General features: G+C 40.4%; 27 protein-coding genes, 5 long non-coding RNA genes, 3 other non-coding genes and 1 pseudogene across 72 annotated transcripts; 19 read left to right on the forward strand and 17 right to left on the reverse strand.

The window, feature by feature from the left end:
- The first annotated feature begins 3,503 nt into the window (after positions 1-3,503).
- On the forward strand, positions 3,504-71,737 carry itpr2 (inositol 1,4,5-trisphosphate receptor, type 2). Of its 2 annotated transcripts, none has more exons than XM_051951996.1 (57): positions 3,504-3,946; positions 8,386-8,456; positions 8,692-8,810; positions 8,902-8,988; positions 10,064-10,222; positions 10,982-11,080; positions 11,221-11,304; positions 11,421-11,567; positions 13,427-13,522; positions 13,820-13,864; positions 16,245-16,399; positions 18,214-18,313; positions 18,403-18,563; positions 18,648-18,789; positions 19,700-19,858; positions 21,070-21,242; positions 21,457-21,576; positions 21,802-21,984; positions 22,093-22,344; positions 22,430-22,577; positions 22,727-22,874; positions 24,605-24,792; positions 24,885-25,008; positions 25,103-25,160; positions 25,427-25,592; positions 25,922-26,089; positions 26,637-26,723; positions 26,816-26,941; positions 28,378-28,500; positions 28,650-28,850; positions 29,426-29,677; positions 29,804-29,929; positions 30,122-30,250; positions 31,153-31,273; positions 31,537-31,718; positions 32,247-32,389; positions 32,932-33,040; positions 43,131-43,251; positions 43,545-43,732; positions 43,814-43,994; positions 44,733-44,986; positions 45,060-45,260; positions 46,436-46,546; positions 46,910-47,005; positions 47,089-47,208; positions 49,174-49,302; positions 52,417-52,609; positions 52,792-52,914; positions 57,353-57,528; positions 57,617-57,781; positions 57,886-58,069; positions 59,855-59,941; positions 60,908-61,029; positions 61,212-61,377; positions 61,470-61,630; positions 68,608-68,769; positions 70,441-71,737. In XM_051951996.1, the coding sequence occupies exons 1-57, from the start codon at positions 3,855-3,857 to the stop codon at positions 70,519-70,521; spliced, it is 8,064 nt and encodes a 2,687-aa protein (XP_051807956.1). In that variant the 5' UTR covers positions 3,504-3,854; the 3' UTR covers positions 70,522-71,737. The 2 variants fall into 2 exon arrangements, with proteins under 2 accessions (XP_051807956.1, XP_051807957.1); XM_051951997.1 differs by having other exon boundaries at positions 16,248-16,399.
- Positions 71,738-75,749: 4,012 nt separating this feature from the next.
- sspn (sarcospan (Kras oncogene-associated gene)) lies at positions 75,750-89,809 on the reverse strand. Its single transcript, XM_022206701.2, has 3 exons — positions 89,138-89,809; positions 87,549-87,635; positions 75,750-77,718 (listed from the first exon to the last, which is right to left on the reverse strand). Exons 1-3 carry the CDS (start codon positions 89,363-89,365, stop codon positions 77,359-77,361), a joined length of 675 nt encoding a protein of 224 aa, XP_022062393.1. The 5' UTR covers positions 89,366-89,809; the 3' UTR covers positions 75,750-77,358.
- Positions 89,810-90,353: 544 nt separating this feature from the next.
- On the forward strand, positions 90,354-94,789 carry bhlhe41 (basic helix-loop-helix family, member e41). Of its 2 annotated transcripts, none has more exons than XM_022206699.2 (5): positions 90,354-91,157; positions 91,259-91,325; positions 91,485-91,595; positions 91,695-91,806; positions 92,063-94,789. In XM_022206699.2, the coding sequence occupies exons 1-5, from the start codon at positions 91,096-91,098 to the stop codon at positions 93,001-93,003; spliced, it is 1,293 nt and encodes a 430-aa protein (XP_022062391.1). In that variant the 5' UTR covers positions 90,354-91,095; the 3' UTR covers positions 93,004-94,789. The 2 variants fall into 2 exon arrangements, with proteins under 2 accessions (XP_022062391.1, XP_022062392.1); XM_022206700.2 differs by having other exon boundaries at positions 90,356-91,157; positions 91,488-91,595.
- Positions 94,790-95,711: 922 nt separating this feature from the next.
- Positions 95,712-111,833, reverse strand: LOC110959733 (ras association domain-containing protein 8). 2 transcript variants are annotated; one of them, XM_022206695.2, is made up of 6 exons: positions 111,449-111,833; positions 105,666-105,867; positions 103,170-103,957; positions 102,804-103,001; positions 101,734-101,878; positions 95,712-97,636 (listed from the first exon to the last, which is right to left on the reverse strand). In XM_022206695.2, the coding sequence occupies exons 2-6, from the start codon at positions 105,766-105,768 to the stop codon at positions 97,515-97,517; spliced, it is 1,356 nt and encodes a 451-aa protein (XP_022062387.2). In that variant the 5' UTR covers positions 105,769-105,867; positions 111,449-111,833; the 3' UTR covers positions 95,712-97,514. The 2 variants fall into 2 exon arrangements, with proteins under 2 accessions (XP_022062387.2, XP_022062386.2); XM_022206694.2 differs by having other exon boundaries at positions 103,164-103,957; positions 111,449-111,831.
- A 4,974-nt stretch (positions 111,834-116,807) lies between these two features.
- On the forward strand, positions 116,808-127,513 carry kras (v-Ki-ras2 Kirsten rat sarcoma viral oncogene homolog). The gene is made up of 5 exons (XM_022206698.2): positions 116,808-117,107; positions 119,202-119,319; positions 120,160-120,338; positions 121,329-121,488; positions 125,066-127,513. Exons 2-5 carry the CDS (start codon positions 119,209-119,211, stop codon positions 125,180-125,182), a joined length of 567 nt encoding a protein of 188 aa, XP_022062390.1. The 5' UTR covers positions 116,808-117,107; positions 119,202-119,208; the 3' UTR covers positions 125,183-127,513.
- A 13,947-nt stretch (positions 127,514-141,460) lies between these two features.
- On the forward strand, positions 141,461-148,056 carry LOC127535075 (uncharacterized). The gene is made up of 3 exons (XR_007943725.1): positions 141,461-141,691; positions 144,913-144,979; positions 147,265-148,056. It is a non-coding gene; the product is annotated as an uncharacterized LOC127535075 (long non-coding RNA).
- Positions 147,787-210,911, reverse strand: LOC110959732 (zinc finger protein 469). 2 transcript variants are annotated; one of them, XM_051951975.1, is made up of 3 exons: positions 210,796-210,911; positions 188,254-188,471; positions 147,787-160,934 (listed from the first exon to the last, which is right to left on the reverse strand). In XM_051951975.1, exon 3 carries the CDS (start codon positions 160,743-160,745, stop codon positions 148,881-148,883), a length of 11,865 nt encoding a protein of 3,954 aa, XP_051807935.1. In that variant the 5' UTR covers positions 160,746-160,934; positions 188,254-188,471; positions 210,796-210,911; the 3' UTR covers positions 147,787-148,880. The 2 variants fall into 2 exon arrangements, with proteins under 2 accessions (XP_051807935.1, XP_022062385.2); XM_022206693.2 differs by lacking the exon at positions 210,796-210,911 and having other exon boundaries at positions 188,254-188,529.
- A 6,229-nt stretch (positions 210,912-217,140) lies between these two features.
- On the forward strand, positions 217,141-415,404 carry LOC127535077 (uncharacterized). The gene is made up of 2 exons (XR_007943727.1): positions 217,141-217,262; positions 414,740-415,404. It is a non-coding gene; the product is annotated as an uncharacterized LOC127535077 (long non-coding RNA).
- On the reverse strand, positions 354,688-393,403 carry banp (BTG3 associated nuclear protein). Of its 3 annotated transcripts, none has more exons than XM_051952005.1 (13): positions 393,265-393,403; positions 389,737-389,815; positions 389,228-389,337; positions 388,909-389,108; positions 388,565-388,654; positions 388,237-388,409; positions 386,851-387,090; positions 383,260-383,418; positions 380,596-380,717; positions 378,972-379,043; positions 376,626-376,670; positions 361,741-361,881; positions 354,688-355,685 (listed from the first exon to the last, which is right to left on the reverse strand). In XM_051952005.1, the coding sequence occupies exons 2-13, from the start codon at positions 389,804-389,806 to the stop codon at positions 355,569-355,571; spliced, it is 1,539 nt and encodes a 512-aa protein (XP_051807965.1). In that variant the 5' UTR covers positions 389,807-389,815; positions 393,265-393,403; the 3' UTR covers positions 354,688-355,568. The 3 variants fall into 3 exon arrangements, with proteins under 3 accessions (XP_051807965.1, XP_051807967.1, XP_051807968.1); XM_051952007.1 differs by lacking the exon at positions 393,265-393,403 and adding an exon at positions 391,687-393,223; XM_051952008.1 differs by lacking the exon at positions 393,265-393,403 and adding an exon at positions 389,932-389,955.
- Positions 393,468-400,533, forward strand: LOC110969438 (uncharacterized). Of its 2 annotated transcripts, XR_007943723.1 has the most exons (7): positions 393,468-395,835; positions 395,934-396,064; positions 396,309-398,308; positions 398,456-398,659; positions 398,788-398,891; positions 399,257-399,303; positions 399,437-400,533. XR_007943723.1 is itself a non-coding variant. In XM_051952000.1 (4 exons), exons 1-3 carry the CDS (start codon positions 395,475-395,477, stop codon positions 397,782-397,784), a joined length of 1,968 nt encoding a protein of 655 aa, XP_051807960.1. In that variant the 5' UTR covers positions 393,468-395,474; the 3' UTR covers positions 397,785-397,790; positions 397,882-398,172. The 2 variants fall into 2 exon arrangements, 1 of the variants encoding a protein (XP_051807960.1); XM_051952000.1 differs by lacking the exons at positions 398,456-398,659; positions 398,788-398,891; positions 399,257-399,303; positions 399,437-400,533 and having other exon boundaries at positions 396,309-397,790; positions 397,882-398,172.
- On the reverse strand, positions 401,088-401,160 carry trnar-acg (transfer RNA arginine (anticodon ACG)). Its single transcript has one exon. It is a non-coding gene; the product is annotated as a tRNA-Arg (tRNA).
- On the forward strand, positions 402,279-412,154 carry fbxo31 (F-box protein 31). 2 transcript variants are annotated; one of them, XM_051952003.1, is made up of 10 exons: positions 402,279-402,790; positions 404,806-404,877; positions 405,338-405,424; positions 405,793-405,869; positions 406,067-406,234; positions 406,393-406,467; positions 406,614-406,723; positions 406,884-407,037; positions 407,347-407,717; positions 410,271-412,154. In XM_051952003.1, exons 1-10 carry the CDS (start codon positions 402,382-402,384, stop codon positions 410,491-410,493), a joined length of 1,746 nt encoding a protein of 581 aa, XP_051807963.1. In that variant the 5' UTR covers positions 402,279-402,381; the 3' UTR covers positions 410,494-412,154. The 2 variants fall into 2 exon arrangements, with proteins under 2 accessions (XP_051807963.1, XP_022075215.1); XM_022219523.2 differs by lacking the exon at positions 405,338-405,424.
- LOC110969440 (fatty acyl-CoA hydrolase precursor, medium chain-like) lies at positions 414,955-427,460 on the reverse strand. Of its 2 annotated transcripts, none has more exons than XM_051952002.1 (13): positions 427,339-427,460; positions 419,148-419,340; positions 418,922-419,063; positions 418,472-418,605; positions 418,154-418,307; positions 417,966-418,070; positions 417,766-417,864; positions 417,502-417,645; positions 417,297-417,374; positions 417,062-417,209; positions 416,806-416,955; positions 415,682-415,754; positions 414,955-415,601 (listed from the first exon to the last, which is right to left on the reverse strand). In XM_051952002.1, the coding sequence occupies exons 1-13, from the start codon at positions 427,412-427,414 to the stop codon at positions 415,415-415,417; spliced, it is 1,683 nt and encodes a 560-aa protein (XP_051807962.1). In that variant the 5' UTR covers positions 427,415-427,460; the 3' UTR covers positions 414,955-415,414. The 2 variants fall into 2 exon arrangements, with proteins under 2 accessions (XP_051807962.1, XP_051807961.1); XM_051952001.1 differs by lacking the exon at positions 427,339-427,460 and adding an exon at positions 420,803-420,965.
- Positions 422,431-572,529, reverse strand: ces2b (carboxylesterase 2b). Of its 20 annotated transcripts, none has more exons than XM_051951977.1 (64): positions 572,360-572,527; positions 571,667-571,761; positions 568,504-568,696; positions 568,277-568,418; positions 567,801-567,934; positions 565,886-566,039; positions 565,683-565,787; positions 565,483-565,581; positions 565,198-565,341; positions 564,996-565,073; positions 564,760-564,907; positions 564,524-564,673; positions 564,366-564,438; positions 557,315-557,490; positions 553,236-553,428; positions 553,005-553,146; positions 552,582-552,715; positions 552,143-552,296; positions 551,940-552,044; positions 551,737-551,835; positions 551,452-551,595; positions 551,253-551,330; positions 551,018-551,165; positions 542,106-542,255; positions 541,950-542,022; positions 541,787-541,868; positions 535,320-535,413; positions 534,409-534,601; positions 534,183-534,324; positions 533,718-533,851; positions 533,400-533,553; positions 533,192-533,296; positions 532,990-533,088; positions 532,709-532,855; positions 532,511-532,588; positions 532,274-532,421; positions 518,414-518,563; positions 509,186-509,258; positions 496,737-496,818; positions 480,961-481,054; positions 461,282-461,474; positions 444,445-444,586; positions 442,994-443,127; positions 442,684-442,837; positions 442,479-442,583; positions 442,277-442,375; positions 439,460-439,603; positions 439,265-439,342; positions 439,029-439,176; positions 438,789-438,938; positions 438,631-438,703; positions 438,371-438,546; positions 425,760-425,952; positions 425,533-425,674; positions 425,087-425,220; positions 424,809-424,962; positions 424,561-424,671; positions 424,357-424,455; positions 424,071-424,208; positions 423,883-423,960; positions 423,647-423,794; positions 423,403-423,552; positions 423,245-423,317; positions 422,431-423,161 (listed from the first exon to the last, which is right to left on the reverse strand). In XM_051951977.1, exons 1-64 carry the CDS (start codon positions 572,512-572,514, stop codon positions 422,975-422,977), a joined length of 8,244 nt encoding a protein of 2,747 aa, XP_051807937.1. In that variant the 5' UTR covers positions 572,515-572,527; the 3' UTR covers positions 422,431-422,974. The 20 variants fall into 20 exon arrangements, with proteins under 20 accessions (XP_051807937.1, XP_051807938.1, XP_051807939.1 ...); XM_051951978.1 differs by lacking the exons at positions 423,647-423,794; positions 423,883-423,960; positions 424,071-424,208; ... (4 more) ...; positions 425,533-425,674; positions 425,760-425,952 and adding exons at positions 433,709-433,856; positions 433,945-434,022; positions 434,111-434,254; ... (4 more) ...; positions 436,811-436,952; positions 437,037-437,229 and having other exon boundaries at positions 572,360-572,526; XM_051951979.1 differs by lacking the exons at positions 423,245-423,317; positions 423,403-423,552; positions 423,647-423,794; ... (6 more) ...; positions 425,533-425,674; positions 425,760-425,952 and adding exons at positions 433,306-433,378; positions 433,458-433,607; positions 433,709-433,856; ... (6 more) ...; positions 436,811-436,952; positions 437,037-437,229 and having other exon boundaries at positions 572,360-572,526.
- LOC127535076 (uncharacterized) lies at positions 449,988-487,976 on the forward strand. The gene is made up of 2 exons (XR_007943726.1): positions 449,988-450,136; positions 487,935-487,976. It is a non-coding gene; the product is annotated as an uncharacterized LOC127535076 (long non-coding RNA).
- On the reverse strand, positions 466,799-472,515 carry LOC110947618 (cocaine esterase-like; annotated as a pseudogene).
- On the reverse strand, positions 487,713-507,685 carry LOC110972601 (fatty acyl-CoA hydrolase precursor, medium chain-like). Its single transcript, XM_051952004.1, is given in 14 exon segments — positions 487,713-488,031; positions 488,113-488,185; positions 488,269-488,418; positions 488,509-488,656; positions 488,746-488,823; positions 488,935-489,078; positions 489,231-489,329; positions 489,433-489,537; positions 489,644-489,797; positions 489,953-490,061; positions 490,064-490,085; positions 491,256-491,397; positions 491,481-491,673; positions 507,443-507,685. Coding segments are annotated over 14 exon segments (1,677 nt in total). The 5' UTR covers positions 507,516-507,685; the 3' UTR covers positions 487,713-487,844.
- Positions 499,311-508,773, forward strand: LOC127535074 (uncharacterized). Its single transcript, XR_007943724.1, has 2 exons — positions 499,311-501,374; positions 507,611-508,773. It is a non-coding gene; the product is annotated as an uncharacterized LOC127535074 (long non-coding RNA).
- Positions 572,456-572,528, reverse strand: trnar-acg (transfer RNA arginine (anticodon ACG)). Its single transcript has one exon. It is a non-coding gene; the product is annotated as a tRNA-Arg (tRNA).
- Positions 572,530-572,913: 384 nt separating the features above from the next.
- On the forward strand, positions 572,914-585,539 carry fanci (FA complementation group I). The gene is made up of 37 exons (XM_051951998.1): positions 572,914-573,553; positions 573,650-573,722; positions 573,801-573,931; positions 575,325-575,478; positions 575,612-575,669; positions 575,844-575,885; positions 576,078-576,201; positions 576,446-576,531; positions 576,629-576,761; positions 576,867-576,944; positions 577,035-577,171; positions 577,318-577,498; positions 577,597-577,684; positions 577,794-577,924; positions 578,014-578,084; positions 578,226-578,340; positions 578,478-578,600; positions 578,747-578,815; positions 578,898-578,999; positions 579,076-579,273; positions 579,572-579,693; positions 579,787-579,948; positions 580,794-580,973; positions 581,071-581,237; positions 581,349-581,419; positions 581,584-581,700; positions 581,777-581,828; positions 581,905-582,032; positions 582,884-582,949; positions 583,051-583,147; positions 583,275-583,459; positions 583,542-583,598; positions 583,684-583,743; positions 583,857-583,925; positions 584,065-584,160; positions 584,706-584,807; positions 585,056-585,539. The coding sequence occupies exons 1-37, from the start codon at positions 573,461-573,463 to the stop codon at positions 585,116-585,118; spliced, it is 3,981 nt and encodes a 1,326-aa protein (XP_051807958.1). The 5' UTR covers positions 572,914-573,460; the 3' UTR covers positions 585,119-585,539.
- polg (polymerase (DNA directed), gamma) lies at positions 583,948-596,119 on the reverse strand. Of its 2 annotated transcripts, none has more exons than XM_022222339.2 (23): positions 596,043-596,119; positions 594,469-595,066; positions 593,145-593,340; positions 592,853-593,020; positions 592,535-592,681; positions 592,329-592,408; positions 592,032-592,214; positions 591,722-591,864; positions 591,452-591,575; positions 591,130-591,354; positions 590,900-591,017; positions 590,521-590,604; positions 590,215-590,328; positions 589,945-590,105; positions 589,809-589,862; positions 589,605-589,722; positions 589,387-589,522; positions 589,045-589,291; positions 587,568-587,690; positions 587,291-587,459; positions 586,618-586,826; positions 586,376-586,536; positions 583,948-585,289 (listed from the first exon to the last, which is right to left on the reverse strand). In XM_022222339.2, exons 2-23 carry the CDS (start codon positions 595,038-595,040, stop codon positions 585,231-585,233), a joined length of 3,591 nt encoding a protein of 1,196 aa, XP_022078031.2. In that variant the 5' UTR covers positions 595,041-595,066; positions 596,043-596,119; the 3' UTR covers positions 583,948-585,230. The 2 variants fall into 2 exon arrangements, with proteins under 2 accessions (XP_022078031.2, XP_022078030.2); XM_022222338.2 differs by lacking the exon at positions 596,043-596,119 and adding an exon at positions 595,804-596,032.
- A 200-nt stretch (positions 596,120-596,319) lies between these two features.
- trnar-ucg (transfer RNA arginine (anticodon UCG)) lies at positions 596,320-596,392 on the forward strand. Its single transcript has one exon. It is a non-coding gene; the product is annotated as a tRNA-Arg (tRNA).
- Positions 596,393-596,532: 140 nt separating this feature from the next.
- Positions 596,533-599,680, forward strand: LOC110971931 (Golgi apparatus membrane protein TVP23 homolog A). Of its 2 annotated transcripts, none has more exons than XM_022222341.2 (7): positions 596,533-596,664; positions 596,798-596,880; positions 598,035-598,179; positions 598,256-598,345; positions 598,750-598,878; positions 598,956-599,084; positions 599,172-599,680. In XM_022222341.2, exons 1-7 carry the CDS (start codon positions 596,662-596,664, stop codon positions 599,196-599,198), a joined length of 606 nt encoding a protein of 201 aa, XP_022078033.1. In that variant the 5' UTR covers positions 596,533-596,661; the 3' UTR covers positions 599,199-599,680. The 2 variants fall into 2 exon arrangements, with proteins under 2 accessions (XP_022078033.1, XP_051808548.1); XM_051952588.1 differs by lacking the exon at positions 596,533-596,664 and adding an exon at positions 596,674-596,692.
- A 3,421-nt stretch (positions 599,681-603,101) lies between these two features.
- LOC110971930 (uncharacterized) lies at positions 603,102-613,706 on the forward strand. The gene is made up of 4 exons (XR_007943845.1): positions 603,102-603,271; positions 604,706-604,931; positions 606,895-607,201; positions 613,122-613,706. It is a non-coding gene; the product is annotated as an uncharacterized LOC110971930 (long non-coding RNA).
- A 10,884-nt stretch (positions 613,707-624,590) lies between these two features.
- Positions 624,591-634,145, reverse strand: rhcgb (Rh family, C glycoprotein b). The gene is given in 12 exon segments (XM_022222748.2): positions 624,591-625,408; positions 626,047-626,114; positions 626,552-626,625; positions 626,760-626,884; positions 627,058-627,194; positions 627,504-627,641; positions 627,821-627,987; positions 628,115-628,262; positions 628,734-628,884; positions 629,424-629,616; positions 632,175-632,240; positions 632,243-634,145. Coding segments are annotated over 12 exon segments (1,455 nt in total). The 5' UTR covers positions 632,397-634,145; the 3' UTR covers positions 624,591-625,374.
- Positions 634,146-636,921: 2,776 nt separating this feature from the next.
- On the reverse strand, positions 636,922-639,454 carry gdpgp1 (GDP-D-glucose phosphorylase 1). 2 transcript variants are annotated; one of them, XM_051952586.1, is made up of 2 exons: positions 639,268-639,454; positions 636,922-638,358 (listed from the first exon to the last, which is right to left on the reverse strand). In XM_051952586.1, the coding sequence occupies exon 2, from the start codon at positions 638,348-638,350 to the stop codon at positions 637,253-637,255; it is 1,098 nt and encodes a 365-aa protein (XP_051808546.1). In that variant the 5' UTR covers positions 638,351-638,358; positions 639,268-639,454; the 3' UTR covers positions 636,922-637,252. The 2 variants fall into 2 exon arrangements, with proteins under 2 accessions (XP_051808546.1, XP_022053870.1); XM_022198178.2 differs by having other exon boundaries at positions 636,922-638,435; positions 639,268-639,453.
- A 1,803-nt stretch (positions 639,455-641,257) lies between these two features.
- On the forward strand, positions 641,258-648,046 carry LOC110953955 (titin-like). Its single transcript, XM_022198199.2, has 3 exons — positions 641,258-641,278; positions 641,316-647,556; positions 647,725-648,046. The coding sequence occupies exons 1-3, from the start codon at positions 641,258-641,260 to the stop codon at positions 647,757-647,759; spliced, it is 6,297 nt and encodes a 2,098-aa protein (XP_022053891.2). The 3' UTR covers positions 647,760-648,046.
- An 875-nt stretch (positions 648,047-648,921) lies between these two features.
- LOC110953954 (calcium and integrin-binding protein 1) lies at positions 648,922-650,684 on the forward strand. The gene is made up of 7 exons (XM_022198198.2): positions 648,922-649,089; positions 649,462-649,496; positions 649,608-649,707; positions 649,871-650,024; positions 650,108-650,226; positions 650,308-650,396; positions 650,494-650,684. Exons 1-7 carry the CDS (start codon positions 649,039-649,041, stop codon positions 650,513-650,515), a joined length of 570 nt encoding a protein of 189 aa, XP_022053890.1. The 5' UTR covers positions 648,922-649,038; the 3' UTR covers positions 650,516-650,684.
- A 66-nt stretch (positions 650,685-650,750) lies between these two features.
- Positions 650,751-654,846, reverse strand: LOC110953952 (RCC1 domain-containing protein 1). Of its 3 annotated transcripts, none has more exons than XM_022198194.2 (8): positions 654,604-654,844; positions 653,014-653,229; positions 652,773-652,932; positions 652,568-652,689; positions 652,388-652,492; positions 651,231-651,401; positions 651,113-651,142; positions 650,751-651,009 (listed from the first exon to the last, which is right to left on the reverse strand). In XM_022198194.2, exons 1-8 carry the CDS (start codon positions 654,785-654,787, stop codon positions 650,789-650,791), a joined length of 1,209 nt encoding a protein of 402 aa, XP_022053886.2. In that variant the 5' UTR covers positions 654,788-654,844; the 3' UTR covers positions 650,751-650,788. The 3 variants fall into 3 exon arrangements, with proteins under 3 accessions (XP_022053886.2, XP_022053888.1, XP_022053887.1); XM_022198196.2 differs by having other exon boundaries at positions 650,874-651,038; positions 654,604-654,846; XM_022198195.2 differs by lacking the exon at positions 650,751-651,009 and adding an exon at positions 651,023-651,038 and having other exon boundaries at positions 651,113-651,401; positions 654,604-654,846.
- A 57-nt stretch (positions 654,847-654,903) lies between these two features.
- On the reverse strand, positions 654,904-664,252 carry unc45a (unc-45 myosin chaperone A). Its single transcript, XM_022198193.2, has 19 exons — positions 664,083-664,252; positions 663,260-663,452; positions 662,338-662,513; positions 662,149-662,238; positions 661,862-662,029; positions 661,389-661,557; positions 661,079-661,249; positions 660,782-660,953; positions 660,320-660,620; positions 659,426-659,520; positions 659,136-659,277; positions 658,775-658,915; positions 658,490-658,617; positions 658,348-658,414; positions 658,132-658,245; positions 657,929-658,044; positions 657,292-657,409; positions 656,497-656,652; positions 654,904-655,775 (listed from the first exon to the last, which is right to left on the reverse strand). The coding sequence occupies exons 1-19, from the start codon at positions 664,104-664,106 to the stop codon at positions 655,488-655,490; spliced, it is 2,829 nt and encodes a 942-aa protein (XP_022053885.1). The 5' UTR covers positions 664,107-664,252; the 3' UTR covers positions 654,904-655,487.
- A 4,170-nt stretch (positions 664,253-668,422) lies between these two features.
- Positions 668,423-685,653, forward strand: man2a2 (mannosidase, alpha, class 2A, member 2). 4 transcript variants are annotated; one of them, XM_051951901.1, is made up of 24 exons: positions 668,427-668,569; positions 669,779-670,732; positions 671,209-671,466; positions 671,597-671,741; positions 672,862-673,033; positions 673,273-673,400; positions 673,738-673,911; positions 674,400-674,586; positions 675,383-675,560; positions 675,879-676,081; positions 677,609-677,791; positions 677,988-678,102; positions 678,208-678,278; positions 678,389-678,554; positions 679,724-679,960; positions 680,217-680,339; positions 680,643-680,757; positions 681,013-681,146; positions 681,254-681,395; positions 681,756-681,889; positions 682,151-682,228; positions 682,730-682,924; positions 683,006-683,119; positions 684,206-685,653. In XM_051951901.1, the coding sequence occupies exons 2-24, from the start codon at positions 670,601-670,603 to the stop codon at positions 684,356-684,358; spliced, it is 3,537 nt and encodes a 1,178-aa protein (XP_051807861.1). In that variant the 5' UTR covers positions 668,427-668,569; positions 669,779-670,600; the 3' UTR covers positions 684,359-685,653. The 4 variants fall into 4 exon arrangements, with proteins under 4 accessions (XP_022053882.2, XP_051807861.1, XP_051807860.1 ...); XM_022198190.2 differs by lacking the exon at positions 682,151-682,228 and having other exon boundaries at positions 668,423-668,569; XM_051951900.1 differs by lacking the exon at positions 682,151-682,228 and having other exon boundaries at positions 668,438-668,569; positions 670,578-670,732.
- A 7,973-nt stretch (positions 685,654-693,626) lies between these two features.
- furinb (furin (paired basic amino acid cleaving enzyme) b) lies at positions 693,627-779,003 on the reverse strand. 2 transcript variants are annotated; one of them, XM_022198186.2, is made up of 16 exons: positions 778,501-779,003; positions 770,888-771,167; positions 743,544-743,642; positions 731,302-731,397; positions 729,583-729,711; positions 727,969-728,045; positions 713,705-713,793; positions 711,087-711,259; positions 706,478-706,690; positions 704,325-704,425; positions 702,567-702,670; positions 699,990-700,107; positions 699,565-699,744; positions 699,208-699,335; positions 698,435-698,563; positions 693,627-695,884 (listed from the first exon to the last, which is right to left on the reverse strand). In XM_022198186.2, the coding sequence occupies exons 2-16, from the start codon at positions 771,062-771,064 to the stop codon at positions 695,175-695,177; spliced, it is 2,523 nt and encodes an 840-aa protein (XP_022053878.1). In that variant the 5' UTR covers positions 771,065-771,167; positions 778,501-779,003; the 3' UTR covers positions 693,627-695,174. The 2 variants fall into 2 exon arrangements, with proteins under 2 accessions (XP_022053878.1, XP_022053880.1); XM_022198188.2 differs by lacking the exon at positions 778,501-779,003 and adding an exon at positions 778,156-778,407.
- Positions 779,004-779,522: 519 nt separating this feature from the next.
- On the forward strand, positions 779,523-789,824 carry accs (1-aminocyclopropane-1-carboxylate synthase homolog (Arabidopsis)(non-functional)). The gene is made up of 16 exons (XM_022198185.2): positions 779,523-779,903; positions 780,056-780,717; positions 780,828-781,573; positions 781,679-781,738; positions 781,888-781,958; positions 782,069-782,138; positions 783,039-783,105; positions 784,634-784,731; positions 784,896-784,973; positions 785,198-785,298; positions 785,798-785,887; positions 785,985-786,030; positions 786,161-786,302; positions 786,741-786,883; positions 787,066-787,219; positions 788,916-789,824. The coding sequence occupies exons 2-16, from the start codon at positions 780,075-780,077 to the stop codon at positions 789,332-789,334; spliced, it is 2,928 nt and encodes a 975-aa protein (XP_022053877.2). The 5' UTR covers positions 779,523-779,903; positions 780,056-780,074; the 3' UTR covers positions 789,335-789,824.
- A 122-nt stretch (positions 789,825-789,946) lies between these two features.
- Positions 789,947-794,777, forward strand: si:ch211-256a21.4 (uncharacterized). The gene is made up of 4 exons (XM_022198183.2): positions 789,947-790,578; positions 790,723-790,931; positions 793,147-793,338; positions 793,742-794,777. The coding sequence occupies exons 2-4, from the start codon at positions 790,733-790,735 to the stop codon at positions 794,053-794,055; spliced, it is 705 nt and encodes a 234-aa protein (XP_022053875.2). The 5' UTR covers positions 789,947-790,578; positions 790,723-790,732; the 3' UTR covers positions 794,056-794,777.
- A 13,980-nt stretch (positions 794,778-808,757) lies between these two features.
- Positions 808,758-814,537, forward strand: rag1 (recombination activating 1). The gene is made up of 3 exons (XM_022198182.2): positions 808,758-809,110; positions 809,202-810,316; positions 811,155-814,537. Exons 1-3 carry the CDS (start codon positions 808,776-808,778, stop codon positions 812,885-812,887), a joined length of 3,183 nt encoding a protein of 1,060 aa, XP_022053874.1. The 5' UTR covers positions 808,758-808,775; the 3' UTR covers positions 812,888-814,537.
- Positions 814,538-815,076: 539 nt separating this feature from the next.
- Positions 815,077-817,197, reverse strand: rag2 (recombination activating gene 2). Its single transcript, XM_022198177.2, has one exon. It carries the CDS (start codon positions 817,009-817,011, stop codon positions 815,377-815,379), a length of 1,635 nt encoding a protein of 544 aa, XP_022053869.2. The 5' UTR covers positions 817,012-817,197; the 3' UTR covers positions 815,077-815,376.
- Between the last annotated feature and the right edge of the window lie 286,915 nt (positions 817,198-1,104,112).

Raw genomic sequence — 1,104,112 nt, forward strand, 5'->3', positions numbered from 1 at the left:
CAACAACAAAAACACATATTTAAGGTGTCCAAAGCTATTGTATTTTGTGTGGGGATCATAATTTGTATATGTCTGTGTAAAATGTCAAGTAATGATCAACTAAAGCTGTCCAACAGATGCAGTATTATAATAGTGCTACACAATATATATAAGTGAAAATACTTGAGATACACACAGAACTTAAGTAAACATACGTGGGCTGCAGTGTACATGGCACAGATTTTAAATATGGGACTATAAGGTAAAATGTCATTGTCATGTTCACATTGCACTACATGCACATTAGTCTATGCAGTAACGAATAAAAAGCAAGTCTGAAACAGTTTCATGTCACTGGATGGAATTAAAAAAAATATGACTATAAAGTCCTTCAACATATGCTTAATTGTTAATTATTTTTTTCAAAATTCTCTTCTGTGTGCCAACATTTCATCAGTGATAAGAATTAAAGCAAGAGAGTCCTGTAAAAATCAACACTTCTGCCAGTGAGTCTTTATGAAATGAGACTGAAATGAGTGTCACTGTGTCTCCCCAGCACACCACGAAGAAGCAGACACTGGTACCAGTAAACAGTCTGTGGTGTTTGGATTTGACACAGAAGAAGCAGCTGAACCACCTGCTGATTCAGTGAAGTGAACACTGTGGGGCGATGCAGGTCACATAATAAAACATCTGAGTCTGAACTCTGAGCTCTGATCTCCAGCGCCCCCTGCCGTACCAATGTAGCTGGCACTCTATAATGTTCAAAACCCACATCATTCTGCGATTTTTATGACACCAAAGGTCATTTAAATGCAGGGAAAAGGTTTCCATTTCAGTAAGTAAATGACAGAATAGACAGCAGTTCACATCTCTGTGCCGTGATTTTCATAAATTTGACTTTAAAAAAAAGTTGTGGGACAGAAAGGGTCAAAATATAATTGAGAGACTTTTGAAGTCCATGGGATATATCTTGCATACATTTTTATTACAAGTAAAAACCTGGTGTGTTTACTATGATCATGTCTTTACAAATTCCAGAAATATTTATTATGGAAACAATCGCGTATTAATAAAAAAATGACTGGATATCACTAAAACATCAACTACATAGTGGTACAAATTTAATAACAACCACCTTCTAATTAGCTAAACAATAATAAAATTAGTTTATTTAAAAGCTATTTTGATTTTGTTTTTTATTAAGTCGAGATAATCATGACATAGATTTCATTTTTTGGCAATATATCAAATTTTATAACGAAAATATCAAATTGTATCTGTTCAGCTGAGTGTGTTAATTCCAGATGACATGACCTGCTCCACATGATGTCATTTCCTCCTGAAGAAAAGACTGGAAAGACTCCAAGGCTTTCTGAATTATTTAATATAAAGTTGTGTGTGAGTCAAGAGTGGATTTATGACATGTCAGCAGGTTTACTACAATATCTTTATAAATAACTTTCAATTTCAACTTTACTCAACTGTATATATAATATTTAGAAGAATATTTCAGTGACAGTGCCATGTGGTGTTTGGTTAGAGGTGGCCATGTTGATTTTAGGCCTGAAAACAGCAAGAATGTCAACTATGATACAAAAAGTCCCTCAGTTATATATTGAAACATCATCATCATCATCATCATCATCATCATCATCATCATCATCATCATCATCATCATCATCATCCCTATTACTGTAAGAATCATTGCAGTCACTGTCTTTGTTGAAATAAAAGGTACTCAGATCCTTTACTTATGTAAAAAATAGAGAAGTATGATCAGCTAAATGTGTTCATTCTGTCTCCCTTTGAAATATTCTGTTGTGTATTATTTGAATGCTGGTATCTTAATACTGATGTACCAACATGTAAGCAGCTGCACCTGCAAAGAGTCAGAAGAAGACAAATGTGAAGGGTCATAATATGGTTAATGAGAGGGGGAAAAAAATGTAATGCACCCTTTTTCATTCGTTTCTTGAATATATGTCTAATTTCTGTGTCTTTACAAAAATATTAAATAACCTTTTAACCTCCATCTGCAGGTTAAATGACAAATTAGGAGGAGAGCTGTCTCATGAATAGAACTGCTGACAGCTGAAACATGACGAGAGGCTTCAACTAGACTCTGTTTTTAAGGGTCGCAAGCCAAAAAGGTTGGAAACGGTTGGCTTAATCCTTGACCATGCAGATTTTTGATTCATTGCATTGAGTTTATTGATTTTTAATGAAAAAACTATAAAGAAACAAACTAGAAGACATAAAAAAGATGTAGAGCCTGGAGAAAACATTTCAAATAAACTGATAAAAAAAAAGAAACACAAAAAATAGAGAGGAAACAAAAGAGAAAGACATCAGATGTGCCCTTCTGGGAACTCAGTTGCACCATGTGTGTCCTTGTAGCATGTGGAGTTTTGTAACGGACACACTGAGAACCAGACTCTCACTCTGGCTTCAATTGTTGCCACATTTCTGTCACTATTCTGGTGAGACTAATGTGAAATAATTACACACGGCCTAATAATGTCGATGAAGATCAAATAAATACTGTAAAAACATTTGAAAGGCTGTTAATGTATGATTTATAATCACATCTATCTGTCTATCTATCTATCAAGATAACAGTAAATTGTTCAAATAATTACAGTTAAACAGTTTAAAAACTATTTTTTACAGTGTACTAAAAATCACAGGAAAAAAATTATTTGCATGTTCACGAATCGTCATGATCGTTGAAATCTGTAAAATATTACTAAATTATACTAAATTACTCAAAAATCTATATTTTTACAAATAGCAATGTGTTCTTTTACAGTGTTTACTGTAAAATTACACTAGTTTTTCAAAGTTGCATTTAAAACTGCAAAAACGTCGTCATTTTAGAATCCTCTGTCATTAAAGAAAAAAGTGCATTAGTGATTTGTTATTTTGTAATATCTGACTGTTGAAAACACTACTATTCTTAAACTGCATTTTAATCACCAAAAATATTGTCATTTTCCAGATATTTGTCATTTTTAAGGAAGCATATTGAAGATTGATAATATTAAATGCCATTTTCAACAATTCAGACTTAACCTTGTAAAACCCACTATCTATCTATCTATCTATCTATCTATCTATCTATCTATCTATCTATCTATCTATCTATCTATCTGTGTGTGTGTATATATATATATATATAAAACTATATATAAAAATATTTTTTAAAATGTCATAATACACTTTGCTAATTTTTTCTTCAACATTTGAGTCTTCCAAGGTTACTGACATAAATTGGAAATATTATTTTTACACAAATATGCCACTATTTTCAGCTTAAATAGTTTTTCAAAGTTATAAAATTTCATGTTTTTGCATATTTTTTAGATATTGTACATCTGTGAACTGCTAACTGATACATTTAACTATCCATCTGTCTCCATGTGTGTGTATTTATGTGTCTGTGTGTCAGTGTCATAGTTTGTGTGTTTCAGTGCGCCTGCTCCGAATAAAAACAAAAACATGTCATTGAACGGAATTTGCTCAGAGGCTGACAGCAGCAGTCTCCTCCCCCTGAAGTGGATGTGAAGAAGACTCTCCGGTCTGTCTTACATACAGGAAGAAGTGGAAGAAGTTGAAGAAGTGTGGAAAAAACCCACAAAAAACAGCGCGTTTTTACTAAATCCTGCAGTTTTTCCTTTTTCTTTCTTTTGCACTTTTTTCTCCTTCGACTCGCTGGCACTGGAAGGAATGGAGCAGACTGTGAGAGCTGCTGCCAAACTGGAGTCGCAGTAACGTGTTGAGGATCCACTTGAGTAGAGCCGATCCGAGCCGAGCCACTTGGTCCTAAATGGAAGAGGAGCAGAACAAATCTGAAACGCGTCTTCGGTGAAAAAATGTCAGAGCACAGATCGAGTTTTCTCCACATCGGAGACATTGTGTCTCTGTACGCGGAAGGCTCGGTGAATGGCTTCATCAGTACTTTGGGGTATGTTCCTGCTCCTGCTCACTTTCTGCTTCACCACGAGTCCACACAGATCAATCCTCTCGTCTGTCACTCTCTAACGTCACTTCTCACACCAGCTGCTTGTGTTTTTCACTCCTTTTGCCTCCACTGTGACCCGCTGAAAGTGAGAAACTTTAGCGTGCGTCTTGTGTCCAAGGCCTGTCAGCGCGCAAAATGCTGCTTCTCAGGAAATTCTTCACGTTTACGCAAATGTATCAGGAATGCAAAGCAGCGTGTTACCCAGGTACACAAGCGGCAAGGACTGCAAGCAGGCATGTCTTTTTATTTCCTCCCTGTGGGCCTCAAAGTAGGGTTTGGGGACCCAGAGAAGGACACATAGAAGCGAAAAAGGGCCCCCTAAGCAAAATATGCCAGGAATTAAATGACACTTCATTCATTTTATGTTTGGATAAGAACACGTCACACTTTTCTAGTCATGCAGATCAGTTCTAGTAAGATATTTGAGTCATTTCCTCTGACAATCCAGCAAATAATATGTATTTGAGTAGAGAAACGTCACTTTTTGATCTTCTGTATTGTGTCATGATGTCTTGATGAGATCTAAGCTGCATTTTGGAATTCAAAATATGAAGAATCTTTCCAAAATCAAAGAGAGAGAAAATGAGAAATATCAAGAGTTGCATGAAATACTCTCGAGTCGGTAACATTTAATCAATGCGGTGATCTATGAACAGATGACGAGCTACACTGCGTCATTTTAAAGTGCCACAGCCTAATAAAAAGGGAACTCTCTTCAGCCAGTCATTTTTCAGTGTGTCGGTGCGATGGAAGCTGCTTTTCTCTGTGTAGTTCTTCACACAGCAGTGCAGAAGAAAAAAGAGAAAAATATTTGCCACAAGCGCTTGGTTTGCCTTTATTTCCCCCTGAGCTGGGAGCTTCATCGCCAGGTGAAGTGCCTCTCTGGTTCCGGGTGCACTCTGGCCTCTGAGCCTGCAGAACAAGTGTGGAAATATTGACTGGCCCTGAGGATTGAATCTGCCCCGCCCACGCCCTCTCCCTTTTTCCTCACTCTCTCTCTCATTCCTGTCTTTCTTCCTCAAATTCCTCCTACAAATGTTAACTTCACACAGCAGGTTAAAGACCTGTGCAGCTGGAATACAGGGGCTGAAAAAGGCTCCGTTAGACTGTAAAGGCCTGTGATAATGCAAATGTAAGCAGCAGCAGCAGCAGCTTACACAGGGCCTGTAAATTTCAAAATGCAAAAGTGCACAGCAGCGATTGTTCACACCTCCTGTTGTTGTGAAGCAAAGCAGTGGAATTCTTATCAGCTATTCCATAACTCATGCAGTTTGACGGGAGCCCTGAGTGTTTTATCTAAAGCTGTGCTGTGCCAGAGCGAGCGTTAGAAGCAAAGAGCCTGCAGGAACCTCCGCCGGGCCGCCAGTAACCTCGACTGCACAAGGCTGCCCATGCCCATGTTTGCTTAGGGTAATCTCAAATCAGTGAGCTCCTAAACACACCTTCCGCTGCAAACACTCCAAATCCATCTGACCTTTGAGTTTCTCAGAAGGTCATGTGGTTGATCCAGATGCATCCGTTTGCATTCACACGTCGTCTATTAACAGTTTAATGCTCTTACATACTAATCAGCTCACTTTATTGTTGCTCTAAAGAGAAAGAAAGAGACACATTAAAGCACTTCCCTATAACTTCTGAAGTGTTTTTGTGTGTGATTATTACCCCATTGTTTTAAACCTGTCATTCAGAGTGGTACATGATGAAATGTGTGACTCAGTCAGACCACCAGGCTGCTTTATCAGCAGGTTGAAACATGCTGTTGCACACTCTGATGGCAACACACATCCACTTTTCCTGCACATGAGTCATTCCTCTGCTGCCTTTTCTTGTTTCTTCAGAAAACACTTAACAGAGGCGTTATATCAGACTCGCCGCTCTGCTTTTTGAACGCTGTATGTTTTCCTTGTGTTGTTGTCTCAGTCCGCTCAACACAAGCAGCGAGCTATAATTAGCTTGTCTGTCTGTGTCCGGCCTGCTGGATTTATCTTTGGTTCATGTTTAACTGAGTTACAGAGCGTCAGCCGCTCTCACAGCCGCTCTGTTTGTGCTTGCGTCCAGCTCCTCGCCGACTTGTAGTTACTTATTTATGAGCTCCGGGGACTTTTCCAAAGAGCCTTCCTGTTTAGCCATTTAGCACTTGATAATGCTTCCTGTTGGCCTCTATTGTTTCTCATTTAGATGTAACTTTGATACAGAGTTAAAGGAAATAATACGCGGCCCGTGGATTGACGTTGATCAAGTGCCGTGGCATAAATAGGAAACTGCTCGGCTCACTCCAACAGGCGCTGCCAGCTTTGTATGAATTGGAGGAATTGTGCTTTGCATTATGCTGCTCCTCAGTGGACGGCATGAATGGATGTGCTTGTGCACCGCAGACTGTGTTACAAAGGGGATAAATAGAATGGGATGATACGGAGCCTTTTGTGTAGAAATTTAGCATTTTAACAGCTTGAAACTGTAGCATCCTAAACAATAACAAGGTACCAAAAAAACCTCCTCAAATCTGGTCACCTCTCGACTTGAATGCCTTTTTACTCCAGATTGCCCCAAATTTGCTTTTCCAAAATGATCTCGTTGACCCTGTCCTTGTCTCAGCTTATCCTCAGTGATTTCCAGATGGCAGCTCAGAGTTCCACCTGGATGAAATGACATTTTAATTAAAAGTTTTGCAGCAGGTGTAACTTCAAACTGTCGTATTTGGTCTCTTGAAAGGAGAACTAGCAAACAACTTAGATAAGAATTTAGATACAAGCCGCTGGTTCTGTTGCTGTGATACTATCAGAGAGTTTTCTTGCACGTACAAAGAAAAAGCAGTAAAGATAATTCACTGCTGGAGCCCGGGCTTGTGTTTTCAGTCATAAAAATGAAAACTAGCACCTCCCTGGTCACATAATTATTCTACTATTCAGCTTGTGAGCCTGTTTTTCTCCCCTTCTGCATTGTTTTTCCTGCTTTTTCTTCTCCGATTCCACTAAATGTTGGGTTCCCTGCCACTCCAGCTTCTCTGAGCACTTCCAGCCTCTGTTAACTCAAGGCTGGCTAGAATGATGAAATGAGTATAGTTTAGCTTGGAGTCAGAAATGAAGATGTTTTGCAGAAAAACACTGTTTTCAGATTTGCTGCTAGTCGAAATTGCACCCTGTCTGGTACACCAGCATATCATAGCATGCTCTTCTTGTCCTCAGATGTCACTTCTTTTCAGCTGACCTGTATGTGTAGTGATGTGACAGGTAATTCAGGTACCTGCTTTAAATAGTTGCTCATAAATTTGTGCACACTTGGCACGGTGCCTCCTTAATTATCTTTCCTTCACCAGCCTGACAACAGAAGTATGCTTCCAGTGTTGTTTTTCTGTCAGCAAGATCATGGAGAAACTATCAGGTGGAATTCAGTGAAATATGGAAGAGCAGGTGGAATGAAGAACCCATTAAATTTTGGTGCATATCGGCATCGCTTTCACTGTGACATGAGTTATTGGTCTGCACACTCGGAGGTCCCTTCAGTTTTGCAATATAAATATATATGTCTGTCTAAGATCTTTTGAACCAAAGCATGTCTTTGGTTATCTGCCAGCATCAGCTTGTGCTTGTTCAGTGTTTCAAATGCTCATCAAATGTGTCTGATATGTTTTACTGAATTCTTTCACCTGTCAGTGAAACTAATGTGCAGCGACTAGTAAATAAAAGTCTGAAATGCTGGGAACAACGCAGAAAGTAACTGAATGACACCCTCTGAATGCACTCTGATCGACCCTGACAGAAACCACACACGGTTTCATCTGGTAGCAGGACTGTTTGCTGCAGAGAACCTGACAGGGAGGCCTGCTCTTCAATGCCCAACTCAATGTTCACTCTCAAAGCTTTGTTTTACATTTTGCACACACCGCGTTGACATCCACTTTTCATCTGTAAATGAAAGCCATCGTAGCTCGAAGGTCAGTTTAGTCCGGGTCGTTTATCTCGATACAAACCAGAAGACGGAGCAGATCTCCTCGTGTTGCGCTGGAAAGCAGAGATCAAAGCGCCGTTAAAGTGGATGAGCTCCATCCGGAAATATTCAGCATCACTCCAGATACTGGAAGAGCTCTGAGGATAATGGAGATGATGGTGAACACAGAGGCTCTTTCTTGTGTTTCCAGCTCAGCTTTTCATCCTGCAGGTGCCTGGTCACTGTGGTTTTGAATCGAATATTCAAATGACCGGTTTTGGTTTCAGACTTCATATATTTGCGTTTGACTGCGATATCACAATTAGAATACGGTTTGTTCTGTGTAAATGTCTGTTTCCAGTGTGAGTGACATGTTGGTTGATGGAATGATTGCATTAAAGGTAGTAGCAATAATGCACTCAATCCTAATTACTCTGATGATTTCTTGCCTGCAGGCTTGTTGATGACAGATGTGTGGTCCAGCCTGATGCTGGAGATCTCGCCAACCCGCCCAAAAAGTTCAGAGGTGTGAAGGACTGAGCAGACACACACACACACTAACACACACATGTCCATACTGAGTGTTGTTCAACACAACACTGTGGTTTTAGTGAAGCTTTTAAGTGTTTAAGAGGCCTCTGATGGGCAGATAACTGTTAACCTCAATATGTGGCTTCTCCTCATTAAGAACCTCGAGTGGTACTTGACCTCCCTCATAGAGACGGACTCCTGTGAGCCTGAATGCTTTTCCTCCTCTGCAGATTGCCTCTTTAAGGTGTGTCCCATGAACAGATACTCTGCCCAGAAGCAGTTCTGGAAGGCAAAACAAGGAAAACAAGGAAATAACAACACACAAGGAGACCTGTTTAAGAAATTACAGGTACAGCCTCATTTTTTAAAAATACGTTTTGCATCCAGATCTTCATTTCATTTGTTTTAAAGCGTTAACAGTTGCATGTTACATTACTTAGCATGCAGCAGAACTGGAACAGAAGCAGAACGAGTCCGAGAACAAGAAGCTCCTCGGAGAAGTTGTCAAATACAGTAACGTCATCCAGGTAGGGCCCAGCTCTTCAGCAAACACGCTTCAGATTGTTTGGATTTTTTCTTGTTTACCAAGGTTGTGTTTCAGTCCTCCAATCCCTGATACCTCAGGCAGGTTTTAAAAAAAGAGAAGTCGTGTTTGGTTTCACTGATTGCCGAACTCTTGTTTTAAAGGCTGAACTGAGAAACTACATGTTTAACCGCTGCTGCTGAATGTGTTGGAGCCACCGGCCATTGTTGAATTGTAAAAAGGCAATTTGTTAAGGTTGACTTAAAACACGGGAATAATTGAAGACCTTGTTTGTTCAGTGGAATTAGGAAATGCGTTGTGTGGTACTACAGACACCTCTACAAATGAGGTCAGATTGAATAAAATAGTAGAGCATCTCTCTTCTTCAAGTAAGACTCCATGTAGTCGTGTAGTTAAGGTGTTATCTTCTCTCAGAATAAATGGGAAATGTACTTTTTAAGTCATTATGTTTATTTAACAGTTTAGATTAACTACTAATGAAGATTTTTGCATGCAAATATGTATGTTGAGTAACTAAAATATGAAACCTTGTTGGTTAATTATGTTCTTTTTTGTCATTTTCTTAGATTAGCTGTTCTTTTTTCTGACAAGTTATTAAGATAAAAAAAAAAACCTCACCCTTACTAATTGCTAATCAGATGAAACCTGGTTACAGATTAAACTACACTGTAGTATATTAAAGCAGACAGATAATTTTTGATGTGGATTTTCTCAGATGTGAGTATTTGCTGCTTTTTCTTCTGATTACTTGAATATTTTTGATTTATTTTCAACAATTTGCTCGTCTTTCATGTCCATCTGTCAGTTGGACAAAACCAGCATCGGCTCTGTGTGATTGTGTGATTAAAAACCAAATAATCAAATGAGTAATTAAGAAAAATAACCAGGAGCTTAATCCACCCAAACATACTTATACAGTAGATATTTTCAAAGCAGGACTTTTTTTTTGTAAATAAAGCTTTTGTGACGACAGTATATTTGTATTTTTATTAAAGGATCTGAATTCTTCCTCCACCCCGTCTCTTGTAGTACTAATCATTCTGATTCTTCCGTCTCAGCTCCTTCACATAAAGAGCAACAAATATCTGACGGTGAACAAGCGTCTCCCTGCTTTGCTTGAGAAAAACGCCATGCGGGTGTCTTTGGACCCGGCTGGTAACGAAGGCTCCTGGTTCTACATTCAGCCCTTCTGGAAGCTCCGCAGCGAAGGAGATAATGTAGGTTTCCCCTCCGCCTGGCATCACCATGACGTACTGTACTGTAACTCCTCTCTGCCTTAGACTGACGGTTCACTGTTTGTCCTGTTCCAGTAACATTTCTGATTTTGTCCCTCTCCTTTGGCTTTAGCATCCTATGGTTAAAGGTATTGCTCTTGATTGTGCATGGTGTTTGTGCGTTAGGTCGGACACGGACTATCATGGGAAAAGCATGGATGCAACACCCTTTCAAGTGCATGTAGACTTTCAGGTTGAGCTTTAAAGTGTAGCCAGTTGTTGCTGTTCTATCTGCTGTTTGTCACTGACTCTGCTTCAGTACATTTAGACTCTTTTTTTAAAAAGCACGGCATCGGAAAAGGTGTGATGAGCCACATATTTCTGGAGCCACAGTGTGCTTGTGTGTGGCTGCTTAAGATGAGAAGCAGGCGACTGTAGAGTCTATTATAACTTACATTAGACTGGGTTAGAGAGCATGTGTTATGTAAGCAACAATACATTAATAGATGGCATACTCTTCAGTTGTCGTATGCTGCATTCATGCGCTCTGACCGTGTTCTGAATAAATCTGTTTGCCATGAACAGCTCATCCACTCTCCCATATGAAGCCCAGCCTGCTGCTGCACCCTTGAAAAGAGAGATGTTTCATACATTTCTTGCATGGATGCACTCTTACTTTCCGTTTAATCCGTTTGAAAGCTGCTAGAAGTTTACGGACTTGTGTCTCCTGCTGCGTTGTGACTGTCTGTAATTGGCCTCAAGGTGGTGGTTGGAGACAAGGTGGTGCTGATGCCAGTGAACGCCGGACAGCCGCTTCACGCCAGCAACATCGAACTGCTGGACAACCCCGGCTGCAAAGAGGTGAGTCCATTTGTGTCGTTTGAAGCAAAGATGAAAGCGTCACAGGGAGGAAAAGATATTGCCGGGATTTCAGACACACAGTATGAAAGAAAACTTTCATTTCTTGTTGCGTTTGTCCTTGACTCTGCTTCATGCTGCAGGTTAACGCTGTCAACTGTAACACCAGCTGGAAGGTCACCTTGTTCATGAAGTTTAGTGACTACAGGGAAGATGTGTTGAAAGGAGTATGTGTTTTTTTATTTCCATTTCTTCTAATTCTGCATGATTTTAACAGAATGACATGTAGTGCAACAGGCAGTGTTTCTGCAGCTCAGACCTCATGTTCTCTGTCCTCTGTCAGGGAGATGTTGTGAGGCTGTTTCATGCGGAGCAGGAGAAGTTTCTGACCGGCGATGAATACAAGAAGCAGCAGCACGTCTTTCTCAGGACCACACTGCGGCAGTCTGCCACCTCTGCCACCAGCTCCAAGGCGCTCTGGGAGATTGAGGTAAAACTTACACCACAATGAACAGTTTGTCTTTTTGCAGTAACATCACTGATGCTGTTTTATCAAAATACCTCATTTGAATAAGAAGCCATCGTCATTTATCGTGTTCAGGGACCATAAACATCTGGATGTAGAAACTGGGACATAATGAAACATACAAGACATTAGATAGCATAGAGCTGATTATGATTGCCTTTTTAAAATCACTGTGCTGACTGTGCACATTCCTGGCAGCAGCTATGCATGATTGTGAGCACGTCTTTGAAGTAGAAGTTCTCTGTGACTTAGGAGCTACTTTTAGGATTCTTTTTTGTGAATAGGCGACCTGGTAACTTCACGGATTGGGAGCAGCCATAAAGTAGACAAAGTGACATTAAAATTAATGCATTGAAGTTTTTAGTAACAACCAGCCATTCACTGATGAAGTAACGCCTTGCTAAAGGAGCTGAATCAGTTTGAATTAAAGCAGAACTTTTAAATTTACAGTTTTGTCACATTCAACCCTCTAAACTGCCAGATTTCAACTTTCTTTCAAACTGTTTGCTTGATTCAGTAAAAAACCTAAAAATTCTGCACTGTTTAGCACAACATGAAGTCATCACTGTGAGAAAAAAGTCCAAAAAATTCAAGAACTTTTTGGTTGAACTGCATTGAACTGTCTTACGCAGAGCAGACATGAAAAAGATTTGGAAAAAATGAAACTGTGTAAAACATCTATAGCGTGTAGAGCCAACGCCCCCCCCCCCCAGTGTTAGTATTACATGTGTGTGCTTAAAATGTTGTACATGTTGATTCCAGGGGACACCAGTCCATCACAGGGCTACAACTAGAGTCAAACAATCACACTCACATTAACACCTACAGATAATTTAGAGTTACCAATTATCCTCAGCATGTTTTTGGACTGTTGGATTAAGCAGGAGAACACGTAGAAATCCCACGCATGCACAGGGAGAACATGCAAACTGCGTGCAGAAAGATCCCAGGTCAGGACGTGAGCCGGGGATTTTCTAGCTGCAAAGCGATGGTGCTAACCACCACACCACTGTGCAGCCCCTTTTCAAATGTTGTAAAAATAAATAATCCAAGAAACTGAACTTTGGTTGTTTTCTTTTGTTAATGGCATTCTAGTTTTGCTATACTACACAGAAGACAGTTTTGACTTCTCCCTACTTCTCGTTGAAGTTGTGATTTTATACTATAGTGAAAAATGAGCCCACAGGGAATAAAACTATGACAGAAACACAAAAACATACAGAGGAACCGCTCGGCTTTGAGACAATTAAGGACCATGCCTCACTCATTTAGGACATTATTTCCCCTTAATGAATATTTCCTTTATCCTTTAATTCCTCATAATCGCATCCATTGTACTGCTTGTTCCTCTTTATCAGCTAAATTAAAGTTCCTGTTGTCCCTTGACTGTTTGTGCCAGAATGTACTTAAGTTGCCATATAAGCTGTTGACATGTTGCTGCACCAGTATGACAAACTCACATTTCTGTTGTGGCTACGTGTACGTGAGAAATGATTCTCATTGTGACTCATTGTGACACTGCAGTGATGAGGGAAATGGCACTGGTTTACCAAGTGGTTAAGAAGGAAGACTTGCATCCTTGTTGCATTTGGTTTGTGTTCTAATTCTGTTTTAAACCAGGATAAAATAAATAAGAAGCCAAAAGTATGTGCAGACATAAACAGTGTAATAAAAGTTCCGCCCCATGACATCAAACCAGCTGGAGGCAAACATTCATAAACATTATACTGCATTCTTGAAAGAGACTGAAAACACCATATGAAGTGGATAGAACGTGATGTTTCTGTGTGCTCAATGCTTCTTATGTGGTGTTTTTATGGCAGGTTGTGCACTATGACCCCTGCAGAGGTGGAGCCGGTCAGTGGAACAGTCTGTTCCGCTTCAAACACCTGGCCACAGGAAATTACCTCGCAGCTGAGGCGAGTTTCACTCTTCTTTTGTTTTTGTAGCAGCTCACATTTCATTACTCAAAGCCGCTTACATTCAGATGCAATTAGATTTGTTTCTATTTCTTGTTTGAGAGTATTTACAGTGTGTGAGTGAGCACAGCTGAAGAGGATTTTAGATGATGTGCTGTAGGTGGCAGTATTCCCATTGTTATGGCCACTATCACCGTCCTTGTTGAATGCTTTGGACTGGGTGATGATGATAATAACAGGACTGTCATCAGAGCTTTCCTGATCTGAAGGCCACTGACTGGTTGATTTCCCCCACAGGTGAATCCTGAATTCAAAGACAACACGGTGGAGTCCAAAGGAGATGTGAGTCAGTCAAACAAAGTCACACACCTGAGCTCAGACTGGGGCTTCACAGTCACTAAAGGCTGTCTTTTATACTAAGATGATTATTTAAGGATTTGTTTACATTTAAACCATGCATGAGCCTGATTTATTTTGACTGAAAGAAAAAATAATTTAATAAGCAGGAGAAAAAAAATGATGATATTCTAAGTGTTTTAGGAAAAACAGCATTTATCTTTGTAGTTATAAATTCAAACTTCAGGCCCTTCTCTGTCTCCTCGTCTTTTGGTTATGCAACACTACCAGTTCCCTTCTCCTGCACTCACAACACACTTGTGTACACACAAACTCTGCCAAACTCTGAATCTGTATCTAGACATTTCTTTCAGCTCTCAGCTACCTTTGCACATTTGTATTCTGGCAATGCAAAGAGCGCGCGCACACAAACTCTCCCAGCCTCGCACACTTTCTCATGCACATGCTGAATTTCAGACACACAGGGGGCTCCTTACATAACGTCTGGGTGTGGGGGTGCCCTGCGAGAGGGGATGGAGGGGAGGCAGACGTGCTGTCTGCTCTGCTCCACTCGCCTGTGCTAAGCTGGTGGGGTGAGTCACCAGCAGAGCGGAGGGGGGAGAGAGAGGGGAGGGGAGGAGTGGGAGGTATAGAGAAGCTGAGGCATGGAGGCAGCTCTGGGGAGCTTCCCATTGACATGCAGAGAACAGTGGGAGAAATTAACCCTCGCCATTATCTGCTGCATCTGCACACTGTGGCTGCCTACGTACTGCAGAGCCCAACGCGGCGCTCTGAGAAGTCACGGCTCTCCGGCTACATTTCTGTGCGATTTGATGCATCATTAGTGTTGGAAGCGGTGACGGTGTAGTTTAGCTCACATCCGGCTGTGGTGAATTATACAACAGTGTTGATCAACAGTATGGCTCATTTATTAGTATTTACATGAATATGCATGGAACAGTGAGGCAACCAGACACGCAGCGTGTTTGTGTTTAGCTTTTGGTCACATTGACTTAATAATACTTAACAAAATTACCTTTTGAGCAATCCTCGTTAACTGTGCCTGAATTTTTAGAATATAGTAAAATTTCTGTGTATCTGTGAGGAGTGTGTGAGTTAAAACTGTGGCCTTGAGGTGTTGGATGGTTTGTTAAAGTGAAAAAAGAAAAGGTTTAGTATTGTGCTCACTGCCTTCGGTGCTCCACTACGTGTCAGTTTATTAATTAGCAGACAGAAAAACTATCTAGAAAGCTACTCTAACCCTTGATCTTTCCTGTTTAATGTCAAACACTATGACAAAAGTTTTGTAGTTTCCCCTACAATACACAAATGAGAGAATCTACCCACTTTTTTCTGTCAATAGAAAGATAAATAGATACTTCAATGATTTAAAGAGTCTTAACTCTTTGTTACAGCAGTTAGAGTCACAGCCAAGGACACACATCTTACTCTGAACTCTTACTCTTCAAACATTTCTGGTACAAAACCATTCACAAAGTGCAAAAAATGAACTGAATGTTCTGAGTAAAGTGACAAAAGTATCTGTATTATGTAACAATATGCAGTACGGAGAATATGTAGTGTGTAAAGGTGCAGAAAAATCTAAGCAATCTGTAAAATAAAAATAACTTACCTTCATATCTGAAATCTCTACAGTCTCAAAATATCTGTAACATGCATAGAAACAAACATTTGTAGTCTTACATTGCACAACCTTTTCCTGTACATCTGTAATATGTCTCATTAATCAAATTTTTTGTAGAATTATCCTGAATTACTGCCACTATACATTTGTCTGATGGTAATTTTTTCTAATTAATAAATTTGTATGTAAAATGTCAGAAAACAGTAAAAAACAAAACAAGAATACTCATTGTATTTCCTCATGTGACTCTGTTGCCTCTTTTGCTCAACCAATAGTCCAAAACCCAAATATTTAATAATTACAAAAGCACTTATCAGCACGTTTAAGAACTCTGAGCCGGTGAATGTTTTAATGTTTGCTTGAAACTTGCTTGATTTAAATTAAATATCTCTTATAAATTCTATAATATTAGTGTTTTATTCTTTTTTTTTTGACAAAATAAGCAAGTTTACCTTCCAGTTTAAAAAGATAATTTACTGAGTAATAATAGTTGCATCGTGTACCTGTCCACGTTTGGTTGGTCGACACACTTGAAGCTCTGCAAACATCTTCCTTGTCTAAACTTGAATGTGTACTGAACAACTAGTGCTGTGTATTGTGTGTTTAAAGATTGTTGGGAAAGAATACACTCCACTCTGTGAGTATTGATAAATGACTTATCTGTCTGCACCACATAAGCCTTCAGACCGCACGCTCTCATTGCTGTTTCCTCTATGTGTGTGTGTGTGTGTGTGCGTGCAGCAGAATGACACGGACGTGGTGTTCTCCAAGAGGAAGCATCAAGCAGCAGAGAAGATTGCTTTCACCCTGGTTTCTGTTCCCCATGGGAATGACATTGCCTCTCTGTTTGAGCTGGATGCCACCACTCTGCAGCGGGCCGACTGTCTCGTGCCCAGGTCAGTTTCACACGGGGAAGCACTAACAAAAACCAGTCACACCCGCTGCACTTGTTCCACTTATTTTTTTTCACTAGAGTTCACAGCACAGAGCTTAGCACTTCTTTTCAAGAAATCTGCCCGTAGTATGAGCCTCTAAACCAGGGGTGTCAAACATCCGGCCCAAGGGATGACTTTACAAAGTGTAGAAATTACAAAGACGAAGCTAACTGCAATTTTTCAGTAAAAGTAACATCTATTTTAAATTTGTCCACAACTTTTCTGCATTTGTTATGCATATGTCAGGGTAGAGACTGCGATTTGGTAGAGTTGGAGTCTCTACCAGTAGAGATTGCGATTGTAATCTCGACCAGTAGAAACTCCAATCCTACCAGTAGAGATGGAACTTTAAATCTGACCCCTGCCCTGACCCTAACCTTAAAAGTCTAACCTTAGCCCTGACAAATCTCTACTGGTAGGATTGGAGTTTCTACTGGTAGAGGTTGCGATCGCAGTCTCTACTGGTAGAAACTCCAACTCTACCAAATCGCAGTCTCTACCCTGACATATACATTTAATACATTTCCAAGGCAGGGGGACAACTTAACCTTCTTTCTTTATAGTTCCTGCTTTAGTTTGTGTGGTGCTCAGGATTACTACACACATGTTTACATGAATGCGTATTTAAAATTATTTCTTGTCCTGGCAAGTTGTTTTGATCATAAGGTAAAACACTAGATTACTACTGCTACTGTGATCTGACAGTTGTAGTGTGTAAATGATAAACTGAGGCATAATATTGTTGAAATTGCACATATTTTTCTTAAGAAATTTCAGTTTGTTCATAATGTTTTGGAAAAAGATGTGAACATTTTCCAAATTTTTTGCAAAGGGAAATATTTTGAATTGTTGTTATTTATTGGCTATTATGTTATGATTTAACCGGTCTGGCCCACTTGAGATCAAATTGGGCCGTATGTGGACTCCTCTGCCCTAAACCATCTGCTTTTGAGAATTTTCTTCACGTTGGTCTTTTTGGGTTTAGTCACAGAACAATCTGAAATACACGAATCGGCCACAACATTAAAACCAGTGACAGGTGAAGGACGTTGATCGCCTCATTACCACTCGTTCTATTGGGTTCTTGCATTCATGTGGATGTAAATGAGAACTGCCTCGTCCAACAGTACAGTGCATCCAGCCATGCAACAAAAACTGCTTAGTAACAGCTCAAGGAAGAGCCCAAGGCCTTGAATAAGTGTCCAGTCTCCTCATATCTCAATCCAGTCGAGCAGGCAGCACAAGGATCATTTTCCAACATCCGTGTACCAAACACCACAGGACACCCCAGGGGTGTTCAGGCCCTGAGTAGCCGGTTAAGGCAGCATGAGGAGGACCTATACAACATTAAGCAGGTGGTTTTAATGTTGTGGCTGAATCTGTGTATACTAACTCTTTTTACGGGATAATTTCTCAAATAGGTGAAACTCAGATATGACAAGTTGTTTCATTTTACCTTTAGTGGGATGTGATCATAGGTTACACATCTGCAACTTACAAAATTTATTGGCAATCCACTGCATAGCTCTCAGAAGCCCCCACAGGAGTTGTCGGGGAATGAATTTCTTTGAAAGATTTCATGATGGTCGACCAAATGACGTTCTGACATGGCATCCCTAAAGCTGCCTGGTGCTGCTAGTGTGGCTAAAAGTATCTTAAATTTGGATTTGAGGTTAATTGACTCACCCAGATGTATATTTATAGGTGCAGTAACAGATCACATAATGTATTTAAAATCATATCTCCTCTAAATAATTTGTCCCGTCCTCCTTCAGAAACTCCTATGTGAGACTGAGACACCTGTGCACCAACACCTGGGTGACCAGCACCAACGTTCCCATCGACGCAGAGGAGGAGCGCCCAGTTATGCTCAAGGTTCTCACTGACACCCACACTTACATTCTCACACGGTAAGGTGAAACAAACATGGAATACATAATTTTTTTTGTGGTTCATCGCATTAGATTGGAACATGTCCCACCAAGGAGGACAAAGAGGCTTTTGCCATCGTGTCTGTTCCCCTGTCGGAGGTCAGAGACTTGGACTTTGCCAATGATGCCAGTAAAGTCTTGGAGTCGACCGTGAGAAAGCTGCAGTACGCCAACATCGCTCAGAACGAGAGGAGGTACGGAACACGGCACGGGTGGCACAGGATGGTGTTGCATATGCTGTGGTTTCATGTTACGCTTCGCCTTCGTGTGTTTTTCAGATTTGTGACTAAGCTGCTGGAGGACCTGGTTTTCTTTGTGTGTGTCGTACCAAACAATGGACAGGATGTTCTGTCTGTGGTCACCTCTAAGCCCAACCGAGAGAGGCAGAAACTCATGAGGGAGCAAAACATTCTGGCGCAGGTCGGCATGAGTGGAAAACCCACACAGGCTTCTGTTTGGTTGTTTATTTGGGGAAGGATCTTGTTTCCAGTAGTAGCACACTTTACAGTAACTACAGATTAGCCTTTAAGATGTGTATTTATTCAAGCATTTTCCTCCCATAGTCTGTAGGGTCAATATATAATTGAGGGATTTTTAAGTCCATGGGATATATCTTTCACGCATTCTTATTAAAAGTTTTTTAAAAAAAAAGGTTTTTTATGTTCATTATGATAAGGTCCACTGTTATTTATTAAGGAAACAATCACTTATTAATAAAAAATACTGGATATCACTAAAATGTCAACTAAATAACCATCAAAATTTAATAACAACCACCTTCTAATTAGCCAACCAATAATAAAATGAGCTGATTCAGTAAATGTTTTGTGTTCTTTTTATTAAGTTGAGATAATCATGACAGATATTTCTTTTTTGGTAATATATCAAATTTAATATGGAAGATAACAAATTGTATCACTTTCCACTAAGTTCCCCGTTACAAAAACACCTTTCAAAGAAGTGTGTTAATTCCAGATCACATGACCTGCTCCACATGATGTCATTTCCTCCTGAAGAAAAGACTGGCAAGACTCTAAGGCTTTCTGAGTTATTTAATATAAAGTAGTCAACAGGTTTACTCCAATATCTTCATAAATGACTTTTAATTTAATGTTTCCTGAGTTGTATATATAATATTTAGAAGAACGTTTCTGTAAAAATGCCATGTGCTGTTTGGTTGTAGGCGGCCATGTTGATTTTAGGCCTGAAAACAGCATAAATGTCAACTATGATACCTGTCAGCTACATCACAAAACGTCCCACAATTACATACTGACTCTGTAGATGCTCATCTGGGTGGCATAATTTCATGTGGGTTTCTGCTCTCCAGATATTTGGGATCCTGCAGGCTCCGTTCGCCGATCACGGCGATGGTCCGATGCTGCGGCTGGAGGATTTGGGAGACCAGCGCTATGCTCACTTCAAGTACATGTTGAGACTCTGCTACAGGGTGCTGCGACACTCCCAGCAGGACTATCGCAAGAACCAGGCAAGCTAGCAGCCTCCACACACGTCTGACATCGAGTGCTCATTGAGTTGTCATCAGGCTCATTAACGTGCTCATTAGCAACAAGATGTGAGGTAATTAAGGACACAGGTGGCTTTTGACTGGAATCGGTATAGATCCTGCCAGCCGGTCTGGAAAAATCTATTGGGGGCCCAACTGCTGTAATAATGCTTCTAATGGAGACACTAAAGTGATGCTCAAACAGACTTTTAATTGACTTAGTGGATCAGCAGAAATATTTCATGGCAAGTGCAGTAATTAAAGTGATGTTTAAAGAAGAAATGGCAAATTTTCATGCATAAATAAAATAATTTTATTTCTAACAACGAGAATGCACTTATTGTTAGCTCTTTACAATGTGCACTCACGGCTTCTTGATCAGTAATACGTTAATTATATTTGTTAAAAACTGCTAAATTATTCAGCAACTGTTTTGATAATTGAGTAATCAGTTTGAGTTCAAAGGCAAAAATACCACTTATAGAAAACTAGCAGAGCCATATAGTGGAGATAAAAAGACACATACGCTCGTAACCGCACTTATTTGTTTGATTCCATGAAGGAGACAGCATCTAAAGACGGAAAGCATTTTGACACATTACTGTAGGAAAAGTTAAGGATCGCATTGGGACTACATCACAATTCTGTTGCAAGAGAAAGAAATACACTAAAGAAAATCCCAAATGCACGAAGGCATTTAATTCATCATCATCATCCCACATTTACCACTCGTGGCCACAGTGCAGTCCATTTTAATTGAGTAAAATGCACCAAAAACTTGCTTGTTTCACCTGTAAAAATATGTAAATGGGTCGCTTTTCTAGTTTTCATTTTATTGCAAATCCGAAAAATGTTGAGGTTGCTGAGAGAGGGTCAAGTCAACTACGCAAATGTACAACCTCACTTGGCTTTGATAAGTTTTAAGTGTGCTTGTCATAATTTTTGACAGTTTAATTAATGGAATATAATATAATAATCCTTGATAACGATATCCACCAGCTGCAGCTCTTTAATAACCAAAACTAGCTCCAAAAGAACAGTGGCTAAGAGGCAGTGGACGTGCCAGGCAGCTCTGAAGTGTAGCTTTGGATAAATTTTATGTTTTCTTGCTCAACAGGTCTGCATTACTATTTATCGCATCTTCACCTCACTATCATGTGTTTTTTTTAACCTTTGTTTTCATTGCCATGCAGGAATATATCGCCAAAAACTTCTCCATCATGCAGTCTCAGATCGGCTATGAGATTCTGGCTGAGGACACAATCACCGCTCTGCTGCACAACAACCGCAAGCTGCTGGAAAAACACATCACAGCCAAAGAGATCGAGACCTTTGTCAGCCTGCTGAGGCGCAACAGAGAACCCAGGTCAGACAAGCAAATACAGAAAAAAACCTGATGCCATGCATGACCAGTGCACGTGTATTAATCTTGTTTGACACTGTCTCTGAATGATTCATTTTTATCAACTGTTTGCACTTTGATGCCGTATTTTGCGTTAGAAAGCTTTACAATAAGCATATATGTATATTTTTCTACAGGTTTCGTTTGTTAAATGTTGTTAATTCATGTCGACTCTCAGGTTCCTGGATTATCTGTCTGATCTCTGCGTGTCCAACAAGACCGCCATCCCCGTCACACAGGAGCTTATCTGTAAATTTATGCTGAATCCCACCAACGCCGACATCCTCATCCAGACCAAGTGAGTCACACCCTGTGTTATCTATATTTTAAACACGCTGACTGGTCCCGTCATATTTCACTTGTTCATTTTTAAACACGTTTAAACATGCACATACTCCCCACGGCATGCGAGAGCGCCGCTTTCCTCCAGCTTCTTGTGAAATAGATATTTTCAGCAGCTCTACATCAGAATGTGAGTAATTTGTGGAGTAGCTGCTTTAGGTCACGCTCTCTCCCCTCCTAGACTTATCTCCAACACGGAGACCACCCTGGAGTCCTCCCTGCTTCAGGAGGAGGTGGAGGAGGAGGAGGTTTGGCTCTACTGGATTGACAGCCACAAGGAGCCTCATGGCAAATCCATCCGCCACCTCGCCCAGGACGCAAAGGGCAACCACAAGATGGATGCAGACATCATCACTTATTACAGGTGACGGAGCCACACTTATTTTTAGCTTCTCCAATGTGCTAAATCTCCCCTGTCAGACGAAAAAACACCTGAGCCAGCATGTCTCCCCCTCGTTCATCTCGTCTCTAGGTACCAGCTCAACCTGTTTGCTAAAATGTGTCTGGACCGCCAGTACCTCGCCATCAACCAGATCACCAGCCAGCTGCCGGTGGACCTGATCCTGCGCTGCATGTTCGACGACTGCCTGCCCTACAACCTCCGAGCCTCCTTCTGCCGCCTCATGCTGCACATGCATGTGGACCGCGACCCCCAGGAGTCCGTGGTTCCCGTTCGATACGCCCGCCTCTGGACCGAGATCCCCTCCAAGATCACCATCAACGAGTGAGCATCTGCACTTGAGATTATCTGCGTTATGTACGAGCAGATTTAGTGAGTCTCACACATGCAGATTTGATTGTTTCCTCAGGTTTGAGTATGAGTCAACCGACAGCTCAAGGGAGGAGATGAAGAGGAAGTTTGCTGCCACCATGGAGTTTGTTGAAGAATATCTGAAGGATGTGGTCAGCCAGCCGTTTCCATTTGGAGATAAAGATAAGAATGAGCTCACACTAGAGGTAAAATAAACTGAAAATGATGGACGCTCACATTTTCCAGTCATGACTTTAGCACCGTTTTGGTCTTTTCATATGTTTGGCTTCATCTATGTTTTTCTAAATTGACTGTTTCAGAGTTTTTTGTTAATAATAAATTGCATGTCTTCCAGGTGGTGAATCTGGCTCGAAACCTGGTTTACTTTGGTTTCTATAGGTTTAGTGAGTTGCTGCGTCTCACACGCACCCTGCTGGCCATCCTGGATATCGTCCAGCACCCACTCACCTTCATGAACAAGCTCAACAAGAGCCCAGAGGCTGGTCAGTGCACGTACAAATCATACTGTGTTTTTAGCCTTCAAAAAAGCAACAATAAACTGATCATGAAATGATTCATCTGTATTTTTGTGTAGGTGGGAAATGTGGATGCAGGAGTTAGGCAATGCAGACAAGTGGTTGGGTTTATTATTATCCCCCGCCTCCACGAAGTGGAAAAGGGGGATATAGGTTTGGCCTCCGTCCGTCCGTCCGTCCGTCCGTCCGTTCGTCCGAGATGAAGGGAACAGCTTTTCTCGGAAACTATTACAGCTAGGATTACGAAATTTAGTGTGTAGCTTCACACCATGGACACCTTGATCAAGTTCGAAAATGAGACCTGTGCGATAATATTTAACAGAGTTATGGCCCTTGATCACTATTTTGGATCGAGACTCATAGACATCACATGTGGCGGGGGCTATTGATGACCATGTCGTCTTGTTTAAACTGTGAGGGTAATGGAGACCTTTTATGAAAATAATTATTTTTTTGAAGAACGTTTTGGATCAGATCAAGACAAAGGAGTCATTCCACCTCAGTTCACCATTTTAAAGAGAAAGTTCACATCTATCCATCTCATATTTGTCAGATTTTTTTCTCTACATCCATGTTAAGTCAAACGTGTAGAATCTTTGTTCAAAAGTGCTGCAACTTTTCTCTAGATTCCTGGTTTTTTTGTGGGCTCATTGATATGCTCATGTGGTCTTTATCAGTAAAATTATTTGAAACACGATCAGATGGAAAACCATGAGTTTTCCTTCAGTCCTGTAATAATATGTAACTCTTCCAGTTGGGATCACTATTGGGGCTGTTTCACTCATCATACCTGCTCAATGATTGTCATAATATTGGCCAGAAATGCCTAAAAAAATGGAACTCCAATCATTTTTTTTTTTTTGTCATAATGTATGCTTCTGACTGACACCATACTCGGTGCTGAATCACAGGGAAAAAACGAGCCTCTTAGGGTTAAAAAAATAAGTTTTATGGTTGGTGGAATATTGGATTATAGAAAAAAATGATTTTTTTTTTACCAAATTTGTACCATCGTTTAACTATGATTCTGTCACAGCAGGGTTGTACCATTAAAGTCCATTTGTACATACCAATGAGCCTACAAAATGACATTATTTCTTACGTTATGGCACTTCAAACATTGCTCCACAGATTGACACAAAGAAAACGACCCAAAAATCGACCTGACTCGCCTTCTTTAAGCATTTTTAACTCAAAAATGAATGTTACCCATGACCCCTGATTTTATACTCAATCTATAGTAACCACATAAAAAAAAATCTGTTAAACTGAAGATAGTCAGGCATGGGGCCTTCAGTAAATTGAAGGAAATAGACCTAAAGTCAACAACCAAAATAGCAGCTTTGAGTAATGTAAATACTTAGATGTGAGGTAAGAAGTGGTTTTCTGCAGATCAAAGAAAGAAAAGGCAGATCGATCTCTTCTTACGCTGCAAATGGATTAAAAACCCGTTCCGGAAATGTTTAATCTTAGCGGACAAAGTAGCAAATGAAAAAGCTAGATATGTTTAATGGACTGAAAACAGTAAGTGATTTATTTTGTGTTTAGCTGGAAAAAGTTCTGTTGCATTCAGCGTTTGATTTCCTCGGGGCATTTCTTTTGGCTTGTTGTCAAGCTTAAACTGCAAACGGATACAAATGATGCGTTCACTCACAGAAACATTGAAAAATGGGTGAATATGAATGTTTCCTTTGTAGGCAACAACGTCCTGCGAACCATCCACGGCGTCGGAGAAATGATGACTCAGATGGTGATGAGTCGAGGCGTGCCGCACAGCCTCCCTGACACACCTCCGTCCCTGCGCTACGGGAAAGGACACTTCCTGCCGGACAACGAGGACGTCATGGTGATGGACACCAAGCTGAAGATCATCGAGATCCTGCAGGTTTGCACCGCCGCTGGATGCTCTAGTTGTCGTTTCCGTTTTTTTGTTGCCTGTTTGATTTAATTTTGTTTACTTTCTGTTTTACCTGCCAGTTCATCCTGAGTGTGAGGTTGGATTACAGGATCACATACTTATTGTCCATCTACAAAAAAGAGTTTGGAGAAAAATCCATCAATGACAGCTCTGCTTCTCTGGCTGATATGCCTCTGATGACACGTGAGACACTTTTCTGACATGATGCAGCTGTTGTATTAATAACTGCAGCCTGCGATGCTTACCTGACGTGTTGTTTGATTTGTTTTGTCTTCAGCTCCTGAACCAGACATCGATGAGATTACAACCAAAGCGGAGAGCATGTTCGCAGGAAGGTAGTTGAAGACAAACTCTAAATTGCCCACAGGTGTGAATGCGAGTGTGAACGTTTGCCTGTCTGTGTAGCCCTGTGATCAACTAACGACCTGTCCAGGGTGTCCTCTGCCTCGCCCCAGGTCATCTGGGATGTCCTCCTTGTGACTCTAATGAGGATTAAGCGGTGTATAGATGATGAATGGATAGTTGAAGATGCTCAAGTTTATCAACTCCAGGTGTCTTAACACACTTTTAAATAGTCACACAGAGAAATGTCTGATTTCAGCTCTGAGTTGAGCGCGGTGGAGCTAGACGACGAGGGCGGCCGGACTTTTTTGCGGGTTCTGATCCATCTCATCATGCAAGATTACCCCCCGCTGGTGTCTGGCTCATTGCAGCTCATCTTCAAACACTTCAGCCAGAGGGCCGAGGTGCTGCAGGCCTTTAAACAGGTAGCGGCGCTGCACTTACACTTGACACTTGATGAGCTGGAACACTGTGGCATTAGACACTTCCAGAGTTAAGTGATTTTTGTCTTGTTTGATGTAATCAGTTTGGATTAGGAGGTTTTCTCCGAAGAGCCAACTGTTGTAAAAACACCTCACTGGGAGATTCCTCAGCTGGAATGAAAACCTGCACAAGTTCTCATTTTAGCAGCGGACTGACTTTCCCAAAGTGGTGCACAGAGACTTCTTGGCAGCGAAATTCTTTCACATGCATTTGTTCTTTTAATAAGTCTACATCTGGTTTGTATTTCATCTCCCGTGTTTGTCTGCTTCAGGTCCAGCTTCTGGTGTCAGAGCAGGATGTAGAGAACTACAAGCAGATCAAGGCCGACTTGGACCAGCTGCGTCTGACTGTGGAGAAGTCGGAGCTGTGGGTGGAGAAGAGTGGAGTCTACAACAGCGAAGACCTGGGAGTCAGACAGGCCAAAGAGCCCAACATGGAGGTGCTGCACTGTCATTTAAAAACAACATAAATCGTGTGTAAAAGCAGCATTTAAATGCAAAGTTTCACATTTGAGTTTTTTTAGTACGGTATCTACAGCTCTGCAGGCAGTTACTGTGTTTGTGTGAAACGTCCCATCAGTCATTCTGCTGCTCTGTAAATGGCTTCTTTGTTTGTTGTTATTGTTCATCAAAGCTGATTGAAAGCACTCACTGCAAACTGGTTTGTTAGTTTAGCACTTAGGAATAATGAATAATAATGTCTGACAGAATGAGAACCCGCATCGTTTTTTTGTTTATCGGGGCTGTAACATGAATTGTCTTTATTTCGTGACTCAAAGATGAGGATCAGTGAAGGAGCTCTTCTCACCACACTTTAATGCCTCATAATTACAGCCTTAATGCACAGATTGAGAACACAGTTTGGAGGACTTGTGCAGCTGTAGTTGAAATAAATCAAAACCTGTTAATTTTCTGGCCTAAATCACAAATTCTTAGTGGATTTTATGAGTAAGCGTTTGGTTTTTCATCGTGCATTTGTCTTCCCAGGAGGTTGTTCTGAGCCCAGTGCAGGATGGTGACAGTAAACCTCAGATTGACAGTAACAAGGCAAACAACTACAACATCGTCAAAGAGGTGAGCTGCTCGTCTTCATCTCCAGGCTTTTCTTGTTAAATGTCTTTTTCATCGTTGTGTGTCCATATAAGATCTTTGTGTCTCGTCCTTAGATCCTGCTGAGGCTCAGTAAGCTGTGTTATCCCAGTAAGAAGAGTCGAGTGCAGCAGCAGAGGCTCCTGAAGAACATGGGAGCTCATACTGTGGTTCTGGACCTGCTGCAGATCCCCTATGAGACCGTAAGGAACACACAGCGGTGAACTGAATGACCTTTAATCCGTAGGCTATTAAAAAATAAAGTAAAAATCAGAAAATAAACATCTCTAAATTCAGTCAGTAGCAGCTCCACAGCTATGAGACCACAATGAACAACCTCAGGTATGAGTTAGAGATGCTTGGGAGAATTTTAATTCAATAAATCGTCTTGTCTCCATCATCAGACTATCTACTCTTCATTGCCTTCACTATACTTGATATGCTCCTCTACACACTATTTGCATCTTACTACCAGCTATATATGTAGTATATTTAATGCCAGAGCCTTACATCATAACAGTAAACTATGAATCAGTTTCAGTGTTAGCTTATACTTGTATGTATCATCTATGTTACTCTGATCATGCTTGTATCCTAATGTGTGTTGTATGTTCCTTGTTCCCCACACCCTCTACCTCTTAACCCCTCAGCCAGCAGCAGATGTGTCCCCCATATGAGCCACGTTCTGTTCAAGGTTTCTTCCCGTTAAAAAGGGTGTTTTTCTTGCCACTGTCGCCTTAGGGCTGCTCTGAGGTTTCAGTCATATGGTTTCTGTTAAATATCTTGAGACAATTTGAATTGTAATTGGCACTATATAAATAAAATTGAATTGAATTGAGTGAAATTGAAAATCTCCATGAAAAACTGCTATTTTTACTTCTGCTTTGTCTGACTCATCAGATGCAGAGAGGCTTTATCCTCCGCCTTCGCTATCTATCTACGTGTTACTGTTTTCAGAATCTCCTTCACTGCGGGAAAGAACAACGACCTCTGAGCACTATCTGACAATTTCAAGTTTTGCGGAGGATTTGGATTGTGTTGTTCGACAGTCCTACTAATATTTTTTGGAGAATTTGCAATTTTAATGACGGTCATCACTTTTCTGCGTGCAAATGTTCCACCAATACAATCTACCTGTCGCTATTTCAGGGGAGCATTGTTGCAGTATTCATTGCTTAACTTCACCCAGTACGATTTTTATTGGTTTAATGAGAGACACACAAGCCAGAGTGTTTTTATTCTCCTGTAGCAGGATGACAGTGAGGTGCCACTCTGTGCCGCAGAATAGTCTGACTATGTAAGACGAACGTCCGCCTAATTAAGTGTAAATTAGAGAGTAAATAACAACATGATTACAATAAGTCAGCAAACTGTGATGTTAATAAACCTGTTATAAAAGTTGTCATCTGTGACTCTCTGATGCAACAGAAAAAACTCAACAATGCTGCATCCATTTAATTCATAACAGTAGCAGACTGGTCTTCACTGAGTGTGTCACGCTCTGCACACAGATCCTGGTCTTGTTAATGAGACCTCCAGGGGGACTGAAGTCTTAAATTTGTATGCAGCACAGTAACTGGATGCCTTTCTGTCTGGTGTTCTAATCGTCTTTTATTTGTTTGGTTCTGTTCTTCCACAGAGTGACGAGAAGATGAATGAAATCATGACCCTGGCACATACGTTTCTGCAGAACTTCTGCAGAGGAAACTCTCAGAATCAAGCCCTGCTCCATAAACACCTGAACCTCTTCCTCACTCCAGGGGTGTGTTGATGTGTTTGCTTACTTTTCCCCTTGCCTACATGTCTCAACCACTTCTTCTTTCTAGCAGAGCACACAGTAACCCCAGAGCACAGTTTTCTTTGCTTCAGTTTTAATTTTTGTAAAGATTCCTGCTTCCTGTTTTTCACCAGTTGCTAGAAGCGGAGACGATGCGTCACATCTTCATGAACAACTACCAGCTGTGCAACGAGATCAGCGATCGCGTCGTCCATCATTTCGTCCACTGCATTGAAACACACGGGAGACACGTCCAGTACCTCAGGTTCTTGCAAACCATTGTGAAAGCTGATGGGAAGTATGTGAAGAAATGTCAGGACAAAGTCATGACAGAGGTGAGAATTTTCTGCTCATTTTACGCTGTACAGCCGTGATACTGGTCATGAGTTTTTGAAGGTGAAGGAACAGACAATGTAAGAACAGGTAATGAATATGAAATACATGGAAAGTCTTCCTGATGCTGTCCAGGTTTACAAAGATCCAATCCTAGTGGCTGGAAGTCTCCTTCAGCTCTTATTTTCACATATTGCAGTCATTCATGTAACTGATTACCTAAAGAATCTGTGTCTGAGAGATTGCTGTTATTCTAAACATAATGCTTTTAGTTTGCAGTGGGAGGAGATGACTAAAACAAGAAATACCTGAAAATGAAAATGTGTTCATGCTTTCTCCAACATGGAGACCGCCCTCAATGATTGTTCAATTCAAACTTCATCTCTTTCAGTCTTTATTGTCTTAATTTCCTTTTTCATGTTAAAGTAAATCCAAGTTAAAGTCTCGTTCTCCAGTAAAGTGCAGCCAAAATACAGTATAAATCTACTGTAGTTAAAATAATGCCATTGCTGTTGTGCTCTTGTTAACATCACTCCCCTCAAACCTCATTTCTTCGGGTGTCTGTCCGTGTGTCCAGCTGGTGAACGGCGGTGAGGACGTGCTGGTTTTCTACAACGACCGCTCGTCGTTCTCCGTGCTGCTGCAGATGATGGGCTCTGAACGGGAGCGGACGGATGAAGACGGAGCTCTGGCGTATCACAACACGCTGGTGGAGCTGCTGGCCGCCTGCACTGAGGGAAAGAACGTCTACACTGAGCTGAAATGCAACTCTCTGCTGCCGCTGGACGACATCGTCAAAGTCGTCACTGACGTGAACTGCATACCAGAGGTAGCGGCACAGACAGTTATTTGTTTTTTTTTTTTTACTGTTTTTAAATTGCTCTGGCGATAATTTAGCTCACACTGTATCTGTAAGTTATCTGGCCTCTCATTTAGTATTTTTTTCGTCCCCCAGGTGAAAACCGCATATGTGAACTTTGTGAACCACTGCTACGTGGACACAGAGGTAGAAATGAAGGAGATTTACACCTCCCCCCATATTTGGAGGCTCTTTGACAACTTCCTGGTGGACATGTCCAGTGTAAGCCTCTGTCACATTCAAAGGTCACACATGCAGCCCTTATTCTCTCCTAATGAGGGAGTGTAGGTGTCAAGGTTTATATGAAGCCTTACTTAGAAGCTCAGTCTGTATGTGCTCAGAAAATGGTACAGATGTGGTGTGAAAATGAGCTTGTTCAGAGCTTTTCCTCTAATTTTATTTTATATATTTAAGGTGTGCAACACCACCACCGACCGTAACCATGCCGATCTGGCTCTGGAGAAGTATGTGACTGAGACGGTGATGGCCATTGTGAAGGGTTTCTTCAGCTCACCCTTCTCCGTCAATCACTCCAACCTGCAGGTATCTTATTTTTTTTCACCTCTAACAAGCAGGCAAAATGTGCCACAATGTGGAAATGTATTCAGTACCTTTGGCAACTTTTAGCTGCTTTCCAGAAGAAACACTCAACAACAGACTTTCTCCTTCACTAGGACCTTCATGTTTCTTTGCACATGTTTGAACCAGGAGCAGCTGCTTGATGAGTTTTCTATCAGACACAGAACTGAACTGTTCTATCAGGCGTTTCTGTTTCTCTGTACTTATGCTCTTTAAAAAATATCCCCTGGGTCAATATATAAAAAAATCGGGTATCATAGTTGACATTTTTGCTGTTTTCAGACCTGAAATCAACATGGCTGCTTTTAACCAAACACAACATTTTTAGAGAAAGATTTTCTAAATATTATGTATACATATTATGTATACATAAACAACTGAGTACAGTTGTGGAGCAGGTCATGTGATCTGGAAGTAACACACTTCCTTTAGAGGTGTTTTTGTAATGAGTAACTTAGTTGAAAGTGATTTCTCATAGTCAGATACAACTTGTACTTTTCTATCTAAAACTTGATATTTGATTAAAAAAAAAAATCTGTCATGATTATCTCAACTTAATAAAAAGAACACAATCAAAACAATTTCTGAACCAGCTCATTTTATTATTGTTTAGCTAATTAGAAGGTGGTTGTTGTTAAATTGGTTATTTAATTGACATTTTAGTGATATCCAGTCACTTTTTATTAATAAGTGATTGTTTCCATAATAAATAATTATGGAATTTGTAAAGACATGATCATAATGGACATAAAAAACTTTTTTTTTTTTACTTTAATTAAAATGTATGTGAGATATATCCCATGGACTTCAGAGGTCTCTCAGTTCTATATATTGACCACCCTGCTCTCTCTCTTCTCTTTCTACAGACAAACCAGTCTGTCTTCATCAAGCTGCTCCAGTCGGCTTTCAGGATCTACAACTGCACCTGGATCAGCTCGGCTCAGAAAGCTAACATTGAAAGCTGTATCAAAACACTGGCTGATGTGGGTGAGTCTTCCTGCTCTGCTGTCCAGCCTTAATGGAGACAGTCTTTTAAATACATGTGAATTACGATGTAATAATACATATTGATTGTCCCGAATGTGTGCCAGTTTTTATTCAGATAAGTGCTGTATTTAATGGTTTGTATTCAGAAACTGATGCTCTTCACTCTGCTGAGAAGCTCTACTGGATCAGTTAGGGTTGAGGTGCCCGTCTTACTCAGGAAATTAACTCACAGTGACGTCTAACTCTCCATGTTCTTTCCCCAGCTAAGGCCCGGGCCATTGCCATCCCAGTCGACCTGGACAGTCAGGTCAACACTTTGTCTCTGAAGGTCCACAGCCACATGGTGCAGCGAGCAGCCAAAGACTGGAGGACCTCAGCTCGGACACGACCTCGCAAGGAGCCGCTGGGTGGCCCTGACTACAAGAACATCATTGAGAAGCTGCAGGTGCACTTTCTTGAGTCCACCACAGCATAGCGTTTACCTCAGTAGTATCTCAGACGTTGCTCGTACACATTGCAGTGTTTTATTGGGTAATTGCTAAAATGCTCTCCAGCCCTCTCAGTCATTGTTTCAACTGCTTAAAGCTCATCTCTGTGTATCACATTAGCCTATTTAGATTTTTTTCCATAGAGATAATTCATTCTGACCTAGAAAAAAGCAAATTTTTATCAAAAGGAAAAAAATGAGAAATTGAAGTTGATGTTGCTACATAAAGAATTAAGAAACCCTCACATTTATTGCAGTTTATCTGTAGGACAGCATGAAGACCTGCATAAAAATTTGTGGCAAAACCAGCCAAAGGTTATTGAGATGTTTCAGTTTGGACGGAAAAGCAGTGGGCTGAACACCTGAGACTACCTTGTCTTGAAACTACATGAACAGGAGATTCAAGATGACCGCTTCATGACGGCTTTGTGCATGTTCATCAGTCTTCACAGCAGCATTTGCTTTGTGTGTCTGTGTGATGTTCAGGGGGTTGTGTCCTGTCTGGAGGAGCAGTTCAGTCCGAAGGTTCAAGCAGAATTCTCTGTGCTGGTGGATGTTCTTCACAGCCCTGAGCTGCTATTTCCAGAGGCTGCTCGCTTACGCTGTGAGAGCGGCGCATTCATGTCCAAGTAAGTATCTGTCTATAACTGTATATAGAACAAAGAACACAGCTCTCGTTCTGAAGGCCTGGAGGCCACTTTTTAAAGAGCCAGTCTGGCTACAGGGAGGACTAGCAGCATGGTGGATGTAGTGGCTGGGGGTGAGATAAGTTAGGATTTTAAACAGAACTTGCTGTTATTTTTTGAGGATATTCAATATGTGCTGAGGTAAAGGCTGGCATGTCAAAAATACAAGTATTTTTATGGGGGTGAAAAACCAAAACCTACGCTATTTCCTGTAAAGTATTAATACTGTTATTCAGCAGGTGGAAAGTCTCTGGAAAAACACATATCTGTACAGTAAATAGAAGTATTTTATGAAAGTATTGATACAGCATCAAACCTCCAGGGCTGCAGTTACTTTGCTGCTCCTGTCAGAAATCTGTGAGGGAACAGAAAAAGAGGTTTTACTTCTGGTGGTCAATAAAGCACCGCTTTGTTTTGTCATCCAGCCACTGCATTAGCAGCAAACATCTGTAAGTGATACATCACCTCTCTTGTCACTCTGCCAGACTAATCAAACACACCAAGAAGCTCATGGACAAAGAGGAAAAGCTGTGCATCAAGATCCTGCAGACACTCAGAGAGATGCTGGACAAGAAGGAGTGCTTTCAGGAATCTGTGAGTGCTTTTTTTTTTTCCAAGTTTGGAGGTAAAACTTGACAAGAAATGGTTTTATCATCTCATACTCTTGTATTCAAAACACCTTAACGAGGTGAAAATATCTCAAAGTTTGCTGTGCATTTATGCTTGTCTTCGTGTGCCAGCAGTGCTGTACTCCTATCAGCAGTGCAGCGTAGTCCTTGTTTTCTCCCAGGTCTGTCGGCCCAGAGCCCAGACTCCCCTTCATCAGTATGCTGTGGGGCTCTCGGTGTTACATAAGGCAGGGAGGCACTTGAGGACACACTCACACTGAGAGGGAGAATAGGAGCGAGGAAGTAAGGGAAGGAGGAGGAGGGGGCAAGCACTGAACAAACAAATCAATACTGCAGTGAGTGGGGGGTACAGGAGCCTGTGTCCTGCTGCACCCCGACTCCTCCAGAGGCCAAAAAGTGACTGACACGAGTTTGTTAAAGGAGGCTTAGGGAGGTGGATGCATGTGAGGTGAAGGCGGGAGCACAAAAAGTCAGGTTTGTTATCACCTTTGGGAGGTTTTATGAAAGTTTGAACCTGCTGCGCGGTGAGAGAAAGTGTCGCTGTGAAATTCACATAGACTGTGCTGCTCCGGTCGAGACTTCAATCAGTCTGCACAACAGAAAAAGACAACAACGCCCCGAAGACATATCTGTTGTTTTGCATCGCTAAACCCAGTTTATTGTACCAATCACCTTGAAAGCATCTGTTCCTGTCCTCTGACTATGTGGGATTTCATGCAGACATGATTATTCTTGTCTCACAATGTCATCCTACTATACGGCTGTTATTGTTGCATCAGAGTACGACTTATTAAAATAGAATCTCTGCACAGGTACTTGCCTTTGCCCTCTCTTTCAGTGTAATTGCATTAGTAATACAGTCAAGACTGCCTCTCTCAATACAGTGCACGGCAACCGGTGTCTCATACAGCTGCTTGAGGAGTCAGAGTTTTGTTTTCCCTATTTGTGTTTGCATCTTGTGTCAGTCAGCCAAGCTGGTTTTTTTTCTCTCTTTCGAAAGGCAAATGATTCAACAGTTGTGTGGAACGAGATCAGAGGAATTCAAAGTGGGAGAAAAAAACAGTCACTTTTTAAAAGCAGCGTGGCGCATTCGAGAAGCCAGACAGTGCGGTAACGATATGTGAAATGTCAGTTTGTGTAGGTGTGCATGAGTGTGCTCAAGCATGTATTTGTGGCCTCTCTTTTGTCATTTCCCTGAAGCCCTGAGTGTGGAGCTGCAGCCTCACTGCACGAGAGAGAGAGAGAGAGAGAGGGAAAAAAACGATTGATGGAAATAATGAGAGAGGGAGAGGCAGACAGACAAAAACAGAGGGAGAGAGACAGAGTGACAGCACAGGCAGCAGAGGTTGGTGGCTCCCCTGGGGTGCAATGAGTGGGTGGAGGAGAGTGAGAGAAAGAGATGGAGGGAGAGTCACTGAGGGAGAGAGAGAGAGAGAGAGAGAGGGAGGCAGCCATGTGAGGAGCCATGTGAGTGGAAGGGAAAAAAAAGTGGGCAGCGGCTGCAGGGTGAGGGATTGGAGAGAAGCAGAGTCTGCTCAGTCCATGAGGAGACAGGGCAGGGGGTGCGCTTACGTAACAGCCTGCAGTGGCTGAGCCAGCGTCACGTGGACTATCACGTTCTCCCTCCTCCCTCCCTCCCTCCCTCCTTTACTCTCACTCTTCTGTCCGCTAGCTGCCTCCCTCTTCCTCCTTTGTCTCAGTCTATCGCATTCTGTCTGCCCGCCCAAGTTATATTCTCTCTCGCTGCTCTCTCGTCCCACCCAGGCCTCGCTCCGTGGTTTGCCCAGATCCGGGAGCGCTGGTTGGGCAGCGAGGGCGAGATCTGCAGTCCCAGCACAGAGGTGGTGTTGGGCTTCACTGGTTTTGGCTGTCGGATAAGGACCGCTTTGTTGGTTCTGACGAAGTTGCAGAAAATTTCATTATTGCAAACTTACTTAGTCTCAGTATCAAAGCATGCAGGTGGCATTATTCTATACTTTTCTTGTTCTTTCAAGCAAATCCCTGGAAAGCCAAGAACAAACAACGTGTAGGTGCTTAAGTGCAAATCCAGTTTGTTGCTACTGAACATGACTGTCTGAAGATGGGTCACAAGTAGCAGTTTTGATAACAAGTGAAGTCTGTTTGAATAACCACTTGGCAGCTTTTTAACATCACTCAAACTACAGATGATTCCAGCGAGCGCTTTCCAGCAGCAGGATGGCTGTTTATGTAAGACTGACTTAAAATGAACCACAGTGCCCGTGCTCGTTGTAATGAAGGACTGTGTCAGCCAGTTCAGCAGTCGGACTCATTTATGCGCTTTTTCTGGACAACAATAGAGATCTGTTTACAGAGGAAGATATACACGGCTTTGGCCTCACAGACAATACTTGTTAATAGGATCAGTTCACTGTTGGTTTTAGTGCTTTCATGGGATTTGTTGACAATAACAAAACATAAAAACATCCTTATCCTTTAACACAATTGCAACTGACAGCAAGTTGGACTGGATTCTCTAATGTCTTTGTTTCCTGTGTTCTTTCTCTGGAACACACGTGTGCCCATGTATGTAATGTGCTGTCATATGTACGTACATGTCTCCTCGTTCACAGAGGGCTGAAAAAGCCAGTTATGTAATATAAACCGCTCTCACACGGTTTCTTTTTTTCCTCCCTCTCTTTCACACTCATCCCTGTCATTCACACGCTGTCTGTCTTTCCGTCCGTCCGTCTCTCCCCTTTTTCTTTCTTGCTCGCCAAGTTTCACACCACCTGCCCAAGGCAAAGCAGATTTACAGATTACCACTCTCTCGATGCTAAGCGCATCACACGCACACATGTAGACGGAGAGCCTCGCACGCACGCACACACACATGCACACGCACACACACACACACTCTTTCTCCCAGGCATGCAGCACCATGCTGGCTGTCCCCGTGTGAGCTCATCCTGCAGGGTTTTCCCTGTTAGTCTGTCTACAGTGGGAGTCATGGTGGAGGTCTGTAGCTCTCAGATTTTCAGGTCCAGAGCTTGTGGGCATCTTGTTCAGTTTGACCTTTGGCTGACTTGACTCAGCTTGAGTGGGAAAGTTAGGAATATTGCACCAAAATCCCAAATTATCTGTAAAGTTTCTGAACTCTGCCCAAAAAATATACGCAGTTTGCATGTTTAGTGTGTTCTGTGGGTGAGGTTCTCCGTACTTGCCCTCACATCTCTCCATCCATCAGTGGGGTGTCCATGTGTCTGAGCATTATGCTTTGGTTTCCATGGCGATGAGGGATTAGCACATGTTGTTTGTCTGCTCTGGACGTGAGTGGGCACAGGACGTCTGTGTAACCCCCGTGAAGAAATGTCTTCAGACCTGGAGCACGGTGTCTGCTGAACTCTATAAACTCCAAGCAGCAGAGGACATCTTGTAAAAAACAAAACAAAAAAAACACTCCCCTTCTCGTAAACAACACCAAATATTCTGTGTTCTGGTGAAAGTTGCTTGAGGTTAAACAAATCTGCCAATGGGGTAAACAAATATTGGCTTGTTAAGTTTTCTTGAAGCTGGCACAACCTTAAAACTAGTAACTCAATGCTGAGACTGAAGCATGTGTAGCTTTGTTTAAGCAGCGACTTGTCCGAATTCAAGGTCAAGACGCTTAAAATTGGACTATTACACGCGTTAGGTAGATTTCTTTCCTGTCAGGTTCAGCTGAGAAACAGACTGAATACCTTACTAAGATAAATCAATACCAGTTACCTTGAATCCACTCAAATAACTAAGTGCATTGGAGCTTTACAAGGTTTATTGTCTTTGATATGAAAAGAGTGATTAGTATCCCGAAATAAAATGCTTCCTTGAATTTTCCTTTGCATAGTATGAACAAATCGTGAGGTCTTGAGTTTCATGCATCTGAGGGCCACGATGAATGAGATGAATTGTCACTGCAGACAGTGTTTCGACACAGTTCATAGTGTGTTATTTGGATCTGATTGCATGTGAGTTGGAGTATTTGTGCTCAGGGAGGCACATGACAGGCGAGAGGATGAATGATATGAATTGCAATTTGTGTTCGGACTGATTGCTTCCAGCTTACAATTTTACAAACGCACACAGCTGGTGGACGCAGTAACGGAAGCCTTTTAGAATAACATCCAATTGTCCTGCAGTGACTTTGGATCTATTTTTGGTGAGACTGTATTTTACCTGAGCTTCAGGTAGTGGTGCTGAGCATCCTGTGTCTTTCAGTCAAGTGAGTCTAGGTGTGGAAACTGTTTTGTAGTTCATAATGTCATCAGGCAGGGCGTTCCACTGAGTCATAGATTTTACAGAAAAAGCTGACTGCTCAAAGGTGGTGCGTCGAAAAGCTATTGAATCGTCACTGGTGGGAGATATCCTCGTGGATTTTATGGATTGTGCCGAGCGATACTGAGTAAACTGGTGCAGCAGAGGAGGGGCCAAACCATTTAAAATTTTAAAAACAAGACACATATTTGAAAATAACTGAAAATTTTCGAAGCTCAGCAGGTGATGCTTATCTAAAATCCTGAAATGGTGGTATTGCATTGATTTTTTTTTTTGTCCAGGATTTTCAGAGTTTGTTTGTAAAGAGACTCCAGCGGTTTGATGACCGCCTGTCCAGCTTTTCCCAACATGTGATGCAATACGACATGTGGGACAGGATCATAGCGTGCATGGAGGTCTTTGCTGTATCCATAGATAGACAGCCTCTAATGTGCTGAAAGTTTACCAGATTATATTTTGTAATTTTTACCAGGTTTGGATCCAGCATTAAGCCGAGATATTCAAACTCACTCACAATTTCTTTTTCTTTTCAGTCCTAATTAAAATGTCAGCACTGACAGATTGCTTTGTTTTGGAGAAAAGCATAACTTTTGTTTTGGTAACCTTGATGTTGAGCCATTAATGATGAAAAATGAGTCAGAACCTATAAAAACAGAAAGAATCATTAGATTATGAACTTTCTGACGGTCGCTGAACTGCTCACCTGTGATGTGAGGCTCCATCAGGAAATATAACAGGTTTCAATTTTTAAAAACGCAGCCAAAAATAAACTGTTTGCACAATCAGACTCAAAAAAATGTGCGTTTCTTAGAAAATATGTGAAACCATTAGTGACTCAGCTGCAACCAGCAACCATGTGACAAAAATTCAGGGACTTTTTGGCTGAACTGCTGGCTGCGTTTATGCAGAGTAGATGGGAGACAAGTATGGATAAAAATAAAACGGTAAGAAGCAAAACAAAAATCCATCACGAGCATTAGAAGCACCTACAAACTCTTACAAATGTTGCACATGCTGATTTCAGGTTTTTCAACTATTGTAAAAATAAATTAAAAAAGAAATGTAACTTTCATTTTTTCGTTTCTCTAATTCTAGTCTTGGTTGTGCTGTTTTCATAGAGGTGTAGGACTTAATATTGCAGTAAAATAATGAGCTCACAGTGAGTAAAAATGTGACAGCAGCAAAAAGCAGAAGGTTAATTTCCATTGAGATATTTTGGTAAGTGGATTTAAGACCAACATTAGTAGCCATAATGCCTCAACACTCACATTGTTAAAAATTAAGCTTGTATCACGTTAAAGTGCAGACCCGTATTGTGTCTGCTTTATATGAAGTGTTTACATGTTGCTCTGCAGAGTTCAGTTGCAGACGAAACAGACAAGCTTGCTTCAGCGTCATAGCCTTTTTAATAAACACAATTAGCACTTAATAATGTTAGGGAATAACACATAACACCTCCACAGTGAATCCTCCTGTTAACAGCCAGACTTTTCCTAGCAGACCGTTTACTGAATACTTGTTTACACTGCTGGTCTTGAATTTCCCTGAACTGGTCTCACCAATTGCTCTCACATGTGGGCTTAATTTGTTTTGCCGATGTGCTTGTTTGTTGGGTAAAACCATTTCTTGTGCTGTGGAATCGCGGCATGAAAACGCTGTAAATGGCAGCACGTGATGCTCGTGTCTCTTTGCAGGATTTCACCAGATGCACGTTTGCAGACCTTTGGCCCTGCAGAGCTCCATGCAAACGTTTCATATCCTACAGAGAGAACGGTAACTTGATTTAGCGTTACCTGACATGAGTTAGCACAGCCTGGCAATCAAATGCCTTTATAGTAATTCACCTTGTAATCGTCAGTCACATCGTTAGTCACCCTATATCTATGGAAATGCTGAGATCATGAGTCAACAAATTCAAGGAATAAAAAGAAATACAGATGACATCTCATATCACCAGTGGTACTTATAGACTTGCCCGTATCTCTTACATCGCTGCCTTTTAATGATAACATTGTGTTTGTTCTACAACTGTAGGATAATGTGACTGCATTTGTCTTGATTTAGTTTTTTTATTCTATTCATGGAGTCAGCTCCTTGGTCAGGAAACCTTACGAAAGTTATTTATGGATATGTATGATAATACAGAAGGATCCAACTTTTCATTTTCCTTCCTGTTCCAATCTCATTTAAAGACAATTGAAGTTTTCATTAGGTAACATTCAGCTCACACTTTTATATTGTGCATGATCAGATTGAATTTCAGTCTGAGTTTTAGTATCATGCCCATAGAACGCAGAGTTTCAATTTGAGACTGTGTCCTGAACAAAGTGACCGACGTTTCTGCAGGGAGCGAATGTTGCTCTGTGACGGTGAAGTTGTTGGACTCACATGGCCTGTGAGGAAACTGCTGTACCACGGTGTACCTGACTGTTTACAAAAGATAAACCCAGTCCTCTGTTGTGGGAGAAAGTAACACAGAAAAGAAAAGTATTAGCCCCTCAACCCACCTCTCCAATCCCAGCCTTGTTTGGGGAACATTGTCCTCCTTTGTGGCCTCAGTTACCACAGTCAACCTTAAATGACCTGAGCAGCTCGAAGCTCTCCGTCTCATTCCTGTCACTGTCTGTCCTGAGTTACAGCCGCTGCCCTCCGCTGCCTGCGTCGAGGCTTCAGAAAACCTAAAGAAGTGCGGGGCATGCAGCGTCTTTGTCTTTTTATTATCCGTGCTCCTCGCCTGAGTCGGAGAGATCTGCAGGCTGCAGAGCTGCGAGAGGTCTGGGAGAGGGAGGGCAGGATAGAAAAGGGGGTGCTGGATGCCGGAGGTAGAGATCGGCAGCTCATCCCCGACTTGGACACCAGAGCCGCAGTGTGGCGTGCCGGTGCACATTTTAAAACACCACGACTGTCTGCTCCTCGCTAGGTTTTGTTTGTTCCTCTCCTCCTCCTGCCGCCCTCCCTCCTTCCTCTTGCTTCTGTCAGTTGTTCTACCTCTATTTCTATCTCTCTTTCTTTCCTGTGGCTCTTACATCACCTGACTGGAGTTTTTCTCGTCAATGCAGCAGCAAGCAGATGAGTCAGGCTGGCCTGACTCTCCTTTACCGCCATGCTGCCTCTCCTCTCTCTCTCTCTCTCTCTCTCCTCTCTCTCTGCAGACTTAGCCAGCAGACTGCATCACCCAAAAGGGAGGCGAACAAGAGAGGAGAAAAAAAAACAAACCCTGTCATCCCCCCCACTCACCCCTTTTCAGCTTCCCCCTGCTGGAGACTTTTCTTTCACTGGTGTTTGAGAGGCGCAAAACCAGCACGTCCTCTGTCAGAAAAAGGGGAAATGTTAAGTCAAACATCATTCAATCTCCAATCAGTCAAAGAGGGTGCATGGGGGACGTGTCGTCTTATAGAGCGCAGGGCTGAGTTCGTAGCTGCACCCACAGTGTGTCTGTGTGGAAACGAGAGAAGCTGGCTCAATGGATCTTCACCTTCAGTTCAAGAAGTGTGTTTATGTGTGTCTGTGAGACGGCTCAGCCAGACAGTGCAGGCAGACAAGTGTCTCTGCTGACTGCAGATGAGATGGAGTGTTTACTGACACAGGGAGCATCAACTACACGTGCTCCTCCACATTTTTGCTCTTCGGTGCGCTTAGTTTGAGGATTTTCAGCCGGACTCTACTTGGTCGGCTGTCATGTAGAGGCGAGGAGGTGCTTGATTTGTCTGATCTCTCTCTCTCTCTCTCTCTCTCTCTCTCTTTTTTTAACAATTTGAAGCATTTGAAAAAATGTGTTTATTAGCACCACCACTTTTCATTTTTTCTCTTTGATAAATCAGTTTCAGGTACTTTTCTCTGTCCCATGTTGCAGTTTTTCTAAGTGCAGTTTACTACAGGAAAGCCACCACTATAAATGACAAACTGTACAAAGGCAGCAGCTCCACAAATGAGTCAGACAAAACTGAATACCAATTAGCAGTATGTGTCAGCTTTAATGGAGGTGCGACAGTCACAATAAGGGAAGTTGCCAAGGTGGCAAAGAAACCCGATAATTTGTGCAAAATTTTAAAATATAATCAAGAGTAAATCTCAAAACGCATGACAGTATATTATTATTATATTTATGAATATTTAATGTGACCAATAAGTTTTTGTTTTGATCTTAAATTTTGTAGAAAAGGCCCATCACAAGTTCCTAATTGACAGTTAAAGCCAAGAAATACTTAATTTACGGTCCTATAGTCCTATTTTGTGTATTTTTTGGCGTTTTCACGTGATAAGCAACTAGCTGATTAAAAGATGAATCAATTAGGCAGCTGATTAATTGACTGATATTTTCAGCTATAAATTTTGCAACGTCACAAACTGCAGCTTCAAATATTACCATCAGGTTGGACCAGCAGCTCCGTCTCACAGCCTGCAAAAAGCTTCATCTGAACTGTATTCACTGCCAAGCGGTAGTATGTTCAGATGTTATTTTGACGGTCACCTGTATCTCAAGGGAGATGCATGGCCTACTAACACGTTTCCATGGAAACTACAGGTGGCTCCTTCAAATCCATTCAGTTTTTAGCTCCACCCTTCTATCAATCTGTTTGTCCCTTCAACCATTCATCCAGTCTGCTGATCAATAACGGCGGTGAGGTTTCATCTAAACAAGGCTGTTTTGACTTGTTGGGTTGCTATAGAAACTGATGCTGACCACCCTGAATGTTCACATGACTTCTATATGCCATCCATCCATCCATCCGTCCGTCCGTCCGTCCGTCCGTCCGTCCGTCCGTCCGTCCGTCCGTCCATCCATCCATCCATCCATCCATCCATCCATGGCTCCCCCCGTTGCACAATAACAATAAGCGCTGACGAGCACATTACAATGTCATCCACCTGTCAGTCACTAACGCTCAGGTTACACAACCACTGTAGGGAGATTATCTCCATGAATGTTTTCATCTCTTTTCTGCTCATCTGCGTCAAATGTCAGAGGAGGTGCCGAGAGATGCTTATTAGAGATAGAAAGACAATGAATGCAGTCTTGAAATAAACGTGTTGCTCGAGGCAAACTGTGATATAGATGATTTCCTGCTTGAATGTCAACCATTTTCACACAAAAATGACTCTCTATATGTGATTCCGTATGGCCTTCCTCGTTTTAACTTCAGTGTTGGTGTGTATGTGGGGACTGAAAGTGGCATGTTAGCATCAAAGTATGTACTTGTAAAGTTAAATAAGACAAGGAATACTTTTCCTGATCGCAAAAGATTACACTGACACCAACATTCAAGGTCTATTAAGAATAGATAAAGAAAACAGCAATGCTGAGGATTTTCCAATTGTAAAATTCTAAAAATAACCTCTCTAATCGTTTATGATGGTTAGTCTCGAAACACTGGGCTCCCTTCTAAGAATCACTCATAAATTCTCAGTTAAGATCAAGTTATTGGACAACAGCCTTGCTGTCACCCTCTCTCAAGCTCCAATTTCTTTGTTGATAAGAGCATTGGCATCCTGCAAGCCATCGCTCCCATCAGGACTGAAATGTATCATGCGATGATGGCGATCACTCCTATTAGGTGAAATGAGATGAAATCTGCTGAACCCTCTTAGGGATGATTGGGTGGATGTTCTCTGGATGGAACATTTGGTAACATTTGTCCTTCATTTGGATATCACTTTCACGGTTATGGCTCACAAAAATGCAACTTTTCTCAAAATGTGCTAAAATGTGAATTTTGCTAGTTGAAGGCTTGTATCTGTCAGACTGTGATATGGATTTAACATTATGATTTCTGTCTCCACAGGGAAACGAGTTAAGAAAGATTCTCCTCACACGCTACTTTGGAAATCAAAAGCTTCTTTCCAAGTCAGAACTTGGGAGTGGAAACAGCTCATCTGGCGGCTTTGTCAAGCCGTCATCTGGAGGTACTGAGAACCCCAAATAAACCCAGTAGACTCTGCAATAACCACTGACTGCAGAGGAAACAACAGTACCTAACATGACAGCACCGCGCTTCTTAGGAGATGTGCTTTTTGACAATCGCTGGCAGACTTTGAGTCTGGCTAAAGCGAGTCCCAAAGCACCCTAGAAATCTACTCAAGTATTAAGTCCAGACAGTTGTGGAATATAGTAGATTATATTAAAAAAACAATAATGTGTGTAGCTGTTTTTTGTCAGAGTGCATTTTTAAAGAATATTTATTCTAAAATCATTGCAGGAGGTTCTCAAATGCTGGACTCTGATAAACTTGGCAGCAGTGTGGTGGAGATCCAGTGTTTGTTGGACAACGTTGGGACATCGGAGCTGGTTATCGACCTCATTGTCAACACCAAGAATGACCGGGTGTTCGAGGAGAGCATCCTTCTGGGTATCGCTCTTCTCCAAGGTGGAAACACACAGATACAGGTGAGCCACACAGTCTCTAATCCTGTATTTTCCTCCACATTTTGGAGATTTGAACTCATTGCTTCTCTCCCTCCCATCCAGAACTCGTTCTACAGCCAACTGTACAAGCAGAAGAAGTCTGAGAGGTTCTTTAAGGTCTTCTACGATCGCATGCGTTTGGCCCAGCAAGAGATTCGAGCCACTGTGTCTGTCAACATGTTTGAGCTCAGCTGCAGGAAAAGAGACGATGACGGTGATGTCTGTAGCATCAGGTTCAAGAAAGGTACACTTCAGTAATGATGTCTTACAACCTTTCTGCACTTTATCTATTTAACAAACACACATATGGTAGCTTGGCTTGACTCCCAAGTGTGGCCAGAACACGTTTGTTACCTCGGCTGTCTGGAGCATGCGGCAAGCTGCTGTGTCAAAATGCCAAAACGGAGCTGAAAGTAAGCAAGTAAAGTTCATTTGAAGTGAATCAACTTGCTAATAATGGCAGACGTTTTTTTTTTAGAGACGAGCATTTAAAAGTGACGCACTGAGTCATGCGGGTCAAGTCCTGAGCGCAGTCAGATATATCCATAGAAACAGGCAAGGAGGGAGTGAACAGGTCAGTCCTGACTGGAAACCTCAGTGCTTTTACAGTATGTGAGGTGCTGAGGTTCAGCTCAGTCTCCAAAATCCTAAATGATGCTGACCTCTGTGCAGACTGTTGATCCTGGTTCCTGTAGTCACATGTCAGTAAGCCATGTGACGGCCCACACCACAAGTCTGTCCAAAGGCCATTGTGTCAAGATTGGGTGCTTTCATGCTGCAGAAGCCCGCTCAGTAGTGGTTGAAATGTCAGGGGGGGTCTCTGATTTTCATTATTTTTAACCTGTCTATGATGCTCCAGTCCAGTGAACAGGTTCCCCTCTGTGCATTTACAAAGACACATCCTCTACAGTTGTTACTGTAATGAAACAGTGGATCATGATTTTTATTTGATTGTTTTGTCTGTCTGCATGCTGCTGCATAGGAAAAGACTCAGGGCTTCATATGAGGGAGGACATGCGAGGACAGCTGAAGGAGGCATCCTCAGTGACCTCCAAGGCCTTCTGCACCTTCAGAAAGGAGCTGGACCCCGACCTGGAAGGCCTCGGCCAGAACAGTGAGATCATCGGGGCCGAGGAGGCTTTAGAAGAAACTCAGATGAGCCCAGCCATCACCATCATGAAACCGATCCTCCGTTACCTACAGCTGCTCTGCGAGAACCACAATTCAGACCTGCAGGTACTGAAATACTTCAAGAATCATGAAGCAGTGTTACACTTACCGCTGACTGACTGCTGTGTATCTGCTCCAGAACTTTCTGCGCAACCAGAACAACAAGACGAACTACAACCTGGTGTGTGAGACTCTTCAGTTCTTGGACTGCATATGCGGGAGCACCACTGGAGGCTTAGGGCTGCTGGGACTTTATATAAATGAGAGCAATGTAGATCTGGTCCGACAAACCCTGGAAACCATCACAGAGTACTGCCAGGGACCCTGCCATGAAAACCAGGTAAGAGGACGAGGGGTTAGAATGCAGACGCTCAGGTTAGCATATTAAATATCAACAGCAGGATATAAATGACTGTATTTGTCGATGTATTGTTTTATATCGTGCATATCACCAATTTGATGTCCATCTTTTCCTGGTTCTAAATAAAGTTTAATTTAGGAAAATGCCTATCGTGAAATATATTGCATTCATTAGCTGAGTTGTCAGCTAACTAGACTCAGCAGAATTAAATAATGAACAATCACGTATGTTGTAATACAAGTAACTTAACCCTCTGAACACTGGTCAGTTTCTGGGATTTTATTTGCTCTTGTCACCTTTTCACAAACATCGATGGCTGAAAGTAGGCAAAGTTCAAAAATGTCTTTTGTAGAGTATGATAAAGTCTTAATGCCATAAATCCTTAAAAAAGATCCAAAATAGAATTGAATTTCTTTGATTATGTATGTTACAAATATGGAAAAAATCACCGGTGGCACAACATTTTTCAAAGACTCTGCATGTGTTCACAAATACTGCAAAAATAAATAGTGATTCTACATACTAGATATATTTAACCACCTATATTTTCATTCGTTTTCATACTTGTCTCCCTTTGTTCTGTGTGTGTAAACACAGTTCAGCTGAGTTATGGTGGAAAAAAATCCCTGAATCTTTGTCACGTGTTACAGCCAAGTCACTTTATGACTTTTCAGATTAGAAGAAACAGTTTATTTTTCCAAAAAATACAAGTAATGGGACATTTACAGTAAAGACTTTATCAATAAATTGAGATTTGGTAAATGAACTGCACTTCACAGACAAGTACGTCAAGGTACTTCATCAGAAAGTTAAAAATGTCTGTTTTTGACATTTCTGGTTTTGATGAATTGCATAATTTTGGTGACTTTCAGACATGCTGGCAGGGTTTTGGTATTCAGAGGGTTAAATAGGTCTTTATTTGCATTTAAAATCCTGTATATGCCAGTAATACAGCCAGCTTTCCCTTACGTCTTCACAAATCTTCAATAAAGAGCACAGTAATAATAATGTTTGTGATTAAATTCTTCTTTCTTGCACCATTTTCTGCTCTTTGTTTGTATGCAAGACATGTTAAGCACAACCTTTCTCTACTGATGAATTTTAATTCCAACTTTTTTTTCTCCGCACTGACTACATCTCCTGTTCTTTTCCAGACCTGTATAGCCAAGCATGAGTCAAATGGCATTGACATTATTATAGCACTGATTGTCAACTCCATCAACCCCCTGGGGAAGCATCGGCTGGACCTGGTGCTGGAGCTCAAGGTGAGCAGCAGGCGTCTGTCAGAGAGCCCAGAGAAGCCTCTCGCTATGACGCACAGGCTTTATTATAGCAGTGCTTATAATCTGCTGGAGAGAATCTTTGTTTGTAATGCTGGAGACTGAATGCAAGATAACTGGAAGCAATTTTAGCAATTCTACAATGTTTTAAAGAGCAATGTGGCAATTGTGCGGTTTGAATAAATAAATGGAACTACATTTCTCTGTTGAGGTTTTCTGTGTTCACCGCCTGCCCCTTATGGGGTTTAGTCTTTCAACCTGTCAAGTCATTGATTCCTGAAGTGCTCACCTCTTCAGTTTCTAGTCAATCAATATGTAAAAGCTTATTAGTGGAGCCTTGTGTTGCAGAACAATGCCTCCAAGCTCCTATTGGCTATCATGGAGAGCCGCCATGACAGTGAGAATGCAGAGAAGATTCTCTACAAGATGAGACCCATCGAACTAGTAAGTGTTTGTCAGCATTTACAAACTGTACGTAGGTACGTCCTGTGTAAAGTGTGCTGCATTTCATAACTTTTGTGCCTCAGGTGGATGTCATGAAGGAGGCGTACGCTCAGGGCCTGGAGAATGAGGAGGATGGAGACAGCACTGGAGACCTGATAAAACCCAGAGATGTCGGACACAACATTTACATCCTGGCCCACCAGGTAACACAAAAGCCTGTATTCCTCTGGACTGACGCCTTAAATCTGTTTCCTTTGTCTGTCTGACCTTCTGCCGACCTCGAGGCCGTGCACTGCAGGAGTGTTAAATGATGGAAGGCTATTCCTCTGTGGATGGACGGCTCTGACGGAGTTCTAAATTTGGTTTTCATGATGTAACACTGAATCTACAGACAGGTGGGCTTTAGGTGTTTTCTCTGAGCCAGGTAAACACTGCACTGCTAAACAAATGTGCTTTGCTTCGCTTCATCCAAGGTACCAACACTGAGCTCTTTAGAAAGTGGATGTTTTACGAATGTGTGTGTTCGTGTCATGTGTCTCAGTTTTCGTCTAACAGCTGGAGAGAGAAGTCGAGCGGGTTTTCACTTCCTCTTTAGGAGCCAAGTGTCAGACGGGGTATTTTTGTCCACCTACCAGACTAGTTTCACCATTACAAGAAAGGGGTTTTTTTATGTTCTGGCATGACTTCTTGACCCGATGTCATAAAAAAAAATGCTACTATACATTGGTGGCACACAATCTGAGCTTATCAAGCAGCTTTTTTGAGATGTTATGAAATATTTTCTCTTCAGGGCAGCTGTTAATAAATAAATAATGATTAGGAAAATTAATAAAAGTAAACAGTAGATTACAGAAGGAGGACTATGTAACACATCTATCTCTTTGCTTCCCCATTTTCTACAATTATATATTTAAATAAACATAAATGAAAAGGTTAAAAATAAGTTTAAAAAAACAAACCAACTCCGTAGCAGAGTTTCCATGATGTTCCACCGTTACAAGCCATCTTTATTGCCACATGGGATTTGTTAAAATTTTCTTCCTTCTGTGCTGTGGCACACATTTAAGGTGAACTTAGAGCAGTCGAACAGAGAAGCAGTTAAAACAGAAAAGAGAAGAGCCTTCTGCATTGTTAACTTTGGTTGGAGGTTAAGTCACCTCATCTGTCAAATGTACCAAAAAAGAAGAGCAAAACACAAAAAGGAGACAGACTAGAATCTAGCAAAACCAAAAGATTCTTTTTATTTGAGCTCTATTCTTAGTACCAGCCTACAATATAACTAAAAGAACTACAGAGCTGGAACTGGAAGGAAAGGCATACACATTCTACAATTCTACAATTTCATTTAACAGACGCTTTTGTCCAAAGCGACGTACAACACAAGCAAGAATTCAGACATAAGGAAAAACTTGTAGTAGGTGCAAAAAGTGCTTCAAGTGCTTCGAGTGCAATTGGTCAAAGGTGTTGTCATCAAGTTGCAGAAGAAGTGCCAACCCCCCCCCTTTTTTTTTCCGGCTTTGTCAGCGCTAAATAAGTGCTGGGTTTTGGACCCCCTGACTTATTCTACCCCTAAGGTGGAGTCAGATTAAGTGCCTAGGTGTTCTCTGAACAATTGAGTCTTCAATTGTCTCTTAAAAGTATAAAGGGACTCAGCAGAACGCACAGAGTTTGGTAGTTTGTTCCACCATTTGGGAACAACAGAGGAAAAGAGTCTGGCTAGAGATATCGAGCCGTGCTGGACTGGAAGCACCAGGCGTCTCTCACATGCAGAGCGAAGTGGGCGTGAAGGGGAGTAGACCTGGATCAGGGAATCCAGGTAGGCTGGGGCCGTTCTTGTGAATGTTTTGTAAGCCAGGAGGAGAGTTTTGAATTTGATTCTGGCTGCAACTGGAAGCCAGTGAAGGGAGATGAACAGGGGAGTGACATGAGCTCTTTTGGGCTGTTTGAAGACCAGACGTGCTGCTGCATTCTGGATCATCTGTAGAGGTTTGACTGTACATGCAGGGAGACCTGCCAGAAGAGAGTTGCAGTAGTCAATGTGTGACATCACACATAAGCTACGTAATTGTCTCCATGTAATGCAGGGTAGTCCATGGATTAACCAAGTCTTTTCTTCATGTTGTGTTTTATAACTGAAATAAACGAGGTGTTTTCTTTTTGATTTTTAGTTGGCCAGACACAACAAAATCCTGCAGCAGAGCTTGAAGCCTGGTTTGGCTCCAGGTTCAGGAGGCGACCCGGATAATGAGAAGGATGACGCCCTCCGTTACTACGCAAATCACACCGCTCAAATAGAGGTAAACCTCATCATCATTTAATCCATTTGTCCTCACAATCTCTGTAACTTTTACCCCTTTGAACCTGAAATCGTCTGGCAAGTTTGACAGGCGTGTTGTCTTTTGTAAAAATCACCAAAATTACACTATTTATCGTAGGCAGGAAATGTAGAAATCAACAAATTCTCAACTTTCCAGTGGTCCTTGAATGTATTATTATTTGTGATTTAGTTGGGAAACATGAACAAATCTAAGCTTGTAATTGTGATATTTCATTAAAATCACTTTATTCTATGTCTCATGTCACCAAAATTGCTTTATTCTACATATTTCATCTAAAAAATTGCTTTAAAAGAGGCTCTTTGCTCTAACAAGACTCTGTAAATAGATAAATAAATTTTTATGAGCCATGACTGTCTCAGCTGTGACCGACTGTTATGTGGCAAGAATTCTGGGACTGTTGGACTGAACTGCCAGCTGTGTTTGTACAGAGCAGATACTAGACAAATATTGAAGCAAATTAAAAATCTAAAACATTAAATATCTACATTATGTGTAGCCACCTTTTTTTTTCCAGTATTGGGAACACCTGTGGGTGTTATTGCTACATGTGTTGATTCCAGGTTTTTACATTTTTTTTGTAAATGGCATTATTCACTGCGTGCACAATTATTAGGCAAGTTGTATTACCAAGGACTGATTTTATTTTTGAAGTAAGACGGTGCTCTTAGTCAATCCAAAAATGTTAATAAACCTCAAACCTACAGAAAAAAGGGAGTTTTTGCGTTCTCAGCAGAATATCTGTGTTCACAGTTAATATCCAACTATTGGTGTGCAGAATTATTTTGCAACTTAATGAAAAATAAATAAATTCACGTCTCACTTTTTTCAGTTATTCTTTTTTAATTTTAATTTTAGAATAAGAAGAACAAATACACTTGAAATTCACAAGTAAACATTTTCCACATTTCAGCAAATATTCAGTGACCAACGTAGCCGTCCTTCTTTTCAGTAACCTTCCAGCCATGGAGTCTGTTAGTTTCTTGGTCTGCTGATGATCAGCTTTTCCTGCAGCAGCCTCCCAAATGCTGTTCAAAGAGGTGTATTGTCTTCCCTCCCTGTAAATCTCACATTTAAGCAGGGCCCAGAGTTCTCCGTAGAGTTTAGATTGGTGAGGATGTCATTATTTTGTCATCTTTAAGGTCTTCGCTGGCTACTTGGATGCATGTGATGAACCTGCATAAAAACCGTGTTCTTCTTGAATGACGTGCATTTTTTTTTCCTGTACCACTGCTTGAAGAAAGTATCTTCAGAAAACTGACAGTATTTTTGGGAGTTGATTTTAAGTCCACCTTCAACCTGAAAAGCTCCAACTAGCTCATCTTTAACAAAAGCAGCTCATATCAGTGCTAACAACCACCTGTGGAGCTCTGTGCCCATCAGTGATCCACCCATCCATCTGGTCTGTCAAGAGTCACTCTCATTTCATCCATCCAGAAAACTTTTGAAAAATCTGTCTTCAGAAATCTGTTGACCAAGCAATCCGTGTATGGTTCGTTCATTCGTTTTTCCTTTTCAAAATAAAGTCTAAAAAAAACAATAAACCACGTTGTTTTTTTTGTTTTTCAGTTTTTAAAACCTAAATGTAGAAATGTGTTATTTAACTAATGGAAAAACGACGGTGTTGGATTTTTGCTCTGGCTTTTTAAACCGAAATACAAAATACAGCTGTTGTTTTAGTTTGTTGCAACACGCCGATGTTTTTCGGGGAAGTTTTTTTTGTCTAGTGTCTTTATTTGGCACACAGCCAGGTCTGGTCGCGACAAACCTGCAACGAAACATCTGTAGACGGAAACTATCACCAGTTAACCTGATCGTCAGTTGTTCACAATGAGAGGCGGCATAGCTCAGTGGGTAGAGTGGCCGTCTTGTAACTGGAAGGTTGCTGGTTCCATCCTCGGCCCGTCGTGCTCATGTTGAGGTGTCCCTGAGCAAGACACCGAACCCCTACTTGCTCCTGGTGGGTTGTGGTTAGCGCCTTGCATGGCAGCTTCCACCATCAGTGTGTGAATATTCTTTGGATAAAAGCGCTATATAAATACAACCATTTACCTTTTGAGATCATGAGTTCTCAGAGTGATACTCGATCTAAATAAGACAAACACGTCTTGTTTTCACAGTACGTGGTGCGGAGTTTGAGAGAGAAGTCAAGTCAAGTCGCCACGAATTCTCACTTTAACTTCTGGTTCTGCCAGTAGCTTCCAAATGGGAAAAAGCTTTTTATGTTTGTTCAAAGCTTAAAATTGGTAAAAACGCAGCGTTTTTTTTCTTTCTCTATTTTTCGTTTTTCGAATTCCATTTTTAAAACAAAAAACAAAAAAAAAGATTATTTGTTTTTTCTCATTTTGAAACGGAAAAACGAATGAGCGAACCATACACGGATTCCAAGCGTCGACATTTCAGTTTTACTTCTGGACACTCCAGGGAGGTTGCATTTCTGGACTATGGCAGCAGCAGGTTTATGAGTTCCTGGGAGCTTCACGTTTAATGCGGTTAATTTGCATCTTTTTTTCACCATGTTTCTTGCAACGCTGTTGACTACTTGCAACAAAACATTGAATTGTTCGGTGTCCACACCTCTATAGCTTAGCTACGTCAAGATACCTGCATCCCACTGACGGGCATTTTGCAATCTTTGACTGTTCAATTTCTTTTTGGGCCCATTTTGTCCTAGAAGCTGCCTAATAATTATGCACACCTTGATAGGTGTTGATAACTTTAGGCCACACCCTCCTTCATTACAAAAATACATATGATGCTTAAAACCAATTAGCATTCAAGTTTATACAGCTTTTAGTTAAAAATATGCATGAAAATGAAGATAAGGTCTAAATACTTACTTTCTTAATAATTGTGCACGGAGTGTAGTTTTGCCATACTCTACAAAAAAAGAAAACATTTGAGTTCAATCTACTGCTAGCCACGATTGTTAAAGGAGTATGACTTGATATAGCAATAAAAAAATTAGCCCCCAGTGAGTAAAAACACCCAGAAACTGCTTGGGCTTCAGGGGGTTAAACCAGCTCCTCTCCATCCACGAAAAATTCACCGGTAATGAGAAATATTTGTTTTCAGATTGTACGTCACGACCGCACCATGGAGCAGATCGTGTTTCCGGTGCCGAATATCTGCGAGTATCTCACCGAGGAGTCCAAAACCCGTGTGTTCACCACGACTGAGCGGGACGACCAAGGCAGCAAGGTCAACGACTTCTTCCAGCAGTTTGACAACCTCTACAACGAGATGAGGTGGCAGAAGAAGATCCGCAGTGAGTCTTCACACTTTCATTCCTTGGCTTGGAAACTAGTGATGATGGCAGGAGAGGCAGGCTAAATCCTGATTACCATCCAGAATGTCCGCTAATGTGTTTTCCAGAGTGAAACGAAGGACCTGCTAATGACATTGTGTGTGTGTGGTTGCTTGTGACGTACCGCTGTTTTGTTTGCACAGGAAATAAGGCTCTGTTCTGGTTCTCACGCCACATCTCTCTCTGGGGGAGCATCTCCTTCTACCTGGCCTGTCTGCTCAACATCGCTGTGGCTGTTTTCTATCCATTTGGAGACGAAGATGAAGGTGACAGTTTTTGGATTTTTTTACCTACTCGTCTGTGATCTCTAACTGCTTTTCTTTTTCAGCCTGATAAATGGTCAGATGGGTTGAGTTCAGGGTCTGCAAATGGGAGCATGTGGGCCACGAAGTTAGACATTTTATCGTTGAGCTACATGAAAACTTAGATTTTTCTATGATCTACCATAATATACATAATTAAATAGATAGATAGATAGATACTTTATTAATCCTGATTGAAATTCAAAAAGATACAAATAATAATATATATGTCGAGATGAGTTTACCAGCTAATGATTAATACAGCCACATAAAAAACAATATTCGACTTCTTTTTCATTGTGTGAAAGGCGTTGTAGGTCATAATATGGACAGCTTCTGGTGCTGAAAGAAACTCACCTGAGGAAATTCACCGCTTAATTTCAATTAAACAGTGCTTTATCTCTCCTGTTCAGTCATTAGTATTACACAGTAGCAATGAGGAGGCACACTGGTTTACACTCCACACTAACAGTACTTCTTTACCATTTGTACACAGTTTTAAATAAAGGTGATATGTTTTACTGGGAATAATGTAATTAATTAATGAATACCTTCAGCAAATCTTGATATTGTTGTCGAATCAATATGTTTCTACTAGCTGGAAATGACACAAACAAGTGACAAAAGATGGTAAGACATTGTGATACAGATGTTTTACTACAAATGACATATCCAGAATTATTCATACCTTTTTGTCAGTAATCAGAGGAAAAGCATTTATTTGCTGCCGCAGCAATCAACGCTTCTTAGAGCTGCTAACAAGCTTCTTTTTTCCTCCATGTCTCACTGGGACTTTGAACCACTCCTCTTTTGCGACGACCCCCCTCAGGTCCTGCAACTTCTCAATTAAATTCAGGTTCTGGCTGGGTCACTCCAAAAATATTGATATTCATTTCTTTTGCCAGTGTCTTGACCACTTCGACTCTGTTTCACATTATTGTCTTGTTGGAGTGTCCAATGCTGTCCAAGGACAAGTCTTCCTCCAGAATCCAAATCTTTTGTTTTTTTTTCTTGATGCTGTGCGTGACGTTGCCTGGCCCACTCACACCCCCAAGCATTACATTCCCACCACTATGCTTGACCATAAGGAGGAGGTTTTTGAGGTTGAATGTTTCTCCTGTCTTTCACCAAATGAAAGCTACATTCCTGTGTCCAAACGACTCCATTTTCATGTCATCAAACCACAAAATTAACAAGAAACGCACTCAGTGTCCTGAGCTCTTCATGAGTATTCCAAATACTCATGAAATATTTGATTATAAAAGGCCTTGCGCTGAGCACAGGCGTGTGTTATGCATGTGTACGTTGTGTACGGATAGCGAATCGCGTGACCTAAATATGTAGCTGGCAGCGGGAACTGATGGGACTCTCAAACACCCCCACGATTGTATCAATTATTCCTTGTATCATCTGTGATGGATAGGTACCGATGGATTTGCAGTAGGACCGCAATCATTTGGTTGTCAGCTGATGTAGTGTTCCCTTGTTGTCATGGTTACAGTGCCGACGTGCTGCTATCTCGCAATGATACAGAAATCTTTAACAAAGCCATGGCTTCAGACTAGAAGCTGCATCACTGCCAAAATCTAATGAGGTGGTCCTTGTGTCACTTCTGACCTTCTCTGAAAATTTCATCCAAATCCATTAATCTGTTTTTGAGTAATGTTGTGCACAGACGGACAGATTCACAGATGGACAAACATACGCCGATCGTCACATAATTTCGCCACGTTCCTTGGCAGAGTAGTGAACAAAATTTGTCTTCTTTGTCTAAAGTAATTTTGCAAAGGCGAGCTGTGTTTTTGTCCTTATATCTTAGAAATGTGGAAATCTCTTAGATCAGCTTTCATGGAGATCAGTCTTTTTTGCAGTGTCCGCTCAACTATTTGATGTATTTCTACCAGAATTGCCCACATTCTTCCATAAGGCCTTGGTAGTGATCCTTGGATTTTCTGGCCTCTTTGCCAGCACAGGGGTCACTTTTGGCTTCTTATCATGCCCTTTGAGATTTTTCACAGTGTGGAACTCCATGTACTCTGTGACTCTGCTTTTCACTGTGGACACCAGCACTTGACAACACTTAAACATGGCTTAATAGAATTTCCCATCTCATGAGTGGCTACAACAAGCAGCTGTGTCTGAGTGATGACAGCAAGCTCTCTTAGCTCTTTGGCTTTAGCTATGACTTACAGTTCACCAGTAACTGACTATACAGCTGCTGCATCCGCTGTCATAAGTTTATAGTGTATTAGAGCACTTGAGAACATTGCAGGAATATTTGGAATAATATTTTCATGCAGAGCATTATGAACAAAAACATACACGATCAGTAACACAGTATCGTTCCATCTTTTGTCACAAGTTTGTGCTATTTCTTGCCATGAGTCAAGCAAAAATTCCCCGTAAATCAAAATTTGATGTGGGTGTGAATAATTTTTGGCTCAATTGTAACTGTAAACTGCCTTTCAGTATGCCCGAGATAATCTGATATTAAATAGGCCACAAGCTGCAGCTTAGCTCATCTCAGCATTGACTAATTTAATAATTCTAAGTAAATCTAATAAAGCTGTATTGGTTCCAAACAATTTTAACAAAAATGAATGAAATGAAAATAAATGAAAATGATACGAATGAAAGAATTACAGATTTGTGTCTTCACTGCACTGAGCAGCCTCAGAGTTTTGCATTAAATAATTCCAAATCTCCTGACTGCTAAAATGATAAAGATTACTGTGGCTCACTTTAGTATTTGTTCATTTCAGGAATTCAGTAAGAGTCTCTGATGTAACAACAATTATTTTTATGGACTGTTAATTATTATCCCCCGCCTCCACGAAGTGGAAAAGGGGGATATAGGTTTGGCCTGCGTCCGTCCGTCCGTCCGTCCGGGACAGCTTTTCTGGGAAACTATTACAGCTAGGATTACGAAATTTAGTGTGTAGCTTCACACCATGGACACCTTGATCAAGTTCGAAAATGAGACTTGTGTGATAATATGTAACAGAGTTATGGCCCTTGATCACTATTTTGGATATAGACTCATAGACATCACATGTGGCGGGGGATATTGATGACCATGTCGTCTTGTTATTTATTATTACTGTGTGTTAGCGTTTGAAAAAGTCGGCTGTAAGTCACCTGAGGCTGTATTTATTAAAAGGCCTCACACACCTTTAGTCCGCCCACGCTGGTGTTTTCTCTCATGTGCGTAATCAGACTTCTGTTCAGGACACTGTAGGCGTGAACAAAATGTGCTTCAAAGAAATCCTCCTTCTAAGTGTCCACCAGCAGCACTTTTCACAGTGCGACAACTTGGATTTTAATCATTTTTTATGGTGTTCTTAGATCACTGGCTCCATGTTATTCCCAGTGCAGCTCCACCCAGCTACACACTGAGATATAATCAGTCAGGTTAAAGGTGTGAAAACACCTGTGTGGAAGCCTTTCGGCACTTTTTCTCACTGTACATGACATTCATCTGCAGTGTTAGACTTCCAGACTTCTTAAAGGTGTATACTCATGTCAATTGTAGCAGCCACCAATGTGAGCAAAATGACAGGGTCATTATATAATTGTGTGACTCTTTGTATCATGGTTGACATTTTTGCTATTTTCAGGCCTAAAATCAACATGGCCACCAATCACCAAAAACCACATGACATTTTTACGGAAAGATTCTTCTAAATATTATATATACAACTGAGTAAAATTGAAATTGAAAGCTATTTATAAAGATATTATAGTAAACCTGTTGACTACTTTATATTAAATAACTCAGAAAGCCTTGGGGTCTGGCCAGTCTTTTCTTCAGGAGGAAATGACGTCATGTGGAGCAGGTCATGTGATCTGGAATTAACACACTTCCTGGAGAGGTGTTTTTGTAACGGGGAACTTAGTTGAAAGCGATTTCTCGGACACAGATGCAATTTGTTATTTTCCATATAAAATTAGATATATTGCCAAAAAAGAAATATCTGTCATGATTATCTCAACTTAATAAAAACAACACAATCAAAACAATGTTTGCAAGATATTTCCCATTGACTTCAAAAGTCCCTCAATTATATCTCGACCTGACTATTTTTAGTGTGTCATTGTGTGATCAAAAGGCTCAATGAAACGTTGTGTTGTACAGAAAATTTAACCCCCAAGAACCATCTTCCTCATTAAATCGTCAACACATTTTAGCTTCCTAAAGCATCTTGAGCTTCACTTTACTCTGCCAGCTGAGGAGGAAATGGCTGTTTTGAGTGATGAGGTCCCCATGGAGAGCTGTTTGACATTTTATAGTGTTGCCTTTGACAGTGTGCGTTAAGTTAAGCTCTTTGCTTAGGTGAATAATTCATTAGTTTCAAAGCTTTGATGTGTTGTGCCTTGTTCCGTGGTGTGTTCTTCCATCCAGGCATCTTGTCTCCATTCTGGAATATCTCACTGTGGGTGGCGTTGGGGGTCTTCACCGCCTTACTTCCTGTGTTACCCAAACCGTGGGGCATCCTCTTCTTCCTGGTCTCCCTCATTCTGCGAGCCATCTACACCATAGACCTCGGCCCGGCTCTGCTGCTGCTGGGCACCATCAATGTGAGTAAATGAAGGTTTGTGGAGGTGTTGTCGAGGGACATTCCCGAAGATTTGACTTTTCCTGAACCATGTTTTGTTCTATTTTCAGCTCTTCAACAAATTGGTCTTTCTCGTGAGCTTCGTGGGCAACCAGGGGACGTTCACTCGAGGCTACAAAGCGGTCGTGATGGACATGCTCTTCATCTACCATCTGGGCTATGCCATCATCTGCGTGTTAGGCCTCTTCGTCCACGAGTTCTTTTACAGCTTCCTGGTAAGAAATCTCCTTTTTCCGCCGCGATTGATTGAAGAGCGCTGCTCTTTCGAGAAATAATTGCTCTGAATAATTGCTGATGACTCACTGATCTCCTCTGGCAGCTGTTCGACCTGGTGATCCGAGAGGAGACGCTGCTCAATGTGATAAAGAGCGTGACGCGAAATGGACGCTCCATTATCTTGACGGCTGTCCTGGCCATCTTTCTCGTCTACTTTTTCTCCATCATCGGCTTCCTCTTCCTCAAGGACGACTTCAGAATGGAGGTGGATCGACATCCTGCATCAGGTCAGAACACTATTAAGCCATGATGATGCCTTCATGCAACCATCTTTTTTACTGATCAATAAAGTGAGCAATTTCTGCAATGTGAAAAAATATAATTATTCAAGCCGTTCATGTGATTGCAGTATGTGTTTAAGTCATCATCTATCTCCAGTCAAAGTCAGCTTTATTGTCAATTCTTCAATATGTACACGACATACAAAGAATCGAAATTACATTACTCTCTCTTTTTGCAATAGTAGATATTAAATAAACACTTAGAAGCTTCTGACATAAAAAAATAGTATAAATTTAGAAATGTAATGTACAAATAAGATATAAAAAGGCAAAAAATATGTAAATTAAGAACTGGAGAGCAAAAAACAGGTAAAGTCTATACTAAAAGGCCAGAAATATATAGAGAGAATTAAAATACAGAAAGTTGTGCTTTGCATATTAAATTTATGCATTTTTCTGCTCTGCTCCTGCTAACCCTTCGGTCTTTTACAGTATTACAGCACTGTCTGCATTGTTTCTGTGCTATGACGTGTAAACTGTCAGTCACACAGGTCATGGAAATTGAGTTTTAGTGGAAATTGAGTTTTAGTAAAAAGCAACCAGAACTCTCTTGTTTTTTTCTTGAACCTCTCATTCAGGAGGCTTCCTCAGAGGTGAAATGTCTTTAAGAACCAAAGTAGAAGTCCAGTTGCTCTCCACTGAAGCACTTAGGGTTGCTTGTGTGCTGATTTTCTTTTTTTTCCTGAACTTGTAAATAACTGCTTTCGAGAAATAAAAAAAAAAGAAGTGGGGCATTTTGGACAGTAACTTCTGAACTATCAAGACAGTTATCAAAGTCTCAGAGTTAATTAGCTGCACAACTTGGGTTTCACTGCAATCCATCAACTTCAGTGAGTTTTTAAATTTTGTCTGCATAATTTTACTTTTACATTTTCATAATAAAAGCTGTCAAATCAGTGTTTGAATATATACAATCGCTGCATAAGTAATTGTCAAACATGTACAATATACTGTACATCCGCGTCCCCAGACACATGTTTTGAAAACACTGTGCAGAGTGTGGGTGTGTTAATGAGCTCCGGCACCGACGGTCAGGAAGACATCCTGCTAGCACATGTGCACCTGTTGCATAACCTGGTGGCCGCGCCATCCTGTGTTTTGCTGAATAGAGCGCAGCAGACACAGCAGCGCAGTGGTGGGTTATGTAACCAGCCGGGCTCACGCCTGTCTGTATGTTAGCCGAGGGGTGACTGGAGGTTCGGCCATCAAACCTGAGGAGCACCCTCTCCACGCTGCTGCCGCCTCGGGGCTCTGACCCCTACGTCGCTCCTCACACTCCCCACGTCACACCCACTCTTCTTCTTCCTCTCCCTCCACCTCCTGTCTCCCAGCCCTGCCCTCTGTGCTCCAGGACTGTCAGGGAAGGAGGGCCTTTTGGTGACACCGGTCCAGGTGTACAGCTGCCTCCTTCTGCCTGTCTGTCTGCCTGAGCCGATCACACTCAGGCGGTGTAGTTCCTCTGCTGCTCAGGGCTTTACCGATGTGCAAATGATTTGTTCAGGTTTTTTCAGCAACACTTCACCGCCCACCCAGCAGCTGCTGCCTCGGTTTACATAATGTCTGACTATATCTTTTTCTTGCTGATTTCACCGGCACTGATGAGAATTAGCGGGAAAGAAGTTTTTAATGCAGAAGCGAAATTTGATAATTTTTCTTTCGCTTGGAAACTCTCAGTGCTGTTATCATAGCACGCACATAAATGTCAACATTTTTCCCCTCATCTTTTTGTAGTGAAAATGGATTCATTGGGGAGCAGTGCAGTTGCAGACTCCTGTATGAAAGACAACTGCCCTGTTTCAACACCCAAATCGCTTTCTGGTAAGTTTAGTGGTTAAATAAAATATTTTTCCCTCCCTGTTGTGAAAATCTCTGTTGAATGGACAAATTTGAAGATTTTGTGGTTTGACCGGGGTGGTGGGTGTGTATGTGACCTTTCTGGCAGTAGTCAGTTCCTGAAAGGTTACTCACACACACACACACACACACACACACACACACACACACACACACACACACACACACACACACACACACACACACACACACACACACTGAGACGTGCACACAAAGAAACTTGATGAGGCAGAGGGGGTGACTCACACTCCTGTTTGTTCTCCTGCGTCTCCATGGATCACCTGCACTATAGGGGCACACACGTGATCTCATCCACATCCTTCACCTCCTCTTTTTCCTCTGCACTCATGCTGTGCGTGACTTTACCGTTTATGTTGTGTATTGTATAAATAGCATTTCTTCATAGTTTATAGAGCGTTCCTTCCTTTTCTGTTTATTCACACATTCGACGCAACAAAGGAGGTGAAGGTGATTTAATATCAGCCACTCATTGGAGTCAGCTGAGTGAAAATGTTTTTAATCAGGTGAGACTGTATTTGAATAATAAATGATTTTTTTTATCCCTGAACTGAAACACTAGTTTTCTTTTTCACACTCTTTGATCTGTTTAATTTATTTGTGTTCTGTTTAATTCAGATTATAATACGACAAGTTCCGTCAGATATTTTCAAAATGAAACAAAAAAAATTAGTTGATGATTTTGTTGTCAAATGAGCAAAACAAATGGGAAGCAACTGCTATTAAAAATAAGAATAAAAAACAAATGTCAATTGTGTGTAACTTTTCTACAGGCCATAATATAATTGTAAATATTTAGCAACCAATACTGTACATTTAACTTTATTTTTTTCTAAAATTTTCTCTTAACAATAAATTCTTTGAGGCTCTCTTGACCTTCACTTGTTGTTCTGTGTGTTTGTCTTGTTCTAGATGGAAATGATGGGACAGAGCTGGTGTGCAACACTCTCCTCATGTGTATAATCACTGTGCTGAACCATGGACTTCGTAATGGAGGAGGTGTGGGAGACGTCCTCAGGAGACCCTCCAAAGAGGTGACACAAATGCAATACTTTGTTCCCTTATTAGAGCCATTTTTCTATAGATAAGCTCCATTTGTGTTGATTTGAACATGAAAATAAGGAATTTGTGTTCTGTTTAAGAGCAACATAAAATGTGATGGTGAAGTTAAAACGATGCATTTCCTTCATATTTTACCTTCAACCCGGCCATCCAGGAGCCTCTCTTTGCCGCCCGAGTGGTTTATGACCTTCTGTTCTTCTTCATCGTCATCATCATCGTTCTCAACCTCATCTTTGGTGTCATCATCGACACGTTCGCAGACTTGAGGAGTGAGAAGCAGAGGAAGGAGGAGATCCTCAAAACCAGCTGTTTCATCTGCGGTGTGTACAGCCGTGCGGTAACGAGGATGCAAATGACAGATAAAACTGCATATTTGGAGGAATTCATAGTAAACGGAGCTCACGCCTTGCAGGGTTGGAGAGGGACAAATTCGACAACAAGACGGTGTCCTTTGAGGAGCACATCAAGTACGAACACAGCATGTGGCACTACCTTTACTTCCTGGTTCTGGTGCGGGTGAAGGATCCGACGGAGTACACCGGCCCTGAGAGCTACGTGGCCCAGATGATTGCAGTAAGTCCACAAAACACACACTGCTGTCTTTGTAATGCAGCTTCATGCACCTCAAAGGCTGCTTCACACAGACTGTTATGATATGAGAACACTGTAGTATAAGTTATATTATGTGTTCCATGTTTACAAGGCATACAGCAGGGAGATGATTAAGAAATCTGAGACTGCACTGCAATATTCTGGAGGTGACACGTAAACACACCCAAGTCTCTGTTTATTATTCCAAGAACATATGGACAAACAGACACATTCATTTCACCGCCTAATTCATATTTTGTAGGCAAGCTGTACCAAGCAGATGAGCATACAGAATGTCTTGGTGCAGTAGTCCTCAAGTTGCACAGCCTTCCCCAGTTAGCAGACTTGCACAGTGTGCTACAGAAGCGTGATCGTCTACAGCAGACAAGCGATCGAAAAATGAGACTGAGCCTCTAGGCCTGTGCCAGGCATCCCAATTTATTCTCCTTCTCCGTCTCTGCTGGAGAGAGATGGCTCTCTGTGCTCAGGTAGTCTTCACTATGCTGAGCTCCTAACCTGCTGCGACACAGTGTGGTTAAATAGTAATTAAACCCAGTCCAGCTCTATTATCATCAATGCGCCAACTTGCTGCACTGACACACAGACAAGAAGTTGAAGGATGTAAGGGCAACTAAAGGTGTTGCAGTTAGGTTAATGGATTCAAATGAAGCCTCGGAGCACAATGGCACATTTAGTGATTAACGTTCGGCCGTGATGGGCATAAAAATGGTGGCATTATAATGAACAATTTGCATAACAAACAGGTGATAGACGCTGAATTAATATGCGTCAGCAGGTCTTCCAACAGGTCGGCACTCGGATGCCGGGCCAAGGTATTGCCAGGTGATGAGGTAATGATGAGTCAGGAATTTATACTAACACCCACTAATATGCTGCAGAACGGTAACACAAACACAGGAGGGTAACACACAACAACCTCTCCAGTTTGTTTGTTCGTGCAGTTTTTGTATGTTTTATAAAGTTCTAATCGTTCATGATATAATCCTGCAACAGTATTAAAATGAAAATGAAGCCGCCCTGCAGTCAGATTGCAGCGATTGTTCCTCCTACTTGTGAGGTGCATGAAGATGTGGAAGTTGAATGCGCCAGCTCCAGCAACACTTGCTGTCCTAAAAACAACTTTACTGTCAGACTGATGCATTAGAGCATCAACACACAATACTTAAAAATATCATCAGAAGCTCCAGTAAATAGATTCAGGTCTGAAGTTTTCATCTGTTATAAATATTCATAAGTAAAAGAGAAACATGATTCAAAAGTGACAACAAAACATCCAATGATCTAATTAATATTATTATTAAGGGTTAACACAAGATACAAGCCTGATCTGCTTTGTCATTGCGCGAAAGCATGGAAGAGCAAAATATTTAATAGTTTTTGTCTTTTTTTCCCAGGGCCAATAGCAATTTATTTATCAGTAATCAAGAAACCAATGGATATTCATGATCAATATATATTTGCAGAAAAATTAAAATCTTGATGATAAAATTTAGAATAAGGTAAACTCCAGCACAAAACTTACTTAAAATGCCTTTGCTTGTTTATTTTATATTTATCTTTAATTAAAAGAAACGTTTCCACATTTACATTCCACTGCTGATTGGCTGTTACTGCTGGTGTGTAACCAATCAGATAGTGTTTTAGGTGGGACATCACTCGAGACTACAAAGTGATGATTACAGAAAGGCGGCTTTGTTAGAGCCAGATTAACACATTTTAAAATTATCATTATTTTTTTTAATGGGAATCAGATGAAAAGAAAGTTGTGATGCCAGTAAGTTGAAAAATGCTCGGCGTCGGATCCAGTAGTCGACCTCAAACATTCACATCAAACCAGAGACTGATTTGGGACTCTTACTGGTTTCAAAACAGAAAAGAACCCCAAATAGTTATAATAATAACTAGAAAAGCACTCGGAGAGCGCAGACCTCCGCCAGGCCATCTGTTTGTCTGTCTGTCTGTCTGTCTGTTAACAGCATAACTCAAAAAGTCGTGGACGGATTTTCACCAAATTTTTACAGAATGTCCGGAAGAGCAAAAGTAACAATCGATTAGATTTTGGAGGTGATCCGGATCACCGTCTGGATCCAGGATTTTTTTGAAGGACTCTGTACAATTGAGAGATGGCCGCCAGGATTCTGTTACAGGATTCTTTTTGCCATTAAAATTAAGAACTGTCGGTAATTTACATACAGAGCAGCCAGTGAAGTATTCAGAACATTTTTAGCATTTTTAGGATTATTAGTTTAATAACTTATTGTCGTACCTTACTTTACAATCAGCCCTATCACATATTTTCTTTATACTGGACAAAGTCTGCCTTACAAATTGGTGAATGGAGAGTTTGGATTATAAGCAGTTACCAAGCAGGGAGGGTCTGATGAAAAGAGGCTTGTATAGTTGCCCTCAGGATGCCCTATTAGGGACTAAAAGTCTCAGTATCTCAGACTTAGCTGCTTCAGTTATGACCATTCTTTTGTGAGTCCCCCAAATTAATAAAATCATGTTACTAAAGCACCAACCTGCTAGTGAGATATTCTTGATGAAAATGCACAGTTGTGTTGGCATGAGCTGCATTAGAAAGTAGTAAAAGTTCACAATGCTGATCTCTGCAGCCGTTTGCTCCATTTGTCTTCTCTACACTGCAGCCCAGAGTAGTAGGCTTTGACTTGACGCTTAGGTGGGAACGCTTTAAAGTCTCAGTCTGCTGTTTGGAGCTGCGCTTATTAAACTCCATCTTTATTGTACTCGGCTGCAGCACTGCAATTTTAGCGCAACACTGACAACGGCTACTGTACAAATTAAAACTCTGCCCTGCCTGTGTTGGCAAAGAGCTGAAACCTGATGACCTCAAAAACACACACACACACACACACACACACACACACACACACACACACACACACACACACACACACACACACACACACACACACACACACACACACACACACACACACACACACACGGCTCCAGCCTCTCATAATGACTGCATCTGGCCGGGTTGGATAAAGCGATGCGGTGCCAAGCAAAAGAACAGGATCTCGTTTCACCAAGTCTCTGTTCTGTCGGTGTGCCGTGCATGCGGATGTGAACCGGTGTGCGGGTGTTTGTGTGTATTATGACAGCGACTACAGGCCTAGCAGGTACTGCAGCAGCCACAACGCGGTTACATAACCCATCTCAAGTGACCTGCTAATAGCTCAGCCCTGCCTGGCACGTGCTCTCCTGTCCCTTTCTCTCTCCGTCTCACACACACACACTGACTAACACACGCACATGCACACACTGTCACTACTACACGGTGAACCCTCCATTTACTGTACAACACGCATGTGACACCTCATCTGTGATAAAAGCAGCAGCAGGAGTGGACGAAAGGGCCCGGCAGTGTGAGGGCAGAGGTCAGGTTTTTCTTAATGAGATGTAGTGGCTCTTTATAACCTGCTCTGCTTAAGGACTTTGCTGTGTGTTTGTGTGTGTAGTGATGTGTGTATACTTGTCTGGTTCGCTCTCTGTGTGCTGTGTCATTGTGTCTCCTGACACTGTATCTTTGTAGCTGTTGATTACAAGTGTTGTGCAGCTACATTATTCAACAAGCCTGAGTTTCTGCTATTTTTAACCGAAATTCTCGACTCAAGCACTATCAGGCGGCATAGATATCATCACAGGCGCTAAAAAACTCGTTTATAGTAAATAAATGTTATTTTTCTATAATGAACGACTAATTAAATCTTCAAATTAGCTATATTTACTGCAAATGCATTAAAAATGACAACTTGCATCTGAAGAGTGCTCACATTTTAGAATCTGTAACCTTCAGATGTTTAGTTTAAAATGATTATTTTACATTCAACACATGCACTCATTCATTTTACGGAGTTCCATTGTGAGAAATTTTGAAAAATACAGTGCTAGAAATAATTTGTTAAATGGTTTTAGAGGCATTAATATTTAGTTTCTGAGGAAATATATTTTAATGCTGTGATAGTTTGGTAATATTTTAAACGCATACTGAATGAATAGAAATTTGGACACTTCCTAACGTGGCTAAAGGCAGATAAGAATACAGTCCCACTTGTATTTGACTACGCTATCAGACTTTCGTGACATCTGCGGTCGTTCCCACCCTGTGTTACCTCACTTTAAAGGTTTGTTTTGTTTCGGTACAGTATGTACACACACATTGCGAAACACATCAGCGATAAGGCGACGGCAGCAGAGCGAGAAGCACATGAATGTCTGTAAAATCATGCTGACTGATGTGTTCAAATGGATCAATGAAGCAACGCTAAAGCCTGACTCATTCAGACAGAGCAACACAGTGGAAGCACTGTAGAGTTTAATGAAGAGCACCAACGGTTCACATTCTGTACAGTCACTGTTTAACTGTATCTCTTTAATGAAACCATGATGCTTTAAACAACATGAATCAAATTCACATTTTTGAGGTTTCTCAATCCATCGGTTACAGACGGCCATCCGATAGTCATCAGTTCCGGTGATGTTGCAGCTTTGTCTTTGAGCTCACAGAGCCTTCTCTGTGTTTTTGAAACTGTGATAAAGGAAACTATTCTTTATATATTTTGTCATCCTCTTTATGCCAGAGGCCCAAATTAGCCAGAGATTTTCAGCTCTTGCAGAATGATTCAATTCATACTGTGCAGCTGGAGCAGTCGGGCTGCTTCCCCTGCAGTCATCAGGGGAAAGAATATTCTAGTCAGAAGGGAAAATTAGTGAGCAGAAAACAACCAAAATAAAATTACACTAAGTAATAGGTGTACATGTAATCAGTTTTCCCACAGTCCTGGCTTGCCTGTTTTAAAGGGCCCTTTTCTCTCTTTCTGCATCTCTGACTCTTAGTTGAACTATGATTGTTAAAAGTATGATGAGACGTTTAATGTTTGCCTTCCTAATGCTACAGTTTTACTCAGAGCCCAACTTTTATGAGCTATTGGTGTTAGAATACAGCTTTTAATTAAGGAAAACTGAGACAGTGTGACAAAGTAGAGCCTCAAAAGCTCAAAGGTGTCCTGACTTGACAGCAGCATGCAAGGTAGAATGTTGATTTAGGGGGAAAAAAAGCTTTAAATTCCTCCCATGCATAGAGACGGGTGACGAATTAAAAGAAAAACCGACATAATAGATCCTGAGCCACCACATGTGTTGATTTTTCAAGTTCTTGCAACACTCCTGCAGGGATGAACACCGTTTTCCAGTAGATTTTCCCTGATTTGTTGTTTTGATGATGGCAGTAGAGGAGAGCGCTGTTTAATGCGTTGGCCTAAAATCTCCCACGAGAATTCAGGTCGGTTGAGATCGGTGTTTATAAAAGCCACAGAATATAATTCACATCATTTTTCATCATGACCCCTCATGCCCTGTAGATGCACAGTCACCCTGGAAGAGATCACTTCCATCAGGACAGAAATGTCTCGTCACAGGATAAAGTTTTCCACTGATTTGCAGTGACCCTTTACCTCTGAAGAGACCTGTAGATCCAAAGCATGCTAGAAAAATTCCCCCTCAGTATAAACGAGCCTTTATTCTTGTTTTCCTGCAGCCTCATATTGCTTGAAAAACAAGTTTGCCGTGCCTTCCTGTTCTCATCTGCGTTGGTTTTTTTCATATTTTCTAGCCAAAAGCATAACGTGTCACAACAATTTTCCGGATTTGCAAAGACTTTAATTTTAGAAATAAGCAAGGGGTTGTCAGTGGATATTATGTAATAGTGATTTGAATTTTCTAAAATAGTTTTTCATTTAGTTTTTAATAATTATTCCTTGTCCCTGTTGATGAATGGCTGAGTTCAGATTGGAAGCAGCAGTCCGGCGGTATGTCGCGGCTATTAATGTCTCACTTAGCAAAGTGTGGTAAACTCATTAATTAAAGCAAACAAAACAACGAGCCCACACTCTCCACATCCCCTGTCCACCCGCAGACTACACTCCCCCTCACGTCCTCGTCTTTGTCCTCAGCGTCTCACACTCTGATCAGTCTTTCTCTCCCTGCAGTCTATTCTTATATAAGAGTAGGTGGGAGAATACCTCACTCCTCCTACTGGACTTAATGTGGTGCCAGTCAAATCCCACTCTCTCAAATCCCACCTTTTTAAGTAATTTTTATCAGAAGAACTGGCAAAGGAATATTACATAAGATCAGCTGATGGCAGTCTGTCTCTGTGAAACCTATCTCACTCGCAGAGATGCACAAGAGCTCGCATGTCGTAAAACACACACACACACACACTCACTCCCCGCCGCCGTACGCTATGTTCATGTCCATGCAGACGCACGCCACCAGAACACACACCCACACATGACCAAACCCAGACACACTTAAGTCCATTACATAATTCTATAGGTTTGTTTTGCTCACTGTTGTCTCATTGCTGCAGATGGTTTTCTCTGTCCACAGCCCTGTTGGAGAAACAGATAAGAAACCAAACATCTATGTTTTGCATGGGAGCATCCGCACACATACACATACGCAACACTATACTCCCAGTTGTGTTCTTGATAGACGACAGTGACTCATCCCTACATCAACAGTGTGTTTATGGAGTGGGTGAGAATTGAAATGCCAGTTACTGTTCATTTAGTGTATTATTGCTATGTGCAGTATCCAAGAGACAGCAGTGCTGCTTTAAAAAAAGAGAAATTACCCCGTCGAGCGCAAAACAGAGAGCAGCTTCCATCCTGATGAGATGATTAATATTAAACCTCCACGCCCGTCTCCAGTTAGCACTACCACACTGTTTACTCTCCTCTTGCAGTCTGGTTTTAGCGCTGTAATGCTCCCTGCGTGTCTATGCAAATCTTCTTTGTTGGTTTCTGTGCCAAAGTACTGTTGCTGCCGCCTCTCTGTCCCATTGAGTCAGCTTTATTTTAGCCTTTCACCTTTCTAACTCTTTCCCCTGTCTCCCTTTTCACACCCAGGAGAAGAACTTGGAGTGGTTCCCTCGTATGAGAGCCATGTCTCTGGTGAGCAGCGAGGGAGACAACGAGCAGAATGAGATGCGATCTCTGCAGGAGAAGCTGGACAGCACCGTCACCCTGGTGGCTCAGCTCTCAGGCCAGCTGGCTGAGCTCAAGGAGCAGGTAGAATATCACTTCAGGTTGTTTTTCATGCTGCTCTGAGCCTTGTGCTAGTCTGCAGTTTCTACAACTGACTCTTTAGAGCTATATTTCATAAAAGCACCTTGTTCAGTAGCTGCTCAGTTGACTGTAGCACATGGACTGTGAACTCCACGTGCCACCTGACCTTGAGTCTTCTTTCACCTAAAAACACCCACAGGGGATGAGGTCACACCAAACAGGCCGCTTCAGCAGTCTCGTTTTGTGGTCCGTCTCTGTACCAAGTTCACTTATCTACATCGTTTCCGCTACTGAACGCATCACGACAGGTGACTCTAACATCAGCAATCAATGCGACTAATAGCCGCCAGTGAGCCTCTGGCTGTCTGGATGACTAGCTGTGCTGCTACAGTGTGACTGATCACTCTCATCACCTGCCTCGCCTGCATGTGATCCCAGTCACAGGCCTGTCCTTGTTCCCCTTCTGCCAGATGTGCAAAAACAGCTCCTACCAGGAGAGGATCACACTTTAATAAACAAAACAACAGCTCACAACGACCTCGGCAGGCAGTAAAGTTAGTAACATCTCCCCGCTGGCTGCAATCCTTCATGCAACCATTTCTAATAACAGCCGTTGTGTGCTGCTGAAGCACCCACGAGCAAAGACACCAAAGCGTTATCTCTGAGTCTGTTTTGCGTCAGCTACATGAAGTAATATTCTTATCGAGGTTTACTGTAGCCTATACTGACTAATAAGAAGTCACAGGGTTACCGAGGATGTTGCTCCACCTTTACAGTAAACATACAAGAGGTGAGTGTGTTTATGCAGAACTAAGTGAGAACCAATAGCCGTGCAGTCACGAGCATAGGTCTCACACCAGGCTCTCTCTGATGGAGGGAAAGTTCTCCTGCAGCTCCTCCCTCTTCAGAACCTCAGCTGACCACAGCGCTCTGCTCCGTCACAGCTGAGGTTGTGGGCATGTGTGCTGCTCTTTCGTTGTGTGGGTTTTAGGGTTCTGCACAGCCTCTGTGACTTCATATGCATTGCAGTTTATAGAACCAATGGAAACCATTTATGACGTCAACAATGAAACCACTGCAACTGTGATAGTCACCTCTGATTCATGAAGTCTTCCCCCCTACACACACACACACTTACACATCATCAGGTCACAGTTCTGCACACAAACACTCCCACACATGACTCTGTCCTCTAATGAAGTTTCCAAGAGACATTACAGTTTCCAGTCACAATAACAACAGTGCTGAATGCAGTTATTTGAAGATTTAGTTCTTAAGACATTTCAGGAAATTTCAAATAAACAGCCCACTGTTACAGAATAACTGATTGAAATGACAAATTCAAATGCTCTTGTGGTTCCATCTAGTACATTTAGGAGCAAACGTCAGCTAATTCTGATTCGTTTCCTAAAGAAATAAGCAACAGATACATTTTGATGAATCTAAAAAATCCACTTCCTGTTAAAGCAGAGATTTACAGCATCATTTTACCTGCAGTGCCAGTTCAAATAGATAAATACCTCCCTCTGCAGTACTATAATTATGTGTCAGCCACTTGTAGTGTTGTATCTTGCATAATAAACTGCCCACTGAGACAGCAGTACATGTCTGTGCATCATGTGTATGATACAGTCCAGCCCAGGTTGATGTGTTTTTTCTCTGTCACCTCCACAGATGACAGAACAGAGGAAGAACAAGCAGAGGCTCGGATTCCTGGGTCCTCCTCAGCCCAACCACCACATCCCAGCCCACTGAGGGGAGTAAAGCTCCAACAGGACATGGTGGCTGCAGCCTCGCTATAAAACCAGACAGAGACGCAGATACACTAACCCCAGCCTTAAGAACAATACAAATGTACACAGACAATTACTCATGTCAAGCTGCAAGAGGCAAGTGTTGACTCCTATTTTTGACATAGTGCCTTGTGTGTGACACAAACACTGTCTTATTGGATACAAAATGTGCCTTATGTGCCCACTCAGCCACAAGCAGCACACTCTGCAGGCTGTCTGCGCACACCGTCGCACCCAAACGTCAGAGTGAATGATTGGCCAGGCGCGGCACACATCTGCCAGTGTAGTGTCAGTGGGCCAGACAGAGGTCGAGGCCAATGTTAGCGTAAGGTTAATGGTTAAGTGCTTTCAAGTTGTGGACAGCCGTGTCTTGGCCTGAGTTCCACCACTGTCATAGTGCCGATCAGCCAGACTTACAAAGGTCAGTGATTGGCTTACAGGCCCAAAGGGGAAAAGCGTGCACGCTGACATCAGGTATTGTCCCTTTTACCCTTTCTGTTGGTGTTTTTGCGAACGTTTCTGGTTCATAACTGGAGTAATATTTTTGAAAAAAGAAAAAAAATAGAGGAATCACGCTGCCTTACTCATTAACTTTTTTAAACAGCACATTGCATTTGCTGAAAGTGCACTTTTAAAGGAAAGTACAACCAGTAACTGGAAACATTTGGGAGATTATTGTTTGAATGCTTTGTGTTGTGTTTATGTATGCATTCACTGCACCACTTCAGTTGCCTTTTTACAGATTTATACAGAGTATATAACAGAAATGTGAATAAAAGTAATGATTTCCTGTGCAAAACTTACTTGAAAACTCTTAAGTCTTAAATCTTATATTGGTACATAAAGTAGTATTGACTGAAGATGGAAAGCTCACGGTTCTGTGTTACAATTTGAACATCTTTGTGTCTATAGAGATATTAGCTAATACCGTAATATTACCGTATCTGCTCATATCATCTTCTACTGTGTCTTAAAGCTTGTTTTTAGTGTAAATCATCTCCGCCATTCTCTCTTGGACTGCATTTGATTGTCGAGTCTGTGTTTTAAAGTTGCACAAATGAATGGCAGATTACGAGTGCTTGATGTTGACTGTCCTGTGACACTTTCTGTTGAAACAAGGTGTATAGAAAAATGTATTTTATGTGGTCAGATGTTCTAATAATAAATTTGTAACAAGATTTATGTGTATGTCTTGAGTCAGCAGCTTCCGAGCAGTTTGTCTTAGTTGTTGTTGTTGTTGTTGTTGGGGATGAATGAGTGTACTCCCCCTTAGATTTACCCTGACCCCCTCTGCACCAGTCCACCCACACACTCAGAGTTGGCTTACTTACACTTGTACGTGTCCATGACGGGAACCCAGGACCTTGGAAAAGACCTGCCAGCATTCAGACGAGATCATGTTTCAGCTCATGCAGCACCGGCCAGTCATCTAATATTAACGGCGAAGTCAACAGATGCATTGTGCATGCTGTCACTCTGCTGCTTTCATTGAGACACTTGTTTTTCATTGCTTCTTAGTCGCTGATGCACAGACTGAATCTTTATTTTGTCTCCATTTAGATCTTCATCATGAGATTTGCAGTTATTCAATTTGAATATCTTTTAGAATCAAAATTAAGTTATTAACTTACAAAATGAAAAATTAGACACTCTCGGCCAGGGGTGGACTGGACATCTGGCATACTGGGCACTGTCCCAGAGAAGCAGAGGAAATGTTTGACTGCAGACATAAAGCAGGAAGACACTGAGCTGCTCAGGTGTTCCTGATAACACCAAGCAGCCACCTGGACAGCCAATAGGAACACAGCTTACTGGAAGACCAGAGGGCTGGCTTAGTGAAGGAAATTTAGTTTAAAATTGAAGCAGAAAGTTAACGAAGAAAATTGAAAACCACCTTCTGAAACCTGAAATCTCTGAGTTTTCACACATAGAACGCCTGAACATGTCAAACTGGTTCCATAGTAGAACCTTCACTGTAAAAACGTCATAGTATGATCTGTTGCTCAGAAAACATTACGAACGGCTGTGTGGGGTCGTAACACAACAACAGGACAAACACTGGTTTTCAGGGGGTTGAAAGAGTAAGTTTACAACAACACAACATGTGAGCAGAAAAATCACAAAGTCTGGGTTGTATATAGTGCTGTTCCTGCACAATATTTGTCACTTAATTGCCCTCAGGATTCTGTCGTTGAGCTTACCAGTTTTACATAACAGGCAGATGCTGCAGCTGATGATGCTGTAATTCACATAAACGAGGAAACAAGTCCATCATAATTTGAATGTTAACAGTCCAAAATGAAAAGGTCATATACAGCTTTCCTATTGGGTTAAAGAGCAAAAAAAACCAAAACACATGAAAATACTTTTTAAAAGCGAGAGGTCGGTAGCAGTTTTCATTTTTTCTTACAACTTTTCGGTGGCCCCCCAAAATATCTGTTTTACCTCCCTGTGCCCCCCCACTAAATTAATCTGGATACGCCCCTGGTTCATTTGTTTACATTTTTCAGATTTAGACATTGTTAATGTCTGTAAGTTGGTTCAGGTTGGTCAGTCATTTTTTTCAGTTCTGCACTTTATTTTAAGATTTACAGTTATATAAAAAGTTATTTATTAAAAAATGTTGCAAAAATCTTTTTTGAACCGTCCTGAATTTATTTGGTTTTGATAGTCAGTTATTGGTTACATGCAGATGCTAATAAAACTAGTAGATTACATCAACATATAGCTATCGCACTAATTCAGGTTTGACATTATGATGTTCTGGACCTTTGCTTTAATACATTTTCTTAGACTGGACCACTTTGAATTTTAGTTGTATTCTCCTGCTCTACTGCATTTCAGTTGTTTTTTTTTTTCCAACTTGTCAACAAGTTTGTATAGGTCTCTAGGGATGTTTTTGAATTTTTGTTCTGAAAATCTGACCTCTGTCAGTTTTTGTCATTCAAAAATTAGTGCTTGATTTAGTCAACCGATAATGCCAGAGCTGATTTTTGCCCCAGTCCACCCCTGCTCTCAGCCAGAGGACCAGCTGCAGTTAGGAGGTGTAGGCCTATTGATTTTGCAGAATACAGATGAGGATTTTTTGAAACAAACAGACAAAAAATACATATGTAACTATAACAGGGGTCTAACAGCTTCAAGTTATAACTGCCTAAATGGCTGATGTAGCTAAAAGTATTGACGAAAAGGTTGACATATGGATTGATGAATAAAAAAAATAAGTGCTTAAAATGTATTTAAAAACAGTAATGCTATTTAAATGGTCAGTTGGTACTTTAAGTGGTAGCAGTAAAGTGCAAAATTGACCAATGCTTCGTGAACACTGACAGTTCAATTGTACAAAGAAATCACTGAGAGCTTGTCCGCCTATATGTCTGAAGCTTTGCTTATAGTGAGGCCCGTCATCCACATTAGTAATTCAGCACTCATTCCTTATGGAAGAGGATCATTTAAAACTGTGGCTGCTTGATTATCTGCATGTTTGCGGTTGCGTACCATATTTGAGATGATAAACGAATGGCAGAAAGTAAACTGGTCTTTTATCCAGTCCTGTCATTTACCCTCTACAGAGAGGACCATCCTTCTTGGCTTCAGTTCAGTGTTTACGCTGGCAGGCCTGCATTTGCTCCTGCTGCCTGTGACAGCCATTAAAATTAGTTCACGCAGTGCCATAATGGTGAGCAGCTGTCACTGCATAGACAAGAAGGGTAAAGTGCAGCATTACTGGAATGTATTGCACTCAGACAGGGATAGGAGGGAGAGGGTGAGATCAGGACTGTCATTACTGTCTGGCAAAAGTCTCACGGCCATATTGTGAAGCCACGTCTTCTTGCAAAACAGATCATTTTATCGGCTGAAATGTGTGCCTTGACCATGAAGAGAAAACATTTGACTCTGGTGTCTACTTAGCCAAAAATTAAATTACTACAAGGAATACACATGGAGCTCTGCTTTATTTCACACTCTCAGTACACACTGGACCTTTTTTATACTGCACGTGACCACTGTATTATTTACTTTATCAACATAACCTTAGACACGTTTGGATCACTTCTGAATCTCTTTGCAAACAGCAGTTAAGAGTCACATGCTTAGCCTGTGTGTATTTAGTAGAGAGAGTGAGAAAACACCCAGAGAAGGTCAATAAATACAGGGCAACGTCCCAAACACCTCTGTGGCTGGAAGCAGTTTGACTGAGTCAGGCGTTTTGACTGGAATGCACTCAAAGAAACCAACACAACATCTTGTAGGAGCATTCATTTACATTCAAACAATATATTTAACTGAAACTACTCAAAATCTAATAGATGTATAAAAGTAATAATAATTAAAATGCTTGAGGGGTATTCAGTCTGTTTTTTTGTACTGAAGTGAAAGCTGTAGTGTTTCATGTCAATAGAAGTATTGATCCGTCTTTGCAGTTTCCTCTAAAGACTCACAGCAGCATGAGTTGCCACCAGAATTAGAAATCATTCAGGGTGGTTTTTTCTCGCCTGGGAAGATCAACTGACCACACAGAAAGCTGTTACTTCGCGAGTAGGAAGACGGAAGGTCCCTTTTCATTGTCATTTTATAAATAAACATGCCCCCCTCATGACTGGCATGTGACTTCCTGCGTCTGGCTGCGAGATTGAGCTCTTGTAGTCACATGACGCATCAACATCACAACATAAAACAAACACATGGAATAAAACTGTGCAAACAGGTCCACATGCTTGTGCATGCTGCAGTACGTGCAGATGTGAATCATTAAACAGAGATAATGAATAATTTCTGCGATATATAGACTGAGCTGGAGGACTGGTTGCGAAGCTGTTTCTGAACTCATGTTTAGAGCGTGTTACTTGTATTGCCATGAGAGACTCTTTCTGTTTCTCAAGCAGCCCCCAGTTAACCTGTGACATTAACACTTATGACGGCCGTAAATCACAATCACACCCCGACAGAGACACCTTTGTCTCTTGTTGATGTCACACCTTAATCATAGATTTGAACTCTAGCTTTACTTAGAGAAATTTTTCTTTGATTTTGTTATAATATATACTTTCCATCAGTTTTAATAATATGTTCTTCTGAAAATGTGTATGCTGCACTTACACAGGCTTAAAAGATGGTCTGGCTTGTAGAACGTCAGGTTAAAGATGCCCACTCTCAACTCAGTCTTTGATAATAATAAAAATAATACAATCAATTGCAAAAGTCACTTTATTGATATGAATATATTTGACATTTTGACCTTAAATTTATGTGTGTTGACAAAACAAGAAAAAGAAACAGCAAATAATTGACAAAAAAAGGTTTGTATTTGGAACCACAAACAGGATGACAGCCTTGAAAGAGGAAATGCATGTACTGGCATCTTTTTTAACCACAAGCCACTCTCAGATATCACACTTCAAGCTTCTGCGAGAAATAATTTCCATATTACCTTCAGTCAATCAAATGTCATCGACTAAGCAGATGTAACATTGCACTAGTTACACTGTACCTGCGGGTGCATTTTCCATCTAATTTGCTATAGAAACGCTATCACGTTTTCCATTCCCTGCTCAGCAGGTGTAGATTGTAGGCGATAGCTGTCAGCACTTCAGGTGAGGTTAATAATGAAACAAACATCAACCTGTATTTCTTAAATGCAAAGCTCAAATTTTGTGGTTGTTTCTCTTCATGTGCTCCAAGATGAAAAGAATTCACACACAGTGAAATCATGTAGTAACTTCAGTCCAGCTGCCTGTCTGAGTCCCCCTTTCCTCACCCCAGCTCCTTCCTCCCTCCCTTTGTGGCTGCCTACAGGCTGTTTGAGTCATGCTGGCTACTGGCCTGGCATCCACCTTCGCAAGCCACAGCCCAATTCAGTCTGGTTCCAGTCTCATGAAGTGTAGTCTGCCCAGGTTGTGTTACTGCTGTCAGGATCAGCTTTTAGCTCACTGGAACGTCTGGGTTTTACTTCTATCGGCTGAAAAGTAATTTTCTATATTTTTTCTTCATGGATTCTAAACAATATCTGTTTATAAAGTAACAGCTGAGTCAAAACAGAGAGTAAGCATGAAATGAATCCACCAAATTTCATTTTAGCAAGAAAAAAAAGGTTGATTTTTTTGCTTCCAAAAGTCTGTAAATGGGCTGTAAACAATGCAGAATAAAAACTTTGGCATAAAGTGATTTTTTGAGCACAAGGTAATAAAGTAATGAAGTATTTCATTAAAGTGAGATTATAAAGGATATCTTACTAATATTTTTAAATGCATTTAGTTTAATATTTGACCTTTTCATTGAATGAAAGCTGCTTTCTAAAGCTTGAGGTGGCATCATGTAATCTTTACAAATCACAAATTGAGAACAGTGATTCAGTGCGACGCCACGGAAACAACTAATCATTATCGCTAAATGTCACTAATTAAAACTGAAGGAAATTTTTGCAATAATAATAATATTTAGAAGAATCTTTCAGCAAAAATGTGGTGTTTGGTTATAAGCGGCCATGTTGATTTTAGGCCTGAAAACAGCAAAAACGTCAACTATGATACAAAAAGTCCTGCAATTACATATTGTCCCAAATGACTGATTGTTGTTTTTCTAAAAAAAAAAGTCCAGTTGTCTTTACATCTCCATCTCTTCTAGTTGTCAGCAAAGTTACTTAAATGATATACAAAAATTGTGCAAAAAGCCATTATAGTACAACCACCACAACTTCTTGTTATAACTTACAGAAGGAAGAAAACACACTAAGGCACACGTTCAAAAGGCAGATGTCCCTGTACTTTGTTCACCCTCTAACGCAGAGTTTCTCATCATGTTAAACCTTTTGCCACTGCTGGGTGGAGGGAGAGCCGATCTGAAGGCCAGCGAAGAACGCCTGATAGCGGTGCTTCCACATGATGAAGGCTCCCACGGCACAGACGAGCGCCTGGGCCAGGTTCAGCATGATCTGGAGCAGGAAGTAGAGTGTGAGCGTACCTGTGATCACCTCACAGTCGCTGACCCCCTCGTAGACAAAGGTGCGAGCTATGGGATCTTCTTTGTCCAGGGTGCACACACAGTCTTGTCCGGCCTGTTCGCAGATGAAGCTGCTGGCCTGTGAGTAGTGGTGTCCAGCAAACGCAATAACCAGCACTGAAATGACCAGTCCGACTGTACACAGGATGAAGTACAGGAACTGTAGAGAGCAGAGAGTTAATGTGAGACTGTGCACCCTCAATCTGTAAGCATTAATTAGATCTTTTCGTCATTTCGGTGTGTGCTTTTTCAAATATCATAATCTGGCTTTAGTCTGTTGTCTCATGATCACCCCACAATGCCAAAACTGTAGCTTAGAAACAGACATGCTGGCTCAGTGCCTATAGCAAACTCAGTTCAAAGAGATTACCCACAATACTACAGGGCAAGGTCTGACCCTCAGAGTAGGAGCCCGGCTCTCAGCACAAAGGAGACACTCCACTTGTTACGCTTTCCTGCAGCTACAGTCACTTCCCACCTTTAGTGCACGTCCTGTGTGAGCACTCTGAACAACAAAGAGTGTCTAAAAATACAGTTGTAAAATGTGACAGAGGCTTTGTGCTGTTTATGCAATTGCACAATCTCAATAACACTAAACCTTCATCTTAATCCTTCGCTTATATAACTGCAGCCTTCATTCACTGCTGTATTTTCCTTTCGGATACATGCTGCTTATGGAATTATGCAAGTGATGAGTGGTGCTTGATTTGAAATGGCATTTATGTTAATTTTGGAACAGCTGCAAGATATGGAGTGTGGTTGGTTGCAGGGAGATGTATGTACGAGCCAGTGCATCAACAAAAGGCACTAATATAGACACTTTATTGAGTGTAATGCGCTTCTCTAAAAGGAGATCATTTGAAACCCCAGAGCAGGTAGAAACTGAGTCATATTGTTGTTTGCATGCTGTGTGGCATCCAGAAACCTTCCTGTTGAGCACTTTACAACTCATTGAACTCATAAGTGACTTGACACAATAAATGAGGATTTGAAATGGTGATCAGAGAGTCAGGATCCCCCATCTGACTTGACAGTAAACATTAGAAATGTCTCCAGTTACAGCACATTATCTGCTCTCTCGACTTGCACCAAGGGCAGCTGAAATAAATAAATGAGTCGACTGCAAAGCCATAAATTCTTAAGCTGGATTGAATATAGTGTAGCCATGGCTTCATTGAACAGTTTGAAATAATGGTATTAATAAACTAGAAAAGCACTCACAGAGTGTAATACTCCATCAAGGCTGCTCAGTTAACGTATCGACATACTAATCTATGGTGTTTTCTGTCCATTTCCGGACGACATACTAAACTATGACATTTTTGTCCATTTTCAAGTGACATACTAAACTGTGACGTTTTTTGTCCGTTTTCGGACGACATGCTAAACTGATGATTTTATGCATTTTTGGACAAAAAATTATGTTTTTTTTGTACATTTTCAGATGCCTACTGAAACTATGACTTTTTTTTGTCAATTTTTGGACGACATACTAAACTATGACGTTTTTTTGTCAATTTTCAGACGACACACTAAATTATGATTTTTTTTAAATTTTCGGACAAAAAATGACGTTTTATGTCCAATTTCAGACAACATACTAAACTATGACGTTATTGTCCATTTTCGGACGGCATACTAAACAATGACGTTTTTTTGTCAATTTTCGGATGACATACAAAACGATTAAGTATTTTGTCCATTTTCGGGCGACGTACTAAACTATGACGTTTTTTGTCCATTTTTGGATGACATACTAAACTACGAAGTTTTTTTTTATTTTCGGACAAAAAAATGACATTTTTTTGTCCATGTTCAGATGACATGCTACACTATGACGCTTTTTTATTTTCGGACAAAAAAATGATGTTTTATTTCTATTTTCGGATGACATACTCTGCTATGACATTTTTTTTGTCAATTTTCGGACGACATACTCAACTATGATGTTTCTTGTCCATTTTCGGACGACATACTAAACTGAAGTTTTTTTGTCAATTTTCGAATGACATACTAAACTATGACTTTTTTTTAATTTTCGGACAAAAAAATACGCTTTTGTCCATTTTCGGACGTTATGACGTTATTTTTTGTCAATTTTCGGACGACATACTAAACTATGACATTTTTGTGCATTTTCGGGCGACATACTAAACTATGACATTTTTTTGTCCATTTTTAGACAACATATTAAAATATGACGTTTTTGTCCATTTTTGGACGGCATACTAAACTGATGTTTTGATGCATTTTTGGACAAAAAATGATGTTTTATGTATATTTTCAGACGACAACCAAAACTATGACTTTTTTGTCAATTTTCGGACGACACACTAAACTATGACATTTTTTGTCAATTCTGGAACGACATACTAAACTATGATGTTTTTTGTCCATTTTTGGATGACATACTAAACTATGAAGTTTTTGGTCCATTTTCGGACGACGTACTAAACTATGGAGCTTGTTTCGATTTTCAGACAAAACATGACATTTTACACACGTGGACAAAATTGTTGGTACCCCTCAGTTAAAGAAGGAAAAACCCACAATTCTCACTGAAATCACTTGAAACTCACAAAAGTAACAATAAATAAAAAATTATTGAAAATTAAATAATCAAAATCAGCCATTACTTTTGAATTGTTGATTAACATAATTATTTAAAAAAACAAACTAATGAAACAGGCCTGGACAAAAATGATGGTACCCATAACTTAATATTTTGTTGCACAACCTTTTGAGGCAATCACTGCAATTAAACGATTTCTGTATTTGTCAATGAGCGTTCTGCAGCTGTCAACAGGTATTTTGGCCCACTCCTCATGAGCAAACAGCTCCAGTTGTCTCAGGTTTGATGGGTGTCTTCTCCAAATGGCATGTTTCAGCTCCTTCCACATATGTTCAATGGAATTCAGATCTGGGCTCATAGAAGGCCACTTTAGAATAGTCCAACGCTTTTCTCTCAGCCATTCTTGGGTGTTTTTGGCTGTGTGTTTTAGATCGTTGTCCTGTTGGAAGACCCATGACCTGCGACTGAGACCAAGCTTTCTGACACTAGGCAGCACATTTCTCTCCAGAATGCCTTGATAGTCTTCAGATTTCATCGTACCTTGCACACTTTCAAGACACCCTGTGCCAGATGCAGCAAAGCAGCCCCAAAACATTACTGAGCCTCCTCCATGTTTCACCGTAGGGACAGTGTTCTTTTCTTCGTATGCTTGGTTTTTGAGTCTATGAACATAGAGTTGATGTGCCTTACCAAAAAGCTCCAGTTTGGTCTCATCTGTCCAAAGGACATTCTCCCAGAAGCTTTGTGGCTTGTCAACATGCATTTTTGCAAATTCCAGTCTCACTTTTTTATGAGTTTTTTTCAGCAGTGGTGTCCTCCTTGGTCGTCTCCCATGAAGTCCACTTTGGCTCAAACAACGACGAATGGTGCGATCTGACACTGCTGTACCTTGGCCTTGGAGTTCACCTTTAATTTCTTTGGAGGTTGCTCTGGGCTCTTTGGATACAATTCCAATGATCCGTCTCTTCAATTTGTCATCAATTTTCCTCTTGCGGCCACGTCCAGGGAGGTTGGCTACTGTCCCGTGGGTCTTGAACTTCTGAATAATATGAGCCACTGTTGTCACAGGAACTTCAAGCTGTTTAGAGATGGTCTTATAGCCTTTACCTTTAAGATGTTTGTCTATAATTTTTTTTCGGATGTCCTGGGACAATTCTCTCCTTCGTTTTCTGTTGTCCATGTTCAGTGTGGTACACACCTTTTCACCAAACAGCAGGGTGACTACTTGTCTCCCTTTAAATAGGCAGACTGACTGATTATGAGTTTGGAAACACCTGTGATGTCAATTAAATGACACACCTGAGTTAATCATGTCACTCTGGTCAAATAGTTTTCAATCTTTTATAGAGGTACCATCATTTTTGTCCAGGCCTGTTTCATTAGTTTGTTTTTTTTAAATAATTATGTTAATCAACAATTCAAAAGTAATGGCTGTTTTTGATTATTTAATTTTCAATAAATTTCTATTTATTGTTACTTTTGTGAGTTTCAAGTGATTTCAGTGAGAATTGTGGGTTTTTCCTTCTTTAACTGAGGGGTACCAACAATTTTGTCCACGTGTGTATGTCCACTGTCGGATGACATACTAAACTATTATGTTTTTTTTCGGTTTTCGGACCAAAAAACTACGTTTTATGTCCAATTTTGGATGACATACTAAACCATGATGGTTTTGTTCATTTTTAGATGACATACTAAACTATGACGTTTTTGTCCATTTTCGGATTACATACTAAACTATGACGTTTTTTTGTCCATTTTCAGACGACATACTAAACTATGACGTTTTGTGTTCATTTTTGGACCACATACTAAACTGACGTTTTTTGTCAATTTTTGAACGACATACTAAACTATGACGTTTTTTTTATTTTCGGACAAAAAAATGACATTTTTTGTCCATTTTCGGACGACATACTCAACTATGATGTTTCTTGTCCATTTTCGGATGACATACTAAACTATGACTTTTTTTGTCCATTTTCGGGCGCATACTAAACTATGCCGTATGTTGTACATTTTCGGATGACATACTAAACTATGACTTTTTTTGTCCATTTTCGGGCGCATACTAAACTATGCCGTATGTTGTACATTTTCGGACGACATACTAAACTATGACTTTTTTTGTCCATTTTCGGGCACATACTAAACTATGCCGTATGTTGTACATTTTCGGACGACATACTAAACTATGACTTTTTTTGTCCATTTTATGATGTTTTTTGACCATTTTCGGACAACATACTAAGCTGATTTTTTTGTCAATTTTCGAACGACATACTAAACTATTACGTTTTTTTCGATTTTTGGACAAAAAATGACATTCTATGTCCATTTTGGGACGACAAACCCAACTATAATGTTTTTTTGTCAATTTTCGGACGACATACTCAATGTTTCTTGTCCAGCTGACTTTTTTTGTCAATTTTCAGACAAAAACTGACGTTTGTTGTCCATTTTCGAGCAACCTACTGAACTATGATTTTTTTTTTCCATTTTCGGACGACATGCTAAACTATGACGGTTTAGTGACATTTTGTATGACATACTAAACTGTACATTTTCGGACGACATTTCTAAATTGTATTCTTGGTGCCTTTTGTTTATTTTAATGGTAATACTGGATTAGATTTACATAGTGCTTTTTTGGCCACTCAAAGCGCTTCACAATGGATCCATTATTCATTCACTCCCACATTCTCACTCTGGTGGTGGTAAACTACATTTGTAGTGGCATTCACAGGTAAGTCGAGAGGAAGACAATAAAGCAGGGACATCCTGCAGTAACAAGCTGTGAGCTGGAATCGAACCTGCATCTCTTACAGTCATGTTTATGAGTTATCCTCTCAACCATTTGAGCTACTTGGAGACCCTTTTTCCATCTGTTGGACGACATACTAAACTATGATATTTCTTCCACATTTTGGATGACATACTAAACTTTGATTGTTTTTTCCACATTTTAGAAAACATCCTATGACTTTATTTTTTAAAGTTTTTTTTAGGCCCTTTTGTTGGTTTTATTCAATCAATAAAGTGAGAGGAAGACAGGAAAAACTTGCAATAAAGGGCCTTGAGCTGGAATCAAACTTATGCCTTTTGTACAGTACTGTTTTTGAGTCACCCCATCAACCAGTTGAGCTACCTGGGAATGTTTATTTCAGTTGTTGGACGACATACTGAACTATGATGGTTTTTCGATTTTCCGGCAAAAAATGACGTTTTATGTCCATTTTCAGACGACATACTAAACTATGATTTTTTTTATACAATTTGGACGGCATACTAAACTATGACGTTTTTGTCACATTTTGGACGACATACTAAACTATAATTTTTTTCATACAATTTGGACGACATACTAAACTATGACGTTTTTCTCGATGTTCAGACGACATACTAAACTATTACGGTTTTTGTCCATTTTCGAACAACATACTAATCTGACGTTTTTATGCATTTTTGGACAAAAAAGGACGTTTTTTGTCCATTTTCAGACGACAACCGAAACTATGACTTTTTTGTCCATTTTCAGATGACATACTCAACTATGACGTTTTCAGTCAATTTTCAGACGACATACTAAACTATGACTTTTTTTTTCAATTTTCGGATGACATACTAAACTGATGTTTTTTTTTCGATTTTTGGACAAGAATGATGTTTTTTGTCCATTTTCGGACGACATACTAAAATATTACGTTTTTGTTAATTTTCGAACGACCTACTAATCTGACTTTTTGGTCAATTTTCAGACAAAAACTGACGTTTGCTGTCCATTTTCGTACGACCTACTAAACTATGACATTTTAGTGACATTTTGTACGACATATTAAACTGTACATTTCGGACAAAATTTCTATCATGTCGTATCGTATTCGTATCATGTAAAGCGCTTTGGGTACCTTGCAGGTACAGTAAAGCACTATATAAATACAGACCATTTACCATTTGTATTCTTGGTGCCTTTTGTTTATTTTAATAGTAATACTGGATTAGATTTACATAGCGCTTTTTTGGCCACTCAAAGCGCTTCACAATGGATCCATTATTCATTCACTCACACATTCTCACTCTGGTGGTGGTAAACTATATTTGCAGTGCCATTTACAGGTAAGTAGAGAGGAAGACAATAGAGCAGAGATGTCCTGCAGTAACAAGCCGTGAGCTGGAATCGAACCTGCGTCTCTTACAGTCATGTTTAGGAGTTACCCTCTCAACCATTTGAGCTACTTAGAGACCTCTTTTTGACCTGTTGGACGACATACTAAACTATGATATTTTTTTCCACGCTTTGGATGACATAAACTTTGATTTTTTTTAATTTTTTTTTTTTACATTTTAGACAACATCCTATGACTTTGTTTTTTAGGCCCTTTTGTTGGTTTTATTCAATCGATAAAGTGAGAGGAAGACAGGATAAACTTGCAATAAAGGGTCTTGAGCTGGAGTCAAACTTACGCCTTTCATACAGTGCTGTTTTTGAGCCACCCCATCAACCAGTCGAGCTACCTGGGAACATTCTTTTCAGTTGTTGGAGGACATACTGAACTATGACATTTTTGTGACATTTTGGATTACATAGTAAACTATGACGGTTTTTGTCCATATTTTGGACAACATACTAAAGTATGATGTTTTTGTCCATTTTCAGACCAAAAATAATTTTTTTTGTCCATTTTCAGACGACATACTAAACGATGACGTATTTTTGTCCATTTTCAGACGACATACTAAAGTATGACATTTTTGTCCATTTTCGGACCCAAATGACGTTTTTGGTCCATTTTCAGATGACATACTAAACTATGACGTTTTTGTTAATTTTCAAGCAAAAAATGATGTTTTTGTCCATCTTCAGACCAAAAATGACATTTTTGTTCACTTTTGAATGACCTGCTAATCTATGACTTTTTTTTGTCCTTTTTCGGACGACATGACTTTTTTCAATTTTCGGACAAAAAATGACGTTTTATGTCCATTTTCAGAGGACAAACTAAACTATGACGTTTTTTGTCCATTTTCCCATGACATACTAAACTATGACGTTTTTGTCAATTTTCGGACGACATACTAAACTATGACTTTTTTATTTTCGGACAAAAAATGACGTTTTATGTCCATTTTCGGGTGACATACTTCACTCTGACATTTTTGTCCATTTTCGGACGACATACTATGATGTTTTTTGTCAATTTTCGGACGACAAACTAAACTATGACATTTTTTGTCAGTTTTCGGACGACATACTAAACTATGATGTTTTTTGTCAATTTTCGGACGACAAACTAAACTATGACATTTTTTGTCAATTTTCGGACGACATATTAAACTATGATATTTTTTGTCCATTTTTGGACGACAGAGTAAACTATGACGTTTTTGTCCATTTTCGGACAACATACTAACCTGATGTTTTTATGCATTTTTGGACAAAAAATGTGCTTTTTTGTCCATTTTCAGACGACAACCGAAACTATGACTTTTTTTTTCCATTTTCGGATGACATACTCAACTATGACTTTTTTTTTAAATTTTCGGATGACATACTAAATTGTGACATTTTTTTTCGATTTTCGGACGACATACTAAACTATGACATTTTTGTCGATTTTCGGGCGAAATACTAAAGTTTGACGTTTTTGGTCCAGTTTCAGACGACATACTAAACTCTGACGTTTGTTGTCAATTTTCTGAAGACATACTAAACTACGATGTTTTTTTCGATTTTCGCACAAAAAATGGCGTTTTTTGTCCATTTTCAGATGACATACTAAACTATGACTTTTTTTTGATTTTCGGACAGCATACTCAACTATGACGTTTTTTTGTCGTTTTTTGGACGACATACTAAACTATGACGTTTTTTTAATTTTCGGACAAAGAATGACGTTTTATGTCCATTTTCAGACGATATACTAAACTATGATCATTTTTTTTATACAATTTGGACGACATACTAAACTATGACGTTTTTGTCACATTTTGGATGACATACTAAACTTTGATATTTCTGGTCACATTTTGCACCACATACTGAACTGCGATGTTTTTTTCCCCACATTTTCGACGCCATATTAAACTTTGATGTTTTTGGTCACATTTTGGACAATATAGTAAACTACGGCATTTATTTCTTGATAAGAATGCAGTTTTTCACACAAATGTATTGTTGTGCTGACCACAAAATTTAAAACAAGGAACATTTTTCCATTTATTTCATGTAAAAAAAAAACAGTATATACAAGTAAAATTGAAAAATACTAAAAGCACATGTTCGTTATTAACACAAAAGTACATTTTGTGTTAATAACAAACATGTTCTTTAATATTTATGACACCTATAACCTGAATTATTACAAATACATTAATTGCTAAAAATGCACTTATTCAATGTTAAATACACTAACTGTTGTGCTGATAATGGAAAAAATGCTGTGATATTTATAATAAATCACACAAACTTCATTTTATGTGGTATTTTCATGCAAATATTCCAGTCAAACAAATATTTTTTTAAAGGTTTGCACAGTGACCACATTTTTTCACTCTAGAATCTACAGTATCAACACATTTCTTTGATGTAAATGAATAAAATGTTTTTACTATAATTTTACGGTAGCGTTCTGACAACAACAGCTGCCAGAATTTTATCGTATAAATAACTGAGTTTTTTACAGTGTAAGTTTTGGTTGACAAATCTTAGTTTATCTTCAACTGAATGAACAACACTGTTGTATTTCAATGAGGGAAGAAATGTGCATCATTTCAATAACAAGCCCCTTTAATATTACCAAGCTCTGCTTCAAAAACTTCACATATAATGTATAAATGTAACTTTACATAATCTGTGTAATTTAGGTGTTTGAGGGAGTGTAGCTGTATTTAGAACTACAAAATACAGACTCTGTTGGTTTCTGCTAAGACCTCATTTCTAAATTAGCTGCAAAATGCTGCTTTACATCACATGTACATGTGTGAATCTGGTATGTACAGAAGGACCAGAGAAAAAAAAAGGAAGGAAGAAAGAGGTTGCTGTGTCCGTGGTGGTCTGATTTTGATTGCCTTAAAATTCCAGCTGCATATATTCTGTGGCTAATTAAGATGTACGATCTAGTCGCATTAATGAAAGCTCACAGGGATCCCTGCAGAGCTCTGTTAGACAAGAATGCAGTTCAATTCTTAGCTCTCTATGCCGGATGACAATTGCAGTTTCTGAAGAACTGAGTAAAACAATGTCCTCTGCAAAAGAAGAAAATAAACCCACCCCCCTGATCAGACCTTTTAGTGCAACCAAAATTCTACAGTCTTTTTCCAATTTCAAAGAGACTTCAGGAATGTGTTTTGAGTCGTATGCTGTGTATATTCCTACTTTTGCTGTGGCAGAACATGTATCAGGCTGTCTGCAAGCTCACCTTGGCAATGAATTGGATAGACGTCCTCTCATCGGGCAGGTAGGCGACACAGTACAGGATGAAGCCCAGGATGGAGACCAAACACAACTGAAACACACCAGAAAACGTCTCATGTTTCCTGGTTGGATACATACATATAATTACAAATCTCAACACAATATTTTAAACTCCCAAAGACTGCAATCAAATCCATGCATTGCATTCAAGTTATATTTTTTAATACACAGCACCTAATTGTGATGATATGCTGTTTAAACTGATATGCATTTTATACTGTATGTTTGCTTTTATTTGGATGAGTAAGAAATGAGTTCTTGAATTCATTTGCTGCCTGTTTTTCAGTGGTGTGTCTTAATATTGCATGATTCAGCACTAAGCAGCCATCTGATTACATTACTCTGTCTTTCCCTCTGCTTCCCTCCTCGGTCTCCCTCACACACAGACACACTCACACTCTGTGTCTTCAGCGCAACTGGAGTCTTGTGACTAACGTGCAGCATCTTATTTAAATGTTTTTCCCAGGTTCTTAAGCACTCAGAATTCTCTGGAAACTTCTTGATGACCTCAGTGTTTTTCACTTTGCTGAATCTCGTGAGGATCTAACTCGGGATGCTGGTGTCCAGGGATGTTTTCGTGAGCAGATGGCTGGTATCTGTGATAGTCAGGATAGGACCCAAACAAGAACAACATGTTTTTCTATTCTTTCTGTCACTAAAATGTGACCTGAAATCTCACTCTGAACTATGTCGATAGGTGAAATTAACCGTTTTCTTTGGTCTACGCTACAGATTTTACAGTTAAACATTGTTCACCTGTAATGAAAATAAACATACCATTACCATCTAAATATCTCATTAGCTTACACAACTTGCATTTTAGGTGTTGTTATTTCTCACACTTTAACTGCAGGGTGAAATTTAAAGTGTTTTCATTGTTTGCGTCTAACTGACAGCAACTTTAATCTCTACAAATGAAACCTCATCAGCTCACACTTAACTTTCTTTCTCTGCTTTCCTTTTTACTTTGCTTTAAATATTACATCGTGCATCTAATTTAAACATACATCTTACCTTGAAATGTCTGTAAAACTAAAATCACACTTTGGCATGAAGCAACCAAAATGTAAACTTGTGTATATGAGACATCTAAATGAATATGCACATCACATTTGCAAATAATAATCCTGTCCTCTGATGCTTCTTCTGTCTTCAAAGGTTGAGTGGGAACATGGCATGCTGTGATTGGGTGACTCGTCTCATCTGCCCAGATGTTGAGGATTTCTTGGACACAAACACAAACAACAGAAGGTGCAGGCAGACTGAGAGAAGGATTGGAGATGCAGGTGTATGCATTCGGATGAATAAGACAGATGGAGATTTATTAGAACATGACAATGCCAGTGGCTTCCCATGCCTACCCCGTCTGGCTGAGAGGGGCTGCTGAGGCCCGGTGTTGACATGCAGCGTGGGAAGGATGGACAACACACCGAGATATGTAGCCGGGGGTCATGCAGAAGTATCAGCAAGCAGGAAACTCGGGTTCCATGCAAACCCATCGACTATACCGGCGAGCAGAAGGATAGAGCTTACAATGATCCCAGCCCAATGTGGCGTCTCCCTGGCCGAGAGTGAGGGGCTGATAGCCAACATAAGGAAGGCCACAGCCGTGACTGCCACCCCCAGCAGCAGCTGGAGCAGGGCGACGAGCAGTGGGAAACGACAGACCCTGCACTTATGGCCGTCCTCTGGTGGTGGGAAGTCATGTCTCTTGTCCTTGCCCTCCGTCTTGTCTGAGGAACCTTTCTGCCCCTGTCCCATTTCTCCTCCTGTCTTCACACTCTTTTTCCCTTTTTGTCCTCACGATTTTTTACTGTTGCAGTGTTTGGGGTTGGGTGAGCCTGACCGCCTGCCGTCTGCCTCTTCTCCCCTTCCCTTCCCTTCCCCTCCCTGCCCGCCTGCTCTCACCATAAGCCCAGCTCGGCGGCTATTTGGAAACAGAGTAGGCTCTGAACTAATATGGAAAACATTTGGACTGGATTCCTAAAGCGGCTCCAGAGCCACATATAGAGCAGGCAGCATACTGAGGAGGAAAGGAAGAGGAGGGAAGGGAGGCAGGAAGACACAAAGGGGGGATTTCAACACACGACACTGAGATGAGCTCTCTGCTGTCCTCACGGTACAGGCGAGAAAGGAAAAGTACAGAGGCAAATCAGCAGGTATGAGTTAATGAAAAGCCAGCACAGAGGAGGTCACACTTCATTAGAGCCCGAGTGACGGGATCATTCTTTGTCAGCACTGTTACACAAGAGAGCCATATGCTGCCAGCCAGAAAACAGTCACATGACTTACAGGAAGCAGTAATGTGATCATAAGGCATGTGAGGGCATTACAGGGGCTCAGGTTTTAGTGTTTTGAACACTTTAATGTTCACAGGAGGGAAGCAGGTGTTCCTGGCAGTCAGATTAACCTTCAAGAGTTGATTATAGAACTTTTGTAATTTTTAAAAACACATTTTGATCAAAGTTGTTTATGTTTTCTATTTTAATCACATGTAAATATAGTGTGGCATAAATAAATAAATTGAGGGTTTATTTGGAGCATATGTGATCATTCTGTACATATCTACTCTTTGAGCCACATGAGATAAATGAAGAAAGTCACAATAGCTCATTTTGCAAGGCTCAGGTCTTCATCTAAATGTCTGAGATTAATAAAGAACCGCGACGCACGTGTTTGAGCACACAGCTGGGCCGGTGCCATGGTTACTGACAACGCAGCTTTGGACGATTGATGTACGAGTAGGTTACCCTGCCCTCGACAACATACACGGACGCGCAAAAGCGCAGACACGTTCTATACTTAAAAGAGGTCGCCTGGTGTTTACGCTCTGCATTCACGACACATTAACCTCCCTGTCTGCACTAAAGATCTGCATGGATGTGGCTCAGTTTTGCAGAGACTCGGGATTTGCTCCAAACAGCTAAAAAAAAAGATCTAGGGCTGCGAGAGGAGCAGAGCTGTTCCCTCCAAACTGTGCAGGATAGTTTCGGTCTCGCTCAGACAGAGCTTCACTCGCACATTAAGTAAGAGGTGCGAAGTTTTGCAGACCGCAATGTTAGATGTTGCAGCTGCATCTGTGGATTCTTGTCCTGCTCCCTCTCCACGCGTGTCTTCACCTCTCCGCTACAATTTTTGCGCACGAATCACGTTTCCAGGTCAGAAACGGTTTGGACTAGATCGCTATAGGGACGGCGGCGATCGCTGCTCCAACACAGACAAGGTCTAATTACCGGACTTTGTGCTGGTGCAGCCTACACGTGAGTCGGAAGCTGTTCCCAACCGGAGGCGCGCGTGCGCTCTAACCACAGAGCCGACGGCTTTTGCAAAGTGGCAGCTCAGGGAACTATAGACATCAGTCTGAGGCACAGCTCCACCGGAGGACACGCACCGCGCATCGTCTCCCCTTCAGCAGTCCGCGTGTGGGTCGTGGAACAACAAACATTCCCCCAAAAGAAGCTGAGAAGCGGAGAAACAGCAGCAGAGAAGCGATGGATGAAAGAATACCGCATTTACAGGACAGACAGTTCATGGAGCACGCAGATTTCTTAGGGTGAGTGTCGCTTTATTGGGGCAAACTCTTGTCAAACTCTGTCTGATAAACTGTGCTGACAGCCTGACGAATAACCGGACACTTTTCCCTCTTCACTTTAGGGTGGACTACCCCTCTCTCTACATGTGCAAATCCAAAAGAGGGATCAAACGAGAGGATGGTGGCAAGGTGCGCGCCGTTTTATTATTTTATATATTTTTGGATGCGAATTCTAATATTTAATTTTCATTTAAACCAACATATTTATGTTAACAGATTTTCTAAGTAGCATTCTGTAACTTTTAACCCATCACACATGCATTTATTACTGTTATTTTTTGTTACCAGCAGGACGCATACAAGTTACCCCACCGGTTGATAGAGAAGAAGAGGAGAGACCGAATCAACGAATGTATTGGCCAGCTGAAGGATCTGTTACCCGAACATCTCAAGCTTTCGGTGAGATCATGGCATTGCAATACGAAAAGTTTTACCGAATGGTTTTGCATGAGTGAGATCTCTCAAACAGCCACCTGAACCTTTTGTTTTTCTCCACAGACACTCGGACACTTAGAGAAGGCAGTTGTTCTGGAGTTAACACTGAAACACTTAAACGCACTAACTGCTGTCACTGAGCAGCAGCACCAGAAGATAATTGCTTTGCAGAATGGTAAGATGAACAAATAAAAGATTTATTTACAAGTTTTGGGAGGGAACTGCACTTCTTGGAGATTTTTCAGCTAAACTGGGTTGTTTGCATAGTCTATCTGTGTTTACAAGAGCAGAAAATGTGCATGAAGAGAACAAACACATTTACATGTGCTCACTTGTCATGCACGAAGGTGCAGTTGACAGGCTTCATCCTGTCTGGGTATGATGTGCTGCACCTTCCAGAATAATGATCTGTTACTCTTTGAACTTCGCAGGGGACCGATCGATGAAATCTTCCATTCATGCAGATCTGGACGCGTTCCACTCCGGCTTCCAGGCCTGTGCCAAAGAGGTCCTGCAGTATCTGAGTCAGTTTGAGAACTGGACGGCACGGGAGCAGAGGTGCGCGCAGCTCATCAACCACCTTCACAAGGTTCTGGCGCAGTTCCAGCCTGGCTCGCCGCCGCTGCTCCAGCACCAGCTGCCCGCCGGAGAGGCACAGGATGGGCAGAAATCTGACAGCCAAGCGAACTGCGTCCCGGTCATCCAGAGGACCCAGGGCGGAGAGCTTAACGAGAACGACACAGACACGGACAGTGGATACGGAGGCGAGGCTGAGAAGAGCGACGGCAAAGAGAAAGAATGTGAACGCAGTAACGCGCAGGGACAAAAGGCGGTGAAGATCAAGCAAGAGTTTGGAGACGATCGGGCTGCCAAGAAACCAAAGATGAGCTGGCCTGGGAACGGGTTGGGGGGAGCAGACCCCACCAGGCCGGATCTGGCGTTTATGAACTCTCTGATGGGAATAAGCAGTGTGGGACAGCAGACACCGATTTGCATGCCTTTCTACTTCATCAACCCCTCGGCTGCAGCGTCGTATATGCCTTTTTTCGATAAAAACAACATTGAAAAGTACATGTACCCGGCGGCGGCTGCTCTTGCGTCCCCCTTCCCCTGGCTATACCCCGCACACGCCTCGGCAGCGGCTGCTGCGGCTGCTGCTGCCGCTTTCCCCGGCTTGTCTGCGCACTTTGGAGCCTCCCCTCAGTCCAAGGACTCTCCGGATGCTGAGGGGTCACCCGAGGCCGAGGTGGGCTCACCCGAGGACCGAGAGGAAAGTCCCGCCAGTGACGAAGGAGAGGGTGACGTGGGTGACGCGTCCCAGGATGGCACCAACAGCCCACACGAGCAGTTTTCTGCCTGTCAGAGGAGCTAATTAGTCTGTGTTACCTTTCTGTGCATTCTGATGAGGAGTTTATGTATTTTCTTTTTTAAAATTTAGACTAGGGTTCTACAGGAGAGTTTCTCGTGTACAGTATCTTGGCGAAAACAGGGGACAGTTGTGACAGCGTGTGCCTTTTGCACTTCTGATAGATTAAACAATCTGAATGATTATCGACCATGATTGACACTACACGGCTGTGTTGTGCTGGATTTCTTTTTAAATCCTCTTTGATAAAAAAATATTTTGACATGGCAGCATTGGTGCCAAAAAAAACTTTGAGTACTACAACAGTGCGCAATATCCCAATCAGTGAGTCACTTTTGGATGTATGAAGTTGCAACTGACCTCTGCCAAGATTATGACCAACTTGGCTCTGACTCTGACTGTAAATATTGTTACCAGAAAGATAGTCTGATCCATTAACATGTAAATGTGCACTAAATGGGCCTATAAAAGAAGTGCTCCTGGAAGTGTAATGCCTACAGTACCTCATCCCCAGCTGGGGTAGGCTTATTGGGAGGCTCATTAAAGTCCCTCCTGAGAAGAAATGAATGGTATCCCCCTCTCCTCTAACTCACACACAGAGCATCTCCTCCATACAAAAAACAAAAACTTAAAAAACAGCTGTTTTAACAACCACAGATTCAGATCATGGGACAGGTTTTGTGCCCAGCTCCCCTCAGCTCATCTTTACAAAACTCTGGTTTAATTTGCTTGTTTTGTCCCCGTGTGGAAAGACAAAAACAAATAAATCACTAAGAATAACGATGAGACAAAACCCTTCATTCATAAGGGTTTGCTTGACCAGCATATTGTACATCCTCCTCCCCCCCTGACTGAAGCATTTCTGCAGAGATGCACTGACCTCATGTACCTCCAGGAAACATTGTAGGATAGCACCTTACAGATCTTTGATATTGAATGTACCTGTATTTTCCCAGCTGTTCAAAGTTTGTATGTAGGATGATCTTTACTCTTTGAGACGTTAAGTGCACTTTTTTCTGCTTTTACTCCCCCTCGCCTCCGCCCCTTCCTGCCCCAAACTGTCACCGTATCATTTCTGAAAGTCAATCACTGTAGTTCTCTTTGAACCTTTCTATTGTGTTGCGTTGTCTTGATATAAAAATGCATTTCATCAAAGAGAAGAAGAAACCAGACGCTTTGTGATGATTTCATGCAGTAAAGTGGTGATTAAGTCATTCCCCCCCCATTTTTCAAAACACTGCTTATTTCTGGCTCTTACAGGGGGAGAAAAGATCGTAATCAGATTTGAAGCCCCTCCTCCATTACACATCAGGCGAGTTAGGACTTTGTGTTTTCTGCTATCATTATGTAAAACATTACTTTTCAAAATGCAGACAAAACTTGGAAAGAACCTGCGGTCAACGCCATTTTAAGGAACTTTATCTCGGCCTCTTTTCTAATTATTCCCCGCAAGTGTAGTGTTGTTCTGCTTTTCTAAGTTTCACATGTGACTGAATAGGCAGGTGACTTTCATTGTATTTTGCATACATTACATTGCTTTTGTAGTTTTTTCCTCAGCTGTTTTTTTCTCTCGATCTGTTATCAGCTGTTCTATAAAGTGGCATGTGTGTTTGTAAATAGTTTTTTTTGTGAATATACCATGAAGTATACATGTCTTTGTCAATGTTGTAGAAGTCTATGGATTTTTTTTAAAGATTGAACTGAGCAACTGTTGCACATTTCGTTAATGCTTTACACATATGCTGTTCTAAATTATTGCTGATGAGTTGTAAAATAAATATCAAAAACTAAACTTTGTAGGCTTCTTCTCATTCTACACAAACACCCTATGTTTCACACGTCAGTAAACATGTAATCTTCACCAAAAATACTTACATGTGGAATATTTAGGTCATGGGAAACGACACAAACGAAAACATACAGTTTTACATACACACGAACGAAGGTTCAAGCTACACATGAACCCCAGTGCTGTAAGTTCAGTAGACAGACTGTATTGTTACACTATTATCAGCTGACATGTCACAGCAGAAGAATGTACAGTAAGCTGGGGCTTTAAACAAATGTCATGTGATAAAAGGGTGATGAAGAGAGATTACAGTCAGTCTGTGCAGGCTGATGAAAAACAAGGGGGCTCCTCCCAACTTGTCAAAAGCTTTAAGCGGGATCAAATCCAGTCTTTGTAGTTGAAATTCACTGGCTTACTGTAATATCAGTTTAATCTTTGCGCTTAATTATAACACTCACGTTGCTCTAATGCCTCATTTTATGTTTTTTAGGGATACTGGAAACGTATACGTCTGGTTAGTCAGCCAGAACCTTTTAAAGCTTGGGAATAAAATGCATGTTGCCTTTTAGGTGCAACCGCTTTTCAGTAAGTCAATAATGAAGTGATGGAATAAGACTCCCTGTGCACATATTTTGTCTTAACTTTCCTTTGTGACTCTCTACAAACAGTTTGTAATGAAGTGAAAGTTTAGGCGAATGTATTTTTGCTCAATTTTACCAACCATACAAGCTTGTTTTAGAAGTCAAGTAACAAAAGTGATTTGAATTTTTGTGGGGGAAAAAAAATAAACTTCAGTGGAGTCTCTTGCCCATATTTCCACTATTACTGAGCAAATGTCTCCATCTACTGGTGAAAAGCCAGCACACATACAACAGCTACAGTACACATTCCCTTCAGTTACATTAAGCACCAGTTGTGACACATCTAATGTTGTCAGATGGTTTACTGAACCATGCAATCCATGTCATATCAGCAGCCTGTTACAGCCATACATCTGCCAACACTTTGCAGTATATTAAGGCAAGAAAAAAACATAAACAGGTTATGTACAGTCGACATCTTACAGTTCTCTAGAAGATATGCAGTTGTAAACAGTGACCATAACTATGTGACAGTACTGATCAAAACTACAGTATACGTGTTGCATGACGAGATAGAAATTAAATGTTAATACATTTTACAGCACATAGTATTGAGGTGGCGATAACACGGCAGCAAAGTGGAAAGCACGAAAAAAAATAACGTCCTTCCTAGTGACATTTCTACAAAACACCAACAGAAAAAACATGATTGCAGTTTCCTTTTTTGCTGCTGTGCTACTGCCATTTGTCTCCGCTCAGCACTAATATCTACTGACATTTGATCTAAACTGGCTATGATCATTCCTTCAATGTCCCTACTAAAGCTTCACTGTACATTATTCAAATACACCAACTGTGGAATGAATATAAGGCACTTTGATGTGATTAGCAGCTGAACTACAACCTAAGAGGGTTTCATACCTTGGCTATTCAGACTCTGCAAACACACACAAACAGATACACTCACATTTCTGCAATCACTGACAAACACAGTTAATCTAAAACCTCATACCTCGACTAACCCGACTCTGCGTACACATGCATGCAGACAAACACACACAAGTCATTTTCATCTCACTCGCTCTCTAATGCGCGCTGTAGCTGTAACTATTCATTCTATTATTACATGCCACCGTTTTTAGATTCAAATAACTGATTTTACTGGGCTGTGGGTGCTCTGCACATTCATATATGGACAACACAATCATGCAACAAGACCTACTAATCTTTGGCCACACGATACTTAAGAAAAACAAGCATAATACATTTGGTAAAAATATACTGCGTAGTAATTAAACAAACAAACAAAAAATCAGCTTAAGAGGAGAATTAACACTTTCAGTATGCAGATATAACCACGGGAATGAGGGACTGCATTTTTGTAACTGAAAATGCACCCCCTTGTAATAAAATATACTAATTCACTAAATAAAGCTCAAAAGTAAGAAAATCTATTTACAGTCAGCCATCATTTTGGTACGTACAGACAGAAACATTCCTCAGTAACAAAACTATTAACCACTTGTGCATAGTTTTAACTTGAGCAAACAGAGCATGTATGATATGATCTGGAAAAAACGACAGATTCTTCACCGTTTTACTGCCGACACGATGGATCCTTCACGTATTTAAGAACCAGTCACTAGGCTGGAGGAATTACATGTGGTTTCAGAGATACAATTCATAGATTCACATACCAAGATTCTCAAGAACACTGTTTAAAAGGCAATAGTTTCAATCACGATGCTGGGGAGAAAACGATGCAAATCATTCAGCAGGTACTAAAGTGAGTAAAAGTACATTAAGTGGATATGTTTATAAAGGAAGTCCACAAAGGCCTGATGTTTAGAAAGAAACATTTTCAGAGACATTGCACCATGGAACATAGTTGTGTTGCCCTGTTCATTGTTTTTTTTTTACACCACAGCTTCTAACCATCTTTCATTCTCTTTCATCCAAGTGCTCCACGACTTCCATATAAAGATGCCGTCTTCACAATAAAGGTTGCCTTCGGCTAATTGGAAAAACAGTGCATAGTAGTGTGCTACGGAGGCATCGTGTACTAAGATATCCATGTACAAATCAGTTCTGGAGTAAAATTGGCTCTTGATTGGGGACAAGATGCGTTCCCTCCGAGCAGAAGTGCTTCACACATAGATCCCCTCTGGGTTCAAGCCAGAGCTGAGGGGACTCTGGAGGACCCGGAGGTGACTGGACATGGAGTGTGACGACACGGGGCGCTTCAGGGAGCCAGTCAGGGGAACTAAATCTGAAAAGGAAACACGTGAAAAAAAAAGGAAATGGGATACAATTATATAAACATATTTCAAATTTTCACTAAATAGAAAAAGCTAGTAATTATCCACCTGTAGCATCATGAGCTAATTACATCAACCAAAGCCTGCTAAGTGTAGTAGAAAGCTAATTTTAAAAACACATTTACGTATTTTTGTTAAAAGTCTGTGCACTTATCTGTATCACACAGATATTTTGTTTTTAAGTTATTTTTTTGGCCTTTTGTTGGTTGTATTTGACAGGTTAGTAGAGAGGCAGACAAGAAAGTAGGGGGAAGAATGGGGGCAAGAATGGGGGGAAGAATGGAGGCAAGAATGGGGGGAAGACCTGCATCAAAAGGCCATGAGCAGGCATCGAACCCAGCCTGCAGCACTGGGAACTACAGCCCTGTTCATGGGTATCTGGTCACCCTGTATATCACACATTTAATCATAACTGCACTAGTTCTTGCACATTGCTTTTAAAACATACCTTTTTTAAATATTGAAAATCCAAATAAAACCTAAACATTTTACAATTTCGGACAAATCACCTGGACACAAAACAACACAGACCCGAACAGTACATGATGCAATCGGTTGTACTTCTCCTTTAGTGCCACCAGAGGGCACAACTGAGCTATGCAGTGAATTTTATGGCCGGGCACAAAAGCTCTTGCTGATCTACACACATGTACTGTACTGTTCCGACAAAATCATCAACACTCAGTTATTACCTTCCATAATTGAAAACCATCACCATGAAGTCTAATTAAGAGAAGCTGTCCTTTAACGCTGCTATGATGGAGTGCTTGTAATGTAGAAGGAAAAATATTTGCTCAGGTACTAGATTGTGTTCACTATGGTTATGAATTTTGATTTAAAAAATGCAAATTGACTTAAAAGATGACACTATCACTAGAAATAACATAACTACAGTGAATTTCTCTTCATGCTTCTTCACACAACACACACAATTCATGTAGTAGAACAGATTCAAGTCAAACATGACATCCAACAAGCCAGGTGCGATTAAAAAGTTCAGAGATAGTTCCTTCCTATTGTGCAGCACAGTCATGCAGCAGGTGCAAGCAGTAACTTTCATAAGTCAAGATATCACATGACTTTCTGATGACTTTCAGGCCCCTGTTTGCAGTTTCTCCAAAGACAGAGCAAACAAACTGCATGTCAGCCAACAGCTGGCTGAGCCAACCTCCATGTTGAGGATCATCCCTGATCTTCAGTTCTGACCCAGAGACTAAGAAGAAGTTTTCAAAGTAGCAGAGCTGAAAGGCACTGGTTGCTCCTCATAGCGTGGTGATTACTCAAAGGGTTTTTTGGCCACAACAACACACTCGTCACTGTTCATCATCAGATGTGGCTCCCTGCGATTTTCTTCCTCCACGCCAAAATGAAACTCAAGTTGAAGGGTTGCTTTTCTTGAAACCATGGAGGAGTTCCATCGCCCACAGCAGACAGTGCTTCACATTTTTACATAATGGTACTTCCAGGGAGCATAACAAGCTGGACCACAGTGCTCGGAGTGGTGCATCGCTGCACAAGGTGACTCCTTTGACTTGGATGGTGGCTAAAATTAAATCAGGTATGTTTTTTTTTTTTAATCACACCTCCTTCCGCATTTACATAATAAAACTGCTTTTTAAAAAAATAGTTACCACTCTTGCTTGAGAATACGGGTTTAAAGGTGAAATACAGCACTTTTACATATAAACTGACTCAAATTATATTCAGGTCCTTGCCAAATGAGCCCATCAGTTTCAGGTATGGCCCTCTCATAGTATACCACAATTTTAAATCCGGTATCTGTGGTGACATTTCTGCACGGGTAGCAGTTGCATTTTAACCAATCAGCAATGATTGTCTTGCTAGAGTTGAGGAGGGGAGCTACAGTAGTGACAGAGATTGAGTAGGCCAGATAAAACAGAAAGCCAGCATTCAGAGAAAGGTAACAGTCTACAAAATAAAGTGATTGATGGTTTGTCACTTCTCTCACCGTCAGAATGGAACAGACATTGGCTCTACACTTCAGGGTTAACTCACATACATTTGTGTGTGCTTACAAGCTTGTTTTTAAGTTTTTAGATTCTAGTTTCTACCCATAACTTACTTTGAAAGTTGAATATTCAGCTCTTTGCTTGCAAAAATTACAAAGTCGCAGTTGCAGTAAAATTACAAGTAGGTAGGTTTGTCCAACTGGTGGTTAGTGCTATATTAGCTTTTAATAACCAGCTTGCTGATAGTTGTGGCCATGCTGGTGGTGCACAGCTCTTTGTTGCACCGCTCTTTCATTTAGTGTTCTTTGTTTAGGTGTCAGGTCTCTGCTGGTGTCCTGTGGGATGATGGATGCTTGGTCACATGAACCCATCACAGAAACAGAGGGCTGTACTATGAAGCAAGTCTGGCATAGCCTGGCTTTCTTTGTGTAAACTGGCTCAACTAAAACCTAAAACTCCAGACATAATTGGTATCATAATAGTTGTTATCAACTTTCTTTGTTTACGCAGGTTTCTGCTACAGACTCTTCTAGTGCTAACATAAAAGGGTGTATTTAACACATCATTTGAACCAGTCCTATGCTGCCTACTTCAGTACAGAGAAACAAGGAGAGCTATGACGAATATTAAAATTAATAACAGCAAAATTAACTGCTACTGCAAATGATGCAAGAGAGAAATGCTGGCAGGAAATCAGTAATTATGTAGGTTAATATATTAATATATACAGCTGCTTATTTCTAGCATAACAGCTGCACATTCAGGCTAAACTTTAAACTTGATAATTTAAACATGATGTTGAAGAAGTGGAATTTCGTCTGACACTGTCCCATAGTGAAGGATACGTGGAAACCATTTTAGTTTCACCCAAGTCAAACACAAACACTCAGAAACATCCCCACAACTTAATCAATTGTTCATTTGTAGTTCACTTGTTGTCATAGTCAGTGATGCCGTGTCTATCTTGCAACGATACAGAAATTTTTAATAAATCCATGGAGCCGGACTATAAGCCGCATCACTGCCAAAATATAATCACTTGGTCCTTGTGTCATTTCTGACCTTCCCTGAAAATTTCATCTAAATCCGTTAGTCCGTTTTTGAGTAATGTTGCACACAGACGGAATAACAGACGGACAGACGAACATACGCTGATCGTCACATAACTCTGTCACGTTTCTTGGCAGTTTAATTCGTGGGATTCCTAACGTACAGCTCAACAGGTTTACAGATGTAACACATTCCCCCGGCTAAGTATCCATTCAGCTCATAGAAAATCGTAAGGAAAGAACTGATGAAAGAGTGATGTTATTTTCAACCCCTTTAAACCCGAAACTCTGAACATAACCTGCTCTGGACCAGGTTAGCTGAGCAGGATAAGTTACCATGGTGATACAGCAGGGTAACAAAGCGACACCTTGATGACACTGACAAGTTTGACTTTGGGCTCAACATACTTTGTTAACTCATTAATCTTTCTTCGTCGAGCACTCCTGTGCCGAGCATGTGATAGAGGGACAGTACGGTGGAAGAAGACAAGGTAGACAGAAGAAGTTGGGGGAATGAGTGATGCCAGGTCTGCCTGTATCCAGGGAGCTGTTGGCATGGAGATAATAACTGGCACAGAAGTAGATGAAACTAATGCTGTGTTCCTAACTCCCCTTATTTTCTCCCCACTTTATGTAACACAATCTCTCACACACACACACAAACTTGAAAACATGGCTGAGTTATTTTCTCACAGCAGGCTGTTGAGGCATGAGGCAAAAAAATAATAAGCGCCGTGATGGAACAGAATTACTTCACTAAAGCGCAGCCAGACTCAAACACAAACTGCACTTTCTGCAATTTAATAAAAAACAAGTCATATGGTGCCTGAGTGAAAGAAAATGTATTCCTAAACATGCTGCAGTCTGACATGTAATGAACTTGAGTCACAGCAGTTCAGACTGAATAGACTTAAGTGACCCCATGTCGACAACTGCGTATGCTTAACTTGTGGCCTTAGTTTGATCCTTGACTCATTTCTCAAAAGACAAAAAAAATATCCAATCATATTTAAGACTGAATTTCATTACCTATACTGTGACTGCTGTGGGTACTTTCATCCTCAGCGGGTTCAGCCGGCAGCACCGTGACCTTGGTGCCGGTCTGCTTGATGAACTGCTGCAGGTTAACTTGCCTCAGCTCCTTGGTCAGCTGCTCCAGCTCGTGCTGCATGTCCTTCAGTGAAACCGCAAAAAGAAAAATTATTCTTCAGAGGACAATAAAGCATTACTTAGAGCTTGAAAAGAATTAACTTCTACGGGCGTCCAGCATATACTGCTATTTCTAATAAATACTCCTGCTCATCATTGGCCAATCTTGGTTATTATCTACACATATGATGTCTTGAAGAGCTTTGTTGTTTGTGTATTGCTTTCTCATGAGCGGCATTTTCACCGGAAGAAAAAAAAATGCATTAAATTCCACTAATTTCAAACTGTTTGACGCTCGCATTCACTGATTTAACTGCACTAATTCAGCACTTCCCTTCTAAATCACGATGTGCCTCATGATAGAAAGTTTAAAAATGAAAATATCATACGCCGCCTAAGCAGAGATGTTGTCTTTTTGTATTTCATGGGTTCTTCATCAAAACAAAGCTCTGCAATTCAACTCAAGCACCGGTAGTTTGGTCAGAGAGTGGGGTGAGTTATTCAAGTAGCAGCTGATACTGTACTGTACTTTTGAACTGTTAGCCTCAAGCAGAAAAGAGGAACGCACTACAGAGATCTGGTAAGTCCACACCCACACAGTTGTTCATATTCAAACTTCTACTCCATTTATCAAATTTTGCACAAGGTTTTGTCCTCTGGAGCCACAGAAGGCTTTAAACAACTTTTTTTTTTTTTTTAAACATATGTGCTAGCAAATCACAAAACAGACTTTCATGTGCAAAAACAAACAACCAAAGACAAAAATGGCGGAGTTCCCCTTTAAACTGGCAGCGATTCAGCATCCCAGTAGGTGCTGACTTAGGAGGACAGATGCTTAAATGCATTCTTGCTGATGGATGATCTTCCTTACCACTACATCACCCTGCAGCAATATTTTATTAAAAATCTCAGGGCAATCAAGGTTACTCTGGTGCATGCATATATCTCACCTGCAGTTTCTTGCTGTTTTGTCCAAGTGACCGATCAACAGCTCTGCAGCTGCTTTCCAGCTGGACAGCCTGTCTTTCTTGGGCCTTCAATTCTGCTTTGACCCGGAGGACCTGAGCCCGAGCCTCTGCCTCGCTGACCCACTGCGTCTCTTGCCGCTCTCTCTGCAGCTTCTCCTCTTCCAGGCCTACCTCGACACCCTGATGGGAAGAAAAGAGGCTGAACAGCTGAGTAAAGAGGAGAATACATCTACTACAATACACAAACATTACAAAGGTTGCAATACCACCACAGCCATAATGAACAACAAATCTTGTTGTTCTAAAATTCAATATCACGAAAATCTCCCACAGATAGCACACCTGTACCATTGCCAGCTTTTCTTCAATTTCCAGTTCACAGCCCTGCAGACGCCCACGTAGCTCCTGCAGCCTTTCTTCCAGCTGTCTCTCACTCTCTAGCTCAATCTGCAGCTCAGTCGCCCAAAACTCTTCCTCCTCCATCTCCACCTCATTCTTTCTCAGGTGCTTCTCTAGCCTCAGGATCTCCTCTATCAACACTCCACCTGGGTCCCCAGGACAGGTTCCACCTCGCCCCCCTCGCCCCTCAGCCCAGACTTGAAGCTCAGTCTCGTAGGCCTCCAGCTTCTTCTCCAGCACATTTAGAGTCTCTCTCTGCAGACCGACCAGTCTGACCAGATCTTCCATGCGACAGGCCCACAGACCAGGAGACGTGTTCCCGATGGTTGGTCCAGCATGGTGATGATTCCCACTGTTTCCCAGAAGAAGTCTTCGTTTGGCCTCGGCCTCACCCATTTGGCCCCCGCTCAGTATCTCCCTAAGGCTTCTGGGTGCACCGGTGAATGTGAGAGACTTGCGGCGTGGTTCACGGCGGCGGAGGGAGCGATCGTTTGGATGACGTAGCTTTGCAAGTGGAGGGAGGCTCTGACGATGCAGCCCGCGTTCAGGGCCCCTGAGAGGTGGGCCTTCTGAGGGGGGCCGCTCAGTCAGCGAAGGGCCGGTGCGATGCAGGATCAGCTGGACATCACCAGCATACTGGCCCCAGGTGTTCAGAGAAGCCACAGGGCTCTCATGAGGGGCGAGGTGGCGCTCTGTGTCCCGCCATTTTTCTACCAGAGTGTATCTCCCAGTGCGACCTGTAACAGAGTGAGACATTTAGAAAAACATGATTTGAAACAGAGGGTTGTGTCAAGTTGTAAAGATTCTGATGATTAATTAAAGATGCTTTCAGTACTTTTAGCCTCAGAGGAAAGAAAAAACAAAACAAACTAACAAAAATGCAGCCGTGATACACTATCAGCATAAAAAACTGTTTAGATAACATGTTGGAGAACAACTTTCATTTGGGAGCGATGGTTCTGGCTGCAACAAAGAAAGACTTAAAATGTCATTTTGTCAGACTCTGGTTTCTAAAAACACCTCACAGTGTTTTTAGAAGTACAATAAAAACCTCAAGTCTCACACATACAGTAACATATAGAAAATGCAGGCTACAGAATACAAATAATCAGATGAAAGAGAATGTAAGCTGCACAGATCTCCAGTGTCGGCTTATTATTCAGATGCAAAAAACTGATGAGAGAAATGTCCATCCATCCATTCTCTATTGTGATTCCCTTATGCTGTTTAAAGAAAACCGAGACACAATACTTGCAGTAGTGTGTAGACAGAAAATGCTCACAAAATGCCAAATCAGAATTAGTGCCTGATCACTTAACATGGTGTGTATGTTTTAATATAAAAAGGGCAGAGGAAGGGGCTCAGAAACACTGCTTTCTCGGTTTGGCAGGAGACTGAGAGATGAGTCAGACTTTCCCTCCTCCTACCCCGTGCTTTGTGGGAAGTGATGTCAACACAGTACGCTCAAGTGTCCTCATTCCTGCAGGAGCCATATGGGAAAGAGGGTGTGCTTGGATCCAAGAAAGTCCCACTAAAGCCTGTGACCCACTGTATCTCAGCAGGCGCTTAACCTGTAGGCAGGATTTGTTTTCTTCATAAGCACTTCTTTTCAGTTAATAAAGGGCAGGTTGACATTTTGTAGGCACTTAAACACAGTTCACAGTCATGGGTTAGTGAAGGCGTTGCAGTACACTGAATGAATTAGAGATGTGCAGTGTCTGTACACAATCATTGTGCACACGATATTGTTGCTTTAGTGTTACTTGTCAACTCTGTACATCTTCAAACAGCAGTTGTAATCATTTGATTTCATAAAGTCTGTTGATTGATGTATAAATGTTGGCAAATAACATGAAGCAGTTACTGACTATGTATGGTGTTGCCAGATTCCTATTATCTATGTTACTGCACAGGATCCCAAGATCAAGGTTTTTGCAAATTAATATTGATCATTTTTGATCAGGAGCAAAACCCTTGTCTTGTTGACATTCATTGTCACATGGGCACATGAAGCAAGCTGCAAAAACAACTGCTTCTGATGCCACTAGGACATAAAAGCTCTGTCCTAGTTGATCTCAGCTTAATTTACCATATGTGTGCTGGCTGGGGGTCATTAAACTTCACAAAAGACTTTCTCATGATGCTCCATTACTAACTTTACTTTCACAATGCTCTCTGCCAGCCAGTATTCAAAGCTCTGCCTCCTCTGGTTGCTACAGTATTAAAAAAAGAGCTCATCCACAAAACTTAAAGCTTGTATCATCAAGGAAAATGGTATTAGGTATCAGCAGACACTAAATATTAGATGACTCAGATGGGAAGAAAAAACAATCGGGACATGGGACTTTCCTTAAAGGAAAGACACCAGGATGTTCTTGAAGATCAAATGGCAGCTTGCATCTCAAATGTGCTTACTGTAACTTTTAGAAGACAGCAGTCATTTACCTATGGCCTGGGCCAGAGCAATCACCACTTCCTGGCAGGTGGTTGCCTCAGTGACCCCACAGACAACCCTCTGGACTCCATCCACCCAGACCTTGAGCTCCATGTTGGGTCAGAAGCGAGGGGGGCGGTTGTGGTGTGTTGGCCCCAACATTATTGAAGGCTGTAATGGTGCAGAGCAGCTGAAGCCCCTCTGGCTAATTCACTGTGGAGGAAACACAAGGAAAAACAGGAAGCACTGAGTCAGGATGTGCTCAAGGCCAAACGTATAAGGCTCCTATGGCAAGGCCTGTCGTCAACAGCAGTGAATTTTGCAGCAAAAAATTAATGCAGAGAGGTATTTTAGCAGTAGCTTAAGGTGAAGGAGAGGCCAGTGCAGAAAGGACTCCGAGCCAGACATGCCAGGACCAGCTGGCCATAACACTGTTGTTTTGTTCTTCTCCATGAATAGGTACATGTCTGTTGGGGGTGCAGGAAAAAATCTGCCAGCAGACATTCTCAAGCCCAGTTCCTGCTTTTGTACTGAGAATTAGATGGAAGCAGTGAAAGCAGAGAGATTAACTCAGTTACACAAAAAGGACAGAGACAGAAAGGGAACAAAAATGTAATTAGAGACAAAAGAGAGACCCGGAAGAATCATAATGCAATTGAGTAGTGTAGCATTTTGATTTTGATGTCACTGTTCAGTAACACATTGTTATGGGCTGTAGTCGACACTAACAGAATGTATCATACCCCTAATGTGCAAAAATTTAATCCAAATATTAGAGATGGGTTGTCTTCAATAACTTTCTTTGACATTCCTCCTGACGCAAAAATTAAACCAGCTATGCGGATGTGCAAATGTAAACTGTCATTATCAGATTTACCCGTTAAAATATGAATGACTCATTGTATGAAATATACACTGATGGAAGGATCCTTCAAAATGTTCTTCAAGGGCAGTGAACACCGGGGACAGAATGAATGGCATCTCTGCAGATCCCTATCACTCTCCGTGACTCTAACCTTCAATGCACCGACACGACTGAGTCAAAAGGTCCTTTTGTTCGCCAACCCCCCACTAATTACTCCTGCCCCAGCCCACGTATTCCCTGTCCACATTCACAAAGTCATCCACACCACCCTGTCTCACCCTCCACCAATTGCTTTTCTAAATATGGTCAAGACACCAAGCAGTGCTGCAAGGTACCTTCTGCAGGAAGAGACAAACAACTGGAGCTTCAGCAAAGTTCATTACTTTGATTCTATTAATTGATTTAACTCATCATTCACTCTATTTAAAAAAAAGGTTTCAAATATCAATCACAAGTTCAAGGTGACATTTTCAAATTGGGTGCATGCCAGTTGAAAACCCAAAGCCTTACATAAAAGAGCTTTCATTCACATTTGAGAAAGCAAAAAGTGCAAAAGTTTGGCTTTTTTGATTGATAATTTCCTTTAAAAGATTATTGAATAGTTTTTTTGTTGTAAAATTTCAGTCAGTTGTTTTCTACAAAAAACCCAAAGCCCTTGCTTTATTCAGGTGTGAACTGCGTGTGTGATTTTGTATTATTCCAAAAAATATAGTCTCTGCTTCCGTACGTGCACGAGTTTCACCTTTGTCATCGGATCACTCTATTCTTGGCATTTTCACAGCTGTTGGAAAGTGCTTTTGTCCTTCTTCCAGACTGCCCTTAAATGGCATTAAAGGTCTGACGGATGGAGAGGAGCAGGAAAACAGTCACACTGCAAGATTTTTCTGCAGTGACCCACAACGCTGTCACCATTTTGTTTAACCCCTTTTCCAAGAGGATGTGGAAACAGTAATAAGCAGTGAGTGAGTCTTGATGCAAAGCAGGCACAGCGAATCAGCCAGTGTGAAGGTGTTTGGATATACGAGAGGGGGAATGGGGAAAGTGATAAAAAAGTACTAACTATAGCTACACTTTAAGACTAACAGCATACTCTATATTGCACTGGCATCAGGAACAGTCGCTGGCTGATTCAAAGCCTCTTCCATGCACAAGACTCAGCGGGGCATTTACAAATGTCATTTGCTTTGGTCCAGACTTGTAACATTTGTATTCATTAACATTAACCCAGAAAGCCCCACTGATGATACAAGCACAGCAGTGCAGGGCAGAGTGCCATCCTGAGCTCTGCAAGCTCCATTCCTCTGGCTCTTCAAAGCCACAGCCTGGGGAGATGCCCGCCTCCTGATTTGTGCAGCCTGTCTAATGCCAGAGAGGCATTTCACGAGACAGAAGGGCACTTGAATTCCTCTGAATTCTATTTAAGCTCAGCAGAGAGATGATCGGCTGCAGGAAAAACCTTAAATCCAGATGAATTTAGTGCCTGCTCACATTTGCTTCAGTCTCGTATTGGTTGAGCAACACTGACTCAAGATGCATTCCTCTCTGAGCAATGAGGTGTGTGAGCAACACTGAGCAGCCTGCCTGCCCGGATGCTGATGACAATTCTCCAGACCTACAGGAGCACACCAAGCTGTCAGGGAAAAGGCTTCAACTGGCTGCTGGTGTAAACAAGACACCATATGCTCCTGTGGGTGTTTCAACACAACCACTACACTTTAGTAACATACACCATAAAGAAATACTGTAGGAGGTTTTACTGTAGGAGCACAAATATGGCACTGCTCGTTTTCGGGGGTTTACAATCTGTCAGGCATCACAATATGGCCCGGGTACCATGCCATTTAGCAGTTTGCTGAACAAGGGGTTATTTGAGAAAAACAAAATGAGTATTCATTATATTAAGACAAAACCAAGACTGAGCTAAGGAAAAGGCCTGCAGGGCAGCAAGTGAACCAAGCTGAGAAAAATGATCTCAGAGGAAAAACACCAATGTTCCACATACACTAGATGCAGTTACACAGTTCCTGTCCAAATTTGCCAACCATTGTTCACCAAGGTGGAAAACAATACGGCCATTACACCAAGAACAGAAGCTTAACCATTGTGATTGTGAAGGAATTTATATCCAGTATCTCATTAAAACTAATTTATAATAGAAGCTTTATGACATCTACAACTCCCCCACGCTGCTGTTAATTAAAGACAATAGGATATTTCTTTCAGACTGGAGCGACATCAGTCTTGTTTAGTGCATAAACCTTCTTGCCTATTGCTAACCAAACTTTAATTCAAATTGTACACCCTGTAGAGTAGCATGTAATTACTAGCAATTTATACTCGCCTGTAATTGGTAACAGATCTGTTGTGAAACAGACCTCTGTGAGTAACAGAGACAGACGCTGGTTTATTGTGGAGGCGCTGGTGGTGACTGGGTTGGAACAAACTGGAGAAATCTCTATGTTTCCTTTCAGTTCTTCAAGATAGTCATCAAGCGCTACCAGCATAATATCCGGTCGTATATCACTGTGGAAATACAAGACTATGACGTTAATTTAAGATGCACTGACAAGATGGGAAAGTTAAGGCTCTTGCAGTGGTAACCAGATAAAGAAGGTTGTTATCACAAATATACCAGCCTAGTGTGTAGTACACAATGCCCCCTGCAAGTGTAAACATTACAGGACATGGTAAAGACCAGAGACAGGCCTTGATCCTGTAGAGTGGAAACTGATAACATCCAGGGTATGCATTCCTGCGCTGTGAGAATGCAACAGGCCATGACTAAGAGATAAGACAGCTACAGGTCCCTCTGCTGTGTGATCTTTGCAGCTGTGCAACAGCTATGCGGTGACACTTCATCAAAGTGCATCCAATCTCAAGTGTACCAACGCCGGATAATCATCAGAAGTTAAGCAAACTTGTGCCGACAGCATTTGAAACCAATGAAATTATCAACCATCAAGATAATGCTTGTGAAAAACAAGAAAAAAATTATTATTTATGATGCTTGGAGATACTAATTTAGTGTCTTAGTAAGGACATTAAACCTAGTCCAAGCACAACAACTCTTCAGGCTGGTTCTTGTACACTTGGTGTTTACACTGTAGGTGGTGAAGAGGAGTTTAGTGCTTTGGACAGAGTGAACTGTGAGTGATTTCATGCGTAGATTCTGTTTCTAATAATGATTCATGTTTGACCATGTAGGCTTAACATGCATGCAGATGATACAAAAAATTGATGAGAGAAATGTCCATCCATCCATTCTCTATACACCGCTTAATCCTCACTAGGGCCGTGGGGGGTGCTGGAGTCTATCCCAGCTGACTCGGGCGAAGGCAGGGGACACCCTGGACAGGTCCCCAGTCTGTCGCAGGGCTGAGAGAAATGTGAAAAACGTAAAGTAACATTTTACTCATTTCAAATTGCTGTAGAAAACACTGCTTCATGAGAACAAGATCAAATCCCTGAGATATAGACAAATTTAATTAACAAGCAATTAAAGACAACATTGTGCCACCACTCCATCTAGATAAGACATTGAAAAATCACGTCACAGAAAGGAAAATATCGCATACACTTTGCATGTGTGAAGATTTTTAGCAGAAGCACTACTACTGTTGCTCAACAACGTAAAGCACTGAAGTAATCCCAAAATAAAGACAAAAATGAGCAACTATTGCCCAGCACTTGTTGAGAATCTTTGCTTTCACTCCACTCAGAAGATTGGGGTGTTTGGATTAAACCCCCGTCCAGTCACGCTACATACAACACCCACAACTCCTGTGAGCTCTCCAGTGGCCCCCGCCCTGGAGCTACACTCCTCTCTCTTCCCCTGCCTGCTTGATATTAAACTATTAGGCGCTGAAGCTGCCTCCCCCATTTGGGAGGTCAGCGCTGGCAGAATCTGGAACATCTGGCCGGCACGTTCAGCCAGCAATAATGCCGCCTTTGTTCCCTTGCCATATTTGCTGCTCTGCTGGCCGGCTTTGAAGAGCCAGCGGGGCAGGCAGCACACTCCTGCAGCAGGGCAGAGGCTCAGCAGCAACTCAGCGGGGCAACAACAGGCCTGTGGCCAATTTTTACATGTTACTGCGGTCTGTGAAAACATCATCCGGTGCTGAATCACACTCTTGCATATGAGCATTTATAGAAGTGAAACGGTTTTACAGGAGCAGCTGGGATGGCAGTCTCAAACAAACACACACAAAAAAAGTATTTATTTTCCCAGTCTGTAGGTGGTTGTTTCCAGCCTGCTCTTCATGGTGCTGGGACACGACTCAACGCAACAAGGACCACCAAATTACATGATGCTATTTCTACATGCAAGCAGCCCTGCAGGATGACAGAGAATAAACACTGTGGAGACAGAAAAGCTCGTCCAAGTGCAACAACTCCACAGGTTGGCTCTGCTACACTTAAAGATGGATGAACTGTGGGTGGTGAAGAGGACTGGGAGTGGACTGTGAATGACTTAAATGTAGATTTTGTTATTATTAATGATGCATTCTTGAACACTGGGGCTTCATATGTATGTAGATGATGCAGAAATTCATGGAAGTGTGAAAAAGAGGCAACATTTTAGGTGAAAGCAACCAAAACATACAGCCTGCTGCAAGATAATAAAGTCTGAATCAGACAGAGAAGATAAAATGGGTAAATATATTACTTTGATGGTTAACAAGCTTCATATTTCGACACTAAACACCCAGAAAGATTAAGTAAAGAAGCACCTTATAGCATAATATTCACATTTGGCTCGTTTATAATAGGAAGAGGCAGGAGAAATGGCGATAATGGGCTGTAGTGGGTTCACAGAGTCGCAGAACTATTCTACTACACAAATGTTTCCGTTATCTCAGCCTCACAACTACAACAGGCTCAGCTGAGGCGCAAATTGTCGCCACAATTAGATAAACACAACCCTCTTACCTTTGCAGTACGAAGAGATTCAAGTCAGCGCTCCCTATCCGGGGTGAAGTTTGGGAGGAAAACACAGGTAAAGGCGAGAATTCCGCAAAATCTGTCCTTCTTCTTCACCATTGCCCAGTAAATCACTTCCAACGAACTGCGACAAAGTCACGTTCCGTGTGGGGGAAACGGAGTAAAAGGCTACCGACGCCCCCCTTCCTCTCCGCAAAAAAACAAGAGAATTGACCTTTTTTATGCGCCGTCCGAAAGTTTTCCAGTCTGTCCGCAGCGTTTTGCGGTCTCACCAGTGAGCTGCGGAAAAAGCCCCTCTCCCCCGTTTCATTACTCCTGCTGGTAAATACATCGCATTGGAACTGGGACACCGCAAGGCATTGTGGACTGTTTAAAGCTGCAATACACTCCGATGGGGGAGGAGGATGGAGGAAGCCTTAACTTTTACAGCACCAGGACATCCAAACACAGGGAAGATACCCCCATGCACACTGTTATTTAGATAGGATGTTCTAAAACGCACAGATAACGATTATTTTGCAGTCAACAGGCCTTGAGAAGGTGATAGAAGCAACTTTAGTGCGTTTTTTAGAGCAAAAGCCTTAAAACTACTCTTTTAAACTACGACACACAATTACAACATATTGATATAAAATTAAAATCAAATCAAAGCACTAACAAAGGCTGCTTTAGTTCACATCACATTCTGTAAGCATCTGAAGGCACTTTACCTGGGCTACTGTCATATATCCATGAATTTAGTGGGTAATGATATCACAATGAACTTCTTTTTTCATTAAAGAGTACAACTAGAGACGTCTGATGTTTTTTTTGTTTTTTTTTGCCAAAAACTAATATGCCAATATTGTCCAACTCTCAATTTCCAATTCCAGTATCAACCAATACCGATATATGTGGGCTAATTAACTAATTTTAGGTAACCTTACATATCTTTTGTCATGGAATTAACTCATCATTATTGTGATGCCCCATTGTTTGCATTCTCAGATGCAACAATGCTTTCCAAGTGTAAACATTGTCTGTGTAAAATAAGAAAACTATTTCAACTTAAGTTATGGAAAAAATACCATATTTATTTGTTTTAATTTTCTCAAACAACAGTTCACACTCTCCCTCTCTCTCTCCCTCTATGATTATATTGTTTAATGATGGCATCACTTACGCAGTGGTAAACACCAGCAAAATCCAGGGATTATTTTATCGGTTTTCATGATCGGCAAAAAAACGATAACCATATTGACTGATATGACATTTTTATGCCAATATCGGGCCGATAATGTTGGCCCACTGATATTATCAGACATCCCTAAGTACAACCCTCATTGTCATGGGCACATGCAGTTAACATAGCAACAGATCTGCAAACTTGATTGAAAAGAAAACGAGCTAGTTCCAGTAGGACACAACTTTTGGTAAATATAACCAAAGAAATGAATGAAAAACATGTATTTGAAACACTGACATACTATATTTCACATCATGTTCTGTCAGCAAGGCTTTATTCCTAGGATACTATGATGGATTTAGTGCTTAACCCTCCTGCTAGCAATGAGGTCTAATTATCCAACATTATCTGAAACTCACAAAAAACATTGTGGGTATCTCATTATTAACTCTATTCCTAACTATTTCTATTAATATTTAGTGCTATGGTGTTCTTTACCTCTCACAGATCAAGGTTCAGTGAGGATAATGTATTTGTTTCTCACAAAAAAAATGTGTATTAAAAGTTTTTTTAAATTTATTTAAAAAAAGACCTTTAAAATGTATTTTATATCTTTATCTTTTTATGAAGTGATGTTGATAAATGAACACCTCTTCTGTTCAGGGTAGGTTTGCATACAGCATATGTGAAATGAACCATTTTCCTTTTTTATGTTGACTACACTTGTCAAGCAGAAGAACTTTCATACCGAAAAAGTACTTTCCAAAATGGGTCAAGTAAACCCCCAACATAATAAGAGTGTTAATGATACCAACATTATTTTTTATTTCATTACACTTATCAAAGAAAACATAGAGGTATAACCATCATTTTTATAAGCACATACTGCATATTTAAAAAAAATTAAATCAGCATTAAATGAACTTAACTGAATAAATAAATTAGCTAATTCCATTAGAACACAATTTATGGTAAATGTAATTAAAGAACATTTCATTTTAAAATAATTTTTGAAACACTGACATATTGTATGTCATACCATATATTCATACCCATATTAAATATGATGCTCTCAATACAACTGTCTGTAATGAATTCTGAATTTACTGGTAATGATCTACAAAATTATTTTATTTCTTTTAATTCTCTAGAGAACTCATTAAGTATAACCCTAGTACACACATTAAATACGGATATACATAATGTTAAATCATGTTACATTACCAAATACATGAGGCTTAATTGAAAAAAAGAGCTAATTCCAGTAGAACACAGTATTTGTTTAATATACTGGAAGAACACCGACAGACTGTATTTCACATCCTATTCTGTCGGCTTATAAAGACTAAGTGGGATACGCTCTCTTCAATAAAAGTCATATAAAATTTCATTTCAGTCCATTTTTTTCTAACCTCAGAGAATACATTAAGGGACAATCCTCATTTTCATTGGTCCGAAGGCACATACAGTAAATGTAGACTTCATTGCAGTTAAATCAGCATTTTCAAGTGATTATAAATTATTTGCAAATTATGCAACTTAATAGGAGAACAATATCTAAATCTGGTAGAACACTATTTTTGGTTGCATGGTATGAATGAAATTAATGAAAATCAGTCACTGTACACTAAAAAGCATTTAAAAAAAGAATATTTCCATTCATAGACACATGAGCTCCTTGCAAAGAATATAAGGAGTCTAAGCTAGATTCAGCTGGAGCAGCAGATCATTTGGCATGAATGGAGGCTTACTGCCCTCTTGTGACAGAACAGAGTTTCCTGCAATAAAACACCAGCTGGAACTGTCACATCTAACTATTTCCTTTTCTTGGAAATCAGTTGGCTCTCCGAGTTCAGGTTAAAATGCTCTCATAAAAACAAATCTGCTTAGAATAAATCATTATTACTTCTCTAAAAGTCTCTTGCAAAGCCAAAAAACAGATGCTTCCATAACTACTGTTGTATTCTTGGGCAAATTATAGTCAGATCTGTGGTACAGACCTTTATCACAGACAACATTTTAACCTTTGATGGTTCTTTTGTGCTGAAGGAAACCATTCCAGTGAGTCACCAAGCTGCAGCGAAATGTAGCTGCTGTTGATCTTATTAGGTATACTTGTGATTTTCTTGCTTTGATTTGTCTCTGTGCCTGCTGTATAACAGGATCATCTTTAGTTAAAACAGCTGGTTCAAATGCATATTACAACATATGTCCTCAGAAAATGTAGCAAACTTACAATATGTAGATGGCTCGATGCAGACGGCTACCTTCTTTGAGACTGGTTCTGCTGGAGGCTTTTTTCTGTTAAAGATTTTTTAAAAATCTGTCCACCATCACAAAAGAGCTGCTCAAAGGTAAATGTTTGGATTTTGTGGTTTCTGTGTATGATGTGATGTATAACACCGTTGTTTTACTATGTGTAGTACTGTGAGGTTACTTGTACTGTGAATTGGCACTTTAAAAATAAAACTGAGCTGAATTGAACTGCTAGACAAGAAGCCAATAGTGACATCTAGTGTGTCTGTTGTATAAGTGAAAGTAATGTTTTGTCTTTTTCTGTTCTTTTACACATCCTGTATTTGGCTACAAGCTATTTTTTTTACAAGCTATTGTATTTATTGGACAGTGTCCCATTAATGGTTTTGGAAGGTATGAGAGGCAGTCCCTCAAAACAAACACATGCAGTTATGTATCATCATATCATACATAGAGTTTGTGCATTGTACTTTACATGCAAAAAATATATTAAACATGGAAAATACAAAACATTAAACAATAAATATAAAAAAGCTAAATCAAATTGGGATCTAGGCATTCTTGCATTTAAAGGATTTTCATGTATATGTTTTTCATGTATATATTTTTTGTAGGCTCATAACTTTAGTTCTAAATTAGTCAGGTTAATCTACATAATTAATAATACAGTAGAGTCTTAGCCTTAAAGTAGTAATTTGTATATTTTTTGTGATAGTTAATCGTCAGTATTTAAATTTCTCAGGAAAATTCACGCCATAAATAAAATGCTATGGTATTAATTTCAATTAATCTGAATCTTATTTTTCTATTGGGATGTACTTGAGAAGATGAAACACAAAATAGAGCACAATAAAATCCAGTTAATTCATTTCAGCTCCTAGGACCTGGTGTCCACATATGTGTACATAATCTTTTTCAGAAAGAGTGTATTGTTCATAATAATAATAATAATATCAATAATAATTGTAATAATATAAATAACAACAATATTAATATAGTATGAATATAATATACATATAATAAGAAATAAATATTATATTCAAATATCAGATATTATCCGATTATCATATTTATTGGTTACTCCTTATCCCAAATAACTAAGAAATCTAAAATGCAACCAAAGCTTGGGTCTTAGGAGGTTAAATATATTAAGTAAACAGCTCAGAGAAGTTTAACAAAGTGTACACAGGTGAAAACAGAATGATGAAAACTGATAGACCAAAGTAAAGTAGACAATAGAAGTAGGGGGGAGGAAATAAGTGAATGAAAATGCATACAAGTTTAATGAAAGTAGATTCAGTTTAGACACAGCCGAGTGGATGAAATGACCCTTAATTTTTTAAGAACAAAATTCTGCCTTACAGGCTTCCCGTTCATTCTCATTCTTTCCCACAAATTTGACTTTTTTCTGTGCTGACTTTCTGTATGCGTTTCTGTGTGTTTATGCACATCCAGCGCGCAGGAACAACGCCAGTGAACACCAGAGAAAACTGACAAGGGATTGCCAAATCATTTCCTTGCCTGGGAATGACGTCCCTGCTGCACATTCCAGTTATATTTAGAGCCTATATATAGTGGAGTCGCCCTCTAGGCTTTGTTGACTGTGCAGCAGGCAGAGCAGGGGCAGAACTGGGAGAAGAGCTGACACTATGTGACCTACATAGCCACAATTAAGCATGAAATTATTAAAGTATGAATATCAACCACTGTGTCTGGTTTCAATATTACATTTATTAATAAGAAATCTCATAAAAGCTGCACAAACACAATTTAGTAACTAATACAGGCTAATGGGGCTTATGTAAATCTACTGGTATAAATAGAAGCTGTCTTAAAGAGCAATCATGTGCGTATAAATGGTAAAAAATAGAGCGTAATACAGGTGTTATTACGACACTCACAGTGGAGTGATATGGCCCAGACCGGTTGAAATCCCCAGCTATGCTTTCTGGGTAAAGTGCGCCCTGGTATCCGCCCATATTCGCGTAAAGAAGGCCAAAGCAGCTAGGCCGGACGCTGGATCAAATGGAAAGTTCAATCGATTAAATTTGCCCACTTTTTTCTGTGTCGTGCATGTTCCTGCTCGCTCCTGAAACGACGTTGGACCGAATTAAATGCGGGCGTTTTGGCGTGAAATAGGAAATGCAGAGATCCTGTGAAACGGGAGGATTATCAGCTTGACTTCTTTGGTCGCTACTTCGGACGCGGAACTCCACTCGCTAAAAGGTAAAACAAATGGATCCGATTATTATGTGTGTGGGGCCCTTTTGGTATTCGTTGCAACGTGGTGTTCACTAATGTGGCAGCCAGGTCACCGTGTCCGCTGTGTAAACACCGAACTGTGCCGTTATTGTGGAAATATTTCGTATTTAGTGCAAACTACGCCCAATTGTTAACCTACCGTCTGGCCCTGCAATGCAGACCTGTGGGTTAGCCTGTCAATGGCGGCTCCGAAATCTGCACCTTTGCCCTCTGAATGAATGATAAGTGAGTGTGTCCGGGCACACAGGTGTACACAATGCAAAAATAATCGTCTTATTGTCGTCAAAACACGCCAGGTTAGCCCACGAGTTGAGCTAGTTAGCTTACTTTTGCGGGTGCGGATGAAGCTCCAATGCTAAGCTAGCTAACAGCACAGCTAGTTTTCACACCATTCAGGCGGCCACACAGCAGTGGATTTAAATCAGATTCCTCTCCACTTTTAAGCCAACTGCATGAACAAAACCCAGGGTGTTTATTAGGAAAAAAACGTGACTAACTCGCACCGGTGGAAAACTAGCTAGAAAGTAGCCTAATATTTAAATGGCTGCTAATCAACCTCCATTACTCCTCTTAGTGCTGGAGATTTCTCTGCTGTTCTCTGGTGAAATAACTTTGTTGTTTAGTGATAAATACATTGAAAGTGTGGATTCACAGCCAGCCACACATGATGTCAGCAATCATGGCTGGCATCTATTAGCCATTTAAATTCCACAACATCATAACTGACAAACTCACACAAGGCTGTGAAAGCTGACTTTACTTAATGGCTGCATCCTGACCACAACAACCAACTCTACATGTAGCTTCATTCAGTCATCAATTTCCACTTTCACTGACTAATAAGCTGAAAAGTGCTCAGTAAGACATGTGGCAGACAAAGTGCTGCTGGAATGATCTGTGACGCTGTCAGTAGTCTTATCTGCTCAGGTAAAGATAAGGCAGTTTCCTGGTGTGTAAATCACAGACTGTGTGGGTTTTAGTGTATAACACGGAGTCGATCATTTCAGGGAGCACTGAAAAGTGTTGTGAACACAAACAAGTGTACCTTTGTTGGCCAAATACCTATCAAACCACATTCTGGTTTTTGTTTGTCTAGACATGGCCATAATAGTCAGTGCAGCTCCTCCCTGACTACAGGCCGTGCCTCTATGTGCTGTAACTTCTGAAAAGGCCAGCTGCCACTACTGATGGGTGCTGCTCCACAAAGCAGTCAGACAGCAGAGAGCCTCCCAGTCGCTTGTCAATTTTGGAGCCTTAATGTAACCTCATGGATTTCTGCCTGGGGTTAGCTTCTGTTGTGTAGCTGCTACTCAGAAAACACCACTGACTCTGTTGCTAGATTTAGACATTTGATTACATATGTAGACTGTCTTATCTTTGTTTCTGTTACCTCATTATCTGAGTATTTCTGATGCAAAGCCTGGGGAATAGTTTAGTCTCATGTTTATAAACGGATTCTTCAGCATTTGATGTACCTTTTATGGTTGATAATGATTTTTACTGCTTTTCCTGAGCTAAAAGGCATTTTTTTTAGAGTTTATATTCCCTCATTGGCACATAATCTCATGCAAATTAACCACCATATTGCATTTGTGATTATTGTAGTTTCGTTCACTGGAGTTCTTGCTGCATACTAAAACGGGCATTCTGTAAATGAAAAGCAAAGCAAACCTGACGGTGTGAAATCTAATTTTCCAGTGATTCAGCGGTGTTATTAAAAGAATCGTTGAGGGGTTTTTGAATTACTCACTGGAAGTGATGTTCACACATTACCATTTTCTCAGTCTGCCAATCCTGAGCGCGCAGATTTCCCAGTGAACCGAGAACCCGTCAGACAGAAACAACGAGCAGTAAATGAAGCTGGATGGCAGAATTGTTTAAAGCGGTGATTCAGCGCTCAGAAGAGTTAACCATCCACAATAGAATCTAACATTTTTAGAGCGGAGAGGTTTAAGCATCTGAGAAATATGCTATTAAGGGCTTGATAGGTGCCCTAGATTAATGGATGATCTCACTGTCTGTGGAAATGTAATGAATGTTCTTCTTCTGGTTTCACAGGTGAATCATGACAGAATATAAGCTGGTTGTGGTGGGAGCTGGTGGCGTTGGCAAGAGCGCACTTACTATTCAGCTCATCCAGAATCACTTTGTGGATGAATATGACCCCACCATTGAGGTAGAGGAAATTTGTGTGTGTGTACATGTATGTGTGAGTGTGTGTGTGTGTACCGTGTCCATGTGAAGGCATGGTGGTCACAGAACGAGGAGAAACTGCTCTTTAAAAAGAAAAGGAGTTGCGACAGGTTCTACTGGTTTAAGTTTTATAAAGACACCAAACAGGTTCTTGATAACTTTCCTTACATGCTTGCCTGCCTGCTTTCTCAGTGGGGCTACCTATGCAAAGAGAGCAAAGTTTCATCATGGTTTCAATCAATTATTAATGGAGCACTGCAATAGATTATTTAAATACCAGGTGGCATCTGGAGGTTTGACAGTAATTATTTGAGTTGGATCAGATTAAGTGCAGCTATCAGTGTGATGAAAGGTTCTGGTATTTTGATACAGTGGAAATGAGGAGCTCATTGTAATTTAAGGTGTGCTGGAAAATGAAGTGCCCTAGAATAATTAGATGGAGTTCAGTCGCATCTTTGATTAACATCATGTCCATACAATGAATACAATGGTCATGATGAGACAATGTAAAAAATAAAAATAATATTATTAAAGATTATCTGCAAAGATTCACTATGTTGTACATTTCTGCTTCTCTTTATCTACCAACATATACATTAGTTGTGGATATTATCATATTAATTGACCTTTTAATTACACAACAATTAATACAACCGAGGATTATTAAAACAGCATGAGATGATTCAATCACTAACCTAAATTACCGTATAAATAAATAATTCCTAAACTCTTTTATTTTGGTATTTTATGAAGCTGCTGTTTTGAGCCCTCCACCTTCTTAATCTCAGGGTTCTGATCGTTTTCTGACCTCTTCGTCTTCCAGGACTCCTACAGAAAGCAGGTGGTCATCGACGGAGAGACGTGTCTGCTGGACATCCTGGACACTGCAGGTCAGGAGGAGTACAGCGCCATGAGGGATCAGTACATGAGGACAGGCGAAGGCTTCCTCTGTGTCTTTGCCATCAACAACACCAAGTCCTTTGAGGACATTCACCACTATAGGTGAGCTGAGAAACTTAAGGTCTGCGAAATTTGGACTCGGTGTGAATACAGTATTTTATGCGAATCTAAAGCTGAGGTTTTGCTTTCTGCACGAACGTGACGCACGGAAATGAGGCGCTCGGAATCGGCACGAGAGAACGCGTGTGGCTTTATGCTCCGTGTGGATTCTGAGGGCCTCATTTCCACCATGTTTTCCCATAGATTGTATGCTTTCCACGCATCTGCGTTGTTAGAAAAATTTGGAGGTGTACGACGTGGAAGTTTCCCCTTGAGAAGGGCCGCGTGAAGGGGCGTGGCTGCTAAAATGATGTAATTCGTCCACATCAAGCATAAAACAAGCCTAAAGGATCACATTTTGGGGTCTACTAGTGATTAAAGGTTGCAAGGAGACACCTAAGTACCGGTAGTCACAATGCCACTGGTTTTGAGTCCAGCTGGGAATGTTCATTGTCAGACAGATTTTATGTATAGAAGTTTGTCACATCCCTTGTCACTGCTTTCACTGCTTTGCACCATTTTTTTTTATGTCTGACAAACTTTTAACCTGTGAAGGTGACCTTATAACATCCCGAGTTTGAAGGAAAAAAACAAAAACATCTAGGCAAATTAAATCTGACTGATAATGCAATATCATATTTCATTCCTTCTATTGTACATGTACTTCTTATTCTAACAAAATTCTTTCGTGGACATTTTGTAGGTCACACTTGTGTTTAAATACATAGTAGCAAGTTATACAAAAATCTGTAACTTCAAAGTGTAAATACCTTTTTAATTTTCTTTTTTTAATATTTTGTATAAAAATAATTTCTGAATCAGTAGCATGTGGTTGCATACATGTCCTAACAGGCTGCAGCATTTAGCTAACACCAATAATTTCCTTTTTCTTCCCAGCGAAAGCTTTCTAACATGGGATTACCTCGCCCTTGAAGTATCACATCAGTTAGATTTTAATCAAATGGCATTTCTCTTGTGTGTGTGAATGTGCAGAGAACAGATTAAGCGGGTGAAGGACTCTGAGGACGTCCCCATGGTGCTGGTGGGGAACAAGTGTGACCTCCCGTCCCGGACAGTGGACACCAAGCAGGCTCAGGACTTAGCACGCAGCTACGGCATTCCCTTTATTGAGACCTCAGCCAAAACCAGACAGGTGAGAGTTCAGCCAGAGATGGCTACGCCCTCGACTTTCCAACAGTTCATTTGTCAAACCTGTCACTAAACTGCTGTAGTCTTTCACTGTGGGTCAATTTCACTTCGATGTCATGTTTTATTATTTACGAAAAATTGGGCTCATGGTAATTTTGACAAGTGTCCTTGAGGAGGGCTGATAATCTTGGCACTAGGATCACAAGAAATGTGATTGAGTCATGTGCTGCTGTTGATTTGTGTCACATTCACTGTCTCTAATGGTCTTTTTTTATAATAACGTTGCTTGGAAATCTCTCAGGCAGGGCGTTGTGCATCATTAAATCCTCTTTGGTTAATTGAATTTTTATTTATGGGTGATAATGTAATCATTGCATGCTACTTTGTCTTGGATATGTGAAATTACATCATCATTAGGCCCACCTGCAAAGGATCCTGCATTATAAATAATCAGCAGATCAGTGAATTTGTGTCAAGGAGTCTGCATGAAAGGACAAACTGTCGGTAATTACTCAGGAGGTTAATGATTCTACTTACTGGTTACTGTAACTGGGTGTTGGAAGATTTGTTGTGGTGTCACATCCAGTGGTGTGTGTGTTGTGAGCATGGCCTCAGGTAGCTGGCTGGCTGATGGAGTGATCTGTAAACACATTTTCCTTGTCTCTCTGACCTGGGGTGAATCACGGCTCCTTCTGGTGTGGGGAAATTAATGACACAATGACTTACGGCTTTGTTCACCTAATCCTACCCGAGTGAACGGGTAATTCACTGTCCACGCGGGGCTGCTTTTGTTCGGCCAGCAACTTTCACTTCCATTTCAAACTACTCATTGTTTCTCAAATAAATGATTTCATCTGACTTCTGTAGAAAATCTCTGACATGTAATGCACAATACACAGATATGCCACTACTGCATGCACTTCTCCTTTGTTAGGCAGCTGAAGTGATGCTCCACACGAAATATTTTAGACTCACTCATCCACTGCAGGCCTGGAAGGTGGCTATTTAAAGCTAATAGTTTGCTTTTAGCTCAGTTAAAGTTTATTATTATTTAAAAAAATGTAATAAAATGTCAAAATCCAGTGCTGCAGCATAATCCACCTCTGCACTTCCCATGTGTATGCTCAGTATGCTGGAGTGACTGTGTTAACAGAACACAGCTAAATGCACTGCTTTAAAGAGGACCAGAATGTAACACACAAAACAAATCTTCATTTACTGCACACTTAGTGTAGCCACAGTACCTTTTTACTGAGAAGAAGCAAACTGGCAGCCTTTCCAAACCTACAGTTGGTGAGTGATTTGGAGTATTAAGATATTCTGATTATAAAGAAAAGGCCAGACATCTTAATTACACCCAAGTCAAAGCATCGGTCTCCTTCACTCATTTGTATTTGTAGTTTGTAACGCATGCACCCAAACAGTATGTCCCCCTCCATGTATTCCTCAGCATTGAGGAAAGTTGTGTCTCATACTGCAGAGAGTGGAAGATGCCTTTTACACTCTGGTACGGGAGATCAGGCTGTACCGGCTCAATAAGCTCAGCAAGGAAGAAAAGACTCCGAGCTGTGTCAAGCTTAAAAAGTGTGTTGTGATGTGAAAGGGGTAAGTGTATGCACCCACCAGCTCTGTGTGTGTGTGTGTGTGTGTGTCTGTGTGTGTGTGTGGTTAGTGGAGACGACACCCAATGAGAGCTGGCGCTTCATATGTTCTCAAAGCTAACCTGCTGGTTTCTGCTGGGCTGTGGTGAGGCTGGAACAGCTGATGATCTCTTCCTTTTTCAGTGTTTCTGTGTATCCTGGTTGATTATTGTTTTAGGCCGTTTTCACACTGGGTTTATTTACTGAGTCTGAACATAACTCTGATTGAGCTAGGCTTGGTCTACTTTCACACTCGTGTACTTTTTTCACAGCTTTGTTCTCGTTACCTTTTGTTTCCATAGCGAAATGATGCACATTTACATAGGTACAAAAAGAGAAAAACTGAGACAAGCAGGTGGAGCTGCAGCCATAATAAAGGGCTAAAGATGTAATAAACATCCCTTTTTTACTGCCTAACTGGAGGATTAAAGCTAACTTGGTTGAAGTTAAAGTAAGGGATTTTCTCTGTCCTGTTTGGTTAAAAATCCACAAGACATACAAAAACAATCACTGAAATGCACACATTTTCCAGCAAGGAAATGGTTTTTTCCCACTACGGGGGGGGGGGGGGGGGGGCGGAATCACACCACCTCGTCTTCTGGTTGTCTTGGCAAAGGATCCGTTCTCTACACTCCTGTTCAGGAAAAAGTGTTCATATGGTCAAAGCTCCACGTGAACTCTTCTCAGATTCAGACAAAACTACCAGTGTGAAAGTGTCCTAATGTGCTGAAATCAACATGAACAAAAGGGGGTTTGGGCTGGTTTGTAATCATGTGTGTTTAAAGGAAATCATGGTGGGACTAAATCACATGCTGCAGTGTTTCCGTGGAGGACGTGTGTTAAGAAACTGGTGAATATGCTCTCAACAGAAAGAGCAAGTGTGTTTGTGGGTGAGAAAGTTTTTCTTTCAGATACAAATCCCTTTGTCTTTGTTTTCTTGCCGTCTTTGTCACAAAGTGGCCTCAGGCTTTTTACTCTACAGCTCCTTGCAGATTATTGTCACATTTATTGCACAATCTAAACTGTTAAGGTACTCACACTCTTGCTGTTGAGTGCCGTCAGCAGACACTAGCTGCATTTCCATGGAGCCCATTATTCACCAATAAGCAGAATAGGAGCTCAGCGAGAGAATAAAAGCCTCTTTTGAAACGCCTCAGTCGGAACAAATTGCCAAATTCAAAAACAAAATCATTCAGTATAAAAGTGGTGGACTTTTTTCTTACACTCTATTTCAGGTTTTTACTTTCAGCATATTGCATATTCGCTCACTTGACTAAAATCAAAGCGGTTTACCTGCTTTTATTGGTTGCTCGAGAGTTTTCCACCACTTTCCCCAGCGGTGCGTGTTTCCACAGGAGCTACATTTGAATAATTTATGCTCATTAATTTTTTGGGCCATTACCAGACCTGCCTTCTGTTCAAAAACTAATATTTTTCTAAAAATGTTGCTTCAGTACCAACACGCAGAGGTGAACCAGTATTGGTGCCAAGAACTCCAAACAGGTCCATTATTTTTTAATTTTTTTAAAAAAACTGTTGGCTCATGTTGGTGGAATGCATACAGATTAGTGCAAACGTAAACAGGACAGCTCGTTCTGTCATGTTATTTAGCCATCATTTAAACACTTTGCTGATTGGCTCATGTGACTGCAGCTACTGTCTGTGTCGCTGTCAGTGCTGACTTTTGCTCTCAGATACATTTTCGATCTATACTTCATTCAGCGGTGTCCCACAAAGCCTGGATTGATCTTTGATTTGTGTCACACTGACAGACTGATTGTCCACTTAGCAGAAAATCAGTTTAAAGCAATCTAAAGTGGATATTGACAATATCCCAGATGATATTTGGAGATTTAAGTTTATTTCTGCTTTGATATTAAACGCTAACTTCTTAATTCTGACACTGCACTCTTTATTGTTTGTTTGTTTGTTTTTCTCCAGGGCGTTGATGATGCCTTTTACACATTAGTGCGAGAAATCCGGAAGCATAAGGAGAAGATGAGCAAGGAGGGCAAAAAGAAGAAAAAGAAGTCCAAGACAAAGTGTACGCTTATGTGAATAATCACCCCTTTTCAAGACAGACTAAAAAAAAAAAAAGAAACTATGTTGAACAGTTCAAGTAATACATTTTGTACATTACACTAAATTATTAGCCTCTTTCTCAATACCCACCATACTGAATACTAAACCTGACCTGAATTTTCTGCCTTTGTTATTTGCCTCTTGGTCACCAATAAGCTCCTTTTCAGTTTAGTGCCAGTTGCTGACGTGTGTTGGTCCAACAGCCTGATGACTTAGATTTTCTCGGATAACGATGATTTGGATAATTTTACATAGGTGCAGAGCCGGGAGCTTAATCGCATTGCAAATCACATCTGACTAATTATTCATTACCAAGTTTGAGTTAGTTTTCCCTTTGCTTGAAAGGTCATGGCCTGCAAATGTTCTGTGATGCCCTTTTTAAGTATGGGATGCCAAAGAATGAATTTTCATCCCGCTCACGTAGACAGTGGATATGAAGAAAGGACCAACGTTCAGCCAGATGAGATCCAAACGTCCCAGCCACTGTGTAATGTCCCCGTCTCTAATGACCTCTAGGTATGACTTAGTTCTGTCACTGTTCAGTATGCATGCAGACTCCTACCCTTCTCCGGATGTTTTAACACCCTAATTAGCTATTAATTAATTTGCAATTTATCATTGCTTTGTAATGTGTGGGGAGTGATTTCTTGCCTTCATGAGACAAGATGTTTTTTTTTTTTGTTTTTCTTTTTGCATGCTATGTGTCCTAGATGACATGGGTATTGCAAACTGACTCTGGTTGATGCATTGAACAGAGCCAGCAACGAGGAACTGAAGTGGACATCCATACAGTCTACTTTATAATGTTTCTAAAGAATACTCAGTATCTGCTTTTGTGAGAGCAAAATCTGCCATTTTTTTTTAAAGAAAATAATTGACAAATTCAAAGATTCGTGATGATTTTGAACCCATTTTGTAGTAATAAAATGGGACTAATAGCCAGGTTTTATGTTGGTCATTTTACGCAGCAGGGATTTATGCCTTATTTGACTATTCTGGTTAAAATATTCCTGCTTTTCTTTAGGCTGAGACTCAACTGTAGGATAGTTTTGATTCATCCTGACAATAATCATTTCATCGCTGTCAGCAAACTCCTCCTAGAGGACCTCATGTTAACACAGAATGTTTGGTTAAATGCTAAATTTTCGGATTAATGAGTGTCCAGTTGCTGGCCACAGAGGTGTCATACCTTGCACATTTCCTAAGCTGTCAGCTTGTTTGCCTGCGACTGACTAGAAAGCAAAACGCGTCTTTTGAGCAGCTGTCAGGAATATTTGCCTTGGTGTGGTGTCACAGAGGTGTTCAAAAATGTTGTCAAAATGGGTTTTCAGATTCTTTCCCATGCCGAGCTTTTTAAAGAGTTTTTGGATTCATTTGCTAAAGTGTTGAAGTTGTTTGGTGGCCTGCCTTTCAACACAAATGATTGTCCAGCAAAATCATTTGTCATCTCCTCCCACAAAACTTGTGTATCGTGGTGATTTAACTGGAACGGATGTTTGTAAATGAGGCTGTAATTGCCGTAAAATTGGTTTCTAGAGAAAATTGTCCGAATTTATTTTTAAAAAAGTCCCAGTTGCTTTCTTGGGTCACCTCATATTTCACCTTTTCATTGTATTTGCAAACTGTTCGCCTGGGGAGTTTCATTTGCCTTTTATCTTTGCATTAGGTGCTACATTTAGACGGTAGGAAGAGCCCAGACCACATTTACTTTGTCCTGCGTGTGCTCAAGAGATACACAAAATGCTGTTTTAGGGGAGCAACGGTATTCACACAGAGAATCCAGACATGATACGTTTTGCTTTCAGGATTAATGGATTTTGACCCAGTTTATTATTACCTCTTTTTTCATGAAGTAGATAATAACTGTTAATGCAATTTTAATTATGGAACCCTCCTGTTGACAATACTGTTTCAAAAGTAGTTTTACTGTAATGTTTGAAATGTTCCTCTTCCTTTATTGCGTGCCAACAGCTGATTTCTGAAATGTATCATTTATACCTGGATCGTATTTTAACAACCTTTGTATAGTTGTGATACTGAAAGGTGCATATTTTGTAAATTGTGCTTCATTTCGTTGGTGTGTCTAAATGAATGTTGCTTTAATGGAGTTTCACTCCGCTCTGTGTATGTGACTAGAGAGTGTGACTGGGTCCAGGTCTAGGGAAGTGAATGAATGACCACTTTACAACACACCTGCTGTGGGCAGTGTAGAGTGGTGATCTGATCTCAAAATGAGTCTATTTTTTGCCATGAATCTCACCACTCCTATTTAATGTGTAATAAAGAACAAAGTAAAGAGGAACCAAACTTTTTCTTTTTGTCATCTGTTTCTCCTCCTGACTTATAACTGCAGGTCTGCTCCATCACAACACACCAAGCCACCGGAAAACACGGGAACGTAATCATTTCATCGATTCTACGTACAATACCATAAATGTCTGACATTAGATTTTCTAAAGGAGGCATGCGTTTCATTGTTTTCTTCATTGAAAGTTAAAGATCACATCAATGTTCCCCAGTGGGTGGCACTGTTCACTCACTTTGGCAGAACTGTTTCTTAGAAACCACAAAATCTATGAAGGAGCTGTTCTTCAGCTGCAAACACTTCCAGACAGAGCCAGTCTAGTTATAGCTTTTACAAGTCCGGAACGTTTTTAGAAATAAATAGGCACTAAATATATTCACACGAGGGGAAAAAAGCAACAAATCATATTTCATGCTTTTTCAGGTTGATCATCTTTGGTGTTTAAATGAAATGAATTTTATAAATGACAAAGTACCATTCTAATTTCATACATAATACAGTTTCTTATTGTAAATAAAGCTTTTCCTTTCTCCCAAACATCACTTAGCTACAAGGACACTAAAATTCCCTTATTACCATTACCTTATTACTGTCTTCATACAAGCAGTAGTTTGCAGCCAGTTTCTTTCAAAAGAAAAAAGAAAAAAGAGCTTTAAATAAACACATTGAGCAGTATGTTTAAGCGCATTGTCGTTCCTTTTCTGTGTAATAGCTTCAGCTGCGACGTGATCAACTGCTAACATGATTATTCAAGACTGAAAAGTGTTCAGTGCAAATAAACGATAGCTTATTAGCCAGATTCGGATGTTTAGTTAAAACAAATCAGCCATAAACTGCTAAATTTAATTGATTTAGCTAAAAACAAATGTCCAAACACTTCATAGAAGCAGCTTGTTGGATAAAATTAGCATTTCCTGTCCTGAAAGGCCCTCATCTAACCTGGTTCTATTAAGTTTAAAGTGTATCGTGTGTATTCCACCGCTAGTATTGAGCGTGGCAAACTGAACATGACTGCAGAATGTGAGTTATTTCCTCCTTTCATGAAATAAAACACACAAGAATTCCTAACTAGTTCACCCACAGCATTGTGTTGAAATTTCATAAAAGACAGCCATCTAGAAGGAAACATGAAAGATGTACTTATAATCTTGTGCAAGATTCTGTGTCTAAAAGCTGCATATATGTGAGATCCCTGCATGGGTTTGTCCCTTTGAAATATATGCTGTTTATTGGAGACATTAAAGGGTAATTCAAGCATCATTTTGGTTCATTCTCTTTGATTTGCACTTTCACATGCTCCTCCCATCTAATTATGGCTGTTTTTCTCTTGGATTAACTTGGTTTAAATTCATTGTGTAAAAGTTCTCAAGCTCATTTACTCGTGTTCAGTATTAAACAGCACAGAAAACAACTCCAGAGACATTTAATTCAGTCAGCAGAAGGAATCCGTGACTTTGAATGAGAAGCCAATAAGGGGACTTTTTTTTTTTTGCTGTGGCATCAGAATACTAATATCAGGCTATAAACTTAAAAGAAATTCTGTTCACTTTCATGTTAATGTGCAAATTCTGGCTTCTACTTTTTGCATGTCTTTGAAACTTCCCCTGAGGCATGTTTTGTTGAATTCATGTGATCTTCTCTCGAAAGCAAAATGCTCAACTTCTTGCTGACCCTTCCGCCACGCAAAACAAGACTTGTGGCCAATGCAGTGCATCTCTACCGGGGCTAACAGGTAATATGTTTTCAGTGTTTTCAAAAACATCCAACTCAAAGCTACAGTACAAAGAAAATAATATACCTGCAGCAGGTATAAACGATGCCCAAAAAGTCTGCCTCATTGCTCTTAACTTAAGTACTGAGAGTTTCTCTTTCCTTTTGTTCTCTCTCACCAAATGGCTTATTTATCATCAGCTCTAACTCTGGTTGAAATCATAACTGGGACATCTGTGAGAGATCTGTGTTTAATTGTGTGTTTTTAAATCTGCTAGTTATTAGTATGTTGACATATTGAACACTTAACATTAGAAACATGTGTCTAACTACTCTAAGTAAGCAATGTAATGAACTAATTAATTAAAATCAACTGAATAATTCACAAATATATTAAGATTTATCTTTTATGTTATATATACACTGAATTCTGTGATTGTAATCTCACACTGAAGCTACCTCCAATTAAACTAACTAGTGTTTGATATGCAAAATAAAACCCCCACAAGCCAAAATACTTAAAAACATGAACATATTTATGAAGTCTCTGACATACTATATCCATACAGGGTGTTTTAGAGGTCAGCCCGGCTCTGAATTGGCATAGATTCATAGAAAGTCCCTCCCTACCAGCCCTTATTTACTGCTACAGTGACAGAAGTTGTCCTCTGGCTTCAACATGCGGGCTTGTGTGTTGGAAGATGTGCTTGTTTAGTCATATTCTGTGAAGGGGGATGTCATGTAGCATCAAAGATGAGATATTTTCCCTTGCAGATTTCCAAGAAATAAATGCCAGCTAGATTATGACCATAGACAGTATACAAGCTTCAAAAGGACAAGCCTGTGTATGTGTCATATGCAGGCAATGCCGGGGTAATTGGCTGCAAAACAATGTTTGCTGCAGAGGCAACCTGTATAGCTATATTCTGTTTTGGATTACAGCCTCACAGCCAAGGCGTTTTAATGACACCGCAGTTATAATTAGCGAATCATTTTTTACGTTGTTAGCCAATTATGAATTAAACACAGCAAGTGTTTGAGCCGTTTTGTTCTAATAGCCCCATTTGAATTTTCTGCTTCCTCCATAATTATTTTACGTTGCATATGCTGAATGGTCTTTTTCAAAGGAAGTTAAGTTGTTTCCAAACTGTTGCTGTGAACAATAAACTATGTTAACATATTGTGACAAGCTCCATTACTCTGTCTTCCTAAACAATGGGGCTACGGCGCCTGCCACCTAGCAGCCAAGAGTGAAAAAGAGAGGAGATCTAATGAATTATGCAGAGAGAGCTTTCTCTCAGCCTGACAGTCTGAAACCAGCCTGGAGAAAATTGTAAGAGAAGTACGAGTCAGTGCAGCCATCACAAATCCCCCTCCCCTTCCCCCCAGGGACCGCCAAGGCCAAGGCCTGTCAGTCAAGCACCGTCTTCCTAAACTGTAAGCCTGCAGGTCTGATAAAGCGCCGAAAAGACGCCCCAGAAGCCAATCCGTGCTACTCCTGTCAGCGAGAAGGTCGGGGGGAGAAAAAGACACAGCAAATGTTCCTAAATTGCTAACAACAAGCCTCAGACTGGGGTCCATTCACGAATCACACAGCCCGGGCTTGCAAATCCGTGTGCACACTTGCCCCATGCTCACTACGGAGAAATCTCAATCACAACCACCAGTCCTGACCCCTGCGAGTGTGTGCACAGGGGTGGATTCACAATCATCTGACTGTCTAACCTTTGCCTTGTTAGTGCACGGAGCGAGAGAATTTCCTTTTTATTTTAATGAAGTATGGCTTCCCTTCCTGGCAGGCAGCTGAGTGTAGGGCAGCAAGAGCACAGTCTGGTAATGAGAGGCCAGAAGGTTTAGGTGTCTTCAAATCGCAACACACAGAAGAGCCTTAATACAGACGTGTTTCCACCAGCCCTGGAGGAAACGGAGAGCCGGATGAATATTCATGGCGCGGTGATGAATTGTGTTGCCTACAGCATCGTGCCACTTTGAAAGCCCTCATGCTGCTTCTTTTATCACAGGAGGTCTTTGGCACTGAACCTCACGGGCCACAACACAGCACTCCAGCATCCAACTACCAATTATCATCTGAGATCATTAACTTGTTATGTTGACACAAAAACTGCAATTTCAGATGCCCCTCTTTATTCAAATGACCCTATTCATGAGGAGTGGCTGACTGAGTTGATTGGATTTTTTTCTTGTGTGCTTCGCAATCACTCAACAAGTGATGTTTGGACACAAAATTAATGAACAGCGTGCAACGCTTTGAACTGTACGCACGCTGTGTTCCGAGATGGATAAACAAGAAGCCTCATAATATCTTTCAAAGTATGCATCAGCACAGATTGATACAGTAATGGCATGATGTCGAATGTTTACGCTTTGTTCCGTTCAGGAAGCAGGGTGCTGACTTACCATAATGACGGTAAGTCACAAGGCAGTGAGATAAAGCAACGGAGGGACAGAGGCGGAGCTGGGTGGCAGAGTTGAAGGGCCTGGGGATTGAGCAGCATCATGTTCGGCAGCCCCAGACGGGTGATTCATACCAGCTTCATCACTGGCAACAGACAGGACATCCAGGCCTTTATTACCTCCATCCATCACCATCACTTCATCAATCTGAGCTCCTGTGAGCCAGCTCTCCAACCAGTCCCCAAACACCCATCCCAGCGTGCTGCCGGACAGAGATTTACACCCACCCACTAACATCCTCTGCCTCTTGCTTTAACACACACACACAAAACAAGAGAGATGAACTTCTATGTCAACTTTAGACGCACACACACACACACACACACACACACACACACACACACACACACACACACACACACACACACACACACACACACACACACACACACACACACACACACACAAAGGAAGGCAGACAGCGAGGGAGTGTGTAAAGGCCATTCTGCATGGTGTGAAGCTGTTCCCCTAAGGGCCTCTGGCTGACAGGCTATCCTGCATTGTGAAAGCCACTTACACTTCAGCCACATCATACCACCTGCTGCTGCTGACCAGTGTGTCACAGAGGCATATCATGATGGATACACTAAGCTGTGAGAGAATTCATTAAATCATTCCCACTGCTCCCGCTATTTAAAGTACCGTACCAACTCTCCTATACGTACTTAGCACGGGTCTTGATTTTCTTGTGACTGGACTCTTTCACAGTCTAATGCAATCAATACTAAAGTCCTTCAATAAAGGAGGCTTTGACATCGTCAGGGAGGCGTTGAGGGAACATGAGACTGTAATCTGTGGAGGTGTTGCATTGGATTGTAATAAATGTTAAAAGACAAGGGAGGTAATATTTTGAATTCGCTATTGTAAAACCAAAGATATGCTCATCTCAGTATCAAACCAACTTAAATCCATGCAGTCCACCGAAAGACTTAAAGCTTTTAAGTAGCAATAAGTGGCTTTGGTCATTTGGTGATAGCAGAACAAGAAAAAAACACAACATTGACACAATGTGAACCGATAATATTTACATGATAAATATGTTAGTGAACGTTAAATAGGTAGTTGACACTTGCCTCCGTAAGCACTATGTTAATCATGCTTGGGTCCCCCAGTTGAATGTAAAATGCATGAACGCAGCAAGTATTATTTTATTAAAATATATTCATTCTTCAAGTATTTATTGTTCCAACACACATTAGCTCCACAACAGAATGGTTGTCTCGAAACAACCAAGTTCTATTTTGGAAATGATAATGTGCAGACAATGGGGTCATAGACTAGACGTTTTGTATTGGTGATGAATCACACATCTTCCATGCTTAGAGTTAATGAGGTTACTGATGCTGCTTGTGGAATATTTTCCCGTTCTTCCCGAGGGGCTTGGTGAAGTTGGTGGACATTTTTGACAACAGGATCATCTAATGTCACATTGACATACATGTCTATCCTCGATCTGTCACACCGTGTTGTCTGAAACTGTTTTGTGGGCGGCAAATGGTGGAATTGTGGACATTCATTTGCCTGGCTGTGGTCCTAACTGGCATGCCAGCAGCCTGTTCTCGTCTTTCTCTTGTCAACTTCGGCATTGTGTCATTTGAATAAATCTAGTATTTTAAGGTTGTCTTTTATTGGTCAAAGGACTGACTATGTTCTGGTCACTAATCGTCTAATCCTTTGACTCATTCAGTGGTTGTGAATTTGTCAATATTTGAAAAACTCAAACCTTTTAGGCACAATTCACTGAAATGAACCTTTTTCTACTAACAGCAAATTATGTCACATTTGAACTCTTTAAATCAGAAAATAAGATGATTTGGATGCAGTGTTTATGTGTTAGTCTACTATTGATTATCCTTTTATCTCTCTTTTGGTCTCCACCATCAACTCCTGTTTAATTAGCAGCTAAATTCTTCATTATGTTGACCAGCTTGTTGCCAACATAGTGTCTCTGACAATTGGTGCACACTATTTAATACAGCTGCTTGCTGCATCCAAAAAAAGAACTGTGAAGAGTGGCATGAGACACTAAAAGGCTGAAAATACCTGCAGAGATGCTCTCTAATAGGCTAAGGTCCTTGACTATATGAAATCCCTCTCACATTGCAGAGCTATTTGATCCAGGGGTATTCTGAAAGTTATTATGCTTGTTTGATTGTCCGATAAGACAGCTGTGCACAGTAGCTTTTAACAAATAAAAAGGGTCTGCATTTATATAGCACCTCGTATTTGTCTGGAGCCATTTCAGGTGTGGTTTAGCACACATTCAATCCTCGGTATCCCGGTAAACTACAGTGTCCATGTTTGTTTTTTCAAATACAAAAACATGTCATCCAGTGCAATAAAGTGGCTCCAGGTTTTAAGTTATAAAGTACTGTGTATCATACTAAAACAATGAGGGAAGTACTTGCATCATGTAACAAAGAATCTGAAAGCACCCATATTCAGCAGAGCATTTTGCCCAACTGAGTACGTTCCTTGGAGTGCAAACATATGGGGGTGGGTTTTTTTTAACAAATGAATCCACTCTAATCCACAGAAACAGCAGCACAAACTGCAGTCTCCAAACTTCCCACACAGTTTAGTCAACCTTACAGTCTCAACATGAATTTAACATTCTAAGCATTGATTTGCATCAAATTGTCCATGCGCCCATAAAACGTGTCTAGCAGCTACATGCAGAGAGAGAGAACATTGTTTTTTCCTATAAATAAGCTACTGGTGAATAGATAAAGCTCAAATGTATTCTTGAGAGAACTGTTTGCTTGCTGTTCATACGATTAAATTGTCTCATGATTAATAATTTGGTCTCTTTTGTTCACAAATATTTTCCCAGTGTGCACTTTTGTCGGAGAACACTCCCACTTAAATAAATCATTGCTGAATTAGTGTTGCATTACACACTTTGTTCAGAGAAACACACTCTCCACAAGGCCACGTTCGGTGCTGTGAGGGCAATCTGAAGGACGGAAAGAAAACCAATCACTTTTGGAAATTGCGTCATATTGATTTACAGCTGCTATTATACACCTTTTTCTGTACATCCATATACACAGACCTCTGTCATTGTATATGATGTGACACAGGCAGGGGTGGACTGGGGCAAAAAATCAGCTCTGGCATTTTTGGCCCAGACCGGCCCACAACATTATCGGTTGACTGAATCAAGAACTAATTTTTGAATGACAAAAAGCTGACAGAGGTCGGATTTTCAGAATAAAAATTCAAAAACATCCCTAGAGACCTATACAAACTTGTTGACAAGTTGGAAAAAAAAACTACTGAAATGCAGTAGAGCAGTAGCCTAGCCGCGCTAGACCCATATTTCTGAAGGCACAAGGGTCTAGGGCCGCTCGACAGGGAGGGAGGCGGGCTAAAAGGTTGTCTTTCAAATCACTCTGCAGCAATTGGGTAGGTATACAACCAATCAGTGCAACGAATAGGCTGACGTAGTTCCTAGAGCGCCGGCGGATTGTGGCTAAGTCCCATTAGCTTCCCAACCAGCGGAGCCAACTGGTATATTAAGGATTTGCCATATCCCGTCGGCATAAGTCCAAATACGTCTTTCTTCTCACTGAAACACTTCAGTGCCGTCCTTTGTTTATCTTTCAAGTTGAATTTTAGCTTCAAATCTTTAAGGGCTGTGGCCAAAGACGAGTCGACAGATAACCGTTTATTGTGTGCCGGTTGTTTCTGTCAGAATCGTCGCGCCTCTGTCGTCACTTCGTTACGCCCGCCTTCTGACTCTGCACTTCATGGTGATTCATCTGGCCAGTTTTAGGGGTATTGAACTAAAATTGAAAGTGGTCCAGTCTGAGAAAATGTATTAAAGCAAAGGTCCAGAACATCATAATGTTAAACCTGAATTAGTGCGATAGCTATATGTTGATGTAATCTACTAGTTTTATTAGCGTCTGCATGTAACCAATAACTGACTATCAAAACCAAATAAATTCAGTCTGGTTCAAAAACATTTTGGCAACATTTTTTTTAATATAACTGTAAATCTTAAAATAAAGTGCGGAACTGAAAAAAAGCTGCTCTCAATAATCTTCCACAGTGAGCAGATGTTCCTGTGTTGCAGGTCATTGGTCCAGACGTGGTCATTGAACACACCGGGGGGGTCTGGCACCGTGGACTTCCTAGAGCACCTCCTCTTTTTGCATTCTTCATATGGGATGGAAATAAAGTAACGTTGGTTTAGCACGTCCATCAAATCCTGTAGGTGTGAAGCAGGAAGCCCTCCATAATGAGGATGTGAGGCTCCTCCTCCTCTTTGTGGTCGGACTTCAGGACCATCTCTGTGTCCAGGGTGTTATTAACGCCATGAGACTTCTCAAACTTCACCGGGTTCTCCAGCCACGCGTTGATCCTACTCATCATGGCGTCCACGTCCAGAGCAGTGATGACATCATAATGCTTAAAGCCATCTTCACCAACTTCAATCTGATCTTGGGCCTTGAAGAAGTCATCCTGATGGACCATACAGCAGTTGGGCAGGTTCTTGATCAGGCGGTTGGTGAGGCTGGTTTTCCCTCCATCGGTTACGCTGCCGATGCCGATGATGCACTTCATGTTCTCGGATTGATCAAAGCTCGGAAAAGAGTCACAGGGTGGCCAATCAGATCACGGAGGTGATTATATTCATAGTTGACAAAACTGCCTCATAACTGTATGTTTAGCCTCTAAACTGTTTTCTGAACGCTGAGCTTGCTTAGCGGCTACAATGCAGAGATTTCATTGGCTGAGTAGCGTCATGTGGGATGCCTGAATTCATATGTAATTGGTCTGTGTGTTTCCTGAGCTGATAGCCAACAACGTAAACACTGGAAAAGCTGCGCCGGGATAATAGAAGCGACCCGTGAAATTTAAAATGCCATTACAATTTACTGATTACAGGTCCGGGGGAACCTGTTGACCAGCCCCACTAGACACCGGCCCGGTATGCCAGATGGCCAGTCCACCCCTGGACACAGGGGGTGTCATTAGAGACTATGAATATAGCCAACTTGGGGGAGACAAATAAATGTTCTGCTTAGAGGAACATTTTATTCTCAGTCTTGTAAAGTTATTGATTCATGCACCATATAGTGCTGCACCAGTGGCTGTAATTTATCTAGAAAAAGTTGAGAATGCTGAGGTTTTTTTTAGTTTGTTTTGTGGATTTTCGTGCCTTAACTTTATTTTTTTATTTTTGTAATTCCCAGTGCTTAGAAGAAAGAAAGAAAACACAGTGTGTGAGAGTAGTACAGTTTGTCAGAGATGTTTACTTGCTTGACCACATGATGGTAAGTGATGACAGGGGAGAGAGATGAAAGGGATGGGGGAGAGAAAGGGGCTTAAGAGAGAGAGAGAAAGGAGAAGACACTCAATGTAAGTGTTTGTCAGCGTGGGGATGTTTGGGCAATGGTGGTTTCCGTGGTGACAAAGCGAAGAGCAAATACACTAAGAGAGAAGCATTTTGTGCTTTTGGGGGCACACGTTGAGCGTGTGGTGTTACAAAAATTCCTCCTTGAGTGCTTTATTGACACGCATTCACAGTGTTTTGTTCGCAATCTGTTCGTATGTGTGTGCCATCCTCGTGTGCCTGCGTGTGGGTTTGTATGCATCAGGATGTAAGATATTATATTCACACCCTCACACGGAGATATAAATAGACAAGCCAGAATACAGGGGAAACTGAATAATAATTTGTTTCACTGGCAGCTATTCAAACTTACAGTCTGTCAAAGTAACGTAGTGCAGAGCAAGCAGAATGCAGAGTCTCACAGCAAATATTTGGTATGCTGGCCAATAAATTCAATCTGCAATCTTATTTTTTCCACTCATGCAAGGGAGATTTATTTCCGGGCAGATTAGAGATCATGACTCAAATCATATAGTTTCATCTCTTACCTGCTTTTTCCTTTGTGAGAAGTAGCTGTTGTAGTTGTTACAATTACTTAGTCATTTGTGTTACCAATGAGTGAGCAAATGAATGTGTGTGCATAGTTTGGTGCTCTACTGTATGTCTTAGGGGGGTACAGTGTGTGTGTGTGTGTGTGTGTGTGTGTGTGTGTGTGTGTGTGTGTGTGTGTGTGGCAGCGTTATCTCTTCCTCATTCAAGTCATGTCACAGGCCAGACACTCCATTGTCAGGAGAGGCTTTCATCCGCTGACTTCAGATGTGCCTGTCATCCAGTCCAATTATACAGAGAGAAATAGGTATTGTTACACTCTGGGGATTGATTCAAGACAAAATAGAAAAATGAAGAGAAGACTACACAGTCATCTACGGCCATGCGCCACTTGCTTGGAGTCACATGCACTACTTCTCGCACACACAGATACAAAAAATCACATGGACGAACAACTTCAATATCTCAGTGATAACAAGTCATTGCAAAGTAACACGGCCTCACCGCTGCCTACAGTGGAAAGTGTCTGGCAGGTAGGCCGCGGTAATTTGAAATGGTGAAGGATCGAGTGCTGCACCTCTGCCTCGGCCCTCACTGTCGAGGTGATAGACCTTCTTTTTATGGAGATAACTGCGGGTTGATGGAGCAGCTGAGCAATCCCGGGCTTACAATGACTCCAACCTGCTGCTGAGAGCTGGTTCAGAGCCACTCAAGCATCAGTCAACACGCTGACATGAACAGTCTCATTTCACCACTTTCTGCATTTTCCTTTCTGCTCTTTTGGTTCTTCCACCTCTCTCTCTCTCTCATACAAAACCAGAATGGATGTCAAGAACCACCACTTACCTCCGATCACTCATGGGGAACAGCTCCAAGTTGATGTAACACCACGCTGGCATTGCACTCATACGATGCCGTGTTGCCATGTTAGTCATTGTTACCATGCTGGTTCATGAAAAGTTTGCTGTTGCTCTTTCAGGCCTTGTTTTGAATGTGCTGCATTATCAGGTTGGTAAACGACTAAGAGGTGAAATGGTGGCTCAGCTCTGCCTGGAGGATCCATTTACCTCCTCCGTCATTTCATTAAGTTTGTCACATGTATCCTTATTTATACACGAGAGTTGTGACAGCTCAAGATGGCAGACGTCTCAGTTTAGACAATCCCCTTATGTGTAGTCAACCCTGCGTCTCAGCCGAGCCTCCAGTGTCCTTGCTCCTGAATCAGATTCACTGATGTGGAACGCAGTTGGCTGAGATGCTGGAGGGCATGGGGAGAAGGGATTTGCTCCTCGGCTAAGTCTTTTCTCTGTGCAGATTCCTACCGGGCCCTGAGAGGAGATTTAAACTCTTATATAGACACTCTCAAAATGGGCACGCACACACACACACACACACACACACACACACACACACACACACACACACACACACACACACACACACACACACACACACGCACACATACACACCATGCATCTGTTTTCCTGCCATCAATCTCCCAACTCCACCCAGGTTGTTTTGAAAGTGATAAATTCAGCCATTTAATATCCATAATTAATAATTTATTACTCGCAGCGCACCGCAGATTTAGATTAGGTAGTATTTTATCTAGGTAATAGTTGTACCCTTCAAGGTCATTCTGAATGTTTTTCATTATCCTTTCCCGGTTAAAACTCAATATAGTTGTTTGTTACCTTACTCCCAATGTGACTGAATGACACTACTGAGTAGAAAAATTCATTAAAACATTTGAAGGAGGTTCTCTAACAGAAGTGTGATTCTTGTTTACGATCTTTTTGTCTAATTATATCATCTGCCAGGACTGGGCTTTGCCATATGCTTTCAGATGCAATATGTCTCCACAGCTGATGAAAATTCATGTCTCTGTAGTATAAATATCTTGCTTAAAAGGTGTTAAAATGTGCAGGCTCACACAGCAGAAAAAGACTGTGGACTGTTTTGCCTAGAAGATAAGAAAGAAATTGGTGTCACTTCAGATTTTTTTGTATCAAAATTGTTTTCTTTCCAAGAGTGTATTTTTAAAAGAACTGGCAGCCCCCCACAATTAGCTCTTAGCACAGTGAGGAATGTTTTCAAAATCCTCATTTAATAAATAAATAAATACAAAAAAAAAAAAAATTCTGAGGAATCAGCACGCGCTGTTGTTGGTATCACAACTGAAGTAACAACAGTTTTATTTTTGGTGAGCTGCCGCAAAGCCACCAGTCAAAAGTTAAGCAACTTACTGCTGATGGCCAATGAAAAGTGAATAAAGGAGACATTCCCTGATATAGAAAACCGACTGTGTGGATTTTTTTCCCTCTTTCTTTTTGTAGTGAATAAATGTAAGTTATCTTGCTGTCATCCCCCTCCTCTCTCCCTCCCTACGCCTGTCTTTCTCCTCTCTGTGTGTCTCTGAAATACACACATACTCTCTCGCACAAAGGAGGGAAAGTGTCACTATGGAAACAAGGAGGCGAGATTCTAAAAGCTACCTCTTGAGACGAGAGTTAAGACAACAAAAAGGAGTCCACTGTGTGAGTGGCAGAAAAAGCAGCAATATACACAGCATCTATACTTCTCCCTCCTGTTCTGCCGCTGTGAATGTCATCATCAAGCTGCCTCGTCAGCCCTCTTACCTTTATCCCACTCTTTTTGCCTTTTACCAGACAATGAATGTCTGTGCAGACACGTGCATGTGTATTTCGACACATCCCTTCTGTTTGTACGTGAGTCTGGTGCTGTGCTTGCAGTTAAATGCGTGTGGCTCTGTGGACAACTGTGTGTGTGTGTGTGTGTGTGTGTGTGTGTGTGTGTGTGTGTGTGTGTGTGTGTGTGTGTGTGACTTGGGTGTAATATGCACCACACATTTCTTTAATAGGGCTAATCCATTTTAATCCCACCTGCCACAGTTACCTTACAATGATGAATGTAAGCCTAAATGAGTTGAGACGCAGAGAAATGCCCGCGGGAGACAGAGGAGGAGGCTGGGAGGTAGATTTAAGTCTCTATATGTGTGTGTTTGTCTTTGTCAGTGTGTGCTTTGTGTGTGTGTGTGTGTGTGTGTCCGTGTAAGCCTGTGCATGTGTATTTATTAAGGTCTCTGCAGTGGCTGAAACGGGTTTTTCCCTCCCCTGCTCTCTTGAAGGCTATTTTCAGTGGGTCTGCAGGGTCACTGCTGTCCTTAGTGATGTCTCCTTCAAGTGAAATCAGCACCATGGACAGCAACACCGATCTCCAGCATGGCAGGCACCACAGCAGGCATCCATCTCAATAGAGTCAAAGAGGCTCCCTGTGCTTAGCTCCTTTCCTTTTTCATTCCTGCTGATCTAAAAGAATTGGATAGGTGAAAGCAGGCTGCCCATTAGGCTTCAGTCTTGATGTATACTCCCTCAGTCCTTGATCTTTAACGGGAATAGAAAGGGGATGCAGAGGTGGTGGGAAAGAGGAAGCTAATTGTGAAAGACCTGCGGGCGACCACATCTATTAATAAAGAGCTCTAATGTAAAAGTCCGAGTGGATAAGTTTCCTCTGTGGTGGCAGATTTACATTCTTGATTATGAAAGGGTAAAATACTGTGCAAGTCAAGGCTGCTGTCATTGGCATAGCCCTATTTAAGCACTTGTTACTGTGTATAGAGCCACAGTTTTAGCGCCACTCACCTGTGGTGGCTTTGAAAAATAGCAGCAATATTAGGAAGCAAAAAGAGATAAGGGGAGATAAAAAAAAACAGAGAGGAGAAGGGGAGGGAGAGATAGGAGGAGTGTACTACTGTACAGAGTGAGTGGCAGAGTTAGGGTGAGGGAGTGGGAGAGATAGGGAGAGCGAGACACACTGAGAGAGAGAGGGAGGGAGGGAGGGAGAGAGAGAGAGAGAGAGGGTGCAGATAGCGGGAGGGGAAAACCTCCTCTCTGAAAGGGATGATGTCAGTCTCTGCAGCTGAGCCCTGGTCCCCGACTCGATAGGGTGAAGACTCACTCCTCCAGAAAAAATAAACACAAGACCGGCTGGCACGAGCCACATCCACAAAGAGAGAGGCAAGGGGTGAGAGGCAAACTGAGGGAAGAAGCGAAGGGAGAGTCTGGTGAATGAAATCCTGCAGGTACGTATGCCACATTATCATCCATCTCTGAGTTCATTCATTAGTGTCTTTTGTTGCGTGCTGCCTGCCATTGTGCCTCCAATTGCTGCCGGCAAACTCACTTGTTCAAAGTAATTATCATGTTTTCAGAATGTGTCACAGCAAAACCTCGGGAGTGTGTGTGTGTGCGTGTGCGTGTGTGTGTGTGTGTGTGTTCAGTGTACACTTCTCCATCCCAGTCCCAGCGTGTCTGTGTGAATTTGTGTGGGCGTGTATATTTCAGTGGGGGTGTGGATGGAGAGTGCTCACCGTACGAAGGGACACACACACACACACACACACACACACACACACACACACACACACACACACACACACACACACATTAGTGGAAAGTTTTTAATGAAGAGGAAACTGCTGTATTCACTCCTCTGGGGATGAAAACAGCTTCAATTATTCAAATCCAAATCAGATGCAGGGTCCCCGGAGCAGAGGGCATGACAGAGATTTGAGATTAGAGTGTAGGGATTTTGTGCAAAGATAACCTATCGACATGGGGGGAAAAGCTTATTTTTTGTCTGTTGCGTCATTGTTATACAGCTCTTCCTCTGTCTGCATAGGGGATTTGCCGGGTTAAAGCAATGCCTTCTGGGATACTGGTGGTCAGACAGGTGACATAGCTGTGGTGAGTCATCCTGTAACATCTGTCACTGACACCTCTGTTTCCCACTTTAGATTACAGGTTACAGCAATATCATTCTCAAAGCCGGTGATTCCTTTTATCTACCACACAAGTTCAGCCAGTCTATAGCATATGTTGCTTATTACACAAGGAAAATTGATTTTCTGTTGCTGAGATTAGTTGCGAATGTCACAGAGCGGCCAGACAACAACGCGTGCCGGATCACATTCAATAGGCAACAACAAGAGATGACATTGACAAAGGAAAAAAGGGGGCTTTGTGTTGGAGAATCCTGCACAGCCAGGACTTGTGTGTACATCTCTCTGTGTGTGTGTTGTAATTTCCTTTCTCTGTCTAATGAACTCACAGACCAACACAGAAAAAAAGAGAGCAGGTCACAGACACATTTCACCAGCAACCATCCATTTACACACTCAGGCTGTTGGCATGTCACTCAATTAGTCACAGCATGGATTACACTCCGTGAGGGGCTCGGGGAGAGAATCGCAGTGGAAATCCAATTTTGTGCCACATCTAATGTCAGGGTAGATCCTTCAGATGCTCTGTGATAACCACAGAGAGAGCCGGAGGAGAAGCTGAGGGACACTGTGGAGGCTGGAGGAGGGGGAGGGCGTGAAGGTTATAGTGGAGAAGTAACAAGGGGTGGAGGGGTAGAGAGTCTCTGAGATATGTGGGGAATCCCTACTGGACAACAGGGTCATTTTTCCCCTGTATCTTACTGCAATATTGATAATTCAGCTTCTGGCATCCATAATTGTAGCAAAATTTTATTCTCTTGTTGCCTAACTCTTATCTTCTAACCAAAGATTTTCATTTGAAAATCTCAGAAAAGTGGAATAGATCTTTATCAAAGAGGTACAGATAGTTTATATATAGTCAGAACATTATGCCTGCATCACACTCATTATGATGTGTGTGTGTGCGTCGCGAACTTTGTTTAAAATGAGCTGTGAGTCTTTTCTTGAGGCCAGCTGCTCTGGAGACACCTGCTGTTGGGTGCAGTGTTCCAGTCACTGCAGACACACACACCAACAGGCTTTCATTTGTTTGCATGGCCCCCACAGAGCAACCCCATTTATTCCTGTAAACCTGGAACATCAAACAGGTACTTCTAGCTATTGTGCGCAGCCTGTTCCCTCTCTGCTGCTGACTGGAATGACAAACGGTTGAGTTGATAAAGGCTCCGTTGGCAGTGAGGGACCACAACTTCCTGATGAGAGGCCATTAATTAGGGAAAATCCAAAGTGTGCTTCCTCCTAATGCGTCGTCTTCACTGTTTTTTTTTCTTTTTTTTGCACCATGATATATTTTTATATCTGCTCATTTGCTCAGTACGTCATTTTGATGTTACTACTGCCCTAGTTCCTTTGACTCCTATTTCAGGTGCCAGCCTTGAGGGAGTGTGGATTCCCTGCATCGTTTTCTCACTATCGTTTGAGAATTTTTAAGGTAGTGTTTTCACGGTTGTCAGGAAAAATTGGATTGATGTCTTGATTTCAAAGATTTCCTTTGTCCTCTTTGTTCACACCGGGGGAACGTGTTTATGTTGAATTATTCATACAAGTTCTCGCTGTCGAACACAAATGATTTCAGATATCATCCCAGCGGAAATTCATCACCATTCTCCCCCCTCACCCTCCATGCGTATGCCGAGAGGGATGCTCAGTCATTCCTTCCCTTTCGTGCAACAAATTCCTCCCCATCCATTTATCTATTTGTCTCCCTGCGATGGCTGAAACCTCCCATTCCCAGCAGAGGCGACCTGAGTGGCCCCTCAGCCTGTGTGTCATTACCGCTGACCAGTAGCCCATCTCTATCTGCCCCCGATCTCATGACCTCCCTGAGAGGCAGCCAACAGCACGCTCCCCAGCGAGGGAGGAGGGGAGCAAAGGGTGAGATAACAGGATGGAGTGAGGAGATAGGAAGGGATGGAAAACAAGGGAGAAAGGGGTGGGTGGAAAGGTGAGCAGGCTACAGGGAGAGATGGAAAGAGAGAAAAAAAAAGGTGGCGTTTGGACAATTGGGGTGAGGTGTACAAGGGAAGAGAATGAATGAAAAAGCAGGTGAACGACTGAAATAAAAGGCGAAAGAGGGAAATGGGAAGAGGCAGAGGCAAAAATGGGAAGAGGGGGTGAGATGCTGGATTGGAAATTGATGGTGAAGAGAGAAGAAAAGCGAGAGAAAGGGGAAGAGCAGGAAAATGAGGGTGGCGGCAGAGGAAAATAGATGGAGGAGCGAAAGTCGGAGATCAGACGAAGCAGGGAGGGAGACTCAGAAATGGAGTGAGAAGGAGAGAGAAGAGATGCTATTTCAAGACCATACTTACTGATAATGTCACTCTACTTCAAAGTGCAAAGCGTTCCTGTCATGCTCCTGCATGACTGTGCCTCTGGAGAATTTCCTCATAGATCAGATGATAAAAGGATGCCTGACAGAGGGGTGTGTGTGGCTCCTATCATGCTGTGTGACACATTCTGGGCTAAACTTTGACAAAATATACTCAGCTCTCTGTTTTAATTTTTGTCTTAATCAACCACAGCACCTGACCGAGGGGCCCCAGAGGAGATTCACTGCTGCAGCGTGACGAAGCACGCCACGGGGTTCAGGTAAAAATCCCGGTGCATGTAAGGATAAAATATCAGCTAGACATTTTCCAGTATGCTACCTGTTAAACATGACAGAAACGAACACGACTGAGGAGGAGACTGATCATTTAAACTCAGAATACATCGAGGTATGGAGGCCTCACTTGCAATGTAGCTGGGGAAACAATGGCATAGCAAACTTTTAAGTACATAAAGTGCACGTGTCGCTGTTATTTAGCTTCTGTTCTAATTGTTCAGTTTGATATGCTAATCACAGGAATTTCACTTGCGTGTGTTGTTGGCTCAGACATCATTGAAATCATCAATCACGCAGCCTTCAGGCACCAAACTCATAACTGGGGCCAACAATCCCGCAGTGAAATGAATCTATTCCCAGCTTGGAGAATGAACCACGCATCCTCTAACTGAATATCTAACTAGATTTAATAATATTCACCCAAAAGATGTCTTTTTTATATTGTAGTACTGTTCATTAACTGCATACAGTACAAATATCAGATCAAGCTTTTTTGCAATATTTCTATCTTTTTAAGTGATCCTTTTGTGCGGCTACACTAAAGCACATTGTGATTCTCAGCAAGGCTTTTCTAATTAATGTTGCTACTGCTGCCATTGTATCAATGGCATCCATTTACAGCAGGGAGATACACACACACACACACACACACACCAGCAGATGGTCATCCATCCTCCCACTCTGACCCTTTTCATTTGGTTTATGCGGTGAGTCAGTCTACAAATGTGAGGGGACTCAATAAATGAATGTCTGAATGAAAAGAAGGAATTCCACCAAAACCACAAAAATGTTTTATCCTTTAACCACTCTAACTCAACAGCACTTCACTAACAGCATGCCAGCTGACAGGAACACAAAAGTGCTTCAACAGGCGATCAGTGATGGCATTTCTGAGTGATAAGCGTATTATTCACAAATACTACATTGACAATAAAATGTTTGGTGCACAGTCAGGCACCTGTGGGCAAACATTAAGGGAGGCAGGTGTCCGATTTTGATTTGGACTCTGATTAATTACAGATTGACGTACCTTTTCTGTACTAAAACATCTAGATTGTGCTAATATTAACTAAGAATGAAAATGCACAGAAATAAATTGTACTCTTACTTCTGACCCTTGGCTATTCTAGTGGGTTTATATGTACATTTCAGCATAAAAATACAAATGTGCAAGAATTTTTCTGACTGTGAAAACCTTTTAACCATCAGTGCTTGCGATTCACCAGTTTTCAGCGTTAAAATTAGCAATTTAGGTAAAAGATATTTCAGTCAGAATGATGGCACAGTTACATCACAAGACAATTTCTGTCAGTGAAACTTGTGTCTAATGTTTATCTGAAAAAGCCTTGCAAGCATCATCGGTGCTTCTAATGGATTTGTCCAATTTAAATAAAAGAATATCAAATTTCCTGTCTGCAAGATGATTTCCGGGAGCTAATAGCTTAGCAAAAAGCCGTCATGACAGCTCCTTGTCTGCTTCAAGGAAACTGAGGCTGGATTTATATCTTTACCATGCTGTTCACGACTTTTACTGTAGTATAGCAAAGGTCAAGACGGAACACACCTGCCAGCGTACCTTCATGAATTTGAATTCTGTCCTGCTGGAGAAGCTGTGATACAGAGTGGAGCAGAACAGAGAAGCAGACTGCGCTCTGTAACTCCCTGACAGTTCTGCTCGCTTTATTTTCAGTTGTCATCAGTGAGTCCAAAAATATGGTGTTTGTGGCTGCTGCCAAACCAGTATTCCCACTAAATTAATTAGAGGAGTTATTTCAACAACAGTGTGGCTCTGTTTTCGCCACACTTACTCCACACACAACAACACATGAACTGGTGGTGACATACTATGTTTATAGGAACAAAAAACCCTGTTTGTTCATATTACATACAATTAAAAATGGGTACAGGGATTATAACCTTGTGATGCCTCCTTATCTGACTTTCCAAATGTAGTTACATCCCAACACAATACGAAGTGTAATGGCAAATCATGATAAAAAGATGCATGTATTATTGTAGATATATAATTTGAAGACATAGCAACCATGTTTCCATATGCACAAATCTGAAGTCTCTGCAGTCTACAGATGAATTGCGTTACTTCTTTTGTAGAGCAGATCTTAGTTTCAGTTCGCACACACTTAGTTTCTGAAATAAAGTTTTTGTCTTTCATTTTATTTGCAATAGCTCAATGCTTCGGTCCTCGGTGAAGAAAATAACCTCCTTTCTCTGCTCCCTTTCTTTTTTTTTTAATTGCTCTTTTCCTCAGGTCTCGTGACAATTCAGACTCCGAAGACGTGAGGACACTACTCTTCTTTGTATTCCCTGTGCGTTTCTACATGTATGCCACTGTGTAGTATGGCTTTTTATTCCTATGTGATGATGAAAAATGTTCATGTAGGAATAGAAGCCATTTTACATGTGGTGAGAGAGCAACTTGACGGAAACATGACGCCAGTTAGAGCTCCCCACCGCCTGCTCAACGGCGCTCGAAAAGAACCAACATATGGCTGGATAAATGTAACTGTCTCCTCTTGAATGTTTCCCTGTAGTAAAGATACATTTGCGCTCATCTTTCAGATGATGAGTAAGCTCACTGAAGTACTGATCTGAAGACAGAAAAAAAAAAGAGAAGCCAGACTTTGTTGTGTGTGCACCTGTTTTTGCCTCCAGGCACAAGGAGCTTCTACTGTTTCCAGTGTTTGATGCATGTGGTGACAGCTGCGGTCCACAGGGATGGAAGCAGGAACATTTGCAAAACATGTCATGAACAAAAGAAGAAAAGAGCAAGGAGAGACCAATACAGATCTTTAATAACCAACTATAAAGGAGGCACTTAGTGAACCACTTTACAACTTGCAAGAGGCACTGCATTTCCCTTTCTTCTCAATCTGATTCTTTTTGCACATTATTAAAATAAAACTTTGACATGAAGCATTACACCAAACAATAATCTACCTACAATATTGTACAATATAAGATACATACAGTATAAACAAGATAAAGCACCTTTGTTGTCCTAGTAAATATTCATAATTAAACATTTGGAGTTACAGACACAGATGATTGAGTTTGTGTTTTGTGTGTGGTATTATCAGTGCATGGGAAGAACTCCAAAAACAGGTCTTGGGACTGTGATGTCCTTGTATGCACCTGAGTTTATAAAATAGAAGCTTTCCTAATTTTGTGTTCTATCAGCCTACATATGAATTGCTTGGATGGTTTACACAGTATCTTTAATAAACTACAGAAATCCAGTAACAACAGCTGGATGTTTGTACTGTAACTGCTACAGATTTCATGTTCCCTTCCGAGGACATTGGCATTCACATTAAAATTAAACACGATGTAGCACCAGGTAATGTTTATACAAAAGGCTAATATGATGAATGTCAATGCAGTACAGTAAAGTTTAAAAAAATAATACAAAATGAATATGCTGAAAGCATGTACGGATGGTGCACAGCCAATAGTCCAAGTCAGTTATGACGTCATTTGCTCCTTTTTCAGAGACTTAAACTAAAAAAAAAAAATCATGTTATGAATGCAAAATGAACATGCATTTCTTAGAGGAAATATTTTACTGTATTTTCAAGTATTCCTTTTTACTCTCCTTTAAATGAAATATAATCTCTAAAAAAGTTCAATGATTTCCCCGACTAGCATCATATCCATTTTTGACCCAAAATTCATCTCAGCCATTCGTCCTCACATTTGTGTAATAAAAACACATGTACAAAGAAGACATAAAGTGACTATAAGTATTTAAAGATAGCATTTCACAGAAAAGAGCTGTGCAATCTCATTCACCATAATGAATTGTCTTAAACATTTATATTTGTGAAAATTTACAGTCTCTTATTCACAGATCCCTCACGTCCCCCCTCAGTTTATAGATTCTGATGTGTCCTTCCTTAAAGGAATCTTAAAGCTAGTGAGTTTTTGGCCAAACAGCTGGCTTAGCAGGTGGTTCTGGGACTCTGCCGTCCGGTAGGAATGACTCTCCATTGACCTCACCCCCATCTTTGGCCTGGACTTATTCAAAGAATTGTTCATGGGAACTGAAGTCACTTTCGATATAGGAGGATGCAAAGATCTTCCCAGAGGTCCCTTTTTGGCTTTATAATCCCCGTTTTGAGAGGAAACAATCTCAGCTTTCTTTTGTGCACAGCTATCCAGCAAACTTCGTTTCGACTGCAAACCCAAGTTCAAAGTCTTACACTTGGAAATGATTTTGTTGCTAGCACTGTCGTCCCGTACTGAGGACAGCACGGGGTACTCGTTGGGTCCATCAGACTTCCTTTGCAGAGAGGGATTTGCACACTTGCTCGGGCGAAATTTCTTTTTGGCCCTCGAATCAACACCAAAGTTCTCTTGAGTGGCTGGAGAAGAAACCCTCTGCAGGCTGTGAGGGGATTTCATGTCCTTCCTCTTCTTCTGTGGTCTGAGGGATTCCTTATCCTCATTTGAGGCTGAAGCGTTGAGGGAAACCTTGGCGTGGAGGACGGGCGTTGATTCAGCAGCCTTAGAGCTGCTTTTAGTGTTGTCATTTGTTTTGGCTGGGGCGACCTTGTCTTTCATCTGACTGCTACTTTCCTGCTCAGCACCATGAGATAGTATCTGCTGTTTGCTGTCATTGCTTAAAGCTTTGGGTGTCTGATGCCACTTTTCATCATCATCCCTTTGCTGGTCCGTCGCATCAGCAGCTGATTCATGTTTCCTGGACTCAGGTGTCTTTAAAATGTCTTGATTTTGTCCTAAGCTGACAAGAGAGTTCTCGATGGGTGGAAGTGAATCAGGTTTTCCTTCAGTTTCAGTAGCTTCACCTTGAGCGGAGCCTTCTTTAGCTTTAACAATCTCCTCCCCCGCACTACTACTCTCTTTAGATGCCGACCATGGAGCTGTCTCTGCTCTAATGCAGACTGACTCATTCTCCTCCTTCACGTCACACGGTTCAGTAATAGATTTTCCATTACCCTCTTTATCAGGATTAGGTGAGGGAGTCGGGTCAATTTCCTCCTTCTTGGGTGTAGCTGAGTCTGACGAGCCCACGTGAATACATTTTTCCAGCTCTACAAGTAGCTCAGAGTAGTCCTCAGCAATGTCTTCTGTCTTTACGTTTGTGTTGTTTGTGTCACTTTGGTATTCACTGGCGATGGTCTGCGTGGAGTCGTCCGCTGTGGACACGGAGGGTTTTGAAGGCTGCATGTCAGAGTTCTGATTCAAGTGCAGCGAGCTTACACTTGCAATGCCGCTGTCTGAGCTGTTGTCTTGCAGACTGTCAGAAAGAATTCGCCTCTTCTTACTTGCAGGCGAATCACATTCATCTTCTTTGGACGCAGATACTCTGACAGGTCTGAGAACACCCCGGAATTTGAAAATTTTGTTCCCCCCTGACAGGTGCTTTTCCATGTGACGGTCAAACTGCTCTTTCTTAGAGAAGGTGTAGTTGCAAGTGCTGCAGATGAAGGACTTTTTAATCACATGCATGACATCGGCACAAAGCTCACAGGTGTAGAGGGTGGTGTGTTTTGAATCCAGCTCATCCACCTCCTCGTGAGCTCTCTTCAAATGGTCTTTCAGCTCCTGGGCCTCCTGATAGGAGACAGGGCATTTGTGACACAGGAAGATCCTCTCCAAATTGTGAACCACCAAATGTCTCTGGAGTTTGAACGGTTTGGGGAATTGCTTCCCGCAGTGGTGGCAGTCTCTGGAGGGGTCCTTGCAGTTCGGATGCATCTCCACGCTTTTCGGTGTCTCCGTTTTGTGAAGGACCTCAAGTGGGGTGAATGTGCTTTGCTTCCCACTTGCTCCACTGCTGCTTTTGGTTTTGTGAAGTTTTGACTCCTCTGAGGTGTTCCCCTCTCCCACCGTGCTGTCTCCGGCATCAGCTTTGTCCGTTTCTTTTGTAGCTTTGTTGGATTCTCTGTTTGCTTTGCTGGGGCGGTGCTGCATGATCGAGGAGATAAAGTTCTTCACCGCCGTCTCTTGCATGAAGCAGCCAGGAATGCCCAGCATGGAGCCTTGAGTCTGACCCCTCCTGGCGAACTGAGTTGCGTGCTCTCGTAAGTGTTCATTGTACATCCACACATCTGATATCTCCTTCAAGCACATTCCACAGGTCCAGATACCAGTCTTGTTCTTGGCATGTTTCTCCCTCAGATGGTCTCTCAGCTGCTCTCTGGAGCTGAATTTGCGCTGGACGCACATGTAGCAGGTTGGAGGTGGAGAGGGGTTGTGGGAAAGTTTGTGAAAGTTCAGCTCGCCCAGAGTGAGGAACCAAGTAAAACACACTTTGCACTTGTACTGCTTGTCTTTGACCTTCATTCCTCCGTCTTGTCGTTTCCTGCCTCGTCGCTCCGTTACTTTCTTCAGTTTCTCATCGTCTCTGTTGTCCACGCTAACAGCTGCAATAGGAGGAGCTACTGCGATATCTTTATTAGAGTCAAAGAACTGAATCTCAGGAAGTTGAAATGTGGTGTTGATGTTCTGGATGTCGATGCTGTGGAAGGTTTGGACTCCCTCTGTGACACATGGCTCCAGAGTGTAGGGGGCAGCCGGCAGAGGGCAGGGTGTCGCCGGCACCTCTGGTTTGCAAGCGCTGGGGTCAGAGGTCACTGCTGATCCAGCGTTGAAGCCGCTAAATTCACTGGACCCACTCCATTCAATTGAAGATTTATCAATTGTGCTTTCAAGTGGATTCAAGAGGCTGTTGCTGAGCTCTTTAATATTCTCATGGACATCCTCCTTTTCACTTTGTTTAACTTCTGACAGCGGCTTGGCATCAGCTTTCAATGAGCCATTGTGGCACATATTCAACATGATGGCATCATCAATAGAAATTGTCTCATATTCACAGTGGTTAGTTTGGTTGTCAGCGAATGTCTGTGCAGCTGGGTTTTCCACACACTCATTTTTATTTTGTACGAGAGTTTCAGGAGGAAGGTAGTCTGAGGTCAGATTTGAATGAGGCGACAGCTTCTGTCTTTTGTTTCTTTTGCTGTACACCCTCGGGCACTTTTTCCTTTTTGCCTCCTCGTCTCTGGGGAACAGCTGGGAGAATGTGGTGTCATCATCAAGCAAGGCCCTCAGATCAGGACTAATGCTGGGCGGACTGAGAGGGGGAGAATTCAAACAGGAGAGAGGATGTATCTTGTCTGAAGGGCCACCGTTTTTCTCACATTTTATCTCGACTGCCACTTTTCTCAGAATCTCCTGGGCAAGGCTCTCTTCTGTTCCTTTCTGTTCGCACATCTCTTCCACAGCACACAGAGTCTTTCTGGATTCATCACATTCTCCTATCATCTCTTTGTCTACAGATGCAGCACTTTCCACATTATTATCTGCACACACTTCCAAATTTGCCATCTTTGTCGTGCTTGTACATTTCATCTCCGTGTCAGTGATCTGATTTAGCACCGCAGTTTCATTAAGTGCTTTTAGCTCTTTTGTTGGAGATCCGGATGTTTTGTCAAACCCAGATTCTGAAGTAACATGGAGAGGGAATTCCTCTGTTCCGGAAACAGCTCCGTCATTGATTTTCACCTGGTCCTCGGGAGGTTTGCTGTGCTCTTGTAGTGCACTGCTTTTGAATTCAGGAGTTATTGCTTGAAGTATGTCTATTTTCAATATATTCAGAAGCTCATCAGAGAAAGGGTCAGGCTTTATGTTTACCTCGCTGTTCTTGTTCTTTCGAGCTTTGTTGTTCTTCTTTGCTTTTGCTGGCAGCAAAGGGTTTTGACGGCCTATTTCATCTGCTGCCACAGCACTCGCCTCAGTTGCCATTTCCTCCAGGACTGACTCAGTCTCTGCTGCTTTAGATATGAGAGTGCTACTTATCTCAGGCAGCCCATCTATTTTTGCAGGGTAACAGGTCTGTGAATCATCTTTATGTTTTTTCTCTGCAGTTTGTGATGCTTCATAAATAAGCCCAGTCCCCTGATGGCTTGATGCCGTGCTCTGCAGGCCGATGTATTTTTCAGCTCTGACCAAATGTTTCATGGCCTTATGTCTCTTTAAACCTGGCACAGTCCTGAAACACATGAAACAGATTTCACAGAGCACTTTACCCTGTTGAGCGCCGTTCTGTGTCTTTTTCTGCGTCGTTTCTTTGTGTACTTGCTGCGCTGTTGAATGCTGGCCAGTCTCTATTGTTGGTTGCTTCTCTGATGGGTCTGGTGGAAGAGGCATTTGTTCGTTTTCACAGATGATGAGTGGCTTAGGAGTAGGCGGACCATCTGAAAAGTCTTTTTTGAGAAGTGTACTGTCTTCAACAGAAGCCTCGTGGGAATCTAAATTCTCTGTTTCGGCCTTGTTCAGGAGGTCAGCATCTATATGCAAATGCTCAACACTCTCAACTGGATCGTGGAAAACTTCCAAGTTTGTCTTTACATTACCAGCTGAAGAATCTGTTGTTTTAAATTCAGTTGGAAGACCCAGTGAAAAACATGTGAATTTCATATTCTGCTGGAGGACCAGTGGCTCATCTGATGAATGTAGTTTAGCTGCAGGGTGTGAGTTCAGTGATACTGCCGTATTTGTTTCAGTTTTGTTAAAAATCAGTGCAGGGTTAATGCTCAGGTCACATGATTCACAGTCATCTCTGGGTCTCTGCTTGATGTCTAGATTCTCCTCGGGTTTATTGGCTGGTGTTATCGGTATGTAGTCGTATTGATTCAGTTGTGGAGGTTCATCTGAGATGCTGTTGTAGTTGAGAGGGCTGAGCTTGAAGTCATAGACCAGGCCTTGTTTTTCGAGGCCGTCTGACACCTCTGACGGTTCTGCTGTGCTGGTCACAGGAAGTGGTGAGGAGATGGTTGCTTCAGAGTTGGGGATTTTACTCTCCATGATACCCAAGTCCAGGTGCGGTGGGCTTATCAAAGAATACTTCATCTCAGCTGCTGCGTTAAATTCGTCGCTGTTTAAAGGTTCGTTCATGTTTTGGTCATCTGCTTGGTTTATGGGGAATTTTGCAATTTGAACTGAGCATTGGTCAACAGATTTATCATTGCTTTTATTTTCCATCTTACATGAGTCCTCTTCTGTGCCAAATTTCTGCACAGGTCTTTCATGAGAGGTTGATAAAAGTGGGCTGATTGTTGAGGTGGTGTCTAAAAAGACACAGTGACTTTCCTCCGCTTCCTCTCTGCACGGCGAGTTTTGTTGACTTGCCATGAAATCAACAGGAAGATGCTCTTTGATGTCCTGGACATTTAAAATCTCCTCTGGTTTCTCAATGGGATCAAAGACGAGACCCGTTTCAGTTTTTAATGAGTCATTAAATGGAGTCATTTTGCAGGAATCACTGTTAATGATCTCATCAGACTGTGAAAGGATCAACAGACTGCTTGATTGGGTGTCATGGAAGGGTGAGCAGCGGTCAGAACTTTCTGCATTCGTTTCCACCAGTAGTGGACTACAGAGTTTGTCTGTGGTGACTATCTCCACAGACATGTCAGCTTCACTGTATGTCTTTGAAGGGCTGGAGTTTTGAGAGGGAGACAGATCTTGTATCGATGTTTCGACGGTTATTTCTTCACTGATCTTGCCTGAGCATTCTACTTTCAGTTCACCAGTATGCAGTGAACTAATGTCTGCAGGATTATCATCAGATTGTTGCTCCAGTGCTGCTTTCATCATATCTCCCATTTTCTCTGCAGTACCTTGACCGGGGTCAGTTAGTGCTGGTGATGTGGGGTGATCATCAGATTGACCAATAATTCCCTTCACTGCCTCTTTTTCATCATGGGCATGTGTAGTGAAACGGCTTTGCCTGTCAGTACTGGTTTTTAATGACTGATTCACATTGTCTTCCGCATTGTTATTGTTCCCACAGGACTCCTCTGCCACACGTGGGTCATGTGCCACCACACTTGAGCAGTGAGCAGTCAAATTACTATTCTCAGTGATATCCTTCTCTGATGTGACTTTAGTCTCTGCTGTGTAATCCTTGTTGTCTGTCGGCTGCAATGAAATTGGCTGGTTGCCATCGACTGGGGGGTCAGTCTTGGTGGAGAGAGATGACTGTGACTCATTCAGAATGAATTCAATTTCATCCTTCCGCTCATTGATATTTGGAGGTGATAATATATTCTCCTTCCTGGTAATTGCTTCCTTTTCAGCGCGATCTTCTCTCTCAAGTGCATCAGTCGTCTGACATTCAGTTGCTTGATGTTGCTGGCTCGTCGGAGAGGTGACATTTGGCTTCTTGTGTACTGATACAATGGGTTCTTTTTTGAATATAGAGTCTGAAATCACCTCCAGGCTTTTCATTAGATTTTCTGTATATCTCTTCTGTTCTAAAATGTCTTCCTTTGTCTCTGCAGGAGTCTCTTTTTCAGCACTTCTTTCCTCTGGTTCTTGGTTATGGTAGAGCAGTGGGTGTTCAATATGGGAGGTTGTGGAGGTCAGACTTGGTGCGTGGCCTTCTTTGTCAGAGAAGTTTTCAAGTGTCCCTGGTTCATTTTGAATTGGAGTGTGTGGGCTGTGGTGTTCACCCATCAGCTCAAACTGGAAAGCACTGGACCACTGAAGTCCTGATTCAGTAAAAGGCTCTGAAGACATATTTGAAACTGGTACATCCATAGTTTGCACGGGGCATTTGATATTCAAACCAGCGCTTTCACCCTCTGACTCATCGTCTAGACGTAAAGGTGAAAATTTGCTTATTTGCACTGGCTTTGGGACATCTTGAGCTTGTAATGGAGGGCTTTCCAGCTTAGCTGTCTGTAGCTGGTTTTCAAGCTCATTCACAATTCTCTTTATTTCCAGCTCATCCTCTGATGCACAGCTGTTGAGATTTGCGCTGTATTCAATTATTTTCTCTGGCAGAGACAAAGAAACGTGATTGTAATCTGGCTTCTTTTCATTTGATTTCTCGGAGTTGCCTTTGTACTGTGATATCTCATCTGGTAGCACAGGGGTGACAATGAGGTTCCAGTCTCTTTGTTCCAGAAAGGGTGAGAAAGATGACACAAACTCTTCCTTTTTATCAGCCGTGTTCTCTATTGAATGGAAACCCTCTTTCTGAATCGGCATCTCGGAGTAAAGGCCGCTGTCAAATCCTGCGAGGTCCCCAAACATTGATGAGGTGTCAAATGAAAGTGGGGATTTCATGAGGCCTTGCTCCTGATCCAGAGGGTAGGGCATGAGGGGGAGCGTGTCCTTTTGTATCAACGGGCTTTGGCTTTCAGTTGCAGATAGGCACACCTCATCTATCAAAGAGGTGCAAAGGGACGCAGGCTTGTGCGAGTCTAGGTCATTGACTAAAGTAATGGCCTCTTTCACCATGCAGACACCGTCACTCTGTTTTTCAAATGTGCTGCTCTCTGATAGCTCTGGCTGTGTGGCTTGGGGCCTCTCTCTTCTTTTGCCCTTTGTGTTTCTGTCAATATTGAAATCAGTGTCTTTGCTGATGACCGGAGAGTGTGAATCAAACTGTAGTGTCTTGTTATCTGCACCGCTACACTGTGTTGGTTCTTCTTTAGGGCACAGATCGTCTGTTCTCTGTAGGCTGTTTCTGTCTGAACTGACTGTCGTGCTGGTTTCCTTTCTGTGAGACACGGGTTTCTCTCTTGATTTAGCCTGAGAACTTCTGCTTTTTTCTGAGTTTTTCGTCGTGTCTTTTTCTTTTTGCGAGCATGACGCTGGATCAACAACTTCTGGATTTGAATGATTCTTCTTTTGATCCTCTGTAGTGTCTTTGTTATCACAATGAATGGCTTTGTCAGTATTGTACTTCTTGACAGATTTAGTGAATGTCAGTGCTAGTGTGCTGGACTCTTTAAATAACTTCTGCGGGGAGGACCTTTCCTGGGTTTTCTGTTCCGGAGACTCTTTCTTTTTGTCGGTCCTCTTCTCACAGTCTGAGTCAGTGCGGTCAGTGCTTTTGGGGCTGTTGATACTATCGCTTGAAACACTCACAGATGTGCTGAGTTCACTGCTTGTAGACGACCTGCTACCCCTCCTCCTGAGTCTCTGATGACAGCCAGGTTTCTCAGGCGAGAGTGAAACCTCCTCACTTTTCTTCATCTCAAAACACTCCTTTGACTCATGTCTCCACGCTGCCTGGTTCCGCTCAGTCCTTGCTCGCCATTTGCACTCTTTAGTGTAAGTGTATTTACACCGACTGCTTTGATTCAATCGGCCTTGACTTGCTATTTTTACAGGCTCACATTCATCATCAGAGTCTGAGACGTAGTCGTATTCTCCAAATGCTGGGTTCTGCACACTGGGAGTTAGTCTCTCCATCACCAAGGAGAACTGAAGGTTTTTGGTCCCTTTAACATGCAGCTTATGGAGCTTGTTTTTCTGTTGAACTATTTTGTGGATAAGTTCTTTGCTCCAGGTGCCCCCTCCAGTGCTTTTCCTCTTGTTCTCTTTCACTGCAGTTCTCGAGGTTGGGGATGTGGAGGCCTGTGAGGCTGTTGACCCTCTAAGTGCATGGTTGTCCGGGAAGCTTTTAACACCACAACGCTCAGAAAACTTGCTGGATAAGAGAAACCTTTGTGAGCTTGTGTTTTCATCCTCGCTCTTGCACAGCTTCCTTGACTCTTTTGCTTTGCTGTCTTGTTCCCACGTTTTCTCCCTTGAGGCAATTCTTGAATTTTTATGAGAGACTTCTTTTTTTATGTTAATTTTCTCATCTTGTTCCAAATTCAGAGACATTTTCTCAGGGCTTTCAACATCAGAGTCATAAAAATACTTTCCCTGTGTGAAAGACCTGTCATCAACTGTTTGTTTATTTTTGCTCTCAAAGACCAGGGATTCTTTCGTTTTCAGACATTGTTTGTTTGATGATGTCTTGACAGTGGTGAGGTCATCATCAGCGAATGCATCAATAAAACTGCTGTCTATCTCTGCATTGTCTGACTGATATCCCAGTCCATTCAGAGCTTCTGTGATTAGGCTGTCTAATTTGGCATCTTCCATTTCCAAATCAGGGAGAGGGACAGGGAGGTTACCTGGGCCAGAGAACAAGTTCAGTTTCATTGGATCATCTTTATTGTCTCCTTTCGTTTCACCCTCAGGTATCAGTTCTCCATTTTTATTGAGGCCCAGCAAAGACAGGTGAAGGTCAGATGGACACCTTGACATCAAAACATTTGACCCAGATGAAACCGCCTTTGCTGGTTCTGCACTGAACTTTCTGCTGTCATCCATCTTTGATAAATCTTTGAGGTCATTCTGTGCAAACGTGTGCTGAGCACAGTATTGCTTGTGGCCTAAAAATGAAGCCAGGTTGTTGAAATTCTGATCACACTGTTTGCATGTCAGAAGTACATCCAACTGGTCGAGATTTGCCGTTGCTAATGAGCTGGCTAACAGCTGATGTGTGGAGTATGGCGGGGGAGGCTGGTGGTGCTCCACCCCGAAACTATCCACGTAGGCCTTGTTTCCATCCACACCTGTCTTTGGATGCGCGCTGTTTTGCAGGTAGCTCACTATGTCGTCTTTGGATCTGTCTGCTGCGTACGGAAGGTTTCGTGGAGGATCAGAATGAAACTGGTGAGGGTGAGTGCTCAGGTGATCTGAAGATAACTGAGTTTTGCCTTGGGGCTGATGATAGAATGGATGAGGAGGGGCTGACTTTGACATCTGACTATCCTCTGAACTGATGTTAACAGGGCTGGTGGATGCCGGGGAGAGGGACGAGCAGGTGCTACTAGACGGAGGATTATGAACTGGGGAGGGCAAAGGGGATTCATAAGGCGACACCATCATAAGCCCCATGGGTGGCACCTGCAATGGTGGATAGCTGTAATTTCTTGTTGGTGCTGCTGGAAGAGGCTGGTTCAGTCCAAAGTATACCGCCTTATTTTTGGACTCACACACCTGTGCATGGCTCATCTCTACTTTAAAAGTCGAGACTGTATTGCTGTTATGCTTTAGAGTCTCCTGTCTTTGGTTTGAAAACCCATCACCGGTTCGGCTGTTCTGAAATGAGCTGGGGTTTTTCAGGGAGTTATGTTTATGTGACTTATGATCATCCTGCCAGTCAGAGGGAGAGACTATGTAAGCCAATTTCTGATTGCTTATTTGCCTTGATAACTCAATTCTGTTTTGGTTCGGCATGGCAGAGGTTGACCGTATCTGCTGCCAGGACATTCGGCTATTTTTAGATGAGTTTGGCCTTTGGTCAAGTGCTGGCTGGTTCTGAAACTGAAACTTATCATTCATATCAGTGTACTGAATTGTGTTTTGATCCACTGACGAATACGCCTTGTTAGGCCCCTCCCAAGAGTGCGGTAACCTATTTAGACTCTTATTGTTGATGTTTTTATCAAAAGGCATCGAGCCTGTGCGAATGTTACTGACTGGAGGGTTGTTAAATGTTTTGTTAGGAAAGTGCATTGGGGAGCCTGGACCTTGTGAAATATTTCTTGGATGCACACTCCCTTGAATGTGTGTTCTTTGGTTGGCAGCTGTGTCTTTAGGGCGACAGTTTCTCTTACTACCCGAGGTGATGGCTGCATCCCTGCTGTCTCCCTGTCCAACAGTGTCTGTGCTCTCAGGCAGGGCAGTCTTCCCCTGTTCTGACTGCTGAGAGCTTGAGCCAGAGCTGTCACTGCTGGCTGAATCCTCGCTCAGATTCCTCGGACACTGGATGGACGATGCCACCCCTGGAATAAACTGCGACTGTGGGGGGTGAGGATAAGAGCTTCGATCCTCCGGCTGGTGTTCATTACTGAACTGAGTGCTGTTCTGAGCAATATGTTGCCCTCCTCCAGGCATAAAAGAAAACGAGTTATGGGTCACGTGAACAGAACCAAGGGAGGAGTCTGTAAAGTCTTGGGATTGGGGGTTCTGTTCACAGGGAAAAGAGTCAGAGGCCGATTCTTCCATTAAATGATATCCATACTGAAATGGAGCAGGCACAAAGGAACTTGCCTTATTGGCGTCTGAGAGGGAAGTGGATTTTTGTGATGAAACCCCATAGTTAGCACCATTAAAAGTCCTTTCAGGAGACTGCCATGCATTAGAGCCACTGAGCTGAAAGTCAGCCAGAATCAGCTGGCTTTCAGGCTGTGCATTGTTGTTCTCCATTGATGCTGGCTGCTGCTGCTGTGACAGGGGTGGATGTGGGTGGGATGATGTTCCACTCGAGGAACCCAGTGCCTGTGAGGTATAGCTTGGGGAGGTAAGGTTAGAGGAAGCCTCCTGGAAGCAGCGGCTGTAGTTCAGCTCTTCTTGCTGTAGTTCGGCCTCTCTCTCTGGTATACTGGGAACGTGGAATCTATAGCTGCCCGAAACTGGGCCACGACTGGTTTCCAACTTCTTGGGTGGCAAAACTTTCTGCTGTGGGTAGGCAATGCCAACGGTGCGTGGATTTGTAATGCTTAGTCTGTACAGCTGCTGCGGGTTGCCACGCTCTGCTTTTCCTGACCGCTTCCCCTTCTCTCGGCTGCGGCCCTTTCCACTTGGGGACTGAGGACTGCCTTTGCCACTCGACCAAGTCCTGTCAGTGGCAAACTTTGATCGGTTCTGCAGTGACCTGAAGTCAATCTTCCCTGTCTGCTGTGGCCGAATGACAGCTTCGCGCTGCTGAGGACAGTCCCTTTCCTTCTCTAGTTTTTCAATTTTGGCCCCTCTGCCGCTGGCTCTGGTCTCAGTGCCTGTGCTTGAAAAGTGCTCTGAAGACTCCTTTGTGGTTTTCTCACTCTGCTGCTCCAGCGCCGTCCCCTCATCCTGCAGTTTGGACTCGGCGTCCAGCTCTTTGACTGCATGCATTCGCTGAGTCTCTCCTGCCATTGTGCACTGTGAGTGCTGTGAAGGCCTGGTCCTCAGAAGTGCTATCTGGGAGACTGGGACATCGCCTTCTGGGTTGTAGGAATCAGTAAATGTCCAGTGGCAGGAACTGCAGGGATAGGGCTGCTCGCTGCAAGCTCATCTCTTCACCCTCATTGTGAACCGCAGATCTGGCACCAGAGCAAAGCAGACCTGAAAGGAAAATAGAAGAAAGAGGATCAGATATCAAGCTTTTACTGTCTGATTAAAAAGTGCTGCTTAATGAAATCATGTTATGTGCCTTTTGAAATAAAACCTGAAAAAATAATTTAAACATTACACATCATCATAGAAGAAGAATGCATCTTTAGAATGATGATTTCTGTCCAGATATTAGTAGTGAAAATTGAAATGTCTGGAAATGCTACATGAAGCAAACATGAATAAAAGTTACTGAAAGGTTACAGGATTAGTTCGAAAGATGCATTTAAATGAACAATCTAACACCCACTTTTATGTGACAGACGAAGTACAATTACAATGTTCCCTGCTGCTGCCAGCAGAGAGCACTATTGCAGCATCACTTAGCAGTACTCTCAACGCACAAAGACTCAGTGTAATCAATAGGGAATTTCAAAATACTGCCAAATTTACACTCCTACTCATTCTAGGTCTGGAGATACTACTAACACTTAAATTCCTTATTTCTAGCAACAACAAAAAGACATTTCAAATGACTAAATGGAGCTTCATCCGAGAGTGGGATTCCTGCTTGACAACAGTGGATGGATGGTCTATCACAGCTAGAATCCTCACTATAAACAATCACACAAAGAAACTGGTTTGGTCTTGAAACGATGAAGCTCACTACAGTACTGAGGATGAGAAAAATACAGTACATGGATCCAGAAAGCATTGCCAGTAAATGAATCACAGACTCCTTAAGAGCAGGGACACAATGCCACAGTGTTCTATTGCTACAGAGGGCTTCAGGTTTAGATCATGGAGTAACATCGAGGATTAGTCAGTCAGCCCTTAGACAGTGAGAACTGTGGGCACACTGACGTTTGTTGCCTTTCCCCCAGCATCCCAGACACCGCTTCTCAGGTCTTAGTTTACTTTGGCCCTCTGCTGCTTTTGCTTCTTTTGAGGTCAGACCAGATGAAACTTGGAGTTAGCACCAAAATGTAATTTCTAGGCCTGGTTACCAAACTTCCATCCCACCTCCCTGTCTGCCTCCCCTGGCTGTTACCAAATGCCGGAGGAGGTTGGAGAGACCTTCATTCTGCCAGAGGAACTGGGTTCAAGCCTCTGTTTTGGCAAACATCCACCATGCTGAAGTGTCCTTGAGCAACACACATTCCTTACAGTTTTAGGGGTGCTCTTGTGGTTTACTAGGGAGGGCTTTGACCTATGAAGAGTGAGTAAAAAACTACACAGAGAAATCCCAGTATTACTGTATAAAAAGTGTGGCATGTGAGCCGTATTCCACGAGGCCTCTGTGTAGCCGGAAGACTGTCAACTTAACCTACAGCAGAATTCATATGGGGACAAGAGAGACAAACGATACTGTAAAATATGTCCATCCTAATAAATCTCTTAGGAAATTGTATTTTTGACCATCACAGGGTCAATTTAGGATCATCACCTGAATTAGTTTTAATCCTTACTGCCTCTTTGTCAGCCTTATTATCTAACTTTTGGCAATGCAATGTTTTAAGTGCATAGAAGCCTTCCTGCTCTGCAACGTTTTTCCTTTTCGAGCACCAATGCCAAACCATGCAACAACTAAATCTTTTCTTGCAGGTAGTTATGTATGACTTTTTCACAGCGGGAGTGCAGTTAACACTATAATCAAGGTTTAGCAGCTGGAAAAAAAGTTGGACTTTTTTTTTCTGCAACACAACTAAATTCCTTTCGTAGAGATCTTATCTGATCATCTCAGCACTGAGCCTACAATAAGACTGTTTGACATAACATTAGTGCTGATTATGTGGAAGATGATGACAGACTGCTCACAAATGAATTCTTTGTGAACCCAGGCAAAATAACCAAACCATCTACAGTCCTGATGAGACATACATGCAGTCCTGTTCAGAATGAAAAGCACAGCATTTCTTAAGTTCTATATTTTGTTGCCCTATAAATGGTAAAAGCATAGCAAGTGCGTGGTGTTTTGACTGCTTTGTGGTGTAAATGATGTCTGTTTTACTCCACAGGTCTCAAAAGGAATATTTTTTTAGCATATAAAGTCAGGCCTTCTCACAGGCACAAAAATGAGGAGAGCCCGAGGATATAGAAATGCGATAAGATGGGTCGGCCTACAGCATTGTGTCTTGAGGGTTATGTTTACATCCACATGTGTCCAGACACAAGCTGGCAAATGGAATAGTGAGATATGACCCTGCATTTTACCCACAAGAGCATGCTCTGCCATGCGTTTCCTCGTCTCATCCTCTGGCAAACCTCCCCGAGGTATTTAACAGGTTGGGAGGGACGCCTGAAGCGGAGACCTCGCCGGGTTTAGGCCTGGTTGTGAAAAATCACATCCCCTTTACAGCTCCACAGCATCTGAAAGCCAGAGTGTCTTCAGCTATCTCTACTGCCGGTTTGGGGAAACTGGGTGAATGGCCCGGCCTGCTTCTCCAGCAGGCAGCGCTTGATCCAGCTCTGCAGAGTCAACAGTCACAATCATATATCATTGCTCCAATTGTATTTGTCCAGACCGGCTGTTGCGGTTTGGGGCTGAGAATGAATGCCGCCAGCAACAAAAAGAGCGGTATGAGGATCACAGGGACCTTACAGATGCAGCACCAAAGCCTGAGCTGTCAGTTTACAAAGAGTAAGAGGTCATTTATGTCCAAAATGCCTTGTCAACTTCCCCTACAGCCCTGTGCAGCACAGTAATTCTCCCCTTGCACCAGTCTCTTCCACATAAGCCAGCATTACTTCATGCACAGACTTCAAGCATATTAATCTGCCAATTTGATGGCGTCTTTGGAACGGCTTGTTCAGTTTTATCTTGAAAAGTATAAATTGCTGTTGGACTGTGTATAAAGACGATGTGGTGGTGACAGAATTGCAAGCTGGGCACAAGTTGATATCAAATCCTGTGCGACTAGTCTAAAATTTGTTCTATAAAAGTGTGTTTTAGTGGAGTTTTACAAGTCAATTAAGGCTGTGAGTGTGTGTGCGTCCACGTGAATGTGTGTGCGTGTTCTTTAGGCCTCCTGTCAAATCACCAAGTTTCTCAAGCAGTGGCGCCCCATATGGCTTGACCACAACACCACCCTGATGCCTGAGACTGCTGAGTGTTTAAGAACTGGTGTGTCTGTGGTATATGCCCATGTGTGTTTTTGTGTGTGCTCAAGTACACAACTAGAACGAAAGTGGACAAACTTTTTTTCATTACTTTCACAAGGGGTCTGTGCTGGTTTCTCACAGGAGTGAGGGAATGAGCTAAAGGTGCCTGAAAGAAAACTCAATTTCCTGAACGTCTTTTTCCTGTCATTTTGGTGGAGGATGTATGTGGTGTTGGCTTGAGTGAATATATACTAGTAGCACGGTGAAAATCTCTGTCGACTCATCACATCAGCGCCTTATGTGGCTGCTTTTGCGATTTCTAGTTTTCCAAGACAGCAAAGCCCTCAATAAGCTCCACAACTCTCAAAGTCAGTTCACTTAAAAGGAATTTCTGCACTCAACATCTCTGTTGATGTGTGTTCTGTAACAGGAGAGCACTCAAAGGTAGCTAAGAGAAATGGTAAAAGCAGACCAGAGCAAGATAAGTGATCTTAACAGTGCAGCAATTTAACATTTGCGCAAGATACCACACAAATCCGTTGTATCCTGAAGACAATGACTCCACAGAGACACAAAGTGCCGTAAGAGCCAAGAGAAGGGCAGCAGCAGGGCGAGCAATTCACTTCTACAAACAATAGCTTCCTTTATAATAATGTAAATCAATAACTGGCATTAGCAGAAATTTCGCAACTTGTTCATTTTTTCCAGATGCTTGTGAACTGGAAAGTCATCCCAGAGTCGTCTCAGAGATCACTGAGAGAGAAGACAGATGAAGATGAGGGATGATGAGGTCAGAGGTGATGGAGAGATGCATTACTGGGGTAGCAGGGAATGCCATTAAAGAGTGAGAAAATCATACAGGGGTGTCAGGCGGCAGAGAACGGAGAGTCGGCGGGTAACGCAGCGCTGCGTAGCCCAGTAGGCTGTATAACGGGACGGATGCAGTGGGGGAGGATCAGGTGGCAGAATAAAAGCTGTCTGACTGCTCTCCTCACACCTCTCCCAGCATGACTGGTCCAGCGAAAGGGAATGCACAGTGAGAACGGCTGGCCCGTGGCCCGTGCTGGGGCGCACCGCCAAAACCTCGGTCAGCGTGACTGCCTACTCCTCTGTATTTTTGGAAACATCCATTATGCAAGCAATTTGCCTTTAAGATCTCTGCGCCTATGTCTGTTTCAACTCAGGCTGGGAGGAGAGATATGTCAGCGATGCACAGAGAGAGTCCGGCCACCACACAGTTATTAAAACAGAAGCACTGGATGTGTGAACTAGTGGCCTGTCAGTAGTTTACAACTTTAATTTCTCAGATTTTGATTTACAGAGGATAATTAATGAGTCATCCGCCTTCTTCCACACTGGTGACGTATTGTCAGAAGCCCTCAGAATATTTGAAAGATGCCAGCGTCTGAGGAGTTCAAATGAAACAGTGAGCCGTGTACTAAAGGAGTCTTGTTATACTTGTGCCTCCCTACCACCACCACCTCTAACCCCACCCTTCACCCAGTGTGGTTAACTGCTCACTGGGGAAGATAGAAGGAGTGTGTGTGTGTGTGTCTAAAGGGGCTTTGGTGTGTAATTCCAGAGGCTCCCCTTACCCCCTCCCCAGTTTTCCCTCTTTCTCAGATGACTTTTTTTCTTTTATTTATTTAGTTTTCTAACCACTGGATTCTGGACTCGGTCTGTTTCCATATTGCTAACCACAACATTCCACAAACATGATGGAATCTTTGTTTTAGAGCATTTAAAGGCTATTTTTTCCTCTTTTTGACACACTTTCCTGTCTTTCTACATGTCTGTGGAATATTACTTGTGTGGCTGTGAAAGAAATACATATGATAGACGGTAAAACATGACAGAGTGGAAGAGGATATTAACGAAAGGGCAAGCTTGACAAAACTTCCTGACTCCTACTTATAACCTTATCCTTCATGGACAAAATCCGTCATTCTAGTGCTATTTCTCAGGCATTCCTTTTTTTTTTTGTAAGTGTATCAATATTTGCTTGTCCTTTCTTCTGCCTGGGCAAAAGTATTTGGTTGCCTCTAAAAATCATTAAAAGTTTTATTAAATGTAAAACAACCTTGGAGATTGAATGGGATAAGGCACTCTCATGTAACCTCAAATGTAATTATGGCAGCTTTGTCTGGGGCTGCACTCATGGAAAAATTAAAGGAGACAGACCACTAATGACTAGATATATTTAGATACTCAATCAGTATTTTCTTTATCGAGCCATAGTGTAAACCACAAGAAACAACCTGGAATAATTAAATACTGGTTTAAAGGTCACCAGGGAAAGCGTCATTTTATAAAGAGGCCACTGGGTGAAAATATTGAATCTGGATGTGGTGGATGGACCCCCCACACAGGTAAACAAGACATGAAGGATGAAATACGGCAACCTTGACTTCAACGGCTTCAGCCACACACAACAAGGAAACCATAAATCTTTAGTTTTAATTGTCCTTCAAATTGCTAAAGAGAACCGAAGCAGCAAACAACAACAAAGAAGTGAAAAAGTCATCTTTACATTCTCACCATTCAAATAGCTCCATTTGGTGGTGCCAGATGAAAGGAAAAGTTCGATAATCTTTTATGTAGAGTACTTACAGTGCAAAGTTTCTCTCTCTTTGTCATATTCCTTTATTAATTCTAAGAGTGCAAACCCGCATACAGCAGCTCATACCAGAGCTACAGAGGTAAGCAGTTTTGCGTGGTATAAATTATATATTTATCTAATATAAACACTATTTACAGCTCTGGTCTCATTCAGTAATTTTCACAAGCGGCAGGCTCCTTCTCAGCAATGCTACTGCAATGCAGAGGAAGCCTTCAACTTCTGTAGGAACTGCATGTTTTGCTCCAATAATATATGCATATCCTCCACCTCAGAGGCAGCAAGGAGAGTCTGGGGCCACCACCACATAGGTGAAAGTCCAGAGATGAGACCGGGCCTGCAGAGGCAGAGTTACAGCCTGAGTGTCAGTGGCCTCTGGGGATATAGCCTTCTCCTACTGACCCGTCACCCTCCCTCACATGAATCAGTGAGCAAACTCAGCTAAGACAAGCGTGCACGGACAGGCAGGGCTTTAGATACCTGGTGTCCTCCTGCCGCTAAGTTTTGACAGAAGCAGCCTTGTCCTCATACGTAATGCATAAATGGCAAAATACTCATTCAGCACATTATTTGCACAGCGTCACAAAAGCTCGGTAATGGTTTTCACAGGCGGCGTAAGGTTGCGGCTTCACAGCGAGGTCTAATGTTTCGAGCAGCCAGGAAATTCTATATTCTTCTGTGAAAAGAACTAAATGCGAACCTACCATCATCTGGAATTTAAAGCATGTCATGTGTTTGAGAGGAATAAATAAGTTGCAAGTACAGTACAGACCATTAGATTTTAACAGTTTGACTTTGTTGAAATAAACGCGACATTCCAGCTGAGTTTGCTGCTCATTTACACAGCTTGATGAGCAGTAACCATGTGCTGACCAGCTCTTTGTCTCTGGAGCGACATTTGGGAGAAAATATAATGAAGAGAGCAGGTTGGGAGTGGCAGTAAGAAAAACAAAATCAGGAGAAAGTGTGCTCTAGACCCCAGTGTACCTGCAGGCCACACTCATAACCTTTCACCTGCAGGTAAGACTTTTTGGCTTGTAAGACTTTGACTAAGATTTCTGTGCATGTATCTCCAGACAAGAAGACAGACAGTCAAGCTCCAACACGTGACTGTGAAAGGGTTTTTCCCTTAAACCTTGGGAAAGAAGGCTATGTAAATGCACCACATTTCAAGGCCAAATAAAACAAGCTAATTTTCATGAAATACAGTTTTCCTGTGAGACCGCAGAGCCGACAGATACACAAAAGCACTATTTGTGAATGAAACCTTTGGTCTTGGTTCATGTTAGCAATTTGGGAAGGGAGAATGTTTCAGTCTTTACATGAATGCGTCGAGTGCGTGCGAGTACGTTTGCACATTAAAATGGGTGTAATTGTATATATGTGCATCCTTGCGAGTCGGGTTGTGCTGCATTTAAGCGTGCAAGTTCTTTCATGTATAATTTCAGTATACATTGTCTGACAGACACGCACAAAGTGGGATTTTATGGAGCACGAGGTGTAATGGTACTAACACGGCAGATGAATCAAAGTGTTTCGGTCCAATTTAATGCCGTCTTGCTCTGGTAGTAGAACGGCACACAGACATTTAAATCAAAGGGAGAGCAGAATTATGACGGGAAATGATTCAATTCCTATAGACTTGGCATCGAATAAAATGTGCTGAGAGAAAAAGCTCAGAAATAGAACTAACAGGCTGGAAAACAGACAAGAACATGGCTTGAAAACCATCACCAGTGAACTTCTATCTTCTTAAGTTCCTCTGCTTTAAACCACAGTGCCACATGCACCGTTGTGTCACTTTACTTCTGTATTGCGTTTAGTCTCTCGTGTTGTCTTTCTTTATACTTTCTCATCCTGCCCACGCTCACATGAAAGCAAATCTCTTCAGTTTGGCATTGGGCCACAGGAACTGAGGGGCAGGTGGGGGTCGGTGCTGGGAGGAAACAAAAACATTTGCCGAAGATTTAGGAAGAACGTTCGTGGAGCAGGCGCGTGATTGACCGTCACGGCTTAATGCTAGAAGCAACACAGCTCGCTCAAAGAATGAGATTGTGAGCTGAGACTATTTGGAGTTAAGTGTTTTGGGGCAAACCCGAGTAGCTTTCTTTCTCCAGCACAAATACATTGGTAAGAGATGGGTGGAAAGGGTAGCAAAGAGAAAAACACTGAGTAATATTTTTCTCTCCCTTTTTTTATTCTTCAGTCCAATTTACACCAATGCCAAAATCAGTAGTCCCCTGGCCAATGGTAAAGAGGGAATTCCAGGCACAGTGTGCATGAGTCAGTTCCAGCATTTTCCAAATTCACTCTGCCTGCCTCTCTTTAAATAGCCCAAGGAAATGTCCAAATGACCTAATTACGACTCAGGCTTTCCTAAGTAGCCTGTGTCAATGCATGACATGGTATTCAAAAATATACACACTCACAAAACAGCAGGACCTGGTAGCGAAGTATGTTTTCTTCTGTTTGGTTTTATTAGCAGGATGGTGGGATGGAGAGCTGGATTCTGTTCGTGTCTTTGTTTCTTTCTGTTGTGTCTCGGCTCTCGGGGCTTTTCTTGGTCAGGGCAGACCTTCAAAGGCTCACTGGAGCTAAACGATCTGCCAGAGACATGACCAGACCACTTCATCACTCTTTAATCTATGTCACAATAGTACAAACCGCAAACTCTGTTTCAGTAATACATTTTACACCACTAAAATACAGTCACACTGCTGCTGAACTGTGGCAGTGATTGGCACTCACACACAAAAGCTGCCCTGCCTAAACAAACACCATTAAAAAATTGTTTCTATTTAGAGGTCCCAACACTTTGGTCCACTTCAGCAGCTTAGCTGTAACTAAAGTTGTACTTGGAAAGAGCAACAATGAATCCTGTTTGAACAAAAGCCTCTTTCAGACCGAGTGAAGCTCAGCTGAGCTGTCATTTAGTGAAATTTCAGCAGGAGTCTAACTTTATCCTTTTACTGTGTTTGTTTGTTTAGTGCTGCAGGAGACAAGGTGGTATGCATCCTGCTCAAAACCACTTTATAGTAACGGTTTGGAACAGCCATGACAATTAAAGCAAAATGAAGGGGGATGTGATGAACTAGCTGGAGTGCCTCCTATTCCTGCAAAGCATTTTAACTAAGTGTTTTGTCAATGGGCCACCTTTGTGAGTGAGTCCCTTTTCATTTGCAGCTGCAAAAACTATCTATAAATACTGAGCAGGGGAGAGATGATGACCTTGGACAGTTACAGGATCTGAAATCAGATATAATACAGTTCAGCAATTCACCGACAACAATTACGTTGCCTGGGAAATCCGAAAGTCACAATGGGGAGAGAGAGCAGAGATATGAGGAAGAGGAAAGGAAGTCAAGCAGAGAAGAGACAGATTCCAGCTCCCAGGGCTCCGAGCGCACTGCCAATCTCTTTCAGATCCAGGATAGTAGGATACAGTAGCTTTTCTGCCATGGATAGATGCAGTTCAACAAGTTCTTCCATAATGTGGCAGAAAAAAAATGAACCTGCTCTACACCTGTAGCTTCAGCTTCCATCGCTGGAGAAACAGTTTTAACTACAATATAGTTTTTTGCTTTACAATAGAGGAATAATTTGGACTGTTGTCCAGCTATGAGAAATTTTGGCAGAGACCTGAGCAGCACTCTGCTAAAAAGCTTTTCTTATCTGATCGGTGACTTAAATAGCAGAAGCCCACATTGTCATTTTTTCATGTACTCCATCTTCTTTCCCCATCAGTCCCAATTTTGTTGTCCTCGTTTCTGTCTTTTCCTCTCATCTCCCCCCTTCTCTTTTCCCATTGGCCCAGTGTAGGTGTGGCCTGTGTCTTGCTGTGGCTGCAGCAGGAGGACTACCTGATGTGTCGCTGTGTAGAATGGGACCAAGGGGTCTGCAGTTGAAAAGGAGCTCTGTGCTGCATCTGCAGATCGTCTTACACGACCACTTCCTGCTTCCGACCCACTCCTCACAGGCAGCCCTGTGTGCCAAGGCCGAAAAAAGCTCAAACAGAGGGGTTCAGTCCACCTAGGGGCTGAGCACAGGACCCTATTCATCCTCTCCCCAAAGCTCCTCCCTGATTCTTCCCAACCAACCTCAGGATAGCTTTATTTTAAAATTCACAAATATTCCCCCTCTCTGAAGCATTGAGATAAACTAACTGCTCATTCCCTCCTTTCAGTGGTGCTAGACAGTTGTGTTGATGCTGCCCCCAGACTACAGAGGTGAAGACTGACTGACTGTCTGTCTGTCTGTCTCAGCTGCTCCTCTGGCATATTGTCTGATTACATAAGAAGTGAAAGAAAGGAGCAAGGGTCACAGATAAAAGGACAACTTCAAGCTGAGAAAAGCATTATTAAGATGCTTTGTGAGTCTCGTAAATGAGTCACTGCATGTGAACCCCCACAGTCAAAGTTAAAGATGCAGAGAATAGGTGCAGAGTTTAAATAAAGTTTGAGGGGGTGGGGGTTGGGGGGAGCAGGTGGGCTGGGGTAGTCACGGCGCTATTCCTGGAATGCTCACTTTGTCCCATCTGATGCTGGCAGCGGTGGGGAGGACAGGAGTTCGGCGATAGTGGACTCCACCTGAGTTGGACTAGTTACACAAGAACCCTATGAGGGCCAAGGGGGCAGGGGTATTTAAGATTCTTGGGGAAATGGCAAAGTGGGCAAGTAACTCTTAAGACAAACAAACCCGGAGCATTAATGATGAGTCTGTCACTGGACTGGATGTTTTTGCTTTTCCCCCTGCATATTGCAACGAGAGAGCAAACGGCCTGAGCCACAGTCTGTTTTCACTACTGTCCTTGTCATTTCTGCAATGGGTCGTTGGACACTGACTTGTTTTTCTACTTTAAACGCATTAAAACAGCACCCGATACGTCCATTCCTACCAGGGGGATAGAAAAACATTTAGCTTGCCGGCTCCCTGGGCTTCCCCCTCGGATGTCAGCCTCAGATGAGGGTGAGAAGAATGACGCTCTGTACGGCCGCTGCAAGAAGCCATTCATACAGCCACAACTTGACCACAGAGAGTGTGTAGCGCTGACCCATGGTGGCCGGAACAGACCGGCACTGATCAAGTCACTGCTGTCCCAACACCATACAAAACCAGTATTGATCTAGTCCATGCTGGACAGCACAGCACTGCTAAGACTACATGTCTACTGATTCAGCAGGATCACTGCTGGGTCTCACCGATGCAGACAGCACCTCCACTGAGTCAGCTGGAAGGACACACTGCTGCAGGATTGTGTTTATCTACGTTAACACCTTCGCTTATGAGAAGGCACATCAAGATTCTCAACTCTTTCGAAGTCTGATCACTAAAGCCTACAAAAAATATACCTATTACTGACTGTTCTCTGACTGAGACATAGCAGTGTATCTACCGGAACCAAGCCTGTGTTTACATGACCGATCCCTGGTTGATCAACAAACTCAGTCAACCCGGACTACTGTATACTTTTTGCAACCTCCCCATTGCCTTTGCCGTGCTAAACAGGAGGCCTTATTATAGGTCAGTGGCTGACTGGAGGCTGTGGAACAAACCAAAAGACCCTGGCAGAGCTCACGTTGTTCCCCTCAGACCTGCTCAGGCTCACTGGAGACCAGCGCTGGAGGCTGCTGTAGAGAAAGTAGCTTCTGTGCATCAACCGTGCCCAACCTCTCTGGCTTCACATGCCTGCGTGTGAGGCTGGTGACTGGGCCAAGCCAAAGAGCGACCCAAAGAGAATGCTGTGTACTTAGGAATATTTTTCTCAACCTCTGTCGTATGGAAAATATACCAGTTCAGGTGCACTTAATACAGTATTTACATTAAATTGACAAAGATAACACAACTTTTTCCTGCTGTGATATGTTAACTTTTTAGGATATACTGCAGCATGAATGAGCGATTTAGTCGATGATTTATTCCAAGTCCGTCAGACGATGCTACACAAGAGGCCCGAAACATGGAAAGCACAAAAGTGTGATACAACTGATACAAGAGGGGCTTAGTGTAGCAGCCTTAAGGCAGAAGATTAAGAAATCCTTTGGAGACCGAAGAGAGTTTACTCATTTTTTGTTAACGTAAAACACATTTTGACCGGCATAAACTCTACAAGGGCTATATTCATCATGAAAACTGGCACTATACTTGCAGTCTTATCACTAGTTACAACTGTCCCCTGTTCTTTTGTGCACTCCATCTCTCTGATTCACGGTGGGAGCTGAGTGATAAGGCCAGAATTGGAAACATTATTTGGATCTTCATGCTACAGCAAAAGCGTATAGGCAAGCTGGAGTAATCGTGTCTTCCATCTCATGAATCATACTTTCCCTTTACTTCCTATTTTCACAGCTGCTGCACAACTAGATCTGCTCAAGCGCTTTCTTCCCTGGTGAATGAGCAGGACAAGAAATGCAGAGTATTCAGGACTCTGCTGCTCACAGTCACTCAGCAACCAACAATCTCCTCTTGACCTCCAAACATACGCAAGCATCAATGCCTGCAAATGTGTGTGTTAACACAATGCTTCATGCACATCAATTTTAGAAAGATTTCATCTGAGAATTAGCAACGATTTACAGGCTCTTGTTCTAGTTTGATTTAGCCAAAACATAGGAAGTTACACTACAATGCTATTTCAGACAGTCACAAGATCAACACTTGGAAACCATTAAGCAAACACTGGTGCTGAATCAGACCAAAGATGCAAAATATGAGGAACTAATGACTAAAAATGGCTCCTAAACACGGAAATTCAGGTAAATACAGAAGTAGGTTAACTGAAAGTGAAAGACTTAATCCATGCTTTAAATCAGAACCGCTACTTATCTTTTTCATTGTTTATACTGTCATAATAACATTTCACATGTCTGACATCTTGTAAACGCACAATCAGTAACTCAAACCAAATGACTGTTGTGAGTGTTGCAGCACAGTTTGCCAGATCTTTTTTTCTGTACTCTCAGAACGATGCAGGTCAGATGAAAACATTTCCATTTGCACAAGCTGAGGTAAGGATAGCACACTGTAATTTATGTGTCAAACGCTCTATGCACGAAATGTGCTACTGCTGCACCCATGAGCAGGTCTGATGAATAAACCATTTGGGTTCGGAAGCCCTGTCACAGTCCATTAAAAGGCTGAGACTGAGCGACAGGCTAAGGTCTGTAACCCTGCGCTGTTGACCCCTAGATTCAGCATTGTGGTCCTTATGCTGTGTTCGTGCAGCTCCACTTGAAAAACTCTCACAGTCTGGACTGAGGTCTGCCTTTTGCCCTTTTGCCCTCACTTCAATTTGTCATGCCAGCATCGCGTGCCCGACCATTTGCATTGGCACAGTCTGCATCTCTGGGGCAGCAGGAAAGCCATTAATCTGGGGTTAGTGGGTCTTAAAGAGCCATGTGAGGACCATTGGTCACTGAAACACACCCTGATCTTGGTGTGAGATTTTGTCAGAAATAGGAGCCATAATTTACAAAGTATTTATAAATATTTGAATATCTCAAAATGCTAAATAAACAAGAGACATTCACAAGCAAAATACGATTACTGAACATGACTTTGATCCTGTTTTTGATCTGTTTCCACCCACTGAAGACTGATTACGTCTTTGGCACGCAAAGACATCTCAGACATAGCATGAATGCAAAGGTTGTCCTTTTCAGTAAATTGTAAAAATTACATCAACTTCTTTCTGTTTTCAAAAAAAGAAACACATTCAAAGTTCGTGTACTGAAAACTATGTGGAGGAGTACAACTCGCAACAGTTCCAGGAAAACATGACAGATGAACGTATTCTCATCTGATTGGTGTATTTTCTCCTGAGAGTAGATTCTCTTGCATCGCTTGTCCACCTTGCTATCACACACGCAGACAGAGGAGGCAATTAAAGTGAAATATAAGGTCAAAACGTTTTGAGAGGATTTGAAAGCTTTGACCAACCTCAGAGAGCAAAAACTTCTTTTGCTGTGTTCTTTAAGGGCAGTTGAAAACTCGCTGGGGAGATATTCAAGGAAAATCTATCCAAGGACAGTTTCTTATCACACGTTGAAATTCCTTCCTTTCTATGGCGAGACAGTCAACCACGGTTCCTCCAAACCAGCAGTGAGAGTGAGTACAGTCCACACATCACCGAGTCTTATACTCTTGGCTGCAGTCTTGGAGGAATTTATGAATGGTGTTTGGTTGGTCTGGTCAGGGGCTCAGCCAGTTCTGTGTTGTTTCATTTCTCTCAGACTGCTGCTGCTCCAGCAGACTTGAATAACGTCAGTGATGCAATCTCTCCACAGACGCCCAGCTGATGTTCCATTGTTAAAAAAAAGAAAAACGTAATGGCGGCAGGGGGGTTAGCTCCTCCGTTTTAAGTGGGAAAATGACATCATAGCGGTAAAAAGGCAGCACTGATAAGGTATGGAACTTTCATATATTTCTGTGATCTTGCTATGAACTTGAAGGCTCCATATGTTGTTTATCAGCAATACTGGGTAATTGCTCCATTGTGATTGTATACTTGGCAGCGAGACTATACTCTTTATGTCGTCTGAGTGAATATCTGAGCAATATCTAATAACTGGCCACCGCAGCGTGAGTGTTTATGTGAAATGAAGGGGATCTGAGAATGGAATAGAGATGACAGGATGCCTGTACCAGCCCCAGTTTAAGCTGGAATATTAAACTCAAACAAACTGAGGTTTTAACTGCAGGTCACTGAGAAGGAGCTACTACATTTGGTAGATTCATGCTTTGAATCCATCAAATTTCCCTCCAAATTGTTCAAAATGACAAAATCGGGTGTGCATTCAGGTTACAGAAGTCTCCAACCTTTGGGTGGATGGATGTTAACGACATTTGTTTAAGTTACAGAGGAAACTTTGGAACATCCCAGACACAGCGTCAATTATTTTTAGCTCTTGTCTTTGTTAAATGCTTTTTTAAGCCTTTGGTACAAATCACCATATCCCACTGAAAACAAACACTGTCCCGTTCCATTCATTTTCCTGGAAATCGGGGAAAAGCAACAACGTAACAGGAACAGATGAGGATGACACATCATGCAGAGCTGGTACAGTAGCAAATTGTGAGTCAGACGCTGAGGCTGGAAAGTAGGGAAGCATCTGAAGAATGGCTGACTATTTGGTATGTGAATGTGATTCACTGCATGTGTGGTGAGTCTCTCAGAAAAAGAGCTATGCCACCGGGCCCTGTAAAAGTTCGTCTGTTATTCCACATTTCCAAGCACTAGGTGCTTTTATTGCTGCACCAACACTCACAAAAGCCTTGGGGCCAAACACTGTAGGTGTGTAATGGCACCGCATTGAGCCAACAGTTGACAATGTCTGATGCTCAGCAGTCTCTAATTCTTCATAAACTCACTGTCACTCTCTAGAAGATTCATCTGTCCTACATCTTTCTCAGCACTTGCATTTTCTGCTGTTTCTTCTACCTCTGCCCTCCCACTTGTGCTCCATTTTCCATGTTAATCCCTCCCTCTTTTCTTGTCCTCTTTCTCTCTTCTTTTTTGTTTGGTCCTCTGCAAAAACTCTCTCCACAGAGACAAACTCTTTAACAAGCCTGCCCCAGTGGGCAGTAGACAGAGAGAGGAGGTTATTTTTAGATTGCATACAGATTAAAAGTGGAACGTTTTTCTTCATCCTTGTAAAGAGTCCTCTTTCCTCTCTTTCAGCCTGTAATGGAGTTTAGCATCTCTGTGGGGGATCTCGTGTTACCTCCCCCACACAAACTCTTCTCTTCCCAGACTCATCTGAGCCCCCCCTCCCACCACCACCACCGTGACACTCATCTCTCCCAAACACTGACATCATTCGACAGACTGAACTCTTTTCTCTGCCTGTGGGGGCTGTTCGGTGCTATCTGTACAGAATGAAACTGGGTGAGTCTCAGCTCGCGACACAAATCAACCAACGGGAGGAAAAAAACAAGCTGTCAGAAAACACACATCTGCTGCAAGAAAACAAGGCCAATACATCATTTACATTCTTAGAGCAGTTCTCCTCACATAACCTTTTCCTCAGCGACACAACCACATTAGACCAGTGGTGCTTTTTACCCTCGCACACATACATGTGCAGACACACACATACACACACACACACACACTGTTAAAAGGGTGCTAAAAGAATAAATCACACAACTGCTTTAGGTATAATTAGGCCAGGGCTTTATCCAGGAGTCTGGGAGGTGACGGGTGAGCTTACTTCAGCGTTTTCCTGTCTTGGACCAAAATCAGAGTCTGACTTTTTCCCCCTGTCTCCACAACACACACACACACATGAATACTCCCCTCACCATGTGGATCACCTCATCTGGCCTGAACTGGTGAAGTAAAAAGCTGGAGCCATGGCCCTCTGAGTTTTACTAGCCCTACTCTCACTGACCCATACCGGGGTCTAAAGTCGGATACAGCTTCTGTTACTTTCCCTGAAAATGGGCCCATTCCTTTGAAAATATTCTGTTTTTAGAACTGCAGCTTTTCCCTCACCCTTAATTTGAAGGAGTGACTGCTTAAGGAGCGCGGTGATATTGCGTGGTAGTTGGCCTGGCAGGGACCAAGCAGGAAATCTTTCATTAAAACCCACTCGAAGTCCATCATGACTTGAAGCTCTGTGTTAGATATTGAATAATAAGTGACACAGAGCGCTTCTGTTGAAGGGTTTATAATGCCCTGCATCACAGTTTGACCAATGAGCCCTGGGAACTCAGTTAAAACCAACACTCCAGATAAATCATAGATTAAGCTCTGAAAATTTAAAGTTTCTGACTGATAGTTGTGTTTGAAGTTCTTTCCATGCCAATGTGCGCTCGATCAAAGACTCTTTGCCCGTGAACTTTCATGACACTCTCATAACAGAGCCTGAAAAAAGAGCAAAGAGTGTGAGCTAGCTGTCATAAAAGAAGACTAAAAAAGAAAAGGAGTAGGGAAAGTGATAAAGATGAACCAAAGGGGAAAATGAAGTCTAATCACAGAGCTAAGTTACAGTACATCAAAACCACTTCAAATTGCTCCTCCTAGAGAATATTTTATTGATGCACTTGGAGCTGAAGTCAGAAAACAAGGAACACATTTTGGCTAATTGTCGATCACACATAAAAATATCTATGTGGGATATGTTACTTTATCCAAACCATATGGTGCAACCGAGAGGAGCAGCTCTCTGGCAGAAATAGATATATCCAACTGCTTCACCAAAACACTGCCACCCCCGCTCTTTCTTATCCGTCCCTTCATCTCACTCGCTAGGAAAGTCACGGAAAACAAAATGTCAGCAATAATAGAGAATTTCTTCCTGTGAAATTGAATAGCTGAGGCCGACCATGTTACTTCATAAGCAGAATGTACATGAGTGCCGCTGGAAATATGAAGAGCCTTATGGCAGCACTGGCTCCGATCCAGTCTTTTGCTGTATTTAGTGGGGAAACCTGATAGTAATACCTCGACTGTGCTCACCCTCTTTTTCCCTCGCTGCTCTGAGTCTGTCATTCTAGTTGTAGCACGCAGACCACAGTGGCAGTCGAGGATCTCACCAGAGCCATGTGGATTTAAAATGAGTTGGCTATCCCTGCAGCATCACAGATTGGGGGTCTGGGTTTACGTCTGGGGGCAAGAAAGAAAGAGTGACAGAGGTGGAAAGAGGACAGAAAAGCGGTTGTTCGGAACTCTCCGCTGATAGTGAGACAGTGCGGGGATTCCCTAGCCTCTTTCCCAGGTGTACGCCTGTGTCTACAAGACAACTAAGCTCCTTAGATGTGTTTAAGCTCCGCAAATAAAAGAATGTGAGAGAAAGAGCTATTTGTGGTCCAGGCAATGATCTGCTTATTAAGCTTTCTATTGTTAGAAGAAATCTCAAAGGTTTCCTCTTTGAGAGCTGCAGCAGTAAAAGCCTTTCTGCACCAGAGAATTTATGCTATTAAGTGATTCTTCAGCAGAAAGTTTTCTTATGTGGCCCAGGATCTCTGGGAATTAAGTCTCCCCTCAGTGGGCCAAACTATGACATACAAAGTTGAAGAATAGATATCTTGATCTGTAGCTGAATACCGCTCAACATGATGTACAGTAAATGACAGCAGGGTAGCCTCAGAAACAGCACACAGCTCAAAGCAGCACCAACCCACCGCAAGTCACACTGATGAGGCCATTGTTAGCTCACTGCGAGTGGATAACTGCTATAATCTGTTAATACATCCGCCTACATGCTACCCTGTCTGTGTCTTTTGTATTTACTTGTAATACCACTGTGGCTCACAGGGAGAAGCTCTGTTAGTTTCTCCCAGCTGCACAAGCCCACTCACTAAATCTGGATAAAGGATTTTCAAAGTTACGCCTCAAATAAAAAAAAGTGGGGTCAACTTTCCTACAACCTACTGAGCAAAATGAGGCTGTACAGTATGAATTTATGTACACCGCTGGCTTATATTTGTTTGATCAAAAAAAGTTCATAAGTTATCCAGGCCTCAACGAGAGCCTACAGGACTAATATAGATTAAAAACACACTTATCTGTAGTATCAGTGGTCATTTTCAGCCTCAGTGGATGTCTAGGAGCTGATAGCATCTCACAGACTGTCAGTCTCATGTCTGACATCAGATGGAGAGTGCAACAGATTGGCAGATGAAGTCCCCCTCTTTGAGTTCCCTGCTGCTTTAACCTTTCCCATCTGCGTCAGAAGTCACACATGGTTCACATAACAAATCCCTTTCTTCTCTTTGGCAGTTCAAGGCTACATGCAAACACGGAAATGAGATATACACTACTGTGCTGGGACTGAGTCTTGAGGGGTGGGCACCAACTTTCTACTCCAGAGATATAACCAGTAGATAGCCATGAGAAACCACAAAGGGCCATTCAAGCAAAAACACATGTAGATGCATGCATATACGGCTGCACACACACACACACACACACACACACACACACACACACACACACACACACACACACACACACACACACACACACACACACACACACATACACTGACACAAATAAACAATCGTACACCCAAACAAAGGTAAATACTCACACATCTAAGCACATAAACACAATTAATTGGCTGTGTAGATGAAGATGACTACTTTATCCCAAATGTCAAACAGGTTAAAGATATTACATGAAATAAAATTACAGCTACCGTGACAGGAAGCAAAACTTTGCCTCCAGGAGCTGTTTTTATACTTCAATTAGACGTTTTCCTGAATAGTAGATTTCCTGCTTAGGAGATCAGTGAACTAGTTATTTACTGTTTAGTAACTTTACATGACTAACCTGATTTAATGTCTTTTCTTTTTGATCTCTTCAGATTCTTAAATATGAAGACAAAAAAAAAAAAGAATCTGGGATACAAAGAACTTCACTGAATCTAAAACAAAAAAAATAACCAAGGTACATTTCAACCAGCCTGACACTCCCATCAAATGACAATGTTTAACTCTAATTTATACTGAAGTTTGTCATTACTCCACCCTGCCACTTCATCCATCTGTACCTCCCATTTCTACAGCCCAGCCACCTGTTTTAGCTCTATAAAAAGTAAACGTATTACCCTTGAAAAGTGAATGTTTTGCGCTCGAGGAGTTTGTGTGAACAAACTAAATCTTTCCCCCCACTGTGTATATATAGTTGGAGCTGCAGCACAACTTCTCCGTTTCCTGCAAATTTGCTGCACAAATACATCAGGACCCACTAACATGTGAGCGGAAACAGGATGAATGTAAGGGGAATGTGGACAGCCAGTGGCTTTTTAAAGAGATACAGGCTGTCATTGATCAAGATAGAAGAAAGTGCAAAATATCTATGGAAATTTCTGCTGGCAATGACGGAAGAAATAGTCCCATGCAGTGCCGACCTTCATGTCAATGCCTGTGTAAATTTGTGAGCGTGCACATGTTTGTGTGCTGTAGTTTTAGTGTGTGGGTGGCAGTGGAAGAATATTTAAGTTGAACAAGTTCACAAATGCACACACGCCAACTTGTGTTTCCAGCACTTAAGAGGACATCGCATTTATTCATTTCTTGGAGACTTACCCTAAACCTAACCATAATCACTACTTGCTTAACCCTTACCCTAACCTTAACCTACCCTAACCTTAAACCCAGTCTCCACTCTAAAATTGTATGATTTATGTTATGGAGACTTGCTTTTCATCCCCAAAAGGGAGGCGAGTCCCCACAATGGGACTGTGTACACAGATTTATGTTCCCACAACGTCAGTAATGCACACAAGCACACACACACACACATGCACACACACACACGGACACCCACCCTCTTCGATAAAACAGACTGTGAATGTTTGGCTGTGCCAGCTGTGTGAGCTCGAGGCTGGGTGTGGGGTGTATACAATTGTCCGACAGACTGCATGGTGTGTATACACATAGTCATAAACAGAATGTGGAGCGGAAGCACTGATCACCTAGATGTGCTTGACCTTCTGACCCCGAGACTGAACTGTTATCCTTTGGCTATGTGTAATATCTGGCCTGTACGGCTGCAGGAAACACCGGGTGCTGCACTGGACTGCAGCCAGGGAAACTGTTTGTAAGCGCAAGTCTGTGTGCGAGTGTGCATCCGTGAATGGACACACACACACAAGAATTTTCCTGATTTCATCTTTTATTGTTTATGCTCTTGTATGGAGGTAAATATAAATTATCCAAAAAGTCTGTTAGCGTGTCTGTGCATGAAAGTGTGTAAACATGTCTGTGTCCAAGTCTTTGAAGTTGACCGCAGTGGCACTGCACTGTAGTGAACTTTAAGCTGAAAGGGAGAAAGACCCACAGAGACACACATTTTTTTGTGTGTGTCAAAAACATCTGCATTTATATATAACTGCTCTCAAAATACAAGAACAGAATTATATGTGTGCTGCAACAGTGGGAAAACTCGATCTGTGCTGCCAGCTTCTTTGGAGAGAATATTCTTGGGATAAAACAGCAACACTTAGGCTGTAGAGAGAAGAAATGGATGGCTCACCTGTATCCTGAAGGCTGACATACCACACAGGTGAGGCAAGAGGTGCTTTTAAAAACATTCAAGATGCTGTTTTCACTGGATGACAGTCCTACTGTCTAACCTGAGGAATCTGTACCTTTCAAACACTCCTGGCTAAGTTTGTTAGAGCAATGCTTTTGAAACGTAAATGCTTGCTGACGCACCTTGATGCAAGGGGAAGTAGGTCACTGAGAGGCCATACATGCAGGGAGGCTGATGACTACTATCCAAATGCTGCTTTCCTTTTTGTGTTGCATGTGTGCATGACTGAATGGAAATACATCCATCGTCTGCACTTCATATCATTCTTTCCAGCTTTCAACTCCTGAAGGGCCAAGAAGCCACTGTGAACTCCTTATGCAAACACAGAGGAGCGAGGAGAGGCAACAGTGAGGGACGAAAAGCTCGGACAAACATGCCCATTTGAACCGGAAATATTTAGCGGGGTTAGAACTTATAGCTGTTTGAACCAGGAACACTAGAGAGGACCTGGCAAATATATGTATGTTTGAAGGCCAAACAGTGCTGAAGGCAGAGCTCCCATGGGGAATCTGACAGTGGAGCCTGATAGTCAGCTGCTGCTGATTCTCCACTATCCTGACAGCTCAAATAAGAAAGCACAATAAGCTCAGTCATCAAGGAGAAGATCCCCCTGTCCCCGTCAAGATAAGTTGCTGTTCCTAACTCCTGTACAGGTGGAACACAATGAATTCCTTCGCATTTAGCATGGTACATAAAACCCTATACCGTGCATACACTGATAGGGAGACAGACAGGGATTCATTAGCCCATTCTTTGATGGCATGAGGTGCCAGGTTCACTGACTGACAGAGCTAATTAGAGAAGTATGAAAGTTTAAGCCGCATGTGACTCATCTGAACCATAAAAAACCCGTCAAGTTTGTTGGTTCAACTGAGGGCATCCTTTTTTCATTTCATCCAACTATGGTATCAAGTTTCTCTGAGTTGTACCATAAACAGCCATCACACAACTTCAAATACAACCGTGCGTTATTTCTTTGAAGGAGCGGCACATTATTTCAAATTGCAGCGAAACTGAGATAGTTTCACTAAAACCTGTAAGTGATATGAGATAAAACTAAGACATTCCATGTTTTTTGGGAATTTTGTGAAAACGTGTGCCTCCTCTCTGAACCTTTTCAAAATCACATGTCTGTCAACACTTAAAATGAATGTGGTCATCTGTCCATGACACAGATTGCTGTGCTACGGATGACAGTCATCAGTAGTCCTAGACAGGATCTTTGAAGTCAGACCGCAGTGCGCTCCTTTTCCACCCAGTTCTCATGGCTTTCCCTTTAAATAGAGCATGACATCAGACCGTGCGCAGGTCTACCGGCCCAAGCCCAAAACAAATGTGTCCAAACAATGCCACATCTGGAGCGAAACGCAGAGAGTGAGAGGGGAAGCGCAGGAATGTAGCGGAAAAGCTGGGTGAAAAGGGAAAGTGGTCCGAAAGCTGTTTAGCTCTAGGACCCGGGCCAAGGCGTCTGGGGATGTGCCTGAGCTATAATTTACTGGCGATTCCCCACACTGCACCCTCCACTCCACCCCCCCTATAAGATCTGACGTCACTGCTGTAGATCCAAGCATCGTGCTGAATGAAAGAGGCTGAAGTTCTGCTGTCTTCGTTGTGTAATACAGTGATGTCCTTTCTTCTATACTTTGAGTTCAGCCTACGAGGGCCCACCAATACAAACTGAATACTTTGGGTGGCTCAGATGGCAGAGGGGGTTGGCCGTTAATCATGGGGTTGGTTGTTCAATCCCTGACCTTTCACATGCCAGAGTGTTTATAGGCGAGACACTGAACCCGAAGTTGCTCCCAGTGGCAGGCACGCTCCTTCCATTGGTGTGGTTAAGGTAAAAAGCGCTATATAAGGGGAATCCACTCACTAAAAAACCCCACAAAAACATGCTATTATCATTATTCTAATTGCGTGGCGGTAACACAACTGGACGTCCGACCTTTACGTTCCAGCCAATGTCAAAATAACTTCAAAGAGAAAGCAGTTCCCTGATTGATTTGATTTCCCTTAACTTTTTTGTAAAGATAAGAGGAGTTTTTCAGAAAGACTTCTCAGGACGCCTGTTCTTGTTGTCAGTGTCAGAAGCAATCAGAGCTGCTGGGCCTGTCTGCTTTCTTGTAGCAGAAGGAGCAGAGGTGCAAGTCAAAAATTCAGGCCAATTTTCTGCCTGTTGGATAAAGTGTCTAATAAACACATGATGGCTGATCCAACTGTTATTTGTCAGCAGACACATAGTATAGTCCTGCAGCTTGACACAGATATTTGGACTTAGAGTCAAGAGTACATAAAATGTACAATGTAGCATGTATAAATGCGCATACACACGAGTACAATAACACTTGTGCATATTAGTCTGTGAGTGGATTTGTGTAGGAGCTTGGGGAGCCCTTTAGTCTGAAGGTGTGATCTGACAAACACAGACATACGGTAGGATGGAAAATATGCTGAAAGTGTCCTGTCTGAAGAAGAGGACACAGATAGAGAGGAGCAGGAGGAGGAAAGAGATGAAATGCTGGAACCTGAGAGACTCACTTCCCCAAAAGTCATGTATTTTACATCTGCACTGCACGGAGTTTGCTCAGTTTTAGATGCCTCTGCTTCCAGATGCTATTTACAGGCCTGATTCCAACCAGTCAGTCAGTCAGTCACAGCGCCACCAGCTGGAGAGGGCACCACAGAGGATGGAGGAAGGAGTAGCTGATAACTCTGATGCACTACCTCACTGTCAAAGCTCTTTCGAGTGGAATCAGCCGAGATCATTCATAAGTAAAGACTGCTTGAAACGTTGTAGTTAGAATAGAAGTGAGAAGCTGAGAAAGGGATGGAGACGGTTTTAATGAGGTCAAGTGGTTCAGTTCTTAGAGTGTTCTGAATATACACATGGACTTTATAGCAAATGAGCTAAACACAGAGAGGTGACAGACAATTCAGATAAGAGTATGACGAAAGTAAAAAAAAGACATTTAGAACTGTCTTAGAGTTAAGTCAGAGTAAATTACAATTCTGCTACATGTCTGCATGATGAACTATAACTATGTAACTATCAGCGCTTGGTGACAGGACTTAGAGCCATATGCTGAATTATACTGTTTGTATTACTAATGTCATAAATCAAATATTAACACATTGACCTATTTTTTTGTCATATAACTTGACAAACACATGAAATACTAATTTTTAATCACAAAGGCATCTCTTCAATTATATATTTAAATTACATAGCCTTAGAAATTAAGGTTTGGCCTTCTCTGTATCAGTAGAAAACACATCTAACTCCAAGTTCTCAGAGGTCTAATGAATGAGAGAAAACCTGGGGAGTCCTTTAAATTCATTCCAAATCCAATCATTTATTATGTTTTTAGAACTTACACCCTTCAGGTAAACTCACCTGGGAACATAATTTCTCTCATTTTATCTTCATTCTGTTGGTGTTGTGTTTTTGTTCACATTAAAGCTGAAACTTTTCCTTCTTCTATTTAAAATATGGAGCTCATTCCCAGTTCAGAATATCCAAAATACTGTGGTGATGCCATCTTTGGTTGGGAAGGATTACAGGTGTTGTCAGTAAAGATTTTCAGGAAAGCAGTATGCTGTGGCCAGTACTGTGTTTATTTGATAATTCAACAGTCAGTCTGAGAATGAGCTAAGTTACTCAGAATATTTAAGCAAGGAGACACCAGTTTACCTCTAAAAATAACAGCAGGGGAAATCTATCTATCAGGACATACTGCATAGATTATAAATCGGAGATAAACTCCCAAGCTTTAGGTGTTTATATGGGGAATATCCTTACATATTCTGCTTGAAATATGACATTTATACACTACTAGAAGTGGGTGTTGAAGAAGTGTCAAAGAAAGGCTAGTTCAAAAAGCTGTCTAGGTCAAACACCACACAGAACCTCCAAACATTATATTTTTTACTATTAAGGCTTTTTTTTTTTTTGTCATTTTCAACCAATAATTTAACACCAGGGGACAGAGGAACAGGAGCATTTTCTACTTCTGAGTTTGAAATCACTGCTCACCTTTCACTATTGAAGTCTAATCAAAGTCAGCTCAGCTCAGTCAGCAGCGAGGCGGCGAGGTCAGAGGTCACGACCCAATCACTCAGCATGGGAATTAAGGAATGAATAATCTTATGTAACCTTAGAGACTGGTCTGGACAGTACCTGCTGAGCAGATAATAAATGAACCTTAATGCCATAATCGTGCCCCTTTGACACTGAGCTAGATTTAAAACTTGGACTGAGTAGCTCCATGAAATACGCATCTGGTTGGGGGAGTTCGATTTATGTTCCGTAGTGAGGATTAAATGGATAAAATGTGCAGTAATCATTTAAAAAAATAGGTCCACGCCACTCACAAATCACAAATACAGTGAGGTCTTTCTCCATCTCAGGATTTTCGAGGATGTGTCGTTAAAAGGAACACTTTAACGAAGGCCTCCTGTTGCAACTTTATATATTTCTGTGTTTCTCTCTGTTGGTAATCATGCACAAGTGTGATTTTGAAGAGTAGGCGTGGTGGGGATTTCTCTGAGACTCTTGGGTTACATTAACAGGGAGTGTGAGAAGCAGGAAGTGGTGGCAGGGTCAGAGGTCACGATGCCCTGACAAACAAATGAGCCACCCAGTGAGGGAGTCAACAAAAGATGCTTTCCTCTGCAGCCCTGCAAGCCATAGCAACATCAGCTGCTGGCAAACATGTGTGTGACAAATGTGCCATCCGAGCCAATGACAGGGCCTCAATCATCACCATATGGGGCTGCCACACAAACATGACACACAAACACAGCAGAGACAGTGGGAGAGACTGCATGGGGTGAGGAGAAACCGAAAGGGAAGGAGGAGGAGACAGCAGACATAATAAAAGATAACAAGGCAGATGTTGATAAGATATATTAAGAACTGTTCATATGGGAAATGAAGGTATATAGAAAAAAGCTTCCTGAAACTGCTGCTCCGATTACAACACAACCTCGCACAGCAGAGCAGGCTGCTGCAGGAGGGTTAAGTGTTATGAGGACTCCCTGTTGGGAAAATCATGGGAGAGATGCCGCTGTTAGCTTGGCTGCAATCAAGCAGGTTTTACTGTGGGCTCTATTGTTGCCCTTTGGGGCTTAATGACCAGAAAACAGTCTCATGATGGCCTCCTTCTGCCATTCTATCCCCCTAAAATCCCATTTTATACAAACTGTCCTGCCTGAGAGGCCAGCTGAAGCCAAACTGGAAGTTCACACACACACTGGCCTGCTTTCTTCCTCTCTCTTCTGGGTTCCTTCACAGGAATTTTTATATAATTTTCCGTGTCGCCCGATGATTCCTTTTCAGAGCCACATTGTATAGCACCAACAACGTTTTTAATCTGTCCTTTTGATTTTCCACACTTTAATTTCATAATTTTATTTGCCTACAGCATTCTGTCTGTGCTCCATCTCATGCTCTTTTTGTAGTTTTCTCTCTCTACTTCTCTCCCCCTCGCCAGCTCTGGAAAGTACATTCGCACAGCTCAACAGTGACACAAGGACCGTCTCCTTCATGGCAGACCATGCTTGTGTTTTTTCAATTAAGGCGGGCTCCTGTACACTATTCATTTGGGAAACCATCATTCTCATGGCCCAGTAGAAACTAATGGAAAGTCGCTTAGGTTAGTTTTTTCTTTTTTTCTGGGAGAGGTATCGGAAAGACCCATTCCCTAGAAGCATGTGAAACTAGCGGGGATGGAGAATAAAACCGTAGGAATACTTTCTATGAGGATACAGGAGGTGTTGATAGGAGGTGAAGGCCTCACCGAGGGGTATCAGGGCGCAAGAACTCGTGGGGTGAATGGGATCAGGAAGGAGGTGGGTGAAAGAATACAGATGGATGGATTTCTGAGGGAATGTGGATGAAAGTAAGTGAGTCGCAGGCCGGATCTGAATTGCCCAGCGGGGAGGAGGACAGATCCACTGAAATCACTTCAAAGCCTGGTGTCACTGGGCTGCAGATGAGCACAGACTGCCTCCTGTCCTTTCTATTTACAGAGATGAGCCTCAGTGGCCTGCTGAATCCATCCACCTTTAACTGCAATCAACGGTGCAGATAAACAGCCAAATCTCTACACGTGCTCACATCACACTGAGGTGCAGTAACATCAAACTGTACCCCATTTAACAGCTCATTTAAAATTACTGTATGGTTATATACGACATTAACACCAGGCCAGACCAACAGTAAACACAGTGGTGTTTTAAAAAAGAACAATAATCACTTCAACTTCTAAAGTTTTCACAATGTCTCAACCCCTTTCTTGCCTGAAGCCATTTATCCCAAACAAATAAGTTATATTCATGTGTGCTCCGATAAGCAAAAATACTACCTTCCTACCACTGCACACACTGGATGTGGACACACATGCAGATGTACACATGCATGTTAAAAGTGGGAGTGACTTAACCTGGACAGCCCCCATCCCATCACACCCCCACCTACCTCCCCCCTACCACCACAACAATCAACAGAGACAGACAGACCGTAAAGGAGAGCACACACAGAAAGAGAGAGAGAGAGAGACAGAAAGTCTTACCTCAAGAGTGACGCTGTGGAGCCGATGGAGGGGAAAGCCTCATGATTGTAGTGAGTCTCTCTCTTTCTCAGTCTTTGGTCTCTTTGTATCTCTGGGCGGCGGCAGACGAGAGCTGAGGCAGCCCGAGTGCAGAGTGGGGCAGCGCTCAGCTCACTTTACAGGCAGAGTCGGCTGTGGAGCTGCGCAGACCCCGGGCCCGTCCGCTCACACTCTGCCTTCTGAAGGATGAAAAGAGAAGACTTCATTACCAGCTGCAGACCACGCCTCCACCCCTTCCAGTCTCCCTCCTCCCGAGCCCTCTCGCCCTTCCCTCCCTCCCCTCCTTCTCCTTCGCTACCTCCCCGCTTCCCTTCCACACTCCCAGCCAGTAGCACGCTCCAGGGCCTGTCCCAGCCAAGAAAAGGAGGAGGAGGTGGGTTGGGGGGGGGAGCAGACTGCCAAAAAAAACCTCCCATCCCACCGCCTGCCAGTGCTGTGCAGTGCACAGACAGAGAGGGACAGAGAGCGATGAGGAAGGGAGATGGAGAAACAGAGAGACATGGCATATAGTGAAGGGTTTGGATCCACAAACTGTGATTTTGAAGTTTTGACATTACTTATGCTCCCTCAACTTGACAGCTCTGCTTGTGAAAATGCAAAAAGGAAGAGTGAAGTGTGTGTGAGGTGGAGGGTGAGGGTGTTAAATGAGGACAACAAAGAAGGAAAACAGGAGAAAGAGAACTATATTTGGACTAAGTAGAGGCTGTGAGGCAGTCGGGCTTTACTTGAGAGACGAGGGAAAAGACACAGAGGGAAGGATGTAGACAGACAGGCAGGCAGACGGAAAGAAAAACACAGACACTCAGAGAGAGAGAGAGACGTAAAATGGGTGATCAGTTTGACAGTTTAGGGGAGAAAAGTAAGAAGAAAAGAGACATATTTAAACAGGGGTTGTTGGAGGTTCTAATTAAGACTTACTGTAAGAAAGATCACATCAAAAGACTGTCGCTCAAGAAGGAGTATGTGTTGGGTTCTGGGGGTGGGGGCGATGTCTGTCTGTGTGTTTGTGTGTCTATAAACCTGACTCTGAGTCTCACCAGCCCTTTGCAAGCTGCTTCCCTCGCCAACACCCAGAGTAAGGATGACCGTTTTTGTCCATCGTCAGTGTCTTTTCTGCCTTTTTCTTCCCATGCCAAAGTGAACTCTCTCCCCCATCAGACGGGGGAAATAGGCCTAAAAGCACGAGCTGTTTACTGTCTGTAATTATGAGGGGCTGGGTACAGTCAGCACAGGCGAGCTCTGCACCCTGCCCCCAGTGCCACCACACACAAACCTCGCTCTACCAAGTGTGCCAGTTTCAACTCGGGCAGAAAAGAGGGGGGGTGAAAAGGAAGAGAAAAGAAGACGAAGCAAGCGAATAAAGATTTAAGTTTCAAGCCAACTTGCAATGAGGAAAAACGTGTTGTCGGAGGAGAAATCCAGAAAAAAACACAGTACAGTATATTCTAAACAGGACCAGGTTTACCGGAGGTCAAACTCCACTGTAGGTCTTCGACAAGAAAAAGCAGTTTAAACTGAAAAATCTGAGGGCGCTCTTTTGCTGGTAAAAGCTGTAGATCAAGCGCCAGCTCACAGCATGACAGCTAAACCTGAACCGTGCTGAAAATTATAAAGAGACACCACCACAGCGCATCACTACATCCACCAACGCTGCCCATTCTGTATATGGTTTTGGGTTTGATGCACTTCCAATGGAAAAAAACCCAAACAGCTAACTTAAAATAAAATCACACATGTCTAGGATACCGTGGTAGTTTTTTGATCGCTCAGCAGAAACAAGCAGAAAGAACAGCTGGAACAAACGCTAATACTGTAACAAAAAATGTCACGAAGAAGCCAAAAGTCTAAAGATCACAGAGAAGAACAAAGAGCCCAAATGTCTGCATGATGTAACGAAAAGGAAGCATTTCTTTTAGGCAGCACATGATGAGGTAAGCAGGGATTATACAGATCTCTGGCGTTCTCCCACTCTAACATTAACACCAACACAGACCCTCTCTGTGGCATAATGGTGTCAAATTTACACAGGTCCACAAAACAGTACTTAAGGTTATGGGCTGCCTTCATTGTAGGTTGTGAAAGCGCAGAACTGGGGTTGGGGTTTGAGACAGTTGGAGTGGGTTGGTGGAGGGATGACAGAAAAAGGAGAGACAAACTCATTTCAGTGTACTTTATTGCTAAGAAACACTAATCCTCCAAAAACTAGAAACACGGACAGCCCTTCTGTGGTGTTTTATCTTTAATCAGGGGCTTTAGAGACAGAGGAAAAAAACCTAATCCAACATCTGAAAGCTGTTGTTTGTTTACTGTCAAATATATATTCAAGTATTGTCATTACCACACTGATAGTAAATGAATAAAAATAGCACAAAGTGCTCATATAATAAGGAAAATTAGAAGCCTAATGACAGGCTGTCAGTCACGTTTTGCAGCAAAAGGGATGTGATTGCACTTCAGGATCTAAATGTGGGATTTAGGATTGTGGTAGAATTTACTGAAAGAACTGAGTATCCTGTGTAGCCACTAGGGGCTGAACTGAGCTGTAATGTACATACAGTCCATTTGCAGAATGTACAAGAGGCAAAGTTTGGCACTAGCACTTTTACACAGCGTCTCTCTCTCACACCCTCCTCCATGCTTCTGTTTCTGGAAGACAAACTTCTGTGCCTCTTGATTTGATAAGGGAAGTTACTGTAAATTGTAATTCCTCCCACATTCATTTTTAACCGCTCATTTAATCTAGAGCAGCCCAGACACAATGCAACAACCTATTAGACGGATTAAAAATGACAGATATGAACTAAACTCATTCCAAAGATACAAACAAACACATGGTTGCCTGTGTGATGAGGATTCCATGTGCTGCTTGGTGCTAAAGTATGTTTACAAAAGCTCAAGATGAGAGTTTTCAGTCTGGAAAAATGCATTTGAAAGCACTGATTATGTCACACCTACAAAACAGGCAACACTAAATAACAGGTTAAAGGGATGCATGAGTGAAAATCTAAAATTTACTGTCTGTTTTAAACAACTAACAACCACAACACAAAGTAGACTTTAGGAAGAACAACACTAAAAACAGGCAGCTCTAGTGATTGGATTTCAAAAGTCAGTCAAATTTGGCTTAAGACCAAGCTAGGATTGGCAGTAGGAAGTACTGGATTACAGCAGAGAACAAAAGTCTGACTCCTCAATAATAAAAAAAAATGTTTGTGGTAAAAATCACATTTGCATGCAAATGACCTTAATTTGATAAATGGAGCAAGAACATCCAATAGGATTTAAAGCTTATGTAGTGCATCAGAGATTTGCCTTAGGATGGCAACTGGAATATTACATTTCAGGATTCAATTTTAGGATCTTGTGAAATTGAAATTTCACTCTTAATAGCCTAAATTAAAAGCAGAGTCAATTTCATGTGGAAAGAGAGGGGACTTTCTCTGCTCTTAGCACAGTAAACCTTTGTGAGATGCATCAGTGTAAAGGGAACCCAGACCTACTTGTCAACATTTCCAGGATGAATATGGAGATTGTTTCAACCTCGTCCAGGAGGCGTCTGCATATCAGAACACCAATTGTTTGTGTTTTACTAAACAAGTATTCTTAGTTCATACAGGGCATTCATTTTATGCTTTACTCTCACACACATATCGTCACTCTGCCAACCGTCCAAGGTGTCTAAATGGTCCTTCTCTCTCGCTGTGCCACAGAAAATATTATATAAAATACCACTTTTAAACTTATAAAGTGTTTTAATGACCTCGGAGAATTCTAACTTCCCCTCAGGGAGCAACACCTGGGTCAAAAAACTAATTAAACTGCGACCTTTTGGAGGTAATGTGCATGCAGACATTTATTAACCTACTGTACAGTTACTGAATATATTTCCCTGAAACTAAATATAGCTTGGGAGAAACAAGCTTGTATTCACCTTGGCTAAATTTACATTGTAGCTTCTCTTTTATGGCTCTCTGGAAGAAAAAGGCTAAATTGGTGCAACTTCGGTAAGATGACAGCTGAGTCATGCTTTGCACTTTGGCTGCGTGCCAATGTCACTGGTGACAAACGCAATTCATGTGCGGTTACTAGTAATGTTAGCTGCTATATAAGAAATCAAGCCTCTAGTTGTGTTTCAGATTATAGTTGGAGCAGTTTGACATGCACAGAGCTTGTCAGCAAAGTACAATAAGAGCACTGTGCTTTAAAGTTGTAAAATGATATTTGTGACCTGATTTTGCCACAGATGCAGAAAGAATTTACAGTTCCAGGGTTATTTCAGGTCATACTGGTGACACACCCAGAACCCCAATGAAAGGCCTCCCCGTTGCCACCAACGCCGACGCTCCTGTAACTGTCAATTAAGGCACTGACTGCATGTGGTTGAACATATTCCATGACTCATTGACTGTTACACACCTGAAATGTCCAATAAAAACACTTCCATTAAGACTCAACAGCAGGAATAAACAGTATTTTACAAACTGGAGGTCTACTGTTGAGTGTATTGTGGGTTTATGTACTGAGACAAGAGAAGGCAGCAGAAAAAAATGAGACTGTGGGTTTCAACTCACACAGGTGAGGGTGGCTAACCAAAAGGTCTGACACATCCATTCACTCCTTCTGTCTGTGCAGCCATGGGGTTCCTGGAGCTGCCGGGCCGAAGCTCTGGGAATTTCACACCTACAGTGGCCATGACCAGGGACGGGTAGAGCCCATCACACCCTGGTGTGCCATTTCTGACCCAGAGAGCCCAGTGGCCACGATCGCATGCTCTCCCCCGGGGCAAACACGGGGCACCCCAGTCAGTGTAGACTTAGCAGCTGGGCGATGTGTACTCGCCCCGCCATGTGGACCAGGAGTGATGATGTTCCCAGGGAGACAATGTCTGGGGGTTTGGGCAGATGGATTGGGTTTGGGGCGTTGTAGGTGAAAGAGGGAGAGCCGAAGAAAGTGGGAAAAGTTAAGTTCCTTCTGTGCTTGAAAGAGCAAAAGGCTGACTTAGTCTTTAGTTCTTATCCTGGAAATATTTCTTTGAAAAAATTCAAATTACAAGGCAATCTATTTCCATGACAAGAACTTGGATGTTTCTGCAAATCAGATTAGATTATGTGACATTTTTGAAATTCTTGCATTGTATTTACCACATTGCAACTATGTGTGCATGGTTAAAGGCAGGGAAAGATTAGGGCCTTGACGATTACATCCTGGTTCGTGCTCGAGAACTAAAACACTTGGCTAAGGTTGTCTGGCTATGTTAGATATGCACCAGTTCACCTCTCTATTTCATCATACCTCATAACCATCATCAAGAACCAGTTTACAACAGCACTCTCTCACACGCCAAATGTATAATCTGCACACATAAATCCTCGCAGTGTATTAGGGTACTTTTTATTTAAAGTATTGCGAAAGCAGATATTGCTGTAACAATAAAAACTGAATCAGCTCCCCACTGGGACAGTATTGCCACTGCTTGCACATTCCAATGGACGTTTCTGCTACAACCACTGGAGAAAGGTTAATATAAGATCATAATAACATTAAATAAAACCATGAGAATTATCTGCAGGCCTGTGAGCAGAAAAGACTAATGCAGTACATAAATGCTTTCAAAAACAACCATGGATTAAAGTAATTTTTCCTGAATAGAAATTATTGTGTGCGTTGATGAGTCTTGGTTGCACTTTGCACTTAGTACAATTTTGTGCTGTGTTTAATTTTAGATTATTTCAATAAAATGTTTTCATTATCCATAACCATCAGAGAAAAGGTGTTTTTAAGCAGGGAAACACACGAAAACACACTCCATTTTCTAATCATGTTCACACAGTGAAAACAAGATAATCACTATCCTGTGCCCTGCTAGACAGGATAAACTGTGGCTAATTGAAGGGTAACTCTTTCAAAATGCCATTTATGTCTGCAACAAAATGATAAAGTGATTCAGTGAAATGCTAAAAGGTCTATCAGCATTTCATCTTTGAGTTCCGGTGTCTTTATTTTGTTGGATTGAAGTGTCTGGAATGAAGTAGAGAAGGGCGGATAGAGCTCTCATTGACCTGTAGCAGAGCCACAGCACTGCAAACACAGAGAAGCCTGGCCCTCATCTGCACAAATGGGCCTTTCAATCCTTCCCCTCACTTTTGTCCCATCAATACCTTACTCTTCAGGGGAGACCAAAGCCACCAACTCCAACCTTCCCTTTGCCCCCTCCGAACACACAGAGGAGTGAATGGTGTCTACTGTACCTTGGGTCGCTCCCCTCTCTGTGGGGTAGAACACAGTTTGACAGGCCTGTATTTATGGCCAGTCGTGTTGGAATGAATCATGAAAAGGACCAAAATCATCTCGCTGGATGTTCATTTATATTGAGTGTTGGTCAGCTGTGCGGGTCTGCTTGTGTGGCCTGTGTAGAGAATGAGGCTTATGTGACTGTGTGGGAGTGAGAGATTAAGATAAGCCCCCTAATGAGGAACAAAGTCTGTTTGTTTTTCGTTGTTTATTATCTGTCTGTGTCTATATGCATGAATACGCTGGGTTTTCTCTGTTGAGACTGTGTCCAGAAACCTGCCTTCCTGATGAAAAGGGATTTTGTCTGTGCCTCCATAAGCCACTGTGGTTGAGGTAAAGATGAAACAACACACATGCGTATTAAACACATTGTTATTTGCTGTAATTATTCATGTTTTCATTGTTTTTCAGAGTGGCTATGAAAAGTTATTGTCCCTCTAATGCCAATCTAATGAAATAAATACAAAATTGGATTTCTTTTAAGGACAAATGAACTAATATGTGAAGTTACTTAATCAGGCGTGTTCTATGAACAAATGCTCACCTGGGTTTGGAAGTGTTGTTTGAAAACCAAACTGTGGAAAATGTAAATCCACCCTTATGCGGTGTTAAGCTTTCGGGAAACCAGAGTTAAAAAGCTTGAATATGAATTTCTGCAAATAAAAAACAACTCAAACTGCAGGTGCTGAACAAGTCATCCTCTGATCTGTTGGAATATTGCTGATCATGACTCAACCCTGAATGACACATCTATTCCAGAGAACTTACATATAAGCTTTATCGTAACACTAACAAAATAATCCTCTTACCAAAGAAATAGTCATTCGATTAAAAAAAACACATTTCAAAGTCGAGGTCAAACCACAAATTGATCTTAATGATTAAAATACACATTATTAAGAACACATACTTGAAAGTAAGAGTTTTCTGTCATGATTTGAGTGTATACACACATATGCTGCACAAATCACCCCAGGAATCCTTCAGGGTTCACTGTCTCAGTGGGTGTGTGGTAACAATGGAAGCTGGGGTGAGCTAAGGCAGAGTTCTCTGGTCCTTCTCCACATAAACCTTTAATATGAGGCCTCCTCAGCACCAGTCGGCCATCTAAAGGCACTGTACCCTGTAATTGACCTTAAAAATACTTTCCGTGGAGGTCGGCAGCCATGTCATTGGCCTTCAGCCCAAGCAGCGGCCGCATCTCCTCAGCCCAGAGGAGCCTGGGAAGGCCTTGTAGGGTATATTTAGTGGCCCTGTCCTTTGAGGGGAGCAGGAGATTCAGATAATGCCAGTCTGTGCATAAAACCACTCTGCCGCCCACGAGTGGGCCTCTCACAGGCACACTTCCCTCTCCCACGGGGATGTGTTTCCTGAGGTCAGAGGTCAGCAATACGCAAGCCAGGTGAGTGTACAAACACAGGAGACAGGCACAGAATAGACAGAAGAAGTCGCTGTACAGGAGCTGGGATTTGTCATTCTGGGGAATCAATATGAGAAAATACTGCCTTTCTCAGTTGATATGCAACGGGAAATATGATGCAAAATATTCTGAGAAGCTGACATGTAAAACCGCGATGACTTATGTTATTAATGGTCATGTGTCCCCCTTTTTGTCAACATGAGCGAAACACAGCTGATAAATTCCCTTCAAGCCACATCTGCAGTGATTTAATTAGTACTGTAAATAAATCAATGCTTACACTACACCCACACCTCCTACAGTTTGGCTGAGATTATCTGGAGCTGCTCTGGTTCAGCTCAGCTCAGATTTGGTTCACAGAACTGCACAATTAAACCACTGTTCCTTCTGTCACTCCTATCTGTATTGTATTGTATAAGACATGCTGCTCATATGCAGCACTTGAAGGGTATTCAGCAGGGATGTTCCAATCATGTTCTCCCCTTAACCAGCATAAAAACTAATCAAGGCATTTCCTTCTCTTCCATATTGGCTACATATCGCATATCTAATTCTTTAGTTAATCGTAACCATGTCTCCTATATACTGTGAAAAATGCTTGTTTGGACTGGAGCCACTTCCTACATATATGCTGGCTTTGCTACCATCAGAGCATTTTTTTTAGGTGCACAGTGTTATTTAGGAGCTGTGGTTGGCAGAAACTCTATTTGAACTTAATTATTTTGACAAATCTGTCCAAATCCCGTCCAAATCTTCCTGCTTCAGCAGATCGACAGTGACACTTCTGTCTCCATAGATATACAAAACATATGGACATGATGCAAAATATTATATGCATGTGAAACCACCGCAGGAAAGCTTTAACACAGGCTATCATGTCATATTAAAACAACTATTCAGCTGTCGACCTGATGGAAATTGCTTTACTCACTGTTCGCTTTTGGCTCTGCATACATGATGCAGCTGTTTAGAAAAATATGAACATTAGATCAGACATTGCATGCGCATACACTCAATATAAAGAGACTCATATTGGTATCATGGGTATACAGTATGGATTACAATTTGCTATATCCGTTCCAGTATTCCTTCTTTAATGAGCTTTCATCCTCCATTTTTAATTCTGATTTAATTAAATTTAATTAGGACAAACAAACTAAGTTACTCATACCATTTGTTTCCTTTACATTACTTTAATCATTGATTAGGTACATCAGTTGTTAATCAGTTCCAGATGTTTTCAACATGTCATTTTCTATTATTTATTTGGTTTTTCACAGCCGTGAGCTGTGCAGTGTGTTCTGTTTGGCATGTGTTAATTGTGTTTGTTCAGTTGTAACTAAAGCACTTGAACACGTTCGCTGGCCGTCACTCATACCTACCGTAACATTCCTGCTGGTTTCTGTTAGAGACTGTTGTCAGGGGCATCTACAAGGTAATTTATGATTTCTTTCATGAGAGATCATTGCCGGAGATAAATCATGCATTCTCCTGTCTTGTAAAGTTTGTTTTCACGTGAAAACTGCACTTGATGCAAGAACAGAAACAGCCCGATTTTCCTCATCAGCTGACCCCTTCTGTCTAGCAACAAAAGAGCCTCTCTGCATCTCCGAAGGCAAGCGCTGTTACACAGGTGAGGACAGTGGAGTGATGCAACAAAGCCTTTCATCTGATCTGAGCACATCATTCCAGCACCTATTCATACTCATAAAACTGTTTCAGTAAACGCAGAGTGGCCCTCATCCCCCAGAGATGGAGCTATGAGCAATCAGAGCAACAAGTACTGCTTGACTCTGTGCCATTGGCCATTGACGTGATGTAATAGCCATACATACATCACTTAACTATCACCTCCCCGAGGGTCATCTCCATCTCACTGTACAGAGTAGTGAAATTTTTTCATGTCAGCTCTGCTCAGTTATGGGTGAGGGAGAGCAAACGGGCTTGTGTTCATTCGTAGCACGTGGAATCACACCTTTAAATTCCTCCAAGTTGCAGTGAGAGAGGCAGATCACAGGGGCCTGCCTCTGGTTCTAACCAGTGGAAACCACAAGCTTTGGCATGCTTCAGCATCACCATTAGCCAGCTCCATTATATAGATTTCATGGCCTCCAGCAGCGCGTAGGAGGATCTAATGCGCCAGTTTGATCGTGTCCTTAAATCACCCATGAAACAGAAAAGAAATCCTAAACATTTTACAATAACAAATCACCCCTTATTACCTTCACTTTTTTGTTTAACGGGTCTCTTAACAATACACAAAGCCACAAAGATATCAGGAAATAGGACAAAGAAAGAGAGAGAAAAAGAGTCTAGAGACTTCTGGATTCTCCTCCACAGACGCTGCCCCCGAGTATAAAATCCTAGCCCAACAATAACAAAGAAGCACTTTTGATCCGCTGTATAAAAGGACAGCTACAGAGCTCGACAGACCAGGGGTTCATGTGCTCGCTGTGGTCACAGTGACAGATCTGCCGACCACTCCTTGCCCATCTGGGCTGCCGGTGGCGCTCTGCCTACTCTCTGAGGACAGTGAGTTCAGACCAGTAATTTAGTTCAGATGAGGTAAAGCAATATTTCCAGATTAATACGAGCCATATTCCTTTAGAACTGTCCTTTCTTTCTTCTTCTCCTTCCTGCATTTTTTTACATCTTACATGTCCAAAAACGTCTGGCGGAAGATGAAAGGAAGAAGTAGAAGAGAGGAAAAAAAGAGCAAGCAAAGGAAGATGAACAAGTTTTATGCACTGTGAGGCAGACACACGGATAGCCAGCTGTAGGATGACATTAGTATTTCTTGCTCTAACTTTCTGTTGATCATCTCCTGAAACACCTAATGAATGGATTATTTGACATGGCAAGGGGGAAATGTGTGCTTTGTGTTCTTCCTTTCGTTCCTTCCGTGGTTAGTTTCATGTTATGTACAGAGCAAACAAACAGAGTACACACTCTTACACCTCTATTCATCATTTTTATGTCACCAAGTGATGTTGAATAGGTTTAAGAAATCCCTCAGTAGTGCTCTGTTGCTGTCTGGCAGACACTCTGAATCCTAAAATACCTGCTACAGGTTCAGCCAGCTGTACGTATTCAAAGATGCTGCATTCACCCTCAAGCACTTTGACCCTTCAACTATTTTCAGTATAACACGCCTGATCATAAAATGTGTTTGCGTTCCTAAAAAACTTCATGTAAGCTACATCATTCCATTTTGGAAGGACAATGCTCCAGCTGCGATTAGTCTGGGTTGGCAGCAGTGTCAGTCGTTGAGATTCAGGAAGTCACAGCTGTTGCTGTCCTGTAGCAGCTGACTGAGCATGTGACCGGCTGCATAATCAGCCCCATCTGATGATATACAACATTATCAATCACGACACTATTCAGAGAGAAGAATCTTGCACTAATATTTCTGATACGTGTCCCGACAACAGGAAAGCAGATTTGCATTAACACCAAGAAGCTAAAACAATGGTTTATTTGGCAGCTGGGCAGCTGGCTGGCTTCGCTGTTGGAGCACAGCCAGCTGGACGATTAGTAACCTTGCATGCCGATGCTTTCATCAGCTGGCCATTTTGTTAATGTGCTTGGAATATTGGAGATTAATCATCTGCCTCCCAAACGTTACTGGAACAAAACCTCAGATCTATACTCCCAATGCTCCCCACAGTCTTCAATTATACTCCGAAGGACGTTCATTTACTTCATATGCACAGGATAAGGCAAGCTGCCACTTTGGCTGTGGTTCTCACATCCTCATAGAAGAAGCATGCAGATGAAGGACTGATGATGGACGTACTGCAATGGCACTCCCCAGGGCTGTGATTATTTTATGGTTTCTTTATCCTAACTTAACCGTAGAGTGTCACTCTGTTCTTGCTTCGTAAGCACGACCTCCTGGCTGGGTGCCACTCTCTAACCAATTCTGCTGATCACTGCTGGGCGAATAATCAAACAAGAGTTTAACTCCTGCTTCTGCTGCCGTGTTTCTGCTGTTTTTTCTGGAACGTTCTCCCTCATCCATCTGCCACACTTGCATGACTGTGATGTCAGGGCTGGGCTTTCTCATTGGCTGGGCTCTGTTCACCCGCAATGCTTGAACGGTACAATTGAACAGTGGGTTAGAAGGGGAACGTGAAATTAGTGGTGAGTCATCTCTGACCACTATGTCATTATATCATTTCTTCACCAGCGATGATTTCAATCGATCTAAAGTTCCATGAAATCAGACCAAAAAAGCCTCAAAAAATGTGCCTGTATCCGAAAAGATGGAAAAGAGGAGTTTTTTTTCTCTCACATTCTACAGATCTATCAAGAAGGTTGAAAAAGGTGGAATACAGAAACAAAACTTCACATATGGAAGACATTTAAGGGAATAAAATGCCACTTCACATTAAAACTAAAAGTCAATAACCTCCTGCCCTGCAAACACGTTATTTCCATGCCACTGTAATTTGTGTGAGGTGCAGTGCTTGTAATGAGGCGTCATCAGAGACGTGACAAGGAAACTTCACAGCTATTGACAAAGTGCAAAATAATGTAGAAAGCTGCTGGTTTTACAATACGATTTGGTTAGTTTTATGGAGGGAGAGGAAGGGACATTGTTTGAATGTTGAACCATCAGAGAGCAGCTGAAGGTCAAAGGTCACACTCACAACTACAAGTAACATCAGAAACACTATTATATCCTGAACTAAGAAGAGAAGATAAAGGACATTTCTTGCACAAACCAAAACACAAACCATTTTTTTCAACAATTCATTTCACCTGTAGATAAATCATCGGCATTTATCCACTTCTGACCCCTCAGATCTCATAACGCCACTGTAGTTTCTGCTCACAGACCAGCATTATAGCATAGCAACAGACAAAAACAAAGACGGTGGGAAGAATCAACTTTGTCCAGCTCATCTGAGCAGCTCAGTGACACCCAGCATTCCCCTGCTCGCCGTTAACCCCGGTGACCTCTAACTGTGTGTGTTTGTGTGAGTGTGTCCTGTGTATTTGCACATCTACTGTTCCTAGTGCAGTGGAGGGCCAAGGGACCACACCAGAAGAACAGAAGAACTTTTCCTTTATAAACAACTTTTAAATCAACCATTGCCTAGCCGCAGTATTTTTCCTACCGATTTCTAGCCAATACAAGGGAGCTGTAATTCACAGACCTGCTGTGACAGTAGCACGTATAAAAAAAGATTGTGTAACCATTCTACCAAGTCTTACTTAATCCGCTACATGCTGACAAGCTGTTGATTAAATTTACAGCAAACCACCAATATCACAACAGCTCCATTGGGGAAAAGCTTCCCAGTACTTTTCTCACACTTCTCTCAGTGTCTTGGTTTATCGTTTGTGTTTTGATCTTTCTTGATACAGTATAACGGCCATGTGACCTGCATCTGTGTGATGTATGAGCTGCACATTTCTGTTGATGTAGCTAGCCGCTGCATGTTTAGCCTGGCGGAATGTAGCTTTGCATTGCTGAGCGTGGTTGAGATTTATGTTACTGCTGTGGGGTGTGCATGTGGCTAACAGATGGTGGCATCTTGCTCCTCTTTCCTCCCTCAGCACATCACCGCTTACTCAATCCCCCGGCCCATCCCTATCTGCTGATTGTATCTTCCACCATTCGTTCTCTGTCACTTCAATGCTCCAAATCTGAATTCAGCACTCCGGAATAATTGCCAGTTTTTAGATGCTTGCAATTGCTCACTGGATCATCAACTTTCGACTCAAGGCCACTCTTTCCACCCTTGACACAACCCATTTAACACCACTTTAATACACCCCCGACTCACCATGCACATGGTTAACACACACAGAGAGAAGTGTGCACAGATACCCACCCAAATAGTCATTTCGCATGATGTGCCTAAATAAACTCCACCCAAAATTTACATTTTAGGAATAAACAATCCTATATGGTACGTTTTCACAGTATAAATAAAGTATTGGAAAAACATAAAACATTCCTGCATTATTATCCACTTGTCATGTTTAAATGATGTTTTTTTTTCACAAAAACATTGCTAAATGTGGTGCTTTAAGTTGCATTGTGGTTCTCCATATTGCTAAAAAAATCTCTGCCTAAAGCCGTGGGAGACAGTAGCTCTTATTAACATGCAAGCCACAATCACAATGTCAGTGATCACAATGCCACTGGAGGCAACTGTGGGATGATTCCTATGCTGTGTGCAGCAACCGCTGACCATGTTTGACATTCACGTCATGAGACAAATTGATGCCGAGCAGTGACACAGAAAACACTGTGATGACATTCTCCACCTGTTTTGCTCTCTTAGCAAATCCCTCACATCAGGCAGTAGGGTTGTGAAGAACAAAAGTGAGCCTGCTGACTCTGATTTCACTTTCACATCTGATGCCAAAGCCCAAAAATCTGGTGCACATGCACACCATACAGTAGAGGAGATATGAAAGTGTTCCATCCAGTACTGTGCATGTATGAGTTTTGGCCTGGGCCTGTAGTAACCAAGATTCTCAGAGAAGGAAATCACTTCTAAATGGCAAGCACTTCTCAGAGTGATGCTTGACTGGCTTGACTTTTACTCACAAAGGAAAAGCATGCTGTAGACACCCCTAACATCTCTACCAAAATCAAGGTCTTCTAACTGGTCAAGAGTTACCAAAAGATGGAGTATATGACAAATCAAGAACACAGATGGCAAGGGAGGAGAGACATTTTAGAGAGAACCATTGGTTACTATAACTGTGATGATGTGTTTTGGAACGGTGAAAATTTCCTTAAAATTTTTCTTTTGTGTGAAAATAACTCAAGCGTTGCAGATTTTTTAGTTTGCCCACCACTTTGTGTGACATTAAGGAAAAACCTGCTGCATCTGCACAAACCGCCATTTACATGCACTGACGGGGATGCTTATGAGGGTTGAAAGCATCATGTTGCTCCTGGACGCAACCTGCTTGGTGATAAACAATATGTGCAAAACAGATGACGAGGCTGACGAATCCTTTTCCCTGGGCCACATCCCTTTGATCAACTTAATTACAACAGCTAACATTTTACTTTTTAGTGATGCAATCTGAAAATGAATCTGAAAAATAAGACTGGCGATATTGCCATATTGTTATGGTTTCCTTTGTGTTCATGAAAACTTGGAGGCATAAAATAATGCTCTTTTTTCCCCTCACATGGAGCTTATAAGTTAGGGGGAGTTTGAAAGAGAATGTGAACACTGTGTACCACTGCCTGCAGAAGATCTGCAACATCAAACATAGCTGTTTGTGAATTATTGCACAATTTATGCAAAATAAAGCCAATCCCCTACTGTGAGAACTTGAGAAGGACAGTTGTTATATTTCTGCTAGCATTTTGCCAAACTTCATTTGAGGTACAAAGAGCTTTACTGAACACCTTTCAAACCGCAAAATGCAGTTATTACACACTTAAGCTATTCCGGTAAATTGATCTACTTTACAAGTAAAATGTTGACTTTTTTAAAAGGGATTAATATTCTTCTTTGCATTTTTTCTCTCTTTTTTGCTGATTGAGCAATCTGTTGAAGTTACTTGTCTTTTGAAAGAATGCTCCAGTACTTTAGCTGGGGATGAATTTGAAAACCACTTGAGAACAGAAATATATTTCTGGCATTATAAATACACATTTCTAATCACAACTGAGAATTTCTCTTTATTCAAAATATTTTTCTGTGCTCTTCCAACTCTATCAATTGCTGGAAACATTTCTGGGCCCAAATACAGCACTGTCCCCATAAGACTAATCATGAGGTATTTGATAAATACTTGTACAAGAAAACTACTTTCAGAAAGTGTGTTGTGACAAAAACAGCAGGAAATAAAACTGTTTGTAGTACTGATAGTAAATAGTGTCTTTTTAAATAAGAATTACAGTCATTTACATGTGGGGCTACCAAGCCATCACTAGGCCATGTATGAATGGTCAGCCAATCAAAGAAGCCATTCAGTGTAACGACATCAAATTAAAGCAGCTAAAATGGGCATGTGGTACACAGAGACATTCGCACAGCCATAAAGTGTCGACCCATGAGAGCTCAGAGCAGAACAGTCACATAATCTTATAAAAATGCAGCCAAGGCTGAGTGTTTCTACCCACACACCTTGAGCTGGCGTGAGTGTCATGGACCATATTTATGTGCAGACACAGATAAACACACCGATGCAATCAGACAAGCACACAGCCGCCGCCTACAGATGCAAGTGTTCCACTTTGCTAATCTAATCCCACTCTCAGAGTCTGGGAATGTACAGCTGTGTGATTTTTTTGTGTGACACACTTGGTACCCTGCCACGGGGAATCACCTCAAGGTGTTCTGAATCATCAGCGTCAGTTTGTGTGTGCGCGTATCCGTCGCTTGAGTTCATCCAGTCTACGAGACCACAGAGCTGCGACCGCAAGGAGTTAAGGACTTTTACTGTTGTGACAAACACATGCACACAGACGCAGCCACACACGAGCGACCGCAAATCCACACACCCACACATTTACACATGCGCTCGTACGCGCACGGAAGGAAACTTAGGTCATATTAGTCACTGAAGACAGTAATGGCACACCGCTGCATGCTTTTTAGGTCTCTCTCTTCCTGATTCATTCCTGGAAATAGAACACAAGTAAAGAACAAAGCTGCTCTGCGGATGATCCATCTTTCTCATAGGTAGCTCTCAGAGAATATCAGAATACCCCCAGGCTGATGGCCAGGAGGTGAAGAAGTCATTTTTCCTCTCATCTGTCATGCTGTATCTCTGCTTAGTAAGCTTGCTCCCAGTGTGACCCCACGGCTGGGAAGGCTTCTCCACACACCTGACACACACTGAAACATTTGCCCAGTTTCTGTCTAATTGGGACTATGAATGGGAAAATGGAAACAAAAAGCAGCTAGGAAGAGTCCTGAAGAAAGGTGAAAAAGAGTTTGAAGACAAACTTTGTAATTTTGTGGCCATCTACTCATTATTTAATAATTCATCAAAAACAGAAGCAGGGAAAACCCTAGTAATTATGTTTAAATTGCATTCCTTTTGGCAGAAGTTTGTCAAAAGTGACTTTTCTCCACATAGATGTGTCAGGGGTAATACCTGGAACAAGAACCTGAGCTTAGACAGACAACCTGCTCTGCTCTCAGAGATATACCTGCTGCATTTAATAAGAAGTTCAGGTGGCAAGGCATCATAATTTATAATTTACAATAATTTATAATTTGTAAAGTCAAGACCTGATCCAGAAGCAGCTGTGTGCCCACTAACATTTTCCCAGCAGGGTGACACACCAGGAGCACAGTCAGTTCTCTCTCAGAGTGGGTGCCTAATGAAGGTGTAAAATTTTATGCATGTTTTTGTTTATGCCTGTGGATGCAACTGTGTGGGTCCTTTCCTCCTGAAATGTGTTAACTCTTTCCTTATCCCATCTTGGCCTACTTAACTGCCCTTCCTGCTAAGATACTTTACAGTGGAATTGGATCTAAATCAGGTGAGGTGCTGGGTTCAATCTGGAGTACAAAAGTATAGTTCACCATGCACTGGGAGGAAATTATAACATCTAAGCTCAGAAAATAATAAATAGAAAACACATATAAGAGGTTGATTTGGTAAAGTTTGAGGAAGGAATTTGCTTCATTATGTGCCTTCAAACAGAGCTAAAAGTCATGTCAGTTGTCAGGAGATCATTATCCCCACGCCCATGCCCCTGGTTCTCTCTTAAGGTCTCAAAGAAAGTCCTGAAGTGGGTTACAGGCCACAGTTCATACTTTGGTGCCTTAGGCTTTAAAGCGTAAAGAAAAAAAGCCAACACATATTTCACATTACAATTGCTGTTTCTTTATTTGCTTAAAAAATAAACAATAATGGCTCTGAAACTATACCATCATTCAAAATAGGAGGGTGTGAATATTACTTACATTAAATCATTATTTATGATTTGAAACTCACAAAGACATTAGCTGAACTCATAAAGCCAACCCTGACATTAGAAAGGCATTTTTCTCTTCAGTGGACACACAGTGGGCAAACGTTTTTCTGTTACTTAACCGCCTTAAATCATTCCATGTGAAGCAGGCATAACAAGAAGAGGACAGAATGAAACTGAGTATCATTTCTACAGCATTACCAGTGATATATACTCTAAACCTAAGCAATGAAGACATTCAAGAACTTCAAACCAAGATTATTGGGGGAGATTTATGTCGAGAAGAGAAAGAGCTCATGAGAGGAAATGGAAAGAAACTCAGGCCAGGTAGAAAAATCAACATTCTTCATACACTTTAGCAAACTACAGGCCACTGAAGAGGAAATGTGACGTGACAAAGCTGAAGTTGGTATAACAGGAAATAAAAAGTAGGTTATTAAAGTGTTGATGTTCTGTAAATGCTTGGCTCCAGGACCAAAGTAAACAGCTCCAGGTAGTTTGCTCTAGCTGAGATACTTATCTGGGAGGAAATGCTCAGCTGCTGCCTCTGTAGGATTTTGTGGTGTTTAGTAATAATTCGGCTGTAGTCCAGTTATATTTGTGGGCTCTGATCCCATTTGTTTCTTATTTCCTGCAATTTACTAGACTGACACTTTAGCTGGTCAAGCAGAGCCTCTTGCTCTGAAGAAAACACTAACAAACATCCAATTGCAGCATCTAAGCTTGAGCTTAAAGCACCACATTAAACTCACAGCTAAAGCGCCTACAGCAGTTTATCCTATAAACCACAGCTCCGCCACACACTGTGGTTATTATTGTAGGCCTGTACTTTTATGCAACTGTACACACAGTTAGATTCTAAACTAGATTCTAAACTATTCAACAGTGGAAAAAAATGAAAGAAAATGTAATATTTTAGTGATTCTGACAGCTAATATTTCACACAAATGTGTGAAATAATAGCTTCCCCCATCCCCAGTCAGGGCTATGCAGTTTCCAGCTACCCTGGGGCCCCTCCTCCTACAGTCTACATGGCCTCACTTCACCGGTCTGATGTCCAGAAACAAGCTCTGCACGCTGGACTGGTGAGTCACCTGACTGAATACACCAGTGGTAGTCCCAGCCAGAACCACAGATTTCCTTCCCCAGGCCTCTGTTCAACCTCAACACATGCTGGAAATGAGCTCTACTTCCAGTAACCAGAGTAAAAAATCAGATTGGACTAAGGGATTGAAACTTTGTGAGGATAGAGATGGAGCAAAGTGGTTACTTGCTCCTGTTGTGATGGTGAAACTAAATGAGCTGCCATGTGTCAGCTTGACCCATGACCTGCACCTCACACCAGCTGCTTTGGCTTCAAATAAAAACCAAGAAGAATCTTTTTAAGCTGAGCGTTGTTGAATGTGTCTTTCTGTATTTTTGTGTTCTTGCTTTGTGCACAATGGGTTAATCCACGGGCTTTAAACAGTGCAGGTTTGGAGCAGGGGTTGGGTTCTGTGTTTGGTCTGGATTTGGAGTGGAGATGGGGTTGTGGGTGCTCATAGGGTCTGGAAATCAGGGTCGGACAGGGAGGAATCTGGGGTGCCAATGGAGTCACAGTGTGAGGGATAACCTCCTTAAACAGTATTCATTTTTGACAGTTTGATCAATGTTTGTGCAATACTTCTGTCACTGAAATAGGAAATGCTCTTTTAGGATGCATTTTACATTGAATTTTTTGCATAAAGTTTCTTTTTAATGTTGAATACAATCTTTTGAATGTGCCCCCTTATGATTATTGTTTGTTTTAAGTGTAATACGTCACAGCTCACTGCAACACGACACCTTGCATGCTTCAAATTTTGCAGAAGAACACTTTTATTGAGAAACTAAACAGTTAGTACTTGCAAGTCAAGCATTTGATGACTGTTACTATACCATATAGTTACGTTTTATCTTATTTGACTGAACTCTTGGAGTGGCTTGATTACAACATTTTGACTTCTGACAAATTTCTACTGGAACTGGAACATGACAAACATCCTTGGTGTGTTTTTTAGAATGTTTGCATTTCATTGCATTTTTCGCCAAGGCTTTATTTAATTCTTGACAATCCTAATCTGTCAGGGCACACTGAGGTGCCCTATTGTTGCCTGAATTGATAAATGCAGGGAAGCAAGTGAGGGCTTGTGAGTGTTGGCTTTTCCAACATGTGAGAATGCACTGTGTATCTTACTCTGTGCATACGTCTGTAGTACAAGCACATACAAATGCAAGAGGTCGGTATGTGCCAAGATACTTTCTGAAATTGACCTGTCTTCAAATTAAGAATGCTTTAAATGTAGACAGGCAGTTTGACTAAACGTTGTCACAGTGCCTGAAAGAATATCGAAGGAAACACTGAGTTCATAACATACTGCAGCGGGTCACGAGCTGAGCTTTGATATTGAGTGAAATTAGAGAGAGAGAAAAAAACGAAAGGAAGGCAGGCCCTAGCAGAGTGAAAGGAGATTTTAGCAAGAAAAAAAGAGGGGAGAAAAAAATAGGTTGCAGAAATGTGGCCAGCCTCAGAGTTTACAGCGAACTGACTAATGAAAGCCATACCATTGCCAGTCCACATAAGACATAACGTTGGAGGGAAGGGGTATAGGCGTATCGAGGAGGAGGGACAGGGAAGGAAGAGGTGATGTGAGGTAAACAGTCAGCAATGATGCTATTGTTTCATTCCTGCAGCATTTACTGGGCCACTGACGAACTTCAAGTACCAGGCCAACACTGCTGTCATACAGCTGGACAAGGACTCTCTCTCACTTCTTTGCTGTCTTCCCCTTTTCTGACACACCCTTGTCTTTCACTCTGTCCCACTGCTTCATCAACTCCCTTGGCCATCAGTGACACCTTCAGCTTTTTGTTTCACAGCCAAAGTTTTTTTAGTGCACAGTAACTCTGTGTCAGACATCCCTTGTCCGTTCTATTCTCAGTGGATTCTGCATCTGCTTCCTTGTACACCTGGATTCCTGACCTCATAAACCTCATAAATCAGTCAATTCTCCTATAAAGGTTTTAAAGGAATACCTGTTAGTCCCTTGGTAATTGGAACATGCTTCTGATTGCTGACTGATGGACAAATCTGGCAACTAGTAAGAATTTTGTTCCACTGTCATTCTTTATGAGTCAGCATTAGCGATGCATGTACGGTGTATAAAAGGAGGAGAGTAGGATGGCACAGAAAAAAAAAAAGAAAATCAGACATCAGAGTTGCACACTTGCACAGAATATTAGATTTACGTCCTCACATTTCCATGAGATAAAACACCAAGTTTTATAGCCTTGTTGCTGCTCAGTCTGTCTCACACATGCACATGCATGTACACACTTCCCGTTTCCCTTGAAAGTGGAACACAGTAATCTAGCTAAATTATCTTGAGGTCTGACGGTGTCGACAGACAGTATGTAATATGCACAAGTATCACAAGGAAAATATCAGATCACCAGTGGCAACAGCTGAATTTATGTTGTTCATCACCAAAACAAAGCCTCCTCAGGACAGGACCCACTGACATACCATAATATTCTTATCTCCTTCACTCAGACATGCTGATGGCACACCTGGCAAAATACAGCATTAAACTTCCAGGGGGAATGCCACACCTGGCAGCGGTGAGGATGATTTTCCACCTTTTAAATAAGTGCAGTAGTTAGGCTGGTACAAGGAGGCAGACTGGCATGACTGAGCAGGTTCTACTTGCAGAGCAAGGAAGGATCAAGTGGGTGTGGGCAGGGTGGGGAGGGGAAGTGGAGTGCCTACCGGGGAACAGGGGAACATGGGTTGATTGTGGGCACGCAAGTTGGGGGTTGGGTGTATCCACAGCGGAGGTAGAGCTGCAAAGGAATCCCAAATATTCCTCAGTGACCTTTCTATCAGTCTACCTGAGCCTCACCATTAGCAGCCCTCGCCACACCCTGCAAGGTCTGAGCTCTGAGCTGTCACCGGTGGGCTGCAAGCTAAGCGGGTGCAACTACAATACACAGATAAATCAATGCGAGAGTGAATGACAAACAGAAAAAAAATGCATCTGAGGTGTGAACAACGAGCATGTAGAAGCAAAGAGTAAACAGTATGATAAAAACAGGTATGGGCAGGACCACCACTGCAGCTACTTCTTGGCATTAAAAAGTAGAACAGAATGCATGCATGCTTGCAGATTCTGAAGAGACGATCTTACATCAATCTATTACAGCTGTTTTCTGTTTCTTGTCTCTGTCATAACCTGTGATGTCTGGTGCAAATACGAGTCTCTTATAAAAGGATTCCAGCAATTTTAAATGTGACAGCAGGATGTGCAGGCAGCCCATATTGTGGCCAGATGAGGTTCTGACTCTCTATGGTCTGTCTGTCCTTCACTAGGTGTCCACTGCTGATACAGCTAAACAGTTTCTTGCTCTTAAGGATCTCACTGAAAGCGAAATCAGACCTAAATAAAAGAGCAACAAATGCACTTACTGATGATACATACATGTGCAACCACGCGCAGCGACTTTCACAATGCGTCTTTTGCCCTCCTTCACAGGGTGATTCACACACACACACCAAACTGTGATCCTGGGAGGGCAAAGCTGTCACACACACTTCAAAGTCTGATCCCTGACATGAGGATGGTTTACACACTGCAACATGAATAGCAGCCTTCAGTGAGGTGGATTCAGAGAAAAATCAGCTCAGACAGATCCACTGCAGGCAGCCGCTCTCTCAATGCTCTAATTCAAACATAATCATGGTCACACTCTCACCTACAGACGTGTTTACATAGAGACACACAAATATACATGCACAGACATGCACATTCACAGGAAAAGTTTTTTTTTTTTTAACTGCAAAGACATTCTCCCCTCAGCTCACCTTTCAGGGGTGCACAGTGACTCCAAACTCCAATGTGTGAGGTGTGTGTCAGTCTCTCCTCTCCTTGATCTCTGTCTCCCTTTTCCCTCACTCACTTCTCAACCTGTAGTCATCGCGTGGCGCTAGTTACACTCCACAGCAGTGAACTACGGCAGAGAGAAGAAGGAGGAGGGATGGGAGGGAGAGAGGGACAAATGAGTCCTGCCCAGACTGATGAGAGAGGCTTCCAAAAACGCCCTCAGGAGAGAAAAGATTAGAACGCTCCACTAAATTTTACTTTCTCACCACTGCGCTGTTTCCACTGATTTCTTTTTTACCAGGCTCATTTCTCTTCCGTTCCTTTTTCCCAGCAGCTTTTAAAGTTTTCCTAAAACCACTTTTGCCTTCTTGAGGATCTGCCAATCACTTAAACCAGTAAACCGCTCTCCCACTTTTTAAAATTGTGCTTTCTTTCTCTTTTTACTTCTGCCACTCAGAGAGATATTCTTCTCAAGTTCCCTCTTTCCTGCTGCAGTCTGTCGCTGTTTATCCAAATTAGTGTGAATTTGCTCCTCCTGTCTCCCTCTCTCACACTTACACCATGTGTCTTTCTATCCATATAGCTTTACCTCACTCTCGTGCTCTGGTGTGCAGCTGTGTGATGAAGGAGACACACCTGCTATTACTGAAGTGCGCACAAGTGTGTGTGTGTGTGTGTGTGTGTGTGTGTGTGTGTGTGTGTGTGTGTGTGTGTGTGTGTGTGTGTGTGGTAGGGAGCTCACCGTAAGGCAAAAGAAGGAATCTTTTTTTTTGCCGTCCATACTGTTTCAGGAACTGTCAAACCGAGACTATAAATCTACTGTCTACTGAAGGCATTTAATAGATAGTTCTAAGAAATGCACAAGTCGGGTCAGTGAGGCCCGGCCACTGCATGTGACATTATGTAATAAGGCCTCCCCAGCAGCAACGCTCACATAAATGCTCACACATACACCTTACACTTTACAGTTAGCCTTGACACTGTCCTTCCAGAATGTGAAGAATGCACTATGCTTGTTGGGAGGCAAGTGCGTACGTTAAAGGGCAAACCTATTGGGAGTCTCTTCAGGGGTCACGACCCCCAGCTAAAAGGAAAGAGGGGAAAAGTGGCTAAATTTTGAATCGACTATTCAAGAAAAGCCGACAGACTTGACCAAGAAACCATCCAGAGCCGGTCCCAAATTTACAAAAATATCTTTGCTGATAGAAAAGAAACACCAACAGGGTCAAGAGGAGGAGAGCATACCCAGTCCAGCTCTTCAGTCATCCTGTAACCTGATCAAGAGATAAACCAGAGCAGCGCTGACACCCGAACCATGACCTTGACACGCAACAGCTTTCAACAACATATCCCAGCCCTGCAGGAGATGAGACATTTGTACTGACCAGATTACAACTCAGAGTCATCGTGATGATCCCCAATTATCAGCTTGGCCACAGCTTTATCACCACATTTGGGATATCGCAATGCTCATCGGCCATCCTCCACAAGCTTAACTCATGTACACCCTTCTCCTGACTCCAAAGATAACTAGTTTGCGATCCCCTGATTTATTCTCCCCCTCTTCTCCCAGGGAGTACTACTTGAATCAAAGTAGAGTGGATGAGTACAACATGTGATTCAGTGCTCAAATTATGAGAAAATCCTGTTTATAGACATGGGGGCCTTGACCTATGAGTCACTGTGCAGTCTTTGAGAATCTGGCACAGCTTCTCCTCTTTGCTGGATGGTCATTCCTCACTCCCCCAATTCCCGCTTGTATAGTTTAAAACATTTCCATTTTTCTATCCGTCATTCGACATGATTTCAAAAGAGCGGTTGCGGCTCTGTCACGGAGCCTAATGTGCTAAGACTTAACAACTGTTCACATATTTAGGCCAGCATCCCAACTGTCTGCATGTACAGTATCTGGCTGTGTCTGTCATTCTGCATGATTTTGTGCGATCACCTAAAAGGGAAAACCATTATGTTAAAATTATGTTGTCTAGTTTGAATACTCCCAGCCTAAGTGTTTGGCGATACCTGAAATTCCCTGGTTATTGAATTCCTGGAAAGGTTGCCTGATCCCTCCTGTCCAAAATTCCTTTCATATCATGTGTCATGTTATGAAATCTTAATCAGTATTGGCTGAGTAACGACATGGTTTAGTCAAAAAGTGTTCATCATATGACTAGTACTAGTTGTCACTTCTGTAAAGTTAAACAGTCATCAGTATTTTATCGATAAAAACAAGAAAAAGATGAGTGCGTCAGTGGATAGAAGAAGGTGTACTGGGTGCTCTTCAGGATCTATGGAAAAATCCATTCAAATAGCAAAAAGAAGAAGAGAGATCCGAGGCACTCCGAGTTCCTAAAAGTCCCTAACGGCCGTCCATGTATTAATAAAGGACTTTTAGGAACTCGGAGTGCCTCGGATCTCTCTTCTTCTTTTTGCTATTTAAACAGTATTTTATCGATGTTTACCACTATTACTAACATCCCTTTAGATTTGCATCAGATCACATAAAAATCAACTGCAAACATATTTCAAACAGAAAAAAAACTTAAGAAAAAGTTTTAAAAATATATCAATATGCATTATTTGAGAACAAATAATATCTATGCAAACTTTTTTTCCCCATTTAATAGAGTAGATAATGAGAATTTTAAGTAATAAAACTGACCTGCTGGTGGCGTTCAAAAGTTGCGGAAACATTTTACTCGTAGTTAAAACGTCCTTGTTGTGCTACAGAAAGGATCAGGGATTCACTAAAGGCCTGTGAATGCTTGGGCAAAATTTCATGGCAGGTCATGTAACATTTTCTACAATTGTTCAGTCTGAGTCAAAGCGGTAAAACGACTAACAAACCAGCACTGCCATCCACTGAGCCACGCTATTAGAATGACAAATAACTACAAGCAAACTCACTGGGGTGATCACTGTTCAGCTTGTAGTCTGACGTGTCTCTTGGCCAAGTCACATCTGATTTTTGAAGGACCATGAATCTGATGTCGTGGCAGATGGACATCCATGTAATGTAGTTAGTCTGATGGTTAGTAAACAAACATCTCCATAAATCACAAGTGGAAGTTCTGCTTATGAGAACCTCTGATCTGTTCAAAGATTTCTTAATGAGTCATGTTGTACTCTACTTGTTGGGAACCCAGAGGAATTGAGGTGGGAGCTAATGCTGCTGGAATGAGCACTATGACAAAGTGAGTACGCATACGCATACACTGGAAATTGTGCATCATTGTTCCAGTTAAGAGTAGGGGTTATGAGCAACTACAGGGGGGCATGACAAGCAATATAAAAAATGACGGTGGCGATTGGAAAATAAGGAAAATAGTGGGTTTTTATTTCATAGGCTTGAGGTTTGGAAACAGTCACAACAACGAGAATCATTTAGTCATCACCAGGAAGGTTTGCTGCATAATGGCACTGGGCAGGAAAACAAGGTGATGAAGTGAAATCACTGGAAAAAGAAAGAGTTTAAATTACGTTTTGAAATATGTCAGTGATTATTTTTTATTTTTTAAAGGTAAAACAAGCATTTTTTGGATTCTTAACAGAAGGGCCAGCCTCTGAGATTGAGTCCAGCTCCATTTCTTTCCACTGAAAGATACCTCTCAGTCCCCCAAAACCTCACATAATATCAAGATTTTCAATATCTCCTGGTGTTTAGAGTGGCTGCTTGTCTGGCAGCATCTCCCCCAGTCTTTAGAACACCTGCTCCATCATTCTTCACAGTCTAATATCACAAACAACAGGCAGGTGCTTCTATGGATAAAAGGCTGCAGGTTGTGTAACGATTCTTATCTTATTATGTGCCCATTAGTCCATACAGGTATGCTACTGTCAGATTAGGATAGACTCAAAAGGCTGCATAACCAGGTCAATGTATAACTCTAAGTGGGAAAGAGAAACTGGTCACAGATTGATGAATTTCAAAACGTCCTTTCTCATAAAGAGTTTTCAGAGAAAACCAGAAACGGTGCCCTCCAGCTATATAACTTGCATGTGTGTTACATGGGTGATTTCAGCAGCTAATGATTGGAATCCAAGCCCAGCGGTGAGGAATTCTTCACTGGGTGACTACACTGAGAGGCAAAGAGAAGGTGAAGAAGTGCTTGTGTTGAGGTGCATATGTGAGGGGAAAAGGACAAAGTCGGTGTGAGAAAAGTAAAACGAGAGATTGAGCTAGAGAAATCAAAAGTCCTCCTATGTGGCTTTGTTCGCAGTAACACCTGCTCCTACTTTCATTTGCCGCAGGAGACAGGCATACGAGTTGATGCAGGCATTGGCATGAAATCAGCGCACAATCACACTGCAGCACACAACCGCACCGAAGCCCTGCGCGGATTAACGTACACTATGAATTTAATCATGGTGCTTATAGCTTCGGCACGACTTCACATGATTGACGCCATAAACAGAGAATTCACCACCAATCTTTGCGAGCCACAAATGACCAAAATATGCAGTAATGACACTGATAAACCCTAGAACTTTCTGCCTCTGGATAGGTATACATATCACATATACCTATCCAGGTTTTCATCGGGCTTGAATCATGATCTTTAGAAGACACATGCTCATTATATTTAGAAGACAACCTGTGGAAAAAAAACCAAGATATTATCTGATTTTCAATCTTGCTCATGTTGATGACAAAAAGTGTGCTTGGATGGAGAGAAAAATCACTAGTTCCATCACTTTTTATATGTTCAAAGGACTGTAAGACAAGGAATGCCTTCATGGTTAATCTGTACACACAGTTGTTGCCCCTTCACGTTCAGGGCTACAGTGAATACTCTTGTCTTTACTTTTGGGCGTGATCAGACAACGTACTATATGAACTATTTGTTTTAAACAAACTCTGTCTGTGATCGCTAAGGCAGCTGTTAGTTCTGCATTTTCCTTCATTTCAAAGGGCTCCGGCACACAGGCTCATCCAACTAAACAGTCAGTCACACTTTACATTACCTGCAATGTGAATGACATATAACTGCCTTGCGAGTGTTGCTTTGGGGAATAAAATGATTGCCGTCATAATAGCTTTATTATAAATTCCTATATAATGTCTCGGTGTCTGATGAGCCTTCAGACTTGTGAATCTACACCTCAAATTCAGCCTTCTGGATTGTATTTCATTGTGTCACTGATAACAACAGAACACAACAAATGCAGCCCTCTTATGCGAGTTTGTTTTTTTCACAGTCCCAGTTTATGACTATGGAAATTCCACACAAACATAAACAACAAATCGTAAGCTGTACTGCAGTTGCACCATCCAAAGCACGACTTACTCTCACTTTATAAACACACTGCAATACCACAGAGGAGCTGAGCACAACCTGCAACATAAAATAACACTAGTACAGCTCGTGCATGGCTTGAAATATTTTTGGTTGCATAAATTCCTTAAAAAACATTTATGTAACCAAACCATGCAACTTTATGTCAACAAAACACGACCAAAACAAAATTTTGAACACTACTGAGAAGCCAGTATAAGTGTTGCAGAAGAAACCCAGCTCAGTTTCCTCAGGTAGCTCTACTCTCGCCTCTGGATGACTTGCTGTGCTCTTTATCTGCCCCGTGCGTCGTTATGGGGGTGTGTCGGACAGGATGGGGATGAGACAGGATAGGATGAGGAGCACTTGCAACCTAAATATGGCTCTTGCAGCCTAGGCCACAGGGAGACAGAGAAGGGGACCACAGACCTCGGCAGCGTACAATTATCCCAAACAAGAGAGTCAAGCCAACCTCTTCTCCCTGAGACTCACGACAAGAGCATAGCAGAGTAAAGCCAACACAATATTTTACTGTCCTTTACCCCCTGGATCACACACACAGATATGAGTAAATATGCACACAGATATAGAAGTAAAACACACAATGATAATCCACTGCATATTTTCAGAGTTTCAGTGGTGCCACACTGCAGTGAACTGTCTCCATATAAAAATCTATTTCTCCCTATACCATTTGCCAGGCACTTTGTGCAAACATCTATCACCACAGCTAAATACATCTCACAAGTCTTATTAAGGCACGCCTTGGGCAAATAGCCAACACCCCATAACACTAATACTTAAAGGCATTAGATGAGCTTTAATTTCCTACGACTTTGAACGTAGCATGTGCACATACAAAGTGCATACAAAGCACTTTGTATGCGCACATACAAAGTGCCCCCCTCCAGAAACTTGCGTAGCACTCGTGAAGTTGTCTTTTACGGCTGGGTCCCCCTGGATCTTTATCTGCCATCATGTAAAAAAGATGAGCAAAACAAGTCGCCTGCTAACTATGAAGCTATACCAAAGCAACACATACAGAAAACACGTAAGTCCAAGGCGTACGTAATCTACGGAACTAGGCCTGAGCCGGAAGATTTTTGATTGACAGGAAAGGGAGCAAACCAAACGCCTCGGTCCGAGCGCATTGATTGGCTGATGTTTTTCAGGTCCTGCCATGTCCACAGTTATTTTTTTATTCTTTTAGAGATCATACATACAAATCCACTAAAGGTCAGTATATTCATTTTATGTGAATCAGACAAATTAAACAAAAAAAAACATCCTCCAAAATGCCTTTAAATATCTGAGCATGCACTTTCAGCACTGTACCATATGGCACAGATATGAGGGCTCTCCTGGCTTTGGAGTGAATTACTGACAGTCAAAATGTGAAAAGGCCGTCTGGAGCTGGCAGCCGCTGGCATTCCTAAGGACCGGGGGCCTACAGAGGGAGACAGTACTGAACCTGCAGAGCACAAGTGCTCATGGATGCTTTCAGCTCCACCTGAGAGGGCCACATAGCTCATCCCTGCAGTGACATACTGTTTGCATAAATGCAGTGAATTGGACAAGTTGTGTTCCATTCCCCATCAGACCTGGAGGACATACAGCTAGATGCATCCAGGCTGGACAAGCTTGAGGAGGCTCACCCTTTTGAGGAGGCCCAGAAGGGGAGATAGATCAAAGGCCCGCCGGCATCCACTGGTGTGTACGCCGGCTGGACCCGTGAACATGTTACAGATGAGCAGAGGCGCCAGACAACCATCTGGGGTTATATAATGGTACTGAGTTCAAGGCACAATGCTATGGACATGGAAAACACAACAGAGTGCAGAGAAATGACTGAAACTTGGCTTATTTGTGTGAAGCACCTCCCTTCTGGTCTTTTATGGGACTTAAATATAATTGTTGTTTAATTGCTGGGAATCATCAGCCTGAAGTAGCAGCGGGACGGCGGAGCTGCTAATTAAATTGGTCAGCAATGACAATTCCTGGAGCAAATGAGGCAAGAAACAATCATTTGAGTAAATTTGCTGACATGATGATAAAGCATGTCATTCTTTTATGAAGACATATTCTCCATATGGAGGTGATTAGGACTGAGAATGATTTCAACATTGGCACATCTGAACAAATTAATGTGAAAAAGCGATCAAACCTACTTGATCTCATTACATCAGAAACCACAACGGATGATGAGTATGTCATAATCATCTGTGGTATATAATGAAATAATTATGTTCAGTGATCCTCTGATTCCTTCTATTGTAATCATGAGAGCAAAGAAATCTGGAAAAAGTTCTTGGAATGAATCTAAGAATACTAGCACCTTTATAGGCCGAAGATGTACTTTGTGTTTACTGCTAATTAGCAAATGTCAGCACACAAACATTGTACCACAGGCAAAAATTAGCACTTTTGCAGCTCTTTGTCGAGTAAATGAGCCCAGCTGCACTTCATCTGATTTCTCTAAAGTGTTTCTGCATAACATCACATGTGCCAGATTGTTTTGACACATGTTGTCCATGTCTGGGAAGCAAAGGAACATGCTGAACTGTGAATATTAGCTGAAGAGAATTGGTGAAATGTGAGTTTATTCATCAAAAGGAATGCTGCTTGTGAGAAATTCCTTGTTAAATACACTAAAACTACCAAAAATCCTTCATAAATATGATTCTGGGGTCATCTTTTCGCTCGGGCTCATCCACTTCTCTTATAAAAGCAAAGCTCCATCTTCAGCCTTCTTGTGGGCCGTATAATGTCCTATCATCACAGCTCCTGAGGGAAAACAGTAAAGAGGGTTAAGAGGAGAGATGACATGTGACTGCTTTGTTTGACAAGTTCACGGGCCTTTGCTGTAACATACGTCCGCATCCACGTTCAGGGTCTTTCATTTATAGCTGAGGTGTGGACAGTCCAATGAGCCTGAATGCTATTCAAGTGCGGTTGTGTGTCTACATGTAAGTCCCTAAGTGCAAAAATCTCACTTCTCCCTGAAAGCAGTACAGAATGACTGGGGGTAAAACTCTGTGTTAAAGAAGGATACCTCAACAAGCCCTAGCTTGGGATTGATGGTATTGTTGATATCTAGTCATCTGAGGAGACAGCTACAAGGAAAAGAAAAAGGAGAAAAAAACAGAGGAAGGGAAAGCATGATAACGCAGGTTTGAAGGTCACGGTGCACAGCAGAAATGACATTTCAAAATGAATGTTGCACATAAAATTTAGACAGACAGCGAGTCTCAGTCCATAAATCTCAAAACTTACAACACAAAGAATTGCGTCTGAAAAAAACAGAAACTTTTAGAGGTGTTTAAACCAATCCCACCTTCGATCAGCAAAATAGCTTCCAGTCTTAACAGTGTTTCAATAACAACTCCATGCAATTTACGAAATAATTTAAAAGGAAGACAAAAACGCAAATTTATGTCACAGATACAAAATATCAAGATTGCATTGAAACCCAAGCATCTAACTGAAGATACCCAGAAACAACATCATTTTTAAACGTGATACCTTTACTGTGCTGTAAAGCAAAAGATAATAAATCAGATTAATGCTTCATTCCTGAGGCCTGCAGAATCGCTGTCTGTGCTGTACACAAGCGACAAAGAACAAACATAATCTTCTTCAATTAAGTCCTTCAGGAAATGTGAAGCTGGTTTAAGAAGCTTCTCTAAACTTGTGTCTTTCTGGAGTAATATAATAAACCTCCCGTTAGGAAAATGTGACCAGTCTGTGTTTTCTTGAGGTTTTGCATTCATATAGCAACAGAGATTCGTTCTATACAGCCAGAATAGTATTTTTTCCACAAAAGACAGAAATAAGATATTACTAACATGAGCAAACTGAGTCTGTTAATGTGCTGTAAGGATGTCCTAAGTGGCTAAACATTTCTAAAAAGCACAAGTTTTGAATGGGATCACTGCAACTACGAGTCAGAAGTGTTCCAGCATGAGAACTTTATATAGAATAGGCTACATGACATTCATTCAAATATCTAAACAAAATGGTGCCAAGTCAGTAATATATGTCCAAGTAGTCATTATATTCCTCTTTTAAATGTACTAAACTTTGAATTCGGAGCTCCATCCAGCTCACTAGAACGCTGCTCTCATTGTTGTATTACTCACTGTGGTCATCTTGCAGTTCATAAAATCAAAGCTACATAAACACTGTAATTTTGTAGACATATAATTTACCTGTTTAAGTTTATAGCTGAAGCTTAACCCTTGGTGTAAAACTATGCATGAGTTAACTCTCTGCTCTGAGCAACGTGGTGGAAATCTTTTGAACACTGTCGGGGGTTATGGCTTAGTGTAAAGGAGCAGAGGGGTCATCTCTGGGACACAGAGCCCACAGCGGGGTTTCAATGAGTGCAAACACAATAATCTGGATTTATGGATTCTCTGCAAGATTTGAAATAATTCATGTGTAGTCAGTGCGGATGTGACTTTTTTTTTTCTAAATAACTGCCTGGACATCCCTAAACCTGATGGGATTCAGGAGAAAGATTGTTGATATTTAACTACATGCATGGACAACTGATTTCTTTTAGCGCACACAGAATGGACAGCTAATGGACACATAAGGTGTTAACAGAAGTGTCTTTTTTAGAATCGCTGACTCTGTCTTTAATCATCCACTTCTGTGTTACTGCATTTAGGTGGGATGTCAGCAGGTTTCTGTTTTCTATAAGAAGGACTTGAAGAAGATCCGTTGGGATGGATAAGATACCTGTGCTGTGTTGTAACTTGCAGATTGTCAAATCTTAAAGTACATGGCAAAACATTTCAGCAAATGGAACCTATGTGTCAAATTCAGGATATTTAGAAAAGAGATGCTTTCACGAAAGACCCACAATCACAAGATGATCTGTTGTTGGATGAGAAGGAACTAAATGCACAGTTTGCAGACATTAAGTTGAAACAACGTAGATACACTTTAACAAAGAATTTGCACAGAGCAAAATTCAATATAGTTGTGTAATAAACAGTGAATTCTATTATTTCAATATTTCAAAACAATTTCCTAAAAAGTCTGTGAAAACTCCAAAGATTTAGCGATTTAAATGAAACACCTGGTATGTCTGATGACGAAATACATATAATGTGTTCATATCTGTGCCACAGTTCAGAAAAAGGAAAGTGTAACAGATTGATTAGTCACGAATTTTTATGCGCTCCAGGGTGTGATCTGGGTCAGGGAACCACACCCTCTCTACACTAACAAACTACTTGTCTGTCACTAGCAAACATCAGACCGGAGAGCCAGCAAGCATGTCTGGTCCTGAAACCGGGTTCTACGCCTCAGGTCTGCACACCCTGTGACCCTAAAAATCACTCTCACCTGTCAATCACCCAGCAAGCTCTAAAGGAGGAGGAGGGCGAGTGAACAGAAAGACCAAACACAGCATCAAAACCGGCTCGCGCCAATCCTTCAGCAAGGTGTTGCCAACCAGTCGCGCTGACAGGGTTAAACAGACTCCACTAGAAAGGGCCTCCTCTGGATGGTAAGCATTAACCTTTACAGTTGAAACAGTGGATTGGCAGCTCAGAGCGTTTCGACCGTGGTTACAGTTGTCAGAAACAAGGACGGCTCAGGATTAGAATGCAAATTGCTAGCAAATAGTGTTACAAAGGTTTAATGATGGGTGCAGGCATGGAGAAGCAGATGACCGTCACTCTGTCTACGGCTGAACAGACTGCCTTTAATGTTTTTTGATGAAACAGACTGCTGACTTGACGACACTTTAATCTTAATGTTGTCAGTTGTCAGTGCAGCTGAAATGTGTCGAAGTGAAATAAACCAGCAAGGTTCCCTGTAAACACATTTAACACTTTTGGTTTGCTTTTCCTGTAACATCTGGTCCTGTTAATTCAGAACATGTCTTTTGTTTTAGCCACACAAACAGAAAGTCTCTGAGGAAGTCACTGTCAGTCAGCTGGTGTGCCACCGCCACTAACACACAACTAATGACTGAAGAGCCATGTACAAACATTTATACGGCCCTCAGGAAGAAACAATGCCTTTGGATATTCTTATTAGCTTAACCTGTGCAACTAGCAGATGTTAGCATACAGATATATGAAACTTGGATTGTGTACAAACCTGTAAAACATCAGCCTGCCTGCATCTGTATGTGCTACACTATAGAAACACTTTATTTAATGCAATTTATTGTAGTTTACTTTTTGATTTTTTCCAACATTTTTGAAATACAAAAACTACTGATTAAATGAAAAAAAAATACATTGAATATATATTTCTCTTTTGCCTTTGTTTTGTTAGTTTGTATGTTTTTCCCACAGTGTGGCACGCTCAACGAACCACTCCAGTTAAATACAACCTCAGCTTCCAGCATGGCCGTCAACTCTCCGACCTGTCAGTGTAATATCTGGGCCACACTCAGCATTTACTCATGTTTTCAAACATCTTATTAAGGTTAGGAAAATATCAGGGTCTTGGGAAAATACCAGTTTTGAGACATAAGACAGGAAGTAAAGCCCTGTTTCCATTTTAGAAGTGTTTTCTACAACACTGACCCCAATAACAACACCTCACCGCCAGCAACATAAAATAACTCATTCATATAATAAAATAACTCATTCACACCTGCACGTCTGCTATTACTTCATGGCAGTGATTTAAGCTTGAATCATTCAAACCGGCCGACACAGCCTCACCCCAGCTTTTACACCAACACATCGTCATCAGCTGACCTGACACTGCCACCAGTTAAATTAATAATTTCTACTCACTATTCATTCACTCTATCCTTCCTCCCTTTCCTCCCGTTTTGCTACTGAACAAACTTTTCCATCGGCTCCGGTCCCTCACCATTTCCTCCCTGAATCATTCAGCCTCAAAACACACACTGTCTTCTGCTGATCCTCTGGGACAATTTAAAAACTTACATGCTGCTCATCCTACGTCAAGGCTTGCGGTCTCATTCCTAGAATCGTACTTGTTCTTCCTAGCAAGCCTCTTCATCACCCACATACCTGTCTCCGTGCCCCTATTCTGCCCTGACATATGTCCCATGTCGAGGTCTGTGTTCTTAGTTGGATGCAGCTCCTCTTTGCAGTGACTATTTTTCCAAGTCTATGGGGCAATGATGTATACTCACTAGTGTTGACAAGCTGCCATTTGGATTTCTGACTTTCTAGCAGAGCTTGTTTTTAATGCCCATCCCTTTCATTATGTGTCTTCAGAATGTGGCTTTTATGTCAGCAGCAGAGCCATTCCTTTCCACGTGCTCAAGCAACATGTCTAAGTATTTATGCATGCTTGTGTATGTACTTCAGTTCCTCGGTGCCCGTGTTTTAGGGCTTTTATTGATAATTTGATAGTGGCAGTGGGAAAGGGGTATAAATGAGGTAGGGGTGGGGTTGTTTGCGCTGTTTTGTAAAGCACTTTGTGTTGCATTTTTGTGCTATTTAAACAAAATCTGATCAACTGATTCTGACAAAGGGTGGCATTAATTACATAGAAATATGTGTAAGAGCTTTAAAGTTAAGTAGTTTGTATATTTTCCCTTGATAGCGAACGTGAAACACATTCAGTTCAATTTATATAGCGCCAATTACAGGTCAAATTGTCTCAAGACACTTTACAGAACCCATATGCCTGAACCCCCAGAGCAGCCCTAAGGCGACAGTGGTAAGAAAAAACTCCCTTTTAATGGGAAGAAACCTTGAGCACAACCCGGCTCTTTATATGGGGGGTCCATCTACCTGCTGGCTGGTGGGTTGAGAGGGACAGAAGAAGTAGAGGGGCCTTGCTCGACCTGAATCCTGGTAAAAATTCCATTTAACATAAACTCAAAGTGTTATTTATGTTTATTCGTATTTCATCTCACAGACATGATCAAATAGGAGAAATATCTTTATCAGGTAAGGGAGTAAGTTTTTGTAAAATGGAAAGAATTAGATAAAGAAAAAAAGACTTATGAAATGACAGGGAGCAATAACACATAATAGTAATGAGGTAATGGGAAATATCTGGAACCCAACAGTATGAGCACAGAAGCTGTCAAAGTTTGAGGACCTCAGAGGATGATTCATTTGCTGTTAAGAGATCCAGCTGAACAAAAATGGGGAAAATTCCTGGCTAAAATCGTCTGCACCTTCTACAACCTACAACAAAAAAATTAGCATTAGGCAAGAAAAGCAAACTTGTAACTTGGCTGGGCATAAAGCAGTTAAGAAGTAACAGTTGAGTTTTACAGCGGGGACCTAAAAGCCTGGGTGGAATAGTAAATCTGATGGATTTGGTGAGTGGGGAGAAGGAGCTCACATTAGGGGCAGAGCATGGCGAAGCCATAGGGAGAGCCGAGGAGCCAGGCTCTAAAGTGTCCTCACTGCCTCTGACGTTCTTTAACCTCTTTTTGTGGCTTCAAAACCTCATGTCTTTGGCCTCCAGTCACTCTCTATTTATGCAAGAAAATAAAGAAGAGAACGCTGCCCCTCCTAAATCTGTAAACTGCAATTAAGCTAAATTCCAAGTTTATTTCCAAATGCCGTCCTTGCTCCAGACCATGTGAGAGACTCAAGTCTAAAATTATCACACTTTTGGTCAGGAGGCCAAGACAAAGCCAGAGCTAGGACTGTCTTCTCACAGGCCACAGAAACACAAAGAAAAGGCTGTGGAAGGGCTAAAACTACTATAATAATTATTTGAATGGCCATGATTCAGAAACGAAACTCCTCACACAAGGGATGAAAATGTCACACAGATTGAGATGTTGCTGCAGCTGCTTTTAACAAGAGATAAAAGAAGGCAAACAAAAGAAACCAGAAGAAATGATGTGTAGAGACTTTGATGACATCTTACTGCAGTGAAATGAGTTATGTCTATTGTTTAATAAAATCACTCAGCCCCTCGAAAACCAAAGGCCTGGTGCAGTGAGACAGCTCAACTAAAAGCATTGTGTCGGGTTGACTGTTTTATGTCAGCCCTCCTAACCAAAGGTCTCATGTCTGGAGGCAAACAAAAAGCAGCCCACGCACCCGAGCACATCTCCCTGCGTCTCTCAGCAAGTCTGTCTCTCGATCATGTGTTTACACATCGGTGCAGTAAGTGACAGGGCTGTAATCGGAAGTCCACAACCGTGTCATTTGGAAGACTGTTGTCTTTTCCTGGGAGCGTGGTGGTCAGCAGAGAAAAACAAGATTTACATCTAACAGGGAGGGGCCAGGCGTCAACCGTGCATTATCCCCCTATTGGCTGTGGTCAGGAATGGGCTTCCACATGTGGGAGAGGTAGACGAAAAGATGTAAAAATTTTTACCCGCGGGAGAAATTTTCAGATGGAAAAATGAGGAATCTCACTAATTAATCAAGGCAAAATAAAATAAAAAAAAAAATAGCACAATGTTCCATCTGCTGTCAGACTGTGTCTACGGATGCTTCATGTGTTATAAAGTTAAAAAAACAAGCTGGCATGTGTGGTACTCACTGCCGATGGCATCATCCGTCGTCGTCTTTGCGAGACACGAAATGCCACCTATAAACAAAAGAGAGAATAGATGGTAAATATGGTTCGTAAAAATGTCAATCTGTGGCATTGGAAACAGATTTAGGGTATTTCTGAGGTTATTTTGTGAACTCTATATTTTTGTTTTCCTTTGTGATTGCCTTTGATATCGGAGCAGTTTTCCACTTTCAATTGGAGATTTTAAAAAAAAGGACAACAACAACAACAACTTCCTCGATTTTATTGCAGTTTTATTTATTTCTTCACAATGTTTACTGTTTATACTTTCTAAAACTATGAGGGGTTTACCACTTCAGGGCCCTTTTTCATGTCCTGGAAAGAATTAAACAGAGATGCTTGGAGCGAGCTTTACTTCACATTGTGTTCGCCTAAAACCAGGCAAAACGGTTAAAGGACACGGAGACTTCTATATATAGAGGCCTGAAAGGAACCCGTGCACCTTTTTTTATCCATTTGCAGGATATGAAGCATGCAAGAAGAGACACACACTGACCTGTTTGAACACTAATGCTTGATATATATAACAGATACTTCAAGAATCCATGATCAATGAAAACTGATGAAGATTTTGGGAGGAAAAACAACTTTTGAGTGTAGAGCACAAAGAGTCAGATGCACCAGTAGCGCCATGCTCTGTTTTTAGATGAATCCAGCCAGACAGACACGCTTAATCCTACACAGGTTCAAAGCCCCGCCACTGCACATGTGGCATCAACCTGAACAGAGTTAAAGAGAATGAAAGAAAAAGAACCAAAGAACAAAGGCACTTAGCAAGAGACAGGACTGTGAGTAATGTATTGAAGTTTGTTGTGTCTCTGGGAACTTGCAAAAGTGCTTATTTTTACCAGTCGCATGCGTGCATATCTGTGTATTTATACGGATAGTATAAGTCACATTTCATTGGTGGGAGTAGGTGAGCTCAGCAACCCCACAGAGAATAACAGACTATTTTTTGTCAATGATATCGCTGACTAAGATTGGGCAACCGCTATGGTCATTCCCATGACTCACAAAGCTGCATCGCCCCCTGTGAAACTTGCAAAAGAGTTGGTCATCCACCATTGCGGGGTGCTGACTAAGGCTGCAGGTTTAAAGCAGAGCCAGTCACACTGATTTAGAAGAATCCAAAACCAGACGAACAAATGTGCAGAGACACAGATGAACCAAATAATCCCCTGACTCCACATAAGGAGGCCGAACCAGCTCAGTTCATTTATCAAGTGCACCATGGGTCTGAGTTGTAAAAGCGAGATCACAATACAGAGTTCACAGGTATGAAACTGACAAAATCTACAGTTTGTCTTGTTGAATGTTTTTGTCTTAGATAAAACAATCAATACCCACCCATAGGATATACTTATAGAGAAAATCCTGAACAAGTACCATGTTCTTTAAATGCATAATTACATTCCATAAAAATCTGAGTGTCACAATCCCAGTAAAGCACGGAGACATTAGAGCTACGTACACCATGGTCGTGTAGAAACACAATGTTCCTGTAAGAGGAGTAACTCAAAGCGCAACTGAAGACTGAATCCTGAAATGATGTGATTTATTCTCTGAAGCTGACTCAAACACATTCTCAGAAACACTATCCAAACACTCACACACAGTAAGACATAAGAAATGGTTTTGTACATGTTCGAAAGGAGATCTTCAACATCTGCGCCACATATTGTATCACATACCAAAAGTTCCATATGAATTATAACCGTCTCCACAGTGGAAGGTAACAATACACTCAGCAATTTCAAATCTGACCTTGGGTTTGTGCTTTATTATTTTTGTTTGGATTTTTCTGTTTTGCACATGTACACATGAATCTAATATCACACCTCTGCCCTTCTGTGTTTTTGTGTTTACATGTCAGCATACACACAGCTGGGTGTTTGCAATCTGTGCCCATTAACCTTGTGCTCTGGGACCACCCCAGCATGCTGGAGTGTGAAGGTAAACATTTCTCAATGAATTCGGCAGGGGAAAGCCCTGCTGGAGTGTGAGTGCATTATGAAGGCCAAATAGTGCTACACTCAATCTAAACAGTGAATGTGAGAGTTAAGGGACTCTCAGAGGTCACGGTTTAGCGGAGAGATGTGGAGCCCAGGCAAAAAACAGCTGCACACATTTCCACTCTGCCAATATCGTGCTTTTGGATAAGCCTTCTATTCAGACGAGTCTAATTACTCTTCTTTGTTTCATTTTTTGCACTAGATTTATGATTCTGCAACGGAACACAGTCACTCTCAATATGCAAACAGTATGCAGCGTGAAACTCGCCCAATATCCCGTAGTGGGAAAAAGCACAGGTGCAATAAAAAACAAAAATTAATGGCTGCACTTAATTTAGGAGTGTCAGTGTTGTTTCTGTAGACATCCTTAATGTTGTTAGTAACACTCATGTTTTTTACACTATGACAACTCAACACGGCCTACTTTAACATCACTTTTATTTAGTGGACATGATCTAATCCTGGCTTGTCACCGTTCCTCTGCTCTTCTTTGTCATGTTTAGGTAGCTAGCTAGCTACATATGCAGATAATATCTTATTCTCATCCCAACATAGTCATGAAAAAAAAATTTGACCACCCTTCTTTTCCTCCATTTTTTGTTCATTTCAATGCCTGGTACAACTAAAGGTACATCTGTTTGGACAAATATAATGATAACAACAACAAATGGCTCATAAGAGTTTATTTTATAAGAGCTGATATCTAGACATTTTCCATGGTTTTCTTGAAATTAATCAAAATCACTAAAGTTCTTACATCAATAGCTATGGCATTGTACTGCCAAACACAGCTTTTAGACATTCCATGTTTTCTTTTCTGTCTGTTTTATTCACATGATCCACAAAGGAGTTAGTACTTGATTGCATAACCATTGTTTCTGATGACTGCAGCCATGCGTCTCTTCATGCTCTCCACCATCTTCTGACATTGTTCTGCTGTCATAGCAGCCCATTTCTGTTGTACAAATTAAACAAATTTGCTTCATTTTTGGGCTTGTGGCGAGGCAGGAAAGAGTTTTCCAGCTGATGGGAGAAGACTGTTTTCAAGAGTAGCCCTGTACATGACCTGGTTCATTCTCCCTGTTCCACCCAGACTGAAACAAGTTCAGATCGTAACTGATCCACCCCCATGTTTTACTGTAGGGACAGACAGTCTGGTTTGTAGACTTCTGCAGAATTCCTCCTAACCAGTAAGTTGGCTGGAGTGGGCATCAACTGACAATTGGATTCATCACTGACGAGAACCTTGGCCCAATCATCAACAGTCCAATCCTTGTGATCCCAGCAAAGAGTAACCAGGTTTTCCTCTGAAGGGCTTATTCCTGCCCTGTGTGACCTCAGACCAGCTTCAAGAAGTCGGTTTCCAACTGTCCTTGCTGAACAAGTCACATTTTTTCACAGTGTCCACTCATTTTTAAGATCCCTGGAGGTCTGATGACAATTCCTGACACAGGGACAGATGAGTGTACGTCATCTGGTCGATAGAAAGACGTTTCCTGCAGCGGCCAGCGAGCAGTTTGGTAGAACCATGTTGGGCTTGTTTTTTCTTGATGTAATGAACAGCTGTCTTGGAAATCTTCAATTTTTTTGCTACCTCTCTCTCACTCATGTCAATTTCCAGCAGTGCCAAGATGGCTGCCTTTGTGGCTTCACGTAATTCTTTTGTTTAAGGCGTTATGTGAGAGCTGACAACTTCTGAGTTGTGCTTCGGCTTGAATGTGAGCAGGAAACCACTCTAGACCTCAGTGCTGCTGATGACATGAAATGGTAATATACCATTCAGGTAATATACCTTTAGTGGTACCAGGCATTGAAGCAAACAAGAAATTGAAGAAAACAAGGGTGGTCTAATAATTTTTTCCATGACTGTAAACTGACTGTTTCTCCATCTTGGGATCATATCCATCAGTGAGAACACCACCATGCTTATTTAAACCGCTGAACAAATGTGGGAAGTGAATCAGAGTTCTGGAATCCAGCTTTTATTACAAATAACAATTTAAAGACCAAACATCAGTGAAAATCAAAGTTTATTCCTTGTCAACATGTGCATATGGTGTTATTTATAAGCTGGAAGACACATCATGAGTGAAATAACCAGTCAGCAGCAGGGCGGAGCATTTCCACCTTGTAACTGCAGTGACCTGATGACAACCTCAAAAGCACAAATCCAGACTTCCAGGGTTTCGTATGTCACACACCTAAAGAACTTGTCAGCTTGAAGAATGAGACTTTCCTTATAATTGGTCTTCGGAATTAGTTAAGAAAACATGCATGGCTGAATTACTGCAACAGGACAACTTGCCATTGTGTAGCAGAAAGTGGTTTTATAGTATCTAAGCAGAGTCATGGGTGAGCTGGTGTGCTCCTGCTGTAGCGAGTGCTGGAGGGGTGAGTGGAAAGAGAGGTTTTGGACTGTGTAGATCTTTGTATTTCAGAGGAAGCAGCAGTGTAGAGCTATACTGAATCAATTTTAAGCCAACAGGATTATTCTCACTAAAAAAATGTACAATTTTGATTCACAGATATAAGTTCTTAGGGAGCTGCACAGTGGAGTAAGTGGTTAGCACTTTCACCTTGCAGCAAGAAGATCCCTGGTTCAAATCCCGGCCTGGGCCTGGGATCTTTCTGCATGGAGTTTGCATGTTCTCCCTGTGCATGCGTGGGTTTTCTCCGGGCACTCCGGCTTCCTCCCACAGTCCAAAAATATGCTGAGATTAATTGATGACTCTAAATTGACCGTAGGTGTGAGTGTGATTGTTTGTCTGTATATGTAGCCCTGCGACAGACTGGCGACCTGTCCAGGGTGTCCCCTGCCTTCGCCCGAGTCAGCTGGGATAGACTCCAGCACCCCCTGCGACCCTAGTGAGGATAAAGCGGTGTATAGAGAATGGATAGATGGATGGATGGAAGTTCTTAGGGGCTAAATCAAAGAGAGACTTTAAGGAAAAGGGTAAATCTAAAGTCATACTAAATTTTATCATCTCCTCATGTTGGCTGAGGTCAGTGCAGACATCCATGTGCAGCCAAGAATTTATGATAGCTTAAGTGCACTATGCAGACACATAATGTCATATAAACAGAACTGCATGTGTGTTCACATCCATGTCTGAGTCTGAGTATATCAGGGCCTTCAGAACTGCACTACTAGCTATCTTCTTCTGTGAGCTACAGTTCAGAAAAAGAGTGAGTTTTGTGTCCCTGCATAGACTTTCAAATATTCAGGTTTAGCTTGGTTGAGTAACGCTAGAGCTAGAGAAATAATAATAAGAGAAGAGATAACTCCTAGGAAATCCACATCATTTGACATTTTTGTTTGTGTGTGGCTTAACGATCAAGATCATATTTAGCAGAAAATTCAAGAAGTACCTTTGAACTTTGCAGAGACTAGATAAGCATTTTAAGTTAATCACCTCCCAGCCGTGGCTCCATTCTCACTGTGCAGGTAAGAGTCAATCTGCTAAATGATTCTCCTAAAGAAAGCTGTTTGATGTATTTTCCATTACGATGGATTACTCGTTAAAAGTATGATAAATGATTCAGTTATGAACACTAGAGGAAAAACTTTCTTCAAGTTCTGTTTTGATTTAGCACGTGAATCAGATCAAGATAAAAGATCGGGGCACACCCATCATTCTCTGTGAACTCCACACCTTCACCACAACAATGCATTGTCAACCCGCAGCTGATACAATAATTATATCCCTTTCATGTAATTAATTCGGAAAATTTTAGAGACCTTTGACTCATCTCTGTAACGAGACATGATTCCTTAAAAAGTGCCTGCTTTGTTCTGTACTGTCCGGAATGCCTGTCTGACATCACGTGCCGTTTTCATGTCTATGTTCATCGTTCAGCTTCCAAAGTACAATTAAAGAGCAAACTGGAATGGAAAAAAAAGAAAATAGTGGCACAAAGATGGAGTGATGGTATTAAAATATTGATTGAACAAATAAACCAGTAAAGCTGACAGATGAAAGAAAAGTCTTTTGCCACTTCCTCACTCTGTAAATAAACAACCACACCAGATGTCCCTGCTTCACATTTACCCCGCCAGTGTCGTTCTCTCATGCAGAGCAGAAAGCAGAACGGGTACAGTCAGTGTCTTTCCCAGTCAAATGCAGCATCAAAAACAAATGTTCACTTGTCAACGCCTTGAGCAGCATTGAATCACACAAAAAGAGCTTTCAAAAGGCACAGACTACCACAAAATGTACAGTCTTTCCCATCTAGTCTATCGCACCATTAACAAAAAGATCTCACCCAAGCAAAACCAAAGATGTTTGACTCATGAGGAATGGTTACTGTTAACCTTCAAATCAACCACCAAGTGACTCACCACTGTCTGGAGAGCTCTAGGCTTTTGATGGCTTGCACGTTTTCCATCAACATAGTGTTGCCATGACCTCTAAGTTGCATCAGCACCCCGTGTGGACCAATGCGATCGGTTGCATGGGCCACTGATGCCATTCTCGATTTATTTCAATACACACTCTGGAAAACATCATGTGCTCATCTCACTTCACCTTCAGTTCAGACAGTTTGATGCCCTCGTCTTCCAACAAATATTCACGCCACTGCATGCCTGTTTCTGAGTGTTTCTGCTTATTGTGGAGAGTGGAAACAGACGGAAGTCTAAACAGTTCCAGGAGGGTATGGGCTAATGTTTTCAGTGTTTTATGTTCTCCTGGACTGTCCCAACACTTTTTAACTGTCCATGACACTTCCCCTCTGTCATATATATATATATATATATATATATATATATATATATATATATATATTTATATTTATATTTATACATATATGAAAACAGGCCTCACAGCACACATCTCTGCACCCAGCAGGGTCTGTGGCTGCCACTTTCGGCCTTCAGTCCAGATAACACATATCATCAAAACACTCTCGTCCACAAACCCAGACTCCATCCCTTTGGCTATGCTTTGGTTAACCTCTCTATCACGCTCAAGCCTCTGGGTAGTGCTGTTATCCAGACACAAACACCCAACCCACACAGCCAAAAATCATAAACACAGAGTAAAAACCAGACTGCACCACAAGCTCCCGCCAGGCGCAGACCAGAACAAAAATACTGATGTTGTCTCTTTGTCACTGGTCAGTCCCTCGATGTCATTGTCCATCCACCTCTAGTGCTACCCATTCCCCAAGACATGAGTAGACATCTGTGCATCTGTGTGCAAAAGCTTTATGCTCCCGAGCAGCAGAGCTAGGGAATCAGGCAGTGATCTTGCATCTGTCAGACAAACAGCGAAACGGATGAATCTCTGAGGGCACATGAGCATGAAAAGTTATTCCATGAACAAAAAAAACACACACACTAAAAACATTATAGCCGTTCAGCGCCAAAGAAAATGTCTGTATCCATAAATATGTGCCCAAGAAGTTTAAATATGCTAACCAAGAAATGGGTCACAAAAGCAACTTCTGTATGAATGAGCAACAGCTTGGCTGGACGGCGTAATTACAAAACACACAGGACATATCTATCATCCTCTCCAAAACTCTGAGTCACAACAGACAGTAAAGGCTAGAAAAACATGTTGAAAGAAAGGTTAAACCAAAGATAGCTCTTTTATAGTTGCAGCCACAGACGCACACAGAGGAATAAACTTTCACATATAGTATCCATACAAACATGCAATATCCTTGCTATTAAACAGATGTGCATTCAGCTATCAGATGTGGTTTAGAGAAATCATTTTCCTCTATTCGGCCTGTCAGGCCTGTGGACCTGGGTTTGAAATCCCTCCAAAACCTGCATGAAGTTGGTCTGACAGTTTCCAGAATACAAAGGACTTTTGAGAACACGAGGGGGAGAGTAACTATTGACTGATTGAGAGGCCCAAAGTTCTGCAATTCAGTTGGAGAATGTTTTTGCTGGTTGTTTGAAAGTCATGTCCTCACATCGTACCCAAACCGCACCGACCCCTATTTGAAAACCTACAGGGAAGTGGATAATCACTCCAAGACAGATCATCCTCATGGGTCCTTCCACAGCTCTCTCTCTCTCTGTGAAGTTTTGTTTTCGTCTCCTATCCCTATATTTCCTGTGTGATCTTTATCCTCGCTGCACTCTTTCACTCCCACCGCTTCATCAGCTGTGTTGATTAGTTGTTCCACAACAGGGCTGTTAGAGAGTCTAGACGACTGTAGACTGAGGTAGGAGTGCGTACACACCCCGCAACCACACTCGCACTAATGTGTAATCTCTGAGTGTGTTATGCCCCGAGCGGCTACGCTAGGCGAGTTTTGTCAGGGTAGCTGTGGTATTCTCACTGCCTCATGTGTCATTACAGCAGAGCTAATACCACTCTGCATACCCTCAGTCTCCCACCAGAAGTATTTGTATACATACACGCATGCAAATACACCTCAAGCCACAAGCATGCATTTACACTTACGCTCATCCATGTCGTTAGGATGCACAGCAGGGGGACGAGTTAAACTTCCTGACCTCGTTCTAACACATTTACACACACACCCATATGTACTTGAACTTGTGAGAACGCTCTCGGACATCACCCTAAATCCTAAGCTCAAATTACACGCCCAACCTAAACCTTGCCCTTATGTTAACCTTAACCTCTTTCTGACCTTAAACTTAACTCTCACACCTCATTCCAAATGATTCAAACTAATGTGACCCTGGAGACCCTGAACCGCCGTTACTACGGCACGGCGATGTTATCTGAAATCCATAAAAGTGTTCCTTGTTAGCACCCAATCAAGTCCTCAAATATGGACTTAGGGAAAAGAAAAACACCCTTCTGGGCAGACAAGCAGTGACTGCAGACCTTTAGAGAGCTTAATTTATTACCCTTGGGGATAAGGGAGGGCTGAAGGGAGGGCGAAGCACGGGGCACGATGAGACGGCGAAGGGAAGCAGGAGAAATGGAAATGAGACACGGCTGAATGCTGAAATATGGGGTTTGTTTTAAAATATGGTGGTATTATCAAACAGAAACACCCTAATGCATGCCAACACACACACACACACACACACACATACGCACACATACACTCACTCACGCAGAACACATGTAATCATGACCAAGAAGAACAGTCCCGTCTTTATCCCCGTCTTTGGCAACAGTCACTTCCTCAGGATACGGAGCAGTTTTGTTTAACTTCAAACACTGCCTGTCCCTGGTTCCTGCCCTGTCCTGTTCCCTCCTCTCTACCCCCGCCCCGTCTCTTACTATCTTCTATTATTTGTTCGACTTCCTCCTTATGTTCCCTTTTCCTCCAAAGAACCTCGGGAACACAAACTAAAACAGGAAAACTAAATAAAAGAGAGACTGACTGACATAAGAGAAACCGCAGCGCTTTCTAATCTGTAGTAGACAGTTAGAGGGGCGAAGCTACCGTTCCCTGCTGCTGACTTCCGCTTCGTCAAACCAGCACCAGCCATAACTTATATCCTTACCCCAATACTAACCGCAGACTCAACCCCAAATTACCATCTGCCAAGCACGACAATCTCGCGAGCCCACCCACAACTCCGACGAAGCCGCTACCTCAAAGCAGGACAAAGACCGACAACTACTACCTCTGCCACATTCAGCACACTGTAATCAAACAGGTCTCTGGCAATTATTCTGTGTGTGTGTGTGTGTGTGTGTGTGTGTGTGTGTCTATGTGTGAGGAAATGCTTGATAGCGCAGACGCAGGAGTGTGTGCTCACTTAAGGGTGTTAAAATAGCTGATGAGCAGGTGTGTGTTTGCGACAAAGAGAGACAGGACATGCTGCTTGTCGGCACACCGCATATCCTCTCAACCTCTGCCAAAATATAGAGTCTTTTCCACCGCAGCAGCTGATAGCATCGCTGCCTCTGGTTACACTATCAAGCACGCTCAGGAGGTGTGGCAGAAGCTACACGATCTTATCTCACGTGTTAGGGTTTGCCAAATTTGTTCTGAGCCGGTGACAGGTATGTTCTGTAAGAAATACAGGGAAAGGAGCTGAGCTGGAAAGGGCGGCTGTAAAACACTCACACAGACCATTTAATCAACTCATCACCCCATTGTAGTGTGTCTGTTGCAAATGAGCGCAGAGTTTAAGCTGTTTGTAGGGCCTTGCCACTGTGCATCATGCCAGGCCGTAATTAGGATGATTTAAGGGCTGTTAAATGGAAACAGTCTGTGTGAGCATCATGCCAGCATGTGATTGGTCACAGAAAGAGAAGCCAGTCATCTTGACGGTGAATCTGACTGGAGTAATTTACCGTGCTATCATAATTGTTGCCGTTAGTGATATGGCCATTGTCATAATCGTGCCCACTCCCCTCCAACCCGAATCCTATCACAACAACTTGGCAGCAGATTGGCTGATATGTGGAGAAGCTCATGGCAGAGTATCAGATTTATTCCTGGAACTGAGAGGAGGGAGTGCTTCGGCTTTATTTTCTTTTTCTTAGCTTCCAGCTGTCCTGTTTCATTAAAGCAGGTGATTCATTCCATTCACTGAACTCACTGTTTATCTTTTGTCCTCGTAATGTACGGTACAAAGCCAAAACATACTGCGACATGAAAATTTACTATGGCATTGACCGCGATTCGACATTTATATACATTTCAAAATTTATAGTTTTGGTACCATATCCAATAATGTGCCTATGTTATTTCTCCTGCTAAATGACAGTACGAGGAAATCATACTTTTATGCGAGATATCTGGTGAAAGTAAAATACTGCTGCAATACAATATGGTTTTTGTAGCTAGAGAAAATGTTGCTGTGAAAAATCCCAAGTAGGAACAAATATTTATGATGCCTTCATAGGTTTTCCCTTTCCTTTTAGCAATTTTATGTGTGTAAACTGGAAACTTTAAAGTCAAATGGACTTTCTAAGAAAACACTGCTCTTTAGCTGCCCAAAATGCCTTGCTTAAAATCTAGGCTTCAGATATGCTACTCATCTACATCACTATGTAACGCATTCATATGTGGCTAGTTCAGTGTGTCCCAAAACAAAGAATGAGCAGCTTCCTGACTAGAACATCTTCTGCAATGGCTATGGGTGTGTATCGATATCCACCATGCTGAACAGTACGCAAGAAAAAGATTTTAGGTGCTACGATGTCCTATTACATTCAGTCAGATTTACAAGCCAGCATGTGTCCCTTCATGGAAATAGATCACATCTTGAGCTTCAGATACTCAGCAAAAATGGCGACCACACAAGTGGGATTTCAGTTTGGCAAACAGAAGCCAGGTCGGGTAAGTAAGGTGTGTGTGGCAACAGTTCAGTTGGTTTCGGACTACAGACTACGACTGGAAAAGCTTAAAGCAAAATTAGTGTGAAGACGTGTGTCCCAATTGTATGCATATGGCAAGAAACAGCATATAAGCTGTAAGGACAGCTGCAGTACGTGCTTCAAGTAAAAAGAAATATTCTGCCGTTTGGAACCCAGCGTATGTCTCCCTGCCTACACCTATAATTCTAAGCTTATATAACATTACATCACATTCTTCAGGCCAGCTGACCAATCAGAGCAGACTGATCAAAGCAAGAGGAGCTAAAATGGAGTGGTTCACACTATTATTACTGGGGAACCTCATGTGATTTATAAATGACCACCACATGTCTCTTTTTCATGCGGCACATTCACATATTATAAGTGAAGTCTGCTTTTTACTTGCATTTATTAACCCCAGTTGGTATATTAATAGGCCTCCACATAGTAACTGTTGAGCTGAAAGACAGCAAAGTGTTCCTTACTGCATGCTGTCATGCATGTCATCCAGTTAATCATCTTCTCCTCTGTGAATGGGTCTCCATGCTGTGTAGCAACATGATTCATCTGATTTTTCACCCAAAATGTTGTGCAAACTTTCACTTATAATTGTCCATGCAGCCTTCATAATTCTGGAATGGGAAAAATGGCACAAGAAAGGTGCAGATAAAATTAAAAAAAAAGACCCCAAATCACTGAGAGGCTGATGCATGTGGGAATAATATTAATAAAAGACCTCTGTGTTTGGTGAAATATGGGAGGCAATTTGTGGTGGACCTTTTACTTTACAAATTACAGACATGGCAGATTCGCAGAGGATTAACATCGCACACAACCTCTGCAATTATTACAAATTACACGAGGTCTCTAGGAAATACTAGCTCCATGCCAATAGGGATTAAGGGTGAGAAGAGGTGCCGCAGCAATGTAGAGTATGAGAAAAACAATGTGTTTTCGGAACACTAAAGCATGTAAACATGTTGTAGGAAATGTTGAAAATGCAATTAGGAACATTATTTGTTGGAACTGTGTCACTTTTAATCCTAAATGGGAAAAAAGAGCATTTTTCCAAATGCAATTCAAACATTTTCTTCAATTAATCACTGTCTGTGGAATCTACTGCAACTCTGCCAAAACTTTAATAAACCTACCTTTTCTGCCAGAGAAGGTTTAACGTTTTGTTATTGCTCAGTTAATGATTTTACTTTCCACTATTGCGGCTCTGGACAGGCAAAATGGAAGCTCTTTATTTATCATGAACCTGCACTATAAAATCTCATGCAGAGAAGTCCATCCATCTATTCTCTATACACCGCTTTATCCTCACTCTGGTCGCGGGGGGTGCTGGAGTCTATCCCAGCTGACTCGGGCGAAGGCAGGGAACACCCTGGACAGGTCACCAGTCTGTCACAGGGCTACATATACAGACAAACAATCACACTCACATTCTCACCTACAGACAATTTAGAGTAACCAATTAACCTCAGCATATTTTTGGACTGTGAGAGGAAGCCGGAGTACCCGGAGAAAACCCACGCATGCACAGGGAGAACATGCAAACTCCATGCAGAAAGATCCCAGGCCCAGGCCGGGATTTGAACCGGGGATCTTCTTGCTGCAAGGCGAAAGTGCTAACCACTTACTCCACTGTGCAGCCCATGTAGAGACGTAAATATTGGTAATTTTTAGAAAAAGTAAACCATGCCCTTGCTCGAAATTTCAGTAATCTGCTAGGTCTTTTCTGCTCCGTCTCAGAGGTCCACAGGAGGGGTTGAGCTGACTTTTTGGTGGTGCTTGTAAAACCAGGGGGACCTGTCTGTACCATATAAAAGACATCAGTGAAGCCTCAGTAACACTGCTGCTTTCAAAAATAACAAGCATGACCTTCTCAAACGAGGGATTTCACCACCTACTCATGGCGCTCTGGTGGGTTTGCACGAGGGAGCAGGAGTTGATTTGAGGTGTTTGATGTTAGTTTATCGACTTAAAAAAAACAACTTTGAGCAACAGTGTTTTAATCCAACAGATGCTGTACTATTTCTGCAAAACTGTAGAAAGTGCAAATAAACTGAATGATTTTCCTGAAATCTTTTTGCATTTCTTAATTTTTCATGATCCCTACAGGTCTGAAAAATGCTACTGTAAAAAAAGACAAAACTTTCCCTGACTTTCCAGGAGGGTGAGAATCCTGGTAGCACATTCAGACCTGAGTGTATTTCTTGTTCAGTCAGGCAGAGGGGCCGATGTGTGTGTCTTGGCTCTACCCCCAGTGAAATTGAGATGAAAAATGAGCAGAGACTGCAGGCTACCCGTTATCACTTCAAATATTTTCTTTCCACATACCCGGAGTTAAACTTCAACAAATGACTGCAAATTAGATTAAATACAGCTAATGCCATTTAAATCAATCTCTTTTCAGAAAGGATGGCCTCTCTGTAGACAACCACAAGCGGAACGGTCAGGGCTATGCAGTTCACTGATTAGGACTGAACAGATCCACTTAAAATTACTGACAGTAATTAAAACATAAAGATATCATGACTGATGTGTCTTCCTCTCTTCTTGAAAAAGTCCTCAACAGATGTCACAATATTTAGCAGAGGAGATTTGGGATTTTTCACTTCTCTTAACCACTGTTCACACAAATTCATCAAAAACATAAAGCTCAGAGGAAAAGTTTGTGTGTGATGGATGACTACACTGAACAGCCTTTTTATGGTGCCAGTTTAAGTAGCAACAGAGAATCATTTCAATTTTGGCTGCACAGACATAACTATTATCTTTTCAGTACCCCCCATTAACGTACGTTGACACGTAGCGGCGACTGGAGCTCATCAGGCTCCTGAATATCCCATTATTGTGCTTGAACATCTTGATAATGTTCCAATTACCTCACTGTCAGTGCCAGGCTGTCCACACAGTCGTGTCCTGTCCCCTGCAGCTATGGTGTGGAACAGCTGCCTGTACTGGCCCTGGTTAGCTTATTTAATGTCTACCTGTCAGGCAATGGATTGTAATGCCAAACAATCACAAGCAGGCAGCTTCTTGCACTGATTCGGCCTCTGCCAAACCAAACAGCTGCACACACCATGAAGTGACACCAAAACCGAGATGAAGAACAGTTTTCAGCACATAGTGGATGATCACACATCACCTCAGATTCCTACAAAACTTACCTAATCAGAATCTGTCTTGCTACGTGATATGAAAAGTAACACAGAGTCCTTTTCATGAGGAGTTAAACCACCGAGCAGTAGACCGGTGACGACCAGTCAGAGCACAAGACCCAGCGGGGTTAAACAGTATGTTTTATAAGAGAAAGGCTCTGGCACTGTCAGTGATTCCTGCTAATAAAAAACCATCAGGGGCCTTCCTGTTTTGTCTTCACTCGGCAGTAAGAGCTGACAATCATTCTTCAGCGTGTTTTCTTTACCTAGGCAATAAAGGCTGAAACCTGACCTCTGCACACAACCGCGGATATACCTCTCCAAGGGTTTCAATAAGGATGTAAAATATAAGCCATAAATTGGAAATATTTGGTCATGTGTGTTCTGTGACTGCGGAAGACCAGCAGGGATAGATGACTATCAGCTTCCAAAGCTCTGAGGAATATAAAATGCAAGTGGATGGTGGATGCAGATTCAGCACATCTGAAGTCACTTTAAAGAACCTTTAAGGACCAAAACTTTGTGGGAAATCCAAAATTAACTCAATCTAATAGTCTGACATTTCCGTGATTGCTTTAATGGACTATTTGATTTTAGGTACTGAATGAAGAAATAAACAACTTCTCAAAGCATCCCTTCTTTTCTGCTGCATTGTTTTGTCAGTATAAATGGGACTGCATTCTGATTAGAGATTCTAAACCTCAGATTATTTCTTTATTCATGCAAACATTATTATGGGAGTTCATCAAAATGTTTGGAAAGATGCAAAGTTGGCCACAGTGTTAAAAATCAATTTGCAATCTGGAAAAATAAGAATTAAGCCATTCATCTGTTCAGTTTGTTTTTTTTTCTACAACATTTGCTTTGATAGGCATAAAATAGATGTTTAGGACATAAAGAATTGGCTCCATTTAAATGAATGCAATCAGATAGTGGTTAGTGCAAAATGTACACTCAAACAGTCACCAACTGATTGTCATTGTTCGAGCCATTTCCCACAAAATGAAATTAGATTGCTTTCATTCAGATTGTACAGTAACTGTGTAGACAAATGTGTAGCAGATGGGGGTTCTGCATTTCAACAGCTTACTGTGCTGAGAAAAAGTGAAGTAAATGTAAAAAAAAAAAACTTGCATCAGAATCAGCAGTAAGATCACAATGGGATTTTTGTATTCTTATCAGTTTTCTTGCCAAAAGTTAAATGTGAATATGATATCATTTTCATTTCTTTCTGATTAACATTAAGTGAGGGCTGGTAGCTATTTTTGATAAATAAGTTGTCCTGATTCTGTTCAAATGCATACCTGCACCTCTAATGTTCAACAATTAAAAGGTTAGAGCTATTTAATGCGTTTAATCCCACTGGCAACAATTGTTGCCACTCATTTTACTTTGAATTTTTATTCTCTAAAAGTGCTGCTTTGGCTTTGGACAGGTAATGCAAGTTTTAAAATAAAAGAATAGGCTGTCTCCTCTACACTGTGTCACTGACCTGTAACTAGTGTGAATGGTCACATGACTAGGCCTCTTCAATTCCTGCCAGCATCGATGGAAGAAGTTGTTTGCCTCAAACTTGTACAAGAGGAATTTATTTAAATACCTTAATTAACAGATGTAAGTGAGATATTTTGTACATACAGTTTTGAAAGGGTCTACTACACATATATAGTGAGAATTTTATGCCTGCATGCATCTTTTGATCATAAGAAGAGTAAACGTAAGCATGACAACATTTGTTGCTGCTAGCATAATACATAGTCATGGTGTTGTGCTACCTGTCAAAAAATTTAAATTAAAAAAATTGTCACAGTCAGTGCCACTTGACAGAAAAAAGTAATACTAGTTCTGTAATTCTACATCGATCTGATTGTTAAAGGGATTTCTTGTATAATTACAGTTTTCATATTATAATGTTGAATAAATGTGTTTTTGTCAGTGAATGATATCTACAAGCACTGCATTTTTTCAATGCTTATAAAGTTTAAAAAGAAAGATTATATATATATATATATATATATATATATATATATATATATATATATATATAAAACATCCATCTATCCACCTATTTGGTTATTTCCATTTATTTTCAGTATGCAGTATTTTTAACTGTTATTTTTTTACAGTGTACAATTAATGAAAAAAAGTTAAACTCCTTTGCTACAAACTGAAACAAAGTTCTGCTGTTTGAACAACGGCAGTACAACATGGACTTGTAATGCTGGACATGTCATGTGTGAAGGGTTTAAAAGTTTGCATTAATAAACATTATGACAATGAAATGTAGGTCACATGAGGAGAGGAGCTCTATAAAAATGTGGTCCGGTGTTGAAAAATAACAAGCTTGACAGGCACAATATGGCTATTTAAACAGAAACTCTCACAAAAATCTCACCAATCAGTCTCAAGAGCTGAGAACCTAACCCAAAGCTCCACAGTCACACACAAACAATAAAAATGACTGTCTAGAAATATCAACAGAAACATATTACACTCTGACAGGTCTAAATCTGAAAACACAGTACAAACAACACCCCACATCAATAAATACTTCATCTCCAAACCACAAGGAAGACAAATGGAGAACAACAACAGAACTCGCACACAGTCAAACACGCAACACAGTTACAGAAGAGTGCCAAAATAAGTACTACTACATTACAGAAAAAAACAAAACAAACTGTTGATAAAAGATGGGAAATGAACCATAGTTCACTGAACTACATCCAAAGTAAACTCTCACTTGCTTTGATGTAAACACACATGTAATGTGTATATTTCTGTTGTGTGCTGTAATTAAATCATTGCACAGTTTAAACTACTCCTAGATTCATTGCACTGAAAAAATAATAATAAAAGAAATCCAGATAACAAGCTAAATCACACAGACACATTTAGAGCTTTAGGACAGACCATCCTTCTTTGCTCTACCAACATACTTACCGTTTTCAGAACTGCAAATCCAACTGTGCCAAGGTCACGGGTGAGGCCTCGGCATCTGATTTGGATGTGCTGACATTCACTGACTTCCCTGACCCATTTCTTTGTCTCCCTCACTCACCGACTCTATCTTTTCCTTACCCATTTTCACCCACCCGTTCAATTATTGCCTCTCCTCAGGCCCATCAGTTCTCTTCTTAGTCACATACTTTGCCGTGTTAATGTCACATGAAAAAACTAGTTAATGTAAAATACAGGTTAAAGGCAGAACAAGAACCTTGCACACATACATATGCGCCGTGTACAATCATGCACGCACAGAGCTAAGCTTCTCTTAAGCACTGATGTAGCTATAACACTTTGCTTAAAGAGATACTTTACAACTGAAATTCAGGTTTAAGCTCTGCATGTGGAGTGTAAAGCCAGATCTGAATGCCATCCAAAGCAAAAATACAGTTTTGGATGCCTTTACACTATTACACCACATGAGAGGTTCCAAATTACTAAATTATTAAATTAATGTTTATTATTGATGCCAACGAACTCACCTCAATCCTTTAAAGATGAATAATCATTTCTAAATAGTCATTCTAGCAGTCTGGTAACAATTCCTGGACTTTTCCATATTAAAACCATTATCGGAAAAGTGATCGTATTTGGTAATTTCCGCACACATTAAATATGCTGTTGTTCCTGCCTCTCAGTGAGGTTGAGAAGCATGTGGTTTTCATCCAGCCAATTGGTGAAGATCACTCTACGTTACAGCGCACTACATCATGGCATTTGACCAATCAGCAGAGGCCTGGAACATATCAAACTTTTCTTTTACTTATGGTTCGGTCCTCTTCCATATTTGTAGTGGAAACATCAAAACTAACCTTGGTTAGTTGATGAAACTCATGAAAATTAAATTTTTAAAAAAATGTCACAAAAGTCGTATGTCCTCCAATAATGCTCTCGGGTTGAAATTTTGAATTTCAAAGTATGTCAATGAGTGCCCTTTAAAGGGTTTACGCTTACTGCCTACTGACTGGTGATCCATTTTTTAAAATCTATGTTACTGTTTACTGTTGTGCACTAATACGCCAAGTCACATTCCTTCTGCCTGAAAACCTATTTGCGGATAAAACTTTCTGATTCTGATAAAACTATATTTATTGCAGAAAAAGTAAATATCCCAATTTTCCAAATAGTGTGCATCCCTATACACAACCCTCACAGAACAATGCATTTATTCCATGCTGACATTTGAATATACTGCTGCAGTTCAAATGTACAATATAACAAGCAATGTGCCTTTGCCAAATCATTATTCAGTGTTGCTTTTTCCTACATGGGGCCTTCTACAGATGGACACAATTGACTGTGATTAAATAGGCCACTCGGAAAAGTGCTGTAGGTGTGACACGTCAGAGCGTTCAGATGTAATCCCTGAGTATTAGTGTTGTATTTGCTGCTCAGGGTGGTACTGCGCATACGTATTATTCTACTTGCAATGTTGTGTTTGTGCTTGACACAGACTAATGTGAAAATCCCTAAAATAACAAGCAATTTGTCTTCACATCACAGCCACTGATTCTCACAAGCTCAGGGATGCCAGGGAGGATATTATTTCCCTGTCATTTCTTATGTCGAGGTCCACTGCAATTTCTGATCAGTTAATGACTGAATTAGATTGGCAGCAGATGCTTATCATCTATTGGAGGGATTGTTGTCAGAAGACAAGACAGAACATGGGATAGTTTCATACATTTGAGGGACGCGGCATCACCAGGAGGATTAGGAGTTTGTTCTAACTCGGTAAAGTGTCTGAAGATCACTGATTTCACCAAGCTGTCAAACGGGTAAACCTGTCAGTACCAGCATAAAGAAAAGATTCCTTATTCTGTCTGTTTTTCTTCCAGATTTTATAGGTTTTGTTGCTACCAAATTCTCCGTGAGTGAGAGCAAGCCAGCACAAAACCTGTTGAGAAGTTCATCCCTAATGATGAGGCTCCGGTTCAGCCACGACTTCTCCAGCCGTCACCGTACAGCCTGAGAACACCGCTCACAGCAGAGCTAAAAATATCCCGAGCTCACATAAAATGGCAAGCTGAAACCAAGAAATATGTGCCGTTTGCACAAATGAGAGTCAGTTTTCATAAAACTCAACTGTGGCAGCAGCTCACAAAAGCGGAGCTACAATAATTGATGCTCCTCTGGTTATCACAGCGGGAAAAGGACATAATTGTTACTGCAAGTTCTGTCTTCGGATATTTTTGAGGCATCCTCAAAATCAGCAATGTGACAAATTAAACTAAATATTGAAATATGAACAAAATATTTACCAATGACCACTCTAATACAACATTTCTACTATACAATACTGACGATAATAGTATTTATGGCGGTACAGTTGTGGTAATGAAGAGCTACTTCATGTTGCCATAAAGTCACTAACAGTATCTGCATTTGTTGCTCTGTCCCAACAGTTTGACAGCCTTGTAGGAGCTTAAGCCATGATCTAAAAGTCGGCCACGTGCAGTGCGGGTGGAACACTGGACAACAGTTTGGTTTGACGGTTGCTGCTGAAGCTCCTGTGTTATCCTTCATTCTCTGCATATGTGGATCAGGATACAGTCATTTCTTGCTGAAGAAACTCTTCGGATCTTGGTTTGTCTTCCAAGTTGTTGATTCGTCTGTATTTCTGCAGACTGTATCAAACTGATGAAGGACTGCATCTGCGTTTCCTGGCTAACTGGCAACAGCTGTACCCTTCCTGGATGAGAATCTGTATCTTCAGGCGTGTTTCCTGCCTTGGGTTCCTTGTTTCAGCCATTTTTTGTGTCTGACAAGCTTTCACGTGCTGCTTTTATAGAGACACGAAGCACGGCAACAAAAATTGTCTTTTAATAAAAAGCACGACCTTCTTTAGTGGATCACTGGTGCCAAAATGACTTGATACTCAAACTTAATTTTTTAATGGCATTTTTAGGATTTGCTTAGTATTTTGGTTGTGATTGTACTAAAAGAGATGAAGACCACTAGAAGACCAAAGAGTGATTTATAATGCAATAATTCACAAATGCATGGGGGTGTCCCAAAACTTTTTTCAACCACTGAACATATCGTGTAAAAACAGCAATTACTTAATTCCATGCAGTTGACCTTTTTGAATAGAATAGAATAGAATAGAATAGAATAGAATAGAATAGAATAGAATAGAATAGAATAGAAATACTTAATTGATCCCCCATGTTGAAATTCTGTCAACTAAATTCTGTGAAATAAATGTAAACTTATTGGATCTATTGTTCAAACAGGTCCAATGTCTGGTGTTGATTGTGTTCTTTTCTAAGCCATTTGTAAAGTTTATCTAAAAAAGTGTGTTTAATCTGGAAATCTTCCAACAAAAAGGGACAAGCAGCAGTATAGGAAACAGCATTTTTGGCTTCTGCCAAAATACAGATCTTCAAATTGAATGAGTTTGAACACTGTGCATCAAAATTATTCTTATTTTTGTGTGGATCCATACTTTTGAAAAAAGACATAAAAAAAGAAAAAGCATGGACTCTTACCACTTACAAAAGATGAGATTTATGAGGATGAAATAAGCCCACAGAGAAAACTGAACCACAATACATACCTCTGAGAAAATTGTTTAACACTCAATGAAAGCTTTAATGTCTGAGCTGTGGCAGAGACAGGGTAGTTACAGAGCGAAGCATTAAAGTGGAGGGAACATGTTGAGAATTGCCTGCTTCCTTTCAATTTCACACCCTCTTACAGAGCTGTCTTTTCTCTTAGATAAAACTCCAAACACGAGACCCTTTTAAGCTGCAAATGAGCCATATGCCTGTAACATCTACTTACACACAGCTCTGCGCAGATGGACTCTAATAGGAACATTGCATCTCCATTGCATCACTGTTGGACACGTTTGGGCACAGAAACAAAACAAAATGCAAATTGCCACAGAGAATTAGCTGTTCTGAAACACAGCAAGCCGACTGAAAGCATGAACGTTGTCAGACAAACAACAGCGCTGCAGGCGAATCTCCGATGCGAGGACCACGATCGGCAAACCACCAGAACACAATGAGCTGGACCACAGAGTGGCCTCGTGGCTGCTTGGATAGTAATAGGTCCAGAACCTCACCACAAGTTAAATAAGAGTGTGACCAGACTCTAACCATCAGATCCCAACCGTCAGAGCCAGAGTCCCCAAGACACGATCCTGCTTTGGCTCTGAACATGACGTAAGCTTTTGCCACAAGTCCGAAAACCACAAAAGAAGACCAGTGGAATTATATTAGGCAATTGCATTCTTTATTTTGGTCACACTCACAGGTCTTCCCTTGGTCATCCTTCTTAAAAACATCTTACTTGTATGTAAACAGGCTTAGATTTCGTTAAGATTTGTAGAAACTAGGGGAGATGGAAATGTAATTCCAGCAATTTCCTGAAGCATTAGTAGTGAATTATTAATATCACTACAAAATCCTTGTAAACTTTCCTTTAACACTAATAAACGTTGAAGGCAGGAGGACTAGTGGACGGTACTGCAGGTGAACCGTCCACAGAGTACGACTATAGCTGAGAGGCACGGTGCCAAGAGGACGTCCGGCTGCTCGTGCAGGGGTGTGGGCTGTGGCTGGATAAGGACGGACCACAGGCTTGGAGTCAGTTCAGGATATAGTATGAGGTTCTGGATGGGATCCAAGACAGCTGGGGAGCAGCAGAGTCAAGTCCTAGAGTAACCTGGATCTGTGCAGCCTCGCCGCGCTGCTGACAGATTTATCAACCTGGACCTGGCCTGGCAGAATCGGCTCCTTAAATTGAAACATATCTACAACTTCATCTAACTCATACAAACCCCCTCCTCCCCTCTGCTCTCTGCATTAACTGCCTTGATTTTGCTTCTTTCTGTCTCCATGTCATTCTACCTTTTATAAGTAAAGCTCACTCACGTGGATTACCTTCATGACTGTTTTATTTCAGCGCAGGAAAAATTTCACTTCAAAGTCATCTGTGCATAATTGAAAATTATTACGCACTCATCACCAGTCCATTAATTTCCATGACTGTACGAGTCAATGATACACCTCATACTCAATTGATACCTCATGCCGTAGCAAGCTTTCCAATTATTTTTAATCCATCAATATTAAAGCAAATGTAATATTACTACCCATGACTGCAGGCAGTTTAAGCAGCAGATATGAGGCTGTTCGAGGGGGGAGTGATGGCTGGGAGAGAGGCAAGAAGTCAAGGAGTGTGCTGTGCTGCTGTGGCGAGGCGAGTGCTGGGCGGCACACCTGCCTGCTTGATTAAGCCGTGGACAATGAGGCCTCTGTTTGTGCCTGTCCACCTGTCTACAAAGCGGAGCCCCTTCGCTCTATCCTGCAGCCCTGAATTCCTCTCTGCCCCTCCCAAGCTTCGATCTACCTCAGGGTCTGCTGGATGTTAATAAGTCCACATTCTTATGCATGCACAAGCATCAGTGGAGAATAATACGTTTGCATACGGGACAGGTTTAATATTATTAGAAAAGTAATATTCTGTCAAAACTTCCACAACAAGCACCAAATCAAATATGATGCCTCAGTCACTCAGACACTGTGGATATCAACTTTGTATGATGCTACAAACTCATGAAATGCTTGGACGCTCCTGTTCTATGAAGCACCTGTCTTAGGTCTTTTATGTATGAAACATCTGTGTGGCTTTTCCTTTTTAAACACATATATACATGAAAAATTAATTAATTTAGATTGATGAATGACAGTTATTATGCAGGTGAGTATTTGCACCTTACAAATATTTCTATCCAACTACAAACCATATAAACTTGAACGTGATTGAATTTAATCATTTTGACGTCCTATATATGTTAGTGCATGGAGGGAAGCTGTGCTCTTAAGTAATTAATATCTGATATTAAGGTCTGCATAATTACAGTGACAATAAAAAAGTATTTGCCAAAAAGTTTATCATGATTCAATGTTGAAAAGCAATAAAAGAGGGGAATTTCCAAGGAGAGTGAATAGTTTTTATAGGCACTGTATTAACCGGCTTCATTACCTCAGAAATAAAGGGCCAAAAAAGAGATTTAACTGACTCTAAAAAGTTACAAATTGTAAATGCCTCGCAGATGGGTGCAACATTCTTGACATAGTTAAACTATTAAGCCATGGACTCTGGACAAGCAGTGTTTATGTTGCAAATAGTCAATGGGGATAGGGTCAGAAAAAAAGCCCAGTGAAGAGAAGGAAGCTACTATCCTGCAGCGCCACCATGTTCCAGGACTGTAACCCACTGGACTGGGAAAGCATTGACTGGAGGGTCAAATGCTTACAAAGGTGGTCAATTAAAGAAAGGTGAAAGGCAACAACTACTGAAAAAGGCTCAGAGACAATATATAACTGAGGGACGATTGAAGTCCATGGGATATATCTTGCATACATTTTATTATAAGTAAAAAAAAAAAAGTTTTTTTTAAATGTTCATTATGATCATATCTTGACAAATGACATCATTATTTATTATGGAAACAATCACTTAATAAAAAAATACTGGATATAATTAAAATGTTGACTAAATAACCACCCCAATTGAATAACAACCTAATCTTCTGATTAGATAAACAATAATAAAATAAGCTTATTCCAAAAATGTTTTGATATATCAAGTTTTACATGGAAAACAACAGGTTGTATCTGTGTCTGAGAAATCACTTTCCACTAAGTTCCCCGTTACAAAAACACCTCTCCAGGAAGTGTGTTAATTCCAGATCACATGACCTGCTCCACATGATGTCATTTCCTCCTGAAGAAAAGACTCCAAGGCTTTCTGAGTTATTTATTATAAAGTAGTGTGTGAGTCAAGTGTGGATTTATGGCATGTCAACAGGTTTACTAAAATACCTTTAAAAAGCACGTTCAATTTCAATTTTACTCAACTGTATATATAATATTTAGAAGAATCTTTCTGTAAAAATGCCACGTGGTGTTTGGTTATAGGCGGCCATGTTGACTTTAGGCCTGAAAACAGCAAAAATGCTGTCAGCTATGTTACAAAAAAAGTCCTGCAATTATATATTGACCATTTAAGTATCAAAATTGGAGCAAGAAATCTTTAAAAATAGATTTTTCAAAGGTTGTACGGACAGATGAAATTACTAACGCTAGATGGATGGCTAAATCACTGCCAGACAAAACCCACTACTTGAGTCCAGCACCAGCAAAGTAAAGGAAGGTCACTAATATGACGAGTCAGTTGAACCTTTTCAAGTGGAAAATGAGCTGAAAATCAACGAACAAACCTACGGCCAGCTTCTGAAAGATACTTTTTTGAAGCAGCAGTGCAGAAAGAACTCCGCTTCATTCCTGCATAAAGAGTTGGATGCATGCTGGAGCATCCAAACACTGCGCTGCTTGGCGAGCCAGCAAAGGCCTCAAAATGACTAAATAATGACTTGGCTCCTTTGCTAACCTGAGATGTGGGCTAATACACCCCTTTGAAGATCATTTGGGAGGTTGTGGTTTCTTTTTAAGCAAAAGCTGATCAAGAACAGATCAAGAAACTGATAGACTCCATGGAGGGACTGCTCATGACAGTTATTGGAAATAAGAGCGGGTATACCGGTAATGGAATACGTTTGAAAAGCCAAACATGTTATTCCATACTCATTTTGTGTTATTTGTTTACTACACTTGAGAAATGTGATTAAACAAGTGAGTTAGGCAAAAATCTTTTTGTAATTTAGCTGATTAATAATTGCAAATGTTTACATGTTCCCCTGACAGTGGCAAAGCTCTCTTTTCCTTTGTTAATTAAATTCAGGTTTGAGGTTTAGTAATGTTTTGGATTGACTGAGTTTTTTGTATCCTTTAGACAACAAAAACTAATCCAGAGAAAGGTCGAAGAGAGGAAAATCAAATCCTGAGCATTTACTCCTGCTTCAGCCCCTTTCCTAAAGATATAATGATAATAAATAAAGCTCACATAGGATAATCATAGTCTACTGATAAAGCTTTTAGAGGAGTGAGCAGATGATGGGGAATTGCCACAGTAGGGATTCTCTGTAACTGAGCCATCTATCAGCCAAAACTAACAAAGTTCTCGTTTGCTGCTGCCATGCAAAGCCCTTATCATCTGTCAGTTTCTAACCCATCATGAGTCCCTTCTCCCCCACATGTCTGGATCACAGCCTGTGTTATATGAAGAACGTGCACAGTATCACAGACACCACTGATGAATGATGTGAATGTGACACTAATGGTTTGAGGGAACACTGAGTCTGATGCAGAGGAGTCTCCCTGAAGTCGGTGGCATTTTTGTGGTGCCCAGTGACTGGACTGAATATGTGTTTGTGTCTTTGTGTTTTCCTCATTAGAATGTTGAACATAAGATTCTCAAAGGTAAATATTTTTCAACGACCATAAATGGATGCAGTCACAATAATCTGGATGGGATTGGAGGAGGGGTAGTTATACAGTAACAATGTATGCATGGGGTCAACAAGAAGACACAAGCTTGGCATAATTGTTTCCTTACCTTAACCGTGCATTAATTATTGTAACCACAATCCCAAAGTTCCGACCACTTTAATGAAGCACTCCTTTTTACCCCAAACCACAATTTTCCATAGATCCAACTAAATTGTTTTTGTCCCTCATCCTCCGTCAGTCAGGCTGATGTTTACATCATAAAACTGATTTTTCTACAGTGTTTTGCAATGGTTTTGGAAGACACAAACAAATAATCAATCATACAGCTTTCACTTCTGTCGCATGCTGCAGTTCAAATTGGCTCTCCTTATTTTGGGTCATTTTTGGTTGTGTTTGACTTCTACTACTGAGTCCCTTTTATTTTTTCCTGCCTCATGTATATTAATGAGGTGGATGAAAGACTAGGAGCACTTTTAAAGACACTGCCTGGCCAAAACAGAAAGTTTCACACTAATTATTTGTTGGACTGCCTTTAGCTTTGAGTATGGCACTCATTCGTTGTGGCATCGTTGCAATAAGCTTCTGCAAAGTCATAGCATTTATTTCTGTCCAGATTTGCATTCATTTTCCAACAAGATCTTATATTGATGATGGGAGAGTTGGAACGCTGCACAAAGTCCCAGAACATCCTAAAGATTCTCAATGGGCCTAAAGTCTGGACATTGCAGAGGCTAATCCATGTGTAAAAACGATGTCTCATCCTCCCTGATCCACTCATTCTCAGCGTTAGCCCCATGATTCCTGGCATCATCATGTTGGAACATGTCCATGCCATCAGGGAAGAAAACCTCCATTGATGTAAAGACCTGGTCATTCAGTATATTCAGGTATCAGCTGACCTCATTCTTTGGGAACATAACGTTGCTGAACCTGACCAGCCCCAGATCATAACCCTAACCCCCACAGGCTGGTAGACACTAGACATGATGAGGGCATCACTTTATCCGCCTCTCTTCTTACTTTGATGCCCCCATCACTTTGGAACAGGGTAAATCTGGACTCATCAGACCACCATCTTTGAAGATGATGGTTCACCACTATCCTTCAGGATTTAATAATGCGTTGGATGGTTCTTAACCTGATTTTAGTAGTTTCAGAAATCTCATTTGTTTTCTTTGCTTGACGCAGGCCAATAATTTGACCTTAAATAGATCAACGTGCTTTCCATGCACGGTTGTTTAAGAACTGAGAAGCTCCTCACTGCTAGGGTTAAATAAGTTGTCGCAGCTGAAACGTATTCGTCACTGCAGTAATCATCCAATTGAAGGCTCTAAATTATTGGATTAGTTAAATCTAGGTGGTGGCTTTTTTTGTTTTGTTTTGGCCAGGCAGTGTATAATGCAGTACAGTTCAACACCATCACTTAGCCAGACCTATTTTACAAACATAAAACAGATTTACCACCTTTTATAGAATTTATGGCAGCGTTGTATTGGATTGCATTTGATTTCACAGCCGAGTCTGAAAAAGTGACAGCTGATTTGTAGTGTTTCATGCAACACTGAAGTGCTCTAAATTTAACTAAACTCTTTAGTATTTGTAGCTGTCCAAAAGCAAAAGCAATTACAAAACTGTTGACGATGGCACAGATCCATAGTTTGATATCGTCCAAGAGAGTGGAGAGAAGCAGAGAACTCAAAAATGCCTTTTGTGCAGTATAACAAAGCTAGCATGAGATTAATCAGAACAAAAAAGAAAAAAATCCTTTATTTTTACAAAGACTGCCACCAACATATACAACATTTCTGCAATTATCCACAGGTGTTACTAATAGTGGAAAAAATGGTGACTATAGACATTTAATTATTGCTTTTCTATACTTGTCTCCTATCTGCTCTGTACAAACACTGCCTGTAGTTCAACCCAGTTCATCTGAAGATGACTCAGTGCAGCTGAGTCACTCAAAGTTTCTGACTCTGATAAATGGTGCAATTTTGACTATTTTTTTGAAGACAGAATGACTTTCAAATCTGCCAGTGTGTTCCAGGGGTTCAGATGATTAAACAAAAACTTAATTTACAGTGAAGAATGATACACCGTTTAAACACTGTCAAGAAAAATGCCCACTTCTTATTTCCATACAGTGTGTCTTCAGCATGTTTGTGAAGAAGATATTCCATTCACATAAAGTCAAAGCACTGTCATCCTCTGATGGTGGTCTTATCTCTTCCTGTGAAGCCCACATCCTCAACATATGTGCACAATAAGTAGCTTGGCCATTAGTGAAACCAATTAATCCTTGTAAATGCACTCCCCTGTTGTGTGTGTGTTCGAGACGGTTTGCCATTATCTTTACACTCCATGAGGAAAAGACTCTAATGTAAATGTGCTATATGGTTAACGGTTACTCGTCAAGTAGAAACCATTCTGTTAAATTCACTTAAAACACTTACAGATGCAGGATTTAAAGCCCTCACGTAACAGCAGCAATTTTTCTAAATGTAGCAGCACATTTGTAAGGAAAACCTGCAGTAGAATGGTGGTAATGAAGCAGTGCAATGGCCCTTGATTTTCCTTTTCAAGCTTCCAAGAAATTGAGGCATACTTTTTGAAAAATGATAGGAGATATTAACCTCTGCGTGGTAGGGATACTATAGTTTCCAGTGGACTTAACATAAGCACTGACATTCTGACCCAGCAAATCTGTCATGACCATTTGCGACATTTTTCCAAAGCAAACTAATGAAAACCTTTCTGAGGAAGCAGAGAACATGTCTAAGGCTGTATTGTTAAATGCCCACTTTTAAAGCCCTCACAGCTGTGCTCTGTCCCACCGCCGACCATATCCACTAGAAAAAACCTCAAGGGTTCCAACTTGTATTGTTTTATGTGAACCTAATACCCAATGTTCAGATTATATGGGCCCAGACTCCGACTTAACCACAAACGTAGCATCAAAAACTTGTGCGGCTGGAAACTTAGTTATGGCTCAGACTGAAAGAGGGACAGACAAAAGCGGTGGTTTATTCCTATCAATGATAATCCGTTTTCCCACCATTCTCCTCGATGTTTCAGTCTCTACCACACACAGGGCTTCAGATAGACTAGGATGTCGTGTGGTAAAGAGCCAGTGAGGATTTAAGAATCGAGCTGGGGGGCGCATTTTCAGACAAACAGCAGTAAAATAACCAATAGTAAGTTGAGCTCTGGGGTTTATTCAGGCATTATTAACAGGGTTCCAAAGCAAGAGTGTAAATTGTGATCTTTTTTATGACAGTTTCTTCCCTCTAGTCCTCGAACTACTACATGGCCAAGAAACTTTCTTAGATTTAAATGAATTCTTTCTCCAAAGCAGCAACATCACGCATCAATTTTTCTAAAACAGACTGTAAAAACATCCAGGGTGTTCTTTTCTTCCAGTGTCACGTTACATACAGTACAGCACTTTAACAGCCTGCAGAAGAGACATCCAGGCTAAGGGATTAAGAACACGATGGAGTCTGAATTCTATACCACTTAATATCACATGGAATTAAATTCACAGTGATTTCTGGAGATAAACATTGCACAACTTGTAATGTACACGCTGGAATAGATGTAAATGTATGTTTTGGGTGAAATTTTCAGAGGTAGAAAGTTCATTCTTATCAAGACTCAAATCAGATGTTCTCAAAAGGGACTTTAAACACGAGCATCCAAAGTAAACATGAACAATGCATCTTAATTCAACTTGTTCCAGCTTCTTCATTTAGAAAAATAGAGAGGAGCTGAAAGAAGAGGGAGAGCAGAGAAGGACACTACCTGCTCTGTACGGTCCACATCATAGCAGATCTGACCAGCAGAGAGCAGACTCACAGCGAGCCACATCACAGGCACACCATCAGCCACCTATTTCAACATTGTGTGTATTTGGAATCGTATACGGATTACTGATTACTACAGAGTGTGTGTCTCTGTGCGCATGCGGCTCCTGTGGTTTGTCTTCTCTACTGATCTCAAGGGGCTGTTTTCACAGACTCAGGCTCATTAGTAGCCTCACTATTACCTGTGATTAAAACGCTATCATGCCTCTTTTCTCTTCAACACACTTCAGGCCGGGAGTTTATTTATCTGCTTGTGAACACACACACACACACACACACACACACACACACACACACACACACACACACACACACACACACACACACACACACACACACACACACACACACACACACACACACACACACACACACACACACACACACACACACACACACACACACACACACACACACACACACACACACACACACACTCAGTTGTGCACGTCTTGGAAGTCTCACATTTTAACCAGAACAGAGATGTGGGACAGGAGAGAAAGATTAAAAATTGTTTTCAGAACATGGAGTGCAAACAGATTTAAAAAAAAGATCCATAACATGACCCCTGCAAATTTCTCTCACATGCTGCCTCTCTGTGCTGCCAGACACATTAAGGAATGTATCACTCTGTGTGCTTTGGCAGCAGATCAGCGTTGGCTGGCTTAGTGATGTGAGCGTGGCTGCAGATGATTATCAGCGTTATCTAATGCTAATAAATCTCACAAAGGAAGTTAAATGATCTTACATTCAGACTAAACTCGGTACCTAAACTTCTCTCCAACACATCAGTGAACCAACCCCTGAACTGCAGCACCCATTTTTGGCTGCGTCTGCTCTAAAGACTGACATTTTTCAGCATGATCAAAGCTGACTGGTTTGGTTCGCTGTACTCATATCTGGTCAGGAGGGACCTCAGAAGTTTTGAGTCTATCATATAGTTTACAGTAAAGTAGCCACAATCAGAGCTCTATAAACCACATACAGTACAGTGTATAGTCTGTGGTCTGCGATTGCAGTCAAAGTATGGTGATGCCGCTCGAAACACAAACTGCTATTATTATACATCGCCTGATAGTCTGCATACAGTAATGACAAAGAGTAATACAGAATGATGGATTATACACAATCATTTTACCATAGAATGCTCAAAACACTGCCAATGCCAGCGTCCTCTTACTCTCCAATACTTGACTTGGCTCTTGATGAGAAGGTTCACAGGCGTCAGTATTAAAAGGCTCAGGGAGGTGTGCGTTTGCAAAATTATTACTGAAAAAAAAAAGTTACATTCTCATGTTTTTGGGCAGCATCCTCAGCCCACTCTCACAAAAAAATGACTAGCTGCGTTTTTCCAGGTGGAAAACGTATTATTTTCACTGAAAAAGCCGTAAAACTGTGAAATGTTAGAATGTTTTAGAGTCTGTTCTTGGAGCTGGATGTGTCACCCTAGCAACATCTACCTTTTTCAGAACCCAAACCATGATATGTTCTTAAACCTAACCAAGTAGCTTTGGTGCAAGAATTTGAACTAGTAATTTTGTAGCTTAAACAAAAGCAAACTGTGACTAAAACTGACTGAAAACAGCAAAATAAAACAGACCAATGCTGTAAAACAACATGGAGACCCCAGGGCAGACCCAGAACCCGCTGTGGGGATTATGTATCTCGTCTGGTCTGGGAACGCCTCGGGATCCCCAGGAAGAGCTGAAAAGCATCACCAGGGGGAGGGACATCTGGAATGACCCGCTTCACCTGCTGTCTCTGTGACCGGGCTCTGGAAAAGCGGAAGAAAATGGATGGATGGATTGAAACCATCCACCTTCCTTTTGTGAAATTTGCTGCTCTTTTATGAATAAAGTGAAAGAAACTCATAAGTCATGTGATATGAAACTTGCAAGTTACCTGCAATGGATGCAAGCCAATATGAAATGGGTAAAAAAAAAACAACACAAGCATCTCTCAGTTTAACAGCTTTTTTTTTGTAAAGTTACTGCGTTTTGCACTGTCAACCAAGGTCGCCATTACCATTGTAGTATAAGACTGAGTTGCACCATCCAATTAACAAAGAGGAATGAAAGTTGTGCTACTGTCCAGGAAGTTACCGGGTTGTCCTAATTTAATTTCCCCATAGATGATGCCCCCGTGTTGCCGTGGAGAGGATCGATACAGCTCATGTCTGTACAGTATTAAGCCCAACTTTATTTGTCTGAGGCATACAGTAAGTCTGAAAAATACATGTTGAGGCTTTTCAGGAGGTTGCGTGTTGGACCTATTTCTTGGCTGAATGCAGCAGCTTGGATCCTTCGCTGGTTTCCTGGCAACTGTTACCAGTCTGGGAAGAGTCCAACATATCACCGCCTTGAAACAGAACATTGTCACTGTGGATCAGCACATTGTTTTTGCACATGTTAAGCAAACAAGGTTAATTAACTGGTGAGCTTTCAAAGTCCCGCCAGGTGCATTTTGTTGGTGCAAGCGTGTTTCTTAAAATGTCAAACTATTCTTTGAAATATGCTACCTCTAAATAAAGCTAAAAAAAAAAAAAACTATACATCTTTACACAAGAAGCATAGTGCTTACAATAGTAAGAGATGATGTCTGCTTTTACTTGAATCAGCTTAGTTGTCTTTATTTTTAGTATCAATATTTTTCAGGCTTTTGAAAGGGAACAGATGAGCTGGATTTCTTGTAAAGGGAACATCTGCATCCCAGATAAATCAATGATCAAAGAGCCAACTGACCATCCCCTCTGACCATACAGTGCACTGTGATTTGGACAGGTGGTATTTACTCAGACAGGCAACATCCACACCCTCACATAGCCTGACTGGAGCTAGATCCTTGTCCTTTTGCAGACAGAGACAGACAGGGCGGGCTGGATGTCACCTTTGCCCTTCTAGTCCTGACGGTAATGACGAGAAATCGAGCCGATGAAGACTCACTTTTGCCACAACCGCTGAATGTACTCATGCACACTGTTGCAGTTACACCAGAACAATGCCACTGCAATCCAAGCACAACATCTGTTCCAGTCAGAAAGCAAGCCACTGCCAGAATCATGTTCAAAAACTAAATAGCATAAAAGCAATGGAGGAAAAGAGAAATAAAAGAAAGAGAGCCATGAAAAAAGAAAAACAAGACAGTCTGTATTTCCATTTGATATTCAGTGTTTTTTGTGGCACACTGTGTCATTTTCCGAGCGGTTAGGCTCCCACACAGTCCTGAGTTCGGAGTACTGGATATTCTCTGGGAGGTGATAAAATCACATTGACATTGTAAGGTGCTAATTGCCAGAAATTGAAGTGAAATTAATGAAAAGAGAAAGGATAAACAACGTTAGAAGTTACTGGAATGAACATGAATATTTACGCAGCGGCAAACGTGCGTATGTGTGCGTGTGTTGGTGGCCGCACAGGGAAAATATACATTACGCAGAACACTGGAAAGGTTTGTGACCAGAAAATGGCTAAAAAAAAACATCTGTATATTTTGATCCATTAATTTTTATGTTTCTTTTATAAGTAAAGGTCTTCAAAACGCTAAAAAAATGGAAAGAAAATCCGTAGTTTTGTTCATTTCAACATACGCATAGATCATTTGATATGTTTTATTTTACAAAAGCTTATTTTGTAGGGAAATATAAATTCAGGAAGACTGAGTTTTAGTTTTCATTAGTTACATTTATTCTTTAAACTCTGAAACAAAAACAATGAACTAAAGCAAACTAATTAATGTGTGCATGAGCATTAGTTAAGTCTATTAATCAACAGGACATCTATGGAACTAAACATAAAATAAACAAAATGAGATTTACATGATGGAGCACAGTGGTGAAGAAGTGTGACATATATGTAGTTAATTAGACTGAATTCTCAGACAGTTTGTGCAAAAACGTCTCTAAAGTTAATCTCAGCACTGACAGATATAATATGTCACATATAAAAATGTGGGCCATATATTAACGAGTGGTGAAATAGAATTGCCACGATAGTTGTAATCACATTCATTTGTACCTTTAGCTTTCTTTTTTCTTTCTAGGAGTGTTGTTTTTGTCAGTACTGCATGCTTGCAGAACTTTACAGCTTCATTGTTTCCCGTCTAAAATGAACTGGAGCTTTTAAATAGTTCAGTCATGGGCAAAAAAAACTTCCACGAAGCACCAGTCACAGTCCAGCAAACCCAGCTATACATTTACAACCTACAATACACTTTTCTCACACTTGGCAGGAAAAGGTAAAGACAATTACAATAGATTAAACAAAATTTCTTAAGGCAAGCGTGTAAAGGAGGCTGTTAAAGTCAGGTAAATGATCCTCTGGTGTCAACCTCTTAAAGTCCTCCCCATTGCCTCCCCCCAGCAATCTAATCAGGAACATATGGACCTAATGACTGCCAAGGACAGGGGAGAGAAGATGCATAAACTCTTCAAAGTCTAGTAAATAATTTTCACTATTAATTATTAATTGTGGTCTTTCTAAGAAACCAAATATGTCTAAAAACTTTCCCTTGCCTTGTGTGACCCCCACTGTTGAAAACGTCTTCAATCTACTTACTGAATAACACCAAAGATTAAAGCAGCTTCAGTAAAACAATGTTTGGTTAAGCTTTTTTTGTTTTTAAAGCTTAATTGGAAAATGTGAATTTAACACTGAGTGTACAAAGTTCAACTAGTTTCAATTTGGATTGTTTATGTCCCGCCACACATTTAAACGTCTGCTGCAAGAAAACCACATTTTAAAGTAAAAAATAAAAAGGTCGTCTTAAGGGCACAGCTCATGCAGAAACCCATTCAAGTTATAAAAAGTCACGAGGGAAAAAAATACTTTTAAATGAACTGTGACTGTGCGTGAAGTATTTATATCAAAATATATGTCAGAAGCGTCATTTTTCATGATGATGAACGGCGAGGCATTAGACATGGAGTTAACAGAACTTGTCCTCCACTGAGCGTTCATGGCACTTGTCCTGCTACTGGCTGAGCATCCGTCTTTTAACAGGCCTGTGGCGATTCTGTCCAAATGGCTCCAACTTTGCATAGTGTGTGCCTTTACAGTTCGAGGGTAAGTGGACATGCAGTCACAGAGTGCACCTCAGGACACATGGTTACTGTTAAGACGCTGGCTGTGATCTCGGAGATGGGGGCTTAGTTTGGAGACGACTTTGGACGGTGGAACAATTACAAGCACCTGGGGATAAATATCAGGATGCACCTCCAGACTCCTGGCTGCTCAAATTTAGAATTTTCTTCCCAATCAGGTGTTTTTGCAGGAATCTTATTCAAAGAAAATCAAGGTTAGAAAGTGCAGCACGAGGGAGGAGTAGAAGAAGAATGATGATGGGAGTTTGGACTTGAAAACAACACACACAGCAGCATGTTTTTCTGCCGAGACCTCACTGAAATTTGTCAAGGCCATGACCTAATTTTCCGTCCCCGGGGTGTCACACTGAGCAGCAGATAAAGCCTTTTTTCCTGAAACTTCAAACGGCAGTCCAGGTGAGCTTAGCTGTGATGAAGCCATGGCTCGAGGTTATTTAGGAATGATATGTGTGTTTGTTTGTCAGGGTTATGGTGAGTGCACGCTTGAGAAATTATAGGTGCTACACGCGCAGCATGACACAGCAAGTCAAAGCAAGAAAACTCACATGAGCTGAATGCCTGAAATAGGAAACACAGCTTGAACCCACTGAGGAAAAGAACAATACAAATATATCTTAAAATAAGACAAAAATAAGAAATCCTAGTATGATCCCCACTGACTCTGTGGTGAGGCCAATACTGCTTTCCACACACACAAATGGCCATCTACTCCTCCAGGCATCTATCACCCACTGCCAACAGTTTACATAGCCAGGTCATGCCCATTCCCTTCAAAGGCCTCCTCAGTCGTAGCACTCATTATTAGTCCCTGCTTCCCACAGAAGGCCTGCTGTCATCTGCCCAGTAGCCGCCGCTGACCACCATCCATCTGTGTACCCTCCCACCAGCAGGCCTTTCAGCACACTCATAAAGGTTCAGGATGTACGGCATCAACACCGCTGTAACTGGGGCTTTGTTTGGTTAGAGGACACTGGCCTCAGCATACAATAAAACTAAACCCCCTTGGACCCGTTTTGTACTTTAAAATCATTCTTACTCTCCACAAATTCCTGGAAAACTTCAGGATAAATATTCACATTATTGGCTGTTTAAACCATGTTGCTGTGTGGGTAAGCCGACTGAATACAGACAAATAAGTAAGGTTCATCATAGTGGACTTGGGAGTAAGAAAATGTGTTTCGGACATTATAGACCTCCTGAAGGTGAGTCTAGTTTTGAAGCATCACTCTTTAAGAAACAAATCTGACCTACAGTAACTCTGTAGCCGAGAGGAAACACGTGACAGGTCTCTGAATAGCAAAGATGCCATAGAGCGGAAAAACTAAGATGAAAATGCTGCTTTGCTAAATTTGTTCCTGTAACCTGAGAGCCTGAGGTGGATAGTCATCTGGAAGCTCAGTTTAGCTTTTCTCTCTGTTTTTCATGTGCATGTCCCTGCAAATGTGTGTGTAAGCGTGTTGCTTCTGAGTGTGACCCAATGCTTTCCATGTGTGCGAGGGAACGTCGGCCGTGCCGTTTTGTTTTGATGGGACCAGATAGATCACCCATATGCCGGGGCCAGAGAGCAGCACTACTGTTTGGTGCTGACGCCATCCCTCACCGCAAAGCCCAACATCAACAAAGCAGGGACAGTAACCAACAGAGGCTGTGTTTTTGACATTTGATTTTCCACTATCTTTCTCTTTTTTTCACAAAAATCATCATATAACGATTACAGAGCATATGCCCCTTCTGTCTACCATTAAGCCTTTAAACTCTGGAGACTGGACAGACTCCAACTGCTGTCCCTTTGATCAATCAAACTGAGCCGAACAGAGGAAAATTCTATGGCAGCATAGGAGCAAACAATACATTACTTTACAATCAAAGACCTCATCTCTGAAATCGATACTCCAGGTCTCCAGATCACTTTGCATACGTTCTAAATATTGATCCAGAGAGTAAACAGTTATGGGATTGTTTGTTGATTGTATTATTTCAAAAATAACAAATCTCTAAAAAAAAAGGAATCTGGGTGAAACATTTAAAGTACACAATGGAAAGCTGTCAAATCTGTGAGGAGAAGCATTTGCTGACTGTTGACTTACTTCTGACTTCTTCATGAATGCAATCTGCTGGCTGCAAGAGCAGAGCGTCAAGTCTATACAATGACTGATTCCTCAGTTGGTTTAGACTAAACAAACAACACAAATCTAGTCAATTTTGTGGTTTCAACATCAGTCTTCCATGTTGTTGTAATTATATTCATCATTTACTGATCCCTGCCTAATCTTTAGTCATTCTCCTATGCTTCATACACAACCTGTGAAAACAAAACCTTTACTTTTTCCTCTCCTAACACACACACACACACACACACACACACACACACCGCACTTTCCCCAAACTCATCCACATGCAGAAACAGTAGTGAGGTCGATGCTGCGGCTCGGGGATCCTGGTCTGTGTGATGTGGAAGCTAAACGTCTACTGTTTCAGAAAATAAACATAGCAGGATTGTCCCAGAGTAACACACACTCGCCGGCAGACAGACTCATAATATTTCCCCCCATCTGATGACAGCTGGGAGAGTTTTCCACAGTGATAACAGGAATGTTTTCACACCCTTTGGACACATACAGTCTCCTCATTGTGGCCAGTTTCATACAGAGAAGCTGCATAGGTTCCAAGGTCCATACAGTTAAGCCTAAACAAAGCTGGCTCGCCCACTGGAGACAGTGACAGCGGATACGTCTGCCGGTCTGGCTCTGACTCTCTTTCAGCCTCTCAGAGGGACTTATCTTGAATTCTTCTTTGCTCTGTTTTAGATCAGCGTGTAAATTCCCCCCCAACTCTTGATTCCTCTTTGTGAGCCTGAAAGATCTCTGGGCAGGCACAAACCCCCTCATTCTGCAACACATAAGCACATATGCGATATGCTGATATATTAATATCAGCTCACACTCGAATAGCTCCAGGAGCGGTGAAGCCTGACACAGCGGCAGCCATTGATAATCCCTGGAATAACACCGAGCAGCGCCCGCCGGCTTTCCATCTCAGGCCAAGGCTCCGATATCACACATACGCAAGCATGTGCTTTGTAATACACAGAGACCATTCAAAACCGCAGATGCATGATACTTCTATGCACATTCAACAGCGAGGTGAGAAGTCGATGCCTTCCAAAGCTTTTCCTCGGACTATCACGCTACGTTTTGTCAACTTTTCCAGCACTGGATTGAGTACATTCATAAAAATACTCATAAACATACCATTTATTCTCACTGTATGGAAACGTCAGCACACACAAGGTGTTTGAGATAAGGCCAGCTCTGAGTTTCCGATCAAACAGAGCACTCTGCTTACCTGAGGCATTCAGGAAGATCTAAACATGCAGTGAAGACCCCTGGGCTTCAACCTGCTTCCTGTGCGTTCCAGGAGCCCCTGTCCCAGCAGGTCCAGAGCAGGTGGGAGGGTGATGTTACACACACCTGATTGACTTCATTACTCTTATCCTGACGGGGTAAGAGAACCATTACCTTATTATAAAACACCTGAGAGAGCATACGCACACATGCATGCAGGCTAACAGAACTGTGTTCACATGAATGTACACAATTAACCCATCACCAGACTGACAGAGACACTCCATATATGTTATAAGGTTTAAGGCACTGGACAGCGACTCATGCACATCTTGACATACACTTTAAGAAGGCATGTTAATGTGTGATAAAAATCATCCGCTTCATTTAAAACCACATTAACAGGAAAAGTAAAACACCCCTTATCAACGACAGGAAAAAAGATTACAGACAAACGTTGGCCCAGGAGTAATCTAATAAACTGTTGTCAGCAGCGTGCATGGTTAAAGGGAAGATGCAAGAGATAATGCGGGTCCCCATGTGATGGAAAAGTCTACATCTAAAAGGTCAGAATAACGTTAAAAAGAGGGGCCTCTGCATTCCACGGAAAGCAAGACAATCAAAAGATAACCTTGAGATAATCATACAATGTCTGTCAAGGCCACATCATCGGTTTGGGAATTATATTTCTGTAAAAAAAAAGTAAATCTGACAGGAGAGTGCAGGGGGCTGCACAGTGACATAGTGGTTAGCACTTTCACCTTGCAGCAAGAAGATCCCTGGTTCAAATCCCGGGGTGGGCCTGGGATCTTTCTGCATGGAGTTTGCATGTTCTCCCTGTGCATGTGTGGGTTTTCTCCGGGCACTCCGGCTTCCTCCCACAGTCCAAAAATATGCTGAGGTTAAGTGGTTACTCTAAATTGTCTGTAGGTGTGAGTGTGAGAGTGATTGCTTGTCTGTATATGTAGCCCTGTGACAGACTGGCGACCTGTCCAGGGTGTCCCCTGCCTTCGCCCGAGTCAGCTGGGATAGACTCCAGCACCCCCCGCGACCCTAGTGAGGATAAAGCGATGTATAGAGAATGGATGGATGGGGACCAGCGAAGATTCGGTCCAGGACCAGGAATAAGCAGATGCAAAACTTAAAAGCACAGCTCCAGAGTCAGGAGTAAAAGATCACATAAGCAGACTCTGCTGAGGCAACAGGTGCAGCGCACATTAAATCAGTCAAAAATGAGCCAACATGTCCAACAAGGAGTAGGCTGAGGCAGCGCTGGTAAGAACCTGGCAGGAAAAAAAACACGAGGAGACATGTGAAGGAGAACAAAAGCTGAAATGCTCAAGACGAGGGACAAAGACAGTCTGATGAATAAGGAAGTAAAGATAGACTAAATACACTGAGTGGGTTGGACAATAAGACACAGGTGATACACATCAGGGCAGAGCAGGTAAACACAACAGTGAGAAACACAAAAGGACAAGAAGTCAAGACAAAACAGAAAAACATAATGAAATACAAGAAAATGCAAAAAAACATGACCTAAAAAACTGGACGATGACTCACATTTTTGTCTGTGTAACAAATAGGGGAGTGAGTCACAGCTGGTAGAACTGACAGTGGAACTAACTAGCTGATAAGGCAGAAAGCCAGCAGCGTGTCCAGAAGACTAAACAGAAAACAACAAAATAATAAAATGTGGCTTAGCTTACTTATCTGCTTTGTGAAATGACAAATTCGATTTTACTCCCTTTAATTTTCTTATTTGTGTATCGGTTGGTGTAGTTTCAGTCCTATTTTGCGGCCTAGAGTGAGACTTTAGAATAAAAAGTACAAAAAGTCAGTGTGTCCATCTCAATAAAACATCAGTCAGTGTCAAGACTTATTTTTACTCGGAGCGATTTCCTGCAACACACAAAACCAAATGCTGTACTGTCACTAATGCAAGAGTTAGAGCTGAAATCACAGACTGACTGAAACATAATCAACCTATTGTGAATTTACATTGTTCGTGTAATGTCTATTGAAAAATAGTGAAATGCGACATGTCAACTTCTTCTCTGAGAGGACTTGGTTGCTTTTTTGGAATAAAGAGCAAAGACACTTCCTAGTTCAAACAAGACAGTGGAATGACAGAGGCAAATACACACTGGGTCAATATCTAATAATTAAGGGAGTTTTGAAGTCCATGGGATATATCTTGCATGCATTTCCATTAAAAGAAAAAAAAATGTGTTCATTATGATCATGTCCATAATTATGTATTATAGAAACAATCACTTAGTAAAAAATACTAGATATTACTAAAATTTCAACTAAATAACAGAATTTAATAACAACCACCTTCTTATTAGCTAAACAATAATAAAATGACCTTATTCAAAAAAATAGCGATTGTGCTCTTTTTATTAAGTTGAGATAATCATAACAAATATTTATTTTTGGGCAAAATATCAAATTTGTATGGAGAAAATAACAAATTGTCTCTGTGTCCAAGAAATGACTTTCAACTAAGTTCCCCATTATAAAAACGCCTCTCAAAGAAGTGTGTTAATTCCAGATCACATGACCTGCTCCACATGATGTCATTTCCTCCTGAAGAAAAGACTGACCAGACTCCAAGACTTTGAGTTATTTATTATAAAGTAGTGTGTGAGTCAATTTGGATTTATGGCATGTCAACAGATTTACTAGAATATCTTTAAAAATAACTTTTAATTTCAGTTCTACTCAATTGTATATGTAATATTTTAGAAGAATCTCTCTGAAAAAATGCCATGTGGTGTTTGGTTATAGGCAGCCATGCCGATTTTAGGCCTGAAAACAGCAAAAATGTTAACTATGATACAAAAAGTCCTGCAATCATATACAGACCCCACTGGTTATATCATAAAAATGACCATCAGCTGAAGTTCCAAGGCTGGAAAAACTTTATGATCCATGTAGTAAAGTGACAGCATTCCCTCTCAGTGCTGTATCTACTGTACACTGCATATCATTTTCCTGAAATAGTGTATGACCTCAGTGCAGACACATCTGACACAAAGCTGATGCTAAAACGTAACAGCATTTACGACCACACTTCCTTTACAGCGCCACAACGACCTCAGCTACGGATGATCATCCACTGTCTGTTCCTTCGCAGCGGCGGAGGCTAAGTGCACCGACACGGTCGAGCAAAAGCCTTATTGTGGAATAAAATGCATGGTCTGAGCTGAAAGAAAAGAGTTTGCCACATTTCATTAACCTCACATTGAGCTGGGCAGGTCTGATGAAGTCATACATTCTCAACTCCATTTTGCTTCAATTTAAAAGAGTTTCACCACAGTACACAAGTCATCAATCATGTCCTCGCTCTGGCTGCCCCGGGGCCAAAAAACGGATACAGCCACATACACTGGCATCTACTAAACCATATGTATACACTCAAAGGAGCAAACACATATTTGAAGACAGCAGGAACACAGTTCATTCAGCCATTCTGTACACTAATGCACATCTGTGAAGTAACATTCCTCAATCAGTAAAGTCAGACGGGTTTAAACAAAAGCAGCGATAAAGCCGCTTTAGCCGTACACAGTCACTCAGTTCAGAAAGAAGAAGCCTTAGAGACCAAAATAACCATTGATGCCTGACGCTGTCTAATCACTTTCTACCAGAGCATGAAGTAGGAGAAGTTGGAGGGCAGACAGACAGCAACACCCACACAGGCAGAAAGAAGAAGAGTGCAAAAGGTGAATAGAAAAGGAAAGGAACAAAGTGTGATGACTAAACTTCAAAGCATTAAGAGGATGAGATGATTAACTGATGAGCTGAAATGTAATCAACAGCAATTTCCATCAATTGTTGGTAATTTATGTGTCTGCATCTGTTTTATCGTGATCGTAACTGAATATCTTTGGAGGATCTGAAGATGTCACCTTGGGCTATGACATATTATAGCAGGTACTATTTTTGCCCTTTTTCCTGGCTAACACTAAACAATAAATCAGTCGTCATAAAAATATCCAACAGTTTTGTTGACAATGAAAATAATCAGGATTTTCAGCCCTTTCGTGAAGGAGCTGAGCGAGAAAACAGGAACCAACTGGAGGAGATTTAGAAATATTAATGTGGGAATAAACCGCTGCTTCTTAATGAGGGCTATACGATGTGGTTTCAAACTGGCAGCCAATCGAGCCTGTTGAGTACATGGAAAAAAGCAAGATAACTGCTGGCTTTAGCAATCTCAAGATACAGCAGAGTGGAGAAGCCTGCCGGGTCCTTTAAAACCCCGACATCACTCACTCTAAGCAGTCTGTCCGTCTGAAGGAAATACCTACTTACAGCAATCCATTCTGATACATCCACTAGACTTGTCCATTTAATAAAGTGTCCAATCTGCGGCCAGTTCTGGACTACTTTCATCATAATTTCCTCCCTTCAATGTCCCAGAAGAACTAGTAGCCAGAGTTGCTCATTTTTAATAATAATTCAGAATATGAGCCCAAGAACAAAGATAAATCCTGTGTATTACTTTGGTTCTCTGGTTGAAGAGAACAAATGAAGCAGCCGAAGTATCCCACTAGCCTCCATGAAAATGTGGAACTTCCACCATAGTACCTTCTTTAAAGCACTACGGCTTCTCAGCATGAGCTGGACGACATCCCAGGGACATTAAGAGGTGCTTTGCATTCATAACCACAGAAAAAAATATATTGTCGGACAGGATCCATGCGTTTGCTGTTGTATCAAAGAAATATCACTCGAGCGCTGGCTAGATTTATGGCAGATCGTCCGATTAAAGTTGAGATTCTGTTCTTCAAACAAGCTCTCTGTCTTACATCAAGTTCTGGCAAAAAATATTGTATATATTACAGTCACTGATCTCACCACTATTCTCTTTGCACTACTCATTGCCACCATTGTTTTTAATATAAGTGAACTATGTCTAAAGTGAGGTGGAAGTGTCGGCTGGGAACCAGCGGTCGCTTGCAGTGTGGGCTTCTCAAGCCAAAATCCATGAACTTGTTCTTCAACCCTGGCCCATAAACATATGCCTGTGTTTTTATTTCTGAGAGGAAAAGCAGTTTTTTTCTACCAGAGTTTCCTCATCTTTGGCGGACAGGGCCTCTGCTACAAAAATACTGACTCCATCAAAATAAACATATTCATAAAAAATACACGTATAACTTTATTTTAATTTGATGAACAGTTAACTTGCACCGCAACACGGAGATGCATGAGAAATTATGCTATATCCTTGAGGAGAATTAAAGTTTATTTGAGAGAATGGCAAGGAAAGCCCTTCCTTTTTTCATAAAGGAATGTTTAGAAGTATGGAGAGGAAAAAGAACAGGTCCAAGCGTTTTACAGGACTAATTGGGTGCTAACAATGTTCCTTGATTGTTGTTGCAATAAACTTTCTCATAAATGTCACACAGCAGAATGGTATATATCTGTACACAAGTACCACACCTCCAAGTGGCAGGTTTTTCAATCCCTAAGAGGCCCTCATTAGGAAGTCTTTCTATAGAGCAACAATGAGTTATTACAGTTATAACAGTTGTGTTGATATGAAAGGTTAGGACGCTGGGGAGAGAAAGCGTTCAGGGGGCCACCATGTGTGTGCAGAGCTGAGTAAGTAAATGAAAGGATGTGAAAGCAAACGCAGATGTCGTGCTCCAAAACTAGTCACCCGCTGCCATGTTTAGACATCCACGTGGCGGCTGAAGTTGTGTGAAGCCGTCATGTGAATGTTGTACCGTTGTCACAGAGTTTACATAGAAGAGCAGCGGTTTCCACGCGACACAAAACAGTCAAACAGGGGTAAATGTGTGCCAGAGCAAAACCAAAAAAGTGAGCAAAAGGGTGATGCTCAATCTGGTTTGGTTTACAGCACACTTTAAAAATTAGTTCCATCATGAACCTGGACTCACGCACAAAAACTTTATAGCTTCTATTTTCTGTATTAAATTGCAGGAGACATGAGTATAATGTTGTTGCTCTTATAAAACAAAGACACGGAGAGTTGGGAAGTCTGGAAAATCAGTGAGACATAATGCTGAAGGTAGATAGCAAGCAGCTCATATTATACAGGGAGATGAGACATAGGAGCCGAGAGACAAGCTGGGGTAAAGTGGAGGGATTTGGGGTTGGAAAAGAGAAAAGTGATTTGGATCACTCACACACACAACAAAAGAGCCTCTATGAATTTATCCAAAAGAATATTAGTTGCATTCCTTGACTGTCAGCACTGGCTTTTTGTGCACTTGAAAACACAATTGCAGATCAATAAGAGCTCTTGAAGAGTCGTCCAAGGCCCTGGTTGAGTTGTGGATTAAGACCCAGTGAGGGATGTGAGATGGATGTGACAGTGCTGCTGTGGTGGCGGAAGGATGGAGCTCAGTACCAGAGTCTCGATGCCACCGGGAACGAAGCCAGTCTGGCCGGCGGGATGCAGAACTCTAAGTAACCATCTTCAATGTGGTAGCAATCAGCTGTGGTGCTGCAGGAAAATGAAGTTGAAGGGGAAAAAAAAAAAAACCACACACCACTCGAATCCCCCACTCCCCTTACACACACGAGGCGCCCCTATGTTTTTCCTCCTCTCATTCATACCTCTCCCCAAGTCAGCGGTGCCGACTATGCATTCGGAGAGATGAACAAACTAACATGGCTGCTCTGGGCAAAGGGACAGAGACACACATGCCAGCGGTCAAGGCGACTGGCAGGGCACAAGACACGAAAGCATCCATCCCAACCCTTGTTTTCTCTCCATTTCCCCTCCTTTTCCTCGAGCAGAGATCTGAGAACTTTCTGGAGAGGATATAAACACTGCTATTCCTCGAGCTGTTTACACCACAAATGCCCCTGGTGAGAAATGGATCTATTCTTATGGTTAAATTATGTTTTAATGGCTTCACAAGGTTGTTATTCCTGCCTGGTACCCGGAGGTGAAGATGTTTTCATCCTGGAGTGTTGAAAACCTTCAGCCAAGTGAGAAAAGCCTGACTTATGGGCACATTAAATCAAATCTGCCAGCATTTAGATCAAAGATCACACTGCTGTTAAAAACACCCTCGCGCCTACAAACAGACAGTCCCAACCATTAAAACAGTCCAAGATGCATCCTTGCCAAGAGAGCACAAGCTAAATCATCACAGATAATGGAGATCCATTAATGATTATCTTTACAGACAAGGATCTGCACACAGTGGCGTGTCTGAAGCTTCACTGGTTCAGTATACATTCTGCAGCCCGAATCGAGTTTCTGCAGCACAGTTTCCACTGCTTAAAAAGTGACAATAAACAGTGAGCACTACAGAACCTCTGCATTGGTGCTTTCCTTCATGAGTGCGTGGACAGCACAGCTCTGCTATTTGTCTCTTTTTAATAACCACTAGAAAAGCACCCACAGATCCAGCTAAATGTTTTCAAAACCAGTGAGTTATGGTTTTACCGCACTGATGTCACTGTTTAATAGCACAAGTTTTGCTGAATTCTGATTTTTCCTTCAGAGCGCTTGAATCATCCCAAATGCAAGAAAACGAGGACAGATCTTGTTTTCTGCTGCTTGCTGCCCTTTTTCCTTCGGCACAATCAGTGAAGGCCATTTATCGAAATTAACTTATTGAAATTGTGGGCCAGAACTTAGACCATGGGTAATGAATAAATAAAAACCAGAGAAGTATGGTTGGAATATGGTTTTTCTGTCTTTGTGTTTGTGTTGAGGGATACCAGCTCCGACCAGACAAACACACACGCACACATATTTATTCATAAAAATGAACGCAAGCAAATTGCATTCGGGACCTAAAACTATGAGCTACGAGTAAATAAAAAGCAGAAGCATATGGTTAGTCGATGGTTTGCCTGTCTGTCAGTGTTTGTGTTGACTAAGAGGCCTTCAGTCTCCCTCTCTCTGTCTCTTTCTGCCCTTTTCTTCTTCATTTTCTCTCTCTCCAGCTCTGACTCATTCTCCATTTCAAGTCCCAGGTCTGGCGTCAGACGAAACACAAAGTCAAAATGCCTTAATCGAATAAGCCATTTAAAGCAAGTAAATGCTGCCTCTGCGTCCCAATGGTCTCCTATTCTGTTGGCCTTTCACCATGTTTGCTTCTGCTGGAAACTCACTCAGTGGCGTCTTTAAAAGTGTGGGTCATGCCGTATTGTTGTATGTTTATGCATATATGGTTTAATCTCACTGGAAATGCATTATCTCCCATTTGGTTGGAGGAAAGCAAGCATTCATATCTGGCTGTTTTGTTTATGAACAACCAAATTAAGGACCACATTTCAATTAGAGCGCACAAACACACAAAAACAGGAGACGTCTCCATGATGACGACCCATCTGAGACCTTCGCTTTTTCCCTTTAAGTGATGCTGGATAGAAATACACAAATCATAAAAAATGCCTTTGCAGGAGACACTTTTCATCTGTTATCAACAGTCTTACTTACATGCCAGCTGCAAAAAAAACTATACTGGCAGGATTTTCACTTACTCAATACTGGAAAGAAGATATTAACGACAAGGATATAAACAAAAACTAAAAGCTTGGCTAATTTTCCATGCGACTCAGGTCATGCAGTTCAAATACATTAAGTGATCCGCCTCCCTTTCAGATTCGGCTCTGATGCCATCTGAGTAACCTTCCCTCCTGCTGCTGCCCTCTCTGACCACCTCGACTGTCACAGCCTCTACCAGATACAGCGGATCAAACCACCTTTACATTTCCATACTTTCTAATTGCTGACATTTTTCAATCTGACAGTTGTGGAGATGAGAGGGAGAGTGGAGATTGTCCTGGCTTAGCTTGCTGCTTTCAAGGCTGACTGGGCTGTCTATTATTTCCCTGATGGCCTTTTAAAAGAGGCTCATCCATCACTCCCTGACAGCGTCTGTCTCTCTCTAACCTCTCTGGCCTGATATGAAATAATATTTTTAAAAAGTCAAGTCTGTCACTGTAATGGACAGCTCCTCCCACTGGGTGGCAGGAAGTCAGAGTTGTGAAGCGTGTCACTCAAGTAATTCAGCTGTGTGCATGTGCATGTGTATTTCTGTGTGTGTGTGTGTATAATAGAAGCAAATACCCAGGCAAATGCAGTAAGAATGACAAGAAGATTCATGAGTGAAATACCCAGAGAGAGACAGAGCTGTCTTCAGACGAGAATACATTTGAGAGTCTATGTATTTTTTTTGTTGTGTTACCCAAGCTCAGGATTCCCTCTCTGGACTGAATGACGGAGAGTGATGAAAGGTCTGAAGAGGAAAGCCCCAATAATGAGGAGATGCAGCTATGTGGTAGTCAGTGCCATGTGTGGTGCCTACTGTAGGGCCCACACAAACCCTGCTTTCAGTGTAATTAATGCCCTTAGGGCCCTGTTGCAGCTCCGACTGCTTAATGAAAGAAAGATGGCTCTTTGAGTACAGGCACTCTCTCAAAGTCTTTAGCTAATAATCCCTCTGTACATTATTCATCTCTGCCACAATACCCCACTATTATATTCAAATGATGCATGCAGTGCGTGTGCGTGTGCATGTGCGTGTGTGACAGTGAGTCAGGCCATGTGAGCTGTTGTGTTCGTTTTCTCTTTACGACTTCTATTTGTCTTGACAATATGAGCACGCACGTGTGTGCTCTGGCCTGTGTTGTTGTGTACTGCGCCTCATGTGCATCCTGTTCATGCAGATTTATCTCTGTGTTTGTATATGAGCATGTGTTTATGTAAGTACGCGCTCATATAGATGGCCTGTGCTGCCGTCAGCGCCTCTTCTATGCTGTTTCACTAGCTTCCTGTTTAAAACAGACAGGCAGGGTTCACTGTGTGCCAAGCTGGCATGCTCCATGGGATAATGAGAGACTATGCTTTGGTTTGGATTGTTGATTAAGGATTATTCAGCAACACAAACAAGCTACTGTTCAGCCATGTGTGCACACGTGAAGTATACAGAGCTCTGAAATGCAGAGCCAGGCTTGGACATAGAGTACAAAGACATGTGTAGGGAAAATGTCCTAACAACAAGAGGGAAGTTAATACAGTAGATGTGCATTACTTATGTATATATAAACACCGGAGCGCCGGGTTGGCACCCCTTCGGGGCTGCTCTGGATTTCTTTCTCCTTGCTGACAAGCGGTACTAAAAGTTTGTGTCCTACTACCATTTACAAGGCAATTTCCATGAAAATACAGGATTTGATCTTGCATAAACTGTTATAGCTATAAATGATACTTTGCAAAGCGTAGACAGAAGTCTTTCACACAGTATATAGCAGCAGACAGCCAGTAGTCAGTTTCTCATTTCAGTTTACTGGCCTTTTGGGAGCTCTTTTTGTGCCTTGTCAATCACTAGACAAAACTGCATAGCTTGGGGAGCAAGAAAAACAACAAAAAAAAAGTATTTTGCATGACTTTAAAGGACACATTGACACTGAGGCCAAAACTATCTAAAAATATTACAGTTTCTGAATAGCACAAACATGAATATTAAGTTAGCATTTTGGCAACTTGGCACATCAACAAATCAAGTTCAAACACAATCAAAAAGTCTCCCAAAAAGGCCTCCAAATTGAATTAAAATTTTGTGCTACTCACAAAAGGCAGTGTTGTGATATGGTGGTAGTGTTTTTACAGCTTAGTGCTCCTGTGGAGGCCGTGTAAAAACACAGATCACTGAGAAAAGGTACCACCCAGAGAAAATAAATAAACCACGCTGCAACCAATCATTAATTGTGAGTGAAGAGAGAATTATACTTATGTCTGCTGCTGGGGAATAAGTATTGAGGCAGAATGATCCTATTTAACAGTAGTAAAAAAGCACACATACAACGTGAATCGCCAAGTGCATAAAATGTGCAATTACAATAATCTGTTGTTCAACTACCATAAAAATGTATGACAGTTTATACAGGGATCCTGTTGTGAAGGTTAGAGAGATCCTCATTACACCTTCTAAGCTAAAAGTTGTATTTTATTGTGCTAATTACCATAAAATGTCTTCATATGCTAACTATTATACATGCATTGTGATTAATAACTATTAAGCAAACTGACCCATGGGTGAAATGTCACACAGAAATAAAAGAATCAAGAAAAGACTTCTGAAAGCTACCAAGAGGCAAAATAACACAAATAACAGTAAGGCTCACCTCTAGCAGAGCAGCTGTTTAGTTCATTTCTTTCTTCAGATGTTTCACACTGTCAAAAATGTCCAAATGTCTGTTTATTCCTGACATATCGAATGCAACGCAGACTGAATTCTGTCAAGCAGCAGCGTCTCAGCAACTGTGTGTGTCCACATTCATGAATGTTTGGGATCTGATTTGTTCGTTTGGAGAAAAGCTTTTTTTCGATTTGTCAAGTTTCAGATTCGAATGTCATTAGCGGGAAAAATGATGACTATTTCCAAGAAAGCTATTGAATGTCCAAAACTGTTACGCCACTCATATTTCTGGGTCTACATTCTGAAATATCTAGTTTTCCTCCATTACATTAGTGAACAAGGCAGATTTTTCTTGTGTGCTACTTTCCAAAACGTGGGATCACTTCATCCAAATGAGTCTGTCAAAGTGGTGGCCCTTCCTGAACTTACCTGCCACTTTTAAAAGTCAGCTCAGGCATTTCCAGTCCAGTGTTAAAGGTCTGATGACTCTGATTAAGCCTGGAGAGAGCTGAAGAGCTGGACAGCAGGCACGGAGAGAGGGAGCAATAAGGCAGTGGTATGAGATGAATCTTGGCATATTCACCTAATACTGACTGAATCAGCGCGGCCAAAGCTGAGCAACAATTTTTCATCAAGGAAAATCACTCTATTTACATTCCTCATACTTGCCATTCCCCAAGCATGTAAACCACAGCAGAATCATGTTTGTGTCAAAGTGTTTATTTAGATTTTTACACTCAAGCTTGCTTAAACACCTGAAAGCAACCGCTGGCTTGGAGGGATTCTCAGTATAGGTTTTTGGTAGCACACTGTTCCCTTGTGCATTCCATCCTGCTGTCTATTTTGGCCGGTCATATTTGCTCAGCTGATGATATCGAAAGTCTTCCAGCAGCATATTTATTCTAGTAAAACACACCTGGCCCCAGTGGTAACTACTTTCACAGTGAGTTTTCTTTAATTAGTTAATGTGTACTTTGCAGCTCCAGTGCCAGTTTGGTATCTAGGTGAGTGAGAGAGCGCAGTGATGAGTTGCAAAATATCGGAATAATGGAAAAATCTGTTACCCGTTTACATGAAATTGAAACAATATACTTTTAGCATCTGACCATCTGTCTAACTCCACTTAGAATGTCTGCCAAAGTGAGGCCTACTTCTGCCAGCATCAATCAGTGGGAATACGGTTGAGACATGCAAGGCAGAGGTACAACAAGACGCCGCATGGGTCCCTTCTGACAGAGCTGGCTGATGTGATCCACAAGGTCGGTGAGGAAATGTGCTCAGAATGCCAGCATGAGGGGTTGTGAATGTGATAAACACAGAAAATTCTAGTGAGAAATACACCCATTTTCCACCATGCACACAAGAGCACAAAGAGCAATAAAACAGCAGGATTTAGCAGATAGTTTTGGCTTCATTTGCCGAGATCCACCACTGATGTGACTTTTCTCTTTTAAAATGATGTGAAAAGGCATTCAGAGCACTTTGAATATCCATTAAAATACTGTACAGCATTTGCTGTGACCTTCTGCAAGTAATTAGAGAAACATTTCCATCTCCTTGTCATTATTTTGTAATTACAAACATACATACACACACACACATGCACACAAAGCCATGAGAATGAGCCCACATACAGACCTTCATTTAATTATCCCAGTGTAAATCTACAGTACATGCCAATGTCACTTTAGGGACAACGAGCCTGTCAAAGCTTCCTTTTGAGAAAGCACGTGCAGAATTCAAGTGAGGACACACACACAGTACATCACATCAAGTGAATCTGAAACATAGGACATTCAAGAGGAACAAACTTTCACATGTGCAAAAAAACTATGATTTTAGTCTCACTGATATTTGCAGGTCAGAAGCATGTTGCTCAAACTAATTCATACCTGATTGTCAAATAATAAGGGTTTCACAGAAAGAAGAGGCAACAGAAAAGAATGATCATGCATGTTTGATTTTCAGGATTGTACACAATAACGTCGCCTCTCGCTGTGAGGCTTTTCTCACAGTAAACATTTTGACATGTCATTGCAGAAAAAGCACAGATGGGTCTAATAACATTAGTAATGGCTGCATTCCATTTAGGTGTGCCAGGTCCAGGGCTGCAGCATTATGCATTTTGGCTCAGTAGCCTGGTTTACTGGCACTGAATGGAGCCATCATTAATGAGTTTAGTTACAAAGTGCCTACTCAGAGTTTCTGCTCTGGCAAGTATCCTTTGTTCTTTTGAGATAAATGTAGTTAAGAAAAAATATTAGAGTAGTTTTTCATAAAATGATGAGGGTGTCTGTGAGACTGGAGTAAGGATGTGTTCCTTTACCAGCAAATTTTTATCAGCTACAATGTCTACAGCAGGACAGCTGGCGTGAAAGGAAATATCACTAGTTGTGCAGGTAAATAAAGTGTTGGACAAAAAAATGTTTGATGTGACGATGGTGGTGGTAAATGAAAAGTCAGGGGATCACCAAGGTGATTGCAGTTCATCATGAGGATGGGAGTTTTCATAGCAGTTCTTTGAATAGTTCCTAAAGATCCAATATAGTGAAAATCCTGCATTATTGTGTTTTGTACGTCCAAAAAACAAAGGAGTTGCAAGATTATGAAGATTTATTTTTGCTATTTCCTCAGCCCTCCCCAATAAGATGGCATCCCAGCTTTACAAGCTAGTCAGAATTTTATTCGGGTTTTATGTGGAAACTGAGGAGAACAGATAGTGGTCTTGCCCAAACTTTGCATGACCCATCCCATCATTCAAAAGTGTCTCACAGTCCACCAGATTTATTCACTTTGTAAAGCTGCTTCTGCTAACTCTAAAACACATCAGCCTAGGACATCAAATGTTTTTGGCTACAAGAGCGAACACAAAATTCTTCATGAACTTTCTGATCTGAGAAACTGTAGAGCCGCTGGATTATCTTTATTATTGATGGCAATGACAGCACAACAATAGTCCATAGTTTTAGCACAATGTATATAATGAATAATGTAATAATGAATGTATGTAATGAATAATGTGACTAACATTACCATTAGCTTTGCTTGCTCCCCACAGGTCAGAACAAAGAGGTCACTGTATTGCTTTAAGACCAATTTGAAACCAAAAGACAAGAGTGTTTGGATGCTGCCTGTTGTGGTTTAATGAAACCTAAATTCATCTGTGCTTACAACTGTTTGCTTCTCTCCTGCTTTCTCTATTCACATATACTGCATTTAAGCTGCTCTCATTTAAAGATTTTACAGTTTTAGTTGTCAAATAATGGAACTAGTACGAAATAGTGACTGAAATGCAGCTCATTTAAATTACATGCTAAATGGTAATCACTTTAGAGCCATTTTCCAAGCTGCTGCTCTGCATTTCCAAACTACTCTCATTAGTTTGCTGAAAAGGGGCACAATGTGGGATCTATAAGACACTTCACTCAAAGCTGTAGTAAACCTCATGGCAAACATCCAATAGTTGTTAAGATATTTCAGTCTGGATTAGTTGTGGTAGACCAACTAGCACACACACACACAAGTGACACATTGCTGGCCCAACGCCATATTGAAAAAGTGGCAAACAAAGTCTGAATCAAAACTATAACATGGGTAGACACAGTATGAAAAGGAAATCCTCATCATTAGTTGTCATGTTTTTCTTACATAATAATAAGATTGAAAACAACTCTAAATGTTTATAAGTCTACTATGTTGTAGGCCATAGATCTGAGTGTTAGTGTGCATGGTTGTCTGTCTCTGTGTCAGCAGACATGGACTGGCAACGTATCCAGGTTGTGCGCTGCCTCCTGTCCGATGCCAGCTGGGACAGCCTCAAGCCACAGCGACCCTCTGCAGGATATGGTACAGCCAATGAATAGATGGATACTATCTTGTAAATGTTTCACCTTTTATATCACGTTTATTACGTGTGAAAACACACATGATTTTTTTAGCTTCTAATTGTTCTCGGGCCAGCTATCTGGAAAGCGCTGGGTTTGATGAAATACCGTCTAAAAGGTAATTACTAAATCGGTTTTCCTGTTTGAGGAGCAACACCATAAAAGTAATAAATCACTCCACACTAAGTCCTTGATTGTGCAGACTTACAATCTCACACACACACACACACACACACACACACACACACACACACACACACACACACACACACACACACACACACACACACACACACACACACACACACACACACACACACACACACACACACACACACACACACACACACACACACACACACACACACACACACACACACACACACACACACACACTAAACTCCACTCAACTATGCATCCACAGGTCCAATTCAACCTTGCTGGTGGGAGCACCAATGGGAACCTGCCAGGCCCGGCATCCTACGAAGGGTGGGAGGCAGCTGGGAGAACAGAGACGTCTCAGGGACGGGGACAGCAGCGTCATTATGAGCCCCGAGGAAAAATAACCCAACGTTAATGCAACATGGCAAAGCCCGGCCAGGGTCGGCCAGCGCTTGTCAAACGGGCCTCAGATAGCAAAGCCCACAAGGTCCAGCATCTCAACAAGTATACAGGAAATCCAGATAAATACATAAATAAACAGGAGTGTTGTAGTTGGCAGGCCCATGTTGTTTGAGAATGCCACTGTATATTTGGAATGCTACTTGAAGCTCCCTGCACTGCTCGACTCTCAGTGTCTATATGGCTCTTTCACGGGACAGAGCAAGGCTGAATGTAGGAGTTGATGATCAGGAAGGCAATTAAAATGTACCACACTTTAGGTGTTGAATGCTTAGCCTGTGAAAATATAGATTTAATACGTTCTCGACATCATTATGTATCATTAATGTTAATAGTGGTGCTGTGGCAAAAAGTCTTGCTTTCAGTTACATGAACACACAACGTAAATATAGCTATATACACACAGTAAACCACTACATATGAAACACATGTAAAAAATGAGGGTTCCATAATACCCATGCAAGTCATGCCTACAGTGTATGACAGTCCTTCCTGGCCCAGTTCACTCAAATTCAATGCCACGTGGATTTGCTCTGGTTTTATGAAATCTGTCTCTATAATCTTGTGAGGTTAGAAAAATTCAGTCGTATTTATCTAGAAACAATGCCCTGCTTTCTCTGGAAACCACCACCCTAACTGTCAATGGATTTCCTAAGAAAACTTCGTTTAGTAGAAAACAGTTCAAGTGAAAACTGTCGACAACATATGTATGCAAATGAGTTATTCCAAAAAATAAAGAAACTGAGAGTTGCTGTTGAATTTTCCAGAGTTGATTCATAATGGTTTGAACAATGGAAATGAATTTCCATTCACCTCAGTGGTGCTGAGGTTGCAGCTGAAATGTCAACAATGGACGTCTCCAGACCTAACAGGTTTAACCAAAAATATCGTCATGGTATGTCATGCAACGGCAAGGCTAAGTGGAAAAATATGACTTTAGAATTTGCATGAACTAACCCTCCTTTGATGTGCAGTGTGGGTCAGGAGATACACATTTTTCATTGGATTTTGGTCACTTTTGGCCCATGTTGTGCTTCAAAGGGTTAAAAAAAATTACCAAATTTATGCACCAATGTAATCACATTGGTTTCTTGGCTTTGTCATTGTGTGCTACCCGTTGAATTCTACATCCAACATGTTGATTTGCTTTTATTCATTTTGATGCCCGAGCTTTCACACTGCACATGATGTTTCAGACTAACAAAGTCTGCATGTTCAGAACGTAGAAGCTGCCAGTTCCCTTCTCCTCTGTTGTTCAATTCTTTTTCTTTGCCAAAGCTCTGGAGAAGAAAAGAAAGGGGGGGGGGGGGGGGGGGGGCGAGAAATTCTCCTGCGAACGACAGCTGAGACCTGGGACATGTTTTAAATTTGGACACTAATGTTGGCCCTTTTTATAGCCCTTCTATAATATGTTTTATGTGCCTCCCAAACATTGGAAAGGGGGCTTGCATCCCTCTCCCCACTCTATCCATCTCGTACATCACACAGAGGAGCTAGATGTCAACGCGCCCTGGGTCCTCTGCACATTCTTCTGCTCACAGCAAAAGTCATGTGGCTCAAAATGGCAAAATGAGGCAGTTCAGGAACAAAGAAAAGAATAGAACAAGTAAGAAGAGGAAAAAACCTCTGAGTAAAGGAGTGGAATTCATCACATTTGTTTCTTGTTTATAACAATAAGAGACATTTACGGGAGAAAGAAATGGAGAAAATGAGGGACAAAAGGTCATCAAGCACTGAACTTTTCCCAAAGTGACAATGCTTTTGCTGTGCTGAGCATCCGATCGCTGGCCCTTTAATTAACAACAGAGCATATTTGTAGACATAAAATGGAATATCTAATTTCGGTTGCGGTTGGAAAGAAAAGCAAATGACTCAACCACCTCTATTTACCAATAATATACTCAAGTTTGTTTCTCTCAACAAAAAAAAAAAAAAACTTTATCTTGGTTTGTCCACAGAGCACCCTGTACAACTTCTATTGCAATACTTCTGCCTGAAATGTAGAAGTAATACCTTAATTTAATTTAAAACTATGTCTGTAATACAGGAATTAAATTACACGTTGCTCACAAAGCAAAGTATAGTCAGATGATGTGTTCAGAAATGATATGGCAACATAAATACAGTGTGACTAATATGAGTGTTAAGAGCATCTCCTCTCATGTCTCATCTTTCTCTTCCTGGTGAAAAACAGTCTCTCTCTCACCACAGCTGGATTAATTGTGAACACATGTTAGGAGGAGGTCACTGTCTTCCAGTGGCTGCAATTTAGGATTAGTGGAAACAGTCCGATGGAAACAGCTCAGCTCCCAATCTGCCTTTCACTTTTCCCTACCTCTCCCCTCATCTTAAAACCCCTCATTCACTCCCTCAAATCACCAGATGAATTGTGCACCTCGTGCTCATTCATACAAGGCCGGGGTGTTTTTTTTGTCTGCGGAGGAACATAAACAAAACAGACTCGCAAATGAGAGGAGGGAGAGGAGGAAAGATGGGTTTCTGGATGCTGGAGACTTGAGCGCTGCGGCAGGGAAACGCACTGGCAGTAGAGCATTTGACCGCTCCAACATCAACAGCGAAAGGTTGTGTCGCACACACAAAAAAACGCGTGCACAAAAGTTTTCTGTCCTCTAATGAAGTACTGCTGCAGTGGCATCAATGGGAGCAGCTTGACAGACACACATGTGCACATGATATCACTATAATCTCCTCACAATTCACGCTACTGTCATGGAGGTATGAAATCCTGCCAAGGACATGTGAGAACCAACACCAAACCAGAATAAATAAACCGCACCGTAAGATTTTCCCCCACCGCTGAAACTCGGAGAAAAGGGGAGGTAAAAAGAAAAATGGAGTGAGCAAAGAGAAATGCTGCAGAGGTTTAAAAGGGAGCAAAGCCCACAGCACGCGGCCCAGAGTGTGCCTCGCATGCAACTGCTTCCCACCCACAGAGCCAGTCTCCAACACGCTGTGCTGGCTGCATGGAGAAAGTTGGAGCTGACACTGGAAGACTAGCACGAGTAGAGAGGAGATAAATAAAAGAGATGATGATAACAGAGATCCAATGCTGCAGCGCACCACACAGGCGGACAGGAGAGATCAGGACTGCTGATTTAGAAGCAAAAAAGGTGAATAAGACAGAAATATGTGAGGGAAAAGTTTTCATTAAGAGGAAATAAATAAAACAGTGAGGAAACCAGTGAGCATGAAAGGAAACCGGAGTGATAGCTGAAAATGGTTATCTAGCAGATCATATGAGGATGTGTAGCATTCCTACGAAACTTGTTAAATCAAATTGCTTCTATTTAAAGCTGCACTAAATTATGGATTTGGATCATATGACTATGTGTGGTGTGAAAAAGGCGATAAACTCAGAGATTTATCACCCAACATTCAAAGTCCCCTTAGGTCTAAAGAATGTTTTATCACCTTTCAGGTCATTGTTTCAGTTTTGCATCAGGAGCAGACAGATGTTTTCACTAAGTGAACCCATTATGCTATGTGCCCATGACTAAATGGCAGAAAAAGCTAACTGATAATCAGAACGGAGGATTTAGCAGTTCAGTCTTTCCTGCAGAAGTCAGTAGTCAGGGCTAAATAAAATAAAAAAGACAGAGATTGGTGATCGGATAAATTGTGTACAATTGAAGGAACTATTACTTTTCAGCTGGTCACACGAGGAAACATGATGAAAATCACTGTTTATCAGTACAAAGTGTACAACTGCAACAAAGCTTTTACCCTTCAGCAGTTTTTATTCATTTAAATAAAACCGTATCAGCATGCTTCAAATACTTTGATTTGTAAGTGCCATCAAAATTACAGCAAACCTCGCTGCAAATTTTGGCCTTCTGTCCAGCTCTCTGCTATTCTTGTATTAAGAGGCACTTAGCACAGCTTAAAAATGACTTTCGGTGCACTATCACGGTATTTCTAAAAGTGTCTGGCTCTTTGCCTGTGTTTAGATGTGTTTTTTATTGCTTCCTGTGGGAGTGCGTATTGTTATTTCTGTGTGCAAATTGCCTATTAAACAAGTCAGGTCAAAAGTCTCTTTTTTGAACAAGAGGTCCATCTTGAAAAAAGCCAGTGACGACGCATAGTCACACAAAGTTCAGAGAGTGGCCGAATCTCCCCAAGAGAACACCATTACAGACCAGAATATGTACATATGGGTTGAGTGTGGCTGAAAGTTGGGGCAAACCATGGAGGCAAAGGGGAAAACTACAATTAGTCAAAACGCTATGGTGATTGGAGGAAGGGCAGTTGAGGGGCTCAGACTGGATGTGTGGATTGTGGACAGTGGGGAAGGAGGCCCATGCCTGACCTCAGCTGCCGCTACGGAAATTATCCCCCCAATTATCCAGGACATATTCCCCTAGAGCTCCAAACACTCAGCGGCCAGCCTTTACGACCTTAGGAAACTTTCTGAGTTGTTTTACTGTGGTGACCTCACTCCAGCTAGCGTGCACTACAGCCCTGCTGGGAAGAGCGACTGCTACTTGTCACAACCCAAAAGCATGACGTCAGGGGAAAGCCAGTTTAAAGACCTTTGCAACCCCTACACAGTAGTCAGCATGGGTCGTAATGAGACTGCCTGCAGGAGGCAAACTGATGAGATGGAGATGTGTTAAAATGTATTAGCCTGCAAAGGAAAAGAGGTATTTAATCCAGCCAGGCGATGTGAACAATATAAACAGTGTAATGAAAACATGTTCTTGATCAAAAAATATGAAACTTCAATATACCGTCAATAGCAACAACATTGTAACTGCCAATCATTTCATGGAACCAAGCTGTTCCTACCTGCTGTTTTTAATCAGTTCTTTAGAAACATAAGTCCACCTCTTTAAGGAGGTACCGCGTGGCGGCTCGAGTTATCTAAACACTCCGAGTGTCGGGAGAGAAAGTGGCAGGTCGACTCCTGCAACAACCTTGAACACGAAGAGCTGCAGTGGATAAATGAGGTAACAGGACATCAGTGATGCCGTAATACTTTGGCTTCCTAAAACCTTGTTTGGCCATGAAGTGGATGAGATAGCCCCAAATAAAACCAGGCTACTTAAAGTTCGATATAAAAACAATCCGTGATGTACATTATTAACTTTGTTGGAAACACCCTACTAATAATTATTTCTCTTTCAAGGTTATAAAATTATGAGTCATTTTGTAGATTCAGCTCAGTCTTCAAACCCAGTGTCTTAATTTATATCTTGACACATACTGATATTCACCAGATAAGAACCAAATTATTCTAATTGTTTGTAGCCTTTTTCCTGAGTTGAAAATGGCAGGTAAAAGTAATGAGGCATCTCTTTAAATGTTATATACTCACACATGGCACTGACAGCCAAGCAGAGGAAACAGGGAAACAGGTAATGGCTCTTGGCGAGCTTTAAGCAGTACTTCTCCAAACTGCGGGCCAATCACAATGATGTAAATGGGCCATCACAGCCAATCAAATACCGCAGTGTGAACTGGGGGATATCCTGGGTTTATCTATATTTACATCTGCATTTGAAAGATGTTGGCTCACACAGAGGTTGAATGAAAGTCAAACTGGAATCAGATAGAGCCTGATGTCAGCCGGGATCAAAGCAAATCCAATGAGTTTGTTTGTCAGTTGCGTTATTTGTATATAAGCAATACAACGCCAGTGATGTTACTGGAAGAAGTACTAAAACTCGAGTGCACAGCACATGTGGTAACAGGAATTCATGTTCAGTGGAAAACAAAAAGCACTACTACATTTGAAACACGCAATAAACAGTACATAAATTCTACACATATAGTATATTTTATACTTTATAGTCTACTTTCCACAGCAAGTTGAAAAGAAAATCACCTGTTGACTCTGGAAAAATGCAGGGAGCAACCTGATACTGTCATTTCCACTGAGTGTTTAAGACATTTCACTCACCAACCCCTTTGTTAATACAATGGTATCACATTCATTTTTCACAGGCAACAGAGCATGATTAATAATCCTGATCTGCCACAGTGAATCCATGTGGGCCTACAGGACAGGATCCAGCAATAAAATTATTAACATCAGCCCTTCTGTGCCTACGGTAGAAGAACATTTTCTGCTGTTGTGGTGGAAGCACTGAAAACACTGAAATGTGCCGACAGGATCCTGACAAAATGTAAAATAAACAGAGATTCACTTGTCTGTTTTCGCCAATCAGCATGCAAAAGACAAAGCGAAATATAAACATGACAGCTAAGACTGCCAGAAAAAACTGAGAAATATGACTGCCAGAAGCCCAAGCTGAGAGAAGACTGTGTGTTCCATCCAAAAATCCAGACAAGAAGTACAATCAGTGCTACACTTTTGATAACATCGGTGTTCTTATCTGCCCCGAAGACACATAAGATGTGCATTATGAAGAAAAACTGACAGACAGGCTTTCTTTGTGTCAGCTGGTTAGAATGAACTTAAAATCCCAAAGAGAGATAATGGTTGTCAACTTTCTTTCCTAACCAGATTTTCTCATAAAAGGGACCAGCTGATGTCTCAAACTGACATGTGACTCTTTTTCCACATAAAATGGACCAATGGCACGCTGCCCACTTCTGCCAGGAGAAACAGGTTGTTATAATGGAGTCCTATGAAGAATCTGTTACTGCAAACGATCCGTGAGAAGACTGCCAGTAGAAAATTGACAAATAAAGTTAGTTATTTTATTTATTTTACTGCTCACTGACTCTCAGTGCCACAGTTTATTTCTAACACATGCTGCAATTTTAAACTTCATACACCTTAAACTTGATACTCAAGAAGTGTATTTCTGCCTGATACTGCCACATAATGAAAAATGCCGTAAATCATTTCCGTTTTTTCACAAATCAGGGTAAAATGAATGCTACTGATGGAATATTCTCTGTGATAAATACAAATAGAATAAGTCATTTTCTAATCTGTGTAGACCTGGCAGCAAATCAGGATGATGCATAAAAACATCTTTACGCATTTTTGGCATCACCAACTGAATGCATGTAGGTTCCCATGGCAACACAACAGAGTTTGCACAACTTCATTCAGCACAATAGGTTTGCATATATGATGTATTCATTCAGCTGAGAAGCTGCAGTGCTTTCAGAGACTATCCTTAACATGCCTGCTAACCCATTTATCTTGTTTCAAAGTACAGCCCTCTACTGGACTTAAAATAACTGCATGTTTGTGTTTGCATTAGAGTGCATCTGAAGGAATGTTTACAACACAAATGTTCAGTTTCTGTACTGTAGTGAAATATATTGAAAATGTTTTGTTTTCTTCCATATCTGTTTGCTCCAAGATGACAGAACCCCTGTGACCACTGAGTAGTGGCATTAAAACGAGACAGACATCAGTCCCATAATATTATTTCTACCTTGTGACAAACACAGTGCTAACAAACTGGCTTGATTCCCACTGAATTCCCTCACGATGCTATAAAATGCCATCTAAAAACTTGCACCTCGTAAATTCAGTGCTTGAAGCATTTTTTCCATCACTGTGCAGCAGAATCTGACAGCGTGAATTTGCCGGTCACTAAACTCAACACAAACTCCCATGCTGGCAGCCAGAAGTGGATGTAAAGGAAATGTGCAGACATTATGCAGAAGTCACGTAAGATGACATCAGCCAGATTCCAGGAGGAAGAGGAAAGCCTGAGTGCCAGAAATATAAGAACCATGGCGACGGCACATTCTGAGCACAATATTACGTCTGTGAAAATGTGTATTTTATTTAAAGTATTAACTATTATTATTAGTATTGCCTGCTGTTATCAATTGTCTTTTTTTAAACCAGAATGTCAATAATCATGACAAAGAAAGTACAATTTTGCCATCGAGTAAGCAATTTTAACCCTGTGCCTTTTCAGAATACGCTTTTTGCAATGCACCCTTGGTTATACAGGCAACTACCATGGGTTATGGACTTTTTTATGGATTATGAATCAGAGATTTTTTACACTATATTTTCCAAGTTATCCATCCATCTGTACATCTAACATTCCTATTTTCAAGAATGTAATATCTCTTGAACACCTAATAAGAAATTCCTCAAATCTGGTACAAACCAGGGCTGCAGACTAACTTTTTACACCGATTGCGCTCGTGCAACTAACTTAAAATCTTCCTTAAAATGGAGTGTTTCTCTAGCTGCATTATGAAGAGGATACTGTGACACAACAAATGAAAACCACAAAAGAATAGTACAAAAGGGCTGAGATGTGCAAGGACAAATGGGTGTAGAGTTGGCAGGAGGGGCAAGTTCTGGGTTTATAGTGGACTGGTCGAACCATAAGCAGAGCACTGCAAGCTATCCTAAAAATAGTAAACCAATAAATGACACACTTTGAATTTCACTACTGTTTAAATCAGCACAACAACTGTCAAACAAGAAAAGCACTCAGAGAGCACAGTACTCCACCAAGGCTGTTCATTCCTCCATATGGCATTGTCAGAAATGCAGCATATTTTTTTCAATTATTGGTGATCAGAAATCATGGCAGCATAAAGTGTGTCCATTTAATACAGATGCAGATGTACCAGCAAACAAAATAATGTTGCACTGAGCACAGGCGCCGGTTATACATGTGTATGCTATGTATGGTACCAAACCATGTGACCTAATTATGTAGCGGGCGGCAGAAATTGATGGGACTCAGAAACACCCCCACAATTTAATCAATTGTTCCTTGCACCATTTCTGACAGATAAAGTCCCTAAAAGTCTGCAGCGGTGGATTTGTAGTTGCAATCATGTGATTGTCAGCAGGCAGCTGACATAGTGTTCACTTGTCATGTGACGCCGTGCAGCTATCTGGCAATGGTATATCCTTAACAAATCCGTGGATCCAGACTAAAAGATGCATCACTGCCAAAATCCAGTGAGGTAGTCCTTGTGTCATTTCTGACCTTCCCTGAAAATTTCATCCAAATCCAATATTCTGTTTTTAAGTAATATTGTGCACAGAGGGATTTTCATACACCGATCATCACATAACTCCGCTGCGTTCCTTGGTGGAGTAATAAGCTTGTACACAAAGAAGCCTACAACTGTAGTGTCTCAACCACAAACAACAGAAACACCTGTGAGTCAGAGCACACTAGTGCACTTTAGCATAGCAACTAACTGTTGCTCGTGAGCTCACAGTGCTCAGAACAGCAGAGGAATCAAACACTGCAAGTTGCTGGGCTGATGATCACCATTCTGCAATGTAATGCAGAATGCTGGTGGGAAAAATAAAACATGCTACATACATACACACACACAGAGAGAGACCTATTAAAGGTCAGACACACCATTGTAACAAACAAAAATTTAGCTGCACTTGACAGATTTTTGGCCACAAAGGTGACCCAAATGGTTGCACTCTGGAGCCCTGTAAACTTTGGACTTGGACTTGAGGATGAACCAGATTTGATGGTCAAAGGTCAATGTGACCTCACAAAACAAATTTCTGGCCGTAACTCAAGAACTGACATGCTTACCATCACAAATGCTTAATAAGATAAGAGACAACTCATATCCAGTAGGTCAAAGGTCTGGACAGACATGGATGTGAACTGGGCATCTCTGCTCAGAACAGCAGAAACAGTAATATTTTTGAAAATTCAATCATCTACTGTAAATGTGATGCTTTAGTCTGCAGAAGATCGCGGGGCAGGAAGAAATTGTGGACTGGTTGTGGGTCCATCACAGGGCCAAAACAGACAACTGAACACTCATATTTTTGGGAAGCCTAAGTTATAAATCTATCAAATCATATCTGTGTGTTCAGGTTTGACTGAGTTATGACTAAGATAAGGAGTACCAATCATACAAACCTCAGCATGCCCTCTGGAAAGTTACAGCTCAGAGTTTGAAAACCTTTTCCATACGATAAACTGATAAACTGTCATGGAACAGGCTTTTACAAAACTTTCATTTGAGAACTCATGCATTCCTGTTGTCACATTGGACTCGGAATCTGTATTAGACATCTCTGTACATTCCAGTCAGTGTCTCCTTAACCTGCTGCTGCTCTCTGACTGCCACTCCTCCTCCTTGTGTGTCTGTGGTTGTTTAATTGTAACAGTGTGTGACAGACAGGTGTGTTGGAGAAGGACCAGCTGCAGCCAGTTCCATCTCTAAATACTCGGCTCTGCCACTTCTTCGTTGCCAGACTCTGTTAAGCATCAGTGTTCATACGCTTCCCGTCAAATTTACGACCACTGCTTTCTATTCTGCATTCAGTCTTTATTGCTTAATCTGCTGCACTCATTTCGTCCCTCCATCTTTCTTGCAATCCTGCCTCCTCCAGCTGCAGCTCCTGGACCTCCCTGCTCCTCTGCCACTGGAACCCAGTTCAGCTCTCCAGCCCAGTTTCCCCAGAACTCTTGACTCTGCTCTGCCTGGTTCCCTTCAGTAAAAAAATAACTCCAGTTCCACTCCCTCCAGCTCTCCAGCTACTGGCCTGAACTATTTTCCCACCTTTCCCTTTACAATAAAGCCTCTCCTTGTTTGTGTCTGCTTTTGCATTCACTGGCTCTGCGGTTCCTCCTGACAACCGTATGCACTGGAGCAGTCAGACCTTTAATCTTAGCAGTAATATTTGGAGCACAGAGCAACAGATTCAAATCCCAAAAGACCGACTCCCACCCACAACTACACACTGTCAGTGTTTATTTTCCATTCCTATAGGATGTCAGTGGACATGGCAGCAGAGGAGAAAAAAAAGTCAAGCTATGTAGGAAATAGCTTCAAAAATAAATCTCTTTTGGTGTATTATTGGTTGACATAACAGCTCCAGTCATATCAGTGTCATAAGTGAGATCTAGAGCAGGAAATGGATCGGGAGGTAAAACTGGCAATGAAGTACAAATCCAAGGATTCATAAATGTAGATTTATGAATGACTTGAGCTTGACTGCAGCTCAGCAGACTGCTGTTAAATGATTTTGGGTGGTGCAGTGTATTATTAAAAGGTGTGTTTAACTGCATTTAATAATGGGTTTTTTACTACAGTACATTAGGCATTTCATTGCTTAAGGTGTATTGCTTACCAAACCTTTTACTGCATGTATACCTGGCAGCACGTAGCATAATCCACATCCAAAGATCAATCTGACACGAAACAGTTTGATCAAACTAAATTGAAAACACCCTAGGAAAAGAAAGTAATAAAACAAGTAGGCGTTTATGAGCTGCTTTAATAATAAATGAATGAATAGTTCCTTGACGGTGTTGGATTGTTGTTCATACAGCATTTTTCTTTTTCCACAACTCTATTGACAATAGCCCACAGTATCGAGAAACTAATTGATTCATTGCTTTACTGTTAGAGGTGCAGTTTGCTGCCGTATTTCTTTTTAATGGCCTATGGCCCAATCCTTGTTGAGAATTTCCCACAAAGGCTGAGGAGCGGAGCAGAGGACGATGAAGCAATAGGCAGGAAGAAAACCAGGATGGAGGCAGAGCAGGGGGAAGCAAAATGAAGAAGAGAGGAGGAAGCTGACATGGAAGTGTAATTGTAAGGATTCATGGAAGGCTGGAGAAGAGAGTTACATTTATAAATGCATCCAGTCAGCCCCCAGCATGGGAGTACAGAGTGGCCTGACCACTGAGAGAGTCCCAGCTAAGAGGGGGGTACACTCCAGAGTCAGAAGGGTGAATCCAGGGGGGGTAAACAGGGCTGTGTGAATTCTCTTTCAAACCAATTCCTGGAAAAAAAAATGACAAAAAAACAAATAGGCCATTCATCATTTGTGCTCCCTCAATGTTCAGGCTCTCACTCGTCCAGCCAAGGAAATGATCAGTGACTGCTGTTTAACTGAAGGCAGAGGCAGGCCCAGTCTTGTGCACATATGATCACGGTATCACACCGTAAAATGCATATCCGTCCACACTTCCAGTTCTATATCATCAATGTAAATATCTCCGAAGCATCTCATTAGTTTCCAAGTGAGAAAACACCAACTAAGCACAGAGACAAAGTTCTACTTCTTTATTCTTAAGTCAGATTTATATGTCGTCCGCTGCTCTGGTCATCCATCACACCACATAATTAATTTCATAAATGCCCAGGAATGCATGAAAAGGATCTCGTATGCTCTGAAATAAAAACTACTAAGAAGACTTCTTTCAGGGGCATTAAGGTCACTTCAAAATCCTTACGGATAAAATCATATTTGATAAGATGGATCATTTTCCAAGACCAAATCCTCATTTTCCCCAAGTAAGCTACCCTCTTCCATGCTTTTCCACATTAGTACCCATTTATGAATATGAATGAAAGCTTGTCAAAGAAATTCCATATCACTCCATTTTCCACACTGATTGTTGCTGCTGAAGCATTCCAGACGAGTGCATGTCATTACGTCTCCCTAATCCCACATTAGTCTCCATTACCGAGACACGGCTTAATGATTCCACTATCTCCACAAATTAGGCTACTGCTGTTTTTCTCCCACTCTCACTCACACACTTTTAAGGTCATGTCTGACTCTTTATTTCTCTTTCTGAAAGTCTCCTTTCCCCAGCCATTTATTGCATGCAATGACTTTAAGCAGCCAGTAAGGTATAGCTTATAATGTATGGCTTATAATAACAGCCACATATGACACACATTTCACTGGGAGATTTACTGGTTTACAGTTCCTGCTAAAATCCATCCAGCATAACAGAAGGAATAAAATCTAAACATAAATCAGCTCATGGGGACACTCTGTAAGGCAAGACCCCAGCTTAGGGAATTTAGACTGTGTAAACTCACACAATAGCCCACACCCACACCAACACACACACACACACACACACACAAACACACTCGTAGTGGAACCAAGGATGGATATGCTGCAGAAAAGACACGTCTTGCCAGATATATTGTGGCTTTTACTGCTGTTGGCTTGTGTTCCACTTAACGCCCTTTACTTTTACACACACAATATATCACTCAGCTGCCTCTCAGCTCACTGCGCTACAAATTCAGTGGGCCGGTGAGCCAATGGGTCACTGTGGAAGCTGTGATTGTCACTGGAGGAGGGTTCACCAGTTGGGGCAAATGCAGTGCTGGATTACACCTACAGCACAATAAAAGTCACACTAAACTTTTTGACCATAGCAGGACTCTATACATGTGAATGCCACACATATGTAAACTGTGCTGTATATTTTACTCTAGAAACACCCACATCTTCTGGAAAAACCACATGAAACCTTCATCCTCTAATACTTCTTAATAGTTTCAGCTTGTTACCAACACAATCTTGTTTTTGGTAATTAGTTAATCATTTAGTCTAAAAAAAATAAAATAAAATCCCTCGCAATTTCCCACAGGCCGATTTTAATGTCTTCCAATGTTTCCATTTTTGGTCCAAAAACTTGCAGATGAAGATAATTATGTTTAATTTTTTTTGCTAAATGGAGAAAATGAGCAGATTCTAGTACTGCAGAAGCTTAAACAAGAGAACATCTAGTTAATTGACAAAAAAAAACACTTAAATGATTATGCTTAGCCGTTTGCAATTAGTTTTGTGTCAGTCAATAAATTGATTTGTTGCACATCAGTATTTTTTATCTCCAATACCTTGCTTTTTTAAAAATTTAACCTTTGTTCATACAGGTAATGTCCATATTTCCATACTATTTAAAAGAAGTTTAAAGTCCCTCAGGGGAATCAAGTGGGACAGCTTCAGACTCTGCTCTACTGAGCTCCAGGTTGAGGACGCAGAGTTAGAAAAAGCTGTCTTGCTGAGCTCTATGCGGACTGAGGGGACAGTGAAAGTAACAAAGTCCTGGAGACTATTGCGGAACTGTTTACATGACATGAAAGAAGATAAATGCGTAGGCAGCAGACCAAGGATGGATTTTTAAATGAAATGAAACTTTGATGCACTTATTCCGTAAAACATTCAACATTTAGATTTATATCAGACCCACAGAACCAATGAATAACCAAACAACACCACAAATTGATAGATGTCACTCTTCGGTAGGCATCACAGACACATTTGGGTCAATACCAGTAAACTACCCAGCCCAACATAAAATCCTCCGAGTCAGAACACAGGTCTATAAATACACACATACGCATTAACACCACATTAACGCTACAATACATCATGTGCTGGGCAGCACAGTGGGTCTCTCCTTTGCCATACATAAAACAGATGTAAGCCCCTGCATGCATGACGTAGCCAGTTTATACTCGCACAAACCACAACACTGGTTCATGCAGGTGGATTGGGCAGGCATCGCGACAGCAGTGAACGTCTGGTGGCACATGATCCGGAGGGACAGCAGCTGACTGGTCCCTAGGGGGACGCCTGAGTCATACAGCTGACCAAACAGATGAGGCTGGAGCTTCAATAATGCTGAGCTCCGAGCAAACACATGGACTAATGCAGTCCAGCAGGCCAGGAATTTGAAAGTTGTCCCAAAATGCACAAACCTGCTGAAGGTTTGCAGGCTCTGCTTTAACAGCCAAAAGAACAGCACACGTAAATGCAGATAATTACTCCGGTACAAATACGTTTTGACGAATTCTTGCAGTTCAGGACTATTTAATAACACATAAGTTCAGATTTTCCAGAATATTAAAGGTCTGTTTTCCTCCAAACTAAATACTCAGGTTATTCTGTTCTTCAGACACTCACTGTAGTTGCAAAAACTCCATAAAAATGGTTCAATAGGATATTTGTTTTCCAGCTATTATGCCATTGTGCAAACCAGTTTCTCTAAGGAATAAACTCTGTAAAATGCAAAAATGTCCTTCAATTGTTGCAAACTTACCCTGCCTGCAGAAAGCTTACACCTTGGGGTGAGTCACACATCAGGGACACATCAGTCAGAACAGAAAAACTCTGTTTGAGGCCACCGTGATCTTACTCAGACTAGTTTGTCTGTTCTGGCATAAGACACTGTTGGATTGATGTCTTAGCTTGGACCTTCGTTCTGTAGCTGCAAGGCATAGAGGATTAGATATAATTAAAAACATCACACCTTCCAGCTGAAATTTAACCCGTGGCTGCAAACATGACACACAAAAATATGCTCGCACACTGTGCCTTATATAACGCTATCTGGTTATGAAAGTTCTGTCAACGCAATGACTCCTCTGAGCTTATGACGACTCCAGAGGATCAGCATGGTGGCTCAGACCAACAGGGCCGCCGGTGACTGATTTGTGTATCTGTGTGTGTGTGTGTGTGTGTGTGTGTGTGTGTGTGTGTGTGTGTGTGTGTGTGTGTGTGTGTGTGTGTGTGTGTGTGTGTGTGTGTAGGTATAGCATTGATACTAGTCCAGCAATCTGCTATAGCAAGTGGAATTGTCTCAACCAAATGGCAGAATATTTTCCTTGTTTAATGAAAAATAAGCCTTCAAGGCTGAATAGGAAACTAAATGACTTGTTAAGGAGGAGTGTTCTTTGCCGTGTGGGCAGCCTTGATGCTAAAGTGAAAACAGCTGAGAAATGATACAAAGCAATCATCGCCATGGCTGGAAAATCAGTTTGGATCTGTAACTTTTGTGTTTAATAGAGCCTGGTTGACAGGTTTGATTCTGACTGGGGAGTGGAGCTGTAGTTATGATCCACTTCTTAAAGGTTAACACACTTTAAAGTGGATAAATTATTACAATTATTGGTTTATGAGTCTCACACAAGTATGGTTCCACTAACAGCTAAACCACACCTTGCAGACAACTTCTGCCTGACATGAGAAAAGTGAAGAAAGACTCATTCCCATAAGAAATCTCAGAATCTCCTTGGTAGCAAATAAGCCATAAAATGTTGAGGCAAAAATCTCCGGCATCTGCTTTTCAAAAGGGTCATGGGGGATTCTTGACTTGCTCTTGGTTACATAAACAATGGAGCTTTAAAGTCCAAATGCCTTTAACAGTACAGCAACTGCCTGGCCTCTAAGACTGCTTCGTCCTTCTCTCAGCGCACAAACCAACACTATAGGCCACGTTGACGGAGTAAAACAAAGTTCCAAAAAGATTTGTTACTGTATGCTTTCTAAGTACAAACATCGCCACCAATTTTAAAAATTTGATGATGTTGCATTTGTACACCACCACACCAGCTTTAATGAGGCTGCAAGACTTGCAGGGGAGTAAAATTAAGGTTACAAACAGAATTAACGTTGATACAAAAAAGCTAAATAAGGATTTACGAGAAAATTCAACACAAAAGCAATAGAGACAATGAGAGGGGAAGGACAATGTCATGCTCCTTTGAACATTCCCAGCTTGAGAAAAGACAACACCAGCCCTTGTTAAATTTGTTTACATCTCTCAAGCAGCTCGTTGTTAACAAGGCCAAGAACTTTCTCAAAAGCAGAAAAATAAGTTTTGTTTATATTTGAGAGCAAAGGGGAATGTCAGCATTACCCTCAATGTGAGCCTGCGAGCATTTTATTTAAAGTGATAGTGTGTGTGTGAGAGTGTGTGTGTGTGTGTGTGTGTGTGTGTGTGTGTGTGTGTGTGTGTGTGTGTGTGTGTGTGTGTGTGTGTGTATAAGTGTTTACACAGCTGGAAGTCGAGAGCGGAACCACTTCACCTGGCGGTGGTTCCTGGGGTGTCTGCTGTGATCCCATTAAAAGGCAGACAGGCTCTGGCACCCTCTCCAAAAAACAAGAGGACTGCTCTTACCAAAATATCCCTGCATTAAAGCCCCCAGAAGCAGGCCAAATCCCTACAAACCCCTCCTGAATTTACTTAGGGGGCAAATGGTTCCCTCTCTAAACTCCTGATAGCTGATTGCTCTGGCAAGGTTCAGGTGGATCTGCTGAGTGGCCTCTAGCCCAGTTTCCACTCCATTCAAGTTTCCACTCAGACCCAGACTTGTCTCCACACCTCCCTCTCGCCTCTCGCCCGCCTCCTCACATCCTCCTCCTCGGGCTCAGTCGAAACGCCAAAAACACTCACGCCAGATTTAGTGCAGCCTCCCTATCAGTGGGTGCTTAAGCCTCTATCTGTCTGACCGTCTATGCTGCTCTCTCCCCCCCTTTTCCTCCGCTCCTCCCTTTCCACTTCCCACCATCAACCTGTGCCACTGCTGTCCCCGTGATTCATCAATGAGGAGATATCACACTGAGCACAGTTGTGGGTTAGAACATACCAAACTCAACAACCTCTCTTTTTGATTTATTCCTATCATTAATAGCTCTTCTGAGTCATGCTCTGAGTTACAGAACAGCACAGTCCAGCATGACGATATCAATCCCCAGCCCACCTCAGCCTGTGCCTGCCTGTTTCCAGGAAAACAGAGACACCTTAATGGCCCTGCTGTGATACCAAATGCTGGGGATTGAAAAGCCTCCAGGGTTCACTCATTTCTCTAAACAATAACTTTTTTCACGTCACACACTTAGACAAGCATGCATGCCCTCAGCCACACGATGCATACAGGCATACAAACAACCACACAACAAAACACACAAACCTTACACTCAGTGAGGCCAAGCATACTGCGCACCGATCCTCTGTCCTGCACTGTCTTGCAACAAACAGAGAGAGATCACAACCAGAATTAGCTGGTGAAGAGGTGAAGTTAGGGGGAGGCAGGATACAGAGGAAGCCTGCTGCAGCCCAGCAGGGCAATGTAATGTGGATCAAAGCAGCAGAAAATGGACAAAGTCTCCGTTTCATTAGCCTGCTGTCGCCCGGCCCTGCTCTGTTTACAGGCCTGATTGATCTGCACTGAAAGGAGCCTGGCTGCTTGCTTATCGTTAGTGCACTCTTGCATGTAATTAAACACACAAAAAAACAAGCAATTAAAATCACAGCTTGGAATTGACACACTGTGGCGTGTAGGGAGGAGAATTACGGATTAAAGCAACAACCTTACCCTATGAGGCAGACAGAGTGCTCACGTATAGAGCTAGATGTGTTTCACTTCATATCTGTGTGGCCTTTGGTCTGGCAAATCAGTGGAGGCAGGGGTCAAGTCTCGGGCTGGGGAACACAAAAGGAAAATATGTTATGCAGCTGTGGCTAGACGCGACCAATGAGCTAGGCCATTTACAGTGCATTTAGAGCGCCGATTTCAGCAGCAGTAAAATAAGATTTACCTCATCCATTACTGATGTAAACGCAAAAAGAACTGAGATCAAAGTCCAGTGGCGACCGCATTTTTTTATAGTTAGCAGATTTGGAATACTGGTCTTCACAGCAGACTGTTAAGATCAGTGTAGTCAAATTTTTATTCACAGTGAAAACCCCTTAATCCTCCTAAGCTGACTTTCCTGCCCAGATGCAATTCTCATATCTCTTCTGTCTCACAAACAATTTGTCAGCGTGCACACACACTCACACGCAGTGAGAAGTTCAGCTGTCGTAAACATTTGGCAGGAGTTTGCAGCAGAGATTAATGTTTTTAAAAGTGCCCTATTAATGTGTAAACTGTGAAGATTTAGAAGAGGATTGAGCAAGAGCAGCAATCATAAAACAATGGGGTAAATCTCTCTCCAGTGGGCCAATTGGCTTTGCTGACGGTTAGTTGTAGACACGCACTAAACAAACAAATCAGCGGCATCAACTATTTCGAGCGCCGAAGAACAAGTTTTGATTCCACTGGCCAATACAGAGTCCTGTGAAAACAATTTAGGCACCAGAAAGAAAGTGAGGATGCTTTCAGAAAAATACTTGAGCTTTTAACCAGCTAACTTCAAATCAATTAAATAGAAAAAACAAATCAAATCAATACTTGGTGTGACCTCCATTGGACTTCATCAGAGTCAGAAACTATCATAAACACAAAGAAAAATCTGATTTACAACTTTCATGACAGTTCTTGACGTGCTCGTCTGTTACTGTCTGGGGAAAAAAAACAACAAATCAACTATTAAAATGATTACAATCAATATTACTTTATTCTACAGCATTACCACAAGTCATTTAAAAATTCACCAGAATCGAAAATAACTAAAATCCGCAGTTCATGGTGAAGCTGTGAAGCCATTACTGGTTAATCTGCAGTTGGCAGGAACATAACAAAAATTCAGCAACTTTTCAGCTAAACTGGGCTAAACCGCTGTTTACAAAGAACAAATAGGAGACAAGTTTGGAAATAAATGTAAGTAGTTAATATCTATGGTATGTAGAGTCACAGTGTTTTTCCAGTATTGCTAACACCTCTAGAAAAGCTGATCACATAGATCTTTGTCTTGTTTTCATTTTTCTGTAAAATAAATAATCAAATACATTAAAAGTCAGTGTTTTCTTTTTATGATTATTAGCAATAACACTGTGTAATACTGCACTAATTTACTTTAAATTGATTGGAAATTACTATTAAATTCAAATTTAATAATGTCAATAGATTTCTAAAATGAGACACAATTAGCAACAATTGATTAAAAAACAGAAATATTTGTTGCGTAATCTCAGATTTGCTTGTTAAAGGAGAGATATTGTGTCTAAATACAGTTTTCAGTGTATATTATCTCTAAATAAATTCACTTAATCATTGGTTATAGCATATATTATATGTCCTTTCATTGCTTTTACACATAAAAGCACTTTTTCTTATGACAGGTTTATGAAACAAAGAGACATCCTGTTGAAAATACAGCTCATATATTAGATTTATTTTGAACACAGTACATTTTTATATTAATTTCAAATGTTTATTAGTGCATAATTGAATTTAAATGTCAATTTCTGGGAACAATAATCTATCTTGAGGAAAAACCCTGCATGTCTGGAACACCATGAGTCTGGATAGTGTCTATTATGTACAAATGCATACGCTCAATATTGTTTTTGCTTACAGTTTCAAGTTGTACTGTACATAAATAAAACAGCACATATCCCTCCTGCACATGGAAATATCCTTCATCAAACATTAGAAAGAATCTGTAAAATTAAGGCCAGACAACTAGAGAAAATGTCTGTATTTTTAAGTGATGATTATTTAAAATGTTTTATGGTAGTTTATGCCTGCCGTCGAAATGCCCCCCTTATTTGTTGTTTGTTTGTTTTTGTTGTTGTGTTCTTTTACAGAGTACCTGCTGTCCACAAGCACGCATTTGTTCTTTGGTGCAGTTTTACGAGAGTACATTCTGACAGCATATTAAAATGTTCTTACCAGTCCCTGTGTGTGTAACATTAGGAGAAAAAAACTCAAAGTAACTCCAAGCCACAAGTGTAGCAGAACATATTCCAGGCTATCTATTTTGATTTTGAGCTTTAAAAATATTGCACTCAGTTGGCAAAAACTCCTTTTATGAGGCAACAAGCTTGACTGTTTGACTTTCAGAACTACAGATGTCGCTTTGTTCTATTGTTTTGACAAGCTGAGCGAAAGTAGGTTTTTTCTTGTGTTCTTTTCATTGCACTCTTTCATCAAACTAAATAAATAAAATCCCCTAAAATTTCCTTTTGCTCACAGAAAAAGGCTTTGATGATTGAGACATATGACACAAGTGTCTCGAATACTTCACTGAACTGCAGAGGGTAAATAACAAGGCGCGTGTCTAAATTTATGCTCTGGGAAATCTCTCTGAAATACAATGAGCACATACGTACACTGTGCAGATGCATATAAAACATACATGCATAGAGCTGCCAGACAGACCCTGTGCAGTGCTGTTTTGATAGGCAAAAGGTTGAGTGTTGGAAATGAGGATGTGTGTGAAAGATTGGGCCTGCTCAGAAGCCGCCGTGCATGAAGCTTTGGAACGCACACATGGAACACGTAACCGAATGAGAAACGGCCGCTCGTTGGATCGAGACAGTTTTCTGGCTATGAAATAAAAGCCTAAGGACGGTAAGGGCTTCAGCTTTCTTGCTGCCTTCATTCTGTTTACAGCGCTTTTATTTGGATAGCCTCTTCGAGTGCTCACACTGCTTCCTCCATGTGCCAAAGCATGCAAAATGTCATGAACCTGTGTTGTTCAATACTTGACAAAAAGTATAAATCGGGTCTAATAAAGAGTGGAAAAGATCCATTTGTTGCAGCGAGAGAGACAGAGAGAGATTGGCAGCATATTGCTACTCTCATTCTCCAGTGTCACAAGTCTCCTGCCAAGATGGACAAATGTTGTGCTCCTGGTTTCAAAGTTTTTATCGCAACCATACTTTGACTCGCGGCCAACACTTCTCCGCCTGGCTTCTCAACCCACACCTGACGCTGTGGCTGTCACTCACGCTAACATAAACCAACAGCTACGAGAAGTGAGTCAGTGGTATGCTGATAAGGATCACATTAATAAGTGCCACAGTTACATGTGCACAAACAAAAATAAATGGCAATGTGCACAGCAGACAGGGCTGACACAGTCTAAGTGATTTACAATCCACGGCCACAGAGAAATAAACCATGTGTCAACAAGCTTTTCGTTTTACTCGCTTTTTGCAAGCTGGCTGCCACAATCAACAGAACATATCTCATTTTACTGACTCCCTGGGAACGTTTTAATTATCTCTTAGAGGAACCGAAATAACAGCCCATTTCCTTATTTGTATGGGACAAGTGCAACATGGAGGAGAAAACTACCCCCTGACCTCTGATTTTACACTGCGCTTTTACATGATCGGTTAAACCTGAAGATCCCAAGTTTGATCTTGAAATTCTCTCAGTTGTTTATGTAGGCATCACAATGTGGGAAGTTTGAAAACATGCATCATTTACCGACATCTGGACTCTGATGTCAGTTGAGGTCAAGGCGACCATTAATGTAATGACAAAGACAGAATCTGGGGAGACTGTCATGAGATTTCCTCAATAAAAAATACAAATGTGCCCCAATCTTAAAATGAAGGAATATCTAAAAATAGTCACACGTGGACAAATAAGTACAAGGAGCAGAAATATGTAGATACCCAGTGTTGTGCCTGAAGTTAATGTGATACAGTGCATGCACTACTTGTTTTTCTTGCTTAGCTTGATGGTTCACTGGGAATTATTCCCCCATTCAATGTGACATGAAACTTGTTCTTTATGTGGCATCTCTTTTACATTTTGGCTTTATCAGTTGAACACAATGCTTCAATAAGAGTATCAATGTCAGCTCGACCCACATAGATTCACTAATTTGCTTCAAATTAATCTTTACCAGGAGGTTAATAATAGAAATTATTTCAAGTCTGAGCTGGCTGTTGTGATGTTGTTTTCCACTGCAAACGCTGAGGACCACAAACATCAAGGCATTCTTGATTTGGTTATTGATGTGTTCTGAAATGACTAACAAGACCAATTTCTGGCACAAACTCTGTTTGGCAGTGCCAATATGAAACTCAAACTCGTGTGTGTTGAGCAGCTTCTCGCCGTTTTCGCTTTCTTGGCTACGAGCTTCGCCATTTCTTCTAATTCTGGTTGTTTTCAGAGTCTTCTGCAATCTTTCAAACACCAGATCACTCGATCACAACCTTGACTCTTTCATTCGTCAGCAGCGATTGCCAGACTTTTTATAGATCAATCACAGCCTTGGATGGTCAACTGGATGTTTTCACACATCCAGTGAAGCCATGTGTTGTTTATACGGAAGATGTTTCTCATTTCAGCTCGCAATAGCTCTGGCTCTATGAATATACCACATCCCTACACATGATGAGAAACTCGGTATCAATAACCTTTGCAGATGGCAGTGAGAACTGTAAAGATACAGAGCAGAAATGCAAGACATCGTTGATCTCTTTTATAAACAATATGAAAATTATAAGTAACTACGCACAAACCAGCTCCAGGAGGACTATTGCCTGAAGCTATGCAATAAAGGTTAAAGAGCCCATATTATGCTTTCTGGGTTTTTGTATTACATAGTTTTTTGGCACATGCAAGTAGTCTGAAACCTTTCCACGTCCAAGTCCATGCAAATGGAATTATTTTTACCCCCCACAGAAAACACTGCTTCTTAACTGCCTCAAACACATCATTTGAATTCCAGGGTTTTCTCCTGTTACTTTTCTATGTCACCATGTAACACAGTTTCATAGCGCCTGCCTAGTGGCGTGTTTGGCATGCCTTCAAGCAAAGAAAAGTGCATCTTCCTGACAGTCGAGCCCGATCTCACGGGGATTCGTGAAACTGTCATGTAAGTTTTAGTTTCGGTTTCGTGCGCACCAACACGATTTCGTCATGTTTTTCGTGCCGCTCACCACGAAATGCACACCAATGTATTTTAAACGGCGGACTTTTCGTGCCACTCAGAACGTATTTCAAAAGAATGTGTATATTATATTTTTAATGTAAAACCGTGGCGAATCCAACGCTATATTTTGCATGACATCGTTCCTAAACATAACCCTAACCATAACCTAACCATAAGCCGGTGGTACACTTACCAATTTGCATAGGAATTTCAAGAATGTCCGGCGGCCGGCGGCCGCAAACGCGATCACACAAGCAGTATATGCCGATGGACAGCTTAGATCGTCATGAATCCGCCGGTATAAACCACTTTCAGATGTGATTACCACAGCGAAAAACATTTCGTGGTAAGCGGCACGAAAAACATGACGAAATCGTGTTGGTGCGCACGAAACCGAAACTAAAACTTACGTGACAGTTTCACGAATCCCCGTGAGACAGTCAGACCATTATTATTTCCTTCTAACATTTCTGCAAGAGCTCCATCTCACTGTGTCTCATGTGATGCAACCAACTTTGCCTCAGCTGACCAATCAGAGCAAACTGTGCCAACAGAGCATTTTAGACAGAGGATAAGAATAGGTATTTTAGCAATGCACAGCAGGAAAACATAATAGCAATGCACAGCAGGAAAAAATAATGTGTTTTCCGAGTATTAAAGCATGTAAATTATTCTAGTAGACCACAAAATAAAATCAGGAGCCTGTAATGAGTATAATATGGCTTCTTTAAAGACAATCTGTTGAAACTGCTGTTCATTGCAACAGCGTACATTTTCATATTAATGAACATGGACAAGCCGTGACATGCAGCAAAACAAATAATATTCCCCAGTTTCCACTTTAATAAAAAACTGCCTTTGCAGACTTAGAAAAATAAAGTATTTTGATCCATGAATTAGGAAAATGATACTTTGCTGGACACTCGTTTTAATTCGCTGAAAGTTAGCCAAGTGTAAACTTTAAACCATCCAAATGAAGTGTTACTGAAAATCCCTCCAATAAACTCCTTTTCGTTGAGTTATTTATTTCAGTCACAAAAAGTAAGTCTGATTTTCTGAATGTCACCCCAATTTTCATGGTACTCTAGGTGCTCCCAAATGTCAAACAATGGTCAGCTTGAATACGAGAAGTCTGCTGTGGCTTTAAAAGGACTCAGACATAGCTAGAAACATAAAAGATTATCGATGTGTTTCACAACTTCAGACCGCACATGTAGAGAATCAATATTTACTGGGAAGGAGATGATGGTGGGGATAAATGGCCTCATAGAAAAGAAGCAAATGGTTTTGGCTTTGTGTCTTAAAACTGAAGCGTGGCTGCCGTGCACTGTAAACCCAGACAGCATTGTGATGGTTGGTTTTAGTCACACGTTTATATAAAGACAGTAAGGTGATTAGAGAGAGGGCATTTGGAGGGGCAATGAAAAGCAGACTCTAGCTCACTGAGCAAGTTCCTCGATTAATCCCACATTTGTTTTCTGGCACACCCAGATACTCTTTTCCTCCGTTGCTATCCCTTTCATGTACAGACAGATACACACAAACAGTCTCACACAGAGTGTCATCCAAGCGACAGGTTTAGGAACTAATGTTACAAAACTTACAACAAAAACACTGGAGCTGTCATCAGGGCAAACCGTCGGAGCCAAGGTTTTACATGAGGGATTACAGTGTGTGCACAGCCTGAGACACGGTCTACACATTAAAGCCATTCAGTGGGCGGGTTTCACTTTTGTCCCTTATAAATCAGCGTCACCTCTACAAGAACCATGATAAAAATCAAATCCTCTTCGTTGGACAAAATTGTAACCGGATAATTCCAGTCCTTTAACTTGCTGTAACCATGACTAAACCAGCATGACTTATTGTTATTCCTGTTTCTAATTAGGTCAGATTCCAGCTTTTGTTATTATTCATCCGAGAACTCAGACTCTGCAGTCCCACGTCAAGAAAAAACGTTCCAAGACCCAGTAGTGACCTAGAAGTCTTTAACACTGCTTCATTGCACAGCTAACATTTAACTATTTCTTTAAAGCTAACAAACATAATTGTAAACACATTGAAAACAAAACTTTAAATATGTAGACTCTGAGTTTCCAATCGATAAGAAAGAGTGAAACCATTACAACTGCAAATAACAACTATTATAATTGCATTACCAAACAGTCCATGTTAATTGTGATAAAGAGCCTTATTATTCAACCTCAAGATAAAAAAGACGCTTTGACCAGCTGTGTTTGGTCCGTGCTTTGCTGCAGAATTACCAAACCCATAGTGATTTATCCCACAAGCCAGGTGATGACTTCACATTAATTGTCATAGCCCATTAAACAACCAATCAAACAATCCTTTCACACACTATAATCCTGACTGGAAGTTTATGTGAAAATGTGGTCATCATCTGCCTATAGATGATGATCATGACTATGAATCGTAGCCATCAAGGGAAAAACTAGTTCACATGAGGATACATGAATTTGTGTCGTGTTTTTAAGTACATTTTTCCCACACAGTTTTTATAGGTTGATTTATTGGAGCTGCCTTCATTAAAGTGCAATCCAGATGAGACATCAAAGATAAAAGTCAAAACAAATATCTAAACTAAGGTTCAGGTTAATAGATAGCAGCTACAATGGTCTTTCAACTGAGAAATTGTTTGTGTGTTCGGTGAATCTGCAGGAAGCTTCAGCACCGTAAATCAAGATCATGCTGTAATCCAAACCGACGTCCCACTTGAAACCAGTAGCCTTGACAGCCTGAGGCCAAATCACACTTATTCAGGAACAAAAACATTGCAGCAGTCAGCACAGAAAGACAAACACCATCAACAGCCACACCACAACCTATCCTATCATATATCCCTCCACCAGCAGAACTAAGAGGCCAGGAACTTACACGAAACCACAAGTCGCTGAGGATTTGGGGTCAGAATGAATGAAAATCCAGACACGTACAACACTCATGTTTACCTACCTTAGACTGGTGCTTACATGTGTAAAATTAGTAGTAGCATCTTAGCCAGAGCTGTAGACTTACAAGTTTATGATCTCTTTCTTAAGTACTTAGCAGTAATGAAACATACAAATAAATCATTAGGCTGCGGACTCACAAAATGAGTCCTTCTGCGGTCCAAACCAGCAAGTCTATTGATTTATAGAGAGCAGAGCAGCGGTATCATATTCTTGTTGGACCACGACACTTTTTGGCATTCGATTCCACCCCAAAGCAGCAAGCGCCCGCTCACGCGCCATCGCTCCCTAACCCATCCAACCCCCTCCTGGCTACCGGACATAATGACTTACCCCCTCCAAGACAGGACTGTTTTTTAGGCAATGAAACATAAAAAACAACACTAAAAGTGGAGATTCCTTTTTAGTTACAACTCGGTCTGCCAAGAAATTAAATTTATGAGTAGGTTTGTCTACAATAACACATTAAAGCCCTACGAGATGGGATTGCCTGTTTTCATTCCACCTACAGGAGGAGTATTCAACAGAAAGCGGAGGAGAGGAGGAGTTCTGGTCAAAGTACACTGCAAATGTACTCATGTGGTTATTCACTGTAGGAAGAGTGTGTGCTGGAATTGGACGGAGGCATGTACTGTATCTCTGAGGGAGCTAAAGGCATTTGGTATCGTGGTCAGGTTGGATCTGGAGCCAGCGTTAAGAGTGTGCCTTGTGTCTCAAACAATGCTTCTGAGCTACAGCACATTGTTTGAGGTTAGGCCATGTGGTTAAGTAGAGGTCTAGTGCACATTGTGAACTCTACTGTCTGAGTCTCTCAATTTAAATCTGTGCAGTCTCAACAAAAAAAGATGGTGAGTTAAAAGCTTATTGGCATTCTGGGTAAATTTTCTGATGAGGACGTCTTCAATTTCACTCCATCAATTTCCAGCTTTTCTTCAAATTTTTCAATAAATGCAGTAAACGCAACTGTGTACGAAGGTTCAGGTATCACAGGGAGCTCCTCAGAAGAACTCATTCATTTGTGGGAGGTAAACTAAGCTGAAAAGTAAACATTCACACTGTTCCTCCAGTCACTTCCTGGAACTGTAGCCTGATATCAGGTGATACCGCCAGCCCACCTAAACTGTTGGATTGTGATCAATTCCATGTTTACAGTATTTGGTGACTGGCTCCACCACACTGCTAAGCTGATGTTCGTTATGCTAAACACAGATGCAAGGTCTTGCATGCAAAATGTCATCTTCTTTTCTAACGTGGAACCACAATCCTACAAAGATTACATATGCACGCTATGAACTGGCTTGAACACAGCGACACATATGGAGAGGAAACTCTAAACTCCCATTTTGTTTCTCACCCAGCGCGTGGATCGTATGAACCCAAAACAGATACACACCATCTTCACTGTGTACAGGCAATGTGCACACACACATATGCACACTTTGGTTCTGTACAAGTACTTTTAGTGAGATTATATTGTATTTGAAGTGTTTTTTTTGTTTTGCTTTTGCTGCCTTCAATAAGTGCCGTCAATGTATATGCTGGCCTATTTAATGTTTCATAAAAATAAATGCTGTCAACCTCTACTGTTCAAAACCCAGCTATTGATATGGTAAGTTTGACTGGAGGTAATAACTTCATTGATAATTTTTTTTTAAGTTCCAAAGTGATAGCGGAGTACAGTTTATGTGACTGGTTTATGAGACTTGTCTTTTGATTCGGCCTATTTTCTTTCTACTGGAGGTGGTGCCCCAGTTTTTATTGAGTCTGATTTATGGAGATTGATTTAATAACCCAATAAAGAAACCTGCAAAGGTAAATTTGCTAAGCATCAAGTCATGAAGTGATCTTTTTCATGGGTCTGTCTGTGTTTCTATGTATTCGCGTACATTTCCCCCCCATGAAAGAGTCAGGACAATTTGACAGAGCTCACTTGGTGAAATATAGAGATGACTGTGTAACTTAAGTTCTTGCGGTGCATCTTTCTGTTGTTTACTTTGGAAGCATTAATACCACAACAGGGTTTACTGCTAACACAATACAGGATGCGGAAGTTAGCAAGGCCAAACCCAGAAGCAGCCAAATCAAGAAATTTCACTGAATTTGTCTGTTTTTACCATGTCTGCATGAGTTTCCTCCCATAGTCCAACAATGCGGAGGATAAGGTTCAGCAATGGCCTGTACATATATTTGCCCTGTGACAGACCAGTGCTCAAAGGGAAGGAAAAAGGGAAAATCTTAACCACTGATGACTACGTTGAAGAAATTTCTCTGGCATAGTTTGGGTCTGCTACTCCCTGTGGAAGGAAGAATCACTGCAAATCAATACAACGTAATTCTAAGTGCTCACCTTTATCCTATAATGTCCTATCCTTATGGGAAGCCCCCTCTCAGAAAGAAACGGGGGCACTGAACTTGGATGACTATGAAAATAATATGAATCATATGTTACAGCATTTGCAGTCACCAGATCTCAACCCACTCAAACACCAATGAGAGATTTTAGACTAATGTGTAAAACAGCACTCTATACCACCACCATCATCATCAAAACACCAAAAGAGGGAATATCTTTTGGAATGATGTTCTTCATCCCTCCAATGAGATTCAGAAGACTTGGAGAATCAATAACAGGATTTATCGAAGCTCTTGTAGCTACATGTGGTGACCTTACTAAGACGCTAGATGTTGTTTTGTTTCTTTAATTTGTCAGCTGTCTATCTAGTGTCTACCTTACCATTCACCCAGTGTTTCCCTAACTTCTTCAGCCAAAATCAAAATTTAAATCTGATTCAATACAAGCCACTGGTGGCATTGTCATGAGCCTACATCCATTTATTCTTCAGCAGAATCAGTGTTACGTGAAGGTTCACTAGCGTGTCCAATTTAATGAAAAGTATGCTTTATTATACCTTTCATGTATCAGTCTTATGAACCACTCAGTTTAAAAAATAACCTGATTATAGCATGAACTGTCTGAAACATTTATTTTTGTCTAATCTACCTGCTTTTCACTGAAGGAGCAGCAAGAAATCCATACATTAAAATACAGTTTGTGTTTAATCTACAGTTCTAACACTGAATAAACTCATCTGTAAAACAGCTACAAGTGACCATTTGGAGTCTGGAATAAATGAATACACAATGTGATGACTGTGCACACGAAAACACACACGCACACACACACACACAGAGCATAATATAATTGCCAAGCTGCTAAGCTCACACTGGAAATGTGTTTATCGTTGCTGGCCAAATCATTAAGTATCAAATCACCAGTCAACTGACATCATTGCATTGTGAGCACCAACATCACTGAGCCAAGGAGCACTGGGAAAAGCGATTGCAGAGTTACAGACTGGAATTATTGCAGAAGCGTACTGGTCATATTTGACTCTGGCAGGATTTGGTACACGCGACCTACTGTAGAAATTATATTTCTCCCATATTGTCTGATATATCCATGAGCAGCTGCAACATAAAATATCAATTTTCAGCATCAGTAACAATATCGGTGACAGTCAGGAGCCGACCACATGGGTCCCGCCTGCCACTGGGAAGGGGCTTAGTGAGAGAGGCTAGCAAAACAACATTCTCCAGCTATGCTAATTGGCATGCTTTCACATGAGCTGGAATGCTATGATAACATCCACCTCTATTCCCAGAGGGGAGCTTGATCCTGCAGGCGTTTGCTGGGTCAGAGGACCTTGATGTGGATAAAAGCAAGGTAGAGGGCCTCCATTATGACCGTACAGAGTTGGGGGATGGCCTCTCACTCTTGGACACACATGTGGCATTTGGGTTTGTTGGGGGATGCTTCTAGGAACGGTGATGCTGTGCAGGATAGATGGAGGCCTTGGCTACAATTTCTGTCATTCACGGGCCTCTGCTGTCAGGTAGCTGTCATGGCTCGTGCACAGCGGGGGCTTACTAGGCAGCTAGACTTGCGGGGAAGTGGGGTGGGTTTTGGGACAAAGTGGAGCCCTGTCTCTGCGGGGATGGTCACAGAGGCATGGGATTGATGGGGTGGTGATGAGAGATGGAGATGTCAAGAAACAGACATCCATTGAGAGTGGGACCAGTAAGAGAGGCCTACTGGGGAACTTAGGGGCCCATCATCACCTCCACTCTTTCTTGGGCTGGAGAGGAGAGACTGGGGGTGGAAAGAATAGATAAAAAGGGGGGACTGTCCAGTAGGGTTCACACACATCAAAACACTATGGGTTTATTATTCTAGAGTGTGACCTGAGCCAGCTGCCCTGGCGTCTACAAAACCTACAGTATGTGTGCATGCAAGATGCTGTGAGTCAATTATGTCTCTATGCTACCCAAGTAAAAAAACAGCTTCACAGTGTATGTGTGTCAAGCTAGTGGGCTGTGGAAAAGAAATAACAAACCGAGCCGGTTCCCCACGTTTGAAGGGCATGACATTTTGGGTCACAGCTCCATCGCTTGGCCTCACAGATATTTCTGAGACACAGAAACATGAGACTGATAAGAATCAGTCCGCTAAGGTCATGCCAGGTACTCAGAGAGAGAATGTTTTCTCTCTCCGCTCCAAAACCTCGACTCAGGGTATCTACCAATACTAATTAACAATTCAGTACCAGTATTTTGTTTTTATCAAATCTAAAATCTCATTACCTCACTGCATGCAACCCTGTGGACTTATCTGGCTTAATTTTATGCTTTTATTGATAATAGAATGTAGAGAAATGGCAGGAAATGATGAGAGACAGATGGGGAACGAATGACTCAAATTAAAGCCCTCTGTGGCATGTAAACCAATGACATTGCAGTTCACAGTTGGCACTTAAACTCCTGCTGGCCACCGGGGTGCAATTACTTTGGTATCAGATTAAGTATACTTTATAAATCACTGGTCAGGTGTCTTGATGTAATTCATTTTTTATAATCACTAAATGCTCATTTTGTAGGTGATGTATATAGACAGCCATTTCTCCTTTGAAAATATCCTCTGGCTGTTTCTACAGACAGCAGACAGAGAGATGGATGAATTGCCTATTGTTTGGGGTGCATGTGGCGCATACGTCAAGGGACAGAGTAACCAGAGACAGACCCTCTCCACATCCCCACCAGGGAGCTGAGCCAGAGAAACTCGAGTCACGTTCAAATAAATTCTTTCCTGTCTAAATTGACACCCTTCCGTTGCCATGGTGTGGCTTGGGTTTAGTTTACAGTAATTTGGAGTCTGGGTGGCACAGGAATGTGGTGAGGGACAGAGGTGTGTGGTGCACTTAAGATTAGTAACATACTCCAATTATGGGGTGGGATTCCAGCGCTTATCACTTCTCACATACACAGAGAAGGTTTACCTGAGTCTAGGAGGAATTATTTAAAATTGTTTAAATATAAATCATCAACAAAGCCGCGTTCTTGCTCTGCTGAAAGTTAAACCTCTCTCACTTCTTGCCCTGTAATGAAGGTTTAACTATCCATCACTCTCACAAGATAATTATTGATATGATTTCCATTTCTTTACAACTGTCAACACAGTCTGTGCTGATTAAGGGGCCAAAAGACGTATGGATTTTTTAAATTACTTCTCTTTTCTTTTTCCCTGCCATTCTATATACCAGCATTAAACTAAAAGGACCTATTGACCTATTTTAAAGTAGGGTTAAGTGAAAGTGCAAATCTAAAGTGAAACTTACTACTTTGCGTCCAAAATCAAGCAGGATCTGAAGCTCGGTCAAAACTGTTCCAAGTTAATGCATCTGCTCTGAATAAAACTAAATAATCAACGTCACCTAACCGAAAACATCCACCAGTGCATGTATAGTTTGCATCAGTATAGTATGGACTGGCCCACAGCAGGATCAAAATCTCACATGCTTTTCAGAACAGTAACACTGACAGACTCAGTTCTGGTCAATTTCAAACAATGATAGACCTACATGTGGTGTATCCTTCATTTTCAACAGGCAAGATCTAATAAACGTTCTCCATGTACACAGGCAAGACAGACACATGGTGTTCATCAGCAACATAATGCTCTCCCTGCAAAAAGGTAATGGAATCCCCGCAGCACCGAAAAATTTAAAACACACACACGGATATATATGCACACATCCACAGGCAGACAGCATCTCTCTTACACTCACTGTCTCCGTTTCCTCGTCTCGTCCCCACTTTTCGCCTTTCATATACTCATAATATAAATTGTCAGCACTCTTTCTGAATTCTTGTCTTAATGTAAAAACCTGCATTCGAATGAGAGATGAGGCAGGCCTGGAATATAGCTTCTGTTTAACTCAGCTTTCATCTTTCTCGGTAAAGACAGGACAAGTAGGGACTATCAGCACAGTATTTCCATTAGTCGTATACCGTAGGAGGAAAGTGGGATCTTGATGTACTGAGGAGGAGAGTAGGAATATAAGGGATAAGTGCAAACATTTGCCTTTTGCTTTACCACAACCATACTGTAAACATGCTTTATTTCCCTAATTTTTTGCACATTATAATTGCCATGTAGACAAGTTGATAACATAAAAGTAAAATCTATTATAGAATAGTTTTCACACTCTGCTGTATTGGTTTGAACCACTGACTGTATATACACACAGACATCACCCATGTTTACTGGAGAGCAGAGCAGTGGCTCCAGAGCAGTGGCTCCAGAGCAGTGGCTCCAGAGCAGTGGCTCCAGAGCAGTGGCTCCAGAGCAGTGACTCCAGAGCAGTGGCTCCAGAGCAGTGGCTCCAGTAGTCGCCATCTTGGCCACTTCAAGCTAATCGAAACGTGTGAGAAGAAGTGGAGCAAAAGTGGAGCTAATGTCGGCCATGCAAACATCTGCGGGCTATGAACTGTCCTATCATGGCATCCACCTATACTCAAAGCAACCACACCCTTAATGATGCATAACTTTTAACTCTAATGCAATTTGAACAGGTGAGGTATGTATAAAAATTCATTAAAATTGGCTATCGAGACCAAACTGTTTTATGTACCAAGCTGTAAACATGTTTATTTCTGTTGTAAATTGTGGTATTTGAGTAAGCCTTAAGTGTCCATTTGATGAACTGAGGTTTTTGGCACTCCGATGTTGGCTTACTTTTTCAGCTCTCAAGGTTGCCACTTGGTTTGAACCCAGTGAGAATTAATTTTAAACAACCCCAGAATCAACAGAAGAGGTATTACTACAGACCACACTTTTCCAGAATAGTTATTTATAGTGATTCAATATAGTATTCAAAGACATAAGTAAAGCCAGTTATGCAGTATTATGCGTGGTTATGCTTTGCAGTTACATAACTGTGAAGATTAAAGCAGTCTGACTTGAGGTTCATAAACCCTATGTAGCAGAGGAACATGCAGAGGCCAGCTCGGCTTCAGACTGCCACTAAGCACAAACTGTTTCCAGTGTCTGCAAGTAGACTCCCAATGGAGCAGCGCTACTCCAAAGGAGAACTTCTACCCTTCAATCCAAACCATCCTCCATCTGCAACTGTGGAGCACTGATGATGTCTGCGACACGGACCACTGGGGTTTCTACTCATTTTAATGAGAGACTCGGCTGACTGTCAGTGTTTATAAAGCAGGCCTATTATCATTATTACCATTGCGTATTTCCATATGCAGTTGCCCCGGCCATGGCCGCTTACAAACTGATTATTACAATAAATCTAACCAGGCCAGGACACAGAGCAGTTAGCTTCTTTATGACCGGTGGTCCCCCTTCCAAGGCTGATCACCACAACTAAAAAAAAAGATCAAGTGTACAGTGAGCACAAGGTCGGGACAGTTAATCTCTCTTTTTGAAAGACAGAAAAACATCAGAAGTCAATAAAACACTGAAGTAATGACGTGTAGAGTTCCCAGACTACCAGTGGAACAAACTGGCCTAGCCGGGTTAGGTCCACAGCGTTGATACTGGACCATGAAGCAGCACTGGACGACTCTAATATTTACGCTAGCAGGAAGAAACATGCAGTTCTGACTGGCTGCTGGAAGATGGAGTGTTGCAGGAACAAGGCTGTTGTTTTTGTGACGACAGTCTTGAAGAGAACTAAGGGTATGATCCAAACATGTGGAAACTTGCTGTTTTACTTCATTCTTCTGCAGCGTCCTTTTTACATAAGCACACAGCTTAATGCAAGCGCCGCATAGATATAGGTGGAGACGCCCAGTACAGATTCCAAGATAGCGGCATTAAATCAACTGTCAAGACATACATAGGCACGCAGTGGTAAAAGTTCACGTGAGAGAAAACTTTCCTTCACACAGTTCTGCGAAAGAAAAGGAAAAAAATCTGTATCATATCATTTTCAGATTTTGGGCATTTATCCGAAATAAACTTGAAGTGCTCTCTTCATCACTCTGTCCTTGGATGAAACAACTATTTTTGACTTTCTGAAGATTGGAGATAGCATCTGCTAGTGCATGGTAGGCAGAAGAAGGGATTAAAAAAAAGATAGCAGATTTTGATTTTTGCACAGGGGTTGAGTTAATATCAACGTGTATATCATTTTGCATCTTGAACCATCACTTGAGTCTTTTGTGACGGTGGGTGGGAGCCAAGGCCTGGTTCTATGGTTCCATGGAGGATCTGGCTCTGTTTGCCTAGTCCTGATGGAGTCCAGATGGGCTTCCTATGACTCTCCCCTTCTTTACAGTCTTGCAGAGTCTGGACCAGTGATTCCAGCAGCCATCCAGAGCTGGACAGATCACCTCTGGATGGGCAAGGAAGAGCACACATGGTTCTTAATTGGGAGGCAAGAGATGGTTGATGTTCCATCATCCTAAAGCTAGATATCAATTTAACTAGAATGGAAAGAGGGCAGTGAAAGCAAAGTACTGAAGTTCACTCCTCTATGGGTTGAGGTTACCTTTGTGGTAATAATGCAAAGGAAGGAGTTTTGAATGATACATAACATTCATGAAATAATCCTACTCTGGAACGTCTTTTTACAGACCCTTAAGTGCCATTCTCTTTTAGGACTACACATAATTTCTTAAGGGCCAAGTTTCACACTCTTCATGGTTAGCCTCAAACGGAAACCAGACCTTCCCCTCCACCATGGAGAAGACAGGGGGCTTCAGGGGAAAATAAGCCCTGGGCATAATGCATAGATGGTCTCCACCCCCCTTTTTTCTCAATGGAAAAGCACTCCTAAGCCCTCAGGGTAATAGCTTCCATGTGCAGAGCTCCTATACTCCAAACAAAACTGTAATAACAACACGGAAAAAGACCCATGTTATTGAAATGTATGTCATATTGTTCAAAGAATGACACTTTAGCTTGTCTTGGAGATGCATCTCTGGTGATTGCTGAGGAACTAATGTTATGTCTGTTTACATATGTCACTAAAAACCCATCATCACTCTTCATCAGAAAATATACATTTCCGGGATCCTACCTTCATCGGTTTAGTGATGCATTGTTTAGATATTATTAATTTAATAAAATATATCAACATTCAAGCATTAACATACAATGAAAGCTATTGTAAATCGATTCCATAGTTATGTAGACAGAGTGGGTATTGGAGATATCGGATAATAACAGGACCTTGTGGAAAGGCGGTGGCAGGTGCAGCAGCAGTTCTGCTACAAGTTGTAAAAATAAAGAAATATTTTTTAAAAAAAAACAGAACAGCTGTGTTTGGAAAAATTATGACTTTGACCTGGTCAGGGGCAAGATTTATATTCTGAAAAACCACCAGTGTCACACAGCATGTCAAATTTAAGAAGGAAACACTTGAAATTTTTCTAAGCAGCACAAAGAACTGGATCCTGCTCGAATCATATTGTGGACGTTATCCTTTAAAATTTATGTTGAAGCACATTGATTTCATCGATTTATTTTTAGGGAATTTATCAATACTAGTATACTAGTATTAAATTTATTATAAAGAATTGTAGAATTTCAATTGGGTTGGCTCTGATCACAAGATTTCTTTCATATCAAAATGAAAACAGATTGTTACTGGCACAAAGTATTGTCAATAAAATAAAAAATATAAAATGCAGCGACTCATCTAATTCAACACAGGTGCAGCCAATTGGTGTTAGACGTCAGACAATTGTATTTTAACTGATATATGCTAGCTGGAACTACACCATGAAGACAAAAGAACACTCCAAACAACTCCACAAAAATGTTATTGAAAAGCATAAGTCAGGGGACGAATACAAGAAATTTCCAAGTCACTGAATATCCCTTGGAGTACCCTTGAATCCATCATTAAGGATTGGAAGGAATATGGCACATAAGTAAGTCTGCCTAGAGCAGATTCTCAGAAACCGAGACAGAGGAGGCCACCAAACACCTCTGAAGGAGCTACGAGCTAGGATTCACCACCAACATTTTACTAATTCCACATTAAATTAAGTAAAATTTACTTTTGAAAAGCTGTAAAAGGAGCAAATTCCAGTGATGACAAACATATTTATGGGCACTGTCTTTGCACTTCATTTCTCAACTTCATGTCAAAAGACTACCTGTGATTACAAGCTGGCATTGATTTAGCAGTTCTGTACCAGATACAAGTGTTTAATCTGTGGCAGATGATAAAGAAAACTGAAAACCATCCAAATCAAATGAAAACACGCCCTGACGGACTTTGATAGTACAAGTTTTCATGTTCGACCCAACCTATTATTTTGCCACAGGCCGTTGTTGTAGCTGATGTCAACATCCAAAAAAAATACCACAATCATGATTATATTCTAATAGCAGTTCTGTACATAGAGCAGCAGCTCTGCAAGTACATACACATAATGAGAAACTGAGTTCACCAAGGACACGTGCACATGATATTTTGAAATCAAACTATTCTGGCCTTGAAACATGAGATCACTCGTTAAGTTCAATGCACTGTCAGTAGGGAGGCAAGTGCAAGGAAATACCTTCAAATATGCACATGCATGTGTGATATTTAGTACAGCACACATGCAAGTGCATGTGTGCTGTATTAAATCTTACTGATTGTATTCCTCCACTTCCTCAATGAATGGGCCCTGAGGACATCTCTCTGTTCAGTATGATTTTTCCACACTTAAAGAGTCGGAGGAGCCGAAATTTCAACAAACCACAGCAACAAGGACCAGGCAGACAGTAATCCAGATTACACTGACTTCAGGCAGCTCAGTCCAAATATACAGCGGGATTCTTCATAGCTGTTCCATTTGGTTACTTCCTCCACTTTCACCAGCAGTTGGACATTTTGTGACACCTCTGATGCTCACAAATGCTTGATTCCTGAAGACAGATGTTAAATTTCTGGGCCTGCGATCATTTTCAGCACAGAACTAAGAATGAAACGTAATGATATCAGTTGGATCGCAATCATGCAACAGAAGGCAGGCAAATGATTTTCCACATGTGTCAAATTGCTGTTCTGACCTACTTAATAAGCATGTCATTACTTTGTGACAGGATGAGGTTCACAGAAAACATTAGCAGACATTTTCAACGACAGCCGTGACTTTGTCTGATCTTTTAACCTCAGCTGAGACCTTACATGTGGCAGCACTGGCTTCACATCCAGACCTGCATCCATGTCAAAAGAGCAGGACAAAAGGGTTAACACTGTTTAACCAAGAGTAGGACCTGGAATGAGTTGAGGGCATGACGGAGGTAATGCAGAGATGGTTTATTAATCTGATTGGTCCTATTATAACGAAAGTCACTTTATGGTTGTTGTCACTTTATTTTCCTGAACGGATGATGTCAGAGTGTAAGATTGGAGGCCCCAGTGTTCAGCCAAATCCACATCTGTGACAGAAGAAAGCATCCAGTTCCAATGTAGTTGTCTCCCTCAACGCTCCAAGTCTCTGTTCCCAAAAAACCCTGTTCTCATCAGCCGCCTCCCTCACCAGTCGTAGAGTCAAAGTGATTGACAGCCTTAGCACGAGTCATGCCCCAGACTGGAGGGAAGAACAAAAACGAGCAACTGAAAGTGAAATGGCATCTCAATTTAACTGCATACATGGACATTTATATGCATCAGCATTTACGCCAGCTGGAGACAGGAGGCAAGCAATGCTGAGTTAAATGACATTTTCCATTCCTTCATTACTTAACACCCATGTGCAGAGACATTTACCCCAAACTCACCAGACTGGACTGCAGCAGAGACTTGAGCGACTGCCCGACTGTTGGATGAGGAAACGGATAAGCGCTCTAAATGTGAAATAGTAACACAAGAAAACACATACTAACGTCCACGTTGAGTCCTCTTTCATCTGCATTGGTCCCTTTCCCTTCCATTTCCCTAGATCTGCTTTGTGTAAAAAAGTTCATCTGGCGTGAACGCGTTTCAAATATTTGCTTCAGTGAAAGCTTTTATTATTCCAGATTCTGACAGATGACAAACATACTTCACTCACTCACCCACCCAACCTCAGCGAAATGGCATGAATATTTTTGCACTGGCAGATATTGGTCCCTCGAGGCTACCTCTACGTCTTACGTAACCCGCTGTCACATTGCTCCAGGAATATTCGTTAAAAATGTGGCAAGGCGCTCGGCTGCTGTAGCTGTGGAATGAGTTTGCTCTCGTCCAGGTGCACTCAGTCCCCCCTTCTGTCTTTGAGGACAACTACATCACCATCGTTCTTCTAGATAACAATGGAATGATTGGATCTTCCTGAGGCACCAGCCTGACTCCAAATTCCATCTGTAGGAGAATAGAGACGGTATTGTTCCTTTACCTCTCCAAAACAAACACCGTAGGCGATCCACACTTTCAAATATGTCCAGTATGTTATCTGCAGATGGCCAATCATTAACCAATGACCATTAATTCATTTTGACAAGAGGAAATAGGTCACTTTCCCTGCTCTCGACTTTCATTTTCTCTGTCCATCTCCTTCTTTCGCCCTTTAAACTCTGCCTCACTCCTTCATATCTCCGCTTCATTTTTTTTCTCTCCAACAACATCAGTTCTGAGTGCTTTCACACACCCAAGGTCAAGGTCAACCAACACCCAGCATTCACTGTTGACCTTCACAGCTGCCGCAAGTGCGAGCACAAATGCAGTGAGTCGGAGATGTGTCGACTGTTTGACCCCGGCGATCACAGAAAAAGAGAATATATATGCACATGCTCGTGTATGCAAATAGACACCGAGTCATCTGTGTTGATCCAGGGGTGACAGGCACAGACAGATGAGTGCTGCAAAGCCTCCATCTCTGAAAATATACACTCCACTACTTCTCATTTCTGACAGGTAGTAAGGGCTCCATGACAGCACAGATGTAAATGGGGAAAAAAAGGATTGTTTTTGTACCTAACTCGGATCATGTTATAAAAGCAGCTTATAATGGGGACCATGAATGGAAAACCTGAGTGAATTAGGAATGGCACCCATCCAGCCCTTCTGATGTGTGAATCAGTGGAGCTTGAATCTGAAAATGGAGTTCAGCAAGTTCAGACACAAATGAAGACGGATTAGGCTGACGGTGATAATGCAAACTCAGACATGTGCGATACGCTGCTATGCGTCTTTCGTCAACTGTAATGACATTTTCTTCATGGTACAGAATCATCGAAACTAGCGGCCTGGTAGTAGAAATTCCACAATCTGTTTTTGAAGTGAGCACAAGCCTCAAGTGACTCATATGAAACTTGATAAAATGATGTCATGAGTGAAAAGTCAAAACAGGTCATCTCCTTTTCAAATGACACTGAATATTGCAGAGAGGAAAATAGACACATAGGAAATATCAGTTTTCGGTTGTATTGTTGCAGAGCCTTGATGGAAAAGGTAAATATCTTTTATTCATCTTGAGCTGAGAGCTGTTAAATCTAAGCGTCGTCTGTCTGAATCTAAGAGATTAAACAGGCCACCTTAACAAACTGGAAGAATTGTCCCTAGTTTGAACTCAGAGTCCAAGGTACTGCCAGTACAATCCTGCCAACACAAGCTTTAATCCGGCCAATACAAGCCAACAAATTTCCCTTGAGAGTCTAAGTTGGAACGTGCCACAATGGACTGACAGTACGGGGACAATAGAAGAACTGTGGTTCAAGAAACAATAGGAAACAAAAAAGTTTCGGGATCACACACAATGCAGAGATATAACTGCGGTAGCGTGGTGAAGGAACAACTACTGGCAGGCAGAAGGAGGGAGAAGCAGTGCAGCGCTTCTAAATATGTTGGACGAGTGCGAGGATCAGGCAGCGAAAGAATGACGGGTCTCATAAATCTGCAGATACATCCAGAAAACATAAGAAAGCTCAGGTGTCCCTTGGCACCTGCACAGTGCACACACACAAAGGACATCAGACGCAACGCTGACCTGACCATCAGTAGTCCATGCAAAACTCTTAATGAGACATATATTTCACATATCAGGGCGTGCGAACCACAGTCCTGATAGTTTCTTGGAAAACGTACCATGATACTAATGTGAAAACAGTGAGATAATGTGGGCAAGATAATCGAAGGTTTTTCAACATCTAGTGTGTCCAAAGTGTATACATAGGGCTCATTAAATCACTTCTGCTGTGTTTGTGTGGGTGCATGTGTGTCTGAGTGTTACCATGGCTCCAATCGAGAGGGACATAAAACACAAACTGATTAGAAGCCTTGAGATGCTGGCAGCATACAGCCATAAATATTACTGCAAAAGAAAAATCACACAAAACATCCCCCACTGTTCAGATTAGATGTTTACTTCACATTATTTACCATCCATCCATCCATTCTCTATACACCGCTTTATCCTCACTAGGGTCGCGGGGGGGTGCTGGAGTCTATCCCAGCTGACTCGGGCGAAGGCAGGGGACACCCTGGACAGGTCAACAGTCTGTCGCAGGGCTACATATACAGACAAACAATCACACTCACATTCACACCTACGGGCAATTTAGAGTAACCAATTAACCTCAGCATATTTTTGGACTGTGGGAGGAAGCCGGAGTACCCGGAGGAAACCCACGCATGCACAGAGAGAACATGCAAACTCCATGCAGAAAGATCCCAGGCCCACCCCGGGATTCAAACCGGGGATCTTCTTGCTGCAAGGCGACATTATTTACCAATATTTCCCACTTATAATACAGTTTGGGTGCATACATTGGCAGAACCAATGAAAATGTTTGATTAACAAAAAATATGAGCATATTTTCTTCCTCTCCAGCCATGAAGGAGGTCATGATGACTGATAAAGACATTTAAGCTCGCACGAACAAAATTAATAAAATGGAGAAATAAATAAAGGATTTGAGAGTCATAACTGTTGCTCTCAAGATGTGCTGTGATGTGAAATTCCAAATTTCAGCTGTCATGCAGTGAATTTGGCCGAGGGGAGCCGCAAGCTGTTGCAGATCTCCTTTTTTCTCCTTTTCTCTCCTAAGACATTTGTCACTCTCCTCCTTTTTTATGAATATATAATCAGAAGCACAGCTTGCTCGTCTTGCTCGTGACTCAGGGTTTTAGAGGTGGAACCACTGAGGAAGCGCCGAAAGATAACACTGTGCTGATGGGGTAATAACCAGATCCTTACCGGTAATGAGTGGATCCTCTTGAGTTTCAAGTCCTTCCTGTCATACTGTGCTGAGTTGAAGTACAGTTTGGAGTTTTATGGGGATATGAATGTGCATCTGGTTTCTGAAGAGTTCTCTGTGAGTGCTTATGCAGGAGTGAAATCAAAACACAACCTAAAGACACAGTCAACCTAAACACAGTCACACGTGATTTAGTGCATCCCTGGTCACTTCTGACATTGATCCAAAGCAGCAGAAAGCACCTTATGTGCCGAATGTCTACCCCCTTGTGGACAAAAGACATATTGCTCTGCCTTCTACTGAGTGAAATTTCAGTTTATTACTGGACAATGAAAAAAAAAAAAGACTAAAATCCACATGGTGTTAAATAAATACAAAGTCCAGTTGGTTTAGTGTAGATGTTAATGTGAAAGTATGTAAATCCCCCAGTTGCTAGTTGTGGCTTCGCTGTTCTTGTCAATACAACTGTCAGGTTAATCACCATTAACATAAGACAAACATGCTGTTTTGCCAAGCGACACTGAAAAGCTGAAGAGACTGACAACTCCAAGCCCTACAGGCCCAAGTGAAGGCAACACAGCAAAGTGCAATTAACCTGCCAAACCTCAGCTGAAGAAAAATCACACAAATATCTCTGTCACCTCAGTATGCTAACTTAAGACCACTGTTCCAAATATAGCAGAAGCGCCCCCCCCTTCTCTCACTCACACACTGTTTTCCTCATTCAACTCTCACTTCCTCTTGCCATCAGTCTAGCTGAGAGTGAGGTTGGCACACAAAGCACCAGGGAAAAAGGATACAGGAAAGGAGATTTTTCTGAAACTGATCCTGAACTTTGATAGGTCTTTGCACACAGACTGGGAAAGATTTGGTTTCTTGGAAGCATGACTGTACAGAGACACACTGCAGGCAGTTTACATCCTAAAGCTGCAGATATTTGCACAACAGTTCGGGATGCCGTTGGCGATGCGGTTAAGTCCTGATAAAGATCTTAGAGCTTTTGCTTACACAGTGACTCACTGTGGCACAGCCTTGGCATTGTGTTGCCGATTAATCAAAGAGTTCTCTTGGCACACTCACATTCTGCCAGGATGTGTTTAATTTGCTTATTAATTCTTTAAAAGTAATGGACTTTTTTCTCCCATCAACACACAATAGAAAGTATGCACACATGCACACCCAAATGAGAAAGTAAATATCAGTTGTTGGAAGCTGCTTTCATTTTATTTCAAAAGTTGACGCAGGGAGCAAATTTGAATATTTGACAGATGTAGTGGTGCACACAGATAATACAAAACAGACACCATATTGCATATTGAACCATCTTGTGTTTCAGCATCTTGCTTTAATCAGACACAGACGGATTCCATTCAGTGGCAATTAAAACCCTCTCTTTTAGGACGGATATGCAAGTGGTGCCATTCATCACACAGACAGTTCAAATCATACTGTAGTTCCCTCTATTCTCCAGGCAAAAAAACCTTTTTGTGACTCATAATAATGTCAGTTTTCTCTGTATGCAAAAATCAAAACAAATGCATAACAGTCTGAATATGTTTCATGTGAGACTAAATAAATAAATAAATAATACACAAGCAAACAAAAAAATACTGCCTGGCGTTAAGATTAAAGATCATTTCAGTGATGATGATTAGCAAATACAGAGCCAAAATAAAAATCTGAGTGTAGGTTGAATGTGTCTGTGTATCCATATCTGTGGAATAATGACAGAATGGATAGGAGTTATCTCGTGCCAGTGCTGTGAAGGGGCTTCCATGGTGCCTCCTGGGAAAGAGATCCTCCACCAGAGTACAGAGCGATCCCAGCAGCAAAAACACATAAATAACAACACAAATAATTAAGGTCACCATCCCCGGTTTGCAGCACATTCAAAGAGCAACCACACCAAGCACAGCGAGGAGCTTAAAGGCAAATCAAATCCAACACTCTCTTTCCTCAGAATGCCCCAGGGCCTTTGTTGTGTGCCTTGCAACCAGTATGATTCATCAGCTGCATTATGGATGTTATTGTTGGCTGTGGGAAAGGTACTTCTCATATCCCAGAAGTAGTGTGGAGATAAATGCCTTATATATATCACTCTATCACCATTCACTTGACATTTATGAGCAGTATTTGTGTTGATCTTTTCATAACAGCTTGTGCAGGTGGAGCCCTTCTATCCTCCTTACTGAAGGTGCTTTATGTCCCAAACCCATAAAGTGATGAAGCCACTGCTTCGGATCATACGTTCCGCCAAACACACACAAAGAATGCCACTGGCTGTCAATCATTTTAACTGACCCAACCTCTCACATCCCACAAACCCAATCATCAGTGATTGCCAGTCGGCAGGTCTATAAAGCCCGGTGTTTACGCCGTCTAGACAGACTGGGGGACTGGCAGCCATGGGCATCTGTAGTAGTATATTGCACCCTGTTTAACGACAGATGAGTTCTCCACTGTCATTTAACAACATAAATCAACTCTTTGCATACAAACAGCCTATAAGTGTTGGGAGGAGTAATCTGAAAACAATGTTTCATACCATAAAGAGGCTCAGTGAAGGAATTCCCTTTTGATTAAACACATTAGCACACTTGATTCTGGAGGCTAAACTTTGCGGTACAATAAATCATCACGATGAAGCTCCCATATAGTTTCTGCTGGTTCCCATGCAATGTGTGTTGCACATGTTGGGTTTGTTTTTTCAGCTCCACAGATGAAATGAGACAGAGCAGAATTGTGTTTGAACTGAAGGTGAACTGAAGCACCGTTTAACTCTGCGTTTCTCCACACCCTGCACATATTGCACGAAGGTGAGCTGATCTAAATTTTCACTCTCGTTATCTGGCCAAATAAGAATAGTTCGAGCTGTGGGCAAAGCGTTCCTCTCTCCAAAAAACAAATATTATTTCCCCTCTTCAACTGGCCAAGGACTGACAGAGACATACTGTACCAGGCCTCTCCTCAGTGTTTCCAGCTGAAACCTCACTCAGACCTCAATTTAACATGGCTCGCAGTAATGCCTGGAAAAAATTATACCACCACACATATTATCATATTAATTACCAGTGTATTTTTGCTCACCAGGAGGAGAAAGAATTGCAGAATAAAGAATCACAAAAACGAAAATGCTCTCTAACCAGAGGAATTTGTTTATGCAGAACAAAAGAGGTAAGAAAAAGCAGAGAAACAGTCTTGAACAGATTTTTCCAAAACACCACTTTTTTTTTTTTTTTTTTTGCAACAGCAGGGGGGGAAATAAATAAATAAATTCGGAAAGGGAATTGCAACGTTGACCTTGCACGTCTGATGGAAGACGGATTAACACACTGAGCTCTGTCGGTGCTTTTCAAGAACACCAGAACACTGAATGCAGGCCTGTGAGTGCAGATTTAGGATCCTGCAAAGGTAGAACACACATTTACACATGCTTCATATAATAAACATGCTTTAATTCACTCAAAGCCACTAACACGCTGAGCTATGTTGGTGCTTTTCAAGAACCACCAGATTTCTAACACTAAATACAGGCCTGTGACTGTATATTTGGGATTCTGGAAATGCAGAGAATGGGAATAACCTTCTGCACAGCTGTGACAAGTCAACTAAACACTGGGGCTGCTGCTGCTGTGATGTGGACTGATAGCGTCTATCCCATGTTCAGCCCCCACTGCCATATCACTGGAAGGAAGTGGACCTGTTATTGTTACGACCTCAAAGGCTTTGGGTGGTCCACATACAGACGCACACAAAGAGAACCCAGGAGAGACAACAGACACACACGTATACAACTATGGAATTATACTTTGATTCAAGCTTTCCGAACACCTGCCATTTCTCTCATTGCACTGAACTATAAGGCCATGCAGTGCATTTATTCACACTTTTGCACACAAAATTAATCTCTGTAATGCATTTTTTACAAGTGACCAATACATGCTGTTTACACTGGTGACTCATATTGCCACAAACACTGTATAAACCTAATATTTCTGCAAACACATGCACACACAGAGACATATGCATCCTTCACAGACTAACATAGTTTCCAAAGTAGTGCGTCGTTGACTGAGAGCGGATGCTTTATCATGGCGAGAGTACAAAACCGACCTGTCCAAACAACATCTTCAGCCTCGCCCAAGATCAGCAGGATGCAGCAAATCTCCACACAAAAGACACAATGCTAAGCGCATTAGCACGACAAATCTGAGAAAACACTAAGGTGCTGCACAGTTTACTCACCCACTGGTTACTTTTCCCTTTAAGACCTCAGATCAAAAATCGAGTCCATTCCTCGCCTACTGTCAGGTAAAGTGTGTGTTGGCATTTCAGTGATGCACTCAAAGCTGTTTGGATTTAGAGGTCAAACTGCTCTGTTTAAAATGCGATCCATCAGCACCCAGCAGAGTGAAACATTACTGTATCCCGTTACCAGGGGTGAAACTCAAGACCAGGCCGGGCACTGGTCTCACACATGCAGGGAGGAAAACAATCAGCCACCTTTTGACAGCCTGAAAGAGACATGCTCATATTGGCTTTAACAAACATTTACAGCAGTCTTGCTCCCACACTGTCATACCCACACACACACACTTACACACAGACAAATAGAGGCAATCAGTGGGTGGATGACAGCCCCCAGACAGGAACTGCTTCCAGCATTTGTAACACAGCTCATAAATCACTGCACACATTGGGGTAATGATCCATTGAAAAAGAGAGGTGAAACTCACCTCTAAAATACAGTGGCCCTTTCAGAGACCACACCGCAGCTTTCAAAGCTCTGCCTCCTGCCTGGCAGTGCTGTCATTACCATGATTATCACCGTGCACAGCTTTGACAAAACCACGACATGCAAAAATGTGCCACGCCAGACAAAGGTTGTAAAATTTGCAGGGTGACTTTGACGCTCACTGCTGCACAATTCTTATCTATTATTCAAATATGAACTTTTAATACTGGAGCTCCAGTGACATAAATTAGCAAATCTTTTCTATCCAATCCTAACACTGGTGAGCAGTGATAAACTTGTCAAACATTTAGCGGGGAAAAAAAGAAGAAAAGAAACTGCATAAGGAAGGTTAACTAAATCTTAGTTGCAATCCGAACCTTTATTGTTGTTGGCGTTTGTACTAAATGGTCCATTTTTCCTCTCTTCTCTCTGATTTTAGGGGATAAGCTTGTGTTAATGACCAGGAAGTACAGTCTAACTGTACAAAAAAAATCTGTGGAGTATTTCTTGTCTCAAAACTTCATTTCATTCTGTTCTTGCCTAAAACAATGCACCACTGAAGGGACTATAAGTGCTTCTGACATTGCTGCAGTGAATCATAGACTTTGAGAAATTCCTTAATTCACTGTAGGAAAGCACTGGATAATATTTCCAGAGGACAGGACTTTGCACACTTTCTGTTTTGTAAGGAAATCTTGATAACCAGAAAGGAAAATATTTTCTTAAGATGCTTTATTTTCAGTTGGGCACTGTTGTTAATAATGTTTCTGTAAACTCTGCTGAGAGAGAGCTTGAGGCCTGGAAGAAGAAGATGCTGAGACTGATCTGAAACCAGGTGTTCCTATTCTTAGGATTTCCTCCATGTTAATTTAATCAATTATGTATTTACCTGCAATCTGCAGACTGTTTTTCACAGCAGAAGAGGGTTACATCCTACCTGGTAGCACTTAAGAGATTCAGATTGTTTAGCTGATTAAATTGATTGGACTATTCATAAAATCAGATTCAAAGGTTAAGTTCAACGAGGGATCAGTAACCCATAACTAAATATCAATGATTCTTTCCAGACATTTGCAACATGGAGCAATACGGCATTAACAAGTCATCAGAGTTCTTAAAACAGCTAAAACCATACATTAACTACAAACTGACAGTCTAAATGTATTTATATAAACAAAGTCACCATCATCACTACTATGCCGCTGCCTCCTAGTGGCTGGAACTGGCATCACAGACCACCACTATTGAGAATACTTTGCAGCGTTCTACAGGTTCAGAGCACTCAGGAGAGCTGAGGGCAGCTCTAACTGTGTGAAACTGCCCGCAGGTAAAACCCAACGAGATACTCACAAGAGTCCCTGTGGCACATTCTGAGCAACATGACTTTGCAAGTGGAAGACGGAGCTTGTATTTCTGAAGAGCAACAAGGACAAGCGCGCTGTCAAAAAACTCAACACAGAACATCTCTTCTCTGCAATTTATAAATAAGCCATATTGAACAATGATGTAATTTCCTGTTCACTGATGCCTCTGAGCTTAAATATCAGTCAACTTTAAATATAATACAAGCCCAGCTTAACCACCTGCATGTAATTCTAGCCGTTTAACCTTAATCTAATACAGGTGAGGATAAAACTGAGCTTTTAGTGTGCATGAGTGCAAATGTGGTCAAGCAGCGAGTCCCTGTTTCCTCAAATTTCCCGTCTTTCTACATTGTGCTAGCTAAATAAAGGCACATGCCAAAAAATATTTTTTTTAAAGAAACAATCTAATACAATTTATATTGGAAACTCATTGAGACAAAGTAAAAAGCTGCATTATCCACTAGACTGAAACAGTTGATTCTGGCCTAATATCAATCAATCATTCGAACTTTATTTATATATCACTTCTCAAAGAACTAAAATGCAACACAAAGTGCTTTACAACAGCTAAAAACGTGACAAGAAAAAACAAAAACAGAAAACCTGTCACTCCCACCCTCCATATACACACACACACACGCACGCATGCACGCACGCACACACCACTGACAGCAGGGAGACATGGCAAGGCACTGAGGATTGTGGAAAACGCCGTCCACACTAGGAGAAGTCGCAGGCCATGACCATTGGGGGCGCCAGCACCCGGAAGGCCCCAACCCCGTCAGACAGGGGAAACCCCACATCAAGGTGGGGAGCCCTTCAACCAACCAGGCTGAAGGAACCCGAGGACGGCACCCCTAGCAGCAGACTGGAAACAGCCCCCCAGTGTGGAGGACCTCCCTGAGGAATATCCTCTGTCCGCAAATGCATGCGGCATTTTTAAGCTCGTGGTGAAATTCAGCATTTCTTTGTTCAGAAGCAGACTTTCATAAATCATGTCACTACATTCAGTTGTCAACATTGTTCACTGGAAACAGGCTAACGGCATTTATTGTTTTTGCAGGGCATCGACAGTGAAACAGAAACATGCCACTGGAGTTACTGTGAATCCAAGATGATGACAACTGACATCCTTCATAAAAGAGAGACTGGAAGCGTCTGCCTGTCTGTCTGTCTGTCTGCCTGGCCAGCGGGGATGTTTCTCTGTGGAGTTTGCATATTCTCCCTGCATCTGCAAAGGTTTTCTGTAAACATTCCAAAAACACACACAGTAGGTGAACTGGTGATTCTAAACTGGTTGTGGATGTGGGTCTGTCTCCTCGTGTTGGCCCTGTGATGGACACTCTCCAGCCCTCTGCAACCATCTACACTAATGGAGAGCAGGATGGATGTTTCAAGACACACAGTGATTCACATAAACATGTAAATGTATACACATTGATTGGTTTGTATTCATTCATTCATTTGTTTGTTCACAACAGGAATCCTCGACAACAGCTGAACTATTTAGTACTGAGGCCCCTTTAAAGTCCGTGTAATACCTGACATTTATTCAAGCCGCACTGTGTTTATTTGAAAAACTGTTTAATATCAGCTAAATTTGGATTTCATTTCTGGAAGAAAATCAATAACCGTTACACTACAGGGTCTCCCTACAATAACAACATGGAGGCGCAGCACCTAATTAGTTTCATGCAACCATAAATAAAGAAAACGGATACCAAGTTAGCCCAGACAGTGGAGGTAGCCATATATTTACTGAACAACTCGATAATTATGTGTACAGATGTTGAATGAAGAGTTTGAAAGTCTCCTGTATTAATGTTGTTCAGCTAGTAGGTGTTTTTAGTCTGTTTATACTGCGCCTTTCAGAGTTAATACACAGTTAAAGTATTTGGTTAGCAAAGCTTAACCTTGCAGGAGATCACCATGGTTCATGGAACATATTTTGCTGCCACTGAGGAAATAAATTCACGACAAGCAGGAAGAAAATCAGTAAATGGTGAGTTTCAGTGCCAGAGCCTCCTCGTAAGTTAGAGATAACCCCCTGTAATATTTAGGACTTGCAAATGTTTATCAATTTTGCATATACAGTGCCTTGTGAAAGTATTCGGCCCCCTTGAACTTTTCAACCTTTCGCCACATTTCAAGCTTCAAACATAAAGATATAAAATTCAAATTTTTTGTCAAGAATCAACAACAAGTGGGACACAATCGTGAAGTGGAACGAAATTTATTGGATATTTTAAACTTTTTTAACAAATAAAAACCTGAAAAGTGGGGCGTGCAATATTATTCGGCCTCCTTGCATTAATACTTTGTAGCGCCACCTTTTGCTGCAATTACAGCTGCAAGTCGCTTGGGGTATGTCTCTATCAGTTTTGCACATCCAGAGACTGAATTCTTGCCCATTCTTCCTTGCAGAACAGCTCGAGCTCAGTGAGGTTGGATGGAGAGCGTTTGTGAACAGCAGTCTTCAGCTCTGCCCACAGATTCTCCATTGGATTCAGGTCTGGACTTTGACTTGGCCATTCTAACACCTGGATACGTTTATTTGTGAACCATTCCATTGTAGATTTGGCTTTATGTTTTGGATCATTGTCCTGTTGGAAGATAAATCTCCATCCCAGTCTCAGGTCTTTTGCAGACTCCAACAGGTTTTCTTCCAGAATGCTCCTGTATTTGGCTCCATTCATCTTCCCATCAATTTTAACCATCTTCCCTGTCCCTGCTGAAGAAAAGCAGGCCCAAACCATGAGGCTGCCACCACCATGTTTGACAGTGGGGATGGTGTGTTCAGGGTGATGAGCTGTGTTGCTTTTACGCCAAACATATCATTTTGCATTGTGGCCAAAAAGTTCGATTTTGGTTTTATCTGACCAGAGCACCTTCTTCCACATGTTTGCTGTGTCTCCCAGGTGGCTTGTGGCAAACTTCAAACCAGACTTTTTATGGATATCTTTGAGAAATGGCTTTCTTCTTGCCACTCTTCCATAAAGGCCAGATTTGTGCAGTGTACGACTGATTGTTGTCCTATGGACAGACTCTCCCACCTCAGCTGTAGATCTCTGCAGTTCATCCAGAGTGATCATGGGCCTCTTGGCTGCATCTCTGATCAGTCTTCTCCTTGTTCCAGGTGAAAGTTTAGAGGGACGGCCGGGTCTTGGTAGATTTGCAGTGGTCTGATACTCCTTCCATTTCAATATGATTGCTTGCACAGTGCTCCTTGAGATGTTTAAAGCTTGGGAAATCTTTTTGTATCCAAATCCGGCTTTAAACTTCTCCACAACAGTATCTCGGACCTACCTGGTGTGTTCCTTGGTCTTCATGATGCTCTCTGCACTTTAAACAGAACCCTGAGACTATCACAGAGCAGGTGCATTTATACGGAGACTTGATTACACACAGGTGGATTCTATTTATCATCATCAGTCATTTAGGACAACATTGGATCATTCAGAGATCCTCACTGAACTTCTGGAGTGAGTTTGCTGCACTGAAAGTAAAGAGGCCGAATAATATTGCACACCCCACTTTTCAGTTTTTTATTTGTTAAAAAAGTATAAAATATCCAATAAATTTCATTCCACTTCACGATTGTGTCCCAATTGTTGTTGATTCTTGACAAAAAATTAAAATTTTCTATCTTTATGTTTGAAGCCTGAAATGTGGCGAAAGATTGAAAAGTTCAAGGGGGCCGAATACTTTCACAAGGCACTGTATATATAATAATTGTACATTTGTAAATATGTTTGTTTTTACACCATTGGATGCATTTAATGTTTTGTACCTTCTTTCTTTTTATACATTAGTGATGTATGTGAGCAACTTAAGGTCACACAACATGTAGCACTGAGGATAAATACAGGAGGTATACCTTATATATTATACAAAATAATACATGCTTCAATAATTCTGCACTTACAGTTTGAGCAGTATCTCTTTCAGCAACTCTTCTCTGCTGCGTGTCACACCCTCCTATGGGAGACAAGAGTAGACAAAGCCGTCATTAGTAGTCAAGAATATCACATCAGTGGTTCTCTAAAGTTTGATATGTGACAAGGACAGTCGCTCAGCAGTGTAGAGGAACAATAGCACACACATACATCTTAATAATACACACGACTGGAGGGCACCCAGGAAATTATCAATAAATAACAGCTTAAAGGATCCAAATAAAAACAACTCTTCAGAATCCCAAAATCCTTTTTCCACTCCATGAAAGAGCTCACCACAAAACAGTGCGATTGCTTCAGTGCAAGGGCCTCTTGGACACACTTCAGTGATTAAATAAAAAAATATCTCTGGCGAGATAAACAATGCATTAAGCTACTAATCAATCACAAAAACTGACAACAGAACAGCCCAGCCCAACCATTGTAGCGGTGAGAAATTGCATGCCAAACACTGGGATCACATCTTTTTTCTGTCAAAACAAAAACAAAAGGTTCACATGTGCCTAATGTACAGCGACAGCAAATTAAAAGAATAGAATTTCCATGTTCAACAACATAAAAGCAAAAGATAAGAATGCTTTGAAATGGTGCATGAAGCAATGCTGTGTCAATCAAAGCCGAGAGCTCCATAAAGCGCAAGAGAGCCAATGAAAACAGTGGTTTGAACGAATGACTCTCAGCGTTTCCTCTGAATCTGTGCCCACTCTAGATTGGGGGAGGGACATGTGTTCTTAAAAAGGGCTCCAATCACTGTTTTCATTTATTCACAGATTTACTCCAGGACAACAACATATCAAGCAGAGCAGTAAAAAAGCAATATGACAACAGATACCAGCGCTTTACAGCCCGTTAAAAACAACTAAATATTTGGGAAAAGGCAGCTCCTCTGAAAAAGGCAGCAGGATTCTGAGAATTAGAGACTTGCAGGGACAGCAAAGACAAAGATACTTGTGAGAGCATGCAAGGTCCTTTGAATCAGCTTTGAGTTGAGGAACATAAAAAGTATGCTCTCCTCTTAGCCTCCAGCATGGAGTGATATATTAGTGGAAATGCTGACAATGAGTAACAGCTAGGCACCCAGTTTTAATTCCAGCTGAACTCAACCCAGCTGGACGGTGACAATCTGTGATTTATATCTGGTTGAGTTTGACGGAAAATAAAAGATACAAACAAGAAGAAAATTTAATCCTATAAAGTCAAAAACAAGTGGATTTTCAGTGGTAGATCTGACCCTCACTTGGTTGTAGCTTGTGGAACTTTAATTAGCATACTTTTTTTTTTTTTTTTTTTTTTTTAATTGGTAGGACTATTCTTCTCAACATGCAACATGTGCGTGAGCTGCTCTTTGTTTTGGTCAATCAAATCCAGCAACGTTTAAGGTTGAAAAGTCAAGGATGCCACTGGAAAGTCTACAGAGCACAAACCATGCCACCGGCTGATTTATCACTTCTTTTTAAAGGATATCATCTGTTAGTTCTCCAGGAGAAGAATCCCCTCTGTGGAGGAGCCCATTTGGAAATGTTTGTGCAGAGAAAACGAGGACGCTACCCAGTCATCATGATGCTCATTTTCACAAGGGGTTTCGGGGACATCTCGGTTTTCTCAAGCCGACAATCTTGAAGGAGAAAGCCACAATGGTAGAACACAAGAGCCACATATGGAAGACATTGTGGGCAATTACAGTACAGTAGTTGAGACACTTATACCAGCTATGCAATATGTACACAGGAAAAGCCACAGCGTGCATCTACTTCTAATAGAGGAGTATGAATGCTGGCTTTGGGTAAAACGTGCTTCTCTGTGCCAATAACTAGGGATGATTCGCCTGAGACACGTGAGCTATATAAAACAGATCACTAACAGGTGAAGTAGAGGAAACAACAACAACAACAACAGGCAAAATAAACAAAGCTGTTCTTGGAGGTTCTTTTTTAGCACTTCACTGACCTTTAAGACCCGTTTCTGAGGATTATATGGTTGATAATGACCTCGTGCACAGAGGATGGAAAGCTTCAGAGGTCAGGAGATTCATTTCTTACCGGAACACTCGTGTATGGTCTTTAAGTGACTGCCTACAACATGCTCATGCATTAAAACAAACGGGCGCTGTTTGTTTCTAACCGCTGCGGTCTTGCAGTCTAAATATTCACAGAAGCAAATGAGTCCCCATCCACAAAATGACAGCTTTCCACTCAGACCCCTCAAGCCATGCTCATAGAACCTAAATTCATAATGACAAGACAACTGTACTAACACAGTCCAAACACTCGTCTTCGTAAACTGCTCTGAAAAAAACATTATCTTGTTTCATGCACATGGTTTGAATCAAGGTGGACTGTATCGGAGAGCTGTTTTCAAAGGCCCACGTGCCTCCTTTTTTTAGGGCCTGTGTACAACGTAATGTTACTTTCACTGGCCAAACATAAGGATGTATCTCTGGAACAGGGAGAAAAGACTGGAATCAACACTGGCTGCACATGAGGACGTAATTTGCTCTTATCAAATCGCTGTGAATGTCATTCTCAGGTTACCAAGCACCGTAGAGGCAGATAGATACGGAACTCAAACTTGCGTTTTTTTTTCTAAGCTCAAGAAATCAAACATCTTTAGCTTCCTTCTGACAGTTGTGCTCCCATGATTGTCTTCCATGGCTGAATGACTGCTGAGTATCGTTATCTTGTAATGGAGCTGTTCCCTTAGCAACTTCTGCAGGACCCCAGCCAAAAATATAAGATATTCCCAGGGTTAACTCTGCAACCCAACAAAACAGTAACAGACAAAACAAGAAAGCTGCGCCAACAAATGTTCTGAATTATGTGAGGAACAAATGGTTGCAACAAAGAAAAGCACTGATTGTGGGTTATGACTTGTAATGTTTCGTTGCACCTCCATGACACCACGCTGCGTAGCATTAAATGATAAGAAGAAAATGTTCTATTGGCTCAGGGCCCCGTACAAAACAATCAACAACAAAAAAAATCTGTCACCTCTCCGAAGGATGCCACAAATCAAAATACAGTGATTCACAATCATCTCCTGAGGCCTCGTCTTCTCCTTCAGCTCTAAAGTTTGGGATCTCCTTCACCACTGACGCCTCTGGCTTCCCACCACCAGTTCAGCCAGCCAGAAAGACGAGCTGAGCAAATTGCCAAACTGTTTGTCTGTCATTTGATCATACTGCAGGCCATTCGCAATGGAAAATGGCGGTGAAGCTGTTTTCGTGTGTTCACGAACACCCACAGCTGTTTTCCCCATTTCTCCTGTGCTTTTCACAGATCATTTAGGCAGATGGACACTCCACCTGGGGTAGAACTGACAACCAAAGCTCCCCAGTGTTTATTATGGACATGAAACATGTCCCGTCTTCAAGAGCTGTCATGCGAATGGCTTTTCTGAACAACATCGTGCCATTAAATACATGGTGATTGCTGCGAAATCCACTTTTTCCAGAAATTATTAACAGGAAACACATACCTACAATACCGCCAGTGTGCATGTAGAAGATGTTTACATAGACATGCGCTTCTCCAGCAGGAAACGTCTAATCCGTGCACACAAGATCGATCTTCCTTTCTAAGTACCAAGCAAACCCATGGATGTGTCTGCCTGAATCCCCTTCTGTTCTCAGTGTGGCCAGAAGACCCCTCTATCCTCCCACAACAGTGTTCACATTATCCCAGCCGCCCACCTCTTCATCGGCAGGCTTCTGTGTCCCCACCACTCATCTATCAGGGGGACTCCATGACTATAAGCCCATTATAGGGGTTCCTGAGCCCCCCACACAACCCCAGATGCTCCAGCCCTGTGTGGGCCTGTGCAGCCTGGGGCCAGACATGTGGAAGCAATCACAGCAGACAGAGATGAAATGATATATAGAACTAATACATAGATGGATCAGTAATGGCCAAGATCTGATGTCTAACCAAAATACATTCACTCAGCACAAGCAGTGACCTCATAGGTATAGCTTAACGTCTCAGAGTGGAGGTCCTGGTCAGTAAGTGTACGTAGATCAGATGTCTTATCATAATATGCGCTGGAGTTCCACCATTATACAGTAAATATTAGGCAAAACTACTGTTCACATAGAAACTCAACACTAAAATGAGGCAATATGGTGACTTCAATTTGAAATCTAAAGCATCTGAAGTGGATTAAATCTAAATAACTGAATAAGATGACAAAATATGAAGTGTTCCCATTTGAAAGCCAATAAACCATTCCTATTACATGAGCAGCTCCCACTTAAGTCATAACAGTGTATAAGAACAAAACCAACAGAGCAGATCTGGCGCACCATTTAGAATGACTAAGGTTAAGAGTTGTGCATCAAATTTTCAAATTACGCATCATTATACAGAGGTACACAGCACTGGGTTGTGATGGTTGGCTCAGTATTCGACTGTCAGTTTAATCTGTGTCACTTACTGTGATCCTTTCATTTCTAAACTAGCCGTTGTATACTCCGCCAAAAAAACAACCCGATAAAATATCTAATAAAATGCATGCATGTGCTTCCAAAAAATGTCTCTCCTTACAATAATAAATCAAAGAATCCATACAAAAACAGAACAAATCCATAAGCCAACTACGACATACATATGAATCAGAACACACAAAAATTAGGTTATACTTTAGAGAATTCTTTTTAATTATTAGTACTACTTTGCTGTTTATGTAATCAAATCATCTATTTTAGTGATTTCTTATATTTCCCAACTAGCAAAGCTCAGAATGCGGCTGAACTTCATTCAGTGTCGGTATTCATATGTGAGATCTGACAGCAGTTGGACTAAAGACAGTGAGAGACTGAGTCATGACGGCATATTCTGAGGACACGATGCACTAAAGTCCATAGAGGATACCGCTGACAGAGAAATTAATCGGTTCCTCGTCTCACAGCACGAATGTTTTACGCTGACCTGAAGCGGTCTGCGCTCAGAAGACGCATGAATTAAAAGGTACACGTTACTGTGGGGATCATTTGTAACAGACAGACAGATAAATCAAACAAGATAATCAGGGGCCAAAAATTCTTTAAATATATGACAGACAGAGAAATGAACAAGAAAAAGAATGAGGGCTTTAAATAATCTTGACCACCCATAAGAGAAGCGAATAAAAAAAGATTACATAACAAAATAGTACTGATGAATTACAGGGGTAAGGGAGAGCTGGGATAACTCACTGTAATAAATCTGAAATGTTTGGGTTTTTCTTTTGCATTTTAATTGATTTTCTTATATATTTTTGAAACAAACAACATCACGAAAATTTATAAAGTTCTAATGTACATGTCTAATATAAAACAACACAAAAAACATGCAACAGCAAATAACTACACCACAAAGAAAATTAGATTTTTGCACATTTATAGCTAACAAATTTATCTTAACTTCACAGTTCTTTTTTTCCCAGCTGACTGAATTGTAAAAATCTAATTTAATATCACAAATGTATTCCCAAAATGATATACAATTAGTGACAATCAATAGGAAAAGAATTAATTCTGTAATTTTACATAAATTGGTCAAATTAAGTTTCATACATCGCTCATTTTGTTCATTTTACACCTCATCAACAAACATTAAAAAAAACAAAAGATATGCAATGTTATAATTGAAAAATTAAGGCTAGAAAATGTATTTTAATTCAACAAAATGAATGTTTTCTGAGATGTTTATTTCCAGGGTTTTACAGTTATTTAGTGTACGATTTTAATAAACCTTTAATCGTAGCAGTATTAGATTTTTCTGTTTCCTGCACACAACTGCCAGAGATATGCCACATAAATACACCTCATAAAAATAAAACACCTGCTGTTCCTGTTATAGATCACCATTTTTTGAAACAGATCGTCTGCATGGTGAGAATTAAGTAATGGACTCACAATACAAACTGAAAATTACCCTGGTTTGAATAAGGCTAGACCCGTTTAAAAAGCTCATTTACTTACTGAGAAAATGACAACTACACTTTTCTTTAGTGAAAAACCTAGTATCACTGAGCATGCAAACGTTTTCTGTGCTTAAACCGTTAAATGTAGAATCTCTCCTGTAATCACTGAAAGTCCATTCTCAGTGTATCCATCAGCGCAGGCTTCAGAGTTTCAAACGACTGGTCAAAATTTCCAGTAGAGGTGAGTTAGTTCCAAAAGTAAAAGTCCCGTTCATTCTTCCCAAAGAAAATGTGTGAAAATATGACTCACAGCTGGAGAGCATCAAGCCTGGATGAGAATGAAACACACCTGCTTAAGTTTAAAGGATTAACAATTATCTTACGAAATATCAGGTTCTTTTACAGAAAATAAATCAAAAAGTACAAGCAAAGTACATGAAAGCTAACTGTGACTCCCATGGTGCATTTAGACAAGAAATATCCAATCACTGAGTTTAATCTTTTGCCATGTGATCCACTGATGGTGAGAGAAAGCTGAGGATGTGGTGATCACTTTTTGTTAACAACTGCAGCACCAAAGCACTTCACATTCACTACTGTTCTGATTTACGCCTGTGATCAGATTTTTCTCCATATCAGCAGCGCCAAGTTCTCATTTATATTGTAGTATTGGGACCGTTCAAAGGAATGATCAAAACATGATGAATCAAAACTGGCATAATTAAATCTGGTAAATCATTAGCTCCTATTCTTCTGTGTTCAGAATAAATAAAGGCATAACTTGTTAGAGATATTAACACGGGAAGACAGAATTTTGAAAACGCTTCCAAAACCAGCAGCCGACTTCACAGCTCTACTGGCTTCCAGACTAGCACACATATTAAAGTCATATTTTTAAGAAACACAGAAAAACTTTCCATTCCAACAGAATGTAAAAAGATACTTGTGAGAAGCATCATTATTTTTCAAGAGCCGACCTGTCAAGCGTTGGGTTTTGACCCATGCAGTGTTAGTGCAAAACAAAGAGTTCAGTGTTTGCTGTCTTTCTGAAACAAAAAAAAAAAAGTGAGAGCAAAATGTGAGAAGTGGATCTTTGTGTTGTTTATCTGTGGTAGGAAGCATCAGTTCCCTCTCAGACTACATGCAAGTCCTTCTGTTCAGAAACAAGATGAGCAATAATCACATCTGTTTGCTTACAAGTCCAGTGGCTACATAGCTCTACGTCTCCTTAAAGTTAGATTGATTTGTTTAAAACAAACAACATTATAAAATGACACAAAGTCAAAAAAGCCATCACCTGTAAGAGTTGTCTTCATTGTGGAAGCCATTTTGTGCTGCACCTTCAAAAGGAGGCCAGCCCACAAAGACACTCTTTTCTTTGGTTGATGAGTAGGTGGGGTCTCACATCTGAATGGACAACAGATGTGTGATGCAATTGAAAGTGAATAAGATACATATTGAAGGAAACAAAAATGAACAGGCAATAACTATGAAGGGAAAAATTAAAAAGATTGGATTTAACATTAAAAAAGGAACTTTGCAAAGAAAAATCAATGTAACATGCATCTTAACAAAGCTTTTCTAGTTCAGTGACAGAAGTACTGAACAAATATCGACCAAACTGTGAAAAATGAACACTGTTTAAGGCAGTTATCCCTCGCGTTGTGATTTCATTGGCGCCTCAGATTCTTCCTCGTCTGATCCACAGAAAACCTACCCAGGAATTAGTCTGATTCTTAAACTCTGTGAGCGTTTACAACCCCATCTTCAGTCCAAATCTGAACCAGATACAGGCCCTAACCTTTGCTCTAAACCTGCACTGCTTAAAGCCTGTGGATTAACTTATTGCAAGAACACAAAAATACAGAACATTCAATTTAAAGAAAAAAATGTTCTTGGCTTTTTGTTTGAAGCCAAAGCAGCTGATGTGAGGTGTAGGTCATGGGACACGCTGATGGACATCAGTTCATTTAGTTTCACCATCACAACAGGACCAGGAAACCACTTTCTTCATCCCTATCCTCACAATGTTGCAATCCCATTGTCCAATCTGATTTTTTAATCTGGATACTGGAAGCAGAGCTCATTTCCAGCATGTGTTGGAGTTGACCAGAGGCCTGGGGGAGGAAATTTGAGTTCTGGCTGGAACTACTTTCTCATTCATTTAAATGAGAAAGTGTGTCCAAACTTTTGACTGGTAATGTATATGTATATGTATATGTACTGAAGAGAGAACGGTGTTTACATGGAATTCAAATGACAGGACGTATAGTAACATTTCAAATGTCAATGGAGGCCACAAAAAGAGTGCCATCAGTAGGACAGAACTCAAAAGCATCATCAATAAAATACCGAAGAAAAGGTGGCAAAAGCAATGGGAGGATGAGAAGAAAGTACATTACAGAGTTTAGAGGGAAAGTATAAGAGAAGAGGTGTACAAGAAAGAACAGGAGAGATGAGATAATAATATCAAGACTGAATCGCATACTTTTCCTTTTTACCACCCTTACAATGTATGCACTGCAGCATGAATATAATAGGGACATACTTCTTTATCACAATAATGTGGATTTATATCAAGAGCGCAGACACAAATGTAAGCAAGAGATGATCCTTCTTACTGTAAAGAGTGCCATGTGGAGGTTGTACAATCATTGTTGTGTCAATTAGTAAGAAATTAGTATAAAAATGTTGGAGAAGGCTTGAAAAAAAGATCAAAACTTTGTGGATTATGCTTATTTATACTCGCATCCAACACTGTGACTTATATGCACTGAAGATTATGGGTCAGAAGGGGCTCAAAAGAATACTGCTTTTAAAGTGCAAAATCCAGCCAGATGTAGTAGAACATTCTGGTATTTTTGGCATCCAAAATTTGGCATACTATGCATGTATGGGGACATACTAAATCGTGTTCTGGCGTACTACGCAGGATGGAAGTATGGATGTTGGAGTGCAGCCTGAGATTTAGAGACACAGGATTAAACAGGACCCTGTTCAAAACTGGAACACATAATACTGGCAGATGTGACCTCTGAGGGGAAGAAGAGACAGCAGAGCGTGACATTATACACTGTCAGAAATATGAGGGAGACAAAAGACAAGTGAGCCAAAACCTCAGAAAGAAAAGACTAGAATTTGATATTTTCGACAAAACAGTTGAAGAAGTGCAGAGTGTTCCCAAATCATTTTTTACTATCTCAGACGAAACAGTTTGATTTAGAAGATATGAGTGTCTTATTTTTATTTATTTATTTTTTGTAAATATGAGTTCTGATTCACACTCCTGATTAAGTGGAAGTAATGCACCAATTTGTGGGCTGGTAACCACCAATAAATCTCAAGCAAAAAGAAGAGGAAGTAGAAGAAGAAGAAAAAAAGAGAACAAAGTGGCCAATCAGCTGTTCCACACTCCAGTCTAGATGGTGGCCACGTACCACTAAGGTGGTTTATCAACTGCTCATCAAATCAAGAAGAATTGGATTTCTTATTTTTGTTCATTTGTCCTTTTGGAACCTGCTGTGTGTTTTAGAGATCAATAATAAATAGCTTTTTTATTTTTCCACTTTATTTTTCCAGTGTAATGTTTTGTCCTCCACAAGCCTCTCCATGTTGCCTCTCACTTAAACAGCCTTTTTTTGTTGACCTTTGCATTCCAAGAAATCGTTGGTAGCAAAACGCAGAAATCCTCTGCAAAGCTTTTTCTCTTCTGAGGGTAAAAAATTCTGTTCACAAAAATGAAGTATGAATCTAACATCCAAATTGAACAACGTTATGTAATTATCTCTGTTGCAACCAAAGGTAGCGCCGCACCTTATTTACTTCTTGAGCTCATCAGCTGGCACAATGCTGACTTCCTTGGTTCTTTTAGCAATATATGTTTATCGTATGACATTTAAGATACTTTCACATGGTTCTGTCATTTTAAGGCCCCATCCACACGAAGACAAAACGAGGTCTAAACGCATACGTTTCTTGCTGAATCGGCGTATCATCCACAGGAAGACGGCGTTTTGGTGGTCTGTAAACGATCGTTTTTGAAACCAGGTTCCAGAGTGGAAAGATTTTGAAACGCTGTTTACGCGGCTCCGTGTTTACTGGCTGTCCGCTACTTTTCAGATACGTTTACGTCATAGTTTCGTATCTTCATTGACATGCATGCGCCACACACGCGGCAAACACAACAACAATGGCGGCGTACAGTATAGCAAATGTGCTGATGAAGCTAGTGACCCTACTATCCCTGTTGCAGCAAAATCTCCTTCTCAATCACCACCGAGTTGAACAAACAATTATCGAGGACACATTACAGCACTTTATTTACTTCCCGGCTTGGTCTCTGTTTACAACTTTTGCCGCAAGTGCGCATGCCCACTGTTTTTCTTCTGCGCGTGTTTCCGTCATATCGTTACAGCGCCCCTAGAGGTCTGGCATGTGTTTTACAGCGTTTCCATGCATATCGAGTGCATTCATGTAGACGCACACAATTTCTGAGACGCCTTCGTCTTTATGGTGATCGTTTTTAAAACTGTTAAGCGTTTTGTCTTCACGTGGATGGGGCCTAAATCCAGTTTGCTGTGTCTCTCTGCTGCCTTTTTATCTCCCTCCTTCACCCTTTTCACCCTAACCAGTCGAGGCAGACGGCTTCCCTCCCTGACCTGGTTCTGCCGAAGGTTTCCTCGTCCTAAAAGGATTTTTTTTTCCCACTGTCACCAAGTGCTGCTCAAGAGAAATTAGTGGATTTGTTGGGCTTTCTCTCAATAACATATTAAACCTTATAACTTGAACTTCCTTGAGATGACTCGTGTTGTGAACTGGCGCAATATAAATAAAGCTAAACAGAATCAAATTTTTCTAAAGTCTACTAGGGAGAATTTTCAACCAACTTAGCTTGTGTAGCTAATTAGCTAATTGCATAATGCTTGTTAATCTCAGTTGATGTAATCTCTAAGCAACATGTTGTCAATTCACTGTCTTTGCATACCCAGACCATTCTGTAGCCCTGACACGGTGCTGTGTAGAATAGTCTGGCCGCACCTCATCACAATTCTGCAATAGGGAGGAAAAAAAACATTGCCAATTTTGAATTTCTTTAAACCAACTACTGTTGTCTTGGGTGAGGTTAAGAACAGGATGGTGTTCACTTAAAATAGTGACAAGGGAATTGTTTTGGTGGAACAGCTGTACAAATGGAAACAAGCACAGCCAATTAAATGGTCACGTGAAATGCACAGGCAATCTCAGGCTTATGCTGGCAATCTACAGCCTGTGAGTCAGGCTATCAATTCAGCGACCAAAATTGATGGTCTGTGCCCAGAAATGTGAAGTATACTTTTGTGTGAAACAAGGGAACCATTGTTTTAAAATTACTAGGTTATGCTAGGAAATAAACTGTTAATTGTCTTAAAAATTCCCATGTTACAACAGAGAAACGCTCAAAGGACCATCTGCCCGTGTTGGGGCCTGAGGCACGAGGCAACTATCCTTTTCTTTCTCTTTAAAAATACAATACTTTCATAACAAAATAAAAGATTACGTAGAATAGTAGAGAAAAGCAATACATCCAGGCAACATCTCCAACACACGATACACACAGTACAGCGCACACACACACATTCTCAGGAATCCAGTGTCATGTTTCTGTCAATGTATCTTCAGGTAGCACTCACTGCATTGTAAACTAGGAATGTTTCTGAGCCAAAAGACAAAGAGAGGGAGCCAGCTCGGTAATCTTCACTTCTCATTCATCTCCAGCACACATACGCTATCGACTCTTTGACAGCAATTGATCCTTACCCTGCATCAATAACATCTCTGTGACCTAAATTTTGATAAATGAGTTCAGCAATTACAACCTGAAAAGAATAATTTAGTACCTTCTAATCCCACATAGGGACATATCTGTTATAACTTTAATGGCAGGCTGTTAATCACCGAGGTTTCTGTGCGTACGGTGTGTGGAGGATTGTTGAGGAGTAGAGAAGAAGAGGACTGAGTGAGTGATTAGAGATACACTAGGCTCCATGTGGTACCACGGTTTATGGGTTAATATATATGAGTGTGATATATGAAGCTCAATTGAGTGGATGGTGAATGAATTTAATATGACTAAGTCTTCTCCTAAGTGGGTCGGAAGAAATACGGTGGAATATCTTTGACGTGATTCAGAAAACATCTGCACTGTGTTGCTGTGAGGTGTAATTTAATTCTGTGCACTTTAAACCAGTTTTGCAGTTTAATGGCATCCCACAAGAAAAACAAGAATGGTAGCGAAAAATGTACAGAGGGCATATTTTAGTGATTTGTCAAGTGAAGAAAAGAGAAAAAAACTTCAACCAATTACTTTCACAAAAAAAAGATCTAAACAAGAAAATAGGTTTGCTCTTAAACTTGGGCAGAAAATACCACAAAGCACTAAATCTTGAACGTGACCTTTCAGAATGTGTATACTTGTATTACTCATAAATCTCTTCACACAGTCACACTATGGAGGCTCGCCTCCCTTTTGGGGATAAAAGCGAGTCCTTGGAATCATTAAATCTTGGTATGAAGACTTGGTTTAAGGTTAGGTTTAGGTTAGGCAACTGGTGGTTTTGGTTGCGGTTAGGGAAAGCTGCCAGGAAATGAATAGAAGTCAATGTAATGTCCTGTGAAGTGATGAAAACTATCTGTGTGTGAACTGTAACCAAACTCCTCTACCCACCGATCATGTGATCACGAAGAGCTGAACCAGATGGTGGAGAATTTGTCTCAAAAATGAATGTTCTCTCTGAGTCCTCCCAAACAGACACACACAACAACAACAAATAAACACCTATGGTATTAATTAGGCCATGTACTGCAGAGATTTAACACTGCGGCATGTTAATCATTGACAAACAACATTATATTGTCTGCATACTTCACAAATTAGCAATACAATGCAATACACTCTCACCAGAGATGCATATTATTGGCTGGAACTCATGCACCTATGACAGCTTAACTTATGCCCTTGCAGCAAACTTTCTCATTGTCATTTTGTTCTGTGAGTTCACTCAGTGCAGACTCAGGAGGTCTGTCAAGTTTACATGTGATTTCTCCCTGGGCCTTTACAGGGTCACTGCCAGCCACGCTCACTTCATCACGTTACTGAGTAGTGACAGCACAGCGTTTGGGTGTTTCCTGATCTTGTCTCTCGGTCTCTAATTGCACGAAACTATTGCTCAGCCAAGACCCAGCTGGGCACAGTAACATTCACCTTCTTTTCTTGGGCTGACGACGCCTGAGCTGAGTGGTGCGGGGCAGGGCGCGTTTTTGAAATGAAAAGGTTCTTGTTCAGCGCTGATTGCAAACATAATTATCAGAGCTGGAAGGCAACGGAGCACCCTGCCTTTTCTACGCTCCCCTCCCCTCCACTTGCATCATAATCATACACAACCCTGAACCAGTGTCTGGTCTGTCCTACGGCAACACATCGCGATTGGACCCGAACAGCAGCAGTTTAGCCAAAAGACAGCTTGAACTGAGAGGTTCGCATCACATCCTCCTCCCTGTATTTCCTGTGTTTTCCAGATAAAACACTGCGTGTGATTTATTTGACTGTTAGAGACTTAATGAGGATCTGCTTCTAGTTTTCTCTTTCTTTTTTTTAAAGTTTTGCCACACACTTTCTGGAGGTTTGATGGGAAACTAAGCGAATGACATGACGTGACGAGCAGCAAAAGAGGCATGAAGGTGTTGAGAAATGGAACTGACTTGGAGTTCAAAGCCATCATCCTAAACAATGTCATATGAATAAAACCTCTATTTTGCCACAGTGTAACAACTAAAATAAGCTGGAATGTGACATTTGGTTCCCTAAAGCTGGGAAGCATAAAATGCTGTAGGTCTTGTGGGTGTGGAAAAGTCACCACAACTGGGCCAACCAAAACCATCAGCACAAAGTCCAAGAAAACGAACGTTACAGCTGATGTTAAATGTGAAATGATCTCTGCAAATACTTAGCCGAAACTGGTGGTACTTTTTGAAGATTTGCTAGAATGTGAGAAAAAAAATGTATTTAGAATCTGAAACAAGTACAAAAGTTTCATTAAAAGGGGTATCGATATGTATAATCATCATCTAAGCAGTTTGTCCTATAAAGTGTTCAAACAACAGACCACCTCATCATGCAGTTGTTTTGTATTTTTGAACTCAACCACGACAGGTTGCAAACAGCAAACTCTTACCAGCATGCAACAATCAATACAGCATGTTTAATGCTAATATTATTATCAACGCAGTTTAAACCCAGATTCAATTAAGCACACTTCAAAGCTTTTCTTTCTCCATGCAGATTTTTTTAAACCGATGTTTGTGATGGTTGTTTGAAATCAACTGCATTCCAATGAAGTGAACGAGGACACATGATGACCATCGTTAACGAAATGAGTTTCACCTGCTTTTCCTTCTTGGATAACTCAAAATATCTGACATTAAAAAAAAAAAAACAGGTGGTGTTCTGGGGCTGCACTTCTAGAGTGATTTTGCACAAGGTTTCTGATTTCTAGATCAGACTTTAGACATTCTGATGCCATTTTTGCTCTCACTGATAAAGGCTCGTCAAAAAGAGGGAACATAGGAAGAAACATATTCAAGCAAAAAAACAAAAAGTGTGATATAGCTGAAAAATGTGTCTTGATCAAATGTCTAATTTCAGTCAATTTTTAAAATTATAGATATCATGCATTGATTCATACAGAAAAAAACATACATTTGAGTCTAACCACTGCACTTTAAACTTAACCACTTTAGCACAAATGAATACATTTACACACAAAAAAAACCTACATAAAGAAAGGAATTAGCTCTCAATGATACACAATAAACAAACACAGTGAGTAAAACCCAGAGGTGCACAGAGACACACAAAGACAAAGCTACTGTACCATACTTAGGATTATGAATGGCTGGAACAGACTGGGTGTTACTATCCCAGGACCCTGTGCAAGCCTTTGCATGCACTCAACTCTGTCAGCTCTCAGGTGGTGGGTTCACAAAGTCATGGGTGTTTTAAAACTGTGAAACACACCTCGCAAAGCAGTTGCAGCTTCCTGCCAGCTGTAGCCTCCACCAGAGGAGGTCTGCAGGAGTGTGGAGAGAGGCCCAGGCGGAAACAGACTAGCATGCCTCGGAAGTCCTGCACAGAAGCCAACTGGGAGAACAACGGAGGGCGAAGGGGTTACGTTTTGAAGGCATATGACAGGCTGTTAGTGGGCCCAGAGGAGCTTGCTTAGGTTTCAAACTCTGCATTTGCCTAACGTGCCTTTATGACAGTTCAGAGCTAATGCATTTAAGTGAAACCATCAAGCATTCTATCGAGCAGTTTCCTCAAAGCTACTGATGAAGTGTCCGCCAGCGCTACATATCACTATTGTTTTATCATTCAGGTCAAAACAAAGGCAGGTGGATGTATTTGCGCAGGAATTTCGCTTCAACTGTCTTTTGGGCTCACCATTTTCCAAGATGGTTACTTTACCAATAGACATACCAGATATCGAGTACATGTAGAAGCCTCCCACTGGGTATGCATTTCATGTGACTCTATGATTTTCTAAATTCTCCTCACTACAGGAAACAACAATAAGCAACCAATCACTCTAAAAACTTCAAGTTGTGATGAAAGTTTGCGTCGTGCAATAAGACAGACCTGCTACTTTTTCAGTGAATTATCCATTTTAATTACTGTGATCGGCTTTCTACATGCAAATGTTCCACCAAAACAATTCCCCAACCATTGCTTAGCACTGTGATTGTGACTGAATACGAAGAACCTGAGCATTTTTTCTCCTATATAGCAGTATGAGGTGTAGCCAGACCATTCTACACTGCACTGTGCTTGCAGTAGAGAATCATTAGGCTAGACTACTGCATCAAATACTCTGTGTGACCCATTTCTGCAGTAAAGAAACATCCATTCTTTCACAAGCTATTTCCTCTGTGCCCAAAAGTTATAAAACACAAGCTTGTAAATAATTCACTCTCTGTCCATTACACTGATCATAAGCTACCGGTGACTTTCTTATGGACAGAAACTTGCTAGCGTAGCAACCTTAAGGCTATGAACAACCTACACTGCAACAAGGTCTTTAAGAAACAGGATCACTCTGTAACATAAGAGCCATTCCTCCCAGCATTTACAGAGAACATCTGCGGTCTTGACAGGTAAGATTTTACTCCTTACGACATTATTTCCAGAAAGGCGCAGTGTATTAAACCAGTCCATTGTATGAAAAGCATGTCCACTTTTATCTGCTGCTCCCACTCCGTCTCATCTCTCTTCTCAGTTTCCATTTTATACTATGCCTTTGATAAATCAAGGACAATGAAATTCCCCTCAATGGATGTATAAATGACTTTCCAGCTTGTATGTCTGCGCTAAACATCTGTCAACTGTTAAGTAAACATCTGCCATTACTAGTAAACACACAGGTTTTGTGATGGTTGGTGGGTCTTAGATTACTCTTTAGGCCAACTGGAAAACATTTTACACTCTGGCTGTCCTCCTCCTCTTCTCTATCTCCATGTGTAATTCTTTCACACTATAAAAAGCTGTTCTAATCTTTTTTTCCCATCCAAAATCCTCTTGATCCCTCCACAACCCTCTCCAGTGTGAGAAAGGGATCCTTACCTCCTGCTTACACTTGAGTCATATGTGCTGAATCACACCAGTCCTGCTGATCACTCCCTATCTTGGTTTTCTGAAGGTGAAACCTCATTATACCTCTGTGTTCTGTCTCGCCTGAGACGTGTTCAAAGACTGAATAAAGCTTCACTGTCTCTTGTCCTCTGGCGACTTTGGTGGCTGGTTGTCTCGTGCAGACTGGGATTAGGCAAGAGATTGAAAGACTTGCCCTTAGAGTCTGTGCTCACAGTACAGGGCAAATCCCCACAATCACGGAAGGAAATTTTCTGCTCTATGTTAATACACCTTCATGAAATCTCGTAAACACATGCCTCTCCCCCCTACACACACAAACACACACGGTGACACTCTGGTAATCTTGACAGGTTAATGTGTGAATAAAAACAGAGATGGTGGGATGCGGTGTCAGACACTAGTCTTCAACAGCTCCACAAACCTCCAAGTCCCTGTTTTCCTGGGCTGACCTCCTGGTATGTCTGAACCGGGGGGAAAACACGCTCTGAGATATCAACCATTTATGGCTCCAGACAAAGTCTTGTACTGCGTGCCACATCTGGCATAATCATATTTTCAACCATAACAGAGATAAGAGGAGGTAAATCAAACGCAGCCTCCCTCACAGTACTTACACTTGTGCTCATTGAGAAACATATTTCTTGAGTTTCCTTTCATCACACAAGGGCTTTCTGGTGTTAACAAACAAGCAGTCGTTCTCCCATGGAATCAGAGCTGGCGTCAGTCCACACTAGATGACCCCTTCTCAGTCCATAATGTCTCTGAAAACAAAGGACCATTCTGGCGTGTTAAAACTCACAATGTGTGAACAAAAATACACTGTGAGATGCAAAAGAAACGTCACCTCTGACTGACACTGTAAGAGCAATTCCAGCCTCTAAAAGTGAAATTCTTGTTACCTAAATGCATGTTTACACAGGAATGTGGATTTTTCAGTGTCACTGTCAGGTACTACGCTCCAGCGGTTGAAAATCGAGTACATTATCTTTCAGGAGTCCACTAAATATTGTACAGTATGAAAGTTTTCCAACGACAGAGGCAGGGTTGATGTCATCAAGTTTCTTGCAGCTTACAGTAAACAGTCGGCCCTCAGTAATTAATGTAATGAACTTCTCTCATAATGGCAGTCGATGCTAATAAAATGTGTTACAGCCACTTGCTCAAACAGACCACAGAGCTCATTGAATGAATGCCTCTGGTTCAGACGCTTAATATCTGCGAGTAAGATTAGATGTTTATGGCAGTGTGGCTCATAAAACAGGGAAGGCCTCCTTGTCATCTCAGACATGATTCCTTGTAACCCACCACAATACACATCCCAAACACTTCTAATATCTCCTGCAGATAAATCACATCATGTCGAATTTGTAGGTTATAAAAGATGAAATGTTTGCCTGGAAAGTTGCGCACAGTTAAAGGAGGGTTCACCTTCACTGAAGATGGAGGAATTACACAACACAAAACTGATCTGGTTTCACTAATATGTCATATACAGTGTAATGTAGTGTGCTGTCACGCTTTTCTAAACCTTTAAATGCTTATTTTGCTTCTTTTCACGTGGTTTGGGGTCCTTGGCAGGGTGCACCTGCTTCACCTGCGCGTTCACACGTTTGATGACTTGATGACTGTCACCTGAGGCACAGTGCGCGTCACCGCACCAGAAAAAAAGCCACATCATCTGCTTTCGAGTTAATGCCAGCAGCCAAACAGAAAAAAAAAACACACCATGAAGAGAAAACCAGACAAGCAAAACCGAAATCATCTGTCCAAAGCAGTCTCCCTCCTCACGTCATGACGTCCCGAGTTCACCTTCAGGACATCGACGTAACATTTTACGCATTTTAATTAACAACACACACTTTCCAGGAAAATCCAACTTACCTCTTACTCTAAAACTAGACGCGTTCAATCGAAGGTCCGAGCTGTCAGATTACACAGGGAAAGTTTTAAGAAAACTCGTTGACCAGGAAGCATTTTGCAGCCGCTGTCGAGGATGAGTTCGTCCCCCTCCTCTCTCTCACATCTGGTCCCCAAACTGCAGGAGAACCTCCCATCCAGGCAGCCTGAGCCGGACTCTGCGCGCCCACTTCTCACTGGTTTTCCTGCTTTTTCACGAGTCCAGGAGCTTCCTCCGCTGCCTGATTGAATTATCATCCGTACCTTTGAAGCTCCAGATAAAATAAACTGGCTGGAAGATTCTCCTTCAGACTGCTGTTTCCATGTGGCTGTAAACAACCAGTGGAGGAGTCTAGACTGGTTGGGTCAATATATTTGAAGTCCATGGGATGTATCTTGCACACAGTTTTGTTAAAAATATATTTTTTAAAAACTAATGGTCTTTGTTCATTATGATCATGTCTTTACAAAATCCATAATTGTTTATTATGGAAACAATCACTTATTTGTTTAAAGAAAATAACTGGATATCACTAAAATGTCAACTAAATAACCGTCCCAATTTAAAAACAACCTTCTAATTAGCTAAACAATAATAAAATGAGCTTATTCAGAAATAGTTTTGATTGTGTTCTTTTTATTGAGATAATCATGACAGATATTTCTTTTTTGGCAATATATCAAATTTTATGTGGAAAATAACAGATTGCATTTGTGTCTGAGAAATCACTTTCAACTAAGTTCCCCGTTACAAAAACACCTCTGCAGGAAGTGCTTTAATTCCAGATCACACGACCTGCTCCACATGATGTCATTTCCTCCTGAAGAAAAGACTGGAAAGACTCCAAGGCTTTCTGACTTATTTAATATGAAGTATTGTGTGAGTCAAGTGTGGATTTACGGCATGCCAACAGGTTTATACAATAATATTTAGAAGAAACTTTCAGTAAAAATTCCATGTGGTGTTTGGTTGTAGGCGGCCATGTTGATTCTAGGTCTGAAAACAGCAAAAATATCAACTATGATGCAAAAAGTCCCACAATTATACATTGAACGGTTTCATAAGGGTAGCCAAGCTACTCACATTGGAGTGGCACAGTGCCTTGTTAATTTCTTCAACTTTAAATTCATTTGTTGTGTTTTTTGCCAATTATTGTTTATGTAGAAAAGACAGCTATGTAGAAGTACATGAAAACGAACCTTCAACGTAACCTTGAATAGATTAAAAATCAGCAACAACTTCTAAATTTGCACATTTTTCATTTGTTGAATAAGCTCGTAAGATTATTGCAATTGAAATCACAAACTACAAGTGCACAAAAGGCAAAAATGTTAGTATTAGGCATTTTAGATGTCACATGATGTTCATCCAGTCGTTTATTTCTTTCTTTTTGCGTGCAGAATCTTGGTCATTGTTGCATTTTTCTGCAGTTTGCACCACTTGTTTGCAGAGTTCTACATTCTTTAGGAGTCTGTGCAAGAGCTTCAACTAAATCCATAATTAAATCATACATTCTTTAAAAAGACACAAACCTATTATTTACAAATGAATTCGGATGCATATTTAGAGCGTCTATATACCTTTGAAAGACAATAATGTGAAAAATTTGAATTGCTGCAAAATCACTGTCAACAGTTTCTGTTTTGTCAGATCTAACTGGTTGTATAAAACATTACCAATGAACACCTGGAGACTGTCATAGTTTCAACTCTCATAGTTTCAACTGACGTCCCAGCTCATGCGCTTCATGGTTCATAGGACTTCAAATGGTATAAAAAGGAGGAATAGGATACACTATCGTGATGTTGCTCGGAAGCAACACGTCATCTTTTAAAAATGTGAATCTGGACTTCCATTCGCCGTATGATTTGCTGCTCAGTTGGTCCATCCTTGTCTGTCACTTTCTAGTGTTTAGACAATGAAGCAAACTAATACAAAACAGGAAAGTCATGAACATCTGTAAAATCAATGCTGACATTTTGAAAAAACAAACATCAACAAATGTGCAATAAATAACGACAACAGTGAGCAACTAGATGCTGTCAGTTACAGATAAACTGTCTAATGGATTCCTTCCTAACGCTATTCATGCTGAGTTTGTGTTTATTTGGTGGGGGCCGAGACAACCGCATTTATACGTCACTGGTTTCCCAATGAGCTATGAGAAAGTCCTTCAGGAACACTTGTCCATTTGACATTCTCACATAAAGCTTTGACTTGCGAAGAACAAGCAACAATTGCTGAATGCATCGTCTTATTAGCTGAAGGTTGTAACTCCTTTGGGAAGTCATGGGTCTCTTGGTGGCCTCAGTAGTCTCTTCCTTGCACAGTTATTCAGTTTTTTAAGGATAGTTTAGTCAAGGCAGATTTATGCATGAGCCATATTCCTTCACGCTAAATTTAATTGTACTCCATTTTCTTGCTTGAAATGTTTTTTGTCTTCATGGTGCAGTTATAGCAGGAGTGCCGAGTTGCTGGACCTTCCAAACACAGGAATCTTTATACATTTAAGACACATTCACTGCACTCAGATGATCTCTATTTCACAAATTCTGTGATTTGTAGCACCAACAGACTACACCTGTATTCAATTCGGGTGAGTCATTCATGCAACACTTATTTATGTTGTGAAATTATTGACATTAGTTTCTAAAAATGTGTTTTCATTTTTGACGTGTTTTCTGGCTAATTCTTGACAACAACAAAAAAGACAAATTAAATTGGCCATGACTTAATGTTGAAAAGTAATAAAAGGGAAAACTTTCAAAGGGGGTAAAAACTTTTTATAGGTTTAATAGTTATTGGATGTAACTCCAGTTCTCGGTGTACATGTGCAGCCCTCTAATCGGCTTCACTATTGGTTGTGTGACGTGGCCAGACTTTGGTCCCAGATCACCCTTTGGCTCCATCACCAACATTCTGCCCGTGTGTTTCTGTCTAAAAGTGTCCTGGTCAAGGTTACTAGAAATAACGAAAACCAATGCAACAGTTAATTTATACAAATACGTATCAATCACTGCATGATACAGATACTGTTTAAACAGCGTCAGAGAATTCAAACCACAACACTTAAAATGTAACGATTTAACCAAACATTAAAAAACTATTTAATGTGTTCACTAGCAAGTTGTGATAACCAGTGGTTGAAATTTGCTACAAACAACAGTTTTATCTTGTTTAAATGTCCTGTGGTCATTTCATAATACCTCTACTCCATTACGGTATCTGTGATGTGGACACAATCAAAAACAGCTGTGAGGTGGGCTCCATAAAAATCCCAACATTGAAGTTTTATCACAAAAATTGCGTAAGAACAATAAATCCCGCTTTAGGATGGACATTTCCATCATAAAATACCGACAGATGCATGTAGTCTTTAGCTTAGCTGAGGTCAAAAAAGAAAACATCTCGTTTCGATATGGATCACCATTGTTTAGTTTCTATTTTAATGTGTGTCCTGTTGTCATTTACTACACTGTAAAAGCCGCATCTCTGCATCATCACCCATAAACTTTGAGCGCTGTGGGATGGGAACTTAGCGTAATACATTAAATCATATGCAATGATAATGGTGTGGTCTTTTGAGCAACCTGTCATCTTTTGTTAAGCAATCAAAAGGGCAGTTGGATATAGCTACAGTCTCTGGACATCCCAAAAACTGACATTGAGCAACACATGCCATTTTATGAGGCATGTAACAACAGCCGTGTTGCTAAGGCCTTGAATCTGGTCCAAGACTTTTGCCTTCTAATGTTGTATTAGAGCCAACCATGCAGCAAGAATCCCAGCTATCGAATCCCATAAATCCAGATGCTAATGTGCAACAGGAAGCACAATCAAAGGACTGGGATGTGTGAAGAAACAAAGCTGCCTTCCTCATGACCTTTTGGAATATAGCACAAGTGAGAGAGATGTGTGTATGTTGTTCATTGCAACGCTTTGTTGACCTGAAACAGATGAATACAAGCCATGGAAAGATTAGTTTCCTCAAGATAAACAATTGCTGATTTATGATCCTTGAGACACATTGTGTTTGGACGTTATTGCTTCAACAAGTGTGTTCGCTCATCTTTGCACATCCTGAGGTTACTCCTCCAGCCTTGTTAAAAGTTTGAGCAGGAGACGACATGCGTATGAAGTCAGAGCCAGGCGAGCAGCAGAGGTTGGTACTTGCTCGTTGCATCAGATGCCAGCAGAGAAGGAAGGAAAAGATACACCGCCTGAACTCCGTCTATCACTCCTCTCCTTCTCTCCAAACATGCATTCTGCTTCCAAACAATCTCATTTCTCCATCCATCATTCATTTCTTGTTTTCATCAGGTTATCTCAGAGGCAGCTTGTGAGAGGGCCTGTTGCCGCGGTAACCACTCCAGCTCCTGGATGCAGCCCAGGGTTGTTAAAGTGAAGAGCAGCGTCTAATCCATTCCAAGTCCAATATTTAATGGGGGGCTGGGGGGTTCCCAACATCTGAACTTAGCTACGGCAAGAGATGGACCCACCGGACTATCCCATGAAATTTTAGAACAACTTAGTGAGTAATTTTAAAGGAGAGTGAATGAACTTTACCACAGCTTCCAAAGGAGTAAGAGGAAAAACATGAGTGGGAGAAGAGGCAACGAGGGGACTGGACAAGATGAAGAGGCAGAGACAGCAACTGCAGACTGAAAGGAAACAAGACGAAGCAGCCAAGACCATGGATGTTGTTTCATCAAGTTCATTTTGTCGCCTCGCTCTTATCCACACTCCAAAGTACACTATTACATCATACAGTGCATGGGAAAGTAACCCAAATCAACACAGTCTCAGGGTGTCTTGCTCTTTTCTTTCTGGCTGCAAAGATATCATTAGAGGAGCATCACACTAAGTACAGACAATCCCGGCTTTACTTAAAGAAAAACAGCTCCATGCAGTTCGCACAGCATGGGTTTTGAAGAAATGACAGCTCATAAACAATAATGAGGTCAAGAAAGATATTAATTCCAATCTTAAGACTGACTAAAAACATATTTTTGCTGCCTGTTTTGTCAGGATCATTAACAATACAGTAGCCTAAACCAGCGGTTATTGAAGTTCGACATGATACATATTTGCTTCAAAAATAGTCAATAAATTAGCTCAACATGAAACGAGACCTCAAACCCAAAGTATCATTTCTGATTCTCTTCAGCTGTCTATTTGTAAGGGATGAAAGCAAAGCCACGTCTTGGAAAACTTTGAAGCTATTTTAAATACCATGACTGATGGAAATAAAGAGAAAATATAGGAAAAGAAACAACAACAAAATAAAAGCACACTTTCATGGCCACCACAAAATTTTTTATTCACATGAATGTATCAGTAACAGAGACAAAACAGGGGGAAATAAACAACTTCAAGGTTTCCCTGGTAGTCTACAAGCCACTTGTACCGTCTACCACTGGCACAATCGCTTCTATTTCATGGTCTTCTACCTCCAAAATTAAAGTTCCCCAAAAATTTCAGCATGTTACAATTAGACGAATCAAACAAACAAACAAAGCTGTGCGGCTGAAGCAAACAAGCTGAACTAAGTAAAGGAAGGCGGGGCTCACAGCCGGGAGACATAGTATGGACTGAATCATGGCGAGTGACAGGAAATCAAATTCATCACAACCAAGAGTAGCTGTCAGCTAAAAGCACTTTCCACTGCAGTCCACTGTGACAAAAAAATGACACAAAAGAAAAAGTGCTGGTTGTTTGAGGTGGGATTCTGGGGTTTTACAAACCCTCCCGGAGGGGCTGGGCTTAGCCAAGCAGCTTATGTCCAAATGACTCCACTATTTTCCAAAGCTGTTGTAAACAGGCATTTGTGCTGATGAAGTGGCAGGGTGATGGTCTGCATAAGCAGTACCCTCCCTCAATAGACAATAATCCCACTGTGTATCTTGTGGTGGGCTAGGTCTTTCTGGTGATGAAAACACCAGAAGGACCACAGCTGATTTTGGAGTATCGTGCTCTTTTCAACTGTGCAGTTTGCAAAGATAAACAGAAAAAAAAACTTCCTTCGTTTCATCCCTGACCTTCGGTATTTGTTAAAAGACGTCGAGCTTGTTGGCTTGTCAGACTTTATGCGTTTCTTGACCTCTGATGTTTTATTGACACTCATCAGGCCGTACTGTAGAGCAGAGTTCTGGTTTGTGCTGAACCAAAAGGGCTCTCAGGTGGCCACTGAGGTGACAATCTGAACAACCTCACCATTATCTCCATGGATGGCACCCTGGATGGCCTCTTTCACCTCCATGTCAGCTTGCAGGGCTGGGGCCAGTTCAGCAGCCTGAGACACGTGAAAGAGAGGAGAAGGAAGAGGTGATGAATGGGACAGCAAAGAAATCTTACATGGAAAACGTTGTTTGAGCTCACCAGCAGAGATGGGTACCAGGGACTAGTTCTAAATTGTTATGAGTACCAATTTGGTCAGAACAATCATAAAGACAAGTTCCAGGAGCATTGATATTTGTCACTTGTCTCAAACCCTCCGCTGAGCATAAAATATATCAATGTGGTGCCAATATGTGTGGCGAATCATCTGTAATGTCAAGTCAGATTGTTTGCTGTTGCGCTGTTTCTCCATGTGTGCTGTGAAGATGTCTCCGTCTTAACTTTTTGTTATGACATTGACAAGGCAATAAAAAAAATGACAATAAAACTGAGATCATGTTTGGTTGACTGGACACTCTTGGCCCGTTGCCGTCAAACAATCAATCTTTGTGAATGACGTTAGAGTGGTTTTCAAAGTTCCTTCATATTTGATAAACAGATCAGCTCAAAAAGTTTGGTCCGATTATTCATGCCTTTGCTAGACTATTGTCATTCTTCATACATTGGTGTGGAGCAGTCATTTCTTCAGCATCTGCAGCTGATATGAGATGCAGCTGCTTGTTGTCCAACAGGAAAACAAAAGCGTGACAACATAACACCAGTACTGGCCTTCCTCCACCGGTTTCCTGTCTGTTTCAGGAAATATTTTAAGATTCAAATGTTTGTTTTTAAGGCTTTGAACAGGCTGGCACCAACTTATTTAGCAGAACTCTTCTTAGCAGTGAGGTCAACCTACCAGATGCTCCTTGATGTTACCAAATCCAGACTTGAGATATTGATGAAGAGCCTTTTCTGATCGGAATTGGTTTAAGTATTGCTTGACATTCTGGCTTTAGCCATTATTGCGCTATATCTTTTTAGTCTTCTTGTTTAATTGTCTTGTTTCGCCTGCTATTTTAATTGATTCAGATGCTGTTTGTAATTGTGGTTCTAAATAGATTAGACTTTGTCTATGTTCACATTCTCTGGACTGCAGCAGTGTTGGATAAGTAAAAGAGCCAAGAGAACAAGCTAAAAGAACCCCATGGTTACAATGCTACACGAACAGCTGTGTGGTGATAAAAAAACTGGAAAACTAATGGAACACGATGCCATATATTTGCAGTGTTTTGATCTGAGTTTTGTGGATAAAGTGGCTTGTTTTTCCAGATGTTCTGCAACCAGGCCAGTCCCACCAGTTCAAACTGTTGCTATAACCATTTGACTCAAATCAAGGTAACACTTGCTATCAGATGCCACAGTTCCACAGTTAATAACTTTCCATCAGCTAAGGTTGGAACACTATTAACTTTGGCACAGATGTTTTTGTTGGTCCCATCATCAATCCGTTGTCAACATTTCGTAACTCCCTGCTGGTGGATCATGTGGTACATGTTTTGAAGCATCTAAACTAATTGTGTGCCAACGTTGCCTGGCTGCTTTTAACTTATGAGCCTCTGTCTGGACCAGAAGTTGTTCTTCCTCCAGTAACTGTCCGCACACTACAGCCAGATATTTCATTAGCTCACACACAAACACTAAATAAATCAACAACCATAAACCTGTAACCTTTAAATTCCTCTCCCACCCAGTGAACAATAATAACAGGAAGCGGCAATTACTATAAACACATGGATAAAGGGCATCATGAGGACGGGGAAGTTAGGCTGCAAAATGTAGTCATATTAAAATTAGGTACTGACATTGGGATTCAAAGAGATATGAGTACTGACAAAATTCTAAAAATACCCATCCCTATTCATCAGAGCCATGCAACAAAGGTGAAGAGCGTTTCCTGTAAATTAATCAATAGAGCTAAGCCACAGTTTAGCCCCTGGCCCAATGTCAGTGTGGGAGACAACCATAGTGAATGGACCTAAGACGGAGGGAGCAGAGGAATGACGAGACAGATTAGAGAGGAGATATATCAGAGAAGAAAGAGGAAGACAGTTGGTGAAAGGAATTAGAAAAGAAGCAGAGTGACAGGTGGAGAGAGACTTGACATGAGATGAGATATTTGTATTTTAATGCTCTCTGACTGTCTCTACGGTTGATGTCAGACAGAGCGAGGTATTGTGTGGGTAAAAACCCCTTAAAAGATGAGAGGTTCATGACTCAGTCCTGGATGATGACCATGAAGAGTGACTCACTCCTTCCGCGAACACACGCCAAAGGTTCCCTCAAACCCACCTGCAGCATTTAATCCTCCCTTCAGCCCAGCATGCTGTCACTAGACAACAGCGTTGACTGGAGCACAGCTGCACCATGGCAGTACACACAATGCAAAAACACATGAGCCTGACACGCTGTAAGCACTGGCGGCAGAGAGGCCAAATAAAACTTGTATGAATCAGTGTTTTTCCTTTAGGAAATGAAATACTAAACAAGTTAAAATGTCACAGCATGGACTAAAGCTCTTCAGTTGTACGTACATAGATAATGGATCAAACTGTTTAAAATCGATGCATCAGTCAGTTCTGTTACCATTTTTTAAACAGTTTTTGTAAGAAGCATTCTTAAACCAAGCTGTTGGTGGTCTGCAGCCCTAGTTTTAGAGTTGGAGATAAACTATGTTGTGTCAGAAATTAGCCAAAGATTAACACCAACTTGCAAAAATGCTGCTTGGAATGCAAAAATGTCATTTTGTGTTTCCCCTTACTTACTTACAGCTGTGTAATGGAAACTATTAAATAAAAAGAGAGGAATATGCAGAGATAAATAAATACAAAAGCCTATGTAATTTTTCACCAAGTTGTTTAAATGCTACCATATGTCTGGAAACAGATGAGAGCTAGTCTCTAGATTCAACACTTTTTCAGAAAGGAGGGAAAGAACAGAGCTAACCCTTCTCTGAACTTTGAACTGAAAGTGTTTACACTCTAGGACATCAAAACCCCACTGTGACAATAACCCACTCTGTACCAGGCAGGCAAACACTGTATCTTTGTAACTGGTCAGTGCTGTGCTCTGTCTTTAGCTTTGTGTGTTTGGCTTTTTTGTATGTTCTTTAAGGTAAACTTGTTAAAAATAACAACCTGAGCATACAGAAGGTATTATAGAATAACTTTAATATCATTTTGGAACTGATTTCTGCAAGGTTACATTTTTTCTTTGGTCAGTAGACACAGCATTGTCAACAAGCAGTTTTACTCGGTCTGTGAGCATATCCATATGCCCTGCCTGAACCCCAGCGCCATTGATGACTGATCAGAGCAGTGTCTACTTTGTTGTTTTCTGTCAAGATCTGTGCACAATCAAACATTAGGAAAAAATGAGGTCTTTTTAGACCTAAAATCCATTTGAACAAATCAGTCGCGTAAACAAATAGTTTGATTGCTCGCTGCGCCAAGCAACATGGAGCACAGATCTTGGAATACAGTACACAGGGTGGCAATCACTGCGTATGCTCATGAATACACAAATAAATACTTTTCTAGGGTCATCAGCTTGTGTATGATCCACACCCAAAAAATGTGGTCAATATAAGATGCTTTAACTATCTCCACACTCACAAGGGAAAGGAACCAATTACCAAGACAACTATGGACAACAAAAGGACAACAAGACAGGATCTTACTGCAAGGGCAAAGTCTGAACTAGAAAATTCCACAACCTGCTGTGTGGCTGGTCAGCACATTTGCTCTGTGTATGTCTGAAAAGGGGGGTGAATATGATCAGTCACATTACAAACGCTGCAAGAAGATCCATATCAGGATAGAATGGCATTTTACGCAGCCGTAAATCATCTGAAGTTATCCCTGTTTACATTCTAAAAACCGAACAAAGACTTGACTCGCACCAGAATTAAAGGGTACCTATGGTAGAAAAGGGCTTCAGGGATAGAAGCAGAAAGGAGAAAATGTGATATTCAACATATTTGGGGAAACAAAACCAGGCAGAACAATGGAAAAGTGCTGTTCTTTCATATTCCTCACAGAGTTAAAGTGACCACTTCAAAGGCCGCTGTGCTGTGTGCCTGCACACCATCCTGATTCCACATGTGGCTGTTTTTCAAACAATCTCAATCATCAAGGGATTTTAGGCATATCTACTAATTACTACTCTTCTGCTTGTAGCGCTCCATCCACTCCACTTCATTATATTTAATTACTGTTTGTCCAAACACCTACCATAATGACTGAAAGCTACGAGTGTTTTATTTAAGCAATAGTATGACAAAAGGGGAAAGCAGACTCATTGTACCTGTAAGTAGTTTGGCTAAATAGCTTAAATTACATTCTATTTCAACATTACAGTAATTACAACTGAAGTATTACAGGATATACACCGATCAGCCACAACATTAAAGCCACCTGCTGAATATCATGTAGGTCCCCCCACATGTTGCCAAAACAGCTCTAACCCATCGAAGCATGAGCTCCACCACTTCATTTGAAGGTGTCCTGTGGTATCAGGCACCAAGACGTTAGCGGCAGATCCTCTAAGACCTGCATGTTGTGAGGTGTGGCCTCCTTACATCAGACTTGTTCTTTTGAGATCTGTGGTATTTCTAGGTCAAATAAAGACCTTTAACTTTTTGTCCCATTCCAATATTTATTCCTGGATTATTTTTACAGTGTAGCAGAGTACTTATTATACTGAAAGACACCACTGCCATCAGGGATTGTAGGTGGTCTGCAACAATGTTTAGGTAGGTGGTACATGTCAAATTAGCACCCACATGAATGTCAGGACCCAAGGTCTCCCAGCAGAACATTACCCGAAGCTTCACAGGGCCTCTACAGACCTGCATTCTTCATATAGTGCATCCTGATGCATTCTCTTCCTCTGGTAAATGACATACATGCAGCTGTCTGTCCACATGATGTAAAAGAAAGCTTGATTCATCAGACCAGAACACCTTCTTCTGTTTTTGCATAGTCCAGTTCTGATGCTCACCTGTCCATTGAGGCACTTTCAGTAGGGGCACTCTGTCCTATAAACAACAAGCTGTGGTGTCCTGACAATCTTCTGTCATAGTCAGCATTAAGATTTGTAGCAGTTCATGCTACAATAGTACTTTCAGGGATTGGAGCACAGAGGCCAGCTTTGGCTTCCAGGCACATCAATGAGCCTTAGGCACTGTGGGATGTGTGAATCAAATTTAAGAGCAAACAAAGATAAGATGGGGAGACCTAACAGGTCAACTGAAGTTATGAGTACACTAAATAATTTGGTGGAAAGCGGCAACCCAGCGGACGCCTATGGAGCCCATATAAGGCATAAGACAGGAAGTTCATGCCCTCTCTTTGTCTGCACTCATGAGTTGAAACCTGAGCAGAGCAGAGCAGAGCAGAGCAGAGCAGAAATAATGCCAACCTAGCAGAAATAAAAAAGAGGAGAGGGTCAAACTTTGGATACAATTACTTCATGGGCATCCTGATTGGGTCTTAGGACGATGGGTTGTGGCTTTCCGGGGCAGAAGCAGTGTGTTTAGAAGGAATTTGCATAGATATGAAAGACGATGCAATGCTTTGTGTAGGCAGTTAAAATCTCGAGATTTTGTTCGTTTGTTCTTACAACCTTTGTACTGAATAAACATTTCTCGCATCAGACTCTGAAGGCTGCTTGAAGACTTTTTCTTAAAACCTTTATTGAGACTCCAATTTTGATCCAGAATTGATTTTTGACTACATCGGGCTGCTGTTTTCCACAGGATTACTCAGTTTAATCATAAATTCAGTTGACATGTTAGGTCTTCCAATCTTATCTTTAACTCTTAAACTTGATTCACACATCCTATTTGTCTAATTTGATCCTTTGTTCAATCTCAAAATGCCACAACAGCACTCATGACCCTGTCGCTGGTTCAACTTTTGTCCTTCCTTGAACAACTTTTTGAACATAGAGTATACTGCACAAGTTAATGGCATCACTTATTACTGAATCGATGAATACCTGAAGCGCATGAAGTGGGACTTATTTACATCACTACTGAGAGTCTGTTTCATCCGAAGCACTTGGAATGTTACCCAGTTACAATCTGTTTGAATGTGCACAAGACCCTGGAATAGTTAGTGTTGTTGTTTTACCTGTACTGCAGTTGTGTGATCTGCAACGGGGGCAAGTTGGACGTACTGCACTTGGATGTCAGGGGGGAGAGTGGAGCCTTCCACTGCCGTTGCTCCCCCATCAGCTGATGCAACAGCTATAAGCTGAGCTCCTCGCAGCACCTAGAACAGAGAAAGAGGGAGAGAACAGCAGAATGGTCAATCATAACAGACATTTTCAGTACATTGTCAGTATTATCATCACTCACTTACTCTGCTCACACTTAGGCAAGTGAAACCCTCAGCAAAACCAAAATAACCAGGAAAATACCTCATTTATGTCTTGTCTGATGTGTTTATGTTCTTTTATTTATTACAGCCATCATTGAGTACAGGCATGATAACAAACAAATACACCAAGTACCTCTGCGGCAAGGAAAGAGTCTTGCGGCGGTATCTGAGTGGTCTAAATAAACATTTCATCCCCACTGTTCTCACTCCTCCACATCCCACCCTTTGTTTATACTTTGAGTAGGAGTGAAACTTTATGGCCCATTCAATTCAATTAAGTTCTGCTTTCCAGGGCTTCATAGCATCATATGCTAGTTAGTATTAGTTTTTATTTGGGTTCATTTAGATTTAGTCATACTTTTAAAAAGAAATAAAGGGAACTGGCAGAGAACAGCTAGTGAGACATCGCAGGGGGATCCTACTCTCCCACAGTGTTGAAAGTCAGCCAGGCAACATTAGAGCGATGCGGTTTTGCCGCACTAATTACAGAACAGCACAATGCAGCTGGACTGTTGTTGAGTATTCCTATAGTTTGTTGAGGCTATTCCTATAGATAGACTGCAACCACAAATACAAAGAATCGCATGTGTGTGTATGTATTTGCACATGGCCTCACACACGCACGCCCAGACAGTGGGATTAGCAGAGCCCTGCTGTTAATTTGGATAGCATGACTCCAATATGACAACAGACACACCAATTAACGTACAATCATCCTGTCACCACAAACACACAGTAAGACAGATGGAGGGAAATATTCACTCAGCTTTGTTGCTTGTCCTTGTTAGTTTCAGACAGAGGTCACAGACCACGACCACCACTGCTCTCCAGTGTGGCCAAAAGCTTTCCAGCAATTCAGTCTCAGATGGGGTACTATTTGTTTGAAGTAAAGCATTCCTGCATGAATTGACAGCACTATTTATTTCTACTTCACGACCTTGGACTGAACACAGGTCTTTTCTAGTGTCTCCTGTCTGACAGGTTTCGTATGTTGTTATGTGAGGTCTCTGTCTCCAGCTCAGTCTTGTTCCAGCTCCTCTTGGTGCTGGGACTGGCTAGGACATGCTTAACAGACAGTCCAGATTTAAAGCTGAATATGCAAGCCTGCAGAAAAACCCAAACCTCACAAACCTCAACTGCAGATGATGTTTGCTGCCCCCTAACTCTTCCAAACCCAGAGTCCCTCACTGCCTCTCAACCCTTAGTCCAACCGTTGCTTTGAAGCTTTGAGTTGTTGACGAACCCCAAAGGTTGCATTAACCCCCTCCTCCAGTTAACCCGCCAGGAAGATGCTTTGCCAATTTTACCACAAAATCTGCTGCTTCATCACCATAATGTGCCAGGGCAAAAAAGACTTATGGAAGCAATTAGGCTAAGAAGTCGGCCTGACTCACCCAATCAGACAACCAAGACACTTCAAACCAGACCGTAATAAAGTACAAGACTGTCAGAACTGGGTCAAATGAATCACCGCATTTGATGACCCATAAAACATTCCTGATCACTTAGAGCATTCGCCTGAAGGGTTGCTGTAAACAGCAATCTGACAATCAAAGCAATTGATCAACATGTTGGCAAAAATGCTTATTCGCTCTCTTGCAGAATATCAAGCCAGCTGCCAGAAGTCAGATAGAAATAGCTGGACACAGTCAGCAACACTTCCAGTCGTTCTGCTAAGCTTAACCCTTTAAGCTTCAGTCAATTCCAGCCGTTTTCAGTACAAAAAAATCGCTAATATTCTATTTTTAAATAAAAAAAATTACGAAAAATACGGGGAATATTGGACGCGCATCGGGAGGTGCATTTCCTTGAAAACGACCGATTCGGGGATTTTATACCGACTTCAGGACATGTTTTGGACAAAATAGTTTACTGGCTTGTGTCATCTGGATGTAAAAGGTTGGATTATGGCCGTTTTTTGTGGAATCTTTTTTTTTGTGTGTAATAATAAACCCGGAAATGTGAGTCGCGCTGTGTGCTTTGAAGCCGTGTATAGAGAACGGATGGATGAATATTTGTTTTTGTCGGACAAATGTGTTTTTCTCACCTGCTGTGGTAATCGCATCTGAAAGTGGTTTATACCGGCGGATTCATGAGAATCTAAGCTTTCCACCGGTGTATAGTGTTTGTATGATCGCGTTTGCACCCGTCGGACATTCTTGAAATTCCTATGCAAATTAGTAGGTGTACCGCCGGCGGTACACTGAAGCTTAAAGGGTTAAAGGTCAAACTACTGTCTCTTGGCTCTGGCCATGTACACTGTAGTGCTTTTGATTTCTCTCAGCAAAAAAGGTGAACAAGTATATTTTCTGAAATATCAAACTTGTCCTTTAAGAAAGGGATAAATTCATCTAAAACAGGCATCGTCCCTTTGAGGCTAAATCTATATGAACAACGCTCAATCAGTTCACTGAGAATGTGAGAAGAACCAAATGTAGAACCAGTTGCTCAAGTGTGTCTTCATAGTAGACATCCAAATAGATCCTTATCTTTACTCTGTCACACTATTTTATTTGGAATTAATCATGGCTCCTGCCTAGTGCTTTTCCAGCTACAATCACATTATGTGGGCCTGCGTGTATGTATGTAAATTCATGCCGGATGACGTGCCGGTTCTGCCGACTAGTGCATTTAAGTGTACAATTACTGGGGTTTAAGGGATGCTATGGTCGACATCTGAGATTGCAAACACTTGTCTCACTCAATTAGAGTCTCAACCTCCATTTGAGAGCAGTTTGCATTCTCAGCTGTGAGGAGCAGCACACAGAGACTCACAAAAGCATTTACAGAGTTGGAACAGCGTGTGAGATCTCTGCTGCGATTACACAGGAACTTCTCGGGTCCACATCCTGTCCCACGACTTCTCTTTGTTAGAACAGCTCGCCTCCACTATTTAAGTGTAATACTGTCTAGCTTGGCTTTAAAGTATGAGTCAGTTGAAAACACCCCGAAACTAAATGTACGCTCAAAAGATGCACATCCACTTCACCGAACATGCTAAGAAAATGTGTTGTAATACTCGTGTAACACTGTAGTCCAACATTTTTCCATAATAGCAAAAAGTACTGACTTGCTATCTATAAATACCTCAAGCTTGGAAGTTCATATGAAGAATTATTGAGCGCTGTTAAGCAATTGTGTGAGTACTAATGATAATTACCTCTCATTTAGCTAACAGGACACAATCATCATTAGGCCAATTGGCAATGATGCAAAAACAAAGCTGATTACAATATTGCATCAGCAGAAGGTTTTATAAGGTAAGAAATGATTGCACTTGTACGCTGGGTTGAATCAAACACAAACAGATTAGCAGAAACAAATGCATTATGCAGCAAAGGCGAGAAATGCTTGAGGGGGCTTTGTTGAAGCACACAAAGTTCCTGACACTGGGAAACTTTACAGTCTCGCCTTGATTGCATAACAACATGAGTTTTCAACTAAGGTCTGGAATGACTTACTTAATATGTAGCCAAATATATTAGATTTGATGTTGTGGGCTTAATTTGTCAGAAACAGGGTCCATTGGTGGATTGTAAGTACATGAGTTACTGTTGACCTCAAGGTTTTAGGGGTTGGGACCCTTAAATAATCAGTGCTGTCTGTCTGGCTTGCCCCATGCTCAAGGTCCAAAGAGCAGAGCAGAGAACACACACACACACACACACACACACACACTCAAGATTAAAAGGCTATGATACCCCACCACAGTGCGAAGAGAAGAAGAGAGAAGAATACCAAACAATCAAGAGCATCTTAAATTCTCTGCAACCTCTGCTAGCTACCATGGCCTTGAGAAAAAAGGAAAAGAAAAAATAAATCTTTTGCTGATGCTGTAATGCTTTCAGTAACAGATCCAAGACACTAAAGAAATACAGCAATGGGAGAGGAAAGACACAAAAATTAACAACAACAGCAGCTTAATGCAAAAAACATTCAGGATCCTAAGACTGAAGAAATAACAACCGAGCGGATAACACAGCTTTCTAGCAGCTCTTCATCTTAGAATTTCAAAATGTACTTTTTCTCCTTCACTTCACATGGAGCTAGTAAACTTGAATAATGAGGTATCTAAGAAAGGACAACATGTTCAGAAATAAAACAATAAAACAATGACTCTGGATTCCCATCTCTGTCCTTAGTCACAGTCTCATTGTAACACAATAGTCAGAGAATAAGATTCCACAACACACAAACTTGTGCAAGCTGGCATCAATTCCCAGGCTTTCAGGAGGTCCCAGTTAAACTCAGCTGTGCATCAGATGCTCAGATGAGTCACCCACTTCATATACATGTGTGCGTTTGTGTCTGAGTAGCTTTTTTTTTTTTTGCTTTATTTGTGAAAAGTACACAGGATTCCAACATAGCACCAGATCTTCGATTTATAAGAAACGAAAATCGATATACACGCTTTCTGTTTTTTAAGAAAAAGAGACCCACACAAATCTGGTTTCTATCCCTCCCAAAGGAATACCGTCTGTTCTTTCAGATCTGAAAAAAAAAGAAAAAAAAACTAAACCAAAACAGGGAAATGAGAAAAGAAACATTTGGACTTTGGAGTGCTTGGAACTTCCTCTCAGCTTAACAGCCGTCAACAACATCTGCAACTGCCAACCCTGGACAGATGTCCAAGCAGAAACACTAGGTCTGGGTGGGTAGGTGGGGTCAAAGTGGAGGAGTGGGGTGACTAAGGCTGGGCTGCAACTTGGCTGTGAAGATGTCCATAGGCAAGCAGTTCTAAGTGTTTGCTTTTGGTTTTTTGTGGACTGGGGAAATGAACACACTGGCCTAATTATGTCTCACTGCAGTCATTAACTCTCTTAGTTACATATGCCTTTTATTTTACCTTTGAGTCTGAGTGCTATTCATTTCAGCCATGCCTCAGCTCATAATTGAACTGAATAGAAAACAGTGAGCTTATGAAACAAATCGATGCTACTGCCAACCAGTCAGGTTGCAGTTTACAATCATGTCTGTCCAGGCTCAAAGGGATTTAATAAAAGGCATTTTCTGGCTAAATGAAAGTTATTACTATGCTGACATGTACAATTCCAGTGAATCATACCAGCTAATACATATGCAAGGGCATAAAAATAAGTTCACAGAGGCATAAAAATGTCAGAAGTTAAAATAGTAGCCAGAGAATCATGTTTTGTTGCTCCATTAAGTGTGAATTCTTTCACTTATTTGGCGATAAAGGTTAAAACGTTTGACGAGGATCATTGCTATACATTACACATCCAGTCCCTATATACACACTATTTCTTCCAATATACACTTGTTATAAATGACCTTGTGACCTGACCTATAGCTTCCCATCGCCACCCACACCATGCCACTGTTTATACAGCAGAGCTCAACACCTGCATCGAATCAAACTCTCCCTTGCATCCTTTGCTTTGCAACTCCCACTAGCAGCCTGGGGGACAGATTCAGGCAGAGCTTGGAGAGCTTTTACGACAAAACCAGCTTGACTTTAGTTCTGATCCAGAGGAGCAAATCAAATGGGGACTGATGACAAAAACAACAGCCATAATTAAGAAACAGGCCCTTAAAAATGAAAAGGAAGAAAATTCCACTGAAGTTCTCTCTTTCCTCTAGTGCAAATCCAAATTTTGAGTGCTTAATTGACGAAGGCATTTTTACAATGTCAGTGCATTTCATGATTTAAGATGATGACTTTATTGTGTTTCCAATTATCGTGTCTAATTCAAAGGAGCCAGAGCAGATGATATACACAGGTTGTAAACCTCAACTAACAAAATATTACACTGCACAAAATACCCATCATAACAAGTAATTCAATCGAGTATTGAGTCAGAGTTTGCAACCGTACACCAATGAAGGCCAAGACATTTCTTAAATCAAATCTCATTTTCCTGACATAATATAAGTGATACATCTTATTCTGTTTTGCTTTTGGCACATCCCTTTAAATATCTATAAACAAATGAAAATGTGCTGGAAACTAGATCTTTAGACTAAATGTGTCCAGATGACCTAAGACTGACCTGTTAAGCTGTACACTCAAACCTCCAAACAACTGCTCTTGAAGAAAGCTCAAACACACTCAGGACCTTTGACAGCCAACAGTTGGAGCTCAAAAACCAGATCTGCTGTGAAAGACATCTGTCACCTTACATCAGCGTGCAGCTCACTCGAGTTTTGAACTCACTGAAACATCACATCGATCAAACGCAGCCTCTTTCACTATTGCCAACACACTTTACAGCTTTGTAAAGTAGGTTTGGGTAAACTTCCATCTGAATTTGTCTGACCTATCCCTGTAATAACTACTTATCAATCTCACATTTATGTCTAGAAAGATGGGCGGCGTGGCTATAATAAATAAATAAATACATTTTTCTTTGTTGGCATTTTAAACATTTTCACTAACACATTTTACACATAGCACATTTGAGTTGCATAGCTATGGAGGCCAACCATTTCTTATTGTAGTGTGGAGAAAAAACAAAAAGACATAAATCAGACTATGCTGCATGCATGCCAAGAGTAACTGAAAATGACTATTTGAGTCCTGCTAATTCGACACATTCTTTTTTCAGATTCTAACTTAAATGCATGTTTAATTCCCTAATTGAGATGCTTACATGACAACAGTTCTGCCTTAACCCAGAGTCTATGTACACTCACTGCACTGAAGCTGATAAAGTGGCACTGTATGCCGGTTACTGGTGAGGCAGGGCCTGCAGCAGGCCTGCACTGATGTGAGTCACACTGAAATGCATCTAAAACATCTGTTCCTTCTTACTCAGACAGCTAACGACTCTGACTTTGCCCACGAAGACAAAAGAAAACACCACTGGAGGTGTCCTCCTCTGCACTGCTCTGAAATGCTGACTTACAAACATACACACCCACACACACACACACACACATTCAGAACTAAGGATTCCCCAGTCTGTGGCCATTTATCTCCAGGCCACTAGGACACAAAGCAGACCACTACTCCTTTGAAACATGATCCACCACTAGGCCTCTAAATCCTTGAATGCATGCCAGTTATACTAAACATTGGCTCTAAGACATCTTGTTTGGGTCTTTTCATCTCGTTTTTATCTTCCCTTAGCACCGTGAATCACAAGAATCTCAACATAAGAAACAAGAATCGTGAGCAGAAAGAGAAACCGGACAACTGAGCAACTCGGGCTGCGAGCCAGTGGTTTGATTCCAGGACATATCACACCCTGAGTCTGTGACGGTAAGCCTACATATTGTTCAAACATCTGTTTTATGTGTACAAATGACAAATCAGAACATAGCGTCCGTATGTGCTGGACTTGTACCGAAGCTAACTGGCAACGGGCTTTAACCGAGCTAATGTCACTGGTTGCTGTCACACTGACACATACAAGAACATCAACACTTGCAGTACACCATGAGTGCAGATGAGCTAAGGTCAAACACAGTAGTTCATCTGTTTTCTCCTTAAACCTACACTCTTCTTTTACTTTTTGACTCTCATTTTTCTTAAGCTCTACAACATCAACTCATCTACCAGTTACAGCTCCCCAATACACCGCTCTAGTACAATATGTATTGTACTGTTCCTGGTTCTGTGTTTACAAGTCCTGGCAACAGGGCCACAGGGAACAGTGCCGAGCTGGACCCTGTTCTGTGACCTAGTTCCCACACTGACCATGAACAATGTCACTTGGGACGGTCCAACAGATGCACCAAAACATGTGCTGACAGAGAAGGATGGCAGAGGTTCAACTAGAGGGAGGAAATGAGGTGAGGGGAATGTATTCAGACTCCAGACAAAGCTGTCTGAATGAATTGGTAAGAAATAACTAGAGCCACTGATGGGTGGCAATAAAGTCTTTGGCCTTTACCCAACTCAAGATTTTGTCAGTCTAACTGGATCTGTATGTAGAGTATGAAGATTCAGTTATGCATTCCTTTATTCTTCATACTGGCTACCTGGATTTCAGAAAATCCATTGTCTTCAGTTTCTATGATGCTTTAACATATTCAAATGCAACAGTGTCATTGGACATGTGCTCGAAACTAAGAACAGCTGCATGTGATGCACGATTTGGATTGCAGCCTATTTGAACTGCCCACATATAATCTCAGGCTACCATATGGATTTTTCGGAATGATGAGACAATAAGCAGACACGTATATCCCTTACACACTTTTTTTTATTATTTCATTTTGAATATTAAAAACTCTTGTTTAAATGAATTTAAAAAATCAAGAAGTTTAAAATCAATTCATGGCGTTGCTCACTATAAAATACCTGACATGAATTTATACATACATTTTAAGTGTTTCAATATACTTTAAAGTTAGCAAAAGAGAGATTATGAGACATGGTAATAACTGCCTGAGTCACTATTCCACCTCAGGTTTCAGCTTCTCTCATCAGTTAACCAGCTCATGTTGTCACATGGACATTTTTTTCCCTATTTTTTAAACTTTCAGCAAGACAGTTATAGATGAAGCAAAGCCAAGACAATGCCAGACTGGCTCTGGGGCCTATCTCTGACTGTCCTTGAAAAATGAGATAGTGTATAATAAAGTGTACATATTGTAAATACTGTAAAGACTTAAAGGCCTTATGGAGGATGTTTTTGTAGTTTAATTTGTCTGATTCACATAAAATGAATACACTGATCTTTAGTGGACTTGTATGTATGGTTTCTAAAAGAATAAAAAATTAAAAAAAAATAACTGTGGACATGGCAGGACCTGAATAACATCAGCCAATCAACGCGCTCAGACCGAGGCGTTTGCTTTGCTCCCTTTCCTGTCAATCAAAAACCTTCCGGCTCAGGCCTAGTTACGTAGATTACGTATGCCTTGGACTTACGTGTTTTCTGTATGTGTTGCTTTGGTATAGCTTCGTAGTTAGCTGGCGACTTGTTTTGCTCATCTTTTTTTACATAATGGCAGATAAAGATCCAGGGGGACCCAGCCGTAAAAGAAAGTCATTTTTTGAGGTCAGAGAAAATAAAAGACAACTGGATCGCGAGAATGCAAAAACGAAAGTGATTATTGGCGAGTCATTTGGGCGATGGCGTCAGCTCAAGCAACAAATGGACCTAAAGACAGATGCCTTGGTTGCTAAATTGCTTCTGGACAGGTAAAATGTATTATTGATTATTGTATTATACTGCGGCTGTAGGCAACTTCACGAGTCCTACGCAAGTTTCTGGAGGGGGGCGTTTCTTCGTAAATGTTAAGAGGGGGGAGGTTAGAGGGGGGTGAGGGAGAGGTTGTATGTGCGCATGCGCATGCTACGTTCAAAGTCGTAGGAAATTAAATCTCCTCTAATGCCTTTAATCTAAGATAGGCTGCAGAGAGCCCAGAATTAAGGATAAAAGTAGTGTTGCAAAACAGATTATAGATTTTATTTTTCAAAATTGAATTTAAAAAAAAAGGCCAGAAATTCAGTTTTCACGTTGTTATTATGGGTTAATGAATGTAGAATGTCAATTTTACCCATTTGAAATTAAAGCTATAATACAAACCAAAAGAGATGCGATTTGCATTGTTTCTGAATTCACTACATTTACAATGCGCAGTGACAGCAAAGATGGGTAAAAGAAAAAAAGAGGTCATCTGAGGCCATTGTAAGCACATAATTGTGCCAGACCCAGGCGATGCTCCAGCAGAGGGCATGCTTCCCTTTTTGCATTTATGTGGCACGTAACACCATGCATTTGTATTATGGAGTGCGTTTTTGTCTGATTTACAGCTCAGCTGGTGTCAGTTTTAATCACTGGGAGAGAACATGTCTTCCAGATAGCTTTTTTTTGTTTTCCTCTCTCTGCATTTTTTTCCCCCCCTTTCTCCCCTCCTCCTCATCAGTTGCTCCTTTCATCTCTCAATCCTCCATTTGGTCTGCATCAGCGCAGGGTAAGATCACGGCACATAGAGAGAACAGCTCAAGATAAGGGGCTATGACAGACAGGGAGTGCAGTAAAAGTTATTTTATAGTTTCATGGGTCTGCTTTCTCTTCCGTCTGCATGAGAGGGTTTTTATTAGACCATCAGGGAACTTAGGATCCTTTTGGACAAGTTGTGCTCAGACTTTTAGCTGGCACGGTTGCACTAAGTTTGGGGCTCAGTTGGCACAAACTGACAGGGAAAGTGGACACATAAACATCTGCACCAATACTACACGACTTCAGTGCGTACATGAGCCGTTAGACACACACTCAAAGTGAAAAGTCAGACCTGTGTTGCACACTGTTCTGCTCGTTGCATGCAGACAGTCTCCAGTAGACAGAGGATGATAGATGGAAATAAGGGTAGACAGCAGGGTCAGTCTGCAGCACTCATGACATTTTAAAACAGCCTGTCTCCTCAACTACACAGGTACCTTTACTTCACCAATAACGATGGAACTGGGGTTTGACCCCTTCACCTCAACAGGGCCCCACTAACTTATCTCTTAGTTAAAAAATCTTCCTCAGTACTGACTTGCTTACTTTACAGTATGATTTACTTTAATACTGACACACAACTGATAAAGTCTGAGAAAAGAAATGTTGGTTACATTTTTTCTTCCCGGCTCGAGTAATTGCAAATGTATTAATTTCATGATCGATTAATTGAATATAAGGAGAGGAAGTCTATTTCTAAGGCAGCTTTGTCCCTGCCGAACAGGTTTAAATGAAAATACATGACACCACATAAACATTTATTTCCATTGTAATTCAGTCTTAATCTTAAATATTGTGAATAAACACAATCAGTTTTATTCTTAAGTCGTAAATGAGATTCATGAGAAAATAATACACTTCTGACGACAGAAAAAGTGAATCACAAAGACAGTTTGGAATTGGAATGCAGAACATCAGAGCATTAAGCTTAAATAATGGCCTCATAAACAAAGGCAAAACTCAAACAACTAGCAATAACAAAAGAACGGCATACCAATGAGCATTTCCATGAACGTTTTTGTCAAGGAAAGCTGAAATTTTAACATATTCTAGGAATTGTCTGTTAAAAATATAATGATAGCTTTGAGGGGAACTCACAATATGTAATATATTTATTAATAAATAGTCCACAAGACTGATTTGGCAACAGCTCAGGTAATTAAACGTCCCATTACCTCTACCTGGGGAGGAGACAGGGATGAAATCGGCAGAGAGGATTACTAAATTGCTTTCATGATGAAACCTCCAAAGGCAGATTTAGACTCATCTTCTCAATGAAGCGTAACACCTCAATTTGAAATTTGTAAGTGATGCCACAACATTCAGATTATGTGCGGATATGACATCCACATGCATAACTGAGATCTGACAGAATAATGAAAGCCAGGCCACCTCAAAATGTGAATTTTGACACTGGATCTCAGTGGAACAAATACTGCAGATGGATACAAAATAAGCAAGGTGCACCGAGGAAAATGTATACTAATTAAGAGACCCTGAAGGAGCCCTGTAGATCAAAAACATCTGTGTGAAGCTGTTAAAACGTCCAAGGCTGGGAATGTGCAACTTCTTTTCAATTTAGGTAATGGATCTAAATGTAGCCAAGATTTGGCCTGAGAGTGTAAACATCTGACAATTAATGTAACCTGGAGCGACTGGAAGTGGCAGGTGTTCTTTAACAGACAGGTGTAACCGCAACTACACAACACAGGAAAAATAAAACCAGGAGGAGGAAACATCTCCAAAGAAAGAAAGAGAAAAGAGATAGCTTTAGTGTGATAAGTACAATAGGCTAAGGTACATTAACTGAGCCTTACAGAGCTCCCAGATTACAAAAAATAGTGACATCACACAGAGCCTATTTTATATAAGCCTCTGTGTAAACAGATAAATTTGACATTTATGAACGCACCCTTCAGAATCAAGTCTGATCTTCATTGTCTGTGATTCTTAGCGAATTCTGGTCCAAGATACACAACAGCAATCATGATAAAGGCATAACATATCATTTGTATGCAACCATATCTAGTCAAAGTGATTTATCTTCCTGAATAAGTGCTAGCATTACCATCATACTTGCTGAAGTCCTGTTTTATTTGACTGTACTCTGTGCTCTTACTGGGCTTTATCAGATTTGAGAGTTGACCTACATTTTGCTGGCCCTTTTGTGCATGAAAATATGACAATATACAAGTGACGAGATGCTACCACTGCTATGCGCCACTGCATGTGTGTGAACAACTCGACCTGCAACATGAGGTTAAACGAATAAGTCAATTTGTGTTTGCTTTGGCACAACACTCATATCACTTTACAGACTTAATCAAAGCATGAGATTAAAAAAATGAAAATATGAGAACTTTTTATTGGACTAAGCCCCCAGAACCTGCCAAGGGAAAGCCTTTGTTCAGTTTTTAGTTCCTATGTCCTGTAGTGCTTTGGCATCCTTATAAGAACTGAAGCCTACAGACATTGAAAAACACAGCTTCAACTTGTGAATGTGTTCATGCATGTTGTGCATGTCATGGCATATATAATGAAGAAAAGCTACACCCGAGAGAGTTAATTGAAATATGTAAGAAAAGTTCATGTACTCTATGAACTGATCTGAATAACTGCTGGAAATGTGTGTTATGACGCAAAATCTAAACCAAACTCTGGCCTAAACTTGTTCCAAGATCCTAGAGAGAGACACAGAGGAATGCTGCTGTCAGCTTCAGCGAGGAGGTCATCCGAGTACACGAGCATGAGTGTGTGTTTGCGTGTGTGAGAGAGAACGAGCATGAGGATGTGTGGTGACGAGCTCAATCAATTGAAAACACACACAGAGCTTTACGGCCAATAAAACAATACAAATAACAACAAGAAAAAACTCATATAAAGCAGATGCAGCCACATATCACAAATGTGAGCACACACAGTTAGCCAATGGATCTTGAACCTATGAACAAACTGAATGATTGAGTTCATAATCAGACAATAAAACAAAGAACTGGGCAGCTGAAGCCAGATGGCTGCAGTCAGTGATTGGCTTCTAACTCTTTCTCCACCCAGGGTTCTTACATATTGCATAGGAGTGATGATTGTGCAGCACTGGTGGTCCACAAATTCCTTAAAAAGTAACACTATTGTAATTATCACATTACTACTTACTGCATTGGAATAAAGCATTAATTTACTGACCGTATAAATACATCTTGAGCCTCTTATGTAAGTCTCCCTACTGGCATAATACCTACTATTATTATTATTACAAGCAGACTTTATACAACTGAGCCAACAAAACGGTAAATATAGCTCCCAAAGTCTGAATTTAATGCTGTAGACTATTTTTGAGTATTTTCACTACAAACCTTGTAAGTAAGCAGCAATGTGGTCTTCCGGTGCCTTAAACACGAGAGGCTGTGTTTGTGGGGGCGTTTTGGACAAGGTAAGCCAATACGGCTGTCTGATTAATAATTCTACAACTCTGGAAATATGTCATGTGTCACTTTAACCTGTTTGCAACAACCACTGAGTAAACGTAAAATTATGCCGGTTGTGATCCATCCAGAGTAACTGATCAAAAATGTGCATGTGCACTGATAAGTTTCTGACTGGTTTCTGACTGGTAGCGTTGATTGGCCACTGCTGTGCCGCACCTGCATGGGATGTTGCCTTGGGTGAGAGCAAAAGTTGAGCAAGGATTCAAACTTTACATCCGACTGCACGCTTTTATGTCAGAGCTGGCTGTGTCAGCAACCATACTGTGCCAACGTGGCAGGCGTATGGCAGCAGATGCAGAATCACCCCTGAAAAGGGATCAGTGGTCAATTACCCTTAAGGGATCACATGGAATTCATTGACTTTAAAAATAAATAGCTATATTTTCTAGTCATGACCCAACAGCTAATCTGTGTAGCCTCCATTCAAGAAGACATTACTCTCCATGGCTGTTACATAAAAACACCTGTTGTTACAAAATAACACAAAACAGCACAACCACCAGAGGGGCAGCATGAGAAAGAACTTCCTTCCTTAAAGCCTAGCTTCTAGACAAACACGCTGAAATTATCAATGTGAAATTACGGTTGTCTTCAGGCATCCATATGCGGCTTGCAATGTTCATACATAGACCGGCTCTGCTTTGATCAAGACTCATTTGGAAATCAGAGGAAAGGATAGAGAAACAGGAGAGGAAGTCCAGATACAAATGGAGGAGGGAGAGAGATTAACAAAGACACAGACATCAGGAGGACACAAAAAACACTGAAGTGTTTGTAGGTATGAGTGTGTGTGCTGAAAGGAGTGTGTAGTTGTACGCTTCCAAACAGTGTGTCTCTATTGTTTCCAACTAAATGGCAGAGTGTGGTGAAAAACAAAAATGCTTGAAAAAGCAGTTTTTCATTTGACAACAAAAAGGACAACTAACTTCAACACTTCAGTACATTTACATTACCTGGCCCATTGAATTCATTTAGATCACATATCAATGATGTACCAAGGTGAAGCACATTCTCCTGCATGACTAGATGCTCCATCATCTTGCTTCCATTTGAAAAAGTTACAGCTTGCAGCTGTAATACTTACAAGCGATGCAAATGGCTGGTTTCAGCCAATGTTTGCAACAGATGTGAATCACAAAAGTAGGAAATGATGTCGATATCATTTTATCACTGACAGCGTGCATTAATTAGTGTTTTATAACTTCTGTTTAAATGACTGTAAATGCATTCTTACCTGTCCATCCTGACCAACATGCACCTGGTGAATCTGGAGGTTTCCCTGAAATATAGAAATCATATGTCACACTAAAGCCTGAAGCCTTATATACATGTTAATTTAACAACTTCCACTAGCAAACAAAGCCATTAACCAGCACACTTTTTGTCCCGTTTGCCTCCACCTGCGTGACAGGTTAGGATTACATTTTTGCAGTATATTTTAAGGTAGTTGCTAAGCTGACCGATATTCAACAAAACAGTGTCAACACTTTTGGTGTCTGCCAACCCCTGCTGCTGAGAAACGTTGGCAGACTAGTGTTTACAATGATAAGATCTGAATGCGATGTTCGTTTCTTTACATCAACAGCCATATCATTTCAGGCTACATTGCAGCTCCTGTAAACAAAAACAGGAATGCATTTGCACTGGCATAAGCTTCTCACAGTCTGGTCAAGATGCGAAGACCACTAGAATATCTCTGAACACCCACAGCCATATTAACAAGACTATTTGAAAGAGGATATTATAGAAGTCATACTTAGCCAACCTCAAGGCTCAGCTGTTTTCTCTCTTGCTAATTGTATTTCATGTATATATGCAATGCTGTCTGTGCAGCCATATGGTCAGAGAGCAGTGTAATCTCTCAAACAGCTCATTTCCTTTTCAAGCACGCTAAAACCGATGTCGTTGATGAAAGGGGCCCATTCCTAATGAAAACATATTCTGTGAGTGGCAGTTGGGAGAAGTGGGATTTTGTTGCTAAGCTTTGAACTCCAAAAAACAAACAATATCATGGAATAGGAAGGAGAGAGGAGAAAAAAAATCTGGGCTCAGCCACAAAGAGCAGGAAAGGCTTTAGAGCTTTTCTGCCTCCAATTTGCTCTGTCTCTCTCACTCAATTGTGCATTTCTTCCTCAGAGTGTCCTTTAGCACTCGGAAATGAGAAAAACACTTGGTTAGAGGTGTCGGTTGCTTTTGTACAAATGTCAAGCTGACATGCGCGTGTGGCATGTATCATGTACAGTATGTGATTACAAGTATATGTGTGTACACAGACTGGCGCCTTGAAATAAATCTCCTTCCCACATCCTTGAAAAATCATTAACGATGATGCTGATGCGGAAATTCCTCTTTAGTAGTCGTTGTGGTTTGGAGTTAGATTTTGATTTCAACTGGCAGGCTGTGTGTACATGCAAAGATGTCTGGTGGAGGAAATGAGACACCTGGGCATTATGTGGAAAAAAAAGTCATAGCCTTATGCGTAAGCCAGCAGACATATAAACAATATGATGCTCGTTGTATAAACTTTGTTTTTTTAAAATGTACTAATGTCTGGTATCACTTGGGTGCATAATGCTGGGAAAGTGGTTTGTGAGGGCAAACAAAAACATACAGAGCCCAAAAGGCACATAAATATTAATGACTCTACCAAACTAATCTGACAGATAAAGAGCAACAATTTGCTCTATTAAATTCCTTTTCTTTATTTTAGAAAGAAATTAGCTTATAGTCCACAAAATGTGAGTTGTGCAAACACAATTTCAGTGATCACAAAGAAATGGGAATTACTAAATAATTGCAACAATTTGTCTTCAACACACCCGTGCATCATCATAGAATTTGGTAGCTTGGTAGGGTAATACACTGATCAACAGTGCTCCACGTACCGTAGTCTAAATAACATGTAAGAACCTTGTCTGTTAGCTTCTGTACAATTGTACTGCAATTGAAAGATGTAATGTGATGCAAAAGTTTGCATCTTGAAGCATCCTTTTGTTTGTAAGTTGTTGTAGGTTGAACAATAATCAGCCAGAGTTTAATGAATAATTTCCATCTATCTATTATCTATACATCGCTTAATCCTCTGTAGAGCATCAGGGTGATTTTGAGATCCGAATATTCGGATCTTAAAATAAATATTCGGATACCACCGTGACGACTGAATATCCAGATATTCTGATATTCAGGTCCAGCCCTAATAATTTGATTGACATAATTAATTCAAATCTATATATTTTACCACACCGTAGCTAAGTTTCTTTACACTAATATTAAAGCATGAATCTACCTGCTCACACAAAAACTATGGGCAATTTAAAATAGCCAGTCAAAAAAGGCAAATCTAATTACAAACCACACTCACAACATACTGACATTCCCACACTAACAGAGACAACATTAAACTCTTCACAGCAGCCTCTCCTTTCTCAAGAACTTAACTGCAACAGTTATATCCACAGTGGGAGACAAATTCTCCAGAGTGAGGCTTTTGCTGAGAAAATTACTACACCAAGAAGAATGACTCAAGAAAAGGAGTGGTTCATTATTTCTTTCTCTGTGATACACACATATACACACTTACCTCACTGTCCTGTGTGATCTGCACCTCTTCTCCTTGTGGGACCTGGGCAATATGCAACTGTCCCTGTGGAATCTAAGAAACACAGACAGAGAATGAGAGACAGAAATACATAAATTTAAAAAGGTGAGTTTGTGAAATCCACCTACAATTAGAATACATTTATACAATGTGGTCAGATAGTCTTTATTGTGCATAATTCCCTGTTTGGGTTTTCCCAAACTTTGCTTCCTTGGTAAGCTGATGTGGAAATGGCCAGTACGAAAAGGAATGAGGATACAGCAAACAAAAACATTTAAATATTCATATAGACGTGTCAGCACGAAAAAGACAGACATGGAAAAAATGTGACTCTCTCCTTTAAGTTTAGTTTAGGCTGTAACACAAATAATGCCAAGAAAAACAATTGACAAAGCTGCTCTAGTGTACTAAATGTAAACCGGAAATGTAAAATGTTACTCAGTAATTATGGAATGATGGCTGTAATGCTGAGGTATACTTGATTTCCTCTACTGCATTTGCAGTACTCATAAAATTTTAGGCTCAGCTGCAGCTTCTAATACTCAGGTGTGTGCCTGTCAGGATGGTAATAACTGCACAGCGAACTCCTGACGAGCGCTCTCTCTCCCACCTTCTCCCCAAGTTCTCTTCCTGCCTGTCCGCCCTCTATCTTTGATGCCTATTCATTCCTTTCTCAGGAAAGTCACCTATCATCAGTGCCGCCAGACCCATGCATCATGTAGCAACGCATTAACTGGAGAAAGACTCAACGCAGTAAATTATGTGATAGCTTTGTAGCACTGTCATTACATGCAGGTAGTGCACCAACGAGAGTGGAAATTATTTCTCTGTTGTTCCCATAGCATTATCAAGCACGTGTTATGGCTATAATTACTTTTTCTTTTTTTTAAGTTGGTAATACTGACTTTGTGATTCAGACACGTGCACATGTATACTTGGGAAAGAAAATGTACTTTAGTTTCCTCATGAATAACCCCTCATAACAAACATTGTCTAATAGCTTCAGTGTGGCTCTCACTGGTTGTTTCAATACACAGAATGACTGTAATCACAACAATAAACCCTCATCTAAAACCTTTAATTCCACAGGTACAACGTAACTTTAAAACTCGGATATCTTTCGATCAACGGGCCTTTATCGTCCCTTAAATTATCGAGTTGAGTGATTTCAGGGCACAGGGAACGACGAGGTCCAGTCATTTCCTCTCCATCAGCCCACTCATAATGCTGCAGTGGGCCTGAATGTGACCTTTAAACATAGCATCTGTACATGACCAGCCCATCACTGACCATGACTCACTCCTTCATTGACATAAGTTGCATTGCATTACTTCAGAATGCTGTATGTGTCATTGTAGTGGGTGGTGTGATCTGTCCCAGTACACCATAAACCCCGCTCTATGAGACTCTTATATGACAGCAGTGGGGAAAAAAAAGACAAAGAAAAACAAATTTCAGGAAAAAAAATGAGAAAAGGAAAGCTAATCGTAAGATAAACTCTGATAAATATTGTAAGAGCAAAGGATAAAGACTTACTGGTGTGTCAACAAAAGTGTTTTCTGATAAATCCTGAGAAAGACTGAGGGATGAAATGTCAGACACTCACCACCTGAACTTGTCCATCTTCGCCAATACGGTGGAACTGGACCTGCTGATTGGCCAGTGTGTAGTGCAAGGTCTGCTGGGTGGCAGTCTCTATGTGGGCTGTTTCTTCTGTGATTCCTTCCTCTGGATAGGAGGACAGGCAGTATGGTCATTTGTGAGCTCATGTGTGCAGTGGAAGTAGGTCATAAATACAGGGCAAGTGATTCCAGCACACATAAGAAATAAGGATGAGGTAACTAAAACACAGACACATACACAAACACGATCATGCAAGGGGCCTTAGCAAACTTTTTTTTTAAAAAACTGGCTAATTCCCAGACCATCTGTTGGATAACGCTATGTTTATACTTCATCAAACGCCTAAATACACAACAAGGCCTCTCCAGATATCCATCCAAACACACAGTCTAGCAGACAAACACAAACTCCAGGGTTCAGTCGAAACACCCGCTAACACAATAGCAGTCTGGAACCCCTGTGTGGACCTTCCATCACCCCGCACAGATTTATGCCAACCCAAAGAAATCAAGCCGCCATATCAGCAGTGAAAAGCAGCAGCAACCTGAGTAAAAGCGGAGTCTACGCAACAGGCCACAAAACAAACAAAATCACATCTCCTCTTGTTAGATGTCAAAATGTGGAGCAACAAACAGGCTATTTAGAGGAAATGAGGTTAACGCTGCTAAGGAACACAGTCTGGCTCCTCTCTCGAGCATAAAAAAAGCAGAATGTAGGTTTCATTTACAGCAAACATAAATGACACATTATATACATCATACAAGATCTGTTAGTGGTACACTGCTTTGTAAAGCAAGGTTGTTTTCCATCTTTAGTTACTATGACTACATACTGTATTAATTAAATAATTCTCAGAACTTTAATTTGTCAGGTGGCTGATGGAAGCAAATGGTCCGATTTGAGCTTTATGTGTTGGTTCACCAATAAACAATGATTTTGAAAACATAAAAATTGCCTCTTTCCTGTCCATTAATCAGATTAAGAACAGAATGTCTGTTTGTGTGTTTGTTGCATGTTGGTGGATGCACCCTCTGAACTAGCATTTGTGTTGTACACTGTAGGGTGTGTGTGGACTGAGAAGGCAGAGCCTGACAATCCATCCCTACTGTGAGCTCACAGGATATTTGGTTTTCCCCTGCAGTCTTACTTTTCCCTGGTCAGAGGTGAGAGGTGATGGCTCACAGGGAACGAAGGACAGCAGCCATTGTGTGCAGATTACAACCATCTGCAGCAAAACACCCTGTATCCTGAAATAGTTTTCATATAGCTGATGAAATAACAATTGCCTAAGTTTGCTGAGTGTGATTTGCACAGTATTTGCATACAGTGCTGTTCCTGTATAAAAATAATAGGCACTAAAATAGAAAAGAGGGACTTTATCTAATTTGCCTTTTGGTGCAAAGCAGCCAATCTATATAAACAAGTTACTAGTAAATTGTGAAACTTGATAGCCCAGTCATCATGTCAAAATTGACCAATTGATAAGCTGCACCAAATATATTTACCCATGTGTAATACCAATGAAAAGCCTCCAGGTGGACTACTCTGTAAACTTTATTAGAAATGACTAATCGTTATAGGCTCCATATTAAACTTTGGTCATAACCATAACTGAAGCTTCCTCAAAGTGTGAAGAAGGAAAAGGCATCACAGTGATAAGGAGTTTCATATTAATTCAGCACTAGCTCAAAGTTTGAACATTCAAATTACATTTTGCTGACAGCTCAAGATTAATACGTTTCATAACTATGAGTCAACTAAGGTCACATTCTGCTATACTGAACCCAATGAAAACTTCAGACCAGTGGTGGTGTAACCAGCATGTATGCAAAAGAATTAGCAGCAGATGTCTGTTTCTGGTAGGGTCTGTGGCTGATTTTCACAACTACACACCTTGTTTGATCATAAAACAACTGCAGAAATGTTGCAATGTTTATCATCTCATTGACATATGAGCATGGAGGTAGGTATTAGTTTTACAGATTGTACAGATAAATGTGCTCACTCCCAGAGCAACTTACAAGAAAGATGTCAGATGATTCCCAAGTGCATTGATTTCTACAACACAAAGACCAACAAACTTAAAAAGGTTGGTGTGAATTTCAAAAAAAAGACTTAGCGTTTAACATGTTATAGTTCACTGTAGTCAAACACTCAGCCATTCTGCATGTTGTTTTTTGCTGTGCCTTCTGGCTCACACTGGCTTCAGCTGTGATCCGTTTTTATCAGATGTCCTTGTGATATGTAGTAAATACTCTGGAATAAAGGCAGAACTATGTTTTTTTTTTAGGGAGCACCTTTGAAAAAGCTTAGATTTCTTTCTCAACTATGCATCATTTTCCTGTGGATTCTATTACAGAATCCTTATCTCTGCATCTCTGACAGCCTCTCTCTATTTCTTTCTCTCACTATCACACAACTTGTAGGTGGCAATAATATAAAGCCTGAATCTTAAAGCATGTACAGTAGTCTAAAGAAAAGCGGAAGTTCAAGCACATGTAAAATGTAAATAAATATGGTGCTGCTATTATGTATTTTTGTAGCTATAGCCACAAACAAGGTGATATCCAAGATACATTGTGCCATGGTCTCTAGGTGCATGAAGTTAGAACAGTTTACAGCCCTGTGATAATAATCTGTACTTTACCTGCTACTGTACTGCGAGGTGTGCGTTTGGAGAAGCTCTTGACTGCCAGACTCTGTCCACGCTGCTTACGTCTCCAGGCAGTACGACACTTTGAGTCAATGCTTTGCTTGATGCGATACCAGTCTGATTCCGAGATGCCAAATTTGTGGAACAAATGACCTGTGAAGACATGGAGAGGTCAAAGGTGATTGCATGTGGCATATATTATATTGTTTGTGTAGTCACATCATGTCTCTAAACTGGCCTTTCCCAGGGCTTTTTTAATCAGTTTTCTGTCTTTTCAGTCTTCTTGGCTAAGAAATGTTTCCCTCTTACATTTTCCTCCTCTCTGTTTCAGTATGTAAGAAAAGAAACCTAAACCATAATTAAACTTGTGGGTATCATAAGCTGCAATACAAAACTTAACACAGAACAATTCACTAATCAGAACTTTGAAAGAATGAAAATGTAAGGTGGACAATATCTGTGGAAAATATTATCCTCCAGTGTCTACCTATTTTAAACCTTTAAGATGGCATTTCCTCAGTATGTACTGGGTATAACAATGTCCATGATTTATTACTGTCTTTTATTTATGTTGCTTTTTAAACAATACAGTGTATGGATTGCGGGGTGGGGTGGTTTTGGGTCTTAATTTCTTTCATGTTATTTTAATTATTTGTCTGTTTGTAAAGCACTTTGTGCTACAACTGATGTATGAAAAGTGCTATATAAATAAAGATTATTATTATTATTATTATTATTATCTTATAATGAAATTAAACATAGAAATAACTGTGTAGCAAATTCGTTGTATAGCTCACACAGTAATAATACATTACAATAATGCTTGCAGGATGTAAAACTTGGTTTGAGTTGTAATACAAAAAGCAGCTGCACAAGAGGAGATATACACTGTACAAATTAAGCAGTTTAACTGCTAACTGGACAGGCTCTTTTCAGTGTAACCATGTCACCTATAACCAATGCAAACTTGTTATTAAAAGTGAAGGAAACAACTGTTCTGATTTTGTTTATTTCTATTCCACATCTTTTGACAAGTTAGCACAGGTCTGTGACTGTCCTTTACCCACTCTCAGTGGAGATGTGTGCAGGCGAGATTGGATGCAGCTGCATTTAGTGGCTGTGTTATAAACAGTTTAAAGGGGTGAGCCCCTTGACAGCTCATTTCTACATGGGTTAACAACACAGCTACAACCTGAGGATAGAAAATGAGACAGAGGAGGAGGTGAGGGATATCTGCGGATAGAGGGATGACAGCATACGGCAGCCCTTTCGCACCTGATGGGTCCTGTACAGGCAGGCAAGGCAGGTGCTTCATTCCTTCTTGTGATTTTTTTTAGGCAGGCAGAATGAGTCACCCAAAAGTCACCTGGCCCTGCTCCAGCCTCTACATACCTCTGTGTCAGAGCAATTCTGCATGTAACACACAGCCACATTGCTGAGAGGAAATGCAGGTAACTGAGTATACAAACCTGTGTTTATAGTTCAAATGGCCACACTCAAAGGCAGGGAAAAGCCATGATATTGTGTGTGAGGCAGAGATGTTTTTTTAAGAGCATTCACTTTCACACGGCCTCTAAATGCAGACTTTCATAGTATTGCACATAGTTGTTCACAGTGAAAGTGTCACAGAGAGTTGCATAACAAAAATAAAAAGGAGAGTGAGAGAAAGAAGTACAATACCTGACTTTTTTCTCACCTCTGTATAGTTGGCCAATCATGGTTGGAGTGGGAGTGACAGCTGGATCTTTTTCTTTCACAAACTTAGACCTAATGGTCAACACAGACCAACACTATAAAGGTGTGGGAGTAGGGAAATTCCAAACGCTATCCAACCATTTGACAAGCAGTTTGGACAGGGCATTAATCTCACTTTATGTCTACATATGCCATGGGAGGATTTATTAAACTCTATAGGACAAGTTACAGCTAAGGATGCACAATGATATTGCCAATATTAATGGTATGATATCAGAAAATATGTAAAACAAAATACCGGTATCAGTCCAATATTAACACTGATGGACAGATAACGCCTGATTGGGTAGAAGGTTTGTTAGAAATAGTTACACTGAAATATATCTGGTAGGTTTTCCATCAAAACTGAAATTGTTTTGTCCAGTAAATTTGTACCTTTGAAAAGCAATGCATTGCATCTCTGCACCTGCCAGCACGCCATCACAATATTGGCAGGCATAATAGGATGGTAATTCCACTACATGAGAAAGTTAATGTCTGCAATTAGGTGGATAAAATGTGTGCATATATCAGCATCTGCAATCTGCTAAAATAAGTTGAAGAATATCTGCAAAGATTACAAAATTCTTGTAATAGTTGACAGCTCCTCTTAACACTGCAATAAGAATGATGTAAATATAGTATATGGTCACAGGACTTTCATAAATATCCATCTGTCTACCAGTGTAAATCTGACTGTGCTTAATCTGGAATCAAAGAGTTCACTGAATTTAGAGCGACTCCATTAAGACCTTTCTTGCAGACATGTGCTTGTCATTTAGAGTCTGGTATGTTATAAAATGTGTTGCACATTAATGCGTGTGTGCAATGATGAATGCATGTTGTTGTAACCTGCCTTGGGAATAGAGACTGCAGTCTATTTCTGTGTTCTATTCAGTGCTGCTTTGTAATGAAATGGGGATGAAATGTGGGATGGTCTCAGAGAGTTCATTTGATGCCATAAGGAGGCAAGGCTTTAAACCCAGCAGAGTGAAATTTATTAGTGTAATTCTTACCAGGGTTTCCGCCAGTGTATTGCAGGACCGGCAACCCACCGGACCTAAGTTGACCCCCTGACATTTGTATAAAACTACAGTTACAGTGAAGTAGCTGGGAGCAGATATAACAGTTGGAAAGCTCACCAGCGACATCCGTTGGTTAAAAAGTGAACACACTACAGAAAAACAGCTGGTCTGAGATCAGTGTTGTTTACCTTCATTTTACAGTGACTTTCAACACTTGGCACACCCAGCTATTACAAGCTAACAGTACCTAACTACCTTAGCTAGCCAAGCAGCCGGCAGCTTTGCCAGGGTCAGTTTGTGACATTTAAAAATAATGTCAAGGATGAAATGTAGAAGTCAAAAAGCCTTAGCAATGATGGTGATCGCAATGGGGAAGAGACTGCTAACACGCGGCTGCAATGGTGTATTGGCCATCCCAGCGGACCATCAACCCCACCCCGACTACCCGGCACAACTTGGCAGAACTATGCAGAAACCATATAATAATCATGAGATAAACAGTGGTTACCAAATTCTGAATTGGCACCTACTACAGGTTTATTCTGGTGATTCAGTTTTCGCAAACTGGCAAGTTCAAACTGCTCAGAAACACTTGCCAAGTACGTAAGTGTCAGTTCCAATGAATATTTATAAGAACATATTTTTTCTGGACCTCTAAGATGTTCAGGAAGTCTGTCAGTGTCAGCAGCAGTGTATTAAAGAAAGTTGTTTATGTAACTAATTTGTCAAGAGAATAGTGTTTACCAAGAGGTCGACCTCCACTTTGTCAAAAATGAAGTGAAGTAAAACCTTGTCAGTAGTAGAGGGTAATGGTTTTAGGACTCACAGCGAATGCCATAGATCATGAGTGGGTCCAGCTGCTTCTTTCCATGTTTTCCCTGCCCAGACAGATTTGACATGGCTTGGACCTCCCGGTGGAACAGATAGTCTAGCAGCGTCAGAGCCATTTTCTCGGCTGTGCGGCAATTTGTGCTGATGTGAAGCATGTCAGCTGGAGACACTGCACAACGAACTCGCATCTCTGGGTTGTTCTCATCTCCCAACCAGGTGCCGGCTGGATAATCATCTGAAGAACAGAGAGGGAACAGTTCTTAAATCACAGCTACACAGAAGTCTTTCATCAAATCTGTAGCTGTTAATAATACCAAGATGTGGGGCATCATGCCAATTCTATCTAGCCTTCCTAAGTGAAAAAACAAAATACATCCATTCTATATAAAGGTGTGGAGTCACGGGCTGACAATACTACATTGGTACAGAGACATACAGGTGACTCATGAAATACAACAGCACACCCATGTGGTAGTAAAAAAGAAGTGAGTAAATTGTGGGAAAAACTTTTATTAAATGTATTGAAAAGGAGAGAATGTGGTTTGGCTGTTTGTTCATAGCGTGTGTTAGACACATGGACCATCTAGCTAAAGCTGACTCACACAGTTTTATCATGCTAACCCAGAGTTGCAAATAAATGAATAGTTGTTTGGCTTTGAAGATAACCAAGAACTTCCCATCTACTTAAAATCTACCCAACCAACAACCACAGCAAATGCAACAACAATATGGACTCCATTTAGGTTTGCCCAGTTAAAATGAACTATTTTCTTTTGAGTTCAGCCAGAACCACTAAGTAAAGCTACTGAAAACACGGAAGACCAATTACAGCAAGTATCCATACAGGCTGAGGTAAAAAGGCAGAATCATCAAACTTGACACATAAGCACAGTTTGCTTTGTAGTTAAAGCAGAGATCAGCCGAAAGAGTCACATTAGGTGCATTAACTAAGTGTAACCCTGCCAAAGCAACACTATTCTGCTATCAGTGAAATGGCTGATGTGCCCTTCTCAGGGTGAAAAGCCACCAAAGAATTGAAAGTCATGTGGGTACAGCAAAGAACAATTTGTTAATGTGAAGTACCACGTTTAAGTTGAATGTTGTGTTGCTTTTTAACTGGAGCAATTCTGCCCTAAAGTCTGATATCGTTCACTTCATAAGGAAAAACAAGATTCTGAAACCTGTAGCTTTTCATATAGCTACTCAGTCAGAGAGGGTTCTACTCAACACCAGTGACAATGCGTGCCATTTGGCTTTTAAGTGAATGCAAAATCTAATAATGACAAATGTAACAGAGCACACACATGTAAAGTTTTAAAAGCAGTCAGAATAACACACATTTGAGTGTGTCCATTTCTATATCAACAGTGTGAAGTCATACCTTCTGAATTGAGTGTGATGAGTGTAACATTCTGGCCGTTCTGTGCACTGCTTGACTGACCACCATTGGAAACAGTGTCACTAGCCTCTGAGCCACTGTCCTGTTCCTCCTGACTCTCTTCGGGTCCTGGCACCTTTACTAGGATTGTGTTCTGTCGTCTTCTGGTCACCGCGCTGCAAAGAAGCACAATATACTGATTCCATTGCCTGAACTGAAAACTGGGGTAAGGCACTGAGTGAGGTATATTTTAAGTACATTACTTTTCAACAAGGCAGTTTGTCAGGACAGATTTGCAGCATACAGCATGCTGTCCATGTGAGCCACTCACTTGCTGAGCAGGTTCTCCAGTGGAGTGTCTTCCTGGCTTGAGCCTTTTGGGTGTTCACTGCTCACTATCACATTTGTTTGAGGGACAACACTGAGAGAGAAGGGTAAAACACATTGTAACTAGCAGATAAAACACATTCCCATTAATGCATGCTTTTTACAATACACTTAAAGATAAACTTAAGTAATATGGTTCTGCTATGACTTACAGTATATTCACAACAGATTTTTAAAAAATTGTTAAAAGGATAATTTATCTGCATATTAACAGAATATGTGCACATTGTCTTTTTAATCTGACTGACTGATTGAAATTATTTCAATAGACAAATATTTGGAGCTAACCATCGCACTTTGTTCCAAGTCTGAGTGGCCCCTTGAGGTGATCCAGCAACCATAGGAACCTGGATAGGACTCTTGGCACAGGGTATCATGCTGTCTAGCTTGCGTCCAAGGGCTTTACATGTGGCATCCAGAGAGTGTAGCTTTGATTCAATTTCCTCCAGTCGTTGGCCGACTGATCCAGTGAATGAAACCAACAGGTTCTGAGAACATGAATAATAAAACATGGTAATTTATCCCCATATGAAAAGAAAACATCTTATCCACTAATTCTAAAGATATAAACAAAGTATGAGCTTTAGACTTCACCCATGATACAAACCTTAATAAAAGCTATATCTTGATTACTGTTGTTGTTTTCCTGGGTGGTGCTGAATTTCTTTCTTTTCTTCTGAGGCCTGTCTTCATCATCTTCATGATTGTCCAGCATGTCTGGCATGAATTAAATACAGAGATATTTTTAAGACAACACACAACGGTCTTCTTGTTAGAATTCACTTTAGGATGTCCAGGTCAGAGGTCAAATGAGTACCGAGTACCTGCCGAGTCCCAATTCGATAGACGGTGTATAATGCACAACCTCCACATAATAAAGATTCAGTTACCACACACTTAGCCTAGACCAAGTTAGCATCAAAACTTCATTTACTTAAAAATAAGCTAAATCATTACTGTTTAAATATCTATGTTTCATAGTGCTGCACTAATCTAATAGATAACCTAACCTCAAAAATGTAAAAGAATGTCAATATCTGGTCATTTTTTGTATATTGATGAAAATATAGAGAAAAACAACACATATGTTGTCAAATTCCGTCGTATAAATCTTACCTGTACGGGCTTCCTGGTTAAAGTCCTCCACTGTGATTTGCACAATATCATCCAACTCTTGTTCAGACATTCTTCACAGCTGAAACAAGACAGCAGAATAGTTACTTACATGTTCCTATAAGACAGAAGACATCTGTTGCTGCCTCTTCATTACTGGAGATACTGCACCCACAGTTTGCCTTATTGGGTTCTCACCAGGATTTTTTTACAGCGTAACGGCAGGTCCTCCCGCGCGCGTGCAATAGCCTTCATTAAATCTCGCGAGCGGCCGGCCCAGATGTCAGCCAATGAGTGTCACACAGATGCTCCAAATGCTCGTGATTTAGGTCACTATTCACCATACATGGCATAACGGAAACAACCGAGACATGCTAATTGTAACCCCGAGATTAGAAGCTGCTCTTAATTTTAGACGGGAACGGGTCAATCGACAGGAAAGTACGGCTGAGGTGGGGAGACATAAATTAACCTAGATAGGCACCCAGTCAATAAAAACAAATGCACATGGCGTTATCTGTCAAAATAACAGCGTAGCAGCCCTAATCACAGCGTAATCTTTTAAACTGACAGCGTAACGGCCCGTTATGCTGAAATGCGCTGGCGAGAACCCTGAGCTGAAGGCATCTTAAACTCCAATCTGAAATTCATTTCTTTAACGATGTTTAAAACAGTGTTTCTTACAGGGAAATGCTACTGCAGCTCAAAAATAACATCTTGTGTCATTATCGCTTTTCAGCACAGAATGCATTTCAGCACATTTTAAAATGCTCCTTGCAAGCGTATCCTGACTAAATAGATAAGTTATATTTTAATCAGTCTAGCTGATGTGGGATTAGACTCACATTTTTCACACATAACCACAACCCTCGGCACCTTTTTAGGCTTCAACTCTATTTTCTTCTGTTTTACACAGTGACTGTGCATTGGACTCAACATGTAGGTGACCACAAAGCAGTACTGTGGTTGAAGACAATGATAGAGGACTGAAGCTGCAGCTGCTGGGACACTGATTTCACTGTACAGCCTGTGTAGTAGCGTGTGAGAAACAGTTTAATTACAGAAGCAGTGAAACAGTTGGAAGACATGTAAAGTTATCCTCAAGCCTGCTAAGATAGTAGTGATGCAAACAAGCTTTGCAAGTGTAGCGAAATGCAATCAGACTATAGGACCACATTAATAATATTCAGATTTCTTTACTGTGAATGGGTGAGTTTGTATTGGCTACTGAGGAGCCAACATCCACTGCAGTCTAGAGAATCAACAATCCTCAGCAGCTGGGAAGATAATTTATGTTGTGTGCGGGCCAAGGTTTAGTTATATAAGGAAGTTTTATTGTTTGGTGTGCAGTTCCAGCATAGGGATCTATCTCCTGTTTCCTGATCCCGTGTGTATCTTTGAAGGAATTAATATTTTATGAACAGTATATAAATTCCACATTTGTTCTATAGTGAAGATGGTATTTCAGTTCAACTCTTTTACTCAATTTCTGTCCTTTCTAGACCTCACACCCCACATTATTTAACCCTTTACTATTCTGGACAGTGTAACTATACGTATATTTCATGTGACTTGTAACACTTGACCTAATCATATTTTGGCACTTACTGTATACTGATTTACAACACTTACTTTTTACCCATTTATCCAAATGTTGTATTTCCTGTTATGCGCTAAAACACCATGTCAAATTTCCTGTTATGTGAAAACGTACTTGACAGTAAAACTGATTCTGATTCTGTTCCTGACATGGAACCTGAAAGAAACACCTGACTCCCACATTCAATTCACAGAAAAAACCCTAATAAAGGGGAAAAAATAGGGAGTTCTACACTGGGACATGAACAACAATACTGATCCAACAGACCCCCTTCCAGTCAGGTACCAATAGACATATACTTTACAGAGGGTCTTTGAGAAAACATTGTATTGTCACCGTCATATTTTGTTTACCTTTTTTCTTAAAGGCCAGTCCTTCAGATGAGTTACTGGTTTTCAAAATAACACCTTGTTCCTTCCATACTTTGACAATTTATGAACAAAGCCCAATATACACAAAAACTGTGAATAAGAACTGACTGCATCAAACCAATGACAGTTCCTTTTCCCATCTGCCTTTTCTTTCCTAGCAAAGCATGGCAGCAGTATACTTCTGCCTTCCTTGAGACCTTACATTTTAGTATTCATTACACATACCTCACTGCCAACTTAATGTTAGGCAACTATTTCATCTTGCTCTGACCATCAGTGTTAACCCTATATAGCTTTTGCATGTTATGAGTTATGCCAAATATTGACAGGCCTCTGTGCTGTGCATGGTTCAACGGCTGCTTTGTATTGACTGAACTGTTTTGATTGCCTGCTTTTATTTACCTTTTTATTACCATTACAATCCTGCATGTGCTGTCATGCTTTAAATTTGTATCTACCTTGTTGAGAGACTGCATACAGCGCAACTGCTACAATGAAAGAGCTGTTATGCTCCCTGATGATATTACATTTGTCTGCTTTGGACAGCGTTAAGTCCCCATTAGTAAGATAAGAGTTGTACTGCCATTGCCTTCCTTACCACAGTTTATGGAACAGATCTAAGGATCCATTTAAGCCCCATTAATCACATATTCTGAGAGACGGATAAATGCATTCATTATATTTTCATGGTTTGTGTAGTCATGAAAAAGAGACACGACCCTGACACAAATACTGTCAGTAATATTGTGTGCATGAGAAAGGGAAAATATACAGAAACATCAGGTCTTCTCCTGAGCGAGGTCTTCTCCTATCTGCTGTTCTTGTTTTACCTTCATGGATAAATCCGTATAAACATACGGGAGAAATTGCGTGCTGATAATTAAAAGTACGTCGTAATCACTTATGACAGCTGGTGCTACCTGTCCTGTCAATGGCGGGTTATTTTAGCTACCCTTAGCTTTAGCGATAGCTAGCTAGCTGGTGACAGGACATTCTACAACTGTTTGGGCAAAATCCCTTGCCAAAATTGCAACTTCTTTACAAATATTACAATGAAAGCATGGCATAGTGGTGATAGTCTCTATGCAGGCGCTAACAATGTTAAATTAGAACTCTGTTGGTAATGCTACGGCTAGCTAACTGGGCGGGGGTCTCTTCACGATGTTAAATATAGAAGAATATACGTCCGAAACTGTCCAGTTTGGCGCGTTTACTGACTATGTATTATGTTATATTAGTCACTGTGCCAGAACTAACGTTATTACTTCGGCAAAGCTTTCCATTTTCCATTCGCTAAGTAGCTCTGACAGCTAGCAGCTAACATTAGCTGACGCTACAATATCGGATTTGCGTGCTAACGTTAAAGCTAAAGCCCCGCAAAGGAGACGCTATTTAAGCTAGCGTGGCGGTTAGCATGCTAGTAGGGCCTAAAGGCCGCCGTAACGTAATGCAACAAACGTTGACTACTGAAGAAACCGCTATTAAATGTGATTTCAGTTCAGCTTCTTTACCCAACGCTCGCACACAACACATGTACTGTGTAAGATTGGGTTATATTACCGTGTGAATGATGAATTCTCGTGTTGTTTGTAGAGATTCCGATAACGGCGTCGTTCCTCGCGAGAGATGAGTCCTTGCCTTCGTGTGTTCCTTACATGGAGGATTCCTCGCTCGTTCAAGGCAGTCCAGGCTCAGTCATGCAGTTGTGTGCAGCTGCTCGTCACCACTGTCAAAACCACACACAAATTCAATTATAGCATTGACCAACTATTGGACATTCCCTTCATTATAGCAAGAAAAAACACATTTGCGACAGTTAAGCTAATTCTTTCATATGACTCAAATTTCATTGAATCCTTACAATATACTAACGTTACATAACTAAAAGTTTTTTCATCATTGATGTGCACTCTATAATTAAAATGTTTATTTGATTATTTTAAATTACTTCAAATGATAATTCTAAATGTTCAGATGCTCTTACTAAACATCTGTTCGATTTAACCACCTCACAGATATTATCATTGGTTGTTAATAAAAAGTAGTTTTTTTGTTTTTCATTTCGTGTTGATGTGTCAGAGCAAGGCTGTTTTTCATTGTGAGAAATAAAATATGAAATGGCGCTCCCTGCCGCCCCAGGGTCGAGCTCATTCTTGGTAGCGATGGCCAATCGCCTTGCTGCCTGCTACCAAGAATCAACCAAAAATTGAAGGCCCTGGCCAATCAGTGCTGGCATCACTACCAAGATTCGCTGCGGGGACTACCAAGAATTAACCAATAGATAGCGCCACTGGGGGGCGCTTACCTATTGCCTCATTTGACAGTGGCTTTTCGAAGGTAAGGTGTCTCTGCGAGTTTTAGCTAAATAAGTTGCCAAACGCATAAAAACAAGTTTGTTTGTTGTTGTTTTAAAAAGGTAATATTTAACTACAGAATTAAAAGAGCTAGCGATGTGATGTGTGCGGGTACGTGTTTTGAATGAAATCGAGTTTGACCGCAATGGTTAGGTAGCGTTATTAGACAACCCCGTTAGCTGTCAGTTCCCGTCGTTGCCGTATAAACTTTGGATTTTCTTTTTTATCGTTTTGGATACTCCGTGCGAATATGAACATTTGTCACAGTGGTGTTGCTGTAAAGTCAATTTAACCTGACATTTTTGGTGGCCGGTGTGACGTTACCGACGGCTTTATAACGCTAGGTTTACTTCGTCCTGTTACCTGTCAGGTCCCGGCGTCACCGTATAAACTTTGGATTTTCTTTTGTCGTTTTGGATACTCCGTGCTAATATGAACGTTTGTCACAGTGCTAATATGAACGTTTGTCACAGTGGTGTTGCTGTAAAGTCAATTTAACCCGACATTTTTGGTGGCCGGTGTGACGTTACCGACAGCTTTATAACGCTAGGTTTACTTCATCCTGTTACATGTCAGGTCTCGTCGTCGCCGTATAAACTTTGGATTTTCTCGTAAGGCGTCTTGGGTAATGCACGGTTTGTCACATTGTTAATGATGTACAGTCTATTTAACCTTCACATGTTTGGAATGAACAGCTTGTGGCCGATGTGACATCGGTGACTGCCTAATAACGCTACGGTTACTGAGTTTATTACGAAGGAGTGAGGGAGCAAATAAGATATCAGATTAGTGGAAAGTACAAATTAGGCATGTATTTATTGCATTTTGCGATATCAGTGTTGTGCTTTAGAGGGAAAATCTTTTTTTCCTCAGCTACATTGACTTAGTAGCTTTAGTTAGTGTTGGCAGTTACTCTGCAGATTGATGTGAATGTTATAGTAGCATACATAGACTGAGCATAATATACTGTAAGACAAAGCTTAAGAGATGATTCTTGACTGAATAAAACGGGGAGTAAGATAATGTACACAGCTGCCTTAAGCAATGTGTTACCAAATGTCTTGTCAATATCATCTGTCCTTGCTGTGATATTTACATTTTTTCAGTTTTCTTTTATTTTTTTAAAACCTACATGGAACCTCGCTTCCGGAGGCCAGCTGACGGCAGTCTCAACCTCTCAGACTCACCTGAAGCAGCCAAAGAGTGCAAAACCGAGACAAGCCATGGCAGCGCCCCTTGTCCCCAGAAGCAGTGCTGGAGAGGGCCAAAAAAGCATTGGTCCAACCCCACGGAGGCACACAAAATCGAGTACACCTCCTGGGTTTCTTTGAAATTCAGTTTGGTGTGTTTTGTGGCCTGTCATTTAGGTGGGTGGCTGAAAATGCGCTGGGGTATGCTGCTTACCTGGTGGCAACTATGAAGAGGGACCCCACAGGAGGCAGCAAAGACTCCAGAGAGCATGACCAGAACAAGACGTGTTTTAGGGAGTACATTGAGTTGTTTCCTTCTGGCAGAATTGCTATTGCCATGAAGGAAGAGCAGTATGCTGGAAAAACACGGCAGCACGCTGCCACCACCTCCCAGCCCACTGCCACTTCTCAGCCCACCGCCACCTCCCAGCCCGCTGCCACCACCACCACCACCCAGCATGTTGCCACTTCCACCCAGAACGTTGCCACCTCCTCTCTCTGCTCCTTGTTGGTCGGAAAGCTGCCGAACCAGCAAAGTTTGTCCAAAGCTATTAAAAGGCTGGTTTCCCCTGTCAAAGTCAAACCTTGTAAGCAAGCATGTATTTATATTATACATTTTCTATGTTTAGTATTTACTGTTGTTCAGTACTCATCTATGTTTGTCCTGCTTTTTGTTGTTTTTTAGCTTTGACCCAGGCACGCACACGGCAGTCCACCACTGAGGCTCCAGAACCCTCGTGCTCATCCACTCAACCCTCTGTGTCCACTGAGCTGGATGACAGCACATTGTTCGCAGAGGCAATGAAGTTTGAGGAGGTACAGCTGGCACATATGTTCACATTGATTTAAACCATGCAAGACAATGTTATTACTGTAAAATATTCTGAGTATCTGAGTGCTACTGGTGATGTTCATTTATCTCTTTTTTAAGTTTTCATTTATTTATTTATTTTATTTTTAAGTTTAACACATCTGCTTTCCAGATACAATGCAGTTAAGTGAAGGGATGTGAAGTCAATGTGGATTTGTTTATTTATGTCTTTATTTTTGTTTCCTCCAGCACAGCAGATCTGTCTTCCAGCTGGCTGGATACACACCTTGCCTGAAGTGGATTTCCAAAGCGCTGTTCAGGTGGACAGCACAGGGGCACCCGGAGCTGGACTTCAGCAGAGTTAACAGGCTTTGGTGGTATCCACCACAGGTGCCACTGAGGACCAGTACTCTTCCACCACTGGAGAACTACTTTGGCCAGCCCCTGCTGCTCTGGATGCCACGCAAGGTGTGGCAGGTGCAACTGACAAGTCCTCATTCAAACTGCAGTGGTCATCTGACCTCATCTGGCCTGCATCAGAAGATCAGGCAGGTTGTCAAAATAGGGACAATGTACTTTTTAGCGTCAGAGTATCTGTCCTGCAGAGGATGCAAATGCAAGGTCATCAGCTGGAGCCACGGCATCGTGTCCCAGCTTGATATTGGTCACAGAGTGCAGTTCCCTTGCATTCTGACTTCAAAACTTGCTTGTGACATCGAGGTAGTGAGTTTGATGCGTCAGCGAAGACTAGGAAACAGCAGCTGCCAGATCCAGAGGAAGTTACAGGAGCGTCATGCTGAGGTCTGGCTGCAGAAGACTGTCCAGTACTTGACAGAATGCAAGGGGATTTCCAGTGCCGTCACCTCTGGTCTGATACTGCCTGTGACGGTCCATCCACCACCTGCAATGCTTCCTGTCTCCAAACGCCGGTGGTTGATGCAGGTCTATGCTCAGGACGTCCTCCAAAGACTTGACGAAATCAAGGCCAGTATTACATCACAATTTGGTCGAATCCTGAAAATGGATTCTACTAAAAAGGTGGTACGGAAACTCGCTGGACGCAGCTATGGTACTGCTGCCTGGGCAACCAACATTGGAAATGAGTATGGACAGGTCATCATGACTGTGCTCACAGCCAATGAAGGTTTTGGTCTTGAGCGGATGACTGCAGGCCTCATGAAGCGCTTTAGAGAGGCTGGGGTGGTGCCACCTGAAGTGCTGTATGTCGACAGGGACTGTTGTGGCAACTCTCCTATGAGGAGGATGTTTGCAGAGTGGCAGCAAATGAGCATCCGCTTGGACATATGGCACTTTATGCGGAGGTTAGCTGTGGGTTGTACAACTGACTCTCACCAGTTGTATTCCACCTTCATGAGACGCCTCAATCACTGTATTTTCATGTGGGACCAAGATGACCTGACGGCACTGAAAGAGGCAAAGCGAGCAGAGCTGGAGGCTGCCTTGAAACCAGCATCTGAGGCAGATGTGCTGCGTTCTGTTAGCCAAAGAGGACGTCTTGCCGGTGGGGTTCTGGGGGGCTCCGGGAGGAAAGGAGCAGCTGGTTGTGCTGTGGGTTCCAGTGATCGGGGAGGGAAGCAGGTCGGGGGTTCCAGGGAGGGGTCCAGGCAGAATGGGGGATCCAGATGGGGGGAAACCGGTGCCGTATGGGTTGGGGAAGACGGACGAGGATTCTGGGCGGCGGAGGTCCCGGACAGCTGGGTCTAGGTGAAGGTAGGAGAAAAACAACGTAAGAAAATGCCAAAAACTTAACAGACTTACTGGAGGCTAGAGAGCAAACTAACTGTGAAGTCTTGTTCAACAGTCTGGCAGGGAGTGGAAGGATGAGCCGGTTCTTATTGCAGTGGAGTGTAATCAGGTCGATGTCCTTCAGCTGTCCAGGACCCACGGGGAAGGCTGATTACCTGAGTGGAGGCAGGTGTGAGCCCGCACTCCACTCAGGTGTCGCACTGGGGAAGGAAGTAAAGGCAGAGGAGCGGATGGGAGACAGAGGAGACAGAAACCGAGGGACAGAGAGAGAGAGGGGAGCATGAGTGGAAGAGAGGAGCATGAGAGGGAGAGGAGCAGGAGAGGGAGAGGAAACAGAAGGGGAAAAGGGGTATTTGGGATGTCAGGTGGGAAAGATGGGGGTGAGGAGGGGGCCCTGACACACCGTTTGCCAACTTTCCGCTGCGCCAGAGGTTCCACGTCCCTGGAGTCATTTCACTTACACCTGAACCGATTCATCCCAGGTGAATATACAAATCTCTGTTCTCATTCCATTAGTTACACATTTTAGCAGTTTCATGAAAAAAAGTTATTATGATTAGATTTCAATATATTGTGAGTGCAGAATGGCTGTTAGTTTGTTATTAAAATATGTTTGTATGGTCTTACAGGCACACTAGCCAGTGACACCTTTTTCCAGGCTTATCTGCTGGATGGACTCGCGAGGTGTAATGAGGACCGGGCTCTGGCAGCAACAGCAGATGAGCAGCAGCCGCACAGCTATGACCACCTACTCCGCTATACTGCCACCGCCTTAGCAGAGGATGTCCTTGGCAGAAAGATTGTTCCGTATGAAGGGCCAAGGAAATACACAGGTATATTATTATATTGATGTTTTTGTGACAATTCCATTTAATTTACAAGTAACATGCAACCACTGAGCTATTACATATGTGACTTGGGATATTATCTAATTGTTTGTCAATGTTTTCATGTTCTTAAGGGGAGCTTATTGGAGTGGATTATCTTTATGACCAAACTGGCCGAGTTTTGCAGGACTATAAGATGGCCATTGAAGAGTCGGAGACCAATGATGTGGAGATGCAGGTAGATGAGGGCTACAGTGAACTTGAGGAGATTCAGGACATCACACTCCCCACTGTTGAAACAGACTTCACACCTGCTCCCTCCTCAAAAGCACTGGTGTCCAGAGCATCAGTGACCACCTCATTTTCATCTCCATCAACCAGCTGCTTGTCTTCCTCGTCTGTGGTCCCTCCATCACTGGTGACATCCACTGTAACTAGCTCAGTGTCATCCCTGTCTGCATATTCTTCTGGAGTGTGTAGCTGTGAGTTTCTTTCTAGTATTCATGAAGTCTTGGTATTGTTGCCACATTAACTCTAAATGTATATTTGCCATAACGACAATAAATATAGATTTAGTCTAAATTATATTATTTTTCCATCTAGCTCCTGTGGACCACTTAACAGCAGAAACCGAGTCCACTTCACATGATGTAGGTACCAATTTCCTTTTTAAATATACATTTACATGTAAACAACCTCAGTGTTTTGCTGGTTGTGCTCTAATAGCATAAATAGTATTCATGACCACAATTAAGAGTTCCAAAATATTATATGTTGTCCCAGGTTCAGCAGGCGCTCTCCGGTCACAGGAGCAAGCAATTTTAAAACAGGGTATCAAAGCTCCAGACGCACCCATGACAGGACCTGAGAGGCTTCCTGCAGCGATGCAGAAAAGCCCAGCTCTGTATCCTGGCAGTTCAGCTCAGCCTCACCTCTTCATTTTGCCTCCAAACACGGCTGAGGAGGCTAAGCTCAAGGGGAGATTCCAGCCTCAGGCCATCTCCCAGGCTCCTCCACTACAGCAGGCACTTCCTATGATTGCACTGGCACCTTCCACCACTCTCCCCTTCATTGTACCATCTCTGCCGCATCCTACAGTGTCTGGACCCTCACAGATGATGACTGCACCTGGAACCTCACAGACGATTTTCCTACCTCCAGCTTTTCCACCATCAACTCCAGTTCCTTATACCACTCAGCAATATAGGAAGAGGAAACTGGAAAGGGAGCGCACTGGCATTGTCAAAAGGAAATATGTCAAGAAGACAGATATGATCCTTTGTAAAAAAAGTGCAACAAAGAGAGAAAGCCACCATCCCACCTGCAGTACTTCGGGAACTGGTACTGCAAGGAGTCTGAGAGCCAGTCGTATGGAGAATGGAGGGCTGTGCTGGAGGCTCGTGGTTATGGGAGAAAAAAGACGGGGAGTGACAACCCTCCATCTCCCTCAAGGTTTTCTTTTGTAGTTTTATTGTGTGTATTTATTATTATTTATCATTATTTATTATGTATATTATTTTTGAGAAAACGCTCTTACCTCTTGATTTTGTGTTTTTTGTTTGGCTGGATTTTTTTCACATGTGCAGAGTTACAATGGTAGTGGGGTGTCCTAATAGTACTTTGTTTCATTTTTTTTTTTTTGTTCAGTTTGGTTTTTGTCTTGAACTTTATTTCATTTTATTTTCAGCCTTTGCACTGTGTCTACACACATCGGTTGAACTGACTGCTCTTGAGTGTGATCTGATCTTAATGAGAACAGTAGCACTAGTAATCATAATAACAATAGTAACAATAATAATAATAATAATAATAATAATATCAATTAAAATAATAATGGTAATGATTAGGTTGATAAATAATCAAATATGTTAATATAATTATATTGAAAGCAATAGTATTAATATGGTAACATTAATAATAATAATACTATAATAATAATATATAAATAAAATAGTATATAATATATATAATGATAATAATAATAACAAATCTATTATGTATATTACAACACTTATTTCATTATTGTTATTTATATTAGTATTATTAGTGTCACGTTTGTTGATAGCTTTTGTTTACATTGTGACTATGTTCAGGAATAAAACTTCTGTGTATTCATTTGTTTTCTCTTGTCTTGTTCTTATTATTAAGTTGAATTATTACACCAGTTCTTGCTGGAAAGAAGTTGAAGTTTCTAAAGCTATGTACTTAGATAACAAGAGTCCGCCTATTTAGCGTAACAGGAACGAGCGGGGATCGATCCACCGACCCCGGGAAGTAAGTCACGCATTTTTGCTTGGCTTTGATGGATGAATAGGCGTATGTCTAGGACCGAGCGGGGATCGAACCGGGAAACTCGAGAACTAATCCCCGAATTTTTTGTAAGCTTTGCTAGACTAATGGGCGAGGGCGTTGAGAGAAAGGAAAATGAAACAGTCGAGCCAGCCAGGAGTCGAACCTAGAATCTTCTGATCCGTAGTCAGACGCGTTATCCATTGCGCCACTGGCCCGCACTGGAATCGCACTGAAACGAGACATCAATTTAAAGGCTGATTCCGAAACACATGTTTAATGTTAATTACTTAGAGTTTCGATAATATGGTACCACGCTCATATTTTGGACAAATGTTCTGTCCAAAATGCAGATAATGTCTTCTATTTTTCCCTCTTGAAATCATAGGCTGCTTGATATTTGATATTGCAAAAAAGGACATTGTGATACTGCTGCACTCTGCTGTTAGAGCCAAAGTCAGCCCTGAAAGTAAGCCCATCCAGCCAATCAGCGCACGACCTCATGTTCCGTTGGGCCAATGACGTCCCGAGCCTGTGGGCTTACTTTTGACCAATCACGTTCCATCTTCCGGACCCTTTTTAAACTCTCGGAGGAAAATGATAAACGGCCATCCACAGCTGTCAGGACTATGTTTTAGCAAGCGGTAAGTTTAAACATATTCTCTTTTTCAACAGCTAAATGTGTCTTAGACATTAACTGTATCCTGTTGTTGTTAGCATTACATGTTTATTGCGAAACACAGCACTTTTGTAATGCGTCGTGTGACGTTGATGCTCCTTATACTTCAGTTAACGTGTTTATTAGAAATATTGGGTACACAACAAAGATAGCACATAATACCGACTTTTCTGTGATGTACATCTCCCTTTCACTAGTTGGTTCAGCGCTCGGGAGAGTAGTGTTGGAGATTATGATTTTCTCATAAATTATACTGTTATTATAAAGTGCAACACCTTATATTTTTTATTTTTAAATGTAATATTTTTATTTCTTCTTTTATTTCATTTTTAAGGTTTGGATATCCTTGAATACTTATTTGAACAGAATATTGTTGTAAAGAATAATGTTGGAGATGTGTACTCATGTTTAAATCCTCATTGTGAAGCAACCCTTACTTGCACTGAATTGAAAATATTTTAGAATAACACACTGAATTACAAGACAAGGCTAGAATTACACGACTTTAATAATAATAATAGGTCGTGATCTAAAGTGGGTCCGTCAGTGGCATGAAAGTCCAGGGCTCAAAATGAGTCCCACTCCGGCCCGGTATGCAAGATACATCTTCAAAAGTATTGACTCTGACGCTCTTTACGTGCACTACGTGACGTCAGAAGCGGCGTTTCCGCTCATGCTCGCGAGGACAGGAGGAGGTGAGCCTGACTGCAGCTGATAGATGTGTTGTAGTGATGTAATGTTGCCTGTTTGGTGACTACGGATGGCTGTTTGTGCCAGGCTCTGCGGAGTGGGTCAGTCTCGGAGGTGCCGGAGGCGACAGCGGAACAACCAGCAGGACCAAGGCAGCGATTCGGACATGGACGAGGAGGAAGAGGAGCGGATCGTAGGCCAGCGGCTCGGCGACGCAGGTGGCTGCGGAGGCCCGGATCGCGGCGTCGCCACTGCAGGGCCGAGTGACGCTGAAGAATATGTCAACAGAGGAGGCTTTCTGGACCGCAGGAGCACCGGACCTCCACACCCCCAGTCATTAGTGGAATTACCGCCGGAGCTCTTGGTGGAAATATTCTCGCTGCTGCCCGGAACTGTGCTGCCAAATGTTGCGCTCGTCTGCAAGAAATTCAGACAAATCCTCAACACGGAAACCATCTGGAGAAGGCGGTGCATGGAAGGTAAATATAGCGATTACTGGACATGGTTGTAACTGATAACTTTCAAGTAAAGCTGTGACTCACAAATGCGTGGAGAGGATTGTGTTGTCGTCAGGTTGAGTGTGTGACAGCTCCGGTTTCACGGAGATGTTTCCCCCTTAAAAGCGTTTCTATTGATCTGTGCGGGAAACACGAAGAGAATTAGCCAGCTGTAGTCAATGCAGTAGAAAATAGACCGAGGCCTCAGCCATTCTGTCCAGCTGATAGGAGTGTTGATGAAGGCCCGGACCGAGCCTGGACGGGGCCTTGAGCATTGTTGTGATCACCGCCCCCTGTTACCATCACACTGTTTTAATACTAAACAAATACAAATAGATAACAGGCGTAATGCACTTCTTTAATTAGACCATGACCCTCTATGCTCACTGTGGGTGTTATGAAACGTTAGGTTAAATAACTTTATGTAATTTGCTATGATGATCTAAAACTTTAGGTTGCTGAAAACACCTGGTAATGTATAGGAAAATGACATTCTTGTGTAGAAAACAACATTCTTGTAATTTATTTTTTAAAGGAGCAGTGTCAATTTATAACATCATATACTTTGTAAAATAAATATATTTCTGGTAGCTTTAATGAGAAACTGAATGGAAAAAAATGAATAAGCAGTTCTGCCCGCTGACAGATACAGATATATTAAAGGAATAGACACCGCAGTCGTAATTTAATTGAGATTATTTGTCTGGCACATTTCAAAACAACCAAAATCAATAAAGCTGACCTGAATATGTCACAGTCAACAACAAAATTATGTGGTACACGTAAGACAGAAGAGAGGCCTGCAAAATACGTTTGTAAAATATAAAAAGACAAGGCAAAAATCAAATAATAAATTCAAAAATAAAGTAAATTTAGACTACTAATCAGTTTAATAATACCATTAAGAGCAACGAGAAGCCACGAGAAACATGCAAGTCTAGAGATTCTCAAATAAAAATGTCATAGAAGAATAGGACTTTTAATTTGAAAAACTGCTGTGTTTCATCAGTATAGAGGGATGCAGAAAAGGAACAATTGGGTCACTAAGAGCCCAGCTTACTGTGTGCCAACTTCTGGGAATTTATTATTCAATTTCATGTCACTGTTATTTCTATGTTCGATAATATGCTTGAATAATTTATTCTTCAAGAGGTCTCTGAAGATTATTTGTTTAATGTAAACACCCCTTAGATACAGGTTAGGTGTTGAATTTAAATATATCACAAGTTAACGAAGCAACTGAAGTACGTGTGAGACAACAGTAGAAAGCTGAGGAATGCTGTTAATTGTTAGCATTTTTGTGTGGCACAGAGCAACAGATAAGTACAGTGAAGATCCCCCGTAAGAAAGCAACTTGTTGTCCTTTAAGTTTTAGTAAAGTCCTAGAAGAGATAGTACAAGTAAGTAATAAGTCACTTACTGCAGAATTGAACCAGTTATCAGTCACAGCATATTGCTATGATTGCTACTTCTACTTCCACATGCACACACAGTTACAGTAAACAAACATGAGTATTTTTATCTTAAAAAGTGATATGGTGCAGCATAATGGGCAACATTCACTCGAGAGATCTTACTGTATCTGTTATGCAAAAACATAACTGTATTACTTCAAGAAAAAAGTAAATGAGTAAAAAAGGAGACATTTCGAAAGACTTACATAAATAGCTGCTAAGTTCTGTTATGCTAAAGGCCGACGGTGTGTCTGCTGACTAGAGTTAAACTTTGCACTGCCCGTGTCCTTGTCATTGTTTATCTAATTGGAAGGTGGTTGTTATTAAATTTGGACTGTTATTTAGTTGACATATTAGTTATATCCACTCATTTTTATTAATAAGTGATTGTTTTCATAATAAATAATTATGGAATTTGTAAAGACATGATCAAAATGAACATAAAAACATTAGTGCTTTTACTTTAAATAAAAATATATGGAAGATATATCCCAAAGTCCCTCAATTATATATTGACCCTCATGTCTTTTTTTCCCTCTGCAGAGTTTGGCATGAAGGAGGATCTGAGGAAGATGGAGGCAGGAGGAGTGTCCAGCCAAGACCTCTATGTAAAACGTCAGTTTGAGAGCTTTCGTGTCAACTATTTTGATTGATCCCATCAAGTATTTCATTCATTCCTACTCATTTGGGTCATGTGGGTTATGTGTCCAGATAAATATCAAAATGTTGATGAGGATTTGCAGCAGATGGGAAGCATTCCTGACATTTGTGGGTTGTTTTTAAATATTAATGTAGTTTCTCTGCCTCTTAAACAGACTGTTGATGGAAAAACTTTTTAATTTTCTTTTTTAATGTATTCCCTCCCATCTGTTTGGCTTTTGTTTACCAGCAGAGATTTAGGTCTTATGTGCTTTTTTAAAATGCCAGCTGCCAATAAACATATGAGGCAAAATGGTAGCGAGAGGCATATTTGATTACTTTGGCACATTTTACTGCATTGATCAGAGCGCTGCGTTGGACTGAGCCCGTCTTGGTCCGTGGCTGCTCTACACATGCCTGTGTTGTGCCTGTGCAGGTGTCAATCCACGGGTGAAGTCTGGGCGCTTTATGAAGCTCCTCCCGGACTACGAACACATGGACTATAGAGACGTGTACACACACTGTATGTACATGGGGATCAGAGTGGATGGCTGCAGCATGAGGGGTTGTATGTGTGGGACTTTAACTGTTTTAATCTGTAAGCAAACTGTTGCAGCAGTTTTGTGCATCCTGTGTTAATGATACACATGCTAATAATTCTTCCCAGTTTGTTTGCATATTAAGTATGAAATGGGAGGGCAGATCATTTGGTGTGCTGTGTGTGTTCAGGAACATGGACACTTACATCTCATCGACTTCATTCTTGAGTGTGTGGGTTTTAACATCCCCTCTGGTGTTTTTAACCCTGCACTCTGTAGTTCTTAGTAAACCATGAGCATAGCTCTATAGAGACTGATTAGTACGATGTGCTGTTGTGCTCTTGTGTTGCAGTGCTTCACCCGTACAGGCACATCTTGGGTCTATGGCAGCCTGATATTGGCCCTTATGGTGGATTGCTCAATGTCGTGGTAAGCACTGTTTCTCAGTCAAGACATTTGCATAAAGACAGGAGGAGTGACAGCAATTTAGAATCTGTTGATCCTCTTTTGCGTGAAAAAATACTAAACAATGCTCATTTATAATACAGTAATATTCTAATGCTTTGATAGGAAATCCAACAGAATGTTAAAACAGGTAATTTAGTCAAAATAATTTTTCCATTCAGGTGGATGGGTTGTTCATCATCGGCTGGATGTATTTGCCACCTCATGACCCTCGCGTGGAGGATCCAATGAGAAGACGGCCGCTCTTCCGTATCCACATGTGGGAGAGCAAAAAGGCCACTGTGGAGTGTATGTATGGACACAAAGGTCCCCACAAAGGAGACATACAGGTGAGGGCTTACAGAGCTTATCTGTACTCTGAAGAAATGAGCTTCACAGAATTTGAAAGATATTTCTTGACACAGATAACTAATCCCGCTTTAATTGAGGTTAGTAGCTTATTGAAGTAGGCCACTCTGTAATATGTGTCAAATTCTGTTATTTTTAGACGGTAAAGAAGGATGAATTTTCAACAAAATGTAACCAGACTGATCATCACCGCATGCCAGGAGGCAGACAGGAGGTAGGTCAAACTGGGAAAACTGTTGCTGCCTGAAGCCTGTTGACTGCCTGTTTGAATTATTAGGTTTTCAAAGCCTATGTACGCTGATATTTGTGGAATTCAAAGACTGTTATCAGCAGCATTTTTTGATTTGTGCGTGTGTGTAGGAATTCAGGACGTGGTTGGAGGAAGAATGGGGCCGCACGCTGGAAGAAATCTTCCATGAGCACATGCAGGAGCTCATCCTGATGAAGTTCATTTATACCAGTCAATACGAGTATGACTCTCTTCCTTACATGCACTTTCTCTGCTGCAGTAATCAAGTTTCAGTCAGTTTAACAAACTCAATAGCAATTAACTTGCAGCCTAAACAGTAATAAGTCTTGGCAGAGACTCAAGACTCAAACTTGTGGCTTTCCTATTCTTTCATGTGACAGTAACTGCTTGACATACAGAAGGATCTACCTGCCTCCGGCGATGCCCTCAGACCTGCTACAGCCAGGCCTTTTCAAAGGCACCTATGGCAGTCATGGCTTGGAGATTGTCATGCTCAGTTTCCACGGGAATTCTGCAAGAGCCACCAAACTCACTGTAAGTTGTTAAAAAAATGATCAAAGACTGTGCTTGTCTTAAAAAACACTCTTGCATGCTGGCTTTGCAGTTTGGTATAACTACAGACTGTTTACAATTCTATGAGCATGATTTTCCACAGAGAAAGCTTTCCCGGAAATGAACTGTTTAACCAAGTTCCTGTTGAAATCTGATTTTTCACAGGCTGTCCTTCCTGTGCAGTGTGCCTTTGAATGGAACATTCTTACTTCTTTGACCTGCTGCATGAGGGATGAACACAAAAAGTTCATCTTCTCACAGTGCAGACTGTAATTTTACTCTTTCCTACAGGGAGACCCCAATGTCCCTGCAGGACAGCTCACACTGGATGTTGACCTGAGTCGGCCCGTGGTCCTCCCAGAGCTGGAGCAACAGCGCAACATTGAGGAGCTGTCTCGGCTGGTGCAGGGGGTACATGAGGAAGTGCAGAGGGAGGTGGAACAACAGGCCAATGGCACTCCTGCCACAGTCAGACAGGCAGCAGAAGGTGCCTGTGGTGGCGCCAGCGGGGCAGAAGAGATGGAGGCAGACCATGCTGCCTGTGTAGACAGCTGCCAGTCTGGCCCCAGCAGCAGCAGCAACCCTCCTGAAGCCCTACCCTTCATCCTGCCTCTCGGGGTTATGGCTCGCAATGAGGTGTATCCTCGCACCTGCAGGAAATGGTAAGCTAAAAAAAGCTAGAAAATGCATGTAGTATAAATTCCATAGTGCATCAGTGGAATAATTTATTCATTGTAGCCTTTTTGCTACAGTATGTCTGTGGATGAACATTCAGCTGAACATTGTTGAGAATGCTAAATTAGTTTTCTAATAAAAAAAAAACTGTCATGTCTGTGTTGACTTCCACAAATGGCAGATGGGGTAAAATTGCGCATAGAATGCCAGCTGTGGTGCATCAGAATTAGGCAGATTGTTTGACCAACCAGCAGCTGGAAGGTCACTGAGAGCTGCCCTCAAAACAAAGACAACCCTTTCGGCTTTACCTGTCCAGTTAATAAAAGAAACTTGTAAGAAAAATGTAGCTGCTTCAGTCTTTTATTACTACCTTTAAGAACATGCAGATTTCACTTCTGAAAGAATTACATCCAAATTAAAGATGGTTGTAGATTTATTACCTAAAATAAGTGCTCCCTTATTTTTTGTCTTATATTCTCTGTATGTTAAAGGACTGTAAACATAAAATGGTTGCTATAAATACTTGTGAAAAATAACACAGAGGGTCCTCAACTTACGTTGGAGTTCCGTTCCTACGGTGTGATGCAAGTCGATTTTCGCCTGAAGTCAGAACTCCGGTGAAAATGTAAACAAAGTCGTTATGTGCATCACGATATCGATCAGTTTACATATTTGTAAAACTACAGTAAGGAGAACAGTCGTTAGCTCACACTGAAACACAACTCTGTAGGAAAATATCTGCGAAAATCTAGACTGTAAGTCTGACTTACGTTTGGGAGCCATAACCAAGTTAATGAATGTAGCATAATCCAGAGCCCTAGAGATAGTAAGAGTTGCGACACTCATGCTCTCGCAGCGGGACAGTCATGTGGTTCATGTAAGCTTGAATAGTTCCAAACAGGCAGCGCTGTCATTTCCTTCTATGGGACTGAGAGCGGCGATTTCACGGTAAAAAAGGAATAAAATCACACATCCAAGTACTTGTTTGATTATTAATTCATTGGAGTATGTATGTAAATGTCAGTTTTGCATTTTGAGCCGTAAGGTGACATATTAAAGATACGTTTGGGGTTTTGGAGGGAATGTTTCACATTCGTGTTAGCATGGAAAATCGACTTTTACACAGAAATGTAAGATGATTGAAGATGTTAATTTTTGCCCAGCTGGATTATTGTATTTCCAGACAATGTCTATATTTCTCTGATTCACTTACCCGTAGTCTGGGAGTTATTGAAAAGCAGAGTAACAACAGTCCATTCAGCAGATAGTGTCCAGCCACTTCTGATGAGGCAGGAGTTGACTCACTATAACCATTTTAAGACATGCACAAAATATATATTCAAGAATAACAACTCATTATGCTTTGATGAATGAAATAGTATGTTTTATTGACAATGGGAGAAACAATGAGGGTCTTCGTGTCTTCAGTGAGGGCTCTCGGGATACTGGTGGATAGACAGATACGATAGATATTAATAAATATATTTGTTAAATACTTACAAGTATAAGTTTATGCATTATAAAGGGTCTCATATAAAGGACGTAGTCTTGACAATTAAAAAGAGGTAGCGATGCAGCTAGGTAGCTTTCAAAGAAGAGCTAACAAACACATGGCAATGCCTGAAAGTCGGTCATCTGCTAATATTCACAAATACAGATAAATGTATGCACCACAAAGGGCTTCTGATATAAAATAAAGACGTTAAAATTAAAAAGAGGTAGCGACTCATCAACAATTAATCCGTCAATATGTCCCTGGAGATAACTTCACAGCTAACAGCAGAGTCGAGCTAAAAAAAAGTAGCAGAAATTCGGTTGTCTACCAAGATAAAAAATATATATAATTACGCTGTGCAAATACAAATAAAGCTCAGCATGTGCATCATAAAGAGCCTCTGATAAAATATAGGCAGTTGACAATTCAAAAGAGGTAGGCATTTCATCAACTTACCTCCACATATACTCAACAACCTGCAGTGCAAATGAATGGTGGCTATCACTGTCGAAGCGGTGCTTGGAACTAAACAAGCCTCCACAACCCGGAAATAGACCGAAGGAAAGCGTACAACGGCACCCTATGGGAGTGTCGCAACTCTTACTATCTATAGGGCTCTGGCATAATCCAATGTGGCGGCAAATGTGAACACAGCCATCTTAGAGCATCATTTAACTAACTGTACATACAGTATTTATCTGCTGCACTTGCCGCATGACGACATATTTTATCTGCTCCGCTCACCAAGTAGTTCCACTGAACCAGTTCCGACGTAATGAAACACCATACGTTAAAGTGAAGACCGGCCCATAGTCAGTTCCAATGTAACAGCAAAACAACGTAAGTTGAGGACGTCGTAAATCAAGGACTGCCTGTAGTCAGTAATTCTCATGAGCTGTCATTATCATAATCTAAAATACTACAGTCCTGATCATTGTTTTGCTTGTAGGTTTCTGTACACGGTGTTTGTACAGAGTCTATGACTGACACTGATCCATCCATCAAAATCTAGATTAACTAATGAAATGATGCTTCTCTGTTTCAGTTTCTATGGGACAGGTCTAATTGCTGGCCATGGCTTTACAAGTCCGGAACGCACCCCGGGGCTCTTTGTGCTGTTTGATGAGGACCGTTTTGGTTTCATCTGGCTAGAGTTGAAGTCTTTCAGCCTGTACAGTCGCCTGACGGACCACCTAGCCCACGCTCATGCCCCGAACATGGAGCGGTTTGAGGCTATGCTGCGCAACATGCAGTCCTGGACATCCTGATGCACCAAGCTTTAAGTCTCCTCCCACAGTACAAAGGCATAACAACAACCATCACACACAAATCACCTCTGTCCTCCACCGACTTTACTATCTCGATAGCTCGTGACCTTAACTCTCCAGGTTCTATCTGTAACTGTCTCTCAAACATTGGGTTTTACCGTCAAACTTTAGCTTGTTATGTCACACTGATGCGCCTGTTCCCATACAAGCACTGTTAAAGGCCTCCCAAGTCACTGTTTATCACCTCACCTCCATATGAACGTAAACCTCCAGTACAGCATGATAACGGGTCACATAGAAGTTTATTTATTTATTTATTTATTCCCTGCAGTAACGATAATGAATGATTACCAACTATACCACTTATTATGGATAAAACTGTATGTGCCTCTGATTCTAAAACCATGTCTGTACTTGGTAGCGCTTGAAGAAGATGAAGGTGTCCAATGTATTCTACTATATAATAGTATTATACCGATTTCAGTGCCCAACATACTGAACTGCATGCTGCATTTTCTTTAAATCTAATTGCATTAGACTCATAACCACTATCTGAACATGATCTGTTATCATTTAAAGCAGCATGCCTTGCTTCTTATACTTTGTTCTTGTTGTTTTGTTGTTGTTGTTTTTTTTGCTTTGGAGACATCAGAATTTTTCAAAATAAGACAGCATCTCAGGTGTTTTTCTCTTTGCCACAAGTCAGTGAGAACAGGACTCACATGTAGAACAAGTTACATTCATTGTGTTGATTTGTGTAATAGAAATACTGACTGAGTTTTACAACTGGGCAATTTTCTAACTGTTGACCCGCTGTCTTATCACACACTGTAGCTACATCAGCCAGTTTTGGGCAGACTGATATATTTTTGCCCTTTCAACTAATGAGATAACTTTTTCAGTGGTAGACTTCAGCTCTTGGTCCTACTCCAACATATTATCCAAGTTGGAAAGATGTATTGCAATAGAATAACATAATCTATACATAAGCTGGATTTGATCGAAATTATACAGTTCATGTGCTTCTGTAATTATGGTCTGAAGCAGAATCTTCTCTCACCCTTGAAATGTAGTGCGTCTGCTGGTTGTTTAAATGGCTGACACAGTGTTTGCCTGGCTTTATACCTGCAAAGCTTTCCCTCCCATTTATTTTGAACTTGAGACCAGTCTAGCTGAACGATATACAAACTAACGGCTCAAAGTGCATCTCAAAGTACCAAGTAAGTGTCTGTACGTCTCATTACGGCCTGATGGTGGTGCCCAGTAGCTTTCCTACTCCAAGTGCACTTTTCTGGGCAGTATAGTGAATCATTCAAACCCCACTGGCCAGCACTTTTATAACAGACTGCAGCTTTACTAACATTTGCAAAAAAACAAAACAAAAAAAACTCTGCTTAAAGCATCATTGATTTCTCTTTTTTTTTTTTGGACACATTTTATTGATTTCATCTCAAATTTAATCTGTTTTATACATTCTCCTATCTGTAAACCCAGCTATTTGAATGATTTGCCTTTGAAACGTGTTGCTTTGTACTTTTTTCAATGCCATTTGCCTGATTTTGTGAAAAACTTAGTTTGACCTATTGAACTGCTCACATCAGACTTCAGGGAGCTTTTCAGCTTAAGCGCTCTTCTCAGTAATAAAAAACAACTGAAAGGAACATTTTTGTCACATGTTTATTTTTACAGTGGTTTGTGTGTGTATCGTATTTCAATACAGAATAGCTCTGTGTAAAATCATTACCTGCTTTGTAGAAAAACAAATTCACTGATTATCGGAAGTCATACTGGTGACCAGTGTGTTCCCAGTTTTGTGCGACGACGATACTAACAAAACCACAAAACAATTACGTTCATTTAATATTAAAATCCAGATCATTAGGGAGACACTAAATATGGAAACAAAAACAGCAGGTAAATATTCCCTGAAGCTGTCTGCATTTAAAATTCTGTTATTGATCATGTTCCTGGAAAATGTTTTCACATCCTTCTTGGTTTTATTTGTCAGTGACCACAACCATACATCTTTTTAAATTTAGTTGTGTAAGTACCATATATAAAGTGTATGGTACTTTGCATAACCTCCTAAAAATGCCTCCATTTAAAAATATAATTAGGCCAGGTTTAGTACAGTGTGTTCGGCATTTTCGGCTCATTTTATTGTGGTTGTTATCAGATGCGGCCAGTTCCATCATCAAATCGAGTTGTTCCTTTTTCCTTTTGATTTGCTGCTCCTGTTCCTCCAGTGCGGCCATTCGGGCCAAAAGTGCAGCTCTTTCTGCTGCTGCTTTTATTTTTTACTGAAGAAGCACTACTTGACCTGTTAGTTGTGTAACTTTTGTTTGAATATTTACCCACAATAGAGACACTGTCCTTGGATTCAATATCATCATGTTCACCACCAACACCATTATTATTTCCAGTTTCAGACACACTTTTCTTTAGATTTTACCCACTCTCCAACACTGTAAACAAAGTCATCATTAATCATCTTAGCCTTCATCCCTATGTCATGTCTTTTTTTTCTTCTGGTGGTACCAATCCCATTAAAGAATCATGCATACACTTTGTTTCACCACATAGCTCATAAAACTCATTCAGAGATTTCTGTACCTCATCAGTTTACCACTTTGCATTAAATCTTTTATCGTTTTTCTGAAAGTGGTTGCTTTGTTCAGCTTAGTTTTTCTACCACATTGCAGTCGGTCTATCGCAGGGGTCCCCAAACTACGGCTCGCCTCCACATTTGGCCCGGTCCCCTGAACAACACCAGAGCAGGCGTGAACTAACCGTGATGTCACCTGTTGGTTTCAACGCTGAGAAAATGAAGCCCAGAACTTCATGGTTGTCTTGGTGTGGACTCTACAAAGAGAACCTGCACAGAAAAAAGCATCTCCTATGAAACTTTGCTCTTTTAACCTTGGTAAAGTTAAGCAACAATTCGTCATGAACAAGCATATATTCTGACCCCTAACCACATGTTTCTGTTGTTTCTCAGGTTTGGTGTAAGATGTATGCTAATGTATATTCTGAATGCTTCAGACGTGTCACAACATCCCGATGTCTGAATGGCTCATGGGAGATGTTAACAAAATCACAAGTTTGAGCACCTTAACAAGCTTGAAATCACCATTCCTAATTCTGCACTGCAACTACAGCCTGTCCTCCAGCTACACACCCAACATACCCAGGAGGTTATATAACACGCTACTTTGTCCTGAAAAGCCCTTTCCTCTCCAAACAAACCTACTGAGAACAAAGAACCACTGTGAGTTTATGACAAGCTCATGCTGCTATTTTATATGGTTAATATTTCACTATCACTATCTCTATGTTCTCATGGTTGTTTTAGGTATCTTTGTTTTTTTTTGTTTTTTTCATTTAATTACTGTGAAGAAAATGGAAACGTCCACAGAGTGAATAGATGCAGAAATAAGGTCACAGAAAAAAGTTTATTTTTCATCAAGCAACTTGCCAGTGCTGACATTTTAATTAGACTTGAATTTGTTTCGTAACCTAACTCTAGCTCATCAATCCATTCATTCATCCATCAACCTAATCCTCATCATTTGTAACAAATGAGTGGTTTAAATGGCTTTCTGGATCCTGTGTTTAAATTTGCACTCCATGTCAGATGTTCTGTGAGTCAGCACTGTCAACTTTACTGTACTTGTTTTGAGCCAAAGTGAGTATCGTTGAGGGGTTTGTAAAAATAATAAAGTCTACTAGAGCACCATTGATTTATTTTTGACACCTCAAATGCAGCCTTTTGTGTTATACAATCTACAATCTGTACATTCAACTATTTGAGGGATTTGCCTATAAAATATTTTGCTTTGTGTTATTTTCAGGGCCATATGCCAAGTTTGACCTCCTTAAAGGCCTTAGAGGAGATTTAATTTCCTATGACTTTGAACGTAGCATGCGCATGCGCACATACAACCTCTCCCCTCTTAACATTTACGAAGAAACGCCCCCCTCCAGAAACTTGCGAAGCACTCATGAAGTTGTCTTTTACGGCTGGGTTTCCCTGGATCTTTATCTGCCATTATGTAAAAAAAGATGAGCAAAACAAGTCGCCAGCTAACTACGAAGCTATACCAAAGCAACACATACACAAAACACGTAAGTCCAAGGCGTACGTAATCTACGTAACTAGGCCTGAGCTGGAAAATTTTTGATTGACAGGAAAGGGAGCAAACCAAACGCCTCGGTCCGAGCGCATTGATTGGCTGATGTTTTTCAGGTCCTGCCATGTCCACAGTTTTTTGTTTTTTTAAAAAATTCTTTTATAGATCATACATACAAGTCCACTAAAGGTCAGTATATTCATTTTATGTGAATCAGACAAATTAAACAAAAACAAAAAAACATCCTCTATAATGCCTTTAAGTGCTCACATCAGAATTCAGAAAGCATTTTAAGTGCACGTGATCTCAGTAATAATAAAACTGAAAGGAATCTCTTTGTCACATCTGTTTAATTTTTTGTTTTTGTTTTTTTTACAGTTGATTGTATGTGTATCACATTGTAATACAAGATAACTGTTTCAATTATCACAGACAAAAACATATGTGTTGTCATCATTTTTCATTAAGAAAAACAAATTATCATCTGCTGTTTGTATGTACAGTTCTCTTAACCCATGCTAACCTTTCTTTTCAGAGAGAGGACCCAGGAAACCCCTGCTTACAAGCAGGACTTTAGACATGTGTCAGGCAATAGTCAAAGCTAGACTGTATCAGCGCTTTAACCGACCGCAGTCCTGATCATTCCCAAGAAGTTCCATATGAATACATGACTTTGCCAAACGTTATGCCAAATCCATTAACATAGCCAAAATTATCAACAAAAAAATCAAACATGCTTAAATCTAATTAATAAAAAGGTGATGGACAGGGTAAAAAAAAATGCAACAACTTTACAGTTCACTGTGCTCTGTATTTTCATCATGTTGTTGGGTCTTCTCTGGGAGGGTCTGAGTCATAAAAACAAATCGATCCTTATTCAGGCCTCGACCAACCACCTGCTCCTTCAAACCAATTGCCAGATACTCCTCTTCTGCTCCATACTTTGGCCAATGGGCAAGACCATCCCCATTAGGAGACCTAGACATATGTTTACACAGTTATAAATGAGTCTGTTATCTCCGTATATACTATAACTTATAATGGACACTAATTCCTACCCTGTGCGAGCAAAGTTGCCCCAGTAGCTCATCACGGTTCTGCTCAGCTGTTCCTCCTCTTCAGAGCATGCATCTAAAATGATAAGTATCAGTTAAAACATTTTGTGCTCTATTTTGTACGCCACTGGATCCATATATTGGAACAATCCAAGGTCGCCACCATTCTAATAAATTGTTAATCAATTCCCATAGACAGCTGGGGGAGTAACTAAAACGACTTTTCTGAAGACTTTGCTGCACTAAATATCATAGCTGTAGTTTCTTATTCAAGCATCACACGTTGGTTCATTTAGTCATTAATATGTACCAGTCAGTATTCATAATGTACAATGCACCTGTACAATTTTTACAGTACAGTATTCTCGGATTTTTGAACTGTATTATCTCTGTAGCAATTATCATGTTGCACTACTATGTTTAGGCTATATATTCTTTTCATATGTATAAATATCTGACTATACTTTTTCTCTTTTTATTACCACTATTATTTTTTCTTTATTTTTGTTATTTCTCTTCTTCTTTCTATAGTTATTTTATTATTCTCTTCCTTACTCCAAGGGTGACACCAGCATCTGAATCCAAATACCTTGTATGTTGTGTATGTACTTGGCCATTACAGCTGATTCTGATACCCTTCGTCTACAAAGAGACAAAAGGAAAGAATTTTGGGACTGTTACCTGTTGGACGCTGACATTGAATAAGAACCTAAGAGCTGTATCGTTACTCATATTTGACCTCCCTTTGTTTTGTGTTGTAACTATTCCTGTTCCACGTATATGACTTTAAATATAAAAATTTTTAAAAAGAAGAAAAAACTAGAAGTTTTACCAAACTTGGACCGCCTGGCGACAAAGATGACCCCTGTGACCTTGAAAATGAGGTCACGGTCACCAAATTCGAACTTGACCTGTGTCTTATTATGGTACACCTGTGTACCAAATATGGTGAGGCTACATCAATATTTTATCGAGTTATCGCACGGAAACCAAATTGTTACAGACAAACAAGCAAGCAAGCAAGACCATGCAGCTGAAAACAATACCTTACGGAAAACGCAGTTTTGCTGGGCGGTAAAAAGAAAACCCAAAGACAGTCCAAGTGCCTGGTAGTCTGTTGCACTTACCAACAAATTTGGAATGGGTAGTTGTGAAGCAGAATCCAAGTACTAGAAAGATTTCATCTGTATGGTCACATCTAACAAAGCTCGGCCTTTTGTTCTGCAGGATTTTGGGAGGGTGCTGGAACTCATACAGGTATACAGCAGCACCTGCATCTAACAGGAGACAAATAGGTGGAATATTTGAATTGATTATCAAAGTGTGTGTAGATATGAAATATCACAATGCAGACAAATATGCACCATTTTGAATACAAATTACCTCTGTGAGCATTAGCTGCTTTAATGGCTGGAATGTTAAATAAAACATCCCCAATCATTTCAGTCAGTCCATCTCTGTTTTTCACACGGTCTTCACCAGTTCCAATGTATTCATTCGTTATCAGATCTCTCTTGAAAGCATCTTTAGACTTTAAAAATGAACAATGCATCTGTCAAAGAAGCGTGAGAATCTTGAGGGAGAGTCATATTGTAATAATAAGCAGCGTCTGTCTCACATCAGGGTTGTAAAAGGACAGCACATTCACGAACTCCTCCCATTCTATTCCTTCTGTCCAGTCAGGAATATCAATATACTAAAGGAAGACCAAACAGAACCCACAATTTCAGAGAAGCACACAAGGAAGCAACACTAAATTTGAATCATCTGGAGATCAGTAGGCTTTTCATTCACTCAAAATTCTGAAACAGTTCAATACTTACATTAGGGATAGCAAATCCCCCTTCGTGCTTATTAACACCAGTCATGTATGGGACAGGGTGGATATGATGTTTATGGAACAGCTCATGCACCGGATTCGTCAGGAAGTGTCCATCAACATTTACCCAAAATATCATGTTTTTGCTCTTGAGAGAATAAAATATGTGAAAACAGTCACTTAACAGACATGCTGCCCAAGACTTTAGGCTCACATTCGACTAATCTGTTCTCAGCAGTCTATATTAGTTTTGCACACAGTATCTCACCTCTGCAATAGCTGCTATAGTAGCAACATCAAGGTTTCTGATACAATCCCCAAACATCTCTGTGCTGTCCATGCTACAGCCAGATGCATTTGCAACCATCTGAGGACAGATGTGAGGGATCATGGTCATCAATTCATAAAAAATATGCTATTATATTCTCGATAAGGAGCACACAAATAATTACCACACTGCTTGCTAACCTCCATCGCTGGCAGATGATCATCTCTCGCAAGAAAGTCCATTGCAGCTGTACCACTCTCAGCAATGGCACGGTGGAACAGGCCATCAGACAATGGTGAGAGGAGCTGTAAGAACAAATAGAATTAACTTTGAAGATACATAACTGATCAGTATATTTAAAATGTGTTATCTGCAAACTGATTCTTACTAGGACAGATACAATCACTCCTCCAGCTGACTCCCCAAATATAGTAACTAAATCTGGGTCTCCTCCAAAGTTGTGAATGTGCTCCTGGATCCACAATAGAGCTTCTATCTGATCCAGCATCCCAAAGTTCCCTGATACATGGTCATCTCCAGTGCTGGAAAGAATATAAAGTTAGATTTAACCACATCATGTTTACACCAGCTGGTAAAGGTGAGTCAGCTTTGAGTTTGTGTTCCCTTGAAACACAGATCACATTCAGTGTAGTAGAGCATAACCACGGTATGTGCTAACCTTGCTTGGTAATTTGAGACTAATTACCTGAGAAAGCCCAGAAGTCCCAGACGATACTGGATCAGAACCACAACCACATCCTGGTAAGCAGCCAGAGCAGAGCCATCATACAATGAAGCTGAACCCATAGAGATGCCCCCACCATGGATCCACACCATGACCTGGCAAAGAAATTAAAGGTAATGATCTTAGAACAAACACAACATTTCTACTTAATTCCTACTGATCTCACCACAAAGGAGTCTTAAATAGGTGACTTTAAACTAAACAAAGACTTGAATTATAAAACTGACAGCGACAAATGTAGAATATTAGTTTTAGTTTAGAGGTACCGGTAAGCTCATTGTAATCTGTGTACCAGAATGAATTTTTCAAAAGCATTAAAATTGACTCTTCCATGAACAATTTCTAAACTCTCAAAGCTGAATGTCAGCCACTGAACAGCATCACTTAAAACCTGCAGCAAAGAGTTCTTACTGGAAGCTTGGCATCTTGAGCTCTGTTTGCAGGAGTGTAAATGTTGAGGTAAAGACAGTCTTCTGAAATGTCTGGCAAATCTTCCAATATGGCACCGGTAAAAGAAAATAGATCCAGAGTATTCTTTTTATGTTGAATGCACCTGAAACAGACATTGTTTATCAACAAATATTGGACATAATCCCTCCAAGTGTGGCATTCAAACACTGCAGCACATGTGTCTTACATGGGTGGCTGCTTGGTGGCGTCTCTCACTCCTTTCCATCCCTCTACAGGCTGAGGTGGAGCCAGTCTCAGGGAAGGACCTATGGGTGGCTTGGCAAATGGGACACCCAGGAAGGCATGGACTCCGGTCTCTCTGCCCTTTACACTCACATACTCACCTCTCAGGCTCCCGAGCTTTGTGTGGACTTCAGGTGCTGTGAAAATATTAAAATCAATCAGAATCATGACAAAACATTTAACAATTTAGTAATTTCCCAGAAGAAAATCTAATTTCCCCTAATGTGCAACATCTAGTTGTAAGTTATGTCTTATATTTATACAGATACAAGAGTGTGCAGCTTTTTCATAGCAGTTTTTCATTAAAACGTTATTTTTGCCCTCAAAAATACATCTTACCTGAGAGGACATTTTAAGAATACAACATCTCCAGAATCATAACTCCCTAAGCCATGAAATTTTGTGAAGACACAGACAAAGTTGTGTCAGCCATAAGCAAAACGATTGAATAGCTCCAGCAGAGGCCACTTCTTTAACTACTGACCCTTGAAAAATGGAAACAAGAAAGGGGGGACAATTTTCGAAACAACTATGGTATTTGTCCCCCAAAAAGATCCCATATGCACAAATATATCGTTGTGCTCACATTTCCTACAATAAACTCAATCTTTGGTCAACATGCCACCAGCCTGTGAGGCCTTGAACATCAGTAGAATTGAATGTGGGCCAAGCATTATGAGCCAAGGTTAAAGTTTTTGTCAGTTTGACATGTCAGAATAGTCATGTAGACTCATACATAGTATCAGAAAAAATGTTGTCCTTAAAGGTCTATATTGTCATTATATGTACAATTAGAACTTACTGTCACATTTTTTTCATTTTGAATTTTGTCAACAATACAAGAGGATTATTTTGCATATATATATATATATATATATATATATATATATATATATATACTTAAAATGCACCCCAATCAGCCAACTACTTCATACAAGTGACATCCATCTGATAACTCTTTGTGGTACAGCATCAATATCTTATTCAACTTGTCTTGTTGTTAGAGCATTTGCCCTGATGTGTTCCAAAAAAAAAAGATTTATTTTAATGTGTGTTGAGTTATCATCAGTGTCTCGACCCACTTCCAGTACACATATGTGAACAGTAGGTAAGGCAAGAGAAGCCTTACATGTAAAAAAAAATAAATAAAAATTTGAACATGCTAAACAATTTGTAAATTTGCACATTGAATGACAAAATATAGAGCCTTTTGCAGTTTTTGTAGTCCTAAATGAGTTCACATAAGCATTTTAATGTTTCAAAACTAGCAAAAAAAAAACCCTGAAACCTTGGCTTGCCTTTGTTGGAGCCATTCAATCATTTGGATCTATTGGAAATTTATACTGGATGCTGAAAACTCAAAATAGCTTTCTAGGTAAAAATGTTTTCTTGTTTTGTGGTTTTGAGAATGAAAATCCAAAAATTCTCAGGTCTGAGAACATATGAAAATCTCCAATTTCTGCCAAAATATTTCATAGAACTTATTTTTGTTTACCAAAATACAAATAAGCGAACTGTGGACTAAATGTGAGATGATGCAGCAACACCGCTATCTGAAATGACATGAACTGACCTGTGCAAAGAAAAGATTTCACTTACCCTGCCGCTTTGCAGCAACACAGACCAAAAAAACAGAGATCAGAAAGCAGTAAGTTAGCGTTGCATTAAACTTCATTGTTGTCTTGGCGTGGACTCTGCAAAGTGGATACGCACAAAGAAAATGTTGCCCCTTATAAAACATTCCTCTAGTAACCTTGATAAAGTCAAGCCACGCCCCAGCAACAAACATGCATTCTGCCACCTAACTATCGCATGGTTCTGCTGTTCCTCAGGTTGGGTGAATTCATTGATATCTTTAACGCCTGACAACCAGTGGCAATGGCCCTTTTTCTAAATGGCTCATTGGAGATGAAAATCACAAGTTTAAGTACTTCATCAAACTTGAAATCACCATTTCTAATTCTGCACTGTAGAGCCTGTCATACTGCCAGACTCATCCAGCAGGTTATATAAACCCACGACTGTGTCCTTGACCACTGAGTACAAAGAGCCCCTGTGTGTTAATAATAAACTGATTCTGTCAATTTATTTGGTCAAAATTTCACAATGGTGAGTGTTTCATGGTTATTTTGGGTACACTGGCATCTTCCAGTCATCTGTCCACTGTCTGCAACTAGTGCAAAACGCTGCAGCGCATCTTTTAACAAAAAACTCCCAGGCGTGAGCACATCACTCCAGTCCTTTTCCACTGGCTTCTAGTCCAATGAGAATTCTTTAAAAACTTTTATTGTTTGATTTTAAAGCTCTTAGCAGTCTTGCTCCCCTTCATTTATCTGAGCTTTTAACTTGAAGGGACCAAAAAAGAGCTCTGAGGTCTGCTTGAAGTACCCGGGTCTAAATACAAACACTGGAGCGTTCTCTGTAGCTGCACCCAGGCTCTGGAACAAACTCCACTCCAACATTCACACCATCACTGACCTGGCTCTTTTTAAAACACAACTCAGAACCTTCCTGTTTAAAATGGCTTTTCATACTTAGTGGCATGGTGACATTTTATTACTTGTATTTCTTTTAGATGCTATATTTTAGTGCTGTTTTTTGCTGTTTATTTTATTGTTTTATTGCATATTTTACGGACTGCACAGTGGTTTGGTGGTTAACACTTCTTGCTTTGCAGTTGGAAGATCCCTGGTTCGCATCCCGGATCTTTCTGCATGGAGTTTGAATGTTCTCCCTGTGCATGTGTGGGCTTCCTCCCACAGTCCAAAAATATGCTGAGGTTAATAGATTATTCTAAATTTGCCCATAGGTGTGAGTGCGAGTGTGATTTTTTGTCCTGTTTTAAGTTACTGTAGTCTTTTAAGTTATTTTCTTGTTTTTTGGTCACTCTTTGGGCTGTTGTAAAGGGCTATATAAATAAACTTCGATTGATTGATTGATTGATATTTCATTTGCACTGCATTGGATAACTGTTGAGAAAATGGAAATATGAAGATAGTGCATGGACATACCAATGAAGTAACGTCAAGTACTGTCAACCTACCAGCTTATGCGTTTCATTAAATAACTTGCTAGTGCTGACATTTCGATCTGACCTGTTGACCTAGTTATTTGACCTAACTGTGTTTATTTTGTCATCATCTGTAACAAACAAATTGTTGGAACGGCTTTCCGCATCTTGAATGGATCCTCAAGCATTCCTTTAGCAATAAAAAATTATTCAAAAATAACTTTTTAGTACGCCTGTTTATTTTCCGAATTGTTCGTATACGTATGTATCACACTGTAACATACAACAGATGTTTTCAGTTATCACCTAAAATGATGATATACTTTTACACTGCTACTGTATCACACAGTATTGAAAACAAGTGAAGTTCTTTGGTCAGAAATCTCTGTTTAATATTACAAACTAAATCATTAAACAAATACTACATGTAAACAAAAACAAAAGGTAGGTATATATTCCCTGAAGTTTTCTGCATTCAAAAATATGTTAATGGTAAATGCATTTACCCTCTCTAGACTTGAACTCCCCATGACCGTCACCACGTATCGCTTTAAATTCAGTTGGGGAATTTGACATTTCTTCAGAATTCCATACAATGTACGGGACTTTGTATAACCTACAGACAGAACAATCAAAGCACTTTGATTTTTTAAAATTACAAAATAATCACACATATTTAGTACGATGTGGGACCCATTTTTGGCTGTTTTTAATTGTGGTAATAAAAAACTAATGGAAAAGAGTGAAGAGATGTGATCGTTTTATAGCTCGCTGTGCTTTATATCCTTATTGTGTTGTTGGATCTTCTCTGAGAGGGTCTGAGTCATAAAAACAAAACGATCCTTCTTCAGGGCTCGACCCACTACCTGCTCCTTCAAACCAATTGCCAGATACTCCTCTTCTGCTCCATACTTTGGCCAGTGGGCAAGATCATCCCCATTAGGAGACCTGTACACACATATGCACACAGTTAAAAACATTTTTTTGTATCTCCATGTATACTATAACTTATAATGAGCACTAATTCCTACCCTTTGCGAGCAAAGTTGCCCCAGTAGCTCATCACGGTTCTGCTCAACTGTTCCTCTTCTTCAGTACATGGTTCTAAAGTAGTGATAAGCTGGTAAAACATTTTGCATCCCAGGAGATACAAAAATGGCTGAGGTATCTGGTGGTCTGTTGCACTTACCGGCTAATTTCACATGGGCAGTTGTGAAGCAGAAACCTAACACCCCAAAGATTTCATCTCCATGATCACTTCCAGCAAAACTAGGCCTTTTCTTCTGCAGGAAACTGGGAGTATGCTGGTACTCATACAGGTATACAGCAGCACCTCCATCTACCAGGAGACAAATAGGTGTGATATTTATTATGTGTAGCAGTTAATGTTAAATATTGCTTCTTAGATTTGCAGAATTTTGCATAAAAATTACCTCTGTGAGCATTAGCAGTTTTAATGGCTGGAATGTTAAACATAAAATCCCCAATAAACTCAGTCAGTCCATCTCTGTTTTTCACGCGGTCTTCACCAGTTCCAATGTATTCATCTATCATCAGATCTCTCTTGAAAGCATCTTTGGGCTTCAAAAAATGAACAACACATCTGTCAGAGAAACTTGAATATGTTGACGAACAAACCTATTGTAATATCAGGCAGCCTGTGTCTTACATCAGGGTAGAACATGGACATCATGTTAACGACCTGCTCCCGATCTAATCCGTCTGTCCAGTTGGAAGGAGCAATGCCCTAAGGGAAGACCGAGCAATAGAAATAAAAAAAGAGAGAGACCAAAGTTCATCTGGGGATCAGTAAGCTCTTTGTTGAAACACATTTCTGTAAAAGAAAATGGAACTTACTTCAAGAATTATAAATCCCCCTTCATCACTATTCATGCCAGTCATGAATGGTACAGTGAGGAATTCATGTTTACGGAGCAGCTCATCCACAGGTTTCATCAAGAAGTGTCCATCAACATTCACTGGAAATTGTACACCCTTGAGAGAATAAAATGTATAAAATTTCAGACAAAATGAAACAAAGTAAGAAGGGAAGAGTTCACAGAAATTTTGCAGAAGCCTTCAGGCTCATATTCAACTAATCTCGTCTCATCAGTCTATATTAGTTTTCCATTCAGTATCTCACCTCCGCAAGAGTCACAATAGTATCAATATCAAGGTTTCTCACGCAATCCGCAAACTTCTCTGTGCTTTCCATGCTACAGCCAGATGCATTTGCAACCATCTGAGGAAAGATGTGAGGGATCAGTGTCAAGAATTTAGTAAAACAAATGTGTTGTAACATACTCAATATTGTACATAGAAATAAATAAGCACACCGCTTACTAACCTGTGTCACTGGCAGAGGATTATAATCATTTGACACAACTAAATCCATTGCAGCTGTACCACTCTCAGCAATGGCATGGTGGAACAGGCCATCAGACAATGGTGAGAGGAGCTGTTGATTCACATAACAAAAAAATAAAAGGTGTGTGAATAGAAATGCCTTTGCACTGACAAAACTGCAAATAATAACAATAATAATGAAAATAAAAAAGTCCGTGTTAAGTATTTTATTTGCAGATCGATTCTTACCAGTAGAGATACACTCACTCCTCCAGCTGACTCCCCAAATATGGTAACTAAATCTGGGTTTCCTCCAAAGTTGTGAATGTGCTGCTGGACCCACCTCAGAGCTTCTATCTGATCCAGCATCCCAAAGTTCCCTGATACATGTTCATCTCCAGTGCTGGATGGAATATAGATAAAATATAGAGAGAACTAACAACAACATGTTTACACCAGTTGGTAAAAGTGAGCCAACTTGCATTTTGTGTTCCTGTCGCACAGATTAGTTACCTGAGAATATTTACCTGAGAAAGCCCAGAAGTCCCACGCGATACTGGATCAGAACCACAACCACATCCTGGTAAGCAGCCAGAGCAGAGCCATCATATGATGAGGCTGAACCCCAAATGAAGCCCCCACCATGGATCCAGACCATGACCTGGTAAAATCACAAAAGGGGCTGATTTTTTCTCTAGAATAAAAAGGATATTTTGACTTCATTCCTACTTAGCTCGTCACAGAAGAGTTTCAAACAAGTGGCTTTTAACTAAATAAAGACTTGAATCATAAAACATAAAACTTTTGGTTACACAAACAAGACATCAGTTTGAGTTTTGAGGTATGCCCATTGCATTCTGGGTCTAAATAAAGGCATCATTAATCATGTTTATATTATAGATCTAAACTTTCCCAAAGCTGAATGTCAGCCACTGAACAGCATCACTTAAAAACTGCAGCAAAGCATTCTTACTGGAAGCTTGGCATCTTGAGCTCTGTTTGCAGGAGTGTAAATGTTGAGGTAAAGACAGTCTTCTGAAATGTCTGGAATATCCATCAACCAGCCCTCAAACTTGGCAAGTACCTCCAAAGAAAGCTGTTTATGTTGAATGCAACTAGAAAAGAGGCATTTTAATCAATAAATAATGAACATAATTCCTCCAAGTGTGGCATCCAAACACTGCAGCACATGTGTCTTACATGGGTGGCTGTTTGGTGGCGTCTCTCACTCCTTTCCATCCCTCTACAGGCTGAGGTGGAGCCAGTCTCAGGGAAGGACCTATGGGTGGCTTGGCAAATGGGACACCCAGGAAGGCATGGACTCCGGTCTCTTTGCCCTTTACACTCACATACTCACCTCTCAGGCTCCCGAGCTTTGTGTGGACTTCAGGTGCTGTCGGGATATTACAACTCAGTCAGAATCACAAATGAAACATCACAATTCAGTAATTTCCCTAAATATGAGGACCAGTTCCTTTAGCCGCCATACATGCCCATACCATCATACTACCACCACCATGCTTCACTGATGAGGTGGTATGCTTTGTATCTCGAGCAGTTCCTTCGCTTCTCCACACTTTTCTCTTCCCATTATTCTGGTACAAGTCGATCTTTGTCTCATCTGTCCATAGGATGTTGTTCCACAACTACACAGCCGCTTTTAGATGTTTTTTGGCAGATTTTAATCTGGCCTTCCTGTTTTTGAGGCTCAGCAATAGTTTACGCCTTGTGGTGAACTCTTTGCATTCAGTCTGGTGAGGTCTTCTCTTAAAGGGGAACTTCGTTTTTTTTCAACCTGGGGTCTATTTTCATATGTCATTTCATACATGTGAGTGATGGAGAAATGAATTTTTGACATCGCTCCAGTATTTAGCTAGGCAGGCAGCTTAGCAGCTCAGCTAGCAGCTCAGCTAGCAAAAAGTATGGGGCAACGTGCCCCATACTTTTCGCTAGCTGAGCTGCTAAGCTACCTGCCTGGCTAAATACTGGAGCTATGTCGAAAATTCATTTCTCCATCACTCACATGTATGAAATGACATATGAAAATAGACCCCAGGCTGAAAAAAAACGAAGTTCCCCTTTAACTGTTGACTTTGACACATACGCCTTCCTCCAGGAGAATGTTCTTGATCTGGCCAACTGTTGTGAAGGAGTTTTTCTTAACTAAGGAAAAGATTTTTCATCCATCACACTTGTTTTCCATGGTCTTCCGGGTGTTTTGGTGTTCTTTCTTTTTAAGGATGAACTAAAGAGGTGATTTGGCCACACCTCATGTTTTTGCTATTTCTCTGGTGGGTTTGTCTTGATTTTTCAGCCTAACGACGACTTGCTTCACTGATAGGGACAGCTCTTTGTAATTCATATTGAGTTGACTTCACCAGATTGCAAATGCAAATACCACACTTGAAATGAACTCTAGACCCTTTATCTGCTCCTTAAAAATGAAATAATGAGGGAATAAGACATCTGGCCATGGAACAGCTGAGCAACCAATAGTCCAATTACTTATGATCCTTTAAAAAGTTGGAGGGCACCTATAAAATGTGTTATAATTCCACTGTTTACCTGATTTGGATGTAAATACCCTCAAATACCCTCATGCCTCTGCTGGAGCCATTCAGTCATTTGGATCTGAAGTTTGTGTGTATCCTCACATAATTTCATGGTTTTGGGTCACAAAAAACAAATAAGTAAAATCTGAGATGGTGCAGCAACACTGTTATCTGAAATGACATGAACTGACCTCAATGTAATTCTGCAAAGAAATTAGTTTACTTACCCTGCAGCTCTGCAGCAACACCAAGAAGTAAAACAGAGATTATGAAGCAAAAAGCTTGCTTAACACTGAACTTCATGGTTGTGTTGGTGTGGACTCTGCAAAGAGAAGTGCACAAACTTGTTGAAACTTTTCCCTTGTAACTTTGACCGAGACAAAGCCACACCCCCACCATCTGCATTGTATAGCCTGTCAGCCTGCTATGCACATCCAGAAAGTTATATAAGCCCCTGTTTGGCCTCAAAATGCACTTTACCCTCCAAACAATTGCACTGTGAAGAAACAGAGAAATAATGTAAGTTAATGAATGGACCTAATTCATTTTTTTCCATGGTAAAATGTTCAGTGTCTCATGGCTGTTTTGAAATTTTGTATTTGTACTGCATTAGATTTCTAAGTTTAAATTCTGTGAAGAAAATGGAAATTCAAAGATCATGCAATGATGGAATAATAGCTTGGAAAATCCAAACTGAATCTCCATGTAATCTCCTATCTCCATGTTAGGAGATACAGGAGAATCAGTTTGGCATTGGGCGAATTGAATCGCGTTTCCCTCCCGGGAAAGTTTGGTACGACCAATCATAGCACGGGAGGCGGGAGTTAATGCTGCGTCATCTTCAGCACCTGGATTACCCATAAAACACCAGTGCACCTCCCGTAACCAAACACAAACATTAGCCAAGTTATTCCTAACACCGCTAATCGTTTGGAAGGAGTCTTTTGTTGGGTAGCCTTTTCAAAAATAAGTGTTGTACTTGAGAGTACCCCATGTATTTGCAGATTTTTGTGACAAAAACGGCAGTAATCATTCACTGCGACGCTTTCTCGGCTGCATGCCATTGTTGTTTGGACTACATGGACTTCAAGGTCGATTTGTTTGTGCGTCACATCCGTGTTACGCTGATTGGTTCTTTCTCGTTCAAGCTGCATTCGTTAGCCCCTCCTTTTTGAAATCGTCTCCTATCATCACAATGCCAGACTGCCTTTATTTGTATTAACATTAATACATAAATAAAGTCAGTCTGGATTTTCCAGGCAAATGGAATAATGAAGTAAGTTCAAGTACTGTCGGCCTATTTTATGTGTTTCGCACATAAGATATTCAGTAAGTCAGTGCCTTTACTTTCACAGTAGTTTTTTCAGTGTCTTTTGAGCACAGAGAGCATCTATGGTGGATGAAAAATATAATTCTTGGCTTGTTGTACCACACTGTCATACCTGTTCCCATACAAACACTCGTTACGGCTTCCCAAGTCAGATTTTATCACCTAATGTCTATATGAACTTAGTCCCAATGTAAAGTTTATTTATGTATCTATTCCCTTCATTAAAAAACTCAATGATTACCCACTATACCATATATTACAGATAAACCTGTATGTGCCTCTGATTGTAGAACTATTGCACTTGATAACACCCAGAGAAGATAAAGGTGTCCAATGTATTCTACTGGTGTGGCAAGTAGATATAAACCTATTCAATAACCGAGGAGTAACTGACAACGCCACCCTGGGAATTTCACTTAAGGAATTATTTGGCCTCTGATTTTGATCACACAGAAAGACCCCAGCTGGGACGTGAACTGCGAGCTTCCTCAGACTGCTAATTTTTTTTTGACTTTTTAAATATTAGTGAGGTCACTATCATCCAAGAAAAGACCTGAAATGACAGTGTACATAATTGATCAGAATCTAACATGACCAAGGTTAGAGTATTGAAAAATATTAAAGTCTCTGGGGGATGGCTTCCTTCAAAAGTCCTAGATTTTAACATAATACAGCAAAAAATAAATTCTTGTTCAAACTAGCGAATAATCCTCTATAATGCTAATGCTAAAGAATTCCTATTAATGACCAAGAAGGCTTATGTTTTATAGTCAGACTATTACCCCCAGTTTCACCCTCCACGCCCTCAGAAAGGCGGGGATGCTGGTTGAATCGCCGACGAGCTTTCAGAGTCTGATACGAATAATGTTTATTCAATGCAGAGGCTGTAAGAAACATGAGCAAAATCTCGAGTTTTAACTGACTACACAAAGCCTTACATCGTCTTTTATGCCTATGCAAATTCCTTAAACACTCCTCTTCTGTTCTGGAAAGCCACAACCCATCGTCTTAAGATATATGATGTAATCATATCAAAAGTTAAACCACCTCCTCTTTTTTATTTCTGCTAGGTTGGCCTTATTTCTGCTTAACTCGGCATGACCCAGGTTTCAACTGCAGACAGAGGGCATGCACTTCCAGTCTTATTGCCTTATAAGGGTTTCATAGGCTTCCCTTGGGTTGCCGTTTTCCACAGGATTATTCAGTGTACTCATAACTTCAGCTGACACATTAGGTCTTCCAATCTTATCATTGTTTGCTCTTAAATTTGATTTATACATCCTATTCGTCTAATTTTATCATATGTTCAATGTTAAAATGCCACAACACATACACCTCTCTTCACCCACTGATGCGTGTGTGCACCCATACTGAAAATGTACTGGCTGGACAAAGCACACAAAAAAGTTGTGACTTTGGGCTTTGTGTCTTTGTCGAGTCAATGAATATAGGTTCTTAAATTCTTAAGCAAATACATTACTATAAAACCTTTGGTGAGCCAAGTTTGCAGTGGAAAACACACCCATTTACTCATTTCTGGTCAAACTGGTCCTGTGTAGATCAGGCTACAGAGATAGACCCTGCTTCAAAGTTTGAAGTACAACACAATCTGCTTGGGTCTCAGTCATCTTTCACCTTTGGACACAGAGAGCTGGTCACCGATTCACACCCAATAATGAGAACATCCAAAGTAGGACATCAAGATAGCAACGTATTAATTCCTACATGAGGCACATTTGAAGAAGATGTAGCTAGTGTAATGAACCCTTTTTCCTAGTATTATGAATGAAGTAGTGTACTGCTGCCACCACCTCTGTTAACCCGGTCTGGTCCAATTTTCAAAGGCCAGCAAAAATCCACCACAGACGAGTCACACTACAGAAAAATGTGATTCTTTATTTTAAACCCAGTTCATTAAAAAACAATGAAGATATTCCTTGAAAACAAGGAACTGCTTCACAGCCCAAACACAGTGCTGCAAGCGAACCTACTCAGATCATGAAAACCACACCAACAGCTTCCAAAGCTCAATAACCAACAGCAGGGCAACCTGGAAGGACCACTTCAAACTGTCACTGAGTCAAAATCCTTTGTACCATTAATGATTTTGGCTAAAAGCCCTCCCTTTTTCTTACCACACTTGTTTTATGGCTCTTATCCAGGTCATTTTCTCCTGGCTAGACCCTTACTTGTGTTGCATCTACTTTCAGATGTACGTCGCTTTGGATAAAAGCATCTGCTAAATGAAATTGTAGAAATTGTAGACTATAGTGAATAGTGCAGCCATATCTACATTTGATGTGTAATCTGAATAATGTTGCCAATTAATATGCAAAGAATTGAATGTACTCAGATTCAGAAGTTTAAATACCTATAAGAAAATGGAAATGCCACGATTAGTGCACTAATGAGGTAAGTTCAAGTGCTGTCAGCCCACGTGTTTCATCAAATACTGTCATTTTGATGTGTCCTGTAACTGTATTTATTTTATCTTGATGTATTGATGATTGATGTACAAAAAAATTTCCATCTATTCATTCATTTATCCATACACTTGACCGGAAAAAAAATTGGATCCCGTTTGCATTCACATATCAGATTACTGTGAGTCAGCACCATCAACCTCACTGTACTTCCTTTGAGCCTATTGAACTGCTCACATCAGATCTCAGGGAGCTTTTCAGTTTAAGCGCAATTCTCAGTAGTGATAAAACTGAAAAAAAGAACCTCTTTGTCACATCTCTTTATTTATGGCATGTCCATTTCACATTAGAATCCAGATCATTCAGCAGTTACTACATATCCAAACAAAAAACATCCCTGAAGTTATCGGACTTCAAAATGATGTCAATGGACAGTGTTTCTGGAAAATGTATTTGCCCCCACTAGATTTTAACTCCCCATTTCCACCACCTTTTAGGTTCAGTCTGAAAATCAGTTGCAAAATCATTCTGAATTTAATACAATGTATGGTACTTTCCATAATCTGGAAAAAGCACAAAGTACTTTTATTTGTTGAAATTTATTTCAACACAGTATGTATAAGGCATTTGGATGACTTAACTGTGTTTAACTAGAAAAAAAAACTGATAGGGGAGAAGAGATGCGACTGTTTTACAGCTCACTGTGCTCGATATTGTCATTATGTTGTTGGACCTTCTCTGGGAGGGTCTGAGTCATGAAAACAAAACGATCCTTCTTCAGGCCTCGACCAACTACCTGCTCCTTCAAACCAATGCCCAGATACTCCTCTTCTGCTCCATACTTTGGCCAGTGGGCAAGACCATCCCCATTAGGAGACCTGCAGACATATACACACCATGCAAGTTATAAACAAGTTTGTGCATCTCCAGGTATATATCCAGTGCTTGTAAAAAGTAGTCAACCTCCTTGGAAGTTTTCTCCTTTAATTGTTTTTCAATATTGAATCGTGGTCAATTTAATTATGCTTTTTTGAGAAGAATTCACAAAACAAAAAATACTCTTCTAGGTCAAAGTGAAAACAGATTTCTACAAATGAATGTCAATTAATTAAAATTTTAAAACTAAACCGAGTCCTCTGAAAGAGTTACAACCCTAACCGTACAATAATAATAATACATTTTATTTGTGCAGCGCTTTTTAGAACACTCAAAGACACTTTACATGTAAAATCAGCAAACATTAAAAATAATGGAACATCATAAAACAAATCATGAGGCAGGTCTCTCAGGTATGGGGGGGGCTTGGTTAAGGAGGACTTTGTGGGTCAGCAACTGACTGCATTGTGGGATAGGAAGCCAGTGGAGGTTTTGGAGGACAGGGGTGATGTGTTCACAGGAACGGGAGTGGGTGAGGAGGTGGGCAGTAGAGTTCTGGATATACTGTAGTTTATCGAGGACTTTTGAAGATGATGTGTTTGTGATGATGTGCAGCGTTTGGTGTCTCGTCAGGTGGCCAAAAACCTAAACTTTGTTTATTTTTATAAGACAAAAGAACCTTCTTCAAGTTGACTTCAGAGTCTCCCACATGCCTTTTGGTAAACCTAAGTCAAAACGTAATGTGAGCTTTTTTCAACAGGAGCTTTCTCTTTGATACTTTCCCCATTAGGTTATAACTAGTCAAGAACAGGCAACAGCTGTTGTACACACAGTCTCTCCCATCTCAGCTGCTAAAACTTGTGTCTCCTTCATAGGTGTCTTAGTAGCCTCCTTTGCTAGCCCCCATCTTCCACAGTCACTCAGTTTTTGAGGATAGTGCCATATTCTTTCTCCTCCCTAGTGATGGATTTAACTATACTCTATCAATACACTGCTGAACCGCCATTAGGGTCGCAGGGGAGCTTGAGTCTACCCCAGCTGACTGAGGGAGAAGACAGGGGACGCCTGGACAGATCAGGAATATTCGGTGACTTGAAAATTTTATTGTACACATCCCTTGACTAATGATTTTAAATATCCTTTTCAAAGTGGCTTCCAGATGCAGGACCTTCCAGATGCAGGTGTCTTTATATTACAATCACTCGAGACTCATTCACTGCTCTGACATAATCTCTGTTTCACTAATTGTGTGATTTGTGTGACAATTGGTGCACCTATTGTTACACAAGTCACACAATTGGCTGCCCCTGTGTTAAACGAATCGAGTGACTTTAAAGGGATGACTGCTTGTGCAATCACTTCATTTACATTTTAGATTTTAATTAATTGACATTGTTTTATAGACGTGTTTTAACTTTGACACGAGTTGTCTGTAAATTCTTCTCAAAAAAGTCAAATCATATTGATCATGACTAAATGCTGAAAGACAATAAAAGTGGAAAATTTCCAAGGGGGGTACACACTTTTGAAAGGCACTGTAAATTATAATGAGCACTAATTCCTACCCTGTGCGAGCAAAGTTGCCCCAGTAGCTCATCACAGTTCTGCACAACTGTTTCTCCTCTTCAGTGCATGATTCTAAAATGATGATAATCTGGTGAAACATTTTGCACTCCAGAAAACACAGTCAATGTATCTGGCGGTTAGTTGCACTTACCAGTTAATTTGACATGACTAGTTGTGAAGCAGAATCCGAGCACCGTAAACAGTTCATCTCCATGGTCACTTCCAACAAAGCTAGGTCTTTTCTTCTGCAGGAATGAGGGAGGATGCTGGTACTCATACAGGTATACAGCAGCACCTGCATCTATGAGTGGACAAATAGGTGTGATATGTGTTCGTCAAAGTGAGTGACACTAAACATTAAATAATGCTTCTTAGATTTGTATAACTGTGTCTAAAAATCACCTCTGTGAGCATTAGCAACTTTAATGGCTGGAATGTTAAATGAAACATCCCCAGTTATTTCAATCAATCCGTCTCTGTTTTTCACACGGTCTTCACCAGTTCCAAAATACTCCTTCATCATCAGATCTCTCTTGAAAGCATCTTTGGGCTTCAAAAAACGAACAACACATCTGTCAAAGAAGCTTGAATATGTTGAGGAAGAGTCATATTTTAACATCAGACTGTGTCTGTCTTACATCAGAGTAGAGGAAAGATATCACGTTCACAACATGCTCCTGATCTACTCCTTCTGTCCAGTTTGGAGGAAAAAAGAACTAAAGGAAGACAGAACAGCAAAGCAAAAACAACATTTTATCTTCTGGAGATCAGTATATTCTTTTTCACTCAAACTTCTGTACTTACATGAGGAAGCATCCATCCCCCTTCATCATTATTAACACCAGTCATGAATGGCACAGTGAGGAGTTCATGTTTACGAAGCAGCTCATCTGCAGGTTTCTTCAAGAAGTGTCCATCAGCACTTATGGGATATCTCAATTGTGGATTCTAGAGAGAATGAACAGTTGTGACAGAGAAAAATAGTCAGTTCACAGAAATGCTACAGAAGCCTTCAGGCTCATTTTCAAGTAATCTGTTCTCAGCAGTCTATATTAGTTTTCCACTCAGTATCTCACCTCTGCAACAGCCACTATAGGAGCAATATCAAGGTTTCTCATGCAATCTGCAATCTTCTTTGTGCTTTCGATGCTACATCCAGATGCATTAGCAACCATCTGAGGACAGATGTGAGGGAACAATGGCAACAATTTAGGATAACAAATATGTTGTGAAATTCTCAATATTGTACAAATAAAAAAATAAGCACACTGATCATTAACCTGCGCCGCTGGCAGAGGATTATTTGACACAAGTGAATCCATTGCAGCTGTACCACTCTGAGCAATGGCACGATGGAACAGGCCATCAGACAATGGTGAGAGGAGCTGTTAAAACAGAATTAACTTACAATGACATAACCACACAATCTGTTAAAAACAAAACAAAAAGACAGTGTAAGTAAAGTACTTTATCTGCAGATCAATTCTTACCAGGAGAGATACGCTCACTCCTCCAGCTGACTCTCCAAATATGGTAACTAAATCTGGGTCTCCTCCAAAGTTGTGAATGTGCTGCTGGACCCACCTCAGAGCTTCTATCTGATCCAGCAGCCCAAAGTTCCCTGATACATGTTCATCTCCAGTGCTGGATGGAATACAGAGTTAGAATCCATCAGATCACATTTACACTAGTTAGTAAAACTGAGTCAACTTTGATATTTTTTGTTCCGATGTTACAAAGATCACATACTCATAGAAGTTTTGACCGATTATGGAATGCTTTAAACACAAGCATCTTTGTCACTAAAAACAATCACAAACTTTGGTTCATTTCAAGATTTATCATAGGTCTTCTGGGAGTCAGATAAAAACCACTCCTCTTGACAAAATTGGAACAGTTAAACTAAATGTATTGGCTTTATAACAGACTTCTTTCTCTATTACAGTCCACAGGTTCTTGATGAGGATTAAGTCAGGACTTTGGGCAGGTCGGTCTCAAACCTAAACTCCAGCCTGATTCAGGCATTTCCTTTCCACTTTTGACATGTGGTGTTGGTTGTTGTCTGATTGGAACACCAAACTACATCCAAAACTCAACTTTCTGGCTGTTGACTTTAGGTTTTCCTGATAAATGTGTAGATAGTTCTGTTTGTTCATTAATCCATTTACTTTGTGTATAGCACCAGCTCCACTGACACCAAAAAAACCCCACAGCAGAATATTGAAAACCCCATGTTTGATGGTAGGTTTGCTTTCCAGGGATGATGGTCCTCGTCTTCTCTCTTCAAAACATATTTCTGGTCATTGTGGCCAAATAGTAGCCTAGCCGCGCTAGACCCATGTTCTAATCTAGGCACAAGGGTCTAGGGCCGCTCGACAGGGAGGGAGGCGGGCTAAAAGGTTGTCTTTCAAATCACTCTGCAGCAATTGGGTAGGTATACAACCAATCAGCGCAACGAATAGGCTGACGGAGTTCCTAGAGTGCCGACGGATTGTAGCTAAGTCCCATTAGCTTCCCAACCAGCGGAGCCAACTGGTATATTAAGGATTTGCCATATCCCATCGGCATAAGTCCAAATACGTCTTTCTTCTCAATGAAACACTTCAGTGCCGTCCTTTGTTTATCTTTCAAGTTGAATTTTAGCTTCAAATCTTTAAGGGCTGTGGCCAAAGCCAAGTCGAAAGATAACTGTTTATTGTGCGCCGGTTGTTTCTGTCAGAATCGTCGCGCTTCTGTCGTCACTTAGTTACGCCCGCCTTCTGACTCTACACTTCATGGTGATTGGTCCGGCCAGTTTTAGGAGAATCCAGCCTCGAGCCTTATGGAGGGTAACTAGACCCACCCTGGCAGAGAATTAAATTCGTTGCCGTGGGTTGTCTAGCGCGGCTAGGCTAGCCAAATAGCTCAATTTTTCTTTCATCTGACAAAAGAACTTTCCTCCAGAAGGCCTTGCTTTTGATCATGTGTTCAGCAGCGAACAACAGTTGATCCTTAAGATGCCACTTGAGTTTTTTTTGTTATGACACATGGGTTTCAGTGATTCCATCACAGAAAATGTAGTTATAGATGTCATTGGAAACTGTTGCAAGTGTATTTAAACATCACAACTGACTCAATTGTGCATACTTTGCAACTTGAGTCTGGTTACCTGAGAAAACCCAGAAGTCCCAAGCGGTACTGGATCAGAACCACAACTACATCCTGGTAAGCAGCCAGAGCAGAGCCATCATACATTGAAGCTGACCCCATAGTAAAGCTACCACCATGGATGAAGACCATGATCTGGTAAAAAAAAATAAAAAATTACAATGTACAGATTTCTTCTTTCAAGCAAAAAAATGACATTTGTACTTCTTTCCTACACAACTCATCACATACTAGTCTCAATCAAGAGACATTAAACTGAACAAAGACTTAACTCAAAACTAAGTTTAGAGTCAGAGCTCATTGAAATCTGGATCTAAATATTGGCATCATTTGGGATCTGCAGCAAAGAGTTCTTACTGGAAGCTTGGCATCTTGAGCTCTGTTTGCAGGAGTGTAAATGTTGAGGTAAAGACAGTCTTCTGAAATGTCTGGGACATCTGCCATCTCAGCACCAATCATTTCAAGAAGATCCAGAGTAATCTTTACATTTTGAATACACCTGAAACAGACATTTTTGATCAATAAATATTGGACATAATTCCTCCAAGTGTGGCATCCAAACACTGCAGCACGTGTGTCTTACATGGGTGGCTGCTTGGTGGCGTCTCTCACTCCTTTCCATCCCTCTACAGGCTGAGGTGGAGCCAGTCTCAGGGAAGGACCTATGGGTGACTTGGCAAATGGGACACCCAGGAAGGCATGGACTCCGGTCTCTTTGCCCTTTACACTCACATACTCACCTCTCAGGCTCCCGAGCTTTGTGTGGACTTCAGGTGCTGTCGGGATATTACAACTCAGTCAGAATCATACAGTTTTAAGCGGTACCTTTATGTTTATATGAAAGTTGATTGTGGTCATTTAAACGACCACTCAAAAGTTTGGTGTCACTTAGAAGTGTGCCCATTTTTGAAAAAAAGCTTTTCTTTTTTTTTTTTTTTTACTGAAGATAACGATAAATTAATCAGAAATACAGTCCAGACACTTATAATGTGGTAAATGACTATTCTATCTGGAAAGAGCTGATTTTAAATGGAATATCTTCATAGTGATACAGAGATCCATTTCCAGCAACATCACTCCTGTGTTCTAATGCTACATTGTGTTAGCTAATGGTGTTGAAAGGCTAATTGATTAGAAAACCCTTGTGCAATTACATTAGCACATGAATAAAATGAGTTTTCATGGAAAACATGAAATTGGGTGAAAATTACATAGAACACAGGTTCAGGAGTAACAGGACACCCCAATCACCCCCTTCCAGTCGTATGCCTACACACCTCTCTGCCATTCCCACTTGTAAGTTCTTGCTTCTCATGCCCTACCTACCCTCCCTATATTTCTGCCTACTTTTCCTGTCTTCTCCTTTTCCGAGATGATTCAACAGCCCAGAAGTCGCTGCTGATCTCAGACCAAGACTCACGTATGGAGGAAACGATACCGCATCAGCTCATCACCAACATAATGATCCGCTGCATCCAATAAACAATCAAGCTTCAAATCAATGATGTGGTCCTTGCTAGTGAACTGCAGGAGGGATTACTTTGAAAGGGAAGATGGATAGTTTCCTGTCATTCTCTGAAACATAAAGTACATTGATGAAGTCCTGGTTGTTTTGTTTAATCACACCCCAGAGAGAAAATTGTGGAACAAAGGTGTGTCGAGAGCATCTCTGTGATATTTTCCGACAAATAATGATGCTGAAATGTAAAAAAAATTCTTCACATGACTCAAAGAACTGCTGCTTGTGACTGTCTATCTGTTCATGTGAAGGTTCGATTCACACTTGAAAGTTAAACAGAAACATTACTCGATTCGACAAAGTACTCATTTTCGGTGTAGTCATGTCGACATCTAATGCTGAATGTGAGTGTTGTCTGCGATATCAATGTGTGAAGAAATAAGATGAGCATTACTTACCCTTCTCCATATTGTCTTTATGTTGTTGGATCTTCTCTGGGAGGGTCTGAGTCATAAAAACAAAATGATCCTTCTTCAGGTCTCGACCAACTACCTGCTCCTTCAAACCAATTCCCAGATACTCCTCTTCTGCTCCATATTTTGGCCAGTGGGCAAGACCCTCCCCATTAGGAGACCTAAACATACACACAGCAAAAGTTACAAGCCAGTTTGTGTTATTTCCATGTAAACTATAACTTATAATGAGCAGTAATTCCTACCCTGTGCGAGCAAAGTTGCCCCAGTAGCTCATCACTGTTCGGCACAACTGTTCCTCCTCTTCAGTGCATGATTCTAAAGTGATCATAAGCTGGTAAAACATTTTGAACTCCGGAAGATACAAAGACAGCCAAGGTATCTGGTGGTCGGTTGCACTTACCAAGTAATTTCACATGCGCAGTTGTGAAGCACAATCCGAACACCGCAAAGATTTCATCTGCGTGGTCAGTTCCAACAAAGCTAGGCCTTTTCTTCTGCAGAAATGAGGGAGGATGCTGGTACTCATACAGGTATAAAGCAGCACCTGCATCTATTAATAAAGAAATAGGTGGGATATCACATGTGACAGCTGATGTTAAATACTGTTTCTTAGATTTGTAGAATCTTGCATAAAAAATACCTCTGTGAGCATTAGCAGTTTTAATGGCTGGAATGTTAAAGATAAAATCCCCAATAAACTCAGTCAGTCCGTCTCTGTTTTTCACGCGGTCTTCACCAGTTCCAATGTATTCATCTATCATCAGATCTCTCTTGAAAGCATCTTCGGGCTTCAAAAAATGAACAACACATCTGTCAGAGAAGCTTGCACATGTTGAGGAAGAGTTGTATTATAACATCAATCAGCATCTGTCTTACATCAGGGTAGAACATGGACATGAAGTTCACCACGTACTCACGATCCACTCCTTCTGTCCAGTTGGGAGGACAGAATGCCTGAAGGAAGACAGAGCAACTCTTAAAATGTAACATGTGAACACAAGCAAAGCAAATCTAAATCTTGATCATCTGGAGATCAGCAAGCTCTTCATTCACTCAAAATTCTGGACTCACACGAGCAAGTATCCATCCACCTTCATCATCATTAAAACCAGTAATGAATGGCACAGTGAGGAGTTCATGGTTGTGGAGCAGCTCATCCGCAGGTTTCTTCAAGAAGTGTCCATCAACACTTATAGGATATCTCAGTTGTTCATTCTTGAGAGAAGAAAATGTATAAAAGTTAAAACAGAATGAAAACAGCTAAAAAAATTATTTAGGGGGGCTGAAGCCCCCCTAAATAATTTTATGTTCATTTATTTAATTTTTTTTTTTTTTTTTTACAAAACTAGTGCCAAAAAGTTCCATATAATGTGTCCAGAATACGAGTTTAAATACATAATCACATAACCAGTCATTTTTAACTTAGATACGATCATAAATCTTAGTTTCTCTTCACTTCATAACGGAAGGTAGAGAGTCAGAGTCAGTGCGTCGTTATGCAGTCCATTCCACTTGTTCATATGGAGCACGCCCACATCACTGAAATCCAGTCCACGTTTTCCCTGCAACCTAGGCTGCTCGTACCTCCAGCATGTGTTTACCGGGAGGAGCACACAGAACCGACTAGAGCAGCGTTAGGAGAAGAACGTGAACATGAATGGATATGCGAAATGTTTTCAGGAGAGTAAGTATTCATCACTGCTGATAGTAACAATAAGTTAGCTCCAGCCTCCCAGCTAACAGCAGAAAGTCCCATGTAATTAATGAACCAAATGCTCCCGGTTTGACAAATAAAAACCTGGCTTGTTCACTCTGTAGGAGAGAGTCCCTGTAAAGGAGGCAGTGTGAGACGCTGCTGTATCTCTGTGCACGTCTTAACTTTGTTGTTCTGCGGTCAGAAGTTACATTTCAGTTCTAAAAGAATGCTGCTACTTAGCTAGCTAGTTAGTCTGAAATGCACTGTGAAGATTCTGGTTGTGTGCACTCTTGTTTATTTTTTTTAACCATATACTATCTTTGGGGTGACTTCCTTCTGGAGCATCAGATACACACAGTGAAACAGGAGCTGAGCTCATTCACGTATGATTATGTGAATAATGATGATGATGATGATGATGATAATGATAATAATAATAATAATAATAATAATCACTCCACCACCCCTATTGACCTGTAGGATTCAGGGCAGAGGAGCAGAGAGAGTGAGAGGGGAGAAACCTCTACTGGAAAGGTGAGTCTAAAGGATTTTACAGGAGAGAGTCATTTGTGATGCAGACAGTCTTGGATTTTTATGGAACTTGATATGAATATGAAATATGAAACATTTCAGTCCAGGTGCACCATATAAGACTTATTTAACTTGAGCTTTTATTTATTAGAGTAATGATTGGAAAGTGGAGATAGCCAAGAGAGAGATCCATCCATCCATCCATCCTCTATACACCGCTTTATCCTCATTAGGGTCGCGGGGGGTGCTGGAGCCTATCCCAGCTGACTCGGGCGAAGGCAGGGGACACCCTGGACAGGTCGCCAGTCTGTCACAGGGCTACATACACAGACAAACACTCACACTCGCATTCACACCTATGGACAATTTAGAGTACTCAATTAACCTCAGCATATTTTTGGACTGTGGGAGGAAGCCGGAGTACCCGGAGAAAACCCAAGAGAGAGATATATAAGCCAAATATACAACATAAATAAATAAATAATTTTGCTAGTTTTGGACCTAATATGACTCTGTTTTCACTGGTTGGACTGAAGAAGACTAAGACCAGGAACACTATGGCTCTAGAGGGAACACTCTCCTCTATTATGACTATTAAAATGGCTGGTTTGGAGCCATGCAATAAATGGGAACCCACCCCAGAGATCATCAAGGCTTCAAAAAAGGCCATAAGGGAGTACAACATGGCTCACAAAAATTCATTTTTCCCTGTTCTTTTCCTGTTCCTGTTTACAATTGTGCCATTTATTCTGAGTTGACAGTCTATATTATTTATCTTTGGGCCTCGTTAATAAGTTATTCATTCATTTAGTCCTGGGTTTAGTCCATGATACCCTGCTCCTGTGAAGTCAGATCTGGTTTAGTCCTGATTTTAGTCCATGTCATCCTGCTCCTGTGGGACAGAGTTTAGTGTGTGATTGTAATTCTGTTCAGTGAACAGATAATTTAAGTTATAAAGATGTTTTGTTTTTGCTTAAGCACTTTTTATTGTTTAGTTGCTGATGTGGTCAAATTGAAGCTGTTGTGCATTAGAATCCTCCAAGACAAATGTTACAAAGTGGTTGCTGGAGTTATTTCAGTTCTGCAGATATTTATGGAAAATACTGAAATGTGTTGTGCTCATCCAGCCACAGAACTTTCATCCATATTTTACATGAAGAACTATTTTCAATACTGCCTGCCATTGCAGTTTTTTTTTGTGCCTTTTTTTAGTTCAATGTTGTTTTTTATTATCCCTCTATAATAAGATGTTAACAAAATGTTCATAAAATATACCAGAATGCAGGAAATAGGATCAGTAATTTTCAAAATTTTCTGGGGGAGGACCCCCAGACCCCCATCAGCATCCTGCACAAAACAAATGTCACTCTGAGGTCTGGTCACAACTTGGCAGCTCTGAGTTATTGTGTTGTGAGCAAAAGTCATGGCCACTGTGGTGTAAAACATTTACACAGTAAAGTATCTCTGAATAAATCTAAATCTTAATGTGGAAAAGCAATTTCTCAGTTTTTGTTAGCTGTAAAATTAAATGTTCGCTCACATCCTGTGCATCTCCTGGGGGCTAAGCCCCCCCTGTCCTAAAAACCTAGTGACGCCCCTGGGCTCACAGTCAACTAATCTGGTCTCATCAGTCTATATTAGTTTTCCATTCAGTATCTCACCTCCGCAAGAGCCACAATAGTATCAATATCAAGGTTTCTCATGCAATCCCCAATCTTCTCTGTGCTTTCCATGCTACAGCCAGATGCATTAGCAGCCATCTGAGGACAGATGTCAGGGTTTAATGTCAAGAATTTAGTGAAACAAATAGTTATGACTCTGTCAATATTGAACACACAAATAAAAAGCACACTGCTTATTAACCTGTGTCATTGGCAAAGGATTATTTGACACAAATGATTCCATTGCAGCCGTACCACTCTCAGCAATGGCATGGTGGAACAGGCCATCAGACAATGGTGAGAGCAGCTGTTAAAAAAAAGTAGAATTGAATTTGCAATGAAATAACTGCACAATTTACAAAAAGTTATGTATATCTGAAGTACTTTATCTGTAGATTGATTCTCACCAGGAGAGATACACTCATTCCACCAGCAGATACCCCAGAAATAGTAACTAAATCTGGGTCTCCTCCAAAGTTGTGAATGTGCTGCTGGACCCACCTCAGAGCTTCTATCTGATCCAGCATCCCAAAGTTCCCTGATACATGTTCATCTCCAGTGCTGGATGGAATATACAGTCAGAGTCTCACAGACCATATTTACACCAGCTGGTGCAACAGAATCAACTTAGAATTTGTCCTTCCATGTGGCAAAAAAACTCATCAAAACATAACCACAGTATGTATTAACTTTGCTTGGTTACTTGAGACTGTTTACCTGAGAAAGCCCAGAAGTCCCAGACGATACTGGATCAGAACCACAACCACATCCTGATAAGCAGCCAAACTAGAGCCATCACCCATTGAAGCTGAACCCATAATGAAGCCCCCACCATGGATCCAGAACATGACCTGGTAAAGAAAGGAAAGAGGTTCATCTTTTCTTTAAATCAAACAGACATTTTGTCACACTCTCCACCTCCAGCTCTGGTTAGTGGCAGCTTTTGCCTGTTCTCCTTCAACCCCACTCTGTTTTCCTTTTCCTCAGGTGTTCATGAGCAAGGCTGTGCAGATGGAATGCGGACAGGTGCAGACCACTGAAGTATCACCTGAGTGAACACACCTGCAGGGGGGAGTGGTGGTCCTGCTACTCCATGAGTCAACTCAGACCATTGACCATTTAAATTCTCATGTTATCATGTCTGGTTAACTTGCTTCTCTCTCTACCACAGTCTGTGATCTTTCCTGCCTGCCTGTTTCAGAACATGACCTGGTAAAGAAAGGAAAGAGGTTCATCTTTTCTTTAAATCAAACAGACATTTTGTCACACTCTCCACCTCCAGCTCAGGTTAGTGGCATCCTTTCCCTCTTTTCCTTTCCCCCGCTCTCTGTTTTCCTTTTCCTCAGGTGTGCATGAGCAAGGTTGTGCAGATGGAATGTGGACAGGTGCAGACCACTGAATTATCACCTGAGTGAACACACCTTCAGGGGGGAGTCGTGGTCCTGCTCCTCCAGATTGTCAACTCAGGTCTTTATCTGCTCATTTAGGCCCCATCCACACGAAGACAAAACGCTTAACAGTTTCAAAAACGATCGCCATAAAGACGAAGGCGTCTCAGAAAATGTATGCGTCTACATGAATGCAATCGATACTCATGGAAACGCTGTAAAACACATGCCAGACCTCTAGGGGCGCTGTAACGATATGACGGAAACACGCGCAAACAGAAGAAAAAACTGGGCATGCGCACTTGCGGCGAAACTTGCAAACAGAGACAAAGCCGGGAGGTAAATAAAGTGCTGTAATGTGTCCTCGATAATTGTTTGTTAAACTCGGTGGTGATTGAGAAGAAGGAGATTTTGCTGCAACAGGGACAGTAGGGTCACTAACTTCGTTGCCGCGTGTGGCGCATGCGTGTCAATGAAGATACGAAACTATGACGCAAGCGTATCTGAAAAGTAGCGGATAGCCAGTAAACACTGTGAATAAATGTATTACTGCTAACATTCCTGTCTTTATGTGTTTTTGTCATTCTGTATTTGAGTCTCTGACCCGATCCATGACACACTTTTACTTCATTCCTGCTGCTCTCACCACATAGGAGTTTCAGTCCAGTGACATGAAACTGAACAAAGACTTTCCCTGTAAAATGAGTCTAGAGGTGGAGCTCATTGAAATCTGGATCTAAATATTGGCATCATTTGGGATGTGCAGGAGAGGGTTCTTACTGGAAGCTTGGCATCTTGAGCTCTGTTTGCAGGAGTGTAAATATTGAGGTAAAGACAGTCTTCTGAAATGTCTGGAATATCTGTCATCTCAACATCAGTCGCTTCAAGAAGATCCACAGTCATCTTTACATTTTGAATACACCTGAAAAAGACGTATTTAATCAATAAATATTGGACATAATTCCTCCAGGTGTGGCATCCAAACACTGCAGCATATGTGTCTTACATGGGTGGCTGCTTGGTGGCGTCTCTCACTCCTTTCCATCCCTCTACAGGCTGAGGTGGAGCCAGTCTCAGGGATGGACCTATGGGTGGCTTGGCAAATGGGACACCCAGGAAGGCATGGACTCCGGTCTCTTTGCCCTTTACACTCACATACTCACCTCTCAGGCTCCCGAGCTTTGTGTGGACTCCAGGTGCTGTCAGGATATTACAACTCAGTCCGAATCACAAATGAACACATCACAATTGGTGGCAACAAAAGAAACAAGAATTTATGAATGATTCAATATTCAATACAATACTTACACCAGAATTCCTCTAAATATGCAACACTTTTTGTTATATCATGTCAAGTCATGTCTTGTGTTTGTACAGTCACAGGTGTGTGCAGGGGAGTTACAAGTGCAACAATTTTAGCATTAACATTTCCCTTGGATTACAGTCACGTATCAAGGTAAGAGTATCGATACAACAGTGTCAAAATACTCTTTTACAAGTACACATTCTGCATAAGAAATCTCACTTCAATTCATAAGTATTTGCAGAAACATGCAGTTAAATTATTTTAGCCTAAATATTTGTTTGGTCTTTCAGACTAACGCAATTGCAAGTAGCAAAGATGTGATAAAAGGTAAGAGGGAGAAGATCAACCAAAAAAGGCACTGTTTGGTGGAGCTTTTAACCACTCAGATATCTGAAATGTGGCCCTGACTGAATTTGAATTTAGACAGGAATAAGATATCAGAAGTCACAAAGGTTAGGAGGCCACTAGTTTAATATTTAACTAAGTGTTGCTTTATCAGAGATTAAGATTCAACTTTATTGTCATTGCACAAAGTACAGGGCCGGCCGCTGGCATAAACACTCTATGCCGTTGTTTATAGCCACATCCACTAGAGGGGGCCACACCACAATAAGTGTGTGATTCGCATTTTGTCCCAGTCTGGGATACATTTTTAAAAAAATAAATATTTCCTGTTAATCATGTGCATGTGTGTTTTAACCCAATTACAAGCTGTGCATGTGATTTGGTAGTTGCCCTGTGCATGTTTTGTGGCCACAGAAAAAAATCTTGCTTCGGGCCACCAAAGTCCTCGGGCCAGCCCTGACAAAGTACAACAAAATGCAGTCTTTGCAAATCCCAGCTTGTTAATAATAATAATATTCTGACCCTTAGTCAAGGCCTAACAGCTCCAGGTAGCAACTTGGCAGTGCTGGGTCTAAAACCCTCGACCTTTATGATCAGTATCCCAAAGCCTTTATCACAGCCTCCACTAGCAGGATGAGCACAACCCAGTGTTGCACTCTGGAATGCAGTGGAACAAAAGCGTAAAGCAGCAGAGAATAGAAATACTGAAGTAAACTGCTTTTACATACTGTATTTAGTTACTTTTCACAACTGCTCAAATCAGCATGTGAAAAAAAAAGATTGAAAGATTGCACGAACTGAGCAGCAAGTTGAAAAATCAGAAATCTGTTTTTCAGATAGAGAATAAACCACAGTGAATGAACAATTCTATTAAAAGATTAAATATGTAAATCATTTCTTAAGGTAAACTACCAAACACATGCTATTTAAATCTTTCTCAAGTTCAAGGACTTGGTGACTTTCTCTGCTTTTTTACTAAAAATGTATTCCTCAGATGCTTTGACTGCCGGTTGGACAAAACAAGCAATAAATTAAGTCACATTGGACTCTACAGCATGAAAAAGTCTAGAATTATACACTGAAATCTTAATTGAATACATTATTGATGTAAAACCTTTGACAGGTCAAATTTGTCGTGGAAAACACACCCATTGACTCATTTAAACTGGTCCTTTGACAGACACCCTGCTTCAAATTACTGTAGCAACAGACTGAACGACTGGAATACAAACTTGTGTGTGTTGACAAATTAACTCGAAATAGGTGGTGTAAAAAATTAGAGAAATTTTCTTGTCTACAATCAATTTTGTGAATAAGCAAGTTGAACAGTACAGCTATGAGTCTCTGTTATCTTTCTCCTTTATACACAGTGAGCTTATAGGTAAGAGGTGACCTGGATGGAACCCAAAACCTGAGGACGTGTAAGTTGGGACATCTGGGAAAGAAGTCATTCATTCCTATTTTAAATATGCAGCAGTTACTCATACATAGCACCGCTTGATCTACATCTGATGTGTAATGTACATATCAGTGACTTTACTCACCCTGCAGCTCCGCAGTGACAGCGAGAAATAAAACGGAGATCAGAAAGCAGGAAGTTTGCTGTGCACGGAGCTCCATGGTCGTCCTGGTGTGGACGCTGCAAACAGGGATTGCCGCTTATAAAACGCTTCCTTGTTACTTTGACCGTGACAGAGCTGCACATAGGAGGTGACGGCTTTCAAGGTGTGACGTGATTCTACAGCTTTTACACCACAGCAACAGCTGATCACTAACAAGGCGTTTTTTTTCTGCCCTCAACTACCACGTGGTTCACTTGTTTCTCAGATCAGAAGCAAACACAACATCATTGATCAACGCTTGACATCCTGAGACAACACCTCTGCGTCTAATGGCCTCATGACAGATAATAAATTATTTTAAGCACCTCAACAAACCTGAAACCACTAATCCTAACTCTGCATTGCATAATCTGAAAAATTCTGCTACACACACCCAGGAGGGTAGAAAATCCCTCCTCTTTGGCCTGGAAAGCCCATTTATCTATAAACCATTGCACTGAGCACAAAGACAGAGCCACTGAGTTAAAAAAAAAAAAATCAGTTTTACTTACATTGCATTAAATTGCTATCAAATGCCATGAAGAAAATGGAATTAATTGCAATCTTTTTGCATGGATGCATTAAGAGCGTGATTTAATGTTCTATCAGTGTCCCTCCAGTTTAATCACGGACTGCAGTGTTCTTTTTTTACAGACACAATTAGTTACTTCCGATCTCATGCCTCAGTGGTGAAAAGTCATGATAACTGAATTTTAAAGAATGCAAATATGTAAGTCTCAGCAACATTCAGAAAATGACAATTAAAAAAAATGCAATGGTCAATATACAATTGAGGGACTTTTGAAGTTCATGGGATACATATTGCATGCGTTTTTATTAGAACTTAAACAAAAAAACTAATAGTTTTTATGGTCCTTGTGATAATGGCTTTACAAATTCCATAATTATTTATTGTGAAAAGAATCCATCCATCCATCCATTCTCTATACACCACTTTATCCTCACTAGGGTCACGGGGGGTATTGGAGTCTATCCCAGCTGACTCGGTCGAAGGCAGGGGACACCCTGGACAGGTCACCAGTCTGTCGCAGGGCTACATATACAGACACACAATCACACTCACATTCACACCTACGGCCAATAACCTCAGCATATTTTTGGACTGTGGGAGGAAGCCGGAGTGCCCGAAGAAAGCCCACGCATGCACAGGGAGAACATGCAAACTCCATGCAGTAAGATCCCAGGCCCAGGCCGGGATTTGAACCGGGGATCTTCTTGCTGCAAGGCAAAAGTGCTAACCACTATGGCACTGTGCCGCCCCGTGAAAAGAATCACTTAAAAAAATTTACTCGATGTCACTAAAATGTCAACGAAATAGCCTTCAGAATTTAATAATAACCACCTTCTAATTTGCCAAACAAGGGAGAAAACTTCCAGAAGAAAGCATTGTACTCTTCTTCAGTCCTCCCATGCACTCAGAGCATTAACAGGTGTGCTGAGATTGCTACAGTGTCTAAACTACCCGACCCCAACAAGGTAACATTTGTTCCACAGCAAGGTTCCCTTTTAAACAATATTAACCAATGCGTATTTCTTAATCTTTTTTATATAAAGACCTCTTATTTATATAAAATAAAACAAAAATATTTTATTAACTGAATTATTCCTGTTTTAAACTAAAAAATATATTAATGAACTTAAATTGTATAGCTGATTTCAATAGCAGCTACAGTCAGATTACTAAGTTTCATTGAACAACGTGCCTCTGCTGCCATTTTGATTTGAACCCTAGCTGTTTTTATTTTATCTTGGTGTATTTTAGAGTGCACATATTTTGGTTACCAAAAACCAGGACAGTCGCCCCGCAATGAAATGCTCAAATGATATTTGAAGTTTACTCAAAGATGCTTTATAATTTCAATACATTTTAAATATGTCTCTTCTGTATGGCTAGAAAATTATTATACTACCAAATACTATCTATAACCAAAGATATAAATTCAGATAGGCTACTCTAAATGTTCTATTATGACAAGTTTCAAAAATAACAAATGAAATAGTGATAGACACAATGTCTCTTCTAAATTAGAATAAAATTAAATAACTCAAAATACCTCTGCTATATTAACAATCCAGCTTTAACAAAAATAGCTCTCACTCACATAAACGTATCTATATCTTTAGTTTTTGGTCATTTAGTGGTCTAATGAAAAACAATGAAAACCAGGACATTTTCATCAATTTATGAATAACAACCAGGATGGTCAGGACAGAACGTGAAAACAGGACATGTTCTGTTAACCTAGTGTATCGATGATCTCCGTATGCATAGAAAAAAATCATCCATGCATCCCTTCATCCACCCACCTGACCATCATCGTCAAACAAATAACGTGTTGGAAGGGCGTTATGGATCATGTGTTCAAATATACACTCTATATCAGATGTTCTGTAAATCAGCACCATCAACATCACGATGCTTCCTTTGACTTTATGTGTGGTTTCCAAGAAAATGTCTGCTACAGCATCACTGATTGAATAAAATTTCATATTTAAGTGTCTTTGTTTTATACATTCTCCTATTTGAGTGTCTTACCTACCTTGCTTTGTGCACATTGAAAGGCCACATCCTCAGTTTGACCTTTTGATCTGCTCACATCAGACTTCTGGGAGCTTTTTAGTTTAAGTGCTCTTTTCAGTAGCAAAGAACTGAAAGGAATCTCTTTGTCAAATCTCTTTATTTTTTTCAAGAGTTTAAATGTGTCTCACATTTTAATACAGTAGAGCTGTTTTCAGTTACTATCACCTGAAAGGATGACATCATCTTTGACTGCTATTTTAGGACACCACATTAAAAAAATAAATGAACCTCTTCAATGTAAAATGTTCATCTAATATTAGAATCCATATCAGTTAGCAGATATGAACTATATTAACAACTCTGAGGTGATCTGCATTTAATGTTCCTGGAAAATGTATTTACCCTCTAAATTTTAGTTCCCTGTGACTGTCACTCATATTTTCAAGTTTAGTCTTGGAACGAGAAAAATCATTCTCCATTTACATGTTTCACCTGGCATGGGTAAGAGATTTTTGGCAAAAAAAGTTATGGTGAATTATAAGTAGCAAAAAAAATCCTGATGAAATAGAGTGAAACCATGACACTGTTTTATAACTCGCTGTGCTCTATGTTGGCATCATGTTGTTGGATCTTCTCTGGGAGGGTCTGAGTCATGAAAACAAAACGATCCTTCTTCAGGTCTCGACCCACTACCTGCTCCTTCAAACCAATTCCCAGATACTCCTCTTCTGCTCCATATTTTGGCCAGTGGGCAAGACCCTCCCCATTAGGAGACCTGCACACACACAGCAAAAGTTACAAACCAGTTTGTGTATTTCCATGTATACTATAACTTATAATGAGCACTAATTCCTACCCTGTGCGAGCAAAGTTGCCCCAGTAGCTCATCACTTTTCTGCTCAACTGTTCCTCCTCTTCAGTGCATGGTTCTAAAGTAATGATAGTCTGGTGAAACATTTTGCACTCCAGAAAACACAGACAGTCAATGTATCTGGTGGTCTGTTGCACTTACCAGTTATTTTGACATGAGTAGTTGTGAAGCAGAAACCTAAAACTGAAAAGATTTCATCTGCATGGTCACTTCCAACAAAGCTAGGTCTTTTCTTCTGCAGGAATGAGGGAGGATGCTGGTACTCATACAGGTATACAGCAGCACCTGCATCTATTTGTAGACAAATAGGTGTGAAATTTAGTATGTGCGACAGCTGATGTTAAATATTGTTTCTTAGATTTGCAGAATCTTGCATAAAAATTACCTCTGTGAGCATTAGCAGTTTTAATGGCTGGAATGTTAAAGATAAAATCCCCAATCAACTCAGTCATTCCATCTCTGTTTTTCACACGGTCTTCACCAGTTCCAATGTATTCATCTATCATCAGATCTCTCTCGAAAGCATCTTCGGGCTTCAAAAAATTCACAGCACGTGTGTCAGAGAAATTTGAGCATGTTGAGGAAGGGTCATATTATAACATCAGGCAGCATCTGTCTTACATCAGGGGAGAACATGGACATGATGTTAACAACATGTTCACGATCCACTCCTTCTGTCCAGTTGGGAGGACAGAATGCCTGAAGGAAGACAGAGCAAATCTTAATATGCAACATGCGAACAGAAGCAAAGCAAATCTAAATCTTGATCATCTGGAGATCAGCAAGCTCTTCATTCACTGAAAATTCTGTACTTACAAGAGCAAGTATCCATCCACCTTCATCATCATTAACACCAGTAATGAATGGCACAGTGAGGAGTTCATGGTTGTGGAGCAGCTCATCCACAGGTTTCTTCAAGAAGTGTCCATCAACACTTATGGAATATCTCAACTGTTCATTCTTGAGAAAACAAAATGTGTTAAAAAATACAACAGAAGGAAAACAGTTAATGAAAGGGGAAAAGTTCACAGAAATGTTGAAGAGGAATTTAGGCTCACAGTCAACTAATCTGGTCTCATCAGTCTATATTAGTTTTCCATTCAGTATCTCACCTTTGCAAGAGTCACAATAGTATCAATATCAAGGTTTCTCATGCAATCCCCAATCTTCTCTGTGCTTTCCATGCTACAGCCAGATGCATTTGCAACCATCTGAGGACAGATGTGAGGAATCAATGTGAAGAATTTAGTAAAGCAAATAGTTATGACACAGTCAATATTGTACACACAAATAATAAGCACACTGCTTACTAACCTGTGTCATTGGCAGAGGATTATCAGTTATAACCATAACTAATGCAGCTGTACCACTCTCAGCAATGGCATGGTGGAACAGGCCATCAGACAATGGTGAGAGGAGCTGTTAAAACAGGTAGAATTGACTTTGCAATGACATAACTGCACAATTTCCAAAAAATACCATATATTTAAAATACTTTTTCTGCAGATTGATTCTTACCAGGAGAGATACACTCACTCCTCCAGCAGATTCTCCAAATATAGTAACTAAATCTGGGTCTCCTCCAAAGTTGTGAACGTGCTGCTGGACCCACCTCAGAGCTTCTATCTGATCCAGCAGCCCAAAGTTCCCTGATACATGTTCATCTCCAGTGCTGGATGGAACATACAGTTAGAGTCTCACAGATCACATTTACACCAGCTGGTGCAACAGAATCAACTTTGAATTTGTGCTTCCATGTGGCACAAATCACATTGAAAATAGTCATTTGAGTCTCTTTACCTGAGAAACCCCAAAAGCCCTAAACGATACTGGATCAGAACCACAACCACATCCTGATAAGCAGAGAGAGCAGAGCCATCAAACACTGAAGCTGAACCAATAGTGAAGCCCCCACCATGGATCCAGACCATGACCTGGTAAAGAAATGAAAAATGTTAATCTTTTCTTTAAAAGAAAAAGGACATTTTCACTTCATTCTTACTGATCTCACCATGTAGGAGTCTCAATCAAATGGCATTAAACTGAACAAAAGCTTTCCTTACAAAACCAAACCATTATAAAAATTGAAAATTTCAGTTTAGAGGTAAACTCATTGCAATCTGGGTCTAATTATTGGTAATATTTCAGGTCTACAGCAAAGAGTTCTTACTGGAAGTTTGGCATCTTGAGCTCTGTTTGCAGGAGTGTAAATGTTGAGGTAAAGACAGTCTTCTGAAATGTCTGGGACATCTGCAAGCTCTGCCTCAATCATTTCAAGAAGATCCACAGTCATCTTTACATTTTGAATACACCTGAAAAAGAGACATTTTTATCTATAAATATTGGACATAATTCCTCCAGGTGTGGCATCCAAACACTGCAGCACATGTGTCTTACATGGGTGGCTGCTTGGTGGCGTCTCTCACTCCTTTCCATCCCTCTACAGGCTGAGGTGGAGCCAGTCTCAGGGAAGGACCTATGGGTGGCTTGGCAAATGGGACACCCAGGAAGGCATGGACTCCGGTCTCTTTGCCCTTTACACTCACATACTCACCTCTCAGGCTCCCGAGCTTTGTGTGGACTTCAGGTGCTGTCAGGAAATTACAACTCAGTCAGAATCACAAAGTGACACAATGCAACTGATGGCAACAACAATTTATTATTGATTCAGTGGACAACGCTTCCAACAGAATTCCTCTAAATATGCAACACTTGGTTGCCACGTCAAGTCAAATCTTGCGTTTATGTGTGACAAGTCCACCAGTATTAGTATGAAACTTTCCACTGGATTACAGTCACAGATAGTGATAAAATTCAAAGTAAAAGTATCGATATAGCAACGTCAAAATGCTTCATTACAAGTACACGTTGTGCAGAATTTTTTTTACTTCAATTTATAAGTATAAGCAGCAACATGTAGTTAAATTAGTGAAGCCAAAGTATATAACTAAAGTATAAATACTTTACTGGGGCACCAGATGCAATACTGTTCAACAGTTTAGGGTCACCTCGACAATTTCATGTATTCCATGAAAACTCACACTTTTATTCATGTGCTAACATAATTGCACAAGGGTTTTCTAATCATCAATGAGCCTTTCAACACCATTAGCTAACACAATGTAGCATTAGAACACAGGAGTGATGGTTGATGGAAATGTTCCTCTGTACCCCTATGGAGATATTCCATTAAAAATCATCTGTTTCACAATAGAATAGTCTTTTACCACATAAACAGTGTCTAGACAGGATTTCTGATTCAATTAATTTTATCTTCACTGAAAAAAACACGGCTGTCTTTCAAAAATAAGGACATTTGCAGAGAACACGATTTACAGGGATGGTCAGAGGGTTGATCAGAGGGTAGGGAGGGGGCTGTATTACCAACGTGAATAGAGGTTAATTTGATTTAATATAGTTGCTCATCAGTCACAGAGTGGCTGCAAATAGGAAAGATGTGACTACAAAAGTTAAGAGGAGGTCTGACAGACAGCAACAAATAAGAAAAGATGAAAATTTTTGAATGGGAGAGTATGTCTGAGTGATCATGAGATGATTCGCATTGGAACAAGTTACAAAGTTTTGATGCACAAATCCGTCTTCATATTTTGGACTTTTACCTTTGGTGAGACATTGGATCATTTGAAGATTCATTAAAATGAAACCATGTGAAAAGGTCAACCAGAAAAGGCACTCTTTTAACCACTCACAGATATCTGAAATGTGACCCTGACCTCACTGGAACTTAGACAAAAAGGTCACAGAGGTTAGAAAGCCGCTAGTTTAATATTTAACTAAGTGTTGTATTATAAAAGATTAAGATTCAACTTTATTGTTATTGCCCAAAGTACAACGAAATGCAGTCTTTGCAAATCCCAGCTTGTTAATAATAATAATAATTATTATTATCATATGTTGAGCCTTGCTCAAGGGCTAACAGTTTCAGGTAGCAACTTGGCAGTGCTGGGTCTTAAAATATGTAAATCATTTCTTAAGGTAAACTACCAAACACATGCTATTTAAATCTTTCTCAAGTTCAAGGACTTGGTGACTTTCTCTGCTTTTTTACTGAAAATGTATTCTTCAGATGCTTTGACTGCCGGTTGGACAAAATAAGCAATAAATTAAGTCACATTGGACTCTACAGCATGAAAAAGTATAGAATTATACATTCTGAAATCTTAATTGAATATATTATTGATGTAAAACCTTTGACGGGTCAAATTTGTCGTGGAAAACACACCCATTGACTCATTCAAACTGGTCCTTTGAGAGACACCCTGCTTCAAATTACTGTAGCAACAGACTGAACGACTGGAATACAAACTTGTGTGTGTTGACATATTATCTTGAAACGGGTGGTGTAAAAAATTCGACAAATGTTCTTGTCTACAATCAACTTTGTGAATAAGCAAGTTGAACAGTACAGCTATGAGTCTCTGTTATCTTTCTCCTTTATACACAGTGAGCTTATAGGTAAGAGGTGACCTGGATGGAACCCAAAACCTGAGGACGTGTAAGTTGGGACATCTGGGAAAGAAGTCATTCATTCCTATTTTAAATATGCAGCAGTTACTCATACATAGCACCGCTTGATCTACATCTGATGTGTAATGTACATATCAGTGATTTTACTCACCCTGCAGCTCCGCAGTGACAGCGAGAAATAAAACGGAGATCAGAAAGCAGGAAGTTTGCTGTGCACGGAGCTCCATGGTCGTCTTGGTGTGGACGCTGCAAACAGGGATTGCCTCTTATAAAACGCTTCCTTGTTACTTTGACCGTGACAGAGCTGCACATAGGAGGTGACGGCATTCAAGGTGCGACGTGATTCCGCAGCTTTTACACCACATCAACAGCTGATCACTAACAAGGCGGTTTTTTTCTGCACTCAACTACCACGTGGTTCACTCGTTTCTCAAATCAGAAGCAAACACAACGTTTGTGTCTAATGGGCTCATGACAGATAATAAGTTACTTTAAGCACCTCAACAAACCTGAAACCACTAATCCTAACTTTGCATTGCATAATCTGAATAATTCTGCTACACACACCCAGGAGGATAGAAAATCCCTCCTCTTTGGCCTGCAAAGCCCATTTATCTATAAGTCATTGCACTGAGGACGAAGACAGAACCACTGAGTTAAAAGAAATAATTTTGACTTGCATTGCAATAAATTGCTATCAAACGCCATGAAGAAAATGGAATTAATAGCGATCTTTAATGTGTTGAGTATGTTCGTTTTTTGAGATAGAAGACAAACAACTTCTCTCCAATTAAGGTGTTTATTTTCTAATAGCAGTGCCTGAAAAGAATCTTGTACAAGGACCTCTTCTGCTTGGAACAGCCTCCCAGAAAAGGATAAAGTTTGATCTCAACAGAACGTTTTATACAGTTTGGTGAAATGTGATTGGCTGTTGAACAAAAACATGAAATTCTAATATTCAAATGTGATTGGCTAAAAGTGGGGATAAACCTTAGACTTCTCCCATGAGCCGGTGCACAGATTTGTCCATATCTCTTAACACCTCATTCATCCATCCTCCAAGAACAGTACCCTGTAAAGACAACCCTCCTAGAAACCTCTTCCCACTCTCTACCTGTCCATCTATTCATTTGTTAGCTGTGATGTAATGCAGTTTCTGGTGTATCTCATAGGGAGGATTATTGTGGTTTCCACCCCTAACCAGCCTTGAGTTCCATATTTCAGTGCAATTAATTGTTACGTTATAAGAAAATAGGAATATGCTATGAAGCAAAGCCAAATCTCTGCATCTCCTCTCTTTGGTTTGTGTATGTGTGAAAACACACGTACTGATGTGTGTGTATGTGGAAGCTGCTGGAGCTTTCCAGCTTGAGCTGTCCCTGATTGTGTTCCTCATATATTCAGTCCTTCAGAGCCTGGGGTTAATGCTGGAATCCATGTCTCTCCCTTTAAAGGTCAAGCACAAGTCATGTCCTGATTGTACAATAAATGGAATTAATATCAATATTGTAATACTCATATGTGATATCAGTTTCATTGTTCAGCTAGCAGTGCCTTCAAAAATAAATCCTACGCATGCATGCATTAAGAAAGCGAGTTCAAGTGCTGTCAGTGTCCCTCCAGTTTAATCACGGACGACAAGCTGTTCTTTTTCAGACATTTGTTTCCGATGTCATGGCCGAAGTGGTGAAATGTCATGTGAACTGAATAAAAAAAATACAAATATATGAGCCTGAGCACAAATTCAGAAAATGACAATTAAAAGAAATGCCTAATAAACCCAAACAACAGCACAATTTTAAAACGGGCACACGTTTCATACCTCATTGGCTGCAAGAACTTAGGGGGGGGGGGGAAACTTTCAAAACAAAACATTGCACTCTTCTTCAGTCCTCCCATGGACTCAGAGCAACAAATTCAGCTATTTTTGTTAAAGTCGGATTGCTAATATAGCAGAGGTATTTTTCATTAATTATTTTTTATCACGTTATTTTTTTCTTTTACAAAAGAGATCATTTCAATAGATTTTTTTTACTTGTCATAATTAAACATGTTGAGTAACCTCTGAGAAGTGGATCTTAATTTGTGTCTTGTGGTTATAAATTGTATTTGGTAATATAACTATTTTCTGTCTGTACAGAGGAGGCAGATTTCGAGTGTATTGAAATTATAACAAATCTTTAAGCATCTCCTTGCTGGGCGAGTGCTTGCCCAAGCGAAGGAGTTCAAGTATGTCGGGATCTTGTTCATGAGTGATGGAAAATGGAGCGAGAGATGGACAGGCGTCAGCAGTAATGTGGGCGTTGTACAAAATCATCATGGTGAAGAGGGACCTTAGCCGCAAGGTGAAGCTCCCGATTTACCAGTCCATATATGTTCCAACCCTCACCTATGGTCATGAGCTTTGGGTAGTGACTGAAAGAACAAGATCATGGATACAAGCAGCCAAAATGAGCTTTCTCCGTAGGGTGGCTGGACTCAGCATTACAGACTGAGAAGTTGAGACATTTGGAGGGAGCTTGGAGTACAGCCGCTGCTCCTTCACGTCGAAAGGAGCCAGTTGAGGTGGATTGGCCATCTGATTCGGATGTTTTCCGAAGATGTCCGCCTGGAAGGAGACCCCGGGGCAGACCCAGAACCCACTGGAGGGGTTATTTATCTCGTCTGGCCTGGGAATGCCTCTGGATCCCCCAGGATGAGCTGGAAAGCGTTGCTGGGGGAAGGGACGTCTGGAATGACCTGCTTTGTTTGCTGCATCCGTGACCCGTCCTCGGACAAATGGGCAAAAATGGACGGATGGATGGAAAATTATGATTAATTCTAATTAACAAAAAAACCTGATGAAATGGAGTGAAACGATGCGACTGTTTTATAACTCGCTGTGCTCTGTGTTGTCATGTTGTTGGATCTTCTCTGGGAGGGTCTGAGTCATAAAAATAAACCGATCCTTCTTCAGGCCTCGACCAACCACCTGCTCCTTCAAACCAATTCCCAGATACTCCTCTTCTGCTCCATATTTTGGCCAGTGGGCAAGACCATCCCCATTAGGAGACCTAAACATACACACAGCAAAAGTTACAAACCAGTTTGTGTTATTTCCATGTATACTATAACTTATAATGGGCACTAATTCCTACCCTGTGCGAGCAAAGTTGCCCCAGTAGCTCATCACTGTTTGGCACAACTGTTCCTCCTCTTCAGTGCATGGTTCTAAAGTGATCATAAGCTGGTAAAACATTTTGAACTCCGGAAGACACAAAGACAGCCAAGGTATCTGGTGGTCTGTTGCACTTACCAGGTAATTTCACATGCGCAGTTGTGAAGCACAATCCGAACACCGCAAAGACTTCATCTGCGTGGTCAGTTCCAACAAAGCTAGGTCTTTTCTTCTGCAGAAATAAGGGAGGATGCTGGTACTCATACAGGTATAAAGCAGCACCTGCATCTATTAGTAGACAAATAGATGGGATATCACATGTGACAGCTGATGTTAAATGTTGCTTCTTAGATTTGCAGAATCTTGCATAAAAAATACCTCTGTGAGCATTAGCAGTTTTAATGGCTGGAATGTTAAAGATAAAATCCCCAATAAATTCAGTCAGTCCATCTCTGTTTTTCACACGGTCTTCACCAGTTCCAATGTATTCATCTATTATCAGATCTCTCTTGAAAGCATCTTCGGGCTTCAAAAAATAAACAACATATCTGTCAGAGAAGCTAGAACATGTTGAGGAAGGGTCATATTATAACATCAATCAGCATCTGTCTTACATCAGGGTAGAACATGGACATGAAGTTCACCACGTACTCACGATCCACTCCTTCTGTCCAGTTGGGAGGACAGAATGCCTGAAGGAAGACAGAGCAAATCTTAAAATGTAACATGTGAACACAAGCAAAGCAAATCTAAATCTTGATCATCTGGAGATCAGCAAGCTCTTCATTCACTGAAAATTCTGGACTCACACGAGCAAGTATCCATCCACCTTCATCATCATTAAAACCAGTAATGAATGGCACAGTGAGGAGTTCATGGTTGTGGAGCAGCTCATCCGCAGGTTTCTTCAAGAAGTGTCCATCAACACTTATAGGATATCTCAGTTGTTCATTCTTGAGAGAAGAAAATGTATAAAAGTTAAAACAGAATGAAAACAGTTAAATAAAAGGGGAGAAGTTCACAGAAATGCTGAAGAGGAATTTAGGCTGACAGTCAACTCATCTGGTCTCATCAGTCTATATTAGTTTTCCATTCAGTATCTCACCTTTGCAAGAGCCACAATAGTATCAATATCAAGGTTTCTCATGCAATCCCCAATCTTCTTTGTGCTTTCAATGCTACAGCCAGATGCATTTGCAACCATCTGAGGACAGATGTGAGAGATCAATGTGAAGAATTTAGTAAAGCAAATAGTTATGACACTGTCAATATTGTACACACAAATAAAAACACACTGCTTACTAACCTGTGTCATTGGCAAAGGATTATTTGACACAAATGAATCTGCTGCAGCTGTACCACTCTCAGCAATGGCATGGTGGAACAGGCCATCAGACAATGGTGAGAGGAGCTGTTAGAACAGATAAAATTAAGTTTGAAATGAAATAACTGCACAATTTACAAAAAATACCATATATTTATAATACTTTATCTGCAGATTGACTCTTACCAGGAGAGATACACTCATTCCACCAGCAGATGCCCCAAATATAGTAACTAAATCTGGGTCTCCTCCAAAGTTGTGAACGTGCTGCTGGACCCACCTCAGAGCTTCTATCTGATCCAGCAGCCCAAAGTTCCCTGATACGTGTTCATCTCCAGTGCTGGATGGAATATACACTCAGAGTCTCACAGACCATATTTACACCAGCTGGTGTAACAGAATCAACTTTGAATTTGTGCTTCCATGTGGCATAAAACTCATCGAAACATAACCACAGTGTGTATTAACGTTGCTTGGTTACTTGTGTCTGTTTACCTAAGAAAGCCCAGAAGCCCCACACGATACTGGATCAGAACCACAACCACATCCTGATAAGCAGCCAAACTAGAGCCATCACCTGCTGAAGCTGAACCCATAACGAAGCCCCCACCATGGATCCAGACCATGACCTGGCAAAGAGCAGAAAGAGGTTCATCTTTTCTTTAAATCAAACAGACATTTTGTCACACTCTCCACCTCCAGCTCTGGTTAGTGGCAGCTTTTCCTTGTTCTCCTTCCCCCTCACTCTGTTTTCCTTTTCCTCAGATGTTCATGAGCAAGGTTGTGCAGATGGAATGTGGACAGGTGCAGACCACTGAATTATCACCTGAGTGAACACACCTGCAGGGGGGAGGGGTTGTTCTGCTACTCCATGAGTCAACTCAGACCGTTGACCATTTACATTCCCGTGTTATCATCTCTGGTTAACTTGCTTCTCTCTCTACCACAGTCTGTGATCTTCCCTGCCTGCCTGTTTCTCTTGTCGGCCATTTCTCTTCAGCTCTCACATGCCGTTGCCACCGTCATTGTCTGGATTCACACCTGGCCTGTATGTCTGGATGCCATTCCAATCATGTCATATACTTCCTCCATCTGCACTTCCTCTCCATCTTCCTACTGGGCAGCCAGCTAAGTTACCACCCTCTCTTGTTGTCTCCTAGTTTATAGAGATTGTGTACTTTCGAGCATGTGTTTCATCCTGCTCTGTGTAGTTTGCTGTGTTCATCTGTTTGTGTCTGTTGTGTTGGTGATGCATTCTGAAACCTGGTTAATGAGCTTTCCTAGCTTGATATAACCAAGTCCTGGTTAGTTCCTGCCCGAGTTAATATATTTGCTTCATGAGATCAAGTCTGTTGTTTAGTGTGGTAGACAAGTTCTGTATTTATTTATCCTGATCTAGTGTTTGTGTGCTACTCAGTCCTCTGACTCATATATGGCTCCTGTCTGGAGTACCCTGTTCTAATTAGTTTCCTCTATTTCATGTTCTTCTGGTGTCATTTTGAAAATACTGTGAATAAATGTATTACTGCTAACATTCCTGTCTGGATGTGTTTTTGTCATTCTGTATTTGAGTCTCTGACACGATCCATGACACACTTTTACTTCATTCCTGCTGCTCTCACCACATAGGAGTTTCAGTCCAGTGACATGAAGCTGAACAAAGACTTTCCCCATAAAACCGAGTCTGGAGGTGGAGCTCATTGAAATCTGGATCTAAATATTGGCATCATTTGGGATGGGCAGGAGAGGGTTCTTACTGGAAGCTTGGCATCTTGAGCTCTGTTTGCAGGAGTGTAAATATTGAGGTAAAGACAGTCTTCTGAAATGTCTGGGATATCTGCAATCTCAACATCAATCACTTCAAGAAGATCCGCAGTCATCTTTACATTTTGAATACACCTGAAAAAGACGTATTTAATCAATAAATATTGGACATAATTCCTCCAGGTGTGGCATCCAAACACTGCAGCACATGTGTCTTACATGGGTGGCTGCTTGGTGGCGTCTCTCACTCCTTTCCATCCCTCTACAGGCTGAGGTGGAGCCAGTCTCAGGGATGGACCTATGGGTGGCTTGGCAAATGGGACACCCAGGAAGGCATGGACTCCGGTCTCTTTGCCCTTTACACTCACATACTCACCTCTCAGGCTCCCGAGCTTTGTGTGGACTTCAGGTGCTGTCAGGATATTACAACTCAGTCAGAATCACAAATGAACACATCACAATTGGTGGCAACAAAAGAAACAAGAATTTATGAATGTTTCAATATTCAATACAATACTTACAATAAAATTCCTCTAAATATGCAACACTTTTTGTTATATCATGTCAAGTCATGTCTTGTGTTTGTACAGTCACAGGTGTGTGCAGGGGAGTCCCAAGTCTACCAGTTTTAGCATTAACATTTCCCCTGGATTACAGTCACGTATCAAGGTAAGAGTATCGATACAACAGTGTCAAAATACTCTTTTACAAGTACACATTCTGCAGAAGAAATCTCACTTCAATTCATAAGTATTTGCAGAAACATGCAGTTAAATTATTTTATCCTAAATATTTGTTTGGTCTTTCAGACTAAGACAATTGCAAGTAGCAAAGATGTGATAAAAGGTAAGAGGGAGATTAACCGAAAAGGCACCGTTTGGTGGAGCTTTTAACCACTCACAGATATCTGAAATGTGGCCCTGACCGCATTTGCATTTAGACAGGAATAAGATATCAGAAGTCACAAAGGTTAGGAGGCCACTAGTTTAATATTTAACTAAGTGTTGCTTTATCAGAGATTAAGATTCAACTTTATTGTCATCACACAAAGTACAACAAAATGCAGTCTTTGCAAATCCCAGCTTGTTAATAATAATATTCTGACCCTTAGTCAAGGCCTAACAGCTCCAGGTAGCAAGTTGGCAGTGCTGGGTCTAAAACCCTCGACCTTTATGATCAGTATCCCAAAGCCTTTATCACAGCCTCCACTAGCAGGATGAGCACAACCCAGTGTTACACTCTGGAATGTAGTGGAACAAAAGTATAAAGCAGCAGAGAACAGAAATACTGAAGTAAACTGCTTTTACATACTGTATTTAGTTACTTTTCACAACTGCTCAAATCAGCCATGCGAAAAAAAAGATTGAAAGATTGCACGAACTGAGCAGCAAGTTGAAAAATCAGAAATCTGTTTTTCAGATAGAGAATAAACCACAATGAATGAACAATTCTATTAAAAGATTAAATATGTAAATCATTTCTTAAGGTAAACTACCAAACACATACTATTTAAACCTTTGTCAAGTTCAAGGACTTGGTGACTTTCTCTGCTTTTTTACTAAAAATGTATTCCTCAGATGCTTTGACTGCCGGTTGGACAAAACAAGCAATAAATTAAGTCACATTGGACTTTACAGCATGAAAAAGTCTAGATTTATACACTCTGAAATCTTAATTGAATACATTATTGATGTAAAACCTTTGACAGGTCAAATTTGTCGTGGAAAACACACCCATTGACTCATTTAAACTGGTCCTTTGACAGACACCCTGCTTCAAATTACTGTAGCAACAGACTGAACGACTGGAATACAAACTTGTCTGTGTTGACATATCTTGAAATAGGTGGTATAAAAATAAAAAAAAGAAATCAACAAATTTTCCTGTCTACAATCAATTTTGTGAATAAGCAAGTTGAACAGTACAGCTATGAGTCTCTGTTATCTTTCTCCTTTATACACAGTGAGCTTATAGGTAAGAGGTGACCTGGATGGAACCCAAAACCTGAGGACGTGTAAGTTGGGACATCTGGGAAAGAAGTCGTTCATGCCCATTTTAAATATGCAGCAGTTACTCATACATAGCACCGCTTGATCTACATCTGATGTGTAATGTACATATCAGTGACTTTACTCACCCTGCAGCTCCGCAGTGACAGCGAGAAATAAAACGGAGATCAGAAAGCAGGAAGTTTGCTGTGCACGGAGCTCCATGGTCGTCCTGGTGTGGACGCTGCAAACAGGGATTGCCGCTTATAAAACGCTTCCTTGTTACTTTGACCGTGACAGAGCTGCACATAAGAGGTGACTGCATTCAAGGTGTGACGTGATTCCGCAGCTTTTACACCACAGCAACAGCTGATCACAAACAAGGCAGTTTTTTCTGCCTGCAACTACCATGTGGTTCACTTTTTTCTCAGATCAGGAGCAAACACAACATCGTTGATCAACGCTTGACATCCTGAGACAGCACCTTTGTGTCTATGGCCTCATGACAGATAAGTTACCTCAACAAGCCTGAAACCACTAATCCTAACTCTGCATTGCATAATCTGAATAATTCTGCTACACACACCCAGGAGGGTAGAAAATCTCTCCTCTCTGGCCTGGAAAGCCCATTTATCTATAAACCATTTCACTGAGCACAAAGACAGAGCCACTGAGTTAAAAGAAAGTAATAATCAGTTTTACTTACATTGCTATCAAATGCCATGAAGAAAATGAAATTAATGGCAATCTTCTTGCATGGATGCATTAAGAGCACGAGTTCAAATACTGTCAGTGTCTCTCTGTTACAAAGTGCGGGGGGGGGGGGGGGGGGGGGGGTTGAACCCAGGCACAGACACAACAGACGGCAAACGGGTGTTAAGGGAACAAGGATTTATTGGATCAAAATTTGAAAAAAAAAAAAACAAACAAAAAATGACAGGATAACAAGAACAAAACTGTGGAGGCAGAGCAAAACTAAACCATCCTACACTATGACACAAAACCACAGAGCTCCTGAGAGGTACTCACACACAGAGGGAAGCTAACAATGCAGAGATTAATCCAAAACAACTAACTCCAAGAATGGGAGTCCACACAGGGGGGAAGCAGAAGGTCCTCAAACTGACAAAGTCCAGAAGCTGTAGGGTTTGTGGGGACCAGCGCCCGTGAGCACATGTGCGTCTGGCAAACAATGACTCAGCAAGGAGTGACGGAAGCAGAGGGCTTATATGGCAGAGGAGACGAGCAGGTGAGTGGAGTTGGATAATTAACTGCAGCTGATGCTCATGCAGTAATCAGCTGGCAGAGCCAGAGGGCGAACGACCAGGAGAGAGAGACAGGAGGGAAGGAGCTGGAGTGGAACAATGACACCCTCCAGTTTAATCACGGACTACAGTGTTGTTTTTTTTACAGACACATTTAGTTCCGACCTCATGCCAAAGTGGTGAAAAGCCATTATAACTGAATTTTTAAAAAAATGCAAATATATAAGTCTGAGCAAACTTAAGAAAGTAATTTTAAAAAATGCATTAGTCAATATACAATTGAGGGACTTGTGAAGTTCATGGGATACATCTTGAATGCATTTTTATTAAAAGTTAAACAAAAAAATAATATTTTTTTATGTTCATTGTGATCATGTCTTTAAAAATTCCATAATTATTTATTGTGAAAAGAATCACTTAATAAAAATTGACTCGATGTCACTAAAATGTCAACGAAATAGCCTTCAGAATTTAATAATAACCACCTTCTAATTTGCCAAACAAGGGAGAAAACTTCCAGAAGAAAGCATTGTACTCTTCTTCAGTCCTCCCATGCACTCAGAGCATTAACAGGTGTGCTGAGATTGCTACAGTGTCTAAACTACCCGACCCCAACAAGGTAACATTTGTTCCACAGCAAGGTTCCCTTTTTAAACAATATTAACCAATGCGTATTTCTTAATCTTTTTATCATATTTATATAAAATAAAACAAAAATATTTTATTAACTAAATTATTCCAGTTTTAAACTAAAAATTTTTTTTAATGAACTTAAATTGTATAGCTGATTTCAATAGCAGCTACAGTCAGATTACTAAGTTTCATTGAACAACGTGCCTCTGCTGCCATTTTGATTTGAACCCTAGCTGTTTTTATTTTATCTTGGTGTATTTCAGAGTGCACATATTTTGGTTACCAAAAACCAGGACAGTCGCCCCGCAATGAAATGCTCAAATGATATTTGAAGTTCACTCAAAGATGCTTTATAATTTCAATACATTTTAAATATGTCTCTTCTGTATGGCTAGAAAATGATTATATTACCAAATACTATCTATAACCAAAGATATAAATTCAGATAGGCTTCTCAGAGGTTACTCTACATGTTCTATTATGACAAGTTTCAAAAATAACAAATGAAATAGTGATAGAAACAATGTCTCTTCTAAATTAGAATAAAATAAAATAAATAACTCAAAATACCTCTGCTATATTAGCAATCCAACTTTAACAAAAATAGCTCTCACTCACAAAAACAGATCTATATCTTTAGTTTTTGGTCATTTAGTGGCCCAATGAAAAACAATGAAAACCAGGACATTTTCATCAATTTACAAATAAGAAGTTTTACCAAACTTGGACCGCCCGGCGACAAAGATGACCCCTGTGACCTTGAAAATGAGGTCACGGTCACCAAATTCGAACTTGACCTGTGTCTTATTATGGTACACCTGTGTACCAGATATGGTGAGGCTACATCAATATTTTATGGAGTTATCGCGCGGAAACCAAAGTGTTACAGACAAACACGCAAGCAAGACCATGCAGGTGAAAACAATACCTTCCGGCAAACGCAGTTTTGCCGGGCGGTAACAACCAGGATGGTCAGGACAGAACGTGAAAACAGGACATGTTCTGTTAACCTAGGGTATCGATGATCTCCGTATGCATAGAAAAAAATCATCCATGCATCCCTTCATCCACCCACCTGACCATCATCGTCAAACAAATAACTTGCTGGAAGGGCGTTATGGATCATGTGTTCAAATATACACTCTATATCAGATGTTCTGTAAATCAGCACCATCAACATCACGATGCTTCCTTTGACTTTATGTGTGGTTTCCAAGAAAATGTCTGCTACAGCATCACTGATTGAATAAAATTTCATATTTAAGTGTCTTTGTTTTATACATTCTCCTATTTGAGTGTCTTACCTACCTTGCTTTGTGCACATTGAAAGGCCATATCCTCAGTTTGACCTTTTGATCTGCTCACATCAGACTTCTGGGAGCTTTTTAGTTTAAGTGCTCTTTTCAGTAGCAAAGAACTGAAAGGAATCTCTTTGTCAATCTCTTTATTTTTTTCAAGAGTTTAAATGTGTCTCACATTTTAATACAGTAGAGCTGTTTTCAGTTACTATTGCCTGAAAGGATGACATCATTTTTGACTGCTATTTTAGGACACCACATATTTTGAACCTCTTCCATGTGTAATGTTCGTCTAATATTAGAATCCATATCAGTTAGCAGATATTAACAACTCTGAAGCGATCTGCATTTAATGTTCCTGGAAAATGCATTGACCTTCTCTAAATTTTAGCTCCCTGTGATTATCATCACTCATATTTTCAAGTTTAATCATGGAATGAGAAAATCATTCTCAATTTACATGTTTCACCTGGCATGGGTAAGGGATTTTTGGCAAAAAAATTATGGCAAAATATAATTAGCAAAAAAAAAAAACTTGATAAAACAGAGTGAAACAATGACACTGTTTTATAACTCGCTGTGCTCTATGTTGTCATCATGTTGTTGGACTTTTTCTAGGAGGGTCTGAGTCATGAAAACAAAACGATCCTTCTTCAGGCCTCGACCAACTACCTGCTCCTTCAAACCAATTCCCAGATACTCCTCTTCTGCTCCATACTTTGGCCAGTGGGCAAGACCATCCCCATTAGGAGACCTGCACACACACAGCAAAAGTTACAAACCAGTTTGTGTATCTTCATGTAAACAATAACTTATAATGAGCACTAATTCCTACCCTGTGCGAGCAAAGTTGCCCCAGTAGCTCATCATGGTTCTGCTCAATTGTTCCTCCTCTTTCGTGCATAATTCTAAGGTGATAATAATCTGGTGAAACATTTTGAACTCCAGAAAACACAGACAGTCAACGTATCTGGTGGTCGGTTGCACTTACCAGTTAACTTGACATGGGTAGTTGTGAAGCAGAATCCAAACACTGCAAAGATTTCATCTGCATGGTCACTTCCAACAAAGCTAGGTCTTTCTTCTGCAGGAATGAGGGAGGATGCTGGTACTCATACAGGTATACAGCAGCACCTGCATCTATTAGTAGACAAATTGGTGGGATATTTATTATGTGCACCAGTTAATGTTAAAAATTGCTTAAATTGACAGAATCTTGCATAAAATTACCTCTGTGAGCATTAGCAGTTTTAATGGCTGGAATGTTAAAGATAAAATCCCCAATCAACTCAGTCATTCCATCTCTGTTTTTCACACGGTCTTCACCAGTTCCAATGTATTCATCTATCATCAGATCTCTCTTGAAAGCATCTTTGGGCTTCAAAAAATGAACAACATATCTGTCAGAGAAGCTTGAGCATGTTGAGGAAGGGTCATATTATAACATCAGGCTGTGTCTGTCTTACATCAGGGTAGAACATGGACATCATGTTAACAACATGTTCACGATCCACTCCTTCTGTCCAGCTGGGAGGAGCAAAGAACTAAAGGAAGACAGGAGCAGAGTTTAACTTGCAACGCATGCACAGAAATAAAGCGTAACCAAATCTTGATGTGGAGATCAGCAAGATCTTCATTCACTCAAAATTCTGGACTCACATTAGTAAGCATCCATCCCCCTTCATCATCATTAACACCAGTCATGAATGGCACAGTGAGGAGTTCATGGTTGTGGAGCAGCTCATCCACAGGTTTCTTCAAGAAGTGTCCATCAACACATACAGAATATCTCAATTGGTCATTCTTGAGAGAAGAAAATGTATAAAAGTTAAAACAGAATGAAAACAGTTAAATAAAAGGGGAAGAGTTCACAGAAATGTTTAAGAGGAATTTAGGCTCACAGTCAACTAATCTGGTCTCATCAGTCTATATTAGTTTTCCATTCAGTATCTCACCTCCGCAAGAGTCACAACAGTATCAATATCAAGGTTTCTCATGCAATCCCCAATCTTCTCTGTGCTTTCAATGCTACAGCCAGATGCATTTGCAACCATCTGAGGACAGATGTGAGGATTAATGTCAAGAATTTAGTAAAACAAATAGTTATGACACTGTCAATATTGTACACACAAAAAAATAGCACACTGCTTACTAACCTGTGTCATTGGCAGAAGATTTCCAGCTACAGCTATATCCATTGCAGCTGTACCACTCTCAGCAATGGCACGGTGGAACAGGCCATCAGACAATGGTGAGAGGAGCTGTTAAAAAGTAGAATTGAATTTGCAATGACATAACTGCACAATCTGCAAAAAACGGTGTGTATTGATAATACTTCATCTTGAAATTAATTCTTACCAGGAGAGATACACTCATTCCACCAGCAGATTCTCCAAATATAGTAACTAAATCTGGGTCTCCTCCAAAGTTGTGAATGTGCTGCTGGACCCACCTCAGAGCTTCTCTCTGATCCAGCAGCCCAAAGTTCCCTGATACATGTTCATCTCCAGTGCTGGATGGAACATACAGTTAGAGTCTCACAGACCACATTTACACCAGCTGGTGCAACATAGTCAGCTTTGAATTTGTGCTTCCATGTGGCACAAATCACTTTGAAAAAAGTCACTTGAGACTATTTACCTGAGAAAGCCCAGAAGTCCCAGACGATACTGGATCAGAACCACAACCACATCCTGATAAGCAGCCAGAGCAGAGCCATCATACATTGAAGCTGAACCCATCATGAAGCCCCCACCATGGATCCAGACCATGACCTGGTAAAGAAATTAAAAATGTTAAACTTTTCTTTAAACTAAAAGGACATTTTTACTTCATTCCTGCTGATCTCACCATATAGGAGTCTCAATCAAATGACATTAAACTGAACAAAGAAAACCAAACAGTTACAGAATTAGAACATTTGACTATAGAGGTAAACTCATTGTAATCTGGGTCTAAGTAGTGGTCTCGATTCAGGCCTACAGCAAAGAGTTCTTACTGGAAGCTTGGCATCTTGAGCTCTGTTTGCAGGAGTGTAAATGTTGAGGTAAAGACAGTCTTCTGAAATGTCTGGCAAATCAGCAAGCTCAACATCAATCACTTCAAGAAGATCCACAGTCATCTTTAAATTTTGAATACACCTGAATCTAGTCTGTTGTTTAGTGTGGTAGACAAGTTCTGTATTTATTTATCCCGATCTAGTGTTTGTGTGCTACTCAGTCCTCTGACTCATATATGGCTCCTGTCTGGAGTACCCTGTTCTAATTAATTTCCTCTATTTCATGTTCTTCTGGTGTCATTTTGAAAATACTGTGAATAAATGTATTACTGCTAACATTCCTGTCTGGATGTGTTTTTGTCATTCTGTATTTGAGTCTCTGACACGATCCATGACACACTTTTACTTCATTCCTGCTGCTCTCACCACATAGGAGTTTCAGTCCAGTGACATGAAGCTGAACAAAGACTTTCCCCATAAAACCGAGTCTGGAGGTGGAGCTCATTGAAATCTGGATCTAAATATTGGCATCATTTGGGATGGGCAGGAGAGGGTTCTTACTGGAAGCTTGGCATCTTGAGCTCTGTTTGCAGGAGTGTAAATATTGAGGTAAAGACAGTCTTCTGAAATGTCTGGGATATCTGCAATCTCAACATCAATCACTTCAAGAAGATCCGCAGTCATCTTTACATTTTGAATACACCTGAAAAAGACGTATTTAATCAATAAATATTGGACATAATTCCTCCAGGTGTGGCATCCAAACACTGCAGCATATGTGTCTTACATGGGTGGCTGCTTGGTGGCGTCTCTCACTCCTTTCCATCCCTCTACAGGCTGAGGTGGAGCCAGTCTCAGGGATGGACCTATGGGTGGCTTGGCAAATGGGACACCCAGGAAGGCATGGACTCCGGTCTCTTTGCCCTTTACACTCACATACTCACCTCTCAGGCTCCCGAGCTTTGTGTGGACTTCAGGTGCTGTCAGGATATTACAACTCAGTCAGAATCACAAATGAACACATCACAATTGGTGGCAACAAAAGAAACAAGAATTTATGAATGTTTCAATATTCAATACAATACTTACAATAAAATTCCTCTAAATATGCAACACTTTTTGTTATATCATGTCAAGTCATGTCTTGTGTTTGTACAGTCACAGGTGTGTGCAGGGGAGTCCCAAGTCTACCAGTTTTAGCATTAACATTTCCCCTGGATTACAGTCACATTTCAAGGTAAGAGTATCGATACAACAGTGTCAAAATACTCTTTTACAAGTACACATTCTGCAGAAGAAATCTCACTTCAATTCATAAGTATTTGCAGAAACATGCAGTTAAATTATTTTATCCTAAATATTTGTTTGGTCTTTCAGACTAAGACAATTGCAAGTAGCAAAGATGTGATAAAAGGTAAGAGGGAGATTAACCGAAAAGGCACCGTTTGGTGGAGCTTTTAACCACTCACAGATATCTGAAATGTGGCCCTGACCGCATTTGCATTTAGACAGGAATAAGATATCAGAAGTCACAAAGGTTAGGAGGCCACTAGTTTAATATTTAACTAAGTGTTGCTTTATCAGAGATTAAGATTCAACTTTATTGTCATCACACAAAGTACAACAAAATGCAGTCTTTGCAAATCCCAGCTTGTTAATAATAATATTCTGACCCTTAGTCAAGGCCTAACAGCTCCAGGTAGCAACTTGGCAGTGCTGGGTCTAAAACCCTCGACCTTTATGATCAGTATCCCAAAGCCTTTATCACAGCCTCCACTAGCAGGATGAGCACAACCCAGTGTTACACTCTGGAATGTAGTGGAACAAAAGTATAAAGCAGCAGAGAACAGAAATACTGAAGTAAACTGCTTTTACATACTGTATTTAGTTACTTTTCACAACTGCTCAAATCAGCATGTGAAAAAAAGATTGAAAGATTGCACGAACTGAGCAGCAAGTTGAAAAATTAGAAATCTGTTTGTCAGATAGAGAATAAACCACAATGAATGAACAATTCTATTAAAAGATTAAATATGTAAATCATTTCTTAAGGTAAACTACCAAACACATGCTATTTAAATCTTTGTCAAGTTCAAGGACTTGGTGACTTTCTCTGCTTTTTTACTAAAAATGTATTCCTCAGATGCTTTGACTGCCGGTTGGACAAAACAAGCAATAAATTAAGTCACATTGGACTTTACAGCATGAAAAAGTATAGAATTATACACTGAAATCTTAATTGAATACATTATTGATGTAAAACCTTTGACGGGTCAAATTTGTCGTGGAAAACACACCCATTGACTCATTCAAACTGGTCCTTTGACAGACACCCTGCTTCAAATTACTGTAGCAACAGACTGAACGACTGGAATACAAACTTGTGTGTGTTGACAATTTAACTCGAAATAGGTGGTGTAAAAAATTAGAGAAATTTTCCTGTCTACAATCAATTTTGTGAATAAGCAAGTTGAACAGTACAGCTATGAGTCTCTGTTATCTTTCTCCTTTATACACAGTGAGCTTATAGGTAAGAGGTGACCTGGATGGAACCCAAAACCTGAGGACGTGTAAGTTGGGACATCTGGGAAAGAAGTCATTCATTCCTATTTTAAATATGCAGCAGTTACTCATACATAGCACCGCTTGATCTACATCTGATGTGTAATGTACATATCAGTGACTTTACTCACCCTGCAGCTCCGCAGTGACAGCGAGAAATAAAACGGAGATCAGAAAGCAGGAAGTTTGCTGTGCACGGAGCTCCATGGTCGTCCTGGTGTGGACGCTGCAAACAGGGATTGCCTCTTATAATACGCTTCCTTGTTACTTTGACCGTGACAGAGCTGCACATATGAGGTGACGGCATTCAAGGTGCGACGTGATTCCGCAGCTTTTACACCACAGCAACAGCTGATCACTAACAAGGCGGTTTTTTTCTGCCCTCAACTACCACGTGGTTCACTTTTTTCTCAGTTCAGGAGCAAACACAACATCATTGATCAACGCTTGACATCCTGAGACAACACCTCTGTGTCTAATGGCCTCATGACAGATAAGTTACCTCAACAAGCCTGAAACCACTAATCCTAACTCTGCATTGCATAATCTGAAAAATTCTGCTACACACACCCAGGAGGATAGAAAATCCCTCCTCTTTGGCCTGGAAAGCCCATTTATCTATAAACCATTGCACTGAGCACAAAGACAGAGCCACTGACTTAAAAAAATAAATAAAAAAATCACTTTTACTTACATTGCATTAAATTGCTATCAAATGCCATGAAGAAAATGGAATTAATTGCAATCTTTTTGCATGGATGCATTAAGAGCGTGATTTAATGTTCTATCAGTGTCCCTCCAGTTTAATCACGGACTACAGTGTTCTTTTTTTACAGACACATTTAGTTCCGACCTCATGCCAAAGTGGTGAAAAGCCATTATAACTGAATTTTTAAAAAATGCAAATATATAAGTCTCAGCAAAATTCAGAAAATGACAATTAAAAGAAATCAATATGGTCAATATACAATTGAGGGATCTTTGAAGTTCATGGGATACATCTTGCATGCATTTTTATTAAAAGTTAAACAAAAAACTATTTTTTATGTTCATTGTGATCATGTCCTTACAAATTCCATAATTATTTAGTTTCATTTATTTATTAATGGCCACACATCAACGTTGGTGGAATTTGTTATTGTGAAAAGAACCACTTATTAATAAAAATTGACTCGATGTCACTAAAATGTCAACGAAATAGCCTTCAGAATTTAATAATAACCACCTTCTAATTTGCCAAACAAGGGAGAAAACTTCCAGAAGAAAGCATTCTCCTCTTCTTCAGTCCTCCCATGCACTCAGAGCATTAACAGGTGTGCTGAGATTGCTATAGTGTCTAAACTACCCGACCCCAACAAGGTAACAATTCCCTTTTTAAACAATATTAACCATTGCATATTTCTTAATCTTTTCAGCTTATTGATATAAAATAAAACAAAAAATGTATTAACTGAATTATTATGTGTTTGTTTGTCTTATTGATGGGTAATTAATAGTTGGGAATCACACAGCACCTGATATTCTTCAGATGTAATAGCACCGCTTGCTAGTCCCTGTCCCTGTCCGTCCTGTTTCATCCTGTCCACCCTTTGTTTCCCTTCACGTCACCACTGAGGTGGAGCACTGCCCTCCCTGGCTCTTAACAGGGAATTGTAATAAAGAGTGTCAGCTTAGCTTTCAGGGAGGGCTGGTGATGGTCACACGCATGCATTAAATAATAAAATATTTGGCTGCAAGACTAAAATATGCATTAATCTCATAAAGTGTTGACAGCCCTTCCATGGAGTTAAACAATGAGAATAAATGCAGACAAAAGAGGGAAAAAAATAATCTTGGTGTATTTCAGAGTGCACATATTTTGGTTACCAAAAACCAGGACAGTCGCCCCGCAATGAAATGCTCAAATGATATTTGAAGTTTACTCAAAGATGCTTTATAATTTCAATACATTTTAAATATGTCTCTTCTGTATGGCTAGAAAATGATTATACTACCAAATACTATCTATAACCAAAGATATAATTCAGATAGGCTTCTCAGAGGTCACTCTTCATGTTCTATTATGACAAGTTTCAAAAATAAAAAGAAATGAAATACTGATAGACATAATGTCCCTTCTATATTAGAATATAATAAATAAATAAATAACTCAAAATACGTCTGCTATATTAGCAATCCAACTTTAACAAAAATAGCTCTCACTCACATAAACGTATCTATATCTTTAGTTTTTGGTCATTTAGTGGTCTAATGAAAAACAATGAAAACCAGGACATTTTCATCAATTTATGAATAACAACCAGGATGGTCAGGACAGAACGTGAAAACAGGACATGTTCTGTTAACCTAGGGTATCGATGATCTCCGTATGCATAGAAAAAAATCATCCATGCATCCCTTCATCCACCCACCTGACCATCATCGTCAAACAAATAACTTGCTGGAAGGGCGTTATGGATCATGTGTTCAAATATACACTCTATATCAGATGTTCTGTAAATCAGCACCATCAACATCACGATGCTTCCTTTGACTTTATGTGTGGTTTCCAAGAAAATGTCTGCTACAGCATCACTGATTGAATAAAATTTCATATTTAAGTGTCTTTGTTTCATACATTCTCCTATTTGAGTGTCTTACCTACCTTGCTTTGTGCACATTGAAAGGTCACATCCTCAGTTTGACCTTTTGATCTGCTCACATCAGACTTCCGGGAGCTTTTTAGTTTAAGTGCTCTTTTCAGTAGCAAAGAACTGAAAGGAATCTCTTTGTCAAATCTCTTTATTTTTTTCCAAGAATTTAAATGTGTCTCACATTTTAATACAGTAGAGCTGTTTCCAGTTACTATTGCCTGAAAGGTTGACGTCATTTTTGACTGCTATTTTAGGACACCACATTAAAAAAATAATTGAATCTCTTCATTGTGTAATGTTCATCTAATATTAGAATGTCTGTGTAGGTTCTCATTCATCCAGGTCATGGTTATCCAGAGTAGTTTAAATCAATCCACTGGACTTTAAGAAAGTTCCTTGAAGACGTTTCACCTCTCATCCAAGAGGCTTCTTCAGTTCTGGTGGTGGTTGGTGTTGCCTCAGCTTTTAAACCTCTGTGAGGTGTGTCCAGGGCTATTATTCCAACGTCCGATACGGAAACTCATCTGACTACTCAATGATGGTCGTTGTGAGTATCGATGGGGGTCGTTGAAATGCACAGATGTCACTGAGCCCTCGTGTGCTCATGGTGGTCATAGCATGAGTCTGCTGAGTAGTAGTTGGGGGGGGTCTGCGACATCATCTTTCGCCAATTTACAATCAGGTCCTTTCAAAAGTCCCCAAAGTCCCCAAAAGAACTACTCAGCAGACTCATGCTATGACCACCATTAGCACACGAGGACTCAGTGACATCTGTGCATTTCAACGACCCCCATCGATACTCACAACGACCATCATTGAGTAGTCAGATGAGTTTCCGTATCGGTCGTTGGACTAATCGTCCTGGACACACCTCACAGAGGTTTAAAAGCTGAGGCAACACCAACCACCACCAGAACTGAAGAAGCCTCTTGGATGAGAGGTGAAACGTCTTCAAGGAACTTTCTTAAAGTCCAGTGGATTGATTTAAACTACTCTGGACTAATATTAGAATCCATATCAGTTAGCGGATATTAACAAGTCTGAAGCGATCTGCATTTAATGTTCCTGGAAAATGCATTTACCCTCTCTAAATTTTAGCTCCCTGTGATTGTCATCACACATATTTTCAAGTTTAGTCATGGAATGAGAAAATCATTCTCAATTTACATGTTTCACCTGGCATGGGTAAGGGATTTTTAGCAAAAAAAAAAAAAAAAAGGGTTAATTATAAGCAGCAAAAAAAATCCTGATGAAATAGAGTGAAAACATGACACTGTTTTATAACTCGCTGTGCTCTATGTTGTCATCATGTTGTTGGACCTTCTCTGGGAGGGTCTGAGTCATGAAAACAAAACGATCCTTCTTCAGGCCTCGACCAACCACCTGCTCCTTCAAACCAATTCCCAGATACTCCTCTTCTGCTCCATACTTTGGCCAGTGGGCAAGACCATCCCCATTAGGAGACCTGCACACACACAGCAAAATTTACAAACCAGTTTGTGTATTTCCATGTATACTATAACTTATAATGAGCACTAATTCCTACCCTGTGTGAGCAAAGTTCCCCCAGTAGCTCATCACTTTTCTGCTCAACTGTTCCTCCTCTTCAGTGCATGGTTCTAAAGTGATAATAGTCTGGTGAAACATTTTGCATTTCAGAAGAAACAAGGACAGGTATCTGGTGGTTGATTGCACTTACCAGATAACTTGACATGGGTAGTTGTGAAGCACAATCCGAAAACCACAAAGATTTCATCTGTATGGTAAGTTCCAACAAAGCTAGGTCTTTTCTTCTGCAGGAATGAGGGAGGATGCTGGTACTCATACAGGTATACAGCAGCACCTGCATCTATTAGTAGACAAATAGAGGGGATATCACATGTGACAGTTAATGGTAAATATTGCTTCTTAGATTTGCAGAATCTTGCATAAAAATTACCTCTGTGAGCATTAGCAGTTTTAATGGCTGGAATGTTACAGAAAAATCCCCAATCAACTCAGTCAGTCCGTCTCTGTTTTTCACACGGTCTTCACCAGTTCCAATGTATTCATCTATCATCAGATCTCTCTCGAAAGCATCTTTGGGCTTCAAAAAATGAACAACATATCTGTCAGAGAAGTTTGAGCATGTTGAGGAAGGGTCATATTATAACATCAGGCTGTGTCTGTCTTACATCAGGGTAGAACATGGACATCATGTTAACAACATGTTCACGATCCACTCCTTCTGTCCAGTTGGGAGGAGCAAAGAACTAAAGGAAGACAGGAGCAGATTTTAACTTGCAACGCGTGCACAGAAGTAAAGCGTAACCAAATCTTGATGTGGAGATCAGCAAACTCTTCATTCACTCAAAATTCTGGACTCACATTAGTAAGCATCCATCCCCCTTCATCATCATTAACACCAGTCATGAATGGCACAGTGAGGAGTTCATGGTTGTGGAGCAGCTCATCCACAGGTTTCTTCAAGAAGTGTCCATCTACACATACAGAATGTCTCAATTGTTCATTCTTGAGAGAAGAAAATGTATAAAAGTTAAAACAGAATGAAAACAGTTAAATAAAAGGGGAAGAGTTCACAGAAATGTTGAAGAGGAATTTAGGCTCACAGTCAACTCATCTAGTCTCATCAGTCTATATTAGTTTTCCATTCAGTATCTCACCTCCACAAGAGCCACAATAGTATCAATATCAAGGTTTCTCATGCAATCCCCAATCTTCTCTGTGCTTTCAATGCTACAGCCAGATGCATTTGCAACCATCTGAGGACAGATGTGAGAGATCAATGTCAAGAATTTAGTATAACTAACATGTTGTGACATTGTCAATATTGTACACACAAATAATAAGAAAACTGCTTACTAACCTGTGTCACTGGCAGAGGATCATCGGTTACAGCTATATCCATTGCAGCTGTACCACTCTCAGCAATGGCACGGTGGAACAGGCCATCAGACAATGGTGAGAGGAGCTGTTAAAACAGATAAAATTAACTTTGCAATGACATAACTGTACAATCTGCAAAAAAGGTGTGTATTTATAATACTTCATCTGCAGATTGATTCTTACCAATAGAGATACACTCATTCCACCAGCAGATTCTCCAAATATAGTAATTAAATCTGGGTCTCCTCCAAAGTTGTGAATGTGCTGCTGGACCCACCTCAGAGCTTCTATCTGATCCAGCATCCCAAAGTTCCCTGATACATGTTCATCTCCAGTGCTGGATGGAATATACAGTTAGAGTCTCACAGACCATATTTACACCAGCTGGTGCAACAGAGTCAACTTTGAATTTGTGCTTCCATGTGGCACAAAACTCATCGAAACATAACCACAGTATGTATTAACGTTGCTTGGTTACTTGTGTCTGTTTACCTGAGAAAGCCCAGAAGTCCCAGACGATACTGGATCAGAACCACAACCACTTCTTGGTAAGCAGCCAGAGCAGAGCCATCATACGATGAGGCTGATCCCCAAATGAAGCCCCCACCATGGATCCATAACATGACCTGGTAAAGAAAGGAAAGAGGTTCATCTTTTCTTTAAATCAAACAGACATTTTGTCACACTCTCCACCTCCAGCTCTGGTTAGTGGCAGCTTTTCCCTGTTTTCCTTCCCCCTCACTCTGTTTTTCCTTTTCCTCAGGTGTTCATGAGCAAGGTTGTGCAGATGGAATGTGGACAGGTGCAGACCACTGAATTATCACCTGAGTGAACACACCTGCAGGGGGGAGTGGTGGTCCTGCTACTCATCAAGTCTCACCAACCAGAGACAGACCACTGCATGATGCTGGACGACTGAATACTCCAGTTTGTCAACTCAGGTCTTTGTCTGCTCATTTCTTATGTTATCATCTCTGGTTAACTTGCTTCTCTCTCTACCACAGTCTGTGATCTTCCCTGCCTGCCTGTTTCTCTTGTCGGCCATTTCACTTCAGCTCTCACATGCCGTTGCCACCGTCATTCTCTGGACTCACTCTTGGATTCACACCTGGCCTGTACCTGTCCGGATGCCATTCCGATCATGTCATATACTTCCTCCATCTGCACTTCCTCTCCATCTTCCTACTGGGCAGCCAGCTAAGTTACCACCCTCTCTTGTTGTCTCCTAGTTTATAGAGATTGTGTACTTTCGAGCATGTGTTTCATCCTGCTCTGTGTAGTTTGCTGTGTTCAGCTGTTTGTGTCTGTTGTGTTGGTGATGCATTCTGAAACCTAATTAATTAGCTTTCCTAGCTTGGTATTACAAAGTCCTGGTTCGTTCCTGCCGTAGAGAAGTCTGTTGTTTAGTGTGGTAGACAAGTTCTGTATTTATTTATCCCGATCTAGTGTTTGTGTGCTACTCAGCTCTCGGACTCATATTTGGCTCCTGTCTGGAGTACCCTGTTCTAATTCATTTCCTCTATTTCATGTTCTTCTGGTGTCATTTTGTAAATACTGTGAATAAATGTATTACTGCTAACATTCCTGTCTGGATGTGTTTTTCATCCATCCATTCTCTGTACACCGCTTTATCCTTACTGGAGGGGTGCTGGAGTCTATCCCAGCTGACTCGGGGGAAGGCAGGGGACACCCTGGACAGGTCGCCAGTCTGTTGCAGGGCTACATATACAGACAAACAATCACATTCACACCTACGGGCAATTTAGAGTAATCAATTAACCTCAGCATATTTTTAGACTGTGGGAGGAAGCCCACGCATGCACAGGGAGAACATGCAAACTCCATACAGAAACTCCACTGTGGATGTGTTTTTGTCATTCTTTATTTGAGTCTCTGACCCGATCCATGACACACTTTTACTTCATTCCTGCTGTTCTCACCACATAGGAGTCTCAGTCCAGTGACATGAAACTGAACAAAGACTTTCCCCATAAAAATGAGTCTAGAGGAAGAGCTCATTGAAATCTGGGTTTACATACTGGCATCATTTTGGATGTGCAGCAAAGAGTTCTTACTGGAAGCTTGGCATCTTGAGCTCTGTTTGCAGGAGTGTAAATGTTGAGGTAAAGACAGTCTTCTGAAATGTCTGGGACATCTGCCATCTCAGCACCAATCATTTCAACAAGATTTGGAGCCATCTTTACATTATGAATACACCTGAAAAAGAGACATTTTTATCAACAAATATTGGACATAATTCCTCCAAGTGTGGCATTCAAACACTGCAGCACATGTGTCTTACATGGGTGGCTGCTTGGTGGCATCTCTCACTCCTTTCCATCCCTCTACAGGCTGAGGTGGAGCCAGTCTCAGGGAAGGACCTATGGGTGGCTTGGCAAATGGGACACCCAGGAAGGCATGGACTCCGGTCTCTTTGCCCTTTACACTCACATACTCACCTCTCAGGCTCCCGAGCTTTGTGTGGACTTCAGGTGCTGTCAGGATATTACAACTCGGTCAGAATCATGAATTAACACATCACAATTCAGTACTTTGATGCTGCAATGAAAATATTTGTATCTCCTCAGTGGCAAATGAAATTCCTCCAAATATTCAATCTAATCTGTAATTTCTGCTGATTTTCAATTGATTGCTTTCATGTGACGGTGAATTTTAAAGCTATCAAAAGCCACAAAGGTTGGAAACCCCTGGTTTAATCTTCAATGTGTTGTATTTTAAATGCTTTTCTGTCCATTATGTAAAATCTTTGTCTTAAAAGTATGCCAACTAAAGTTGTCAGAGGATGACTCAAAACCAGGATGCCCATCAAAACTCAATGATGCCATCAAGGACGAGGCCTGTCTCAGAGGAGACTTCATCTCCTGACGCCAACATCAGAGTCAACGAAATGATAGCAGACTGATCAGAATGAAGGCTGAGTAAGTGGGATTTATTAGGGAGTCAGAAAGAACCATCTGATTGGATGATTTGGGTATGTGGAAGATATGTATGAAGTTGACCTTAAACTGCCATTTAATGAAATTACTATTGCAGTTCCGTGCGTAAATGCGCACAGCTCTGTTTCTCTTTGGAGACATTTGTGGATCGTACTGCTGTCTGATGCTGCAGGTTTATAATAAATTCCAAAGAAAAACTCCTAAACTACTGGAACTATTGGGTAAAACTTAAGCTCCTTGGAAAATCTTGTGTGTGTGTGCTATTTACTAATAATTTACCATTATTGATAAATGTCATTATTCTTGAAGCTGTTGGTGTCTGTTTTCAATGCAGTAAGGTTTCATTATCACACAAGTCATTTTGCTGTATTATAGATTTGAGACTGACGAGCAGCGTGCGCAAAGGTGTGTCGTGAGCATCTCTGTGATGTTTTCAGATGAATATTGATGCTAAAATGTGGAAAAATTCTTCACACAACTCCAGTTACTGCTGCTGTGCATGCCTACCCATTCATGTGAAGTCTCAGTACACACTTATGCCATGTTAAAAGTTGAACAGAAAGGTTACTTGGTCCAACCTAGAATTCATTAACAGTGCAATCATATCTACATCTAATGCTGAATGTGAGTGTTGTTTCCAGTGTCAATGTGTGAAGAAATAAGTTGAGCATTACTTACCATTCTCCATATTCTCTTTATGTTGTTGGACCTTCTCTGGGAGGGTCTGAGTCATAAAAACAAAACGATCCTTCTTCAGGGCTCGACCAACCACCTGCTCCTTCAAACCAATTGCCAGATACTCCTCTTCTGCTCCATACTTTGGCCACTGGGCAAGACCATCCCCATTAGGAGACCTGTGTACATATACACAGTAAAAATTACAAACCAGTTTTTGTATCTCCATGTATACTATAACTTATAATGAGCACTAATTCCTACCCTGTGCGAGCAAAGTTGCCCCAGTAGCTCATCATGGTTCTGCTCAGCTGTTCCTCCTCTTCAGGGCATGGTTCTACAGTAGTGATAAGCTGGTAAAACATTTTGCACTCCAGAAAACACAGACAGCCGAGGTATCTGGTGGTCTGTTGCACTTACCAGTTAATTTCAAATGGGCAGTTGTGAAGCAGAATCCTAACATGATCAAGATTTCATCTGCATGGTCACTTCCAACAAAGCTAGGTTTTATTTTCTCCATGGTTTTGGGACTATGCTGGAACTCATACAGGTATACAGCAGCCCCTGCATCTATTAGCAGACAAATAGGTGTGATATTACATGTGACAGCTAATGTTAAGCACTGCTTTCAAGAAAGATGTTTATAACTTTGTATTAAAATTACCTCTGTGAGCATTAGCAGTTTCAATGACTGGAATGTTAAATATGACATCTCCAATCATCTCAGTCAATCCTTCCCTGTTTTTCACACGGTCTTTGCCATTTCCAAAATACTCCTTCATCATCAAATCTCTCTTGATTGCATCATTGGGCTTGAAAAAAATTGTGACACATCTGTCAGAAAAGCCTGAATATGTTGAGGAACAGTAATATTGTAACATCAAGCAGTGTCGGTCTTACATCAGGATAGAACATGGACATCACGTTCACAACCTGCTCCTGATCTAATCCTTCTGTCCAGTTTGGAGGAGCAAAGAACTAAAAGAAGACGGCAATAAAGATGTTGCAGATGCACACAATGAAGGCAAAATCCAATTTTGCTCATCTGGAGATCAGCAAAGCTCTTCATTTACTCAAAATTCTGTACTCACATTAGTAAGTATCCACCCTCCTTCATCATCATTAACACCAGTCATGAATGGCACAGTGAGGAGTTCATGTTTATGGAGTAGCTCATCTGTAGGTTTCGTCAGGAAGTGTCCATCAACACTTATAGAACCGCTCAACTGTAGATTCTTGAGAGAAATGTGTAAAAATTAAAACAAAAAAAATACATCAGTAAAATGGAAGGAAACATGTTCACAGAAATGTTGCTGAAGACTTGAGGCCTACATTCAATTCCTTTCTTCGCAGAAGTCTGTGCTAGTGTTGCATACAGTATCTCACCTCCAGCATATTCAGAATAGTATCAGTATCAAGGTTTCTCATGCAATCCCCAATCTTCTCTGTGCTTTCAACGCTACAGCCAGATGCATTAGCAACCATCTGAGGGAAGACGTGAGGGATCAATGTCAGTACTTTCATAAAAGAAATATCTTATGAAATTCTCAATATTGTACAACTCAACACACTGCTTATTAACCTGCGTCATTGGCAGAGGATTATCTGTGAAAACTAAATCCATTGCAGCTGTACCACTCTCAGCAATGGCACGGTGGAACAGGCCATCAGACAATGGTGAGAGGAGCTGTTGAAACAAATAGAATGAACTTTGCAATGTCAAAACTGCTCAGTTTGCAAAGACTTAGCTGCTCATTGGATTTATAATACTTCATCTTGAAACTGATTCTTACCAGGAGAGATACACTCACTCCTCCAGCAGATTCTCCAAATATGGTAACTAAATCTGGGTTTCCTCCAAAGTTGTGAATGTGCTGCTGGACCCACCTCAGAGTTTCTATCTGATCCAGTAGCCCAAAGTTCCCTGATACATGTTCATCTCCAGTGCTGGATGGAATATACAGTTAGAGTCTCACAGATCATGTTTACACCAGCTGGTGCAACAGAATCAACTTTGAATTTGTGCTTCCATGTGGCACAAAACACATTGAAAATAGTACTTTGAGTCTGTTTACCTGAGAAAGCCCAGAAGTCCCAAACGATACTGGATCAGAACCACAACCACATCCTGGTAAGCAGCCAGAGCAGAGCCATCATACACTGAAGCTGAACCAATGCCAAAGCCCCCACCATGGATCCAGACCATGACCTGGTAAAGTAATGAAAGAGGTTAATCTTTTCTTTAAGCAAAAAGAAAACTTTTACTTCATTCCTACTGAGACTCATAGGAGTTTCAGTCATCTGACACGAAACAAAAAGAAGACTTTCCCAATGAAAATAACAATGAGAAAAATGGAACATCAGTTTGAGTTCAGAGGTAAGCTCATTGCAATCTGGGTCTAAAAATCAGCATCACTTAAGACCTGCAGGAGAGGGTTCTTACTGGAAGCTTGGCATCTTGAGCTCTGTTTGCAGGAGTGTAAATGTTGAGGTAAAGACAGTCTTCTGAAATGTCTGGGACATCTGTGACTTCAGCACCCATCATTTCAAGTATCTCCAAGGAAAACTTTACATTTTGAATACACCTAAGAAAGACATTTTTGATCAACAAATATTGGACATAATTCCTCCAGGTGTGGCATTCAAACACTGCAGCATGTGTCTTACATGGGTGGCTGCTTGGTGGCGTCTCTCACTCCTTTCCATCCCTCTACAGGCTGAGGTGGAGCCAGTCTCAGGGATGGACCTATGGGTGGCTTGGCAAATGGGACACCCAGGAAGGCATGGACTCCGGTCTCTTTGCCCTTTACACTCACATACTCACCTCTCAGGCTCCCGAGCTTTGTGTGGACTTCAGGTGCTGTCAGGATATTACAACTCAGTCAGAATCATGAATTAACACATCACAATTCAGTCATTCAATGTCACAGTGAAAGACACCTTTAACTCCTCAGTGACAAATGCAATTCCTCCAGATATCCATCATTTGATTTGAAGTGGTACCTTACATTCATATGAAACATTGCTCAGGGTTGTGTATATGGATCAAACAATGTCCCATACATGTGTCTATGAGAGACACAAGAGGTTCAGAATGGGCAAAAATGATGTGGAGAATGATGTAAAAACAGGACGACCGTCAACAACCAGACCTGACGCCAAAATCTAGAAGAGGGGTACTCAACTTTAAGGGCCAGGAAGGCCACATTTAAACCACAACAGATGCAACAGGCCGTAAATTATTGTTAAGATATATTTATTCAGTTTTATTCCCTATTTTTCCTACTGCTGTTTGCTGCTGCCTTGCTAGTAATTTTTTGCATTCCATAAAATCGTGGATAATTAAACAAGTTTTCTCAATTTGAGGAACAAATGTAGAGCAATAACTGCATCACTATGCATGCATTGCCAAGTCAGTGTATGCTCTCCCGGAAAATGAACGGAACTGTCTGTGTTTCAATGCATGTGCAAGAAGAAAGTTGACTGTTTGAGTCCATTGTCACTTTGAGCTCTCTGCCTCTCAGCTTGCTGCAAAATTTCTCTTGATGCAGAATGTATTAATATGAGAAGAAGTCCGGCATTTCAAGGATCATTTCTGAACAAAGTATTTCATCATTTCTCCTTTCCTACCATGGATGGAGCCTCATTAGTAGTCAGAGAAACCAGCTTTTTAAAACTGATGTTTTGCCTGGTCCATGAACAAAATTCATCTGCACAGAGTGAATGTCCTCTCCCCCGTGCTTGCCCTGTTAGGAGCAGTAAAGCCAGCATTTCCTCTGTAAATTTGTCCTCTTTAAGCACCCTGACTATAAGCTGTGTGATGTCTGTGCGGTCGGTGGATTCATCCAATGCTAGACTAAAGTACTCTGCAGTTTCATTGTGTTTTAGCACATGGAATAAGAGATTGTCTGTAATCACCTCTGCTCTGCTGGTCACGGTTGAATCTGACAGCTCCAGCTTTAAGATCTGTCTGATGTTGTCCTCGTTCTTAAATTCTGAAAATAGTGATTTTGGACAGTCCATAAATGTATTTTTGAAATATTCTCCCTCTGTAGCCAACTTCTTTGCTGTTACAATATTCCAGGCGATTTTGAACGAGGCCTCTGTGATGTCACTGCTTTTAAGAATGTGGATTGCTGGGCTTGAAAACCTCTTGGTTCCCACTCTTGGTAACCAAGCAGGTGCATAGAAGTTTTGCTAACTTCTATGGGAGATTTATTCAGGACAACAGCAAAGTTTCTGCCTCTCTAATTACCCTGACCGCTACCTCAAAGCCCTTCAGTTGGACACCCAGAGCCACCCATACCTTCCACGACCTCAAACGTTGCTTTGTCTCAGCCCCAGTCCTGGTTACCAACCTACAGTTTATTATTGAGGTGAACACCTCGGATGCTGGAGTGGGGGCAGTTCTCTTGCAATTCTCTCCAATGGACAATGACTTCCATTCCTGCGTCCTCTTCTTCAGGCAATTTTCTCCAGCAGAGCAGAACTATGATACTGGAAACTTGAGCTGCTCGCACTCAAACTTGCCTTGGAGGCAATGGTTGGAGAGCTCTGAGCAGTCTTTCATTTTGTGGACGAACCACAAAAATCTGGAAAATCTCCAAACTGCTATGAGGCTTATCTCCCACCAGGCACACTGGACTCTGTTCACTGGATGCTTCAAGTTCACCCTCACGTACCGACTTTGTTCCCGTAATGTAAAACCTGGCACCCTGTCCAGACAGTTTACTGTAGAAGACTCCTCCAGAGACACACACTCTCTTTGAGTCTGTTATCTTTCACCTCTGTTCACAGTAAGCATAGAGGGAAGAGGTAACCTTGATTCAAGCCCCAAACCTGATAACAGGTAAGGAGGATATCAAGGTAATGACATGTTCAGTTCTATTTGGCCTCTTTCAGACATGCGACATAGAACACTGCTGGATTATCAGACCAGTGGAATTGTCGGAGAGTTGCAGTATGCACACGATATTTGTCATTCACAAGAGACTGCTTCAATACACCAAGTGATGTATAAAACATAATAATGCAACAACAGATTAAAACTAAACTAACTGCAGCTGAACAAAGTGTTCAAATTGCTAATAGTTTATTGTAATTGTTAAAATCTGTTAATTTCTGATTTCTTAAACAGTGAAACCTAAAATTCAGGACTCAATCTGAAGACAAAATATTAAACTACATGTGATAAACCATTACTCTGTGTGACAGTTCACCTGTTTGTCGGCTGTTGTTCGATCCTGATCAGCTCCTTCTTCATGTTGACACATTTTGAAGTTAAACATACTTAAGGAAATTCCGACCGTTGTTCCGTATGGAATTGCGCACAGCTCGGTTTCTCTTTGGAGACACTTGTGGATCCTACTGCTATCTGATGCTGCAGGTTGGTAATAAACTACAAAGAAAAACTCCTATACAGCTGGAAACTAAACTGCTATTCTGTGTGTGACAGTACACTGTTAATATCATTACTTACTGGTGCTGTTCAGTACACAAATGAGCACAACTCTGTCTCATTGGAGAAGCAAATATGGATCCCGCCATTGCATGTATTAAGCAAGCTCTGAGGCAGAACAACCAGAAGAAACATCCGCTCCTAACATCTTGTGGAAACAATACTTGGATAACATTCATTAATGCTGCATATAATTTTTCTGTAGGCTACTGGTATCTATTTTCATTGCAGTAAGGTTGTATTATGACATGCATGCCATTTTGTTGCTTAATGGATCTGAAATTGTAGAGCAAAGGGTGTAAGAAATGTGTGCCGTGACCGTCTCTGTAAATTTTTCTGACAATTATTGATGTTGAAATGTGGAAAAATTCTTCACACAACTCCAAGTTCTGCTGCTTGCGTGTGTTAATGTGAAGGCTCAGTTCACACTGGTGCCGTCTTTAAAGTTTTACAGAAATGTCACCATTTATAAACTAGGATCCAATAGCAGTGCAGTCACATCAACATCTAACGTCAAATGTCAGTGCGTAAAGAAACAAGTTGATCATTACTTACCCTGCAGCTCTGCAGCAACGCAGGAAAATATAACAAGGAACAGGAAGCAGAAAGTTTGCTTTGCACACAGCATTATGGATGTCTAGGAGTGGACATCACAGATGAAGTGCACAGAGTGAAAACATTGCCTCTTTTAAAGCCTCACCTTGTAACTTTGACCGTGATAGAGCTGCAGGTAAGAGGTGAAACATACGGAAGTGACTGTGCAGCTTTCACTTCACAGCAACAGCTGATCAAAAAAGGAAATTTCCTGCCCCCTATCTACCACATTGTTCAGTTGTTTCTCAGATCAGGCGCAAACAGTAGGTCATTGGTCAAGACTTCAGATCCTGTGACAACACGTGTGTGATAGGCTCGAGAGAGATGTTATTGAAATGGTTTAAGCACCTCAGCAAACCTGAAATCACTACTACTAACTCTGCACTGCATAGTCTGTCATTCTGAGGGACACCCAGGAGGTTAGAAATTCCTCCCCTTTGATCTGCAAAGCCCATTCTTCTGTAAATAATTGAAATGGAAACAAAGAGAGAACCACTAAGTTAAAGAATGCACTTCCTTTAAAGACAATAGAAATTCCAACCGAGTAGCACCAATGAAATAACTGACCTATAATTTGTTTATATTGTCTTTATGTTTTGGACATGTCCTTTAACAAATAACCTCCATCTATCCATCCACCTTACTATCATCATCTCTCTTTTCACTTTAAGTGCTCTTCACAATAAAAGAACCTGAGAAGAACCTTTTTGTCACATCTCTTTATTTTAACAACACAGTGTCCCACAGTATATTTAAAGCAATTCAGGCTGATTTAATTGTGATTAACTGTGTTACTTTTTTTAATGATGCAACAGAGAGAACAGGTGTGATTGTTTTACAGTTCACTGTGCTCCTTATTTCCATCATGTTGTTGGATCTTCTCTGGGAGGGTCTGAGTCATGAAAACAAAACGATCCTTCTTCAGGCCTCGACCAACCACCTGCTCCTTCAAACCAATTCCCAGATACTCCTCTTCTGCTCCATACTTTGGCCAGTGGGCAAGACCATCCCCATTAGGAGATCTGCACACACACAGCAAAAGTTACAAACCAGTTTGTGTATTTCCATGTATACTATAACTTATAATGAGCACTAATTCCTACCCTGTGCGAGCAAAGTTGCCCCAGTAGCTCATCACGGTTCTGCACAACTGTTTCTCCTCTTCAGTGCATGGTTCTAAAGGGATGATAATCTGGTGAAACATTTTGCACTCCAGAAAACACAAACAGTCAATGTATCTGGTAGTCTGTTGCACTTACCAGTTATTTTGACATGAGTAGTTGTGAAGCAGAAACCTAACACTGCAAAGATTTCATCTCCATGGTCACTTCCAACAAAGTTAGGCCTTTTTTTCTGCAGAAATGAGGGGGGATGCTGGTACTCATACAGGTATACAGCAGCACCTGCATCTATTGGTAGACAAATAGGTGGGCTATCATATGTGACAGCTGATGTTAAATATTTCTTCTTAGATTTGCAGAATCTTGCATAAAAATTACCTCTGTGAGCATTAGCAGTTTTAATGGCTTCAATGTTAAAGATAAAATCCCCAATCAACTCAGTCATTCCATCTCTGTTTTTCACACGGTCTTCACCAGTTCCAATGTATTCATCTATCATCAGATCTCTCTTGATTGCATCTTTGGGCTTCAAAAAAAAGGACAATACATCTGTCAGAGAAGTTTGAGCATGTTGAGGAAGGGTCATATTATAACATCAGGCTGTGTCTGTCTTACATCAGGGTAGAACATGGACATCATGTTAGCAACATGTTCACGATCCACTCCTTCTGTCCAGTTGGGAGGAGCAAACATCTAAAGGAAGAAGCAGACTTTAACTTGCAACACGTGCACAGAAATAAAGCGTAACCAAATCTTGATGTGGAGATCAGCAAGATCTTCATTCACTCAAAATTCTGTCCTCACATGAGGAAGCATCCATCCCCCTTCATCATCATTAACACCAGTAATGAATGGCACAGTGAGGAGTTCATGTTCACGAAGAAGTTCATGTGCAGGTTTCTTCAAGAAGTGTCCATCAACACTTATGGAATATCTCAGTTGTTCATTCTTGAGAGAAGAAAATGTATAAAAGTTAAAACAGAATGAAAACAGTTAAATAAAAGGGGAAGAGTTCACAGAAATGCTGAAGAGGAATTTAGGCTCACAGTCAACTCATCTGGTCTCATCAGTCTATATTAGTTTTCCATTCAGTATCTCACCTCCGCAAGAGTCACAATAGTATCAATATCAAGGTTTCTCATGCAATCCCCAATCTTCTCTGTGCTTTCCATGCTACAGCCAGATGCATTTGCAACCATCTGAGGACAGATGTGAGGGATCAATGTGAAGGATTTAGTAAAACAAATAGTTATGACACTGTCAATATTGTACACACAAATAATAAGCACACTGCTTACTAACCTGTGTCATTGGCAGAAGACCATCGGTTACAGCAACATCCAGTGCAGCTGTACCACTCTCAGCAATGGCACGGTGGAACAGGCCATCAGACAATGGTGAGAGGAGCTGTTAAAACAGGTAGAATTGACTTTGCAATGAAATAACTGCACAATTTCCAAAAAAACAAACAAACAATATATTTAAAATATTTTTTCTGCAGATTGATTCTTACCAGTAGAGATACACTCACTCCTCCCGCAGATTCTCCAAATATGGTAACTAAATCTGGGTCTCCTCCAAAGTTGTGAATGTGCTGCTGGACCCACCTCAGAGCTTCTATCTGATCCAGCATCCCAAAGTTCCCTGATACATGTTCATCTCCAGTGCTGGATGGAACATACAGTTAGAGTCTCACAGACCATATTTACACCAGCTGGTGCAACAGAATCAACTTAGAATTTGTGCTTCCATGTGGCACAAAACTCATCGAAACATAACCACAGTATGTATTAACGTTGCTTGATTACTTGTGTCTGTTTACCTGAGAAAGCCCAGAAGTCCCAGACGATACTGGATCAGAACCACAACCACTTCTTGGTAAGCAGCCAAACTAGAGCCATCATACGATGAAGCTGAACCCATCATGAAGCCCCACCATGGATCCAGAACATGACCTGGTAAAGAAAGGAAAGAGGTTCATATTTTCTTTAAATCAAACAGACATTTTGTCACACTCTCCACCTCCAGCTCTGGTTAGTGGCAGCTTTTCCTTGTTCTCCTTCCCCCTCACTCTGTTTTCCTTTTCCTCAGATGTTCATGAGCAAGGTTGTGCAGATGGAATGTGGACAGGTGCAGACCACTGAATTATCACCTGAGTGAACACACCTGCAGGGGGGAGTGGTTGTCCTGCTACTCATTAAGTCTCACCATAAAAGCCAGAGACAGACCACTGCATGATGCTGGACTGCTGAATACTCCAGTTTGTCAACTCAGGTCTTTGCTCATTTCAATTGTCGTGTTGTTATCTCTGGTTAACTTGCTTCTCTCTCTACAACAGCCTGTGATCTTCCCTGACTGCCAGTTTCTCCTGCATTGTGCTTCAGTTGTCACGTGTCCTAATTGTCTGGATTCACACCTGGCCCGTACCTGTCCGGATGCCATTCCGATCATGTCATATACTTCCTCCATCTGCACTTCCTCTCTATATTTCTACTGGGCAGCCAGCTAAGTTACCAACCTCTCTTGTTGTCTCCTAGTTTATAGTGACTGTGTACTTTCAAGCATGTGTTTCATCGTGCTCTGTGGAGTTCACCATGTTTAGCTGTAACTGTCTGTTGTGTTGGTGATGCATTCTGAAACCTAATTAATGAGCTTTCCTAGCTTGGCATCACCAAGTTCTGGTTAGTTCCTGCTCAAGCTAATATATTTGCTTCATGAGATCAAATCTGTTGTTTGGTGTGGTAGACAAGTTCTGTATTTATTCATCCTGATCTAGTGTTTGTGTGCTACTCAGTCCTCGGACTCATATTTGGCTCCTGTCTGGAATACCCTGTTCTAATTCATTTCATGTTCTTCTGGTGTCATTTTGAAAATACTGTGAATAAATGTATTACTGCTAACATTCCTGTCTGGATGTGTTTTTGTCATTCTGTATTTGAGTCTCTGACCCGATCCATGACACACTTTTACTTCATTCCTGCTGCTCTCACCACATAGGAGTTTCAGTCCAGTGACATGAAACTGAACAAAGACTTTCCCCATAAAACCGAGTCTAGAGGGAGAGTTCATCGAACTCTGGATCTAAATATTGGCATGACTTAAAGTCTGCAGCAAAGAGTTCTTACTGGAAGCTTGGCATCTTGAGCTCTGTTTGCAGGAGTGTAAATGTTGAGGTAAAGACAGTCTTCGGAAATGTCTGGCAAATCTGCCATTTTGGCACCCATCGTTTCAACAACATCCAGAGAAATCTTTGCATTTTGAATACACCTGAAAAAGAGACATTTTTATCTATAAATATTGGACATAATTCCTCCAAATGTGGCATCCAAACACTGCAGCACTTGTCTTACATGGGTGGCTGCTTGGTGGCGTCTCTCACTCCTTTCCATCCCTCTACAGGCTGAGGTGGAGCCAGTCTCAGGGAAGGACCTATGGGTGGCTTGGCAAATGGGACACCCAGGAAGGCATGGACTCCGGTCTCTTTGCCCTTTACACTCACATACTCACCTCTCAGGCTCCCGAGCTTTGTGTGGACTTCAGGTGCTGTCAGGATATTACAACTCAGTCAGAATCACAAATTGACACATCGCAATTCAGTACTTTGATGCTGCAATTTAAAGTTATTCCTAACACCGCTAATCGTTCGGAAGGAGTCTTTTGTTGCGTAGCCTTTTCAAAAATAAGTGTTGTACTTGAGAGTACCCCATGTATTCGCAGATTTTTGTGACAAAAACGGCAGTAATCATTCACCGCGACGCTTTCTCGGCTGCATGCCATTGTTGTTTGGACTACATGGACTTCAAGGTCGATTTGTTTGTGCGTCACATCCGTGTTACGCTGATTGGTTCTTTCTCATTCAAGCTGCATTCGTTAGCCCCTCCTTTTTGAAATCGTCTCGTATCATCACAATGCCAGACTGCCATTATTTGTATTTATATTAATACATAAATAAAGTCAGTCTGGATTTTCCAGGCAACTAAACAGCTGGAAACTAAACTGCTATTCTGTGTTTGACAGTACACTGTTAATATTAATTACTGGTACTATTCAGGGCGGAAATGTGCGCAAATCTGTCTCATTGCAGATGCACATATTGACCTTGCCATTGCATGTATTAAACTCTGAAGCACAACATCCTGAAGAAACCTCTGCTCCTCCTAGCATCTTGTGGAAACAACACTTGGATAGCATTCATTAATGTTGCATATCAATTTTCTTTAGGCTACTGTTGTCTGTTTTCATTGCAGTAAGGTTGTATTATGACAGACATGCCATTTTGTTGCTTAATGGATCTGCAATTGTCGAGCAAAGTGCATAAAAAGTGTGTTGTGACCGTCTCTGTGATGTTTTCGGACGAATATTGATGCTGAAATGTGGAAAAATTTACCGCACAACTCAAAGTACTGCTGCTGTGTGTGTTAATGTGAAGGTTCAGTTCACAGTTGTGCCGTGTTCTAAGTTACACTGAAACGTTACTATTTACAACCTAGGATTCATTAGCAGTGCAGTCACATCTACATCTAATGTAAAATATGAGTGTGTAAAGAAACAAGTTGATCATTACTTACCCTGCAGCTCTGCAGCAACGCAGGAAAACACGAGGATCAGAAAGCAGAAAATTTGCTTTGCACACAGCATTATGGATGTCTAGGTGTGGACTTCACAGATGAAGTGCACAGAGTGAAAACGATGCCTCTTATAAAGCCTCGCCCTCTTGTAACTTTGACCAAGATAAAGCTGCAGGTAAGAGGTGAAACATGCAGACGTGACTGTGCAGCTTTCACTCCACAGCAACAGCTGGACAAAAAAGGCAATTTTCTTCTCCCCATCTACCACGTGGTTCACTTGTTTCTCAGGAGCAAACACAGCATCATGAGTCAACGCTTCAGATCCTGTGACGGCACCTCTGTGTCAATATTAGGACAGTTTAAGCACCTCAGCAAACCTGAAATCACTACTCCTAACTGCACTGCATAGTCTGTCATTCTGAGGGACACCCAGGAGGTTAGAAATCCCTCCCCTTTGTCCTGCAAACCCATTTATCTGTAAACCATTGCAATTAAAACAAAGAGAGAACCACTGAGTTAAAGAATGCACTTCCTGACACGATACTTTTATTTGTATCACATTAGATTCCTAAAAAAAAATACCTGAAAGACAAAAGAAATTCCAACATAGAAGCAACTGACCTGTAACCTGTTTATATTGTCTTTATGTTTGAGATTTCCCTTTAAAAATATCCTCCATCTATCCATCCACCCTACAATCATCGTCTCTTTTCAGTTTAAGTGCTCTTCACAATGAAAGAAACCTGAGAGGAACCTTTTTTGTCACCTCTCTATTTTAACAACACAAAGTGTCCCCAAGTCTGGACACATAGGAAATATCATTACAGTGCCTATCATAAGTATTCACCCCCTTTGATGGTTTACCCTTTTATTGCTTTCATAAATCAATCATGAATCAATCAATAAAATTTGGCTCTCTTTACACAAAAATTTATTGGAAAAAACTCTTTAATGTCAAAGTGAAAACAGATTTCTAGAAAGTAATGTTAATGAAAGAAAATTATATAAATAAAAATAATTATTTGCATAATTATTCACCCCCTTTTTAACTGAATGGTCTAATTCAATAGAGGTCCATCACATTGTTGCCAATAGTCTCACAATTAGTGAAATGAAGATCACCTGAGTGGTGTGGGTGTGTTTCAAGTGATTGAGTTGTAAAACATCTGTCTGAAGGGTCCAGAGAGTGGTTGATCAGTATTCCTGGCTACCATTACACCATGAAGACAGAAGAACACTCTAAGCAACTCAGGGAAAGGGTTATTGAGAAGTACAATTCAGGGGATGGTTACAAAAACATTTCCAAGGCACTGAACATCCCCCGGAGTTCAGTGAAATCAATTATCAAGAAATGGAAGGAATATGGCACTTGTGTGAATCTGCCTACATCAGGCTGCCCTCGTAAACTGAGTGACCATGCAAGTAGGAGACTAGTGAGAGAAGCCACCAAGACCCCTACAACTACTCTGAAGGAGTTACAAGCTTCAGCTGCTGAGATGGGAGAGACTGTGCATGTAGCAACTGCTGCCCGGGTTCTTCACTGATCAAAGCTTTATGGGAGAGTGGCAATGAGAAAGCCACTGTTGAAGAAAAGTCATATTAGATCTCGACTAGAGTTTGCCAAAAAGCACATGGAAGACTCCATGGTCAAGTGGAAGAAGATTCTTTGGTCTGATGAGACCAAAATTGAGCTTTTCGGCCATCAGACAAGACGTCATGTTTGGCGGAAACCAAACACTGCACGTCACCAAAAACACACCATCCCCACTGTGAAGCATGGTGGTGGCAGCATCATGCTGTGGGGATGTTTCTCAGCAACTGGACCTGGAAGGCTTGTAAAGATAGAGGGCAGAATGAATGCTGCAAAACACACTGAAATCCCGGGGGACAATCGTTTTCAGTCTGCAAGAGAACTACGTCTTGGGAGAAGATTTATTTTCCAGCCAGACAATGATCCGAAACATACTGCAAAAGCTACACAGGAATGGTTAAAAAAGAACCAGGTAAATGTTCTGGAGTGGTTGAGTCAGAGCCCAGACCTCAATCCTACAGAGAATTTGTGACTGAACTTGAAAAGGGCTGTTCATGCCCGATACCCTTGAGCAATTTTGCAAAAAAGAATGGAGCAAAATTGCAGTGGGCAGATGTGCAAGACTGATTAAGACCTATCCACACAGACTCACTGCTGTGATTGCAGCCAAAGGTGCATCTACTAAATACTGACTTGAAGGGGGTGAATAATTATGCAAACAATTTTTTCATTTATATAATTTTTCATTAACATTACTTTATAGAAATGTTTTCACTTTGACATTAAAGAGTTTTTTCCAATAAATTTTTGTGTAAAGAGAGCCAAATTTTATTGACCATGATTGATTTATGAAAGCAATAAAAGGGTAAAACATCAAAGGAGGTGAATATTTACAATAGGCACTGTAACTATACTGTTATGAGGGAGAACTGAAGAACTCAAGCGCTGACACAGACAACTGAATATAGGAAAATTTTATTTTTTCCTGATAACTAAACCAATACATAAATGGAGAACTGAACTGGGGAGACAGAACTAAACCAAACAACGACTACAAAAACAGAAGTCTACTAAACTCTCCGGTCATCTTGTCCAGGTAGAAGGTGTCGGTTTCAAGCATGTAGAGCATCCCCAGTTTGTCAGCCAGTTTCTGGACCAGAGCTCCTTTCCCCAAGTCCAAGTTTCCGTCCAAGGAGATGATCTTGCTGTTCTGCTTTAGCCGAGGAGTCGTCCTCTCGCCCAGAGCGACATGAATTGACAATGAATAAATGCATACAAAATGCAAAACAAACTGACATCCACTGTACTGCCTCTTGCACATGACTATTGTAAATCACTGAACAGGGTGCATTAACACACATTTAATACCTCACTCATTTCACTTTGACAGCAAGTGTTTTTTTGTGAACAAACAAAAATAAGCTAAGGAGGGGTACTCACAAGATGGAGGGAACTGAACACAGGGGAGAAAACAGGCAAAGGAAATCCAGGGGCAAATGGAGACAAGATAGGAACAACTGGCTGGAAACTGAAGAAGGGTAGGTGAGAATCCAGAGAAGAACAGAGTCCAAATGGGGGGGGAAAAAATGAGTCCAAGAATGGGGAAAGCAGCACCCAAAAGTGAGTACTGTGTCCATGACCCAGCAGAGAGTAAGTGAATGAACAACGTTTAAATAGTGAGCAGGTGAGATTGTGGGCAAGTGAGCTGATTACTGCAATGCATGTCACCTGCAGTAATCAGCTGAGTGCAGGCAGGTGTAGCAGGGAGAGCAAGAGAAGGGGACGAGGAAGACAAGAGGGAGAGATGATAGACAGAGAGAGCCAAAGAGAAGAGACAGGTCAAGACAGATAGACAGATACAGACTGAACAGGAGGAAGGAGGAGAGACCAGGAGGGAGGGTCTAGATTCTAGGGTCACCCTGTAGTTTGTATCACAGATGTTCTTGTCCATTTACACTGTCATTGGAGTAAACAATGTAAGAAAAAAATCTTCAGTCTGAATTTTTTTAAAATATTATTTAACATTTAATCAGAGTCCAGTTCATTCAGCAGAGTTCATTCAGCAGATACCAACTGTACTAACAATTAAAGAGGCATGGAAAATTTCCCTGAAGCTGTCTGCATCAAAAATGATATTCCTGGAAAATGTGTTCACCCGTTCAAGATTTTAGCTCGCTGTGATTGTCATCACACCTTTTGAGCTTCATTGTGAAGGGTAATTTTTTTTCTGAATTGTATATAATATATTATGTTGTAGATTTCATTTGTTTCAAGTAACACAAAGTGCTTAAAGTCTTAAATCACACAGGATTAACACAGTATACTGAAGGCAATTTAGGCTTATTTTAACTGATTTTTTTTTTTTTTAATTTAATGATGCAATAGAGGGAAGAGATGTGATTGTTTTACAGTTCACTGTGCTCCTGATTCTCATGTTGTTGGATCTTCTCTGGGAGGGTCTGAGTCATGAAAACAAATCGATCCTTCTTCAGGGCTCGATCAACCACCTGCTCCTTCAAACCAATTGCCAGATACTCCTCTTCTGCTCCATACTTTGGCCAGTGGGCAAGACCATCCCCATTAGGAGACCTGCACACATACACACACAGCAAAAGTTACAAACCAGTTTGTGTATTTCCATGTATACTATAACTTATAATGAGCACTAATTCCTACCCTGTGCGAGCAAAGTTGCCCCAGTAGCTCATCATGGTTCTGCTCAATTGTTCCTCCTCTTCAGTGCATGGTTCTAAAGTATTGATAGTCTGGTAAAACATTTTGCACTCCAGAAAACCCAAAGATAGCCGAGGTATCTGGTGGTCTGTTCCACTTACCAGTTAATTTGACATGAGTAGTTGTGAAGTAGAATCCAAGCACTAAAAACATTTCATCCCCATGGTCACTTCCAACAAAGCTTGGTCTATGTTTCTTCAGGAATGAGGTAGGATGCTGGTACTCATACAGGTATACAGCAGCACCCGCATCTATTAGTAGACAAATAAATGTTATATTATGTGTGAACGCTAATGTTAAGCACTGCTTCCAAGACACATTTTCAGAAGCTTGTATAAAAATTACCTCTGTGACCATTAGCAACTTTAATGGCTGGAATGTTAAATATGACATCTCCAATCATCTCAGTCAACCCTTCTCTGTTTTTCATACGGTCTTCACCATTTCCAAAATACTCCTTCATCATCAGATCTCTCTTGACTGCATCTTTGGCCTTGAAAAAATTGCAACACATGTGTCAAAGAAGCTTGAATATGTTGAGGAAGAGTCACATTATAACATCAGGCTGTGTCTGTCTTACATCAGGGTAGAGGCCAGATATCACGTTCAAGACCTGCTCCCGTTCTAATCCTTCTATCCAGGATGGCGGAGCAAAGAACTAAAGGAAGACAGAACAACTCTTAACATTGAACACATGCGCACAAACAGAAATGATCCCAAATTTCAAACATCTGAAAATCACTGAATCATACAAGTTTCTGTAAAAATATAACACTTACATTAGTCATAGTGAATCCCCCTTCATCATCATTAAAACCAGTCAAGAATGGCACAGTGAGGAGTTCATGTTTACGAAGCAGCTCATCCACAGGTTTCGTCAGGAAGTGTCCATCAATATTTGCATGAAATGTAAATATGTGATTCTTGAGAGAATAAAATGTCCAAAAGGTGAGAGAGTAAAAATAGTTACATTAAAAAAGGAAGCATTATTGCAGAAGCCTTCAGGCTCACATTCAAGTAATTTGTTTTCATCAGTCTATATTAGTTTTCCACTCAGTATCTCACCTCTCCAAAAGACACAATAGCATCAATATCAAGGTTTCTCATGCAATCTGCAATCTTCTCTGTGCTTTCGATGCTACATCCAGATGCATTAGCAACCATCTGAGGACAGATGTGAGAGATTAATGTGAAGAATTTAGAAAAATAAATATGTTGTGAAATTATCCATATTGTACAAATAAAAAATAAGCACACTGATCATTAACCTGCGCCGCTGGCAGAGGATTATTTGACACAAGTAAATCCATTGCAGCTGTACCACTCTCAGCAATGGCACGGTGGAACAGGCCATCAGACAATGGTGAGAGGAGCTGTTGGAACAAATAGAATTAACTTTTCAATGTCATAACTGCAAAATTTGCAACAAAAAAAAAAAAATCAATATATTTAAAATATTTTGTCTGATGATCGATTCTTACCAGGAGAGATACACTCACTCCTCCAGCTGACTCCCCAAATATGGTAACTAAATCTGAGTCTCCTCCAAAGTTGTGAATGTGCTGCTGGACCCACCTCAGAGCTTCTATCTGATCCAGCATCCCAAAGTTCCCTGATACATGTTCATCTCCAGTGCTGGATGGAACATAAAGTTAGAATTAACCACATCATATTTACACCAGTATTAGAAAATCAGAACAGAACAACAGAATGAACAGTTGTGAACAAAAGTTGTACTTGTAAAGACCACGTGTATGATGGCAGTCTTGAGTTTCCAATGACTTTTGTAACTTCTAATCTACGATGTAATCACGGAAACTGTTATACGTGTTTTTAAACTTTAGTTCATGACAGTTAACTGTGCATACTGACCAAGCTGTTTACCTGAGAAAGCCCAGAATTCCTAAACGATACTGGATCAGAACCACAACCACATCCTGGTAAGCAGCCAGAGCAGAGCCATCATACGTTGAAGCTGAACCCAAACTGAAGCCCCCACCATGGATCCAGACCATGACCTGCCAAAGTAATGAAAGAGGTTCATCTTTTCTTTGAAGCAACTTCATTCATTCTTACTGATCTCACCATGAAAGAGTTTCAATCAAGTGAGTTTAAACTCAACAACAAACTGAATTATTAAACTGTCAGTGACATAAACAGAACATCAGTCTGAGTTTAGAAGTAAGCCCATTATATTCTGAATCTAAATATAATCATAAATATTCCTGTTGCCAGTGCGAATTCTTCAAAAGCATTCAAACCAACTGCTCCAGAAACATTGTCAAAATTTTCCCAAAGCTGAATCTCAGTAACTGAACAGCATCACTTAAAACCTGCAGCAAAGAGTTCTTACTGGAAGCTTGGCATCTTGAGCTCTGTTTGCAGGAGTGTAAATGTTGAGGTAGAGACAGTCTTCTGAAATGTCTGGGACATCTGAAAGTACCAAACCGAAGACCTCAAGCATACCCACAACCATCTTTGCATTTTGAATACACCTGAAAAAGAGACATTTTTATCAACAAATATTAGACATAATTCCTCCAAGTGTGGCATCCAAACACTGCAGCACATGTGTCTTACATGGGTGGCTGCTTGGTGGCGTCTCTCACTCCTTTCCATCCCTCTACAGGCTGAGGTGGAGCCAGTCTCAGGGATGGACCTATGGGTGGCTTGGCAAATGGGACACCCAGGAAGGCATGGACTCCGGTCTCTTTGCCCTTTACACTCACATACTCACCTCTCAGGCTCCCGAGCTTTGTGTGGACTTCAGGTGCTGTCAGGATATTACAACTCAGTCAGAATCACAAATAAACACATCCCAATTCAGTTATTCAATGTCACAGTGAGAGATACTTGTAGTTCCTAAGTGACAAATGTAATTCCTCCAAAAAGCCAATCTTTGATTTAAATTTATACATTATGTGGACATGAAAGTTTCCAATTGACTGCAGTCATACATGTGACAATATGCTGAATTTTAAAAGATATCAAAGCCCACAAAGGTTGGAACCCACTGGTTTAACCTTTAACAATGTGTTGTGTTTAAATGTTTGTTATTCTGTCTGTCGTGTGAAATCCTATTCTTAAAGGTCTCCTAACTAAATCCCTAAAATAAAAGTCATGGAATAGAAAGTACAAAACATTCCTCTAAAGATGTAATGCAGTAAAAGTATAAAAGCAGAAGAAAATAGAAATACTCAAATAAAGTGCCTTTGAGAATACAGACTGTATATGAGTAAGTTGTTGCTGTTGTGGATCACATGATTCAGAGGTCACACAGGAATGAAGTTCATCATAGTGTTACCAAAATATCAGCACTGTATGACAAAAGCAACATTTCAACTAGCCTGTTATCTCTCTGTTCACAGGTTGATTTCTAGCTTCAGACAAAAGTCCAGCAGAAGAAACCCTTTCCATGCTAAAGGATGTGTCTGTGGAGCAAACAAGGTGCCCCATACATGTGTCTATGAAAGGTACAAGAGGTTCAGAATAGGATGGGATGAAACGGAAGAGGAACCGAACCTCAACAAGAACAGACTGAAGATCTGAATGAACACTGAGCAACCAGGACTGACCAGGAAGTTGGTCAGGACCATATTTTTGGAAGATTTGCATGAAGTTGGTGCCCAAATGGTTCTTGCCGTGTGGAGATGTGTCAAGACGTTTTGAAGCTGCAAGAGGGCAACCCAGTGTATCTGGACAAAATCCTTTTGGATGAGACGTGAGTCTTCCAGTACGTCTCTGAGATCAAAAGGCAGAGGCTCCAGTGTTCCCCCGACCACATAAAGGCAGCATGTCTGTAGAGGCTAAGCTTGAAGCCCCTGAGGTGCTTCACCAGGATTTAAATAGTTGACACGCCGACAACTTTACCGCATCTGATGAAGAGAGCCGAGATCAATGCTTGTGGTTCCAATAATCTGCGTTTATTACTCCAAATAAGTATAGTCCAACAGCTTTAATCTAAACAAACAATTCATTGTTACCGGCTTTTCAGTGGCGGCTTCAACGGCGGTCAAAACTGTTTTTTCCTAATGGGCGGAACACCAAGTACTGCTGCTGTGTCTCTCTGTTAATGTAAAGGTACAGTACACACTTGTACCGTGTTGAAAATTATACAGAAACTTTACTATTTCCAACCTATGATTCATTAACAGTGCAGTCACATCGACATCGAAGGTTTTGAGTGTTGTCTCTGGTGTCTGTGTGTAAAGAAACAAGTTGATCATTACTTACCCTGCAGCTCTGCAGCAACGCAGGAAATTAAAACAGGGATCAGAAAGCAGAAAGTTTGCTTTGCACACAGCATTATGGATGTCTAGATGTGGACTTCACAGACGGAGCACACAGTATAAAAAACGTTGCCTCTTATAAAGCCTCAGCTTCTTGTAACTTTGACCGAGATAAAGCTGCAGGTAAGAGGTGAAACATACAGACGTGACTGTGCAGCTTTTACTCCACAGCAACAGCTGATCAAAAAAGGCAATTTCTTGCCCCCTATCTACCACGTTGTTCACTTATTCGCAGATCAGGAGCAAACAGTAGGTCATTGGTCAACACTTCAGATCCTGTGACAACACCTCTGTTTCTGATAGGCTCAAGAGAGATGTTATTGAAATGGTTTAAGCACCTCAGCAAATCTGAAATCATTACTACTAACTCTGCACTGCATTCTGAGGGACACCCAGGAGGTTAAAAATTCCTCCCCTTTGTCCTGCAAACCCATTTATCAGTAAATAATTGAAATGGGAACAAAGAGAGAACCACTGAGTTAAAGAATGCACTGACATGATACTTTTATTTGTATCACATTAGATTCCTAAAAGAAAAACCTTAAAGACAATAGAAATTCCAATATAGTAGAAGCATCAATGAAAAAATTGACCTGTATCCTGTTTTGGAGATTTCCTTTAAAATACCCTCCATCTATGCATCCACCTTACTATCATCATCTCTCTTTTCAGTTTAAGTGCTCTTCACAATTAAAGAAACCTGAGAAGAACCTTTTTGTCACATCTCTTTATTTCAACAACACAGGTGTCCCTGAAGTCTGGACACAGAGGAAATATCATTAACTATAATTTTAAGATCAAGAATGAATATGGCTATTATATTAAATATGTATTTGATGAATTATAAATATATATTAAATTCAATAGATGACAATTAATTATCTTGAATAAAATGTTGTTCAAAATTAAATTTCTTGACAATATGTACTTTGCCTTTGTGCTCAGATTTTAGGGCCGCCCTGTAGTTTGTATCACAGTGTACGACATCACAGATGGTCTTTTTATTATTGTTATCCTTTTACATTGTCATTGTAGTACACAATGCAGAAAAAAAAACTTTTCTGAAATTTACATTTAATATTATTTAACATTTAATCAGAGTCTTGTTCATTCAGCAAATACTAAATATACAAACAAAACATGAGGCAGGTAAAATTTCCCTGAAGCTATCTGGATTAAAAATTATGTTCCTGGAAAATGTGTTCACCTCTTCTAGATTTTAACTCCCCATGACTGTCATCACACCTTTTCAGCTTCATTGTCAAATGAAAATTTTTTAAATGAATTTTATAGAGAATGTTATGGACAAGATTTCATTAGCTACAAGAAGTGACCAAATGAAGGCGATTTAGGCTGATTTAACAGTGATTGTGTTAACTTTTTTTAAAATGATGAAACAGAGGAAAGAGATGTGATTGTTTTACAGTTCACTGTGCTCCCGATTCTCATGTTGTTGGGTCTTCTCTGGGAGGGTCTGAGTCATAAAAACAAATCGATCCTTCTTCAGGGCTCGATCAACCACCTGCTCCTTCAAACCAATTCCCAGATACTCCTCTTCTGCTCCATACTTTGGCCAGTGGGCAAGACCATCCCCATTAGGAGACCTGCACACACACAGCAAAAGTTACAAACCAGTTTGTGTATTTCCATGTATACTATAACTTATAATGAGCACTAATTCCTACCCTGTGCGAGCAAAGTTGCCCCAGTAGCTCATCATGGTTCTGCTCAACTGTTCCTCCTCTTTGGTGCATGGTTCTAAAGTAATGATAGTCTGGTAAAACATTTTGCACTCCAGAAAACACAGACAGCCAATGTATCAGGTGATTTGTTGCACTTACCAGTTAATTTGACATGGGTAGTTGTGAAGCAGAAACCTAACACTGCAAAGATTTCATCTCCATGGTCACTTCCAACAAAGCTAGGCCTTTTTTTCTGCAGAAATGAGGGGGGATGCTGGTACTCATACAGGTATACAGCAGCACCTGCATCTATTAGTAGACAAATAAATGTGAAAGTTAATTTTCAATACTGCCTCCAAGACAGATTTTCAGAACCTTGCATAAAAATTACCTCTGTGAGCATTCGCAACCTTAATAGCTGGAATGTTACACATAACATCTCCAATCATTTCAGTAAACCCTTCTCTGTTTTTCACACGGTCTTCACCATTTCCCAAATACTCCTTCATCATCAGATCTCTCTTGACTGCATCTTTGAGCTTGAAAAAAATGAGCAACACAACTGTCAAAGAAGCTTAAAAATGGTGATTCGTATTATAACATCAGGCTGCGTCTGTCTTACATCAGGGTAGAAGATGGGCATCACATTCACAACCTGCTCCCGATCTAATCCTTTTATCCAGTTTGGCAGAGCAAACGCCTGAAGGAAGACAGAACAGCTCTTTACTTTCAACATATGCACACAAGCAAAATGATGCCAAATTTCAAACATCAGAAAATCACAGAGTCCTTGATTCAAACAAATTTCTGTCAAAATGTAACACTTACATTAGGGAGATAAAATCCCCCTTCATCATCATTAACACCAGTCATGAATGGTACAGTGAGGAATTCATGTTTACGAAGCAGCTCATCTGCAGGTTTCCTCAGGAAGTGTCCATCAACAATTGCATGAAACAAAAATCCTCGATTCTTGAGAGAGAAAAAAATGTGTAAAACATGAGCGTGAAACAGTTACTTTAAAAGGAGAATTCTTGCAGAAGACATGAGGCTCACATTCAACTCATCTCGTTTCAGTAGTCTTTATCAGTTTTGCACAGAGTGTCTCACCTCCCCAAAAGCCACAATAGTATCAATATCAAGGTTTCTCATGCAATCCGCAAACTTGTCTGTGCTTTCCATGCTACAGCCAGATGCATTAGCAACCATCTGAGGACAGATATGAGGGACCGTGATCAGCAATTCAGTACAACAAACATGTTATGAAATTGTCAATATTGAAGGATTAACAACAAACACACTGCTTACTAACCTGTGTCACTGGCAGAGGATTATTTGACACAAGTAAATCCATTGCAGCTGTGCCACTCTCAGCAATGGCACGGTGGAACAGGCCATCAGACAATGGTGAGAGGAGCTGTTAAAATAGATTCACTTCACAATGTCATAACTGCACAATCTGCCAAGAAGAAAAGGTGCGTATTTAAAATACTTCATCTTGAAATTGATTCTTACCAGGAGAGATACACTCACTGCTCCAGCCGACACCCCAAATATAGTAACTAAATCTGGGTCTCCTCCAAAGTTGTGAATGTGCTGCTGGACCCACCTCAGAGCTTCTATCTGATCCAGCAGCCCAAAGTTCCCTGATACATGTTCATCTCCAGTGCTGGATGGAATATAAAGTTAAAGTCCACTAGATCATGTTTACATCAGTTGGTAAAACTAACCTCTGAATTTTATTTCCTATGTTGGCACAAATCACATTCAAAGTCGTAGAGCTTAACCACAGTCTATACTAACTGTACTTAGGTACTTAGTCTGTTTACCTGAGAAAGCCCAGAAGTCCCAAACGATACTGGATCAGAACCACAACCACATCCTGGTAAGCAGCCAGAGCAGAGCCATCATATCTTGAAGCTGAACCCATAGTAAAGGACCCACCATGGATCCAGACCATGACCTGTTCAAAGAATGGAAAGAATACATCTTTTGTCTGAAGCAAAGACGACATTTTTACTTCATTCCTACCACAAAAGTTTCAATCACAATGACTTTAAACTAAACAAAGACTTGAATTATAAAACTGTTGGTGACATGAACAGAACATCAGTCTGAGTTTAGAGGTAAGCCCATTACAATCTGGTCTAAATATACACATTAATATTCCTATTGTCATTGTGAACTCTTCAGAATCATTTAAACCAACTGCTCCAGAAACATTGTCAAAATTTTCCCAAAGCTGAATCTCAGTAACTGAACAGCATCACCTAAAACCTGCAGCAAAGAGTTCTTACTGGAAGCTTGGCATCTTGAGCTCTGTTTGCAGGAGAGTAAATGTTGAGGTAAAGACAGTCTTCGGAAATGTCTGGGATATATGGAAGTGTTACACCAAGGGCATCAAGCACATTCACAGTAATTTTTGTATTTTGAATACACCTGAAAAAGAGACATTTTTGATCACTAAATACTCGACATAATTCCTCCAAGTGTGGCATCCAAACACTGCAGCACATGTGTCTTACATGGGTGGCTGCTTGGTGGCGTCTCTCACTCCTTTCCATCCCTCTACAGGCTGAGGTGGAGCCAGTCTCAGGGAAGGACCTATGGGTGGCTTGGCAAATGGGACACCCAGGAAGGCATGGACTCCGGTCTCTTTGCCCTTTACACTCACATACTTGCCTCTCAGGCTCCCGAGTTTTGTGTGGACTTCAGGTGCTGTCAGGATATTACAACTCAGTCAGAATCACAAATAAACACATCCCAATTCAGTTATTCAATGTTGCAGTGAGAGATACCTGTAGCTCCTAAGTGACAACCGTAATTCTTCCAAATATTCATTCTTTAGTTTTAACTTGTATCTTAAGTTTATATGAAAGTTTCCAATTCACTGCAGCCATATATGTGACAAAATGCTGAATTTTAAAAGATATCAAAGCCCACAAAGGTTGGAACCCACTGGTTTAACCTTTAACAATGTGTTGTGTTTAAATGTTTGTTATTCTGTCTGTCGTGTGAAATCCTATTCTTAAAGGTCTCCTAACTAAATCCCTAAAATAAAAGTCATGGAATAGAAAATACAAAACATTCCTCTAAAAATGTAATGCAGTAAAAGTATAAAAGCAGAAGAAAATAGAAATACTCAAATAAAGTGCCTTTGAGAATACAGACTGTATATGAGTAAGTTGTTGCGGTTGTGGATCACATGATTCAGAGGTCACACAGGAATGAAGTTCATCATAGTGTTACCAAAATATCAGCACTGTATGACAAAAGCAACATTTCAACTGGCCTGTTATCTCTCTGTTCACAGGTTGATTTCTAGCTTCAGACAAAAGTCCAGCAGAAGAAACCCTTTCCATGCTAAAGGATGTGTCTGTGGAGCAAACAAGGTGCCCCATACATGTGTCTATGAAAGGTACAAGAGGTTCAGAATAGGATGGGATGAAACGGAAGAGGAACCGAACCTCAACAAGAACAGACTGAAGATCTGAATGAACACTGAGCAACCAGGACTGACCAGGAAGTTGGTCAGGACCATATTTTTGGAAGATTTGCACGAAGTTGGTGCCCAAATGGTTCTTGCCGTGTGGAGATGTGACAGGACGTTTTGAAGCAGCAAGAGGGCAACCCAGTGTATCTGGACAAAATCCTTTTGGATGAGACGTGAGTCTTCCAGTACGTCTCTGAGATCAAAAGGCAGAGGCTCCAGTGTTCCCCCGACCACATAAAGGCAGCATGTCTGTAGAGGCTAAGCTTGAAGCCCCTGAGGTGCTTCACCAGGATTTAAATAGTTGACACGCCGACAACTTTACCGCATCTGATGAAGAGAGCCGAGATCAATGCTTGTAGTTCCAATAATCTGCGTTTATTACTCCAAATAAGTATAGTCCAACAGCTTTAATCTAAACAAACAATTCATTGTTACCGGCTTTTCAGTGGCGGCTTCAACGGCGGTCAAAACTGTTTTTTCCTAATGGGCGGAACACCTGCCCGGACAAAGATTGGTTCCTATTTATAACAATCGAGCTCATTGGCTCCTACAATGTCTATATCCAGGATCAAGGTCACACTCATTGGCTTCTTTAACCTCCAAGGAATGATTCTGTGCCAGAAGGTCAAACTATGAACCTGTTTCCATTGCTGTAATTTTTGATTATTTTGGACATTTAATTCTGTTGCATGATAGATATAAATTGAAGAGGAAAGTGCATAAAAAGGTGTGTTGTGACTTTGCACATGAACTGAGTGTAAAATGTTTCTCTGATGTTTTCGGATGAATATTGATGCTGAAATGTGGAAAAATTCTTCACACAACTCAAAGTACTGCTGCTGTGTCTCTCTGTTAATGTCAAGGTGCAGTACACACTTGTACCGTGTTGAAAATTATACAGAAACTTTACTATTTCCAACCTATGATTCATTAACAGTACAGTCACATCTACATCGAAGGTTTTGAGTGTTGTCTCTGGTTTCCGTGTGTAAAGAAACAAGTTGATCATTACTTACCCTGCAGCTCTGCAGCAATGCAGGAAAATAAAACGGGGATCAAAAAGCAGAAAGTTTGCTTTGCACACAGCATTATGGATGTCTAGATGTGGACTTCACAGACGAAGTGCACAGTATAAAAAAACGTTGCCTCGCCCTCTTGTAAAGTTGATCGAGATAAAGCTGCAGGTAAGAGGTGAAACATACAGACGTGACTGTGCAGCTTTTACTCCACAGCAACAGCTGATCAAGAAAGGAAATTTCGTGCCCCCTATCTACCACATGGTTCACTTATTCGCAGATCAGGAGCAAACAGTAGGTCATCGGTCAACACTTCAGATCCTGTGACAACACCTCTGTTTCTGATAGGCTCAAGAGAGATGTTATTGAAATGGTTTAAGCACCTCAGCAAACCTGAAATCATTACTACTAACTCTGCACTGCATTCTGAGGGACACCCAGGAGGTTAAAAATTCCTCCCCTTTGTCCTGCAAACCCATTTATCAGTAAATAATTGAAATGGGAACAAAGAGAGAACCACTGAGTTAAAGAATGCACTGACATGATACTTTTATTTGTATCACATTAGATTCCTAAAAGAAAAACCTTAAAGACAATAGAAATTCCAATATAGTAGAAACATCAATAAAAAAATTGACCTGTATCCTGTTTATATTGTCGTTATGTTTTGGAGATTTCCTTTAAAATACCCTCCATCTATCCATCCACCTTACTGTCATCTTCTCTCTTTTCAGTTTAAGTGCTCTTCACAATAAAAGAAACCTGAGAAGAACCTTTTTGTCACATCTCTTTATTTCAACAACACAGGTGTCCCTGAAGTCTGGACACAGAGGAAATATCATTAACTATAATTTTAAGATCAAGAATGAATATGGCTATTATATTAAATATGTATTTGATGAATTATAAATATATATTAAATTCAATAGATGACAATTAATTATCTTGAATAAAATGTTGTTCAAAATTAAATTTCTTGACAATATGTACTTTGCCTTTGTGCTCAGATTTTAGGGCCACCCTGTAGTTTGTATCACAGTGTAGTACATCACAGATGGTCTTTTTATTATTGTTGTCCTTTTACATTGTCATTGTAGTACACAATGCAGAAAAAACTTCTGAAATTTTCAGTTAATATCATTTAACATTTAATCAGAGTCTTGTTCATTCAGCAAATACTAAATATACTAACAAAACATGAGGCAGGTAAAATTTCCCTGAAGCTATCTGGATTAAAAATTATGTTCCTGGAAAATGTGTTCACCTCTTCTAGATTTTAACTCCCCATGACTGTCATCACACCTTTTCAGCTTCATTGTCAAATGAAAATTTTTTAAATGAATTTTATAGAGAATGTTATGGACAAGATTTCATTAGCTACAAGAAGTGACCAAATGAAGGCGATTTAGGCTGATTTAACAGTGATTGTGTTAACTTTTTTTTTAAATGATGAAACAGAGGAAAGAGATGTGATTGTTTTACAGTTCACTGTGCTCCCGATTCTCATGTTGTTGGGTCTTCTCTGGGAGGGTCTGAGTCATAAAAACAAATCGATCCTTCTTCAGGGCTCGACCAACCACCTGCTCCTTCAAACCAATTCCCAGATACTCCTCTTCTGCTCCATACTTTGGCCAGTGGGCAAGACCATCCCCATTAGGAGACCTGCACACACACAGCAAAAGTTACAAACCAGTTTGTGTATTTCCATGTATACTATAACTTATAATGAGCACTAATTCCTACCCTGTGCGAGCAAAGTTGCCCCAGTAGCTCATCATGGTTCTGCTCAACTGTTCCTCCTCTTTGGTGCATGGTTCTAAAGTAATGATAGTCTGGTAAAACATTTTGCACTCCAGAAAACACAGACAGCCAAAGTATCAGGTGGTCTGATGCACTGACCAATTGTTTTCACATGGGCGCTTGTGAAGCACCATCCCAACACTGCAAAGATTTCATCTGTATGATCAGTTCCAACAAAGCTAGGCCTTTTATTCTGCAGGAATGAGGAAGGATGCTGGTACTCATACAGGTATACAGCAGCACCTGCATCTATTAGTAGACAAATAGGTGTGATAGTTAATTTTAAATACTACTTCCAAGACAGATTTTCAGAACCTTGCATAAAAATTACCTCTGTGAGCATTCGCAACTTGAATGGCTGGAATGTTAAATATAACATCTCCAATCATCTCAGTAAACCCTTCTCTGTTTTTCACACGGTCTTCACCAGTTCCCAAATACTCCATCATCAGATCTCTCTTGACTGCATCTTTGGCCTTGAAAAAAAATGAGCAACACATGTGTCAAAGAAGCTTAAAAATGTTGAGTCATATTATAACATCAGGCTGTGTCTGTCTTACATCAGGGTAGAAGATGGGCATCACATTCACAACCTGCTCACGATCTAATCCTTTTATCCAGTTTGGCAGAGCAAACGCCTGAAGGAAGACAGAACAGCTCTTCACACTGAACACAAGCAAAATGATGCCAAATTTCAAACATCAGAAAATCACAGAGTCCTTGATTCATCCAAATTTCTGTCAAAATGTAACACTTACATTAGGGAGAATAAATCCCCCTTCATCATCATTAACACCAGTCATGAATGGTACAGTGAGGAATTCATGTTTACGAAGCAGCTCATCTGCAGGTTTCCTCAGGAAGTGTCCATCAACAATTGCATGAAACAAAAATCTTCGATTCTTCTGAGAAAAAAATGTGTAAAACATGAGCGTGAAACAGTTACATTAAAAAGGAGAATTCTTGCAGAAGACATGAGGCACACATTCAACTCATCTTGTTTCAGTTGTCTTTATCAGTTTTCCACACAGTGTCTCACCTCCCCAAAAGCCACAATAGCATCAATATCAAGGTTTCTCATGCAATCTGCAAACTTCTCTGTGCTTTCCATGCTACAGCCAGATGCATTGGCAACCATCTGAGGACAGATGTGAGGGATCGTGATCAGCAATTCAGTACAAAAAACATGTTATGACATTGTCAATATTGAAGGATTAACAACATGCACAGAGCGTACTAACTTGTGCTGCCTGAAGAGGATTATTTGTCACAAGTAAATCCATTGCAGCTGTGCCACTCTCAGCAATGGCACGGTGGAACAGGCCATCAGACAACGGTGAGAGGAGCTGTTAGAACAAATAGGATTAGGTTTGCAATATCAAGTGTACAATCTGCAAAAAAGTAACAAAGGCATGCATTTAAAACATTTTATCTGCAGATCGATTCTTACCAGGAGAGATACACTCACTCCTCCAGCTGACTCCCCAAATGTAGTAACTAAATCTGGGTCTCCTCCAAAGATGTGAATGTGCTGCTGGACCCACCTCAGAGCTTCTATCTGATCCAGCAGCCCAAAGTTCCCTGATACATGTTCATCTCCAGTGCTGGATAGAATATGAAGTTGAAGTCCACTAGATCATGTTTACATCAGTTGGTAAAACTAACCTCTGAATGTTTGTTCCTATGTTGGCACAAATCACATTCAAAGTAGTGGAGCATAACCACAGTCTATACTAACTGTACTTTGGTACTTGAGTCTGTTTACCTGAGAAAGCCCAGGAGTCCCAAACGATACTGGATCAGAACCACAACCACATCCTGGTAAGCAGCCAGAGCAGAGCCATCATACGTTGAAGCTGAACCGATATTGAATCCCCCACCATGGATCCAGACCATGACCTGGTCAAAGAATGAAAGGAAGACATCTTTTGTTTGAAGCAAAGAGGACATTTTTACTTCATTCCTACCACAAAAGTTTCAATCACGGCTTTAAACTAAACAAAGACTTGAATTATAAAACTGTTGGTGACATAAACAGAACATCAGTCTGAGTTTAGAGGTAAGCCCATTACAATCTGTGTTTAAATATAGACATACATATTCCTATTGTCATTGTGAACTCTTCAGAATCATTTAAACCAACTGCTGCAGAAACATTGTCAAAACTTTCCCAAAGATGAATCTCAGTAACTTAACAGCATCACTTAAAACCTGCAGCAAAGAGTTCTTACTGGAAGCTTGGCATCTTGAGCTCTGTTTGCAGGAGTGTAAATGTTGAGGTAAAGACAGTCTTCTGAAATGTCTGGGACATCTGCAATCTCGACACCCATCTTGTCAGCAAGATCCAGAGTAACCTTTATATTTTGAATGCACCTGAAAAAGAGACATTTTTATCAACAAATATTGGACATAATTCCTCCAAATGTGGCATTCAAACACTGCAGCACATGTGTCTTACATGGGTGGCTGCTTGGTGGCGTCTCTCACTCCTTTCCATCCCTCTACAGGCTGAGGTGGAGCCAGTCTCAGGGAAGGACCTATGGGTGACTTGGCAAATGGGACACCCAGGAAGGCATGGACTCCGGTCTCTTTGCCCTTTACACTCACATACTCACCTCTCAGGCTCCCGAGCTTTGTGTGGACTTCAGGTGCTGTCAGGATATTATAACTCAGTCAGAATCACAAATAAACACATCCCAATTCAGTTATTCAATGTTGCAGTGAGAGATACCCATAGCTCCTAAGTGACAACCGCAATTCTTCCAAATATCCATTCTTTAGTTTTAACTTGTATCTTATGTTTATATGAAAGTTTCCAGTTGACTGCAGCCATATATGTGACAATATGCTGAATTTTAAAAGATATCAAAAGCCATCAAGTTTGGAACCCACTGGTCTAACCATTAACAATGTGTTGTTTTTAAAATGTTTCTTACTTTGTCTGTCGTGTGAAATCTTATTCTTAAAAGTCTCCTAACTAAATCCCTCAAATAAAAGTCATGGAATAGAAAGTACAAAACATCCCTTTAAAAATGGAGTGCAGTAAAAGTATAAAAGCAGAAGAAAATAGAAAAATTTCAGTAAAGTTTCTTTGCAATTACATACTGTACATGAGTAAGTTGCTGCGGTTGTGGATCACATGATTCAGAGGTCACACAGTAATGAAGTATATCATAGTGTTACCAAAAATCAGCACTGTATGAGAAAAGAGGGCCAAGATGGTGCCACGGACGGCTGCCACGGTGCTTTGGTGCGCTCTGTTTTGTCTTGATTTGTTTGATAGTTTTGTCTTTTGCCATGAAAACAGGAGGTCTTTCACCAGAGATGAACTCCTGAACATCAGGGCTACAACCCCAATGGATCTAATTTCCACATTCATGGCATCTTCTGTGGATTTATGGGTCATTCTGGTCAAAGGTGCGCTCACCATTGCCAACACTATTTGCAGGAAACGCAGGAGAGGAAAATGAGCCGGGGCGCTTGTGCGCTGCCGGGAAATTTTCTCTCCAACGTCCGCTCTCTGGGCAATAAAATGGACGAACTTCAACTACGGTTTGGAAAAAATCGAGACCTCTCATCCTCATCTCCCCTCTGCTTCACGGAGACATGGCTGTGTGGAAATATACCGGACTCTGTGCTGCAGCTGGTGGGGTTCCAACTTCTCAGAGCGGACCGGCAAGCGGATCTCTCCGGCAAGAAGAAAGCCGGAGGTATCTGCTTTTACATTAACTGTATTTGAAGTAACGATGTGACTGTGATCCAGAAACACTGTTCAGCCGACCTGGAATCCCTCATTATTAACTGCAAACCATTGTACTCGCCCCGTAAGTTTGCTTCATTTATTCTGGTCGGCGTTTACATCCCACCAGCTGGCAGCGCACAGGAGGCGCAGCGCTGTCGCCGACGAGATACAGTGTGTGGAGCGAAAATACCTGGACTCTCTGATTATTGTCCTTGGTGACTTTAATCGGTGAAATCTCACACATGAACTCCCCAGATATAAACAGTTCATTAAATGCCCCACCAGGGAGGAGAATACTCTGGATCACTGTTACACCACCGTTAAAGACGCCTTTCATGCCGTGCCCCGCGCTCCGCTGGGAGAGTCTGACCACGTCATGATCCATCTGATTCCTGCTTACAGGCAGAGGTTAAAACTCTGCAAACCTGTGGTAAGGACATCAAAACAGTGGACCAGTGACGCTGTGATGAAGCTACAGGCATGCTTGGACTCTACTGACTGGGATGTTTTCAGGACTTCCACCAACAGTCTGGATGAATACACAGACGTGGTGATGTCATACATCAGCTTCTGTGAGGACAGCTGTGTACCATCACGCACTAGGGAGTTACAACAACGACAAACCCTGGTTCACCGCAAAACTCAGGACACTCAGGCTGGAGAAGGAAAGGGCATTCAGAAGTGGGGACAGAGACAGCTTCAGGGCAGCTAAGTGTGAGTTTGGCAAAGCAGTGAGAGCTGCTAAACGGCAGTACGCAGAGGCACTCCAACAACAGTTCTCTGCTCACGACACCGCTTCTGTCTGGAAAGGCTTGCAAAAAGTAACCAGTTACAAGCCATTGTCTCCCCATTCTACCAACGACCTGCGCCAGGCAAACCAGTTAAACGAGTTCTACTGTCGCTTTGAAAGGCAATGGCTAGCTGACGACCCCATCCCCCCACCTCACACCTCCAGCCCACCTCTTCACACCGGCCCCATATTCCTCACCCCAGCACGGGCTCAGAGCCCCCCACAGTCTAACACTCCAGACCCCCCCAGCCCAGAGACCCAGCTCACTATACAGGAGAGAGACGTTAATAGGCTATTCAAGAGGTAGAAGCCACGCAAAGACTCTGTCTCCCCCTCCACCTTGAAACACTGTGCTGATCAACTGTCTCCAGTCTTCACTGACATCTGTAGTGAATCACTGGGGACATGCCACATTCCAGCCTGTTTCAAGACCTCCACCATCATGCCTGTTCCGAAGAAGCCAAGACCCACTGGACTTAATGATTACAGACCTTTCGCTCTGACCTCTGTGGTGATGAAGTCTTTTGAGCGCCTTGTGCTTCCTCACCTAAAAGCCATCACAGACCCTCTTCTGGACCCCTGCAGTTCGCCTACAGAGCCAACAGGTCTGTAGATGATGCCGTCAACCTGGCTCTCCACTTCATTCTGCAGCACCTGGACTCAGTAGGAACCTACGCCAGGATCCTGTTTGTGGATTTCAGTTCTGCCTTTAATACAGTCATCCCTGCCCTGCTCCAGGACAAGCTCCTCCAGTTGAGTGTGCCTGCCTCCACCTGCAGATGGATCACAGACTTTCTGTCTGACAGGAAGCAGCATGTGAAGCTGGGGAAGCAAGTCTCCGAGACCAGGACCATCAGCACTGGCTCCCCCCAAGGCTGTGTTCTTTCCCCACTGCTGTTCTCCCTGTACACCAACAGCTGCACCTCCAGGCACCAGTCCGTCAAACTCCTGAAGTTTTCAGATGATACCACCCTCATTGGACTCATCTCTGATGGGGATGAGTCTGCTTACAGACTGGAGGTAGTCAACTTGGTGACCTGGTGCAGCAGGAACAACCTGGAGCTCAACGCCCTGAAGACAGTGGAGATGGTGGTGGACTTCAGGAGGAACACAGCCCCCCCTGCTCCCATCAAGCTCTCTTGACTCCACAGTGCTCACCTTGGAGTCTTTCCGCTTTTTGGGATCCATCATCACCCAGGACCTGAAGTGGGAGATGAACATCAACTCCATAATCAAGAAAGCACAGCAGAGGATGTCCTTCCTGAGGCAGCTGAAGAAGTTCAACCTGCCAAAGACTATGATGGTGCACTTCTACACACATGGCCATCATAGAGTCCATCCTCTCCTCCTCTATCACCATATGGTACCCTGCAGCCACCGCTTGGGACAAGAGCAAGAGTTTTATACTATTCTGTCTATTTTATCTTGATTGTTGTGTGTTCTTTTTGCAATGTTATTGGGAATGAGAGACGCAAGCATTTCACTGCCAGTAATTGCTTCATGTAATTTCTAGTATGTGACAATAAAACTCTTGAATCTTGAATCTTGAGCAGGCTGCAGCGCATCATCCACTCTGCTGAGAAGGTGATCAGTTGTAACCTGACATCTCTCCAGGATCTGTACACCTCTAGGACTTTAAGGCTTGCAACCAAGATCTTGGCCGACCCCTCTCACCCTGGACACAAACTTTTTGAACCCCTCCCCTCAGGCAGGAGGCTGCGGTCCATTAGGACTAAAAACTCTCGCCACAAGAACAGCTTCTGCCCCTCTGCTGCATCGCTGTTGAACACAACCCGTGACCCACCCCTACCCCACACTCTACCTGACACCAACTCCCACTGTAAACCTACTGCAAATCGGCTCTGTTGACTACATTAATTACTGCTGTGTAGTAACTGTGTATACCTTGTATATTTTTCTATTTTAGCATATATTTCTTACATCTCTTTTACTTACTATTGCATTGTACTTGCACCAAGAGCACCAGAGAAAATTCCTTGTAAGTGTCCACTTGGCAGTAAAACGAATTCTGATTCTGATTATGAAAAGCAACATTTTAACTGCCCTGTTATCTCTCGGTTCACAAGTTGATTTCTAGCTTCAGACAAAAGTCCACCAGAATAAACCCTTTCCATGCTAAAGGATCTGTCCGTGGAGCAAACAAGGTGTCCTTGATGAATGAGAACCTTCACAGACGTGTCCCATACATGTATCAAGAGGCTCAGTATAGGATGGGATGAAATGGAAGATGAACCAAAACTCAACAAGAACAGACTGAAGATCTGAATGAACACTGAGCAACCAGGACTGAACAGGAAGTTGGTCAGGACCATATTTTTGGAAGATTTGCACAAAGTTGGTCCCCAAACTGCTCTCCGAAGACCAAAAGACTTGCTGTGTGGAGATGTGACAGGATGTTTTGGAGCTGCTAGAGGGTAACCCAGTGTTTCTGGACAAAATCATCTTTTCGGATGAGACATGGGTATTCCAGTATGACTCTCAGATCAAATGGCAGAGGCTCCAGTGTTCCCCCGACCAAAAAAAGGCAGCATGTCCATATGAACTGTTTCTGTGATATTTTTGGATGAATATTGATTCTGAAATGTGGAAAAAATTCTTCACACAACTCAAAGTACTGCTGCTTGTGTGTGTCTATCTGTTAATGTGAAGGTGCAGTACACACTTGTAACGTGTTGAAAATTATACGGAAAGTTTATTATTTCCGACCTATGATTCATAAACAGTGCAGTCACATCTAGATCTAAGGTTTTGAGTGTTGTCTCTGGTGTCTGTGTGTAAAGAAACAAGTTGATCATTACTTACCCTGCAGCTCTGCAGCAACGCAGGAAAATAAAACGGGGATCAGAAAGCAGAAAGTTTGCTTTGCACACAGCATTATGGATGTCTAGGTGTGGACTTCAAAGATGGAGCGTACAGTATAAAAAACGTTGCCTCTTTAAAGCCTTGCCCTCTTGTAACTTTGACCGAGATAAAGCTGCAGGTAAGACGTGAAACATACAGACGTGACTGTGCAGCTTTTACTCCACAGCAACAGCTGATCAAAAAAGGCAATTTCCTGCCCCCTATCTACCACGTTGTTCACTTATTCGCAGATCAGGAGCAAACAGTAGGTCATTGGTCAACACTTCAGATCCTGTGACAACACCTCTGTTTCTGATAGGCTCGAGAGAGATGTTATTGAAATGGTTTAAGCACCTTAACAAACCTGAAATCACTACTACTAATTCTGCACTGCATAGTCTGTCATTCTGAGGGACACCCAGGAGGTTAGAAATCCCTCCCCTTTGTCCTGCAAACCCAATTATCTGTAAACCATTTCAATTAAAACAAAGAGAGAACAACTGAGTTAAAGAATGCACTTCCTGACATGATACTTTTATTTGTATCACATTAGAGTCCTAAAATTAAAAAAAAAAAAAAAAACCTTAAAGACAATCCGAAATTCCAACATGGTATACACACTCATGAAAAAACTGACCTGTATCCTGTTTATATTGTCTTTATGTTTTGGAGATTTCCTTTAAAAATACCCTCCATCTATCCATCCACCTTACTATCATCATCTCTCTTTTCAGTTTAAGTGCTCTTCACAATAAAAGAAACCTGAGAAGAACCTTTTTGTCACATCTCTTTATTTCAACAACACTGGTGTCCCAAAAGTCTGGACACAGAGGAAATATCATACACTATAATTTTAAGATCAAGAATAAATATGGCTATTACATTAAATATGTATTTGATGAATTATCAAATATATATTAAATTCAATAGATTAAAGTTAATTATATATTGAATAAAATGTTGTCAAAATTAAATGTATTTTTGCCTTTGTGCTCAGATTTTAGGGCCACCCTGCAGTTTGTATCACAGTGTAGTACATCACAGATGGTCTTTTTATTATTGTTGTCCTTTTACATTGTCATTGTAGTACACAATGCAGAAAAAAACTTTTCTGAAATTTTCATTTAATATCATCAAAATATGTTCACCTCTTCTAGATTTTAACTCCCCATGACTGTCATCACACCTTTTCAGCTTCATTGTCAAATGAAAATTTTTAAATGAATTTTATAGAGAATGCTATGGACAAGATTTCATTAGCTACAAGAAGTGAAAAAAATATAGGCTGATTTAACAGTGATTGTGTTAACTTTTTTTTTAAATGATGCAATAGAGGAAAGAGATGTGATTGTTTTACAGTTCACTGTGCTCCTGATTCTCAGCATGTTGTTGGATCTTCTCTGGGAGGGTCTGAGTCATAAAAACAAAACGATCCTTCTTCAGGGCTCGATCAACCACCTGCTCCTTCAAACCAATTCCCAGATACTCCTCTTCTGCTCCATACTTTGGCCAGTGGGCAAGACCATCCCCATTAGGAGACCTGCACACACACAGCAAAAGTTACAAACCAGTTTGTGTTTCTCCATGTATACTACAACTTATAATGAGCACTAATTCCTACCCTGTGCGAGCAAAGTTGCCCCAGTAGCTCATCATGGTTCTGCTCAACTGTTCCTCCTCTTTGGTGCATGGTTCTAAAGTAATGATAGTCTGGTGAAACATTTTGCACTCCAGAAAACACAGACAGGCAAGGTAACTGGTGGTTTGTTGCACTTACCAATTGTTTTCACATGGGCGCTTGTGAAGCACCATCCCAACACTGCAAAGATTTCATCTGTATGATCAGTTCCAACAAAGCTAGGTCTTTTATTCTGCAGGAATGAGGAAGGATGCTGGTACTCATACAGGTATACAGCAGCACCTGCATCTATTAGCAGACAAATAGGTGTGTAGTTAATTTTAAATACTACTTCCAAGACAGATTTTCAGAACCTTGCATAAAAATTACCTCTGTGAGCATTCGCAACTTTAATGGCTGGAATGTTAAATATGACATCTCCAGTCATCTCAGCAAACCCTTCTCTGTTTTTCACACGGTCTTCACCATTTCCCAAATACTCCTTCATCATCAGATCTCTCTTGACTGCATCTTTGGCCTTGAAAAAAAATGAGCAACACATGTGTCAAAGAAGCTTAAAAATGGTGATTCGTATTATAACATCAGGCTGTGTCTGTCTTACATCAGGGTAGAAGATGGGCATCACATTCACAACCTGCTCACGATCTAATCCTTCTATCCAGTTTGGCGGAACAAACGTCTGAAGGAAGACAGAACAGCTCTTAACATTTAACATATGCACACAAGCAAAATGATCCCAAATTTCAAACATCAGAAAATCACAGAGTCCTTGATTCATTCAAATTTCTGTCAAAATGTAACACTTACATTAGGGAGAATAAATCCCCCTTCATCATCATTAACACCAGTCATGAATGGTACAGTGAGGAATTCATGTTTACGAAGCAGCTCATCTGCAGGTTTCCTCAGGAAGTGTCCATCAACAATTGCATGAAACAAATATCCTTGATTCTTCTGAGAAAAAAATGTTTAAAACTTGAGCGTGAAACAGCCACATTAAAAAGAGAATTCTTGCAGAAGACATGAGGCTCACATTCAACTCATCTTGTTTCAGTACTCTATCAGTTTTGCACACAGTGTCTCACCTCCCCAAAAGCCACAATAGCATCAATATCAAGGTTTCTCATGCAATCCGCAAACTTCTCTGTGCTTTCCATGCTACAGCCAGATGCATTAGCAACCATCTGAGGACAGATGTGAGGGATCGTGATCAGCAATTCAGTGCAACAAACATGTTATGACATTGTCAATATTGAAGGATTAACAACATGCACAAAGCGTACTCACTTGTGCTGCCTGAAGAGGATTATTTGACACAAGTAAATCCATTGCAGCTGTACCACTCTCAGCAATGGCACGGTGGAACAGGCCATCAGACAATGGTGAGAGGAGCTGTTAGAACAGACAGAATTAAGTTTGCAATGTCAAGTGCACAATCTGCAAAAAAGAAAAAAAGCATGCATTTAAAATATTTTATCTGCAGATCGATCCTTACCAGGAGAGATACACTCACTCCTCCAGCTGACTCCCCAAATATGGTAACTAAATCTGGGTCTCCTCCAAAGTTGTGAATGTGCTGCTGGACCCACCTCAGAGCTTCTATCTGATCCAGCAGCCCAAAGTTTCCTGATACATGTTCATCTCCAGTGCTGGATAGAATATGAAGTTAAAGTCCACGAGATCATGTTTACACCAGCTGGTAAAAGGCTTATTCCATCCCAAAACACCAAATATTCAGGAAGGTGGCTGCAGCACCATCTTCAATTTTACTGTGGGTGCTGGTGGTGGGAGATCATGATAAAAAAAAAAAAAAGGTTTGTGTGCAAAATTACAGGCATCTACACCCAGTAGTTTTTGAGTTATGGCATTTTTAAAAATGATAATAATTCAGGCCAAAATGCCCTCCTCCCAACCCTCGCCTGGAATTTTTAGGTTTTAAAATGCTTATTTCTCTGCTTCTGGGTATCTCAGAGACTTGAATTTTTTGTCCAAGCTCCCTACATGTTGGTGATGTCCTAGAAAAAACACACACACTCAGGAGAAGACTCTACAGAGCAGGGGGGCTTGCCCAAAATGTATAAATTATTTGTAAAAAGCATTCGCGAGTAGGGTTAAGGGTGTTAAAAATACCGGAAATCTTACAGATTAATGTCTTAGCACCATGTAGTATTGCTCTTGACCAGACTGGCTTATAACTTATATACACACGTGGACAAAATTGTTGGTACCCCTCAGTTAAAGAAGGAAAAACCCACAATTCTCACTGAAATCACTTGAAACTCACAAAAGTAACAATAAATAAAAATTTATTGAAAATTAAATAATCAAAAACAGCCATTACTTTTGAATTGTTGATTAACATAATTATTTAAAAAAACAAACTAATGAAACAGGCCTGGACAAAAATGATGGTACCTCTATAAAAGATTGAAAACTATTTGACCAGAGTGACATGATTAACTCAGGTGTGTCATTTAATTGACATCACAGGTGTTTCCAAACTCATAATCAGTCAGTCTGCCTATTTAAAGGGAGACAAGTAGTCACCCTGCTGTTTGGTGAAAAGGTGTGTACCACACTGAACATGGACAACAGAAAGCGAAGGAGAGAATTGTCCCAGGACATCCGAAAAAAAATGATAGACAAACATCTTAAAGGTAAAGGCTATAAGACCATCTCTAAACAGCTTGAAGTTCCTGTGACAACAGTGGCTCATATTATTCAGAAGTTCAAGACCCACGGGACAGTAGCCAACCTCCCTGGACGTGGCCGCAAGAGGAAAATTGATGACAAATTGAAGAGACGGATCGTTGGAATTGTATCCAAAGAGCCCAGAGCAACCTCCAAAGAAATTAAAGGTGAACTCCAAGGCCAAGGTACATCAGTGTCAGATCGCACCATTCGTCGTTGTTTGAGCCAAAGTGGACTTCATGGGAGACGACCAAGGAGGACACCACTGCTGAAAAAAACTCATAAAAAAGCAAGACTGGAATTTGCAAAAATGCATGTTGACAAGCCACAAAGCTTCTGGGAGAATGTCCTTTGGACAGATGAGACCAAACTGGAGCTTTTCGGTAAGGCACATCAACTCTATGTTCATAGACTCAAAAACCAAGCATACGAAGAAAAGAACACTGTCCCTACGGTGAAACATGGAGGAGGCTCAGTAATGTTTTGGGGCTGCTTTGCTGCATCTGGCACAGGGTGTCTTGAAAGTGTGCAAGGTACGATGAAATCTGAAGACTATCAAGGCATTCTGGAGAGAAATGTGCTGCCTAGTGTCAGAAAGCTTGGTCTCAGTCGCAGGTCATGGGTCTTCCAACAGGACAACGATCCAAAACACACAGCCAAAAACAGCCAAGAATGGCTGAGAGAAAAGCGTTGGACTATTCTAAAGTGGCCTTCTATGAGCCCAGATCTGAATCCCATTGAACATATGTGGAAGGAGCTGAAACATGCCATTTGGAGAAGACACCGTACTACACCCATCAAACCTGAGACAACTGGAGCTGTTTGCTCATGAGGAGTGGGCCAAAATACCTGTTGACAGCTGCAGAACGCTCATTGACAAATACAGAAATCGTTTAATTGCAGTGATTGCCTCAAAAGGTTGTGCAACAAAATATTAAGTTATGGGTACCATCATTTTTGTCCAGCCCTATTTCATTAGTTTGTTTTTTTAAATAATTATGTTAATCAACAATTCAAAAGTGATGGCTGATTTTGATTATTTAATTTTCAATAAATTTTTATTTATTGTTACTTTTGTGAGTTTCAAGTGATTTCAGTGAGAATTGTGGGTTTTTCCTTCTTTAACTGAGGGGTACCAACAATTTTGTCCACGTGTGTAGGGGGAGCCCTCTTGGCACATTATTTAGAGATATGGACTGCTGAACATTGCCCCCCATGAAAAGTGCCTAATTTTCAAGGACCCTGAAGTCACTGTAGCACAGGTGGTAGAGATCTGCAAATTTGCATAGAAATTCGTCTATCCTCTGACTATAGCCATGCAAAGTCCCAACGTCTAGCCATCACTGCATCATGCTCAATTTTTTATTTTTTAATATTCTTTTTATTGCCAATTGTACATTGGATAGAAAACATGTCTCTTACAAAGCAATCATAGTTTTTTTATATGTTTTGTAATATCCAAAAATAAAATACAATGCAAAAAAGAAAAAACAAACAACAAAAAAACAAAACAAAACACAGCAGCAACATCAAACATAAATAGATTGGATATGACAGAATGGCGGATTTCTACACAGCTTGGGTTCTGTGGCAAAACAACAAGAAAACAGTGTGAGCCTGAGTTGGAATTTATAGAACAATGATGGTAGCATAAACTAAACAGAAGCTATACGTCTGACAACAGATGAAATCAATACCGTATGACAGGGAAAAGGACCTTTTTACAACCAGCGTCATGACATAGTTATCCTGAGAAGACATTCATATTGTAACATTGACCTCACTCGATTCCTTCAGGTACTTTAATACAGGCTCCCATACTTTATCAAAGATTGCCCGTCTGCCTGCATTTTTATATCTGAATTTCTCCATGCACAGGGTTTCGCTGAGCTCCCTCAGCCACATTTCAATTGAAGGTACTTTGTCTGATTTCCAGTATCTTAAAATAAGTCTTTTAGCCAAAATGGCACCGAAACATAAAGACTGTTGTAAAGACTTTCTACTGTTAGAATAGTAAGTTGAATCACCCGCTGATCCCAAAATGGCCACCAGGGGGCAGGGTTCACACAACCTTTTAAATGCCTTTGAGTAAAAACCGAATATTGAAGACCAGAATGAGTGGAGACTGGGGCACGTCCAGAGCTGATGAGTGAGTGTTCCATCCTGATTCTTGCATTTGTCACACAATGCTGATACATTAGGATACATCTTGTTAACTTTTATCTTTGAGTAGTGTAATCTATGTATTATTTTAAACTGAATTAATTTATGCCTAACATTGATTGAGCATCGATGAATATTTGAAAGACATGTGTCCCAGTATTCTGTGGAAAGAGGCACTCCCAGTTCAGATTCCCATTCCAACCGTTGCTTTTCTGTGCTCGTTTCTATCTGGTTGGAAAGTATCTGGTAAAGACTTGATACTGCTCCTTTTTTACCTGGCGTGATTTGAATTATTCCTTCAAGTGCGTGGTGTCGTGGGATGTCTGATAACGTTGATACATGGGAATTTATAAAATTTCTGATCTGCAGATAGCGGAAGAAATGCGAGGCTGGCAGATTATACTTAGCTTTCAGTTGCTCAAAAGACATCAGATGCCCCCTCTGATATAAATCGCCCAAGGACCCCATTCCCTTCTCCCTCCATCGAGCAAACACTGGGTCTCCAGCAGAGGGCTTGAAAGCATGATTGTTACAAATTGGTGTATCACTGTACATATTTGGGGCCTTCAAATGTAATTTAATCTGATTTCAAATTTTTACCGAGTTGTGTATCGTAAAGTTACCTTTGTACAGTGATTTGCTAATTTTGATGGGGCTGTTCAATAGGGCTAGGAGAGAAGTCCCATCACATGCTGCTTTCTCTAAAGAAAGCCAGGCGGGGGATGGACTGGTTGTATCCTCAGTAAGGTTCGAGTTCCTCCAAAAAGCCAGAATATTTAGATGTGCTGCCCAATAGAAACATTTGAAGTTTGGTAGGCCGAAGCCTCCCTCCTGTTTTAATTTACAGAGATGTTTTTTGTTTATACATGCTCCTTTGTTTTGCCAGAGAAAAGGAGTCACTATTGAGTCCAGCCTCCTGAAGTATACTTGTGGAATAAAGGATGGTATTGATTGGAAAATATATAGGAAACGTGGGAGAACTACCATTTTAATAGCATTAATTCTCCCTACCAGTGATAGTGGGAGGGTCTTCCAGAAATCAATGTTCTGCTTCAGTTGTTTCATCTTTAAATTCCAATTTTCCTCGAGTAGCAGGCCAGGTTTCCTGGTGACAGACACCCCTAGGTACGTGAACCTGTCCGTGGAGATTTTAAAGGGAACAGAATTCAGCGTGGTACTGTTATGATTTAGATGTATTGGCATTAATTCACTTTTTTCCCAGTTAATTTGAAAGCCTGAAAGGGAGCCAAAATGATCAAATACCTCCATAATTGATGAGATTGACTCTTTTGGGTTAGACACATACAATAATATGTCATCCGCGTAAAGCGACATGTGGTGTTTTTGCCCTTTAATAGAGACAGGTGATATCCTGGGGTGCTGACGTATTTATCATGCTCAATTTTACCCCAAAACTAGGCCATTACTGGCCTATTCCTTATGATAATATCTTTAATTCATCCTGTGTTCTTTAAAAAGTTGATTGCAGGTATTTTAAACATAATTATACTTGCCTATGTAGTGACATCGGGCTTGAAAGAGTTTTGTTCTTCAAGATAAGGTATGTCCAGGAAATTTTCGAGCTGAAATGATTTGTTCTGTAATTTCTTCAATGAAAGTAGGTATGTATATTCTACTAAATTCAGAAGTTCAGTGGGCACAATTCAGCCCTTACAAGTTATCTAAAAAATGTGGAAGTTATTTTTCCAACTTCAGTTGTACACACCAGCATAAATATGCATACTATATATGCATAACAGGTAACGTTCAGATTTATGACTACCAAAAATGGCATAGTTTGAGGGTAAAGTTGAGCATGATGCAGTGATGGCTAGACGTTGGGACTTTGCATGGCTATAGTAAGAAGACAGATGAGTTTCTGTGCAAATTTGCAGATCTCTACCACCTGTGCTACAGTGACTTCAGGGTCCTTGAAAATTAGGCACTTTTCATGGGGGGCAATGTTCAGCAGTCCATATCTCTAAATAATGTGCCTAGAGGGCTCCCCCTATATAAGTTATAAGCCAGTCTGGTCAAGAGCAATACTAAATGGTGCTAAGACATTAATCTGTAAGATTTCCGGTATTTTTAACACCCTTAACCCTACTCGCTAGTGGTTTTTACAAATAATTTATGCATTTTGGGCAAGCCCCCCTGCTCTGTAGAGTCTTCTCCTGAGTGTGTGTGTTTTTTCTAGGACATCACCAACATGTAGGGAGCTTGGAGAAAAATTTTCAAGTCTCTGAGATACCCAGAAGCAGAGAAATAAGCATTTTAAAACCTAAAAATTCCAGGCGAGGATTGGGAGGAGGGCATTTTGGCCTGAATTATTATCATTTTTAAAAATGCCATAACTCAAAAACTACTGGGTGTAGATGCCTGTAATTTTGCACATAAAGTTTTTTTATTATTATTATTATTATTATGATCTCCCACCACTATCTTCCAAAGCCAAATTGAAAATGGTGCTGCAACCCCATCTGTGAATTCAGACGGAATTGGTCAAAAGTAACCTAATTCTGAATGTTTGTTCCTATGTTGGCACAAATCACATTCAAAGTAGTAGAGCATAACCACAGTCTATACTAACTGTACTTAGGTACTTGAGTCTGTTTACCTGAGAAAGCCCAGAAGTCCCAAACGATACTGGATCAGAACCACAACCACATCCTGGTAAGCAGCCAGAGCAGAGCCATCATACATTGAAGCTGAACCTATACTGAATCCCCCACCATGGATCCAGACCATGACCTGGCCAAAGAATGAAAGGAATACATCTTTTGTTTGAAGCAAAGAGGACATTTTTACTTCATTCCTACCACAAAAGTTTCAATCACGGCTTTAAACTAAACAAAGACTTGAATTATAAAACTGTTGGTGACATAAACAGAACATCAGTCTGAGTTTAGAGGTAAGCCCATTACAATCTGGTCTAAATATACACATTAATATTCCTATTTCTATTGTGAACTCTTCAGAATCATTAAAACCAACTGCTCGAGAAACATTGTCAAAATTTTCCCAAAGATGAATCTCAGTAACTTAACAGCATCACTTAAAACCTGCAACTCAGAGTTCTTACTGGAAGCTTGGCATCTTGAGCTCTATTTGCAGGAGTGTAAATGTTGAGGTAAAGACAGTCTTCTGAAATGTCTGGGACATCTGCAATCTTGGCACCCATCTTGTCAGCAAGAGCCAGAGTAACCTTTATATTTTGAATGCACCTGAAAAAGAGACATTTTTATCAACAAATATTGGACATAATTCCTCCAAGTGTGGCATCCAAACACTGCAGCACATGTGTCTTACATGGGTGGCTGCTTGGTGGCGTCTCTCACTCCTTTCCATCCCTCTACAGGCTGAGGTGGAGCCAGTCTCAGGGAAGGACCTATGGGTGGCTTGGCAAATGGGACACCCAGGAAGGCAAGGACTCCGGTCTCTTTGCCCTTTACACTCACATACTCACCTCTCAGACTCCCGATTTTTGTGTGGACTTCAGGTGCTGTCAGGATATTACAACTCAGTCAGAATCACAAATAAACACATCCCAATTCAGTTATTCAATGTTGCAGTGAGAGATACCTGTAGCTCCTAAGTGACAACCGTAATTCTTCCAAATATTCATTCTTTAGTTTTAACTTGTATCTTAAGTTTATATGAAAGTTTCCAATTCACTGCAGCCATATATGTGACAATATGCTGAATTTTAAAAGATATCAAACACCATCAAGGTTGGAACCCGCTGGTTTAACCTTTAACAATGTGTTGTGTTTAAAATGCTTCTTACTTTGTCTATTGTGTGAAATCTTATTCTTAAAAATATACTAACTAAATTTGTCAAATAAAAGTCATGGAATAGAAAATAGAAAACATTCCTCTAAAAATGTAATGCAGTAAAAGTGTAAAAGCAGAAGAAAATAGAAAAACTCAAGTAAAGTGCCTTTGCAATTAGATACTGTACATGAGTAAGTTGTTGGGGTTGTGGATCACATGATTCAGAGGTCACACAGTAATGAAGTTCATCATAGTGTTACCAAAATATCAGCACTGTTTGAAAAAAGCAACATTTTAACTGCCCTGTTATCTCTCTGTTCACATGTTGATTTCTAGCTTCAAACAAAAGTCCACCAGAATAAACCCTTTCCATGCTGAAGGATGTGTCCATGGGGCAAACAAGGTGTCCTGGATGAATGAGAACCTTCACAGACGTGTCCCATGCATGTGTCAAGAGGTTCAGAATAGGACGGCATGAAATGGAAGATGAACCAAAACTCAACAAGAACAGACTGAAGATCTGAATGAACACTGAGTAACCAGGACTGAACAGGAAGTTGGTCACGACCATATTTTTTGGAAGATTTGCGCAAAGTTGGTCCCCAAACTGCTCTCCGAAGACCAAAAGACTTGCCGTGTGGAGATGTGACAGGACATTTTGAAGCAACTAGAGGGCAACCCAGTGTTTCTAGACAACATCTTCATTTCGGATGAGACGCGGATCTTCCAGTACAACTCTGAGATCAAATGGCAGAGGCTCCAGTGTTCCCCCGACCAGCATGTCCATAAGAACTGTTTGTGGGATGTTTTTGAATTAATATTGATTCTGAAATGTGGAAAAATTCTTCACACAAGTCAAAGTACTGCTGCTTGTGTGTGCCTATATGTTAATGTGAAGGTGCAGTACACACTTGTGCCGTGTTGAAAGTTATACAGAAACTTTACCATTTCTGACCTATGATTCATAAACAGTGCAGTCACATCTAGATGTAAGGTTGTGATTGTTGTCTCTGGTGTCAGTGTGTAAAGAAAAAAGTTGATCATTACTTACCCTGCAGCTCTGCAGCAACGCAGGAAAATAAAACGGGGATCAGAAAGCAGAAAGTTTGCTTTGCACACAGCATTATGGATGTCTAGATGTGGACTTCACAGACGGAGCGCACAGTATAAAAAACGTTGCCTCTTATAAAGCCTCGCCTTCTTGTAACTTTGACTGAGATAAAGCTGCAGGTAAGACGTGAAACATACAGACGTGACTGTGCAGCTTTTACTCCACAGCAACAGCTGATCAAAAAAGGCAATTTCCTGCCCCCTATCTACCACATTGTTCACTTATTCGCAGATCAGGAGCAAACAGTAGGTCATTGGTCAACACTTCAGATCCTGTGACAACAGCTCTGTTTCTGATAGGCTCGAGAGAGATGTTATTGAAATGGTTTAAGCACCTCAGCAAATCTGAATCATTACTACTAACTCTGCACTGCATAGTCTGTCATTCTGAGGGACACCCAGGAGGTTAGAAATCCCTCCCCTTTGTCCTGCAAACCCAATTATCTGTAAACCATTTCAATTAAAACATAGAGAACCACTGAGTCAAAGAATGCACTTTCTGACACGATTCTTTTATTTGTATCACATTAGATTCCTAAAAGAAAAACCTTAAAGACAATAGAAATTCCATTATAGTAGAAACATCAATGATTTCTGATTCCATGTGTCAAGTAAGATGCAGATGTTGAGGTCTCAGAGAGGACTCAGGCTCATTACGGCCCTAAGGTAACAAAGGTTTTGAAGCAGACAAATAAAGATCTTAAGAAGAAACATTATAAGTTAATCATATGATTATGCTTGCTAAAATATACACATATATTTTTTTTTGAAGTGTTGATTTGATTAAAGTAATGATTCAGATGATTTATTATGTTCAGATTGAGAAGAATGATTTAAGAAGTGATTCTGTGTGAAGTAATCCTTGTTTAGGCTCTGTGTGTGTGTACAGGCCTCATAAGCTTGTGAGTCCAGGCCTTAAGAAAGCAGAAGTGCAGTAAACAACAGTCACCATGACTCGGCAGCCACAATGACATTGCAGCCTCCTCAGAAAAAAGGGAAGTTTGGGAAAAACCCAAAAGGGTGGGCTGAAATGTGTGTGTGTTAAACAGAATGTGGACACTGTGTATTTGCTGTAACAACATGACTTCTGTATTACTGTTGTATGTGATGACAAAGTTGATTGCATAAGTTAGACGGTGTCAGAGGGCGTACCTAGCTAGTTTTGTGTGTCTGGAGAGAGTATAAGAATGGGAGAGCAGAGACATTATTGGGGAGTCGTTCGCCGGAGCTGCTAAGAAGCGCTGCAAAGGGAACTTGGCCAGAGTTCTGAAGAATCTTCACCTTCCTCTTTTGCCCGAGAGACGGGAAGACGACGCGGGACTTAGGCTCCAGAGATCGCTGAGGACATCGTTGGAAGCAAAGTCTTTTTCTGACTTTGTTCAACAAGCGAAGACCACACTCTGCCAAACGGAGAGTCCTAAGAGGTTCTGCAGTTATCCAGAAGAAACCAATAGAGGGAAGAACCGACTACACCCGAAGAGGCAAAGGAGGCAACAGCACCGGGCTGTTCCCCTCCCCGGGGCTGGGAGACCCAGTGACCCACTACAGCCTGAACAGACGAGGGTTTTCCATCACCACCATACCACAGAGAAGATAGCTGGGGCGTAAGCACTAACGTTCCAGCCAATTCCAGAGGTAACTGCCAGACCACGATTGGCTTACAGGACTCCTCCGCTCCCCCTGCCGAGGGATAAGATCCTTTTGTCCACAAAGAAGACATCGTACCGAGTCCTCTGGACAACTGAGTGCTTATCCCAGACGCAAGACAAGACCGAGTGATACGGTAGTGGCCACGCTGTTCGCTCTCTCTCCTAAATTTAATAATTAGAGAAGATTGTCAGGTACGCTCAATTTATTTACTTTAGTCTCATTTTTAATCAAAAATAATTAATTGTTTTAATCATGAATTGATGCTGTGCTCTTGCTAAAATTTGCTTAATAAAACGCTCTATTGCATTTAAAGAGAAGCCCAATGAAATTATTATAAACCACTGAAAATCTGCATAGTGGTAAAAAGTTAAGTTGATTGTGTGCATTTAATCCAATGGTTCTTACAGGTTACTCAGTCCAAATTGAGAATGTTTAAACATTACCCCTGAGGTTAGTTCTTTCCAAACCTCTAAAACGAACCCAGGAATAGCACCAAGTGCAGGCAAGTCCTTAGAGAGAAGCTGACCGAAAACGGACGTGAATGATAAATCAATTCTACTACTTAGAAAGGCTGCTCAGTGGGATAGCATTTATCAGATAAGAGGGGTGAGACGTTCGGATGTAAGGCAGTTAGAACCTGGGCGAGTGTCTCTCAATTCCAGCTTAATTTATTCTGCTGAAACCTGTTAGGGGAAATACTAATAGGCAGATAGAATCTAACCCTTTAAACGGAGAGCTGGACCAATTTTAACCTGAGGCAAGGGTTAAAAAAGGCTAGACTGGCGAACACATGCAACCTGTTTATATTGTCTTCATGTTTTGGAGATTTCTTTTAAAAGTATCCTCCATCCATCCATCCATTCTCTATACAGCGCTTTATCCTCACTAGGGTTGCGGGGGGTGCTGGAGTCTATCCCAGCTGACTCGGGTGAAGGCAGGGGACACCCTGGACAGGTCGCCAGTCTGTCACAGGGCTACATATACAGACAAACAATCACACTCACATCAAACCTACAGGCAATTTAGAGTAATCAATTAACCTCAGCATATTTTTGGACTGTGGGAGGAAGCCGGAGTACCCGGAGAAAACCCACGCATGCACAGGGAGAACATGCAAACTCCATGCAGAAAGATCCCAGGTCCACCCCGGGATTTGAATCGGAGATGTTCTTGTTGCAAGGCTAAAGTGTTAACCACAAGACCACTGTGCAGCCCCCTTACTATCATCACCTCTCTTTTCAGCTAAAGTGCTCTTCACAATTAAAGAAACCTGAGAAGAACCTTTTTGTCACATCTCTTTATTTCAACAACACAGGTGTCCCTGAAGTCTGGACACAGAGGAAATATCATTAACTATAATTTTAAGATCAAGAATAAATATGGCTATTATATTAAATATATATTTGATGAATTATCAAATATATATTAAATTCAATAGATTAAAATTAATTATATATTGAATAAAATGTTGTTAAAAATTACACTTCTTGACAAACATGTACTTTTGCCTTTGTGTCCAGATTTTAGGGCCACCCTGTAGTTTGTATCACAGTGTAAGACATCAAAGATGGTCTTTTTATTATTGTTGTCCTTCTGTCTCTTCTGAAATTTTTATTTAATATCATTTAACATTTAATCAGAGTCCAGTTCATTCAGCAAATACTAAATATACAAACAAAACACGAGGCCGGTAACATTTCCCTGAAGCTATCTGGATTAAAAACTATGTTCCTGGAAAATGTGTTCACCTCTTCAAGATTTTAACTCCCCATGACTGTCATCACACCTTTTCAGCTTCATTGTCAAATGATTTTTTTTTAATGAATTTTATAGAGAATGCTATGGACAAGACTTCATTAGCTACAAGAAGTGAAAAAATGAAGGCTGATTTAACAGTGATTAAGTGTTTTAACTTTTTTAAAAATGATGCACTAGAGGAAAGAGATGTGATTGTTTTACAGTTCACTGTGCTCCTTATTTTCATCATGTTGTTGGATCTTCTCTGGGAGGGTCTGAGTCATAAAAACAAATCGATCCTTATTCAGGGCTCGATCAACTACCTGCTCCTTCAAACCAATTCCCAGATACTCCTCTTCTGCTCCATACTTGGGCCAGTGGGCAAGACCATCCCCATTAGGAGACCTGCACACACACAGCAAAAGTTACAAGCCAGTTTGTGTTATTTCCATGTATACTGTAACTTATAATGAGCACTAATTCCTACCCTGTGCGAGCAAAGTTGCCCCAGTAGCTCATCATGGTTCTGCTCAACTGTTCCTCCTCTTTGGTGCATGGTTCTAAAGTAATGATAGTCTGGTAAAACATTTTGCACTCCAGAAAACAGACAGTCAAGGTATCAGGTGGTTTGATGCACTGACCAATTGTTTTCACATGGGCGCTTGTGAAGCACCATCCCAACACTGCAAAGATTTCATCTGTATGATCAGCTCCAACAAAGTTAGGTCTTTTATTCTGCAGGAATGAGGAAGGATGCTGGTACTCATACAGGTATACAGCAGCACCTGCATCTATTAGTAGACAAATAGGTGTGATAGTTAATTTTAAATACTGCTTCCAAAACAGATTTTCAGAACCTTGCATAAAAATTACCTCTGTGAGCATTCACAACTTGAATGGCTGGAATGTTAAATATAACATCTCCAATCATCTCAGTAAACCCTTCTCTGTTTTTCACACGGTCTTCACCAGTTCCCAAATACTCCTTCATCATCAGATCTCTCTTGACTGCATCTTTGGGCTTGAAAAAAAAAAAAACGAGCAACACATGTGTCAAAGAAGCTTAAAAATGGTGATTCGCATTATAACATCAGGCTGTGTCTGTCTTACATCAGGGTAGAAGATGGGCATCACATTCACAACCTGCTCCCGATCTAATCCTTTTATCCAGTTTGGCGGAACAAACGCCTGAAGGAAGACAGAACAGCTCTTAACATTGAACACAAGCAAAATGATGCCAAATTTCAAACATCAGAAAATCACAGAGTCCTTGATTCATACAAATTTCTGTCAAAATGTAACACTTACATTAGGGAGAATAAATCCCCCTTCATCATCATTAACACCAGTCATGAATGGTACAGTGAGGAATTCATGTTTACGAAGCAGCTCATCTGCAGGTTTCCTCAGGAAGTGTCCATCAACATTTGCATGAAACAAAAATCCTCGATTCTTCTGAGAAAAAAATGTGTAAAACATGAGTGTCAAACAGTTACATTAAAAAGGAGAATTCTTGCAGAAGACATGAGGCTCACATTCAACTCATCTCGTTTCAGTAGTCTTTATCAGTTTTGCACACAGTGTCTCACCTCCCCAAAAGCCACAATAGTATCAATATCAAGGTTTCTGATGCAATCCGCAAACTTGTCTGTGCTTTCCATGCTACAGCCAGATGCATTGGCAACCATCTGAGGACAGATGTGAGGGATCGTGATCAGCAATTCAGTACAACAAACATGTTATGACATTGTCAATGTTAAAGGAATAGCAACAAACACACTGCTTACTAACCTGTGTCACTGGCAGAGGATTATTTGACACAAGTAAATCCATTGCAGCTGTACCACTCTCAGCAATGGCACGGTGGAACAGGCCATCAGACAATGGTGAGAGGAGCTGTTAGAACAAATAGAATTAAGTTTGCAATGTGCACAATCTGCTAAAAAAAAAGGAACAAAGGCATGCATTTAAAATATTTTATCTGCAGATCGATCCTTACCAGGAGAGATACACTCACTCCTCCAGCTGACTCCCCAAATATGGTAACTAAATCTGGGTCTCCTCCAAAGTTGTGAATGTGCTGCTGGACCCACCTCAGAGCTTCTATCTGATCCAGCAGCCCAAAGTTCCCTGATACATGTTCATCTCCAGTGCTGGATAGAATATAAAGTTAAAGTCTACTAGATCATGTTTACACCAGCTGGTAAAAGTAACCTAACTCTGAATTTTTGTTTCTATGTTGGCACAAATCACATTCAAAGTAGTAGAGCATAACCACAGTCTATACTAACTGTACTTAGGTACTTAGTCTGTTTACCTGAGAAAGCCCAGGAGTCCCAAACGATACTGGATCAGAACCACAACCACATCCTGGTAAGCAGCCAGAGCAGAGCCATCATACACTGAAGCTGAACCTATAATGAAGCCACCACCATGGATCCAGACCATGACCTGTTCAAAGAATGAAAGGAATACATCTTTTGTTTGAAGCAAAGAGGACATTTTTACTTCATTCCTACCACAAAAGTTTCAATCATGATTTTAAACTAAACAAAGACTTGAATTATAAAACTGTTGGTGACATAAACAGAACATCAGTCTGAGTTTAGAGGTAAGCCCATTACAATCTGGTCTAAATATACACATTAATATTCCTATTTCTATTGTGAACTCTTCAGAATCATTAAAACCAACTGCTCCAAAAACATTGTCAAAACTTTCCCAAAGCTGAATCTCAGTAACTGAACAGCATCACTTAAAACCTGCAACTCAGAGTTCTTACTGGAAGCTTGGCATCTTGAGCTCTGTTTGCAGGAGTGTAAATGTTGAGGTAAAGACAGTCTTCTGAAATGTCTGGGACATCTGCAATCTTGGCACCAGACATTTCAACAACATCCAGAGAAAACTTTACATTTTGAATACACCTGAAAAAGACATGTTTGATCAATAAATCTTTGACATAATTCCTCCAAGTGTGGCATCCAAACACTGCAGCACATGTGTCTTACATGGGTGGCTGCTTGGTGGCGTCTCTCACTCCTTTCCATCCCTCTACAGGCTGAGGTGGAGCCAGTCTCAGGGAAGGACCTATGGGTGGCTTGGCAAATGGGACACCCAGGAAGGCATGGACTCCGGTCTCTTTGCCCTTTACACTCACATACTCACCTCTCAGACTCCCGAGCTTTGTGTGGACTTCAGGTGCTGTCAGGATATTAGAACTCAGTCAGAATCATGAATGAATACATCACAATTCAGCAATTTAATGTTGCAGTCAAACATACCTATAGCTCCTAATTGATAAATGTAATTCCTCCACATATCCATCATTCAGTTTTAAGTGGTATCTTGTGTTTATATCAACATTTCCAGTGGATTGTGGTCATATATACTATCACTCAAAAGTTTGGGGTCTCTTAGAAATGTTCCTATTTTTTAAAGAAAGACTTTTTATTTTATTAGTGAAGATGACATTAAATAAATCAGAGATACAGTCCAAACATTGTTAATGTGGTAAGTGACTATTCTAGCTGAAAAGAGCTGATTTTTAATGGAATCTCTCCATAGGGGTACACAGATCCATTTCCATCAACCATCACTCCTGTGTTCTAATGCTACATTATGTTAGCTAATGGTGTTGAAAGGCTAATTGATTCGAAAACCCCTCTGCAATTATGTTAGCACATGAACAGTGCAAGTTTTCATGGAAAATATGAAATTATCTGGGTGAAAACTACATAGTGTACAGGTTCAGGAGCAAGACCGAACCTCAATCACCCCCTTCCTGTCGTATGCCTACACACCTCTCTGCCGTTCCCGCTTGTTTTCGTTCTTGCTTCTCGTGCCCTACCTACCCTTCCTATACTTCTGCCTACTTTTCCTGTCTTCTCCTTTTCCTAGATGGTCCACCGGCATTACTTACCCTTCTCCATATTGTCTTCATGTTGTTGGATCTTCTCTGGGAGGGTCTGAGTCATAAAAACAAAACGATCCTTCTTCAGGCCTCGATCAACCACCTGTTCCTTCAAACCAATTGCCAGATACTCCTCTTCTGCTCCATACTTTGGCCAATGGATAAGACCATTCCCATTAGGAGACCTGCACAGACACATACACACACAGCAAAAGTTACAAGCCAGTTTGTGCATCTCCATGTACACTATGACTTATAATGGACACTAATTCCTACCCTGTGCGAGCAAAGTTCCCCCAGTAGCTCATCACGGTTCTGCACAACTGTTTCTCTTCTTCAGTGCATGATTCTAAAGTGATAATAATCTGGTGAAACATTTTGCACTCCAGAAAACACAGACAGTCAATGTATCTGGTGGTCTGTTGCACTTACCAGTTAACTTGACATGGGTAGCTGTGAAGCAGAATCCAAACACCGCAAAGATTTCATCTGCATGGTCACTTCCAACAAAGCTCGGTCTTTTCTTCTGCAGGAATGAGGGAGGATGCTGGTACTCATACAGGTATACAGCAGCACCTGCATCTATTAGTAGACAAATTGGTGGGATATTTATTATGTGCACCAGTTAATGTTAAAAGTTGCTTAGATTGACAGAATCGTGCATAAATAATTACCTCTGTGAGCATTAGCAGCTTTAACTGCTGGAATGTTAAAGATAAAATCCCCAATCAACTCAGTCATTCCATCTCTGTTTTTCACACGGTCTTCACCAGTTCCAATGTATTCATCTATCATCAGATCTCTCTCGAAAGCATCTTTGGGCTTCAAAAAATGAACAACACATGTGTCAAAGAAGCTGGGACATGTTGAGGAAGGGTCATATTATAAAATCACACTGTGTCTGTCTTACATCAGGGTAGAACATGGACATCATGTTAACAACATGTTCACGATCCACTCCTTCTGTCCAGTTGGGAGGAGCAAAGAACTAAAGGAAGACAGGAGCAGAGTTTAACTTGCAACGCGTGCACAGAAGTAAAGCAAAACTAATTCTTGATCATCTGAAGATCAGCAAGCTCTTCATTCACTCAAAATTCTGGACTCACATTAGTAAGCATCCATCCACCTTCATCATCATTAACACCAGTCATGAATGGCACAGTGAGGAGTTCATGGTTGTGGAGCAGCTCATCCACAGGTTTCTTCAAGAAGTGTCCATCAACACATACAGAATATCTCAATTGTTCATTCTTGAGAGAAGAAAATGTATAAAAGTTAAAACAGAATGAAAACAGTTAAATAAAAGGGGAAGAGTTCACAGAAATGTTGAAGAGGAATTTAGGCTGACAGTCAACTAATCTGGTCTCATCAGTCTATATTAGTTTTCCATTCAGTATCTCACCTTTGCTATAGCTACAACAGTATCAATATCAAGGTTGCTCATGCAATCCCCGATCTTCTCTGTGCTTTCCATGCTACAGCCAGATGCATTTGCAACCATCTGAGGACAGATGTGATTGATAAATGTCAAGAATTTGGTAAAACAAATAGTTATGACACTGTAAATATCGTACACACAAAAAATAAGCACACTGCTTACTAACCTGTGTCAATGGCAGAGGATTATTTGACACAAGGAAATCCATTGCAGCTGTACCACTCTCAGCAATGGCACGGTGGAACAGGCCATCAGACAACGGTGAGAGGAGCTGTTAAAAAAAGTAGAATTAACTTTGCAATGACATAACTGCACAATCTGCAAAAAACGGTGTGTATTTAAAATACTTCATCTTGAAATTAATTCTTACCAGGAGAGATACACTCACTCCTCCAGCAGATTCTCCAAATATAGTAACTACATCTGGGTCTCCTCCAAAGTTGTGAACGTGCTGCTGGACCCACCTCAGAGCTTCTATCTGATCCAGCAGCCCAAAGTTCCCTGATACATGTTCATCTCCAGTGCTGGATGGAACATACAGTCAGAGTCTCACAGACCACATTTACACGAGCTGGTGCAACATAGTCAGCTTTGAATTTGTGCTTCCATGTGGCACAAATCACTTTGATAAAAGTCACTTGAGACTGTTTACCTGAGAAAGCCCAGAAGTCCCAGACGATACTGGATCAGAACCACAACCACATCCTGGTAAGCAGCCAGAGCAGAGCCATCATACATTGAAGCTGAACCCATCATGAAGCCCCCACCATGGATCCAGACCATGACCTGGTAAAGAAATTAAAAATGTTAAACTTTTCTTTAAACTAAAAGGACATTTTTACTTCATTCCTGCTGATCTCACCATATAGGAGTTTTAATCAAATGACATTAAACTGAACAAAGAAAAGCAAACAGTTACAGAATTAGAACATTTGACTATAGAGGTAAACTCATTGTAATCTGGGTCTAATAAAGTGGTCTCGATTCAGGCCGACAGCAAAGAGTTCTTACTGGAAGCTTGGCATCTTGAGCTCTGTTTGCAGGAGTGTAAATGTTGAGGTAAAGACAGTCTTCTGAAATGTCTGGCAAATCTGCCATCTCAGCACCAATCATTTCAAGAAGATCCACAGTCATCTTTAAATTTTGAATACACCTGAAAAAGAAACATTTTTGATCAATAAATATTGGACATAATTCCTCCAAATGTGGCATCCAAACACTGCAGCACATGTGTCTTACATGGGTGGCTGCTTGGTGGCGTCTCTCACTCCTTTCCATCCCTCTACAGGCTGAGGTGGAGCCAGTCTCAGGGAAGGACCTATGGGTGGCTTGGCAAATGGGACACCCAGGAAGGCATGGACTCCGGTCTCTTTGCCCTTTACACTCACATACTCACCTCTCAGGCTCCCGAGTTTTGTGTGGACTTCAGGTGCTGTCAGGATATTACAACTCAGTCAGAATCACAAATGAAATATCCCAATTCAGTTATTCAATGTCGCAATGAGAGATACCCATAGCTCCAAAGTGACAACCGTAATTCTTCCAAATATCCATTCTTTAGTTTTAACTTGTATCTTATGTTTATATGAAAGTTTCCAATTGACTGCAGCCATATATGTGACAATATGCTGAATTTTAAAAGATATCAACGCCCACAAAGGTTGGAACCCACTGGTTTAACCTTTAACAATGTGTTGTGTTTAAAATGTTTCTTACTTTGTCTGTCGTGTGAAATCTTATTCTTAAAAGTATGCTGACTAAATTTGTCAAATAAAAGTCGTGGAATAGAATGTACAAAATATTCCTCTAAAAATATAATGCAGTAAAAGTGTAAAAGCAGAAGAAAATAGAAATACTCAAATAAAGTGCCTTTGCAATTACATACTGTACATGACTGAATTGTTGCAGTTGTGGATCACATGATTCAGAGGTCACACATTAATGAAGTTCATCATAGTGTTACCAAAATATCAGCACTGTGTGAGAAAAGCAACATTTCAAATGGCCTGTTGTCTCTCTGTTCACAGGTTGATTTCTAGCTTCAGACAAAAATCCACCATAATAAACCCTTTCCGTGCTGAAGGATGTGTCTGTGAAGCAAACAAGGTGTCCTGGATGAATGAGAACATTCACAGACGTGTTCCATACATGTATCAAGAGGCTCAGAATAGGATGGGATGTCACGGAAGATGAACCGAATCTCAGCAAGAACAGACTGAAGATCTGAATGAACACTGAGCAACCAGGACTGAATAGGAAGTTGGTCAGGACCATATTTTTGGAAGATTTACTCAAAATTTTGTCCGAAGACCAAAAGACTTGCTGTGTGGAGATGTGACAGGACGTTTTGGAGCTGCTAGAGGGTAACCCAATGTTTCTGGACAACATCATCTTTTCGGATGAGACGTGGGTCTTCCAGTACGACTCTGAGATCAAATGGCAGAGGCTCCAGTGTTGTCTTGACCAAATAAAGGCAGCATGTCCATATCCAGGATCAAGGTCACACTCATTGGCTTTTTTAACCTCCAAGGAACGATTTTACGTCAAACTGTGAACCTGTTTCCATTGCTATAATATTTGATTATTGGACATTTAATTTTGTGCCATGATAGATTTATAAAGTCCATAAAAAGGGTGTTGTGACTTGGCACATGAACTGAGTATGAACTGTTTCTGGGATGTTTTTGGATGAATATTGATACTGAAATGTGGAAAAATTCTCCACACAATTCAAAGTACTGCTGCTTGTGTGTGTCTGTCTGTTAATGTGAAGGTGCAGTACACACTTGTGCCGTGTTGAAAGTTATACAGAAACATTTACCATTTCTGACCTATGATTCATTAACAGTGCAGTCACATCTACATCTAACGTTGGTTGTGAGTGTTGTCTCTGGTTTCCGTGTGTAAAGAAACAAGTTGATCATTACTTACCCTGCAGCTCTGCAGCAACGCAGGAAAATAAAACGGGGATCAGAAAGCAGAAAGTTTGCTTTGCACACAGCATTATGGATGTCTAGATGTGGACTTCACAGACGGAGCGCACAGTATAAAAAACGTTGCCTCTTGTAAAGCCTCGCCTTCTTGCAACTTTGACCGAGATAAAGCTGCAGGTAAGAGGTGAAACATGCAGACGTGACTGTGCAGCTTTTACTCCACAGCAACAGCTGATCAAAAAAGGAAATTTCCTGCCCCCTATCTACCACATTGTTCACTTATTCGCAGATCAGGAGCAAACAGTAGGTCATCGGTCAACACTTCAGATCCTGTGACAACACCTCTGTGTCTGATAGGATCGAGAGAGATGTTATTGAAATGGTTTAAGCACCTCAGCAAACCTGAAATCACTAATCCTTACTCTGCACTGCATCGTCTATCATTCTGAGGGACACCTAGGAGGTTACACTGTAACAAATTTCTGTAAATTTATGGTGAATTTACAACAGTATCTTACTGTTTTTTATAATAAATGTAAAATACTGTTAAATAGTCATCCACAGCATGTAAATTAACAGTTAAATCAGTCAGCCAAAACACCGGTTATGGCGCTCGCTATCGCGCGATTTCGGAACGAGATTTGCTTTCTAGCATCCTGAGATTTCGATACAGACCACAACAAAGAGCGATCGCCAGGTAATGTGGAGGTTTTCGTTCACTTCTCATCTCTAGTATGTTGTGGGACACTCATTGAGACTATCTGAGCCGGTCAGTGTGGGGCAAAAGCACGTTAGGGCGGACTTTGACCCGGGGGGGCCAGCTGCCCCACACTTTTCGTTAGTCGAGCTGCTAGCTGAGCTGCTAAGCTGCCTGCCTAGCTAAATACTGGAGCTATGTCGAAAATTCATTTCTCCATCACTCACATGTATGAAATTACATATGGAAACAGACCCCAGGTTGAAAAAAAACGAAGTTCCCCTTTAAGTGCTCTCCACAATAAAAGAAACCTGAGAAGAACCTTTTTGTCACATCTCTTTATTTCAACAACACAGGTGTCCCTGAAGTCTGGACACAGAGGAAATATCATTAACTATAATTTTAAGATCAAGAATAAATATGGCTATTATATTAAATATATGAAGAGTTCATTTGCAAAAACAGATAACTCCGTTTTGATAAATTTTCAGAAAACTTTTTTTTATTGTTTACTTGAGATAATATCAATCAAACTGAAGCTGAGTGGATTTGACTCAGTAGAAAAATACATGAAACAATAGAGAAAAAATAAATTATTAGTGTTATTATTATTATCATCTCAAGTAAGCAATAAAAAAATGAGTTTTCTGAAAACGGAGTTACCTGTTTTTGCAAATGAACTCTTCATATATTTGATGAATTATAAATATATATTAAATTCAATAGATTACAATTAATTATATTTTGGAAAAAATGTTGTTAAAAATTACATTTCTTAACAATATGTATTTTTGGCTTTGTGCCTAGATTTTAGGGCCGCCCTGTAGTTTGTATCACAGTGTAGTACATCACAGATGGTCTTTTTATTATTGTTGTCCCTTTACATTGTCATTTTAGTACACAATGGAGAAAAAAAAAACTCTTCTGAAATTTTCATTTAATATCATTTAACATTTAATCAGAGTCCTGTTCATTCAGCAAATACGAAATATACTAACAAAACACGAGGCCGGTAAAATTTCCCTGAAGCTATCTGCATTAAAAATTATGTTCCTGGAAAATGTGTTCACCTCTTCTAGATTTTAACTCCCCATGACTGTCATCACACCTTTTCAGCTTCATTGTCAAATTAAAATTGAAAAAAAAAATAAAAAATTTAATGGATTTTATAGAGACTGTTATGGACAAGATTTCATTAGCTACAAGAAGTGAAAAAATGAAGGTGATTTAGGCTGATTTAACCATGATTAAGTGTTTTAACTTTTTAAAAAATGATGCAATAGAGGAAAGAGACGTGATTGTTTTACAGTTCACCGTGCTCCTGATTCTCATCATGTTGTTGGAACTTCTCTGGGAGGGTCTGAGTCATAAAAACAAATCGATCCTTCTTCAGGGCTCGATCAACTACCTGCTCCTTCAAACCAATTCCCAGATACTCCTCTTCTGCTCCATACTTTGGCCAGTGGGCAAGACCATCCCCATTAGGAGACCTGCACACACACAGCAAAAGTTACAAACCAGTTTGTGTATTTCCATGTATACTATAACTTATAATGAGCACTAATTCCTACCCTGTGCGAGCAAAGTTGCCCCAGTAGCTCATCATGGTTCTGCTCAACTGTTCCTCCTCTTTGGTGCATGGTTCTAAAGTAATGATAGTCTGGTAAAACATTTTGCACTCCAGAAAACACAGACAGCCAAGGTAACTGGTGGTTTGTTGGACTTACCAATTGTTTTCACATGGGCGCTTGTGAAGCACCATCCCAACACTGCAAAGATTTCATCTGTATGATCAGCTCCAACAAAGTTAGGTCTTTTATTCTGCAGGAATGACGGAGGATGCTGGTACTCATACAGGTATACAGCAGCACCTGCATCTATTAAAAGACAAATAGGTGTGTAGTTAATTTTAAATACTGCTTCCAAGACAGATTTTCAGAACCTTGCATAAAAATTACCTCTGTGAGCATTCGCAACTTTAATGGCTGGAATGTTAAACATAACATCTCCAATCATCTCAGTAAATCCTTCTCTGTTTTTCACACGGTCTTCACCATTTCCCAAATACTCCTTCATCATCAGATCTCTCTTGACTGCATCTTTGGCCTTGAAAAAAAATGAGCAACACAACTGTCAAAGAAGCTTAAAAATGTTGAGTCATATTATAACATCAGGCTGTGTCTGTCTTACATCAGGGTAGAAGATGGGCATCACGTTCACAACCTGCTCATGATCTAATCCTTCTATCCAGTTTGGTGGAGCAAGCGACTGAAGGAAGACAGAACAACTCTTTACTTTCAACATATGCACACAAGCAAAATGATCCCAAATTTCAAACATCAGAAAATCACAGAGTCCTTGATTCATCCAAATTTCTGGAAAAATGTAACACTTACATTAGGGACAATAAATCCCCCTTCATCATCATTAACACCAGTCATGAATGGTACAGTGAGGAATTCATGTTTACGAAGCAGCTCATCTGCAGGTTTCCTCAGGAAGTGTCTATCAACAATTGCATGAAACAAACATCCTCGATTCTTGAGAGAGAAAAAAAATGTTTAAAACATGAGTGTCAAACAGTTACATTAAAAAGGAGAATTCTTGCAGAAGACATGAGGCTCACATTCAGCTCATCTTGTTTCAGTCGTCTATATCAGTTTTGCACAGAGTGTCTCACCTCCCCAAAAGCCACAATAGCATCAATATCAAGGTTTTTCATGCAATCCGCAAACTTCTCTGTGCTTTCCATGCTACAGCCAGATGCATTAGCAACCATCTGAGGACAGATGTGAGGGACCGTGATCAGCAATTCAGTACAACAAACATGACATTGTCAATATTGAAGGAACAGCAACAAACACACTGCTTACTAACCTGTGTCACTGGCAGAGGATTATTTGACACAAGTAAATCCATTGCAGCTGTACCACTCTCAGCAATGGCACGGTGGAACAGGCCATCAGACAATGGTGAGAGGAGCTGTTAGAACAAATAGAATTAAGTTTGCAATGTCAAGTGCACAATCTGCAAAAAAAAGGAACAAAGGCGTGCATTTAAAATACACTGCTCAAAAAAATTAAACACTTTGAAAACACATCATATTTCAATGCAGGGAAAAACAAACTGGATATTAGCATTGACATGCACTGGTTAATGTGTTAGGAATAAAAAGATGCCACATTGTATGATGGAAATGCAAATTATCAACCCCCAGGAGGGCTGAATTCAAGACACTCCAAAATCAAAGTGAAAAACTGATATGGCAGATTGGTCCATTTTCTGAAATTCGTTGGCAGCAACTCAAAATGGTACTCAGTAGTTTGTATGGCCTCCATATGCTTGTATGCAGCCTGACAATATCGGGACAAGCTCCGAATGAGACGATGGATGGTGCCCTGGGGTATCTCCTCCAAGATCTGCACCAGGGCATCACTGAGCTCCTGGACAGTCTGAGGAGGAACCTGGTGGTGTCGGATGGAACAAAACATAATGTTCCAAAGGGGTTCTATTGGATTTAGGTCATGTGAGTATTGGGGCCAGTCAATGCTATCAATTCCTTCATCCTCCAGGAAGTGCCTGCATCCTCTTGCCACATGAGGCCAGGCATTGTCGTGCACCACAAGGAACCCAGGACCATTGCACCAGTGTAGGGTCTGACAATGGATCCAAGGATTTCATTCTGATACCTAATGGCAGTCAGAGTGCCATTGTCTAGCCTGTAGAGGTCTGTGCGTCCCTCCATGGATATGCCTCCTCAGACCATCACTGACTCACCACCAAACTGGTCATGCTAAACCATATTAGAGGCAGCATAACGTTCTCCACGGCTTCTCCAGACCTTTCCATGTCTGTGACATGTGCTCACGATGAATCTGCTCTCATCTGTGAAAAGCAAAGGGCACCACCAGACCTGCCAATTCCTGTGTTCTATGGCAAATGCTAATCAAGCTCCACGGTGTCAGGCAGTGAGCACAGGACCCACTAGAGGACATTGGACCCTCAGACCTTCCTCATGAAGTCTGTTTCTGATTGTTTGGTCAGAGACATTCACACCAGTGGCCTGCTGGAGGTCATTTTGAAGGGCTCTGGCAGTGCTCATCCTGTTCCTCCTAGCACAAAGGAGCAGATAGCTGTCCTGCTGATGGGTTGAGGACCTTCTGCAGCCCTGTCCAGCTCTCCTCGAGTAACTGCCTGTCTCCTGGAACCTCCTCCATGCTCTTGAGACTGTGCTGGGCAACACAGCAAACCTTCTGGTAATGGCATGTATTGATGTGCCATTGTGGAGGAGTTGGACTGTCTGTGGAACCTCTGTAGGGTCCAGGTATCGCCTCATGCTACCAGAAGTGACAGCGACCCTAGCCAAATGCAAAACTATTGAAAAACAGTCAGAAAACACAAGAAGGGAATAAAATGTCAGTGGCCTTCATGTGTAAAACCAATCCTGTTTTGAGGGGTGTCTCATTGTTACCCCTCTAGTGCATCTGTTGTTAATTTCATGAACACCAAAGCAGCTGAAACTGACTAAAAAGCCCCTCAGTTACTTACTTGACCAGATCAGTATCCCACATGTTTCACTGATTTGAGGCAATACTTAGATTAAAAAGTGTCCCTTTAATTTTTTTGAGCAGTGTATTTTATCTGACGATCGATCCTTACCAGGAGAGATACACTCACTCCTCCAGCTGACTCCCCAAATATGGTAACTAAATCTGGGTCTCCTCCAAAGTTGTGAATGTGCTGCTGGACCCACCTCAGAGCTTCTATCTGATCCAGCATCCCAAAGTTCCCTGATACATGTTCATCTCCAGTGCTGGATGGAATATAAAGTTAAAGTTCAATCGATCATGTTTACACCAGCTGGTAAAAGAAACCTAACTCTGAATTTTTGTTCCTATGTTGGCACAAATCACATTCAAAGTAGTAGAGCATAACCACAGTCTATACTAACTGTACTTTGGTACTTGAGTCTGTTTACCTGAGAAAGCCCAGAAGTCCCAAACGATACTGGATCAGAACCACAACCACATCCTGGTAAGCAGCCAGAGCAGAGCCGTCATACACTGAACCTGAACCTATAATGAAGCCACCACCATGGATCCAGACCATGACCTGTTCAAAGAATGAAAGGAAGACATCTTTTGTTTGAAGCAAAGAGGACATTTTTACTTCATTCCTACCACAAAAGTTTCAATCACATGATTTTAAACTAAACAAAGACTTGAATTATAAAACTGTTGGTGACATAAACAGAACATCAGTCTGAGTTTAGAGGTAAGCCCATTACAATCTGGTCTAAATATACACATTAATATTCCTATTTCTATTGTGAACTCTTCAGAATCATTTAAACCAACTGCTCCAGAAACATTGTCAAAACTTTCCCAAAGCTGAATCTCAGTAACTTAACAGCATCACTTAAAACCTGCAGCAAAGAGTTCTTACTGGAAGCTTGGCATCTTGAGCTCTGTTTGCAGGAGTGTAAATGTTGAGGTAAAGACAGTCTTCTGAAATGTCTGGGACATCTGCAATCTTGGCACCCATCAATTCAACAACATCCAGAGAAAAATTTACATTTTGAATACACCTGAAAAAGAGACATTTTTGATCAATAAATCTTTGACATAATTCCTCCAAGTGTGGCATCCAAACACTGCAGCACATGTGTCTTACATGGGTGGCTGCTTGGTGGCGTCTCTCACTCCTTTCCATCCCTCTACAGGCTGAGGTGGAGCCAGTCTCAGGGAAGGACCTATGGGTGACTTGGCAAATGGGACACCCAGGAAGGCATGGACTCCGGTCTCTTTCCCCTTTACACTTACATACTCACCTCTCAGGCTCCCGAGCTTTGTGTGGACTTCAGGTGCTGTCGGGATATTACAACTCAGTCAGAATCATGAATTAACACATCCCAATTCAGTTACTCAATGTCGCAGTGAGAGCATAGACTGTATATACAGTGGACGTAGCATCTGGCTCCAAAATTGAAGCCCACCCGGAAGTGTTAAAACTTGCAATATCACGCCGTCCACTAGGGTTGGCTCCAAAAAGCTTTTGCTCCATAGACCCCAATTCATTTTTGGAAAAAATAAAATTTGCTAGACTGATTTTCTACAGCTCAGGATTTTTTTCCCGTTAGTTTTCATGGTCAAAATGAGAGATCAGGTGGCCGATCTTAAAATAAATCAATACTGAATTTTAAATAAATCCTTAAAGTTGGCGGAGCCAGGGGGTGTGGCTATACTTGATAGACAGCAACAGAAGCCTCTGCGGTAAAATGTGGGCGGGATAAGAGAGTCCTCAGCCAATCCTGCCCCTAGTTGCTCTCCGGTCCAACCTGTTTGATGACGCTTTTTACGTCACTGGCTCCAAAAAATCCAAAACGGCGACCAGGAAGTAGCAAAATCCAGGCTTCATTTTCTCGGCGTTGAAACCAACGGGTGACGTCACGGTTAGTTCACGCCTGAGTGACAGATACCCATTGCTCTTAAGTGACAAATGTAATTCTTCCAAATATTCATTCTTTAGTTTTAAATTTATTGATGTATTGAATGTGGATCCTTACCCCAGACCAAAACCGTCTTATATCTGATAAGAGCCTAACTTGTGTACAGCCTCTTCAACTGTGGCTGTTGCACAACACACAATACCAAGGGGTATTTTTGTATTATTAATAACATAATCCATCCATCCATCCATCCATCAATTCTCTATACACCGCTTTATCCTCACTCAGGTCACGGGGAGTGCTGGAGTCCATCCCAGCTGACTCGGGCGAAGGCAGGGTACACCCTGGACAGGTCGCCAGTCTGTCTCAGGGCTACATATACAGACAAACAATCACACTCACATTCACACCTACGGACAATTTAGAGTGATCAATTAACCTCAGCATATTTTTGGACTGTGGGAGGAAGCTGGAGTGCCCAGAGGAAACCCGCGCATGCACAGGGAGAACATGCAAACTCCATGCAGAAAGATCAGCCTGGGATTTGAACCGGGGATCTTCTTGCTGCAAGGTGAAAGCTAACCACTATGGCACTGTGCAGCCCTAATAACATAATAATTAAAAAATAAAAATTCCTTAAAATTCAGATTTTTCATTTAGCGCCAAAGCAAGAGCTGTAGTATGACCAGCTGCAGCCCAGTCATGGCTACAGTGATTTTGGTGGCTCTACAGTGTATAAGAGTGAAGTTATTGAATATTTGTGTAGTGTCTCTTTTCGCTGTTGCAGCGGTTTTGCTATTTGCAGACGGTCCCTGTTCACTCGTCACACAGCCAGCTGCGCATAGACGCCAATGTTATTTCTGCAGCTAAACAGACTTTTCATAAAATTGGCCTTGTAGCACATTGTCTAGCTTACAACGATTTGAAAGAGGTATCGTTTATGTTTTGACAAGATATATATCTCATGAGTTATTGATGCCGGAAGTCCGAATCTGTGAATATCTCTCCAACTTTACCTAACAGTGTTTCTGGACAACATCATCGTTTCGGATGAGACGTGGGTCTTCCAGTACGACTCTGAGATCAAATGGCAGAGGCTCCAGTGTTCCCCCGACCAAAAACAGCCAGCATGTCCATAAGAACTGCTTGTGGGAGGTTTTTGGATGAATATTGATGCTGAAATGTGGAAAAATTCTTCACACAACTCAAAGTACTGCTGCTTGTGTGTGTCTATCTGTTAATGTGAAGGTGCAGTACACACTTGTGCTGTGTTGAAAATTATACAGAAACTTAACTATTTCTGACCTATGATCCATTAACAGCACAGTCACATCTACATCTAAGGTTGTGATTGTTGTCTCTGGTGTCAGTGTGTAAAGAAAAAAGTTGATCATTACTTACCCTGCAGCTCTGCAGCAATGCTGGAAAATAAAACGGGGATCAGAAAGCAGAAAGTTTGTTTTGCACACAGCATTATGGATGTCTAGATGTGGACTTCACAGATGAAGTGCACAGTATAAAAAACGTTGCCTCTTTAAAGCCTCGCCTTCTTGTAACTTTGACCGAGATAAAGCTGCAGGTAAGAGGTGAAACATACAGACGTGACTGTGCAGCTTTTACTCCACAGCAACAGCTGATCAAGAAAGGAAATTTCCTGCCCCCTATCTACCACACTGATCAGTTGTTTCTCAGATCAGGAGCAAACAGTAGGTCATTGGTCAACACTTCTAGCCTAGCCGCGCTAGACAACCCACGGCAACGAATTTAATTCTCTGCCAGGGTGGGTCTAGTTACCCTCCATAAGGCTCGAGGCTGGATTCTCCTAAAACTGGCCGGACCGATCACCATGAAGTGTAGAGTCAGAAGGTGGGCGTAACTAAGTGACGACAGATGCGCGACGATTCTGACAGAAACAACCGGAAACAACTAGCCTAGCCGCGCTAGACAACCCACGGCAACGAATTTAATTCTCTGCCAGGGTCGACAACAAAAACGACAACAGTCGTTGAGCTCCATTAGCACCGACTCTGAATAATCTTTCTGTTAACATGTCTGTACTATACTTGAGCTTCACCCATTGACTGTATAAATAAGGCTTCAATGAACTCCCGCATCCTCTGATTTCCGGCGCTCTAGGAGCCTATTCGTTGCGCTGATTGGTTGTATACCTACCCAGTTGCTGCAGAGTGATTTGATAGACAACCTTTTAGCCCGCCTCCCTCCCTGTCGAGCGTGCCTAGACCCTTGTGCCTTCAGAACATGGGTCTAGCAGGGCTAGGCTACAACACTTCAGATCCTGTGACAACAGCTCTGTTTCTGATAGGCTCGAGAGAGATGTTATTGAAATGGTTTAGGCACCTCAGCAAAGGGTTAGGGTTAGGGTTAAATCACTAATCCTAACTCTGCACTGCATAGTCTGTCATTCTGAGGGACACCCAGGAGGTTAAAAATTCCTCCCCTTTGTCCTGCAAAACCCATTTATCTATAAATAATTAAAATGGGAACAAAGAGAGAACCACTGAGTTAAAGAATGCACTTCCTGACACGATACTTTTATTTATATCACATTAGAGTCCTAAAAACCTTAAAGACAATAGAAATTCCAACATAATAGAAGCACCAATGAAGAAATTGACTCGTATCCTGTTTATATGTCTTTATGTTTTGGAGATTTCCTTTAAAAATAACCTCCATCTATCCATCCACCTTACTATCATCATCTCTCTGTTCAGTTTAAGTGCTCTTCACAATAAAAGAAACCTGAGAAGAACTTTTTGTCACATCTCTTTATTTCAACAACACAGGTGTCCCAAAAGTCTGGACACAGAGGAAATCTCGCTAACTATACATATTTTTTGCCTCCACAGATTAAATATGGATACAACATTAAATATACTGTATATTTTATGAATTATCAAATATATATTCAGGTCAATATATGAAGAAATGAATATATATAATAAAATGTTCAAAATTAAATTTCTTGACAATGTGTATTTTTGCCTTTGTATCCAGACTTTAGGGCCACCCTGGAGTTTGTATCACAGTGTAAGACATCACAGATGGTCTTTTTATTATTGTTATCACTTTACACTGTCATTGTCGTACACAATGTAGAAAAAAAATCTTCAATCTAAAATTTTCATTTAAAATCATTGAACATTTAATCAGAGTCCTGTTCATTCAGCAGATACCAAATATACTAACAATAAAAGAGGCAGGTATCGTCATTAAAAAAGATTTTTCTTGAAAATGTGTTCCGGCCTTCAAGATGTTACCTCCCTGTGATTGTCATCACACCTTTTCAGCTTCATTGTGAAGAGTAATTTTTTTCAGGAATTTTATAGAGTATAATATGTCATGGATTTCATTGGTTACAAAAAATGAAACAAAGTGCTGAAAGTCTTAAATCACACAGGATTAACATAGTATATTTAAGACAATTTAGGATGATTTAAACTGTGATTAACTGAGTGACTTTTTTTTAAATGATGCAACAGAGGGAAGAGATGTGATTGTTTTACAGTTCACTGTGCTCCTGATTCTCATGTTGTTGGATCTTCTCTGGGAGGGTCTGAGTCATAAAAACAAAACGATCCTTCTTCAGGGCTCGACCAACCACCTGCTCCTTCAAACCAATTCCCAGATACTCCTCTTCTGCTCCATACTTTGGCCAGTGGGCAAGACCATCCCCATTAGGAGACCTGCACACATACACACAGCAAAAGTTACAAACCAGTTTGTGTATTTCCATGTATACTATAACTTATAATGAGCACTAATTCCTACCCTGTGTGAGCAAAGTTGCCCCAGTAGCTCATCATGGTTCTGCTCAACTGTTCCTCCTCTTTAGTGCATGGTTCTAAAATGATGATAAGCTGGTGAAACATTTCGCACTCCAGAAAACCCAAAGATAGCCGAGGTATCTGGTGGTCTGTTCCACTTACCAGCTAATTTGACATGAGTGGTTGTGAAGCAGCTTCCTATCACGATAAAAACATGATCTCCATGGTCACTTCCAACAAAGCTAGGTCTTTTCTTCTTCAGGAATGAGGTAGGATGCTGGTACTCATACAGGTATACAGCAGCACCCGCATCTATTAGTAGACAAATAAATGTTATATTATGTGTGAACGCTAATGTTAAGCACTGCTTCCCAGACACATTTTCAGAAGCTTGTATAAAAATTACCTCTGTGACCATTAGCAACTTTAATGGCTGGAATGTTAAATATGACATCTCCAATCATCTCAGTCAACCCTTCTCTGTTTTTCATACGGTCTTCACCATTTCCAAAATACTCCTTCATCATCAGATCTCTCTTGACTGCATCTTTGGGCTTGAAAAACATGCAACACATGTGTCAAAGAAGCTTGAATATGTTGAGGAAGAGTCATATTATAACATCAGGCTGTGTCTGTCTTACATCAGGGTAGAGGCCAGACATCACATTCACAACCTGCTCCCGATCTAATCCTTCTATCCAGGTCGGTGGAGCAAAGAACTAAAGGAAGACAGAACAGCTCTTAACATTGAACACATGCACACAAACAGAAATGATCCCAAATTCTAAACATCTGATAATCACTGAATCATACAAGTTTCTGTAAAAATATAACACTTACATTAGTCATTCCAAATCCCCCTTCATCATCATTAAAACCAGTCATGAATGGCACAGTGAGGAGTTTATGTTTACGAAGCAGCTCATCCACAGGTTTCGTCAGGAAGTGTCCATCAACATTTGCATGAAATGTAAAAATGTGATTCTTGAGAGAATAAAATGTCCAAAAGGTGAGAGAGTAAAAATAGTTACATTAAAAAGGAAGCATTATTGCAGAAGCCTTCAGGCTCATATTCAAGTAATTTGTTCTCATCAGTCTATATTAGTTTTCCACTCAGTATCTCACCTCTCCAGCAGCAACAATAGCATCAATATCAAGGTTTCTCATGCAATCTGCAATCTTCTCTGTGCTTTCGATGCTACATCCAGATGCATTTGCAACCATCTGACGACAGATGTGAGAGATTAATGTGAAGAATTTAGAAAAATAAATATGTTGTGAAATTTTCTGCATTGTAAACATAAAAAATAAGCACACTGATCATTAACCTGCGCCGCTGGCAGAGGATTATTTGACACAAGTAAATCCATTGCAGCTGTTCCACTCTCAGCAATGGCACGGTGGAACAGGCCATCAGACAATGGTGAGAGGAGCTGTGAGAACAGATAAAATTAAGTTTGCAATGTCATATCTGCAAAATCTCCAAAAAAGCAATGTATTTAGAATATTTTATCTGCAAACTGATTCTTACCAGGAGAGATACACTCACTCCTCCAGCTGACGCCCCAAATATGGTAACTGAATCTGAGTCTCCTCCAAAGTTGTGAATGTGCTGCTGGACCCACCTCAGAGCTTCTACCTGATCCAGCATCCCAAAGTTCCCTGATACATGTTCATCTCCAGTGCTGGATGGAAAATAAAGCACTGGTAAAACTAAATCAATTTTGAGTTTTTTGTCCCCATGTGACACAAATCCCATTCAAAGCAGCAGAACAGAACAACAGAATGGACACTTGTGAACAAAAATTGACATATACTGGTAAAGACCACATGCATGACGGCAGTCTTAAGTTTCCAGTGACTTCTATAACTCCTAATCTATGACAGAATCATGGAAACTGTTGAACGGGTTTGTAAACTTTTGCTCATGACAATTAACTGTGCATGTTGACCAAGTTGAGTCTGTTTACCTGAGAAAGCCCAGAATTCCTAAACGATACTGGATCAGAACCACAACCACATCCTGGTAAGCAGCCAGAGCAGAGGCATCACCTGATGAAGCTGAACCCAAACTGAAGCCCCCACCATGGATCCAGACCATGACCTGGTAAAGTAATGAAAGAGGTTCATCTTTTCTTTGAAGCAACTTCATTCATTCTTACTGATCTCACCATGAAAGACTTTCAATCAAGTGAGTTTAAACTCAACAACGAACTGAATTATAAAACTGTCAGTGACATAAACAAAACATCAGTTTGAGTTTAGAGGTAAGCCCATTATATTCTGGGTCTAAATATAGACATACATATTCCTCTTGCCATTGTGAACTCTTCAAAAGTTGAATCTCAGTAACTGAACAGCATCACTTAAAACCTGCAGCAAAGAGTTCTTACTGGAAGCTTGGCATCTTGAGCTCTGTTTGCAGGAGTGTAAATGTTGAGGTAAAGACAGTCTTCTGAAATGTCTGGCAATTCTGCAAACTTGACACCCATCGATTCAACAACACCCAGAATCATCTTTGCATTTTGAATACACCTGAAAAAGAGACATTTTTATCAATATATAAATATTGGACATAATTCCTCCAAGTGTGGCATCCAAACACTGCAGCACATGTGTCTTACATGGGTGGCTGCTTGGTGGCGTCTCTCACTCCTTTCCATCCCTCTACAGGCTGAGGTGGAGCCAGTCTCAGGGAAGGACCTATGGGTGGCTTGGCAAATGGGACACCCAGGAAGGCATGGACTCCGGTCTCTTTGCCCTTTACACTCACATACTCACCTCTCAGGCTCCCGAGCTTTGTGTGGACTTCAGGTGCTGTCGGGATATTCCAACTCAGTCAGAATCACAAATGAAACATCACAATTCAGTACTTCATGTTGCAGTAAAAAAAGCAGCTCCTTAGTGGCAAATGTAATTCCTCCAAATATCCAATGTAATCTGTACCTTATGCTGATTTGAAAGTTTACAATTGATTGCAGTCATATGTGATGCTGAATTTTAAAAGCTATCAAAAGCCATAAAGGCTGGAAATCATTGGTTTAATCTTCAACAATGTGTTGTATTTTAAATGCTTCACTATCCATTATGTAATATGTTTGTCGTACAAGTATGCCAACTAAATTTGTCAGCGGAGGATGATCCAAAACCAGGATGCCCCTCAACAACAAGACCTGATGTCAACATCTATAAGGTCAAGAATCTGATGCGAAATGTTGGCAGACTGACAATCAGAATGAAGGCTGAGCAACTGGGATTCAATAGGGAGTTGGACAGAACCATCTGTGTGGACGATTTAGGTATGTGGAAAATTTGCACAAAGTTGGCACACAAATTGCTATCCGAAGACCGAAAGACATGTCAAGTGGAGATATAATGGGACATTTTGGAGCAGCTAGAGTGCAACCCAGAGTTTCTGAACACTGTCACTTTTTTGACCAGGACGTGTCCTTTAACTCACACATAAAGCAAGTCTGTAGGACTTCCTTTTTTCACCTGCGTAATATTGTAAAAATCAGGAACATTCTGTCTCAGAGTGATGCAGAAAAATTAGTTCATGCTTTTGTTACTTCCAGGCTTGACTATTGCAATTCCTTATTATCAGGTTGTCCAAATAGCTCTCTTAAACATCTACAGTTGATCCAAAACGCTGCTGCGAGAGTACTGACAGGAGTTAGCAAAAGAGATCATATTTCCCCTATACTTGCTTCTCTTCACTGGCTTCCTGTTAAATCCAGAATAGAATTTAAAATCCTTCTTCTGACATATAAAGCTCTTAATAACCGATCTCCATCATATCTTAAAGATCTGTTAGTACCATATTATCCTCGTAGAACTCTTCGCTCTCAAACTGCAGGCTTACTTGTTGTTCCTAGAATTTCTAAAAGTAGAATGGGAGGCAGAGCCTTCAGTTATCAGGCGCCTCTCCTGTGGAACCTGCTCCCAGTTTGGGTTCGGGAGGCAGATACCCTCTCTATTTTTAAGACCAGGCTTAAAACGTTCCTTTTTGACAAATCTTATAGTTGGGGCTGACTGGGTGACCCACAGGGGTTCGGCTTGTGTCTTCATTGTACAGCTGACCCCCTCTTGGACGTCCCTTAGTTCTGCCCCTGGTCATGCTGCTATAGGCCTAGGCTGCTGGGGGACTTTTCTTGACGCACTGAGCCCTTCTCTATCTACCTTTACATTTAATATGTATACCGTTATTGCAGTACATTCACTCTGTTTCCCCCTGTGCTATTTCTCCGAGTGTCCCTGGTCCCAGAGCTGGATGCTTCAGATCTGCGGTCGATGTTCCACCAGCTGGTCCAGTCTCCATCATGTCCACTGTGGGATGCTGCTGCTGACCTTCCTCCAGCCCTCTGCTTCCAACTCCCCTTTTTCCACCAGTCAACTCTGCATCGCCTTCACTATACTTGTTATGCTAATTTACATACAGTTTGAATTTTACTGCTAGCTATATATGGAGTATGTTTAATGTCAGAGCCATACATCATAAGAGTAAACTATGAGTCAGTCTTCAATGTTAGCTTATACTTTGTTTGTGTCACATATCTTGTCATACATGTATCCAAATGTGTGTTGTGTTTTCCTTGCTTTCCCACCCCTCCCTCTTCTCCCATCCCTCCCCCTTGCCCTCCTCTGTCCTTCTCAACCCGCCCGGCCAGCAGGCAGATGGGTCCCCCCTATTTAGAGCCGGGGTCTGCTCGAGGTTTTTTCCCTGTTAAAAGGGTGTTTTCCTTGCCACTGTCGCCTTTGGGCTTGCTCTGGGGGTCAGGCATATGGGTTCCTCGTCTTGAGACGATTTGACTGTAATTGACGCTATATAAATAAAATTGAATTGAATTGAATTGAATTGGCATCACTTTGGATGAGACCCGGGTCTTCCAGTACAACTCTGAGATTAAATGGCAGTCCCCTGCCAAAGATACTGGCAGTCTTCTGACCAAAGAAAGCCTGCATGTCCAAATCCAGGATCAAGGTCACATCCATTGTCTTCTTTGACCACAGAGGAATGGTTCACCATGATTTTGTGCCAGAAGGGCAAACTGTGTACCAATACTTCTACAATGTGCAGCTGCATAGATCTGATGGATAAGGAATGATTTGTGGGAGAACAAGAACTGGATCCTGCATAACGACAATGCTCCAGTACATACAACTCTCAGAACCCGTTAGTTTCTGGTCTAAAAACAGACTGCAGTCCGAGAACACCCTCCGTACGCTCCCAAACTAGCATCGTGCAACCCTTAACTATTTACATAGCTGACAAGTGCCTTCAAAAGTTCACATTTCAAGGGTGTAGAGGACATCAAACAGCATATGACCAGCATCTTGAGAGCCATCCAGAATGAAGACTTTAAAGAGTGTTTTGAGGTGTGGAGGGGAAGAGGGTAGGCGTGTATTCACTGCAGGGGGGATAATGATGAAGAGGAGAATAGACAGTTTTCTGTCATCTCGGGAAACATAATGTTCATTGAGAAAGTCCTGTTTCTTATATATATATATATGTGCGTGTGTGTGTGTGTGTGTGTGTGTGTGTGTGTGTGTGTGTGTGTGTGTGTGTGTGTGTGTGTGAATACTCTGCATCAGTTTCATATCAGCAAAAAGACAAGTCTGAATCAAGGCTCACACTCTCCTGGAGTTTGTTATCTTCCACCTTTATCCACAGGAAGCATTAAAGGGGAGAAATAATCCCGATTCAAGTCCAAAAACTGACAACAGGTAAGGTCCACGTTAAGATAACGACATATTAGATTCTATTTTGCCCCTTTCAGATGTGTGACATGATTGTTGTGTCATTCAATCCGTTAAAGTCATGGCCTTCTCTCATTCAGCACCTTTCACACAGAGACCAATTATTGTTAATGTTCCTCATTGCTGGATTCACACAGACCGCCCAGTCGGCCGGAGAACCAAACTATGCGCACGATTATTTGTCATTCATGTGAGACTAGTGAACACACGATGTGATGTGGAGAACACAATAATGCAACGAAATATGAAACTACATCTGATGAACTGTGACACTGCGTGACAGCTGACCTGTTTGTCAGCTGCTGTTCGATACTGATCGACCCATTCTTCACGTCGGGATGTTTTGCAGTTAAAAATATTTAATGAAATTACTGCGATTGTTAAATGTGCACTGCTCTGTTTCTCTTTTGAGGCACTCACGGATCGTACTGCTGCCTGATGCTGCAGGTTTGTAAGAAACTACTGTACAAAGATAAACTCATAAACAGCTGAAAACTGCTATTCTGTGTGTGACAGTACACCAGTAATATCATGAGTTATTAATAGTGCTGTTGTTCAGCGTGCAAATGCCAGCTACTCTCTCTCGTACAAACACGGATACTGCCGCTGCATGTATTAAACAAGCTTTGGAGCAGAGCAGCTGGAAGGAACTTCAGCTCTGCCGAACATCTTGTGGGGAAAAAACATTCAGACTACATTTCTTGTTGTTGCGTATCATTTTTTCTTGAACCTGCCGGTGTCTATTGTCATTGCAGTAAGGTTTTAATACTAGAAACATATCATTTTGTTGCATAATAGATCTGAAATTGTCGAGCAAAGTGCATGAAAAAGGTGTATCGTGATTTTGGCACATGAACTGTGTATGAAGCCTCTTTTCGATGTTTTCGGATGAATATTGACGCTGAAATGTGTCAGTGCGTGAAGAAACAAGTTGAGCATTACTTACCCTGCTCCATTTTCTCTTTATGTCGTTGGATCTTCTCTGGGAGGGTCTGAGTCATAAAAACAAAACCATCTTTCTTCAGGGCTCGACCAACCACCTGCTCCTTCAAACCAATTGCCAGATACTCCTCTTCTGCTCCATACTTTGGCCAGTGGGCAAGACCATCCCCATTAGGAGACCTGTACACACACATACACACAGCAAAAGCTAGAAACAAGTTTGTGCATCTCCATGTATACTATAACTTATAATGAGCACTAATTCCTACCCTGTGCGAGCAAAGTTGCCCCAGTAGCTCATCATGGTTCTGCTCAACTGTTCCTCCTCTTCAGGACATGGTTCTAAGGTAATGGCAATCTGGTGAAACATTTCGCACTCCAGAAAACCCAAAGATAGCTGAGGTATCTGGTGGTCTGTTCCACTTACCAGCTAATTTGACATGAGTAGTTGCGAAGCAGGTTCCTAACACTATATAAAATTCATCTCCATGGTCACTTCCAACAAAGCTAGGTCTATGTTTCTTCAGGAATGAGGTAGGATGCTGGTACTCATACAGGTATACAGCAGCACCTGCATCTATTAGTAGACAAATAAATGTTATATTATGTGTGAACACTAATGTTAAGCACTGCTTCCAAGACACATTTTCACAACCTTGGATAAAAATTACCTCTGTGACCATTAGCAACTTTAATGCCTGGAATGTTAAATATGACATCTCCAATCATCTCAGTCAACCCTTCTCTGTTTTTCACACGGTCTTCACCATTTCCAAAATACTCCTTCATCATCAGATCTCTCTTGACTGCATCTTTGGGCTTGAAAAACATGCAACACATGTGTCAAAGAAGCTTGAATATGTTGAGGAAGAGTCACATTATAACATCAGGCTGTGTCTGTCTTACATCAGGGTAGAGGCCAGATATCACGTTCAAGACCTGCTCCCGTTCTAATCCTTCTATCCAGGTTGGTGGAGCCAACACCTGAAGGAAGACAGAACAGCTCTTAACATTGAACACATGCACACAAACAGAAATGATCCCAAATTTTAAGCATCTGAAAATCACTGAATCATACAAGTTTCTGTAAAAATATAACACTCACACTATTCATAATGAATCCCCCTTCATCATCATTAAAACCAGTCATGAATGGCACAGTGAGGAGTTCATGTTTACGGAGCAGCTCATCCACAGGTTTCGTCAGGAAGTGTCCATCAACATTTGCATGAAATGTAAATATGTGATTCTTGAGAGAATAAAATGTCCAAAAGGTGAGAGAGTAAAAATAGTTACATTAAAAAGGAAGCATTATTGCAGAAGCCTTCAGGCTCATATTCAAGTAATTTGTTCTCATCAGTCTATATTAGTTTTCCACTCAGTATCTCACCTCTCCAGCAGCAACAATAGCATCAATATCAAGGTTTCTCATGCAATCTGCAATCTTCTCTGTGCTTTCGATGCTACATCCAGATGCATTAGCAACCATCTGACGACAGATGTGAGAGATTAATGTGAAGAATTTAGAAAAATAAATATGTTGTGAAATTTTCTGCATTGTAAACATAAAAAATAAGCACACTGATCATTAACCTGCGCCGCTGGCAGAGGATTATTTGACACAAGTAAATCCATTGCAGCTGTACCACTCTGAGCAATGGCACGGTGGAACAGGCCATCAGACAATGGTGAGAGGAGCTGTGAGAACAGATAAAATTAAGTTTGCAATGTCATAAGTGCAAAATCTCCAAAAAAAAGAAATACATTTAGAATATATTTTATCTGCAAACTGATTCTTACCAGGAGAGATACACTCACTCCTCCAGCCGACACCCCAAATATGGTAACTAAATCTGGGTCTCCTCCAAAGTTGTGAATGTGCTGCTGGACCCACCTCAGAGCTTCTATCTGATCCAGCATCCCAAAGTTCCCTGATACATGTTCATCTCCAGTGCTGGATAGAATATAAAGTTAAAGTCTACTACATCATGTTTACACCAGCTGGTAAAAGTAAATCAGAACATAACAACAGAATGAACAGTTGTGAACAAAAGTTGTACTTGTAAAGACCACATGTATGATGGCAGTCTTGAGTTTCCAATGACTTTTGCAACTTCTAATCTACGACGTAATCACGGAAACTGTTGCACACGTTTTTAAAATTTTGCTCTGTGCATATTGACCAAGTTGAGTCTGTTTACCTGAGAAAGCCCAGAATTCCTAAACGATACTGGATGTGAACCACAACCACATCCTGGTAAGCAGCCAGAGCAGAGGCATCGCCTGTTGAAGCTGACCCTGCACTAAAGCCCCCACCATGGATCCAGACCATGACCTGCCAAAGTAATGAAAGAGGTTCATCTTTTCTTTGAAGCAACTTCATTCATTCTTACTGATCTCACCATGAAAGACTTTCAATCAAGTGAGTTTAAACTCAACAACGTACTGAATTATTAGACTGTCAGTGACATAAACAGAACATCAGTTTGAGTTTAGAGGTAAGCCCATTATATTCTGGGTCTAAATATAATCATAAATATTCCTGTTGCCAGTGCGAATTCTTCAAAAGCATTAAAACCAACTGCTCCAGAAACATTGTCAAAATTTTCACAAAGCTGAATCTCAGTAACTGAACAGCATCACTTAAAACCTGCAGCAAAGAGTTCTTACTGGAAGCTTGGCATCTTGAGCTCTGTTTGCAGGAGTGTAAATGTTGAGGTAGAGACAGTCTTCGGAAATGTCTGGGACATCTGAAAGTACCAAACCGAAGACCTCAAGCATACCCACAACCATCTTTGCATTTTGAATACACCTGAAAAACAGACATTTTTATCTATAAATATTGGACATAATTCCTCCAAATGTGGCATCCAAACACTGCAGCACTTGTCTTACATGGGTGGCTGCTTGGTGGCGTCTCTCACTCCTTTCCATCCCTCTACAGGCTGAGGTGGAGCCAGTCTCAGGGAAGGACCTATGGGTGGCTTGGCAAATGGGACACCCAGGAAGGCATGGACTCCGGTCTCTTTGCCCTTTACACTCACATACTCACCTCTCAGGCTCCCGAGCTTTGTGTGGACTTCAGGTGCTGTCAGGATATTACAACTCAGTCAGAATCACAAATAAACACATCCCAATTCAGTTATTCAATGTCGCAGTGAGAGATACTTGTAGCTCCTAAGTGACAAATGTAATTCTTCCAAATAGCCAGTCTTTGGTTTAAATTTGTTTTGTATGTTTATATGAAAGTTTCCAATTAACTACAGCCATATATGTGACAATGTGCTGATTTTTTAAAGACATCAAACACCATCAAGGTTGGAATCCACTGGTTTAACCTTTAACAAAGTGTTGTGTTTAAATGTTCGTTATTCTGTCTGTCGTGTGAAATCTTATTCTTTAAAGTGTACTAACTAAATTTGTCAAGTAAAAATCATGGAATAGAGAATAGAAAACATCCCTCTAAAAATGTAATGCAGTAAAAGTATAAAAGCAGAAGAAATAGAAAAACTCAAGTAAAGTGCCTTTGCAATTACATACTGTACATGAGTAAGTTGTTGGGGTTGTGGATCACATGATTCAGAGGTCACACAGGAATGAAGTTCATCATAGTGTTACCAAAATATCAGCACTGTTTGAAAAAAGCAGCATTTTAACTGGCCTGTTATCTCTCTGTTCACATGTTGATTTCTAGCTTCAAACAAAAGTTCACCAGAATAAACCCTTTCCATGCTGAAGGATGTGTCCATGGGGCAAACAAGGTGTCCTGGATGAATGAGAACCTTCACAGACGTGTCCCATGCATGTGTCAAGAGGTTCAGAATAGGATGGGATGAAAGGGAAGATGAATCGAAACACAACAAGAACAGACTGAAGATCTGAATGAACACTGAGCAACCAGGACTGACCAGGAAGTTGGTCAGGACCATATTTTTGGAAGATTTGCGCAAAGTTGGTCCCCAAACTGCTCTCCGAAGACCAAAAGACTCGCGTTGTGGAGATGTGACAGGACGTTTTGAAGCTGCTAGAGGGTAACCCAGTGTTTCTGGACAACATCATCGTTTCGGATGAGACGTGGGTCTTCCAGTACGACTCTGAGATCAAATGGCAGAGGCTCCAGTGTTCCCCCCACCAAAAACAGCCAGCATGTCCATATCCAGGATCAAGGTCACACTCATTGGCTTCTTTAATCTCCAAGGAATGATTCTGTGCCAGAAGGGCAAACTGTGAACCTGTTTCCATTGTCATATTATTTGATTATTGGACATTTAATTTTGTTCCATGATAGATTTCAAATTGTAAAGTCCATAAAAAAGGGTGTTGTGACTTGGCACATGAACAGAGTATGAAATGTTTCTGTGATGTTTTCGGATGAATATTGATGCTGAAATGTGGAAAAATTCTTCACACGACTCAAAGTACTGCTGCTTGTGTGTGTCTATCTGTTAATGTGAAGGTGCAGTACACACTTGTACCGTGTTGAAAATTAAACAGAAACTTTACTATTTCTGACCTATGATTCATTAACAGTACAGTCACATCTGAATGGACTTGCTCTTATATAGCACTTTACTACTCATCAGAGTAATCAAAGCGCTTATACAACAATTGCTTCCATTCAACCATATGCTCATACATTCTCACTCTGGTGGGGACGGAAGCGTGGCTGCCAATCCGCACCTATGGCCCCTCCGACCACCACTAACATTCACACGCAAGTGAAGAGCACTGGAGGCAAAGTGGGTTAAGGACACAACAGGACATGACTAGGCGAGAGCAAGAATCGAACTGCCAACCCTTCGATGATTGGACAACCCGCTCTACCACCTGAGCCACAGCCCCCCCAACATCTACATCGAAGGTTGGTTGTTAGTGTTGTCTCTGGTGTCAGTGTGTAAAGAAACAAGTTGATCATTACTTACCCTGCAGCTCTGCAGCACCGCAGGAAAATAAAACAGAGATCAGAAAGCAGAAAGTTTGCTTTGCACACAGCATTATGGATGTCTAGGTGTGGACTTCACAGATGAAGTGCACAGTATAAAAAACGTTGCCTCTTATAAAGCCTCACCTTCTTGTAACTTTGACCGAGATAAAGCTGCAGGTAAGAGGTGAAACATGCAGGTAAGAGGTGAAACACACAGACGTGACTGTGCAGCTTTTACTCCACAGCGACAGCTAATCAAAAAAGGCAATTTCCTGCCCCCTATCTACCACATTGTTCAGTTGTTTCTCAGATCAGGAGCAAACAGTAGGTCATTGGTCAACACTTCAGATCCTGTTACAACACCTCTGTTTCTGATGGGCTCGAAAAGACTTGATTAATATAGTTTAAGAACCTTAACAAACCTGAAACCAGTACTGCTAACTCTGCACTGCATAGTCTGTCATTCTGAGGGACACCCAGGAGGTTTTAAATCCCTCCCCTTTGACCTACAAAGCCCATTTATCTGTAGACCATTGCAATGGGAGCAAAGCAGAGAACCACTGAGTCAAAGAATGCCCTTTCCAACTTGATTCTTTTATTTGTATTATCTTAAGATTCCTCATAAATACCTTAAAGAAAATGGGAATTCATAGCCATGGTCAGTCACACACTGTCACTGGATGGTTCCAAACCCCTCCACTCTGAGATGTGTTCATTTTTTTTTTCACCAAGTGAAAATCTGAAATGTCTTATCAGTTCCATTTATTGTATCATCTGGTAAATATAAAGAAAACACTCTGCTCAGTGGGCTCATGCGTCTCCTGCACAACACACTATAAAAGGAGCGGCACGTTCATTTAATATAACTCTCACTAGATAGCTAGCTTACGGAGTCTCTCAAACTCCCCATAAACATATTTAAACAAATAAAAGCATATAATATAGGTAATCACACTCCAATCAACATCTAAGTAGATCATAGTGCACACCAACTCATAAAATAAACAGAGGAATACTAAAAAGATAACCATTTATGAGCCTGTGCTGTGCTCCACAAACTACCTAGTGCACGCCTCTCAAGAACTGACAGTGTGACACCAATGTCAGTTGCTCCAGAGAGGGTGCTAATGAGCCAACACAACAACGAATTACATGAAAACCGCAGCAAGTGGAATTATTTTCCATATATATAGTGTTACAGAATTGCCAATTAAATAACTACAAGTACTGTCAGTCTACTTTACTAGGACCTATAACTGTTTTTACATTTTTTTAATGATTTTTTAAAAAAAAAGAATCATATCTATCCTATGATCATCGATCAGTGCTCAACGATCACACCATTTTCAGCTTAAGTGCTCATCTCAGTAAATTATGTTCAAAAAAACTGAAAAAAACCTGTATGTCAAATTTGTAAATATAGACAGATGTTTAAAATTATCTTTTTCTCTGTTATTGTAGTACACAAGTCTGAAAGTTTTCATTGAAAATTGGAATCCAGATCATTCAGCAGACAATAAATATATTGACAAAACAACAGGCAGGTACATTTTCTCTGAAGCTGTCTGCATTCAAAATGATGTTCCTGGAAAATATATTCACCCCTTTCAAGTTTTAATTCCCCATGACTACCAACACACACCTTTTCATTTCACTGGGAAATTTTTATTTCTTTCTGAATTTTATTTAATGTATAGCAGTTTGCATTCGGTAAAAAAGCTAAAAAAAAAATCCAGTGCTTTAATGTGTTAAAATCACAGGTTGAACACAGTATGTTTAAGGCAATTTTAGCTGGCTTAACTGTGGTCATTTACAATTAATAATTGAAAAAACCTTGGTATAGAGAAAAGTGATGTGACCGCTTTATAGCTCGCTGTGCTCTGTATTCTCAGCATGTTGTTGGATCTTCTCTGGGAGGGTCTGAGTCATAAAAACAAAACGATCCTTCTTCAGGGCTCGACCCACTACCTGTTCCTTCAAACCAATTGCCAGATACTCCTCTTCTGCTCCATACTTTGGCCAGTGGGCAAGACCATCCCCATTAGGAGACCTGCACACACACAGCAAAAGCTAGAAACAAGTTTGTGTATCTCCATGTATACTATAACTGATAATGAGCACTAATTCCTACCCTGTGTGAGCAAAGTTGCCCCAGTAGCTCATCATGGTTCTGCACAACTGTTCCTCCTCTTCAGTGCCTGGTTCTAAAGTTATCATAAGCTGGTAAAACATTTTGCACTCCAGAAAACCCAAAGACAGCTGAGGTATCTGGTGGTCTGTTGCACTTACCAATTAATGTGACATGAGTGGTTGTGAAGCAGTTTCCTAACACTATAAACATTTCATCTCCATGGTCACTTCCAACAAAGTTTGGTCTTATTTTCTGCAGAAATGAGGGAGGATGCTGGTACTCATACAGGTATACAGCAGCACCTGCATCTATTAATAGACAAATAGGTGTGATATTTATTATGTGTGACGGTTAATATTAAAGACAGATTTGCATCATTTTGCATAAAAATTACCTCTGTGACCATTGGCAACTTTAATGACTGGAATGTTGAACAAAATGTCTCCAATCATCTCAGTCATTCCATCTCTGTTTTTCACACGGTCTTCACCAGTTCCAATGTATTCATCTGTCATCAGGTCTCTCTTGATTGTATCTTTGGGCTTCAAAAAATGAACAACACATCTGTCAAAGAAGCTTGAATATGTTAAGGAACTCTCATATTACAAAATCCATCTATGTCTATCTTACATCAGAGGAGAAGATGGACACTGCGTTCAAAACCTGCTCCCGATCTAATCCGTCTGTCCAGCCTGGTGGAGCAAAGACCTAAAGGAAGACAGTAATAAAGATTTAACATATACACACACAAGCAAAATGATCCTAAATGTTAACATCTGAAAATCATTGAGCTCTCGATTCATACAAACGTCTTTAAAAATGTAACACTTACATTAGCAAGAATAAATCCACCTTCATCATTATTAACACCAGTCATGAATGGCACAGTGAGGAGTTCATGTTTACGAAGCAGCTCATCCACAGGTTTCGTCAGGAAGTGTCCATCAACAATTGCATGAAATGTAAACATTTGATTCTTGAGAGAATAAAATGTGTATAAGGTGAGAGAGTAATGACAGTTACATAAAACAGGAAGCATTATTGCAGAAGCCTTCAGGCTCATATTCAACTAATCTGTTTTCAGCAGTCTATATCAGTTTTCCACAGAGTGTCTCACCTCCCCAATAGCCACAATAGTATCAATATCAAGGTTTCTCATGCAATCTGCAAACTTCTCTGTGCTTTCAATGCTACAGCCAGATGCATTTGCAACCATCTGAGGACAGATGTGAGAGATCGTGATCAACAATTCAGCAAAAAAAATGTTGTAAAACTGTCAATATTGTACAAATCTAAAATAATCAAATTTCTTATTACCTGCATCGCTGGCAGAGGATTACTTGACACAATGAAATCCATTGCAGCTGTACCACTCTCAGCAATGGCACGGTGGAACAGGCCATCAGACAATGGTGAGAGGAGCTGTTAAAATAGATTCACTTCACACTGTCATAACTGCACATTCTGCCAAGAAGAAAAGGTGAGTATTTAAAATACTTCATCTTGAAATTAATTCTTACCAGGAGAGATACACTCACTGCTCCAGCTGACTCCCCAAATATAGTAACTAAATCTGGGTTTCCTCCAAAGTTGTGAACGTGCTGCTGGACCCACCTCAGAGCTTCTATCTGATCCAGCAGCCCAAAGTTCCCTGATACATGTTCATCTCCAGTGCTGTAGTGAATATACAGTTAGAGTCTCACAGATCATGTTTACATCAGCTGGTTGAAATAAGTCAATTTTGAATTTGTATTCACATGTGGCACAAATCACATTCATGTATGTTCTTACAGTGCCTTGTGAAAGTATTCGGCCCCCTTGAACTTTTCAACCTTTCACCACATTTCAGGCTTCAAACATAAAGACATAAAATTGTAATTTTTTTGTCAAGAATCAACAACAATTGGGACACAATCGTGAAGTGGAATGAAATTTATTGGATATTTTAAACTTTTTTAACAAATAAAAAACTGAAAAGTGGAGTGTGCAATATTATTCGGCCCCTTTACTTTCAGTGCAGCAAACTCACTCCAGAAGTTCAGTGAGGATCTCTGAATGATCCAATGTTGTCCTAAATGACTGATGATGATAAATAGAATCCACCTGTGTGTAATCAAGTCTCCGTATAAATGCACCTGCTCTGTGATAGTCTCAGGGTTCTGTTTAAAGTGCAGAGAGCATCATGAAGACCAAGGAACACACCAAGCAGGTCCCAGATACTGTTGTGGAGAAGTTTAAAGCTGGATTTGGATACAAAAAGATTTCCCAAGCTTTAAACATCTCAAGGAGCACTGTGCAAACAATCATATTGAAATGGAAGGAGTATCAGACCACTGCAAATCTACCAAGACCCGGCCGTCCCTCTAAACTTTCACCTCGAACAAGGAGAAGACTGATCAGAGATGCAGCCAAGAGGCCCATGATCACTCTGGATGAACTGCAGAGATCTACAGCTGAGGTGGGAGAGTCTGTCCATAGGACAACAATCAGTCGTACACTGCACAAATCTGGCCTTTATGGAAGAGTGGCAAGAAGAAAGCCATTTCTCAAAGATATCCATAAAAAGTCTAGTTTAAAGTTTGCCACAAGCCACCTGGGAGACACACCAAACATGTGGAAGAAGGTGCTCTGGTCAGATGAAACCAAAATCCAACTTTTTGGCCACAATGCAAAACGACATGTTTGGCGTAAAAGCAACACAGCTCATCACCCTGAACACACCATCCCCACTGTCAAACATGGTGGTGGCAGCCTCATGGTTTGGGCCTGCTTTTCTTCAGCAGGGACAGGGAAGATGGTTAAAATTGATGGGAAGATGAATGGAGCCAAATACAGGACCATTCTGGAAGAAAACCTGTTGGAGTCTGCAAAAGACCTGAGACTGGGATGGAGATTTATCTTCCAACAGGACAATGATCCAAAACATAAAGCCAAATCTACAATGGAATGGTTCACAAATAAACGTATCCAGGTGTTAGAATGGCCAAGTCAAAGTCCAGACCTGAATCCAATCGAGAATCTGTGGGCAGAGCTGAAGACTGCTGTTCACAAACGCTCTCCATCCAACCTCACTGAGCTCGAGCTGTTTTGCAAGGAAGAATGGGCAAGAATTTCAGTCTCTCCATGTGCAAAACTGACAGACATACCTCAAGCGACTTGCAGCTGTAATTGCAGCAAAAGGTGGCGCTACAAAGTATTAATGCAAGGGGGCCGAATAATATTGCACGCCCCACTTTTCAGGTTTTTATTTGTTAAAAAAGTTTAAAATATCCAATAAATTTCGTTCCACTTCACGATTGTGTCCCACTTGTTGATTCTTGACAAAAAATTACAATTCTATATCTTTGTTTGAAGCCTGAAATGTGGCGAAAGGTTGAAAAGTTCAAGGGGGCCGAATACTTTCACAAGGCACTGTAGATACTTGAGTCTGTTTACTTGAGAAAGCCCAGAAGTCCCAGACGATACTGGATCAGAACCACAACCACATCCTGGTAAGCAGCCAGAGCAGAGCCATCATACATTGACACTGACCCCGTACTGAAGCCCCCACCATGGATCCAGACCATGACCTGTCAAAGTAATGAAAGGGTTTCATCTTTTCTTTAAAGCAAAAAGGACATGTTTACTGTATTCCCTCTGATCTCATAAACAAGAGTTTCTATCAAGTGAGTTTAAACTAAACGGAGATCTGTATTATAAGTGTTGATGACATAAACAGAGCATCAATTTGACTTTAGAGCTAAGCCCATGGCAGTTTGGATCGACATAAAGGCATCATTATTCCTATTGCCATTGTGAACTCTTCAGAATCGTTAAAACCAACTGCTCCAAAAAGATTATCAAAACTTTCCCAAAGCTGAATCTCATTATCTGAACAGCATCACTTAAAATCTGCAGCAAAGAGTTCTTACTGGAAGCTTGGCATCTTGAGCTCTGTTTGCAGGAGAGTAAATGTTGAGGTAAAGACAGTCTTCTGAAATGTCTGGGATATATGGAAGTGTCAATCCGAAGACAGAAAACATATCCACAGTAATCTCATTAGATTGAATGCATCTGAAAAAGAGACATTTTTATCAATAAATATTGGACATAATTCCTCCAAGTGTGGCATCCAAACACTGCAGCACGTGTGTCTTACATGGGTGGCTGCTTGGTGGCGTCTCTCACTCCTTTCCATCCCTCTACAGGCTGAGGTGGAGCCAGTCTCAGGGAAGGACCTATGGGTGGCTTGGCAAATGGGACACCCAGGAAGGCATGGACTCCGGTCTCTTTGCCCTTTACACTCACATACTCACCTCTCAGGCTCCCGAGCTTTGTGTGGACTTCAGGTGCTGTCAGGAAATTACAACTCAGTCAGAATCACAAATGAATGGAGGACTGCACACAGCCCTCTATTGATTCAGACTGTCCACCAAGTCCATCTGCAACATCTTCCTCTGCTTCTGATGGTCCTGCCACTGCAATGGATTCCCTTCTGACACCCCTTGGCTCCTTACCACGACTATCACTAACCTGCCCAAACCCATTTTAGACATTAAATGCAGATGGCCAGCTAACCTTGTAGGGTAGGTTGAGGTGGAGGTTGAGGTTGGGGCTGTGCCAAAATGCTGTAATTCATTTATGAAATTATTCACTCAGAATAACCTACTATTTGTATGTGCGTTCCAAAGCTTTTTTTTTTTTTTTTTGCTTTTTATAGAGTAATTTGCTGCTGTTTAAAACCTTTCTTGTGTATTTATTTATTTTATTTCACTCTTCTTTTTTAACTTCAGTGGCTCTGGTCCAGATTTCTTGCTATTTTGTATCAGCTTCGATTAAAAATTACACTGTACTTAAATCTTTGTTATCTTTCACCTTTGGTTTAACAATGCATTCAGTCCTACATTTTAAGAAGATGTAGCATTCATTCTTTACTATGCAGTCATGTCTGGGTCATCCCAGAATTGGAGGATATTTGGGCTTCAAAATTTTTGAGCAATAAACTTTCGCTTTTACAATTTTCTGCCACATATTCATCAAAAATAGGTAATAGATTGTCAAAGGCTTGATTGGCTCAGCTTACACATCAATGGCAAAATTTTTGTCGCATGTTTTAAAGGCTGAAAATGTTATGAAAATATGAAAAATAGAAGAGAGGACATACCTTTGGTCTCCCCATTCTTTTGGAAAACTGTTTGATGATGTTTATTCAGGCGTTAAATGGGATTTACTGTTTTCTTCTTCTTCTACGAACTATGAAGGTTATAGTAAGAGGGTTTTGTGCATGTTGTGGGACACACATCCCATGCATAATAATTATTATTTCAGATATTTAAAAAATGCTCCCACAACTACAAGAGACATAAATAAAACATAATACCAAAAATAGGAGATTTAAATTTCATTTTAGCTGTTTTATTTGAGATTGAATTTGGTCATCAGGGCACGGGACAAGAGAAAAACTGCATTTTAGAGGGAACTCCAGACTTTAAAAAAACATTTTCAAACATTCTTTTCTCCTAGTTTTTTTTTATATTTGGTCTCAGGGCAAGTACATTTACACAACAACTGCATGTTTTAGTATTTTCTACTTTGATTATTTGAAATTTGATGGGTGGGATGTACACACGTGGACAAAATCGTTGATACCCCTCAGTTAAAGAAGGAAAAACACACAATTCTCACTGAAATCACTTGAAACTCACAAAAGTAACAATAAATAAAAATGTATTGAAAATTAAATAATCAAAAACAGCCATTACTTTTGAATTGTTGATTAACATAATTATTTAAAAAAACAAACTAATGAAACAGGCCTGGACAAAAATGATGGTACCTCTATAAAAGATTGAAAACTATTTGACCAGAGTGACATGATTAACTCAGGTGTGTCATTTAATTGACATCACAGGTGTTTCCAAACTCATAATCAGTCAGTCTGCCTATTTAAAGGGAGACAAGTAGTCACCCTGCTGTTTGGTGAAAAGGTGTGTACCACACTGAACATGGACAACAGAAAGCGAAGGAGAGAATTGTCCCAGGACATCCGAAAAAAAATTAGACAAACATCTTAAAGGTAAAGGCTATAAGACCATCTCTAAACAGCTTGAAGTTCCTGTGACAACAGTGGCTCATATTATTCAGAAGTTCAAGACCCACGGGACAGTAGCCAACCTCCCTGGACGTGGCCGCAAGAGGAAAATTGATGACAAATTGAAGAGACGGATCGTTGGAATTGTATCCAAAGAGCCCAGAGCAACCTCCAAAGAAATTAAAGGTGAACTCCAAGGCCAAGGTACATCAGTGTCAGATCGCACCATTCGTCGTTGTTTGAGCCAAAGTGGACTTCATGGGAGACGACCAAGGAGGACACCACTGCTGAAAAAACTCATAAAAAAGCCAGACTGGAATTTGCAAAAATGCATGTTGACAAGCCACAAAGCTTCTGGGAGAATGTCCTTTGGACAGATGAGACCAAACTGGAGCTTTTTGGTAAGGCACATCAACTCTATGTTCATAGACTCAAAAACCAAGCATACGAAGAAAAGAACACTGTCCCTACAGTGAAACATGCAGGAGGCTCAGTAATGTTTTGGGGCTGCTTTGCTGCATCTGGCACAGGGTGTCTTGAAAGTGTGCAAGGTACGATGAAATCTGAAGACTATCAAGGCATTCTGGAGAGAAATGTGCTGCCAAGTGTCAGAAAGCTTGGTCTCAGTTGCAGGTCATGGGTCTTCCAACAGGACAACGATCCAAAACACACAGCCAAAAACACCCAAGAATGGCTGAGAGAAAAGCGTTGGACTATTCTAAAGTGGCCTTCTATGAGCCCAGATCTGAATCCCATTGAACATATGTGGAAGGAGCTGAAACATGCCATTTGGAGAAGACACCCATCAAACCTGAGACAACTGGAGCTGTTTGCTCATGAGGAGTGGGCCAAAATACCTGTTGACAGCTGCAGAACGCTCATTGACAAATACAGAAATCGTTTAATTGCAGTGATTGCCTCAAAAGATTGTGCAACAAAATATTAAGTTATGGGTACCATCATTTTTGTCCAGCCCTATTTCATAGTTGTTTTTTTTTTAAAAAAATAATTATGTTAATCAACAATTCAAAAGTGATGGCTGATTTTGATTATTTAATTTTCAATAAATTTTTATGTATTGTTATTTTTGTGAGTTTCAAGTGATTTCAGTGAGAATTGTGGGTTTTTCCTTCTTTAACTGAGGGGTATCAACAATTTTGTCCACGTGTGTAAAATGTCCTTCAATTATTTTGTTGCTAATGTCATCAGACAAAGAACTCAGTTTACTCACCCTGCAGCTCTGCAGCAACACCCACGAATAAAACAGAGATTAGAAAGCAGACGGTTTTCTTTGCATGGAGCTTCATGGCTATCTTGGTGTGAATTTTGCAAAGAGGAAGCCGACAGAGAAAAACGTCACCTAATATAAAGCCACCTCCTTGTACCTTCGATCAAGATAAAGCTGCATGTAAGGTACGATCAAAGCCGAGATATGAAAAAATAAGCAAATATTCTGACCTCTAACTGCCACATGGTTCACCTGTTTTTCAGGTCAGAAGCAGACAACACGTCACTGGTCAATACTTCAGAGCTTTTGGCAATGCCTCTTTGTGTGAAAGGCTATCAGAGATATATCAGATCAGATACTACACTACTACGCTGCTCAGTTAAAAAAGTGGCACACTCTAATATTTTGCTAGACTGCCTTTAGTGAACTGGATGTTTGAATATATACTACCTTTAGATGATGGCTGAGTCAGTGTTATACCAACATAGTTTCAATATTGACTGATTTTAAGATAAAGGTTATGGTCCGTTAAGGTTTAAAAATGGCATTTTGTCAACATCAGTGTGAACTAGCTCTCGGAACGAGAGACCAGATAAGTTTCCTTTCGGTTCGTTTATGTTTTATGGATAAAATAAGCAATCATATAACGTTTACAGAAAAACAGTGTGTGGTGTTCCGAGGTATCCGTATACTTACACCGCCCTATAGAAACCTTCATGTGTCTGTGTTCTTCGTTTGATTCCTTTTCCCAAGTTTTCGCTGTTCCAAAGACCTAAAACGAAAAAAAGCAGACGAGCCAGCCAGGAGTCGAACCTAGAATCTTCTGATCCGTAGTCAGACGCGTTATCCATTGCGCCACTGGCCCGCATAGCGCCATCTACTGTCAGGAATAAAATAAAATCATGAGAGTCAATTACTACCAGTTTCGATGTCTTGGATCAGTTAGTTTTTGTTCTACCTGTCACGATTTGACCAATAATGATTGAAGTCTGAAATCGTCTCCATCCCAAAAGCTCCTATTGGCACCGCATTTTTAGCATTACAACCCTCAGTTCACTAATTGAAAACGCGTTGCCTACCTACAAACCGTATGGCTTTCCTTCTGGAAACCAAAACGTGCCTGTATGTCATAATCTGAGTGAGTTTATCGATCCGTGTAGAGGAATTGCTTTGTTAGAAATGCTAGACACACAGATAATAATTTGCAAAACATATAAGAAAACAAAAAACATTAAAATTATAAATACACAACAGAAAAATAGATAAGTGCACATATTTGAGCGTGAAATTAACCGATCTGGCAACCCAGCAAAGTCCTACGCCTGACCCCCGCCTGGAAACTGCCCACAAGTCTGAAGAAATCCCGTTTATCCACTAAGTATTACGTGGTGTCTTTACATTATGCAGCATCGGCAGTGTTACTGAATAAATCCCACGTTATATCAGAACATGCGTCATTTCATTTTATAGTCTTTTCTTGCCCAAATGAACTCCATCCAGAACTATTTAACATTGTGATTGGGGGATAGCGGTTTGTGAACATGGCAACCACGAAGCAAAACAGGAAGTGTTCGCCGGCGGGAAATTCGCTAACTGTTATGAAAGCTTTCAGACAGACACTGAAAGGTTTTCTCTACCAGGACTAAGTTTCTTCCTCAAATTATATTGAATTGATGATATTAAATGAAGGTAAACGACGTAGAACTTGAAGAAAAGGTAACGTTTAGTTGTTATTAGCTTACCTGGTTTACAGCAAACGGACTTTCTAGCTTATTCGGCTCGCTACTTGTGTGGATCATGAAGGTAGAAATGGATAAAATCGTGTCGCTGTCACTTGAAGAAAACACCGCTGAACTTCAGAAGTATCTGTCGTCACTGACAAATGACCAAGTAAGTTATTTTACCTTCTTCTCCCGACACAAAGCTCTTCCACTGTCCAGAAAACAGTCCCAAACAGCACCTTCCTCTCTGGTTTCTGCTCTCCAGCTCATCAGTGTAATCACCAACAGCGCACTAAGAGGCAAGAAAGTCGGCACCATTATTAAAGGCATATTTAAAGGTAGGTTCTAGTTTGAATGCGTTTGGTGTCCACGTTTGAGGCAGCCTGTGTGGAGTAAAGTTTGTGTTTGTTTGTTAGGCTCTCCACCCAATTCAACTGAAGGATCCAATCGCAGACTGCTGGTGTATGAACACTGCATCCCTCTGTGTGAGTCTGGAGAGCTTCAGACTGAGATGGCAGCTGATATCATTGGACTGCTGATGCTAGAGGTACGAAAAACACATCTAATTATGGCCCCTTTTTTAATACCTGTTTCTGCAAGTCACTCCTGCAGTAGGATTCTTTGATTAATAATTGCTCTTCAGTTAGGTGTTTAAAGTAAGGCTTGTTTCTTATGTCTTTGATATTTGAAAATATACTGTTGTTTTGGGCTTTTCTGCACTGTGACTACTATTTCCAAATACTACATGACTATATGGACGTGAGACGTAAATATATGTGGTACCATATGTTAAGCAAATAATGCTGATATTCATAAGATGTAAAAATCGATCGAGAAATACTGATGACATCAACCACAGATAAGTGAGAAATCAATGGATATGTATCTGACCCCTACATCAATCAATGTATAAAAAAGATATAGGAAAGAAGGTATAGAAAAAGGTATGGGAAGAAAATGTACAAAAAAATGCACCCCCACAAACATATTAGTAATTAAGGACTTAGGAAATGCTGTCCTAAATTAATGTTCCGAGGTAACACCATAGGTCAGATCAGTCAAATTCATAAAAGCAAAATAGGACAATCATAAAAAAAATGATAAAGAAAAGATTGATAAAGTAAACCTAAATGTTCATATAGAGAAATATACTTAAAATTCATTTTAAAAGTATAATAATAATAAATAAAATCAATCAAAAGCCAGACTCAAAAGGTAGAATACATATTTCGAAGGGCCAATTGTTCAGGTTCTTCCAGTGGCTCTGTTATATTGTCAGGGGCATTTTGCTGATGTGGTTTGGATCCACACGTCCCATTAGTGGCCAGTATTGCTGCAAATCAATACAAAGTTTTTCAGAATAATTATCTTTATCTTATAATGAAATATTTCTGTCCTCATGGATGCATCTTCCAGAATAACAATGCCCTCTTCTATAGGGCACCATGGGTCACCAAATGCTTGGATGAGTACAAAAATGATCCGACTGTCATGCTATGGTTTTCACATTCCCCAGATTTTAACCTAACTGAACACAGGCACAAGATTTTGGACTGACATGTTAGACAGATGTCATCAACAGAACACCAAATGAGGGAATCACTTTTGGACAAAAGGTGCTCCAATCCCTCCAGTAGAGTCACAGAAACTTCCAGAATTCACGTGAAGGGGAATTGACACCTTATTATGACACTTTATGTTGGTTTTAATTTAATTTGTCACCCACCTGTATGTTGGTTTGGTATATAAAAATTCTTGTGGCTGCTTGATTTCTGACCTTGTGTCGGATAGTTCTATTTGGTTTATTGCAAAATAACTTTTACTATTGCTGTCCTTTCATTAGATTTTTTCTGATCGGACATGCCCCAAAATATTATGTCATCATAATAGGTACAAATTTCCGTCTAATTATCTCTTTGCTTTTCTAATGTTACACTTAGACTCATACACTGTCTGGATCATCTCTTGCACAACTGGCATCTCTTTTTGTTGACGCCATTAAAGTTGGGAAAATGGGCAGCGGGAAATCCCTGGAGCTGTTTCCTACTGTTCTCACCGCCCTTGCAGCCTGTGAAGCATTGGCTTATGGCAAAGGTAACTGCAAATTACAAGCCTGAGTAATTTTATTATCAAAAATTCAGTGTATCAAATATATCAACATCATTACTGGAATTGAACTGAATTGATCTATCTCTTTTGGTGACCTAATATATTGTTATAACTTTAGGAGAACTCAGCGGTGAGGAATACAAGAAACAGCTCATTAACAGCCTCTGTTCCAGCAGGTGAGGGCATGTCAGATATTATTAAAATGTAATTATTATTATTCTAGTTTTATGTGGATGTGCCAATGTACTTGGAGTTTTTAGTGAATCCATAACAGTTTGCCAATTCATGCCTAAATCATAACAGATAGCAGTAGTAGTCATAGTATGTATGTGTTTCTCCTTATTTTTCAGATGGGACCCGCAATGTGTAATCCATCTGACCACCATGTTTAGGTAACAGCTCTCACTGTAAGGTTCACAGGCTCTGATATTTTTCAGTTTCCATCAGAATAATAAGAGTTACTGTTGTTTGTCCTTTTTTATAGCTCCTACAATGTTTAGTGTGTTTTTACAATGTTTCAAAATGCCATCACAGTGCTACATCTGCTTTTATTCTGTAACTTATGTGTGTCTGCCTCACTTCAGGGATGTGCCTTTGTCATCAGACGAGTTGCAGTTTCTGGTGGAGAAAGTTCTGAGGATGTTCACCAAACTAGATCTGCAGGAGATCCCGCCACTGGTTTACCAGCTGCTGCTTCTATCTGCAAAGGTGTGTGTGTGTGTGTGTGTGTGTGTGTGTGTGTGTGTGTGTGTGTGTGTGTGTGTGTGTGTGTGTGTGTGTGTGTGTGTGTGTGTGTGTGTGTGTGTGTGTGTGTGTGTGTGTGTGTGTGTGTGTGTGTGTGTGTGTGTGTGTGTGTGTGTGTGTGTGTGTGTGTGTGTGTGTGTGTGTCTCAACAGCAGCATTTCTCTTTCTGTTATTCATCTGAATGCTTGTCCTGCACTTTGTTTGTTAGGGTTGTAAGAAACAGGTTCTGGATGGAATCATCAGTTACTTTAAAGAGCAAGACGTTCGGCAGGAAGAAGAGCAGCAACACGGAGAGTGAGTGGTTCATAAACAACAAATGGAGCATACTGTACACACTCTAAATCTTACTGCACAGTTTCCATGAACTAATTGTTTATTTCATCTTCCTCAGGAGTCTGGATTTAGAGGTTCAGTCTATTCCTCAGGACCAGCTCAGGCACGTGGAGGGTACTGCTATCCTCCACATCGTCTTTGCTGTACGACTTGACCATGAGCTTGGGAGAGAGTTCCTCAAAAGCTTTAAGGTTATACACACTACAGCTTTTCTGTCTGCTATTTTATTTATCTGAGAAATTTTCAATGTATTTGTACTGTAGCCTGTGTCATAAATCTTAAATTGTATTTCACAGACGTCGTACGTGGACTTGTGTCCTTTCAGCGTTGCCCTGTTGCTCTCAGTTGCACGTATCCAGCGTTATGAAGAGCAAGTAAGAAATCTTTGCTATCCCTTCCTGTTCTTATTTAAGCCTACTTTCATTTTCACTCATTTTCTTTCCTCATGTCCCTGTTTTGAGTAGGTGTTTGACCTTTTAAAAGGTGCAATCATCAAGAACTTCAAAGATGAGCAGCTGCAACAGGGGTCAAAGTTCTTACAGGACCTCCTGACGGGACACTGCAGTGTAGCTCAGATGATACTGGACACAGTCAAGAACAGGTGAGAGCCACAAAACATCTACTGACCTCTTTCAAAACCTTCAAAATAATAGTTAGACAATATGATGACCAATATCAGATAATCAAGTTTTTCATAATCAAAAGGCAAACGTCCTTCACAATGACTCTGATCTCCCTCTTGTGCAGTGTGTTTGGATGGGATCATGTTACTCAGGGACTGGTGCAGCTGGGCTTCTTCCTGCTGGACACATTTGGACCCAAACCTGGACCATTCGGCAAGTCTACAGAGGGGTCTGCTACAGTAGCCCGAACCCCCACACAGCAGGCATGTAAGCTGGGAGGACAGGTGCTGCTCCAGAGCTTTAAGGTAACTTTTGATCTTGATTTGATATAATCATAGCAATCTAAATGCTTCAAAGTGATGCTTTTTTTTCCCTCACTTGCGGGTGTATCTGTCTGCAACAGATGCATGAGCCTATAAGAGGTGAAATACTGGAGCAGGTCTTGAATCGATTGGTCACAAAGACTGCCTCACCTGTCAATCACTACCTGGGTAATACAATTCTTAGATAGCGGTGCCAGCTTTCAAATGTACAACAATGCTTAATCAGTGTAGGGACTACATTTGGAGTGTTTTGATGTTTTTGTCTCCTTATCGACAGAGCTTTTCTCTGACATTGTGGTCTCTGCTCCCATGATCCTCCTGGAGTCATCCTCCAAGGTGACAGAGACATTTGACCACATGTCCTACCTGCCTTTGGCTACTGTTCAGGGTCTACTTAAAGCTGTCCAGGTACCTAAACACACACATAGAAAGACAGACACACAGGTATATTATCAAGGTTTCTGTTGTTTGATCATTTGTCTCCGTTTAATCTCCAGCCTCTCCTCAAGATCAGCATGTCCTTGAAAGATGCTTTAATCCTGGTTCTCAGGAAGGCCATGTTTTCCAGGTATGTAGAGCTTAGCTTCTAATCAGAGGATGTTTATCATAACAGTTAATGATTAATGCTTTGATCAAAGCATTTGAAAGCTCAATTATAAAGAAGGCAGCTTTCGTCCACTGCTTTACGCCCTAAATTACTTTCTTCTAGCCAACTGGATGGCCGGAAATCTGCAGTGACTGGCTTCTTGTTGCTGCTAAAGAACTTTAAAGTGTTGGGCAGCTTGGCCTCAAGCCAGTGCAGTCAGGCAATCTCCTCCAGCCAGGTACAATTCTATTTAAATCCTGCACACGCTCTTTATATACATGCATGTGTACCAACTGTCCTAGAAAACATGTACAGCTGTGAAATTTCAAAACCTGGCCTGTCAAATAGTAACTGTCTCTCTGAACCTCTTCGTAGATCCAAGTGGATGTTCATTCTCGTTACAACTCTGCTGCCAATGAAGCGTTTTGCCTGGAGATCCTCAGCAGCCTGCGCCGCTGCCTGGGCCAGCAGGCTGATGTGCGCCTCATGCTCTACGAGGTCAGAGGACTCTTTTCTAGGCCATGTTTGTTAGCTCATATTAAATTTACTACTACTAACCACGACTAATAATGTTAAGCGCAGCAACTCCTCTCGTTGCGAAAAGATGTGTTCTATACTGACGTGGAAATTCCTCCGTATTTCAGGGTTTCTACGATGTTCTACGTCGCAACTCTCAACTGGCCAGCTCCATCATGCAGACCCTCTTCTCACAGGTATGTGTGTGTACCAGGTGCATACTGCGTTAAGTATATTTGCCTGCTTTGAAAGCTGTATGTCAAATCTTTGTATCCTTAGCTGAGGCGATACTACGAACCTGAACAAGACCTGCTGCCCCCTGTGAAACTGGAGCCGTGCATCACTGCTCATGGAGACCAAATCTACCTCCAGGAGCCACTGGTACTCAGTCTGCATTGCAGCATTTTTGCACCTGAGTTGATATGTGCTATTATGACTAATGTTTGTTCCATTTCAGGCCCATCTGGTGAGCTGCACTGTACATTGCCTGCTGTGGCTGCAGAACATGCGACAATCAGCCAAACGCAATGATGACAACAGCGATGATGATGAGGAGGAGGAGGAAGAGGAGGAGGGATACCAGTCTGACCTACAGGCAATTCTGGAGAGCATGACGAGGCGCATGATCAAAAGTGAACTTGAGGACTTCGAACTGGTATGAACTCAAAGCAGGAGCACACTGTTAAAGATAAATCTACACTGTTTAGCTTTCAAAGCTTTGGCTCACGCTTGTAAACTTCTTGCTTTGTCCTGAACAGCATCAGTGAAAGATACCTGCACTAAGACTGTAAAATAACAACCACTAACAATCTGTCATTTTCTTTAAAATGAAATTAGATTCTACAAGCAAAGAATCCATAAGAACAGCAATAATTAACTTTTTTTTTAGAGTTGTAGATCAACTGGTATCTGAATCACTGCCTTAAGCCTAAAACTGTCTGTATAATGACCAGGATAAGTCAGCAGAGTTTTCAATGGGATCCAGTGTTGGAGTGAAGAATAATATCTACACTGTGCTGGTGATGGGAGTGTACGAGATCCTCGTGGAGTACAACTTTGTCAAAGCCAACTACAGGTAACAGCCACTTCTCTTTGTGTAGCACTGTTGTTGCTGTGATGATTTTTTATTAACTTGTTTCGTTAATGTGCTCGTTTCTGTGTCTTGCAGTAAAAGCTGCTTTGAGGAGCTCGTTGAGTTGTTCAGCCGCTACCACAAGCTGTCTGAGATCTTAAAGGAGAAATCTGGAAAGGGTCGAGTGCCTTCACACAAGACGCCTCGCAGTTTGCTCTCTATGGGCTTCACATCGACTCTTGTCACTGTGCTCTTCAGGTATGTGATTATTACGTTTCATCAAATCACTATATTTGCACTTGAGTGAGTTTATTGTAGTTTGCAATTCGTTCTAGACCAGGGGTGTCAAACATGCGGCCCGCGGGCCAAAACCGGCCCACAGGACAACTTTGTAAAGTGTAAACATTACAGAGAAGACATTAACTGCAAATTGTAAATGTATAAAACTTGAAATTTAAAATCATTTCTAGACCATGACAAGTTGTTTTAATCATAAACTAAAATACTAGATAGCTCATTGTTCTTTTGTCATTTTGTGTCTCATTTTTGTAATATTTTGTCTTGTTTTTGTTGTTTTGATCATGAAGTAAAATACTATATCATTCAGTTCCAGATGACTAAATGTTTTGTTCCTTTGTAGACACTGTGTGATCTGGAAGTTGTAATGTGGAAATGATAAACTGAGGCAGAATGTTGCTGAAATTGAACTTATTTTTCTTAAGAAATTTCGGGTTGCTCATGATGTTTTGTAAATAGATAATTCCTTAAATGTGAACATTTTCAGAATGCACTGTTTTGCACTAAAACAAAGAAAAAAATTGGAGTTTTTGTTGTTATTTATAGGTTATTGTGCTTTGATTTTACTGGTCTGGCCCACTTCGGCTCAAATTGGACTGGATGGGGAACCTGAACTAAAATGAGTCTGACACCTCTGCTCTAGACATTGGGAGGATTGCTTTCCATTTATTATGAATGACATTTACCAAAACTATGTAAACCTGAAAAGCTGCAAGTTACAAATACTAAACTCCCAATATATTTTTTCCAAATTCCATGAAAACAATAATAAAAAAAAATAAACATCGGATTTTTTTTTCTACCAGGGATACTACTCAGAGCAGAGAGGAGGCTCTTTCAGTTCTTCGCTCCAATGGAGAATTTGTGCGTTATGCAGTTAGTGTGGTTGTGCAGAAGATCCAGCAGCTGGAGGAAACTGGGCAAACGGACGGTCCAGATGGACAGAGCACGGACAGAACTTTCCGGTTCCTCTGTGACATGACAAGGTTGGTCTGAACAGCAGCATTTAGTTTGACCTTCATGCTTTTGTTCTCTGTGACACCGCTGGGACGGTGAGTGATCTCCGTCTAAATGTCTTCCCAGCGTGCTGATGTGGCGCTACACAAACATCCCCAGCGTGGTGGAGGAGGCCGGGAAGAAGGAGAAGCGTTCCAGCTTGTCACAGCTTTGTTTAGAGGGTCTGCTCAGGATCTTCACAACCTGCCAACAGCGCTACCCAGACAAGATGGCCCAGCTTCTCTCCGCCATGGGTTGGAGATTTACTTTTCTTGGATTTAATCCGTACTGGAACTATAGGAAATTTGCTTTTAGATTTTAGGTTTTACAGTGCAGGAATTCTTCATATTTTGCCTTTCTTACAGACAGTGCAGAAGACGATGCCGAGCAAGACAATGGTGCAGAGATGAACTACTTTTACATCCGACAGTTTCAGGTACACCTGCACAAAAATTCATATTCTTCATAAATTAAAGTCACACTAAAGAATGTGAGGCTAGTTCTGCACAAAGAGCCGTAATAATGTGACAGATACTTGACTTTTCAGGCATTGTGACTGAGCAGACTCACTGAAATCCTGTTCTCTTTGTCCGTCAATAGAGGGCGCTGTTCACCCAGTTAACTGGTGCTGAGGAGGACTTCAACAGCAAAGAGGCTCAGCTGCTGGTCAGCATCTTGAGTGTGCTTTCACGCCAGCTGAAGCCCTCCTCCCAGCAGGTAGGAGCGCTCTTTGTGTGCATTTTATCCAGCAAAGTGAAGGATAACTGCTGACACGTCTCCATTTAATCGACAGTTTGTTCAGATGATCACATGGACGGTAAAAATCTGCAAGGAGACCAGCTTTGGTGAGCGACAGTTTACTTAATGTCTGTTTACGGTGCAGCGAGGTGTATCCTAAAGTTTATTTCTTTCTCTATTTAGAGGATGCTGCTTTCTCAAAGGGGCTGCTCTCACTTCTCTTCAACCTGCATGTCCTCTATAAGAGTCCTGTAAGTTTGTTGCTGGAGCTCTGCCAAGACATCCACAGCCAGCTGGGAGATATCGATCAGGTACAGATCACTGACCTTTTGTACTTTGCGTTGTGCCTTCAAAAATCATTGCTACCAATTCGATGACATCAGTTATTACTAGCAATTTACACTGACTTAATTATGCTCAATTTGGTCACACTGTTAATTATAATTTAGTTATTTTATATCTGAGTTTCTGCATCATTTTGTCTGATACTATTACAACTTTCATAGTTTTAAAATGACTGAAAATGGATGAAAATTTAACAAAAATGAGTCAGAATTCTCCACATTCTGTAAAATAGAGATTGGAGTGATTGAATTAGGATGCTGTCGTCTGTTTCTGTGGGATCCAATGACAAGTAGTACCTAAATTTTGGCAATATGACTTAAAATTCCCCCAAATGACACTAAAATTTCCCAAAGCAACTCAGAATAATCTTCAAAATAGTTACAAATTGTCAAAAATATGACTTCAAATTTGACAAAGATAAATCAAAACATTTCCAAAGTGATTTAAAATCTCCAAAATGATGAAAGATTTTACCAAAGTGACTCAAAAAATCTTCTAAATGGTTAAAAAAATCATCCAGAATGACTTAAAATTATACAGAAATGACTCAGAATTGTCTATATTCTCATTCCAAATCCTCATGATTTGTGTCTGTAGATATCAGCCATGTTACAACATTTAGTTTATTCCTCTACAATGCCAGACTTTTTCCTTTATTATTATCATTATTACTGACACAGAGAAAACTTTTTTAATCCGCAGTCAGCTGTAACTCAGTTTGCAGTACAAACAGTATATTTATGTCAAACTCATGAAAATAACATTCAGTAACAATGCAGCCAACAATCACATTCTGCCTTTTCTTCTTTACAATCAGGACGTGGAGGTGGAAAAACAGTCCCATTTCGCCATTGTCAACATGAAAACTGCCACAACAGCAGCAGTAAGTGTTGTTTTTTCTCACTGAAAGCTTCTGATTCGTGCTGTGTGTTTTGTTAACGTCCTCACCTTCCTCTTCATCGTCATTTTCATCTCTTGTCCCAGCTGCTGGTCCTGTCTCAGGTTGACAGAGTGCTCGATGAAGTGGACTGGCTTATTGCCAGAAAGAAAAGTCAGACAGCCTCTGACAAATTGGGCTCCGGTAAGAGGCCTTTTACTCTGACACTCGGCTGGATTGATGCTGAGAGCGTGGAGGGGAATGAGGGAAGAGATGCATTTTTCAGTAAGTGGTACTCAGAGCACTCTGATGTTGTGTTCCTGGTGTGTAGGTGAGGCCACCCAGACCGCAGGCCAGCAGGATGCGGTTGAGAAAGCAGTGACAGTGCAGCTCGGGACTCTCCTGACAGCATTAAATGAGCTGGTCCAGACGGCCCTTCTGCCCGGCACCTGCACCATCACGCTGCTGAGGGAACTGAGCCGCACGTACACCATCCTCACCACCCTGGTCAAATATGTGCGTGGTTGTCCTCTTGATGATTTCTTTGAAAATGATGTTTCCAAGTGTGACTTTTTTTCTTATCTTCATCCTACTTTAGTACATCCAGGTGTGTAGCAGCCAGCACGGGGCACTGCCAACTCGCTTTGAGAAACTGGTGAGTCCAAATTATGATCACTTGATTTACATCTTCCAGTATTTCTAAGGCCGTGCTGATGAATGCTCCTGTGTTCTTTGTGCAGGTCAAACTATCGGGCACCCACCTAACGCCGCAGTGCTACTCTTTCATCACATACGCACAGGTACGGCTCGGTTCAGTTGGTCAGAGTTTTGTTCTCGTGGATGTGACACATGCCGCCTCATCTTGAAGGAGGAGTGTTGGAGTCTTTAAGAATTATCTTTTTCTTACTGCCAGAGTGGAGAATTCAGTGGTGGAGATGACAAGAAGAAAAAGAGGAGGAATGAAGTGAACACTGCCGGCTCTGTAAGAACACTTCACTCCCATATTTACAGTGTCAGTTTGTTTTATTTAAATGCACAGAAACAACCGAGAAGTTTTAACAAGTCTGTATTGCTGAAACCATTCAGGACTGCTCTCCTCAAAACCTGTTTCCATTTGGTAGGCAAAACTTCTGCGTGAGACTAAGGCCATCCCCAACTTGATCTTCAGCATTGAACAGTATGAGAAGTATCTCATCACGCTCACAAAGAAATCAAAGGTGAGATGATTTACAAAATATATATGAGTAAAAAAAATCAGCTAAGGAGTAAGAATGTGTAAAATCATCTAGACATTCAAATTCTTTTATTGATTAATCAAAGGACATTTTATTACACTTTGATGATTGCCTTAACAATAGAAACATATGAAAAGATAGTAAACTAGGCACGTTTTTCACAAATGGCCTATCAAGTTTCCAAAATTACGCTTATGTATGTTACTTTTTGACGGAAAAAAGTGAACTTTTTTCTGTCAAAAGTAACATACATAAGCATAATTTTGGAAACTTATCAAAAACATGCCTAGTTTACCATCTTTTAATTTGTTTCTATTGTTAAGGCAATCATCAAAGTGTAATAAAATGTCCTTTGATTAATCAATAAAAGAATTTGAATGTCTAGATGATTTGTTACACATTATTACTCCTTAGCTTTTTTACTCATAGAAATGCATAACAAAGCACAGAGCTTTTAGAGGAGTGTCTGCACAGCGTCGTCAGTTAAACACAGATACAGCGTTTGACATCCGTGTCCGTTTGTCCAGGTAAATCTGATGCAGTACATGAAGCTGAGCACCTCCAGAGATTTCCGCATCAATGCTGCTACTCTGGACGCAGCGCTGCAGGAGCAGGATGCCAGTCAGGAGGTCAGTGTCAGCTCAGCTCCCACAAATACCAGTTTATCAAACACAACTGCCTCTTTTCTTACAGTTTAACGCATCACATTAGTCTGTAAAGCTGCTCAGTGTCCAGACTGTTGAGATGTTTCCCCCTAGTGGTGCGTGTAGTTGAAACAAGGAACCTAAATTTTAGAAAACTTCATCATGCTCACGTGCTGTTATTCCTTTGACCACATTGGGTGAATTCTTAGCGTCTGCTCCTCCATTTTTCTCAGACCACAGAGTCACAGGACACAGAAGAGACGCAAGAACCCAAACAGAAGAAGAGAAAACACTGAGTTGATACGAGGCTCCTCCGTTTGATGCTTTCCTCACGTTTTCACTCGACCGGCCGACGAACAGCGTCCTGGAACCTGCGTGTTTAAACGTCTGTTCCCACAAAGTGCCATCTTATTTATAGAGAGAGCCTCTGGTGATGTCAATGATTTGGTAGATGTCCAAGGCTTCCCCTGTGGAGAGTTTACACACGTAGTCCAATGATCTTGTGCTCCTATGCTTCACTTTATTCAAAAGAAATATGTATTTTGTACAAATATGAAATGTATTTTTTGACTGACATGAAATCTGTCATTTGTATTTTACATTATTTCAAGATTTGTCAAGAAGTAATGATTAGAAATGATAAAAGCTACTCTGTTAAGATTTAAGTTGTTACATGCTTCTTAGCTTTCAATAAACATTTTTATTTCTTACTCTGTATGCAGTTTACATACATGGTGTTCTTTTCCTGACAGACATCAGGTGTAAAGATTTTCACAGTTTATTTATGTACCGGTAACTACAATTCATTTTCTCAAAATATAAATAACAGGGTTTCTGCAGGGCATTAAAAAGCATTAATAGTTGTTTTTGTGAAAATTAAGGCCTTAAATGGCATTAAAATCATTAAATTTGATTCTCAATGGCATCAAAAATTCTTTCTGCAGTTATATAGAAAGATATTTGATAATAATAGAATTATATATATATAAATCTAGACTGCAATTTGTCAGATATGTGCATCTGCGTAAACATGATGAAGCATCACGATAATTGTTCCAGGAGAGCTGGGAAATGCAAATTCCTGCATAAATGGCTCAAAAACGTGGAATTCGGAGAAAGACTGCAGCCCATGGACAGAAAGGGATGGTTTCCAAATTCAGAAATAGTGAAATGTAAGGACAGTTTTCATATATTAAAAAAAACAAAGCTATGTAATTTGTGGCATTAACGTTTTTATAGTATATCATTACAATGGCATTAAAAAGCATTAAATTTGACTGGCTGAATTCTGCAGAAACCATGAATAAGGACGTTGTATGCTATTTCGGTGCTACTACATTTCACATGTGTGACAGTGCAAACAATGTAAAATGTTCACCTGGATTTGGGATAGTTTTAATTTTATTTTGTACTCAGAATAACATATTTATAGACCTCATACCTATAGGACTTTTCTGTGCATTTTTTTTTATAGCAAACATTTTTGCAACACATGTACTATAAGATGTTTCTTAAAAATACAGAAAAGGCGGCTGACAGTGTGCAGGACTCACCAGGTGCGAGGCCATATCTTCGTTCCAGACCTGTGGGGTTGGAGGGAGTCACACAGTCCATGTTGACTTCCTTCCTCAGACATTGGTCGATGTCAACTGTACTGAAGAAAGCCACCGACTGGGGCAGGTCCTGCATGCCCAGCGCATGAGCGAACACACTCCTGCGGAAAAAAGCGGCACGATCAGAAGCGCTGACGATTTATTCAATGGACGTTTTGACAGAGAATGCACACTCGGCTGACCTCGTGAGCAGGTTTGTGATTTGAAGCGCCAACGATGCTCTGTAACGGTCGTCACTGCGTACGAGATACCGCACCTCGTCGTGAATGCTGATGCAGAAACGGCCATCGATGTTATGCTCCTCAAAGAGCCACTTCATGGCCACCAGCATCAGATGCAGGTAGTCCACTGCAGAGCTCTGCACCACCCAGTTCACTCTGCTGGTGATAAACTAACAAACGGAATACAGCAACATCTTATTTTCTATTCTGTGCATGTTATTAAGTAAACAGTGTAAAATCTGGGGTTATAGGTAACATTGGTTTTTGAGTTTCTTTAATAAGGGCGGCGGCATGTCGATTTTTGGGCAATTCTCTTTGCGGCAATTTGTGGAGCAACATTTGAAGTGCCATAAGTTGAGAAAAACTGTAGCTAGCGTCCTTAAATTTAAGCTTATTGATATGTACATATGGTCTTCAATTGTACAACCCTGCTTTGACAGAAGAATACAAACTAGTTATCAAATTTGGTGAAAAAAAGAGTAGTGGTGTCAGACGTGCACCCCGCGGGCCAAAACCGGCATTAACTGATATTTTGGACGACATGCTAAACTACGACGTTTTTGGTCACATTTTGCACGACATACATCTATCTATGCTAGAAGCTCTAATGTCCTACTGATCAACACCTCCTCACCTCATCTTTGACTGCCTTGGGCTCCAGTGCTCTGCTGATCCTGCAGCCGAGAACAGGAGTTGCCGGCTTTGCTGAATGAGCAATGCTCTCCAGCTTGTTGAACATGTCCGACTCAGTGCCTCCAGCCCACAGACGTTTGCCGACAATATCCCACCTCTTCCGGCGAGAGCTGAGGAGACACCAGAAACGAAGAACCACAGAAGATTTAATGGAATACGCTGTGACACAGAAACTGTTCGGTGAAACAGTTGTGGGCGTTTGTGTCTTGCTAACTTACCACTGAGAGGCCAGTTTATTGATCCTCCGCAATTCCTGCAGGGAGATGCCTCCATTTTCCTCCCTCTCCACATCTATGCCCAGTTCACCGACCAGCCACTCCCCCTCCTCTGACAGAAGATATCTGACAAAAAAATAAACACAAACATGTTGGAGCTGGGTCAATGTATGATTATGGGATATATTGTGACATAGTTGACATTTTTGCTGTTTCCAGGCCTAAAACAAACGTGGCCACCTGTAACTAAACACCACATGGAATTTTTAGACAAAGACTCTTCTAATTATTATATTAGCAATTGAGTAAAATTGAAAGTTATTTATAAAGATATTGTAGTAAACCTGCTTACATGCCATAAATCCACACTTGACTCACACAGTACTTTATAATAACTCAGAAAGCCCTGGAGTCTTGCCAGTCTTTTCTTCAGGAGAAAATGACAAATTTTTTTTTTGCTCTAAAAAGTGCAGTCATTTTTATTTTTCTGCTTTCAGGAATAGGCATGCTGTTTACTGCAACAGAAAAGGCGTTCCGTGTATTGAAGTACGCCCAAACTCAGTCAAATGTGAATGCACAACGTGAATTTGTTTGAAAATTTTATAAACAAGCGCCAACAGGAAGCAGATTTGGACGTGGCGTAAAAAGTTTCAAGAAGAAGGCTGTTTGTGTCGGCAGAAAGGATCTGGACGGCCACTCTGACCATTTGTAATAACTTTGGAACATTATAAAATTACCATCCCCCAGAATTTTTCATTTGAAATTTGTAGAATAAAACGCAACTAAAAATTTATGTCTAAAATAAATCATTTTAAGAGTCATTTCTCCTGACCATGTAGTCACATCTCAAATGATGTCCATTTTTTGGGACACCCTGTATATCAGTGATCATCAACTGGCGGCCCGCGGGCCGAATCCGGCCCGCCGAACCGTCCAATCCGGCCCGCGACTGGATTCCAAAATTGTGAGGATCAAAGAGAAAATATCATGTGGTCCACACTATTAAAGCAGTCAGTCCAGTCATTATTAAAGGATCTGTTTTCCACATCAACTTTTCGTTTCGTGGCCTTAGAGAGTGCCATTTTACCCGTGTTAAGAGGCCTTTTCCTGTCACTTCTGAGGTGTTTCTTTTTCAAGTGCTCTGTGAATAAAGTTGACTTGAGATGAGGCAAAATATCTCTATCACTCCTAGTGGTTGACTGTGGTACAGGTGATAGGAGCACTGACTCATAAAGGCTAAAAATGCCTTCAGTTTTGTAATGAAATGGAAAAAATATAAAAAATAAACATCAAATAATAATGTTATGCCAAAATTCGATTTTTGTTTAATTTTTGTTTGAGGGTCCGGCCCCCAAAGTGACTGTCCGGTAAAATTCTGGCCCTCTGGCAAATATAGTTGGTGACCCCTGCTGTATATTGACCCAGCTCATTGTATTGTTGCTGTACAATAAAATAAAATCTCAACTTAAGCTGAACTTACCTGCGTATGCCCTTTGTTAAGGCGTACATCTGCCTGGCCTTACTGCTGGCTTCTGTCTGATCGAGGCGGTGGTTGAACTGCATTAGCAGCCTCTCAGCAAAAGGCTGTCCTGCTCCATAAATGCGTCCGTAATTGAACACCTTTGCGTGCTCTCGGCTGATGCCCACAGCATCAGCAGTGCGGCTGTGCAGGTCAGTGCCCTGACTCTTCTTTCCCTGAAGGGTCATCCAGCCAAACGCCGTACAACCTGAACCACATGGACAATCACTGAGCGTGATTACAGACCACAACACACTTCTACAACCTTAACAATCGCGTTTAGAATTAAGAAAGAGATTTCACCGTGCATGCCAGCAAAGTGAGCCTCTCCGAGCACCGCAGCGATCCATAACTCTTGCGAGTCTACGTCTGATCCAACCAGGTGATATCCTGGCGGTACCTGTACCATGGCCTTCAGCTCACTGCCTACCCGATCCCGCTGTGGGCACAAAACACAGCGGAATAAATTCCTCTGTTGTCTCATAAATGCAAATTAGCTTAGCATTAGTTTTCTTTCTTACCCGTGCATTACTGGCAGTCAGCCACGTTGGCTCCACAGCCCGTCGTGTCACCGTTCCCGCCGTGATGACCTGAGGTAAAATGGCACCATACTGGCCCTCCTCATCAAACTCTTTGTGTCTTTGGAAGACAGAAAATTTATTCCAAACAGAAATGGCTTTACTGATCGATAAAAGACAGGACTGCTATTAATATGCCAGACAAACCTGCTGACAGCGTGAGGAAGCTCCCCCTTTTTGAGAAACAACACCATCTGAGAGCTTCAAGAAAAATAAAAACGTGTCTTCATTCACCAGATCCCTCAAAATGATCAATAACTGAACGACAGAAACTGATGAGTACCTTATACGTTTATGGGCATTCCTCCAGAAGGACATCATTTTGTTGATCTCCAGAGCTCGTGTTGCGTTGGTTCCACCTCTTCCTGCTCTAAGAGTTCCGTCCTCCATCTTGGCCAGGAAGTCTTTTGAAAAAGGACTGCCCACATTGTTGTGGTTGCCGTCCTTGGAACACAAATATTCAGTCAGACGGTGGAAGTAGCTCAGTGGAATGACCTTGTGTAAAGGCTATTTAGCTAGACCACTTCACGTAAATAAGGAAACATCTGTTCACCTTATGAGGTAATTTGAAAAACCAGCAACCTGGAATATCTACATCATCGTAGGGGCCGTTTCCATGGTGATAATCGCAGTGACTCTTCGCTTGGACATGAGGAGGATCTTGGGACTGTTGGTAATACAGTGAAGCAAAAAAAATACAATGAAAACTGGAACATGCGTATGTTTAACAAGAGAGTTCAGCTCTATATTAAGAAAGCTATTAAAAGGACTGATATACCAACATAGAAAATCAGCATTATATTAAGCAGTCGTGCTTTAAATGTGTGAAGCTCTATAGAAAAAAAAATACTTCACTCACCTTCTTTTTCTTCTGCTCCCCATTTTTTACCATTCTGATGTTATTTTCTTCTTTCAGACTTTCCAGGGAACTTAATTCTTCCACCTAGAAAAGACATTGAGAAATACATCTCTATCATGTCGTGGATTCTATCCTTCCAGACCTGTGGGTCTGATCAGTTATTCAGTAAAATACTGACTGAGGAAAAAAAAAAACACTGGCACAGTATTGAGAATGTAAAGCAGATGAAATTAGTTACGGATGGCCCCAAGTAAAAAAAACTGGACACTCTTTATCACTCACCCTTCCACACTCAACACTGTGACCTCTACAAATTGGTTCATAAATGCGTACTGTCCTTATCAAAAAAAATCAATCAATAAATAAATAAAGTATGCACCTTTGCCCACACTGTGCCGTCTGTCCACATGAGGTCATCTGAAGGGCCGGAGTCCAGACATTCAGGCTTCTCTTTGCTGTTCTGCTCACAGTACTCTCTGTAAACACGCTCGATAGCTCTGTGGAACACAACAAGACTTTAAAACACAAACCCTGAAATAAATATGGGGTTAAAAATGTACAGAATTCTACAGGTATTCTCTTTTATTTGAAGAGCAGCGTGTCAAGTACCTGTGTGGGCACACAGGCCCCGTGTTTTCCTCCTGTGAATTTAGGTTATCCCTGCGTCCAGGTACCAGATAGCCCCAGCCATGTTTCTCTGTGAAATGCAGGGGGAAGCCATCCCATGTCAGACCCATCAGCTTAGGTGTCAGTCTCATCTGTAGACTGATCAGACTGGCTCCAGGAGACCAGCTGTCCTCTGCAGACATCTTCTCACACAGCTTACGGTACCAACTAAAGGAAGAAATAAAAATGGAGAGGGACTGATTTACACTGTCAGTAGCAAATGGAAGAGAATACTGAAAGACAATAAACACCAGAGCGGTCCTACCCTGGATGTCCCGGTAGATGCTGCCTTCTCTTAGGAAGTCGGTTCACCGTTTCCTTCAGTTTCTCAACAGCCAACCTGCTGGGACAAGGGCTGGCCATCTCCTCTTCAGATGGAGGACCTGGGTCTAACATCACAACAATGATATCATCCATTACTTTACTAACATTCTTCATGTAATGTTTTATAATAAACAAATTGAAGAAGAAACAACAAACTTAACCAGAAATACAAGATCAGTTAGATAAATATGTTTCAGGGCTGAATTTATACCGTCTTCCCAGTCTGGTAAAGGAGTAGCGGCTTGTGTTTCAGCTGCTTTTTTGGAGTTTTTCTTCTTGCTGGCTGCTACTTTCTTCTGTTTGAACTCCTGCACATCCCACTCAAGATCCCAAAGCCAGGGGTCTTCTGTGTACCTTAAAAAAAATTACATACCATACACAAAGGGAATGTTACCTTACTGCCATGAGATACTCAGCTACATATTATGGATAATTTCATCCATCTTTTTATCGTGTCACACCATTATAGTTCGTATATGTATGTAGTTGAAAACATGAGGATAAATCGGGGCTCTTCTCACCTCTCATCCTGCAACAGCTGGCAGGCATCATCCGCTAGAATCATCAGAGACTTCTTCATCTCTCTCTGGAGCTCTTCGTAAACATCCTGAGAATCTTCCAGGTATCTCCCCCAGTTCTGGTTGACAGGAAGGTAGCTCACGCCCATCTCAAGCATCCCTGCAAACGTCACTGGATGAGGGCACCTTGGTAAACACAGAGGAGAAAACAGTATGGCAGTGTGAACAGTGCAATGCCATATATTCTTGGTTAGAATATCAGTATACAAGCAGTCAGAGTGTCAGCTGGGAGTTACCAACCTCTCCATGAAGAGAGGCAGCTGCTCTGTGAACACCTGATGTGTGGCCTGAACATCCAGGGCGCAGTACTGCATTAACTCCTGTAGGTGGCAGCAGAAGCAAAGTTATTTTTGCCTTACTGCAAGTCACAACTCGCACAAGTCATCCAGAAGATTGTAAATTTCCATCTACATTCACTGATAATCACTTTGTCAAGAACCTCTGACCTGAAAGCTGTTCCTGACGTCCATCATGGTTCCCTTCACAAAGGTCTCTCTGGCTTCTTTCTGGAGTGGCGGCCCTCCCACATACAGAGCATGGACATCAGCCAGATTGTTGATGCTGCTGATATTCACCCAGTCCCAGGAGCCGATCTACACACAAAACATCATGTCACATTCAGTTTGATGCTGAAAACCTATTGAAAATCCAATGAAAAGACCTTGACTCTTTCTACTAAAGCAAACCTAAACATTATACATGCTTATATATATATATATATACTTAGAATGTATATTTTGGCGGTTAAAAACAGGCGCACAAACCATTGGGCCCTCCTTTTTCCGTTCAGCTTTCTTCATGTGTTCCTTGACCTCCTGAAGACCCCTCTTTTTACCCATCTTATTAGCCATCCACAGTGTGCGCTGGAACCCTGTCAGACCTGAGATGGCCATGTGAAGGCTCATGGTGTCCATGAAGCGAACCTTTGTACCCTGAGAGAACAGAGAATAGCTTTTTCAATGCACTCAACATGACCTTCATTCAAAAACAGGGACAGAATCTGCTACTGAGGATATGCTAAGCAATGCCAAAAGACTCCACCCTGTAAATACTAACCTTTAGGAGGTACTGCTCTTTAATATGAGATCGGTCAAAACTGACATTATGGCCCACGATGAGCCTCTCCTTCCACTGACCCCTGGGTGCACGGGCAGAGTTGAAAGGTGTCTCCAGTGGGATGAGGTCAGCAAGAGTCAGCTGATCTGACCAGGAGTATCGCTCTTCAATCAGACGCTTACTGCACCATGAGTACCTGGCAAAGGAGAACATTAAGATCTAGTGCAGGGGTGTCAAACATGCAGCTCGCTCGACAAATTTGTAAAGTGTAAAAATTACAGAGAAGACATTAACTGCAGATTGTAAAACTACAAAATTAAAATAATTTCCAGACCATGACAAGTTGTTTTGATTATAAAGTAAAATACTAGATTGTTCTTTTGTCTTTTTGTGATATTTTGTCTTTTTTGTCTGAGTTTTGTCGTTAGACTCATGATTTTGTCGTTTTGTTTCTTGCTTTTGTCTTTTTGTGTTTCCTTTTTGTCACGCTTGGGTTTTTTTTCTTATTTTTGTCATTTTGTTTTTGTTGGTTTGTGTATTTTCAATGTCTCACTTGTGTTGTTCGTCTATTTTTTTGTCATTGTGCTTCTTGCTTTCGTCATTTTTTTCTAATTTTTATTATTTGTCCATTTTTTTGTCATTCTGTAACTTTTTTGTCAAATTTTTTCTTTTTTGTTGTTTCTTATCATTTGTCTTGTTTTTTGTCATTTTGCTTTTTGTTTTTGTTGTTTTGTGTCTCATTTTTATAATATTTTGTCTTGTTTTTGTCTGATTTGTCATCTTAATGTCATTTCATTTTTAGTATTCTAAAGTAAAATCCTACATCATTCAGTTCCAGATATCTGAGCCGAAATGTTTTGTGCTTTTTTAGACACTGTGATCTGTAAGTTGCAATGTATAAATGACAAAATGAGGCATAGTGTTATTGAGATTTAACTTATTTTTTAAAAGAAATTTCAGGTTGTTCACTATGCTTTGTATAAAGATAACTCCTTAAATGTGAACATTTTTGCACCAAAACAAAGGAAAAAATGTGGAGATGTTGTTACTTTTCGGTTATTAAGCTCTGATTTTACTGGTTTAGCCCCACTTGAGATCAAATTTGCTGAATGTGGCCCTTGAACTAAAATGAGTTTTACCCCCCGATCCAGTGTGTTTTAACAGTTTTTTGGTAGCGTTAGTGTGCAGATACAGACCAATGCTCTGTCTATCAAGGGCAACAACTAACACAGCACCACAATAAAGCTAAAAACTGTTGAATATGCTTGTGCATTTGCATTTCTCTCCTTTACATGATTTTTCACAGTTTTGGTTCAGTCCTCACCAGTTTGTGGGAGACACAGCAACAGCCAGAGTGGGACACTGTCCCTCCGCCATGCACACCTCCACATCAAACACCAGCGCAGACTCATCTGGGAAATCAACTTTCTGACTCTCCCCATTGGGCCCATAGCGTGTCCAGCCAACCTCATAGCTCCACTCCTGAGGCATGGGTGGTAAATCGGCTCGGTGCAGCTCGGTGGCAGCCTCAAGGTAGGGAAGGCTCTGCTTCTCAGCCAAGATACGAAAGTGCTCGTCAATGTTTTTGCCATACATCTGGGGAAGTTTAAGCTCGACATCGGGCAACAGTGAAGTATCCTTTCCCCAGAGCTGGTGTTTTTGCAAGTGCTTTATGCTGCGCTCTACAGCTTCATCTTTGTACTCTGGCTCCAGTCCTCGAAAGATCTGTTCGTGGAGATTTTTCGACAGCATCTGAATGTTAAGGGGGTTCAGGCGGGTCTCTGGAGAGCTGTTGCCCTGAAGGGAGTGAGGCTCGGTGGAGTATAAGGAGCGCAGTCTTGTCCATTGTAGAGCTCTAAGTGTCCTCTGCAGAGGACAGCGTAACACATGCAGCATCACCTCATGAGGACCTCTCACAAGCGCTGTAAGACATGAATATAACAACAAAGTGACATGACACAACTTAATAAGGCAAAGTTGAAACCTCTCTTGAGTGCACCTGTTGTCCCCACGGCCATCAAGTAACACTTTGGTCATGGTTAGGACTGTTGGCTGCCACGCCCCAGTGACAACGCCACAATAATCCTGGCTTCTGGATCCTAAAATCCCTTGGTCACATACCTTCTTCTTCTACTGTATTTACAGTGTATATTCTATTAGAATTATTTGCACCTTGGACTCTTTTTTATACATTATTAAACACTACATTCTATTTGCACTTTATCTTTTTCTTACCTGTAACATGTGTGATATGTATGAGCTACCGGATACCTGAATTTACCCGTAGAGATGAAAAAAGTATCTATTTGTCTGTCTATCTGTCTATCTAATGTTGGATCACACCTTGTTACTAATGTGATGCAATGCAATTAAGTGTCTTGAATTTTACTTGTTCATGTCGGTTCATTATTGACATGTAAGTAGTTTGGTGAGCCTCTAAAATTGTCTGCTGGGTCTCTCAGACTTCATCATTTCTCCGTACCAGCTCCAGAGTATTTTGATAATTTCACTCAGATAACTTATGTTGTGCAACTTTAGCATTAATGTTCGACATGATCGACAAAACACTTCCACTGTAAGTCAACCAGCATAACCGACTGCATTATAGTATAGCTTAAGTACCCAAATGGAAAAGTAGTTGCCTCACTTTCTCACTTACCGTAGTTGCTCCTGCACCAACCCCCTAACGCGTGTTTACCAACACTTTGCTAACTATACTAACTTGTGAGCAAGTAAACAAATAGCAACCTTTTAGCCCTGCGCTGCTAACTGTGTTAACTGAACTGGCTGTAAAAGCAAAATAAAGCACCTCAGCCTATATCAGTTGTTCTTTAACTATAATGTTAAAGTATCCGACAAAATACGTTTAAAACCACTCCAGAGCAAATGATAGCTTACCTTAGCATTAATTCTTTACTCATGGGGTTGTAAGACCGGAGAAAGACGAAGCATTAGTGCCCCCGCCTGGTCCGGATGACCGCAACGTTTTTAAGAACAGGGACTAATGATTGGATAAACATTATGGTAGACCGGAGTGTGTTTTTGTAGAAACGAAACTGAAATTATACACAATTGTTTGCCTAAATACAAAACAAAAAAACACTACGAAATAAAAAATATATATATATGGGTGTCACTTAAAAAAGACAAATACGATGTCCTGTAGTATATCGTCGGCCGCGTGGCCTAATGGATAAGGCGTCTGACTTCGGATCAGAAGATTGCAGGTTCGAGTCCTGCCGCGGTCGAATGTTTTGTCAGTGTCCCTTCCAATCATTTGTATTTCTCTGCATTGTCTCTCAAAGCAAAATTTAAGCTAAATGTCTACCTGTGATACAATTCCCCGGTACAAGAAAACTCGCTTTGCTGGTTGTGATTCTAAGTATTTATCTGCCTCTCCAAATATAATTTTTTCCTCATGTGGATGTAAAGGAGGAGGCACAGTGTCGCTGTCGGTCTTATTTCACTGCAACACCTGCCTCATTCCAGCCCTTTGATGCAGCCACGCTTCTCCTAAATGGTAGCTTTGCCAAAGGATGATTTGTTTTGTGTGTGTCTCTATTGAAATATCTCATGTTTACCTGTATTTCATTGTATAAGATGACGTGGATTTTTTTAATGCTGCTGTGTTTTGTCGTGTTGCTTCTCATCAGACGATGGCGGATGACACTGAGGATGTTGAGCTGGACTTTGCAGCTGACGAGCAGGAGAGGGCGCGGAGAAGCGCAGTCATAAGGTGCATTGCAAGAGATTTTATCACATAATCTCAGTGGATTTTTTGTTGTTGTTGTTGCTTTAATTCAAGTAAAATTAGCATGGATTGCTCCCAGCTTTGTGCAGTTATTTACATCTAAATCAACTTCATAGGACAAGTATATGCAAAGGTTTGCACATTGAATGGTTTGTAATGTAGAACCTTTATATGTCACATTTATAGGAGTTTAGTGGCATAGTCAAGTTGCAGGATTTTCAGTGGCCATACAGACACCCCTTGCCTAATATTGCTCTTTAATCGTTTTCAAATAGCGGTGAAAGGAAACCAGGTGTCATTAAGCTTTTGGGAGCTCTCTTAATGACAGAATTTGCTTCAGCTTTGATAGTTTGAAATTTCCAATAGCAGCTGTTCAAATAGAAAAGCAGATATAATAAAATTTGATAAGCTGCCTTAAAAGAGAAGAAATAAGTTTAATATTCCTTAAATGTCATGATTTTTTTAAATGAACAAGGAGGATGATTTACAGCATCATACATTAAGGTAAACCGCAAATCTTCCTGGATGTGAAAGAAAAATCCTTTTCTAAGAGGGATTACACAATACTATAACTGCCAAAACCTGCAGTGAAGAAGAGGACTCTGGGCAAACATGGACATCAGTTCTTGACCAAAAAACACACAGAAGTGGACTTGAATATTATGGGAAAACATCGATAGGCCTGTGGACTCCTGTGTTATGAAGTAATGGGAGTACACTTGAACTTTTGTGAGTAATGGATCAGCAGAAATTGTCATTAAAAAAGGGCAATGCATGCATGACAAGAAGAACCCCATTCCACTGTTGGATATGGAGGTGGGTCCATTTGATTGTGGAGGTGTTTTTGTAAATTTGACCATGAACAAGAGGGAGAATGTGATGCCCTGAGTACATTTCCAGCAAGACAGTGATTCCAAATGTGCGTCCAAGTCATTTGAAATGTTGAAAATTTTTAAAGAGGGCAGCACAGAAACCAAATAATATTACTAAAAGTTTTAGGACATGAAGAACAGGGTAAGTTTTGTACAGGGTTAGAAAACAGACTTGCAGTGCAACAAAGCTGACCCTGCCTGCTCCAGTTTTTCCTCATTTTCATTGACATTTTAGGCTTCTCATTCACGGCTTCTCTCTGATTCCAGACACCCTCTGGCCTCCTTTTTCCACCTCTTCTTCAGAGTGGTGGCCATTGTTGTGTATCTGCTGTGTGACTGGATCAGCAAGAGCTTTGCGTCATGCTTTGTCCTCATCATCGCTCTGCTGTCTTTCGACTTCTGGTCTGTGAAGGTGAGGCGGCAAACAGATCTCCTATTCTGTCCCTCATGTGAGATTTGGTTGCTCATGGGTTGTGTTGTTGTTTCAGAATGTAACCGGGCGGCTGTTGGTGGGGCTTCGCTGGTGGAATCAGATCGATGAGGATGGAAGGAGCCTTTGGGTGTTTGAGGCCAAAAAAGTGAGATACTACTCTGACATTTTTAGTTTGAATGAGCAATTCTGGGGTATTATATTCCTTTTTTTTTTTTTTTGAAAGAAAAGCATATTTTTTCAATGAAGATGACATTAAATTAATGATAAATACAGTCCAGACATTGTTAATGTGGTAAATGACTTTTCTAGCTGGAAATTTTTAATGGAATATCTCCATAGGGGTACAGAGGAACATTTCCAGCAACCATCACTCCTGTGTTCTAATGCTACATTGTGTTAATTAATCGTGTTGAAAGGCTCATTGATGATTAGAAAACCCTTCTTATGTTAGCACATGAATAAAAGTGTGAGTTTTCATGGAAAACATGAAATCACCTGGGTGACCCCAAACTTTTGAACGGCAGTGTATGTATGCGTGTGTTTGTATAGGAGTCCCGGGGCAGTTACACTGGAACAGAGGCAGAAGCTAGAATATTTTGGCTTGGCCTGATCATCTGTCCTCTCATTTGGACATTCTTCTTCTTCACCTCCCTCTTCTCCCTGAAGATTAAATGGCTGGTAAGAGATACATGCATACATCGGCAGAGCTGCATCACATAATGTCAATCTTAAATGCATTTCTCCGTCTCCCTCAGTCACTGGTGGTCGCCAGTATTTCCCTCCAAGCTGCTAACCTCTACGGCTACCTTCGCTGCAAGGCGGGAGGGCAGGACGGCCAACCTCCAGACAAACGCTCTTTCTCAGGACAGCACCTCCTCCAGCGTGTGAGTGACTGATTGCATCATTTCGCTGTTGTGCAGCTAACATGCCACTGTTAATTAACATTCTAATGATAATTCCTCCTCTCGCAGCCAGACATCATCTTTGGGATTCTGTGAAGGTTACCTCCTGCACCTGTGCTGCACTTTGTGTGGAAGATAAAGATTCAGAGCTGCCTCATCCCCAGAATTTCCTGGAACTGCACCTTTACTTGACTAGCTTTGTGTCTTGTGCATGCCTTTGTTTCATGCTGTGGACTGTTTATTTCACACATCTGGCTATTATGTGCATAAAGGAGAAGTGCATTTTACACTTATTGCTGCTGGGTGACCTCCACATATCTGCAATTTATGAAACGAGTAAAAATTAAACAGATTTTAAACAGCCGTCTAAAATGCGTGATTGAAAATGTTCTGTAATTGTAAAACGAGAAATACTGTTTGATGAAAATGAACTGCAATCTGGAGGTTTTTGTACTTTAGGGTTCCACATAATGTACATATATAAATAAATGCGTAAAAGAGTGTGAAAACTAATAAACAGCCATAGCTAGAGATGTCCAATATTGGCTTCTTGGCCAGTAAACAATGTGCTGATATTGTCCAACTCTCAATTTCTGATTCTGATATCAACCAATATATGTGGGCTATTTAACTTATTTTAGGTAACATCATGTATCTTCTGTCATGGAATTCACTTTTCATGCCTAATTTTATTGTGATGATCCATTGGATGCATCCTCAAATGCAACAAGGCTTTCCCAATGTAAACAGTGTCTGTACAAAACAAGAAAACTACTTTAAGTTAAGCTATGGAAAAAATGCCATATTTTAAATTGTCTCAAACAACAGTCTCCCTCCCTCCCTCCCTCCCTCTATGAGTCCAGTAAATGCTACAAATCCAGGCATTATTTTATCAGTTTTCAAGCAAAAAAACCAAACAGATAGGGATATTGACTGATATTACATTTCTATGCCAATATCGGGCTGATAATATCGGTGAGCTGATATTATCGGACATCTGTAGTCATAACCCGTAAATGTCTGCAACAACAGGCTCCCTTGACTGATGATTGGATTGGTATTGTTTATAATATATACAAAATGGAAAGTTTAGCATATTATCTGAAACTCCGCAAAGATGTTTTTGCCAGTATACGGTTCAAGTGTATATATAGCTCCTAGAAAAGCAAATTTTATATGATATATATTAGGTTTTTAGCACAAATATACACCTTCCTCCCAGTTCTATGGTGTATATAGTTCTGTTGATGGTACCAGGATCACACACAAGTTATCAGATACTGAAGTGTTTGGCTTTTCTCTTTTTTCTACTTTTATTTCTTTATATGAAAGACAAGTGATAACAAGGAGCATGATCTTAGTGGGGTAATTCTGTTATTATTTTTTCTCTTCTGAAATGTCTTTACTGTTTCTTTTTCTTATTTTTCTTTGGATATCAATATAAAATAAATGTAAAAAAGAAAACTAAAAAAATAACTATTAATGAAATATCATTCAAACATAACCTACAATCCTGCAGTGATTGGTAATTTCACAACTTTTTAAAAACATTATTTTATTTTATTGCATGAGTTTTAGAAATATTGCTGTGAGCACCACAGGTTGCAATCTAACTCAAATGCATTTTTATTTCTGCTGAGATTCCAGACATAATTGTCTAATTTACACTTTCCAGGTGCAGCCAGTAACCAGTTTTAATACCCCAAGTCTGCTGCTGCTCTGTGCATAGGTCAAAATAGTTACTGAAAAAAATAAATGGTCATTAAAAACACTTGGAGGCTGTGTGCAAGCTGGAATGCAGAAGGAGTTGCAGTGAAATTAAATATTCAGAGAGGACCATTATGCCAATCTTGTGTCTTAAATTCTGCCAATATTTGCTGTAAACATGGCTACAAGACATGACATGCTGGGACTGGATCTGATGCATTATCACTGGTCCCAGTGTTTGCCACATTAAAGGCGCCCAGAAAAACATTTTCCTCCGACCGTACAGATTTGGAGGGAACTGTTCGTGCTCCTCTTGGCCCCTGATGTTAATTTCCCACACTTGCCACAAGCGCCTCAGAGCTCAAAGATCCTTTATTTGTCTGGAGAGCTCACACCAATTTGCAGCCTGTGGAGCCGAGTGAAGGCGCCAAATCCTTTTTTCTTGTGCATATCTTGTGGTAATGTCAAGAGGATAGCAAGCAACCAGTCATAAAATAAAACAGTAACACACAAGTGGTAGAATTTGATCACCACGACAATTTTTTGCTGCTTAAGACACAATGACAGTTATATTTTACACAGTTTAAACAGCTTGATCTTTAACTGTAGGCTTAACTAGAGTCTGAATTTCAGCAAAGAAGAGACATGAGACAAAATCTGTCAAATGGATTACAGATTATGAATAATAAATCAATTTTAGTTTTTTTTTTTTTTTAAGAGTTCTTCTGCTGCTGAAATACATTAAAACCAAGACAGAAGTTTCAGTCTTAACTTCAGAGACAGCATCAGGAGGACAGGAGTCTCTTTATTCTTATGGGTGTTTCATGTTTTTTTCAACCACCATCGAGACACCATTAAAGTTAGCGACTAAATTGATCTTAAGGTGAAGTTATTTTGTCAACTACTGAAATAGGGCTTCTTCTCCTGCATTGTTCAGTCCTATCCATTGTTATAATTACTATTACTGAACAAAAATGCAAAGACAGCATGTAATAGTTCAGTAAATTGTATTTGTTCCAACACAAAGCATGTCTACAGCAGAATGGACGCCATGAAACAAACAAGTATAGTGGTAATGATAATGGACAGACAGTGAATGGGGAAGTTCTACGTCATACAACTGTGACACAAAATTGTGCTTCTAAGGTTGTCCACACTGTTTGTCTGAAGTTGTCCCATTATTCCTGAGCGTCTGGCGAAGTTGGCGGACATGTTGGGGAAAAGAACCACATGTCCACCCAGAGCATCATGTGACAGATTGCCTGTCGTACCGTGTTGTCTGAAATGATGTCTTCGTGAAAGTTGTTGGAGTTGTGCACATTTAAGTACCTTAACAAGTCATAACTGACATGCCGTCATCCTGCACGCCAACCGCCCTCTCTCATCCTGTCGTCTGTGGCATCACGTCATTTCAATAAAGCTGCATTTTTAACACGACATTTCATAGTGAGAGGTTAAAGGAGTGTCTGGTCACGCTATCTGATCATTGTAGTTTAACCTTTTGATGAGCAGTGTGGGTCAGGAAATATCCATTTTTCATTGGATTTGGGTCCTTTTTTACACATTTTGTGCATCAAAGGGTTAAAGGCACACTTGACTAGACCGTGAATAAACTTAGAGACCAAAGAGGAGGACTAAGAACTAATAAGCTGCATCTGATGCACAGAAAATGGTTGTGCAATGCATTGGTACATTTTTTTTAATACACATGTTGCATATATTCTGAGACTTTTCCATAGGTTTATGTATTTTTTCTATTTTATGTGATACCGGTTAATGTTTGCACAGTACTTTATAGATTTTCTACATTTTTGCACATGGCACATTTTCTGTACTGTATATGTTGCATGCCAAAAGTAGTTTCTGTATGCCTGTAAATGCTTGCTTTGCTGTAAATGTTAGATGTGGGTTCTTGACTGTGATTCTAACTGCTCTAAAAAAAAAGTAATTTCCCGCAAAGGTTAAATTAAGTATCCATCTATCTATTCATATCACACCTCAGAAACTTTTTTTTTGGCTAAACTCAATCAAATTAGCTTTTAAACTTTCTCTCTCTAAGCCAAAATGAAGATTATTGGCACTTTTTTAAATCATGGTACTAATAGTGTAGGCTGGAGTGAAGCTCTTTAACAAAAAGCGGGAGAAAACAGTGAGGAGTGAGAGGTCTTAATACGCTCGGACGCTCTTCGGTGCCGGCGGACGCTCTGATTGGTCAATCCGCCTCCCTGCTCCTGGTATGACGTCAGTGCGGGAGCGGGTTGTCAGACAGTGGAGGAAGCGCGCAGGCTGGAGGAGAGACAGAAGCCGGAGGACCGAGGACCAAACCGGACCCATCTGAGAGCTGCGGAGCTGCGAGTCCACAAGGGCCCGATGTAGACGCAGAGAACAAATCATCTGGAAAATTCTGCAGCACCTAAAGTTGGGGACATTTGCCTCCAGAGTTTGCTTTGCTTCTGAAACAGGTAAGAAAACGCCTCTGGAAATAGACAACATCTGCACGTACAGCATCACATTTTTTTAATACCAGCTTTGAATCTGCTCAAATGCCATGTCCATGTGTCTAATACAAAAACAAAAAATGTAAGGACAATAATGATGTTTTGTTTAGCTTTTTACGCAAGAAAACATATTATTTAACCACCACAAACGCCCTTGTGTTTCATTCAAATGAAGCATACAGGCGGTGTGATCTTTAAACACACACACACACACACAGACACACACACACTCACAAAAACCCCTTGTTCCATAAAGTACCACAATGTTACAGGCAAACTGCACTCCTCTGCCTGTTAAAATGATCAGGAGAAAATTGGTTTTTGTAACAGCTTATGCGGATAATCCTTGTGATGTGAAATAGTCTAGTTTTAGAAGAAGTAGGCCAATCACAACTCTCATTAAAAGTAGGGATTCGTTGTCCCCAGGAGCACTAAAGAGCCAAGAGCAAATTAAAGCTTGTTAAACCCCAGCTCAATTTAGATTTAGAAGATTTTTTAACGTAAAAAAAAGCAAAGAAAAGAAGAAAAGTCAGCTGTTGTTCTTGGAGCATCGTTTAGCCTCAGTGTCAGGTTCATGGTCATAGTTTGGACACATGATCATTCAGTGACACAAAACAGGCTCTTATGAATAAACGTCTAGTTTGTGTGAATATTTGTGTTTAATTCTTGCATTTTTATGCTATTATAACAACAAGGCAAGTTTTCATGATTGTAAAATGCCGTCAGTGATTTGTTGAAAGTGCCAAGATGTCGTTAATTCATTAAATCATCAGTACTTAGTAATAATGTTGCACTGATGTGTTTTTATTTTTTTTAAAGGAGCTTTGGTGTTACGTATTAGCCCAGCTGAATATCCTACAAATGAACTGTTAAGTGTTTTGTCCAAAGTGATAAGTCATTCTCGGTGCATGTGGAGATTTTCGTGCGTAAAATGTCATTTCAAACGAGTTAAACTCGATTTTTAAAGCCGAAAAGAGCACATATTTCCAGTGGTGTCCATTTGTTACTAAAATTCAGCAAAGTGTTAAAAATAATATTAATAATAAATACAAAATGTTCTATTTTTTAGCTACAGTATATCCAAATATTCGAAAATTTTATTCTGTACATGAAAAGTATAATTAGGTCAGCGTAATATCAGCATTCAGTAGGCCTTCAACCAGGCAGCTTATTTCACGACATGGATATCTGACGCTTGAACGTCTTAAATACATAATAATCAAATGCAGCTGATCCAAGTCCTCTTAACGTGCCCTTTTACGCATCTGTTATCCGCCATCATCTCAGTTGTTTCGCTTTTTTAATTGAAAAAAAAAACAGGAACTAGGTGCGCAAAATGAGCTGGGAACGTGTTTGGAAATATTTCAGGCCTTCTAATGCAGCTTCACCTCCTTCTAGATCACTCCAGCATCATGTCGGGCTACAGGATGACAGAGAGTGTGTGTGTGAGAGAGAGGAGGTCTGTTTTTGTCTTTGGTTATCTAGCTGTATGAGTGTTAAATACCTGTCATAAAGCTAGATAACCGAAAGTAGAAATGGCTTCCGTAACGATGTTTTCATGCCCCGAAAAGAAAAGAAGGGACCCAGCAAAGGTGGATTTTTGACGGAATTTCGCCCCAGAAAGGTAAGAAAGTTTTAATTGGAGTGTAGTTATTATATTAATATATAAATAATCGCAAATATAGAAACGTAGATTTGCTAAAGTGGAGAAGGATATTTTTTAATCTTGCATATACTTCAGTATTAAGTTCTTTACTCTTATAATAAAAAAAGTACACACATTTACACTCCTTTTAATAGTTTCAGAGCTTCTTTTGGCAGAATATGTCAGATTTACACATAATGCATCATCCTGTTGGTTATGTCATGAAGGATTCTTTACTCCCCCTTTACAATGCTGTATGTTGGGGTTTTTAAACTCTCTTTGTGTGTAAAAACAACCAGAAGTTCAAATAAAAGTATCCTAGCATCCCATTCAGCACTCCAGGCCCGGAATCCCTTTCTTTGGCCTTCATCTCACTTCAGTGTGTTTTGAGGAGCTTTATGAATCGACTGAGAGCCCACAGTCGGAAATTGGCCCCGTTTTAGGGTGTTTAGGGTCCATTCAGGTCCTCTGCAACGTGGTGCTGACTATTAAACAGGCCGCCCAGTATGGCTGGAGGAGACCAGTGTAAAACTTCCTCCACGTCAAGGGCCTCAAAATCGAGTCTTTGGATGTAGTGGATGCAGAATATCTCTTTTACTGTGTGAAATAAAGTACATTTTGCAAGCAGGGAGGTAATATGGAATCCCCACAGGCCTTTTTGGCTTGTCATGCCAGAAGAGTCATAGACAAACTCTGTTCAATTCAAATACCACATGAAGAGGTTAACAATGAGAAAGCATCCCCAAGACCAGGACCTCTGAAACTGAAGCTAATTCAGTTTTTATTTTATTATTTACCAGAGCTTTTAGTTCAAGTGTCTTCTGTGCAAACAGCCCATCTGCTGTTGCACATTCAGCGAGTGAAATAACAGTAAGTATTTCACCCATTTTCTCGAGGTCCTTCAGGATTCTTCTCGAGGATCCCTGGAGGTGACTGCTTTGGTACACACTCACAGCCCAGTCTGTGCTCATATAGCCTCAATTTGTATTTTTTTTCACTCTACAGCCTACAGTGTAAATCAGTGTAAAGTGTGTTTTGGAACAGTTTTTTATTTATTTTTTCAGAGAAAGCTCAATTTTGATTATGAGTTTGTTTAGATGGAAGAATGGGGAAGCTAATGATGCAGCTGAGTGGTGTAGCACCCTACACACACACACACACACACACACTGGGTTTAAAAAAAAATACGCTTGGCGTCTGCATTTAAAGCTGTAGCGAATCCTGGAGTCTTTGGGCTACATTGTGTCTTGCCTCAATGAGAAGGCCAAGGCCATCCTGTAGACAGGAGCTGAACTTTTCAACTTGGTACTTCAGCGCTGTGCGGTGCATATGCTCAGCCCGGAGAATGCCACTAAAGCCTAAAGAGCACCAAAGTGAGATGAGTTTTCATTCACTCTGTTAACTACCTATTGCAGTAGAGCTTGCTGTCAACCCGGGCTAATTGCTTCGTTTCACAGTGAGATATTGGATATGTGAAAAGGCCGTGGTCCAAGTCTTTTCCAGAGCTTTCCCTGTTATAGGTAGCGTGTGAACATGGTGTGCCTCCTTAATGAATGGGAGTAAAAACACTCGAGGCTTTCTTGTATGTCCAATGCATCCTTGATTTAACCTTTGTACTTCTGTGATGTGAGGGACTCTTTTGGTGCTTCTTTTTTTGCAGCAGAATAAACACACTCATGACCTGAAAAACACAAATATGACAAGCTTGAATTGCTCCTTGAGGAAGGATAGCTGGTGGTCGGAGCTTGAAAAAGTTTTGATAAGCATCTGATTTACCACATCTCAGTGCATGTGTCCAGTGTGTGTTTAAAGAAAAACACGACCAGTAGCGTCTTTAAAAACCCACAATCCAATGATGTGCTCAGCTGCAGTGATACGTTGAAATGTAGGATGTGGTTTTTAATCGTCTGTCTTCTCTCTTCTGCTCTTCTTCTTCTTACAGTCTTCCGATTAGCACTGAAAGATCTGGGATTCCTGAAAAGAGGCATCATTAAAAGAAACCGAGGAGAGAGAGGAGGGAAAAACGGTCTGTCCGGAATTGCTGCCTCCTCCTCCTCCTCCTTCCTCCCACCCTCACCCTTTTTACCCAGGAGCCTCTGATGCCATCTGTACTGCCAATGGAGACACTTTGCCTGTGCCAGGAGGCGGACAAAGACCCTGCCGGATCCCTGGAGTAACGGGTGCGCTCAGAGGAGCCATCTTGGGAGACGTTTGCCGCGACACCTAAAATGGCTGGGCTGGCATACGAGGTGAGCTGCATCATGGCTTTTTCTGTTGGGTACCAGTGGTGGAGGTGGTGGTGACCAGGAGGTGGGGGAGTGTGTGTGATGGGGGGAAGGGAAAGGGAGGAAGGAAGAGGGAGAGAAGAAGAAGAGTTTCCCCATTTCCTCCACAGTCACACATGGCCTCTCCCTTTTCTCTTCCATCTTCTGCTCCTGCTAATTAGTAGTTAAGGGGTGATGCGAGGGAGGGTGCTGGGTGAGGAAGGGTGATGGTGGTTGGTGGTAGTGGGGGGAGGGAGGCTGGGTAGCAAACAAAATTAATGAGCTGGCACTGGTTGAAGGAAAGCTGCCATCCTCTTGTCATGGTGCTTCTTTACTCCCTGATGCACACCAGGCAGCGATTCTACGTCGTGTTTCCACCTGACAAACCTCAAGCGAGTAATTCATGCAAAACCGCTTTTGTTTGCGAAATTTGCATCATGATATTTTAGAACAGTATGTTTCTTAATGTGCCGAAAATCTCGGGTGGATTTCGTCGAGGAGGGAGGATAATTTCCCATTTGGGTAATCACATGGTTGTTTTTTTTTAAAACCGTTATGATGTTACATTCAATTTAGTGTATAAACAAAATACATTTGGTTCCCTGTTCCTCATTCACAGTCTGTTCTTGTGTGTGTGCATACATACATGTCTTTGTGTAGGTGTGTTTTATGCCACAGTAAATGTCCATTTTTCCTCTCCCTAAACCTACTTAGTCTTGCACAGATAACCTCGACAAATTTTCTGTTGGATCTCATATATTTTTAAGCATTTACTCTCAGCCATTGTGGTGTAATTGTGCTGCTACACACGCTAAAAATGTCACACGCCACTAATGTAAAATGCCACATTCTTCCAAAATCTGACAAGGGCGAAATGACAAATATCAACGCTCCAAATCTGTACCAGCTTCCCGCCTGCAACCTTTCACACGCAGACACACAGATCCTGAGAACCGTCCTGATCGTGCCGTGGAGCTGCCCTGAACCCCCCGGTGACTCCGACACAAACCTGAAGCAGAAAAGAGGGACACGTGAGCATGTGTGTCCAGGGCCAACATGTGCAGCTGCACTGCTTGTGTGTTAATGAACAGCGCCGTGCGTTTTCACATTATCATTCAGCCCCGTTCTCTCTCTCACTCTCTCTCTCCCCCCTCAATAGCAGCCCCCCGACAGCCCCCCACCCCCACCCCATCCATTCCCCTTCGAAAAGCCTGCTTTCCCACTATTGTGGGAACTGGTGGTGCGACGGGCCCGGGCTGGGGGGCAGGGTGGGAAAGACCCTCCAGACTAGACATGAGCAGATGCCTGAGACATTAGACTGTCGTGCAGATCACCGGGGTCGGGGCGAGCCACTGAGTTTTAATGTGTGTGCAAGTGTACGTGTGTTTGATATGTGTGCGATGGTGGCGCTGGTGGTGGGGGGTTGTCGTCCGGGCCCTGGAGTGCCACCTGACTGTTCATTAGTCTATTTACCCTCCTCTGCATGTCTGAGCGACATGGAGATGCTGTGTTTTCGCCTAAATGAGAGGGATTTCCCAGGCATTAGAGATGCATTCATACATGCTGTGCATATAGAAGCTCAGGCCTCTATCACACCGCGGTTGTTGCATCGATATTTCACATTTTTAATATCAAGAACCACATTGAAATCTTTGCAGCGTGCCGTTCATCCGACTCCTTTATTTGATCTCAATTTACCATCTGACTCGTCACTGCAAACACAATCTACACGTTCGTATCACTCTCAGAAAAACAGGCCTCCCGAAAATCCCACAAGACAATTGGTGGCTCACCAAAAATCACCGCAAATGACTCAGCTAAGGCGATGGGTGTGCCCTGAGAAGCTGAATGATGTAACCTGCGGATAATGATTATTAATGAGCCTCATACTGTACGTGTGCCTCCACGAGATGTGTAAGGCATGTGCAGCACCACATGTCAAAAGATTATTCCCTCTCTTTATTCATATAAAAGACTCAGAGCTGTCTTTATAATTGCGTTTGCGCTGCTCATCTGTGATATACAGCGGATTGCTTCAGGCAGATTTGACAGAAAAGAGAAAGCAGGGCGAAGTCAAGAAATTAATCTTGGAGATACTATGGCTTCGTTTTCTGTTGCAGATCTCCACGGTACATTAGTGGAAAACAGAGGGGGCGGGGAGGGGGGAAACGGTGAGATTGTTGCTCGCGAGAAGGTAAAACTGGAGAAAGGGTTAAAGATAATGGAGTCAAATGTAAACGCGTATGTAAAGGAGGCGGCAGGTGTAGCACAGGGGCAGCCATGTTTGAGCCACCAGCGTGATCTCTGCTGTTTGCTGATGACGTTAGCTCATGCTAGCATGTGCCACGCTAAAGCAGCTGCAAGGAGCCGGGCATGGAGGACTGGCGCGTGTGTGTGTGTGTGTGTGTGTGTGTGTGTGTGTTTGAAAGAGTAAGGGGGGAGGTCGGCACACAACTGTACGTGATAGCTGCAGCAGTCGACACAGGCAGCATGGTCGAAGAGAGGCGGTGACTGAAGCAAATTTGTCAGGAAAATGTATTCGAGCTCACTACGGCTTGCCACGAGAGCAATCGCTTCCTCTAGTATTTGGAGGGTGTAAAAATGAGCGACATGCACAAATGCACACAGAATATTTCTTCGTCTAATGATTACTGAGAGCTGTAATTCTCTCTAAATGCAGTACGGTGGGGGAAGTAGCATGAAGTGATTGCAAATGAGCAAAAAAGAAAGGTGTGTGTGTGTGTGGGGGGAAACAAATTTAAATATGCTGTCATCTTGATTTTCATAATACGTGGTGTCTTCTAAACACTTGGTAAAAACTGCTTAAGTGTTCGCTCTTAATCTGCCCCGAAACAAAAGCGTTTTCAATCAAGATGGTCTGAAACCGAGGCGGCTGCAGGGAGAGGTCAGCAGCTTTGACACCGTGTCAGGAGGATTTAGGATGTGAACGTCCCTGAGTCTTCCTCTGCTCGCTGCAGATACCGTTACTCAAATATTCATTCCTCCATTCCTTCTACTTGTACATAACTTTAAATTTGACAGAAAAATGTATTTCCCCTGAAGAAAATGGCAGAATAGAGATGATTACCTCCCCCTTTCTTTCTCTCCTCTGTTATTCATTATTAACTATGTATTGCTTTTGCTATGTGGGATTTTCAGTGGAGGGGAATTATAATGTATGACATGATGAAGTGACAGTAGCCGGCGCTCACTTCCCATTCTGTGTGGGTGCAGCAGCGTAGCCATAGTAGCGATAAAATGTTAATACCATATAGCTCCTGGGTTACCTCCTCACTATGTGTGGACACTATTAATGTTTTAACGGCTCTGCTGTGGTATATAAAGCCCGGCTCACCGGCCGCCCATAGTCTTGGATCAGGTCCAATGTGGGTCAAGCGAGGCTCATTGGGGCTCTTTAATGCAACTTTGGCCGAGACTAATCTAGCACAAAGCCCAACGTTAAGTATCTTAGAGAAAGATGGAGAGAAGTTTCTACATCCCAGGCTTTTCAGATTACGTCTGTTGGCCGTGGCATCCCTGAGTCAGGGTCCTGTGTGCTCCAATGAAAGTGGAGGGAGAATTAGGTGACTGAGCCTTTAATACAGCGGCCCTTTGCAATCATATCAGGAGATGAGGTTCGAGGGTGACTAGAATTAGGGCTGAATCCTTAGCATGACCTCTTTTTTTGTGCGCATGTTATTTTATTCCATGCTGTGTGAAACGCAGTAAAAAGTTCACACTACATTGGATGCACGACTCCACCGCTGTGTCAGAAATCAAGTTCAAGTTCATGGGTGCGGTGGCTCCGTCTGCGGCCGGTCAGGGAGTTGAGAGCGTCTGCGGCCACCCCGGAGTACAAGAAGAAGAGGAGGTGGGTGGGTGTGGGGGTACATAGCCTTTGACCTCCGTTAAGGTTGCTATGGGAAAGAGGCCAGTCGGCTCAGTAATGTAAGGCTGAAAAGGCCGAACTGTCAGAGCTGTCCAGCAGACATCAACCCCCCACGACACGCACACACAAGCGCCAAGCCATTCACACACACTCACAGATGGCACGGGCCAGCTTGGGAATGTTAGCGGCGAGAGGGAACGCTTTATGTTCATCAGACACTGTGATAATTCATCCAACCTATAGAGCTGCACAGTCTACACCTCTTCCTTGGAGCACATTCTGTTGGGCTGCTTCTGTCTCATTTTTCAGCCTCATCCTGCACATCTGAACACCCATTGTGTGTGTGTGTGTGTGTGTGTGTGTGTGTGTGTGTGTGTGTGTGTGTGTGTGTGTGTGTGTGTGTGGGACACCTAATCTACAATGACTGCGATAAAACACCTGTGAGAAAGGAAAATATGTTCTTTCATTGCAAGTAGAGCTTTTGTCCTTTTTTTTTGGAAGCTTTTCAAAGAAAAATTTGCTTCGTTTCCTAAAAGAGAACTCAAGTTTTTCTCAGAATACTTATTTTATGACACAATCAAAAGAAGCAAAAATTTAAAAAACAAACATTTTTACTAAGCAACAACGTGTTTGTTGTGATGTAGTATAATTACACAGCAAGGAGACCAAAACTGTCTCATACTTTGTGTTCCTGTGTATGTAGAGATCTTTATAAATTGACAGTATGTATATAATTTTTAAAAAATATACCAAATATCCCTTTTTAGAGCAAATTTCACATTTTCTATTGTAATCTGTGTTGAAAAATGCACATGTAGATAATAACAATTAATTATGGTGAGCACCAGCCTCTGTTCTTGTGTTATCTTTCCTGTTATTGATCTTTTCTGGATAAACTACACGGGTTAACATTCAGATAAAATAATCTGCTCCATCAGTGAGCCACATATATCCGTGTCTGCTCATTTCACGTGGTCAGCGTTTGATGTTTGAGTGACTGCGTGTCAGAGTGGGCATGCAAATCCACTGATTGTAATACGTGCATGTTCCGTGCCCCCTCTGTAAACGTGTGCGAGTGTGGCCTCATTTAAGGTTGCATTCATTCAGGGGAGGGGTCTCGCGAATAAAAGAGCGCGTATTTGCATACGCTGCATGCTGTCTGCAGAGAGGGAGCAGTCAAAAAAAGATATCAGAGGTGGACAAAGAGAACGAGGACAAATCCTTCATTGTGGGCTTGGTGGGAGAAAGGGCTCATCTGAATTGGGGAGTGGGTGAAAATTGACAGAGAAAGAGTTCGGGCTGGTTCCCTGTGGGGATAAAAGCCTTAAGATCCCTCCATCCATACAGCCTGAAAATGGAAGAGAAGAACAACATGCAGAGCACAGGGGCCTTTTTTTTTTCTTTTTTTTTACAGTGCATGAAAAGGAAGTTTGTTTTTCTGAAACACTGCTTACAATTTGTGATGTAGAAAATTAAAAATCATCCACAACAACAAATTCACTATTGCCAAAACACACTCTGGAGTAACCGGAGAGCTTAGGTCTGCAGAGTCCTTATTGACTTTTATATTGTTCTTGAAGCATGGCTCCACAGACTCGCTTTTATATGACTTTTATGTGGGAAGTTAGTCACCCTTTTTATGTGCTGTTTTACCCGTTGGCCCTTTGTTTGCTTTTTTTGCTTTTAATTTCTTTTATTGCAAATGTTTGCTGTTTTTAATGACTGCTCAGCACTTTGCCAGCTCTAAAAATGATTTTCTAATAAAGCCTTTAATTATTATCATGAACACTGCATGTACCAGTGCTGGGCAAAGTCAATTTACTTTTATGTTCTACTGTCAATCCCTAAACAGAATGTATTTTATGATATCTTCACAATTTCCTTTTCTTTTTTTCATTCTTCCCTTCCTCTCAGAAATGTGAAAAATTACAACTTCCATGCAGAGTGGACCAGTTTATGGAGCCAAGTTTGATTCTCATGCTAATGATTCCCTCCATTCTTTTTTTTTCTCCTCAGGATGGGACAGAAACTGTGAGCATCTCTTCACTCTGAAGGAACCTTTGGCACAAAGACAACATGGAGCCGACTCGACGAAATGTCGTCATCAGATTGTCGGGACTTTCTGAGAGATTATCAGTCAAATAAACACTGCAAGATGATGTAGAAAAACGACACTGTGAATTGTACAGGATGTGTCTGATACTGTAATGATGACATGATGTTTTAAATGTTGCAAATGTAAAAGTATTAAATTCTCCTACTTATTTAGCCCTCTGGAATGTACTGTACATTTTCATCGCTGATGATTGTTTTAATTATTTTTTAATTAATTAATTTAACAGTTTTTTTCTGTTGTATTATAGTTAAAAATGCAATATGAGTTAAATTTATATAAATGTATTGCAGCTGTCTTTATAAATAAAAAAATGTTTTATTTTTTAAAATTCTCTGTTAAAAAAAACCTTCTTGTTTTGACCAATGAGGCACTTTATTTTGTGATATTTGATGGGATGATGTTTAATGCCCTCAAATGTCTTACATTATGAGCAGAGTTTTATTTTGAAATTTTCAAAAAAAAATAAAGAGGTTTAAAATGCACAATGTCGTGTGTTTAGCAATCGGGAGCTCTCTTTTCTGGCTTTTTCCTGTTGTTTTTCTTTTTTTCATTAGATTCACATGGGAATGCTGATGAGCAAATGTTTGAGTTACTCCATATTAACTTTTAATTTGAAGGAATAAGAAAAGTTCATCAGCGGAAAAAACTCAGAGGACAAAAATGACCCTGACCGCTTTTAAAATATAAAATAATCCCCTTTCCCCCTATACCCTTCATATTTTATTAATCAAGGAAAAGTAAACGAGTATTTTTTAATTATATATTTTTACATCTGCACATTTGGCGGATTTTAAGCAGAGCCTTGTGAATAACCAACATAATAAAATAAATAAATTCACAATCATTTGAATAATCTGTGTTGAAACGACTCGTAGGTTTCGGTTCGTTGTTTACTTGAGCTCAACCAAACGTGTCAGTGACCGTCAGGGCCCAGTTCCGACCATTAATCAGGTTTTTCGGGGATTACAGGCCGTCAATCAGTGTCCGACTGATGTATGTCCGGAGTGAAACAACAGATGGACATGCGCGGGGTCAACAGGGGATTATTCCGACTCTTTGTATGGAGACAAGCAAAGCGCTTAGAGGTGACAGAAAAACACAGACACGTCCATTAGTCACAACACAATTCAGTCATTTCCTCTCTGAAAACAATGAATGTAACGAGGCTGGATAGAAAAAGCAGGAAGTCACGGTGTTTTCTCAATAAATCGTTCATTCACTACATTTTTGCCAGCTCAGTTATGGCATATTTAGAAAAAAAAAAACAGAACAATGTGCTGGCAGGGAATCCCTTAATGCAGTATTTTATTCTGTTACAATAACCAAACACAACATGGTTAAAAAAAGAGACAAAAATCTGAAAAAAAAATGAGCAGCTATCATACCATTACAGTGAATAAATCAGGCTTATTGAACATTTTCAGATTCCCTTCTCATGAGAGAGAAATAAAAAGACATAACCTCCTAGAACCTGTATGTGGACATCATTTTTTCCCTCAGAAAGAATGTATTGCATGTTTTTTATAATCTAATAATAAAAATAACAGCAACAATCGAAATAACAATATAAATAAAATATTAAAATAATGCAAATAGAATTAAATATAAATAATAAGATATTAGATATTATCTGATTATTATATTTATTGGTTACTCCTTATCCCGAATAACTAGAAAAAATCTAAAATGCAAGCCCAACCAAAGCTCTGGTCTTAAAATGAAAAACTAAAAAAAAAAAAATCCTTTACAGTAAAAAAAAAAGTGTCAGAAGCAGAATCATGGCAGTAATTTTAAACCCTTCACCCATACACAATACAATCTTCTTTATGTTAAATACAGACACAAAAACATAGGAAAAACATAAAGGCTAAAAAAAGGATTTAAAGTTGCATAAAAAATGTAATTATACAGGCACTTAAGTGTGAACAACTTGTAAAAGCACAGTTTTTTCCCCCCTTACATCTATAAAAATCACACTCCCAGCAGTGGAGATCTCCCTCCTGGAGGCCCATGCAGGAGTCAGCATGTTTTCAATCCATCCACACACTACAGCAGCTGATTTCAGTGATTAGTTCCCCTCTCTGGATGAATGGAAACCAATTAGTGGAATCAGCCTCTGTAGAGCCTGGATGGAGCGAACGCCCCAAAATGTTCAAACGATGTTGTAAAAACTGTTACACTGGTGTGATTTTCATCATTAAGAACGTTTCATATTCTGCTGGCTTTACCCTACATGCTCCGCAAATGTGTTGCTTTATGTTTCTCTCCGCAAACAGACGTCAGAGAGCTGCAGGGAATAACTGTGGCGGCTTCGGTGTCCTATACGCTCCTTTTTCTTCTACAGAGGTAATTGCTTGAATCAGCTGAATCAGCTTGAATCAAATATTGCTTTTTGATGAATGTCTTGTGAGGTGGGGCATCTGGTCAGGGACCTGTTGGTGAAGTCCCAGGTCGGCAGGGGTCAGGGGGTCGCGATCTGGACAGTCCCCCAGAGGACAATAAACAGGCCGGAGAGAGGCAGAGGTCAGAGGCAGCCCGAGCCAGAAGCAAAGGTCAAGGGCTGCTAATTAAGTGGCTATTTCCTGCTATTCCCAAGTGACCACTGCACTCAGAGACGGACAAGAAAATGCACCAAGAAGTCTATAGGAGGTCAATAAAAGCTATTAACTAGAAAAAACTTGTGAATGTGTGACAAAAGGTAAAGACAACAGGAGGCTCATTTCTTTTTACAAGAGGCAATAAAATTTTAAAAAATGACAAGGCAATTTTATATCTATACATATACAATACCTTATAGGCATTTTTTTCTGCATGTACAACATGAACTTGTCACATTTGCATCTCTTTTAACAGAGAGAACCAGTGAGGAAGGGCCTCCCTGTTCAAGTTGAGGAATCCAAACATTTTGGAGGGAAAGTAGGAGTCGGTAGAAGCTGTTTATGCCTTTCCAGCCAGTGAATTAGCCTATGTGTATGATCCCTTAGCATAAGAATGGAGATGGGGCCTGTGAACTCCTCTGACACTGACCTTTCTCCCAGGATGTGAATAGTATCACTCAAGGGCTGCCCGGCAGCCTTTCAGTCGGACCTGAGCCTTGGCCTCGCCTAAACTTCTAATCAGGCTGATTTAATGTATCCTACAAGTCCTTCCTCACAGCTCGCCCCACCGCTGCTTCAGAGGAGTCACTGTGCAGCCATTTACTGCAGCGAGCCTCTGGGCCCCCACACTCTGGGAAGTTAGAGGAGCTGGTTTGAAACAACAGGGGGCCCTTTCTCCTTCCCAAAGAGTCTGGGTCTCTTTATAATCAATTGGTTCCTCCTCCAAGGAGCTGATGCCTAATCCAAACTGGTTTGAACCTTTCAGATTGGGTAGAATATAGAACTACAACAAAGAAGAAAAAAAATCGGTTTAATTCTTTAGCAGTGTCTTTATTTTAGTTAGTTTTGCTTCCACCAGAAATTTCAGTGTTTATTTAAAATGACACGTCTTAAAAGAACTGAAATGTGCAATGCAAAACCATCCTACTTTACATACTTTTCATTTTATTCTAGGATAATATAGACATAGAGCAATGTCATTTATTTAATATTCTCTCATTGTCAAGTGGATCGACTTCTGCCGCACAGAATACAATTTATATTGCTTATAGTTGTTTAACTGTTGGTTCATATTCATATCAGCGTATAAATATGTTATTTCCACTGTTTTTATTTTATTTATTTTTAGCATACTTGGCCAATAAAACTCACTGTGACTCTGACAACGTTTGATTTGTTACTGAAATAATTGCAAATAAAAATAATTGTCTTAATTTAAATTGAATTTCAAGGTATGAAGTCTTTTAAGAGCATGGAAAGTCAAATGTGGATGATATAAATAAAAGTGGAAACTAATCTGTCTTTAGACCATCATGTCAAAAAAGGATTGACAGTTTTCCTGAACATGAACATTAATGTTACGTATTATTCTGTACATTTTCTGTCTATTAATTTTAGTGTAGCTTTGTTTAGGGGCTTATGGAAAGCTGGAAATATAATAGGAATCATCACATTCCTAAAAGAATCATGTACTTGCTACACCTGATCACAATCGATTAACTGTAAATTTATAGTAAATAATTTTAGTGAAGATTAAATGTATCTCACTTTGCTTTTGGAGATGGTGCATGTGATTTAATTAATACATTAAAATAAACATTTAATTTTTGCTCTTGCTGTTGTAGGTTGGTAACTGGCTGGAGGTTAATTCAATTTTTAATTTAGGGCTTTACATTAGTGTTTACAGCTGGACTGGCTGCTTTGATTGGTGTGTAGCAGCATCAGTGCAGCTCGTCCCGCCTCTCGCTGCAGCTCGTCCCGGGCTGCCAGTAATACAGTTAATAGACGGACCGTGTTAATGCTCTGTGGCTCCTCTGAGATCAGCCTCCACCTGCTCTGAGCATCCATCAGCCTGTCTTACAGGCAACGGAAATGCACGTCAGGAGGGATTTAAATTGGTAGATTTGAAAATAAAGAGGCTGAGGTAAATGTAATATTAGTGTTTTTTATTGTAAAGCCTCAGAAGCAAAGCCACTTGGGTGGTTAATAACAAAAGCCTGGTGCAGAATAACAACTTTAGAGTGCAATAATACATACAAGTCTTCAAGGTTAGGCAAATATTTTCCTCTACAAATAATTTAAAAACAAGCGAGATGTAGCTGGGTCAACTGAGGGACTTTTGAAGTCCATGGATATATCTTGCATACATTTTCATGAAAAGTTAAAAAAAAAGTTTTTTATGTTCATTATGATCATGTCTTTACAAATTCCATAATTAGATATTATTGAAACCATCACTTGTTAATAAAAAAATGACGGGATATCACTAAAATGTCACCTAAATAACCACCACAATTTAATAACAACCACCTTCTAATTAGCTAAACAATAATAAAATGAGTTCATTCAAAAATTGTTTTGATTGTGTTCTTTTCGTGAAGTTGAGATGATCATGACAGATATTTCTTTTTTGGCAATATATCCAAGTTTATATGGAAAATAACAAATTGTATGTGTCTCAGAGATCACTGTCAACTAAGTTACCCATTAGAAAAAAAACCCTCAAGGAAGTATGTTGATTCCAGATCACATGACCTGCTCCACATGATGTCATTTATAGGCAGCCATGTTGATTTTAGGCCTGAAAACAGCAGAAATGTCAACTATGGTACAAAAAGTCCCAACAAAACGGTTCAAAAAGGTTCAGGTGCTGCAGAGGTAAATATGTTTGACATGTAGACTGGTTATGTTCCTGCTGAGTGTTTGAGCGAGCAAAGAACGTTCTGTGGGTTTTGTGCTCATATTTGCCTCTATGTGCTCCACATCACTGACCATGACAACATTCAGTGTGAGATCAACCTTCTGCTGCTGCAGCTGGCTTTGTCTTACATTCTGGTGCTGATCAACCTCCAAATATCTTCTAAAGCAGTCAGCTGATTCACACATTTACAACCAGAATAAAGAAAACCAGACATTTGTTGAAGGAAAACTGAAACTAATCCAACAGCTTGTAAGGGACAGTGAGGAGGGGAAGAAAAGGAGAGAGGGTATTATGTGAGAGAAAGAGTGATGAGACCCAGTGAGTGCGCATGCTCACAGCGAGGCGTTCAGAGGCTCATCAGAGCTGTGTGCACTGTGGGTTGGCATCTTTCAAAAAGCCACGTGAGGCTTCAGCCATTCCCTTCCCTCACAAATCTGTCATGACATGCTGGCAGCTCGGTGCTGATTGGCTGAGGGCGCGGTGAGTCAGCAGTCAAAGGTGAAAGGTAAAATGCAGCTGAGCTGCTCGTTCTTCGCTGCAGCTTCAAGCTCGTTCAAAGCAAAATGAAAGATGAGCGTTCGAGCTGTTGTTTAAATATCACCAAAAATCTATTTGCACGACAGATTTTTATTTATTTAAACCCATATGTCTGCAGGATATGCACAGAAAAGCAATATGCAGACGCAATTAAATCTAACTATTGTTTTATGGACTTCATATGTCTCCACAGTATTTCCTCCCCGAGGTCTTTGCGTCCATCTCTACAGGAATTCAAAGCCGCATTCCAACAGGCTGATTTTAGGGTGATTTACCATTCAGTAGCCTATTTATATGGACACAGGGGACTGGAGCCGTGTCTGATGTGAGGCTGCCGTGTTAGCCTTTGACCTCAGACTGTCTGGAGGGCCGCGGTGACTGAGAGTCAAGGTCAAGAGGAAAGAGGGGGATGGGGACGGGGACGGGGCGTATAGGCAGCATCTGACGGGTGGAAAGGCTCCCTGTCTGGGAGTGCAGAACCCAGACAGTCCCAGACGTCTATCTGAGGGGACACAGTGTTGACTGTGAACCCCTTTAGATCCCCTCGTCCTGCCCTGTCTGTTCCCACTCACCTCTGTGGCCCTGGAGGGGGATCCGGGGGCCGCCGATGCCTCGAGACAGGCGGGATGATGGTTCACACCCTGGGGGAGTGTTTGAACCACACAGATAGACCGTGAATATACCACTAATCCCTTAGATAACAGATAAACACCAACCCATAGCTTTAATTTTACCCTTTTACTTTACAATCTGCTCGTCTATCTCGCTCACATAAAAGTTTTCATCTTTAACTCTTTTACAGAAGCGCCCGGTCATTGAAAAATGTTACATTTTTACACTTTTCAATTTTCTACGTAAGATTTAGTTATGTATGTTACTTATTTATTCAAAGTTTACCTATATAAATCTGAAATGGAAGCATTTGAACATTTAATCATAATTGATAATTTAATCATAAATCTTCTAACCTTTTTGACTTGTGATCTCTTTTAAAAACTGCTTTTATTGCAGTTTCTTACCAAGAGACATTTATTTGCTCCAAATTTCTGCATGGTCAAAGTGCATAAAGTTATCCAGTTTCACAAAAAAGAGGAAAAAAATTAAAAAGCAGAAAAACTAAAAAGCAAAATTTTCGCTCACACCACTTTAATCACGTCTCAATTCCACAGATTTATCTTGTGACCCTTTGTCGGCCCCTGACCCCTAGGTTGGAGAACACTAGACTACATTATCAAATTCTACATAAAGTTACAGTTACAGTAAAATGCTGCTAAAGCACTGACGAATGAGTTTTTAAAGCATCCTAATGCCATAAATAAAACAAGTGTGGGAGCTACTTTTCTACAGAAGTACCAATGATTTGCTGATAATACTTGTCCACTTTAGCAATACTGTTCGCTTGATAAATGTCTGATAAGTTCGACTACCTGATCAGAAATGGATCACATTGTGTCCACGTCTCTTTTTCTTCATGCAAAATCAGAATCTATATCTTACATTTCCATAGTTTCACTGCCAGGCTCAAGATATGACTCACTAAATCCAGTCTCAGTGTTTGCAGATTAGAGGTTTCATTGTTAAAGTTGTGTTGTGAGAAATTCTTTTGAGCTCAGACAAACTTTCCTTCAGCAGCTGAACATGAAAACAGTCTTCTAGTGTCAAACCTTTAACACATGCCATTCTAAAGGTCAAACATCCATGAAGCAAAGCATATTTTGGAAAACATGCTGGTTTTAAACAGGACTTTAAGAAAGTATTTTTACAATATTCCACTATAGTGCAAACTCAGCATCATCTCCAACTGGGCTCACAGTAAATGATTACAAGGTGAGTGAACATCTATGTGCAGAAGCAGCTCCCTCTGCAGGTAAGAAATGGTGCCACTTTAATGGTGGCAGAAATGCCCCCCAACCCCCTGCTCACCCTGCCAACCAACCAGCCTGCCACAGACACATATATACACACACTTACCAGACACACAAACACACACATTCACGGTCACAGATATAAGGCCCCCCAGACCTCCCGGGTGATCCGCAGTGGAGCGTGTAGCCACCTGTCAATCACCAGATCTCGGTCGCCTTAAGAGAGACATTTCGTCTGGGACAACGGCAGCCCGTCCCTCCCCATACATTCTGCCTCACCTAGCAACCATCGCCGGATGACTGAGAGGCTTTGTCCCCTCACAACGGGTGTCCACCATTGAGCCCAGAAGCCCGTAGCAACCAGAATTAGAGGGTGCCAGAAAGGGGTCTTTTTCTGTGAAACTGGGGGTGAAAGCTCTGTTCTTGTCCCTGCGTCTGGGATTCATATCACGGGCCTGAAAGGCGTCCCCTCCTCCTTTTAAATGCTGGTGTAACGGAGCGTATGAAGGGGCTAGCGGTGAGCGGATAGGATCATGGTTAATCTGCTGTTCCTCTCCACTGTGGTCCGATAGGGACACTTAAGCAGCCTCTGTGGCGTGGGGAGGCCTGGAGATACCTGCAGCGGGGCAGAGCTGGGAGGCTGAGCAGCAGGTTGCAAACAGGGGATGGACGGTGGGGGAAGAAGCACTGAGATCAGTTACAGCAAGTCAACAGCAGAAGTCCAGCTTTCCACATTTCACAAATGAACTCAAAGTATCAAAAGTTTAAGTAGAATACGAGTCCTGCAGGGAAAAAAAAGGCCTCTGTGACATGTATGTTATCAAATACGACAACATTAGCTTCTGTAGTTGCTAAATGTGAAGTTTTTATAGTCTTGCAGTGAAGTATTTTTATCCAATGGCTCCCAGATTAAGGGATATTCTATTAGGAGCAAATTCACTTAAGTAAAAGCATCAATACCACAGTGTAAAATATTTAATTTAAAGAAGAAACACTGCATTCAAAATGTGACTGAAATGCATGGAAGTGGTGTCAGCAAAGTCATCAATTATGAAATGTGGTAGCTTAGTCATAATAGGAATATATATTGCTCTACTGTCCATTGTGTCGCAGGCAAATGTTTGAAGGATTTCAGTTTAAAGCAGCTTTATATATGGGTCAGTAATTTTATCTATGATGCATCATGTTTCATGAACCGATATTTTACAAGAAAAAACAGTGAAGAAACAATTACTGTGTTGCAAATCGTACAGTATGTCCCTCTGAAATGTAGTGAATAAGTACAGGATGGCTTAAAATATTGGAAAATTCTCTAAAATAACTCACTTTTAGGTTTGCTTTGGTTATTTCAATCGTTGATTGGGTCACAGAATAAATCCTAGGGGTTATTAGATGTTGCTATAAGCCAATTTGTATGAAGGCTCTGAACTTTTTTTCAAATCTTTACTGTCATTCACGACACTGCTTGAGAAAAGTTGTTTGAGGTGGCGCGATCTGAGCAGGTCAGAGAGGAAATCACACCACCGAGCCTGGTGTAGAAATCTGGAATGTGGCAACAAAACGCTGCTGTTTTTATATCCGATCACAAGTCAGAAAGATTGTGGCCCTCTGGTTTAATATTTCAAAGTATTTATTAGATTTGATAAGCCGATCATGTGTGGAAAATCTCACTAAATGCTGTAAAAAAGTGCAGTATTCCTGGGATGCAACGGAATGTAAAACTGCAGAAAATATCTAAAAACACCAGTCGAGGTCTCAGTGGTCAGAAACATTTTGAAACTCCTGCTGAGAGATCACCTTTAGGGGACACTAAAGCTGCACCAAATGTGAACAGATGAAGCAGAGAGAGAAAAGGGCTTGAATAGTTTATGAACAGTTTTATGGACTTGTGGTTACTTTGAAAAGAGCTTTTACAGCTCCCTTTATAACCCAACGAACATAGAACCCTAAATACTGTCCGGCCCACTGTAGATCCTGGTGACTGTAAAGTGAATTCAGTGAATTTTTACTAGACTGACAGATTTCTGTAAACTGAAGGACTCCAACAATCACATGAATACGACATAATCGCCATTGGACACGGTTTGTTGTTTTCCTACAATAATGGCGAAAAACAATGGTTGAACAAAAAGCCAAATAGCCACAATCAGGTGCTCCACCAGCACGACCTCCCACGTTGCATTTAGCCGCGCAGTGTTCTGTACATTCTACATTGCCACGTATAGAAGATTACAAACTAATCTCAACCTACAAACAACATCGCTGGCATGCAGAGAAAACATGCTTTCCCTGGTATGTTCTTTATCATTAATGAGCGTCTCGGCGGCCCCCCGTATGGGAGTGCGTTTTGTGCAAACTCCCATCCCACACCCTCGTTCCCACCCTTCTCCTCCCCTCCACCTGTCAATCAAACATCATGATTGAGGCCGGATGGTGGGCAAGTCAGTCGCCAGCAGTGAAAGCGAGGCCTCACTCTCCCTCCTTCCTCCCTTTCATGCCCCCTTACGTCCTCGAGTTTTTCCATCTCACCTTCCCTGTGGCCTCTTGGTCCCTTTCTCCTCCCTTCCTATGAATGTACAGTCCCCCCCACCCCCCTGCTATGTGGAAGTCACATCTGCAGCCAGTGAATGCCCAAAGGACGGCCTTAAATTTCTTGACGCCACGAGGGCCGTGCTGCCTCAGCCTCGCAGAGAAAAGGCCCGGCATCATTCTAAAATAAGTCTGATTCAGTTTTAACAGTCCTCCGCATTTGCCCTTTAAGTGGCTGATGAATAAACATGAGTAGAGCTGGGGCGGGAACGGCATGGGGGTAGGATGAGAAGAGGCCCAGTATATGTGTGTGTGTGTATGCATTGGGTGGACTGGGGGGTATCGAGGGCAATAGGGGGAGCCTTTCTTCCCAGCAGGGCTGCATCTCGTTTAATTGGAGCACTTGTGGCACCATTACCTCCTTTACTCAAACACGTTACTGATGACAAAAGAAAACAGCGCTAAGCCTGCCTTTGTTAGCGAGGAGACTGGATGAGGAGATGGATTCCTCGTTGCTACTCATGTGTGGGAATCATCCACACTCCCACCATGAGCTGCCGCTGCTGCTGCCGCTTTCGTCCAGTAAAACGCCACAGACAGGTGGGCAGAAGACGGAGCACAAGGACGTCTCAGCCGTCATCAGAAAAACGATGAACAGAAGGGCTGCTTATCAGATACAGAAATAAACACGCGTGGTGAAATTATATTTAGCACCATATTGTTGCATCCATTGGTGGATTGCTTCCCTCAGTACAAATCTGCTCCTGCAAAATTCCACCCATCAATGTGCAGAAAAACAATCAGTGTATCACTTCGTAGGAATTCTCCTGATCAGCCAGTTGAAAAATGATTGACTCCGGCATACGTGTTCAGGCCTGTCGCTGACCTTGCTCTTTTGCTAGCCTTTGACCCAAGGTCACGATGATAACGTTGGTCTTTAGTCTGTCTTTGGTCACCACAGTGTCCCTAAGGAGCAATAAGGCAGCGACCTTTTACTCTCAGTCCGACCCCATTCAAGAGGGGACGCTGACGGGCTCTTAAATGTACATTGAATCCATTGTTTTATGCAAAATGTTGATTTCTTTAAGCGCTTACACAGATTAATTTGCTCAAAAAACATGAGTAAAACACACTTTATGTAATTACAGTAGTTTATTAATAATTTTTATTGAGTTTTCAAAATTACATTACCATTAAACTTTTCAAAAGAGTAGAACAAATAATCTACTGTGGGCGATGTCTAAATATACAAACATTTGCGATTGACAAAATCATTCATTTCCAGATTGATAAAGTGGAATAAAATATCACATAACACTTTATTTATAAGCAGTACTTAAACATTTATGGCTTATGACACGTTCTAATCATTGTAAATGTGTTAATCAATGCATACGTCAACAAATATAACATCCGTAAGCATCAATAAGTGGAAATAATGAATGATGATTTAAAAACACTTAAAATGTGCTTACAGTGTCTTCTAAACCATTTATTGTTTGCATATTTCTTTTAAGTAAGCTGTGTTAAGGTAAAGTGTTTTTAAATGTCCTTTATGTCACAGCATGACTCAGTTCAAAAAAACGTAACAGCTCTCACTAGTTTAAAATCTATAATCAGTCACAAGATAAATAACTGTAATTGTAAAAAAAAAATCTCCATGAAGACACACAATAAATGATTTAAGTTCAGTTTCAAAGGATGAGATGTTACTTCGGAAATAAACGAGAAAAAAAAGGAAGCTGAGAGCAAAACTTGCCTGAAAGTTCTGCATATTTAAGCTCCTGAAAGTGCAAGTTGAACTGTGTAGAAGCAAACATAGTACAAAATGTGGTTTTAAATAAGGACAGAAGTTATGTTCAGGGGAGCTTTAGTCCAGCGTTGAGCCATTACAAATGAGTGTGATGTAGATGAAGGCTTAACATCAGTTCTGTTCCATGGTGAAATTTGACTCCGCTCTGGAAGAAATAACATCACATAATGTGTGAAAAGAGACTTTATAGACCTTGCAGCTCAAAGCATTTACAGTATATGTGGTGGCTTGCATTTAAAGTGTCTTAAGTGACTGAAATTCAGCCTGTAGATGTTTCTTTGGTTGTTCTATAATCACTTTACTGGGTGGGTCTAATCGGACTGGAATCCACCACTCATCCTGTCCAATAGTATCATTTTTATTTCCTCTGTAAACACAACTTCTTCACCGTAACTTCAAGGTCACTTTAAAGAGCCAAACATGTGCAGCCGTGCCGTCAAACAACCCCCCTATCAACAAACTGCCCAGGTGAGCTGCACATGTTACACTGAGCACATGGATCAGTTCTTCATAATCCAACCCGCACTGACTGGAGGTGTTTGTGTCTCTGTGGTGTCATGATACAGCCACATCCTCACCTTGTGTTTGTACTGTATTCAACACTGTGAAAAGATATCACCAACAAAGGGGCAGGAATCACGTTGTGCCAAATTGGGCTTTGCTGCCACCAAGAGGACACTGAACGCAACACAATCCTCCACAACAAAGGCAGTAAGCTGCACTGTTTGCTTGCCTGCTATGAGAACGGCACATGTCCACGAGCAGAAATGAACGGATACTTACACGTCTTTGTTTATGGCGTGGTTGTTGTACTGCAGAACTGGAGGGATGCTCTCCTCATCCTCTGGCAGCTGTAAACGATTATAATTTAAACTGTCAGCAAAATGTGATGTTTACTCGTCAAAAAATGGAAAAATTGTGAGCAGTGTTTTTCATAAACAGAGGTCAAACAATGACGGTAGCATATTTGGAGCTGTAAATACCGGGTTGGAAAAAGAGCCTCAGGGCAAGAAACACAAAACAAGGAAATATTTCCATCCTAATAAGCATCAAACTGCACATGTAAATCAAAATCCGGACTCGATATGAAACACACTTAGCTCAAAGAGCCAGTAAATTTAAGTAAAATGACATGCACGATGATTTCTTAAACCTCTTAAAAGCACCACTTGAATTAAATCAACTAAACACACATAATCTTTAGATATCTTGAATTCATTCTGTGGCTGACTTGATATTGCTTTTCCTGTTTCAAATCTCTTTATAAATGTACAGATCTGTGGCTCACCTCCCAGTAGGGCTCATCATCAAAGCAGTTGTCATCAGCAGCATCTCCCCAGATGGGTAATCTTAAGATAAAACCTGACAAGAATACAATCAAAGTCATTATCGCCAACACACACTGCGCAAACACATCTGTCTTATTCAAACACAGTAACCTCACACTTATTAACAAACAGTTATTCTGCCCAACTAATGGAGAGGAGTATGCCTACCGACAAGGATTCCTCCACCTATGCCGAACAAGATAGCCACGCAGAGGCCTGCCGCCTGGTGACCGCCCTGCTTCGTGGGAACCATGTTTTCAAATTCACCCTCAAAGTCGAAGGTGTTAATCAGCCTTTAATGCAAAAAAAAACAGGGAGCTCACCATGTTGTCCTCTCAGAGCAGAAAACACACAGAAAACTGTTTTATTTCCTCTTCACTCAATGCTTGATCATCTTTAATCCGTTTAATTAAAAAAATAAACCCACTTCCTGCTGGTTTTGTGTTTTTAAGCAGGTAAAACTCACCCTTCAGCGCCGTAAACCGACTCGGATGCGGCTGCAGCAGTAATGGCCCCAACGATGCCCCCTATGACTCCTGGCATGGCGTGGAGGTTGTGGATTCCACACGTGTCCTGGATCTTCATGTACTTCTCCATGAACGGCTGGAGGAGAAGTGAAAGGGAGCTGCTGATGCTTATCTTTTTTCAAAAGAGCAGCCTTGTTTAACTTAGGTTTTAGATTACACAGACGATCACTGATTTCAGTTGACTTTAGAGCATTGAAAAGAGTAGCGGCAGATTTAGGAAAACACCTTCTGTGCTCTCGAACAAATACAAAAAAAAAAAATCCGCAAACGAAAAAAAAGAGAGAGAAAATGCTGGGCTGGAGTGTCATCCATTTCCAGCTACACACTGGTAAACAGTGGCTTATCTTATCATAGCTAGAACGATGAAACAGGAGAAACTTTATACCGTGATGTAGATATATCCCAGTGTGGAGAGGATACCACAGCAGAACCCAACGATAAGAGAGCCATAGGGCATCAGCATGAACTCTGCTGCTGTTCCTACTGCAACGCCTCCAGCAAGTGTGGAGTTCTGGATGTGAACCTGAGTAACAAGCACAGAAAAAAGAGTACATCATCTGAAGTATGCATTTACTGAATAATGTATATCAGTTAGAGTGCTGAGGTGGGACAAAAGTCATGCAAGTCATAGTTTTGCATAATTTTCCTCACTTCAGCTTCATAAATACACATATCTCTCGTGTTATCATTACTTTTTGTTACCATGTCTAGTTTTCCGTGCTTCTGAAAGAGGCTTGAAACTGCCACAGTGGTGAGCACAGTGGAGGCCAAAGCCAGGTAGGTGTTGATGGCGGCTCTGTGCTGCCCATCCCCGTGATCTGTGATAGCTGAGTTGAAGCTGGGCCAAAACATCCACAAGAAAAGGGTGCCTGTACATAAAGCAGGGTGGAGATAGCCGTGAAATAAATACCTCCAGAATAAAGGGCGGCATTGTTAGAATAAAATAAACACTAAAAATCTCAGACTATATGCAGTTATGTAATAAATCACACCCACCAATCATGGCAAAGAGGTCTGAGTGGTAGACGGAGCCCTGCAGACGGCTGCTCTGGTCCAGGTTTGGCCGGTAGAGCATCCACGATATGGAAAGACCGTAATATCCTCCAAATGTGTGGATCACCATGGAGCCTCCGGCGTCTCGGGCCTTCAGGCATGAAAACATTAACAATAACTGTAGGTGCAATGCTTACATTAAATATGCTATTAAATATTAACGTGGAAAAGTTCATCTCCAGCATAACGTCCACCTATTTTGTGTTTCTCCCCATTTTCCTCCATTTTCAATTATAACAAGAAAATTCTGATTTGTTTATTCCCAACTCAACTTCTGTAGTGTCATGCTTTCAGACTACAAAGATGCTAAGTTTTGACTCTGCAGCTAGATGTCTGCATTAATTATAAACAACACAAGCAAACAACAACAATGTTCACGTCTGACAACTAAATATGTCTAAGTATTTGTTTATACGCTCATATTTCCAGAATTTGAGAATATCTATAGCAATGGATGCACAGATCTGACTACTACATCCCATTTTCATTCACAGTTTTGACACAAATGTCAGCAAAGCAATGCAATGTTTTCTTATATATTATATATTCTGTTCTAACTTACATGTATAAGATTCAGGATGATATATTCCTCCACAGCAAACAATGTGATCCCAAACAAAGTCATAACCATCAGCTGGACTGGACTGACTTTACCCAGAACTGCCCCGTAGGCAATTAAGCAGCCGGCCACGCAGAAGTCTGCATTGATCAGACTGAGGAGGGAAAACAAGCAAAACACACAGGTCAAATGAGTCAGTATGAAATTTTTAGTAGGCTGTAGCAGCCAAGCAAAGCTAGATGTACCTTGTCAGCGTACACCTGTTTAGTGTCCATTCTCTGAGCCAGTGGTAAACACGTGGACATGCATGAATTCCCGTATCATATCTTTGGATAAACAGTGGTTTGGCTGCACTTCAGCAGTATCATCATTTCTCATTAACCTGTATTTCTGTTTATCCTCCAACCACAAACAAATCTAACATGGCTGGACATAACCGTGTATCAGTCAGACTGGTTCCACCGCCTCACTTTTCTTCTCTGGAAACCATACAGGGGAAAACATATTCCCATAGGACAGCAATTAAACAAAAGAAGAGGAACTGAATGACGACGTGCTATGGATTTACACAGGTGTGACCTTTTATGTAAAATCACTGAGCCTGAAGTTCATATTGTTTGCTGTGTACTAACATTAAAGAGAGCAACAAGAAGAGATCATTTTAAGTAATCAGCAATAAAACTGAATGATTACCTTTCAACTCCAATCTTGATTTTCCCATCGGTGTAATCCAGGGAGTGGAACCAGCCCTGCATCAGCAGCGCCCACTGGAGACCGAAGGCAGCGATGAGGAAGTTGAAGCCGACTGCACCGAAGCTGTACCGCTTCAGAAATGTCATCAGGAAGCCAAATCCAACAAAGATCATCACATGGACATCCTGGAAACCTAAAACAAAGACAATATGAGGAGTGTGATAGGGAATGAAACTGGAAAAAATATCAAGCACTTTCTGTGGGGTGTTGTAATGCTCTCGACACAACTCTCTGTGTACACAAATCAGGTATAAGAAAATGTCCTCAGGGCTGCCCAGTGTGCACTGATTTATACCCTCTGTGGTAAAACCAAGGCAGCAAAAGTGAAGGACAAGCTGAGCGGAAGCAGAGATTTACTGCAGTGTCCACATCCAGTCAAATCAGAAGCAAGAAATCCTCCAAGTTAAGAAATTAAAATATTTGGAAATTTTGAAACGATTTGTAAAGTGGGGGAAGTTTTTGTCCTCTGTTAAGTTGGGATATTTCCTCTCTTATTAAGTATTTCTCATGACTCTCTGGTGTATTGCATAAGAGCAGACACATGAACATAAATAGCATAAATAGATTATTATGAATGATCATTCTTCGTATATTCCATATATATTTACATTAAATGTCTGACTACATAAGAGAGTATATTAGCAATCAGCATTCATTATTGTACTTTTAATCTGATACTTTATAAAACTCATCAACACTGAAACTACATAGTTATGAAATAATTGAAATGACAGAGTAGAAAGTGTATGAAGAGAGTTTGCTTTGACAACATGTCACCGCCGGGGAAGTTACATGAGGGCATGGTAGCCAAGAGGGACAGATCATGTGAAGACGACTCAAGGACGTTAAAGTGTGTATTTTTCTGTCACTTGTTCCTTGGATGTTGATATGTTATGATGATACCGAGTTATGTCACGATACCTATACAGGTACTAACCCCTGATGCTTACAGGAAGCAAAAATATCTCAACAAACATGACTGTGGAAAACGTGAAGAGGACAAAAAGGCAGATTTCATGTGAGTGAAGGTAGTTAAGATTCAAGATTTGTTCATGTGTCATTTTTCTGTGTATCATCTATGTACAAAAAAACTATATATTGCTCCACATCAGCACCGCAGAAAAGACAACAAGTCATTAAAAATAGAATAAACGGAAGTCTCTAGAATACACAAAACATATCAATGTGAAAACACAATACACTGGAGCATCAATATGTTAAAGTTGGACAAAAAATTCAGTTCAATTCAGTGTAAACACTTACATCATAAAACTAGTTAGAAACATACACCACCAGTCAAAAGTGTGGACACACCTTCTCATTCAATGCTTTTTATCTATTTGTATTATTTTCTACATTTTAAATTAATCCTGAAGATGAACGCTTTTTTTGTTTACAACATAATTCCATTTGTATTCTTTTATAGTTTTGATGGCTTCAGTATTAATCTACAATATAGAAAATAATTAAATAAAAAGCACTGGATGAGAAGATGTCCAAACTTTTGATTCTTAGAGTATAAGCAACTTTAATTACAAATTAAATGCCTCCTTCCCATTTAACTTCCCAACTCTATCTGCCAAGCAAGACAGTTAGATGTGGTTTAAGGCTTCAGAAACAAACAAAAAAGTATACATTCACATAAATAACAGTACATATTCAATCTAAACTGGTCTGTTGTTGGTAATTAAAAGTTCCAGCCACAAGCGGAACAGGTGGTTCTTCCTTGTGGTTCCAGTAATATCTGCCATAACCAGCTGACAACAATATGTGGACACCAGCATCAAGCAGACAGTATTATTTATAAGGAAACACTGCAACTCTCTGATGCGTCTCACGGAACAATGGGTTCCCGCTGCACCATGAAACATTATAGTTTCCACAGAAATATGCGCAAAGAACAGCCATCTTTAGTAAATGTGAAAACACGTCAGACTGAAGGCATTTTTTTTTACAGCCAATAAAGGCCTCAGATGTTTGACGCTGTCCAGCTGCCAACACCGACACTGGTCTCTGTGTTGGAAAAACAACGATCTATGACTTTAACATGAGGCCTTATTGGTCTCAGACACTAAACTGTGTCAGGACTCACATTTATCATCTGACATTTAACACCATGTCTGAGATGGTTTTGTGATAGCCTGACACCGACACCGTGGGTTGCTGCGTTAACGTACAGTACAGCACCACACCCAAACAATACTATACTCTCACACACCTTAATCTTATAATCCAAATAATCCTTATGGACAAAATTAGGCATGTTTTTTATCCAGATGAAGACAAGTCAGCTGTAATTAAACTGCAAAACGCCTCAGGGATGTCAATCCGCAGGGGAAACACGCACCTGCAGGTGTCAGATCCTTGTCAGCAATGTAGCAATAATTTGAAAGGTCAACACAATCTGTGAACTGACATCAGTTTAAGAAGTCAAATAGAAACACCTTACTACAATGAAAACAGATCGCTTACAGCCAAGTGTGTATAAGATGAAAAAACAAACATCTAAATGTACATAAATGTGGATAAATCAAAATATTGATTATTGTTTTAAAGATATGAGTAAAGATTTACATGCTCCTTTATTAAGAAATTAGGAAATAAAAATAGTTATTCAGAAATTATTCCAAATTATCATTTATATTAGAGAGGATAATGGAAAAAAAGATGAGCAAACATGAAGTCACTTACTTGGATATCTGAAGTAGAAGTCATTCTCAATGTCACTTGGTATGTTTTTTTCTTTTTGTACTCTACCCAGTGTGTATCTGCCTCCTCGTTGTATCGGATAAAAACTCCAAACAAGATGATCATGGCCGTCTGCCACACGATGCAAACTGCTGGAAGACGGAGACGAACATTAGTATTTTTTGGACGGTCGCACATCTCCCTGAAGCTCTGAACGCCACCCATTGTTACTTCAAAGCTTTTCTGAAGTGCCTCTAAACAGCTGAATTATCCAGGTAAGCTGCTTTCTGCAAAAGTGACAGACACTGTAAAGGCCTGACCATCTTAAGTTCAAGGTGGGAGTCTACTGTGAGGACACGACCACAGCCACTCCCTCCTTGTGGTTTGTAACAGACTCTCCTCAGCTGAGGACACGTGCTTTGAGGATACCTGGATGTTGACAGTTTAAGTCTAATGGTATGTTTTAAGTATTATATTTTACATCTTGATATTTTCAACACACAAAACAATAGTGCAACATTAAATTCCTCCCCAGCTACAGATTTGTGAGCAGGTGAAACATGCCTCGTGTCCCAATCAAACAGAAAAAAGATGATACAACATTGTGTACAGAGATTAAGTTGGTTGTACTCGTCTGTTCAGGTTACACAACCAGAGAGATTGCGCCCTATGAAATACTCCAACAAACTCCTCCTGCAACAAAAATACTCTCTACATGTGAAACACAAGCAGCTATTTTTATAAAACACATGAAGCAAATCTATAGACGAGCTTCTACAACACCTGTGACTTTAAGTTTCTTACTTCTATCCATGAAGTGGAGACGTTCTCGTCTCCTTTGACTCGGGCTGCTTCCGTGAAGCATTAACTGTAAATAATGTGTATACATGCTGGGCCCCATTAGAAAGACGCATGACAGTTTTGACTCAGTCAGCCATCACAGACGTAGAGTTCAAGGTTGAGACAAGTGTCCAGTTTTGTTTTTAAAAAGCAAATCTATGCTGTTTGATTGTAATATAATTAATATTACTTTAACATCTGTGCCTTTATTAGGAATTCAAGTGCTCAAAGAATTTTTAAAAAAGTGTAAATTGTAGTTAAAACTGGAAAAATTAATACAATGATGCATTTCAGTGCAATATGACAGTATCTGATATAACAGAAATTCATTGAGGTTGTTCCAACTTAAGCTAGACATAAAGCTATTTTATTTGGACATAAAATTATGACTGAGATTATGATCATGCAAGTTGTTTTTTCTTTGTGTGAGAGTGTGTAATCTTTAGAGAAATAGTTCAACATTTTGTAAAATATTACTTATTTTCTGTTGAAAGTTAGTAATATTGTATCGCTAATGTCTGTCCTTTACACATGCCTTAAATGCAGCCAGTGAATTTACTTTAACTAAAAGAAGAACCTTGGGCAAACACCTATCCTGACTCTGTGCAAAGATATAATCAGGACCTCTGACCTGGATGTTATATCTACTAAGTTTATTACATACATAAACAGAAGTGTAAAAACAGAAAGTCAGCAACATATTTCCCAAAATATCAAAGTACTGCTTTTATATGCCGTAACAATTTGAGGAAAATGGATTTCTCCTTATAAATGCTTTCATTAATAGTCGCACACTACTATACTGTCTCTCAGATTATTCCCAGCAGTTTCTGTCTGATTGAAACAGTTTTGAAGTCTTACACTTTGTCACATGAAGACTTCCTGTAACTTCCAAGAGTAAACTTTTCCTTTTGAGTTTGCATGACTTAATATTCACAACAGGAACAGGGTGAATGTATACACATGGGTGATCCAGACCTACCTGTCCTGTCCCTATACGTCAAGGAAGGAAAAACAAATACACAGGACGTGAGAAAACACATCAGCTCCTTAAATGTCATGTCCTTCTCCTTTTATGATGACGACTCACAGACACAACGAGAAAAAGAAAAGCAAAATAAGACACCTGGCTTAATTATTTCACAAAGATATGCTTAATATCAGGTAAGTTGTGTGCTAGGTAATTGTTTTTGTCATATTTACCCTGCTTCCCCTAAATAAATTTGAGGAAAAGAAAAATACTTTGCCAGTGTAAAACTATAGACAGATGACCAATTAAAGGAGGATGGAGAATTATCTGTCAACTACTTCAAGACGAATATATTATAATAAAAAAAGGGGGAGGGTGATGCATAAAAGATTATATTTCCAGCATTTTGAGGTCAATATTTTACAGTTAAACAGCTTTTTAGTTGGTCACAGACTATCAAAAGCACATACCAAGCACAGTTTTACACACTATACAATATATGTGTGTATGAGGTAGCTGTCTAAGTGAGTATGACCTCTGTGGGTGTTTACTTCAGAAATCACATTATTTACAGCATTGATTCTATTTGTAGCAATTAAACAATCTAAGCAGAAGAGTCCTGTAGTAATTAGACATCAGACTGGTGAACAACCCCTGAAGTATGACTGGATAATGGCCGTAAAGGCGACTCACAGCAACAATTACAACTGATGTCCTCACTTAGTAAGATGAGGCCAATGATCCAGCTGGTGCTTCAATTGAAAAACTGAAGATCTCTTCCCTGAGAAACCATAGAGCACAAAGCAGAAACATTCACACAGAAACAGACATTTAAATGAGGAAAAAAAATGCAAGAAAATCACCTAAAAGTTAAACCAAAAGATGTTTTGCTACCAACTGGCATCAACAACTGTATGAGGTACACCTTATTAGGGTTGAGCTGTCTTTGGTCCTTCATACTTCATAGCATAGATTTACCAAAGTCCTGAGCTCATTTTAGTTCACACTGACATGAAAACATCATACAGTTGCTGCAGCGCATTCATGATGCCAATCTCTTACTTCACCACATCGCAAAGGTGCTCCATTGGATTGATACCTGGTGGCTGTGGACACCATTCCAGCACAGCGAGCCCATTGTCATGTTAAAGACGGGTACACTGTGAACATAAAGAGATGCACAGGGTCAGTGACATGCCTTAATAATCTGAGTTTCTGTCACATGATTGGCTGCAAAGATATATTCTTGTAAAAGCAGTAAACCAGATACACCTATTGAAGTCCTAAACACTGTGAAAAGTGATTCAATAAGGGCTATAAGGTGCATTTATCATAAACAGACTATGGCACTATCAAACACTGATGTTATAATGACTGCGACATCATACTATCTAACCATGAGAGGAAAAAAAGCGAGTCATCCGGTAAACATATAGATCAATGCGCTGTTGTTCACTCACCAATAAGTAAGCTCATTATAATGAGTGAGCAGGTATCGACGCTCACTGACCTCAGTGCTGCTGCCTTGGTGATGTCACTCTGGCAGATGATGTGCTCTCCAGAGATGGTGTGTAGCGTCGATTCACCCTGATCTAAGTGCCATTGAAGTGAGTTTTGCATCTTTGCATTTTGCAAGGATTTTGGAACTTCATAACAGGCAAGAAATTATTTATTTTTCTTTTAAAATAAGGGGAATATGTGGAATAAATCTTACTTATGCATATGGGTCAATATATAATTGAGGAACTTGTGAAGTCCATAGGATATGTCTTACATACATTTTTTTAGAAGTAAAAAAAAAGGTTTTTATGTTCATTCTGATCATGGTTTTACAAATTCCATAATTATTTATTATAGAAACAATCACTTATTAATAAGAAATGACTGAATATCACTAAAATGTCAACTAAATAATCGTCCCAATTTAATAACAACCATCTTCTAATTAGCTAAACAATAATAAAATGAGCATATTAAAAAATGTTTTGTGTTCTTTTTATTGAGATAATCATGACAGATATTTCTTTTTTGGCAATATATCAAATTTTATGTGTAAAATAACAAACTGTATCTGTGTCCGAGAAATCACTTTCAGCTAAATTACCCATTACAAAAACATCTCTCAAGGAAGTGTGTTAATTCCAAAGATCACATGACCTGCTCCACATGATGTCATTTCCTCCTAAAGAAGAGACTGACAAGACTCCAAGGCTTTCTGAGTTATTTATTATAAAGTAGCATGTGAGTCAAGTCACTCTGACGTCATCGTATAGCATGTCGCCCAAAACACTTCATAGTTTAGCATGTTGCTCTAAAACATCATAGTATAGCATGTCGCTCTTAAAACGTCATAGTTTAGCATGTTGCTCTTAAAACATGGTAAATCATAAAGTAAAATACTAAATTGTTCTTTTGTCATTTTGTATCTCATTTTTGTAAAATTTTCTCGTTTTGTTGTTGTTTATGTCATTTTTTGGCTGACTTCTGTCGTTTGAATCATGTTTTTGTTGTTTTGTATTTCCTTTTTGTCTCATTTTTATTGTTTTATTTCTCACTTTGTCATTTTTGGTCTCATTTGTCTGTCCAGTTTTTGTAGCTTTGTAAATTTTTGTCTTTTTTTTGTTTTTTGTTGTGTCATTTGTCTCATTTTTGCTTTGATACACCTTACTCTCCTTGGATGACCACTAATATACACCCCTCTATAAATCAACTGGATTGCCTTTTCTTTGGTAAAATGTCCCACTGTGTTCTTTATATTTGTCAATAAATTATACCTTTTTTTTTATTACCGCAGATATTCTAAACATTAAATCCTCAGCAGTTAAAAGTAACACTAAAGATGGCTCTGTTCCATCTAGCCTGAGCTTTGACAAGCTGAATAATGTATTGTGTAATGGTAATAATTGAATCAAAGATAACTGAGATGTCACAAAAATAAAATGCATTCAACATTTTATTTGATCCCAGTTTTAATACATTTATTAGTCAATCAAAGTACACTGTCATTTATAAATACAATTATGGCAACTCTTAACATTTGTAATCCTCTTGAGTGTTTAGCGAAGGCTTTAAAACATCCAGTTTTAATATTTAGTCAAGTGCAGGACATGAGATTCAGCTCTCAAAATAATCAGCATCACAATCCACTGTGAATATATTCCCTCGGTGAATTAATTAAATTCAAATATGATAGCACAGTAAAAACTATGAAACACGTGTAGCTTTCAACTTAGTTTATCTGTACCTTAAATACAATTAGGTTGTTGATGCATTATAAACTAATTAAACGACTCGTAAGCTGCTGTTCCAACCTGTGAAACTCATCATCCGGCAGAAGATATCTCCGTATTATATCCATGACATCCGTCTCAGTCGTGAGCTCATAGTCTTTCTCGTTCTTAAATGGTAAATGTCCAGCCAGCTCACACAGAGCAACATTAAAGGCAGACTCCTCTTTGGCACCAAAGCAGGACATTCTAGGCCATACAGCAATGCGCACACCTTTTCTTGAACAGCGACCTTCTTTGCTGTGTGTGCGATCACATGGTGGGCATCCTCTAGTCAAGAACACGTTGTGAGCAATATTATCACCCACAAGAAAGTCTGTGACTTGACAGACTGCTCTTGCTACTTTCTCCACAGCCTCTGATTCTGTGTAGAACAAAAAGCCTCCAGGGAAGTCTAGCATGAGGTAAAATCCCTTTTCAGGAACCAAAGGCTTAACTGGCATAAACTCTATTTTTAGCTCATGATTGAGGTAATAACCATGAAGGTGTAAATGATTGACAGATGCAAACGCTCCAAGACTGTTGAATCCGACACGAAAACCAGGGTTGGAGCTGAGGAGCACAGATTCAATACCGGTCTGGATAGCAAACTCTGTCAGGATCTGTGGGAAACAGCGTGAAGGTTCTGGAACAAAGAGACAATGTCCAAACTCCAAAGGGCTGACATTGACCAAAACCACCATCCTGCTGGGTTGAGGAAACTGTCCATTGTCAGACAAAGCTGTCTCTCCCTCAGTGTCCTTCATCATCTCAAATATGATTTCATCTGGATTGATTTTGTTAAAATTAAACTGCCCAGCATTGAACTCCTGCTGAATGCTCAGTATCTCCTGAGGCTTCCTTCTCTCCAGTCCTCTCTGAATATTCAGCTGAGCCACAAAGCCATGTGGACCTGGCAGGATGTGAGTTTGTAAATCGCCCAGGTGGTAGCGGAAGAGACCCCTGTCCATCCTGTCCATCCAGCCAGCTTGGATGGTTGTGTCAAACTTTGTTGACCGTGATGCTGTCGCAGGACTGTTTCCATCACTCCGATGCACATCTGTGACAAAGTCGTTGTGCTTGTATGCAAACTGGAGGTGCATGGTTGGATCTGTTCATGACCCATGAGACAGAGAGGCATGAGATCTGTCAGTAGAGTTCACAGTGGGAGGTCATTTAGGAGTCATCCTGTTGAATCATCAGACACAGAGTTTGGTCACACGTGGAGTCATGAATGAACACTAACATGAATTCCTCTTTTCTCAGTCGTAATGAAAAACTATGACACCGTTGAAGCACGTGTAGACTCTCAGTCATCCTAAGAGCTTTAGTAAAAAACAACCTCTTTTTAGTTGAGTTGCTTTTTATGTGTCATTGGTTAGTTGAAATGTTAGACAGTGAAAAATTCTAACTACAATTTCCCAAATATCAAATGGACATCTTCAAAATTATCACCAATGACCAATTATTATAAATAATTGATTAATCAGTTTGAGTAATGCAAGACAAAAAGCACATTCTTGGACTACATCTCATTAGATGTGAATATTTTGTAGTTTGTTTCCTCCTCTATAACCGAGTATCTTTTTATTGTGGACAAAACAAGACATTCATAGAAGTAATTATAGACTTTAGGAAACCTTGATTTACATTTTTCACAATTTTCTAACATGATGCAGACTAGAAAACGAATCAATTAATTGACAATGATTACAATAAACAGTTACAGCGCAAATATAAGACAAGAAAACATAAACATACACATTTGGAGGCTAGATAAAGTGTATTTTGACAAGTTTACTTAATATTTTACTTTAAAAATAAATTGATGGGTTGACTAGTTTGTCCCAGGCATGGTTCAATGGGTACAAACACTAAATTTTTGCGCTGATAAATATTTGCAACAGAAGTCAACAACTTGCTACACATTTCACAACGTGAACAGTTTTTAAACAAGCTAGTTTCATTGAACAGTTGCCAATGACAGAAGCATGAGTTGGATTTTTTACAGCTGCCTCACCTTTTTATTTGGACGCCGAGTCAAAGTCTGCGTCTTCACACCGACGTCAGGTTGAACACCGTCATAAAAAGGCGCAACTAACTGTTTTTCACATAGGAACAAATAGTTTAGATCCACATTTTGGCAACGCCGGTTAGCTTAGCTAGCTGTCTTCCTTAGCAGCGTGTTCTTCTTCGTTGGTGTTTACTGATCTACTTCCGCATCAGTTTAGTTTTCAGAATAAAAATTCTGCTAAATAGGTGTACAGTATTTTGGATTTAAACACATTTTATGTAACAACATTCAATAAGTCTATTTTAATATAAATTAATTTACGTATTTATCTGTTTTTTTAGGTTGTAAGTAGCAGCAGATGGTTATAACACACTGGCAAACACAGTGAAGTCTCATTCTGTACATATTTCTGAACACAAATCACTGCAGCACACACGTATGCTAATGAAAGCATCCATTAACTATTTTTGCAACCCTGATCCACTCCTATTACTGTCTGACTGACTATTACAAGGTAGCTCCTGTTTCTTCAATATGTACCCATTTATAAACTACCCGACCTCCAATAAACACACACACATGAAAGTAATTTTTAGAGGATATCAAAACTGTAAAGTAATATGTTAAGCCACTTTGCAAAAGGAATAGCAGGGCCACAATATTTAACTGCTGAGCAACTTCCCAGCTAATCCTTGCTGACCCATGCAGGCCAAACTAACTTTGAAAGAATGAGCAGCTGTCCAACCAGGCACCATGCTTTTTTTAGTCACTGCATACTTTTGGAGATAAAGTGGGCAGTGATTGGGACAGCGCTGAATGTCTGCCTTCCAGATTGGGGACTCATAACATTGAATGCATCTTAGCTAACCAAGTGACCAACTGGGATAGCTGAATTTTGTGTTTGCGTATATTTCTCATACATTCTTTCAAGGAAGAGGAAGGATGGAAGCGGGCAACAGTGAGGTAAGTACAGCTCTGGCTGAATACTTCAGCAGTATCATTTTAAAACTTGTAATAAAATAGGACATGATACATTGAAGAAACCTGGTAAATATTTATAATTTGGTGATCTTTCCTTTTTGTTTTATACTGAAGTGAATATTTACTGAGAGCATTAAGAGTTAGATAATAATAGATTTTCACCTGTTACGAAGAGCAGATGGCAGTCTGGTCCACTGTGCTTCCAGTTATTTTTAACACCATCAAGAGTCTCTGTTGCTAACACTCTCAGTAACATGGCCTACAAGTTTGTTGTTTACAGGTTTGTCAATATCTTGTTATGGATAAATAGATTATGTTTAACAAATTTTAATGTGGACATAAAGCAGTCATCTTTTTCCAAATAACCAAATTACATAAGAGTCTTAGAAAAAAAACGAAAAAGCATGTAACCCCAGCTAACACTTTTCCTGTCTTTAATGTGACTTTCTCTGACAATTTTGTGACATTCTTTCTTGTAGATGGGAAAGAAAGCAGAAAATGAAGCCCAAAATCTAAATATAAATATGACTCAGGATACTGATGCAGAGGTTTCCCATTCGTCCTCTGCAGTCACTGACCAAGGTATGACCTGAATTCATCCAGTCATTGTGTAGCCTAGATAGTGTATATTCATGCTTAAATTAAGATAAAAATCTGATTAAAAACTCATTAAAATACACTCAATAACATGTTTCCTTGGGTTGAAAAGTACTACAGTATGAAGACCTTTGAACATAGACCGTTTTGTTATATGTGCAGCTATAGATAAAAATTAAAATTTAATCCTAAAACATATATAAGAAGTTTACTTGCTTAAACCACTTATTTTCATGTTTCTCAGAATATTATTTAAAGAAATCCTCAGACATGTGCTGTGATGAACTAAATAATACACAGTATGCCATATTCTTCAGATAGGACAAAATTTCAGAATACACAAAATAACTTAATACAAATAAAATTATATAGACATCATTTAATTTAGACTCACTCGACAGAGTCCATAGTTACTGAAATGCATAACACGAGTTTCTCTGTGCAGTGATTCTAATGATGCACTTATTTAACTCCAGTCTTTCCTCACTCCAGGTCAGTCTGCTGCCTCTGCCACAGATAAGGAAAATGCTATTAAGCCAAATCTCCAGATAACTTTCAACACATTCACTGTAAAGAATGGCGAAGACCTGAAAGTAGAGATCCCAGTTTCTGGGCATCCAGCACCAAAGATTGACTGGAAAAAAGATGGTCAGGCAGTTAAGGAAACATCGAGGCTGCAGCTTTCAAGTACAGCATCATTAACAGTCCTTCATATCCGGCATGCTGCCAGGGAGCACTCTGGTCGATTCTCAGTCACATCGAGCAACAGTGCTGGAAAATATACTGGAGAAATCAGTGTGGTGGTTCTTGAAAAGCCAGATCCACCCACAGGTCCTGTGAGGATTGATGAGGTCAGTTCTGACTTTGTTACCATCTCTTGGGAGCCACCTGAATACACAGGAGGCTGTCAGTTAGACAACTATGTGGTGGAGAAAAGGGAAACTTCAAGCACAGAGTGGCAGACTGTGTCAGCAACAACAGTAAGAACTACAATCAAAGTTACCAAACTGAAGACAGGAAGCGAATACCAATTCAGAGTGTTTGCAGAAAATAGATATGGAAAAAGTGCTGCAATCACCTCTGCTATTGTGATGGCTCAGTATCCATTTAGTGCACCTGTTGCTCCTGGCACCCCTTTTGTGTCAACAGTGACAAAGTACAGTATGGTGGTGGAATGGGAGCCTCCAGCCAAAGATGGAGGCAGCCCAATCATCGGCTATAACCTTGAACGTAAAGAGAAGAACAGCATTTTATGGACCAAGCTAAACAAGTTTGTTATAACTGACACTCGATTCAAAACAAGCGGTCTGGAAGAAGGGATTGAGTATGAATTCAGAGTCTTTGCTGAAAACATTGCTGGACTCAGCCCATCTAGCAAGCTATCTGAATGCTACGTAGCAAGAGACCCTTGTGATCCGCCTGGTAAACCTGAAGCTGTTGTCATTACCAGAGAGGATATCACTCTTCAGTGGGCAAAACCCAAGTATGACGGTGGAAGCACCATTACAGGGTATGTTGTTGAAAAGAAGGAGCTCCCAGATGGCAGATGGATGAAGGCAAACTTCACCAACGTAATTGAGAATGTGTTTACTGTTACAGGTCTGACAGAAGGTCAGAGTTACGAGTTTAGAGTAACTGCCAAGAATGGCGCTGGTGTTTGGAGCCCACCTTCAGAATGTGTAACCATCACTGCTCGGGATGTTATTGAAGGTCCCACTGCATCTATTGATCCGAAGTTCAAGAGTGCTATTATTGTTCAGGCTGGTGAGACATTTGTTATTGAAGCTGATTACTTTGGGAAGCCCCTTCCTGAAGTAGCGTGGCTGAAAGATGGAAAAGAAATTGACAAAGTTACGCCGAGAATGGAGCTCAAAAACACCCTCACTCATACAACTCTGACTGTCAGGGAATGTACACGAGTGGATGGGGGACATTATATCTTGAGCCTCAGTAACATTGGTGGAACTAAATCTATTCCAGTTCATGTCAAGGTTCTGGATAGACCTGGTCCTCCTGATGGACCTCTGAAGGTGAAAGTTGTCTCTGCAGAAAAGTGTAATCTTCACTGGAACCCTCCTCTAAATGATGGAGGCACTGGTGTTTCCCACTACATCATCGAAAAAAGGGAGACCAGCCGTGTCACATGGACAGGAGTAGAAGCTCATGTTGAAGCTCTCAGTTACAAAGTGACAAAACTGGTACCTGGGAAAGAATATATATTCAGAATTGCTGCCATGAATAAATTTGGTGTTGGGGAATTTCTAGAATCAGAGCCGTTCATTGCACAAAATCCTTTCACAACACCTAGTGCACCTTCTACCCCTACCGCCAGCGCTGTGACTGGTGACTCTGTGGTGCTAACATGGGAAAGGCCTGAGACAGATGGAGGCTCAGAGATTGATGGATTCATCTTGGAAAAACGTGACAAAGAGGGTGTCAGGTGGACTAAATGCAACAAGCGAAGAGTAAATGACCTGCGTTTCAGATGTACAGGGCTCACAGAAGGACATTACTACCAGTTTAGAGTACTTGCAGAAAATGCTGCTGGTGTGGGTGCACCCAGCGAGCCAAGTGAGTATATAAAAGTCTGTGAAGCTACTTACCCACCTGGTCCACCCACCAACCCCAAAGTGACAGACTTTTCCAGCAGCACTGTCTCTCTGACCTGGTCAAAGCCCATCTATGATGGCGGAGCAGCCATCAGTGGGTTTGTAGTTGAGCTAAAAGAAGCAGCAGAAGATGAATGGATTGCATGCACACCAAGCACAGGTGTAGAGGACACAAACTACACTGTGAAAAGACTGAGAGAAAATGCAAAGTACAATTTTCGTTTTCGTGCAATGAATGCTGCTGGAGTTGGAGAGCATGTGGATCTGCCTGGGCCTGTGGTACCAGCTGAAAAGTTAGAGGCACCGGAGATTGAACTGGACACTGCACTGAGGAAGATTGTGAATGTTCGAGCATGTTCCACATTACATCTTTCTGTTACAATCAGAGGAAGACCAGAACCTGAGGTTAAATGGTCAAAGGAAGGCGGAACTCTCAGTGAGCGTGCTCAAATTGAGGTAACAAGCTCCCACACTGTGTTGCTGATTGAGAATGTAAACAGAAATGACACTGGAAAGTATGTGTTGACTACTGAGAACTGCAGTGGCTCCAAATCAGCATTCATCAACGTCAGAATATTGGACTCTCCTAGTGCACCTACAAATTTAGAAGTAAAAGATGTAAAGAGGGATTCTGTGTCCATCTCATGGGAGCCGCCTGTCATTGATGGAGGAGCAAAGATTTCTCACTACATTGTAGAAAAGCGAGAGGAGGCCAGGAAGGCATTCACAAGCGTCTGTAGCAACTGTGTGCGGAATTCATACAAGATTGACAACCTGCAGGAAGGATGCTTCTATTATTTTCGTGTCTTGGCAGTGAACGAGTTTGGCACTGGACTGCCAGCAGAGACCGCTGATGCTGTTAAAGTGTCTGAGGTGCCTCTTCCTCCTGGCAAAATCACACTCAGTGATGTCACTTGCAATAGCGTAAGACTCTCTTGGGAGAAGCCTGATCATGATGGAGGAAGCAAAATTACATGTTACACTGTAGAAATGCAAGCAAAGGGCGAGGACACATGGACAGTATGTTCAGAGAGTAAAGCACTAGAAGTAACCATCAACGGACTGACAAAAGGACAGGAGTATTTCTTTAGAGTGAGTGCTGTGAATGAAAAGGGACAGAGTGAACCCAAGTCCCTGCTGGCACCTGTTACAGTAAAAGATACGAGTGCTGGACCTGTTATTAATCTGCTGTCCAACTCATTCAGTGTGAAGGCAGGAAATGATTTAAAGATTGATGTTCCATTCAAGGCTGTACCACCCCCAACAGTAGCCTGGAAGAGGGAGGGAACCCTGCTGAAAGAGACAAGCAGGGTAAATGTTAACACCTCTGACACAACGTCTCAAATAATTATCAAAGATGCCACAAAGCTGGATGTTGGTGTGTATGAAGTGACCCTGACCAACTCTGTTGGAATCACATCTGCTGAAATCTTCGTGAATGTTTTTGAAAGACCTGGACCACCAAGTGACCTCAGTGTGGATGAAGTGAGTGCTGACTTTTTGTCTCTGTCATGGCAGCCCCCACATTACACTGGTGGATGTCAAATCAGTAATTATGTTGTTGAGAAAAGAGACACAGGCAGCACAATATGGCAGACTGTGTCAGCCACAGTGGCAAGAACATCAATCAAAATTTCCCGTCTGACACAAGGCACTGAATACCAGTTTCGTATTGCTGCAGAGAATCGCTATGGAAAGAGTCACTTTGTTGAGTCAGAACCTATTGTTGCCCAGTATCCCTTCAAGCCACCTGGATCACCAACTAATCTCTATGTTATGCAGGCCTCAAAATCTGGAATGGTCATTGCTTGGAGCAAACCAGACAGTGATGGCGGCAGCCCCATTATTGGTTATCATATTGAATGCAAAGATCAAAGTAGTATTCTGTGGACAAAGTTAAACAGAGGCTCAGTGACTGAAAACCAGTACAAGGTAACAAGTGTTGAAGAGGGTCTGATATATGAGTTCCGGGTTTGTGCTGAAAATATAGCAGGTGTTGGACCCTGCAGTAAAGCTTCTGAGCCTGTAGCAGCAAGAGACCAGTGTGACCCCCCGTCCAACCTCACAGTCACTAATATAACTAACGCTTCAGTTTCGCTCTCATGGGACAAACCAGAATACGATGGTGGGGCTAAAATAACAGGGTACATTGTTGAGCGTAAAGAACTGCCAGAAAGTTGCTGGCTTAAGTGCAACTTCACAAACTTACTGGACACCTTTTTGGAAGTGACTGGACTCACAGAGGGCGAACAGTATGATTTTCGTGTCATTGCAAAAAACTCAGCAGAGCTCTTTAGTGGCCCTTCTGAAACCACTGGGCCTGTAACAGTACAGCATGATGTGGAGCCACCCAAAATTACTGTGGAGGACAAATTCAGACAAGCTGTGGTTGTCAAAGCAGGAGAGCTTCTAAGAATAGATGCTGACATCTCTGGTCGCCCGAACCCAACAGTGTTTTGGTTGAAGAATGGTAGAAATATTGGCACCAAGGGAAGGGTTGAGATAGCTGCAACAAAGACGCACACATCTCTTCTTATCAGAGAGAGTGTGAGGAAGGACTCTGGACAGTACACACTGACTTTGCAGAACACAGGTGGTACTACCTCTAAGACCGTTACCTGCAAAGTGCTGGACAGACCAGGACCACCAGCTGGACCTCTGGAAGTGTCTGGACTGTCAGCAGAAAAGTGCACCCTCTCCTGGGGACTCCCTCATGAGACCGGTGGTGCTGAGATCATGTACTACATTGTGGAGAAGTGTGAAACCAGCCGTGTTGCTTGGACCCTTGTATATGGTGACATGATGGCAACTACTTGCAAGATAACCAAGCTACTCAAAGGAAATGAATACCTGTTTAGGGTGAGGGCGGTGAACAAATATGGGGAGGGTGAGACTTTGGAGAGTGAGCCAATCAAGGCCACAGATCCCTTCACTATCCCATCGGCTCCACTGGAAGTTGAAGTCACAAGTGCAACCACTGAAACTATGACAATATGCTGGAAGAGGCCTGCTACTGATGGTGGTAGCCGCATCAGTGGTTACATTATAGAGAAAAGGGAGAAGCAGGGTGTCCGGTGGGTCAGGGTCAATAAGAAACCAGTCTACGACCTGAGAGCCAAGGCCTCTGGACTGCATGAGGGATGTGAGTATGAATTTAGAGTGTTTGCTGAAAATGCTGCTGGACTAAGTGAAGCCAGTCTCCCATGCCCACTCACCCTGGCAGAGGATCCCAAGTTTCTACCCTCCCCTCCAGCAAAGCCTTCTATCGTCGATTCATCCAGGTCCTCCATTACTCTGTCATGGAACAAGCCGCTGTTTGACGGGGGAGCAGCAGTCACAGGATACAAAGTTGAATTCAGAAAATCAACAGAAGAAGATTGGACTGTTGGTGTTAATAACACAGACAAGACAGAGTTTACAGTAACTGGACTGACAATGGGGGAAGAATATATTTTTACTGTTAGATCCATAAATAAGATCGGCACCAGTGAGCCTAGCCCTGAAACAGATCGTGAAGTAGCCATGGAGAGAGAGGAGGAGCCCAGGTTTGACATCAGTCCTGAGATGAGGAAGACCCTGCTTGTTAAAGATGGCAGCTCCTTCACTTTAACTGTGCCTTTCACTGGCAAACCTGCCCCCACTGTGTCATGGGACAAAACAAATGTGGATCTAAGAGTCAGAGGATTGATCAACACCACCAGCTCCGTCACCTCTATCACAGTGGAACGAGCAACACGTGACGATTCTGGCAAATACACAGTCAAACTGCAAAATGTTGCTGGATCTGCCTCTTTGACTCTGAATGTGAGGGTTTTGGATTCTCCAGGTCCACCGAGTCACATAACAGTTAAAGATGTGACCAAGAACTCTGCCACTGTTACCTGGGACATACCTGACAATGAGGGAGGAGCCCAAGTGAAGAACTACCTTGTAGACATACGGGACATAAGCAGAGTGGGCTGGACAAGACTCACAGATAAATGCCGCCGATTGTCCTACAAGGTGTCTGATCTGGAGGAGGGAGGAATCTATTTCTTCAGAATCACAGCTGAAAACGAGTACGGCATCGGGGTTCCAGCTGAGACAAAAGAGGGGACAAAAATGATAGGTACAATCTCAAAAATAAACACATCACATCATAAGAATTGCTTTTATTTTGTATTAATAAAAAACTAACTTATTATTGGATTAGTATATTTAGCAATTTTTACAACCTCACCTGCATTATTCTACAAACTGTTTTAACATTGCTTCTGTTTATATTTTTGTATTGCAGATACAACAGACTGGGAGACAAATGCAGGAGCTTAGCATGTCTCCTTCCCAGTATAGACGACTCATCTCCTGAACATCTGACAAGATCTCTGTTGATTTCTGATCTATAATACATTCAGTTCTGTTGTGAGCCCTTAGTTATAAATATGGAAACTATTTATCAGCAAATGAATGCACTATTATTTAATACATAACCAAAGGCTGCCATTTTGCAGGTATACTATTATGTTTTTAAAATTTTTACAATGTTTATAAATTAGTAAAGAAAATGAATTTCAGATTTTATTTATAGAAGACAAAGACATTGATGTTGCTGTTTGCAGTAAAAGCACAATAAAATTAAGATAATAAACAAAAGTTATGAGTTTTGCTTTGATTGCTTTTGCTTTTGGATTAAAAAGACAGTGTTCAAAGCAAATCAAACTTCACCAGAGATACATAGGAGAATGAACCAGACAGGGACAGCTGACACTCTGGCAAAGAATTACTGGAGAAGTAGTGCTATGTACTGCAGTGAGTGATTACAGAGCTGGAAAATTTACTTATTTACTCTAAAATCTGTGGGCAACAATTAAATATTTCCATTTTTTCCTCCTACAGTTCTGTAAAGTGACAGCCATATTGTATTATTAGAGACAACAGGATTCTTGAACTTGGAAATTCTTAACTTCATGCTATGAGGATATTTGTGATATTGAAATGTGTATTTTCTGCACAAGTTTTGCATTTAAGTTCTTGAATGTAGTATCTTTAGTTAGTCCATCCTGAGTTAATAGTCCTTTATACAATTCTCATCTAAACAGTAAAAATTTTTTTGCTTATGTAAATTCTTGTATAGTGTAGTAAAAAGCAGTGAAGTAAAAAGTACATCTCCCTCTAAAAAAAGAGTAAAGTAGAAATAGAATATGTCACGAATGTGTGCAAATGTAGTGAGTAACATTTCACCGCTGCATATGACCTTTTCTGTGATACAGCAAACACCAAGAAACTCGTTTTTAAAATAGTTTAACGAGCAAACTAGAAACAATGACTGATCTAATGAGTCGGTTAATTTTAAATTTATGAGTTACATCAAAATTAATTCGCTTTAAAAGTAAAAGGACAAAGTTTAGCTTAATTTATCTGTCACATGTTGACAGTTTATGGAGATGTTTCCAAGTACGTCACCATAGAAACCATTGCGTAGCTCCACTGGGGAGGAACTCGTTCGCCAGAAACCGGAAAAGAGCAATGCAACAGCTTTTAGCTGTTTAATAGTTCGGTGACTAGCTGTTTACAACAACAAAAAAGACGCTTCAGAGTTCAAAATTGCGGCATGGGAACTACTGCAAGTCAACTCGATAAGGATTTGCTGTCAGAATACCAAGTAAGTGGTCAAAATTAAGCATCGAAAAGAAATGTAGTTTTATTGTTACCGACGTTAACCTAGTGGCTAAAGTTGAGAGCAGTACTTTTTACGCCCCTTAATAACCGAGGATAACGTAATGTTGTATTAGCCTAACGTTTGAAGTGGAAATAAAACTAGAAGTCTGTTGTCATTAGATTTTTAAAAACTGTTCTGTTGTTGTTATTCCTATAGACAAGACGTCAGTGGCTGCTTTAATGAAAACAACTTGTCAAAGCTAATGTTGTTGCTAATGTCAAGTATTCATATAATTACTCCGGTGTGGAACGACGTGCTATTTTAAGTTAATCAGTGATTAATGTCTTTATAATAAATTATTACACTTACTTTCAGGAACTGACCTTCCTGACAAAGCAAGAAATTCTTCTGTAAGTAACCAGACTCACGCCACGATACAAGTTACCAACTAAATTAGCGCATCTAAATCTGTCAACTACAGACGGTCTCTAACATATTTAACTTGTTGCTTCTTTTCTAAGTGCACACAAGAGATTCTCAGAACTGCTCAGTAAGGATGAGAGAAATTTTGAAAATACCAGAGTATCAATGGAGAGGATTCTTACGCTGCCCGAGCTGAAGGTAGAAATTTAATTTATGGAAATACTGTATATAAGATATGTGATTGTTTTTTAATGATTAGTGTTTATTTTTCTCTGTATAAAGTATTCACCTGTGACTTGTGTCTTGGAGGAAGTGCTTCATGTACTGATAAAGTGTACTGAACTTTGCACCTGTTTCACAGTCCAACCCTTTCAGGGAAAGAATCTGCCATGTATTCTCAACATCTGACCAGAAAAATGGAAGCCTTACATTTGAAGACTTCCTGGATCTTCTGAGTGCCTTCAGTGACTCTGCTACTCTGGAAATCAAATCCCACTATGCATTCCGTATATTTGGTAAATAAGTTAATACACCAAGAGTTTGTACAATGTGAATGTGAGGATATAAATCTGTGTAACATGTAGTTTGGTATCTTCAGACTTTGATGATGATGGAACCCTCGATTGTGGCGATCTGGAGAAGCTGGTGAACTGCTTGACTGGGGAAACGGACGACACAAGACTAACCACTGATGAAATGAGACAGCTCATCAACAACGTAAGTTCACAGACACTTCTTCTCCTTAACATTATGAGGAAGCCCTGTGGTGTACAAATGTTTTCTGTGCATGTTGTTTAGATTCTTGAAGAGTCAGACATCGACAAGGACGGAACCGTGAACCTCTCAGAGTTTCAGCATGTCATTTCAAGATCACCGGACTTTGTTAGGTGACTAGAAATTCAGTTGCTTCTGTTACTGATATGTGCTATTACTTGGTAAAGTTTTGGTAACTCTAACAGCTTCTGTTGTTTGATTTCACTACAGTTCTTTCAAGATTGTGCTGTGAAGACCTCCAGTGGGCTGTGGAAACACATCAACCTTTGATTCTCATATTATGATGTTTGATTTTAAGTAAGAATTTTAGATACCTGCCTTAAATTATACTTGCCTGTGGATTTTACTGCCTTAAATATTTTATGTATCATTTGTGAAAAATAAACCGCTTTTTTAACATCTGTAAGAAAAACAAAATCTTTACAAAAAAGCATTTAGTATTTTTTAATGAAGACATACAAATAACATACTATAAAATACATTTATTCCAAAGTGTCCATGTAATTTATACTTCCTGGTACATTGTAGAAAGCTCATGGGGCATGTTATTCAGGGGATTCTGTGGAATTTTCAGAGAAGATACTTCCTCCTTGACTACAGCAGCAAAAGTGTTCCAGGCCCCACAAACTACATCAACCACCTGCATCCGCTCAGCCCTGAAAAACTCCACACGCTGGGGCTCATCTGAACTGGTTAACGTTTGATGTCCAAGTTGGCCGTATTCACCTATAAAGGAAAGACAGACACAGCACATACTGATCGTCGGTTGCTACATTTCAGATTGATATTGCTACTGGGAGTATTTGATTTGGAGTAAAATCAAACTCACCCCATCCCCAAGTGTAGAGGTCACCTGTAGCTGAAGTTAGAAAATATGTTACACATGACACTGACAGTGATTTGCCAAAAAATGTGCATCAGTGACGCCGTCAAAAGAGATTTCTTACTTGTTACCGCGGCTGTGTGCCGGGAGCCGCAGCTGACTGTCTGGATTTCACATGATGGAGTGACATCCAACAGAGCTGGGAATGCCTGGATTGATATGAATACCTCTTCATGTTTTTCTCCCTCCTGTGGCTCTTTACTGGGAGATGTGCTGACGTCTTGGTGAAATTCTCCTGTTTAAAACAGTCAATGTAGCCACAATGTTACAACTTCAAAAATATTTTTCAAGTGTTTTACCAAGTACCACAGCTGACGACAAACAGGTCAATATATAATTTGAGGGACTTCTGAAGTCCATGGGATGTAGAAATTCCATAATTATTACAGAAACAATCACTTAATAAAAAAAAGACTGGTTATCACTAAAATTTCAACTAAATAACTGTCTGAATTTAATAACAACCACCTTCTAGTTAGCAAAGTAAGAATAAAATGAGCTTATTCAAAATTAATTTTGATTGCGTTCTTTTTATTAAGTTCAGACAATCATGACATATTTCTTTTTTGGCAATGTATCAAATTTTATATGGAACAAAACAAATTGTATCTGTGTTCAAGAAATCACTTTCAACTAAGTTACCCCTTACAAAAACACCTCTCAAGGAAGTGTGTTAATTTCTGGCAAAACTCCAAGGCTTTCTGAGTTATATAATATTTACCATTTATGTGTCAACAGGTTTACTACAATATCTTTATAAATGACTTTCAATTTGAATTTTACTCAATTGTATACATAATATTTAGAAGAATTTTTCACTGAAAGTGCCATGTGGCGTTTGGTTATAGGCGGCCATGTTGGGTTTAGGCCTGAAAACAGCAAAAATTTCAACTATGATACAAAAAGTCCTGCAAATTATATGTTGACCCTTATCATAATTAAGGTCGTGGTACATCCATTGTGAAGCCTTGACAATTGTGAACAGATTTTCCTATTGTTCAGAGGCAAGCATAAGCCAAGCATTATTCATAGATATCAGTTCTGTGTAAATGTTTATATTGAAACCTGAGATAATGTAGTTATGACACATGCTACACAAAAAAGCGTGCTACTGGATGCTGCCCCGTGGTGACATACGCTGCAGTATGTCACACAAAACTGCTTGGATTTCTACAATGCCTTTTGAATATACTTTTCAAATTCGATTCTGACAGGACGAACCTGCCTGTTGGCTGCTCTTCTTATGTGATGCTTTCATCAGACCTCGTGAAGGAAGTCCCAGCTGGCCACTCTCATTCCAGCCCCACACATAAAGGTCACCCCCGTCTGTGGAGAAAAGGTCATTTAAGGCCATTTTGTTGCATTTGTAAACCTTTCCCTGTATCTTTATCTAGCACTCACCGCTAATGCAGACAGAGTGCCAGCCTCCTGAAGCCACAGAGCTCATCTGCATCCCCCACAGAGCCTCCACTGCCCTGGGCTCCTCCTCAGAGGTGAGGCCTCCATGCCCCAGCTGACCATGACTGTCAAATGAGCACGGGGGAGATCAAGATACAGTTAATGCTCAGATTAGTATTAAAGATGAATGTGTGCCTATTAGCTCTACCTGCCCAGTCCCCAAGTGTACACAGCTCCAGCAGCAGTAAGAAGGATGACATGTTCTCCACCCAGTGCCAGGCTCTTGGCTTTAAGATGTGGCGACAAGGGGCAGTAGAAGGGAGGTTTTGAAGTTATATAACCCCCAGGCACCAACGGGAAATCCACAGCTGTAGCAAAAAGTGTACCGTTAAGCCTGTGTCACTGCATTCAGCAAATTTCTGCTGCCTGACGACTCTGAAATTCATTACCAGAGCCCTCTGACTGGGGTTTTATCTCCATGCTCCATGATGGAGTCTTCTCTTTCTTCTGCAGATCCCAGCATTCAATCCTGTCTGGGAAAGCGAGGGTCAAGTGCGATTCACTGATGAATGCATCTTCACAGCCACTGCTGTCGACTGTAGAGATGCCACAGCAGTCGTTGGAGTCGAGTGTCCCAAAACCTACCAGGCACACACAGCCGTCTCCTAACAGACAGGGCAAAATAATACATGAGGCAGGAAGGTTTCATTTGAATACTGGGGAAGACAAATCAAGCAGAGGACGTGGGCGTCTTTCTGCAGGATATTTTGAGTGTCAAGCACTTAATTTATTGTAATCTGGGGGTTTTATGCACCGATTTGTACCTGTTCTGCATCGATTTATGGTAGAAATGCCTTACTTTTTATAAAGAAAAATAATGTAGCCACCACATAATTCAAAATGTGACTTAATGTAAAGTAAAAAAATCTCTGAGGTCCTTTTCTCATTTTATAGAGCCATGCTGAGTCAGTACACACATATCCAATATTCACTATTGTTACTTTTAAAACAGATTTCTAACAACAATACTGTCCTCCATTCTCTATTTGGCTGACTGGTCTTGAGCAATTATCTGACTGGTATGACGTCATGTGTGACAGCCAAAGAACAATGAAGTTCTCTCTTAATCCAAGAGTGTGTAAAGCATAAATTCACAAAGGCATTTCAACAAAATTTGGTTTTGGAGTTTGTGGAAGTCTAAATGTTGCCAAAAGGTTTTCATATTTACTGCAAATGTATATCATAATCATCATCAAATCATAATGTAACACTGTTCTCTTTGCAGCTCTTCACATCCAACAACATTAAGTAATGCTGCTTTTTTGAATCTATATTTTTTAAAGCGCAATAACACCAAGTAGCACTGTTGCTGTTCAGAACATCAAAGTACAATTCTTTGTGTACCCTGCTACTGTGGTACATTAAATTTATCCATTCTGCCATATCTATACATATGAAATCTGCAAATAGTCTTTATTATATTTGTATTTTACCTTTACTATGTCTTTGCATCGCTTGTCTTCCTTCTGTTTATGCTTCATCCATGTCTATCTCTTGTAACTTTTAAGTTTCCACAGTTTATCTCATCTCGTTAATTCACCATATCAGTTCATGACCTCCTTGTTATCTAATAATCGTTATCAGCCCTGGAAAAATATCCACAGATCCCTAATCTTTTGCTTGAGGAAGTAACCTCTTAAAATGTGTACCCTTTCCCATCAACGATTAATGATTTAACTTTTACTGAATTAGTTTCTCCTGGATTTGAACAGCTCAGCTTCAAAACTTTCTTCTTACTCTCAAATTATCACATATGTCTGTGTAATGGGATGATTGTTTTTGGAGTAATCATGCAAAACTCACCTGTATTACTTAAGACAGCAGGTGACAAGAATACGACACATTTCGCAAATTAAAACTTTATCAAATCTAGTAGAGACTCTCCCGTGTTGGACGCATTGCACGGATGTGCCTCCCTGCAAAGCAAAGCCTGAAACGTGAGTTAGTGTCTGTCTGAATAAAGAGTCTGACAGACTTACCATCCACATGCAGAGATGCTCTTCGACTCCAACTTGCTCTGATTCTGTCCGCATGATCGCTCAGTTCTGTCGGATTTATCACTTTAACTTCTTCAGCTGCTTCGCTACTTTCTTTTCCTTCAACCAATTCCTGCTGGACACAAATCTGTCCAAACGCGTTGAAGCCAAACCCGAACCAGCGCATCTGAACAGCTGCTCCTGAGCGCCGCAGCGCAGTTACCCGCGAAACTGAACGCTCATCAACACGCCAACCAGGAAGTATTGCGCATGCGCTGTTGAGTGAATACAGTACACTACAGCTGAAATGTGCACAAGTTTTACTTTTTTTTCCTGTCCATGTGCTCAGTCAGAATTATAAAAACAACAAACCATACATTTAACACACTGGGAATGTAGTGGAGCATCAATAACAGCAGTGATGACAAACATTAAAACCAAAATCACAAAATAATGTGAATGAAATGTTTTTGCTGGATATTAAGAAATAAAAGGGAAACGTCGTGTGTAAAATTAAAAAGAAAAACGTGGGAATAACAATGAGACAAATAAAATATTTGCACATATCAAGGAATGACCATCTACAATAAAGAATGCATAGATAAGCCTTATTGGTCTCCAAGTGGAATATGCACTTTTGAGAGAAGTACATGAAAATACAGTATAATTAAGACAACTAGAATGTGAAACAGCACCTCATTGGTGACAAAACACTTTGCTGCTTATCATTTAACATCTTTCTTCATTAAATTCCCTCATTGCTTTTCACAGGTTTTTAAGACACGAGAGCATTTCAGGAGTCCATGTAATGTCTTCACTGGTCCAACATAATTATGCTTGTATTCAAACAAGGCCAGAAGGCACATCTACACAATGCTGTGGAGTTTTCAAGGCTCAGTACCTTTGCTTGTTTCCTTTTCTTGACTGCTTTTGATGATGCCATACTCCACAGCTTTATCCAGACAGTTCTGAGCTATCTTGGAGACGGGATCGGATGTTCCTTCTCCTCCCTTCGCCATCACCGACAGAATCTCCAGAGCTTCACTCTCCATGAGCATCTCAGCCAGACTCCTGTCCGCCTGCATCATGTTGTGAACTATGACCACTCCGCGATGATGCAGGTCGGACATTTCACTGAGCAGCAGAGCCTGCACAATCTCTAGCCAGTGCGTCGTCTGAGAAGAAAGAACAGCAGGAGTCATGTAGGGTTGTTGTGGCATTTTAAGATTGAACAAATGATAAAATCAGATGAATAGGATGTGTGAATCAAATTTATGAGCAAACAATGATAAGATTGGAAGACCTAACATGTCAACTGAAGATATGAATACACTAAATAATCCTGTGGAAAACGGCAACCCAACAGAAGCCACTGAAGCCCATCATAGGCGTAGGACAGGAAGTTCATGCCCTCTCTTTGTCTGCACTCGTGAGCTGAGACCTGGGTCACGCTGAGTTAAGCAGAAATAATTCCAACGTAGTACAAATAAAAAACAGAGGAGGTGGTTTAACTTTTGATACGAATACAGCATATACATCCTGATTGGATCTCAAGATGAGTTGTGGCTTTTCAGAAACGAAGAGGTGTGTTTAGGAGAAGGTAAATAAGACGATGTAAGGCTTTGTGTAGTCAGTTAAAATCTTGGGATTTTGCTCACGTTTGTTCTTACAGCCTCTGTATTGAATAAACATTATTCGTATCAGACTTTGAAAACTGCTTGAAGACCTGTTCTTCAGAACTTTTTTGAAGACTCCAACTTTTGATCCAGAGTTGATTTTTGACTAAATGTTTGACAAAGCTGCCTGATCATTACTGGCCCTTAGCAGGCAAACTGAGTCACAACAGAGTAGAGAACATTTAACTTCGTGAGAATATTGCTGGAGTAGTTTTCTTACAGTTCCAGGGATGCGACCGCAGAGCTCTGGCTGCTCGGCGGTCAGCATAGCCAGAGTTCCTGCAGCAGCTTTCCGTAGCCTTTCATCCTCCTCTCCGCAGTAAAGCACAATCAGCTTCAGGCGATCATTCCCTGTGGCCAGGAACAGCTTCTGCACCTGAGGAGGCATCAAACACCCGCTGCTGTTAGTGGAACTTTAATCAGATTTGCATATAAGATTGTACGGTTAATGATATTGTGAAGAAAAAAAATACTCTCATTCCCCTTACTGAGGTATTTCCTTGCAGCTGTTAGCTGAAGGCATCCCATAATATCATGCAGGTTGAATCTGTCAATTACAGTCACCTTCAATCAAGCTGTAGAATCTATAGATCACCTCAGATTATCCCACACCTTTGACCCCTGTTCCTACTTGCTTCTCCCAAACTGAGGCTAGGAGCTCATTCAGGCCCTCTCTGTCCTTAATATAATCATGAGAAAAGCAGATGCTGCAAAGACAACTTGTAGGAAAAACAAGACTTGGTTAAGAGTAGGCATTGTTTAGTCTGATGTTATGGAGTAGACACATTGCCTTTATATTGGGCCATAACCTAAATATGGCATTCCTCCTAAGTAAATATATACCTAAGGTTGAACAGAATCTTCAGAATTGATGCTGCTGACGCTCACATCACTGTGTTGCTCATTGTATCACTTCTCCTGATATCCGTAAACCTCATTCTCAATATAAGCCCTGAGTCTCCCTCCTCATTCATCTCTTGACATCACAGAATTCCCAAACAAATATGTGTCTTACCTCTGTGCTTAAAACCAAATTACACATGCACTCTGTGGCAGAAGCTCGGACCAGTTCGTGCTCCTCAAACATGTAGCCTTCAACTTTTGGTACAGCTTTCTCCTTTATGATCTTTTGTCTGTGAAACAACATAGCCCAACTTAAAAACTATGAAAGTGATGACAACATTTAAACATTTGAGACCTGATAGCAAAAAGATTTAAATCTCCAACTGTGATTTGGTGAAAATACTAAAACAATACAATACAGTTTATGAAGGAGAGTAGAAAGAAAATGTTCCCATTCTGAGGCTTGAAATACTTCAATTTCTGTTAACAACTTGCCCTAAAAAATGTGCGACTTGACCTAGAACAAGCTGTACAAGACGATTACGCTCATTAATTAGGTAAACGACTGACTCCTAATTAATTAAGCCTCAATCAATTGTGCTTGCCCCAGAAGAGCTGGAAATAGTGTTTGTCACAGCATTTTAGTTTTATGGAGGCAAACTATGATCCTGTGTGACAGACAATAAAAATGTATGTCTAAATCCTAACAGTTCATACACTGTTATTATAATACGTATTGTGTGTTCTCTCATTAAAACTGACTGCATTGCACGGGTATTCTGAGGAGAGACTTCCCCCTAGTGGCCAACCTGAGTCTTTCACTGATGCCTGCCAGGTTAGTGAGAGCCATTAGTGCCTCGAAGTTCTGCAGCAGGGTGCACTCAAGACTCAGGAGGCTGACAAGAGGGCGCACCACCTCATAGATCTGTCGATAAAATGTTAAACAAGATTAAACAAGAGAAGCTGTTCATATATTTTAACTGAAGTGGTTTAATACTGCTTGCATTTTTACCCTTTCTCCTGGAAATGCAATCTCAGGGTTAGATGTGATGGTTATTTTTGCCAGCGCCTGTGCAGCTTTGATTTTTCCTACGTCTGTGTTATCGGACGTAAGGGGGATCAGAGCCTGTGGAGGAGAACAGCAAACATAAATCATTTAAACCTCCACGAGCTGGGAGTTCAGAGCAGTGTGCGAGGTAACCAAAGTGAATTTATCACGGTGCTCTACCTTTCCTCCTCCCTGTGCCACCACTGTGCCTCTGTCTTCCTGTCGTTCCACCAAAGCCAAGAACACCCTGCAGTGAAAAATGATATTAAACCGCAAAAGCTACAGAGAGAACAGGCGGTGAAAAAGACTGCAGTTTTCCTACCTGCCGATGCATTCCTTACAAGCCTCGGTGAGGGCAGGGCTCTCCTGTTTGACCATACACACCAATGCAGACACCACACCAGCCTCCAGGAGCTTCAGCAGCCTTTTCTCCACATAAGAACTTGCATCCTGATATTAAAAAAAAAAAAAAAAAAAAGAGAGGCAGATTCAAATGAGAAGCTACTCTTTAAAGAAGAAATCTGAATGCAGTATAATTTCTTCAAGACCTCAAGAAACGGGATGACGAACCGTGCAATATTAAAGATAGTGAGTGTTTCAACAGTACCTTGGGATGCTCCTCAGGCACGTGCTGCTTTGCATATTTGGCCAGCTCCACCATTTGAGGGTCTGGCTTCTCCACATCGTAGCTGTTGGTGCAATTTACCAATGTCGAGCCCACAGCAAAGAGTACAGTCTTATCTTCAGACTGCAGAAACATGCATAAAAATACAACAATGACATCAATGTAACTGAGTCTGATGCCATTTTGTGTTTAGTGTCATGGCTTGGAATTTGAAATCCTGCATAAAAAATAAATACTACCAAAACAACAAAAGATCCTCTCCTGACATCAAATTAGGCTTCATAATCAGCCTGCATTGTCCTTGTGTGTTCAGCATTAAAACAAATACAATGATCAGTTAAACCTTTGCTAGGTCAAACATGGCCAGGAGAGCATTCTTGTCTTCCACTAAGTCTTCCTTCACGTCAGCGTCAAAGGTGAGGTAGGCAAGACCTTCCACAGACCAGCGGCGGGATGTTGGGGGCAGAGATTCATTACACAGCCACCTGACAGAGAAACAGATTAAGTTTGGCTCTTATTTTAAATCCACTAATCCATTCCTTAACTGTTTGTAATCAGGTTACGCAACAATGTAGATCAGGCATCTCTCTTAATTTACTCCCAGGGTCAAGATTCAGCTCAAGCCAAACTTACTTTCTGCATTGTTTGGCGAGCTTCAGCGTCGACCCCTCTGCAAACTGCTTCATGCTGAAATCTGTCCCTCCTGCTGATCCAAGCTTGCACAAACCCTGTGTATTAAACCAAAGAAAATGATAGAGTCAATATAGAATTGTGGGACTTTTTGTAACATAGTTGACAGGTATCATAGTTGACATTTTTGCTGTTTTCAGGTCTAAAATCGACATGGCCCTCTATAACCAAACACACCATGATATTTTCTGACAAAGATTCTTCTAAAATATTATATGTACCATTAAGTAAAATTGAAAGTTATTTATAAAGATATTGTAGTAAACCTGTTGACTACTTTATAATAAATGACTCAGAAAGCCTTGGAGTCTGGCCAGTCTTTTCTTCAGGAGGAAATGACATCATGTGGAGCAGGTCATGTGATCTGGAATTAACACACTTCCTTGAGAGGTGTTTTTGTAATGAGGAACTTAGTTGAAAGTGATTTCTCGGACACAGATACAATTTGGTATTTTCCATATAAAATTTGATATATTGCCAAAAAACAAACATCTGTCATGATCATCTCAACTTAATAAAAAGAACACAATCCAAAAAATGCTTGAATAAGCTCATTTTATTATTGTTTAGCTAATTAGAAGATGTTATTAAATTCAGACGGTTATTCAGTTGACATTTTAGTGACATCCAGTCATTTTTTTAATGAATAAGTGATTGTTTCCATAATACATAATTATGGAATTTGTAAAGATGTGATTATAATGAACATAAAAGTCATTAGTTTTTTATTTTTAATAAAAATATAAGCAAGATATAGTCCCTCAATTATATACAGACCCTGTAGGTTTTATCTGAAGTTAAAAAATTACATTTTCTCAAACCATCTGTAGGACTTACCACTAGGGCTCTCACGCGGATCCTGTCATTCTCACTCTTCTTGTAGAGGTCCTTAAGGAGGGCCACGCCGTTGGCCGTGATGAAAGAAGCTCTCTTGGCTTTGCCTGCAGCGTGGATAAGAGCCTCCACCGCTACTTGCTGGTGAGTTACATCTTCAGAGGCACACAGAGAGATCACTGCATCCATCATTCCTGACATTTCCAGAGTTCTGTTACCCACGTCACTCGGCCCTTGGAGGAGCACTGATACCGTCTGGATGGCTCGCAGCTTGGCGTCTAGTCCAGAACGGCTAAAGTGTTGCCTACCCACAAAAACGTGACATTAGACGAATTAGTCATAGAGTGCAGTTATTGGGCTTCAGGCCTTTGATACTGATATTTCATGCTCACAAGCTATGTCATGACTAAGCAGTTCTATCGAAGGAAATTTTATTGGAAACAAAACTTTTAGTGAAGAACTCACTGAACATATTCTTCACATAGTTTGTTGAAGTTCTCCCTCTCTTTGTCACTCTTCAGGTCATCGTACAGTTTGCTCAATAAGACAGAGCAGCTCATGTGAGTGTTGTCTGTAAGAGGTAGTCCTTCTGAAAGCTCAGGAACAGTCCCAGCCACCTGCAGGATCTTTTTCAGCCCTGCAACAAAACAAACGGTTTATGAATTTCGCTGTAGTGATGTCAGATAAAATTAGGAACCGAATTTCTGAAATCATGAAAAAAAATCAAATATGTGGCAGACACTCTGTTGGTGTGTTTCATACCCTGGTCTGTCACCCATAACGTGAGGGAGTTGTCAGGGTTTTTAAAGGACTTGCGGGGTACTTGTTTGACCAAGAGATTGATGGCGCTGTCTCTGCCGGGCCCCGATACATTAGACGCTGGCAACATTTCCAAGAGGTGGTGTAGCATCGAGCGTAGCTCCTTGGATGGTTCTGCATCACATTCATACAGTAAATTCAAGAGGAAAGCACAGGAAAGAGAGCTGATACACACAAAAGCATTAGATATAGGTTAACTTTCATGAGAGTACCACAGATGTCACATATTAAGATTGTCAGTGTCTCAACTCACCAGGAAGTATAGCTTCGTCTTTTCCTCTGATCTCTTTTTTCATGCCTTCTGTCAGAGCCTCAAACATCACCTGCAGCAGGTGGCAGGCTGCCAAAGACACAGTGGGGGCTCCTGATCCCATTACTGCACACAGCTGCTCCATTCCCAACTCATTCACTATAGCCATAGTCTGGGAATAAAACAGTGGATGTCAGCAATAAAGAGCTGAAAAGCGACTGATTGAAGTGTTGCAAGCATAGTGAATAATGTTCCCTAAAGCTATCATATATCAACATCTGCTGATGAACTGTCAAGCAGACTTCACAATGAATGGAAACAGGAAAGCAAAGAAAATGAAGGAACTTCCCTGTAGATACACTCCACTCCTTGCCGTATCTATGCTTTCTAACAAAGGAAATGCAAGTTTGTGTGCCTGAAAAAATGACTTTAACGACCTTCTAATGAACAACCTTAGAGGAAAACGTCACACTTACTCGAGATTGATGTCCTGTGCACAGCCCAACTAATGTTCTGAGTGCAGAAAGGATAACATCCTCGAGCTTTGACTGAAGAAGCTTCTGAATTAATTTCACTCCATCATTACGGAAGATCTGTTCAGCTCCTGCCTCATCTCGAGATAACACCACTAGATTCTGAGCAGCCTAAAATTGATTAAAGGATTACATTATTTTGGGGCAGTACGGCTTCACTGCGTCAGCAAAATATGTGAGGAAAACTCAAACACATTAAGACAAAATTAAGCCTCCTGAGCCATGCTTACCTTTTGCCGATCCGAGTCTTTAGCAGATGCATCCAAGAGGAGGGAAAACATTTGCTGAACACGAGCATCTGTGGAGTTCAGTTGTGCTGACTAAAGGATTAGGAGAAACACTTTGATTAGAAACAATTTCATCAGTACACAGTTCCAAATGTGAGACAGTCTCCCATGATGTTATCAAAGTCACATCACCTTTTGCTGGATCTCTCCTCCTAGCTGTCTGAGCAGGTCCTGAAATGCTTTGTTTTTGGGCTCCAGCTGGGCACACCTCTGAGCATCCAGAAACGCCTGGTCCAGCCGACCGAGTTTCTGAAAAGCCTGTGCCCTCCGAAATCTGGCTTTCACGTCACCCGGGTCAGTATCGAGGGCTGACAGACGAGAAAGTAATAACATTCACCATAACTGTGTACGTGAAATCCAGTTTAATAGACAGTTTATGCAACAATATCCACAGCAGTGCCTGTTAACTCATCATAACATACTAATTATGAAAGGTTTCTTCTAGGGGCAGACTGATATCAAGCTTTATTTTTGTATTATTGGCACCTCTATTGTTTTCAAAACCAATTCTTGATTTAAAAAAAATTACAATGTGGTACTTAGGTTTTGATGCAGCCTCCTATTTCTATCTGTAGTCATCATTCTGTCCATTAATAATCTGTCTGATAATGTGCTATCGGTGAAAACTAATCAACACTGAAGGATGAATATGAAAAAGTTCCCTTATCAATAAACATATGGGAATAATAAATAACTACAGGCGTATCTTTAAAGCTTTGCCCTGAAATTTTTGCTATAGGTCTTGATTTTTCATTTTTACCTATTGATAATTGTAAAAAGTTGCTTCATTTTTACTTTCTTGGTTTGTGGCATTTCAGAGCAACTCAGCTAATTTAGTAATCCATTTCAGTGGAACACCTATCCCTTTGTTTGTCCAAACGTTAAGTCAAAGTGATATTATCTGGAAGGACAGACTGCAAATCAGGTGGAAGTAGGCTTAATTGAATGCTGAGGTGCACTGAATTTAACGTGAGGTTACCTATGTACTATCATAGAAAAATGGACCTTACTCAGAGAGCTTGTTGATTCTACAATATATAGAGAATTGTCCAACCTTTAGAGGCATCATTCTCTGCCTTGCTGTAGTCCTCCAGTTTCAGGTAGCAGGCAGAGCGGTTGCGGTACAGGACAGCACTTTCTGCCTGGCTGTCACTCAGCTTTATTGCTTTGGTGTAACAGCAAGCAGCACCCTGCATGTCTCCTGCCTTGAAAAGGGTGTTCCCCTCCTCCTTCAGGGCTGCAGGGTCCTTGATTTAGGAGAAAATGTAAGAAACAGTATCCTAGTGTCATGCCAAAGAGTGATCGTGGGCACAGCAAAAGTGTATTTGCTTTTTGGAACCGAATAATTCTAACAGTTTAAGTGTAATCCTGCATGGCATATAGGGTGAAAACAGGCAGTACTGTTTTTAGTGTTCAGGCTGTGTGTGTTTGGTAGGTGTAATATGCTTGTTAAGACTATGATGAACATGATTTGAAGATAGGGTTTGGATATAAATGTAAATATAAATGTAAATATAAATTATTTTGCAATTATCCTGTGGACTTCAATCATTAAAGTATACCCTTGATGAATGGAATAATGTCATTCTGATACAGTGACAACCTTACAGTCACAATTTAAGGGCTGCAATGGTTCTGGCAAGTGGAAAACTGCATTACGTGAGTTCAAGTGGTCTCTTAAAGCTATTTTAACCAGTAAAAAACATATAGATGAATTACAGCGCACAGAGCAGTTAAAATAATACAGACATTAGGATAACTGTTTCCACGGAGGGCAGGACGATCACTTTATGGCTCAGCTCCGAGGGGACGGAAAAGCTTAGAGCATGAAATCTGCTAAGCTAACCATGTGAAGCCGCTGACGATTGCTCCCTTACCTTTCCTTTTTCATTGCCACTCATCCTCAAGGTGATGCACAAAGCACAGCAGCACTTATTATGGCGAATATGTAGTTAAATGTCCACTCTACGAGCTCACAAACGCCGCTAACTTCAGTCAAACATGTTACACCTTGCTGTAAACTTCCGGGTTTCCGGAGCACGTTGATGACGTACAAACCCCGCCCCTACCCACACGCTCCATTACCTTAAAAGGAAGAGAGCAGCCAAAGCATCTCTTTCTGCAGCTCTGCTTTATTTGGTTAGATTTCCATTCCTTTCTCCAGTCCACACAGACACACAGTTATATCTTATGTAATGAAAGAGGAAAGATCCAGAAAGCCAACAACCTTTATTTTTATTTTATGCAGCTGTAGAAATTTTTAAAATTTATTTCACAGTTGTTGGTGCTCTAAATGCTTTGTGACAGATGGTTTAATCTGAGCAATCACTTTCTAATTAAGTACAGTTTACAAAGAATTTACATGGAGTAAGAAAAACATTTGGGCTGCCAGGCTGTGGAAAACTGCTTTTGCTGTTTGCACTGTTAACCTCTTGTGGCTACATCGAATAACAGCCTCTTGATTAACGACTTATCAAAAGTTACAGCTGACAAGAACAACTTTTGGATAGATCTATGAATTCTCAACTGCTTTTTTTCAGCCTCTCCTTCCCACTTACAGCAGCTCGAGCACACCAGCTCACCCACAACTCTGCTCCAACATTGTGAAATTGGTTGTAAAATTGGAGTAATTCAGCCATACACGTTTAGATCAGAAACTGATTCTGAAGAGGGAAGGATGATACGGAAAGCCTCACCCATACCTTGACAGGATTGGCTAAAGGGGAAAAAACTAATATACTGGAGTAAAAAACAACAACACTATATTTCCTTTTGAACTGCAACACAGTAAAATATAAGGTAACACAAACTGAAAACACACAAATAAACTGTTAAAGTAAATTTACAGGTGGGTGGATTCTTTTTATTATTAGTACCAACACTTTTCTCTCTGTGGGACAAAAGTAAAAGTCATATATTGTGTTCTGAATCTTGGCATGTACCTCAGTATCCATCAGATCACAAATAATTAACTTATTGTGTAATATAACCAGCTTCACTGCTTGCAGTGCAACATCACAGATGAAGCTCACTGAAAGACGTTATGGTATTTCCTGGATCAGTCCCCTGGGAGCTCTCGTTTACCTGGACAGGCCACCACTATTGTTGTGTGTCCTCTGTTGCTGTGGAGACAAGGTGATTCCCTTTAGGGCTTGTGGTCAGGTACACCTGTTGAGACTCTCATATTACCATAGCCGCTTTGTCAATTTAGAAGTATATCCAGCATGAACAATTGGTATACACCTCCTTAGGGCTGGGCTTGCTGTAAGACCACATACATAACAGATCCGCAGGAGATCCACGGGCTCAGTGACAACACCAGGGAGCCAAACACAAGAGCCTGAAGCTGACATCAAACTCAAAAGCAGCTGTGCAAACATTTATTCCTTATCACCACTTTGTTTTGGGAGAGATTATGCTGTCAGAGCAGGATTCTGTCATTACTGGTGTAGTTTACTGAAACACAATCTAATTTTAAGTCTGGAAAACAACACTCTCACGCACTTTAATCACCACACTGTGAATGTTTTTGTAGCGCTCATGAAAAGTTATTAGTCTCTTGTGATTGGAGTAAAACCAAAACAGTGCCATCTGTTCCTGTCATGTTGCACACAGTCAGCTAATTAATTATTGAAGTGTCAGATAATCACCTGTTCTCATAAACACACAAAGAGTTCCTGAATGAACCATCAAAAAACAATAATGAGACTCACCTGCAAAGCACCATTACATTTTCCACACAGAGCTTTTCAGGTGGTGTTTGTTTGCATACTGGTTTTCAGCAGCAGTTAAACTGGCCTCTCTGGTTACAGGCTCGGACAAAGAGGTTGTTACTCCAGGGGTCACAGTAGCCCCTTTTCAGAGGCATTATGATATAAAAGTACCACGTACTCCTGAGTTTTGGAGCTGTATATTTCTTATAACAAGCAGTCAGAATGGAAAAATAAATTAGCTTGAGAGATCATTGACTGAAAAACATTTTCATCTACATCGCTATGTTTGTTTTTAGTCATCCCTTAATCGCAGCGTGTCATTTATATGTGCAAATTACAGCATATCATTTGTATGCTCAAAAGCTGCCTCTGCCACAGTCCACCAAATAAACAAGAGGTGAGAAGTGGACATTAATTTACTGGAGTTCTCAGTCTGTCACACACTTCAAATATGAAAGCATTAGAAAGAAAGGTCTTTTTTCCAGAGGCATTTACTTTCCTATTCATCACTTAGAGTCGTGCGCTGGGAAAAGTTCAAACATGTAAACAGAGCAGTTTTTGGGGTTGCTTAATTTCAAATCAAGCAATACTCTGTGACTGTGATTGCTTTGAGCCAACAAAAAACAACTCTAATTTCTGTACTTTGGACTCTGGTGTGTCAGAGCAGATAGTCAAGCACGGTGCTGTTGAGACCTTCCATCACATGTCCACCCACACGAGTGGACCGCCATGTGATTCTTCTTGCTCATAGACGGATAATTTTGCACTGGGCGGCCACCCACGTACAATATTTTGATCAGTAATGTAAGTTTGCAATGTTTCTTTCCAGAATATTTTGCTACCAGATATTGCTGTAAATGATTTATAGAGATTACTTTGCAGAATCTTTTGAAATAACACATACATTCATTATATTCTACTGAGTTGACTGTGTTGTTCTAGACATTACAATAATGAATTTAGAAGCATTGTTGTGGATTATAGGGTCAGGTTATACGGAGCACAGTAGGTTACGAAATGGTTTAAAATTGTTGACCCCGAGTCTGAAAGTTTTATTGAATTTTCCCCTTTTCGGTCCTGTAGGATTCTTATTAATTTCTCCAAATCCTATAAGACAGTAATATCCACTTAATGGGAACCTATTCAAATTCTGAAAGAGAAGTCCTATTGATGGTGCATTTTCTGAAAATCCTGTCGAAAATATACATTATTTAAAAACTGGATCTTAAAGTACATTACTATTAAAATTATTAGAAGACTGGCTTTGATCTCTTATGAAATCCCAGGAAACTCTTCTTTCTGAAAATCTAACTTGTTTCTACTATTGCACCAAAGAATAAATAGATTATGTATAAAAAAAACTCAAAACTTCTGAACATTTATGAAATTCTTGAAAACAACTTAAATATTTGTGCACAACACAATCATACTTATGGGTTATTAGGTAACTTAGTTGAAAGGAATTAATCAGACACACATACAATTTGGTATTTTCCATATAAAATTTGATATATTGCCAAAAAGAAGTATCTGTCATGATTGTCTCAACTTAATAAAAAGAACACAATCAAAACAATTTTTGATTAAGCTCATTTTATTATTGTGGTTGTTATTAAATTCGGACATTTATTTAGTTGACATTATAGTGATATTCAGTCATTTTTTATTAATAAATAATTGTTCCCATAATAAATAATCATGGAATCTGTAAAGACAAGATCACAATAAACATAAAAACATTAGCTTTTTTTTTTGAAAAACTTTAATAAAAATGCATGTGAGATATATCCTATGGTCTTAAAAACTCCCTCATTTTATATATTGTCCCGTATAATTTGACATTGAAAAAGCTTTATACAAATAAAGCTTATCATGGTTAATTTTATTATTACATTTGTTGTTGAGTCTAAAATCATGAATGTAAATACTACTACCCGGACACATATAGACGGAGGCTAATATTAAAGAAAATTAAATACTATAGTGTGTTTTTATGGATATTTATTGTGTTTTATGGCGTTACCTGCGAAATGGCTGAACATTTGGCTGACTGAGTTTATTACAAGAATCAGAATCAGCTTTAATGGCCAAGTATGTACATTTCATACAAGGCTGTTGGTGTCACCCTAGGAATATGGAATAATAATAATAATAATAATGATAATAATAATAATAATAATAAAGAAATTATAGAAAGAAAAACAGGTAAAAACAGTAGTAATAAAAATAAATATAACAATATATATGTAGATACAAGCTAGACAGGAATATATCAACACAGTAGTGCAAAATGAAAATTGCTACATTACGATATAGTGCAAAAAACAGTGCAAACAGCACAGTAAATATCCATTAGAATGCTTATGGAATAGTTATTCACTAATTTACAAACTCGTTCACATTGCAGACACTCAAACTTACCCACTGGTCTGGAAATAAAAGGTTGGTGCATTTATCGCAAAGTCTGCTGAAGCTCTTGGTCCATCATCGACTGCTGCACAGCCCCCCTTTTTCCCACAAGTCTTTGCGGCAGCTCAACGGCGCTAGCTGCTAAGCTACAACTGCTAGTTCAGTTGTAATCTGTCAGCCCGGAGCTAAAAGCACGTACACTGCTGGGCTGCGCTCTCTTCCGGAATACTCTCCTTTAATAGGTAACGTCAGATTTTTTTCATTTTCTTCACAAAGAGTCAGAATTTCAAGGTCGTACGTGAATGTTTGCGGAGGTTTATATGGAAAGTGAAAGGTTAGCCAAGAAATATCAGCCACGTATTGTCTTAATGTTATCAAGCCAACACTTGCTATCTTCTGTTACGCTCGTCATCATCTGTCGCGGAGCAGAAAGACAGCTGTGGCTGCTGGTCACCCAGATTTACAAGTAACTTCGATGACAATCATTATTCTAACACTGTGCGACTCTTGAATCTAGTTCTAAAACCAGTCGAGTTGGTTTAACTTGGCGGCATATGTAGTAGCTAGCACTAGCTTGTTTTAGCTGCATATTCGTGATATCAAGCGTTAGTTAATGTTTAAGTATCCGTGATAGTTAAAGTTTGACAGAGCTCGTTAATGTGGGGGAAGGGTGAAGGGGGTAGTGGCTTTAACCAGCTTCCGTGCACCTTAGCTTGCTCGGGATAATGTTCACATGCAAATATTTGAGTGTGCCTAAGTTTGAGGCAACCCAGAGTCACCTGGCTAGCTGCCCGGTGATAGGTGACTAAAAGTCATTCAAGTGAAGAGATGTCCCTCCTCAGAATAAAGCTCAGGGGAGTTGGATCGTTAATATATGCACACATGCATAGATTGCGAATAATGAGGACTGCTTCCCTTCGTGCTAAAATAATATCCCATCATGTGAGCAGCTTATGATCACTTGTGCATTCACGTTTTGTCACATGCATGCAGTGCAGCAGCTCTGTCAGACAGCCCTACAACGAAGTCCTTCATGGTGGATGTATTCTGGCCCAGATGGTCTAAGAAATAATCGCCTTCCTCCTGACATTGACGCTGTTTTCCTGTCAGTCTTAGCAAATGTAAGTGCCAGGTTATTATCTCAACCCTGTGTGGTAATGCTATGATAGTCCCAGCCAGGGAAGTGAGCGGATTATGATCGTGGATTTGCACACAGAGTAAAACGTTAACACCTTTTTTAGTGCTGTGAGGAAACCTGGGGCATTCTGCTCAGCTGGATGTTCTCCTCCCTCCTGTTGGCTTCACTTGTCAGATCAAAAAAGAAAAAGTATCTCTCACTTTCTCACACACCCTTTCACTTGTGCTACTTGCCTGTGACAGTTCTGTCTCCTGAAATAGAAGGCTGAATGTGTGTTTTTGCATGTTTCATAAATCTAACATTTTCCTAACAGCTGAAGAAGACCCTCTAATGTGATTTCAACTTGGCGCCTGTGATCAAGGACAGACGCACTGCCCATGCTGCCACAGCAGATAATGCAGTCACTATGCTACTGAGAGAAGAATGACATTTGTCTCATTTTAATTCCTGGAGCTGCTTTGGGCAGAGTTCGGGCTTGATTAAAAAGCTGCTGCTCTGAGCCAAGTTGGTGTTTTTCTCAGCCTGCTTCTTTTGCACTGCCACAGCCTCAGTGTGGAAACTGTTATGGCACTGGAGACCAGTTGAGCAAAAGGGGATTGTACTGGTTTTGCTATACTGGTGGATTACACTCTGCTGTGGGAGTGGGGACTATACCAGTGAAGCAGGCCCACAGCAACACACATCATGTTGCAGGGACACTAGGCTCCCTGTTTGAGCCCCTTGTGTGTGGCGCTTCTTTTTTTTCTTTTCCTGCAATCTCATCGATTTGGATGGTTAAGCACAAGGGCTACTTTGAAGGAGCCCACCGGTGGCTGTGGTTTGGCCAGAGCTGTCAGACTTCTTGCCAGCTATTGCTGATTTAGCACCCCTCTCCATTGGTACCACTGCTGTAGCCCCCTTCACAGTGGTCTCCAGTATGGTGAGTGGAGACTGGAGGCATCGCAGGACTGGAACTGAACCATTAGTACTGGTGTAGCCGGTTTTACTTTTCATCACTTGTTTTTGCTCTCTGAAGGACTGTTTTCCAGTTTTCAAGGACTTCTCTTTTTCCTCTGTGCTGGAAAAACAAAACGCTGCACTCAAGGTCGTTTTTTAAAAATTGAAACCCCCAGAAAGAAGACTGTTCCAGAGAAGGATGAAGCTGAGGAAACAGGTGACAGTGTGCGGAGGGGCCATATTCTGTGTGGCTGTGTTCTCACTGTATCTGATGTTGGATCGAGTCCAACATGACCCTGCAAGGCGACAGAACGGTGGGAACTTTCCACGGGTAAGAGTAATTGCTGTACCGATGGTGCATATCTTTTGTGAAAGTCCCTTTCTGCAGTTATTTTTATAGCGCTGCTGTCTGCTTTTTTTTTTTTGTGATGCACCAGATCATAAATGAACATAAACATCTCTAAGAGGGAAATGCTAATTAGTCAGATTTTTTTGATCTGGGAACATAAGGTGTACAATATATTTATTTTTTAAACAATTTAAATACAGACTGACGCATCAAATCATACAATTTTTCTGTTATGTATATGTAGATATACTGACTAGAATATTTTAAAATCAGAATCTTTAATATCATTATCCATAAGTACAATGAAATTTAGAGCAATTTCCTGCTGTGCATTGTTACCTTTGCTATGTTGTAAAGCTTATTTGGTCTAAAAAGGACAAATGCGGTTTGATCAGCTGATTTTTTTCTTTTTTTGTTTCATTTTCTTGTTTGATTTATTATTGTTTTATGTGGTTTAGAGCCAAATCTCAGTCCTGCAGAACCGAATAGAGCAGCTGGAGCAGCTCCTGGAGGAAAACCACCAAATCATCAGCCACATAAAGGACTCTGTGATGGAGCTCACAGACACAGGAGCTGTGTCTCCCAGCGGCCACCTGCCATTCAGAAGTGCCAATGGTTCCTGGGTCCTACCCTTTGACGGTCGCCCCACTTTTCTCGCTGTCAAGCCCCAGGATTGCCAGTTTGCTGTGGGCAGAAGCGGTCAAGCAGACGTTCAGGTGAACTAGCTACACTAGCCGATGAAATATGAAGAAAAAGCACATATGTAGTTGTAGCTACACTGCAGATGCCCCTGCAGGCTGATTGTTTTGTTCTTACAAATGAGCAAATGATTGCGTTTCATTCTAGATGCTGGACGTTTACTCCCTTCTCAAGTTTGACAACCCTGATGGTGGCGTGTGGAAACAGGGCTTCGACATCACTTATGATCCTGATGAATGGGACAATGATCCACTACAAGTATTTGTGGTCCCTCACTCTCACAATGATCCAGGTGAGCGTCAAGAGCTTTGCTGAATGCTGAACATGTGTCAGTGCTACTTTAAGTTTGTTTCAAGAGCTTAAAAATAGCGTCTTGTTTGCATAGCGCCAAGCCAGTTAAACCTAAGGCAGGCCAGTTTTAGGGATGCAGGAATCATTCAAATTGTGGTCCATTTGTACTCATCATTATTAGCATAATGGTGACGTGATTGACTGCTTACCCACAAACAATGGAATTAGGGAGATATTGGCACTGGAAAACAAGCTATTTATAGATGGGATTGGCTGAGATCTTATTTTAGACTGACATTTCCATTAAACTTGTTTACTAGCCTGTGCCACATGCTTGCTAACTTGACAGTTATTGATATGCTGACTGGCTGCATGGACCTGCAAATTTGTCCATCAGCAGCGAAAATATGCTTCATTGTGGGCTGCATATTGTCAAGCTTTGCTGCAGAGTTTTAAGTATTTCATATGCAGCATTAAGTGTCCAGAGTTTATACACTGTAGTTCTTTGCAGAAATGAGGTTGTCAGCTCAAACCAAACACACATGAAAGCAGATCTTCTGGTAATAGGCTCGTTTCTTTAAAAGCAAAGAGGGGATTATAAGGGTTTATTGTAAGCAGGTCAACAATGCGTGGCACATTGTTAAATATACACAACAGTCTTGTTAAAGTTCTCTTGACTATCCCAATTTCAGTAACATTACTTGTGATTCTGCAGAATTTCAGAATGATGCAGCACTTTATCTCTATAAAATATATTAACATACAACATGTGAGATAAATATCCAACAGTGTGTATTTCAGCTGCAGTCCTCAACACTGTTGCACAGTCAAAGTGCAAAAAAGTGCTTTTTAGTCACTTTCTTAGAAACCTCTCTGCCAAATGGCTTTCTGAGGGGAACAGCTCTACTTGAATAAAATATGAGTTTTATTTTTGATCCGTGGCGGTGCTTTTTTCCACAGCATTGAGTCTTTCTACCTGCCCTTTCTTCATGTCATTTTATCAGCCGGCTAGATGAGGATGAGTAGGAGTGTGTTGTTTCAGAAATAGCCCAATTTGTAGCGGAGAATATGTGTTCCAATAGTCGCGCAGATTGCTTCGAATTATCCTCTTGTGTTGTTAGGTTGGATCAAGACTTTTGACAAGTACTTCACAGACCAGACGCAACATATTCTAAACAACATGGTTGTGAAACTGGCTGAGGATCCTCGCAGGAAGTTCATCTGGTCCGAGATTTCATTCTTCTCCAAGTGGTGGGAGACTGCAGACATTCACAAACAGGAGGCCATGCGCAAGTGAGTCACAGCTATTTGAAGCACACAGTTTTGTCTTTTATCTCCCCTCCAAAATCAGAGAATTAGTTAAGATTTCTTTGATGCAGACTGGCCCTAAGTACAGTATTTTACTCAGCGGGTAGTATCCTCTTGCAGATTGTGGGAGCTCTAAAAATAGCTCGTTATCTCGTTAATATGACTATCCCTCTTTAAAGCTGGATTATCCTCACCTTGCTGTCTTAATCCTTTCTTTTCGACAGACTGATCCTTGGGGGACAGCTTGAAATGGTGACAGGAGGCTGGGTGATGACAGATGAAGCCAATGCTCACTACTTTGCCATGATAGACCAGCTCATTGAAGGGCACCAGTGGCTGGAGAGGAATCTAGGTATACGGTCAATCATAAATTATTCCTTTTACAGCCACTTGTATTTATATTCACAGGAATGATGGTGATGTTTAAATAGCTCAATTCTCCCTGTGAAATTTTAGGACCTTCTCATCAGCCTAAGCTTAAAATTATACCACTCCTCACAGTGCTTCATAACGAAATCTGCGCCTGTCATTCCGCTTGGAGCCGATGTAGCTTCTCACTCAGTGGGTGATAAAATGCTTTGTGCTACTTTCAGTGCATCCCCGCTGTGGAGAGCGATTTCCTCAAAGATGCATTTCTTTCCTTATGAGAGCATAAACCTTAAATACTTGCTTCTTGCTTGCCGTTATAGGTGTAACTCCTCGCAGTGGGTGGGCGGTAGACCCTTTTGGTCACAGTGCCACTATGCCGTATCTACTGAAGAGGGCCAACCTGACCAGCATGCTTATCCAGAGGGTCCACTACTCCATTAAAAAACACTTTGCCTCCACCCGCAGTCTGGAGTTTATGTGGAGGCAGGCTTGGGGTGAGTGGACCAGAGCCAGCGATGTCATCTGATTCATGTGCTTATCTTTGTTAAGCTCATTGCAGAATGAGTCATGCCACTTGCCGTGGCATTTGAAAGAGAGGGGAAATTTTGGAAGGACAACCAGTTTGTAATGGCCTCCGTGGAGCAGTGTTCGTTATTATATTCTGAACGAATTGGATGTCTGCCAAAGATTTACTGTTCATTTGTTCTTAATGGAAAAAATGTGATATGTCAGATATGATCAATTTCTGATAGTCAGTTATTATGGAGAGCATTTAGTAATTAAATGTTGTCAATTACTTCGAAAAAAAAAAAAAGTCTCCTTGTTGGCGTGAACTTAAATTGCCAGCGAGTTAATGAGCTCTGGTCTCTGTGAGCAAAACTTGCCTTCTGTATCAATTATATTCTGGTGTTTTGATGCTGCTGACAGTAATGGATGTTTCAAGCCAGTGCTTTGTTTTTCTTCTACTTCGCTGCCTTAATAGACTCTGGGTCAAGCACAGACATCTTCTGCCACATGATGCCGTTTTATAGCTACGATGTGCCTCACACATGTGGACCCGATCCGAAAATCTGCTGCCAGTTTGACTTCAAGAGGTTACCAGGCGGTCGGATAAACTGCCCCTGGAAGGTGCCACCAAAAGCTGTGGTGGAGGCCAATGTAGCAGAGAGGTAAGACTGGATAATGGGCTGGGCTCCATGACGTTTTAAAGTTTTATAGTCCACAATTACTGTATTAACTGAGAAGTCTCACAGTCTAATCACTAATTTAAAAAGCTCTTATTTGCTGCTGCAGTATACATGATGGAGAATTGTTCAAAATAAGAATGCCACTTTAAAAATGCAAAAGATGCCATTCAGAATTATCTTTCCATTACGTAATTTATCCATTAGAGAGCATCAAGTTTAATTGTTAACCATAACATGTCCCCTTTAGTAGCTATCTTGGTCTAACCTTGAGATAAACAAATGCAAGGGAAATTAATTAAAAGCCTGCGCCTGTTGCATATTTATTTTATAGAAACAATATTGGTCTGGGTATTATATTTCCGATGTTTTTGCGTAGCATTGGTATTCAGCTCCAGCAGCACACACACACACTCGACCACACAGCAGATCGGTCACTGTTGTTGCAACTCCGTAATGGTCCCTTATAAATAAACTCGACTTGAACTTGAGCCAGTGACAACAGCCAGAGAGGGGTGGATGAACGGAGGGGGACAGACATGGACTGCTGATAGTCTCGCAGTCACATTAAGCAGCTTTTAACGGACCTAAAGAACTTTCCAGAGGACATATTTCAGTGAAAAATACCCTCAGGGCCAATTTGCTCTTGCTCTTTCCAAGGTCAAAGTGATTTCCTAGAAAACTGGCATATGCAAAGAAGAGCAGCTTGGATGCCAAGAAGTATGTCCCCTTACTTATCCTTTTTCTCCCCTCCCTACCTCTTTACCTCTTTCTTAATCAGGGCACACCTGCTCCTGGATCAGTACCGCAAAAAATCCAAACTCTACCGCAGCAATGTGCTCCTCATTCCTCTGGGAGATGACTTCCGCTATGACAAAGCCCTGGAGTATGATCAGCAGTACATCAACTACCAGAAGCTGTTTGACTACATGAATTCTCACCCAGAGATGCACGTTCAAGTGAGAAAATAATTTGCCAGCTATCACAAAATCCTGTAGCCAAATGTCTTTTTATTTTTTTTGCACCTTTTTCTTTGTTTTCATGCATCTCAGTGTGCAGTATACGAAGTCTCTCAGTGTACCATCTTCTTTTGTGAATAATGAATCATGCAGTGGCATTTTAACTCGCTGACAGAACAAAGGATCTGCAGCGACTTGATGCTTGGTTCATAAGATGCCATGTAAGATGAAAAGCTCATGCATAATAATGGAAGACTTTTTGCTTCATCTGTGCAGCTGTGTTTGAGTGAGGGCTTTTTTTTTCTTTCCCTCTTTCAGGCTCAGTTTGGGACTCTCACTGAGTACTTCAGTGCCGTGTACAAAAAATATGGAGTGGCCCAGGGATCCAGGCCTGCTGATTACCCGGTGCTTAGTGGAGATTTCTTCGCCTACGCAGATCGTGAGGACCACTACTGGACTGGTTTTTACACTTCTCGACCCTTTTACAAGAGCCTGGACCGCGTGATTGAGTCGCATCTGAGGTGGGGGCAGATTCGGACACGTATCACTAACATTCAGGATGTGGGATGTCCTAGTAGTAGTAGTTGGTTGTTTTCATTGCATTGCAAGCAAGACAAGGGTGTAGCATCCATTATTAAGCCATATATATGAATACAAATTAAACCTACAGTCTAAATCAAAACAAAGCACTAGAACCTGATAGTGTTTTAGCACATGGACTTACACCGGATAACAACTTTATCTAAGCTAAAAATGTACTCTCATGCCGTTTGTACCTGCATGACTTTAATTTTGCAAATCACAAAAACAGACTTTAATTACAGAAATGCAATATTAAATCCTTGTATTTATTTATTTATTTAGGATGGGACAGTGCACATTAATCAACATGAGTCCAACAAAGTCCACATGTAAATATGCCAGAGTTAGCCAGAGTGGCTAATTTTCATCTGTAGTCCCAGGGCAGGTTGATGTTACAGGATTAAAACAAGGCCACACAACATGAAACAAAATTAAAAGTCACAATCATTGTACAAGCAACAATATACCAACTGAATAAGACACAAGAAAAGAAAAAATAGACTATAAGGAAATTGATAAAAACTACATGTCTACGCTATGGCTACAGGTTTGATTATCAAGAAGCCAAAGTTTGACCGATCTACTGAAAGATCCAAGAGAAGAAATCTGTCTGCTATGTGATGGAACATTATTCCAGAGTTCAGCTGCCTTTACTGAGAGGCTCATATTGCTGGCTCATATTGCACTTATGTGAAGGAAAAAATGCTCTCTTTCCCCTCACTAAGATATGTCTTTGCAGCTGTTAGCTTAAGACATCCCAGAATATCATGTAGGTTGCATCTGTCAGCTGCAGTCCCCTTAAATCATCCCGTAAATCCTATAGGGCACCTCAAATTATCCAACTGTGAACTTGTGAGCATGTTCAGGTCTCTAATATGGCCCTGAGAAAGGGAGATGTTGCAGAAGAAGATGCATAAAAGAGAGGCAACTGATGTAGGAAAAACAAATTTCAGGACTCCTTGACCTGGTCAAGATCAGATATTGTTTAGTCTGACGTCCCTGAGCAGGTACGTAGTCCCCATGTTAGGTTAGAATCTAAATATGGCATTCTACTATATACCGAAGGTTGAAGGGAGTCCTCAGAATTGAGGCTGGCAATGCTGACATAAATGTGCTGCTTTGTTGCATCAGTAAACCTTTTTCTCAACCTAAGCCATCTGAGCCTCCATAGTGTCTCTGTGCCTACCTCCTCATCTTCTCTCGACATCGCAGAATTTCCATAACAATAATGTCAGACTTTTGAGACAGTCACTGTTGTTATAGTCATAAAAACTACTGATCGGGATGTAATTCCAATCTATCCTGCTTCTCTCTAAAATATGCAAAACTGCAATGTATTAGAAATGTATGTGGAACATTTTCTGATAAATCAGCTGCTATTTTAACATTGCCTAATACTGTGAACACATCTTTATCTGACTAACAGAAGCTGCTATGTCTTACTATGGTATGTCGTTGTTTTTCAGAGGGGCAGAGATCCTCTACAGCCTGGCCGTTGCGAACGCTCGGCATGCTGGGATGGAAGGACGCTACCCGGTCTCAGATTATGCCCTGCTTGTCGATGCGAGGCGGTCGGTTGGCCTCTTCCAGCACCACGATGCCATTACTGGCACCGCAAAGGAGAATGTTGTCATTGACTATGGCACCAAGTAAGAGTCTGGGGGGTTTAAAAAGGACTTACAGTATGGATTAAATTCTTAAAAATCATTTAGATGAAATCAAAAGACTTTGCTTCTTTTTAATCCTGTGGCAATTTCATACTGGCCTGTTCAATACATTAAAGAAAAATAAGTCGTCTCCTGTGACTGCCGCAGAGAGCCATTAATTCTCACTCCTCCTCCCTAGATTACTGCGCTCGCTTATCGGCCTGAAGAGAGTAATCATCAATGCTGCTCATTTCCTGGTGATGAAGAACAAAGAGTTTTATCGCTTTTACCAGACGGAGCCCTTCCTGGAGACGGTAGGAGGGAACACAAGAGAACACTTGTGTCATAAACAGAGTACACACATTTGTACAGTTCCCGAGTATTCATTGTGCTTCCTGCGTCATATTTTCCTTCTACAGGATGACAGGCGTGCTACTCAAGATTCTCTGCCTCAGCGCACTTTAATCGAGCTGGATCCGGCAGCACCGAGGTATTATCTGCATCTCCCTGTATCTTTCATCTCCTCCGCCTCCTCTCTCAGCCACTCCTACATCATCCTGTGCTTATTTATGATTGCTTTCCCCCCCTTCTCTCGAACAGGTACTTGGTTCTGTTCAACCCCATCGAGCGGGAGCGGCTGTGTGCGGTGACGGTGCTGGTCAACACTGTGAGGGTGCGAGTGCTTACTGAGGATGGACAGACCCTCCCTGTGCAGCTGAGTGCTCAGTGGAGCTCCGCTAGTCAAATGAGTGCAGAGGTATTTGAGGTAAGAGACTAAATCCATTAGGGTGCTGGCTTCTGCACAGTGATAAAAGCATATCTGTAGCACAGCAGCAGTTTCTGCACCGTTCTCCATTAACGTCTATACCGGATCTGTTCAGCCACAAATATCAAATCATTATGGCATCTCGCTTAACTTGAAGAGAATAACTTAAAGCCCCTAAAGACCTTGAAAGACATATCTAGTTAAGAGGGTTATTAGCTGCAAATGCACAGGAGATAGTCATTCGTAGCTTTTAAAGCGGAGCTGATTTCATACAAGTCCTTGTAGGTTTGAGGTGTTACAGGAGTGCGATGCTAAACATGTGGACCACTCTTAACTATGTCTCTGTGCCGTTATTCTAACTTGCCTTGGGAATTAAGCTGCAAGAGGTAATATTTGCATGCATAAAAACAATCCAGCCAACAATTCGGTTCAGTTTGTTGCCTTGTACGTGACAAATGATAGATAGATAGATTATTAATCCCAAGGGAAATTCAAGTTGACTCGTGGAATCAAGGTAGCTGCCATCCAAGTCAGTGTTTTGAGAAACTATTGGGGTCCCTTACGGTGTCTTTGTGTTGGCGTCTGGGTGAAAAGTCTAAAACTGCTCAGGAAATGTACTGTTTGTAATGTAATTTAATGGAAAATTAGCATTAAAAGTACTCTGAATTGAATTTTAATTAAAACATTTACTTTAGAGTCATAGCTTTCTTCTTTTCTGTAGCATCAACTTGCAACTAGAACAGATGGGTTTTCTTTCAGCTCTCAAAAGCAGAAAAAGAAAAAAAATCAATCAGCTCAAATCATGTACTAAATCTGCACTTGTAAAAACATTTGCTCCTTTGTGCCTTTGCATTCAATTTGTGCTTGTTTTGCCCAAATAAAATGAAATGCTCTCCGCCTACAAAAGTAATGAATTTCAAATGTAGCACAGAAATACAATCACTTTCGTTAACGCCATCGCTCATCACGGTTTAATTACGGCACCGTTTCTAATGTGTAAATCCTTTTAACTTTTAATGAATGCCTTGTGGTCAACACTCGCCATTTCGATTAACAAAGAAAACGAAGCCAGCGCTTTCACAAAGCGAGCTTTCTGTGTGGGTGTCTTTGTTTCAGCTTTCATTTCTTTATTTATTTTTAATCCAACAATTACTCTACTGTCCACGCAGGCAACTTTCATGGTTCGTCTGCCACCTCTCGGCCTGGCTGTTTTCCACCTCTATGACTCCCCGGATTCACCCATGACGCTCCGCTCCGACACCCTGCTCAGGCTTTCCGGTCGCGGGGTCACCGCTCGCGCTGCCGAACCGCTTCCTGTCCGCTCCCAACAGGCCGACGCTCAGACCTTCTACATCAGCAGTCAGTCTCTGACTCTGGGCTTCTCTGGAACCACCGGCCTGCTGGAGGTTTGTGTTTTTACCCACACTTACTTCTGTTGACTCTATTTCCGTCTGTTGACGATTTATTCATCTGTTTTAACTTTGATCTTCAGAAGGAAAAAGCCAGAAGTTTGATTTCACAATAAATCCTCACTCTTTGATCAAAGCGAACATGACATGTCTTGTTTCTGCTCAAACAACCTTTCATCTCTTTTTTAATTTGTTTTTTTTCCCCCTCCCAATTCTTGCTCTGTCTTCCTCTCTTATGCTTTTTCATATGCAGAGTATCAAGCGCAAAGACGATCCCCAGGAAGTGAAGGTTCAGATGCAGTTCATGATCTACGGCACTCGTCCCTCTAAAGACAAAAGCGGAGCTTACCTCTTCCTGCCAGATGGAAAAGCAAAGGTAGTCTCTCGGTTCTTTCTCCGATGTTTACTTGCTTCTCAAACGGGCTTTGATCGTGTCTCCCCTGAGTATCGTGTCATTGTATCACGCTGGGGTGCTCGAGGCAGGAACGCAGGCAGACTGGGTGCTGCTTCATCTCCTCTTGATTTGAAGACAACAAAGAAAAAGGGACTTAGTTGTGAAACTGTATCTAGTTGCCTATTCTGTCAATGATTTCTTCGATTTCTCTCGCCATCATTCTTCCCCTCCTGTTTTCTGCACTTGTTCTGTTGGTGACTGCACACTGTGTCCTTCTGCTTTCAGCCCTACAACCAGAAAGAGCCACCTGTGGTACGCGTTGTTGAAGGGCCTCTTTTCTCTGAGGTGGTGGCACATTACCAGCACTTTCAGCAGACCTTCCGTATTCACAATGTGCCAGGTAATACACACAGAAAACTGCACAATGGAATCGCTTCAAATTGGTTTCAGCTGCGCTTTTATGTTTATTTAAAGACAGTAAATGGCGTGATGCACCTGTACCTTCAGCAAAATTCTAAATAAAATAGTTTTTCTCCTGTTAGCTGACTCAATTGCTAGCTATTTTTTATACTCTTTAAGTGGTGTTTTATCCACTCTTTAATTTTTCATTCCCTCCTCGGCATGAGTTTGGCTCTGCACTGTCTTGTATTTCCAGGGGTTGATGGTTATTCTATAGACCTAACCACTATGGTGGACATCAGAGATCAGACCAATAAGGAGCTGGCCATGCGACTCGTGACCGACATCCAGAGCGGAGACGTCTTCTACACAGACCTCAATGGCTTCCAGGTCAGTCGGAACTGTTTGCAAAGGAGGACAGCATTTCTTCATATGGTGTCAGGATGTAACATAACTGTGAGTATTTCTTTGACATATTGTGTCATCTGTTCTTGTAGATGCAGCCTCGTCGACTCCACCTGAAACTTCCCATGCAGGCCAACTTCTACCCGATGCCCAGCCAGGCGTATATCCAGGACAGCAATCACCGGCTCACACTGCACACGGCTCAGTCTCTGGGTGTGAGCAGCCTGGAGAGTGGTCTGTGCCTTTATTATTATATTTCACTTAATGTCGTGCCATTTTTCTTCATTCCATTTTTCAGTGAAAGTAATTTTTGAAATGCATGGTATTTTTCTTTGTTTGCTCGTCTCTTGCCTTTTATGCGAAAGTATTGAAGCACTTATCTTTCCCTCTTTCGCCTCAAGAGGTTCTCGGAGAGCAAAACAGTTTTTACCCTCACGTTTCTGTACTCAACTAATCCTTTTACCATTGTTATGTGAATAATGGCGGAGTTTGTAGATGACGGATAGCTCAGTGTGTTTATGTATCGATGGACATCGGAAAGTTCGATACATGAGCTTCACATTAAAGCTGCTGTGCCTGTTTCTCCACCTTCAGGCCAGCTTGAAGTGATTATGGACCGGCGACTGATGCAGGATGATAATCGTGGGCTGGGTCAGGGCCTGAAAGACAACAAAAGGACGGCCAACCGCTTCAGACTGCTGCTGGAGAGGAGATCCACCGGTAACAAGGTCAGTAAGATTACAGCAAAGGTGGCTATTGAAGCTAGACAAATGTTGGCGTAGTTACAGCTCATCAGATCTGACGTGATCTTCAGTGACTCTGAGCAAGGTTGTGCACTGTAACATGGATTTGTACCTCATTCTGTGCGATCAATAACACCTTTCTTCATATTTCTTTCAGCACTCATTACCACCCTATCTGTCTTTTTATCCTCTACATTCTCTAATTTGGTTCTCCCTCTCTTCTTTTTTCCACTCCATTACCTTCAGCATGATGGCTTCTTTGCCAAACTGTCGTCCTTGTTTCATTCTTTCCTTTCTCAAATCTTGAGTGACGGAGTTCGAGAGGTAATGTTGCTTGGCAACACAGAGGATGCTTGTTAGGGCACATGATAGTTGTGTCCGTAGTCATAGCTCCATTTGCTTTTTTGTGTTAGGTTTCCCTCTACCTCATAGCAGTAGCCAAACTAGTTCATCTTTATGACAGCACCACTGAAAGAAACAAATTATATCATTTATCAAGTAAATGAATACACATTGGCAAAGGATGTAAGGCGTTGGTTGCAGTTTTATCATCCAGCTCTCTGTTAAAGCTGCTGATGGTTCTTGGGAAATAAGTCCAGCCTGCCACTAAACTTCAACACTGTAAAGCTCTTCATTTACAATCTGGTCTTACAATGCAGCCATCACTACTGTGTCTGTCTGGACTGGAATTAAAAATACCTCCTACTTTGACAAATTAATTACAGCCTTTTCCTCATGTAGTAGAGCATCTCTAGAGGTGAGTCACTGATGTTTTATGGGTGCGTTGCCATTTGCAGTCGCTTAAATCTGTCCGCTCTCCTCCAGATGATGGACAGCGCAACAACTAGCTTCCCGTCTGTACTCAGTCACATGACCAACGCCATTTTGAACCACGAGGTCCTGGCGCTGCCCGTTCTCCCCAAAAGACGCGGCATCCCTCCTCTGCAAACCTTTGCCCCTCTGAAGTCCATCCTTCCTTGTGACTTCCACCTGCTGAATCTGCGCAGCATCCAGAGTCAGGTGAGGAGACGTGAAAAATGGTACTTATTTTTGCTTCAGATATTCGATGCACTGACTTGTTTTCTGTGTTTGTGTGAGCAGCAGGACCCCCAATCTCCGTCTGCACACACGGCCTTGATCCTTCACCGCCTGGCGCTGGACTGTGGTCTCGAGGCTCAGAACCTCGGCTTCAACTGCACCACCACTCAAGGACAGGTTAGCGTAGCAACTCAAGCAATAAAAAAATCCAATAAATGGAGATTGGTCCTTTAAATTTTCCACTCAACTCTCCAACCTTCTTGCATGAGCAGAGAGTTGCTTGTTTATACAAGTATTTTAGCTAGCAGTTACAAGCTTCAGCAAAGGTACTAGATAGCAATTTTGAGAGTTAGCTAAACTATTAGCCACATATTTGCACTGATAGCTATTTTATTGGCTGGCAGTTTCAAAGTTTAGCTAAACTTTCAGCCACATATTTACACTGATAGCTATTATATTAGCTAGCAGTTTCAAGCCTTTTGCTAAACTCTTAGCCACATGTTTGCGCTAATAGCTATTTTTTAGCTTGGAATTTCAAGCTTTAGATAAACTATTAGCTTGCAATTTTGACAGTGAGCTAAACTATTAGCCACATATTTACGCTGATAGCAATTTTATTAGCTAGCAGTTTTAAGCTTTAGCTAAACTATTAGCCAGCAATTTTGACAGTTAACTAAACTATTACCCACATATTTACACTGATAGTTATTTTATTAGCTAGCAGTTTCAAGCTTTAGCTAAACCATTAGCTTGCAATTTCAGTCTTTAGTGTACTGTTGGCTTACAATTTCAACTGTTAGCTTCACCTTTTGGTAAAACTTTGAACTGTCAACTGAAATTTTAGCTGTTAGTCAAACCTTTAGCTTATTTTTGTTCTGTGCTAACTTATTATCATGCTGAACTACATTTAAAAGGGAATGATTATACTTTGGACTCCACTATACTGTTACAGCTGTTAGATTGAGATGATATACAAACCATCTGTTGGTGTGACACAAATCTACAAGATGAGATATAAAGTATGCAAAATAGGATAGAAATTCACTGTCAATGCACAAGCAATAATGATGAAATAATTTAATACTAACAGCAGTCATTCTTTATAAGAAATACTTAACTTTAAATTCTTACAGTACAACTTCTGGGTGATATTTCTGTGCTCTTTTTTACTTTAGTTTTTAATTTTTAATTTGAGTAAGTCTGAATGTCAGTCGGTTGTATTTTTCTCTAAAACTTTTGACTTTCCTGCTCTCCTCTCTGCAGCTGAGCGTGTCAGGACTGTTCAAGAACCTGGACCTGCAGCTGCTTCAGCCGATGTCTCTGACCCTGATGCACTCCAGCACGCCTCTGGCCAACGACTCCACCATCAGCTTGGATCCCATGGAGATCTCTGCCTTTAAGCTCAAACTGCGCTAAGTGCCGTCCGGACCAAAAGCAATAAAAACCCACCAGACTCCTCGGACCAAAAACCAAGCCGACGCCGGCCACAGACTGGCAACAGAGGGGTCTGGGTCTCTCTGTTTTGTTAAGCAGAATCACAAACACTTCAGCTCGGAGAGGCAGGGTCCACTGTAACAGGACTGACTGCACAGCAGGGGGCAGGCGATAGCTGTTACTGCGGACGTCCCGGAGAGCAGCAACACTGCGTTGAACTCGCAGCTGTTCCAAAACAAGAAAGACTGCCAGAATTGATCATCAGACACGACCGCTGGTTGTCTCTGCAATGGAAAATGGAACCTCTTGTAATTCTGCTTTGTAAAGACTCGTGTCTTTTTCTATCTTTGCTCCATCCTGGACTGAACTACTGAATGTAAATATCCCAAATGATGATGATGATTAGGTGGGGGAGGGGGCCCCGGGACTGGTGCCACGTCAGAGTGCAATTTATGAAGCTTTATTTGGTGTATGAGTTTTTGAATTTTTTTTATGAACGCAATGAAGATCACAGATCACAGCAGTTAGGTTTGTTTTGTTAATGTTCTTTATTTTCTTTTTAGTTGACAGACTCGAATGCAGCAAACAGAATGTGTGGTCTCTTCTTCTTAACTCGCCAGGAGACCCGAGCTGCGAATCCTTAAGCTGTCTGATTCCAAGAGTGCCACGCTGGTCACCTTGCGATTCCAGCGTGATCATTAATCATATTGGATGACTGTTTACCTTCTGTCCACTGTTTCTGCCTGTAGATACAGCCGAAACTTATCTTTCTTTTCACCCTCCCTGAGCTTCCTCTCTGCTGATTAGAAAAACTGTGGAAGGTCCATGCACTTCCGAGCTCCGTCAGTCATTCCTGTACTCGTACTTCACTGTTGTGAGGGTGGTTTTGTGTACCATACTGTATGCAGTAGAAGAATAGGCAGACTATACCTCATATATACCACACAGCAGATATATTGGTATGTGTGCGTCTGTAGAGTACGTTCATGTGAATACCTGAGGGTTTTTTTTGTGTGCTGGGGGGATGTATTGAGGTTAAAGTGTTTACTATCAGGGACCATTCATATTGCTGTTGGGTGTCATCGATTTGATGTGGTTGTCTGTGTCAAGCAGTGGGTCATATCATCGCAGGAAAAGGAACTTATGAGTGAGCTAAATCAAAGGGTCAGTTCACGCAGAACTGCACCCATATTACAAAAACAAAAAAATGGTATGCAAAGTCTAGAAAGATGGTGTATTTTCTATCATGTTTGCACAATATAATAAAAAAATTAAAATGATAAAGAGCAACTTTAGGAGGCTTGATATTATGTCATCATGCAGGTACTGTCGGATTGGAGTCATTTACATTGTGGCTAGTCATATGAATTCACATCTTTTATGTCACTTGTTTTGGATTAGGAACAATGCCAAACCCAGAAATATCCCATTTCTAAAGATTTTCAGCAGGATTGTGGAATGTACTCACATTTAAGAAGCTAAAACAGACTATATTTGGCATGTTTGCCCTGTGGTGGATCTTCCGTGTGGGCACGGGGGTGCAAATCCCCCCCCCCTGTGATCTGGTCACCCCGTGTGCCCCTCCAAAATTTTCGTTGGAAATTTACATTACTGATACCCCAATTTCCGTCGCTCCAGAACGCAACTTTGTTGTCCGACTGCACCTGAATGCACCAGTGACGTTAGTTTGATCTTTTGATTGTATTTGGATTTCAATAAGCTTTGAAGATGTTTCTTGATGCCGGAGGAGAACATGAGCAGCTTTGTACCTTTGCAGTAAGAAGACTGTAGCTGTTTCTCAGTAACGGAGCTGTCCATACTTGTGTTTTCAATGTACTCGTGAAATGCCATCAAGATTGCATCGGACCAGGCTAGTGAGCATAGCTATGAATTAGTAGATGGATAGATATCTGTGGCTGCAGCTTCCAGTGGACAGGATTTTATCAGAGGAAGTCAGACACAGTCACACAGAGAAACATTAGAGCTCACACTGAAACCAAGCTACAGCTTTGTGTCTTGTAGAAGATTTATTCTCAAAGCTACATGTGACGGTAATAATCCGTGCCAGAGCAGACCTCATTAGCACGTCCGCTAGGTTGGCTAACTTCCAGTCACTCCATAGATGCTGTTGTCGGTAATGTAGCCAGAATATGGATTCATTTTTCATTTGGGCTTGACAAAGACAAGAACAAAAATATTCAGAGCAAGTGGAGCAGCGGGCTAACGCTTATTACAGTTTGATGTACATTTTCCAAGTCACATTTTTGAAATCATGTAATTTTTCCGTAAAACAAACACGGCTTTTATTTTGTAAGAGTACCCTGGAAACGTTGCTTATTCGTAATTCCGCTAACTTGACCGAACGTGGGCTGCAGTTCCCATTATTTAAACATCAATATGATGTATAAATGCAGATGGATTTCATATATTTCACTATGCAGACATTTCTATTGATGTCCAGTATAGTTTATATACATAAACATATTTGATAGAAATATTAGAAATGAATATCTGTTTCCTCATAATAACTGAGTTAATGCCATTAAATGTTCATCAGTGATTCACCTTTAGTCTGAAACTTTTACTTTGCAGCTATATATTTAAAAAAAATATTGGTCATTTTAAGGTAAGACATTAAAGGATGGTTTTCTTAGGCAAATGAATTTATGGTTTAATTGACTGAAATCTTTCAGTCAATGTTGTTTCTTTCAATTTGAAATATCTCGATATAATGAGTACAGCTCAGTCAGTTACATTTTATATTATTAAGAATTCTTATTCAGTTTAACACTAGATGACGCATCAGTTCATTGAGTATTTCAGAGCCAGTTTTTTCTTTTCAATTATCTGTATTTAAAGTAATATCAAAATATAATTGCAATGAAACAGCAGCAGCATAAGAAATGACCAAATGTACAAAGGAAGTGCAGCTATTTTAATATAAAAAAAATGATCTGTCAGTTAGAACACGTGTCAAACGCAAGGCCCGCGGGCCATATCCAGCCCGTAATACAATTATATCTGGCCCGTGAGATCATTTTACATTGATTTATTATTATTGTTATGAATGGCCCGACCATGTGAAGCGCTGATAACACACAAACTACAGATCCCATAATGCAGCGCAACAACTGCCATCTGCTGTAAGTCTGCATCAGGCTGTCTGCTCAGAATGAGACAGAGCGCCCTAGCAGACAATATGGGAACTGCAGTTTGATCAAACAAATGCATTAGTAATCCATCGAACCATTCTCTATACACCGCTTTATCCTCACTAGGGTTGCGGGGGGGGGGGCTGACTCGGGCGAAGGCAGGGGACACCCTGGACAGGTCACCAGTCTGTCGCTGGGCTACATATACAGACACACAATCACACTCACATTGACACCTACAGGCAATTTAGAGTGATCAATTAACCTCAGCATATTTTTGGACTGTGGGAGGAAGCCGGAGTACCCAGAGAAAACCCATGCATGCACAGGAAGAATATGCAAACTCCATGTAGAAAGATCCCAGGCCCACCCCAGGATTCGAACCAGGGATCTTCTTGCTGCAAGGCAAAAGTGCTAACCACTACTCCACTGTGCAGCCCTGCAGTAGTAATGTAGGTCATAATTTTTTGAATATTTTTGATATTGTAGATGTATTCCACGGGCCGGGTCAGACCCCCGGCGGTCCGGTACCAGGCCGCGGACCGTATGTGTGACCCCTCCGCACACAAGTTGAGCGGAGGGGTACCGGACCGCCGGGGGGTCCGACCCGGCCCGTGAAATACATCTACAATATCAAAAAATATTCATACACAGCGTGCTTTAGGACACCGGGGTCGGACTTGATGTTTGAAATACTGACCGACAGTTCAGATTTAACTGTCTGCAGTTCCCTTTAGATGGATGTTTAACTTTCATTCAAAGCTGCCAGGAGCTGGGTCTTTAAAATAACCGTGGTCTCGTTACAGAGTGAAAGAAGCTGTTCCTCCTTAAGGTCAGAGATCTGAGGGCCTCTTCAAAAGAAGACGTAGTTGATGAAGATGTTCTGGAGCAGGACCAGAAAAACCACGACCAAGCAGCCTGGAGATCTTAGGCAGCGTCTCCCTCAGGTGGATGTCAACGGTGTTTACGTTCAGGTCTGTGGTAATCCTGTCAAAAAACAAAACAGAAAAAAATCGAGATTATGAATCAACATGTAACCAAAGCACAGCATAGTATAGGATGTAGTTCAGAAAATGTCAAAGTATAGTTTACTTTTCAAGAATAGCATTGTATGGCCTGTAGTTCATAGTATAGCATGTCAGCAAAACAACCCCAGAGATTATTATGTGGTTCAAAAAGTGCAAAATGATAGGATGTTGCCTAAAATTGTTGTGTATGATATGTGGTTCAAAAAATGTCATAGTGCAGTATATTGTCTATAATCAGAGTATAATATGTGGTCTAAAAAATGCCATAGAATAATAGTTCATTGCACAAGAAAAGTATAGTAATTTTTTAAAACTGTTCAAATTCTTACATGTTGCTAAAAGAAAAAAAATGTCTGAATTCCATAAAAAAGCCTATAGTATCGCAGGTTTCTCTAAAAACATCATAGTTTAGTCTTTGGTCCACAAAATGTTATTCTGTCCCGGCTGTGTGAAGTAGGTGAGGAGCAACACAAAAACAGTCCAAATGCTGGTTTCCAGAGGGTTAGACGAGTATTTATTTGAAAGAGTAAGTTTACAACTGTTTTGACATTTAATAACCGAGTCCTGAAATAAAATTACAGTTGTGGATTTCTGTCATTTAGTCTGGACTAAACAAATAACAGCAGCATAAATCTCAAACGTCTTTATGACGAGTCTGGATTGAGGTTTCTCACTTGATAATGATGAAAACATGAAATTTAGGTTGGTTTAAAGGAATATTCCACCTTAAATCTTTGAATGTTGACCTAAAAGGTTGGTTTCAGGAAGTATTCCACCTACAAGGTCCTCACACATCCACCTTAAAGGAACATTCCACCAAAAATCCCTGGACATGCACCTAAAATGTTGGTTTAACCAAGTATTCCATCCAAAATCCTCAAAGAGACCTGAGGGGCTGGTTAAAAGGAATATTCCATCTCAAACCTCCACTAGGGCAGTATGTGTAACAGCGACAGCAGAAAGAGGTCCTCTCTGGATGGAAGAACGGCGTCCGAATGGCAGCACGCTTTCTGCTCTTACCTTACTCACTAAACTCAAGTGCCATGGAGGACTCCAGTAGTTGATGTTTCCTGTGGCATCCTTCTCTTTTTCAGCTTTATTCCACGTCCAATCACTCCTGACCCGATTTTTGTTGACGTTTTTGACCCTTTTTCTGAGCTTTGACCAATCCAAGAACATGAAGTGCATCATCGGCATCGGCAGCGTAACCGATGGAGGGAAAACCAGCCTCACCAACCGCCTGATCAAGAACCTGCCCAACTGCTGCATGGTCCATCAGGATGACTTCTTCAAGCCCCAAGATCAGATTGAAGTTGGTGAAGATGGCTTTAAGCAGTACGATGTCATCACTGCTCTGGACGTGGACGCCATGATGAGGAGGATCAACGCGTGGCTGGAGAACCTGGTGAAGTTTGAGAAGTCTCATGGCGTTAATAACACCCTGGACACAGAGATGGTCCTGAAGTCCGACCACAAGGAGGAGGAGGAGACTCACATCCTCATTATGGAGGGCTTCCTGCTTCACACCTACAGGCCTTTGATGGACGTGCTAAAACAATGTTGCTTTATTTCCATCCCATATGAAGAATGCAAAAAGAGGAGGTGCTCTAGGAAGTCCACGGTGCCAGACCCCCCCGGCCTGTTCAATGGCCACGTCTGGACCATGGACCTGCAACACAAGAACATCTGCTCACTGTGAAAGATTACTGAGAGCAGCTTTTAGTGATTTCTATGCAGAACACTATGATGCTTGCTGAGCTGTACACTATTAAATGATTTAAGAATATGGAGCATTGCTACTGTTTATTATTGTTCTCAGGTTTATTGTTAAATGTACAGAGTGCTACTTACTGTATTTTATTGTATTTTAAAATTTACATTACCGCACAGAACATTCAGATTATTTTACCACAGATCAAAGGTACAGATTGTTGTTGTTCACTGTGTATTGGGTAGTACTCATTTTGATTTAGACTGATTAGTACACAGAACCCTATGAGGTTTATGGTTTACAGCTGAGAACTAGTTGCTAAAAGTACAGAATATTATTTCTTATTTTAGGTGTGACAATTGTCAGTAAACATTCTAAGAAGTGGACATTGACAGGGTTGCATATAGTGCTGTTCTTGCACAATATTTGTCACTAATTGCCCTCAGGATTCTGACGTTGAGCTTACCAGTTTTAAATAACAGGCAGATGCTGCAGCTGATGATGCTGTAATTCACATAAACAAGGAAACAAGTCCATCATAAGTTGAATGTTAACAGTCTAAAATGGAAAGGTCATATACAGCTTTCCTATTGGGTTAAAGAGCCCCCCCCAAAAAAAAACCCCATGAAAAATACTTTTTAAAAGCAAGAGGTCGGTAGCAGCTTTCATTTTTTCTTAAAGCTTTTCGGTGGCCCCCCAAAGTATCTGTTGTACCCCCCTGTGCCCCCCTGCTACTAATCTGGATCCGCCTCTGCGTTTGCTTATTAAATGACAAAACAGTGACAAATAAAACCATTAATTGATGCCAAAGTAAACGTCTCTGAGATTTCTCTCATCGTCCCAACAGAAATGAATTTTCTGTTTTCGGTCCTGAGTGCATTAAAATTGAAAGCTCGTCTTTCCAGGAACATATTTCTGTCTCTGGATAATCCACACACGTCGCTGTGAAGAGATTTCGCTGGAACTACTTTCTTCTTAGAAAGAAATGTCCCAAATCCCCTCTCCATACTAATTTGAAGCAGGCTGTTGACACTGGAAAAGTGACTAAATGAAGCGTCTTAAAGCCTGTTTTTCTCGAGGGTGCAGCTGATTTAAAGTGTTGCACAAATGAAATGGAGGAACTTCTCATGAATAAACATTTGCTTTGTGTTGCTTAGATGTAATTGGCAATGTCATTCTAAAGGGGCAAGATAGTTTCTTGCTTGTGTAAAAGTATGTGGACTGTAAAGTAAAAAAACAAAACTCCAGCCTGCATGGCTAGATCGTACTCAAGTGTTTTGTGGGTTAATGTAGGTGAGCTGACCATTTAAACATTAACCGAATCAAACCACACACAGGAATCGTTAACACTGAGGAAAATAAGTTTCTTCAAACGAGCTGCACTTTTTCATTTCCCTTTTTTTAAAATCAGCTCCACAGTGCTTCTTGTCCTGAGGCTGAGCTGAGGCCCTCAGCCTCTCCTGAGTATCTGCCTTCTTCACAGCGGCCCGTGGAGGATACTGTCATCTGTGTCCAAAGCTGAAGCTGGACATCACACAGCCCACCTGTGTCACGCTTTGTGCTAAGCATCCATCCCTTCCTGCCCCACCGTGTCCCGCCACTTTAACCATTTTCCACAGGAGGGCTGCTGCTTTTGTTGCTCTCCTCCTCTGACCTGACGTGGCTTGCCACAGCTCAACGCTCTGTGCTTTGTCTCTCACCGTTTCCCCTCCAGCTGTGGTTAACATTTCTGTCATTTTCTCCAGGTGTCTTATAACCTTCTCCCCCCTCCCACCCGCTGTCTCGACTTTCCGCATAAATGTCTCCAATGTGACATTTGTCGTAGCGCTGTGTTTTTCTGTTTGTTCAGAGGTGATCCATGAAGGCAGAGTGTCTTCTGTGTTCGTTATTCACGGTGGATTAAAGCCGCAGTAGAGCAGCAGAGATGGGGTGTGAATAAAGATCAAAACACAAAGTTTGTCTTTTTTAAAAGCTTCTCTTTATCTTCAATTAATTTGATTTTTTAAATGCACTAGTGAGCTTAGAGTTCATTTGCATGCTGCTCTGTAGCCCTCCTCTGGATGAGTCAACAGCTCAATTAGTTCTCCATCAGTAGGGGGCAACATTGAGTCACTGAAGGCAGCACAGTGCATGGACAGAGATGCTGTCCTCAGATAGTGAGACATCAGCCCTTTTAAGCTGCCCGATGCCTCGCTTGTCTTGAGACGAGCTGTCAAGCGGCCGCCCTGACATTAAACTGAGCGTTTAGGTTCACACTTCAGATCACATGCAGTTAACAGCAGCAAGTCTCCCCCATGTTTACCAGTCTGAGCTGAACGTGTCGAAGGTGGAAGTGACAGGAGGTGAACACGAAAAGAAATGTTTCTCTTTTCCCCCACGCTGCACACAAAAATGGATCAGGGACGTGAAAATGAAAGTGTGGTGGCAGTGAGGCCTGACCGTGATCACTGCAGTGGAGGCGAAAAAGAAGGAAAAGGGGGGAGTGATGAGGGGCCCTGAGAGGCACCCTGGGGATACTCCCATGGAGGCCTTCATCCTTCAGCGTCAGGTTCAACACAAACAGACAGATAACGAGCCCCAAACCTCAGCGTCCGACTGATCTAAATGTGAAATCAGCTAATGGGGGAGCTTATTTGTTAGTATTATTTTTAATTAATGTAATATCTCTCGTTGCCAAGTCTGGTTACTAGACAGCATACACGACAGCTAATTAATACAAGCTAAAGGGCATGCAGGAAAAAAAAGATAGACAGCTCATGAACATGTAAGAGATGGAGATAAAAGGCTTTCACACTCATCTACTTTTTTAAAAACTACTTAAGCCAATTCACACACACGCTTGCTTCCACACATTTATAATGCAAAGCATGACGCTTCCAAGGAGCACTGGATTGTGCAGCAAGCTCTCCCGGCAGATCTAATTATGGGCCACAGAATAAATGTACCTTCACCCGTGAACCCGCTTACCTGCACCTCTGTAGCTGCTAATGAACAAAGCTGCTACCGGATGCACACAAGCCTCCATTTATTTCACTGCAAACTTTGAGAGGACACTAACACTGGAGCCTGAGAAGAAGACACTTTATTTTTTCTCTTCTTTTTTTTTTTTGAAGGCGTTCTGGCAGCGAGCTCACTGCAACTGGATAGCAAGCGAGAAGACAGAATGCTGGCACCCCGTTAAAGCTCAACGCCTGGAGTGAAGGAAACACACTTGCAACAATGATATATGGCCTTGAAGAAGTGATGAACCATCTGCTCTCTTGGGTGGTGTCTGCGTGTGTCAGGGGCGGAATTTCAAATAAATAAAACCCCCTAAAAGTTTGAAAAATCTTGGCAGCAAAGACACAAGCAGCCACAGCTAAGCAACAGCCAAAGTGTTTTATTATTCCAGCATGAAACTGATCTCCACAAAATTAACATCCATTATCTGTTAAATTAAAAAGGATATAAAACAAACATAGAAAACGCAATACAAGATCTCCTCTTTTTTTCTCTTTTTCTTCTGAAATCACTGCAACCATTCCGAGCCTTTAAATCCAAAGGCTTTGATTCGATTTTAAGTAGCGGCACGTCTACACCTTTACACACCGGAAAATAAAGCATGTGCTGGTCTTGATGTATGGAGCTCACAAACAGAAAGGGAGGGAGCTCCACCTTGATGAAGATGTTCTGTGAGAGAAGCCCCGAAATCAATATACAGTACGCTCAGTGGAGAAAATGAAGAGAAAATGATCCTATTTCTCACCAGCAGCAACCAGAGGACAATGCTGCAAAAGGTCAGCCAAGCAGCTTTGGGCTAAGTGCTTTTTTAATGTCATTAAAAAGGAGTGTTGCTCTACTACAAGTCGCTTTTGAGAGTGATGTATCTGATACATCTATGCTGCGGCGGCAATTCCCACCGAGGCGAGATTGAAAACAGAGCATCCTCCACAGCTCCCTGCTTATCAAACAGCCCGCGGGATGCTTCTGCAGCACACTGGGACGGCGTAATACGGCGTCCCAGTGTGCTGCGGAAATGTTCAATTTAAAGTTTTTTTTACTATTAATGAACAGCCACTCAACTTCACAACCCCTCGCTGGCAATCTGATCAAACAGAACAACAGCAATTTATTAGAACTCTGCCTGCTGATAGCCAAGTGTTCGCTTTTGGGACAAGTTAAACGCATATTTGATAAAATAACGGTGTCAAGTGGAAGTCGATCAATATCACGCATCAAGTTCAGTTAACTGGAAAAATATGCAGAATGTCTGGGGTTCTGGAGGAGCTTTTCAGTCCAAAAATAAACCCCAAAGACTTCAGCAGCATTACTGTTACTTCTGATTGAGGATAGTTTTTAGTGTTACAAAGTACAGGTAGAGTCTAAAGTTCCACTGGTTTTACCACTGGCTGGAGAGTTGCGTTTCTGGAAAATATAGGATTCACTGTTTTTGGGGCTCAACCTCTATTTGGGACTAAACCTCATGAAAACGTTGGTCTCTGCTGTTTTAATTTGGACCATCCTTTTTAATAATCTCTCAGCTTCATACAACAGCAGCGCTAATCTTCTGGGCTTATCTTTTAATGAACTGGATAAAATATTCTCAAAGTTATGATTAAAGTAAAAGCAAGTAAAATAGTTGCATAACACCTTGGATCGGTGACAAAGAATCAAGTGCATAATAAATACATCTGACACGACAGAATTAATCAGTAAGATCAGATAAATTAACAGATGCAAATAAATACATGAAAAATGGACGACTGACTCTTAATGCGTTTGGATGGCGTGCTGATGGGACAGTAAGGCCTGCGTTTAGTGTTTTGTCTGATTCTGTGCGGTTCTCCTTCATCTGTCAGTCTGATCTGATGCTGACGTCTCTCAGGATGTTGTGGTGTCAGAAACCACAACAGCAGATGCAGGTTCAGCTAGATTAAGCTCTGCGTCTTGATAAAAGCTGTCCTCTCGCTGTGACCGTCCACCTCCTCGCTGTCTGATTCAGACTCATAGGCGATCATGTCCTCGTCCGCCCACACAGTGGGGATCCCCTTGTAGCATATCCGTGCCTTCCTCTCCCGTCCCTGTCGGAAGCCAAACCCAAAGCCCACCCGCACCCCTCTTGTGTCTGAATACCCAGAGGGCAGTTTGGTCCTCCAGCCGAAAGCAGCGCCACCTGAGCGTATCTGCAACAAGAGGAAGACCCCGACGAAGGCAGCCAGGATGAAGGCACAGCTGAGAACGGCCACCACGACAGGCAGCTGAGTGGACGGAGCGACGCCGAGACCCGGAGGTTCTTCGGTTTCTCCGCTGTGGTGGTCTGCTGCCGCTGGGCTCTCCCCCTCTGGCTGAGCTCCATCAACCTGCAGGCCTCCTGACAGAGGGGACTTCCTCTGGACCTGGTTCTGGTGCAGGCAGGAGGTGAGGACCAGGTGGCTGTGAGACGGGCAGGACAGGCAGTCCGTGGGTCCGGTGCCGGAGCAGGTGAGGCAGGCGGGGTTGCAGGGCAGGCAGGCCTGGACGGAGGACAAGTCCACCCAGTTCTCCAGGGAGAGGTTGAGGAGCTGCTGCCCCGACGTGAAGCCCGGAGGACACAACTTCACACAACCCTGCAGGAAGAGGGAGAAGCCGGGGCTGCACTCTGCATGGAGAGAGGGCGATAAAAGAAGAAGGGAGGTTAATTCTCCTCATTTATTTCCAGTAAACACAATTAAAATAGCATCTATAAACAACTCACATCGCTTTTCCATTTAATTGAAAAGAACTACAGAATGTAAATTAGGGCCGCGACCACATTTGTTTCTTTCTCTTTCTTGCTTAATCAAGTAATGGTCTATAAGCGGTCAGAAAACAGTGAAAAATGGCGACCACCGTTCCCAAGAGCCCAAAGCGACGTCTTCAAATGACTTCTTTTGCCGGACTAACAGTCCAAAGGCAGAAACATTTAAATGGACAATGTACGACAGGAAAAACCTGCGAGTCCAAAGTCAGTAAACGGCTGATTTTTCAATTACTCAACTAATCATTTCAGTTCTAATCCATTCTTGCTAAGTCCTTGAATGTTCACGTAATAAAAACATTAAGAAATGCTGTGACAGGTAGAGTACAGAGCAGCTGGACAAGTTCATTTCTAGCGGAAATTAAAAGAGAACCACTAAAATCCCAATAGCTGGAAGAAATGAAACCCATTTATACATTTAAATTAGTGATATGTGATGCAGCAGCTTTCTTTCTCTTTCCAGTCCAACACCATTTAACACCCAGGCTGCTATCTTCAGTACCAGGACCGGTACTTATTGTGTACAAAAGCTTCATGTGTTCAGAAAAGCGACATATGAAGGAGGCTACATCTGTTTCATTGGCATCATGTGAGCGTTGGCAGCGAATATACAAACTATCCAAATACAGAATGCAAACCGACTGTTTGAGCAACGCTGAGCTGAATGCTAAATCTTGTTTAGCTTTAGCTTTGTATGCAGCCTCTCAGAATAAAACAGATACTTTAGAAGAGGAGAGGAGTCAACAGGTTACAAGGGCTGCTTTTTCCATTCAGAATACTGTTATTTTGATTTAAAATAAATAAATGCAAGTGAAATATATAATGGAATACATAAATGCCATAAAAAAAAAAATCAGTCAAACATCTGTAAGCTGTCAGAACTAATGGGACCGGCTAAAGTGAACATCGCTGGCAGCTTACAGGCCTAAATTCAGTTAGGTGGGTTTTACTGCTTTTACAGTAAACAGCACAAAATGGAAATGCAATCGTCAAAGTGCACAGAACACATGTGGGGCTTTGGAAATAACACAAATGAGAAATATTTATAGAATCAATGTGAGGCAAATCTCACTGCAAACCAAATGAAACCGCTGCCGCCCTGATCTTTATATAGCCGTTTATTGTGGCGTTTTATTTTCTGCTTACTTCACAATCGCGTTTATTTACTGCACTGTCACACGTATTTACATCAGTTTGAAAACAAAAATAGCATTCTGCAGTTTGAAGAAGAAAAGAACTGCTGTTTGATCATCAACACACACAAACCGAAGCCTTGACGGTCATGAATCATCGTGATGCGTGTCACCATAGCTACACTCTGCCTCTCTCCATCAGGACAATGTCTGTGACTGCAAAAACATAGAATAGATAAAATGGAAGGCTCTCGGCCCAGCAGCACCTTCTTTGTTTCCTTAAGATTGCATTTATAGCACCGTATTTCGCATTTCACCATGACAGACACAGAAGGAGTTTCTATCAACTCGGTGCTGTTCTGACTAGATCCTGCTGCCAGCGTGTACCTACTTTCTACTCTTTCCCCCGTTGATGATAAAATACAAATTTACACCCAGTTGCTGAGTTTAGACATCAGTCTTTTAATATGAGAATCGACCCTGGAACAGAAACGTCGGGAATGGAAGAATCAATCTGACCACCGCTGATTTTAATATCCAGCTTTTTGTTGGGAACCTCATTCTTCATATTGATTCAATTATACGCCTGCCTGTAATTTACAGCTACACTGGAAGACCATTTTTTGCACTTTCCACTGTTTTCCTATGCACCGACAAGACAGCTAATTTGCAGAACAAAGGCCACGAGTGGTCAGTTGAAGTTGTAGCAAATTTATCAATTAAATATCGCATCCTTTCTCTCTTTCATCCTTTCTAGGAACCTTGGAGTTTAATCCTTGGAAGTTATTAGAAAACCTGATGAAGTGTTACAAAAAATAATTAACAAATGTAATGTAGATTTTATCTAAGAGATTAAGAAGTCTGGAATGATTAAGATGCACAAGAAGAAAGCGTCTGACTGGAAGCGAGAAATTCCCGACCTCATTTGCCTTTCTTTGACAAAGTTATCCTCCTCGACAATCGTTGTCGCTGTGCACCTGTTGCACTGACGCAGTCTTTGTCTCCCCTGCTGCTCTCACTACATCCCAAACTTTGACATGACATATGGCAACGTGCATATTCATTGTGCGCACATAAACAGATGCACAAGAGGCTTGTAAATGGCCAATCTGTATTCATAACATTCACTTTTCGCGAGCTGAAATACCCAACACGGTCTGAACTAAAGCTTGTTTTGTAACAACGACTGTGTGCCAGCGCCAATGCAAATGAGCCCATTCAACTTAAGTGGCTCCTGCTCGAAGTTTGCGTGTCAGCAGAAGCCCCCGAGTGCTCTCACCGATACAAATCTGCTGGGCGTCAAACGTCTTGCAGCTGTTGTTGGACGGCCGCGGGAAGTCGGGCGATGACGGGTTGACGACGCTGGGTCCGGTGCCCCACAGGATGAGGGTGAACTGACTCAACACACCTGAGAGAAAAGCAGAGGAGGATGGTGGAGGGTACTGAGAGGTAGAAATGAATATCAATTAAGCACTTCTCCGAGAGGGAACAGAGTGAACTGACTGAGAAGAGGATGAGAGGGAGGGAGGAAGGAGAGGAAACAAGTGATGTGAGTGGGCCAAACGCAAGACTGGAGGAGGATCGGCGGCAGCAGAGGAAGAGAGGCATTCATATCTCATTTCCCACTGCTGCTCTGAGTCAACAAAGCCAAAGGAAAACTGTAGGATTCAACATGATAACGCTGTGCGACAATATGCTGCCATTTGCCATTTGCACTGGAAATGCAGGCTGACTGTTAGAGAGAAAAACAATGTCAATATATTGAAGTTTTTGCTAATCAAAAGATTCCCAAATATTTTCTTGCAAAAGAAACGTTCTCTGCCCAGCAGCAGTTCACTTTTAATGTGGCTGTGTTTCTGAGAGCCTCTCCCTACGCTACAAAAAATGTGTCAAACTGTGTCATTAGAGAAGGAAAAAAAGAGGAACTGAAGCATGGCTATTTAGAGGAGCACGAAAATATGCAAGAACACTTAAGTCTGCGCTAATGCGGGCATGAATGTAGGGTATGTGATGTGACTAGACTGAACAATTAGTGATGATGAGTGGGGTTACCATAGTCACGTCCATTAGCTGCCACGTTTTCTATTTCTAGCGTCCACTCTCCTTGAGGATCTTCGTCCCACGAGTGGGTGGTCATAAAGGCCCAGTCGTTGAACCCCTCGGAGGAGAAGTCATTGGGCCTGAATAAAAGAGAAGACTAAACGTTTGCCATTTTTCTGTGTTTGAATGCAGAAAGAGTGTTTATTCCCCGAGAGTGTGCCTGTGGGAGGGTCTGTGTACGACTAAAACTGAAACACACACACATTGTGTCTGTCTGAGTGTGACACAACGACACGGAGAGAGGAAAAAAAGAGAGAGAGAGATTTATATTAGGGCTCTGCTGTTGGTGTGGTGTGTTTTACTGCGTACCTCGGGAACAACAGGGTGGAGCGTGTGCCCAGTGGGCTGATGAGATGAATGGCCAATTTTCCTCTCTGGTTGTGGGAGAGGGTGAGGCGAGCCTGAACGTGTTCCAGAGAGCTGACATACTCCGGTCGTCCCCAGCAGGCATCCACGCTCTTGCTGAACACCAGCTTGTTCCCAATGTCTCTGCAGGTTTGACAAGTGGAGGGGAGAGTGGTTAATGTTGTGTGGCTGCAGAAATGGACACAGACAATAGCACTGTGCTACAAATTTAAGCAACTGCCCCGGCTCCGAGGAGAATGCAGAGACATCTATCAGCCTGAGAGAGGGATGATAGAACAGCAAGTGCTTGTAATGAAACTAAAACTCACTGTAGTTCACACACAAACACACTCACACTCACACACACGGCTCCAAGTCATCTTTCTAACCTTGGTTCTGTAAGCATTGTGTTGACACACTGGTGCTGAGGCCCCACTGTCGTCCAGTTCTGTGCCAAACCCACGATAGCACCTGCATCCAGGAGCCCATAGCCGTACGAATGACTCACTGTGGAGGGAAAAAAGAGGTGCAGGGATGCAGAGTGGATGACACAGTGGTGGGTGGCGGCAATAAAGTGACAGCAGAGAGACAGAAACGACAATCACAATCCTCTCCACAGTAATGCTGAATTCGTGCCTCATTCCTGAGCGTACAATCATAAATGTGGAACCATTAAAAGCACAAACTTTTAATGCTGCCATCGTTGAAGCCACTCAGAAAGTATGCAATAATAATGTATACAAACTTGCTTTTCAAATTTATCGTTAATGGTTTTTCTTTTATTATCAAAAGGAAGAAAATGGGAAAATATCAGAAAACTTTCTTTTCTTCTGAGCTGGCTGGAGGGGGATGGTTATGTTTGATTGACAAGAGCTGGCAGACCGAGACCAGGAAGGTGACTGAGAGACAAAGTCAACAAACTTATCTTGTAGTTTAAAAGGCACTGACAGACAGTCTGCTGCTGGCCTCAAACCACAGAGGTGAGTGAAGCCAGTTTGACATAGCCTGGCTTACTCTGTGTAAGCTGGCTCATCCAAACCTAAAACCCCAATCAGAGATAATGGGCATCACAACAGTGATCACCGACTTTATCATCTCCGGTTATCTTCATCAGCGTCTGTAGCCGCTCCCATAAAAAGGAGGCATTTGATGCATCATTTGATTCTTCTACTGTACAAAATGGACCGATGGCACGCTGCCTACTTCAGTCAAGAGTAACAGGTTGTTATCATCGAGAGCTATAAGAAGTAATAAAATTTATGACGGTAAAAAGCGCTGTTACTGCAAATGATGCAAGAAAGGAACGCTGGTATAAAAGTGTTGATCGTGTAAGTGACTACATTTATTTTACCACTCCGCAGCCGGTTATTTCTGGCATGACGGCTGAACATTACAGCTCTGAAACTTGAAACTTTCTACATTTAAACACAAAGCATTAGATCTGACACTGCTCCATAATTAAGGATTTGTGGAAATCATTTCAGTTTTTGTACAAATCAAACTGAAATTAATGTTAAGATAAACTTTATCGATCCTTCGCTGTAGAAATTCACGTTACAGCAGCTGGATACAAATGAAGCATAATACGAAGCGAGACAAGAATTTACAGTAAAGTAAAAAAAGCTAAAAATATAGATACGACTATAAAGTGCTGACATTACAGCCATGGCCATAGGTTTGGACACAGCATGACTTTTTGTGACATTTTGTGGTATTTTCTAAGATTCACAAGCGTCATGGTACTTGTGTCCAAACTTATGGCCATGGCTGTATTTAACGTTATTGATAGATTATTCTGTGATGAACACCTACAGACTAATCGATTTGCTAGTCTGTGCTCCACTAGCTGCAGCACCGGCAGCGTAAAACGAACTTGACAGCAAAGAAGAACATATTTATGTATTTTCTCCATCACCAACTGGATGCATACAGCTTCTACTGTAGCTGCTCGGTTTGATTCAGCGCAGTACAGCCCAACAGGTTTGCAAATGTAATGCGTTCTCTCGGCTAAAAATCTATACCTGCATGGAGAATATGGTCAGAAAAAGACCGATGAGAAGGAGACGCTTCTTACAACTCAAACTCAGAACATAACCTTCTCTGAAGCAGGTCAGCTGTGCAGAATCACGTAGCACAGCGATGCAGCCAGGTGAAAAAAGAAGCACCTCTGTGACATTGAAAACTCTGGCTTTAGGGCTTAACAAACCTCACTAACCCAGTAAGATCAATTCGTAGTACACTCCTCAGCATCTAAGCGGCTATTTGCAGATATGTTTACACGCAGTTTAATGCGCTGCAGCTAACCAGTTAATCAGCTGTCTGGCTCGCAAACTGAGTGACACTGAGTAGGACACTTTCCCAGAGTCAATGTTTGTTTGGTGGCTCTATAAACAAGGTAGGGTGCAAAATATTGTGTGTTCATGTGTGTAAATTAGACAGGCAGAAAGTCCGTGGCTCTTGTGTTGTGTGACAGACTGCTGTCTGGTTGGGTCCATCAGCCTGTGACAGAACGCTGATGTTGCTGCTTTTTTTTGTTGTATTATGTGTAAATATGGATTGTACAAGCACGGTTTCTTTCAGTGTCTATAAGGATAGAAGTTCTCCATCGAAGACAACACAAACTAATCATATACAAATGAATGCAAAACTAGTGGGTGGCAACATGAAACCATACAATCTGAAAATCTATTTCTTCCTTCTGGTTTGTGATTGTTTCTCAAGGAGGACACAGGACATGTGATTCACTGAATGACGGGGAAAAAAACAAATGCAAATGAATTCCAGTTGGATTTGTGATTGTAACGCTTTGGCTGTGGAGCTAGGAATGATCAAGTTAACCAGATGCTTGTGTGCTCAGACACAACTAATGTGCTTTGAAAAAAACACTTTCTGTACTCAGCGTTGGTACACAAACATATGATCACATCTGTGCTTGATCTGGACTAATGGTCTGAGCCAGTCCCTACCTCTGCGTCCCACTCCGTTGGTTTTCCAGTCTCCGGCGCTGAGGTGTCGGGGTTGGGATGTTCTCACCACCAGGTGCTGCATGTCCCTCCAGGTGAGGTTCATGCTGCTCACACACAGGAAGGAAAGAAAAGCATTCTTATTGACTTCCTGTCATGTAATAGCTTGAGATATTAATTTCTACAGAATGGCTGTAATGAGAAAAATCAAGTTATGCTGACCTCAACTGTACAACAATACAGCTGAGGAAATATGAGGAGTTATGGGACACGGCAAAGGTCAGGAGACTGTAGACACACCCAGAATGTGATCCATCTGAGCACATACAGTGAGGTCGACAAAACATTTTGAAATTCTACACTGAGGGATGTGCTATTGAGCTATAACAAAGGCCTATGGACTCACATTAAAGTTTTAACATTGGCGTAAAACACCAGCATTAGAGGTCCATCATAACCCACTGTGTTGAAAGGTCAGAGAACACAGTAAAACAGTGGAAATAGTACCATGGAGGACTGTGTCTGGACCTCTCTGTAATGATCTTTTCTAATGAGGTCTGGGACCCGGGGAAGGGGTAAAAATGTTTCTTTTATATATAGATTTATTAGAAGACACAATAGTGAGCGTCCGTCAAGACAAACCTTTAAATTGCCAATGAGGGAAAAAAAAACATTTCCGTGGGTTAGAATAATCACACCATGAATCACAGCGCTTTGAGTGCAACACCACAGCCGACAGAAATAGAAACACAGAATTGCACTGCGGTGCATCACCTCCGCCACTCTCCACATCAGCATTCACATCTCACATCCTCTCATGTGTTATTAATGGACAAGATCCCCACGATCCACTCAATGTCACCTCAGCCAAGAGCGGAGGGGGAAATAATAAAATAATAGCACCAGAAAGCCAAAACGCTCTGCCTATTAAATGATTCCATCTCTGTGAATTCCAGTGTGGTCCCAGTCTGATAAACTAGCTACACTGTTATTACTGCTGCCTGTCAGGAGGGGAGCGGGCAGGGGGAGGTGGGGTTGCTGCTCCGTGGCAAATACTGAGTCTGTTTTGGTGTTAAAAGTGCGAGACAGTCTACACGGTACGAGCCTGAGCTCTGTCAGTTACTGTCCATCCCCGAGGATATCATAGGTGACAGAGCTGAGATAAACCGGCGGGGGACTGAGGATACATACCGAAGCTGAAAACCAGACTGGAGACGTGATTTGACACCTGTCAGCTAATCGCCAATGTGGAAATGAGGGGAATTATGCACAGTGGAGGACTGCTCGCTGATAAGGCTGACTTAACACATGCAAGATATGACTAAAGATACGAGCATAATGGAGAACACGTTGGAGCTGCTGACAGAAACTTGGATTCTGACACACGGAGTCCTGACTGAGCGATAATGAGAGACAGTCTGAAGTTTAAAATCTTCACTACCGGCCCTACAGGTATTCAGATGTCTGTGTGGGCTGCAGCTGCTGATTTGTCTTGCTAATTAACTGATTATCAAAAGCTTAATTTGCTGTGGAAAGAATGTGCGGGCAGGGATTTAGGCCAATGCCGAATCCCAGAGGAGTCTCGCATCCCAATTCCAGATGTGAGTTCAGGCCACGTAGACACACACATACTCCCCACGAATTCAAAAAAAGGTTTACATTTTCGATTGCACAATTTTAAAGCACCCTGGCTGCTCTGGGCTACAGGGTGGGACAAAAATAGCTACGTGGTTATAAGAAAAGTCTGGCGTTTACACTCACTTGGCCTCCAAAGCCAGAGCGATAATCCCAGCAGCCAGCGGGGCCGAAGCAGACGTCCCTGTGTGAGAGTCTGTGCATTTTTGCCTCAAGTCTGTGGTCACCTTGGAGACGAGAGAAGAGAGAGAGGTGCACATAAATACGGAAGGAGAAACACAGTCAACATGACACGTAGAGTTTCCCACTTCAGTATGAGTGAAGTTCACGGTGAGGGAAGTCGTGTTAGACAGGGGATGGCCAAGACAGTGGAAGATCTGCCTGAAGCTATCTGAGATGGGAGGAAGAGGAGGAGGAAAAGGAGGAGGAAAAGGATGAGTAAGTTCAGTCTCGGGTCTGTGGATGCCTGCCAAAGGGGGTCACAGTCGGGGCAGTGAATGTCAGCCAAATCAGCCCCGTCCAGGTCGGCCGGTGTTGAGACGAAGTATGTTAGCACTCCAGGTACATCTCTGCTCTCGGTCTCTGCCAGTGCCAGGAAGCTAATGAGGTCTGTCTGGGTCATGAGGAGGACATGTCAGAAATGACAAAGAAGCCAGAAGCAAGGTGGGCTGTGAAGGTTAGGGACAGATTCTTGGTGTTGCAGCTTTTGGTCCGACAGATTGTGGCACTAATAACCATTATCTGTGGAAAGATGTCTGCGTGTCAGAGGAGTAAACAAAAGGAGAGAAGGTGCGAGCACAGGCCAACTGTTAGGTCTCTGAACCCGACTAAGTAACACAGAAACACTCATATTTCAAAGGTATGGTGCCTAAAAATAATTACAGTCAATTATTTCAGTGATCAAGTGATCGGAGGAATCAATTATCAAAAATAATTCAGATTATCCGCAGGTGCCAGATTTTTAAATGTAAGGATTTAGAACATTTTAGGTTTTGTACTGTTTACTGGGAATCAAAACAAGTGATCTGACAAAATCATCTATGGCTCTAAGAACTTGTGATGTCTGTTTTCATCACACTTTGACATTTCACACTTAGTTAAAAAGAATTTACGGCAATTAAATGAGTGAAAAGATGATTGACATATTAATTAATGTTGAAAATAATAACAGCTACAGCTCTGTACTGGTAATGGTTTTGCTTTTGCAAACATAATTGCCAAAGCATTTAGTTGAAACATTACAAAAACTGAACCATGGATCCAGTAATAGAAGCAACCACCAATCCTCTAATGGCACATTTTGATCATTAATAACCATATTTGGTGAAAACACACTTTTTCGATTTGCTGTTGTTCTGTGATGATAACGCTGTATCAAGCACAGCACCTTGAGGGGCAATTAGAGAGCATTCTATTTTTTCCACTCGGTGGTAATGTGTTTATTTTTGAAAACAGCCACATTTTGTTCTTTCTAGGTGTGAAAACTAGATAAGTTTAGTTATTGCAGAGTGCATTCAGAGCCAGCACGCTTAGCTAGAGAAGCAGGAATTTACATTTGTTTTTCTCTGGCTCTTGCTGTCAATATCAGTAATCTAAAGGGATAAGAGGTGGTCAAATCTGTCCACCGAATGAGAGACATGCTAGTTTGAGTTGGATTGGTTTGAGTGCCTGGTCTGAAAATGCAACAAACACAGAAATCTGACAAATTGAACATAAATGCTAGTTTTGGACAAAAGAAAACAGTGTGAACTCCTCAACACAACAAATGACAGCCTCTGACTGTGAAGGGAACAATACAAATTGAGTGCTGCTGTATATTTCAAAATGACTTCAATTTCACCCATTTGATGAGTTGCGTTTGCTTGCCTGCAGCATGCCTCTGGTGTATTTTGGAGAGAATGGCAGGTTTATGGTTGTTTTATGTTATTCTATGTCCCCGAGGCGACTCTTTCTTCGGCTGACAAGCAGCTTGAAGGAAGCATGTGGCATCTCCCAGTGTTTGTCAGCTTTTCTTATTGTATGTTACACATCAGTCACTGTGATTTTGACAGTTTGATGTCTATTTCTGATTTGAGAGACACAAGATTAATGTGAATATACACTCAAAAAGCAGCTTTCTTGCTGGATGTCCCAGCATCAACTTTTGGTAAGTGTGAGTTGTACGGTTATTTTTTGAAATCTGACATTTACAGTGTGCTCAAGGTTTAAAGCAAAAAAAACAATCCCACGCAAAACCTGAGATGTTCAAAGTGTCTTTGAACACATGTGTGTACACCTACTATCTGCTTCTCCCCCGGGTTTCCAGAGCTGAAGGTGGTAGCGAGGGTGGAAGAGCAGGGCTCGCTGTACCACGGCACGTTGCCGGACTGTGTGGTGCTGCTGATGGACAGGGTGTAAATGCTGTTGGTGTAGCCGTCACAGTTGCAGCTGTCTTGCTCTCGGCCACCATTACCCGAGGCCCAAACAAAGATGGAGCCCAGCCCGCTGCGTCCCTGTGGTATAGAAACATACAGAGAAGGGAAAAATTAAAGGAAAGAGTAAATCAGTAAGGTGTGGGGGCACCATGTGGCACCCTGGCACTGACTCTAACTAACTCTGATGAGGGTCCAAAAACTCCTAAAGCTATTCAATTGGGTTAAGCTCTGTTAGCTGTGAAGGCCCTAGCATATGATTCACACCATTTTCCAACTCATCAGATCATTCAGTGGTCCTTCTTTATCTATATAAATCTTCCACGAGTCTACTCCCATCAGGACAGAAATGTTTCACCACAGGATAAAGGTGATCACTCAGAACAACTTTGTATTGATTTGCAGTTATCCTTCCCTCCAAGAGGACAAACCATGCCAGCAAAATGTTCCCTACATCATAACAGAGCCACTAAATCCCCTCACTGTGGAGGTCAAAAGTTAAAATTTATATTCAGTTTGTCACCTGTCTGTATATATCTTCACTGAGCGTGAATCCAGGAATGGAGGAGTTTAAGAGAAAGGCTAACAAGAGCTGGTTAAAGTGTGAAAAATTGCCTTTGACAAAGACGTTTGTCTCACTGCTTAAACGCCTTGTCATTTATGTGCTTTTTCTTCAGAAACACTGAACCGCTGTAGGCACCGCTCTTATTAATACATCATCATGTCAGACGACTTATTGCGGCAGAACATCAGATAACAAACAGAAGAAATGTAATTACCAAATTTACTCAAGCTGAATATAGTTTCAGAGCTGATAAATGACAACATAATATGTGGCAGTGAGACTGAGCCTCCTAAAACACACACAGTATATGAGACATACATTAAGTCCAGTCGGGTCTGGAAAGCCAGCAGCAGGCTCCAAATGTAGGGATGCTTTATGATTCGGATTAAAACTTCACCAACCATTTTAGCAAAGGAACAAAGAGTGTCCTTTGTCACCTCAGGAACACCACCAAGATTAAATTGCTCCATTTGTTCCAAGACACACAAACCCTTATTCATGCATTTGTCTTCCACTGATTAGATTAGTGGAACTCCTTATTTGCTGGAAAGACCAAGACTGCTTTTAGCTGCCACGATGTTTACAAATTTAAGAATATTTGTGCAAATTTTCTCAATTTTGGCCTCCCTGCTCCGGTTACTGAAGGCCACTGGAATCGATTTTTCCTGCTTTTAAAGCAAGGGTTGGCTGGCTCTCTTCCTACACCGCTGACCTTCTTTCTATCAACATGTTGCTGATTATAGCCTGAGGTCTGCTGACCAGTTCGTGCTGACTGTCCCCAGGGCCAGGCTGGAGACGGAGACAGAGGGCAGCAGGGCATCTGCTGTCAGGACGCCACAGCTCTCAAAAAGCCTCTGGGTGGAGAACAACCTCAGTGTCCTTTTCTTAAGGTCTTACTCAGTCTTATTTTTTAATTGGCTTTTATTGGGTGCACATCTGTGGACGTGTTTCCATATTTTTGTATTCATATAAACACAAAAATTCAGCTGCAGATATATTTTATTTTTGCTAAACCTTACTATGTCTTTGTCACTGATCTATGCGTCTGTGTTTCAGACACAATGCTCAATAAATGAAGGCATTTTTATCATGAAAATTCACTCACAACTCACATTTCTATTGAGTATTCATTACACCCTGTGATAAAAATACTGAATGACATGAAATTAATTAATTAAAGAAACACAGCAACTCAGGCGCTGTGATGTCCAGAATAAAAGTGAGTGAGAAAAATTTCTTCTTCCACCTCCAGTCTGAACCAAGGGGGTGGATAACATATTCCTTTTGGAGAACAAAACAAGAACAATATATATATAAATAATATACAGTCTATATACCACTGATGTGGTGAAAGGAAAGAGATAAAAGAAAGTCGAGGGACCTCTCTTACATCCCACATACAGAGAGCAGGAAAACAACACAATTAATAGCAATACAAAAATTAATAAGGTGAGAAAAACAGATGTAAACCAGACCACCCACACACGCACAAAACAACACAACAAAGGTTAAATATACAATATATATATATAAAAAGCTGTTTTCAGTCCGAGTCTTTGATGGAAAAAATGTAGGAAGGATTTCTTTGGCTTTTGTTTAAGACTGTGATTTTCTGTTCGGCTCTGTCTGCTTCAGTCTCACTTGGTTGCTAAAAAAATGTCAGTATCCTGGTGCTGGTTACAGCTTTGACAAAATCAAAGATACTGGAGTAGTCGCTTCTTTATCACTGCTGCCGTAACACAATCTTCCCTGGCATGGCTAATCAGAGAAATGTTAAGCTCATAAGTGCACAAAAGGACCTTAATTGGACCCTAACACAGACTTTGAACGAGCTTGTTCAGAATGTTTTTAGACAGATTATCTATTTAATTTTCTTAACGGATTCCTACATCCCCCATCTCACAAATGACGTCTCCTCAGAAGATGGGACAAACACGCCTCTGCTTCACATTTGATGCTCTCTGAATCCTAACAGTAGAGTCTTGTAGCTGTACATAATGCTCCTAAACCTTCTGGCCCAATTTATGACGCGACGCTGTTTTTGCTGCAGGTTAGAGAGGCCACACGATAACACACGAGTGCCAAGGGTTATCTGGCTGCCAGAAGAACACATGCTGAACCAGAAAAGTCCTGTTGTGTTGCTGTCAGACAATTTTTCCTCCAACACGCCATGATATATGGAGCATTTCACATTTTGGGGCGCGATATATGAATCACACCGTTCCACAGCAAATTTTGCAGCTTCATTCATTTACACACCAATTACAGCTGCCTTTGAATCTGACTATTGTTCTGCATCAGTGACTGCTGCTCTGTTTCTATTTTCTCCCGTCTCACATTTATCATTTAGCTGTTCTGCTAACATCTTTTGATGTGGCATGCCGACACATGAGAAATGAAGGCATTAGACTTAGAAAATATCCCATACAGTTTAATGTTTTATTCCACTTTTCAGTGGACAATTAAACTCACCTTGAGTTTGTCCTTTTCCACAGCGCGTCTCAGAGAGATATCTTCCATTAAATACTAAAACAGTGTGATTGTTTGGGTGGGAAAATGTGCAGGCTTTCTCTAACTTATGTAACAGGAATACTTAAATATTTCTGAACAACAAACTTTCCAACAGCCTTTGTTGTTGACATGAGAAGAATTGCTATGTGTATATGTCACCTCAAAGGAATAGTTCAACATTTTGGAAAATACACTTATTGGTTCGCCTGCAGCGAGTTAGGTGAAGAGATCAATACGACTCTCAAGTCTTTGCAGTAAATATGTATGAAGCTGGAGCCAGCTGCCTGCTCGCTCAATGTGGCATGAAGACAGGAAGGAAGAGGAAACAGCTAGTCTGGATCTATCCAACGGTAACTACATTTACCAACAGCACTCCTGAATCCCACAGAAAAACATTTGATATCTCATTTTAAAAATTAAAATTGTGCTGGGACTCCAGGAAGTTTAGTAGTCTCCTGTCCAAACCTGAACCCAAACTTATTCCTAATCCCACCCACTTACTTCCAGCCACTCATCTACAGAATGTGGCCATGGCACAGGAAATACTGTATGAAGGGGAGCAGATGTTGACACAGTAACGGCAACCGCAACTTTTCACCTTTTTTATAGAAAATACATCGGGCAAGTGATAATATTTGGTAACTTCGACACGTTAAATACGGCGTTGCTCCTGCCTCTCAGTGAGATCGAGAAGCATGTGGTTTTCACCCAGTCAATCAGCGAGGATCACGCTACGTTACAGCGCACTACATCATGGCAGAGGCCCGGGACAAATCAAACATTCTCTTTTCTCCGTAGCTGGAAAAAGATGGACTCACAGCTCGGTCCTCTTCCATATATACGATCGAAACGTCAAAACTAACCGTGGATAGTTGACGAAACTCACACATTTTACAGTTGAGTAGTTGTGCTAAGTGATGATATATACATTTCTTGATTTGTTTTTTTTTTTTACCACTAACAGGCAAAGAACCATATATGGTAACTCCATTGACCTTTAGTTTCAACATGAAAATAAAAAAATTTGAAAAATGTCACAAAAGTAAAAAAGTCTTACATCCTCCAATAACACTCGAGAGTTGACGTTTGAGCTTCAAAGTATTTAAATGAGTGCCCTTTAAAGTGTTTAACAAAATGTTGTAGAGATACTACAAGGCAGATTTTGCTACCTTTAGACAGAACCATTCCAGCTATTTTCCAGGGTCTCTCTCTCTGTTTATTCTAAGCTGACTGAACTGGCAGAGTCAACCTTCTCATTTAACTTTCAGCAAGAAAGTGATTAAACGTCTCCTAAAACATTGACCTATTGCATTCAAGAGCTGATGTGAGTTTAATAGTGAAACCATAAATAGGAAACAGAAGGAATTAGTAGATGAAAGGTTCAAGCTTGTGCTTTCTGACCTTTGTGATTCCCTGGAGGAAAGCCTCCTTCGCCAGCTTGGCAGGGCCGTCCAGCGACTTGCCGTCATCTTCTGGGCCCCAGCTGGCACTGTATATGTGGATGTGCTGAGGGTTAAGGCTGAGAGAGTGAGCCTCCACCACGTCTGTCACCTCCCCATCCAGCATACGAACTCCTGTTGAAACAGTGCAAGTGCAGATGAGGTCACCGAACAACAAAAATGGTGAAGAAAGCGCAATAAAATGACAGATGGCAGAGACGATTAGTGCATGAATTTTAGCATCAGATGGGTGAAGAAATGAAAAAACCCTAGGGACAAAAAACAACAGCAAGAGATAGTAAAAAGAGAAAAATTATCATAAAAAGACAGAGAAATGAGTTGGAACACAAATTCTCATTTCATCTGCATCCACAAAAAGGAAAACAAAAACGCAACAAAACAGCAAACAGGAGAAACAAAAGACCTCACAGGAGAAACCAAAGACTTCACAGAATTCCAGTTTTAATGAGGAAGCACACAAGGCTTCCCCCACAGATGCTGCTCTGACAGATACCACACTATTTAACCATCGCATAAACATAAACCCAGCTGGTTGTTAAATCAAAATTTCTGACCCCGCTGACCATACAGAGAGGACGAGTAGACGAGTCTAACAGACTGCAGACGAGAGAAAGAAATGAGCTGTGAGTTTACAGAGGCTTCAACAGACCGGTGTGTCCACAGGGCAGCACCGAATGTCACCTTTCATCATACCTGAACATAACCCTGTCTGAGCCTTTGAAGTGAGCAGCCTCAGATCACTCCTCTGAACGTTAATGGCTGGAGAGAGGCGTGAAATGAACCACCCTCAAATAGGGCCCATTACTGGTAGAGGACCCCCAGACTTCAGTACCAACACTATGACTGGCGACGTCCACATTAAGACTTAAATAATCCATTCCAGACAACCTTCTTGGCCCTGCAGGCACAAACAGATGCCAGTGGGGATGTGGCCAAAGCAGTAATTACTCTGATGGCGTAACACAAGTTTGAATACTGAGTAGCTTGAAACAAACTTAACTGGGGTAAACATGCGACATAAAGCACGACGTTTGCTCTGTGATCGTTATGCGAGGGCTGCACTGCATCGGTAATGATAATTACCGTCGTAACAATTCTCATCAACGTCCTGTGGCTCGACGATTCCTTATTAAGGACGCTGCTGGGCGAGCTCCCTGCAGCTTCACAAAGTCAGAGATAGCAGGTAGGGATGCAGCCGCGAGAGGAAAAACTGTTACAGTAGGTGGAGAGGAAACACAGAGGAAACCCAGAGTGTGCCAAGTGGGGTCAATTACAGTTTTTAAACACTTACCACTAATCACTACTCTGGAAGGATATGTGCATTTTTGCATCTGCACAAACACGACAGCTTCTGCTCCCACGTGCATACCACGAGCGTTTGGGAGCAAATCACAGCTGTTTATAAACAATCCGCTGACCCTGTGACGTGAACAGATTCACAGTGGAGCAATTTAGGAGAACAGGGCCAATGCGCGCTTCTGTCAGGAGATGAATGGTAATGAAGACAGAGAAGGAGAGTTATGAGTAACATCTGTGAACGGGACTGCTCAGGGCCCCACAGGCTCCGCTGAGTCTTGTTGGCTGCCGTCATGGCATTGACAGATCGTTTGATGACAAAAGTTACTAAAAGCCACCTTGGAATACTTCATCAAGTGCAAAAAAAAAAGGAAACAAAACAGAGGAGACAAAAAAAATCCTTTCAGACTTGATTTGTTCCATTTGTCACTAGTTTAATTTAACGGGACTGCGCTACATATCATCTTACTCAACGCACATCTGCACATGCTGACAGTTTTATTACTGTTTAAACAGGAGTCTGCCCAAACAATCCTATTTTGAACAAATTTTGAGGGGGATGATATACACGGTAATATGAACAGATATACCCTGGATTGTGCATTCAGTTTTCTTGGCAGCAATGTGCAGGTAATACTAAAAAAGGACACTTTAAAAATTGAACTTGCTTCTTATCTAATTGGAGAAAGAAAGACCAGAGCTTCAGGCTACCAGCCAAAGAAAGGCAGGTGGGAAAGTGAAGCTTACAGGAATGAATAACTTCAGTTCACGCTGTCGCACATAAATTTAGATAAAACTCACAAACAAACAAAGTAATTTTGGTCATACTTTTCTTTTATGGGAACACAGCTGTCTTAATAAAACCATAATCTACTCATGTCCAGACTAAAAAACTGCAGCCAGTGATCAAAAGCTGCTCTTCTCGGTGCACAGAACTACTGATTGCATGCTACGGCCCATCTCTGCAGTGCACTCTCACCGGCACATCTGAACAATACAGAGTCAATCAGTCAGTAAATGACAGCCAATGGTCCGGAAAAAAACCTTATGGATATCGAATTTTAAACCTATCACTGGGCCTCTAACAGACAGCTTCTGCAAAACAGACTCAAGTTCTAAAAGGATCCTAGATGGGAGAAACTTACTTAGAATTTTACTTTGCATTTCATTTTGAATTCAATTATATTCATCTCATTTATAATTAATAAGATAAGAATTAAATGTTGTGCCCAATTAAAAATATCAATGATACGCTCCACTCACCTCCAATTTTAGCATTGTAAGCCACACCGACGCCGCACACGTCGTTGTTGGCTGCAGCTGCAACTTCTCCTGCACATCGAGTTCCATGTCTGGGAAGAGAAACATGAGAATAAGTGAAGAACATTAACAACAAACAAGTACAGTCAGTAAAAAAAAGGGCATTTTTTTAAGTCCCTAAACCGCGCAGGGCTTTTTGGAATACTGGAGCTGAAGTGTTGCTAAAAAGAAAGTCAAAAGATAAACCCATCGGCCTTTTTGTAACGGCATAGGACTTGTTTTACAGCTGGAACAAAAGGTGTAGAAAAGCTTCAGATTGCATTCCCTGTTAAAGGGCTGCTCATTTAGACACTCCTACAATTTAAGAACAAGACAGAAAGCTACAACCTTTGTGGAGAACATAATGTGCAATTAGGAGCATCGAGGACAAACGAAATTTCTCTCTGACGCAGCACAATAAGCATCAACACATAAAAATCTTGCTGCTTTTGTACTTGTGGTCTGTTAAATTTAGAGGTCGCAGAGGAGCTGCAAGCACCATAATTACCTCAATCATACATACAAAGGAACAATCACCACATGGAGCATTAGTGTGTGTGTGGAGATAAAAGTGAAATTGCCACTTGATAAGTAAAATGATGACAACAATGTTTGACTTCTCTATTATTTCCTTCAGATCCTGTTCAATGATTAAAGGCATTGAAAACACATTTCTAAACAAGTTTGTCACTGAACAATGGAGAAACTAAACAGCACTACACTGTTTGTCAAATTTTTTGATTGCTTCATGAGAGATTTCCTTTATTTGTTTTCTTCCTTAGCTGCAGTTACAGCATTGTTGACGCATAAAGTTAGCTTTACAGTAGGAAATGATGATGCTATATAGTTCCAGCACTAATCAGACAGGAACTGAAACAGTGATGATAGAAGCAGGTTCACTCTCAGTAAATATTAACTTTGATTGTTGCTCATTGTGGCCTGGATTTCCATGTTTCAGAGAAATTCTTGAAAATTTTAAACCAAGTTTTAAAGGTGAAGTCAGCAATTCCGGAATACAAGTGTTGATACTGAGCTAGTTTGCACATTTAGATAGTTGGCATGTGGCAGATTTATCATGCTACCCCTATCTCCCCTCCGCTCCCTTTGCACAAGCTCGAATGTGTGCACAGGACATGCTTGAACAATGTTGTGTGGATCAGTACAAGCACTTTTGTCTGGTTCCTGTTTGCAAAGCCATGGCTGTGTGTGAACACGAGACAGGGAGGACATATTGGCTGAATTTGACAAAAAGCATATCGAATTAGAATCACTTACTCTTGCGTAAAATTTAACAGCCTTATACAATCATGGAAAAAATGATTAGACCACCCTTGTTTTCTTCCATTTTCTTGTTCATTAGTATTCAGTATTGTTTTGGGGCTTGTGGTTCTCCACTTTGTGTTTGATGATTTTCCACAGGTTTTTAATTGGATTAAATCTGGTGACTGAGTGGGACAAGGCATGGTTCCAAACTTCCCGAGGCAGGAAAGAGTTTTCGAGCTGACTGAAGAAGACTGTTTTCAAGAGCAGCCCTGTACATGACTTGCCTCATTCGCCCTTCACAAAATTGCATTCGCCCTGTTCCACCCAGACTGAAACAACCCCAGATAGTCACTTATCCACCCCCATGTTTTACTGTAGGGGCAGACAGTCTGGTTTGTAGCTTCTCCAGGCTTCCTCCTAACCAGTAAGTTGGCTGGAGTGGGTATCAACTGAAAATTGGATTCATCACTTTAGCTGAATCATCAACAGTTCAATCCTTGTGATTCCCAGCTAAGTGTAACCAGGTTTTCCTCTGCCTTTCATGGATGAAGGGCTTCTTCAGTGTCCTGTGTGACCTCAGACCAGCTTCAAGAAGTTGGTTTCCAACTGTCCTTGCCGAACAAGTCACATTTCTCCACAGTGCTCACTCATTTTTAGGATCCCTGAAGGTCTGATGACAATTCCTGACACAGGGACAGATGAGTGTACGTCATCTGGTCGGTAGAAAGACGTTTCCTGCAGTGGCCAGCTAGCAGTTTGGTAGAACCATGTTGAGCTTGTTTTTTCTTGGTGTAATGAACGGCTGTCTTGGAGATTCTCAGTTTTTTTGCTACCTGTCTCTCACTCATGCTGATTTCCAGCAGTGCCAAGATGGCTGCCTTTGTGGCTTCACGTAATTCTTTTCCTTTAGGCGTTATGTGGAAGCTGACAACTTCTGAGTTGTGCTACAGCTTGAATGTAAGCAGGAAACTACTCTAGACCTTTGCATGTGCAGTGCTGCTTATGACATGAAATGGCCTCTTACATACAATAAATTATAAAATAAATACAATTAAGCTTAAACATGTCAAATAGGACAAAGTATTATGTAATCAGCTGCATTTTTTGCTGTGTTCATTGTATTCTTCAGCTTTTACACATTTAGTGGTACCAGGCATTAAAATGAACAAGAAATTGAAGGAAACAAGGTTGGTCAGATCATTTTTTCCAATTCTGGATGTATTTCCATCAGCATGTACAAAATTCGAGAGCTGAGTGCTTGTGAGAAATGGCAAACCTACAATACTTGGATAAGCGCAAGTACTTCAAAGAGTTCCTTTTTTGGCTTTTGCTAAATTTCGGAAAAACTACTTGAGAAATCTTTTCTACTGTAGGGCAGGCTTCAGGGTTACAGGAGACAGGTTCTTCCAATCTAAAAAACGACTGAACTGAAACCTGAGGACAAATACAAAGACCTGTCTTAAATTAACTTTACCGTGAGCGTCCCAGGCCACCCAAATGAAATATGAGACGCTATTGACGCACATGTATTATTCAATGTGCGTCTCATTAATTCCTTCAACCGCTCTTGAGCTTCACAGATCAGACAGGTTCCCCCATAGAGCATTGTGGAGATGTCAAACACACCAACACTTCAGAAACACAAAAAACCCACTTTAACCTGCAAAAACACACTTTATCAAGATGTTTATCAGATACAGTCTTACAAAAGATAATCAAGCTCTCATTCAACTTTGCATGATTCAAGACAAGAAAAAGCGATCATTAGTGAAAAGGATTAAACTTGTTTCATTGACTTTTGGGGAAGAACCGGTGTGATCAGAATGCAAATGGAAAGGACACAATGAGCATTTGGCATTTAACACAGGTCATTAAGATTGTCTCCTGATTGCAGCACAGATATCTGATTAGGAAGCAGACGCTTTCACACCCGTCTCTGGGACGAGCGGCGTGAATGTTATCAGAACAAAGCTAATTACATCCACAGTGCTGTTTTAAAAGAGCCAAAAAACGACTTTCTTTTTGATCTCCCAGCATCACTGATGATGAGGCAGAGGACAGAGTCGTTTCACAGGGTCAGAGCATGGGTACACCCCCAGCTGGGATTCTGATTACACTTTGTAGCTCCGTGATATACGACCCACCCACTAATTCTCTGTTTTGTACATTTTACAACAGCTTAGCAGAGAATCTATCTCTTCATCCCTCATTCTTCTTCTACCCGTCTTTTCTTTGTTCCAAATTCACGATTGATACCACAGGAAAAAACGGTAGTTTGCAGCAAAAAAGAAAGAAAGAAAGAAAGAAAAACCACACACAAAAAGACAAAGCAACGTTTCAGTTAAATCTTGCTTCCTGACAATATCATTTATTTCATGACCCGGCCTGTCAACAACTACAAGCATTAAAGCGATTTTTAAACAAGCAATCAACTTGCCTGACAGGACTTATTTTTCACAGACAGATATGCCCTCACACAAGGACCTTGGCACATATGGCAGGCTGTAATATATCACGAACACAATTAAAATATTATCATTGCTATCAAGAGGTTAGGCTACATTGTTTTATTGCTAACTAGTTTCATATTGCATTAATAGCAGCAGTCTGCGGTGGCTTGACATCTCCCTCAAGAACAATATATGCACCCATGGGTTAAATTGGGATTTGTTAGATGGGGATGCCATTTCTTAGCAGTATTTCCAAGGGGACAGTTATGTCGCAGCAACATTTTTAATGTGGAAAATGTGGCTTCAAAGACCATAATATTCTACTGAGCATTATTGAAAAATTCCATTCACATAGACAGTTCATTTATCTGATAATTAAAGAAACATTTAGCATATAAAAAGGCTTGAGGCACAGCCCAGAGTCTCAGTTAATCAGACTCCAGATATGTTGCTTTATGTACAACAGGACATCTCTGTCTGCATGCGAAGTGGCGGGCAGCACCCATTGTTTAATCAGAGCACTAAAAAGAAACAGACCTGCCCACTCATTACATTTTAGCTCACAAGTGCATGTCTGACAAATGTCTGACTGGCCGGCTTCACAAGCTCGTCCACACAAATCAGTTATGGGCTGAAATCGTGCAGTGGGCGCTGAATATGACTGTCAGTCATTTTAAATAATAAAAAGTGTTGCTATTAGACTATTAGTCTTACTATGAGTCTACTTTTTTTTTTTTAAAACCACACCACAAAAATATGAGTGACAAGCCTTTATGTTGATGGTAGATGCCAGGGTCTAGTTCTCCTTAAAGACTGAAAAAGTTAGGCTTTGGTGCTGAACAGGATAAAACTGGCACAATTTAACGTATTGCATTTTAATATTTCAGTGTACTTCTTCAACTTATACAGATGAAATCTATATTTGAACACATACAAGACACTAAGTGCTTCTGCTGTAATTTAATGTGGCAGTGGGTCATTCCTACACATTATTTTCTGTTTAAATGTTGAAAGGATCTGGTGCAAGTTCCAATTTATGAGCAATATTTTGGGCAATGATACTTTAGAATGATAAATTTAACTTGCACTTGTTTGTTTTAGTCTAAAGCTGAGCTACATATTAAAGCAATTTACAATTTTTCTTATGCAGTGTTCCTAATGTCCTTGCAGCCTAATGCTACTGAGTAAACACAAAGAGCACGAATATCGAAAGGAAACATGCTGCTTCACCATCCTTTAATACACAGGCCAGAGAGCCTGCAAACATCCACAATGGCCAAAATCACACATAGTCAGCACCATGTTCAGCCAGATGGCTTGGCCCTGGAAACTACATGCTTGAACTGTGCAGATATTTCAACTGCACTGCAAAAAGCAATTTCATGTGTCCGTCATGACTGTCAGCGCCTTTCATTCAAAAACACACACAGCAAAATCTGTTTTGTTTTTCATGAAACAATAACACTTAGAATTTGAAGCTCTTGAACCACATTGATGCTGTGATTCAACTCAATCAAAAGGTGTGGTGTCTGAGAATTTCAAATGTGAGTCAATGGTAATCAGTACTTTTCACTGAAGTCTGCAGTGCCTTTCACTGAAAATATCAGCACATACGGTTATTGCTTCATCCCCGGCATCATAAAAAAGCCTTTGTACTCCAGACAGCACATATCCTCAGACCAAGGAGCCACAGATGTGATGCCAGGCAGGGGATTCAGCCAGGACAGGCAGAGTGCGCACAGAGCCAGAGGCCTGGGAAGACGAGATTCAGCAGTTCTGAACCCTATCTGCATGTTCACATGCATGTGTGCGTGTATGTGTGTGAGTAAGTGATTGACCTGGACTGAATTCAGCCACAACGGCCAGACAGATAATATATCCAGGAATTTCAGACGTGGCAGAGCAGGCAAAAGGGTTTACGATGAAGCCACAATTCTCTCTTTTAAATGTCCATGAAATTAAATGATTTCCAAAAACACTTTACTGAATGCCTCAATTCTACAGTCATTTAAAATAGATTTAAAAAGGTGTCAGAGAAGCAGCAAGTAGTCAGATCAGTCATAAGAGTAGCTGGTAAAAAATGAGAAAGCTGAATTTTGCATCAACAGACGTGACACAAGACAACGCTTTATAAACAGTTCTGCCTCATCTGGGAGGAAGGCAATCATGGTGAATAAATCATTAGCATGTGAACCGGCAGATGGCAAAAGGTACATACTTCATCCAGAATACTGACTGGGGAAAAGACCCAACAAAGCTTAAACAAAGCTGAGATAAAAGGCTGCTGAACTGGAGACACTCTGCTCACATAACCAATGTGACCTCCCTTATCTTATCAGAAGGAGCCAAAGGAACAGATTGAGGTAATGCTTTTATCTCCCCTCCTCAGGACAAGGCACAATAGTTGGTGAAGTCATCCCACGGCCGTTTACTGCAGGATGTAGACATGTCATACAAGCCAGGACTCTCTGGAAACAATGCTCTGTAGCCACAGATCAAACAAAGTCAATATATATAATAAGGACTGTACAGTCTATTGATAGTTGCTGACCCATTCAACATTTATACACTTACAGAACAAGACATAATCTTCCTGGAGATAGCACTTAAATCAGCCTAAATTTTGATGTGAAACAAGAACTTACATGTAACCTAGAATGTTTACTCTCAGAAGTACACCGACTAACTATTAGAATGATTAATAAATATGAAAAATTGGTCTTGACTAATGATGCAATCTGGTGTTAAGAGTAACTCTTTAAAATGCTTTTGGAGTTTTGTTTGTGATTTTTATCACATTTTGGGATGGGACAGAGGAAGAGATAAAACGCTTTAGATCGAAACCTAGAGATAGATACTAGCACTAGGATGTACATTCTGATTGTTAGGTCAGTGTTGAATTCTACTAGCTGTTATGACAGTAGCAGCACTAGAGAGATGTACAGTAATGTATTTCATCAGGATATATTGTCCTTTAACAATCTTCCCCATAGTAACTGTGTTTACATTCTGTTGTTTACTTTGTGATGGTGAGAGTGTTCACCTTGTCAGATAAACTCATTCTAAGGCTATGTCAAAGCAGCGCCAGTATTTACTCTCTTTCAGTCACCACAGAGACCTGGGACTGCAGTAAGCACAAGATTTTCTAAATGTGTTTCTGAAAAGGAGCAGATAGCTGAGTTTTATTTTCCATTCATCATTTTGTCTTTACTCTCGGCAATCTTGATTGGATTGAACAGTAGCAGGCCAGCTCTTTGCTGTTTCTGTGCAATATCTTTTCTGCTGCAGGAGCCCTAATGCATATCCAGGTTTATGAAGGGACTAGGTATGGCATTGCCTTAGCTTAGTTTGGTCCAGCATGTGTAACCTTGAATTTAAAACTGTTAAACACCCTATATTTTGCTTTTTGCTTTTTTCTTCTTCTTTCTTTTATTGTGTTAAATAGCTTTTTTGTGCTTGTAAAAGGTCTAAACACTCACAAAGCCCAAAGTACAAGGAAAGGGGAATCATCCTCTCCCACAAAAAATGCTGCTCTTGACCTGTCTGAAACACCTCGCTTTAAATCCAGGCTTTTTTCTGTCACTTATTTACATCACCATGCAATAAATCTGCATATGCCTGCCTGGCGGCTAGTTTGGCTAGTTTGCCCTCAATCACAGAATGCGGAGATTCTTTGCAATCTGTCATTACTTCCTCGCTAGAGCTGCTCTGGGTAGGGGTACATCCCTATACTTACAGATGTGGGGTTATAGTATGTAAGCAACGTTGGATTGCTTTCTTTGACCAGTCAGAGCAGGCTGGGCTTTTTAAGAGGGGGGCTTAAAAGAAACAGGGGCAAAAACAGACAGACGGTTAGAGAACGAGCTGCAGCTATGTCCATATGAGAATAATGAAGTGTTTTATTTTTTACATTTAAAGCGTGTAAACCTATTCTAACAGACCCCAAAAATTAAATTACGAACCTGGAAATTATTAGAACATGGACTCTTTAAGCTACTTTAATTTTAGCAGTTCTCTTTCAAACAGCACGAAAGGTCAGGGGACTAAAAAGAAACTAACTGAATAAAAAATAGTTAAAATCAAACAGCAGAATCCCCAATAACCTGACTTTTGGTCTTGAGCATGTGTGAAGTTCAGGGTTAAGTTTTCCAACCTTTAAAACCTCCCCCTGAGCCACACATATCATAGCAGTATTTACCAGGCTGACAAGCAGCACTGACCTTATTTTTTTACATCAGCAGCAAAGCTAAATGAGTGTACCCAAATGATCCACTACCAGTTCAAAGTCCTGTAGGTATTACTACTGGCAGCTGACCAAACCTTTCCATGCTGACGTGACATACTTTCTCTTACAGTACTTAGAGCAGAAAGGTGTCTATTCAAGCACTGAGAATTTACCATTCTAAATGGCAGACAAAAGTGACCACACATACACACTTGTGGAGCGTTTGTGATGCATTGTATAGGGTGTGTGTGTGTGTGTGTGTGTGTGTGTGTGTGTGTGTGTGTGTGTGTGTGTGTGTGTGTGTGTGTGTGTGTGTGTGTGTGTGTGTGTGTGTGTTAAAATATGCATCACCAAGTGTGACTAATGTCTAACCCATGCTTAGCTAAACTGTAGGATCTGTCTCTTGGCATTGCTCTGTTGGTTTATATCTGTTTTAGAGGAACTGAAAAGGGTCCGTTCACTGTAGCTGCCAAAAGGATTAGGCTATTTTCTGCTCTACTCAGCGCAGCTCATCTGTGGCCTCAGGCAGGTCTGTTCAAATGGCTACATTGGAGTGCGAAGTGGAGATATCTTCATTGTGCGGACGAACACAGAGGTTCAGTCTCCGGCATTATAAAAACGCCGAACCAATAACTTTGTTAAATATTTCAGATTTTAATGCGTTGGCTTTGAAAAAAACATACACCAAACCCTCGTCTTTTCTGCCTACTTACAGCGAGGCCTGGTATTTCGTCAATATGGGCAGAGGGCAGGGAAACGCTTTGAAAAGGTTGTCGGTCCATTATCAGGCAAGTATAGATAGACACAGTAACTAGCCATGACATTCATACCTATAGGCGATTTAGACTCTGCAATCCATCTGATTTGCATGTCTTTATGTGGGAGGAAACTCGTGTGGACCTCGGAGGGAACTCTACAAAGAAGAGGGCCAGAAATCTAAGTGTCTTTTTACTGTGAGGCAGCACAGTAACAGCTGTGCTTCTCTAAAAATAAAATTTACTATTAGCCTGCTTTATGGAGCACCGTGGCAGAAGAGGAAATACTCTCTTTTAATGAGACTGCTGTAGATAAAATGACCATTGGCCAATGATAAAGTAACTGAAAAGGACATAAATGGAAGCACAGCACAGCTTCTGCATCTAAACAAATCAGATAAAGTCATCCAAAGCAACAAAGCACATTTAAACATTTTAAATGCCTTCAAACTAATCAAAGTAACTTAGAAAGAAAAAACAAATAGCTCAACATCGAGTACTGCATTCAAACTGGACTGTCTCCGCACACTGCAGACACAACTGCTTTAACATCCCATTTATCAGTATCTAGTCGACGGAGCAGGGTAATATTGATCGACTCCAGGTGATCAGTAATGTCTATGCGGATGGGGTTTGGCTTAGGGCTGTCGCCTCCAATCACTGTGGGCTATGCTTTGCTGAAATATTTTGAAAACAACAGCTTTCAATCACACCGTCCTTCTCTTTGAACAAAAAATAATGGCAGCAAAGCAGACACAAAGCCAGAGGATTCGGGTTTAAGAGTGAGGTGCCTGCCAACATCCCCTCTGAAAAGTCTGCCTGGCTGTCTGGAAAATAAACAGGCTGTCCCCAGCAGAATAAACAAGGCATGGGGAGGCGGAATTACAGTATTCAGGCTAAACAAAGGGTGGCAGCTTTGTAAACAATAATTGATAAACACGGTGTAAATAGTGGAGAGCGTTTACTTGTAGTATCCGATGGCCTGAAAAAATAGAGGAAATATTTTTTGTGTGGAAGCTCCTTCCTCCTCTTATTATTTTTTTCTTGGCTTTCTTATTGTCAGATCTCCGTTCAGTCAGTAAAACAGTCAACGTAAGTGTCGGAGAAAACTTTTGTCACACTGTCAGGCGCTGGGCTCAGAATGACAAATGAAGTCTTATAATGGGCTCACGCAAGTTTCCTTTTAACTCTTTACTTCCCGGCTGCAAAGTTTACTTGTTCATCTACTTGGGAGAGTGCATCTTCACGTAATGGTGAATCAGACACACACCGACTGCGTTCAACATCATCTTCTGCTCCTTAAACCACGGAGGAAAAACCAGCTTTAACGTTAAAAAACATACACTTGACATAAGAGCATGAATTCCAACACTTGAGGAATGCCAATTCCACAAAATGTTGCTTTCTAAAATGTGTCAGCAGCGAAGTCAAAGCAGCGCAGCAGCAACCTGCTGTGTCAAACACTGTAACAGAGGTGCTAGAGCAGACAAAGCTCGAGGAAGCTGTCTTCTTTGATTTGTGCCCTCCTTCAGTCTGACTTGTCCCATGTCACTCCCTGGATGACACAGATTTATAACCTTCGTGCAGACTTAGGCATGCATATAGCGCAAGTACAGCAGGAATATGGATTTGCAGAGACTGGCCATTGTCAATTGCACACTAGAACATAGTTCATTTCAGGCTTTACCACGTGTCTGGCAGTATTTGGCCAAGGACATGGCGCCTGCATGTACTATGCAACTCCACTGCCATTTTCATTTTTACGAGTGTTGCTGTCGGAATTTAAATTAGATTGAGATTTATTTTTTTGCAAAATAAGTACACGACAACCTCCGGTGACACATCAAAAAATGTTTTTTGACATGTTGTGTTGACAGTGATGCACAGAAACATTTAACCTCCAGAGTTAGCAACCTGTCACCTTTTGATTATAGCAGCATGGTTGGAATAAGGATGAGGCAACACCATGAAGTGATATCTAATAAGCAGGAAGCCACAGGTTAAGCAAAAAAAAAAAAAAAACTTTTAAAGACCAAGTATAGTTGTGATAACCAACAGAGGCACCTACTTCTTTATCTCCTAATAACTGAAAGGCTTCCAACTAATGTAAGGGATGCCTGCCGAAGCTTAACTAACGGCAGATGAAATTAAGAATGAAATGAAATTCAAGTCAAGATGAGTATCTTCTGCAGCAACTGGTGCATTTGCCATTTTGCTGCTGGGTGACTTTGCTCTGCTGAAGAAGCACTTTCATGGTCAGAAAAACAAATAGCCATGTGCCACCAAGGACAAAGCAATTTACTGGGGCAAGAGAAGCGTGCAAACACTTTTCTTGGTCTTTTTCAATGCCATCCTCCACATTAAGAACTGCACCTCTATTCTCGAGCCCCGAATTTAAACAGTGTTAGCATTCAAGTGATGCTGAGTGGGTTTATAATGAAGGACAAAAGCCTGCGTGACACGCCAGTCATTTTCTAATAAAGGCTTTCGCTACACAGTCCTCTGTGCAGACATGTGGATCTCAATTAATGGACCTGTGTGAAAAGTTCCTTGCAGGAGCTAATAGCTCTCCACAGGAACGTTAGAGGGAGAGACAGTGTGTGTGTGTGTGTGTGTGTGTGCGCAGCTGAATACAACTAAAGAAGAGGGTAAAGAAACCAGGAAAAACCTAACTGTCTGGTTATACATGTGTGCTTTGAAAAACTTTTAGTGTGCACTTTTGTCTGTATTCATTTTGAAGATTAATACAGGCTATTATAATCAAACTGAAAGAAAAAATAATGATCACATCATTGTGCAAATTAAAATAAGTCAGCTGAGAATCTGCACAGTCGTGTGTAGTTTCGCTGGGTAATGAATATGAGCTGGTGTTAATATGGCTGACGTTACAGACACAGTGTGGCATGATAATGATCCTTTATCCTTCATTTCCACCTTGTCAAGACTCCAGCAGTAAAGGAAAAATAAATGTGACTCTAAAAATGTGACTGCTCTTAACTCAGTAAGTTGAGTGATTTATAGAGATACATTCAGCAGCAACATATATTATAATGTTTAGATCAGTGTTTAAATACTGTAGGCCCATCACATTTAAATCCACATGCTTCCCAAAGTCTAATTTGTGACTACAGGGTGTGTGAGAATTCATTATTACTGTTTCATTTATGCAAGATAATTTGAATCATGTTGTGATTGCATGATGTATCCAACACAAACAAATTATTCTGAGCAGGGCATAATAGCAAATACTAAAAATATTTTTTTAATTTTCATTTGTCAGAGTTTTGTCTGCCTTGGTGTATATATATATATATATATATATATATATATATATATATATATATATATATATATATATATATATATATATCTCAATCAGCAACAACATTAAAATCCCCTGCCTTATATTGTGTAGGTCCCCTTTCTGCTGCCAAAATGGCTCTCCAGCAGTGTGTGGCATGTTTCAAAGTAATATCCACATAAATGCCACACTTCCCAAGGTTCCCCAGCAGAGCATTGCATTGTAATGAGATGATCACTGCCAGTCATTTCTCCTGCCAGAGGTTTAAAATAATGTGCCCCATCGGTAAAAATGAACATTGATACAAAGGGATATCTGTAATGTTATTATCACAGTTTTTTATCCCATTAATGATATTGACCATACTGCACAGGCCTTTTATCACTGATTGAATTCTTAAAAAATAGCTCTGCTCTATTGGCAGCTTGTGGACAGGAGGTGAAATCAATACTGCTATCTTCTGTGCTAAGCTCAGCCTCATATATGTGTGTCACACTGGCATGCTGGGGGAAATATGGATGAAAGTAAAGAAAGATAGACAAACATTTTCATGATGAAGCACAAATGGATTACCTGCTTGACCAGACTTCAAACAGCCTTCAACTAAGCCGGCACTCCCTTCAACAATAACTGCCAACACAAGACAGAGTGTCTCTGTGGAGAAAGCCTGAGATGAAAATTCAAAAATCAGCCTTGCGTGTCATCAGTACAAATGAACTGGCCTTCATGACTCTGGAAAATGCCTGCTTCTGACTCTCCTTTGCTTTCCTGTTGTCCTATGAATATATTCATATAATCTCATTGTGACTGCGTGGGGAGCATTACTCACTGTCGACGTGTATTACGCTGAGGCAATTTACATAACTCATTGGATATGATTTGTCCACAGGTCACTCCAAACACAGAAGCTCCACACTTGAGACACGGAGACACACCCTTGCTTTTCATTTCATGCCGTAAATTGATCCAGTCTAAGATAATTGCTCTGGCAATTCCACTGACAAGGGCAGTGGAATGTGTGTAAGTGCAAACCTGTGCACGTTTTTTATTATATGTGCGTTTGTGTGTGTTCTGAAGTAATAGCACGGTGCTGTTGGGGCACTGAAGTGAAGCAGAGTCAAGGAGTAATCCCCTCCAGTAGTGCTTTGTTCCATCAGCAGGACGGAGTGGGATCTACTTTACTCTGACAGAAAGGGCCGGGGTCGCTCTGCTCGGCTGCTCGAGGTGTCGGCAAGGACAAGAAACAAGGTCTCTGCTGAAAAACTGCTGATGCTAGCCTCTTTCAAGATGAATAAATACTGTAGATGAATAGATCACATTTCAGATGAGAGCAGAAAAACAAACAACACTATCTGAACAACAGAAGTAGCTTACAGAGATGAACGCTGGGAAAGTTCAAATAGGAACAACTGTGTAGAGACGATTCTATTTTCATACAATAGCTTCTACAATCTCTTAAGAACTTGTTAAGCTTATTTAGCTTCTCCCTCTGACCAACTCCAAGCAGATGCTGTGCTTTGAAACTGAAATAAAGAAGAAAAACAAACAAACAACTACAAAAAGATGTAGTGGCAGGCGTCCTAGAAAAGAGAGATTTGAGACAAATCCTGCTGTGCATTTCAGAGGCGGGATGTAACTTCTCATCTGCTCCAGAGGGATTCGACTAAAGCAGAGGACCATAGCATTCGGAGAAAATGGGGAGAGGGGAGAGGATGAATGTTTCGGATTCACCCCTGCTACAGCTTTAGTGTTCCATCATTAAATTGGGCCAACCATGTTTTAATGTGATCCACCAAAGACTGGGAGCGAAGAACGTGAATCACTGGGGGCAAGTAAACAAGTATTGTATTAGCAACAAATAAGCGCCAGTGTGGCTGTGGGGCTGCACAGGCTGGACCTTGAAATGCTGCTACAGCAGCTTAGCTTGTGTACTGAAGCAAGAAAAAGGGAATATTCTTTCAAGACTTTGCAGAATAACTGCACCACTGCTTTCCAACTTTGTATAATTGGCTACTAAATGTAAATGTTTCAGTCAAAAGCACTGGGCCGAAAGCTGTATAGACTTGCGTTCTTACCAGAGCTACTCCCTGTCAACTAACACTTAAAGAAAGCTGGAGTTAAGTTAAAAAAAAGCCAGCCAAGAAAAGAAAGTACCCATTCCAAATCAATTCTCAGATTATAAATGTGCTTGGCCATGCGCACAATGAAATGAATCACGCCTGCTTCCAAATTACCTGTTCTCATTTCGCTGTGTGTATCTTGGCTGGGGGTCAGCATCTCCATCATTAACGTCGTAGCTGGCCTCTGGGTCCTAAGGGAGAGATGATAAAGGTTAGAACACCAGTCCAATCTATTTAAATTTCTCTTTAGGGGCTCAATTAAAGACTCCCTCTGGTGAAAATCAAGGTTTTTGCCATGTCAACATGTCTTTTATATGCTAGAGGACACGTCAGAAGTGCAAAAAGCAGTTGCTGCAATGACTGAGCACCTCCACCATGAAGCTTCAATGAACCACCTCAAAAATACAGATATACAGTTTTGGAGACCAACAGAACCAATCATGTCAACTTGCAGGCTTTCCGTATGATTGTTCTTTTTCAGAATCGGTTTTCAAATTAACATCCATCCATCCATCCATCCATCCATCCATCCATCCAGCTGACTTAGGGCGAAGGCAGGGGACACCCTGGGCAGGTCGCCAGTCTATCGCAGGGATACACATAGAGAAACAAACAAGAACACTCATACTCACACCTAAGGACAATTTAGAATCACCAATTAATCTCTGCATTTTTGACTGTGGGAGGAAGGTGGAGTACTCGGAGAAGATCCACACATGCACAGGAAGAACATGCAAACTCCATGCAGAAAGATCCCAGGCACAGGCCAGGACGTGAATCGGAGACTTTCAAGCTGCAAGGCAACAGTGATAACCACTAAATCACTGTGCAGGCCTTAAATTTATATGGCTGAATTACACCAATATCACAACTTGCCATTGTGCAGTTTAAAGTTGTTTTACAGTGTTTAAGCAGAGTCCTGGGTTAGCTAGTGAGCACAGAAAGAGGCAGGGATCTCCACACTAAAGGAAGCAATGGTGTTCAGCGGCATATGAGTATCTTGTCTCTACCTTTATTAACGCCCAGAGGGGAAATTCTGATTTTCGGGGGGGCAGCAAATGGTACGGCGTCCCTGGAGCAGGAAGGGTTAAGGGCGTTGCTCAAGGGCCCAACAGTGCTCACATCGTGGTTTGAACCTCAGGCCTTTGGATCAGTAGTCCAGAGCTTAACTCTTGCACCACCACTGCCCCCACGCTTAAGGCGAGAACAGATTATTTTCATGGCAACATTTTTTTTTCTAAATATGTAACCCTGACACCCCAGGATGAAGTTTGATTTTGCCGTAAATTCTCTCAGAAAATTCTGCAAGTGCAAAGCCTGTTTAAAAATTAGAAGATATTTTGCAATATACACAGAATTCACTATCTGGTTTGTATCTTGGGTTTGGGGTCAGTTTGTTTTTAATACGACAGAGAAAACAAAAGAAAGGAATAAAATAACATTGTTGTCCTTTGTTTTGTAAATGTCAGTCATGATTCTTACTGAAACAGATAAGGCACTTAAACGCTGGCACACTGCCAAGACGGGAAAAACTACATAAATGAAAAGCACAAATGCCAGTTATGCTTGATTGTAAGACTCTGACCCGCATCTTCTCAAGCACGAAATAAACAAAAGAAAAAATTCATTAAGTTAAGTGCAACACATTGATAATTATGAACCATTACAGCCAACAGCGCGACTCCAGCTATAATTGCACAAAGTAACGCTGTTCTGTTGCTGACTTACGTAATTGCTGATGAGGTCAGGATGGTCTTTCTCAATGCCATCATCCAGTATGGTCACCACTACACCTCTTCCTGTGTAGCCTTGAGCCCAGGCTGCTTTTGTATTCAGGTCTTGATGTGTTGGGGTAGACTGGAAGAGACACAAACCTTTTGTTCAGCTGTCAGTCTGTTGTGACTGACACTTCCCAGATAAAGCACAGGAAAAGGGTCTATCAGTGTGGGAACAGCTTTAATCATTTGTAAAGACTGCTCACCTGCTACAAAAAAAAACAGAGCCAAGTTAAAAAACACAGAGCAAAGCCTGATATGGAACTAAACACCAAAATATACAAAAGAGAAGACAGAGGGGGTTCATGAACATTTAAAATGCAATTTTAATGCATCACCCCGACGCTTGTTTCCTCAGGTTGAGCTACCCGGTGTGAGCATCCTGCTGCTGTTATTCTGTCAGGGAGAAAAGACAGGCAACCTGTTGCAGGTCAGAAATCTTGGTGAGAGCATTTGTCTCCTTCGCAGCAGAAATAACAATCTTTGCGCTTTTGGGAAGAGCGAGTATGGAGACGAATAGGACACACAGGGTTATAAAGTCTGATGTGGAAGAATGACAGAAAATTTGTCGCGCGAAAGGTATGAAGAGCAGCGAGTGGTGGAGGTGATAGAGATGTTTAATGACAAACACAGACAGATAGGGGAATAGAAAGACACCGCACACAGTCTCCCCACTCTTCTGGCTCCTGCTGATTTTTCTCCACAGGGCACACCTCCTGCAGGAGCACTTCTGCTGCTCAGGTAAGAAGCTTACATTTCTTGATATATAAATAAATATATATTAAGCTGGCATGTAAACCATTCAGTACAAATCTAAGGTAATTTTTTCTATAAACTGATGGGCACCTTGCACTTACACATAAAAAAATGTATAAGAAGTCTAAATATAATAAATTAGCTGAACAACCAAGATCAGCTCCGGCGGCATGTGCCTTCAGTTAAGTCAGCTTTGTTTGCTAGTTTACTTTAAAGTCACAGCTATGTAGAATACTTTAAATAGAAGAAAAAGGATTTAAGTCCTCAGACGATTAGAAGTCTAATGCTGAATGGCAGAGGTGCTTTCACAACTTCTATTCAGCCGTGATTTATGTCTGGGCTAGTCAATGTTGTCATTAATCCTTTGCAGTCACACAGGTTTTGTGCATGCAAAAAAAAGAAAAAAGGGGGAGATTAGGGCAAATTGAAGCATCTCTGAGAAAAGCTGTGAATAATGAAACAGACACGGTGCCAGGATCATTTGCTATCAATGTTTCACAGGTGATCCAGTTCGGTTGTGGATCTATTCTGACATGTAATTTTAAATTCAACCCAACCCCCCCGGAATGCACTGAATTATACGTTTGACTCAGAAAACCTTGTGTGGGCGGTTTAGATGAAGGAAATGAGGCTTAGACCATAAAAATAGCAATTCAATTTATGCTTATCTCACTGACCATAGGCAAATAAATATCTCCCTCTACTGCGATATTGAATGCACCTTTAAATCAGACATCCTTACTAGCTGCTTTTCTTTGTTGTTAATGCTACACAGAAATCACAGGGACACTACTGAAAATGACATCATCCGTGCTTTTTCGCGTGCTACTCCACATGTACCGCACATTTGACATTTTGAACGCAGCTGCTAAAGTGACAAACTAATTAGATATAATGACAAGAGATCATTACACACCAGATACCACTGCTTGGGAAAATCAGGGTCTGTCGGGTTGTCATAGACATCCCGCTTCTTCCTTTTTCTCACCACTTGCTGCTCCGCCCACAGGACCTGAAAGACACGCAAACACACAAACTCATGCATAAAGAGAGTAGTCACAGTTTACACAGTTATCCTCACGTGGTATTATGTCATTACTAATGTTCTATTTTCAGAAATTGTTGCAATGTCCCACAGACTGAAGACGCAGGAAAACACGGTCCCAGCTGTGTTCGAAAAGTAATAACCAGAAAGAGAAGCAGAGATGTGAAGAAAATCTAATTTATTTCATTGCTGAGATACAGAGGCAAAGTTGCTACAGTACAGTGTGCCTGAGTAGAGGCCTTTGAAGTCCTGAGGGCAGCTGGGATATGCATCGGCTTGGTAAAGTAGGATGACAAGCATTGCTAATATCACACATAGTTAATGTCATCTTATAGTTTTGCTTGTGAAAATGCAAAAATAATTGCACACATTCTTCCCAAAAGTCACACAACAGTAAATCATTTATTGTCCGTCCACCTTTATGCTTGCATCTGCACATTTTGGCAGGTATTTTAATTCATCCACATGACTGACAGTCGTAAAAATGCTTAGAGACATCTGCAGAGTTTTATACATTTCACTGTGTGCATATGTGCATTTCATATCCAAGCTGTGAGACACAATCAGATAAAAGCTGGCATTTTGCAAGTTTAATAAGCAATGCCTCCTCAAAACGGTGGTTAAAAATACCCCCAAAACAAACACCTGTCAGCTACTCATTAACATAGATAACATCTGGTTTGGTAGTTGTGAGGTTTTAAAGCGCATCCAGTTTTTAACTCATTGGCTGGCCGACCGCAGACAGAGAATGCTTGAGCAGGCCTTTCTAACAAATGCAGATTTACGGGGCTTCCTAAATGAGAAACAATTCTGTTGTGGTTTGATAATAGATCTTAGATAAACAATTAAGTTAAAGAGGTGTGTGATCCAAGAACAAGGATCAAACTGATCAGGAAACCACAGAGAAAGATGGATCTACTGTGAGGGAATTGTGGTATTGCTTTTGTTGCTGCACGTTGTTGTAATTACACAGAAAGCCTCTCAGCTTTTTCTTTTTTGTAACTTCAGGACAAATGCATTTAAAACTAGAAAAGAGGCTCCAACTCTAAACTGAGCTTGCTGAAAATTGGCTTGGTATATTTTACAGCTGCAATAATTAACTGATTTGTTGTCAGCTACTAAATTAACTGTCAACCATTTTGATTGATTAACTGGTTCAAGGAAAAAGTCAAAATCTTCCGGTTTCAACTTCTTGTTGCTGTTTTTTTCTCTATATTCAGTAAACTGAATAATTCTGGGTTGTGGGCAAAACAACACATTTGAGGACGTCATTTTGGGCTTTTGGAAATACTGAAACTTTTTTCACTGTTTTCAAACACTTCATAGAGCAAACAACTAATGAATCAAGAAAATAAACGATATTTTACTTGACTTTCAGAATAATTGTTAGTTGCAGGCCCAGTAGGTTTTGCGTAATCCAACTGAGAGACAAACAAACGGCAACGAAAACACAGACTGCTTGGCTGAGGGAATAATATTCAAAAACAAACTTGGACTGAAATGATGCTGTAGTACAACGGAGTCGCATACAGTACCTGGAGTCAGCTTATAGCAAGGACACTTATCTTCTACATCAGTCTATGCAAACACTGCTGTACACTATTACTGTCAATGATAAATGCATCTTTTGCTGAATCACTGTCAAAAGTGACAGAGTTTATACTGGTTCTATTTCTGTGCGAACAACATTCAAGTGAAGCGATGTCTAAACTGGTGGATTCCCTCAGAGAGCCCAGCAGCTGTCAAAGTACAACTTGTTATTTAAGTATTTTTGTTGATTTCAGAAGTTTTTATCTTTTACCAATTTCCTTTCTGCTGCCAGTGCCGTTTCCAGCGGTGAGGCTTGCTTGATTTTGTGATTGCATGCCTCTACAGAGCGCACGGTGTGAATGAGAATGTGTTCAGTACAGCTGTGTGGCTCCAAACGCAGCTGAAAACTTTGCCTTAGAGAAGGAGACCATTAACCTTATTGAAATGACCCTGGACTAATTAACATGTATCTCCTTTCATTACATTGTAACTGTACATGACTGACCTCATCGCACTGCTGCCCACTGCCCACCACATCAGTAGGAGGGGGAAATTACAACCAATGCATGAACCAATTTGATAATCCTGATACACTCATCTACCAAGGGAAGTATAGCATTTCATCTCTGTGGTTAATTATACTAAATGATTCAACATTATCACATTCGACTTACAGTTTACTCATCTTGAGAAAATTGACAAAATTATGGAGTGTTTTGTGCAACATTTCAGCAAGATCATCTACTCTAAATGACTAAATAAAAAATAGTACAATGCATTTTCTTCAGAAGACCGAGTCATCTGCAGTAATTAGAACATAGAGAAACAAGCAGCACCCTGAGGTCTGGGACAAGGACAAAGACTAGACATACAGCAGCACAAAGAAGCAATCATGAAGCAGGAGAGAGGGCTCCACATGGACAAGGACTGCAATCTACTTGCGCAATAAACTATTTGTTCCATCTCTAGCACAGTGTCCTGAGGGCTTTCTTGTCTGATGACGAAGGAGGAGCCATGCTGGTTTTGTCTGAAACAGAGAGAGACTAGTGCAAAGTCACCCAGTACTTTGATAAATAAATCTGTATTTCCACAGTTTCTAGAGAAAGAAGGTACGTAAAGGGCTGAGTTCAGTGTCTCCATTACTCTTCTTATTAACACATCTAGTGAAAAGGACAGCACCGACCATGTAACGGATCAACCAACAAATGAGGCTGGGTATTATGGACAATAACATGATCTTTATAACATTGATTGATATTGATAACTGTCACAGTGTACACTTAATACCAATCATTAGGAAGGACACAAGTGTCACATGACCTGAAGGATACACACAGTATGCTTTGGTGATTAACACTGACTGTAAAACACAACTGTTTATTCTGGATAAAGTTATATTCAGCTCATTCAATCATTTATTTTTGAGTTCTTGACTTGATTCCCACTGCAGTTGTCTGTAGCATGACGCAGGAAATAATGATGTTCTGTGAAACAAACTGGCTATCGCACAGCGGTACTGGAAAATGGATTTATTTTTATAAGCCACATAATAATACTAAAGAAAATTACGTACATTTCAAAAAGTGGCTTACAAAGACAGAAAAACAGCTCCAAGTCTGTTTCTCATCCCAGCCTCAGTAACATCTGAAAAAGGCTGCAAACAATTAAATGCAGCAGTATTGGTTGAACATCTGAAACATGAAGAGGTGAACAATTATATGCTGAGTCACAGCAGTACGTTGGTGGGAAACCACCTGTGGTGCCGCAAGATTGGTAGGTCGGAGAGAAACAGCATGCAGCATAATGTCTGTGACCTCCTTTAAAGCACTCCTGGTGACTATTACACAAGATGTATGCCTGGTTAATTTATATAAGATCTATTGTATCATTCTGTTTCATATATTCCACTATTACCTTTGTGACTTTTTGATTAGATGACCATAGTGTTCTGTTACTGATCAGAAGGATTAGCTATGATAATAAGAATGTTATCTAATATAGTACCATTAAGAACAGCGTTCCCAAAGCACTTTTTGACAGTTAAACATGTAACACAGACAATCAAACAAGTTACAGGAGACAAGTCAGAGCACTCAATTAAAATAAATAGTAAAAATGATAATAAATTAAATGAAAAATTAGCTAGATTAGCAATCATAACAAACAAAGGAACTACGCATTTAAAAAAATTAAAGAATAAGATTGAGGGTTAAAGTTAGAAGTTAAAAATCAAAAAGTCAGAGAATTAAGAATTTAGAGACGACATCACACCAAAGAACCGGGCAGCTAAAAGTAAAATAAAACAATCGTGAACATCTAAAATAAACAGGACATAATATAAAATAGAACACGAAAATGAAGTAAAGCTAAAAGTAAACTTCACATAAAAGCAAGTCTGTAAGAGTGGGTTTTAAAAAGTGATTTAAAAGAAGTTATTGACTCTGCAAGCCTTATCGCCTCAGGCAGGTCGTTCCAAAGTCGAGGTCCTGATGGAGAAAGCTTGGTCACCCTTAGATTTAAGCCTCGACTTTGGAACGGCCACAAGGGATCCATCTGAGGATCTAAGGCTGTGAGCAGGCTCATACGGGGTCAACAGATCATAAATGTAGCTTGTGGCAAGACTCTGGCGAGCTTTAAAAGTGATCAGTAAAATCTTAAACTCAACTCTAAAATGAACAGGGAGCCAGTGGAGGGAAGCCAGGATGGATGTGATGTGATGTGATATGTTAAAACTGGTAAGAAGCCTAGCTGCTGTGTTTTGAACAAGTTGGATGTGACAGGGCAGCTTCACGGGAGTGCCAGAAAGGAGGGAGTTGCAATAATGAAGGTGGGAGAAGATGAATGTATGGACAAGCTTTTTCAGGTCTGGGTATGTGAGCATCGACTTAATCCTGAAAATTGTCCTTATTTGGAGGAAGCAAGACTGGATAATTTTTTCGATGCAGTGAGGGAAACTGAGGTCTGGTCAAATAAAACGCAGAGGTTTCTGGCAACAAGCTTTATGTTGGTGGATAATGGTCCAAGGCTGTTGGCGGTGAGACTGCTGTGTACATTTGGAGGGTAAAAAAGTAATACTTCAGATTTAGATCTGTTTAATTGAAGAATGTTCTGATGTCACTGAGAGAGTTAAAAACAGCAGTCGGCCTTCTGGATCAGCACGTCTCATGATGTCTAGGATAACCATAGCCAAATTTTAAGAATCGTTTTCATACAAGCTTCCCTTCTACAATTAGATGCTTTAAAAGCAAGTACGCAAACAAAACAAAAGACAAGAGTAGCTTATCTATTCCATTCAAACACACTTTCTTCCTTTACACTGCAAATAAATACAGACAAAATTTAATTGATATTTGCACATTTATTACACTACTTAAACTTATATATATTTGTAGTGAAATTTGTACACTGATGTGACAGTTTGATTTCCACCAAAAGGTGACCTACAAGCATCAGGAGACACCTGCCACTGTAAGATGGTGTCTGTCAGTGGAATACAAGTGACATATGCCACTAGACGGAGAATACATTTTTTTTTTACCTTGATTTCACTGTTTTTGGCTTCGTATGTACTTGGATTTTCGGACGGTGGAAAAATGAGGTTTCTTGCCCACACAGAGGTCCACAGTTTGCCTGGATATTTAACATTACACTGCATTGCATTACATATGATGTGTGACCTCTCTTTGTTATAGCGACCTCTTCTCGGACTTCTATCTGATTCTCCACACATCCACCAGTGGGTGTTTTTTTAATTTCTTTTGGTCCTACACTTGTATGGTACGTAACCATGTAGTGGTAGGATAATAGGGTGAATGTGCAGATTTGACCTAAATAGAGCAGACACATTTATTTTAAACTTACGCACAAATTTGTCAGTAAAACCCCAAAACCCATGGCAAGTTTGAAAGGCATGTCATCTTGAAAAAAAATCTCTCATATGACAATATTTATCAGACCTAGGAAAGTGTAAAAACATAAGGAAACTTGAAACACTCAGTTTTCTGACGGTCCTCGAACCAGTCGTCTGTGATGTACTGCACTGTCAGAGACTTAACCAAATCTAAGCTTAAAATGGTGATATTTCATCAGAATCACTCTTTCCCATGTCTCAGTTAAACTGTCAGGTTTCCTTTATGGTTGCACTGTTTCCACACTGCTGCATGACTTTTTATTGCAGTTAAAACTTATCCCACAGAGCGTAACAGTGTAATGGGAGCAGAAAACATCCAGAAACCGCTCAGGGTTCATTGGGTTAATTGAGGGGATTTCTTTCTGGGAATTATCAAGTGTGTTTTTATCACCCAGCTCTACTAACAAGGACTGGATGTATATCTGAAGCTTTATACATTATATTGATTCCCCCGGGCCATCTAGCTCTATTGTTGCCCAAAAACCTTTAGTCTCACTGTATACGAGCCAGACATCAGGGTGAAAATACGTTAACCTTAAAACCAAGGAGTCCCATCCAAGAAGTCAGGGCCTCCCCAAAGGGTTGCAAGATAATACTGAGGTTTATTCATGAGATGATGAATAGAAATAGGATATTCTGTTACACTTGAGATTTTTTTTTTTCTTGTGAATTACTGGACAATTCCCTTTTTTCAAATAAGGAAGGTATCATTTCCAATGCTGAAAAGAGTCTGCCATGGTCCCCAACAAATACATTACATCCTCCTGTGACTCATATTTAAACATTTATGTCAGTAGGAACCAGTGAACCAGTGGGCTTGGGGCTGAGTGCCACAGACAAGCTTGGCAAGTCAGAAAGTATTGAGACACAAACTAAAGCATTATTGGTTATGGTCTCTCCATGGGATTTGTTGAAAATAACAAATGTGGGATACTGCCAGTCATATCCAGGATGGCCTCATGCAGGACCTAACAGCAAGAGACAAACTTCTAGAGAAAGGAAAGAGGAGGGAGAGACAGATAGAGTAGCGAAAAGTCCCCCTAAAACACGGCGTGCAGTAAGCTGTCTTACACTGCGGTTTATACAAAACCAACAGCAGCCACCCCAAAATAAATCGATTCTTTCCTCTCATAGAGACGATGGGAGGTGTGCAGAGGAGATGACAAACAACCCTAGCAAGCATAATGGCAAAAGCTTATGCAGCTGCCAATGTCATCTTGCTACTGTGTTATTATTCAAAGGGGATGGAGATAAGTGGCATGCTAGCACCATGGAGCAGAGAAAAAAGACAATGGAGGTAATGTGAGATACAGCTGCTGGATTACAGACAGGAAGCATTGTAACAAGCTCAAAGCTCGGTGTTGACTAATCTAAATCCAACTATTATATTTTCATTGCCTTTTAAATCTGTTTTCTTTGAACCGGATGAAGCATAACCTTTTTTTCCTTTCTTTTCCACGGATCAGAAGGTCTCACAGACCCATATGAATATACAAATGCACTTAAATAAACACACATAAACACAATCCCACTCACTTATGCTGAGGTGTTTTTTGGCAGTGGACATGCTTTGCCTGAGGTTTCCTCTGTTTGCAGTTGTGTGGGTGGGTAGGTAACCTAGGGACAAACTGTTGTTCCTCAGCCAGAAACCTGACGCCCTGAATAGCTTGGGGTTCAAGTGCTGTGTTAACTTGAACTAGTGACCTTCCGACTGTGATGAACCTGTAAGATGGAACCTCTTTGTCAGTAATGTCTTGATGTTAAATACAGCGTTATATCCATGGCTCTGCTAAGGCTCCTGTTTGAACTCAAGGTGCTTCTCTCTCATTTGGTGTTACTAAATGACATATACACAACACACAGCAAACCTCAGTGTCCAGCCTGCATATTCATTTTGGTTTTGTGGCCAGTCACTTAATAGAAACACATCAACGTTAACTGGCTGTTTCTCGTTTGTGTCGTAATTTTTGCTTGGCAATTCTGCAATTTGTCCCTCACCTGCCTAAAATCCAGCCCTGCACATCTTTATATCCTCCGCAGATACAATGACAAAATCCTTCTGCCACTGCCCAACAAAATCTCATTTATTGTTGACTTCATGAGGTTGCAAAACAAATCGTATCATCATTTGGGAGCCCTAGTGCTCCCAAGCGACGAGGCGGACACCTCTGAACCCATAAAGCTCTCAGAGGCTTTTTAATGTCCATTTAGCCTGACCCCTGACACCAGCAGCCTAGTGAATGTCATCATATCTCACTAATGATGTCTTAGGGCCTTGGTGTTTGTCAGGTGACATCAGGCCATTCCACAGCCAGTTTGACTCGGGTTCTGGAAAAGCTACAGAGTAGTCCTTGGGCACTACTTGGCAGATCTATCTTACTACAGATGGCTCGAGTCTGTTCCCACTTCTTAACTGCCCCATTTTTAGCAGTCGTCAGGTACCTCTTAAGATGCTTTTAAAGGAGCAATTACCAGTGCTGCCTCCCTTGTTTCCAGTGTATCACAGCGTGTTGCTAAGTCCAGTGGCAGCAACACTGAAAATAGAAGGTGGATGAAGAAGATGTGTGCCCACAATTATGCTGCTGCTCCCCGGCTCGATAGTTGTTTGACTTTACCTGCTTGCCAGTCAGTTTGGCTTTGTTTCCAATAGGGAAAATGTCCTAGCATAAAGGAGTGGATTGGCTTCTTTTTCTTTAAAACACATTATCAACGTAATGGCAGATTTGAGGACTTGGATCAGAGGAACTTAGGATTTTTGCTGATATCAGAAAAACTGACTCATTTTGGCCGACTGTCAATGTAATATCGATACATGCAGATTTCTTTTTTTCATCTAATAAAATTTAGAATTAACATCTTATTTTACCTACTCTTATTGTGATGGCCAACTGATGGGAGCAGATATAAACTACAATGCTTTAGAAATGTACACATGTACACTTGGTAAAATAAGCAAACTACTTTAACTCGCTCATGAAACACAGCAAATTTATTTTAACACAACATTTAAAGACAAAAAAGTGAACTCTGCCAATGGTCATTCTATTTTCTTTAATTTTCTTTGTGGTAAATAAGCATTTTGTAGTCTAAAAAAATGTAAAACAATATAAAAAAATATGAAAAATAAGAATTAAAACATACTAAATGTCAATAAAATGGTAGTGTACGGCACTGGGTGCTGATTGGCTCAGTGACCGTAGCTTTAGTCTTCCTTCGTCTCTCGTCTATAGCAGCATTCAACATCCTTCCTTGTCCATTCTCACAGTGCAGTACCTTCATCTAATCATCATCAGTACTGCACAGTTAATTCATCATCATCTTTATCATCTAAGCTGTAGTATATTCACTGGTTAGTACCCATATAGAATGTCGTAATTACATAGGTTGAAGAGTGTACAAAGTGTTTAAGAGCATAGGAAGCGTTTATAAGAGTGTGGGAAAGGTTAATAACAGTGTGGGAAAGGTTTATAAGAGTATGGGGAGGGTTTATAAAGGCTTAAATTATATATAAAAAGTAAATTAATAATATATAATTTCCACAGGAAACCCTCACCCACTCCACCGCTGAACATCCAGGGACTTGACATGGAGAGACTGAGGACCTACAAGTACCTGGGTGTTCACTAAAAAGACAAACTAGACTGGACAGATAACACTGACTCTGTGTAAGAAGGGTCAGCGTCGTCTATGTCTGCTGAGGAGACTCGCATCATTTGGTGTGAGCAGGCCACTGTGGTGGCATCGGTGGTCTTCTATGCAGTGCTGTGCTGGCAAGAGGGCTGCTCTGACCGGGATAAGAACAGACTCAACAGACTGATTAAAAGAGCCAGCTCAGTCTGTGGCTGCCCCCTGGACTCCATGGAGGCGGTGGGAGAGAGGAGGGCTCTGGCCAAACTGTCTACTGTCATCGGAAACACCTCCAACCCTCTGCATCAGACTGTGAACTCCTTAAGAAGCTCCTTCAGTGACAGACTGTTACACCCTCAGTGAAAAAAGGAGCGTTTCCGCAGCTCCTATATTCCAACATCTGTCAGACTTTACAATGCCGCCTTATAAACTGGTCTACCTCCATTACTGCTGCACTTTTTTTCCCTTAGATACACATACCACTTACCTGTTTCACCTCATCCTCATGTACACCCCCTGTCAAAAGTTTTAGGACACTGTCTCATTCAAATAAAGTAGAACCTGTCCTACAACTTTTGACAGGGGGTGTATTTCATCATATGGATGTGATCAGGGCAGGACTCTGATCATACATGTAAAGTTTCAGGCAGATTGGAGCATGTTCAGGGCATTTACACAGCATTTGAAATTTCATGGTGAAGGATCAAAATTCCAGAGGCCGCCATGGACACGCCCTTTGACTTTGGAAAAAGATTGTAATAAATTTGGATCATTAAGGCCTGGCTGAATTTGAGGTGAATTGGAGTTTCCCCCTAGGAGGAGTTCGCTCTAGAAAAAAATGAAAAATGGGCAAAATCTGACATTCAACGCAAAATAGCTCACTTCCTGCTGGGTTTGGAATGTGGCTGTCACTGACTTTTTTGTTCACCCTGATGTGCTGCATATGTGTACCAAATTTGGTAGATACACCCCCTGTCAAAAGTTATAGGACAGGTTCTACTTTATTTGAATGAGAAAGTGTCCTAAAACTTTAGACATGGGGTGTATATAGTCTTCTTATAAAAAACCACAATCCATCTTCTGCATATATAATCTTCTCTGCGTTCTTGTTTCTAATTTATTCCTGTACTGCCTTTATACTTTTTCTCATTTGGAGCTGCTGTAATGATGAACTTTGCCCACTGTGGGATCAATAAAGTTGATCTTATCTTGTCTTCAAATAAATATGATCACTACTTTGCATATTTTCATCTGTCGCAGGGGGGTCTGGAACATAACCCCCGACAGAAGAGGGACCACTGTGTTGGCAGATGTCGATGACAGTGCCGATATCCTCATACTTCCTAAGTCATATCATTCAAATCACAAAAAAACAGTTTCATTTTTACCCATAGTGGGATGCATTTTGACATAAAAACTCCCATACAATGGAGGTGAAAAGCATTTTCTCTGCAGCACTCGAAGCATGAAATAATTAAATCTGAAAAACAACACTACGGTTTCCTTTCAAACTCTGTTCAACAGCTCTCACGCTGCCAATCTAACTCTCTTCTACACTATTCGTTACATGACAAGGAAAACTATTCACAGTGAGCTTTGTGGAGTGTCTCTATTTATGTTACTAAGACCTCCGTGACACTTTGCCCACTCAGGTCCTAGTATCATTTCCTCCCCTCGCAGCTGAAAAAAAAAATCTGGAAAACCCATGAACACAGCTTGAAAAAGGTTTGACATTCTTACACTAAAAACTCCAGCATATTAACCTTTATATTTATCTCAGTTCTTGCCTCCACACACAAACCGCTGAAGCATGTGAAGTACATTAAAAAGAGTGTTCACTTTGTTTCCTACAAAATCTCTTTTGTGCACTGCTTGTTAAATAATAGAACCCACATAATGAGAGCTTCTGATGGAATAAAATTACATTTTTCATATAGGCGAGAGGTCTTAGCAAATCATCTGCTGCTTTCATAAGGCAGAGATGTACTAATATATAAATTCCGCATCTAATTACAATTTTTATGCATGAGGAGTGTTTTTTTAAACATCATATCTCATGTTTTCTCAAGCGTTATTTTCTCTGCGGTTAATGTGCTTTGATCTGGCGGCTGGAGGTGCATATTTAGCTGTAATAAAGATTAAATGTAATGTTTAGAATATGAATTAGTGTGTAAGCATTAGACAAAATGAAATGACAAATTTATTCCAAGCTCAGGCATTAACTTGACTTTAACACTGCATGAAGAAATGCAATAACCCTTCTTAATAACGATATAAGTTATGACCTTGTAGTCTCTGCAAAATCACTGTCTACACGAGAAGAAAAAACTTTCCTGAATTTGCGAAGTTTGATTCTCTTTGGATTTAGAAATAAATCGATACAGGCTGTTTTGATTGCTAGATACCACCAGACATTTCTCTTGCACAGGAACAGCACAAATACTTTATGGCTGTAGGTCTGGCAATGTGAGACTGCTTATCTCTTAATCCCTGGTAAGAAAAAAGAACTTTCCTCGCTATATTGGCACTACTGTGCTAACTGAACTACATCTGGTACACACAGAAACTGAGATTTCTCAGAGTTATAGCATGCCAATTATAAACTGGTAGTTTATCTGTGTGCAAATTCAGAACCAGATGTTCAAATGAAGATAGCAGTTTGGTTTTCAAACGCGCTCCTGTTTTTGGATGTTGGACTGATTAATGCCAATTTTCTTCTCTAGTTAACATAAGTGCAAATAATGATTTCGAAAGACTGGAGAAAAAGCAAGGCCAATCGTGGAGACACTCCCAGCTGTTGTGTTGTTGGGAGCACTTTATTTTGCATATTTACAGCTGTGGTACCTTGGATTGGGTCAGGGGGACAGATGGAGGGACGAGTGTGGACTGCAAAGAATACAGAGTTTGACAATCTGTCACTGAGGCTGGCATCCTTTTTCTCTTGTGATAAACAGAATCGCTGTGTGTAATCCAATCTGTCTTTTGGCCTTTTGTTGCCAACATGGAGTGCTACAATGAGCTGAGCGGGAGCTGACAACAGACTTACCTGTGGTTCTTTTTGCAGTCTGATGTGCATCCCCTTGTGGCCAGACAAAGCCCTCTTCTCCACGGCATGATGCCTGAAGTGATAATAATCTCCAAAAACCTGCACGGACACAAAGAGAGAGGCAATGAGTTCACCTGCAGCAACAGGATGGCCAGATAACACTCTGTGCTCAACAAGGCATTCATGTGCACACGAGCAAATGTGGACATTGTGTTCATCCCGAAAGGAGCCGAAAACCAGACACTGGGACATAAGAACCTGGAAACATTCAAAACCAAATGAGCATTGTTTTTACTCTGCTGGTGTGTACAAATGTGAGCATCTTTTCAAATTATTGCATATGAAATCACTTCATTAGCACCCATCACATATACCGTGAATCTTAACCGCGGAAGTGCTGTAAAAGCCACATGAGATTTGCGGTCTCATGTGTCTGAGAAGTGTCTGTTATTGTTATGTAAATGAGGCGCTAACATTTCAACAGGCGGTTAGATACCTGTTCGGTAAGGATAGCAACAGATCCTCGGATCATGTCGAGGCCGTTTGGAGGGGATGATAAAAGACCCTGTCAATTCCACACAGCAGCAAAAACTAGAGACAGAAGCTAACCTGGAAGTGACGTGAAAGAGGTTCAGCTCTTTAACAGATTGGGAAAAAAATGTCAGACACCAGTCTAAAGACCTTCTGCAGATGGACACTATCAAAAATGATTAGACATGTCCATTAGAGCTGTTCTCAAGCATTCCTCGTACTGCTGTCATTGTTCTCTTACACGTCCTACACATAAAACAGCTTTTAAAGACGAGTGATTGGGTGGCAGCTGTCACCAAACTGCCCTGAAACCTCGAGGGATGCTTTCTTTTTATCAGCGACACAAGCAGCAGTCTAAATCTCGGCTAGTCATATCCAGGACAGCTGACCCGAGAGCAAGGCAGAGACTAATTAATAAGGACATCCGGGGATAAGTGTGCAATAAAAGATAAAAATAACCAAACAAAAAAAAGGCAGGGAGATGAGGAACAACCCAGCCACTCTTTGCATGGGTATTCACAAGAGAGCAAGCTCCATTTGAAGAGGAAGAATTGCAATCTGTACAGTAGTGCCACTGGGGACTGGCTCACCTTCACGAGCCCAGTGGAGCAGAGGAAGAGAGGGGGGAAGAGGAGGAGGAGGAGGCGGCGGGAATGATGGAGGGAGGCAAAGGGTGGGAGGGAGACGCAGGGTTTGACAGGCCGACCGTGGAGGATGGATGTGTGTGAGGAGGGAGAAGAGCAGACGCAGCAGGATGGAAGGCTCTCCTGGGGCTGGAGGCTGATTCTGCAGGCAGGCTGTCTGCGAGCAGAGCAGACCGGAGGCTGAGACTTAGAGGGTCTGGCATCACTGATACTAAGCTGCCATCCCAACCCCAGCCAATCTGACTTCATTTGTCAAATATTTATAATTATGACTTGATTTTTTTTCACTTCTTGTGATCATTTCCACTAAATCCAGACTTAATTTACTCAGTTATGCAAAAATTATCATTTTTTTTCCCCCCTCGGAGTTCACACTGCATTCAATTATGAGTAGAAAAGATGAATAAGAATGATATTGTGAAGAGACGGCTTTGCAAAAGAACAATCCTGAAACGATTAAAAATGTGAAAGAAAAAAATTTCAATATGAAAGATTTCTTTACTGATTTAAACTGTGCTAAAACACGTGTGAAATAGCCCTTGATTGAGTCACACAAAACCTGATAATAATCCTTAAATTCCCAGACAGCAAGCAGGCTGTCAAATAAACACTTTAAGTCATATTATTAATACTAGACAGAAAGGGGAATTTACATGATGACTGTTGAGCCAGGTCCTGGGTTGATGCTGACTTTATGGCACTGTCATTAAATTAGACAGTCATTAAATGACCTTACAAACGCCCAATCTCTAAAATACTATCAAGGCAAAAAAGGAAAAAGCCGCTGAATGATACGCGATTGAGGTGTGATGAAAGATGTGACCCAAAAAATTAATGAGACCCATTTACACATTGATTGCAGCGGGGCAGAAAGCTAATTTTGTGCTGCACTGGGGTGGCTTTTCTGTGGAGCAAACCTATTTCCTAGAGTGCTGATGTCCTCATTTAGACCAAGAGTCTACGGGTCCTGGGAAATTGAGATGGGGACGGAAATGTCGGTGTAGCCGCACATGAGTGTGGCTGAGTCATACTTCTCCAAAGCCGAAACTAGACTGAATCATATGGACTGTATATGTGTGTGAGTGTGTGTGTCAGCGATAATAATTGAGAGCACTGTAGGTCATTAGTCACCCTGCCACTATGCTCTGAGTCTGCATTAGAGGATCGCTGCCCTTTACACCCCTCGCTGGGCAGTGCCAGAAGTTGCTATCTCATGTGTTTCTCACTTTAGCTGTTTTGCTCCAATTTTCTTCCTCAATACCTTAATATTTTTCAGAGGTGTGTATTGTAATTAAAATAACCCCATGGAACAAGGTCGGCAACTAACAACTATTTACTGACATACCGGTCAATTAAACACCCAATTTTCCCATGTTTTTCCAATCAGTTCTGTAATAAGTCATTAACTTGTAACAAATAAAAATCCCAGAGAACAAGGTGATATCTATAAATTGCTTATTTTGTCTCAGCAATAATCCAGAAAATAAATATATTTAAAAACAGAACAAAAAAAATCTTATATTTGAGAAGGTGGCACCAATAAAACTTTGGACTCTTGATTAAAAAACAGATTTAAATGAACTGCTGCCAATTAGTGACTCTGACAGCTTGATCAATATATCGAAAGTTCATTGTACATACTCCTCTATGCAGAGTTCCTGGTGTACACAGGAGACTATTTTAAAATGTTCTGTGGGAGAACGGAGAGAAAATGTGCCAAATGTATGTTTTGAAGACATGCCCACAGGTTTCTCTCTAGTCACATCCAAATCTGCACATCATACCGGAAGAACCATTGCATCCTTCAGAGATATTTTACCAGAGGCATGTATGTAGAGCAAGTAGGCCAAGTATGAAGTACAAAAATAAGACAGCACTGCTCACGTCAGCAAGAAAGTCGTAATCTATTACATGAGTTGATTAAGATATATGTGAACAAAGTAAAAGCCAACAAAAGCTGATAACAGACTTTAATGGAATATTAATATAATCTTTGTGAATTAAGCGAACAAGACTTTTCCCTTATAAATCATTTACACATCATATTTTAATAAAATACATATTATTAACTTTCTATTTGATGAAAAAGCATATTTCAGTAAAATGTATCCTCTAGAAGTGTGAAGTAGGGCATTATGAAAAGACAGATCGCAGTAAAAATGTTCTCATAAATGTCAGTGAGAGTAGCCCTTTTAATGTAATTCCTGTAGATATATTAAATGGAAAAAAATAACGTACCATTTTTACTTTCTCTGAAAGACCCGACTTTCAAAGCAAATCGTCAAGTGAAGCTTACATTTCAGCGTTCATGTTATTCATCTTAAATTTTTAAATCCACTGTGACCAGAATGCTACAAAAATCATACATTTTTCAAAACTAGTTTTTACAACATGAAAAGCGAAATCAGATTTGATGACACAAGACATGTACATACTTTCATTCCTTTTCATTTCCTTTCTTTTTTATAAAAGCATGTCTATTTATACTTTTATGACAAACAAGAGCAGTGAAATGCACTGCCTCTCAGCTTCAAACCACAGAGAAACACAGTAACTAGCTGTTGAATATAGTGGAGCATTTAACAATAAAAGCAAGCTATTTCCCTCAGGAGGTGGTGAAGATTAAAAGTTATTTATAAAGATATTGTAGTAAACTTGTTGACTACTTTATATTAAATAACTCAGAAAGCCTTGGAGTCTTCCAGTCTTTTCTTCAGGAGGAAATGACATCATGTGGAGCAGGTCATGTGATCTGGAATTAACACACTTCCTTGAGAGGTGTTTTTGTAACGGGGAACTTAGATGAAAGTGATTTTTCGGACACAGATACAATTTGTTCTTTTCCATAGAAAATTCGATATATTGGCAAAAGAAGAAATATCTGTCACGATTATCTCAACTTAATAAAAAGAACACAATCAAAACAATTTTTGAATAAGCTCATTTTATTATTGTTTAGCTAATTAGTAGGGCTGGCCCGCATAGTGGCTTCTGGCCTCTGAATATTCGGGCCCTATTAAAGACGAATATCCGAATATTCGGATACCAAAATTAATATCCGGATACCGCCGTAGCGAACGAATATTCGGATATTCGGGTCCAGTCCTACTAATTAGAAGGTGGTTGTTATGAAATTTGGAAGGTTATTTAGTTGACATTTTTGTGATATCCAGCCTTTTTTTTTATTAATAAGTGATTGTTTTAATAATAAATAATCATGGAATTTGTAAAGACGTGATCATAATGAACATAAAAAACTGTTTTTTTTTAACTTTTAATAAAAATGTATGCAAGATATATCCCATGGACTTCAAAAGTTCCTCAGTTATATATGGACCAATATGTCTCTGACAGGAAGTTATTTTATTTAAGTAACTTTCTAGTTCAAGAATGGTATGTAACAAACCTAAGAAACCAATACTGTCAACCAATACTATCGTTTCATTATTCTCATGCAGAATGAGTTTCTGGGTCTAACATTTGTGGATGAGTTACTCCAACATTAGAACCTGCCACCGGCCATTGTGTAGCAATTTTTGCGTACTGCTGTAGGTTAGCTGCTGTGCTGGGGTGGAGGAGTGTGGAGAAGAGGCGGATTTGTGATAGAGGGGGTTTAAAAGTCACAAAAAGTCTGTACAAAAGTAAAAAAATGCAACTGTAGCTTGCACAAAGGCAAGCCCTGTTGTGGTGGACTTTGCAGGAGTCCATCTGTGATTCTGCAGGCATGAGCGCCGAGACAGATCTCTCTGTGTTATTATGTTAATTAGCATTTAGCATGGAAAAATATTCCTCTATGTCTAGTCATGCTTGGTATCTCCTGCACAGACACGAGAAGAACTTGAATTATGTGACTGTTTTCAGCATGACATTATTTATGGACTGAGGTTTGTCTAAATTGGGTTCATCTGATGTGAATGTCAAGTATTTCAAGCTTGTAATTTGAACAACTTTGAACTTGCAAGAGTGTGCACTTCTGCGATACAGACAGATGTGGGAGTCTACACGTTGGCTGAATTTGACTGCAACTGACATTAAGATCGCTTATCAAAAGCTTTCAGTGAGTCGGAGCGATGTGAGGCATCAAAGAGGAATCAAGCACTTGCACTTGTTTTTTTCACAATTTCTTCAGCCCACTCACCACATCAGTGTTTTCGTTTTGACTTTTTATTGGTCAAATAATGCTTTATCTGCCATACTCTCTCTACCCACCAGTCACTGTTGGGCAATGGAAGTTAAAAGACACTGTTTACCACAGGTTGTTCTGTATCAGAGGTCATACTTATAGCATTTTTCTACAATTCACCAGGGAGTTCAAGCAGCAATCTGCTGACGTTATCAGACAGAGTGGTTGTTAAGACTTCAAGGTGACTGAAAGCAATGTCACAGTGTGTCTCTTACATCCCGCATTCTGCTTTGTCCTGTTCTGGCCCATGCCATGGTGGCTGCCTTGGTCTCCAGCCATCTCCAGCCACAGTTGTTAAGTCAATATTGGCCGGAGGGGATTGGCTTCAGATCAGTGGTGCTGAAAAGAGGAATGTAGCAAGCCTTCACTGAGCTGTAACCTCATGTTACTTCACATTGCAGTGTATGTGCATACAAGTGTTTAGGCAACTCTCCAATTTTACAAACCGATTTAAAACGAGGGAAAGTTTTCTGATCGCTCATCAAGCTAGTGAGGATAAAATTATGCACTGCACTTGTTGAGAAATGTGCGTGAAATTTGTTTCGTGCCAGACAGTCTGTGGTTGTCTCAAATGATAGGCGATGGAAAAGGTACACAATGAAATCTAATTTTTCTTATCACCAAACTGTAATTCTGCAGGGAGGCTCATAAGAATTCTAATATTCAGAGAGTCGGTGATGTAGAAACTGCAGGGAATGAGAGGAGCTGTGTGGATTCCAGCCGTCTAATACAATACAATGTGTGTGTTGTATGCCTTCAGCATGGGGACTGAAAACAAATATTCCGTATCCAGCTTGGGAGCTTAAAGATCCACTATGCTGATATTGACTGTGACAGACTACCACATTAAGTGTATTCCCTTAAGCTTGGGAAAAGTGCATAGAGGCAAATCAACCTTATTGGAATTGGCGTCAATCAAACCCATCTTTCAAAGAAAAACAGCGGCGTCAATGGCTGGACAAGGCGGCAATAACAGTATTTCACTCTCAACACTGAGCACCTTAATTCACAGCCTGTAATACTTTATACAGAATAAATCCACTAACCTTGATGAAAACTGCTTCAGTAGGCACATAAATGTGTGACACACCATGCTCTTGTGCTCCTCTGTACTGCAGGAAGCTACTCGGAGGCAGCTTCTGTTGCACATCTGAGATAGAAATGTCAGTGGCACAGCAGAGCTCATTGATTGCCACACAGCCCACCGTTCCTTGCTCGTCTTTCGCTTTCGCATTTATGCATGCTGCCTTTCCTTTTATTTATGTTGCTTTGCTTATGCACACAAAACACACACACAAAAAGCAAAACTCTACAGAAATAGGTACTTCTTTATTGCTTATATACACAGCAAATGTGTTGCTGTCGTGTTGGTTGTGGTGTGATATTTGCTTGTGGGCAATTAAAACAGTCATGTTGCTGGTGTCCACTGAGCCACTGGGCTGCCATCTTTTGGAGTAATTACAGCTGAAACTCTTGGGTTCCGCTTAATGGGAGTAGCTCATTATTTTACTCTGAAATAGAAGCTAATTGAGTGTTTTTAAATGAAGGGTAATTATTTGTTTGCATCTTAGCTCTAATGCTGCATGCTGCCCGCCTTGATTCCACTCACCAGCTCAGGAGACTTACTGTCTTGGGAAAAGCTGAGCCACAAAAAACAGCTTTGGCTAATTATGTGGCTAAAAAGCAAATATTTAACAAAATGCCTACGAGAACCGTCCCTCCAGTAGTCGCGAAATAACGAAGCAGAAGCAGCATGGAGGTGCAAAAAGCAATGTGGGCTATAGAATGCCTGTTCCTCAATAACAATAAAGAATAGTTACATGAGTAGCTGTGGTAACAGCACAAAGACCTTGAAGGCAAAGAGATGCTAAATCATAGTGTGCCCGGCCAGACCTTTTCCTATTCTGGGAGGACAAGACACCGTGAAACATGAAAGAAAGGAAGGAAATGAAAGTGAGGCAAGAGAAAGTATAATATCACAGGAGAACAGATGAATGGAGAAGGTGGAGAACTAAGTAGGAAACGGCCACAAAAGCCATGCGTCAGTAAGAGAGCAGAAAGACGAAGTCCCTGCTGATGCCTGACCTTTGGCTAATATTACCATAAAACTACATTTATACGGTTCTGGTTCTATAAATGACTACTGCCTTACAACCCAAATCATTGATGATATCAGCCTCTATGATTCTCTGCCTGAATAAACATGGTGAATCACCACTCATGTCTTGATGCAAAAGTGTTAGAGTTAGATTACAGGAGAAAATTAAGTAGCTGGAGTTTATGAATCTTGTGCATTTACTGCAGACAAAAAAATGTAGAAGAAGTAGCATGCCTGATGTAGCTTATCTCTGTGGTGTGATTTATTCAGAGAACAGATAAGGGACGGAGGAGTGAGATGGGGCTTATCAAAAACCAAACACACACAAGTGCAGAGCTACATCATCACTCAGCCAAACCTTGCTAAGAGAGGCATTGATACATCTAGCTAGCACCTTGAACTCACAAACACACTGAGGTTCAAATTCACATGAGTGGAAGCAAGGGCGCGCGCACACACACGCACACACGCACGCACAGACGCACACGCAAGCACACGCAAGCACACACACACCAGAAATTCTGAGCTATGGCCTTAAGAACTGAGAGCAATAAAAAAAAAAGAGGGATGGAAAGTGTGTGTATGTGTTTGAGAGAGACATATTAAATATTTCAGATCACTCCTTGCCTTTTTAATTTGAGATTTGTCCCACTAGGCCGATTCCTAAGCCTCAAATGGAGAAAATGTGCTAACCAAATTAGTACACACCCCGTTTTAACTATGCTTTACCAGAGCATTGAATATTCATGTAGTCAAGGGAGAGCCGCATCCATTACTTTTGGCCAGTGCTTTCTTCTTGTATCAGTAACATCAATAATCATACAGTTAACCTGCTTTGATTTTACAGAGCAATGGTCTGACAAGCCCAGGGGTGAAGGAATCTAGGCATCATTCCATGAAATACTGCCATTAGCATTCATTGAGCAAGAAATAGAGAGCAAAAAAGCAAGTGACAGACAGCATGGAAGGAAAAACAGAAGAGAGGGGATGAGAGTTAGGCTAACACACTTTTAGATGCATTGGTAAACAGAATCTTTGCTAAAACTGGGGCCACGGGGGGCCTCCTCCTCTTGCCATAGGGAAAAGCTGGAGAAGATGTTATGATACATGAAAACAACTTCGGCGGAAAGCAAAAGGATTGAGATCAAACTGGGTTAATTTTCAAGCCGTTGGGATAGCGGTTGAGTAAATAGACATTCTGAAAAGATGAGCAGGATCAGTGCTCCTTGGATCTGAAGAAGCTATGGGAACAAATGTGCCACCGCACTGAGTGCATCTGACAAAGAACTTAGGCGATGAAGTGCGGCATTATGTAAATGAAGGGAAAGACGAAAAATGCTCGAGCGAGTAAAAAAACAAACAAAAAAACTCCTTACTGCACCTGAAAATCTCTAGACGTACTTAGTATATAACAGTGTTTAGCAGTCAAAGGTGTTGGACTGCACAAGTACAGCCTAAATGCTGCTAGCCTTCAGTTTATGCCTGAAGGCTGCATGTCATCTTGATTGCCATGTCATAAAATATTAAAAGCAATTCTGGTTAGAGGTGAATGGCACACAAAAGCTGCACTTGACTTGGTCATGCAGAAAAAAAAAAAAGAAAACATTCTTTGCTAGTCCTTCACTTATTTATGTTAATAGCACCCTGATGCTTGATGACTTTGTTTCAACCTTTAGTCTGCTGGGTCATGAATGACCAGACTTTCCTCCCAAAAAAGGAAGGCCTGATACTTGTTAGTACAAAAACTGCAGTCCATGGGAAATCAATGTGAAGAGCACTCAAAGGGTTGTCCTATTGATTTTTCATAGACACAGATCAGTCAATCTATCAATGGACGCAAGAGGGGAGTCAGGGAGAGGCGCCGTGGGTGTACAGCACAACAGTGATGGACTACTGAAAAGGAAATGTGCAAAATGTCCTCTGCCTAGTATGTGTCCTTCACTTCAAGGGCTCAGCTAAAGAAAATGGAAACTGTCAGCACCTTCAAACATGCAGCAATAAGACGCAACCTCGCTGCATAAAAAAACAAAGCCCTGGAGAGAAAAAAAAATCACCTTATATTGTCACTTAAACTTCACAGAACAATGAAGAAACCCTTGCGAGCACACGCACAACACATACAGACACAAATATACAGACACAAATACACCTTCTATTTCTCCGTCTTCCACTCTCCATGTGTGATGAGGGCAATAAAAAGACAACTCCAGCCCCCAGCTGTCCCCTCCGGCTTGTTCCTCAGACGGTGACCTGGTATGGAGCACCGGGATACTGTGAGACTGCTGGATTATTCATTTGCAGAGTGTAACTCAGCCCCCTGCTCTTTTCCACATCACCTGTACTGAATTCCCTGGTGCCAGTGCAGCCTCTGACAGGCTTCGTCACCCTAGTTTTTAGGAACTGAAGTAAATAGGTTCCACTTCCATTTCCATTCAGCTCTCGTCAGTTTAATCCCTTTACTCTGTGTCTTCCACTCACCCCTTAGTAACTCTTCCTCTGGTTCCATCTACTAATACTGACATGTACTGTGCTTACACTGTATCCCCTTCCTCATATTGAGACTTTTATTAAAATTACTAGGCTCTTCCTATCTGCTCATCATAAACTAGAATGATTCAGACTCAGACTGTATGCGAGCACACTAGGAATGATCACAGTTGTCTATGGTATTCCATCTTATTGTGGATTCTATTTTTGTAGCATTTTCCTGAGGTGTGGTGATGTCTCTCACCTTGCCTGCACCATTTAAGCATTTTGCAGCACACTGCAGTGGGTTGAAAAGTGCAGTGGGTTTGGTGTGTCATTGGTAATCCGGCGGCAGACTGCAATTTTGGTGTCAAGACTGTGCTGGCTGCTGCCTGTCTGTTCAGGGTCAATAGCACACCTCTATCCTTTGGTCTCTTTTGTCATGTTAATAGGTGGAGGAACACATCATATCATTATTTCCAGAAACCAGATCAACTACCTTTATTTAACACATTTAATTAGTCATTCATTTTAACAGCACAACAGACAATGTGCATTTATATTCCAATTACTGCAGGAATGCCAGCGAAACATTATTATTCCAAATAAGTGCCATTGCACACAGGAGCCATGGTAACCACTTGAATGTCAATATGTCTAGAAATGTGAATATAAAAACAGAATTACCTCTCATCTCATCTTACCTTTGGAGTACATTTAGGCTGCAGAATATCACCGCCATGAAAATGTTAGTTTGTTTTCACTGCACATCGTGTTGGAGGCAGCCTTTTTTCCCCCCATTCTTTTTTATATAGGATAAGAAAAGCTACTTATTTGGCCATACCTGCTCTACTGCTAGAATATATATGATAATGAATTTCTTATGTCACCCAGCTGAATTGTTTGCTTTGTGTGCTCTGTACCCTGCACCTTCATTCACACAAACGGCTGCTTTCTGTGTCCTTCTGAGCCACTGCAAAGATTTCACAGTGATTAATAGTAATAGATAGTGTCTTTTTTGATTTGCTTTACCAATAACATTTTTTTAAAATAACCAGTGTGTTGAATTTCATGACATCTAGCTCAAACACAAAGGGCCCTCTCTTGAGTCAGTGGTCAGTTTAGCTAGAATATACACTAGCATTCAAAAGTTTGGGGTCACCTGCACAATTTCATGTTTTCCATAAAAACTCACATTTTTATTCATGTGCTAACATAACTGCACAAGGGTTTTCTAATCATCAATGAGCCTTTCAGCACCATCAGCTAACACATTAGAACACAGGAGTGATGGTTGCTGGAAATGTTCCTCTGTACCCCTATGGAGATATTCCATTAAAAATCAGCTGTTTCCAGCTAGAATAGTTATTTACCACATTAACAATGTTTAGACTGTATTTCTGATTAATTTAATGCTATCTTCATTGACAAAAAAATGCTTTTCTTTCAAAAATAAGAACATTTCTAAGTGACCCCAAACTTTTGAACAGTAGTGTAACTATCAATGGGCACCATGACAGAGACTTCAATGACACCAAAATAATTTCCTAAAAAATAACATAAAAACTGCCTATGATAATGAAGTATTTATGGTTATTGTAGCTTTCAGAATATTTATGTAACACCTACGGCTTGTATATATTTTTAATTTGTGTACAACAGAAAGTGAATTTTGCCTGAAGTAAAGGATTTTGCCCGCTAAATTCAATCCAACATGGCTTTAAATGCCTAAAAATATAACAAATCAACAAAATGTGAAAACACAAGCTATGATCAAAACCAGCACAAAGCATAATCACATTTAAGCAATCACAGTGAGAGCTATACTGAATACAGGGTGTACTGTTCCAATTATTATGTGGTTTGATTTTAAAGAACTGCTTTTAATTGAATCGTCACATAACATATTATTACTCTGGTTGTGCATACCAGCAAGTGTACTCAAAGAACATGTAACTAGATTCTTCAGAGTGGCCTTGTAGACAAAGAACAAGACTGTCATGCTTCAAGCCAGAAAGTTCAACTGTTCAATTCCAAGACACAATGTTCAAGGGCCATAGAAGTGGAAGAGCAAGATGACTGAGAGTGAAGGGATCTGTGTGCCTTTGAACCAAGCCTCGTTCAAATTCATGGAACATTACGGCCTTTCCTTGAACCTCAAAGTGCAGACACACAAGGACATCAAAACATAGTGTCTTCGGATCTGGAGAATTGGAGTCTCCACAGATTGAAAATAGAAACTTGAGCTTCACATATCCTCATGACAACCTAAAATAACCCCAGTGAGGGAGCTGGCTTTGTACCCAAATCTGATGGGATAGATGAGCATTTTAAAGCACTGGATTATCATGACTCAGAGCATAAATATATCAGAAACAACAGAAAAAGCATATACAAAGTCACCCGAGTTAGCATGCATAACCAAGCTGTGTTTTATTAAATTTGAACCTTGTCTGACAGGCATTTAACACTCTCTGCACTTCTGCCATGATATGAAATTACACCTGTTTTTTTTAACGAAAACAAAGTAAGAGCAGTCATTGTCATATGTATAGAGCACTTTGTAAAGTGCACCAAACATCAAGGACTGTTGTGCAGTCCTAACAAAAGACTGCTGCCATGGTAATATTTGCCATTCCCTTAAAAGCTGGTAAAATGGCAAGAAAAGAGCCGCACGCAAGAGTAATACAGAGACGTACACGAGTACATTGTGTTTTTTATAGCTATGCTTACCCATGTGTGAAACCCTTGCCCTTCAACTTACACCCCCACCAGAACTGACGGGGTGGAAGCCATTAAGTGTCTCATCACCCCATTTAACAATTTCTTTGTGTTTCTGTTCGTTGTCAGCAAGGCATAAACATGGGGTGTGACAGTGTTGACACGACAATGATCTAAGTGACCAAGCATAAATGACACTATTAAAAAGAGCTTCCCCACATAGGCAAGTAAGCTGCACCAAGATTGCTTTGTTATGGTGCTATTTAAGGCTCTGCCTTGGAAAGGTCATGACATTTATAACCATTTCATCTCAGCATTGCACAAGTGGGATGAGTAGAAAAAAGGATTTACAAACTAAATGCTTATAATGATTTAACAACAAATTACAAATGTCGTCTAAAACAGAAATAAAATTTAAACAACTGGAATATAATTTGTGAACATATTGCTTGCAATAAGCAGGGAAAAAATTCCGGGAAAGCAGATTAAAATAACACATTACTGCAGGGTATAAAAATCTAATGCAGCAGAAATGGGAGAACTAAACTACCACTAATACCTGCCATGTGGGGTGTACGTATTTGTGTGGCTGCACTGAAAACATGAGCGAACAGCACTTTTAATATAAAAGACTCTTGTGCAAGGTCCCCCGATAGCCTTCACAGCAATGATGAATGGGCAAAGCGTTCTGCTCAGCTACATCATATGACTAGAACATTTAGGATTTGTGCAAGCATGTTTAGGATTTTTTCCATTACGCTGACTGGGAATTTCTGAAAAACAGAACAGTGGGATTAACATCTGTGGTCCATTAATTTTTTTAACCTCATTTTGTTTTCAATTTTGTTTCATGCATCCACAACAGAGGCGCAACATCTTCTAAGAGCTGGATTGAGACAGCCTGGTGTGCAGCGCTGTTTGTTCTTTCACAATCCTCCTACAACACAAAACAACAACAATGGAGCTAGAAGCAGAATGCCATTAGCTTTATAATGAAAACCTGATGAAAAGAGTTTGAGTTTCAGTCATTCGTGACAGCCCGTATGATGGATTCACTGAATAGCTTGAAAGAAATCTTCTCAATTATGTATGATCATCTCTCAACAAAACTTACTCCACCCCTGCAATGCTTTAGAAGGGTGACCGCACGATGCCATGCTTGCTATGACAATAAAATCCATTTGCCTGATAACTCCACCTAAAGTAAGCCTACGTTTGGAACCAGCATGGTAACACGCAGCGGTGTAGCAAGTGAATGTTTTTCATTGCCGAAAGGTGTTGTCTGGAAAATTAAAAATTTTGTATTACAGCATTCTCAATCAGTTCTACTATACAACAGCTGAGATAGAATACCCCGCAGCCTTCAGTGCAGTACAAATTCAGCACAAATGGAGGCTGGATGCATGGACTGGAGGTGGGAACTTAACAACAGCTACCACTGTACTACTGTAGACATAAATAATGCAGTCATCTTTCCCATTACAGTATAATGCAGACTAGGAGCTTATAGTGCTGTGCAACCTCTTAATGAGGAGGCCTTTAAGCAATGGGTGCATTGCTACATATGTATATATATATATATATATATATATATATATATATATATATATATATATGTGTGTGTGTGTGTGTGTGTGTGTGTGTATATATATATATATATATATATATATATATATACTTGCTTGTCCACTTCTTAGGACAAAACCATAAATCAAATGTGTGTGAAATTGTCTTTGTTTTACCAGAAGTGAGGAACACAATAGGAAACAAAGGTACATTTTAGCTGGCACAGGTAAATAAGAAACAGTCGACAGAAACGCTGCATCTAATAAATGAGCCCTGTATAGACCATTTTCCACAGTTGCAGTTGAATGGCTGAATATCTGAGACAAACTCTTTATCAAGGACTAAGAGACCGAAGGTTGTAGTGCCATTTGAATGAAAAACCTGTGATGTGTTTCGGGTCAACAGCTCCATTCTTTCATGTCAGTTTTATTTTGGAGAATACAATCTGAGGAACCCCTGCATCATTTAAATTTTACAGAGAGCTGCTCATGTGGCACCGCAGTCGGTCTTTGCCTACAAAAGATTCTAAAAGAGAATGAGAATGGCATAAACACTGCAAAGTATTCCACATTCATACTCTCCTGTGAATGGTATTCTTTCCACATGGCAGGACCCCTTTCTACATTATTCAGGCTGAGAATGATCAAGCCGTATTATAACTACTACACACAACTCACGTCTTTAGGTGAGGAGCCTGCATGACAGGACCGACTCATCCATCCACCCCTACATTGACCAGTAATTACACAAATTTTCAGATGTGGATTTATATATATATAACGCTTCTATTTCTAAATGTAACTTGGCATATGAGTAAAATACAAAGGTGTGTTTATTGAACTACCTCTTTGTCTGCTTCAGTCACAAATAATAATTAACTAATGCTTATAACTTGTATATAAATAATGCATGGCATGAAATAATAGCCACAGTTCACTGTAAACACTTCTTGAAGCTAAACTAATCCACCTGCGATCTGTAAACTCTGGGAAGAGGCTACCTGATCACTAATAGCACCTGAGTCGGGCAGGCCCAGCTGCCTTGTTATTTCGCCATCAGTCTTTGTCTTGTCTCAGCTAAATTGCATCAGCTTGCAATTGACCAAGTGTCACGCTTCAGAGGGGAGCCTGATATCTCCAGCCTCACAGACCTTTTACTTCTCCATTCTGCTTTGCTCAAAAGGTCATACTTTTACTTTTATGGCAGTACAAGGTACACGTTGCTCTACACAACTTTTTCTGGCATCATATCAACTTGTCAGATTTTCTTTAAGACGAGGGAGGAGAGAAGAGAGAAGGAAGGCTGACGGACCACAGTCTGGGGCTTGGCTGTGACTATTTGCTAAGCTTGCACTTATTTTGTGTTTTATTCATTAATAGAAAAAGAATACTTTCTTCCCCTCCTACACAAATCTTCAAACACACACTAGTGAGGTCATGGACCATGAGCATTTGTAACCTCCTGCTTTTCAGTGATTTTTTGGCTCTTATTGAACCAAAAGCAAAATAAAAGAAATAGCATGCTGGTCTTTGACAGATGCACCAGTTTCATGTGAAACTTCACATGCATCCCAAGTGTCTGAATCCATAACTGGATTGGCCTCTGACATGTAGACTCACTTTTCTTCTTCATTGCGTGTGCTAGATGAATCACTTGCCACTTTGATGCATCAGAGTTGAGCAGAAAACTTGTATCATCTAGAGAATTTGATATGAATGTATCATGAAGCTTTCCAAGGCAAACGTCTGCAAATTATTTATAAGTACATAGGATTAGCCCACGACATTCAATTTACAGTCAGTGCTCCCAGTAAGGTTCTGAAACTTTGTGCATTATGCATTTATTTAACTACAATATATCACCACTGCTGGTGGGTTTTTAATCAATATCTCCTCAAATTAGAAGGAAACACCAACTGTTATGAATGCAGTGCAGACTTTGAACGACAAACCCCTGCTGAATTTCTGTTCATAACTCCCTTTTATCAAAATTAACTCTGCGTATCGAGCTCCGAATTACATTTTATGGGGTCTTCAAATATTTATGCCAAATTGACTGGCTGCATGTTAAAAATAATCACAAATACAATCCAAATTATTATGCTGGCATCCAAACAGGACAAGAAATGTGAGAAATGAAAAAGAAAATGCCAAAACATCAAATAAAGGCAACGTAATGAGTTATCCAGAGTTACGAGACGCTTCATGATAGACGTCAGAATCTGGGAATACAGCAGAAAAAACTAATAACTTCCTAATAACTTGTCTTCTGTCCTCAGTCACAGTCAAATTACTTATTGTTTGTAGGGTTCAGACAGCAGTGGCTTTGCTGTTTCATATTTTAGAGCAAGGGGGGATGAGATGAGGCGTGCAGGGGTTCTCACAGCAGAATGTAATACTGGCTGAGCACTAATCTGATCTCTCGCTCGCATCTCTGGGTAACAATTCAGCCCTCTCCCCTGTCTGTACTGTTTTATTTCTAATTCTTATTCTTACTGAAATTCTCCGTATTACATTTCTAATAATGTTTTTCCCAAAGCCAGGACTGGAATGCTCTGGTGAAAAAGGAAAGGAGTAGAAGGGAAATGTAATATGACCGTACTGTGTCAACTGTGAGAAAAAAAAACATGGCTGAATGGGATTTCTGGACTTAGAAAAGGGGAGGTATGAATTTGACATTTTAAACTGGAAGTGACTGGAAGTGATAGCAAATGCTTGTGCTACTGTAGGTGAGCTACTTATTTTCCTGCCTTGCTTGAGCAGTCCTGTTGCCGGTATGCAGAATGTTTCAAAGCTTTTCCCCATGTGGCAAGCCCAAGGTCATCTCTGGGCATGTGCGTTTTAACCTGTGTGCAGCATCAGGAATGAGTGCCGGAACTCTACAGTAAAGTGCAAAGAAACAGGAGCTTTTATCGGATATTAAAAAGGGCTTAGGAAGTGTGTGGATTGCTGGCTTGACAGCAATTAAATTTAATGACTGGAGCTGGCAATTTACTTCTTGAGGCGGTGTTGTTATTTTTCTGTATTGATGTGTCTAGCTCAATTTTGAGAAAAACAATTTGAGTCAGTAATTTTTAACCAAACTGTTTCTCCTATACTGATTAGTAATGACAACAACGACACAAAAAAAAGCAGGAGGACTTGCAAACATGAAATAAATTAGTTTACTTATGATTACCTAAACGGGGTTCAGCATATACTTGACTTTGAGCAGTTATGTGACTTTTGGTTGTATACAGTAGCAGCAGTAGATGCAGTTGTGACATTAACAGCAGTAGTCAAAACATTTGTTGATGGTGGCAGCAAAGTAGTCACAGTAATGGCAGTAACAATGACAGTGCCAGCTTAAGCTGTTCGGTCCTGGCAAATGAGTATTTTCATTTCAGTTTGATTACTGCATTTCAGAATGTTTGATAGGGACTGTCGCTGGAAGCAGAGGAATTGGGTTGTTTCTTTTGGCAGGTCGATGGATTGATTTGGCATAATTTATACTCAACGCATTGTTCCGACAAAAGAATTTTTACACTTTCTCCAGAGCAGTTCAGCTGTTGTGCATTTTAATGTTCCACAGCGATATTGTAAATGTCTTTAGATACTTTGACATGACGGAGCCTGAGCCACTGCATGAGCCACTTAACTGACGGCGTGTCATGTACCCCACTTATAAACTGCACATGCGGTTGATTCCTACTGCAGAAAATAGTCTGTAACGTACAACCGATTGATGCATGCAGAGGCTATTTACTTGATAGTTATTTTTGCTCCAAGTACAAATATGCAACAGCCAAGCATTAGCAGGAATGAAACCTGCACATACATACAGTATATGTCTGCAATACACATTTGATAGTTTCCTCACATGCAGTTCCAGTTAAGAGTTTGGACAGCTACAAATTCAATAGTTTCTCTTTACTGTTCTTTTACCAAATACTTTACTGTAAGCTACATTACAGAAAAATACTGAAGACTATGAAACTTTTATGCTATACATATGAAATGATGTAGTACACAACAAGTGATAAACAAGTCAAAATGTTTTAGATTCCTCAAGGCAGCCACTGGTTGCCTCGATGACAACTTTGCACACTATTAACAGTACCTCAACCAGTTTTATGAGGAAGTCATCTCACGTGGTTTCAATTAACAGATGAGCTTTGTCAAAAGTTAATATGCATGTGGAATTTCCTGCCTTTTTAATGCCTTTGTGGTGAGGTACAGTAGTGTTCGTATTCAGCAAATAGTCCTATTTGACTACTGCAGTCCATGTTATGACAAGTACTGCTCAACAAAGTAAAAAGAAAGGACAGTCTATGATTATTTGAAGACATGAAGGTCAGTAAGTCCAGAAAATGTGAAGAAGTTTGAAAGTTTCTTCAAGTGCAGTGGCAGAAACCATCAAACGCTATGATGAAACTAGCTCTCATGAGGACCGCCCCAGGAAAGAAAGACCAAGAGTTACCTCTGCAGCAGAGAAGTTCATTAGAGTCAGCAGCATCAGAAATCACCAAGAGGCACCTCAGATTATAGCCCACATCAGTAGTTCCCAAACTTCAAGCGTCAGGCACATTTCAACATCAACTCTTCGGAGGAGACTGCGTGACTCAGGCAGTCGTGTCAGAATTGCTGCAAAGAAACCACTACCAAGGGAGACCAATAAGACGAAGAGAACTGATTGGGAAAAGGAAACATGAATATTACAACAGTGGAGATCTGTACTTTGCTCTGATGAGTCAAAATTTTGGGTTGAGATTTTGGGTTTCAGCTGCCATGTCTCTGTGAGGTGCAGAGGAAGAGGACAGATCTCGTCTACATGTGCGGTTCCCGCTGTGAAGCACGGAGGAGGAGGTGTGATGGTGTTGGGGAGGGGGCTTTGCTGGTGACACTGCTGCCAATTTATTCAGAATTTAAGACACACTTTCCCAGCATGGCTACTGCAACAATCTGCAGTGACAAAGCTCACCTCCAGGCTGTGTAAGGGCTATTTAAGGAAAGTGATGGAGTGCTGATTCAGATGACCTGGCCTGTGCATGCTTTAGGCTAAGTTTGGCCGCAGATAGAGGGCAAAGCAGCCTACAAGTATTTAGCATATATGGGAACTCCTTCAAGACTAATGGAAAAGCATTTCAGATGATGACCTATTTCAGTTGTGATATCTTCAATACATTTCTACAAATAATAAAATGGTGAAAACAAAGCTAAACCATTAAATGAGTAGGTGTGTCTAATTTTTTTTACTTGACTCTCTTCACAGCGCTGTTCTTTTCTATTTTCTTTTTCCCTTCTGTTATATGTCTAAAAAATTACATAAACAGTGATGAAAAAAGGGGTAGTTATAACTGTTCCAGAGATGTGTTGAGGCGACAGTCTAACGAGCTATTTCTAAAACTACGCACAAAGTTAAATTTCAAAACTAAGCATTAAACATCAGTCAGACTCAACAAAACCCTAGCAATAAAACACAACAAATGCTATTTGCTAACAGGCTCATGTGGTGAATGAAATCAGCACTATTTTCGCTGAGGTGAATAATAGCTATGGAGTCATGCAATTATAGACAAGAACAGATTTTCTTCCATGTAAAATCGGAAACAGAAAGAGTTCTGCAGTAGCCCGTCATGCAGGATCCTTACAAATGGCTCACAAGAACTTTTTGTTTGTGATGATACCTGCTCATGGGCTGGAATGAAATTCAGTTCCTGGAACAGCCTCGAACCTGTCTCTAGGTAAGGAAAAAAAAATTCATGGCCCAGTGTGATGCCAGAGAGAGCTGAACAGTTGCTGCTGTACTCTTATTTAATGTTCAGGTGTTTTAACTCTCTAAATTTCCCCAAAGACAAGCAACTACAAGCACAAAAATGTGTAAATAAAAGCATAAGGGGAAACAGGACGATATCTAAGCTGAGCGCGAACTGGGCCCACACATCAAAAATGATTTATTCATGTAGTCACAAGACATGTAATTCATGTCATTTAAATTTCACCACATTTTAAAAAATCCCTATATATCTAACTGAGAACATCTGTTTAAATGTATTATTTTAGCCACAGGAGAGTACAAGGTAGCAAAAGTTTTGGCCAATGCGGCTGAGGCAGAATTATACTGAATTTAAATTCTTCCCTGAGAGCAAAAGTGAATACTTTGCAAAAGGAAAGTTCCATCCTTGATATACTCCAAGCCATCCTCAGTCAATAATGGGCAGATTATGAATTTGAGTAGTCTTAAAAAAGCCTTCCCTGAAGAAAAGAGCCCTGAATGAAGGCCGATGATGCACACGCATCGCTAACTCCATATCTCAGAAGAACAGAGAGCAGTCTGATTGACTTAATCCTTTTCCACACACTTGATCTGTACTGTCTGGTCTTTGAGTCATTCAGCCATCCTTTCACTACAACAACCATACTCCTATCCACCTTTTTTCTGCAGTCCAGAACCTGAATGCAAACTTGTTACCAATGCAGTGTTAGTGGCAGGCGTAACTAGAATCAGAGTTTTATGGGTTAAAGATTCTTGAGTTATAAAACAAACTTTATTTTAAGCCTTTTGAATAGTGATATCAGTGGATTTCTGGCACAGCACCAATCCATTTCTCTGAGACATTTTTGGAAACAACTAAAAGGCCCGTGGCTGCAGGCACCATATAATGAAGTGGTGCATTTAAATGAGAGACAGCTCAGGGACAAGGAGGTATACTTCACTCAGATCAGTAAACACTGAAATAAAGTAGAAGCTCGAGAATGCAGAAAGGGAGGAGAGAGAACTGTAAGAGTGGAGATAGGGTTCACTGAAAAGAAAGTATGGAAAAGAGAGGCGACCAGACTCGCAAATACTTAGAAAATATTTGACATTTTAAGATAGGAAGAGATTAGAGAGATACATAAGCTGACGTTGAATACTGGATATCCACAGTATGCAATGCAGAAAAAGATGCTTGTGCTAATTTAGAAATGGTGTCATCACACAGTTTGTCCAGAGGAGTGCACTTTGACTCCATTGTTTACAACAGTCTCAGTACTATATGTAGAATAAGGGTCGCAAATGAGGAAACGGGGGATGCTCACTCAAGCAGCGCCTTCACAGTAAGTTCTTAACAAGCTTGTGAAATACATTGCTGGAAAGTTAATAAATAACAGTCCCGTGATTCTCCCTTTTCAATATAATCATAAAAACTATAACAAAACTCCAGTATTGGTCAGGCTCCAGAAGAAATAAAAGAAGGCAGGCTGTAAAAACGGCAAAAAAGTCACAAAAAGAAATGAGAGCAAAGAAACATTTCCCAGTGGATTTTATAGGATATGATAGACACTGGTTGATTCAGGTATAAAATACCTCAAAATAAAAACACAGAATAAAGCGGGGTACAAACTGTCAGTAGATTTTTCATTCTTATGGTATTTACTGACGTCTACAAATTCAGGAAAAAAATGTGAATAACAAAAACAAGGAGACAAGCATACAAAAAGGACTCATCACTTTCTAGAGACGCTTTTTTAAATTTTCAGAACAGAGAACAAATTGCAGGTGCAACTGAAAATTGCTCCTATTATGAAATTTGTGGCTTTGAGATGTAGAGAAACGCATGGCACTGTGTTGCCAACAAAAAAATGACCCCCCTCTCTCTGCACTGTAGTCAATCTGCTGGAAATAATATGCTGGCAATTTTCTCCATGGCAACCTAATGCCAGAACAGGCTGTAGAGTCGTGTGCCAGTTTGCTGACAGTCACAAGAGCCTTACAGTGCAGCTGTGAGGCAGTGAGCAGGAGCAGAAGGTTACACCAAACCCTGAGATAACCATCACTATGGTAAATGCACACAGACACTTACATGCACATGTGTGTCTCAAAGGGAATAACAATAACCTCTATTCATTTCTAAAACACTTACCGTAAACCTAACCATAACCATTACTTCCCAAAACCTTATCCAAACATTGAATTGTGTTTTCCCTCTAAAATTAAATGATTTACTTTTTAGGGAAAAATTCTTTGCCACTAAAAGGCAAACGTCTTCCTACAATATAACTGTGTAAACAGATTTATGCCCTTGCAACATGAATAATACAAGCACAAACACACACGCAAAAAGAAAAAGACAGCCACAGCCTTACACTACCTTATACAAAAGAGAATGATCACAGGTTTGACTTGGTGAGGTTTACAATTCTAAATCGAAGAAGAACAAAGAGCAGGAAGAAATGTGTCCAGAGAAGAGGGAAAAAAATGAGGAAGGAAGGAAAGAAACAAATGACTGAAAATGAAGGATCTGGGCCCCTCCTGAATATTTGGTGTTTTTGAAAGCTCATTTCATGCAGTGTAATGATGCTGGGGAGGAAATGGTGCTACGGGAGCAGAAATAAATTAGGACAGTGTCTGTCAGTCTATCAGAATGAATATTAATATTTTGAATTAATAATGAAGAAAACATTAAGAGTGTATTATCTAACAAGCTGAAAATGTAAACACATTAAGAGTAATGCTGTACATTGTATATATAGCTTATCTCATTATAGGCAGAGAGTGGACACTGCACAAATAAAGAAAAACAACATTTATAAAACACATTAAGCTAAGCGCTCCATTTCATAACTACACTTTCTGTACTACTGCTATTTTCCCTATATTATATGTTAGTTAATTATCAAAGGCGACATCAAACTGAGCTTCTGTTGCATAAATAATTACTCATCTTCATCCTATCTCAACCAAGATTCCTCTCAGTTTTTCATGATTTTGTTACTTTCGTTATCATCATGCTAATGAGGGTGCAACAAAGTCAAAGCATGCCAATTATTTGTTTAAAATGGCTCTAACGCCAGCTTAGCCAATTAAATTAAATTTGAATGTGGATACTTGTTTACATTGACCATTAGGTAATGTGAGCTTCATCAGTTCTGCAAGATGTGAAATCTTCACTCCTCCAAAGCGGATATTTATCTCAGTGACAAAACTGTTTGCTTATGAAAAAAATGAAGAACAGAAGAAAAAAAAGACAAACAAGCCAGTCTAAGAATGAGTTAAGACAACAGCCTGGCAGAGCAAAAAAGCTTGGATTTCTGGCGACAGACAATCTTACTCTTTCTTATAATAATCTCTTGGTACCGTTATTATATATTAGCACCTCTGCAGACTCTATTGAGATTCATTAGCGCCAACGGCAAGGCTTCACAGTTTTTATTCAAAGAGGCACTCCCTATTTTCTCTTCAAAGTCCTGTGGGAAATTGAAGACAACAAAGACTGCAGGTACACACACTGACTGACTATGTGCTGCAGAAGAGCCAAGTGTAGTATAGGTTTATGAGTGAGACCGGAGTGTTCAAGTGTGTGAATATGAACATCTCAGAACAGGTATGCACTGGAGGAAAACAACAGGGACAGACTGAGATGGAAACCCACAGAGGGAAAGATGGAGACAGTTTTGAGGTTGCTTTTATGAAACTATTACCTTTAAACAAGTACACACATACACGTGAGTCTTCCATTTGCACTTAAGGCAAATGAAGAAACGAAAAAAAACCCGACAATGTCTGATATAACCAGCCTGTTTGACAGAGCTCACTTTACTAACCCGAATCAAACAGGAAATAATCGAACTCTTCTCTTTGTGTTCTTCAAAGTATCAGTGCCATTTCTGCGTGCACTCAATGCTGATGAGGTGTGACCATCTCCCACATCCACCAGAAAAATAGATGGCAGAGAGAAAAGGAGTGAGTGACAGTGAGATATATTTCATGAATTTATTTAGTTGTATTTCATGCCAATACAGCTTGTTGAATCAAATCAAGAAAGAGAGAGAAAACTGGCCGGTGGGTTGGTGCGTCACAAAGTTGGCAGGGTGTCATGCGCAGAGTAATGGACAGAAGTCTTGAATTGCATTATATTTCACCTAGCATAGAGCGTTTATGTGCTTGTGTGTAAAAAAAAATGGATTTTTGAAGAATATTACAGCCCCAACAATTTCCACGTGATGACTGCTCACTACCTGGAAATAACCTGCAAGCTTTGCAACAGAAAAGCCGGTGGACTGTTTTCCTCCAGTTTTTGAACGGGGCCCAACCAGTTCAGCAGACAGTAGGAAGCTGGATAACAAAAACCTTTATTCCAGATTACACTTGCCACATGTTTTGAGTGAGTTATCTATAAATAGAGAGAGACCAGGGGACCCAGATAGAGAGAGAGATAGAAAGACAAAGAGACACAGAGAGAGGCTCTGGCTTTAGACGTCTACTCCGGGGTGATTCAGTCTGTCAACACCCACAGAGCCTGCCCGTGCTCATAAAAACAATGATTCTGACTCGGCTCACCAAGAACACAACATGACATTTAGCTCTAAACCCTGGTCCGGAACTCCCACATAGACAAAAAGCATTATTGAACAAAAAAACCCATATATATATATATATATATATATATATTATTGCACAAATTGCAGAGAAACAGATATAACAACTCTGTGACATCCTGTAAAATGCTGATGCACACTGGGAAGCCTCGATGACATTTACTTTTAAACCCTGGTATCCAACTACATGTGCACACACACCCACTATCATTCCCTTACACCCACTACAAAGAAATTTAGGCTGAAGCATTATGAGCGAATCTGCAAATACATAAAGACGCACCAAGACGGCATGGCATTTCTGAGTATTGCAGTGAACAAATAATCAGTTATGTGATGATCCTATAATCATTAGTGATAAAAAAAATCTCATTACCTCCTGATTATACATCAGCCTCTTTGTTCTCTTCGTGTGCCCTGTAGAACAACCACCAAGGATGACGGGAAAATGACTAAGTTGTTCCCTGTCTTGGCTCCCAGTCCTAACTCTTACCCTCATATAACCCACACTAAACTGTCAGTGTGCACATACACCCATTAGATTATCGCTCTCTCATCGCACCTACTCAGGGACTAGACACTAAAATAAAGCTTATTTGGGTGCCTCTGTGAAACAATGACTGAAGATGTACTCCCACAAAATCTAATTCCAGACAGTGGATAATACTAAATTTCAACCTTCCAGTCATCCAGCACTCATAATTTTCAGTCCATAACACTACACTAGCTCTCCTTTTTATAATTTAGATTTTTTTTTGTTAGTGTCTCCCACACAAGCTCATAGCCATCAAGCTGTCACTATGTGCCTCCTTTATACCCTTTTTATTTTTTTGATAACTGCTAATTGTCTCAATTCTTTCTACACTTTTTTCTCCTCTGCTTCTATACTCACCTTCTCAAAGAGCAGGCAGGCAGTGCTGTCTTCCTCTCACATAAAAACTGCACAGAGAAGCTTCCCTATGGTGGTGTCACGCACAAAGAACCAAAGAAAGGTAGTGAAAGGTTGACTGGGGTGAGATGAGCAGGATGTTTTTGGGGCTAACTACTGTATGTGAAATGGGGTTATACCTCTCTTTCACTCTCCGGGGGCTTGAGCAGTTTTAAGTCACATGCACTAAATTGACAACCTGCCATATGGCGTCAGAGATTTAGCAACAGAGAGTCGTCTGTGAGGATTCGGTTTGAGCCTTCTTCCAGCATCTCCTCCTTTGACGCAATCACTAATTAACAGAAGGGGAGAAGGAGCAAAACATCTAGCCATTAATCTAGTGGTATAATAGGCAGCGTAGAGGCTCCAAATGTTTTTTGTTTTTTTTTTGCTGGGATGAAATGAGGGAACAAGAGACAAACAGGAGAAAGAAAGCGATTAACGATTTTTGGGGAAAGCGATCGCATAAGGACAATATAGAGAGAAAGAAGAATCGCGCTGTTCAGCAATAAGATGCTTTGCTTTGTTTTATAACATTATTTATTGAGTATATATGTGTATTCTGTGGGCAGACAAATTGAAAATGTCATTTTATCCAATGTATGAGGCCTATAGATTGATGTGCTATCTCGAATCAGCAAACGGTTAAAAATAAATGTCTGTTAGGGGCTAGTATAAATAATGTAAGCTTTTTGTCACTCCGCAGTAAAACAGCTTTAGAATGTTTTCGACTGGAACAACTGCAACTACCCAGTCAATATGAAAGCAGCTTCAGATGCAAGCAGAATATAAGTCCTTAGACAAGCTCAATGTTAAATCACATGGATATGATTTAATAAAACAGAGTGGACGATAAAAGGAGTATTTAAAACTGACACATGCCTAATCTTGTCCAGATTGTCATAAACCCACATGACAACTGCTCGCTAGACTAACAGAAATACTAAAAACATCTCGCTTTGCACTGCAGACAAAGCTTTATCTTTGACAAAGTAAAGAAAGCAAAGATAAGCCTGAATTAATTTTGCAAACCTCTCTTTCAGAAAATCCTCTTTATTTGAGGTGGGTAGAGGTGGGATGGGAATATGCAGAACCTCCTACGCATATTCCTAAGAAGTAATCCAGAGGGCTGTTCACTGGTGTGTGTAGCACACAGGCAGCTTCACAAAGACACATGCAAATGAAGTTAAGTCTTAAGTGGAGCAACAGGAGAAGAAGGACCAAATAGCAATTCACTGTCAAGTGCTGAACACAAACATGAAAAAGCTCAACCTTGGAAGCATTTTGATATTCAGGGGACCTGACACACCAGTGAAAGAAGGATAAGTCACTCCTGCTTCTCCCTCTCCCCTCCATATTTTCACCTCTTTTCACTATTGTTTTCCTTTGCCCTATCTAAAAACTGTGACACAACAGCTCAATGAATTAAAATGACTTGGAAATCCCAAAAACAAAAGCTAATAGCAAGCAATAAAATTATACTGCGTACATCATAATTAAACGTAACAACCTTCTTTCAGACAGCCTTGCTATTCCCGTCTATTTCTACCACCACTCCGTAAACACAACTGTCTGCCAATGTGTTAGGAAGTCATGCCTGCCCTACTTAAGCTGTAAGAAGTTGAGGAGGCCACACTTCAGCAATCTGCTGCACAAACAGGGTGGCCTGGAGGTGTTATGTCAGGCTCTCTGACGCTCAGCTTTGATGTGCAATCATTTTGTAACACTGACGTTCACGTACCTTATAAGTCATAGCTGTATTTGTATACATTTTCACGTGAGGTGGTATAGGGAGTAATACGAGAGAGACAAACACAAGCATACAGTGTACACAGTATAACAGTTTTTCGTGATAGCAGGGATAACTCACATTTCCGTGGTTGATGAAACCATGTTCCCTGGCGATGCGGTCAGCCTCCCCTGGTCCCCCATTAATGTGGACAGCCCAAGTGTTGGTGTAGACCTCTGCGGCATCAATCCACTTCAGTTCAGCTGTCAGCAGGACAAGACCTGTCCGTAAGAGCAGCAGGGCCACCCTGGCATCCATTAAAAGGAGAACTCTTCTCAGGGCAGTCTATCCGTCCGTCTGTCACAGCTTCCCAGGCAGAGTGGGGCTGCTCTACCTTACAGCAGCAAAGTAGAACAGTGGCCTAGAGATAAGAGGACAGAGCAAGCTATAAACAAAAATATGGCCTTCTTAAATGGGTCACTCTTGGACCTGAATTACCTACTGCAGATAGCATTCAGAAAACAAAAAAACTGCAGAGCTATCGGGTCAAAACTGTAGCAAAAATAAATAGCACACCCACAGGCCTTATCATGCGTCATGCTCAGCTCACTGTCCACTGTCAAACTGAGGGAAAAAAAGCATCTTAATACATGTGCAAAGCATACATATTAGGTCAAAACAGACAAAGGATGTGCCAAAAACAAATTTATTTTTCACTCCCCCTTCATTTTTGCAGACCTGAAATGGTAATGTATGATAATGATATACAGAAGGCATGTTGCTGCAATACAGGAAGAGCTCCAAGCAAGCCAATACACAGCTAATAGCAAGCAAGAGAGGAAAGGCTTCTGAGAGAGAGGATGTATAAATTCTGAGTCACACATGGCCCGTATTTGTAGGATATTTCAAAATTGAAATTCGCGCAACTACTTACTAGGTACGAAAAGGTGATGTTTAAACATTTTAATTAAATACTAAAATAACAAGCATGATAAAACAGATCATTTTTGGGGCAGATGTTCAAGCGAGAAAGATTTTCAGACTTGGACATTCTGCTGGCCTTTGATGTGCAGCTCTTTGAGTCCCAGGGAAAAAGCTTGTAAGACACACATGAAAAGGAAAGCTTTAAGGTAACCGACTCAGGGTAAGAAGAAAGATAAGGTCTGGGTATCTGTTAAGTATATCAGTTCATCCTGAGAAAGATGAAGAGGAGAGAGATGATGAAGGCCTAAATGCCCGTACTGTTTCACTGCTGATCCCCTCAACATGGTATCACGATGTCATTCAGTGAGCCAATCCCTGCTAGGAGTTGAATATCCAATATTAACCTTCTTAGTAGATATAGAAAGGGTATTAGGGTGGTAGGAATTCTTTCTTTAACCTTGTAATGATGTTAGATCCATTTGTCTGTACCACACTTTAGTCTGAAGCAAGACATCTTGACAACTACAAAGCAGAGATAGCAACACCGTAAAAAAAACAACATGAAGTGCATGAATAAAGTGTGGAGCCACCGTACCATGACTCTGATGGATGACACTGTCTTAAACAGCCAAATTCTTCAACATTTGTTCAATTTGTTTTAGAATTGGAAACCGAAACCCCCAGTCTTGCTTTGCCAGGCCATTGTTTAAAATGTAGTGGTCTGGCTTCACCACACTATCATTTTTCTGTAGAGGAAATAAAACACTCTGGCTTGCTTGTATTTCTTTGCACCATTCACAGTCGTCATAGGGCGGGGGAAGCAAAAGATGCAGCTTTGGTTTTTCCTCAAAATAGTGACAGGTGGAATTTTTGTGGAGGAGCATTTGCATGCAGGGAGACAAACACTTTGATTAAAATGGATAATCCACCAAAACAATCTAGCGGGGCTGCCTTGCAGCATGATCAAAAACCCTGGCCAAAATTTAAATTTTCAGTGTGTCAGGGCTGCTGTTCAGAGGTTGCTATTGTATTTTACCGTGGTGAAGAAAACGGTAGAATACAGAGGGCAGAAGGAAGGAGAAAGCTGACTGACACTATCAGTAGTTTATACCCACAGCCTATATCTGGCAAGTCAAATTAAGTACCATTAAATAAGATGGTGACCGCTCATTGCCTTTAAAGCAGCACTTATTCTACTAGGTACACTTGTGCACAATCTGTCAAGATACTTAGTAGGTAGGCTGTTCCAAGCACCTTGGAGAACTCTCTCTGTCCCTTTGTGTACTGCCAGGCCGATTGAATGATGTTCAGATCATAAGTCTGACGGAGCCACACCATCTGTTTCAAGGCTCCTTGTTGTTTTGTCCCTTAAGATGTGATGGATAGAAGGATGGCAGTGTCTATAAGCAGTGTGGTAGAATTCCTTGTGCACAATAATAATTGAAAACAAAACAAAAAAAAGGCTCAAGGCATCACAAACTGTCTAGTTATACTAGGGAACGACTTCAGAATATGATGACATGCTGTTTTCCAAATGCAGTATCTTTGCCAATAAATTTACAATGTAACTAAAGTGCTTTTCAGACATGACAGATATGTGCTGGCTTCATTAATCTGGTTAAGCGACAGCAGTTTGTCATTCAGACGTAGGTCACTCGTGCATTAGTGTTCCTCACAGCTAAATTCAGTGATGGAGACAGCCATGATACACATGATACTTGTAAGATTAGACCGTACATCAAGTGACATAATGCATAACAATGCAGTAAAAAACAAAAGACTAAATCAAAACTCCTTGTGTAACAAATGATTTAACTGCAGTGTAAGCACTGTGACTCTGTGAGTGATAATTCACCTGTCTGATGTGAGGGAAAGAACCCAGTGTGTCTTGCGGTCAGATCCTGTCTCCATGTCTGGGCTAATTTATAATTAAAGAAGATACTTCTGTTGTTCCACGTGCACAAATGCACACAACTCCCTCTGTCTTTGGTGATGCTCAGGTGGTAAGACTCCAAAAAATAGTTGAAAGCAATAAACTAAATTCAGCACTTTCTCACGTTTTGTCAAAATTCAGATTATATCCATTATTAGTGACTGTCAGAAGTCCAACCTGTTACAGCTTCTGTTTTCATTGCAATGAAGTTGTTTATAATTGACATTTCAGTTTGTAAAAGGTGTGAAATTGCAGAGCAAATTGAACGAAAAAAGGCGTTTTGTGATTTTGGCATGCAAACCGTGTCTTCGGCACAGCATTTGAAAGACAGTCTTCCACAAACCACTTTACTCCTCTCCAAGTTTGCCAATCTGCAGACCAGTGCTGTGTTGAAAGTGATATGGAAACGATATTAGGTTTGACCTTGTAAAATTGTCATCATGACTTTTAAGGAAAAGTTACCAGGGTTCTAATTCAGAAACGAGGCCGGCATGTTCAGATGTCGTCTATTAAAATGGAAAGACGTGAATGTCTGTAAGGGGCTTAAGAATATCTTATGCTTGTGGGAAACCAGAAACCACACCGTTTTTGGGGAAGGCAACATGTGCTTACATATACACTAAAGTAATGTCTAGAAAACACAACTTGGTTTTGACATTGCAAAAATAAGAGCAACCAAGCCAGGCCAGGTTATTAAGTATATATTTAGTGAAAAATTCAAGCTGCAAGATGCCCTACAAAAAGCTGAAAGAAAGTACCACCTTAAAAGGCTCCAATTTTAGTTATTAGATCAGTATTGATTGCCCGTAGTCAGTATGAGTGTTTTTAAATAACTGGTCTTCTCTTGAGAATAAAATCTACAAACTCTAGCTGCTGTTTTTCTATTAAGTTCCTTCCTAAAAGTGGCAAACACTTCTTAACATTCTAAGAAAGAAACTGCCCTTTCCCTCTTCATTCTCCTGAACAATTATTCTGGTTCCGGTGAGTTATATGCATCCAAGCCATTCAAAGAGGAGAGGCTCACTGAACATGTCTGCGCCTTCACAGATATATTTGGGAGTGGGTGTGATTTGAGCACAGCAGGAGAGGTGGAGGATACATGACCAGGGGCTGTCACTCTTCCTGTGGAGCAATTCTTCTGTGCTCATTAGATGCAATGCTGGAGCCACAAAAACAGGAGCATGGGTCTGCTGTCAATGAGACAACGGAGAGACAGGAGGGGAGAAAGGAGGGGTGGGTGTGGAGTGTTCCTCCCCCTTACAGCATTGCAGAAAATAACGAGCACATTATAACACAACGCCCAAAACACGTTCTCTCAAAACATAGCCTGGAGAGGAGTTAACAAGAGGCTGCTTACTCTTACAATATACATCAAAGGCCCAAAACTGAGATGAAACTTCAACCTTCAAACCGCAGGAGAACTAAGACTTTAGACTCTAAACTACAATAAAATCAGAAAAGCAGTTGCATAACCTCAAACAAGATTAGTGCCACATTGGAGTAAATGAACCACCGGATATGCAGGGGTGAATAAATGACCTGTGGTATGCTAACATAACATGAAAGCTTTGAAATATTGAGCATACGCCTTCTGTTTCAAACTATTGACAGACCCTTGAATGCGGTTCAGTATGTTATGGTGATGAGGAGGGCATGTAATTTTGATCAAGGATAGCCTGTGTTTCACAAGACACCTTCTCCCGTCTGGATCGCAAGAGCACCTGCAACAACAACAGGTCAGGGCCGTCACTCAAAACACTTGGCATCGACGTTCTGTCTCAGAAATTCATAATGAGGCATCCCCGGCTGTCCTTCATCATCGACAGCTTAGGTGCCCTTGAGCAGCATGCTTCACCTGTGGAGCTGCTCGGTGGCCAGCAGAACGAGGCTTTGCTGTACAAAGTAACCACAGTGATTCCTGTGTTTTGACACCTAATCACGATTCAACGATCCTGAGAAAAGAGGGAGCTGGATCAGAAATGTATCCACATGTACAATAATTATTGTTTTGATAACCTCATTAAAAGTTCTCTTTAATTAAACATGTAGAACATAAATTAATAAAGGCATTCCATTTTGTGTTCAGGTTTGTGTTATTCCAAATTTTGATACTAAGATTTCCACTTTTTCTGCACACATCTATTGGTTCTAAATATCGGTCATCTACCTCGTTGATTAGTAATAACTGATATAAGCACATATCGACCTCTAATGAATATAGAGATATAAATATCATATCCACAAATTGTTATTGAAATTATTATGTTCTTTTTGCTCAGCTCACAGGCTTTATTATCTGATATGATCATCTAAACTCTTTTGAATTTAACGTTACTGCCCAACAGATACATAAGCTGAAAGTACATTTCTGGCCAAACTGGCTTATCTCAGGCAGATTAACTCTGTTGTTCTGGCATACAAACATTTTTATAGGTTGCAAGAGAATGTGGCCATCATTTTTCTTAATTCAGATTTATTTCATACCAGCTGTGTTTAGAGATATTTGTAATAATTTAAATAATCTGGTTTCTAATAAAGGTTAGTGTTCATTTCTTTCATTTCTTTCTATGTTATATTCACGGTTAGTGCCATCTTGCATAAAAAGCTTATCGTTCTATTGTAAAATATCTGCCCTCAGTAAGTGTCTTTGTCACAGCTCTCCAATGATCAAATTTGAGGGATCGTTGCCAAACAGTTTACATACAAAATAATATAATCAAATAACTGATTAGTTCTTTTAAAACTCTCAGATGTCCATACTCGTATTGGACTGAAAAATCTCGTACTTGTAGCTGGGTGGAATGATTAATGAATGACTGACCCATCATTTCCAATGCTAATTAAAATACCAGCCTTCACACAAATGAAACCAAATTTCCAGTATCATGGCACACACGTCTTCAGACCAGAAAACTGCCAGTTTCATTTTCCTGTACTCATCTGGAAAACATTTGATCCCCGCTGCTCCACAGCAACTGCTTAGTGAACAGCATGAAAAGTCTACTGTCACACGAACATTTCCAACAGTGCAAATGGGACGCATCTGACAAAGACTATGTGCATTCAGTTACCTTTTCTACATTAGTATCAATCTGGAAAGATGCAATAAATGTGGGGATGAACAGGCAATTTCCATTGGTAATGACAAGTACACGAAGCTGTGACAGACCATATGCAGCACTCCAGCTCTATTTCAGGCTGCCCACCAGCCAAATCAACACCCACCATGTGCTCTGGGATGCCCTCTCACAGAAAAACCAAGGCACACAACCGAGCTGCAGCATTTGTGAAGTACCACTGACAGCCAAGTATCCTCTCCTGAGAGGGAAAATTGCTCCAAGTTAGAGTGTGATTGGAAAACCAGAGCCACTGCACAAGCATGTTGTGCTCCATCAGGACAGCAGCACACAGCTGGAAGTGAGTTGTATGTTGATCATCTGAGGCACACTGAGTGAAAACACCATCACTGAGAACCAGTAAATCCAGTTCCGTCCTGACTCTCACTGTCTAGGGCTTACGGATATGGAAAAACTTGATAAAATGTTGTCTAGAGCAGCAGCAATGTTTCCAGGAGAAAGAATCAATTCTGTAAGTAATGTCCCACAGAGAGATCCAACCCATTTTTAACAGCCATCTGAATCCTGGCATTGTTCCCTGTGATAAACTTTCCCTCATCCACAACCCTTCTCTGCCCTAGTTTATAGATGAGTTATATTGTTGACAAGTTTGTCTTCCTACTTCTTTCTCCTCCGCTGCACTCCTGTTTTATGCCTCTTATAAAATGTGTGCTCCTAAGAGCTCACAGCTGAGGAATTACCAGTACTGTTAAACCCGCTACTGGTGACGAACCAACTGAGCTGGAAAGTTGGTGTTTTGGGCAGAGGCAGTGTAGCTTCCTCTGGTGGTATAAACACAAGAACAAAACCTTTTCTTAAAGCTTTGATCACAAAACTGGCCTGGGCGAGATGCAGGCCTAACAAAGAGAGGAAAAAAAGATTAGTTTTGTAGGGTAATCTTTTGATGTGGTGTGGTAGTGGAATCTGACGGAGGAGTACGCTGGGAGCAACACCGTTTGCCTCAATAGCTGGTGACCTTGACTTCCTCCCTTGCTGAGATCCCAGTGGGAATTGGAATAGATGTACTAACAATAGTAACCTTAGGGCAAGATGGGGGATGACTTAGGTCACTTAAGGTGCAGTTTTCCATCGTGTTTGTTCAAAATGATCACAGTTTGCTTCTGTTCGAACAAGCACATACTCAGTACTTGATGTCAGTTTGAATAGGAATTGTGCGCAGCTCGGTCTGAACAATTTCAGCCTTGTCTGAGAGGCAGCACTAACTGAAACTAATTACAGCAATTCGCACCTTACGCAGATAAAAGTACTTGATGAGGTTTTCAGCCCATTGAAGCTTCAGGGTGAATGTAGAAAAACAAAACTGTAAGAGTGTGTGCGCAAGAGATGAGACAGAAGAGGGTGGAATACAAAAAACACACACATCTGCATTAACCCAGTCAGATACTGCAGAAAACAATGCTGTAATGGTATCTTACCAACAATAAACTTCAGAGAGGAAGCGCTTCTGGATCAGTTGTCTCGCTAAGCCATATTTCTTTTAGCATAAGAAAACACGTCCACCTAACACTGGAATTTGGAAAAAACAAACAAACAAAAAAAAACAAGAAGCCCAGACTGGGGGAAGGATTCACCTGACTGGGAAGACTGGTGTTGGTAGCACTGGCAGAGACTTGTGCTGAGATGCTGTCCGCAAATACTCCCATTGTTCCCACCCACTCTGTCACAGCTGAGCTCCCCTCCCGGCTTTGAACACTAGTGGGTTTTATTTTATTTTTTTAAACTAGCGTAACAATAAAGAAGGTGTGTGTCTCCACAGTTACCTTAGCAAGTCAGAGAGCAGCACGGACCGAGACGTCATGCCTCCTCCTCGTTCTCCTCTTCTCGCTCCGGGCGGAGACTCCCCTTTCTCCTGCGGTTTGACTTTCAACTTTACATCTAAGCTGACGCCGTACGTCCTCTACTTGGTCCGAGAGGCGAGTTTTAATTGCTATCCGCACGCATCCATCCTCTGCCAAAAGTGCTGTGTTTCAACTATCCCGTCCTGTGAGCCATCCGCCACCAACTTGCCACCACCATGGTTATATTTTGCCAGTTAACTTCACCCGTCGCACCCAGTAATTTCTCAAACGGCTTTCCCCAAAGGTTTCAGTCATTGCAAGTGGTTGGCTTTCATGCCTAGAGTTCGCTGACAAATAATTCGCACAAGTAAAATGAATGCACGGATTAAAAAAGGGAGAAAATAAGCGGCTACGTGCCAACACAATATAACGGTTCACTATTGGATGGAGATGACAACAAACTGCCACTAACCCTTTCTCTCCAGGAAATACGTAGATTATCGTGTACGCTCGATATGTTCACCGCAGCCATTGATGGGGGCGGCTGTTTGTGTCTTACTCACTCGAAGCGTATATAAGCGCACCGAAGGTCACGTTTATCCACTTTATATTCAACAGTGACAGTTTGCTTTTAAAATTAAATTGAATGTGCTTTATTGGCACCACCATACTGCCGAAGTAGTAAAAACCATTACATACATATCGAACATAAAACAAATCTCAATTAGTGTTATTATCTAATGCTAAGATTATATTAAAATTTTCATTTATACAATTATTTTTATCAGTTATAATGATATTTTTATCACTACAACAGATTTCATAGAAAAAAATCAATATATGAATAGCCAGTGGTCGTTACAAAGCCAATCCGGGCCGCACCTGTAAACAAAACACGCGTACTTGTTTCCCCCCCAACTAGCCCAGCTAATCGCTGTGTCCGACCGCCATCTTGTGGAAATGCACCGGACTTACACACAAAGCCAGAGCAGCACACCGAACGGTAGACGGCGCCACAACACAAAGCTCTCAGTCCGACTCTAGCTCGCATGGTTGTGTCTACCCCGTTACAGCCTGGTATAAGTGGAAACCAGCCCACTTTCAGCAGCTCCCGTGTTAACACGGACCAAAGTTATCCCGGAATAAGGACAGCACGCATGTGCCGTCAACCCGGATGTAGATATTGTAGTGCTCGTCTATTCCCCGTTTCTCCAAGTTATGACAAATTTGCACCGAGAGAGAATTTTATATCTTAGCACGGGGCTGGACAAAGCCATTCCAAACCGGGTTAAGTAGCCGCGACATGCATCGACCTACATGGATGGCACATCAGAGTGACAGCACCACAACAATCTGTGTCCGAAGAGCTGCACTTTTGATTTACGGTGAGCGAACATAAGTGGGCAAAATATCGTGCATATACGCCCTAAACTATGACATTAAGGTTGCATTTAAGTGTCAGCGTTTCTTAGTGTTCCTGAAGTTGAGATGACAGTTAGACTACACGTTTATCATATCGCCTCATCCTGTGTTGCAGAGTACGGTCTGTAACTTAGATGATGGACTTTCGGGGCAGGAGGCATGAGAGGGGCAGCAACTGGACTGACCCGGAGATAGTGGAGCTGCTCCAGCTGTGGTCCGATGAGTCGGTGCAGATTGAACTGGAGAGCTCACTGCGCAATCAGCGTGTATTTGACCGCATAGCACACATTTTGCGTGAAAAGGGCATCTACCGCACAGGCGATCAATGCAGGGAGAAGATCAAGAAGATGAAACTGGAATACCGCCGCATTAAGGACAACCACAAAATGAGGTCTTGGAAGTTCTATGATGTGATGGACCGGGTGCTGGCGAACCGACCGGCGATCACCTACTCCTCCCTGGGCGGAGCTGTCATAGCTCAACAGGTGTTTCAGAGCTCAGGTGGGACTGACTCTTACCTGCAAGGAGTTCCAGCAGGCTCCTTTGGTCCTACGTCCTCGGGTGGGTTTCTGTTTGGCCAGCCTCCAAAAATTGGAGATCCATTAGATATTAAATGTGAAGATGTTGAGGAGAGCATGCTGAACTCAGGTGTTGCACCCCCTGAGATGTACTATGGATCTGGAGATGACCAAGAAACAGATGGACAGTCTCTACTGGGGACGGAGGACACGCTGGGTCAGCCAGAGAGCTCATCTAATGCGAGAATTTCCCCCTCAGGTTGTCAGTCCAAATACTAACAATATTTTTAATATTCTCACTGCTAACATCAGCATACAATTAGAAGGTCATATCTAGTTATAAACTTATGTCTTTTTTTCTTTTCCCAGGTTTTAGTGACCTTAACATTGCTGGGGCTGCTACTCAGGCTGCAGATGGCCCCGTGGCACAGGACACATCTGGCCTCCCCAGCAAGGAGGGTTCTCTTCCTTCAACATCTGTGAGGCAGAGGAAGCGTCGGCGGGGTGGCAAAACATCATGGGGCCATGGGGGAGGTAGATGTGGTGGTCAGGAGAACTTGGATAAAGCCCTGGCAAGCTTCCTGAGCTGGCAGCAGTCTACAGAGGAGCGTCTCCTCTCGCTCGAGGAGGCCCGGTTGGAGAGAGAGTTGCAGGCTGAGGAGCGGAGGGAGCAGCGGGAGGAGAGGAGGGCAGAACAGGAGCGTCAGCATGAGCTCCGCCTGTTCAGCATGCTCACGGGGGCGTTGTTTGCTGTCAGACAGGGTGCTCCGACCACAGCGCCCGCAGAGCCCTCCGCCTCCCCCTCAGCTCATTTGTCAACTTTGCTGATGACCACCGCTGCTCCCTCTGTCTCGTCATCGTCATCTCAGCCACCTTCAGAAGCTCCCACAACGCAGGCGGTCTCCACTCAGGAGACAGAAAAGTCACAGCCCGCATCTGTCAAATCGTGCAAAATGTCTCAGAATACTTTGGCAACACTGAGATGTGCAGAGACCCCTGGATACAGTGTTTACCTGTCCAGCCGTGGTAATAGCATCCGACAGCACCAAGGCATTCTCCAGGAGGGATATGCCCAGTATGGGATGGACAGACACCACGACACAGACAACCCTGATGTAAGTGGGCATCGTGATGTAAATACCAGTCACAGGTTCTGGAGTGTCTGATTTGTACAAAAAATAACATTGTAAAGAATTTTTACTTTTCTTGGCTTTTTCCAGGGTGTAATCAATATGGGCACAAGTGAGAACAAACTGTGCTATGATCTTCTTCACACACGGGTAAGATAAATCTAACATTCACCTCCTCGTATAATGGTGTGATGTTGTATAGTGCAGCGTACTACAATATATTTCTTTACATGTCTTTACTTCATTCTAAATTATTCTGTTTGCATCCACAAATACTTTTATTTGCCTTGCGGCTACAGTTGACCAAGCCTGACATGCTGCACATGGACCCATCCTTGCTACAGTATTCAGACTGGAGGGGACACTCTTTGTAAGACGTATAAGCAGAGCTTTGTTACTTTTCTCTTCGTAAAGTTACAATTTAAACATTTCAAGATAAACAGTTACCTTCTGACCTTCTTTCCATTTGCTCTCTTTCAGCCTGAGAGAAGAAGTTGCAAAGTTCCTAACTCACCACTGCTGTTCTCCAACCCCACTGAAAGCCGACAATGTGAGTGAAGAGTATTGCCTTTATTGCTGGAACACAACATAAGTAATATGAAGCACATGTGCAAGACAATAGCTGTAGTTATTTGAATATATTAAAACCGTAGAGAGTTTGGGGAAAGCCTATAAATAACAGAGATAAAGTGTAACAATTACTCACACACTGTATGTGCAGTAAGCACCATCGTGAGCTTCCTGCACATTTAAATATTTACCTTCTTCTCAACAATAGGTCAGTGGGAAATATGAAACCTTTTACAACATTTGTATGAGCAAATTAAGGTTTGACGTGCAAAATGCTGTGCAAAAGCTAGAAAACATAATGAATCTCTAAGAGTTTAAACTACTGAACGGTATAAACAAAAGAAACTCTTTGTCACAATGACTGGTTGTACTTTACATTGCAAATTTTTATTTATTTTTATCATCTGCTTTAAAATGAAATAAAGCTAAAGCACGACGCACATTACATTACATTGATTTCTGGTGAACTTTTCCACCACAGACAAACATAACGGATGAAAATAAGATTCAATAGTCAGTTTGCATCCCTGAGAAATGTGTTTTTTTTAAAACAAAAAGCCTCTCTTTCTGTGATTGACGCAGCAATTTATGTAATTCCTCACAAATAACACTTTTTCTGCAAGCTCACAATGCTGCAACAGATGACACTTTGAATTATCATTATCAAAAATGAAGTCAATGGATCCAAGTAACATTGTTTGATTAACTCTTTCTAATGATTATAAAGATGTTCATTGCCACAAATGAACTAACTAACTATATTTAGGACGACCAACTCAATTTTCAGATGTAATGAATGTCTGTTGGTAGGTAGATACATTTATCAGGCCTCCTTCTGTGTCTTAATTGGGTCCTTCTGTGGATGTTTGTGTTTGTTCAGGTTGTGGTGATGAATGGCTGTGGTTCCCTCTTCTCATGTATTGCTGCAGTAATTTGTGACCCTAAAGGTAGGTGCACAAACAATACACACACAACACATCCATATCAATACTCTATGAATTTAAATGCATGTGCAATAGAGTGGAAATGTAGCCAATTTTCTTTTTTGTTGTTGTTGTTTCATTTTTTGTATCAAAAATGATCATTGTATAAAGTATAATAGAGAATGAGGAAGATTTCACATAATCATTTCAACAAAGTAGTTATTTAGGCAGCTACATAAATTACATATTGTTCAGTGCCACTGCAGGCGAGGCCTAATTTTGAGCAATGGGGTAAATCCATTTTGCTCAATAACTAACTTAATATAAAAATCATAAATCTGAAAATAAGCCCATAGTCACTAAGCCAAAGTTAACTATTCATCTCAGATAATTTGCCTGACAAAATGAGATCAGAGAATGTTTCTCACTGGGTGAATTTCTTCCACATTAGCAATGAAACTGACCACAACTACTTGCTTGATATGGCTCATTTAAAATGAGTCATATACACATCTGTTGCACATTTGTGACATTGTATTTATTTAATTAAAATTAGGCATTCATAAACTATGTTTTGCAAGGAGTTAATATGTATACATACACTCACTGGCCACTTTATTAGGTACGCCTTGCTAGTAAAAGGTTGGATCCGGTTTTGCTTCCAGAACTGCCTAAATTCTTTGTGGCATACTTTTAACAAGACAATGGAAACATTCCTCATAGATTTTGGTTCTTACTGACATGACAGCATCACGCAGTTGCAGCAGATTTGTCGACTGCACATCCACCACACAAAAGTCCCGTTCCACCACATCGCAAAGGTTCTATTGAATGGAGATCTGGTGACTGTGAAGGCTGTTGAAGTACAGTGAACTCATTGTTATGTTCAATAAACCAGTCTGAAATGATTTGAGCTTAGTGACATCAGAAGATGCTCCACTGTGGACATATAGAGATGGACACAGTTAGCAACAAAACTCAGGTAGGCTGTGGTGTTTAAACGATGCTCAGCTGGTATGAAGGGGCCCAGAATGTGCCAAGAAAATGTCCCCACACCATTACACAACCACCAGCCTGAACCATTGATACAAGGCAAGATGGATCTATGCTTTCATGTTGTTTACGCCAAATTCTGACCATCTGAATGTCGCCACTGAAATTGAGACTCATCAGACCAGGAAATGTTTTTCCAATCTTCTGTTGTCCAGTTTTGGTGAGCCTGTGCAAATTCTATGCTCAGTTCCCTGTTCTTAGCTGACAGGAGTGGCACCCGGTGTGGCCTTCAGCTGCTGTAGCCCATTTTCTTTAAGGTTGTTGTGCGTTCATAGACAGTATCCTGCATTCCTTGGTTACTGTAGTTACTGTTGCTTTTCTATAATCTCCAAACTGTCTGCCCATTCTCCTCTGACCTCTCACAGCTGCCCTTCGCTGAATATTTTGTCTTTTTCTGACCATTCTCTGTAAACCCTGGAGATGGTTGTGCATGACAATCATATATGTGTATATATGTGTGTCTGCATGTATTTATATGCTGTCTGTTTCTGTGTTGTAGATGCCATTCTCATCCCTACTCCCTTCTATGGTGTTATCACTGAAGATCTACATTTGTATAGTGACGTAAAGCTCTTCCACGTTCCTCTTGATTGTGAGGTAGGATTACACAACCTAACGTACTTGCAGCCATTATGTTTGAAATCTTTGTTAAAAATGTGTGTTTTGTTGCATTCACCTTTGCAGCAGAGTGTATTCTCAGCCAGCCAGTTAAAGTGTTGATGATTTTTTTTTCTTTTCCTCTTGTTCCTTGTTATTCATAGCCTGATAGCGAAGACGGCCGACCCTTCCGCCTCACTGTGGGGAAACTAGAAGAAGGTCTGCGAAGGGCTAAGCAAGCGGTAACTCATGAGAGCATGTTTTCTTAAGCACTTGGCCTTAATGAATATTTAAAAAATAAAGACAGAATCACTCCAGAAATACTCGGGCAAAGTTCCCAGTTTAGGTAAACACCTTGGAATGCTCTATTTTTCTCAGAGATTTGTTTTTCTAGCTTTATCTCTACAGACTGTGCAGATACACTGCATCAGTTTCTGTCTACTTAGAAAATGCTTCCTTTTTTAAGGGACTGATCGTTCGAGCTGTTATCCTGATGAACCCCCACAACCCACTGGCTGAGATCTACACCCTAAAGGACATGATTGGCTTCTTGGAGTTTGCCAAAAGGTATGTTTGCCCCACTATTGTACCATACTGTGACCTATCACTGTAATCCTCCCGGTCTGCAGTCCTGCGGTTCTTTGAAACACATTGCCAATTCACTGCATATATTTCCTGCTGTGATCTCTTTTACTTTACGGCCGAGAGCTCTGTCCCCGTGCGTGGAATATCAAGCGCTCTTGATTGAGTTTTATCACCTCTCCTAACCATCAGCATATTGTCAAGTGCAGCCATGTGCCAAAGAGTCTCCTGCATCATCTATTGTTTTCTAAATGATGTTGCCAGTGTAATTCTCTCCAAAGACCCTTCCAGGCACTGAGCTGTTGTAACCATAAACCACAGTGCTTTTACAGTGGCATGAAATGCTGAAGGAAACATTTCACATTTTTATTGCCTTTTCTTTGTCATAAACAGTCATTAACAATACAAAACTGAGGATTATTAATGCTGCACTGAAAATATGTATATATTTACCTTATTTTCTCTCCCTCATTTCCTCCTTTAGACATGAGCTCCATGCCATTGTGGATGAAGTGTACATGCTGACGGTCTTTGATGAATCTGTCACCTTTCACAGTGTCCTCAGTATAGACAGGTACTAACCTCGGCACGATTATTCTATTAGGCCCTTAATCATCACAATTGTGGCTGAAGACATCCTCTTATCTCTTGATGATGTGCCCTTATTTCAGTTTGCCCGACCCACAGAGGACACATGTAATGTGGGGGATGAGCAAGGTACGTACTGTGCTGAGGTGTCAGACTGTGAGACTTTTTATATTCCTCCAGACACGACAGTGAAATCTTTTCCTCAGTGGGTGTTTGCTTTCACAGTTCTCTTTCACTGACTTTGTTTTGTCCTTTCTAGGACTTTGCAATGGCAGGAATCAGAATAGGAACTCTGTACACTGAGAACAATGACCTTGTGGAGGCTATGGCCCAGCTGGGCTCCTTTCATGGCATCCCTGGGCCCACCCAGCACCAGGTAGCACAGCTGCTTCAGGACAGAGGTATGATCCAGGCTAGTAATGACAGATTTCGTCTGATGTCAGATTTGTCAGCTCAGTTTGGGCAAAAAAGTAAAAATTCACACTTTTATAATCAGCTGCCTTTACTCAAAGCAAGCAGTTTGCGTACAGATGAGTTTAAATTCATCCATCCATCCATTGTCTATACACCGCTTTATCCTCACTAGGTTCGCGGGGGGTGCTGGAGCCTGAGTTTAAATTCATATATGCAAATTATTTTTGATGCAAGCTTTTCAGCAATCCAAATGTGTCTTTCTTTGTGCTTCTTTCACCGCTCGCAAGGAATATCAGTCCCCCTTTTCGGCTTTCTCTGATGTGACAGGAACACAGCATGGGGTTCTGCTCCACATCAAGCTGCACAAAGACTTGTAACATTTAATTTACACTTGCCTGTTGTCACTTCACATTCTCTTGTTGTAGAGTGGATCAATGAGGAATTTTTGCCTGAGAACAGACGCAGACTGAAAGCTGCTCACAGTTATCTGACTAGAGAGCTGCTCAGTATGGGCGTCCCATACCTGGACAGGCCTGCTGCACTGTACGTCTGGGCTGATCTCAGAAAGGTAACAAGACCAACGTTAGATTAAAATAGTGTCGATTGTACTATAGTTCCAACTGGTGCTTAGACAAATGCATGTCGTACAATTTATTCCTGTTGAATTCCACTTTTCTTCTCATTTCTTGGAAACAATGTGTGAACATTTCCAAGGTTTAATATGGCAGCTCTGTCTCTCTGTTTTGGTAGTATCTGAGAGAGTCATCGTTTGAGGAGGAGTTGTCCCTTTGGAGGCGGTTTCTCAGACATAAGGTGGTTTTGAGCTGTGGCCAGGCGTTCTCCTGTTCCACACCCGGCTGGTTCCGCATAGTCTTTGCAGATCATCAACATCACCTTCAACTCGGTCAGTCTGTAGTGCTTCATGTACAATACATACTGCATCTTTCATTTTTAAGACTTTTTATGCCCACTCGGTTGTTCAGCTGGGCTCTGTCCTGACTTCACCAGACAGCTACGAGCTTAAATAGCAAAGAACCAAATGTTAAAAACAACTCTGCAACACAAGTACGTTATACATAAGAATCTTCTTTATTTTACAAGCATTTTTCAGCACCTGGCTGTGAACAGACTGATTTAAAGCATGTGTAAAATACCACAAGCTATATACAGTATACACTATTAGAAGACTAAATTAGTTATCTAATGAGAGCTAGAAAAATAGACAAAAGGCAAAAAACATCTCAGGATCACAGAAAACAATCTAATTAAGATCAGAATATCAAATATGTAACACTGCAGTAAGAAAAGTTAAGGCAATTAATGACAGTAGAAATGTAATTTAACAATTAGGAAAGTGCTGTTGATTTTCAAGATCGTAAATGCAAAAATCCTTTTTTTTTTTTGCTTCCTAAAATTGTAAATGCCACTCCCATCTTAAGCTGAAATTGCCCATATCCCCAATTTCAAAAAAGGAAAAGTGTCAGGCTTCTAGGTCATGACAGGTAATCACATTGAACCTTTTTTTCTACCTCTAGGTTTTAGGTACTTACCCAAATTTTACATCCTATTTTTATTTTTCTCATGGTGCTTTGTGACTGTGAGATGTTTTTAGGTCTTAGTTTTATTTTGTTGTAAATTTTAATTAGAAAAGTTGGATTTACAACGTCCTTTAGAGGCCAGCAGTTTATGTGTCTGTCCCTAATTGACCATATCCCAATCTCCACACTCATGAACTCACAGACCATGAGGTGCAATCCCGCTAAGCAGGTGAGGGCTCATTGTTAAATCAAGTGCATGAAGACGCCCTTTCCCCTCCGTCTATATAAGTCCACATATCTGCAGACTTTTTTAAGGGACTTGACCGTAGTTTATAGCAAAAGTTGATCTACTTGTATGAACACAGTTGTCCTGCCTCCAATACAATGTACACAAGCCAAGCACTGATGATGTACGGAAGAGCTAGGAATCTGTATCAGATATATCTGTTTCAGTCAAACATCTGCATAGGATTTAAAGCTGTTTATGGCTTTTCTGAATTTTGATAGTTGGGTAAAATGTATTAACACTGAAATGCCACAAACGGAGCGACAGCTCTTTCTATGAAATGGCAATTGTGTTTCCAAGTGATCTGTGCTGTCACAATAGTTGGTTTCATTTCTCTTTTTTATATAATTTAGAGTCTTCATGAACTCACGTGCTCAGATACTACAGCACCACACGAATGTGATGGAAGTCTGTAAGGCTTTATTGGTTAGACCTTAAGGTCTGTAAATCACCTGATGAAGGCCATGTGTTCAGTTGTGTTTAAATGAAGAGGATCCTTCCATTTATTCACCTGGCGTTTCAAAGTTGTTTTTCCACAGCAAATTATTTACTGAAAAGTTGATATCTGTTTTTCAAGTTTTCAAATAACGTGGCTGTTCCCTCTAACTCCTATTTTCTGCCTTCAGCTAAATATTGATTGGAACATGTCTATTATTTCATTCATTTAGTCAATAGTGTGTTGTTATTCCAGATCATCTTCTGCTCTGTATCTTGCACTAGGTATTGATTGGATAATAGGTACTGACTTGCTCTGTTAATGTTTTGTGTAATTTCAGGCCTGAAGCGAATTAGAGAGGCTTTCAGAGAAAATGAAGAAAATAGGACCCGCCCTGACTCACTCTCCGTCAAAGAAACCGTTGAGGACAGCAGAAAGACGGTGAAAGAGGACAGCGTAGATTCAGACAATGCTGCCATTGTGAATTCAACATCATCACCCCAGAGCAAGTCATCAGACCAGCTGAAAGAGGGGGACAGCCCTGTTCCTGACACAGGCTCCCTGGCCACTGAGGAGTTTGAGCTGCTGGATAGCCAAGCATCTAAACCTGCAGAGAGTCTGAACTCACTTATTGGTACTCTCAGGCATCAGATCAGTTCCTCTGATTGGCTGGAGAAAAACACTCCAGAGCTGTCTGCTGGGGAGGACCCAGAAATTCTTGATGTATTCAAGGCCCTGCTGCAAAGAGCCAAAAAGTAAGCTTAGGATAAACAGACACGAATGTGGCTGCCAAATTTCGAGAGGCAGTACTTGAGCATCCTTCTTGCTCCACGCATTTGTGTTGAAAAGCTCGACACGGACACCTGACACAAGGTCAAGTCCGATGCCTCTTTCTGACAAGCGAAATAGCTATGAGCAAGATAAAGAGAAACAGTGGAGGAACATGGTGCATTAAAGGCCAGGACGTAAGAACAAGAGAGAATACTTTTCTAAATGCATCTTCAGGCCTTACTGTTATGCTGCTAAAGGAGATTGCCTTGTTTTTTGTAATCTAGAGTAACATATGTGTTTATTTCCTCACATTCTAAGTGAATGCCAAATGTCAATCAACCAAAATCAGTCACAAACATAAGTCTTGTATCTTATGAACTGTACATCATATTATTTTGTGTCATATGCAATTTAGTTTGTCACAATACTGTAAAGTTAATGATCTGTGAATAAAGGTAATGAATTGTAGGCCATTTAACCCGTTGAAATTCACTGTTTTATTGTTTGAACAAAACGTGCCCTGAAAGAATTTCAGAGTGACATTTTGCAGACTTTCATTTGGGTGGTCTGTGGGTGCCGTTCCGTTGCAGCAAAGGAAAGCGAAGGGGGTGGTGGTTGAGTGACGAAGCGGAGACACATCTGAGGTTGATGTCAGCTGCATGCATCGCCCCCCCCACTGTGTGAAACTAAGAGTGGGATTTCCTTAAATGTTATGTGATGCACAGTGACCCGCCAACACCCCCCACACAGTTTCTACATGACATAAACAAATGTCTGAGTGGGATATTGTTATTACAGAGTACCCCCCCCCCAAGTAGCAAGGGACTTTATTCTAATTTCCCCTAAATGCCCAGTTTTTATACCCTTTTGCTTTTCCGGAACCACACAAACTTCTGCTTCCTCAAACACTGAATGGCTGTTGTTGAAGCTTTCACTTTCTCTACAGTATGACTTTGTAATGTACAGTGGAGAATTCACGGGGAAATTTCGCCCACGGCTGGGGGAGTTTCCATTGCAGCAGAGGCGGAGTTACACTGACGGGTTTGATCTGTGAGTTAGTGCTTGTGGTCATAAGCAGCAAGTTAATCAGGTGGCAGGCTGTTGACAGTGTTTGTACAGTAGTGTTGGCACAATAGTTGTACTCTAAACTTTGACTTGTATACAGACTCAAATCAGAGTGTGACTCAACATCCTTGTCTCTGTCGACTTTTGTTCCTTCATCTACAACAAAGGTAAGACAGTACTTTGATGCATTCTTAAAGCCAATTTAAATGATCTGGGTGTGAAAGTTAGTTTTGGGACAGATTTTCCCTCTGTTACTGAACTTCTGTACACTTCAGTTATACCGCTGTGTTCCCTGCTCCTTTCTCTTTCAGTGGTGTGGAAATGAAGTTTATTGAGCTGGGGGACTCCATCAGTCGCTTCAGATTTGCTCAGTCCTGTTTGGGCTTAGCAGGTTGCCTGTGTGTGTGCTATGCAGTCTGCACACCGTTCTGGCTGAATGGGAGAGGGCTGTGGACCGAGTGGAATAATACCACAAGTGACCTGATGAAACCAGACCGTAAAGATGATATCGTCTTCAGCGGTGAGTAAAAAGATGCATACCCCTCTCTGACATCTTACTGCAGTCAAGCAATCAGATTTGTCATCTGTCCAAAGCTGTCAGCATGGGTTAGGATAAAGGTTTGAATAAAAAATGTTCAGGAAGGTTGAATATTTGAAGAAAGATAGGGTTATAAACATGTCAGTGCAGTGTGGTTTTCGTAAGACACTGACTCTGCGAGAAACCAGCCTTAAGGGCAATTTTTTACCCCTCTACAGGGACAAAACACTGGGTTACTGAGGAGCTTCTGAGCAGCAGTAAACAAGTTTGAGCGTGCTCCTTGTGCAATTGCATTCTTTGCATCTGCTGAAGTGCTCATATTTTGGCTCAAGGCAAATGTACAGCTATCTAGGTGAGCTGAAACCTGTCTGTCAGGTGAATCTTATTTCCTGTTATTGACTAACAGAGGAGCTCCCCTGCCAAATTTCTTTATTTTCTTTTTGTAATGAATTAGTAAAGTTCTTCTGCCCTCACTATATATAGAGGCACATGTATGCAGCAACCTCATAATCCACTTCCAGGCATCTGCTGTCTTTTTAGGTTTTTGTAGGAAGCTGTTGTAACCTCTACAGCAAATGTTAAAATATTGATTGTACATTAGGAGACAAAAAACAGCAACACAAACAATTGTTGTTCCCTATGCCATGTAGATACTGACTTTACCAATGAATTATCAGCATTGTAGATGCTAAAAACAAATGACTGAGCTCTCCACGACTTCGCACATATGTGTCCTAAAAAATCCTATTGAAACTCAATGATGTGGATGCTGCCTTTGCAATTTTGCAGTGCCAGATTCCTCTTCACTCCTAGATAGTCCAGAAGTGAGCAGAGAGGTGGAGGATGAGCGGGGCTCAGGCGAGCTATGCAAATGTAATGCACCCACTTGTCACTCAAAGCACGGATGCCCTTAATTATGCACAACTAGAACCCTTAATACAGTTTAATGGAGTGAGTCATTTAAAATTCCCTGTACGTCATGAACAGGGAATTCAGCTATAGAGATCTAAACCACTTTCTGTACTACGCTGTAAAAGTGTTTTTTCTGCCGTACAAGTTGGGCATTTTAACGAGGGGGTCGATGGAGACTGACTCGCTTTTGGAGCCAGCCTCAAGTGGTCATTAGAGGAACTGCAATTTTTGGCATGACATTACAAAAAGGTTAGCTTTGCCCCCAAAAGTTCAGATAGTTCCAGTTAATTCAACTCTGGGCTAACATAGTTGGCAGTGTGCTAATTTAGCAACACATTGGCTTAACATGAGACAGCTACTTTAATAGCCAGCCTAGTTAGCAATAAACTACTCCTGTCAAACAATAACAATTTTTAATCAGATCAATCACAGGGGTGCTGTGGATTAATTTTGATTAATCACGATGAAATAGCATTCATTTTGAATCTATACTTTCATAACTCCTTCACATTTCTCATGCGCTGTTTAGCGTCTTCATTTTGAGTTGCTGGGTTGCACCACTACTGAATCAACTGCCCATTTGCGCATGTGCCATGGCATGCGCGACCGGAAGTCTACGTGGACAAACGGCCCAAAATGTATTGCAAGAGACATTTCAGGGATTTTGAGCCATTTTGTGCTGCAGATGGGTTAATTGCGTTAAAATTTTTAATTAAATTAATCAGGATGATGGATTAATCTGCATTAATTATGACAACCCTACAATAAACGCATTAAAAACGAAACCGATAATCAGAAAGCAGATGTAATAGTAATTGTAGCTGCAAAAAAAACTCCCATAAAGACATCTGGGCTCTCGATGAGATATCAGTACAAATATTTGCTTGGTCACGAATGGCTGGTGGTGTGTGCCAGGAGTGGCTGGTACTAGTAAAGGAACACCCAGAACCAGCTGCTGGTCATTTATATCAAAAAGTAACAGAGTGTCCTGTCACTGGAGACTCTGTAGAGCACAAACATGCTTTCAGACTGACCCAAATGTAGTGCAAAAATAGCTCCACATACTTGAGCACCTCAGAAAAAGTACATGAACTCTTGATTTTACTGACCTTGTTTCTGTGGTAGACAGGGTCATGTTGTGGGGGGCTTCCATGAGAGTGTTTAATGATTCATCACGCTGCCTACTTGTAGGATAAATGTCAGGTGTAAAGTACCTGTCAGTCTAGTCAACTGTTCTTATTTTGGTATGTGTGTGTGTGTGTGTGTGTTGTTTTGTGTCTTCCAGCTGAGGAAGCAGAGAGAGTGTTTGGAGTTCTTTCCATCCTGATGGCTGTGAGCACCGGTGCTCTGTGTCTGGTGTTTGCCCTCTGCTGGACATCTCAGACAGTGCGTTCCTACTCCAACACTCGTTCCCTCCTCATGGCAGGACAGGCGCTTTACCCCACCACCCTGCTGCTGCTCACCATGGCCTCCACAGGTATGCAGCAGGAATACAGAATTCTTACAATGTTGGAAACACACACACATACACACCATGTTTTGTGTTCCATTTTACAGACACTAGACCACGTTGTTTCAACAAAATATACTCCTCGAATGAAGTCATAAAAATACACTCATTTCCACTTAACTTCCAAATAGCCTTTCGGTTCGGGTAGTTCATGTCAAACACACACCTACAGGAATTCTTCCATGTACTCCTACATCCCCTGCAGGGCAGCAGCTTTTAAAGAGACTTTTTACTTTCCCTGAAATTGCAGTTCATTATCACACAAACTTTTTTTTTGAAGCTCCAGGCATGTAATAATTGATCCTAATGACTTTTTTACTTTTTGCAGCAATGCTGCTTGATTTGACTCATTTTTCCCACCTGTCCACAGGCTTCTTCTTCCTCCTAAGCTGGTCCTTTTTCACCTATCAGCACCGGGAGGAAATCCGCCAGGACTTCTCCGGGCTCGGCTCCTCCTACTGGCTTGGGGCTGTAGGTTGGTTCCTGCTGTTGGTCGTGGAGATGATCGTCTTTATTGCTGAACAAGCTATTGTACCAGACATTTTACCAGACTTAGAGAAGGCTGTGGAATCATGGCGGATTTCTGCTCAACTTAACGCTGCAAAACGGTCTTTCAGTGACGGCTATTGCCCTGTTACCCACAACAGCAGCATGGTTCCAAAGAGGTATATGTCAGCACCTTGAACTGAGAAATAACAACCTGATAGAGAAAATGATTGAATACATGTCAGTTGAACTTGACACACACAGACTCAGGGCTTGGATTCAGTGCTGTCAAGAGGAATTAAGATTCTCTGATTGCTGAAAGTCAGTCTGACTGAGGGCTTCCACATCCTGAAGTGCTGATTGTGGTGGTCATTCTGAAATTTGTTTTTCAGTGTGGACTGAAATAAAATGGAAACACACTAAGGACCAGTAATCCTGACTGGCCCCCATATTGATGATCATAACTGTTCTCTGACAAAGGGATATGTAAGCTTGTGTTTGCAAAATTTTGTGTTTTTGTTAAGTTTGTGCCTCAGCCAGGAGCAGATTGAGGGGTGAAGGGGTTCCTGTTGAATACATGTGAACAAAACACTGTCAGAAAGCATCAGTTTGATACTTTTAACTAAAGGCTTCAGTAGCTGCTGAAGTGATGAATGTCAAAATGGATTGTGTGAGACTTCCAGCAGTAATTCTCATGTCAAGAAAAATGGCAAAGGTAAATGTGTTATTTTTTAAGGAGAATTGTATTTTTTTTTATTCCTTCCTGTGCCAAGTTCTTACTCAAAGAATATCCAAATGAAACTTTGGATTTGTGGGCTTTACTATTTAAAATTTGTAAGGTCGTCACTTTACTATGTAAAGTGCTATGGGATGACACATGTTGTGAATTGGTGCTATATAAATAAAATTGAATTGAATTAAATAAATGTGTTCATTTAATGTGCAAAATATATGTTGTTTGGCACATAATTAATGCTGCAACATGACAAATACACTTTATGTTGTAGTGCTACTTTTTATTTTTATCCGGGAGTTCATACATAGTCCAACATTCATATCAAGTTCAAATCATTCAAATATTACACATATACTATATACACATATAGATATATCACCCAATAGTCTAAGACTCGTTTTAATGATGTTGACCTCTCTCATTCATTTTCAATTACATTTTTAAGCAAAAGTATACATTCTTGAACTGAGAAACAAATGAACAAAGAAGTTATCGCTCTCACTCACCTATTCATAAGGATGTACTCACAACACAATCTATTTGGTAATTCTGTAGAATCAATATTTTATAGAAGGGTAATTAAAGTAAGTCTGGTCTGCGTGGACTCATATACCCGACCCATTTTGTCCACCATCTCAGAAATTTTTCGGATTGCATCTTTCCAGAAACCGTCAGTCTTTCCATAAGGTAAATGTCATGTATAATTATACACCAATCATCTAATGTTGGAGCATCTGGTTGTAACCACTTCTTAGTCAAGGCCTTCGTCCCCCCACAAGTAATATTCTCATTAAGTATTTGTCTGCTGCAGATTGAGTATGCGGTGCTGCAGCTCCCAAATAAAGCGTGAAAACGTCAAATGGAATAATTATTTGAAATAGCGTTTCCAAACATTTATGAACTTCTTGCTAAAAAGATGTGTTTCGGGCAACCTCAGAATATGTGGTAATGATTGGCTGCAGCTTAAACCACAGAACCTCCAACAATTTGTACCAACACCTTGATGTCTCTTCTTTGTCGGGGTATTAAAGAATCTAATGATAGTTTCCCACCAGAATTCCCTTCAGCTGTGTGAATGAGTAGTTTTCCATTGTTAATTACAAATATTCTCCCATTCTTCTTCAGATATCAGCACTCCTCCTTCTCTTTCCCTTTTACTTTAAACATGTTGAGTGTTTGGGTTTGAGGTGACATGAAAACTTTTGTACAATTATTCCGCAGTGTTACTGTTTCAGTTCCTTGTTTGCTTTTCAAGAATCCCTTTTTTGTTTTCAGTTAACAGTCATTTGATTGTAACAAATAGTTTAAAGTTTGGAAAACCTACTCATTAATCGCTTTCTTCACCAAAACTCAGCCTCTCTGTGGTGCGGTCAGCTGTCCACACTTTAGTCCTGATCCCGACTAAGCAACTTCTGCAAAAAGTTTAAAAAGTTATCATTCATGAAAATGTGTCTGTGAGAAAAGTCTAATCTAAGAAAAGGAGCAGCAAGAGCTCATACTTTGTGGCTGAATGCGATGGTTCGCTGTTTGGACCGCTGCCTGCCGGCCCACCCAGACTTGCATGTGAAGTGAAGCACAGTTCTTGCCAGCCAGTCCTACACCTGTCTCCTTTTTCAAACAATTATCTCATGCACTTATTCCATACGGTCCCCAGTTCTCCTGAACATTTGGACCACCAGACAACAGACCGCCTCCAAAGTCGTTATTTACTTTTCTCCCACACCTTCCCATGAGAGGAGAAAGCACTCACATGCTGGACTGCTTATGTTTATGTTCTCAACCTGCCAAAGTGGGGGAGAATTAAGTGGCTCTGGCTCTGTTAATTGGGCGTTAATCAGGTGTTGCTCTAATTAAAAGGCAGTTCCGCCCTGTTGGGCCCTGGTAATGAGTTTGTTATTAAATCCACAGAGGATTTTTGTCTCTTTTTCAATTTACCAACAGGGTAGTGCTTAATTGCTGTGTAAATGAGGGGAATGTCCTTGAAGGTCGTGTTGCATCAGCATGCGATCCATGAACAGAAAAGAGCTGCCCCATTCAAACTTCAGATTCATTCAGTTGATTGTGACCTCTTGTGTCCAGCTGTGCCTCTCAACGGTAACTCTTCTTTTAGTCCAGCCACTTTTTTGAAAGAAACTTCTTCAAAACTAATTCGCAAAACTGAGATGGCATGTAACCCACTTCCCTTTGTAAATAAAGGTACTTTTAAAATTGATTTCTTTTTCATCTTAAGTTGCTTTTATTTTCCTCAGTAGATGCTGTCTGGGCCCTTGAAAGCACACAGTCCTTTATAGCTGCCACTGTCTCATAAACAAACCCTCCCCTTGTCACCTTCCACCACCACAAATGCTGCTCTTTCACCTCCCTGAAAGAAACAGACCAAAGGTTGAAAATTCCTTCAGAGAAAGTCAGGCCAAATCAATATGGAGATAGAAAGAAAGAGATAGCGAGACAGTTAGGCGCAAAGGAAGAAATGACAGATGAATGGTTGAAGATGTTACACACAGATAGACAGGTGGCCTGATAGACACAGAGAGATTGCTGGTGCTGATTGTTGAAGGGCATTTGCTACAGAGACATCAATCAGAAGATGGCACCAAGATTGAGAGTTTCCTGCCCGTGGCTGGCAGCATGTGTAGAACACAACCTGGGCTAAACCGCCTCTCTTCATATCAATTAGAGACCAATTATACAACCATGTCCTGCTAATTATGCAGCACTGCCACCATGCCATCCTCTAGCAGAAAGAGTGTGTTTCTCTGTGCTCCTGTGTCTCTGTGGTTGTGTTTATTGAGAGAAATAAATAAAGTTGTGGGTGCCAAGGCGAAGCATTCTTAATCTGATTTTCAGAGCTGTAAGTTTGTGTTTTGGAGGGGATGAGAAAGAGAGAAAGGGGAGCCAAAAATGTCTGTTTTCTCTTCGGCCTTTTGGTGGTGCTGGTGTAACATCAATCGCTTCGCCCCTTCCAGTGAAATATGGTGAAATAGGGGAGACACTGCTTTCATTTGATGAGTAATGATATCACCAAAAAGTCTGTGCGTGTATGCATATGTGCGTGTGTGTTTGTGTTTGTGCACGAGTTTGATTTTTGTTTGCGAGGTAGACAAAAGTGTGATTAATATTCTCGAGCGTATTTCAGAGGATTTTGAGTCAGATTGTGCCGGACTACTTAATAAGTCAAGTTTTATTTGGCTCGATCTGGGAGGGTGATGAATTATGAAATAAAGCGAGAACTCCGTGCTTTTTGCAGTTTTTATTTCTCTGTGGTTTACATATTTCAGTCAGAACATTTGTAACTTTCCTGACAGGTTAACGCTGTTGGGTTCAAAGTGAAGACACTGAGGAAATACGCAGAAAGACAAGACAGCAGGAGAGAAACAGACACTGAGATCAGAGGAGGAGAGAACAAAGGGGGAGAGAGGATTTGAGATGTCACAAAATAGTTTCACACTGTCCCTATATTCTGTAGCACTTCATGTAATGTCAGAATGTGATGAACTTTGTACCTTTTCTTCTTTCTCCACATCCCTCACAGCCATCTCTCCGCTGCCCAGAATGTTCTGATGCAGTCAAAATCAGAGTTTGACCACTGCGGTATTGTGCCCTCTACTGCATTGTCATCAGTATAAGTGGTCACTCTTTGAAAATGGAAGTCAGGAAATTTGATGTCTGCAGTCTTACAATCCAAAAAGAAAAAGAAAAGCAGACAGAGTGAGAGAGGGAGGGAGGGAGGGAGGGAGGAAGAGACAGGGTTCATGAGGATGTGGGGAGAGTACACCTCGTGTCCTTCAGTCATTTTTCTTGCAGGGACTCAGTTCATCCTGTCTGTAGAATGTGCAATGAGCTGTTGCTCTTTGAGACTGACATCCCACCCAGACCACCCTGCTGATTGCATCTGTTTAGCAGAACTGAATGTGTAGAAGACAAACAGAAGAAGCTTGGATCAGGGAAAAGAAGAGTTCCTTGATTATTCTGCACTTATGTTCATTTGCTGGGTGTTTTTGCATTGTATAACTCTCTGTTCTGTCTCTGTCATTGTGTTCAGACTCATGAATCCCCGGGCCTATCTGTCCGCCGGTATCCTTGTTCATAAGTGGTGTCGTCTTGGACATCTCAGTCCTGACAAAGGAGCTGTAGTCACATTCTCATCACTCCATTCATTCCTGGCCAACTGTAGCCTCTTCCTCCTCTTATCTGTGTGTGACCAAGGAAATTAAATTATAAAAATAATCGCTTGGCGCCAGTTTCTTTAACAGTGTGTTTCTGCTTAGCATTTAGAGTGTGCTTGCTTTGGGGTTGTGTGAAGTTACTTATTGGCCTATTTACGATAATGGGCTCTGCTCTACTTGTTCTACACACACCTTTTTCATCTCGACAGTGAGTGAATGGCATGACGACGTGAAGCGAGGGGAGGCAGAAGGGAAGAAATGCTGGAAACTCAGTTGCAGTCATGTTGGTGAAGGAATTTTACATGGGTGGAAAATCTAAATCAATCAATGAGGAAGTCTGTGATAATTAGAATAGACAAATGCTCAGGCTGTGCCTAAAATCCCTCACTCTCTGCTCCTACTGCACTATATTTACTTTATTGTATTTCTAAGAGCAAATTTTATGCACAATTTCGTGTCCTCACATGGGAGGAATAATGTTTTCATAGCATGCATATGAACTGTAGCTGTAGGATTGCAGTTAGCCTCATTGCTCTCTCTAAATCAACAAAGTATTGGCTTGCAATGACATTTTGTGCAGTCAAAGATTACAATATTAGCGATCCTTTGACTTAATCTCTGATGGCATGTTAAAGTTTACTCTAAATTCTTACATCTATTTGATCGATTGGTGCTAAAGTACATCTAATCAGTGGATTGAACGCCATGAATTGTAGCATCTTTGGGGTCAACATATAACTGAGAGACTTTTGAAGTTCATGGGATGTATCTTGCATACATTCTCATTTAAAGTAAAAAAAAACCTCATGTTTTTTTTAATCTTCATTATGATCATGTCTTCACAAATTCCATAATTATTTATTATGGAAGCAATCACTTACTAAAGAAAAAAAAATGACTGGATATCACTAAAATGTCAACTAAATAACCGTCCGAATTTAATAAAAAAACACTTTCTAATTAGCTAAACAATAATAAAAAATTAGCTTTTGATTGTGTTCTTTTTATTATGTTGGGATAATCAGGACAGATATTTATTTTTTGGCAATATATCAATTTTTATATGGAAAATAACAAAGAAATCACTTTCAACTAAGTTACCCATTACAAGAACACCTCTCAAGCAAGTGTGTTAATTCCAGATCACATGACCTGCTCCTCATGACGTCATTTCCTCCTAAAGAAAAGACTGGCCAGACTCCAAGGCTTTCTGAGTTATTTAATATAAAGTAGAGTCAAGTGTGGATTTATCACATAAGAGGTTTACTACAACATCTTTATAAATAACTTTCAAGTTTAATTTTACTCAATTGTATATATAATATTTTTGGAAGAATCTTTCTGTAAAATGTCATGTGATGTTTGGTTTTAGGCAGCCATGTTGATTTTAGGCCTGAAAACAGCAAAAATGTCAACTATGATACCTGTCAACTATGTTACAAAAAGTCCTGCAATCACATATTAACCCTTTGATCATTTTTCACTCATTTTCAACAAATATTTGTAAAACCTACTGTCTCTCAGTCTCACCCAAAATTTTTGTGTTATGCAGCATACATTTTCAGGCAACTCCAAACTAAAAAAAACACACTAAACTATGCATGCTAATGTCAAAACATTGTTATATCCAAATACAGCCTCACTGAGCTGTAGAGTTTAAGCTTTGCTGCTAAATATACAACAATATATGTGTCATTGTCCTTCACGGTACACTCTCCCTATCAGTAATGAGGATGATTCATAAGCGTCTAAACTGTCAATTTGTGTCACCGCAGGTAAGTATGACTTTCTTGTTAATTCTGTGGGAAATAGCAAACGAGCGAAGGAGTGAGTAACTTCCCAGACAGCATCATTCACTCACTTACTGCTGCCAACTGCCACTGTGTAGACAGCCTCCTCTTCAGCTCAAATGTATTCCACACACGTTAGACCATCTGACTAAATAAACAGTCCCCATCGCTCTCGCCTTCCCTGTCTCTCCTGCAGGTCTCTCACAAAAAAAAGACAAAAAAAATGGGAAAGGGATGAAAAAAGCTGTGTATTAGAATGATGTGCCTCCCGCAGGAGCCGAAAGGGAAAGTTGGTAAAGGGAGAGTGAGGAGGGAGAGAATGAATAGAAGAATGGCATTTTTTATCATCATTATTATGAGAAGACTATCACAGGTCTCCCTTGCCTCTTTCCCCTTATTCCCTATTCAGTAAGGAATTTATTTGCTTATGCAGAGACTGTTTTGCTTCCTTGTACAGGCAGGACGGCGAATGCAAAACTGTATCAATACCTTCAGATCTAGCAGGTCCCAAAGCAGTCGCTGAGCAGGTGGATGGTCTATTTATTTGTGATCTTTATGTATTCAGTGCTAGTTACGCTCCCCTCCAACTACGGGGACCACATGTTTGTCAGTCCCTTCCTGAGGCATCTCTGTGTTCTGCTACGGTGAACAAACGCCATATGCCCCTGAGTTGGGCTCCACTGCTCCGTTCTTTCTCCAATCCGCAGACTACACATGACTCTGTGCAAAAAAAAATGAAGAAAGGAAAAAAACAGGCAGGACTTTCCAAACTGAAACAATTACTGTATATGTCTGTTCCTGTGCACATGAAGCCCGTAGCCATCATCATCCTCTCCGCCAGCAGGTTGCCTTGAGAGACTGGACTGTAAAATAATGGCTCCCCGCTGGATCATGTGAATCATTGCGATGACTGGTTGATAAATGTTCCACCACCCAGGCTCTGGCGCTGGTAGTCATTTCTCTCTCCAACTGGACCGGCTGCCAAATGACAACAACCTCTGAGCACAAGGCCCCCACCTATCCACAGCATCCTCGGCAGCCCCTCCCTTCACCTCCTATAATTACTGTAGTGCATAAGTCAGGTTTAGGAGCAGTCACTCTGAATCAGCCCTGAATCAGCGCGTGTTACTGTGTCCATTGTTCCCTTGTCTGAGCTCTGGCACAGAAAAGGGCATGGCTGTCCTGGCATTTCCTATAATGGACTTTTTAGTTAAAAGACGGGGAAATAATAAGCAGATCTACATGCGAGAAAAGACCTCTTTGTGTTTGGTGAGAAGTTAAGACCAGGGACAGTTGGGGGGTTAGAGTTGACAGACAACAGCGCTGCTCTTTTCACACAGCTTGACACATAATGGGACCAATTTTTCTCTCTACATCTCTCCCTAGTGGCCATGATTTGCTCATTACATTGATGGAAGGTGACTGAGGGAGGGAGAGAGGAAGAGAAACGGGGAGAATGACCAGTCAGGAGACAAATAGTGCGAAATTTAGTGCTGAGATTTCACTACTGCTCTCGTTTCATTTAAAAACGGTGAGGATGTAACCCACTTATAAAGGTGTTTAACAATTTGCCCAAAAAAAATCCCCCCTTCAAGAATGCTGAACGGTGTGAAGTGTTGAGAAGTTGTTTGCAAGATACTATCTCTCAGCTGACAGACCTTCTGTGTAAACCTGCACCAGACAGTTTGGGAAAAGAGAGCTAATACACGGTTAAACACGAGACAATTTCAGCGAGTAGATGTTTACGTGACTGGAGGTCCCCTGGCTTCAAGAGGACTGCTCTTCAATCAGGGAAATCTACATTTAATTACCGCAGAATTAAAGAGCATTGTTATTTTGATTAAAGACACTGGTCCTGATTTTCCATTCTACTCTATTGCTCCTGAATCCGGCTTAGGGTTTAATTTCTTTTGGTTTATTGTGAGTGGATCAACATCCATCTGGATTGTCTGCTCAGATGTGGGTCTCACTTCTCAGAAGGCTGTACTCCGGCGCAATCCTGCCATGTAATAACAATAACAACAACACTAATGATAATAATAATACTAAACTTTATTGCTATAGCATCCTTCGAAGCAGTTGTATCGTGCTTTACAAAGAAACAAATCACATTACGACACAGAATGAAATGAACTGAAAGCCACTAAAGACCCCCTCTGGTGAATATCATGTTCTGTTTTTATACCATGTTAACATGTTCCTGTGGTGTTTTTTTATATGCTAGATAACATATAATGAACAAAATAGGAATCTAATACCTTTTCCAAGCCTTTAAAAACTACAGTGTACCAGTTCAGAGTACATATCTAACAAACCTAAGGAATCCTGTCAATTTGTTGTAGCAACTTCAACGAACAAGAGTCGCTGAGAGATGGAGGTTGGGCCTGTTTATCTAACATGCTAACAAAAAGAATCCACTGAGATTTGCAAAAAATAAATTTGACCTTTTATCAAAGAAAAAAGATAATGAGCTCATGATAACAAGCACAAAGTCATAATCAAAGCAATTAAAGCAATCGAAGAAAAATAGTGATCAACAAAAAAATACGGCGACCCAGCTCACCTCCTCTCAAACTATGAAAAAAGTCAAGACAGGTGAACAGTTGAAAATATTCGCTTGATTATCCCCACCCATATGCATGTGACCTGCTATCAATCTATTCAACATAATCACAAAATAATACTGTAACCAAACAACAATTACCGGTAACCTGCCCTTTAACCTTACAATAAAACAGTAATTCATTTACGGCTCCTACCATTATATCATTCTTCTTTTTCAGAATAAATTTCTCCTGCAAATTCTATCTTGAACATGTGTGGCTGAATTACTTTGATATTACAACATGCCATTGTGTAACACAGAGTTTACAGTTTCTGAGCAGATCTGTAGGTGAGCTGGAGTGCTTGAGCTGTAATTGGTCCACAGGAAAAGGCAGGACTTCATACATTCTCACATTCTAGAGGAAAGAACTTAGCAACAGCTGTGCATGCAAGCTGCGTTTTTGATGACTAACTACATTAGAAAACACACACACAAAAGAAATCACAGAAAAGCACATTTTACAAAGCAGCTTTACGAGAGTGATTTCAAATGTTCAAATATGAGACAGAGTCTGCAGCTTTGAGGTCCTCAGGCAGGTCTTTCCAAAGTCTGACTGTAAATTCTTTATCAGCTTTGTGCATCAATCTGCACCTTGGAACAACATGGAATGACACACCTGAGGATCTTACAGAGCAGGAGGGGACATAAAGCAATAAAAGACCGCATAAATAGCCTTCTCACAGCTTTGTTCAGGACTCACTTATTACTTGAAGTGTATTTTGATGGTAACAGTTGGCCAGCATAATGAGCCCACAATCGGTGAAATATGGTCAAATTTCCAAGTGCAAATCAAAATCCTGCCTGCAGAGTTTTGGATCAGCTGAAAGCAAAAAGATGTTTTTTTGTTTTGTTTTTTTTACTGATGCCAGAGAGCAAGAAACTGTTTGTCTAATCGACCAGTTCAGGAGGTGTGTATAAACATTTCATTTATTCACACAGCAAACTCTGTATGATATTGACCTTTATGTAGCCTGTCTTGCTATTGTAATAGGATTACCTTTTATCTATTTTACTTTTATTCAAAAAAAGGGCTCTCAAAATGAAAAAAATCAGTTGCTGTAGCTTAAGTTGTCTGCATTGTCTAACCGATCAGTACAGACAAGATGAATGGAACTGGTCCAAAACCAAAATAACTCTGCAGCGCCTCAGGGAAAGTTATAATGCAAGGCTTGGAATGAACTAATATGGTCCCAAGACTAGACTATCCAATAAAGTGAATATTTGGAGAGCTGGACATGGAAGATATTGTAGTGTCAGGCTGTCAGCAGCTTGTGGGGGATGTTATTTGTAGAAGCTGTGATGTTGTGGTGTCTCTCTGCTCTCTGTTAAAGCTCCATCAGTCAGGATGAGCTGACAACAAATGCAGCTGCATCATACAGGGTCACACGAGGCCTCCAGTCGGCATCACTCAGCTGGCTGTCAGCGTGTGATTGCAGGAACCCTAACCTGTGGTACGGAGGGAGGGAGGCGTAATTAATTCGCTCGTTGGAATAATCACATATTTGATTATTAACAAAACCAAAAGAAAGGAGAGGGGCGAGACGGGGGAAACAAGACATTGAGCGGGAGAGACGGGGGAGATGAATGAGTGGGATTTGAGTAGTGGGGTAAGAGGTTTGTTCTGGCAGGTAGCTTTGACGAATAGCTCTGCACTGAAGTCTTCCTCTTTGAGTATTAATCTACCAAATCAGTCTCCGAATGAGGGATGGAGGAGGTGGACAGTGGGAGGCGACTCACAGAGAATTGGCGGCGAAGAAGCCGGAGAAGTTGCTGAACGTGCTGTGAAATTTCAATTAAAAATTTGCATACCAAATGCTCAATATATTGCATAACACACAGTGGAAATATGAGAGCGAAATGGCCCCTTTACCCTGAATACAATCACAAAGATGCCCGCACTCTTCATGACATTTTGAAATATCATGCTGCAATTTTGGTTGGTCTATTCAAATGTGGACATCGCTGACATTTTAGATGCTCCCCTGGAATTCATTCTTTGTCCATTTCTGCTATTGACACTTTTCCTTAAGCTGCTATGTGACTCAAGCTGTCAGGAGATCTTTCTTGGACCTTTGGCTTACATAGTTCTGCCTGGAAGGCTTGATCTCTTTCCCCCTTTCCTTGTCACAGCCTGCAATCAGCTTTAAGCCCTTTTGTGTTCTCCATTCTGAGCTAAGCCTGTTATCCTGTGCAACTCCTTTACACAAGATCACTACTATATCCCCCTTCTCTGTCTTTCGCCTGGTGCTCCGTCACTCTTGTTCCTGTGTCCTTGCTCTCGGTCTGTCTCTTTGTTCTACACACACACAGATCCAAAAGTAATGATTCTGAAGTTTCTCAAGGATGGATTAGCGGGACTTCTTTATATTTATTTGCTCCTGTTCCTCAGCATAACCTGCACACCAGCTCAAAGACAAAAAGCCCTTCACATCCCTGTTTCCCCAACCGTATTCCCACTGCACACACCTGCTACATATACACATATACATGCACATTGCTCACTTATGTTGTTTGGATTTATCATATTAGGGAGAATAAAAGCACCACGCCCCTCCGAATGTAAGGTGTCAGTTCAGTGGTGCATTGCAAACTCCTGTATGTCCTCCTAAACTGCAGCCTCTAGTCCCCCAGGGTCTCCTCCTCACATTCATAACACTCCGCTCCATGCCAGGTGGCTGTCTCTGCAAGTCCTCTTCCCCATAAATCAGACTGTCTTTGAGTTGATCAATAACAAGTCAATTAGCAGGCGTAGAGAGATGAGGGTCTCAGAGGGTCACTGCTTGTTTGTCAGGCAGACATCTGCAGCTCTGTCCCTGTCTGCCACAGAGCTAGGTGTGGCGTTTACCTTGGAAACATGTGGCTACTTGGCCATCATAAATCTAAATATCAGCTATAAATAGGCCTGGAACATCTTGCAACAATCCATCATTTGCTTGTTCTTGGATATGTAATGAATCAAGCATTGTGCACTTCAGATCTCTCAGCTGTGTCTGATGGATTTGAGCGGGCCCGAGAAAACAGCACTTTTTGTCTGTAACTTGGCTGCGTATTTGCTCCTCAGCATTTTCCTGTGAATAGGTGTGCTTGTACTAGAAAGACAGAGACAAACAAACAAACAAACAAAAATGCTGCTACTGTTGTCTGAGGTCACAGTTGGCCATATGCACCAAATATAAGCTGGCAAAGCCTGCCAGTATTTCCTCCTGCTCCCCCGTTAAGCTGACAAGAGTGGGAGAGACCCAACTGTTATTTGGTGCCCACTGACGGTGTATCTAATGACTTGGCTGGCAAATCCAATGCAACAGCAACAGGCTCCTGTGGCGAATACACCAGATTAATCCCCTGGATAATTACAAACAAGAATGATCTTGGGCAAATACTCCCCGTACCTGCTGAGACATTACATCAAATGATGCCGTCTAATTAAAACTCATTCTAAATGATGACAGAGGGAGAGCATTTGAGAAAGATGAATGAAATGGGCTGCTTTAACGCTGATGTTCTGTAGAGGGATGAACTGCTGGTGAAAAGTACAAAATAGCAGTGACACAAACATCCAATGCTATGCTGTTTTCGGCGAAGAAAAGCCATTTGATGACTCCAATAGACAGTATTTTTTCCTGGTTTGTGGCTATGCAGCCTCTTTTCCACCTCTAAATGTTGCTTGCATTGCTTTGAAAACTAATTTATCAGAATAGAAAGTGCAAAGCGTACAGTCACGTTGCACACACACACACACACACACACACACACACACACACACACACACACACACACACACACACACACACACACACACACACACACACACACACACACACACAAACACACACTGTTTGGATCAAACCTAATATGACTCATTTCTGTTGCAGCTTTGAGATTTTGATTCACAGCAGCCACCACCTGAACTGCTGATGCTTCAGTCACAAACAGTGAAAAATGGAAAAGGAAAACTAATGAGAGGCACTTAAAATAACAATAAGGCCAATAAGGCTCATTATTAGAACCGAAATACCTGTTATTTTTCTTATTTGATCATTTATTTCTTCCTTCAAAATCATATATCATTCTGTACTTTTTTTTGTCATTTTTATTTCAATTATTTTTCATCCTTATTCAGCCACCTGGATGAGACAAGCCCGCAGACAGGGGAGATGAAGACAACATATAAGTGTTTCCAGCTGAGGATCAGAGTGTTGTGGTAAAAAAAAAAAAAAAAAAAAAGTTGTTTGTCTGGGGTTTTCTGTTGGATTCTGTACATGCACATGTTTGCAACTGTGCTTTGGGGTTGACCTTGTTTTCTTTCTCAGCTGCTTGTATCAGGTGGCAGGAGTTGACTGTTGGGATTCCATCAAAGGAAGGGTATAAATACAAGACACAACAAGGCAGGCAGGAGTGATCCCACTGTATGGAGCCACAGAAGCTCCAAACTCCAACTCACACACCCACACACATACAGTATATGTGGTGCACAGGGCCCGGCTCCAGGGCTTCCCTTGTGCTGCCATGCAGAGAGGGCCCCCAAGGGAACTGATGCCAGCTGAGACTGAAAAACAAGGTAAGAGCCCATCTGACACACATGTACACAGACTCAGCTGTTTGTCTGAAAGGAGAGTTCAGCATGTGAAGAACGCAGAGAGCCAGGAGATGGGAGAGACTGACAGATTCAAGCCTCCAAGGGAGAAAAAAGTAGTGTGAACGCCGAAAGATGGATAGATTGAAGATTCTGCAGTGTGTGCTATAGGTGTGCGAGATGGTAAGACTCAAAAATGGATGAAATAGTTTCTAAGACTGTTTGACTGCTATATTGTCAGATCTGGTAATGCAGCCTGGATAGCAGAGAGAGATGAAATAAGGTCAGCGCAGCAGCATCATTGATCTTACCTGTGCCATATCAGAAGAGTACTCGGCTGCTGAAATACGACCTCTAAACTGAACAGTTTTGTGTTTGGAATAAGTCTTTATGATGTTTATTCAATATGATGGTTTCTTGTTTTCTTTTCCCTCCTGTTTGGTCAATATCTATGTATTATGAAATAAGTTTGCTGCAACTCGGATTTTTCCTCGCATTTAAAATGCCAGTTGGAGACTCCCAGGGCTCCAATTCTCTCTGCAGCCAAGAAAATGACTAATATAAATGATTGACAGCCTTGCAGCGATAAGGTTGCCCATTTAGCAAACTTGCTGTGTCAAAGGAAAAAAGTCACAATGGCTCCCTGAGTGATGGGTCTGAAGATGAGAGAAATGAAGATTTTGGTGTTGTATCGATCCCCCAGTGCTTGTCTCATGCATTTTACACAAGATCTAAACGCCACTTATGGTATAATACAGCCGTCTGGGTCAGGGCTCTGTGCTCTCTGTTCAGGGGGATTTCAGGGTACTTCGGGTTGTATAAATTCAACAGGAATCAAGTAAAGCTTTTAGACTGTGTCACGGGCTCAACACTGAGAAGGTTCAAATTCCCCCACGAGGATTTGAACCTCCAAATCTTTTCTCTGTTTCATGGACAGCTGACATTCTTTTTATACATTTTGCATCAAATGAAGCTCTCCTCTCCTCTCCTCTCCTCTCCTCTCCTCTCCTCTCCTCTCCTCTCCAGGGTCTAAGCTCTAAGTCACGTCATGGCGGCATTAAGCCAGGAGACAGATGGTCCCAGATCCACCATGCCGGCTGAACTGCACCATCCCCACTCGCAGTTCTCTCTGTGGAAGTTCAAACTGTTCAGGGTGAAGTCTATGGAGAAAGCCCCTTTGCCTGGAGAGACACAGCCTGAAAAAGGATCCTCATTGGGGATCTCAACTCCTGCAGCTCCAAATATAGACCTAAATGATCGTGCGGGTCCGGAGAGTGTTATGAAATTGTGCCTGGGGGGAAAAAGCAAGGAAAATGTGGAGGGCCCTGGAAGGAGAGTAGATATCAAACTGCAGGAAATGGACACCCACATGAACCACCTAAGGTAATCAGAATTTACTCTACTATATAAACAGTGCTGTGTTTTGTGTATTTCTTTCTAAGTTCTGAAAATATTGTTTTTATCCTCTATGAAGGAGCCTGTGCCGTCTCTGTGGAGCAACCTTGTGGAAAGTCAAAGGACCAGTGCACGACGTTCATGGAAATCTGGATGAAGTAACCAAACTTTCCCTGCGTAAAATGGGCTGCAAGTTCAGAGGCTGGCCAGAGGTCATCCTTAAAGTGTTCAAAGTGGACGTGACAGACGATTCAGAATCTGTGCACCCTCTTTCCTTCTGCCATCGTTGCTGGAAGAATGCCATCCGAGGTGGAGGCGTCTGCAGCTTCACCAGAACAAAAGTCCCCGAGTGGAAACCCCACTCCTCCCCCTGTTACCTCTGCTCGCCCCGGAAACCTTTATTCCAGAGGACTCGGCGGAAGAGGAGGAAAGCTGTTCCTCGAGCCCAGAGCCTTGCGAAGAAGACTAGATGTGAATACGGTGAGAGCATAGTTGTTGGTGAGAAGAGAACTCTGAGGCCATTCGGAGAGAGTCATAGCGTCTGGAGGAAACCCAGCGTCCAGAGGGAGCAGTGGGTGAGGAACATCACACACTGCCAGAATGACCACCTGAGCAGCAAGTTGATCTCTGAGAAGCTCCCTGTGGACTTCATTGTTTCTTTCAACTGCCTGGTGTGCGACCACCTGCTCTCTGACCCGGTCCAGTCCCCATGTGGGCACCTCTTCTGCCGCAGCTGTATTATAAAGCTGACCCACGTTCTGGGGCGCCACTGCCCTGCCTGCAACCTGCCCTGTGCCCCTGATGATCTCACCCCACCTGCCAAAACCTTTTTATCAGCCCTGCATTCCCTGCCTTTGCTCTGCCCCAAGGACGGCTGTGGCGAGCAGGTAAGGCTAGACTCATTTAAAGCTCACTGTCGGAGCCATGAGCTGGGGGAAGATGCAAAGCAGCGTTCTTCAGAAGTGGACAACTCCCTGACAGGCAGCAAAGGGGGAAGACCCCGGCAGCACTTGCTCTCACTAACCCGCCGAGCCCAGAAGCATCGGCTAAAGGAGCTGAAGACCCAGGTGAAGGTGTTTGCTGACAAAGAGGAAGGCGGGGACCTGAAATCGGTGTGTCTGACGCTCTTCCTGCTCGCACTGAGATCTGCGAGTGAGCATCGGCAGGCAGACGAGCTGGAGGCCCTGATGCAAGGTAAGAGGCCATTAGAAGGCTTTTTGTTCAGTCACCAGAGGCCTCCGAAGCCGAGAAAGACGGACACAATCAAATGAAAATAATGATGATAGTGTTTGCTCATTAATCTTTCCACCTACCTTTGAGGAATACAGTCATTTCACAAATAACAATGAGTTGAAAAGTTCACTATTGAGCAGAGAGAAGAAAGTTTTGTGTGATTTTGATTGAAAAGCATTTCATTATTGTCCATCTCTGTCTATTGAACCAGTGCTGTTACACGCCCAACCCCTCCCCGATTCTCTCCCACTCTCACTCGTCTTGTCTGTCAATCTCTCATTCTCACACTCCCTTTAATGCAGAATAACAACTCTTGTGAAGGGGCTGTTAGAATCAAAACAACATCAGCAGCTCTTGTATCTGCAAATTACACAGACAGCACCATCCTCCTCTCTGGGGAATAGAAGCCAGCTGGTGTCTGTTTTCATCTGTAGCCAATACATCACTTTTGCCAGCTTCACTGATTCACCCTCTGTCCCCTTATAACATTTGGAAATTAGGAAATATTGGATTTTGTAATCATCAGCTTGTGGGCTTTTGACAATGATACATTCACATTTGGGTGTTAAATTTGTGATTCTTTCTGTCTCATACTGGAAATTACTCTAAATGTGGGATATCAAATGAGGAAATTTTAGATGTTGCAGTTCTTTTCAAAGCATTAGAAATGGGCTTCCACGGTTTGGGTGTTAAATAATTCTCTTCATGTACTTCCTCTTGCTTTCTTTTTATGTTTTTATTTTTGCCTCTTTCTGTCTCTCGCTGAAACTTTCCCTCCTTTCATTTTCTCTCTCTGCAGGCAGAGGCTTCGGGTTGAATCCTGCTGTGTGTTTGGCCATTCGGGTCAACACTTTCCTGAGCTGCAGCCAGTATCACAAGATGTACCGGACTGTCAAAGCCACAAGCGGCCGCCAGATCTTTCAGCCGCTGCACAGCCTCCGAACCGCTGAGAAGGAGCTTCTCCCCGGCTTTCACCAGTTTGAGTGGCAGCCAGCTCTCAAGAATGTGTCGCCATCGTGCAACGTTTCCATTATTAACGGGCTCTCTGGATGGGCTTCCTCGGTGGATGACTCCCCGGCTGACACAATCACTCGGCGCTTTCGTTATGATGTGGCACTGGTGTCTGCGTTAAAGGATCTGGAGGAGGACATCATGGACGGGCTGAGAGAGAGTGGGATGGAAGACAGCGCTTGCACCTCAGGCTTTAATGTCATGATCAAGGAATGTTGTGATGGCATGGGTGATGTCAGCGAGAAACATGGCGGAGGACCTGTTGTTCCTGAGAAGGCGGTGCGCTTCTCTTTCACCATTATGTCTGTCTCCATCCTTGCAGACGGTAAGAAGGAGGAGGTTACCATTTTCACTGAGCCAAAACCAAACTCAGAGATGTCCTGCAAGCCCCTCTGCCTGATGTTCGTGGATGAATCAGACCATGAGACACTTACAGCTCTCCTGGGGCCCATAGTTGCAGAGCGGAATGCAATGAAAGAGAGTAGACTCATCCTGTCCATCGGTGGTCTGTCTCGCTCTTTTCGCTTCCACTTCAGGGGCACGGGCTATGATGAGAAGATGGTGCGTGAGATGGAGGGTCTGGAGGCCTCGGGGTCCACATACGTCTGCACTCTGTGTGACTCCACCCGTGCAGAAGCCTCGAAAAACATGGTGCTTCACTCGGTCACTCGCAGTCACGAGGAGAACCTAGAACGATACGAAATCTGGAGAAGCAACCCCTTCTCCGAGTCTGCAGACGAGCTGCGAGACAGAGTCAAAGGGGTCTCCTCTAAGCCCTTCTTGGAGACCCAGCCCACGCTCGACGCATTGCACTGCGACATCGGCAACGCCAGTGAATTCTTTAAAATCTTCCAGGACGAGATCGGGGAAATGCACAAAAAGGCCAACCCCAGCCGGGAGCAGCGGCGCAGCTGGAGGGCAGCGCTGGACAAACAGCTAAGGAAGAAGATGAAGCTTAAACCAGTTATGAGGATGAATGGGAACTACGCCCGCCGGCTAATGACCATGGAGGCCGTGGAGGCGGTGTGTGAGCTGGTGCCCTCTGAGGAGAGGAAGGAGGCCCTGAGGGAGCTCATGAGGCTCTACCTGCAGATGAAGCCTGTGTGGCGTGCCACCAATCCAGCCAAAGAATGCCCCGACCAGCTGTGTCGCTACAGCTTTAACTCCCAGCGCTTTGCTGACATCCTCTCTACCTCCTTCAAATATAGATACAGTGGAAAGATAACCAATTACCTGCACAAGACCCTGGCCCACGTGCCTGAAATCATAGAGAGGGATGGATCCATAGGAGCCTGGGCCAGCGAGGGGAACGAATCCGCAAACAAACTGTTCAGGCGTTTCCGGAAGATGAATGCTCGTCAGTCGAAGGCCTTTGAGCTTGAAGACGTGTTGAAACATCACTGGCTCTACACCTCTAAGTACTTGCAGAAGTTTATGGAGGCTCACAAGGACTCTGCCAAAGCTCTGCAAGCTACCATTGACCTCGATGATGAAGATATGTCTCAAGACACTGATTTTTGATTTTTTTCCTTGAGCACAATTGATTGATGGACATTTAATTGATTTCAAAAGAGGTGTTTAATCTGACAGTTGCCTCTGTGTTTGTATATTGTTACTTTATGTGGTTATTGATTGATTATAATAGAAGAATATAATAATGTTTCATGAAGTTTTGGGATAGATTCTGACCATACATCTAAGTTGTTTTATTGTTTGTTGAATCATGTATAGTTGGATATTACAAAAAAATCTCTCCAATAGCCAATATTTTGCACCTGAGCAGACAAATTGTCGAAATTTAATAGAAGATTGTGTTTTTGCTCACTTTTTAGTGGTTCTGTTACTTGTTTGAAACATTTACTTGTCTTTGAATCTCTGTGCTAACTGTCGCCTGTCAGTTTTAAGAGAGGACAGTGGAGGAACACCTAATGTGAAAGTAACACACAGGTTTCTTTTTTCTTTGGCCTTTTTCCTTGTTCCTTTTTTTATCTTCACCGTCTGTGAAATATGGCGCATTTTATTGCATTGCAAGGATATGACACATTTATGAATTTATATAGTGAAGATATTTATGGAAACAGAGGAAAGCGCTGTAAGTCATGGAGGAAAATTGTGTTAAAAAGACCACATTTGTGGCCACTGTATTAATATATCATTTTAGCTGGAGCACAATGCAATCACGGAGACCCAAATGTTCTTTGTTTCATGAGTGCCCTCTGAAAAAGATTACTTTAGTGCTTTATCGTGGGATCCCTGAGGGGCAGAATAGATGCCAGGTCACTTTGAACCAATTTTTATCTCTTAGTTTTTGCACAGTGGAGGATAGATGATGCTTATTTGAATTCTTCTCATAAAATAAAGCATATACTGACCTTTTTTTGTTGATATCATAAAAATACAGTATGGTCCATTACAGAGCCTAATACCCAATAGACTCTCTAGCAGACAGGGACTTTTCTTGAATTCTGTATATGACCTGGCTCCTTTTCTCGCTTTTTATTTCTTCGCTGCCACCACTGACAGAGGAGAGGGATGGGCGGCAGCCAGAAAGACCTGATGTAAACTGATTTGTTTGCAACTTTATATGTTTGATTGATTGATTATATTGTCTTTTTCTACCCTCAACCATTTTCGATTGTGACAGGCAATTTTGTTTTCTTATTTGATTGAATGTTTGATTTTATTCCACTGACATAAGTTTAACCACATGACATTTATGAAATATACACATTTCATTGGGTAGTTGTCACAGTTCTACAATAACAGCACGTTTTAGAGTGCATTATACTGCAACTTGTCTCATATTTGTTTTTTTTGCCATAATGAATTGCATTCCCAAAGTAATGGATGATGGATGATTCACAAAATTCCATTTGTTCACATTTCACACTGTATTTCCTCATTTTGTGCCTCCACACACACACTAAATAAAAAACTGTTTACTGGGGTGACAGAAGACTTTCATTAGAGATTTATTTTACATACAAGTACAATATCACACTAAAATTCTGCTACTTTTTCATGTTTTATTTGTTTTTAAATGCTGTACTGTATGTAGCTGTTTCTGCTGTGAACCAGACAACTTCCCAACCTTTTGACAAGTTGTTTTTCTAGAGGTTTACACTTTTTTGTGTCTGTTTCCAACAATGAATAAATAAAGTCAAAATCTGAGATGACTTTCTTGTTTATTTTTGGCTGGTTTAATGTTTTAAATTTTTATCAGCTGCACAAACTTCATGTGGATTTGCTACTTGAAGACAGCACATAATTGCTTTTTGTTTTTGGTATGGTTCTGCAAAAAAAAAAAAAAAAAGGCAAAGAGAGCTAATAAAAACCCAAACACTGCTGAGAAAATGTTGTCACATATAAAGTTTATGAAAGCCCTTTAAAAAACTTTAGAGACTTGTTTGAATGTTTAATTTTTAATCTCATTACAAATTTAACTGACTTCAGTATAATATACATTATTAATCAATTTATAATTTATTTAATTATAAATCAGCTCAGGTACATGTATCTGTTCCTGGTGAAAGTCAGATTTAGGGTTAATTTAACCACCAAATATAAATTAAGTGATAAAAATGCAAACTAAAAACACCAATAGACTAAATTTTTAATTATGATTATTAGTAACATAGTGCATTAGAAATAAACAAGTACGAATACAAAGAACTTGAACTCTTTTCAGTTTATTTATTGGCATCATAAATTCAATTGTAGAAAGAACTGTGAAAAAAATGTGTCAGGAAGTAAAAACAACACAAAATATCCATGAACAGTGTTTTACAGCTGAAAAACCGGAGATCATTTCCATAGCCCTGCATTTTTTTCATTACACAGTATGAAATTAAAATGACAAATGTACATCTGATTACATGAAAAACAGGGTTGCAGTTATACAGATCAGCATATTGTGATAATTTATTTATTGAATATTCCCAAGAAATATCCTAAACATTCAATGCATCCATAACAGTCTCTGTTTACACACATCATAATGAAAACTGGAGTCAGTCGAAGAGTCTCCTGAGGAAGCTTTTCTTTGCAGGCGACAGCTTAAGTCTCAGTGGTGTTTTTCTCTCCTTAACTTTCATGGGGGTTCGCTTCAGGGGCAAGAGCTGTCGAGGTGGGGTCGTCTCCTGGTATGGCAGGCCACCGTGGTCTGAGCAGAAGTACTTTTGGTTGCCCTCTGAGAGTCTGAGCAGCAACGTCTCAGACAGCTCCATGCACTGGGCATGAACCCAGTGTCCTTCCTCCCCTCTGGAGCAGAAGATCATGGCCGGCCGGTGGAGCTCAGTGGAGTAGTACGGCTCCCATGTGTTGGGGTCCACCTGACAGCCCAGGCAGCATTTGATCCAGTAGCCTGTTTGGGATTCATCTTCCTCATCGTCTTCATTGTAAGCATCCTCATCTCCATCACTGCTGTCCTCCAGCTCATGTGGGTCACGACCAAAGTAGAGCTCCTCGGAGTCCTCAAGAGGAGTGGAGTTGTCGTAATCTGTCGACTCCTGGCTGCAGCCCTGAGTTTCGTCTTCGTCTTTGCGTTCTCCCTCTGTATGGAAGCTCACTTTATAGAAGTAATGCGTATCTGGTTGGGATGGCCTTCCCTCTGTGGGTACACCTAGTAGGACGCTTCCCTCCCCAGTGCTGCCCCCAAACCAAGTACGACTGTGGATGATGTCTGGTATCCAGTTGGGCGGTTCTAAGGGCTCAAACTGGATCCCTTTCTCATGCAGAATCACAGTGCTGCACTCCATCCTCTTCTGAGAGTCTGACTGATATCCACCTAAGATGATGTATTTGTGAGACGGACCTGTACGGGTGACGATGGCGCTAGAGATGGACAAGCCCGTGTCCAGTGTCTCACAGGAAAGCAAAGGGCTGCCCTGCAAAAGCTCAACGCGCAGGCGAAACAGTCGAGGTGGACGTGAGTCAGAGGTGAGCGAGTGGCCTCCAATGAAGTAGACACAGTCTTCTCTGGAGAGGGCCACATGGAAGGATTGTCCACCATGGAGCTCGGGCAGAGTGTGAGCAGAGGAGCAACCAAACTCAAGGTCGAACAGAAACACCTGAGAAGGGCAGTCAACAACGCTGTTCCAGCTCTCTGTGGTTCGCTCTCCTGCAGGCATGTAGGATCGACCCCCAAACAGCACACAGGCCGTCTTCCCTCGGCTCTGCACTATGCTCATTGTGTGGCCATATCGGGCCCCCGGCACTTCTGCCACCAGCTCTTTCTCTTTGCAGCGCACCATTAATTTACGATTGCAGCCGCGACTGTCCATGGTCAGCAGGTACAGGCTTGATGAGATCTCATTGTTTGGAGTGCGGCCACCATGGATGAGATAGCTCTCTGGAAGGCCGTCGTAGGGGTCCAGGCGGCAGACAGCTGGACAACGTAACGGAGGGAGGTAGCAGGAGTCATTGGAAAAGGTGATGGGCCTCAGTTTCAGCTCACCACGTTTGATCCGTACCCCGAACACTCCCGTGGGACACGACCGCTTAGGCCAACCCTTCTGGCCGAAGAGGAGAACTTCCCCATCCAGCTGCAGCAGAGAGCAACCGGGCTGCAGGAGGCTGCCACAGTTCACTGGAGTTAATGGTTGCAGGGTCATTTTCTGGCAGGTGCCTGCGTCAAAACAGCCCATAAACACACAAACACAATGTGTCAGTCAGCTGGTGTTTGTTTTCCTTCAGGGGTTTTAAATTTTTACTTCCTGTTTATTACGGTAACATGTGGAAGACCGTAACACATGTAACCATAATGTGTGCTACAGATCCTAAAATGTAACATACTGTTATTTATCTTTGCTGCAAGTTAGTATTTCTTTTCAAATTTGTGAATGATGGCATACAAAGAGACTACCAACATATAAATAGTGTTGATATTTATCTACTGCATGTAATAAGAATGAAATATTAATCATAGAAATGAGACGTTTCACAAGATTATCATCAGTAACCAGTAGATGAGCTGCATTACAGACACTTTCTTTAAACGGACAGTGTTGTTGGTTAGCTATTACTATTTCTGTTACTCTGTTATCTGCTGTATACTTCTGCTGCTACTGATTTACAACACAAAACACATTTTTTGAAACATCAGCAGCAGCATATAAATACACACACGAAATGAATGAAAAAAGACTTCCTCGTGGGATTACTTTTTCATCCGCAAACAAAACTTCGTCTTTAAACTTTGAATTAGGACTTTAGACAAAAGCACAAGACAGGCGATTACCTGGAAATGCTTCAACAAATTCCCTTTTTTAAGCAGCAATGTGTGTAAACAGACCGAGAATTTACATGTAAGCTTATAGCAACAAGAGCACAATATCATTTAAAGAGTCTGAGATCTGCTAATTCCGCTATTAGTATCATAATTTTTAGTTGGCTTACCTTACAGCCAGTAGCAGAGCGCAGTGCTTTGAGCTCACTTTAAATCTTATGATCACTAAGATGAAGCTAAAGGGCTCTTTATGTAGCTGAACTTTGACAAAGGAAGAAAGGCAGAAGAGTTTGTGAAGCTCCGTTGACTCACAAACACCTCCAGATCTTGAGGTTAACAGTCTGTGACTGCTGCTCACTGGCAGGTGTGCTGCTTGAATGCTTTTAGTGGCTCACTTCAATGATATCAGCTGCATTAAACGAAGGTGCAACTGGCTATTGAGAGACTCGTGTCTGTTGAACAACCTTAACCTTTATAATAGCTCTAGAATATTGAATAAATTGATATCCGTCTGCATACGGTGTGTGACTTCATTTTCTCACGTGAGTTATGAAAGAGTTTGGCACACTCCTTTGCTCTGTTTTATAACTTCATTTAAGGACATTCTTACACTCAGTGAATAAGCTGTAATATATATGCTTTAACTAAGAGATACAGTAGCAAACATTGAGAATGGGATGGAAAGAGTGACTTACATTGAGAAAGAAAAGCATGCTGGCAAAATGAGTGTGCAGCACTCTTAGCTGTTTTTTCCATCTTAACAAGGCACACCTCTTTTCTTTTTTTTTAATCAGGGGAAAGCCACCAAATGTGTCCTATTGGTGCATTAAACACATTTAATAGCTACGACTACTTCTGGAAAAAGAATCCTGTATGGAACACAACTTAAAATAACACAGTTTCACAAAATACTCCTCCTCTGCCATTTCATCTTAATTTACTACAGCAACTGAAGCAGACGCAAACAGCTGTTTAATCATGTCTAGACAAACCGGAGGTATATTAATGTGCCCCTAACATTAAGTAGGAAATTAACTTCAAAAATGGGAAATTCCTTAAAATCTCTGAATTAATGGACTGTGATATTCTAAAATAATTTCTTCCTAACGCCAGGCTCCTTTTTTTAATAGTTGACATTTTAAGATAATTAACTCCATGTACATGATTGAATTAATAGTTTATTCAGCTGGGCAAGAGCCTCTAATTTACACATTCTTTCTAAAGCTGATTATGTGAACTAATCAAACTTTCCTTTATGTTACTGATCAGGCAGTTTATGGTGAAAACATTTTTCCAAGCGCTGCTTAATTAAAAGAGAACGTGTCCATTCTAATGCTGTCACATGCATGACTGTTATGTAAATTCACATAATTAAAGCTTCTTTTTGTACTTTCACATCAAGCCTCTTCACTTTCGTGCCATTCTACTTATTTGTGGCATCAAAAATTATCACATACTCTAAATACTGACAGATGAGTAGTGGATTGCTGAAAAATCCTCGTACACATTGGAACATTTGTCTATAGGTCTCAGCCTGCCTTACATACACACACATAGATCCAGAGCCTGCACCGGACACATCGCAGTAATAGTTCGTAAATCACGGGTTTTAGAATCAACACAATTTATTTGGGTGAACTTTTTCACATCCACATTCACTGCTGACATGTCAGCCATTAATTCACACAGCACACTGAAGCTAATGCATTATCCTGCTTTGTGACAGTGCTTCATGAGGGGAAGGTAAAGGAACAGGAAAAACAAATCATCACTCTTCAGCAGCGGTGAATACATTGGCAGCTGCTTCAGTCTGAAATTGCTCCGTTTGAGAGAGCTGACCTACTGTAGGTAAAAACAGATCCCCTATATGAGTGACAAACGCACGTCTAAACACCTTGAGAGAGAAGCTGAGCTGGAAGCAGATGTCTACCCGCTCATTAGCATAATGTTTTTGTGCTCTGAGAGTGGCTGAGAGAAAACTTGAGGAGTGTACAAAACAAAGGCAGAAAAACCACAAGTGCCTGGAAGACCGTTACAGCTTGAAAACAGAAAACAGCAGAGCACCTGTGCGTCTAAACTGATGCTTACAGGGCTGAGCGGAAGAGAGAAGAATCCACTCCTGTTACTAGAGAGGATATAATACAATCAAATGTCAGCGGGATATGCAAAATGTTTTCTTATCCCTTCTTTATTTTTTTGGTGAACTGCACCATCTGTATGAATTCAGCCTTGGAAAAAAAGAAGAAAGTGTTCCAGTCACCTGAAGGCATCTACATAAACCAGTGTTGAAAAGTCTATGTAGCCACAGCTGGGATGGTGCAGAGAGTGTGTAGGAGGCACAGCAGTGTGTGGCAGACCCCAGGCCATGCAAGGATTTCTACATAATTGATAGAACAAAGTAATTAGAATCTACGGCAGCACCTGTTTCTGTCCCTCGTAATGTATCGCTACCTGACTGTTGCTGCCCCGAAGTGTGGTTTTGACGGATGATGCGGTGACAGCTCTGATGTTCTGACGATCACTGTGCAGTCGTGTTTATCACTATTTAATGTTACGGTAATTGCTCCCCTTGTGGTGATTGGTGCCGAGTGCCTGTGGTGTTTCCACCTCGCTCTGGTTAATATTGCAGCGCTCTTTGGCGGTTATAGTCTTGTGATAAGTGACCTGTAATGCCACACTTGAGTTTTTACATTCCGAATCATTGCTTTCAAAAAACTGTCTCCGCTTTGAATTCCAACTCTGCTTCCTAAAAATGGAGTTCGCACACTGCGGATTTGCTTTAACAAATTCATTTTGTAGAAAATCTTTTGCCATGAATTGTATGCTAATTGTCAGCAAAACAAGGAAAAGGATTTATTGGATGTAGTAGTGGTTAGCACTTTCACCTTGCAGCAAGAAGATCCCCGGTTCAAATCCTGGGCCTGGGATCTTTCTGCATGGAGTTTGCATGTTCTCCCTGTGCATGCGTGGGTTTTCTCCGGGTACTCTGGCTTCCTTCCACAGTCCAAAAATATGCTGAGGTTAATTAGTTACTCTAAACTGCCCGTAGGTGTGAATGTGTGTGTGAGTGTGTGTCTGTATATGTAGCCCTGAGACAGACTGGCGACCTGTCCAGGGTGTCCCCTGCCTTCACCCGAGTCAGCTGGAATAGGCTCCAGCACCCACTGTAACCCTAGTGAGGATAAAGCGGTGTAGAGAGAATGGATGGATGGATTTACACACAGTTTGCTGCCAGTTTCTAGCAGAACATTCATTGCTGTGATTAGTTTTTTCTTGCAATATTTGCTGGTAGAAATGTGCAACTTGGAATGTTTTTGGTTAAGTGGCCTCAAAGCCAAGTTGAAAGAGGTCAAAGCCATAAATATTTGGGTCAATAGCTGTAGGACATTTTGTAGCACAGTTGACAGGTATCATAGTTGACGTAAAATCAACATGGCTACCTATAACAAAACACCATATGGCATTTTTACAGAAAGATTCTTCGAAATATTATATATACAATTGAGTGGAATTGCAATTTAAAGTTCTTCATAAAGATATTTGAGTAAACCTGTTGACATGCCATAAATCCACACTTGACTCACACACTACTTTATATTAAATAACTCAGAAAGCCTTGGAGTCTGGCCAGTCTTTTCTTCAGGAAGAAATGACATCATGTGGAGCAGGTCATGTGATCTGGAATTAACGCACTTCATTGAGAGGTGTTTTTGTAATGAGTAACTTAGTGGAAAGTGATTTCTGGGACACAGATACAATTTGTCATTTTTCATGTAAAATCTGATATATTTCCAAAAAAGAAATATCTGTTGTGATTATCTGAACTTAATAAAAAGAACACAATCAAAACTATGTTTGAATAAGCTCATTTTATTATTGTTTAGCTAATTAGAAGGTGGTTGTTATGAAATTGGGACAGTTATTTAGTTGACATTTTAATGATATCCTGTCATTTTTTTAAGTGATTATTTTCATAATAAATAATTATGAAAAGTAAAGACATGATCATAATGAACATAAAAACCTTAGTTTTTTTAAACTTTTAATAATAAAGTATGCAAGATATATCCTACGGACTTCAAAAGTCCCTCAGTTATATATTGACCCATATTTATTTTTTGATTTACTGCATGTCTTGTGGAAGAAGTTACCTGTAGTAACAAACCACTACGCATTATTATCATCTTCATGGTTCTTGCTGACATAATGTACACAGGCAAAGGCTAACTTTAAATGTATTTGCAACCTAAAGCTGAAAATGTGAGACACAGAACACAACTCTCTGTCTCTGGTGCTTTATGCCTGAGTGTTTTCAACCCAGATTCAACCCTCATCTTTTTACTTCTGTGATGAAAAAGTGTTGCAAACAGTTAACAAATCGCTACAAAGTGAAATCATTTTGCAAGCGATACTGTTGCTGAATCCACAGTGTTTCCTTTCATGCTTAATGTCTCTTTGCTCTAAATCCCTTCTCCTTCTTTAATCTTGTTCCCATTGTTCCTGGACTCCCAGCTCCACCAAATGTGCTTCCTCTGCTGCTGTCCTCTTTCTGTGTAGGTGAGCAGCAAGGTTGAGTTGCCTTGGTACATGGTGGGATGCCAAGGGCTGCATACCGCCTTGGCACGCACCAGATGCCGTTGGAAACCCTGGAGGCTTTGTGTGCCCCCTCTGAGCTCATCGAGAGCTGCTTCATTTAGCTGTTTATGGGATGTGACTGTTATATGTTGAACAGGCAACCTAAAGCCATGTTTTAAGTTGATAAGCGCAGACCTGTTCTCACCCTGCTTCTACCAGAGAGCAGACACTTGCCCTGCAACTTAACTCGCTCCCAGAGATGGAGGGATGAAGGGACAGAGGAAGAGCAGAGTGGCCCCGGCAGAGAGGGAGCGAGATGTGACAGCGATGGGACCTATCAGAGGCTGTGTGGATCAGGCCGAGGTCAGTGGCTTTGCCCATCCTCCGCTGCACCCTCCAAACTTGACGGATTGAAGCTTTGAGTAAGAAAACCTCCATAACAGTTTGCAATCACACTGAGGCCCCTTGCTGAATAACACCTCCTCTACTCCACCCGTCTCAGTGCTTTCCCCCTATATCTCTGCCTGTCTCCTCCAGTTTATCTCTGCATTCCCCCCCATCGCAGTGAGTCTCGATTTTCTTTAAGCAAATGGCCAGACTGTTTCAGCGCAGGGGAGTTTACTTCAGATGTGTACACTGAAGCATGAACAGGACCTCAGGCATTGCCAGCTATTGATTTTACCATGATTCTGATTAGAGGGCTCCCTGTTGCAATCGATACCATACATCAGTGAAGTGCACAGTAAAACTGATGGCCCCAGATAGGGATCCCATATTTGGTTTCCAATTAATTAAACCGTTGATTATTTTTTCTAGATTAAAAGGCAGTTGAGTGAGCACAAGATCCCTTAGCATAAAAAACAGTTCAGCATGAGAGGTTCTTGACTGTCCAAACACATCGGACACTGGATGTAACAACTACGGTCAATACCACCACTTGATCATCAGGATTAAATTTTATGGGCTGCTAGACACTGTACACTGAGCGTTATGAGTAGGATGAAAGATATTCCTCTCACGCTGCTTTCACTCAGTATCTCAGCATTTTCTTTCCTGTGTTGTTCCTTCTCTCTCTATATATATATATATATCTTGTGCCCCACCTAAAAAACAACAAAAGAAAGTCTCATATGTCCACAGAATGTGTCTTTCAATGTTGCAGCCAAAAATATTGCAAACATAGTTCAGTTTTCAAACTGTTACAGTGTCTGTAGCTTTAAATTATGCTAAGCTGCTACTAACCAAACCCCCTTCAGGAAGAAGACTCTCTCTGCTCCTGTGATTAACAGCGTAGAGCAAAACAACTGACCGCCCGGTATCTATTGTAGGTAAGAATGAATGCATGAGATGGCAACTTTCTATTACATCTAATTTTATCTCTAGAGAATCACTTTAAATATGCCCTATTTGCATGGGATTAGTCTTACCTGAGGATCTCTGGTAGTATTCTGAATTATCCCCTCATGTCTGGATAAGCGAAGTCTGTATTTTACTTGAATTTACTGACATTACAGCCTGGATATAATGTAAAATCTGTGCATGTCGCAACATCTGTGTTGTTGCTGTTGTTGTGGTCAGTGGCAACAGTAATTATGTCAAAGCAGCAATGTCACTTCAGAACAGTGGGCAGTGTTGTTAGGATAACAGGCCGTCAGGGTATTTCTGTTAAGTCTGCTGAAAGATAGACCTAGAAGAATGTTTCTTACCACATGCTGCTATGCATGTCATCCATCTCAATATCCTCCCAAATTTCCCTCTTCCCTCTTTCTGTGAATGGTCCATAGGCCTCTTGTGTATAGGTCTACTCCTGTATTTGCACCTAAAATGCTGTCAGTAAATTCCACTGCGGTCTCCATAATTCAACCTGGAAAGAGGTAGAAAAAGGCACGCAATAAAAACAGCAACTAAAATACCCCCCAATTACTGAGATGCAGATTTGCACGTGACTAGTACTATCACAGGACTTCAGTGTTTGGTGAAATATGGTAGGTAATTTGTAGTGGAATTTTTACTTTAAAAATTGCAGACATGGCGTATTCGCACGGGATTAAGATCCCACACATCCTCCACAGTTATTACAAATCACCATTGTTCCTGAGGTAATATTAATCCTGTACAAATAGGGCTATAGAAATATTTACCGGTGCAGAACAGCCACTTGGTCATAGCTCTAGAACGACTGCTTGTTAACATGTAGCATTAGCGAGCCGAGTTTCAGTCATGTTTTTTATTTTTGTACTTGTTCAGTTGTCTGCCATCAGAAGCAGAAAAATGGTATATAAATGTAAATAAAACCCCTATAGTGGGAATTTGGCTGTGTATAAATTTAGTATGTCTGAGCACAGGGAGCAGGAGAGAAGCAAATGATGTAAACCCCATCTTAGGATACACTGACACACACAACAAGTGACGTGATATACAGTAAGACACCCTGGTTAACAGTTACATTTGCCCATGTCAATTGGTGCGTAGCAATTCAGCAAAATTCTTTCTGGCTAATGAAGTTAGGACACTATTTAGGTGCTGGGGGCTTGAGAAATTTCTCAAAGCTAGTGGAAACCAAAGTAATGCTAGAAGAAAGTGAATACTGCATCTGCAAGTAAATAACTCCAAAGAATCCTAAGTTTTGTTGCAGAGATTCATTGACTCCACAGACTAACTTGGAGTAACTTTGATAATGTCTTTACTCTTTATATTACATCATCATTAAGTGAAAATTTGAATCTTCAGCTTCATCTGCATCATGAGTTTTGTTGTCATTTGTTATCATTATAGTGTGCAATGGTAGCTTGTGTTTGCATTCTTTTCAAACTCTTACTCTTGTCAGTAAAAAAATCTGACTTTAGGCACCAACAGATATTGCTATTTTATTCAGGCCAACATTTAAAAATGTTTTTCTCCACTCAAAAGTTTGTCCTCAGATGGATATTAAGAGAGGCGTTCTTTGAGAAGAGCACAGCCACAGTGTTCCCTTTACTTTTTAAATCAGCTTCCTTAATTGTTCATATGGATCTTCATTAATATCAGCCTGTATATCCAAACTTTTCTGATTACGCTGGAATTAGAGAGGTAGAATTTTTCCATGCTGTATTGATATGAAGCTTTGAGACGGCCACAATGCCATTTCACGGAGAATGGTTCCTTTAATAGAGGCAGTGAGAGTAAATTACATTCACTAATTTTTAACAGTTTGTACTAAAAAAGAATGGAGAACTCAATAAAAGTCAAATACTTCCTAATCAGTGAATGTATATGCAACAGTTGCTCCATATGTCTTCGAAAGGAATTCAAATGAAGAACTATAATTTGTATTAAAATGTTAAATGCATATTTTGAATTTAATTAAGTCAAACTTTTGTTTAAATAGTCATTATGATCAAAATGCAGATTGTGCAACTGTCCTGCTGTTAGTGTCAAAAGTAAAGCACTGCTAGTTTCTTATTCTGACTGCACTTTGCATAAAAAAATCCCCAGACGTGATCCCTTAAAAGCCTGGCAAAATGTGTTTCTTTTCAGCGTTAGTGAGTTTGTTTAGCTCATGCATGTTCTGTGTAATGCAGATCTGCTCACTTGACAGCATGTGTGTGATTTGACGTTGATTATTTGCAGCAGCAAAAAGGGGGTCGCCTGTGTAATCTCTGCCAAATGTTACAGGTGTGATTTGGCTGTTGACTCTCTGTTGCCACTCAGAGATGCTGACATAATGGAATAGCTCACTGTGAACTCCCACCTTGATTAGCATGAGTAATTACGAATATGCTGCCGTAAGCATAAAATCAGAGTGAAAAGAGGCATTCTGGAAAGTGTCTGTGTCTCTTTGACACTGAGTGGTCTGTAATTGCTTCTACCACACGATCAGTGATTGCTCAGCATTTGGCACTTGGTTGAATCAGCTTGTCTGGATTATCTGTGGAGATTTAGGCCAACTTTTGGCATTAATAATGTATTTTAGCAGCTTTTACCTGACTTATCTACAGCTAGGCTAAATCTTTTGACAACTCAGAGCAAGAAGCAACAAAAATAGGACACAACTTTACAGAAAAATGACTTCATATGTAGATGTTTAAAGCTATATAAGTAGAGCAAGGATGTGTGAGTATTTGTAGACATGTTTGGAATAAAAATTAGCTTCTGATTCTATTTAGTAAGACCGTGATGGATGACAACCCGCGCTGAGTAAGGGATGCCCCATGATGCTCCGACATAGACCAGCATGCCAGAGTTAGCTCAGTATGACACTTTTCCCTCCTCCCTGACACTGTTAATTCCTTCCAATTCCTCCTCCTGTCAATTTCCCTCCTCCCCATCTGCGCTTGTTTGTGTCAGACATTTAGTGTAACTACCTGTAGACTAAAACATGTCATGAGATTATTGCCTGGCTCATAACAACCTTATATAATTAATACTACAATATTGTCTAGAGGCGGCTTACATGTACTCATGCCAGAAATGATCCCGCCTGCGATGTTCAAATGTATTGGGGTACTCTGCAATGCAGATGAGTCACAAAAACGCAAGAGAAAAACCTCAATAAACATCAGCTACATGGTCAAAGTATTGCCATGTCTGTGCTCATCAGTGCTTCTGTCTGTGGAGCTGCAGCCTGGAAGCCATTTCCAAGGTAGACAGCTCATCAAGAGGAGTGACAAGAGAGACTAACAATACACTTCTTACTTTAGTGCATTTACTCTGAGCTTATCATGACACATTCCACCCATGCACCCATTCATCCATCAGCAAACCCATCCTGGACTAAACGTCCTTTTCCACGCTGGTTTACTCTGGTGTTTTGGGGGATGTGCAGCTGCACTTTCTCTTCCACCTCCTTAGTGAGCACATACTGAGCGAGTATTGTAAATAAAACCTCATTTCATCCCCTCGTATTGGCAATTTCATTTGCACCATTATGATTCTCACCTTGCTAAGTAGCTTGTTTAATGACTTTGGCATAACCGGTTGCGTTTAATGTGTCATGCTGATTAGTGTAGACCTCAAGTGCATCATAAAATGATTCTTGCAACAATCAATGAGACAGGAAGGGCCCTTTAAGCCTTCCAACAAACTTTTCTTACTGCTAATGTTATGGTATGTGTAAAATGCTGTAGTGTTAGCCTTTGAGCTACTGGTGATGCTCTACATCAGCATGTAGCATGTAGAGAGAAAATTCTTAGTAGCCTCATTACTGCCAGAAAAAAGGAAAAGAAGAGCCGACTGTTTAATTATGACCAGCATCATGTCTGATTGCCAAACCAAGGAGGAGAAAAGGTTAGCAGGCGAGCAGTAGGAGGAGAGTGTCAATATTTAATAGCGTTGGCTCCTTAAAATTGATTGAAATTCCCTTTTATGAACACAGGGGAGTACATAATCGTATACCCTCTCCTGTCTTTGACACCTACCTTCTGCTCTCATTTCAGCCTGCTCTGTCTGGGTCTTCACGAGCGCTGTGATGTTTTTGTCACTGCTATTATCAGGATTTTTTTTTCCTGCCTTTTGTGTGTGTCGCACTGTTTTTGACCCTCTTTGCTCTCTCGTGTCTGTTATCTGCCTTTAGATTCCATTAGCACGGTGACAGGGACGTGATTACAGCCAGCCCATGTCTTTTAATACAGATTAGACGTCATCTGTGATGCCTTTCATATGTCTGCCATCACACCATCCCAGCTTATTGTCTGGGGCCCTTCGCCTTGAGCTGTTGATATGGCCTGCTGTGTGCTCCTGGGATACTGTCTGAATTCTGTGCACTTTGCCAAGGTGAATATTAGTATTTGACACAACTAATAAGGCCTTTCGTTTTGATGGAATTCACTCTCCGAGCAGCCATCCTGGCTGAAGCCTATGTTTTCTCTCAGTGAGACAGAACTGTTTGCTTGGGCTGTGGGTGGAGCTGGGAGACAGATTGCGTCAAACAAAATTGTTGTCTTTGGCAGGGCCTGCCAGCACTCTATGCCACTTTTCATTCCTAAAGGTTATAAAACGTAGGCTGCTGCTGCTGCTTGTAATGTCCACTGCTTTTCGCTTTGTGAAGGTAAAATAATCACTTTGCAGAAATGATCATTTCCATGGATGAGTTCCTGATGATACAATTCAATTACATTGACAAGCAAGCCTTTCAGAAACAACTGGAGCCTGATTTTAATTGAACAGCGAGTCAGCTCTCATTTCCTCTAATTTGATTGTCACACTCTTGAATTGCGTTTGATGATCGCACAAAACAAAGCCAATGAGATAATCATTCACACTGTACCGCTGTTCTTATTTTAATCTTAAAGAATACAACACATTCACCGTGCAGGTAAGAGAAGCTGTCATTCCAAATCAGGCCTGGCCACTGGAGCATCCAACATGAAGACAGGGAAAGCTGGAAAAGGACTTAATGGCTTTGTCTTTCCACATCTCTCCATGTGCCTGCCTGAGCGCAATTAAGTGTCCTCTGGTGACAGCATTCATTACTGTGCTGATGTACCAGGAGTGACTTGAGGTGAAAGCATTTATCTTTCTGTGCACATGTTATGTATCTGTAATGCTTTGATGTATCCTGTGGATCCTGTCCTCTGTTTGTCATTCGATTATATTCAAGTTTGCGGCGTCCCAAAAAGGAAGGTGAAGATAATGATGTGCTGAGTCACTTGCCTGACGCAGCTACAACTGACCCTCACTGCCAAAGACTGAGAAAACTCACAATCAAAACACCTTTTGATGAAATATAAGATTATGACGACAAAGAATCTGTAGGTTTGTATTGCTCGATATTAGAGACTTTGAGAGGACAGATTTAACATTTTCACATAAACTCTTGCTGCTGTTTTTTATGCACATGTCGATGTGATTCCAGCTTTAACTTTTAACATGCTTCAAGGTCACTCCCCCCCACCCCTGCTGGAAATGAATTTGGAGCATCTGACCTACATGTAACGTTCGCTGCCGTCATGTTAGCACTCACCATCTGTCCATCAAATTTAGTCAAGACAGACTGAAAAACTATGGCAACTTTTAAAAACAAAGTGTTGAAAAGATTTAAAGGCTGCAGGAATCAATTCATTTAGATATGGAGACAATTTTGTGAACAAGCCCTTGTTGCCAAATTTTATCAATGCTTAGTAAATTAATGGATTTTAGGCCAGTTCATGCAGGCAGTGATTGTGTGTATGAGGGAAAGGGAACATGTGTGTATGTTCAGGGGAAGGTATTAGATAGTAGGTCCAATTGTCAGCTTTTCAGTATTTGTAGCCCACTGGGTGAACATGCAGCACTGTAATTAATTTCATGGTGCTAAAGTGTGCATCTGTAGAAACAAATGGCTTCCAAAAGCTGGCATCTTGGGAGGTGATGGCAAATTGTGTGTGTAAGCTAATTTAATGTAGGTTAGATGTACACGTTCCTTAACGATCACACCCTTTTTTAGCGTCGCTGGTATGTAGAGTGCATCAGTTTTGCTCCTTTCCTCCTCTGCATCACAGCTTTGAATGTGTGTTTGCGTGCACAGTGTGCCTTTGTGTTGCGTTTGATCTAAAAAGAGAAACTACGGCGAGACTTCACACGGCAGATAATCGGAACACGTTAGCCGGCGTGCGTGTTGGTTTACTTTACTTTAAAATATTAAGAATGTGTTGACATTTGCGTTCTCCGGCTGAAGCAATGCATATTTAATGTCTCCTGACACCTCACATTTAATTGGTGGATGGCACAGTGGAGCAAGACCAAAAGGACGAGACCTTTTCAGGGTTATGTTAAACTTTTAAAGCTGCAGCTATAAAAATTTTTAAAAAAATCACTGCAATATGACACACATTTCTTTGACAACATTTTGTATTATCACGTCACGCCTACATGACTCACGAATGAATTGTTCAAAGTAGGGCCCGACCAATATGGATTTTTTGAGGCCGATGCCAATATTTGAGAGAAAAAAATACCGATAACCGATTAGTCGGCCGATTAATTTAAACAATATATAATGAATTAAATAACTTTGTTTTGGTTCCTTAATGCGTAAAACAACAAAGATATGAATTGCATGCAGAACATTTTACTGTTTTACAATACTTTGTTCTTTAGTATTGGTTTAACTTTCCAATAGAGAGGAATTTACAACAGAAAAACATGCAGCGAAGGATTAAACCTCTGGGAAATTATATACCCTTAAAGAAATAGAGTTAATCTATAAATGAGATATGAAATACATCTTGTCATGTTTCAGCAAATTAGAGGTAGGTTGTAGTACAGGTGAAATTATTGGCAAAACATTATTTCTGCAGCGCTCTGATGCCCTTTAATCACATTATCTCTACTCCATTATTTTCTTTGCCATGAAGTCAGGACTCATATGAACCAAAATAAAAACCAGAGACGCCTTTCTCAAATGTGAAACATGTCATCTTTGACAGAGTTGCATTTTAAATATATAATGGTCAAAAATAGTTCGACACTATGTTACTCCATAACAACACACAGTGAGTTGTTGGGACAGCCTGGGGCACTTTCTAGTATTTTCTGACAAAGTAAAACTAAGAGCGAACAGCGCAAGGCCACTATTCTTCACAAATCCGACGTTTTACAGCATTTACTGTTTTATGAGAAATTAAGAATATATGGGTGTTTAATCGGCAATACTCCAGCCAATGATGATTATTTTGACAAGCGCGATATTTATCGGCAACCTGTCCAGGGTGTCCCCTGCCTTCGCCCGAGTCAGCTGGGATAGGCTCCAGCACCCCCCACGACCCTAGTGAGGATAAAGCGGTGTATAGAGAATGGATGGATATTTATTGGCTGTCCGATAAATAGGCTGATTAGGTCCCCAGTTCAAAGGACACATGCTGATGATCATCTACATATCTAAGGCCATAAATGAATAATCATAATTAATTTTGCCTTTGTTTTTGTTATGGCATGCACAGGTGGATTAGTGTTCTCCTGTTTAAAAAACAATCCTTTATTATGGATGAGACAGTAACTCTGTACGGGTAAATACGCTTTAGTGCTGCAGGAGTCCCGCTGCGGAGTTCTGCAGCACTAAAGCACAAACTCGTTCTCCCCCCAGGTGGTGCCAATGCCTGTGGTGGCAGAGAAGTAAGGTTCATGACCACAGCCTTTCAGTTGGTGCTACCCCAACAGGAGAGATGAGGATTGTGATAAAAGGGCACCCCCGAGCCCTAGCCTGCTCCCACTGCTGTTTGCAGGTGCACTCTTAGTGGGGCACCAACAGTAACACCCAGGTGATAAGGCTGACAGAGAGCAAGTCAACAGTGAGAGGAACGATATGGAGCCTCCATCTGGCACAGCTGCTCCAGCACTCTTTGTTCCTTCGCTGCTCATATTCACTCAGTATTTTAATAATATATATTTGTCCCTCAGGATCATTGACAGATAAAAACTGACTCACGCATACACTCACAAACATGATATAATCAAAATTCTAAATGATAAAATAAAGCTGCACAACTGTGTTGGGCCATAACAAAACAGATGCGCCGCATACATAAAAAATCATTTTGACTCTTTACAGTTGTCAGTTTTCTGCTGATATAGAAAGATTCAGATGTAATTAGCATAATTTTCATGGTGGACCCAAACTGCGATGTCTTTGCTAAAAGGCACAGCCGCTAAATTTCCCACCACTGAGAAACACTGTGCCTTGGCTTGTCGTAATACTATATTTACCACCCAGATTCAACAAGCAGCACGGCCATTTAGCCGGTTAAGCTCATTGCACTGCCAAGCAGACAGCAGCTGGAGTACACACAGCCGAAATTGTACGGGCGACATTTGGCATTCACAGGACATTCACAACAAAATAACTTTTAGCTCAGCCAGATGGGTAATTGATGAGAACCACGGTAATAGAAAGTGATGCTATACACAACCTAAATGCGTACAGCGAGGACAGGGGAGGTGACTGTATGTTACCTGACTGCTGTTATTTCAGGCCTGGATAGAGGGCAGAATAATTTGTCTGTTTCATGGGCAGATGGAAACCAGAGTGATAGATGATTCACTTTACTTCATCTTGTCTTCGCCGTTATGCATCTAATCCTACTGCTGATCCCTTGTTAAGGTCTATAATAACGCAAACAAACAAGTACAAATGCTGCAGGCTCAATAATGATGAGTATTCAGCTCAAGCAAAAGTAGCAATACAATGAGGAGAAATACACAGTTACAAATAAACGTCTTTAGTAGCGTGTTAATATTAAGCATTTGCAGCAAAATATATAGAGAATTAAAAGTACGCAGTTCAGCAGATCGGCTGCTATTAGCTACATTATATGCTGCAGGGCCATTGTTCGCATATAGCAACTCATAGAGTAGCTGCTGTAAATAAACTAAAATATTTAATATGCTGTCGGGTCGTTTACTTTTTTGTTTGGAAATGCAATATAGATGAAAAATAAGCACTGCCGTCAAACAAATACAGCGGAATATAGCATACATGTTGCTGAAATGTAGTCATATACAAGTATACACTATGATTAAACCTAATATTTGTGCAGCACAAGTACTTGAGAATTGTGCACAGATGAAATGATTACAAGTTATATCCATGTCTCTGCTCTGAGACTACAGAACTGATCTACTTCTTTCTATGGAGAATAAAGTAACATCAAGGCAAAAAACAAAAAAAGATTAAAAAATTAAAAACCATCAGTAGCATCTAAACCTCAATGAAAAGGCTAATTATGATGATGTTATATGTGCTTTGATTAAAGGAAGCTGATGTCTCAGTTAATCAGATCTGATGTGCACACTAACCTACTCAAAAGATTAAAATGTACTGAGCATACGGTGCTTAGAGACCACTTTTTTTTTAGAGGAACAGTCTTTTTTTCTTCTTCTTTGGACCAATCACAGAGCTTCCTGCTTTTGAGGAGCTGGTTTGTTTACTGCCTTGAGCTGCAGCTTACATTAGTAAACACACTCCTCTTGTACAGCACCACCACTTATCTCTTGTGAGCTGCAAATATTTTAGAGCTGATGATCATTTTAATAGATCCCAAGATAATGTGTCAGACGTGCAATGACAGCCTCACAAGAGATCACAAGGCTCGTCCTCGTGGGAGTTTTCTCCTCAACGGTTACCCTGATGCCACATGAAAGAACAGATTTGCTTTGTGCACAATCTGTGCAGACTGTAGTCTGTCTCTCTCACTTTACAGTGCAGGTACAAACAGTACTGTGGAGCACGCAGCCACCGGTCAAAGCGTATCATGTCACTTGCAATATTCTTGCTGAGAAAGTTTTCTCCTGGCCTATTTAAGATAGGGATAAAGAATTGGTGCTATTAATATTTTATTATTTTGCCCTTGCCCAACATGTCTCCATGAACTGCCTGCACCCGGGGTATAATCAGTGAAGGTGGTGGGAATTCGTTTCCCTCTGGCAGGAAGGTCGGTATATTTCTCCTCCTGTGGGGGTCACTGTTACCACATCTGAGGCAATGAGCCTCATCCAATGGTCCCACTGCACTAATGAGTTATGGTGGCGGCTGCACACAGACCACTAAATTTCTGCAACACTGAACACACGCACAAATCCAGACACATGGCCCGGACACACATCCACGCTGCCTATACATGTGTGAGCATACGTACGCCCAGCAGTGTGGACTGAGAGGGAGAGGGGAAGCAGAGCTGTGCACTCTGCTAAAGCATAACTTTGCTTTCGCTTGTTAGACAAACAGAGGAAGACAACCAAGCGATTGGTCTAAAATAGCTGCAATACTAAGAACATTTCAGAGCTTTGAGGAGAGAGAAGGAGCCCTGCTGTGTAAGTGAGCTTTGCGTTATTGCCATAATGGACCTTCCCGACCTGTCATGTTACTCTGAGCTTTAGATAAATGGACTGTGGAAACTGCGGTCCATGGAAAAATCCTGTAGCTCTTGTTCGTATGTTTGTGCACATAGAAGGTTTCTGTAATTTGATTTTGACTCAGCTTAGCTCTCCCTTAAAACACAATTATATGTTCTCGAACAGGCAGTTCTGATTTATACTGGAACCTAACTGTGGAGAAATAAAACGTTTGCTGCTAAGGCATCATGTCAGGGAGCATAGAGGAAAAGAAAAATAACTTCAGAGAAAGAAACATGGTTCAGTGTGTTTATCTCTATCTTGCAGTATTTTTAGGAGTTACCGCCAGTGTTCCTTTGTGGCAGACATTCACCTTGCCAGTACTCAGGACGGCACCACCTGTCAGGGCTTGCCTTGGGCCCCAGACAGAGCCCTCTGCGGTTGAGACTGGATTTTGTGGCGGATCAGTGGGATTTACGGGGGACAAACAGACTGCCACTGTATACTTCCACGCATACTGCCGAAAACTCAATTTGGTTGTACTGCACCTCATCTCTGCTTTACCTGCTTGAATCCTGACGAGGAAGGGAAACAAGTGGGGAGATGGAAGAGAAGCGACAGAGGGAGGGTGTTTCAAGTTCAAGTCAACATCTGTAGCGATCTTATTCAGCGCATTCTACGTGGTGAAAGTGGCTGCTTCTTGCTCTTGGTGGATGATTTAGAAGGTGGGATTTTAATCAGAAATGAACTTTTTTTCCTATTACAGCTGTAGAATGTTAATGAACATGAACTTTGGATATGAAGCAGGAGATTTGGTCATTAATGTGGATCAAAGGACATTGGATGACAGATGTTGCAATGGCATATGACATAACCTTTTCTTGACCTGGTGCAACCATGCATGACTATATGTTTCAGATTGAGCACACTTGGTAACAGGGGTGTGAAGCAAAGCTGTAATCAGCATCTCCATCTGTCGGAGGGGAAAAAATATCTGCGCCTCCTAAGTGGTTTGTCGCATTTTAGTCTCTTTTTTTAAGAGAACTTTGGCATAAGAAAATAGAGGGAGTAACGGACTGACAGTCAATAGGATTCATCCTCTAGATACCTTATGCTATGCAATATTTATTGAGATATTTCAGTCTGGGACACGGTTTGGTTGACTTCCTTCACATTAAATATTTGCTCACCTACTTATTCACTTGCAATTTTCATTTAACACTAAGCTACAGCAGAGACCTTATAAGGTAGAGATTCACCACTTCAAGAATCCAGAATACAAATCTGCGAGATAATATTGTTGTTAGTTTCTATGATATGTCTCTTTCCCTAGAAAACCAGTCATCTGCTTTGCAGCAGAGGTACCAGGACACATATCAGCCAACTCTTTACATGCATTGTAGAAGTACAACCTGTGGGTAAAAGCCTTTTTTAAAATTCATTCTGGGTTCCATCCATCCAATATGTATATCCCGCTTTATCCTCATTAGCATTGCAGGATGAATGGAATCTATCCCAGCTGACTAAGGGCAAAGGCAGGGGACACCCTCGACAGGTCACCAGTCAATCGCAGAGCTGCATATAGAGACAAACAATCACAATCACACTCACATTCACACCTACAGACAATTTAGAGTTACCAGTTAACCTGAGCATGTTTTTGGCATGTGGGAAGGAGCCGGAGTACCCAGAGAAAACCCACACATGCACAGGGAGAACATGCAAACTCCATGCAGAAAGATCCTGGAAAGGCCGGGACGCAAACCAGAGATCTTCTAGCTGCAAAGCAAGAGTCCTAACTGTTAAAGACATGTCACTCTTAGTCGTTCAAAGTTTGCTGTAGTGGGGTGTTTATTGGTATTCCGGCATACAGTGGGCTTACCAACACAAAACATGAGTCTGTGGAGGAAAGCCGCCCCAGAACATCTGCAGAGGACACTTCCGGTGAGTTATGAGTGTTCTTCAAGGTTAGCATGCTAACGCTAGCAAAGTGAAGCTCAAAAACTGGAAACACTAGACCCATAGATTGTCAAAAAAAAACAAAAAACAGACGGGATAACTTTGATGGGAATTAAATGGTTTCCCATTAATATTTGCTAACTGTTTATGTGTTTACTGTGCTGTATGTGGTGGCTACTTTAGTAATTTACTGTATAGAATGAAGAATCGCCACTCGGTGCTGGCTAGTTAGATGCTACATATGTTCAAATTAAATCAAAGTACATTTCATGCAGCTAGACTGAGTTACTGAGTGCTAGTAATGTGCTAAACTGTAAAATTTGTTGCATTATCAGCTGTAGGCTGAGGGAAGAATGCATTTAAACTCAAAAGGTTATATTGTTCATCTGTGATATGTTGTATTGTTATGTGTACAGCCTGTTATGAGCCAAGAAAGGACTGGCAGAATGGTAACTTTATTGAAGTAGATGTATTGGACACTTATTATGGGTTGTATGAGTAATTTCCCTGTACATTCGTGTAGGCTGTTTTTTCAGGATTCTCTTCAGCGGGACTTCTATCTTCATCCATCTGCCACTGTGTTGACGTCCATCCACGTCCATATCTCCATCTCCATCACGCTGGGATCGGCCATCACCTCGGACCTGCCATTACTTCGGACCATCTCGTCAGACATTCGTTATAAGGGGTGGTAGGATTTTCCTGAGTGCACTCGACATTTTTTTTGTTTCGTTTTTATTTTGTTGCCCCAGGGGTTTGGATTTGATTTGCCTGGCTGGCCAGTTGTGGGTGAAAAAAAGATATTTCTGTCTTTGAAACTGTTGGGACTCAATTGTGATCATTGTGAACTGTCATTAGATTTGATGCTTTGGTCGTTTCAACATTCATGAGCTCCATTTTATACATAGGTTCAATATACTTTTTTTTCCCCTAAAAATTTACAGTCTGTTGCCATTGTGTGTTTTTGGGGGTGACTGTACTCTCAACAAAACTCCCTCCCGAACTTGAGTTACATCTTAAGGTGTTAGAACCGAAAGGGAGGGTTAAGGGTGCAACAACAAAAAGTAAGAGGTCTGATAGACGGTAACAAATAACAATATAAAAGAACTGTGGATAACCGTGGTAAACGTAATGAAAGAGTCGCATGTGACACTAGAAAGTATCTCCAGCAAAAGGCATGCTGTTTTCTTCATCACTACCACCAAGCCTTTGTGCAACCTTAAAAGAGTCCCATTATTCTGGGCTGAAGTCACCAAACCTTTAAGTTGTTTTGATCAGAACTGACTGATGATTGTACACATACAGTTTTTATGCCTCAATGACCATTAAAAATACAATTTTGACTCTAAAGCCTTAGATTTGAGATAGGAGTTGTTCTTGTTAGCCTGAGATAACTGCCTGAAGACTTGCTCTAGAAGGACTTTGATTAAACATGATTAATAAGTCATGTGACCAAAGTATGAGTCTTTAATTTAGTCATGACTGAGAGGTTGACCCACTCACTCAGTCACCAACTCAGTCACTCCTTCAGCTCTGTCTTTGTCATGTAAATCTCCCTCTTTGTTCATTGTGACTATATATGGTAATTTCCAGTAGGTTTTCAGTCGTTCCTAATTACAGCACATGCTTACATGTCCACAGGCTCTTGCTGGGCGTTGTTGAAAAGAGAAGAACCTTACAAGTCACATGTCTGAAGAGACAAGTAGAAGAACAAAGAGAATGAATCTGTGCAAGGAGGCAAGCAAGATGTATGAAACGTCCATGAACGTCACACCACAATCAGATCCGTGTTGCTATCATGGCACTAAAAGCCTATGAGTATTTACAAAAACCAGCCTTGGACTATTTCAGCTCACTATTGAGTTTAAAAGTCAGTGAATGGAATACAGATGCAACTGATGACTCATTGGAAAGCAGCAGTGCAGAACAGGGCTCAAAGAAGTCCTGAGATCAAACTGAACTTTTAAAAAATCGGTCTTCACATCGCCTCACATAATGGCAGTTTTTTAAAAGTGTCTGTTTGCCAACATTGTTATTTTAGTAATGTCTTATTTGCGCTTTACACTAATTTGTTGCGCTGTTTTCCATTTCGAGCAAAACAGCAGGAGAAGTATGTGCAGTTGCTTATGTGTTTGTGTGTCCAAGAAAAGCCCTCTTAATCCCGTCCTGACCAAAGGCTCTGACACACATGCACTCCCAGTTAAGATAACATAGGAACCATGGGGAGGTTATGGAACAGAAAAAGCTGCAATGGAACGTAAATTTTCAGCTTGCAATCAACTGAAAACACTGCGACGGACTCACACAGGGAAACATACCCACAACCACACCAAAAAAAAAGGATATTGCTGCTTTAATTTGGATACCATTAGCATGTGTTTGGAGAACATAATCTGTTCGTATTGTTACATCAACACAGTATCCAGTAACTATCCCCTGTGCTATTGTGCCGCGGTGAGATAACACCTATACGCCTAGATTGAATGTTAGAGGGAAAGGGTGAGAGCAGGTAATTCACTGAGGTAATAAAGTAGACAGCTCCCATCACAGAATTGAATTAGGCTCACAACACAACTTCTGGCTCGCTGTTACTGCTTCCCTCCCTTCACACTAGCTTTAAACTGTAAAAAGAACCACGGTCACATATGAAGACCTCGTATGGAGACAGTTAATTCACTGTAACCAAAAAATCTCAAACTGATCCCAATGACGACAGGCTAATGAAATGCTGGTGATCATTAGATGCTTTTCAATATGGCTTATAACACAATCCGTACCTTTTAGTGGAGAAAAACATTTCACGTGTATGTGCTTCTTGGTAGTCTCTTAGACAAGATTTAAATACCTCACATTTCCCTTTTTTTATACCATGGACCTGCATTAAAATTCAGCATTTCCCACACTGGGGAGCTGGTCTAATGTGACACTCTTGTATGTGTGTTACATGCTTCCTCTCACAAGTGGGGCTAAACTTGTCAGCCTTAATCTCTGGCCCTTCTCCCTGGTGGCTCTCTGCAGGCTCAGGACAATCAACACTTGTTTCTGTCTGAGCAAAAGAAGAAGCTGGGGATCTTTGACATGATGCTGAGGCTTCTCGAGGTTCGCTCATCCTTCTTTTCCCTGGGAGGCCTCACGCAGGGGACAGTGCAAGGAACAATGAGAGGAAATCTATGGCATGTTTAGAGGTCAACTATTCCTTTCATTTTTAATAACTGTCTGGGTATGTTGAAGTTGCAATATTTATGAAGCCTTTATCTGTTGCAGACAGGGGGATAAAATGCAATAAATGCTACTATATTTCCTCAGGACTAATTAGGCCTGAAGTTGTGGCTATCAACGCCACGCAGGCAAATGCAGGCCCGGCCAGTGTGCTGAGGACAAAAGGAAATTGTAAAATGCATGACTCCTTGCATAATGGGCAGCGCTCACAAGTCCTCCTCAGCGTACGGCTTCATGGTGACCTGCAGAAAAAGTTTGAAAAAAAAAGCAATTTTGTGTTTGGTTTACGGTTGGAGTCGAAGGGCTGAGCGATACGTATCAACCAGAGGAGCATTTTGTGCTTTGAAACCTCATAGTGGGCTGTAGCAGACAGGAAATGAGACAGGGTTTTTCATTTCCCTCTTGCTATCTTCTCTGGCAAACTAAATAAGGACCCCTTTGCCACAGGACCCTGATTACATCTACCTACTATTCACATTGCAAAAGGAAGACGGCAGTTCTGTAATCAGGAATGTAATCTACATCATGAATTTCATATTCATGGTAAACGCTGAAATGCAACAGGGTCAAGAGCTCTGGGGGGAAAGGACTGGTAAGATAATTGATTTCACTTTCTGGACAGTCTTAGTCCTGGTGGGATGTGAGAAGCATGGCGTGATTGACACGTTGGTAAGCTGTGAGGATGTATGCTGAATGATGGATAGATGTCATCGCTAAAGCAACAACCAAGCTGTCTGATTCTATCACCTTATTATGTTGTCGTGGCTGGTGGAGGGGCAAATTGCACATCTCTTGTGCTCAAGTAATTTCCCGTTTTCTCTGCTTGTGCCTTTTCTGTTTTCTTTCTTTTTTTTTTTAAATCAATACATTAACACGTTTTCTCAGCTGTCTCTGTCCATCATTCTTATTTATTTTAGAATGTAAGCAGTTTTTTTTTATGTGGGGCGGTTATCCCTTACATTAATACCTGCGCCTGTCATGTGCTGTGCAGTTATTTAATATTTAGTCCTCCTCCCTTGTTCCTCTTTTTTTTAACCTCCTTTCCCTTTCACTTGCTCTTTATAACTGCAGAATTTCTCTCCCAAGACGCCTCCCACATGCCCTCTCCTATTTGTCTCTCTGATTAATATAAAACCTGCTCCCACCAGGCCCGCTATTTCACTGAAAAACCAAAACAATTGGTGGCTATTTGATTGGCCTTGGCCTTCACGGATGCAAAGGGAATTGAGGAGAAAAAGCAAAAGCATTTGATCTATTCATCCATCCGCATGGAAATCAATGGGCTCTGTCTCTCAGACACACCCCCACTGTCCACGCTCACTTTTTTTACCACAGGAATTCTGCCCACCGTCTGAGTCAGCGGCACAAGTGTAAAGTGGAGACCGGCGGGGGCCCCAGAATCCCACTGCTGCAATAAACACTGTCATTTGCATAAATTCAAATGATATAACACTTTTAAATATAAAAGACTATTATCCCTTTGAAAAATCCCCAGTCTCAGAAATATTGCTGTGAAACAAGATTAGAACAATTTGTTGGTGGCGACCAGCAACGGAGAGGCAGATTGACAGCTGTGAAGTTTTACAGATCTTATTTAGGTGTGTAGTATAGTAAATGTAGTGCAGCAACAACACACTGCATGCTTTTGTTCTCTCCAAATGAGACCGCTGGCTTTGCCCCGAGCTTTATTGGCTGCTTGTTAACCTTTTAGATGGCAATGAAAAGGTTACTCAGCTCATTGTTTTTCCCTCTCTGATTTATTTACCTTTATCCGCCTGTATGTTTACTTGTGGAGGTGAAGCAGGTACATCCAGTTTACATGTAATGACTTTATGCAGTAAGCTACCTAAAGGAACTGACTGTCAATTACCCCGTCACCATACGCACAATATATTTACTATTTATAGTATGTAGTGGTGGGGCATGATAAAAACAATTAACCTAATTAATTAGAGGCTTTGTAATTAATCACATTTTTGCCAAATAGCAGCATTTCAGAGACTATAGACCCTGTTTATGGGTCGTCCGCTCAACCAGTTGAGCTACCAGGACACTCCAATGCACCATTTTAAGTCTTACAATGCAACACTGCTTCCTAGAAATTACTTGCATACATTAATAGTTTTCCCAGTTGCACTGTGGTGGCAGCATAATTTTAATTAGTTTCATTATACGTAAATGCACTTTGTCTTGAGTTTCTTTTTCCATATTAAACAACAACACAACATTTCCGTAATATTAAACAAGATGCTATTAATGATGAACAAATTCATAAAAAAAGTTGTATGTCATGCTCCAAGATAATGGCAGGAAAAAATGCATTGTGTACATCTGCATATTTACAACTTGTCAAAAATATACTTTAAAAACATTTCCTTGCTGCTGTAATCCAGTCACAATTACGTTTCCTTCAAAATATATTTGCAATTGCAAATTAGACGTACACACGTGGACAAAATTGTTGGTACCCCTCAGTTAAAGAAGGAAAAACCCACAATTCTCACTGAAATCACTTGAAACTCACAAAAGTAACAATAAATAAAAAAATTTTGAAAATTAAATAATCAAAATCAGCCATCACTTTTGAATTGTTGATTAACAATTATTTAAAAAAAACAAACTAATGAAATAGGGCTGGACAAAAATGATGGTACCCATAACTTAATATTTTGTTGCACAACCTTTTGAGGCAATCACTGCAATTAAACGATTTCTGTATTTGTCAATGAGCGTTCTGCAGCTGTCAACAGGTATTTTGGCCCACTCCTCATGAGCAAACAGCTCCAGTTGTCTCAGGTTTGATGGGTGTCTTCTCCAAATGGCATGTTTCAGCTCCTTCCACATATGTTCAATGGGATTCAGATCTGGGCTCATAGAAGGCCACTTTAGAATAGTCCAACGCTTTTCTCTCAGCCATTCTTGGGTGTTTTTGGCTGTGTGTTTTGGATCGTTGTCCTGTTGGAAGACCCATGACCTGCGACTGAGACCAAGCTTTCTGACACTCGGCAGCACATTTCTCTCCAGAATGCCTTGATAGTCTTCAGATTTCATCGTACCTTGCACACTTTCAAGACACCCTGTGCCAGATGCAGCAAAGCAGCCCCAAAACATTACTGAGCCTCCTCCATGTTTCACTGTAGGGACAGTGTTCTTTTCTTCGTATGCTTGGTTTTTGAGTCTATGAACATAGAGTTGATGTGCCTTACCAAAAAGCTCCAGTTTGGTCTCATCTGTCCAAAGGACATTCTCCCAGAAGCTTTGTGGCTTGTCAACATGCATTTTTGCAAATTCCAGTCTGGCTTTTTTATGAGTTTTTTTCAGCAGTGGTGTCCTCCTTGGTCGTCTCTCATGAAGTCCACTTTGGCTCAAACAACGACGAATGGTGCGATCTGACACTGATGTACCTTGGCCTTGGAGTTCACCTTTAATTTCTTTGGAGGTTGCTCTGGACTCTTTGGATACAATTCCAACAATCCGTCTCTTCAATTTGTCACCATTGTTCCTCTTGCGGCCACGTCCAGGGAGGTTGGCTACTGTCCCGTGGGTCTTGAACTTCTGAATAATAAGAGCCACTGTTGTCACAGGAACTTCAAGCTGTTTAGAGATGGTCTTATAGCCTTTACCTTTAAGATGTTTGTCTATAATTTTTTTTCGGATGTCCTGGGACAATTCTCTCCTTCGCTTTCTGTTGTCCATGTAGAGTGTGGTACACACCTTTTCACCAAACAGCAGGGTGACTACTTGTCTCCCTTTAAATAGGCAGACTGACTGATTATGAGTTTGGAAACACCTGTGATGTCAATTAAATGACACACCTGAGTTAATCATGTCACTCTGGTCAAATAGTTTTCAATCTTTTATAGAGGTACCATCATTTTTGTCCAGGCCTGTTTCATTAGTTTGTTTTTTTAAATAATTATGTTAATCAACAATTCAAAAGTAATGGCTGTTTTTGATTATTTAATTTTCAATAAATTTTTATTTATTGTTACTTTTGTGAGTTTCAAGTGATTTCAGTGAGAATTGTGGGTTTTTCCTTCTTTAACTGAGGGGTACCAACAATTTTGTCCACGTGTGTATATAAATGTAATTTCTGAGAAACAGGGTTGCACAGAGGTATTTTACCACTTCATAGTTATTACCCAGATAGCAAACTATGGGTGAATCAATGTTGAATCTATGCTGAGACCTAACGTTGAAATTATACAGAAAGCGCAAGGTTGATAAAATGTTGAGTCAACGTTTGCTTACATAGATTATGTGTTTGCAAACATAGATTCAACATTAATTAAACATTGACCTGTCAAACATTTTAATGAAACCAAAATACAACGTAGATTCAATGGCATCTTTTAAACACAAACTTCAATGTTGACAAAATGTTGTTGAATCAACGTTGATCCAACCATCAGTCTTCAACCGTAACCACAATTCAACCTTCTTAACCCTAATTCAACATTGATTTAACATCTTTTGCTATCTGGGTAAAGTGTGATTCATGGTTGAAAAGCAAACGTTGACTCAACATTTTATCAACCTTGCGCTTTCTGTATAATTTCGACGTTAGGTCTCAACATAGATTCAACATTGATTCACCCATAGTTTGCTATCTGGGTAAATATGAATGTAGTTATCCCCCAATGCTCTGACGCGGGGCAATTTGAATGTCACTTTGTGATATTTAACGTATCACATCAGAAGTAGTTACATTAGAAAAATTAGACGATGAGGCTATAATTTTTATTTCTCATCTAATTCGTGGATTGCTTCGGGACAGTTCATGTGACAACCATTTCTGGTCCTGACGTGCAGCATAAAGGACACACTCACAGAAAAAAAAACCCCTGAAAGTTGGCATCAGGGTACATTCTGAAGGAAGAGAGGGACGCACAGTGAAATGCTGATTGAAAAGAGGAGAAAATCAATCAAGCACGGCTGACTGATTGACAGCTTGCCAAGGTGTTTTCTGTGGAGGTGTCAAGAACAGCACAATTGCTCTCCCCCATCCTTCCTCTCTCTGTTTCTGTCTCCCCCCTCCCTCTCTCCCTGTCTCATCCATCACTTGCCTCTTCACCCATCATCACACTGTCGTCTCCTCCTAAATGTCTCACCAAACTCCCCCAATATCTCTCTCGCCGTTCACTCTATTGTTCCACCTCTTCCACTATCTCCTGCACAACCTTCCATTTTCTCTCCCGGTGGCTCCCTCATTTTCTTAGCAGGGACGCGTTCTTTGCTGCCCATTTACAGCTGTGGACCGACTCTCCCTTTAATCTTGCTGTTCTGTAACCTTCAGAGCCAAAAAAAAAGAGAGAGAGAGCAGCTCCACTTGTGTTACCTTTACACATCTGCGCCAGGCCATTTCACACTTTCCCATTACTCAGCTCCAGTGAAGTGGTTGTTTTTGTGTTATTTGTTTTCATTATAGTCTCAGATACGCCGCAAAGGCAGGATGGACAAAATCAGAGCAGCCGGTGGACCTCTGCAGCAGCATGTAGAGTCTCATCACATGCTCAAGCGTGGCCATATTAATAGAAACATGTCCACAAATACTCCTGTGCGAGCTGCTTTTGGCTCATTCGTCTCCTAAAAGGGCAATGCGTTCAGTTTCAATCATTTCTAACATTTCACTTCTAACTTTTGTGAGTGATTATCTGAACTCTTCATCTTTGTAAAGGTGACTAGGAAGCAGGGTTTGGGCACCGTTTTAAAATTTCATATCAGTGATGTGGAGCCATGTTTCCTTTTTAAAATACATTCTCCATTGTTGCTTTTAAAATCCTGTTTATTGATGATAAAACACAGATTCTGGATAAACATATTTGTATAGATTATTGGTATTTTAGCAGTGATAATGGTTTCCCTTTCTGAAAACATAACTCAGAATATTCCATATGTACAATATTTCTTTACTATTTATGGACCTGAAGATATTATTCCGACCGTGTCTGACCTTTTACTGCGGTACCAGGGAGTACGAGCTACACCGACGATAAATAAAACATTCCATACAAAGAGACCTCTGTGGTTACTGTGTACCCTTCTTGCTAAACAACCCGGTGTCCTAAAAAAAGCACCTTGTTTGCAGAAGAAAATATGTTTTCTATGAAATGTTATGCCACCCGTGCTACCTTGCCACAGCTGTGCTTTGAACTAAATCCAAAATCTGTAATTTTACATAATTTTTCCTTTCTATTTTACAGCTTTTTGACATATTGTAGAATGAAAGCATCAATAAAATTGTGAAAAAGCAGACTGTAAAATGACATTAAATATGTCTAACAGTCAATAACCATAAGTCTTTAATTTTTTTCATGGGGAAGTTTTCTTGTTTTATATTTTTTTTTACCTAAAAAGATTGTCGAATACAAAATAATTTGCAAAGTTATTCCCAAATCTGTCTTGTTTATTTATTTCAATTTAGATGAACCTGATAAATTCAGAGTTTAACAACATAAACATATTTCTAAAATCAGATACAATTAGTAATAATTAACAAAAACAGAAGTATTGCTGTGTATTCTGTAATTTTACATAGATTTTTAAATTAACTGCATATTATCGTTGCTCTTTTTTTTTTACAGTACCTTCAGTACATTCATTGCTTCTACACATTAAATATTTATTGAAAATTAAGAAGCTCCATTTAAAGTAGAAACGGAGTGTTTTACTGTTTATGACTATTTTTATGAGATGATAGTAATTTTATAGTGTTTGTTTTGTTTTTACATTGTACTTGCTATGCTAACATTTTGTAGGCTCCTAAACACTTAGTATTTTAACTTTACTTACATGCTAATGGAGACGAAGCATGTGTATCACCAAAGACAGTGTCTTCATAATTTTCTGACAATCTATTTAACAGATTCTATCCTTTCCCAGAGTTATGGACCAACAAAAGACACTGTCAGCATGTTTGAAAATACCTGTGATGTGAACCTCAGTCTACAGTATTTGCTTATTTTGCTTTGTAAATACGAAAAGCGAGGATTCTAAAGGAAGCCTTGATCTCTTGAGCTTTTAACAATTCAACAATTATGATGAGCTTGCTGAAAGTTACTCTAACTTCTCATGACTGATTTTACTTTCATGTCTCTTTCTAACTTTGTAGAAATGTATAAACTCATGGAATCCTCTAACAGTAATCTCTGGTATCACAGTTCTGTGCTTTGTAGCTAAACCCTAATTATTCACCATTAGAATCTTGCACTTTAGTTTGATTAAACTTTGCCAACAGTGTTGTCAACTAATTTCTATGTAAAGCAGCAAAAGCCTGTTTGAAAATTCGCTAGATTTTCCAACATTAAGAAATCCCAAAAAACATGTCAAGCAAAATTTAACTGACTCTAACTAGCTCTACATGTACATGGCTATAATTTCCTCAGATTCCTCAGGCTCTGTGCTTTAGCACTTTCCATTTGAAATAGAATACCACAAGTGCCAAGTCTCAGCTTTAATTTGAGTAGGTTTGATTAATGTAGTAAGACCTGTATGGCAGCCCCTTTAACACGTAGCGCCTACATTGCAGCAGTTCAGAAGTAATTTAGAGCTTAAAAATACGTAAAATGTGTCTTGGCCAGCTGTAGATTCAGGGGGATTTGTCTGTCAATATAGGTGTAAAGAGCTGATCATGCATAACACAATGATGAGGCTCAATAAAAGCAAATCCATCAGCTGTTGGTTTGCCAAAATCAACAGCTGGGTAGATTCTAAAGCAGGCATGAGGTTTCATTGCTGAAATTCACCGACTTTTTTGCGGGCAGCATCATGTTTTTTTCACTTTGGAGTGATTTTTCCAAAACTGCCAACCATGATATTACATATCATCATCTATTTACAGGATTTCAGCCGCCCAGCCAGGGTAAAATTTAGTGTGATATTACTAATACACACTGCTGGGACTGAAGAAGGCCGCAGGTTTTCCCTTCAGCTTTTTTAAGTTTCTCACAGTCCTTGAAAATGTGTTGAAGGTGGGTTGAAGCAGCTGCTTTGTGTCACCTACCTCCATAAGAGACTGCACTGTGAGGAGGGATGGGAATCTGGGAATCAAGCCCTGTTGAAATGACTTGTCAGTCAGTCTGCTCTTCTGTATTAAAAGTGCAGAGAAGACATATTGACTCAACCATCCCTGAGTGCCCTTGCTGGCTGGCTCCCACACAGAGGAAGCCTTGATGCTAATTATAATGGGAAGACAAAGTCTCCCCAGCGGGCAAGCAAAGAGAAATATAGCAGGATCACCAAAATGATGAATCATGTCTTTTACTTCCGCAGTGATACGCAGTTCATTATTTTATCACTCACTGCTTTCAGCACACAGTCATTTGGTCCTAAACTGATGAATTGTGTTTATTTAACCGTGCAAACTCCAGTAAAGGTTTCTTTTGGGCTGAGGACTAATTGTGTTTGTTTGGTGATGACACTGGATCTTGTGCAACACTAAATTAGATGCACTTTGACAAACTTTCAGTGCAAACAAATACTGAAGAGCAATTGTGACAGATACATTGAATTGTACGTACAGTGATGGAAAAAATTATTAGATCACTCTTGTTTTCTTTAAATTCTTGTTCATTTTAATGCCTGGTACAACTAAGGTTTGGATAAATATAATAACAACAAAATAACTCATAAGAGTTTAATTTCAGAGCTGATATCTAGAAATTTTCCACGGTTTTCTTGATAACCAAAATCACTGAAGTTCTTCCATCAATAGCTATGGCATTGTACTGCCAAGAACTGTTTCTTTTCTGTCTGTTTTAGTCTCATGATAGACGCAGGAGTTAGTACTGATTCATAACCATTGTTTTTGATGACTGCAGCCATGCGTCTTGGCATGCCCTCCACCAGCTTCTGACATTGTTCTTTTGTCACAGCAGCCCATTCTTGTTGCACAAATTCAAACAAATTTGCTTTGTTTTTGGGCCTGTGGTTCTCTATGCTATGCTTCTACTTATGTTTAGATTTTTAGCTCTTTGAATGGGTGCAATGGGTGTAATGTAAGCAATTTCCCCTCGGCATCAAGTATGTCTGATTTTGATGTATGTTTTGTCATCTATAAAGTTTGAATAATCATGAAAGAAAAGAGAAATCTGAAAACTATTTCATCCGGAAATGTTATTTCAATCACCTATTGTTTCCATAATATGTGCTTTGTTGGCACTACTAATTTGTATTTGTGTACATATACTATTCATACCATTTTTATACATTTTCCTTGTTTTTATATATAATTATGTCCAGACTGTTATTTGTATATAAGGACAGAAGTAACGCGCAATTTTATTCTAATGACAATAAAACTGATTCTCGGATTCTGAATTTGAGGCGATTTTTTTATGGGTAAGTTTTAAAATGTTGATTTGCCGATGTAGAATTTCATGTTCACTTCTGTATGCGGTCTTTTGTAGATTACCCAGACTAGGAGGCAGTTAATTTAAATTGAAAAAATCATAATTTGTAGGAGTATTTTGCTGTTTATGCTGTGAATCCCTGAGCTTTCTGCGTAGCTGGATAACCCACAGTTGCACCTCTTAAAATCACAAATGGCAAATTTCACATTTTCGTTTGTGCGCGGATTAAACATAAAAGAGGCAAAGAGTTAATTAGCGCTCCAAAGCAGCGCTGGTTTGAATGGACAGAACCAGGCGATTTGTTTGTTTCCTCCTTCCTCCAGCCTTCAGCTAAGCTAAGCTAATAGTCTCCTGGCTTCAGTTTTGTACCCAACATACACACACATGAGAGTGGTATTGAGTTTCTCATCAAACTCAGTCTAAAAGCACAATAAGTGTTTATGAAATTAGCTTTTTGAAATCAGAATAGAACTACTTAGTGGGACCTGGAGATGATTCAGTAAATCACTGAGCAGATTTTCAGATATTTTTCTAACAAATATGACTAGAGAGCATTCAGTTGGATTGTGTGGAGCAGACAGCGTGAATGAGATGCCTTATTTGTTAGGGCCCTGTCACACTCTAGCGTATAGAGCCAGCGTCTGAGGAACGTATCGAATATTTCAAAAAAATTGTTTATACGCACAACTTTTCAGCGTAAGGGGTCGATTTTCGGTTAATGACCGTTAGAGTAACGTGAGCCTAGCGTACCGTCAGCGTATGAGTAGCGTATGAGTAACACATAGCGTATGTGATGTGATGTGATGTGTATTTGAGTTGGACGTATACCGACGTTTGAGTAACGTATATCAGCGAGAAACGTCTGAGGAGCATAAAATTCATACGTCGGCATACGCTGAAAATTTTTGTGCATGTTCAAAAAATTTTTTTGGCCGTCAGCGTACATCAGCGTACACGACGTACCCCGGCGTAGTAGAAACATATTCCAGCGTACCCCTAGCGTATTTCAGCGTATGTCAGCGTATTCCCAAAAAGTCCATACGTTCCTCAGACGCTGGCTCTATACGCTAGAGTGTGACAGGGCCTTTAGCTGTCGCACAGCGCATTAACTTGCCATCCATCAGCTCTTAGGAAAAATGTCCAAATTGCTAAATCAGTGCAAAATCTTACTAGCTGACCTGTCAGACCTTCAATGCAAATGTCTTAAAATTACACACATTTGCTATGTATAAGGCAAATGTATTGATTTAAAGATGGATAATTTATTCAACAATCAATTAGCTAATTATTCCAAAAAGTACGGCGAGCAATGATGAATCAATTGTTACTTTAAGATGTGCTGCTTATCACAGAGAGCTCATGTTTTAATATGTGAGATTCAATAAATAAAAGATACAAAAATTGCAGCACAGAGGATAAATTAAGAGAACAGAAATGGGGAAAAGCCAAAAGATGGATGTCTGATCAGATAGAAAGTAACTGCAATGAAAGAACAGAGGAATAATCAATGAAAAGCAAGTGGAATAGAAGACTTGAGTAGAGATATGCGATGCGAAACTAGGAGGAAAGGAATCAATAGAGCTCCTCTGATTAGAGAGTCCCAACTTAAATGTGATGGCATAGTTCACTTGTGGGTTGTAGTGTTTTAGTGATAGTCTGAGTCTGTCACAGATGAGATGAATCCTTGGATCCTCTTCGGTTTGATCATCTTCAGAGTCTAATACGCCTCCATTTAGAAAGAAGTTTCCTGACTCAAACCCTGGCTGGGAACAAGTAATTTTGTTTTGGGTGAGAGTGGAAAGTCCTTCGATGTAGTACAATATAGAGGTGAAAAGAAAAAAAAGGCTTATAAAAAGGTATGATTGTTGAGACAGAAGATTAGAAGAAAAGTGTTGCGTGTGACTAGAGGTGAATGAACCAGACCAGAGATGAGAGCACAGGCAAAGCAGAAGAAGGGCTGCAGCAAGAAGAAAGGAAGAAAGATGTAATAGAAATGAAAGGGCACTCCTGCTGTTGATAATTGGAGCAGTGATGTGCCAACACTGTCTGAGAGGTTTTCCACCTGAGGGTACTCTACCAAAGGGGCCCAGACAGTGAAACCACATTACAGCCCTCCTGTGTGCACTAGACAGTTTCCCCCAATAGCTGGAGCTCCAAGGAGGAGAAAGCAGAACAGAATGAGGGTAAGAAAAAAAGACTTTTCTGTCTATTTTCTGCAAAACAGACACACCTGTGGTCCAATGTGGAAGTTTTTGTGTCCACAGTTGAGTTGGAGTTATTTTCAGTGTGGCCAATAGATCTTTGTCACAGATGTGTCACAGCTGGAGAAGCACAGGTGTACTTTATGACGTTAAAATGACATTTTACATCCCATAGTTTTTTTTCCTTTTAAGCTTAATGCCACTTTGATTAATTTTCTTCTCTGTTCTGCAGCACATGTTTTACTATGCAAATGTCATGTTCACCTCCCAGCTTTAGATACAGTCGATTTAGGGTTGAGCAGGAACAACCAAACTTCACTCCACTGTCCCTATTTGGCATTTCTGTTTCCCAAATTCAACCCAACATCACACAGAGCCCCTAACTTTTGATACAAATGAGCACTGAATGATCTCTTCTGTGCGTGACCCCGTCTTCTTACCACCATTGTGACTCACCATCGATTCCCGGTCCATCATTTTCTGATGTCATTGTCAGCAATCATGTTACATGTAATGACAGCAAATGTTCAGAAGATTGCATACAAGTGGGTAAGAAATGACATCTGTATAATTAACTTATTGTTGTACATCTGTGGGTGGTACAAATGGTGTCAGCGTTATGTAACGCCACAACGTTGCATAGGAGTCACAAATTAATTGATGGTATGCACTATTCAGGCACACTTTGACAGCTATGTTTACAGAGAATTTTGATGTTGCGTAATGTTTTTATCTGGCACGTACTAATTGTTTTTTCGCTCCAAATTCTGAGTCATGCAGATTCAAACAATTCTGTTTGATAAATGGTTATAGAGGTCTCCAACCTGTATATGGATGTTACTTTGGCATACATCTGAACAGTTTTGCAGCCTCCCAATGCAGGAGAACGTTTCCCACCACACTGCAAAAACTTCTCAGGAATGGCTGGAGGAACACAACCAAGAGCTCGAGGTGTTGACTCGGCCTCCAGAACTCAATCAAACTGAGCATCGAGCAGTGGTACTGCTAACACTGGTAATAAATAATGAAAATAACTTTAGTTATATTAAGAAGAACAGCGTTCACAAAGTGCTTTGACAGTTAAAACATGTAAACACAGAGACAAACAAGTTGAAGGAGACAAGTCAGAGCAGTCAAAAGTAAATTGTAAAAATGAAAATAAATGAAATGAATAATTTGCGGGATTAGCACGCAACTCAAAGGAACTAGGCAGTTTGAAAATTAAAGAACAAGATTGAGAGTTAAAATTAAAAGTACAAAAAAAGAGAATTTGAGAATTAGTGAGACGACATCAAACCAAAGAACCAGGCAGCTAAAAGTAAAATAAAACAAGAGAGAACACTAAAACTAAATAAAGCTAGAAGTAAACCTCACATAAAATCAAGTCTATAAAAGTGGGTTTTCAGAAATGATTTGAAAGAAGTTATTGACTCTGCAAGCCTTATCTCCTCAGGCAGGTCGTTCCAAAGTCGAGGTCCTGATGGAGAAAGCTTGGTCATCCTTAGATTTAAGCCTAGATTTTGGAACGGCCACAAGGGATCCATCTGAGGATCTAAGGCTGTGAGCAGGCTCATACGGGGTCAACAGATCATAAATGTAGCTCAGGGCGAGACCCTGGTGAGCTTTAAAAGTGATCGGTAAAATCTTAAAATCATTCTAAAACGAACAGGGAGCCAGTGGAGGGAAGCCAGGATGGATGTGATGTGATGACGCCTGTTAAAACCAGTAAAAAGCCTAGGTCTGCTGCCTGCTGAGTTTTGAACAAGTTAGAGATGACAGAGGAGCTTCACGGGAGTGCTAGAAAGGAGGGAGTTACAATAATCAAGACAGGACAAGTTTTTTCGGGTCTTGGTATGTGCGCATTAACTTCATCTTGGAGATCATTCATATTTGGAGGAAGCAAGACTGGATAACTTTTTTGATGTGGGAAGGGAAACTGAGGTCTGGTCAAATAAAATGCTGAGGTTTCTGGCAGTGAGCTTTATATTGGTGGATAATGAACTGAGGTTATTGGCGGTGAGACTGTAGGTTTGGAGGGTTAAAAAGCTAGACTTTGGATTTGGATTTGTTCAGTTAAAGAAGGTTCGGAGCCATCCAACAGTTAATGTCACTGAGAGAGTTAAAAACAGCAGCTTGGCCTCCTGGAGCAGCAGGTCTTAGTGGAAGGTAAATCTGTGTGTCATCTGCATAAAAATGAAAGGCTACATGGTTATCAGATTGTCCATTCAAACGGGTTTTGATCAACGTTGCCTCTCTTTGTTGTTTGGAATTTGCTGTTAAAGATGACGTATGCTCAGAGTTTTACACTAGAACGCTGTTTTCTGCTTGAACTCACCAAAATCCTGTGTTAAATGTCTATACCTGCTCACAGAATTTTTGACATCACAGCTAGTTTTGAAGCCAGTAAGAAGCAACGTGGAAACTTAAACCCTGGATTTTTCCTGTTTCAGTGAAGTAGGAAACATCTCTTGTCCATTTTGATATAAACACTATTTGCTTATTCTTAGAATCTGGATTTTTTAGTGTGGAAGTAGGTGTTGATGTAATAATAAGCATTTCTAACCTGGTTATTAAACATTTTTAAATGGAAAAACCATATCCGATCCATGTTTTCATCCAGGTATCTTTTATCCATCTTTGAAGATGTCTGGAGGGGATGTTTAATCAGTAATGCTGGTGAGCGCTGAACCTGCAGCAGGCCCGCATTAAAAGATTTACACGTGCAAAAATACAGTAAAAATACATTTGACAGGTTAATTGCTATACATTAAAGGAATATTATAGCTGTCCTTTGATAACAACACACCCTACATCACAGTTTCTTTTTGAGTGCTTCTGTTATTGTTTCTGGATGTGTTCTTACTGTCATCTTTGGAAGACATGCCACGTGAGTTTATCAGTTTAAAAAATCAAACAAGCTTAGGAGGTGTGAAATTGCTGGTTTCTATATATTTGCTCTCATCACTCCACAGTTTACTTTATGGAAAAACTGCAAGAATATATTCCACTTGGTGAAATGTGGTGTTTTCTCACTGTCAGAGAGATGCATTGCAAAAAAAAACAAAGGATCAGATATAGTTTGGGGTAAATACAGTCGATATGGATCTATGGAAAAAAGTCATGCCGGTTTCGTAGATAGGCTTGCTTCTTCCATTGAATTGCGCTGAGTGAGGTACAGAATGTAAAGCTGTAACTCCACAGAGTAGCTGTAAAACACACACTCACAGCTAAATGATTCATCTCTTTCAGTATGATGGCATTTTCCTGGCATTCCATGTAACCCAGAAGTTACATCAGTATTGACATTGCGTCTGTACATGTTTGTCTCACGCTCACTTGCCTTTTTGTGCAACGTCTGTTTCTCTTTCAGGTGTGTATCAATATAAAGTTGTTTACCACAGTTGGTCCTCCAAGTGAATTACAGCACATTTTGCTTCTCATCCAGTGTTCACAAAGTGTGGAAGGACCCAAGGCTACATGTGCCATTTTCTCTCACAATTACCTCTCTCCCAAACAGCTGTTCTCCTCGCTTTGGTCCCAGTTGATATGTTTTGCTCTGAAGACCTGTGGCTGAAAGCTTTGGGACAATCGTAACCCCTTGAGGGTCTCTTGAAGCTCTTATAGCTAATAGTTTCACATTCACACAGTATTTGACTTGTTTTTGGGAGCAGATGGGTTTTCTGGACTCCAATACAGGCAGCAAAGTTTAACACTAGTTAAACTTTTATATTTTTCATGCCTGTCAGGTCTGAAACTTAACAACAACCTTGGTCTTGCTTAACGTATTAAGATATTGACAGAGGGTTAAGTCAATTTTTGTGGCTTAGTTGTTCAATCTTGTCCCCATATCTTTAACTTGAAGGTCACAGAAACTAATAAAGAAAAACTCAAAAACAAAAAGTAACATCATTGCTTTCTGGACAGATCTGTAACAGTCAAAGGCTGAAAAGGAGATTATTGTCATACACACAATAAAAGCTGTGGTTTACCTGAGAATTTAAAAGTTTAGCTGCCCTCTTTTTAGTTGTTTAGTTGTTTATTTCAGTTCTGCCAACTTCTAATGACATTATGTTCAACCAATGAACGATATTGGAAAAGGGGAATTAGTTTCTCCTCTACAATCAGTGCTATTTTAAATGATGAATGACTTAATAATTGGGAAACATAAACACAAAGTTTTTAAAGACTTGGAGGAAAATAAACTTATAAAGCCACTTCAATTCATTCACTCCAACCTGATTTTTGTTTAAAGCCAGTTAATGCAGTTTTAGTTTAAGTTACACACTATATTACGCTGGTTTAATTATCAATATTATTATATCAACACAACTTATTAAAACACTGTAACTTAAACGGATCATTTTTGAATTACTTTTAAAAGTGCATATATGTCAAAACTTTTCACTCCACTCTGTTTAACTGACTTTAAACTAATTAAACTAATTATTAAACTAAATAGTTTTTGGGTTTTTTTCATCGTGAGTGGGAGATTCATCAGTGTTTTATGTACTAAGTATGTTTGCTCCTATGCTTCCTGCTTTTGGTGTCCAATAGCATGGATGTACGGTTTTATTTTTATTCAAAGATTATTTTTGCATTTTAGCCTTAGTTTGATAGTGACCAAGAGAAGCGTCAGGTAAAAAGTAGATAAAAGCAGCAGAGTGACATTCAGTAACGGACTATGAGGTCGCTGTCAGTTTCATTTTTTGCATTAAGTGGGAGGATTTCTATTTTTTGTCCTGTTGTCAGTATGTATACACAGCAACTTCCATTCGCGGTTCTGTGATGTAGAAATGTGTGTTGATTAAATTGTCATAGTGGCATGGTCTCTTAACTTAAGAACATTTGATTAACACAGGTTTCTATATCACCAAAACTAACAGTTCAAGTTGCTGTATGTATATTTTTGAGCCAACAGATTTTGTCATATTTCCAACAAAATTATAACTATGACAGAACCAAAATGTATGGATTCTTTTTTGGGACAAAGACGCATTTAACGATTCAATCATAGAAAATTTAGAGCTATAGGAGTCATTGGAAACTCCAGACTGCCGTGCTATAAATGGTCTTTACAAATGCACGTAAACTTTTGTTCACAAAGACCAATAATGGAACATCTAACATCTCTTTGTAGCTCTTTTCTGATGCATGCAAACTAATCAAATAACATTTACACCAGTTACATGACAAAACACACCGACTCACACACTTTGAATAAATTTAAAATGCAGGCATAAATGCTTAACCCCAAACTACCCCTAACACCCGGCTCTGACAGATGGGGCAGTGATCAGTGTGGTGATAAATGTCAGACCAAACACTAAAGACCATTAGCAGTTGCTATTAGTCTGCCTGCTAAAAATTAGTTCATATTTTTCCCCACCAAGAATTTTTAAGGCAGCATAATAGGGCTGCATGGTGGTATATGACTTGTATTGAATATGTTTTTCTCTGTCCTCCAGACACTGTTTCCACACAAACAGTTAAAAAAGCGAAACAAACTCATATCAGATATGAGAAGTACACCTGGGGAACAGCAAATCTCAATCCATTTTCACTCAGAGGTAGCGAGAGGACAAGGTTTCAGCAGACTGATGAAACTGCTGATGATTTAATCTTTTTCATTCTATTTCAAAAAGACACCCTCCCCCCCCCCCCGCTTTGTGCCACTCATTCAACCTTGTGCTTCACTGAGTAATTTACTGACCCTTATTTCTCTGTCCCCACAATACCTCATCAATAGTCCTTTTGGCACAAATGAAGCCAGAATTGAAAAGAGTGACTCTTTTAGGGGTTTTTCAAACAAGGATTTTGAGAATAAGCAGACTAAACCTGCCTCTTTACCTCGCGTTATTGACAAAAGCGAGACGGAGTGGTGAAATGGTGCACGCTAACAAGCTTGAGACTGTCTACAGGCCTGATCCATCCCAGAATCACTGACATTAAGATCACATTGGGGAGCATAATGTAATTTACCTGCCTCATCAGCTAATGCAACACAAATCCATTTTTGCTCAAACAGGAAGAGCCACATACATTACCTTGATGACTATGCAGAGTCAAGGGGGAAAGACTAATGAGACTAAATGTAATTACTGTCCACCTCCGATTTGAAAACAAAATAAACCCTCCTGCACTCCCATTTGAGAATAAACCTTCTTCACATCACCACTCAGCGCTACAATGGGCTTTCCTGTCATTATTTAGACCAGTGTTCGCGCTCTTCATTAGGATTCCCATTAGCTGATGGCTCGGCCACCGTACTGCTCCTGACATCCGTGAACTGATTAAAAAAGAAAAACAGAGAGTTACAGGAGGTGTTGAGTTATTGACATTCTCACTAATCTGTCGCAGAAACTTTCCTCTTAGTTTGCCGACGTGCTTAGTCAGAGGGGATCTGAGCTCAATAAGATAAATGCCCCCCAACCTCCTTCAACCCCCCTCGGCCTGATTCCCTGGAAAACAATGTTTTACTTTCTGAAGTTTCTTAAGTGCACTGAAAACAGTAAAACAACCCACCTGTCTTGTCTCAATCTCTTTCACACACTCCCCCTGCCTGCCTTCCTTTCACATTCCCCTCATACAAGGTGACTTCCATGCTTCCGGATTATAATGCGCCACCGAGGTTAAAGTGTAAGACTAGAGTACACTCTGCTTTTTCCCTTTCTGCCTCTCTCTTTGTCTCATTAAAGGCTGCTACATTTAGTTAAATTAGGCGTCCTAATGTAGGTGAGCTGTTTGGAACCGTACGGCATGCCATGTGTGCAAAAACGGGATGAAAAATTTAAAAATGCCAAGTGAAGTAAGGAGATTGAGATCCTGAAGGAAACTGACACGTAAAACCTTCTCTCAGCCTCACACTCGCAAAGACAAGAGCCTAATTTCCAGGGAGACAAGTTTAGCCTCTAGCTTTTTTTTTCTTCTTTTCCCACAGAGAATGTGACTGAATGTAATTTATTTATTTATTTATCATTATTTTTATTTATTTATGTTGTGACCCCCCCCCCATTTAACACATTGAGGAGGAGAAAGTGGAGTTGTTGATCGTGCGGGGGTATGAATAATTAACAGGAAATAAACAAATAAAATAACAACAACCAAAAAAATAGAAACGGCAAATAATCTTATCGTTTCCAACAGCTGCGTTGATACCCCGACACCCCCACACCCTCGCCTGGTAAAGAAAAACCCCTGTCCATGCAGTTAAGCTGCTTATAAATATTTGTAATTAAAATCGGAGAGGGAATGCAGGGAGAGTGGCATCTTTATCACTGGAGACACTGCTGCTGCAGGTGTCTTTGATGCCCAGAAAGGCGTTTTGATCTGACAGTGCCGGAGCGCAGAGACTCCAATCGGCTTGTCCCACTCAGCAGCTCCCTCCCTCCCCCTCTCTTTCTCACCTCACCTCCCCTCCCCCCCGGCACCCTCACATGTTCAAGAGTTCATTACCCATTTGTTTTGCATTTTCATCTTCTTCTAACAGAACTTTAAAAAATCTCATCAGCCCGAACCTTTAAATTATTCATCAACGCTATTTTAGGGACGGACAAAACTTTGTGAATTTGCAGAGATGTGCACAATACTGCATGCAGCTTTATGTAATTGCACTCTTTTTTTTTTTTTAAAAGAAAGAAATAAGGCATCACTGAATTTTTTAAAGCTGCACTGATCAATATTTTTTAAATTAGCATTTGAGTTAATGACAATATACAACGTCAGAAGAGTTGCTTGCAGTGATAAACCAATAGAGAATTATCAACTCATCAGTTCTATGGAGCAGTTTTAGCTTCTTTTAGCTCGCTGTTTTGACTTTACACCTCTTTATTTTTGTTGAGTCTTGTCAGCATCGGATTTAGGCACGACAGGCTGCTGTTTCCACCGACAGCACCTTAAAAATGTTGTTGCAATATATATCTGCCCAGTGCCAAACACACAACAAACTTAATCTCGAGTTGGTGAACATGGTGGAGTGCTCAGCAGCTGAAGCAACTTATCTCTGGAGGTGGTGGAGACCGAATTAGAGCTTATAGGACAGAGAATAATATAATTTAATTCCAAATTAGTGCAACTTTTTGATAATTTTAACAACTTCGTAAAGTGATTATATATTGATCAAACAAAACATTATGGCCACCTGCCTGATATCGTGTTGGTCCGCATTAAGCTTGTATTATACTTTCCGTGTCGGCGAGGTCCGAGTGGATGCGGTGACAGAAGTAGTCTCTAGTTGCTGCGGCAGCTTCCCCATGGAGGAGATGGAGACCAAATTAGAGCTAAAATGAAAGTTTCTTCCTCCACTTCTCCCAGACTTTTAAGTGAAGTGTCTCAGTCATTTCTGCATTAGCATACTGCTGTAATTTTGATTTAGAAACTGATTTAAAAGAGTGTTCAAAAGGAGATTTAACATCTAACAGACATCATCTTTGCCTTACACCCAGCACTCTTTATACAAGGTATAATACTACATAATAGAATAGTTACAGAGAGGCCTAATCTTGTTACTGAGAATTTTACTTTTGATAGCAAAGAAATGAACAACAGCTTCCTGGTTGAAACTGCAACCTTTCCCCTTTTGTAACACAGTGGAGTGACAGGTTGAAGAATGTCTTTATTACGGAGAAATATCGCAACAAAACACACAGGTTGAATGAAAAATTTTGGTCAATAATACAGATCAACTTTATTCACTTCTACTTCTGTGTTATTTCTGTTGTGGTTTTGATGTGGGCTGTCTATGCTATAACTTGAATGGAAAGGAGTATTCATACCATAGAAAGTGTTTTCTTCAGTGTCTTTGTATATGCATTTCCATTAGTGTGTTCTTTGTGTGGTATGTTAAGAATAAAAATGAAGCTTAAATAGAAAATAGTCTGTTATGTTAAAGTTCTGCGTGTGTTTCTTTTCTAATGTCTCTGAGTACAATACAATATAAACTTACACAACTCGGCAAACCACTCCAATTACTGACAAAAGTAAATCCTTACAGGTAATGTTTGGGGTGTTGCTCCTCCTAACATGGTGGTTGTTACAGAAGGGAAACAGAACAGAGGTGCAGGCAAGAAAGTGTGAGGTGGAGACCGAGCTGTTGGTGATCACAAACCCACACTTTCTTTCTTTTCTTAGATAAGTTTAAACCTTTGTTCGGTCTGTGCGACCTTCTCTCTAGTGCCATTGTTGGCAGTGTTCTCCGACGTGCCGCTGCTTTTGTTCCTGATTCTGAAAACACTGCTTTACTCGGCGGTGCTTTCTCTCAATCTGCTTATTTAGTTGTTTTTTTTGGAAAGTAATAAGTAATAATTTTGATATACTGTCATTACAACCAAAAGCATGGCTGGGAAATCAGCAAAGCTATGGTGGTACCAGTTTGTGTTGTGCTCTGCAACCAAAACAGAAAAACAGAAAGTGGGAAGGAAAGAAAAGGCATAAATACAATGCCCCAGAGGATGGTCCATGGCTCTGCTCCAGCGTTTCACCTGCTACAACGATTTTCTTTTTGAAACCAGCGAGTCATGCGCCACCCAGGCCAACCGTTCCCTTGTTTGGACGTAACAGAGCTGAACTCCTGCTTATGTCTTTCGCTTGGCTGGATATTTTCTCCTTGATGCAGCAAGATAAGCCCAAATTTTGGATGGCTATGCAGCAAGGTAGTGTCTACAGATACGGACCCGTACCCGTAGCCTGTGGGCTATGGATACGGCACTTTCCATTTGCCAGACAGATACGAACCCGTACGCGAGTCTCACGAGTCAAGAAGCTGCTAACCACTGCAAACTGTTGAAAGGTAAGCAAAGGTTAAGGTTAGGGTTAGTGTTAGGGTCAAGTTTAGGGTCCGTACCTGTAGTACCGATGCTACGGGTCCGTACCTCCAGCGTCTACCTGGAGTCACGTGACCAGATCTCGCGTATCTGATTGGCAAATGGAAAGTACGGGTCCGTACCTCTAGCAACTACCATGCAGCAAACACTACCAACAAATGTTATGCATTTAAACATATGTTTCATCGCCCGCTGGGGATGAGATGACTGGATACGTGCGTTATTGCCGACACATTACTCCTGTATGCACGGCCCACATCTGAAACGCTGCTGTCAACGGGAAAGCCTCGCTGCTTGTCAGCCGTGATTAATGCGAAGTCCCTCAAAAGCAGTGAAATACATCAGAGCAACTTTCAAAGAGAAAGGTTACCGAAAAACACGGTTGCAGTGAATGAGGACGTTGCTGAATTCCGTACAGTTTTTCACCCCCCCCATCTGTCCCCCAATCATCCCAGATGCTTTCGTCTCACAAGAATTATGAGACCTTTCTCTCATGAGGAAATTGCTTTCACAGCAACCTCATATGACTCTTCAGCTCCTTAGCAGCCATCCAGTGTGTGTGTGTGTGTGTGTGTGTGTGTGTGTGTGTGTGTGTGTGTGTGTGTGTGTGTGTGTGTGTGTGTGTGTGTGTGTGAGCTACACTGATGCTGACACAACCGAAAAGAGCGCCACTCCTCCTGGACCTAGCACAAGGTGAGCCCACGTCCTGTCACACAGTCCCTCACTTCTAATCTGCTTGTGTCATCCCCGTGCACCGGTTCGTGTCATTTCACATTGGAGATTGAAGGGTAAGAAGCAGTCGGTTCAGTTTCTTTTGTCTTATCTGATAAGGTTGTTATTAACACTGGTGCCGCCTGCATCATTTGCTTGTGACATCAGCGTGATTAATATTGTGTCAAGGCGAAGGGGAAAGTTTCCCCGGCGCCAAACGAACTCCTGAATCCTGAAATAAAAGAAATGGAAGATGAAAATCGGGACCTATTACGACGAGGAACATTAGCAGAACAGCACAGGGCTGCCATCTGTCTGTGAAGTGACCTTTCAGGAAAAATGTGGTTAGTGTCTGTCATTAACCCCCATCTCGCTTTCTTGCCTCTCCTTTCCTTTCCTGCCATTTTTTTTTAAAGTTTTCCCTTTTTTGTTTTTTTTTACTGAAGCGTAAATTCAGTAGTGCAGTGTTCTTTATGTGAGCAACTCAGGGGTATGACCCTAAAGGGAATGATTGAAAGACACTTGTCTGAAAGAGATATAAAATCAAATAAAGACCTGAGCCGACTACTAGCAAAGCGAGTGAGCTGGGAGATTGAAGATATACTGTATGAAGTGAAGAGCAGCAGTGCGGTGAGCACAGGGATGCAACAGTAAATATTGAAGCGTGGCAGGAAAGGAAGGAAGCAGTCAGGTGCGAGTTGTTGTTTCATTTTTTGAGACATTTGTTTTCCTGGGCCAGACAAAATCACGAACCAGAAAAGCTGATTTCTGGTTCAAGGTTTCGGTGCTGAGATAGCATTTGTAGTAGACAAAGAGGGACACTGTGGACAGAATCATTTCCTGCCATCAACTCTTCCTCTTCCTTGTCAAAACCAGATGTTGACAATATCCACAATGATTCAGTAGTAGTGGCCTCAAGCTCCTGGCCTGAAGAACAGATAAATATTCTACTAGAGGTCTGCAAAGTTCACTTTCTTCTCTCAACACTTCAGTTTGTTCGTATTTTCATACTTGGAGTCTTCAACCGGAACTGATGCAGACTCATGTGGCATCAACACATGGAAGGAAACACTTTCCTGTTAATTATCTGTCCATATACTCACTTCATCCTGGGGGTGTTTGATAGCTCAAACAAGGTGAGTTCATGCTTTACAGGTGGCCAGCTCATACAGGTTTTAACACAAAGAGAAAAACAACCAAACACATTCACTCTCACCCCTATGGCTGATTTACAATCACCAGTTAATCTTCGATACATGTCTTCCTGTGGGAGGAAGCTGGAGAAAACCCATGTAGGTACAGGCAGCAACAGTACTGACCAACCTACTATTATTAAGATCATCATTATGACTCTGACTTTAGTCCAAACCCACAAAATGACTGAAACTATATCTTTTTCCCCACATGCAGCAGTTAAGAGACACTGATGTGTAAAATCAGCACGCTTGATTGTTTTCAGTATATAAGACATAATTTTAAACTGCAGTGTTGATTAACCACTAAGCATTCCGTGTGTTTGCATTCTGTATTATTAAAAATGGAGCTCTGGGGCTTGTGTCATTAAAACAAGCTTTTACCACCATTTAATATGGCTTCACAGAATCAACAGAGAGTTCAATCTTAAAGCTTAGAGTTTACAAAACTGCTATAATCAAGATTTTTTATATTCAAAATGGAACAAGTGACTGTTGTCCTTCCAGTTAAAAGAAAAAGTCACAAAAACTTGTCACCATAACTCTGCAGTTCCTGAACAAAAGTTTAGCCTCTTCAGTTTTCAAGGTCACTGCGACACTACACTAGATTTTACAACTTACACACATATATTGGACTTAATGTATGTTGGGCATCCAGAAATAAGACTCCAAATCAGTCTTTATTTCACTCTGTGTTTGATTGGTGATCCACATTTACCATAAAATGTCAGAACCGAGTTCTCAGCCCCTTTTCTGTTTCTGTTCGCATTTATCTGGTTCTGTCATTTGAAATTGAAAATGCACTTTTCTTCTACTCTTGCCCATTATTTGAACTACACATAAAACATTTCAACATTTGTACATTCTTACTTCACACAGGACATTTTTACTTAGAGTGTATATTACGGTTATTATGTAGTTTGCATTTCATATTTTTCTTATTATTGTTTTTGCCTACTGCATATTTTTACTTATTTATCCATATCCTCTTTCTGCTATAACAAACAAATTTACCCTCAGGGTTTAAAAATATATTTCTATTCTATTCTATTCTATTCTATTCTATTCTATTCTATTCTATTCTATTGTTTATTTGAGCCACTGAGTTACCCAAAAAGTCCAACCATATATTTTTAATGGAAAGTGAGTCTCGGTTGTTTTACTGCAAATCTTTCACAGCAAAGCTTCTTTTTCTTCTTCTGACTCCCACTGATGGGTTGTCATAGTTTCTGAGAATGTGTTTATACATATGGCCACTTGTAAGGAGGTCTGGGTTCTTGCTGCAGTGCGAGAGAGAGAGCGAGCACACAAAGCAGGCCACAGGCAGAGCTATCGATCGGTCTCGTCAAGGTTCAGGAGTATAGATGAGTTACAAAACCACCATTAATTACAAATCACTTCTGCCATGAAAGTCGATTAGAGCGAAAAGCAGCAAAAAGTCTGTATCAAACAAAGAAAAGTGATAGGGCGTGCACATTTCTCATCCAAAGATGTCTTCGGCTTGGCAGGCCCTGCTTACTTTGCCCTTCATCTTCGGAGTTTCTGCGTTTCTCTAAGTCTTCTTTAATTAAAGCTGTTCATTCCTCGGTGATTATTTGTCGCTGTGTTCATCAGTAATTAGATGTGTGGACAAATGAATGCAGATGCATTTTCCATATTCAATAAGCATGTTCCCCTGCCTTATCACTGAACACTTAATCAATACACCTAGACACATGATATATTATAGCCCATAATGGTGCATATATTCAGCATGTGTTGAACTGTATGCTTATATGCATATAAAGCATTGGGGCACCGTGATGCAGGTATGAGCAGGTGCAGGGTTTACAATGATCCACAGGCAGGTTCACAGACGGTCCCTGTCAGTGCCACTTGAGAGAGCCCCTGCTGTCTCAGACAGGTTGCAGTGGAGCTGTGCTTTGCATTAAAATTGCAAGCAACACTCTCTTCAACCGCACACAATCCCTCCGCTGCACTCTTTCTCTCTACAAGGCAAAATAAAGTGTTTTTGTAGCTTAAACTGCATATAGCCTGCATCGTATTTTCTCCAGATGTCACCCACTCTTTGTGTTTAGTCCTCACACCGACCTGCCCTCTGTCTTCCACTACAGCTCTGCACCTGTCTCTGATCCTCCAATGTTTTTTTTTTTGTATTATTTTTTAGTATTTTTGGAAGGAGACCACTGTGTGTGATTAATGTTTGGTGTGTAGCTGTGTATGTAAGCAATCACAATTCATCCGTGAAGACTACTCTTCCTGGGTTTGACAGGCATGCCTGGGCACACAGAGCTCGGCAGCGTCTTCTACTCTATAAAGCTGATTTCAAATACAGCCATTTCAGAGGAGATGTACCGCAGTGGCATGAAGCAAACAGGCTAAACAGATCAACAGCTCCCTCTCTCTCTCCCACTCTTCCTCTCTGCCGCTCTGCCTCGCACTGCCTGAGCCCCCGCTTGCATTCCCTCTGTTTTATTGTGACAAGACACAGCAAGTCAGGGCTTGAATACCAACGTGATAATTTCTTGACAGTCTCCCTTTATTTGTCTGCTATCGCCCTGATAAGATGATTTTCACTCTCGGGTTTGTTTTGTCTTGGCAGAGATGGCCTGGAAGACTAAGCTCATCCTCTCTTCCTCATTTTGTCTTTCCATCAGTTGTGGTTCTCCTATCTTCCAGACCACTCGGTGCACACACTGCTATGTGTATGAAAAAGAGTCCGAGAGCATAAGATGATTACGGAAAGAGGAGAAATGTGTCCAAACCAAACTTGTATCGAAGAGAGTATTAGGAAATAATGGCGTGTGAATTCTTGGATACATTTGCGGCGCTTCATCGTGTACCAAAACAGAGTAAAAGTCAGATGTCCATTATTCTGTAAATTTCCTTTGTTTGCCTTCCTATTAACACACCCCTGAGGGACATCTGGAGGCTGTTTTGTTGTTTGCTGCTGTCTAGTGTCATCACTTGTGTGTAATATGAAATAATAATTAGTGTACCACAGACAACTGGCTGTGGTCATAAGCTGCATGCAAAATTAACATGCTAGAAAGGGTTGGGTAGAAACCCAAAGATGACTCATACGCAGATTAAACTGGGTCAGGATATGATTCCGTATAAGCCTATATCAGAGTTATGGCCACGTTAGTTTGCCAAAGCCCTTAACGGTCTGTGGAATGTGTGGTGAGCTGAATAAAACACTACAACAGGTTAGTAGTAGCCCAAAAATGGGATAAATTTAGCTCGATAAGCTGGCACAATAGTCCATTAAATTATTGTGGGTCACAAAACAAAAGCGCTCCCAGAGAACTTTGAAAGCCACTCTAGTGGGGTGGATAGAAATCTGGAGCCCACTTGATAACGGTGCCAGACACATTACACATAGGGCTGCAGAATAGGACTGACTGGATATTTTGGCACAAAAAACATCACTCAGAACAAAGCTTATGTGTCCACAGAACAAGCTTTCCCCCCTCATGTCTCCTTCCAGGCCTGGAATGGGAGTTAATTGTTCTCATGATGGTGTCAGGTGGCTAAACTGATCGATGTTAAAGGATCATTCCCCATGACTATACCCCTTGGAGAAGGACAGACAAACCGTGGGAGAAAATGTGCTCTGTTTACATGACATCTGACAAGGTAAAAGGACACCCTTCGATTGCTTTGCCTCTGCTGGAATCACAAAATCAATAGCGCAGCGTTGCTCATACACTCGTCAGCCTTCCTATTAAAGTATGCAGACTTATCAAGCCGCCCACCAGTTCACAACACAGGTGATGCTCCTTGGTGTTATATTATAACAAGATCTGCAGTTTTAATGCGAATATCTTTGTAATGGGAGGTTGTATTGTTAGCGTAATTAACATTAACGGTCTAAACAGAGGCAGCCATCAAAAAAGAATCAGCCACAGTTGTACATTTGTGCAATTTTCATCGGCTTCTAGAGAAAAATAACATGTAATATTAAGAAATTGTTTGATATAATAAATGTCACCGAAATAATTGACAGTTTATTTACCATAATTGTGTCTTATGGGTGAACATTCAATAACAAAATATTTTAAAAATCAAATCTCCAAGGAAATGAATAGATGGATACATACACTTTGAATTTCTTCTTATAATTGATAACTAGACCATCATTTATAAATGCTGGATGATATCATTATACACATTTAGTTTTATATAAAGAGATTTGAGCTAATATTTTGCAGACTGATGCTCCCACCTCATTCCGACATCTGCCAATGAAATCTGCCTACTCAAGTGTTCTTTGTAAGCCTTTGATGGTGAAAGCAAAAACAAATATTACAACACTAACTATGCATCGCATAGTCGTGTTCAAATTAAATTTTAACATTCTTAAAAGGGAATAAATGTTTGGTTAATGTAGGTAACTGCTTGGCTGTGTACGTTATTTTACTCTGAAATGTTGCTGATGGTGAGTAAATGTTCTGAAAATAGAATTCATGATCAGAGCTACTAAAGAAAAACAGGTTTTCTTCCATTTTCCTATAGAAGCATAGAGGCACAACATGCATCCTGGTGAAGCTGACAAAGAGAAGCTGTGTTATGTAACGTACTGCAAGAAATGTAGGAAGCCCACCTGCAATGAGATCCTCCAATTGTGTGACATTTGAAGTAAACTTTACAGATGTTACCATCTGTTGTGTTTTCCCCACTGTTGTCATGAGGACTGAAGAGGAAAAAAATGGTGCATAGGACTTAATGAAGACATGCTGCTTGAAAACAAACCTTGCAGAGCGTTTGACCTGTTTTTGATGTGAACGCTGAATTTCACAGAACAGGTGGCAGGAATAATTCCGTGATATAAAGAGCAGTTATGCATGCTATGTGTCGTGCGCGCCATACTGTGCGTGTGATCTGTGTGTAAAGAAAACATAGCTTTGGGATTCATGCATGTTTGAAGCAGTGTTTGAAGTCTAAATCTGTATCATTCTGAAGTGTTTTGAAAAGATTTTGTCAAGACCCATCAAACTTGTACATCATCATCATCATCATGCAACCCAGCCTTCAAATCAAGCAGCTGCAGTCACAATGCACCTATCTGTCTGTTCCTCCCACTGCATTTATGGTCCACATTAAATTAATGACAAGAAACAGACAGCAGAGTACTCACTTTGAAAATACTTGTCACCGACATGCTGTAGATTCCTAATTCTGTTTTGTTTTTATGTTTTATTTCAAGACTAAGACTGACATTGTGCACCAACATTTCTGAAAATACTCCAATGCACTGTTTTGAATTGTGGAGTATCAGCATGACTAAAAGCATATCTACTCCGAAATCCTGATCCTCATCCAAAACACAATGGAGTGAACAATACTGCAGAGTGAGACGCGGCAATGCAGAAAGAACGCCTGGCATTCCTCGTTCATCATCTTGATTGGAAAGATCAATTCACATTTGTGCTTGCCTTCCCCTCTGGCATATTTCAGGGCCTTATTGTTGGATAAACCTTTAAATTTACCATCTCATAATTTGCCTATATTCACACAGAGAAGCCTACTGGTCAGTCATGCTAGCACCGTATGACTTCTGTTGTATCTACTTTCTTAGAATAGACAAAATGGGACAGTATGATAGCCTGTGCATCTGAAAGCTATGCTGCAGTACCTGTCAGACCTGTTAGAGGGCAGTGTAGCTCTATGAAAGAAGTGGAGCCACCAAAGGAGGGGAAAAAGATTGGTTTCTCTGAATTCTATCCCTCATTAGGTTCCATGCAGTGCCTGAATTACTTGCTGCATCTATCCATTAAAGTCCCTCTTTCTGTATACTGCTCACATTAAACACAGGTATGGTGGCTGACTGGATGAATGCAGGGTGAAATCTGACCTCATTCCCGGTCCCATTTTACCGTGTCTCATTGCTGTGGAGACATTCACCGGTTGTTTTTGTGTGATTGAAATGGTATATTCATATAGTTGCAAAAGTTTTTTTTTGTTTTTTTTTTTTGTAGAAAATACTGACAGACTGGACTGGTGTGTGTTTTTGTTTGTTCCCCCCTCCCAGCTCCTTTTGTATCACATTGCTGGGTGTGTTGCCAAAGTCAGCACAACGTGGCAAATCGGAGGCAATACGTTTGGAATCCAAATCTCCAGCTATTCGCTCGCTAATGTTGTGACAGCTTGTTAGCTTATTCATTCTGCAGGAGGCTATGGAAGTTGACAGAGTGAGCTGAAGTTCACGTCTCCAGGCTCTACCCTTGTCCACTTGGCTCCCTGCTTTGTCAAGGAGATTTAATTCGTAGAGATGAGCAATCATCTGTCGGGTTAAAGTGCAACAAGTGCACTGACCTTTCGGTTGGCCTTTGCTGAGGAGCCGTCTTTAACCTATAACCCTGACCTCATCTCCATGACGCTTCGACTTAGTCAGATGAGCAATTTCTGTTGATACTGACTTATCAGTGTGGGGGTGAGCTTTTAATCGAAACTTATTATTTCCTGTACCATGAAAGTCCTGATATAGTGTCTTGTTGAGACAAGACAAACCATTCCTCAATGCTAAAACAAACAGAAAAGCCAGCTGAAGCATTAGGTGAGGCTATCAGCTAAGAAAAATGAAGCAGGTAAGCACATTTGGCTCCCTAAGCATCTCTACTATTTGTAACTCCTCTGTTCCCTTTACATCAACTGCTTGGGATAACAGTTTGGATCCACCATAAAGTAAACTCCAGCTGATGTATTGAGATTTTAATTGTAGCAAGTTATTTTGCTGGCAGTCCTCCTTCAGGAGAGAGAACAAAAGGCCTGCATGTCGTCCCTCTTCCCTTCCTTTGCCTCTGATAATCAATGGAGGGACAGAGCTGCCAGCTATCGACTGAACAGAGATGAATGACACCGCTCCCAAAGGGTCCATTTGAATTTTGACAGGCAGGATTCAGAAGTCCTAGCCCTCTTTTGATGGTGCCAGGAAGAAGGCTTTTCACTGACACACTGAAGGTAATACCAAGTGCTGATACAGGGCTAGGAGAGGACTGAAATACGTTAAGCTGCAGAGATCATGTGTAGGCAGTTTAAATCACTGCATACTACATTCAGTGAATACCCCTTTTTGCAGCTGAATTGTATCTAGTCTACAAGTGAGCTGAATCAATGCTGAATTGAACTTGCAGCACATGGTGCAGAATAAATATCAACAGAAGGGGGAGAGGACTCACCTGGCCACTGCCAGAAAACCTCCACTCAACTGTCATTCTTCCATCTTGTCCACATCTGCTTGAACATCCTCTTGTGACAATATAAGTCATCTTCAAACGTCTGCTGCCTTAAACACCCATGGAAAAGCATTCTCCTATTTTTTTCATGCAGTTTGACCTTTGCAAAATCAAGAAGAGCGCTTTCAAAACATGCTAAAACACATGTCATGTATCGTTTGTCTTCCCGGTGACATGGCTTGAATTACGTGGATGCATATCGGCTCCAATCGGCAGCCTTCTCTCCCTTGTGCCTGATGTTCTATGTTTGGCTCCCAAGTGAGGATCTTGTTAATGCTGTAGCAAGCTGGAGACTGGCAGATACACCTGCTTGTCATGGATGATCACCCCATTCTGGGCAAACAAACTAAGCTGCCTGTAGACCCAGTAATCCAGCAATATTACACATTAATAAGACTCTACAGCATGGCACCCCAGTTAGGATTAAAATGATTTTTCCTTTACTGCATATTCCCTTGCTAAGCACATAGTAAGCAGAATGGCTGTCAAGTTCATATCATAGACTTAAAAAATATTTTGGTGCAGGAAAATCTCTGGAAAATGGGAGTTTTCTCTATTCAGCATACTCTATTTTAAACTCTTCTTATGTTAATAGTCACATATAATTGCTGATAATAAAGCATAACGGCATTTTAGAAAAAAATATTTCAATCCTTGAGTGTATTTAATTTTTAGGACTCCGACATCAAAGCTAGTATCTTCCTCTAGTCCCCCATAGACATTGAACATTACATTGTATGCAGTCTTAACACTTTAGATGAGAATGGGATTCTGAATTATCCTGCAAAATCATTCCAGTGCCATTGATATAATTTGCAGTTTCTACAGCATTTTCTTCGCATCTATGCTATGGTTAAACCCCAGTTAGCACATTTTTGGACCTGTGCCTGTAGAAACAACTGAAATACATCTTTAGAATAGAAAATAAGTTGTGAAGTGGAAGGTGCCACCTGGTCCTGGATGTTTTCGGGATTCAGTGATAGCACCCACTGGGCTCACACTCCGTACATGGACTTTACTTTGTGATGATTTCAAAGAATTATTATTACTTTTCAACTTTTCAGTTTTAAATTAAGAATAAAATTGACCGATTTGCAGTTGCAGGTGTCCTGTCAGCAGTTTTATAGATGTCATTTCTTATATTTGTGTTTCTGGGAATGCTTTTAGGGCTTTTCACAGGGGACCACTGCGACGGATTGGTAACAGTGTTGAGTAGCAGCGCCATATGCAGCCCTCTTAATGCATCTGTGTTTGCCCAGTGAAAATTTCGAGTGGCTCAAAGTTGGAGCATTTCTACAGCTTGGATTTTCAATAAAATCTCTGGTTAAATCACCACTCGAACTGATTAACAAGTACATTTCCCAAAGTGCATTTCTGCAAGACACGTACAATCTCCAAACATATAATTCATTCAGTGAGCTGAAAAAAAGGAGCATGAGCTAAACATGATGCTGTTGAAAAAACAGAACACATTATGGAACCAACTGTGCATATGATGGACTTCTTCACCACTGCAATTGCACCCAAGACTTGTGAGCATCGTAGCATTTGGACCTTACACTGCACATAAAAGATGTACGTTACTGTGATGCCACCTGTTAGTCTGTAGACTGCCAATCTGAAGCCTCGGGTTTGGAATTTGGGTGTTGTCATGCTGTTCTTTTGAATCTGGCTAGAGATTCAGAGGACACTACGCAATCTCAGTCACAAGGTACACATAACCTTTATTGTCTAATATGCTGTCATCTATTAATACCTATCTACTCACTATTTGTAAATATCTGTCTGCTTGTACACCAGCCAGGCAGTATTTTACTACACTGTTGCACTATTCATTGCATTGTTTTTTTCTGTCTTGTTTATTAGTGTCTTTTTCTTTATTGCTTTTCTACTGTGCCTTGCATGTTTGCACCAAAGTCTGAGAGAAACAGCATTTCAATCCCATCTATGTGCTGTACATATGGTAGAATGGACAATAAAACTGACTTTGACTTATTTTACACTAAATGAAGCAACAACTGATATAATTAATGCTGCAATCAGAAACCATATGCTTAAAACCAGCAACTGAACCTATAAACTCATGCAAAAAATGTTTACTAAGGTAACAGATCAATTGACAAGTACTATCAATTTCTTATAGACTTCTATGCAACCAGACTACTTTTAAAAAAGTGAGGAGATGCCTCCTGCTGGTTATTAGAAATAATGCAGCTTTAAGGCACTTTACTTTTCAGACCCAGAAGCTATTTTTAATAGACAGTTTATGATTTACACTGACGTCAAAATAAGTGATAAATCATGATTTCTCAGAAAAGATAACTAATATATTTAAAACTGAAGAATACAATTTTAAAATTGCAGCATTGCTGTGATGATTAAAATAATTGTTTAAAAATAAAACTGAAAAATCCAGCGGACATAAGATCAAAGAACTGTTGGATGTGTAAATAAGTAAATTTATGATAGCAATCATACATTTCTGTCCTCTTGACTAATGTAAGTTCCACATTCATTATTTTAGGTCTGCTTTGATTGCCACCAACTTTAAGGGAAACAGTCAGGTCTTAAGCTGCTACAGGGGTTTGAAGAACTATTTCAGTGGAACAGAGCGTGCTGCTGCTGAAAACCAACCAAAACATTAATACTTAAACCCGTTTAATTGATTAAAGTTGCCATAAAGGTCCCGACAGCTTAAAAGAGCTGCGGTGATAATTATCTGTGGGTTCATTAGTGCAAGTAAGTTTGCTAAGTATCCAAACTTATTTCACTGCACATGGAGCCATGGAGAAGTGGAAATGGGGGAACTACGTTTAGTAAGATTCAGTTCAGAGGTGTTTGGTTACCCTTCTAGTGATACATAATGCTGAGAACAACAAAACCTTCTTCTGGAGATTCTGCTGATCCTAATGGGATATCTGCACCCAGGAGATGACCCACAGTTTAAAATGAAAATACACCAGAGTTTAATTACTGAGAGAGTCGATGAACAAATCTGATTAACAACAAGCAGCCACACTGTTGTGGTCCCTTCCTGCTCCTCACCTGATACCGTAAAAAGACACTAACTGTTTGCAGGGTTACCTTAAATCACTCACTATTTGCCAGATGGTTGCATGCTTTGCAGAGCACTAATTAGTTTAAATACTCCTCTTAGTTAAAATGGATTCCTGTAGTTTCAATACGGCTCCCTACCTGTTTCTGCTTCCTTAAGAAAACTAATGCGCTGAGTTTAAGTGCACCACAAGGAAAATACAGTTCTGGATTGAGGCCAAAACTTTCATTTCACTGCTTCACACTGGGTCTGTGTTAGATTGACACTGAACAAAGCTAAAGGGAGGCAGGTATGGAGTAAAAATGCAACAGAAATCACATGCCAGAACATACATTGTATAACAGCTGACACTATGTTTCTTGTGTTAAAGACATCTCTTCTGTGGTGAAAAAAAAATCAGTACTTTTTGCTCACTTGAATGCAGCACTGACTTAGAACTGACGATGGATTTAGATGCAGGTAGAAATGTTTTCACAATCAAGAGATGGTTGCATTCAGGAACTGCACGCCACACCTCTATGCAATGTTTAAAATGAATTACAGAACATTTACATTTAACTTCTTGGCCTCAGCATGGCAATCACATTAAAAATGATTCTGCACGCACACACACAAAAACCACACTCACCTTGCCTAAGCAATAATGCTTATGAAGCATATGTAATCGCAAACCTAAACTGAATTCCTCTCGATGATCCTAACTGCTTTTGTCACATGTGAGTGATAGCTGACTAATGCTCTCCAGTTTGTACTGACAGTGTCACTCTAACCTACTGCAAGACATATTGCTGTGCTTAGCATTGCAAAAACAACACTCAGAAGGCAAGATACCAAAGCAAAAGGTCTCAGATGTATTTTCAAAGGAAACAATATCTTAGTATGCATATTTTTCCCTGAAGCAATGTGTGTCCTCTGCTTGTTGTTTTTGTGACAGTTTGTGAAAATGTGAGAGGCGTAATCATGCTGCAGTGTGCTATTTTTTTTCAAGGTTGGGTGAGTAACAATTCAGAGCTGCTGCCAGACACTTAGTTCCAAATCCCAAAAACTCAGTAAAACAGAACCATTTTGGATAGATGAGGTCTCCACTCCCTCAACAACAATGCACTGTCCTCTCTTTCATCTCTAATGCAAGAGGCAAATAGCCATTAATCATAGTTCGCGGTGTCTTCCTGCATCGCATTACAGACTGTGGGCTGCAGAGAGCATAGATGCATGAAATAGCTTTGAATTTCACACTGTCATGTTACAGTATATGCGAGGTTATAAAGGTGAACACATGTTACAATAACTCACACACACTGTGTATTAGATACCAGAAACACACAAGCAAACTAAAAAAAAAAACAAAGAATAGAAATGAAAATATGATGATGTTTAGAGCACAGGAATGCTTGCAGTAGTCCATTACTGCACACGGCCCAAGACGCTAATTTTTGTCATGATCCATTTCAGGGGAAATAATTATGCAGCTAATGCAATTTAATCCCTGCCCTTGCATCCTCCTCTGAGAAGGAGGCGCATGCGAGGAGCCAACATGAAGTCAGAGCTGTTGCCTCATTACATGCAAAGTGCACAACATTAATTGGGTTAGAGGAACAGAGAGCTATACCTAGAAGCAAAGGAGGTATAAAATTTGGGGCATATTTGATCCAAAGCAACTGGGATTACTCGTGGAAAACTTCAGCAAAAATACAGATTCACTGTGAGCACTCATGAGCTGAGTTGAAGCTGTTTGTCTTCAATAAATGATGGCCTAAATTATGACTGTGTTGCTCAGTGGTTAGTGTGCCACTTGTGCAGAAATTCTAATTAATATCTGTATAATCATTTTTAATTTTAACTGTCTGTCTTGGGTATATTGTGGCTTCTGTGGTGAGAATTTTCATCCAACAACATGAGGGTGTTTTACTCTCAGCTTGTTTTTTTTTTCTTTCAGTCTACGTGTTCTACCGAGCCGTGTTCTCGATATGTTCTTCATGCTCTGGTTTCTTTTTACATTCTACTGCTCCCCTTCTACTCAGAACCAGATTCAGTAGATGTGAAAACCTGAAGGCATGTGTGAACATTTGTACTGAGCAGACGTTTTATTTTTTTGCTAAAGTTGCAGCATTGGCTCCGAGGATGGTGCTATTGACCTGTTTGCTGTATCCACGAAACGTTGTGCAGATGTTTGTGGACCCCAGATGATGAAACCTGCTGACTGGTGGTCCTTTTGCTTTTCTGGTTGTGCAGTTTGAAGTTGGGATTTTTGCCTTTCAGTGAAATGTCTCAGTAACTAGTGAATGTATTGCTACAGACGGACAACACTGTGTGTGCAAAAAGTTTTAGACACTTAATTTTTAGATTCCTGTCCATGTAGCAACCAAGGTGTGGGTATAAACTATTATGCAGCATGCCTTGATTCCAACATCAAAGAGTCTGAAGGTCACACTTACAGCCACCATGAATGTCAACAACCCCAGGACCACTTTATGTTGGAACATTTTGCACTCATATTGCACGTACAAAAACACATGAGGGTCAATATATAATTGTGGGAATTTTTGTAGCATAGTTAACATTTTTGCTGTTTTCAGGCCTAAAATCAGCATGGCCGCCTATAACTAAACATCACATGGCATTTTTACAGAAAGATTCTTCTAATTATTATATATACACAACCGAGTGAAACTGAAATTGAAAGGTATTTATCAAGATATTATATATATATAAATCCACACTTGACTCACACACTACTTTATATTACATAAGTCAGAAAGCCTTGGGGTCTTGCCAGTCTTTTCTTCAGGAGGAAATGACATCATGTGGAGCAGGTCATGTGATCTGGAATTAACACTCTTCCTTGAGAGGTGTTTTTGTAATGGGTAAGTTAGTAGAAATTGATTTCTCATACTCAGATACAATATGTTAATTTCCATATAAAATCTGATATATTGCCAAAAAAGAAATATCTGTCATGATTATCTCTACTTGATGAAAAGAACACAATCAAAACAATTTTTGAATAAGCTCATTTTTATTATTGTTTAGCTAATTAGAAGGTGGTTGTTATTAAATTGGGAAGGTTGTTTATTTGACATTTTAGTGACATCCAGTCATTTTTTATTAATAAGTGACTGTTTCCATAATAAATAATTATGGAATTTGTGAAGGCACGATCCTAATGAACATAAAAATATTATTCTTTATACTTTTAATAAATTGATGCAATTTATATCCTATGGACTTCCAAAGTCCCTCAATTATATATTGACCCGTAAACACTTAATTTCAAACAATGCTCATTTTATTTAGTCTTTGTCAAAGTACTTAGATCTTATTTATGGTTAACTTTTGTACATTCAGCATTGTTCACGTTGTACAAATCTTTTGTTTGCCTTACTGATTCAGCGGCTGTGGTCACCTGGTTGGCTTCAGGCAAAAGATGACTTCCAAAGAGGATCAGGATTTTATAGCAGAGATGCCAGTCAGAGCATACCAAGTGCCTGCCACTTCAAGGGGTGGACCAGGTATGAATATTAAATATTATTCCAAAATTGCTTTATTCATTTGATTTTTGTTGGATAATTAGTTATATTTTGGGTTTGTCTGTTATTGTTCTTTGGATTAATTTGACCAATTGTAATGTTTTGTGCTTTTTGCTGTTTGTTTAGGTGTTTTATGTTTCCCCTGTTGTGTGTAACTGGTCTGATCAGCAAGTATATGTATATATCACTCCTTTTGTTCAGTGTTTTACAGATCTGTTAAGAGTTTGTTCGATCAGTACAGCTGGTTTGCACTGTTGCTTACAGTTGCAGGTAAGTTCTGTTCTTTTGGCCTCTTTTACTGGTCCAAACATAGCATTGTTTTTTTGTAACTTTGTAATTTTTTTGGGAGAAATAAAAACTCTGCTTTTGAATTCAACTGTGAGTCGTCATGCTTGGCAGCTCAATTGGAACTTATTTAAATATCAAAATATGTGCCTTTTATTATTTTGAAATCAATCTCCTCACTTCATTTTTATTCCCTTTAGTTGTGCAGTTCCATATATCCAGTGTCCAAACAATGAATACTAATGACTTTACTGATGCTCTGACCTTTCAAATACAAGCGGAAGTCAAAGTTTTAACTTATCTCTAAATCTGGAAGCTTTGATGACTCATTTTGACATTCAAGCTTCCTAGAGATGAATCCTCATGGATTTGTAGATGGACAGTCTTTTTTCCTTGTGCCATCATGAGGCTGACGTTTGTTGTCTAGACAACTGTTAGATTGATGGCAATGAAATCTGGTACATTTATATCATTCTCAGGTTGATTGTTAATGACTAGTGATTGCCTGACAAATGTGATAATCTGGTCAAAATTTTACCAAATACTACTAATATTCTATTTTATGATCAAAGACCTATGAGCCTTACCTGTACTTTATGTTTAGTGCATATTAACAAGTTTTAACTTTTTGACACATGAAAGTAGAATTGCAAACATAAAATATCAGTTTGAGGTCGTCAGAGTGAGCATATTAGCCTCACTGAGCTGCTGATGTGGGTGTAGAGCCAGTCTTGTTTGTTAAATCGGGAGTTTTTACTTCCTGATACATTTGGATACAGGCTGTGTTAACCTTTCAAAACAGTGTTCATACAGATGAAAAACTGCACCTTTTCAAATTTAAACTCCCAAAGCTGAGGCACGCTGTGCTCTTCACTTCCTAACTCTAACGTCGAGGTATGATTCAGTCGTCCCTTTGAAACGTATTTATTTTAAGGCTTGAACTGTTTATCCATCCCTTCATACTTACTCCCGTTTATCCGTTGCAGCCTCTGATCAAAACTGCTCCCTCTTTTTTTGTCACTAATATCACCCTCTAACCCCCTCTATGAAAAATGAATACCATTATGCAACTTTGGAATATCATGGGTAATTGCTTTTTGAAAGCTCCACCTATTTTCTTTCTGTTGTTGATAAACATGTAATGGGCTTATTTTTTAAAACCACATGACCTTCAGCTGTAGCTTTGCATAGCCGACTACAGAGGGCAGAAAGATCCCTGCGGACCACCTTTGAGCCTGAAGAGTGCCAGCGGCGCACTGGCAAAGAGCTGCCAGAGTCGGGCCTACCATGAAACTGAGCTGTGCTGATAGAGCGAATGCATGAGCTTGTTTTCAGTGTTGTGCTTCATGCATGTGTGTGTGTGGGAGTGTGTGCATGCATGCACCCAGAAACGGTGGTTAGGTTGGAAGGAGCAGCGAGCGTTGCTTGGTTGCTAATGTTATTCCCATCCCAATTTGCTGGTTTTGCACGTTCATTACCACTGCAATTATACTGTTGGTGTGTATAGGAAGCATGGGTAAATGAATTAGGCAGGAGCATGTTTTCGAGTGGGAGTGGATACGGGAAAGTGGTGCAGTCTCTAAACATTTTAATGAGGGAGAAATTTTGCTGAGGACAGGGCTCTGTTAATGGAATTTGAACTTGATTATCGGATAGCAGACACGCATTCAGTGGAGTCTTTGTCCTCCGAATCCTGGTCTATTTACAGTATTTATCATCAAGGCATTGGCAGCAGCAAGTACCATCTGTATGAGCCCGGGTTTCCTCATCTGACATACTGAATGGTAACAATGCTTTAAAGTACATTACAATCAATTTGTATGGCAGAGGACATGATAGTAAACATTTACGACGACTAGCTGTATCTGTTGATCATCCGGAAGTCTTTACTGTATGCAGAATTTCAAAATGCCAACATCTGACGGGGAAATTTCACAAATATTTGAGCTGAACAGTTAAAAAAAAAAGAGAGACAGGGGGGAGGAAGAGGAGGTAGCGGTGAGGGGAGGGAGAGACATGCTTTTTGATTGAAATGATTCCAGCCGGGAGAGGAGGCTCTTATGTGAAATTAAATCAGCCACATGGGTAGGAGGAAAAGCAATTAATGACCTTTTTTTGTTTTTTGAAGTGAAAAGTTAGAGTGAGGTTAGAAGTTGGTGCGTGATCTCAGTTAATTACTGTGTCGATAGCCAAGCCTTGAAGTTGAGAGGTTTTATTATTGGACAAGCTTGAATGTTTTTCAGCCGAGCAGCCTCATCAGTCAAAGATGCATTTCAACCGTGTGTATCATTTAATAAAAAACATTGTGCACATACAAGCAACAGATTATATAAAAAAGAACTCACTAAACAAATTAATTGTAGCACCACTATAATTAATAGATAAGATTCAAAAGAATTGTAATGTACTTTGCTCACTATTGTAATTTTTATCTAGTTCATACTTCTTTTAAAGTACTGTCTAAAAAAAATTAATTATGTCTCTGGAGATTATCCTCCATATTCTAATCTCTATTTAATATATATAGCTGGATCAATAACTGAGAGACTTTTAAGAGCATAGGTTTTTATCTTGCATACATTTTTATAAAAAATAAAAAAACGTAATGTTTTTAATGTTTATTATGATTATGTCTTTACAAATTCCATAATTACTTATTATGAAAACAATCAATTATTAATAAAAAATGACAGGATATCACTAAAATGTCAACTAAATAACCATCCCAATTTAATAACAAATACCTTCTAATTAGCTAAAGAATAATAAAATGAGCTTATTCAAAACCTGTTTTGATTGTGTTCTTTTTATTAAGTTGAGATAATCATGACAGATATTTCTTTTATGGCAGTATATCAGATTTAATATGGAAAATAACAAATTGTGTCTGTGTCCGAGAAATCACTTTCAGCTAAGTTCCTCATTAAAAAACACCTCTCAAGGAAGTGTGTTAATTCCAGATCACATGACCTGCTCCACATGATGTCATTTCCTCCTGAAGAAAAGACTGACAAGACTTCAAGGCTTTCTGACTTATTTAATATAAAGTAGTGTGTGAGTGAAATGCAGATTTATGGCATGCCAACAGGTTTACTAGATGGCCATGTCGATTAGGCCTGAAAACAGCAAAAATGTCTACTATGATACCTGTCAACTATTCTACAAAAACTCCCACAATTATATATTGACTATCAGAAAATAAACCCAAATGCACACCTTGCAGAGATTTTAAGTCAGACTAGCATTCACGGCAGGTACAAAAGGTGAAAAAAGGGTCAAATATAAACTGAGTTACAGGTTAACAGCTTGAGGTCAAATGGACAATGGTAGGCTGGAAAGCTGAGGCAAAATGGACTAAGACGTTCTGGCGCTGGATGAATGGTGGACCAGTGGTGTTTATATTGTGTGAACTAATGAGTGGCGTGGTGAGCAGGAGAGTGAAGATCAGATGATGCAACTGGAGGGAAAGTAGGACAGGTGGGAGTAGTTGGTCTGAAATGACAGCAGAGGTAGGAGCAAGAGAACAGACAAACAAAAACAGAGTCAAGATACTTCATGATTTTGAAAGTGTTCCGTCCTCTCTGTCCTGCATGAGCTTCCTTTGTCCCTTCGACTCTTTCATGGACTCATCTCTTCTGCTGAGCCATAACATTTAGTGTATGAACATATAAGGTTGAAGTCATTCTTGTCGGCACCCCTTATCAGGTCCAATCATCCTCCACACCCACCATCACCTTTTCCAGACAAGACATTCCCCTCTTATCGGCAGTTACCAACTTTGGTGTTAGACTGGGCCCTCACCTGACTTTCAACAACCACATCAAATATCTGTGCAAGTCTTCATTTTTCCAAACCATGTTGTCGCTACACTCCGTCCCACCCTCACCCTTTCTGATGCAGACAAACTCATCCACGCCCTTGTCTCCTCCTGGCTAGGCTACTGCAATGCATCAGGGTCCCTTGCATAAGCCTTGAAAAGCTACTATATATTCAAAACGGCGCTGCTAGGATCCTGATGTGAGTGTGGAAGCAAAACCACATCACACCCATCCTCCGTTCACTCCACTGGCCCTCCACATCCTTCAGAATCCAGGACAAAATCGCTCTCCTTACTCGTCAGTGTATTCATAGTAATGCCCCTAAATATCTCGAAGAACTCCTCTGTCACCAATCATCCAAAAGAAACCTCCACACTAATAATTGTCCCCTCCTCTGCCTGCCCAGAACCAAACTCTGGACCATGGTAGAAAGAGCCTTCACCCCAGCTGCCCCTCACATCTGGAACTCCCTTCCTGACCACCTGAGAGCTCCACAGACAGTGGATGTTTTTTAAAAAGCCTAAAGATCCTTATTTTTTAACAAAGGTTTTAATTAAATGTGTCCCTGAATTTTGTGCATTACAAATATAATTTATTATTATTATTACTACTACTACTACTATCAAGGCTGGGAAACAATGTTAAAGGCCACAAAAACCATAAATATGAAATAAACAATGATTTTACATCCTTATCCAAACATATGAGAAGAGCCAGAATACATACAAAAATGTACTGCTCCGTGATAACATTTTTAGTTCATAGCATATTTGTAAATGATATTTGTGTACTGAATAAACTTTTATCTGAACAGACAAAAGAAAATGAAAAAAAAAGTCGTTGGTTTATGTTATTCTAAAAAAAACCAAAAAACTCCAGTGTTGAATCAGTCTTGCGTGTTTATGTTTGTATGTATGTTTGCATGCATACATTGCAAGTGATTCAAGTAAATCAATGCTAAATACTCAGATATCGATGAACCAGGCCATTAGAAAGATTTAATAGATTCAGCCATGAATCTAAAGTGGTTCCAGATCTATTATATATAGGTCCTTCCAAGTACAGCAGGTGTAGCCATGCTGTTTCTGTAAGTTTTAATTCATCTGGATACAAAACCTAAGATTCAGGGATTCAGTTGAATGTGTTTAAACAGTTTAAGGGACTGCAGATGAAAATTAGCTTAAAGCTAACTCTGGTACAATGCATTAAATGGAAACATTTATGTTTAATATTGTACATGGTCCCTTTTTAAATAAACTTATAATAATAATAGTTACATCACCCTCTTCCCCAAATTAATGAGGTTTCTGTCTTCATAAATTCTCTTAAAGCCTGTGGCAGCAAACGGAGGAAGAGACCAAATAATTTCCCACAACGCTATTTAATATTATCTCCATTGTGTGTTTGCGCTACTCGTAAGTGTTTCGTTTATCAAAGGTTATCTTTGTCCCGTGACCACCGTAAGAAGATAAACATTTTCGAGGGGGAGAAACGAGGAAGCGAAATCCTATTACAGGAATTAATTGTGAGTTTTCCGGAGGAGGACATCTGAGTGCTTGACACAAAAATGTGTGTCCCCCGGTGTGTGTGAGACAGGCAGAGAGAGGCAGGTGACGGTGTGAACGCTGCTTGTCATTGTACCTTAAGTGTCAATTTCCATATTTATTCCCGCTTGGTTCCCTTCCAGCGGGGTTATAATGCCTCTGTCAGGATGAAATGGACTGTCAGAAGCTGTTCATTGATACTGCACGGGTTAATTTGGGTCCAGGACAATGTCTCGGGCCATCATACACGAGGATGCACAGTTGGAGGTTGCATATTTCTGCGTGTTGTCATCTTACCCCACTGCACTTCATACCATTTAGTTTTCATTTTCACACGCAGAGGTGGTTGAACAAACTATTTTTCTTCATGTCAACAAAAGTAGTCCGCACACATTAAAATATACAGGCGCATCTCATCTTTTTGAATGTGCTACCAGTTATTGTGAATCATAGTGTTCATTTGTGTAGTGATGTATTTCCAGAACGTGTGTCTTCTACATTAATTTTCTACTGTTGTCAATGAACAGGAACATTTGCTTTAGCATGCATTGAAACGGCCTCAGGGAAGCTGTGATTAATGCATCTCACTTAGCTCGGGCGCATCCGCGGTCTCTAGACATGTTTTTGAGAGGCACAATCATAATCATTCAAATTCACGTCTTCTTTTCCTAATATATCACATGAACATGATGCGTTACAGCTGCTTTGGGACTGCAGCCATCCGTTTTGAGCCAAGGTTAAAAGATTTGATAATAAAATACGAACCCGTGAAAGTTGGCTGTCTAACAAACTGGGCGTGGTGGCGGTGGTGGCGGTGGGGAGAACAATGGGGGTGGGAATGAAGCACTTTTCCTATGAGTTTGATGGCATGCATCATTGAAGATGACAAAATGTAAAAATTGTTTAGAGGATCTTATTAAATATGTATGAAACTGGATTTTCAAGGAGGGCATAGACAGGGAAATCCATCATCGCAGTGTAAAATGCCGAAATGCCATTAAAGTATGAATATTTAGTGTAGTTTTCCCTGCTGCTGCTGTGCACAGTGCTACAGACAAGAGAACACTGAAAACATGATTTTAATATTACATGTGACTTCCAAGCAAAGTTATTTTTCTCCCTTTGGTTTGAACGCATTAATTATAAGCAAGGTTCCCCTGATCCGGAGCGTTTCACATGGAAGCAGTGCATCTTGGGGGTGCCAAATAGCTTCTAGATAAACAGATTGTCATAATACCTCCACTCGTGGCGTGAACACTTTAAGATACTGTGCGAAAACTCGTCAACAAACATGAGCAAATTGACATTGGAACAGAGTCGGAACAATAGTGTTTACAACTACTCAATTAGAGAGATTAGTCAACCTCTCCAAGGTCACCAAAACAAAGGCACGTTCATGTAGTATAATCCCTCTAAGTCAACTATTAATTACTTTGTGAATGTCTGAGGACTAAAGGGCATTGTCATGGGCCATGGCTTATGGAAATGTCATCACGGTTGAGGAAAAATTTTGCCAAACCTTATTCTGAAATCCTTACCAAATCAAGAGTTTACTTGCTCTAGTCTCTTCCTGTTTACTTCACAATTAAGACCATATTTATTCATTCTTTTGAAGGCTTGTACACTGATATAACTGTAGAATTACACTGTGTACTTTAGCTATCAAGGCTACACCACAACCACCAACATCAGGCCAAACAATCGTAGCTGTACAGCAGCAAATATATATCACCTGGCACAATGATACTGTTGTGAAGCACAGCTATAGTACCTCTCTGTTGTGAACCTGCCAGCATGCTGTGTTGCTGTGAGTGGGGAGCCCACACTGCAGCGCAGCCTGGCTGTCTTTGGGTTATGTGAGTAGGTATGGGGGCGTATTTGCAGAGAAGAGAGAGAAAATGAGAGATAGGAGCCACAGCCAGAGAGCTGTCCCTGAGTGATGCTGCTCTGCTCCCAGCAGCACCCTGTCAACTCCAAATGAGAAATTTCAGACATCCAGTGAGGTAGCTCTTGAAAGTGGAAATGTTTCCCCACCACTGCTGTGTCCTTTTTTGGACAATAACTTTAAAAGTTAGTTGGCTGACCTTCAAAGTGAAGAAAAGATAATGGATTCCATTCATCTCAAGGCATGTGTTAAGTTGATTGGTAGATGAAACAGTGTGAAAATGCATGCTGTTTTAAGATGAAATAAGCCACGCTGGCAACCTGTCGTTTGACTTCTATGCTTTCGCTTTGAACTGGTGGCCTGGTTCTCTTTAAAGGATTAATATCTAACATTTGTTAAAGTTGGAAGATACATATAGATACATCATGGTTCAGGAATGTCAGATTTAATGATATAATCACAACCAACACCTCAGTCTGTCCACTAATGATGGTTTCTTGTCAAAGCAGACCTCCAAGTCTAACCTCTTTAGCGTCTCCTACATCTGTATGTGAATTTTCCTTAGTCATAGTTTGTTATAAAAAGACTCCACAGCATCCATGCTGTAAAAGAAAAAGTAAAACTTAGAACAACTTGTGGGGAAATGTGGCAGACACTAAAACGAGATTAAAAAATGTCTGTGTGGCATTAATCAGCCATGAGACTGAGAGGATGCAGACAAATACTTCTGAAACAACTGAATAAGCACTAAGTTATGATCAAAGTGTTCACAGAGGAGCAACAGTTGAAGGTCATTGTTGCCATCTTGGTCACCACACGCTAGCTTGAACCCAATAGGGAAGAGTTCAGCAGCTGCAACCTTAGAATAAAATAAAGAAGTCAGAGCACAAAGACAAAAGCTTCCTCCCACTCAGTCAAAGCGACAGCCATCATCATGAATGAGCACTGAGAGCAGGGAAAAGGAACACCAACAAGATAAATTCCCATCAGCCAGGAAATGAAAATGAAAAATAATTAGTCCGGTGTTGCTCCATGATTCTGACTCACCTCTGGTAATTGCTCAGAACATAGGTAGATTAAAAGGTAGTTAAACTAAATACAGCAAAATTTGGATTAGGAGAGCACTCATAAGAAAAAGAACAATAAACCCCAGTCTTCTTTTCTGAGGCTGTTGGGTTTATTTCACATGGATGGAAGATTTTTTGGTGTTTGTGCCCATATGAAACCAAAAAACCTACGTTACAATATAGTAAGTTGTATTATAAATTCTATTATAAGGATAAAACATCACTTGGTGATAAAGTGAAAGCTTTACTGGGAAAAAATGGATAAACAAAGCCAGTGTTATCAGTCAGTTTTAGCCAAATTCCTAAAATCATAAATCATATTATTGTACTGTAAAGACACAGGTCATGAGATGAGATTTACATAGATGAGACTTTTTTATGCCTAAACTTTAACTTTAACAAATCTTATTCACCCCAGTTGCCCATTAGTCTCACATTGCATGTTTTAGTATGATCTGAATATTGTTTAAAAGTCATTTTAGGAATAAGGAAAAACCCAAAAATGACTTTACGGTTAGTGTTGCCACCATCTACTACTAAACTGTGTTGTGTTGGAGTAAAACAATATTCTCAGCATCATTACTGAATTCAGCTGCCTGGACAGGTAGTCTGATATGATTTATACGGCGGGCCACTCTAAACGGCCACAGGGGACTCACAGATTTACCGTCTGCTGAAGGTGCTTTTGGCCTTAAATGCTTTATAAAGTGATTCCTAGCAAGTTAATAAAACAAAAACAAAAACCCAACAACAGAAACGGAGTTAAATGCTCTTGCTATCTTTTAATTTTGCCCACATTTTCCAATAAGGATGAACTTCACAGATTAGAACCTGCTTTACATCACACCGTTACGCATAAACAAACCCATCATTAGAAAAAGTCCACCCATAAAAAGAGAATCCTCCCAGACAATCATTGAATAGACACTATACCAGCAGCTCCGAGCTTATTTTTTAGGTCTCCGGTGTGCATGTGTAATGTCTATTCCGAACTGCTGAGCAGACCGTTCTCCTCGAAAGGGTCAGCTGTCACATTAATCTGTGACCATTAAAATAAAGCAGTTTCTGAGCTCCTGAGTCAGCTTTTCTTTTTCAAATCCGACGCTCTTTCAGGCCACCGGCTTACAGTTGAGAGAACAGGTGTTGGGTATGGAAATGATTCACTTAGGGGGCTTTGAACTTGAGCATCTCGGGAGGGTCAGTGTGGTGTCCAGTAGGTCAGATCGGTGCTGAGATCAGGGTCATACTCTGTCTAAAGCAGAGGTGTCAAAATCATTTTAGTTCAGGGGCCAGTAAAATCATAGCATAAGAACCTATAAATAACCACAACTAAAAAAATTGTACTCTGTTTTAGTGCAAAAAAGTACATTCTGAAAATGTTCACATTTAAGGAACTAGCTTTTTACATAACTTTTTTACAATTTTATAAATTTCAACATTTTGCCTCAGTTTATCATTCACACATTACAATTTACAGATCATAATTTATCTACAGAAAGGCACAAATTTTTTAGTCACAGGTATCTGAAACTGAATAATATAGTATTTTTCTTTATGATCAAAGCAACAAAAATTAAACAAAAAAATACAAAAACAACCAAACCAAGACAAAATATTACAAAAATGAGACACAAAATGACAAAAATGAGAAAAAAATGACAAAAGTAAGAAACAAAATGACAAAAAATGAGACAACATGAAACAAAACAAAAAACAGACAAAAAACAGACAGAAAAATTACAAGGCAACAAAAAATGGACAAACTTCAGACAAATAAAATTACACAAATGACGCAAACAAGACAAAAAAAAGTCATAAAAAGAAGTGAAACAACAAAAACACAAGAGAGACAAAAAGCCCCACCAAAATGACAAAAACGACACACAAAACAACAAATGAAGTGATACACAAAATGGCAAAAATAAGACAAAAACACAAGCAAGACAAAAAGGAAACGCGAAACTACAAAAACGAGGAACAAAATCACAAAAGTCGGACAAAAAAGTCAAAAAACAACAAAACAAGACAAAATATTACAAAAATGAGACACAAAATGAGAAAAGATCAATGAACAATCAAACAGTATTTTACTTAATGATCAAAACTTGTCATGCGCTAGAAATTATTTTAAATTTAATGTCTTCTCTGTCACTTTTACGATGTACAAAGGCGTCCTGTGGGCCGGATGGGACCTCTGGAGGGCCGGTTTTGGCCCGGGGGTCGCATGTTTGACACCCCTGCTCTACAGGAACTACAGCAGTTCAAACAGCCATTAACAATTGTCATCCTTAACCTTTTACTGCACCAGTGTTTGCAAATCATCTCTGGTCAAGCTGAATGAAATAATTGTAACTGTTTTTTCTCATCCTTTGCACAAATCAATAATTTAACTAATACTGTTTTAAAATTCTAAATATAACACTTGTCGATGGCTAAGCAATTTGTCAGAACTCACACATGCACGACGTGCAAACTAAGAATTTTCTGCTAATTACCCTTTAGCATGTTTACTCATTGTTTGGCAAATACACCATTTCACAATTAGCTGTATGTGTGAGGCTCGTTATGCAGACACTGGAAATTAACAGCCTGTCTTCCAATTAGAATGAGAAATTTGATAAAAAGGACTTCTTTTGGCGATGCGTTAATTACTCGATCCTACTCAGGAGACCCTTTACCCCAGGGTGGCGTTACCATGTGCCATTAATTTACATGATTGAGATTAAACACATATTTTACCAAATTACAATACGGCGGATGCGCTTTCAAACGCTTGTGTACAAACATACATAACGCCACTCATTTTTCAGAGGAATGAGCACACATAGACCTTAAGCTTCCCTCTGTTTGCCTTCACTTTGTGTAATGCCTGCATTCATCTACCTGCTATAGTGTGAGCAAACAATTGAAAGCCTGGGAAGGATTTCAGATGCAACTGAAAAGGTACCTGAGAGGCATGCTTTTGTAGGACTTTAGGAAGTCTCGCCAGGCAATTCTCTGCCTCCGTGTGCTCTAAAATTGGATCAATAGCATTTAAACCTCACATCTGGGACTGGAGGACTCCCACAGTTAAATGTCATGCATCTATACTTTCTTTTGTTCAGACCTGTATTCATTTAGCATGTCTGTACAGTGTTTTTTCTTAGAGATGCAAAAATCACAACCCTCTGTCCACACAAAATGACATGTGGTGAAAAGATGATATAAAATATGATCTTACCGGGTGGTTTTCTATATTGGTACATGTAAAAGCACCGAAACAAAAGGACTGGAAGTGAATCAGCCTGCAATCATATAGCTCTGTGGCAGCACGACTGGTGTGAGTCATACATGTGCAATTTCTGTCTGGTACAGAATTGTAAAAATAACTTTTACCTTGCAGAGCTAATGCTGAAAAGTCAGTTCTCGCCGCTGCCCCAGTTGAGAGGAGAGTTTGATTTCCAAGACCTTGTTTGGATAAATAGATTTGCCAGAGCTTTACTTATAATTGCTAATTTAGTTACGCAACAGGCAGGGTCTGGGTGGCTTAGGGCCTTTATCTCGAGCATTTCCAACAAGCCACAGTTGAAGAGGACACTTTCTAATGCCCACAGAAACTCTGATCTATTGCTGTGTCTGTAGGTTATACATTAATTCGAATAAATGGTAAGGCCAGTTCTCTATCTTTGCATGCAGGCCTGTTGACCTCCAGACACAGCACTTTAAACTCTTCATTATCCCTGCACATCCCGAAACATAATGGAGTTTATTTGATCTCAATTTGACCTTAAAGACATTATTAGTTTGTTTTTAGGATTTATGATAACAAACAACAACATTTTGTGCCATAGCTTAGCATTTACACTTTATGTAAATGTGGATCCACTCATGAAACATTTTAAAATGGGAAAAACATTCCTGCAAATCTTGAACCGTTACTTGAATTCCTTCTCATCTCCTCTGGATTTGTGGTCTTTCTGCTGTTTCTGCTACAACAATGACCTCTACAGCACTTCAAGGGCTAAGAACATGTCTTAATTTTTTTGTCCATTTGTCTGCTTGACTTAACCAACACTCATCTTTAAACAGAGTTCACTTTAAAACGCTGTGTTGTATGGCAGGAGATTTCTGCTCATCATAAGCATCATTTCTTTAGTTCTCTTTTAAGAAAGGCTAACTCTGATAAATCAGTTTTTGACAGAAAGGGTACTTCAGAATCAGTGTATTACCTTTGATAAGGCTCACGAGGCTGGAAGTTTATGTGGGATTTCCCCATTATCATAATTTAAATCCATTACTTGCGTTCAGTGCAAATGCAGGAAGTAGTGAAGCTTTTGTAGCAGCATTTATGAAGGAGTGCAGAGTCCAAGTTTTATTCAGGGGATACAAAACTCATAATAATATTTGCCTTTTTGCCTACTTTCAAAACCATAATCACAGTCTTTTCCTGACCTGACAGTTTTATTTGCTTACCCTGACCATATTGTATTTCAATCCTAGTATTCTTTGTTTGTGCTGTATAGAAAATCACATAACAGAGTTAAAGGCAGGATGATAAAATTTATCTGCATCTTCCAATACAATCACAAATCAGTGTTGGGAAAGTACAGTAAATTCATTTTAGGATGCAACAATGTCATGAGCAAATAGCTATGAAAGACCATAAGTCATAAATAGGTTACTTTGTTGGGAGACCCAAACAATTTAGAAAATGAACAACAAAAGGCTGCTTAAAATGTACAAAAATATACAACACTAAAGGTGTTCTTGGGGTTTCTTAAGAGATATGTAAATATAAGGTGGAAGAAAAATTAAAAGTGAAAGATTTCTAGACATTATTAGAAGCTTTGGGATTTCTTTTCATTTTGTATGATTTATTTTTTTTCTCTTTTTTGCGTTTTTGGTATTGCGTCATATTTGAAATAAATCAATAAATCAAAAAATAAATCAAATCTTAAGGAATGGCTTTGAGACTTTGAGATTCATTTCGGCAGCATAACAGTCTGAGAGCGGGCATCTCCCATTTTTGGCACAACACTGCCAACCTTAGCTTTGCTGAATCACAGTCTAAAACTGACTGAAATTTAAAATGGCCAGTGAGTATAATATGAGGATTTGTCATCAATTAGTGACATTATTGGATGCAAAGTTTTGGAAACTTTATCCCAAACTGGACACTCCAACTTTGGCCGGTCACTGCTCGGAGAGACGATGATGGATCCAGTAATCACCACAGTAGTCTTGACCTTTTCTGAGATCACTCCCTCGTGGGACACAAATAAAACCACACACTGATGCGTGCTCGGCTTCTGTTAATTGTTAAAGCTGACTGATAAGTCGACTGATTAACATGCAGAACGCTGTGCTAAAATTAGCGATTTAAACCTCAGGAAAGACTGATCATGCTGGTGTGTATCGTGAAAAAGCTAGAAAACAGCCAAACATGCTCAGTGTGTGTGCACTCCGAAGACACCGAAGAGAGAAAAGAGAGCCAGTGGTCTTTTCTGTGGGGCAACGCTGCAAATGACTCAAGAAAACAACCAATTTTAAAATGGACTGTTGCTATACTTTTTTCTCAGCCTTTCCTCTACTTTCTACCTTTCATCACCCAAGGCTGAAGTAGTGGATTAATAGTACAGTCTTTGCTGTATTTTCACCCACAGTGCTTGTTTTTACACTAATTCTGGACATTTTCATGTCCTCTCTGGTCGCGCCATGAAGGTGCAGTAGCTGGACACATACTAGCATCCCTCATTAACCTCAAGCTTCTCATGTGAGACATTCCTCTCTTGTGCACGCACACACACACACACACACACACACACACACACACACACACACACACACACACAAATGTGCACACCTCTTGTAAATTTCTGGGATAGTAAAAAGGGGAATGAGAGTAAAGAGCAAAACAGAAAGAGAGTAAGAAGACTGAGTAGGCTATTACAGGGGAAAGAGTGTATCCCCTGGAGGAGGCACGGGTTGAGAAGGCGTAAATGAGGGTAGCGCGGCGGCCATTCCTGTAGCCTCATTAGTCATTAGCCACAGTAATGGAGACCCATCCGTTCTGTCAAGGCCTCCAGAAAATCTTCTTTGACACAAATGCCTTCCCTTTCATGCGATTCCACATCAGCGGTCCAAGTGGGAGAAAAGATAAAACAGAGGCTCTTGCTGCTGAGTTCATGTTGCATGAGAAAATCTGTGTGTTTGGTAGAGTATTACGATCCTAGATTAGGGTCTTGTGTTTGCTGTCAGAATCCATAATGCTCTTTGGTGGTCGACTTTGCGGCCTTGATGGGAGGACTCACATGCTCTACGCTTCTGGTAAAGATTGGTCTCACTGGTGAGGAGACCGGAGCAGAAACTGTACTGAACATGTTGTTTTCAGTGGGAGCTGTAAAAGGTGAGAGGGAGAAGTCTGTGGGCTGATTTCACATTAGTGTCTTTATGAGTTGTTGTGCCTTGGGAGATGTGAGAGTTGTAAAATGTATTCCAGTATGTCTATACTACAATACGCATTAAAGGATACAGAACTAAACAGTGCAATGTCTTCATCGATTTATGTGTCTGTTTAGTTCACAACAATATCTTGGTTTGAGTTGAATAAAAAGTGACTGGAGTTGTTAGAAATTGTTTAAATGGCTTCTTTTTTTTGTGAATATCTCAACTTTGCATTTAAATACATCTAATTATATCATGATATGTGTTTGAACAGGACAGCGAGCCAAATCTGAATATAAATAAAAACTGGTCTGAAAGGAAAGAAATAGTGAAAATAGAACAGGCCAAGATGTCAAAACTGCTTTGTGTAATACTGCATGGTATTCAATGATATTAACTAGAGGTAATGAAAGAGAGTCCAGTTGAATATAATGCTGCTTTTAAACATATAACATGCGGTGGAAAGAGGGACAAGAGGGGAAAAAAACTGAAAAAGCAAACATTCTGGTAAATCTGCATCGTTACAATTACAATCTTTGTACGTTCTTATTGGAGCATCTGTGCCAAGAGTCTACAAGTGCACAAATTTGATTTCCACTTCTGCTGCTAGTCATAAATTGAGCTAGACCTACCCTTATCAGCTGTTTTGCATATGAATAATCCCGACAGCTCCATTAAACTGTCAGTGAAACACTAGAAAAGTAGAAGACTTTCACCGGTTGACATTACAGTGAGCTCCTCAGAGCAGCGATCCCTGCGTTTGGCCACAACTCACGGCTAAAACTATTTTTTATCAATGTGTCATTTGTTCATTAATTAATAACACATGCAGCTGCCAACTATCAGCGGCCATTACACTGTATCTCAATCAGTGTCACTGCACTTAAAAAACGATAATCAGGAATGATGTAGGTTTAAATGTGAAGCCATTACTTTTAAAACAGAATCTACAAAGTGGATCAGAAAAAAAAGGATAACATTCATACAATCCATGCACAGGATGAGGAGATGAAATGAGGAAAATACCAACACCTTAAAGGAAAACATAAACAATTACACACAACAGTAAATACGCTGAAATCACACTCAGCAATTCTGTGCATTTACATCATTTATACATTTGCTCCTGCTGAGTTCTGAGATTAATTCAATCAAGGGAAAGCGACTAATCAGTGAACTCACATGGTGTGGTGTCTGCCTGAATTCCTGTGTGGTTTTGGAGCTCTGGATGAATTCCGTGTGTATTGTTACGCGGCATCTCTTGCATTTTTCTCAAGACTTGTAAAATAATGATTCTTTTCCTGCATGGTGAACTTTGTGAGCTGTGTGAGCCTTGTGGTAGAGCATCTCACCAGTGCACATAGGGCCCAGAAGCTTCTTGCAAAAGCTGCATCTTGACAAAGTGAACATAAAGAGGACTGTAGCTGCCACTTGTTCAGTGTCTTTGACAATAAATGCGGTTCTGTCCACTCAGCAACTCTGTTTTCAAGCTCACAGGAAGGTCAGAACTCTGAGTTACACACAGTAAAAGACCAAAATTGCACCTTACACCTCTTCCAAAATTAGCTATGAATATCAAACCGAAGCTTAAATGCATCTGAAATGTGCAAGTGCGTGATTGCATGTCTTTTCCGCTCAACTTGGCCTCCGGGGATGTTCTTTTTCATTTCTGGACAAGGCAAGGACACAGATTCACTGTCTACCAATGTTTAAAGTCATTTTTAATGAGTGTGAAGCCCGGACCCATTTATTTATTTCTTGATAAATAATACGCTATATCTCCTCCTTGGAAAAAACTCAGACTGACAGGCTGCTTCATCCCCTTTCAGCCTAACCTCACCACTTCACCAGACTCCACCTCACACCTCTTCCTCCCCCTCCGGTTCTCGGCACACTATTTCCATACTGTGTTCACATTCCTTACCGTGTGGCATCATCATCAATAGTCATTTAGGAGAGGGCCGCTTTCCACACCAGTGGATGCGATGAAGATTCATCGCCACCATTTCAGAAGGGGTTGGGTGAGACGTACAGAATGAGGGGGAGATGGAAATTGTGCACATACACCGCTGGCTATTGGGTTACTGCCGTTTGGCCTTGCAAGTCCAGTGAGGTGGACGGGAAAGGCAACGGAAGACAAATGTTCAGAACTGTAAATGAGCAGCATTTTTGGAAGACAAGGAAGATTGATTGAATACCGGAATAACGCTGTGCATTACGATATCTGCTGTAAAGTGGTGATGTAAGATTTATTTTTGCACACTAAAGATTCAACAGATGCAGAAGATAAGCAAAGGTTTTATTATTCAAACCTGTACTTGACTTGAATCACATTCAAGATTTCAGTCAAGGTGACAACTGCAGTTTGCATTTAAGTATGCTTGTATTTGTCTGTTTGCATGTACATACGTGGGTAGTGTTCCACTCAGCAAAGCTATAATGACTGCTTTCATAAAGAAGAGCAGCATCTTTTATATATAAGATGACTTGATAGCTCAATAACCTCGTTCCTGGTTAACATTTGTATGCCTGTAGTTTACATAATTGTGGCAGATTCTCCACTTCATCATGATTTCTAAAACAACGGATCCTTGATTTCAGACAGTAGTGCACAAAATAAGGTTTCTCAATTTTAGTCAGTGACAGTAAGCTAAAATGCAACCTTATCTGCATCACCTCTTGTAATTGTGAATGTTTAATTACAACCAATATTATCATAAGAGATTATTATTAAGATTTCTTCAGTATCAAAGTAATTCAGTGGCCATTGTCAGTTCATTCACTGATCCCCACGGTGAAAGGAAACTCTTAAAAGTTAATGGACTTCATTTTCCAAACATAAATAAATCTAAAATGAGGCTCATGCTGCAGCCCATGGTAATGTTGTGCTTTAAAAGTTTACATTTGTTCATGCAAATAAAGAACTTGTATTTATGTTTGAGCTCATCTTTCTTTGATTAAATCACCCCCAGTGGATTTGCATCAAGCCAATTGTTCATCGTTTTTGTGATGCATTCATAAATGAGTGGCAGACAATTTTTTTATCATCTGATTTTGGATTTTCAGCTGAACATACAAATAACACATGACAGAGCCTTGTTGATTTAAACTAGCCTTGTCCAACTTGCCATGCGTTAGGTTTGCAATCTGTATATTCTCTCATGATTAATTGTGGTCCCTGTAATATGACTAATCATTTATTTATCTTTGACTGTACTGTTGCTCTGTTTTGCTCTTTTTATAGTCTAATGCTGATTTTCTTTGTTAAGCAATTTGTGACTTTGTGCTGTCAACAGTGTTGAATAAGTAAAGTTCCCTTACTTACCAAATAAATTTATTTGTTTAGGTTATGATAAGTGCAATAGTCTTTGATCATTTCCCATCACACCCAGAATTTTGTGTTCAATGCGAATGGCTCAATGAATGAGTCAAGGGGTCACAATAAATCCGACAGCTGCTTTTCTGAGTAAAACCTTGCTGTCTTATTTCAATTGCTGTGATTCCTGTGGTTGCCTAAGCAAAATAACAAGAGATGAGAAGTTGAAAAACTTAAACTCTAATGTATTCTGATGACACAGAGCCGTAACTGTTTACAAGATCAGCAGCTGCCCCTTGTCTCATTTCTGCTGCTCATGACCTCGGCGTCTTTTCTGTCGTTGAGTTTACATTGAAAAAAATCTGATACATGCTTACTGTGAAGAAAATCAATAAAACAGATTGTTAAAAAAAAAAAGAAAAAAATCTGAGCTGAGGACACAACTGCTTGCTGTCTAAAAAACATCTTAACTGAAGCTACTGGAGCAGATGCTAACCTGGATGTGGTGTCATGACTTTGGCTCTCTGTAGATAATGACACGTCCACTGGTTGGTTTGTACACTTAATTTGAGACCCTAAAATCCAATATTTCATCACTGACCCATCACCTTAACTGATAACATTTATAACCCCTGGTGACAAGTGACTGTCCAAGGTGATAAAGCCTTTTTTATCCTACTATCAAGTTTAAGATTTACTGCTATATTTTGAACAGAACCATGCTCTCAGGGAAAGTTCTTGGACAGATCTGTGTTGGAGAAGCTGTGAGCAGGACAGAGTGAGAGACAGACACACATCTGCACACAGATAAATGAGGAGAGTGTGTGTTTTATTAGCGTACATGTGTGAGTGTTTGAGGAATGAGTTATGGCCTGCTTTCATCAGGTGTTTTACAGTGTGTGCTGTGTAAGTGCGCTGGACTGTCAGAGTGCTTTATCATCCTGTATTTTTCGTGAATGCAAATACACAGCTGGAAACGCTACCATTTTCAGTCCACGCCATCTTTTCAGGACGTTTCTTTAGTTGATTGGAGGGAAGATGGAAATATGTCCAAAATCAACGTAGAACTTTTAAAAGCGGAAATTCGTTTTGACTGAGATCACAATGTGTAAATATGCAGTGAACCGCTGCTTGAAAGTGCAGCATACACCGGTTTGAAGTAAAAATGGCTTCTGTGAGTGAGCTTATGTAAATTGCTGCCTGCCTGATGCTTTCTTCCTGAGGAGAGCCGAAAAAAGGAAGAAAAAAAGAAGAAAAAATGAATGATCAAATGCTAAAGAGGTAATTTACTTGGGTAATGACCTTTCCTTGCTTCTGATGATTAAGGATGAGGCATGGTGATGGGACCTGATAAGGGAAATGTGAGCCTGATTCTATGACTATGCATATAGTAAGAGAAGGACACCACCCCAACCATCACCCAGGTTTGAGAACAGAGGACTTGATATCGCTTTCACATTCTCACCCCTACGGCACTAATTTATGGTCCTTTTTTCAAGGCTGGCGTAGCAGGCAGATGCAAAGATCACTCCCTTCGCTCTTTTTCCTCAGACTCACTGTAATAAGCCGGCACCAGTCCTCTAATAAATCTATTAGTGCACTGAACGCTGGATAATGGCTTCAATTGGTGCTTTGGCTCTATGAGGTGTTGCATATTAAAGTGTTAGCTGCTGAAATAGTGCGACAGCTGACTTTCAACCGTGAGAAGGTAGATACGTCCAAATTGAAGGCCTGCACAATGTCATCTTCTCACCAGTGAAAATGAAGATAAGGACCCGTACAATCATGACTCTTATCAGCCTGATAAAAATAATCAACTTTCATGGGCAGCCATGCTAATAGACATGAAACATTATAATTAAATCCCCAATAGAATTTAAACAGCAAGTTCCATGATCTAATTAGGTCGAAACTGATTCAGCGGAGTGGAATTCTGAGATGCACAAAAGTGTGACTGTTATTGCAGCATGGAAGAGCATGAGCTCTGCAGTTTGGAGATTGGAGGGTGAATAGTGTTGCAACATTTTCATCTTGAGCCACACAGTATTCCAGTCATCTGTGCAGTGTTGATAGTATTCTCCGCTCCACGGGGAGACTGGCAGGCTTCACCTTTGACCGACCTGATTTGATTTTGTCAAATGTGTTCCCTTCGCCCCGCCGAGACCAGGCCAGCTGCTCATCTCTCCCCTGCTTCTGTTCATCATGTCTGAGTCACCGACTACGAGAGGGAGACGAGCGTGAGAATAAAGGGTGGTGGTGAGAGGAGGCAGTGGACGGGTGGATGCGAGTGGACCAAATCAAGTCTATCACAGGGGCCCGTCGCAGAGAGATGGCTTTATCATCCCTGGCATCTCGGCATGCGACTATAAATCTGGTGTAACTTTCTCTCTCTCTCTCTCTCTCTTGTCTCGCCCTCCCACTCATTCTCTGTCACTTTGTTGTGTCTGTCTCTTTCCTCTGCTGGTGCCTTTTCTGCCAAATCCCTGGGCAGTTTGGCTGAAATATCAATGAATCAGTCTCTATTAAGCGCTCGTATATATGGAGCTGTAAGTGAAGCGAAACCATAGCGCTTGATGAGACTGATGTGGGTGAGCAGCAATGCCTCTGGTAAAGGCACTAGCTTCTCTGGTGGAGATCAGCATGAGCTACTCTGGAGAGCTCAGACTTCATTTTTCACCATGCAATAATTAGGAACAACAAATTCTCAGCATGGTTCAGAGTTTTTTAGTCACAGGGAGGATTGCCAAAGGAAAGTGGATGTTGTGAAGATAAAAAGGGAAGGTTGTCTCCAGATAGGGACAAATAAAATCTGGAGTGAGAGAAGGAGAAAATGCTAAGGGAAAGGAGGTGGTTGGGAGGTGGGCAGGAGTCAGTGAAGTCCAGTGGAGCTTTACAACACAGCCTGTGGGACTGAAACCCCTCTGTGCAGCATCACATCCCATTTCACACTGAATTCTTCTCACCAAGTCATTTAAACCTCTTGAGGCTGCCATATATAAAGCACAATGCACAGTTTAATGTGGAGACACTCAAGACTATGTCTATTAAGGCTGTCGGGCTAAAAGAGAAAAACAAATTCTAAGATTTCGAGAACAGAGCTTCAGTAATGTTGAGAAAACAGAAGAATGTATTTAAGAAAAGATTTGAGAACAGCAATATTTAAAAACAAAACAAATGGGAGTATATACAAATGAAAAAATGTCCTCAGTTTGTAACATGGATATGCATATAGTTTCATATTAGTGCTTAATTAGTCCTACAGCTTCCAAAGGATAAATGGGTATAGCTAATAAAGGGATGGATACAATATTACGGCTTATCATAATTATAATTGATTTCTCTTTCTTCCAGCCTATAGAAACACTATTTCCAATATAGTGGCTCAATATTTGCACGTCCATGAATGAGTCAAGGGTCACACGTCTGTAATAACAGAGTGAACACTGTAGAGATTAAAATCAGAACGTCGAAGATGAAATTATGGATATTGATAAAATTCTAGTTCTGGTCTATGTCCACTAAACAAAAACTATTTAACTCTATTATTAGATTTTGTGCTTTACCTATCTATATTGTATATTATATTGCAACATTTTATGTATTTTTTTCACTTTTTGAAATGTATTTTTGTTACATTTTTGTTATATTTTATTTATGATGTTTCCTCATTGCATTATTTGGGATATTGTTTCTTTAGTTGCTCAATCCCTGTGTTTTTGAGCCCCCCCCCCCCCCCCCCCTTTTTTTTACAACATTATGTTGTGGATGGGGACTATTGTTTGTATTGCTTTATTGCATTTTTATTCCTTTCATCTGCGCAGCGCTTTGTGTAGCATTTCATTTCTATGAAAAGTGTATTATAAATAAAGTCTGATTGATTCAAATCAAAGGGTTTCAGTTTCTCGTAGCAAATGTTGTGGCATAATTTGTCTTAGAATATGGAAAGAAACGGGAAAAGAAAAACATAAAAGCTGTCATTTTCAAAGACAAGAACAGCGCATAACTTGAAAATGCATAAGGAGATTTGAAGCTTTGGTTTCTGTAACTGTATAGTGAGTGTTGGTAAAATGAGAAACTTTCTAAAAATGTATGTTTTGGAACAACTTACAGAATCATTTCAGTGCCTCAGCTCCCCACTTATTACAATTTCATAAACACTAACCCATTTACTACAATATACAGAAGAAAAAAATATAGAGAACAGTCAAACACAGAATTGATGACTCCATCTCAAACACAATATGTCCCAAGAACAGCTTTTTTTTAGATGCTACTGCCAAAATGAGAGCCTATATATTTTGATATAAACAAAAATTAACTTAAGAAGATAAATATGTTAATAGTAATGTTTTAACGTCTTCAAATAACCACGTTATCTCATTTTAAAAAGTTGTACAAGCATTAATTGAGATTATTATGTAAATGCTGAGAATAATTGTTATCAGTTGCTATAAATTCTTGGTAGGCATGCTAAAACATGGCTACGGTGGCTCTTCTCAGTTTAATTTCAGAAATCTATCTGATAACAATTTGAAGAGAGATTCAGTTTGATCCAGTGTACAAAATCTTTTTCTTACAATGTTGCATGTATTTTGTGATCCTCAAAAACATTTTCCATTTACATGACTAAGAACAATATCCCTTTTGGACAGTTTTAGCCTGTCTCATTTTAACAATATGCAAATGGAACAATGTAAAAGTTTTCCTCTCATAAAATTCCTTTTCAGCAAAGCTTTAACACTGGCTTTGTCTTACTTTCTGTAGTCCTTGAAAAGACAGTCCTCGCAAAGCTGAACTTGCAAAATCATATATGATGCAATCAGGTAATGCAAGCTTATATAAAATCACAATAGAGAACATGACTCCAGTCACAGCGTAGACCTTCTTAATATATTCCTGAAATATAACAGTTGAACTTAAGGGTCAATTTATAATTGAGGGAAATTTCGTAACATAGTTGACATTTTTGCTGTTTTCAGGCCACCTATAACCAAACACCACAAGGCATTTTTACAGAAACATTCTTTTAATTATTACAAATACAATTGAGTAAAATTGAAAGTTATTTATAAAGATATTGTAGTAAAACTGTTGACATGCAATAAATCCACACTTGACTCACACACTACTTTATATTAAATCATTCAGAAAGCCTTGGAGTCTGGCCAGTCTTTTCTTCAGGAGGAAATGACATCATGTGGAGCAGGTCATGTGATCTGGAATTAACACACTTCCTTGAGAAGTGTTTTTGTACTGGGCGACTTAGTTGAAAGTGATTTCTGGGACACAGATACAATTTGTTATTTTCCCTATAAAATCTAATATATTGCCAAAAAAGAAATCTGTCATGATTACTTCAGCTTAATAAAAAGAACACAGTTAAAACCATTTTTGAATAAGCAAATTTTATTATTGTTTATCTAATTAGAAAGTGGTTGTTATTAAATTGGGACGGTTATTTAGCTGACATTTCAATGATATTCAGTCCAGTTTTTTTATTAATAAATGACTGTTTCTATAATAAATAATTATTAAATTAAAGACAGGATCATAATGAAGATAAAAACATTATTTTTTTACTTTTAATAAAAATATATGCAAAACATTTCCCATGGACTTCAAAAATCCCTCAGTCACATATTGACCCCTAAAATGTTATTACTTTATTGTCGTATTGTAGCATTTTTTTTTGTAAAAATTACAATTTGATTCTTAATATGGACTCATATCATTTTTGTCTCCACTTAAGAAGAAGGTTATTATTAGCAAAAATATTATTAAAAACAAAGTGACGTCAGGTGCTCCAGGTGCACCGCGACAATCACGTGACACTGTTCTCGCTAACGTGAGTCCAGCGCAATTTTAGGCAGACAGCGGCGTGTTGAAAATGTTTGCGCTGCACCTACTTTTTTTTTTTTTTTTTTGCTAATTCTGTTCCCGGTGTAGCACTGCTCTAAACTTGTAGGGTGAAAACTTCACCTTCGGACGCTTTTGTGGACGAATAAATGAGTTTTGTTGCTGTTTTGGAGGACAACTGCCAGTCAGGTGTACTAAGTATCCCTCCTGCGTGCAGCTGATGGCGTCTTCACTCAGAGGCTTTATTTTCCGCCGGAGACGTAAAGAAAAACAGCTTCATTTCAACAAGGTGAGTTGAATAAGCAGCTGGCTTGCTGGTGGATCAATATATATAATTGAGGGGCTTTTGACGTCCATGGGATATATCTTGCATACATTTTTTAATTAACAGTAAAAAAAGAAGAAAACAATTATTGTTTTTGTATTTTCATCATGTCTTTACAAATTCTAAAAGTATTTATTTTGGAAACAATCACTTATTAATAAAAAATGACTGGATATCACTAAAGTGATGTCGTTTCCTCCAGAAGAAAAGACTGGCAAGACTCCAAGGCTATGTCAACTATGTTCCAAAAAGTCCCACATTTATATATTGACCCAGGTGGTGTGTTTGTGTATGTATTGTAAACAAATATCATGAGGTTGGACACAGCTGGGGTTACCTTTTTGCTGGGGCCTGTCGTGGCATCTAGTGGCTGTTACTCTCTGCACAGTATTTGCATTGCTATTTACTGTACATTCAGAGCTTGTTGTGTAGCTTGTCTGGAAAACATTTTGTGACCAGTATGGTGAATCAAACTTCACGGTCCTTAGAACGAACTTCATTTTACCTGCCTCTGCATTTGCATATGATGATTTAAATGACTGCAGTGTTGCCAGTCTGTGCCACATTCTAGCATCGTCTACGCAGGTGTTCTGGCCTTACACTAAAACCAACCATTTATGCTTTTAGACCTTCCCAATACTTATTATGATGGCTGTAAACATCATAAATTTAATTTCTATGCAGTTGCAAATTTGACAACCCATACAGGCGATTTTACTTTCAAAGTGATGACCAAGATGACATTTACTCCCAGACCTCCGTAATTGTTGTTTGTCTTCAAGTTTGTAAATGCCATCTCATATGTTTTAACGTCCCACGACACAACTATCACAACACTATACTGAACAAAATCGAAATGCTGCATGCAGCCTTACATTTTTAAAAAAAATTTCTAACCATTCTTTTTACCATAGGGGAATGATATTTGTTGTTCTAACATGGATTTCTACAACAGAATGGATGTCATGAAACAACCAAGTACACACTAAATTGGAAATGATAATGGGCAGATGGTGAGTGGGATCATCGACCAGAAATCGCAAGTCAGTAACGAATGTTTCCAGTATTTGCATTGTGTAAAGCCACACATCTACAGTGCATAGAGTTTATTAGAGTTGTTGATGCTGTTTGTAGAATGTTGGCTCTTCCTAAATGGCTCGGTGAAGTTGGTGGACGTTTTGGGGGGACAGGATTACTTTGTGACACCCGTCTGTTCAGAGAATCATGTAGCTGATTGTCCCATGTTGTCTGAAGTGATTCACAGATAACAAATGGTGGCATTGTTTACATTTAAGTGCCTGGCTATGACTCTAACATGCTAGCATCCAGCATGCCAACAGTCTGTTTGCATCTTTCCCTTGTCATCTGTGGCATCGTGTCATTTGAATGAAGCTGACATTTTAAGGTGTCCTTTTGTAGTCTCTGGATAAAGAAGTAGCTGTGTACTCGTCACAGTGTCCGACTATTGTATGTTAAGATTAACTTAGTGGTTAAAATTTAGCCGATCAAAAACTTTTTGTGCACAATTGGCTTAATTGAACCATTTTCTAATGAGAAAAATAGAAATGAGAGTCTTTTACTTTTTCTGTAGGTCAGAAAGGAAAGCCATTTGCACGCTGCATTTGTTCTGTGTTCTGTCAGCCTCACACAAAGCAGTCAGCCCTGCTTTTTTAAATTATGCATTAGAATGTATGTTTTCTATCACTTGAAAACATGATATACATCATGTACTTGTGACTCCCTGCAAGAAACAGCTAACAGACTGCCAGCATGGAGAATTAAAACCTAAGGACGAGGTTAGAGCACATCTAAGGATATTTTTATTAATCTGCATAAGACTTACTGTATGGGGATTCAGTGCTGCTCATGTGGCCTCTAAATCTCTTGGCGTGCTGAGGGTGGGTGGTTGAAGGATCACAGATTTATCGATTGGCTGCTGTAGAGATGCACCTTCCCATATCCATATAAGCTGTAATATTACTGAGAACCATTAATCACCCTGACAGAAACAAAATGCAGCCAGGCATCCTTTCCTCACAACTGAAAACGAGGAAAAATGGAACGAGTGGGGGTCTGAGCGGACTGTTTCATGTGCTAACATCCAAGCAGTAGTGTGTGGTGAGGGCAGTGCGGCACAACGTGGTTTTCCTTCCTGTATCTAAAGTGAGGGATTTATCAGCTCTCTTTCATATCACCGTTGCCTCCAGCCTAATCGTTTCCCACCCCTCCGACTGCTGTCATCTGTTTACTTGATGAGATCAAACAATTTTGTAATAAATACATCGCCATCATCATTATTTGCTCAGAATAATCCTGTGTTTATTTTGGAGAAAATATCCCGAAAACATTACTTTGCAACTCCTTTAAGAAATGCATTTAAACAAAACTTTTGGGCATATTTATTCATGGGTTCGAGCAGTGAAATCTTTGAGGTGTTGTTGCAGTACTGCTAAGCTGAAAAGCTCTGAACTTTTTTTTTTTTTTTTACTCTCTGTAGAACACATAACTGATGATTTGTGTTGTTTTGCCAGCAGCCCACACTGCTCTAGATTTGTGTTGCTTGCACAGTCACAGAAACTACACCATATTACATTGATTGTTGTGTTATACATTATATTGAATTTTTTTTTTTTCACTTATTCAGTTCAGTCTTTTGACAGTCAGCATTTGTTTTGATCTCACAGCAGAGTCACACTGTTGCTTGTGCTGCTGCTCGGTGATTTCTCAGAGAGATATGGATCGTGGAATCTGTCTTGTTGGCGTGTGAGAGCCTTCTTGGGCTCATTCTTCAAGCCACTTTACTCCTCACGTTTTCCAAAAAGCTACTCATTGAAGGTCCTATTTGCAATTTCTGGATATCAGCCCAGAGCTCTGGAGATACTGTCCGGTGTGTTAATTTTATGCAGGGTAAACACAGAGATTGGGCTATATATGTGAGGAAATTGGTGTGAAATCAACATCTCCGCGAACACGACTCCCCTGGAGCCTTTCTGTGATCAATTATTTATGTACTGAAGAGAGCCAAGAAACCATATTTAAAGATCTACTTCTTTGCGTTTTTTATCTTTAAAGGAAATGTGTGCATTGAGTATGTATGTTGATGCTTGTGATGAATGTCAAATGAGAGAAGCAGCATGGTTCAGGAAAGAGGAGGGCGGGAAGAGATCAAAAGTAAAAGGAGAAAAGCCTTAGAGAGTTGCCGGGATGGTGAGGTTAAGGTGGTACCATGCTGACGGAGCATGTTGAGCGCGCACGCTTCCGTTCTCAAACTCATCCTCTGCCTGTTGTCGTTCACTTGCTGCCGCTGGACCCCAGTAATCTAAGGGGAGGGAGGAACTATCATCCTGCCACGGCACTGAAAGCCAATCGGGGATCTTTGTAACTCGATTAGAGCAACCTTGCAACAAACAGAAATAAATTACAGAACGTGCAGATGCAGCACTTCACCAGGTGTACACGGTATATGAGACAGATAACACCCCCGCAGCAGAAGATAGAAGTCTGCGCTTTCTTTCTCTTTCTGTAGGTCGTCTCTATTTTCCAGTTTAACTGCTTTCATGACGTGACAAGCGCTCATATATTGGGTTTTTCATGTATTAAACACTCAAACCAAAATATAGATTTATTAACATTACAAAGAATTCTGTTAATAGCACATAAAAGCTTGTATCCACTGAACCACCTGCTCTGTGTTGTTAGTTTAATCCATGGGCTCTCATTTCTACCATTTGTCTAATATTATAAAACAAATCATGGGCAACTCGGGTGCCATATTTTTAATTCTTTTTTTTTGCCTTGTGGTTCTTGGCAAATGTTCACTGGCATATTTTCTCACTGTCTCCTGAAACTTCTGCCTTTGCTCTTACATAAGCCTGCAGTGTGTGCCTCTTTCTATGACAGCATGAAGGACAATACAGGCAAACTGAAAAGACGAAGTTGGACAGGAACTATGTAAGGGGTGACAGCTGTGTTGCTAACATCTGTGTATGTATGTGTGGACCAGTATAAGAGTCCAAATAATGTGCCAATTCCACAAGAAAAATGCTTCAAGGATAATGCATCTTGTCTCTTAAGAAACTGTCTCCACTATAAGACATGAATCGATATACACTGAAAAATAAAATGTAGAAGCATGAGTCTGGCAGCTACATTTGTAGACAAGTCCTGTTTGTTAGTATTAGCTGATCACAGACTGGTGCTTTAACCGTTAAGTAGCAATCAAGTATCGCATAGACATAACAAACATACTATGTATATATAACTATGTATATATAGATTTCATTTCCGTTGATATTGTTAATTCATTACTGATAATTTTTTATGACCTACTACACCAGCAGAAAAAGGTTAATTTTGAATTTTAATATTTTACTTTGATTTTCAACACTTTAATTATCTAAGTACACAGCATTAGCATCAACAGAACACTGAGAAGAAAGCACACGATGCATTTACTCTAATAACTAAGAATAAGGAGTGACCTTGGTGATGGACACTGAAGCAAGTAAAATCAGCTTTGAGGTAAAACGACCAGAATAACCCTGACTTGAATTTAGTAAAAAAATGTCTCTTAGCTCAGTAAAATTAAACGCTCTTGAAATCGTTGCTTGGCGGAGGCTGTGGGTCTCCAGACAGGAACAATGTGACAAGAGGCCCAGTTGGCAGCAGACTAGCATGTTATGGGAGACCTGCAAGCCAGCGGGGTGAGTGATGCAGGATGAGGGGGCTTCATTATTAAGGGATAGCCTATTATGAGCCAGGAAAGGAGAACATTTAGATTTTGTTCATAAAACTTTTTCGTCTGTGTTCTTAGGGTGCTTTGCATCTACTGCATTTAAATGAAACTATTCAACATTTTACATTCTATTGGACAAATTTCTTATTGCTGTTGATTAAGCAACTATCATGTTGTGATTTTTTTAATCATCCAGGCCTTGTCTTTTTGTCTTTTGGTTTGACTTCGGTAACACTTTGGTCAAATTCTCTTAATGACCAAATACCTAAATGACAACTCTCATTTTGTGTGGATTACCACATGGAAAACTAAAATTACGAACAAAGAAAATGATAAATATTTTACCAATTATTGATGAAACTCATCCCCCTCAATAGTAAAAGTGTTGAAATTTTTAAAAGCAAACTGAAGGCCTAGCTTTTTAGTAAGACTTTTGATTAATATTATTTATTTAGATAATCAATTAATGATTTAATAATTATGACTTTCTTTTAAACTGCTTATATTTCTCTATTCAATAATACATTTTGTCATCTTTTATCATTTCATCTTTTAATACTGTCTTATTTTGCTTTTATGAATTCTGACCCATCCCGCTTCTGGTGTTTCCTCATTGCATTCATTTATAATCGTGTTTCCTCAGTCCCTGCTTTTATTGGATCCTGCCTATCAGCAACCTTACTGCCTCTTCTGATCACATGCCTCAAGCTGTCTACTCCGGATGAAACAGAATAACGACCCTTCCTCTCATGTATGTTGTTTTAGATTTCCATTTCATGCTCGCCTCTGTCCACACCGTTCATCTCTCTGTGTCTCTTTGATGCTGTTTGTTGGTGGTGGTTCTTACACATTCATCATGACGGGGGCTAAGTTGCAAAAACCCTGATATAACAAAACAGTCTTACCTTTGAAGAAGAAACAAATGATGTGATGTATTTTTAACTTGCTGCCTTGATTGATTTTATTTTGGCATGCATTCTAATGTAGTTGTTTGTTAAAGTCCCTCCTGAGTCAGAAATGTGTTTTTGATATTGTAGCTATAACATTTCTCACTTCGCTGTGCAAAATGATGTATGTGCAGAGATTGTTTCCACATTCATCTGTTGAAGGGGGAAGTTTCTGTTTGCCCAACTTAAATCTCCACTGTTTACACAAGTGTGATGTGGAAACTTGAAGCCCCAAGTGCACCTAGACAAGAGCAAACTTTTCATTGTTGCCAGTCCCCACATCTGAAAAGGCTGTGAACCACCGGTGCAGGGCACAGAAAGGCATTTTACAATATAGGTGGATGAGAATTTTGATTTAAATGGGATTTCTGAAACAATTCACACTTCCCAAAAATCAATTTTCTAAGGAAGATATGTCTGTAGTTTTGTTTCAAAAGTTCTCCGCCTGTATAGTGTTTTTGATATCGGTGCTTTCCCCAGCTCAGTAGCGTTGTAACAGACGTTGTGATCTACCTCACATCACTGTGCAACTCTGTGCTTTTTTGTTTTACTCCCTAAATACAGTACACATGCACTGAGCTATATATTTGCCATGTCATAATTTTCATATGAAGCCTACAAAATTCTTTCAAATTGTCGCAGTTAGCTTTAAGATAGAACTTCAATAAAGAGCTACATACACATCTTTATCTTCTTAGTTGGACAAAACCCTGATGAAAACTACTATAGTTAGTTTAACTGTCAGTTATGTTTCATTTGTGCCTGACTGGGCAAAGGACAGGTGTCAGTGACTTGGCACACATTGAGCTGCGGTATGAGCCAAAATATAGTGAGTGCCCCTTTTTTTATTGAACCGGGAATTGTGACACCAAGAACTGAAATGGAATTGTGAGACTGTCTAAGAGTCCCACCCTTATTTTGCAATGCAGTAAATCGTACAATCTGGGGAAAAAGAAAAAAAAACCTTTCAGGACGAATTAAGAAATGCATGTCAGTGTATATAATAAAAGATGTCTGTGTACATTTCATTGATCTAGTAACACTGCATATTGTGAGATCTGCTTTTAATTAAAATGCATGTTTGCTGCATGTGGGCGTTTACAAACACTATTAGACACATTTGTCATTGATTAGGGGCCAGCTTACTCCCCACTGTTCTACTGGCCAGAAAAAATGGCGAGTGTCCACAAGGACCTCGACATCCATTACAGAAAGTTATGAACCAGTAGGGCGTCTTGTTCTTCGAGCACATTAGTTCATGATTCCTTGATTTCCCCACATACAACCAATGAGGAAACGCATTTGCATTTCTATCCTATTTGAATAATTGCATTTCCTTAAACTCGCAGTGAAGTTTGTTTCTAATTGATAGCTTTAGATTAGCCTCATTTGATGATAATTATTCCCTTTAGTTAGACGTGTCTTATTTGGGCTTTCTTGTTGTGATAAGATGTGTTTTAGTTTCTTTTTTTTTTCTGTGACCCTAATGTAGGGTGACCACACATCCTGTTTTCCCAGGACATGTCTTGTTTTCATGTCCTGTCCTGGCCGTGTTTTTTTTTTATAAAGTGGTTTTCATTGTTTTTCATTTGGCATCTAAATTGACCAGCACTAGGGCACTTATTTCTTTCATTATTTTTGAATCTTGTCATAATACAACATGCTGAGTAACCTCTGAGAAGCTCTCTGAACTTGTCTTTGGTTATAGTTAGTATTTGGTAGCGTAACAATTTTCTATCCATACAGAGGAGGCATACTTTAAATGTATTGAAATTATTATAAGGCACCTTTGAGTACACTTTGAGTATGTCATTGGTGAGCCAAGTGTCCTGGTTTTCGATAATCAAAATATGGTCACCCTACTTACACTCCTTCCCCGTCCATTTTCTTTTCTTTCTCTGAATTTTGCTGTGAGTGTGGTACCTGCCCATCTCAGGCAGAAACAGTGACGACTCTGAAAACGCCAAAGAAAGGAAAAAAAAAATCATGGAAAAAAAAGCAGAGGTGGTGTCAGCAGAGAGACAGCACTGACACTCTAAGGGAAGAGTGAATAATTGAAACAGCCTCCAAAGAAAAGATGGCTAGCCTGTCAGCATACAGTGAAGTATAAGGACATGATGCCAAGCAACTTTACAAGCTGTTGAGGGGTCCCTCTTCAATGAGATGGTAATAACTAGTTCTCCGAAGCCCTGCTTGCAGACTCTACATGAGAAAGATAGTTTGGAGGAGAATGTCTTTGTTCCTGGGGCTTTATTAAACTACACAAGGCTCTGTCACCATGATGTGCCTGTGATTAAAGGGCGTGCAACATAGGCACATCAGCTTCTGACAATCTCTCACAGCTGAACTAGCTGGGCTAGCTGATATTTGTTTGCACTTCAGTATGATGTGTGCAGCGTGCTGTATATTCAGTGGCGAGTGCAATAACAGTTCTGTGTAATGAATCAAAAAGCACTCTGGTAAACGGCGTCTAATGGCTTCAGGGTATTGTCAACAGCACTAGACATGTAGAGTACCCACATGAAGTGCAGATATGATTGTATGACCAGTTTTGTGTTGTTAAAGGGGCAGCACACTTGATTATTACAAAAAATAGTTCTTAGCTTCTGGATAAGATAATATATGTTAGTTTTTCAAAAACATTTTTCAGAAAATTCCCATATTTTTAAAGTATTTTAGAAGTACATTTTTGTTCATAATTAAAACACAGCTGATTGACTTGCACTGTGTGAACCTGTAAAATCTATTCAGAGATCATCAAAAAGAGAAGGCAACAACTGAGACATGCAGCAAATTGTATCCACAATGAAAAATAGATGTTCTCCTGCTTTCAAGGAATACAAAATGACTATGCATTACAACGTACTTAAAAGTTTAACACCATCTGTGACCGTAATCTGACTTCTTCCACAGAAATGAGATAGATCCATTTTAAGGAATGTGCGTGTGATCCATAGCAGAGCACTGCCTCTCATTAATTACATTCCTTTACACCTTAGTTCCTCTGTGATAAAAATGCACTTTCTCCAGGATTAAATTACTTTATTTCATCAACATTAGCATTTATTTTGTTGCTTACCAGCTGTAGCTTCTTTTCAGCCAGTCAATTATATATTAAATGAGTGAGACTTGTCACCCTGGTAACCAAGAAAGTGGAGGAGAAGCTTCAAACATGTTGTAAAAGCCTGTATTTTGACCCCTGTCATAATATTTGTAAGTAGTTAGTTGTTCTCAAATGTAACCAATCTTCAAACATCACCAATCTTGTGGAAAGGTCAATTTGAACGTTAGTATGATATTTTTGGAAGCATAACCAAGTACATTTGATGCCCAAATCTATGCAAACAGTGAGTGGAGATAAAACTGAAAGTTAAACCCCACCTTCACACTCCTAACACAAACATTGTGGCTCTTTTGTAGAAATGTTTCCTACTTTGTCAAACTGTAAAAGTACTGTGCGAAAATATGTTTCACGATATAATTATGAAATCAGTTTAGTTGTATAAGGCTGCAATTCTTGGGAGTTGTGTGTTACAGAGCTCTAAAACTCTGCCTAGAGCGCTGGTTTTGGTTATCAGATATTTGAGAAGACTCACTCATCCAACATCACTTTAAAACTAACTGGATGGATAAATCCAGAAGCTGCATCTTATCAGAGAAAAACTTTGTTCCATTTCTTCAAGTTCTTTGCCAAACTGGCGTTGACTGATGAATTTTAAACCTTTATACATAACCCATTTTGTATTTAATGCTGTTGAGTCCTCAGACAAAAAAATCCGCTGCTCTTTTGAATTTTGGCAAATACACCTCTTTGACTTTTTGATATATGGAAATGATCTTTATGATATTGAAGGGCCTTTGGTATGTTAGAGGACTTGTTTATTGACCTGAGATCACAGCCTTTTATAAGAATCTATGCATAAGCAAGGAAAACATTCTTCACAACAACCAAAACACAAACCTAAAAAAATAAAAAACTGAAATAAAGCGGAAAGCAATGTTGCTCATATCAATATATGTATTCTGCTCTCCTGGTCAAAATGTCCCAGACAACCCCCCCTGCTTGCATTGCTGCTCGCAGTTATATTCATTGTCTCAAGTCACCTGTGGAGTGGCTGGAGTGGATGAGGTATTGCTGTCATCAGGTAGTCATATTAATGTGTGCAACTAGAAGCAGAGGTCATTTTCATCTCAGGAATTCAGGAGTGCAGAGTCGGCTGAAGGGAAGGAACAAGCTCTCCCAGCATGGCACCACATTAACCTCACATCCTTCAAGCATTAACATCTACCTCTAATGTTCCCTCTTCCTTTCTTCAACACCCTTTAAGCGATTGAGCCCTTAATCATCGACACTGCTGTACAAAGTGATGAATCCCCCACAGGCAGATCAAGCTGAGCAGTGAGAGAACATATTCTTCAGCAGTTTGAAAACAAGGAATGGAGCACATTCAAACCTGTCTGCTGTGAGGACTTATTTAGGCCATTGCAACAGATTGCTATTGTCCAGAGTTTACATATTTGTGTTCAGATTAGTACATCACAACATAACGCTCCTGCAGACAGTAACTAACTGAAGCTTTATGCAAGCCAGACCTTCATTTTGGTCTTTTGCATTTTAGTGAAAACTGAGATACATAATGTTTTTGTTATTTCAAACAAAAAGCACAATGTTTCACTCCTACTATTGTTCTCATTCCTTGCACGCATTACACAAGTACTATCAGGGTTTGGTTGAGATGTACACCAAACCTTAATCAAGCCACATAATGCAAGAGCAAAACTAAATTTATGAAGCTTATACTCAACATTGTCACATACGCTAAGCCAAAGCTAATGTTGTCATGTTATTGTAATGTTGTTTAATACAGGATTTCTGTTACAATCCTACCATCATGAAGTTTATAATGCACAGTTTTGTTAAAGTTGTATTAAATAAAGTTTATGGCCATTTTAGAGTGTTTAGTGTAAACACCAGAAACACCTCAGCATACTTCAGTATAATGTAGTGAAACGCAGCATAACTACGACCTACAGCCTCCAAAATTACCATATATTTAAATCAACAACATCCACTAAAACGGCTTTGACAACAGCTCAACATTAGAGCCTTCTTGTAGGTCGTATTTATTGCAGAGCTGTTGCATTAGGGGATTAGATTGGGTTAATTTAGATTTATAAACTAGTTACCAAGTGTACAATGTTCCACTTTCTGCTGTGCTGTGAAATGTAAGGAACAGATTACTAGAATAGCACAGAAATGTTTTGATCTAAATGCCAACATCGGTCTCGTCATTCCATCTCAGTGGCAATGCTAACATGCTAATGATTAGCAGGCGTAAAGTTTATTACTTTAGTCATACATCTAAGACCAGCAACAGAGTCATTAGTATTCATTTTGACCAGATTGTGAAAAGGCATAGGGTCGCCAAAATTATTAATATTCGTCTTGAGAATGAGATCTGTGGAGGACACTGAAGGATAAGTCAGGGGATCACCAAACTTCTAGAAACCACTTTGAATTTAAAGTCCCTGTCTGGTTGCTGATTTAACACCTAGCAATACTCTAAAAGAAATCCCAATAATTATAAAAATAATCTCTGTTGCACCAGAGTTGAATGTTTAGAAATTTTCTTCTTTTTTTAAATGACAATAACCCTTTCTTGCCTGAAAACAGCTTAAATGTCACTCTGCATTGTTGTTTTCTCTAGAGTGTGTCAATCTATGAGGTCCCCAGGTCTTTTCTTATCACTCCTTCCTGTTCGCTGCAGCGAGAGCACACCAGGTCACCTTCGATTCTCCTTGGAGACTGTAAAACTACTCTAAATTACACATTGGCAAGTTGTAATATTGTCATAATTAATATGGCATGTGTTTGACTTGGAGACTGATTCTGAAGAAAGATATTTATATGCAAGGCCCAAGCCCATTTCTTAGAGTGGTACTCATGAAACCCTGAAAGTCTGAATTTGCATTTTTCAACTTTCATTGGTACACTGCAATTTCAGGATGGAAGTACTCACTGTTGCACTGACTGCCTCTTTGGCTCATGACAAAAAATGTCTTCTAGTGTCTTCATGACGTCGAAACAAGATCAAATAAAACTTTCACCAAAGGGGATTTTTAGTCAAATGTATAATTCAGTGCATCCTGGGGTTGAATGTAGAATTTACATGTCAGAATAAATCCACTGCTGAACAATAGGTATGAAATTATATTGCAGTGCATCCAGTAGTTGTTCTAGATATTTCAGTCAGGAAATGGTGGAAAATGATGTCCTAATGATGAATAAACTCATAAATAAATTGTATCACTCGAGCCATGCTGCTAAACGTGCATACCATTTGTTATATACACGTTGTTTTAGATTAAATTATATTTGATAGTAGTTACACATCATTGTATCATCTTCTGGGCTCAGCGCTGTGGTTAGATGGTGCATTACGTCGCTTGTCAAGCTATCAAGTGGAATCTGCCCTTCCTGAAAGTGGTGGATCACAGAGGGTGCAGCTACTACTCGTGTGTGCTCACACTCTTGTACGAGTCTGCTCAGGTAATTACAGCATCTGTTAAGAGCTTTGCTGATTGTTTTTCATCTCCACATGGTCACCACTCCAGAAAACCAATTACCCAGGGGAATACTAAATCACCAAGACCGATTTGTTATTCTATTGCGAAAAGCAGAAAAACCTGGATAAGAGTGGGAATGTGTTCCTATTTGTTCACATGCAGGTAAAAACACATTAACAGGGAATAATACAAGCAGGAGCTTATTGTAAGAAAATGGAATGGTGAATAAAGAGAACCTTTTAATAACTACAGCTGGACTTACACTATCAGGTAGTTAGCAGTGCAGCAGCAACAACCTGCTTAATCATGTGTACTTAGAGCTGTTTTTCCTCCGACAAAAAAACTTCTTTTTTTAAATTGGACCACAAACTTTAAAACATTTTCCTATGAATTCATCAGTAAGAATTGAATGTTTGTTTTTTCCGTCAAATGTCTGTCAAATAAGGCAATGCAGCTATGCCACACTAGTAGACTCAGTTTCTGTTTTCACAATACATGCCACTGCTATTTCCAGGTTCAGGACTTGCATGACTCAGATGCAGAAAAGAACACGGCTGTTACTCATGTTTCGCAGATGCCTCAGTGTTTGGCTGCTACTGGCTGTTGTCCTTCTCTGAAGTATTTCAAATGTCTGAGTTACACAGATTCATTACTTCAGTAATGTGACTTGGTGAAACCAGATTGTTTAGATGGATAAATGGTGTGATTCACATTAACTGTTGATTAATTGTTCTCATTTATTGTGCCGACAGAATAGTTTTCCCCCTCCCCTGACCTCAATCTTCGACGTCCTTTGTAACCACTATGATGACTTTGAGTTCTATTTTCTCCTCTCTGCCTCCTCTTTTGCTCCTACTGCAGTGCTTTTGCGAAAAACCTATAAGCCGATTTAAGTTTCCGTTTTAAAAATAATAATAAAAAAAACACCCCACATTCACAATGAGAAAAGTGAAAAGCTTTATTCTCCTGGAACTGCGCCGGATTGCCTTTATAGCATGCCTGAACTCTTTTTATTTCGGCACTTCTTTAAACTACCGTGTCTAATTGCGATGGCATTTTTAATTAAAAGTCAAGGATATGTGGTTGTTTGTGAAGGGAGACTAATCTGTTCTTGCCTCCACCTCTGCCAGTGCTAGCTATCTTCCATCTATCTGCCTAATGAGAAAATAGAGAAGCCAGTGCAGGACTTTTTGATATTTGCCGTTCTCTGAATAGATTTCTGTGAATTTACGTTTAGCAACCAAGCCTCAGACCATGCTATGTTGTAGCTCAGAGACCTTATGGATTAGGAAAGATAACAATGAGAAATTTCCCGCACACTCCACATAAATAAATTCACTGGATCTCTTTGGTATTTTTGCACTGTGAACTCAATAGTGTATGCATTAGCTTCATGAAAAATAAAACACATTTGTTTGTTTTGTATTATTTCATTGATGCTTCATACTTAAAGATTTATAATATCTGTAAAATACAAAGTATGAAATGCGAATATCAAAACCATGAGCTATTATAGGAAGCATTTTTTGTTTCAACTTTTTTTTTCTCCCTTCATCTGCTGCCTGCTGAGTACTATTATTTGGAGCAGGAAGGTGGCATTGTGAATAGGGAGACAATTATTCAAACAGAGGACAAGAGATCAAGCCCTTGAGTTGGCAAGCATCTGTCTTGCTGAACTGTGTGAGCAAAAAATGCAGAATCCTAGCCAGCTCCAGGTAGCTGACTCTCAGCTCTGACCTCCCTGTGAGAGGACAAACAGAGTACAAGCACAATGATCAATGGAAGATTCAATTACTATTTCATTTCTGCCGTTGAAGTCAGCTGTCAGCCTCTGCCATCTTGAGTTTATGTTTGCTTAAGTTTGTTTTTTAGCCCCTTTAGGAATTTGCCTCACAAACTTTTCTTTATTGCGCTGCTTGCACAGTAAAGTAGAAATAAGTGTTAACTGTTAAAAATGTAAATCATTGAACTGAGTAAATGTGAATGTTTCTGAAAAGAGACTGAAGCCCACTACAAGAAACTAGAAACCACGGGATAAAAAAATAAATGAATTGTGAAGATTTTTCCAGTCTGTTTTAAATATTTATGCGACCTTTATTTTTTCTGTACACAGAAACTATTACTACTAAATTAATACTTTGAAAGAACTGAAAAGCACACAAAAGTCCCTGGTTCACTCTTGTGTTAACCACATCTATGACTTTCTGCTAAAACTTATATTGCGCAATAAGCTTTGATTTATTAACATACGAGCAAACATAATTTCTGAATGATGTGCGACTGTGTTTCTATGGCTGTCGTGAAAGCAGAGGTTCACGCGGCTCCCCTCCACATTAAAAGGCCCAGTGGGGATGCAGGGCCACAGCTGGGACTCAGCAGAGAGGAGAGATTAACATTGTGCTCCACTATTCTGCTTCATGGAGGGCCCAGTGCCCAACCTTACAGCTGAGGAGGCAAAGCCATGCCTGTAGGCAAGCTAACCCCAGAGGTGGCCCACAACCACAGCAAAAATCCAATTGATTCCAGCTCGCACAATCATCAGCCAGATATAGACTCCAGTGGGTTTTACAATGGCAGCCTTCTTGGCACCTAAGAGAAAATGTCACCTGAAGTTCTGTGGAACACAGAGGAGACAGCAGGTTTAGAAAAAAAAACTCAAAGAAAAGTGATGCTTTCCTCTCATCAGTTCATAATATGACAAAAAATATTCTTGTGTTGATATAATTTCATGGACAATTCACATCATTGTTGGTTTTAACTAAATTAAACCAAAGACGGAGCACTACCGCCTCTGTCAACACATGCTGCACCTCGCTGCTCGTATACAGCATTGCCTGGAACGCACCAACATCTCTGACATAAAAATGCCAAACACTGGGGAGACCTGTAAACTGGAGTTATGTGTAGTGAAGAGATGGTAGGTTGGCAGATACTGACTCTAGGGGAGGCTATACATCAGCTACATGAGCAGCACCTCCAGAGATGCAGACTATCGTTGCCCATCAGCCAGCTGATCATTTACATGCAGACAGATGACATATGAAGCTTCTATACAAGTGTATTATGAGAAAATTATATAATATACTGTGTTTCCTCCACACCTGTTTTTACAAGAAATCTGTACTTGTTGCAATGAACGTTGTTTGATTACAAGACAACGGGTCCCTGGGAACAGAATTGTGAAGTCCCTCATCCCTCCTGCACAGAAGCAAGACTGTCAAAGACTACAAACAACACCGATATATTTATTCATTGTCATTGCATGTCTCTTTGTGAGTATCTTTTAAGCGTATTTTTTAAATGTCTTTTTCGTAGGTTCTGTCTTTCTATGGTCTTTCCACATTTCTTTTTATTTGTTTTACATCTCAAAATGCTTTTGTACATTCCAATGAAGTCCCATGTCTTTGTGTATGGGAATCTTTTATGAATTTTTTTTCATTTGGGTCCCCCCCCCCCCTTTTTTTTTTTTTGCAATTTTGAGTCTCTTTGTAGTGGTTTGCATCGTTTTGCAGTCATTCTCCGTCATTTTCCGTAGAAATTACAGATCAGATGAGGAATGACCTGATTTCTGGGTTCATGCTTTTACCTCAAGACGCACTGAGAGACTGCAGACTAAATTAAAGTTTCATTTTAGTGTCTGCAGTGGAGTGAATCTGGAACTCATATCAGAAAAAGTACACTTATGTCTCACTCATCACCCAGAGAAATCCAGATCTTTAAATCAATTTCTAAATTTCTGAGTGTGGGGGCAGTGAAGTCTTGGGCAATGTCTTAGGATAAAATCCCACCTGCATCAAGACAGGAGTGAAGGTAGGACTTGTGACAGACTAACAATTCTTAAAATAAAAGATAAAAGTACAATGCATCAACCCTTCCAAACTTAAAAGATATTAAGAAGCTGTGTGGCTTAAAAAAATGTCCTACTTTTCTCTTTGTGTACAAAATATGACATCAAAATAAGTGAAATTGCAGGAATCATTTGCTAACTTAAATAGACAGCCTAAGGTTAGGATCAAATCTCGTATGTAGAATATTGCTTGGTGCATCAAGGCGGAAAATGTTTGAAATTTTCTGCCAAAACCCCTCAAGTGGCAAAAACTAGTTCATATCCAAAACTGATTACGCTCTCTCTTTGACCTCTATAACTTTCATTTAGCACCATTAGATACACCATGCTATCGCAGCAGTGTACTGTGTTCTGTCTGGCACTGGCTTCAACATGCATGAATCAGTCGCAACGCGTTCAGTACAGTGTGTGTCTTTATGTGTGCGTGTGCTAGTGTGTCTGTGCCTGTAGGGGTATCGGGTAGGATTCAGCGGGGCAACTTAGGGCAGCAAAGTCTGTCCTTTTCCTGGACTTCCAATCGCCTGTGCATGATTGTGTGTTGAGCAGGAGGTGGGTGGTGTAAATTCTCCCAGCTCTTCCAGGCATCTGAGCCCACTCGCTAGGCCTCTTTGGCAAGGAGAGAGGGACCAGGTGTCGGCTCTCGTACAAAGGGCTTTGATGCCAGGGAGCAGTGAGATGTCGGATTTGGAAAGAACCCCTTCTGCATAGTGTGTGCATGTGTGTGTGACAGAGAGAGAAATAGGGCCGCAGAATTAGACTGTTAACTTCAAGTAGCTACTACAGTTGAAGTACAACTTAGGTCGAACGGCTTAATATTTGGTAACACCTTGTTAAGCTTATCTTACAGATGTTAATCTAAATACACTTAAAACTGGAGTGTTATCTGAAATCACATCATGTCAAAAGACCACTTTAATACACTTCTGATACCGACTTCTTCCTCTGATGATATTCACCATCAGATCCATTGAAAAAAATGTTTTTTTTCTTTTGCTTTGCGTATTTAGCATTGCACTCTGTGTACTAAGCCGCTGCAATGCATATGTAATCTTACATAATTTATGGACGTGTGACTCATGATTCAAGCCTGCATTGATTTGTTTTTCAAACTTGTAGGTTACTGAAAAAAAGATAAGCAATTTAAAATGTCTTAAGTTTACTGGCATTCTCATTTGCATGTATTTTTTGTTTTCCACTGCATGAATAATTTTGCATTTTATGGCTGTGAAGTCTTTCATTATGTGGTAACTCAAATAGCGGTACTATAGGTCAACAGAGGTTGTCTGCTTATTATATTGTTATTAAATGACCCTGAAATTTGTGAATCTCAGGGGATGGAAATTGTTTTATAATGCAACCTTAACAGCATAAATTTGCACAGTTAACTGACAAGTGTAGAGCCAAGTGGTTATGACAGCATTTGGCAGGCTTTAGACCATATTTATCTCCACTACTGTCAATTTTGTTGAACCATCAATAATGGACCTATCCATCATTCTGCATTTGAATGTCTTCAAGGTGATCTTTAACAGTTCACTTAATGCATTTGAAAAGGTTGTGGTTTCTGCTTGTTCTATAGGGTGTAAGATCATCCCTTTTTTCCTCATTTGCTGGCTGATGACAGTAACATTTATTTTTTTCTTAACACACCAAAGCCAAGCGCCATTAGGGATGTGCGCACTTAGTAGTACATCAAAGCTCAGATAGCAGTATTTGACGGGCACTCCCTCATTGCCCTAACATGGTCGACAGACTCACTCCCTAGAAGGTGAGAGAACGCTGAGCATCTCAATGAGGCTGGTTCTGTCACAGGTCAACACGGTGCTGCTGAGTTCATAATGAGGAGGAAAGGTGGATCCCTTATTTGGGGATTCTGGTTTGTGCTGTCGGCACCTATGCCACGCTGCCCTTGAAAGAGGCATTCTCATTATGGATGGTCAGGATGCTGGAGAATCACATTGGAAATTAAATATGCTTATTAAAGGTGATGGATAAATGGATTATGTTTTAATTGGTCTGTTATTATGAGTGGTTGATTGGATTGTCCTTCGCAGGCTATTGATCTTGGTGCTGAGGTTGATTAAGGAGTGGACTGAGCTGAGGATGAGTGAGTTTCAGTGTGTATGGAGAATACTCTGAGTGTTTTCAGGGCCTGTGAATTGCAAGATCTGGCAGCCTGCTGGGCCTCAGTGAACCAGGCCGAAACTCTGGGAAATGTTTCTTCAAAATGTCTTAAGTTGTCGTCGTTAAAGTGAGGCGGCTTGATTGGAAATAGTTTGGGAAAAGAGAAAAATGGATATAAAATAACTAGGTGTTAAGTGATGTGGTCTTTTGGGCTGATGCTGAATATTCAACAAGTCCAGTAACCGATATTTGGAACTGACATGCATTTGCTATAAAAAGGAAAGTTATTGTGTCAAAATTTAGAAAAACACAAAGTCCACCACAAAGATATGTTGAAATATCATCTTTGTTTATGTTGTTACATATGTGCACTTGAAGACCACTTTTTGACATTTATTTTCAGTGTTTAATGGCTATTATTTATGACCTTTGACCAGTCAGGTAGTGCTGTGCATGGGACATCAGAGCCAAAGTGGAGAATATTTAAAATGATTTATTTTATTGAAATTAGCTAAAGACATAATTACACTCATAATCACAGCATTTCTAATTATATATAAATATGGATCAAATAATCAACCCGGTCAGTTATCAGTCTCAACCTAAACATGACAATCCATAACCTATCGTACTACATTGTTAGCATGCACAACGCCCTACCATTTACATTCATAAAAAAGACAAAATTTTAGCAGTTGTACCACGCATCAGCTGCTACTCGCAGTTTTCACATGATTTGCTGAAGTCGTTGCAGATTCGTGATGTGCCACTTTCCTTCAGTATATCTGGCATTCAACTTTTTGTGCATTATTTTGCTAGCATATATGTCACCTGTAAACCAATTATGTGGTCATGTCAGCGTCTCAGTATCGGTGCTGGTGATGGTAGCTCTCAACTGTAATGCGTAAAACTTTCAATTAAGATGCATATTCTTATTCTATTGGCTATTTAGGATTTTCCTGATGATGCAAATAAGAGCTGCTGCATTCAAATACTATTTTAAATGTTGGGAATCATGGCAAAGATAGAAGCCACGAAGTGTCAGATGATCAAAGCAACAACATCAGCTGTTGGAATAATGTCAGGGAGCAAAGGTGAAAGCAAAAAAAAAAAAGGATTTCGGAGGTGCTAACGATGAAGGAGAGACTGCTAACATGTGTGGCTCTATTGAGTCAGCAGTGTTAGCCCAGCCTTGGGGTAATGAAGCGCAACCAGCAAACTCCTCATCCTCAGTGCTGCCAACGTTTGTCTTCAGTAAGTATCACAAAAACTACTGGACCCTACCTTAATGCTGCCATCAGTCTGTTGCTGGCCCCCACCAGGCCCCCATCAAAGAAAGCACTTGGCCACCGGGCCTAACAACTTTTCTGGTGGAGACACTGTGTTACATATTCAGGACAAGATGCCCCGCAGATCAGCTGTGGAAAACCATTTAAATTCCTCTTGTGAAGTAAAGATAAAGTGTCAAAACTAAGAGTGCTCTTTCAGAGAATGGCCTTTTCCAGAATTGTGGATATTTTTTGAATTAATATGCATTTTTTTTTAATGTTGTACGTGGCCAGAGGGAGATGTTTGAAAACCCGCACTGCAAAGCAATGAGCTTATTTTACTTTTTAAATATATAACCATATACTGCAAAGTAACTACTGACAACATTCAACAGATTATTCATTGAATATATTAGATACTTCCATTCAAATGTGTATTAATAAAAATATTAACCCTTTACGCTTCAGTGCGTCGTAGGTGTACCGCCGGCGGTACACCTACTAATTTGCATAGGAATTTCAAGAATGTCCGACGGGTGCAAACACGATTATACAAACACTATACGCCGATGGAAAGCTTAGATTCTCATGAATCCGCCGGTATAAACCACTTTCAGATGCGATTACTACAGCGGGTGAGAAAAACACATTTGTCCGACAAAAACAAATATTCATCCATCCGTTCTCTATACACGGCTTCAACGCACACAGCGCGACTCACATTTCCGGGTTCATTACTACACACAAAAAAAAAGATTCCACAAAAAACGGCCATAATCCAACCTTTTACATCCAGACGACACAAGCCAGTAAACTATTTTGTCCAAAACATGTCCTGAAGTCGTATAAAATCCCCGAATCGGTCATTTTCAAGGAAATGCACCTCGTGATGCCCGTCCAATATTCCCCGTATTTTTCGTAATTTTTTTTATTTAAAAATAGAATATTAGCGATTTTTTTGTACTGAAAACGGCTGGAATTGACTGAAGCTTAAAGGGTTAAGTCTTACAAAATAGAATTGTTTAAAATTGTACTTTGCTGCATTACCTAAATACATTAACTTTTTACTAAAATTTACATCGACATACTTTAGTAGTTTTTAACAAAATAGGAAAAACTAAAACAATAAGAAGTCACTATAGAAGGTCAAAAATGTTTCACACACAAAATATCTTTCAGTCAGTCTGGTCCAGTGTTTATTCTCTCCGGTAAATGGAGAATAAACAGTATGTTATCCTGTGCAATTGTTGGTCCATGTGGCTTTGAAGGCAAAGGTGACATCTCACTATGACTTGAGGGTAAAGGTGTTTATATACACACTGCCAGCATGACTAACATTTCCTGCCTCCCTGAGCACAGTCTGTTCAGGTCACACACCCAAAGACAACCCCTCATTGAAGCTAACCTAAAAACAATGACCTGTGAGATGCTGAAACCCACTCAAATAACTGCAAGAGAGGGCTTTTCTCAGTTTGGTGTTCTGAGATTCTACATTGTATTTCCCATCAAAATGGACTTTTTCATTGTGGGAGGATGTTCTGACCTCTCAATTATACTGCACACGGAGCTCAGTCTGTATTAAATCTCTTTGTTGTTATAAAATTTCCCTTTCTAGAAGTCATTATTAAAAATTGTTGTCCGTAGAGCACCATTGTGTCCATAAACTACATTGTTTAGCTGCTGTACAAAAATAATACAATAAGGTTTTTATAGATCAGAGTAGTATATAATACATAATAAATAGTATGAACTGTTACACACTGAGATATTTACGGGACATTTAAAAGACCACTTTAATACTCTAGTTTCATTCCCACCACTTTATCCAGCAAAAGCCACTCCTTGTTTCTCTGTGCATTGTACCAAACAGTGCCTCGTAGCTATTCTCAAATCACCCTCAAACAGACACGATCACTGTGTTGCTGCCAAAGGGCAGGCTGCAGGATACATGTAGCTTAACCTAAAAACAGAAATATTCATTTTAAATTCCCTTCTGCTAGTCTCTTTCACCGGGTCCCAAGCTTCAGTGGAGCTCTTACTGTACCATGCTAAAAAGCATTTTACAGTGTCTCAACTAAGATGAGGGAACAGAGTTAGTTATACAAAGTAGTTCTTCTTTTAGAAATCAGTAGTTGTTTCAGATTATGTGAGACATCCGTGCTTCATGTCAAAAATGTCCCCTAATGACTGAGGAAGGCAAAAAAATATATTTTCATCACGGAAAGTACAATAGTGGTTGTCATCATTAAAAAGTAAGATAAGCTAAGGCATATAAAAAAAATCAAAGCAGCAAAAAGAAAAACTATAACCAAAAGGATTGTGCTTTTACCTGTGCAATTTAATATCAACCAAAGCTCACATTCAGAAAAGTTTTATTGATAGATACATTGACTTAATAAAATGTGCCCTCTGTCAGCTTGTACTGAAGTGAGTTTTTTTTAACAGCTGATTCACAATACTTTACATAACAATGAATTTAAATCACACAAACTAGAGGTAAATGTTTCTACATATGCATAATATGTTCATATAAAATAGTCTAGTAAATTTAAGGTCGCACACATGATTATATTAGTAAAATATTGTTGTCAAAATATTGTATATACAAATAATTTGTCATTGTCAGGGCCAAGAAGTCAACCATGTGCAGCTCCATGTAAGAATTTGTACTGTTTTGACACTGATCCCTAAAGAGACAAAAAGTCATTGTCAAGTTCAGCTTTCGTCCCCACAGTCCAACCCAATTTTCCGGTTGATCCAGCAGTTTTGTCAGTGTTTTAAATACAGCAGTCAGATCAACAACAACTGGCTGCATGTTTGCTTTTGTGAAGGTACTTTAAACTTAGTAGGAGTACAGGCATCCAGGTAATTTTTTTCTTCGACAATTATTTGTTTAACAGTGTTTGATTTAATTAGATATTGATAAAAGAAAAGAAAACAAGAAAAGATAAAGGATCCATGTGGGATCAGTGATGAGTAGCATTCCTAATGACTAGGGGGATGAGGTCTTTGACTTCCACTTTATGCCTAACTCTGTATCCAACTTGCTGAGTGACCAAGTTTCAATTCCCTCAGTGACGTGTGTTGCTTTAGGCTGTCTCTTCAATCAGTCAGGCGAAAAATATTAATGGGACTGCCAGATCTTAAAAAAAAACACCAATAACAAAGTGAGCTGTGGGCAGCAAACACAGCACAGCAGTCCCTGGAATCGTTTGCTCTGTTTGTACAAGACTTGAAATTTTACCAGGCACTTTTCAAAGAAACTGGTTTACAGCGATGTTCCTGCCAAGGTGAACGACACACAAAGAAGCTCGAGCACAGCGAGGTGACAAAAAAAGGGAGGATGGAGACCATGAAGGAAGCAATAAAACAAATCTTGCTCATTACGTTGTTGCTCCCCCTCACTATAAACACAGGATCGCCATTGGGGGAACTGTTATCATTTTATTTGAAGAAGAAGAAGAAGAGCAATGGATGTGGGGGGAAACAGCAGCAGAAATAATTAAAAGTGCCCTTATCATTCCTGTTTTCTCCAAGCCACATGGGAAAGGCAGCATTAAATGTCACTGCAGAGAAGTTCACTTTGAATTGTATGTGTCAGTCTGCGTATGAATCAATTTATTGGTCTGAATCCCACCTCAATTTACAAGCTAACATTTCTATAAAATAAATAAATAACTCTCAGACTCCATTTTCTCCAAATTATAGTCAAGCGGACTCTGAAGTACACAGACCAAAGTGAAATGATCAGAGGATCTTCAAATTTGCAGATGAATATCTTAATAAGCCGTTTGTAGTTTGCTCCTCAGGAAGTTTGTTGCAGGTCAGATGCACTGATGCCAGTATTTATTTTTATTTATATTTTTTTGCCAAATAAGTATCCTGAATACCGACTGCATTTTGAACAGCATGCATTATAATACAGTCACAGTTAAGGCTGATGGGAAACTATTCTTATCACTGTATGAAAATTAAAGGGCATTTGATAATCTTTGAAAAACTATAAGTGCATAATTCAAAAAACTAGGTAATTCAGTTTCTAAAATAGATTACACTTCAATTTCTCCCCTGTTCCGCTCCTTATCTGTCAACCCACGCACTCTCATTCTGTATCTAAATTGCTCTTTCTTTGTGTATTTGTTACTCTTCTCATTCGTTGTCACAAGGACTTGGTGTCACTGTAGTCAAACTGTTGGGTAAACTGTTGTATTCATTAGCTGACGGGGAACTGCTGCATTGCAGAGCTGTGGAGCTGATTGCCATTTGTTACATGAAAACTGTTTTAACACACACACACACGCGCGTACAAACACGCACACACGAAGCAAAGGAGTGAAGAAAAAAAAGGCTACAAAACAAGTCCTGAACTGTGTTCTTGTACAAACTGAAAATACTGCCAAGTGTCTTTTCTGTTGCCAGGGGGCCACAGTTCCTGACTTGTATTCAGCGGTGGTTTCTGAATGAATCATCTGAGTTCTAAAATATGGGTTCACTCCAGGCCAATGTAATAAGTTGGCTCCAGATTCACCTTTGGTGTCCTGACAGTCATTTGCCTGCTCTGCCTGAGCTGAATTTAGACAATGGTAATTTATGATGAAAGGTCTTAAGATACACGAGTAACTATTAATTTTGCCCTCCGGTGGAACAGAGGACTGTCTTGTATCACTGGATTAGAATTCAGCTTTTTATCCTGTATTTTGCCATACATACATGCAGAATGCTGTCATGCATTGTTAATCGAATGCACACAATTACTAACATCCACTGATTTTTTTGTTCATTTTACATCTGGTGGTAAATATGCTAAGAAGTTAGTCATAGTATGTGAAATATGATGCCAAAGTTGTTTTTGCCCTTAAGTGTCCTTGTTGTGTAGACTGCTTTTCATTTAAACACCATTCATGCTGCGGGAGATTAAGTTACAATTTAGGGATGAATAACTAAAAGAACATAGCAGTACGGTTCAGTGGAAGGTTCGGTTTGCTTTTTGCTTTAAATTATGGAAATTTAATGAGAACCTTATTGGTTTGCCGCATCTTCTTCAAGCCATGCTATCGCTCTGAAACAGCCAATCTACTGTATACGATGAGGAAAGGCACTGAGTTGAATGTTAAGAACCGAGTAAAAATCTGAATGTTAGACAGTTCACTGAGAATGGAGTCTTTATTATACCATCTCTTTCAAGGCATCTCTCAGGGCTATATAGGAGACTTGGAAGTCAGTGTTGCTGGGAGATCAACAACCCTTTAAATTCCCCTTAAGCAAATCCAGGCTGATTGCTTTGACAAGGTGATGTCACACAACCACTCACCGCCGCTGCTCTCCTCCGCTCTCAGCTTTCAATTCCACTGGAGGGAAACAGTGCCGGCTTAACAGCTTGATTGGTCAAGTAGCACATCAGAGACACTAGACAACAGTCAGTCTCTGAGCTCAACACAGCTATGCTTGGTGTTCTTTTGTTTGCTCATACGGAATAAAAGACAAAAGATAATGGGTATTGACATCCTTGGTGGATTGTCTCACAATTTCATTGCCAAGAAAAATAAGGACAAATTGAGCTGGATTCTAAAACTTGTTAGAGGAAAAAAACAGAGAAAAAAACAAAGGTTGCGTAGTTCCATTCAGGGATGATGGAGAGGAGAATCTCCCTGAATTCTCCCTGCGGAGCAGCAGTGTATATCACAATGACCTCCTGCCTGGTGCTCTGCTGACTATTTCATTTATAGACAGGAGGTCATAAGGGGGGCGTAGTTTGGACTCTGCAAGAATTCATTACTCCAACCCTATTACCTTGAATAGGAAATGCAGTCACTGGAAGAGGTAGAATTAAAAGAGCCGAGGGAAATACGCTAGCTTCAAAAACATACCCACATCTGGACTGCCAAAGGTTAACTCTTAACATTTTACCAGTGGTGGCTGCGGCGTCGAGGCGTGCTTGATGTCAATCTGTTAGGAGACACAATGTGTTCCTTATTATGTCAGTGACGGGGGAAATTGGAATCTTTATCTCTTGGTCTCTCTCTCGCTTGCCTCTGTCTTTCTCTCTGCGTGTCTGTCTTTTGCTCACTAACTGCCGGGTTCCCGGGATTCTAGATACGTCTGAGTTTGTTAATTAAACGCAGAGAGTGAGAGAAGGAGACCATTTCCTCATAGTGAGAATTCCATCTTTGGGAGTCTGGCCAGGAGTTTAAACAGTTATCTGATTTTATGAAGTCAGATATCATCAGCTAATGATCTTAGGATTCTGGTGTTGACAGAATTATATTGGTAGGCTGAAAACACTCTCTAGTTTAGTCATTCCATTATTTCAAAGCCTGATGTACAGCTTAATTTTTAGTTACATGAAATTTCTAGATGAAATAAGTAATTCATGGGGAATTTTTGGGAGTGTTTGCCACAATTTCTTTGGGGTCTGTCCCGGTACCCACACTAAGGCACTTAAGTATACCCTCTCTGATGCCAAGTCAGGGCTCCAGACCATTCTGGTTGCCCACTGGTTTCCTATTTTGTTTACCACACATCTGTCTGTGAAGAATAGCTGCAGGAACTTAGTCGAGACTGGAGGCCTCTCTGTGCCTAGTTGTTCTGTATGTCTTCTGATGCATGAGATGTGGTAGAATTGTAGTGTCTGCTGATGACTTGAACCTTAGGAAGCTGTACTGTCTGACGATACATCCATCCATTCATTTTCTATGCACTGCTTGGTCCTCATTAGGGGGGCTGGGGCCTATCCCAGCTGACTTGCGGCAAACAATCACACTCCCGTTCATACCTACGGAGCATTTAGAGCATGTTTTTGAACTGTGGGAACAAGCTGGAGTACCCGGAGAAAACCCACCAAGCCACTGGGCAGCCGCTAATGAAACATGTGAAGCATTTAGGGGACAATAGTAAATGCAGCGTCTAATTTTGCGTACGGGGTATTGTAACCTCAGAAAACACTCCCTCCCTTTGAACTGTGTTCATGTCCACATGCACATGCCACCCACCATCGTCACAAAAAAATTTGACAACCTGTGGCTCACTGAGATGTCATAAGTCGGCTACTGCAAGATAGTAATAATAAGACATTCTTAATAATGCATTTTATTTGTAAGCGCCTTTCTTGACACCCAAGGTCACTTTACAGTAAAACAAATACAACAAAACAGATAAAAGCATACTTAAAGATAAAAAGCATACTTAAAGAAAGAGGCAGCTAGAGAGAATAAACAGTCCTGAACAGACGAGTTTTGAGTTTGGATTTGAAGAGAGACAGAGAGTCAATAATAATACTGCATTGCATTTATTGACAAAAGCATAGTTGGGAACACATCTTTTGCCGTCAGAACATTGATGTTCCAAAGTGAGATATTAAAAAAAACTGCGTGGCCAACAGAGCACTCCACCATTCCACAGCTTTCAGCATCAGACAGCTTCAAACTGAAGTACTGAGGACTCAGAAATGATAATGCAATTTATCACTGTATGAACTGTAGCCAAGAAGAGCTACTTTTCACTCATTCTGAGTGTGTCTGAAAAAGAATGGGTTAAATGTGCAAATCATTTCTGTAACCTTTTATTCCTGTTTACAGATATTTACATAATGTGCTAGAAAATTGCTAATATGTATGAGAGCTGACAAAAACAAGGTAAAGCTTGTAATGTATTATTTAGCACCAACAGGCGTGGTGAAAAATGTTGAGAGCAGCAGTCTGACTGTTGGCAGTAGTCCACCTGTAAGCTGAGTCAATAGCTCAACCTAATGATCTGAACTTTTTGAAAAAGCTGATAAAAAGTATTCCAGTTTGGCACTATTACAATGGATATTAATCATTTCACCAAAGATTTTATAAAATCTGTTGCATCCTCAAACAGACAGAAAACATTCTAAACAGCATGTCTTTTCTGCACAGTAAAACTGTATGACTGAACTGCTTACACTGTGCGGCTGTCTGCATTTTAGATACAAGGGACAAACGGTGACAAACGCAAGAGAAATCTTTGGTCATCAAATTAAATAGTGTCATAGATTGCACTGTCTTCACAAATAGATGATTTGGAGCTTTGTTGACCAAAGACAACCTGTGGCAAAAATGACATTGTCACAGATTTAGGACCGAATTGTCATGCCTGCAGAGCAGTCAATCAGAATGAAATGATGCAGAATATACTGGTATATTCTGCTGGAATGACAGTCATACGTGGCATTTCTAAGTAACTGATACTGTATGGTTGAAATTATGTCATTTGTACTAGCTGTTGGTATTTGCATGGGTCCACATACGTTCACATACTTGCACTCGTACTTGGGCTCTGTGGTCTTCACTGAAAATACATCACACTTGTAGCCACTTGACTACAAATTTGCAGTTGTGGACAGTGACAGGACGAATGCTTTATGCAAAGCCAAGCTACCTACTGGCTCTAGCTGTATATTTAACACCAAACAGTGTATTACCACAATCCAAACACCCTGTTGTTTGTCTTTAATAGGATCTGTTGACAATAAGAAAAAATGAAGAATAATGCCAGCTTTATCCTCAAAGTCAACAAATGTTCAAGCAATGCCGTGCATATACTTCAAAAAACTCTGAAGTGCCTTTAATTCTGTACATTTTCATATCAAGCGGCACTGTAAGTAAGCTGTGCTAATTAGCAACCTTTACATATAACTTTACTCTTTCTTTTAAACCCCACCCCAACTTGTTCTCTCCCCTTTCCTCTGTCCCCACCCTACTCTCTGTGCTCTGGGGGTGGGAGGATGGGGGAGATGGGTGCATTAATAATGCAGTGCTGCCTGGAAACCAAACACGCTGCAGCAGAGTGCTGTGTAGAATTCTAAAGAGGTATTTGTTTGTACGCGGATGCCATCCTCCTCCCCCACTCTTCCTCGCAGCCCTCTCATCTCATCGCTACCCCCGATACCCGCCTCAGCAACCACCCAGCATCAGCGTACAGATCTGCTGCGTCCTGTTGAGAGGCGTCTACTGTACGGATGAAGAGAGGTCTCAAGAATAGCCCCCCTCTTGAATTGCTGTCATAATCAAGACGATGCTTCAAGTGCACCCCGCGAATTGGCTTCTTTGCTACACGTACTTTCCTTCTGGGGAACAGCTTTGCGATGCAGGGAGGGAGATGTTGTGGCTCTGAAGCTGAACTGCAGTGAAAGACATCTGTTGTGCATTCTCTGTACAGCAATCGGGTAGGGACAGCTCAAAAGTTTCCACGCGCAAGACGGAGATTGAATGAAAAATGGTCAAAACACAGCACTTCACTGTACTTAAGTCTGAGTCAGGCTGTCAGTGTGGGTTAACTGGGACTGTGCTTACACTGTACTGCATATTTGTGTCTTTTTATAATACTCTGCTCTGTTGAAAAAAAAAAGCTGTAAGCCCCAACTTATGAAGGGATGTCAATGACTGATTAACAAGTAATTAAGAGGAAAAAATATTAACCAACAATGCAGAAGACAAGGGACATGTGATGTAACTGTTAGAAACAGTACTGGAAATTGTCTGTAGTACCCCTGGAGTTACAGGTGTACTTGCTGCCCACCTAGTAAGGGCTGCACAAATGAAGGCAAAAAAAAATCTGAATATGCCTCACACTGCTAGTTTTTGAAGTCAATAATTTGTGTAACATTACATTTATTTAATTTGTTCTTTATATTCCTAATGTGGCCTGATAATGTGGCAAATATACATCAATTACCGGTTAAAACTGGTTCTACAGTGAGTGGCTATCACACTTTCTGTGGGTGCTCATCTGCCATAACTACTGGCAAGGTTATGGAACTGTAAACATTTCAGAAAAAAAACGCCTGAGTACACATTTGAAAACTTTGCAGCTGTTATTATATAAAGCAGCATATTTTTTCATCCTGGAATTATGTAAATATAATCCTTAATTAGCCCTAATTGAACCAAAACTGTGAATTATCAGCATTGTGCCTTTGGCAAGCAATGGCACAGATGGTTATTCCCTGATTGCACAAAATACAGAAACTTTAAAGAAAGAGTTTACATCAAATTTGATCAAAATTACATATTTGTGGTGCCCTCACAGATTCAGTCAAAATACAGTGTTTGTTTGCTGAGCAATTTCTATGTAAAGCTCCAGTACTCCAGCGTATGACTCACTTGTTCCACCTGTCATCACAGTCTACAGTAGACTCAAGTGAAATGCTGTTTGCTTTACCTTCTCTTGAAACTTGTGCCTTCACTTTCACTTCTTAGCATCTCTCTGTTGCAGACTGGGAATACTGTTTAAACACATTTTTATTATTTCTCTCCTATTGCCTTTGCTAAGCGAAGAATAGGTTTCAGATTGGGATTTGGACAGTCTACTACCCGTTGCAGTTAATTATAGATTAACCATTCTGGACGCTATTTTATTTGTAATGTTTTTGTTACTGGGCTCCCTTTGCCCCTCAGCTTAAGTTCTTTCACATTCACTGTTAATTTACATATTCATTAGTTTGAGCTCTGCACCTGCTGCCACCCACAGATGAAGCTGAACAGATTAGCAGTGCATGACACCCAAATTTCTGAAGTGGATTTGGACTGACTTTTACTGTGGGAATCGTTGGAATTGACTGCTGGAAAGCTAAGAATTAACCACTGGAACCTGCTGTATTAGCGGTACTCAAGAGTCTCATGCATAAAGACGTGTTAAAATGTTCAAGGAGCATTTATCATTTTGCACAAATCTTTGTTAAATGCAGAAAATAATCCTCTGATAGGATGTATTTCTTATCCTTTCCTGGCACAATATCCTGCATTTAAATATGGTCACCTTTACTCCAGAGATGTTGCATTGGAAACGGCATCATCATGTTGTTCAAGAGAAAAAAAAAAAGCAGGAAAATGAAAGGATAACACAGTGGTGGCGTGCGGCGCTTGTCGAACCACCTTCACTAACTGTTTACCATTAAAACCCACACAGACAAGGAGCAGACAGGAAAGTCAGATTACCCACCATCCTATTTGTGTCACTGCTTGTCAGCTGTGCAGAAAAAAAACAGTAGGTTTGTGGAATTCACTGTTCCAGCTCCTATTCTCTGACAGTTTTATGTGTCTGTATTCGGGTCCAGTGTGTTCTAAAGGAGTTAAATGATGTAAAACTTGCAGCTAAATAATGGACGATTCACATACCCCAGTAACATCACCATGCCTACCATCATACCATCTTTGCAGGTCTTCCATTATTCACCGTCTATAGACTAATCCGCTGGTTGATTTATGTGTTGTGCTCTCTAGTGACGGCAGCATTACTGCAGAGTCATACTCGAACTGAACACAGTTTTACTGACACTGAGAGCACACTTGGATTGATCACAGTTGGAATTGTCCCCACTGATGGATGAAGGCAGGCTATGTGAATGTGGATGTTTATCAGTCTGAAGTGTCTCCCAAAGTGGGTGTCGTGGCACCACAGGGTGCCTTGATGACCGAGCTGTGGGTACGGCAAGATTAATGATATCAGTGTTCATTTATTGTATGCTTAACCACATTGAAAATGAAACATTAACTACGCTTTGTATTACATTTTTAAACAGTTCAGTAGATGAGAAGAAAAGAGTATACATCACATATTACACTTATGTTACAGGCAATGACATGGCAACATACAGTTGTTGGTCGTCTCAGTAACAAAACACACTTACCAGCATTAGGTTCAGTGGACAGAAAACTACTGATCATTAGAGCAAGTGATGGTACGGTTTGACATGATAAACAAAGCACAGTCTTAGAGAATTGATTTTAGGCTGACTATTGAAACTAAGACTGCACGCCTCTTGGGTAAAAATGCTTGCAAGACCAGGAGCCCCCATTTGTGGTTTTCTGTAATCACTTTTGTATACCCTGAAAATAATTAAATCCTGATTTTAAAGAAAATCAAAGGAATACATTCCACATATTGCCATGTTCTGTTATACTTATTGTTTTTTATTTTTTAAGTTAATGTTTATCTGTATATCTAAATACCTGCTGGCTGTAAGGAGTGCCACAGTCTGAAACAGTTTGGGAGCCATTAGTGCAATGTAATATTTGAGGGTGTAATTATAATAACAGCATGCTTCAATGAGGCCACCTTCATGAAAGACACCCTGAGATGAAACTTCTGTGGTGTAGTGTTCTTCATGTTGGGCAAAAACTCTCCTGTGTTGGTCAGCAAGATGCGGCCATAAATATCCCATAATGAGCCAGCAGGCTCTGGCAGCTCTGCAGACCTACACAGTAGGAATGAACTCACCTGCCTTTCATCAGGGAAGAGGGTGTCCACTGGGATCCTGAAGGACTTCGGCTGAGCTCAGAGATGTCCTGTCAGAAAGTTCAGACTGAGTTGACCGCCTCTGTAAGGAAGACTGATCACCCGCTCTAAAGTACAGGACAGATGTGCAGTGTTTGCCTCCATTCATGCCTGTTCCCAAGACAGCACCAAATCCAAACTCGACAGGGTTGCATGACCTGTGCAGTCTTAAATCCCTGAAAGATCTACTACTCACTGTACTGTTCAGGTTTGGCTCTCGGGTTACCTTTGACTGACGTGTATTTTCCTAGTTTCTTTTTCAAGCTGCATGTTGTTTTCAAGCAGTAGTTTACTGTGAAGTTAAAGTTGAGTTCATAATTTCATTACCCCATAAGGGGGACTGTCCAGTCACACAAATGACACAGAAAGCTGTGCTTTCCTCACAATGAATCTAATATAACCTCAACTTGAATTGTCATATGATTGAATTTATTACTTTTGAATGCATCTGACTGGTAGAAACATATCAGAGCCAAGGACTCATCTACGACTATAGCTTTAGCCAAGTACTATAAAAATTATTAGCCAGCTAAAATCCATATATTGTTTTTGGTCATTACTCAAGGACTTATTGCTATTTAATAAAGCAGTGTGAAACCAGCTAATGTGTCTCTAAGGTATAATTTAGAGGTTTTTTTTGTAATAAAGACAAATGTTGGTTACATTTGTAAGCTCATTCAGGGTCTTAGGAATAATTAATTCATTACTAAAGACTGCATGGGAATCCATTAATGAGTATGTGCTGCCACACTTGTTTTAATGTACCAGAAAGATATGGCACCGCATAAAACCACTTTAAAGAAAAAGTGTGTCCAGATGATGTATTGAAGACTTCTTCTAATTCATGTGTTTGTTGAAAGCAGACAGTAAACGTGCGGTCACATTTACTAAATCAGCTCTCCCCCTGGGACAGCCATAAAGTCTGCCATTGCTTAGTTTCTTATTCAATTTAAATATCCCACCATTTACACTTAATGTCAACTAAGAGTAATGTTCTTTTAAGTGTTTGTAAATTATATATTTGAATGAATTCATTTTGCATAAACACTTGTATGAAATTAAATGCACAGACACGGTTGGGGAGAAGAAAATACATTGATACTATTATCTATAATAAATTAAGGTATCACAGTGCCTCAGCTTGCCATTGGGCCTGTTTTATAGAGAGGACTGTGTTAGCACAGTGTGTTATTTTGTCTAAGCCACATTTGCGACAAAGCACGTAGTATAATACAAAAGGAAGGAAAAGAAAAACTTATTGAACTATTTGGAATTAGTCGATGTGGAATTTTAATATTTAACAACTATTCTCAGTGGGGTTTTTTGTAATTTCCCTTTATTTAATAAATAAGAGTACCATGTGCACCACTTCCAGGAAAAGCTGTCAAACAAGGAAATTTGTAGCAAATTTTAGAAATATTACTTTTCTCTGGTGGTAAAAGGTACTGTGGTGGTGAGGTATGTATTGATTGGAAGTGTGCTCACTGTGTCATACTGTGCAGAAATGATGTATTTGCACTCTCATGTGACCATGGGTAATCAATTAGATGGGCCAGCAAGCTTTAAATGTGTTCTTCTCCAAACAGCTTTTGATGCAAACCTATGCATTTTCATGCGTATGTGCACAAAGTCGATGTTTCTGTCCATGAACCACAGTGTTTGGAACAGTAGGCGATTAGAAATAGTTTGCTGTGTCTGTACCAAACAATCTGTGCATACAGGTTGAGTGGACAGTATTTTTGCCATTAAATTATGTTCATTTTACAGTCCTCGTTGAGAAATGTAGTAACAGCTACATGGATTTGCAAGGTTTTTTTTCCCAAATAATCAGTACATTCAAGGTTCATATGTTTCTTGTTTCGGTGTCATGCATCTTCTTTATGCCTCTCTCTCTCAGGAAGGAATCACACTCATGGTTAAATGAATCTATTCGTCTGCACCAGAAAGAAAGGAAGCAATTTCATGTCCTTGCAGTTACTTTTTCATTTTATGTATTTCGATTAAATGGGCTTTCAGATGTGGGGTATACAAAGACAAGTTAGAGGGAAAAAAAATGACCGTTTGATTTGGCTGTGATGGATATTACATGAACACATGCTGCGGTTTGGCCTTAACCCCGTAAAACATCAGAGCCGTCATAAGCTATCTACTGACCCAGATGTAATTCATTTATGAGATTTTGACTTTGGAGAAATAACCAAAACTGTGCAAATAGCTTGGTTTAAATGAGAGCCAAAGATGTGAAAAGTTGAGAGATCGTCCCCCCACTTGACTGTTCTGTATTCATGGACTAGCACCGGCCATCCCAAAATAAATGTCAGACTAGTGTGAGGAATTCTTAAGTGCTGTCACATATTGATCTCTGTCTAACAGAGTTTTTAAACAGAACTCCATGGCTTCAAGTGATGCCCTTGCCATCAGAATTGTTACCCCAGTTCTGAGGACATTGACCATCAGACTTTCTTGTTGTGCCATTTTTATTTAGCAACCTGTATTTCTTTGCACTGTGGATTTCTGTAGTATGATTAGACTGTCAACTGCTGGAAATGATTACAGATATCAGCTTTACTGACACACTGTTAACAGCTGTAATATTTATCTGGTGAGGGTTTACAGTGTTTGGGTGAAATGCATTTTCACTTTTCAATTTCCAGTTCAGAACTGTGTTGACTCAGACCTGCCTGGACTATTTAGGACCGTAATGGATGAATGTCGCTGGCTGTTGATTTGAGTTATCCATCCACATCGTGCGCATTCTACTATGTGATGTGTTTGTGTAATATCTTTCTCCAAGGCAGGATGACATTATCACACATCTGCTAATCTGAGTGTGGCCATGAAATGAAGCTGCATGAAGTCTTGTAAGCAATTACTGGTTCTCCTTGTCCTCCAAGCACCCTATACAAACACTGTACTGGAAAACTTCACAGCTTTTATATCAAAGTGTGTACTAGAAAATCAGACATCTTTTTTGTTCATGCCAACAACATTACAAATGTCAAATGTACTGAATAGTCTCTCTCCCTCTCTCTTGCTGTTTTTGCCTATCTGTCTCTTCCTCATTATTACTGTCCTGTAATCAGGCTGTTATTGCACATCTTTTGTGATTTTTATTTCCACAGAATTCCCCTGTGGAGTCCTAACCTTTAGTAGTCTTTTAATATGCCAGCTCTGCTCCCACTCTTGGCAAGCAGAATGGCAGTTTCATTTCTGTTGGTGAGACTCTGTAATATGACAAAATACCCTTTCCCTCCAGCCAAATCCACCAGAGGCCAGAATGAGTCAACAATAATGTCTGTGTCACATAAAAGGCAAATGAAATGTAAAGAAGTGTAGGCACATATCAAAATTGCATCATAAACCATTCTTAGAGCTTGGGTATAACATGTAATGTTAGTGTTTGCACGGGGTTGATAATGGCAGCCTTTATATCCGATTTTTGTCAACAATGATTCTTGCTAAATATCTCAGACTCTACTAATCAGCTGTTGGATTATACTAAATCCAACTCTAATGTTACAGATTTTTTCTTCACAGCAGTGGACCTACAGAGAATTTTCACTCAATGCTGCAGCTATATGCATTTTTTTTTCCATGTTAGCTTATGGTTTTGATTTAATGGCTCACAGATGTAATTTTATGGTCCAGTCACACTGCTGCCATCAGCCTGTTTCTCAGCAGTAGCCAGCTAAATAGCACAAAATGAACATCCAGCAGCTAAAAACACAATTATTTTTCTTAAGTATGTGGAAACAAAAGGAGTTAAAGGACAGCTACTTATGTACCAGCTAGTTGTGGATACCAGCAGTCAGCATGCTTAGGCGGTTGTTATCAGCCACCTAAATTATGTACACCACACACTATGCCTACATCTGTTGTTGTCTATTTAGACTCTGTCTAGCCCAACCTCATGAAATTTAAACCATTGGGTTGCTTCCTCTTGGTTGGTGTTGAGTTGCTGCACCAAGGAAAGGAGTCTATGTATCTCTTGATCTTGGTCGCAAGTGTTGGGAAAATGGATTGTAATATGGGCAGGTGGCATGAGGCTACATCTACTGTAATGTGGGCCATTGCCATATTTGGTCATGAGTTCTGTGTAGCGACCAAAAGAATGGACTTCCCCTGTAGGGTGACTGAGCTCAGAGACAGAGTAGGGAGCTTGGAGTAGAGTCAAAGCTGGAACACGCCAGCTGAGGTAGTTCATTCATCTGATTAGGATGCTTCCTGAGTGCCTTCCTTTGGAGGATTTCTGGGCACATCCAACTGGGAGGAGACACGGGGGTAGACCGGGAACTTACTGGAGGGATTATGTATCTCATCTGCCCTGGAAATGCCCTCAAATCCCCCAAGATGAGCTGGAGAACATTGCTGGGGAGAGAGACATATGGAATGCCCCGCTTAGCCTGCTGTCACTGCGAGCCGATGTCTGGCTTAGTGTGGTAGAAAATAGATGAAGTGATGGATGGATGGATACTGACTTACATTTGCTGCATTGCAAATAATATATTTGCCAACACATTAGTCTTAACCACTTTATGAGGTATAATTTTTAGCTTTTGTATTTTTTTCTGTTTCCTTGTAGCCAGAGGAGAGGAAAACAATCTTCTGGTGTTTGATTTAAATGTACCTATTTTGGATAATATGCTGTTTGCTGTCCTCAAAGGTAGTTATTTAAGAAGATTGCTTCTAACATTTGTGATTTTATTTATTTAATTATTATTATTTTTTGTGGTCCAAGGTGTCAAGATTGAATTTTAAACCAAATCGTCAATACTACCTACCTGCTACTTACAATATAATACTATAATATCCAGCTGGGTATGACATCCTTTCCAATTGCAGTGATTTTTCCATATTGTGTGTTCACAGACTGAGCAGTATATTTTGTTGAGAGCTTTTTTTTTCTCTCTGATGTATACCAGACCACCACATGTTGATTCCTGTTCATTATTGTTACACACAGCATGGTACTGTGAACAGTACTGTGTTTTAAAATTTTAAGGCATTATGTGCAAGAGCACTTGTGAAGGTGTCACTGTGAATTGTTGATGAAATAAAGAAAATTCTAGATAAAGCACAGCTGTTATGCAATACTTGGATTACAATAGTCAAATGGGTTTTCTGTTTGGAGCCACAAACTTCTACAGTATGTTTACCTACGTTTGCCTGAAGTGGTAAAAATTAAAATTAATGCAGTAGCTGTGCTCTACAATCATGTTATTGACAAGAGTTTAGAAGGGTTTAGGAAGCTGAAAATCGTTGGCAAATCTCGAGTACAGACAGGATCAAAGAAATATTACTCAAAATTACCTCATCTGGAGGAGGTGACAAGGATGGCAGGTGTGCATACGGATGTCAACGTGGAGCCAAAGGCTCTCGCTGACATCTGTGTTGTTTGTCTACTTTTTGAAGGGCTACATTTAAGAAAATACTTTACCCTCATAAAAATACATTGGCAGTAATATTTTTATGAGCAAGATGTGTCTTAGACAGTGTTCCTACTTCATCATGAGCCCGTGCCAGCCGGGCAGATACAGAATAGAGCGTTGTTGGAGGTCACTTAGACAAATTGCAAAGAACTTCCACAAGGTGTCCTTTAGCAGTCGATAGAGTTGAGCTGAGTTAGGATGCAACTGATAAATAGCTGCTTCCTAATTAAGAAACAATCTTTATTCTTAATCCTGAAAGCCGAGTTGTTTTACAGTTTAATAGAAACCTTCTCTGCATGAAACTACTGCCCTCTTGCAATTATTTGTGCTGCTTAGCTGTATGTCAGAACTAGTCATCTTTTTTTGACCGTCAGTTTTTTCTTCACAGCTGTACAGCCTATTCATGACATGCTCAGTTTTTGCAATGCAATACAGTATTTTTTAAATGCAGGCTGGTGTTTCCTCTTTTTTCTTAAATGAAAATTATATAGTTGTGAGTCCAGTGTATTGTTTATTTAAAAAAATGTATTTTCCCTCATAAGCTCTTTCCACTTGTTATACTTAATGTATTATTTTCCTTATGTATAAGAATTTCATTTAATGTTTTTTTCATGAAAGAAGTGTATGTCTTGTGATATTTCAATGAAAGTATTTTTGAAAACCAGAATTCACCTTCACTAGTTCTGTGAGTGTTGTGCCAGTCCTTTGCACAGTACACACACTGTAGTGCAAATCCTCAGCTCTTTCCTCGTTCTAAAAACACAGTGCTTGCCAAGACATGATTAGATATTGTCTACAGTCTAGAGTACGCACAAGGTTTCAATCACTGTGACCACATGTCCTTTTTTGACAGGAGACCAGCAACACACTGATGGCAGCATTACAGTTTCTGTGAAAAACTTGACAGGATGAGATGCTTGCTGGTTGTGCTTCGCTGGCTCGTTGCTGGGCTCAAATTGTTGACTTGGTAGAGCTGTGAATGTTGAATGTTGCAGTTTCTTTCTTATCCCATCTCCTCCAGTGTCGTACTGATTGAAAAACCTGTCTAAGGTTGACTGGCTTTTATGTTTCTCCTTGACATCATCGGTGAATGACACAAACGGGAAGAATCTGTGTTGCTGACTGGGAAAGGTTGCTAGATAATAGTAGTTTGTGATTGCTGGTCAAGTGTTGAATGTCACTCTATGCACAATAGGGGTTAAGTATGCTGACATGTTTTCAGTTTTCATGTTGCTGGTGAACTTTCCAACCTTTGAATCTGTTTCCACTGAAGCTGCTTCACTGCACCTATCATACAATCTCATGAAGTACCATTAGAAAATCCCCAATGCCTCGGTCCAGTAGGGGGAGGAACTTGGGTCTGATAGGCCACCAGGGTTGCAATACACTGGAGGAAACCCAGACATCTTATTGGCTGCACCAAAAGGCAAGCACTAAAGACAGCAGATGCTGTGGGAAAAGTCGTGGGAGTACTTTATAAGTAATAGATGGATGTTGCATAAAAATGCCTTTGCCAGATGCATAGATATGAAATGTGAATATAAACAAAGCAGCAAACAAACAAAAAAACAAATACTTTGTATTAAATAATACTTCAGGTTTTGGGGATTATAAATCACTATTTGAAGAAAAAAGCTAGTGATAGTGATGTTTTGAGCGTTTTATTTACACTGCAATAGGTTGGCATTTCAGATCTAACACTAAACTCGTGCAGCTCTTATCTCTTCTATAGTCTATTTACTGTCTCAGCAGGTGAAACCTCCTCCTCCTGTGCAACCTGAATGATGTGACAAAGTTTTTAAACTACTCTCCCTATACAGCCCTGCATGTGCTTCACTTCATATCATTTCCAAGCAAATTCTGTCCTTGCATGATTAGAAAGATGCCTTCCAAATACATTTAGCTTTCTGGACAGACCGTTCCAACTGTCTTTAGACTTTGTAGAAGCAACTAGTTTGACTGATTTTTTTATTTTTTTTTACTGATATATTATGTTCACTGTTTTGCACTAACAAGCGTTTTTCTTCATCAGCAGCAACTCCAATGGCTGATGTAACCACAATACATTTGTTCAATGAATAAAGGACAATCCGTTGTTCACTGAACCCCTTCCATCTTCACCATCTCATCTTCTCTGAATAGAGCTGTGGTCTCTGATGACTGATCGATTGTTTTGTGGGTATGCTGTCAACTGACCATTGGTCATTGGACCATCATTGGACCATCATTGGTCAGAAAATCCCCATTGTTGCTTTCATCAGAAGAATGCTGCATCATTAGCCTTCCAGTATTAATGCATTATTTTTGGCAGGAGGAGGAACAGACTACTTGTGAAAAACATCCTTTTTCACAACTGTGAACTGGTCTGATCTAATGGACACTCCCGACTTATTATGTCAGTAAACAGATGCCCAAAAAGTGCAAACGTAGCAAGCAGCACTTTGCATATTACAGCTTAACAACTACCACTACAGATCTTCTCAAATGGTAGGCAGACATGTCTGTGTTGCATTCCTTGGTATTTTTTGAGCTTGGATCATGAGTTGAAAGAGTTGGAATTCATTTGAATATGGGAAAGCTGTCACTGATGACTATTTTTCTATCCTTTAATATACCTTTTTATAGATTAATGCAAGTGATTCATTTCCTCCAAAAAGTCAAAAGGACCATTTCATTTAGGTTGTTTTGTTTTGAACAATCTACAGCATTGTGTACTGTAGCTTAATAAGAAATTCAACAGCTCCTCTTGTACTTTTTGTGTAATAGCTCTCTGATTTTGATAGTAGCATGTAATTCTAAGACATTATAGCTACATTCACAGCAATAGCTATTATCTTAAACTCTTGTGTTTGGTGAGTTTGTCAGAATGTTGTGTCAAGAATTTGCAGAGTTGCAGCTTGAAAACTGCTACTGAATGCTGGTGATGATCTACTCTTAATGGGCTTCATTTCACTCAGTATTTGATACTTGTTCCATGGTCTGGACTCCACAGAAGCTGTAAGAATGACTGAAGCTGATCAGACTAGAGCCAAAAGTGACTGACATTATGACAGCAAATACGTTGATACTGAAGAAAAACAAAGATTGGACAATTGAAGCATTTTATAAAACAGTTTTAAAAACACGCATTGGCATACAATATTGGTGTTGATGCATTTTCTGCATCAAAGTCATCAATTATGCTGACTAACTGTTGCTGCCCTAAGCGTAGGCAGGTGCACAGTGGTTGCCTCCGAGTGTGTTGTTATCACTTTAGCACGAAATGATTGCATTTAAGTGAATTATTATGCTGAAAATATCAGCATTTTATGTTTATCCATAATTAATTTAAGTTAATAAGCTAGCAGGCAAAGTGTGCTCTGTGCACTGTAGCTGATTTAGTTAATCTAGAGATAATATACAGATTTATTTTTCTCAAAAACCAATCAATTGGATGACGAATAGGTATAATTTTAGTTGACCAAGGTTCTTTTTGGTTACGGGCTTAGCTCTCAGCAGTGGTTTCTGGAAAGGAAAGGACAAGGAGAGAAGGTGACTGAACAAGTGCAAGCTAGAAGTTGTGGGAGAATCCCTCCAGAAACAACAGGGTTCCAGCACTTAATATGAGAAAACAATTTTGAGGATTGCTTCCTCATTTGCAGTTAGCGGCATGCACTTGCTTCATTAAAGCCTCATTATGAAATACACGAGTAAGAGACTTGAAATAATAAGAACTCGTGGTGAATTAAATGAAATGTCAACAACAATCCACCCTCACCCCGACCCCCATTCCATCTCCACCAACCATTTTAATATCCTCAAGAAAAGACGTAACATTCTGCCCTTTGTAGTCCAAATACATTTGCTGTTTCCCTCTCTCCTTTCACATTTTTAATTCTCCTGTCAATCTCGTTCACTTTGCCCTGCAACTCACCACAAAGCTTATCTTCATTCTCCTCTCCTTCAAGCCTCATTCTTTGTAATTGTGGTTTTCCCTTCATTGTATGCCTACAAACGTGCTTCACTCCCCTTTCTTCCCTCATTTCCCACTTCAACTCTTCACTCGGTGCTGCAGATCGGCATCCCTCCTCTTGATCTCGCTGCTCCCTCTCCGTTCCCCTGCCCTCTTTGGTGTCTTTGCAGGCCCTCCTTCAGTGGCTCTGTCTGGTGTGTCAGCCTGTGAAGCTTCTGCGCTACAGTACATCCTGTTGATAGGAAGCATCCTGTGCATCATCACTCCCAGCTGCCTGTGGGTTCAGCTGGCTCAGTCTGGCCCATCTGTGTGATCTTCTGCCAGATAACTGGGGTTTGGCTCCACATGATCCATCCCTCTCCAAATCATTTGCCAGGAGAAAGAGGTGGGGAGGCGGGAGAAAGGAAGGTGCAGGTTGGACGGCGAGATCTGCATTGACTGCTCTGCCTTAGGGGGCTCTCTGGTGCTCCTGCCGGCTCCCCTCTGCTCTCCTGAGATCACTGTAGATTGCTCTTGTATAACAAAGAACAGAGGAGCCCTCTGCTTATGGAGGGATGTGTAAGGATGTGCTCCAGGCATGGTGGTGACACAAGTATCTAATCCTGCATGACATTTAAATGCCAAGACTACTATTGATATATGGTTGAAGTGCCTCTGAGGCATTGTTCCTATTTCCAAATGTCTTTGATATATTTTGGGGAAAAAATCTACTAAAAGCAACGTGAACTAAGCAACAAGCTCTACGCTGCTGCTCTTCTGCCCCGCTTTCTTTGACTCTGACACAGTAACTAGAAGCAAAGGTGTGAATGTGGCTTTGAGGAGCTCTGTGAAGGTCAGGGCTGAGAGAGCGTTCAGAAGATGAATGCTCGCTGGAGGTGCTGTGCCACGATAGCCACATTCATGATTTATGTGCGAGTTTTGTTTAAAGTAAAAAATAAATGAAAAAAACCCAAACAAAAGAGACAAAAGTGTTGTTTTGACAGCATGCAGACATTTATATGAATGCGCTCAGCCAAACTGTGAATGTGTACATAAAGTGTAAACAGGGAAATATTCCACTTGCATGAGCACATATAAACAGCCTTTATCTGAAACAAGTCCTGCAAAGTAAACAACAAAATACGTCTTTGGTGTTGCTTTCCAAAACTACCTAAAATCTGATCTGATGCCTGTATTGGGAGGGCCACATTGTCAGTCGTTCCAAAAACATTTTGAGTAATAGAGATTTTTCATGACCAATTTCTGATCTGCCACTCATACAGTTAAGGTTTGGATAGGATTAGCTACTTGACTAGCATTAGGACTGGTTTTTTTCCCCCTACATGACTTTGTAAAATCCTAATAATATCATTGCAGCTCCTGCAGAGTTGTGCAATTTTTTCATAGGGCCTAAACATTCATACAGTCAACATTCTATAGACCTAAAATAACATATTATTGACACAGAAATATTTATTTGCATTTAAATGAAGTTGACTGTTCAATGAATATCCTGTATTGGAACCAATCTGCCTCTAATTTATATATGTATATTTATGAAAATATATAAACAATAAAAACTGCTATTTAATAGAATACATTTTTTAACATAAAATACTGAAGACCGTATTGGCAGATGAAGTCGAACCCCATCATACCCACTTTTCTACTCTGAGAGTTTGTATCAACATCATGCTGTCAAATTTTCTCTTGATAGAATGCAATCATAATTCACTTGGCTATTAAGGATCCTCGTCAGATAAATTCACTGTAAACAAACTGTGCTTTTGGCCATTTCAAGCATTTCAACAAAATAATGAGTAATTTTTCCTGTGAGACTAGTCCCTTTAACTAAAAACTAAAAAACCCTAAATTATTAAACTGAAATTAGTGAAGTGGTAAATGTATTCTAGGTCCTGCCTTTAGGTGATCAGACATTATTTTCAGCCGCTGCCATGCATGAAAAAGAAGTGAAGGCCAACAGAGATGGCAATTCAGACAACAAATTAAGAATTTCTCCTGTTACTGTGAGAACTTAGACTATAAATGAGAGAAGTTTGCCTATGATGATCCAGACAGCGTATTCCAGAGGTCACCCATCGTGATCTTTAAGAGGATTTTAATTAAGCTGCATTAGCTCTAACACACCAGAAATGATTGGGTCAAGAGACTTTGATATTTATGGTTAATGATCATGTGGGAAGCACGCTTACTATAAGACTCTCCCTCTAGGGAAGTATTCAGTGGTATGCTTTTCACAATCACCATGAGCCGCTCTAATTTTCTAAATGAAGCTTTAGAAATAGTTAAAAAAAAAAAAAAAGAAACCAAGGAGAAGAAAACATCCAATAGGTTTCACCCACTTTTGTGTCAAGTGCTTTCCTCACGATTGCGTTTTAATAGCTTCTACAACTTTGTACAAGATGTCACAATTTAATGGAACACGTTTGATGTCATGTAAGAGGTTTGGAGCTGGACTTTAATAAGGCCGTTAAGTGGTAATGAGACTGAACATTGCTTTTGAGAGGCCATGATGACTGCTTAAACAGTATGGTTGTGAAGGCCCCCTGTTCCCCAAGGGCGGAGACACCAAAATGTTAACTGGATTACACTACCACTTCTTTGAAATAAATATAATCCTCTGCTGCAGCTGCTAAATGGCCTTGTCTTTTTTCTTTTCTTCTCCTTTTTTGTGTGCTTTTGCCTTGGTTCTCACCTCTATGTGAATGGAGTAACACATTCAGGCATCCACTGTGAGATTAATTTATTATTGAATCCCTCCTGGGATTTAGAAACAGCCCTGGACATGTGAATGATAACATTTATTCTCCAAGTCAAGTGGTAAGGTATTGATCGCCATTTAGGACAGAGTGGATGCAAAGTAAATGTAAATTTGTGATGGTTTTAGTGACACTTTAGACAAAGCATTGCCTTAAATCTGGTGATTAATACCATGGCAGGCCTTTCAGAATGTAAGGTGAACCTGTTACAGAAGCTGCTGTTATACAGAGAACAGATGGTACGGCCCTGAAAGCAAATTAATTACACACTGGCCAAGGTAGGTGTCTAGGCCCCTGCATTATGTTTGCCTCCCTCAACCCTAACTTTAATTATATTCATAAAATGTCTGCTCTGTGTAAAAACTCAAAACATCTGGACAACCGAACCAAACCTAGCTTCTGCAAGTTATGCATGATGGCAAATATGTCATGGAAATGAAAAATATATAGATTGTATATGGTTAGGGAAAAGGCTACGAATGTTTTGCTTTGAAGCAGAAAAAAACCCACTGTGACTTGAGGCATAATTCTTTATTTAAAAATTCAGACCCAACACGCAAACCTTCCTTTAAACACAGTCTCAGTTGCTAGAGCTTAATGCTTTGCATACCCTCCGTCTGCCCCACCACCTCTTTCATCCATCCATCCATCCATCCATCCATCCATCCATCCATCCATCCATCCATCCATCCATCCATCCATCCATCCATCCATCCATCCATCCATCCATCCATCCATCCATCCATCCATCCATCCATCCATCCATCCATCCATCCATCCATCCATCCATTCTCTGTACACCGCTTTATCCTCACTAGGGTCGCAGGGGGTGCTGGAGTCTATCCCAGCTGACTCGGGCGAAGGCAGGGGACACCCTGGACAGGTCGCCAGTCAGTCGCAGGGCTACATATACAGACAAACAATCGCATTCACACCTATGGACAATTTAGAGTAATCAATTATCCTCAGCATATTTTTGGACTGTGGGAGGAAGCCGGAGTATCCGGAGAAAACCCAAGCATGCACAGGGAGAACATGCAAACTCCATGCAGAAAAATCCCAGGCCCACCCTGGGATTTGAACCGGGATCTTCAAGCTTTCATTCATTAAAAATAAATTGCCTTTTGAACATAATCCAGCCATGTTACTTTGCACCCAAATGGAATTGAGAAAATACTTTAGTGATGTAGTGCAGAGCTGTAATTTCTAGCAGAGAGGTTTGGCTGAAATTGCACCGAGCAGGTGGATTGTCCATCGAGCATTCAGTGACCGACTGCAGTATATACTCCACAAACCATGGTAAGCCCATTAGGACTTGCTTTGGAACAGATGAGAAAAAAAGAACTGAAACCAATCAGTTACGTTTCACAGATGGCAGTTCAGTTTCAGACTTACAGACATCTTCTGTAAGGAACCTAAACCCTCTATAACCGTAATATTCAACTGATTCAGTGTGCACAGACTGAAAACCACGTACTGCAGTCCAGTATTTTCAATCTGTTCATTAATTCCATTGTTTGCTACTACTTCTGTTTCTTGCACACACATATGGACATATGTATGAACTCATGACACAAGCAACAAAATGGTTTATGCAAAATTTTAGCATATTAAGAAAGCTTTCAATGGTCCCATGTCTGGAATGTCTACAATGGTATTGGACCTACTGATTCTGAAAGTGACTTTCTCCAACAGTTCTGCACGTGAGATTGTATGCTATCATTTTCAATTATTTTATCTTTGTTTGAAATAAATGATGATAATTTATCTGTTTTGGAATGACTAACAGGTCTAAATACTACAGTACCCATGAGCCTCAGCCAAAATTGTGATGTTGCCATGGGGAAGACTCCAGTCAGTGTTGGTAATCAGAACAGTAATGAATTCATATTCTATTGCTGTGCCGTTGTTAACAAAGTGGGACACAGCTGTTGGCAAATTCCGCTGGTTGATCCCTATAATTTAAAGGGAACTGATATGTAAATCAGGTTTTCTCATAAAACTAATCTTTAGCTTGCACTCACATGCTTGAATTGTCAGCTTGGTGATTAGGCGTTTCTGGTGCAAAATGTGTCTTGGGAGTCGTAGTTTGCTTCTCTTAAATTTTGGGTGCAATAGCTCGCACTTTCTTCTGTTTATCCATATTTTTCATGCTAATAAATGTGTCGAAGGACAGGTTTGGACGGGCATGTTCAAACAGGTGTTTACTCTTCATGCTTCTATAATGAGATTCAAATCCAGGTTGGCTAATACTGGAATGTTGCTTTACAGTTAGAGGTTGAATAAATGCAGACAATTCTTCAAAAGCAGTCTGTAGTAGCACACAGCATGTAGCATCAATGTCTTGTTATTTGTGTAATAGGCCTGTAAAAATTAACGTGTTAATGTGGATTAATCTATTATCGTAATTAATCTGATGAAAAATTTTAACGCAGTTGACCCACCTGTAGTGCAGAATGACTCAAAATCCCCGAAAGGTCTCTGGAAACACATTTTGGGGAGTTTGTCCAAGTAGACTTACTGTCACTCATGCACAAATGGGCAGTTGATCTGGTAGTGGCAGAACCGACCAGCTCGAAATGAAAAACGATAAACAGCACGTTAGCCTTCTCGGTGGGAAATGCTGTCTGTCTGTCTGTCTGTCTGTCTGTCTAATAAATATAGATTAAAAATTAGTGATATATAATTGCAATTAATCAAAATTAGTCCACAGCAACCCTGATTAATGTGATCCAAAATTTTAATCGTTTGACAGCACTAGTGTATAATTTCTCATATTCAATTAACTACAATAAGAAAACTGTACATGACTAGAAAAACCTGTCATACATTGTGCACTTGTACAACACAATATCCACTACAATTTGACACTTTAAAATTGAGAGCCCAGACTGTTCAGTGATAGCAAAATGCAATAGAATTAATGTCCATATGATAATTAGATTAACTCGTAATTAAATAGAATAACAATATGAATGTGGAAGAAAAGATAAATTGTCTTCGCAAGGAGACTGACTGACAAAATGTATGAAAATAAAAACAATCTAAAGGTAATCTATCAAACAGTTTTCCACAGACAATTCCTCAACGCCTCGAGTTGAGGGCAGGTGATTTCATAACCTAGTTTCCCTCCGTGTTCCTGTGTGCTGCGAGTGTTCACTCACCTGTCACTCCAGTCAACCATTTGCATTGAGGCTGCTTTTTTTTCCTCACTATAGCATTATTATTATTATTATTATTATGTTTTCCCCTCTCACTCCTGATTGATAGCATCCCCCCCCAGACACAGAAAACAAATATAACAGGAACAGTCTCATGTTGACCTCTCTGCACCTATGGGCAGAAGCTGCTTTGAGGCTTGACCACATTATTCCTTCTGTTTTAAACAAAAGCTAGCTTGACAAGTAGGGAGGCATGATGCAGATAACTGATGTAGAAGAAATGCACTTGCAGGATAATGGATATTTCAGAGCGGTTCTTTGTCACCGGCCCTGCAAATGGGACACACATTTAACCTTTTAAACCTAAAGAATATTGGCTTGCATCCGTTAAAATTACAATTAAACATCTTGCAGACACAATAGAAGAGGTTCTCAAGACCTCTGGCACTGTGACAGCATCTAAACAAATGTGTCTGACTAAAGGTGAGACACTCAAAATGGAGTGGATTCTCAATAGGACGTAACTAAAGGAGGACTTGAGTCGATGCATCTTTTCTCATACAGTGAATAAATTAAATGTTACTAAATGAACTTATCAGAGGCAGCAGTGAAGGACTGGATGCAGCGTTGTTCCTTAGTATAGTCTTCAGCTCCTCTTGAGCTCTGATTTAAAGCCTGTTGTTTTTATTCCCATAAATACTTGGTTCTGGGAGGGCAGCGTGTTTTATAGGCTAGCTATCTCTGTTGCCGCTTACCAGAGTTTACAGGAGAACGGGTGTCATATAAACATGGTAATATACCAGCCTCACTCATAAACATTCGGAAGAAATACTTGAAGCTTTAATTCATTTTATCGCAGTATTTTATCACGAGCAGACAGGGGCAATAATCTGCTGTGTAAATGATTGCAGGAATGTGCAAAATGGATGGGGGTGATAAGTAGATGAAGTGGAGGTGAAATTAGAAAAAAAACAACACGCAAACGTCTGCTTTGTTTTCATGCATGAGGATTATTTGGACACATGTTGCTCCGGCAGTAAGAACATGTATACATTTTCAGTTTTTGCACAATTTCAATACAACAGTGCTGTGAGATACGGATGGTGCACTCAGTTGAAATATAAGAATCACTGGTGGAGATGATATCTTAACAGGTGCTTTGAGATATCAAAGTCAACATCTATAGCGTGTCTGCGTGTGACACCCGCTTGCAAGTTGAATCTTTGAAGCTTACGAGGTTTGAAATGAAATCTGTTCCTGTGGTTGCCCAACAGCTTCAACACAGAATTACAATGTAAAATGTTATGACAGCGACTCCCAATCTGGTGGACCCATGAGGTTGCAAGATGAATCTGAGGGTTTGCAGTAGGATTTAAGCAGCAGTAATGCATGTTTTATACAGCAAATGGAGCATCGCGTTTGACATATTATGTCCTTATAGAGTTGCTAATGGCATTTAGTTTACTTAATAGTTGCCTTTTTACCCGTGTGGCATAAATGGAGCAACATTAGGAACCATTTGGAGCCATGTTTCAGGGGACTTAATTAATTCCACAATTTCATTTAGCAGACGCTTTTACCCAAAGCGACGCACATCTGAGAGTAGATACAACAGAAGCAATTAATATTAATTAATATTTAATGTCAGTCCAATATCCACTTTCCCTTTAGCTCTGGTTTAGCCTTACTAAGTTCTAAGAAAAATATTTGGATCTTTATCATGCTAGATGCCCCGTTATGTTCAGCAGCTCGGTGCTAATTTAGTCAATGTGAAAGTAGGATACAGTTTTTTTTTCTGTTGTTTAGTTTTTTTCTGAAGAAGGGTCATTTCATCTTAAATCATCAATTTTTTTAAAACAGTTTCCACATCCCTGATTTGCCTGAAAATTTTACAGCATGACATATAGATATTTACCAAGATAATTGTTTTTATTTATCTTGATGTATCAAATATTTTTTGAGATCACAAATCATTTTAAAATTCCTATGTTTTTGCAGACTTTATGCTGTGTTTGAATGACAGTATCTCAGAGACTGTTAAGGGTAAAAGCCCAAAATTTTCATTGTTGTTTCTCATCATATCATTGATTCAAAATCACACAGTACTGGTCCAATAGATCAATTGTCTCTGTGGGTAAGTTACAATATAAAGACAAAATCGTTGCTTTTGTTAAAAATCCAATTCTGAGCACACATTAACAAAAAAGTCAACTATTTTCTGAACCACATGTAGTTGCTAGTCACAATACTACAAAACATATGAAATACTTGGAGACAAAAATAAAAATTAAGTCATTTTTGCTGAACTTTTACAGATGATTTAGCAAAAATGTCAGGCTGTAATCATAAAAACAAAAGCAATGATAGAATAATCCTAGTTGATGGGAGTTCTGGAGTTTCAAAATGGTTTCAAGTGTTTAAAAGAGGGTAACAGCATATTTGTGCATAATTCCAAGGAACAATAGTTGAAAATATACCATATCACTATCCCTATGTCTACTTTTAAAGAATTAGAGTGGCCTCAGCTTTTTCCTATTAATTCACCTGCTTTTCAATAAATTGGTTGCTTAATCAAATGTTCTGTGGCTACAATATAAAAAGTATCTCTGTCTTGCCTGGACAATAGAACTGCTAATTACATTCCAATTCACCTCACAAGTTCTGTTATTGAGCAGCTGGTGCATTCTGATAAGATAAAAAAATCTGTAATGCCGCAGTGAAGTATATTTTTTTCGATGAAGATGGATGAGTGAGCATCTCATTGCTCACGTTTAGGATGTGCCGAGACGAGACTGTCCAATAAATACGGTCCAAGGGTGTGAATTACATCTGTCCTCATTGTAAGTGTCTCATTAAGCCATGCTCTCTTGATTGAGGGATACATGGTGGCAAATTACAGGGGAGAACTGTTTGATGAAAATGTAGTGTTCGGGACAAAAAGATAAATAATGCCACCAACTTGAAGGTGAGCACAATCCATCAGTCCCTGGTGGAAATGAAGGTGTTTTTTTTCTTCGCCCCACCTCACAGGAAGAGTAAGACAACCAAAGACCAGACAAATCACACACTCCCCGGTGACACGGGGAATAACTCAAATGTTCAATCACAGCAAAAATGAGCCATTGCCTGTAAGTAAGAGTTTCAAACTCTGTGTAATGATAAATCAAATACAGTACAGTAGCAGACAGCTAAGAATATGTTAGCTTTGGCGTCACTTAAGATGTCAAATGCAGTATATATGCACATATAGCTGTATGTTTTTCAAAACAGTTGAGTCTTTTTAAAAAATGAAGCTCTGAATGAAAGTTGAAGTATATGACACGCTCCTTTTCAGTGAAGTTGGTGATAACTAGCTTCACTGGCGTGATTTCTTACTCAGAAAATCTCTGTCAGAATTAATGAAAGTTATTCATGCCAGTGATTCTTTCAAGACAGCAGTGTCACATGTTGGAGATGTTGTAGATTTTAAATTTAGATCATGCTGAATAATGGCACGCAGAGCCTATCCAGGCGGCGACATAATTGAAGTGCCGCTCAAGAGCGAAAAAGATAAGTAGATGGTGTTTTTTTTAAAATGACGCTCGGCTTCCCAGAGTTCATCAGTGCAGCCGTTTTAGGAGAAAGCAAACGACCTGCACATCAGAGACGTCGCTGCTCAAAGACAAACAGGCTGCGTTTCGGCTTGTTCAGTTTCTCGGCAGGAGGTGTAGACGAAGCCGCGCTCTGTGGGGTCAAACAACAACAACATCAGGCGTAAAGACCGACTCGTTGAAGAATGCATTTGATTTCCACTCTTGTCATTCACACTGTTTTCCTCTCGTTCCGTGTTTGTCATGTCGTCGGATGTTTCAGAGAGCCATTATTTGGAGATATTATCTAAAAATGCGCCAACACAAATTAGTGTGCTTTGGGAGAATTCTGTTTAAAGGAATGTTAGCGGCTACTCGCCAAATAACCTTTTGGAGGCCCTGCAGGGAGAGTAATGTAGTCAATATCCAATGGCACATTGCTTGTGAATGTGAGATAATGAGTATTTGGTGGGTTCTCGTGTGTGCTTATTTTTTTTGTGTTGGTTCGAAAGGCCTGTGGCTCAAAGTGAGAAGATAAGCGTGTTAGCTTAGTAATGGGCTGCAGTCCTGCCCCCATAATTGATCCTCATCTAAAGTCATGTGAAAATTACAGTAATGAGCCGAGTGATCTGAATGTTAATTTGATTCCAGCTGTTGAACCGACTCACCTGACAACTCCTCTTAGAGTTTAAATCGACAGTGCATGATGTTCAGCTAGTGTATATACATGTACCCGTCACTGTATTCAGCTTGTAAACTGACATGCAGCTGATATTAAGAAGTGGGAGGTCATAATTAGAAATGCATTTATCTCACCATCAGCATTATCTGCACGCTGCAATGCAGTGTTATCAGGATGAAGTGAGAAAATACTGTGGCATAGGTTCCTCTACCTAAGAGAAATAGAGCACTTGCTATGACTAAATTAAAAAATAAAACTGTCAAACATAGCTTAAAAAGTAAGTTAACCCATTAGAGGCATTTAGTGAAATCTGAACAGAGCCAAAAGGCAAACAGATTTGTCTCATTTCATGCTTGACTGCCAAACCTGAGCTTCCACTTGCAGAATAAATGAGAAAAATACATATTCGAAAAACATGATGTAAGGTCTCTAAAATCTGTCAGGCAGTACTGTAAATCCATTAGCCCTCCCATGGGGGAGACATGCAGTGACAGTTTCCTCTTCCTCGCCCTGATAGATGCCACAATTACACATTTAGCGACAAGTCAGATCATATTTGATCAAGCTGCTCTTTGCTGTCAATTTTTTAGGCCCTGTCAGTCAATTGAATAATGTTAGGGGAGTTTGGGGTGACAGCGATAGGATATGTTGCTCCGTTTCACACTTTTGCTCATGTATTAATCCTCACTTTAAGGGAATATGTGGGTTATTTTTGACATCATCACAATCATTTTTATGCTTTTCTTTCTCATTTGAAAGGAGGACAATGTGATATTTCTGTTTCAGTTGGATTTGTTTTGCCTTTTCAGATCGATCACGTCCGTTGTGAACTAATGGTCCTATTACAGAGTTTAAGTTAAGATTGATGGTTAATGTTGTTCTATATTATTGCATTGCTGCTCGGCATGATTTTCTCTCTTTGAGAGAGAAAATCATGAAAAGACATAAACACAAACATTATCATTAAATATAATCAAAATAATGTGAATCATTTGCTCTGTTCGCCATGCTTCCCCTTCCTCATTCTGTTCTCCCCAAACACCCTGAAGTAAAGTCTTTCACTCCCACTCACTCAAACACACACCAAATGTCATCAGTGAATGTATTAATCACATTCCCACAATCAATAGAGCACATTAAGGGCAGTTTACCACATTTTAATGAAGTATGTTTGACCTTGCCAACCCTCTCCAAGATAATTCACTTTCACAGACCAAACATCCAGATTATTCCCTCTCTTTCCTTCTCTCTCTTTTTCTTTTTCTTTTTCAAAACTTAAAGTTCATTTTCTGTCCAGCAGTTGACCAGTCCAGCAGGGGTCACTGTGGTCTTTAGAGTAGTCCATTAAATCACATTCTCCTGGTGCTGCACTTCCTGTACTCCTCTGCTGACAGACTACAAAACACAGATCTTTGGGACTTTGGCAGCGCTACAGATTTTCCTGTAAAAGGGTTAGGGGTGCTTACATGCTGAGGAGGGGTAAAAGAGTCCTTAATGGTGTTGGCTGGAGTCTTGCTGATAGTGGTAATGACTTGGATGCATGTGTATGATATGGATGCACAGCCATGTTTCAGGCTGATCCAGATTCAATAATGAGCTAATGTGCTCATAATGTGGACATAACAACTCTCTTTGTTTTAAAATAGCACTGCAAAGTGGAAACCACCCTCATCATCAGCTTTTTTGATACTTTCCAGGATGCAGTGTTCACTTATACACTGTTTTCAGCCTTCAGAGCATGCCCTTTTGTGATCTGGAGAAAATTTTATTAAAGGTAATTTTACTTGGAGCTTGTGAGACAAAGAAACCATTTTGGTGAGATGCTGGTTATGGCAAGACACCTGAAATAAACCCTGTCATTACTGCGAGATTCAGAGAGATTGTTCTCTTAACAGTGTCAAATGAATGCCGTTGTGCCACCTTTTCGTGGCTGGGAGTGTTATATTATTTGATGTGTATTGATTTGTGTGTGTGTCGTATTCACACCAGCTTCAACAGACTACTATGTGGAGAGTATAGGGTGCTTTGGTCTGAGCAACAGCAGATTTCTGAGTATTTGTGATGGGGTGTTTTTGTTTTGATTTCCAACTGGGTGCATTGTGTGTTCTGCCCAAGAAGTCCCACAAAGAGAGAGACTAGAAACCACAGAGTAGGATTTTGTGTGTGCCTCTTTGGACAGCTGGATGCTTCACTGATAGCACTTATAAAAACCACACAAGAACAAAAGCCGGGTGGCGTAGCAGCTGGGGCATGTGTGTAGATGCATAGGTGTTAAATGTGTGCATTTATGTCTGTGTATGCTGATGTGCCAGGGTGCTCAGATATGTTTATGTAACAATGACTATTTGTGTGCATTCATGTGTGTTTGTTGCACCTAATGAAACAGCACATTTTCTCATGACACACACACAGAAGTACTGGCGGATCATCTGAAGAGGCAAGGTCAGTCTGTCCTGTGCCCAAATATCTCCAGCAACACAGACATAATCTGTGCAATTAACGCTAACTGCCAGTCTTGTACTGCTGTAGATAACGCTGAAATGGGCTTTGGCTTTTGTTTTTATTCACTGTGGGTTTATTTTCCAGCTGTCTGGGTCTTGGAGTTCTGGAGCGGTTTTGAAAACAGCAATGAGGACAGCATAAGATGGTGTCTTCTCGCTGACGCTTCACTGTGTAGAACCCTTGCCTGAAAGCCTTTTACACCTCTGTCAGCTGCTGCTATCAGGTAGCCCTGTCAATGACAGAAAGAGGTACAGGACATAGTGATGGATCCACCAGAGAAGAGGTGGTGAGAGCAGTGTGAGGTGCAAAGGAAACAAGGATGGGGGGTGAGATAGAGAACATCAAACCAAAGGGGATCAATGTGGCCTGCTCTTGTCGTGTTTCTCAGGCTTGAGAATGATTAAGTTAATTGGCTAACGATCCTCAAACCCGAGCTTGTGCCTAATCCCTCGGTGCAGTGTTAACCCCCACTGAGTTAGGCTGTGAGACTTTCAACTCGATGGCCTGAGACACACACCACATCCACCAACATGTGGTAATAAAGCATTGGTTCTGAATTTAACATGTAAGCATATAAAGGCAGAAACTGTATCATTAGTACAGCAAAAACATTATATCGACTTGTATTACACTAGTGATGAGAGGATTTTTTGAGATGTATTCAACTTCAGTTTAATGTACACTAATCCAATTAATCTATCACGTAATATTGCAAAAACATGTCCTCCATGGACGGCTCTGGACCTTGAATTCTTTTTTAAAGTAGTGAATTAAGTGTAGTTACCAATGTGCTGTTGCTCTACAGGTAGTTGAAAACTAATTTTGTAAATCTGCTTTTAGATCCATGTTCCCAGCTGTGCAGCTTACAGCATATACGTCAAACCTGTACTCAAGTGGCATTATTAAAATGATGATAATTTACTGGCATAAAAGGCCAACTTTCTTTTTCTGAAATTATTTGCAGGGTTAGATCTTAACTTTTTTCTGCACTAGCCACCCGGGCTAGTAGCTTGCAAAATGTCCGCAGAATGTTGCACTAGCCTGTTACTTGAAGCCCATCTCCTGTGACAATTTTAGAAGTTTCAATACTAAAGTTAAAACAATTATCAAGTTGAAAAAACAATGCTCCCACTTTGGTGTAATGAAACCATTATTTTATTCATTCCATTATGGTTCTCATACATGACCTTTGTGTTTCAATTAGTGATGGTAACAGTTTTACTTTAACTAACTGACACAGCACTAAGGAACACCTATTTCTCAATCTGAATGTCACATGTATTTCAATTCTAAAAAACTAACAGATTTTGAGACTTCTTGAATCTCCATACTCACCAGGTTATGCTCCCTGCGCTCAGAATCACCGGCCATCTGGATAAGCCCATTAAAAGCTATGCTATCTTGCAAATTCACTGCAAATCTCCTCACTCACATTTTGAACAAACTTTTCAAACATGGCTGACATCACCCCACCTTACTCCCCTGGCATCTACCCTAAGTTACAGATTCTGTATAGTGGTGCCATCTTGTGGCAAATTAAGCACTTATCATGGTGCAACACAGCTACCTGTGTCAATGAACAATGACATCAACAATACATTACAATAGAAATAGAGTGAACTTAAAAAGTTTTGCACTAGCCAACACGGGCTAGTAGCAGAGATTTTGTACTAGCCCGTGGATATCTGCACTAGCCACGGGCTAGTGGGCTAGTGTTAAGATCTAACCCTGATTAGATTTTATGTCATTTTCATCTTATCATTTGGCCATGTCTGGTACACTGGATTCAGAGTAAAATAAAAACATCCATACCACTTTTCACGCATTTCCAGACAGTAGAATCCACTATTCGCCCATCCATTTCTGGACTCATTACATTCTTAACTTCTTGCCAAAATGTGGCAACACATAAATGTTTCCCATCTTAAATTTTGAAATAATTCTGTCCATGCACGGTTGGTGGACATGTGGTCTGCAGACGACAACCGAACAAGAAATACGCTCAACTTACCTTTAAACAATATATGAAACGTAAAAATCTGGATAGAAAATGTGAATATATGTTATCCCACCTACAATTTTTCACTAAGTGTAAGTCAACCAAATCACTCCGACAACATGGGCAGCACAACAACAGTACTGTTGTAGATGTCTTCAGTCTTGCCTATTTCAAACCTAAAGTGAATTATTTGTGCAGCACAGAATGTGTAGGTGCTTAAATCTGAAAAAATATACCATCCAGACATGAAGCTGCACTAATAGTATTGGTGCAGCGCATTTCTCATCATCTTCCATTTATACTGTGTGTTAAGACGGAGAGGTCTACTGACACCTTCTATAAGCCTTGGGAATGGATCAGATTCTGTCAAGAGGTTGTATGAAGTGCAAGAGTGCAGACTATTTTCCAGCTTACAGCCCGAGAGATACTGTTGGTTCCAAAGTCATATTTACTGTGGGATTTCAACCATCATGCCATGCAATCCTAAGGAAACATACCCTTCATTCACGTTAAATTTGAAAGCTGTGTAGATTTCATGGGGCTTGGTATCAGGGGAGGCAGGGTGAGGAAGTGAGAAAGAGGAGGAATAAACAGAGTTGCTGCTCGGAGCTGGTGCTTTTATGCAAGTAAAGCTTCCCTTTCAAAGGTAGGTGAGGGGTCAGGAAATGAGGTGGGAGAGTTCTTCAATAGAGGCTTCCTTGACCTTGCAGGGGTTATAAAACCAAACGCCTCACAGCCCACCTCGCACATAAACATGCATTTTTACCACCGCCACTACCCTTTCATCCTACCTTAGATTTTCCCTTTCTCACAATCATCCTCCTTCTCTCTTACATCCACACTTGTCATACTTATTGTGGTGATTTAGTGCGTTTAATTCTCCACATGATAGGCATTTGTCATGTAGTTTGCTACGCATTAAACTCAACCTTTTTTAAATCGCACATTAGCCAAGTATCCATTGGTGGAAAATTACTGGTTTGTCACTCACAACTCACGCACGCTGCTTTGACCTAGTGGGCATGTTATTTTTAAATGGTGCAACTGAGTCCAGACTATAGAAAGGAAGTGAACTGCTGAAATTTATACTTACCCTGCATGCTATTATTCTAGCTGTATACAACACTGGGTTGACTTAAGCATTTTCTAGTTGGGATTAAAAGAAAATGTGATGCTAAAAAGAAGCATGAATACTGACTTACAAATTTCTCTGGTGACACATTTCTCTCAATTTCTTCAAGATAAAGTAAACCCAGTATTTTGTCAGTGCTAGAATGTGTGTTTATATGACGGTGTAACTATGAAAACTAACTGATTCAGACGTTTACTTCCATGTTTTATGCACACATTCACACAAGGAAACAGCTATGCAGCACATATTTACACAGGTGACATGGATGCTAGCAGTGAAATGGTTTATTCATGGACCTAGAGAAAGAGACGAAACAAGAGGAGCCGACAATGTGCTTGAACTTAATGTGGTATCTTTTTCTTTTAGTTCTCCTCGTTTAAAGAGGTGAGCATGGAATGAGGAAGATTAGCTGCCAGGCTTGTTCTCGCTCCCTATCAACCATAACCAGGATCCTGTTGACGGGGAGATGCACTCCCACACGGCATTAGCCAATCACAACACTTGAGGGCACATCTAAGCATGAATTTTTATCAGGTCTCGAACATAAGTCCATTGAATTGAATGCCGTTTGTCATATCACCTCATTCCATTCGATTTATCCTCACTGGGTCATGCAGTGTTCTTCAAATATAGTGTAATGGAATGACAAACAAACCATATTCACAATCAAATTGACCCTCGGAGCCGATGAGACTTCCAATCTCCACAAAATGTCCTGAGCTGTCGGTCCAAATTCGCAGAGCCTCTCCAGCTGCTTAAGTCTCTTTAGAGCTTAGACTTATTTGTCTGCTTATTTTTAGCAGGAAATAAAGCACAGCTGAGGGATGGGGCATGCAGTTTTCCCCAGCACGGCAAGCAGCATAATATCTCAACATGATAGATTTATCTAGGCATAGCTGTGTATCTAGGTACTGTATGCGCACCCCGACTACGCCGAGGATGTGCACTGTGCGGCATGTGTGTTTTTGAGCTGGTGTTCCCACCTCTGCACGAAAAAAAAACACACTCTAATTTCTTTTTTCCACCCTCCAGAGGCAGGAATCACATTCCTTTTGAGCTTGCAAGCAAACTGGAGCCTAAACACCTCACTCTCTCTCACTTAACTAGACTGTCATTCTGTGATCAACAAAGAAGCTGCAATGTAAATAGCAATAACCTTTGTGCTTTCAATGCGCCGGTGTACAAACAGAATCGTTTAAGTTGTTGTCAGCTGACTGTTCTCTTGTCACCTCTATTACTTATGCGAAGCGGTTGCTTTGCAGTTCATCTTACAGTCTTATCATGAGACACTTAATGACAGAGCATAGTAAATGGGATCATAATGCTTACACAAGTGCATATTATTGGAGATACCTGTGTGTGCACCAGACTGCTAGTGGTTAATTCCCTGTGCAGCATAAAGAAAAAATCACCATATACATCAAATGAGTCACATATGGATGTCTGTTTTAAACTGTGCATGACATGTGTTGGCATGCACTGAAGTGGACACAGCGAGACTGCGGTGCACAAATGGCACAAGGTGTGTTAATCACAGACTTTATCCACCTGCACAGTATACATTTACCCAGAGGACCAGTGTCTCTTACCGCCTCCCACTCTATAATAACCACAGCCTGCCTCGGATAAAGCACAGCATCTGTTAAACAGCAGGGTGACTGAGCACACAACACAGACTACCATTACAAACGGACCACTGCACAGTGGGTCCTATCTTATACACCTGGGTGACCAGATAAGGCTGAGAATAGGAGTGTGTGTGGGGGGGATGTGGGGGAGTGAGGGAGGGATTAACCCATCAACTAGTGGAAATACTAGGCCGGGTTCAGTGAGTCAGGCTGGTGGTAAAGGAATGATACAGACCGGAAGACAGAACTAGTGTGGAGATGGGGGTTAAATTAAGAGGAAGGAAGAAGTCTTTTTTTGTTAATGTGTATATGTTTCTGTAGGAGCTTTTCCTCATTGATTGTTTCCATTTGAAATTGTATAGGCAGCTGCCAAAAGACAAACTAACAATGACACTCAGTTCGAAACAACACAGACCAGCAGAAGACACACATTATTACACATAAAGCAATCACTGCAGAATAAAAGTACGAAAGATTTTTTGTGCTGTAATTATTCCTCACCGTTCACTCCAGTGTCTTTCAAGGCTCAAAAAGTCACAGCGACGCACACAGCGACGGGAGAAAAAGATGAGGAAAGAGGAGGAAGGCACCATAAATTCTTGACTCTCTTTAGCCTCTGACAAACTATGCACTCTAAAAATTAATTTGTGTTTTTGAATTAACTTTACTTAAATATGCAAGTTAATTTAAACTAAGAAAAATGTATTTTGCAGTGCAGGTTTGCAACTCTGCTTTTCTTCCACTGCTCTGCTCAGTGTGTGTAGAACAAAATAAATCAACTGCTACAGTCAGAGGTAATATATTAAAGGTGGAACGGAAACACAAGTGAATAAAGAAAACTGTAATAAAGCCACTCAGAAATATTATGCGACAAGCTGAGTAAATGTTAATTCCATTCATTATCTTTACGGGAAATGTGAAATTAATAGGCTGGTCCTTAATTTCAAAAATACAGCTGCTTATTTATTTTTAATTTAACGCATTGCTCAGTTCAGGAAAAAGCCATTTTTTAAAAACAGTTTCTGACATTATCTTAGCCTTTTGTGATGTTCAATTTGCGTGCGCAGTAGTTGATTCTAAGTCTGATATGCATACTGATTTCCTTGTTTCTGTGAAAAGACATATTGAAAACCAATGACAGCATTTCTATAGTAAAGTTGCAGTGCATATGTAGACTGAATGATCTTAACAGCATTATCGATGGATTATAGATCCTAAATTTAATGTATCAGAAATATAGGCAATGAAAACAAGGGAGAAAACATCAGATTCCTCCTGCATGCATTTAAATCTAACTCTAATAAGCTTGCATTACATTTAAGGTTTCACATTTGTCTCTTGTGTTTTGAGGACAGTTTATTTAATTACATTAAAATGTTTACCTCTACATTGTACTTTGCACTTGTTTCCTACTTAATTTTCACTCAACTTAATTTCTTTGTTGCTTCCGAGTTCATCACCACACTCTTTCTTCCTCGCACTTCCCTTCCATCCATTACTCCCAGCCTCCAGAATGCTGGCATATTGTTTTTACGAGCTCGTTAGGTGGACAATATTGTACTTAGTGTCAGCTCATTACGGGGAAAATTGAGAACTGTAAACACATTGTTTGTCCATGTAATCAGAGTCAATGGCGAACACAAGATGATGAGCAGATTTTCTGGATAAATGAGCAGACAGAAGGATTTGTCGGTAATCAATCCTTTTATGGTGATGCGGAAAGCAGAAGGAGGTGAGGGGAAGAAGAGAGAAAGCATTTGATTCTTTCAGGAACTGAAACCCACAGACAGGTGTAGACAACTTTTGAAAATCACTGTAGAGAGTACAGTGGTCCCTCACTTATCGCAGGGGTTACGTTACCAGAACCCCCTGCGATAGACGAAAATCCTTAGGTAGCAACCATATTTATTCTATTATTTACATAAATTTTAGGACTTTATAAACCCTCCCCACACACCGCACAACACCACAGAGCAACAGACGTCTATGTGAAATGGTCAATAAATGCATTCAACACACAGAGGAGACTGATGCTACGGTCGCTGAGCCAATCAGTGCCGAATGTTGTACGTTACGCATTTTATTTTGATTAAATATTCTTTTAATATGTTTTAATTGTTGTTTATTAAAATATTTTTTTCTTTAGCTTTCAATTTCTTAGGCCAGAAAATGTATTATTGCTTATTTTGCCGCAAAAATAATTAACATAATGTAGCGATCGCAGAGCTGGTCGTTATGATCGAACTGTTGTGCTGCAATGCACCAAGGGAGTTTAGGGTGTTGGGGGTTTAAATGTCATTATTGTGGTTTATGTGAGTCTTACAGTGTTATTAGTGTTTGTGTTCTTGTGGCTTAGTCTTCCTAGTCAGTTTGATCAAGTATTATGTTGTCAGGACCGTGAGTGTCAAGTGGAGTGTGTTTGATGACTTCCTGCCACATTTTCTCAGTGATACTCTCTTTGTGTGTCAAAATAAAACCAACAGCCAGTTGTAGAGTGCACAAGATGCAGACATTCTTTCTCCAGTGTCGTTCTTCAACGCAGTTTACCACAATAATACATATTAAAAAAAAAACACACCTATACACTGCGAAATCCTGCAATACAACGAAAAATATATGATACCAAATGCAATTTTAAAATCCGCAACTCATTGATTCCACGAAAAATGAACCGTGATATGGTGAAGGATCACTGTATTCACGTTTTATCTGACTGGAAGTACAAGTCTTCTAAAGCTACGAGGAGGAATCGCCCCATGCAGTGGCATAATACCTTCCTGAAGACTGAAAAATCCCAAGTGCATATTTACACTTCACACAAAAATATTACAACTTGCAGGAGTTTTACAGTTTGCCTCTATCTCTCACCACTCGATTTGTTATTGACACACAAACAAGCGAACACGTGTCGATTGAAATCTGCACACATACCGATAATCCTATACCTCAGGCACACACTTGACCTTCACTCTCTTTCTACCGTCAAATCCTCAAACCTATTTTAATCTTTTACACCCAGTTTTATTCTCCCTCAAACTTTAGCACCATACTTTACTTTTAGTTCTCATGGGGTCCATGCACAATTTAAAGATCGCTCCAGTTAAGTTCCATCTGTAGTCCCTAGGAGGAGCAGCCGAAACACTTAAGCAATACATAATGCAGTAATAAGAACAGCATAAACTGTACATACCAATGTAAAAGTAAAAAAAAAAAAGTACTGAAGAAACCCCAGATACTCTTAAAATCACCAGCAGTGAGCCAGAGTTGTAGGTTTGACATGAAAAAGACTCTTCTTTATTGGCAGGTATACAAATAGATTTTTCCAGCTGCTTTAATGGAAAAATCTTGCCCTCCATATTGCTCTCACAGAAGCTCTAGTTTCAATAAAATGAATGGAATGAAATAATTAATTAGACAATGACAGTTTCAGAAATCATATCATGCATTAGAGATTAGATTTTTAAAGAGTTGAAGGATAATAGATTTCCTACATGCACACGCTGACATCTGCCATGTGATATTTTCCAGCCTGCTTGACTGAATGAGTAGCTGTACTTCTATTTTAGAGGTGAGTCAGCCTTCAAAATGTGCTGGTTGTCAATCAACATCAGAGACACAAGTTTCCATGGTAACAGCGGTCCGGCCAATGATTACTCCCACCATCTTTTTTTTTTTTAACACAATGAAATATCAATGTCACGTGTGTTCGGCTAGAACCTGTTGGCACTTGTGACATTCATCTTGTGATGTGATGGGTTTTGTTTTTCATGAAGGAGATATAATTAACAAAAAGCCATAAGTAAGAAACAAGATGGTGGAGCAGAAAGGACAGAGAAATAATAAAGAAAAGGAATGTCTTTCTGTAGTATTTCAGTGTCAGTGCAGATGATAACGAATCACATTTAACCACATTAATCATTACTTTCTTAAAAAAATCAACCCAGATATTGATTGAAAATCAGGGGCAGCTGTGACCTGCTCTGCCAAAAGGGCAGGATCATTTTTAGCAAAAGCCCTTGAGAAATAAATACCTGTCAATCGAACCACATCAGCAGTACCTGTTTGGAGCTTAATACGGCTCCCCTTTCAGATTCAAATTTGGCATGCCTCTCATGTCTTATCAATGATTTAGAATGACCTGATTCACTTATTCTGCTCCTTCATCTTGGATGAGACACAATGCACAAGAGGAAGGAGGCGGAGAGTGTGTGAGAGTGAATAATGTACAGTAAGCGAGGTGGAGTTTAGCTGCTGCTGCAGGAGATGGAGTCTAAGAAGTAGCGAGTCAAGTGCTTCCAACTGAATACATGTACTTCTTTGTAAATTAGAAAAATAATGCTGGTTTTTTTTTTCAAAGTTCACACATCTGCCTGAGCTCTTTCTTTTTTCTCCTTTTCCTCTCTCGCACTGCCTCCCTCTCTCTATTCCTGCTGACAGAGAGAGAACTAAAAAGTGCCAACCCTGTTCTCTCTAAGCTTGAACTCTGTGTGCAGACGGAATATAGAGTTTAGCTTTTATTTTCTGTGTGACTTTTTGTTCAATGAGATTTGGAGAAGGTGACTTTTATCCCTCAGGGAAGAAAAAAAAGAGGATGCTCTTATGCACTCATAGAGTGCAGCAATTGGTTGACTGAGAAAAATAAAAAGGGGGGAAAATAAAATGAAAAGCTACTGCATAGGGACCCATTTGCTTAGTAACTGCTATCTTTGTATTTGACTCCTGGACTGCTTACTGGGATGAAAGCAGGCACAGGGTATAATGAAATACAAAGATGTATTATAGGATATAAGTAATGGAGCCATGCACCCAGCTATTTCAAGGCTTACTCTCTGTGTTTAATTTCCTCCTCAGAGAATGAAGTGACCCCCAGCATTAACCTTCAAGGGGAAAGGGAAGATGCTTTTTCTTAAGCACTAAAAAGAGAGAATAATCATTGCTAGATTGCGCAGTCACTGAGGACAGAGTTTTGTGCTGAACTCAGGGTTACTCCTCTTGACTGTAATGGGGCCACCATTGTGAGTCTCGAACATCAAGGTGCAAACCCGGTGCTAAATTCCCTCCTTTGGCAGAGCTGATCAAAACGCTCACATTCAGCATGTCTGACAGAAACATCGCATCCATTTCTAATGAGTCCAGTGGGGACACCTTCCCGAGAGGTTGCCTCTGAATCTGCCCTCAGGGTCGTGGCAAGACGAGACACAGGGATGCTTTAAAATTGTGATTAGCCCCTCGGGTCAAAGGGAGGTTGATCTGTAGTACACCTTGAGGTCCGGCTCAATATACTACTCCCAAGTGAGTGTTCTGCTCTCCTTCATTTACCCTTTTCACTGTCCACAAGCGTACGATTGCTCTAATTTCATCTCCCTCTTACAGCACTGCTCTTTGAGCCTCCTGTACTCGTGAGCTTGAGAAGAATTGTGCAATCGAGAACAGAAGGCATCAGCGATTAAACTAATATAACTAATGAAAGTAATGTCGGTCAATAAAAGCCAATTAAGTGTGCCGATATTTTTGACATGAATGAATTATGGTGTGCTTTTAATATGTCTTTATTAAAAGAGTATCTGTGCTTATTTTCAGCACCACTGCGTTACAGTTATGGCACTTAGATTTACAACTCCTGGGTTCATTCCCCAGATAAACTAGTTTAGTAGTTTGCAGCAAATGCTAAAATCTTTGAAAACTGTTGAAGCGATAAAAGAAAATCTATTTGCGTCCCATTAATTATACCAGTGCCATGGGAAATACTTATTTTGGTTTGATTGGCTGGTTCTGCCATATAGTGTTTTGACTACTTGAAGCAGCAGATAGAGGTAAAATGTGATAAAAGTAATGCTTTTTAAAAATAAAAATTATCTCCAAATTTTTGAAAACATATGCTGGTATAGAGTGTACATTGTGTATCAAAAATAGTCTGACTTTGCAAAATAAGAGTAACACTGATATTTAACTCGAAAATTTGAATTTGTTGGCCAAAGTTGCGGTGTGTTGAGTATCTAACTATACAATATGAATGTAATAAATGTTGCACTTCCTTCTTCTCGGATTGGATCATGTCCTGTTGATTTGTCCAGTTAGCGTTACCTTCAACTAACCTGAGCACTAAGTATGGATTGTGGAGTCACACTGCGACGCACTGGCTAAATAGCCAGTATAAAGAGGAATGATTACACCAACAGATAGCTATTCCTGTGCACATATGAGTGATATTTAGGTCAGGCTTCCACAAATCTGAATCTCTCACTTAAGCTGAAGGCAATGAGCAACAGGACTTCTGCTTAATCTGATAGTGTCATATTATGTTAGTTAAATTTGCAGTTCTGTAATTATTTTTATCTAGTCTTGCGTAGTCTATTTAATCATGCTTTAAAATATCTGTTTACATGGATTTGAGTTCCTCCGACAGTAGTTTTGTAGCCTCTGAGTTTTCCAGTTGACTTGAAACTGAGAGGCAAAAATGGTACTAGTAGTCCAGCATTTTTGGTGCAGAAAATGGATGAAACTATTTCAAGTGAGCTGCAGAGAGCTGGAGCTGGGAAGTGTTTCCTCCGTTGTGTCTGCTGTGAGGAGGCTGCTCAGCTCACTGCACTAACAACAGTCACATTATATTACAAAGCAGCACGTGCCATGTTAACATATGCCTCTGATAGGTTCTTGTCAAGATTATCCATGCTGCTCAGCTTTTTTCTTTTCTTAGGACGGGGGTGGGATGGCAGGAGGGGGTTCAAGTCAAGCTAACAAATGACAAAACAGGCAGAGCCAATCATGGTTCAGGCCCCCTGATACGGCACTGCACAGACACGTCCTCCAGCTACAGCCCTGTGATGCATCTCCCTGGCTGTTTTCTGTTAACTCGGCTCTTTCAAGGCCATCCATTCTACCATGCTGCCTGATGTCGCAGCAAAGTCTTCCAAGTCAGCCCCCTTCCCCCCACCTACCTTTACAATCCGTCTAATGTGTGCTGCAGGTACACTGTTTTATTTTCTGTCTTTTGTGTGACGCCCGAGGGGAATAGCTGTCTATTTTACAAAGCAAAAACTTTCTGTTGTCCCCGGCATTTCACTGGAGATGTTATCTCGGGAAGAGAGATGAGCCATTCCATTGTCCTGTGTTTGCGATTTTGTCTTGATTGCATGTGTGGAGACTCCCTGCACATGGTTGAGCACATCTCGGATGCTGACCGGTCACTTTCCTGTCCACAGTGATTCCTTTTTTATTGCTCATTCACCAACCTCCGGCAATGAAGACTGCACTATGGCAAGATGGTGTGTATCCTAGCCTATTCAATGGCTGTCAGGCCACTTTATCATTCTGATACTTCGGTCAAGAGTGGACTGGTGGAGTCTAAACGCTTTCTTTCCGACCAGCAATCCCGACTCCCAGTTACAGAAGACAGCCATTTTATAGACAGAGGTATTTGCTGAGAACAAAACCATTCAGACGGCGTGAGGATGTTCTACCCATACAAACATCATCCATCACTGACGGGCTGCTTTTCTGTGCGTTCTGCTCGAGTCTTAGCATTCAGTGAGTGTTGCGACTAGCAGGGAAACTTCCTGTTTTTATTTTTACTTAGTCATTCAGCATAGACAGCCAAAGATTAAAGTTAGTCACCACAAGCCACCTGAACTCCCTCTTGACTGAAGCATAGTGTTTTAACTAAGAGAAACACATAATACATCAAGAGACAATGCCCCAGCAGACCTCAGATTACTGCACTAGATAGCTCATCCATAACCTTTTATTTCTTTTATGTCTCACTCAGGTCACACTGTGCCATAATCTCAGAGGCACTAAAAGGAAGTAAACAGCTCTCTCGAGATGAAGAAGAAGCACTTAAATATAGTTTAAATCCCTTTGTTTTCTTCAGTGGATTCTCTTTACCATTTTCCTTTTAAGCTACCCATCTACAGAATGGGTGTCTTAAAAAGAAGTTATTAAAATATATGCATATAGTATATACATACTTTGTTGCCAGAACAAATAGCCTGAATACCATTACTCTAAAAACGGTTTATTCTATTTTTTTCAAAAGAAAAGCTCAAAAGCCCAAAACAAAACAGGACTGCATCACTTCTCAGTAGTATATACTGAATCGATACACATAACAAAAGATGCTCACGGTCCTGTAGTCTCTCCAACTGCAGAGTCAGCTGTTGCTCTTGGTAATAGAAGGTCCTTTTACGTCAGGCTAACCACAGCATTCACGTCTACTTCAGTATTTAAAACAAATTTCCCGTATAGGCTTTGTTAGTTAACATTGCTAGCTTTTTCTCTTGTGTATTTTTGTTATATTGTGGTTAAAACACCATGGATACACATTGATTTCACAAAGGGGAAAAAAAATGGAGACCCATGATCGCAATTATAAGAACGGGCTAAGGTGGCTATCAATCATCAACGTACTTGAGAGGACAGAGCGGCGAGGCCACATGATTCAATGCAATGAATATGAACTTGACTATCAAAATGTAAATAAGTGTTTTTTTTTGTTGTTGTTCGCGTTGTGCTGCTTACCTTTGCATAATCGCTGTCTTGATGAAGTGCTGCATGTGTGTGTTCATGTTGCTGCTCTATCTTCTTGTACTGAGTTTGCCTTTGGTACAGGCCCCCAAAAATAGAATATTTGATTTCATTTCATTATAAATTTAATTTATCTTTAGTTTACCCTCAGATCAGAGAGAGATGGAGAGAGATCACACCAGAGAAATACTTCGTTTCACCTAAAGTTCTGTTATATTTTTGACATTATGTAATTATGCCCGACATTGGGTTTCTGTTATGATTATATATTATTCATCGAGTCTCCATTTTCTCCTTTAATGGCATACAATCACAAAAAAATGGGTGAAAGAACAACAATAAGGATATTTTTAGTAGGGTAGAAAGATGTCCTAGACATTGAAAGTATAAGGAAAAGTGTTGCTCATCAATATGAGAGATCAATATGCAGATCTTTCTCGCAGTTTTTCTTGCATAAAATTACACATCTCATGCAAGATGATGCTCTGCTGCAGCAAGGCTTGAGCCATACTAATCTGTTAGCAATGGCACTGAAAGAAAAAGTCCAAGAGGCTCTGCAGTAGTCATGCATATGTGAGATACGCAGTGTATGACCAGTTAATGCTTAAAGTCTTCACAAAGACTCATGCTTTGCCATACCAAACATGTGACAGCACGAGTACCACTTTATATAGATGAAGGAATCTGTGTCTGTGTCACTTTTCTCAGCAACTCCTCATTTGATCTACTTCACTCTTGGTATGTGTATGAGTAGAATGCTGAGAAAGGACAGCGATTTAAGTAGGTAAAGGTCATTGACAATACTCTTATGAAAGAGCAACAGATAATGAGAGCTGCTCAGCCAAGCAACTTCACATTCAGCACTATGGTTACTTTGGTACCCAGCGATACACCAAGTGTAAAGTAGATCGAATGAACTGTTAGTAAGAATGGCAAAGAACAGACAGACATGCAGATTCCTGAATATGTTATTGATTAGGTAAGGTTAATTGCCAATTTGCAGTTTATTTTTGCTATGTACTGTTGGATGTATTGGCTGCCAACACAAAGCAGCTTTGATAGTGAAGAAATCTTAAGAAATTGAGGGTTTAAAGAAACTTCAAAAGCGTTTCAGTTCCTCTCCCATTAATCTAATCCAATGCAACTCTGTAAAACCACACACAGTGCAAAATTTTAAATTGGTGCAAGCAGGTATCACTCAATAGCAGGTGAGAAACTGCAGGTTCCAAAGCAAGGACAGCTAAATACATTTAGCGCTTCAAACCCCTTCCTCTGAGAAAGAACTAAACATTTCACACAAGTTTATTCTTGTTCCATTATTCATAGTTTATTTTTCTTCCTTTTGCAGAAGGAAGAAAAAAATGTCAAGTCATGCTTACAACGCTGGGATAAAGCATGAGCTAAGGTCAAGTAATTAGTAACTGAAGCCCCCGGTTCAGTTAAGATTATTATTGTAGCATTAATGAACAGATGGTAAATTGATCATCATGAAACTTTCCGATTGCTTTGACCTACACTAAGGAGCTTTTTACTTACTGCATGGCAGGTCATATTAAATTACCTTTTTCACCTCAAAGTTCTCCATTTGCATAATTAAAATATAATAAAAGCTGTACACTTTTAGAAAAAAAATAATTTAATAATACCAGCAGAACAATAATGCTCAAACACTGTGTGACATGAACCCCTTTGTATACAAAAAGTGATCCGTCTCAATTTGCATAGAGCTCTCATTATGCACTGTCTCACTAGTTTGGAAATAATGTTCTAACACTGGTAAAAAATGGGAGATTCAGTTGTATTCCCTGAATAAAAGCATCAACTGGAGAACCTGAGTAACTTGTAAGATCAAAGAGCAGCGGAAAAACGAGATGCTCGGGGGGAGATGTGTTTGTGTCAAGTCTTGAGGGGGTCTCATTTCAATTTCTTGTCTCTAACAATCATATCTAACACATTTAAATCAAGATCACAAGCCTGTAGAAGACATTTAGTTCAGGGAAATTTCTAAAATCATTTGATGCGCTGACTTATTTTGCTTCTATAGAACATAAAATTGGACTCACTCTTAGAAGATTGAAGGATTTCACCTGCAAATCAAGTAATTTATCATTTGCAACCTTCAGCAGACATTCCAGTAAAGGTTGTTATACCTTCTAAGAACGATGTAATTTCAGCAGGAAATAGTAGACCTCATATTGTGGAGCGGGGATGCTCTCACAAAGCTGCTTCATTGTCACTTGTGGTGAATCCTTCCAACAAATGAAACACGGAATACAGTAGATGCTACAGAGTGAAATATGTCAGTCATTATGCAGCAAGCAATTTCTCTGGTCCATTCATCAAAGCGGTTGGAAGGACAAAAAAACCGTCCCAGCGCTCTAACAAAGCAATGAAGACAATACGTACAGTCCTGAATGTAGTAAAAAGGCGCAAATTATTACTCTGCAATAAACAGCAGGTGCAGCTGTTTTCAGTTGTGCAGCTCAGTACTCATTGAGGCTTTCATGTAAATGAAGTCAGCATTGTCTTTTCATCTAGCCCACCAGATGGGAGGATCAGGTTGAAAGGAAAATAAACTTCTGCAGGTGTATTAAAAGTAGGTATGCTTAATATAGTGTATAATGTGATTGTAAATCAAAAGCTTTCTCTCCGTTCCTGTTTTTATATTTTTGAATTTTCAAAGTTACAGTGATGCTTTGTTTTTCATGCTGAAATAAAACAGGTTTATGTTTGGCAGTTTGTAACCTTTATTGCCAAAGGAAAAAAAAACAACAAAAACATGCACAAGAAAAATCCCATTCAGTCACATTCGGTAACCAATAACTGATTAACCCTGTGTATGCAGGGCTCCTCAGCGTCTCTGGGAAATAAGTTTTTGAAAACTTATTTACAAAGTTGCATGCATCCCAAGTGATTGTCTATGCCTTAAAAGTTACCGATATATGAAGTAGAAGTTCATATGTAGTAGTTAATGGTTGTAATAAACAAAATTATCTTCTCCCACATTCAGTGAGCAACCGGCAGTTAAACTAGTAAAAAGTAGTATTACCAGCATAAAAACGGACACATTTTAAAGAACAGTTTTAGTCATTAAATCTAGAACAGGGCCACAGTCTTGCAGACTAACAAAAACAGAATAGTACCTTCTAAACTTGATATCTTAGAGGGACACATGGAAATTAAGTCAAAATTAAAGGTCACCGATATGTTTTTTTTTTTTTTTTAATACAGTGCCGGTTCTTGGTGATCAAGAAAGACAGATTGTCAGTATTTGGAACATATATACATTACATGTAATGTTTGAACAGCATATGACAGCATGGAACCTGTCATTTATAACTAGGTTTCTTGATTAATAAGGATAACTATAATTGAATATATAAAATAGAAATAGGACTGATTAAAGTGGGACCTTCTCTGTTTATATGATGGGATGTTTATTACAGTTGCGTCCGCTGTTCTTCTGTTTCCTCAGTCTTTCACTCTTCTGTCACTTTAATTTGCACACTAGGCTCCAGATCTGAAAGCATTGTTAATTATTGTTTTCCAGGTTCTGTTTCAGGGTAATCCATGTCTGCCTTCTAACTTAGCTGCTAGCTGTTAGCATAGTCTTAGCCACTTGGAGAGATGTTAATTTCCTGGTTTGTGGTAATGGTTTGCATTTCTTTTTCATTTTGAGAACACAGAGTGACTACAGACAGAGATAGTTGGCTGCAAAAGACCTGAAGTAGAGCATTTAGTTCATCAATAATCAGTCAATGAAAATACCAATACTGATAATTGGAAAAAATGCCAAATATCAGTCAAGCTACTCAGGCAAGTCTATACCTAGTCACTATGAATCAGTGTTTAAGTGGATCCGAGTCAGAATGACAGCCCTCACTTCCCCCTGTAACCTTTAAACCATCACTTAGAAGTAAAGCAAAGCAAGGAAACACATTTGCCGTTTTTCATTTACATTAGACGGCTGTTGCTTTGAGCGCACAAACTGTACTTAGCTTGCAGCAGGTCTGTGTACTGCATCCAAACAGGGCATCTCCTTCTCTCTGCGAGCTCCATCTGTCACTGAGGCCTGCCACTGTGTGTGTGACCCAGGCCATGTGGGTGAGCTTTGGTGAGTTCTCAGGCCCAGAGCCTGGGAGATGGGAGGAGTTGAAGACCTTGGCAAAGGAGCCTTCACTGCTGACAGAGTAGGAAGAGAAACAGATGCCTGATAAATCTTAATATCATCTTGGATATTTTACTTGACTGACCTCCAGTGCAAAAATGCAAATTAATCATAATTTCCTCAATGAGACACCAGTGGATTAAAAATAAAGAGCAATTTGTAGAGAAGGTGGACAGTAATGTAATTTCCACATATTATATATATTTGATTGTACTTTCGGGAGATCTACATTCAGCTAGAATAAAATATAAGATATAAGTAATGGTAATGTTTTATACTGTTGAGGAACAAATGTTTTGTTTGGAGAGTGACTTTCTGCTGTTCAAGACGCCATAATTAATATTTAATCAGCCCAATGGGACCCATTCAGTGGCTTAGCTGCTGTCTTAAGCTGAGTCAACCACATATTGCAAGCTTTGTCTAAAAAAATAAGGCACCGTAGCTAGAAGTGTCTGCCTGTAAGCTCGACTTTTTCAACAAACTGAAAGTTTAATGAAGATCATTTCTACATCATGTTTAATGATGACTTGAAAAAAATGGTCATTTATTGTAGGAACAATGTTGCTATGATTTTACTTTCATGAAATATTATGGTGGCGGTAAATAAATTATGGTTAGTGCATGGTCAGTGGTAGGTAACTGAAACACTTGAAGGTTTAGGAAAGGCCATGGCCAATGATGGGAAGTGGTACTACTGTGGTGTTTGGTGTTAAACACAATGGCATAAATGTAAAGTGAATGCAAATGTCAGATTTAGACCTTAATAAACCATAATCAGTTTCACAGAAGTGTCTTAAGGGTCCATTTTTGCAGACTACATAACGGAATTCTGTGCATCGAGGTTAAATTTTCTGACATTTTTTGATCCTTTCTTGTATAAAGTACAGCTTTACAAATTTTTCTATCTTTTACATTTGTTTGAAATGTCCTCCCAAAACCACAGAACATATCAGACTGAATGCACATCATTACATCGATCTATTTGTGATTCATCTGTGGCCTCAACAAACTCCCTGAATTTGTAAGGTTTGGCTGCCCATAGGAAAACTTTGATGAGCTGTTCAACACAGTAATGCTGAATCAACAGCAGCTAAAGCATAACTCCAGGCTTCCTGAATTGGTAATCATGAAGTTATAACAAGACTGATCTTCTTGTGCTTTCTATGAGAGCACACCATCCCCTTGTGTGTTCACTTCGACTAAACTGCAGCTTTGGATTTTAGGTTTGGCCTGGAGTGAACAAGAAATCACAGCAGGGGTTTAGACCACCATCAACTTCCTCTCTGCTCTCTGTTTCTCAATTAAAGTTTCAGTACTTTGTGTGTAAAGGCTGTTGTATTGCACAAAAAGCTGTTGGTGTTGTAGGAAAATAATGACACAAGAAGGGCACAGCAAGGATGGGCTACAATGTAATCACATTTATATGACTTTGATCAACCCAGAGAGAAAATCAAGTCTTTCTTTGTGAGTTTCTCATTCAGGAACACTCTCTTTTACATCTCTCCAGATGTAATTATAGAACTATGGTCTTATTTTTCTCCCTTTCTCTCTGAACTAAAATAATGTGCAATTAATGTGCAATTAAGTGAAAAGCTTCACTTTTTTTGTTTTGGTTTCAAAATAACTGTGATCTCAAAATCTCAACACAACTGCAGTTTTTTTTTCTTTTTTTTTGCTGCATTCACTGATTCCATCCAGGTGATGTTTTTAAAAATGCTATTTTAGTAATAGATTATATTTTATGCATATTAGTACTATGTTGTCTTTTGTTTTGCAAAAATACACTATTAAAATTTCTAATGTACTGCCTTAGTAGCAGTGTTGGTTATTTAGGCTAGTAATTTTACATTTTAAGAACTGAAAACCCTACATGAGATGTTTAGCTCATGTGTTGTTTGTCTCTTACCTTCATTTAAAACATATGAAGGTACTTGGCTTGTATCGCTGTTGAGAGACAACCAATTATACCAGCCTTTAACTGAAACTATTCATTAAAAATACAACAGCTGGCCCTGAGCTTGTAATCTTGTAGAGATGGCAATTCATTTAGTGGCAGCAAACTCCTCACCACATCTCACAGGTTACTGACCTCACTTTCCGAAAAGCAAATGCAAACTTCTTTCTGTTGAGACATATGAGCAAAGTTCCTGTCCGTGCTCTACAACACGGTCTCACGGGGATTCGTGAAACTGTTACGTAAATTTTTTGTTTCTTTTTCGTGCGCACCAACACGATTTCGTCATGTTTTTCGTGCCGCTCACCACGAAATGTTTTTCGTGTTGCTCACAACGAAACCCGCTGTGGTAATCACAGCTGAAAGTGGTTTATACCAGCGGATTCATGACGATCTAAGCTGTCCATCGGCGTATACTGCTTGTGTGATCGCGTTTGCGGCCGCCGGCCGCCGGACATTCTTTAAATTCCTATGCAAATTGGTAAGTGTACCACCGGGTTATGGTTAGGGTTATGGTTAGGGTTATGGTTAGGGACGATGTCATGCAAAATATAGCGTTGGATTCGCCATGGTTTTACATTAAAAATATAATACACACATTCGTTTGAAATACGTTCTGGGTGGCACGAAAAGTCCGCCGTTTAAAATACATTGGTGCGCATTTCGTGGTGAGCGGCACGAAAAACATGACGAAATCGTGTTGGTGCGCACGAAACCGAAACAAAAATTTACGTAACAGTTTCACGAATCCTCGTGAGATCGGGCTGTGCTCTAAGGTGAAAAATCTAGACTAGAAAGTGTATTTGTACAATATCACTTGCTGTTTTGAATGTGTAGTTGGCAATCGCTGTGTTGTGTCAGAGAGATTTACTCCGAAGCTTTTTCTCGTGTGTGAACAATCAATGAGAACATAACCTGTTTAAAGCAGGTTTACAGGGTCATACCCAAGGCTGCTGACATTGGGTGCAATGTTTCTTTTATCCACAGAAAGAGGCGAATGAAAGACAATTTAAAATGTAAATTACTCACATTTGACACTGTGGGCTCTGAGAGAAATACCATATCATTAATCAATGCACAAGTTAAGCACTAATACAGCAATCAAGTCAGGGGTTGATCTGAATGTAGTGAAACCATGCAAATGAGTGCAATGCTGAAGGAAATAAAAGGGATTTGCCATAAACTTTCCAGGAGCATTTACTCTTTCAAGTGAACCATTGCAATTATGAAAACAGACTGTGTGAATAATGACTGCTGTCTGACCATTGAAACTGTGGTGGAAAACACAACAAATTCTTTATAAATTATATGTGCAAGCTTCGTTACCGTTATCTTTCCTTTGTCTGTGGACGTCCGGTGTGGTTTTTTTGGCCTGTTCAAATACGACCATGTTGCTGACTCACTGCCTCGATGTCTCCCTGCTGCTGTTCTCTCCTCTTTGTGTTTGAAATGCCACTGCTCAAACAATACGTTTTATTTCTTATTGCTTTCTACTTCCTTCCATTATAGTTTCAAATTCAAGAGTCTGTCTCTGTTCAGCCACAGTCGGACTTTTTAATTTAATCATAATAAACTTGAACATTTAGAAGACTCTAAATGAGTTAATTATGGGTGTTCATGGTGCCATGTTTCTTCACTCAATAGTTAGTGAAGAAAAAAACCATATGGAGCGTGCGGTTTTTCATAAATGCCAGGGCAAACTTTGTCATGAAAAAACACAGGCACCCTTACGACAATGAACATCGCACTTCATGTCATTTTGTATTTTGTAACCTCGTAGTTTTATTAGTGTCTACATATAATCAATAACTGACTGTAAAATAAAAATAAATTCAGTCTTGTTCAAAAACATTTTGACAACATTTATTAACTTTTGATAAAATTATACATTTTAAAATGAAGTATAGAACTTGAAAAGATTATGTTCATAGTTTAGAAAACTGCCTCACAGCTGTGTGTTGAGTCACATGGAATGGCTGAACTCATACGTAATGGGTCTGTTTGTTTCCTGAACCGATAAAGCAATGCTGTAAACACAGCTAAAAAGCTAAAATAGAAGTGACCTATCAATTTTATAATCCCACTGCATTTTACTGATTAAAGGTCCAGGTCTGTATAAGGTGGTGTCTGGGTCCAGATCCGGACCACAATCCACCAGTTAGTGACCCCTGATCTACAGTATACAGTCCAAGTTGTGATAAAGTATGTTGTTATAAATCACATCAGAATATCTTTACAGGAAAGTTCTTACTGTGTTAGCAGCCACTTGAACCTTTATACCTCCTGTATTGGATTATCAATGCAAAGACCGCATGCATTATGGTCCAAAAATACCACACATTCCACGTAGCTAGCCGAGGTGTTAATGTAAACTGATCCTGCCATATATCCATGTATACATGTTCCAATGAAGTGCATTTATAAGGAATTCCACATTTAGAATCCTTGTTTTCATTATAAATAACTATGTAAGAAAAAAAACATAATTGTTGATTCAGCAGTTAAGGCAAAGCAAACTGACATTAACAGGTGCTCTTAAAATATTCGCCATTGAGCATTTGTAGCTTTTGTGCAACAATTCTGATAAACACTGCCTTTTTTGTTGCCCGAAAGCTTATCTTATCTGAAACCCTCAAGTTGCTTCAGTTTATCATTTTAAATGGAAAACAAAATGAAAAGTTCAACATGCACCATCCTGACCCACCTATTCTCATTCCAAGGGAGTCAAATGCTGCCGTTTGTCAAAGCTGCTGTTATCTAACACGTACACACAAGGCGACAGACTTATAGGACTTCTGGTTATGACAGGCTCCTGAGTAGGTTGGAGTGGCTTCAATCACACTGAGTTCCCACAATTATTCAGTATAACATCAACAATGAAAATGCGTCAACACTGACACCTTTAACTGGCACTTTACAAAAAAAAATATATATATATCAATCTGTTGTAGCAAATGTTTTACCTTGTTATCTACTATAATGTAGATTCATGATATCAGTCATTTTTGCTTTCTGTCATTGGTCGACTGCAGTTTTAGGCAATGAAACCTGTAGCAGAATGTGATTCATTCATGTGAAAGTTTTCAAGGTTTCAGAAGAGTACTTCAAATGATCATGGAATGAAAAGGCACTGTGTTCGCTGTACAGAGTTTGGATGGCAGACCACAGCAGCACCGGTGCAATGCATGAGCACCTGACTAGAAAACACAGCGCGGAGGCACTCCACATCTGTTTGCTTCTCTACAGCCGACTTCCAAGTAAAGCTGTTCCTATTTACATATTTTACCGTTCTTCTTGTCACACAACGGGAAAAAGTATGAAATAGTGAGTGAAACGCAGCTCATTAGGACTACATGTTAACCAGCAGTAACTTCCAAGCTGCTGCTCTGTGCCACTAAAATCCTTCATAACTGCAATAAAGCCTGACAGAGTCACCACATGCAGGTTAAAAAAGCAAATCTGCTTGCTTGAGGTTAGGAAAAGATCATGGTTTGGGTTAAAAATGCACCTTTTTGCAACACTATACCCTATCAAAATGACCAACAGATTGATGCGTCTATCGGGGAAATGGTAACCAGTGTATTCAAATGTGATGTATTCAAAAGGTTCTGCGCTCACATGACAAGCCCACAGAAGTGACAGCTGCTGCAGTATTTCATTATCATCTATGCATGCCAATTTTTTCCTGATGTTATCTGTAAGAAATATAGCCATATACTTTGGTTTATCAGACAATCTTAAGAAGCGATGCACTTTCTTTACGTCAATCTATAATCGTGGGGCTTCTTGTAACATAGTTGACAGGTATCATAATTGACATTGTTGCTGTTTTCAGGCCTAAAATCAACATGGCTGCCTATAACCAAACATCACATGGTATTTTTACAGAAAGATTCTTCCAAAATTATCATATGTGCAGCTCAGTGAAATTGAAAGTTATTTATAAAGATATTCTAGTAAACCTGTTGACATGCCATAAATCCACACTTGACTTATTGTTTAGCTAACCAGAAGGGGGTTGTTTAGTTGACATTTTACTGATATCCAGTCGTTTTTTATTAGTAAGTTATTGTTTCCATAATAAACAAGACGACATGGTCATCAATATCCCCCGCCACATGTGATGTCTATGAGTCTATATCCAAAATAGTGGTCAAGGGCCATAACTCTGTTAAATATTATCGCACAGGTCTCATTTTCGAACTTGATCAAGGTGTCCATGGTGTGAAGCTACACACTAAATTTCGTAATCCTAGCTGTAATAGTTTCTGAGAAAAGCTGTCCCCTTCATGTCGGACGGAAGCACGGACGGACGGACGGACGGACGGATGGAGGCCAAACCTATATCCCCCTTTTCCACTTCGTGGAGGCGGGGGATAATAGTTATTATAGAATTTGTAAAGAGATGATCATAATGAACATAAAAGACTTTTTTTTTTTTTTTTTACTTTTAATGAAAATATACAAGGACTTCAAAAGTCCCTCAAATATACATTGACCCATTTATGTGCCATCTTGAGTTGTTCGCACAAATGTTAACATGGCTGTTAAGATAATCTTATGTCAAGATAACATCCTCACAAATAGTTTGGCTCATTTCTTATTTTTAACTAGTTTTATGGTGTTATACTTTTCATTTTCCCCCAAATGACAGATCCACTAAAAGAAAAAAAAAAAAGTTGTTTTACCTGATTCTCAGAAGCATCTTCTGAAGTTCCCTGTTTGATCAGTAGGCTTGGAAAAGAAAAAAACTCAAAAAAGTAAAATCTCTCATAGGGAAGAGAATCACAGCAGCGGAGTTTCGAGCTTTCAGAAAGTGCATTATATCCACGGGAAGAGGCGCTGCTTAGACATGAAATTGACTCCTGCTGTTTGCAACTTCTTCCACTCAGCTGGAGCCCTTCAATCTACAGAGCCTGGGGTTTCCAAAGCCTTCTCTCCTTATACTGTTGGAATTGCATCCTAAACAAACGGTAGCGCTGCCCTGAGAACGTTGGTGCCAGCAAAAAATGCTGCATTTATTCAAAATACCAGCGATTTGCATTGACTTTTGAAGTACATTCAACATGCTGTACACTATATTTTTATGTAATAAATGAACAAAATACATCCCAGTGGTTTATATTTGCTTGAAAAGCCGAGGCTTGTTCAGCTGTCAGTACTTTGTAAAGGCTGTTAGCATTCGGATAGCATTGATGACCGGATGCTCGGCCTGTACTGATGAAACTCAAAATCAAGGAGCTAATTTATCTCTTTGTCATTATAAATGCATGTATTTCAGTGTGGCTTACTTTGCAATTCATTGTGTGGCTTTGCTTTTGATTCAGTTTAGCATTCATAAATGTAAAGGTAGAAAAAATGGGCATTTTGACAGAATACCTTTTTAGTAACCAATTCAGCTGGTTCTACTGAGAAATAAGGTGCAGTGGGGATGTAACTGCCACAAAATACAGGTTTGTTCCCTGAAGAACTTTAAACACAACACTGGAAATAACTAACAGTGAAACCTATTAAGAGAGGACTCGCTTTGAAAGCTAGCAGGGTTATTACAGGAACTACATGTGAGGAGATATTTTGCTTTAATGAGCGCTTACCCTGTATTGCAATGAGTGGTTGAAAGAAATCTGGAAAAATGAGGACAAGCGTTGTTACTTTGGTTTCTCAGAACGAGGCTTTTAAATGGCCAGAAAATATTCACTGGTGTTGCATTTCAAAAATGAGTGAGTTGTGTGAGATTTTTTTTCCAATATCTGAAGAAAAATAATGGGATTTATATTTTATTTTTTTAAACAATTTCCCAATTCAGTCTTTTTAAACTGTTGGAGGGGGAAAAAAATCAAGTTTTGAGGCTGTGAATTTCTCAAATGAAAGTCTTTTTTTCAGATTTGAGCTCCACTTAAAATAACTGCATTTATTTGAAAGTACAAGAACAATTGCAATGTTTTTAATTAGTTTTCACAGCTGATTAATGCCAGAAATCTTATTTCTGAGATTTGCTAACATTAAACCCAACATGTCATTAAAAAATGAAACATTTTTTGTTGTGGTTAACAATTAATTTTGTTTAATATCAGTTAATATTGTTTAACAGTTCATTTGATATTGCTCGGCTTTAATCATCCCATTTAGTTGCATCCGTCTCTGATTTTATTTCGCTGAATTTTTCAACTTAGCTCTGCTTTATGTTTTCCCCCTTTCTTTCATCTTTGTCGGTCTGCTGCTTTTTGCAATTAAGGCACGGTACTATCAGTCTGTCACTGTCAGCTCCAAGTAGGAAAAGCGTGGATGGTGTGTGAAAGTAAAGTAGGCAGGATGACAAAATGGGTCAGAGGTGCATCTGTTTTATGACAGCTACCAGTGAAAAAGATTCAGGGCTTTTTAAAAAATTATAGAATTTAGTTTAAATTTTTGCTTGGATCACGACTGGTGCAGAGGTCAGCAAGCCTGTCGGTAAAATAAGCCACTCTGCTAATGCTACAACATACATCAAAACAGTGGATAACTCTATTTGGCCTGAATGGAAACACATGATTACTCTCTGCACTGATGAATGTGCAGCGGCGAAGAACATGCTGTGTTTTCTAACCTCCTTTTGCCTCTGTTGGAAGATGTGACCCCTCTTATTAAAATGCACAAACAAGCTTTTCATAACTCTCTCCCCACACTTGATCAAAGTATAAGTGCAAATGTGATTAACTATCACTGTAACCCTGTTTGGATTCCTCAGAAAAATGGATCTGAAAATAAGTGAGTCTGATACAGAGGCACGTTCAAGTGAGAAAGCTTGCAACAACTAAAGATTTAAGTCTAGTAGACACTTCAAACCCAGTAATTAAGATGTTTAAATAGGCAAACATGCCACTTGTGGAAAGCCTTCGCAGTAAGCACATCTCCAATAAATATTTTCTGTTTGTGTCTGGCCATGAGGTCCTTTAGTTAAAGGCAGAGTTTGAGAAATGTGTGACTGAACAGATGTAGTTGCCTGCCTGCATCTTATTTTAGTTCCTCACAGCGGATGTTTTTCCCCATCTCTGTTCTTCCAGGGCTTCATGCTGTTGATTTAAAATCCAGCATAAATAAGCATATCTAAGGCAACTTTTATTTCTGAAGATTTTGGAAATGGAAAGTGGTGAATACATTAAAAATATATAATAGATGTTAGGTTGTAAAACTTGAAATCGTGACACTTCATGATTCATAGATGCTCAAAAAAAGATACAGAAGCTCACTAACAAAAGATGGTAATTGCGATAGCTTTGATGATCACGGTACAGTTGATTTTGCATGTGTTTGGACATGTCTTTAATCTATTATTCATCATTATAGTCCTGCTCTCATAAGATAAACTAACCTTTTGCTGCTTCCTGAGCTGTGAGTATATAATACATTAAATCATATAATAAATGATGCTCATAAGAGTCTGCATAGTTGCTCAGATTGAATATATACTCGGTGTGGCATCTTTTTGTCTGGCTTTAGCTTAAATCATCACAGAGAAAGCATGACTGGCATTTTCAACAACACGTACATAGCTCACAGAATCAGACTCACAACACACACTGACTAGGCCTGCTGTAAGGCAGAAGCAGCTGTGTTTTATAATGCAGTTTGCATTCTCTGTTCCCCATTAAATCCATTCCTCAGGACAGACTTCAACTTGTGACCCCTCTATTAGCCCTTGTGCACCCGGCCTGGTGATTAGAGGAACATTAGGAAATTAAAGGCAAATTGCATTACTAGAGAAACAGATGGAGGTGCTGCTGAGGACCCAACATGTAGGACATGGAACCTGCTGATGCTCAGACTTTCCACCCTTTTATCGGCCAATGTATGATGCTAAATGTCACCCGCAGGTAGCAGTTTCTCAGGTGGCACATTCTGATAGTGCATAAAGCCTATTAGTTGTGCCAGAGTGTTTTAATCTTGAAGTTTGGTTAAATGTATGGAAAGACTGCAGCGTTACTGCAGCCCTCAAACTGCTCACGCATATTAATTACATATAAATAACTTTGAAAGACACAGCAACTGTGTCTACACACGCTCAGGGGGATTTGGGGACATGTGTTCTTCTGCTTTAGCTACTTTAAAGAGATGAAACAGTGTTGATGTAAAAATGAATGCTTCCACTCTTTTGAAATACACAGATCAGCCCTGACAAACTCCAAGTTAACTTTACGGTCAGTATCTACACATATACAGAGAAATGGAAGTGCAGTTTCTCCCAGAGTGTACAAATCAGCAAGATGTAAATACAGTGCAAACAAATACAAGTAGCAAGCTTCAGTTAGAAAACTGTCATTTGCAATACACCAAAATGCAATTCATTTGTGTATATTTGTGTATATTCTTAAATTCTGTGTTTTTAGTATCCTGGTTTGTATCTTTTCTTATTTATATTGTATATATAGTGTATATAGCTTATGTCTTTAATTTATAGATGCGTTCTCTTGATTTTTCTTACTGTTGCTTTGCTGCTGTGACGTTGCAAGTTTCCCCTTGTGGGACTAATAAGGGCTATTCTATTCTTTTGTATATATGCAAAGTTGTAGCTGTAGCAGCATATTAAAAGCTCTGACAGGTGACGTGAGCACCATTGATCAGTTTGATACAGTGCAAAGATCTGCTCAGAAGGCTTGAATCTTGCATTTAAATGAATACCAAGTGACTTACAACACTGCTTCTCATTTATCTTGTTGCAGTTAATATGATTTGCAACATGTATATGAATCTATATGTTCCTGTTTCCTGTTATGCACTAATACGCCAAGTCAAATTCCTTATATGTGAATATGTACTTGGCTTTGAAACTGTTCTAATTAGGGGTTATTTTTCTGTATAAAACCCATCTAAATGTTTTTGGAGATTCAGCACATGCCCTGCGTAGCATCTCCGGCACCAGTAGCCTCCCCTAGCAAGACAATGTGTCACACCACACTGACAAAACTTTAAAGGAATGGCTCAAGGAACACAACCAAGAGCTTCAGGCCTCGACCTGTGTTCAAAAATCTGATTGTGTTCATGTGATGATCCGCAGTAAGCCCTGTCCATGAAAGCCCAAAACATTCAGTGCCAAAGTCCTGGTGCAGAACATCCCAGGACACCCCATATTTATACCTTGATGGGTCAGAGCTGTTTTGGTTGCTGACAAGGACCTACAAAACATTAAGGAGGTAGTTTCATGTTGTGGCTGATGATATGTACATGCTTTCTTATTAGACATTCTTATAACATGAAATTATATAGCTTTAACAACCAACAGTAACCTAGATTAGCTTGTAACCACTGTCATAAATCAGAAAATAACGTACAACTACAGATAGATAGAATATGTGTTGCAACATCAAATTTTTGATTTTGTTTGTTTACTTGATGTGGATGAGACAAAAATATACAGAGACGACTTTCAATGACGAAGATGCTTGGTTTGCCTTTCAAATGATTTATCTTTAGTCTTGTGTCCTTCCCACCTTGACCTGATGTGCCAGCTTCTTGTAGGATCCAGACGATTTATTGCCACAGCTAACATACATTTAAGGTGCATTTAGTCCGCTTCAGTATTTTTAGAAGCACATTATATTGTGTCCTTTTCATCCTCTGGTTCCTTCAATAGTGATATTTTGCTCACAGGAAAAATCGCTGTAATTGGACCTGTAAAGACAATTCAAGACATAATCTACAGCCTATCTGACCCTAAATCATTAGACCTAGACTAGCTTTTAACCAGTGTAATAAATTAGAAAATAAAAGCACATGCAAGTTTAACCTACATAATTTATTCCCAATTTCCTCCTGTGACTGTCCATTCCCCTTCTGGGATAGCGTATGAGGCATATTAATATTTTAAATGTTGCCCCAGTCGAGCACTGGCTCATTGCTCATCTTCAAATGACACAGGCGTGGCAGTGGAAGGTGGCCTTTGCACTTTAGAGGCAAGAGCTTGTATCACATGCACCTTTACTGAACTAGAAGAAGCTTTTCTATAAATTATTTAAGGGATTACTCATGGCAAGGTTTAATTAATTCAAACTAAAAGTCATCTCGCCATTATACTGTATGTCCTCTGCCTGAGTGTGCCTCTCGAAAATGGTGCTGCTGCTTAGTTTCCTCCTCACACTTACAACCAACACAACATCTTACGTTATGTGCTTCTGTGCTTGTATATTTCACTGAAACTAATAAATATGTATTTTTTTTCTCTCTCTTGGCCAGTGCTCAGTGCCTGGAGTTATAGGAGTTGTGCTTTGACAGCGTGATAGGTTTAGCGCTGGAGGATTGTCAGATGTTTCTCTGCCAAATATTGTCCTCAGCATCTACTCACAGATTTCCCCTGAGCCCACATGTCTTCACAAATACAAGGCCCACATAAGAGCACTGCCAAGGTGACATTTGTAGTAAAAAAAAAAATTTAAATACCCAGCAAGGATTAATGTAATTATGACCTTCATTAACTTATATTGATATACAGGCATCTTTACATCAACTAGGAGTTGCCACTAATTAGTTTCCTGAAGGACAAAGGTGAAGTTCAAGGTTCCTGTTGCCTCTACTGACAGTATTGGCTTTTAAATATACATCTTTTCATGAATTTGCCACAAAAAAACGCCTCGACATTATACTAGTAGATGTTTCTCAACTTTCTGTCAAGTTGCTCACATAGTAATTGAGCAAAAACTCACTTTTATTAATAGCTATACATGAGAGTTGATCATTTTCCGGAATGATTGCAATGCAGAGGCGTACTTTTGTTTAATTTTTCATGCTATTCTAATTTTGAAAAGCTCAGCTTGTGCTATGATTTTTAATTTAAGCGGAAAGGCTGTACATGCAGTGCCGTTGTTATCAGGTTTATAGGAACATTGCTTTTCTTTCAAGCGTAGCTGCTGTCAAATGTATGATGACAAAAAAAAAAAAAAAAACTGTTGTGCTAAAACACACATTCCCAGTCCAGTTACTGCCAATAGGGTGGTGAGTGAGCTCAAATATGAGTGAGCATACAACATCGTATTGGAAAAACAAAGCGATGCCCCTACTGTGTTTGCATGTTTTTAGAGATTTCAGCAACATCTTGAGGGATCTGCGAATGCATGACTCCAAACATAACAAGGCGGTGCACAATAGGGAATATTATTCATTTATTCAAGTGAATGTTCTATATCGTAACTCAAAATCTTACATGGCATTGTTGGGGGCTGGTGATTAATTTCCATAAAATACAAGAAAAGGTAAGAAAAAAAGCCCAAGTTGGAAGAGTTAGATGTGCAATTGAAAGTAGGAAGTTTGGAATGGGATTACAATTCTAAAGCCAGAGCCTCCATACACCTACTGCACTGTAGGTGTACTGCTGAGAGGCTGTCAGAATTGTAGCTTGGCTGAGTTTACGCTCTAATATATGTTTCTGCATGTTTGGCTGAAACAGATTGTCTCCCACTGAACCTGCACAGTAAAAGATGAATTCATTCTATATCACTGCAGTTGTGATGGATACAGAGACAGACTCAAACTCCCACTTTAGATGTGGTAGTTACCTCCCCAAAAGCTCCCATTACCGGACCATCAACTGAGAGTAACATTGTCATTTTGTCACTGTCTGTATGTTACAAAATAATCATTTTCCTTTGATGCAATGTGGGAAAAGAACTGAAGTGAGACATATTTTGAAAGCAGTAATTTATATCCATCTTTTGAACTTTGAAAGGCACACTGAGGATTCATATATATATATATATATATATATATATATAATTTTTTTCTTTTGTTTTCTCTGTTCTGTCCCATCCTCCTTCATCAACCTCTCTTTTTATAATCCGTGGTGAGGCCCAGAAGGACAGGCTTTGATAACGATGATTGACCCAGTATGTGGGTGTCAAGCAGCCAAATTCTCCCAGATAATTCTTCCTCTTTTTTCTCTGTTCGTGATTAGATGGCTGGCACGTGGCAACTCGAGTAGTGCCCAGAAGTTTGATTGTGTTAACACGATTGCGGTGTGGTTGGGGACTGCAAAGACCCATGGTAATCACCACACAGGGATAAGTGATGGCTTCAAAGTAAATCAAACTGAAAGGGCCCTGCTCTCCTTAACATGTCCCTGCAGTGATTTGAAGCTATTTTATGGGGTTTTAAGACACATCACAGGAAGCTGTTTACTGTTTTCTGTTTCCTCCTCCCTCTTTTCTCTGACTCATTTTTTTCTTCCTGTATCTATGTTTCTCTCTCGCTCTCTCTCTCTCTCTCTCTCTCTCTCTCTCTCTCTCTCTCTCTCTCTGTGTGTGTGTTTGTATGTGTCCTCAGTGAGGTTGATCTTGCTCAGGAATGTTGATACTCAGGCATTTTCAGCATTTTTCCAGCACATATTATCAGTACGTGGGGCCACTGTATTAAAGTATTATGCTTCTATCTGTCCCAGAGAACCATCTAATAGCCAATTTCATGCAAGAATGATGAAGACAAAAGTGGAGGGTTATTAGTGGAAAGGAGTATAGTTTGGTGTCACACCTCAGGGATCTTTGATAAGAAGTGAACAGGGATAACTATGGGCAGTGGCAGAGCTATAAGACAGGCAGGGGCTCCTTGTAACATGGTGATAAAGTAAACAAACCCACAACAAGGCAGGGGCATGTCTCACAGATTAATACACACACACGAAAGAAAAAAGGATTGACAGTCTTATTTGTGTTGCAGCTTACTCACGCAGAGCTACGGACTAGGTTGACATTTCAAATGTTTACATCAAAGCATAAAGCATTGTGCCTGCCTGGATGACTGGTACATCCATTAGCCTCTTAACATATGTCAACATTCCCAGGAAGAGCACACAGAACAAAGAGAAACACTGTCGAAGGTACTTAAAAAAGAGGTTCCTCTTCAAAGAAGACAAATTAAAGAAAAGGGAGAGTAAGCATTTAACAAGTAAGAGCCACTTAACAAAGAGGCTTTTCACCTAGAAAAAGCTCTGCTCCTCCATCCCATGCAAACTATGTGATGTCTTTTGGATACTGGCAGAGCTATGTTTTGAGCCATATTGTCACTTGGCAATGGAATCTAAACAGTGCAGCTGGTGTGGATGCACGATCTGAATCAGAGCATGTTCCCATTACAAAGAGTGTGTTTTGTTTTACTACTTTAAACACAATGCAAATCATCACCAGTAGTATATACAGGTTTGCTACCAATCCATGCTTTCTGCTTCCAAAGGTGCATGTGGGTACAACACATTTGGTATGTGGCTGTACAAGGAGATTGTCAACCATCCACACTACTTAACTTCATCAGTAACAGAGTCCAATCTCTGCTGGACTTTGGGGGAGCTTTGTTTGTACACGCTTTCCATCGATGATGCCCAAGCAAAGTAGAAAGTCCTAATCTCTCCAGAAACCCACTGCTAAGTTTACACACTGTGCCCAGCACACCTCAGGAATAATCTGTGATTCAGTGCTACAGTGTAATCTATAACCAGCTGCTGTTTCCCCATTTGTTTTTGTGTATTCAATATTAGGGGAAATGTAACCGACCGTGTAGCAGACCAGTGCGACTCTATTGTATGTGTATGTGTACCTGTGTACGCAGGTCGATAAGCAGACTTCAGAAAGCACGAATGGGCCTTAATGTGATCTATAATTTGAAGTATGCTACTGTATTGTGGTAGACAGCACCAAAGGAGAAAAGCACGCGTATCTAAAGCTCCTCCTGCTGTATTGGCCGGTTTGTCTCGATGCTTCTGTTCATGGGCAAGACTGACTAGATCTTAAAGTCAATGCAGCCTTCTTGATATCTAGAACTGCTGCTTACATATTTTTCTTTCAGTCATTCAGATCATATTTGACTAGTGTTGGTGAGACCAAAAACATTTCATGAAGGACCACAGCATGAAACCATGTGTATCCATTATATGTTTTTGGTTTTGACTTCAAAAGTGATCACTGTCTTTGTATCACTGATACCACGCAAATGGCACCTAAATCACTGAAAGAAAAAGATCGAAACGACAATTCTGTGCAATTTCATGCAATTAATTTATTCTATAGCTATTATATATCTGTTATAATCCCTCTCTGTACATTGATTAACTGCTAAAACACCATCTCCATATATCAAAGTTGCATGTTTAGCATTTTTTTCCTGTAAAAAAAACATCTTTTCCCGTATCCATACCTCTCCATTCGATCATCAGATCACCTGTGATCCTACTCAGTTACTGTACAACTACTCTACACGACACAATAGCAACTTGTAATGGAGTAATTGAGCCATATGTGTTTGTACTGGATATTGATTCTAAGAAAGAACAATGATGCATAAAGCCACTCCCTGCAAGTAGACAGGATCGGTTCCTCAAGGTTTGAAACCCCACGAGTCTGAATCTCTGTTTTTGTTATGGTCATTGCAATTTAGAAGTGGAAATGTTACACAATGGTGCTGACTTCATATTTCATTAATGATGTGTCTCCCAGCACATAAAAAAACCCACAATATGCACAAGCTAACAAGGCAAAAAAACCTTGATTTTCACCCGAGGGGGTCTTTAAAATAATCTAAAGCACTGATTATAACAGCTCTCTGTTGCAGAGCATGTCTGTCTGTATTTGTATGCTTGACTGAATTTGTCTTGGTGTGCGGGGGCATGGTCCAATCATAACTAGCAGTTACCACTGTAGTATACTCTGAAGGCAAATTAATCTCTGACCTCTTTGAAGATACAATACAAAGGGAGAATAAAATACAATCACAAGTGGTCAATTTGGAGGCATTTGATTCTCACTGAGGCGAGCGGCATTAAGGGCAGTGTGCTTTAGCATAATCTAGACACGATCTGGATCTATCTGGATGCAGGACAGTAAGTCTGTACACAGCTCTCTTGATGTATCTTACTGTTCCAACAGATGTGAGTGCATTCATGTAGAGATGTAAGAACAGAGGAAGGGTGGGGTGAGGTAATGGATGCCTATCTCAATCTCTTCTGTGAAATGAAGACCAATTCTTTTCATCTTTTCAGAAGCTAGTGGCCATCAATGCAGCACAATACCGCACTTTAAAGTGCTTTTTCTTAAAGGGGATTAAAAGGCATAAATGAGTACTTGAAGGGCCAAAGCCATTCTTTTATCTGTGACCACGTACGAACACAGAATAAATATCAGAGGAGCTGATATTCCTCCTCCACATTTCTGTTATGTGGGAGTTTTAATAGCTCTGCAGCAATTGTATTTGTATTCACATAACATCAGAAAAAGGTGTGGCTCGGGTTACAAGAAAGTGCCTTCAACATACTTGTTGTTGATCTGTTGTGACTAATATAATATACCCTGAGGCTTAGAAGTCGTGTAGGCTTGTGACTTGAAAATGCCTACAGAGATAGTCACGAATGGCTATTACAAGGACAAAAACAAGCTCTGAACTCAGCAGGTAAATTTCCTAATGTAACAATTATAATTCACTTGTACCTCTAATGTGGTAACCAGATGGAGTGAGACACCAAATGGTCAAATAAAAACAGTATTCTAAAAATACTGCATTCCTTTCATTTTTGGCTTGGAAATATTGTATCAGTTACATTTTTACCAAAAGTGACTGTCAGCAATAGATACTTAGATGACAAGTTAATTTAGTGTGTCATCGCCTTCTCTGACCTGTACAATTCCTCAACTACAAATCATCTGTTAATTTGGCTGTGTCTCTGTTTACTATGATTATGATGCCTGAATGTATTTGCAAAATCTGTTGAATTTTAATATTTTTCAAATCTTTTGTAATGGGACTGGTGCTAATGTCATAGTGCAGTTAAGTTACAACAACCAGAAGTTTTGGTCTTTGCACCAAACAGCACCATCTCAACAGCACTTCGGGGCCATTTCAGTTTAGAGAAACATCTTAGTTCACTTATTCAGTCCAGTTATTTTCATTTAACTTTGCCAAACAATACCCCCTGTTACCTTTCCAACAGCTTGAACAAATTATCCACAACCTTGTGAGGTCTTGGTTCTGAGACAAGCCTTTTTTGTAGCACATCTACAGTGAGTTAAAAAATTCTGCTACATTTTTACTAATGAAGACTCCAGAGTGTTTCCCCAATTCTGACTTTGTCACCTTGGCTTCTTGTAAAATTTAAGATTGAATTTAAAATTTTTCTATGAAGTTTTGACTCCTTCTACAGTTTTTACAACCATCTGTCAGCAAGTTTCTGATATGTGGTAAATTCACCAGGTCTCTCAGGTCATCAAAGCAAAGGCTTCTTTTTTACTGAAGAGTTGAAGACTCTCATCTCCAAACCTTTATTCTCAAAGGCATTTGATACTTTCCCTGAATTTTCCTTATTTCTGAAACAACTTTCTCTTGGGAGAGCCAAAGTACAATGTGGAAGCAAACACAAAGAGATAGACAACTATGCATGTTTACACCTATGTCCAGTATTTTTAATAATTTGTAAGCAGCAGTTACTCTACTACGCATGTATTTGACCTGTAGAAGGAGAGACCGGAAGAACATGAAGAACCCAGAACCTTCCACCACACTTCTACTTTGTAACCCAGGTATTTTAAAAAGTGCTATATGGATGAAATTGCATGTACTTTGCTCACTTACTTGTACTAAAAATTGCTATCGATCCAAATATAGAACCTAAAATTCATTCTGTGTGTCTGACCTTTTCACAGCTTTGCAAATACTACATTTTTTTATGATTGCCATTAGATTTTACTGCCCCACAATTATATAATACACATTGCCCATTATAGACAAGGAGACAATCTAATGGCTGTTTAATGGTCAGGCTACCTGTTACATTATTTCTACTGGCTGTTTCAGATGCCCAGTTTGGGCGGCTGCTTGATGTATTTGCTTATATTTATTTACATCATATTTAAGACTTATAGTTCACGATAATGGCTAAACTCATAGTGCTCACAAGGGTTATATTGCTAATCCATCCAAATGACATGCAACTGCAAGGAGGAAAAGCCGACCAAGACCCTAGTGGTGTTCAAATATTCTTGTACGGGCAATAATATGAGATCAAAATATGAATTTCAATCAGAGTGCAGTGGAAGATATTATTCACTGGGGGGGAAGAGTGACACAAGATACTTCCCGAGGAGCTGAGTTTTTTATTAGCGTGCATATCAGAGGATAATCTCTGTAATGCTACATTGAGTTGGAAGGTCAATCCACCGTCGGGGTGTCAGGAGGATGAAAAGTTAAGTGGGAGTTGAGCGGTGGCAAGACCTCTGCCAGAAGCTCAGAATCAAAGAGACATAGTGGAATGTGACACACTTACTGGTATGAAATGCTGGAATGGAGCATGAAAATATGGAGATCCTTTTACTACCTTGTACAGCAACAACTTTAAATTCCATATTAGTGCAGTTCAAAATACCAAAACTGAAATTTAGCAAAACACTTTCCAAAGAGAGCACTATGTTGCAGTTGTTATTTCATGCCACGAAAATCTTTTGCATCTCAAATAAGAAGAATTTTACTGAGAGCCATCCGGAGGTCTTTTCAGATTTTCAGCATGGTCAAGTAAGGAAAACATTAAATCACAACACAGTTAACTGCGGCCTACAACCACCCTGTTCTGTATAAAGTGAGTGGGCAACTCTAAGTTGTACAAAGAATAGCGTGAAATGCGGCTGCTGTCTGTCTGAGAGAGAGTTGACAGGATTTCAGAGCGTGGAGAATGGAAATAAGAAGTGCCATTGGAAGTGGCTGGTTCCTTCCTGGAGGAGTTATTGGTGTCTTCTGTCTGCTTCTGATTACCTTGCCAGCACAATTTCCACAATTCATGTCTATTTACTCCCCATTTACTGTATATTTGCATGGGGATAAACAAGGACACTGATCCATATGGCAACTAACTGCAGATAAACTAACTTTTATATTCGCTATGCTGCCACTTCACATTCGCATTGTTTCATTTGTCACCAGTTTTTATGCACTAAGTGAGGATATTGTCATGTAGTGCCACTTTGTTTGAATTAAACTGCAGCGCCTCAGGATAATGTATGCACATTCCAATCTCAAGAACAAAGAGTTGAATGTTAAAGTGGATCCTTTTTTAGGAGGCTCTATTATGTGGACATTGTTTGCTCATGAGATTTGTTCTTGCTGCCATGTCACTGGTTTCAAACAGGGCAATTACTGTGTTAACTAATATCAGCATGCAAAGATGGAGAGCGTGGGAGTCTGACTTAAAATGCTGAGAAATGTTTGAGCTTGTCTTTGATTGGAATCATGACGTCTATCGTTGTTTTTACATTACTTGCGGTATAATTTCATACTTCACTTTCATGTATGAGTCGTATATTTCTGAGCTTCATGCACGCTTTTTCTTCATACCACATGTGCAGCCTGAAAAGAGCAGCGCACACAGAGCAGAGGACTTGTCGTTTAGTGTGGAAAGCATCGTTGATGCATGTTTCACACTTAACTTTGTATGAGAGAGGGATCTTGCTCAATTATTTTCATGAATTTTTCATCTCTCACATAAGCTGCACACTTCAAACAGCTAAAAAGCACCACTAGAACCATACAGCCCACAGGCAACCATCAACCGTCAAACAACCTCCGCACTCTCATAGATCTGTCTTAAAGCAGTGAATGCAGATCATTGCAAGGAGAAGAGGACGTCAGGGTCACTTCAGCAAGGAAGGACATTGTGTTACAATGTAATACAGAATGCAGCCATTCTAATGCCATTGATTCCAAACCTCTTGTCTTATAATTAACACGGATTTGTTGGATAGCGATCAAAAACCACTACGAACAACTTATAATTTGAACAAATTAGACAAAAAAGGAGAAAAAAGCCAGATAAAATTGGATCATTTGCTGTTAGGAAATGATATGATCTCTTTTATTGACAGCTGCTGAACAGTCTGTTAATTACTCACATCAGTCTTCTGAGCTTTTTCTGTGTCTTGTCTTGTACCCACATGCATTTCCCTTTCAACATGAAAGCATTTGGGAACCACAATGGCTTTAGGTAAATAAAAATAAAAAAAACAAGAAAAAAACTATTTCTGTTTAATTTGCGGTTTAAAGACTAGTGGAAAGGGTCAAACTAGCCTATAAGGGATTCTTCTCATGCGGCTTTAACAGATGAAGGCAACCATATGTTTTTTTTCCCCTCACTGTCAGCACTTGACAGAAACCCCTAAGAGAACGTTGTTAACAACAGGTGAAGGGAGGCCCGAGGGAACAGGCTCATTGGCAGAACAGAATGATCAATTTGACCGCATCATTAGCATGTAGGTCTGCTCTGTGGAGAGGAAAACGTATTTGTAACTTGAATATTCAGTGTGGGTACAGTGTAATGGGGGGATTAATCCAAAAGTGATGTGCTACTGAGGAACCATTTTTATATGAAGTTGCATTCAGCATAAAAAATAGTCCTGATTTAAATACTGAGCCCTGCTTTCATGATATTTACATCATCATTGCACTTTCAATATAATCTTAAAAGTCCTTGAGATTTCAATCCTTGCTTAGTTGGACTTGTCTGTGTTTATTAATGACAACATCAAGTGCATTTTAATAGCACAGGTCTAAGAAGAGGTCCGTTCACATAATGTCTACTGACAGCCAAGGCCGGTATATACATTCCAAAGTGACTGCACATCCAAACAAACCATGACTTTAGAACATTCACCTTGATTCAAACTTGAATCAATACATTTTGTAAATAGATAAATAAAATGAAAGAAGACAGGAAAAATAGTGGGTATAGGTGTGGATTTGAATCCTACATAAGACAGGGAAAACTTCAGCAAAGCAGTGCACAACGCAATATATTGGTTTGGTTAAATCATTTCGGTTAGATTAACCACGTTTTTCACAAGCTACAGACACATCTCTCATAAATACAATCAACATTTTTTTAGACATACAGTTCTTGTACAAATCTAATGAATTTGTTATAAATGAAAACACGAGTGGGTTTGATTGTAACAGACAAATGGTTAGTTGTAAAAGTTGCTAGAAAATAAATGTGAGTGCAGTTAATCCAATACAACTTAGTCTCTGTACTATAGATGGATATTGGATGTGGATCGATCTGTGACTGATAGATATCTACACATGTATCCATCTAACATGAATGGAAACATTAATACATACATTAACTAATGTACATGGATATTATTAATCTATCCATCTCTTTCTATCCATGATCAATGACAGATAAATACTTATGTGTGGATATCGATCTGTTGATTCATCGATATCAGAGGTGGATGCACTGGTTTTCCATAAAGATGTATTTACCCATCATCTGTTTGTGATTCTAGATTATATACTTATGAACTATTCACATGGGATTAGTATTACCTGGGGATCTCTAGTAATTTGTGAATTGCCCCCTTACGTCTGTGTTTCTTGCAGTACATTCACACAAGATACGCAAAGACTGTATTTTACTCAAATTTACTAACATTGCTGCCTGGATATGATGTCAAATCTGTACACATCTGATTGGTCACAGTATACGGTGTGATACATGCTCTGTCCAAAATGCTAAACCAACAGTGCCGTCAGGACGATATAATTTGTGATTTCCAAAACACTTCGGCCGATACATCACTGTTAAAAGCCTGTGTTGTAACAATGCTATTGTTAGGGTGTCGTTAGGTTTAGGCACAAAAATCACTTGGTTAGGTTCATGGAAAGCTTGTGGTTCAAGTTGAAATGATAACTTTTAACGGGATATGTAGTCGTCATGGCAACAGTCAATATGTCAACAGTGGGCAGAGTTGTGGGGATAACGGGTCATCAGGACGTTTGTATTGAGTCTGCTGAAAGATAGCCCTAGAAAAATGTTTCTTACCGCATGCTGCTATGCACGTCATCCATCTCAATATCCTCCCAAATTTCACTCTTCTTATTGATCTGATTTGGCTGTTACTGCAAACGGTCCATAGGCCTGTTGTGTATAGGTCTGCTCCTGCATTTGCACCTAAAATGCTGTCAATAATTTTCACTGCAGCCTCCATAGTTCAACTGGGAAAGAGGTAGAAATAGTTGCATAGTAAAAAAAAACCAACAACAACTAAAATACCCCCCAATCACTGAGATGCAGATTCACACGGGACTAGTATTATCACTGGATGTCAGTGTTTGGCGAAATATGGTAGGTAATTAGCGATGGGATTTTTATATATCTACTGATTAGCCGAAACATTATGACTGGTGACTGACAGGTGAGGTTATAATGACTGACGATTATAACCATCTTGTTATAATGCAGTGTTTTTCTGGGCAACATAGATTCCTGACATTCATCTGGATGTTTGACATGTACCACCCATCTACACATTACAGGTCAAGCAACCCCCTGCTCCCCACCACCCATGGCAACAGCAGTCCTTGATGCCAGTTGTCATCTTCAGCAGGGCAATACACCCCGACACACTGCAAAACCTGCACAGGAGTGGTCCGGGTAACACAACCAAGTTAAGGTGGTCACTCGTGTTCCACCCTCCCCAGATCCAAATCTGACTGAGCATCTGTGGGATGCGCCAGGATAGACTTGATCTAGGTAGGTCCCACCCTGCAACCCACAGCACCCACAGAATTCACTGCCACCATCCAGAGGCCACAGGAGATCCACAGATATTCTTTGTCCACGAACCACTGGATCAGAGGAGTTAAAGCAGCATAAAGAGGTCCAACACAATATTCGGCAGGTGGTCAGAATGTTATGCCTGATCGGTGTATATATTTCCATTTATTTTTATTTATGAATCTGACAAATACTGACATTTTTTGGGGGGTCCACAAGGGCAGACAGCACACATGATAATGTCGTATTAAAAGCACATTCATGAGTAGCCCACCATTGATTGGGAGGCAAAAGTGTAACAGAGCTTTTTCTGATGGATGGCATTTTAGTTTTAGCATTGTGTTCCAACTTACCCTGCCAAGTTTCTCTCAAGCCTAGCAAACACTTCCATGACTTGGTTGCATGTTTAGAAATTGTGCTGTGTTTTAGGCAACAAGACAGTTATTAAGATAATATAAGTTTTGGATTCAACATCTTACAAATATAGCTAATTAATCGCTAAACAAGTATTGCAAATATACTTTTTCGCATGCTGCTCAAACACTTGTTGCCATAGATTTCCATGAAGACATGTCCCTAAAAATATTGGAGGACCATCTTCTGGCAATGTGATAGACTGAACAGAATCACTCCTTGCTCAGAGGTCAATAATAGGTTTATCCCTGTGCCAGAATGTGGCCTGTGTACCCCTGTGGGAGGAAAATTAGAGTCCAGATGGCTGCAGTACAAAGCAAGTTTAACATGGCCAGGCATTTTTGTGTTAGGTGGCTGGACAAAACCTAAAACCACATCTTAAATAATTGGTGTCACAACAGTGGTTATTAATGAACTTTATCCCAGGTTTTCTTCATCAAACTGTGCATACAAGGAGGTGTTTAACATATCATTACACTCTTCTTCTGCACAAAATTGACTTCATGTGCCATCTACTTCAGTCAAGTAGAACGCATTGTTATAATGGAGGGATATGAAGAATGTAACCATGAATTACTGCTGGTAGAAAACTGTTGTTTATTTTTCTACTTGGTGCCCTCTTAATTTATTCGCTTATTTCTAACAAGACAGCTGCATATCAGAGCTCTTAAACTTCATTCCTTTGAACATGACACTCAAGAAGTGCATTATGTGCATTTTCTGCATCACCATCTGATGCATATAGATTTCCATGGCAATGCAGTACAGAGTTACCGCTACTGTAACTGCATGGCTTTGATCAGTGGCCTGACTAACATGCAGATGAACAGGAGAGCAGATATAATATTCTCCCACTTCTTACGGTGGGAAAACATAGCCAGTAGGCAATTTGCTTAAGGACTGGAAAACTAGATTGGTTTAGTTAAAAAAAAAAAAAGTAATCTGCCAACCAGCTTCTCTAAATTTGATCACCAATGACGTATTTATATCCATATGTTATTTCTCAATCCGTATGCAAAATAAAAAAGGAAACAGTATTTTTTGGGGAGCTGTGTGCTGTTAATATTTCTTTCTGACCACAGTCTTGTCTAGTTGCTCATAACTTCCTGACAAAGACCAACTTAGTCCCCTGTAAAACCACGATTTTCTGTTTTTACACATCATTAAAACAAACCAAATGTAACATGTTATTAGTAGAATTTAGAGGCACTATTAGAACATTACCCACCATCTTTATGCCAAGCGACGGTGATCACCTAGTGGCTCTATAGGATCAGTTCAAGAATATTGAACTTATGTCTGCTAGGATTTTCAGGAACTGTCTCCAGGTCTTGATCCGTGAAGCTGCTTAAACAAAGGCAACTTATCTTATTTAAAGATGTTAACTTAAAGCTGTAGATCTGAATCTCACTTGGATTTAAGTCAGATGGAAATGAAGAGCAGAAAATGGTGAAATGATGAAACATTTTAGTCTGCAAAATGAAAATTGTTTCAGCCATACAAAGCAAAATAAGTTTTTTGTGTGTACGTCTGATGCTTTTTTTGTGCACCATATCACACAGTGTCTTCAAGGAGCACTTTAATGTATTATGCTGCCATTCAAAGTAAAAACTATAAACTCAAGCTGCTGCCCACTGCTTATTTTCAGCTGACAGGTTAGCGCTGCCGCCTGAATGGACAGTGACCTCCCTGGAAAAAGTGAGCAGCATCTAGTTAGCTTGCTTTCTTTTTTAAACTATTGTAGCACAAAATGTTTCTGTATACTCACCCCATTTGTTGCTGTTCGTTTATGTCTGACTGGTAAAGAGGTGGCCAATTACAGCGCTGCAGCCTTATGTCAGATATTTCAAATATCCAGTCTTGAGACGTATTTTTGTGTCCTCGAAAGCACTTTTGAAGATTTTTTTTTATTGACAACTGTGCAATTTCTGCATTTCGGTATTGCTTCTAAACTTCAAGATTTCTTTGCTTTGTTTTTCTGCATACATGCTGCCTTACTGGATGCTCTTTTGCAATCAGTTTTAGCCTTCAGTTGTAAGTAATCTCATGGCTGAATGAAAATTAATTAAACTATTTTCCCCAGAAACTCAAACTCCTGGTGTTACATGTATGGCACTGAAATGATAGGAATATGTACTTGTTACTAGTGCTACAATGTGATTGGAATCCTCAAACCATCTAGAGGAACAGAAATGACCAGAAGTCAAATCACAGAAAGGGTCTGTGGACGTGTGCATGGATGAGTGCCGAGGTTAATAAAATTTAACTGCTTCCAAACTGTGTTTCTGGAAGCGTCTCAGCTGTGAGAGCCTCTAGGCAAAAGGCCCAGTTCACTTGCATCACTCACACAGCCCCTGCAACGATACTTTGACAGTGTGTCACTCACTACTGTTTGCTTGGGCAAGAAGTGCTAGCATGACTAACAGAGGTGAATATATTGCAATCTGCACCAGAAATAGACTTAGTCAGTTTTCTGCCCTGACAGATTGTTATTTTACTTAGTAACACACAGTGTTTTCAGATGTAATGCTGTACAGTTTTCATGGCGGCGCGGGCTTCAATGGCTTTTTCAAATAAAATGCTGTCTTCGCTGAGGATATACATTTTTGTTACGGAGTTATTTTGCTCTGTAAACTCAGAATAGCTTTCCATTGACGTCTTCTGCTCGCAGTTTATACTGGAAAGCTGTTGTGTTCAGTCTACTCTGCTGAATTATGCAGATGTAATGATAAACTGGTAATGTATTTGACTGCTTTTGCATGGGTTAACTCTGTCATTGAAGGTATTTTAACTCCATCATTTTGTTGTTTTATATCCATGTGTCAAAAAGAACAAAACAGAGTTATTCCCTTTGGTTCCAAACTTATGGGAACAGCTCAAAGATCTCTGGCACAATTTACTAAAAACCATAATTGACCGCGTTACACATGTGGTCCATGAGTTTGAGATAATGAGTTTGTGATGATGCCTTCAGGAGTCTAATATCTTGGGCATTTTGTTATTTTCAGTATTTATTGCAGTGTTTTGTGCTGATAATTGAAGATGCTGTTGTTTCCGTTTGCCACAAGTTGCCTCATAATGGGAAAAATGAAATATCTGATTGATACTGAAGCATTTTGTTTTTGTTTTTTGGCTGGATTTTAACTTTCTTTGTCTGACCTTTTCTGCTGCAACTTCACATTTTTTCAAATTTTGTTGTCCATTTAAAGCAAGCCAGCAGTAGCCCAATGCCGGCAGCCCACACTGTTTAAACGATGATAGAGTTACCAGCACATAAATGGTATGGGTGGAGCCGCGGGACCAAACCAAACGTGGTTAGCAGGGATGGAGATAGATGTGAGGAAGGGGACAGCCACACAGAGCCACACTGGGCTGCAGTCTGCTCGACGAGGCTGATCACCGTGATACAGCTATCTATCTCCCTCATTCCTGCTCTCTCTTTCTCTCTCTCCCATCATCTTTCCGATGTTTTATTTTTTCCTTATCGAGCTGGTGATCTAATATTTGCATGTTCAGGCAAGAGAAGTCTACTTAACCATGTAAGTCCCAAATATATCAAATATATATATATATATAAACCCTTACATCATGTATCTCAGATCTCAGGTTCATAAACATGATTATGCAGTAAATAGCTCTAACCATACCACATTAACAAACTGCAACCCACCTGGGATCTGAGGGTTTTCTGTGGTCTGATGCTGAATTAGAGTCAGACCTCAGCTTGACTTTGTGGCATCCTGATCAGATGTGCACATAGGCAGTCGGCCCCAGAGGGAACCGCTGCTAATTGGCCCGGCGGTTTGCTCTGAGGTCAATTGTGGGCCAGGGTCTCTAGGTCATCAGAGAACCCGGTGCTGAGCGCAGACCTGTGTTATGCTCCCTGGGGGGCATCAGTTGCCATTACACTCCTCCAGACGGTGGTGAAATTGATCTAATGGGAGGGATGCAGCCTTTTTTTGAGAATCAGAGTCTTGGATGAGAAAAGTAGACACATTATTCTTGAGACACAGTGGATTTTGGTACAAAATTGCATTTTTTTTTTCATTAGTTAATGGTTATTTTCTTGCGAAACCTTGTATTCTTTTAGAAAGCATCGGTAACTACCACCTGGGAAGTGGGAAGATGCTTGTTGATCGTGCCAAGTCCCTGTCCTTGTGAGCAAACAGCTGTTTTTGTTCTGTAATGTAAATGCATTCTTATTAAACATAAAGTATGAAGGTAATGTTCAGTGCCCCTAGTTGAATTAGAATATTCTTAAATAATCTTTTTGACTATATATTTGTATAGTTTTGAGAATATATTCATGTAGTTTTTGTTTCTAGGACAAGATACATTGAAATCTTGCAAACTACAATATTCACCACTTTCCTTGAAGTTTTCATAGATGCTTCGGGAGCAAACATAATAAATAAAATCCCATTTTCGCCTACCTTTTTAGGACTGTGAGGTCAATTTGTCCAAACCCCTTTATGTTACATCCCGAATGTACCAAAGGAAGGGGGCTCTTGAGATTTAAACAAATCAATGAGGATAAATGCCAATGAAATGGTTGACGCACAACATATAGAACAGCAACCCCCCCCCCCGCAGTTTCCGTTATTAAACAAATAAAATGTGTGTCTGCCTCTTGGCCAGACATGTTGAAAAAATATTAATTTATTTGAGGTTTGAGGAATCTATTCATCAGTTTGTGCCGTTCACATTCTATATTTAGTGCAGTTTGCAAAATCAAAGGTTCATAATTCAACGTGGCTTCAAGTGGAATTAATGTAAAATCCGGGAGCAATGAAACGCTTTGCTAATCGTGCACATCGAAGTATAAATATTACTTAAGTTATTGCTGAAGCACATTAGTCTGATAATAACATTAAATTGCCACATTGTTCATTTCAAGTTTCATTATGAGATTATGCTCAAATTAGCCAAGCTGGGGGAGCAGTTGCAACGAGCAATTAACACTTCATCCTTCTCGTCTGAGCTTGTTGATTTTTTTTCAGCTGCTCCTCCACAGTAAGATGACATCTTGTTGCTTTGTTTTACTGAAGTTCTGATTAGCTAGATTGGTTTAGTTTCCAAGGAAGAAAAGTAGATGAGCACAATGACAGACCTGTTTGAAACACTGAAAACTCAGATATGATGGCAGCAATCCTGAGGTTTGTAATTAGGGTAGTAATTAGTCTTTATCATCCTGGAATGAGAACTAGTGGCTGTTCTATTGTATTGCTGACCAGCTTGAAATGGGTATTGGAGAAACAGAAATGTAAAACACGTCTTATTATAATGTACTAAAAGACCCGATTTTCACTTCTGGCACTTTTTTTGTGAATATTTTGGGTTCCTTCCATATTACAAATACATGCATCTCCATTGTATTGGTAATTGTGGTTCTGGAGAAGATGCTCTGTCTGCTTCTGTGATAAACTGTCTGATGCGCTGGTCGAGACTCCATTCACAATGAGGCTGCACAGGAGCAGCAGGTCAAAATATGAATGAACGACCTAATACAGAGTTTAGCTGTCTGCCTGTTCCTAGATAGATACTTTATATTGCTGCTGTTGTTCAGTGGTTTTGTGGTAATTTGTCTGCAAGAGACACATGGATGTCAGCACCATGTTCATGCAGGTCAGATGAAAGATTTGGTTTTTAATGGTCTTGTCGGAGCTTTTGTTCTGTGTCCCTTGCATACGTTCTCCAGGCTGTTAAATGCATATTATCTCTGTCCGTATTGTGCGTGGAGCAGAGAAATCTGAATAACTATTAACTAGTCTTGCGAGGATCTACGTTTAGTTAATTCAGGTTCCAACCGACTCCTAGGCAAATTAAATCTATTAGAAATGAAATCTATTAGAAAGACCTGAGAATTTATGACTTACACACTTATTCCTTTGTCATGGAACTGCTGCTCTGGCAGAATGTGTGCCTTATCACTCCGGAGTGAGTTATTCCTGCTAAAATGTCAGTGTCATTATCTTTGCACTGCTCATTACATCAGCCTCACAATGTAGCCTTGCAGTCCCAGTATTTAATCACTTTGCTCTTGCAATTAAAATTCTCTGCGGTTTATTTAAAGCTATGTAATTGGCAATTTGTTTGTCAAACACTCAACCTAAAATAACAGTAAATATCTAGGAAAAAAAAGCATCTCCAGGGTCATTACACATCGAAGTTCCGATGCTCACAGAATCAGGAGAAGGCTCAGGTCTAGTGACACTGTAGTAAACATGGTCTGTATTCATTATTTATATGCAGAGCCAAAAGGACTATGGGAAGATTTCCAGGTATACCCGACAAACCGTTAACCCCCCTGACAACATAATCTTTAAAGGGGTGAAAAGGTTCTTGTAACCTCACAGAGCACTATTTCCACTGAAACCTGGGGCATTTGGGAGTTTTCCACTGAGCAACATTCTGAATTTTGGCATACTCAAAGGTCATCACAGTAAAAATAAATAAATAAAAATCTTGTTGAGGCTGGTGAGAAAGGACAGAAGCTGGTAGGGAGAAAGCGGAGACAATAAAAGTGAATAGCTCTATGCTATACTTAAATATGTTGTAAATGAGAAGTGCTTCTGAAAAACCTTTTCAATTTTGACCTTAAGTGGGATTTTATTGAAAATTCCATTAAACCTTTAGTTCCACACACTTGAAAAACCAGGATGGAAGTGGTAAAGTGCTGATTTTGTGATGTAATTAGTGCAATAAGAGTTGAGGGTGTAGACTCTTCCAGATGACATAATGTAGAGGACATTTTGACACTCTTAACCTGCATATTATGTTTAATCAGCTTTGCTATCTCATTGCATGGGGCCCTTACCAAGCAGATGCACGTGCAAAAATAACAGAAATAACTGCAAAATAAATCAATGCTTAGGATTTTGTCATAAAAACCCCACCATGTAGAAAAGAACTGAAGCGATAACATCTATTTGACACAAACTGGGGTTCAGAATTTTTTTTTGTATATATGCATTCAATATGCAGTGCATCCCCTTTCCTCAAACAAATAAGCAAATTTGATAATGAAATATCATATTAAGTTGTTAAATAAATACTGAGAATTCTGGAGCTATTAAAGAGTGTGTGGCTTTTCCAGAACTATAAATATATTTGGGGTTAAAGCTGTACACAGTTGATCTGCATAAATTCTGTGTAAAATTTAACACTGCATGTGAATAGTTTCTGTCACCGCCATAAAATCTAGAATTCAAAAGATTAATAATACTGAAGAAGCCCTGAGCCTTAAGATATTCATTCATCATTCATTTTTATGAAGGATATGAAATCAAATAGTTTCCAAGTTTTCAGTTTATGTCGGTTATTTAGAGTTATAGTTTCTACATGCTGTTTATCTAAACAAGAGGGAAAGGTAATAATGCATGAAATAACGCAGTAAGAGTGCCACTATGCAGAGACATTACATCTAAACATCACTGTTGACGTCTACAAAAGATGTTTTTGCAATGAAATGTTTTCTTCCATGCACGTTTTTTTCATTGCAGTACTGTAAAACAACAGCGACACAAGCACGTCCATCCTCTTTCACATCTTTTTTCTGCTCTTTTGCTGCAGTATGGAAAAAGAAGGTGTAAGAGAAACTAATTCGCCCCGTGTGCCTTTCGTTTGAAGTTTTGCTAAGCACTCATTTCTCCCATAAAACATTTAGTCGTCTCTTCGGGTTTGAAAGCAGAGGATACTTTAATAGGTGGCAGTGAAACTCCGATAACCCGGTGAGCTTTGTAGTCAAAGAGAATCCAATCTTTCAGCCACATGTTTGCGGCGCCACGTTGGATAAATGGCGCGATTATATAAATAAATAAATGAGACATATTCCACGGCGAATTAAACTTCTATCAGACGCCTCAGACCACAGCTTTATATTGCGGCGCACATTATGGCTGTCGCATCTCCGGGATTATGGCCATTTATTTATTTATTTATTTCCCTTTACAGAAAAGCAGCCATCAATCCTCTGTGACGAACATACAGTGTAGTCAGCTCCGCTAAGGCTCCGTGTCTAATGAAATATACCATATACCTGTCCTCAGCTGCTTTCTCCCTCTGCTCCGACAGCCAGTGGCCATTTGCAAGTGCTTTGGGTACAGCAAAAATCATTCAAAAGCATACTTGAGCCATTTAGTAATGTTTTCATGGCCCAAGTTTTTTCTCCCCTCTCTGTGTGTATGACTCAAATGCGAGCATATTTACTGTGAGGCTTGAGATTAATCAGCTTTGGTGGTGTATAAATGCCAACATGCTGTTATCACTGTGAAGCTGATGGAAAACCATAGAGTGACAGCTGCTGTGTGGGCAGTTCAAATGTTAACTTATCTTGTAATACAATACTCCGTCAGCGAATCAAAGCTTCACCGGTGATTCATTTTTTAGGTCAAAAGCAACAAATCCTCACGTCTAATAGAAACACTTCAAATCCCACTGAGACAATGTTGCCACTGCGAAGTGCGTCGCAGATTGCGCGACACCGCAGTCAGAGTGCTTCACTTCCTTGCACGATTCAGCGTCTGACTATCACGTTCTCCTTTTCAGCTCACAAAGCCAAAAGGAGTCTGAGATCCAGATGGCCTGTTAGTACAGTGTCTTCCAAGAATTTAGAGCGCGTTATCCTCCAATATCATGCAAGCAAAAGCAAATTTGAATTTGACTATTTGCTTTGAGGACTCTCATCCTGGCTGTTTCCAATCGGTTACTCCTGAAACACGCCTCATTCACTCTTATTCTTTCTTCGTCTTTTTAAATAGACTACTCCAGAATGCAATTTTGCCTGAAACTAACCATTTTAAACAATTAAACCGCTGATCTTCTATATAACATTCTGCATTTGAAGCTTTTCTGCAGTCTTATGTGTTACACCTGGTTATGATGCATTTGGTGTTTTGACTCCTGGCTGTTATTCTTTACACATTCCAGGGGGTGCAAAATGGAACAAGAAAAATATATAATGTGCATTGCATCGATGTGTTTGGCTGAATAATCTCAAAACAACAACAAACAATAGCTAAAAAAAAAAAAAAAAAGACAGCAGCCACTACTGTGTTACTCCTGGTGTATAGTTATGAATAGTGCATGACTGAATGCTATAAAGTGACCCACCACATTTAACCCAGGCGTGCTTTGTAGTAACACCATGGAGAAATGTGAGCTGAGTGTTTTGAGCTTCTACACATGTGTCATGAGTGAGGGATGGTTCTCAAACATCAACAAAAACATTGACTTTGCCTGCTTCTGTTTTTCTGAATGTATAAATCTCTGGAGGGGCTTCACTGTGAGTTGTTTATTTTACTCACCAGCATTCAATATCCCTGCTGATATTTTTAGTTGTACAGTGCTGTAGGAAATCTGAAAAGGTACAGTACATCATGTAAATTGAAAAAAAAAGTACATTGCCTCTGGAGAAAAGACTTATTATGGAGGTGCAATACAGTATAAATGCAGGCTTAGATTGTTCAGGTGATCTGGCCAGTCATGAATTTGGAAAATGTCAGTGGACAACTCTGCATAACTGATCACATGCTGGACAAAGAGGAAGCTTGGCCTAAAGCAAAAATATAGAAGCATGCCATTATAAAATAGGGTGAAATGGTGAGTTGATTAACATCTTCAAGTAGACGGAATTCAGTATACTACTAAAGGAACATGTGGCTTTTTAAATGGTGAATGTCCATAATGAAATCTGGCATGTACCTTTGACAGCAAATCATCGCAACAGCAATATATCCAGAATTCAAACCGTACTGTGTCTAATTTTTTCCCCTCAAGAAAAACAAAACAAAACCAAAAACAGCACAGTGCAGTCAAAAGCTGCAAGTAATCACCTGCAACTAATTAAAAGAATTCACTGCATCAAATTAGTTTTGAACACTCTAATTCAAATAATGTATGGCTTCATAAGTCCGGGTACTCGTGCAGGTTGCTTACATTTTCCTAGCTCTCTCCAGGTAACTCTTAAAGGTTTTTGGCGCATCCAGCCATGATCAAAATGACAACTCAGCCATAAGTTGAATTCATTTGTAGGTTTCAGTGAGCCCAGCACAGCAATTGAGTGTGAAGAATGGGAGCCATAACCGTTCCCCATGTTCCCTTGTCCACCTCATCACCTGCCATCTATGTAACTGTCCATCTATTGTCCTCATGGGAATCCATTCCATCATCACCGTTAATGGCTTTCACATTGTCCAGATAATGGCTATGAGGTTGGCTTGTAACTTCCTGACATGTTGGGATGAGTGGCAGGTCTTAAATTCTACATACAGACTTATGGTTTTAGATTCTTTTATGATTTTCAGCCAAACAACATTAATCGGTTTATCAAAAAAATTAGATTTATTTTGAAATTATTAAATTTTGCGGGTCATCCATGTTAAGACAAGAGCTGAGATTTAATTATACTTTGCTGTTCAAAGAGTAATCTGTTGACAAAAAAACACAGCTTCTGTCTTGGTTAAATTTGAACTGAAAATCAATACGGCAGCCACATAATTGGATAGGACAGATCATGAAAAGACCATTATTGTAATATGAACTGAGTGCCTTTTCTGTCTCTCTTTTTTTTAATACTGAGGGACTTTACGATCTCAGTGTGTTACGATTTATCCAACTGCATTTAATCTTTACTATTTTCTGAAATAGTGAGTCATCCCACAGGGGAAAAAAAGGTTACAAAAAACAAAAACACCATTGTAAAACATGGCAGACCCTTTAGATGACCAATTATTATAATTAGAGTACCAATTATAACATGTTGGTCATTCGGTTGCGAAAACCATTTGTGTGTCTCGAAAAAGAACCCTGTTCCCTTTGATTTCAAGGACACTATATGCTGAAGGACAGCACTTAGACTGACATAAATTGATGTAAAACCCAATTAGTGTCTCTGTTTCCTGCATGTCCATGATTGAATTTACTTAAGGGATCCAGATAAGGTCTATACTGTACTCTGTACCTGTAGATCTCCCATCTGGCATTAAAATGAAAACACTAGAACAAGTAACATTTACAGAAGCCTCATGAGAACATCTCTGTGTGGTCAATATTAGTGTGTCCAAACTGCTGTTTAAACTGTGTTGACTTCTCCCTCATGCACCAAAAGCAGTTTTGCTTCATTCTCTGCCTGACAGCGAGTGGCATTCAGTTTCTTTATAAGGGCTGTCATTCTGTCAAGCTCCAGGAGAAAGTGGAACAGGATAATGGTGCTGTGGTGTAAATGTTGGACACGAGCAGGAGGAGGGGGGGTGAAATTGTGAATAATCATACCTGTTGTAGGACATCTTTCTGGGGGATCAAAGTGGCACTTTTTCATATTGCAGCCTGGGTGTTGCAGAATTTTATCGTTAGAGTGAATATTTCAGAAGGTGGAACATAAATGCAGCATTGAGTCAATGCATGTACCCATTTATGTGTTTATTTGCCTTAAGAAGTGGAAACAGCTGTGCAGCGTCGATTGAAAAAAAAATCAAATGTACCGAAGTATAGGCAAGTGAGATTTGTTTGTGACATGACAGAAGCATTATTGTGTTGGGTACTAAGTGAAGTTATATGTAATTACATAAGGTGGTAAACATGCTCCACATTACTATGTGGTGATAAGGTCTGAGTTTGTTCTGAGTCTTCTTTTATCATGCAAAGGTACCATCACTCCAACCTAGAGCCACAGATGATGGGAAAATGTGCTATAGGTGGTTTATCTTCAGTTTCATCCAAATAAAGCCTATTAATAATACAAGGTCCACAGTTCAGTAGATGCAGGAAGCTAATTTCATTAGTCGGCATGTTTTTACTCAAGGTGAGGAAAGCAGGTCCATTTGGTTACCATTTGGGGATGTTCACCAGGATTTATTCCCACTGATGTATAATAGATAATATTATCACATGAGATGATGATATTTCCAGCATCAGAGCAGCAGCATCAGTTTACACCAGCTGCAGTAGTAAATACTGAAGAAATTCCAAATTGACAAACGGATGAGTATTTAGCATTACACATTAGACATCACGTCAAAGATCAAAGGTAAAGCATTTGCACCCTTAAGGAATAACCTGATTTGTTTTCAAAGGAGGGAAATGATGTCTGACATAGAGGATCGGATGAAAAGAGGGATGAAGGCTTCTTAGGAGGAAGAACTCACTACTATATGGATGACTGGTCAAAGGCAAACTTTATTTAATGATATCCCATAACAGGGGTGGCCGAGATGCTGCTATCAGTTGCCACACAGTGCCACCCTGTCTTGTCACTTTTCCATTGGCCTTTTTGATATGATTCAGCTCAATTAATATGCCATTAAAACTAAACTGAGCTTTAATGTGTAGATGTGATCCTATTTTTGACATGGCACATTTATTTTTCTCAATTAAGTAACTTAATGGTCATTTTCGGTTGTGAGCTGCTATCTGAGATCAAAACAGCTGAACCGACTCTCATGTTGATATATCACCTCTTACTGAGGTTTGACCAGAGTTTTGCATCACTTCTAATCATTAAATTTGATGGCAGCCTTTGGCTTATGCAATGAAAACACTACAAACACAGCCAGAACGAGCTCAGAATAACTGCAAGAGCATTTCTGTAATGATGAGAACTCACTGCAGAATTAATTTTCAGGGCAAATAATAGAGGCTACATCTGCTTCTTTTGTGTAGCAGCAGCATGTGTCTTTATGTGCATGTTTGTGGGGAAGAAGAAAGAGAAACAAGCACCATAAAAGCAATAAAGAGCGGCTTAAACTAAGATAGGGCAACTATAGTGGACCAAGAAAAGGGGTTTTGTATTGCAGGGGAAGTGGTGTGGAGCAAAACGATTGTTTGATAAGAAAGATGACAGAAATAGTATAGAGAAAACCAGATACAGTTCCACAACATGGAGCCATTGAGAAAAATCCGCTTATTTCCTTTTGAGTTTGTGTGATTGTGCGGATTGGAAACCTGAGTGAGAGAGGGGAATGAGGTATACGAAGAAAACTAAAAGGGTACCCTCACATTTAAATCTCCATGTCCTCTCAGCTGCAGCCTGCATGATGAGGTCCCCATATAATTCTCAGAAAACCTGCTTCCAAGTAAAGACTGATGAGATGTTACACAGCAATAATCGGTGAGAGCACACATGAAGAATATGAGCTTGTAAAAACAAAAATATAAAAGATGTATGCTGGCATTTCACGTGTATCATACTGACTTTATAAAGCTGTGATAAAGCTGTAAACACACAGAAGAAACAAAATTAGCACAGAAAATATTCACAATGTGCAAAATATACCATAAGTTTGATAGTACTGGTTTAAAAAAAAGTGTTGTCTTCTTCTCCCCCAGAAGAGGGCAATGAGGTTATACACAGTTTTTCTCTTGATGTTTAGTCAACAATAAAAAGGAAATTTAGTTTGATCCATTACTGCATAACCTCTTTAATAAAGCAGTGTAAAGTGCTTTCAAATCTGAAAGTAAACAGACACTCCACAGACAAAAAAAAAAAAAAAAAATCCGCTCACACCTACCTCTTTATCTAAATATAGATAGGTAGCATCAAATCAGAAAAAAACCCCACTTTTCTTCACTCAGCAATACTGTAAACTGAAATGGATCGGCACAATCAAAACATCTGTATTTGCTGCAATCTAACCTCCACATGTAATTAGCTGGGATTAGTGGAAACCTATTTCTCATTATCTCTTTAGAGTGTCTCAGGCTCTCAGAGGTTTTAATTGTGCTTGACTGACAGGACCTTGGTGCCCCCTCATAAGCATTTGATCTTTAAACAGTCCCCTTCATGTCACCGCACAAAGAGCCCTCCCTGATCCGCACTCACCTCCCTGTTTCCTCGCTGCTGACAGAGCTCAGGGCTCATTTATACCCGTGCATGTAGCGAGTTGTGTCGACTTCACAGCAAGGTTACACAAGAAGATCATTATGTGTTTGCTTATTTATTTCGCACAATACCTGTGAGTATGCAAGACTGAACCAGAACGCAGCCAGGGAGAAAACGGACAGAAACCATGCTGAACTGTACTGTGGGTGTTAAGACGCACTCAGTATCAGTTCACAGGCATCATACAGAACGACATTGTTCTCTTGACCACACGGCCTCAGACTACAGGAAAAATGTTTGTCAAGCTCGACACGTCCTCCAATTGAAGATCAGACAAGCATCAAACAAACGGCATCAGTACAAAAGGCGTCAGACAAATATCTGACGAAATGGTATTAGACAAACCAAGCAGAGGAAAACAGTATCAGGACAGACGGCCTCAGACCAAACAGCCTCAGGCAGAATCCGGTGAATGTCCCTGCTCCCCCTGTCAAGTGAAGGTACACTTTAACTGGCAGAAGATAACAGTTCTCATTTGGATTTCTGCCATTCAAAGTAGAAAATATGGATTTTTTAAGGAATTGCAATCATTTTAACAAACTAGTTAAATATTTGATCATCTCTTATGCAAAAGATCTCAAATTAGTATAATAAAATATAACACAAAAATGATACACATGCCACATGCAATATATAATTGTTAGTGATGCTGTCTGCTCTTTAATGATGTTTTTTAGTCAGTGTAGACACTGTAGCGTACTGATTACATACTCAGTGAAGTCACTTATGACCCATAATCAAAATCAATTAGTTCCATGTCATCACTTTTGTTACTTGGTTGAACTCAATGTAAACAACCCCACAGCCTCCATGTACATGCACCACATGTTATGTACTGTATGGAAGAAGACATGTTGTGGTTTAGAGAGCAGAGAACATATATTTGGAGGTATTTACTGGCTGTCAACAGCTGGCTTAATGTTAGATCCTGTAGCTACATCTACTAGACCTATGCAATAAAACTAGAGTTTATGATACCGATCATAGAGACTCTGTCAGTACAATAGGAAAACTGTTTCATTTAAATGCATTAGGTGCAAACCAGAAATAAACATAACAAAAATGTTCAGTACCATGAACAAGCTCCAAACATGCCCGCTCTTTATATCATATATAACACTTAATAGTGGAGGCCCTTCATTTTAGTTCTCCCTTTGCTGCTGTGCAGGTCTCCTCAGGCATGCCACTCTGTAGGCATGGATGAGAGTGATGGGAGGCCACCACTGATATTGAAGCAACAGCATGCTGCTCTGTGTGCTGACAGACTTTATGTTGGGATGTGATCAGAGGCTGGTACCTGGTCCAGCCATTCTGAATCTTAACCTCCCAGCAGTTCAGCGACTTTTCCTATTTGCCTTTCATGCACCTCTGAGTTTTACCTTTTTTTTTTTTTTTTTTTTTTTTTTTTTATACAAGTACAGAGATGGGGTCATTTGTTTATCCTTATTCATTTTCATGTTTAAATTTTCATTTGTATGCATGCTTTTTATTGTTGTGTTAACATAAAAATTAAGGCAGTTGATTTCAAAATCAAAACATTTATAATCTGGCCTTTAAGGAAAAATTGGTCATGCAACAACGATCAATACCTATTGATTATATCCACTCATATTATACCTTTTATCAATATAGCCTTCACAGCTGTATCACCCAGACCTGACATTCATAAAGAAGGACTATCTGTACAGTGTGAAGTTGTGTAGAATTCCACATCTTCAGATTGTGAACAAATCCTTCCAGATTCCTGAAATTTGCCTACAGCTAATGTTGCAAGCTCCTGAAGAACACAGACCATCTATAATAACAAAGGCACACTTCTCCATCAACCTTTGCACCATCAGCAAGATCAAACTGATTTCATCAAATTTCCACTAAGATAGCAAACAAGCAAACACTGCGAAATGACAGTGTTAGTAGGATCCGTAACTGTAATTTAAAACTGGTTATTTGTGTGTTTAATTAGTCCACTCTGAAGATACAAGGCTGCCATCCTGGCAAATAGATAAATCAAAATGTAATCCTTACACTAAATCTAGTAATGTCCTTATGACCTTAATACCTTACTTGGTATTTATTCAGATAAAATGTACAGGAGGCATATGTTGCTGCTAGCCAACAGACGTGAGATGTAGGAACATCGCTCACCAGGCTGTTTAGTCTGACAGTGTTTTGTCAGAGACCGCTTATAGCCTGATGTCCAGTAATGCTGAACTTGGCAGTGGACAATATTTTCCTGTGACCTAAAGCCTTTCGGCCTCAGGAATGATGCCATTTTGCGCATCGTCTTTAAGTGATGTTGTGGTCGGAGAATGGTCTAAAATGTTAGGTTTAGTGTTTTCAGCTTGTGCAGGTTAATGATTGATGTCAGACGAAGTGGTTTGGTTTCTTTTTTCTTTTCTCTTACATCTGCAATTTGATTCTTTGCTGCCCCCGTTCACCTCTCAGCATTGGCGTCTTTCTCACTGTTTTTATTCCCATTTCCTCCTTTAGTGGGCATTCCTCGTGACACAACACCAGCATGAGTGACAGCTTGAGTGTGAGCAAGGGAACAGCCCATGCGGGGAAATTGCACTGCCATCCTTGTAGTTCTCGTGAGGAGTTGCTGTGACATCTCTCCAACGAGGGGGAACTTTGTCTTTGTGAGCAATATTGCAGCTCCCAAACAAAACCCTGAATTTATACACAAAGTTCTATGCACTTGCATAGTATGAATACATCTAAGAAAAAAAATCAGATTCCAGGATATTTATGTAATAATATTTAACATAAAAATCAGAATTATGGGAATGTTATTCTCCCTTCTTTAGGCTCGTGGCTCTGCTGCATTGTATACATTGTGTAAGACATAGCTATAACCTTGGATGATTAGATCGACTACATTTTACTCCCATCGCCATGGGTTCAACAAGGCTGGTGCTGGACTGAATAAATCGTGTTGCATATCCGTCCTCAGTGAGCTATATAGCATTGACACACAAAATACAAAAAAACATGCCTGGAATATTACACAGCTCTTGTGTGTGAACAACCAAGAAAATTGCCTCCGGTGGAGATAGAATCTTTTTCTCTTTGAAAAGCAAACAATTTACTTGGACAGGATTCTCCAGAATTCATTATTTGGGGGTAGGATCATGCATAATGTTAAAGTGCATTTTTGACAACAAAATCATACAACATTCCTCTCTAGCGCACACTTGTTGTATTAGTTGGGAGGGGTAAATGCTGGATATGTACTTGTTGGTATGTAGGGTTTAGCTTGCAAAATCATACATTTCTTTGTGCAGGGAACAGAAAAACATATGCAACGGTGTACTGAAGAGGTAGAATAAATGGAGAAATGTATATGATTGAGATAGATTGGTAAATGATTTTATTTAACAAAGCAGTAAGTGGTTATTTAACTGCTTCATAGAAAAGTTTTTTCTTATTTAAAATTTGCCTTCTTTTTTCCTTCCTTGCTGCTTTGTCAGGTAAAAGCTGTACAGTCTGCACATAACCTTCCATAAGTCATCTGCCACGTCACCTGCCTGTTAAGCTAATGTTGTCAGTGCAAACATTTGCTCACATAGATACTTAACTGACCTTAACATGATCAATATGAGAATAAACATGCAAGTTTGATCACACAACAATAGCCAGGTAAAGCCTGGAATACGTGCCATTCAGACAGCTTAGCGCTCCATGCATGTTCACGCCTGGAAAAACAGTCTATTCATGGTGCGATCCACTGGCTCTCAGTCCAGACTCACTGGGCCAAGTGGCACTCTCACTTGAAGGGAGTCCAGAACATCTCTTTTGGAAACACTGTAAGCCAGAACAGAGAAAATGGGGTTCCAGGGGAGGAACAAAGGAAGGAATAGAAACATCGGTGAGATAAGGTACTCCGCTCCTTCTGTTGGCCATAGCGCTTACATTTTTATAAACTTAATGCACTCGCTGAATTACTGAGATAAAGAGAGAGATTGTGTTCATTTGTAAAATTTATGTCTGCATTGCTGTCTGACAAGATCACTGATAAACACACAGCAAGCTCTCCTTTTCAGTGAAAAATTGTTTTGAGGCCTATTTGACCAACAAAATCCAAGATTTTAGAATTCTTTGCGTTGTCAGCACTTCCGAAGATCTCTGAGGTTTAATGCAGTCGGACAACAAAGCACTAGAAAGCGTTTTGACAACAAGACGGAGGCAGAGTCTTTATGATTAATTATTACATTGCTGTGTATTGTTTGCGAAGATAACTTGCAAAGTAATAGAAACAGATGGTGAACGCTTTGGATTGCAGGTAACATTTCAGAGCTGAAATGATTTCTAGTGTCAAAGCAGTCAAAAGAGCCATTAGACTCATTTACCAGTTGATACTGCATCTAGACAGACTTTCACACAACAGTGAGATCCTGTTACGGCTGAACAGACCTCTCTGACACAAAACAGAATATTGATTACAGCTGCACCTCAGGTGTCATGTGTTTCTTTTTTGGGGGGACTGTGGAACAGGTGTGACATCAACACGGAGAATGTTACTTTGGTGAATGGAACCTGGTTTTATGTCAAACTAGACAGAACATGATACCTGTGTTTGAAACTGGTCCCAGTGCCGCTGTCTCACTGGATTGGTTATCCTTTGGACACATAATAACAGCTATTGAAGGAAGTACATATTTGTCACAAGAGAAATGAAAAAAGGTTTTGTTTGTTTTTGGTTTCTGTCTCTAAAAATAACCATCGTTGGTTGCTATTATGGAAATATAATGTGTTTGTGTACAGTGGGAAAGCCTGCAAAACTGGCTAAGATGTCTTTAAATCATGCTACGCTTGTGTTTTGCACTCATTACCACACACTGTAACCCTCAAAAAATGCATGGATGATGCTAATTGTCATGCCACAAAAATAAAATCCACACTTTCAGCCTTTTATATTTATTGATTGGTTAGTTTATCATCTAGCTTTGGTTTTGTGAATTATACTCACATTTAGATGGTCTATTTCCTTGAAATAGGAAACAGCTGACCACAGAGCCCACAGTTTATCTGAGTTAGTATTTTCTTATCTAGTATCCAATTAAAACAGGAAGTACTTCCCTTGTGGCCTGTGCAATTGAAAAACAACCCAAGAGTGGCTGGTCGCTGGGAGCTACAATAATGTATCACCAAATGTTTGTAAGCCAATACTTCCATTAATTCTCACAGCAGCATTAACATCTCCCTTGCTGACTAAAGCAGAAATGCATTAGTCGCTGGCACGATGAATTCTCAGCGACTCTATGTATCTTTTCCCCCTTGTTCACTGTGATCGGCTATGTGTGCATTTACATATTAAGCGCTTATGATTATGTGAGTAATGTGAACTTTAGTACGCTAGCCCCAGAGAGTACTCCTCAGAAATAACAGAAAGAAACAAGCAGGGGCAGGAGGAGGTGGAGCTGGCCTTGATTTAGAATAAGTGAAATGACAATACTGCGGTGCTACCTCGGGGGTTGGGGTTACAAACATGGAGAGGGTGTTATGCAAAGGCAATAGAGCATAGCTCTGTATTACAGGTCGGATTAGATAAGTGTGGCGCTCCAGTTGACTGGCAGATTCAATTTGCTCGGCTGTATTGCACACGAAGTCCGTCTCAAGAATAAGGGTGTGGAACAGGTGAGAAGTGACTACATTTGGCACAAGACTGAGGTAATACCTATTGTACTGCTGGTGAAGAGAGGTTGAAGGCCAAATCAGAGAGGGACAAGAACAGTTTCATCTCAGCTGTCTGGAAGCATTTCTTATGCACTTTCTTGGAACAGTAATAGAGCTTAATTCTTTTAAGACCCTATGTGTGGTGCTCAGTAGTTTCTAACTTGGTGCCAGTTTTTCATTCCAGTAAATATGCTGGCATGCAAAGAAGTGGATTACAGCTATTGCTCAGGAGGGAAATGATAATTTTGGAAAAACAAATATGTACTGTGCTTCTGGACACTGTCGCTGTCTTGTGTGTTCTCTGTGATTTCATAGTCCCTCGGTGAACTGCATTGGAACAAACTTCACATGCCCACACTGCTGTAAGAGATGAAAAGGTAATCAAATGATTTAACCATCTGTCTCACTCCCCTCAGTGTTATTAAGAGAAAACTTGAATATATCCTTCCAGGAGATTGTCAGGAAAAGAAAAACATTTTCCCTCTGGCCACTACTTTTTATCTGCTATATAAATATGAAACAGCATACACATCAGATTGAGTGTCAAATTTGCATTCTTTCAAGAAAAATGTTGTTGCTTCTTTCAAAAAAACCATTAGGGCACTGAATCAGTGAACAATTCAAGCAAACTATCCACACTTACTTTACTTCAGCCGGTGTTTCTACACTGTGGGAGTGAAATGGAATGACAGGAGTGTATTTAGCTACACTGCGCTGTAGGAGTGTTACTCATACATAAGATATTCTGAAGAAATGGACCGACAGTTGTGTTTGTTTTGGTTTGGGACTCCAGTCATCAAAAACAGAACAACAAACTCCATCCTCATAAATATAACTATGACTTTTTCAGATGTATACATTTGTTTGCTGACATATTGTTGACTTGCCAGTGTATAATTAAACATGATGGCTCATTCATTGTGTAGCCAGACTCATTTTTTTCCATGTTTTTGGTGTTGTTTATTGGATGGCACTGTCAGATTTTTCAGTACACAGCATATCTCAACTGCAACTGAATCAATTGCACTAGAGCTTTTGTAGAAATGGATGGATTTTTGCACAGTCATCCATTGTTGCCACTGAATGAACTGTAGTGACCACTCCATATAAATAAACAACTCTCTGCTTCAGTTTTTGCAAGCATTGTGAGGAGTGATATAGACAACTTCTTTGTTGCCGCTCACATTGCACCAGAGGTCATTTGCATAAAGATGAGCAACTTTCTCTATATTGTTGCTCTTTACATATGAAATGACGACCAAGAGTCACCTCTGCTGCTGAGGATAAGTTCATCCAAGTCTCCAGCCTTAGAAATCGCAAGTTGGCAGCACCTCAGATCAGAGCCCAGATAAATGCCACACAGTTCTAGTAGCAGACACATCTCTAAACTGTTCAGAGGAGACTGATCAGTCAGGCCTTTATGGTCGAATAGCTGCTAAGAAACCACTACTAAGGAAATATAGCAAGCAGAAGAGATTTATTAAGACCAAGAAACACAAGGAATGGGCATTAGACTAGGGGTCTAATGAGTCCAAATATGAGATCTTTGGTTCCACCCGCTGTGTCTATGTGCGACGCAGAAAAGGCAAATGGATGCTCTCCACATGGATGGAGGAAGTGTAAGGGTTGGCTGTGGAAGGGCTATTTGACCAAGAAGGAGGGTCATGAAGTGCTGCATCAGATGACCTGGCCTTCACAGTCACCTGACCTAAGAGATGAACCGCAGAGCGAAGACAAAAGGGCCAACAAGTGCTCAGCATCTCTGGGAACTCCTTCAAGACTGTTGGAAAACCATTCAAGGTGACTTCCTCATGAAGCTCATCGAGAGAATACCAAGAGTGTCCAAAGTAGTAACAAAGGGTGGCTGTTTAGAAGTATCTAAAATATAAAGAATATTTTGACTCATTTTACACGTCTCTGTTTACTACATAATTCCATATGTGTTCATTCATAGTTTGATGCCATCAGTGAGAATCTACAATGTAAACAGTCATGAACACAAAGAAAAACCATTAAATGAGAAGGTGTGTCCAAACTTTTGACTGGTAGTGTATATATGCTAAAAGCTCAAAAGTATGTGGATACCAATGGACTTCTGGACTGTTTTTAGCTCTAATGAAGGGGAATGTTAACACTACAGCATGGAAATTAAAACAAAGTGTTTCCAGCTCTGTGGCAGTATTTTTCAAACATTTCACAAGTGCGGCTAAACAGAGCAAGGATTTTTAACAGAGGATTTCTAAACATACTATTTTTATTTAACCATACGATAGTCTGGCTTGGAGGTGTCTCTTCTGCAGAAGTGGAGTTTTTCTAGGTCTGCAGCCTGATAGTACATTTCTGTGCAAGGCTCTTGTGACTCTCCTCAATGAGATTTCAATTCAAGGCTTTCACCAGAGTCATGGCAGTTTTTCTCAGGTTTTTAGACCCATCTCTCACTAGTTTTCTTCCTAGATTCTTTGAAATCTTTCACTTCCACCAGTCTTCTTCTGTACTGGGTGGCTCTCTTTGAATGTCCTGTTAACACTTCTTACTTGGAAACGCTTTGATAAATGTGTGTATCCTTCTCTTATTTTGTCAGTGTTAACAATAATTTTTCTGAAGTCTAAACTGATTTCTTTAGTTGGGCGTCCAAATACTTTTGTCCATGTAGTGTAAGTGTATAAAGGATATGGGACGATGTATCACTGCTAGAATGTTTTGACTCTCTGAACATCGGTATCGGCCACAGAGATCTTACACTTTCTAGTTAGGACTTTTTGGTACCTCTTGAGATTCGTGCCTTCTGACAGTAATAGGAAGACGTTGAGTTTTTAAATTAACTGTCTTTAGTCGAGCATTGGTCTTACCTTATAGTTAGCCGTTACTCCATAACAATATTCCTTGAACAAGGCTTTATTACTCCGCCAAGAAGGTGGAGTAATAGAGGCGACTCGATTGGCTTTGCATTGCCAGTCAAGGTCGTTGGTTTGTCTGTTTGTCTGTCTGTTAGCAACATTACTCAAAAACAGACTAACAGATTTGGACGGAATTTTCAAAGAAGGTCAGAAATGACACAGGGACCAACCGATTAAATTTATACGGCTTATAGTCTGGATCCACGACTGAGCAGCTCTGGCAGAGTACTGAACTCTCTGAGTGCTTTCCCTGTTTCCTTTTCTGATGCAGTGGAAACTGTGTAAAGCCTTTGACTAACTCTGCTTCTTTGAACATTTGAAATTGATCCACCAAGATACTTTTGCTGACTGCAATAAATTACATACCACAATTGTGTGTTGGTAATGTTACTGATCACATACAATGAAGGAAGACTTCCTACAACAAAACCCGCTGGACCTACATCACACTCAGGTTCCCCAGTAGACCATTTATTTCAAAAGGGGAAGGGTTGGCTGGTAAACTTACACTTAAAATCTGATGCTCTGTAAAAATGGTCAAACAGTGTCCACAGTCAACATTTTATTGTGGAATTTTCTTAGCTCTGGAAGCAGCACTGTCTGCAGCTCTTGCTACCACAGAAGTTTTGTGCATTATAAATAATAACCTATTTTAGAATTTTACAGTAGAAATGTAAACATCTACGCCTACTGCACAGCGACGCATTCCTCCAGGCATTGCCTCAGGTGGTGTCCACTCATTTAAAAGATTTCAGAAAAAATTGTACTCGCAACCAAACAGATCATTATGTATAGATATGGGGTAAAAGGTCCGTTGAAGCTCAGGGCATGGCCTGTGGCAACGACTGCATATAATTGTCTCACCCTGAATAGAGATGTCTGAACTTTGACAGACTTGTGTATGGGAGGTGAACACAGCAGAGTGGGGTGAAAGAAAACAGCCAGACAGAGGAGAGGGAACAAATCAAGGTCTTGCACAACACTGTTTATTTCAGTGAACTGTGAAAAGGCTATTAAGGACCTATAATTCTATGTAAACCTGGGCATGTATCTATTATCAGCAGTCTCCGAGGAAGACCTGGAAAATAATGGACGGAGCAAGCAACACGTCATGACAGGAATGAAGCGATGCAGATGTGAAATGTATCCTTGAAAGTAATTTTCAATCTTATTTTAATCACTCAATTATACAGAGACAGTTGGGATTCGGAGTGACTTTGGCTTAGGGCTAGTCATTAGCTGTGTGAGGTAAATGTGGGTCAGAGGATAACAAAAGCCAAGGCATGCAGCATATCTCCATAGGCATGCATTGTACAGCCATCTGTATCTGTACATCAATCTAGTGGAATGACATACAGGACGTCTGCGAAGGAGACATTTAATGCCTTGTCAAAACATTACCCCTGTGACTGTTCTCCCTAACTTTGACAGACTACCTTGTCAAGGCATGGAGCGTTTTATGTCTCCCATCTGCCTCGTCCTGCTGACAAGCGGCTGAGTCAGACGGTCTGGCCTGAGAATGGATGCATAACACCACACTCAAACACACGCACTCCCTGACCCATTTATCTTTTTATTTGTTCGCTTATGCAACGCGCAGCTAATGTGATATATGACTTTTGCGTGATATCAATCTGTTTATCTTCAAATTCTGTCGTGAAATTATGATTACGGGGCGACGGTCACAGTCTTAATTAGTTCAAAGCTTCATGACGCGTGACAAATTAGCACGACTTAAAATGTAAAGAGATCTATGGGACAGCTTTTTTTTTTTTTTTTTTACCCTGGGTAAGCTTTAAGCGCTTGTACGTGGCACCATAATCTCTGCTTAATTTCTCAAGTCTGCCTTAATGTACAACGATGTATGGGTGTTAGAAGACTTATAGTTTGCCGGAGTCATTCTTTTTTATCTACCATGGCGGTAAAGACATACCCTCCTAATGCAGTTTAAACCTTCGATAAATTACGTTTTTGGCAACAGCAGAAATTGATATATCACTACCTTTCAAAGTAATATTGTCAGCTTGTTAGCAAACAGTGTCTTATTTACGCATCATCATTAATTTAAAGTCATGTCCACCTAAAGACTCGACTTCCATTATTCACTCACCATCAGCTCTGTTTTTATTTTTATTCTCTACCAAGCACAGGTTATTTGATTTATTGAAAACAGTTGCTTGCTGCTGCTATGAGGGTAGAGGTTGCTCTACATATTGTTCACTTATTGTTATTACTATGAGTGACCCTCACTCATATATTTGATTCATTGTTTTTACAAAAATGTTGATCATATTTTCTTTCAATCTGCAAATTTGACAGCCGTAGTTTTTATTCACCCCAAAGAAGCAAGCACATGTCCCGACTTGACTGAGGTTAACTATTCAGTCTGTGGTTGAACTCACCCAAAGCTCTGGTTCTGTCTGTGATTTTCTATTCCATCTATGCTTATTTTAGTTCTCATCTCTACATGTTCATGAAGTAAGCTAGAGGCTACATTCATAAAACCTTGGCATAAGCCCACAGTTTTTTGCTCAAGTCGAAACATTTCCAACCAGCTTTTCTTTGTGCCACAAGGCGCATTTGTGTCTATTCACACCCACGGAAGTTCTTCCATTGACTTTATATACAGTCTCACCATGTTTTTTGTTTTTTTTTGCATTATGTGTGAACGCATTGAAAGAAATGAGGGACAAAAGTCGCGGTCTTTTGCCAGATTAGCCAACACCAAGTGTGTATCTCTGTCTTGCCAGTGTTGTCACAGCATCAGATATATCTGGCACCAATAACTCTGCACATGGTAGAATTGTATCAAGCTGGATTGGAATAAAAAGCTGACCCTTATCATCAATATGGGTCATGATGTCAGTCTTTTATATAAAGTAGAATCAGTATCAGCAAAAACATATACAATCCATCTGTGCAATCTGTCTTCATCATAGTTTATAAAGCTGGATATCCCCCGTGTAGTGTGCACATCCATCTCAGACCACACAAAGAGGTGGAATTGTCCTCTAGGAAGTCTGCCCCCCACTCTTTACCCACCACCAAACCCATTATTTGTATGACTGCACAGACAGAGTAAATTATTGTCAGTCCTGCTTACACACTGCACGAATATATCAGAAAATGTGCACAAAGCAGACAGATGTCTGCTACATGCACATTTAATTAATTACCTAATTAAGCTATTGTAGTTGTTGCACCACCACAATACAACACAGCTGTAGCATCCTGTGTAGACTCTGTTTGAGTTACTGCTGTGTCCTATTGTTAGTCATTCTGTTAGGGACAGGATACAAGTGTTGGCATCTGACTCCATTCTCCAAGCAAACAAACATGGTTCAAGCAATTAACCCTCATCTGTTTGAATTTGGTTCCAGTGCAAGTTTTTTCCTTCTCGAACTTTGTTGACATTTGTAAGTTTCATGTTTTCATTTAACTAATCGAACGTGGCAGTTCTCACCTGAGGGGTGACGCAATCCAACAGAGGAGGAAAAGAAAAAGAAATACAAATAAATCCAAGCCTACACATTATGATTGATGATCAGAATAATTTAGTCACTGTTCCAGGCAGGGGGGAAACAGATCCCCAGCCCTGATATTAATGAGTTGGAATTATTTTGTTTATGTAAACAACCAGAAATTTATCTGCCACCACAGAAATGAGCGGTCTGATCTATACCACTCAGAATAAAACCTTTTTTCATCTTTGTGTTGCTGGTAATTTTAACTTTGATGAAGGCCTTTTTTGTTTTTGACATTCCTCATGTTGCATCGCGAAAAGGAAAAACAATTAATTGTGTCTCCTAATGAACGACAATAGAAGTTAATTAATTTTCATAGAGAACAAATATGTGGAGCGAAAAAAGGTGGTGGAGGTCACAAATCACTCAGATGGTCGCAGTTGATGCATGTTTCATTTGCATGCGTTGATTCATCATCATTCAAATAATGAATGTGAATTAAAATGAGATTTGAACAGACAGAAATGACAACAAATGCATCGTGGCTCGTGGATAGTAAAATATTTGTTTTGCTTTTACTAGTATTTGCTGTAATCATTCTTCATTAGCACAAGCTATACGGTATATTGTGATGACAGTATCACCTGCACAAGGTAATAAAATGGAATGCAACAGCCCAACAGTTACTGCCAGATTTAACATTTTTCACAATCATTTACATATATGGAGACAACACTGTAAAGTAAAAGATTGTAGTCAAATAAATGTAGCTGAATGAAGAATTGTATATTTTAAAAATGAGGTCTTAATTGTAGCATGCTTTATTTGCATGATACCATTACGAGAATTGCTTCAAACACATACTGCTGTTCATAAACCAGTGTCAATCAGTAAACTTAATTATTGTCTTTATGCAAAGGAGTCATTCATCAATACAAGACTGGAGTGAAAGCAACCTTATTAAACCATATATTAACTGTTTATGGCCATTAGACAAATAACTGGCGTCCATTTGTTCTGCCAGAGCCAGTGGCTGCTTCATATAGTTCCTTTGTTTATGTAATTGTTGAGCCTTTACCGTGGGTCTCCAGCTGTGCTCAGACAGATCTCCGACAAATTATATCCATACTGTATGGGACATTTTTAGTGGGTTAAATATACTTATTTATGCCACACTAGGAGAAGGTTTTCCTTCCCTTCACACATCAGGCAGCATTTTAATATGCATGTCCAGTGAGAAGAGAGTGCTGCTTTTAAGGTCTAATTATATGAAATGTACTCTTTTCCTGGTGGAAACTAATTCAGTTTCCTGTTGGAAGGTTTCCAGTGTAAATAGGGAACACTGGATTTAATGTTTTATTGTGTTGAGAGAATTAGAAAAGGAGTTAATAACTGGGTTCTTTACATTACTACAACTACTACTGTTAAAACATGCAACACAGACAATCAAACAAGATATAGCAAATAAGTCAGAGCAGTCAGCTAAAATAAATAGTAAAAATGATTATAAATCAAATGAATCATTAGCTAGATTAGCAATCAAAACAAACAAAAGAACTAGAGAATAAAAAAAGAATAAGATTGAGAGTTAAAGTTAGAAATTAAAAATCAAAAAGTCAAGAAATTAAAAAAATATATAGAAATGACATTACATCAAGGAACCAGGCAGCTAAAAGTAAAATAAAACAAGAGAGGACATCTAAAATAAACAGGACATAACAGAATAAAATACTAAAGCTCCAGTAAAGCTAAAAAGAAACTCGCATAAAAGCAAATCTGTAAAAATGGGTTTTCAGAAATGATTTTAAAGAAAATAGGCCTTAATTATACCTTAGAAACAGCATTTTTGAAAGCACTCTTGTACATACAGTTTATTCATTGTTGTAAGACCATATACTAGTACACAATGGAATGTGAAAGAACATTATGTCTTCTAGTGACAGCTTGATGTTACATATTGTTGGTTTTGATTGAAATGTGTGAATGGACTGAGGTAAAAATAGGTATAGATATAGACTCCCTATCCCACTGTAACTTTGAAAATCCCTCTTGTTCTTTTTTTTTTATATCTAGTACCATCATTGGATCAAACCCCTGTCCACCATTTCCCCACTGGGATTGCTCTGTGGGTTCATGATTTGTTGGTTTGTACTGGGAATAAAAGAGGATTCTTATGATGGTGATATATATATATATATATATATGTGTGTGTGTGTGTGTATGTATGTATATTAATGTTCAGTAGAATATCACAGGAGCACCAGGTGTCCAGCAGACATGAGTGTCCAGCAGACATGACCCCTAGAAATTACACCACAATTTCTCCTATCGGTATTTCTATTGCACCACTTGAGGTGAATGGTAGATTTAGGTGAGAAATTGAGATAATGGCAAACCTTAATCGAGCTCATGGCGGGAATTATAGCGCTGTGCTTCCTATATTATTTCCAAAGTAAGGAAAACGATTTGCAGCGCTGAAAGCCTGGCCCTCTATGGTAAGTAGGAGATAATGCTACAGGCACATGGGAAGGGCTGAAGGACAGGAGCTCTCAGGACTGTCAACCTCAGAGCACAGCCAGGCCCACTGGGATGATGAGCTAATGCAATCTCTCTCCTCGCTGTCCTCTGCCTCTGATCCTCTCCACATCCTACCCCACACTTTACTCGCCTTCCTTATTTCCTTCCTTCCATGTCTTATCCTCCTCGCTCGCTCCTATCTCTTTATGCTACCTTTAGTTTTTTTTTCTCCCTCCCTTCATAAGCCTTTTCTCTTTCACCCTCTTATCCTTCTCCTTTTGTATCTTTCCTGTCTCCTCACCACCAGCTTTGTATTGTAGCTGCCAGGAAATGAGAAAGGCACTCAATTACTGTGCTCATTGAATCATTAATGTCAAGGTTGTGGTGTCTTATGTTGGCCAGTAGGCAACAGCTAACAGACAGTGTGCCTGGGAGCAAATCTTCTGCTGTATGTCCCAACAAGACAGACATGGTTTGATATGGGTCTCACTGATAACAAAGCCTTGGATGGAAATCATGGCAGACACAATGATAAGAGGAGTATTAATGATGGACCTGGCTAGCCCTGTATACACAGTGATAGAATGGTTTGGGCTCCTAACAGCAGCAACAGGAACATATCAGATGAGAGATTGGCCAGGCAGAGAGAGACTCATTACAATGTAACCTTGTAAACCTGCCTCTTCTGTGAACATGACAGAGCTTTTATGCTACTTAAACACACGTGGAAGACTATCTGCGGATCACATGAGGTTGTGAGCGTGCCAAGAGCTGCTCCTTTGGCAGCATATGTTTGCACTTAGCGAGGTAAAGCAAATGGCTCTTGCAGTGTAAATTTTAGGCTTTATAAGCGTGGGGTTGAACTTATTCGTCATGCAATATTGTCCAGTTGTTGCTCAGTCTTTACAAGGGACATTGTCATTTTTTTTTGTCTCACACTATTTACAGATGCTTTAATGTATTTCCTGTCTGCTGTCATGTCACCAGTATACCAGTATATTCATCGTCTCTCTTGTCCCTGCATCTGATACCAACACAATACAGGCCTACTCTTAAATTGATTGCTTTTAGCATTGCACACGGAGAAGAACTCTATAAATTTGAGTAAAATATTGAAATATGCGCGCCTCACTACTTTACTTGAGTGGTTTGATTTTACGCTACATTATAAGTCTACTGTGTAGCTTTCAGAGGGAAATCATGCATGACTCTTCTACGTTTATGTGACAGTTATAGTTTCTGGTTACTCTGAAGAGTCACATTTAACATGCAGCTCATTATCTCATAAAACAGGATACATTACTTCACTTTCAATTTCGTTTTTGAAGTCTAACACAACAGTCATGAAGACATAAATCCTGGCCTCTCAAAGGTTACTATTTTCAGTATATGCTGAAACAATTTTTTTCCTAATTTTTGTAGGTGTCCATTCAATATGACGACAGTTTTGGCTTTGTTGAATTGTGTTAGAATATTTTGTCCATCAGCTTAAGGGTAGACTAAATAGGGCCAACAATGACAAACACCAAACGTCCTTTTGATTATGACAATTCCATACAGTATGTAGGCTGCAGAAGAGTATATAATTTAATGTTTTTAGTATGTAGGTTACAGAATATTAAAGATCCAAAACTGAGAGAAAAAGGTGCAACTCAGATCACATTAACTACAGGGTTTCACGCTGTCCGTGGTGCTGAAATAGAAGACAGAATCAGAATTCTAATGCTGTCTTCTATTTCAGCACCATGGACAGCGCCAAACCATACAATTAATGGTCAGAGACTCACATTCTGATTTGCACAAACTTTAGTCAGATGAACGACAATGTATGAAGCAAACAAAGAAATCAATAAAATACAGTAATTTTCCAGAATTAAACTACCCTTTCTAGCCTTAATTTTACACATTGTCATGTGTATTTTTGTGTCTTTGTAATGTTTAATGAAGGATATTTACATGTGTGAAATACAACAACACTAATAATTCTTATTATATATATTTGATAATGAATGATAATGATACAAACTGTGTTTTGACAGATTACTAGTGCTTTTATATGTTATATACTGATGAAAGCACATTCATTCAACACTTTATTTTGCAGACCTCTCTAATTATACAAGACAACACTCATTTAAAAAGCAAATCTCTGTTAGATTACAAATCTAATGCATCTTTTTTCCTGTCAATTGTCACTAATTGTACCTAATTGTGGAAATATATTTGCAGTATTAGACTGCAGATAACAGTTTCATGTACACAAAATAAAACAAAGTATTTGTGAAATTATATTGAATGAGCGAGTGAATATTTTTATGCCATTTTCCTTAAAAAATCAAATATTGTGGTTATTCAAGGTTACAAGTGCAATCTATTTTATAAATATATTTTTGTGTGATTGAAAACTCTTGAAACAACAGTTAAAATATAGGTCAAAAGTTATGTAATTCTGATTTGTTTTTATAATGTAGACTAACATATTCAACTAAACGACCCCTCTGGCCCCGTGCTTTCTCTGCCACCAGAGTGTGGAGAGGGGTAATGTCAAGTTTAAAAGGGGGGACGCATTAGGGTCATTTTGCTAACAAGGGGGATGACATCCTCCCTCATCTCCCCCTCATATCACCCACTGGCCACAGCTGAAATGAATATGTGACACTGTCAAAAATGAATTCCTGTGCTTGATGGCCGGAGACCTACCTGTAATGAATGGAACATGTTCATCCAGTTTTGCTGTAAATGGTTCTTGTAATGCAGCCATAAAGCATTTTGCCCTACATCTGTTCAGCAACTATCCAACTTCCTCCTGCAGGTTAGTGCACTTTGTGTATAAAGTATTTAGATACGTTGGCTTGCAAATAATATTCTTGCCCACCACTGTGGTGCAGTAACATAAGCACATTGTCAGTTCTTTGGCTCATCTCCAAGTTCTAATTCCCTACCACCTACAGATAAGGAGAGGTTAACTAGGCGCAGGGCTGCCCCATTGTCCTCACTGATCCTCTCCAGGCTCTCTTTGCCTCTTGACCTGCTGTCAACTCCAAGCCTGCTTCTTCTCTGTTGCGTCTTCGTAAACTGGATGAATACCATATGGTGTAGAGTAGCAGTCCCTAAATGAGCACAGCGAGAGGCTATTCAGATAGCTGCACATTGTTTTTGTTCACCTGCTATGGCGTCTGGGATAATAATTCATTCCATGCTCTCCACGTTCTCACCTGTGAATCCCATTGATATGTAAATAATTGGCCTTCGGTGGCAACATATTGTACAAATGCAGGAGCAAAGTGTGATCTTGGTGCATGTAAAAGAAGAGTGTTGATGAAGGGGTAATGGAGGGTCATGCAAATTATTTCACTGAAGGTCATGTCTTGAGAGTGTTTGCCCAACCATAGCCAAACAGGATTAATTACTTATTCTTAGCCATAGCAAAGTCATACTTTAGTTGCCAGTGTGGCAGAGTAGGTAAACATTTAATAATAATAATAATAATTAATAACATCTGTGAATATAGATAAAGCTTCCACTGACATGCAGTGTGGTCAGTGGTTGTAAAAGCAAAAATCTGCTTGGCTTACAAGTGTATTTTAAGTGTACTTTCACTGAAACATCTCATGTTTGCAAAATGTAACTGGCTGCATCTTTCCAGTTTATTTGCCATTTGCAATATAAAACCACATTGGAAAGAGCTGCAAGAGGCTCAAAGTGCCTATCAACATCTAAAAACTTCAAATACAGGAGAAAAATAGGACAGTAAAAAGAACAGAGAACAAATGCCACATAAAATACTGAAAAAATAAAGTACTAAGGGCCAACAAATAGTTCATAAGAAAATTTAAAAAAAAAAGTATATTCGAATCAAGGTGCATTATTTAAGGTCATCACAGCTTGTGGGAAGAAGAATATATAATATATATAAACACCATCAATGCAGGGAAGTCCATGTCAATAACTGTCAACCACACTAACTATTATCTGACAGCATCGCTTTTATTTGAGGTGAGGTCAGTGGGTGACATGCGGGGGAGACAAGGGAGGATGCCATCCCCCTTGTTAGCAAAATGACAATTATATGTTTCCCCTTTTTAACCTGCCATCACCTTCTCTATCCTCTGGTAGCAGAGAGAGCACAGGGGCAAAGAGGTTGTTTACTTGAATATGTTAGTCTACAATGTAAAAAAAAAAAGTGTGCATAGAATCACTCATAGGTTTTCAAAATGCAATTTCTTTCAGTACAATAAGAGACATAATTAAAAAGCCATTAAATACTTAAAATTGATTGGTTCCACAAAAATAAGACATTTTGAGTATTGGGTTATTTTGGTAGAATTTAGTTTTGTTAGATTTTCTTGTGAACAATTAATAAAATCTAATTTGTATTTGTTTGTGTCTGTCTAATGTAGCCACACCCTTTCAAACACAAAAATGTTTTTTTTCACAAATGTTTTATGATAATATTTGAGAATGTATAGATAGATAGATAGATAATGCCACAGGAAAGTGACAAACAATTGTTTTTGCAAATTAACTGTAATTTCACAAAATATCTCCTTTTTATTTAGTAGATTTTTCCAATCAAACTTGTGTATTTGTTTGAAAAAAGCTGATGCACTGCATATTGAATGCATATAAAATTATTTTCTGAAACCCAGTTTGGGCCAATAGATGTGTTATCGCTATGAAACTATTCAAGTCTTATACTGAAAAAATATTTATACAGTTAGTGACAATTGACAGAAACAATAAGCACTGGTTTGGTAATTTGTTTGTGTAAGTTTATCTTGTATAATTTCAGAAGTTTGCACAATTAAGTGTTGCATTGTGTCTTCTTCAGTGTTTAACATCTATAAATACTGGTAATCTGTCAAAATTCTGTTTTATCATACTATATATTGTTTATCATTGTATGTCACTGTTTACCCATCTGTCAATACAATAGTAGTAATCATAGACTTGTGGAAGTTTTTATCATTCTGGCTGTCATCAGTCATTTGGGAACCACAGGGGTATGGCAGCTTGTTGCCAACGTCTCGCAGTGGGTTGGCAATTTTCGATGAACCCTGCTGCTTTAAATTCAGAGCAAACTGTACCCAGCTGTCATATCATTTATATATCTTTACCTTGGTGAAGACCTCCGTTGATTCCTGTGCACAAGCCATTGTTCAATAACACTCAGTAGCTTCAATCCAGAAAAAAAACATATTTACTTGAACCAACAGTAAATTAAATACGAGTCATGTTTTCTTTGTCAAAAATCACAAGTTGATCAAAACAAAGTGGTGAAAAACTGATTGATAATTTCATCACACATATAAGAAGATTGCTGCTGTCTTGTTTAAGTCCACCAAACCTGCCCTTAATACCACACTGACAACCTATCCGGAACGGCTGCCAAAATGTGCTTGGAGCCAGGACAGAACACATTATTACACAGTCGCGCCCTCACATAACGAATTGCTTCAGACTTGCGCTGCCTGTTCAGGCGCTGTTCTTCAGCCGAGCTCACCCTATCCTTTCTAAAAAAAAAGTCAACAGATGGTGGGTCTTTCTCCTTCACTTCCCTAACATCATGGAGTGGTCTGTCTGACCATCTTCAGGAATCACCCACAGCTTCTATTTTTAAAATCAGCCTCAAAGAATGAGATCATTTGCACTGCCATCCTCCTCCTCTTGCTTTCTCTACATGACCTTACTCTTCTCAACTCCCCCACCTAAAGGCCATGTCATTACTTCACCTGTCACCCCACCTAGAGCAGCTGAAATCAAACATTTTACGCTGAAATCAACCAGCTGGATTACAGTGACTCACTCCTGGCTCTGCTTTCTGCCTGTGTTCTCTCCACCTCTCTGTGCAGCTCATGCCCTTGTCTGTGGCCTTCCCAAATTGATGCATTTCACATTCTTTCCTGTTTTCCTTTCAGTCTGGGGAGCAACACACCCTCATCTCTTAGCTGCCTTCAGTCCTGCTCAGGATTGCACTACGCGTCTTCTGGGTGTGCTGCTTCTCTATCCTTGTACTAACCTTTGACCACCTGGCTGCTATTCCTCTCTGTCCTAGACCTCTAATGACATTTTATCTCTACAGCAAGGACTCCAGAGTCACTACTGATGCGCCATCATAGCATGAAAACCCATCTTTTCAGACAGCTCTCACCTACAACATTATTTACTGAAAAAGTGTGGATTTCTTTTTTTTTGGTTTTCTGACAAAATATCATCCACCTCCTCGCACAAAGCTGTGTGTAAGCCGAGTGCCACCTACAGACATTATACTCTGTCACATGCTATGCTGCATCTGTGCGATAGATGTGCCATGCTTGTGGCAATGTGTGGCAATTTTAAGAGCTGCCACTGTGCATTGCTTTCTCATATATGACCACATATACTTGCATCTTTTTTACATTGTGTCTCAGGTGTATTAGGACACTGAAGCCACACAAAAATGACTGAATTTTCCTGCAATTTATAACACATTGCCACAACAAATGTCATTTATTTTGAAAGAATATCTACAGTATGTCTATCCATCTATTATCAATACACCGCTTAATCCTTATTAGGGTCATGTGGGGGCCAGAGCCTATCCCAGCTGACTTACACTGTAAAAAAATGTTGTTTTTACAGTAAAATTCTGGCATCTGTGGTTGGCAGAATGCTACCGTAAAATTACGTTGGAACATTTTCTACATTTACGGTAAATAAATGTATTGATATTGTTGATTTTAGGGGTCCAAAATGTGCTTTATTACCTCCGCCAAGGAGGTTATGCGATCGGGTCCGTTTATTTCTTTCTTTCTGTGTGCGTGTCTGTGGACAGGATTTCTCGGAAACTACTTGTCGGATCTTCATGAAATTTTCACCAGAGGTGGATCTTGGCCCAGGGAAGACTCCATTCAAATTTTGTGTTGATCTGGTTAAGGATCTGGATTCTGGATCCGGATTTACATTTTCCAAATTCGTATCATCTTCCCTTGGCGGAGGTCAGAAATCTCTGATTGCTCTTGTTCCATATTTTATTGTTAAAAAAAAGTTTGAACCTTAAAAAATTTGAAAGTTTACATGAAAATACTATGTAAAATAAAACTTGTGTAACTTATAAATATTACAGCATTTTTTCCCATCATTTTTCCCAACCATTGGTGTATTTAACATTAATATATGCCTTTTTTAAGCAAAAATTGTGGTTAAAGCTTTCATAAATATTAAGATATATATCCATACAAGAGTACACCAATTTGACCACTAACACTATATTTTTTACATGAAAGAAATGCAGAAATTGCGATGTTACTTGTTATAAATATTGTTGCATGTTTCCATTACCAGTTCAACAATATGTACATTTAACTGGGAAAAACTGTTTTTTTTTTCAGAAATAAATGACAAAATTACAGTATTGTTATACATATTACGGCATTTTTCTACTAAAAACTATGCAGGAGTCAGGAAATGCATTTTTTTCAAGAGAAAAAAAATCTAAGAACACATTTTTCTTGTGATTAACCTATTTATGTTACTTCAGTGTTATATAAACTGCAGCAAACTGTTTTAGAGTTTGTACATTTTACGATGCAAAACTTGTAGGACGAAGGCGAGGGGATACCATGGACAAGTCGTCAGTCTATCACCAACTAACCTGGGCATGTTCTTGGCACTCTAGGTGGAGCTGGAGTACTCAGAAAACCCACACATGCATAGAGAGAACATGCAAACTCCATGCAGAAAGATCCCAGGCCCAGGCCGGGACACAAACCAGGAGTCTTCTAGCTGTGAGGCAACGGTGCTAACCACTGTTCCACTGTGCAGCGCTATGTACAGGATAGTGCAAGAATATTTGTCAAGCAAACTATTTCGCTAAAATAAATTAAAAATAGAAGACTTTCCTTCTTTTTACCTGATAAGACACTAAAAATTACAGTTACAATATTTTACTAAATAGTGTACAGTCCGACTAGCAGAACTGCTTGATACGGGCGTGGAATCAAGCAGTTTCTATACTAGCTTCGGTGAGAGTTTCTTTCCTGTTTTTAGCCAGCAAAGTTTTCAAATCACCCACACAAGAGAATCTGCACTGCTCTTCTAATGTGCTGCTTTCACCAAACAGTCTTGGTGGATATTGTATAAAGACACAACTTTACACAACAAGTACTTCCTGCCATATTTGTCATCCACTATTAAACTCAATCCAGCTGTCTCCACATAATGTAGCCACAAATGCAGACTGAAACATATTTTTATGCTTAGTATTTTCCTGTGATTTCTATGCACACTATTATTGTAAACCATGCTCTGAATATGGCTGTGTGCTGGGCTGTGAGTGCTTCCAGAGCGCAGTTGACCTCCAGCTCAATGCTGTGGCTGAACGCCTCCGGTGTGGACACAGATGGAGCATCGGAGCTGCTGCTGCTCCTGCTCTGCTAATGTGCTGCTCACAGTATGCCTTCTGTGTAGACACTGTTTAATATTTACATTGTATTAGTGGGTTGTATTTACTGTTGTGACTTTATTTTCACAATCCTTGCATTTCCTACGTTGTTACTGCAGATCTTGTCATACTTGTATTAACAAGAGTTAGTCACTGATTAGGAGATGTAATATTTACCAGGAGATGTAAATTTTTAGATAATTTTCTTAACTGATATTCAGCAGCTTTATCAATCATTAACTAACCAATTATTAGCACAGATGAAGTGCACTATTTTTCCATTAAAGATATTAGATAAAGGTTTATTAATCCCAAAGGTAATTTCTGTGCCAAATATTGCTCAGAAAAAAAACAAAATATAAACATTTAAAAAAATGCAGTGCTGATAAAATTAAAAAGCAGTAAGATATAAGTATGGTACAATGCTGAAATAAAATAAGCAAGGTCAAGAATAGAACAGTCAAAAGTAATGCTGGCAATTATACAAAGGTAATAAGTAATATGACATATGAAAATGAAATAGTGCACTCCATGAAGAGCACTTCAGACTGGCTGCTGCCGAAAGCTTCAGCGTTGTTGGATCTCTGTTTTTTTCGACTGATTATTATTTTGGCTGTTTTCTGCGAAATGAAAATTGACTGGATGTTTGTCTTACAGACATTTCCCCAGACTTCAACGCGGTGGGTCAGATATGGACCAATCAGAGAATTATAGAACATGTGCAATGCTTTTGTTTGTTTCTCTCGCTCCGTTTTTCAGTTCATCTTGAGTGTATGGACTCTAGTCGGAGGCCATTAACTCTCACAGAAGGCTTTATCATGGTGGCCTGTTGCTAGCTAAACCCCTGGCTATGCACTCTGCTCACCAACATGTAGCTGCCGGTAATCTTAACAACTGCCTGCTCTATTACTACAGTTGTGAACAGTAAGAGGCTCTACCTGGGGATGCAACCAGGTACTACCGCTAATCTACAGTACATTTTCAGACATGCATGTTCCTCATCTTCTGCTTTATTAGTTACTGTATTTTTAATCGGTAATAATTAACCCTTTACGCTTCAGTGCGTCGTAGGTGTACCGCTGGCGGTACACCTACTAATTTGCATAGGAATTTCAAGAATGTCCGACGGCTGCAAACCCGATTATACAAACACTATACGCCGATGGAAAGCTTAGATTCTCATGAATCTGCCGGTATAAACCACTTTCAGATGCGATTACTACAGCGGGTGAGAAAAACACATTTGTCCGACAAAAACAAATATTCATCCATCCGTTCTCTATACACAGCTTCAAAGCACACAGCGCGACTCACATTTCCGGGTTTATTATTACACACAAAAAAAAAGATTCCACAAAAAACGGCCATAATCCAACCTTTTACATCCAGACAACACAAGCCAGTAAACTATTTTGTCCAAAACATGTCCTGAAGTCGGTATAAAATCCACGAATCGGTCGTTTTCAAGGAAATGCACCTCGCGATGCGCGTCCAATATTCCCTGTATTTTTCGTCATTTTTTAAATTTAAAAATAGAATATTAGCGATTTTTTTTGTACTGAAAACGGCTGGAATTGACTGAAGCGTAAAGGGTTAACAGCAATTCTTCAACTAGATGAGCCCTCAGTAGAGGGCAGAACCACGCCCTCTGCTGGCGAAAACCCTGTCCTCCCTATACAACTGATGCAATATGTATCAATTTTGATCATCGTACGTATCTCCCTCCCTACTTGATCTGCTGACCTGTAACTCCACAACTGAGCAGGGGACCTTAGACTGATCTTCAGTGCCAAGTTTCATTATCCTGACTTCAGCAGTTGCAGAGATATCGGACCGGACATAGCCACATACATACATACATACATACATACATACTTACCCAGCCAGATACCGCACCGAATGCAATAACCCCACCGACGTACCCGTTGGGCGTGGTTAATTACAGTTAATCACTGACAATGTGTGAATAAGCAAAATGCAGCCAAGACTGATAGGAATGTCATCAGTTATCAGGTATTTGGGTCATCTAAATATGTGAATAATTCAACAAATTGCTTTTTCTTTTTTATTTGATAATGACACCTGATGAAAAAAGGGTCACCAAATTGCAGCAAATTGAAAGGTTATACTGCAATTAGTCCTGACGTTTACATTAAATGTGTGTGTCAAATTCAATACCTTCGCTTCATCCAGAATGTCATATGAAAACTTCATGGTGGCATTTTCTTTGTCATCAGATTAGGGACAGATAGATTTTTTTTGGTTTGTTGTTTCCTTTCATTTCCCCCCTAAAGTCAGATTTTCTCAAGATGCAGAAAACTACACTTCCCAAAAAAAAACAAAAACAAAAAAACTCCTCCATTCCCAGTCTGGAATGGCTTCCATTTCATTTGCAGAGATGGAGCAAAAATAAACAGTAATTAATGGGGCCTGAATGGAAACAAGCATAAGGGAGATGTGAGGCAGTGATTCCTGCTTTGAAGAAGAGCTTCTAAGAGCCCTCAGCTCCTTTCATGTATAATAGAGTAATAAAGCAGGCACTCTCTGAAGCAGGTACGATATTTCATTACCATTCCCCTGGGCTAATCAGTATGCCCCTGGGAATGATTCCTCAATGTTTACCCAAAGAGTGCAAAATAATACTGATGGGTACTGTGATAAAGAGGGTCAAAAACTGTTGACATTATAGTGGGGGATTTGATTGTGCCATTTCTTTCTTTTGCTATTAGAAATGCCTCCAAAATCATGTTTAAACGTTTCCCCTCTCTCGGTACGCCACTGCAGCTTTTTAACAGTCTGAACTCCAAGCAGTTTGTGGGTATTTTTTGAACTTGGATACATTTTTACTCACTGTGGGCTCATTTTATACTGCAATATAGAAGAGCACAACCACGTCTAGAAGCGGAGAGAACTCAAAATGCCTTTTGCACAGTATAACAAATTTATAATGTCATAAATCAGTAAAGAAGAGAAACAAAGCAAAAGTTGAATTCCTTAGATTTTTTTTTCTTTTACAAAAACTGAAAAAGCCTTGAATCACCTTGTGTAGCATTTTTTATTTTTATTGTAATCTGAATGTCCACAGGTGGTACCAATACTGGAGATAAAGGGTGGGGCTAAGTATTCTAGATATTTTACTACTTTTCTTTTTACGGTCCCTCAAAACTAGGTGTTTCACAGTACATCAGCTCGAGAAAGATGTTTTCCCATGTTGAATGTATCTTCTGACTATTTACTCCTATGTATGCTTTTTTTTTAACCGTGCTGCATTTATTTTATTGAACAAGTAAGTTTCATTTTGGTCTCATTCGCTTCCATACTTCCTCCTCTATCTTTTGTGTAATCACAGCCTGCAGTTCAGTTTTTCATGTGAGTTGTCCTGTGGAGCGCAGAATGTTTGATTTTGTTACAGAATCTGGTCTGCAAGTTGTTAAATTATGACAAATTTTTAAAGCAGACATGAGAGCCTCGGTTCACGTCCCGTTTAGGAAAATAGAAAAGTCATCATATGTTGTTGAGATGTTGTAGAATTTCAAAACTGTACTGACTGGCCTAAGAGATGCTGTTTCGCTTCATTTTGTCATGTGGCTTATAGAAATGATGGCTCTTACCACCGAAATTACCACCTGTCAAGGTGCCCAATGTCTTGCAATTACTTCCTCTGAGTCATCATCAGAAGAAATACCTTTAAGAACCTGTGTCTGTGCATCTGTACAGTATCACCTGTACCTGTATCTATTATATGTGATCACGTGTTTTACTGCATTGTGTTATCCTGTGTTGAAGTTGACAATAATTTCTTTGAGGTCTGCTCTTGTGTTTTTTCTTTTAAATGACAGGCAGCTATCTGAATAAACGGCTGCAGGCAGCAGAGGGCTCAGATAGGGCTCCAAACACATAGCGAAAGGTGATAAGTAATACATTTATCTTAAGTGAGCTTGACAATGAGATAGGACTTTTTATTTAAAACAAAAGCAATTACAGCTGATTCAGATTACTGAAATTAAGTGGAGAAAAGCACGGTGGCAGTTTTGAGGACTGTTCAAGTCTGGTATCAGACAGCGTGCATGTTGATGTACTTTGTGAAGTTCTCAGAATAACGTCTCTATAGCTGTCATGGTCGAAAAAAGTCATAATTACCAACTGAAGATTTTATGTCGGTGTGTACAACCTAGTTTCAGTGACGCATCATTTATACCAATCAAACAAAATTGTTCTCACTGGAGTTTAGAATGTCTCTGTCCAACCTTGTCATCATATCACGCTTCCACAAATAACCACAGATATGCACCACTAGTAGCTGTGTGCGACCGGTGTTAATGTAAATATTTCAGATGTTAAGCTTTTCCCCTGAAAATTATGTGGCTAGTAAATATGTTTGTATTGACTGCAGGTCAAAAGACAAATATGAAATGTAGAAGAAGTTGTTCCTCTAATGAACCCATAGAGAATCATCACACACCTCTACAGAGTCATGGAGCTTTTTAAAATCTTTCACTTCATTGTTTTACTTTTTGCAGTCCACAGTTATCTACGTTCATTCCTACTGTTGTCATTGAAAGTGAATCCAGCTGCTTAGAGTATCTGTTTGTAGCAAAAGAGCTCTAATAAAGGCAGTATGTGCTACTTGCCCAGCAGGAAACATCAGAGGTGACAGAGTTGGCTAGTTAGCCATTATAGGATGAATTCGCCATTATTCCTTTAGGAATAATCTGAACTGCAGCCAATAGGAGGGTGAATAATTGACTTAAATTTGTATGTTGGCCATAAACACAACTCCAAATGAATGCTAATGCTGCTCTATGTCTGCTATTTTTTAAATGGGAAGCTAAAATAGCATGTATATGTTGTGTTACAGCTTGTTAGATTTTGACCTGAATAAGTATGGCTCACAATTCCACATGTCCTTTTGAAGCAGCACAATGTTGTCATCGGTCCTGCTGGCTTTTAATGTGCCTTCATAAATGTCGTGGTCACCTTAATCCATGCACATTACCTTTCATGTTGCTTTTGGGTCTTTTACACCCTGTTATACATGACTTATGCTGCAGATTACCCAGGCCGGCTTTTAAGTTACAGATGATGACAGACAGATTTGGTTTAAAGCACAGGGCCTCTTATTGGGAGACAGTTCCAATTAGTCAAGACTTTATGAACTGCATTCAGCTAATGCTGTCATTAACAGTGCATGGGCGATTGACTGGCACTCTTTCTCACAAACCTTTGATCTCTTTGCAGTTAGTCTTGTTAGTAAAATTGCCCACCACATGCGTTATATATTCATCCTACCACACTGGATGTTTCCATGTGTATTATCCATGATGTCATTACTTGTTTACAATTTATTGGTGTGTTCCAGTGTTCCCATATGCAGTGGGGGCCCTTAACACTGAGCTAATGTGGGAAGAGGTGGTTTCCTCCATGATGAACTGCTTCAAAACTGATCCCATTATTTCCAGGCCTCTGCCTGGCAGCGGCTGTAAAAGACATAAAGTCTTGGTGCTTAATCCTGTTAGTGCTGCAAACCTGACACTGCTTATTGGCTCTTTGGTAGTGTGTGAACATTCAGGACCTAACTGTTTGCCCTCTAAATATACTGTACAGAATTAAATTATTACAGTTATACTTTGCTGCCATTGTAGTGATATGGCCCCTTTTGCAGTAAGAGGAACAAAACATGGTTTGATAAATCAGGTTTTTGCTTTTTTGTCGTCGGCTGCCTTTGTACACATCTTAAAACAATCGGAGCAAAAACATAGCACATTTTTGAATGATGTTCATGTTCGTGAATGTCATAATCAGTGAGGAAGCAGTGAATGTTTTAGCATGTCTATTTCAGTTCTCCTTGATAGAGGGCGGGTACTGATGACAAACGGAGTAAAGTTACTCTGCAGGTGAAGATGGATTGGCTTGTCAGCCTGAGGGATCAGAAGTAGCTGTGGTTTGGCGGGTCCTTGTCAGGACTGGGATCAGGGGACCACGCCTAGAGGAGGGACACCAATGGTTTAAGGTGGTACCAGAGTGGAAATAGGACGGTAATATTCACTGTGGCATAGAGACCACATACTATGACTGCTGAAATGGCTATTTGTCAATGTGCTACGCTTGAAAGACAAAACAGAGGTCGGTGAGTGCTCACTTTGAAAAGGCATCAAGGTCCTATAAAGTCATTTTATTGTTCTTTACAAACTTTCTCTAAAATTACATAGAAATAAAAAAAATAAAGCAGAGAAGGGATTTATTTATTAATTGAAATAGAATGGGGGAGAGGTTATCAGATTAAAGACAACAAAGAGATTCTTGACCAAAAGTTTTAAAGCCACCCACTTTGATACAGAAAATCACAACATCTCACTTGAAAATAAGTGTCCTATTGCAGAGGATAATGGACCAATCTGCATGGTAATGGATATATTTGGAATGGTAAGTGAGGAGTTAGACAAAGCTGAAATGGGCTGTCATGGTTTGGTAATTGTCCTGGGGAAAGCATACAATTGCTTCTCATGGAAAGATGAATATAGCATTCAAGAACAGGGGACTCTCAAAGACAAAAACAGTCGCCTGAGAATATTGACTCTCGGATAAATTAAGGCTCTGAGACTTGAGCATTTAGCATGCAGTATGCCTCTTAAACTTGTATGTCTGCCAACACTAAATACACTAGTAACAGAAAAATAGTAAATATGAAAACATTTGACACACAACTGCAGTTTTTTTAAAGTTTGGAGGCACATACATGCATTTAATAAAATCCAGTTACATTTATGTGTGTTAAATGCCAAGTATTTACATTTGTCTGCATTATAATTTGGGATGTAATGTTGTGGATGCATTTGCCCTTGCACCTCCTGTCTAAAGGTAAAAGTACATACGCAGCTATACACTTAAAAGATGGAATGAGCATTGACCAGTCCCTCCAGGAATTCGCGATGTTGCGATCGCGCCAATTCACGCGAAATCAACCAATCTCCGTGAATTTTGCGCGGCCTTGCAATTTTGTCCAATCACCGCAACTTTCCTGCAATTTTGGCCCACCTCCCGTGAGTTCCACCAATCATAGCAGCTCCCAGCGCAAACCTAATGCACATACGTCACCGAATTCACTTCCTTGTTTATGGTTTGAAGAAGCAGACATGTGCGATACTAATGTCTCTCATTTACTAACAAAAATTACTACTGAAGACCGTGATGAACAATTGATTCACTGAAGTTCTTCACCAAAGCGGAGCTAAACTGTTTTACAACCGTGCAATATTGTGGTGGAATACAAAAAAAGAAAAAAAACTCATCGATTGATACACACTTTATTTTTTAACATGAAACGTATCAGAACGGCTGAAATGAGCGGACAACAGAGCAGACAAATTACCATGATGGAAACTGTTGCATCCAGATCTGTTAGAGCACTGAAAGAATGAAGGTAAATTAGATTAATTATTCCACCTAAGAACACGGCGGAGTTATGTGACGATCAGCGTGTGTGAATCCTTCCTCTGTTACCAACATCACTCAAAAACAGACTCAGTGATTTAAATAAAATTTTCAGGGTCGGTCAGAAATGACACAAGGACCAAATGATTCGACTTGGGCAGTGATACGGCTTAAAGTTTGAATCCGCGGATTTGTTAAGGATTCATAGCGGCACGGCATCCGATAGTGGCACGGTAACCATGGCAACAAGTGAACGCTACCTCAGCGGCCTGCTGAAGATCACATCATTGTGATCCTACAACACATCTACCACTGTGGACGTATCGGAAATGATACAAGGAACAACTGATTAAATTGTGAGGGTGTTTCTGAGTTCCATCAATTCCCGTCGCCCCCTGCATAATTAGGTCACGTCTTATTAAACCAGTATCTGGCTGCTGCTAATGTCCCACCATGGTGTGCCAGCTTTTGTGGAAATGGGTTGGAAAGTTAAATAATTAATTTTGGAATAAATATTGTCAATTACAGTGTTGAAACATGTTCTACAAGCTGGAAAAATGCAGCTTTTTAGCAATTGTCACTGTCTCCTGCAATTTTATCTCAACAAATAAGCTTAAAACATCGCAACTTTTATCACAATTTTTTAGAAAAGCAGCCGCAAATTCAGGCATTTTCGGCCGCAACGATCACGAAAAACGCCCGCGAAATCCTGGAAGGACTGATTGACAGTATTTTACAGGATCGATTGTGGTCATAGTTTTGAGCCTGTTGTTGTATTATTAGAGGAGTTGTAGAAGTCTAATGTCCTCTCAAACCACTTATAATTTAACACACTATGATAAAAGGTTACTATAATACACAATTTTTGTCCAGTGACACTAAACAGTCACTACCTACCCTAGCTTTACATGTAGGCACAGATTGTATGAAGTGAATTGTTGAGGTCACTGGCAGTCATATACTCATCGTCGCTCCTGTTGTGCCTTTATCTGAAAGTGTGACATGCAAATATGTCAAATAATTAATTTATCATTTTTCTACTATCATAGACATCAAAGTGGCCGTTAAAAACAACCGTGCTGATGTTTGATTAAATTTCTACACTGAACGCCCTTGTTTTATGAAAACTACAAAAAAGCTATTAGTCATTTATTAATGAATTGCTGATTTGCTGTCAAATCCAATCAAACTGACTGCTTCTGAATAAACATTCATAGATGCACTTTTAATTAGGTCGGATGGTGCGCCTGCTGAGTGATAACAAACACGTCATACACTGTCTGAACCAAGCTGTGTTTGGTGCTTCCGGTCTTTTTTGAGAAACACTTTTTCAATAGACATTTTGGCAATAAGATGATAACCAGTGAATTAAATGAAACAAACATATGGAAACGTTATCTTGGCTGCTATATATAGTATGTATTTTTAATGTATTTTTTATGCATTACCAATGTCATTAACAACTGAAAATAATTATCAAGTATTGCCTTTTGTTATCTAAATGCACATAGAAGTGAATTGACACCAAGCTGGAAAAAGACCACAGAGTGGAGAAAAGAACCCCCAAGTGAGAAGCTGGAGCCATGTCCACTGAGACATTGGCTGTTATGTTTAACAACTTACTGCCCTGTGTTGTGTTGAATTTTGATCAAGTTGTGGAAAAAAAATGCAAAATTGTAATGGTATTTTGCAAAGATCATCAGAGACTTGAACTGTTGAATCAATGACACAGTAATGCCCATAATGTAGACGCTTATCAGTCACGATTGCTTACAGAATATGCACTGCTGTTATGTTCCAGGTATTTAAATTCAGCGTTAGAGTTAAAATAAGCAGTATTTATTTGGCATTACGCTGCAAAAATTCCATAAAAACCTTTGGCCAAACTGTAACTATTAATACATTTATTTACTGGTAATATTAAAAGTGACATTGCTCTATATTCTCAGTTTTCTAAATATCCTCTTTTCCATGCGTCCCTTTTGAGTAAAAGAAAAGGAATGCAGAACTTTACAGCAGTGCTTATAGTTTTGCTTTTAAAAAATAAACACTTCATCTAACAATCTCAACACCAACTTTTAGTTAAGAAATAGTGAAAATGAAGCACAGATGAATCACCCTGCAGGTCTAAGCACTCTAAAACAGAAACAGAGTTGCTGAATATCAGTTCAGATGATGGCCTGATCATTCCAGATCGAATTTAAACTGCACACATAGCTAAACTGTCACCTGGATAATAATGGCTTAGCTCATCAACCCGTGTTTGTATGATTTCACCGCACATGTGGGATCGAGGCAGCTGGCATGCACAATATACATAACTGTGGCAGCGAAAAGTAAACCACAAGGTGGACAGTCAAAAACAGTTCATTTCTCCATTTGTATGTGATGCCGTATTGCTGAATGTTTTGACACATTGTTCATGTTTCTGCGTTTACATCCAAAACACTTGCTTCACTACTGGCAGATGGCATTGGCAGCATCGACACCGGTAAATTGCAACTAAACATCTGAATGTTTACTTCTCTTTGCCCTTGTCATTATGAGTAGGTGTGTGTGTGTGTGTGTGTGTGTGTGTGTGTGTGTGTGTGTGTGTGTGTGTGTGTGTGTGTGTGTGTGTGTGTGTGTGTGTGTGTGTGTGTGTGTGTGTGTGTGTGTGTGTGTGTGTGTGTGTGTGTGTGTGTGTGTGCGCCCGTGCACTGCCCACTCTGTGAACACGGTTTCCAAGAGACAAACCTCTGACAGACACTGCACCATAGACCAATTAGAAACAGAATTGTTGAGATAAAATAAGACTTTATATCTACTCTTCCTATTTTTTTGATTACTAAGAGCAGAACCAATAACATTGGAATTTATTAATCCTGTGGTCTTTAAAGAGTTGATGCTGAGGCTTTTTTAATATCAAGCTTCAGTACCCATCATTAGATGTTCAAGTTGACTGAATGGAAACAAACCTTGTGAATCTCATCATTTATTTGCTTCAGGCTTTAGAAAATCTCACTAATGACAGGAGAATCGGGCCAATCACAGATTTTTTTTTCTCTCAGATCAGGTGAGATTGTGTAAAGAGAAACAAAGCCCAAACTGGAAGTGGTGGGACATGGTGGTACAGTAAGAAGATCTGCAATAGAAGGGTTGTATTCTGTTGAAATTCTGTCTTTATTTCCAGATGTCTGTCTACTGCAGCTTTAAGTCCCATTACTGAAATAGACAGAAGCAATATTTTGTGAGAAGGCACAAATATGATAACATTAGAATGCCTGATATATTCTTGACTGATCACAATCACAATGTTCACATTGTCACATTAGCTGCAGTCATGCATTAATCATTAGTATTCAGCAGCGGCAAAAGCAGGAGGCAGAGGTAAATTGATGAAAATGAGGGTAAACATGGTTTGTATGGGTGAGTTGTATTCAGTGGCATAATAAATTGCAAACATTTCATGTATTGTTACATAAATCATGTAATGCAGATTTGCAGTATTTATGAATTACTTGTGTAGTCTAAAACAGATGTGAGGTGGGTGCTTGGAACAGGATGGCCACAGAAGCTGTTCACTCAATCCAGTTTAACTGGAAGCTAGCCTGAAGAATATGTGTACATATTGCTGCAGGATTCCAGCTGTTGTTGTGCATTATATGTCCATAAAGTACATGTTGCTGCTTTCAAAGGTCATCTGCTTGTGTCCTACTCCGAGCGAGGCAGGAAAATTGCTCAAATGTGTAATTAATGCACTCAGGTGCCGTTCATGTGATCTGATGGTGTACATGAAAACTAATCACACACATGGAGCTCCACATTATTGACCTGATGCAGTGTTTCATCCCTCTCTCCTGTGTAATTACTCTTTGTTTTACAAACAGAGCTTCGTAAACAGCACTTACCCATTATGTCTTTTAATAACTCTGGTTCTCCCACCCCTCAGCTCCCCCAAAAGAGGGCAAGCATGGCAATTACAGGAAAATCAATGTACCTAGTCATTGTGGTGGAAGGTTTTCTTATGAGTTGAAGCTTTGGTAAAAAGAGCATGACTAAACCCTACAAGAGACATTACAAAACAAGTATGTTTGCTGCCCTGGTTTTCAGAGATTTTTTTTTAAATGAAGGTACATGTAAGCATGTATTTAATTAGCAATTGGAAATCCTTTCAGAGACAGCATTAAATCCTTGTGGCTTTGGTGGAAGTATAGCAACCCATGGCAAAGACACGCCACTACTACAATAGTCATCTGTTAATTATATATGTTAGTAATAAATACATAAGAAATACATTTAAAAAAAAATCTGTTTATCGAGAGCAGAACAAGGATTGACATAAGGATTTTGAATTATCATCGAAGTAGTTGGGGGAAAAAAAGAATTTGAAATGTAATCTATTTCATGTTTGGCATGACATGATGTGAAATTGGCAGAGCGGCCTTGGAAACCCCTGATTGAAGCAATGCATGAGAGATGCCTGAAAATTGGCCTTTGGAAGCATCTGAGAAATGGTTTGTGTTAATCGGGTTACACTGGTAAAAATAAGCATCCTCTCAGGGTAGGACATGGCTTTCTGGACACAGACTAATCAGAATTACACCTGCCATCTTGGTGTAGTAGTCATGTAGTCCTTGTATTACTCTGGTTTCTCTGCTTGGTCAAACTAATGTCCTATAATATAATGGTAGGAAGCCTGCAAACCACTCCTTTTATTGAAAGGTGTGTTTTTAAATTCCTCGTGTAAAAAGGTCCCTGCTTGCCTAATGGCTACAACACTCTGAGTCCTAATTTTCACAGCGCTGAAGCCAAGAGGCAGATCCTCCAATTAAGTTTTGTTATAGCACCCTTTTTTTTTTTTTTGTAATTTTTTGTTTTATAATGTCTAGACATTGTTGACAGACAGTGTTTCCAGGCTGTTATTCTTTGTCCTCTAAATCAACAGGATGAATGTTGTGGCGCTCAGCTTGCTCACTCTGTCAAATGAGCACTGCAAACCGGGCTATTGAAATGACTGCTGCTGCTGCTGTAGGTGCTTGCGTTTGTTTGTTGCAATCACCATTCATTGCTTTCGAGCCTGATGAGCAGTGCAGAGGCCTATTATACACCCTCTCCACTAATGTGAGTACAGTAGGTGCTTGTTCTGGCCTAGTTCTAGTGCAGGTTTGAAGAAAGATCAACTTGCAAGGCTTCTAAGAACTGCTTTTGCACAAGAGACTCTAAAGCCCTGTCGTTATATATCAAAATATGGATGATTTTTCAGTACCAGCTTTGTTATTTGAACTCCTTTCAGTAACATTCTGTAACTTCTACCAAGGACCAAAGTGCAGAAAGACAGTTTGTCTCTCCCATAGACCGCTGCTGGCAAGCTGATTAGGTCATTATTCGTCTAGTTTCCCTGCCAGTTGATGTCGGCATTTGTAAACTCTGTTGCGTAAGGCAATCAGGGTTTGTGAACGCTGCTCTATGTAAAGGCGTTGGCAACGGCATTTACATTTACAAGGGCATTTATAAACGCCAGCTGGCAAAATTAAAACATCAAACAGCTTGGAAAATGACATGAATACCTGATTCACATACTGCAGCTTTGGTTTCACGTCCATATTGGGGTTCAGTTTTTTTTCTTCTTCTTTGAGTTATGCAGTGTAACTTTTTTTCCCTTTTTATTAGCAACCATTGGCATTTACTTGGTCTTGTTGGTAACCATATTCCTGCCATCGACCCCTGAATGATGTTCGATTCCCAACCAGTAAAGTGTTGATTCTCCTCTGGAACCTTGACCAGTTGTCCTCGATATGAGCCACTTCTTTGACCAGCAAAACAAAAAGAACTCGTTCGAGGTTAGGCAGCTGTGAACCAGCTCTCCAACTACCTTGGAAGAAAAAGGGTATCAATAACACACAGATCAAGTGGCATAAGGGACACACCAGGGAGCGTTTGAAATGACCGAAGCCGCATCAACATTTTTGCAAAGTTAATGAGCTGAGAGATTAAATCACAAAGCATGAAAGGACATGCAGAATATTGGCAGGAAGATTTGCTCAGGTAGTCATGATGGATTTTAATTGAAGGTACCATTTTGTCACTCAAGTATTAGGATGAATATTATGAGACTTTATCCTGTATTTTAGCCAAATCTTCCTTCCTTATGCCACATTTCTATCTCCAGTCAGAAATCGAGTGTTTCCATCACAGTGTACTGTTAGTAGGTATATTATTAAACTAAGCACAGAGAAAGATATGATTGTATGCAATAAGAATGCAATTGTGATTTTTTTTGTTGTTGCACAAAACAAAAACTGAAAAGTAAAAAGCAATAGCAAAAAACTTAACAAAAAACTTGAATACAAAAAATCTGGACATAGCCATGTGGGAACAAACTCCCAAGCAGAGCTGGGACCTGCTGGAAGAGTTACTTGTTATGTACACGGACCACATCTCTAACCGGGGAATGTCTGGGGATCTCAAAGGAAGACCAGGAGGAGGTATCTGGAAAAAAATATGTCTACAATGGTTTGCTCAGCCTGTGACCTTGATCCAAATAAGGGGCAGAAATTAATTTTCTTTTCTTTAAAAAACAAAACAAAACAAACATCGTTGTGGTTTGTATTGGTCTCTCCTCAGATAATTTTTTTCTGCTGTGAACCCTGTGAAATTGTAGGGATGTCCTGATCGAGTTTTTTTTTTTTTTCCCGTATGTGTGTGTGTTGGCAAACAGGAAACACTGAAGGGGTTTAGCAACTAAAGGGGCACCATGACAAACTCTTCTGTAAGGCTTCATGACATCTGTCCAGCACATGTTAAGTAAATGGTGTCAGAAATAGTTGTTTCTTTGTCTCAGTTGGATATAAAAAGGCTGATTTTGTGGCATAAGCCATGCATCTGCAGCTTTTCAGTTCGATGAATGGAAGTGTACTGAATTTCTCTTATCAGTTGATCAGTTATTCACGGACATTGCCGAGCATATCAAGTAAATTGTTCAACTTTATAACACTTGTCTCAGTGGATGTAAACACAGGATTGGACTTAAGTTCTTCTTAGGTTCTCTCAATGTCTTAGGTCATCCCTAGCAGGCATTTTTTATTATTATTAATTCACGATGATTTTCTTCAGTATTAGTATTTATGATCTTTTGAGATGCAATTAGCAGCCTGCCTAATAAGGTTTAAGTTAAGTTTATGCTGACTTTAGATGGCTCCAAAACCAGCAGGCAGACTGAAAGGATAGATGCAAAGAATATTAAATAAACCACATGACATTTCAATGCAGTAGGGTAATTGTTCAGCTGTGGATATTTAAAGTTGCAATAGTTAATATCAAAGGTCTCACCATATGTTGATACTGGTAATAATAGGAAGTGCTGTTAAATACTGCACTCCTTAAGGAGCTGTTTTGCCACAAATTCAACAAAATATCGTCTGGCGTATGTATGTACAGTGTAACAAAACAAACACACATTGCCTTAATAAAGAAGTCAGTCAATGATTTTTCCATCACGCCATGAGCAACTGTGATCTGATTTCATACTGTGCACAGTACAGATCATTTTCCACACAACAGCAGGGCACAGTAAACTTGGTTACCTTGCTGAGGAGTTGGAGGTTTGTAGTCTATCGCCTGCAGCTCTTCATCTAACAGTTCATCGTGGCTGCACCTTCTTGTTCCATGACACACTGTGATATTTAAAACTGATGCGCAGTCAAAAAGAATGTCTAAAATGATTGTGGCATTATTGTGCCGATGCTTTTCTCAGCTCTATCGTTCTCAGACAAATAATTTGCATAATTTCTTATGACTGCTTCGCAATAAAAGTTTCTTTGCATTTTGCCAGTTGAACGCTTTTAATGTGAAGCAGCAGGAGAATGAATTGTTTGTTTTACATTAGCATTACTATGACAGCTGTGGGAATTGTCAGTCAGTAATTCCTCTACTAGCATTGTAAGGGACCTCCAGTATTGTCTGTCCTCCAACACACAGTATGTCAAGGGCCTGGCCTGTCTGCTCTTTAAGGTTAGTGAGCTGGGCTTTGCATTTTTGGCCTCCACTGTACCTGGAGGATGGTGTTGGCCAGAAACGTATGGAAGCTGGTGGGGCGGCCGTGGATCAGGTGGTAGAGTGGGTTGTCTACTATTTGCAAAGTTGGCAGTACTTGTTTGGCACACGACTAACAACTGTGTCTGTAAAAACCCTGATTACATGGGAAGATGAAGCTTGTTAGCTTTGATTGGCAGTCCGTCTTAGGTAGTAAACCTTGTGGTAGAATCAGTCTGGGAGAGGAGATGGGTGCTGCCAAGACTTTCCCATTTCTATGGAACTGCCTTGATGGATATAGAGGCAGATTTCATTCTCATGCCAGATTGGTGGAGGCTTGGCTCACCAATGGCTGTGCTTACTGCTGCAGCGCCGCAGGGCAATGGAAGTGTAAAGTATGCTACTGGGGCACAAGCAACATCAACCATCAAGTTGCCCAAGGGCATAACCAGCAGTGGAACTTTGGATGTACACACTCAGTGGACAGACAAAAGAACTTACCCATAAGCTTGCCAGATACAAGCAGAATATCTCATGACTTGCTGAACACCAAAGGTCAGACTAATATCAATGAGTTTGCTGGATTTCTTTTCTTTTGGGTCCCTTATGTGTGTGAAATCTGCCACTAGTAACAAAGATTACAAAGAGGAGTTGTTATTACAGACCAAAAGCATATTGAGTGGCTATTGATTAAGAAGTGTTTGCGATAAATGATATTAATACAGGGTTTGGCTTCATAAAGATCTTAAGGATAATGACTGAGATGATACTAAGTAGATGCAGCATAAATGTTACCATATACAAATGACACAGTTACCTGTACCGATGATGCAAAAGGTGAAAAAGTAAGCACATAAATTAATAAAATAACTTAAGAAAAAAAAAGAAAGGGCTAATTTACAAAAATAATCAAGTTCAGATTGTGATCACAAGATGTGGAGTTGCTGTAACGCATTTTAAATAGCTCCTGTCAAGGCCAAATGCACAAAGGGTGTTTTTTTAGAATTTGTGTTGACAACTAGATTTCATTATTTCTCATATAGCTAAAAAATGGACTAAATGTTTTACAAAAATTCTAACCTTCAAATAAGAGGTCATATAAAGAAATGCGATCTATTCCTGGTTTGTGTTGCTAAACTGATTTCTACCTCTGCAGGTGAAGAGAAGAAACCTCCTGACTCCACTAAATTTCACCCCAGAGCGGCTGGCATCATGAGGCAGGTAAGTGATGTTTACTTGATTTGTTGCACCTGTCAACAAAACTCTGTCTTTCCAGCAAGAAAGGTGTGCATTACTGATATCGCACGACATTATTAAGCAACAAAGCAGACTTTTGATGTGCCACTTTTCACTCTGATAAACATCTGCATTGAACTGTAAATCTCCACCGAGACCTGCTCCAATACAGTGAAACCCAGAAAAAAAAAGAGGACAATGACAATAAACAAAGATTAATGGTAGAAGAAATCACTACTGAGTGTGATTTTATAAGATAGAAAGCTTATCTATAATACAGGGGCTCTGCTTTGTGCATTTATGCTAGCATCAGACAGGTTGACACGAGCCACTTGTAGGGAATGTGTAGATGTTACATAATTTATAACTTGCACAATGCATAAATCATCTTCTTAAGTTGTAACATTTATATCATGTAGGTTGTGTTTGAATTGAAGACAGTGCGGTCTGCCAAAGCATAAAAATGGAGCTTAATTTTGTGCAGTGAACTATTGCCTCGCTCCCACATCTTTCTTTCCAATTAAACTTACTATACTTACTATATGAATCCCTCTCTTTCACTTAAGTGCTAATGGAGGGGATGATAAATCAATAATTCAAGTATTTAAGATAATCCAATTCTAGGCACCGCTTTGAGCCAGCATCTTCTTTGAGAGGCAGCAAAGCCTGCAACAAAAAGCAAGAGGATATTTTCTTTTTATATTGCCACTTGGCAGAGTCTTACTGAATGGAGTACGGCGGAGCCAGGAATCTTAAAAGTGAAAAAAAGCAAGGACCTTAAACCTTCAAACCTTTATGAAAAGAAACATTTAATTAATATGAAATGAACTTTTCCTTGTTTCACCTTGTGCTTTCATCCATGATTTATGTCTCACTAAGTACATTCAGTCGCTGCTGTCCTCCTTTTCAATCAGCTGCTATAGATTAATGTCAAGCGTGCGTGTCATAATTAACTTAATTGCATTAATCAACAATTATATAAATTATGGTGATATGCTGTGATATGTGTTCAAATATTTGTTTTTTTTTCTTAGTTGCTCATGTTGCCCCTCCTTTGACATAAACAAGTGTTGTTTCATTGCATATTTGTACTTCATTATTATGACATATTTACAATTCAGGCAATAATTCAGGTTTATTAATGCACACATCTATCTCTGCATTTACAAATATTAGCGACAGGACTTTGAGGTCAGTGCCTGTTTTCACCTACGGCTTTGTCGGGGCTGCAGCGTATGAAACAGAGGAGGCCAAAAACAACAAAAACTGATGAAAGGTCACGGTTGCCTTTAGGTGGTGTTTACGCAGCACCACACCCTGTGGCAAGCGGTCAGATCCGAGTCTGTTTGACAAGTCTCCCAAGCCAAAGCATTACATCTCCTAAGGATTTATTCAGCAGTGAGTGCTCAGATGATTACCCTTTTAGAACAGTTATCATCATATGGAAAGCAGCTCCCACATGAATCGCTGGACTGTTTAATGTATATTGAAGAAACAGGGAAATCCTGGATTTGGATCTGCGCTTAAATGTGTTGTGGGAACTGCTCTGTGCTGTCACACTCAGTTTCACAAGTGTGTGGAAGTACATTAATTACAAGTTTTCCAATGAATGCCTGGTCATGAAGAGTATTAGAGGTTCAGTAGAATACATTAAAATAAAAAGCAGTACTTAAGACCAAATAGAGTAGAGGCAAGTTTATGCTACTGTCTTCGTTGAAGCTTGGTTTGCGTAAGATTACCCTAAAATCTCACCCATACAAGCATCTCTATCAACATCTATCATCTAGTCACTTGGTCACTGTATACATTGGGTTAGCATTTAGGAAAGAAAAAAAGACCATTCATTTAATAATACAAAATTACAAGGCAGGCACTGACTTGATCTTTCCAAACCTTTTTGATTAGACCCACGACTTTGCACAATAGCATGCTGATATTTCATAATGACATCAAGAAACATGCCCTGCATTATTGAGCAAAGACCTGTGATTATGGGACCTGCTCGTCACCTTAGCACATTTCTGGTAGTATGCCTGTGCAAATCATCTAAATGCATATTTTTTCTGCTTCAGGGCATTAAAGGAAAACATCAGCTGTGCCTTAATTTCATGTGCGAGCTCCTCTGAGATGCAAAGCTTTTAGGACACATGTCAGATATCTGTGACAGCAGTATGCCACCTTATGAGCGATTACGATGAGCATGCAAGCAGGTTTTACGATGGGAAATTCCCGGACTAAATGAAGTCTAACATAACACGACGATGATAGTCAAACCTGCTAATTAACAAATCGTGGCTTGGTTATAAATTGATCATGCTGGATAGCGGGTGATTGCGTGTCTGCCTGAGCTCTGCTGGTAGCATCAACACAATGGAGTGTCAGTGTTCATAAGACTCTCTAATTGCTGTGATAGCTATTTTTTTCCCCATCTATAGTTTAGCCAGTGGCTCAATTTTCTGTCTTTCAGTGAACTTTAATTATTAAGCGATTCATTGAATTATTATTTTTTTCACTAAGAAATAATTTGCAAGCCGACAAAGAATTTAAATGGATTTCATTTTAGTTTGTAACCAGAAACACAAAATGTGGAGTATCTGTTGATTCGACAACAGTCACACTTGTTGACATGATTATTAAGAATACAAACAATGCAAAGAAAAATTTCACACCACAGGTTAAGAACCTACAGCAGCCAAATCAAACAAGTGATCTGTGCAATTACAGCGCAATTGTTATCTTTATTTGGTTGTTTACTCACTGTTTCACTTATTCCCAGTGCATTTTAAGTTTTTTTTTTTTTTTTTATCATCCACCTCATGTTGTGTAGCATTGCTTGATCTTTACCAAAGAGACTGTATGAGTGCATATGCCTTTATGGATGCACAGACAAGTTTGACTTTTTGTGTCTGTGTGTGTTTGTGGTCATACATGACTGTGCTAAGGAACTGATGGGCGAGTCAGCCTGAGAGACCAGTCAGGCATGATTAGATGGTGTGAAGCTCGGGTCAAGGTTAACGTCTTCTATCAGGCGTGGTTTAAATTGCAGTGAAACCCTCTGCCAGTCTCTGCCAACATGGAGTAGACAGTGAGCTCCCTCCCCTAACATGACCTTGGTTTCATCCATTTTTCATGAGACAGAATGGCAGTGAGAGTAGGGCATGCCATTCTTGCCATAATTAGTCAGCAAAATCGAGGTTTTTTTTCTACCCTTGTTCCTATATAGTTATTCCGTCCCTGCTTGACTCTTAAATGAATTTCATAGAGCTAAGTGAGGAGGTATGTTGGCAATATCAAAGCAAGGTCTGTTTAGAAAATAGAAAAAAGAAAATTTGCATTAATGAATATCAATATATGAGTAATATACGCAAGCATTTATACTTATTTTTAACTTTCCAGATTTTTACTCTGTGGTCTGCATGAATATTAGTGGTAATTTGTGAAGGGAAAAAAATGGAATGGGATGATTTTGTGCAAGTAAGAGACAGGAAGGGAGACAGGAAGGGAGACAGGAAGGGAGACAGGAAGGGAGACAGGAAGGGAGACAGGAAGGGAGACAGAGGGAGAGACCCATGTTCAAGGTTCCTGCAAAGCAGAAGCTGTCAACCAGGGATTAGCAGAATGAGCAGAAAACCGACAATAGGCAGCAGCTTATATACTTTAGAAGACAGGATTTCAATTTTAATCCACTATAAATGAGGAAGAAAAAAAAGCATAAAATACAATCACCAGCAGTAGGCCTAAATATCCACACTCAGGAAGCTTATATTAAAAATGAGTAAGATGTAAGGAACAATTGAGAGAAAGAGACAGAAAACTGAGGAAAGTGGAAAAAGTTAATGTGATTATGGTGGAGGAGAGAGTAATAGGGAGCACATAAAGCAGGTAGGTATAGCTTTATTTTACGATAATAAAAATGTTCTTTAACGTTTGTGATGAAAATGCTGACTGACTGAGACTGTATCACTGAAGATACAGTAACTGGAGGTAGAAGAGACTTATGCAGCCGTGATGCTCTCTCCTGAAAGACGGCCTGCTAACCTAATAACCAAGATTCTGGCAGTGCTGTGGGAACAATAAACCACCTCATGCCAAGCAGAGACTCTTCCTGCTAATGGCAAAATAAAAACTCAGGAGGCCAGTAGTAAATAATAGGCTTAATTCTGTTTTATATTCCGCATGGCTCAAACTCATGCCCCTTTTGATTTTTGTTTTTAATCACAAGGGAAGCCTCCTTTTATTCCTGCATAATTTTCTTCACATCAGACGTAGTCTCAGTTACTCTTTTGTTTTTAAATAATGACCTTATGCCGCCTACCTCCTTGTTGAACTAGTGATTTAGAGACCTGCAGTAAAAAGAACATTTGCCAAGAACCATGAAACAACAAACCACCCCCCAAAAAAGCATATGCAAAAATGTTTGTGTGTAGAAATTATTTTTGCTTCTTTCCAAGTTAGCTTGAGATATAATTTTTTTCATTAGCTCCTTTCATTGTGATAACACTCACGCTGGAGTAAACACACATTCTCTGGATATGAGCAACATCTAAAAAAAAAAAAACTTTTTAGATTAGAGCAGGCAAACATCATAGAGTCAGCACTGACCTCGCATCATAGGGGACAGTCAGGGCTTTGTACTAGCTGATGCAAAACGGCTGGGATGCATAAACAGAGCAACAGTGAAGATGCTGAGTTTGTACCATGCAGAGAAGATAGGAAAAGGTTGAATTGTTTGATTTGTTTGTTCTGGACAGCTGGAACAGTTTGGAAACTTTTCTATTCACTCTTTTACCCATAAAATAAAACCTGAGCTGCTTCCATTAAGAGTAGAGTAGGTTGGGTGAAGCTAGAAAAACCAACCAGTGTCATGTGGTCATATAGTGTGCAGGACTGGACTACAGGTCAAACCTCAGGGAAACGGAGGAGGCATGCTAGGTTGCAGAAAGGCCATGTTTTTGTGTTTTCTTTTGCTTTTGCTGTGTGTTAATGTTAATATCAAAATGCATCACGCTGGGAGTACGTCACATCTTATCAAGTGCAATTAAGTTTGTAAAAACAAACAAAACAAAGGTTTTGCTGACCTGAACATCAGCAAAACACATAAAATACAACTGTATGCACAGAGCTCTCTCTGTCTGTGATACACCTAAGTACCACAAGGTCATTTTGGGTCAAAATATAACTGAGGGACTTTTTAAGTCCATGGGATGTATCTTGCATACATCTTTATTAAAAGTAAAAAAAAAAAAAAAATTATGTTCATTATGATCATGACTTTACACATTCTATAATTATTTATTATGGAAACAATCACTTATTAATAAAAATGACTGAATATCACTGAAAAGCAATTAAATAACCATACAAATTTAATAACAACCACCTTCTAATTAGCTAAACAATAATAAAATGAGCTTATTCAAAAATATTTTTTATTGTGTTCTTTTTATTAAGTTGAGATAATCATGACAGATATTTCTTTTTTGGCAATATATCCAATTTTGTATGGAAAATAACAAATTGTATCTGTGCTCCCTTTCAACTAAGTTACCCATTACAAAAACACCTCTCAAGCAAGTGTGTTTATTCCAGATCACATGACCTGCTCCACATGATGTCATTTCCTCCTGAAGAAAAGACTGGCAAGACTCCAAGGCTTTCTGAGTTATTTAATATAAAGTAGTGTGTGAGTCAAATGTGGATTTATGGCATGTGTGTTTACTACAATATCTTTCTAAATATCTTTCAATTTCAATTTGACTGAATTGTATATATAATCTTTAGAAGAATCTTTCTGTAAAAATGCCATGTGGTTTTTGGTTATAGGCAGCCATGTTGATTTTAGGCCTGAAAACTGCAAAAATGTCAACTATGATGCCTGTCAAGTACGTTACAAAAACGTCTTGCAATTATATATTGACCCTTTTCACATTTCAGTAGTTTTAAATTGCACAAAACTTTCAGTCAGAAGTTTAGTTTAAGTGACTTTGTAGCACTATGAGGCAAAACACAGCCTAAAATACCCTCTGTTATGACAGGCTCCACCGTTGACATGGAAACACCCTGCATTCAACTGAGATTTGTTTTCTGATAGAAGTCACTTTGGAGCATGGACAGACTGCTTTTCTCAGCAGAGCCAACAGTATCAGGTTCCATTAACGTCACCGTGATTGCTAAACCACTTACTCCTTCTTTGCCTATTTGCTTTGGAATTGTGTTAAAATGCTTCCAGCGTTGCTTTTAGAATCTCAGTGTGAGAGCGTCTGCTTTCGGAAGCATCAGTTCATATAGACAGAGGAATTTTTATTGTGACTTTAAAGAAATTCTGTTTTGAAAGAACAGTGTACGGGCTCTTTTGATAAATGATAAATATTCAAGCAGAATCCAGTCCTGTCAAGCAAATATGAGGATTAATATCTACTCAGACTAGAACGTATCATCTTCTTTGCCTCCCTTTATCGTTAGAGCTCCATGTGTTTTATAAATGTTTTGTTACCAGCATCTGTTATGTTTTCTACAAAAGCCTGGACTGCTTTGGAAAAAAAAAAAAAAAACGGCTTCATTTTAGTCTTCAAGTCGACAGGACAAAACAAGATGTGTATTTTCCAAAACTAAGAACTCTTTTATATAAATCTCAAAATTAACACCTCATAATATTCAAATACTTGAAATTAGAAGTTTAGTGCCACGTCTCCAGTCACTTTTCCACCCACCATGTAATTTTCCGCCCCCGCATCTCTTTTTATTACGAGCAAGTACACCATGTGTGCATCACCGTCCTTTTAAAGGCATTCTAAAACTCTCAGAGCATTTCATCTCACCAGCAAATAACTAAATTATACTTGTATAGCAACAGGAACTTTTTTTTTCCATCCTGTATCTATGCCTGTAAAGTGTTTATGGATGTTTGTAATTGAGTCAATTGAGTGTCGCTCAGAAAATATATAAATATTTAACATTTGCAAGCAGTTCACACCTTCTGCAAGCTGAATGTTCAGTGAGAAAATGCATTTTCAGCCTGACTACTGAAGGGCAGCGACTGACGACATGTTTGGCCAACACAGACAGAGGACCGGTGGCTAATGCTACATCAGACCGTGGCCCGAGTAACAGAAACTAAATGAAATTTGGCTCCTTCAGAGAGTGGCTGTAAGTCCTGAACGTCACTTAGGGAACAGAGAGTGAGGAGAGCACAACATGATTATTAAGCACTGAGACAGAGGAAGGAGAGGGAAGGTTAATTCCTGTTCAACCTCGCCTGAAGACAGTACACATTACAATGTGCACTTTAAGCACACGAGAGACAAATTGGATCCAAACTCCCATCTTTCAGTGAGTCACCTGACGAGGTGTTTCACTTGCGGGATAAATCACTTGCAAACCCTGGAAGAGGGACAGCTGAGCAGACACTTAATGTCTACCTTCAGGTACAAGCAATTGTAGCGTACAAAATACCCTAAACCTATGTTCTGTGCCTCTGAGAAAGCTTTTCAATGCAAAGACTCATGAATCTGCCCTTTGACTTTTTCAGCCACTTACGAACTCATATTTATTGATTTCATGTGAGTGGATTTCTTGCCTCCCTGTAGTCTTATTTTTTTCTCCTTTCTATCACTCGGCATTATCCATAGAGACTAAATCCAAAAGGATTCATTAATAGGGATGAGATGTGTTTTCTTTCTTGCTCAACATCCTCAAACATTTTTTTTGCATGTTTTGCTTGCATAATTGAAAAAAAAGCAACTTTAGAACAGAAGTTGCGTATTTTATACTATAATTGTTTTTTTAATCAACTGTGGAATAAAATGTGTAATGTGTCACTAGTGGTGATGGATTCACACAGAATTATCACTCAGTTTGGGGCCCTGGAGTCTCTATTTGAAATGGGTATTTCAACAAGAGACACAGATAACAAAAAAATGACTGTTCTATATAAGCACACTGATCATTTTAATGCATCAAATCCCTCCAGGGTCCATCAGAGGTTTTTCTGAGCTGATTCCTTTAGGCTTCATGTACTCCCTTTGGCGTCGTTCTCTATTCTCACTGCAATTTGGCCTTTACTGGTATAGTAATCTCTGTCCACTGTCATCATCAGGCAGCAGAATTACTTTGGGGAACTGATAGATGTTCAAATATTTCCATGCTGATAGTTTGATTTGACAAAAAGAAGCACTCAATATTAAAAGATAGTATCTGAGAAACCAGTTTATAGTTTCATTACAGTCTCTATGTTGCAACCTTTGTTGCAAAGCACACATTCTTCTCATCAAGACTTCTAGTCATTGACAGTTTAAGTACATTTGCTTTCTCAGCAGCATACAGTCTGTCGATATGTCCCATTTTCTTCAGCTAAAATGTGATTCAGCAGGGCTGATTGCTGATAGCCTGTGCCCTAAAGCTGCGGCTGATGGTCTATTATAAAGATCCGGGCTCCCGGAGGAATCTACAGAACAGAACCAGGCAACCTCACGTGTGCCCAAGGTCTGTTCTCTTGAGAGTAATAGGGGAAAAAAACTTGCAATCGTGAGTGTAGTCAGTGATGTCAGATTTTTTTTCTTTTCTGCCTACCACTGATCCGTTTTCTGCTTCACCATATGTGTCAACATGAAAAGGCATGTCAGTGGGTGGCTCTGCTCGAGGCATTTTCCTTTCATTTTTAATATTGATTTCTTTAGATGATGAAGTACAAATAGGAGGATCTTATCAGGGATACCAGAAGTAAGATCTCTAAATGCGGCTTACAACTAATACCTCTGGAAAATACTCACGTTCACAACAGCAAAAAAAAAAAAAGAAATGAAAAAAACAGGGTGGAATAGCAGGAGCAAGATTCTAGTCAGGAAAAAAGATATGAAGTAGATGTTTGGCGAGAATTAAAGGCATATTAAGGGTTTAATGAAGAGGCACAGTACGGTAAACTGAACTCCGCCATGCAAAGTGGACTATCTGACCACAGCTACAGGCAAAGTCCATTTAGATGTGTCCCTGTTTGCCACTTGGAGTAAAAGGCAGATCAAAAATGTATCGGCATATATTTAGACAAAGATGGAAATAAAGACCATACAGGGCAGAAGGAGTTTTGGTAGTGGCCAAGAAATAAATTCCAGTTATAGTAATTTTTAAACTACTCCCATATGTTGTATTATACCATGTCATAACTTGACTTTTGGAATTATTTTAAGTTTTGTGACTACATATTTTAATATGTAAGGAGATATAAGGATTGTGAACATGCCTATTTGTAACTCAAACACCTGACATTCAGTCGCTTGAGGTTGAATGCAAGATTAGTCATTTTTACAAGTAGCATTTATCAAGTTATCATGCCAACAATAACAAAACTGAATGGGGAAAAAAATTATGATTGATGAGAAACCCGTGTAAACAATGTTAACCCACCTCTAAAAATCTAAAAAGAAAAAAAGAGAGATTCTGGGACAAATCTTCTGGGGTGTTAAATGCATTACTTACACTCTCTTTTGCTCTTATTCTTCTGTAAATAGTGAAAATTTCTTGTGCCGTCCTACGGTGGATCATGGTATTCTCATTTAAGCAGTGTTCAGACGTCAACCCACCACCCACTTGTGCTAGGCAGAGCTAAAAACAAACAAATCCTCCTCTGCACTGGAGCTGGCAAATGCGTTGACTGGTGCATATTCTGCGGAGCTGACAGACGAAACAAAGGTAGTTTGAGAGCATGGATATCTAACAACATTTAAAACACGCAGCAGCAGAGAAGTCTGTCGAATAACATGTTGTTACATCTTTCTTTTTTTTACACTTTCATCGAAGTAAGCATTAGCTTGTTTCAGGTTTAATTTCATACCAAACCCCATAAATCCTGCATGCCTTTACTTCTCCTGCTGGTAATGAACTCTAATCAGTTTGAAGCTTACATAACATAATTCTATATTTTGCACTGAGAAAGTGCTGCTGATTGAAAGAGAGCAACAAGGGGCCAGTGCGACGCTTTCCAGGTCTTTGTTTTTGCACAATGAATAGAAATCACTCTAAAAATGGGTTTGAAACTTGCATTTTCCACACATCACAAATGAATAGTCTTCTCTCAGTTGAAGTTTTAAAAATTATTGCTTCAGAATTAGTTTTTCGAACAAGAATTTGATGAAAAACAAAAGATTGCTTATATTTTCTTTTCATTTCTCTGTTTGTGCTTGTGATTGAACTGTGACATTAGCACCCATAAGAGTAACCCAGTGTCACAACAACATTATGTATTACATCGCACATCTGCGCGTGTAATAATCGCATGCAATGTATAGTAGGCATAAAATAGACGGTGTACGCTCTAAAAAGTAATCCAAGGGACCTGTAACAACCACTACATTAAATGAATGGCTGTAGAATAAAAAAAAAATCTTTTAAAGTCACAAACATTATTATAATGGATTGGGTTGCACCAATAATGTTGCAACAACTCTATATTGTGTGCAATTTAGACTGAAATTTCTTCATTAGTTGAATCAACCCTAAATTGGACACCCTGGTAGCTTACCGTAACTAGTTGACCCACAAACAGAGGCTAGAGTCCTCGATGCAGTGGTAATGGGTTCAAATCTGACCCACAGCCATTTGCTACATCCAAAAAAACCCCAAACCCTAAATTCAAGGTACTTTATAAAATTGGCTTGATGATTAAGTTTTTCTTCAACTTGACATTTCAAGTCCTCCCCCCTTGCTAACATTGGAGCATACTAACTTTTTAAAAATATCTGCCAACCTAAAAACCTGTTTTCCCATTAATGGTTATTATGTACATAGCACCTAAAAATCCTTTTATGAGACATGACAATACTAGTTGGAACAACGTAATTTTTATCTGTAATAAACTGAAAACATGCTTATGCTACCAAATAGAAAGTTGTAATATGTAGTGGAAAGGCTGCTTTTTCGAACTCACAGTAGTTTGTGGGTTGTTGACGATCTTAACTCAAAAAGACTGATGAAAACTACTGTTGTGCTTTATATATTTTTTGGAACACACATTTTATTTTTACACTGTATTGTCTGTATGATTTGAATCTTTAATCATCGTCATTTTGTTTACTAATTAATATATTTCTTCATTATTATTCCATAGATTATATTTGAGGGATGGAGGAAGAGGCACACTAATAAAGGCAGCATATTTCATGACTGTTGATCTAAACTTCACCAACAGTGACAATACAATGGTCTATGGCTCGAGTCTATACATTACCCTAATGCTTACATAAATTTCCAAGCCCTCCCAAAATGGCTCGGCTGATTGCATGGTCAGCTACTTAATGCAACTCTAGTCTTGAATCCATGACTGACAGTAGGATAATGGTGCAGTTCAACCATAAGCAACAGTGTTGTTAATTACATTCTCAAGCAACAACCCAATATACAATTACAATGACAACAGAAGTAATTGAAAATAACCTGTGTATAATGAAATGTCAAGCAGATTTTTCATTTGATTCAAGCTGATGTTGCAAAATGAACAACGAAGTGCACACAAGATGTGCACAATTCTTTGTAGAATGCATTGCAGTGAAAGCGCTTACTTTTCTCTTTTTATTTTTGAGCACTAAAGTAAAGATGGCAGTTTCCTGGGAGACACCATAAAACATAATCATGGTCTTAGACAGCCTTCATATACGAGACATACTCGGAAGAAAAAAATGCAGTTTCCAACCCATTTTTTGTTTGGTTTTTTCTGCTGGTGATAAAGAGCTGCAAAACGTAATAAACTCTGCACCACAGATAATTGTAGACTGTGTGTTATGTTTTTTTTTTGATTTGAATTAATCCATGTTTCTTCTGTTTTCTTTTTGTAGTGCATCAAGGAAATAATGCCAGTTTTTGGAAGAAACCACAAAATATGTGAAATAGTCTTAGACAGCCCTCATATGCAGGACACATGTAGAGAAGAAAACTGTCGTACGGCAATAAAATTACCTGTTTTCCACTGACAAAGCTGTCAACACTTTCAGCACTCAAAGGGAGTGATGACATGTAAAGAGGGAACCAGAGGAGTGATGTGATTAAACGCTGCACACACAGGTCGGCGTGACTTTCTGTTTGACTATACCTATCAAATGTGACAGAATGACTTGGTCACTCGACCGGTTAACAACTTGCTGGTTGTTTTCCCGTGCTCAGATCTTTTTAGGATGTTTATTCAAGCGGTCTGCAGGTCCATGGTATTTCTCATCTGCAGACACCGCTACCACCTCATTACAGCCAGGACTCCAGCCAGTGTAAAATTCCCCTGAGGAAGGAGGCACTGAAGCAGAGGCCAGACAAGCTCAAGATATTATTGGGTGAATAAAGACCCTGCAGCTCTGGGATCATCATGTAACAAGATATTTTATGCCCTCGTTAAAAAAAAAGAAGAAAGAGGAAGAAAGAAAAAATAGAATATATTGAAATCATTCATTTTGTTTTTCTTTTTTTTGTTCATTTTGTTGTTTTATCTGCTGTCGCTCATCATCACTCATCAGTTTTGTGTTTTGTAATGCAACAGCCTTAGCAGCAGCATGAGAAATGAACAACATTCAATAGGGTTCAAAATACTCTTACGGAACCAAGTGCTGTGTCTCTTTGTGTAGTTGTCTTTTATGCTAACTTTTTCACAAACTTAAATCATAATAACTTGCTGAAACTATTCAGCACACAGTATGCTTGTACTGCCATCATACAAATATGAATAGAAGTAATTACTGTGCTGGAGACATTGTGATGCTGTGTCTGTGCAGACCGCTACATTATAATATAGATCACCGCCTTGCAGATGCAGTCGAATTCACGTCCTTAATGTCTCTGTATATCTGGACACCCTGAAACGAGTTCCAGTGCAGAGCAGCTTTTAGTGAGCAACAAGACCTTTATCACTGTCTCCAATCCACACAGTCCTACTGAGTAGTTGCTCACATTAGTAAAGACAAAGAGGTTTGACCCCCTCAGGCGGTTGTGTCCTATTTAACAGACAAGCTGATAGGGCATAAACAGTGACAATCGCTATTTGTTTCTCAGCTGGAGACTAAAAAGGAAAGGTGTTACATCATCACCTTAGGAGCTGAAGCGCTTCTACAGAGGACTGCTTTTTAAAGTTAAAAACAAAATGTCCTTAGAGGATTCCCATTTCGGGTCTCTTTTTTGTTTTTAAACAGAAACAGCATCACAATTTGCTTCCTAAAAATACTCCAAAACCCCTCAGTGACTGGCAGAACAAAGAAAGTTCACATCACTTTTAAGTGCATATCTAAAATCTTGAGCATATCAAAACAAAGGACAAATACCTCCACACACACGAGCTGACAGGTACAGCTAGTTTTTTAATTGTTCCTGAAATGTATGCCTGAGTGAGCATATTGAGGGCTTTTCAACAGTCTGCAAGAAACATTAATACCTGTGTTAAAATTACCATCAGTGTTTAAGGCAAAGGTGCGTAATAATCATCTATGACACTATTTATAGTCCTCTATGACTCCACTAGTGGAATGTCTCCCGGTCCTTTTTACAGCAACTTGTAACAGATTAAATTTGGTATCCTTGAGTGTGACATGTGAAAAATGCCAAATAAAGCCGGGCTCCGAGGGGGACTAAAACACCAAATTCATTGCTTTGCTCAAAAGCCAAGTGCTTGTAGAACCAACAGCCCAGTGGAGCTAGACAAATGTGCCCCGAGGCTGACCTCAGGCTGGCTGGAAATGATCTACCGAGGGGACCAACAGACCTAAATGTCACAGACAGTCATGGGTCATGGGTGCTGTCACTATGCGACACAAGAGGCTACCTCCTCTTCATCTCGGTAACCTTCCCCCTAGGTGTCACTTGGGTGAGGGGTGGTTGCATTTTGGGTGCTGCCACAAGTCTTCCTTTTGCAAAGCTTGTCTTGTGTCAGCAGCTCAGACTAAAAGAAAAGAACCTCTGTGTGGATAGTGGGATTAAAGCAAAAACAAGACAAGAAAAAAATCTTGCAATGAAAACCGAGGGGCAGCTTTTGGTTGTGCTGAAATGGAAGGAGGAAAAAAAAGAGCAGAATTCAGAATAATTGTAGTATAATGGCACATCACAGTGGACTGTGGCCTGTTCCCAGAACTCTGAAAACTCACTGACTCCTACACATAAAATTTGTCTCTGCTGTGTTATTTTCCCCTCTGACATGTTTGGTACACGATTTTATGGCACGAGAAAAGTATTGATTAAAATTCTTCTGCTAAAACTTGACAGGGAATAAAGATTGTGACAGTGACAAATGCTGTGTTTGGATATCCTCATTTGTCTTTGCATATTTATCACATGTTGGCAGAACCGCCGTCACAGTAAAACATGAATACACAAGTCAATATGAACAAGTAATTTGCGATAATCACCGTCGTAATTCAAAATGATGCCTGGGCAGATGAGGACTGATAATGACAATGAAACATTAAGCAATGCAAAAACATAATAGAGCAGTAATTCATGCGAACTGAAGGGAGCCAAAGCTTTTTGCGTGTCATCTGGTAAGTAATGCCTCGAAAAAAGTGTCATGAGTACTTGAGTTACAGCTGACAAATCTGCATTTGGCTGTAAATATGTGGAGCTGTATTGTTGTGCCTCGTGTTTATTTCCCCTGTTCTTAATGAAGTCAGTCTCAGTGCTTTTCTTCACCCTATGCTCCTTTGCGGGTGCATACACAGGCAGCTACAGACACCACAGACGTGCAGTTGTTGTTATTACACTGCTTTTTTGTCCACTTCAAAGACATGTCCCATAAATGCACAATAGATTGGCATCTCCATAATCTGCTCATGCACACTACGACCCTTGTTGCATGGTGGCAACATGGACACAAATTTTGAGCTTTAGACAGATGCCTGCAAAGGGGTCTGCACAGATTTTTGTTGCTAAAATTTGCATCACTCAGACCTTAGCAGAGCCTCACATACGTGCAGAAGCATTAAGTATAACTCTGGCCTCACTGAACCATTTTCATCAGGCTTAGCTGTTTGAAGAATGACGCAGCAAAGAGGATATTCCAGCCCTCTGTTCAGTGCATCTTCCATTTTGTGCGTACTATCTATAGAAATGAAGGCAGCAGCTATAACTTTAGTCTTAACAGCAATAATCAGTGGTTCCAGAAATATCTTAAGTGAGAAACACGTGAACACAATGTACGGTGTACCAGAAGAGAAAAGAATAGTTTGACAGTATGGTAAAAATGGGCATTTGTTTTCTTAGTGTGACTTATGGAGCTTTAGGTTGTTAGGTTAGCTTAGCATATCGTGTGGAAAGAGCCAACCTTACCATTCCCAGCGTTATATAATAAAAATAAAACAGCACTTGTAACTCTCACTAATTATCATGATATGTCACTTGTTGAATCAGTACATAAACTCAAATGTAAAAATGAGAAAAATCTGATTTTGTGATGGGTTAGTAGCTGAAAATAATTCTCGCTGGGAAAAAAAATTGATATCTTGGATTTGAACCACGAAGTTGCCGGGCAACCAGTGGAGGCTGCAGAAAGTTGCTGGCCCAGCCAAAAAATATCATAGTTCCAACACATAACTCCCACAACTTTTTATTTTCCTCCACAGAATGTACAAACAAGAAATGCCATATTAATCAGCATGATATATATTTAATGTGTATTGTGTGAACTTTGGAGATGATTTACATGCAGTGAGATTTGCACTGAGGACCAAAGGTGGCGAATAAAGATTCTATACAGAGAAGCTTGTAAGGCTGTTGAGACTAGAGAGAACTTGAGGAGAGACAACCTAAACTTACGAAACTTAAAAGGAAGGCTTATCCATCATTGTATTGTATCTCCTTACAAGATTCTGAATAGAAACTTCAGATCAAACCTAAATAGTTTGTGCAATTTGTATTATAATTCATAGCTTGCCAACATATGAATTATAATCACTTTGCATTTGTACTAATTTGAACTTATGCTAATCTGCATTTCATGCATGACCCTGAAGGCTAGAATAAAGAATTCACTCATCAGGGAGAATCTTTTTATCATCAAATGTTCTACTTGATCGCAGAAGCTCATAACTCAATATGAAGTGCAGCCCCTTATATGTGCAGAAAGGGCCACATTAAAATTCAAGCCACACACAGGCACAACTACATCATCAGGGCATAGGAGGGAAGTACAGTTGCTCTGTGGGAAATGTTGGTAGAGAGCTTTCACTCGTCTGGCTCAGAGAAAGGATTAAAGGGATGTACGTAAGTCGAATGAAACAAGAAAAACGAGTCCTATGTAACCTTTGCCTTAGACTTAACTGTCAATAATTAATTGATTAATTTGTGGGAACAAGAGTCGTATGTTTAATCTGACCCCTATGAATGAGTTCACACGTTTAGAGAGAATCCATGTCTGACTCTTTATTGTTCTTTATAATGTAGACTTCTTCTCTCTGAGTCACATTTCTGTCTCTCTCCTTCCTCCACCCCCATGTGTAGTAAGTTATCAGTAGACAACAGCAGCTGTCAAACAACCCGCTGGATTTTTCCATAAGATAAAATAGTTTCAGCGTTTGTTGACGTTCCAATACATTGCAATATTGCAAATGCAGGAGGAGCTGCAACACAATTTTTTCTGATCCCTCCAAGCAGTTTGTCAAGCAGATTTCCCATGTATGCGGTATTATTTTAAACTTGTGATTAATCAGGATTAATCCCCGCCTATTACTGTGATTTATTTAATTAATTCTGTTCAAAAAATTTGTTACAATTTGAAAAAAATGATCCAAAATTGTCCAAAATATGACATATAATTCGAAATGGCCGACTTCCTGTTGGATTTTGAATATTTGTGCAGGAGGCTTGTTTGCATCTTGATGTTTTACATACGCCGACCGAATTTCGTAGCTGTAGGTGAAACGTTGTTCGGGAGCTGAATTTTGATAATATTGCTGGTGGCGATATTGAGCCATTTTGTCACACAAGTGCAATTCCCCTCAAAGGTCATTTTTTTTCAAAAATGTGTTGCTTTCGTTCATAGAAGAAAGTATAATAACAAAAAAATAAATAAAACCAACGCATTCCAGGAAGTTCCTACACACCGCTGGTGCTTGAACCCTAATTAATCCCCGGAACCAGGATCCCTGCAGTAATCTGACAGTTCGCTGCAACCACCCATCATGCAGTCGATTGATTGAATCGAAGACGTACGAAGGGAGTGTCCAAGTGAGAGGTTAGCAGCCCAGTTTGTATAAGTAAGAGTAGCACATCTGTAGTTTAATTTAAAACTGATGGGTGTAAAATTAAATCCCATAGCTGCTGTTAAATCATTGATTCTCTCAGATACAAAAAAAGCCATTAAATTTGATTTGCATCTCATTCTTCCTCAGTCACCTGTTATTCAGCCATTGTTTTCTTTACAAATCTACATTCTTTCACATTAAACAATGCATTATACAGAGTCAGATTGTGAAAATAATAGTGTCTTGCTAAAGTGAAGCATATACAGTCTTACAAGCCAAGTAGGGCCATATGCAACAGCTGCTCTGAGAAACAATAGATACCTTTAACTAGCAGCAATGACCTTAGTTTCTTGCTGACACTTAATTTGGTGTCATGCTGACAGAACCAGCAGCTGATGCTGGATAATGCTGTTTTCAATCTAGATTATAACAACCTGGATCTGACAAGATTGTTACTGGCTGAACGGAGCCGTAGTCGGGTAATGTGGTTTAATAATTGGGTGAAAAAATGCATACAAATTCTAAAACAAAATAACCAAAGCTGCATTTGAATATAGAAACAAAAAATGTTTTATACAATTTGCAGTTTGCTTTTTAATTTTATGTTCATTTGCAGTTTTTTAAAATAGATAAAAGTATTTTCCACAGTTTGTTTCTGGACCACGGTCAATTTACTTATATGATGTACAGGTGAATTTTACTCATGAATATTATTTCATATTAATGTTAGATGCATCACTGTACTTATGATGAAAACACAAAATGACAATATGATGGACAAAAACAAACCTGACTGTCTGCAATCTGATGCTTAAACCACTGTGATTACTTCTCAGTTTTGTTTGTCTTGAACAAATCATATTTTGTATATATTGCTGCATTTTCTATAATGTAAAACTGAGGAACCTGCTATCAACATTGATCCTCTTCTTGATTTCATGAAAAAAGGCACAGTGAGCTTTTAGTAACATTTTGTCTTTCAAGAGAGGCTCAGTGTCACAATGGCAAACTGAGTAAAACCCTGGTAGCAGATCATTGGTGTTGTGTTGTCCATCCTTTCATGGGGTGTCTTTATCCTGAAGATAGTCAATTATTTTATATTACAAGATAGAACACCTAATATTGAGCTCAGTAGTGTAGATCCCACATAATATATGGTTTTATTCTGTCTAAATTGAATTGGTTTCCACAAATTAAACGGAGGCACACAGTGATTGACTGAATGTCTCTATCTGACTGCATGTTTGAAGAGTCTCCTGTAGCCAACGTGGTTACTGAAGAATGACTGAGGAGCAAATCTTGGCAGTTTATGCATTGTTGAGAAATGTTTTCCTGATAACTTCGAATTCAGGGATATATAGTAGACAATATTCCTATTGAGTTACTATTGAACTAACAGTACCACTTTAGCGAATCAGGAGATAATGATCAGTTCATCGTCTGTAAACTGATCATACTTCTATGTAGGTAATTTCTGATTTACTCTAATTCAGACTCCGAAAAGTACAAGTCAGTGTTGAGTCAGTGCTATAAAATGTATCAGGAAACAACATGCCGACGTCTGTCACAATAGAATTTGTCTTAACTGACATTGATAAAGTGCCTAACCGATTGAGTGACAATGTTTTTGCCAGTGTACATTTACCAGTCTATTTACAAACTGTTTATTACTAAAAACAAATATATATCGCAGTCTGTGAACTGCTATATGAGTTACATCTTCTAAGACTGAGAAAATATTAATGGAGTGGTAAGACAACTGAATTGTTAGAGGAAACACCAACTGCAATGGAAATAATGGATATGCTAGAGTGGGGGTATTCCTTGATTCTAAACTATTTACGGTACTTCTGAGCTTTGCCTACTGTAAGATTGTTTAGGCAAACAAAGCACTGCAGTTAGCGTAAGATTGTGTTTTTGGTAACTTGCATTTTTCAGTATTAAACCAGGACGGCAGTCTTTCTGTAACCTTACCCAAATGCTATACATGCCTAAACATAACCAGATTTTACTGTGGTCTTCGAGTGGATGTTTTGCAATTTATTAAACTTTGAAAATGTTTCCCTATTAACCCTCAAGTGACCGAGTGGGGTCATTTATGACCCCAGCCATATAATTATATTTGCCGTTTTTATATCTTTTATCTGAAAAAAATGTTTCCTACCATGAATTTGTCAATCTACTTGTCCTACAGCTGCTCATAGTTTTTTGTAGAGATCGGCCAACTGCTGTGACAAGGATAATGGAAACTTGTCTGGGGTCACTTATGACCCCAGAAAAATATATAGGTTTTTCACTATTGTAGGCCTTAGTTTTATTTATTTATTTTTACCTCTAATCGCTATATTTCAGTGTTTTGCAGTGCACTATAGCTGGCAGACCTACATTTTTAGCCACAGCTGCCCTGCGGCAAACTGACTGGCTGCCAATCCACTCCTACTACCCCTCTGACCACCACCAACATTACACAGCATACACATTCATACACCAGTGTAAGTGGCAGCACTGGAGCTAAGGTGGGTAAAGTGTCTTGCATTGGACGAATGGCTCTGCCACCTGAGCCACTAATCTAAATACTTCTCTGAATGTTACATTGCACACATACAGACAAGATGTTTGTGTAGATTTTGTTTTTATGTACTTTTGATTTACTATTGAGGAAACAAAAGGAATAAAGTTTTAAAAGAAGTGGCAGACAAAGCGTGTCTAAATAAATGTTATTGTGTTCTTACAATGCATCATATTGTTCATATGGTTTTACTTTAGCTCCGAGTCAAAAATGATTAAAATCCATGAATAATAAAAGAAGGTTACTTTAGAATATCCATCTTAAAATGCAGTGAAGTGGAATACGTAAGAAAGCACAAAAAGAGGCACTAAAGTAGACATATTCCTGTGTAAAATATAGTGGGGTCATAAATGACCCCAGTTGGTCATTTTAGTCGCTAAAATAGCTTGGTCGCTTGAGGGTTAATAAAGTAAATAGGCTGTAACTCAGCTGGCATTTTGTTTGTTTCAGAAAGTATCTGCTGCTATGAATATGTGTATAAATGTAATTTCTAAAAGGCAAGGTTATTTAATTTAACTACACAACCCATGTGATAGAAGACGTTTTCAGTGTGTGCTCCCCCGTTAGTTGGAAAAGAGCAGTCCTCAAGCGCTACATTTGTGAATTAAGCTCATCTTGGCCACTTGGTGTGCATACTTTTGAAACTGCCGACAGGCGGATCAGTAAAGCCCCATGGCTGACTGTAGCAGAGCTGTCATAGCCGTGACACTGATGTGCCTCTTGGGTTGTCAACTTGGCCTCTTGTCATCTCAGATGCTCCACTGTGAACTTAAATAGCAAAAAAAAAGTGATGATACTAAAGCTGTGCTATTATTACTGTGGTTGTTTTAAGTGTGATATATAAAGGCTGACTTGATTTGACTGTTATTGGATTCGTCACACTGTGGTTCAGATATCCAATGCCTTTGTAACAAAACTGATAGCCAAATCCACTCCGATGATTTGATATTTTGTGAACCAAATCATTTTTGGGTGACAGATTCTGATGCGTTACTCTATGGGAAAAGTTTGCAAGCATTAATTGATGACTATATTAATGGATAATAAACCATTTTGTTCTATGGATCAGTTAAATAACACAAAAATGACCACATAAGTTGTTCTTTACTAATTAATCATGATCAAATGTTTAAATTTTGATTTATACACCCTTTATAAATTGTAACTTAAGTTGTACTAAAATATTATTTAAACACAGACAGTTGGCTTAGGATGAATATGTATCATGCATGAATGCAAATCATGTGCACAGCTTCTCCTCTGTCATAAGAAATACGAGACCTTTGCCAGGACATGCACTTGAGCAGGAGAGAGTAACAGAACAGAAGAATAGGTGTATCTCCAAGACAACATCAACATGGATAATGATATCTGCTCTTTATTGATCCAGTGTTCCTACATTTTCTCTGCATATAGACAAATGTATCGTTGAGAGGTTTCCTAGCTTAAGGGGGCATCTGTTAATACACAGCATAGAAATGTTATTATTATAGATCCCATCCATTCAGAAATGTGACATGGGAGCCTGCTATTAAGGGTGTCTACGGTAGGGCTCCAAGAGGAGAGGTTGCAGATGTGTCAGAACAAAATCGATGAACATCGGGGGAATAAATAGGCCAATCACTCAGATGGTCAGCCATATTGAGCGAGTGGCAACAGGCCACAGGCCCATAACAGTTAAGAGACACATGAAAGAGTGTTGCCAATATGAAATATGAGACCATGCTTTGCTACTGTACGGTACAGGTGTGACTTCTGGGCCCTATGCACCGTGACAAATGGTTGGCTTCTCTGGTCAGTTTGGAAACCACACAGTGGCAATGGCTAGATTTCATGATTCACATTTTGCTTCAAATATGTTCACCTCAGTGTTTTGATGAGATGTGGTCTGATGTATTTTAAGGTTTTTAGAGGAAACTATGCAGCATTCTGTCTGTATATTTGTAAAACTTTGTCGTGTGCACAGTATCTAGCATTAACTCAAGTTTAAAGTATCATTAGCTTAGGAAACAAGCTGCATATGAGTCAAGAAGTTATTCATCTACAGTACCTGCCAGGTGAAGTAAAGGCAGATAAATGTTAGACCCTCAAGAATCCACTGTGACTCCCTCCCATGCATATCCTTTGGGATTAATAATACTTCTGTCTTATCTTAATTGCAATGTTTTAGCTTACTTATGGTATGAGGTTTGCTGTAAGAAATGCTGAAACAAAGCAGAATTTGACTGCAAGTACCAGTCTCTGATGTACTGAATACAAACGCAAATATAAATCCACCATAATCCATAATGATAGTGCTGAATTCCTTTAGGCAGCCCTTGTTCCCCGTGTCTATCTACTGAAATCAAACGCCGTCCAACACTCTGGCATTCATCTGCAAAGAGCAGCACTACGGTGTGCCGTTGCATCTGGATTAAGATCATTGTGCTATCACTGTGACTACACGTCATAGCTTTCAGAGAAGACTGCTTAATTATGAGACATCTGTGAAGGATTGAGCAAAGACTGCAAATTTGCACAATATGATCATAAAACCCAAGGAAACAAATGATCGAGCAGATATTTCCGGTATGGCATTGCTATATTTAGGTGTGGAATTGTTTTATTTCATGTAGGAATTAGTCAGTTACCAGAACAAGGGTAGCTCATCCTATTTTCATAGTTTTCTTGTGCTCTGAATTCTTTTTTGTTGTAGTTTTCATCTTGCAAACTGCTGTGAAACAGGCTGCATCCCCCGGACCACTTCACATGTTCATGGCTATGTGCCTAACATGACTGGTTTCAACACCAAAAATGATGGAGTCATGGATCAGCAAATGTTCTCATTTTAGATTGTCTCTGTAGATCAGAAAACTAGACACGATTCCAAGCGCCAGCATGGCAGAATGAGTCCAGGAGATCATGAGCACAGGAGCACATCTGCACCATCATGCACCGCAGCAGGGATGCACTGATGCCTTCTCTGGGGAGGACAGCATTGATAGCTGCGGGGCTGGATCCTCTGAAGTCCGCATTTCTCGTCTGAATATGTCATGAGGGACTGGCAAGGCCTGTCATATTTCAAAGACTCCTCCAAAAGCAGCTGAGAAATATAGCCTTCTTTTGCCGCGATTTGAAGGACACCGTCAGTTTATCCTTTGCAGCCTTCAGTGTCCTACAGTCTATCGTCACTATTTATTGCTGAGTTCTGTCGCAATTTAAAAAGTTGGGGAACATTACATGAGCATGTTGCATTTGCAGCATAATAAGACGAAGATGGTGATGTATCACCAGCAAATATGCCAGAAAATAATGTAAAACTAAGGTATCAGTCAGGTAGCTTTGTTGTTCAGCTTTGTTCTTGTTACTTCTTTAGATATGCTGTTTAAGTCAGATTGTTACTGAAAAAATATGAGCGTTTTGTGTTCATCAGTCAATAACAGACCAAAGTAGGGACGAGCACATTAATCTTATTGCAGTGGACACACGTTAAAGCTAAAGCAACACATGCTGGAATTTTTTATTTGTGAGATGCAGATTTGATTTCACATCTAGAAGATATTTCATACAGTTTTATGTGATTCTATATTGAAATCAACTCAAAGTATCTTCTCAATGCAAAGGTAAGTGGACTATATCGCTGAAAATTTATGATCCATCAAGGCTGAGAAGTCACTGAGTGTTTTTTTGTTGTTTCCCAGAGGCAGCCACATGTCTCCAGCTGTATCTGATCTGTTCCTACGTTAAGAAGCTGCAGCTCAATAGTTATCTGAACCGCCACCTCAGACAGTGAAAAAGAATGCCTGAATTGGTGAAAGTGCTACCAAACATCCCCCCCTCAGGTTGTTCAGATTTGAGAATAATACCAGCAAACAGATCACCATCTGACTGGGCTTTTATACTGGAACAGGAGAGAGTGTAGCGACAGCACACAGATTCCGTCTGCCAACCAGTAATGCTGCTTCATTTGGCATAAAATCAGTTTCCAAGCAAATAATCAGTTTTAAGTCCTAATAAACAAACATTAACAAATTGCTGGATATAGTTGTTTTTGCATTTATTACTTTTGCTATAAAGAGGCATCAGTGTGTACAGTTCTCACTTGCTTTGAGGACCAAATAGTGCAAACATGGAAGAAAAAGCCTTCATTACTGTATTCATGGGAGTAACTTGTCTCACATTTGTTTACTGGTATGATTTATTTATTTATATATAAGTTTTCATACTGTAGCACAAGCAGAAGCTATTAAAATCTGAGAAAATTCGTTAGAAGCAGTGATCATTTGCCCTAGCTGATCTGTATCATACTTGCTAAGAATGAATGCATTTTGACAATTAAACCATTTATTTCAATTTTAGAAAACAGTCAGTTTAACTGCTGCTACACAGGCCCTGCTGTATTTTCTTGTTGTTGTTGCTCGTTGTCAGCCATGTGCTTGTTTTCTTTGAGCGATGAGACTCTTTAATGAGTATGGAGGGTATTCACCAACAATAAGGGGGCAGTTGAGGAATGAGACAGCAAGAAACCAGTGGCAAGTAGTAATTACACAGCTCCTCAACTTCACATCACTGCTAGAAAGGACTGACATAAGGAAGAGACAAATGATTTACAAACCAGGGCCTACACACTTGAAAGATGTTTGCGTAATCCTGCCTCCCCAAATCTTGGCATGAGGGATTTAAAACTCCCTCTAACCACCACACATCAAAATCCAACACATCAAAGATTGACAGCGCAGGAGGGAGCTCTTGATGTCTTGATTGTCTCCTCTTTTGGCCATAGAAAACATCACATCTCGAGGGAGATAAACAGAGGTGTGTGTGTGTAGAGAGACACTGATAATACAGACATTAATGGATTTGAACAAGCATTTACCAATGGAGTGATAACAAAGGAATAACATGATGCAATACAAGCATGTACGGGTGATGAACATATAATTATTTTCAATCAGCTGAGGTAAACTTCTTCCTCAGTGCAGGCAGAAACACAGTAACACACAGTAATTTCTATTCCTGCAGTTGTTAATAAGGAATAATTGCACTTAATGGACTATTACAAAAACAACAACATCAATGCGACAAGAAAACGGTCATAACATATTTTCTATTGAACTATATTACATTGCACCAAAGATTACACATTGCTCTATTATTAACCATAAATCAGAACTTTATATGAAATACATACCTTTCAACAGCAATGCTGCTGGTTAATTGAGGTGAAAGTTGCAGGTATAATGAGAAGTTTTTTTTGTTTTTTAGACATGCTTATTTTGCTATTTCACATTTTATTTGTGGCATTCTGTGTTTGGAACACAAATAGGATCATATAGTTCAATAACACAACAACAGCTTAACTGGCACATTGAGTGATTAATAGTTAATAATACTGACCAGTTATGCAACAAGAGTGAGCACACTTTGATTGATCAAGAGAGAAATCAGAAAGAAAATGGTCTTCAAATGCAAGATGCAAAATAAATGTATCAATTACAGAAATAATTAGTAGAAGTAAAGACGTGCACAAAAAAATGTTGGCGTACCAACTGCACAGTAACATTTAAAGCAGGAAGACAGTACCTGTTTAGCTTATGGTGACAGGTGGCAGCAGGACAAAAATCTGTGGGCTGTCTGAATTCTCCTGAAAGCCCTGATATGTCCATCTGGGGTCCACCTGTTTGGTTGATGGCAGTGAGATGATTTTGACAGGAGAGCGTGGGCTGCAGTCAGTTGGAGGCACTGCAGATCCGTCAGTCAGCTGTATAGATGGACCTGCATTCAGGGACTGAAGGGAAGGGCCCTCTTGACAGCATAGTTAGTAGTGGTTAGTATGAGCCACACTGCATTAAGGTTTGAAGTACTTTAGAGACCCGAACAATGGCACCACTGACCATATGGCTGATGTTCTTTGAGGTGGTTGCTAGGCAATACCAGAAGGTTGGGTACACTGCATTCACAAAGTGTTATACTTTGACAGGAGGGAAAGAACTGTAGAGCTTTGTGCTACCAATCAAAGTTCCTGTTACAGATGTTCTTGGTGGCAGCATGTGAGAACAGGTGAATGTTTTGGCCATTCAGAGTTCTGTTCCGTGGACCCAGGAGCATGACACAGGAGGCAGGTTGTGAAAGCAAGAAGCAAGCTTTACTTACAAAAAGCAGTTTCCCGTTTACACAAACCAGTCTGGCAAGGATTTTTAACACTAAAACAAGTGAGAACATAGAGCTGAGACAGAACGCTGGATTTGCAGGGTGACTGCAGAGCAGATGAGCTGGAGACCTCAGGCAGACGGCTTAGTGGTAAGACAGATGGGCGGAGCCTTTCCAGAGGACGGCCGGAAGGAAAGGGCAGGCAGCTGGGGCCAGCGGTGAATGTGGAACCCCTCTGGTGGAAAACCTCCAAGGGGCACACAGGAGGTCGGTGGCGAAGGTGGAATCCCTCTGGGGGCCGGGGAAGATAGACACAACAAGTCAAAGTTTGGATCTGAAAGAAACTAACAGAAGAATTCCTGTTGGTGGAACAAGGAAAAGGTTACAGTGTTTTTTGTACTTTTTTTTATTAGTTGGTTGGTTAATGTCAACCACAGTGTGGCCAGTGGCTATCATTCAATACTAAATCCTTAAGTTGATAGCCAAGTCATTATGAAAATTTTCTTAATTAATTAATTAATTAATTAATTAATTAAGCTTGCATCATAAATTACTGAGCTGTGAAATGCTTTTGTTGAACCCAAACACTCTTATTTGTCATGTAGAAATAAGATGTTTTTGATAGTGTGTCCTTGCATATCCAGCTCTTTTCTATCACATTCATTTTTTTGTTCCTTTTGAAATAGAACAGAGCAGGAATATAAACTGCAGAAAAAGAGGGTGTGCAAAGTTTCATGCTACATGTAGGCCAACCTACAAAATGTCACCACAGTTCTACTCTAATAACATAGTAAAAAAATATGTCCCTCCCCGGATCAGACTATGCTGTGCTGCAGGTGCATAATGACTTTTTTGGAATGCTTCTAATTGCTCCTTTGACACAGGGGGACAGATGTTGGAAACCATGTATATCACGTGTCTCTTTTTACAACAAAACTGAACTGCGTTGTCCAAGTGAGCTAAACAGTCCTGATATAGATTCAAATTAGTCCAGTGCGGTTTTCTCTTTGCCAGGTGGTGACCCTATAGCACCTGGGCTGTTGTAGGTCTGCTCAAGAATTGCTCTGCATCACAGTGAACTATTTTTCAAAATACAGATTCAATATATTCTTAGTCACGTTTGTTTGTTCTGTTTTATTTCTGATCCACTACAACATTGAAAACACCTGCCTAATATTGTGCAGGGCCCCCTCATGCTGCCAAAAGAGCTTCGACCCATCGGGGCATGGAGACAGGATCTCAGGTGGTTTTGTGTTTGGCACCGGTATGTTGGATCCTTTGGATCACCACAAAGACACTTGGATTGGGATTTGGGGAGTTGGGAGGCTGGGTCAGTGCCTTGGGCTCCATGTCCTGTCCCTTGAGTCATGGCTGTTCAGTTCCTGAATAAGTTTTGCTGTGCAGCAGGGCACATTGTCCTGCTGGGGGAGGCTGCTGCCACTATGGAATACTCTTGCCTTGTAGGGATGTGCTAACTCTGCAGCAATGTATAGGTAGGTGGTATGTCTCAAAATGACATCCATGGGAATGCAGGACCCAAAGTTTCCAGCATAACATTACATTGGGATGAGATAATCCATGCTATGTACTTCATCTGCCAGTGGTTTTAATTGTATGGCTCATTGATGTACATGATAGAGTATAATGCGTTCTCGCAAGGTATTAAAAGTGGCCCTGAGTGGTCGTGCTGGCACTTAACTGAGCATCCGTAAAAAATGTCCCGTTAGTTGTTTGTGCATGCAGCTAATTACAGCCTATAGCTACGCCTCATTGTGACAGCAGCATCTAGAGACAGTAGTAACTTTGTTGATAGCAAATGAAGTGATGCAGTGCAACAATATATGCATGAGGAAGAGGGCGAGATAGATGGTTGCTTAATGTTCATTTTGTGTTTCAAGTTACTCCTATTTAGTTATTGTTGCATTTGACCCATAACTGTTCTACAACCTTAACGCCAATATTACTGTAACCCAGAAGCACAGGCGTAAGGGGGCGCCTGATAGAGAACCTCTGGTTGCAGTGGTCAAACAACCACAAAGAGATGCAGAATGACTCTAGAGGAAGCTGCAATGTTACTACAAGGGCACTGACTGTAAAACCACTTCAAGCAGATACAAAATGACTGATACACCAGCAAGACAGCAAACACATTTAAAATGACCACAAAGAGGCTCAAACAAGTTAACAAAAGAGAACATAAGGATTGACTATTGTTAAATGAATTACAACCCATTCTGTGACTTAGCTCAGCCTTCTTTTTGTATTTGTTGTGTGTACTTTCCATTACTCATGAAATACTTGAAGGATGTATTACACTTGTACTAACCTGGTTGCAGTTTATCATGAATTGGTCCAGCACTGGATTAAGATGCAAACCCTGGGTCGATGTCGAGGGAGACAGATGCTTTGGCTCCAGATGTAAACATAAAATGAGGAAACTACAAGGCTTAGAGTCCTGCAGCTATGCACCATAATGCCATGTTCAATAATGTGCTTCAAATTTCTCAGGACCCCCTGACCAAATGACAGAGTGACTTAAACCGGCTGCTGGTTTCAGCTAAAAGCTCTCGTTCGCTCCCTCTTTACGGTTTTTCTCTGCAGCCAAATCTTTCCCTCCAGCTTACTCCTTCTGGGCAATGTTGTCTCAAGTTTCTGTTCCACTTCATCTCTCTTCCTTGCGTTTTCCCCTACCAGTAATAATTGCCCCAGACAAAATCCTTTTAAATGCATAGATCTGTGAAAAGTGTAGAGATAAAAGCTTCTGGTGTTGGTGCAGTCAAGCCTTGCAAACATGATGCCTGGAAAAGCCCTTTTACAGCATTCCTGCAAAAGCTATGATAACATATCATGTTCAAGCCTATCACTGTGGATTTAATTTAAAACCTTGTAGTAGCTCATAGACATAATGAAGTGAACCAACTTGTGAAGTAGTCTGGCCTTGACACAGCTGAAACAAACAAAAAACAGGTAGCACAAACTAGATGACAGCATTAGAGACTATTGTGTAATGGGATGACACCAGCCGCGATGATGACACGTTGACGTTGCGACCCATGGGAACTGAGTATTCATGGGTTAGGCCACGTCCATCTTGAACTTATTTAGTTTTCAGCTACACAGTGGAGAAGTTTAGTGGCTGTATCTTGCAGAGTTGTGAAACTGTTGTGTTGATGAAATCTGTCAACATCCAGACAGACAGACATATAAACACCTGCCAAAGTGTTCAAAACCCCTCTTTGTGGTTGTTCCTGCTACTGTAAGTGTCTCCAGTACCACATTTTCCATGACACACACACTCACAAACACACAGACAGAGACACAAGGTGAAAACAATACATCCATGCTGTCAGGGCTGGTAATAAACACCTGTCAGAGTAATCTAAATGGCCTTTGTGGTAGTTCCCGCTGGGGTTGGTGTGTCTCGGACCACATTGTGCCATGATGACACACACAAGCACAGGCCCACAAGGTGAACACAACACCAGCTATCTCATATTACTGATATTACTAGACAGATATCAGTAAGCTGTTCTCATAATATGAATATACAACGCTTTGTGTTAGCGTGCAATCAGAGGGATACCACGCACTAACCAGGTGGTCAGGTAAACGCTAGAACTGTGTCTTTCTTTTGCTTTTTTTGTACTCAAATTGAAGGTGCTGATCCAGAGAGATAAGAGTACATTGAATGTTTGGAGTGTACCTATATGTAGGCATAATATGAGGGTGTTTGATGGTCATTCTGTGCATCTGTGCCTCTCTTTGTGTGAGCTACAGGCCTACAGTATCTGCTGTGTTAATGCATTTGTGCTCTCACACGCTGCACGGTGAGAAATACAGGGATATTTAGTCATATCAGACAGGCAGACAGCTGAAGAAACCTGCTGCTAGATTAATACCTCTACTTGGATGTATTTCTCAGCCCAAGGCAGCACTGTGAGTGACAGCTCCAGTGTTCATTTGCTGGAGTGACATGGTAAGTCATTCCATTAGCAAATAATGCAGTACATGTAATGAACCATGGTGAATAACATTAAGCTAGCTCACCTTTGTCTTACATGTTTTCCTTTCTTTTTGTTTTTTGTTGATATTTTAGAAGGCGTACCCTTGAAAAATCTATTATTCTTTGGTATTTGTATATCCACACGTGCACTTTATGTTGCAGTTATGTACTTTAAAATTGAATACATGAAAGCAGCTTGAAATGAAATACAACACAAAATCTGCACAAGTGCTGCTTGCAAAAAAACGTTTTGTTCCGTTGTTGTATGAAGAACAACTCAATAAATGTGTGGGTCTTCCTGTTGGCCTTGGAACAAAACTCAAGTTGTTTCACGTGCTCTTCTTTATTCAAACAAATCGAAGAACACAGTTTCAGACCTTCATCGCTAGCAACAGAAAAAAGTAATTTTTTTTTTGTACATCATTTGTGATGAAATTCATATATCCATTTTGTAACTTAGTGAATGAACATGTGTTTGCATGCTAATGCCTACAGGTGGTTTCACATAGGGTCAGCTTACTTTCTGTTAAGCCGAGGCTTTAGGATCAGATGTGCGGCATGCCAACATCTGGACCGCATTGGAATACAAATAAAGCAAAACATTTTTAAGGAGAAAATCTAACAAATCAATAATAGCTCTGGCTTTGCTTTCAGATTTAAGAATATACTCCCTAGAGATGTTGCTATAATACACAATCTGGTTTCCTTTAAGGCTCATATATGCCATCTGTTGAGATTTTCACCAAGAGGTCTGTATGTTTTAAGAGGAGAGGTTCTGCCAACTGTTTTAATGACATCTGTTAGTGGATTTTGGATGCTCCCTACATTCATCCTCTCCATAGAATAAGATCCACCAGTAGCTTATAGTGCTCTTCTTGTAGCAAAGGTGTCAGAGAAATAGCATCAACAGGTAAAGTGACAGCTTCTTCAACATACCACTGAGTCTATTCAAACACAATTATCTGTTCTTTATTTTCATATCTACAAACAGATGGTGATGTTATGTACAGGAGTGAAGGTAGTTTCATGGCTACTTTAGCTCAAAGATGGATTTAAAGGAGCAGATTTATGACAATACAATGTGGGCCTGATAATTGGCCCAAACGTCACCATCAACCAATTGTCGAAACCTTCACGATGTGCAAATATTCATATATGATTCAGTTAGAGCCTTGTACCTCTCAAAAATTGTGGATACAGCTAAACTAAGTTGCATCTCAGTTGCATTTTAAGGAAAAAAAAACCATACATTAAGTATAACCTTGGTTGTAAAAGTGTTATATTTTAACCCCAACCGTGATGTTTTTCGAAACCTGTAAGTTGCAATGTTTCCTTCTATTATGTCACCAGTGGAAAATCTATTTCTTTTACAACATCATTTGGAATGCAATTTAGTCATATTGGAATGTGTTTTTTTGTGAGACAGGGACAGGGTTGTTCAGGTATGTAGGAGAAGTATGCAAGTATTTAAAACCATGAACCCAAATGATCCAAACCACCAAGTGAGGGCGAGGCATGTTTACTTTATGAAAGCTGGAGAAATGCAGAATTTTCTATGGCTGCAAGGTGTTTTGCATGAATAGATGCCTAGTTTATGCTTGTAATCACCTGAAGTGTCTTGTTTAGATTGCCTTTACAATCTCACCGAAACAGGGTGAAGGTAAAGCTGAGCCCATCCATCTTATTACAAATCTATAGCTTTCAACATTAATAGGCTTAACTCACTGTGATCCAGATTTTTCATCTCTGCTTCCTAAAACATGCAAATCCTGTTTTTGACTGAAGAAACAGCCTGGATGATGTGAGGATCTTGCAAACATGGATTTTTCATTTATTTCATTTTTTTCACTCAAGGTATAGAATAAAGTAACTCCTACCTAGAGTACAGACTTTATTGTGCACAGGCCAAGTGCCCATGATAAAGCTGTTTAACGAAAATGCTTTTGCATTAGAATCTCCACAGACTGTAACTGTAATGCCATGCAATTTGCGACACTCACCCTTTTTTTTTTTGTTGTTGTTGCTGTCTTCAGTCATAGACAATGTTTCAACATTTCCCCCTGAGCTCATTGTGGTCCAGTCATTGTTTTGCAGATAGAGTTGTGAAGAAATAAATTAATAAGTGAAGGAAAAGAATCTATTCTGAGCCAGAGGCTCTCCAGAACTTCAATTTACATGAGTAGTGTATTTTGTTTGTCCCCTTAGTGTGATCGATGGTTCCCCAGACCCTGATGAAATGGAATGCATCAGTTAATTAGTTTTCCTTGGACAATGCCATGGAGTAGACTGTAAGCTATCAGTAAAAAAATTCCACCTTTTTTACAAAGGACACTGAATTTTCTGCCATTAAGTGAACATCCATACCCAAAACCTGAATAATTGGGGCAGTTTGGTGAACTTCCAAGATGGCATGCTTCCACTACATGTCACCTTAACATTTATAGTATAGTATTGTATTTTATTTGTCCTCCTACATTCATAATCTGAGCATCTGGACTGCGTCATGATTGCCAAGTCAGTGTTGCTGGCAGAATCCCAAATCATTTTTGTTTTGATTAACAGCATAAAATCTACTATACACACCTGTACAATAAATATTATTATTTTATTCAGTCTACTAGGCCTGTAAGTGCACATGTAGCAAAGAAAGACCTGAGAAGAACTGTTTATGAAGAGATTTGTTTGCAGATTTTTAATTTTATTTTTTATTTTACACACAATAAAGGAGATGTTTACCACAGGAAGAACATTCTCTATAATAGCTCTATTTCAACACCAACAAGTCAGACCTCACTGTGAATCAGCGCAACCCAGATAGGTTTAGATGGAGGTACTAGGAAATAAATGTTATTTTATTCAGAAATATTGTCCTTATTCTTAACTATTATGCCAAATAGCTTTAACCTTAATGTAATGGCTCCCAAGCAGATGCCTTGCACAGACAGATATGTCTGCTCTGTATATGTAGAACTTTAAAATATAAAAACACCTCTCAGTCTAATGCAGTCAATTGTAACATAAATAGTAATTATGCTGTCAATACCTAACATATAATTCCATCAGTACATCTTAAAGCAACTGTCAACACAAACTGCATGAACTAAATTCATCTGAAGGTGTGATAGTAATTGGTAATCGTTTTGTTTTTTTTGTTTTTTTCATGGAGTCTAAAAAAATGTGGGATTCATCTTGCGATATCTTTTGTGTGTGCTTTGATGTAGAGCCAGATAAAATAGGGGAATAAAAATCTATTTCTGGTTTTATCAGCTAATTTACTTTCTTAAAACTCGGTGCATTTTTCAGAACAGCTTATGTGATACCGATCAAACGCAGATATTAGCTGCGTGACTTCCGTTTCCACTGTGTGAACAATGCTGTGATGTTTTGCCACTATGACAGTGAATCCTGAAAATGTTCTTAAAATCCACATTTTGGTCTTACCCTAACATGTTTTTTTTCTTCTTTTTTTTTAAACTGAATGTTTAGTTCCCCAGAATGCTACTTTCCTGGAGATTACTGAATGCTCTTGCGTATCAAACTGATTACTTTTCGGATTCAGTACAAGGTTTTACATTACACATTGCACTCACATTTCCATGGCAATTGCTACTGCATTTGTTTTTGTAAAGTAACACTCTTAGACCACAGAAAACCGAACATTTACACAGCACAGCATGATGCCGAAATGTATCAGAACAAGAAAACTGAAAATGAAAATAATGTGTGCACCCAGAGTGCTACACAAAGGACTGCTTCACTAGATCTTCTGTCACTCTTGTCTCTCTGTTAACAGATTTTCATTATTCTGATATTTTCCCTTTTGATGCAATGAGGGGAAAAAATCTTCCTGTATGTCACAACTATCCCCTGCAGCATAATCACAAGCAGCTTCCATTCCAACAGGCAGCTCTTGAGACAGATAATCGTATATCTTTCACTTCAGTGCAGAAAATAATTCATCATCCAGACTGAGGAACAGAGAATATGGTGGAAGGAACATCATCAACATACTTTAGTGGACAGCAAATCAGCCTGTGAAGACACTGGCATGGTGGAAGCTTACATTCCTCCATGTGGTTACAAAAGTTAACTTTTTCATTTCTCAGGATGTCATCAGGAGTTTCTGGGCATCATATGGCTTAGATATTTGGTAAATGTACTTGCACTGTTACCAGATATCGCAGCACACATAGTGACATTGCCCCTGTGTTGGTCTCCTTCCAGATTCATTATTCTGTTAGTATCACAAGCACAATAACAAATCAGTTTAACTGTAGAATCATAAAATAACTGCAAAGTAAAAATGTCTTCTGTTCTTCTCTAACTTCATTGAATGGTTACAGGCAGTAATGAAGGATGAGCCTGTACAGTATACTAGGGTACTGCACATCACTGCTTTACCTAAACATACTTATAACACCGCCCGTTCACTTTTTTCTTTTTTTTTAAAATAGTTGGTGCCTTGGAGAGTTGTTTCATGGTCATCTTTTGTCTCTTCAATGCTCCATCTCTTGTAAACTTTGCTTACAGAGTAGAACATTTGAAAGAAGCTTTTATCCTCTGATGTTGCACTCTGAATCCTTTTCAACGTAATTGCAGATCTCTACCTCCTGCTAAGATGTATAAACTGGTCCTCTGCCTCTCGTTCAAAATCTAGTACTACACATAGCATATCACAAACAGACAATATTACTATATAAAAACTGTACCGTTATAAACCACCAGTATCTCTTCCAGTATGAGTTTCTAGCATGCATTAGCATTTTTCTGGCTTGTGTTGACATTCTGTAATTTTAAATTTAGTTTTTTGTTTACTTTAATGCTGCTGTTATGCTGTAACTGCAGTATTGTGACAATAAAAATTCCAGTACTCACTGAGTACATACCTGTTTTCCCTGCAGAATGTTTGGATAATTGAAGACACTGTACCAAGGTTTACATTAGGCTGCACTTGGCGACCAGCCTCTGCCATTGTAAGGCCATGGTTAATTACATGGTCCACAATTGTGGCTCGTATTTCATCTGGGACAGCTCGATGTCTCTCTGCTCCTCTGCCCTTCTCTCTGTTCTGCTGCATTTCTCTCTCTACACCTCCACAGAGCCTTGCTCCTGTTTCCGTTTCTTGAACAGGCAGTTGCCTCTGATGATAATTCACAAGGCCTAGTCCGTCCTTGCTCAGAAATGATAGTGATTCTCTTGTAGTCAAGAAAAAATCCTTACTTGTGAGTAGCACCTGAGCAAACTTAGTTGATGCATGATGTGAAAAATCTGCCATCTATTCATGAAGTTCAGATTTCAATCTTCAGTTTACAGAATTGGCCCATGTTAAGAAGATGCCATATTACTGTGACAGCAATCTTTTATGCCTGACAGCTTTTGACAGTTTAGCGATATGTTGTTCCTGAGATGACTTACACATTAAAAGAAATCACATATGTTGTGGAGAGTATAGCTCTTCATCTGTTAGTTAACTTAACCAGTTTTGATTAGCAAGTTATATCGAGTTGGTGACTGTGGAAATTATGTTTACTCGAAGTTTCTGTTCACAAACCCTGTGTGAAACAGCTTCCTGTTGGTTTAGAGTTTTGCACATATTGTTTTAAAAGTGTTTACTGTCATTGTCATTTAATGCATCCTCACATATTTAAAGTTCCACTCATGCGATCTTCTTTAAGCATTAGCAGTGGGGCTGATTTACATTTGCATTGCAGAATGTAATATTGTGTTAAGTGCAATTCATGAATATGATAACAAACTAGCTGTTTATATAGGATGTTTGTTGACTAATCTGCAACAGCCCCCTGATGGGCCTTTTCAGCTTTTCTGTTTCCATCGCAATGAAAGATCCAACAGATTCATAAGGTGACATCATTCTGACAGCTTCAACTGCAACATCAATGCTAAGTGGCAATACAACACACTACAATGGAGGGAGCTGAGATGGCTGAAGCACTCCTGTTTGCTGTGCTAGCCCAGAAAAACAAATGGCTCTTGTAATCGTCGTTTCTCTAAATTTAACCAATCAACATCTAGCCTCATCCTGCAGTTTTTCAGAGTGGTTCAAATTCTGCAAGTGCTGTGGAATAGACATTTTTTTCCTCATCTATAAATGTCCCTGAAAGAAGTTAAACTGGTTGAAACATGCACAAAGGTGCAGGGCTGCTGAAAGGCCAATTGCTGCTTGTCCTATCCTCTACCCAAGTCCCTGAGGGTCCCCTCCGACCCCTCTGCAAATGTCCACATGACACTTGCCCAAAAATTTGTGACTGCATGTCAGGCAAGCATGCCAGGAAAATAAATGAAGCTTAACACAAATGCTCATTTTGAGAAGAAACTGTGAAATGAGAATCTCCATTTTCTGTACCCTTTCAGTTCATCTCGAGCACAAGTAGTCAATTCTAAATTCTTCAGAAATCCTGTGCTTTGACCATCCAGTTTACTTGGCACACATCAGGAATAATCAAACTGACATGTTGCAACAGCCCAACAGTAGCTGCTATATCCTGTAAAAAGTGCAAAGTCATTGCTCAGCTTTCAGAAGCATCCTTGGGAGCCCTGAGTTTTTCCGTGTATGAAGAGCAATTCAACCAACTACATATCAGGCCAATGCATACAGGTTGTTTGAACAGAACAGCATGCTTCTTCACTGGCCCCGGTTAGCTTTCGATTGTCCTTTGATAAAAACAAAGGAACTTTTCATACATCTGCTTCATGAGGTTGGCATATACGAGAGAGATGAGGGTATCCAAAAGCTTCAGTCAGACTCCCTCCTGACTAACTTTAAAAAAAAAAATGCATTTATTAGCACCGTGTTTCGGTGCTAGACCTTTATCACGCAAACTTTGGTATTAAAAAAGAAGCCACCTTACATAGGGAATGGCTGTGACTCCACCATGTATGGACAATTTTCAATAGATTTTCAATAGCATGCAGATATTAAGAATCATGAATATTGCAAAAAAACAAAAAAAAAGATTTACATAGCATGGGTTAAATCCTACAATATGAATACTTAAAGCCTGCTTTAGGCATTAAAGAGTCTTGAGAACTGTAGAACTACACTTCCTATTCAAAACTTATACACACTCAGACACACTTTGGACGTGTGATTAAGTTTATTGTTCATCGCCCAAATGAGGACACCCAAACTTTTTGTAAAATCCTTCCTCAGAAAACTACTCTAATGGCAGACAATTACCTGCAAGCTGTAAAAACAGTATTGTCTAGGCAAAAGACACAACATCCTAAACCTGGTCATCATCAATTGATCAATTGGTGTGTGCAGACTGATAATGTAAATTATGGGTAACTCATGCAGTCTAATTGAATGTTTTTAATTTAGTTTTAAGATTGCCTCCAACTGTAGGTGTGCTATTTGAAATTAAATTAAGTATCCAAGTTCTAGTTTCACAGCTGAACTCTCACATTAGTGACCTTGCTGTACTGTGCTTTTAGTCTAATTGTATAGAGGAGATAATGGACAGAGGATCTATAATACTAGCACATTTCACCCTCAACATACTTGCGTTGGCTTGAGAGGCTTGTGCTGCTGTCTGAAGTACATGCAGGCTTCCAGAAACACAAAAGGATCCAAACAGCATGCTTCAAAGCCTGCTGCAGTGTCAGGCATTTATGCCAGGTTGGGGGTGAAGTTCTCCACCAGGGTTAGCCAGAATCCAGCAGCCTCCTTCTCCATCTGTCTCCCCATCCCCACCCTCACTCCAGCGATAGAACACCATATCAAAATGAAAATTATTTTAGATAATGCAACACATGATGCAGAATTACAGTTTGTTCACATATATGATGGCAAACTTTACAATACAATGCTGCAAATGCAGTGCACTCATAAAGACACTAGTCCAGTTCTCTGCTCATTGTCACATATGGGTGATTTTTTGTTGTATTCCTTTTTCTCTTACTTCTCCACTTGGACACCTAGCAGGCTCATTACTATGATACTTTCATGTAGCATGCGTCTATAAATGAACATTTTAAACCTCTGCAGTGTCACTTAAAGCAGTGGCATCCATATTTCCTCGAGTTAACCTTGACTATCTTGACTGCTCTCTGTGTGACTTCATGTCAGACTTATGTTTTTTGAAGATGAAAACGTCTTTAGAAAAGCTACTCCAGATGTTACCATACTGTAATCTAGTTTCATTTCCCTACATAGTGCTTCACTGCTGTTGCCAAACCAGCAATTTAAATTTTGCTTTTTAAGGGCCTCACCACTTTTTTAATAATATAAGGAAAAAAAACAAACGTGTTGTTAAAATCTGTGTTTTATGTCTTGCTATGGTAAAAATGATCACGACTTTCCTGTTTTCAGGCAGGAATTATTTTAGACCATCTGGAAAATATTCAAAACTATACCACACAGACTGTCCATGACAGCAGTTTAACACCCTGGTCATGTTTTCCTGAAGAAAAAAAAAAAAGGTAATCCTAGCAACATTTCAGCATCACTTTCAACCCAGCACAAAGCGCCAACTCCTTGCTGTCAGACACACACAGGCAGACACAGGCAACATACTTTGGGTTGTGTTAAGTGCTTTGGAGAAGGCTTTTATACATTTTAACACCAATATTGGCTAAAAACAAGACATTACAGAAAGCAAAAACAAAAAAAAAAGCTCATGTTTCATTCAATTCCCTACATCTATAAGTCAGATTTGAAAGACTCATATATAACAAATGTAATCCAGGTTTTGACAAAATATCGACAGGAGCTGAAATCCACTTTGTTGCTTCCAGCTGTAGCAGGATTCATGTGAGCGTCTCCACAAAAGGGGATGTACCCATTCACACAACAGGGTAACTTCATTAATTGCTTCTAATTATACATGATCTCTGACACGGAGACAAGATCGGTCAGGATCTAACAGCAAGTCACAGTGTGTTCTGTTCCTCACTTCAGACAGGTGAGCTGTCACACACAGAGTCACAATTTATCAGCAACAGTCCAATCATTTGTTAAGTGGCGACCTTCCTCACATTAATTTCTGAGCTCCATCACAGGTGTTGGGATGTTTGGATTTTTTTCCTGTTTGTAAAGTAGTAGTTCGATCATAATCATACGTAGACAGAATTTTTAGTGTTTAGGAAGTCAGAAATAAGCTCAGCTATTTGGTAAGTGTGTTGTCTTGTGTTTATCAGTGCATCGTTAAGTATTATACGTCACACTGCACACATACAGTGCTTCACTGTCACAATGCTGGGATGTCTGAAGTTCAGATTATGATTTCTTTTTGAACTCTATACGATCTTCAAACCAACTTCAAAGATATTACATTGTTTTGTTTTTAGCATCATTACATGTAATGCATTTTATGATGTATTTAGTCTTCTCAGTTTGTGAAAGCAGATGAAGCAGAATCTTCCCAACTCTTCTCAACTTATTATTATTTATGGAGCTGGAAATACATTACAGTAATGAATGGTTATTTCCAGTTTATGTAGGAAGTAGACATTGTGTTAATGGGTTCGGGCAGACGAGCAGTGTTGTACTTCATTACTGATTCCTGCACTTTTCACTGTGGAGGAAAAAAACACACATTACATTAGGTGTCAAGTTTATCTATAGTGCACATCAGAATTAGGCTTGTCCCCCATGTTAAATGTGGTAGTGTGTGGTGAAAGCCAAAAAGGCACAACTCCATGTAATATTATGTAATGATTCGTATCTGAGCAAAAAGGGCAGTGGTGCTTTAGAATGCATTTGCCTAATTAAATTTTGCACTTTAGATGATTAAGGAAGATATGACTTTATAATCTTAATTGTACATTGTTAACTAAAACATTGACTGAAATGTTATTTTAATTACAATCTCAGACATTAACAATGATCTATACTAAAACTGCCACTGTAGTGTAAAATTGAGCACCTGTGATCTGTTAAAAAAGACATTGCAACTTGCTCTGGCATATATTAGGGATTACAAGATAGTATATTACTTAAAGCAAAGCCCTAAACTTTTGCAACATTACACCAGGGCCCTATTACAGATGGAAATGTCCTGACTTTTTTTTTTTTTTTTTTGATAAATCTGTGTAATTTAAGTGAGAGTTTCGTTTGCTTGCGGAATGCCCCAGTGAGCAACAAGAGCAACTCTTCCATAGTGGGTCAAGCTCTATTTAGATGTGTTTTAAACAATTTATAGTGGATGGAGACAGAATCCCAAAAGACAGTTTTGCCAGTTGCCCTTTTTTGCTTGCATGTGTCATCCCTATTTTAAGAAACTTAAAATTTCCAGTTTTGCGGTACAACTAAACCCATTTACAACCAACTGTAGCACGTCCATTGTTTCTCTTAGGTGAAAATTCCTAGATTATCTGTTTTTTTTTAAGTGTTCCAAGCCTGTTTTGAAGATATTTAGTCCAAAAGTCCAAATCACAGCCTTCAACCGTGTGGAAGATAAAATAAGATAATCCTTTATTTCGCCCCACACCAGGGGAACTTCACATCACTACAGCAAGCTTATTTAGCAGTAAACTTAGTAATGGTAATACAATAATAATAAACTAGTAATAACAATAACAGTATGTATATGGGGATGAGAAATGCAAAATGAATAAGTACAGTATCTGTACACTATCAACACAATATAAAGTGGCTTGTAAAAATAAGTTGTAAAAATAGAAATTTATGCTTGCAACCTTCTCCAGTTTGTTCATGTCCAAGTGCAACTTTTTCTTAACTTTCAGCATTCAATATAAAGTTTGTCTACCTTTCAGTGCCAATAAGCAGAACTTTAAATCTGGCATCATGTGAAAGCAAAGTGTCAAAAGTATGATAATATATTTGGATATGGTAGAAACTTACTGGATTCCTTTCTGAATTTCTTGTTCAGGTCATGTCCTGCAGCAAGGTTAAGGCTTTACATAATTTCAAGAATGCAGACACATCCAAAGCTTTTCATATCTGGTCTTACCTCTGGCATTTCTTTGACTGCAGAATAAGTCTCCTCATGAAGGTGCCAAGGCATGCTGGTACTATTTCCCTGTAAACTGGAAAACACTGCAGTTGTTCAAGCAAATGAATAAAGAATTGCATATGATGCATAGTGTTTTTGAAAAACAAAGACGATTCACATGTGGGTCACATAAATTTTGGGCATCCTGACTTCTTGACTTGGACAGATCTAGCAAGCATGTACTGTCCAATTCACTAAAAGATATAGACTGTAGCATTAATTTATTAATTTATTTGTTTTTCCCTAAGTGATTGACAGCAGTTGAGGAACGTTATTAGACAATGCCTTGTACATATTTCTCATGAACATTTAGGTTAATTCTTGATGAGCTACCTCTGGTTGTTGCCCAATGCTAGCTCCTCTGCAGGTGTGAGGTCCTCAGGTGGCAGGGGCATCTGTTTTTGCTTTTTTTTTTTTTTTTTTTTTTGGGGGGGGGGGGGGGTAAAATTGTATGTATTTACAGATTATCACCATTTTTCTATTTTTAAAAATGTATTTCACATTTCAATATAGGCTAATTATGTCTCTTGTACATTGATTTTCCACCTGATCTTTACTTGTTGCCATGCTGTTCTATCGGCTATTGGCTATTGTGATGCCTTTTATTGAGATGTAACAGGAAAGAATAGGTCAAGGGCTGGAAGATCAGAAGGGCTTTGAACACCTTACAAAATTAGGGAAATTAGCAGTAAATGCAGTGTTGCCAAGTTAGTTCTCATAATTTAGCTTACTTCATAATTACCTCCGCCAAGGAGGTTATGTGACACCTGGCATTTGTGTGTCCATCTGTCTGTCTGTCTGTCTCTTAGCAAGATAACTCAGAAACGCCTGGGCAGATTCAGATCAAATTTTGAGGGGACGTAGACTATGGTAAGAGGAAGAGCTGATTTAATTTTGGTGGCAATCCGGAAAGGACCCTGGATTCTGGATCACTTTGAATTTTTTTTAGTATGTTTTAGTATGTGGTCCAAAATATGACAAAAACATCATAGGTTAGTATGTCGTCCAACAAATTGGAGCAAGGTGTCCAGATAGCTCAACTGGTTGAGAAGGTGATTTGTAAACAGAACTGTGTCAGAGCTGCTAGTTCGATTACAGTTCATGGTCCTTTACTGCATGGGCTTCCTGTTTTCCTCTCTATCCTTGGCGGAGGTCTGCACTCTCTGAGTGCTTTTCTAGTTTTGTATGTAAACATGGATTAAACCCCTTGTGACATCACCCGTAAGTTTTGTAAAGAGTGGTTTTGATGCTCAGTGTGGTCATCTCATCGATCTTGGCAATGCCTCCTCCTAAAACTCTCAGCTAATTGAAAAATGAGGAAAGAAGGGGAATGGAACAGGAGCTGAGGAGGACATGCAAACACGTTTGGGCGATGAACAGTCCTACGACCACATCAAAGTGGCTGCACTGGCCATTGTGCACAACTTTTCAGATTCAGAAAACTTTATTCAGAAAACTTTAAGCCTTAATGCAATTCAAATGGGTGAGTTATGTAGGATTTCACCGCCCATACAGTTGTCATGAAAGAGAAAATAAGCTATCAAGACCAGAACAGTTCTCATGTGAAGCTGTACATGTATTTATTTCTGTTCTAACACTGAGCATTTCAACATGGGGGTCAACAGGGTTTTACTTGCTTTTGGAGCCAGACTCCAGTGACCATTTGAGATTTGGCACTTGAGGTTTTGGCACTTAAGCATAATTGACTGCATTTTCAGCACCTTAGGTTGCTGCATGGATGTTATTTAGCCTTCTGATAATATATCCACCACCTTACTGTATCTAGTGATCAGAATGTTCATTTATTTAAAAAATCGAAATAAAATGATATGTAGCAGAAACTTTGCATTTAATCTGTCTGTAATTGTTCCCATTTCCTCCTCGCTTTGTTGCAGCAGTATTACCTTTTTTTGGGTGATACCTACTTTAACATTTTCATATAGTTTTTTTTCTTAAGAAATAGTGTCTTCTTTTTACAATCTTCTGTTCTGAGCCGTTAAGGTAATCCGTGCAAGATTGTTCTAGCCTGTTTCGAATTATCATTGGCAAGACATGCCTTAATTGTGTTAGTACTCAGAGTGGGAGGGATGTGCTTGATTAGTTTGGCAGGAGAGTCAAATATGAGAGGAAAGCCCTTTGAACAGGATATTATGCTTATAGATTCCAACTTTGAAGTCCATCTTCATGGTTAGTTATTCAAATAGTAAGCTTCTCAGAGTCTGGGTCGGTGACGGTATCATCTTTATGGATGATACTGTACCTCTGGGTCAGACTGACAGACAGGTGGCAAAAAAAATGAAAAAGTAAAAGTCACTTAAAGTGTGATGAATGTCATCATTCGAGAAGATATTCCCTCATTTTGGTAATATGATGATGATGGTGGAAAGTGTTGTTTAACTCGCTGGTACAAAGTCTCACAGAAGTCTTTAACTTGGTCATTACGTGACCATGGAGGTCAAAACATGTGATTCCCATCATTTCAGACTCATCCATTTGTCGGTCTGACTCAGAGTTACGCTGCCGTCCATAAATATTAGATGCCCATCTGTGTTTAACACTGGAGGAATTATGTTTCTGTGCACAGCCTAAAACAGGAGATGGAGAAAGTTGCTGAGGGAACATGTTCAGAGCTGCTTCATTCACTGTGTTGCCATGGCGACCTTGCCTATAGGACAATCAACTTAACATTTGATGATGAATGAATGAATAGTGCTTTTTTTTCTTGCTGGTAATATATTTTTTACTTTTCATTTTGTGTGGTTAATACATGCCATCTATCAAAATGTGTGAACTGACAGAAGAATCAGTGGCATGTGTGGTTTGAGATTTCAAGGTATGAAACTTATTTTGGGAGTTTGTTGAATGCCTTAAATATAATTCAAAATGTCATGTTTGCTAATGTCAGATTAGTATCCAAGAGATGCATTTCCTAGCTTTCTTTCCAAGTTGTCCTAGATCCAAAGCCTTGTGGCCCAACAAAAGAAGAGAGGAAAAGAAATGGGATGAATGAGTCTAGAAGTTGTGGAATTACCATCCTAGTATTTAATTGCAAACTGATTTGACACAACCAGGTTTTATCCATTTACTTCCATGATATCTGCCTCTCCTGTACCTGATTAACAGAGCTTTCATTTGCCCTTTGCCCTACCCTGTTATTTCAGTTGTTTATTCTCTACTTTATGTATAATGTTTATTATTCATTAAGCACTGTCCTCCTAACTCATACCCACTCTAATGTTGAAATTATTTTAATACTCTTTGACTCTTTTGTCTCCTCCAGAATATTGTGTAATAAAAACATTCTTCAAAGCTATAAATATAGATCTGAAAAAAAATATAAATAAATAATAACCTGTTCCAATAGCATGCATTACAATCATAAAAAAAAAAAAAAAGCGCTAGAGCTTTGCTTCAGTTTAATTTCATGCCTTTGGGGGTGCAAAAGCCTTTGATCTGGACATTCATCATCCAAATACATTTTGTTCCTGCATTGAGCCTTAGATTAATGAATTGGCACAGTTAGGAGGATTTTTCCCTCTTAAGACCTGACCTTCAAATGTGTGCTTGCCATTTGCAGCAGGCTCACTTTTATACAACAGTATGCCGACTATAAAAGAGCCTTGTCGCCGAACTAAACAGATTTAATCGCGTGTGTTCATATGTAGACCACTTAGTGATAAACTGAACTCATGTACGATTCAATTTCCTGATGTACTGTATCCAGTGATTGAGATTTTAATGTAATATCTCCTGAGTGCACTTTGTCTTTTTTTGCAGGGCAGATTTAGATACTCATATAATAATCATGTACAATATAATGTAGTTGCTATGCGTACTCAACAAGCCTAACAAAATTAAATGTAGTGCAGTTTAATGAAATATAAATCAATATTTCATTTATTATAGAGATTATTGTGATAAGGATTCTGCTGAGGTTTAAAAATTTTCACTTGGGGTAAAGAAGAACGAATTGTGTTTTTGAAAAGTTAACTCACTGCTCAACGTTGTGGAGCATTTAGCAGCTTAAAGAGCCAGCTTAAATGGGAGGTGGAAAGTAGGACAGGACCTGGTTAATATCCCAGTATGACTCATTACTCTAAGATTCAAGTTTTGTTTTGCACCACATTTACTTAGATAGAGGCACCAAAACTACTTGGTTCCGTTTCGGAGAGTATCATGCTTTTGGTTAAAATAGGCCCTTTCACAACATGTCAGTAGCTTGGTTAGGTTTAGATACCCTAACTTATTGATTTGGTTTTGGAAAATATCATGCTTTGGATCCGTTCACAACATGCTTCAAGCTTCTTCTCCATTTTCTTGGTTACCAGGTTGATGTGTCCCACCCAGCTGCCACAAGACACACATTTTTTAAAAAAAAAAAAGAGAGGTAGTATGTCAATTCTTTGCACCTAATCTAATCATTGAATCCAATTCATAGAGACAATGGCTACTGGAAATTTCAGGCATCTCATTTGCCCGTCATCATCACAGGCCATAAAATCAGCACAATCCCACTGCTGGTACCTTACCTACGCCTTGTATTGGCAATAGTCCCCAACATCATCAAATCACTCAGTGCGTATCACTGTATCATTCTTCATGAGTATTATGCACAAATACTGAGAACCATTTAAAGAGAATTCATTACACTTGAATAATTCATCACTTTCAAATGGTTGTGACTTTATGAATATTACTCAAAAGATTCAATTACTAATGAATTCATTTTTTCCCACTCACATTTGTGGAGTATACAAGATACTGGCATATTTTCTGCCGGGCTAAAAAGAGAGAGAATGTATAGAAAATATGTTGTCAAGGAAGATTATGGCTGTTGGTTAAAATTATTAGAGAACAGGTCCAGTATTTAAAACAAATTGATTTGTTAGTCATTTTTTTTGTCTTTCAGTTTCTTTCAAGTGTCAGGAAGAAAACTGTTCACATCCTTTTGAAGCATTTCGCTACTTTTATTCCTTTGATCTTTGTCTATTCACGCAAGTTACTTCTGTTTTTGTATTCGTTGTTTGGTAGCTCGTCGGCCAAAACTGCTGTGTCAGTTCCTTAATGTTGCACCTAAATCTGTTACATTAGTGGGCATAAAGGAAATGTTAACAGCAGTTTGCTAAAGGGTGTTCTTTTTCAAGCTTTGACTTTGCGGTAGTGAAAAGTAACGACTGAAAGCACAATTTTCGAGGTACTTGTACTTGAATATTTACATTTCATGCAGCTTTATACATCCATTTCACCTTATCTTAATATACTTTCTTGATATACTTTCTACTCTACTACGTTTATTTCACATGCTCAGTTACTTGTTAATTTTTACTACAGCAAACATTTAAAAGAAAACATTTTCAACCTTTGTGGCTTCTAGTGTCTTATAAAAAACAAAATCTCCATGTTCACACACAGTTTTCTGTTCAAATATTCTCACATTTTTATTTAAATAAACAGTATCTCACCAAAAAATAAAGATTAGAGAAAAAGACAGAAAAAATAAATCTAATTTGTCTATTCAGCCTTTGTCTGTCTTCTTTTCTCTCATGTTAGTCATCTTTGGCCCCTGCAGGTTTAGCAGTTTTCTCGTGTATAAAGCTGTATAAAAGTAGTTCAAACTAGCTCCACCTCCAGCAGCTACAACAGTAACACACTGCTTTAACATTTACGCTTCAATATTGCTAATCTAAATATGCCACGTATGCTTAAATGTTGGTCAGAGAGATCTGATTAGTAATTTAGTTTTACACTTTAGCTATATTTTGTCAAGGATACTACTTAAATATTACTTTTTTTCAGGACTTTTACTCATAATGCAGTTTTTTTTTTTACATTGCTGCTACTTTTATGTAAGTGAAAGATCTGAATACATCTTCCACCACTGAAGCTTTTGAGTCCCAGCGTTGTGAATTCCTCCCAGTGTTCAGCGATTTCTAGACCACAAAGCAACATGTTATATTTCAAGGTCATGGTGCAGCTAGAAATTTCCAAGAATAAAAATCAGATTAAACTTCAGTATGTTTAATATCCAACAGATAGAAATAAATGGTTTCTATTTCAGTGTATTGATCATTCCTTCTTGCGATGATGACCCATTTACACTCAAGGTTTCCACTTCACTCCTTTTCACTCTCACAGAACCTGACAACAAATCTTCGGACTTCAACAACTGTACAAGCATTTCGACCCCACCATGTGATAAAATGATCTCGAGTCTACAGCCAGCCAGAGACTGTTGATTTATGAAAGAATTTTATTAAAAAAAACAAGTCAAAATGAATGCATGTAAATTCCTTACTGTTGTTGCTTACAGTTAAGCAAAGATGGATTTACGATGTATTGAATGTGACAGAGTAAAGATGCAACCTGCTAACTTGTAATCACCTAATTAGTGACATGGGTGTCTTACAGCTCCCTCTCTGGGACCATGAAATTGATTTCCATTGCTATAAAAATGACATGCAGCTGTGCATTTCCATACCACCCAAAGATGCTAGCACTAAGTAGTTCACTGTATTGATCATGTCAATTTGTGAATGTCACTCGAGTCTGCTGCATAGAGGTATGAGAGATGAGTATTATCTTTTCTGAAATTCCTGCTAGGTCTAAACAGACAAGCACAAAAAAAGAGAGAAAGAAAGAAAAAGAAAGTTTGGAGCCTTGGAGTAGATTCTGAGTGTCAACTGGAGTTTTGATGTATAGCACAAAATATGAGTATAGTATATCCTGTCCCCTACGAACAGACTTTTAATTTGTTCTACTTGCTTTTGCCACTTGAAGATGTAACCCTTTCTTCCCTGGAGGTCCCTGTGCCACAGCCAGGCCATATCTGTTCTAAAAATCCAACAAGCAACATTTTTCCAAAGTTGTCAAGCTTTGTACATTCATTGAAAAAAAATACACCTGGTACTACTAAAATGGATGTAGTATGTCTTATAGTTCACTTCTTCTACATCAAATTTGGTGGAGATGCAGTTGAAAATGTTGTAACCAATTCTGTAACATCAAAACCATTTTTGAATAAGTTCATTTTATTATTGCTTAGCTAATTAGAAGGTGGCTTTTAATAGATTCAGATGATTATTAGGTGACATTTTAGTGATATCCAGTCATTTTTTTTATTAATAAACGATTGTTTCCATCATAAATAATTATGGAATTTGTAAAGACGTGATCCTAATGAACTTTTTTTTTTACTTTTAGAAAATGTTTGCAAGATACAGTATACCCCATGGACTTCAAAAGTCCCTCAATTATATATTGACCCAACTGCAAGTTTCATGATTCAGTGCTGACCAAGATCAGAGCAACATGGAGTACACTGGTCCAATAGTTACGCTAGTGGTGCTTTGACTTAGACTATTAAGACTTAACTGTCAGTGAATCACTGGCTGCATACATGATGAACATGCTGGAAAGGTTAATTCCTTCTTGATCCTGCCATGCCTTCAACAGATAAGGCCACCTTTTGTGTCTGACTCATAGTCTTTGTACCTCAATGGCTCTTTTCAAGACTCCACTGCCTATATATACCTTCACACAATATTATATGTATTCAGTAAAAAATGTGCTGCAAAGAGAAGATTGCCTAAAGTGGCATCATATCTGAAAAAACCTGCAGTACACAAGTATTGATTCGGTTAAATGAGATTAAAAATATGTAGTTTGTGTACTGGAGGTTGTCAAAGGTGCAGTTTTGAAGGAAAGGGAATCTGTGCATGGTTAATTCTTTGCATGCTAAGCAGGGTCAGTTAGTCAGTGCATCCAACAACCACAGTTTCCACGGGAACACACGGTACACTGCAGCAGCCGACACCGCCTCCAGTTGTCGCCCACACAGACAGAAGCCTGACCATTATTTGCCTTGTGTACATGCATACATATATGTGCATTTTAGAGAAAACAGAGAGAAGCAGAGGGTATGTATTTATACGATTTGTCACCCGGTTGCTTTACCGTATTTCTCGTAAATTGGTAAACACACTCTTGAGAGCTAATTCTCCTTCGAGCTAAGGGAAACCCTGTGATGGAGTGTGAGTTGTTTTTGTTTTTTTAAATTCTGTGTGGATCCTGTGTGCACAGCTTTGAGAACTCCTGGAGATCTGGAGGATGACAGAAGCTGCACTGTGTTTCTGTTCTATTCCATTATTCTCTAAATGACTTGTCCTGGTTATAAGACAGAAGCTGCTGTCAGACATATTAATTGCATGCATTGGCTTCAATGTCAGCAGGAACTGAAAAGTTTCTATATGGATGTCAGCTTTGCCAGCTATTCTGGTATACTAGGCACAAATATCTTCTTCAACTTTACACTGCTGAACTTAAATGGCTCTGTAGCTGTAATTACACCTGTTGGCCTCCTGCTGCTGTGGTTATGTGGGGCTTTCCATGGGAAGACCGATCCACCTGGGAGGTTAGTCTTGTCCTCTCTTAGCAAGAACTTGGAAGGTCATTTTGTTTTTCACAAAGTTCTTTGGATTTGTTTTCCCTTTGTTTACTCTGATCTACAATCAAGAAGATATGATAAAACAAAGGACTTCGTGACATCTTTGCTTTCAGTTTTAGTTGGAGTTGCATATGTCCTCCACGCTGTAGTAGAACAGTGGATTTGAAGTGTTTTTGACTAGATGAATTGCATCAGTCAGGTTCTCCTGGTCGAGATTACTTGACTTTGTCAAAACCAATTCAAATGTGACTCTTGAATAGTTCCTAGAGGATCTCTTTACAGTAAGAAGGCAGGCAGCTTAGCAGCTCAGCTAGCGAAAAGTATGGGGCAACTTGCCCCCCCGCGTCAAAGTCCACCCTAACGTGCTTTTTTTTCCCCCCACACTGACCGGCTCAGATAGTCTCAATGAGTGTCCCACAACATACTAGAGATGAGAAGTGAACGAAAACCTCCACATTACCTGGCGATCGCTCTTTGTTGTGGTCTGTATCGAAATGTCAGGATGCTAGAAAGCAAATCTCGTTCCGAAATCGCGCGATAGCGAGCGCCAAAACACAAGTTGCCCCATACTTTTCGCTAGCTGAGCTGCTAGCTGAGCTGCTAAGCTGACTGTCTGGCTAAATACTGGAGCGATGTCGAAAATTCATTTCTCCATCACTCACATGTATGGAATGACATATGAAAACAGACCCCAGGTTGAAAAAAAAACGAAGTTCCTCTTTAAGTTGAGGTTGGAAGGGTGATAGACTTACTACTCCACCACCCTTCCAACTTCTTAACTTGGACTTTGTGCCTCTTTAACAGTGAAAATGTCCCTTACTTCATCATACTGTTACATTAACATATGTAAAATATGTTTTTTTGATTGAGAATGCAGTCTTGTTGGAATTTAGGGGTGTAATTTCTATGAAATACGGTTGCTGTTAGGCCTCGTCTGATATAAACCTGAAAATAGGGAGAAAAAGTGTTCACTCTCTTTTTATGTCTCAGTCGATGCATTCATCTCTTTAACTGCACAGACAGCATGTGGCATACCTCAGGGATCAATTCTTGGACCAGTTGTATTGTCTCTGCGCTCCCAACATCTCATTTCACTGCTATACAGATGGCACACAGTTGTATACTGATCATCCACGAAACCCATTAAACCCATTAGAGCCTGATTCACAGAAGCCCCATCTCGCAACCCACAGCACCCAAAGGATCCGATTTTGGCACAAGGATGACCTACACAGTATTAGTAAGGGGAATTTAATGTTGTAGCTGCTTGATTTATGTCTCCACTGGAGCATCTGAATGCATCAAGTGTCACAAAGCTTTTGCAGTAAAAGGTAACACTTTCTTTGAATGATCAAGTTAAATTCTCACAAAATGGGGGTGTTTATCATCAACCCTGTGCATTTATTGTAATCAAGTTCAGCCACTGCTCAGTCCACTTTTCACAGACATTAAGGGCATTGTCAAGAGTGTTCAATGTAATTTTCGATGTGATCTAGACTTTAAACAAATCTCACACATACTAAATGGTACAATCATGTTTCTGTCACCTAAGTGGTATTTCCAAGATAATCAGAATCGTATCCTCTAGCAACACTGAGAAAAAATATTCGTTTGGTTTCCTTGCATCTGGAACTTGTTTTCCTTTTTCAGTGTTGAAGATACAGCTGAACTTTAGAAACAACTGAAAAAAAAAAAAACAGACACTCTTCTCATATCACCATGGATGTTGCCTCTTTGCACTGGGTATAAGTTTTTTCCACAGTTACATTCCATTTCATCAGCTATACCTGTTTCATCCTGTAGGTATGTAGACAGGTGACACTAGGTGAGAGGCTTGGTACACCCAGAACAGGTCGCCAGTCCATAACAGGACTGACTTTCTTTTAGAATCCTTTTGAAAATTCTGCTTTTGACTTACAAGGCCTTTCATGGCCAGGTGCCAGAGTACATAAAGTGAACTTTTAATTCCTTAATTCATCTGCCTGGTCAGACCTGCTAACTGTTCCAGACTCCAGGTTAAGGGCAGAAAATGTTTGCTGCACTGTTACCTCATTTTTGGAGCAATCTTCCAATTAGCATTTGATCGGCTGACAATGTTTCTGCCTTTAAATCCTGCGTTAAGGCACACCTTTTCAAGTGGTGGCCATTTCTACTATACTGTAAGCAAGAACTTGATTGTCATTGCACCCCCCAGCAGTCACCAGTTTGTATCTGGGCCAAGTAAACAATCTGTATGGTGGATGAGTTGTCCCATTCTAACTCAAATAGCGTAAAACACAGATCCAGTTAGTGTAAACCATTATATGACTCCAGTACTGCAGTTGCAATAGTTTCTTACTTTGTGGAGGAGTACATGCACAGCAAAGTTGTAGTTTATTGACTTCTCTGCCATCTACAAAGCTCCAATTCTTGCAAACTTTTGTTATTTTTTAGCAAATAAGTGGGTGAATGTTAAGGGGTTAAGGGCATAGATGTCATCAGCCTACAGTGGGCTTAACAGAAAATCAGCAAGCATTCTCAACTCACCCTATGTCTTCATGAATCTATACACTTCTAGTAATTGATGCAGGATCTGTAACCTTTACTGTGTCCCAATATAGTGGTATCTATTGTTCATACTGAAGTAGAGCATCCTCTTCTTTGATCTTGAGTTTTTCTGATGTCACGTTCCAGTCGCTGAAGGAAAAGGGCAGCTACTGACCTCAAAAGAGGCGCTGTCATTTCAGCACATCTGGCAACTACTGGTCCCAAGGTAGAAAGGGCTGAAAATAAGGGCATAGCATCCAATAAATATGCCGCATAATAATATATTTTTAGATGGTATTTTGGTTTTCGAGAGCTTTCCTGGGCAGCTAATGAGAAAATGTGCACAGGATTCAGATCTAATGTTAGTTTTCTGCTCTGTGTCCTCTGAAGTTGCATTTTTGGGATTATATTCCTCTGTGTTCTAGCTGATATTCATCTTGATTTCATCTTTTGGGCTAAACTTTCATTTGTATCAGCTCTGGTCTCCTGTTGTTTATGTTCTCCTTATGTCGCAGAGTATGATAAAGAAGATTTCTGCCTCTGTATGTTGGGGAATACATGGCGAGGAGTAACAAGACAGCACAGATAGTTTGTCTTAGATGTTCTCCACTGCACATTGGCAAGTTAGACTACACTTTTGTCCTCTGCACATGAAAAAGTTGCTGAGTTTAGGACAGTAGGTACAACTGTGAGCAGTAAATGCATATGCTGACAGTGAATATGCTCTAATCTCAAGAGCTGCATCCAGTAACTGGGAACAGAAAACTGAAAATCAGTATTTTGCTGCCATCTTTGGATTGGAATTTTGAGTCGATTTTACCTCTGACAGTTCACTTGACCCTATAACTACACCCAACAGAGATCTCACAGGTTAAGCTACACTTTAATAGCAGAATGGGTTAAACACTTCCATCTGGACTTGCCCCATAATCATAAAAGCTATTCATAAATACTACAGTTGGTAATATTCATAGAGAACATACACAGCAAACCACACTTTAAATGTGTCTTGGCGGGATATATTTTTCTTCACAGTTTCCATTTGGAAATCAAAAATTACATAAGAAAAACACTTGCATACCAAGCAATGCATGGGCATTAAGCGCCCATTAATTTACTGGAGCCTCAGGAGCAGAATAAATAAGAAAATGAGGAGTTTAATGGTGCATTAGTGAGGAGCCATTGGAACAGGCTCTGGGCTGTGTTTTGAATAGGCAACTATTATGAAAACCAACCTGTCACACACTTCAAAGAGGAAGCCAGTTCGCATTATACATTGCGGCATTTCCACAGGAGTGAATTGTGTGCATTACTGTGTTTATGTCTTCCTGATATGAATGTACAGCAAAGGTGAAAAGTTTGCATGAGGCCACCTAGAAGTAATTATTTAAGGGAACCTTTATAGATCATTTATAATATGTCATTATATGCTTTCTGTTTGTTTTTTTTGTTTTTTTCAGTGTGCATTGAGTTAGTGGCTGCTAAATAAAATATGATTACAAATGTATTTCTTAGCTGCTTTTTTGGCTCTGTTGATGTCAGTTATCACATTGATAGAAGCAGCTTTGTATTCCCACAGCACACAGAACCTTTTATACTTGGTTTATACTGATAGTGCCACTATAGCAGCTGTGCTCTTGATAAATACGTCTAATCAAAACCTCCTGCTGTCAATGAAAATTCAATTTCTTCAATCTTTATTTTGTGTCTCACACTAACTCTTTTACAAATATACTAAATCGAGAGCAAGGACAGTGTGTATAATGCTGAATGAAGAAAGTCGATAGGTCCACTGAGTGCTACCTCATTTGTGATCGATTGATTGGTTGAACGCTGTGGCGCTGTATGCATGTTTACGTGTATGCCCATATTTATGAATCAGTCAATAAATCTGCAGGCCTGAAACACTGAGTTAAAAGGATTAGAGCCCTGCACAGCTGTAAACTGGGTTGGTTTGTCATTACAAACACATTCTCACATTTCATTGAATATTGATTAATGTAACTTTTACTGAATGTAAATACTCATGCTTCTGTTGGATCTATATGATGGCTAGCTCTGAGGGCACATATTAGTGTGTTTTTTTAGACCTGTCTTCTTTACCGTGGATGTAAACAAATAGTCCTGCATGTACAGCATCTGCTGGCTTAGAAGCCAGAAAAAATACAAAATACAAAAAAATACACAAAGCGGATTCCCTTTAAGTATTAAATATATACTGTATCAGATGTCTAATTTCTCATGCTACAAATATTAAATAGATCACTTGTGTCTCATTTTGTTTGTATCAAAAAAAAGGAAGATCTACCAGTGCACTCTGATAGCTCAGCTGTACGTGTCTACATTGTCATATGACTGTTTTTCAGTTAAAATCTCTCTAACGAGAAAGTGATTGCCGGTTTCTCTTTGTGACACTGGTGTAAAATTATATATCCACTGAGAAAAACAAAAACAGCAATTACAAATCTCTTCAGTGTTTGTTTATTGCTCCTCATAAAAAAGAGAACAGACCCTGAATGCAACAGTCAGTTGTTGTTTTTCTGGCTGTCAGGCTTTCTGCAATGCACTGATCAAAATTCCTTGATTTCCTAAGCTCAAGTGTGACACTCCAGCTACTTTATTTACTCGCTTCTGATGCCTTCACTCTTGGGCCCAAATATTTACTGTTGGCTTGTACTTTGTAATATGACTCGATCACTCAATCTTATTTTATTTGGCTAATTACTGGGTGGAACAAGATGCTAATGATGGAGAAATGAATTTGAAAAGCAAAGCATCTTGTTTGTCGTGTGATGAAATCTGC

The sequence above is a fragment of the Acanthochromis polyacanthus genome, chromosome 8 (genome assembly GCF_021347895.1).
Source record: "Acanthochromis polyacanthus isolate Apoly-LR-REF ecotype Palm Island chromosome 8, KAUST_Apoly_ChrSc, whole genome shotgun sequence".
In the NCBI taxonomy this organism is placed as follows: Eukaryota; Metazoa; Chordata; class Actinopteri; family Pomacentridae; genus Acanthochromis; species Acanthochromis polyacanthus.

Bases quoted from the DNA above. Each gene is read 5' to 3' on its own strand.
- fanci (XM_051951998.1), top strand. From the start codon at position 573,461: ATGAAGGTAGAAATGGATAAAATCGTGTCGCTGTCACTTGAAGAAAAC. The intron at 573,723-573,800 runs GTAGGTTCTAGT...TTTGTTTGTTAG, and splicing joins TATTAAAGGCATATTTAAAG to GCTCTCCACCCAATTCAACT. The intron at 583,599-583,683 runs GTGAGTCCAAAT...TTCTTTGTGCAG, and splicing joins CAACTCGCTTTGAGAAACTG to GTCAAACTATCGGGCACCCA.
- banp (XM_051952005.1), bottom strand. From the start codon at position 389,806: ATGTCTGAACAAGAGTTGGATGATATTGTGCAAATCACAGTGGAGGAC. The intron at 380,718-383,259 runs GTAAAGTACAGA...CCTCCTATCCAG, and splicing joins ACCTCGCAGTACAGTAGCAG to AGGAAGGAATCACAGAAGAA. The intron at 376,671-378,971 runs GTAAGTGTGTAT...TCTATATTTCAG, and splicing joins AGATCACACAGGACAGTGAG to GGAAACCTCCAGATTCACCA.
- gdpgp1 (XM_051952586.1), bottom strand. From the start codon at position 638,350: ATGCACCTCCAGTTTGCATACAAGCACAACGACTTTGTCACAGATGTG.
- LOC110959732 (XM_051951975.1), bottom strand. From the start codon at position 160,745: ATGGCAGGAGAGACTCAGCGAATGCATGCAGTCAAAGAGCTGGACGCC.
- polg (XM_022222339.2), bottom strand. From the start codon at position 595,040: ATGCTGCATGTGTTACGCTGTCCTCTGCAGAGGACACTTAGAGCTCTA. The intron at 592,409-592,534 runs GTCAGAGGTTCT...TGCCACCTACAG, and splicing joins ACGTCAGGAACAGCTTTCAG to GAGTTAATGCAGTACTGCGC. The intron at 587,691-589,044 runs GTAAGTTCAGCT...TTTTTTTGTCAG, and splicing joins TTAACAAAGGGCATACGCAG to ATATCTTCTGTCAGAGGAGG.
- accs (XM_022198185.2), top strand. From the start codon at position 780,075: ATGATGGACTTTCGGGGCAGGAGGCATGAGAGGGGCAGCAACTGGACT. The intron at 781,739-781,887 runs GTAAGATAAATC...TTGCGGCTACAG, and splicing joins ATGATCTTCTTCACACACGG to TTGACCAAGCCTGACATGCT. The intron at 785,299-785,797 runs GTATGTTTGCCC...TTCCTCCTTTAG, and splicing joins TTCTTGGAGTTTGCCAAAAG to ACATGAGCTCCATGCCATTG.
- LOC110953955 (XM_022198199.2), top strand. From the start codon at position 641,258: ATGCATAACACGAGTTTCTCT. The intron at 641,279-641,315 runs GTGCAGTGATTC...ATTTAACTCCAG, and splicing joins TGCATAACACGAGTTTCTCT to TCTTTCCTCACTCCAGGTCA. The intron at 647,557-647,724 runs GTACAATCTCAA...TTTGTATTGCAG, and splicing joins AGAGGGGACAAAAATGATAG to ATACAACAGACTGGGAGACA.
- LOC110959733 (XM_022206694.2), bottom strand. From the start codon at position 105,768: ATGGAGCTCAAGGTCTGGGTGGATGGAGTCCAGAGGGTTGTCTGTGGG. The intron at 103,002-103,163 runs GTGTGCTATCTG...TCTTCCCATCAG, and splicing joins AAAAGCTGGCAATGGTACAG to GGTGTCGAGGTAGGCCTGGA. The intron at 101,879-102,803 runs GTGAGATATATG...GTTTCACTGAAG, and splicing joins AAAACAGCAAGAAACTGCAG to GACATGCAGCACGAGCTGGA.
- ces2b (XM_051951977.1), bottom strand. From the start codon at position 572,514: ATGGATAACGCGTCTGACTACGGATCAGAAGATTCTAGGTTCGACTCC. The intron at 571,762-572,359 runs GTAAGTATACGG...TCCTCTTTGCAA, and splicing joins GAAGGTTTCTATAGGGCGGT to AATTCACACCAAGATAGCCA. The intron at 438,704-438,788 runs GTAAGTGCAACC...TGATCACTTTAG, and splicing joins TGCGCATGTGAAATTACTTG to AATCATGCACTGAAGAGGAG.
- LOC110953952 (XM_022198194.2), bottom strand. From the start codon at position 654,787: ATGCGCTGGTTCGGGTTTGGCTTCAACGCGTTTGGACAGATTTGTGTC. The intron at 652,493-652,567 runs GTGAGTGCTAGA...TTTTCTCCACAG, and splicing joins GCACTCTGTCTGCATTAGCG to ACGGGGGTGACCTTTATGTG. The intron at 651,143-651,230 runs GTAAGAAATCTC...TTCTAACTTCAG, and splicing joins GCACACAGCCGCGGTAACAA to CTACAGGTGACCTCTACACT.
- kras (XM_022206698.2), top strand. From the start codon at position 119,209: ATGACAGAATATAAGCTGGTTGTGGTGGGAGCTGGTGGCGTTGGCAAG. The intron at 119,320-120,159 runs GTAGAGGAAATT...TTCGTCTTCCAG, and splicing joins AATATGACCCCACCATTGAG to GACTCCTACAGAAAGCAGGT. The intron at 120,339-121,328 runs GTGAGCTGAGAA...GTGAATGTGCAG, and splicing joins GAGGACATTCACCACTATAG to AGAACAGATTAAGCGGGTGA.
- LOC110971931 (XM_051952588.1), top strand. The intron at 598,879-598,955 runs GTAAGAGATACA...CGTCTCCCTCAG, and splicing joins CCCTGAAGATTAAATGGCTG to TCACTGGTGGTCGCCAGTAT. The intron at 599,085-599,171 runs GTGAGTGACTGA...CTCCTCTCGCAG, and splicing joins GACAGCACCTCCTCCAGCGT to CCAGACATCATCTTTGGGAT.
- itpr2 (XM_051951996.1), top strand. From the start codon at position 3,855: ATGTCAGAGCACAGATCGAGTTTTCTCCACATCGGAGACATTGTGTCT. The intron at 22,345-22,429 runs GTGAGCATCTGC...TTGTTTCCTCAG, and splicing joins TCCAAGATCACCATCAACGA to GTTTGAGTATGAGTCAACCG. The intron at 22,875-24,604 runs GTCAGTGCACGT...TTTCCTTTGTAG, and splicing joins CAACAAGAGCCCAGAGGCTG to GCAACAACGTCCTGCGAACC.
- unc45a (XM_022198193.2), bottom strand. From the start codon at position 664,106: ATGAGTGGCAATGAAAAAGGAAAG. The intron at 661,558-661,861 runs GTAAGTGTGACG...TTTTATTCCCAG, and splicing joins GCACAGGACATCAATCTCGA to ACTATGGCTATAGTGAATGA. The intron at 660,621-660,781 runs GTGAGTTCTTCA...TTTTGTGGGTAG, and splicing joins CTATGTGAAGAATATGTTCA to GCAACACTTTAGCCGTTCTG.
- rag1 (XM_022198182.2), top strand. From the start codon at position 808,776: ATGGCGGCATTAAGCCAGGAGACAGATGGTCCCAGATCCACCATGCCG. The intron at 809,111-809,201 runs GTAATCAGAATT...TCCTCTATGAAG, and splicing joins ACCCACATGAACCACCTAAG to GAGCCTGTGCCGTCTCTGTG. The intron at 810,317-811,154 runs GTAAGAGGCCAT...CTCTCTCTGCAG, and splicing joins GCTGGAGGCCCTGATGCAAG to GCAGAGGCTTCGGGTTGAAT.
- furinb (XM_022198186.2), bottom strand. From the start codon at position 771,064: ATGGATGCCAGGGTGGCCCTGCTGCTCTTACGGACAGGTCTTGTCCTG. The intron at 729,712-731,301 runs GTGTGTAATGAT...TGTCTCTTCCAG, and splicing joins TTCCCAAGCAGTGGTATCTG to TCTACCCCAACACATCAAGA. The intron at 699,336-699,564 runs GTACGCAGTAAA...TCTTTTATTCAG, and splicing joins TCCACCCTGTTGTTCCCGAG to GCCCAATGACTTCTCCTCCG.
- si:ch211-256a21.4 (XM_022198183.2), top strand. From the start codon at position 790,733: ATGAAGTTTATTGAGCTGGGGGACTCCATCAGTCGCTTCAGATTTGCT. The intron at 790,932-793,146 runs GTGAGTAAAAAG...TGTGTCTTCCAG, and splicing joins AGATGATATCGTCTTCAGCG to CTGAGGAAGCAGAGAGAGTG. The intron at 793,339-793,741 runs GTATGCAGCAGG...ACCTGTCCACAG, and splicing joins GCTCACCATGGCCTCCACAG to GCTTCTTCTTCCTCCTAAGC.
- rag2 (XM_022198177.2), bottom strand. From the start codon at position 817,011: ATGGGCTGTTTTGACGCAGGCACCTGCCAGAAAATGACCCTGCAACCA.
- LOC110969438 (XM_051952000.1), top strand. From the start codon at position 395,475: ATGAAGAGGGACCCCACAGGAGGCAGCAAAGACTCCAGAGAGCATGAC. The intron at 395,836-395,933 runs GTAAGCAAGCAT...GTTGTTTTTTAG, and splicing joins CCCTGTCAAAGTCAAACCTT to CTTTGACCCAGGCACGCACA. The intron at 396,065-396,308 runs GTACAGCTGGCA...TGTTTCCTCCAG, and splicing joins AGGCAATGAAGTTTGAGGAG to CACAGCAGATCTGTCTTCCA.
- LOC110953954 (XM_022198198.2), top strand. From the start codon at position 649,039: ATGGGAACTACTGCAAGTCAACTCGATAAGGATTTGCTGTCAGAATAC. The intron at 649,497-649,607 runs GTAAGTAACCAG...TTCTTTTCTAAG, and splicing joins ACAAAGCAAGAAATTCTTCT to TGCACACAAGAGATTCTCAG. The intron at 650,025-650,107 runs GTAAATAAGTTA...TGGTATCTTCAG, and splicing joins CTATGCATTCCGTATATTTG to ACTTTGATGATGATGGAACC.
- man2a2 (XM_051951901.1), top strand. From the start codon at position 670,601: ATGAAGCTGAGGAAACAGGTGACAGTGTGCGGAGGGGCCATATTCTGT. The intron at 677,792-677,987 runs GTAAGAGTCTGG...CCTCCTCCCTAG, and splicing joins GTCATTGACTATGGCACCAA to ATTACTGCGCTCGCTTATCG. The intron at 680,340-680,642 runs GTAGTCTCTCGG...TTCTGCTTTCAG, and splicing joins TGCCAGATGGAAAAGCAAAG to CCCTACAACCAGAAAGAGCC.
- fbxo31 (XM_051952003.1), top strand. From the start codon at position 402,382: ATGGCTGTTTGTGCCAGGCTCTGCGGAGTGGGTCAGTCTCGGAGGTGC. The intron at 405,425-405,792 runs GTATGTACATGG...CTTGTGTTGCAG, and splicing joins TAGAGACGTGTACACACACT to TGCTTCACCCGTACAGGCAC. The intron at 406,724-406,883 runs GTATGACTCTCT...TTCATGTGACAG, and splicing joins ATTTATACCAGTCAATACGA to TAACTGCTTGACATACAGAA.
- bhlhe41 (XM_022206699.2), top strand. From the start codon at position 91,096: ATGGATGAAAGAATACCGCATTTACAGGACAGACAGTTCATGGAGCAC. The intron at 91,326-91,484 runs GTGCGCGCCGTT...TTTTGTTACCAG, and splicing joins AACGAGAGGATGGTGGCAAG to CAGGACGCATACAAGTTACC. The intron at 91,807-92,062 runs GTAAGATGAACA...TGAACTTCGCAG, and splicing joins GATAATTGCTTTGCAGAATG to GGGACCGATCGATGAAATCT.
- sspn (XM_022206701.2), bottom strand. From the start codon at position 89,365: ATGGGACAGGGGCAGAAAGGTTCCTCAGACAAGACGGAGGGCAAGGAC. The intron at 87,636-89,137 runs GTAAGCTCTATC...GGTGTGTTTCAG, and splicing joins CACATTGGGCTGGGATCATT to TTGTGTTTGGTCTCCATCCT. The intron at 77,719-87,548 runs GTGAGCTTGCAG...TGCTCTCTACAG, and splicing joins CTATCCAATTCATTGCCAAG to TTCCTGTACTTCATCCTGTG.
- LOC110969440 (XM_051952001.1), bottom strand. From the start codon at position 420,944: ATGTTTTATAAGGGGCAACATTTTCTTTGTGCGTATCCACTTTGCAGA. The intron at 417,375-417,501 runs GTAAGTATTGAA...GTCTTCCTTTAG, and splicing joins GGGGATTTGCTATCCCTAAT to TATATTGATATTCCTGACTG. The intron at 416,956-417,061 runs GTAATTTGTATT...GTCTCCTGTTAG, and splicing joins AGCAGCTAATGCTCACAGAG to ATGCAGGTGCTGCTGTATAC.